The 1,153,433-nt window shown below is 45.6% G+C and overlaps 3 protein-coding genes across 3 annotated transcripts; 2 read left to right on the top strand and 1 right to left on the bottom strand.

Moving 5' to 3' along the window:
• The first annotated feature begins 308,151 nt into the window (after nucleotides 1–308,151).
• On the top strand, nucleotides 308,152–1,023,414 carry PRR29 (proline rich 29). Its single transcript, XM_086923774.1, has 6 exons — nucleotides 308,152–308,325; nucleotides 525,636–525,726; nucleotides 671,990–672,105; nucleotides 910,730–910,917; nucleotides 975,882–975,952; nucleotides 1,023,167–1,023,414. Exons 1-6 carry the CDS (start codon nucleotides 308,230–308,232, stop codon nucleotides 1,023,196–1,023,198), a joined length of 594 nt encoding a protein of 197 aa, XP_086779900.1. The 5' UTR covers nucleotides 308,152–308,229; the 3' UTR covers nucleotides 1,023,199–1,023,414.
• LOC147716869 (lamina-associated polypeptide 2, isoforms alpha/zeta-like) lies at nucleotides 449,037–450,182 on the bottom strand. Its single transcript, XM_086920448.1, has one exon. The coding sequence runs from the start codon at nucleotides 450,180–450,182 to the stop codon at nucleotides 449,037–449,039; it is 1,146 nt and encodes a 381-aa protein (XP_086776574.1).
• On the top strand, nucleotides 760,783–808,567 carry LOC147716868 (uncharacterized). Its single transcript, XM_086923773.1, has 2 exons — nucleotides 760,783–760,862; nucleotides 805,964–808,567. Exon 2 carries the CDS (start codon nucleotides 805,975–805,977, stop codon nucleotides 807,001–807,003), a length of 1,029 nt encoding a protein of 342 aa, XP_086779899.1. The 5' UTR covers nucleotides 760,783–760,862; nucleotides 805,964–805,974; the 3' UTR covers nucleotides 807,004–808,567.
• Nucleotides 1,023,415–1,153,433: the final 130,019 nt, after the last annotated feature.

Below are 1,153,433 nucleotides of genomic sequence, written 5' to 3'. Positions count from 1 at the left end.
ATAGGTGAGGTTGAACTAAAATGTACTGCAGATTCAGGTGCCCCCATAACAACCATATCAGATACCCTTTTTGAGGAAAAATGGGAAAATGTGCAGTTAACAGAATCTGATATGAACCCGAAAGCTTTTGGAGAAAAATATATAAATATGTTGGGTTATTTCATAGACACTGTGACTTTTAAGGGGAGAGTTATTGAGACAAAGATTTATGTAGCAGAGAAGGGAAGAATATTAGTAGGATGGAGAGATTTGGCCCAACTGGGGGTGGTATTGGTGCCGGGGGCAAAGGACCCAGTGTTATTAAGAGAGGAGTGGATGAACAGCATTTGTATAGAAAAAGAAGAAGGAGATTTGAGTACTGTGTTTGAAAAACATAAAGATGTATTTAAAAACGAAATTGGTTGTGTAAAGGGGTTCAGCCATGACATCAAACTAAAGGAGGGCGCAATTCCCTGTAAGCACAAAGTAAGATCAGTACCTTTGTCTATAAAAAATGAGTTAAGAGAAGTGCTTGAGAAGTTGAAGGATGAAGGTGTGATTGAAGAAGCGGAAGAATCTGAATGGATTTCTGCTATCGTAGTATCAAAAAAGAAAAAAACAGGGGACATCAGGTTTTGTGTAGAACTAAGGTCGCTTAGTAAAAACATTATTGTAAACTGTCATCCCCTGCCAAAAATTCAAGACATTCTTCAGTCAACGTCCGGATCAAGGTATTTTTCACTTATTGACTTGAGAGCCGCCTATCATCAGGTGTGTCTGTCAGAAAGGTCCAAACAACTAACAACCTTCATCACGCCGTTTGGAGCGTTCAGATATGTGAGACTTCCTTTTGGTTTCCAGAAACTCATGGATGTTCTATTTGGAAAAATGAGAGGGGTGGAAGCCTTTCAAGACGACATTCTTTTGCACACAAAAACTGAAAATGAGCACATAAAATTGATTGGAACAGTACTGGATATCTTGGAAAAAAAAGGCATGACTGTCTCAAAAGACAAATGCAAATTCATGACAAAAGAGATTGAGTACTTGGGGCATGTTCTCACTGCTGAAGGTATCTTGCCAAAAGATGACTTAGTTCGTGCAATAAGGGAGGCTCCTGAACCAAGGAACAAGGAAACCCTCAAGTCGTTCCTTGGTCTCAGTGAATATTATGCAAAGTTTATACAGAAGTATGCAGAAAAAGTGGAACCACTCAGGAGACTGCTAAAGAAAAATGTAGCGTATGAATGGAAGGGTGATCAAGTTGAGGCATTCAAGTCGGTAAAGGAGGAAATTGCCAGAGCACCGGCACTGAAACCATATGACCCGCAACTAAGCAATGTAGTAACTGTAGATGCAAGCAACGAAGGAATAGGAGCTGTGTTCTGTCAAAGGAAAGGAAGTGAAGAGAACACAATTGCTTTTATTTCAAGAAAGCTAAATGACACAGAGGTCCATTACAGCACAATAGAACAGGAGACCTTAGCTTGTGTATGGGCTGTGCACAAACTCAAAGATTATCTGTGGGGCAAGAGTTTCACACTTGTAACCGACCATAAACCGCTAGTGTATATGATGGATGGCAAGGGCCGAGGAAATGGCAATGCAAGTTCTAGGTTGATTAGACTGATGTCAAAGCTTCAGGAATTTAATTTCAAAATTGAGCACATAAAAGGAGGGAAGAACTGTAGGGCGGATTGCTTATCCAGATTGCCAGTAAAGGAGAAAATTGAAGAGGAACAAGACGACACCGAGTGTGTGGTTGCGCACATTGATGCCACTTTTATCTGCGAAGGATCCATAACGGACAAGGAATGGGAGGAGAGTATGGAGAAAGATACGGTCCTGACCAAAGTGAAGGAGTATGTACAAACTAAATGGCCACATGTAAGAAATCTACCAAAAGAATTGAAAGATTACCAGCAAGTGAGCGATGAACTTACACTAGAAAATGGCTTCTTGAAAAGAGGTGAGGTCTTTGTGCCGCCATTTGAACTTAGACAGAAGATCGTTCAGATGGCTCACAGAGGGCATCCTGGCACCACGGCCACGAGGAACGTTCTTAGAATGCACTTTTGGTGGCCAGGAGTAGACAGTGAAGTTAGGAATCTTGTAGACAAATGCGAACAATGCTTGAGGTCAGACAAACATTGGAGAATTGAAAAAAATGAGCTGCAGATGGTGGAAATCCCTGATGGCCCGTGGGCCAAAGTAGCAATAGATTTTGCAGGACCCTTCAATATACTGCCGGAAGAATGCAAGTATTTAATAGTTTTGACAGACTACTACACAAAATGGGTGTGTTACAAGTTTGCGAATGTGGTTACAACGGAAGTAGTCATAACATTTCTGGAAAAAATCTTTGAAAGAGAAGGACAGCCAAAAGTCATGGTGTCGGATAATGGGTCACAACTAGTGTCACGAGTAATGATGGAATTCTTGGAAAAGCGAGGAATAGTACAAGGGAAGACGCCTCTGTACAGTCCCAAGAGCAATGGTCAAGTAGAGAGAATAAACAGATTCTTCAAAGAAGGGATCCAAAATGAGGTAATTGGAATTTTTATGGTCAATTGTGTCCCCTAACGTAGACCCCAACGGCTCCATGTACGTGCTTCAAGTACATGTAATTTCCCTCCATGACCAGCTATGAAGACGCAAATACATTTGCGTCCAACGTTAACATGTCCTCTTTCAGATCCACCATGAATGGGTCGATAATTCCGTTCCTAAGTATGCCGTGCCACCGTCTTTACATGGTGCACTTTCACGTTTTCCTGGCTCTGTTGAGTTAGGCCCTGATTTCTGCCATCGAGCCCTTTCTGCCTTCTGCCTCTGAAAGCTGCAGCCTGGATCTGCATCCATGACCCTTGCCTTACTCCCTGTGCGGCGAGCGGTGCCCGGCTCGGCCTGCTTGCCTGCCAAAACTGTATTTTGCCTTCAAGTTATCTGCTCCGCTCCTCGAAAATACATTCCTGTCTAGTGATTTAGGTAAACACCTCCCCAGCTGCAGAGCAAAGGGCCCGGCCTTTTCTGTCTCCGTGCATGAAATTCATTGCTCCTGTTACCATGGTAGGCCCATGGCCCCTCGCATTACACGTAGACGCGTAGACACATATGCACGCACTAGCAGTCAGTATAGAATAGCCTCTGCCCGAAAGACCTTTTCTTCTAGATAAAACAGTTCTTCAACACAAGATATCAGATATGATTTGGGATTAGGTTGTTCTGACACGCCAGACTTCTGTCTCCCCTTTTGGTGCTAAATGTCAAGTCCCCTTCACCCTCCGGTTCCACGTCAATCACACGTCATGTTGCCTGCGTGCGCATCCAGCCATATATTTCTGCTGACACTGCAGGATTCCTCTATGAATCCACCCACTTGTGACACTTTCATGTGACGTTTCTAGCACACACCCCCGTGTACGCCCTCGTGCACGCCTTCTGTTACGCACATGTGTTCTTATCTCGTTTCTTTCAGCTGTTACGCCTTCTGTATCCATCACCATTTTATGCATTTACTATATATATTGTGCACTGGTAATAAAGCATTGTCTATCCCTTCCTGAACCCTTGTGGTGATGGAACACGATACCATGGTTCGAACCATTCCATTACATGGAATAAAACCCTTATAAACTCAGATGCCACGGACTCTGCCTCTCATTTGATCGAGCTATTTTATTGAACTTATACCACATAGAAATTAAGCATACGGCAAATATTTATTTACCACATAATTGGCGCCCGAACAGGGACCCCTCCCCCACCTTACACGCCGGCGATGCGTCGCAGGCCTTGCCCCCTGCCACAGCCGTGACGGACAACTACGCGTACCCGCAGGATTTCCTGTATCTCCCTCAGGCCTACGGAGGTGACGGAGACTGCGATCGACATCCAGACGAGGCGGTGAGGAGTGCGGAGGATCCCGACCAGAGCCCAGCCGAGAGAGCAAGGTCCGAGGTGTCTAGAGGCCCACCAGTTCCGAAGTACCTACGTCACGTGTCGAGTCGAGTCCAGTCCGGTCCAGTCCAGTCGAGTTTCTGAGGCCTTCCGTTCCGTGCTTCCCGGTGAGTACCGTTGCTGGGGACGCATCTATACGGGTGCATTAATTTGTGTCCAGTCAAGACGGGTTTGGGTACGCAGACCCGGTCTGCACTGTTTTAGCAGTGTATCTGTACTGTTTAGCAGTATATCCAGTATCCAGTTATTCAGTTATTGTCCGTTCCGAAATGTTTTAATGTATTCCAGTGTCGTGGTATGAGTGATTGTTTGATCGTCATTCCTGTGTTTATTGTATTAGTTGTGTCCGAGTCCGAGTAAGTATCAAGTATCAAGTATCGAGTTACAGGATGCCTCTATTCTCTAAACTGAGACAGATAGGAACTAGAAAAGGGATACTCGAGAAAGCTGTTCCCATCCCACCCAGGGACACTCCTGGTTATTTTATGTACCACAAGCACGGCTTAGACGCCGTATTATATCTCGACTTGTGGGTGGATTACACTAAGGATTTAGCAGAGAATCAGAGATGGCCCGCTACAGGGACATGGGATGCCGCGTGCATCATGAGAGTAGAAGAAGCGTTGTGGAAAAAGAAAGCCAGACAGTCACAGAAAGATGCCATCGAATTATGGCGTAAGGAAGCACACAGACGGACAGAGAAAGCACTTAGAAAAGCAGAGAAAAGTAGAGAGGATTATGAGAAAGCCAAAGAAAAAGAACTACTAGAAGAAGGAGAACGAGTTAGAATGGAACAACACGATAGACGGAGTAATACCATTATGACAGGATTGTATCCAGTCCTGGCCGAGGGCCTGCCCAAGGCGACCCCGGAAACACCGAAAAATCTGCCCCCTCCATTGGTTCCGACTAAATTACGTCACAAGACCGCAGCAGATATTTTCCTTTCTTCCTACTTAGACGACGTAGCTCCCGCATATACCAATGTACCCGTCCCACCTGCACCTGTACTACCCGCTGATCGTCTGCCCCCAGGTTCGCAACAGCAGACCCCTCCCGCATCATTTCCCGCACCTGCTAATACTTCCCCTATTGTTCATCCTGGTATTAACCCGCTTAATCCTTTTGGGGCTGGCGCTGCTCAGGCCCCAACCCCTTTTCAGCAGATACCGACCACACAGCCAGGTTATGCTCAAACTTCCGCAACAGGCGGTGCTACAGGAGGTTACCGTACCCCGCCACCTACACAGCGATTGACAATAAGAGACTTAGCTTCACAACATACCCCGAAAGGGGCCCCTTTAGAAAAGCTTAAAGAATATCTTACAGACTGTAGATATGATCCCGTTCCAGGCAAGCAAGGGCCCATGATGTTAGCCTCAATACGTTTAAGACGTGCTGCAAATTTTTTAGTTTTATTGCCAGGAATGCCAGATTATCTAGACAGGATATATCGCTTTGTTCAGACTGGGGAGGGTCCTGAATATATTCACGAGGCCATGGCATATCAGAAAGTAGACACTCAAAGTATGATATTAAGATTCCTCGTAAACTGTTTTATAAGAGAACGAGATCGGCCTGGTGTAAATAAAGAAGAGATGGAGGTACTAACTACATGGAGTCAGAATATAGCAGACGGAAAACATGATAAACAGAAATGTATAGAGGCCATGTACAGAAAGGTCCGTAAAGAAATAGTAGTAATGCATGAAAGAGAGAAGGATGCAAGGGAAGCAGAAACAGACAAGAATAAATCCTCAGAGGAGGATGAGCCAGAACATACAGAAACGGTGGCATATGTGGGTAAGGGTAGACCCTTTAATAAAACGTTACGCCCAGAAAGCAAGAGACTTTTTCACTCTGCTATGTCAAACCCGAGGACTCCTGAACATCTATTTCAGGCTACCGATAAAATACTTCAAGAACGAATGGGGTACCATGTACTCAATTCCATGGATGAACAAGAATTAGCCAGGTCAGCAGTACAATGGGCTGACAATTCCGATAGATATAATGATGACTCAGTAGCGCAAACCTTTTTGAATCTTTCCCCAGACGAACAGCGACTAGCTGGTATGTACATGATACAACACCTCCTTACGTTGTATAAGAGCCAACATTCTGATCCAGGTCCCGTACCTGATGTACTAGTAGAGTTACTAATGAACAAATGGAGAGGCCTAGGTACCGATTTAATTAAAGTAATTTTAGAACATCGACACAGATATAGTGCTTTCCTGAATCCTCAGTTTGTTTCAGCTCCACCCCCAGTAAGGAAAATGTTTTACATAGACAGACAGAATCCTTTACGAGAAGTACATCCAGTCAGGAATGCTGATGATACCCTTACACGTGTGTATGTATACACCTGTAGCGGTCGGCAGTAGGTGTTTCTATAGGGCGGTGACGTGGGCAGGAGGAGGGGCAGGGTGGGGGGAAATAATGTATGGATTACGGAGTTTGACAGGTAAGTAAACATTTAAATACATAAAACGAATTTCGTTGCGCACACTGCATCACCAAATGTGATGCAGTGTGCGCAACGAAATTCGTTTTATGTATTTAAATGTTTACTTACCTGTCAAACTCCGTAATCCATACATTATTTCCCCCCACCCTGCCCCTCCTCCTGCCCACGTCACCGCCCTATAGAAACACCTACTGCCGACCGCTACTGGTATACACGCCTATAACTAAAATGGAATTGTTAGAAATAAAGAAAATAGTGCCCACTCATGATAAAGACCCTGCAGGTTTTCACCGTGAAATAAAAGACATGTTACTCATGGGAGATTATACCTATCCCGACATTATGAAAATATTGAAAGTATTATTGCCTGCCGGTATTTAAGAAAAACTCAAAGAAAAAGAATGGGAGGTGGGAGACCAAAAGATCGATTGGGCTGCATTAGAAACTGAAGAGACAGGTCGTACCCCAGGTTTAGGTCTTGGGGATAAAACTAAAGCATTACCAGGATTGTTAGTACAGGTTTTACCACGTTTGTTAGCAACTAAAAAGGAGGACTGGGATGCAAGCTCAGCCTGCAAACAGAAAACCGATGAAGACACTAGTGATTTTTATTCCCGATTTGAGAAATGTTTTATTATTAATAGTGGCCTGAAAGGAAGTAGCGAGTCATACCCACACCTTTTTGTATCCAAATTAGTCGAGAATTCATTGCCCCAGGTTAAGAACCGTGTACTGAAAGTCGAGAGCACATGGCAAGCTAATTCGCCTTCACAAATGTTACAAATGTTACAGTATCACCAGAATAGGATCAGGGAAGAACATGACCATGAACAGAGACGTATGAAAGACACGAAAATGAAAATGCTAGTTGCTCAGTCAGTTCCAACTGACGGACATAAAAGGGGCACTACACAATCAAATAATTCAAATTCAGCAGCTCCTGTTAAAGGGATATGCAACTATTGTAAACAGCCAGGTCACTATGTAAACGATTGCGCAGTTTTGAAACACAACATAGCCACAGGTAAAACTAAAGACCGCGTCCTCCTACACAGGACCAGGCCCCACAACACGTTCCACAGAATGTTCAGCCTATGCAGACTTCAGCTACAGCTGTAGCGGTACCACAGCCACAACCCATTGCCGCAACACAACATGCAACGCAGCAGATGTACCAATATGCACAATCTGACTATCCCGATTATCAACGATACACATGAAACAGCCTAGAGAGGGAAGTTGGCTTGCCTCTTATTGAGGTTCCTGTAGATCAAGAGGGTCCTTATGTACATAGTCAGGTATTAGGGAAAGATAGAAAGTTTTTGATTGACACAGGGGCAAGCAGGACGACAATCAGTCACAACGAGGTTCCAGGGGCACCCCTCTCAGGCTCACAAAATGTTTCCCTTGGTTTTTCAGGAAAGCCTATTGTTAATGAAGTATCGAAACCATTCCCACTTGCAGTTGGTCCATTGTCCCGCACTACAGATTTATTACTCACGAAATCATGTCCAGAAAACTTACTTGGTATAAAGACCCTGAAAGCTCTAGGAGCTGTAATTTGTTGTTCTGCGGAAGGCGTAAGATTGTTTCTGCGTGACTTTAAGGGTCACTATGTGTTGAGAGATATTGATTCCAGGTTACAGAATGTTCCTGCACATTTATGGGCGAAAGGCCCCACTGATGTAGGTTGTATGCACATCACTCCATATCGTGTCACACTGAAGCCAGTAGTAGTACTACCACGCATTCGACAATACAAGTTACCACCAGATGCTGTAGTGGCTTTACTGAAAATCATTGACGAGCTCATTGCACAAGGAGTGGTTGTAGAAACCGACTCCAATCTATGTAATTCCCCTATCATTCCAATTCTTAAACGTACTGATCCAAATGCACCTCCAGTTTATCGATTAGTGATCGATTTACGAGAATTGAATAAATGCATTGTACCACAATATCCCGTGGTCCCAGATATTTCGTCCCTATTGACAGCTATTGATTCCGAAGCAACGTTCTTCACCGTAATCGATCTCAAGAACGCCTTCTTTAGTGTCCCTATAGACCCGGAAAGCCAATATCTTTTCGGATTCTGTTTAAATGGCCGAAGCTTCAAATTTGCACGTGCACCTCAAGGATTCACAGAAAGCCCCAGCATCTACAGCCAAGCATTGAAAAGACAACTTGACAGTATCCACATGCCTGACAACACTGCCCTACTTCAGTACGTCGATGATCTATTGATCACCGCCCGAAGTGAACCAGAGTGTGAACAAGCGTCACTGACAGTTTTACATTTCCTGGCTGACAAGGGACACAAAGTGTCTCCTTCGAAGCTACAATTCTGTGCTCAGCAAGTGGTATACCTTTGGCACTTGCTGACCAAGTGGGGTAGGCAGCTGACACCTGAACGAATTCAGTTAATTGCACATCTTCCGCAACCCAAGACACAGAAAGAAGTACGAGCCTTTATTGGCCTCACTTCCTATTGCAGACAATGGATTCCACAATATGCATTCCTAGCTAAGCCACTCATACAGTTGACAACACAGGAGGCAGCGTCTTCGACTGTCCTTCCTTGGACTCAGGAACATACACAAGCTTTTGACGAATTAAAGAAAGCCTTATGTCAAGCACCAGTTTTAGCAACACCATGTTACAGTAAACCCTTTACACTTTTTGTCACAGAACGCGAAGGTACTGCATTGTCAGTACTCACCCAGGATCAAGCAGGTTCACACAAACCGTGTGCTTATTTTTCTAGTACATTAGATCCAGTAGCCCAGGCGCTCCCTGCGTGCTTGAAATCAGTAGCAGCAACAGCTCTAGCAATTAGACAAAGCGATTCTATAATGTTAGGACATCAATTGACAGTACAAGTTCCACATTCCGTGGAAGTTCTTTTAAACAGAACACAGACTCAACATTTGACTATAGCACGACTGACAGGTTATGAATTGACACTGTTTCAGCCACACATAGAAATCAGACGTTGCAATACATTGAATCCTGCTACCCTTTTGCCATTAAGTGAGACAGACCCTTTGGCACATGATTGTGTTGAAGTCATTACCATTACGACGAAACCCAGACAAGATTTGACAGACATCGCATTACCAGATCCAGACCTGACACTTTATGTGGATGGTTCATGTTTGAGAACAAGTACAGGAGAGTTAGTGGCCGCATATGCAGTCACGACCGACACTGAAGTCATAGAAACATATCGTATTGACACCCTGTCAGCCCAAGCAGCAGAGCTCATCGCTCTGACTCAAGCCTGTATACGAGCAAAGAACAAGAGAGTTAACATTTACACGGATTCACGTTATGCATTCGGAGTCGTACACGACTTCGGTGTACTCTGGCGAGAGAGAGGTTTCTTGACCTCTCACGGAGCCAAGATCCAGCACGGTCCCCTCATCCAAGCTCTGTTAGAAGCAATACATATGCCTACAGCCATATCCATCATGAAGTGCAAAGCACATACGAAAGTTACAGATACCATTTCCCAGAGTAATGACCTGGCAGACCGAACAGCCAAGCATACAGCTCAGACCCATACTCACTCAATTGATATGACAAAGACAATAGTCCCGACACCGACACATTGCATGACAGTGAGGGATCCCGCCCTAGATGTAATTGACATACAGACACATGCTACACCGGATGAAATAAAGAAATGGATTGAACTAGGAGGGATCCAGACAGAACAGGGATGGATGACGAAGGGAAAAGCCACATGGTTTCTCCCCGACTCTATGGTTCAAGTTATCATTAACACAGCACATAGTCCTGCACATTTAGGAGAAAAAGCCATGTTAGACAGTATTCAAAACCTTTGGTTCAATAAACATTTACGAGCAGCAGCAAAACAGAAAGTGCGTACTTGCATGATTTGTTGTCAGTTCAACCCAGGTAAAGGCATTCCCGTAGAGCAAGGTGGATTTCATCCTCCCGATCACCCTTTTGAAGTCCTCCAGATGGATTATATCCAGATGGAACGTTTTCAAGGATTCAAGTATGTCCTCGTAGTCGTATGTGCACTCTCCCGATGGACAGAAGCATATCCAGTCCCAGATTACACTGCTCCGACCACTGCCAAGCAGCTGGTACGTGAATTCTTCCCCCGGTATGGTTTGCCCCGTATCGTATACTCAGATAACGGTCAGCCATTCTCGTCCGAGCTTATGAAGCAGGTATCACTCCTGCTAGGATATCAGTGGAAGTTCCACTGTGTCCGACATCCCGAGGCAGCAGGTTTCGTAGAGAGACACAATCAGACCTTGAAAACACGTCTCGCCAAAATATGTAAAGAGAAAGGCGTAGATTGGATAGTAGCTTTACCAGTTGCTCTTTTCTTTATGAGAATGGTAGCCCATTCAAGAACAGGGCTATCCCCGTACGAGGTGGTCTTTGGCAGGCCACCGAATATGTGGGGGACGCCTCTGCCTCGTAAGATCATAGATGTTGACTGTAATATGCTGACAGATTACCTTGCCTCCTTGGTGTCTGCACTACAATCATGTCGTTCACAGGTAGCAGCAGCCTTTCCCGACAACACCGAGGTGAAGCCACACGAGATCGTCCCTGGAGATCTGGTCTTTATCGGGAATTTCGATCGGAGGAATCCGCTGGAGCCCCGCTGGCAGGAGCTGAAGCTTGTTCTTCTCACAACAAGGACCGCGGTGAAGGTGGAGGGCCGCAAAGGCTGGCTCCACTCGAGTCATATTAAGAAATACCATGGACTGCCGCCAAAAACAGACTCCCAGCCCTGCCCCATTTCAGAGACTGATACTAAACTCCCCCTGGTAGAAAATACTCCTCAGCAGGAGTACAAACTGAAATTGAGGTCTAGCAAGTCAGACAGTTTAATTGTTTAAGTCCTCCCCTAGGTGAAGCGGTTAGACAGGTTCCTGACATGTACAAGTTAGACCCCAATAGAGAGAGAGATAGACAGAAACAGATCAAGAAACATGAATATTGTAAATCTCTCCGTAGTCACTGCATTGTGACATTATTGATTATGTTTTTTCTGAGTCTTATAATTATTGCTACAAGTTTATTGTTACACATGTACTTTCCTATTTCCGTACGTGCACATTCTTCCTCAAATGACACTGTCGAGCATACTTTCAGTGAATTGCCCCTGCACGAGTTATCTTACCGACTTGCGCTGCGCAACAATACATTCATCAGTATATACATCATTCCCATCAGACCAGCAATGCTACGAATTGTTGGATATGTGGCCGACTCCCTCCCTATCAGAAATACAAGGGAGTTCTGCCCCTCTTTCCGTACCCGTTTACACACAATGGTTCCTGTGGTGCATGGTTTAGTTTGATAAATTCCTTAAATTCTGATTCCATAGTTTACCAGGGCAATTGGGTATGGGGGAATCTGAACACAGTTATGCATAAAGCATGTTTCCCTGACAAGGAGGGTCTTCCACAAAGGACAGGGACCGATCTAGAAAACGAAGTGTATGGATTAGGTAACTTTAAACTTAACCTCATGATTCTGAATGTCCTATCCGATACAAAACCAGACTTACCCGCTATGTCAGTATTACCAGTTAAAGGTGAATTATGTGTCAGAAAGAATGGTTCAGTACACCTAGGTCATAGTGAATGTACTACTGTAATTGAATTCAGTGATAAAGGCAAGTCTACATTCAAAGCTTCCCGTCATTCCTATTTTATTTGTGGTCATACAGCTTATGTACGCTTACCTCTAGACTGGGATGGTACTTGCTACATTGCCTTCCTTCTGCCACCTGTTTTCCTAGCCCCACCTGATTATCATAGGGACTCCCATCTAGTACACAATAGACCCAAGAGAGATCTCCCGATTGTCGACTATACTGAAACGGCATGGGAGCAATACACAGACTTTAATAAAGGTTTCTTTCCCTATTTAGGCACTGTCTCGAATAGTAAACTGATACGTAAATTAACCAGAACCCTTGAAGCAGTAGTGAATGAAACTACTTCCGCCCTAGGCAACTTAACAGAGGAACAGTCTGCTATGAGACTTGTTGTTCTTCAGAATCGTCTTGTTCTTGACGTCATCCTGGCCAATAGGGGCGGAGCTTGTAGAGTCATCGGATCGAGCTGCAGTGTTTTCATTCCAGAAAATGCACCATCAGTATATAAAGCCATAACCCGTCTCCACAAGATTGTAAGTCAGATACACCAGAATCCAGGCACCTGGACTTGGTCCGGTTGGCTCTGGAGTGTATTATCAGCCTGGGGATGGAAAGTCCTTTCCTTCCTCGGAATAGCCCTTCTCATAGTATTCAGTTGTTGCCTATGTTTACAGTGTGGGCCAGCGATTTGCGGCTTGTGTGCCACATCATGCATTCCCCATCCAAGTCCACGTTCTAAATCCCGCCTGAAAAAGGAAGAGCAAATGGTGTTGTATGAACAAATAGATAGACTAATGAAGATTGATATATCATGAAGGGTCCGTAGGGGACAAGGAGGGAATGAGGTAATTGGAATTTTTATGGTCAATTGTGTCCCCTAACGTAGACCCCAACGGCTCCATGTACGTGCTTCAAGTACATGTAATTTCCCTCCATGACCAGCTATGAAGACGCAAATACATTTGCGTCCAACGTTAACATGTCCTCTTTCAGATCCACCATGAATGGGTCGAGAATTCCGTTCCTAAGTATGCCGTGCCACCGTCTTTACATGGTGCACTTTCACGTTTTCCTGGCTCTGTTGAGTTAGGCCCTGATTTCTGCCATCGAGCCCTTTCTGCCTTCTGCCTCTGAAAGCTGCAGCCTGGATCTGCATCCATGACCCATGCCTTACTCCCTGCGCGGCGAGCGGTGCCCGGCTCGGCCTGCTTGCCTGCCAAAACTGTATTTTGCCTTCAAGTTATCTGCTCAGCTCCTCGAAAATACATTCCTGTCTAGTGATTTAGGTAAACACCTCCCCAGCTGCAGAGCAAAGGGCCCGGCCTTTTCTGTCTCCGTGCATGAAATTCATTGCTCCTGTTACCATGGTAGGCCCATGGCCCCTCGCATTACACGTAGACGCGTAGACACATATGCACGCACTAGCAGTCAGTATAGAATAGCCTCTGCCCGAAAGACCTTTTCTTCTAGATAAAACAGTTCTTCAACACAAGATATCAGATATGATTTGGGATTAGGTTGTTCTGACACGCCAGACTTCTGTCTCCCCTTTTGGTGCTAAATGTCAAGTCCCCTTCACCCTCCAGTTCCACGTCAATCACACGTCATGTTGCCTGCGCGCGCATCCAGCCATATATTTCTGCTGACAGTGCAGGATTCCTCTATGAATCCACCCACTTGTGACACTTTCATGTGACGTTTCTATCACACACCCCCGTGTACACCCTCGTGCACGCCTTCTGTTACGCACATGTGTTCTTATCTCGTTTCTTTCAGCTGTTAAGCCTTCTGTATCCATCACCATTTTATGCATTTACTATATATATTGTGCACTGTTAATAAAGCATTGTCTATCCCTTCCTGAACCCTCGTGGTGATGGAACATGATACCATGGTTCGAACCATTCCATTACATGGAATAAAACCCTTATAAACTCAGATGCCACGGACTCTGCCTCCCATTTGATTGAGCTATTTTATTGAACTTATACCGCATAGAAATTAAGCATACGGCAAATATTTATTTACCACAAAATGGCGATTGCAAATGGTATGGATGTAAAAGAATTTATTAAGGTAAAAATCAACGCGTATAACAACACGCCAAAAGAAGCCACCGGGTATACACCATTTTACCTGATGAGAGGAAGAGCATGCAACAATGTCATAACACCCAAAATAGGTGGGTGGAAAGGAACAACTGTCGAAATGAGACAAGTGTGCGAGCATGAAATCAAAGTGAGGGAGAACATACAGTGTAAACAAATGAAAAATAAGTCATATTCTGATAAGGTTAACAGAGCCAAGGACAAAATCATTGCTCCTGGAGATTGGGTGTTAGTAAAAAAGCCTGGTTTGGTGAGCAAGGGTGAGTCTAAGCTCAGTAAACCTATGAAAGTTGGCAGAGCATCAGGTGGAGCTGTATTCATTGAGGGTGAAGGATGGCGCAATAAAGACGATGTAGTGAAACTCAAACTTGGACAAGAACAAATAATAATGAGGAACGTGGAAGAAGCCGAAGAAAGTCTGAGTGATAGTGTCCTAGAATGGGATGACGTGTCTAGTAGCCCAGAACTGTTGCATCCCAGTGTCAGCCAAGGGTCCCCTTTGGCTTTAGGAGATGAGTCTACAAATTATTCTTCTGGCTGCAAGAACACTGTCTCGACTCAGGAAGACTCTACAGTAGAAAACTTTGTAGAGAGAAATGAATCTGATGTAACAGGCATGAGCGATGCTAATGTCAATCTATCTGGGGGGCAGTCTTCGAGAACGGGCAGAGTTATCAATTTGCCTACCAGGTTTAAAGACTACGTTATGGAATGAGACTCAATTTGTTTTCTCATGGAGGAAGGGAGATGTCGTATATGTTATGATGGTTATGGGGACACTGGGTCATGTTTTAGTATGTTTTCTATTTCTGTCGTTAGCGTCACACCGTGTCACCATGGAATGTTCGTTCGTATATAAGTGACGTCACCGTTAGTTGGGTGACAGATGACAGCTGACTTCTTTCCTACAGGTTGTGTATCCCGCTACTGCGGGCCCTTGTTATCTCAATAAATTATCTTGGAACAACACTCATGTTGTGTCGTGTTGTACGCTACAACCATGAGTTCGTTTTTGAAAAACAAAGGACTTACAACCCTCACACACTTGGTGTGTGCTCCCAGGGTGTATGGGTCATTTTTTTCCCTGTCCTCCACTGCCAGGGAGGGCGATATAATTCCCTTTCTACAATAGCCACTAATCTGTTGGGCTGTCAGAGGAACTGTTCTATTGACAGGGCGAACAGGGTTAAAATATTTAAGGAAAGGCTTTCTCTACATGAGGTGCATGAGTACCCGGTCCGGAGAAGTCTAAATCAAGCCTTCGTTCCTTATAATAATATTCAATGATGCACTTTACAAAAAAAAACTTGAACAGCCTACTGCTGGAGTTTGCGCTTTAGATGCATCTTGTATGTTTCTAGGTTCGAGGGGGGAAATGTTTCCTTTAAACTTGCCTCCATATCTGAACTATGCTAAATCAATCTTTAGACACAAGTCCATTAGACTTATCAAAATGTGGATTATGGCAGTTTTGGTTAGCAAAATGGTGATCTTTTTCAGGATGGTATAATGCTTGTTACTGACGTTCCGTCAGCAAGCACTTGCTTCTCAAAAGACCAAATACCAGATGTGCAGATTAAAAAAACTTAATTGGGTGGAACATGGCAAGAAAGTATTTACTCGAACAGAATCTAAATGGCTATCTCCACTTTTCAAGGCTTGGATATCTGCCTTCCTGTTTATATATTCACTGTATTGTTATTCGCATCGTCCCCAAGGTAATGCCTTAAAAACAATGGAACGGATAGTTCCACTTTATTGAACGCTTTCTTTGCATCCAGAGAAGTGACAGCATATGAGGTCTCGCCCTTACCTATCGCTGCTAACAAGTAGCTTTGGGCAATATTTGAAGTTCAAATGTCGTATGGCTCCTACTATCCGAAAATCAGTGGGGCTAATAAACGGATATGTGAGCTGTTTGAAGAAGAGAATATCATTGTGTGCCTTCTTGTCAGTCTTAGAAGAGCCATTAAAAGAATTGGATGGCTTATGAGCAAGAGTATCTCTATGTTAACACTATGTTTCTGGTTTCAGCTATATATTTAGGGCCATATTTATCAAAGTTATGCGTCGCCCTTACACCAAGAGCTATTGTCTCATTTTACTGATTAATTCCCTCAGAGCCCATTTAAGCTTCTTGTTTCTTAAGCGATATATTATACGATTGAACACTGGTGCCCACAGAATAAATAAATGACATCATACTCTACACCCTCCATGAGTAACCAGAGGTTGGCCTCATGCATATGAAGATCAGTGCTCCATAGACTAGGATGACTACAATGGGGTGTGACTTACTAGTTGAGAAGGCTTTTTTCCTTCCCCCTTTGTTGGGTACCTTCAGCACACAAAAATATTCTTGGTGCAAGAGATGAGGATGAAAAACAATACAAACACAAGGAGATAATGGACTGAGCACTAAAACGTTTCAGACACCTGCCGCCAGTCACAGATCTGGGTTGAATCCATCATCTTTCTTTAGCTCACTTCGCCACCCTAGTTCATACTCAGCCATATGCAAATCAGTCTTGACCCTGTTCCTTGGCCAGAACTGCCAAGCCATGTCTTCCCTGGACCGGAAACAAGCAACCTGGACACGGTTTCAGGGTAACATCCCTCATCAGCCAGGTTAGCTTGAATCCAGTGGCAAAGTGAGCAACGGACCCACATCTGGGAATACCCTACTAACTTAGGGTGAAAAAAACAAACACAAGGAGATGAAGGAAGTAGGGCTAAAGCTTTTCAGATACTCACCCCATCATAAATCTGGGTTGAATCCATCATTGTTCTTTGGCTCACTTCTCCACCCCAGTTCAGACCCAGCCACTTGCAAATCAGTCTTGACCTTGTTCCTATGTGAACAGTCCAACCTGAACTGCCAAGCCAGGTCTTCCCTGGACCGGAAACAAGCATCCTGGGATCAGTTTTGGGGTAACACTCCTCATCAGCCAGGCTAGCTTGAATCAAGTGGCAACGTGAGCAAGAGACCCATGTCTGGGCATACCCTGCCAACTTAGGGTGGACAAAGCAAACACAAGGAGATGATTGAAACTTTGCAGGACCCTCACCCCCAGTTACAGATCTGGGTTGAATCCATCATTGTTCTTTAGCTCATTTTGCCACCCCAGTTCAGACCCAGCCATATGCAAAGCAGTCTTGACCCTGTCCCTTTGGGAACAGTCCAGCCCAAACTGTCAAACCAGGTCTTCCCCGGACCGGAAACAAGCATACTGGGCTCGTTTCAGGGTAACACCCCTCATCAGCCAGGCTAGCTTGAATCCAGTGGCAAAGTGAGCAAAGGACCCACCTCTGGGCATACCCTGCCAATTTAGGGTGATGCAAACACAAGGAGATGATGGCCGGAGCATTGAAACTTTTCAGAAACTCACCCTCAGTCACAGATCTGGGTTGAATCCATCATTGTTCTTATGCTCACTTCGTGACCCCATTTGAGCCCCAGCCATATGCAAATCAGTCTTGACCCTGTTCCTTAAGGGTACTGGGAGAAGTTGGCCTGGCATATGTTATCCACTATTCTAGTGGGCACCTTGCATCAGTCCAAATGACCCATATTGATGGTAGGTTAAAGACAACCTTTATAGAAAGCAATCCTAGTGGTAGCTGTGGAGAGCAGCCTTCAGGCTAAGTCTTGGAGGAATGTAAAGCAGCTTGTTTTACCAGTCTATAATCTCGTGAATGACCAAATGAAAGGAGAACCACACCAGGTATATACATATAATATATGTATTTATTCTAAACACATCCCTATAGTATCATTATTTTCAGAAACTCACCCTCAGTCACAGATCTGGATTGAATCCATCATTGTTCTTATGCTCACTTCGTGACCCCATTTCAGCCCCAGCCATATGCAAATCAGTCTTGACCCTGTTCCTTAAGGGTACTGGGAGAAGTTGGCCTGGCATATGTTATCCACTGTTCTAGTGGGCACCTTGCATCAGTCCAAATGACCCGTATTGATGGTAGGTTAAAGACAACCTTTATAGAAAGCAATCCTAGTGTTAGCTGTGGAGAGCAGCCTTCAGGCTAAGTCTTGGAGGAATGTAAAGCAGCTTGTTTTACCAGTCTATAATCTCGTGAATGACCAAATTAAAGGAGAACCACACCAGGTATATATATATAACATATGTATTTATTCTAAACACATCCCTCAAGTCTCATTATGAGGCTAGAGGCAAAATTACACACAGTAAACTTATTAACACACAGTACATTAGCACAGTATACGTTGAGCCCTGGGGGCGTACCAAACCATATATTAAGAAAATAGAATAAGAACCACAACTTAACTAGATACAAGGACTAGAGCCTGTAGAAGTGCTGGGGCCACAAGAAACCTCCCAAGGTAGTGACACAGGGGACCCACAGGGGATGCGTGCAGTCTAAACACAGCCGTGGATCGCCGTAAACTTTAATGGGCAAAGTCGCAGTTGGAAATTTAAAGAAAAGGGACACTTCAAGGAGGATTTGAAGCAAACCCCTTTAGACTTAAGGGGTTCTAGAGCCAACACTCACGGGCGCACTGGAGTACTCGAGTTACCTCACCCAGGGAAGCCGGGTGCATAGGTGTCTTTTGGTGTCAGGAATCGTCGTCGTTTCCAATGGCGATCTGCTTCAAAGTGCTGCTGCCGTCGAAGAGGAAAGTGTCCGGGTGGATCCAAGCCTGGATCGGAGATGAGAAGAACCTGAAAGCAGAGGGGACAGAGTCTGGGTCACTAGCCAGTGACCAGGAGCAAGATAGGTGGATGCCTACTGATGTCGGGTGATTTCAGGTGAAGAAGGTGAAATTTGACTCTTCAGCCACGAGGACCAGGAGGCGTTGATGACAACCTGGATGTAGATTCGAGCTGTCCCACAAAGAATGTTGAGTGCTGCAGTATCAGTCCCGGTTTGGACAACAAGCCTTGGTACTGGCTACCCACGTAGGAATGAAAGAAATGCTTTGGTGCAGACCAGCAAGGTCTGAGGGACTCTCCACATGGTGGGGAGTCAGGACACATCTGGAGGAACCAGGGAAGCCCAAAGAAAAGTAGACTTGCCTTCAAAGGGACCCACCAGTTGCAGGACCAGGGATCGCGAAGAAGCCTCGAGCAGAAATACAAGAAGCGGGCTCACGGAACACTCGTGGAGTGTAGGCCCAGACTCTTTGGTGTGGATAGTGCTCGGGGCTTGGTCTATAAGTAATCCAAAGCACAACTTCAAGAGATGTTGAGAAATCAGTGCACTTGCAAATGTGCACAGTGTCCCGGAGTTCTGGTTTCACATCACTCATGAGGGCCGCAGGTCTCAGCTTTGCTGGGGACTCTGGTCGGCCTTCAAGAAGTCTGGAAATCTTCTTCCTGGGCTGCAATTACTTCGGAGTTCGCGGGAGCTTCAGAGATGCAGACCGGCAAATGCTTTGTTGGTGCCTGCTTGAGCATGGGAGTCACTCCTTGACCCCAAGGGAGATTATTCCGTCCTCTAGTCTTTAGTAGAGCATCAAAGTTCCAGGATTCAGTTTCAGAGTTTCGTCCAGGTGTAATCTAAATTCATGTTGCCAGGGGTTCCTTACATACACTAAAGAAAGGGATTGGACATACTCTGGGGACCCACCTATGAGAGGGTTTGGAAAGAGGGATGGCTATACCCATTTCCTTAGTCCAGTTTCACACCAGACATGTTTCCATGCAGCCATTCCAAAGCTAGCATTTAACGCGAGGTTATAATACACTTAAGAGTATATGGTCTGGTTGCATCACAGGACACCTGAAAAAACACAATCCCCTTGATCTAACTTGACAATTCAACACATTTGAAAACAATTGATATGTAACCAAATATTAGTAAATTATACTTTTATTCCAAGAATAAGTTTATCCAAACAATATTAAAAACACAATGTAATATACATCATACAATTAAAAATGGTTTTGGAAAAATACAAAAGGTATACACTTAAAATAAAACTAGCACACTCTTAATTATGACCCGCATAATTAAAAACAGACAGAAACATGTAAGACATAAAATTTGTTCAATAGAGTTTTACATCCAGTTTCCTATATTATCACTTTGTTTTATACATAGATATAATCTGTATTTGAACAATAGTGTTGGATTCCTGAATTGTACTTGAAAAGTGCGTTGACACGTTTCGATGGATACAGCGTATTACACCATCTTTATCAAGAATTTAATATTTTTCTGTCATGTGAGAAGGGTCAATAGTTTTCACCCGTTGCCACTAGATATTCTGGGATTGGTATCTGACTGTTCCTCGATAGATCTACCCTCTGCAATTTGCAGGAAGGAATGTATTTAAGGCTTTTTTTGGGCAAGGCAGCTTCATGCGCTGAGTGAAGAAGGTTTGGGTGGGATCACGGTGATCACCTAGCACTGATACATTGCTTCCCTCTATTTAATTTCCTTGTTCTATAGGTCGATCTTTATGAGAATCTCTTTAAAAGGCATTTTCCTAGTACCACCACTGTCCCAGTTTGAAATGGATGAAGTCAGTTATTCTCGAAAGGTTTCGGAAAGGCTACTTAATGGTGCCTTGGTGTGGCGTCTCTCGTGGGGTTCCGCGTAATATTGCATCACAGGACAGCCTTAGAGAATAGATTCTGAAAGCTGCAGAGGGTTCCTGCTCATGCATGGGCACCCTCTCACACAAAACCTAGCACCCTGACTTCAGGATTGATAAGGGCTGCCATAGGGCTGACTGATAGGTTTCTGTGTGCAATGATTTAAAGTAGATATAGGTAACCTACATCTTAGTAAGGGGTGCATGCACCACCTTACCCAGGCAGCAGTAGCAGTCCTGTGGTGTCATTTTGGAAGGCTTCCCAGGGGTGACATAATACATGCTTCAGCCCCTGGTGGACCTACGGCGTACCTATGCCCTTAGTACCCAGTGTACCAAATACTAGGACCTCACAAGGGTACCCCAGTAACCAAACTGGAGTGTACCTAAAGTACATGCAATCATTTTAGAGCGGAGTCAGCTAGGCTGGGGGGCTGGATTACGGGGCCCCAGGCTCACTAAAGTCGAAAAACAGTGAAACACCAGCAAAAAGTGGGGTAACCTTAGTAAAGCAGATCCTATTCTCCTACACCCCCCCCCCCAATGCAGGGACATTAAAATAACCTTGACCAGTTGAGTCTTCATGTTCTAAGTGGAAATATCTGGAGACTCCATCTGCATTGGCATGGTTACTCCCAGGTCTATGTTCCACTGTATAGTCCATCCCCTTCAGAGAAATGGACGACCTCAAAAGTTTGGGGTTTTCACCCTTCATCTGTTTTAGCCATAAGAGGGGCTTATGGTCAGTCTGAATAGTGAAGTGAGTGCCGAACAAGCATGGCCTCACCTTCTTCAGAGCCCGAACCACAGCAAAGGCCTCCCTCTCAAAAGCTGACCAACGTTTCTCTAGGGGTCAGCCTTCTGCTAATAAAAGCTACTGGCTGGCCCTGAACTTCATCATTCAATTGTGAAAGCACAACCCCTATCCCCAATTCAGATGCATCTATTTGAACAATGAATTCTTTGGAGTAGTTAGGACGTTGCAGAATTGGTGCAGTGCACATGGCCTGCTTCAGGTCATCAAATGCCTTTTGACAGCTGACTGTCCACTGAACTTTCTTAGGCATTCTCTTGGAAGTTAAGTCATTCAGGCGTGTCACAATGGATCCATACCCCTTGGCAAATCTTCTGTAGTACCCAGCTAGGACCAAGATAACTCTGACCTGAGTCTGGGTAGGGATATATGTTGATACCACGCATACTTTTAGCACGCATACCATTACCACGCATTGCACTACAACGCAGGTACTATTACAACGCATACCATTACAACGTAAGTATAGGTAAGTATATAATATTTTAAAATAATGTAATTAATAATATTTTAATTATTTTAATTAATTAATAATTATTTTATTATTAAATATTTTAATTAATTATTTTAATTTTTATTTATTATTTTTTAAACATATATATAAAAAATACCCCTGTACCCCAAAACCCAAACCCAACCCTGAAACCTAAAAATACCCCTGTGCCCCAAAACCCAAACCCAACCCTGAAACCTAAAACTACCCCTGTACCCCAAAACCCAAACCCAACCCTGAAACCTAAAAATACCCCTGTACCCCAAAACCCAAACCCAGCCCTGAAACCTAAAAATACCCCTGTACCCCAAAACCCAAACCCAGCCCTGAAACCTAAAAATACCCCTGTACCCCAAAACCCAAACACAGCCCTGAAACCTAAAAATACCCCTGTACCCCAAAACCCAAACCCAACCCTGAAACCTAAAAATACCCCTGTACCCCAAAACCCAAACCCAACCCTGAAACTAAAAATACCCCTGTACCCCAAAACCCAAACCCAACCCTGAAACCTAAAAATACCCCTGTACCCCAAAACCCAAACCCAGCCCTGAAACCTAAAAATACCCCTGTACCCCAAAACCCAAACACAGCCCTCAAACCTAAAAATACCCCTGTACCCCAAAACCCAAACCCAGCCCTGAAACCTAAAAATACCCCTGTACCCCAAAACCCAAACACAGCCCTGAAACCTAAAAATACCCCTGTACCCCAAAACCCAAACCCAATACCCCTAATAAATGTTATTTAAAAAAGATAAACTTACCTATAAACTTACCTAAACTTACGTTGTAATGGTATGCGTTGTAATAGTACCTGCGTTGTAGAGTAATGCGTTGTAAAGGTATCAGTGGTAATGGGTCCTGCGTGGTAATAGATGCGTGGTAACAGTACTTCGTGCTAAAAGTTGCGTGCTAACAGTTACATACCTCTGGGTAGTTGGAGCAACCCAGTCCATGATGGTCTGGATTTTGGTCACAATGGCTGATCCGGGCCTCTACCTACAAGGTGACCCAGTTACACAACCTGACTCTGCCCTATTTGGCACTTAGTAGACTTGATAGTTAGGCCTACTTTCTGCAGGGCCTCCAAAACAGTTCTTAGGTGGACCAGGTGATCCTCCCAGGTGGAGCTAAAGACAGCAATATCATCTAGATATGATGCACTATAGTCGCCCAGGGCTGTTAGGACTTTGTTCACCAACCTTTGAAAAGTGGCAGGTGCATTTTTCAAACCAAAGGGCATCACCACAAATTGGTAGTGCCCACTAGAGGTAGAAAGTGCTGACTTGGGCTTTGCATCATCAGCTAATCTGATCTGCCAGTATCCAGCTGTAAGATTAAATGTGCTCAGAAACTTGGCTGGGGCCAAAGTATCTATAAGCTCATCTGCTCTTGGGATTGGATGGGCATCAGTCCTAGTGACTGCATTGAGACTAGGGGTGGGTGTAGTTCGCGAAGTAGCGCTACGCAAAGCTATGCGAAGTGCACTACGTGACCTACGAGTAGCACTACGTGAACTGCGTAGTAGCATGTTCGCACTGGGCAAGATGTTGTTTTCAATGACTGCACAGTGCGGACAAGCATCCGGCACTGTGCAATCCTTGAAAACGGCATCTTGCACAGTGAGAGATGTATAGTAGATTTTTACTCGAGCTGCAGCTTTCTCAACGCGGAATGGTAGTTTCTCATCGCGAGCGGTCGCGAGCATGCGCGACCACTTGCTATGAGAGACCTGACCTCCCCTCGTTGAGAATCTTGCTGGTAGGTTTATTTTCCATGCCCGCGATCACTAACTTAATGTTGCTGATCGTGAACAAGGAAAAAGTCTCGCAAGGATGTCATTTTGCTTGTCCCGGTCGCCAACTTGACGTTGAGGACCGTGAGCAAGCAAAAAATGACTGCTGCACTACGCTACGCATGTTCGCACTGTGCTAAATGCAGTTCGCGTAGTGTGAAGTTGCGCAAACTTCGCAAATTAAGTGAGCGTAGCGTAGTGCTTTGCCCAGGGTTAATTGAGACCCCTGTAGTCAACACAAAACCTCATCTCTCTCTTACCACCCTGGGTGCTGTCTCAGGGGTTCAAGAGAAGGGCAGCTCAGCTGTTCCTGGATCAGATCTGCCCTGGAAGGGCCCCCTGTCCCCAAGAACTCATCCTGATCAGGCTCAAGCTCATCTGGGACAGTTCCTTCTTCAGGACTAAGATCATCTCCCTCAAGAGACTGATCTTCCTTCTGAGTCAGGGGGGAAGGCACTGCCTGAACTCTACTGTTCCTTTTCTTGGAAGGCACCTGGTCCATTTCTTCCAGAATACAGGGCCTGTTCAGTGTTAGACATTTTGGCCTCTGACCTAGTCACATTTTTGCATGGGTCCTCAGCTCCACTTCAGCCCAGGCTGAAGTTTCCAAATCATTGCCAAGCAAGCATTCAACAGGGAGGTCTGTACTGACCACAACCTTCTTGAGGCCAGTTACCCCTCCCCAGGAGAAATTAACAATTGCCAGAGCATGGTTGGTTCTGGCATTACTAGCATTGGTCACTTGGCAAGTTTCACCAAGTATGAGCTGCTCAGGAGCCACAAGGTCTTGTGCCACCATTGTGACTCTTGCCCCTGTGTCCCAGTATGACAAAGCCACTTTTCCATTAATTAAAGGCTGCTGTCTTTGTTTGCCAAGATTACTGGGACTCACAAAGGAGGACATATCCATGCCCCCATCACAGATCAGTACAGCCTGAGTTGGAACTCTGACTAGGCCAGAGTCCATTTCAGAACCCAGGATTAACCCTACTACACCCTTATTATGTGTATCACCATTTTTAGCTGAACTAGGGGGAACAGTTGCCTTAGGGGCAATGGTGGCTGGAGTTGAGTCTTTGGACCTATTACAGTCACTAGTCCAATGGCTGTTCTGCTTACAGACTATACACCATGGTTTCTTTTGGCCTTTCTTTTTGGATGATTGGGAATCCCCACCATTAGAAGATTTTTGGGGACCTTGTGAAGACTTCTGGTCTTTCCCCTTTTCCCCACCCTTATAAGGATCTTGCTTCTTCTGGTCACCACCTTGGTTCTGTACTTTCTGCTTCACCCTGGTTCTGACCCATCTGTCTGCCTTCTTTCCCAATTCTTGTGGAGACGTCAGATCAGAGTCTACCAGGTGCTGATGCAACAGCTGATTCTGAGAATTATTAAGGATCTGATCCCTCATAATTAAGTTGTACAATCCTGTATAATCACACATCTTACTGCCAAGTAACCAGCCCCCCGGAGCCTTAGTAGCACAATCAACAAAGTCTACCCAGTCCTGCGTCTGAGCCTTTTGGGTATCTCTGAACTGTATCCTGTATTGTTCAGTGGTTAGGCCAAACCCTTCAATAAGAACACTTCTCAGGACTGTATAATCATCAGCATCTTCTTCTCTAACAGTGAGGAGCTTGTCTCTAACCTTGTCTGCAAAGGAGAGCCACAAGATAGCTGTCCACTGCTCCAGGGGGACCTTCTGAACTTTGCATGCCCTTTCCAGTGCAGTTATCCATTTGTGGATGTCATCCCCACACTGGTAGGGAGGGACATCTTGTTTAAATTCATATGATCATGAGATCTTTCTCTACCACCAGGGAAGTTGCTGCCACCATCGGACTCTTGTCCCATCATTTTACTAGCTCTTTCAAACTCTAGGGACTCCCTTTCTAAGGCTACCTGCTGTCTTCTGATTCTTAGCTGGGCTTCCTCAAACTTGAGTTGCCTTTCTCTCTTCTCCTGGGAGGATTCCCTCACATGAGAAGAGACAGAGGTCCCTATAGATACACCTGAATGGTCAGACTCTACTGAGGGAGATCTGGACCTTCTAGGTGTACCTCCAACTCTTCCTGGGGGAACAAAGATAGGGCCTTCCTGGCCTTCATCCTCATTTCCAGTTGGAGCTGCACTGTCCAGATCAAGGTCATTGTCACCTCCCTTGTCATCATCAGAGTCTGAGTCCTTATATCATGACACTCGAGTAGTATATCATTCAATCCTTAACCCCTTCACTGACGTTTCCGGAAAACGGTGGTGTCGGAAAAACCTACCTATTTTTGAAATAGGTCTTTTCAAGCTTGAATTTTTCTACAACGGTTTCCTTGTATTTCTACCCAGTTGTGCTACAGAGTTTACTTTGTTTTTCATATTTCCTGTGCTGTCATGGCTGCCGTGGACATTCCGCAGCATGGTCGCATTGCAGTGCGAGATCATTTGCGGAATTACAATGTCTCTTTGGAAGGCTTGGCTGTGATAATGGTGGTGAGTGTGGATGCTGCTTACCCTTACGAACTGTTTTATTCGTGGGTGACATTTCCGGAGGTGGACGCCAATACTCGTGCGTTCCACACATACACTCCCATTGCTGTACCTAATGAGTATACTCCGTACAGGGCACAGGAAGTTCGTATTGTCATTTGGCAGCATCGAGTTTGGTTTGGTGGCGCCCTACCACATACCTTGAACGCTCCGAGGTTAGGTCCTTTGTCCATTCCAGGCGCTAGTTGGCCTGTTTTGGCTGGATTTACTCATTGTCCTCAACACGGCAATTGTAATGTGACAGAACTTCGACGACTACATGTAGTCGCAATTGCCGTGATTAGAGCCTTAGTCCATTACATTGGCCGTAATCTTCCGGGTGGAGCCCCGGGGGGTGCGGCGCTTCCGGCCGGACTGGGTAGTTTGAAACTCAGTCCCGTCATGGTCAATGCCGTAATGGGCAAGAAGCCCCAGGATAAGGATGATTTTCCTTTCTGGCTTGCCGAGAAATTTAACCAGCTGGAAGCTGTATTTTCTAATACGACTCCTGGTGAAACACACCAGATTCTTACGCTTAGTTTGCCGAAAGATTTGACCCCTGAGCTCGTTGACTGTGAGACCTGGGGTAAGACTTTTTCAGCAGCATATGCAAGGTGCTACGGCGCCCCGTCTATGTCAGTGCTGTCTACGGTCCTTAAACGTGTTCAACATGATCACGGACCGGAGTCTGCGGTTGAGTTGGGCATGCACCTGTGTGGCACCTTTGATGTGGTTTGCTATCTCATCCTTGCTAATGTCAAGCTGGATGCAGTGAACTTTCAGGTTGCTAACGCGTTGGTGGTGCTTCCCGATGCCGAGAAACCCCGACAGTTAGCGAAAATTATTGTGGCAGCTTATAAAACTGTGGGTCGCAATAGTAAGGGTCTTAAGCCTTTTTCTGTTAAGGAGAAAAAGCTACCCCAGTGACAAGCTTCGGAAACAGAAGTTCAGCCCAAGTCCAAAAAACAAAATTGGCCTAAAAAGCAGAAACAGGATAAGCAACAGCAACAAAAACAACCGCAGGTTTCTCGTCCTGCGTCTCCGTTGCCTGCGCAATCGCGCGATGATTAAATCTCCTGATCGATTTCAGGCTTCTGACCAACGCTCTCCTCGTTCCTTTCAGGACTCATCGGCTCGACTACCGGTGGTGGAGGGGGCGGCAGGGGTCGGGGTGGCCAGCAAGGACGTGACCAGCCCCACCCAAAAAACGGTGCAGAAAGGCAGGAAGGCTCGACGCCTAAGAGATCGCAGTTTGCATATAAGAAAGTCACAGCCTTAACAGCGCATCGATTTGCCTCAGATAGTGAGAACGCGGCTTCGGAATCTGACGTGGGCTCTGACCTTGCTGAACGGCGCGGCGGAAATTGCCATAGTGGGAGAGGCCCTGCGTCCACTACTGAAGGTGACAGCGACTGATACTTATGTTGTGATTGAAACAGCTGATACAAGAGTTGCTCCCCCTGATAGACTTTTTGAAATTGTCCTGTTAATAGAGGGTGACATACAACGAACCATAAAAGGGGTATTTTGGGAAAATCTTTCGTCTACCTATGACATTTTGCTTTCAGAGGCTGACTGGCCCCCACCTTTTGTTCTCGCAGCTCCGCGAGGGGAGGAGGTAATCCTCCCCAGTTTCGCGAACACAGTCTCGAAAGAGGATGCGCTGCATTTTGCAGAAGTGTGGGCTCTGGCTCTAGCACCGGCTGTGTACCGCGATCAATGTGGTTGGAATAAATTTACCCCATGCCACGAGATTCCTTTACGGTCCCAGCCACAACCTCAACCTCAATATCCCATACGGCGTGAATCAAAGGCTTCCGTCGCGGCTATCCTTGAACAATTGGAATATCAAGGTGTAATTGAAACATGTGTGTCACCGATGAATAACCCTCTTTTTACTGTAAACAAGCCGGACGATTCGTATAGTTTGGTATTGGATTACCGGCATTTAAACTCGCATTGCCGTAACCGTGCAGTACAGAATACTCACAGCTCTGCACTAGTGAATAGTCTTGTGCGTAAGCGGTTTAAGACCACGCTTGACATTTCCAATGATTTTTATGCCCATCGATTGGATGGTCTAAGTTCCCAATGGACCTCCTTTACTTGCGGCTGTGTTAATGTACAGTTTCGGCGTTTGCCTATGGGCTATAAGAATAGTCCTGGGATTTTTACTGCTCGCATTGTCTCTCTTTTGGAGAGGATCGACCCGGATGCTTGTTCGTATGTGGATGACATATATCTCAGAGACGACGAACTTTGGGAGCATCTGTGTCGAGTCAACAGGATTATTTGTACCTTTGCAAACGTGGGTTACAAATGTAACTTTGCAAAATCGCAAATTGCAGAGTGCACAGTGTTGTTTCTAGGCTACAAGCTCAACAATGAAGGAAAAGGTTTGGCTCCTCACTTCCTGGAGAAATGCGCACAACTGCGCGCTCCAACGACAATGAAAAAATTACAATCTTTACTGGGCTTTTTAAATTTCGGGAGGACATACATTCCGGAATTTCCCAGCGTATCAAGCCTTTGTATGCTTCGATACAACCATATTTTTCCAAATCATGCTGGCTGCCAGGGCATTCAGCTGTTCTGCAGTCTTTGCAGGCTGATCTGCTCACTTCTAAATTCTTACAGACTCGTGATAACCAGACCAACCAGGTGATAAGAATTATCCATGGGACGGTGGGTTTCACGTACCTGACTTTTAATGAAGGAGACACAGTACCTATTGCTTACAAGTCACACTTGTACACTTCGGCTGAATTGCGCTTTTCCACTGTGGAGAAGGTTTTGACGGCTGTGCAGATGGCAATTCTTAAGGAACGTGCCCTGTCACAGGGAAAGCGCATGTTGGTTGTTACCCCGTGTCCTGCCTTGGAGGCAGTCACGAAAGCCAGTGTACCAAATTCTAAAGCTTTGCACCCTTGGTGGATTCAATGGGCTGCATCCTTGACATCCCAAGATGTCACGTTTATTTTTGATGCCTCATTACGGTCGCAGGAGTACTTACAGTATGAATTTGTTCATCCAGCTCCTTTAGCAATGCGACCCTTGGAGTAGATTGGAGTAGGAAACTACATTGATCAGGAATTCGCCATGAAGATCGGGATTGCCTGTGAGAAAAAAGAAAAACCGGAGTTGGTGAAAGCAGTGGATGGTACGGTCTTATCATCGGGTCCAGTGGCCTACCACACCTGTCCTATGTTAATGCAAACTGGAAACGATCATCAGGAATACAGCCAGTTTGATCTCATTGATGCACCCCAATTCCGGCTCATCTTGGGAATGCCCTGGTTAACTCTCCACGATCCAAAGGTCTGTTGGGCAGCGCGCACTATCACCTTGTCATCTGAATACTGTCAGGAGCATTGTACTCAGGTTTCTTCTGTTACCAGCATTCCAGAACTCTCGTCTTCTCTCTGTCTGGCGGCTGCATGTTCTCCAGAGCAATACTGTTGTACCACCATACTCCCCTTGGAGTATCAGTCGTTCTCCCCTGTGTTTGACAAACAACAGGCTACTCATTTGCCTCCACACAGGGTATACGACTGCAGAATCGACCTCATACCAGGAGCAGATATTCCCTGTAGCAGGGTCTATGCCATGACCGAGAAGGAGACAGAATATCTGAAGACATACATTGAAGAGAACTTAGCATCGGGATTCATCAGACACTCATCATCTCCCGCCTCATCCCCTATGTTTTTCATTCCCAAGAAGGATTGCGCCGAATTAAGACCCTGTATAGACTACCGAGCCATTAACCGTGTGACCATCAAAAACCGGTACCCTCTCCCCTTGATACCCGTGCTCATGGACCAACTCAAAGGAGCCAGATACTTTACCAAACTCGATCTGCGCGGAGCCTATCATCTGGTGCGTGTCAAAAAAGGGGATGAGTGGAAGACTGCGTTTCGAACGAAGCTGGGCCTGTTCGAATATAGGGTAATGCCCTTTGGGCTGTGCAATGCCCCCGCAGCATTTCAGTTTTTTATGGATGAGGTTCTGCGGGGATGTCTGGAGACCTATTGCATAGTCTACATTGATGACATCCTGGTGTATTCCTCCACTCTTTCGGAACATGTCGGGCATGTGAAGTCCGTGCTGAACCGTTTACAACAAAACTCTCTATAGGCCAAGTTGGAGAAATGCTTATTCCACGTCCAGGAAGTGTCTTTCCTTGGGTACATCATTAACGAGAAGGGTTTTCAAATGGACTCGAACAAAGTGGAAGCGATACTCACATGGACTACACCGAAGACCGTGAAAGCTGTACAAAGCTTTCTCGGTTTTGCAAACTACTATCGTAGGTTCATCAAGGATTTCTCCAAAATCATTCATCCGATTTCTTGTTTGTTAAGGAAAAATATGCCTTTTGTGTGGAGTAAGGATGCTGATACATCATTTCAATACCTGAAGAAGCAGTTTACTCAAGCTCCCATTCTTCGTCACCCTGACCCGCAATTACCGTTTATACTGGAAACCGATGCGTCACAATATGCTGTGGGAGGAGTGCTTTCCCAAAGACACCCTAGTACAGGCCAAGTACATCCTGTAGCCTTCTTCTCCAAGAAGCTCACGCCCTGTGAGGTGAACTATGCCATAACAGATAAAGAACTTTTAGCCATCAAAAGGGCATGTGAGGAATGGCGTCATTGTCTACTAGGGGCGGTCCATACCGTTGAGATCTACACGGATCACCGGAATTTGCTTTTCTTGAAGACAGCGAAGGCCCTCACTCCCAGACAATTACGGTGGTCTCTTTTCTTCTCTGACTATGACTTCATTATCAAATACAAACCCGGACCCCAAAATGGGAAGGCAGATGCTCTGTCACGTTTGGAGGATGGCGAACAAAGAAAGACCGAAGAGGTAGAAACACCTTTGATCCTTCAGGAAACAACTGCCAGCGTAGGGTCTGTAGCTCTCCTGTCGTCAAGCAACTTTCTTGAGGACGTGAAAATAGCCCTTGCAGCTATGAACATACCTGAATGGATACAAGAGGATCCGGAGCATCGCACAATAAAGGACGATCTCGCCTATCAGGATACTGCATTATTCATTCCCACCGAAGCCCTACGGCAACGAGTATTGGTTTGGTCTCATGATTCGGTTCTGGGAGGACATATGGGAATGTACAAAACCATTGCCATCGTGGAACGTTCCTTCTGGTGGCCCCAGCTAAGAGAGGGAGTCCGGTCTTATGTGAGGAATTGTGCCATCTGTACGCAAGGAAAAGCTGTGCATGCTCGCCCGGTGGGTCTGCTGAGACCTTTGCCCATACCTCCCCAACCTTGGCACACTCTCTCCATGGATTTTATCGTTGAGATGCCCCCGTGTAATGGAATGACAGTGATATTGGTTGTCGTCGATCACTTGACGAAGATGGGCCATTTCATACCTTTCATACATTTCATCAAAATCCGACCACATCTCCCCTGCACTCAAAGAACTTGAATGGCTCCCGGTGGATATGCGTAGCACCTTCAGAACGGCCTGTCTAACCCACAAGGCCCTCCACACCAGAAATACCTGGCAAACAAACTCACAAAAGCTGGCCAAAGTAGAATCTTGAGAAGCTCTAACTCCCTGCTGCTCATCCTACCAAAAACCAGAAAGAAGAAAACTGCGGACTGCTCCTTCTCAGGAAATGCCCCCAAAATATGGAACTCTATCCCTCCGCATATCAGAACCATACCGTCCTATGCGGAATTCAAGAGCCAACTCAAATCCTTGTTCCTCATCTGTTCCCTAGGTCCTCGGTAACTAGGATCAACATCCTTCCCCAGAACTATGTGAGAACTCTGTATCCTATTGCCAAGAAGTCCTACTGTACGAACTGTCATTTGATGATCACCTTTATTTGTTACTTGTCTTTTTGTCCACCTTCTCATGCCTTTACTGTAAAGCGCTCTGCTACCTTCGGGTCTTGTTAGCGCTATAGAAAACTTCTAAATAAATAAATAAATAAATACCTCTGAAGGATGTACCCACGTCTGTGGAATTGGCAGAAGTGTTTCTTCAACATATAGTCAGGGCCCACGGTCTTCCCTGTGTATTGATCACCGACAGGGGTTCTCAGTTCACTTCCCGGTTCTGGAAGGCGTTATGTACCACCTTGAACATTGATGCCCGTCTGTCCTCCAGCTACCACCCTCAGACGGATGGCAAGACGGAACGCCTGAACCAAACCCTGGAGCAATATCTTCGTTGTTTCTCGTTGAGGAATGATATGGACTGGACTGTGTTACTCTGGATGGCCGAATTCGCATATAATAATGCTGTGCACTCAACACTGGGTTGTTCACCATTTTTTTGCCTCCATGGGTATCATCCAAACATACTTCCCTTTGAGTGGCCTGTCCATTCCCCTGTTCCTAGCATCCATGAACACCATGCACATCTGAGAGCGGTGTTGTTGGACGCACGTAACAGCCTGGCCGATGCCCAGTCCGCGCAGAAACGCTTCGCAGACAGGAAAAGGAGGTTAGAACCGACGTATGGGGTGGGAGACAAGGTGTGGCTCTCCACCAAGAATCTCCACATTAAAGGGCATACTAAATTGACACCCAATTATGTGGGACCCTACAGTATAGTAGAAGTGATTAACCCTGTTGCTGTGAAACTCCTGCTCCCGGTGGGTTGGAAGATACATCCGGTGTTCCATGTCTCCCTCCTGGTTCCTTGCCCTCCCAGTATGAGAGTTCAGGTAGCTCCACTTCCGATTGATGTGGATGGTCAGGAGGAATTTGAGGTACAGTCCATTCTAGATTCCCGTATGGTTAGGGGCAGAATCCAGTATTTGGTGGAGTGGAAAGGTTACGGCCCTGAAGACCGATCCTGGGAAACTCTGGGGAATCTGCACTGTCCAGAGCTTGTTGACCGTTTCCATGCCCTACATCTGGGTAAGCCGGGTCGACCGCCGAGTCGGCAGTCCTCGAGAGGGGGTTCTGTAGCGATTGTGGTGCCCGGGGGACGAGGAATGGTTCTACTTTCAAGATCTCGGAGATGGTATGCGTGTGGGGATGTGTGTAGGAGAGGTAGAGTGAACTACAGTGACCAGCATTCCAAGGGGCAAGTAGGAAGAGCCACGAGACCAAAGGCATATTAGCACCTCCCATCCTCACGGACGGTGCTTGTCAATGTGATTCTAGAGTCGGTCGGAGTGGCGGAAGGTGTTTCCCCGCCGGATTCCAGCGAGAAGCAAGAAGATTCCAGGAGAAAAAAACGTGATTCCCCCAGCGCTTGGCTGAAGGCGGCGCTCTGCGGCTAAGTACTCAAGTAACGAAAGCGGGCTCGCTTTCGTTTTCTACCTTAGTGATTGTTCGTCCCTAGCTAGTTAGATTAGGGCAGTTCTGGGACATATCGTTTGTCTTTTACCTCATTATCAGGGAGCGTTCTGCTTGAAGACGCGCTGCGCTGATATTCCGTGTTTGATCTCCCAAGGAGAAGGTTTCTGGGAGATGTAGTTCTGAATTGCTTTTGTTTTGATTTCACGGACATTATTGCCACCAGAGACAGAGACATATTTCCTGTGACGTTCTTTGTTGGTTTCTTGTTTCCATTTCGTGGCGGACCTCTGAGAGCGGTTTGTGCTTCTTAACAACCGTGATCTGTTACTTTCTTTGTGACTACTGCCTGCTGCAGTCCTGAACTCTTGGCAGAACTATTATTGATCAAGCAGGATTGCTGTGGTGCTTTTCTTCACGGCCTGGGTTGTGTATGATTCCGGTGAGTGAGGTGCCTAAGAATTGATTAGTATACGGCCCGAGACACATGAAGTATAGTATTAATGGTGTTCATTACTCTTCCCTAATTAGGTGGGCCCTTCCTTGCTGTCTTACGCATCTTGGTGACCAGACTCCCGGGGGATCCCAACGAATCATCGCTACCCATTTATTATTTTATCCACTTCCCCTTTCCCGGCTAGGTACGTGGGCGCACAGTGAGTTTAGCTTCCACTGTGGGTTTCGTGGCTGGCTGTGGGAGGAGAGCTTAGCATCCGAAGTCATTTCTGCCGGACACCCTGAACAAAGGTTAGTGGCGTGTGTGAGCTTGCGCTGCTGCCAGTCCATGACATTGCCCCATCGATAGCAAATATATATATGTCCAGATTTGAAGAACGTTTTATATACAACGAAATGGCGCCCTTTTTCGAGTCTATTTCCCATTGGTCCAGATACATTGATGACATCTTTTTTATCTGGACCAATGGGAAAGAAACACTCCTAGAGTTCTTGGAGTGGATCAATTTGACAGATGCTAATCTGAAATTCACTGCACATTACAGTGAAAATCAAGTGGAATTTTTGGATCTCCTCATCAGAGTTAATGTTGATAAATTAGAGGTGGATCTTTTCGTGAAAAAGACAGCACGAAATACTTTACTTCATTTTAACAGTTTTCATCCAAAATGCCAAAGAGAGAGCATTCCGTTCTCGCAATTCCTTAGGGTCCGCAGGAACTGTACTAATTTACAAGATTACGACAAACAAGCTGCAATTATGCGCACGAAATTCTGTGAACGCGGTTACCCACATAGGTTGATAAGGAATTCATACAAACGTGCAAGATTTTTTGATCGGGACTCGTTGCTCATCTCCAAAGAGAAAACAGAAAATGATCGAATTGTGTGTGTCACCACCCATTCGACAATGAATGAACGGATTAGACAAGTAATTAATGCCAATTGGCATATCCTAAATTGTAACCCTTCCTCTACTGCTAATCTGTCCAAACCCCTGTTTGCGCATAGGAGAAATCGGAATCTTAAAGACAAAATAGTCCACTCCAAATTTCATTCTAAGCAACAGAATAGTGATCAAACCCAAAGATCACTAATAAATAATCTACCGGTACGAGGCACGGTTCCATGCTCCTCCTGCAAATCTTGTAAAAACATCTTAAGTGGTGAAACATTTAACCATAATGGTACAACATTCAAGGCACATGACTTATGGAACTGTAAAACCACTAATGTGGTTTATTTCATTAGTTGCCCGTGTGGTATGGGCTATGTCGGTGAGACATGTAGGGCAATCCAGACGCGCCTCACCGAACATAGATCAGCTATTAAGACTCGAAAACTGGCCGCACCCCTAGTGAAGCACTTCCTGGATTTAAACCATACACCAGAAGACATACACTGGCGCATCCTGGAAAAGATTATGACCCCAGATACCAAAGGAGGATGCGCTATAAGAAAAAAACGAGAAGTTTTTTGGATCTTTATCCTCGATACCCACAAGAAGGGATTAAACAACGAGATCCCTTGGGAAAATGCAATCTGTCTCTAAGATTGTAGATTCACCCTGTATGTACCTTTATATCTCCAAGATCCCTTATGGTTCTAATATCTCTTCCCCTTTAGAAGATCCCAATACGTAAATTTATCATCCTACCTACTAGAACACATGGGTTGTGATATCTAATAATACGCAGTAATTATTGCATTCATTGATAAATATCAAGATATAAATAACAAGAATGCGGATATTTAAGATTCTATTGGCATTCTTGTAAGTCCCATACGCGTGAATATGCTCTACCAACTCCACTCATTAGAGTGACTCCTAGTTGTTTACAAATGTAGTTCCCACTTGTAAAATGAAGAACGAGATATTCGTCACTAATTACCATGGTGTAACACTGTTGACACCACTAACCTTCGTGCAACAATGTAATTTATCAAAATGAAGTCTGTTTTCGACATTTGGTATCTCTACTACTACGGTGCAACATTGATATCAATTCGAATCCGCTTGCAACATTATAACTTGCGATAATGGAGTCCATTTTCGACATCTACTTTCACCTAGTTGTTTACTAACAATAGTGAAGTCCGTTGTTTGTATCATTTCGACACCAGCTTTCGTTTTGCGGGCTTTCTGTGCATCCAATCGCCTTAGACTTGTAATTAAGTCGTGTCCGTCTTAAAAGGAAGGAAGTCACGTTACCACGCTGATTTCCTTTCTCCAACGGCTGCGGGACGCCACTGGACCTATCGATCGTGACGCCCGCGGGTTGATGCACCAGCGGTATTCATTTTAATTACCGGTAAGCTTCGAACTCCGTCCCCCGCTGCAAACCCTTTGTATTGTTTTCTAATTCCTCAAAAGAAAAAGACTGTCGGGTCCCTAGCAGAATATCCGATTGTGTTGTATTTTTATTTTTCAGCATTACAACACTACGTTAAGATATCGAATTTGGCAATTGCGTTCCAAAAGTCTCTTTTGCACGTGTAAACCGTTTATCATTGTCGGTAAGCTATCAGCACTGCCGCTTTTCCTTAACCAGCCCTAACGCATTTCAGATGTATTTCGGCGCAGCCACATAGAGTAACACCTTGATTTTATCTTCTGTTTACCCCCTAGCACTGCAATATAACACGAAGGGAGCAGGCATATCATCTGCGGTCCCTGTGCATTCTAACAGGCAGTATTCATTGGTTTCTCGGTAAGATATCTACGCTGCCGTTTCTTTGCTGACTTGTTTTAATGAATTTCACTCTGTGCACCTTGGTTGCCTAAAGTAATACCCTTTTTTGCATTCTTGTTGCATTTTCCAGGATTAATCGATTCATACAGAGAGAGCAGATAAATCTACTGTTATCTACTGTTGTCCTGGGCTATCTGAGCACTACAAACTATATAATATAACCAATGTAAGTCGATCCGAATGTTAAAAACTCTCATAATTAGTTCCGAGATAAAAACAGTTCTAAAGGTAGAGGCTTTGATTAATAACATCCGTTTTCCTAACCGGCTACGGTAATAAATAGTAATATTATAAAAACAAATGTAAGTTATTCGTACCTTTGCCTTTATAGTACTAAACAGATCTTACACAGAAAATAAAGCTAGATCAACAGCTGCTGCCCCGTCCTCGGCAAACACAGACATCTGCCGACTTAGGTAAGAAATGTGGTACTTGTGTTTAATAATTTAAAAATCCTATTCACTAAGTATTTGAGTGAAATTATCAGGCCCTTCTACCAATATTGTGTAGTCAAAAATAAATAAATACTTACTGGCTGCCACCACTTCATTCCATAGATTGGATGTGCCGACCGACCAGCACATATCTGGGTAAAATCTATCATACCCTTTCCAACATATCAAATGCAAGGAACTAAGCACAGATAAATTCAGTGAGTTCTCGCTTAGTGTAGATAATGTATCCTTTGTTTATCGATAACATTATCATCCCCTTTCTATCACATTAAATGTAAGGAACTAAGTTCGGACAAACTTGTTTGGTTTTCGCTGAGTGTAGATAATGCACCCTTATATATGTACTTTTAGCCATCGTTTACTGATAACATTACTATCCTAGCAAACCTTGGCTACGGAATTCCTAGAGAAAATTGGCGAAATGCTCTAATTGTCATAAGACCTTGTCTCATTAATATATGCTACACTACTGCTCAAATATAATATCGTAGAGTTTGTACCTTATGTAGCCTTATATTTGGCTACATGAGTAGGGAGTTGGCGATATGTAAAGCTGTTCGCATGTTTGTGTGTATGGAGGTACCGATTAAAAGGTTAATATAACTTACCTAGAAAGAGAATCTAAATTGCTGTACATGTTTTTCAGATTGTATATGTGGCTCCTGAAGAAGGCGTTCCTGTGAAAACGCCGAAACGCGCGTCGAGAAGAGGATTGATATTGTCCACCATTGTCTTAGGAATTAAGAATTTATGATGTTATTTGTAATGCTGTATTGTGTTGATGCTTTATAATAGGTCAAAAGTATTATTATTTTTATATGTCAGAAATTTTATGTTTTTAATCTGAGTATATATACTTAATAATAAACAAGATTTTGTACTTTTTAATTATTTGTTTTGCTTGTTACTTATCGTTTTCTCCCTAATGTTATTGCATCTGTTATCTTGTTTGCATTATTTAATATCTGTTCCACATCCCATATGACCACCTGTTCATAGGCTAGGATCTTGCTATCCACCATATGGGAAGGCGGATTAAACTTAGAGGGAGGTCTCAATCCGCTAGCCGAGAAAGTAGGATTGTGGGGGACCTTCTGGAAGTAGTGTTTTAGACGGACCTTCCTGAAAAATTGCTGTAATTCAATCTTGAGATTGAAGTCGTTCGGCATGGCTGTTGGGACAAAGGAGAGCCCTTTAGAGAGCACACTCTGTTCATCTTGGGTCAAGATATGGTCAGACAGATTTATGACCGGGTTTTCTGGTCTATGAACTACCACCTGTAGTGTTGCCGTCTTGTCCGGATCTCGCCATGGGAGTCTGACTGAAATGTTTTCTTGCCCCTGCCTGTGCCTCGGTTCCATGTCACACCCCGTGTTCCCCTGGGTTGTCCCCAGGGGCGGCCTCTGCCGCGTGGTCCCCACCATTGTTCCTCGCCTAAAAAAGGTTGGTGGTCTTGAAAATTCTGGGCTGAAGAGTTGGACCCTGCACTAGTACCTGGGCGTTCTAGATCGTTGTCAGAGCCACTGCTGGCTGATGAGCCCGAGAAGGTGTTATAACGTCTATAACCACCGCGGCCTCGGCTAGAGAACCCTCCTCTCTGATCCTGCGTGTAGTATCCCTCCTGTAAATAGGGGTATGTCACCTTTTTGTCATATGCCTTAATGTCTTTTGCCACTTTTTCTAATTTTGTGCCTTGAGTGTAAATGTCAAATTCCTTGATGGTTTTTTCTAACCTCTCTAAGGCCTCTTTAGCGTTAACCAAGTCTTTGTCATCAATGATTTCCTTTCTCAGGATAGCTATCTCCCTGGTGAGTCTTTCTACTAAGTTTGTTCCCCTTAGCCATTGCACAAATAAGACTATATGAAACACTGTATAACTGTTTGTTTGTCTGTCCTATGTTGTAAATATTATGGAATATTGGCCAATTTGGAAAACAATGCTATATTAGTATTGTGTTAGATGTTCTTGTAAATATGTTTTTTTAAATAATGGACATAGTGATGGAATTATGTTTTTATATCTGTCTTCCCAAACTAAAATGGCCGCCGCGTTTACTATCAATGCTGGCTAAATCATGTATGTAATGTGGGTATAAGTGGGCCATATACATAGAATTGTTTATTTGATTAGCCAGAAGTGGTTTGTGCTTATTAGCCATCAATACTCGGGCTCAAATTGTGCACCATAATTCTCACCAGCAATGACGCCAAAACACTACGATAATAAACCCAAAGCTCCGAAAAATACATTGATGTGCACCGCGATGCAGGGGAATGAGTCCTCTGGCCCGTGAACTTTGTTTTAATTAAAGTACACGGAGCCTGTGCAAGAAACGGGGTAGTCCGTCCTTGCTTTCCGTAAACAGGAAGGCATCCAAAGTAAACAAAAGAAGGTTGCCTGGTAACGCTCCGGTTCACTCCTGAGCATTTCGCTTGTGATTCCCGACAGACGCGTGTCATTTCTAAGGATCTCCGACCTTAATTCTCGGTAAGCACGTCATGTGATCCCTACCCACAGGCTATTTTCGCATAATTCAGACCTTGATCGAATGCGGACAATTACTATGGGGTCTCTCTTTTTTCAGATGCCTGATTTTGCCTGCATCGATTAAGTGACCGACTTTAAGCAAGACAATTCACTTATTCAGGTAATTGACACCCTGTGTGCTTAACCCATGATTGTCTTCATAGCGCCATAAGTTGGGATACCCCCCTCACTCTTTGGTCTTTTCATTTCTCAGTCCAATTGATTAATTCGTGAAGAGTCGCCTGATTTAAACCATATTGAAACTGACCAGATTTCTAAGACATGTAGTGGCAGATGGTTATCCATCGTGGATAGGAAAACAAACCAGACTGCAGAGGTAATTATTTAATAAATGTCCTGCCTGATGTGAAAACTAGGTTTAACATATGGTTTACAAATGGGCTCCTTATTGATTTTCCTGAATACTTGGATAACCTTCCTGGAAACGTAAGGACTGAGTCAATTTGGAGTGGGAATCACGACCATTATATCCCTAGAAGGGTAAGCATTCTTGGAATTCTGCCCTGTTTTTAAGCAACTAGGCAACAGCCCAAACCCTAATTGGGTTTTTTATATTTCTCACAGGGTCATCAATGAGATCCCTATATTGTCCCGCCCCACCTGTCCTGAAGAAGACTCGCATGGCCCAGGAATAAACGACCGCAAGGCCGCAAGACGAGTCGAAACGTCGACATTTTATTAATAAACCTGGACCACTAACTGTATCACCCCCAATGATATAGTGCAGACATTTTTTACATTGTATGCCTAGGAATAATATTTAGGGAAATTGTGCTGACTAATTGAATCTGTGTGATTCCTTTCCTTTCACCTTATCACGTTCACGCTCTTTTGACACCTCTTTTGCTCTACTGGACGTTCTGAATACGGGACAATGTATATTAAGAAAAGTACATAATACTGTGAATTGTGCTTTTGTTTCTAAAACTTGACAATAGATTAAAATATTGTATATACATTTTGAGTTTGTTGCTGTTGCCTATTCTCTACTTTCTTCATCATTAATTGATCAGGGCTGTCAAATTAACATACGCCTTCTAATTGATTAAATTGTGATTTTTTACATATTGGAAATATATAGGTCTCGGACCACTGTCTGTTTATGCTAGGCTAATCCAATTGGAGCTGTTACGACACAAGATAAATGTGAGTCTGTAGTTTGCTGTAGATAACTGGTCAAAACTTTAGTTAAGAAACGTTTTTCTGTGACAGCTTGGCCACTTATATACAATAGAATAGGTTGAAATGATGAGCATTGACATTCTTTTTTTCATGCAGCAAACCATGTTGTACCTGCTGTTTGATTTGCAGATATATTTCTTTTTGTTCAATATTTAGTTGTTCTTCTAACTTTTCCAACTGAGTAATACCCTGTTGTGCTTGTTGCATTGCAGTTTCTACCTCATTCATGGCTACTGCTGCTTCATTTTGAATATTTGGTTCTAACAGTGGATTTTGACCCAGTGGACCAGCACTTGGACTGCTGTGTGAACTTTGTCTAGCTATTTCATCTGCAATAATAATTTCTTCTTCAATCTCATCATTTAACATTTGTAGATAAGTTGGGAAAATGTTGCACTGACTGCTGTTTTTAGTTGCATTAAAGTAATCTTCATAGCAGTCAAAATATCCAACTAATTGTGTTTCACTACGCCAATGTTTGAACAATTGCAGTAGTGCTAAATAGAAAAATTCTCTTATCTGTACTATGATCAATAAGTTTCCCTTTAACATGTTTCACTAGGCATCCATCACATCCAACTACTGCATATCTTTCTAATTTTATATTTTCTCTAACATTCCTTTTAAAAGTATATTGCTGAAGTATTTCATACAGACATAGGTTTTCAAGATGTGGACTCCTTTTGGGATAGTATTAATGAAATAGAAATTGTTTAGGCTTGCATGATATATTGTATGGGTTAGCATTCGCTGCACCATTTTCTGTTTAGACGCCATTTTAGGTTGTTTGAAACTAATCTTTTGTAATTCCAAGAAACATTCCCTATTAGGTTTTGTTTCTCCAGATAGGTTTTGTTTTAGCAATGAGCAAATTATTCATGTTAGCACATAGCTTTCTCACTAGATAGAGGCCCTCTCTCACTTGTCTGGTGGCAGGCTCCAAATGGAACGACCTTGAGTTGTGCAACTGTGTGCAGAGATATGAGTTCTGAATTGCTTTCCTGGTTTCACCAACTAACTGTAACTGCCTGGAGAATTCCATTGTGTGTGCCTTTGCTTGATTATGAAACCTACATAATGTTTATGCTTGTAGATTTCAGGCCTCTCTGTAGCACTCCTTGTGACTGGGCAGATGGGGCTCCACTCTGAGTGTATTTGAATAAACAATTATTGGTTTGTATTCTCTCCTGTCTGACCTACTCTTCGTTTAATATGGAAGGCAGAGAGGTGGTATTTGTGACCCGGGTGGCCCAAATCGGGTCACCTTCTTCAGTATGTATCTAACATATTAGTTTTAACAATATCAGTACTTTCTGGCTCATACTATGCTATGAAATTCTATTCCTTGTAAATATTTTACCACTCTATTTCAGGTGGAGGCAAGACCTTGACTTACCCAAATCAATCCTTTTGACTTTAAATATAAATTGGCTGAGCTCAAATGATCCACACATTCATAGGATTCAACCTCTGTATGGTAAAGCATTTTCAAGCCTGGTAGACACACTGACTGCGTAAGATCCTTGCCGGACACCATCCATGAACAGTTCTCGTGTAGACGCTGCCGCAGAACCTTCAACATCGGCATTACCCCCACTACTGCTGAAGGCCCGCCAGACGCACACACCACCAGTACCCTGACATGCATCCTCCTCAATGTGCGCTCCATGCACTGACACGCTGTAGAGATCTGGGACCTGATCGACACCATCTCACTGGACGTCGCCTTCTTCATGGAAACCTGGACCAACTCCACCTCCGGCCCGACATTGCCACTGCCATCCCGATGGCTACAAGATCCAGAGAAAAGACTGTCCCCACTGCCCAGTAGGAGGACTCACCATCACACACAAAACACGCCCCCGGCTCTCAACATCCAGTATGAGCAACCCCCACTCCAACACAGAGCACCTCAACTTCCAGATCCAGACTAGCCCCAGGACCACTCATCTACAGATCGCTGGGACCTCGCACCAAGTCCGCAACTACCATCGCACACAATCACCTCCACAGACTACATTCCACTCGGGGACCTGAACTTCCACCTCAAAAACCGAAATGACCCAAACTCCATCACTCTCCTCGACAACCTTGACAACCTCGGACTGAAGCAGCTGATCAACACCCCCACACACAGAGCGGGACACACCCTCGACCCTATCTTCACGGGAGGTACAAAGATCCATTTCAGCCACAGCACCCAGCCACTCTGGACACCACTGTGTCCACTTTGCCTTCAGCACCTCCACCTCACCCAACCATACCCCGCGACAGCCAGAAAGGAGCTGGACCAGGGCCACAGAGGAACTCCTCATCAACACCCTCTTCCAAGACCCCCCAACACCACGATCGATGCTAACTCTGCAGCCACAGAACGTCACCGCTGGATCTCCCGCTGCATCGGCATACTTGCATCCCTCCACCACCCCACAAAACAACGCCTGCTGAAGGCCCTCTGGTTCACAACAGAACTACAACAGAACTACATGAAGCCAGATGCTCTTGCAGAAGCCTAGAGAAAACCTGGTAAAACCAGAAAACCATGGAAGCACAGAACAACCACAGGAGTGCCCTGAAGGAATACCACCCGCTCATAAGAGACACCAAACAGACCTTCATAAGAGACAAAGTCCAGACCAACGCGACCAACACCAAAGAACTGTTCAATGTCATATGACCCAACTGACGTGAAAAGACTACCAGACCATCTCTCTCCTCCCTTTCAAGGCCAAAGTCACTGAGAGACTCGTGAACGCCCAGCTGACCACCTTCATTGAAGAGACCTCCATCCTAGACACCTCCTATGAGATGTTGGCCTGGCATATGCTGTCCAATATTCTAGTGGGCACCTTGCACCAATCCAAACGACCCTTGTTGATTGTAGGTTTAAAGACATCCTGTATAGAAAGCTATCCTAGTGGTACCTGTGGAGTGCAGCCTTCAGGCTAAGTCTTGAAGGAATGTAAAGCAGCTTATTTTACCAGTCTATAATTTCTTGAATGATCAAATGAAAGAGCACCACACCAGGTATATATCAAATATATATGTATTTATTCTAAACAAAACCCCTCTAGTCTTTTGAGGCTAGAGGCAAACATACAATACAAGAACTTAAATAGCACACAGCAACTAGCACAGTATACGTTTTGCCCTAGGGGCCTCACAAACCATATACTAAGAAAGTGGTATAAGTACTGCTGTGAACATAGAGACAAGGCCTAGGGCCTGTAGAACCACTGGGGCAACGAGCAACCACCCAAGGTCTGGACACAGGAGACCCACGGGGACGCGTGCAGTGTCTAAACACAGCCGCGAATCACCATTTACTTCTACGGAGAAAGGTTTAAGTTACAAAGCTAAAAATTAGGGACACTTAGGAGTGGACTACGAGGGAACCCCTTCAGTACTGGACACTTCGAGAGTCAAGACCCACAGGAGCACCGAAGTACTTGTGTTACCTCACCTAGTGAAGCCGGGTACATAGGTGTCTTTTTGTGTCGAGTTTCGTCGTCGTTTCCTATGGAGAGCGGCAAAGAAGTGCTGCAGTCAACAGGAGAAAAGTGTCCAAATGGATCCAAGGGTGGATCGGAGATCTGAAGAACCTGAAATCAGAGGGGACAGAGTCTGGGTCACTAGCCAGTGACCAGGATGGCGACAAGAAGATGCCAGCCGATGTTGGGTGCTTTCAGGTGGAGTAGGTAAAGCTTGACTCTTCAGCCACGAGGACCAGGAGGTGTCAACAACAACCAGGAGCTTGATTCCAGCTGTCCCATGAAGGATGTTGAGTGCTGCAGTGTCGGTATCTGGATTGGACCCAACAAGCCTTGGCAACAGCAACCCATGCAAGATGCAAAGATTAGATTCAGTGCAGACCAGCAAGGTCTGAGGGACTCAACTTTTGGAGGGGAGTCAGGGCACATCTGGAGCAACCAGAAAAGTCCAAGAAGTGGAAGAGTTAACTTCGTGGGGACCCACCAGTTGACAGACCAGGGATCGCAAAGGCGCCTCGAGCAGAAATGTTAGAAGCGGGTCCACGGAACACTCGTGGAATGTAGGCTCATGATCTTCGATGCAAAAGATGCTCAGGGCTTGGACTACAAGTAGCCGAATGCACAACTTCAGGAAAGCTCAGGAAATCGATGCACTAGCAAATGAGCTAGATGTCCAGGAGTTCCGGACCCACGTCTCTTGTGATGGCTACAGGTCTCAACTTTGCTGGGGACTCGTGTTGACCTCGGAGTTGTCTGGAAGTCCATGTCCTGTGTCACAGATTCTTCAGGATCCGGCGGGAGCCTCAAAAATGCAGTCTGGCAAGATACTTCTTGGTGCCTGACCCCAAGGGAGATTTCTTCCGTCTTCCAGTCGATATGGAATGTCGAAGGTCCAAGATTTCTTCTTCAGAGTTTCGTCCAGGGTAATCTAAAGTGCTAGGGATTGGGTTCCTATACTTATACCAGGTTTAGGGGTTGGAGTAACTCTAGGGTCCCACCTTTGGGAGGACCTGGGGAGGGGGTGGTAACACCACTTCCCCTTTGTTCAGTTTCGTGACAGAGCTGGGGCTGAGTGCCCCAGCAACGGGTTTGAACTAGGAAATGCATGGGACACCTTGTGTGACCCTGGAAGTATCTGAAAAGCATTCACTGAATGCAACTCACCCTGCCTCAATACACTAAAGCCTGTCTGGGGAGGTGTTTCATCCAGCAGCAGGAGGACAGACTCGTGTCTGTGGCAGCAGCATTTTTTGTGAAGCTCGGGCTCTTTTAAACTATTGCCGGGAAAGTAAGTGTGTACATGTCTTCTCCCTCTAGAAGGGTGGATTGCTACCCCGCTGCCAGAACTTGTGGGGGAGTAGTATTTCAAAGTGTTTGACACTAAACACAACATGTTTTGATAAAGCCAAACCAAAGTTAGCATTAACTGCGAGGATTATAATGCACTTAAGAGTATATGGTATGGTCATATCACAGAACAGCTATAAGGAAGGATTTCCGAAAGCTGCAGAGGGGCTCAACTCATGCTAGGGCACCCTCTCACACAAAACCAAGCACTCTGCCTTCAGGATTGTCAAGGCCTGCCATAGGAGTAACTTATAGGTTAATATGTGTCTGTTTTAAAAGGTAGATGTAGGAATACTAAATCTAAGCAAGGGGTGCTTACACCACCTTACCCAGGCTGCAAGTGCAGACCTGTGGTGCAATTTTGGAAGGCTTCCCAGGGGTGGAATAATACATGATTCAACCCCTGGTAGGCGTCTGTGGTACCTTCGCCTTGGTACCTAAGGTACCATCTACTAGGGACTCACAAGGGTAACTCAGTAACCAATCTGGTGTGTACCTAATATACAGGATATCAATTTAGAGAGAGACCAGCTAGGCTGTGGTCCTGATTAGCAGGGCCACAGTCAGACTAAAGTTGATAAACCAGTGAAACACAGCAAAAAGTGGGAGTAACCATAGTAAGTACATCCTACTCTCGTACACAACCCCTCCCAAGCGCAGGGACAATAAACTAACCTTGACCAGTTGAGTCTTCATGTTCTAAGTGGAAATATCTGGAGAGTCCATCAGCATTGGCATGGTTACTCCTAGGACTATGATCCACTGTATAGTCCATTCCCTGTAGGGAAATGGACCACCTGAGGAGTTTGGAGTTTTCACCCTTCATCTGTTTTAGCCATAAGAGAGGCTTATGATCTGTCTGAACAGTGAAGTGAGTACCAAACAAGTATGGCCTCACCTTCTTCAGAGCCCAAACCACAGCAAAGGCCTACATCTCAATAGCTGACCAACGTTTCTCACTAGGGGTCAGCCGTCTGCTAATAAAAGCCACTGGCTGGTCCTGACCTTCATCATTCAATAGTGATAGCACAGCCCCTACCCCCAACTCAGATGCATCTGTTTGGACATCGAATTATTTGGAGTACTTAGGGCTTTGCAGAATTGGTGCAGTGCACATGGCCTGCTTCAGGTCATCAAATGCCATTTGACAACTGACTGTCGACTGAACTTTCTTAGGCATTCTTTTAGAAGTTAAGTCATTCAGGGGTGTCACAATGGATCCATAACCCTTGACAAATCTCCTATAGTACCCAGTCAGGCCCAAGAAAGCTCTGACCTGAGTCTGGGTGTTTGGAGCAACCCAGTCCTTTATGGTCTGGATTTTTCTATGGTTGAACCTGGCCTCCACCTACAAGGTGGCCCAGGTACACAACCTGACTCTGCCCTATCTGGCACTTAGTAGCCTTGATAGTTAGGTCTGCTTTTTGCAGGGCCTCAAAAACATTTTTCAGGTGGATCAGGTGATCTTCCCAGGTGGACCTAAAGACAGCAATATCATCTAGATAAGCTGTACTATAGTCTTCCAGGCCTGTTAAGACTTTATTCACCAACCTTTGAAATGTGGCAGGTGCATTTTTCAGACCAAAGGGCCTTACCACAAATTGATAATGTCCACTAGGGGTTGAAAATGCTGTTTTCTTTTTTTTTTTTATTAATCCATGATAGATCGAATACATTACAGTTCATTAACCCAAATTATTCAACAAAATCGATACCACACATAGTACACAGAAAAAGAGCGAAAAGAAAAACATAGCAGCTTACAAAAATTAAATTGGTTATAAAACTATTCTTAGTTCATCAGGATACATAAGGTCATAAAGATAATTCCGCATCTAGTCCGCTCATTCGTCCATTAGCAGACATAAAGAATCTCCCTGCCAATTCAATAGAGGTTTCGACCCGAGTCCAAGGCACCCCAGCCGGTTGTCCCATTTGAGAAATTGAATCTTTAGGTGGCTACCCTTAGTACCTAACAGTAAGTTGTAGAGTGTGCCAATGCGTGCATTTTTCCTCACAGCTTCAATGACAGGATTTACTTCAATGTTCTATTGATGTTTACATAAATAATCGCAGACTTGCAACTATTTAAAGAATTTAGAGCCAAGGAGATGATATTTTTCAGTTAACATTTCAAAGGACATCAAATCCCCATTCATATAAAAATCTCCAATATATTGAACCGCTTTAGCCTGCCACCTATCTATAATCTTGTCCCAAAATGTTGGTGGGTGGGGAGTTGTAGCAGTTAGCGGAGTATATAGAGATACCTTCTCTAGTCTGTAATTTTTTTTCACTGCCTTCCATACTTTATAAGCAGTGTTTAGGACCTTAAACCTGGTTCTCTTATAATAGCTCAACTCGAGATTAACGAGATTTTCATCACTGCCCAGCAACATTTGATATATCGAAGGGGCTTTGGCCGCGCTAATCGGTTCTGCCCCGGTTAATAAAATATTCATATGCTGAAGTATACAAACACCTTGCTCACGAGGAAGAGACATATATCGCATGGCTCTCCGGGATTTACCCTGAGCTCAGAAAAATCTGGCACAGAAGGATTGTAACAATGCCAGATTGGCACCAGAGATTTCCAATACACAGATCTGAAAAAATATAGAATTTTGGGAAGAATCAACATCTTAAGAACATTGCATCGTCCTACCATGGAGAAATGCAAACATTCGCACCGGTCCAATTGTTTACGCACATCATTTAAGATATTCCGCCAGTTAAACTTAACCAATGATTTTAAACAGGTCCTCATCGTGATCCCCAAATATATCACCTCGCTCAGGACCCTTTGATCGTCAAATGCCATTATATTAGAACACAAAATTTGCGTCTTAGCAATATTGAGTTTGTAGCCTGAGGCAGCACCAAACTGTAGCTCCAGTTGCTCTATTTCTGGCATAGCTGTTAAAGGGTTCGGCGTTACCACTGCTACATCGTCTGCATATGCAAACACCCAGTAATGCTCTTGTCTCCAAATTACCGACTCAATCCTTGAGCTATGTTCTAACATTTTTTAAAACGGATCTATATACAAGGAGAACTGCAGAGTAGAGCAGGGACATCCCTGCCTTGTTCCCCATGTGATATGTACGGGAGTAGATTCTAAGCCCATAATGCAGATTCTAGCTGTAGGTTGGCGATATAAGACTTGCACTGCAGAAATAACGTTTTGTTTAAAACCCCGACAGCGTAATACCGCCCATAAAAATCCCCATGCGACCCGGTCGAAAGCCTTTTCGGCATCTAGTAATATCAGACTGAGTCTGCTCCCCGTGGTGCTAGCGATGTCAAACAAAGTTACCACTCTATTGATATGGTTGGTTGTCCCCCTCTTGGGGATGAAGCCATGTTGTTGAATTGCCACCAACGGGGTTATTACTTCGGCCAACCGGGTCGCAAGGATTTTAGCATAGATCTTGCCGTCTGAATTTAAAAAAGATATGGGACGGTATGAGGCGGGTTGCTTAGCGGGCTTATCTTTTTTTTAATACTATAATACTGGCCTCATCCCATGTTAAAGGGTGAGCTCCTGCCTGGGTCTGTATAAACGTAGCAAGCATATAGGTCTTCAATATTCCCAAAAAAGTTTGATATATTTCCAAAGGAAGTTTATCAGGTCCTGCGGCTTTCCCCAGTGCTAAGCTATTAATGGCTCTATCCAACTCCTCCACAGTGATAGGGGCCTCTAATACCTCTGCGTATCACAAAAATACTGTAACAAGGATTCCCCAACTTGTGAGTCATAACGTTCCCCCGTATATAATGTTTCATAGAAGTCATGAAATACATTTAAAATCCCAGCGTCAGTTTCTATGAGGTTGCCCCTAGAATCAACCACTGCGCTAATCCTCTGGGCCGCCTCTTTAGATCTAAGCTTCTGAGCCAGGCAACATCCACTTGCCTCCCCATATTCATATTTTAGCTATTTGTTGATCGAGTATTTCTTGGCTATCTCTTTACTGCAATGGAGATTTATTTTGGCCTTGGCCTGGGCCACTTCAGTTTGAAGAGCAGTAATCTCCCGGCCCCCATGTATGCCTTGCATGAGTTTTTCTTCTGCGACAGCTAGAGCAGCATATAGTTCCTGCAATGCTGCTCGCATTTGTTTTTGCTTATATAAACCGGGGCTGAGGGCTTCCCCCCTTAAAGCCGCTTTAAAAGTGTCCCATAAACACGCAGTACCTGAGCGGTTCCGATTTAGGAAAAAAAATTGCTCAATCCATGTCTTCATGTGAGCTTAGAAATTTTCATCTTACAGCAATTTCCTATCAAATGAAAAGGCTTGCGGCTTACTATCAGTTCTAGGCAGCCTTAGGCTTAACACAAGAGGGCCATGGTCTGAGGTAACCCATGGATATACCTGTATTTGTGCTCCAGCCAGCAAGAGACTTGATGCAAAAAAGTTGTCCAACCTTACCAATTTCTGGTGCGGACAAGAATAAAAGGTATACCCAGGCTCCTCCCCTCTTAAGGTAGCCCAGGCATCCACCAACCCGTGATCAACCAGAAGAGACTGTAGTGCCTTAAATACCCTCGGTTTCCTCCCTTTATAACTGTAATTAATATTGTGTAAAGCCTTAGGCCCAAGGTGTAAATTTAGATCACCACACATGATTAGTGGAGTGGGCCATAGGGCCAATTCTACATTGAGTTTGTCTATTATTAGACCCTCATCAAAACTTGAACCATATATGGAACATACCATGGACTTCTGACAGCCAATCATGCACTCAACAATAGCACACCTCCCTTGTTTGTCTGCCAGTGCTCTACCTGTCCCTTGTATATGATTGTTAGCCAAGATTGCAAATTCCAGTGTGGTGGTGGACTGCTCTGTACATATCAATACTGTAAGGCCTAAATCCGCAAATAATTTTCTTTTGGCTCATGCTATATGAGTTTCCTGTAAGCATATCAGGTAACTCTGCAGCACTCGCATCCCATTCGCAACCCGCTGCCTTTTATTGTGATTGTTTAAGCCACTGACATTCAGGGAGCAACACCGGATACCTCCACATATACCACTATCCCCCATCTGTTCTTGGAATAGCACATGTAACATACTGTTCGATGAAAGACAAAACAGTTTCATCACTATCAATCAATCAATCCATTTATAAAGTGCACTACATACCGGTGAGGGTTTCAAGGCGCTGGGGGGTGCGCTACTGATCGAGGAGCCAGGTCTTGAGGAGTTTTCTGAAGGCAGCAGGTCCTGGGTCTGTCGTAGGCTGGTGAGGAGAGCGTTCCATGTCTTGGCGGCGAGGTAGGAGAAGGATGTGCCGCCGGCGGTGGTTTTCCAGATACGAGGTACTGTGGCGAGGGCGAGGTTGGCTGAGCGGAGGTTACGGGTGGGGGTGTGGAAGCTGAGACGGTTGTTGAGGTATGTGGGTCCTGTGTTGTGTAGGGCGTTGTGTGCGTCGATGAGGAGTTTGAAGGTGATCCTCTTGTTGACGGGGAGCCAGTGCAGGCTTCTTAGGTGGGATGTGATGTGGCTGCGTTGGGGGACGTCGAGGATCAGTCGTGCCGAGGCGTTCTGGATTCGTTGAAGTCGTCTCAGGAGCTTGGTTGTTGTTCCTGAGGAGAGGGCGTTCCCGTAGTCGAGTCTGGGTGACGTTTTTTATCGTGTCGGGAAGGATCCATTTGAAGATCCTGCGGAGCATGCGGAGGGTGTTGAAGCAAGACGTGGAGACGGCGTTGACTTGCCTGGTAAGGGTGGAGTCGAGGATGACCCCCAGGTTGCGTGCGAGGTCTGTGGGATCCGGGGCTGTGCCTAGCGATGTGGGCCATATATTTTGGTGTATTCTTATCCATATTAGCATAAGTATATAAGGAGCACCTCTGGCTTGGTACTCTTTTCGCTGCAAGAAATCAGTTGCCTCTCGAAGAGGTGGAATGTTTTTATTGCAGATAAATGACATCATACTTTGAAACTTATGGTTAAAGTACCTGCACACATTTACAGGATCCAAGGAATAGAGTTCTCCAGCTGTCTTCAATTCAATGTTTTTAACACTTGAATTTGCTTCTCATAGAAATTTGAGTACATCTTCCCACACATATTCAGCAGAGCTAAGTGTTACTAACCATGTAGGTGTAACTAAGGGCCAGATGTAGGTGGGCAAATACCGGTCGGGAACAGTAAAATTTGGTAACTTTCACCGTTACCGACCGATATTTAGCCATGTGGGATGTAGGGAAGGAATCTGTAATAAGGAATTGGTAAATAACGATTCCTTAATACCGATTCCTTATTGGCTTTGCATTTAAGGAATTGGTAATACGGATTCCTTAAAGGCAATGTAGGTAGCACTTAAAAATAGTGCACCTCAGCCTTAAGGAATCGCTATTTACCACCAACTTCAAGTTCGTGGTAAGTAGCGATTTCCTTTCAAAAAGCACTTTTTTGCTTTTTGAAATGTGCCATGTGGCACACATCCATGCCCCTAGGGCATATATGTGCGCCACATGTGCACACATGCTCATTTCAAGGGTGCAACAGGGTGTCCTTTGGACACTCTGGCACCCTTTAAATACCTCCCGATATTACCGATTCGGTATTACCGAATCGTTAATACCGAATGTCTTCACATTATTTCTATGGGCCTCCAAGCCCATAGGAATAAATAGATAGGTATTCATTATTACCGAATCTTAATAAACGAACCGGTAAAAACCAATATTAAGAATTCAGTATTTTTTACGGAATTCTTACCTACATCTGAAATACCGATTTCTAAATACCGAATCTGTAAAATTCGGTATTTAGAATTCGGTATTTCCCTATTACCTACATCGGGCCCTAAGTTTCTTAACATGTATTTAAGTTCACCTTGACAATAATACCAATATTCATTGGTACCACGTTGACCCACCATCAAATTTCACTGCATATGAAAGTGCAGACATATCGCTTTCAAACAGAAGACAAAATATATATGGAATGCACTGCCGAAATCTGGATCTTCAGAGTACAATCTTGTTGCTCGGTATTCTGAAGTTGGAATCCATACAGCTCGCTCATCAAATCATGCACTTTCTCCAGTGGGGAATACCTGTGGAAAACAAAGAGCTTCTAAACTTTTTCCCCATACACTCATAGAAGTTCCCTTTGCTCCCTTCATTTGAATTCATTCAATAGTGTTTCCTATAATTTTTTTCAAATTCAGAGGATGTATAGTATAATGCTCATAAAACTCTTCAGTCCTGGACCAGTCTACTTCTTCTATTTGGCCACTTGACTTTGCTATTTCATCTTTAAGCATATTACTTCTTCATCAACTTTTACATTCTTAAAAAAAAATATTATTCTGTATCACGTTCAATGCATCCTTTTGAAGTTTATTAACATCTACACACTCTTGCCAGATTGTTGTGACTCTTTGTTGGTACACCATTTACTAGAATACCTACTGGCTGATTGTCTTCCCTGTGTACACCAACAGTTTCAATGTTTTTCTTAAAATCCAAAGGTAAGTGCACAACTCTTCCTTTCAGACCTCTTTGTAAATCTGTTGGTGGCAGCTTACCTGTTTTAGGCTCCAGACGAACTACATGCTGAAATGGGTGTACACATTGAATACAAATAGACTCATATGCATTTGAATCTGCTAGTTCCTCAGGAATATGTATCAACTCTAACTTGTTAAGTACTGCTCTAGCTGGCATTTTGTTTTCTTCTAATTCGTTGTAACAGTATTTACAAATAACTTGATCCGTAGCCAACTCAAACTGACCTTCTGCCAACAAATAAACACCAAATTGCTGCCACTTATCATTGTTTTCCTTTTCACTTTTTAAATATAAATCAACATTCCTCGTTTGACTCTATCGTGAGTACATCGACAACAAATGCAAACATAGTTTGTTTTTTAGACAAAACTGTCTTAAACTTTGTAATTTCTTCTGCAAACTCATCAATACTAATCTCTTTCACATTTTCTTCAATACCTACACTTCAGACTGATTTATGGCGCTCCTTCATCCGTTGGGTCTCGCGGCTCCTCCTTCAGGGACCGGCAGAGTCTAAGGACCAGCACTAAAGTGCATGTGCCGTGAATTTACTCGGTTCAAACTCTCACTTTGTCTACACTTCTCTTCTGAACCAAAAAAACAAAACTGTACATCATCACAAACTTTTTGTACATCTGATACTGGACTATGCAAAAAAACTATTCATTTCACTTAAACATAATGTTGGAGTTTTTACATATTTTACATAGTACATCTTAGTCTTCTGTTGAACATTTTTTTTGCATATTCTCGTTAAGAAATTCGTAATATGTCAATAGATTCCTGTTGGATACTGCAAATACCCAGTTATATACAGGATCTGGTGCATGCTTCCCTTCAACTTCTTTAGCTATTACTTCTTTAACCCTTTCGATGCTGATGACGAGCTGGGCTCGTCATGGTGCACAGTGGTCGTGTGCTGATGACGAGCCCAGCTCGTCATGAGCCCCACCCTCGGGGGAAGCGCTGGCGCTCCCCCCGAGGTTCTCTGATCTTCGTTGTTTTGCTGGGGGCGGCAGCGGAAGAGCTTCCGCTGCCGCCCCCGCCCCCCCCCCTACTGGGAATCCCTGATGACGTCAGCGCGCACAGCGCGCGCTGACATCATCAGGGATTCCCTGCGCTCAGGAAGCCATTTGCTTCCTGCGCGTCTGGAGAGAAGGTGAGTTTCTCGTGTCCGGCGGGGGTTTGGGGCCGCAAAGAGGCATCAGGGGAGAGGAAAGAGATTTTCCTTTCCCCTGAAGTCTCTTTGCAGGGCATTTCTGCCTCACGATCACGCACAGCGTCGCGATCGTGCAGCGGAAATGCCCCCACTAGCACCAGGGATTGTAAATTTAGCTTTTCGGAAGCGACCCCTTGGGCAAGGGTCGCTTCCAGGTGGGCAGACATTTTCTTGACGATTTTCTGGCCCCCCTGAGGGGAAATCGGCCCGTTATTTCGGCCGTTTTGCCCCCAGGGGGGGCAGAAATAAACCACTGGCACCAGGGATTATTTGTTTTGGCAATGTTTGTTTTTGGAAGCGACCCCTTGGGTAAGGGTCGCTTCCTGGGGGCCTTTATTTTGTCGTTTATTTTCTGTCCCCCCTGGGGGCAAATCGGCCCGTTTTTTTTGCCGTTTTGCCCCCGGGGGGGTCCGAAAATGGCCACTAGCACCAGGGATCGTGAAATTAGCTTTTAGGAAGCGACCCCTTGGGCAATGGTCGCTTCCAGGTGGGCAGCCATTTTATTTTCGATTTTCTGCTGACCCTGGGGGCAAATCTGGCCGTTATTTCTGCCGTTTTGCCCCCGGGGGGGCAGAAATAAACCACTGGCACCAGGGATTTTTTATTAGTGCATGTTTGTTTTGGGAAGCGACCCCTTGGGTAAGGGTCGCTTCCAGGGGGCCTTGATTTTGTTGTTTATTTTCTGTCCCCCCCCCCTTGGGGCAAATAGGGCCTTTTTTGCCGTTTAGCCCCCGGGGGGGGGGCAGAAAATGCCCACTAGCACCAGGGATCTTGAAATTAGCTTTTAGGAAGCGACCCCTTGGGCAAGGGTCGCTTCCAGGTGGGCTGTGATAATATTTTAGTTTTTCTGCCCCCCCGGGGGGCAAATCAGCCCGTTTTTTTAGTTGCTTTGCCCCCAGGTGGGGGCAGAAATTCCCCACTGGCACCAGGGATCTGTTTTGAGGCAATGTATATGTTTTGGAGGCGACCCCTTGGGCAAGGGTCTCTTCCTGGTGGCAAGTAATTGTTTTTGAATTTCTGCCCCCCCTTGGGGCAAATCGGAGTGGTGTTTGCCTGGCGGTGTGTGTAGTGGTGCTTGGCTGGATGGTGTGCGTGGAGTGGTACTTGGCTGTATGTGCACGGAGTGCTGCTTGGCTGGCGGTGTGTGTGGAGTGGCGCATGGCTGGATGGTGTGCGTGGAGCGGTACTTGGCTGTCTGTGCACGGAGTGGTGCTTTGCTTGCGGTGTGCGTGGAGTGGCGCTTTGCTTGCGGTGTGCGTGGAGTGGTGCTTGGCTGGCGGTGTGCGTGGAGTGGCGCTTGCGGTGTGCGTGGAGTGGTGCTTGGCTGGTGGTGTGCGTGGAGTGGTACTTGGCTGTCTGTGCGTGGAGTGGTGCTTGGCTGGCGGTGTGTGTGGACTGGTGCTTGGCTGGCGGTGTGCGTGGAGTGGTGCTTGGCTTGCGGTGTGGTGCTTGGCTGGCGGTGTGTGTGGAGTGGCGCTTGGCTGGATGGTGTGCGTGGAGTGGCGCTTGGCTGGATGGTGTGCGTGGAGTGGCGCTTGGCTGGATGGTGTGCGTGGAGTGGTGCTTGGCTTGCGGTGTGCGTGGAGTGGTGCTTGGCTTGCGGTGTGCGTGGAGTGGCGCTTGGCTTGCAGTGTGCGTGGAGTGGTGCTTGGCTTGCGGTGTGCGTGGAGTGGTGCTTGGCTTGCGGTGTGCATGGAGTGGCGCTTGGCTTGCGGTGTGCGTGGAGTGGTGCTTGGCTGGCGGTGTGGTGCTTGGCTGGCGGTGTGGTGCTTGGCTGGCGGTGTGTGTGGAGTGGCGCATGGCTGGATGGTGTGCGTGGAGTAGTACTTGGCTGTCTGTGCACGGAGTGGTGCTTGGCTGGTGGTGTGTGTGGAGTGGCGCTTGGCTGGATGGTGTGCGTGGAGTGGCGCTTGGCTGGATGGTGTGCGTGGAGTGGCGCTTGGCTGGATGGTGTGCGTGGAGTGGTGCTTGGCTTGCGGTGTGCGTGGAGTGGTGCTTGGCTTGCGGTGTGCGTGGAGTGGCGCTTGGCTTGCGGTGTGCGTGGAGTGGTGCTTGGCTTGCGGTGTGCGTGGAGTGGTGCTTGGCTTGCGGTGTGCATGGAGTGGCGCTTGGTTTGCGGTGTGCGTGGAGTGGCGCTTGGCTGGCGGTGTGGTGCTTGGCTGGCGGTGTGGTGCTTGGCTGGCGGTGTGTGTGGAGTGGCGCATGGCTGAATGGTGTGCGTGGAGTAGTACTTGGCTGTCTGTGCACGGAGTGGTGCTTGGCTGGTGGTGTGTGTGGAGTGGCGCTTGGCTGGATGGTGTGCGTGGAGTGGCGCTTGGCTGGATGGTGTGCGTGGAGTGGCGCTTGGCTGGATGGTGTGCATGGAGTGGTGCTTGGCTTGCAGTGTGCGTGGAGTGGCGCTTGGCTTGCGGTGTGCGTGGAGTGGCGCTGTGCTTGCGGTGTGCGTGGAGTGGTGCTTGGCTTGCGGTGTGCGTGGAGTGGTGCTTGGCTTGCGGTGTGCATGGAGTTGCGCTTGGCTTGCGGTGTGCGTGGAGTGGCGCTTGGCTAGCGGTGTGGTGCTTGGCTGGCGGTGTGTGTGGAGTGGCGCATGGCTGGATGGTGTGCGTGGAGTAGTACTTGGCTGTCTGTGCACGGAGTGGTGCTTGGCTGGCAGTGTGTGTGGAGTGGCGCTTGGCTGGATGGTGTGCGTGGAGTGGCGCTTGGCTGGATGGTGTGCGTGGAGTGGTGCTTGGCTTGCGGTGTGCGTGGAGTGGCGCTTGGCTTGCGGTGTGCGTGGAGTGGTGCTTGGCTTGCGGTGTGCGTGGAGTGGTGCTTGGCTTGCGGTGTGCGTGGAGTGGCGCTTGGCTTGCGGTGTGCGTGGAGTGGCGCTTGGCTTGCGGTGTTCGTGGAGTGGCACTTGGCTTGCGGTGTGTGTGGAGTGGCGCTTGGCTGGATGGTGTGCGTGGAGTGGTACTTGGTTGTCTGTGCATGGAGTGGTACTTGGCTGTCTGTGCATGGAGTGGTGTTTAGCTGGCGGTGTGTGTGGAGTGGCGCTTGGCTGGATGGTGTGCGTGGAGTGGTTCGTGGCTGTCTGTGCACGGAGTGCTGCTTGTCTGGCGGTGTGTGTGGAGTGGTGCTTGGCTGGCGGTGTGTGTGGAGTGGCGCTTGGCTTGCGGTGTGGTGCTTGGCTGGCGGTGTGTGTGGAGTGGCGCATGGCTGGATGGTGTGCGTGGAGTAGTACTTGGCTGTCTGTGCACGGAGTGGTGCTTGGCTGGTGGTGTGTGTGGAGTGGCGCTTGGCTGGATGGTGTGCGTGGAGTGGTGCTTGGCTTGCGGTGTGCGAGGAGTGGCGCTTGGCTTGCGGTGTGCGTGGAGTGGCGCTTGGCTTGCGGTGTGCGTGGAGTGGTGCTTGGCTTGCGGTGTGCATGGAGTGGCGCTTGGCTTGCGGTGTGGTGCTTGGCTGGCGGTGTGTGTGGAGTGGCGCATGGCTGGATGGTGTGCGTGGAGTAGTACTTGGCTGTCTGTGCACGGAGTGGTGCTTGGCTGGATGGTGTGCGTGGAGTGGCGCTTGGCTGGATGGTGTGCGTGGAGTAGTACTTGGCTGTCTGTGCACGGAGTGGTGCTTGGCTGGATGGTGTGCGTGGAGTGGCGCTTGGCTGGATGGTGTGCGTTGAGTGGCGCTTGGCTGGATGGTGTGCGTGGAGTGGCGCTTGGCTTGCGGTGTGCGTGGAGTGGCGCTTTGCTTGCGGTGTGCGTGGAGTGGTGCTTGGCTTGCGGTGTTCGTGGAGTGGCGTTTGGCTGGCAGTGTGCATGGTCTGTCGCTTGGATGGTGGTGTGGGTGGACTGGCGCTCGGCTGGCGGTGTGTGAGTACCTACTTTCTGTTGGTCACTACACACACTGCTAGTTGAGTGACACTCTACCCAGTCCATCATTTTGTGTAGTTGCTGTGGCAGATATTTGGGTGTGTGAAAGTGATGGGCCCTTGAATGGCACTGTCTGCTGGTGTGAGTGTTGTAATGTGATGGGTCTGCGGCTGGTGGTGTGAATGTTTTGTATGTGTCACACGTACGAAAGGTGTATGAATGTCCTTACTGCCCCCGTGTGATGGGGGTACTGGTAGGAGCAGAAGATCGACTGGCACCAAAGGGGTTAGGCAGTAAAATAAATTCAAAAAATTAACCAGTGTCTTGATGTTAAACCTCATCTAATCCCAATTGGTCTTTGCCCTATTTGATGGCCCCTCTGTGCAAATGTAAATTTGGGGGGCAAATTTGTGTGTGGTTTTTTCAATTGTTATATTGTTTGTGAAATGTGGTAGTAATTTTTTTATCTTCTCCATTTTTGCCTTGTTCCAGGCTTTTGCTGTTTGGATTGTTGTAGGTTGCGGGTCCGTTACTGTCGGTTTTGCAGCTTGTGTAGTTGCTTGTGCTTGGTAAGTGAATGTATTTTGTACTACTTTCCCTTGTTTTTTGTCTTTTTGAAAAAGGTTGTACTTATATCACTTTGTGTGGCTCTGTTTCTGTTTTTCTTCAGCATTAGTGTTTTATGTGCACTTTGATTTCTAATTTGTTTTTTTTTCTTTTCTTTCTAGTGGGATATCATTTCTTTTTGCTGTGTCTCAGCAGAGTAGGTGCTGGTGAGTGTAGCTGTATTTGGTAAGAGTGAAATTGTTTTGGATTGTATTGATCTTTGTGTGAAAGCCTTACCTTGTTTACTTCTTACTTTGCACAGTGTAGGTTGTTGTTCACTTGTGTGTGCTGTCTTTCTTTGTAAGGATAATGGCTAGTCACAGGATTACTGCTCAGCAGGTTCTTAGTTTGCTTTTTGAGTCTTCCTCTGACCATGGTTCAGAGACTGACTCTGATTCGGATTTGGAGGTTGGTGGAGAAGATTCAGGCAGTGAGTTTTCTCTTTGCCTGCATTCATCATCATCGGATGAAGAATCTTCTTCTAGTGCTGATGAAGTGTCTATGGTAGCGGAGGACATTGTTGCGCCGGTAGTGGACCAAGAGGCAGCTGTGCTACTTCCTAGGGCTGCAAGGTATCCTTTCTTTTTACGTCGGCATGAGGCAGGTGGGCTGCAGCCTGCGCCCAAAAGGCTTCACATTGCTGTGGTGCGCCAAGCGGCATCTGGTGCTGTTAGGCCTCCTATTGTTGTAGAGCGGCAAGGTGCATCAGGGTCTGATTTGTTTTCCGGTGGTGTAGTGCAGCAAGAAGCTTCTCAGGCTGCTGGGCTTCCCGTTGGTGAAGTGCTGCAAGAGGCATCTGGGGCTGGTAGGCTTCTAATTGTTGTAGAGCAGCAAGATGCATCTGGACCTGCTTTGTTTCCCGGTGGTGTAGTGCAGCAAGAGTCTTCTGGGGATGCTATGTTTTCTGTTGGTGATGTGCAGCCAGAAGTATCTGTGGATGTTAGGCTTCCCGTACGTGTACAGCAACAAGTGGCTTCTGGTCTGCAGGCTGAGGTGGCTGCTCCCCCCGTTCATGGGGATGGCCTCTGGGTTCCCCCTGGCATGGTGCAGCCGGCATTGCCAGAGTTCACTGGTGTTCCTGGGTGTAGAGTGAATACTGAGAATTTTCAGCCAATACATTTTTTTCAGTTGTTTATGGACGATGTGTTTTTGCAAAATATTGTTGACCAAACCAATTTGTATGCAGAACAGTTTTTGAGGGACAATAGTGCCAGGCTTAAGCCCCATTCTAGAGCTACTCTGTGGACTCCCACAAATGTTGAAGAGATGAAGAAGTTTTTGGGATTAACTTTTTTGATGGGCTTGCTAAGGAAGCCATCAATGTCTTCATATTGGTCCACTAGTCCCCTGATGACAACAGCTATATATCCAGCAGTCATAAGTCGTGATCGGTTTTTGCTTCTTCTTCGGATGATGCATTTTGTTGATAATGGTTTAGCCTTGGCACGCGATCACCCTGATTGTGACCGTCTGTTTAAAATTCGGCCTGTCCTTGATCACTTTGTTGATCGTTTTTCTGAGATCTTTGCTCCTGGAAAAGAAATTGCAGTGGATGAGTCTTTGCTATTGTTCAAGGGCCGCTTGGTTTTTAGGCAGTACATTCCTAGTAAGAGGGCACGCTATGGAATCAAACTGTATATGTTGTGTGACAGTGAGACTGGATATGTCTACAATTTCAGGGTGTACACTGGTAAGGAGTCCAGCATTAACCCTCCTGGTTGTCCTGCCACTTTTGGAGTGACTGAGAAGATTGTATGGGAACTAGGTAGAGGATTATTTCACAAAGGCCACCATTTGTATGTAGATAACTTCTACACTGGTGTGCGGTTGTTCAAGGAGTTGGCCAAAGTGGGCACTGTTGCTTGTGGCACAATGCGCAGTAACCGGAAAGGTTTCCCAAAGGAACTTGTTTGCAAAAGGCTTGTGAGGGGACAGTCTACTGCATTGCGATGTGGGGAGCTTCTGGCTGTGAAGTTTTCAGACAAGAGAGATGTGTACATGCTGACTACTATCCATGACGAAAGTACTGTACCTCTGCCTGTTTGGGGTCAGGTTGCTGAAGTGCGCAAACCTGTGTGCATTCTAGATTACAATAAGTACATGGGTGGGGTTGACCGAGTAGATCAGAGGTTGGAACCTTTTGATGCTATTCGAAAGGCTTACGTTTGGCACAAGAAATTGGCTATTCATCTTTTCCATTTGGCATTCTTCAATGCTTTTGTTGTGTTCCAGAAGTCTTGTCCTGAGTCGAAGATGCCTTTTGTTAAGTTTCAGGAGTCTGTAATAGCCAGCCTTGTACTAGTGGAGCAGGCAAGTGTTCCTAGATTTGGAGTGGTGGAGGAGGTGGCTAGATTGAAAGATCGCCACTTTGCTGAATTCATTCCTCCCACTACCGCAAAAGACTTTCCGACTAGAAGATGCAGAGTCTGTTGGCGTAGAGGCGTGCGGAAGGAGTCTCGTATGTACTGCCCTGACTGTCCTTCTAAGCCTGGATTGTGTCTGTCAGCTTGTTTTAAATCATACCACACGAAAAAGAAGTATTGGGAGTTTTAATGAGCTGTGAAGTGAATTGCCTGGTCTGTATTCTGTAAAAAAATTTGGTTTGTTTCAAGGTTTGGCTTTAGTGCAATGTGTTTGGTTTTAGAATTTGTGTAAGTTGATTTGTAGGTATTTCCATTTGTTTAGTGTTTTTTTGAAAAGAATAATTCTAAATGTGATTGTGGTGTGTGCAGGCTGGCGCTTGGATGGCGGTGTGCGTGGACTGGCGCTTGGCTGGAGGTGTGTGTGGATTGGTGCCTCCCTGGCAGAGTGCATGGTTTGGTGTTTTGCGGGTGGTGTGTGTGGATTTTTGTTTGGCAGGCGGAGTACATGGTTAGGTGCTTGGCTGGCAGTGTGAGTGTATGGTGCTTGGCTGGTGGAGTGCAAGGAATGGTGTTTGGTTGGCGGTGCGTGTGGAGTGGCGCTTGGCTGGATGGTGTGCGTGGAGTGGCGCTTGGCTGGATGGTGTGCATGGAGTGGTGCTTGGCTTGCGGTGTGCGCGGAGTGGTGCTTGGCTTGCGGTGTGGTGCTTGGCTGGCGGTGTGTGTGGAGTGGCGCATGGCTGGATGGTGTGCATGGAGTGGTACTTGGCTGTCTGTGCACGGAGTGGTGCTTGGCTGGTGGTGTGCGTGGAGTGGCGCTTTGCTTGCGGTGTGCTTGGAGTGGTTCTTGGCTGGCGGTGTGCGTGGAGTGGTACTTGGCTGGCGATGTGCGTGGTGTGGTACTTGGCTGTCTGTGTGCGCTGAGTGATGTTTGGCTGGCGGTGTGCATGGTTTGGTGCTTGGATGGTGGTGTGGGTGGTCTGGCGCTCGGCTGGCGGTGTGTGAGTACTAACTTTCTGTTGGTCACTACATACACTGCTAGTTGAGTGACACTCTACGCAGTCCATCATTTTGTGTAGTTGCTGTGGCAGATATATGGGCGTGTGAAAGTGATGGGCCCTTGAATGGCGCTGTCAGCTGGTGTGAGTGTTGTAATGTGATGGGTCCGCGGCTGGCGGCGTGAATGTTTTGTATGTGTCACACGTACGAAAGGTGTATGAATGGCCTGTAAAGAGGTTGGTGCCTTGACGTGGCTTTACAGCTCACGAGCTGTGAGTCAGTGGTTCAGTTTATCATACTTTCAATTATACGCAGTGTATTTCATTTTTGTGAAATTACTTGCAAATAAAATTGTATGTACTGAATCATCACTCATCCTCGTGCCAAATCCAACCAGTATGTGTGTGTGTTTGCGGTTTAGATGGCTGTCCAGTAATATTTGTTTTTGTTTTCCCTTTTAGAAGTAGGGTGTACCTTGTCCCTTTTTGTGAATGTTGTAATGTGTTGCTTTTCCTTCCGGATGGTGTCAATGGTCTGGTGTGTAACAGGTATGAAAGGTGCGTGAATGGCCTGTAAAACGGTTGGTGCCTTGTCGTGGCTTTACAGCTCACGAGTTGGGAGTCACTGGTTTGGTTTTTATGCATTTATTTATTGACAGAGCATTTCATTTTTTGAAATATCTTGTTAATAAAATTTTATGTACTGAACCATCACTCGCCCTCGTGCCAAATCCAACCTGTATGTGTGTGTCTTTGAGGAATAGTTAGCCGTGCTTGAATGTTTGACTTTTGAGTAACTCTGTTACGGTGTACATTATAGCTATAAATAACTTACTAAATTTAGATTTTATTGTTAAACCATGGAAGTATATGGTCATGTCTTTCTGGTGAATTTTATTGATTTTTTTCCACAATCTCCTGCAAACTTGAAATTGTCTGTCAAAATTTCCTTGAATCACACGCTCTCAAATTGAAAACTTAATTCGCCACCGTACAATTTGGACCGTTTCCTTTTGTAGCCACTATGCCTACCCACGCAAGTGAGGTACCATTTTTATCGGGAGACCTGGGGGAACGCTGGGTGGGAGGAAATTTGTGTGAGCCCAGTGACGCCACGCTTTCCCACGCAAAAAAAGTGTGTAAACACTGATTTTTCCATCAAAAATTGAGGTTTGCAAGGGATTCTGGGTAAAGGAACGTTGGAGGATCCACGCAAGCCATACCTCCTTGGAAGCCCCTGGGTGTCTACTTTTCAGAAATGTGTGGTTTTAGTAGGTTTCCCTACATGGCAGTCTCGCACGGGGCCAAAAACCCAGGTAACCCCTCTTTCAAAAGCTGGTGCTATTGACATTCAATACCCCCAGCTTTTGCAAGAGAGGTTACCTGGGTTTTTGGCCCCGTGCGAGACGGCCATGTAGGGAAACCTACCAAACCCACACATTTCTGACAAGTAGACACCCGGGGGCTTCCAAGGAGGTATGGCTTGCGTGGATCCTCCAACGTTCCTTTACCCAGAATCCCTTGCAAACCTCAATTTTTGATGGAAAAATCATTTTTTACACACTTTTTTTGAGTGGGAAAGCGTGGCGTCACTGGGCTCACACAAATTTCCTCCCACCCTGCGTTCCCCCAGGTATCCCGATAAAAATGGTACCTCACTTGCGTGGTTAGGCATAGTGGCTGCAACAGGAAAAGGTCCAAATCGTACGGTGGAGACATTACAATAACCAATAGCAAGATTACCTTCTTTTTTTAGGGGGTGGGGGACTGAGTTATTGGACCGGGGCTCGGCGGGCATCTTTGGTAACTACCAAACCCAAACATTTCTGAAAACTAGACACCCGGGGGAGTCTGGGGAGGTATGGCATGCGTGGGTCCCCCAATGTTTTCCTACCCAGAAATCCCTGCAAACCATAAATTTAGGTTAAAAAAACAGTTTTCCATACATTTTTGCGTGGGATCGCCGTGTCGGCACAAATGTCCTACCACCCTGCGTTCCCCTTGTTCTCCCGAGTAAAATGATACCTCACTTGAATGTGACAGAATTCCCAGGAGGATTCGTATATACACTATCCCATCCTATGAGAATCCTGACCCCAATCTCCTAAAGGATTGGGCAGAATATACAGCTGATTCTGCTAAAGGAATGGTACGGTAATAATGATGCACAAATTAAGACAGTTTAGTCACTAACCCATGAACTCAGTGAGACACATTTAATCATTCTCTCATACAGTCAGTCATGCACCTACTAAATCCTTCATCCAAACACTTATACATCCACTCATTCTTCAATATGTAAGACATATTTTAACTTTACAGAAACATACAGTCACTGGATGTTGTCATTTGAGATGTCATCAGTGATGTCATCAGTGATGTCACTGACCATGTCATGAATGATGTAATATGTGACATCATCAGCAGTGGGTTGCGGGTGCGCGATATATAGTTATTGCATCTAACTATATATGCAAATTTCTATGGCTTTGTGCGAGTAAATTAAGGTTTTGTAAATGCTAATCCCTAACTATATATGGGCTAAAACCTATGGTTTTTTCAGTGAATTTCAATGGTTTTTTAATAGCAAATATCAAAAGCTGTCAAATGTCAAGTACGTGATAGGTAAAAACTTTTTCGTGTTTATGCACGCTGATGTGCTTTGAACGCTGCCCCCCCCCTCTTTTCTCTTAGTAGTACTCTCTCTTTGCAGATAGTGAAGGGTAGTTAACGCAGGCCTTTGCCCCCATTGTAATCCGTCGTGCCTGCTTGTCTCTCCATTTGATTGATTGTTATCCAAGCATTTACTATTTTACAATTGATTCTCTTTGGTTCATTCTCTATTTACAAACAAGCACAAAGTCGCAATACTCTGTTTAGTCTTTGCAGATAGTGAAAAATCGTGTAAAAAAACAAAAGTAATCGCGCAAAATCAGTAGGCCACTAATGGGATCTCTTTTTGACCTCGCTAAAATAGAAACATTAGGAACAACCCTTCATGAGAAATACGAAAATAGTGAGATGAACTGAGCTCCACACCATGAGGGCTGCAAGACAGCTCGGCTCCGCCACCCACCCTGCCCAAAATAACGATAAACTCTATGCAAATATTATAAATATATACAACACACCAGCAAAGTAACAGGGTAAAACATTTTATTAAATAACTATTTACATAACTATTTTATACTTTTTGTTGCCTGATCCGGCTAGCTCAATCGATCGAGCATGAAACTCATAAACTCTGATAGCAAGCGTTGCTGCTGATGCTATGCAGACAAAAACTGGTTTTCAGTTTGTACATTCATCAAGATTTTTCCATCCAAGGCTGGTTGAGAGTTTGTAGAACGATGGCTTCAGATTTTCAACATACGGTGTGGTGGCACGGACTGGGAGGGGGCGCTTGGCTCCTGCCCCCTCCCCAAGTCGTGTTGCCCTGGTGTGGCCTAAGATCGCCCCCGACATAGGAGGCCGGCTCCCGGGGTCCGGCGGAACTTTTTGCCTTTTGATGACTCTTCCATTCTGGACCTTGTCCCACAATCCGTTTGACCTGAAGACACGCTGTAGTGGGGCGCCCCTTTACCGTTTCAGTTGCCATTCCGCCCGCTTTTGCTACACTGTGCCTCTTCCGCCATTCAGCTGCTTACCGCCCGCTCTTGCGACTACAGCGTCTCGCTCACCATGTAGTTGAGTTGCTCCCGCTCTTGCGATGCAGCGATAGGCGGCTGCCACAAGACTCTCCAAATGGCGGCCGGCTCTTCAGATTTGGGCGTGATCCACTAAAATGGCCCTGGGACACCTTGGAACTTGGACGCTTGTCTGCTAGGACTTGGGCCCCATTCTCCAAAGCGTCTCCTGAGCCTTGAAGATTCTTCAAAAGTCTTGGGGGCCCCCGACTCCCGCAGGCTTCTGGTGGGAGCGGCTGCCATGATTGCTCGTGGAATGGCCACGACTGAGCTACGAGATGGTGATGCTCTCATGCTGACGCCAGCTTCAGTCTGAAACATCCAGAAACACTGTAGACTACCAATTCGATCAGTTCCGGTAGCGCCCCAACGTGACCCGGTAGGGAAGAACTTGCCCTCCCCTCTTTGACTGATGGTTCTTGTTGCCTGTCCCTTCTGTTGTCATTTAACAGAACTTTTTAGACTACTGAAAGGGGTTGTGTTCCAACCGCTGGTTGGTGGAGACATTTTGACTATATTCTGGACCTACGTTGTCGCGTAATGCGTTATATGACACGCCGCGTTAGCGCACCCGGAAGTGCTCCGGTGCGCGAAGCGCAGCTTCCCGGAAGCGATCCGGGCGCGGCGCGTAACGTAAGCATAACAGGTCATGTGGCTTGTTTATAAAACTTTTCATTGGTTCATTATACTTTTGTTATTCTAATGATGAAAGGCTTGGTCATATGACCTAAAAATGACGCTTTTTATTGCTTTCAAACATTATTTTTTCTTAAACATATATGTTATAATGTTCCAGGCTAATGTACATTCCCGGAAAATTTACAACTGTCCTGCAAGTAAAATATATTCCTTTTTCTAGCAAAAGGGCGTTTCTTCGTCCCATGACGGAGCCGTTGAGCAAAAAATGCTCGGCCTGCTTTCTTAGTCGCCGATACGCCTGAATATCAGATTCTTATCGATCACTTTATGTTGCAGGAGTAAAAAACACAACAGCCCTTGACCATTTATCTTAACTGCGTTCCTGCGTATTATACCTTTTATCCGTCATGTAATTGGACTGCTTTATTTCACTTGCCTTTTACTGATTCGAAAACAGTGACTAAAATTAAAAACTTTACCAATGTAAATACTACTACCATGTTTTGTTTTAAAAACCTTTATTGTGAAAATGTCAGTATACAAATACGGGCCTATAACCACGTGGGCCGGCCACGGAGCAAACTGGAATCGTATATGATGAGGAAACATTTACACTGCAGAGGAACGTAACGAGCGGGCCATTAGGTTGCAAGAACTAAGGTGTCTAACAGTTGCGGAATCGGTGGACATACATTTTGTAATTAAAATACAACAGGACCACTTACAATAACATTTTCTAGATATACATTTGCGGGCAAGTACCATGGGTGACGTTAATTCGAACTTACAATAGTACAGTAATCAATAACACATCAGAACTTAATATCAATAAGGATGTCGAAATATTCAATCAATTCTCATCCCCGCCCGCCATGTGCTTCAAAACTGCATACATATCTCGTGATATCAAGGTTGTTCAACCAGTACACAACAAGGAGTTATGAGTCCCATTTATACCGGCGCCATTTTGGGCGAGGCCGGGCAGGTCCAGGATATAGTCAAAATGTCTCCACCAACCAGCGGTCGGACCAGAACCCCTTTCGGCAGTCAAAAAAGGTTCAGTTAAATGACAACAGAAGAGATAGGCAACAAGAACCAACAGTCAAAAGAGGGGAGGGCAAAATCTAAAGCCATTGTTCTACAAACTCTCAACCAGCCACGGATGGAAAAATCCTGAAGAATGTACAAACTGAAAACCATTTTTTGTCTGTATAGCATCACCAGCAACGCTTGAGTCAGCTTTGTGTGAAGCCGCCATTTTGATTCAATCAATAGCGTCCCCCTGCACACATTCAGGGACCTGGTCGTGTCTTCAGGTCAAACGGATTGTGGGACAAGATGCAGAAAGGAAAAGGAAAAAAGTTCCGCCGGACCTCGGGAGCCGGCCGCCTATGTCATGGGCAATCTTTGGCCACACCAGATCACACTAGCGGCGTGGTCCGTGACCGCCTGACCTGCCCCCATCGTCATTGTTATCCTGAACTGTTTTTAGTGTTGCCTGTACCTTGTTTTTGCCTTTTGCCTTCTGTATTGCTTGTTTGCTTGTCTGTTTGGCCCCTTCGTTCTCCCTCCCCGCTTCCCGCCACTGCCGCTAACCCCGCCCCTTTTTTCCTTCTGTACCCTCCCCGCTCCCGCCTCCCAGCTGCTCCGCCCCCCGCGCACTTCGTCATATATGGCGACCGCGCGAACGCGCAGCGGTCACGCGCAGCGGGCGCGCCGATTGTGCGCCGAAGGCGCGCCAAAGGCGCGCCAAAGGTAAGCCCGTCTACGCCCGTCCGCGCCTGGACCGCGCCCAGTGCCAGGACCCCTGGCCCTCGAGGACCCCGGCCAACCCACCTGACTTACTCCGCCGCCACACTCATCGCACTTAACTCCGGCCGATTCCCTGGATGCTACGGAGCCACCCCACGACGCACCCACAGACCCTTCAGCTGCCACGCCTGCAAGTTCACCTGCATCCGGACCTGCCCAGCACCAGCACCTGCCAAGCCGAACACCAGCAGCAACCACCTCAAGTGCATCCTGCTCAACACCCGCTCCGTCCACAGACACGCCATCGAACTCTGGAACCTCCTCGACACCACAGCCCCTGACGTTGCCTTCCTCACGGAGACCTGGATGAACGCCTCTTCAGCACCCGACATCGCCATCGCCATCCCAGAGGGATACAAGATCACCCGGAGGGACCGCACCGCCAACCAGATGGGAGGAGGCATCGCCATCATCCACAGGAACCCCATCCGTATCACGACCAGCACCGACAACACCCTTACCACCGCCGAACACCTGCATTTCCAGATCCACACCGACCCGAAGACCACCCTCAGAGGCACCCTGATCTACCGACCCCCGGGACCACGCACTCAATTCAGCGAGGACATCGCCGACTTCGTCAGCCCGCATGCCCTCCCCTCCGCTGACTACATCCTCCTGGGGGACCTCAACTTCCACCTGGAGAACAACAACGACCGCAACACCAGCACCCTGCTCGACAACCTCGCCAACCTTGGACTCAAGCAACTGGTGAGCACCCCCACCCACCTCACCGGACACACACTCGACGCCGTCTTCTCATCCAGCAAAGACATCGCCTTCAGCCACGCCACAGAACTCCACTGGACGGACCACAGCTGCGTCCACTTCACCTTCAGAAGAACAACGATCCACCACCACCAGCAACAGGTTGCTAGAAGAAGCTGGAACAAGATCACAGCCGACCAGCTCGCCGCTTCCCTGAGCCAGCACCATCCTGCCAGCTCAGCGAACCCCAGCCAGGCCGCCGACAACCTCACGAAGTGGATCAGCAACTGCGCGGACGAACTCGCCCCTCTGAGGACCCCGCCCAGCAGACCCGGCAGCAAGAAAGCCCCATGGTTCACCGATGAACTCAAGAGCTCCAAGAAGAACTGTCGAGCCCTCGAGAAAGTCTGGAGAAAGGAACCTACACCGGACAACATGACCGCCCTCAAACTCGCCACCCGGAAGCACCACCAACTGATCCGCGCCGCCAAGAAAACTGCATTCAAGGACCGGCTGGACAACAACGCACACAACTGCAAGGAACTCTTCAACATCGTGAAAGAGCTCTCCAACCCCAACGCCGGAAACAACAACATCACCCCTTCGCAAGACCTCTGCAACTCCCTCGCCTCCTACTTCCACAACAAGATCGTGGGCATACACAACAGCTTCAGCACCCATCCGACGCACGCCACAACCACAGCAACGCCGCCCACCACCACCCTCCGAGCCTGGACTCCGATCAGCACCGAAGACACCGTCCGCATGATGAACTCTGTCCACTCCGGATCTCCGACCGACCCCTGCCCTCACCACGTCTTCAACAAGGCCGACGCTGTCATCGCACCCCACCTGCGGGACATTATCAACACCTCCTTCGACACCGCCACCTTCCCCGAGAGCTGGAAGCACGCCGAACTCAGCGCTCTACTCAAGAAACCTACAGCAGACCCCACCGAACTCAAGAATTACCGCCCCATCTCGCTTCTCCCGTTTCCAGCCAAAGTCATCGAGAAGACCGTCAACAAACAGCTGGCCGCCTTCCTCGAGACAAACGGATCCCTCGACCCCTCGCAGTCCGGCTTCCGAGCCAACCACAGCACCGAGACCGCCCTCATCGCCGCCACCGACGACATCCGAGCCCTGATGGACAACGGAGAAACAGCGGCCCTCATCCTCCTAGACCTCTCCGCGGCCTTCGACACTGTCTGCCACCGCACCCTAGTGCAACGCCTCAGCTACGTCGGAATCCAGGAGAAGGCACTGGAATGGATCGTCTCCTTCCTCGACGGAAGAACACAGAGAGTCCGCCTGCCACCGTACAAGTCAGAGGCCACCGAAGTCATCTGCGGCGTCCCTCAAGGATCCTCGCTGAGCCCCCTCTTCAACGTCTGCATGAGCCCCCTCGCGGCCATCGCACGCCAACACAACCTCAACATAATCTCCTACGCCGACGACACCCAGCTGACCTCTCCCTGACCAACGACCCCGCCGCTGCCAGAGCCAACCTGCACGAAGGGATGAAGGAGGTAGCCGAGTGGATGACGACCAGCCGCCTGAAACTGAACTCAGACAAGACGGAGGTCCTCATACTGGGCTCCATACCCACCACCTGGGACGACTCCAGGTGGCCCCCCGCCCTGGGCACCGCACCCAAACCGACGAACCACGCACGCAACCTGGGCTTCATCCTGGACTCCTCCCTCTCCATGACCAGACAAGTCAACGCCGTCTCCTCGGGGTGCTTCAACATCCTTCGCATGCTACGGAAGATCTTCTGGTGGATCCCCACGGAGACCAGGAAGACCGTCTCCCAGGCCCTCGTCACCAGCCGACTGGACTACGGCAACGCCCTCTACGCCGGAACCACCGCCAAGCTCCAGAAAAGACTCCAGCGGATCCAGAACGCCTCAGCCAGACTCATCCTCGACATCCCACGAAACAGCCACATCTCCGGACACCTGAGGGACCTGCACTGGCTCCCCGTCAACAAAAGAATCACCTTCCGTCTCCTCACCCACGCACACAAAGCCCTACACGATCAAGGCCCGAGCTACCTCAACAACCGAATCAACTTCTACGCTCCCAAACGCCACCTCCGTTAAGCCAGCCGCGCCCTCGCCACCGTCCCACGCATCTGTAGAGCGACAACAGGAGGAAGGTCCTTCTCCTACCTGGCCGCCAAGACCTGGAACTCCCTCCCGGCCGACCTGCGCCTGACCCAAGACCACCTCTCCTTCAGGAAGAAGCTCAAGACCTGGCTGTTCGAGCAGTAACGGCACCCCCCCCCCTCCCTAAGCGCCTTGAGACCCAACGGGTAAGTAGTGCGCTCTATAAATGTCCTTGATTGATTGATTGACCAGGGCAATAGTGAAGCTGCAGCAGGTGCAAATAAGCTTCAGACAGTGTTACAAGCACTGCTCAGAACTCTCAACTATGGCACCCAACATCCAGGACTTGCCATCCGGATCTTGGCGCCTTGTGCTGGTTCCGACCTATTCACACATCGGTCCGCTACTGACACCACCTCATAAGCCAACAGGGCACCCCACACCGACTTTTGGCGCAGCATTGTAGGATGGCCACACCAGTGCGGCAACTTGCTGGACACCACCTCGGTGCCATCCGGATCTCGGCGCATTGTGCTGCCTTCGGCCTACTGTAGCCGCAAGTGCGGATGCAACTCAGCTGGATAGCGAGTGAAACACCAAGGGGCGCCCCACTGCATCCGAGGAGCCTCCATCTTGGGGGCGACGCACAGCATCACATTGCTTTCTCAAACAGCCCCCACTGACTGACGCGACCTCACAGGCCAACGGGACGCCCCACGCCGACTTTCGGCGCAGCATTGTAGGATGGCCAAACCAGTGCGGCAACTTGCTGAACACCACCTCGGTGCCATCCGGATCTTGGCGCGTTGTGCTGCCTTCGGCCTATTCGCACATCGGTCCGCTACTGACGCCGCCTCACGTGCCAACGGATTTTCTACGCTTTTTATACCAGCGCGTAACGTAAGCATAAAAGGTCATGTGACTTGTTTATAAAACTTTTCATTGGTTCATTTTACTTTTGGTTTCCTAATGATAGAAGGCTTGATCATATGACCTAAAAATAATACTTTTCATTGGATTAAAACATTTTTTTTTCCCAAACGATGAAAGCCCCACCTTGTTTCTGGATGTTTCAGACTGAAGCTGGCGTCAGCATGAGAGCACCACCATCTCGTGGCTCCGTCGTGGTCATTCCGCGAGCAATCATGGCAGCCGCTCCCCACCGGAAGCCTGCAGGAGTCGGGGGCCCTCAAGACTTTTGTAAAATCTTCAAGGCTCAGGGGACATCCAAGTTCCAAGGTGTCCCAGGGCCATTTTAGTGGACCAGGCCCAAATCCGAAGAGCCGTCCGCCATTTTAAGAGTCCTGTAGCAGCCGCCTATCGCTGCACCGCAAGAGTGGGCGCAACTCAACTACATGGTGAGCGAGACACTGTAGCCGCAAGAGCGGGCGATAACCAGCTGAATGGAGGATGAGGCACAGTGTAGCAAAAGCGGGCGGAAAGGCAACTGAAACGGTAAAGGGGCGCCCCAGTACAGCAGACGAGCCTCCACCTGGGGAGGCCCGTTCACGCCCGTAACATCACCTGGGTGCCGTCCAGAACTCAGCACGTTGTGCTGCCTTGCGACTATTCGCACAAAACACAGCTACTGACCATTGTTGCTTCTTTTTTTAAAATTTTTTAAATGCATTTACTGTTTTTGTTGCGTTGTATATATTTATAAGTTATTAAAATGTTATAATCCTACTACTTTGTTGGAGTGCTATATATTTTTAATGTGACACATAATTGTAAAAACTTTGATGTACAAAGAGGCATCCCTGGAATCTTCTGCTTCAGGCTCGGACCCACACACCCTCACAGTGAGAATCCCCTCCCCAAGCACAATACAGGATGGTTATCAGATAGTAGGAACGCGTGTGGTGTGACGGATCTCATCGGGTGGGGGCCTTGATCTACTGTAACTCCTTTGAAGAGGGGTGATTCTCTACAGCTGGGGCCATAAACTACACCAGCAGGACTAGGTGATAGCCTGGGACCGGCCTGGACAATCGGACACAGAGGAAGAGGAGTGTCAGAGGGTGCGGTAGTGAATAGGGTGAAAGGGAGGTGTCGGGCGGGCACAGGGTGGGATTCTCAGAGAAGAACAGCGCAGATGGGAGGAGGTTTCTGGCCCATGCATGAGAGAGAGAGCGGGGGTGACCAGTGCGTGGGGGAGATGCTTGCGAGGGTGGGAAGCCATGCTGAGGATCAGCGGCGTGCAGAGAGTGGGTCTGGTCAAGGCATCTAAAATGGCTGCTGTGCTCAACAAAAGTGTGGCATTGCAAAAAAGGCAAGATGGCGCAGACAATGTTTATCAATAAGGATTAATTTATAACAATTATTTTTAACAAAATATTTAATCGCAGTGACAAAATGGTGATCAACAGTTCCTGATTTCCATCGAATCGAACGTTAACAGACGTCACGCAGCAAAAAAAAAAAAACGCTCACGAACAGCGCAGATGGGAGGAGATTTCTGGCCCATGCATGAGAGAGCGAGCGGGGGTGCACGCAGCAAAAAAAAAAAACGCTCACGAACAGCGCAGATGGGAGGAGGTTTCTGGCCCATGCATGAGAGAGAGAGCGGGGGTGACCAGTGCGTGGGGGAGATGCTTGCGAGGGTGGGGAGCCATGCTGAGGATCGGCGGCGTGCAGAGAGTAGGTCTGGTCAAGGCATCTAAAATGGCTGCCGTGCTCAACAAAAGTGTGGCATTGCAAAAAAGGCAAGATGGCGCAGACAATGTTTATCAATAAGGAATAATTTATAACAATTATTTTTAACAAAATATTTACTCGCAGTGACAAAATGGCGGTCAACAGTTCCTGATTTCCATCGTATCGAACGTTAACAGACATCACGCAGCAAAAAAAAAAAAAAACGCTCACGCACAGCCGCTGGAAGACATGTATCAACATATATGAGCCTCCTCAGCCACCCTCAGAAAACATAAGGGGTCAGGATACGTCTCCCGTACCGCCTTATACCTTGTAATTTAATTAAATCGAAACACAAAATGGCGAATTCACGTTTCGCTACCAGTTTGCGACCCGGTTCGCGAACCGAGAAGCGCTTCTACCGCGAAAAATCACATTTTTATTATTTGCCCCAAGGGACCCTTTAATAACCCCAACATCATTCCTAGGGGGTCAAGAAGGATCTACCTTGCCCCCTTTCATTAAATTCCCCCTTCGTTTTTCTCCTCCTCTTATCTCTCGATCCTACCGAGAGACAAGATGGCGGCCGCACCGGATTGTTTAGAATGTTGACAGACACCGGAGAGCCAATCAGCTTCGCTACGCAAAGCTCCGTTACGCGAAAAGTATGCGATCTGGTGCGCTATCTGGGACGCTGTCACAGATATATCTGTTTTCTTAAACGTTAATTTCTCAAAATCCACTGGAGCACATATATTGAGACCCAGCAAAGGCACATCGGGCTAGCAGTCTCTATAATTTTGCCAAGTTTCGTGTAAATCCATTCAGCTGTTCGAGCTAAAAGTGAGGTCAAAGGCCCTATGGAAAAATTAATGGGAAAAATGCGTTTTGGGACCCCCCTTTTTTCTCGGCCCCCCCTGGACGGAACCCCCCCAAATTTTCAGGGGCTGCTCAGAAACAAAATGTGCCATTTTCCTGAAACTTTCAGCCGATTCCGTCCACAAACGCCAAAGTTATTAGACATAGAATTTTCAAAAGTTCCACAGAGAAAAAATCCTAACTATATATACCTACTGGCGACCGCCAGTAGGTTATATATATATATATATATATATATATATAAATATATATATATATATATATATATATATTTATATATATATATACGTATATATATATATATATACATATATATATTACCTACTGGCGGTCGCCAGTAGGGAGTTATAGTTAGGATTTTTTTCAATGGTAAATCTCAAAATTCTATTTGGAATAACTTTGGCACCGGTTGACGAATCTGCCTGAAAATTTCCTGAAAATGGCCTCTTCAAGTTCCGGTTCTTCCTTGAAAGTTTGGGGGGGATTCGTCAAGCGGGGGCCGAGATAAAAGGGGGGTCCCAAAACGCATTTTCCCCATGTTAATTTCCATAGGGCGGTCGATTTCACTTTTAGCCCGAACGGCTGAATGGATTTCCACGAAACTTGGCAAAATTGTAGGGACTGGTAGCCCGATGTGCCTTTGCTATGTCTCAAGATATGTGCTCCAGTGGATTTTGAGTAATTTAGGTTCAAAAAAATATATATATCTATAGGCGCTCTCCGGTGCGCGCACCGGAGTGCGCTCCAGGCGCGACACGCGACTTGCGCGCAGAAAGCTGATTGGCTCTCGGGTGTCTGTAAACATTCTAAACAGTCCGGTGCGGCCGCCATCTTGTGTCTCGGTAGGATCGAGACACAAGAGGTGGCCAAAACAAAGGGGGAAATGACCATAAGGGGGCAGAGTAGACACTCCCTGTACCCCTAGGTTTGATGTGGGGGCCATTAAAGGGCCCCGCGGGGTCTCACCCCCTTTTTTTTTTTTTTTCGATTTTCGGGGGGGAAGCGCCTGGTGCGCGCACAAGGGAGCGTATCGAGGAGGGTACTATTTAAAAATAATCACTTTAAAACATTGTATGTTTATTAATTGTTTTTTTTAAATTTTTTTATTTTATGTAAGTACCTACATGTAGGTACTAATGAAGAGACTTAAATTTAATGTTCACCATCTTCTTTGTAGACATCTTGCATGTTGTTATTGTATTTTTTGTGGTAAAAGGAATTCATAACATAGTCTGTCTGGAAAGGAGAAACAGATCTTTTAAGCACTCCCTGAGAATTTCTAGGGGATCATGAGTAGTCTATCCTGCTCACTTATGAAAATGAGGTGTAAAATATTCATATGAGATAATATAGTGGGAGAAAGGTAGTAACTATGAGTAAACTTACTATGTAACAGAAAAATAGTTGAACAGTATACTATAAGTCTCACTTTATATTTTAAACATTTTTGGTAATACTTTATGAATTACATATAAAAAAGAATATTGTCTGAAACAATTGAAATTATTAAAGATAAATTTATTCCTCTGATTCTTTTTCATAATTTAATAAAATTTCTAACATAATATTGTCCGGAATTTCCTCATAATTATATGTACATGATTCCATTTCTTCCAAACATTCTATAAACTGTTCATCCAAAGAGTCATCCATGAAATCAACTTCTTTTTTTTGATCTTCTGGTTTTTCCACCTTTACTTTGATAGAAGTATCATTTGCCTGATTTTCTCCTTCCATTTTCTTTCTGAAAATTGCATACAAATTAACTATATTAGTAGAGTTAGGGTACTGTATACCAGAGAAGCCTAACTCAATCCATAACTATTACAGAGAAGTCTATCTCTATCTCTAACTATTAAAGAGGGATAGCATATCACTAACAGAATATTTTTTCAGAAATAAACTTAAAGTGTACAATATACTTCCATAATTAGAAGTTACCTTAGAGAAATTAGTTGAAGTTGTCAGTGAAATTTGTTTTCAAGTGTACTTCTGGAAGCAGTAGTCAAAATGGCTGTGTTTCCCTCTCTTCTTTTATATATATTCTTGTACTTAACCAATCAAACGTCAGGAAATAATCGTAGAAAATGAAAGATACTTTTTAATTGGTTGTAAATTCTAACATTACAAGTGTGTTTTTGTCATGTAATTTACCTCAGGATATTTAGACAGGCCTGTAGCCTAAATGTCTCAATGGAATTTCACCAAATTTGGGCAAATGGTAAGGACTGCTATGTAGTAGGGCCTATTCTATATTTGATGAAAGTGTCTCCAGTGGTTTTTTTGTAAATTGCTTTCCCACCTTTTTTTATCGAGCGCTTAGCGGTGCGCGCTCCTTTACGCGCACTGGCAGCGTTACGGGAGTCCTCCATTTTGAGTTTCGGTACAATCGAGACACAAGATGGAGGGTAAACAATGTTCGGAATGGATAGAAGGGGGAACTGTAGAGACTTCTTGACCCTCTAGGTTTTCTGAGGGGGGCTTTGGAGGCTCATAAACGTAAAAAAAAAAAAAAAAATTCTTTAATTTTCCACGGGGGTAGCGCCTGGTGCGCGCACCTTTAAGCGTACCCGAAAGCGTACTTTGGTGAAAAATAGTGAAAAAAGTTAGAAAAAAATAAACGCTTTGAATGATCAGAGTTAGGGTAGCTCTGAAAAGAGCTTTTGGGTTCTGTGGTTGATTTAGGTACCTACAAGTAGGTTCCAATACACATTCTTAAATTCAGGAGGAATATTCTATTCCCCTCATCTGAGAAGTGCACTCCATCTCCTCTGTAGATGTCTTGCATGTTGTAACGCAAGTTATTATTGTATATTGAACCCATTCCATAGTCTCTCATGTAAGCAGAAACAGATTTATTCACATGTTTCCGTGCTTTCTCAAATTGTGGACAAAATTGGTTGGACCAGTTCCATTTCTGTCTTTGGCATATATTGGAATATACCAAGGCAGTGTGGGGAAAAAGTATCATCAATTGATGAAAGGTGTCCTTTAAAAGCATTTCCAGACCTACCCCAGTCAATGTGCCTAGATCGTTTCCACCACAGTGCACAATTATAAGGTCAGGTTCTGGCAGATGCAAAAAGGTTTTCACCAATGGTATCAATTGGTGACATTTTAATCCTCTGTGGCCAATCCACTTGATTTCCACATTTGATAAATCAAGGTTATGAAAATTTCTGCTAGCTGCATACCTTTGAGCCCAGTGGATGTAGCTATGTCCAATAATCCAAACAGAGTACATGATGTGAGAAGGTTCTGGTCCAGTCAGATGAAGTGTGGGAATGAAATGGCAGTTGGAATAGTAGGAGTTTACAAAAAAATAATTGTGGAGTTTCTCTGCTCTTGAATCACAAGCAATGATTGGTGGATTCAGATAGTTGATATCTGAAAGTTAGGGTGCATGGTTATGTTGTGTGAAAGAAGCAATTTGAATGGTTTAAAAAAAGTCACCAAAAGCAAAAATACCCTGTATAGGCTGCTGAATTGAGAGGTCAAACATCCTTGCTGAGTTAATTTGCAACATTGTAAAATAAACTTTTGAACCTTAGAGTTCAGTTAGGAGTATGGCTGAGATACCCGCCACCCCCTCTCAACACAAATCCCCAAGGATGGGAAACCGGAAACAATTCTGAAGTTTGTGGAAGACGGGAGGGAGTGACCCTCCCGGCCGTATTTATAAAAATATGAAACAAAATTAAAACAAAATTAACAGTTTCATATTATGTACAATTTCATAACCACATTGCAATGTTTGGCTAACCTTAACATATTCTCTAATACAAAGGTCCTCCTAGCCGAACTAACATCCTACAAAACATTTACTTGAAATTTTGAAATTGTACATCCTAACGTTTAAGGGCCAACGGCAAGGTCGTAACCGGTGTCAAGATCCCTAACCCAGAAATATCCCCCTCACTTGTGAGGGGCGGCACAGAGGCGTACCTCAAGTGCAACTTACCAATTTCCCTTGACTTGACGGGGGCCCCAATAAAACTCGACGCCACTTAAAGGTCGTACGAGGACTCGTGTGAGGTATCTAGAAGGTAGCGTAGACCCCCCCCCCCAAACCCCACACAACTTACCACATCTGCCGTCGCAGACGTCCTGGCCCCGGGAAATTCCCCAGGAGGGGGCTGTAACCCCTCCTACCCAGGAAGGGGTCTTGACCGCCTTTCCTTTCCTTTCGGCGACCCATCCTTAGAAGGGACCGCCTCCCCGTTGAGGGGCCAATGGCCACCTCCCCCGCGCGCTCCCATCCGTAATGGGTGACGCCCACTCATAGGGATCTTCCAATTAGTGCTCACCGATCATGACCTTACCGCCCGACCAAAATAAATACGACAATGCTAACTAAATTACAAATGACTAATTCTAAAGGACAGTAGCAACAACAACTTTATTAAATGCATGCTTTCTCAGGGACACTAAAGCAGAATTACTTTATTTGCGAAACATAACACCAATCGACCATTCTTTATTGCATACTCAAAGTCATCACGATAATACGACAACCTGCAAACGAAAAATTCGAATTAACATCAAACTTTATTCAAAAGCAATCGCTGTCTTCAGGGGCTGGTGGGTGGGTCAAAATTGGCTCTTCGTTCCGTCTCGAGCTCACGTGCAGCGAGGAGGTGCAGCTTCAGAGCACAGGAACAAGAGGATGCCTTCTGGTCTTACTTCTCCTTTTATCCGTCTTCAGGGCGGGCGTAAACCCGCCCCTGCCTGCCCAAGGGCGTGGCCAACCGCGTCCGTGTCTAGGCCAACCCACTCTAGGGCGGGAAAAGGCGCGCCCCGGTTACGCCGCTTCGGGCATACCAGCCGAGACTCGCCTCCCGCCCAAGATGGCTTCCCGGGGGGATCGTGGTACTCTGCCATACGTTCGGGGGGACCGAATGGTCGCCCCTTTCCATATGGCTGAGATACCCGCCACCCCCTCTCAACACAAATCCCCAAGGATGGGAAACCGGAAACAATTCTGAAGTTTGTGGAAGACGGGAGGGAGTGACCCTCCCGGCCGTATTTATTAAAATATGAAACAAAATTAAAACAAAATTAACAGTTTCATATTATGTACAATTTCATAACCACATTGCGATGTTTGGCTAACCTTAACATATTCTCTAATACAAAGGTCCTCCTAGCCGAACTAACATCCTACAAAACATTTACTTGAAATTTTGAAATTGTACATCCTAACGTTTAAGGGCCAACGGCAAGGTCGTAACCGGTGTCAAGATCCCTAACCCAGAAATATCCCCCTCACTTGTGAGGGGCGGCACAGAGGCGTACCTCAAGTGCAACTTACCAATTTCCCTTGACTTGACGGGGGCCCCAATAAAACTCGACGCCACTTAAAGGTCGTACGAGGACTCGTGTGAGGTATCTAGAAGGTAGCGTAGACCCCCCCCCCCAAACCCCACACAACTTACCACATCTGCCGTCGCAGACGTCCTGGCCCCGGGAAATTCCCCAGGAGGGGGCTGTAACCCCTCCTACCCAGGAAGGGGTCTTGACCGCCTTTCCTTTCCTTTCGGCGACCCATCCTTAGAAGGGACCGCCTCCCCGTTGAGGGGCCAATGGCCACCTCCCCCGCGCGCTCCCATCCGTAATGGGTGACGCCCACTCATAGGGATCTTCCAATTAGTGCTCACCGATCATGACCTTACCGCCACAGGACCGGATAGTTGACCGGCTATCCGGACCCCCCACAACACTCCTACCTAAAGGTCATGTCTTAACGTCTTTAGCCAGGCTATGAAGTCTCCTATGAGTAACTCATTCCCCACCCGAGACAGATGCACACCATCCCTCAAATACATACTGTCCCCATTAATACAACCATGCGAAATAGAATGCAGTGTACTGGAACGGAACAACCTACTCATTTTGTTGTTAATTTTCCTTACAGAATGATTCAAAGCTGAAACAGAAAAAGCCCCCCGCCACACTTTTCGTGGGATCATATGGGACCACGCAATCGTGCACCCTGGAACTCTCCTTGCTAACCAACTTACAGTGGAAAGCATTGCCTCCAGGAGAAGTCGTCTACCAGTGGTGACCAAATCATTGCCCCCAAGATGTACTATGACTACAGACGGCGGTGACCTCATCCGCCCTAGCAAATCCTCGAAAAACAACTGAAACTGGTCAATACAGAGACCGCCCCTTCCGTAGAAGGACACACTGTACCCGTATTCCCCAGCCACGTGAATCATGTCACCTGTCTTGAATACGTCCGCGGCACGCCTCACGTATGAGTGGCCCACGACCCACACCTCCCTTTTCACAGCCGGTGATGTCTGACCGCTGGCCCGGTGTTGGGTCGACTGCATAGTCCGCCCCGCCTCGTAGGCTTGCGTAACTGAAAACCAAACAAACAAGAAGCGTGAGTACATCATTACAGCTTCACAACATGTGCAAACGCACATACCTCTTATAACAATTGGAGGACCAACGCCCCACCCGTTTAACTTGCTCCACATTCAGACCCCTGGCTGTAGCCTCTGTAGCAGCCCCTATCCGAAAGGAATGGGTCCCAAACTCGCCCGGGTTCAAGCCCGCAGCTGTAATCGACATCGCAAGCACCCGCTGAAACTGAAACCTTGTCAGTGGGGTGGCGTCAGCGTGTCTCAACAAGGTCCCCCCCCATGATGCCACCCTTCGTGTTAAATAATCCTCTAAACACTTCACCGGGCACATGGAGGACCCGGGAATCCTGCGTATGATTATGCAGTCACCCATCCCACTCTGATCGGTCTTGGACCTCACAAACGAGACAGTCATTGTCTCCCCTCTGATCTGTACGTGCTCTGCGCACAGCCCTCCCGTCACATCCTGCTTGTTCCTTGCCACTAATTCGCTTACCCGCATAGCCCCATGAAATGCCAGCGTAAAAGCTGCTCGGAATAACACTGTCTCAAACTGAGATGAACAAGTTGCAGGGAGTCTGGATAATAACTGGGCCAACCTATCCAAACCTATCGGGCGCCTTTCATCTACTCTGCGACCCTCAAGGCGTTGCCACCCGCGTAGCGCTTTTTGTACAACGAAAGACGCTGTCGGGTCCTGGATCCCATGAGCCCTAGCAACAAAGGAAATGGCAGCCCGATGCCTCTGGGCCGTGGCCACCGATTTCCCAGCCAGATGTAAAGACATCAGAAAGTTCACTACCCATTCCTCCTGACCCCAAAGCTCCTCTCTAGCAGTCCCCAAGAAGGCAAAATAGGACCGGAACGCCCCTCCATATGCCTTCCTTGTCCTGGGTGCTAAACTCTCTCCCACGAGGTTACGAAGTTCGGGGCACCGAGAGACCAGAGAGCTTCGGGAAAGGGTGCCGGCTCCGGGTCCGCTGTGGGAAGAAAACCCCAGAAGGCCTGCATACGAAAACGAGAAAGGGCATCAGCCGCCTGGTTCATTACCCCAGGGACATGTCTTGCCTTGAATAGCACATTCAATTGCATACACAGTAATACGATTTCCTTGAGCAGCCTCAAAATCCATTTGCATCGTGCTGCCTGGCTATTGATACACTCAACCACGGTCATATTGTCAGACCAGAATACCACAGAGTGATCTCTGAACCCTTCGGGCCATGTTCTCAGGGCCACCAAGATGGGGAAAGTTCCAGGAAAGCAATGTTACTTGTCAGTCCACTGCTATGCCACCATGCCGGCCACTTTTGTGCAGACCAACGAGTGCCAAAAATGGCACCAAAACCTATACTCCCTGCCGAATCTGTCCACAGCCCCAGCTCCTCAGAGGACACGGCCGGTTTGCTCCAGACGACTCGACCATTGAAATCCGCCAGAAATGCCAACCAAATGCGCATGTCCTGGCGGACCTCTGCCGAGAGCCTTGTGCGATGATGGCCCTCCTTCAGGCCGACCATGGCTTGAGCGATCGAGCGGGAAAAGGGGCGGGCCATTGGTATAACTCTCAGGGCAAAATTCAACTGTCCCACTAACTGCTGTAATTGATGCAGCTTAACCTTAGACTCACTTATACACATTTGCAGGGATGACCTGAACCTTAACACTTTGTCCCCTGGTAAACGGAAACAACCTTCTCCGGAGTCCAACTCGATCCCCAGAAACTCGAGGCAAGTCGAAGGACCAACAGTCTTACCTGGTGCCAATGGCACGCCAAACTGATTCATTAAGACACAAAATGCAGCCAAAGCCTGCCCACATTCCGGATCCCCGGCTGCCCCCAGGAACAAAAAATCATCGAGATAATGCATCACATGTTGGAAACCCGTCTTCTTTGTGAAGACCCATTGTAGGAAACTACTGAATTTCTCGAAATAGGCACAAGATATAGAGCACCCCATTGGCATACACCTATCCATGTAATAATGACCCTGAAACCTGAAACCTAGGAGACGCTGATCGTCTGGGTGTACCGGGAGCAACCGGAACGCTGACTCGATATCAGATTTTGCCATCAGCGCACCGGGCCCCAGGCGATTCAAAATGGCTACGGCCTCATCGAAGGATGCGTACCGCACCGAACACACTTCCGGGTCTATCGCTTCGTTTACGGAAGCACCACGTGGGGCTGATAAATTATGTATCAGCCGAAACTCCCCCGGGTCTTTCTTGGGGACCACCCCTAAAGGAGAACAAACAAAGTTAGCCACCGGGGGTACACTAAACGGACCGGCGACTCGACCTCGAGTAACCTCCTTCCGGATCTTTTCCTGTACCACTGTCGTATGCTGCAAGACCGATATCTGATTTTTACATTTCTCTATTCCTTGAAAGTCCCCCACTGGGATGCGGAAACCATATGAAAACCCGTTTCGTAACACCCCAGCGGAAGTACGATCCGGGTATTCGCTGAGCCAGGGAATCATTGCCAAGGTATCAATCGGGGTAGGTAAAGACGCCCCTCGGACTATGTTAGACCTGTTTGGCGCTTCCTCTACCCCCGTTATCACCCGTTTTGGCTCTGCACGTGGACTCAGGATGGGATGATTGCCCACACCCACTACATTTGTGTCTAAATTTGCACGACCCCTGGGGCCTAGTACATTTACCCCTGTTAAAGTTCCAACAGACCCCCCTTTTACCTGTATTGCCGGTAGGCCTCGAGTGACTGTCGGTACCCGTACCTGAACGAAAGGGCGTCCCCGCATACTGGCGGGAGGGTTCGCCAACGCTACTCCCTACCAATGGCAATTTCAACATACCAGTATCCTCCATTTTGGACCAGGACACCGAATCATAACAATCCCAAGTTAAATTCTTATCGTGTTCTTTTGCCTTTCTGAACAGATTATCATAGCAGAACCAATGATTACCCTCGTGTGATACAGAGTACCCCATGATCCGTGACTGATAAATCGGCAATTCGGGTAGCAATTCAGGCCTTCGTTCCCCCAAGATCGATGTAAATATTCCCCACGCTTTGCCCCAATTGCCAATGTTTTCATTTACCTTAAAGGCGGCCATCTTTGCGCGCCAAACACTTGGATGCATGAGGTCTTTCTGGCCCTTAACATGCTCCATCTCATAATGATCAGTAAGCAACGAGAAGATGTTTACATACTCTCCAGCCCATATCTTTTCTTTAAGAGCTACAGGGACATGCTGCCCCAACTTTTCCCTGCGAGAGGGTGCTGACTCATCCCTCGCAATCGGCAATGGCCGCTTACCTGAACCGGACGCTGTCTCTGCGACTGAACCAGTCCCCTGTGACTTCTCTACTGCCGCAGCCGGCGTGGATACCTTCGCTGCTTCCCGAGTTTCACGCAGTTGCTTCATCAAGACCTGCGCGTCGACGCTGCTAATTGTGCTGCCAGTTCGGGCGGCATATCTTCCCCGGACACGGGAGTGACCACTACGGGAATCGGGTTCCCTCCTTCCGGCACGGGAGTGGGTGCTTCGAGCGGGGTACTGGGACCCGGGATGTCTCCCCCAGCTGTTCCCCTCCTGGGCCTCTTGCCTTTTCCTCCCGGGGCTGCTCCCGCCAAAGGACGTTTCGGCCCCCCTTCCTCGTCTTTATCCATTCGCCTCTTTAGGTCGGTCACCTCTTTCATGAGAACACGCAGCATCTGGTCGGTAGTCATTCGCTTTCCCGCCTTCTTCGGCATTCTTCGACAGAGTATCTGAAAAACAAACAAGAACGATTACAACGCTCAAAATTGGCTCTTCGTTCCGTCTCGAGCTCACGTGCAGCGAGGAAGTGCAGCTTCAGAGCACAGGAACAAGAGGATGCCTTCTGGTCTTACTTCTCCTTTTATCCGTCTTCAGGGCGGGCGTAAACCCGCCCCTGCCTGCCCAAGGACGTGGCCAGCCGCGTCCGTGTCTAGGCCAACCCACTCTAGGGCGGGAAAAGGCGCGCCCCGGCTACGCCGCTTCGGGCATACCAGCCGAGACTCGCCTCCCGCCCAAGATGGCTTCCCGGGGGGATCGTGGTACTCTGCCATACGTTCGGGGGGACCGAATGGTCGCCCCTTTCCAGGAGTTGCTATGGTAACAGATAGAAAGGTCTGAGAGGGGGATGGGTGTTGGTTTGAAAATAGTGAGGGAAGACTTTTGATTGGTTGAATTAAGGCATATGTGTACAAAGATAGAGATTTTCTATGCCAGTCTTGGTTTCAGTGTATTGAGAGCACACCTTTTGCTCTGCTAAAGAAAAATTGGTGTGTGTGTCTGACACTGTTCTCAATCTCCAAAAGCATTTGTAAAGGTAAGTAATGATTCATTTAATTTAGATAGAGACTTATTTGCTCTATGGAGAATATTTGGAAGCAGATAGTTATGTTTTAGAAGTGAAATTGTATGTTAGTATATAAGTCCTGCGCAGTGTTTCTTACATGTTATTCAAAAATCGATTTTGGGTGCAAATGAATGGTATTTTTATTTGGCCTTTTTTATGAATGCCATGTGCAGCTGATGCATGACTTTAAACATGGGTAATAAGTGATGCACTGGTGGCGCAAGGCCTTTATAAATTAGACCCTGACTTTGTTTGATGATATTGAGTGGTTGTACTTAGGTTCTGCGCAGTGTTTCTTACATGTTATTCAAAAATCGATTTTTGGGTGCAATTGATTGGTATATGTATTTGGCCCTTTTTTATGATTGCCATGTGCAGCTCATGCATGACTTTAAACATGGGTAATGAGTGACGCACTGGTGGCGCAAGGCTTTCATAAATAAGGCCCTGACTTTGTTTGATGATATTGAGTGGTTGTACTTAGGTTCTGCGCAGTGTTTCTTACATGTTATTCAAAAATCGATTTTTGGGTGCAAATGAATGGTATTTTTATTTGGCCTTTTTTATGAATGCCATGTGCAGCTGATGCATGACTTTAAACATGGGTAATAAGTGATGCACTGGTGGCGCAAGGCTTTCATAAATAAGGCCCTGACTTTGTTTGATGATATTGAGTGGTTGTACATAGGTTCTGCGCAGTGATTCTTACATGTTATTCAAAAATCGATTTTTGGGTGCAAATGAATGGTATTTTTATTTGGCCTTTTTTATGAATGCCATGTGCAGCAGATGCATGACTTTAAACATGGGTAATAAGTGACGCACTGGTGGCGCAAGGCTTTCATAAATAAGGCCCTGACTTTGTTTGATGATATTGAGTGGTTGTACATAGGTTCTGCGCAGTGATTCTTACATGTTATTCAAAAATCGATTTTTGGGTGCAAATGAATGGTATTTTTATTTGGCCTTTTTTATGAATGCCATGTGCAGCTGATGCATGACTTTAAACATGGGTAATAAGTGATACACTGGTGGCGCAAGGCCTTTATAAATTAGACCCTGACTTTGTTTGATGATATTGAGTGGTTGTACATAGGTTCTGCGCAGTGATTCTTACATGTTATTCAAAAATCGATTTTTGGGTGCAAATGAATGGTATTTTTATTTGGCCTTTTTTATGAATGCCATGTGCAGCTGATGCATGACTTTAAACATGGGTAATAAGTGATGCACTGGTGGCGCAAGGCTTTCATAAATAAGGCCCTGACTTTGTTTTATGATATTGAGTGGTTGTACATAGGTTCTGCGCAGTGATTCTTACATGTTATTCAAAAATCGATTTTTGGGTGCAAATGAATAGTATTTTTATTTGGCCTTTTTTATGAATGCCATGTGCAGCAGATGCATGACTTTAAACAAGTGTAATAAGTGACGCACTGGTGGCGCAAGGCTTTCATAAATAAGGCCCTGACTTTGTTTGATGATATTGAGTGGTTGTACATAGGTTCTGCGCAGTGATTCTTACATGTTATTCAAAAATCGATTTTTGGGTGCAAATGAATGGTATTTGTTTTGGCCTTTTTTATGAATGCCATGTGCAGCTGATGCATGACTTTAAACATGGGTAATAAGTGATGCACTGGTGGCGTAAGGCCTTTATAAATTAGACCCTGACTTTGTTTGATGATATTGAGTGGTTGTACTTAGGTTCTTCGCAGTGTTTCTTACATGTTATTCAAAAATCGATTTTTGGGTGCAATTGATTGGTATTTTCATTTGGCCCTTTTTTATGATTGCCTTGTGCAGCTGATGCATGACTTTAAACATGGGTAATAAGTGACGCACTGGTGGCGCAAGGCTTTCATAAATAAGGCCCTGACTTTGTTTGATGATATTGAGTGGTTGTACTTAGGTTCTGCGCAGTGTTTCTTACATGTTATTTAAAAATCGATTTTTGGGTGCAATTGATTGGTATTTGCATTTGGCCCTTATTTATGAATGCCATGTGCAGCTGATGCATGACTTTAAACATGGGTAATAAGTGACGCACTGGTGGCGCAAGGCTTTCATAAATAAGGCCCTGACTTTGTTTGATGATATTGAGTGGTTGTACATAGGTTCTGTGCAGTGTTTCTTACATGTTATTCAAAAATCGATTTTTGGGTGCAATTGATTGGTATTTTTATTTGGCCCTTATTTATGAATGCCATGTGCAGCTGATGCATCACTTTAAACATGGGTAATAAGTGATGCACTGGTGGCGCAAGGCCTTTATAAATGAGATCCTGACTTTGTTTGATGATATTGAGTGGTTGTACTTAGGTTCTGCGCAGTGTTTCTTACATGTTATTCAAAAATCGATTTTTGGGTGCAATTGATTGGTATATGTATTTGGCCCTTATTTATGATTGCCATGTGCAGCAGATGCATGACTTTAAACATGGGTAATAAGTGACGCACTGGTGGCGCAAGGCTTTCATAAATAAGGCCCTGACTTTGTTTGATGATATTGAGTGGTTGTACATAGGTTCTGCGCAGTGTTTCTTACATGTTATTCAAAAATCGATTTTAGGGTGTAATTGATTGGTATTTGCATTTGGCCCTTAGTTATGAATGCCATGTGCAGCTGATGCATCACTTTAAACATGGGTAATAAGTGATGCACTGGTGGCGCAAGGCCTTTATAAATCAGGCCCTGACTTTGTTTGATGATATTGAGTGGTTGTACATAGGTTCTGCGCAGTGTTTCTTACATGTTATTGAAAAATCGATTTTTGGGTGCAATTGATTGGTATATGTATTTGGCCCTTATTTATGATTGCCATGTGCAGCTGATGCATGACTTTAAACATGGGTAATAAGTGACGCACTGGTGGCGCAAGGCCTTTATAAATCAGACCCTGACTTTGTTTGATGATATTGAGTGGTTGTACTTAGGTTCTGCGCAGTGTTTCTTACATGTTATTCAAAAATCGATTTGTGGGTGCAAATGATTGGTATTTGCATTTGGCCCTTATTTATGATTGCCATGTGCAGCTGGTGCATTACTTTAAACATGGGTAAAAAGTGACGCACTGGTGTCGCAAGGCCTTTAAAAATAAAGCCATGAGTTGCTATTGTATAAACTTAAATATGTTGCAATTTATTGTATATATTGTTTGCTTTTAACATTACTTTGTTGTTTGCTAATAGTGGTCTTTCATGTGTTTTTTTAACAGTGCAACAGATTCAAATCAACTTCTGAAAAGGAAGCAAAAATGCCTTCAAAGCAAAGAAATATCAAAAATAACATACGGAAAAGGAGAACATCAACAACAGAGTTTATGGAATCCTCTTCAACAAGTACTTCAAAAAACACCAGAAAAGCTTCTGGTAAGCCAATTAAGTCTTTTCTTCGCAACATATGTCGTAGAAAAAAAAATGATATTGCTAATGTGAATATACAGAAAAAGTCAACAAATCTAAAAAGGAAAGAGAAGCCCACAAAAAATGTTTCCATTGGAGCAGGAGAGAAGAGAATGGATAGCAATAGAAGGGTAAATGTTTTTAGGGACATTCGTAGGCGAATGTTTCGCAATAGGGTAGTTTTAAATTTGCTAAAAAATGATAAGAAAAGTAAACTAAAAGCTGCTTTTTACAAGAAAAAGAAAAGTGTAGAAAAGATTGTTGATCAGGCTTTTGAAGTTAAGAAAAAATTATTTATTTTAATAATCAATAGAATTAGGATACTTAATAAGGCAATTGATGTTTTCAAATCGAACAGTAGATGGAAAAGAATTATTAATCGGAGTAATTTTTGTCAAGTATTTTCTGGTGAATGGATGCATAGTTCAAGTTCTGAGCCTTTTTTCAATGAGGAGAGTTACTTTCAGGAAAATGATTTGGTGCATGCAGTTGACACCAGTGGTCGTGCATATGAGGTGAAAGATAGTTGTGTGATGGAAAAAGAGAAACTTGTATCTAGAGATGCAGAAGAGGTGTTAGCTGATGAAGTTTTAGGGAGACGTACTAAGGGTCCAGTGTACACATGGAAATGCAGTAGTATTTGTAGTGTGCGACAGGAATCAATCGATTTGCTTCGAAATTTCTTACGTACATATAGTAAAAAAAGTCTCAAACAAAAAATGAAGATCCTGCAAGAGTTAGATCCTTGCAGAGTGAGAGAAAGCACAGGTTTGCAAGGGCATTCACTAGCTTGTCTTTCTAGAAAAGTTTGTCGGAGTGTTTTTCATCATTTTAGGATGTTAGCAGTGCATCATAATAATGTAAGGAAATTAGTGAGGAAGTTGTATTATGCAAAAAGTCCTGCACTTAAGCTTAAACAGTTAAATAGTGCTCTTTTGCATGGATCTGAAGTGGATGTGAAGACTATTTGTGAAGAAATTGAGTTTTGTTATTTTGGGAACAAAGAGGACAGTGTAGAAATAGATATAGTAATGGATGGTAATGCAGAAGATAATGGACAAATTTCAAGTATTGAAAAGTTTGATGAGGAAATTATCAAGTTTAAGGTGAAATCAAGTGAGAGGCCTAATTTAACTTGTGTGTGTTGTCGACGAACTCATTATAAAATTCAGACCAGGTTAGTTGATTTATATGCAAAAAGTGAATTGGAAAATAATAGTCAATGGGAGGATTTTGTAAGTTATTTGTTGGTGGAGAATTCTTTTGATTTGAGTTTGGATCAGCGTATTTGTAATTATTGTTTGAAAAAATTAAATGAAAATAGAATGCCTGCTAGAGCAGTTTATAATAATCTTCAGTTGATAGATATTCCTTCTGAATTGATGGATCTAAATACTTATGAATCTATTTTGATTCAATGTGTCCATCCTTTTCAGGCTATTGTACGCATGGAGCCTAAGACAGGGAAATTGCCTCCATCAGATTTACTGAGAGGATTAAAGGGAAGAGTTGTTTATTTGCCGCTAGATGTAAAGAAAAATATTGATACAATTGGTGTAGAAAGAGTAGAAGAAGATCCTTTAGTTATTCTAGTTAATGGGGTTCCAACAAAGAGTAAGAAAATTTGGCAAGATTTAGTGGATGTTAAAAAAGTCAAGAAGGCAACGTTGTATTTGGTCAAAAACAATGAGTACTACAAAGATGTAAGTGTTGGAGCAGAGGAAACAGCTATAGAAGAAGATAGTGATTCTTCAGTTGGTCAAATTGAAAAAGTTGATGTGTCTAGAACTGAAGAAATATATGAACATTATACTGTTCATCCTTTGCATTCCAAAGAAGTAATGGGAAATGCAATTGACTTGTTTCAAATGAAAGCAGCAAAAGGAAGTCCCATTAGTGTATGGGAAGAAAGTTTGGAAGCTCGTTGTTTTCCACAATTATTTCCAACAGGTTGTGGTGGACGATATGATGATCGACCAGTTCAAATTCCTGCAGCTGAATACCGGACTCTAAGATTATATGCAGAAGATCCAAGGTTTCGTCAATGCATTCCATATTTATTTCATCTACTATTTGAAAGTGATTTGTCTGGGCTTTCTTATGCAGTTAATCATATATTAAAAAGTGGACCTCATTTGCAGAATGTTTGTGCAAGGGACTTTATGGAGAAAGTTAATCTGCAAGACAGTATTTTGGAATCTCAGCTAATCAATCTCATGGCATGTCAACGTGGAACCAATGAGTATTGGTTTCGTCGTCATGGAGAATTGAAATGTATGCTAAGAAACTTAGGAACTCCTACATGGTTCCTCACTCTTAGCTGTGCTGAGTATGCATGGGACGATTTACTTCAATTTCTACGAGAGGCAAATGAAAACATACGAAATATAGAATTGAAAACACCAGGAGAACTGTGTTCTTTAGATCCAGTGAATGTTTGCAGATATTTTAATCATAGATTTGAAGCTATGATGTCTTTTATTACCAACAAAAAAAATCCTCCCCTTGGAGAGGTTTTGGATTTCTTTTGGAGCAAGGAATATCAAGCGAGAGGTGCTCCTCATATACATATGTTGTTGTGGATTAAAGATGCACCCAAATTTGGATCCGATTCAGATGAAACAGTGATGAGTTTCATTGAAGAGTATTCAACATGTGCTGTTCCAAAATCTACTGAAGAAAACAATTTAAGGCAACAAGTTTTACGTTTTCAATCTCATCGTTGTGGAAAGTACTGTAGTCGAAAATTTAATAACAAGGAAAAGTACTACACGAAATGTCGTTTTGCATTTCCTCGACCAGTGATTTCTAAGGGAAGAGTAAATAATTTGATGTCATCTCTACGACATACTGTGACGAGGAAATCTCCCAAAAATACATACAATTTGAAAAGAAATGAAGAATCTAAGTACATCAATGATTACAACCCAGTAATTTTTTCCATGTGGAATGCTAACATGGATATTCAGTTCGTTGCTGACAACTCTATTGCTGTGGCTCGATATGTGACATCTTACATCACCAAAAAAGAAAAGACAGAATTGAAGGAAATGTGGGAGGATATTTCACATGAAAAGAGTCTAAGCAAGAAATTATACAGTTTCAGTCTGAAGATGTTGTCGCATCGAGAAATTGGAGCATATGAATGTTCTGATCGGTTATCATCAGCAAGTCTCTATGCCAAATCAAGAACAATCATTTGGGTGAGTCTTGGTCTTGCTGCAACACGAAACCGAGTTTTGAAATCTGTACAAGAAATTGAATATTTGGCGGAAAAAGAACCAAACAGTACAGATATTTTGAAGACAAATATGTTGGATACATACTATCCAAATAGAAGTACTCACCTTGAGAACACATGTTTGTATGAAGTTCTTCAAAACTACAGTTATAAGAGGAACATCACAGAAGATATCAATAATGGAAAATATGCACTCATTGGCTATGAAGGATGTCTAGTGAAGCAGAAAAAAGGCCATTTGATTAATCATCGAAAATTGAGTTGTGAAGTTCCAGACAAAAGAGAATTTTACTATTTAGCTCTTTTGCAACTCTTTAAGCCATGGCGTACAGAAGAGGAACTACTTGGAGATTTTCTCTGTTATGAAGACTCTTTTAATGCAACTAAGGATACCATAGAATGTCCTATTTTTCTAAATTATCTGCAAATGTTGAATGAAGAAATGGAGCAAGAAACTACAATTGCTGAAGAGATAGCTAGAAACAGTTCTCAAGATAGTCAGAGTTCTACTTCATTGAGCCAGGATCCACTAGGAGGACCAATTATCCAAAATGAAGCTGCCACTGCCATGGATGAGGTGGAAAGAGCTATGGAACAAGCTCAAGAGGATGGAGTTAACTTAGAAGATTTGGTAAAGCAACTAAACATTGAGCAGAAAAAGATATATGATGAAGTCACAGAGCAGATTGAACATGGATTCAGACATGAGAAAAAAGAGTGCTCATGTATATTATTTGACCCTGTCCGATTGTACGTAAGTGGAGAAGCGGGGACAGGAAAAAGTTTTCTAATTAAAGCCGTTGCAAGTTATCTGCAGAAAAGGACTGATTCACCACTGTCTTGTGTTGTAACTGCTCCAACTGGTCTGGCAGCACATAACATTAAAGGGATTACTCTACATCGTTTATTGATGCTGCCAGTTGAACATGATAATAAATTGCATTACAACAAGCTATCTGGAGATGCGCGTTCTGAAGTTTCAAGAGTCTTGAAGAAAATGAAACTTCTTATCATAGATGAAGTAAGCATGGTCTCAAATCTAATGCTTGCTTTTGTGCATTTGAGAATGCAAGAAATTCTTAAAACAGACTATGATGTGTTATTTGGAGGAAAACACATTATTGTTTTTGGAGATCTATTGCAGTTGACTCCAGTAAAAGGACAACCAGTGTTTAAAATGCTCACGCATGAAGATACCAGGAAGTCCCTTGGAAGCATTGGAAATGTTAATATATGGCTAAATTTTAAATATGCTGAACTGGTTCAAAATATGCGACAGGTCAAGGATGAAGATTATAAAAATATTCTACATGTAAGAATTGGAAAAGTGACTGAGAAAGGGAAAAAAGCTTTGCATAGTCGATTAATTTCAAATTTGTATCCAAATGAAAACATTCTTCCAGAGAATATTTTTAAAAAAATGACTGAGAAGAAATCTGGGATATGTTTGATGCCAACTCTGCAAGAATGTTCCATCTTCAACCAAAAAATGTTAGACTTAGAAAATGAAGAGATTGTGAAACTGGAAGCAATAGATAAAATAGAGCATATGGGTGCAACAATTGTTTTGTCAGAAAATTTGAAAACTAAATTGGATTCATTGGAGAAAAGTATTTCAAAAACAGCTGGTTTTGAAAAGACTCTGAATGTGTGTTTAAATTGTCGTATCATTTTGAGAAGGAATTTAAATGTTGAAAGCGGTCTGGTAAATGGAGCAATGGGTTATGTTGTTGATTTTGTGAATTACAGAAATAGAGATGGAATTGAATTTTTAAAAATAAAATTTGATGGGATTGAACAAGTACAACAAATAAGTCGTTGTTCTGCTAGATTTTTACTTGTAAAAGACTTATATGTTCGCCGAAAACAGTTTCCTGTTTGTTTGGCGTATGCAGTGACAATTCATAAATCTCAAGGTTTAAGTGTAGATAGTGCTTTGGTGAACATTGGAAGATCTGTGTTTAAAGAGGGTATGGCATATGTGGCATTATCTCGAGTCAGAACTTTATCAGGATTGTACTTGATTGCGTGTGATGAGACAAAGATTTCTGCAGATCTAGATTGTGTTAAAGAATACAATAGGTTAAGAAGAGAGTATGCTCCACACTTGCCTCAATATCCTCTGTTTGAAAAACGTGTGGTAGGCCGAAAAAGAAGAAATGAGGATAATTGTAGTGAGGTAGTTGCAAAAAGACAAAAAGTAGAGAAAACTGTAATTGAAAACAGGAAGAAAAAGAATTGTGGAGAAAATGTTGTTGGATTTCAGTTTGAAAATAGTTCTGGTGTCAACTGCTATGCTAATGTAGTGGTTAATGTTGTTTTTTTTCTTAAAAGTTTACAAGAACAGATTGTTGAAAATCGGGATCAAAGATTGTGTGGTTTATTGAATTCTGTGTTTCAGAAATGTAGCAGTGGTACAGCACAAATAGAAACTGTAACAGAAATTCGAAATATTTTAGATTTGTGTTCTGGTCAAGATACATTTTCACAGAACATTCAGCAGGATTGTCAGGAATTTTTAATGTATATGTTTGGTGTTTTGGAAGATGAAGGTGTAGATGTAGATAATCTTTTCAGTCTTTCTTATCAATGGCAGCATGACTGCCGCAATTGTAGTTTATCAAGTACTACTAGAATAGACACTGAAAGATTTATATATTTGAGTTTACCAGACTGTAAATCAGTGTCTTTTAAAAATCTAGTTAAAGCAGCAGATCATAATATGGTGTGTACCCAATGTAACTGTACAATGCTGTCCACATTATTTATACAAAGGTATGGGCAGTATATCATTTTAGTTTTCCAACGATGTAGACCTGATGGAACTAAATTGACAACTTCTATCAAAAATTTTGTGGCTTCTCAGTTATCAATTTCTGGAAGGACCTTTACAACTGAAGCTATTATTTATCATGATGGATCTTCGACAACCTCAGGACATTATACATGCTACTTAAAATCTGAAAATGGATGGAGTTACTGCAATGATTCTCATTTAACTTATAAACAACGTTTGCCTTATGACTCTACAAATTCTTATCTAGTGTTTTTAAAACCAAAGTTTTAGTAAAGGGAATTGGCCTTTGAAGACGGGAATAGATAATAAAAGTTAGTTAGTTAGTTAGTTAATCTAATATTTTAAATTATTAATCTCATGTAGATACTTTAAGTAGATCTCAAAGTAAAAAATACTGATATATCTGACACAAATTGGCCGTGAGGAAAATGTAAGATATGATGTTGTTAGATCTTTTTTCATAGGAAGTTGATGAAATCGAAGTTATAGAGCACAGCAGACTTTTTTCCACCAAAAGGACCTTCACTATCTGCAATTTGGTCTCACGGAAAAGTAAGTGAATCAAAGATTAGTGTACTTATATGAGATGTATGTTTGAATGGGTTTTTTTAAACACAATCTTTTAGATAGTGTTTTTTTTTTCCCGCTGTTATATGATGAAGACTTTGATCTCACTAATTTAAGTGAAATTAAATATATTCTGAGAACAGCAAAAATAAATAATGTAACATATTGTAGAAGTTATTGTGTAGTTTGCATTGTGTAATTTATATTGTGTTCACATTGTCTTATACTCATTTTCTTTTTCACCCTTATTTACCTCTCTTTACTAATTTACACTCTTTTTTCATCGCTGTTTCTTTAGTGCACTTCATTCACAACTTCTTAATCTAATAGGAACTGTCTGCATTTCCTCTGTTCCTTCCACCACTTTTTATCTTTTTCATATTCTCACAGTACCACTGCTTTAGTTTCCTAACCCTCTCTTTCTTTTTCTCCATTTTTTTTCTTTCGCATCCATTGTACTGTAGTTCACTTAGTTCTTCCTTTTGTCTTTCTGTGTACTTACTCTCTCACTCCTGTTTTATCCATCGTTCTATACTAACTTCATTCCTTTCATCCCTTCACTCTGTTACTTTACTTCACTCACTCTCAATCATCTTCTATTCCTCTTTTTTATTTATAGTTTCTCAATCAGACTTCTCTCCTTTTCACTCATTTTTCTTTTATTTTCTTATCTTTACTGATTTTGATTTGATATCTTACATTCTTTTAGTATCTTATTTATCTTTAGGAATTTGTTTTCTTTCTATTTCTTTTTCCTTTTTTTTTCTCTTTCTACATTACTTTCTTTCTGTTTTTGTATCCTTCACTATTGCATCATTTCTTAGTAAACTTTTGTAGATTTTTAAACCTCATGAACTGTTGCTTCTATTTTATTATATATTTTTAAGAAATTATAACGTGTTCTTTCTTTTATCTTTCATAGATACAAGTTTGCATTGATTATATGGTAAGTGTGTTTACAAAATCTTTTTTGTTATCATCTTTGGTTTTATTTTCACTATTTTTCTCTCACCCTACCTCACCCCTGTTTCCTTACTTTGCTTTTCTCACTTATTCTTTTCTTCCATGTTTACTTCCTACCACATTCAACTTCTTTCAGTACCTCTGTCTATGCACACTCCTTCACTCACCTTTTTTACTGGTTCACTTAGTTCCTTTGTGACACTCCTTCTTTTACTCTCTTTCTTCTTTCGCTGTATTATTCCCCATGTCTTACCCTTATTCACTTACATGTACCCTGTTTCACCCCTCTTTGCTTATATTCACTGCTATTTACTATCCCTCCATCACTACTATTCCTTTTCTTTCATTCCGTCACTACCTGTCATTCACATGCTTAACTGTCCTTCCTTTTACTTTCATCATCCATTTACATTCTCCCGGAACCTCTGCTTTTGTCTTCTTCCTATTTCTTCTTTTCTTTTGCTCCCTTATTCATTTTTTTTTTCTCAGTTATTTCCTCTTACACTTTTTATCTGTCTTACTATCTATTACACAGTCCCTCTGTGTTCCTCCCTTTAGCTCTCTTTCTCTTAACACCACTCTCTCTGTCCCCATTTCTTATGGTCACTCCTTCATTATTTTTTTTTCTTTTTTTTTTGATGCGCTGACCGTGCGCGCACCCGGGCGTTTATCGGTATGCGCACCGGGAGCGCTCCAGAGTCAAATATAAAAAAAAAGGAAAAAACTATTTTAAAATAAAAATAGTATCTTAATATACATTATAGGGTTCATTTTTAGAAAAACATACCTTTCTCAGATAAAGACATTTGCGAAAAAATAAGCTTAGAAATTCAATAAAACGTACATAGGTATGAAGCCCTACAAAAAGTTAAAAATTAGTATTAAAATAACCTATGAAATTCACTGAAAAAACCATAGGTTTCACACCAGTTATAGTTAGGAATTAGCATTTAAAAAACCTATGAAATTCACTGAAAAAACCATAGGTTTCACACCAGTTATAGTTAGGAATTAGCATTTAAAAAACCTATTAAATTCACTGAAAAAACCATAGGTTTCACACCACTTATAGTTAGGTGGAAATTGTACTGATATAAAACCATTGAAATTCCCACGTTATAGTTAGTCGGACTCACTATAACTTGCGCGTGCAATGCACTGCTGATGACATCACATATTACATCACTCATGATATGGTCATGGTAATATATATATATATATATATATATATATATATATATATATATATATATATATATATATATATATATATATATATATATATATATATATATATATATATATATATATATATTACCTACTGGCGGTTGCCAGTAGGTAGTTAAAGTTAGGATTTTTTTCAATGCAAAATCTCAAAATTCTATTTGGAATAACTTTGGCGCCGGTTGACGACTCTGCTTGAAAATTTCCTCAAATTTGCCTCACGGAGCTCCGGTCCTTCCTTCAAAGTTTGGAAGGGATTCGTCAAGCGGGGGCCGAGATAAAAGGGGGGTCCCAAAACGTGTTTTCCCCATGTTAATTTCCATAGGGCGGTCAAACTCACTTTTAGCCCGAACGGCTGAATGGATTTCCACCAAACTTGGCAAAATTGTAGGGACTGGTAGCCCGATGTGCCTTTGCTATGTCTCAAGATATGTGCTCCAGTGGATTTTGAGTAATTTAGGTTCAAAAAAATATATATATCTATAGGCGTGCCCCGGTACGCACACCGGGGCGCGTACCGGGCGCGACACGCGACTTGCGCACGGAAAGCTGATTGGCTCTCGGGTGTCTGTAAACATTCCAAACAGTCCGGAGCGGCCCCATCTTGTGTCTCGGTAGGATCGAGACACAAAAGGTGGCAAAAAAAAGGGGGAAATGACCATAAGGGGGCAGGGTAGACCCCCCCTGACCCCCTAGGTTTGATGTGGGATCTATCGCAGGGTCCCGCGGGGCAAAAAACAAAATAAAACGATTTGCGCGGGGGGAGCGCCCGGTACGCGCTCCGGGGAGCGGACCGGGGAGCGTAGCATGGGGAAAACCCAGTTTATTCACTGTGTCACCTCTACGACCCTTTCTTGCATCAATACGTCCCTTTTGCATACATTACACCTGACGTAGGTATAATGTGGCGCAGGGGCTTACAAAGTGACGCATCTACCTAGATGCGTCACTTTGTAAATATGACTGAATAAGGTGCATTTTTTACAGCACTGGTGCGTCACAAAAAGTGACGCACCGGTGGCGTTAAAGTGACGCATGGCCTCATAAATGAGGCCTTCAGTCTTCTAGTCATGCATCATATTAAATATATGACGTATTATGTCAGAAGTACTTACAGATACGTCAGTATTTCAGACGTATCTGTAAGCGCAAAAGTGATGCATTGCTGGAGTGTGTCACAAAAATGATGCAACTCCAGCAATGCATCCTTTCACATGGGGCCAGGCCCCATGTGAAAGGGCTTGCATTAGTCTTACGCCTGTTGTGATACAGGCACAAGATTTGGACGCAACAGCGTCATAAAAGTGACGCAGTGATATCTCATAGATTTCACTGCGTCACCTCTACGACCCTTTCTTGCGTCAATACCTCCCTTTTGCATACATTACACCTGAGGTATAATGTGGAGCTAGGGCATGTAAAATGTGACACATCTACCTAGATGCGTCACTTTGTAAATATGACTGAATAAGGTGCATTTTTTACAGTACTGGTGCGTCACAAAAGAGTGACGCACCGGTGCCGTTAAAGTGACGCATGGCCTCATAAATGAAGCCTTCAGTCTTCTAGTCATGCGTCATATTAAATATATGACATATTATGTCGGAAGTACTTACAGATACGTCAGTATTTCAGACGTATCTGTAAGCGCAAAAGTGATGCATTGCTGGAGTGTGTCACAAAAATGATGCAACTCCAGCAATGCATCTTTTCTTACCCTTCCACACCCCGTTCCTTTTCAACATTTTCTTTGAATATCCACATTCCCCATGTTCACTCTTCTTCTCCTTACTTTCCTTCCCAACACTCACCTTCTTTCAGTCCCCCTACTTCACTTCCTTTCTTCTCTCATACCTTTCTGTTCTTTCTTACTCATTTTCCTTTCCATTATCAATGCACTCCACTTCACTTACTCTTTTTCATTTTTTTAAGAATATAGCTCTTTGATGAGAATTGGAGGTAGTTTTGAAATGAACTTTTTCTTTTCGTCTTTTTTTAGAACAGAAACAAAAACTGGGAATGGAAACTGCTCAACAGGAGCAAAAAAAACAAATAAAAATTAGGGCTGGGAACGGCAGCGATGGTTCTCCAATGCTCGAACCATGAGCAGGACACTTTGCTCCCTAAAGGTAAGTAGTTGATCGCAGTATCTGCATTTCAGGACACCTTTGTTGAATGCAGGCTGAATGTTTGGAACCAGCTCCTGCGATCGCCCCCTCACAAAAGTAGTTGCTCCTCCGGTGGATGTAGAGGCCCCATCACTGGGAACCTCTTGTGCCAGAGCCCTGACACTTTCCCGGGCAAAATTTTGGGGGTGCCTCCTCTCCACATGGCGAAGCATTGTGGAGTTCCCAAATGAATATTTCTTAGTGGGGTCACCCCGTGACAGGACTGTATGGGAGATCCTGCACTCCACTTTTGGAGCATTCACCTTTTTCTGGTCATCTGGTATATAAAAACATTTCCAGATGAAATACTCTTTCACCTTTGGCTGAGGAGGCTCTTTATCAATGAATTCAGGCTCATCTTCACTGCTGGATGGTCTGGCAGCCATGATTAACCAAGCAAGATCGAAGAGAAAAAAGGCAGGTCTTTCAGTCACAAAAGTGAAAGAAGAAGTGAAGGAAATGGGTGGAGATTTCATTCTTTGTAAAAAAAACTGTTCGCAACCAATGAAAAGTGTTATTTTAAGGTCACATGACTTGACGCGCTGACGCTGCGCGCACCGGAGCGCTTCCGGGGGTGCATACGCGGCGTGAACGTAGGCGCTTCCGGGGGCGCATACGCGGCGCGAACGTTGGCGCTTCCGGGGGCGCTTACGCGCCGAGCCGAAGTGACGTTTTGATAGTTTCACGGAAATGCAAAATTATTTTCATTTCCTTATTAGGTAGTGTTTTAGGGTTTAGAGTAGTGCAGTGGTGTTTGGGTAGTGTAGGGGGAGGTGCTGGGGGTAGAATTAGGGTTTAGGGTAGTGCAATGGTGTTTGTGTAGTGTCGGGGGTCATGCTGGGGGTAGTGTGTTAGGGTTTAGGGTAGTGCAGCGGTGTTTATGTAGTGTAGGGGGTTGTGCTGGGGGTAGAGTTTTAGGGTTAAGGGTAGTGCAGTGGTGTTTGTGTCGTGTAGGGGTAGTTTTTTAGGGTTTAGGGTAGTGCAGTGATGTTTGTGTAGTGTAGGGGGTCATGCTGGGGTTAGTTTTCTAGGGTTTAGGGTAGTGCAGGGGTGTTTGTGTAATGTAGGGGTCGTGTTTTAGGGTTTAGGGTAGTGCAGTGGTGTGTGGGTAGTGTAGGGGGTTGGGCTGTGGGTAGTGTTTTTGGGTTTAGGGTAGTGCAGTGGTGTTTGGGTAGTGTAGGGAGTCGTGCTGGGGTAACGTTTTAGGGGTTAGGGTAATGCAGTGGTGTTTGTATAGTGTAGGGGTAGTGCTGAGAGGAGTATGTTAGGGTTTAGGTGAACGGTAAGACGGAAGACGAACCAGACGGGTCTGCGCGAGTAATATCATGCAACACTGGGCACTTGACGCAAGCATGGGCGAATAGATAAAGACAAGAATTCCATCTGCAGGATCTAAAAATATAATAGTAACACGAGACTAATGCAGATTGGTCTTTTCCTTTTTGCCGAATTGGGAGAATTTAAAACGCACAGGCAAGACAGTGGAGAAGTGTGGCTCATTGGTTAGAGCAGGCAGACCCTGAAGCAGAGGTCAGACCCGGGACCAGGGTTCGATTCCCGACGCGGCAGGGTGTTGAGCTCAAATGTCCACGGACTCGACAATTCTCGCTTCGGTGCCTGACCTAATCATGGGTTCACACTCTGCAACTCTGGGCATTAAGCTTGCTTAATCTCCACAAAGGCCCCCCACGGCGGGATGCCTGGCTTTCACCTTGGGGATGCCCTGTAGGGGCTATCTCACAGGGAAAAACCAGGACGGGTTCCCAAGGCAAGCGCGGAGATACCCCTTCGGGGGTCGATTCTGGCGCTATATAAGAAATATAATAATAATAATAATAATAATAATAATTGATTTGAACCGTCACTTCATTTCCGCAACTAATCTATACTAAAGCTGGAGAATAATACAGTTACTAGTTATGTGAAAGAAACACAGAATTCCTGATGAAGGCGCAAGCCGAAAAGCATTTAATGAATGGAATTGTGGTTCTGTATAGTAATGTGAATCAATTTGATGTATTTTGTATAACTTGAATTTTATCGTGTCTGTATAACAATTTTTTGCCATATATTTATATATATAAAAAAATAAAAAAATAAAAGTGTTATTTGAAAGAAATCTGATGAAATAATGATGAGATAATGAAATAATATAAATAAGTAACACAGCACGTCTTTTTTTAAGATAAGGTTACAGGTCAGCGTAATTTAGACTATTTTATAAAATGCACAAAACCCGGTGCTGAACTCCACTTTTTTCTAAAAACGTATATTCCTTGCCAGGGTTCATCCTATTTAGGCAGGGTCCCCCCCCCCTTTTTCACAGACAGGGTTTAGGGTAATGCAATGGTGTTTGGGTAGTGTAGTGGGTCATGCTGGGAGTACTGTTTTAGCGTTTTGGGTAGTGAAGTGGTATTTGGGTAGCATAGGGGGTCATGCTGGGGGTAGTGCTTTAGGGTTTAGGGCAGTGTAGAGGGTCGTGTTGGGGATAGTGTAGGGTTTAGGGTACTGCAGTGGTGTTTGGGTAGTGTAGGGGGTTATGCTGGGGGTAGTGCTTCAGGGTTTAGGGTAGTGTAAAGGTGTTTGGGTAGTATAGGTAGTCGTGCTGGGGTAGTGTTTGCGGGTTTAAGGTAGTGCAGTGGTGTTTGTGTAGTGTAAGGGGTAGTGCATGGGGAGTGTTTTAGGGTTTAGTGTATTGCAGTGTTGTTTGGGTAGTGTAGGGGGTATTGCTGGGGGGGTTGTATGACAAAACAACACGGGCTATTACCACGCGTGCCATTACAACGCTGTTTTTTGGAGTACACTTCACAGATCATGGGAACAGAATTTTTCTCAACAACCTAAAGCTGTGTATCCACACTTACATGTAACTACAACAAACTCATAATGAAAACAAGGGCTTTTTTTAGACCACCCTATAACTCAATAGTGAATCTACATTTTTTTTGCACAGGTTTAAGTTCAGGTTTAAGTATTAAGTATTAATTCTAATTTTATATATTTTTAACTCAATGAATCAATTAATCTTTTCAGTAACTTCAATCACATTACATCTTTAAAACAACTTCACAAATACAACACTACTTTCTAAATTATATACTACTAAATCATTTAATTGAGTTGAATTTGCGAATCCAACCCGACATTACACGGGGGTGCCACACTGAGAGCCGTGTTGGTGTTGCTACTTCAAAATAGAAAGAAAAAAAAATCGCCCCACTTCCATTATTCGGTATTTGCACTGGGGACTTCATCCCCCGGGGCATGCCAGATTTATGATTTTTTTTTTATTATGGAGGGGGTGTAGCGGGAATTCCGTTGTCCTACAGAACTGTGCATAAAGACCTGGAACCTCGGTGAATTATGATGGCCCAAAACTCACCTCAGTACCCAAAATCCCCTTACTGAGCTAGCAACAGTGTCTCATTGGTCATGACAAACTCCCAATGCTTAGACAAACCAGAACATGAACTTAGATTACCTCAGGAATCGTGGAACACATGAACACTCTTTCGCTATATAATCATTTCAAACCAGAAAGTGGAGTAAATGAGGACACGTGCATATTTGAAATATTTATTTACTAATGCAGGGTTCTCAAACGCAGTATCCTATACAATACTAGCAAACATATTATAAGCAACAAAGTTATCAGCATAGTTACTAGTCCATAAAAGGCGAATGGTGACAGCATACTAAGATGCTGAAATGAATATGTATTAACAACACCTAATTCTCACCCTCCCTATTTAGCATAGTATTTTATGTCTATGAAGGTCTCATTTGGGTTTTAGCAGGGCGGGCCCATACCTCAAAATCTCAGTGGCAGAGGATCACATCATCTTCCACCAGCTCTCTGCATGCGAAGCACCATCAAGTGTGTTACGTGTGTGTGACCTAGTTCTAGGACACCCCCGTGTCGCACGGCCACCAGCTGCTGTTTGTGCCCCCTCTGCCTGACTGCCTCGCTGCCGCTGCGTGACCACGCCCCCTGCCCTCGAGCGGCGTGGTCCGTGCTCGCCTGTCCTGCCCCTGTCGTTTTTTGCTGTTTTGCTGTTTAAATTGTGTAATCTTAGCCCTTCTGTATTGCCTGTGTAATAGTTTTGTAATTAGGTTTGTATTTTCCTTCCTGTTTGGCCGTTTCGCTGCCCTTCGTCCTCCCTCCCCGCTTCCCGCCACCGCCGCTAACCCCGCCCCTTTTTTCCTTCTGTTCCCTCCCCGCTCCCGCCTCCCAGCTGCTCCGCCCCCGCGCACTTGGCCATATATGGCGACCGTGCGACGCAGGTGAGTGTGACCTAGTTCTAGGACACCCCCGCGCCGCACGGCCACCAGCTGCTGCGTGTGCCCCCACTGCCTGACTGCCTCGCTGCCGCCGCGTGACCACGCCCCCTGCCCTCGAGCGGCATGGTCCGTGCTCGCCTGTCCTGCCCCTGTCGTTTTTTGCTGTTTTGCTGTTTAAATTGTGTAATCTTAGCCCTTCTGTATTGCCTGTGTAATAGTTTTGTAATTAGGTTTGTATTTTCCTTCCTGTTTGGCTATTTCGCTGCCCTTCGTCCTCCCTCCCCGCTTCCCGCCACCGTCGCTAACCCCGCCCCTTTTTTCCTTCTGTTCCCTCCCCGCTCCCGCCTCCCAGCGGCTCCGCCCCCGCGCACTTCGCCATATATGGCGACCGTGCGAACGCGCAGCGGGCGCGCCGATTGTGCGCCGAAGGCGCGCCAAAGGTAAGCCCGTCTGCGCCCATCCGCGCCTGGACCGCGCCCAGTGCCAGGCCCCCTGGCCCTAAAAGAACCCGGCCCACCCGCCTGACGTACACTGCCGCCACCCTCAGCGCACTCAACACCGGTCGACTCCCAGGATGCTACCAAGCCACCCCACGACGCACCCACAGACCCTTCAGCTGCCACGCCTGCAAGTTCACCTGCATCCGGACCTGCCCCGCACCAGCACCCGCCAAGCCGAACACCAGCAGCACCCACCTCAAGTGCATCCTGCTCAACACCCGCTCCGTCCACAGACACGCCATCGAACTCTGGAACCTCCTCGACACCACAGCCCCTGACGTTGCCTTCCTCACGGAGACCTGGATGAACGCCTCTTCAGCACCCGACATCGCCATCGCCATCCCAGAGGGATACAAGATCACCCGGAGGGACCGCACCGCCAACCAGATGGGAGGAGGCATCGCCATCATCCACAGAAACACCATCCGTATCACGACCAGCACCGACAACACCCTTACCACCGCCGAACACCTGCATTTCCAGATCCACACCGACCCGAAGACAACCCTCAGAGGCACCCTGATCTACCGACCTCCGGGACCACGCACTCAATTCAGCGAGGACATCGCCGACTTCGTCAGCCCACATGCCCTCCCCTCCGCCGACTACATCCTCCTGGGGGACCTCAACTTCCACCTGGAGAACAACAACGACCGCAACACCAGCACCCTGCTCGACAACCTCGCAAATCTTGGACTCAAGCAGCTGGTGTCCACCCCCACCCACCTCGCCGGACACACACTCGACGCAGTCTTCTCATCCAGCACAGACATCTCCTTCAGCCACGCCACAGAGCTTCAATGGACGGACCACAGCTGTGTCCACTTCACCTTCAAAAGAACGACGACCCACCACCACCACCAACAGGTTGCCCGCAGAAGCTGGAACAAGGTCACAGCCGACCAGCTCGCCACCTCCCTGAGCCAGCACCCTCCTGCCAGCTCAGCAAACCCCAGCCAGGCCGCCGACAACCTCACGAAGTGGATCAGCAACTGCGCGGACGAACTCGCCCCGCTGAGGACCCCGCCCAGCAGACCCGGCAGCAAGAAAGCCCCATGGTTCACCGACGAACTCAAGAGCTCCAAGAAGAACTGCCGAGCCCTCGAGAAAATCTGGAGAAGGGAACCAACACCGGACAACATGACCACCTTCAAGCTTGCCACCCGGAAGCACCACCAGCTGATCCGCGCCGCCAAGAAAACCGCATTCAAGGACCGGCTGGACAACAACGCACACAACTGCAAGGAACTCTTCAACATCGTGAAAGAGCTATCCAACCCCAGCGCAGGAAACAACGACATCACCCCATCGCAAGACCTCTGCAACTCCCTCGCCTCATACTTCCACAACAAGATCGCGGACATACACAACAGCTTCAGCACCCAACCAACGCACACCGCAACCGAACCACCGCCCCCTACCACCACCCTCCGCGCATGGACTCCGATCAGCACCGAAGACACCGTCCGCATGATGAACTCCATCCACTCCGGATCTCCGACCGACCCCTGCCCTCACCACGTCTTCAACAAGGCCGACGCTGTCATCGCACCCCACCTGCAGGACATTATCAACACCTCCTTCGACACCGCCACCTTCCCTGAGAGCTGGAAGCACGCCGAACTCAGCGCTCTACTCAAGAAACCCACAGCGGACCCCACCGAACTCAAGAACTACCGCCCCATCTCGCTCCTCCCGTTTCCAGCCAAAGTCATCGAGAAGACCATCAACAAGCAGCTGGCCGCCTTCCTTGAGACGAATGGATCCCTCAACCCCTCGCAGTCGGGCTTCCGAGCCAACCACAGCACGGAGAACGCCCTCATCGCCGCCACCGACGACATCCGAGCCCTGATGGACAATGGAGACACAGCGGCCCTCATCCTCCTAGACCTCTCCGCGGCATTCGACACTGTCTGCCACCGCACCCTAGTACAGCGCCTCAGCTACGTCGGAATCCAGGAGAAGGCACTGGAATGGATCATCTCCTTCCTCGACGGAAGAACACAGAGAGTCCGCCTACCACCGTACAAGTCAGATGCCACCGAAGTCATCTGCGGCGTCCCTCAAGGATCCTCCCTGAGCCCCACCCTCTTCAACGTCTACATGAACCCCCTCGCGGCCATCGCACGCAAACACAACCTCAACATAATCTCCTACGCCGACGACACCCAGCTGATCCTCTCCCTGACCAACGACCCCGCCAGAGCCAATCTGCACGAAGGGATAAAAGATGTAGCCGAGTGGATGACGACCAGCCGCCTGAAACTGAACTCAGACAAGACGGAGGTCCTCATCCTGGGCTCTTCGCCCTCTGCCTGGGATGACTCCTAGTGGCCCCCCGCCCTGGGCACCGCACCCAAACCGACAGACCACGCACGTAACCTGGGCTTCATCCTGGACTCCTCCCTTTCCATGACCAGGCAAGTCAACGCCGTCTCCTTGGCGTGCTTCAACATCCTTCGCATGCTACGGAAGATCTTCTGGTGGATCCCCACCGAGACCAGGAAGACCGTCACCCAGGCCCTCGTCACAAGTCGACTGGACTACGGCAACGCCCTCTACGCCGGCACCACCACCAAGCTCCAGAAGAGACTCCAGCGGATCCAGAACGCATCAGCCAGACTCATCCTCGACATCCCATGAACCAGCCACATCTCCGGACATCTGAGAGACCTGCATTGGCTCCCCGTCAACAAAATAATCACCTTCCGCCTCCTCACCCACGCACACAAAGCCCTACACGACCAAGGCCTGAGCTACCTCAACAACCGAATCAACTTCTACGTTCCCAACGCCACCTCCGATCAGCCAACCACGCCCTCGCCACCATCCCCCGCATCCGAAGAGCAACAACAGGAGGAAGGTCCTTCTCCTACCTGGCCGCCAAGACCTGGAACTCCCTCCCGACCGACCTGCGCCTGACCCAAGACCACCTCTCCTTCAGGAAGAAGCTGAAGACCTGGCTGTTCGAGCAGTAGCGGCACCCCCCTACCCCCAGCACCTTGAGACCCTACGGGTAAGTAGTGCGCTCTATAAATGTCTTTGATTGATTGATTTAATTGTGCCCCTTCACTGCCATTTTGGCGGGTCTGGTCCTGGGGTGGGTGCCTGGTTCGTTTTTGGCGGACATCTTGGAGTGGGGTGAGTGGAGTGAGGCTTTTCCAGCTGACAGCGCTTGAATGTGCATGTGACGCCTGGGAACACCTATTTAAGGCTCCTCCCCTAGCGCAGCGGGATCGCGCAGCGGGCGTGTCCTCGCGTGGCCGGAGTCGTGCCAGAGTCCTGCCCGTCTGCGCCCGTCCCGCTACGGACGCGCTGGACGTCGCGGGATTCCGGGTAACGGCTATTTTACCATCTTAGTGTCGCCATGCTGACATACTTGCGGGAGTGCCTGTTTGCCATCGGTCAGGTAAGCCGCTGTTGTTCCCTTCCATCGGTACATCCACTGCGAGGCCCGTACCATTGCCCCTGTAATGGGTGGGCTCTTGACTCTCCGAGTCCTCTCCTAAGGACTACTTCTCCGGTGACCCGCCGTATTACAGACTTTCCTTCCTCCTTGCGGATCCTGAACCTGAATGTCAGGTCTGCGCTGAAACACTATCAGAACATCTTTGACCTCATTGAGGAGGAAGCTCCAGACATCTTTGCCATGACTGAAACATGGCTACAGGACGCGGATACCGCTATTACAAATCTATCCTGCCCACCCGGTTATTCTTTGTACACCTTGAACAGGTTGTCTAGAGGTGGGGGTATAGCTTTAGTGGTAAGGTCCTCCTATTCCTGTGTCTGGAGTGCCCTAAACATCTCTGGGTGTGAAAGTGCCTTGTTCAAGGTCTCTGTCAGCCCTGAGTTTACGCTGTCCGGGATGGTCGTTTATCGCCCGCCCGGCAGCGATGTGGCGTTTAGAAATGCTTTTCCCGACATTGTTGGCCCTTTGGTCGCAGACTGTGTCAACTTTTCCATCATGGGCGATTTGAACCTGCATTTCGACACCCTCTCAGGCCTGACAGTGCGCTCCATCTCCTCTGACCTAGAGGCCTTTCAACTTCCCCAGATGGTCTCCCAGCCTACCCATTCGGGGGGGCATATTCTGGATCCCCTGTTTACCAATCTGCCGGGGATTACAATCACCTCTATCTCGCCGGTGGAATGGACTGACCACTTTTTGGTGTCCATCCTATGCCCGGTCTTAGCCACCCCTTCCATCTCCTCGGCTAGACGGGTTCAGAAGAGGGCCTGGAAGAAGCTTAGGTTAGAAGACTTCCATCGTCTTCTATTAGAGGAGCCGCTGGGCCCGTTGACGGAGGTAGAAAAGGGGTATGACCTCTTCTGTTCCTGGATTACTAGGGCCTTGGACTCTCTGATACCTATTGTATCTACTAAAATCAACTCCAGAGAGTCGAGCCCCTGGTACGATAGTGCCCTTCGGGCCCTAAAGGGTGCCTGTAGACGGGCTGAGAGGGCCTGGAGGAAAACCTATGGAGCTGATCTAAAAGCTGCATACGCCAGGTCCGTCAAGCTCTACCATCGGGCTATCTGTCGAGCTCGAGCGGCTTTTTATGCCGCGGAATTCCGGAACAGTACTAATCCGTCGAAAGCCATCTTTAAGGCCGTAAAAGATCTTATGTCAAAGCGGACTACCTCTACGACCGTAAGCTCTCTTTCCCACTGTGAATCCCTTGCTTCCTATTTTCTGGGGAAAGTCCAAGCTATTTATCGGACATTCCCTAGCATAGGGTCCGGTCGGGAAAGTATCAATGGGACCCACCATCAGTCTACTCTGCTTGTCTTCCCTCCCCTTACCTTGGACGGGTTTGATAAACTTGCGTTGCAAGTCAAATCTGGATCTCCATCCGATCCAGTAAGGCCTGCTCTCTTTCGAGATCAGGCTTTTATGGGACGTGCAGCTGTATGTTCCCTCGTCAACCTTTCCTTGGAAACGGGAGTAGTTCCAGCTAAGTGGAAGCAAGCTGTGGTGTCCCCAATTATCAAAAAGCCCTCCCTGGACCCGGCCAAGCCTGAAAGCTATCGCCCCATTTCGTTGCTACCTTGGCCAGCCAAGATTACTGAGGCCCATGTCAACTCGGCCCTGTCTGAACATCTTGTACGGACCAATGCCCTCGACCCCACACAAAACGGATTCCGTGCCGGCCACAGCACGGAAACCGCGTTACTTGTGATGGTGGAACATCTCCGTGCAAGGTTGGATGCTGGTCAAACGGCGGCGCTTATATTGTTAGACCTTAGCGCCGCCTTTGACACGGTAGACCACAGCATCCTCCTGCATCGGCTTGAGGAGACTGGCATTGGCGGTCAGGTGTTGCAATGGTTCCACTCCTTTCTAGATAACCGCTCCTTCTGTGTTGCCATCCCTCCCTTCAAGTCCAATTTCCAACCGCTGGCCATGGGGGTTCCGCAAGGGTCCTCGCTGAGTCCCACGTTGTTCAATCTTTACGTGAGACCGCTGGCTGATGTCGCTAGGCAGTGGGGCCTAACTTTGGTCTCATATGCCGACGACACACAGCTGGCGGTTACTCTCAGCGGGGATGCGGAGACTGAGGCCCCCAGGTTTCAGTCTGGACTGAAGGCGGTGGCTAGCTGGTTGACAGGCAACTGCCTTCAGCTAAATGCCACAAAAACGGAGGTGATGGTTGTCGGTAAGGGAGTGGAGCTGTGGGGTGACCAATGGTGGCCCTCTGAGCTGGGACCCACTCCAACCCCGGTATCTGAGGTGAAAAACCTGGGGGTCTGGCTGGATGCGGGCCTCTCCTTTGTAGGGCATACTAAAAAAACTGCGGCCTGTTGTTTCGGTCTCCTAAGGGGCTTGAGACCTGTTCTCAAGTTCTTTGACGCCCCGACCAGGCAGCTGGTGATCCAGGCAACTATCATCTCCCGCCTGGATTATGCCAGCTCTCTTCTGGCTGGGGCTAACCAGGCCGAGCTAACCCGTCTGCAGCGGGTTCAGAATGCTGCGGCGAGGGCGATTGTCGGCCTGCCCAGATTCAGCTCGGTGGCAACTGTCCTTCGTACCCTACATTGGCTCCCTGTCAGGAAGCGCATCCTTTTTAAGGTCTTGTGTCTCGCTTTTAAGATTCTGAGAGGTATTGGCCCGGAAATCCTATCCAGCTGTCTTTCCTTTTATGTTCCCACCCGCACCCTCCGTTCCCAGGGTTTGGCCCTTGCGGTGGTCCCCAGATTTAGGCTTAGTCGCATGGGTGGCCGCTCGTTTAGTGTAAAGGCCGCGTCAGCATGGAACTCCCTTCCTGTTGAAATTCGTCTGATGGAGGACCTCTTGACTTTCCGGAGGGCTTTAAAAACTTACCTGTTTTAGCTGCTTTCATGTTTTTAGTTTCCTGTTGTGTTATGTTCTACCTTGTCTCTGCGCCGGGACGCCCCTTGGCTGGGGTATCTGTGCGCATAATAAATCAATATAACATAACATAACATAACATTGATTGATTGATTCAGCACAACAATATAAAACCCGCCTAGAGCCAGATTTTGGCAGCAGCATGTGTGTTATGTCTATGGAGGTTCGAAGATCAGACCTCACAAGAACACTGTCGAGTTATCCTTGGAGCCTTCAGCACTCACTGTGCAGACAGTGAACCGAGCAAAACTGATATCAGAGCAATAACATATTATTTCTCAAGTAAATCACGAAGCTCTTCTGGGTTGAAAGCTAAAACAACAATTACGTGTCGTGTGCAAAATGAAGCAAAAATGAAAAATGGCATTTAAACATTTAATAAGCTCATGCTAACTTAACACAGTACATAGAAAAGAATTAGCTATATGACACCCCCCCAATGATCCGAGCACGGTCAAAAATCAAGGTAAGGTAAGACCAGAACAGGGCATAACATGAAAGCAGAGTTCAATAATAATGAGCTGAGCTAATTTTCAAAAGCATATATGATGGCCTACAGTGGCCAAATGAAATGGTCTAAACATTTCAATCGAAGGCCCCTTTAGTTCAAATCAATATGCCTGGGGCGTATAAAAGAATTGTTTGTAAGAAAAAGGCACCTTCCAAAAATACAAACAGCTACGTGCCTAAATAATAAAAGTCTCCAAGGACTCTCAGGATAGGACTGAATATACAAAATATGCAGCAACAGCCTAAACAAGAAATCACTGTCATCATCCGGAAACAGTACAGCCATCCAATTAAGTAGTGGAAAAGAACATACGTGCTCCTCCAGCACTGGATCCTCTAGCATCATCAGAGGACAAATCGGTGGGTATTCAAGAAAGCTTTGTGCCAAGAACTCATGCGCCGCTGCGAGTAGGTCCCAATGACCCATTAGTCCATGCATCGCTGCCAAGGCCATAATCCTTTCGCCAGAACAAACCAACTCGTGAGCAACAACGGGGTTCATCAGATGATTAATATCGACGTCAGGAGACACCGTCAAGCAGAGACACAAATCAAGGGCCCATTTGAAATCGCAGCTCAGGCAATGAAACACAGGCTGGCTACATGTGAAATAGGAAAATCGAAACGATAATCCAAATGTCGTGCATAAATTCGCAAGCAGAAGGGTGCCATAGTAATCAAGCATCCGGTTGCGAAACAGCGGTAGGAGGGGCTCTGCGGCTTCTAACGCAGGACGGGCATCCATGTTTAATAAAACAAAATATCACCAAAACGTCAGCAGCCAATGCCAGCAAAACAGGGAAGCCACCAAACAGACTTGAAAATATAGAATGAAAGAAGGCAGGGATGACTCCAAATACTTTCTCGAATGAAGTCATGAGACCACTGCTAACTAATTTAAAAAAGTGAGCCAGGCCAGAAGGGGACGAGGCATTAAAGATTTGATGAACCAGCTCGCTAAAATGTAACGGCAAATCAGTATTTAAAAGCGCCTGCACCTCTGTGTGCATGTTAGCTATATGAAGGACGAATGTTTCTCGGGCCGAACTCAGGGCTACCTCTTTTTGAGACAAAAGGGCTCTTATTCTACTCACACCATTAAACTCTACTTTCAAGGTTGGGATGCGCGGCCAGATGGAAACATCTGAATTCCCATGCGTAGGGGGATACAGAACATTTTTGCAACAGACAACACGTTCTGATACAGTTACCACATAAGCGATACCTTTAATTAAACCACAACACTCTTCGTTATTCAACAGTAAATAACTACTGTTTGCCAGTAATGTGAATGTGGGAACGATTGCGGGAACCGGAGTTCCTTTCAAAACTCAGGCTAAATTAGGCCGTTCCTGATTACAAGAACCATGTAACTGGATGTGCCTGCATGTCAACGAATGTTCAGGGGACTCTGTGCATTCTTCCCCATTAAGATTCACTTCTTTCTCGTCTTTCAGGCACCTATATGTGAATGGAAGAGACCACGCCTCATGAAGGAATGAGCTACCTAATGGTTCATATCTCCCTATCGCAATATATTGCATACAATTAGTAAACTTGTACAAGGCAAAAGGTAATGTGATTCATCCGTGGATAAGCCACGTTGCAGCAGTGGCCTCAGCTACAGAGAACGGTAAAGATTCCAACCTCTCAATATGTAACATGGAAAAGGATGCGTCACGCATTGAAAGCATGCGCTGTTTGTCAGTCAAATTAAATGGGGCAAAGAGGGGGGACACGTTCATGTAATTCCAGGGCACTCTACCCGCCTTAAGTGTCTGCAAGGTCCACGCAAATTGCATTACAGAACGCAATGGATTTTGACCATGGTATAACACAGACACTTCATCATTTACAATATCACCCACAGAAGATACAATATTATTAAACGTGTAGATGCGGGAAGAAAGCATGTTCATACTGTTATCGACAACTGCAAGCAACTTTTCCAAATTAGCTTGATCAATAGCCCTTAGGCGCTTAGAAGCCTCAATTTGTGAAAGTGTCCAGATTTCATTGTAAACAGCATAAATCCACCGTTTAGATCTTCCACTAGCCGGGCCCTTTATGAAATCATTTAAATCGACATTATCAGTTAACTGGGATAGATGTAGTTTAACTGCAGTTAATGTAGAATGTTGTAGCCAATTCTGACATAACTTGCCTAGTGAGTAAGTGGTGACAGTATGATCAGTAACAAAACGGGGATCAGGCCTGACTTGCGTAAAACCTTCAGTTAAACCCATAAAGCGACGTTGGCAAGAATCAGAGCTTCTGTGCCACATCAGCCAACCCTTCGGATCCAAACTGGATACATTAAAGGATGAATTATGCAATAATGTTTGCAGTTCTCGAATGGAAAACTGTGTGAAATTATTCCAACCGGAATATTCTTCCAAATCAGGAATAGTAGGGGTATTCAACTTTTTTGAAGTAGCCAATCCAAAGCATGTTGTCTAGAAAATAGTAGAATTTAAAAACAAGATATGATTTGGGATGAGATATGCACGGTGCAAAGCCTCAGTGCCTTGTACCTGCCAACTTTTAGAACCCCAAACCGATTTAAGGTCAATGGTTTCCTTTCATAGCTCGTAGCCCTCTACAGCTAATTTGTCTAGAAAGGACTTTGAATAAAACAATTTAGTATCGGTAAGTCTAACCTTGGACATGGACTTCTGTGTCATCTTAAAATAAAAGGACTCAGGACTTGATTGATTAAAGTCGGTAAAATAAGTGTACTTCTTTAAAAATGTACTGGAGCTGCCTTGTAATGGTGCTGGGCAAAGTTCCCACTGTGTGTAATTTACAGTACCCCTTCTGGAACTCGTTTTATGCAGAAAATGGTATCCAAAATGTTGAAAGCAAAATAAATCACCATAATTAGCAGATTCTAAATATAAATCTTCAGCATCAAAGGCAGCATAATATTTCAAATCAGAGAATAATGATTCTATGGCCTGAACATCCCAATCATCAGAACGTATGTTTTGTTTTACCACATCCCCCATGTTCACTCTGAGTTTATTAGGGACATTAACCACTTCAGTAGGGCCATGGATTTGAAATTTAACTGCATCCCACACTATCCCATCAAGAAGCGGCCAAGCAGTGATGTTAACAAAATTCAAGTCTCTTTTCAGTCTGTGTGCTGAATGTGATGAGGAAAAGGGGGCCAAAGTTCCATTAAGATGTCGAATGCATGTTCTCTCCTCAACATAGTGTCCATCGATGAGACGGAAAAAAAAAAACACAAAACTAATTGACAATAAAAGGTGAATTGAAAAAAGTAAGTAAATCAAAAGGAGACTAGCTAGAGATGGGGTTAGTCTGACATTAATATTGTTATTGTCATAGCGACTCAGTATCGTTTTGCCAATTGGCAGTGGCACCTGTTGGGTGTCTTTAGAAAGCCCTCACCCACCAACCTAGTTGGTGGCATGCTTCATCATCGGGCCCACCCAGTGACACCTAGCGTGTCCCGGGTGTGCTTCGACGCCTGATTACAGCGGAGCAGGTATGTCACTGTGTGTGCGGTGTGAGGTGTTCAGATAGGTGAGGTTAAAACGGCTTGGCGGATGGTCCCTGGGGTGAGGATACTTTATTAAAAGGGCCTCCGTCAGCGGTTAAAAATAAGGCTGTGGGACGTTAGAGGCGGGTTACGACCTCCTACGTCCTAAGAGTGTCAACATGTTTCAGCCAGTGCCTTATTACTAATCTGGCTTTCTTCAGGACAATAAAATATGTGTAGGTTAAAATTAGGGGTTGTGTAGTGTAGTCTATGTGTCTACACGCCCTAAAGTGTATATAACTGTGAGAGGGGGGATTCCCTTCTCAAGATCACCTGTAGATTTAACATTGAGAGACAGGGACAAGACAGACATGGGGGAGAAAGAGTCACTAGAAAGTATAGATCATATGTTATGACAGCCGGCTTAATAGCGTTTAGTGCAGGCTATGAGCGGCTCAAGTGTAATGATACTGGTGGTACCATTATTGTGGAATCGCACTAGAACTTCGAGAGTGAAGTGATTTAAAACAGCGGTATAGAATACTGCAGTAGTGAATAGTGAAGCATTTTGGCGCAAGGAACATGTCTTACGCTTTCAAGGCTTGCTTTTGCTCCAAGGTTATTGAAGTGGCAAGGGGTGGCCCTAGTAGGGAGAAAAAGGACCACTGGGGTAAGGAGACCTGTGGGAGAAAGTTTGGGTAGCGCTTACCTATGGTAGAGATGTTCAGCATACTCACAGGATTTCTGGGCAGCACCAGCGTGGGACCTGTTGTGCCTCCTTCGCAGAACCGGTAGTGAATGGCTGCTGTTGCCGGTTTTTTATATACTGCCATTAATTGTATAAGTGAGGGCACCTGGAGGAAAGAGTAATGGTGGAAAGACTCGCTTTGCGGGTCGTTATCGCGCTCAGGAGTGTGCCCTTCGTATCGCGCTGGTGCGCGGTATAGTGCTAAGGCTTTAGCTCATGCGTGGATGTGAGGAGTGGTCGTGCGCATGCGCGGCCGTGATGTGGTTCGCGCATGCGCGGCCGGGAAGTGGTCCGCGCATGCGCCATAGCACGAGTCCCTTAGAATGCGCGCATGGGCAGAGGTTCCTGGTAGCGCCAGTGCACAAGTAACTACTGCCTTTGGTCCTGATTGGTTACAGGGGCGGTTTCAGTGGCAGGATTAATAGCGCTTGGGACACATGGTTGTTCCCAAGTGCTGGGATGGCCAGGAAGTCTAATGTATCCTGTTTGCACCCTGCTGGGGTGGAGCAAGTGACAGGGGGCATTATGAATGCATTAGGGACACATGGTTGTTCCCAGGTGCTGAGATGGCAAAAAGGCCCAATTTCTCTTGGTTGCGCCCTGCTGGGGTGGAGCAAGGAACCGAGGGCTTTATAAATGCGCATGATTGGTCAAGGGAGGCAATGGGAGATAATAGTGAGACTAGGTTCAGGTCGGTGGCTCACAGGGCAGTCTAGTGGCCATCATAGGGTCAGGGAGTTCCAGGGGATGGCATCATTTAATCCATCTGTAGCTGTGGACAGACGGTATATCCATCTTTGTTCTTTGTTTAACAATTTTTTATCATTGTCAATTGGGCTGACTGGTATTTGCTCAATGACTGTCCAGGTGAAGTCATTGGGGGTGTGGCACTGGGTGATGAAGTGGTTTGTCAGTTTGCTAATGTTTTTCTTGCAGCGCATTGTGCTGCGGTGCTCCGTTATCCTGGTCCTCACTTTACGTGTGGTCATGCCCACATATCTGAGCCCACATCTGCAGGTTAGTAAGTAGATCACATTCTGTGAGTTGCAGTTTGTGTGGCTCCTTTGGGACCATGTCTTATTTGGTTCCAGGTTCAAGGTTTTGGTGTGGGATGTCAGGTGACAGACACTGCAGTCGTTGCATGGGTAGTGTCCGGTAACTTTTGGCATACCCCATGCATTGAGAATGGTGTTATCGTGTTTTGGTGGTGGTTTAGGTCTGGTACTGACGAGTTGGTCTTGGAGGTTATGGCACCTTTTGTAGGCAAACCTATGGGGTTCCCAGTTCCTTTGCCCTGAATTGATGATTCTCCAGTGCTTCTTTATAATTTTAGCCACTTCGTTGGAGGCAGTGTTGAAAGTAGTCACACATGTTGTCGGTTGTGTGTCGCTTTCTTTGGTGACGTCTTCTAGTAGTGCGTCACGGTTCTGGTTTCTTGCCTGCTTCTGAGTTTTTTTGGTGATCGCCTTTGGGTAACCACGGTTTTCTAGTTTTTTGGCTAGGTCCGCTGATTGTGATTTATAGTCGTGTATATCCGAGCAGTTCCTTCTAATACGGAGGAACTGGCCAAACGGTAAGTTTTCTTTTAGAGGCCGGGGGTGGAAGCTGTTGAAGTGCAGCAATGAGTTTCTAGCCGTGGGTTTGTGGTAGGTTGTGGTTGTCAGGGTTCCGCCTGTTGCTGTTATTTCCAGGTCTAGAAATGGGAGTTGCTGGTTGCTGGCTGTGCAGGTGAACTTAAGGTATGGGTCTCTGTTGTTGAGCCATTGCAGGAAGTTGTCCAGTTCAGGTCGTGAGCCATCCCAAATGACCAATATATCATCGATATATCAATGCCATTTCAGTATGTGGTCCCTGAACGGGTTGGTTTCCACATTAATGTGGGTACTTTCAAAGTGGTGGACGTATAGTCCAGCTACACTCGGCGCGAAAACACTGCCCATTGAGGTTCCATTGGTTTGTAGATAGAAAGTGCCCTCATACTCGAAGTAGTTTTCTTTGAGGGCGAGGGCTGCACAGTTCATGACAAAACTCCTTGGAGTCTGGTATGGCCAGGGGGATTCTTCCAGGATATCCTGTAGTACCTGTAGGGTGGCGTCTTGTGGAAGGCTGGTGTATAGGCTTTCCACATCAAGTCCTACCAACAGTTGTGTCTCAGGGTCAAAGGTGATGTTGGCGATAACCTGTAATAGGTGTTTTGTATCCCTGATATAGGTGGGCGTTTTTTGTACCAGGGGGTTTAGGAAGAAGTCACAATATCTTGAGAGTGGCTCTAGTATGGAGTTGATGCCAGATAAAATTGGCCTGCCCGGGGGTGGGATTACCCCTTTGTGTACCTTCGGTACTGTGTAGAAGTATGGGGTTTTGGTGTTCTCCGGGCAGAGGTATTCGGCCTCCTGTTTGGAGATATGTTCGTCATCTGCTGCCCTTTTGACAAGGTTGTGCACAGTGGTGCGTAGTTGTTCTGTGGGATCCTGCTCCAGTCTGCGGTAATTCCGGCTGTCCCTGAGTAGTCTCCGACATTCCGCATCGTAGTCTGTTTTATCCAGTAGTACGATGCCGCCCCCTTTGTCAGCTGGTTTGATTACTAGAGTGGGGTTGTTTTTCAGGCGTTGTATCGTTTGTCTGTCTTCCCATGACATGTGGTTGTAGTGGTTGGTGGGGTTGAATTTCTCTATGTCATGGTAAACCGCCTGTTCAAAGGTTGTTATTTCTGCTGGCACGGTGGAGGGTGGAGGGACAAAGGTGGATTTCACTCTGAGTCCTGTGGTGTTGGTGTTCTCCTCAGTTTGGGGCTGATCTTGGTTGGATTTTTCAAAAAAGGACTTCAGTTTCAGTTTTCTGAAGAATTGGGCTAGTTCCGCTTGCAGTTTAAAGTTGTCCAGTCTTGTGGTCAGTACGAAGGACAGACCTCTCTCCAGGACCGACGTCTCTGTGCTGGATAGTGGGGTGCTAGACAGGTTGAACACTAGTGATGGTTGGCTAGTAGGGTTGTCTACTTGCTTGTTCCCGGGGTTGCCTCTCTCGTCTTCTGACGTGTGTTGGAGCTCACCGGGTTTTCGTCTTCCCAGTGTACCTGTGCGTTGTTGTGCTGGGTTGTTCTTCTGCGGCCCCGGGGTCTCTGGCCCCGTCCTAAAAAAGGAAAGCTGTTGCCCTGGTTGCCTGCAAAAAACGGCATTGGCCCTTGAGGGTACATGTTGGGGAAACCGAAGTAGGGGTTTTGCATGTGGCCTAAGTTAGGCGGGAAACCAAAGAATTGGTTTGGCTGTCCTCTTTGCCAGTGGTTGGGCCATCGGTGTCCTCTTCGTCCTCTGCCTCCTCGTTTTTGTGATCCGCTGCTGGAGTCACTAGAGACGGAGCTGTCATCCCCTGAGGAGTTGAGTGTGTTGGTTTCCTTGGCAGGCGGGGTGTAGTTCTCCTCTGAGTATGGATATACTTTAGCGTAGGAGAACTTTTTGAGGTCTTTCTCAAATTTTTTGAATTTCGCCTGGGTCAGGTAGTCCTTGTACTCATTTATTTCCCGGTTCTGGTCATCAAGTTTCTTCTTGAATGATGTTATCGTGGCTTTGAAGTGTCTTTCTGTTTCTTCTATCTCAATGGATAGGGTGTCTGACAAACGTTTGGCGGTTTTTAAGATGAGAATCATCCAGTCTCTGGTACAGTGCCATGCGATCTGAGCCCAGTCCTTCCTGAACGTGGGGTCGTCAAGGAAGATCCTGGGTGCATTAGATACTAATAGCCCCCTCGGTGCAGAGTTGGTTCTAAGGTATTGAAAAAAGTACCAGCCAAATATATGTCCAAGGGGGAATCAAAAAATGTTTTTTAAATAAAGAGGCATAAATCGCACAACGCGAGGGTTTATTCGAAGTCACTGAGTCAAAGGAGAACCTGGATTCTGTGGCCAAACGTGTTTGTAAATCAGGCATCGATAAATCAGCAGGATAGGCGTAATCTAGGTCATCAATGTTATTAACGGGGAAAGTATTTAGTAAAGGACTGGAAACAGCAGGCATCTCAAGGGCCACTTCTGGCTTTGCATTAGAAGTAGTGGCCAAAACAGAATTTCTCACTATCGAAGGACAGGAGACTGCCGGTGTCATGCTATGAAGAATCGGCCACCCTGTTGTCAATTGAGATAAACCTGTTTTCCTTACGACCTGGAAGTGGAGGTAAAATGACTGTTCTTGTGCCCTTCACTCCAAGAACGAGAACCGGTGCTCGATAGAAAGGACCAAATTCTTTCTTGTTATCGATCTTCTCTCGAACCAGTTCTCCAACTTTGGGTAGCCAGCCAACTACCGGGATCTGCAACGCATCATCCGATGTGGAGGGCGAATGTTCCTTTGCAAGACAGGCTCTGGTTTTTTGTAAATCCTGTAAAACATTGCAATGTTCATCTACGTCAAAGGCCGTGGCTTGGGCCAAGCAGTCTAGACCGTCGAGGTCAGGGACATACATCTTGATACCAAAGAGCATTTCGTACGGGGTCTGCCCACCCAGAGACCTTCTAGGGAGATTATTTAGAGCATGCTGCACGCCATTGGGATGGGCCAACCAGTTTCTGCCAGTGCCTATAACTCGTGCTGTCAAAGATTGCTTTAAGTCACGGTTCATTCGCTCCACTACACTATTACCCTCAGATCTGTATGGAGACGAAAACTTGACTTGGACCCCCAACGAAATCATAGCATCCTTATACGCCTTAGAGGCGAAAGCTGGACCCTGATCCGAATGGAAGGTACCACAGGAAAAAAATCCCTACAAAGACACGCAAATCTCTTATGACAGTCCGTGAATCAGCGCTGCGATGGGGCCATACCCACACAAAGCGCGTGCATGAATCAACTGCTACTAAGATGTACTTATACGTAGTATCAGAAGAAAAATGACCGCATTGATCTAAATAAACACAACCCAGTGGTTTATTAGATATGTACAACTGTGTCTGAATCGGTCGCGCAGCAGTCGAAGGCTTTATCTGTTGGCAAATGTCACATTGAAGGACAGAATTGCGCGTCTGTTTGTACAGTCCCCGCCACCAGAACCTTTGTTGTAGCTGAGTTACAGTGGCCGAGACACCCGCATGCGCAGACGCTACACCTTCATGCGCCACTGTAATCAACGTAGCCCTGCGATCCGAGTTGGGAATCAACCGTTCCCCCACATCAGGAATTTTCACATACGGAACCTTATCGGGACTTAAGTGGTATGTTTACTTCGAAGGGAACCCTGCAGGATATTTAACTCCCTTCTCAGTGGCAGCTACAGCCGGCAAGATGTCATCATCTACTTAACTTTTGGACCGTGTAACTGCTGCAACTAAATATTTTGATACTGCAGATTTAGCCGCTTCATCAGCAAGCGAATTACCGACAGCGTGAACTCCAGCACGCTGATGGCCGAGAGTATGAATCACAAACACAAGTGGCAACTGCTCTTTAAGCTCAGCCACTCAGACCTATCGATCCCAAAAAAGCTACAGATTTTTCACGGACCACGTTTTTTCTGGCCGCCTCAGACAACACCCGCCTTGCCTCTCTACCAGGTAACCTTAGTAATGTTTCGCGTGCAACATGTGGCTTATCCTCAATATAATCTTCAATTTATAACCTTTTTCCTTATTTATTTAATTTTGATGTAACGGGCTTTCCGTTATTATTATTTTTTCGAGACTCTTTTGAGACCATTTTGAGTAATTAGTCTCTATTCTATCATATTTAGGAATCAGCCCCACCACCCCCTACCCCCCTCTTCACGTCCTGACGAAGACCCATGCAGTAAGGATCTACTGTCCTACATCTTCAGGGTCGAAACGTAGACTTTTATCTACACCACGAACTTCTAACAAATGCATGATGTACACAGCAGATTAGGAGTTTTCTTGTTATGAAAATGCTTTGATGTATGCTTATCTCATTTGGCCTCTCGTATGGGGATCAATTAGCATTCATTACCTACACTCGTGAATTTATGCATAAGAGAAATTTGAAAAGTGATGTATAACTATCAAAAATGTTTTTCCCTGCACCCTTTCCCCTTCCCCTTGTGGGCGTATTGAAACTTGTATATACTAATGCTTGATACATATCTACTAATCATTGAATGGTTATAACTGGGCAGTGAAAATAAAAAAACACTGTGCACAACCACAATACAGCATTTTCATTCACTCCTTTGATCTTTCTGGGATTCTTGTTGTCTATTTTGTTTATGGTAGCATATGTTTATGATGTTCGTGGAGTTTCAATTCAAATTATTTAAAATGTTCTTTTTCTTTAAATTTACCCAGCATTTTCCTTTTTCCTTTGATCTTCATGGGATTTTTATTTTTGATCTTATTATAGAGTACATAGAGTTCCTCAATCTGATTGTATTTTTTTTTCTGCTGGAAATGTTCTGGTATTTTCTTCCACGTGTCTTGCAACTGCATTCCTATGATCTTTGTTTGATGTGGCTTTGATGCGCTCCTGAATTATTTTTTTCAATTTGCATGTCCTGTTCCCCAAGTATTTCTTCTCACAGGGACACTAAATTATGTGTTGCTTAATTTTCCAGATTGTTCCATTTTAATTTGATTCTTATTTACTGCAACTTTATAGGGTTTGCATTTATTGCAGGACCAAAACCCTAGAGTTTTCAACCATGCATTTTGATGGGTCATTCTAAAATGGCTGTGTGTAAGTGTGTCTCTCAGATTGGATACCCTTCTGTATGTGATGTTGGGATGATCTCCAACTATCCAGGCTACTGAGGAGTCCAGTTCTAATATTCTCAAGTGTTTTTTCAGGATCTTGGATTGCCGATTTGAATCAGTAAGTAGCGCGTGTGCTGGGTTGTTTAACAAAAAGCTGTTTTTAAAACTTTTAATACTGTTACTTGGATTGCTGCTCGAATTTCGTAGATTGCTTACTTTGCACATCTCTTGTCACTGTTTTCCCACGATCCCCGGTTCGTCACGACTTACTAGTGCTGCTTGTACGGAGGGACGCGACTCCTCCCCCCATTTACAGCACTTCCACTTCAAGGAGCTAAATTCAGACGGGGGCCCGGCCGCGCGCAGCGGCCGCATGCAGCAGGCGCGCCAAAGTCCGTCTGAGCCCATCCGCGCCACGAACACGGCCAGCGCCAGCCATGCTGCCGGTGAGGATGGGGATGAGGTGAGGATTAGTTGGTCCAGTGCGGAGCTAATAGCCTATAATGAGGCCAATTACTGTGCTTTACATCTAACTGATCTTGCTAAAATGGAGTTACCATCCATCTGCCAGGTATGCTGACAGGTCTTTGGCGTCATAGGTGACTCGCCACTTTCCTTGATGCATATCCATATGGGGGAGGCCGCCCAAAGACTCCCCCTATAGAATATGCTGAGGTGTTTCGGGTGGGCCTAGTGAATTGTAGATCCCTTCCGAGACATGCTGAGGACATTTGGCTGACTCTTAGGGTATCATCCTGGGATTCACTATTTCTTACCGAAACTTGGATGAATGAAGATACAGTGGCATCCATCACTTTAGCCATTCCCCCGGGTTTCAAAATAGGTTTTTTCAACAGAGAGGGAAAAAAAGAGGAGGCGGGTGGCTAATATTTTCAAAGATTCATTTGTATTGACCTCCTCTAGGCCCCTCAACATACAAGGTGTCGAGGGACTTTACTTTTGCCTTCAAATCAACCCGAGGGTATCTCTCGCAGGCCTGCTTGTCTATAGGCCACCGGATTGTGCAGCAGATATCACTCTTGATCTATGCAATTATAGTGCACAAAAATCGCTAGCCCACTCACATTTTTGGAGAAGTGTTGCTCACTGGTTAGAAGCGGCAGACCCCGAAGCAGAGATCAGACCCGGGACCAGGGTTCAATTCCCGACGCGGCAGGGTCTTGGGTTCAATGTCCACGGACTCGATAATTCTCGCCTCGGCGCCTATTCTAATCATGGGTCCCACGCTGCAACTCTGAGCAATAGCTTGCTTAATCTCCACAACAGCCCCAACAACACTGGGATGCCTGGCTTCACCTTGGGGGTGCCCAGGATGGGCATCTCACAGGGAGAGCCAGGAAGGGTTCCACAGCGTTATACAGTGCCGGGACGCCCCGTTGCTGGGGCAGCTGTGCGCTTTACAAGTATACTACATTTTTTGGCATTGGGGGATTTTAATTTTCATGTCAATGACCCCAAGTGTTTCCATGCCTCCCAACTAATTTCTTCACTAGGAGCGGCTAATTTAGTACAAATAATTTTGGGTCCCACTCATAGGGCAGGCCACACTTTAGATTCAATTTTCTCCAATATTAAGGCTATTATAGCAGAGGAGCCTCAACCAGTGGTATGGTCAGACCACTATCTGATTATTTTTTCAGTTAAATTGGCCACTCTAAGCCAGGCCAGAGGTAAGCGGTCTATTCTGAAGAGGAAATGGTCTAATCTATCAGCTGCTACCTTAGGCCCTATTTTTTATAGTGATCCACCTGCCGTCACTTCAGATCCAAATGGGGATGCCCTGGCAATGAACCAGTGGATTGCCTTGGCGATGGATGCTGTCGCTCCAGCAAAAATGATGCTGTCTCGCAGACAATTTCCCTCAGCACCATGGTTTTCAGAGTTGTTGAAAGAAGAAAATCGAAGCGGTAAGAGATTGGAACGACAATGGAGACAAAAATATTGCGATATAGCAAAGTCTTGCTACAAAAGGGCCATCAAAAATGTACATAAATCATTAAAAATGGCTAAAAGAATTTTTTTTGCTACCCGTATTCAGATAGCTGACCAGTCAAGCAAAGACATTTTTAAGGTAGTAGAATATTTTTTCAAACCAAGAGCAATTGAGACGGAAGTGATTTCGAAGCCGGCTCTGTGTACAGATATTTCTAATTTCTTCAACAAAAAAATCGTAAAGGTGTATGACACATTCTCTGTCCCTGCTGCGACAGAGAAGTCAGATTCCTCTCTGGCCACTGCACGGGTTCCGTCGCTTTCCTGCTTTCGTCCAATCACGCAGCAGGAGGCGCTGTCAGAGATCGAAAAATGTAAATCAGGGGCGCCGGATGAGCCTTGCCCACCCAAACTGTGGAAAAAGATCTCACCTTTTGTGATAGACATCCTCACTCACATCTGGAACACCTCTCTTGAGACCGGAATTTTCCTGATTGTTGGAAGCATGCTACACTGCTCCAGCTGAAAAAGAAACCAAATGGAGCCACAGATGATCTTAGCAATGTCAGGCCAATTTCGCTCTTACCCGCGCTGGGGAAAATGCTACAGAGGCTAGTACAACGTCGTTTGAATTGCTTTATTGAAAGCAAGGCTATCTTGCATGAAACACAGTCAGGCTTTGGGCCTAATTTCAGCACCGAGACCACACTTATAGAGGTGGCAGAATCAGTTAGATGGGCACTAGATTCAGGGGCATCAGTAATGCTGGTGCTCCTGGATCTATCTGCAGCTTTTGACACGGTTGATCAAGTCAGGCTGCTTCAGAGACTGGAATGTATTGGTCTGGGCGAGAAGATGCATGCCTGGGTGCAGTCCTATCTGAGCGCTCGATCGCAGAAAGTCGGCCTACGCCCGTTTTCGTCCAAACCAAAACCTCTTTGGTGTGGTGTTTCCCAGGGCTCTGCCTTAACTTTTTACTTTAATAGCCAACTGGGGTGTCAAAGCGATTTCATATGCTGATGACACACAGCTGGACTTTTCTTACCAAGAGCCGACAGAGGAGGCCTTCGGTTTTTTTAAGGGCTGTCTTCGTTACATCGCCATTTGGATGAACAGGAATAAATTAAAACTAAATGCAGGGAAAACAGAAGTGATTTTCTTTGGTAAGGGGCCTGTGCCCTCGCCCGATCTCTGGTGGCCTATTGAAATGGGGTCCCCGCCCTTCCCCAGCACCAGTGCCAAAAATCTGGGGTGAGATGGGATGATGCCCTCTCTTTTTCTGCTCATATTCATCAGGTAGAGGTGGGGTGCTTTACTAAACTTAGAAATCTTCGAAAGTTCCTGGACCTACTGCCTGAAGATAGTCGTAAAATTAGTAGTCCATGCCACTGTATTATCCAGGCTAGATTACGCTAATGGTCTCTATCTTGGGTTGCCTAAGCATGTGACCCAGCGACTACAGATTGTGCAGAATACAGCTGCGATGCTGATTAAACATATTCCTTTTAGACATCATGTCTCCCCGCATCTGCGCAGTCTGCACTGGTTACCTGTGGCAAGCAAGATTGAATTTAAGGCCCTGACTTTGCCCTATCAGGCACTGCAGGGTAAGTGCCCAAAATTATCTTAAATTAAGATTTCCCCATTATTGGCAGGTACGGTCACTGCGCTCGAATCCTCTGAAATAGCTCTTTGTCCCCCGATTCGCGAAGTCTCTCCTCGGGGTAGAGCTTTTTCGGCAAGAACTGCAAAACTGTGGAATGCCCTACCACTCTTTATTTGCAATGCAAATTCAGAGCTCGTCTTCAGGAAACAGCTAAAGACATGGCTTTTTATTGAGTAATCTGTTTTTTGTTGCTTTTACTACTCAGTCTATCTTGATGCTTACAATAGCGCCGGGACACCTCCTTGTGAGGTAGCTGTTTGCGCTATACAAACTTCGGTATTATTATTCAGAAGAGTATGTTGATGTCAATCTTTAATGTTCTTTGAATTCAGCTCCTTTGTTTTTGAATTATGCAGAATTACTGATCTTTTCCTTGAGTTTTCTTTCTTGAGACCTCTGTAACTACCTTTTTCGGATATGTTCTGTAGTTAAACCTTATTTGTGTCTCATAACTGTGTTTTGTCAATTCCTAATCCAATGAGCAATTTCAAAAAATTCTTAGAAACTCCCCATAGGCATTATTTCATTTTAGATATTTTGGGTGAAAACTTTCCACGTGTAAAATAGCATTTGATTCTGTCACTTTTCTGTGTAGAGTAGTTTGTAATGTATCGTTAGATACAAACATGTGAATGTCCATGACATTTACTCTATTGTGGCTAATTTTAAATGTTAATTTGAAATTTTCTGAGTTGTTCTTCAGTATATTAAAATATTCCTTGAATACAGGAAGACAGCAGATGGTGAATTTGGCGCCTTTCACCTCTAGTAAGTCTTTAGTGCAATATGGGGTACCGCAGGGCTCTGCGATTAGCCCTGTCCTGTTTAACATCTACCTTCTGCCTCTGTTCCCTATAACTAAATCTTTCGGCATTGACTTGGTCAATTATGCCGACGACACTCAACTGGTGTTCTCCCTTGAAGGGAGACAAGCAGTGTTGATGAACCTCTTCCAGGAGTGTATGCGGCAGACGGCTGGATGGCTCAGGAGCAACTCCCTACAATTCAATGGTGGGAAGACAGAGGTGGTTTACTGCCCGACAGCCTAGACTGTCCCATTATCTACCCCTGGAGTTCAGGCTTACACCTGGAGAGGAACCTCTTACTCCAGCTAAAATGGTGCGAATCTTGGGAGTTTGGGTGGACAGCAACCTTCAAATGGAATTACAGGCTAATAAGACTGTCGGGGTGTGTCTATCCCTGTTGCGTATGCTACGCCAGATCCTTTAATTACTCCCTAAAGATACGCGTGCCTTGGTAGTTAGGGATATAGTGCTGAGTAGTCTGGACTACTGCAACTCCCTGTATTTGGGAGCGCCACAATACATCTTTCAGGGGTTGCAGAGAGTCCAGTCTATGGCGGCAAAGATGGTGCTGAATAAACGTAGGTCCTCAACAACGTTGGCCTTGAGAGAACTTCACTGGTTACCCATCAGGGAAAGGGTGCATTTTAAATCACTCTGCATTGTATTTAGAGCTGCGCAAAATTCGGGTCCTATTCTGTTACATGAGAAATTTACATGGTATAATCCAAAAAGGCAGCTACGATCTTCTAGTACAGGCCTGTTGACGACTACTAGATTTAGGCGCTCCAGGATGGGGGGGAGGGCCTTTAGTGTGGTGGCCGCCAAACTATGGAATGGACTGCCACAGAACACTAGACAGGCCAACTCGTTGACGGAATTCAGAAAGAGCCTGAAAACTTGGCTCTTCCCTAGAACTGACCTTTAACACTGCCTCTACGTTGCGTGTAGGATGATTGTTCTAAGTCTGAGCATCAGGATACCCTTAGGGTGACAGTTGCGCTATGTAAAAGCTCAATTCAATTCAATTCAATTCAATTCTTCTGTTGGGCCATCCTAGATTAATTTGGTGAGAAAGAAAAGCCCATGGCAGTTCCTCGCAATTGCTTAAAAATCCCCATGTTAAACAGAAACAGAAAACATTATTCTGTGAACACATCAATGTCATCTCTAAAAGCATGTCATTGTACTCAAAAAATGTAATAGTCCTCTTTGCCTTAAAAGTGTTGGCAAGCTTTCAAACCGGTTTAATGGTAAATGCTCGTGTATAACGATATCTTGTGCAGAGTTAGCAATTTAAAAGAGATTTTCCATGGTATGCCAACCAAAATGAAACCCATTGCGGAGACTATAGGTCTCCCCAGTTGATTTATTCTGTCTTTATGAATTTTGGGTAGGAAGTAAATCGTATCAATCACAGGATGTTCTGTAGTTAGATATTTTCATTCCTCTTCATCTATAAAATTTTGATCTACTCATTTTCTTAATTTATATGTGTTGTTCAAGTGAAACTTGAGTCTAACTGTAACGTCTCTGTAACCTTTGTTTTTTTAGTGAATATATATAGGTGAACAAAAGATAGAGGGAGGTTATAGTTAGGCTGACATTTCACTTATACAAATACAGAGAAATTCAGCAGTTAAATTTAGCTGAGCTAATTATAACTCTCGCCCCCGCATTGCACTGCTTATGACCACATATATTACATCACTCATGACATGGTCAGTGAAATCACTGTTAGGAGGAATTCACAAAGTCTAACTGTTAGTTACACCAAGTGATGTGTCCCTAGAAAGGCTTTAGGCACAAAATTGCTAAGGACAGGAAAATGCCAACTTTCTGAAAGTGGCATTTTCAAAATCCTACTTTACCATTAAAGACAATATTTCATTATAATTTCTTAGACACTAAACATGAACTGGTTACTTGAACCCCTTAAAAGGTTAGCTATAGGAGTACTCTTACTAGACCTATATTATTTGTTTAGTGGGCTAAGAACGTTTCTAATAAGTTGACATTTCAAACCAATTGTACATATCTGCTCATGAAAAGCAATACAAAATATTGCCAAACTTTTTTTATTTGCACATGAAAAAACGTTTTCATAAAAAAAGTAATGAATTTTGCATCATTGTTCTAAGGATTCTATGTTGTGGAATTGCCCAGGTAAAGAGCCTTCTTAGGCCAATAGAAAAAACAATATAGGTCTGGCACGAGTACGCTTATAGTGATTATTGTTTTTCCTCCGTCACTCGTGGACCTAAAACCATTGTTAGGGGATACCGTTTCTGATATCCAACTCAAAGGTTAGCCCTTATTAAATGTAATAAGGGACCCTAATGATACCCTATCGGACAGGTAGGACTCACAGTGTTTAAAAAAAATATTTAGGAGTTTTTCATTACTAGGACATGTAAAACTAAAAGTTGCATGTCCAACCTTTTAATTAAAATACACCCTGCCCATGGGCTACCTAAGGCATACTGTGGTGATGTCATATAGCCAGATGACTGGCAGAACCTACATGTCATCTAGAGTGCTGGTAGACCCATGGTTCCCAATGTTCCAATACTGACAGTTACCAGCTGTGCCTTGGCCACTCCAGGGTCGGCTCTCCGTACTTCTCAATAAACCACTTTTCTACTACAACATCATTGCATCTTGCCTCATTTAAATGGCGACAGAAGGATGAGATACAAGCCTGATGAAATACAAGTCTACCCAACGTCTAGATTGATGTGAGTCTGCTTCTATTTCCAGGACCAACCATCTATTTACTCTCCACCTCTTACTACTCATTGTTCTCAACAGTCGAGAGGTATTTACGATTTCTACTTAACAAATCAACTGTGAGTACATTTTTTTACTTACTTACTCAAGTCACTCGAGAAGTATTGAGACAGAGAGCTGTGCCCTTTGCTTTTTAATTTTTTTTTGGGAGTGACTTTGCCTGTGTTGCTCTGAAAATTGTGGTGTGTGATTTGATTGTCAGAAGCTTAATTTAGAGGTACATTTGTGCACTGCCATCAAGCCAACAGGCCCAACTGCTAAGCGCTTTCACATTCTGCCTTGAATTCATTGGACTTGGATTCACCTGACTTGTTTGAGTGCGTGTTCGTCTGGTGAAACCATCTCCCTGTGGAGTTCCATTGTTTCGGCGTTGATCTGTCCTTCTCCGAATCAGATCCTCCTCTAATGACGTCTTAGAACCTCACAGAGTACTGATGAAGAGGCGGCGTGTGTTTCTCTCGTTGCTGGGTTACCAGTGTGTGACGAGAACTTTCGAGCGCATTGCAGTGACAAGCGGCATCCCTCTATTTATCTGCCTATGGTAATACAAGGATGCGTTTATTCATACTGTGGACTTTGTTAAATTATTCCGTTTTACTTTGCGCTGATGCGCAGAGCATTTGGCAAGTTCCTTTAATTCTGCGCTGATGCACACAGGATTTGCGTGTCAATTTAATTATATTATCGAGGACACAGCATTTCTCAAGTCTTTTTCACTTGGAGCTGTCACACACAGCAATTGATTGATCTTTCCCCTCTGTGCTGACGCGCACAGCATTTGACTATCAAATTTGATGATTCATACAGCTCTTGGCAATATTTACGTTGATGTGGGGTTTGGACCCTAGCGGAATCCACTCATCATATAAACTTTCGGGAGCTCACTGCTGGTTTATACGCACTTATGAGCTTCAAACACTCCCTTCAGGGGAGGTCCGTTGTTCTGAAGATGGACAACATTTCTGCTGTGGCTTATATCAATCGCCTTGGCAGCACGAGATTTACAGACCTTTCCAATCTAGCCAAAAACTTTGGATGTTCTGCCTAGAATACAAAATCTCCCTGAAGGCAGAATACCTCCCCGGAAAATCCAATTTGTCTGCAGATTGGAACTCAAGATTCCTCATAGACTTCACCGACTGGAAGCTCAATGTGAACATATTCAACGCCCTCTTCCACTTTTGGGGTCCTCTAGATGTGGACTTATTTGCCAGCAGACTGACCTTCCAATTACCAAATTACTTCAGCTGGATGCCAAACCCGGGCGCTCTTGCTGTGAACGCCTTTCTCCAACCCTGGTCTCACCTCCATGTTATGCCTTCCCTCCCTTTGCCATGATTCAGAGGGTCCTTCAGAAGGTCAGGACGGAGGAATGTTTTCTGATCTTAATAACTCCCTTTTGGCCATCCCAAGCCTGAGAACTTGAGGATGTGTGTTGACTTAAGGAGTCTTAAGACCACAGAATGTTTTAGGGCACTGCTTAAGAAAGGTGCAAATTACATATGGTCTGAAGAATGTCAAAAAGGGTTCCAAACTATCAAAGAGCATATAGTTCAAGCTCCTGCACCACAGGCATTCGTGGAAGGAAATCAAACCATTATCACTGTTGATGCTTCTGAATATGGTTTAGGAGCTGTTCTATCACAATATGCCAGTGACAAGGAATATACAGTTGGATTTGCATCTAGGACTCTTCATCATGTTCAACTGAAATATTCTGTTATTGAAAAAGAGCTCTTAGCCTGTGTTTGGAGCATTGAAAAGTTTAAACAATATGTATGGGCAGATCCTTTATTCTCAAGATTGACAATCGTCCACTTGTAGACATTCTTTCAGGTAAAAACATTAAACGTACTACAGCACGTATGGCACGTTTATCCACAAAACGTCTAGAATATACTTTCACTGTGGAATACATTCCAGGAGGAAAAAACTGTAGAGCAGACTGTCTGTCAAGACTTCCCGACATCCGATACAAATGATCAAGACTGGGTAACTGAGGTTGAAGAATGTTTTGTAGCACTTATTGGTCAGGACAATTTATCCTTTGCAGAGGAAGATTAGGTTATACAAATTGACAAGGATCCCATTCTCTTTTTTTGCAAGAAAAAAAACAGCATATACAAGTCCAAAGATTCATAGCACATATAATAAATTCATCAAAGCCAGAGACCGCAGAGTAAAACAAATATTCACAAACAAATCATAACATCATCATTACCTAAATCCATTCAGTGATTGGGGCTCATATCTTTGCTCCCATAACCCTCTTCCTTATCCCTTTAGTTTTATAAACAGCACGTTCAAAATTATACATCAATATTAACCTTTCGCAGCAACAAAAAAAAGAGGATGGGTCAGGATTAATCCAATCTCTTGTGATACAGGCCCGTATTACAGCCATACAGATAAAAAGAAAACAGATCGTAGCTTTCGGTCTTGGCTGCCCCACACTACCCGAACTGTGACCTGTAAAAACCATTTCACCAGTTATACAAATCGTACGACCCAGAACTATAGCCAAAAATTGTTCAATTCCAGAAAAAAAATCAGAAAGTTTAGGGCATAGAAAAAACATATGAACCGTATTGGCAGCAAATTGGCCACATCTATTGCATCCAGTTCCCTGTAGTTAAGCTCCATTTAGAAACCTTCCTAGGGGTGTAGTATAGACCATGTATAGCCATACAATACTGAGACCTCATCATCCCAGTAATCATGACTCAGTGAGCCAGTGTAACCGTTTCGAGGATATTAACTCCCGATATCCAAAGCTTGGTTTCCCATTTGGTTTGACAAATTTCCAGATCATCCGGAAATTCTTGTATCAGACACAAATAGAAGTGGTCAATTGATGTCTTTTTCATCATATTTTCAATATGTGGGATTTTACTAATTTGAGTTTTTGATGCTAGTCATAAAGTCTGTAAAAAGCAATGGATTTAAAGGTATTTAAAGAAATTATTTCTTGATACAACAAAATCAGTTTGTAGATCTGTAAAAGAGATTATATGCTCCTCTTTAAACAGGTCACCTATACAATGTTTTCATTTAGTGCCCCACCTAGTGGCGATTTGGTCATGAAAGATATAGGGCAATAAGTCAGAAGCGGTAAATGGTGTATATATATTACATTTTGGGATTCCCAAATGTCTCCTAACCATTTTCCAACCATATACGCAGCTTTAAGGATCTTAAATTTAGTTTTCTTGAAGTAGCTGGGTTCAACAACCCTCAGCAAACATCCTTTTATCTCCTCGCCCATTACCAACTCAAAAATCGATGGAGCGTTGCACAAAGGGATTGGCGCTCTATCCCCGATCACAAGTGGACTGATGAATTGTAAAGAAGCAGCTACAAAATAAAAAATAAAATATGGGATACTCCAGCCCTCACTATCTTTACGAGAATCATCTTTTTCTGAGCTCTGTGTTGTCGTTTATAGCCCCACAAAAATCTAGCGGTTACCCTCTCTAATTTTTTTAAACATGCAAGGGGAATTTCAATGGGTATTGTGCGAAACATATATCAAAATTTTGGAAGTATCAACATTTTTAACACATTGGCTCTGCCATCTAAAGATAGGTGAAGATGATTAAGACCACATGCAGATTAAAATCCCATCATTAAAATAAGAGAGATGGCCATGAAACAAGTTCTACACTTAGCTGATCCAACATATCAGCATCATCTGAATTGGGACCATAGATAGTAGAGATAGTCCATATTGTAGTCTCAAAGCATAGTTCGCTAATTACCCACCGAGCAGAAGAATCCTCTTTAACACGTCTACACTTTCCCAGCCAATGTCTTTTTAGGTTTCGGCTACCGTCCCACTGCGTAAGCAGTGGGTGGGCGGAGCCAAAATCTTTTGTTAGTAGTAGGGGGGCCTGAACACGCCCCTCTTCTCCATTGGCTGGCCTCGTAAATGCTGGCCAGCCATTGGAGGAGAGGAGCGTCACTGAGTTCAGGGCCCGCCTTGACGCGATTCGGGGGCGTTTCCGTGTCTTTTTTTAAGTCACACCTTCTCCTCTTCCCATTGGCTGGAATTTTACCTTCCAGCCAATGGGAAGGGGAGAGCACGCAAACACGCCCCCAAATCGCGAAACGACCTGCTGCGCTGTTGTTTATTAACTACAATCCCTGTTAACCGATTTCCTCGAGTTCCTCCCCTGGCTGCAGGAAGCGTCCATTCAGGAACCGTGTGCCGTCCTCTGCCTCCCTCCAACTCAGCCCAGGCTCGCGCCCTGCTCCCGCCCACGCCGGCTGCGCAGGGCTCATCCATCCGCCCATGCAGTCTGGGGACCGCAGGACAGCATCAGTCGTGCCTGCTGCAGTTGTACGTTCTCCCACGTAAATCCTAATAAAAACACGTCCCGCGCTTATCACCACTGGAGGTGCAGAGACGTGGAGGTTTTTGGCGGGGTGTGAGAGCAGCTCCTAATAAAAACGCGTCCCGCGCTTATCACCACTGGAGGTGCGGAGACGTGGAAGTTTTTGGCGGGGTGTGAGAGCAGCTCCCTGTGAGTCAGAGGGATGTAGCACTGGGCTTCCATGCCGGGGTGGATTGTTACTGCGATAGAGTCTCGCGCTGCTGGGGCTGGGGGACTTGTAGGAGAAGGCCAGGCAGGGGCGGATTAAGAAGCACTGAGTAGCCCGGGACAGGTGTCTCACCGGCGTAGCTAGGGGGGGGGGGGCGGTCCGCCCCAGGCGGCACCTTTTTTGAGGCGGCCGGCACTGACCAGTCCTGGCAAGCACCAGGCGTGAAGCTAACAAATTTCAGTGCTGGTGTCCGCACTAAATGCCTTAGTCATGCATAATTAGGGACCCCTGCGCCCTCCCCCCCCCGCCCCGGCATGCTTTAACAAGTAGCTTCAGCAGCGAGGTAATTGTGCTACGAAAAGCGTGCATGTGACTTTGTCTGAAAATTAAATAGATTGACGCATGGTGAATTCGAGAGCTGGCGCAGGCGCAGCACAGCCTGGCGAATCACTAATCAAGACGTCACATCCACGATGTCTTTTGCAGGTCATCGTCACTGTTTTCTAAAGGCGCGCTTCCCTGTGATCACATGGAGGTGAGTGGCCTCCTAGGCTGCAATGCACTGCCATTCAGGGGGCAGGCGGCAGCTTTTTTTTCCGGCGCGCACGTTGGCAGAGCAGTGCTTATACTTCACTTCCGAGCTGGAGTTGACTCGCACTCAGACTTTTGCTGGACAAGACAATTAGGTAGGACTCGGGTTTGTTTTAATTTGGAGTCGTGTATGGCCCACCCACACTCGCAACATTCACCTGACAACACATTATCATGTTGGTTAAGAGGGGAGCACTTGTCCGCCCCTGTTGGTTCATGAACATAATCTGTTCATTTGTTGGAGGCTCGCAGGCGGGGGCCAGGGGGCAGGGACACACTTATCCAGTGAAATTCTTGCCTTGGAGCATCTAAAAAAAGTTTTTGAAAATAATGGAATGCATTGGACCATCATTAATTCATTCTGATATCCTTATTTTGTCTGGCCTGGTTATGTTGCACCTTGAGAGTTTCAAATAGCTTTTACAGATTAAATTACATGGGAGGCCTCCTGGAAAAATTGAGTTCTAACTGTGCACCAGCAGGAGTTCTCTTTATACAACAGCAAATGGAGAATCATGGAGCATTGATTCATTTTTCTCTTTTATTTTGTTTTATGGAAACTTTTGTGTCTTGAACTGCATCATCGGGTTTAAGGTCTAGTTTATTGTTAACTTAGGCGGCAAACGCTGCATTTTGTGCTTTTTACAATTGTTGTGATTACCACTATTCATTTGCATTGACTGAGAAGTGCTTGGTATCATTTTCACGTAGTAGGTATGGTTAGTGAGCACAGTATGATTCACTGCAGAATGTCATGTATTTCTTATATTTCTTGGCACAACTTTCGTTCACGTGTTTGTAGATGAACTACGCCACGTGTTTAAAAGGATTGTTTCCACCTGTGTTACCACAAGTTTGCTATCAGTTTGCTGGGTGGATAACTTTGTTTTAGGGATGGCTAAGCTGCCAACATTGGCACATGGTGTGAATATATGCTTGTTTCCACATTGGATCTTATCTCTAAACATATGGTAAGTCGAGCGTTTGCTTATGTTTGGTTTACTTTTGGTTTTCATGGTTGCTTTTACTCAGGCCACCACTCAGCACAGGCCCATTGATTGGCAGAGCAGCTCGCCGGCGATGTTCGCAGGCCCCTGTTAGAGCACTTTAGTTAAATTACTTTTTAGAGTTTCTTGTTGTTCAAATAGGTGTAATTTCTAATATTTATATGTTTTATTGCTTGATTATTGCTCGTGAGAAATTGTCACTCATAGTGGCTGAAATGTCACTCATAATTATACTGAAATTATAAAAATGTCACACCTAGCAATCTGAAACCTTGCCAGCTATGACTGACTGACTGGAGGCCGAGGCCCGTTGCGGCCGTGGCGGGCTCTAGCACAGACGATTTCTTATTTCTAGGGATTGCATTTGCATTGCAATTTGCATGGCATACCAATAAAGTTATCAATAGTGTAACTGAAATCGGTTCGGTGTTCGTTCAAAAATCAGTGTCAACTCATCACCAATCTGTCTGTGTGACGACCGTTGTTGGGCCCCCCCCTCCCAGCCTCGCTCCCACTAGTCCTCCAGGGCCGTCAATCCAGTGGTAGCGCGCGAGCGCAACCAATGACGGCCCTGTAAGGACATTTTTGGCCAGCCCTCGCCGCCGGCGCAGCCCCGTAGCAGTGTGACGCGTTACGTGCTCACATCCCCCACGCTCGCCCCTCGTTGTGTCGAGCCGAACTGGAGTCGGAGTGCGTGGAGACCACCACCATTCTTCTTGCCCAGCCAGCCTGCTGCTTTCTTTTGTCTGTGTAGTGAGCGGCACGCACGCAACTATAAAATAATTCAAGTGAAGGTGAGCTGGTGACCGTGAATTGTGCATGGTGCAGCTTGTGCTCCACCATGCTAGAGCTACATCCCTAATGCTTGTGATAAGGTTATTGGTCAACTTAGGCCCAAGCAGGCAAATGGAGCGGCTGGCGATGATTCCAGTGAACAATTCCATTCATCTTGGGATCCAAGCCTGCTGGCCGCTGTCTGTCGTTGGCAAGTACTTATGGAATACATTTTGAAACTTACCTCCTGTCTGGGAGTTTCATTTAAAACACTTAGTTGTACAGATAATAGTATTTAGGGAATATTCTCCACTTCCAGCTAATCTAGTCTCACTTGGACTCTTCGTTCTGTAAACCCTGTTACCCATTGCCATACTGATTGGAAATGGATGGAAATAGTAGATGATAGAAAACATTCCCTTTAGTAAATTACACTGCTGCTGTTTTTCCGTGATGCAGTTGAATTGCTGAGCTGCATTCTCCTGGTATTTTCACTCCTGGAATTCTATAGAAACCCCACCACTTTTATATATTAGCAGCTTGCCAGTGGTTGCAATTAACATCCTATGATTCTGGGCAAATCATTTGATCTCACAGTGCCTATAAAAAACAAAACAACCATTGGCATAGCCAATAGGTCACGTATTTCGCCAGAGCTAATGACTTTGCCAATGACCGTGTCATGTATGTGCATGTAACTTGCATGATCGAGGTAACTGTTAGCAGCAATACTACGCGTCTCTCGGAGACTCGGACATCTTTCAAGTGCTCACCGTCCTTTTTCCCCAGCAAAGGAGGGGGCGGCAATCTGAGGGGTAGCCCCGGGCGCCACAAGCTCCAACTACGCCCCTGAGGTGTCTACGCCCGTCTATCAGCCATTCAGATTCGTTGTGAGCTGGGGGGGTATTAGCTCCTTAAGGAGAGGGCTGGGAGGGGTCGCTGCGTCACAGCAGTACTGGAATATGGTCAGTCCAACCCTCGCCCCCTCCCTGAGGAGGTGCGCTGTATTAATCTGCAGTACTTAACATCTCATTGACTGATCTTCGAGGACTTGACCTTCCTACCCATACAACCGCTAATATGGCCATTTCTCTTGAGTGATGCTAGTAAACGTGGCGTATTCGTGACTATGCGATTACAATCTAAAAGTAAATGAAGTAGATGCAGTTAATGCCTCTTTACTCTCCCATTTTGCAGTCCGATATCCATATGAAAACAAGCATTTACAATGCAACAGTTTCGCTTTTGGAAAAGTTAGAGCTATTGGCAATGTAAATGACAATGCCATTTATTTATCTGTTTTCAAAACCAACACATAAATACAAATTTTGTCATTTACAATGCCAATAGCTCAAACTTTTCCAAAGGCGAAACCGTTGCATTGTAAATGCTTGTTAATATAGCAACGCCTCTTGTAGTTGAACTCTGCCGCGTGCAGCCAACTAATTCAAGACCAATTTCTTTAAACCAATTCCTGTTATTCCAAGTTATATGAGTTTCTTGAATACACAAGACATCAATTTTCATATTTTTCAAATTTTGAGCAGTTATACCCCATTTCCGTTGATCATTTAGGCCACAGATGTTCCAGGAACATATTTTATTCTACCCATTTTCAAAACAAAATGCATCAAAAAGAATCAAACAAACAGTACTCACATCAATTAATATAGCGAAAAAATGGCATATATCAACCAGGTCTGGGATTAGATTTGCAAAAACTGTTTTTCCTTGCCCCATAACCCCATCCCCCGCTCCCACCCTTCCTCTCCAAGTAATATGACCCACCCACATGAGACAAAGGGACTGAGCAGTCCCCGTAGGTGATGGAGAGAGAAGCTACCTGCCCCCCCAATGACTACCCCCACCCCCTGAGAAGAGAAAAGAGAAAAAGGAGAAAAAAAGCAAGAACAGAGAAGAGGAAAAAAAAATAGAGATAGCATGATAGTAAAATAGCCGTAAGTATAAGTGTAAGTATAAGAAAAGTAACATAAGAGTAGCATAATTAAGATTCATTACACAATACTCAAGTAAGCCCTATTACAATCATTAGGCTATTTCACTTAGAAAATCTCTTGCAGCAATCTCTGACGTAAAGAAAGTCGCCTTCTCTTTATACACAACCTTTAGTTTGGAAGGATTTAAGAGGAATGCTAGAGCTCCCTCAGATTAGAACTGAGGTATTAGCTGGCAAAAATGCCATCTTTGTTGCACTGTAGCCTGGCAATAATCAGGACATACAAAAAACTCTATACCCTCCCCCCTCCTTTTGCGATCTGGTCTTGCTAAGTCATATAATGTTTCTCGTAGTAGAAAATTATTTGGACAGATCAGTTAGCTCTCAGTTTCGTATCAGAAGAACTGCTATTAGGGCGTTTATGGAAGGAAAATCGATGAGCTCTTTGCAGTTCATGCTCCCACCTCCATTGGGTTAAATCAGGAAAGGCTTCTGAGAATAGTTCTTGAACAAATTGCCGAATATTACTTCCCTCCAAACTTTCGGGGACTCCCAGCATGCGGAGATTGTTCCTCCTTGATCTATTTTCCAAGTCAATTAGCTTCCAATTGATATCATCTCCAAGGGCGGTGAGGGCAGTAACCTATGCCTTCTGTTGCACCAACTCGTCTTCAACTGTAGAAATTCTAACTTCAGTCTCGGCTACTCGTGTAGTAAGTTAGTTGAGTTAGTTGATTTAATAACTCGCCGTACTGTGTTCTGAAGTTTGCGGACTGCCCCTTGTGTACGCAAAGCTTCTGCTCTTGTCTCCTCACCGTGCAACGTAATGGCTTGGAGAATTGTAGCCAGCATAATTTCAGATTCCGTTTTTGGCACACATTCATTCCCTTGGCGAGAGCCATCATTTATAGTGTTTAAGATGTTGGGGGTTATGTTGTTGGGGAGCCTCCCAAAATCGCTGGACAATGCTATTATGTCATTCGAGCTTGGAAGCGTAGACTCAATATGAGAAGGAGCAAACAAGGGAGACCCATCATTTTCAAGATATTCAGAAGGAGATACTCGTGCCTCAAGCGAATATATATTACAGGACATGCCCTACGAACTGTGCTACCATCCATAAAGCTACCCTCGTCCTCCTCCAGTGGCACGAAACTTGTCATACTCCTATCATCAGCCCAGGCTATTTCATTACTCTCAGTACCTGATAAATTTGAAAGATCCGATAAAGAGTAGAATTTGCCAGCAGAGTCCCCAGAATCAACATCGGAGATAGCTTGTTCCAGAGTCACAGACCCAGTAATAGCCAGATCTGGGGAACAGCGTTTACAATGCAACTTTTACCACGCAGTACCTTTACCACGGAACTTTTACAATGCAATTCGTTACAACAACTTGCGCTGGGGGCGCTGTAGGATAGGGAATAGTTTAATTTACTATCTAAAACCTTCCCTACTATCCACGGAGACTAGAGTTGGAATAGTAAATTAAACTATTCCCTATCCAGTGCCCCCCAACGCAAGTCGTTGTAATGACTTGCGTTGTAAAACCTGCGTGGTAAAGGCATGCGTTGTAAAAGCATGCGTAATAACGACATACATCCGCCAGATCTGCCGGTGGCAACATTTTACCCCCTTACTAGCAGGGACCTCTGGTATTTTTGGTTGTAGAATCACAGCCTGCTGGGATTGTTGCTGGGGTTTTTGATCAAGAGTCATTGATTTAACCACCTCTGCTATACCCTTAAGCTGATTTCTCTTTATAAACATACCAGGGATTTTGGGGTTGGTATCCCCCCCCTTGCCAGGAGTTTTAGCCAGACTGCTCGAATTCAGGGAGGAAGATCTACCCCTTCGCATTGGTCTATTTGTCGCTACCTCGGCCGAGGCCGCAGAAACACTTACTTTGCCTTCTGTAGTGCCGGTAATGTCACCCCCAGCTACCGGACCGGTTTCATCCGGCAGCGCCGCAGTCGTTGACACCATAACCGCTGTAGCTGCTGTGGCTCGAGTGGATGGTCCCTTCCATCTTCCTGCCATACCGATACTGGTTGGATTTTTAGGGGCCATTGAACCGGTGTGTAAAAAACTAGAGATTGAAATCACACTCCCCTACAGGTTTTCCGAGAACCCTTTTGGTATTTGCCTGAGATGAAGCGGAGTTTTGCCGGTAATTGTGGTCGAAAATGAAGGGCGAGAACCAGCACAGCATCTGAAGGCCCACAGGCAGTGGTCAGTGGAGCGGAGCGGTGCGGAGCAGTGCGCAATGTGAAGGTAGAGTTGTCTTCCCCAACGGAGTCTGTGATTACTGAACAAGTCACTCAGCATTATTCAGCGTTTCTCCATAAAAAGCACATACTGCGGAAAATGCAGAAAAGTTTTGCAGCCGATTAAACCATTTTCCCCGATCCCTCCAAGTAGAAAAAAAAGAGACTACAGGAGGAGCACCAGAGAGCCTGTCTCACTCGGACATCGGAGCGTCCGCCATCTTGCCTCTGGCACAGTTTGTCACATAATCTATGACAAGGATCCCATTCTAAAGGAAGTTGCATCTTTAATAAGGAAAGGATGGCCAAAGGAAAAAATGTTGTCACCTGAACTTCAGATGTTCTGGAAAGTAAATGAAGAACTCTCAGTAGAAATGGCAAAATAGTTAGAGGTGATAAACTGATTCCTCCTTCTCACTATCGTGAAAATATTATTCTAGCTGCACATTCTGGTCATCTTGGGTCAACCACTACAAAGAGAAACATTAGAAACTAATTCTGGTGGTCTAGAATGGATATTCAAATACATGATATTGTCAAGGATTGTTCACGTTGCAACACCAGTGACAAAGTTCTAGTACTTGAAGGTACTGTTGAGTCTCCTGCTCATCCTCCTGGTAGGGCTTGGGAAAAACTTAGGATGGATTTTCTTGGTCCATTCCATGTTCTTCCCTTCAATTCAAAATATTTTTTAGTCCTAATTGACCATCATTCTAGATGGGTTGAGGTTGAACCTATTTCGATACCTAATTCAAAAAGTGTTATTAATTGTTTAAATACTATTTGTGTCAGAGAAGGGTATCCAGAAGAAATTCTTACTGATAATGGTGTTCAATTTGTGTCGCATGAAATGACCTCATTTCTACATTCCAGTGGCATAAAACACACCAGAACTCCACTTTATCATCCACACAGTAATGCTAAAACTGAGAGATTTAACAGAGTTGTAGTAGAATGTATACAAGCAGCTTTTAGATCTAAAACATGTATATTTCAAGCGGTTATGGTTAGAGCAGGCAGACCCTGAAGCAGAGGTCAGACCCGGGACCAGGGTTCGATTCCCGACGCGGCAGGGTGTTGAGCTCAAATGTCCATGGACTCGATAATTCTCGCTTCGGTGCCTGACCTAATCATGGGTTCACACTCTGCAACTCTGGGCATTAAGCTTGCTTAATATCCACAATGGCCCCCCGCGGCGGGATGCCTGGCTTTCACCTTGGGGATGCCCTGTAGGGGCTATCTCACAGGGAAAAACCAGGACGGGTTCCCAAGGCAAGCGCGGAGATACCCTTTTGGGGGTCGATTCTGGCGCTATATAAGAAACATAATAATAATAATCTTGTTTGGTCATATCATACTTCACCTCATGTTGCAACCAATTTTTCTCCTTTTGAACTGATGAGAGGCTGAAAAGTATCTTCTCAAGTGTATCCCTTTTGGATGGTAAAATCTTTTCATCAAGGTGGTGACATGAAGAACATATGGGATTCTGCAAGGAAAACTTCAAGCTAAAACTGTTCTAAATCTCATCAATGCTTTACTAGGAAAGAACCTCACAATCTTAGTATTAGAGACTGGGTTAGAGTCAAAAATCCAATTTCAGTAAGAAAAAGTTTTTCTAAATTTCTTGTGTCAAAACACATTGTAGACATACGAAAGAATGCTGTAAAGTTATCAAATGGAAACTGGTGGAGCACTTCTCGTGTTGCTAAGGATCCTTCTGTTTCAGCTAATATTGACAAGTTCAAAGAAAATGTTTCAAGGGGAGATGGTGTTAGGAAAAGCACTAGAATAAGTAGTAGACCACAAAATCTATGTCACTATGTTTAATCTACTTGACTATGTTTCATTCTTATTTTTTGCCTTTAAATAAGTATTAGACTGACTATGTTTAATTCTTATTATTTGCTTCAAATAAGTATTTGACCATGAGGTCTACGTGACTATATTTAATCTATATGACTAGGTTTAATTCTTATTATTTGTCTTATAGTCGTATTTCCCCTTTTCTTTCTTTTATGTTTTTATTCTTTTTTTAGGTTACGTCATAAGTTGTTTTGCCCAAAGGGGGGAAGTGTGGTGATGTCATGTAGCCAGATGAGTGTCAGAACCTACATATGTCATATAGAGTGTTGGTAGACCCATGGTTCCCAACGTTCCAATACTGACAGTTAACAGCTGTGATTGGCTACTCCAGGGACGGCTCTCTGTACTTCTCAATAAATCACCGTTCTACTACAATATTATTGCATCTTGCCTCATTTCACATACCTTAAGGGAGACTTATATGGAATACAATGGAGTTTTAGGCTTGGCACATGAGTTATATTGCCAAGTTGAATTAGCAGTTGGGGTGCCGCTCGCCTTTGAGGTTGTTCCAGCGTTTGCAAGTTCTGACCTGCCATTGCTACAGGAGTAGCCGTTCATCTGCCAAGCTCATCGTGACCCAGAGGGAGGAGACAACCACCGCGAGGCCGCAGAGGAGGTGAGAGGCGCGGCCCCGGGACTGCGAAGTACAGCGTCAATAACATCAGCTGGTTCCTCTTCCCGCGTGAGCCGCGCCCCCTCCCAGTGCCCCGCCCCCAACAAGGCGTATTTAACCTCTCGTGGCCCCCGTTTCGCGGGTGCCGCTCGCCTTTGAGGTTGTTCCAGCGTTTGCAAGTTCTGACCTGCCATTGCTACAGGAGTAGCCGTTCATCTGCCAAGCTCATCGTGACCCAGAGGGAGGAGACAACCACCGCGAGGCCGCAGAGGAGGTGAGAGGCGCGGCCCCGGGACTGCGAGGTACAGCGTCAATAACATCAGCTGTTTCCTCTTCCCGCGTGAGCCGCGCCCCCTCCCAGTGACCGGCCCCCCCCACCTCACAGACACTTAAGCAGGGCCTTTAACGCGCATCGCGGGACGCGCGCGGGTCGCAGCCCGGGGCGAAGCCCGGGCAAAGGGCGGGCCCGTTTAAGCCCGTTCAAGCCTGAACAAGTCTGGTCTGGGCCTATCCCTTTTCATCTGGCCCTCTGAACTTCGACCTGTATCCTGGTAACCCTTTGCCATCACCACTACGCCCCCCTATCAACGTGTATTACAGCGCTACCATGACCACAAGGGGCAGCAGGAGTAAGACGGCTCAAGGTCTGGGCCAGGTTACTGGTCCAATTGACCAATTTATCACGAAAGCAAATGATGCAATCAATCAAGGGATTGTCCTCTTGGAAAGACGTGTTTCCCAAGACCTTGCTGCAGCACGAAGATCCTCAATGGGCCTTCTGGCTTTAGCCAAAACACCTATCCAACAAGAAACTAATGCCCCACTATTGCAAGAAATTCGTGCAGAACTACACACTATCCCAATGAGTGTTGACCTATCTGTCACTCACCTATCTCTAGGGGAAGTCACCCTGGAAGATCTGGAGAAAACACCGACTCTGGAGATTAGTCCCACTCAAACGGCCCCGCTAACCCTGATAGAGTCGCAACCCCTGATAGAGTCGCCATCTTTAGTAGTAGTTTCTCCTACTAAAACTGATAAGGAGTCAAGGGAGGGTGCCATTCCCAAACAAGACAGCACAAGGCCAGTAGTTAAGACCAAGCAGAACTGTCCACCAAAGCACACAAGGTCCAAAAAATCCCCCCGTACCAATCATCAAAATAACGCTACTAATTCCTTACCTGTTAATGTGGATGACCCCTCTGTAACAGCTGCATCGCTGGATGATGCTCAGAGGGGTTATGCTGTTGGCAATATAAACCACTTTGAGCTTAATGCACAAGTGCTAGCCACAATTAAGGATCTCATAAAATCTCAACTGTTACCAATCGAACGATCCTTAAATAACATCGAGAAGCAAATCGCCAGACTAATTAATCATACTAGTCATTTAAAACCTCCTACCACCACTTTAGCCCCTCCAGCCCCCACGATTGCCAATCACACTAAGGCAGTCACTGTACAGAAACCTGCACCCCCATCCTTAACACATAAAACCCCCTTACCCACAGGTAAAAAACCCCAAAACTCCTACCATCACACAAGCGATCCAAACAGACACCAAGGGCACCACTAAGCAAGTACAGGGAAAGCCAGTAACAACCGCCGACCCTCCTAAAACTAAATCAAAGCCCCCTTCCCCCAAACCTTTGGTTGTCCATCAGGCTGATGATACCACTAACAAACCAGTTAGACCAAAGAGGCCAATCCATCTTCCTCCAGAGGCAAGCCCCTACACTGTGATCCTCACGGGGGTCCCAGAACTGGAGGAAAATACGAGTGAATCCACCTGGTCCCTAAAAATTAAAGTCATGCAATGGCTTAATATTAACAGACCCCGTCCTTCACATTTTAAGAGTAGACTCTCCATGGTACGTAGGGTCCCCTGGATTGGGGAAACAAGGAAAAGAATACAGGGGGACTGTATTATCATTAATTTTGATGACCCAGAGACAGTCAGATATATATGTTCCTGGTCGACCTTGGAGAGAAAGGGAGGTATAGACACTAATAGTCTGTCCTTTTTCTATCCTCCAAGGTTTCCTCATGAACAAGATTATCCTCTTAGTTGGAACCAATCTCCAGGTTGTAGCTGGTTGCAAGTAGATACGCGTAATAGGAGGAGGGACTGGGATCATTATCCTTGGAACCCAAGAAGAGAGCAACACTATGCAGAGGGGTGGAGGGGGGCACCAACTAGTAATTATTTTTCAACCCTAGAAATGGTTGACTGACCATCAAGCAACCAAATATCTCCTAAGAACAAGACTAAACCCCCCCCCGTCTCCTGATAGCTTAGGGTCATCTCCAAGTCAATCTGGGGAACCTGGTTTGGAACAACTCATTGTGGGTCTCACTAACATGTCCCTTCCTGGGCCTGCGATCGCACAAACTGATGGATCTCTGGCTCCCCTTTTACCCTCAATTCTTGATTTAAGCCATCCTCACTGCCCATCAAATCACTCTGACCCTAACCTATATATGTCCATTCTAACTTGGAACATAGCCGGTCTTTCAAACAAAGCAAAGGACCCAACCTTCTTGAACTATATAAACACCTTTGACATCATAGCGCTTCAGGAATGTTGGGACCTGACACCTACTAATTTGGATGGCTACAGTACACACTTTACCCCAGCCATCCAGTCAAACAGAGGTAGACCTTCGGGAGGTCTTTGCTTTTATGTTTCAAATAGACTCAATGTATCTTTAGAATGCGTTGAGCTCGCCCCATCTGATCCTAGTTCAAAGTCCTTTGGTCCCTCCCTACAGGCCTTCAAAATGTCTGGGAAGGAGGCTGTCAGTTCTCTCATCATAAATCTATATAATAGCGCACAGAGAGACGACCAACCAAAATGTATAGAGTTTCTTTCCAAACTTATAAAAAAGGGTATGGGAGGGTCCTGTTCAGATAGACGTTTAGTCATATTAGGAGATTTTAATTGTCATCTATGCCCACACAGTGGAAATAGGGTTTGTGACCTAAGAGCCCCAAATGGTGAACATACTACCCATTTTGAACATTCAACTATGGGATCCCAACTGAACAACTTACTACATGAATGGGATCTGGGCTTCTTCAATGACTTAACAGTGCCCCGACTGACTTCCAACCTACATTTCATGGAAGGGGATCGCTTACGACAATAGACTTCATCCTCTTGTCTAACAGTCATCATGGCGACGCCCGAGAAATCAGGAGAAAGGAGTTGGTTCTGAGCGATCACTATCCTATTAGTGCCAAAACATATTCCCCTTCTAGTGGAACCAAGCTTGGCAGCGATATAGAAAATCTTTACTCACACTCTATATCTCTTTCATCGAGAAACGGGTACATTATAAAATGGGCAAAAATTGACACATCGAAATTCCTTGAAAATCTGATCAAATCTGACCCTGATCTTTTTCGGTCTTGCTTAGAATACCCTCCCAATCCAGATGAAATCATCCTTGCATTTGACCAAATCGCCTTACAAATCAGTAAAAATTTGATCAGAAATTATAATAGAAACAACGTGTCCAAGAGCTATGGTTAGTTTGACCACGAGTGCTCAAACACTCATAACATTCTGAAGGCTACCCTTAATAAATCCCCAAAAAACCGGGTGGAAATAAGATCCGCCCGTGCTGCTTATAAACAGGCAATTAAAAACAGGAAAAAGGAACTGAAAACGGCTGCATGGGAAGCTTTGTTAAAAGCAAGCACTTTAAGAGACAATACAGCCTTTTGGAGGGAGGTCAATGCCCCCTTTTTCAGTGATAGGTCAACAGACCTCATAAAAATTGCCATCACGGAAGAAGTTTGGATAAATCACTTCACCGAACTGTATAAATTAGATGACCAGATTGAACCACTTAACCTTAAAACTCAACCAACGGAGAGTAATGAGCCGCAAAGCAACCACACAGAGTCGTTCCCGCTTTCCATCTACTTTAACCATTCAGAAGTGGAATTGGCCATTCTTGAAAGCTCTAATGCCAAAGCCCCCGGCCCGGATGGAATTCCAATAGACCTATTTAAAGATAATATTCAATTGTGGGCACCAATTGTTACAAATGTCCTCAACTCCTACACCCACAAAGGATTACCCGCAACCTGGCAAGAAGCGATCATAATACCCATTTTTAAAAAAGGCGAAAGAATGGACCCAAAATGTTATAGACCAATTTCCTTATTGGACTCCATGATGAAGGTGGCTGGGAGAGTCCTGCTGAACCAATTGCAATCATGGGCTCAGGAAAATAACATTTTGTCTAAATTCCAATATGGGTTCGTTTCTGGTCTCGGCACAGTGGAACAATGCCTAAACTTAGCTCTGATCATCGACAAATATGTGATGGCAAAAAGGTGCAATATATATATGACTTTCGTGGACTTAAGCTCTGCTTTTGATTGCCTGAACCACAGTATACTTTGGTCTACCCTCACTGATATGGGAGTTGATTCCAACATACTTGCCTTCACAAAAGAACTATACCGAGGAGCCGGGGCCAAGGTTCGCTATGGAAAGGATGGAACCTGTACGAGCAAGTTTCCTATCAAAAAGGGGGTCAGACAGGGCTGCATCCTTGCCCCCTTTCTTTTTAACCTGTATATTAACAGTGTTGCCGATTGCCTGGCCAATCTAGATGTTGATTATCCTAAAATAAATGGCCTCGCAGTTCCAATTCTTTTATAAGCGGACGACGCTGTCATCATGTCCAGGACCCAATTAGGGCTTCAAAAAGCATTGTCAGCCTTTTCAACATTCATGGGTGTGAGAGGTCTTAAGATTATTGTAAGCAAAACTTTTACTATGTGTTGTAGTAAAAAAAAGAACATTTCTTGCAATACGTTTATTGATGCATCCAAGATCAGCCTCACGAAAACTTTCACTTACCTGGGCATACTTTTTAGTAGTACAGGCTCATGGAAAAACGCTGTCCACACTCGAAACTTGGCTTTTATCAGGCAAATTGGTGCCTTAAAGAAATTCGCCACAAAACTAGGTGGGAAACCGGTTAGGATTTTGTTGGACATATTTGCAGCTAAATGCGTCTCCACTGCAACATATGGAGCTGGTATCTGGGGTCTGGCGGACTGTGGAGAGATACAAACCAGTGAGAACGCATTCCTAAGATATTTGCTGGCTGTTCCTCGATCTATTTCTACCACAGTCTGTCACAATGAGCTCGCCCGGGTACATATCTCGGACACAATCAAAGTCGCACCAATTCTGCTATGGCACAAAGTATGGTCCTCGGAAAAAACGGTGCTTAACCAAGACGTAATTAAGGACTGTATGGCCTTAACTGATTCAAGAAAAATACCTTGGCTTGCCTATGTACAGAAATTTTTAATATCGTTGGACTTGGCTGATTTATACGTCAACCCGACTATGTGCCAAACCATTTCTAAAAAGGACCTTAAGGCTCGCTGTTTAGGTCTACTTGTAGACAGGCGCTCCTATCTCGAAGCTAATAAATCATCGATTGCTTACCACAATCTCTTACTTTATGATGTTGGCATTCCCTTTTATCTTTCCCCGACTCTTTCAACCTACACGAGAATGTTGCTAACAAGGATGAGGACGGATTGTCTTTACCGTCTACTAACATTCCCCACCATAAATGACTGGTCTACTACTCTGGTGGTCTGTCCTTGTGACAATGTTTCCAAGCAATCCAACATTCACGTCCTTTTATTTTGCAAATTTTATGACTGGGGCAGAAAGAAACATCTCCTCCCAGTCTTGAAACTGTGGGGCTTAAGATAGTGTAGGCCAGCCTTACTCAAGCTATACATGCTCGAAGATGAACTTACAATTACTGCAGCTGCTAGCTTTTTGAAATTTGCAGTAAGGTGCAGAGCGTCTATGAATTGACTGACTTCTGATCCCCGACAGCCATAATTTGTATAACCTCAAACTCTTTTTTCTATTCCCAAATTTTATGTTTTATGCTTGAGTTTTGAACTCATTTTATTATGCTGTATTAAATGTGCTTTTATGATTTTCCTTTGCTAAAATCGAATAAAGCTATATTTGAATTGAATTGAATTGAATTAGCAGTTTAAAACTGCATTCAGGCCTCAATGGCAGGCCTGGTATATGCTTTAGTGTGCTACTTAAGTGGGAGGCATAATAGGTGCAGCATGCCAACAAGTAGCATTTAAGTTACAGGTCATGGGTATATGATATACCATACTATAGGGGGTATACGAGTAAATTAAATCTGCCAAGCAGGTGAAAGGGAATTAATTCACGCTTAATAGAGTGAGCACAAGTACTTTAGCACTGGTTAGCAGCCAACAAAAAGGAATTGCAGTATAAAAATAGAGGTAACTAGGCAAATAGTTTGACTGAAGCCCACACCGAGGCTTGACAGATGTAACAATGTACCTTGGCATTCTTTACATGGTGATTAAGCAGATAAAACACTGCAGAGAGGTTGAAGTTGTTTGCGCCCTGAGGGTGTGAGTTCTTTCATGGATTACGTCTAACTCCAGAACGTAGCATTGATTATAAATGCTAGAAATGATCACTAGCACATAAGTGCATAATTAGCTTCCAATCTAAAGAGACATTCAAACAAAAATATAAGATTATTAGGTCAATCGACCCACATAAACATTCATTTAACAATGCCGCAATCAAAATATAGGACAGATGCATGTTTCACAAAAAAAAATGAAATTACAGAGATAACTTTTTAGGGGCTTGAGCACTGCTCTCCTGAGTGCTCTTTATTTTAAAAAGAAATATAGCGTTTTCATCATTCAGAAGGTATCTATCGAGGGGTTATATTATCTTCAAATCATATTGGGCTTCCTATTTGAAGCAACATTGAGCTAACCCACTTCTTACTAGTTTGGTGTTAACGATGTATTTGTGGGCAAGGCAAGACTTAGGTAAAAAAATCAAAATCACACTTGAGGATGAAATTCTTCCTGTTTTGTCCAATGGGCTAAAGCAATTGAATCCGATATTGATCTGGTAAATCCTCATAATAGAGTAACTCAAAATTGTTTGTCCTATAGAGCAAATCTTTCCATTGAAACTTCATAGCTGAATCTGGATTTCAGAGGAGAAAAATAGGATTGGGCCATGCAGTCGTGGGCCTTGTGCCATTAATCTGTTTATCATTACTTTCCTTGTGCTCATTGGTTTATGCAATAGTTGACACTCTTTCTGGTGGAAGTAAAAATTGAATACAAAATCTAATTAGCATCTCAATAATTGGGTATTGTTGGCGTGAATTGATGGCCAGTTTCACTAGCATGTTTTTATGCAGTACAGATTAGGAACAAGTTTGCCACATGAAAATAAACTTTATGTACATTTTCATAATATAGATGTTACAATTAAGTGGAACGTTGTGGCTTGAAATAAGGTTCCTTATTTGCAATCTGTTCAAATCTGCTCATCAGTATTATTTGTTGTTCAAATGTCTAAAACTACTACAGAGGAAACACTCTAAACATATGTTTTAGACCAAGTATAATTGGAGCCTCAAATAGAGTTTGTCAGAGCATAATTCATGAAATAAACTGGCAGGGCTCCTACACAATAACTCAGAGTAGTCCCTCCCCACTTAGAAATGGGGAAAGCTAGAGGGTAGTCAGGTCATAGTGATAGTCTCCCTATGAAATATAGAGGGGGCCAGCCATCACTTGATTTCCATGCCTTGTATGGTGGTCCTGGTCAGGGAAATGTATCTTTGGCATGCTTGTTTGTGCTTCAAAGAAACAAGCTTTTCCTTTGTGAGTTTGTCAGGAACCTACATGGGAGACAAGGCTTTCTGGGCCTCAACGGTTGAGGTTGATGTTTGCCACTGATATTTCTGTGCTAGTCCTACTAGGGACAACCACTTCAGCACTTGACTATCAGGGCAATGAGAGGAAGCAGTTACAGACTTCTCATGAAGTAGGGCGCTCGAGCTGAGCACTCAACAATCAATCAACAGTAACAATAAAGTTGATATCCATCTCACAGTCTTTGTCAAGTACTGTAATCTTACAGTTGTACTAAATACTACCCATTTCAATGAAACCTGCTTGTGCTTGTTACCTCCACTAACTCTCTATCTCCTCCCAGGTGATTTCCCCATGTTCTGGGTTGCCCAATGTAAGGGCCCTCAGGAGTAGCATAAATTAGCATCAGGTGCAATTTTGTACACAGAGTTCAGGCACTCAGGGGCAAATTTACAAGCCCCTTGCAAAACTTTTGGGCCTCTGTTGCGTCACTTTTGAGATGCAGCGGTGGCATAAACAATGTGGCCAATTTACAACATGATGCATCTAGGGAGAGGCGTGACGTTGTAAAGCCCTGCAGCACATTATACCTGCATCAGGTATAATGTATGCAGGCTGGCGTTCCCACACAGGAATGCCACGTAGAAGTGAGGCAGAGAAATCTACAAGATTTCACCGCGCCACTTCTAGGATGCCACTGCGTCAAAACCTTATGCCGGCTTGAAGCAGGCGTAAGGAGTGACGCAGTATAATGAATATAGGCCTCGCCATGCATTGCAGGTGTTGCGTCATGCTTTCACCACGGCTCAAGCAATGCGTGTCTTTTGGGCCAACGGGTGCGTCAGAATTTCTGATGCATCTGTCAATCCTTGCGCCATGGTGCACTGTATTGTTAATACGGTGCATCCATGGTAGCGCAAGGTATCCCATGCTGGCGCAGGGAAACTGACGCATCTCTCCAGATGCATCAGTTTCTTGTAAATCTGCCCCTCAGTCTTTATCCTGCCCTTGCTCTCCATGGGTGAAAGCTCTTGAGTCTTCTTTGTTGATGCAACACATCAGAGCACTCTTAACAGGCACTAAAAGAGAGCGGCTGAAAATCAGCAACTACTGGCTAAAGTTCATTGCAGCTGAGTGAGGGCTGTATTCAGCAGAATGCACACCCAGCCTCAAATGTAGAGATGACAGTACCGGGCCTGTGGGATTAGTTTTAGATCTAGCCGCAATGGCTTTGGAACTCTACTACAGCAGATACAGCCCGCGTTTCGGGCAATCAGCAGTTTGAAAGGTTGCAGCCCCATTTGGACCAATAGTAGGTGCTGAAGGTGTACAAACAGGGGCAGATTCTGTCCGGCCTACAGTAGTCAAGGAAATGTAGCTCCCACTGGACATTCACCAGCCAGCAGTTGCAGTCCCCATCGGGGCCTAAGGTAATTGGTACATATAGCCCCAACTGGGCCTTCTGCAATCAGCAGCCCCGATCTACCACTATAGCACTAAGGCACACATAGCCCTAACTGTCAGCAATTTGCAGTTGCAACACCCTGGGACCATGGTCCTCAGACAGATCTAACCCTGACTGGGCCTTTGGCAACCAAGCAGTTACAGCCATGGTTACTGGTTGAAAACAAAGCAAAAGGCTGAGGACCCATAGGTACCAGAGCCCTCCAACTTATTCTAGTCTTCCTAAGTGCTGTACATCTCACAGGGGATGCACTGGACCTGGCTCTCCCTGCACAGTCTCTTTACCTGCAGGGTATGCTACCTGCCTCCATAAATAGGCAGGCTGGCTTCTTGAACTTTCAGAGCAGGTACATATCTCCTCCAGTGTGATATGCAGACTTCAGGTGATCCTTCACCTCTAAGAGACTTACTGCCAAGCAGCCATTAGCCATTGTTGCACAGCAGCAGCAGGTAGCACTGGAGCTGTCTCTATTCTGGAGTACCCACAACAAGACACAAAGAGGTATGAATCTGCAGTAGGATATCATCAGCCCAATTGAAGGAGTGATCAGGAAATGCAAGAGGGAATTCCTCACCTTCGAGAAGTTCTCACCTTTCACACCAGAATATATAGTCTCATTTGCGTCCTTATTATCCACTAAATAGCAGTGTTCAGGAAGACTACTCAGTAGCTACTTGTTAACCAAAATAAATTTCCAGAGAGAGTCATGACTCTATTCCCTCACTTCACTGTCTGGATTTCCTCCATCCAGCTGTAGGAATGCAGCCAATATTATCCCACTGTTTGGACGCACAGTCATCACCCTCCATCTTGTGCTAAACCTGGCAGGGTTAACCAAAAGTAATCCCACTGTCCTCCATGACTCTGGCTCACTCACACACTATGCATATCACTGCACATGCGCACATGATTGACGTGCACATGGGATATCAGCACAATGGTCTGTACATACACTCAAAATCAGCACTGTGTTTCTCCCAAAAACATTTTTATTTCATTTCAACAACAAGTTTGATCATATCACATCACTTGGTACAACGTTTAAGAAGGATAAAGTTGTGTTACCCTTGTGACCGATTACTACAACTCCTCTCCCAAGCCTCTGCCACACTGCTGTTCCTTCCAAACACCATACAGTCTAGCGTCACACTTTGTCCTTAATTGCTGAAGCATTCACATATCCTGATCTCTCATTTCACTGACAGTCATGAAGCTCTAATTGTTTTAGGGCACAGCAGCATGGTTTCTCACTTATTTAGGTAGCCCTGGAGGCACCCTCAGACTCTTTGAAACTTCTCCCCCTTATTATCCTGGTTTCCCATGATTCTTGCCGTTGATAACAACAACCATAGCTTACTTGTCCAACTTTAATTGGTTGTAATTGATGTATTACTCCATTTAATTTTATTGACATACAATGACCTGATACTAGGTTAAGATAACAGTCCAGTTTCCAGTCTGCTTGAATATATTTTGGAGAGTCGGCAATTTCGACCCTAGGATAATTGTTGCTGGGTCATGTCGGAGTGTAAACCTCAGAATCACCTTTATGTGGCTCAATATCTCTCTAAAAACATCTCTTTTGCCTTTATGGGGATGATGTGCCATAAAAATATATTCCTATAGAGCACTCTTTTGGACACTGACACACATCTTAGGGAAACTTCGCCACAGTGATTGCCAGTTGTTCAGTGGAAGTTTTGGTGTTGTTTAGACTGTGTATATAATTGACATTGCATCATATTCTGAAGTGTAGGGGGTGACTAGGAACTCAAATGGGGTCAGCTCCCTAGTTCCAAAATACCTTTCCTATTTTAGAAAAGAGCACTTAGTGTTCTGCACCTATTCGCCCCATGCCCCGCCCAGTCCCAGGCTTCAACTTGACCTGCATTCAGCCCTGGATTATTAAACAAAGGTTAATGGTGAGGGGGCCAAAGGCATGAATGCATCCAGCCTCCGGGAGCCCTAGCTGGGCTCAAGGAAGCAAACTGAGCCCTTATAAAGGACTTTCAGGGCAGCCTGACCATCCGGGAGCATTGCCTGTGACCAGTTGGCCATGGGGCCAGGTCGACCAGATGGCCAGGCTCAAAGGATAGTAATCTGGTCATGCTGTGCCTCAACAAAAGGGCTTCCAATTGTCCTTGGAGGGGACAGGGATGATGCAACCCAGGTGATAGAAGCCCCAGCAGGGCTTCAGGCGAGGGGGACCGTGACAGACCTCTGACATGGGGCCTGCAAGCATATTAACATGCAGGCAAAGCAGAGTAGGCCTCCTGGGGCCTGACAGACCCCGTCCCAGGCCCTTGGTGGTCCGGCAGGCTGGTGGACAGAGTCCAGAGTGGGAGGGACCACTTTGTGGCCCTAGCTGGGTCTAGGCCTGGTTGCAGGTCCTGGACCTTCCGGGGAGCCCCCTGGGATCCCCATACTGGGTGCCCGGTGCCCACCAGGGTCCTGGTCGAAGCTTCTGAACCCAGCCTCCACAGGCCCAATGGAACCCCCATCCCAGTCCCTTGGCGGTGCAGCAGGTCAGAAGATGGGGTCCAGAGCAGAAGGGCCCGCAATGAGGCCTGGCAGGGCCCAGGGTCCGGTCGGAGCTCCTGGACCCAGCTGCACAGGGGATGCATCCCCAGGCCCTCAGGCCCCACCCTGGGTGCTTGGACACCTGTTAGGCTGCAGAGACCAGGCAAGTCAACTCTCCATGACCAGGAAAGTCAACAACGTCTCCTCGGCGTGCTTCAACATCCTACGCATGCTACGGAAGATCTTCTGGTGGATCCCCACCGAGACCAGGAAGACCGTCACCCAGGCCCTCGTCACCAGCCGACTGGACTACGGCAACGCCCTCTACGCCGGTACCACCGCCAAGATCCAGAAGAGACTCCAGCGGATCCAGAATGCCTCAGCCAGACTCATCCTCGACATCCCACCAACCAGCCACATCACCGGACACCTGAGAGACCTTCACTGGCTCCCCGTCAACAAAAGAATCACCTTCCGCCTCCTCACCCACGCACACAAAGCCCTACACGACCAAGGCCCGAGCTACCTCAACAGCCGGATCAACTTCTATGCTCCCAAACGCCACCTCCGATCAGCCAACCACGCCCTCGACGCCGTCCCCCGCATCCGAAGAGCGACTACAGGAGGAAGGTCCTTCTCCTACCTGGCCGCCAAGACCTGGAACTCCCTCCCGACCGACCTGCGCCTGACCCAAGACCACCTCTACTTCAGGAAGAAGCTGAAGACCTGGCTGTTCGAGCAGTAGCGGCACCCCCCCCCAGCGCCTTGAGACCCTACGGGTATGTAGCGCGCTCTATAAGTGTCATTGATTGATTGATTGATTGAGCAGGGCCCAGAATGGGGGCCACCACCACATGGGCCGCCGCGGCTCAGTTCAAAGCTTCTGAATGTAGCCAAGCAGGGCAAGCCCCCCTGGGTGCCATGGATCCCAGTCCAGGGCCCTTGGTGGTGCAGCAGGCTGGAGGACAGAGCCCAAGGTCGGAGGCGGGCCCCTGGCCCAGGACCCCGATCGGAGCTTCTAAACCCAGCCAAGCAGGGAAAGCCTTGCCATGCCCGATGGACCCATGTCCTGGTTATGTGGCAGGCCAGAACCAGAAGACGAAGCGCAAGGTGGGAGGGCCTGCCCCGTGGACCAGCAGAGCCCCAGAGCCCGGACGGAGCTCCTGGTTTTGGCCGCACAGGGGAGGTCTCCCACATCCCCGGGCCCCTACCCCGGGTGCTTAGAAATGTGGCAGGATGCAGGACAGGGATCAGGATGGGAGGCCCTTATCCCAGTGCCAGCCGGAGCCCCAGTTAGAGCATCTGAACTCAGCCAAGCCAGAGAATCCTCTCCGGGCCCAATGGACCCTCATCACGGGACCTTGGCTAAAGGATGGAGCCCAGAATGGGAGGGTCTCCCTTGGGCTGGCCAGAGCCCCATGGCTTGGCTGAAGCTTCTTACCCAGCCTAGCAGAGGAAGCTTCTCCAGGACCGATGGCCCCCCATCCCGGGAACTTGGTGGTCTAGCCCAGGGGCCCTGCAAGGCCCCGGGTCCCTGTCAGAGCTGCTGGACCCATGTGCAGGGGGAGGCCTCCCTAGGCCTCCATCCCAGGCCCTTGGTGATGCGGCAGGGCCTGATCAGAGTGCCTTAACCCAGGGGAGGACGTCCCGTGGGTTCTGCCTCTTAGCGGACTAGAGGATGGAGCCCAGGAGGAGGCCCCCACAGGGCCCACCAGGGCCCCAGAGATAGGAAATCTGGTCACTAGCTGAGAAACGTCAGACCTCATAAGGGTCCAAAGTATCCTGTCCCTAGTAACTCAACAGAAGAAATTCCCCTTTCTTGTAATCCATGCACACCGAGTGACAGAGGAGACCAAAGGCACAGGCATGCCTAGCTTTCTGGATCTCTGGCTGGGCTCAAGGAAGCAAATGATTGCTCATCTGATCTTCCAGGGCAGCCTGGCCATCTAGTCACCCAATCAGAAAGCATGGCATGCGACCAGATGTCCAGGATCAGGGGACGCTGCTGCCCAGGTGCTTGGGTCCCCAGCTGGGCCTTAGTCACAGGCTGAGCAAGAGGCCTTGTTGGGACTCCAACCCGGGGCCTTCAGGGTCCTGAACGCACAGTCAAAGCTTGGGATCAGATGGCCCAGGACAAAGATCCAGGTCCCAGGTCCCAAGACCCAGGCCCCAAGACCCAGGCTCCAGGGCCAAGGACCCAGGCATCATGGGCCAGGCCCCATTACCCAGTCCCCAGGCTCCAGGACTCAAAACCAGTCTCCAGCACATTCTTTCTGGGACCTTGGCAGTGCAGCAATGTGGAGCTTCTGGACCCAACTACCCAGGGCAAACTTCCCTGGGCCTGGACAATTAGTAAATAGCACTTGGTCTACCATTTTTGTTCCCCTAGATTTTGGACCATAGTTAAACCTAGGGCTATCCAGGATGAGCTGACTTGCGAGGCTCTTACCACATTTTATTATCCAGAATCCCCTGCAAACCTCAAACTTTGACTATATTGACACATTTTTCTCACATTTCTGTAATGGAAACTTCTGGGAGCAACAAACGTCCTTCCACCCAACATTTCCCCAACTCTCCTGATACAAACGGTACTTCACTTGTGTGGGTAGACCTAGTAGTGCCTGCAGCTGAAAACGGCCTGATAGAGTGGGATGGTGCTCTAAAATTTCAGAGGTGCAGCGTAATCACAGATAATTCGCACCCACATGTATTCATATTTGCATTAACGTGTGATTATTAGAAGTGGTGTTATAATGATGTGATGTTAAACTATAGAAATGTATTTGTTCCATGCGAAGAATAATGAAATGTCATTCATGCTTGAAATTGTAATCTTTAATGTGCTGCAATTGCTTGACAAAAGTTTTCTGTGTAATGAAATGCATTTTTGTTTAAATGTGCACCAAGATGAAGATTGCACAAAGAAATAATGTGAAATTGAGAGCTGGTATTCTTTCTCGCTGAGGAGGCCTGAGAACCAAGGTCATCGGTATTCACACGGCGGAGACGGTGGAAAACTACCTAGAAGAGGTGTCTGTTAGTGAGGAGATCAGTGGGCGTGTTCTACATTTTTGTATTAGGGAAAGCGCCACGAGGGAGGAGAGTCAGAGGAAGGAGTGGAGGTTAGTCAGAAGGAGTGTTAGAGAGGCAGAAGGAGAAAGAGAGAGGTTCAGAAAGGTAGAGGGAAACTAAATGAGTTAGGAGTTAGTAGATCAAACCAACCTAAGGAGCATCTTAGAACGAGTTCTGTAGCTTTGGCTACTGATTTACTCTGTGAATGTACTTCTTAGGAAGTCTTCAAAAGCTGACACCTTTTACTGACTTTGCCTGGGAAATGCTAAGTAGCGATGTCACCTTAGTGATAGTGTAGGGATTGTCTAATAATTCTTTTACTTTTTAGTAACAGATGAAGCCTGACTTAAATGTTGGAGTAGTCCTTGCTCGTGTTTTATTTTTGGAGTTGTTTATTCTCTTCATGATTCACCGGATCAGCAGATTTGGTTTTGTATTAGTTCCTGTGTATTTTTACAACCTCATGTTGAGGTGCCTGTATATTTGGTTGTTTTTTGTTTTGTAATAAACCCCCTAAACTGAAGTTGGAGTCTGTGGTCCTTAAGTCCTGATTGGTTTGAAAAGTTAAATTTTGATGCAATTTTTCTCCCCTTTACACTTCTCAGCAGGTAAAAAGAGACATCGACCTGAGGTTCCATGTTACATTTCTGTAGTGGAACCCAGCTTAATCAGTTGGTAGCAAGAGGACGGTTACCTTTGTAGTGAGGGGAGTGTTAGGGAAAGGTTAGGAAAACCCCATAGAGACTGAAGCCCGAGAGATGGTTGACCAGAAGATCGAGAATGGAGAACAACGGTGTTTGGCAGAGACCGACAGAGAGTGGCGGTGTGGGGGAAGCAGCAGTTTGTGGAGGAGTGAGTTTGAATGGGAATGTTGTTAGATTGCGGTGATGGTCTGATTGTGTGCTGTCTTGCGGAGTTGCAATGAGAGTTGAGTGATTGTGGTTTCAGCCTGTGAGCGCGCACGGTCCATGAGATTTTGATGTCAGGCTTAAGGAGTAGCCTAAGATCCCGGGATAGATAGATTGTGGCAGTTGTCATGTCATTTTGCGGACAGACGATTGTCAGATTGAGGTAGACAATTACAAGTGACTGTCCAGTCGTATGGTGGACAGAGAGTCGATAAAGTGATTGTCCGGTTGTTTCGTGGACAGACAGTTACTTGCTGTATGAGTGAGACGTGCAACAGTGTTCAAAGACGAATTGTGAAGGAGGGGAACTGCTGCGTGTAGAGGAAGAGGGGTGTCAAAGTGTGCTGCAATGTGATAGGTCGGTAAGAGTAACACCGCACTGGTATTAGTGGATTGACATCAGGAAGTAAAACGAAAACACTGTGGGTAAAAGAGTTGATTTCGTCATGAAATGTTTTAGAGTATTACGAGATATTTGTAGGGGAGATAGAGGAATAGTAACTCGAGCGCCACCTGACGATACCCGAGCCCATTACAAGGCTACGAATATAGAGCTCCATACTATACTTTGGCTTCAGAATTGGCAAAAGATGACTGAAACGGTGGGAGATTTGGCTTTCTCATGCTATGGCTCATTTAGATTTGATGTGTTGTACCATTTGAAATCGGTGATGGCTGCATTGCGACCTTTGCCTAGACCAACTCAGTTTGAGGCGCTTGATGCATGGATAAGAGCAGCACACGCAAGAAAAAGAGATCGAAGTCAGGAAAGGGTGAAGAAGTCGATCAGGGCGTTTCAGGATGCGCGATGGGAGATGGAGGTAGATGCCATTAAGGGAGATAGACTATTTCTGTTACTAGTAAAAGTAGGAGACGCCCAAAAGAGAAGAGGAAGATGATAGCGAGACAGATGACAGTCTTTTGGAGATGTTCATCTCCATATAATCCAGATTCGGAAGGTGGAACGGGAGCTTCCACAACGGAAACAGGGGAGCCGCAGATGAACCCTACAGTTGCAGTGACAGGAAGAATTTCAGCAGGGATAGAGAGGATGGGGACACAACCACTGAGGGGAAGGGAGGCAAATGAGGTGAACACAGTTACTAGACTACCGGAGGTCCTGTAGTGTTGGGATATAAACCCAGATCAGACAGGTAATGGAAGTTTGGTACGATCAGTAATGGGAGAAAACACTGATTCTGGGGGGAATTGGGCAGTGAGAGGAAATGGTCACCATTTGAGGCCCATAGAATCAACTAAGCCATTGCCAGCCACAGCAAATTCCTCTGGGGGCCATATGGAACAAAGAGCACTGAGGGCAGGGTGCTTAGCTGACTCACGTTCAAACTTGAGGATGTGGGAACCCCCAGTGGGAGGCCCTAGTGGAAGGATGATGGTAAATAACAGTTAGGGAGTTTCGGGGATTTAGTCTGTCTCACGGAATTTGATGGAAGGAAAGCATCAGGAAGATCAGGGTAGTGAGAACGGAGAGTCGAGTAGCGTTTCGAGTCTCGGGACAATTAACTGCTTAACCGCGGCGCAAATTCCGCCGCGGTGCGGTGGTTTAAAACAGTGGGCAGGACCGCGTCGGCCAACGGAAGTGCGCAGAACTACCGAAGTAGCGCAGCAAAGGAGTTAAAGCAGATCTGAAGGACAAGGTGCTGGATGTGGTGAGATTAAAGGCAGAAGTGGAGAAAATAATCAGTGGCAATTTGCCTTTGGAAAGGATTGAACTATATGAGCCTGATGAATTGTTGTTTGCTGCAAAAGATGTAACTCGCAAGGCAAGGAAAGCACATGAGAAATTGACAGAGTTGGCACAGAGGTATGATGTGGATTTATCTACAACAAAGATGCTACAGGGGAATCATAGGTTAAATTACAGTGATCAAGAATTAGAAGAGAAAAGAGTCATAGGTTTGAAAATGCACGTTCGAAAATTGCTCATAAGGATACGTGCGTGGAGCATGCTTGCCAAATGGGAGGAAAGATGGTCAAATAAGAGAGTGCCAGGAAGAGTATAGGAGAAACACCACCCCAGGTGGAGGGACAATGAGAGTAGAGGGCTTTCCGTTGTGTGAGGTATCGAATGGAGGGTATGTGCATGTGCCTTGGAGTACTAATGATTTTCGTCAGCTGAGAGAAAAACCTGTTGAATGGTACTGCGGATCACTTTGAATACAGTGTTTGATATTGTGGTACCAAGTGATTTGTGGTCAGACTGTAAAATCGCTGTTGATTGGCTGTCCTCAGAGCCTGAGCGAGATTCAGTTACACATGGAATTTCTTCTGTGGTTATGAAAAAGTATGAACAGTTAATCACATGGTTGCAAACAAAGATTTTACCACAATATATTGATTGGGTTAAGATAGACAGAACTGTTCAGGAGCCAAAGGAGACTGTGCATGCCTACTATGAGAGACTCTTACAAGCCTTCAAGCAGTATAGTGGGTTGGACATGCTTGATCCAAAGGATATGGGACAGTTCATCTCCAAATTTGTGTTAAGATTGAGACCAGAAGCTAGCTTTATGATTCAGCAGCTTTTGGTTTGCTGCCAGAATAAATCTGTAGATGAACTCTTACGGTATGTCAAATAGTGTAGCGATGAAGTGGACTTAAAGCACAAAAAGCTTAAGGATAAGCTGATGCTGGTCCAGATGCAGAATGCAGAGAAGGAAGAGCAGGCCCAGACCAATTGAGGGACGTTAGGAAGAAGGCAGGGAAATAAACAAGGAGGGACTCAGAATGTATCAGGTCAGGGAAAAGGGAAACTAATAGATGCTAAGACAGGACTCGATGTTGCTACCTGAAAGAAGATTACTGCATGTCATAACTGTCATGAGATCGGGCATTGGAAGCGCAAGTGTAGACCGAATCCAGCTAATCAGATCCAGCAGAAGGGAAGTGGTGCAAAAGTCTGAGGTCATCAATACAGTGACAAGACCTAGATCGGTACAAGGGGGGACAGTAGGTATGCAGGTACAAGTTCCCCAGCCCCCGAGAATTCCGCAGGGAACTCAAACTTACCAGCAAATGCCTTTTATTGAGACCTTTAATTAAACCAATTCAGACCCATGGTGTCTGAGGGTGGAGGATGACTGTACTCGTGGAGCAGTCTCAGAGGTAGATCAAAGAGGACCGTATGTAGAGGTAGATGTTGATGGTCACCCAAACACCTTCCTGGTTGACACGGGTGCTACTCGTTCTACTGTGAGATCTGCAGTAGTTCCTAGCTTACCCCTCGCGGCACAATCAATTCAAGCTGTAGGAGGGGCGAACAGGAACATGACTAATCCTTTGACTGAACCAATACCCGTAAGAATAGGGACCTTTCATGATCAACACCACTTTGTGGTATGCAACTGAAGTCCGGTCTGTCTGTTAGGTCGTGGCCTTTTGTGTAAATTGAACTGCACCATCTATTGCACGCCCAAAGGAGTAGAGCTGCAAACTAGTAATAATGATGCTACCTTCAAGGTGGTGAACCATAATTTGTGTATAGAAGAATTTCCTATGTTAACAGTCAAGGAACTCCTGCTCGACCTGAGAGACTCTGGGGCATATTATCAACAAATAGCAATATTTATCGCTAAGTAGGCTTAGCGACAATTTTTTTATCGCCGCGCATCGCCGGATTTTATCGCAGAGATAACGTGCTATTAGCAACGTTTTTCTCTGAAGCGATAACATTTTCGGGGATAGGGGCGAAATCCGTGAATATCGCTGAGAATACAGCGATATTCACGCATTAACGCCAATAGGGTCTTATCCAGAATATTCACCTCCCATTGGATATAAGGGCTAAGAACTGGTCTGAGCAGGCGTTAGGTTTTGGAGATATTTGCACTTAGCGCAAATATTTCCATTGCTACGCCTGCGTTGATAATAGGCGATAGCAATGTTAGCTAATGGTTGGGTACGCCCACTTTGCATGTCATTAGCGATAAATATCGCTGACATGCAAAGGGGCCCCAAACCGCTCGCTATCACCTAATAGCTGTTGCTAACTGCTGTTAGTGACAGCTTGCTAATATGGCGATGATTTCATTTCGCCTGCCTTGATAATATGCCCCTCTGTCTCTTTGGACGTATGGGATTTCATGGGGGAAGAAATAGGACTGATCAAGGGAGTTGAGCCAGTTAAAAGATACAAGTCAAACCTAATGCTGAGTTTCCGAGAACACCTCAGTATAATCTGTCACCAGAGACAATTGCAGGAATTAAACCTGTGATTGAGTCCCTGATAGAACAGGGAATTCTGAAGGTGATAATGGGGAGTCCATGTAACTCACCGATCGTGGGATTCCAAAAACCGAGTGGGAAGTATAGGATTGTAGAAGACCTCCGAAAGATCAACACGATTGTGGTCCCATGTTGTCCAGTGGTACTGAATCCATCTGTGATATTGTTCCAGATCCAATGTGAAGCTGAAAGGTTCACTGTGATTGATCTGTGGCAGGCATTCTTTTCTATACCTCTGCATGAGGAAAGGCAGTTTTTGTTTGCTTTCCAGCTGGAAGATCATGTGTTAACATGGTGTAAGGGTATACAGAGAGTCCATCGATCTTTAATCAGCTCTTAAGAGTCTCATACTGCTGCAGACTTCAATTCTCATACAGTACATTGACGATCTTTTAATCGCGTCTGAGACTGAGGATGCTTGTAGGATTGATACTGTTGCCTTATTATATAGCAGAGAACCGACACAAGGTGTCCCCGAACAAGTTACAGTACTGCTTACCCAAAGTCCAGTATTTTGGGCCATAGAATAGAAAAAGGCAAAAGGAATATGTCACCAGATCGAATTGAGGCAATTATGAAAATTATGGTGCCCGCCACACAGAAGGAAGTCTGAATGTTCTTGGGAATGGTTGGGTACTGCCATCAGTCAATTCCAAACTTTTCCTTGAAGGCAAAGCCTTTACAGAGGCTGACACACAAGGATGTGAGTGATTCAGTAGCGTAGGATCAAGATTGCCTGGTAGCATTCTTGGAGTTGAGAGAAGATCTATGTCGTGCTCCAGCTCTGGGTATGCCAGACTATAACAAGTCTAATTCACTGTTCTGCTATAAGCGAGAAGGTTGTGCCTTGTCAGTCTTAACTCAGAGTTATGGAGGAGTCCGTAGACCATCTGCTTTTTTCTCAGCTACTTTTAATCCAGTAGCTTCAGCGTTGCCCGGATGTCTCAAATCTGTTGCTGCAACAGGTGTCAGCATTGAAAGATATGAAAGTAGTGTTATGAGTGGCTATGTCGATGTCTGGTGCGGAGGAGTCGTTCAACCAGGTCTCTGTCAGGAAGGTGACGTCTTGGGATGTTGTGTCAAGCAGGTCCCAGAGCTCGATGGCGTGTTTACGTGCAGAGCGGGTGTTCAGTAGTATGCATCGGAGGTGGTTGTGGTCTTTCGGGTGGTTCGTAGGCTCTGAGGCTGGGGTAGCTGCAGTTCCAGCAGGTGAAGGGACCGTGTGTGCGTTTTGGAGCAGCCTTGAAGCAGGTGTGGGTCTGTCCAGAGTTGAGAGCATGCAGAGGGCTGACGTCGTAGTGTCGGCGGTCGTCGTGGCTGGTGCGGGGGCCAGAGGTTCTGGTGCTGCGCGCGGCCCCGCAGCGGCCAGCATATATGGGGAGGTGGGATGGAGGAGCAGCTGGGAGGCGGGGGGCAGCGAGAGGGCAGTCAGGGGGGCGGTGCCGCAGGGGACGCATTGGTGGGGGCGGTGAGGGACGATGAAGGGAACAGAAGGCAAAAGGGCACAAAAGCGAAGGAAAACAAGTGCCACAGAAGGCAAGAGGGCACAAAAATACAGTGGCACAGGAGGCAAAAAGGGCACAGAAATACAGGAAAAACGAGTGTCACAGAAGGCAAGAGGGCACAGAAATACAGGGAAAAAATGAGTGGCACGGAAGGCAAAAAGGGCACAAGAATACAGGGACAGCTGAGAAACAGAAGGCAAAAACAGGCAGAGAGGCACAGGAGCAGCGAGGGGAACAGAGGGAGGAAAACATGCACGGACCACGAACAGGCAGCGGGGGAAGACAGAACAACAGCAGTCACAGACACAACAATGAAATACAGGCAGTACAATAAAACAATAAAGCAGAAGATGAACAAACCTATGGCCTACCACTGGCCACCAGGGAAGAGGCGCAGGTGGTAGCCTGCGGGTGGTGGAGGACCTCTAACTTCCTCAGCAGCGGCAGCTGGGTCAGGGACACACAGGCGGTGCTGTGCAGAGGGGGAGCAACCTACCTAGTGGGGTCAAGGGTTGCTCTCCTCACCTTGCAGCGGCCGGCCTATATGGGAGGTGGGAGGGAGGAGCAGCTGGGAGGCGGGGACAGCGAATGGGCAATGGGCAGTCAGGGGGGCAGGGCAGCAGGGGACGCAGCAGCAGGGGCGGTGAGGTACGATGAAGGGAACAGAAGGCAAGAGGGCACAAAAAAATGGGATAAAACGAGTGGCACAGAGGCAGAAAGGGCACAACATCAAGAGAAAACGAGAGTCAAAGAAGGCAAGAGGGCACAGAAATACAAGGAAAAACCGAGTGGCACAGAAGGCAAAAAGGGCACAGAAATACAGGAAAAACGAGTGTCACAGAAGGCAAGAGGGCACAGAAATACAGGGAAAAAGAAAGTGGCACAGAAGGCAAAAAGGGCACAGAAATACAGGGGCAGCTGAGAAACAGAAGGCAAATACGGGCAGAAATGCACGGGGCAGCCAGGGGAACAGGAGGGAAACCGGGCTGAGAGACACGGGGCGGCAAGGGGAACAGAGGGAGGAAAACGGGCACGGACTACGAACAGGCAGCGGGGGAAGACAGAACATCAGCAGTACATTTCTGTAGTGGAACCCAGCTTAATCAGGCCCAAAATGCAACATAGACGCAGCACATTTTCCCACCAAAAACGGATCTTTTTTGTTTTTTCCAATGAGCCATTTGGCTCACATTTCACTTTCAATGTAATTATGTCAGTGTGCCATGGGCACATATCGTCATTATACTCCAAGAAACAGTGCCTCAGTCGGCAGGGGAAGGTATTCCCCTGCTCTCGAGGCTGAAAAGGAAAAAAACAAAAGATCTGTCTTTTGTAAACAGGGTTTCTGGACGTGTCACACGGCCACCATAAACATTATGTCCGTGCAATAGAAAGGGTTAACATGCAAAAACCCAAATAACAAAGTAAACTAATTACAGTGCAAAATGAATTCAAATGAAACACTAGGAAATATTTTATTAAATCATTGGCCGATCAAATTGTTGCAAAAAAGACATAATTCTACTACAACCTAAAATAATTAATGGAAGGGAGTCTAGTGTATTTCACCAGGTAATGTAAGCTGATTGGACATCTGCTGGCCAAGGCGAACACTGGTAGCTGGAGCTACCAGCATTATGTCCCCCATTTCTCATAAGTAGTTCTTAGTGGTGTAAATCCAAAAAGCAAAATAATTTAGAGAACAAACAATTCAAATACAAAGAAATCCACGTTAAGCAATGTTGTGTTAAAACAGTAGCGCAACAATTGGCATGTTCTAAAGCACAGTCAGTGATAGAAGAACGTTTTAAAGTGCAAAGCAGATGCAGTTTATGCATACGGTGGTGACCACTGCCATCTACTGGGCATACATTTCAAAACAGCTATTTTGTGTTAATCTCAAGGACATGATATTATTTAAAAGGAAAGTCAAAGTGTGCCCCAAAAAACAAATTCACATGATTGAGGCTGCCTATTCAGATACCATCCCTTTAAAATGACTGTTTTATTTCTTCTTTAATGAACTGAAGAGAGGATAGGGCGTTTTGGCCACTGCTGCCGACTAAGGCCCTGCAGACCCCCCACTCAGCGCCATGAGACCCTCACGGGTGATTAATTGATTGCAGAATCAGGTCACGATATTGGCTCAATATCCTATGAATCTGGGCAAATTACTGTCGGATATTGGCAAAACTTTAAAGCAACGCTGTTACAGGGATCATATTTAGTCTCCATTTTAGTTTTCCATTTTAACTTAGCATCTTTTTAGGATGGTGGTTTGAACATGCTTTTCATCAACACACGGAAATGCCATGCGCACATTTATTTTTAGTAGACTTTGTTGTTCTGTAGTCCGCACTGTTAGTTAGGAAAACCCATAGAAAAACGTAATGCCCTTGCTTTATTATATGCTTGTAGTAGCCAATTATTTTTCTCCAGACTAAGTAAAGTTGTTAATCTGCATCTTTAGCAGAAAGCGATAAGGCCAGTCTTTTATTATATGAACAGCTTGTGTTTTGAATTTAATGAGAGGCACTTCACACCTGAGTTATCATGAATAATAAATACAGAGAGCTGTGAATGAGACACTGCTCCACAGGCACAACATCCATTCTACGAAGGAACATAAGTGTGCAAGCAGAGATGTGCACAGGCTTGAAAACTGAGGGGCATATCTATGTAGGCTTCGCGTCACCCTTGCGCCATGTAAGAGGCTGCACAGGCAATACGCTATGCTATGCTATGCTATAGTGATTTATATAGCGCACGGCTGCCTCAGCAAAGGGGCGTCCCGGCGCTGCGGAAGGACAGAGTACAGTGAGGTGGAGACGCTAAGGAGGGAACTATTGTTGAAAAAGGAGTGTTTTGATAGCCTTTCTGAAGACTAAGAGATCCTGAATCCCGCGGATAGCTTCAGGGAGACTATTCCATAGCTTGGCCGCTAGGAAACTGAAAGAGCGGCCGCCCACTCTAGCCAGTCTGGTGCGGGGGACGATCGCAAGATGCTGCCCCTCTGACCGGAGCAATCTTCTAGGGATGTACTCTGACAGAAGTGGGCGAAGCATTGGGGGGGAGGAGGTTTTAAGAATTTTGAAAGCGAAGCACAATGCTTTGAACTGGACCCTTTTGCCCACCGGGAGCCAGTGCAGTTTCTTCAAGGTTCCCGATATAGAGGAATGGCGCGGGAGACCAACCAAAGCCCTGGCGGCCGCATTCTGAACTCTTTGCAATCTAGTGATTTCAGCTAGATTAGCTCCCAATAAAAGGGAGCTCGCATAGTCCAGTCTGGAGAGAATGGTCGCCTGGACGATAAGTTGGCGAGTGCGGCAATCAAAGAACTTCAGAATGGGCCTGATGTTACGCAAGACGCCAAAGCATGTGGCGGCAACTTTTTTGGTGTGGTGCGTGAACTTTAAAGCAGAGTCCACCCAAACTCCCAGGTTTTTGACATATTCCTTAGGCGTAGGGGGAGGGCCTAGCACATCCGGCCACCAGTTGTCACCCCAGGACGAGGTGTTTTTGCCCAGGAGGAGAATCTCCGTTTTCCCGGCGTTTAGTTGAAGAAAATTCGCCGTCATCCAGTTGGTGATGTCAGTGAGTGTCTGTTTGAAGTGTTGAGCCTCCAGACCACTGTTGTCATTAAGTGACACCACCAACTGGGTATCGTCGGCGTAGGAAACCAGGGCAAGTCCATTTCTTCTAGCTACCTCTGCCAGGGGGCGGACATATACATTGAACAGGGTGGGGCTCAGGGAAGAGCCTTGCGGCACTCCCTGTCCAATGTTATGTTCCTCAGAGATGTAAGGAGGGGTAGAGACTCTAAAAGACCTGTTGAAAAGGAAGTCTCTAAACCATTCCAGCGCTGGCCCTGTGATCCCAATCTCCTCCAATCTCGACAAGAGGACCTCGTGTGACACCGTGTCAAAGGCAGCACTGAGGTCCAACAGGACCAGTGCTGCCGTGCCTCCGGTGTCTAGGATGGTACGGAGGTCCTCTGAAACACTGAGCAAGGCGGTCTCGGTGCTATGACCAGCTCTGAACCCGTGTTGAGAGTCATCCAAGATGTTATTGGTAAGGAGGAAATCTGTCAGAATATTGTTGACATGTGCCTCGATGATTTTGGCAGGCCAGGGAAGCAGGGAGATAGGTCTAAAGTTCTCAGGAAGCGAGGGGTCTAGAGTGGTTTTTTTCAGAATGGGAGAAACCCAGGCCTGCTTCCACTTGGAGGGAACTTTAGCGGTCAAAAGGGACCGATTGATGATTTCTCGGATGTGCTCAGTGATAGATTCATGGGCTTCGCAGAAGGTATCCGGTTTAAGGGGATCTGCCGGAGAGCCTGATTTAATCTTTTTGCAGATTTTTAGGAAACTCTCTCGCTCAAGCGTGGGAAAGGAGGAGAGAGAAGGCCTAGTAGGATCAAAGATAGCAACTGGCTGCGGGCCTTTGGGAAAGGAGTCGTAGATTTTCAGGATCTTGTTGGTGAAGAAATTGGCCATGTTGTTACAGAGGTCAGGGGAAGTGATAGTGGTGTTAACAGTTTTCTTTGCGGTGAGATCTTTCAAGATTTTAAATACAGCTTTCGAGGTGTTAAGGCTGTTATTAATTTCCTTGGCATAATATGCCGCCCTTATTCTGCAGATCTTACGATGGTAGGTTTTTTGGAGCATGACATAGTCTAGTTTTAGATTGACATCGTAGTTCTTCCTCCATGCCCTCTCTGCCTTTTTGCATTCCTTTTTCAGGCTAGCTAATTCGAAATTATACCAAGGGCTAGCAGTATGGGTGCGAGCTTTACAGCATCTGGCCGGGATCAGGGTATCAAGAGCCTGAGTGATCCATAGGCAGAACTGGTCATAGCTTACATCTAAATCTTCGGTAAGGGGTGGAGGATTTAATACCAGAAGATTGTGTAGGTCTTCAAGATGAAGCTTTCTCCATGGCCGTTTCAGGACTGAGGGAGTAGGTGCCGCGACAGATCTCAAATTGCACGGGATGGACAGAGTTACTAAACAATGATCGGACCAGGTCATGGGGATCGGCGTGCCTGCGGAGCAGCTCGTGATATTGGAGAAAATGGGATCAAGAAGATGGCCCGCTGTGTGAGTGGGGCCCTTCACAAATTGAGTGAGTTGGAAGGCCGCGAGATCAGCAAGAAAGGTGGACATTTTGGGTTCGGAGTCCTTATCAAGATGTAAATTAAGGTCACCCATGATTGTAAAGTTAGCAGATTTAAGGATGTTGACGTCTAGAAACTGTAGGAGTGAGCTAATGAAAGGAGTGTCTGCACCAGGGGGTCTATAGATTAGAAGCCCCGTTGCGCAGAACTGAGGGTTAGCTTTGATCGAAAAACGCGCACTTTCGCAGCCCTTAATATCAGTTTTGCTAAACAGGCAGTCAAGATGGGATTTGACTATTAGAGCCAAGCCCCCCCCTCTCGTGCCTCTATTCACAGTGTGAATGGTATAACCTGTGGGCGTCGCCAAGTTGCAAACCGAGTCCATTTCATCGAGAAGCCACGTCTCCGTCATGAAAAAGGCATCGAGCGAGTGGTCAGTCAGGAGGTCAGAAATTTCAGAGTGGTGTTTATGCACAGATCTCACATTAAGATGACCTATCCTGAGAGTGTGGATCTTGGCGGGATTGGGTGTGATATTCCTAGAGGAGCAAAGTTGAGAGGGGTGTAGTACAGGATGACGCATGTGGGCTGGGTTGCGTCTGGCACAAGTGCAGGTGGAGTGCTGTAGATCAAGCAGTTCCGCTTTAGAATAACACATCTTACAAAATAATAATAGACCGATAGCAAGAACAAACCAGGGGGACTGGCGCCTGGCGCTGCCTTAGCGCGGACGGGCGCAGACGGGCAGCTCTTTGGCGGGTCTTCGGCGGGGCTGCGCGCGATCGCTGCGCGCCCGATCTCTTGCGAGGGCTAAGTAGCCTTCAGGAAGTAGAGCACTAGAGCGCTAACCGCTCTTCCAGCAGGGCGACCGGAAGTGCCCCCACGAAGAAATGCAGGGAGGCGACTCCAGCCAGAATCAGTAAGGCGTGTGGTGCAGGGGGGGGAGTGAATTTTACAAAAAGCACAGCAATAAACCAGGCGCTAATTCTAAAGCACTATTTACAGTATTTCAATTTACATTAAGCACACAGTTTTAAAATAGACGAGCGCTGTCTCTATCTTACTGCCAGGTCCAAACGCTAAACGGGTTGGAGACACTGCCACTGTCAATACAAAACCTAAGTAGGATTTAACAAGGCGTGCAAGGCCTCCTAGCATGGCACTGAGTGGCTTGCGAAATCCAGAGTAACGCAAGGCAGCGCAAATCACTGCATTGCGTTACTATGCCTTGGGAAGGCATTTCATGGGTGGAGCATGGGTGCTGCTTCCACTCATGTATTATGAAGCATTCCAAGATTTACCAATACTGGTAGACCTGGAAATGCATTGCTTGGCCTTCCCAGGTGAGGAGTAACAAGCAGAAATACCCTTGTTACTACCCCTTTCTCTCTGTGCTGTATTCTGCAGCACACATTAAAAAAAAGGAAAATGCCTCAGGGGATTATTTTTGAGCAGGAAGGTGTCCCTCCCTGCACAAAAACAATCCTGATTACAACTCTGGCCCCCTTGCACCATAGTGCAAGGGTGTCTGCATTGCCTCTGGGCAGCACATTGTGTGCCAGTGCAGGGAAAAGAAAGGAATTTGTATATTGTTAACTGCAGCACATTCCTATTGGTGGGCCTCGGCATTTGGCAAACAGAAAACACAAGCTAGCGGATAAAGTCAAAGAGGTGGAGACTTCCATAAAAGAACTCCGTCCTGAATGCTCAACACTCACGGGCCAGGTATTCGGACTGCGGGACAGAGTACAGCTCCTTGAACATTGCGCTGAGGATGCAGAAGTCGCAATTGGTGCAACAACATTTAAGTGTTTAGCCTTCCTGAGGGAGTGGGAAATGGTGATATGGTTGCCTACCTGGAGAACTGGCGGAGGTTGAAGGAGGCCCAGGGCTTACTTCCCCATTTCTTTGCACTGGAACAAGCTCGCTGGGTCTCTGCATGTCCGCTGGCCCAGAGCAGGCCTCCTAGGCCAGTTGTGGTCAGGCTACTACACTACCAGGATAGAGGGATAATACTGCGCAGGGCATGTTCAGAGGGCACCTTCAAGAGGACAATTGCAGGGTGTCAGTATTGCCGGACTTTACAGTAGCTGTGCAGACCAAGAGGTCCTCCCTTCTGGAGTTTTATTAAGCTCTCTGTGATAATGGAGTAGAATACTCTCTGATGTTTCACTTCAAACTCCGGATTACCCTTGACGGAACCACACATTTCTGCAATGATCCTGAGTCAGTGTGCGCCTGGCTGGAGGCATATAAGCCGGGGACTACCCTCCGGATGACATGTTTGAGACCAGCAGCGCCCCGGCGGAGAGTGCAAAAGCGCCTGCGCAGGACTTTATGTGGCAACTCCAGGACTGGCTCATCTCCCTCACAGATCAAACTGGAATGAGCGGCAGCCCTCCAGGCAGTAGCAGACATTCTGTTGGCACACAAACCAGCATGGGGGCTGGGACTCCATCTGAACACAAATCCGTGATGTATGATTCAGTGTCCTCCAGCCGAAGAACTGATTTGATATCCTTGGCTGTTTGTGATCCTATTGATGCTGGGAGGGAGGGTTGTTTGAGGGGAGTGAGGGTGGGAGGGAGCTTCTGAACTAAGTTCCACATCCTTACGAGACATGATTGATATTTGTGTGGGTATGGTGATCGCTGGGGGGATCCTTGATCTGCCCACCATGCTCTGGGCTGACACTGCATGGATCTGGCAAGCTCGACTTGGTCTGCCCCCTACAGAAAAGCCCTTGCTGGCTGGCTGGGGAAGTTATCTATTCTGATTATTTTTAGAAACACTCAGTTTGGATAGCCAGCTGTTGCTGCCCTTGGGTTGGGGAGTTCATGGTTCTACGTGGTTCATGCTTTTCTGTTTTTTATAACCTTTTGTCTGCACAAGGACCACACTGCCCATCACTGGGAGGATGGGCCGATATGGGTGGTACCAGAGGTTCAGGTATTTTGTGACTTTAAATGACTGGTCGCCAGCAGTCATTGTCCTTTATGCCCTAGAACATTAGACGGAGGGGTTCGGCCTCCAAGAGACATAACCTTCACAGATACCTAAGACAGCGGAGGGTGCAGGTGGCTATGCTTTAGGAGACACACCAGGCTGGGAATGAGATTGAACGGTTGAGATGTAGATGGTGTGGCCAGCTGTATACCATCTCCTACTCGGCCTATGCCAGGGAACCCTGATATGGATCAAGGCGGGGACCCCCTTTGAGCTTACCCACTCTGTCATAGATAAGGAGGGTAGATATGACTTTCTTGAGGGCTGATTGTTCGGGAAGGAAAAAACATTGGGGAGTGTTTATTTCTCCAAACTAGGACCAGGTTGCCTTCCTTCAATCCCTCTCAGTTCACACGGCGGCCACTCCTTACAGATAGTGTAGTAATGGGCAGGAATTTAATTGTGTACTGGATGTGCTATTGGATCGCTCCACCCACTCCCCCTTTCAGCTGGGAGGACTGTCGTAGAGGCTTGTAGAGATACCCAGCATGGGGAAGATCAATGATTACTCATTTTTTTACCATATCCATAGGCTTCACACCCGGATCGACCAATTTGTGTGTTCCCAATCCCATAGGCTTACCCAAAGCATTACTCATTCTGAATACCTAGGGCATACAGTGTCAGATCACAGCCCTGTACTGCTGGGGTTCTGACTTGTGGGGGACTGACCGCATCGCCTTACATGGTGTCTTAACCTGTCCTCTGTGGAGCATGCATGCTACCGTGACTCTTTGGCATTGGTAATATCTGATCATTTAACTCATACCCAGGGCTCTACATCCTCGAGCATAGTGGAATGGGAGGCCTTTTAGTGTTGCAGGTCATTGCATTGGTCAGAAGGCGGTGATCCAGCGCTCCTACTAAAATACTTTATAAATGATGTCACTATCTACCACCATACTTACCAATCAATACCAGGCCCATAAGAAACAATGGAGTAGCTGAATCATGAGGCGAATAGATCAAATATGTTTGTTTAAGACATTCACAATAAACAAGACCAGCTTGTCATTTTAAAAGTTTATTAAAACATATTCAGGAAAACTTAGGTTTGGAACTTTATTAAGCAAGCATTAGAAAAAGTCATAAGAAAGTTTTATTCAGCATTTATAAAGAGAGCTTAATTCAAGATAATATTATTCATTTGCAGAAATAAGTGAAAAAGAGCATTTCCAAAACCTAACTAACTCTCTGTCTCTACCCTCATCGCCTGAAAACAAAGTCTTAAAAAGTTACATTTCCTTACGTGTAATGATCGGACAGCAGAACAAGTCCTTCTGGAATCAAAAGCGTAAGCCAAAAAATCTGCAGCTAAAGCCTATTCTTATACCTTAAATTAAGCTGAGCTAACTATTTTCCACATTCCAGTAGCTGAATTCTGGCTCTCCATTGGCTGAATCACCTCACGCCACAGTAAACTGTGACATCTTCCACAACGAGACCAGGGTTTTACACAGAGCCATTGTTCATGCACAGAATCCTGGCGACAGTTCCTTAGTCTGCTACATTTTGTAGCAAAGATGTTCAAGCAATACAAAATCTGTCACGTCTCTTCCTTTCAACCTTGAGCCTGTCCGTTCTGAGCTTTCCGTGGCACAGCCAAACCACTCCACAGAGTGCCTTTTGCAGTTCTTTTCAAACCATTTCACATTAAAAGTTCATAGGCTTTTCATCCACTTCAAAATAAGGTTTTCTCATGTGGCTTTCAACAACAGGAGGCCTCTTTTCAGAAAGCATCAATTCTCTGTGCCACTTTTTCTTGCGTCACTGGCCACTTTTAGCTCATGTCACTTTCCAGAAAACTATTATTTAAACAAACACAAAACAATAATTAATTCAGGTAATGAAAGTCATTCTGTTTCCAACCTACATAGCTAATGTTAACCCATTAATATAAGTCACCTAGCAGAAGCACACAGAAAAGCAGCACATTTAATATCTACCATTCTTCATGTAATACAGCTTTATGTTTCTGAAGGAGTAAAAAGATAATTAAATAATACACAGACAGACAAACACAACATAGGACAAACATGTAAGCACATATAAAAGCACATGCCATGAATGATCAGCCGCATATTAATAGTGACAAAGACAATAGGACAGACATAACAGACAAAACAATATTAGTTATGTGTTACAAAACAGACTTGCAAATGCAACATAAAGCACATTAGTCCTGTATAATGATGTGGAATCTTATTCTAAATTGGTTTAATTTTAAAAAATCATGCAAACACTCATTAATATATTATTTCAAGTTATGAGAGTATGACATCACGAGCTAGAATAAAATATTTTCTAAAGCTCGCTCCATCAACTCCCTCATCTGGTGATTTCAAAATCACCAAACAACACCCAAAAATTTTAATTAAAATTTTTATCTATTGAACATGTTTCAGGCTTACTCTGGATTAGTATTTTAAGCTCTAATTTCATCTATCTCATAATTAGTATTGAGTCTTACATCTTACTAATTCTATATCCTTTACCCTTTCTTTATTCAGCTAAGTTAGATCCTTTCCACCTTTGAATCCCCAACCCCCAATGAATTTAGGGAACTAAGTTTTACATTGCATAACTACATTTTGATCTGCACCAACAAAACAAATATCAATCTGAGTAGTATAAAACAAAACAACAACAAAAAAGTACATTTTTGAAATTTTTTGAAAAATTAGTACATAGTATATACCCCCTCTTTTTTTTTCAAAATTCTAAAACATGTTTTCTTCGACCTTGCGTCTTACATAAAAGTGTTTCCAGCTAACACAATTTCTTCAACCATGTGTCACCCTAACAAAATTTCTTCAGCCTTATGCCAAAAATAAACCTCAACTTAAAGAAAACTAAACCTAGTCATTGTCACCATTTTCTCTCAAGACAAACACAACATAGGACAAACATGTAAGCACATATAAAAGCACATGTCATGAATGATCAGCCGCATATTAATAGTGACAAAGACAATAGGACAGACATAACAGACAAAACAATATTAGTTATGTGTTACAAAACAGACTTGCAAATGCAACATAAAGCACATTAGTCCTGTATAATGATGTGGAATCTTATTCTAAATTGGTTTAATTTTAACAAATCATGCAAACACTCATTAATATATTATTTCAAGTTATGAGAGTATGACATCACGAGCTAGAATAAAATATTTTCTAAAGCTCGCTCCATCAGCGGGCATCCAGAAAGAGCTGAATTTGTAACTCCAGGCCTTGGAAGGCAAACTGCACGCCTTGGATAATGCTCTAGGTACCATAATAGAAGTCCTGGGTGAGATCTGAGAGACAAGAGAAAGATATACTGCTACTCTGGAGAAGCTTCTGCACAGTCATTATCCCAAAAAGTATGTTGCTAGTAAGCATGGGCGAATTTTGCGAATCTCGCGTTCGCGAATTTTGCGGATTTGCAAACTCGCAATCCGCAAAATCCGCGAATTCTCGCGAATTTGCAGATTTTTTTTTTGTGTGTTTGCGCGGGTTTCTGCCAGTTCGCGAGGGTTTTGTACAATGTCGCAAATTGCGAACTTACCTGTCGGGTCGCAAGTTTCGCGAACTTGTTGTTTCTACGTGTCCAGCCTGTTTGGGACACTCTTCTTCATCACTGCCACTCTCTGTCACCACTGCCACTCTCTGACTACTCATGCCACCCTCTGGCCCACCCATGCCACCCTCTGTTTCATCACAGCACCCTCTGGTTGTCCAGTCAGTGTACATTATTGTGGCAACGCAAGCACACCTTCCCTGCCTCAAGTGACCTGAATTAATTTGGGGCTGATTAATGTGTCACAGAATATTTTTTTAGCTGGCACCTGCTTCCTTAGTGCTTCCTGATTAGTGATCTTTTGAACTTGCTAAGTGCTTTCATTGTTGCAAAATTAGTTACAACACCTGCCCTGCCCCAACTGACAATAATGAATTAGGGGCTGATTAATGGATTTGAACCTCCAGCCTGGCTCCTGCTTGTCTCCCTTAGCTGTAATTCAGGACCTTTGTGGCATATGTGTAACTATTCTGAGGTTCAGAGCAGGGTCACATAATAGTTGCAACTGGCAACTGAACTCTGGAGGGGCCCCTCAGGAAGCACTACAGGAAATGGCTACTAATGATGAGCCTGAACTTTTGAACCTGGTAAGTAGTTTCAGTTTTGCTAAGATCGTATTTCTGCAATTTTGCACTTATTCGCGGGGCGCGAAGTTGTACTGGGAAGCCGCGAACTCACGCGAACAGTGCGAGCAGTGCGAGCAAAATCCGCTGCTCGCGGATTTGCGGATTTTGCGGGAGATTCGCGAATCTCGTGGATTGCGAATTTACCGAAAATCCGCAAAATCCGCGAGCGAAACGGATTTTCCGCCCATGCTTAGTTGCTAGGTCGTTTGAGGCAGAGGAGAAATCTGTAAAGTTAACTAGCGTGGCTTATTAGACCGGAATCCAGAGGGGCCTCATCACCCACATCCAGCAGAGGGATGGTCAGGCCATGGGATCTCCCACACCTCCATTAATGCTGGGTTCTGTGAATATTATGAAACTCTGTGTGCTGCCTCTGAGCCCCTTCTGATGGAGGCATGATCTGCCTTCTTGGTTAATATACCACTGAATGGGCTACCTGCGGAACAATCTGGGAGACTGGAGAGTCTTGTGTCTGTGCAGGAGATTTGGGTAGCTATCAAGGAGATGGCGTTTTATGCAGGTATGCTTAGAGGGAAACGACCTTTACCACGACTCCCTAACAACAAGGGGCCTGAACCACGATTTCTTAACAACGACCTGAACCTGAATTACAAGTCTTTTAACCACTAATGGCCTTAACAACGACCTATTTAAAGGTACGTATTAACGGTAACTATTACGTGTAATATATATCTATATCTAAATATATCTATATAGATATATAAATCTCTCTCTCTCTCTCTCTCTCTCTCTCTCTTTCTCTCTCTCTCTCTCTCTCTATATATATATAGGTCTCATCTTGTGTAAATAGTGTTTGTTGGGTGTATATATATATATTTATTGGCAAATTGCTTGTACATTCATGTTTTTATACCTATATTTATATATTTATAATTCATGATCTATATTTTTTACACCTGATTTTAAACATGATATTGTACATTAAGTATATTGCGTATATTTATAACAATGACGAACTGTTTGCATGACACTATTTTGCACTTTATTTAATATATTGCACTATTGCCTAGTTTTGCACTGCTAATCTACTGGATTTCCCAGTGACTCTTGTTGTGTATTGTTCACAATGGTTAGACAGCATTTGCACTTTAAATACTATTATCTGTATTTTGCAACATAGGCTGACTTCAGGGATTATCCCGCGATGCGCTGTGCTTTTAACTGTTGTCTATGTCTATGATATTGATCATGCTACATGTGACCTTGACCCACCAATGATATTGCACGTAATTGAGCACTAGCACTTTAAAAATTGCCTCCTCCCTAGCATGCCTCATGTGATCAAGGCCTCTGTGAAGGCCGAAACGTCATGCTGAGGTGTGCCGTCTCCTCGAGGAAATAAAAATTCACTGCTCACCTGCACCTGAGGTCTCCTCTCTTCTTCCTGCGCTGCGGTATCCAGGACTGGGCTCCGGGCGAGAGGTAGCGGGGATTGCTACATATATATATATATATATATATATATATATATATATATATATATATATATATATATATATTCACTGAAAATAACATAGGTTTCAGGGGCATTATAGTTAGTTGGACATTTCACTTGTACAAAACCATAGAAATTCCTCTGTTATAGTTAGTTCAGCTAACTATAACTCGCGCGCCCACAATGCACTGCTGATGACGTCACATATTACATCACTCATGACATGGTCAGTGACATCACTCATGACATATCAAATGACATCAATGATGAAATCATCCAGTGAATGTGTGTTTCTGAAAATGAAATATGTTTTATATATGTATATCGCAAGGTCGATTGTATAACTGACTGATTAAGTGTATCTTAGTAAATACATAGGTAAGTGAGTAATGTTTAAATATGTAAATATCTGTATTAGTCTCTCACTTTGTGTATAAGTGGCTGCATGGGTTGGTGAGTAGCTACATGAGTGCCTATACGGGTTATGACTTGTTTTTTTGAGTATCAGTATGAGTGTCTGAGTGTCTGTATGGTTCGGTGGGGGGTATTAATTAGTGCATAGATACATGAATGAATTACTCACTGTTTGTATGTGTTGAAGACAGCATGTGTGCAGGACTGGATGAGTGTGTGTATGGGTATGTTAGTGAGTGAATGACTGTCTCAATAGTGTTTTTATGAGTAACTACATATGTTTTAAACTAGTATATGTGAGCATGTATATAAGTGAGTATATGTGAGAGTGAGAGATTGGAAGAGTTCCTGCATAAATAAGTATGTGTTTCTATAAGTAATTGTTTAAGAGAGTAAGTTTCTGTAGAAGTAAGTGTGGTGGTGTGCGTATAACTGTATATGCAAGTAAATTATTGTTTGATACTTTGTTTGCATGTGTGGCTATGTGTGTGAGTAACTCTTTGGATGAGTGGTGGTGTGTAACAGGATGTATAGGTGTATGATTACATATGATGAGTGAGTACATGTTATAGGAATGTTGGTGAATGAGTGGATGTGTGTGTAGATCTTGGAATTACTGAATAGGTGTATTGTAAATGGTATTGGTATGTCCATTGTTTTGAAAATTTAATTTTGTATTTTTGAGTGTGTGTATCAAAGGTTATATTAGGGTGAGAGGAGGTCTGCCACTCTATCACAAGGATGATGTCATCAGTGATGTCATTTGAGATGTCATCAGTGATATCATCTAGGTTGTCACTGACCATGCCATGAATGATGTAATATGTGACGTCATCAGCAGTGCATTGCGGGCGCGCAAGTTATAGTTAGCTGAACTAACTATAATGGGGGAATGTATAGAATGCCCCTGAAACCTATGTTTTTTTCAGTGAATTTCTAAGGTTTTTTAAATGCTAATTTCTAACTATACCGAGCCTGAAACATATGTTTTTTCAGTGAATTTCAAGGGTTTTTTAAATGCTAATTTCAAACTATAACATGCCTGAAACCTATGGATTTTTAAGTGCATTTCAAAGGTTTTTTAAAATGCTAGTTTCTAACTATGCCTACTGAGGTAGGACATGTGAAGAAAGAAGAAAAAAGGCACAGAAAGAAGTAAAAGAAATGCAGAAAGAAGCAACAGAAGTTCACAAAGACTGTGCAGGAAGAAGCAAGATGTGCAGAAAGAACAAACAGAGGAGCAGAAAGAGGCCTTGTTGCAAAATCATCCTGTACCCTCAACTTTTTCAGATGGGTACTGGTGGTAACTGACTCTGACAAAACACCTACATACACTATGGACACTAGGTGTTGTGGTACCCCTGTGAAGAGCATGACCTCCTCTGTAAGGCCCTAGTACATAATAGGGCAGGGGGATTAAAAGTACCTCTAAGTCAGAAGGGCAGAAATATGCTACTTTAACTAGTAGTCGTACCAGGCCATACCCACTATGCCCACCAATCTACACATGGACTCCCTGGGACCCTCTTGGATGAGGATTGAAGTCCCCTTCATTGCTGGGGCTCCTTTAGGGGCCAACTAGCCTACCGTTTACCTCCAGGAAGCCCCACAAAGTGGGATTGGTGAGAGGTAGACAAAGGCCATGCCCCCTTTCTTCACCACTCTGCAAATGCGCCCCCTGCATTGCAGAGAGGTGTAAAAAGGGGTGTGGCCTGGAGCACCTCTCTGCAGCGCAGGCCTGTCCTGTGGCACTTACTGGAGGTACCTGGTGGGCTAGTTGCCCCCAGGGACCCTCAGGATTGAAGGGGAATTAATTCCCCAACTTAAAAAGGGGCACAGGGCATATTTCAACAAATGTCACTTCAGGATCCGCTCCCTCCCTTCACCACTGTGCAAACACGCCCGTGGTGCGTTTCTACTTTAAGTTGGGGGATTAAGTCTCCTTGAATCCTGATGGTCCCTGGTGTCCAACTAGCCCACCAGGTACCTTCAGTAAGCGACACAGAGCTGTGTTGCAGAGAGGTGTCAAAAGGGGCGTGGCATGGACCACCTCTCTGGAACGCAGGCCTCTGGCACTTACTGGAGGTACCTGGTGGGCTAGTTGGCCCCCAGGGGGCCCTCAGGATTGAAGAGGAATTAATTCCCAACTTAAAACGCGCACACATGTCACCTCAGGCCATGCCCCCTCCCTTCCCCACTGTGCAAACGTGCCCGTGGCATATTTTAAGTTGGGGGATTGAGTCTCCTTGAATCTTGAGGGTCCTTGGGGTCCAACTAGCCCACCAGGTACCTCCAGTGAGCGCCACAGAGCTGCATTCCAGAGAGGTGTAAAAAGGGGCATTACCTGGACCACCTCTCTGCAACGCAGGCCTCTGGTGCTTTTTGGAGGTACCTGATGGGCTAGTTGACCCCCAGGGGCCCTCAGGATTAAAGGGGAATTAATTCCCCAACTTAAAACGCGCCACAGGGCGTGTTTGCACACTTGTCACCTCAGACCCCCACCCCCTCCCCTCACCACTGTGCAAACCGGCACCAAGGAGCTTTTTAAGTTGGGGGATTAAGTCCCCTTGAATTCTGAGGGCCCCTGGGGCCCAACTAGCCCACCAGGTACCTCCAGTAAGCACCACAGAGCTGCATTGCAGAGAGGTGTAAAAAGTGGCTTGACCTGGACCACCTCACTGCAATGCGGCCCTGTGGCGCTTACTGGAAGTACCTGGTGGGCTAGTTGGCCCCCAGGGACCCCAGTATTGAAGGGGAATTAATTATCTATTGTAAAATGTGCCACAGGGCGCGTTTGCACAGTGTTTTTTTTTTTAGAAGGTGGGCTGTGTCGCCCCCCTTCTTTTTATTTTTTTGGGCCCTGTGGACCCATCCTCCAGGGCCTTACCCATATTAAAAAAAAAAGAACAGGAAGGGGGTTGTGTGGCCCCCCATGGCCAATTCCAGCCCCGGGGACCACATCACCCGGGGCATGTCCACATCAATATAAATTTTTTCTTATGGAGGGGGGATGCGTGGCCCCCCCAACTGAGGCCCTCTGTTGGCCCCGGGGACCCCATCCCCCGGGGCCGGCCTTTATTATTTTTTTTTTTGGAGGGGCCCCATTGTCCTGGGGGTGGCGGTCTCCAGCGCCATCACTGGCTCCAGTATGGGGGCTGCATGGCCCCCCTTCCAACATGTGTGAAGCTCCGGGGAGGTGGTGGTCCCCAGGGCGTGTGGCGGGGGCTGAAGCCACCCCACATAAGTTGTTTTTTAAAAAAGAAATACAAGTCCCGGGGGCTGGCGGTCCCCGGGGCTGCGGGGAGCCATTTGCCCCGCAAATATTTTTAAAAAGGTCCGGTGATGGCGGTCTCTGAGGCTTGGGGGGCTGCCTGCCCCTCCCCCGCAACTCAATTATCTTGCTCCGGGGTATCCAACTACATGGGTGGATGCACGGAAATGCCTATACTCTACTCATTTAATGCCTCCCCGACACAAGGTAAGGCAAGGCAGAGCAATGCATTGTGCTACTTTGAGAATGAAAAGTGATGCAAGGCCAATCAAATATCAATTTGTGTGGCTTTGTAAGTGTCACTTAGGCACTTGTGTTGCCATGCTCGACTTACGTGATGCAAGGATGACAAGTGCTTAGTAAATCTGGTCCTTATTCTCCCCGTACCTAAAAAACACAAATCTGACCTGGATTAATGAACTTGGTGCTCAAGTCAAGTGCTCCAATGCCCTAGGGTCAAGTCCAAGCTATGTAAGGCTGCAACAAAAAAAACATGCACCTTTGAAAAACCTGAAAATAAAATATGATCCAGAAAAATGGGTGGGCTCTGCAACTTTCACGAAACTGATAGGGAAAGGTCTAATTTATGCATTTACCTCTTATTGAAGTTCTCAAATGTGTTTTTATTTAAACATATTTATGCATATTGTTGGGCATATGCTTCATCCCTGGAGTGCTTGTGCCGAGGCTCTTTCATGTTGATGCACTCTTTCATCTCTTCCTAGGAGTCGATTAGGCCTGTGAAGTAAGGCTAAAATGGGTACATATTTTATATTTTATTAGGAACTGTGAGCAAGTTTCAATAATTCCTATTTCACAAATGTTATTTACAAAAGAGTTTACTTGCTGTTCCTGTTTACAACAAATGCAATTAATACTGCATTCATTGCAAAACAAATAGTAGAAGTGTGTGTTCATATTTAGGCAGAAACACTGCAGTTGAGGTTCTGTAACAACAAAACAAAAAAAACACATTGCAATAGCACACCACCTTAATAACAACATTACTACGCAATACACAATTATAACACAACTATAGAGTAAGAAACCTACAGCACAACAAAATTCACAGCAAAATATGAAACACAAAAATACAGCAAAAAAACACAGCACAATCCAGCACAATATGCTAACACACTATTAAAGATATGTTAACAGATTAAAACATAACAGCACAACTGAAAATCTGAGCAAGAGTATGCCCAAATGAGAAACAAACAACAGTAGCAGCAACGTATCAACAAAACAACACAACAAAATATTTCAACATAACCCAATACAACAAGAATGCAGTTTTGTATTTAGTTCTTTTGTAAGATTTCCTTATTTAGTTTTTCATGAATGACACATTACATGAATAATAAACATCAACTAGACTTCAAGTGCAATAACTTTGGGCAAGATCTCAATAACAAGGGATCCTCTGTGCATTGTGTATATTGTGTTGTGTTAGCAGTGTGCGCTTTTTCTTTGTGTGCTTGTGCAATATTTGCTTACATTTCTTGCATTGTTTCAGTGTAATTATATTATAGTGTTTTGATATTGGGATTTAGTTTAGTATTGCTATTTTACTGTATTATGTTTTTCCTTCTGTATTTAATAGTTTTTTGTGTACATGGTTTGCTGGTGTATTGTTATGTTATGTTATGTTATATGGTCTCTTTTATAGCGCACAGCTACTCCTAGGAGTGTCCCGGCGCGTTGGCAAAGAGAACTGGAAAAAAGTACACAACACAGCAACTCACAGAGGGCCAAAAGAATATTATTGGGAGAAAAGCCAACTCCTTTCTGAAAGAGAACAGGCTGTTGATTTTTCTTAGGGAAACGGGGAGCTCATTCCAGCTTCGAGGTGCCAAGTATTGAAAGGAGCGACCTCCAATACGAGCACGTCTGATGGAGGGAACAACAGCTTTGGCCAACAAAGCCGAGCATAGAGTTCTCCTAGGTGCGTAGAAGGCCATGTGCTTCCCAATGTATTTAGGGTCAATCGAATGAAGGGCCTTAAAAGCAAGGGTCAAAACCTTGAAAGTAATTCTCTTAGATACAGGAAGCCAGTGCAGTCTCTTGAGCAGCTCCGAGGCTTTTGCCCTACGATGAAGACCAAAAATGGCTCTTGCGGCAGAATTCTGCACGATCTGCAGACGTGCCAGGAGATATTTGGGCAGACCGAGGTAAAGGGCGTTCGCGTAGTCAAAACGCGAGCCTATCAAAGCCTGAACAATGATTTTTTTATGTTGCAGAGACAACAGCGGAAGAAACTTCCGCAGCATTTTCAAAATGCCGAAGCATTTCCCGGACAGCCCAATGATCTGGGGTCTGAACGAAAGGCCGTCATCGCACAAGACACCAAGATTTTTGGCTTTTAAAGAGGCAACATCAGGAGGAAACATATCCTGAGGCCACCATGTCTTCCAACTGGGATCAGGCGGACATCCGAAAAAAAGCAACTCCGATTTGTCGGAGTTGCATTTCAGACTGTTCCACTGAAACCAGTCAAAAACAGCGCCCAGGCATTCCTTGATCCGACCGCCATCGAAAGCCTCATCCTTATTACACGTAAAAAGGAGCTGGGTGTCATAAGCATAGGATATGATCCGGGCACCAAAAGTATTGTAATACTTTTAGTTTGTGTTGCCATTGGGTTTAGCTCATTCAGAACGCCTGGATTATTTACTTTTTTGATCTCCTGGTTTTGGACTTTTTACTGTGGGTGAGTCTTACTACATGAGCCTCACCTATGACAACCACATGACAAACAGACGGCGCATGTTTACTACCAGTGTCAGCATTTTAAGACAAGGCAACTGTGATCCATCAAGGGAAAGGGACACTTTTATGGTTACAGATGAACAAGGGTACAAAAGCATGTGCACACATGTGTGGGCTGAATGTGGGTGACTACTGTGGTGCACTGCCTGGTAACTGGGCACAGGTAGACTGGTGCAATGGGGACTCTGCAGGATTAGCTATTGACCTGAGGTAGGCCTTAAAATGTAAGTGTTCACTAATAGGGAAAGTCAGTGTGATTTAATTATTTGTCTGTATTGATACTTTAATATACACATAGAAAGAAAACTGCCTTACAGTGCAGATTTGCTTCCCTTTGGCCTGCAGAGACCATTGATATATCTAACTGGGCGCGACATGTGCGGGAAAATCAATTCTTGCATTTCCAAAATTATAGCTGCACACTTTATGAGTCATCCAGATTCGTCATAATTTCCTGGCTTAGCTCAGGATCAGACCCCAGGCCTTTTGTCACCTTGCTGTGCCCAGTTAATTACATTTTACTAAAGCAGTAGGAACAAAGGCATCCCCACAAAAAGGGAACAACTAGAAGTATTTCACTCAGTTCCTGATGAGGAATCAATTAACTGTCACACTGTACCAAGGATTGGCCTACCCAAGCCCACTGAAAAAAGGAGGAAGCCCAGTCAACCGGAGCCAACTCAGGAAGGGGATGTCTTTAAACTTTGGTGAGGAAAACCCTGGCAGTGATGTCAGCAGGGGTCTTAGCTGAGATACAGGAGAAGATGTGACCAGTTACACCTGGATGGTGCACGTTTTGAACTGTCCAGCATGCTGTGCAAGAGGGAAGGGGCAGGGGGGAGAGGTGATGTGGCATCCTACCTAGGATTGGCCAGAGATGCCTGAATTCTGGAACCTTCCACTCCCTTTTAAAACTCTTCCACAAGGGGAGACTCTCTTTTGCCTGGTGATTTCTCTGCAATTCACTGCTGGACACTTGGACTACCATGAAGAACTGGAAGGAGGAACCTCCTGATGCCCAGAATGGTTTAAGAACTCTGATCAGTTAACCTCAAGAAATCGGGCAAACAAGGCATGATTTATGACATTTAAATGATGGTGACCTTTGACCTCTTTGTTTTGCCGCCCTTTTCATCTATTATCCGTGAGATGGACCAGAGCCAGGGGGTCCGTGCAAGAAATGTTTTATAATTTATCTCGTGGGCGAGGTGCATAGGGCCCTCTCCTCTGATTCTCCTTTTGCCCTGGGACCCCACGGCATGAGTATGCTTAGTCTCTGGGTGCCTGGACCCCGAAACCGAGCCCCTGCCTGCTTAAATTGATGTGGCCACACTGCCTCACTTCCTATGCCCATGTCTGGGAGGTGTGGCAGGCCACCACGGGCATCAGCACTAGATGGCAGGAGGGCAGGCAGAGGAACATACCGTAGCAGCACAGAGGAGTGCTGTGGGGTAGGGAAACGGCAGGAGCAGTCAGGGGAGGGCTACCTGTGCTGCCCCCAAAAGAAGAGTGCAGGGTGCCTGGAGGGATCTAGCTCCCCTAAAAAGAGAAAAGGGCCACACAAGGCTGCATAGTATCAACCAAAGAAAAGGAAGGCAGTGGCGCTCCCCCAAGCAGTGCTAGAGCCACTCATAAAATATTTGCTGCTCCCGGAGGAGCGCTCCATAATGCCCTGCTAGGTTTTACTGTTTAAGGATTTTTCTGCTTGCGGTAGGCCCCAAATCAGGCAGGTAGCACCACCAATTTTACCACAAAGGCCATGGGGAGAGCTACAGGAGTGAAGCAGCTCCCCGAAAGAATTTTATATAAGTACAGGGACTATGGGGCATATTACCAACAACTAGCGATAATTATCGCTATGTTGGTTTAGCGGCGATATTTTTATTGCCGAGCTGCGGCGATTTGTATCGCTTAGGAACCTTGCTATTATCAAGGTTTATCTCCTAAGCGATAAAAATCGGCTGAAATGCATGAAAATTGCTTAAAAGTCAGCGATATTCATGCATTACCGAGCTAATGCTCTTAAACATGTTATCCACCTACCATTGGATAACATGGCTAAGAACTGCTATGGGGCAGGTGTTAGCTTTTGGAGATATTCGCGCTTAGCGCGAATATCTCCTAAAGTTGGTAATAGGAGATAGCGATGTTAGCGACTGTTTCCAGTCGCTAACATCTTGGCACCCCCACTTTGCATGTCATTAGTGATAAATATCACTGACATGCAAAGCGGGCCCAAGATGGTCGCTATCTCCTACTAGCTGTCGCCAACTGGTGTTAGCGACAGCTAGGTAATAGGGAGAAAAACTTATCTCCGCTTTCTTGGCTTTTAAAGCCAAAAAAGCGGAGATTAACCCGCTTGATAATATGCCTCTAGGTTTTCGGGGTCAGTGAATCCATGACTCTTCCAGGATTTCCTTACTGGCTTCAAACATTTTTAAGGCTGGAGCTTTTATTTTACAGCTGGGAGTTATTTGTCCTGTTGGGGTTATTTTTATGATTGCATTTGCTTCGGCCTAAAAGGCCTGAAAGTGGTTAAAGGGGATACATGTCCTGAAGCGCTCTCTATGGGTCAAGTTTATGGTTTCAATGTGGTGCTATTTATGGACTGCTTTTATATTTTTTACTGGCAGGAAAATGTATTAAACAATACACAAACATGTTTTGCTTAATTTAATTGTTTTATTGATTTAATAATGTTGTCAATCAATAGAGATCAATGTGAAAACACTTTGAGAACATTAATAAGTGCATTTACGCAGGATTAATATTTTTGATAATTGCATTTAAGGACAAAATTATTTTTCAGTTCAAGTTCTTAAATTGATTGATTTTACCATGTGGTTTGTTGCTCTTGAACGTTGACCAACCCTTTAGGCGGTCAAACGTGATTGTCAAATGTCATCTAAGGTATTTTCCATCTGCCAATATGCATAATTCTAAATTATTGCATTGGATTTAGTAGTGTGTGTATGATAAACAGACTTCTCCTTTTTCTGAAGAAAGTACTGACTGGACAATCATTTATTGATTGTTATTATTGTGTGTCCATGAATGGTGAACACAAGGCCTCCTCGGGAGAACCCCTTCAGCATGGGACAACACCTGGTGGCACACCGCCCTCGGAATGCCCCCTACCCCCTCCGACCACGACAAAAACCTAAGCATCATACACAACACATCACTCACCACGAACAGACAGGTCAACACCTCACCTCCAGCTGTTTCAACACCCTCCGCATCCTCCAATAGTCACCCACACACTCATCAACAGCAAACTCGAAAAAGGCAACGCACTCTACGCAGGCATCAACAAGTCCCTGCTCCGCAAACTACAAACAATACAGAACACCGCCGCCAGACTCGTCCTCGGCATCCCCCGGCACAAACACATCAGCCAAGACCTACAGCGACTCCACTGGCTCCCTGTAGAGAAAAGCGTCACCTTCAAGATCCTCACTCACGCCTACAAGTGTCTGCACAACAACGGACAGAACAAACTTCCACGTACCCAACAGAAACCTGCGATCCTCCAACCTCGCACTGGCTGCAACCTTGTGTATCCATAGAACCAGATCCGACGGAAGATAATTCTCTCTAAGCATGGGCTGAAAATTCGTTCCGCTCGCGGAATTTGCGGATTTTCCACGCTTTCGCAATCCGAGAATCTCGCGAAATTGCGGTAAAATCCACAAATAAGCGGGGACGAATTTTAGGCCAAGCACTTACAGGGTTACAGCAGCAGGTGCAAAAGTTGAAGCACGTTTTTTGTAACCTTTTACAAAAGGGTTACAAAGAAATTAACTTCAACTTGGGCACCTGCTGCTGTAAGCCTGTAAGGGCTTCCTGGCGCCTGTTGCCTACTTGCAACTATTCTCTGACCCTGCTCTGACCCTTGAAGCAGGGTCAGAGAATAGTTACAAGTAGGCAATGAGGCGCCTGTCACGAAAATTAAACCTCAACAGGAAGCACTGACAGATATAAAAACAAGCATTTGCAATGCAATAGGTCTCACATTAGGAAAGTTTGAGCTATTGGTCTTGTAAATGACAATTTTTTTTATTTACCGTATTTTACGGCGTATAAGACGACCTTTTAACCCCTTAAAATTTTCTGGGAAGTCGGGGGTCGTCTTATACGCCGGATACAAAAATTGGCGGTTTATTTCACATAGCGCGGACTTCACCCGAAGGTGTCAGACCGCTTCTCAGTTGAAAATGGTGGCGCTTAGGGAACTCCAGCACAACAACAAAGAACGTAGGCGATGGTGGCACTGTGCAACAACACAATATCAGCCCGTCGCCAGGCACTGAAAGCGGTCTTGAAAATAAATTACTTGTACAGTTACAGCCCGTCGCCAGCCAGAGGCAACTCAAACGCTGCGCAAGGTTTAAACTAAAACAAATGGCGCCGTGAGCCCTACCTAGACTGCAGCTGCACATCCCCCAGGCAGACGAGGCGCTCCTCCACGTGTGCTGATCTCTCTCTCCTTCCGTAATTCTTACGCTCATCGGAAGGAGAGGAGCGTTAGTACCACATGATCTCAGTCCATGGAGATAGAAAGGGGACTGTAGGACGTTAGGAAGTGGGGGTCGTCTTATACGGCGAATATAGCATGAAACCTACAGTTTGTCAATGAAAGTAGGGGGTCGTCTTATACGCCGGGTCGTCTTATACGCCGGAAAATACGGTATGTGTTGGTTTTGAAAATAGCTAAATTAATAGCTTTGTCATTTACAATGCCAATTGTTATAACTTTCGCAAATGTGACACTGTGACAGGCGCGAGAGAAATGGGCAATAAGCGGGTCTTGTTTAGAACAGGTTTTATTGTATCATAAAGATGATCTGTACACGTTTTCCTTAGAGGCACAGTCCGACGTGGAGATTGGCTTCTATTGGACCTCCTATGGCGAGGGTTGCTTGGGTCGAGTCGGCGATAGCCTTTAGGACTCAGTCGGGGCGATACTTCCTCCGTGACCGTCTTGACTCTCGGGACAAACAGACAAAGATAAAGTCTCGTGAGATTGGTGTTCGTAAGTGTACAGGTGATAGGGAAAAGGTGTGAGGAAGCAATAACCCGTGCAACACTCTTTTGTACAAGGTACTAAATGTGAGGGGTAGTGCTCGGGGAAGGGTAAGCCGGGACAGGGGTATACCAATTTTATACAGTGGAACCGCCCTTACGTCCCACCCAGCAGAGGATCGTATTGCGTACCTGGCTTAGCCACACACCTCCCCCGGGTGTGTGGAAGGGCGACTCGTGAGGACGTTGGCCTCCTGGCTTCTCCTCCGCCACAGGCGCCGCTACTCCTCCGCTCTCTGCTTCCTCCGCTCTTCTCGTCTCTTCTTCTACTCCGCTCCAGACCTCAACACTCTTCCGCCACGACTCCTCTTCGCTCTGGGTGAACAAGCGCACCTCGCTCCGGCGTTCTTCCGCATAAAACGTATCCGCGTCATCGCACAGACACGGCCATTCCTCAGCTGTCTCAAAATTAAAGGGCCATTGTATCGCCTCATTCTCCTGGGCGCTGGGTCCGGTATCGATGGGCTGTGAAGGGTAGAAGAGGGCGGTTGAAGGTGGTGAGACCCCCTGCAATGTTCTGTGGTCATGAACAGGAGTATACGGCGAGCCAACGCCGTTTCAGACACCTATAGCATTTGTAATTCAACATGTTTTGTATTTACGTGACTTAGCTGTATTGATATTACAAATTACAATGGGTTTTAATTTTTTTAAATAATTAATACTTAAATAAAAGTGATTTCAATTTATAATGGCAATAGCTTAAACTTTTGTAAATAACTTTTGTGAAGATTATATTCAGTGTATTTTATTGTGACGAAAATCCAAGAACAGAAGTGAATATATTAACATCTTTTTGTGACATTTGTAATCAAGTTTGAAACATTGAGAGAACATATTTGAACCAGTTGTTGTTGAATGGTTGCGCAGATTGATGCTGGGGTGGCGCTGAGTGGTGCTGTGGTGGTGCTGAGTGGTTGTGGTGATGCTGAGTGGTGCTGTGGTGGTGCTGAGTGATACTGGGATGGTGCTGAGTGATGCTGGGGTGGTGCTGAGTGATGCTAGAATGGTGCTGAATGATGCTGTGGTGGTGCTGAGTGATGCTTTGGTGGTGCTGAGTGGTGCTGTGGTGTTGCTGAGTGATAATGTGGTGGTGCTGAGTGATGCTGTTGTGGTGCTGAGTGATGCTGTGGTGGCGCTGAGTGGTGCTGTGGTGGTGTTGATTGGTGCTGTGGTGGTGCTGGGTGATGCTGTGGTGGTGCTGAGTGATGCTGTGGTGGTGCTGAGGGGTGCTGTGGGGGTGCTGAGTGATAATGAGGTGGCACTCAGACATGCTGTGGTGACACTGAGTGATGCTAAGGTGGCGCTGAGTGGTGCTGTGGTGGTGCTGAGTGATAATGTGGTGGTGCTGAGTGATAATGTGGTGGTGCTGAGTGATGCTGGGGCAGCGCTGAGTGATGATGTGGTGATGCAGAGGGCAGAAAGGCACAAAAAGCAGTCTAACAAAGGGCAGAAGGGCAGAAAAACAAGTGAAAAACGAGTCTAACAGAGGGCAGAAGGGCACAAAAACCAGTCTAACAGAGGACAGAAGGGCAAAAAAACAAGTGAAAAACGAGTCTAACAGAGGGCAGAAGGGCACAAAAAACTAGTCTAACGGGTCTAAAAGGCACAAAAATGAGTCTAACAGAGGGCAGAAGAGCACAAAAATGAGTCTAACAGAGGGCAGAAGGGCACAAAAACAAGGGAATAACAGAGGGCAGAAGGGTACAAAAAACGAGTCTAACAGAGGGCAGAAGGGCAGAAAAACAAGGGAAAAATGAGTCTAACAGAGGACAGAAGGACACAAAAATGAGTCTAACAGGGGGCAGAAGGGCAGAAAAAAAAGGGAAAAACAAGTCTAACAGAGGGCAGAAGGGCAGAAAAACAAGGGAAAATCGAGTCTACCAGAGGGCAGAAGGGCACAAAAAACGAGTCTAACAGGGGGCAGAATGAATCCCGCCCTGCGTGTTTGTCCACAAAGATGCCACCTTTTTGTGCAATACCTCTACTCAACTGGAGTACTTTCTACTGTCTAATCAGTAAGTGCTCCCTCATTGGCTGAATGTATAGGGGCAGATTTACAATAACTGGCCATCCCCAGGGATGCACCAGTTATTGTGCGCCGCAGCTCTGCCACCCATGGTGCGCCGCATTTACAATGCGGAGCACCATGTGGCAAAAATGGCACAGATGCGTCACGCATCTGTGCCGTAAAAGCAGCGCATTGCTGGAGCTGCGTCGAGCTTGCGACGCAGCTCCAGCAATGCTCTGGGGAGCCCTATCTCCGCAATGCTGCATCAAGCCTTGCGCCTGCTTCAAGCAGGCGCAGGGTTATGACGCAGCATTGGCCTAAAAGTGACTGAGTGAATTCTTGTAGATTTCACTCAGCCAATTTTAGGCGGCGTTCCTGCGCAGGAACGCCTCCTGATGGCCCAAGGCTTTACAACGTGACGCATCTCTAAGATGCATCACGTTGTTAATATCCAGCACCATGGCACATCTTTTGTGCTGCCGCTGCGTCACAAAAGGTCTCGGTAGAGGGTGGGAGTGGTGAACCAGAGGGTGGCAGTGATGAACCAGAGGGTGACAGTGATGAACGAGAGGGTGACAGTGATGAACCAGCGGGTGGCAGGGGTGAACCAGAGGGTGGCAGGGGTGAACCAGAGGGTGACAGTGCTAAACCAGAGGGTGGCAGTACTGAACCAGAGGGTGGCAGGGGTGAACCAGAGGGTGGCAGTGATGAACCATAAGGTGGCATGGGTGAACCAGAGGGGGGCAGCGGTGAAACAGAGGGTGGCATGGGTGAACCATAGGGTGGCAGTGGTGAACCAGAGAGTCGCAGTGGTGAACCAGAGGGTGGCAGTGCTGAACCAGAGGGTGACAGTGGTTAACCAGAGGGTGGCAGTGGTGAACCAGAGGTGCTGTGATGAACCAGAGGGTGGCAGTCGTGAACCAGAGGGTGGCAGTGATGAACCAGAGGGTGACAGTGCTGTACCAGAGGGTGGCAGGGGTGAACCAGAGGGTGACAGTGGTTAACCAGAGGGTGGCAGTCGTGAACCAGAGGGTGGCAGTGGTGAACCAGAGGGTGACAGTGCTGAACCAGAGGGTGGCAGTGCTGAACCAGAGGGTGGCAGGGGTGAACCAGAGGGTGGCAGTGATGAACCATATGGTGGCAGGGGTGAACCAGAGGGTGGCATGGGTGAACCAGAGGGTGGCAGTGGTGAACCAGAGAGTTGCTGTGGTGAGCCAGAGGGTGGCAGTGCTGAACCAGAGGGTGACAGTGGTTAACCAGAGGGTGGCAGTGGTGAACCAGAGGTGCTGTGATGAACCAGAGGGTGGCAGTGGTGAACCAGAGGGTGGCAGTGGTGAACCAGAGGGTGGCAGTGGTGAACCGGAGGGTGACAGTGCTGTACCAGAGGGTGGCAGGGGTGAACCAGAGGGTGCTGTGATGAACCAGTGGTTGGCAGTGGTGAACCAGATGGTGGCTGGGGTGAACCAGAGGGTGACAGTGGTGAACCAGAGGGTGGCAGTGGTGAACATGAGGGTGGCAGTGCTGAACTAGAGGGTGACAGTGGTTAACCAGAGGGTGGCAGTGGTGAACCAGAGGTGCTGTGATGAACCAGAGGGTGGCAGTCGTGAACCAGAGGGTGGCAGTGGTGAACCAGAGGGTGACAGTTCGGTACCAGAGGGTGGCAGGGGTGAACCAGAGAAGCTGTGATGAACCAGAGGGTGGCAGTTGTGAACCAGAGGGTGGCAGAGGTGAACCAGAGGGTGACAGTGCTGTACCAGAGGGTGGCAGGGGTGAACCAGAGGGTGCTGTGATGAACCAGAGGGTGGCAGTGGTGAACCAGAGGGTGGCAAGGGTGAACCAGAGGGTGGCAGTGGTGAATCAGAGGGTGGCAGTGCTGAACCAGAGGGTGACAGTGGTTAACCAGAGGGTGGCAGTGGTGAACCAGAGGTGCTGTGATGAACCAGAGGGTGGCAGTCGTGAACCATAGGGTGGCCGTGGTGAACCAGAGGGTGACAGTGCTGAACCAGAAGGTGGCAGGGGTGAACCAGAGAGTGGCAGTGTTGAACCAGAGGGTGGCAGTGGTGAACCAATGGGTGGCAGGGGTTAACCAGAGGGTGGCAGGGGTGAACCAGAGGGTGGCAGTGGTGAACCAGAGGGTGGCAGTGATGAACCAGAGGGTGGCAGTGGTGAACCAGAGGGTGCTGTGCCCATACACGACTGCATGGGTGACTTTGTCATGCAAGCGGCCCGCGAACATGCAAAAAGCCCCGCGAACACGCAAAAAAACCCGCAAACACGCAAAAAAACAAAAATTCGCACATATTCGCGGATTTTGCGGATGCGCGAATTCAATTTCACGGGAATTCGCGCAACGCGAATTCGCAAATTTCGCCCATACTTAATTCTCTCAACTCGCAGCCAAGACCTGGAATGAGCTACCGGTAGACATCAGATACTCATCAGATGCACCCCCTCCCAGGACACCTTCAGGAAGACCGTCAGGACCTGGCTCTTTGGCTGAACGGAGCGGCACACCCCCAGCGCCTTGAGACCCTCACAGGTTAGTAGCGTGCTTTACAATACCCTGATTGATTGATTGAAGGCCACACCACCTCCCTGGGAAAGCTGAGGACTGGTCTGCTTTATTACCCTGAGAGAGTCAAGTGGTATGAGGGGATCTTGGTTCCCAGTAGGGGAAATTATGGACCAATTGCTTGTGCAGGCCACACAACTAATAGCCCAACTTCCTACAGTGTTGGCAGTGGTGGGATAATAGTATCCAGGCCCAGATCATGCATAGATGACATTTGCTTGGTCCAGTTTTTTCACACATTGCCTGTGCATTAATGTGCAAATATCAGTGCACAAGACTCTGAGAGGGGTTCAAAGATTGGGTTGGGTGAACTCTGGATGATATGGGAGGGAAAGCTCATGCATACATATGTCATGTGAAAACATTGAATGTTGGTTAATGTATTATTTGTGTTTCTTAGGACCTATTTTGAAATAATGTGATAACTTGGTGGGCTTTCACAGATAGTGTTTCCATTAGAGTGTTCCACACTAGAGTGTTGTTTGAGCCCCAAGGCTACACACTTGATCTCTCTATAGGTTTAGGGTGTACTACAGGTAGCCACACCATAGATCTGGTTTTAGGGGGGCTGCTCTTGGGGGTGTAGGAGGAAATGGGGGCTCCAGAATATTCTCAAGCTTCGCCTGGGCAGAGCAGATTTCTTGCGCGATAGTCCACCATGAACCATTTTTTACAGCTTTATCCCACCATTGATGCATGCCAGAAAACACTAGATGGGTGGGGCAAGAAGGTACCCAGAAGCAGTTGACCCTCACTTCAAGGTGCTCCCACCAGGAGGGTGGGGGGTTCCCAAGGGATTCCTACGTTAGGGTTGTGAGAAATTTGTTGTTCCCCTGGTACCCATTGGTTATCTGCTGGGTAAGGCGAGCATTGCAGGTGTACAAAACTTGGGGTGGATGCCTTGGGCCCCCCAACATCCTTGGTAGCCAGGTATTTGTTTGGCTGGTAGATGCAGCCTTGATTGTGGTGTGAGGATGTGCAGGAGGCTCCACCCTAGTAAGGCCCGGCCTGGGGCATTGTTGGTGTGCAAGCCTTGGGGTGGATGGCTTGGGGCCTCTCAACATCCTTTGCTGCCAGACATTGATATAGCTGGCTGGTGTGACCCACAGAAAGGTGCAGCAGTGACCCAAACAGGAGGTTATCTTAAGTGAAGGGACCTTGTGCTTCAGACTGCATTGGTGCAGTCACTTGTGTCTAGGACTGTTACTCTGAGCTACCAGTGAGGCACGCTGTGGAGGACTTTGCCTGGCAGACATTTGGTGGATGCATTTAAGTGCACCTGTGGGGTGAATACCCCTTGTATGGGTGTGTGGAAGGAAAGTGCCCCTGCAGTGGTGTACCCGGTGGCAAGAATATTTATGCATTATGGTTTGGACAGCTGTCTCCGGCCAGCCAAACTGTCATGCGCACTGAAGCTCGCTCCAACTCCAGCTGCATTGCTGGTTTGGAGAGGGCAGGCATAGGCTCCTGGTCCACCTGGAAGCACAAATCCACGGCGCTCATGCCAATTCTGAAGCTGCTTTGATGCCACTTTGTCCATACACCAGCTGCTACTGGTTGGCATGCACGATACAATAGTGCACTGCTGCTTGTCTTTGTGACCTTCAACTCAAAAGGGCCAATCCTAGCAATGGAAACGTACATGTTCTTCAGCCCTACATCAGTAAACTAAGTACCACTACATTGTGCAGCTGTGTGATAGTATTATTAATGATATCTTATATCATGCACAACTAAGCAGGTGGGAAGAGTACATGAGTTCTATGGTTTCACCAGAACATAGATGACTCTTCTCACTGCCCACCTCCATTACGGGTAAGATTTCATGAAGTGAAAGCACTTCTTAGGTAAAGGCCAAAAAGTTTGTGTATCACATTTAATTACACAGAGAATATTGAGCCATGATGGGAGAGGGATGAAACAATAATTACTAGAAGGTATCTCCATTTTGTGTAGCAACCTAACTTTAGGGCCGATTAGGATTGCGGTGATTCCGCATCCTCCGGGCCGGCGGAAGCCACCGCCGGCCCGGAGGATGCCGAATCACCGCAGCAGTGCCTCCAAAGATCCCCTGCCTGATTAGGATGGCTGGGGGGTCATCGGAGGACGGGAAAACTGTCCACCTCTTTTCCGCCGCGGTCGCCTTCCGACCGTGGTGGAAAAGCTCTAATATGGTGGCGATGTCTATCAGACACCGCCAGCCATATTAGGATGGGGCAGGAAACATGCTTTTCCACTGTGGCTTTTCCGCTGTGGAAAAGCATGTGGTCTTTTCAGTTTGGGGGCCCGTTGTGGGCCCCCAGGGTGTCATGGGGTGGTGGGTGCACATGGGGGGTACCTAAGGTACCCCCCTGCATTTACATGAACAAAGTGGCAGGCACCGCGCGGTGCCTGCCGCTTTGCGCATGTAAATGCAATACATGCATTTTTAACCTTGCGGCGCGTGCTGCTTCAAGCAGCACCCGCCGCAAGGTTAAAGATACGGGATGTGACCGCCAGGGTGGTGGTCACATCCTAATTTGCATGGAGGGACCGCCGCTGCCCCTGCCCCTGCGGACGTTCCCTCTACCTCCGGGGTGGCGTCCGTCCGCCATCCTAATGACCCCCATAGTTTCTATTTAGTTCTTATTGTAGAATCTACATGGGGCTCAATGATACCACTTTGGCTCCAGACTAAACCAGTGTTTGTTAGATAACATAGTTTGTGTGCAATATTGCAAGCCCTGGACAGGAACTCATTGGCATAAAAGAGTAAAACTAGAATCAAAGAAGTATCGCCAAATACAGAGGGTGACAAGGTCAAGACTTATGTCAAGAAACTCTTTTGCCATGTGCAATATGACCTGGTTCAGAGAGATATAATCTGGAATGAACGCCTAGAATTGAAACCTGAGATGCAGAAATGACATCCTACTTGATATTTTAACCTACGTGAACTATTTTTATTAGAAGGACACCATTATTTCAGCAGTGACAGCATTTGGCCCTATCACTTTTGAAGGTCAATAGTAATAATAATAAACATTATTATTATAAAAGTGCATAGGGAAAATATATAATCCACAGTCTTTAAAACATATGATAAGGACACACTCCAAGTCTGAGCAATAAAAATACAGTAGAAAAAGGTAAATAGTAACAAAATGTAATCATATTTTAACACAAATTTCGGATTCTCTAAAACTAGGCACGGGCGGTTAACTCCGCTCCGCTTGCAGAGTTTGCGGTGTTTTCTCCACTCCAAGGAGCAAGCGGAGTTCTGAACAGCTCTATTCCCCTTAATTTTTTTCCTCGCTCATGCTCCCCATGATCCAGTTGGTAAGTGAGGAAAATCTACCCCCTGACAAGATTTTTGCTTGCTTGCAGTCCCCTACACCAAGTTGGCAATCGCAAGTGAGAAAAATCCACCTCCAGGCAAGATTTCACAACGCCGCGAACGTGTTTTTCAATGAAAGGAGTTTGCAGGTGGTCGCATTGAGTAACCTTCTGTGCGCGTTGAGAAAGTTACTGCTCGAGTAGAAATCTAGTTGAGTGGGGGGAAAGAAGCAGTGCCCTATTATGGTGCCATGATGTAATTCATGTTGTTTTTCCAAAGGACAAACACTAGGGGTGGGCAGAATTTGCGAAATTAACTTCAGCAAGCTATTGCAAAAATGTCAAAAATCTCCCCAAACACACAGAAACATTGCAACAACGCAAAGTTTTTTTTCCCCGCCTGTTCGCGATATTTTCTGCGTGATCACGTTGAAAATGTCTCACCAACTTGCACATGCAGTCACCATCTTGTTTTCACTTGTCCCACCCGCGCGCGATGCTTATTTCCTGTTCGGGGTCTTGAATGACGTGTTCGCGATTGCAAACTCACTCAGGATAGCGCGACCGGCTACCAACAATCCAACATGTCATGGTGCACGTGAATGGATAGGAAACCTCGTCGGCGAATGCAGGGACCCATAATTTGCTACCGTGCGCGTGAAAACGCATTTTTAAAGCGGGAGCAACAAAAAACTTCAGTTTCGCTGCCGATTGCGAAAGGTTTGACATTTTCGTGCTCTCGGAAGAACACGAAAATGTCAAATTATCATAATTTCCGCAAGCGGAACAAAATTTACCGCCCAGGCCTAACAAACACCCATCACTGAGAATCAATGCGTACAGTCATTACCAAGCGCACTCTATCACTTGCGGAACATAGCGATGCAGAGTTTTTAGGTCACTACGCAGAGTTGTGAGTAGCAGAGCTCCGCAAACTCCGCCCAGGCCTAATTAAAACCAAAGCTGTATCGGATACATCCTAAACATATGACAATAGCAAGTGGAAGATATGAGAGTTGAACAATATTCAAAATGTTGAGCCTTGAAGATCAGCAATTAACAAAGAAATGAGTGAGGAGATCACAATCTCTAATATCGAAAACAAAAGTAATTAGCCAAATAAAACAAGAGCTATATAAGCTAGAATTGTACAGAAAATGTAGGAGTTCTGGGAATACAAATCTTGCTAAAAACATTTTGTTGACTATTCGAAAGCATGTGCACCCCAGAAAGCCTTGCTCACTTAGTAGTCAGCTGCTACATAAAATCATGACCTACAAGTGCAGTGACGAAAGTCAATGTTCCAGAAGAAGGGGCTGAAGTGCACAATGTTCAGCAGTAACCAGTTTATAAGCAACAAAGGTATGTCTTGGAACCAGATCAAAAGCGGCCCTGAGGTCAACAAACGCCACATATAAATGGTCTTTCAGAAGAGTGACATATTTCCAAGTGATAAGGAAGAACCGTAAAACTTGATCAGTAGGTTGGGCCTGCAGCGAAAACCACCCTGAAGATTTTTGGAGCCGTCCATCCAGTCCTGAAGTTTGTCAAGAAGCTGGAAACAGAAGTTTTTTTGCAAGTTATCGAGGAGATTTATGGGTCTGTATTTTTTTAGATCACTTCTATCGCTGTTCTTATAAATGGTCACTAGGTGAGCCCCTGACCAAGTTGGTGAGCCCCTGAAGTGGAGGGTGAATCAGTGACCTGTAGTAGTTTGTTAGAAAGGCAATTAATTTAAGGAGCCCAGATTTCCACTCCCGATTTATAGAGATTACCAGGAATAGTGCCCAGGCCGGGGGCCTTCCAAAGATGTGAAGATTCAGAGGCCAGCCTAGTGTTCGCCACTGTAAACAACAAGTCGTTATCTACAGTAGTGTTGAAAAGTAAAGGACGTAGGATTATGGAGAGGCAAGATGGCGACCGGCTGACCAGCACCTTCATGATGCTCTGCTGAGCATCCTCTGTAAAATGGAATTTAGCAGTTAAAAAGAGAAACTCCATACCGATAAAATCAACCCAGCCATGCTCCAAAGACCACAAACCAAACTCCTGTTCCTGTTGCTGATCTCGGGACAGACGGGGGAAGAGAATCAATCGACCCGACTTTGCGGACCTCGAGCAGGCTCTGACATCCCGGATTAACGCTGCCCTGCGCATCACACGCTCCGACCTGCGAGACTGGAGCGGCCGGCAGTCTTCATCGAAGCTCGTCGGAGCGTGACGGAGACACTGCTACTTGCAGACTGTGTTTGGGGACTCCCGAGAAGACATCCCCAGGACAGGGTTACTCGCGGCACCACCCCAGTGTTCTATCATGGAGTAGGTGAGCAAGCAGCAGCGGCTCTGCAAACTCCAAGGCGTACGGAGGGAAGATCGGAAACTGACAGCGTTAAAACACCGGCAGTATCAACAGGCTTCTCTCCACTCCGATGCCTCAGAAGTAAAACATCTGCTGAACACTGAGGAAATACAAGTAAGGATGGCCAACAGGGGGGGCCTCAGCACAAAAGTGAAAAGCTCCCTAAGTAACACTCTGGGCAGTATGACCCTGGCAGCCCAGAATCAAAAGAAGCTAGAAATCACGGGAGTCAAAGACAGAAATGGGAGCATTAAAAACGGGGCAGAATCAGATGCGACAGAAGGCCCTGAGAAAAATTAACTGGCAACCAACTCTTTGGCAAAAAAGACACCCGCGCGCCTTATTAAGGAATAGGGCTGGAATAGGGCTGTAGTCAGCCACTAATTACTAGCAGTTTTAGATCAGCAGCAGGCTAAAGTAGAGAGGCATGCGACCACAAAATAAGCGAGAGGCGTGATGTTGAAGCAGTGGCAGTGACCAAGTTAAAAGAGGGGAAAATCACAGGGCACCCCACATCCGGCCTTACCAACACTCTTCTGCACCCCGAGCCTCCCTCCCCCCTGCCCTGGCCACTACCTGTGAGTTATCTTCTTGCGCTCAGCTAGCTAGCACGCCCTTGGACAATAACAGCGGCATCTCTAACAGAGCTCTACCGTGGGATAGCCCCAATGGTATGGGGAAGGACGGCCTTGCCGCTGCAGTCGCACGATTACCTAGGGGCTCAAATTCCATCCAGCAGGAGGTCAAACCAAAAACACCTGAGAATCAGATTCCATCCAGCAGGAGGTCAAACCAATAACACCTGAGAATCAGGATAAATTTTACTCACTCACAGCGGATTCTGAACTTTCTGATGAGAGTATCTCTCTGTCAAGCGGATATGAGGAAAAGCAATGAAGCAATAGCTCGTATGCCGAAGCCCTGTGCTGTAAACTGTGCTCCAAGAAAGCTCAAAGGAAGAAGAGGGGTCACCATAAGAGGGCAAATGGACTCTCTGACAAGGAGGATACCGAGCTGAAATGGGATTACAATGATACATCTTTAAAAAACTGCCCCAACGCTTCTGGGGTCATAAGGGGCAATCAAACCGCTATCGACACTGACGCTGCCAACGGGGGGGCACAAAAGAGTGAACCCGCTTTAGTAGATATTCTACAATCAATCATGGATTTTCAGGCTGAAGTAAAATCAGGCAGTCGCATTTCTCCACTGGCAGCTAAAAAAATGCAAGGAGCTGTCCGAAAGGTGGAGAAAACCTGTAGCGAAATTGCGGACAGTATGACTTTGGTGGGAAAAAAAAACGAACAATTGGAGAAGGATGGTACATCGCTCAAAGCAAAAACGAAGGAGCATGAGGGGGTGATAAAAGACTACTTATGGAAAATGGAGGAGCAGGAAAATCGACAAAGGCGTAATAACCTGCACTTTCTAGGGATCCCGGAAGGTGTCGAGAAGGATGACCCTAAAAAGTTCATGGTCTTTTTCCTCAGGGGAGGATTCCCCAAACTAAAATTCTAGGACTGGGACAAGGAAATTCAAAGAGCACATAGATTTCCTATAACTCCTGGGAAACAAAGCACCTCAACACAGCCACACCCCCGCACTATGCTGTTGCTTTTTGGAAACTTTCTGCTCCGGCAAGCCCTGTATGATCTGGCTAGGCCTACAAATAAGAGAGCGTTCAAAGGAATTACGTTCTTTACCAGGTCTGATTTTGCACACACCACCATGGAGCGCAGGTGGAGACTTAGACAGCTCTTCGACCCCTTTCAAAAACTTGGGGCTACAGTTTATCTTCAAAACCCAGCAAGATTGAAAATTGTTCATAAGGGATCACCCGCAGCTTTATTTCTGAAACACAAGTCAAAAAGTATTTAGATGAAATTTCAGGACATAAGTAAAAAGGGCCATATAATGGTGGCAGGGATGTTTTGGATAAATGACTATTCTGAGCTTGTGTAGTGAAAAATTAATAATTAGAGTGATAGGGCAGGGTCCTATACATATTTTTGGAAAAGGGCGCTGCCCTACAGTAATGATCTGATGTTACGGATCTAAGAGCGGGGTCTCCGATTGGGCTCCCCGTATATATACATTTTTTTGGGGGGGGGGGTCCCTGTGTCTTCTCTCGTGTTTGGACTCTCTTTTCTCTTTTTTTTTTTCCTAAGGCACTATTTGCAGGGGAGCCTCAGCGGACTCACTGGGATATTGCATGACGGACGCCACAACCCTGGCCCTTGGTGGCCAGGTAACCTCCAGTACAGGTGGGGGGGTGGGGAGGTTGGGGGGCCGGAGGTGTTGGGGCAGGGTGAGGGCCAGGCAAGTATTTAAGATAAGAACCAAGACCAATTCAAGAAGGGGTGTATGAGTTTCTTGAAAGGTCGGAGGTTGGTACGAGGTGGGGTCTGTGTTAAATTCAAAGTTAGCAAATGGGGTAAATGGAATTTCTAAAAATGGGGGCTCTAAGGGTGTTATCACTAAATATCTGTGGTTTAAATGATATAAAAAAGCGGCAAAATGTGGCTATTGGTTTGCAAACAATGAGTGCTATTGTGGTCTGTTTGCAAGAAACTCATATCGAGGGCTCTCAAACATACCTCTTAAAAACTCTTGGCTGTAAACTGGTGTGTGCAACGACACAAGAGGCTCGGGTGAGGGGGTTGCTATACTTGCCAAAGATATAGGAAACACCTTTCTCCGCTGTAATAATGATAAATTTGGGCGATGGGCAATTACTAAGTATGGGCGAAATTTGCGAATTCAAAATCGAATTCGCAATCCGCGAATTTGTGGATTTCTGGGTTTTTCCTTGTTTGTGGGGTTTTTGCGTGTTCGCTGGTTTTTTTGCGTGTTCACGGGCCGCTTGCATGGCGAAGTTACCCATGCAGTCGTGTATGGGCACAGCACCATCTGGTTCACCCCTACCACCCTCTGGTTCATCACTGCCACCCTCTGGTTCACCACTGCCACCCTCTGGTTCACCACTGCCAACCTCTGGTTCACCACTGCCACCCTCTGGTTCAGCACTGCCACTCTCTGGTTCACACCTGCCACCCTCTGGTTCAGCACTGTCACCCTCTGGTTCATCACTGTCACCCTCTGGTTCATCACTGCCACCCTCTAGTTCACCACTGCCACGCTCTACCGAGACCTTTTGTGACGCAGCGGCAGCACAAAAGATGCGCCCTGGTGCTGGGTATTAACAACGTGACGATTCTGGTTCAGCACTGTCACCCTCTGGTTCACCACTGCCACCCTCTGGTTCATGACTACCACCCTCTGGTTCATACCGGCACCTCTGGTTCACCACTGCCACCCTCTGGTTAACCACTGTCACCCTCTGGTTCAGCACTGCCACCCTCTGGGTCACCACTGCCACCCTTTGGTTCACCCCTGCCACCCTCTGGTTCACCACTGCCACCCTCTGGTTCATCACAGCACCCTCTGGTTCACCCCTGCCACCCTCTGGTTCAGCACTGTCACCCTCTGGTTCACAAGTGCCGCCCTCTGGTTCACGACTGCCACCCTCTGGTTCATCACAGCACCTCTGGTTCACCACTGCCACCCTCTGGTTAACCACTGTCACCCTCTGGTTCAGCACTGCCACCCTCTGGTTCACCACTGCCACTCTCTGGTTCACCACTGCCACCCTCTGGTTCACCACTGCCACCCTCTGGTTCACCACTGCCACCCTCTGGTTCACCCCTGCCACCATCTGGTTCACCCCTGCCACCCTCTGGTTCACCCCTGCCACCCTCTGGTTCACCCCTGCCACCCTCTGGTTCAGCACTGCCACCCTCTGTTTCAGCACTGTCACCCTCTGGTTCACCCCTGCCACCCTCTGGTTCATCACTGTCACCCTCTGGTTCATCACTGTCACCCTCTGGTTCATCACTGCCACCCTCTAGTTCACCACTGCCACGCTCTACCGAGACCTTTTGTGACGCAGCGGCAGCACAAAAGATGCGCCCTGGTGCTGGGTATTAACAACGTGACGATTCTGAGAGATGTGTCACGTTGTAAGGCCCTGCCCTGCGATGCGTTCTGGCACAGGGGAGGGCGTTCCTGCACAGGAACGCCTCCTAAAAGTGGCTGAGTGAAATCAACAAGATTTCACTTTTAAGCTGCGTCAAAACCCTGCGCCTGCTTGAAATTTTAAGGCTTGATGCAGCATTGGGGAGATAGGGCCCCCCCAGAGCATTGCTAGAGCTGCGTCGCAAACGCGACGCAGCTTCAGCAATGCGCTGCTTTTACGGCACAGATGCGTGATGCATTCGTGCCGTTTTTGCCACATGGTGTGCCGCATTTTAAATGCGGCGCACAATGGGTGGCGGAGCTGCAGCGCACAATAACTGGCGCATCCCTGGGGATGCATCAGTTATTGTAAATCTGCCACTATACATTTAGCTCACGAGGGAGCACTTACTGATTAGACAGTAGAAAGTACTCCAGTTGAGTAGAGGTATTGCACAAAAAGGTGGCATCTTCGTGGACAAACACGCAGGGCGGGATTCATATTGCCCCCTGTTAGAATCGCTTTTTGTGCCCTTCTGCCCTCTGTTAGACTCGTTTTTCCCTTGTTTTTCTGCCCATCTGCCCCCTGTTAGACTCGTTTTTCCCTTGCTTTTCTGCCCTTCTGCCCCCTGTTAGACTCGTTTTTTGTGCCCTTCTGCCCCTGTTAGGCTCGTTTTTGTGCCTTTCTGCCCCTTTAGACTCATTTTTTTTGCCCTTCTGCCCTCTGTTAGACTCGTTTTTCCCTTGTTTTTCTGCCCTTCTGTCCTCTGTTAGACTGTTTTTTTGTGCCCTTCTGCCCTCTGTTAGACTCGTTTTTCCCTTGTTTTTCTGCCCTGCCCTTTGTTAGACTTCTTTTTGTGCCTTTCTGCCCTCTGCATCACCACATCATAAGTCAGTGCTACCCCAGCATCACTCAGCACCACCACATTATCACTCAGCACCACCACATATCACTCAGCACCACCACACCATCACTCAACACCCAACAGCACCACCACAGCACCACTCAGTGCCACCACAGCATCACTAAGCACCACCACAGCACCACTCAGCGCCACCACATCATCACTCAGCGCCACCACAGCATCACTCAGCGCCACCACATTATCACTCAGCACCACCACAGCACCAATCAGCACAACCACAGCACCACTCAGCACCACCACAGCATCACTCAGCACCACCACATTATCACTCAGCACCACCACAGCACCACTCAGCACCACCACAGCATCACTCAGCACCACCACAGCATCACTCAGCAGCACAACAGCACCACTCAGCACCACCCCAGCATCCCTCAGCACCATCCCAGTATCACTCAGCACCACCACAGCACCACTCAGCACCACCACAGCATCAATCTGCACAACCATTCAACAACAACTGGTTCAAATATGTTCTCTCAATGTTTCAAACTATTACAAATGTCACAAAAAGATGTTAATATTTCACTTCTGTTCTTGGATTTTCGTCACAATAAAATACACTGAACATAATCTTCTGTTATGTCCCATGGAGGTGAGCAGTCTCGAACACTGCCGTGAGACGTGTTTTTCAGGTAGAAACTACAGTTCCCATGATCCTCTGCGATGCGCGCGACGCATGATGCAGATGACGTCACACGCGGAAGCATCAAGACGGAGCCGTGGACAGCAGCGCCTCGCCGTTGATTCTACCTTTATTCACGAAGACACGGTAGGGGTGTTCGCACCAAGTTCCAGAGTATCCTTTTTCATGAGCCACTTGGCTCGTCAGGTTTCCAGTTCCTTGAGTATCCCGGTTTGAGCTATTAGCTCGAGCAGGGGTTACTTTTGTGTGTTGTTTGGAAGCTCCATTCTTGAGAGTCGGAGGAGGAGCTTTGTTTCTGCTTCCTAGTGTCGGAACTTTCACTGGACTCTCCATTCACGAGAGTGATTATGACATTGATTGTCTGAGCGCCCGGATCGGGCCTCGGATTGAGTGACCTTATTTCTTGATTCTCTTCCTGAGAATACGTGACTCTGTTTTCCAAGCCCCCTGGGCCCTTTTTGAATTGACATGGGCTATTGCTCTCTGGATTAAGAGATACATTTATACTTCAATTACAGGAGGTTAGCTTTGGTACATTGGGACTTCACAATGCTGGACATCATGCCAGACTGATGTCTATCTTTCTGTTTTGCTGAATAAGTATTCAGCAATCTTTTGACTTGGTCCCTATGTGATATGCAGTAAGGTGTTACTATATTGAAGTGTCCGATTTCTATGATTCATGGTACCACCCTCCAGGTGAAGCTAACCAGGAGAGCATATCTATTGTGGGATCTGTGACTAATACATTGCGTTATCTTTTGGGTTTTCTTGCAACAGGGGTTTAATGAGCTTCGCCTGGCAGGCTGTTTTCCATTGCCCTCTGTTGAAGCCTTTTCTGTTATTACAGTTGGTACGTGTTTACATTACTAGAGTTTTGTTATGTCATGTACATGTGAACAGAAATATGATCTGTAGTTCTTTGCTTTCTAGATTTGTGACAAATGTTCTACATTCCGATTGCCGGGCAAAGCAAACCTTTTCCTTCCTACAGGTACTAAGCTTATGAGTCCATCTATCTCTTGTGGTACATTGTTTCATGCATATGTGTAAAGTGTCTCCAGTGTATGTGCTTGACTTATAGTGCCTTGTTCTCGTTACGGCTTCCTCTCCCAGCTGTCCCCAGACTACCCTACCTTTTTGTCCCTCACTTGACCACTCCTTTGTGTCTGTGTTAATTCAGACCTAGGGGCTGTCTAGAGGTGGAACCCATTGAGCATCGTACGATCCTGAGGACACCCGGATCTGACATCTTCACAAAAGTTATTTACAAAAGTCTAAGCTATTGCCATTATATAAATTAAAATCACTTTTATTTAAGTATTAATTATTTAAAAAAAATTAAAAGCCATTGTAATTTGTAATATCAATTCAGCTAAGTCACGTAAATACAAAACATGTTGCATTAAATGCTATAGGTGTCACATTTGTGAAAGTTATAACTATTGGCATTGTAAATGACAAAGCTAATAATTTAGCTGTTTTCAAAACCAACACATAAATTTCAAAAAATTTCATTTACAAGACCAATAGCTCAAACTTTCCTAATGCGAGACCTATTGCATTGCAAATGCTTGTTTTTATATTTGTCAGTGCTTCCTGTTGAGGTTTAATTTTTGTGACAGGCGCCTCATTGCCTACTTGTAACTATTCTCTGACCCTGCTTCAAGGGTCAGAGCAGGGTCAGTGAATAGTTGCAAGTAAGCAACGAGGCGCCAGGAAGCACTTACAGGCTTACAGCAGCAGGTGCCCAAGTTGAAGTTAATTTCTTTGTAACCCTTTTGTAAAAGGTTACAAAAAATTAGCTTCAACTTTTGCTCTAGCTATCCCATTGTTGGTCATGCTAGAGCACCAACTGAAGGCGGTGTCTTCAACGTTCAGAGATGCTGCTGAAAAGCAAGACTCATATCAGTTGGCGGAGAGGTTATTAAGCCGCCTAGTTGACAATGAAAGGCTTAAAAACATACATACAGAACAAAATTACATTTGTGCCACTATTCTGGATCCACAGTAAAAAAAGGCAATGGCCAGCAAAGCATTCATTCCTTTTGATGAAGCAGATGTTTCAAAGTACAAACATTGGCTAGCTGTGTCAGCCACTCGGTTCGAAAAAGATCGGCAGAAAATTCAAGGAGCCGGCAGAAGTCCAACTGAATCAGCAGGCCATCCGGCGTCAAGTTCCACTTCTGAATCTGTGGGCAATGGGAGTCACTTTCCCTCACAGCGTTAATGACACTAGCAGCAACCGTATCATCATCCTCACCTGCACCAGGCCCAGCCATAATATTGTCGGAAGCGGATTGGCTAACTCATCAAGGGTTTGCTCGTTCCAGTGCTACAAAGGCCACAGACGGTACGCAAAGTGGAGCAACCGTGGAGAACCTTGAGTCGATGGTGCAGTCCTATCTGGATGACCCAACAGAGGTCTTTGTTAATAAGAGCCAATTGCTGTATTGGTACAGGAAAATGGCTATATGGCCACTGATCACCAACCTGGCTCTAAATTATTTGTCTTGCCCACTCGCAAGCGTGTCTTCTGAATGGGTTTTCAATGCTGCTGGTGCCATTGTAACTTCAAAAAGGACCCATCTCTTGGCCAAAAATGTGGAGAGGTTAACACTGATCAAGATGAATCAGCACTTCATACCACCAGATTACAAAGTACGCAGGAAGAAGAGGACACCGACTTAGGTGACGGAAGTTCTTCTCTGTTAGCTGACCTACTCCCGTCTCAATTCATGGAGTTTGAGGACGAGCTCTACTTCCCTGATACAGAGGCCTGAAAATGACTTCCTTTTTTTTGTCCTTATTCACTTTTATTCCTGTGTGTCTTTCTTTGTTTTGCAACTTTTACCACAACAAAACTCTAATCACCTAATCACAACAAGTCCATCAGCAGCACTGTCTTTATCTTATATTTCTTATTGATTTGAAGGTCCCGCAGTCTGCATTCCTGAGGTTCACAAGTTCACAACTCAATCATGCTCCTCTATACTCCTCCTCCAGACTCCCCCTATCCATTTCCCTCAAGGCAGATGGATGGATTACGATGAGTCCCCTCAAGTGCGACTGAAATTACTGACTGACTACATGCTTGCTGACAGAGTTACTTCTGATATTGACAGGAGAGGCTGCCCTGTGGGCCCTCACTTTCCGAAGAAGATGCGGACAAAAAGTAGAACAGGTAATAAATAATTGATAAGATGGCATGCAGTGGACAGCAATGGCTGTCTGGCTCTGATGAAACCAATTGCTGTTTGTTTTTTGTGCATGAAATGATGAATCATATGTCTTGTCTTAGTTATTATTTAATCTTATACACAGTAATTGTAACTCATGTCAACTACTTTATATTTACCTTGTTTAATTCAAATTGTACTTCAAATTCAGGGGCCACTATGTTGCATTTCACAATATGCAAATTGTACTTGAAGCGGACTCACTTGCCAATATACCATGATGATTGATTAAATAATATATCTTTTTTCTTTACAGTCACTCACTGGAATGGATGGATCATCAGCGTCGGTTCACGGAAGAACTATGGCCAATATGTGAGTGGCAACAGGTAAACCAGTCTACAACAACTACTACAGCAGAACTACATGTCTGTCTATTTGTGGTATGTAGTGGTCGAGGGCGAGGCAGTGTACTATTGTTGTTATGCCAGGCAGAGTCCACTCCAGAAAGCAGTTCATGTAAAATTGGGGCTATGTGGCTTGCTGCATACAATTAGATATGCTTTGTCTGTCTGACAAAGAGCCTAGGTTTGCTACATCAGGCTGCTTTACTCAGTGGTGCCTGCCTTGACCGTCTGCATGGCACTGCCTCAAGCTTGGGCCAAACATCCGTTATTTTTGAAAAAGTTGCTGTTTTTCGGTATTTCACAAATCTCGCGAAATTACCGAAAAATCGCAAATTCTTGAGCGGAACGGATTTTGGCCCATGCTTGCGGCAGGGCCATGCAGACGATCAAGGAAGGCACCACTGAGTGAAGCATTCTCCTGATGTAGCATACCTAGGCTCTTTGACACAGACAGACAAAGCATATCTAGGGTTTATGGTTCAGTGCGATTTACTAGGGTTTTTGGGTTAAAGTTGGTATGGTTCACGTTGACTCTAGGGCTCGGGCCGGATGCAGGCTCGTTCATAATGATGTTGGCAAGGTTTTAGGTGGCTTTGGTGTTCTTTGGTCCAGAATTGGCAGAATTTTGGCCTTTTTGTGTGTTTTGCGGGCGTGTGTGTTTGGGTGAAAACTAAGTGAAAACTACTCGTAGACCTTCTTCTTCTTCTTCTTCTTCTTCTTCTTCTTCTTCTTCTTCTTCTTCTTCTTCTTCTTCTTCTTCTTCTTCAAAGAGCGCAGTGGTTCGATTTTGTTCTGCCTTGCTGAGATTCTTGGGAATCGCTGGAACAAGTGCCTGTCCAGGTAAGTTTCAAGAGGATCGAAGTAGTGGAAGTGCTGAAAACACCAATGTTTTGTGAACAGCGCAATTTGCCATGTTTTGAATATACTAGTATTGCATGTTTTGGGGGTGGTCTAGTTTTGTGGGGGTGGGTCGGGGGGACTGGGAGTACTGCTGGGATAGCATAATTTTGATTGCAAGTCATTTGAAGAAAATCCATGGTGGGAAAGAGGAGTTAGGGCCTAGCTGCAGAGCGCGTTTGGACCGATGTTGACTGTGTGGCTGAAAATTTTTTAAGTATGAGTTTTTTCATTTGTGCTTTTTGCCTGTTTGGGGGTGTTCTGCTTTTTTGCCGTTGGCTGCAGGGTCTGGGGGCATAGCTGGGAAGGTCAAATATCGGAATCAAGTGGTTTGGACAAAATCCATGGTGAAAATGTTTTTCAGTTTTTGCTCACTTCCTTGTTTTCGGGGGGCTCTTTGGGGGGGTTCTAGGTTTTTGAGAGTGGGTTTTGGGGTCTGGGAGCACTGCTGGCACAGTCTAATTTTGATTGCATTTGTTTTTAAGGAAATCCATGGTGGAAAAGGGGAGTTATGACCTAGCTGCAGAGCGCGTTTGGACTGAATCGAAGGTAGGCTCATTTTTGCTTTTGGCCTGTTTGGGGGTGTTCTGCTTTTTTGCGGGTGGTTGCAGGGGTCTGGGGGCATAGCAGGGAAGGTATAATATCGGAATCAAGTGATTTGGACAAAATCCATGGTGGAAAAGTTTTTCAGTTTTTGCTCACTTCCTTGTTTTCGGGGGGCTGTTTGGGAGGGTTCCTGGTGTTTGGGGGGGTTGGGGGGTCTTGGAGCAATGCTGAGCATGCCTAATTTTGGTTGCAAGTGGTTTGGAGAAAATCCATGGTGGAAAAGGGGAGTTAGGCCCTAGCTGCAGAGCGGGCACGGAGTGATCTGGGAACTAGGCCTAAATTTTTCTAAGTCCCCGTTTTTGCATTTTTGCTTTTTACATGTTTGGGGGTGTTCTGCTTTTTTGCCAGTTGCTGCAGGGGTCTGGGGGCATAGCTGGGAAGGTCTAATATCGGAATGAAGTGGTTTGGACAAAATCCATGGTGAAAAAGTTTTACTGTTTTTGATCACTTTCGTGTTTTCGGGGGCGGTTCCTGGTGTTTGGGGAGGGTTGGGGGGTCTTGAAGCAATGCTGGGCATGCCTAATTTTGGTTGCAAGTGGTTTGGAGAAAATCCATGGTAGAAAAGCGGAGTTAGGGCTTAGCTGCAGAGCGCGCATGGAGTGATCTGGGAACTAGGCCTAAATTTTTCGAAGTCCCCATTTTTGCATTTTCGCCTGTTTGGGGGTGTTCTGCTTTTTTGCCGGTGGCTGCAGGGGTCTGGGGGCATAGCTGGGAAGGTCTAATATCGGAATCAAGTGGTTTGGACAAAATCCATGGTGAAAACGTTTTTTCAGTTTTTGCTCACTTCCTTGTTTTCGGGGGGCTCTTTAGGGGGGTTCTAGGTTTTTGGGGTGGGTTTTTGGGTCTGGGAGCACTGCTGGCACAGTCTAATTTTGATTGCATTTGTTTTTAAGGAAATCCATGGTGGAAAAGGAGAGTTATGGCCTAGCTGCAGAGCGCGTTTGGACTGAATCGAAGGAAGGCCGAAAATAAGTGTGAGATTTTGCATTTTTGCCTGTTTCGGGGGTTCTACTTTTTTGCAGGTGGGTTGGCAGGTCTGGGGGCATTGCTGGGAAGGTCTAATATTGGGCGCAAGTGGTTTGGACAAAATCCATGGTGAAAAAGGGCGTTAGGGCCTAGGGTTAGAGTTAGGGTTAGGGTTAAGGTTCTAAAATCGCTGTTTACACTTTACACATAGCTCGAGGGGAAAGATCGGCAAATTTCGCCCACACTTATTTATCCTTGAAAAGGAGACTCAGAGTACGCACTTTCAAAATGATATTTGTATGTTTTGTAATACTGTTGACTCTGAAACTGCAAGTGTCATTTTTGCACTACACAGTGTACCATATATTTTTTTCTCCGAGGTGTTTTAATATCACTTCCTGTTTTTCCATCAACAATTACAGGCCGGCTTTTACCCTGTGCAATGGCAAAAAGGATGACCTCAGGCGTAGCGACCCCCAATTCAGTACCCGCCAGGCAGGCAGTGGACAAGGTGTCTTCTGGTCCCCAACATTGATCGGCGTAGCGTCAGATGGAATGGAGGAGTACCACGAAAAAGAGGTATGGCTGGATGCATGCAACTTCCCAACTTCAACAGGACAACTACAACAACATAAAGTTACAGTATCCATCTTCATTTCTACTTATCTTTTAAGTAATGTTATTGCTGTGAACTTCTATGAGTGTGACTCGGTGCATTTGTTTGCTCTCTGCTTCAATTCATCCCTCCAGCCATTGTATTTTCTTAGCTATTTTTAAACTAATTTAATATACTAAGTGGTTCTTCTCTCTGAGGGCAGATAGGCAAGTGAAAATGCATAATTACTGCAACCCTGTACTGTCACATTGTTTCTTCATAGTTAGTACATTGTAGGATTGTAGAAAGTACTACTTACTTTTCAGAAACCTATCTATTTAGCAAACAACTTCATGCATGCAGTAGTGCATCCACTTCCTTTTTTGTCCCTTAAAAGATTTATGGATAGCTTTGCATCCAAAGATTTGTTTATCTTCATTTGTTGTTTGTCCATGCTGTGTTATTTTTTTCCTCTCTCCACAAAACTTTCCCCACAAACCCCCTTCCCATCCAAGTTTCAAAACCTAACCCTCTTCCCCCGGGCTGTGTGGTTTTCATTGAGGTGTGAGTAAATTACAACAATAATTCCACACACTTGCTGGGGAGGATAAGGTGCAAGCAACCTCCTCAACTCAATTTTAAGGCAGCTAGATGAAACCTAGGATATAGTAATTCTGGTTAAAAAAACAACAATGAGTATTTTAAAATAAATTCTGAATTTCATGCCCACCATCGATTGGATCCATCGTCAACATCATCCTCCTACAAGTCAAGAAGACTTGTTGTGTTAGACTGCTGTGTCACTGTTCTTGTTGTAGCCATGATCATCTGTGCAATTCTTTTTTCCCCATACTTATCTTCAGCATTGCTTAGGCCACTGTTCCTTCTAATACTCCTCTCAGGCCACTCAATGTCTCATTTTTTTACTTTGTTTTTCATATGCTGCTACTGCTAGTGTGGTACCACTCCTACTAACACCACAACAACGGAATTTCGGTCCGGGATGGTGTAATCGCCGTTTGCCATGCAGCCAGCGCTGTGCCTAGCTCTATTCTCAAACACGAATCACAGGTAAGATAAGCATTTTGGGGAAGTAGAAAGATGGGCTAGGATGCGGAGGAGAGACTGATAGTAGTACAAGTAAAGTACTAGTAGGCCAATTGAATTCACTAACTCTGTTAGTGGCACTTTTGAACTTTTTTGGACATTTTAGATAATTCATGCTGGTAAGTTTGAGGAAAACCAAACGTGCCGTAACTCCCGCCCACCACCCCACAAAATAAGATCAAAGCGTACACTATGTTGAAGTATGTAAAATAAATAATGATGTATTTCCCCTAACAAAAATAAACTAGTCTCACCCCTCCTTAACACAAACAATTGTCCATTTCAAGTAGTCCAAAAATAAATAATCCCCAAATCCCGATTCCCACCCCCCCCCAACAGTCTTTAAAAAAGGGGCAAGAGACACAGTCACTTCCGGCGGTGTTTGGGCAGGCGGTCCTTGCGGAGGTCCCGGAGCTTTTTTCTAGGTCGTCCACCTTGCGCTCCAGGAAGTCCACTAATAACATTAGGCGGTGCAAGCGTGCCTTCCAGGCTCTGAGGGGGCCAGCTCCTGATGGTTTTTATGCAGCTGAGCGGCGGCGGGGGGCTGTCCCCGCACGGCGCTGCGATGGGGGCTACTGGCTGGTGGGCACGGGGCAGTGCTGGAGGAGGTTGTTGATGTTCCCTCCTCGTTTTCCCGAGCCCACAGCCGGCAATATTCAACACAAATGGCCTCCATATTCCGTGCCCTGTCCCGGACAGCCATCTCCCCTCTGGTGAGCTTTTTGGGAGCATCTATATGAAAAAAGAAAGAAAAATAATGTAACCAATACTCTTTAACAATAGCACAAAATAATTCAACAGAAAGTTGTCTCACAGTAACACTAGCAATTTGCAAGCACAGTATAACATTTTGGCATGTATCTTTCCGCCGTCTTCGTAGGCCTGTAACAGTGAGAGTTTCAGGAATTCTACTACCAGGCAGCACTATGGACTCAATACATAGTCATAGAGTACACCAGTATTCATCTTTTTTTCTCTACTTTTGTGAAAGAAATTACTTGTACGTGAACTTGTGGTAGCCGGCATAATGCCAGCTTAGTCAGCTTGCGCTCAAGAAAAAGAGACACAAGCCGATGACGCAGAATTGCATGCATTACTTTAAGCAGTATATGCAGGTGGGGATAGGGAAGCTCTTACTTTTGTATAGGGGTGGCACTGGCCATACTCGGTTACATCAAGGGCTACTGCTCAATGTAATTTATATTTCACACTGCCCCCCACCCCTGGGCCTTCAGTACTACAAAAGGAAAATGAAGATTATTCATTTCTGATCATGTCTCCAGTCGATCACATGATCTCTTTGCTTATGTGATGAATGACTTTAGGTGCTTTATTCTGATAGATTGAGTGAAGAACAGCGATAGTCCACCCATGATTAACACAGCAGAAAGAAAATTATGAACATAGGGAGTGAGTGTGGTAACCATAATTGCCAGAGGAAGGGAATTGACTTTATATAATTGTCAACTATACAATACATACACAATATATGCAGTGCTTGCAAAGTAAACTACTGTAATGTTACTTTAGGCAAGGGAGAGTTTCAGAACAATGACAACTTGTAGTATTTGGATTTCCTCTGCTTTGCTACTCTGGCACGGACATGCTGTTCGAACAAAGTAACACTCTTCATGCACTGAGCGTCTGCTCTACATACACCTCTGCTATGTATGAGGAAGAAGATATCATCCAGGCTATCAAAGTAAATGTCTATCATTCTTCTTAATGTCTCAACTGTAACAACTTTACTTTTTCTCAACAACCAAATAACACCCTTTTCATTTTATTTGGTAAACCACCGTCTTGACTTGCATTTGAGTTTCACCCAAATGATATATTGCAATGCACACCACACATGAATTTTCTGATTGACCCACACAGGCAGTCATTTTTTCTTTCTCCTCCAACCATCCTTGATTCAAGCAGCCATGCATCTGATTCCTTCCTATCAGCCACCTCTGCCTGCATTCAAAAACACGTATCATTCTTTAGTCATAAATGTTACGACTCGCTCGTCCTTCCATTAACCCTAAGTTCATCACATCCCTCAAGTACATCTGATATGACTTGGCTTCACGATAAAAGTTTCCCAGCTGATTTGAAGTCAAATAGAGGGGGCCATTGCTTACTCGAGAACTACCGCCGCTAATGCTATTGCTAAGCTAAGGGTGACTGTCTTCTCCGTGATTGGCTAAAAAAAATGTAGTTCTAAATCAGTAACTGTTCTTAACAGTACAGTGTACTTGTATTAGTGTACTTTCTACTGTACAGTACATCACACACTCCTTTGCAAGCCTACTCTAAAATGTAAATAAGTAAGGAGTATAATAATAACTTACCAACGTCCGCCGCTGCTGAGCCATCCCCCTCAGCTCCTCCTGGTGGCGCCGCCGCTTGAGTGGACCCCTCCGCGCTGCTGGCCCCGGCACTGGTGGTGGCAAGTGCTGCATCAGATGTTGTGACGCCTAGAAAAAACATGTCATATTTTCAGATGCCATACACCACCCCCTACTTCGTCTCGTAATGGAAGAGAAAATGTTAAACAATTTTTAATTATTGGGACTGAAAAGCAGTCGCTGTTTTGGGGAGGGTGTTAACTTATATGCTTAGCCATAACATGCAACTCTTTTTGGCACAACTGATGAATGCTTGCTCTTTAATGTGCAACATTTTTATAATTACTGACAGAACCAACTACTCCCCATCCCCACCAGGAGGACTTGAAGTTCCAACAAGGTGAGGCCTCCCGAGTCCCGCACAGTTGCTTCTGTATGGTATGTGGTATGTGGAAAGTCGAACTGCACCTATCATCAACAATGTCCTATTTCTCTTGTCAATACTTCTGTATGTGCAGAATAGTCCCTGAAACACTAGTGATATGGTATGTATGTGCTACTATCAAATCAAAAAGACAACTACTAGCTTTTTCTCGGTGGACATTGACATTTTGTTTTTGGAAATTGTCAAAGCACTAACATTAAGCAGACTGGAATAGACAGCAAGGGCAACCCAGAGGACTGCACTGAGTGTCTCTAGAGCTATTGCTGGATCAGAGTTTTGTTTAACACCGTTTGCCCACTAGGCAAGCTTAGATACCTACAGAGACCGACTCATAAATAATAGTAAATAGTAGTAGCACAGAGAGTGATGATAGAGAGGCAGGATGAGAATGTAGAAACAGACTACAGTAACATCAAAGACTATTTAAAAAAAAATAGAGTTAGGGAAGTATAATTATCTTAAAAACAGAACTACTTACTGGGGCCAGCAGAAGAGCTTGCAGTGGACCGTTCCTCCTGCCCACTCTGTTAACTGGTAACTTCGCCATGCAAGCGACCCACGAACACTCAAAAAGCCCTGCGAACACGTAAAAACCAAAAAATCCGCAAATTCGCGCGAATTCGCGGATTTTGCAAATTCGATTTCGCACAAATTCACGGAACACGAATTCGCAAATTTCGCCCTTACTTACAATAAATACATATACATTTGATATATACCTGGTGTAGTGTAGTTTGATTTGATCATTCAAGAGATTATTGACTGGTAAAACAAGCTGCTTTACATTCCTTCAAGACTTAGCCTGAAGGCTGCTCTCCACAGCTACCACTAGGATAGCTTTCTCTAAAAGGTTGTCTTAAATCTACCATCAGTAAGGGTCGTTTGGACTGGTGCAAGGTTTCCACTAGAATAGTGGACATCATATGTCACGCCAACTTCTCACTGTTTGAGATTAGTAAATTGAGGTAAGTGCTTGTTTTTATGTAGGTAGGTTGATTTGTATATTTAAAACTGCAAAAATAACATAACAACTGGTTTTCTATTATTCATATAGAATGCCTACAAAAGCTTTAAGAAAAAATGAACAGGAAAATGAACAAGAGCAACTACAGTATCTACGCAGAACTAAGACACAAAAGGGGCAATATGATGAAAAAGTAATGAAAGAAAAAAAGAGCTACTGGTAAGAGGACAAAGTAATTTCTTAAAAATGTATGTGGACTTTTCATTGCAAAATAGTAAAAATAAAATTCACACTGTGAGAAAGAATAACAGTGGACAAAATCTTTATAACAAGAACAGGAAAGAACATAACAAAGATGGACACACCATACCCAGGAGACAAAAGCAGTTTAAGGATTTCAGAGCCAGGATGATTCATAGTAGAGTAGTGATAAATCAACTGAGAAATTCGAAAAAGTACAGAAGAAGGAGAGAGGCACTGAAACACTAAGAATGAGTTGAGAAATGAGTTGATAACACCTTTACTTTGAAGAGGAAGAGTTTTATTTTGATTATGAATAGAGTGAAGACTCTTGACAAAATGGTGTTGTGCATGTGGAGATAAAACCAGAAAAAAAAGATTAGTGAATAGAAGTAGCTTTTGTACAGTTTTAGTGGAGAATGCATACATGGTTCTAGTACAGATTTATTTCTTTATTGAAGAAGCTCTTTCCAGGATAATAGATTAGTTTAAGCTACTGATTACAGAGGACAATGTTATGAAATGAAGAATGGAGCCTCAGCCAAAGAGGTGATGGTATCTACAAATGTACAACCAGTTATTTGAAAACAGGTACAAGGAAGGTGGAGCCAGGCGCCTGCATAGAAGTGGAATTATAAACATAGAGTAGAAATGGCACCCGAATCACTTGATGACCATAGGGGACAAGGGCCCACACAGGGGGTATCCCCAAAAGACCATAAGAATTTATTGATAAACCCAGGTACACTGGAGAGCAGCCAGCATGCCACCCAAACAAGAGAGTACCACACTCTAAAGCTGCTGTCATGGAATGTAGCCGGACTGGCTAATAAAATAGACTCCCAATTGTGGGCTGCCCTAATTGATTCCAAAAGTGTATGCCTGTTTCAAGAGACCTGGGCAAGGGAGGAGCACACTTTTCGGGGCTTTTAGATATTTGCGATACCGGCAAAATGGGGAGGGAGGGGTCGTCCATCGGGAGGACTCGCAATCTGGGTGGCATCCCATTTGGGTTGTCTAGCCACACGCCAAGATGTGGACTCAGAAGACATACTGGCCGTCCTTTTGGAATGGCCCAGATCGCTTAAACTACTTATAATAAATGTTTATTCCAGACCACTCCCTATATCTAGCGTTTCAAAAACCATAGAAGAACTGTTGTCTTTCCTGGATGCCATTCCTGGTGGTATGCCCTACGTAGTGGGGGGGGGGATTTTAATTTGCATTTCGAGCCACTACCGGGCCTACTTGATGGGCCCTCCCTAGAAGGGGATTCAAGTTGGCAGGTTCCTCCCTCAGAGGCCCCCCCACCGAGTGCATGGACACCATTAGCCGTGCAGATAAATACACTTACCCTCACCCATGGCCTCAGGGCTTGTAATGGCCGCGTCAAATCTGACATCCCGAGTAAATGTACATATAACAAAACAGGGAGAGAATCAATACTAGACTATCTCCTTGTACAGCTATCTGCTTGGAAACGGGTTATAGACTTTAGAGTGATACCCAGAGAAGACAGCGACCATAACGCCCTGGAACTGGAATATGTCATCCCTCGCATCGAGGACAGGGTACAGGACGACCAAAGGGTCACAGCAGGACATCTCCTAGAAAACAATAGAAAGAGAATAAGATGGGAGAAGCTGTCCGCCAGGGACGATAAGATAGCGATCCTCTATGCCACGATTACACCGATTCTAGAAGAGGCATTTGCCTCGTGGGGGCCACCGAGTACTCAGGCAGGGCCGTTTCTGCCATTAGGCAGGACTAGGCAGCCGCCTAGGGCGGCAAAAGGTGGGGGGCGGCAAAAACCATGCAGGCAGCAGCAGGACCACGAGCCAGCAGTGCACCACGAGCCTCGGAGCCTGCAAACTGTACATCCGATTCCAGGGTCTGTTCTGCTAGAGCGGACTTGCGTGTGGATGTGACCACAGGTGAGTAAGAAGTTAGAACATCATCATTCAGGCCTACTGCATGTGACTGCGAACATGCAAAATATTTGTAATGAGTCCTTACTTGTAATTTTAAAAGAGGCCTGTGAGTGAGTCTATGAACTCATCTCGGTCCTCACGGCCCCAGAGACGGGCGCACAACTGTGAGGGATATTAATGTTGGCGTGGGTTTCATTTGTTTGTTGCAGCAGCAGGCCCTAACCCTGATTATACTTTTTAAAACAAAAGCCAGGAATGGAAACATGGAGGCAATAAGGCGAAGCTGCTCCTAGCTAGCACTAAAGACGTGCGTGGAGGCATCCGAAAAAAATAAAAAGAAGATAGCGAGCCTCTGAGCAACAAGCTTTGGCAAAGCCAATATAACTGATGTTAATGTGCAAATTATTTAAACTGTATGCGTGCAAAATATTTAAACTGTATGTGTGAGTGCCTGTGCTTCATGCAATGCCAGACCTATTCGTTTAGCCAATGCTATTATATTTTAGATTCCTGGGCTGTTTGGATAGAAGTTTTTGAAAATATGTGTGTGTATGACTCAGGCACATTTCCTGACAAAAAGAGCAAAGAAGCCTGATGCACAGAAAAAAAAACGACTTTCTTTCTGTATGCAATGCACACATATAATGTGCAAGAATTCCCTGTGCTCTTGAGATGTACAATAATCCGCCCTGCATTGCAATGGAAGCAGGAGTGGTGCATTAAACATCCAGTAGCAAGAGGTAGGAGAGGGAAATTCTCCTCTGGGCTACTCTAGATATTTTGTAGACTTGGCTACAATAGGTCTTTCCGAAGCTGCTGCGTTTAGCCAGGCCTAATAAATAAATTAAGGTAGACATGGAGATATTGAACCAATAGGGCTTAGAGAGTAGTGATTGGTGCAAAGGGTGGGCAGAACGGTGTCCCTGGAGATCTCACATGATTCGACCTTCTACCAGAGCTGGGAAGGGTTCGCTCTGGCTGGTTCATCTACAATGATGCTGAGAGAGGAAATGTATGTAGTAGCGTCTGTTGCCTATACAGTGTTCTCCAGGTACATGGAATAATTCCTCTAGCCTGGATGATGGGGGCGATAGAGATCGTAGTAAAAGGGAGAGGGTGGCATTTTTCAATTCTCGCCTAGAAACGGCCCTGTACTCAGGAAAACAGAGATCAGCTCCGGAGTATACACAAACACTTAATTAAAACCCTAGAGGTGGATCTGTTTAGTAGTGGACCCTCCAGGACCAGGGGAACACACAAAGACACCTGGTTTAACATCACATGCCGAAACTCCAAACGTGACCTTGTGCTTACAATTAAAGCGGGAGGAACGCGGGAGGAGATTCGTGCCAGAAGGCGGGTGTATAAGACACTCGTGGCAAATGCCAAGGTGGAATGGGATCTCCAACACTGGGAGAAGCTCTCTGAGTCACTAGCAACCAGGGACTCCCGTAAATTTTGGCGTGTGGTTAACCACGGTTCTGAAAACCTCCCATTGGCAATCGAACCAAACATTGCCCCGAGCATGTGGCAAAACCACTATCAGTCCTTATACGCCCCGGAGGCTGAATCCTTGGAATCCCCACCCCAAATCCCGCAAAGTAATCAGGCTCCGGAGCCTTTCACTGAAAAAGAGGTAAGGGCGGCGATTGCAGGGTTATCCTCTGGTAAGGCACCGGGGCTGGATGGGGTGCCGGGAGATTTATTTAAACAGGAACCAGGTATCTGGGCCCCCTACCTTCTGTTGATATTCAATGCAGTCCTTGAGGGGATGGAATTACCTGATACTTGGCTGGGGGCAGAGGTGGTCCCGATATTTAAAAAGGGATCTCCCTTGCTTCCAGCCAACTATCGCCCAATAAGTCTCATTGATGTATCGCAGAAGTTATTTGGCAGGTTAATACTCAATAGGCTACAGACCTGGTTGGATGAGACAGACACCCTCAGTCCACTCCAAGCAGGATTTAGAAGAGGAGTCTCCACAGTCGATCAACTATTTCGACTAAACATCATCTACTGGAAGACAGCATTGATCGAGGGCGGCACTCTGTACGCGGTCTTTGTGAACCTACGTGCCGCATTCGATCTGGTTCCAAGGGCAAAATTGTGGGAGGTAATGGCCGAGCTGGGCATCCCGGGAGACATCCTTGAAATCCTAATCAGACTCCACAAAGATAATTATGCACGAGTTAGGTGCGGGAAAGGTGGCAAGCTGACTGACAGGTTCCCCGTTCGCAGAGGGGTGAGGCAGGGTTGTGTGCTAGCCCCGACCCTGTTTTGCCTCTTCGTGAATGGGGTGATACAATACCTGAGGAGGATTAGTAACATCGATGCACCAAAATTGAACGGCAGCAGGGTGCCCGAAATCATGTTTGCGGATGACACCCTGCTGCTGTCCAAATCACCTATGGGGCTACAGAGGGTGCTGGACGGATTTCTAGGCTTTTGCAACGAAAGAGGGCTTGAAATCAACCATGCAAAGATTAAATTCATGATTCTTAACCCAAAGGTCAATAATCACCCAAATCCCCGCCTGGGCACAGCATGTCTGGAAAGGGTACATACAATAGAATATCTTGGGATAACCCTAAACCAGAATATAACATGGTCGGCCCACATAACAAAAGCTAGTATGAAACTATCACAGAGGGCGGGAGGTATCACGAGAATCGCTAGGAAATCCCCACTGCGCCCGCTGGCACCTGCCATTCAGATTTATAAAGTCCAGGCTCGGGGGGAATCATCTATGGAGGTGAGCTGTGGGGCCACACCTCGGCACACACCATGCAAAGCATAGAAAACAAATTTATCAGACAGCTGGTTGCCCTCCCCCCAAGTACTCCACTTCTCCCATTGAGACTAGACCTTGCTCTGAGACCTATTATGGAAGAACTGGGCCTCAAAACCTCTGATCTACTGGCGTCGCCTCTGGAGCAGCCAGGATCTTGCCAACCACAGAGCGGAGCTGCAGGAATTTCTCATGTTACCTAATGCCACCAAAATTCCTTGGCTAAAGTATATAAGGAGAATGTGTGTGACCCTTGGAGTGCCTGACTTATGGTCGGATCCGGAAAGTGCGTGCACGAGGATGTCCAGAAAAGCATTGTCTACTTTGTTCTACAACCACATGCTTCAAAAAACACTGGATACCACTCAGGAGGGGTCCTTAACAGATCTCTTCATTAAAATCAAAGACTCTTACAGCCATGAATGTGTCTTGGATGGCATGACACTGGTGCTTACAAGGAAGATCTTTCTGCAATGGAGGTATGGGTCTCTCCCTCTAAGGTCCTTCACAAAGGCTTGGGCAGGTGCATCGGAGACAGGGGCGTGCCCGGCATGTGCTTACAAATCAGAGAATGACTTGCATGTGGTCCTGTTCTGTGGAGCCTATACTAGAATTAGGAGACATTGGTTGGTCCCTCATTTAAAAAACTTGGGCTTCAGAACATGTGCTCCGGCCTATAGAGTACTAAAGTCGGATCTATCTCCGCTAACAGTGTTTGCTATGGCAAAATTTCTGACTGCAAGGTGGCGGGCACGCGCTCGAATAATCAAGGGCACCACAACACTGTGAACGCCTCTTCTACTTCTCTTGTATTTGGGCTAACCCATTTTTTAGAATTGTATTGTATTAAGTATATCCGTATACTGTTCTTATTGGGTTTTTATATGCATTTTAATGATTATTCTATCTTGTGTATATCTTTTATAATCTTTTATGATCGAAATAAAGATTTGAAATTGAATTGGAATTATAGTAGTGCTTGTAGTGTTCCATAGCAATACATTAATATATTTAAGACATTTCTACATATCTTTTCAAGGTGAAGTTAAACACACAAAATAAGTACTTTACATGATTAGAAAGCATACACATTTGCAGGGAAAATGTTTATCAAACAAAGTGTGCCAAAGCACTTTTAATCATTTCAGGATGTTAGTTATACACCACTTAACAATGTAAACTTTAGTTAGGAGGCTGTAATATGTGAAAACGCCTGCTTTATGTTTAGGAGAAATGAATTGAGCAGTTTTGTATTGTACTGTGGCAGATGTAGAAGAAGTTATGTGATGATGTGCAGTTTCGCTTCTTTGGTCCTGAGCAGGATTCTAGGGAAAATGAAGACTTGTTGAGAGGAGGAGATGTAGAATAGGAATAATATATTACAGTTGATGGTTTTGAAGAAGAGATTACAAAATTTAGCACAGTGTGGTCTAAAAAAACACAGTATGTTTGAATATATTGTCCGACACACTCACTAGAAGATTGTAACACAGACTGTTGACTTGTGTTTAAAAAGTGAAAAAGTAAATAATGAAAACTAGAAAAAAGTTAGCTTTATATTTGTAGAGGAATGCTTTGACTTGTGCATATGGCAATTATATGTAAGTAGTGTTACAATAAATTTAAGATAATATAGTGATACCTATTCTGAAAGATAATAAGATACCTGCTAATGTAGAAAAAGAATGAAGGGCAACACATTTAAAAAAAATCAACATTTATGATTTTTTGCAGTATTTTATGGACTGCTCTCCAGCACTCACTACACAATCCAAACAGTATGATGCTATCTAGGAAAACTGTGGAACAAAATCTTGAAGCTGAGATTGGACATATGAAGGGACTCTCCGGCCCAGTGTTGTTGTGGCTGGTATTGAAGTTCAGGGTCCTTCAGCCTTGTGTTGACTTCTTGCTTCTTTTACACTATTGCTTTTGTACGTTTTCGGATGATAAAGCATGGACGTAGTCTCTAAAAAAATATTTTTCATTTGAACCCCTTGACAATGTCTTGTGACATATTGTGCATTGCACAAGTCTGCTCACTATGAATTCCTCCTTAAAAATGTTCATGATAGACAAATGGGTATGTTCTTCTTGTTTCTTTAATTAAGGAGTACTTATCCAATGATATTCCTTTATTTATCAGTGACATTATTTTCTGTTTTGTTTTTGATTTTTTTGGGGGGGTTTCATACATGGCTATTCTTGAAAACTCTGGAGCCACATCTGTTGCCATAGTCTGCACATCTGAAAGGATTTTCTGGGTGGGAATTGTTGCTGGTGCCACTGATGTCGATGGTCCTCAAGCTTCCTTCTGCTTGATTGCCAGTTAGAGATATTTTCTAAGTAAGATTTTAAGATCATAGACCATAGGCGTCATCTCGCATAAATATTTTGTTTATCCCTCTGGAGTGGGTCGTTTCACAGAGTGTGCATTGCACTAGTTTTCGAGAAGTTTTTGATTAATATTGATTTGGGTGAGAATGGGTAGTTTGATGGGTGTTTTGTAGTTATGTTCTATTCATGAGTTCCGATGTTGAAAGTTATTTTTTGAAATTGTTGTTTTTGTCAAATGTGTTGTTAAAATATAGTTAACAAATGATGTTACTAAACAGCTAGACTCAACATTTGTGTAAAATATGTTTATATATCTGCTTTATATATTGTCATTTGTATTTGTGACTACTAATGTCATTTTAACCTCCGGTATTGCTGTAGTTAGTTTGTCAAATGAAAACAAAGGGCACAAGTTAAATTAGTATCTTACTAAATAGCTCCAGTGAAACTTTCTTGTAAAATATGTCTCTAGATGTTTTTTACACTTTGTCAAACACACCTGGTATTCACAGTGTGTCCTTGGCAATTGCACTCTTAGAATCACACAGGCACTAACTGTGCAATCATAAAGGATGTGTTTTCTTCACCACTATCCCAACGTGCCTCCTACTAGTTGGGGAATGAAGTTCCCTTGGCTCTCGAGGGTCATTTGGGACCAACTACCCCTCATGTTACCTCCAGCAAGCCCCACACAGTGAACTTGCAAAGAGGTCTTTGGTGCCACTCAACCTTTCTCCACCACTCTGCTAACATGACTACTACTTTAAAAACCCTAGATATTTACTGAAAAACAATGGTTACAGGGCTGTTATAGTTAGGAAATAGAGTATAAAAACCTTAGAAATTCACTAAAAGTCCAAAGATTACAGTTAGGTTCAGATTTTACCCACACAAAACCATAGAGATTTAGCAGTTAGAGTTTTCTCAAGTAACTATAACTTGTGCTCTAGTGTTACTATGACTCGCACATTTGCCATGCACTGCTAATTACCCCACATATTATATCACTCATTACATCTTCTATGACAACATTGATCAAAATCAGCTGTTGTGCATTCACAGCTTCATTTGTTGCAGAAGATGTCTCCGCCTGCAGCTAGGTGCTCTTCTCTGACCCTCATTTTTTATTGGCATGCAACACTGTGAGTAATGCTTTTATCAAGGGAAGATAAACAGTGCACCAACTTAGTCAAGTTGGCAACAGTTTTGATTTGAACCTCAAAAAAGGAACAATTTTCTTCTGGAATCTCACCCTAACTATAACGTCCATGTAACATTCGTTTTTTCTGTGAATTGCTGGCCCTGTAGGGTTCCAGTCTCCAGGGCCATGTAGGGCTCCATGAAGGGACCTGCATGGCCTCCCTCCTTTGTGAATTATGATGAGGCGATAGCCCATTGCAGACTAAAAATGACCTCAATTATCTGCCTCTTACACCAGATTGTGCCAATGCTGGAGGCCACATTCCAGCACAGCACAAACATCCCACCGCAGACCAAGCTACGCACTGTTCTGCACATGCTGGCCTCAGAGACTTTCCAACTGACCACCGCAAAAGTGGCTGGAGGTTCACAGGCATCCTTCTCCCGGTTCCTCCCGACTGTCCTGGATGCCATCATCAGCTTTACACTGCAGTATTTCCTCTTCCCCAACACTTTGCAAGAACAGCTCACCAACAAGCAAGGCTTTTATGCAGTATACCACCTTTACTACGCAGTCATTACTTTGTATTACCATTACTACTCATATTTTAGTTCACAGATGCCATTACTTAGCATGCATTTACTTAGTATGCATTTACTACGCATGTCCCATTACTTAGCATACACTTACTGCGCATTATGGAGTTACTGGGCAAATTGAATTGCGTTTAGGGTTTGGGGTGCTGGGGTCATTTTAGGGGTCTGGGTGGGTTAGAGTTTTGGGGTGTAGGGGGTAATTTTAGGGTTCAGGGTGCTTTTAGGGGTACTAGGGTATTTTTAGGATTTAGGGTTTTGGGGTGCATGGGGTATTTTGAGGGTTCAGGCTGCGTTTAAAGTTTTGGGGTACTGCAGTTTTTTGGGGTTTAAGGTGCGTTAAGGTTTTGGGGTACGGGGTATTTTTAGGGTCAGGGTGGGTTAGGGTTTTGGGGTGTAGGGGGAATTTTTAGGGTTCAGGGTGTGTGTTTAAGGTTTTAGGGGGCTGGGGTATTTTTGGGGTTCAGGGTATGTTTAGGTTTTGGGGTGCGGGGGTAATTTTTGACAAACCTTTTAGTCTGTCATTTCCGCTTCATAAAAAAATGTGAGAAAGCTCATTTTCAGGCATTGGAAGGAGGTGGAGCAGTCCGCATTCCCGGTTTCTGTATAAAGCATTTCACATTCTTAACAGAGACAAGGGGCCATATTATCAAAAAAGGGAGATACATTATCGCTGCTTTTATCGGCAGGAAACTGCCGATAAAGCGGCGATAATGGGCTTGATAATATGCCCTGGTGAATTCCATTGGAAGCCCAGGTTAACACCATAACCTGGGCTTCTATGGGAATTCACAAAGGCATATTATAAAGTCCATTATCGCCGCCTTATCAGCAGTTTCCTGCCGATAAAAGCGGCGATAATGTATCTCCCTTTCTTGATAATATGGCCCAGGGTTCTTCCCCAGAATGGAAAGCTGAATTTGAGTTTGTCTCCATTAATAGGGAGAACAGCTGTTGGTACATGGACTCACATACAAACAAGAAAGAAATTCCAATTGTAACACAAACAAATTTGGAAGTGTGGTGTTGTAGTGTAGTTCCTAGTTTCCCACTAGGCCCTGCGCATTGGAATAACATAAACAGTAGTATCGACGTAGAAGTGCGGTTCTTCCAGGCCTCTACTGACTATGCTAAACTTAATTGGGTTTGTTACCAACTAGCTCAGAGGTCACTGGAAACTTTCTTGACTGAAATAGGAAGTGATCAGCTTCCCTGGCACAGACAAGAAGGGATTCATTTTTCCAACAACCGTGCAACATGACAACTTTGCTCCTCAGATCAAAAGTCGATCTCTAGGGTCGTGTGAAACAATAGACAGTTATTTTACTCAGTCAGATTAGTGCAGATTACTTTCACAATGTGTAGAGAATAGAGAGACGGGCGTTTGTCAATAAAGGGTTAACATTTATTGAACTGTCTTTCTTCTCGTACAAGAGAAATGTATTGCCACAATTGCAAGACTTGTTATTATGAAAAGTACGTACAGTAAGATAAGTATTGCGAGATAATACTGTAAAAGCATTGATATGGTTTCTTAGCCATACAATGGTTTAAAAGTAATAAAACATATATACATTCATATATACATTAGGCTAAAATACTCAACTGGTGCTTCTAACTACGCCTACCCCAGTGTGCCTGACCTAAGCCTAAAACGTGGAAGGGGAGTAAGTAAGTAGCTTTAAGTTAAGTTGGTTTTGCCAAGGTTTGCTTCAAGAATTCTCTTCTAAGGGTTTAGTCAATACCATACCTCTGAATAGAATGATGGAGGTCTGGTATCTCCTTCAGGGGGTCTCGGTATCCCAGTCACCCGCAAGGGTAGACCAGAAACGCTGGAGCTGGATTTCTCTGCAGGAGAAAGGCAGCGTCTCTCTTCAGTGCGTCGAGGAGGAGGAGGGGGGGACAGCGTCCGCGGGCAGCTGGCATCTGCTAGGCTCTTCGCAGAGGGACGGCTGTTCAGCTCCTAAGCTCACCACACCATCGTTCGCGCTTTAGCAGCGATAATGGTATCAGTAGCTTCACCAACAGCAACGGGACAGCAGCAGCATCAGCGTACTGCATACAGCATACAACAGCAATGGGACACCAGCAATTGCTTAAGGCAACGTTGGTAGGATTTATACCTGAAAGGTGCCTTGTTTGACATAAGTTTGCTGGACATAAGACGTCAATTAAAGATATCACTAGGAAGTGATAGCTATCAGTTGCTCATTAGAGTTCCATTACTAATCAAAACACAGCAAGCAGGGATTTCCAGGTTTGCTGAGTTTTTATCTTGTTGAAGAACTCGGAGTGTTAATCTAGGAATATCAGATAGTGACTTCTGCTCTGTCATTGCACTAATTGGTTGCAAAGGAAGTGGCAGAGAACTATTCTGGAATGTGGCTCTGTTTGTGTGAGGCCAGAGATGACTTTCTGAATATTGTACTTGAACGGTTATGCCAATATAGGGAATAAATGGATTTATAGCCGAATAGGGGCATAAGGTCACAGTATCGATCAGGATCCTAGATAAACACGCAACACCCACTCCACGGGTTCATGTCCATCAAATTACTAAAACTAGAGCAATAGGATGCATGTGTAACATTGCCCACCCCAAAATACATATATGCATTTGAAATAGGCGTATATTGTAATACGTGAAAATTATAGGTCTGTACGTTTTTGAAGCATAGAAATCATTCAAACATTATAGCATATGAAATCAATGAACGATTATGCAAAAAGAATTACACATGAAATATCTCTGAAACAGAAGAAGGGCGAGATAAATCATCACATATAAATGCATTGCAATAAATGTGCTAGAGGCTGATGTAAGTTATTATGTCTCTAGATGTGTGTAGAAATAGAAGTTTGAAGCTTCTGTTCTCTAAGAATAGTTTTTACCTTAAGCAAAGAATTGTTCGTGCCAAAAAAGGGTCAATATTAAAAAATGTTCAATTCAAAAGAATTATTGCTTGAACGGGGAAATAGAGTTCCAACGCTTTTAGCAGTTTTTGTTGTTCAAAACTGAAGGCCGAATTCAGAGTTCATGGGAACGCTGTGTGTCGGAAAGCTTCTCTAAAGTGATTGTTTCTGTTCGGGTGAGAACATCATATCAGACAGGCTCTCAAAGAATTGGTCTACAAAATCAGGTGACAGTTCAACCAAATCCGATAGTGCTGTAACTTGGCAGGTGTGAGAATGATTGCTGTCATCATAGTCTGGGTCAGCAATGCTCTAAGATCGTTGTACCTGGATGATGTTGCTTTTGTCACTCGCTCCACTGTTACCACTTGGTTGTAGCACAGGAGTCTCCACGAATGCCGTCATCAGGATTGGTAGCCGCTGGGGACAACACAATGCGTGAGCCGTTATTGGACTGAGCAAAGTATCGGCGTCCATTGGTACTGCTGATGGAAGTGAAAGACAGATGTCCAACACGCATTCATCACCGCAAAGCATACATCGTAGCACAGGTAAGATGCAATGTTGCCATACAGGTCTGAATGAAAGGAACCAGGTCATGTTTAAATCTCTCAGCCTGGCCAATCCAAGGACGTTAGTTATCCTGTCCCGGTAGCGCATTGCTAGGATTGTTTCTTCCATTCCCATGGGAGCTATGTCTGAGCTTTGGCTTGCCATAACGAAGCAGGACGGTCAAAAATAAAATCCCTGCTACAAGTCCCAAAAATAGGGGTATGCCGCCAAAAACAGAGTGAACAAAATTAGGAACGATTCCCAGAATTGCTTGAAAAGGTGTTAGCAGTCCCGTAAAAATCGTCTTAAATATGCCTGGGATGCCTGTGGCACTAGACATGTTAAGGAGTTGGCTAAGCATTTCTACGAAATGCACGGGGCAATTTGTTGATAAAAGTTCATGAACTTCAGTAGCTGTCCTTGCAACTAGAAGATCATACGTCTCTTTTGATGACGTTATAGGCACTGTTGTCTGCAAAAGCACAGACTTCATTTTGCTTAAAGTATCAATTCGTATAGAATAGAGATTCAGACGAGGCCAGAAGGGAGTCACTGTGTCTGCAGGCCCACTCGGAAACAATGCCTGCATACAACATTTGACCATGGATGTTACGCTTACTAGATAACTTTTCCCTGGCACAAGGCCACAACATCTGTGATCCGTTCTAAGAATGTAACTCCCGTTTGCAAGTTGCATAAAGAAGGGCTCTATCTGAGTTGCAGGTGTGACAAGCTGGTGGCATGAAAGGTTGTTAGAATTTCCATCACAAGCTCCGTGTATATTAATACCCTGGCACAAAAGTGTACCGCTTAGTGAATGTTTACAGTTTTCACCACTAAGAAATACATTTTTGTCGCTGTCACTATAGCAAGAATATGTGTATGGTAATTTCCATTCAGATTTTACATATCCTTTACCCAATCGTTCATACTGGCCAGTAGATATGTACTCAAGGCACTTTTTAAATCGGAAAGTTGTTATCGGAATGGTGATAATTCCGTGTATTATCCATTCAATGACAGGACTTTCTGACATTGTCAATGGTAATCTCTCAAGTTTTTCGATGCTCAGGATTGTATAGTCTGCTCCTTTCTGTGCCAAACTGATCTGTCTATCAGTAAGGTTAAAAATGGAAAACAATAACGTTGTGTTGATTAAACGCCAAGGCACATAGCCTGAACGAAGATTTTGCAGCGTCCAGCCCAATTGTACAATAGAACGTAATTGAGATTGGCCATGTTGTAACATTAGCAAGTCTCTGTCTATTATGTCAAAGGCAGAAGATACAATATTGTCCAACGAATATATTCTGGAGGACAGAGTCATTAACCCATTGTCCACTACAGAAAGTGATTTTTCCAAATTAATAAGATCAATTTCTCGTATTTTTTCTGCTGTTTCAATTTGTGTGACTTTCCAAGCCTCGTTGTACGCAGCATAGATACTGGTTGCTATGAAACGCTTTTGACGCTGTTTGCGTGGTCCAAGAATGAAATCGCGCAAATCAGCACCATCTTTTAGTAAAGACAAGTGTTGCTTAATTTCAGCCAGTGTGGATGATGTTAGCCATTCAAGGCAGAGTTTCCCTGCACTGTATGTTGTTATTATCCCTGGATGTTGTCTCTGGGAGTATCTAGGGTCTAGTCTGGTCATTGTTAACCCCTGTGTTTTGTTCAGGAATCTATCTTGACAGTTGTTTGTGTCAATAGGCCAGATTAACCACTTTTTCCAATCAGGATGTGTTCTGTTAAAATGTAAAATTTGTGATACGTCTAACTCAATATCTGCAGTTGCATTTTCAGGTATTGGCTTTGGTATAGACGGTTTGTTTAGGTCTTTGATCTTAGCTAGGCCAAGACAGGATGTTTGGTGTATTGTGTCATTTAAAAACATCATTTGTTTTGGTATCATGCAGGTTCTGAATAGTGCTTCAAGGCCTTGTACCTGCCAATCTTTTGAACCCCAAATGGTTTTTGTTTCAATGTTATTTTTCCAATAATCAAAACCAAATGTCATCATTTTATCATAAAATGCTTCTGAATATATCAATTTAGAACTTGTCAGTATTGTTTTCATTCCTGTTTTATCTAACAGTTTGTAATAAAATGTTTCTGCATCACTGGTGTTAAACCCTGAGAAGTACTTGAATTTCTCAAAGAATGTCTTAGAACTGCTTTTAGGTGGTGTAGCACAATGTTCCCATTGATAATACTTAAAAACATTTCTAGGCTGTGCAGATTTATGCAAATAATGATCACCATAATGTGTATAACAGAATAATTGCTCATAACTAGATGAACCTTGTAAATAATTATGTTCTGTGAATCTAGCAGACATTACTAAATCAGACATCATGTCATTAATACTGTTAAAGTCCCAATCATCAGAGAATGTACTAGGTTTTACAAAGTCACTTAAGGAAACCTTCAGTTGATGAGGATACTTCAGGATCTCGACCGGACCATAGATCTCATAGTCAGTTTTCGACCATACTACCCCACCAGGTATTAGAATGGCTGTGACATTTACTGTTGACAGTTCTCTTTTCTTCACGTGGGATGATCTGTGTGGTTTGAGGACTAGGTTGACGTTCTGACTTGCTGTGTCCATTGTACTATATTTTCCCTCAATGAATTTTCCCAAACAAAGTACCATGATGAGCCAAAGCAGGAGGAAAAATACACCTAGACCGAACCAGAACTCTAACCAATGGGAAATAAGGTAGATTTCCTTCAGTTGATGAAAGAGTTCCGTAGCTTTTTCTTTAAAAGAATTTTTTATTTCTGGCATCATTTCGGGGTCGCTTTGATCTTCAGAGAAGTTGTCGAAGTTGATGAAATAACCAGAGGCAGTTCTGTCAATTGTTGGAATTGGATTTTCAATTTGTCTTTCGGTAGCATTTTCTGATGCCACATTATTGTAGACTGGTGTTTCTTGACGAACTGTTTCAATCTGTGTTTCAAGAGGCACGAGTTCCATGGCATTATTGCATAGTCCTTCACTGTGCACTGCAGGCTGATCGAATGTGATTAGTCTTTCAGTTTGAACCTCTTGGATTGTTGCAAGATTGGGTATTCTGTTGTTTCTTGGGAGTCCACTGGGCTTACTGTTGATTATAGGCCACATGCTTGTGGTTTTACCAGGTCGGTGGACACGACTCTGTTCTCCTTTTTACCAGCAAGGGGTGGTAGTACAACTGATTTTGATCCGGTGACTGCCAAGACAGGTACTGCTTTTCTGTAAGAAGGCCCAAATTCCTTCTTCACCGCGATTTTTTCTCTGACTAGATCCCCAATCTTTGGAATCCAGACAGGCCTTGCTGGGGCTGTTGCTTGTGGTGCCTCGTCAGTGGTAGTTGGCTGTTGCTTTAACTTTATGTTGCTTAAGGATTTTCTTGTTTCATTCAGTTCCTGTAAAACAGCCAAACGATCTTTGATGTCAAAGTCTGTTGTTTTTTCTTGTACCACTGACATCTGACTATCGAGGTCCTGAAGCTCATTCTAATTCCGAACAATAGTTTGTATGGGCTGAAACCTTTTAGAGAATTTCTTGGCAAGTTATTAAGACTAGTCTGGACACTTATTAAATGTTTGACCCACCCAGCGCCTGAACCTAATACCTTCGCTGTTATAGATCGCTTTATGGCCCGGTTTTTTCTTTCAACCACACTATTCCCTTTGGGGTGCGACGGACAAGAATACCGCAACCCAATTCCCATGCTGGCCATGGCCTCCTTATAAGCTCGAGAGCTGAAGCAGGACCCTGGTCAGAATGGAACGTGGTAATTGCGTATGTGCCGATAAAGACTCGCAGATCTTTTATAACCGTTCTAGCGTCAGCCGAGCGCTGGGGCCACATCCATATGAACCTCGTACAGGAATCCACTGCTACCATGATATATCTCTAGTTGCCGTCCCTTTGTAGGGGACCACAGTGGTCCAGGTAAACACATGCAAATGGTTTATCCGAGATAAGAAGGGGTGTCTGCGCTGGTCGTTTTACTGTTGATACTTTTATCCTTTGGCATATGTCGCATTCTAATACATACTTTTTAGTTTGTATTCTCAAGCGAGGCCACCAATATCTCTGTTTTAATAGTGATATTGTTGTGGAAACGCCAGCGTGTGCAGAAGCAAGCCCTTCGTGTGCCGCTTTGATTAGTCCTAACCTGTGTTCCCTGTTTGAAATTACCCTATCCCCCACTCCAGGGATTCGAGCAAAAGGAACATTATTCGTATCTGTTAAGTACAAGTACTTTTCAGGAAAGCCTTTTGGGAGTGTTTTCTTATCATTCTTTACTGACGCACTGACAGCTTGTAGAATATAGCTGTCTATTTTTATTTGTGACCGAGTTATCGCAGCTACGGAAGCCGTTTGTACAGCTGCCTTCGCGGCTTCATCAGCCAATGAATTCCCTGCAACGTGAACGCCATCAAGTTGATGACTCAGAGTGTGTATCACGTGAGTCTTTTGTAGTTCTTTTTGCAAAAGAACTACCTGTTCCCAAAGCATTTTATGCTTTATTGTGCCAACTTTTGCATCTTTGAAACCGTTTTCCACCCAATTCTGCAAGTATTCATTACAAGATTGTACGCAATAAAAAGAATCGCACACTATTAGTGTGGGGAATTCGCGATCGGTATTTTCTAGCGCCATCTTAAATGCTACTAATTCAGCTCGTTGAGCCGAGCAATCTCCTAGAGATTGTGTTTTGGTGACCATTGGTCTAAATTTACCTTTGTGCCAGCGACCTTTAACAATCGCGCACGCAGCACTGTAAGCTTGCTTATCCCCAACTGCGGGTTGTGCTGAGCTGTCAGTATATATAATACTTCCGTATTCTTCGAGAGGCAGGATTTTAATTGGCAGAGGACATTCATATTCATATTGTAAAAATTCCTGTGTTTTTAAGTTAGGATCAAATTCGTAAACTACGTCTGTTGCAGCAAGAGAATTAACCCACTGAATCCATCTCGGATGCAAAGCTTTAGCATTAGGAATGCTTGCTTTAGTTACCGCTTCTAAAGCCAGTAAAGGTGTTACGATTATTATTCGTTTACCTTGTGCTAGAGGCCTTTCTTTTGCTACAGCAGTCTGAACCGCAGTTAGAATTTTCTCCGTTGAACTGAATTTTATTTCAGCCTTTGTGTACAAATGTGATTTGTAAGCTATTGGTACCTTTTCTCCCTCATTAGAGGTCAGGTATGTGAATCCGCATCTTCCTGGGATGACTCGGATTACAAGATCACGTGTGTTGTCACGTGTATCTAATTTAGTTTTTGCTAACATGTCTGTTTGCAGTGATCTCAAAATTTCTGTGTGTTTTTGAGTCCAATTGATTTGTTTAAAATCAGGTTTAATTAGTTCGTAGAGAGGTTTAACCCTCTCTGCGTAATTTAGAATGTAGGTTCTTCCGAAATTCAGAAAACCTAGTATGGATTGTAAATTCTTCAGCGTTTTTGGAGCTTGGAGTACAGCGCACTTCTCTAAGAAGTTGTCCGCTAGGCTTTTTCCTTCACTTGATAATTCGTACCCTAAGAATAGTACTGTCAGATGGGCAATTCGGGACTTTTTAAAGTTGAATTTGTAACCCTCTGCTGCGAACCCAAGTATAATGGTGTTCACTCTTTTCAAGTGAGTATCCAAGTCGTCATCAGTGAGATAGATATCATCTACGTAAGATAATGCCTCATCATCATATATTTGTAGTAACTCTGTTACTCTAGCTGAGAATAGTCCTAGGCTGTTCTTGAACCCCTGTGGGAGTCGACAGAATTTTTTCTGCGACCCAAATGCTGAGAAAGCGGTCAAATATCTGCTTTCCGGTGCAATGTTTTGACAAAAGAAACCATTAGATATGTCTAATGTTGTTTTATATTTTTTCCTAACTATGTTATTCATTAGAGCTGCACTATGCGAGTTTTGTACTGCAAATGTTTTGCAACACGAGTTAAGGTGTCTGTAGTCCAAAACTAGACGGTATGAATTGTCTGGCTTGGAGACAGGAAACAAAGGATTGTTCATTTGAGAGGTGCATGTTTCAATCACCCCCTGGTATTCAAGTTGATCTAAGATCTCCCTGACTTGTTTTTTAGCTTCTTGCTTAATGGGATACTGCCGTTGGGCAGTTGGTTCACTTTTTAATTGGATTTTGTGAGGAGGTGAATCCTCATCCCATCCTACATGATTTTTATATAATGCAGGTGCCTGGGCTACTGCCCATTTCCTTGCATATGTATATTTTTTGTGAATCGGAATGTGATTCGAGAAGGCAGGCATAATCATTTCTTCGCCACAAGGGCACTCCCTGACAAACTCTGGGGGCCAATTTTTTTCAGCTAACAGAATATCATAGCCTTTTGAGAGCTTATCCCAAAATAGACCCTTTATTTTCCTAGTCTTATCACCCTCTATACGCCATGTTATTTCGTATATCTTATGGGGCTCGCTAAGTCTGGTGTCGGCAGTTTCAACCTGAATGAATTCATTCGTGTCCACTGTCTCCAGATGACTCATCAAGATCTTGCGTGCTATACTGATTTCTGCTGCACTGTCTAACATTGTCAATGCCCACTCCCCGTTTTTCAACTGTGTCCTCAGTATTCTCGGCATGTTCGATTACTCTAATACTGGCTACCTTCTTTTTAGGAAATTGTGATTTCTTATTTTGAGCAGGTTCCTTGTCTTTGGACTTGGTGTGCTCTCCTGGGTCTGACCGTCCTCTTCTTTCCGATTTCTGCGAAAAAGATCGAGAGGGACGTGTATCAATACTTTGATATCTATCAGGTTTTTTCAGATTATCCCTATTTCTAAGGTTATATCTTTTCTCAGAGGGCTCCCTCTGGGGAGACTGGTGTTCTCGAGTCGGAGTTCTTGCCCTCCGTCGAGGAGACCTTCCTCTGGACTGGAAAACTTTTTCCTTGGGAGTGGATTGTTTATTTCCATCCCAGCTCTTTTTAGGAGTGTTTAAATTATTTTTAATAAATAATTTTTCAGGATTTTTGAGCAGTTGGGGCTTTACCGGTTTTCCACCCAAGCTGTCTCTACCTAATTCTTCATAGCATTTTTCTATGATTTTGGCAAGCTCAACTGGCTGATCTTTTATATCTGTTTCTTTCAACTTCTGGCGAATCGCCACAGATGCTGCTTCTCCTTTTATGTTGGCTAATAATATAGCTGAGACCTGCTTGAAGTCTTTCAGTAATTTCATACCAAGAGTTAAAGCGGGCTCTGGACCGTATTCATTTTGAATCTGTTTTAGCACTTCTGGTATTACCGCCATTGACGGAACACCGTGTGTTTTTGTGTAAATGGAAGCAAAGACTGTACCCCAAGTGTCACAGTCCTCCACGTGTGGTGCGATTCCCATAGGAAGGCAGATGGTCAAGATTCTGTGTTTCTCAATAGGGGTAGTATCAGGAAATACTGCCTCTATTTGAGTGATTTTCTGTGCTAACCAGAAAGGAATTTGTTCCCGTTTTACGGGTGTTTTACCAAGACATGACTGTATGTTCTGTGGTGTAATTTTATTAGTGTTCCCCTGATGAGGGGTCAGCTGTGGTATATTAACAGCTGGTTGGACTGTTGCAGTCCGCATTACATATTGGACTAATTGCCTATGTATTTTTATTAATGTTTTTAGCTGTACTAACAGCTCTTCTTTTGACATTTTTGCAATGTCCGGATGTGGTGTGTAGCCGGCTAGAACCGGCCACGTTGCTCCTGGTCTACCTAGTGGACCAAGCCTGGTAATGTGATCATTATGTTTCAGGGCGCCATTAAACCAGAGCAGGTGCTCTTGGAATTTTAGTGGGATTTCAGTCTCCTCGAAAGGAGCGTACTCTTCCGGAGGTTCCTCTATTTTGTAATAGTGAAACTCTTTTGTTGTAGCGTTTGCCGCTGGAAAGTTTATCCATGAATAGAATACCTCTGTCTGCCGATATTCGTGAGCCTCTATCACGAAAATTACTGTACCACCTTGTGGTGTCAGTCCGTTTTCTATAAGTTTTAACGTTATAGACTTTCTTAAGTGGACCGGGATGATAATTGCATCCGGGTCAGTGTGTTCGGGACCCTGCTGAGTTGCATCTGCTGCGGCCCCAGTGGTTCCGTTTTCTCCTGGCATTGTATAAATGCAAGGTTTGCAGAGTAGGTCTCCAAGGAGACAAAGATTAGGTGCACAATATTTTGGAACACTGTATCCTTCAACGTTGAATAAACCAGAGCTTTACATAGGAATCTCTTCCTACTAAGGTCGGGCGGATTTTAACCTTTCACCCACTCCAGACGTCTATTGGAGTATTTACGGGAGAAAGGGGTCTGTGTGAAATATGCACGACTGAGTTACTCTAACGTCTTGCGTTAGTTTATCGCCTTACCAAATGTTTGGGCGCCATGTAGTGTAGTTCCTAGTTTCCCACTAGGCCCTGAGCATTGGAATAACATAAACAGTAGTATCGACGTAGAAGTGCGGTTCTTCCAGGCCTCTACTGACTATGCTAAACTTAATTGGGTTTGTTACCAACTAGCTCAGAGGTCACTGGAAACTTTCTTGACTGAAATAGGAAGTGATCAGCTTCCCTGGCACAGACAAGAAGGGATTCAGTTTTCCAACAACCGTGCAACATGACAACTTTGCTCCTCAGATCAAGAGTCGATCTCTAGGGTCGTGTGAAACAATAGACAGTTATTTTACTCAGTCAGATTAGTGCAGATTGCTTTCACAATATGTAGAGAATAGAGAGACGGGCGTTTGTCAATAAAGGGTTAACATTTATTGAACAGTCTTTCTTCTCGTACAAGAGAAATGTATTGCCACAATTGCAAGACTTGTTATTATGAAAAGTACGTACAGTAAGATAAGTTTTGCGAGATAATACTGTAAAAGCATTGATATGGTTTCTTAGCCATACAATGGTTTAAAAGTAATAAAACAAATATACATTCATATATACATTAGGCTAAAATACTCAACTGGTGCTTCTAACTACGCCTACCCCAGTGTGCCTGACCTAAGCCTAACACGTGGAAGGGGAGTAAGTAAGTAGCTTTAAGCTAAGTTGGTTTTGCCAAGGTTTGCTTCAAGAATTCTCTCTAAGGGTTTAGTCAACACCATACCTTTGAATAGAATGATGGAGGTCTGGTATCTCCTTCAGGGGGTCTCGGTATCCCAGTCACCCACAAGGGTAGACCAGAAACGCTGGAGCTGGATTTCTCTGCAGGAGAAAGGCAGCGTCTCTCTGCAGCGTGTCAAGGAGGAGGAGGGGGGACAGCGTCCGCGGGCAGCTGGCATCTGCTGGGCTCTTCGCAGAGGGACGGCTGTTCAGCTCCTAAGCTCACCACACCATTGTTCGCGCTTTAGCAGCGATAATGGTATCAGTAGCTTCACCAACAGCAACGGGACAGCAGCAGCATCAGCGTACTGCATACAGCATACAACAGCAATGGGACACCAGCAATTGCTTAAGGCAACGTTGGTAGTATTTATACCTGAAAGGTGCCTTGTTTGACGTAAGTTTGCTGGACATAAGACATCAATTAAAGATGTCACTAGGAAGTGATAGCTATCAGTTGCTCATTAGAGTTCCATTACTAATCAAAACACAGCAAGCAGGGATTTCCAGGTTTGCTGAGTTTTTATCTTGTTGAAGAACTCAGAGTGTTAATCTAGGAATATCAGATAGTGACTTCTGTTCTGTCATTGCACTAATTGGTTGCAAAGGAAGTGGCAGAGAACTATTCTGGAATGTGGCTCGGTTCGTGTGAGGCCAGAGATGACTTTCTGAATTTTGTACTTGAACGGTTATGCCAATATAGGGAATAAATAGATTTATAGCCGAATAGGGGCATAAGGTCACATTATCGATCAGGATCCTAGATAAACACGCAACAGTGTATTGCATCCAGTGCCCCTACGACAAATGTTACATAGGACGAGCAAATCAGCCTACAAAATACTGAATCCTCCAACGTACCAAAACCTAAGGGGCTCCAGGTCAATCCTCTTTGTGGCCTCTCTGGCTCTGTTGACACTGTACTGCTCCAGACTGAAGCCAGATTAATTGCAAATTATAAGACCTTTCAGCTGGATCTCAATGAACAAGAGGAATTATGGGCCCTCCTTAGGACCTATAGGACCAAGAGATTCCCGCTCATGGCAAGTCATAAATATGCTTTTGTTGTTTCATGTCTGATTCTAATGTATTTATAAAAAGGGCTAGGTCTTTTGAATTTTATTCTGAGCTTTTTTGAATTATAAGCTGATTGCTTTCATTACAGGGAGGTTTCTGACAAATTACCTACTAGTTGGAACTTAAGAATGTTATCTTTTTTTGCACATTGTGTAATTAGGATTTATTTGTAGGATGTCTCTTATGACCTGTATTTAATTGCCAACCTTTGTTCTCATACTGTGCACTTACAACATGTGCATGTTATATTGGGAGAGAAAGTTATTAAAAAGTGACATTGGAAAAAGATTTCCGCAAGTGCGATGTTACCCTTTCTGTTGGAAAACGAGGCAATATCTGTGACGCCTGCACAAATAACATGTCGAAATTTGTCGTTCAATGGAAACCAAACACCCCAATGTAGCGCTTGACTCTCAGAGAGTAGCGTTGCAGAGCAGTCTAAGGCTTACTCAAGGGAGGTGGCGTGGCTAGTAATCGCCATTTACCAGTAAGCAGAAATATCACTCAATAATTGATTGTCCAGTCTACACTTTTCGTTATAAAAAGGACGAGTATTACACACAAACACACACACTATTCAATACCGTGTACCAATTTACAAAAATACAGAAGCTGTTGAAAATACTTTGTGACTTTGCATAACATTTCCACCCATCCCAAGTATGCACATCATCTTGCCCCCAAATGCATTGAGTAAGCCATAACCGGGAGCGAGGGCCCCTCCCACTGGCGGCCTTCCCCAGCACCACAACAATCAAGCATTTAAAATGGGAACACCTGCCATGGTGACAGATAACACTGAAGGAGCATGTCATACTGACCATACAGTATACACCACTAAATCTTAGTGGCTAACAATCTGGGATGTTCTTCACCTGATGCAGTAGCACAAATACATGTTTAGGCATCACTTAGGAGGTCAGCACTTAGCATATCTGGTAACATTTGTAATGCAATGCAATTACAGCCCCCAAAAGGCATCACAGTTATTATCATAGGATTAAGCATTTACAACCAGGCACCTCAGCAGGAATGTACATATACAGTGAAGAGATGCACACCTTTGTACTGTTGCTTTATCAAACTTTTTAACTCTGTTGAACTGCTTCAGACCTACTATGGTGTGCAATGCAGGATACGTGCTCCGTCCAATTGCGCAATAAAGCAATAAAGTTGTGGCATGTGGAAATACCTCCTGTTTGTAATTACTCTTGGAATTTATTTTGGAATGGATAAAATAAATCGATTAAACATGAATAAAGAAGAAAAGGAAAAGTGTTAAAGAGTACATGAATTGAAGCATATACATTAATAAACTTGATTTATTGGATTCATTGGAGCGACGGCCAAGGCTGTGCTGCTTGAAAAGCGACCTGACTGGGTCCCCGTGTTTTTGTTTAATTTACAAGCCCAATTGGACGGAGCGCATATCCTGCATTGCACGCCATAGTGAAGGACTGGGTTTTTCTAAGACCCAGCGGTGCCAGGGATAACACCTGAAACCTTCGTGGGTTACCTGTTCCGGCGTACAAATGACAGAGACACGGAACACTTCCTTCGGCGTCAAAGATTCGAGGTTTTATTTACTGCAGGGAACACAGAAGTCACGAGAAGTACATAGCATGTATGTTCAAGGAGACTGCTTCGAATTGTATCTGTGGATCGCTCTTTTTATACAGTTTTTCATCATAGGATAACATGGCGAACAAAAGATTACAACCCGGTTCCCACAGTACATTTCATCGGGGGTCGCTTTCATGTATTCAGGGCCCGGAACATAATTACAGTAGCATTTGCCGGTTCCCAACTGTAAAAGTACATCTTCCCACCATTAGTGCATTCCAATCGGCTGTAAACGAATCAAGGAAGAGTCAGAAACAGGTGCAGAGGAAGACGAGTATAGCGAACAGATCGAAAAGAGTGTAAAAGGGGTGGTATCAGGAAACACGGTTGCAGGGATCAAAGGAGACATGCCTAATGAATGCACAACTGAAACAATAGACCGGCACGACAAGATGAGCCTCGAGCGGGGCCATCTGCTTTACAGTGTCATCCCCCTCATCATAAAGACACCCTCAAAGGAACACGTTTCCTCCGCAAGAGTTTGGGAATCCCCAGGGTCACGAAGCGGACAGTGTCCGTTCGATGGCTACTTGAGGGCAAGAAACAAAATGGATGCCACATCTAAAATGGAACCCGTGGGTTCAGATGAAGAAACCCACGAAACAAACGAACGGTTTAGGCTAGCACAGCAAAAACGCGTACACCCACTAAACTCGTCATTTGCGGTTCATAGATATCAGACTCGACCATATTCGGGCGAGTCGAAAACACCACTTACAATTGTCACAGAACCTCAGACGCTCCTTTTGCCCTCATGTAGGCAAGCACTAGTCGGAATCAGAATCAATCTCGATATTCATCAGACCATCCAGATGTTGCTGCAACATCATTCTATCCATCAATGTTTCCTTGGTAACAGGCGGCCGTCTTATACACGTCGTAGCACAGAGGCCACATAAGGCAGGACCACACTGCACACAAAGACAACACGTGAACAGGAATGCTACAACAACTCCAATGATCATCAGAATTTTCCAACCCCACGTCGACATTAGGCCCCAAAACCACCCTAGTAGCATCCAATCCCCTACGTCCACGTGTATGGACTCAGAGATCTTATGCAACTTCGAGATGGCTTGATAAACAGTTGGAGCGTTGTCAGGAATGAAAATGCAGCAACTCGAATGGATCACCTTACATACTCCACCTCTATCTGCAAGGACAACGTCTAAAACCATACGATTTTGTAACGTCATAAGCCTGTCAGCCTGAAGCTCTGCTGTAATGTTGCCAAGGGCGTTTGCAGTGATATTAGCGGTCGATTCCACCACTCGAGTCAGCTGTCTCAGGTTCCTACTATTGATCATAGGTCCCCAAAACGGCAAGAAACCCTTAAAGAAGTCTCCTGCTTCTTGACCGGCAGTGTCCTCTTCGCTAATCACGCCTCTCACAACTCTGGTCTTGTGATAATCCGACCCAACAGTAAAGGTCGGCGGCAACAAATTTGCAATATAACATGTGCCTGAAAAGTCACGAGGCAACCATGTATATGCGCGGTCGTAGCAAACAAAGTAAGTACCCTTGGCAGTCAGGAGAACAGGGGAAGAGGACGTCGGCAAAACATACGTTTCGGTACAGGCACTCCTCCCGAGCTGAGCTCGCAGGCTTCGGCCTAGGCCTTTCAGACAGGAATTACCCAGATGGGGTACGATCCAGATCGGAGACGAGCTTTTAAGCTGCCGATCACCCACTGACATGCTATACTCAGCCTCACTCAGATCTGGGTATGCTCGCACCTCCTCCTCTGGGATAAGCGATGCGTCGAAGATATCCCTATCTAAATCGGCAATCGCTCTTGCCAAAGGCTTGTGGTACGGGCCAGGACCATGATCTGCAGTGCGTGGCTCTCGATGGGAGTAGGAATCTAGTGCACTGCGAAACATTGTTTGGAATGCTCGAACTGAACCCTGGGAACTGTAAGGAAGGACCAAGTACGGAATTCCCCTATCTGTGGTATGTGGCATTAACCCACACACCCAACAATTGGAAGTGTTCATCACCAACTGATGCTGATGAAGGAGCTGAACGAAGGAGTTGTTCATAAATTCCGCACGTCTAACCTGCTCGTGTTGGGATAAGATATGGAAGGAATGAGGAGAAACAGTGGAAGTAGGTTTAGGTTCAGAAGAAGGGGTAGGTGAAGCAGAAGGCAATAGTGATTGTATCGCATAGTATACTCCACCCACCAATAACAAGGAAACAGTTAGGAATAGAAGGAACGCCTGAAACATGAAGCATTTAGTACGTACAATCCTATGCAATTCGAATCTTTGAGATTGAGTCTTTTCCACTTCCGACAGCTTTGAGAAAGCCATCCTCTAAAACCATCCGCAACATTCTTGACGCACTTTGTTCTGTGTAGTAATGGTCAATCCCCAGGAGTTCCTAGGAATCAACGGTCTCCTACCTAGTGTCAGGACCTACTAAACAGAAGGAAGTACCCGCACGGCCCTACGGTCACCCGGATGTGAGGTTCTTTTTAATCAAACAATATATACAAAATTTCCTAGCTGTGGACAAAAACACATGTGTGGAAAAGAACTCAGAATTCAAACAAAAACCACAATTATTCAAAAATGCTCAGGATGATAATGGGGGTAACGTGCATTTCAAAAGGGAAGAAGGCAAAAATAGTTTTATTTGTCCTTGGTTTGGGAGCGAAGAAAATATCGAGTTTTCCTGAATTTGGTATCAGTGAACTGCAAATGATGAATGCGTTATTCATGAGTATTTTCATCATGTTACACCAATGGATTCACTGTGCATTTGAAGGTTTTGTATTGAACACTTGGGTTCCATCTTGTAAATAGCAGCCATGTTATTCGTTGCCCTTACAGTAGGCTCTCCCCATGGCAGAACAAGCATTTAAAGGACATAACCGTAGCATGGGTTTGTGCTGACTTCTGCATGACCTGGTGAAAGCTGACCCTGTTGCTTGAGGCTAAGCTTGCCAAACCAGTTCCTTGTTCAGCAGCTGGCCTAATAAAGATCAAAGAGCAGGACGTGTCCGATCTTTTATGGCACCGTTCCCACCGCTCCTATCTCCGTCCCATCTGTTGCTGCCTTTCCTTTAAGACATGTTCATTGATCTAGTTGAAGGTTTTATGGTGGGTTTGTCCGGCCTGATTGAACAGGAAACCAAGCATGTGTGCGATCCTTTTTTTAGCCTGGACTTATCTTGAAAGTGGTGCTTTGTGTGCACGTCCTGGGAGTGACTAATAATAATAAGGAATGTGTGTGCCTAGAGCACAATTTTCTGTATAAAAGGCCTGTGCGAGGCCATGCAGACAGACTCCCTCATTCAGTTGCTTTAAGAGTGGCTGGGCAACGGAGCCTCACAATTAATCATAATAAAGATGTCTTTTCATATTTCAGATTCTGTGTTGATTTCTTTGCCACTTTTGAATGGACTACTTATTGGTAAGACCTCTGAGAAGGAGTATTGTAAATATTTGGTTCTTCAGGTGGCGCAACCAACGCGGGCCTCATCATGAAGTGACTACCTGGAGGAGAAATTTTTCAGAGAACAGAATTCTGCTGGGGAAGGCAAGACAGAAATCTACTAAAAGAGGTACTCTGTGCACGGAGGTTCTGGGGGATTCTCTGTCTTTGCGGCCCGGCATATTTTTGATTTTTCTGAGCTTTTTTGAATTATAAGCTGATTGCTTTCATTACAGGGAGGTTTCTGACAAATTACCTACTAGTTGGAACTTAAGAATGTTATCTTTTTTTGCACATTGTGTAATTAGGATTTATTTGTAGGATGTCTCTTATGACCTGTATTTAATTGCCAACCTTTGTTCTCATACTGTGCACTTACAACATGTGCATGTTATATTGGGAGAGAAAGTTATTAAAAAGTGACATTGGAAAAAGATTTCCGCAAGTGCGATGTTACCCTTTCTGTTGGAAAACGAGGCAATATCTGTGACGCCTGCACAAATAACATGTCGAAATTTGTCGTTCAATGGAAACCAAACACCCCAATGTAGCGCTTGACTCTCAGAGAGTAGCGTTGCAGAGCAGTCTAAGGCTTACTCAAGGGAGGTGGCGTGGCTAGTAATCGCCATTTACCAGTAAGCAGAAATATCACTCAATAATTGATTGTCCAGTCTACACTTTTCGTTATAAAAAGGACGAGTATTACACACAAACACACACACTATTCAATACCATGTACCAATTTACAAAAATACAGAAGCTGTTGAAAATACTTTGTGACTTTGCATAACATTTCCACCCATCCCAAGTATGCACATCATCTTGCCCCCAAATGCATTGAGTAAGCCATAACCGGGAGCGAGGGCCCCTCCCACTGGCGGCCTTCCCCAGCACCACAACAATCAAGCATTTAAAATGGGAACACCTGCCATGGTGACAGATAACACTGAAGGAGCATGTCATACTGACCATACAGTATACACCACTAAATCTTAGTGGCTAACAGTCTGGGATGTTCTTCACCTGATGCAGTAGCACAAATACATGTTTAGGCATCACTTAGAAGGTCAGTACTTAGCATATCTGGTAACATTTGTAATGCAATGCAATTACAGCCCCCAAAAGGCATCACAGTTATTATCATAGGATTAAGTATTTACAACCAGGCACCTCAGCAGGAATGTACATATACAGTGAAGAGATGCACACCTTTGTACTGTTGCTTTATCAAACTTTTTAACTCTGTTGAACTGCTTCAGACCTACTATGGTGTGCAATGCAGGATACGTGCTCCGTCCAATTGCGCAATAAAGCAATAAAGTTGTGACATGTGGAAATACCTCCTGTTTGTAATTACTCTTGGAATTTATTTTGGAATGGATAAAATAAATCGATTAAACATGAATAAAGAAGAAAAGGAAAAGTGTTAAAGAGTACATGAATTGAAGCATATACATTAATAAACTTGATTTATTGGATTCATTGGAGCGACGGCCAAGGCTGTGCTGCTTGAAAAGCGACCTGACTGGGTCCCCGTGTTTTTGTTTAATTTACAAGCCCAATTGGACGGAGCGCATATCCTGCATTGCACGCCATAGTGAAGGACTGGGTTTTTCTAAGACCCAGCGGTGCCAGGGATAACACCTGAAACCTTCGTGGGTTACCTGTTCCGGCGTACAAATGACAGAGACACGGAACACTTCCTTCGGCGTCAAAGATTCGAGGTTTTATTTACTGCAGGGAACACAGAAGTCACGAGAAGTACATAGCATGTATGTTCAAGGAGACTGCTTCGAATTGTATCTGTGGATCGCTCTTTTTATACAGTTTTTCATCATAGGATAACATGGCGAACAAAAGATTACAACCCGGTTCCCACAGTACATTTCATAGGGGGTCGCTTTCATGTATTCAGGGCCCGGAACATAATTACAGTAGCATTTGCCGGTTCCCAACTGTAAAAGTACATCTTCCCACCATTAGTGCATTCCGTTCGGCTGTAAACGAATCAAGGAAGAGTCAGAAACAGGTGCAGAGGAAGATGAGTATAGCGAACAGATCGAAAAGAGTGTAAAAGGGGTGGTATCAGGAAACACGGTTGCAGGGATCAAAGGAGACATGCCTAATGAATGCACAACTGAAACAATAGACCAGCACAACAAGATGAGCCTCGAGCGGGGCCATCTGCTTTACAGTGTCATCCCCCTCATCATAAAGACACCCTCAAAGGAACACGTGTCCTCCGCAAGAGTTTGGGAATCCCCAGGGTCACGAAGCGGACAGTGTCCGTTCGCTGGCTACTTGAGGGCAAGAAACAAAATGGATGCCACATCTAAAATGGAACCCGTGGGTTCAGATGAAGAAACCCACGAAACAAACGAACGGTTTAGGCTAGCACAGCAAAAACGCGTACACCCACTAAACTCGTCATTTGCGGTTCATAGATATCAGACTCGACCATATTCGGGCGAGTCGAAAACACCACTTACAATTGTCACAGAACCTCAGACGCTCCTTTTGCCCTCATGTAGGCAAGCACTAGTCGGAATCAGAATCGATCTCGATATTCATCAGACCATCCAGATGTTGCTGCAACATCATTCTATCCATCAATGTTTCCTTGGTAACAGGCGGCCGTCTTATACACGTCGTAGCACAGAGGCCACATAAGGCAGGACCACACTGCACACAAAGACAACACGTGAACAGGAATGCTACAACAACTCCAATGATCATCAGAATTTTCCAACCCCACGTCGACATTAGGCCCCAAAACCACCCTAGTAGCATCCAATCCCCTACGTCCACGTGTATGGACTCAGAGATCTTATGCAACTTCGAGATGGCTTGATAAACAGTTGGAGCGTTGTCAGGAATGAAAATGCAGCAACTCGAATGGATCACCTTACATACTCCACCTCTATCTGCAAGGACAACGTCTAAAACCATACGATTTTGTAACGTCATAAGCCTGTCAGCCTGAAGCTCTGCTGTAATGTTGCCAAGGGCGTTTGCAGTGATATTAGCGGTCGATTCCACCACTCGAGTCAGCTGTCTCAGGTTCCTACTATTGATCATAGGTCCCCAAAACGGCAAGAAACCCTTAAAGAAGTCTCCTGCTTCTTGACCGGCAGTGTCCTCTTCGCTAATCACGCCTCTCACAACTCTGGTCTTGTGATAATCCGACCCAACAGTAAAGGTCGGCGGCAACAAATTCGCAATATAACATGTGCCTGAAAAGTCACGAGGCAACCATCTATATGCGCGGTCGTAGCAAACAAAGTAAGTACCCTTGGCAGTCAGGAGAACAGGGGAAGAGGACGTCGGCAAAACATATGTTTCGGTACAGGCACTCCTCCCGAGCTGAGCTCGCAGGCTTCGGCCTAGGCCTTTCAGACAGGAATTACCCAGATGGGGTACGATCCAGATCGGAGACGAGCTTTTAAGCTGCCGATCACCCACTGACATGCTATACTCAGCCTCACTCAGATCTCGGTATGCTCGCACCTCCTCCTCTGGGATAAGCGATGCGTTGAAGATATCCCTATCAAAATCGGCAATCGCTCTTGCCAAAGGCTTGTGGTACGGGCCAGGACCATGATCTGCAGTGCGTGGCTCTCGATGGGGGTAGGAATCTAGTGCACTGCGAAACATTGTTTGGAATGCTCAAGCTGAACCCTGGGAACTGTAAGGAAGGACCAAGTACGGAATTCCCCTATCTGTGGTATGTGGCATTAACCCACACACCCAACAATTGGAAGTGTTCATCACCAACTGATGCTGATGAAGGAGCTGAACGAAGGAGTTGTTCATAAATTCCGCACGTCTAACCTGCTCGTGTTGGGGTAAGATATGGAAGGAATGAGGAGAAACAGTGGAAGTAGGTTTAGGTTCAGAAGAAGGGGTAGGTGAAGCAGAAGGCAATAGTGATTGTATCGCATAGTATACTCCACCCACCAATAACAACGAAACAGTTAGGAATAGAAGGAACGCCTGAAACATGAAGCATTTAGTACGTACAATCCTATGCAATTCGAATCTTTGAGATTGAGTCTTTTCCACTTCCGACAGCTTTGAGAAAGCCATCCTCTAAAACCGTCCGCAACATTCTTGACGCACTTTGTTCTGTGTAGTAATGGTCAATCCCCAGGAGTTCCTAGGAATCAACGGTCTCCGACCTAGTGTCAGGACCTACTAAACAGAAGGAAGTACCCGCACGGCCCTACGGTCACCCGGATGTGAGGTTCTTTTTAATCAAACAATATATACAAAATTTCCTAGCTGTGGACAAAAACACATGTGTGGAAAAGAACTCAGAATTCAAACAAAAACCACAATTATTCAAAAATGCTCAGGATGATAATGGGGGTAACGTGCATTTCAAAAGGGAAGAAGGCAAAAATAGTTTTATTTGTCCTTGGTTTGGGAGCGAAGAAAATATCGAGTTTTCCTGAATTTGGTATCAGTGAACCGCAAATGATGAATGCGTTATTCATGAGTATTTTCATCATGTTACACCAATGGATTCACTGTGCATTTGAAGGTTTTGTATTGAACACTTGGGTTCCATCTTGTAAATAGCAGCCATGTTATTCGTTGCCCTTACAGTAGGCTCTCCCCATGGCAGAACAAGCATTTAAAGGACATAACCTTAGCATGGGTTTGTGCTGACGTCTGCATGACCTGGTGAAAGCTGACCCTGTTGCTTGAGGCTAAGCTTGCCAAACCAGTTCCTTGTTCAGCAGCTGGCCTAATAAAGATCAAAGAGCAGGACGTGTCCGATCTTTTATGGCACCGTCCCCACCGCTCCTATCTCCGTCCCATCTGTTGCTGCCTTTCCTTTAAGACATGTTCATCGATCTAGTTGAAGGTTTTATGGTGGGTTTGTCCGGCCTGAATGAACAGGAAACCAAGCATGTGTGCGATCCTTTTTTTAGCCTGGACTTATCTTGAAAGTGGTGCTTTGTGTGCACGTCCTGGGAGTGACTAATAATAATAAGGAATGTGTGTGCCTAGAGCACAATTTTCTGTATAAAAGGCCTGTGCGAGGCCATGCAGACAGACTCCCTCATTCAGTTGCTTTAAGAGTGGCTGGGCGACGGAGCCTCACAATTAATCATAATAAAGATGTCTTTTCATATTTCAGATTCTGTGTTGATTTCTTTGCCACTTTTGAATGGACTACTTACTGGTAAGACCTCTGAGAAGGAGTATTGTAAATATTTGGTTCTTCAGGTGGCGCAACCAACGCGGGCCTCATCATGAAGTGACTACCTGGAGGAGAAATTTTTCAGAGAACAGAATTCTGCTGGGGAAGGCAAGACAGAAATCTACTAAAAGAGGTACTCTGTGCACGGAGGTTCTGGGGGATTCTCTGTCTTTGCGGCCCGGCATATTTTTGATTTTTCTGACTTAAAACTCTCCAAAAGATGTCACTCTTGACTGAGCAACCCTCTTTGGCGTAAGTTTTTTTAAAGAGACTGTTAGTGCAGTTAGAACTTGGCAGTTAGAATTTGGACAACTATTTGTTTGGTACAGCTTTGATAAGTATTTGTGGGTCGCTCCCAGTTAGCTTTGTGGTTCCGTTTTAGGAACATTTGTTTCAAATTTGAAAACTTGACATTTGCTTTGTACTTTGAAACTTGGCCTTTGTTGTTGAAACTTGGTTGTTTGATTTAAGTGGGTCGCTCCCAGTCCTTAGTAGTTCTTTGTTTGGTTCTTTGTATTATTTGAAGATTGCAATTTTCAATAACCGAGGGTTTGCATATTTGCAAATATATCGATGGAGATAACCCCTTGAAGTTTGAAGCTGGATTAGTGAGCTATAAGATGCCTGATCTTAGCAAATTTGGAGCTTTGTCTTGGCCAACTTTGTATACGCTTGAATTAGCCGGTTTATCTAAATAGGTTAGATTTACAAACATATTTCTTCCTTGGTGATTTTGTATCCCCAGAGAATTAAAATATGACATAATACATAACAAGGATCCTTTGCTCTGTGTAATTTTATGAATGGATATGCAGAACGATTTTTGGTGTTCTGCCAGCTGCAGCTAGTGAATTGAGTGTATTTTTTGGTTTTTACACTGTTGAGCAGTGTTTCTTGTAAATATGACTTACAGCTAAGTATAGTCCGGACTGTCCTGTTTTCGTCCTGAGTGTTGATTTGTGGGTTTAAATGTGTGTTTGAATGCGTGGTTAAAATGTGTGTTTACATGTCTATTTTGTTTGTGAGTTTTGTTGTAAATTGCGACGGCGCGATTTACAAGAAATGGTTAGAGAGCGCTGCATTGTGTGTCCCAAATGTTTTCAACACTTTCTGTTTATGTCTGAAATGAGCTCAATGTGTGTGGTTCACATTTAATGGATATAAATAAGGCCCCAGCCAAAAACGAAATGACATGTTTTTGCAGAAATAAATACATTTACAGCGTTTTCACTTAAATGCACTAAGCATATGCGCTCAGGTTTGTGAGTTAATGCATCTAAATAATAGGCAAGGGATGTAGCGGGCTCTTATATGTAAAACAATCACAAACAGAAATAATTGGGTTTTATTAGAAGACAAAAATTATTAAATATGGAAAATTAATTAATAAAAATTAGTGCTACCAAAATCGTTTTTTAATATTTATAAAGCTTAGCACTCATACTATGACCTCTTAGCATTAAAATGTGATTTACGTTATGTTGCATCACTAAAATGACAAGAATTCATGTGTATAAATTTGCTTGCCATAGGCGCAAGCAAGCTCATTTTTATAACGTATAAATTATTATTTTCAAAAACCTGCCTCATGGATTATGTAATAGACTTTCTAGTAATCCATATTCTGCGAAAAGATTGTAGGATATTCATTTTTTAATGCCCAAAATCAGAAAGTCGATTTTGAGTAAATTCACTTTTTAAACTGCATTTTTGCTTTTCTTCAGAGTACTCTTTAAAGTGTCTCAGCCTTAAGCAAATGCATGCATTTAGGTTTTGATAGAAGGTTGTGCTTTCTTGTGATTGAGTGGGTTAATTTGCCAGTACACAGGCTTGTTTTAATATAAGGATTGGAGTTTCTACCTTCAAGCTAGGCCTACGGAAAGTTTGCTTATTTAACACTGATAAAGTGTGTGCCATAGGATTGCAACAAGCATTTACTCTAAAATACTGATATGTGTGTCTTCAGGTTTTCAGAAATATTGACAGTGAATGTAGTTTAATGATATGGGAATTGAGATAATTTTAGCGCCTAAAAAGAGAAATTATTTTTTAAATAGCTTGAATTATTGCAGATTAGATCCAGCCTACTGGCTTTGTCAGCTCCACTGTGGCAGAGGCCGGGGGCTGGGAGAATTTGCAAAGGCTGGCTCAGCGCGCTCGCTGAGATGTTCTCTTTTAAGTGTTTCCCCATAAATTATGAAGAAGGCCCCTGTGTGTTGGCATTTACAGCCTCTTAATTAGGCCTTTGTTTCCAAGGAATGCAGAATGACCTCTCTGAACGGGCTGCTAAGGGTGAGGTTTCTGGTTTCTCCGTGGTAACATGAAGGAACTTGATTTAAACGGGGAGATGAAAAGGGGTTTCTTTAAACATCGTGTTAAATGCTTGGCAGGACTGCTACATTGTGTTTCCACGTTAAGGAAAATAATGTTTGCTAGCTGTGTTTATTTTACAGAAAACGAAATGATGCATCCAGTCTTAGATAAAAATAACATGCAGCCTTTTTCACACAATTTTGAAGGTTATAGGCCCAGTTAAAGAAATTGCTCATTAAAAATAACATGCATATGGAGTATCAGTGTAACAATTTCTTTTAGAACGATAAGAATAAGGTGGTTTTATGTCGAGAAGTCACGGTTAAGTGATGTAAAATATTTCTGTGTCTCTTCCAATGTGTTTTTTGGTGTTGTGTATTTTTCTGCTTTTGCCAATAGATTGTTTATGGATTGTTCTTAAGAGGAGAAGACACGTGAGTTTGGCTAATTGACAAAAGATGTGTTTTTGCGTCATTTCTTTAACAGAACGAAATGTACATGTTTCTGTTTGAGGTATTTACAGCTGTCATGACATACTGTATTTGACAATAGACCTACAACTGCATTGTGCTCAATGTCAAACTGGTGGGTATAGAGTTTGTATGGAGTTTTGACCTGACAATTTAGACAGGCCCAAATATTGGGTTTTTGGCTGCAGGTTTAAAGTGCATAAAATACACATGCCATGGTGCTGCATTTTTTGTATGTTTTGTTTTATGTTGTTACCATTACAAGTTCTCCTGTGTTGTGGAGGGGTCCATATGACGATACGTACAATTGCACAAAACAGTTGGATGAATTTGGTATAATGATAAATTTCACAGATATGGTTTGCATACTGTGAGGAAGAATGGCAGCACTTTTACCAGTGCATGCCTACATTTGGCTATATTGATAAAAAACTAAACAAATATAACAGGTTCAAAGTGTATCACCTGATGTTACTTACTGCACATTCCCTTAAAGGAATAGGCAGCCCTAAATTGTTATGTATCCTTGATTGGACCTAAGGATAGAATTATAGATCTGTGACTCACGGTGACCTAATTTTTATATTGCGTTATTTAATCATGTTTTGTTTCCCAAATAGCATATGGCTTTGTCCCTTGAAAGGAAGCCAGGTTTCATTTTTTTCCTCTCCCCGAAGAGAGAACAGGAACATAGAATTAGAATTCGTGTAACTTTGGTCTTTTGTGTATTCCCCGTTCTCTTGGTGCTGTGTCACATGCCTGAGGCACCCAAGCAAACTCCTGTTCTTCCTATAGATTTTTCTTTTGTTGTTCCGCCCCTGACCAATGTCGCATTATGCTTAGTTATTAGGCATTTTAGTTGTGTCCTAATTCCATTTCCCCTTTTCCCATATTCCTTTCACCAGTCAGCCCATTTATTATTATGGGTGTATTGTTTATGTGCACACTTCTAGACTGTAGTTATGTATCAGGGACCCCCCATGTTATGTAAAATGTTTTTTTCAGACTGACTGTCAAGGTAGTGATAGGCTGGTTCCAATGTCTATTTTTAATTTTTCAGCTCTCTTGTGTTCCTGCTGCTTTAATTTTTGGTGGGATTAGATGTGTTCTAATCATGCAAATACCAGGACTTTCTAGTGTTTGTTCTTTGTCTTCACATTTGATCATTAGCCTTTGTGTTGCATAGTGCACTTAATGCACATTTTTTAAGGGACTTTTCTTCATGTCCTTGATAATCTGAATCATGTTATTTTTCTATTCGAGATGTTCTAGATAAGGAATTTAGGAACACCTAGGCTTAGTCATTGAGGGAACACATGTATTTACCCCATTAGACAATGCCACTGTGTGAGGAAATTCATTTTGATAGAATTCCTGTGTAGCTATAGATGACAGAGAATAATGAAAAGAACATATCTGAAGATTCTAAAGATACTGTTTTGCCCTTTTGCCTTTGCTCTTGTATTTTATGCTCATGGCACATTGTCACTCCCTTGCAGATTGCAGGCCACCTGCTTGCCAGTCCTTTTGTTAAAACACATGAACTAATTTTTGTGCTTGATTTGAAGGATACTAACAATTGTGTTATATTTCCTACATCACTAGGCTCTGCTAAGATCTTCCAGAGTTAAAGGAAGAGTGGAAAGGGGCGACCACTCGGTCCCCCCGAACGTATGGCAGAGTACCACGATCCCCCCGGGAAGCCATCTTGGGCGGGAGGCGAGTCTCGGCTGGTATGCCTGAAGCGGCGTAGCCGGGGCGCGCCTTTTCCCGCCCTAGAGTGGGTTGGCCTAGACACTGACGCGGCTGGCCACGCCCTAGGGGCAGGCAGGGGCGGGTTTACGCCCGCCCTGAAGACGGATAAAAGGAGAAGCAAGATCCGAAGGCATCCTCTTGTTCCTGTGCTCTGAAGCTGCACCTCCTCGCTGCACGTGAGCTCGAGACGGAACGAAGAGCCAATTTTGAGCGTTGTAATCGTTCTTGTTTGTTTTGCAGATACTCTGTTGGAGAATGCCGAAGAAGGCGGGAAAGCGCATGACTACCGAACAGATGCTGCGCGTTCTCATGAAGGAGATGACCGAACTAAAGAGGCGAATGGATAAGAACGAGGAAGGGGGACCGAAACGTCCTTTGGCGGGATCAGCCCCGGGAGGGAAAAACAAGAGGCCCAGGAGGGGAGCAGCGGGAGAAGACATCCCGGGTCCCAGTGCCCCGCTCGAGGCACCAACTCCCGTGCCGAAGGAAGGGAATCCGATTCCCGTTGTGGTCACCCCCGTGTCCGAGGGAGATATGCCGCCCGAGCTGGCAGCACAATTGGCAGCGTGGTTGGGAAAAGGTAGCGAGGGCGCCACGGCTGTCGACGCGCAGGAGCTAATGAAGCAACTGCGTGAGTCACGGGAAGCAGCGAAGGTGTCCACGCCGGCTGCAGCAGTAGAGAAGCCACAGGGGACGGGTTCAGTAGCAGAGACAACGTCCGGTGCAGGTAAGCGGCCATTGCCGATTGCGAGGGATGAGTCGGCACCCTCTCGTAGGGAAAAATTGGGTCAGCATGTTCCTTTGGCAATTAAGGAAAAAATATGGGCAGGGGAATACGTAAACATATTCTCGTTGCTGACTGATCACTATGAGATGGAGCATGTCAAGGGCCAGAAGGAGCTCATGCATCCGAGTGTTTGGCGCGCAAAAATGGCCGCCTTTAAAGGAAAATGAAAACATTGGCAATTGGGGCCAAGCGTGGGGGGTTTTTACATCGATCTTGGGGGAGCGAAGGCCCGAGCTGTTACCCGAATTGCCGATTTATCAGTCACGAATCATGGGGTACTCGGTATCACACGAGGGTAATCATTGGTTCTGCTATGATAACCTGTTTAGAAAAGCTAAAGAACATGATAAAAACTTAACATGGGATTGTTATGATTCTGTGTCATGGTCCAAAATGAAGGAGACTGGTATGTTAAAATTGCCATTAGTAGGGAGTATCGTTGGCGAATCTTCCCGCCAGTATGCGGGGACGCCCTTTCGGTCAGGTGCGGGTACAGACAATTACTCGAAGCCTGCCGGTAACACAGGAAAAAGGGGGGTTTGTTGGAACTTCAACAGGGGTAAATGTACTAGGCCCCAGGGATCGTGCAAATTTAGACACGAATGTAGTGGGTGTGGGCAATCATCCCATCCTGAGTCCACGTGCAGAGCCAAAACGGGTGATAACGGGGGTAGAGGAGGCGCCAAACAGGTCTAACATAGTCCGAGGGGCGCCTTTACCTACCCCGATTGATACCTTGGCAATGATTCCTTGGCTCAGTGAATACCCGGATCGTGCTTCTGCTGGGGTGTTGCGGAACGGGTTTTCTTATGGTTTCCGCATCCCAGTGGGGGACTTTCAAGGTGCAACGAGATGTAAAAATCAGCTATCGGTCTTTCAGCATACGACGGTGGTACAGGATAAGATCAGGAAGGAGGTTACTCGAGGTCGAGTCGCCGGTCCGTTTAGTGTACCACCGGTTCCTAATTTTGTTTGTTCCCCTTTAGGTGTGGTCCCAAAGAAGGACCCGGGTGAGTTTCGGCTGATACATAATTTATCAGCCCCACGTGGTCTTTCCGTAAACGGAGCTATAGACCTGGAAGTGTGTTCGGTGCGGTACGCATCCTTCGATGAGGCCGTAGCCATTTTGAATCGCCTGGGGCCCGGGGCGCTGATGGCAAAATCTGATATCGAGTCAGCGTTCCGGTTGCTCCCGGTACATCCAGACGATCAGCGTCTCTTAGGTTTCATGTTTCAGGGTCATTATTACATGGATAGGTGTATGCCGATGGGGTGCTCTATATCTTGTGCCTATTTCGAAAAATTCAGTAGTTTTCTGCAATGGGTCTTCACAAGGAAGACGGGTTTCCAAAATGTGATGCATTACCTTGATGATTTTTTGTTCCTGGGGGCAGCCGGGGACCCGGAATGTGGGCAGGCCTTGGCACAGTTTTGTGTCTTGATGAATCAGTTTGGCGTGCCATTGGCACCAGGTAAGACTGTGGGGCCTTCCACTTGCCTCGAGTTTCTGGGGATTGAGTTAGACTCCGCAGAAGGTTGTTTTCGTTTACCAGCTGACAAAGTGTCAAAGTTCAGGACATCCCTGCAGATGTGTATAAGGGGACCTAAGGTTAAGCTGCATCAATTACAGCAGTTAGTTGGCCAGTTGAATTTTGCCCTGAGGGTCATACCAATGGCCCGCCCCTTTTCCCGTTCGATCGCTCAAGCCATGGTCGGCCTGAAGGAGTGCCATCATCGCACAAGGCTCTCGGCAGAGGTCCGCCAGGACATGCGCATATGGTTGGCATTTCTGGCGGATTTCAATGGTCGAGTCGTCTGGAACAAACCAGCCGTGTCCTCTGAGGAGCTGGGGCTGTGGACAGATTCGGCAGGGAGCATAGGTTTCGGTGCCATATTCGGCATGAGATGGTCTGCACAAAAGTGGCCGACATGGTGGCATGATAGGAGACTGACAAGTAACATTGCTTTCCTGGAACTTTTCCCCATTTTAGTGGCCCTGAGAACTTGGCCCGAAGGGTTCAAAGATCACTCTGTGGTATTTTGGTCTGACAATATGACCGTGGTCGAGTGTATCAATAGTCAGGCAGCACGATGCAAATGGATTTTGAGACTGCTCAAGGAAATTGTTTTACTATGTATGCAATTGAATGTGCTATTCAGAGCAAGACATGTCCCAGGGGTAATGAACCAGGCGGCTGATGCACTGTCTCGTTTTCGTATGCAGGCTTTCTGGGGTTTCCTTCCCACAGCGGACCCGGAGCCGGCACCCTTTCCCGAAGCTCTCTGGTCTCTCGGTGCCCCGAACTTCGTAACCTCGTGGGAGAGAGTTTAGCACCCAGGACGAGGAAGGCATATGAAGGGGCGTTCCGGTCCTATTTGGCCTTTTTGGGGACTGATAGGGAGGAGCTTTGGGGCCAGGAAGAGTGGGTGGTGTATTTTCTGATGTCCTTACATCGGGTCGGGAAATCGGTGGCCACGGCTCAGAGGCATCGGGCTGCCATTTCCTTTGTTGCTAGGGCTCACGGGATCCATGACCCGACAGCGTCTTTTGTGGTACAGAAAGCGCTACGGGGGTGGCAACGCCTTGAGGGTCGCAGAGTAGATGAGAGGCGCCCGATAGGTTTGGATAGGCTGGCCCAGTTATTATCCAGACTCCCTGCTACGTGTTCATCTCAGTTTGAGACAGCGTTATTCCGAGCCGCTTTTACGCTGGCATTCCATGGGGCTATGCGGGTAAGCAAATTAGTGGCAAGGAACAAGCAGGATGTGACAGGAGGATTGTGCCATGAGCACGTCCAGATCAGAGGGGAGACGATAACGGTCTCATTTGTCAGGTCCAAGACCGATCAAAGTGGGATGGGTGACTGCGTAATCATACGCAGGATTCCCGGGTCCTCCATGTGCCCGGTAAGGTGTCTAGAAGATTATTTAGCACGAAGGGTGGCATCATGGGGGGGGACCTTGTTGAGACACGCTGACGCCACCCCACTGACAAAGTTTCAGTTTCAGCGGGTGCTTGCGATGTCGATTGCCGCTGCGGGCTTGAACCCGGGCGAGTTTGGGACCCATTCCTTTCGGATAGGGGCTGCTACAGAAGCTACAGCCAGGGGTCTGGATGTTGAACAAGTTAAACGGGTGGGGCGTTGGTCCTCCAATTGTTATAAAAGGTATGTGCGGTTGCACATGTTGTGAAGCTGTAGCAATGTACTCACGCTTCTTGTTTTTGTTTGGTTTTCAGTTGCGCAAGCCTACGAGGCGGGGCGGACTTGGCAGTCGACCCTACACCAGGCCAGCGGTCAGACATCACCGGCTGTGAAAAAGGAGGTGTGGGTTGTGGGCCACTCATACGTGAGACGTGCCGCAGACGTATTCAAGGCAGGTGATATGATTCACGTAGCTGGGGAATACGGGTACAGTGTGTCCTTCTACGGAAGAGGCGGTCTCTGTATTGACCAGTTTCAATCATTTTTTGAGGGTTTGCTAGGGCGGACGAGGTCACTGCCGTCTGTAGTGATAGTACATCTTGGGGGTAATGATTTGGTCACCACTGGTAGACGACTTCTTCTTGAGGCGATGCTTTCCACTGTAAGTTGGTTAGCGAGGAGAGTTCCAGGGTGCACAATTGCGTGGTCCCATATGATCCCACGAAAAGTGTGGCGGGGGGCTATTTCGGTTCCTGCTTTAAATCATTCTGTTAGGAAGCTTAATAACAAAGTGAGTAGGTTGTTCCGTTCCAAGACACTGCATGCTATTTCACATGGGTGTATTAATGATGACAGTATGTATTTGGGGGATGGAGTGCATTTGTCTCGAGTGGGGAATGAGTTACTCATAGGAGACTTCTTAGCATGGCCAAAAAACGTTACACCATGACCTTTAGGTAGGAGTGTGTGGGGGGTCCGGATAGCCGGTCAACTATCCGGCCTGTGGCGGTAAGGTCATGATCGGTGAGCACTAATTGGAAGATCCCTATGAGTGGGCGTCACCCAGCACGGATGGGAGCGCTCGGGGGAGGTGGCCATGGCCCCTCAACGGGGAGGCGGTCCCTTCTAAGGATGGGTCGCCGAAAGAAGAGGAAAGGCGGTCAAGGCCCCTTCCTGGGTAGGAGGGGTTACAGCCCCCTCCTGGGGAATTTCCCGGGGCCAGGACGTCTGCGACGGCAGATATGGTAAGTTGTGTGGGGTTTGGGGAGGGGTCTACGCGACCTTCTAGATACCTCACACGAGTCCTCGTACGACCTCTAAGTGGCGTCGAGTTTTATTGGGGCCCCCGTCAAGTCAAGGGAAATTGGTAATTGCACTTGAGGTACGCCTCTGGGCCGCCCCTCACAAGTGAGGGCGATATTTCTGGGTTAGGGATCTTGACACCGGTGACGACCTTGCCGTTGGCCCTTAAACGTTAGGATGTACAATTTCAAAATTGCAAGTAAATGTTTTGCAGGATGTTAGTTCGGCTAGGAGAACCTTTGTATTAGAGAATCTGTTAAGGTTAGCCAAACATCGCAATGTGGTAATGAAATTGTACATAATATGAAACTGTTTATTTAATGTTTAATTTTGTTTCATATTTTAATAAATACGGCCGGGGGGGTTACTCCCTCCCGTCTTCCAAAGACTTCAGAACTGTTTCCGGTTTCCCATCCTTGGGGATTGTGTTGAGAGGGGGTGGCGGGTATCTCAGCCATATGGAAAGGGGCGACCACTCGGTCCCCCCGAACGTATGGCAGAGTACCACGATCCCCCCGGGAAGCCATCTTGGGCGGGAGGCGAGTCTCGGCTGGTATGCCCGAAGCGGCGTAGCCGGGGCACGCCTTTTCCCGCCCTAGAGTGGGTTGGCCTAGACACTGACGCGGCTGGCCACGCCCTAGGGGCAGGCAGGGGCGGGTTTATGCCCGCCCTGAAGACGGATAAAAGGAGAAGCAAGATCCGAAGGCATCCTCTTGTTCCTGTGCTCTGAAGCTGCACCTCCTCGCTGCACGTGAGCTCGAGACGGAACGAAGAGCCAATTTTGACCCACCCACCAGCCCCTGATGACAGCAAGTGGTTTTGAATAAAGTTGATGGATAACTCTGATTTTCGTTTACAGGTTGTGGTATTATCGTGATGATTTTGAGTATGTAATAAAGAATGTCGATTTGTGTTACGTTTTGCAAATAAAGAAATTCTGCTTTAGTGTTCATTGGTAAGCATGCTTTTAATAAAAGTATAGTTGATACTGTATTTTTTAGTTTAGTCATTTAGTTAGCATTGTCGTATTTATTTTGGTCGGGCGGTAAGGTCATGATCGGTGAGCACTAATTGGAAGATCCCTATGAGTGGGCGTCACCCAGCACGGATGGGAGCGCTCGGGGGAGGTGGCCATGGCCCCTCAACGGGGAGGCGGTCCCTTCTAAGGATGGGTCGCCGAAAGAAGAGGAAAGGCGGTCAAGGCCCCTTCCTGGGTAGGAGGGGTTACAGCCCCCTCCTGGGGAATTTCCCGGGGCCAGGACGTCTGCGACGGCAGATATGGTAAGTTGTGTGGGGTTTGGGGAGGGGTCTACGCGACCTTCTAGATACCTCACACGAGTCCTCGTACGACCTCTAAGTGGCGTCGAGTTTTATTGGGGCCCCCGTCAAGTCAAGGGAAATTGGTAATTGCACTTGAGGTACGCCTCTGGGCCGCCCCTCACAAGTGAGGGCGATATTTCTGGGTTAGGGATCTTGACACCGGTGACGACCTTGCCGTTGGCCCTTAAACGTTAGGATGTACAATTTCAAAATTGCAAGTAAATGTTTTGCAGGATGTTAGTTCGGCTAGGAGAACCTTTGTATTAGAGAATCTGTTAAGGTTAGCCAAACATCGCAATGTGGTAATGAAATTGTACATAATATGAAACTGTTTATTTAATGTTTAATTTTGTTTCATATTTTAATAAATACGGCCGGGGGGGTTACTCCCTCCCGTCTTCCAAAGACTTCAGAACTGTTTCCGGTTTCCCATCCTTGGGGATTGTGTTGAGAGGGGGTGGCGGGTATCTCAGCCATATGATTCCCTGCAGACCTGTGATCAACACTAAGCTCACTCCCCATCAGTGACCGCTCTAAGATGAACAGATTTCCTGGCTCTACACTTCTTGCAAACAAGGAAGTCGCGAAGCTGGACAACGATCATCAGCGCGACATCAATGGCACCTCCAAAGCAAGGCAGTTGATTTGAGAAAGGCGTTGCAGAAAAAAGGAGGAGCCGGTTCCTTGTTTTCCACAGAATGAGAGTTTTCGTTTGGGCTCTGTACCTGTTATGTGCTGAAAAACCTCTGTCAGTGTACATTCCCTTGAGCCCTTGGCCCGAGTTTTGGCCACATTCACACCTCTTTTGCTTTGCACCAGCGGAACGGCAGTGCACCCAAGCATCCACGTTTGGAAAAAGGCACTACATTTTGGTGCCCATGAGAGAGCAGCTTGAGCGTCCTCTGACACTAAATGATGAGTGTTGGAGTCTGAAAATGCTGCTGATCTTGCTAAGTAGTGCTTGGAGCTGCACGAGATGCTTTGTGCCCTTGATCAATGAACAGCACATCATTTGTAGTGTCTGCCACAAAGAAGAGACACTGGTGCATTGTTTTGAGACATTGAGACTTTGGAGTGAGCTGTGAGTGTTTTGCCCGGAGAGCACTACAACTAAACAGTATTGTTTTCTCATGAAAAGCCTGACTTGAAGAGGCCCAGTGCGAAGAAAACACTGGAAGCGGATTTGATGGACTTTGGGTATTTTCTGTGAGCTTGTATAGACTTGAAGGTTGGAAACTAATTTTTGCTGCTTTACTGGCATTTTTTTAAAGTACTATTCTGTTTAGTAAAAGCAGAATAAAGTCCACTCTCTGTGGAAGAGTATTCCTTTTTCATCTGAGAGCATTGAGCAGGAACACCACTGTTTCACTTGAAAATATAATAAATTACTGAAGTGCGTAGGAAGCAATATAAAACGTTATTAGATAATTCTAGGATTTGCTTTCTGCTTAGGATTGTGCAAGTATTTTGCATTTGACTTTTGTTTTTCTTTTTCTCTTGCTTTTTCTGAAATTGTATTATGGTTTTTTGTTAAATTTTTGATTGGTTACCATTTGCCAGTTGCAGGGTCACGTAGGAGTACCAACGGTTCAGTTTGTGACCTGAGTAGTGGCAGTAGGCCTGCAGGACTTGCAGTGTCCCTATGACCTGCTAATAATCACAGCTGAAGTACTCTACCAAGATTGCGTGAGCGACATTAGAAAATGGAGATTGTATTGAGGAATGACGATAAAAAGCAAGAGATGAGAAACAGACATTATAGAATATTGTTCTCTAAGTGCGGTATAGCTCTATCTATTTTAATACTTTTATGTATTTTATTGGCTACTATATTTTGGTTTGTTTCCTCCTACACAATTGACGTCTGCACCAACTTCCCAATGTACTCTTTTTTTTCTACTGTTTCTTCACATGAGCTTCATATTTTACCTGAACATGAACTGGTTAGGTCAGAGTTTACTGATAATTCCTTTTGTACAGTTTCTACATCAACACCAGCTAGTGATGAATATAGACATGGACTCAGATTTAGCATGAGTATAGGTTATTGCCTATGTAAGGGCAAAAGGATGCTCTGTGGTTCTGAAAATTCTGAACCTATGTTTTAAATGTCATGATTCCGTTATGAATTTGGTATCAGTGAACCGCAAATGATGAATGCGTTATTCATGAGTATTTTCATCATGTTACACCAATGGATTCACTGTGCATTTGAAGGTTTTGTATTGAACACTTGGGTTCCATCTTGTAAATAGCAGCCATGTTATTCGTTGCCCTTACAGTAGGCTCTCCCCATGGCAGAACAAGCATTTAAAGGACATAACCTTAGCATGGGTTTGTGCTGACTTCTGCATGACCTGGTGAAAGCTGACCCTGTTGCTTGAGGCTAAGCTTGCCAAACCAGTTCCTTGTTCAGCAGCTGGCCTAATAAAGATCAAAGAGCAGGACATGTCCGATCTTTTATGGCACCGTTCCCACCGCTCCTATCTCCGTCCCATCTGTTGCTGCCTTTCCTTTAAGACATGTTCATCGATCTAGTTGAAGGTTTTATGGTGGGTTTGTCCGGCCTGATTGAACAGGAAACCAAGCATGTGTGCGATCATTTTTTTAGCCTGGACTTATCTTGAAAGTGGTGCTTTGTGTGCACGTCCTGGGAGTGACTAATAATAATAAGGAATGTGTGTGCCTAGAGCACAATTTTCTGTATAAAAGGCCTGTGCGAGGCCATGCAGACAGACTCCCTCATTCAGTTGCTTTAAGAGTGGCTGGGCGACGGAGCCTCACAATTAATCATAATAAAGATGTCTTTTCATATTTCAGATTCTGTGTTGATTTCTTTGCCACTTTTGAATGGACTACTTATTGGTAAGACCCCTGAGAAGGAGTATTGTAAATATTTGGTTCTTCAGGTCGAGTCTGTTCTTCAAACAATTGGTCGGATTGCGGAGCAGAGTCCTGTCGATCCGACGATAGTTCAAATCTTGAAGTCTCAAATGGCAAATGTTCAGTAAGGTTGTCTGGCTGCACTGAGGTATCTCCCACAGGCTGAGCGTCGCTGAATGGCACAAAGTTCGGCAAAGCTTCAGTTTCAGATGCGGCAATGCCAGTCCTCACCCACGAGTCCGCTGGTAAAGGTATTGGTACCTTTTTGGTGTGGGTGGCGTGCACCCAATGTTTGCGTCCCTCCAAACGAACAGCGGTTCTCGTGGCGAGTAGCACTTGGAAGGGTCCAATGAACCTTGATTCGAGGTTTCGCTTCCGTCCAAAATTCCTTGTCACCACCCAGTCTCCGGGTTGGAGCTGGTGGCCTGGACCCTCCATCTGCGCCGGCAGTGCTTCAAAGACCTGTTGATGAATTAACCTCAGTTTAGCAGTCAGATCATGAAGATAATCAATCAGCATTAGATATTCAAGGTTGGTAAATGAACTAGCTCTAGGAACCCCCCAAATATTTGCAGGACGGCCGAACACAATCTCATATGGGCTAAGCCCTACTCGAGAGTGCACAGTCGCCCTGGTTGACAAAAGAGCCCAAGGCAAAGCGTCGGGCCACGACAGACCAGTCGTAGCCTGAATCTTTGCAAGCTTCAATTTACCATTGTACCCTTCAACCAGACCTGCTGACTGGGGATGATTGGCGCTATGGAATTTTTGTGTAATTCCAAGGCCCTTACACACACTCTTCATCACACTCCCCACAAACTCACTTCCGTTATCAGACCATACAATCTGTGGCATTCCATACCGAGGAAAGTATTCCTTCAGTAGATTTTCGCTGTGGACAAGGCAGTATTGTCTTTAAGAGGATAGGCTTCAATCCATCGGGAGAATGCGCAAACCACAACTAAAACGTATTTTAGGTTATTGCATCGCTCCATATGGATGAAGTCCAACTGAATTACTTCAAAGGGACATGTAGGAGGAGCAAAGTGGCCAGGGGGTGTAGGAGTGCCCTTGCCAGGATTGTACATCATACATATCATACAATTCTTAACCAATCTCTCAGCACACTTAGCGATACTATCATTCTTCCATACAGGGGACAACAACTTGCAAATACCTTTCGCACTAATATGTGACAAACCATGTGCCATGGTCACAACAGCCAGCACATATGCATCCGGTAAACATCCACCTTTTACTCTCCGACAAATCAATCCAACAGCCATTCACATCCAATTTTCCTGTGCACTCCTTCCACTTGGTCTTTTCAGTTTCGGTGGCCTCATTCTGAATCGCTTTGACACTTTCGATAGTGTCCTCACACATACCAGTGTCTGCAGGCCACCTTACCGAACTCGCCACATACATTCTAGTTGCAAGGTTTCTCGCAGTCTCTTTAGCGATCTCATCAGCAAACGCATTGCCACGACCAACATCATCCGTCACCTTACGGTGCGCACTGCATTTAATAATCGCCACCTGCTTGGGCAATGTGAGTGCGTCCAAAAGTTCATTCACAAGTTGTACTTGCTGAATCTTCGTACCATGCAATGTCATAAAACCTCTCTCTCTCCACAATCGTCCAAAGCTATGGGCAACACCAAACGCATACTGACTGTCCGTAAACACATTCACCCGTTTCCCTTTTGACAAAACACATGCTCTGGTTAAGGCAATCAGCTCTGCCGCCTGAGCAGAATTCTGATTCAATCTCGCAGTTTCCACAACCGTACTCAACGTCACCACAGCATACGCAGTTGTCACATCACCATTCGGCAACTTAAAACACGAACCATCCACATACAAAGTACCATCGGATTCTTCCAATGGAGTGTTTTTTAGGTCAACACGACCCTTCGTTTCTTCCTCGGTTCGCAAATAACAATCGTGTGGTGGTACCTCATCTGATTCCATATTTGTTGGCAACAAAGTCGCCGGATTTAGGACATTGCAGCGCTTTATTTGAATGTGACTTGTCAGGAGCGTCAACTCATAACCAGACAACCTTGCGCTCGTCAAGTGTTGGGTTTTCGTACGATTTAAGAGAGTGTCAACTGCATGAGGAACCATCACCATAAGCATATTATCCATGGCCAATCCTGCAGATTGTCGGATGGACACCGCAGCTGCCGCTGTTGCTCTCAAGCAACTTGGCAATGCCCTAGCTACTGGGTCCAAGGTCGAGGAAAAATATGCACATGGACGCTGCTTACCACCAAATTGTTGCGTCAAAACACTCAACGCACAGCCTTCCCTCTCGTGAACGTATAGTGTAAACGGCTTACTGTAGTCAGGAGTACCTAACACAGGGGCCGAACACAACGCATCACGTAGTTCAGAAAAACTTTTCTGACACTCTTCCGTCCATGGCAAAGGAGTTGGAACATCCTTGCACGTAAGAGCTACCAATGGTTTCGCTAGCAATGAAAAATTTGGAATCCATTGCCTGCAGTATGACGTGATACCTAGAAAGGCACGCACATCTCTCTGAGTTGTTGGCACAGTCATTCGGGCGATCGCTGCAATTCTCTCTGGGGTCAACCTTCTTCCCTCCTTTGACAATAAGTGACCTAGATAGGTTACTTCTTGACAACAATATTGCAATTTAGAAGGTGACACCTTGTGATGTAAGTCACAGAGATGTTGCAACAAAGACACCGTAGCAGTTTTGCAAATGTCACGTGTGTCCGCAGCCACCAATAAGTCATCAACATATTGGATCAAGGCCGCACCATCCCTTAACACAAATGCATCAAGTTGGCTTTTCAGGGCTTGGCTGTATATCGATGGACTCTCACAGTAGCCCTGAGGAGCGCGTTTAAACCTAAAGCTGCGGCCACCTAAAGAGAAACCGAATAAGTCCCTGCTCTCCTCAGCAATCGGAATGCTAAAGAAAGCATTCTTCAGATCGATCACTGAGAACCAGGATGCAGATGCTGGAATCAGAGTCAGTAAAGCCGTAATGTCAGGCACCACAGGGAACTGAGGAACCACAATTTTATTCACCTCCCGTAAATCAATGACAAAACGATAAACAGGAGGCTTAGATGGATCAGTACGTTTCAAAATGGGTAACACAGGGCTATTACACACGTTTCCCTGAGTCTCCTCGATAACATCTTTCTCGATCAGATCATAGATGATCGCTAACAATGCTCGTTCACCATCAAGGGAGATACGATACTGGGGAATACGTGGTAATCGCACATTCGATTTCAGTTGAACAACATAGGGGGAGATGTCAAGCAGGCCCACGTCATTGGGGACCTGTTGCCCACAAAGATGCAGGAAGAGAACTCAATTCCGATGGGAGCTTATCAATGGACAAGTACATAGGAGAGATCACTCTCTCACCCAACGTAAGCTTTACTCCCGCAGGAGAACAATACAAAGTTGCATACAAACGTTTCAGCAAATCCAGGCCCAAAAGATTTTCACCACAACCGGTGGTCAAAATCAAAGGAGCTTTCAGCTCACGAGGCCCAATTGTAAGGGGCAAAGGGCGAGAAACCGGATTGCTTACAGGGGCGCCAGAGAATCCAACGGAAACATTTGTTAAGCCAGACAAAGGTGCGCCAGGGAGTTTCGAATGCATGATGGAACTTTTCGCTGCACCAGTGTCCAACAGAAAAGACTCAACGACGCCCGATGTGGCAACTGCGACGTAAGGCCCTCTCTGATCAACCGGAACTGATACTACTCCCTCTCTCTGTCTATGGCTGTCCTAGTAGTTACCGTCATCAATATCATGCTCGATGTAACAATCATCCACATGATACTGTGCAGATCTACCCGACGATGAACCACGCTGATCAAAACAATTATTAGAATCCGATGAATTGTTAGAACGTTCATTTTGATTCTGAGTAACACCACGTCCTCTACCACGTGGCGCTTGTTGAGGACCACTACGACCTCCTCTGGACGAGTTACCGTTATTCCGATCACGCAAAACCGGACAATCAAATTTCAAATGACCCTCACCTCTACAATAGGCACATTGATTGTACCCAAGCATAGATCTCTGCGAAGAAAAGTCATTTCGCGATTGTGACCTAGCGGGCTGTGACTGCGATCTATTCCGCTGCTGAGAATCATTCTGATTCGAGCGCGGAGGATATGCTTGTTGCAACAAAACTTTCGTTTTGAGCTCTTTCGTCTTTTTATCTGCACGATCTGTTTCTTCTTTTCCTCTAGTCTCATAATATTGAGCCGTAGCCAATATCTGGGCAGAAGTAGAAACAGCCCACGCACTCTCTGAACTTTTCAATTTATTGCTTAGATCAGGCAACAAATTCGACACAAACTTGTCCACAAACAATCTCTGACCTCCCTCAGTGCCCATATCTTGACCACTATGATCGATGAATGCCTCCTCAAATCTCGTAAAGAAATCGGAGACACTCTCGTCCTTCATTTGCTTGCAAGCAGACAATTTGTCCCAGTTGACTTTCATAGCTGGCATAAACGTTTTCATAAGGGTAATTATTCTTTGAGGAAGATCAGTAATAAGCTGTTCAGGCTTAGCACCACCTACTTGTCGTACATCAGCCGCTATAAGCGCAGTCCCAATCACCACCTAACTCGGCTGCATGATTTTCTTGACGAATTTTCGCCCAAACCGGTTGCGGTACGACATTGCCGAACAACATGTCGATGTTGGCGAGAATCATGATCGTAGCATCCACTAATTGGGACAATTCCTTATAGTACCCTGCAGGATTTTTGTGAGGGTCAGGCAAAGTTTGCTTAACCTGCAAAACTTCTGATCGTTTCCATGGGAGGTGTATCCACACTCTCTGGAAATGTGGCGGAATAATAGGAACGGCAGCAGCATCACCTGGCATCCATACTGGTGGAACTTCTCGCATAGGATACTGACCAGGCGTTGCCATCCATTCCTCAGTATCATCTTTAAACAATGCACGATGTATGACAGTAGGACGAAAAGATAGAAGATGCTCGACAGCACGTCGAACATTGCTACCTACAAGTATACCACTTGAAAACTGAAGCTGAAGTTCAGTTACGTCAATCGGTACTTCATTCACTTCATCATTAGATATCGCTTCACGCAGAAATTTGCACATTTCATCAAACACAAATCTCTGTGTTGGTTCGTTGAATTGACAGAAAGTCTCCATAATTATACGCGGGGGATTTTTAATGGGGTACCTAATCCAATTACGCGCCAAATTAATTAACGTGTCACGTTCCCTACCACCAGGAAGCTGACTACGTCGTTGGGGAACATCTAGAACATCGGACCCAAGAGTCGGTCCAAAAGGAGAATAGAGATTAGCAACAGTATTAGGAATGCGTCTCCGAAGAGACGGAGAAGAGGAAAAAAGTACAGGAGCAACAATATGAAGACTAAATATAGGAGCAGCAGGAGCAGTAGGAGTAGCTACAAGAGCAGAAGTAGCGGGAACAACAGCTTGAGAAAGTATAGACGGTGGAGCAGTAGGAACAGGAGCAGGTAGAGGAATAGGAACAAGAGGATTCCCAATAGCAGGACCAGCAACAGGCGGATTAACAACTGCCGGGACAGCAGGTTGAGAAACAGGAGGAACCACGGGAATTGTGGTATCCTGTGCATAAGGAGGTGGCGACTTCAATAGATAGGACTGCAAAGGATCCTCTACTGCGTCCTCTCCCTTCTTATCCGTAACCGTCGGTAAAGCGGGATAACATTTATCCACTGTCATACGTTGTAATCTATCAAAAATTTCCTTTTCCTTCTCCTCCTTGTCTCGCTGAAACTGCTCTGCATTTCTCATCGTTGTAACGATACCTTCTCTCTTATTACGTTTAAGCTGTTTGATTTCTTTCTGCTTGGCTTCTTTACGCCATAACCGAAAGGAATCAAACATGGCCGGCCTTGCTTTTCTTTGGAACAATTTAGCTTCAAGATTATCTAAAATCGGGGTCTCAAAACTACCATGAGGTGGCCAACTAAGGACACCGTCATCTTTGGTGTAGCGAACCCAGCAATCATTGAATGTGATAGGACCCACACCATGTCGACTATATAATTCATAAATTGGAGTTCCAACTGGAGGTATCGGACACGAGTCCTCCAATCGGGAATCGGCACCACAACCTCTAAAACAACTGAACAAAGTACTACGGCCAGGCATCGTGCACACTAACCGAGTTTCACAAACGTCAAGGGTTATTGGATTACAATATCCCTGCAAAAGTGCAAAAACCCTCGGTTTTTGGCGACTGCAGACGTCAAATAGAACAACTAAGAACAAAATACAAAGAACCACAAATGCAATGGAACCATGCAACAACTAAGCACCCACAACGACTAAGGATTTTGGGAACGACCCACAAATACTTAACTCAAAGAACAATGGCGTCACCAGGAAGGCCCGTCAATCGTCTCGCTATACCAAGGTCTACGCCAGGCGCCAAAACAGGTCTATAGTCAGGGCAGCAGTCCGTCGCAACCGTCAGGAGGCGGGGATCTTCGCGGGAAAAGTCTTCGGGCCACTTGTTTCGACAACAGGATCGATGAAGCGGGGTGCACCTTCCCTCGGAGGTTTCACCGAAGTTCCTCACGATCGTCGGGCTTTGGACCGGTACCACTGATGCAGGCCCACGTTGGGCGCCAACTGAAGGACTGGGTTTTTCTAAGACCCAGCGGTGCCAGGGATAACACCTGAAACCTTCGTGGGTTACCTGTTCCGGCGTACAAATGACAGAGACACGGGACACTTCCTTCGGCGTCAAAGATTCGAGGTTTTATTTACTGCAGGGAACACAGAAGTCACGAGAAGTACATAGCATGTATGTTCAAGGAGACTGCTTCGAATTGTATCTGTGGATCGCTCTTTTTATACAGTTTTTCGTCATAGGATAACATGGCGAACAAAAGATTACAACCCGGTTCCCACAGTACATTTCATAGGGGGTTGCTTTCATGTATTCAGGGCCCGGAACATAATTACAGTAGCATTTGCCGGTTCCCAACTGTAAAAGTACATCTTCCCACCATTAGTGCATTCCGTTCGGCTGTAAACGAATCAAGGAAGAGTCAGAAACAGGTGCAGAGGAAGACGAGGATAGCGAACAGATCGAAAAGAGTGTAAAAGGGGTGGTATCAGGAAACACGGTTGCAGGGATCAAAGGAGACATGCCTAATGAATGCACAACTGAAACAATAGACCGGCACGACAAGATGAGCCTCGAGCGGGGCCATCTGCTTTACAGTGTCATCCCCCTCATCATAAAGACACCCTCAAAGGAACACGTGTCCTCCGCCAGAGTTTGGGAATCCCCAGGGTCACGAAGCGGACAGTGTCCGTTCGCTGGCTACTTGAGGGCAAGAACCAAAATGGATGCCACATCTAAAATGGAACCCGTGGGTTCAGATGAAGAAACCCACGAAACAAACGAACAGTTTAGGCTAGCACAGCAAAAACGCGTACACTCACTAAACTCGTCATTTGCGGTTCATAGATGTCAGACTCGACCATATTCGGGCGAGTCGAAAACACCACTTACAATTGTCACAGAACCTCAAAATAGGTCTGAAGCAGTTCAACAGAGTTAAAAAGTTTGATAAAGCAACAGTACAAAGGTGTGCATCTCTTCACTGTATATGTACATTGCATGAATTTACCTCCAAAACGGCGAGATTGCACCCATGGCCAAGTATATTGATCAACATTGAAAAGCATGAAAACTAAACATCCACCACAGCAAGATCTCCCATCCATACAGGAGTGTTGTTTCCAGACTGAAGCGACTCGAATCATGATAATACCATCAATATGCAAGAAACCATTGTGTTTTTTATATGGATTGAGTACGTGATATGACATATACATCCTATTTTGTATTATGTGGTTGCTCCATTTGGGGGCGTCCAGTCAGTTCACTTGTTTTAATTAATTATTGATCAGTCCATATTTTATCTAATTGAAGAGGGGAGAGCAAAAAATACTAGGTACTTGTTTCAAGACATACACACTGCATTCTGGGAATTGGAGTTTTACTGTTGCTTTTTACCTAAGGGAGAGCACGAAGTTGCTGAGTTGATGCTGTTAGATAAGTGACTGCACACCTGAGGGGATGGGGAGGAGCTACATATGGTGGCAGGAGATTGCTGCTGCTTAAATAGCCATAGTGAACTAAGAGGTACAGAGGCACTCGCCATTACAAGCACGAAAGCTAGAAATGGAATTGACTCAGGTTTCTGACTGATGTTTTCAAAGTTAGGCATGTCACGGTAAGCGCGCTCTCGTATGAACTCCGAGTTATGAAAGCTTTGACCCTCTCCTACTCCTGAAACAGTTGAAGTTCGCAAACCCCCATGATTTTCTAATTACCTGCTATTTCCCTCTCCTACTCCTGAAACAGTTGAAGTTCGCAAACCCCCATGATTTCTTATTACCTGCTATTTCTTTATATATTTGATTGCTATAATTATTGTATTTCTATATACTGTGTTTTGCTTATTGTATTTCTATTTTTATTATATGTTCATAATTTGTTATGCTTGTAATGCTTACTTTTATGACATTTTTATTATACTGTTTATTTCTCTCATCCGCTTATTGTAACTCTTCTCCTTCACCCCCCTCCCCTCAATTCTTCAATAAATCAAACTTTAAAAAAAAATGAAAGCTTTGAGACTGAAACAGGGATAATGGAGTCAATGGCAGCAGATGAAGAGTGCAAATAGATATGGTGTGTTTTCCCTTTAAGAAGCAGCGAATATCGAACAGAGGATTTTGTTTTAATTAACATGTGAATTGTGATGAAAGTAAAAGTTGAGCATTAATGTGCATTACAAAAAGACAAACACAATTTATCTAGTGATAAAGAGACATCATCAGAGGCATTGTTTTTGTGCAAAGGTGTAAACGTTGCAAAAATTAAGGGTGCTGTATTTATGGGTTTTTTAACAGATACCCCTGACGAAGGGAAATAATTCTCCCGAAATGCATTGGGTGCATTCACAATAAAGTTGTGACATGTGGAAATACCTCCTGTTTGTAATTACTCTTGGAATTTATTTTGGAATGGATAAAATAAATCGATTTAACATGAATAAAGAAGAAAAGGAAAAGTGTTAAAGAGTACATGAATTGAAGCATATACATTGATAAACTTGATTTATTGGATTATTTGAGCGATGGGCAAGGCTGTGCTGTATGAAAAGGGACCTGACTGGGTCCCCGTGTTTTTGTTTGACCCTATCAGGAATGCCTAGCAACATAACCCCACTTTGCTTATGATTTCACAATGCACATGTGACTTCCAGTTCCCAAAAAGAACCAATATAATGTAAATGCATCACTGTGCAATTTCACCTTTCCCCCTCTAGGGGTGTCATTTTAATGCCCATCTAGGTGATTTGTGATTTGTGATTTGTGGGGGTATTTATAGAGTGCAGCGGTCGCTCCGGAAGGAGCATCATGGCGCTGAATTTCCAGGTAGAGGATCGAAACACTTCGTAGTGGCTGTGGGAATTAGATGGCTGCCTTGGTGTAGTCATCCGGAAGGTTAAAAATCCAAGATTTTAGCAGTTTTCTGAAAGGTTTAATCGTCCACCCTTCAGTGCAGGCCCATTACTTTAGCTCCCAGCTGCAGAACAAAAGTTCTGCAGGGCATCATGGGGCGCTTTCCTCATGCCCGTGAATTACAGAGCAGCGGCTCCTCCGCTGCTCGGGGAGAACTGCGCTGCCATTGTTAGTGGCCTTATGCCGCTTCATCTCCTTTATTGGGGGCCCGGACCCCTTTTGTACAGGTGTGTTCTGTGCGGCTTGGGGAGACCACCCCTGGCCGCTCCTGCTGCTTCTCGGGGGCCCAGTCCCACCCGTGCACCCCGCATTCCAGGATCGTTGGAAAGCCGCTCGGGGAGCCCACCCCAGGCCGCTTCCCGACTGGCCAGCTCCCTGGTGTGCTGACGCGGGAGCCTGCTCTTCTATTCCCTGCCTTCCTCCTGCCCGGGGTAGTGCTACTGCACTCCCCCTTCCTTGAGGTCTACACCAGGGTCTGGAGTTGGGGGTTCTGGGCCCTAAGAAGTTAGCGCAATGGCATTCCACGGCTTTGGCCTCCCTCGCTGCAGGGAGTGCAACAACACTCTCGTCTGTTGCCTCCTAACACCGGTGCCCAGAGTAGGGGTCCTGAGCCCTAGGGAAATCTTCACGGGGAGCGCGACGGCACTCCCTGGCTTCAGCCTCCCACGCTGCGGGGGTGAGACTGCACTCTCCTCTGTTGCCTCCTAACACTGGCGCCCAGAGTTGGCATCCTGGGCCCCAGGGAAATCTTCGCGGGGAGTGCAACAGCACTCCCCGGCTTGTCTTCTCAAGCCAGAGGGGCAGTGCGATGGGATTTACCCCTCCTCCCAACCGCTGTAACAGGGGCCCAGCATTAAGGTCCTGGACCCCAGGGAAATCTTCACAGGGAGCACAACAGGGCTCCCAGGCTTCTGGCATTGTCGGGGGCCAGGGCGGGCTCCTGGCACCCCCTTTGGGACAATTTCACGGGAAGCGCGACAACGCTCCCCGACTTTACTTCCTTCTGTGGCAGGCCCCGGAACTTGAACCACCCCGGGGGCACATCAATGACTGGTGGCGGAGCCCCACACGCTGAGCTATCAGTCAGGGTAAAGGTCAAAGGTTGCCTACCTCCTGGTGGACATATCTCAGCGCCCTCCCGGGGACCGATGTGCATCATTTTGTCCTCTTCTTTCTCCTGGTGGCCAGCTCTAGCCACCTTGGGCCCTTTTTACCACCCTACTGGCTTTAAGGAGGGAGGGCTTGGCAAGGAGCTGTCTCACTTGCTCCCTGCACCAGCCTTTCACATGGCTCTTCTTCTCGGTCTCTCTTCTCCTTGCGCAGAGGCCCAGGCTTTCCATCACTGGCCCTGGAGTCCCTCCAAGGCGCAGTCCAGGGTCCTGGGGTTGTCAGGGGGTTCCTCCTGCCAACTGCCCATCACACAAGGCTCCAGCACCAGTCTTCCTCCACCGTCCGAACCCCGGAGAGAGCTCCGCGTCCTGTGGAAGACCTCTTGAAAGAATTTTGAGAGGGCTGGAAGGAAGGCACTTCTGCCCTATCCTGCAGAGACACATCACTGCTCTGCCCCTGCTTCCTCCTTCCTGCACAGGCCTCTGGATAATTCTAGATGGCGTCGTCTTGGGGTCTCATGCCACATGGTCTCTGAAAAGCCCCATTCCCCCCTTCCTGCCTTCATGGCCCGGGCCCGAAGCAGGCCTGGTATCTGGCACCAGGTGACAGCTGCTGTTGGATAACCTGCAGTTTCACCCCCATCTCTCCCTGCTGGAGAGGAGACCTTCACCCTTGGAATGCTTGCAGTGAAGGGCTAGGCCTCTGATGCTACAGCTTGGGGAGGAAGGTAATAAACACAGCCTGTGCAGGGGCACACCCAATCAGGCTCTGGTTATGAGCTGAGTCAAAGGATAATGCCATTTCTGGATAACCCATAAGCAGTACCGATGTGGCTTTGAACTCAGCAGAATGATTCTTTCTACACAACTTACAGTGTACTTTGGTGGGTGTCTGGAGTTTGTAGGTAGGTAAAACTACTCCATGTGGTCTCTGTCTCCATAGTAGAGTAATGAAGTGTTGCTAAATTAAACCAGTAAAGCACACTGGCTTTCCCTTCCATGTGGCTCCCCACATTATAGTGCCTATAGGCTATTTCATATTTCATATCACCACCCAACTCTGCATACTTGCGGCCATACAATTCTATCTGTACCTGCTCACAACAGGAACCCCCCCCCACGCAGCCCTTACACTTGTTCTCAGCTATCTACATGTACCCAGTTCGGTGACCATTACTCCGGCTGCAGTGCAGCGGCCTTCTCTCACAAGGGGGACACTGATGCAATCCACCTGCAGTCTCTTTCATCATGAGTTCACTGTGTTGAGTCCCAGCTTATCAGGCTCTCCCACAGTAAGAGCTCAAAAATTACGTGTTCAAAAAGCGAAAAATCTAGGAGCCCAGATGGGCAGAACCACCTTCTAACACATGCCTCACCCAGCTGATTCCTGCAAGGAAGAAATAGCCACTATGCATGGGTATTCTTCCCCTAGTCAGCAATGACCAGTTATAAGGGGTTCTGACTAGACACCCCCTACTCACCAGTTATCCGCTCAGAACACCTAATCCTTCCATCCATTACAGGGATCCTAGACTCCCCTAAGAGCCCTCTTGGCTCTAGGTTAGATGCATCTAGGTCCCTCGCAGTCTACATGGACTGAGCCTAACTAGGCCTACCATTTCCCTCGGTCTCGCAACACTATGCCTACCACCTCTGTGGACACGAGTACAGTGCCCCAGCAGCGAAGAGGTCACGAGGGATAGGTCTACACCCCGTCCTCTGGGTCAGTAGCTGGCCCCCCTTACGGAGATTATTCCAACCAGTACCCTCACTCTCTTGATCTTTACACCCCAAAGATGCAACCTCATCGGACCCTCACCCTCTGCCTATCACTGGGGTCATTCAGCTGCCACAACCCTTTTGGGATGACTGTCTTCCCTAAAGAAAGTACAACCACTTGTGCTTCCCCTTCACAGAAAAGCACCTTTAGCCACTGGCCTGGCTCCCTGATAGGACCTCAGATAGGCCTCACCACCACATTGCCAGTTCCAGGGAGGAACACTGAGGGTGCCTCGTCAGACATCCTACAGCTTATTCCCCCTGTTGGTAGCTCTCCACAGAAACTACCCTGGGAACTTAAACTCCTTCCTTGTTCTCCACTGTGAGAACAGGGCCTATGCACCCTTTCCTCCAAGAGACGCCTTTTCTGCCGGAGTACCCTTAGAGAACCCCTTAGCTTTGAGTCTGCTTCACTTGGGCCCAACTCTCAACGGCCTCCTTGGTCTCCCTTCAGCACCTTTGGAGACCATACAGGGACCTTCATGATCCCTGGGTGGCCTGCACCACCCCGTTCTGAAAGGCAGGATCCCTTTACTTAAGATAGGCCCCACTTGCCTTCCGGGTGGTACAGCCACAATCACCCAGGGAACCTCAAGATCCTGGATGGCTTGCATCACCCTTCTCTTAAGCACAGGATTCCTTCACTTAAGATGTGCCCCACCTGTCTTTAGGATGATAAGGCCACAATCTGCCTGAGACCCTCAAGATCCTGGCTTGGCATGCACCATGCTCCTCTGAAGCACAGGGTCCCTTCACTTAAGAAGGGACCCACCTGTCTTTATGGTGGTAATACCAGGCAGAAGTCCACATCCTGCATCAAGGTAGGGGAACACCCCTATGCTGCTGGTCCTGTTGTCCAACCCCTCAGGACTTACCTGACTTGTCACCGGCCAGGCATTGCCCCAGCCATCACCTCACGTTCACAACACAAACTCCAGAATGACATCCTGTTGCTTCCTTGGGTAACCACCTACCCGACCCTGACACCTCAGGGTCCACCACTAACCCTTCTCCTGGAATCTGGGGAGCACATTACCCCCTCTCATATCCCCACTGCGTACATAACCTAGCCCACCCAGAGAACCTAAGGGCTACCACCACACACCCTAGCTTTTAAACTACCCTCCTTTGGGGCCAACCACTACCATTGGCCATCGCTCGGTTGCTGACTCTCCCCACCAGTTAACCTGGGGGGGATGCCCGACACACAACTCTACTGCACTTTCCTCCCACTGAGGGTAAAGTTTATTTTGGTCCACAACCATGGGAACCTCTGGGGTGTCACTACCCGGGTTTAAGGAACCTCCAGCCCCATACTTCCAGTGGTTTTGGCCTGTGCCAATGGCAAGAACAATTTCATCTGGGAAAGGCTAGCTGCGGCCCCTTCTGTGGAAACCTAATTTACCCTTAAACACAGCCAGAATTTCCCAGGACCCCCTTCTTCTCCTATCCCCCCAAATTCTGATCCACCCCTACACCTGAATCTGTGATGTGGGTATCAGTTGCTGTCCCTATACGTCTTGAGTAGACACCCTCCTCATGCAGGTGCAGTGTGTGTAGTGTTAGGGTTTAAAGGGGTACAATAAGACTCAGAACACTGTATACAATCAAACACCATCCCACCATCATATTATAATCAACATTACTAAGACATATCAATACGGATTCAAATTTAAACCATAATATCTTCACATGGCATATATGTGCTTGGGGCTTTCCTCTCCCATACTTTTAGTTCACCTAACCAAACCACTGACCACTCTCACAGCCTTGTGCTCTATCATTTGCTCATTACTGCATAGCTAATGTGTGGCAAAACTGGACTTATCAAATGCTATAAATGTGTCCAGAATGAGATATGTTTCCCACCGCTAGACAGCAATGTTGGAAAATGAGGCAGAAACTGTGAGGCCTTCACAAATAACATGTCTACATTTGTCCTTCAATGTAGCGCTCGGCTCTCAGATGGTATGTTTGCAGAGCAGTCTAAGGCTTACTCAAGGGAGGTGGTGTGGTCTAGTAATTACTAAGCATGGGCGAATTTTGCGGATCTCGCGTTCGCGGATTTGCAGGATTCGCAATCCGCAAAATCCGCGAATTCCCGCAAATTTGCGGATTTTTTTTTTTTGTGTTCGCGCGTGTTTCTGCCAGTTCGCGAGGGTTTTTACAATTTCGCAATTTGCGAACTTACCTGTCGGGTCGCAAGTTTTGCGAACTTGTTGTTTCTACGTGTCCAGCCTGTTTGGGACACTCTTCTTCATCACTGCCACTCTCTGTCACCACTGCCACTCTCTGACTACTCATGCCACCCTCTGGCCCACCCATGCCACCCTCTGTTTCATCACCACACCCTCTGGTTGTCCAGTGTACATTATTTTCGGCAAAGCAAAGCACACCTTCCCTGCCTCAAGTGACCTGAATTAATTTGGGGCTGATTAATGTGTCACAGAATATTTTTTTAGCTGGCACCTGCTTCCTTAGTGCGCCCTGATTAGTGATCTTTTGCACTTGCTAAGTGCTTTCATTGTTGTAAAATTAGTTACAACACCTGCCCTGCCCCAACTGACAATAATGAATTAGGGGCTGATTAATGGATTTTAACTTCCAGCCTGGCTCCTGCTTGTCTCCCTTAGCTGTAATTCAGGACCTTTGTGGCATATGTGTAACTATTCTGAGGTTCAGAGCAGGGTCACATAATAGTTTCAACTGGCAACTGAACTCTGGAGGGGCCCCTCAGGAAGCACTACAGGAAATGGCTACTAATGATGAGCCTGAACTTTTGAACCTGGTAAGTAGTTACTTTCAGTTTTGCTAAGATCGTATTTCTGCAATTTTGCACTTATTCGCGGGGCGCGAACTCACGCGAACAGTGCGAGCAGTGCGAGCAAAATCCGCTGCTCGCGGATTTGCGAATTTTGCGGGAGATTCGCGAATCTCGCGGATTGCGAATTTCCCGAAAATCCGCAAAATCCGCGAGCGGAACAGATTTTCCGCCCATGCTTAGTAATTACCATTTACCAGTAAGCAGAAATAACACTCAATAATTGATTGTTCAGTCTATATTTTCTTTATAAAAAGGAAGAGTATATTTGTTATACATACACACTATTCAATACGATGCACCAAATTTACAAATATATATAAGCTGTTGGAATTACTTTGTGACTTAGCATAACATTCCCATTAGCTGATGAAAACTTACAGTGTGTAGGTTAGTAGCCCATCACCTTTTGTTGGGGCAGCTGTGTTGCAAAGTCATCCTGTAACCTGGGCGTCCCCCAAATTTGTTCTGACTGGTACTGGTGGTAACTGACTCTGACTGACCCTAGGCTCTGCCTAACCAGGCCCGAGGCCAGTGTTGCATTGAAACCCCTTAGAAAATAGTAAAAACACCTACATACACTAGGGTACACTACGGGTTGAGGTACCCCTGTGATTGGCATGCCCTACCACATAGGGCCATAGAACATGATAGGGCAGGGGGGTAAAAACTACCTCTCAGTCCCTAATATATAATAGGGCATGGTAGTTTGGAGACCAACAGCCTTTTCTGCACTTGCATGTGTGCACTGCTGAGCCTGTGGTCAGTTTAAAAATAGCCTTCTGTGCAGGGCTGCTTTTAAAAAGTAAATTGTGCCCAAACTCAACTCTTGCGTTTGGAGCACTTAAAAATGGATAACCTATAATGTTTCATACCCCAAGGGTCTCCCCGAGTTATCCCAGGGGTTGGGGGCCAGGTATCTATAAGGTAGACCCTTATAAAATGAGTTTTATATGCCCTGGGTAAATTGAAATTGCACATTTCACTCCCCAAATTGTGATAAAGTGCTGCCCAAAATCGATTTGGTGGAAGGAGCACTGTGGAGGGAGGATCTGCAATATTTCTGCATATTCAGAGCTCTTAAGGGCTCCCCTAGTTATATCAGAGGTGGGGGTTCTGTAAAAAAGGCAGGATACTAATAAAATATGTTTTATAAGCCCTGGTGCTGGAAAAATTGCCCAAGTCATTTTTCCCATTGCAAACCTCCTGCCACATAGGTTAACATGGGAGAAAGTTATTAAATATTAACTCTTGATGGAAGAAGGCTAGAATACCTATTCAAAGACTACCCAGAATGGTATTAATAAATCCAACAATATAATATTGTTGAATGTCTCCTACATACAAGAAGTAATAAGACTTTTTTTTGTTGTCCTCATTTGCCTTGCCCTCCTCTCAAGTAACCACCAACCACATAGCGTGTCGCATGCCGAGATACTCAAGATTTTTGCTGTCGCCCGCTCGGTGACACGATTTATGAGAATTGGCAGTAGATGGACCTTGAGAGATGGAGGGGGTGAATGGGGGCCGGCTTGCACTTACTCCCTCTTGGTATTTTTAACCTGTAGGACCGACAATGGAACGGAGGTGGGCCCTGGTCCTTGGAGTAGAATAGGCATAATCATAGGACCGGGGGGAAAAAAAAAACCCGGACACTATCTCCACTGGACCAACAGGTCCCAAAAAGCCAAGTTACGTTTGCTGCAAGTTCTGGCCAGGTCCATCTTAGATGTTACATACATAGACGACAGCCACCTTGCATGTGATGGCGCTGTGTTTTCCGCCCAGACTTTACATATTTGCCTCCTGGCCAGCAAAACTGCATAAAACAGAAAATACCTTGCCTGACCAGTAATACTAGTGTCCAAGCCGAAAATAATTAAGTAATTAAATAATTAAGTAATAAGACTTTCATGTTTGTAAGTCCACATTCAGCCTTCCAGTGGTCTGTCCTGGTTGAACAGAGTTAAGTGGATTAGCCAGGCTTGTTGGAAGAGGTGATAAAGAGCCCATTGGGTTGACCAGCTCTGCTAGGAGTGCAGTATCCTGTTGAACAGGAATGCCAGATCAGGGGGAGGAGTAAGAACAATGGTCTTCAAGGGAAGGGGAGGACCCCAGTGTCATTTACAACCTTACCCTGTTGACCCCCAGCCAGATACTGGAATTAAGGAAGGAATGAGCCGATGCAAGGTGGAGAGACTGTGGAGATTAGGCATCCAAGGGGTGTGCTTAGCCATCTCTTCTCTCCCAGCAGGAAAATCAGCCATTATGAATTTGGAAGAATTGGTGCACTCTGGGACAAAATAGTGCCTAGTGCCACACTGTGCAGGAATTGGTCGGACCTTTGGGTGGAACCCTGCAACCCATTGGACAGGAGTGACCTCCTGCTTGACCCAGAGAAGTTGGAATAAGTATCTGAGGAGGGCAGAGAACCTCAGATCTGCTGCTTGAAAACTTAAGAAAGCAATACTGCCATGTTGGAAGTTTGATGTGCATTTTCAAAGGCCAGCACTCTGAAAACTGCACCTTCTGCACCATCTGAAACTACAGCTGTTGGTTTACTTTGCAGTAAATAGACTCCCTGCAAGTTACAGGTTAAGAGAGCTCACCTGGAACATCACCAATGTTAGAATTCCCAGGATCCCTGGTTGGCTCAGGCAGGTACTGTAGGCAAAACAGGGACACGCGAGCCCCAACGTTAGGGAAAAGACAGGTCGCCTCTAGAGATAGCCCCCGATCCCCCCCCTTGGTTGCTTGGCACGAGCAGCCGGGCATATCTTGAAGGCCAATGTGTAAAGTATTTGCAATTACTCTTACAGCAGTCCAATGATGACACCACAAATGGACTCCACACGAGTTTCATAGAAAAACAAGTATAAGTTTATAAAAAGATATACGATGCAACCACACAATACTAAACCAATTTATGCATCAGGATAATACTCAATCTGGCCTCCTATTATTGTGCTAAAGTAAACAATCCTACGTAATCCTAATGTTGTAATATGTAGTTCATTATGCAAGGATCAGGTACTTCACAACATAAGAATAATGCAGATCGTAATATGGCTATCTGGCGATTTGTACTATAACTGTAATGCAATGCATAAAGCAACAACGTGGTAAACTGCTATTCCCCCATAATGCAATGCGTACGATCCCCTTTCAGGTACTCAGTTAGGAAAAAGCAATGCAACGTGTAATACAGTTATCAGGCAGTTCCTTATGCAAAATGAATGCAATGCGGACCACATATATTCAACAGTTTGGTATGCAACACTATTGCAATGTGTAATATGACAATCCAGCAGATTGTGAAGCAGGACTAGACAAGACGTAACACATCTGTCAGGCAGTTCATTATGCAAACCTAGTGCAATGCCTAACACACCTATCAGGCAGTTCGTTAGGCAAACAAATGCAATGGGCAATACCACAAAACAGGCAGTCCGTTGTGCAGGAATAAAGCAATGTGTTATACAATCATCAGATACTCCGGTATGCAGAAGTAATTCAATACGTAAGTTACTCCAGTACCGTTCACGGTGCGGCCGCCGGTGTCTCCGCCACTCGTGCTGACTTGCATTTAGTCTCCGGCCACAATTGCCACCCCACAAGGGTAAGATAGAACATAGTACATGCAGCTTCGCATTCAGGCCCCGGTGCCGCCACTCCCTTGGCACACGGGCCTCAATCCGAGCCAAAGCAGAGGCCCACGCTGCAGGACAGAGAGAGAGGCCGAGAGAGTCTCCTTTCAAACCTGCGCCCCGCCCCAGGAGTGAACACACGTTACCTCTCTTCGTCAAGCGACTTGGGCATCCGATGCAATTTCTCTAAATTTCCGGGCAATGGAAAGATCCCAGGCTGCACACTACACCCGCACTCAGAGTCATTGAGACTCACTGGAACTCCAAGTGAACGATAACCAGACAACTCCTCACAAGGGTCTCAGGCTGTGCACGACACACGCACGCAGTGTTGCTGAGACACACTTGAGCTTCTGGTGCCCACGATCACTGAGCACAACTTGCGCAAGTCTCAGCTGGTAGAAGGTACACGCACACAGAATCGCTGAAACACACTTTATCAACTGCTGCCCCCGATCCCAGGGCACCTCCAGCGTGGGTCCCATGCTGCGAACAGCACACCAACACAGCGTCGCTGAGACACACTTGCTCTTCTGATGTTCTCGATCATGGCTCAATCCACACAAATGTCTTAGGCTGCCCCCAAACACACGCACACTGCGTTGCTGATACTTACTTGTCTCCCTGGTACACACATTCACAGGGCGATCCTCTCGAAGGACTCAGGCTAGACAGAGCACACGCACACCGCATCTCTGAGTATCGTTTGGAACTCCAGGTGACGAAGATCACAGGGCACAACTTGTGAAGGTCTCAGGCTAGACAGAGCACACGTATCTGAGAGTCTTCTCTGGACACTTTTGTGTTCTTGCATTTCCAAACAGGGAGCCAGCTCCCTTCGGGCCTTGGGGATACTTACTTCAGGACACAGCACACAGCAAAGTACTTCAAGCAGGGGGACACAGCGCACAATAAAGTCCCTACAGCATTTCCTTAGTTGAAACAGCAAACTACAGGCCAGCCCCAGGTCACACAGCAAGAGCAGTCCTATCCAATAGTCTTTTCAGTTGCTTCTTCCTTGGCAAAGGTTCCTCTTGATCCACAAAGCAGCTCCAGTCTTGTTCACACTTGATCAAGCCATTCTCCATTCATCCATTCAGCTCGCTTAGTTATACCCCTCAATGGCGTTGAATTATTTGTGTTACAAGGGGTACTGACCCCTGCTCAAACCAGTTCCGGGTGCCTCCCTGCCAGTGACACCTTGTATTTGTATTTGTATTTGTATCTGGGTTTTATATCGCGCCAAATCACCGACAGGTCTCAAAGCGCTTCTGAACAAGTACAGCAACAAGAGGAAGGGTAGAAGGGATGCGTATTGCCGACCTATCTTACGGTGATATAAACGCGTCCCTGAAGAGCAGAGTCTTCAGGGAATTCCTAAAGCAGAGAAGATTGGATTCTCTACAAAGCACCTCCGGTAACTTATTCCAAATGGTGGGGGCTTGGACTGAAAAGGATCTGCCACCTTTGGTTGCCATTTTAAAACGTGGTCAAGATAGCAGAAGGGAATTGGAGGATCGCAGAATTCGCTTGGGTTCATACACTTCAAGCCTCTCTTTTATATAGGCCGGCGCCTGCCCATAAATTGCTTTATGGCAAATGCACAGGCTCTTGAATTCAACCCTTTGCTTTATAGGGAGCCAGTGTAACCTATAAAGTAGAGGGGAGGCATGGGTCTGTCTGGGTAATCCGAAGATTAGCCGTGCTGCGTCGTTCAAGATGACTTGTAGACGATTTATTGAATTTTTTGGAAGACCTAGGTATAATGCGTTCCCGTAATCGATTCTGGAAACTATTGTGGCTGAAACAATGGTTCGAAGCATATTCGTTGAGAGCAAAGGGACAAGCTTTCGCAACTGCCTAATCAGGTTGGTACATGATCCAACCACAGTGGATACTTGGTTGGTCATCGAGAGCTCCTGATCGATTTTCATACCGAGACTTCTTACACTAGGACATGGCTTTGGGGTAGGTCCGAGTTCTTGGGGCCAGAACAGATCGTTCCAGGGGGAGGCAGAGGTTGAGACTACAAGAACCTCCGTTTTGTCTGGATTCATTTTTAATAGGTTGGACGTCATCCAATTTACTGTGAGCCGTAATATCTTTTGGGCCATGGACTGAGCCGATATTGTGTTTTCGATACTCAGCAGCAGCTGAGTATCATCGGCGTAGTTAAAAACTTTACAGCCCATGTTTGCCAAAGAGTCTATCAGTGGCTGCAGGTATAAATTAAATAAAAGTGGTGAGAGTGCGGACCCTTGCGGGACTCCACATACCATGGCGCCAACGTCAGATACCTGATCTGCCAGCTGGATCCTCTGCGTCCTCCCTAGCAGAAAGGCCATTAGCCATTGGAGAGCTTGTTCTTTTATCCAGGACATGGCTAGTCTGTCCAGGAGCAGTGCATGGCTGACAGTATCAAACGCCGCAGAAAGATCTAATAGTATCAGGGCGCTTGGTTTTTTACTGTCAGCCATGCATCTGAGCTCGTCCAGCACCGACAGCATTACTAGTTCCGTGCTATGGTGGGCGCGAAAACCAGCTTCCAAAGGTGGCACTGGCAGGGGTCTGGATTCTCAATCACTCAGCAGGAGATGGGACAATTGTTTTATAGCATCAGCCCAGGCCTCTTCACCTCTAGGCCTACTCCTCTCCCTACACACTCCAGATGCAGGTCAGCCTGTGCGGGCTCACCTCCTCCCCAGATCCTATTGCTTTCAAATCCAGCCAGTCAATCCACAACCAGGCAGATACACACAGAAATGTTTAAAGCACAAAAACCCAGCCACTTCTGAAAGATTGTCAAGAAACAAAGGTTCTTGTGGGAACAATAGTGTACTATATTGGTACTACAATGCGCAATGGCAATAACAATGGGCCACGTGGATTTCAGACAGAAAGGGGGCCGAGTAGAGTGTGATTGAGTATTTACAGTTTATATCAAATTTTCAAAAGATTTTGCATATATATACAACAAGTAGTGCTTAGTGTCCCCAGTGTATAATGGAACCAAAAAACTAACTAGAGACATTTGTGACATTTACAGCTTGGTTTCCATCATTCAGAAAACGACCATTTACAGTTCTCACAATATTTTCAGACATTGTACTCAGTAATCAGTGCTGATACAGTGATTAGGTTTTTATATATGTCGACTGTGTTTCGACCCTTTGAAGGATGCAGGGTCTCTTCAGGACCTAACAATTAATTACGGAATGCGTGTATAACATTGATACACCACACCTCCTTTTCAGACAATACTCCCCAAGTTCTGAACTACAGACATTGGCATCCGCCCTGCCCCATCCCTAACCGCCAGCCTCTTCCTCACCCCTCACACTGAGGTAAGCATCCTACTATACAGTTGCCAATTACTAGAACCATTGTCACTACTTTTCTTCCTTAACCACTATTTTTTCTTTTCTCTCACTCATGTAGTATCCTGCCGGGTCCACTGTGAGTATATTCCCACTTTCTTCTCACTTGACTGGTGTTCTTCCCTTCCCACATGTGGCTGCACGCATTGTTATCTTTTCAGGTACCCCTTGGCCCATATATATTTTTTCATCCTTATTCTATTAACACCTCCATAGATTGTAGCTTACTTAACTCTTTCTATAAATTCCAGATGTCCTTATATTATTAGGTCCTAAAGAGACCCTGCATCCTTGGAAGGGTCGAAATACTGTTGACATATATAAACAAGCATTGGAAATGCAATAGGTCTCGCATTAGGAAAGTTTGAGCTATTGGTATTGTAAATGGCACTTTTTTTTATTTATGTGTTGGTTTTGAAACTAGCAAAATTAATAGCTTTGTCAGTTACAATGTCAATAGTTTTAACTTTTGCAAATGTGACACCCATAGCATTTGTAATGCAATGTGTGTTGTATTTACGTGACTTAGATGTATTGATATTCCAAATAACAATGGCTTTTAATTTTGTAAATAATTAATACTTAAATAAAAGTTATTGTAATTTATAATGGCAATAGCTTAAACGTTTGTAAATAACTTTTGTGAAGATTATGTTCATTGTATTTTATTGTGACGAAAATCCAAGAACATTGCATTTGCACCTAAACACACACAGAGCCACACACATATAGATGTGGTGGTGGTGGATCTGGGGGATATGGTGGTGTTGGATGTGGTGGTGGTGGTGATGGTGATGGTGGATGTGGGGGTGGATGTGGTGGTGGATGTGGTGGTGGTGGATGTGGTGGTGATGTCGTGGATGTGGTGGTGGTGGATGTGGTGATGTGGTGGTGGTTGTGGTGGTGGTGGTTTGGGTGTGGTGAAAGTGGTGGTGGATGTGGTGGTGGAAGTAATGGTGGTGGGTATGGTGGATGTGGTGGTGGTGGATGCGGTGGTGGATGAGGTGATGGATGAGGTGGTGGATGTGGTGGTGGATGTGGTGGTGGATGTGGTGGTGGTGGTGGTGGATGTGGTGGTGGTGGTGGATGTAGTGGAAGTGGTGGATGCGGTGGAAGTGGTGGATGTGGATGCGGTGGTGGATGTGGTGGTGGATGCGGTGGATGTTGTGGTGGTGGATGCGGTGGTGGTGAAAGTGGTGGTGGTGGATGTCGCGGTGGATGTCATGGGGATGTGGAGGTGATGGTGGATGTGGAGGTGGATGTGGTGGTGATGGTGGATGTGGTGGTGGATGCGGTGGTGGTGGATGCGGTGGAAGTGGTGGATGCGGTGGAAGTGGTGGATGTGGATGCGGTGGTGGATGTGGTGGTGGATGCGGTGGATGTGGTGGTGGTGGATGCGGTGGTGGTGGAAGTGGTGGTGGTGTATGTGGCGGTGGATGTCATGGGGGATGTGGAGGTGATGGTGGATGTGGTGGTGGTGGTGGTGGATGTGGTGGTGATGGTGGATGTGGTGATGGATGCGGTGGTGGTGAATGTGGTGGATGTGGTGATGGTGGATGCGGTGGTGGTGGTGGTGGATGGGGTGGTGGTTGTGGTGGATGTGGTGGTAGATGTAGTGGTGGTGGATGTGGTGGTGGTGGAAGTGGTGGTGGTGGATGCGGTGGTGGTGGAAGTGGTGGTGGATGTGGTGGTGGTGGTGGATGTGACGGTGGTGGATGTGATGGTGGTGGATGTGGTGGTGGATGTGGCGGTGGATGTCATGGTGGATGTGGAGGTGATGGTGGATGTGGTGGTGGATGTGGTGATGGTGGTGGATGTGATGGTGGATGTGATGGTGGATGTGGTGGTGATGGTGGATGTGTGGTGTATGCGGTGGATGTGGTGGTGGATGCGGTGGATGCGGTGGTGGATGCGGTGGTGGTGGTAGTGGTGGATGGGGTGGTGGTGGTAGTGGATGTGGTGGTGGATGCAGTGGTGGTGGGTGTGGTGGTGGATGCGGTGGTGGTGGATGCGGTGGTGGATGTGGTGGTGGTGGATGTCATGGTGGATGTGGAGGTGATGGTGGATGTGGTGGTGGTGGATGTCATGGTGGATGTGGTGGTGGATGCGGTGGTGGTGGATGCGGTGGATGTGGTGATGGTGGATGCGGTGGTGGATGGGGTAGTTGTGTATATTGTCTAGAAGCCTTGTATCAGCAGAGCTGGGCATTATTGACATAACAGCAGTGGCACACAGGTGGGTAACATGCACATGACCTGGTGACCCTGGAGGCGTGAGTGGTAGGACATTGTTACACCCCTACAGTGTGCGTCTGTGTGGTGTGTCCTGGTGCGTGTCTGTCCGTTTTCACATGCATTTATTCTGGGAATGGTCTGTGTGTCTCTGTCAGTCTTTGTTAGAAAATGGTTGAAGGGACATCTGTTGTAGAAGTGTTTGTGTGTTTGCGACTGTTTCCGTGTGAATGCGTGCCTGCGGTGTTTATCATCATCTGTGGGAGTCTCTTTGCAAAACGACATGTATGTTCATGTGTATGTGTGCTTGCACGTGCCTGCGTTAATGTGAATGTGCGTGCTATTGTGTGTAGTGTGTGTGTCTATATGCGTGCGAGTGTGTTTCTCTGCCCTTCCACATGATGAAATTCACAAATTTTCCTTCCCTTCTCAGTCAGTCCCACTGAGAATACGTGGGCTGTCACATCCCAGATTGTAGAAGCTAATAATCTTAGACTTAGACACTTGTTAGTTCCCAATCTCCACTCCCCGAGTCTGTGTAGTAGATTTAAAAATGCTCACTTAGAACCTGAGAAAATTACACAAATGCATTCTGTAAAACTACAATTTGATGGAGAACTCTGACAATGAAGAAAACTGTGATTGTCTGCAATCATACTTGCAGTCATATTTGCATTGCAAATGAAAGTAAATCGGGCTTTAAGGCAGCCAATGCATGGCACAGTTCAACAGGAAAAGAGATAGCCAGGCAAACAAAATAGTTTGTAGTAGGTCAAGGAGTACTCACATTTACAATTTTCAGAAGGTACATCCTCTCCCTAGCTATGTCTCTATCCATGCTGTGGTGGCACAGCAGCTGATCCCTCCCACCTAAGGATCTAATCTGATGACACTGATATTCAGGATACGGTTTGACAAAACATCTTTCAATCCCTATAGTAATTGGTGCAGCTCGTCGTGGCGCACTGCTCAATGGTGATGAAGAGTTATCACAAGTAAAAAGAAACCTAAATCACGTCAGCAGGGCACCCGCCACGAGCTTCACCTTCCCTGCTTGAATAAGACTGTGTTGTTCCATTATGAACGCCAAACACACCAAATATCACAGTTTTGGGTTTGACAGATGCAGGTTTTTTGTCCCTCTTCGCCTAACCCTTAACGCATCCGCACACGTGCTTGGAATCCAAAATACTAACCCATTACACCTAAAAAGGAAGGGAGAAGAGAAAGCGAGACTGATTACAGTGATTTAACTCCGCATTTAAGGGAAAGCACTACATTTTGAGAGAACAGATGGTACTAAAGGAAGGAGGCATACTCGGGGCTGGGATAGCAAAATGTAAAGTGTGTGTGTGTGGGGGGGTGGGGGCGGGTTACTGGGAAGGCATAGTGAATCAAAGGATAATGGGTTGACTTAGAGAATCCACAGTGACGACATGTACCCACAGGAGCGAGCATGTGGTAGCGTCCTTGTCAGCATTTGTGGCACAGGAGGCAGCAGCCATTTCATGTCCGTTGCCAAAGTACCGTACAAATGGGAGACCTGGGAACCACGAAAGGTAGTCAGCTTGACATCCGCCAGATTCTCGACTGACAGCTTCAGCTGTTAATAAAGAAAACTTCTTCAGATCAGGTGGAGGCTGAAAGGGGGCGAGGAGAGAATGTTTTCCATGTGATACTTACTTCTTTTCTGCATGCTAATTCAAGATGAATATGGAACAGGGTGTAATTATTGTAAAGAATCGTTACTCGGCTACGCAGGGCTCCCGGAAACACTTGAGGGCATTGCTGTGGGGAGGAGAAATGCCACACTGCGGGTAGGGGAGGGGGCGGAGACCTAAAAAGCAAACAGCATAGAAAGCGATCGCTATGGTGTGATGTCGGAGTATTCTGTGTTAGAATACTGGGGACATCACTGGGTATCTGGAGTGTTGAGGGTGGAATGTACGGGGAGGCTAGAGAGACGGTTGAGGAGTCAGGGATTGAAGAGGTTGATGTTGATGTCCCCTGACTGCAGAGTTGCCAATAAATAACTTGAGCATTAAGTAGTCTACGACCATACTTTACAAGTTGGCGACGGAGGGTCGGCAACTCTGTGTGAGGACCCACGGACTTTGCGAGAAGACCACAGAGCTAAAAGTCTGATTCAAAGCACTGGGGTGAGGCGGAGAAGAAAGTGAGCATTACGAAGTATCGGCAGAGGAGTATGTCGAATGAAGTTGCCAAGAGAAGATGAACTTTGGCTAGAAGAGGTTCGAGCGGCAAGTTGAATTTGAATAATGACAAATTAAAGTTTCCCGCGAGCGCGAGCCAAGCGCGTGAGGAAGTACGAGCTGAGCGGAGGAGCGGCGGAGGAGACATATCCGACGTAGCCGAGAAAAGATCAACTTTGACTGGAAAATGTGAGAGCTGGAGGCAGAAGGAATTTATTATAATTTAAAAATACCTGCGAGCGTGAGCCAGGCGCGTGAGGAAGTGCAGGCAGTGCGGCAGAGCAGCTGTGGAGCGGAGCGGCTGTGGAGAAAGGCAATATGACGTATCTGAGTTAGAAGGAAGAACGCATGTGCAACTGCACGAGGCAAGCACAAAAGAAGCTTTATGTGCAAGCGACAGCTGGCAGGAAGAGCATGAAAGCAGGAAGAGGAGGAAAGACGGCGGCATTGTTAACTGTATATGAATAAAGTGCGTGAAGGGAGCGCAAACTGCAGCTCGAGACAGTTGTTTAAAAGAAAACATTCTGTGGTCAGTGAAGGCAAGAGGCAGCGTGAAGGGAAGCGCGAACTGCGAAAACAACACACGCGTGTTGAGGGTGGAATGTACGGGGAGGCTAGAGAGACGGTTGAGGAGTCAGGGATTGAAGAGGTTGATGTTGATGTCCCCTGACTGCAGAGTTGCCAATAAATAACTTGAGCATTAATAAGTGTACGCCCATACTTTACATATGGTAAAACAAGTATATGAAAAACGGGCCGCCGCGCTGCCCGCGGCGACCCGGAAGCTCTTGCCCGGCCGGCCAATCTGCTCGCGGCTGACCGGAAGTCCCGCCTCCTAAGGTCCGGGAGAAGAAAGCCTGCCGGCGCATGGAGCGCCCTGCCGGTCCTGGGTAGCCCGGGTCCCCAGGAGGGGGCCCGGGGAGAAGGAGCAGTGTGGCGCCTGTTGCGGGGCTCCTCTGACCTGAGGGAGCCCCAATCCAGAAGAGGAGACGCGCCGGAAGAGAGCAGCCGGTGAGTGGGGCCCAGGGCTGATGTGAAGTTAGAGTCCCCCGTAGGGGACTCCGTGCCTGCCTGTGTGTAGGCCTGGGGGGGAGTGTGTGCGCGTGTGTGCGCGAGGGAATGTGTGTGCGCATGCGTGACTGTGTGTGAATGAGAGAGAATGCGAGGCAGGGGATAGCACGGCGACGTGCGCGCCCTCGAGGAGGAATCTGAGACAGCGAGGCTCGTGCCTCATCGCGGTCTCACATTCCTCCAGACACGCCAGCAAAAGATGTCTTCGCAGACAGCAGGCTTTGCCTGCCTTTTACGTCTGCTTGACCTAAAAATGAATCATCGTATCAGCACTGATTACTGAGTACAGTGTCTGAAAATATTGTGCGAACTGTAAATGGTTGTTTTCTGAATGATGGAAACTAAGCTGTATATGTCACAAATGTCACTAGTCCGTTTTTTGGTTCCATTGTACACTCAGGACACTAAGCACTACTTGTATATATATGTGCAAAATCTTTTGAAAATTTGATGTAAACTGTAAATACTCATTCACACTGTACTCGGCCTTCTTTTTGTCTGAAATCCACATGAACCATTGTTATTGCCATTGCGCATTTTAGTAGCAATATAGTACACTATTGTTCCCACAAGAACTTATGTTTCTTGACATACAGTACTTACCATGGTTCCCTTTTGTTTTTCTGTTCCAATTAGGGCGGTGGCTGCACCAGAAGGGAGATATTTTCCTTAAGGATTTGTCCCTACACCCTATGTGATCATAGGGTTTATTTGTTTTCTTGGGTCAGGATGACAGACAGTGAAGCGCTCCTGAACACCAATAAATATATTGTAAAGATTGTGAGTGGCCCATCACTTTTTTCTACTCAGCCCACTAGTATTACCAGTCCAAGACAACAATTACTTAAAAAATTAGAAAAGGCCAAGACCGAGTACTTAAAACCAGGAATAATTCCCCAGGGACTTCAAATCAGGTACGTCCCTGGTATTTTTTGTGAGGACCCTAAATTCAAGAACAAATTTAGCAACATCTCCCCACCTGCTCACAGCATTGGATGGTGGTAGAGGTGGAAACCGCTAAAACTGAGTTACAAGAAATTGACGGAGTCGCAGAAGCCAAAACACTGTTAGGCAAACTCAACAAAACTAGAGACGACTTCAATTAATTTGAACTAAAAAAAAAGGCAGATAAGGTTACTAAGGATATACAAAATTTTACTAAAGAGAGAGCTTACCCCTACAACCGAGAGGATTACAACACCGCAGGAGGACCCCAAAACAGACAAAACACTTGGGGAAGATTCAAAAGAGACCAACTAGTGACATTCTCTGAATCATCAGGTGGCTCAGACGACTCACACCCTCAACCAGGCACAGTATTGTTTGTGGGGTTAGTCGGCTGTCTGGGTGTCCGCGGTGGATCGGGTCACCGCACGCTGCCGCAGCCTCGGTTTTCCGTTGGTTCTCCAGCGGAGGCGTGGCGCGAGCGGCGTTTGGTCCTCGGATCTCCCACGCCCCTTGGGCGGCAGACAATCGCTGTTGACCCTTACTGCACTACTGGGCACTTGTCCTCTCAAAGCAACCCCCACTCCAGGTCCGAGTCTGACTGGCAGCTTTCACGTGTTGTCCATATTGGGCTTCATCAATCCCCTTCTTTCCCTTTTTTTCCCTTGTATTAACCACCACTGAACCCTGCTGGTAATATACATCGCCCATGACATTTCCTCCTTACTAGGTACCATACCTTGACAGCCGGTCCCACGGGATTTCTCTGGGGTAAGCATAATAGCCCGGTTTTCTTCACCTTACAGTAATTTTTGCTTCCTCTAAACTCAAATGATCATGACTCTGCATAAGTGAGGTAGTTGTTGTATAAAATTACCTTTCCACTATGCCTGTAACCTTTTTCACTGTTTTTTACCCTTCACTTTTTTTTGTGTACTTGAATTAAACTTTTGCGGACCACCTACGATGGGATAATGCACTCACCCTGCTGTCCTGTGATATGTCTTTATTCTTACAGGTCGCAATACTTCAGCAGGACCAATCGGCCTGCATGCCGGTAAAACCTACTAAAGAAGGTTGTATACCACACTGTATTTTTTCTTTTTTTTGTGTAGTACTATTTACCGAGGTCCTGAGGAATTGCCACTTTGGCAAGAAACATGTCGACCTGACCAGAGGGTAGTAGTTAATATACTCGTATAATTTCAGGGTATTTATCTCCCCTCCCACCTTTTTAATCAAGGGAGTCAACCACGCGAATAAACTACATTGTGGACTGACCCACCTTTTTTAAATTTACCTTTTCACGCCACGACTACACTTCCCTGCCCTCTCACACGCATGCACCATATGGCCGGAACAAAAGATCTCCAATAAAGAGCCCCGGTTTCGGGAGCCCATCAGACATCGCCTCGCCAGTCTGACAAGGAGCAGAACCCATATGATGAAGCATGACACCTAGTTACCTGGGTGTGTGAGGGTTTTAGTTCCAACAAGGGGATTCCCCCCTTCTTCTAATACACACCCTCTACTTTTTTCCACTCTTCCCGGGGAACTCTGTACCCTTTCTTGTGTTACTAGTTGTTGGACCTGTACACTGGACCCCGTTAAATATTGTCCTTCTCTAGTCCCTCATTTGTTCAAATCCTCAGGCACAGCCTTTTTTAGAACGAGGAGGGAAAGCGAGAGGGAGACCATGGCATCAACATGCAGGAGAACGACAGACCTGGCGTAAACAATATCAATGGGGCCCTCAGCCATACTATGAACAGAGACGGATACCTCTACCGTAATCCCAATTTAATCTATCTCTGCATATCCTCTCATCCAATGAAATATCCCTCTAAGTAAAGGTCTGTCATTTGTCATTACAGAATTGACACATTTTTTTGACCTCAAAACAGAAATATACCAGTTTTTCAGAAAGATAAGGCTAAGAATATTCTTTAGAGAGAAGGTACCCATGACATCTGATTCTGTCACCGGTCTCAGACCCCTTTCGACGTTCTATCCCACGAATGGTATGATTCCCCCAGAGCTTCTCGTATTTGAGAAAATCATCCTATCAGGCCTTGACAGCCTCCAAAAATCCAAGTATTTTGTACCATAGAACATTACCAGAGAAGAAAGAGAGGCTCTCAAAAGCTTAAAGAATGACAGTTCCATCATCCTAAAACCCTCAGACAAGGGTGGTGGGGTAGTGATCCAAGACAGGGTGGATTATGATAATGATATTGGCAAACAAGTCAGTGAGGTCAAGCACATCAGAAAACATAATAGTGATCCACTGATAGACATTAGCACTCAAATCCTTACTATAACTAATGAAGCCAAAGAAGAGGGATTTATCAGTAAGAAGGAATATGAGTTCCTAAATGGTAAAAAACCCAGAACCCCAGTGCTGTACACACTCCCAAAACTCCATAAGATTACCACCAGCCCACCCGGACGTCCTATCCTATCCAGTTGTGGCTCAATATTGGAACCTATCAGGAAGTACAAAGATTTCTTCATCAAGGAGTTTGTACCTGTACAGGAAACCTAGGTCAGGGATTCGATGTACATGATTACCTGGTAGAGGGCATGCCATACAATATAGAAATTGATTGGTTGGCAACATTAGACATCACCTCACTTTACACTAATATCCCTCAAGAGGAGAGCATTAAGGTTATAGAGAACTTACTGGAAACCAGACTCAGACTATCACAGGTACCTGCCTCCTTTATTTTTAACCTAAAACAGCTGCAAAGCATCCAGAAAACCCCTGCACGCCTGATCCTTGACATCCCTTAATGCAGCCACATCACACCCCACCTGAGAGACCTGCACTGGCTCCCCATCAATAAGAGGATAACCTTCAAGCTCCTCACCCACGCACACAAGGTACTCCACAACACCGGACCAGCATACCTCAATAGACGACTCATTTTCTGCACCGCCACCGACATTGCCCTAAAACAAACTATTTTGTATCCAATTGTGTTTACTACTGATCAATCAATCATATCACTTGTAAAGTGCACTACTTACCCGTGAGGGTCTCAAGGTGCTGGGGGTAGGGGGGGTGCTGCTACTTCGAAGAGCCAGGTCTTAAGGAGTCTTCTGAAGGTCAGTAGGTCTTGGGTCTGCCGTAGGTGGGTGGGGAGGGTGTTCCAGGTCTTGGCAGGGAGGTGGAAGAAGGATCTGCCGCCGGCTGTAGTTCTTTGGTTGCCGGGGACAGCGGTGAGTGCGAGGCCTGTGGAGCGGAGCTTGCGGGTGGCAGTGCAGAAAATGAGCCGTCTATTGAGGTATGCTGGTCCGGTGTTGTGGAGTGCCTTGTGTGCGTGGGTGAGGAGCTTGAAGGTTATCCTCTTATCTCAGGTGGGGTGTGATGTGGCTGCATTGAGGGATGTCAAGGATCAGGCGTGCAGGGGTTTTCTGGATGCGTTGCAGCTGTTTTAGGAGTTTGGCCGTGGTTCCTGCATAAAGGGCGTTTCCGTAGTCCAACCTGCTGCTGACGAGGGCCTGGGTGACCGTTCTTCTCGTTTGGGTGGGGATCCATTTGTAGATCCTGCGGAGCATGGGGAGGGTGTTGAAGCAGGAGGCGGAGACGGCATTGACCTTTTTAGTCATGGAGAGGATGGAGTCGAAGATGACCCCTAAGTTGCGTGTGTGATCGGTGGGTGATGGAGCTGTTCCCAGGGTGGTCGACCACCAGGAGTCGTCCCAGGCCAAAGGGGTTGATCTGAGGATGAGTACCTCCGTCTTATCCGAGTTTAGCTTCAGTCGGCTGTTCCTCATCCATTCGGCAATGGCCTTCATTCCTTCATGGGGATTGTTTTTGGCGGTGAGAGGGTCTTTGGTGAGGGGAAGGATCAGTTGGGTGTCATCGGCATAGGACATGATATTGAGGTCGTGCTGCCGGGCGACATGGGCAAGAGGTGCAATGTAGATGTAGAACAGCGTTGGGCTGAGGGATGAGCCCTGGGGTACACCGCAGATGATATCGGTGGCATTGGAGCAAAGGGGGGGAGGCGGACACTCTGTGTTCTGCCGGAGAGGAAGTATGTGGTCCAGTCCAGGGCCTTCTCTTGGATCCCGGCGTTGTGTAGGCGTGTTCGTAGTGTGCGGTGGCAGACTGTGTCGAAGGCTGCTGACAGGTACAGGAGGATGAGGGCCCCTGTTTCTCCGTTGTCTAGCAGGGTCCTGATGTCATCGGTGGCGGCGATGAGGGTGGTTTCAGTGCTGTAGTTGCTGCGGAATCCGGACTAGGATGGGTCCAGGATGCTGTTCTCCTTGAGGTAGCAGGTCAGTTGCTTGTTGGCTGTTTTTTCGATGACCTTAGCCGGGAACGAGAGCAGGGAGATGGGCCTGAAGTTCTTGAGGTCCTTGGGGTCCGCCTGGGGTTTCTTGAGCAAGGCGTTTATCTCAGCGTGCTTCCAGCTTCCCGTGAAGGTTGCTGTCCCGAAAGGATGTTAATGACTTCCTGAATATGGGGTGCGATGGCTGTGCTGGCTTTGTTGAAGACGTGGTCTGGGCAAGGGTCTAGCGTTGATCCGGAGTGGATGGTGTTCATGATTTTGCTGGTGTTCTCGTTGTTGATGTTGGTCCAGGTGAGCAGGCGGTTGGCGCGGGTGGTGATCGTGGGGGCGGAGGTCTCGGTGGTTGTTGGGACAGTTACTGCATCAAAGCTGTCATGGATGTCGGCGATCTTGCGATGGAAGAAGGTAGCCAGCGAGTCGCACAGGTCTTGCGAGGGTGGGAAGTCGTTGGTATTGGAGCAGGGGTTGGAGAGTTCCTTCACGATGTTGAAGAGTTCTTTGCTGTTGTGTGCGTTGTTATCTTTGAATGAGGCCCTTTTGGCGGATCTGATGAGGTGGTGGTATCTGCGGGTGACGTCCTTGTGGGATGCTTAGCTGTCCGGTGTTCGTTCGCGGAGCCAGTTCTTCTCCAATTTTCGGCAAGTTCGTTTGGATGCCTGGAGGTCTTCGGTGAACCAGGTGGCTTTCTTGCTGGTGTGGCTTTTGGGAGGTTTCTTGAGTGAGGAGAGGGTGTTGGCGCAGTAGTCGATCCACTGTCTGAAGTTGCGGGCGGCGGTGTCGGGGTCGGTGGGGTCGATGGGTGGGCTCTGGGCGAGGGCGGTGGATAGCTGGTCTTCGGTGAATTCACTCCAGCAGTGAAGTGGCATCTGTTGGGTGCGGTGGTGCGTGGTGGACTTCCTGAAGGTGAAGTGGATGCAGTGATGGTCGGGACAGTGGGTTGCGGTGGTGTGGCTGAAGGAGACGTGGGGGCTTGTGTAGAAGATGGGGTCAAGCGTCTGGCCGGCGGCGTGGGTGGGTTTTGTCACGAGCTGTCTGAGTCCAAAATTGGCGAGGTTGTCGATCAGGGTGGTGGAGTTGGTGTCGTTGTTGTTCTCGAGGTGGAAGTTCAGGTCCCCCAGGATGTAGTCCGTGGAGCCGAGGGCATGTGTACTGATGAAGTCGGCGATGGAGTCGCTGAACTGTGGACGGGGTCTGGGGGTCCGTAGATGAGGGTTCCTCTGAGGGTGGTGTTGGCGTCGGTGTGGATCTGGAAGTGCAGGTGTTCCACGGTGCTGAGGGTGTCGTCGGTGTTGGTCAAGACTCTGAGGATGTTCTTGTGGACGATAGCGATACCTCCACCTACTCCATTGGTGCGACAATGTTCAGGGACCAGCATGGGTGCAATTTTTGTCCCAAAGATGGCTAACATCTATATGGACAACATAGAACACAAGCACGTTCTAAGTGACACCAACAGGTACCCTTCCAACATCAAGGGCCATATGTAGGTAAATACTATTTACCGATTCTAACATACTGAATTTTACCGATTCGGTATTTTAGAATCGGTAAATGGTATGTAGGTATTGATTCAGTAATTTTTACCGAATCGGTAAAATTCGGTAAAAACTGATTCGGCATTTACTGATTCGGTATTCCCCATTCATTCCTATGGGCCTGGATGCCCATAGCAATGAATGGGAATTACTGATTCGGTAAATACCGAATCGGTAATTGGGGGGCAGACTTACAAGTGTGGCAGGGTGTCACATTGACACCCTGTTGCACCCCTGAATATTACATGGGTGCACATGTGACATACATACATGCTCTAAGGGCATGTATGTCTGCCAAATGGCACTTTTGGAAAAGCACAAATTTGCTTTTTCACAGGTTTTCGATATTTACCACCAACTTGCAGTTGGTGGTAAATAACGTATCCTTAAATGACAAATGCACTCACTTGAGTGCTCCCTACATTACGGATTCGGTAATTTACCACATCGGTATTTAAGAATTCAGTAATTTACTGATTCCTTAAATTACCGATTCAGTAAATTACCTAATCCTTAAAATAGGCCCCTATATCTCAAATGCCTAATAACGGTCGGTAATTTCGGCCGTTACCGACCGGTATTGGGCTACCTACATCTGGCCCCAAATGTTGGAAAAGGTACATCGACGATATCTTTCTTATATGGTCTGGGACAGAAACAGATTTTAAGGATTTTGTCACATACCTCAATAAGAATCTCACCTCACTTTTACTTCTACCATCCAAAAATCATCAATCTCGTTTTTAGACCTCAACATACAAAATGAGAACGGCTCTCTTTACACATCACTTCACAGGACAGCAACAGAGAGGAAACACTTTTTGCCTATAAAAGTCAGCATCCAAGGGCACTAAGAGATGGACTCCCATTTGGCCAGTTTCTGCGTCTTTGCAGAAACTGCACATACAAATAAGACTATATGGCAGAAGCCGAGGTCATTAAAGCAAAACTACTAGCAAGAGGATATACTAACAAAATAGTTTGAAGATCATTTAAAAGGGCCTGGTTCTACCCTAGGGAGGAGCCAATGAAGCAAAAAGAGAAGATCAGACGTATAAATTGATTTGTGGGACTACTTTTGGGGTTCACTGTAATAAAAGCCGAAACATAATCCAAAGAACTGGCATTTGATAAGGAGCATACTCACCAACATAGGGATACCCATGTTTGCATTCAAGCGGGGTAAAAACATAAAAGATAATCTGATACGCTCCTCCACAGAAACTAATCTACGGAATAAGCCCGCCATACTTTCTGCTAGGAACTTACCAGAGGTGAAAGGGCATTTCAAATGTGAAAACTGTGTGACATGCCCCTTTACATTCAAAACAAAAATGTATTGAGCATTCGGATGTAAAACACACTCTACACTTTTTCTCAAATTGTAAGACACGAAATGTGGTATATTGCATTTGGTGCCCCTGTGGCCTGCCATATGTAGGCCAGACCCAACAGACCATAAAAGCGAGAATTGGGCAACACAGAAGCCGCATACGGCGGTCTGTACCAAATGCACCACTAGTAGCACACTTCGCCGAATTAAGCCATACAGCTGATGACATCAAATGGCAAGTTATTGACCGGACCAATGTGCCAGCCAGAGGAGGAGACATGACACAAATTCTACAACGGTTAGAGTGCCGTTGGATTGAAAAAACCAACTCCATAACACAAGGCCTGAATTCTGTGGAAGAGTGGAGGGGGTTTGTCACCGCACTATTGTCATAATCCCCCCATTTTGCTACATTATACTGGTCAGTAGACACTTGCCTACAGGACTCACTATTTGCATATACAGTGATCCCTTTATTGTTACGTCAGCACGGTACACAGACAAAATATCAATTTTTAAATATCGATATACAAAAATATCCAAGTTTAAATATTGATGGGACAAAATATCGAAGGTAAGTAATATCGACAGTCTTAATATCGATATTGGTATGATATCAGTAATATCGAAGTTGTAAATATCGATGTCAATAATATCGAAATTAATAACTTCGATGTTACTAATATCAATTTTTAAATAAATTTAGTGTATATTATATTGTATTTATTATGTTTTATTATTTATTTTTAATGTAATTTAATTAAATATTGTCTTTTACTACTGTAGCGGGTTGTGGGTTTATAGGGGAATAGGGTGGGAAGTAATTTAATTATGTTAAATTAATTATTAATTAGTAGGAATTATTAATTAATTAATTGAGAAATAATTTTTAATTATTTTTAATTAATTGAATAATTGATAAATATGTTCTGTAGCGGGTTATGGGTTTATAGGGGAATAGGGTGGGAAGTAATTTAATAATAATTAATTAATTGATATATATTTGTACATATTTTAATTAATAATTAATTGGTAATTAATTTCTATTAATTCGTTAATTAATTAATATAATTTTTTACATATTTATAATTATTAATTAGTTGGTAATTAATTAATATTAATTATTTAATTACATTAAATATAGTAATTTTTTATATATAATTTATTGTTATTCTTAATTAATTAATTGGGAAAAATAATATTAATTAATAAATTAAATTAATTACAGCAAATGTGCTAATATATTTATTTATTGTTATTGTTAATTAATAATTAATTGGTAATTAAATAATATTAATTAATTTTGGGTAAAGGAGTATTTTTAGGGTTCAGGGTCAGTTTTCAGTTTTTGGGTAAAGGGGTATTTTTAGGGTTCTGGGTCAGTTTTCAGTTTTTGGGTAAAGAGGTATTTTTAGGGTTCAGGGTCAGTTTTCAGTTTTTGGGTAAAGGGGTATTTTTAGGGTTTAGGGTCAGTTTTCAGTTTTTGGGTAAATGGGTATTTTTATGGTTCAGGGTCAGTTTTCAGTTTTTGGGTAAAGGGGTATTTTTAGGGATAAGGGTCAGTTTTCAGTTTTTGGGTAAAGGGGTATTTTTAGGTTTCAGGGTCAGTTTTGGGTTTTTGGGGTACAGGGATATTTTTAGGGTTCAGGGTCAGTTTTGGGTTTTTGGGGTACAGGCGTACAGGGTAAAAACCAAAAAATATTACATTAAATCAAATAAATTACATGAAAAAAATTAAAATTACATTAAATATTAAGTGTTTTATTTATTTTAAATGTATATGTATTAGTTTTAATTTTGTTTTAATATTTTTATTTAATAGTTGTAAAATTATATGTATTTTAAAATTATTTTTACATTATTATTAATACATTTAAAAAAACGATATTTTTGATTCCGATATTTTTGTACTACGATATTATTTTTTCGAAATTTTTGTACTTACCTTAATGAAGATAGGATTCCGATATTTTTGCTGTCGATATTTTTGCTCCGATATTTTTGCACTACGATATTATTTTTTCGATATTTTTGTACTTACCTTAATGAAGATAGGATTCCGATATTTTTGCTGTCGATATTTTTGCTCCGATATTTTTGCATTTCGATATTCTGTCTGTCGATATTATGTCAGACATTCGTCAGCACAAGAGTCTTTTACACAAAGGCTCTTACATCAATATAACCACCCCCATATTGTAAGGTAAATTTGTATCCAAGCTTCTTTGGTTACGACCAGCTAAGCGACCCTGCTGTTTTTACAAACAGATTTGCCCCCTGCACGTGCCCAGCTGTCCGATTGAATCCTATAGAGTTTATGCAAATAGAATAGAATCAGGTACCCCTTGGCCCATATATATTTTTTCCTCATTATTCTATTAACACCTCCACAGATTGTAGCTTACGTCACTCTTTCTTTAAATTCCAGATGTCCTTATATTATTAGGTCCTGAAAAAACCCTGCATCCTCGGAAGGGTCAAAACGCCATCGACATATATAAAAAATGAATCATTGTATCAGCACTGATTACTGAGTACAGTGTGAGAACTGTAAATGGTCATTTTCTGAATGATGGAAACCAAGCTGTAAATGTCACAAATGTCCCTAGTCCGTTTTTTGGTTCCATTGTACACTGGGGACACTATGCACTACTTGTTGTATATATCTGCAAAATCTTTAGAAAATTTTATATAAACTGTAAATACTCAATCACACTGTGATCGGCCTCCTTTCTGTCTGAAATCCACGTTAGCCATTGTTATTGCCATTGCGCATTGAAGTACCAATATAGTACACTATTGTTCCCACAAGAACCTTTGTTTCTTGACATACAGTACTTACCCTGGTTCTTTGTGAGTAGGATTTCCCTTGTTTTTTTCTGTTACTTCTGAAAGAGTGGCTTACAAACACATAATGCAAAAACCATCTTTATAAAAAAAGATGTGTAATTGCAGGGTGAGTTCAGGCATACTAAACTTCACCATTCCATCTTAAGCCTTTGGAAAGATATGCTGGCAAACACATTACACATCATTTCCATTCTATTTGAATGGGCAAGATGGCCTTTCAGCAGTGAAAACGAAATGGAGACTATTTCAGTGCCAGGACATGGTACACACCTTGGTACCTGTCCCACCTTTTACATTCACTGCACCCTGTCCAGGGGTACCCTAGACCTACCCTAGGGGGGCCTGATGTTTATGGAAAGGGAAGGACATGGTCTGGTAAGTGTGTGCACTTACCAGAGCAACATGGCAGTTTAGGAAACTGCGTGCAGGCCCTGCAATGGCAGGCCTGAGTTCCCGTCTCAAGGCTACTTGAGTGGGTGGCACAATAAGTGCTGCACGCCCACCTGTAGCATTTGCATTACCAACCCTGGCACAAGTAGTGCCCTTTACCAGGGACTTTAATAGTAAAGCAAACATACCAATAATGGACAGTCAATCTCCATTACACTCTATACAGGGAGCACTTGCACTTAAACAAAGTTTCCAAGCATCTAAGTTTGATTTGATTTGAAGGGGATTTATAGAGCGCATGGCTGCCCGAGAGCGTCCCAGCGCTAACTGAATCCAGAGGAAGGGTCAGGCGGGGTGGAGAAAAGGTCAAGGGAACAGCCATGTCTTCAAGGATTTGCGGAATTAAAGGAGATTAGGTTGGGCCCGAAGGTCCGGTGGGAGAGAGTTCCACATTTTGGACGCTTGAAATGAGAACTGTCGACCTCCGAAGCGTGTTCTCTTGATCCTGGGTATTTGAGTTAAGTGGGCGTTAGTAGAGCGTAAGGCTCTGTTTGTCGTGTATGGTGTCACGAGATCTTTCAGGACCGGAGGGTCTTTTCCATACAGGATTTTGTGAGTTAGGCACATGGCCTTGAATTGGGAGCTAGTGAAGTTCTTTAAGTGCAGGTTTAGCAGAGCAGCGTTTTTTAGTACCTGTAAGGATCCGGGCGGCCGCATTTTGCACCACCTGCCGCCTAGAGATGACTTTTTTAGGTGAACCGAGGTATAAGGCGTTGCCATAGTCAAGTCTAGACAGTATTAGGCCCTGTACTAGAAGTTTCCTTGACTGAAATGGGAGCAGTGGGAGGATCTTACGGATGGAACGTAGTAGGCCGAAACAAATGCCCGCGGTTTTCCTGGCCTGCGTGCTAAGGGTTAGTTTGTCGTCCAGCCAAATCCCCAGGCTTTTAATATCAGTCTTGGGGATTGGAGGTGGGCCCATGCTGGGAGGCCATAGAGACTCCGGACGGAAGTGGGACTGATTGCCCAGGACCATTAGCTCGGTTTTGTCCCCATTGAGCTTTAAGTGGGACTCGCTCATCCAGCTGACTATGTCCTCCAGGCAGGAGTACAGATTAATGGTGGGGGGTTCTGCCAGGCTGAGGGAAACGACCAGCTGGGTGTCGTCCGCATAGGTCAGCAGTTTGATGCCATAGGGGGCGACAATTTGATCAAGTGGTACCATATATACGTTGAAGAGTGTAGGGCTCAAAGAAGAGCCCTGGGGCACTCCGCAACATATCGGGGTTTCCCTGGAGATGCAGTCTCCCTCCGCCACCTGAAAGGAGCGATTGTGGAGGAAGGATTTTAGCCAGTCGAGGGCCGTCCCAGTGATGCCCAGGTTTTCCAGGCGCTGGGCCAGGATGCTATGGTTGGCAACACATGTCAGAAAAAAGGCCTAGTGGAAAAGCAAAAAGTTTAAGGAACGTTAGCCAATAAGAGCCAAGTCCCACAACCACCAAGAATCCTCAACCTGGAGAACTACCAGTGGATTTGTAAGGGTATTCACCTATTGGATTGTGGGAACTAAGTCCACAACTTCTAAGGACCATCTTAGAGTTTCCATCCCTTTTAGTGAGTTTGAGACACTTTAGGACCCTTTGGGAAACTTCAGGAAGAAGTTCCAGATGTTTAGAGAACTTTTATGCAACTATGGAAAAAAGCTCCAATAGGGCACCGACTGCACCTGACCAGCCAAGCTGTCTGCCTTCAACCGCGAGCCAGCCTGCCATCCAGGTTAGTCCCGCTAAAAATCTCAGTAGGTCCTACTTCCAGAGTTTGACCGGGAGCAGAAGAAATCCGATGCTGGTGAAACCTCACCGAATTCAGACTGGCTGAGAGCTTCGAGAGACCCCGGGAAGAAAAGCTCCAGAAAAGTTTCTAAGTCAGAAGTTGAAAACTTTGAACAAGAACTACCATGAGGGGGAGCCGCCCATGGCTCGACCGCAGTCGGCCTGAAACTTTGACTTTGACCCGTTCTATCGTGACCAGATGTCCCGATAAGGGGCTACAGGTTTCTGTGTGCAATAAAGTGCTACATCCCTAAAAATGCATATCTAAGGTCCCCTACTAGGGATTTTTGTCATTTTGGTGTAATTTTAAATATACAATTATTTCCTATGTTTATAAATTGGTGTTGGATTTTTATTATGAGTTAGGTCTTAAATATTTACTGAAATTGTGTTTTTAAATGCTTTACATACCTATCTGTGAAGTTAAGCCTGCCTGCTCGCAGCCAAGCGACTAAGGGTTGAGCATAGCAATAATTTTCTAGGACCTATTCTGAGCCCTGTACTGTGTTAATGGCCTTATTGTCAGTGGCAGATATACATGTTCCCCTACTAATAATCCGCTTTCCAACACTTTCTCTTTCTGAGATACAGTATAGTTCATTAATGATCAGGATGTGGTGAGGTTGGGAGGAGGTTTTGTTCTCCAGCTGGCTTGGTATTTTTCAGTCTAAGAGGCGCAGTCATCTCAATTAGTAATTAATCAAAGCAATAGTTAGGCTCAAAGTAATGTAATTACTGGTGAGTAATTGGGGCATTTATCAAAAATTGCAGCAAGAAGGCTCCCCACAGACAGACAGCCTCCCTAAGCTTATGTGAAGTAAGCCATGCATCCCTTCTGAAGGCTCATGAGTTGCAAGTGGTCATTTGTTCTTTTGAGAAAATTAACATTGGTGGAGGGTCAGCTGTGGATGAACTCACAATTGTACTGTGAAACAGGCCAGAAACTTGCGTATTCTTAACTGAACTGGATTGCATTTATCAAACATTTGCTCTGCATCTTTTTGCTCTGTGATCACTAAAGCTGTTCTAAATTGCCCCCTGAATACTGCCAGATACATTGACATTTTTTCAGGCTAGATTATTATGAACCTATTTTTCTAAAAACATATCGTATCACATTGCTCCATTTTCTAGTCACTGTGCATCCGACAGCTTTTTAGAGGCTTTCCACCAGACATTGATGATTTCCCTCTCACCACAGTATTAAAATGATACTGGTCGGAGGGTAACCTGTATGGGGATTCTGCTGCATTTCCGATGTACTCAAGGAGCACATTGGAGAGTCCGAAAGACTCATAATCCAATAATGATGGCAGAGCCAGCCACGTCTCTGCCATCAGGATTATGATGCCACTTTCCCACAGTCTTTCCATGTTGGCCTTTCTGCCTTGGAAAGACTGCCAGAAACCTAATTTGGAGGCCCCTATCAGAGCCCCCATCACCCTGGCCCGCCTCTACATGGCCAGTGGCCACCAATGGCCCACCCCTAAACATCCCTGTGCCGTGTGGCAGCAGGGGCGGCTCTAGGCTCATGGTGGCCCTGAGCAGGGAGCAAAGATAGGGGGCCCCGGAAGAGGGGGTCAGGGCAAGCGGAGCCCCCCGGAGCTCAGGAGGGGGGGGCGTCAGGGTGTTAGGAAGTGGAACAGAGCCAGAGGCCACCAAATCCCTGCCAGGGGCCGCCACGCAAATGTGTATCCATCCTCAGAGGATTATTATATTAAGGATATATATTGGCGTGGAGGCCCCTGGGGTTTGGTGGCCCTGTGCAGGTGCACAGCTTGCACATGCCTAAGGCCGGCCCTGGTGACAGGCATTGCATGGTAACTGCCACATGATGTAGGGATGTTCGCAAACATCCATTTTTCAATGGCATCCCATGCTGCAGGCCTTTTCCACCTGCTGCACAAGCTACCATTAAATAAAGGATGTTTCTTACCGGCCATAGGGAGGTTGCATCCAAATTCTGCAGTCTGAACCACCGACCTATGGTCGGGCGATTCCTGTCCTCAACGTTACGTCCGACCAACATCGTAATGAGGCGTAAGTTGTCACTGCAAAAAACACGAGTGTGCTGCGATGCATTCCCATGAGGTAAATCAAAGGTTAGCAATTCTACACCTCGCTTCCCCGGAGGTTCAGTTCAAGTTAGCATGTCGCTGCCTTGCAACGGTATTTATTAAAGGCGCCCATCATTTGCACCTCCGGACGCAGCCTGCCTTCTCTTCTCTGCAGAAGATGCCAAAGTTTAGTGCCTCGGCATGTCTCTTCTGTGAAGTCTTGTTTACTTTGGTTGCCTTGAGTTGCTTTTTCTGGATATCAGTTACCTGCAGTATTACTTGTTGAAGAAGTTTATGGCTAGCAGGCTTGCATTTTTTTTGATTTGTCTATTTCTAGGTTGTCAGGTATGATTTCTGCACTCCAGTTACCTGTGCTATCATTTGCTAAAGGCTTCAGTAGTTAGGAGTTCAGCACACCAGTTTCTAGCAGTTTCATTTATTTAAGTCTAATTTGTTGTAGGTATATTTTATTTGCAGTTCTGGGTGTCCTGGGGGGAGGGCACTTTGCCAGGGCCGGTTTTGGTTCCAAGTACGGCCCTGATCATAAACATTTACTAAATGTATTTGGAATGACATATACATTAGCAATTCATCAATTAAAAAACGTATAAACAGAGCAGCTATCGGTCGGACCCGGGGCTGCCTGACTCTCAGACGCGCACCTAGGCCTTTTGTTTTTGTGCAGCGTTGTGACCATAAGAGAATACGTTCCTCTGCAGTCCTGTGTACAAGCTGCAGCCATAGCAACAAGTACGGCTACGCTCTTGATGTTTGTGTCACAGTTCCTGCTTCCTGTTTCTTTGGGAGTCCTTGAATGTAATGCATATTTTTATCCGGTAACGATATACACTTTTGGAATTGAATCATGTCGTATGCGTGGCAGGGGGAGGAGAGCAGTTTCTATCATCACCAACTGGGGGCTCACAGCCCGTCGCCGCCCGTGCAGATAATCCAGCAGCCGGTGAGTGACAGCCTGTCAGGGTGTGATCTGTTACTGTCCCTGCGAGGCTCAGTGATGGTATGAGTCCTGCATCTGTCGTGATCTATGAGACATATTAAAGACAGCATAAAGTAGCTAAATATGGCGCACTCGTTCGGTGCAAGACGTTGGACTGATGTCGGCATGTGCAAGTTACTGAAAGTGGTAAAGTTAGGTTTTTTCTCACTAGACTGCATGAAAGACTCACAGCAAACGGCTTTAGGTAAATTTATTTCACGTGCTCGGACATCGGGTGAAAACTATCGATCGTGAAGCAGGTGCAGTTGCGCCCGGTACGGAGCTTTTATAACCGAACAAGGAGGTGAGAGTTTGAAGGAAGGGATTCAGGAGGCAAGGATCACTGTTCCGAAGGGAAGTCTGGCTCGGGTGAGCTTCGCTGCCAGTCTTTCAAGCAGTGAGTACGACTGGGGGGTAGGGTTAATGGAGACAGGTGATACGACATCGGGCCCTATCATAATTCCGCTCCCTGGGCTGTGAAGCACAGTATTCAAAAAGGAGTTTTAGCAATCCGGCGGACTATTGGAGCTAGGAGGGTTTCCATCATGAAGCCTAATCTAGCTGCAGAATTATTAGAAGTGGATTACCCCCCATGAAGCCAGGCTCTGCTGTGGCGCTCACAGAGATAGGTGATCCAGCCTTTACTCTAACTAGTGAGTGGACCAGCAGGGAGAGCAGTTCACATCCTATGGTTTACTACTATAGGGGACATTATTGGGACAGTCGGAGTATTGTGTTCTATTAGTACAGACAGCAGATTACCCAGTATGAAGTTTAGTAAATGACTGGGACGAGTTGGGTTAGCAGTTTACACCACATGCTGTGTAACTAGAGGGGACATTATCGAATATACAGATTATCCAATTTGTAGTCTGACTAGGCAGTCGGAAAGTGTATTGTATTAGTAGAGACAGCAGATTATTCAGCATGAAATGTAACGAGTGGGACTAGTTGGGATAGCAGTTAACACTACAGGAGTAGTACTACAAAGGACATTATTGGATATATAGATTGCCCAACACATAGTGACTATACCGTCGGATTAGAGTAGACAGCAGTTTGCGAAGCGTCGATTTTAAAAAGTGAGTGGGACTAAGTATAGCAGTTTACACTTCAGTGGTAATATTAAAGAGGACATCATGGATATACAGTGAGTGGGAGTAGTCAGCATATCAATTTACACCGCAGGGAGTATCGCTCTAGAGGAGAGAATATTGGATATAGTGGATTATCAACATGGAGTGTGACGCGTGAGCTGGACTAACAGGGATACAATCTATTCAGAGTGGCTTCGGAATATGCAGCAGATCAGTGATGGTCGTAGATGATGAGGATTACATGCTGACTACCTGAGCAAACATCGGTAGATATTTTTGTACCATATTCATTCCAGGACTGAAGGATATTGTAGTCAGATGTTGCCATTTTAAAGTAAATGAGCCAGTTACAGCATGATTTGCCATCCCAGCCACCAAGAAGGTCTGCAGTCAGTACTCAAATCGAGAATAAACAAAGCTCTAATTAAAGAGGAAAGAGACCACTTTTCCCATAGTGTACCAATTAAGTAACTAAATGCAGTGCATAGACATAGCCATAACATTCAATCAATGGTACATCTTAACCACAAATCACAGTCTAGGAAACAGTCATAAAACAACTGGCCTAAAATGACACCAAGTTTATGATGGTCTAATCGTAAACAAGCCCATGACCATTTAAAAAGCCAAACAAGCCTTATATCCTGCCGTAGCAGGCTATACTTTCGTTCAAAAGCATGTTCCAGCAGGCCTTTAATGCAGGACCGGTCTGGGAACCCAAAGCAGCCCTGGCAATTCTGTCAGCCCAACAAAGGGGAGGAAGGGGGTGCAAGACAATACTGAAATCCTCCTAATCACCAACAATGAGAACAACTCCCCAATCTTAGAATGGCTAAAAGCAATTGATGCGCTCAACTACAACCCCACCTTAGCCGACTCTGCAAAATCACTGGTAATCACCCTGGACCTCAAACTAGACATAAGCATTCACATCAAGAACACCGCAAAGGACGCCTTCCTCAACCTGAAACTACTCAGCAACATTAAACCCTTCATCCTGCAGAACAACCTCAAACAAGCTACTCAATCCCTGGTGCTACCCAGACTGGACTATGGGATTGCAACCATAACAGGATCAGCTAAATCCCACCTAGCTCCCCTCAGATCAACACTGAACGCAGCAGCCAGAATGGTCACTGAAGTTAGGAAATATGAACACATCTCCCCTGCACTCAGGGAGCTAAAATGGCTCCCAATTGAAACGCGTGCCAACTTCAGAACCGCCTGCCTCACGCACAAAGCGCTGCACACAGGGAAACCCGCATACCTGGCCGCCAAGCTCCAGAATGCCGGTCAAACAAGACACCTACGGAGTACCAACACCCTACTCCTTATCCCTTTGAGAACTCACAAACAAAAAAACGCAACCCGCTCCTTCACAGGAAATGCACACAAAATCTGGAACTCCATACCAGTCCATATCAGGACTAACCCCTCCTATTTACAATTCAAAAAGCAGCTCAAAGTCCTCCTCCTCAACCAATCTCTCCCAAATGGATAGCTACAACCTAACCATTGAAGCCTACCTACGGCAGCACACAGACACTTTTTTTTTTGTCCTCATGTCAGCATGGCATCTTACAAGTCAAGGACCATATCCTGGCACCCTTTTATCGTATGGGCCCTTGCCTCTTCTCATCCAAACCCTTGAAGAAGGTTCTTTTATCCCAGAGGAAAAGATGATAGATACCTTCCCTCTTTAGTGCTGTAACAATAGGACACCAGAGAAAAAAAAAAGGCAAGAAGAAAAGAGGCATCCCATCTAGCTCGACCAGTCGGCGAAGGCTTTCCACACTTCCCTTATACGCGGTAAGTTGCCATTTGTTATTGTTTTACATATCCACCTGGCCACTGCCAACCAACCATTGGGGTCAGGTGGTGCGATATCTTTCCAATATTTGCATATCTCTCGTCGAGCCAACAATATCAAATAGAAAAGCAACTCTCTTGAAGTCTTATCAAGCGTTGTATCCAGATCACAGTGTACCCCAAAGAGCACAGGAGTCACTGACAATGTTAGTGGTGTCCTCAGGATGTCACAGAGAGTAGATTCTATCACCTTCCAATACTGTTCTATTTCAGGACATGTAAAGAAAATATGAATATCATTGGCTTTTGGTGATTTACATCTAGTACAGCTGGGAATTGGTTGAAATACAAACATGGCTAATTTATACGGTGTCCAATACAATCTATTTATTGTAAAGAAATGAAGTCTTTTGAGATTTGCTGGTGTGACCAGAGAATATAGCCTTTTTAAAGAGCTCTGACAGGTTTTCAGGATATCCTCATCCTGAAGTATGTCTTGCCAGATAGTGTATGGGGGGTCTAGTTTCCTATCTTCCTCTTCCCCTAATTACATATACCACTTGGAGACTTCTTTACTTTTTGCCCTTGTATCTTGGATATCATTCTTGGAGTCCCATAATGATCCTATCTCTTTGGAATTTGTGGAAAGCCAAGAGCTCAGCTGAATAAATTCGGTTCGGATTTTCAATACTTCCCAGGAAACCAGTTTACTTTCGAATACTAGTTCGCCCCAATTCATCAACCTGGCTTGCTTCAGTGGTAATGCCAAACCATCTTTTAGGCATTTCGGAGTACCGGGTGAGTGCCAGATACGGGCAAACTCTGAGAAGTATCCTATATTTAGCATCTTTCTCATTGTGAACCAAAGATTTAGAGATGCCATCAAAACTTTTAATCTTACCTTTTTGAAAAACTTCTGGGCCCCAAATTTATACAAAAAAGCTACTCCGTACTCCTTCGTCATTTCCCGCAATATTAGTCCCCATGTAGTTGAATCGGGTTCCCCTAGAAGCATTCGAAAGTTTTTAATTTAGAATGCCATGCAATAAATCTTCATATCTGGTAACGCTAGGCCACCCCCATGTAGTCGTCTTCTTAGCTTCTTCCATGTAAGGCGTACTCCTCGAGAGGCCCAGATAAAACTAGTTATCTTACCCTGAATTTTACTTATCATTTCCTTGGGGAATTTTAGCGGGACACAGTTAAATATATACGTTAATTTGTGGCGGATAGACATGTTTATTGAATTCAGCCTCCTATGGATGGTAAGAGGGAGGTTTTTCCATCTAGGCAAAGTTCTGTCTATCAATTTTCCGACTCTAGTTAGGTTCCTGGACGGAATATCTTTGATTATATTCATTATATTGATCCACAAATATTTCATCTCCATAGAGCTTCTATCTTCCCATCCGTCCAAGTTCCACACCATCACCTCAGTTTTAGTGGTGTTTACTAAATACCCTGACATTTCCCCGAATTCTTTACTTAGCTGTTCCATCATTGGTATCGTTTTATCTGGGTCGGAGGTATATATTATTAGATCATCTGCAAATAGGGCTATTTTGCTGAAAAAACCTAATGAGGGAATAGGGACTATCTGATCATCCTTCTCAGAAGCTGAGCTAGCGGTTCAATGTAGAAGAGAGGATATTGGGCAGCCCTGCCTCGTACCTCTAGTCATCTTACAAGTTCAGTGAACATTCCATTTACCAGCATCTTGGCTGTAGGGCTTTGGTATACATTTTTTATGGCCTTAATAAATCACATAGACACTTTGACATTAAGAAAGCTACCCCACTCACCCCAGGACTACCTCCTATATACCCCCCTCGGCCCAACCTCGTCACAAGTCGTTATGCTCTCTTTGATGAAAAGGCCTTGTACGCACTGCCGTGAGAACTTACCCTGCGAGTGACACTGTGCGCTCTACGACAATATTATGTGATACGTCCTGAGCCATTGTTCATACTCAATCAATCAATCAATCAGTACATTTGTAGAGCGCTGAGGGGTGGGGGTGCGCTATTGCTAGAATAACCAGGTCTTGAGGTGTTTCCTGAAGGTGAGATGGTCCTGGGTCAGTCGTAGTTGTGTGGGGAGGGAGTTCCATGTCTTGGCTGCCGGTAGTGGTTCTGCGAATCCGTTCGACGGTGGAGAGGGGGAGGCTGGTGGAGAGGAGCTGGGGGGTGGGAGTGTAGAACGAGAGGAGGTTGCTGAGGTATTCCGGGCCCATGTTGTGGAGCGCTTCGTGTGCGTGGGTGAGCAGCCTGAACGTGATCCTCTTGCTGACAGGGAGCCAGTGCAGGTTTTTCAGGTGGGCAGATATGTGGCTGTGGCGAGGGATGTCGAGGATGCGTCGTGCGGAAGCGTTCTGTATGCGTTGAAGGCGTTTCTGAAGTTTGGCTGTGGTTCCTGCGTATAGGGCGTTCCCGTAGTCCAGTCGGCTGGTGACGAGGGCCTGGGTGACCGTCTTTCTGGTTTCGGTGGGGATCCACTGGAAGATCTTTCGGAGCATGCGCAGGGTGTTGAAACACGAGGACGAGACTGCGTTGACTTGCTTGGTCATGGTGAGGGAGGAGTCCAGGATGAATCCCAGGTTGTGTGCGTGGTCCGTGGGTGTCGGTGCAGTGCCCAGTGTTGTGGGCCACCAGGAGTCATCCTAGGCGAATGGGTATTGTCTGAGGATGAGGACCCCGGTCTTGTCCGAGTTGAGCGTCAGACGGCTGTGCTTCATCCATTCTGCAACATCTTTCATTCTGTACTGGAAGTTGGCTTTGGCGGTGAGAGGGTCTTTGGTGAGGGAGAGTATCAGTTGGGTGTCGTCGGCATAGGAGATGATGTTGATGTTGTGTTTGTGTGTGATGGTGGCGAGGTGGCTCATGTAGATATTGAAGAGGGTTGGGCTGAGCGAGGAGCCCTGGGGTACGCCGCAGATGATCTTGGTGGCTTCGGAGCGGAAGGGAGGGAGGCGGACTCTCTGGGTTCTGTTGGAGAGGAACGATGTGATCGAGTCCAGGGCCTTTCTTTGGATCCCAGTGTTGTAGAGGTGGGTTATTAGGGTGCGGCGGCAGACGGTATCAGAGGCTGCTGAGAGGTCCAGGAGGATGAGAGCGGCCGTCTCTCCGTTGTCCATCAGGGTCCTGATGTCATCGGTGGCTGCGATAAGGGCGGTCTCGGTGCTGTGGTTGGCTCGAAATCGGGACTAGGATGGGTCGAGCAAGTTGTTTTATTCGAGGAATGCAGTCAGCTGTTTATTGACGGTCTTCTCGATGACTTTAGCCGAGAAGGGGAGAAGAGAGATGGGGCAGAAGTTCTTGAGGTCTTTGGGGTCCGCTGTTGGTTTCTTCAGAAGGGCGTTGATTTCTGCGTGTTTCCAGCTTCCATGGAAGGTGGCTGACGTGAAGGAGCTGTTGATAATGTTCCGGAGGTGGGGTTCGATGATGGTGTCAGCTTTGTTGAAGATATGATGAGGGCAGGGGTCGGATGGGGAGCCGGAGTGGATGGTGTTCATGACGCGGGTGGTGTCTTCAGTGCTGATGGGGGTCCATGTGCTGAGGCTGGTGGTGGGGGTCATTGGTTTGGTGGTTGGAGGTGGAGTCTGGGGTCCGAAGCTGTCATATATATCTGCGATCTTGCGGTGGACGAATGTGGGCGAGGGAGTTGCAAAGGTCTTGCGACGGTGTGATGTCGTTGTTGCTGGCGCAGGAGTTGGAGAGCTCTTTGACGATGCTGAAGAGTTCCTTGCTGTTGTGGGCGTTGTTGTCCAGCCGCTCTTTGAACGATGTTTTTTTGGTGGTGCAGATCATCTGGTGGTATTTGCGGGTGGCGCTCTTGAGGGCTGTCATGTTTTCTGATGTCCGTTCGTGGCGCCAAGCTTTCTCGAGGGTTCAGCATGATTTCTTTGCGACTCCAATGTTTTCTGTATATTACAAGTGATCATGCTTTAGAGCGCTCCGATACCTATGGGCCTGGCTAGCGCTATATAAAACTCTTAAATAATAATAATAAGTGTGAAGCATTGCTGCCTTTTTTACTGGAAGTTGATGATTCTACATAGCTGCAAAACTGGGCCCATTATCAAAACCGGCCCCGGCTGCCCAATGCCTACTACAGCCAGTCTGACCTTGCTTTATTGGTCAGTATAGCCCAGCTATGGAGGCTTGTAAGGCTTTGAGAACATTCCTTCCCTAGAGGACAGAATGCCCAAAATATAGAAAGAAAGGCAACAGAGCTCAAGGGAGTTCAATTTAAATCCCCTCGAGCTCTCTGAGGCCTTAATTTTATTTGTTAGAACATTCTGTCCTCTGGTTTCAGAATGTTCTAATAGCATTTTAGCTCGCCGTAGCTGGGCTATACTCGGCATTAAAGGCCCCCTCCCTTGTTAAAGGCCCTCACCTTGTTATGTTATATGGTCTCTTTTATAGCGCACGGCTACTCCGAGGAGTGTCCCGGCGCTTTGGCAAAGAGAACTGGGAAAGAATACACGACGCAGCAACTCACAAAGGGCCGAAAGAATATTATTGAGAGAAAAGCCAGGTCTTCAACTCCTTTCTGAAAGAGAACAAACTGTTGTCTTTTCTTAGGGAAACAGGAAGCTCATTCCAGCACCGAGGTGCCAGGTATCGAAAAGAGCGACCTCCAGTACGTGCGCGTCTGATGGGGGGAACAACGGCTTTGGCCAACAAGGCCGACCGCAGAGTCCTCCTAGGTGCTTAGAAGGCCATGCGCTTTCCGATGTATTTAGGGCCAATCGAATGAAGGGCCTTAAAAGCAAGGGTCAAAACCTTAAAAGTAATTCTCTTAGAGACAGGAAGCCAGTGCAGTCTTTTGAGCAACTCAGAGGCTTTTGCCCTGCGCTGAAGACCAAAGATCGCTCCTGCAGCAGAATTCTGCACGATCTGCAGACGTGCTAGAAGATATTTGTCAATTCTACGCTCCAGGTATACTTTTTTTCCATCCATAATATGTTTATGATAAAGCCTAATAGCATCCCTATACTTTACTTTATCACCAGGGTCATACATGCGCCGCCAAGCTCTTTCAGCCTTCTTACAGTCTTGGCGCATCTTACCAAGAGAGGGAGTAAACCAAGGGGCCGAGGCATGCCTACCCGCAGACTTGGCTGTCTTGGCGATCTTGGGCAAGTCCTAGCAGAGGAAGGAATACGAAAATTAATTAAAAAGTGATCTGACCATAGGACTGGAAGCGGCGGGGACACATCAATCGGCCTAGTAGAAAGTATCTGGTCAATAGTATGGCCTTTAATATGGGTGGGACTGGTGATGTAGGGGACCAGCCCTAACGAAGAGGCAATGTCCTGCAACTTAATAGTATCAGGATCCGCTGTATTATCCATGTGAAGATTCAAATCTCCCAATAAAATGCAGTGCTCGGATCTAAGGCAGGGCACGGAGAGTGCCGCCTGCAGTTCATCAAAAAAAGAGCCGAGGGGACCAGGTGCTCTATAGATAAGGATTCCTGCACATGCTTGACAGGGGGATAGCCGAAGGGTAAAACCTAAGGCTTCACAGCCCGCAATGTTATCAACTGGAAAAGTCGTGCAAGGGAAACGCTTATCCACAATCAGTGCCACACCCCCGCCCCTGCCTACCATTCTATCCCTCCTAAAAATAGTGTAATCCGGAGGTATGGCAGTCCCCAGATCTGGACCAGAGCACTCTCCCAACCAGGTCTCAGTTAGGAACAGACAACATGTTTTAGAGCCCGACTACAAGTTCCAGATGTCAATGGAATGTCTACTGAGGGATCTGGTATTAAGGAGAGAACATTGATTGTACGTAAGTGGGCTCTCGAGTAAGATTCCCTCCTGATCAGGAATGCGCCAGCCGCAAACCGAGAAGCCCTTCAACTCAGGCTTTTAACGCTGGAGCGGGTCATTAATGGTTGGTATAGCCCGCTACTGCGGTATATAAGGCTATATCAGTATATTGAAATATTGAGAGCGTGGGCCTATTCCAGTTTATATAGACTGTTGCTGCTTCATTGTCTTCAATTGGACTCTCAACATTCCAATGCTCTTATATTCATTGGATTATCATTTCTTTAGCAAACAAGTCCATCTCAATTATTATAAAGCTAACATACAAACACCACAAGCACAACACGTTTTTATGTGCGCCCGAGATAAGTGGCATTTGAAACATGCTACCCTTGTTGTCTTCAGGAAAGCCACCTAAAATACAAATTTTCATTTTGGTTTACACCAGCTATACAAATGCATTTACCTTTTTAGTGCTAAATATTATAAAGCACTCTTACTGACACAGATTCCGAAATAACAAGTACTATCCCGTAGAGCTGTATTCTAACCACTTGCAAGCAGTCTTGGTCTCCAATTAATGTACTATATCTATGTCATATATGCCTTTTCAAATTTATAATTTTTCCTTTCCATTGTATATTTTGATGGCTTAAACAGCTAGGTTATCATTCTTAGCCATTGACCTGCCTACTACCAACAAACCACACGTCTTGCCACATGAGTAACTGAGTCTGAAGTATAAAAAACAAAACAATCTACTAGGTACTCCCTGCCATATAGGGCACAAGTGAGAGAAGCCTGGGCAAATCTTCCCCTCTGATGTCCACATGACTAGACTCGAACTTTATATTATCTGGATAAAAAAAATCTGTTCTATTAATATAAGTCATTTGTTGTACCTTTTCTTCTGCTCATGTTATCAACTGGAAAAGTCGTGCAAGGGAAACGCTTATCCACAATCAGTGCCACCCCCCCGCCCCTGCCTACCACTCTATCCCTCCTAAAAATAGTGTAATCCGGAGGTATGGCAGTCACCAGATCTGGACCAGAGCACTTTCCCAACCAGGTCTCAGTTAGGAACAGACAGAATGTTTTAGAGTCCGACAAGGCTAAGGTTATCATTCTTAGCCATTGACCTGCCTACTACCAACAAACCACACGTCTTGCCACATGAGTAACTGAGTCTGAAGTATAAAAAACAAAAAAATCTACTAGGTACTCCCTGCCATCTAGGGCACAAGTGAGAGAAGCCTGGGCAAATCTTCCCCTCTGATGTCCACATGACTAGACTCGAACTTTATATTATCTGGATAAAAAAAAATCTGTTCTATTAATATAAGTCATTTGTTGTACCTTTTCTTCTGCTCAATAAATTAAAACAAAATAAAAAAGATGTCGAAACATAAAATATCCCAGCATCAATCGATGTAGATCAACACGAGATAGGTGTATGCAGTTTGATAATAGAAATTATACCATAGTGACGCTTTTTTACAGTAGATAATTTTAATATGAAATAATGCATTAACCTCAGAGGGAGCATGTTTTGTTACATTTAAGATTGATTAATTTCACCTTAATTTATGAAGGTCCATTGTAAGAACTGCAGGTAGAGGAAATGGAGCAGTAATATTTCTCTCAATCAGGACTCAATTTGATATATGATTGACTTCTAAGTTTGTAAACCGAGAAACACTTTGTGCAGCTACAAAAGAAAAAATCAATTTTTGAAAATCAGGAAGATCAAAAGACCTTTTAATTTTGAGAGTTGTAATGTTTTAAATTGAATTCTTGCAGATTTGTTATTTCAAATGAATTTAATGAGAATTGTATTGAGGGTCTTATAAAAAGATGTAGGAAATCACAGAGACAGCATAGATAGTATGTATAATATTTGTGGCATAATTACCATCGTAACTGCTTCCAATATTCCCCACCTTGATAATTTAAATGATTTCATAATTTAAATGAAGACCATTAGTCTACTTTCTCTTTAATACGAAAAATGACTTTTTTACAATTTATGTTGACAGAGTCCTTAATATTTTTTTTTAAAATACATTCCTAAATACCCTAGAATAGATGAATTCCAAATAAAATATTGATAACACTAAGCAAATTGGTTGTACAATACACATTCAGCGGAAAAAGTCAGATCATTATTAATATTCAATGTGCCTCAAGAGCGTAAAGCACAATTTTGTACAATATGGGGTATACTGGGTAAAGTGGTAATGAGGTCACTAATATTGAGTAGGACATAATCAGTATATACAGAGGTTTATAGAGTAACGGTATTAACATTAGTTCCTGTATTTTAAAATAAATGAGCCAGTTACAGTGTGATTCGCCATCTCTGCCACCAAGAAGGTCTGCAGTGAGGACTCAAATCGAGAATAAACAAAGCTTTATTTAAAGAGTAGAGAGACCACTTTTCCCATAGTGCACCAATTATGTATCAATGGTATCAATGGTACATCTTAACCACAAATCATAGTCTAAGGAAACAGTAATACAACAACTGGCCTAAAATGACACCCGAGTTTATGAGGGTCTAATCGTAAACAAGCACATGACGATTTAAGGAGCCAAACAAGCCATACAGCCCGCCATAGCAGGTTATACAGGCATTCAAAAGCATGCTCCAGCAGACCTTTAATGCATGCGGTCTAGGAACCCAAAGCAGCCCTAGCAATTTTGTCAGCCCACCAAGAAATTACGTAGAAGATACAATAAAGGTTCAATGGCCAGTAATAATAATAGGTGCGAGAGAGGGCATCCTTGTCTCATACCTCTATATAAAGCAAATGACGGAGAAGTAGTACCATTAACATATATAGTAGTTTGATGTGGAAAAATAACAAGCTTGAGCCACTGAAAGAAATGTTGCTCCAAAACTAAAGTTTTAAACAAACATTTCTCATTATTTTACCAAGAGCTAAAGGTCCTATAGGATGCTTTGATTTAGATGTGGAAGCAATAGTATGAAACACACAGCTGGTAGTGTATGCTGATAAGTGCCCTTTCAGAAAACCAGTTTGGTGTGGGTGAATAAGATAATTTACAACAGTGATGATTTTTGCAAATATTTTGAGTTCATGATTAAAGTGAGATGAGGTGAAAGGTTGAGATTAGAGTTATGGCCTTGTCTGGTTTCCAGAGCACAATAATTGTAGTGTCTTTAAATACACCCTCAACAGAAACAATGAAAGCAAAATCCTGAAACAAGGATAGGAGGACTTGAGCTATTTATGTAGAGAAAGCTTTGTAGAATTCTGCTGGAATTTCATCAGGACCAGGCGCACTTTTGGACTTTAAGGATTTAATTGCAGAGTAAACATCTTCTATAGTTAAAAGAGAATCAAGAATATTTCTGTCTGTAAAGGGTAACATTGGTAAGTTACAATGATAAAGGCATTGGGCAATTGTACCATCAGGAGAATCATGGGGGTTACTGTATAGGTTTAAATGAAATCATTGGAATTCATGAGCTATTTCTGTGATGGATAAATGTAGGCAGCCATTTGAGGAATGAATGGCCGGAATCTGTATCTCACCTCTCTGAATACGTTGATAATGGCAGAAAAACGACCTGCTTTTATTGCATTAAACTGGATATTAACATTCTAGCTACAAATATGAAGATTCACTTTTTTACTAAGAAGTGTACTTTATTCATATCAATGCAGTTTTATCTTAATTGTATATCTGTAGAAGATATAAACAGTTGTTCTGCTGTAAAAATGTGTTTCTCTACTAATGATAATTTATAAATAAACAGCTTGTTCTCATATGCCATTATGGAGATAGAAATGTCTTGTATGTGTCCTTTAAAATTGTCCCAATGAGTAATCTTAGAGGTATCTTTAAGTTTGTTGTTTTGGAAATAATCTGTGCTAGCAGCTGCCAATTTGAGTTGATTTTAGTCAGAACCTAAAGTATCAGTATTAATTCTCCACCTATATGTATTATGAGGGACATCAGTTTAGGTTAATAAAAAAAGGAAATTAATGCATGATCTGATATAGTGATGGGTTCTATTTTAGAATTGAAAATCATTTGAGTTCAATGTCTTGAGGATGATATATAGTCAATACGTGAATACGTACAATGAGCACTAGAACAGAATGTAAAGTATTTTTCAGATGGGTGCATCAGTCGTCAATGACCTAAACATTTAGTAGTTGAAATAAAGGTTTTAAACAATGTATATATTTTTGTAGGATGAAAGTTAACTGTGGAAATTCTATCAAAGAGTGGGTCAGAAATTATATTAAAGTCACCTCCCATATTAAAAGATACAGGGCCTTTTGTAAGTATTTCAGATGTAATTGTTTGCCAAAACGGGAGTCAGCTTGAGTGGGTGCATAAATATTGACTAAATGGAGAGAATACTTATTAATCTTGATATGGACATAAATGAAAGGGCCATCTAAATCAGCTTTACGATTTAAAATGGTAAAATGTCATTTGCATGAGAAAAGGATATCAACGCCATTTTAGTGACCAAAAGCTGGTGAGGACACTCTCACTTCCACCCACGATTTAGACAAAGATGCCAGGATGTTATCATCAATATGGGATTCTTGTATAAAACAGATGACAGCTTTATAATTGTATAAACAATCGAGAACTTTATGCAATTTTGTCCGAAGTAGCGATGAAGGACATGGTGATGTCATTTTCCCAGCTTCACATCACTGCCGGGTCAAACAAACCATATTTATATTTAGCTTATCTCAATCTAGAGGGTATGTTGGAGAAGTGCTTGTGCATGACTACAGTCTCTTTTGCAAAGTCTTGGCGGATATAAACTTTGAATCATAAGAGGTGACATTTCTCTGATAACTTTTCGAAGAACTACGAGGTAATGATGTCGTGGTCTTTAAAAAATCATTTGTCTTGATTTGGATTGAGTTGGTATACGATACGAGGGAACTTGATGAGCCTTGCCAATTTCAAACTTTTCCGAGAATTTCATTTTCATTAGGGAAGGTATGAGATTCTCCAAGAAAGAGCTGCAATTTTTTCCCTCAGTATTCTCAGGCATATTAAAAATATGCAAATTACATTAGTGGTTTCTGTTTTCTAGGCCTTGAAACTGTTTCTTAATAGGTTCATAAGACTGATTGACTGACCTGATGAGACATTTGGTCAATTGCAGCCTTGTTATCTCTTATTTTAATGGTATTATCAGAGATCTGTATTGTGAGAGCTACCATATCTCTATCCAGATGTTTCATTTCAGAGCAGATGGCATCTGTGTTATAATGTACGACTTGTGTTTCTTCCAGACGTTTTAACATTGATTCCACTTGTGAATCCTCTCATTTATTTTTTGAGACAGGAGGTGGAGACAATGCTTTTTTTAGTTTATGATGAGGATTTTGTGCATTTGTATTTCAAAATGTTTTTATTAGTTCCAGTTTTGCAAAGCACATACAAAACAAACATTGGTGGGAGGTATCAGCATATCTTCCAGATCAAGAGAGCAACCAAGCTTAACTGTCATGTTCATCTTCTGTACTAGGTCTCGGCCTGAGATACCTACAAACATTATGTTCCGTATCTGGATCTAGGAGAAATTGACCCACAAGGATCTTGTTTTGGAATTCTCCGTGTGGAGCGTGTTGTCTACTTGATTCTTGTGCCTCCCACCCAGAGCCTTTCTGCTCTTACAACTTAAAAACAAGACAAATCAAACAATGGTATCACGGTATCACAAAGTCAAAGTTGGTCAGTGGTACGAATGGGGCAATGTGGGTGGGGCCTGTGACAGCTCCTCCCCGTTTCTCTGCTTAAGAGTCATGGTCGACCCTAGAGTTAGATATGAAAGAGACCAAGAGCCCTTACCCTGGGGCCACAAGGGAAGAGGGGCAGACCTACAGATGAATACTCCACTAAGGGGGCACAAGTATAGTCGAATTCTGTTCTCTTGTCCTCCACTATATCTGACATCCTTTCCATTGCCACAGCTCGCCATAGCCGAGCATGCTATTGCGTTAGGGAGGGGGCCTCCATTTTTTTCCATGCTGCAGCTATTGCCATTTTGGCAGCCCTTAAGCACAACTTCATCAAAGAGTGGTCCCTGATCCCAGAGAGAGTGTGCTCTATTGCAGCAGGAATTGGATAGCCCAGTATTGTCTTAATTTAGGATAGGATTTCCATCCAGAAAGGCTGGATGGAGGGGCAGTCTCACCATATGTGTTTAAAATCACCCAGGAGACCACAACCTCTCCAACAACTAGTAGCGGTGGTAGGGAATATGTTGCTCAACTTCTGGGGGTGCAAGTGCCATTCATACATAATTTTATAGTGATCCTCTTTTATATACATGGAGCATTTGTATTTGTGGATGTCTTTATACAAAGAGCCCCATTGTTTATCCCACACTGGAGTAGAGAGAAAGGAATCCCAGAACCCTTGATGTATAGGTTTGGAGTGAGGGCCCAGGGCCCGTATGAGAGAGTAAAGAAAAGAGACGACTTCCCAAGCGGAAGCTACCAACTGCGCACATTTTTCAATCAGGAGTAGATCTCTGGTTGCTGCCAGCTTTAACCGTGGTTGTTGTACCCAATGTTTATGTTGGATGTTGTGGAATTTTTCAGAGAACTTGAGCTTAAACGTTTTGGCGCATTCATCCAAGGTCAACAACTCCCCACCCCCTTAAAAATATCCAAGATCATCAGACAAACCCCTTCCTGCCAAGTCTCGAGCGGGCCCTCTCGGTGAGCCGGTGGGAAGTCCAGATAAAAGTGAATGGGGCCGTAGGGGGAAAGGTAAAGTGGTCAGGGGAATGGATCTGTTAAGGTCATCCCATACCCACAGGGTAGTGGCCGTGGGGGTGCTAATGTATACATTCAGTGGTCGATTGTAATTTGACTTCCAAACAAGGTCCCAAATTGTTCTGCCCACAATTTGCCGGTATATGTGAAGCCAGAGTTTTTCTGATTTGCGAAGTGACCAATCAGTAATCACCCGAAGCTGTGCCGCTCTATAGTAGCCAAGGAAGTATGGGAGTGCCACCCCCCATCCATTCTCACCTTGGTAAGCAACCAGAAGGATAAACAAGCCCTGTGCCCTTGCCAAATGATTTTTGTGACCATCTTCTTTAAGTCACCAAACAGGGTCCTCTCCACCTGTATCAGAAGGCCCTGGAAGAGGTAAAGCAACCTAGGGTGCACATTCATATTAACTGCATTAATGCATCCTATCCAGGCAGTATAGGAGGTTCTCCACCTGGTCAGGTCAGCCTTAAGTTGCCGAAGCAAAGGAGGATAGTTGGCTTTGTTGAGGTTCGATATCTTAGGGGTGAGTTTGACTACTAGGTACATAATTTCTTTATGCGTATTTTGGAAAGGGGATAGACCCTCCAAAGCTCTCACTTTATCTCTGGACAAAGTCAGATTAAGGAGATAGGGCTTCGATAGATAGAGACAAGCTCGCTCTGGATGGCCAGTCTGAAAGTCAGAGCACTGTGCCGGAAGAGTTTTGCCACACTGAAACTATTATGAAGACTGTTCTCTTGGATCCCCCTAAACTGCAGAACGTCCATCACAGAGGCCCAATTTTTCAGTAGACTTGACTACAGGAATGAGCTATACATGGGCATGCCTGAGTACCTCGTTTCCCGGCTTCATGTGGTCCAAAATGCTGCTGCTAGACTGGTTGGCAAAAAAAATACATACAGCTCAGCATCTGAAAGTCTGAGGGAACTGCATTGGTTGCCTGTACCCCATAGAGCTAAGTTTAAACTTCTTTGCTACGCACATAGAGTGCTACATAAAAGTGGTCCTCACATCTTGCAAAATAAAGTAGAGTTCTATACTCCCTTGCGGAACCTGAGATCATGTATCAGGCCTTGGCGAAAATCAAATGGACCAAGAGGGTCAGGGCAGGGCATTCCCTGGAATGGACTCCCCTTGGAACTTTGGTTAACGGACGAATATCTGTCATTCAGAAAGAAACTAAAAACATCATTAGAACCTAAACAAAACTGTGTATTAGTAGCTACCTTAAGCCACTCCCTTCACACTATTTGCAATTGCCATTTCAGATTTACTCAGTCCTCGCGCCATGATGTCCCTCGGGATGAATGTTGCGATTAATAAATATAAATACAAATACATTGCCGGGAGAGAGGAAATCTGTCTTGTGACTGGGAGCAACATGTCATCCGTAAAAAGGGAGAATTTGTGTTTGTTTGTCCCAAAAGCTCCTCCCCCCCATGTCGGGTTATCCCTGATTCGTTCCGTGAAGGGGGCTTGATACTATAAGCAAATAGGAGGGGGGAAGCGGGCACCCCTGTCTGGTGCCTCGTGAGAGATCAAGGGGCTCCAAAGCAACACTATTTACTAAACCCGCAATTAGGGAGCAGAGTAGATAGCCCGGACCATACCTATGCAGGCCTCGGCAAAGCCGAACTTCTTCATTGTTCGCAACAGAAAGGCCCAATCGACTCGATCAAAGGCCTTCTGTGCGTCGAGAGAGAGAAGGGCCGAAGGGATGTTCTTTTCTTGCACTTTTTCAATCAATTGTACCACTCTCCTTAGGTTGTTGTGCGTTTGCCTCCTCTTAATGAACCAGCTTGATCGGGCTTAAAGAGATATGGCATGACATTCTCTAAGTGCGTGGCCAGAATTTTAGAGTATAATTTGGCATCAAGGTTCAAAAGCGCAATTTGTGCAGTCCTTAACAGATTTGGGGATGACTGATATTAGCTCTTACCCCATAGATTGGTTGCAATATTGTTAAATAAAGACACAAGATGGGGCACCAGCACGGGGCCAACGGTAGGATTGAAGTGGTCATTTAGGCCATCAGGGCCAGGTGTGTTCTGAAATTTAGGTGAGTCTATTGCCCTCTGTACTTCCTCACCGGAGATAGGTCTGGTTAAGTCCTTGTTCGTGGAGACTGGGCGTCTGCGGAAGAGCAAGCGCTTCTAAGTATCTCTCTTGGTCCTCAACCGCCAAGGGGTCCACAGTATATAGGGACCTATAGAAATAGGCCCCCTAGCCCGAACCTGACCATGTAGATTGAGCAAAAAGATCTTTGATATTAATAACAAACGCAACAACAACAACAAGTAAAAACTAGAACATTGAGCTCCGGGGTGCTTAATCTCAGAAGAGCACCTCGGCATGTGCAGCACCATCGGGGGCGGACCCAATTCTGCCACCAAGGCCTTCCTCTTAGCTGAATATAACATATTTAGAACTAGCCATTGATCTTTGAAAGTTTGAAGACTGAGGGCCATGTCTCGGGACACTTTCACATGCACAACCCCTCAAGCGTCTATGGGTTCTGAGTGACACCATGTCACCTTCAAGTGGGATCAGATCCCCTTGTGTTCTGAGAGCTTTCAGACTTCACCAGCCTGCATCTGACATTTGGAATTGTTATCAGAATAGAAGCATTCTTAGTGTCTCAACTTATTGTTTTCTTGCCGCCTCTACATTGTTGCAACCAAGGGCCTCCATTGCGTCTTTCCCTTTTTGACTCTGTACCAGAGGCACCAGCTTCTCTAGATTTTCTATCAGTGGGGATTTCAATGCCCAGGATGGATGCTGCTTCATCGAGCTCTGTGCAATAAATGCTTCAGTTGTCCACCGAGAAGGCCAGGCCAAAAGGATATGTCCATCGATACTTGAGATTGCGCTCACACAGGGTGTCTGTGATTGGCCTGAACTGCCGGTGACGAGCAAGTGTTGCTTGGGCCAAGTCCTGGAAAAACCAGCAGGAAGCATTTTGAAATGTGATTTTATCCATAGTATAGGCCTTTTGAAGAATCCGTTCTTTAATTTTGAAGGAGCTGAATATCGCCAAAACATCCCTGGATTTCCTGGAGTCCCCTGGGAGCCATGGCCCCACCCTGTGGAACCTCATGAGCTGCACCTCCGGACCATCTTCTCCCAGCACTGTTGCAAACATCCCCACCATGAATGCTTCCAAATCAAGGCCCTTGCAACCTTCCTCCAGGCCCCTCACACAAATGTTGTTGCATCTAGAGCGATTTTCAAGGTCTTCACATTTAAGTATCGTGGCCTTAAGCAGTTTGTGTAGGTCAGCAGATCCTTCTGAAAGAGGCAATTTTGCTTCTAGATGCAGGGTGCGGGCCCCAATTGAGTCCACATCTGCCTGGAGGGCCAACAATTTTCCTCCAATCTCAGCCTTAAATGCTTCAAGGGAGGCCACCATATCCACTTTAATGTCCTACAGAAGTTCCTTCTTAAACTCCCACAGTTCCACCATGAGATGCTCTTTAATTAGCGAGATGTCGCCGCCAGTAGGGGGCCCCTCCCTCCCTGATTGCGTTCGCGGTGGCTGGGATGAAGTAACTAGAGACCTTGGATTTTTGCGCTTTCTTTGGCGGCATGTGGCCGAGTACACTGTATCAGCCAGAGGCCCTCTTGCAGTGAGGTGGTGCGAGAACATTGCGGGAGCGCTGTGGAAAGACGGGGAAGCCCCCTTCAGGTTTGTCCTGTGCCCAGGGACCCCTTTTCAGAGCATTCTGGAAATTCCTAGATCGCTTCACTCCCTCTAGTTCGGGTTGGATGCCTCTCATGGCCCCGGATGCTACACACAGGTGAGTACCGGCACTGAGCTGCAGGTGATCTGCTACGGGTCTCGTCCATGAGCTTGTAGGTGTGATACTGAGGCCCCTAGGCCTCCCACAAACCAAGCCCAGGCAGCGCCACTCTAGGGCCCTTCTAGTTATGCTGTTGGAGCAGGGGGCACCTCCACTGCACTGAGTAACTGCTGCTCTTTCTGGGACCCTCCACCCAAAATCATTGGGCTCACTTCCATGTCTCAGGGATCATGTTGTTGCCTAGAATTGTCACAGCAAGGCCCCAGGCAGCTTTGCACCACTGGGCCCAGAACTGGGGGACAGGGAGGCCCCCCAGGACAGAGCCAGCACAGTCAAGCAAGGAATCCAGCCCGTGGCCCCATCACGAGGCCGCCTCTCTGCCTTTGCCATCTTAGGGCCAGGCAACCCAGATCCAATGATCATCTGCAGGGGGTGGTAGGTCAGGGGTCCACAGTTTGATCCCCTATGAGCCGAGGTGGTCCGTGCTTCACTCAGGCAATTCTCCAGCACCCCACAGACCTCACTGCATCTGGCCTGGCCGCCGCTATGAGAGCTCCCAAACAACCTATGGATCGGGAACCCAGTCAGGCTCCGTCCACAATGATCTCGGGTCACGGGGACCCCTGCCGCCTTTCTCTGGTAGAGCCACCGACAAGCTGAAAACCCAGCCAGCGGGAGTCGTGGCCGCTCAGCCACGTCCACATCAAGTTTGCAATTTTAGCATCAACCTCGCCGCCCCAGTCAGGAGCGCTGCCACCCGCAGCCAGCCTCCATGGAGGTATCAGCACCTCTGGGGAGGTCCCCTTCGGCCCAGCTGTGTTGGGGACCCAATTATTGGCATATGTGGAAGGTAGGATGGTTCAGATCGGGCTAATTTATTCATGCCTGGTGAGTAGCCGAGCAGAGTTTCATCCGTTCCGTCATAATGGCTGGCCACGCCCCCCCTTAGTGCATTTTTAATATCTTTTTTATAAAATTATAAAAGACAGTTCTCAAAAAGGTTGGTAAAGTTCAGTAAATACGAAAAAGGAGAACAAAATTCTCCTCTTGGCAGAAGAAATACTGAAAAAATAGGCAATAAAACAGTAAAATGATAGTGCCCAGAAATCAAAGTTTAACTGTTGCCAAGTTTCATAAAAGCTGAACTTGTCTTTAAGATGTGAAGCAAAAGGCAAAAATGGTACCTTTTAGAAGCAGCAGCAGGCTGAATGAGACCACCCTCTTTCAGGAAGCCACCCTCAGGCAGTCTCTCGAAAAGCAGGTTTCTGACTGGAACACCAAAATAGCATAAGAGAGGGTATCAAGGCAAGAGAAACAGTAAAAAAAAGTATCAGGTATGCCCAAGAGCTATGAAATCCTAATATATATGCAGCCAGTGAGGTTTAATCCCGTAATTCATTGTTTTAATTCAGTGTAAATTGCAGGCTATGACGGAGCTTAAAATGAGTCTGCCATCATGGATCGCGCAAGCTCCCGCAGTCATGTTTTGACCACAAGCAAAAGCAAACATTTTAAATAGTAGCTGGCCCTGCAAGTAATATTGAAGCAGAGGTGGATGGTTTGATAATAATTCGTTCTAGAGAAAATGTTCCTTCAATGGTCATGGGCTTCAATTGACAATATACATAGAATTATTTGAAAAAGGTGACAGAATAATATGACAATATTTACTTTATCATTATTTTTATTTTCATTTAGTATAATTTCTCATTTTTCTTTTTTATATAAAAAAGAGACAGTTCATCATAAATACATTTTTAAAGTGAGTATTTTTTGTTTTTATGACCGAGTACAATTATTAACACACCATTGATTGAAAATATATACACAATTATAATACACAGTTAATTTTAAGAAACCCACCTGATATCAAGCACCCAACTCAAATCACTAACATACACACATACATACTACAATCAACCCGCACTAATAAAAAGGAAAAAGGGGAAACTGAGTATTAGTTGACAAGATCAAAATTGCCAATACTAGGGTCTCAGAAGGTAATTCGAGACCCCTGCACCAGGTCGGTCGACGCGCGTTTCGGTGGGTAAACCACCTTCCTCAGGACCTTTTTTCTTTTTTGACTCAAAGATATCAGGGGACAGTGAAAAGCAAGAAGGTTCCTATTCCTTTGATACTCTTTTCCTACCAGTTGAACGATTTTAAAACAGGATATATGTTGAGAGACACCAGATCATGGTGAAAGACAGAGAGCGATGGTAGCGATTACTCCGGTCTGCTTGAAAATAGTTGTCTGTTCTCCCGTGAACCAAATTGGCTCCTAAATAATTGGTAATGCCCTCAATGATGTGACCCGAGTAAAATTGAGATTGGTTCTTAATATGGCGTAACTTGGTCTTGACAATTGTAATGTTTATTTCTTCTGGGACGATATTTTCATGGAGAGTATATTTGTAACGCCGCTCACTATTTTGCGTGCATCCGAACGTCTTGTGTCGCGGAGTCTACTCTCATCTTCCTTTGAAGTCTGCCGCCGATTTCAAAGGAAGATGAGAGTAGACTCCGCGACACAAGACGTTCGGATGCACGCAAAATAGTGAGCGGCGTTACAAATATACTCTCCATGAAAATATCGTCCCAGAAGAAATAAACATTACAATTGTCAAGACCAAGTTACGCCATATTAAGAACCAATCTCAATTTTACTCGGGTCGCATCATTGAGGGCATTACCAATTATTTAGGAGCCAATTTGGTTTACGGGAGAACAGACAACTATTTTCAAGCAGACCGGAGTAATCGCTACCATCGCTCTCTGTCTTTCACCATGATCTGGTGTCTCTCGACATATATCCTGTTTTAAAATCGTTCAACTGGTAGGAAAAGAGTATCAAAGGAATAGGAACGTTCTTGCTTTTCACTGTCCCCTGATATCTTTGAGTCAAAAAAGAAAAAAGGTCCTGAGGAAGGTGGTTTACCCACCGAAACGCGCGTCGACCGACCTGGTGCAGGGGTCTCGAATTACCTTCTGAGACCCTAGTATTGGCAATTTTGATCTTGTCAACTAATACTCAGTTTCCCCTTTTTCCTTTTTATTAGTGCGGGTTGATTGTAGTATGTATGTGTGTATGTTAGTGATTTGAGTTGGGTGCTTGATATCAGGTGGTTTTCTTAAAATTAACTGTGTATTATAATTGTGTATATATTTTCAATCAATGGTGTGTTAATAATTGTACTCGGTCATAAAAACAAAAAATACTCACTTTAAAAATGTATTTATGATGAACTGTCTCTTTTTTATATAAAAAAGAAAAATGAGAAATTATACTAAATGAAAATAAAAATAATGATAAAGTAAATATTGTCATATTATTCTGTCACCTTTTTCAAATAATTCTATGTATATTGTCAATTGAAGCCCATGACCATTGAAGGAACATTTTCTCTAGAACGAACTTTTCTCTTTCCCCTCTGTTCCTTGGTCATCATTTATTCTTTGAGGGGGTCCCATCATTTATGCTGTGGTTTGATAATAATTAAATCTCTGGGAGGAACATAATATTGCAAAGTAAAATCACAGGCAATGAAAACAAAGGAGTTTCACTAGTCGAGCGCTCATTATAGCAATAATGCCAGATGGCCAGTTACATAACCTGCACACTTCTGGCCCTAACAACAGAAACCATAAGGAGGATGTCCTTTTAAATCATTATTTTACATTCATCTATGAATGATACGGTATGCATTCAATAACCTTGGAGCTTAGATACACTTGAACAGACAGTTTATGAAAGCTTTGGTATTGCATGGTTAGAACATTGCTCAAGAGAAAGAGGACGGGTAGCTTCAGCATCCTAATCAGCCCTGCTAAGTACAACACATCAGGGGTTAGACTAACACATTTTAGATCTAGTGTAACATCACCGCACTAAAACACATTAGTCATGCATATGGAGCTTCCTGATACTGTGGGGATGATCATTAGGTTCTCCAAAAGTAGCCTAATTGTGGCGCACAATATAGCACTGCCGCTTTGCCTTGGCCTGGCTTCTGGCATGAGAGCTCATTGCAATGGTGATCACTGATGTACACAGACAGTGTGATACATTGTTTCAAATCCTTCTGTGCAGAAGCAAAAAGAAATTGTGCTCTCAGGCACCCCACCTGTCCTCTTCGCTTGTGTCTGCGATCATCCATCAGGCGGGGCCAATGTGTAAACAAACATTATTGCCATCTATGATCATGGTGAATCATCAACACAAAGTCATACAATTTTTGTATAATTCCGTAATGTTAGATGTTCTTGGGGTCCTTCAATTATTCTTTGCTCAACCCTGAGTATTACCATTTAAAGTAGAATTCAGACCAGAAATGCAATTTAAAGATATAAAAAGAGGTGGCATAGTTTTACCAATTGCTGGACTAACCACAAGGGATCCAAATAATTATACAGAGCAAAATGGGATTGTAAAATAGAAATGCCCTTTTGAAGGTGCCCCACATTTTTCCTGTCGTCCTGTTGCCTCTTCAGAGGTCCAGGAAGGCAGTAGGTTATATGAACAGATTGCTGTCTGTGCTACGGCAGCCTCTACCCAGGAATTGTGGCCCAGCGCACACAACCCCTGAGTGTGTGTGCTAGTGACAGTAACCACACGCATGTGGTCAGCTGAGTGTTGTGGGCAATGGTGAACACAGCACAAGCAGCCTTGGACAGCACCAAGAGACTCTAAGGGCCAGATTAACAAAAGTTATCTAATACAAAATCGTACCTTTACAACTTTCGGAATTCACAAAAGGGAGTTAGTAGTAGTAAAGTAAAGATTCGTAACTTTACTACTACTAAACTGAGACAAAATCCTAACTTTACGACTTTCGGTATTCACAAAAGGCATTTAGTAGTAGTCAAAGTCAAATATAGCTTTATTCGGCATTTAACCAACACCATATAAGCAAGCATTACAAAAATACAATTTAAAACGGCATTAATTGAAATTTACACAGTAAAAGCAAGTGATTACATAAATTCACAATTATTACCCTAATCATTAGTTCATTTGATATTAAAAACCGTTTAAAAGAAGACTTATTTCTCTATCTAGAGATTGGTTGAATGTATGAGTTCTTACATTTGCATGCTGAATAGGTCGAGGTAAATATGACATATTTGTGTATTATATGATGTTATTAGGCACATGATAATACTCCACAAACCCTCAACCTACTAATCGTTTCTCATGGACCCTCTACATTTTATAATAAATGACAGAAATTTTATCATTACTCCAATTGTACATTCGTCTTGAAGCAAGTACAATCTGTGTAGGGCTGCTTTACAGCTTCTTAGGCCCCACAGTTTCAGCAGGGGCAGTAAGTGTATTTTCCTACCCCATTGATAGAACTTGCAGAAGAGTATGCAATGTATATTGGACTGAGTGGCTATTCCATCACATGGGCACTTAATCGTTTTCACCGCCCAATCATTAGGGGTAGGGAACGTTATTAACCTAAAAAAACAGTCTGTCCTCAGACGAGCTAGCAACATTCTATGGTAAGGGGAGATATTTGGCGCCAGGTAAGGATGTAAGCCTTGTTCGTACAAAATCTGGCGGTGGGCTATAATGGTGGACTTACTCCCGTCTACATAATGTCTCCTATCCTCCAATAGGCCTAGACACATCTCTTTTAATGCTTTTTTGGTGATTTGGGCACATGATATTGGGTCCGCGAAGAATTCTGGTTTGCCGATGGAATTCAGGAATTTTTTTACGTAAATTAGCCAGGGTTGTTTGGCGCCATTTCCTTGCTGCATGCAATCCTGAATCACCTCCCTATTAAAAGTCGTGTCCTCGCATGTCCATATCTTGTGCCACAGCATAACTGGCGCTATCTTTATGATGTCCCCAATGTGAGATCTACCCAGTTCGCTGTGGCAGATGGTGGTAGATGTGGAACGCGGGACTCCTAGGAGGTACCTCAGGAAAGCATTTTCCACCCTTTGGATTTCGGAGCTATCTGCTAGTCCCCAAATCCCTGCCCCATAGACAGCTGTGGAGACACATTTTGCTGCATAAATCTTTAGTAGTGTGTCTACAGGCTTCCCGCCCAGTTTTTTGGCAAATTGCTTAACCGCCCCTATTGCGCGTGTAAATGCCAGGTTTCGGGAGGTAATCGCTGCGGACCATGACCCCCTATTGCTAAAAATGATACCCAGATAGGAAAAAGTTTTTGACATCGCTATCTTTGATTTATTTACAAATGTTTTACAGTCTGGGGCTTTTTTCCTCGTTGTACATGACATCGTGAATGTTTTCCCCACATTTATTATAAGGCCTCTCATACTCATAAATGTAGCAAAACCTGTTAGTGCCTTTTGAAGTCCCAGCTGAGTGCGGGCCATTATCACCGCATCATCGGCATATAACAATAGCGGGACTGCAAGACTGTTTATCTTGGGGTAGTCCACCTCTAGGGCATTCATCGAGTCTGCTACCTCGTTTATATATAGATTAAATAAAAACGGTGCAAGAATGCAACCCTGGCGAACTCCCTTGCCAATAGGAAATTTTCTCGTTCGCTCGCCATTTTTGCCATATCTCACCGACGCTCCTGCATCTCGGTAAAGTTCCTGGATAAAGGTTAAGATGTTTTTATCTATCCCCATTTTGATCAAGGATTTCCACAGGGTTTCATGATCCAGACAATCGAAAGCCGAAGTTAAATCGACAAATGTCAGGAATAAGTTCCCTTTTTTAGATCCTATATATTTATTTATTATAAGGGACAGGTTTAAACCCTGTTCTATGGTTCCCACCCCCGACTTAAAACCATATTGAAATTTTGAGAGTAACCCATTTTCCTTGGACCAAGTTTGTAGTTTGGTTAGGAGGACCCTGCCAGCAACCTTCATTAAGTTGTCTAACAAAGAAATGGGGCGATAACATCTTGGGTCTTGTCTATCTCCTTTTTTGAAAATTGGGATGACTATCGCTTCCTTCCATGTACTGGGGAAACCTAATTTCGTATAAGCATTTAAAACGTTTGCTAGTAGGGGTGCCCAGAGACCTACGTTTCCTTTAAAGAGATCAATGGGTATACCATCAGGCCCAGGAGCCTTTAGGCTCGCACTCTGTGATATCGCTTGTTCCAGATCTGCGGGGGTGAACATTACGTTTAATGGGAAATTTCCCTGTGATTGTGAAAGGGTCTCACTCTCTTTAACCCTTTCTTCTTGTGCAGTCGGCACAGGTGAGTCCTTCTTGTAAAGTGCAGTAAAATGTTTGACCCAGACATCTTCTGCTATGCCGATTTCCATGGTGTCTACCTTCCTATCCATAAAGAAAGGGGCGTTTACCTCTTTCCAGAAGGACGTATTGTCCCTTAATGCACTTGCCTTTATCAAGGCTTCCCAGGCTGCATTTTTAAGTTCTTTCTTCCTTGTCAGGATAGTAAGCTTATAAACTTGTCTGGCTTCCTTGACTTGGTTGCTATCCCTGGGTATAGTCTTTAGTGCCTGTAGGAGAGTTTTATGAGCACTTGTGCAAGCTCGGTTGAACCAGCCATGTGTTCTCGTTTCTTCCTTTGCCTTTAATTTTTTGGTTAGCTTGGCATTTATTTCTACTTTAATCTGATCAAATGCTTGTATTATTTGTTCTGGATTAGTACTTGATTCCAGGCAGGTATTAAATTGTCTAGTTTCTTTCTGTAATAGTTCTTTCAGAAAGTTCGTGGGTTCAATTTTTGCCCATTTAGTGGCATAGCCGTTTTTCCTGGCCAATGCCACTGAACGGCCATGTAATATCTCGGTGGTACTAGTTTTTTGCGCGCCCATTTTCCCTAATTTAAGGGAGGTGCTAATGGGGTAATGGTCACTCATTGCTAGGTCCTCCGTTTCAAAACCACCCACCCAACCTTGGTTCCTATTTGAAACCAGGATAAAGTCTATCACAGTACCTGCCCCGTGGCCAAAAAAGGTTGTTTGAAACTGTACTGGTGGCTGGCAAAGTTCATTTGCAAATGCCAGATCCCATTCGTGCATGAAATGATTTAATAGATTGCCCCCTAAGGAGTGTTCAAAATGTGTAGTGGGGTCCCCTTGCGCATCCACAATGCCACAGTTTTTTGTCTGGCTATAGGGACATAGGTGGCAATTAAAGTCTCCTGCTATCAATAAGCAGTCTGCCGCCTGTCCGCCTTTTTTTAACAACGAATCCATTTCCGCTAATTAGACTATTTACCTCTACTTTTGGGATATTGTTATAGAGGTTTATCAGGAAGAAACAGCGGCCATTTAGTTTAAAAGACAAACCTTGTAGTGAACTCCCTACCCCTGTCTTTGGCCCATTTGCCTCATAGTTATTCTGTTCTATGTTGCAGAGGTTAGAGGTAAAAATACAAAGTCCCCCCGAACCCCTGCCTCGGTTACCCTGGGTCGAGGGAATATAAAAGGTGCTAAACCCCTCCACTTATGTCTCGTGTGGGTCCCAACACTCCTGCAAACAGACTATATCCTGCTTTTCCATAAAGGTTAGGAATAGCTGGTCTCGCGCTTTTTTCGCAAGACCCGCAATGTTCCAGGAAGATATCTTAAGCATACAAAACCCCTCTTTAATAGCACGTGGTTCTTCCTGTCTGATTTGTAAGACCCTGCTCATATCTTGGGCTAATATAGACACTGGAAGCGCATAGTTAGTATTTACTACTGGGGTGCGGCCATCGTGGTTTTTGTGTGGAGGATCAATAACTTCTAAGAACCCCGTGGTAACCTTTTTTGGTCAATCGACCATGTCTAGACAGTCAAATCTGTTCCTCATGGGGACCCCCTCCCAATAGTCGAAATTTGGGTTGCCTCTACTATGATGCCAGGTGCGGGGATTCCAGCCTCTGTTCCATCCATTATTATTATTGTTCCTATTTCTATTTCTGTTGGTATATCCCACCTGGGTCCAGGGCCAATCCTGCACATCATTCCATCCATTTCTGTTTTCATTTAACGGAGGATAGAAAAAAGAAAGGCGCTGTACATCCACCCCCCCCCTTTTTTCAAGTGCTGGCCAGGAGGCGATATAATCAGCCATGGCAGGGTCGTCGCAATTGATTATCACGCAATCACCCTGTAAGCTTTTATTAGTATCCCCTATCCAAAAAACTCTTCTGACTGAGTTGATTCTGTTCTGGTGCGATGGCTGTATTGGTCTATTTTGGCTAAGCCATTGCAGAACTTTATTTCTCAGAGACCACTGTGGCTCATCCGAGCCCTCTGGTAATTCTGAAACCCCTGTTAGGACAACAGTGAACGGGGTGGCCTCAGGTGGGAGATGGAACGGCCGTCTAGATCTAAAACCCGTCCTCTGTTTCTCCTGATCTTGAGGGGGCTGCGATTTTTGGGATTTTTGTGTGTTCTCCTTTAAATTTGCTAGCTGTGTGTTTAGTGCCACTATGGCTGGGCTAGGTTGTACGTTATCACTCGCAGTGATGAGTTGGCTCTTACCCTCTACAGTTTGTTGTTTGGGCGTGTTTTGTGGATTCTGTTTTGTGTTTTTCGTGGTCTGAGTATTACCTTCTTTAACTGGTCCACAGGACTTTGGGCCAGCAGCTGGTGTTATGGGTGGGTGAGTTGACTTAGCCGATTTGGCCGGCTTACTTGGTTGTTTGGTCTTTCCCTCCCCCATATCGAGGATGCTAAGTGACTTCTGCGTGAATGCAGGAGTATTTAATTTGGCGAGTTGTTTTTCTATTACCCTTATGCTTTTCTCCAAAGGTTTCAGGTGGTGTTTTAACAGTTCCCCCATACTATTTGTGAGGAAATCGTGTAGTGTCACACATGAGGTACAGGGTTTTTGTATGCCCCCTGCTGCGCCTAGTGTATCTGGGTTCCCCAATATCATGATGTTCCGTGGGGGCGTGTTTAGGATCACACTATTAGATGGCGTTGGTGTTTGTGACACTACAATGTTGTTACTGTTTGTTTTCAGATTATTAGAGGTCCCACCATTTGGAGGAACTAACAATTGCGCATGTGGGTTCGCCCCCTTGTTTGTTCTCTTAGGTATAGCACCCTCCCGGGCCCCCATGGTATTAGATTCTGTGGGCAGTTCCTGTGTATGTAAAAGTTGTAAATCTGGTGTTTTTTCCAGATCCACCCTAGAGTCAGACACAGAACCTAGTGATAACTGTGTTGCTGACAGATCCACAGTGTTTGGTACTGTGTGTATTTGTGCGCTAGTTGGATTCAGCAGGGGTATGATCGACCCCTTTTGTATGGGGGTTTGTGCTGACGCCAGTGGGCCCATGGACGATCTTTTTCTAGCCATCTCCAGTTCATGGGACACCCGCCTGTCTATCAGTTGAATAGTATTGTCAATGGCTGCATTGGCCTTGTGTAAGAATAGGTCAAGTGGGCCCGTGATGTCGGTGGTTTTATCGGTTTTTTTGCTTCTTGTGACTCTAGACATAATTTGGGGCTCTACTTCACGGGGGCTATAACTTAAAGGTCTCGTGCAAGCAAGGCTAGTATCGCTATTTCAACTAGACAATTAGACCCACTAAATTAAAACCTCGCCGAGTAACGACTGGGCAGAGGAAGATACAAGCAATAATAACAGAAATGAAAATACCGTGGCCCAGTCCAGTCTCTCACAGTCTGGAACGGGCTGAAACGGGCCCGCCCTTGGCCCGGGCTTCGCCTCGCGCTTCTCCTCGCGCGCGTCCCGCGTTGCGTGTAATGTGGTTCTATTTAAGGTAACATATACGCACGGGGGCGTTTACCGCCGGGGGAAGAGGCACCAGGTGTGAGAAGCAAAGGCTTCTGGTCCTCGCAGTCCCCCGGTGCAGGCAGCCAAAGATGGTGGGGTCAAGCGCACGCTGGGAGCTGGTAGGCACTCCGTCGACCACAGGAGAGCTCCCACCAGCAGCGCGACCTCGCTGATGTCAGGATTCCGACAAGAGTTCGCAGCAACAGCGTCCCTCGTTTCCAGAGCAGCAGAGTCAGGTTAGTGAGCGGCACCCGCGGAGCGGGTGGCGCGAAAAGTTAAATGCGGCAAGTAGTGGGCGTTACCGCCGGGGGAAGAGGCACCAGGTGTGAGAAGCAAAGGCTTCTGGTCCTCGCAGTCCCCCGGTGCAGGCAGCCAAAGATGGTGGGGTCAAGCGCACGCTGGGAGCTGGTAGGCACTCCGTCGACCACAGGAGAGCTCCCACCAGCAGCGCGACCTCGCTGATGTCAGGATTCCGACAAGAGTTCGCAGCAACAGCGTCCCTCGTTTCCAGAGCAGCAGAGTCAGGTTAGTGAGCGGCACCCGCGGAGCGGGTGGCGCGAAAAGTTAAATGCGGCAAGTAGTGGGCGTTACCGCCGGGGGAAGAGGCACCAGGTGTGAGAAGCAAAGGCTTCTGGTCCTCGCAGTCCCCCGGTGCAGGCAGCCAAAGATGGTGGGGTCAAGCGCACGCTGGGAGCTGGTAGGCACTCCGTCGACCACAGGAGAGCTCCCACCAGCAGCGCGACCTCGCTGATGTCAGGATTCCGACAAGAGTTCGCAGCAAAAGCGTCCCTCGTTTCCAGAGCAGCAGAGTCAGGTTAGTGAGCGGCACCCGCGGAGCGGGTGGCGCGAAAAGTTAAATGCGGCAAGTAGTGGGCGTTACCGCCGGGGGAAGAGGCACCAGGTGTGAGAAGCAAAGGCTTCTGGTCCTCGCAGTCCCCCGGTGCAGGCAGCCAAAGATGGTGGGATCAAGCGCACGCTGGGAGCTGGTAGGCACTCCGTCGACCACAGGAGAGCTCCCACCAGCAGCGCGACCTCGCTGATGTCAGGATTCCGACAAGAGTTCGCAGCAACAGCGTCCCTCGTTTCCAGAGCAGCAGAGTCAGGTTAGTGAGCGGCACCCGCGGAGCGGGTGGCGCGAAAAGTTAAATGCGGCAAGTAGTGGGCGTTACCGCCGGGGGAAGAGGCACCAGGTGTGAGAAGCAAAGGCTTCTGGTCCTCGCAGTCCCCCGGTGCAGGCAGCCAAAGATGGTGGGGTCAAGCGCACGCTGGGAGCTGGTAGGCACTCCGTCGACCACAGGAGAGCTCCCACCAGCAGCGCGACCTCGCTGATGTCAGGATTCCGACAAGAGTTCGCAGCAACAGCGTCCCTCGTTTCCAGAGCAGCAGAGTCAGGTTAGTGAGCGGCACCCGCGGAGCGGGTGGCGCGAAAAGTTAAATGCGGCAAGTAGTGGGCGTTACCGCCGGGGGAAGAGGCACCAGGTGTGAGAAGCAAAGGCTTCTGGTCCTCGCAGTCCCCCGGTGCAGGCAGCCAAAGATGGTGGGGTCAAGCGCACGCTGGGAGCTGGTAGGCACTCCGTCGACCACAGGAGAGCTCCCACCAGCAGCGCGACCTCGCTGATGTCAGGATTCCGACAAGAGTTCGCAGCAAAAGCGTCCCTCGTTTCCAGAGCAGCAGAGTCAGGTTAGTGAGCGGCACATTTAGTAGTAGTAAAGTTAGGAATCCTAACTCTACTACTACTAAATGCCTTTTAGGAATACCAAAAGTCATAAAGTTAGGATTTTGTCTCAGTTCATTAGTAGTACTTTTAAAGTTAGGAATCCTAACTTTAGTACTACGAAATGCCATTTGTGAATACCAAAAGTCCTAAAGTTAGAGTTTTGTCTAGGATTAGACTTCCCACCGGTGAAGCGTCATGGTTCTTCATGCGATATATAGTTCACCATGTCCCTGTTGCGGGCAGGCTATCGGGCAGGCTATCTCCCTACAGAGCTCACCAGCCGGCTAAATGCAAACAGGGATCCCAACTAACCATCAGAAGCCCCACTGTTACAAAGCTTAAGCCTCGAGGTGCTGTCATGCTAGAATGAACACTCACACTAAAAGACAGCAGTGTAGCTTTAGAGCAGGCACAATGCTGGCTCGGCATGTACAAAAATTGAGAGCACTATGTCAATACTTGAGTAGCTGTACAAATAAGTTCGAATACGCTGTTTTTGAGCAGTGGAGGATCCCCAGTAGTAAGGACTTGATTACTCATTTGGTTGATAGTGCTATCTAGCTCAAAGTGTCACCCATTTGGCATTAGAATGTCACTCATACTCACACAGAAACTAAAATCTTAACAAATAAGCTGAATGGAAACTTGCCAGCTATGCTTAACACCAACTCATTTGTCAGTGGAAAATCACAAGGATGGAAGAGGCATCCTTCAGGTTTTTTTTTGCCAAAAACACAATCTAAACGTAGCAAAAACGATCATTTGCCAGCAGTGCAATCTTCCTTTTCTGATCCAGTCATAACATTAATGGACAACTTCAATCTAAAGATGATGTTTCTCACATTGGAAGAAGCTCTCACAACAAAACAGGTATTAAAAACTAACTGCAAAGGAGGATGGGGGAGAGATTTCAGCGGCACAGAGAGTGGGTAAAATCACATGGACAAGATGAGGAATACATTGGAGGGCACCCTTTGGAACTGGTACATTAGGTTCAGGTCTTTGCACCATCTCAAGATGCTGTGATTCTGGGCAAATCACTCAATCTCCCTGTGCCTAAAAAATGAGTGTGATCTTGTGTACTGTAAGTGGTGCTCATCTAAAGCGCATTAGGAAGCAAGCATTGACAAAGCCAATAGGTCTCCCCTATATGAGAGTTATTGACTTTGCGAATGTATTTTAGCCATGTTTGACAGTAGTGTGGTTGCATTGCTAAAAGTTAGTGATTTGGCATCAAGTTTAGTGTCAGAGAGTAGATTGCATAGAGTACAGTTGCGTAGAGTGTAGAGGCATAGAGTGGTGTAGGGTAGAATGGCTTAGAGTGGTGTGGCATTGAGTGGAGTGGAGTACAGTAAAATAGGATAGAGTAAAGTGACATACAGGAAAAAAGAGTGTGTAAGGTGAAGTGGCATAGAGTCGAGTGGCATTGAGTGGCGTAGATTAGAGTGGCATAGAGTGGAGTAGAAAAGAATTGAGTGGCAATGAGGGCGTGGCATAGAGTAGGGTGGTATAGAACAGACTGGAGTAGATTAGGTTTGCAAAGAGCGGAGCGCTGTAGAGTTCAGGGGCATAAAGTGGCGTTGAGTGGAGTGACAAAGATTTGATTGGTATTGGGTGGAGTTGCATCGGGTGAAGTGGTGTCAAGTGCAGTAACATAGAGTAGAGTGGCGTAGAGCAGAGTGGCAGAGTAGAGTGACACTGTGCGGCGTGGAGTGGCATAGAGTAAAATGGGGTAGAGTAGAGTGATGTGGAGTGGAGTAGAGAAGATTGGCTTTGAGTGGTAAAGAGTAGAGTGGCATAGAGTAGAATGGCACAGAATAGAGTGACATAGAATAGAATGCTATAGTGTGGGGTGGCATAGTTTAGGGTTTCATAAAGTAGGGTGGAGTAGAATGCTGTGGAGTAGAATGCTGTGGAGTGGACTGGGGCATACTGGAGTGGCATTGAGTGAGTGGAGTGGTATAGAGTGAGGTAGAATAGAGTGGCATGGAGTGGAGTAGAGTGGATTGGGGTTGCAGAAAGTAGAGTGACGCAAAGTGGGTTGGAAATGAATGGCATTGAGTAGAGTGGCATAGAGTGGAGTGGCATAGACTACAGGAGCATAGACTAGAGTGGCATAGATTAGAGGGGAGAATAGTGCTGTAGAGTTGTATTGTGTGGAGTGGTGTAGAATAAAGTGGCAGAGAGTGGAGCAGGTTAGAGTCATAGAGTAGAGTAGACGGGCATAGAGTAGAGTTGAATGACGTATAGTGAAGTGCTGTACAGCAGAGTGGCACAAGTAAAGTGGCAGAGAGTGGAGTGGGGTGCATAGAGGAGAGTACAGTGGCATAGAGCACAGTGATGTAGAGTAGAGTGATGTAGAGTGGACTGGCATAGAGAAGAATGGTATAGAGTTCCATACAGTGGCATTGTGTGGAGTAGACGGGCATAGCGTAGCATGCCATAGAGTAGAGTGGCATAGAATACAGTAGAATCGAGTAGAGTAGCATGGGTGGAATGGAGTGGAATAGAGTGAGATAAAGCCAAGTAGCATGGAGAAGAGTGGAATAAAGTGAGGTGAGGTGGAGTAGAGTGGCATGGAGTATAGTGGCATGGATTGAAGTGTCAGAGGGATGTAGAGTGCTTCGAAGTGGTAGTGTGTGGAGTAGAGTGTCATAGAGTGGAGAAGAGTGGCATTGTGTAGAATGGTATAGAGTAGAGTGACAGAGCAGAGCAGCGTGCAATAGAGTGGATGGGTTGTAAGACCACAGAATTGTAAGCAATACATCTTGCAACTCAGCACATGCACCTTGTAGGCAAGACCTAAAAGCTAAACAAGTTGGAAGAACATTGGGAAAGCAATAGGAGCAGGACACAGAAACACACTGGTGAAACAGTATTGTGTAATGCGGGTATTAGTCTGAATGCAAGGGTTTCCGTTCAGTGCTTCAAACTTTCTGTCAAAAGTGTTGAGGTGCCACAGACCTTCAGCATTTTATCCCCTGGGGCCCCCTAGAATCAGTTTCATTCTCACCCCATTTGGGTGTGTGCAGTGTTCAGCAGTGCAGTGAGTGCCTTTTCTTCGGGCACTCCCAAATATGGATTCCTACAGCAAAGTTGGGCCTCTCGATGGACTCAGCAGCACCTGGCAGCACAGGCTCTTCCTGTCGAGAAGTGCTGCCATTTAGTTTCCAAGGATTCTCCTGATTAGAGCACCTACGAGGTGTGATGTCTTCAGCAGTGTCCAGTGATCCTCCGGTAAACTATAAGGTGCACTTGGCGAGCTAGATCCGTGAGTCACAGCTGTAGTTCTCTCGACTGGGCCAAGACCCAGGCATTTGGCCACAGCGATACCATAAACCCCTTCTGGCATACAGCACTGCTGCATTGCTCACTATTAGTTGCAGACTCTTCACTGTGATTGCCCCAAAACACAACAGCCAAAAGATTCCCACTCCAGCCCAATTCCTTTCACCTGTGAACTTCTCTGGCATACAGGGTCACTGCCACAAGAGCCATGTGGGCATGGTGCCCTCCACACATTGCTCGATACTTGGCACTGTCTACTATGGCCATCTCCTGGCATACGGGGAAATACTGAAAACAGTCTTGTACACAGACCTGTGACTAATCGGTGCATAGCTACATTCTCAAACCTCATGATAGGGCTCCCCAATGAACCTTGCTCCCTCCAACTCTTTCCTCTTCCTCAAATGGCAGCCTGGCCTTGTCAAGCATATAGGCAATAGAGCTGCAGGTCCATTGGCAGGTGGTCCTTGTTTCTTTAGGTGATGTCCCTTCTTCCGGTAGGGAGACTAGCCGGCCTTGGCCCGAGTCCTGGTTCCAGGCAGACGTCTTGCAGAGTTTCCCCTCCTAAAATAGCCAATAAGGCTTCTTGGCAGATGACAAATATTTTGGGGGACCAAAACTTCCCTTTCTATACTCCATTTCCAGAAGCAAATGTGATTTAGGGTCTGGGTCTCTGAAGTTGGGGTTATGCTTCTTTTGAAGTGGGTACTGCTCCTTTTTCATCTTCCTACATGATGGCATGACACGGAAGCTGAATGTTCATAACACAATTCATGGTGGTGACCAGAGTTCATACCTGAATGTTAGCCATGGAGATATGTGCATCAAAAGGTTTATTTATCCCAGAACTTCAGGCCTACTCTTTAGATTTTCTTATCAGCCCTATCTCCCTTCCTGTTTTAAAACACTCACAATGCCAGCACACGCACTCACTTCTTTACCCTTAACCCCTTCCGTGCTCGTGACAGAACCACTCCGTCATGAGCCACAGACGCACTGTGCTGTGCTGGTGATGGAGTGGTTCCGTCACGGCGCGGCCGCCACACCCATGCTGCAGTAATTCCGCGCCTGCGCGGCAGTTCGGATGAGCGGGCGGGCCGTGATGGAACCACTCTGTCACAAGCACAGCGAGCCCGTGGCTCGTGACGTAGTGGTTCCGTCACGAGCATGGAGGTGCCGCGTGCCCCCCTTCCCCCAGCGCCACGGCGGAATTACCGCCGTGGCCAAGGGGTTAATGTATTGGTGTTCATGCAAGTACAAATACACCCAGCACATGCGGTCCATGCACACGTCCTCACACCACTACATCTTTCATGGACTTTATTCCTCTCAGTCAAGAGTCACCACTCCTGTAATATGCAGCACTCCACATTTACCTGATGTAGGCAAAAAGTGAGTTAAGCACACAGCAGCAGAACTTTTAAAAAAGTGAGTGCGCCTGTAGGCCTCACTCCAATGACACAGGGCAAAAAGATCATGATCCCTACTACTGATCAATACATGGTATGCTGCCAACACTGTGCTTGTGCTGCTTAACTCCTGTTGAAGGTAGTAGCCTTTCACCGCTATGAGGGTAGAGCTTTTGTTGCCCTTCCTGGAACAACAAGACCGCAATCTGTGAGAGAGGCCTAAGTCATGGTGCATGCACATGATCCATTGTCGCATATGACAAAAAAAAAAACATTAGGGATAAGGACAATAGTACAGATGGGCACTCAGTGCAGGGGTGCCTGTCACTTTTCGTGCAGAGGAACACTTACATTCTAACATTGGGGTTGCACCCACGCAAACTGTGCTCCAGAGCAATATGGAGGTAGAGACAAGCACACAAAGGAGACAGCTGTATAAAACATCCACTGTATTAGAGTGCTTCAGGAAAAGAAGAAAAAAGAGTTCCTGAAAAGCAGGCAGGGATGCAAGGAACTAAGAAGCCAATCAGAGAGGTAGTAAACAGGCTATGCCCCGTGGGAAGGACAAAGTCATGCTAGATAGGCAAAAACAAGAGTCTGCACATATAGAGAAAGCAACTGTGAGTGGCAAAACAAATAGCCAAAGGTAAGCAATGGGCAAATGCATTCATATGTCCTTTTCCAGCTTATCTCCAAAGTCTTTGCCAAAACATAGATGTGCTGTCTGGTAGGTTGAGACGTAAAGGGCAATGTTTGACGTGCTGGAGTTTCCTCCATCCAGATGGCAGATAGGGCTAAACTTTAGACAGATACATAGCTTCCGCCCAACTCTGCATAATCCCTTTAGTCTGTTCCCATGTTAAGTGCTTGATGCACCACAGATCCTGGTTATTCATAAATGTTCAGTGGACTGAGAACCTTAAGAGTTTACCAAATTGAGTCAAGTTTAGGATTTCATTCATGCCACTATTCCAAGTAACACATGACCTAGAAACTATCACTCTTTCATTCAATATAAAGTAGGCACTTATTGAGCCCTAACTTATTAGAAGATTAATATTGATGGTAAATGCAGTGCATACAATGTCCCACATTTAGATGCACAGATAACCCACTTTGTAGTATTTGTCTGGAATCACTCTGATCTTGGATAAGTTTGTTAAATCTTGAGCAGCGAAATACACAACTTTGTGTTTTTTTTAAAGGCAGAGTTAGTGATTTAAGCTGCCTAGTTGGTTGAATCCAGTTAAAACAACCTCAGATTAAAACATCAAGGAGGTTTAACTTACTAATTTCATGGATCATGCTTCCTGTCCAATCACTAGCTTCTAAATCAGAAATTCAACACATTCTGTGCAGGCAATATTTAATGTAGTCTTACCGGTGACTGGAGTGAGTCTTTGACACTGGAGAGGTCCCTGTAGGAAGGTGGAATCTGACTACATGGTTGCCCCCACTTTTCTCATGGTGTTTTGATGGTTTTTGACTTAGTTTGGCTGGGATCCTGCTATTCAGGGCCCCAGCCTATCTGCTTCCTCTCTAAATTGATTCCATGTACAATAGGTACACTCCAGTTTGGTTACTGGGGTACCCTTATGAGTCCCTAGTATATGGTACCTTAGGTACCTAGGGCATAGGTACCCATTGGCCTACCAGGGGCTGAAGCATGTATTATGCCACCCCAGGGAAGCCTTCCAAAATGACACCACAGAACTGCTACTGCAGCCTAGGTAAGGTGGTGCATGCACTATTTCAAATATAAAAAATCCTAGGCAACTTGAGGGTCCTGAAGGTTATCAGGTACATCAACACACGTATAGCAAACACGACAGTGTACTGAGCAAATAAGAGCAATAGAATTTAAAAAGTAAATTGGTCATTTATTTAAAAAACACAAAAATACACATGAAGGATAAAAACCACAGATGGTGGCAGTAATACAGTGAATGACAATTATGTCAAAAGACATAAAATAATGTGAACACAATACATATGCAATAAACAGTTAATACAAAATTTAATTAAAACAGTGGGTTAAATGCATGCACCCCTTACTTAGATATAGGTTACCTATATCTACCTTTAATCACTGACACATATAAACCTACCAGTCACTCCTATGGTAGGCCTTATCAATCCTGAAGGCAGAGTGCTTGGTTTTGTGTGAGAGGATACCCATGCATGAGCTGGGCCCCTCTGCAGCTTACAGACCCTATTCTCTGAGGCTGTTCTGTGATGCAGCCAGACCATATACTCTTAAGTGCATTATAACCTCGCGGTAAATGCTAACTTTGGAATGGCTACATGGAAATATGTTGTGATAGGTGTCAAACACTTTGGAATCCTATCCCCCCCCCGACCAGTCCTGGCAGCTGGGGTAGAATTCCATCCTTCTAGAGGAAGAGACATGTACACACTGGTCTAACCGGTAATAGTTTGAAAGAGCCCTGGCATCACAAAATGGATGCTGCAGCCATAAGTCTGACCTCCTGCTGCTGACCGAAACTCCGGAAGGGGGGGCCTGGACAATAGGTTTTCTGTCACAGGGAGATGTAAACACCTCCCAGACAGGCTTTAGTGTATTGGGGCTGGGTGGGTGCACTCTGAGAGTGCTTTGTATTCTGCACTGGGAGAACATTTGGTGTCCCTGTGCATAGCCCAGTTCAAACCGATTGCAGGGGATACCCGCCCCCGCTCTGGTGCAAAACTGAACAAAGGAAATGGCTGTAACCACACCTCTTTCCAGACCCTCCCATAGGTGGGTCCCCAGAGTATGTCCAACCCCTTTTCTTAGTATTTTAAGGGACCCCGCGCAACAGGACTTTAGATTACAACCTGGACGAAACTCTGAAACTGAATCCTGGAACTTTGATGCTCTACTAAAGACTAGAGGACGGAAGAATCTCCCTTGGGGTCAAGGAGTGCCTCCCCTGCTCAAGCAGGCACTAAAGAAGCATCTTGCCAGTCTGCATTTCCGAAGCTCCGGCTGGACTCCGAAGTATTTGGAACCAAGAAAGAGAATTTCCAGACTACTCAAAGGCCAACCCGAGCCCCCAGAAAAGCTGAGACCTGCAGCCCTTGTGAGGGACGTGGAACTGGAACTCTTAGACACCATGCACATTTGCTACTGCATTGACTTATTGACATCTCCTAAAGTTGTGCTTTGGGGTACTTGTAGCTCAAGCTTCAAGCATCATCTGTACCAAAGATTGTGGGCCCACACTCCACGAGTGTTCTGTGAGCCTGGTTCTTGCTTTTCACCTCGAGGTTCCTTTGTGATCCCTAGTCTGTCAACTTTTGGGTCCCCATGAAGGCAACTTTGATTTTCCGTGGGTTTCCCTGGCTGCTCCAGATGTGTCCTGACTCCCTACCAAGTGGTGAGTCCCTGGGACCTTGCAGGTTCACACCAAAGCATTTCTTGGATTCCTGGGTGGGTTGCTGTTGCCAAGGCTTGTTGGGTCCAATCTGGGCACCGACACCGAGGCACTGGACATCCTTCTTGGGACAGCTCGATTCCATCCCCTGGTCATTTTCAACACCTCCTGGTCCTCGTGGCTGAAGATTCAAGCTTCAACTTTTTCACCTGAAATCACCCAAACTCGGTGGGCATTCAACTATCGTGCCCCTGGTCACTGGCTAGAGACCCAGACTCTGTCCCCTATCTTTCAGGTTCCTCTCATCTTTGATCCAGGCTTGGATCCCACCGGACACTTTCCACTTCTTCTGCAGCAGCACTTGGCAGCAGATCGCCATTGAAAACGTCAACGAAAACCGACACCAAAAGATACCTATGCACCAGAGTACTCCAGTTCTCCCATGGGTGTTGACCCTAGAACCCCTTAAGTCTAAAGGGGTTTGCTCAAAGTCCTCTCCTAAGTGTCCTTTATCTTTAAATTTCCAACCGCGACTTTCCCCATTGAAGTTAATGGTGATTCGCGACTGTGTTCGCACTCTGCAGGCGTCCCCCGTGGGTCCCCTGTGTAACTACCCTGAGTGGTGCCTGGTGTCCCCAGCGGTTCTTCAGGCTCTAAGGCTTGTTTCTATGCAAGTTGTGGTTCTTATATCACTCTCTTAATATATGGTTTGGTACGCCCCTAGCACTCAACGTATATTGTGCTGATTTACTGTGTGTTATTAAGTTTACTGAATGTACTTTTGCCTCTAGCCTTATAAAGGGACTCAAAGGATGTGTTTAGAATAAATACATATATTTTCTATATATACCTGGCGTGGTGCTCCTTTCATTTGGTCATTCATGAGATTATAGTCTGGTAAAACAAGCTGCTTTACATTCCTCCAAGACTTAGCCTGAAGGCTGCTCGCCACAGCTACCACTAGTATAGATTTCTATAAACGTTGTGTTTAACCTGCCATCAATAAGGGTTGTTTGGACTGGTACAAGGTAGTTAAGAAATACCACAATACATGTGGTCTTAACTTCTTTATTAGACCAACACGCATGCTCCAGGAAACGTAGAGCGAAGCTGCAGTCAGCTCGGCGATCAGCTGGTACCTGTCACATCTGATAGTTATCAGCTGGTGACCTCACTGCTGGAACTGTGTCCTCGCAGGGACACTTGCGAGCACACCAGGTATGGTGTCCTACTGGAGAAGCACGTATTATAAACACAACACATCCCCCTCCTTTGGGGAGTAATGAAACCAATAAGAACGGGTAGGGAGCGTAAGGCTCCGCTATCCACATATATAGTCTTTAAGCGTTAGCTGGCGGCCCTGCTAGTGTCCACCGGTCGCGCCAGGTCACAGACCGGAATGGCAGGAAGCCTTCGCCTTGCACCTGCAGGTCTGGATGAAGAGACCGGACGGTCCTTTGGTTGAGTGTCCTCGTGCATACCATCATCACCTCTACGCCCTGGGGTTGCAGGAAATCCAATGTCAGATTCAGTGTCAGAAAAATATAGTCTTGCCGCACATCCCCTTAGCGTACTGGATTGCTCCGCTGTGGCATCTAAAAGCGTGTTTTCCACTCTACTGTTCCCGGGATGTTTGTGGGCCGACAGTGCTGAGAAATGCCAGACCTTCCCATCACTCAGGCGTGTGGAATTGCAGTACACCTCATGCACAGTAAGAGGTTTGGTGTATCTCTCTTGACCCTTACCGACGTGTCCGCTCCTTCTTACCTTTACCACATCACCTGCCTTGATTTCCACCTTCTTGCACCCATGTTTTTTGTCGTAGTAATTCTTGCTTCTAGATTGCGCTTGAACCAGTTTTTCTTCCACCACCTCTGAAGACCAGTGTACTGTGCGGGCTGCCTCAACCCAACCCACATTGTCCTTTGCAAGTGGAGTCCGTCCGCGCATAAGTTCGAATGGGCTGTGGCCAGTAGACTCACATGGTGTTATTCTGTAGGCCCACACTGTTTTCATTATTTCTTTCTTCCAGTCCAGTTGATTTGAGGTGGATATCTGTATGATGCCTTTAAGTACTCTGTTAAATCTTTCTACGGCTCCGTTGCCTGCTGGGTGGTATATTGACGTAGTTTTGTGTTCAATGTGGTGCCTTCTCATGTAGTCTTTGAAGAAGTCTGAGGTGAATTGTACGCCGTTGTCACTTACTACTTTTTTCGGTAAACCCTCACGCGTAAAAGTGTCTTCCAAGAATTGGACCACGTGCTGAGAGTCTGCTTTCTTGGTGATTTTCACTTCAGGCCATTTCGTGTAGTGGTCAATTATAACAATTATGTATTGTGGTTCGTTCTCATCAGGCACCGGTCCCATTATGTCTACGCCAATTCTTTCCCAAGGCATGGATGGACTCTGTATTGGCTGCAGGGAAGGTCTGTAAGTCACTTGCGTTTTGTCAGCTTCCACATATAACTTACAGTTCCTCACATTCCTTTCCACGTCTCAGCTGATGCCCGGCCACCAATACAAGTTTTTCACCCTGTTTTTACTTTCTGCGATGCCCAGATGTCCTTCATGGCATATTTCCAGTATTTTTTCCCGGATATCCATCGGCGGTACGTATCTTCCGCTTCTCATGAGTAGTCCATCTTCCATGGAGGATTCGTTTTTCACCTCCCAGTAAGGCTTCATTTCATCTTTGAGTTTATGCTTGCTGGTCCATCCTTCTTTGACCCTCTGAATTACCATGCTTTTGTCCTTGTCCTTCATTTGTCCCTCCAACCATTCGTTCCTTGTTATCCTGCTGGAATCTTAACCATACATTGGCTATGCATGACTCATCTATTTCATTTGTTTCTGTGCTATCGTTGGTCTTGATAGGCATTCTACTTAGGAAATCTGCAACCACATTCCTTATGCCGGGGACATACTATATGTCATACATGAAATCAAACAGTTGCACTGGAATTCTCGCTAAGCGCGGTGAGGCTGTATGTAGGCCTTTTGTAGTTAGCACCTTCGTTAACGATTTGTGGTCTGTGCACAGGTGTATCTTACTTCCCCATATGTATTGTCTAAAATGTTCAAGGGCCCAAACACAGGCAAGCGCTTCTCGTTCAATTACAGAATATTTATCTTCGGCTGGAGTAAGGGAACGTGATGCAAAAGCAATCGTATATTCTGTTCCTTTGGCATCTTTCTGTGTTAGGACTGCACCAATGCCCTTGTTGCTTGCGTCTGTCGTCACATAGTTATCCAGGGTAGGATCAAATCCTTGCAAAGGTAATTCTTTGCACATATTGCATTTCAAATCTTGGAATGCTAGCTCACATTCATCAGTCCACTCAAATTTGTTTTTTATTTTAAGCTATTGCCTCAAGGCGTATGTTTTTGTCGAGAAGTTCTTGATAAACTTGGAGTAGTATTCAACTAATCTGAGGAATGACCTCACCTCATCCCTGTTGGTGGGTACAGGCGCTTCCTTAATTGCTTGGATTAGATCATTTTTTGGACTGATGCCATCGCCAGTTATCTGATGTCCCAGATAGTTGACAGGTTTGCATGCAAATTTGCATTTGGAATGCTCAGCCGTTAGTCCCTTTTTGTTCAATAAGTCCAGGACTTGCTCAACCCGACTGTCATGTTCTTCTTTTGTTTTACCCATCACCAGTATGCCATCCTGGAATAACAGTATCCCAGTGACGCCCTCAAAGATGTTAGTCATCAGTCTTTGAAACATTGCAGCGGCTGACGCTAACCCAAAAGGAACACGAGTGAACCGGAAACAACCGAATGGTGTCACAAAGGTAGTTAAGGATTTGCTCTCTCGGTGTAGCTGGACCTTTGCTGATTTTAAGTCGATGGCGGTAAACCACTTTACTCCCTTGGTGGTGGACAGCCTCTCGTTTATTTTAGGGAGTGGGTATTGCTCAACAATGATGTTTGAGTTAAGATCGCGGAGATCAATGCAAAGTCTCAGTTTCCCATTGGGGCGTTTCGCTACGACAAGTGGTGCAACCCACTCAGATGCCTCCACACTCTCTATTATTCCATCAGCTAGCAATTTCTCAAGTTGAGTTTTTAACTTCTTCCTTTATTGCAAAAGGTATGTTCCATGCTTTATGCACTGAAGGTGTGGTGATAGGCTTCAATTGTATTTTATGCTGATATCCCTTTAGTACTCCCACGTTCCCACTGAACAGTTTGGGAAATTTCGCCAGTATTTGTCCTGCGTAGTCGTCGGTGTCTGACATGCTAAGCTTGATTCCCAGACTACCTTGGTCCATCCACCCAAGTACAGATGGCCCTACTTTAGATATATATAGTTTACATTGTGCCTCTCTGCTCTTGTATATGAACCTGAGACTCCTGTATCCTAATATTTCAATGGGTTTCTCATTGAATGATTTAATGATTATGTCTGGTTTATTGAGTCTCCGACCGATTACCTCTTTAAATTTCGTTTCCCAGACCTTTTGGTTCACAATAGTGTAAGGTGAGCATGAATCTGCTGTCATTTTTATTTCCACACCACCAATAGTCATAGTACACATAGTTTTTTTTGTCTTTGCTCCTTTTCCAGTATCCTTTACTTCTTCTTCTTCGTCGTCTATGTTAAGGATGTACATGTTGATGTCCTCATCTGTGTCTTCATCCAACCTTTCCTCTTCTTCTACCAATGCCTTCACATGTTGTGGTTTTCTTCTATTACATGCCTTGTTAAAATGCCCAATTAGGCCACAGAATGTGCACTTTGCTTCGCGGGCCGGGCTTCTATAATCATACGCCATGTGTGCAGTGCTTAGGCATCGGTAACAATATCCTTTCCCCCGTTTCTCTTGCCTTCTTTCGGGTTGGATGGCGTCTTTCTTTCTCACAGTTTGTCTGCTGTCTTTCCAACCCTTTTGATCAGACACTTTGCTGACATGGTCACTTTCTTTTTTCATTTTGTCGTCTTTTAACACAGCTTTCGCACATCGTCCAGTGAGTTCTGCTTTTCTTGCTATGTCAATTATGTTCTGCAATGGGTACTCTCCCTTTGCCCAAAGGTTATCTTGAATGTTTTCGTTTGAGCCTTGAATTACTATCTGATCCCTTATTAGTTCATCGTGAAGACCTCCGAAACGACAGTTAATTGCTAGGTCTTTTAGAGCAGATACATAGTCGTCTATTGTCTCCTCCTTCCCTTGTTTCCTATGGAAAAATGTATTTCTGTCTACCCCAGCACAGACTGTGGGCCTATAGTATGCATTCAAGTCATCAATAGTGTTGGAAAATACGTCACCCTCATTTACACCCCTTGTTTTCTTGTGTATGGAATTATAAACTTTTATTCCTCCTGCACCCAAGTTGTTCATTAACATCTTGTACTTCTTTTCAGGTTTTAATTCTGCATCTTCTTCAATTGTGGAAATGTAATTTATGAAATAGTCCCTCCACTCTTCCCACTTTAAAACTGGCACACTGCCAGCACGTAGGAATTACTCAGGGGGTGACAGATTCCAAATGCAACCGGTTGCCAAGTCACTCATTCTTTTTTTTTTTTTATTAGTAATGCCTTAAGTAAATGTGGCTTTTCCACTTATTGCGCTGCAGCACCAATGTAACCTTCCTTATTCTGTTGCTAAATTGGTTGTACAGAAATCTAATAGGCGTTTTCTAATAGCTAATTTATAGTCACTGTATGTTGTTGAAATGTTCAAAGTAATTCGATTAGCTCGAATTTACCATTTTTCCCCTGTTCTTGTTGTTGCTTCGATGCACAGCTACTTCTTTGGTTATTGAAGAGATCTGCTTGATCGCGTCGTGTTTGCACTCTGCGTTTACTTCCTCGTTTTAGTTTTGGTGCACTAGACCGCTGAGTTCAATGTGTGTTTATTTGACACCTAAAATGGCCGCCACGTCAATTTCTTACGACGCGATGACGTTGCAATCGGCTCCGATTCTACTCAGCTGCTAGTGACAGTTCACATCTGCGGCCGTTGGTTTTGTCAGTTGGCTCAGCAGTTGTACTTTTCTCCTCAGGCGCTCAGTGTTATCATTCTCAAAGTGCCTGAAATTGCAACTTTTCATCCGTTTTCGCTTAAATCGCTGCATATAGATTGTTTCCTCAGCGCATTAGTTCCGTACACACTCACTGTATTAGTCGGCTCCTTATTCATCATTTTCTTTTTAGAATAATTCCTTCATTCAGCCGCTCTTCATAACTACTCTTGTTTTTTTAGAGTTGCCTAGCTTTTTCCTTCGTTTTTTTTTTTTTAACGGAGATGTCTTCCATATATTTTCTGCTTTTTCTTCTCTCCGTGGGTTTGTGCGTGTTGGCCCCTCGTCGCCAGTATTGTTAAGAAATACCACAATCCATGTGTTCTTAACTTCTTTATTAGAACAACAAGCATGCTCCGGCAACGTGGAGCGAAGCTGCAGTCAGCTTGGCGATCAGCTGGTAACTGTCACATCTGACAGTTATCAGCTGGTGACCTCACTGCTGGAACGGTGTCCTCGCAGGGACACTTGTGAGCACACCAGGTATGGTGTCCTACTGGGGACACACGTATTATAAACACAACAAAGGTGCCCACTACAATAGTGAACAGCATATGCCAGGCCAACTTCTCACAGTCCCCTGAGCAGGCTGGATTTGAGTTGATGACCATGGCTTCAGAATGTTGAACCTGAATCCAGGCCCGGTTGTGGTTTGACGTCGGTGGCTTGGCTCTTGTTGACGAGTCGATCACCAACCATATGAACTTTTTGACAAACAGTTTCCAAAGCTCACCAAACATCTAGAAGTCATTCTAGAAGGTCTCCTTGAGGGTTCAAAGTGTCCACAACACCAATTCAAATGTATGGAATCTCCTAGGTCTCTGGATTGTCTGGACTACAATTACCACTTGGCCAAATCCTTAAATGTCCACTGCACACACTGCAGGATTGAGACTCTTGGTGGATGTTAGACCTGGCACCATTGTTGTGGGTCTCCTTTCATTCTTTACCTTTACCTCCTGTGTTTTGCTGTGTGTTGGACTCCATTTTTGCTGCTCTAGATGCATTGGGCACTTTGCCACTTTATGGATTAGTGATTTCATGATTGGCATATTTGATTTACTAATCAGACCCTAGTACAGTGCACTATGTGTGCCCAAGGCCTGTAAAACAAATGTTGCTGGTGGGCTTGCAGCACTGATTGTGCCATCCACAGAAGCCGCTTGTAAAATGTGACTCAGGCCTGCCATTGCAGAGCTTTGTGCAGTCTGGGACTGCCATGTCGACTTGGAAAGTGCCCACACTTCCCAGTCCCTAAACCTTCCCTTTTCTACATATTAGTCACCCCTAAGATAGGCCCAAGGTACCCCTGTGGGCAGGGTGCATTGTATGTGAAAAGTAGGACATGCCCTGATGAGTGTTGAAGGACTGGGTTCTTTAAGACCCAGCGGTGCCAGGTCACAACACCTGAAACCTTCGTGGGTAACCTGCTCCGGCGTATGAATGACAGAGACACGGGACACTTCCTTCGGCGTCAAAGATTCAAGGTTTATTTGCTGCAGGGAACACAGATATCACGACAAGTACAACTCGTGCAACTTGGGGAGACTGCTTCAAATTGGTTCTGTGGATCGCTCCTTTTATACAGTTTTTACCCATAGGACAACATGGTACACAAAGGTTTACAACCCGGTTCCCACCATTATCCCCCAGAGGGGTCGCTTTGGTCACTTTGATACACATAAGGTCCGGAACATAAGTGCGGAAACATTTGGCGGTTCCCAACTGTAAAAACCCATCTTCCCAACATTAGTGCATTCCAATCGGCAGTAAAACAGATCGAAATAGGAACAAGGACAGGTGCAAAGGAAGACGGAGACAGTGGGGAGATCGGAAAGGGTGTAAAAGGGGAGGTATCGGGAAACACGAGATACAGGCATCAAAGGGACGTGCCTAATGAGATGCACGACTGAGACAATAAACCGGCACGGCGAGATGAGCCTCGAGCGGGGCCATCTGCCTTACAGTATCATCCCCCTCGTCATAAAGACACTTACAAAGGACATGTGTCTTCCGCAAATATCTTGGGAGTCCCAGGGTCGCGAAGCGGACAGCGTCCGTTCGCTGGCTACTTGAGGGCAAGAGACAAAATGGATGCCGTATCTAAGATGGAACCCGTGGGTATAGATGAAAACCCGCATAACAAACAAACGGTTTAAGTTAGCACAGCGAAACTGCGCACACTTACTAAACTCGTCATTTGCGGTTCATAGATACCAGACTCGACCATATTCGTGCGAGTCGAAAACACCACTTACAATTGTCACGGAACCTCAGACGCTCCTTTTGCCCTCATGTAGGCAAGCACTAGTCGGAATCATATTCGATATTCATCAGACCATCGAGATGTTGCTGTAGCATAGCTCTGTCCAACCGAGTCCCCTTGGTAACAGGTGGCTGTCTCATACACGTTGTAGCACAGAGGCCACATAAGGCAGGACCGCACTGCACACAAAGGCAACACGTGAACAGGAACACCACAACGACTCCGATGATCATCAGAATCTTCCAACCCCAAGTCGACATCAGGCCCCAAAACCATCCAAGTAGCGTCCAATCCCCTACATCCACGTGTATGGATTCGGAGATCTTATGCAACTTCGAGATGGCTTGATAGACAGTTGGAGCTTTATCTGGAATGAAAATGCAGCAGCTCGAATGGATCACCTTACATACCCCACCTCGATCTGCTAAGATGACATCTAAAACCATACGGTTTTGTAACGTCATAAGCCTATCCGCCTGAAGTTCAGTGGTGATATTACCAAGGGCACTGGCAGTAATATTAGCAGTCGATTCTACCACTCGAGTCAACTGTCTCAGGCTCCTACTATTAACCATAGGTCCCCAAAACGGGAGGAAACCCTTGAAAAAGTCTCCTGCCTCTTGACCGGCAGTATCCTCTTCGCTAATTACGCCTCTCACAACTCTAGTCTTATGATAATCGGCATCTACAGTGAACGTCGGAGGCAACAGATTTGCAATGAAACATGAGCCCATGAAGTCAGCGGGCAACCATGCGTATGCACGATCATGGCAGATAAAGTATGTACCCTTGGCAGCCAGAAACACAGGGGACGAGACCATCGGCAGAATGTAATTTTCAGTGCAAGCACTCGCTCCAAGTCGGGCTTGCGATATTCGGCCACGACCCATGAGACAAAAATTACCAATGTGGGGTACGACCCATATCGGAGGCGAGCTTTTAAGCTGCTTTTCACTGGTGAACACACTATATTCGCCTCTACTTAGGACCCTATAGGCTTGTACCTCTTCCTCGGGAATAAGCGAGGGATCATAGATATCGCTATCTAGGTCCTCTATTGCTATAGACAAAGGTTTTTGATACGAGGTAGGACCAGAGTAGGGGGAACGTGGTTCTCGAATGGGGTGGAAACCCAGTGCGCTTCGAAACATTGTCTGAAATGCTCGAGCAGACCCTTGGGAACTATACGGTAACACCAGATATGGAATTCCCTTATCCGTAGTATGTGGCATCAACCCACACACCCAACAATTAGTAGTGTTAACCACTAACTGATGCTGATGAAGGAGCTGAATAAAGGAATTATTGCGGAATTCTGCACGTCTAGCCTGTTCGTGTTCGGGTAAGATATGGAAAGAATGGGGAGATGCAGTGGAGGTAAGTTTAGGGTCAGGGGTAGGAGTAGGTGTAGCAGAAGGTAAGAAGTAAGACATCGTGTAATACACCCCACCCGCCAATAATGCAGAAGCAGTCAAAAACAATACAAATATTTGGAATATGAAACATTTGGTACGACTGAGTTGCTGCAGCTTGAATCTATGAGCCTGAGCTCCTTCCAAATCCTTCAGCTTCGAGAATGCCATTCCCTATGACCGTCTGCAACGTTTCTTGACGCACTTCGTTCTGTGTAGCAATAGTCAATCCCTAGGAGTTCCCAGGAACCGACGGCCTTTAACCTAGCGTCAAGACCTACTATCCAGAAGGAAGTACGCGCGCGGCCCTACGGCCTTTAATGCACAATATATATGTATACAAAAACAATGTCTCTCAGCTGTGGAAGCAAAAAGTGTAAGGAACGAAGCTCAATGAATATGTACAAAATAATCACAATGGTACGAATGTTCAAACTGATCACGGAAAACGGGATAATGCAATTATCAAAAGGCAGAACAGGATCTTTTATTAGTCTCTGGTGCTAGATCGCAAAAAGTATCGGGTTTTCCCAGGACGTGTCTGTTCGTCGAACAAAGGATCCGTTGAAGGGACAGCGTCCTGTTGATCAGCTGAATGTTTTGGTCTTGAGTCCTTTGCTGACAAATGTTCAACAGTGTCTTTCTGCTGTACTGAGGATTCTCCGACAGGTTGTGCGTCGCTGAAAGGTACAAACGCCGGCAATCCTTCGGTTTCAGTTGATGCAATGCCTTTCCTCACCCACGAGTCTGCTGGCAATGGAATGGGGACTTTCTTCGTGTGGGTGGCGTGCACCCAATTCTTCCGCCCCTCAAGACGAACTGCAGTTCTCGTGGCAAGGAGGACCTGGTAGGGTCCGGTGAACCTCGGGTCCAAGTTGTTCTTGCGCGAAAAGTTCCGCGTCACCACCCAATCTCCGGGCTGGAGCTGGTGGCCTGGACCCTCCGTCCGCGTCGGCAATGCTTCGTGAACCTGTTGGTGAATTAACCTCAGTTTAGCAGTTAAGTCATGAAGATAATCGATCAACATTGGATACTCAAGATCACAGAAAATACCTGGCCTAGGAACCCCCCAAACATTCGCAGGACGACCGAACACTATTTCATAGGGACTAAGCCCTACTCGGGAGTGTACAGTCGCCCTAGTTGACAGTAATGCTAAAGGTAAAGCGTCAGGCCACGAAAGACCAGTCGTAGCCTGAATCTTCGCTAGCTTTAGTTTAAGGGTGCCGTTATACCCTTCAACCAAACCAGCTGACTGGGGATGGTTGGCGCTGTGGAATTTCTGATTAATTCCAAGGCCCTTACGTTTGTTATGTTATGTTATGTTATTTTATGTCTTCTATAGCGCTCGGCTACTCAAAAGAGTGTCCCGGCGCTTTATTGACAAGATGAAAACGCTAAACACAACAAACAGCTAAAAACAGGTCAGTAGGGAAGAAATCCAAGAGGCAAAGAGCCAGGATTTCAGGCCCTTCCTAAAAGCTAGCAGATTAGAAGTGCTGCGAAGAGACAGGGGCAAAGAGTTCCAGAGTTGAGGGGCCCGGAGCTTAAAGGAGCGACCTCCCATGCGTGTCTTCCTCACACGAGGAACAGTGGCCAGGAACAGAGATTCAGACCTCAACGATCGGAGAGGGCGATAGGCAAAGAACCTCTTCTGCAGGTATTTAGCCCCTGTTGCTTACACACACTCTTCATCACACTACCCACAAACTCACTTCCGTTATCTGACCACACGACTCTAGGCATTCCATACCGAGGAAAATATTCCTTCAGTAGGATTTTCGCAGTAGACAAAGCAGTATTGTCTTTGAGAGGATAAGCCTCGATCCATCGGGAGAATGCGCAAACCACAACTAAAACGTATTTCAGGTTATTGCATCGCTCCATATGGATGAAGTCCAATTGAATCACCTCAAAGGGACATGAAGGGGGAGCAAAACTGCCAGGAGGAGTTGGGGTTCCTTTGCCAGGATTGTACATCATACACACCATACAATTCTTTACCAAACGTTCAGCACATTTCGTGATACCATCATTCTTCCATACAGGAGACAGCAATTTGCAAATACCTTTCGCGCTAATATGTGCTAACCCATGCGCCATAGTCACAACAGCCAGCACATACGCATCCGGTAACATCCATCTTTTCTGATCAGACAAATCAATCCAACAACCATTCGCATCCAACCTTCCCGTACTTTCTTTCCACTTCGTCTTTTCAGTGTCGGTGGCCTCATTCTGAATTGCTTTCACACTCTCGATAGTGTCCTCACACATACTTGATTCTGTAGGCCACCTAACCGAACTCGTCACATACATTCGAGTGCTAAGGTTCCGGGCAGTCTCCTTAGCAGTCTCATCCGCAAACGCATTACCACGACCAACATCATCCGTCACCTTACGATGCGCACTACATTTAACGATCGCTACTTGCTTAGGCAACGTCAATGCATCCAAAATATCATTCACAAGCTGTCCATGCTGGATCTTCGTACCATGCGACGTCAAGAAACCTCTCTCTCTCCACAATCGTCCAAAACTATGTGCGACGCCAAATGCATATTGGCTGTCGGTAAACACATTCACACGTTTCCCTTTCGCTAACACACACGCTCTAGTAAGAGCAATCAGCTCTGCAGCTTGGGCAGAATTCTGATTTAATCTTGCAGTCTCAACAACAGTATTCAACGTTACAACAGCATAAGCAGTAGTCACATCGCCATTCGGCAACTTAAAACATGACCCATCCACATACAATGTACCATCTGGATCTTCCAATGGGGTGTTTTTAAGGTCCACTCGACCCTTTGTTTCTTCTTCTGTCCTCAAGTAACAATCATGTTCTGCTACTTCATCTGACTCTGTGCTAATTGGTAACAAAGTTGCCGGGTTCAGAACATTACAACGTTTTATTTGAATGTGGCTTGCCAACAGCGTCAACTCGTAACCAGACAACCTCGCACTCGTCAAGTGCTGAGTTTTCGTACGATTCAAAAGAGTATCGACTGCATGCGGAACCATCACCGTAAGCATATTATCCATGACCAATCCTGCTGATTGTCGGATGGAGACCGCGGCTGCCGCTGTTGCTCTCAAACAACTCGGCAATGCTCTAGCTACCGGGTCCAAGGTCGAGGAAAAATATGCACATGGACGTTGCTTACCACCAAAAGGTTGCGTTAAGACACTCAACGCACAACCTTCTCTCTCGTGAACATATAATGTAAACGGCTTGCTATAGTCAGGAGTACCTAACACAGGAGCCGAACATAATGAATCACGCAGTTCAGAAAAACTTTTCTGACATTCTTCCGTCCATGGTAAAGGAGTCGAAACATCCTTGCACGTAAGAGCCACTAATGGTTTCGCTAGCAATGAAAAATTTGGAATCCATTGCCTGCAGTACGACGTAATACCTAAAAAGGCACGCACATCTCTTTGGGTTGTTGGCACAGCCATTCGCGCAATCGCTGCAATTCTCTCTGGGGTCAACCTCCTTCCCTCCTTTGACAATAAGTGACCTAGATAGGTTACTTCTTGACAACAATATTGGAGTTTAGAATGTGACACCTTGTGATTTAACTCACAGAGATGTTGCAGCAACGATACCGTAGCAATTTTGCAAATGTCCTGAGTATCAGCAGCCACCAATAAGTCGTCGACGTATTGGATTAAGGCCGCACCGACCGGCAACCTAAACGCATCCAGTTGACCCTTCAAGGCTTGACTGTAAATCGATGGACTTTCACAGTAGCCCTGAGGAGCGCGTTTGAACCGGAAGCTGCGTCCACCAAGAGAGAAACCGAAAAGGTCTCTGCTCTCCTCGGCAATCGGGATGCTGAAAAACGCATTTTTCAAGTCAATCACCGAAAACCACGATGCAGAAGCTGGAATCAGAGTCAGTAGCGCCGTGATGTCAGGCACAACGGGGAATTGAGGAACCACAATTTTATTCACCTCCCGTAAATCGATAACAAAGCGATAAACAGGCGGTTTTGAAGGATCAGTACGTTTAAGAATGGGCAATACAGGGCTGTTGCACACGTTTCCCCGAGTCTCTTCAATGACGTCTTTCTCGATCAGATCATAGATGATCGCTAACAGTGCTCGTTCACCATCAAGGGAGATACGATATTGGGGAATACGTGGCAATCGCACATTAGATTTCAACTGAACAACATATGGTGAAATATCAAGTAGGCCCACATCGTTGGGACCTGTCGCCCACAAAGACGCAGGAAGAGAACTCAATTCCGGTGGAAGCTTATCGAGAGACAAATACATGGGAGAGACAACCCTCTCTCCTAACGTAAGCTTTACACCCGCAGGAGAACAATACAAAGTTGCATACAAACGTTTAAGCAAATCCAGGCCCAAAAGATTTTCACCACAATCCGTGGTTAAAATCAACGGAGCTTCAAGCTCACGAGGCCCAATTTTAAGGGGCAATGGGCACGAAACTGGATTGCTAACAGGGGCGCCAGAGAATCCAACGGAAACATTTGTTAAGCCAGACAAAGGTGCGCCAGGGAGTTTCGAACGCTTAATGGAACTTTTCGCTGCACCAGTGTCCAACAGAAAAGGCTCAACGACGCCCGATGCAGCAACTGCGACGTAAGGCCCTCTCTGATCAACCGAAACTGATACCACTCCCTCTCCTTGTCTATGGCTGTCCTAGTAATTACTGTCGTCAGTTCCCTGATCGACGTAATAATCGTCTACATTGTACTGCGCAGATCGTCCTTGCGACGATCCACGTTGATCAAAACAATTATCGGACTTTGATGAGTTATCCGAGCGATCGTTCTGAGCTCCGCGACCTCTACCACGTGGTGCCTGCTGCGAACCACCACGACCTCCTCTAGATGAGTTACCACTATTACGTTCGTTTAGAACAGGACAATTGAATTTAATGTGACCCTCTTGTCTACAATAAGCACATTGATTGTACCCTAACGAGGATCTTTGGGAAGAGGAGTCATTACGAGTTTGGGATCGGTTCGATTGCGGCTGCGATCTATTTTGTTGCGAATTATTCTGATTCGAACGTGGAGGATACGCTTGCTGAAGCAGCACTTTAGTTTTTAGCTCTTTCGTCTTTTTATCAGCACGGTCATTCTCTTCTTTCTCTCTGTTCTCATAATATTGTGCTGTAGCCAATATCTGAGCTGAAGTAGAAACGGCCCATGCACTTTCAGAATTTTTCAATTTATTGCTCAAATCGGGCAATAAGTTCGAAACAAATTTATCCACGAACAACCTTTGACCACCCTCCGTGCTCATATCCTGACCACTATGGTCGATGAATGCCTCCTCGAACCTCGTAAAGAAGTCGGAAACACTCTCGTCCTTCTTTTGCTTACAAGCTGACAATTTGTCCCAGTTCACCCTCATAGCTGGCATAAGAGTTTTCATTAATGTTATAATTCTTTGGGGAAGGTCAACAATCAGCTGGTCGGGTTTAGCAGCAGCCGTTTGTCCGGCATCTGCCGCTACAATGGCAGCCCAAGCACCACCTAATTCATTCGGATGGTTTTCATGACGAATCTTAGCCCATACCGGTTGCGGTGCAACATTGCCGAACAACATATCGATATCGGCAAGATTCATTACCGTAGCATCTACGAGCTGCGATAATTCTTTGTAATACCCTGTAGGATTCTTGCATGGGTCAGGCAAAGATTGCTTCACCTGTAACACTTCCGAGCGTTTCCATGGGAGATGTATCCATACTTTCTGGAAATGCGCCAACACCGGGGGTTGAGCATTTGGATCAGCTGGTATCCAAACCGGTGGAACTTCTCACATAGGAAATTGACCAGACTCGTCTGGCTGTCTTTCAATATCCTCAACAAACAAGGCTTGAGGTATAGGAGTGGGACGAAAAGATAGCAACCGTTCAACGGCTCGTCGAACGTTGGTATCCACTATCAGTCCAGCCGAAAACTGAAGCTGTAAATCAGACAACGCGGTCAGCACCTCGTCAGGTGCGTCGGCCGATATCTGATCACGAAGGACCTTGCACATTTCCTCGAACACAAATCTCTGGGTTGGTATATTGAACTGACAAAACGTGTCGAGTACAATACGGGGTGGATTTCTAAGGGGGTGCGTCATCCAACCCATTGCCATATTATATAGCGAAGCACGTTCCCTATTACCTGGAAGCTGACTACGCCTCTGAGGACCATCTGAACCAGCGGATCCAAGAACAGGTCCGAGCGAATGAAAGAAACTAGCCGCAAGAGGAGAATTACGACTACGAGTAGAAGGAGAAGTATAGGACACAGGACTGACAAGTGAAGGAGTAGAAACAGAAACAGCAGCAGGGGTTAACAAAGCAGGAGCAGTAGCGGGAGCAGGAATATGTGGAAGCGGAGGAGCAGTAGGAATAGCAACAGACGAAGGAGCAGGAACAGTCGGAAGAACGGGTACAGGTTGAGGAACAGGCAAAGGAAGAATAGGTGCAGGAACAGGTACAGGGGGAAACACAGGGGCTGTGGTACCCTGTACGTACGGAGGTGGCGATTTCATAAGATAGGACATTAAAGGATCCTCAACTGACTCATCCTTCTTTTCCGGCTCCGTGGGCAAAGCAGGATAGCATTTATCTATAGTCATACGCTGTAACCTGTCAAACACTTCCTTTTCCCTAACCTCCTTATCATGCTGGAACTGCTCTGCTTTCTTTACAATGGTACCAGCACTATCTCTCTGATTTCGCTTAGTCTGTCTGATTTCTTTCTGCCGGGCTTCTTTGCGCCACAACCGAAAGGCATCAAACATGGCCGGCCTTGACTTTTTCGCAAACAATTTAACCTCTAGATTATCTAAGATCGGGGCCTCGAAGCTACCATGAGGTGGCCAGCGAAGGTCACCATCTTTCTTCGTATATTTGATCCAGTATTCATTAAAAGTAATCGGGCCTAGCCCATGTTTGCTGTACAGTTCATAAGTGGGAGTTCCAACCGGAGGTATCGGACACGAGTCCTCCAGTCGGGAATCCGTACCACAAGGTCTGAAACAACTAAACAAAGTACTGCGACCAGGCATCTTGCACACTAGCCGAGTTTCACAAACTTCAAGGGTTACGGGATTTACCAAGTCCCAGCAAAGAACAAAACCCTCGGTTTTTGGCGGCTGCAGTCGTCAAACAACACAACAAAGTACCAAGAACTACAAATGCAATGGAACCATGCAACCACTAAGCAACCACAACCAAGAACTCTGGGAGCGACCCACAAATACTTAACTCAAAGATCGATGGCGTCTCCAGGAAGGCCCGTCAATCGTCTCGCTCTACCAAGGTCTACGCCAGGCGCCAAAACAGGTCTACAGTCAGGGCAGCAGTCCGTCGCAGCCGTCAGGAGGCGGGAATTTTCGCGGGAAAAGTCTTCGGGCCACTTATTTCGACAACAAGATCGATGAAGCGGAGTGCACCTTCCCTCGGAGATTTCACACGAAGTTCCTCACGATCGTCGGGCTTGGACCGGTACCACTGATGCAGCCCTACGTTGGGCGCCAACTGAAGGACTGGGTTCTTTAAGACCCAGCGGTGCCAGGGCACAACACCTGAAACCTTCGTGGGTAACCTGCTCCGGCGTACGAATGACAGAGACACGGGACACTTCCTTCGGCGTCAAAGATTCAAGGTTTATTTGCTGCAGGGAACACAGATATCACGACAAGTACAACTCGTGCAACTTGGGGAGACTGCTTCAAATTGGTTCTGTGGATCGCTCCTTTTATACAGTTTTTACCCATAGGACAACATGGTACACAAAGGTTTACAACCCGGTTCCCACCATTATCCCCCAGAGGGGTCGCTTTGGTCACTTTGATACACATAAGGTCCGGAACATAAGTGCGGAAACATTTGGCGGTTCCCAACTGTAAAAACCCATCTTCCCAACATTAGTGCATTCCAATCGGCAGTAAAACAGATCGAAATAGGAACAAGGACAGGTGCAAAGGAAGACGGAGACAGTGGGGAGATCGGAAAGGGTGTAAAAGGGGAGGTATCGGGAAACACGAGATACAGGCATCAATGGGACGTGCCTAATGAGATGCACGACTGAGACAATAAACCGGCACGGCGAGATGAGCCTCGAGCGGGGCCATCTGCCTTACAGTATCATCCCCCTCGTCATAAAGACACTTACAAAGGACATGTGTCTTCCGCAAATATCTTGGGAGTCCCAGGGTCGCGAAGCGGACAGCGTCCGTTCGCTGGCTACTTGAGGGCAAGAGACAAAATGGATGCCGTATCTAAGATGGAACCCGTGGGTATAGATGAAAACCCGCATAACAAACAAACGGTTTAAGTTAGCACAGCGAAACTGCGCACACTTACTAAACTCGTCATTTGCGGTTCATAGATACCAGACTCGACCATATTCGTGCGAGTCGAAAACACCACTTACAATTGTCACGGAACCTCAGAGTGGCATGTCCTGATAGTGAAATACTGCCAATTTCGTGTTTCACTAATGCAAGGCTATCTGTTCCCATAAGACAGAATGGAGAGTTTATTTATAACATATTATAAACATAACTGCCCTTGGGAACAAGATGGAAAAGTAAAGTTTAGTATGGCTGAACTCAGAATGTTAAAGTGCATCTTTTAGTGAGGGTGATTTTTACATTCAGTGTTTGAAAATAACACTTTTAGAAAGTAGGCCTTTTATTCTCTTGCCTAACCATCCTGTGTGCCTCTGCTAGGTTTGTGTAATGCATGTCTGGCTTCTGGATGATAGGGGCTGGAGATGGGCAGCAGCTCCAGAAGTCTGATGAGTCAGGGCTTTGCGGAATAGGCCTGGTCTGCATTTCGAGAGTAGGAGGAGTAGCACCTTCACATGAATACAGCTGTACCTGCCTTCCTTATTGATGGCTCCTCCCCCTTGTGGTGTGTCTGGAGCCAGGGCTCAAACTGACAATGAAGCTTGTTGCCCACAGATCTGGTTTTGGCTGGGTACAGACACTCTCTGCCTTCAGAGAGCAATGGATTTTGGTGTATAAAAAGGGAGCCCTGACCCCAGACTTTCAGATCACTTCTGGGTAATCAAGAGGAACCTTTGCCAAGGAGAAGATATGGATAAGCTAAGGCAGAATACTTCGCCTGTGCTGTTTGCTCTCTGGGGTTGGCCTGCAGTGGCTGCTTGCTGCCAAGGGACGGATAAAAAGAACTTTGCTGTTTGCATTGCCACCTGCTTGAAGAAAAGATCTACAAGGGCTTGAAACTGAGCTTGCCTTCTGTTTTGAAGTCTCAGGGACACAAAGAATTCATCATCAGGTCTCCTGAATTTCCTTGCTGGGAATTCCAACCTGCATAGAGGTGACTGCTGCTGTTTAGGTGCCTGCTGCTGTTGCTCTAGAGACTGTTTGTCGATGGGAGCTGGAAAATTGATGCAACATTGAAGAAGCGTGTCGCATCCGCACCTGTTTCCGACGGATTGGCGAAGAAACTGTCCCAACGCCTGCCGTTGCTCGAGAAATCCCCATACGAGGCATCTGGTGCAACAATCTCCAAAGTCCGAGATCACCGCACTGATCCCGATGCAAGCCTGATCGTACCTGATCAACGCTTGTTGGTGCCAGGACTGTTGCATCATTGGGGGCCACAGTAAGGAACAGACACATCAACTCCCCACATACTAAGAAAACAACGCATAACCTCCTCTCCGGTAAGGAACCGACGCATTAAATCCCCTGCACTGCAGTAGGTAACTGACGCATCACCTCCCCGAAGCAAGGAATCGATGCATCACCTTCCCTAAGTGTAAGGAACAGATGCATCACCTTCCCAGCAGCCATTTTGTTTGTTTTGTGGGACACATCTAAGGTACTTTGAGAGAAAAGTGTTGCATTTATAACTTGCATTAAACTGAACTGAATTGACTCGGCTCACTAAAAACCCTCTGTCGCGTCTGTTGCCACTTACTGTTCAAACGCGGCTATAGCCGCTGGGGGGGTAATCGACGCGGCAGGAGCCGCTCACTGAAACCCTCTGTCGCGGCCGTTGCCGCTTACTGAAGCCGCTGGGGTGTAATAGACGCGGCAGGAGCCGCTAAGGACAAACGCTGGTGCGGCCGTAGGCGCGAGAAAGGCAATTGCGGCAGAAGCCACTTGTGAGTGATTTAATTGCGGCAGGCGCCGCTTACAGTAAACTCCCGTTTGGAGTTCAAACGTGGTTGAAGCCAATGGGGGAGAAGAGAGCGGCAGGAGCCGCCTACGAAAGCGCAGATGCGGTCATGCAGGAGAGGGCTGTAACCGCGAACGCGAACACTGATGGTGGATGGCTAAACAGTTGAATTCCATGGAAAACCATCGAGCTGCAGCCGCAGCAGCCATAGCAGCCGCTGAGGGAAGTAACAGAGTGGAGCCGGTCCACCTAATAGCGGGGAAGAAAGCCTGCACAGGAGGAGCCGCGAGTTCCCATTGCGACAGGAGGCATGTGAGACACCGCGTGACACCGCAGCGAACAGAGGATCTGCTGGCCACTTTTCAATACAAGATAATATGCACTTTATGCTGTTCTGTCATTCTTTTCAATACAAGATAATATGCACTTTATGCTGTTCTGTCATTTTTTTACTGTGCCCAGACAGAAATACCTGGTTCCATTACTGAAGGATAAAGCATTCCATCAGGCAAAACCTGCCCTCCTGTATCTCCAATTATTGGATTCTGCTTTGGCTATGTTTAGCGTGGCCAATTATCTTGTTGCTGCGGTTAGGATCAGGAGAAGAAGACTTAAAATGTAATACATGGGTTTTTGCATGGAAGGCTAAAATGGATAATGTTTTGTGTATTTGTAAATTTTTAGCAAAATACGTTCTCCTTTTTTTAGCTGTATTTTTAAATTGTGAATTATATTAATTATACTGATGCTTTTTAATTATTTTTAATACTGTGAGTATGTAAATACTATCGACTTATTGAATTTGTAATTTCTCATGAATTTGTATCGTCCCTTCTTTGTGAATGTAGAATGCTTTTATGATTTTTAACTAAATCGAATAAAGTGGTTTTGACTTGACTTGGCTTGCTGGCCACATTCACACCCAAATTTGCTACCCCAGCCGGGAGTCAGTTGACAATGAGATGTGGCCGTCAGCGTGGGGCTCTACCAAAACTAAAACAACGCCAGAAGTCTGATGCATCAATTAACGTGGGGTCCCAGTTAAAGCAAGATGAAAAAAATGAGAGGGATAGTGGAACAAGCCGTGAAAGTAGAGGTGGTGCTTCATCAAGGGAGAACTTGAATGAATCAGTTGAGCTGAGTTCCTCACCTTTATCCCCCATAACCCCCCGGGAAGATTCAAAAGATCTCCAAGACCGACGCTCAACCGTCGATTAAGAGCTTCTTCTTTAAGTACCATCATAGTGCTATTAAAAAACAAAAAAGAAACACAATAAAGAATATTGATTCTGGTGCTGGCTGTAGAATATCTGACTCATTATCTCCATTACCGCTAGTGTGCCTAAAAAGTGCTCAGCCTTGTGAAACAGCTGAGTCTAAAACTGACTCAGTAGTAGCAAAGCCATGCGAAGAGGCTGATTCTCCAGATAGGAGTTTAATTTCTGGTCATTTCAGTATAGTAAAAGAATCCAAAATTACCCCAGGATCATTCAAGTCGCATGAAGAGGCTGGCCTTAAGGAGAGGAGTCAAAAGCCAGACAAAGTGATACAGTGATCCTACCGCCTGAAAGTTTATTGGGGCATCCTGGCAGTCTGCAGAGGCAAGCTCAAATTCACTGTCAAAATATGGTGGATCACCTTATCGGCCCAATCCTGGTGGAGGACTCACAAAGTACAGGCGCGGAGGAACTCAGCAAAAAAAACACTGAGAGCGTAAATGCTGTTTGCTCAGTAATTGATATCTCCTCGGGTTCGACTCATAATGTGAGTGATGTGGCCGTAGTGTTGGATCATAATGCTGACAATTTGAATAATAAAGGTGGGGTGGACGATTTAGTATCAAGCCCTATTGAACAACCTTTTCCAACTGCTGATGCACATTCTTTTAATTTGGACGAGTCTAGTATAATTTTGGAGAACAGTTTTTGTATCAATAAGTCAATTTTGATTCCAGGTGTGGCTAGTAGGCGTAATTACCCTATGGCTAATACAAATGAGCAATGTAAATCTTTTAACTCAGCTGATTTATCTTTGTTAACAAAATTTGACAGAAACTTCAGGCAAGATCTGGTGCCTTGGAAAATAATGCAAGCAACCCTGAGCGAGGTGTTTGGGATTGTATGCTAAATACTATGGATTCTATAACGAACGCCCTTAATTTTCACTCAGACAAGTTAGACATACAGGTGGACATTTTAAATACTTTAGCTACACATGTTGTAGGAATTGACGCAAAGCTTCTTCAACTAACTAAACTGATCCCTCAGGCACAAGCAGATAAAGAGAGTCAGTTAATATCTTGAACATGTGCTCAATTGATTGATAAAATGTCTGACTTGCCGTCGATTGTTAGCTCTATGCTCGGGAAGTAAAATTGTTGTCTGGTAGAAATGTCGAGGGGTGTGATGAATCGATAGACCCGGGAATTGTAGTAAATAATCCCCTAGTTTTAAATCTTTCCCACCCACTGATTAATAGTGACAAAAATAAGCCCCCCCGATAGTAGCTGAAAGCATTTGTGTACCTCCCGAGCCTACTCAATACCCAAATTCAAAGAAAAAACTGGAGTTGAATAAGATCCGCACCAAAGCAACTAAGGCTATAGAAGTAATCACAGGTTTTATCAAAAAGGGCGAGAAAAAGGTTAAGAAAAGCACACAATAAATCAGTACAGGATAAGAAACTACATAGTGGGGTACTAGTAAACAATAGTCTCTCTTTAACTACTAATTTTAAATTTGTGGCTCTCTTCCCTATTTTTAGACCAACGAACGCCTCTGGAGTCGATAAAAAGGAAAAACATTCTAGTAAAGATGGGAGTAACGTGACAAAGGAGGAGTCTAAACTAAATGTGGTGACCAAAACCCATGCCCAAGCATTTAGAGAGACTGTCGGAGGGCAAGCCCAGCCAATTAATGATTTAGATTCCCTGTATGGTAATCAAAATTTTACTAAGCAGGACCCGATTACTCCTATTCAAGTGATAGTAGGGCCTAAGGATAATACCCCAAAAAATCCAGGGGAGACAGTGCCAGTTCGATCTAGAGATGATGGAATAGTCCCACAGGGAGTCCAAAGTATGGTTAAGGGGAATAGTGTAAATTCCATCTGCTTACAACATAACCAGATTAACCAGAGTGAACAGCCCTGTATCCAAGATCAAAATCCTCCTAATGGGAAATTTGTAAATCCCAATTACTTACAATGTAATAAGAATGGACAGGAGGATCGGCTTCGTATTCTGGTCCAATCAGCGTCAGAGCAGATTGAACAAACAAACCTGTCGGGTTCGGCTCTGCCGACGATTGCTGGGATGACAGCATTAGTTGATTCAAGGGCAAGGAGCGATATGGATCCCCCTGATGTGTTGGTTGAAAAGAGAAAAGTGGTTTTCTGTCCCCAATATTCTACTCGAGGTACTCATGATATTTTGAATAGGGTTAACATTTTGAAACTACTAAAAGCAATCCCAGATTGAAAGGATGTAGAAGCTGAAGATCTGGATTCTGTGGAGTTTAAGATAGATGGTGGTAATAGGGAGACAACCATCACGACTTGGCTAAATGACAACATTGTTAGAAAAATAATAGCTAATTAAGCATGGGCAAATTTTGCGAATTCGCGATCTACGAATTTGCGGATTTGCGAATTCGCGATCTGCAAAGTTCGCGAATTTGTGCGAATTTGCGGATTTTTGTTTTTTGCGCGTTCGCGGGGTTTTTTGCGTGTTCGCGGGGTTTTTTGCGTGTTCGCGGGGATTTTTGCGTCTTCGCGAGCCGCTTGCATAGCGAAGTTACCCATGCAGTAGTTTATGGGAGAGGGAGAGAGAGATAGATAGATAGATAGATAGATAGATAGATAGATAGATAGATAGATAGAAAGAGCGAGAAAGAGAGGGAAAGAGAGAGGGAGAGAGAGAACAGGAGAAAGAAAGAGAGGCCGGATCTCTGAAGGGCCAGATTCCTGAGTTGCCCCTACAGAACATACAGCTTTTTATTTTTAGCAAAATGCATATGAAAATTGTGCTGTAAAGGTCTCTTTTAGTTTAACCCCTCCTGACAACTCAAAATGGGTGTATTTGCCATCCTCTCCCTTCTTCCTGTTTTTATATCTGTAAGTGCTTCCTGATGAGGTTTAATTCCTTGGACAGGTGCCTCGTTGCCTACTTGTAACTATTCTGTGACCCTGCTTCAAGGGTCAGAGCAGGGTCAGAGAATAGTTGCAAGTAGGCAACGAGGCGCCAGGAAGCAATTAGCAACAAGGGGTGGTGAGGGACAGAGTCTCTGAATTAAACAGAATACTCTCACCCAGTCAAGAGATCAGGGCTAGATCCAACACCGTTTTTTAGCTCACTGCACCATCCCAGTTTCAGAACCTGGCTGTATGCAAATTAGTCTGTTCCTGTCCCAGTGCATGATGGGAACAGGGCAAACCAAACTACAAAAGCCAATTCTTACACTGGGAAGGAAACAAGCTACCGGGGACCGGTTTCTGGCATTTCAGCCTCTTCGGCCCGGCTTGCTTGAATCCTGATGGTGCAATGAGCAAGGGACTCACATCTGAGCATACCCTTCCACGCTTAGGGTGGACAAAAATATTTACAACAAGGGGTGGTGAGGGACAGAGTCTCTGAATTAAACAGAATACTCTCACCCAGTCAAGAGATCAGGGCTAGATCCAACACCGTTTTTTAGCTCACTGCACCATCCCAGTTTCAGAACCTGGCTGTATGCAAATTAGTCTGTTCCTGTCCCAGTGCATGATGGGAACAGGGCAAACCAAACTACAAAAGCCAATTCTTACACTGGGAAGGAAACAAGCTATAGTTTAGTCTGCCCTGTTCCCATGATGCACTGGGCCAGGGACAGACTGATTTGCATATAGCCAGGTTCTGAGCTGGGATGGGGCAGTGAGATAAATAACGGTGATGGATCAAGCCCTGATCTTTGGACTGGGTAAGAGTGGTCTGCTCAATTCAGACACTCTGTTCATTACCACCCCCTTTTGTAAATTGATTTTGGCCACTATAGGTGTGGCAGGGTATACTCAGACATGAGTCCCTTTCTCACTGCTCCATCAGGATTCAAGCAAGCCGGGCCGAAGAGGCTGAAATGCCAGAAACCGGTCCCCGGTAGCTTGTCTCCTTTCTGGTAAAGAATTGGCTTGGTAGTTTAGTCTGCCCTGTTCCCATGATGCACTGGGCCAGGGACAGACTGATTTGCATATAGCCAGGTTCTGAGCTGGGATGGGGCAGTGAGATAAATAACGGTGATGGATCAAGCCCTGATCTTTGGACTGGGTAAGAGTGGTCTGCTCAATTCAGACACTCTGTTCATTACCACCCCCTTTTGTAAATCGATTTTGGCCACTATAGGTGTGGCAGGGTATACTCAGACATGAGTCCCTTTCTCACTGCTCCATCAGGATTCAAGCAAGCCGGGCCGAAGAGGCTGAAATGCCAGAAACCGGTCCCCGGTAGCTTGTCTCCTTTCTGGTAAAGAATTGGCTTGGTAGTTTAGTCTGCCCTGTTCCCATGATGCACTGGGCCAGGGACAGACTGATTTGCATATAGCCAGGTTCTGAGCTGGGATGGGGCAGTGAGATAAATAACGGTGATGGATCAAGCCCTGATCTTTGGACTGGGTAAGAGTGGTCTGCTCAATTCAGACACTCTGTTCATTACCACCCCCTTTTGTAAATCGATTTTGGCCACTATAGGTGTGGCAGGGTATACTCAGACATGAGTCCCTTTCTCACTGCTCCATCAGGATTCAAGCAAGCCGGGCCGAAGAGGCTGAAATGCCAGAAACCGGTCCCCGGTAGCTTGTCTCCTTTCTGGTAAAGAATTGGCTTGGTAGTTTAGTCTGCCCTGTTCCCATGATGCACTGGGCCAGGGACAGACTGATTTGCATATAGCCAGGTTCTGAGCTGGGATGGGGCAGTGAGATAAATAATGGTGATGGATCAAGCCCTGATCTTTGGACTGGGTAAGAGTGGTCTGCTCAATTCAGACACTCTGTTCATTACCACCCCCTTTTGTAAATCGATTTTGGCCACTATAGGTGTGGCAGGGTATACTCAGACATGAGTCCCTTTCTCACTGCTCCATCAGGATTCAAGCAAGCCGGGCCGAAGAGGCTGAAATGCCAGAAACCGGTCCCCGGTAGCTTGTCTCCTTTCTGGTAAAGAATTGGCTTGGTAGTTTAGTCTGCCCTGTTCCCATGATGCACTGGGCCAGGGACAGACTGATTTGCATATAGCCAGGTTCTGAGCTGGGATGGGGCAGTGAGATAAATAACGGTGATGGATCAAGCCCTGATCTTTGGACTGGGTAAGAGTGGTCTGCTCAATTCAGACACTCTGTTCATTACCACCCCCTTTTGTAAATCGATTTTGGCCACTATAGGTGTGGCAGGGTATACTCAGACATGAGTCCCTTTCTCACTGCTCCATCAGGATTCAAGCAAGCCGGGCCGAAGAGGCTGAAATGCCAGAAACCGGTCCCCGGTAGCTTGTCTCCTTTCTGGTAAAGAATTGGCTTGGTAGTTTAGTCTGCCCTGTTCCCATGATGCACTGGGCCAGGGACAGACTGATTTGCATATAGCCAGGTTCTGAGCTGGGATGGGGCAGTGAGATAAATAACGGTGATGGATCAAGCCCTGATCTTTGGACTGGGTAAGAGTGGTCTGCTCAATTCAGACACTCTGTTCATTACCACCCCCTTTTGTAAATCGATTTTGGCCACTATAGGTGTGGCAGGGTATACTCAGACATGAGTCCCTTTCTCACTGCTCCATCAGGATTCAAGCAAGCCGGGCCGAAGAGGCTGAAATGCCAGAAACCGGTCCCCGGTAGCTTGTCTCCTTTCTGGTAAAGAATTGGCTTGGTAGTTTAGTCTGCCCTGTTCCCATGATGCACTGGGCCAGGGACAGACTGATTTGCATATAGCCAGGTTCTGAGCTGGGATGGGGCAGTGAGATAAATAACGGTGATGGATCAAGCCCTGATCTTTGGACTGGGTAAGAGTGGTCTGCTCAATTCAGACACTCTGTTCATTACCACCCCCTTTTGTAAATCGATTTTGGCCACTATAGGTGTGGCAGGGTATACTCAGACATGAGTCCCTTTCTCACTGCTCCATCAGGATTCAAGCAAGCCGGGCCGAAGAGGCTGAAATGCCAGAAACCGGTCCCCGGTAGCTTGTCTCCTTTCTGGTAAAGAATTGGCTTGGTAGTTTAGTCTGCCCTGTTCCCATGATGCACTGGGCCAGGGACAGACTGATTTGCATATAGCCAGGTTCTGAGCTGGGATGGGGCAGTGAGATAAATAACGGTGATGGATCAAGCCCTGATCTTTGGACTGGGTAAGAGTGGTCTGCTCAATTCAGACACTCTGTTCATTACCACCCCCTTTTGTAAATCGATTTTGGCCACTATAGGTGTGGCAGGGTATACTCAGACATGAGTCCCTTTCTCACTGCTCCATCAGGATTCAAGCAAGCCGGGCCGAAGAGGCTGAAATGCCAGAAACCGGTCCCCGGTAGCTTGTCTCCTTTCTGGTAAAGAATTGGCTTGGTAGTTTAGTCTGCCCTGTTCCCATGATGCACTGGGCCAGGGACAGACTGATTTGCATATAGCCAGGTTCTGAGCTGGGATGGGGCAGTGAGATAAATAACGGTGATGGATCAAGCCCTGATCTTTGGACTGGGTAAGAGTGGTCTGCTCAATTCAGACACTCTGTTCATTACCACCCCCTTTTGTAAATCGATTTTGGCCACTATAGGTGTGGCAGGGTATACTCAGACATGAGTCCCTTTCTCACTGCTCCATCAGGATTCAAGCAAGCCGGGCCGAAGAGGCTGAAATGCCAGAAACCGGTCCCCGGTAGCTTGTCTCCTTTCTGGTAAAGAATTGGCTTGGTAGTTTAGTCTGCCCTGTTCCCATGATGCACTGGGCCAGGGACAGACTGATTTGCATATAGCCAGGTTCGGAGCTGGGATGGGGCAGTGAGATAAATAACGGTGATGGATCAAGCCCTGATCTTTGGACTGGGTAAGAGTGGTCTGCTCAATTCAGACACTCTGTTCATTACCACCCCCTTTTGTAAATCGAGGAAGCAATTAGCAGCAGGTGTCCAAGTTGAAGTTAATTTGTTTGTAACCCTTTTGTAAAAGGTTACAAAGAAATTAGGTTCAACTTTTGCACCTACTGCTGTAATCCTTGCTTGGCTGAAAATTTGTCCCCGCTGATTCGCGGATTTTACCGCGATTTCGCGAGATTCGCGAATCGCGAAATCGCGGAAAATCCGCAAATTTGCCCGCGAAACGCATTTTACGTCCACCCTTATAGCTAATGCTAACAATTTTGAAAGTTGAGGGATTAAGGTATGGAGACTCCAAGGTCTGCTAATACCTGATCCCATTAATACCAATTAAATTGTTGTGCAGTCCATTAGTGAAGAAGGATGCTCCAAAATTTATTGAGGTTGATCAATTTAGAGTGTTGCAAGGCGCCTCAGGCCCATCATCAGACTTAAACAGGTTATGTGGCATCAAAATCAAAAGCTGTCAGCCAGGATCACGTGTATGTGAGGAATTAAAGAGGGTCCTGAGGCGGCTGATGATTGGAGCTGGCTCCCTTTTACACTATCAAGAAAAAATTCAGTAAAGATAGATTGATGCTGGGGTACTCTAGTTAATGCATCAACTTCCTTTAAACTTTGCTCTTGGAACACAAATGGTTTTAATTCACTTATAGAGGATGTAAATGTTGTAGGCTTTTTAAAATCTTTTGATATGTTAATTTTGCAAGAAACATGGAATATCTGTAGCACTCCACTGATCAGCTATTATGAATACTTGAATGCAGCATCTAGGGAGGCCGCTTTTGGTCGACCAAGTGGTGGTCTCTCTATATATGTTTCTTTAAGTCTTGATGTTGAACACTATGAGATTGACATTCAAGTGTAATGGATACAGTGCGTTAAATTAATTGCTAGACAATCGCTAAAATTTTTAAATGTTTATTTAAGTTCGAAAAAAAGGTTAGATCGTTACAACTTATCCAGTTTTGGGAAATGGTGAAAGTGCTATATTATGATTTTATGGACTCACAGATGATTATTACTGGGGATTTTAATATTCATCTTGTACTGTATAAAAAGCGTGAAATTCAATCAGATCTTTTGGTGCAATGGTCTAATTGTGAGTTTATTAAATATAACCTAACGATTTTGCATGATAGAGAGCATATTCCAACATATAATAAAACTGACAGTCTTTCTATAATTGATTACTCTATACTGTCAGATAAACTCGCCGATTTAGTTCAAAGTTATGAGGTTGTCCCAAGGATTGAGAGTGACCACAATCCCCAAGTTATTGCCTTCAGTTTCCCCTTTGAGTATTTACCATAAGCCAGAATATTAAGAGCTGCCCCTGTTGCTTTTAATCTTAAAAGGCTAATATGGAGTGACAAAACTGAGAAGAATATTATTGAATTTCTTTCTCATCTAATTCTTGAAGCCCACGCCTCTTACTCCGTGGGGAATTTGATGGTTGCTTTTTGGCCCTCCCTATGTGATTCCCTATTGGACACATTTTCTAACAAAGAACCCTCTGGAGGTGTTATTTTGAACCCAAAGAACCCTGGTTGGTTTTCTCATCGCTTATTGTACTTGAAACGAACACTTAATAAAACAATAAGATCATTGTATGGAAAAGCAAAAGGGACTTCCTATTTTTTAATATCACTTAAAATCAGAGACTTAAAGAGGGGTTATAAGAATGAAATTTGGAGGGCTAATAAATTGTATTATGAAGAAACTTGGGCCAAACTACATTTCGCATGCAAATCTAAGGACTTGCGACTATTTTGTGGCATTATTAATAATTTAGAAAATGGCAATTTTAGAAGTAATAGTGCCGATATAGATGAATTAAGTTGGATAGCATTTTTTAATAAGGTGAAAACAGCTCCCCAAAGCCAAACGTCCGTTGATGCTGAACGTCTTGAACATCACTGTATATTGGAGCCAGTAGAAGGGTGTGCCCCACTTAGTCTCAGTGACTCACTATGCTCCCATGAAATTGAGTCATGGCCGGTGGACAAAGTTAAAAAAGTTTTACTTAAGAAAAAATCTAATGGAGCACCTGGCCCTAATGGAATTCCCAATGCTACATTTTTAAAGTGAAAATTATGAAATGGCCAGAGTTATTAACGCTCCTTTTTAATGACGTTCTCAAATCTGGTTGTATCCCGGAATCATGGCAGGGAAGCATTATACAGCCGATTTACGAAAGTGGTCCCCAGGACAACCCCGCAAATTATCGTTTAATAACCCTCACAGACGTCGAGGCAAAAATATTTGCAAGTCGTCTGTTAGAGGAGTTGGAGTCTTGGGCGCAAAGAGAAGAACGGATTCCAATTTTTCAAACGAGTTTTAGGAAGGGTGAATCAACTCTCACTAATTTGATTTTATTGACATTACTAAGCGAACGAGCAAAATGTAGGAAACAAAAATTGTACATCTGTTTTATTGACTTAAAAGCGGCCTTTGATTCTGTCCCCAGAAGTATTCTTTGGATTAAGTTAATTAATTGGGGTATATCAGAAACACTTTTAAAAATGATTAAATTATTGTACTGCAATACTTGGGTTCAGATCAAAATTGGCGACGGTAGACACACCACCCGTCGCCTTGAAACAAATGTCGGCTTAAAACAAGGTTGTGTGCTCGCTCCTTGCCTTTTTAATTTACTTATGTCCGATCTCCCAGCCCATTTTAATGATGTAATCTCGCACTCCCCTGCTGTGATGGGTAAATAAATCAAATACTTACAGTATGCAGATGATACCATTTTACTTAGCCAAACTATTATAGGATTAAAAAGACTAATACATTCATTTAATGTATATGCTACTCAAAATGGTTTAACAATCAATACAAACAAAACAAAAATAATGTCAATAGGGAAAGGCAAATTAGGGGTAAAGGATTTGAATATCAATGGTTTGATTATAGACTGTGTAATATCTTGTAAATATTTGGGAATCACATTTGATGATGGATTGACATTTAGACAGCATTTTATTAATTTAGAGGCTAAAGGTACCTCACTGGCCTTTGCTTTCGAAAACTGAGAGATAAGTTATTATGTCCCAATTACGATCACTTGCTCAAAGCCATGAGAGCTAAGCTTATCCCCTCCCTGGACTATGGGTCAATAATTTTCAGGGGTAGGGATGCGAAATTGCTTGAGGGCATAGTGGTAAGGAAATATAAATCAGTTTTTAGGATTCCTAGAAAGATTCCTCGTGCCAATTTAAGACTAGAATATGGTTTAAGGAATCAGCTCTTGGTTCACAAAGCTACATTTTTAAAAACATTACTGGCACTATCTCGAGCCGATGAGGGCACGCTAGCAAATGTGTGCTGAGTACCGAGAGCCTATGCTGGTGAAAAACTTAATGCACTTTTCACTTTTCATTTTTCTGCTGATAGCATAAGTCACTTTAGTATTTATTTTGAAATACTATTGTATTTTTGCTGCTAATAGTTATAGGCAATCTGCAAAATTGATCTTTTACTCTGCTGCTAACTGTTATCGAATACTTGCTGCTAGCACATTGCACCTTAGTTTTTGCTATGTGAGCTCATTGCATTTTATCTAAATCTTGTAGATTGCTATCAAAAATTGAATAATATTTGCTGCTACCACCATGCACTTGAATCCCTAACTGGAAAATGGTTAATCAATTGTCGACAAAACTTTTTGGGGGAATTGTATTAATATATATTCAATCAGACTTTGTGCTTCATATGTACTTTTCTTTTTGTAATGATTTTAATTAATCAACAAATAAACAATTTCTCTCTCTCTCTCTATATCTCTCTATATCTACCATTTGAAAGCCTTATTTTTGATGCTGTATTTTGCATTTTAGTTTTGTGATCTTGTTTTGTTTGATAAAGATTACTTATTTTTCTGAACTGGTGTGGTGTTCAGTTGTAGTGTTTTCCCTGTATTACTGTATGTATTCACAAATGCTTTACACACTGCCTCTGAGATAAGCATGTCTGCTCGTGCCAAGCTACCAATGTGGTAACCAGGGGTTATTTTAGAAGTGTATCCCCCATACCCTGACTATATGCAAGGGTCCCTATTTGGACAAGGTACCTACCTCTGCCAACTAGAGACCCCCATTTCTAACATTGATGGTCAGCGATGAGGATCCTAGACTTGCATTTGTTATTTACATACAGTGATTGGTGTACACTACTAGTGAATGCAGACCATTACACGACCACATACATTTTGGTAGAATGTAGTTTTTTCTTCTCCTTGGAATCTTTTTGCATCTTGAGAACTGCCAACTGTCACCATGAGTAAAGAAGCATTACTTGCATCTGTGGATATCTAATTTGAAGAGGAAAGAGTTGATCCCTAAATTGTGCCACAACTTAAATCCATCTGCAAAAAAATGTAAATCTCCATGAAAGGCCTCCCCAGAAAGGAGGAATTCCACAAGGCACTGAGGGCCTGGTTGGAAGCAAGTAATGCTAGTGGGCAGACCAAGGAGTCTACGGTGGAGGGGAGAATTTAGAAGGGCAGCAGGATGGGCTAGTGGTCCTAACTGGGGCATGTCTCAAAGGGAAGGCAGCAGTGAGATTCAAGGGGGCTTTCTCCAGAAGAGTTGGAGGATAGGGAGAAAAGCAGAGTGAATGAGTTGGAGCTTGCTAGGCTCAAGCTGGGGAGCCAGTCTGACATAGAAAATCAGAAATTGGAGTTGGTGAATAAGAGGTTAGCCAGGAAGAGAAAAGGATGCTTTTATAGAATGAAAGAGTGTTGAGTGAGTTCGAGCAGAAAGGAAAGCATCTAGAGATCACTTCTTCTGGTGGCAACACACCATCTGGGCATGATGAAGGGGAAGTATACATCCCCAGGAGTGTTATTAAGGATTTCACAAAGCAGGAGGACATTGGTCAGTGGTTCAAGGCCTATGAGGTAGTAATGAGATCCCACAGAGTCCCTGAGAGAGATTGGGGAGCGGTGTTGTAGGGCTGCTTTGTCAGTGAAGGAAGGGAGACATTGCTAGCTTTGCCTTCTGAGGATCAGATGTCCTATGCCCCCATGAAGGAAGCCTTGATAGCTAGGTATGGGTTGACCCAGGAGCTTTATAGGCAGAAATTTAGAAAATGTAAGAAGCTGGAGTCCAGTACTTGGGTTGAATATGCATCTTATTTTTACAAAGCGCTGGATGGCTGTGTGAAGGTTAGCAAGGTAACTGATTTGCAGGGGCTCTATGATTTGGTTGCATGGGAACACTTGTCTAGTAGTTGTTTTCCAGAGCTATGCCAGCACCTGATTAATAGTAAGCTGACTGACCCCAGGAAGTTTGCTGTGGAGGCGGACCTCTGGGTCAGTACCAAGGTCCACAAAGGTCATGTGGGGGACTCTGCCACACAAGGGCAGGGCCCCCAGCAGAAGAGTGGGGGGATAAGGTAAACAAAAGGAGTTCTAAAAAGGGCCCCAAAGTAATCCCCAAGAGAACCAAGATAATGGTTCCCAGACTCCAACTGAAAAGAAACCATGCATCCAACAGGTACGCCTGTTCAGAGGGGTAACAAGACCTGTTTTAGTTGTGGTCAGGTGGGCCACTTCTGGGGGGTATCCTATGTTTACCACTGCACCCACTGGTGCACCGCCCTGGGAACTGGCTAGTGTAGCCTTAGGGGAGGAGTCCGGTGCTCAATGTGGGTGGGGTCCTGCAGAGATGTCCCTGGTCTCTTAAGGAGACAGTGAGATGGTCCCAAGGACTCAGCTGCCTGATAACACTAGTGGGTGACCATTGATGGCCATAATGTGAAGGCTCTGAAAGACACCGGAGCCAGTGTGACAGCTGTCAGTTGTCGATTGGTGTCTGAAGAGCAGGTGGCACTCAACATATTCTACCCAGTAGTTGCCGCTGACAATTCAGAGTGCTTCTGCAAAGTGGCACAGGCTCCCTTTGAGTGTGGGGGGGGGGGGTCTCAGGTACCTTGAAAGTAGCTGTACGGCCAGCATGCCTATTCACTGTCTGCTAGGCAATGATTTGGAGAGCTCCCCTTGGGTGAAGGTGAAACGGAAGTCTCATCTGGAGATGTTGGGTCTGGCTGAGTGGACGTGTGTGACCACTTGGTCAATGGCAGCCTGTAAGGGCATTGAAGAGGGCCTGGAGCCTGAAAGAGTGGCCCAGGTGCCTGCCGGGAACAGAAGAGGTAGGGGGCACAGGAAAACGGCTCCCACAGTTCCCACAGTTCAGGAGGAGGTAGACCCTGAGGGGGTACCCTGGAGCCTACAGGGTAGCAAGTAGCTGAACTGGGGGACCTGCCTGAGCTGAGCCATTGGCAGCAAGAAGGTGGGCCCACCAGAAAGCAGTTCTGTCAGAAGCAGAAGACTTGGCCTTCTCTCATTGGTTTGAGGCAGCAAGCTGCAAACCAGGCGGCAGGTGCTCAATCCAAGTCACATTGTATATACTGGGAGAATGGTCTCCTGTACATAGATCCTAAGGTTGCTGAGCCTGGGTTAGCCCCTGTGCTGGTGGTACCGAGCGCTTCAGAGCCTTTCTACTGGGTCTGGCTCATGATGTTCCTTTGGCAGGGCATTTGGGGTAAGACAAGACCTTTGAGGGCTTGTCACCCACTTTTACTGGCCCCAAATGCGCAAGCATTCTGATGCTCACTGTAGGTCTTGCCAGACTTGCCAGGCAAGTGGTAGAAGTGGGAGGACGTGTAAGGCTCCTCTCCAACCTTTCCCTGTGCTCAGCACCCCCTTTGAGAGGGTGGGAATTGATATTGAGGGGCCTCTGGATCCCAAGACACCCATGGGCAACAGGTTCATCCTGGTCTTGGTGGACCATGCCAACCGGTGACCGGAAGTCATCCCTCTCCGGACTGTGACAGCCCCTAGGGTGGGTCGTGCATTGTTGGAGATTTTCTCCCATGTGGGGTACCCCAGAAAGGTGTTGTCCGACTGAGATACCAATTTCATATCAAATTATATGAAGTCCCTGTGGCAGGAATGCAGTGTAACCTATAAGTTCACCACTCCTTACCAGCCCCATTGTAATGGACTTGTTGAAAGATTCAATCAGAGCCTAAAAGGCATGATTATGGGTCTTGGTGAACCCATGCAGTGTAAGTGGGACGTCCTCTTACCAGGCCAGCTGTTTGCTTACAGAGAGGTGCCCCAGAAGTCCTTTGGGTTCAGTCCCTTTGAGCTGCTGTACTGCCATCTTGTAAGAGGACCACTGAGTCTGGTGAAAGAAGCCTGGGAGAAAGCTCCCAGTAAATCTCCCTGGGATGTATATAGCTACATGCTGGCCTTCAGATACCAGACTAAGAGATTCAGACAACTCGCTCAGGTGAACTCGGAAGCCAGCCAGGAGGAAATAAAACGCTTGTGTGATCAGAATGCCACTCTGATCAACTTTCAGCCTGGACAGAAGGTGTGGGTCATGGCCCCAGTGGAGCCTTGTACATGCCAGGATAAGTGGACCGGACCATTTGATGTAGTGGAGAGCAAGAGTGACATCACCTACTTGGTGGACTAGCAGTCTCCCAAGAACCCTTTGCGGGTCCTGCATGTGAAATGCCTGAAGCCCCACTTGGAGAGGTCTGAAGTGGGCATGCTCCTAGCAACAGATGCTGGGATGGAAGAGGGGACTGAGCCTCTTCCTGACCTCCTGTCTGCAAAGGAGCAAGATGGGTCAGTGGACGGTGTAAAACTCTAGTGGTCTTGGTCCTGAAGGCTGCCGCACCCGGTACCACATGAGAACTCTGGTGCTGTGTGGACTACCGAGGGCTCAATTCAGTCACCAGGACTGACGCACACCCCATCCCCATAGCTGTCGAGCTCATTGATTGGATGGGGGCTACCCAGTACCTCAGTATGTTTGACCTAACGCCTGGGGACTGGTAGATCACCTTAAATGATAGGGCAAGTGAGAGGTCAGCATTCCCCATACCAGATGGGCATTACCAAGTCCAGATGATGCCCTTTGGGATAAAGAATGCCCCTGCCACCTTTCAGAGGGTGGTCAATCAGGTATTTCTTGGTCTGGTGCCACCTACCTGGACGACATTGCAGTGTTCAGTGTCACCTGGGAGGAACATCTGCACCACCTCTGGGAAGTGTTGAAGGTGCTGTGGAGGGCAGGCCTCATGATCAAGGAAAGCAAGTGCCAGATCGGGCAAGGTTCAGTGGTGTACTTGGGACACCAGTTAGGGATCGGCCAGGTGGCGCCTCTACGGCCCAAGATTGATACCATTCTGGCTTGGGAACGCTCTAAGACTCAGACAGAGGTGAGAGCCTTTTTAGGACTCAAAGGGTATTACAGGAGATGTGTCAAGGGGTATGGCACCATTGTTGCCCCTTGATAGAGCTGACTTCCAGGAAGCAGCCCAGGAAAGTGAACTGGAATGACACCTGCCAGAAGGCTTTTGGTGCCCTGAAATCTCCCATGTGCACAGCGCCCATGCTTAAGGAATGAAACTTCTCAGAAGAGTTCATTCTGCAGACAGATGCTTCAGAGCATGGTGTGGGGGCTGTGCTCTCACAGCAAAATGAGGAGAGCCTGGACCAACGTGCAGCCTTCATTGGTAGGAGGTTTCTTCTGCTGGAACAGAGGTAGAGTGCGATTGAGTGTGAGGCATTTGCTGTGGTCTGGGCACTGAAGAAGCTGAGACCATACTTGTTTGGGTCTAACATCCGGGTTCAGAGAGACCCATGGCTCCTCAGATGGTTAATGCAAATGAGGAGTGATAATCCCAAGCTGTTGAGTTGGTCCATTTCCCTACAGGGGATGGACTTGACGGTGGAACACCACCCTGGTACAGGACACGCCGATGGTGATGGTCTGTCCAGATTTTACCACTTAGTGAAGAGAACTCTCAAGAAGGGGGTAGGTCTCCCCACATTCCAGCTGGAGGGGACATGTGTTAGATCTGACACCATTGGCGTGGGTCTCCCTTCCATTTTTTGCCTTTACCTCCTTTGTTTTGCTGTGTCTTTGACTTAATTTTTGCTAGTCTAGATCCTTTGGGAACTTTGCCACTAAGGTTCAGTGCCAAAGGGAAAGTTTATAACATCTTATAAACATAATTGACCCTGGGAACAAAAAGTGCATCTTTTAGTGAGGGTGATTTTTACATTCTGTGTTTGAAAATACCACTTTTAGAAAATAGGTGTTTTTTTGCCTAACTATCCATTGTGCCTCTGCTTGGTTTGTGTTTTACGTGTTTGGTGTTTGGAAGACAAGGACCGGAGAGGGGCAAGGGCTCCAGAAGTCTTATGAGTCAGGGCTGGGCTGAATAGACCTTGTCTGCATTTGGAGTGGTGGGAGGAGTAGCACCTTCAACTGAATAGGGCTGTGCCTGCCTTCCACAATGACGGATCCGCCCCCCTGTGGTGTGTCTGCAGTCAGGGCTCACACTGAATATAGAGGTTGTTGTGCACTTGCAAAATGCTCAAAGAACTGGTTATGGCTGTGTACAGACACTCTCTGCCTTCAGAAATAAAAAATGTTGTCAAACAAAAAGAGGGGCCCAGACCCCAGACTTCCAGATGACTTCTGAAAAATCAAGAGCGACATTTGCCAAGGAGAAGAGACGGATAAGCTGACGAGGAATACTGCCCCTGTGCTGTTTGCTGTCTGGTGTTGGCGTGCAGTGGCTGCTTACTGCTAAGGGAAGGAGAAAAAGGACTTTGCTGTTTGTTTTGTCACCAGCTTGAAGAAAAGATCTCCAAGGGCCTGAAACTGAACTTGCCTCCTGTTCTGAAGTATCAGGGACACAAAGACTTCACCACCAGCTCCCCTGCATTCCCTTGCTGGGAATTCCAACCTGAATAGTGGTGCCTGCTGCTGTTTAGGACCTCTAGAGACCGTTTGTCACTGGCAGCTGGAAAATCGTTGTAGCATCGAAAAAGCGTGTCACATCTGCACCTGTTTCAGACTCATCATTGAAAAAACCGTTGCAGCACCTGCCGTGACTTGAGAAATCGATGCACGACGCATCGAGAGCAACAATCTCCGAAGTCCGAGATCACCGCACCAATCCCGACACAGGCCTTCTGTGCGGCTGCATGAAACCACATAATGTACTGCATCATCGCATCGAGGCGCAAAGACTGTCGCATCGTTGGGGGCCGCAGTAAGAAACAGACGCATCAACTCCCCACGCAGTAAGAAAACAACGCATCACCTCCTCTCAGGTGAGGAACTGGCGCATAAACTCCCCTGCGCTGCAGAAAGGAACCGACGCATCACCTTTCTCGGAGCAAGGAATCAATGCATCATCTTCCCTGAGCGTAAGGAGCTAATGCATCACCTTCCCTGCGGCCATTTTGTTTGGTTTGCGGGACGCATCTAAGGTACTTTGTGAGAAAGTGTTGCATTTACAACTTGCATTGAACTGAACTATTTCTACCATTTGAAAGCCTAATTTTTAATACTGCATTGTGGATTTTTGTTTGTTGGTCTTGTTTTAGTTTAGATAAGGATTACTTACTTTTCTAAACTGGTGTACTGTCCATTTGTAGTCTTTTCACTGTATAACTGTATGTGTTCACAAATGCTTTACACACTGCCTCTGAAATAAACCTGTCTACTTGTGCCAAGCTACCAAGGGGGTGAGCAGGGGTAATTTTAAAATGGTATCCCCCTTACCCTGACTAAAAGCAAGGCTTCCTATTTGGACAAAGGTGCTTACCTCTGCCAACTTTAACTTGTGTGCTTGTCCAATGCAGAATTGCCTAAAAACGTATTTAAAAATATATGTAGCACTTAGAATTCTCAGTGCTATACCCTTAATCCCTATGTTTTGGGCTCTTCCCAGTCACAGGCCTTTGCCCCACCCACACAAGTGAGGTATCATTTCACTCAGGAGACTGAGGAGAACGGTGTGGGGTAGGACATTTATGTTGGCAAGGTGATAAAATGTGGAAAATGTGTTTTTTTTCAGCTAAATTTGAGGTTTGCAGAGCATTCGGGGTAGGAAAACAATGTGGGATCCACGCAAGCCATACCTCGCTGGACTCCCCCAGCTGCCTAGTTTTCAGAAATGTGTGGGTATGGTAGTTTCCCAAGACGGCCGCCGTGCCTGGGGTCAAAAACCGAGGGGAGCCCCCTTGCAAAACCAGGTTGTTTAGTGATAGGTAATCTTGATGTCTCCTCAATACGGTTTGGGCCCTTTAGGTTCTTGATCCACCCACGCAAGTGAGGTATCATTTTTATCGGGAGACCTTGGGAAATGCTGGGTGGTAGGAAATTTGTGGATCCACATAGATTCTAGAACCTTCCCATACAGAAAGTTGAGAAAAAAGTGATTTTTTTCCAGCTAAATTTGAGGTTTTCTCGACATTCTGGGTAGGAAAACATTGGGGGGATCCACACAAGCCATACCTCTCTGGACTCCCTGGGGTGTCTAGTTTGTATGGGTTTGGTAGCTTTCCTAAATGGCCGCAGAGCCCAGGGACAAAAACCCAGGTGACCCCCCTTGCAAAACCAGGTTGTTTTGTGATAGGTCATTTTGATGTCTCCTCAATACAGTTTGGGCCCTTGCCTGTGGCTGGTACTTGACCCACCCACACAAGTGAGGCATTATTTTAATTGGGAGACCTGGGGGAACGGTGGGTAGTAGGAAATTTGTGGATCGACATAGATTCCACTACTTTTCCACACAGAAATGTGAGAAAAAAGTGAGCTTTGCAGGGGATTCTGGGTAGGAAAACTTTGGGGGACCCACTCAAGCCATACCTCACTGGACTCCCTCGGGTGTCTAGTTTTCAGAAATGTGTGGGTTTGGTAGGTTTCTCAAGATAGCCACCGAGGTCGGGGCCAAAAACCCAGATGACTCCCCTTGCAAATCCAGGTTGTTTTGAGATAGGTCATTTTGATGTCTCCTCAATATGTTTTGGGCCCTTGACTGTCGCGGGTTCTTGACCCACTCATGCAAGTGAGGTACCATTTTTATTGAGAGACCAGGGAGAATGCTGGGTGGTAGGAAATTTGTGGATCCACATAGATTCTAGAAGTTTCCCACACAGAAATTTGAGAAAAAAGTGACGCCATTGATACTATTTGCAGGGAAAATACTGACGCTTTAATCTGTAGCCCTTTTTTCCCGTTTGTCCCCCCAAAAAATGAGAATTTCTGTACTTTGGCTAATGTCTGGTTTCCCTCCAGGGTACCTTTAGAATTACCATGATGTTGGAAGAAAATGACGCAAATTTAGCTTGGATACCTTATGTGGTCAAAAAGTTACAGGGGCATAAGTGCAAACTACCCCAAATAGCCAAAAAAGGCTTAGCACAGTGGGGGAAGGCCTAGCAGCAAAGGGGTTAGCTTACCCCTGGCAGAGCAGACAGAGTTGCTCTACGTGGAACACCATGGAGTCGGGCAAATAAAAATGAAAATTTAGGTTAATGAAATACACTTACCTTTATTGTGGCGTCTCCTGGCTGCCCTCCTCCTCGCCATGTTCCTGCAAAATCCCCTATGTCACACATACGTCATGGTAGGACTGTGCTTGCACGCACAGTCCTACATGATGTACGTCTGATGGAGGGGATTCTGCAGGAACAGGTGAGGAGGAGGAGGAGGAGAAAGTGGAGGAGGAGGAGGAGGAGGAGGGCAGCCTGGAGACACTGGGATAAAGGTAAGTGTATTTCATTAACCTTAGTTTCCATTTTTATTTTATAAGATATTTATTGAGGGTGGTGGTTAGTCAGTCAGTCAGTCAGGAGTCAGTCAGTCTGACTGACTGAGGATGGTGGGGGCGCGTGGGTCTGGGACTGTACTCCACTCCGCTGCGGAGTCCGAAGTTTAGCTTAAACTTCCCGTTCTCTGCGGAATGTGGAGTAATCAAAGGTCTACGTAAACAAAAACAGAGAGGTCAGGTCAGTCTCAGGACTGCCACAAATACGGAGCAAGGTAGAGAAGAGTCACACGCTCACTCTGGGTGAGTTGGAAGGCCCTCACACACCGACCTAGTCAGTGTCATGCTTCATCACTGGGCCCCACCAAAGAGGCCGAGTGCCTCTTTGGTGTGCTGCGACGCCAGAAAGACTGCGGAGCTGGTTGTGTGAAAAGGGCGTGACGTGAGGGTAACTACAATTAAAAATGCCTAAGAGGGTATCGGTAAAAAATTATTTTAATGAGTGATCCCTAAGACACAAGTGAAGAGTATTTATGTGTCTGAATTTACATGCCAAGGTTTTAGGATTGGTTAAATTCAGAGAAATACAATAAGTCAGTCAACATGTTTCTGCCATACGGGTGGTTTCAGTTTACCAAGGCATTCGTCAGGACTATACCCCGGCGGTATGGACTCTCTAATCGTCCACCCTGACCTGGGGGCGTGAAAGTGAAAATAAAAATAGTGAAAAAAGTGCTTGAAAAATTAGAAGAGCGGGTCGCTCATTCTAAAAAAAGGACTCCAAATTCTGGAGTACCTCAGCACTTTAAAACAGGGCGCTACTTCGACCATGGGTCTCGGGAGGGGGGTTGGAGCGTACCTGGCACATCGCCCTCAACGCTCGCAGCCCACTCTGAACCTTTCAAAACCGGACCCCGACGATATCGTTTAAAGTGCTGAGATACTCCAGAATTTGAATCTCTTTTTTTGGGCCCAGATCTTTGGACTGGGGTGAGTGTGTGACATTGATCCACATTCGGTCCATCACCTGTTGTGTTTGCATATTCCGCCCTAAGTGCGCTGGGGATGCCCAGACGTGGGTCCCAGGCACTCCACACCACTGGAGTCAAGCTAGCCGGGCTGATGAGAGGTGTTACCTTGAAACCGGTCCGGTCCTCGGATGCTTGATTCCGTTCTGGGAAGGACATGGCTTTTGTAGTTCGGACTGGACTGTTCCCATGGGGCACAGGGTCAGAGCTGATTTGCATATCGCCATTGTCTAACCCAGGGTGGTGTGGAGTGCAAAAAAACGATGGATTTGGGCCCAGATCTTTGGACTGGGGTGAGTGTGTGACATTGATCCACATTCGGTCCATCACCTGTTGTGTTTGCATATTCCGCCTTTAAAATGACAGCAGGCACCACAGTAGTGCACGCTCCAGTGCAGGAAATCTACTGGGCCTCTAAACCTCTCCTCTCTATTATATACTAGGTACTTATAGGTAGTTTGAATCCCTTTGCCTTATTACCTACTAGGGACTCAAGGAGGTCTTTCATTCGCAATTGTAACTATACCAAATTACCATACACTTTTAACACGGAGCACAGGCCCTGGGTCTGGTTAGCGTAGACCAGGGCAGGGTCAGAGTCAGAAAAGCAGCATCTAGAGGTCAAAATGAGAGCAACAAGTGGGGGGAACACTGCACACTGGTACTGATTTCTCACACTGCATGTTTGTTAAAGTTCACCAACTTTCGAGGTGAACCCATTGCCTACTTTGTAAAATTGCGATGACTTAGAAAGCATAGATCGCCTTCAGTGAGTACAACAACCATAAATCCAGTCGCTTTAAACTCTAAAGATCTTTCCCACTAGAAACATCGCTTTAGGACTAGGCTTTCAATGTTTGCAGCTTGCAGTATAGTTTTGTCTGTATCCACTTGAAAAGTAAGAACTCTCAATCATACCTGTTTCTGCCTCGGCCTTCAAACGTACTTGCTGAGAAAAGGCAGAATTGTGTCTTTGCCTATTTGTGTTAGGTGGAAGAGGGCATTCTTGTTAGCACTTTCCGGTTTGCTTCTGTATTGGATTTCTCCTGTCGAAGATGGCAGGGATGCAATAATTCCCATGAAAGGGTGCACACACACACGATGGGCTTGGATGTTAGGTGGCTTTCGAGCACTTCACACTCTGAGTCCAAAACAGTATTTTTTCCGGCAGAGCCATGCTTGTAAATATGCTATTTATATGCATCTGACCTCCCAGACCTTCCCTCTGCAGACTGACAAACAAGGTGCATATGAGAATTTCAGGCACATGGCTAGTCAACGAATGATAGCTAAGAAGGAAATGTGGGTGATCCTTCGAAAATTGCTTCTGACCCTAAGAGATGACTGGAATAGAAAAGTCTCTGATTAGTCTGTGGAGAGTCTGCTTGCATGCCTGTCACGTGAATTTTATTTATTTCAGGCCATCACTCACCCTGCGGTCACGTTAAGTGCTTTATTATTAATAAGCATTATCTTTTGTCAGTGGGTTTATCTAGGTGATATGCTTGGGATGACGTGGGGGCGGGGCACTAGAATTATTTGATAACCAAGGTCGGCGTCTGGACGAATCAACATTGACACGGTGCTGGCTTGTGCAGAGGATTGGCGAAGGGGCGTCAAACGGACTTAAGAAATGTTCACAATTTTTATTATGAGCACATTAACAAACATTCCAACGGAATCCTCAGCCCAAACTGTGAAAGCGCGGCTATAAATTTAATGCCAGATATAACTTTGCATGTTTTCATGATATAAGTGCGTACAAGAGTGCAAATGTGGGGAAGGGATGTGAAGCTGAGTGACTGTTTGAACGTTTTCTCATGTCATTGAACAACGGTTGTTGTAATTAGAGATATGTACGAAAACATTTTTTTTTAAATTATGCTCAATGGCTGTATACAATTATTCTGTTCAAGGACGTACTGGGGAAGAAGTGTTTAAAGACTGTTCGTGTTGTTAGTGCATACAATTATTGCATTTTCTCACATAAAGATGCGTTATGTGCAAAATGTCCCACATGAAAAACGGAACAAAAAAAAACAATAAAGTACAATATATATATATATATATATATATATATATATATATATATATATATATATATATATATATATATATATATTACCTACTGGCGGTCGCCAGTAGGTAGTTACAGTTAGGATTTTTTTCAATGTTAAATCTCAAAATTCTATTTGGAATAACTTTCGCACCGGTTGACGAATCTGCTTGAAAATGTCCTCAAAATGGCCTCGTCGAGTTCCGGTCTTTCCCTGAAAGTTTGGGGGGGATTCGTTAAGCGGGGGCTGAGATAAAAGGGGGGTCCCAAAACGTGTTTTCCCCATGTTAATTTCCATTGGGCGGTCAATTTCACTTTTAGCTCCAACGACTGAATGGATTTACACCAAACTTGGCAAAATTGTAGGGACTAGTAGCCCGATGTGCCTTTGCTATGTCTCAAGATATGTGCTCCAGTAGATTTTGAGTAATTTATGTTCCAAAAAATATATATATCTATAGGCGCGCCCCGGTACGCGCACCAGGGAGCGCACCGGGCGCGCCACGCGACTTGCACGCAGAAAGCTGATTGGCTCTTGGGTGTCTGTAAACATTCTAAACAGTCTGGAGCGGCCGCCATCTTGTGTCTAGGTAAAATTGAGACACAAGAGGTGGCAAAAACAAAGAGGGGAATTGACCATAAGGGGGCAGGGTAGACCCCCTCCTGACCCCCTCGGTTTAATGTGGGGGCTAAAATAGGGTCCCGCGGGGCATTTAAAAAAAATATTTTTTTCGATTTGCGCGGGGGGAGCGCCCGGTACGCGCACCGGGAAGCGCACCGGGGAGCGAAGTAAGGGGAAAATCCAGGACCATATTTTTTTTTTTGTTAAATTTGTACTTTATTACACCTTTGAAGTTTGCACACAGCACTCATCGCCTACAACCCGGAGGCCGGCGGCATCAATAGGCAGCACCCAGATCCCTGAGCATAGATCATAGACACAGCCATAACGCCAGCATCCCGGAGGCCTGGCGGCAAACTCATGGGAAAAAAAAGAACAAATATAATCGTGTCTCGGAAACAGCTTACGACTGATATCAAAAGGCTAGTATATTGAACACTGGTGCCGACACTCATGACCATAGTTCGATGTGCAAAAGTAATACAGTCGGCTCGTAGGTGCTAAACCAAGTCTCGGTAGCATGAAGATAAACTCTCCTAGAAGGGGGGGGAAGAAATAGGTGCTACAAACCCACAGCGAGAAAAAGAAGAAAACAAACAAACACCCACCCTACAAACTAGCCAGCCTATCTATGCCCATGTCCACCCACCCACCCGTACTAACTACCGCATCCATAGACGAACGTAGGACCCACAGCTGTGGACCCGAGGACCCAATGGAATGATGAAGCGTGCAAGACAGATCACTAAATGCACCCTCCCAGCCCAGCCATCCCAGAGACTCACACACTCTGCCTCTCAGTTGAAATCAGAATGGGACCTATCAACCACCCCCAACAGAGGAATAGTCAACCACACATCATATCAAACTCCGCCATCGCCACCCCGCCCTCCTGCAGTTCATCTAACTCCTCCCCATCAGGGTCCGACTCACTATCCCCCCTAGCGCACTGGTATTCCCTGTATAACCCCCAGAAGTTTTTAGGCCGACTCTTTGGGGGAAGTAGATCATTATACACCTCAGACTGTGTGCAGCAATACAGCAGTTCCGACTCCCAGCGCTTCTTAGTAGGAACCGGCCCCCTCATCCAGCACAACGCAATCAGGCGCTTGGCCGTCAGCAAAGCCATGTCAGACAGTCGACCCGCTGTAGGTATTTAAAGTGAATCAGGCGGTGTCTACTATTGAGTGAAATCTTCCTAGTGTTCGTACAGCAGTATAGCCACATCTCATCCGAGATCGGCGACTGCAGATCACTCTGCCAGGCCAACCTGGCCTTGGAGGGCAGGCACTGCTGGTGCCTATCTCCGAGTTTCTTAAGAGTAGTCACCAACTTACGGGGAGAGGAATTCTTAATAACGTACGTAAGTTCAGGCACTTCCTGCGGCTCTGCCAATTCCGGGCCCAGTAATTCCTGCAGCGCTCTACGGACCCGATGGTATTGGAAGCCGTGCAGTAGCGTCGCCCCAGGGTGGGATTGGAGGGCCTGCTGCGACGTCTTCACTATGCCGTTCAAAAAGAGGTCCCCCATCTTGTCTACACCCAAGTCCCGTAACGCCTTCAGGACACCCTTCTCCGTTAGTGGGGCTAACCACACCGTCCATTCCACTCGCAGAAGGGGAGAGTACAACAGTTCACTTTCACGAGAGCGGACCAGCGCATGCCTCGCGTGGTTTGTGGCGGCAATGGAGTCCAAGTTGCCGACCCTGCGATCAACAGGACAACATATTGTGGCCGGGAGCGGAGTGGGGTCCGCGAAGAGGCGCTCCAGTTTCACGTGCGGGATGCCAGGGTCCCCATGTATCCAGGTGTGGAGATGATCCCCCTGCGCAATCCTGTAGTACCTTTCTAGGTCGGGAGCCCCCAGACCCCCGCGTTCATAGGGAAGTAGGAGAGTCTGCCATTGAACCCATGGCTGTTTACCCCCCCACGCAAGTCTAATAAGCGTCTGAGTGAGCTGACAAAAAAAGGCCTTGGACAGTACGACAGGTATGTTAGCAAAGAGAAAGAGGAATCTGGGGAGAACCACCAACTTCATAATCGCAATCCTACCCATGAGGGAAAGCGGGAGTCTGCACCACACCTCAACGTCATCCACCAGCTTGGAGTAGGCAACCCCATAGTTCTCGCGAATCAGGATCTCGGGGTCAGTGTGTATACGGATCCCCAAATAACGTATGGAGTCCGTGGTCCACTGCAGCGGGTATTCCGAGTCGAACAGGAGTGTCACCGGAGTTAAAGGCAACGCCACAGATTTATTCCAATTGACCCGAAGGCCCGAGAGGGCCCCGAATCGCACCACCTCCCGCAAGACCGCCGACAGATTCACCTCCGGGTCCCGGACATACAGCAAAGTGTCGTCTGCGTACGTCGAGATGCCAATCTGGTAAGAAGTAAAGTTGATCCCCTCGAACCCGTGGTATTCTCTTATTGCGCAGGCTAGGGGCTCCGCCACCAGTGCATACAGAAGTGGGGAGAGAGGACAGCCCTGCCGAGTGCCTCTGCTGATCTCAATCGGGGCAGTGACCGAGTTCCCTATCTTTAGCCGCGCAGTAGGCTTGTAGTATAGGGCTCCTAGCATCTGAAGGGAGGGTTCGCCAAGCCCATACTTACGAAGGACTCTGAGCATAAATGACCACTCCACCGAGTCAAAGGCCTTTTCCATATCCAGGAAAATAGCTACAGCCTTATTCTCCCGCCAGACATGCTGAACAGTGCCCAGCACCGTGCGAGTGTTATAAGTCACTTTCCGTGCGGGGACAAACCCAGCCTGCTCTGGGGCAACCAAGCCCGGGACCAGGAGAGCCAACCGAGTCGCCAAGACCTTCGCGTACAATTTAGCGTCCACATTAATCAGCGAAAGCGGCCTGTATGAGCCACATTCATTGGGGGGTTTGCCCGGTTTCAGGATGGTGATGAGAAGCGCCTCCCTCATAGACTTCGACATGCTACCCTGTTGACAAATGTCGTCAAAAAGAAGCATCAAGTAGGGCACCAACTTATCTTGAAAGGCCTTGTAGAAGGCCACTGTAAGGCCATCCGACCCAGGAGCGCTGCCCGACCTCATCCCCTCTAGCGCCTCTGTGATCTCCTCTTTCTGGAATGGGGCCATCAAAAATTCCCTCTGCCAGTCAGCTAAAAAGGGCATCTGAATGTAGCTCAAGTAGTCGTCTATCTCTTCCTCTAGGTGGCTCGACTTTGACGTGTACAGCTCTGTGTAATAAGTGTGAAATTCCGTCAGAATATCCTGCTCCCCCGTCACCACGCCACCATTAGCTGTTAACAACTCCTCAATCACTAGAGGCGGCCTGCTGTTACGCATCAGCTTAGCAAGCAGAGAGCCAGGGCGGTCCCGCGCCCCATACGAGCGCGCTGTTGCATATTTTCCCATATGCCTCACCTCCCTGTCCGCCTCCTCATGGAATTCTGCCAGGAGTGGCTTAAGCCTGTCATGTACGTCCGCAGCCCCATCACCACCCGCCTGACGTTCCAGAGCAGACAACTGTGTTTCCAGAAATTTCAACCGTTGCCTGATAGCTTTAAGAACCCCGGAGTGTTTGGCCATCGTCATCCCTCGGATATACACCTTAAATGCATCCCAGAGCACCTGGACACTATCCACCGACCCCACATTAGTTGAAAAGTACGTGTCAATGTCCTCAGCCAGTTCCCCTCGGAAGGCCTCATCTAGAAGGGAATACGGGGGGAACCTCCAAGTGAACGGGGGTATCCTCCTAGCCGGGGCATCCAACAGCAGGAGCAGTGGCGAGTGGTCAGATAGCGTGCGAGGCAACACAGCACACCCCTTCATTGAGTCGAGGAGGGATCGGGAAATAAACCAGTAGTCAATCCTCGTGTGGACGTTATGATAGGCTGAATAATGAGTGAAACCACCCTTCCCCGGGTGCCTGTGGCGCCACACATCCAGCAGATCGAGTTGCACTAGCTCCGCCTGCATAAGTAATGCCGAGGCCGCCGGGGCCCTAGGGGCACCCGCCGATCTATCCAACTCAGGGTTCAACACAAAATTGAAGTACCCCCCCCCCATATCAGCCTAGATCCCCCATACTGTCGACAGAGATCCGCCAGCGAGGCATAGAAATCTGGAGTATCATAGTTGGGGCCGTACACATTCACAACCATCAGATCGTGACCTTTACCCACACACCGGGCAACCGCATACCGACCCTCCGGGTCCACAGCGACCTGCTGCAACGACAACTGAGATTTGGGATTAGCCCACGTAAGCACACCTCTTGCATGTGTGGTGTACCCTGCAGTAACACAAGCACTCCCTAGACCCCTGGTCTGTAAAATAGGACTGGTCAGAGGCAGGTGGGTTTCTTGCAGCAAGGCGAGATCAACCCTATGCCGCTGCAAATAGGCCAACACTTTCCTAAGTTTACAAAAATCATTTAGCCCCCTCACATTCCAGGACAGCAGTCTGAGAGAGTTGGGGCCACCCTCCGGCCCTAGGGACTCAACACTCGCCATTGCAGGGTAGAGAACAAATCAGAGTAGCACAGTCGGTACAGTAGACACAGTCCAGCAGCTGGCTCAATCAAACCCTCCCCCCAACAGTCCCCGAACAACCCACATATCACGATCAACAGAAGAAGTTCAGAGCAAACGCCCATCCACCCACAGCCGACCAACCCCAACCCGGTCAGACAGGACTTACCACCACCCACCATCAACCCACCCCAAAGAAACACACTACAAACCCAAAGGCCCACCAAGGAGCCAAGAACCAAAAGCGCGGGAGCAGAGGTTCCCAGCCAGACAGCAAGTTAATCAAGACAAGGACCACAGAACTCAGTGGCTCCACCACCCCGCCCCCCAGCAACATTCGGCACCCTCACCAGCCCAAAAAAAAAAAAAAAAAAGGTATCATCAAATAACAGGTCCCCCAGTCGGAGGAGAGCCCCCCCAAAGCCATCACCAGGTTGCAAGTCAATGTCACAGCAATCCGCAAACAGCAACAGCACACCCCACTTTATCAGGCAAATAGGGTCATAGGACCTGCAGCTGAGTCAACGCACAGATGAAGTCCAACTGAGCCGGAGAAAAGACCACCAGACAGATCACCCCCGGCCGTCCATGGAAGCGGCCTCCTCCGCGTTTTCCTGCTGACCCCTCGGGCTGTTGCGTTGTTCCTTGGCCCACTCCTTCAACGATTTCTTCAGATCCGCTGGGTCCGTGAAAAAGTGCGAGTGTCCTTGTTTGTTGATTCTGAGCCTCGCCAGGTACAACATGGCGTAGTCCAGCCCCAGGTCTCTCATCTGTTTCTTATACGGGGCGAAGCGCTTCCTCTCCTCTTGGACTCTCGCCGTGAAGTCCGGGTAGAGGGAAATGTTCATGCCCTCGAACTGCAGATCTCCCTTCTCCCTTTCCAGCTGGAGCGCCAAGTCACGATCCTTATAGTTTAACAGCTTGGCAATGATCGGCCGTGGCGGAAGTCCAGGCTGTGGCTTCGGCCCCAGGGTGCGATGTGCCCTCTCAACGATGAACATAGGGGAGAAGACCTCCTCCCCCAACAGTGTCCGGAGCAACTTCTCCACGAACAACTCCATTTTGCCAGTGTTGGTAGATTCCGCCACCCCGGTAATGCGGACGTTGGAGCGCCGTGAGCGTGCTTCCAAGTCCTCCGTCTTGTCTTGTATGACTTGGAGTAGGCGACCAAATTGCTTGCGATCCTTATCCCACTCCGTTTGGGCCTCCTCAGCCTCCGTTAACCGCCGTTCCGCCATATCCAGCTGCTCAGCGTGTTTGTCCACCCTCTCGGACATGCGGTCCATCCGGAAGGACAGTGCATCTATTTTCGTGCCAATCGCCGCCATACTGTCCTGCAAGCCCTTCTCCATGGCACCCAGCATTTCACGGATGTCCGCACATAAGGAACTGTCAGCAGCCGTGGGCCGCGGTGAGGCATCCGTAGCCGGCCCCTCCGCACCTTTCGCCTTCCGCTGGTCAAACGACAGTTTTGGTTGGTTCTTATCACCTTTCCCCATATTGTTCCTGGTGGACATTCAGCAAAGCGTCCCACTGCTAGGAAAGAAATCGGCAGGTAGCATTGGTGGGGCGAGGAGGGGGCGCTGGAGAAGCAAGCTCCGCAGGGCGAGGTGTTGCACAGCAAGAAATGCAGTCAAAATGGCGGCCGCGGGCGCCGAAACATAAGTAGGCCCAGGAGCCAGGGATGCACCCCACTAGGCACACACACGAGGTCAGGCCCCCCCAAAGTCAAGCAAACTGGGCCCCCACGTTCCGGCGCACTCCCAAGCCACTGCACCACAGCGGTCTCCGAGGCGTCCCAGGGGCAGGCAGCCGTCGACAAAACTCTTCGCAAAGAGACAGCGATCCACTGAGAGCCTCCCGCACCCTGCCAGCGCACCTCAAAGCATCAGCAGTCCTTCTCCATGAAACACACAACCGTGGGCAGGTCCACCATTGCCGCCTTCGGGGATACCGCCCGAGAACACCTAGCAGGAACTGTAGCGCAGTAACCAAGTGGGTGGACCGACTTCACTCCGGTACCATTGGCCGCACGTAGCTTGACGCAGCCCGGGCAGCTCCTCAAGACAGACCGCGGATTACGGCCTGGTCCGCCACTGTGCCCTCTGCCGAACAGAGGAGCGAAACCACCACCGATTTCGATCGGGGAAAGGCCCCCCACGAGGCCGGGGGGTAGAAGGAGAGTCCGCCACCAATTACAGGGCTGGCTGGGCGCCACAAGGATAGATTTGTCGAATATTAAAGGGGCTCAGGCGAGGAGCTCAGCGCTCACACGTCTTTCATGGACGCCGGCAAGCTCCGCCCCCCCAGGACCATATTTATGAAGGCCTTGTGCTGCCAGTTTTGCGCCGCCTGTGCGTCACTTTTTGTGACGCACCAGTGGTGTAAAAAAATGCGCCTTGTTACGCTATATTTTAAAAGTGACGCATCTAGGTAGATGGGTCACTTTTTAAAACCCTGCGCCACATTATACCTGCGTCAGGTATAATGTATGCAGAGGGGGCGTTCCCCCGCAAAAAGCTTGTTAATAGCGACGCAGTGAAATCTATGAGATTTCACTGCGTCACTTTTAGGATGCTGTTGCGTCAAAATCTTGCGCCTGCCTCACAGCAGGTGTAAGACTGACGCAAGACCTTTCACATGGTGCTTTCCCCATGTGAAAGGACGCATTACTGGAGTTGCGTCACTTTTGTGACGCACTCCAGCAATGCGTCACTTTTGTGTTTACAGATACGTCAGAAATATAGACGTATCTGTAACTCCTTGCGACATGATTCGTCATACATTACATATGACACATCTGGAATGTCGTAAGGAGTGCGCACAGAAAAGTGACGTATCGCACCAGCGGTGTAAAAAAATGCGCCTTGTTGCGCTATATTTAAAAAGTGACCCATCTAGGTAGATGGGTCACTTTTTAAAACCCTGTGCCACATTATACCTGCATCAGGTATAATGTATGCAGAGGGGCGTTCCCCTGCAAAAAGCTTGGTAACAGCGAGGCAGTGAAATCTATGAGATTTCACGGCGTCACTTTTAGGATGCTGTTGTGTCAAAATCTTGCGCCTGCCTCACAGCAGGTGTAAGACTGACGCAAGACCTTTCACATGGTGCTTTCCCCATGTGAAAGGACGCATTACTGGAGTTGTGTCACTTTTGTGACGCACTCCAGCAATGCGTTACTTTTGTGTTTACAGATACGTCAGAAATACTGACGTATCTGTAACTCCTTGCGACATGATTTGTCATACATTAAATATGACACATCTGGAATGTCGTAAGGAGTGCGCACAGAAAAGTGACGCATTGCACCAGCAGTGTAAAAAAATGCGCCTCGTTGCGCTATATTTAAAAAGTGACGCATCTAGGTAGATGGGTCACTTTTTAAAACCCTGCACCACATTATATCTGCGTCAGGTATAATGTATGCAGAGGGGGCGTTCCTCCGCAAAAAGCTTGGTAATAGCGACGCAGTGAAATCTATGAGATTTCACTGCATCACTTTTAGGATGCTGTTGTGTCAAAATCTTGCGCCTGCCTCACAGCAGGTGTAAGACTGACGCAAGACCTTTCTAATGGTGCTTTCCCCATGTGAAAGGACGCATTACAGGAGTTGCGTCACTTTTGTGACGCACTCCAGCAATGCGTCACTTTTGTGTTTAAAGATACGTCAGAAATACTGACGTATCTGTAACTCCTTGCGACATGATTGGTCATATATTAAATATGACACATCTGGAATGTCGTAAGGAGTGCGCACCAAAAAGTGACGCATCGCACCAGCGGTGTAAAAAAATGCGCCTCGTTGCGCTATATTTAAAAAGTGACCCATCTAGGTAGATGGGTCACTTTTTTAAACCCTGTGCCACATTATACCTGCGTCAGGTATAATGTATGCAGAGGGGGCGTTCCCCTGCAAAAAGCTTGGTAATAGCGACGCAGTGAAATTTATGAGATTTCACTGCGTCACTTTTAGGATGCTGTTGCGTCAAAATCTTGCACCTGCCTCACAGCAGGTAAGACTGACGCAAGACCTTTCACATGGTGCTTTCCCCATGTGAAAGGACGCATTACTGGAGTTGCGTCACTTTTGTGACACACTCCAGCAATGCGTCACTTTTGTGTTTACAGATACGTCAGAAATACTAACGTATCTGTAACTCCTTGTGACATGATTCGTCATACATTAAATATGACACATCTGGAATGTCGTAAGGAGTGCGCACAGAAAAGTGACGCATCGCACCAGCGGTGTAAAAAAATGTGCCTCGTTGCGCTATATTTAAAAAGTGACGCATCTAGGTAGATGGGTCACTTTTTAAAACCCTTTGCCACATTATATCTGCGTCAGGTATAATGTATGCAGAGGGGGCGTTCCCCCGCAAAAAGCTTGGTAATAGCGACGCAGTGAAATCTATGAGATTTCACTGCGTCACTTTTAGGATGCTGCTGCGTCAAAATCTTGCGCCTGCCTCACAGCAGGTGTAAGACTGACGCAAGACCTTTCACATGGTGCTTTCCCCATGTGAAAGAACGCATTACAGGAGTTGCGTCACTTTTGTGACGCACTCCAGCAATGCGTCACTTTTGTGTTTACAGATACGTCAGAAATACTGACGTATCTGTAACTCCTTGCGACATGATTCATCATACATTAAATATGACACATCTGGAATGTCGTAAGGAGTGCACACAGAAAAGTGACGCATCACTGTTTTCACGTAGCGATGCGTCACTTTTCAGAAATGAGGCCTCCAGTTTATTCAGTGTGTCACCTCTACGACCCTTTCTTGCGTCAATACGTCCCTTTTGCATACATTACACCTGACGTAGGAATAATGTGGCACGGGGGTTTACAAAGTGATGTATTTACCTAGAAACGCAACTTTGTAAATATGAATAAATAAGGTGCATTTTTTATTGGACTGTTGTGTCACAAAAAGTGATGCTTTGGTGGCGTTAAAGTGACGCATGGCTTCATAAATGAGGCCTTCTACCTTCAACTCCAGCAATGCATCTTTTCTTATGCTTCAACACTCCTGTTCCTTTTCAACATTTTTATTGAATATCAACATTCCCCATATTCACTCTTCTTCTCATAACTTTCTTTCCTAACACTCACCTTCTTTCAGTCCTCCTACTTCACTTCCTTTTTCCTCTCATACCTTTCTGTTCTTTCTTACTCATTCTCCTTTCCATTATCAATGCACTTCATTTCACTTACTCTTTTTCATTTTTTTAAGAATATAGCTCTTTGATGAGAATTGGAGGTAGTTCTGAAAAGAACTTTTGGTTTTCTTCTTTTTTCTAAACAGGAACAAAAACAGGGAATGGAAACTGCTCAACAGGAGCAAAAAAAACAAAAAAAATTAGGGGTGGGAAGGGCAGCGATGGTTTTCCAATGCTCGAACCATGAGCTGGACACTTTGCTCCCCATAGGTGAGGAGTTGATTGCAGTATCTGCATCTGAGGACACCATGGTTAAATGCAGGTTGAATGTTTGGCACCTGCTCCTGTGATTGCCCCCTCCCAGAAGAAGTTGCTCCTCTGGTGGATGTAGAGGCCCCATCACTGGGAACCTCTTGTGCCAGAGCCCTGACACTTTCCCGGGCAAAATTCTGGGGGTGCTTCCTCTCCACATGCCGGATCATTGTGAAGTTCCCAAAAGAGTACTTTTTCAAAGGGTTACCTCGTGACAGCTCTTCTTTGCAGATCCTGCACTGCACTTTTGGAGCATTTACCTTTTTTTGTCCAGGTGGGATTTTAAAAAATTTCCAAATGAAATGTTCCTTAACTTTTCGTTGAGAAGGCTCTTCATTGATGAATTCTGGGTCATCCTCACTGCTGGATTGTCTGGCAGCCATTGTAAAACCTAGAAATATCCAGGAGCAAAAAGGCAGGTCTTGCAGTCACAAAAGTGAAAGAAGAAGTGAAGAAAATGGGTGGGGATTTCATTCTTTGTAAAAAAAACTGTTAGCAACCAATGAAAATTGTTATTTTAAGGTCACATGACCCGACGCGCTTACGCTACGCGCTCCGGAGCGCTTCTGGGTGTGCATACGCGGCGTGAACGTTGGCGCGTCCGGGGCGCTTACATGGTGCGAACGTAGGCGCTTCCGGGTGCGTTTACGCGGCCCGAACGTAGGCGCTTCCGAGGGCGCTTACGTTGCGCGCCGAAGTGACGTCATCAAATTTTTACGGAAATGCATAATCATTTTCCTTATAAAAAAAACGGATTTTATTTGTATGGTACGAAATGTTTTGCATTATTATTAAGTTTTCATTCATATTTTTTTTCACGAACGAAAGTAGCGCTCTGGGTGCGCTTTCCAGTGAGCTTACCGGTGAGCTTACCGGAAAGCTTACCGGAGAGCTTACCGGAGAGCTTACCGGAGCGCGCACCCAGAGCGCAAAAGAAAAAAATTATATAAAAAAAAATCAAAAATGAATACTTACACAAAACAACAAATTGTAAAAAAAAAAAAAGGTTAGAAACTCGATATAGAAAGGAATTAGCATTTAGAAAAGCTTTGAAATTCACTGAAAAAAACATAGGTTTTACACCAGTTATAGTTAGGAATTAGCATTTAAAAAACCTATTAAATTCATTGAAAAAACCATAGGTTTTACACCAGTTATAGTTACCTGGAAATTTTACTGACATAAAACCATTGAAATTCCCACGTTATATTTAGTTGGACTCACTATAAATTGCGCGCCTGCAATGCACTGCTGATGACGTCACATATTACATCACTCATGACATGGTCAGTGACATCACTCATGACATCACTGATGACACCATCCTTGTGACAGAGTGACAGACCTCCTTTCAGTGTAATATAAGCCTTGAAACACATATTCAAAAATAGTATTTAACATTTTCAAAAAAGTGGAGATACCCATACCAGTTACAACAAACAATTCAGTAATTCCACCATCTATATACACATCCACTCATTCACAAACAGTTCTATATAGTCACTCATACATATACTCACTCATCATATGTAGTGATACACCTATACATCCTGTTACACACCGACAGTCATCCAAAAGTTACTCACACACATACTCACACATGCAATAGATCTGCTGAGAGGGTTTGAGGTATTCCAGATTATAATAGGCGCACAGCCGAGTAACCGCAGGGTATTATGGTGTTGTAAGGTATTGGTTTTCCAGGCAATGGGGCGGGCGGTAATCCCTCGTAACCGCTCAAAGGTGGATCAGAAATCCACACAAAATGCACAAAAACAACAGAAGCCCCTGCTCTAGGAAGAAAGTAATTAGAACTCAATGGTTTCTGTTTGGTGTAACAGTAGTAACAAAAGCACATCAACAATGTTACAAAGTCAAAACGATGTGCCCAGAAAGAAATTTGCCATGGAGTAGAATCCTTGTTATGGAAAACACTTTATTGTTCCTCTTGTTGTGGCCAACACGTGTTTCATCGCAGGGAAACAAACTGCGAATCTTCAGGGCCTTTTGCGAGAAAAGCCGGGATTTAGTGATGTGGCCAAACGCCCAGGAGGGCGAGAGTATGGAGAAAGCGCTTTAAGCGCGTGGTTTAGTTCGTACCTTATTGGGCTCATAAGGGGGCCATAACCGGGAGGAGAAGTGGATTGCAGCTGTAACGCTCGAAAAGGAAAAACAGGCGGGTGCACCTGGTTAGATTCGTTCCCCCTCTTGTGGTTCCCGGCGCCGTTTGTCAAAGTCGACAAACGGCGCCGGGAACCACAAGAGGGGGAACGAATCTAACCAGGTGCACCCGCCTGTTTTTCCTTTTCGAGCGTTACAGCTGCAATCCACTTCTCCTCCCGGTTATGGCCCCCTTATGAGCCCAATAAGGTACGAACTAAACCACGTGCTTAAAGCGCTTTCTCCATACTCTCGCCCTCCTGGGCGTTTGGCCACATCACTAAATCCCGGCTTTTCTCGCAAAAGGCCCTGAAGATTCGCAGTTTGTTTCCCTGCGATGAAACACGTGTTGGCCACAACAAGAGGAACAATAAAGTGTTTTCCATAACAAGGATTCTACTCCATGGCAAATTTCTTTCTGGGCACATCGTTTTGACTTTGTAACATTGTTGATGTGCTTTTGTTACTACTGTTACACCAAACAGAAACCATTGAGTTCTAATTACTTTCTTCCTAGAGCAGGGGCTTCTGTTGTTTTTATACTCACACATGCAAATAAACTATTGAACATCCATTTATTTGCATATACAACTATACACACACTACCACTTTACTTCTAAGGGAACTTACACATACTTACTCTATTAAACAATCACTTATAGAAACACATACTTAATTAAACAGGAACTCTTACAATCTCTCACTCTCACATATACTCACTTATATACATCAATACTCACATATACTAGATTAAAACATATGTCGTTACTGATAAAGACACTAGTGACACAGTCATTCACTCACTAACACACACATATACATACTCATCCACCCATACAGTCCTGCACATATGCTGTCTTCAAAACACATACAAACAGTGAGTCAGTCATTGATGCATCTATGTGCTAAGTAATACCCCCACCAAACCATACAGACACTCATACTGATACTAAAAAAAACATCTAATAACCCCTATACACACACATGTAGCTACTCACCAACCCATGCAGCCACTTATACACAAAGTGAAACACTGATACATATATTTAAATATTTAAAAATTATTTGCTAATATATGTATTCACTAAGATACATTTAATAAGCAAGTTAACCAATCAACTTTTTTAAAAAAATATCCATTTATACACTTATTAAAACATTTATTCTTTCATCGACCTTTACATATACATATATAAAACATATTTATTTTTCAGAAAGACACACATTCACTGGATGGTGTCATCAGTGATGTCATGAGTGATGTCACTGACCATGTCATGAGTGATGTAATATCTGACGTCATCAGCAGTGCATTGCAGGCGAGCAAGTTATAGTGAGTCCAACTAACTATAACGTGGGAATTTCAATGGTTTTATGTCAGTAAAATTTCCAGGTAACTATAACTGGTGTAAAACCTATGGTTTTTTCAGTGAATTTAATAGGTTTTTTAAATGCTAATTCCTAACTATAACTGGTGTGAAACCTATGGTTTTTTCAGTGAATATATATATATATATATATATATATACATACAGTCAACAGAACAAGACACATTCGAGTGTCTCCAAAAAGGCAACAAACCACGACATAGATTATCAAACGAAGCCGCGCGCGTGTTTCAAACAAAGGACTCTAGTAATCCGTTTGTTTGCATGTGTCCACGACGTTACAACCCACTTTGGAGTATGGGGTCTCATCAGGGCCAGCAGAACAAAGGGACACCTGATAGTATCCTGCAGATATGTAACCACTATGCACACCACTAATAGTGCTAAAAAGAGGGAAGGAGTACTCACTTGAGGCTGCCAGGGCGGGAACCCTAAGGAGAGAGAACCAACACACAAGTTGACACAGACGGAGTGGTGAGGCAGACCAGGTGCAGCCCGCTTTCAATATCCGGTACGGAGATTCCTTTCCACTACAGTTGCGCAGTGAACACGTACATCCTGATGCTGATCCGACACTGGTAAGACCTCTACCATGGCTCTTGCTCCAGTTCGCTAAAACACAAGCATCTGCTTTCCGAGTTGCCACTCTTTTCTTGAGGTTCCTGCCCTAAGCCCCCCAAGTGAGTCTCCTTTCCTTTTTAGGTCGAGCCTATAGCGGCAGCGCACATGCACTGCTCATTTTGCGAGTCATGCAGTACTCAGTATGGAGTGGAAGCTCCGCCCATCTTTTTCATAGGCTTGTGCCTTTGTCCTCTGTAAATGCTGTCTTCTAATTTATTTTGAGGCGTGTTAGTCCCACCTTATGACGGCTATGTCGTCATGTGTCACCTCTCATGGCTACTAGCCCCTTTATTTCAAGTGTTACACCATATGTGGACTGTGAGCACTCATTTGTGCCCCTTCTCCCCCTGCCGGCACTCCTGTTGTCCATGCCCATGCCCCCCCCCCCTCTCATTGTCCAATGATGCAATGCAATCGGTCTTGGCTAAATGCGAGTCCTATTGCATTGCAAATGCTTGTTAGTTCTGATTCCCAATGTGACCGTATCTTGCTCTTGCTGAGTAAGAAGTGTGCCTATGATCTGAGCAGCTAGCACACTATTTGTCCCAGCAGAACTCCTCTGGTGCCCTCCAGCCGGGGCCGAGCTTCCTGTGCTTGTTTATGTGAGTGGCATTAACAACCACCTTCAGCGGCCTCACACCCATTTATGGAAACTAGGCAAACACATTACTCAAGCGTGATAACAGAATGACTTCTGTGTGCGACGCGCCATTTCACCCTATTGCCCAGTGGTGGGCAGGGGACGCACAGTGGTGGTGGCCTCAGGTTTTATTTAATCACTCATTGGCAGATATGGTCACCACTGACATCATTACGAAGCCATATAAGGTCTGATGTTATTAAACCAGAGGAGAGGTGATCGTCACAGGGATGCCTGCTCTTTGTGCAATAATGCCCAGGCCTGTCTTTGCATCTGAATGTAATAAACAGCCACGGCTGGTAGTGGGAGTACCTGCTGGGCGGTGACGTGAGGAGGGGGAGGGGCAGGGTGGGGGGTAGTATTGTATGGATTACGGACCTTAACAGGTAAGCAAACATAAATAAATAAAATGGATTTCGTTATACGCACTGCATCACATTTCGTGATGCAGTGCATGCAACAAAATTCGTTTTATTTATTTATATGTTTACTTACCTGTTAAGGTCCGTAATCCATACATTACAAGCCCCCACACTGCCCCTCTCCCTCCCCCTCCCCAGGTTACCGCCCGGCAGGTAGTCCCAATACCAGCCGCGGCACCCTGCCCCTGTCCCTCCCCCTCCCCAGGTCACCGCCCGGCAGGTAGTCCCAATACCAGCCGCGGCTGGTAATAAACAATGCTTTTGCTCAGTAGGACTCCGATAGAGGACCCCTTTGTTCAAGCCCACTCAAGAGTAGGGTGGTAGGCTTGAAAGTAAGTGCTGCAGGAAGACCTCCATGCCTAGCAGGGACCATGTTGAATACTGCCCATAAGTTATTGTTATTTGTGTATTTATCTTGTATAGCGCTAGCTTGTGACAGGAGGCTACATCACGCTGCTTGGAGCGTCAGACAGCGAAAGTTCTCTATTTGCTCCAATCCATGCTCGGGTCATATGAAGACATTTAAGGATAGGAATCTGCAGTGCTTTGAATGCATGCAGCGGGGCCATGGTACCTTGATATGAGTGCAAGACCTTTTTAAAGAGGTTTGTTTCCCATTTTTTCTTGGAGTTGAAAGCAGTCAGATTTATTTGTTTATTGATTTATTGGATTTATAACGGGCATGGCTGGCCTGCGAGGCTTTCCAGCGCTACTGCACATAACCTATTATAAATCTAGACCACATACCTAAACTAAATAGGATTAACATAGCAGCGTTTTCAAATTCTTATGAACGCACAGGAGACTTGAATTAGAGGGTAGATGCACAGAGAGGCTGTTCCAAGGAGCAGGAGCCGAAAAGAGCGCTCTCTGTCTTGAACGATTCATTTGGGGAATCGTTACCAGATTAAGATTGGAAGATCTTAAAGGTCTGTTTGGGGTGTACATTTAAAGGAGATTATTGGGAAACAGAGGACCAGTATTATTCAAGACACGATGGATCACACACAGTGCCTTGAACTGGGGTGGTTTTTCAGTTGGTAGCCAGTGCAGGCTACTCAACTGCTTGGAGGCCGCATCACAGTTTAGCAAATGCCCCAGAAGTCTGGTTGCCACATTTTGGATGAGTTGTAGCCTCCTCCTCGGGGCCTTTGCATTGCCTAGGTAGAGGATGCTGCACTAATCTAGGCGTGATATTGTGAGGGCTGGATCATGGTCCGCTGGATGAAGTAGGGAAACGCCATAGATTGTCTTTGAGTTTCCTGAACAGAACAGAGCAGCAACCCGTCACAGTCTTAATATGTTGGTCAAAAGATTCTCTCTATACTGTAGGCACTTCTGGATCTTCTAGAGTACCTGAGTCAATAGAAATCTGGAGTTTGGAAACCTCTGTTCTCATTAATTTGAAAGTTGCAAGACTGGGTATCGTGTTGTTACCCTGACAGAGTAGCACTGGAATCAAGGTCAGTTGTGACCTCATTCTCTGGGAAATTAGTGTAAACATTGGCCACTTTTTAGGTCGAGCATTCGAGGCCTCTTGTAAATACTTTGTATATACTTATATGTGTATGTACTTTGTGCGCTCTGGAGATCAGCCCTAGGACTTGTGTGCTTCCGCTTAGGGACTTTTTTTCTATTCTACTGCATTTATTTAACTGTCTTGATAGAAAGCGACTAGCAGAGGTCAGTAAAATACCAGAATCACTTAAGCATTGTCTAGATTCCAGTCTAATGAAATTGTCTTCCACAAGCACCTGTAGACAATAATATTTTTTCAAAGCTTTTATTTTCAGTGATATGACCACCGAAGGCCCTGATTTTATAATAAAAACAGAACTTTGGACTCTACCATTACCCGCTGAAAGGCAATATTTCTCTCCATGTGTTCCCATACCTGGTGTGTCTCACAGTTTGGTGCTTACTTTCCCTCCATGTGAAAGAACAGTAGAGGTGTCAACACCCAGGCTCATGTGCTGCATAGCTAAATACATATACGGTCCCAAAGGCGAGACCGATTGCATTGCAAATGCTTGTTTTTGAAGTAAAAACTAAGGAGATATGATTGAAAACAAGACGTTTTCAGCAATTTTGCATGTTGCAGGGATTCTGCTCATATACAGAACCATGCGCAGGAAACCAGGACTTTGGTGTATAGTGGTGTGCCAACTACTCACCTTAGTGCTCAAAATCCAAATCCGACTAGCCATAGTGTCTCATTCGTTCTCTGTACTACAGCGAAGCTACCATTGATTAGACAACCCAGAACATGTAACTCTGACTCTCTCAGGAATCACGGGAGCAAGATCACTCTTTCACTCACACACTCATACTTGTCCACAACATGAGTAATCAGAGACACAGTCTAGTTTAAAATGTTTATTTTAACTAACGTGCTCTAAAATGCATTACATGTGCCAGTACGGTCAGCATAATGCATAAACACAATATAGTCAGCATTGTTACAATTCCATAGAAAATAAACGGGGATATCATTTTATTGAGCTAGTGGAAAACAGCCTACTGTGCCTTGCCACCCTGCCCGTGCTAGGAACTATTTTATTATAAAGATAGAAGACCTCTGGGCTTTGTCAGGGGGACCCCATACCTCCAAGTCTAGATGCAAAGGTTTACAACTCGGACAAGCATAGCTCTTCTCTCTGCAAAGGTCTGTAACCTGCATGCCTGCAATATTAAAAGCACTCGATTTTCAGCAGTGCAGCTGTGCTTTCGTGTTATGTCTAAGTGCGGGGGACTGACCAAAGCAGAGTAACAAGGGACATTGTTTTTCGACCTTGAACATTATGTGCAGACGAAAACCACAGCTTACAGCAAGGAACATGAAAAGCAGACAGTTAGTGTGAACATGGACAAGCACACGTTTTGTGTAAACAAAGTCATGCAATAACGTGTGCAACAGCAGCAACATGGCAGCCAAGCTTGTGCTAACCTATGCTAATTTAGCAATGTCAGCAGTGAATTCAGCAGCCTCACTACATGCAACCATAGCAAACATTATACTTGAGCCTACGAATGTGCAGGAAGGCAGTACTAAAGTAGCATTTGAAAAAACACCCCAAAATAATAAAAAGGATGAAGCCACTGATGCAGAGAACCACCAACTGCCTTGCACCAATACATCTTTCCCCAAGCCCTACCTAATCCACAATGCACCCCTTTACTATGCGGATTAAAAAACAGATACATGGTTAATTCGCAACTAGAACACTCCATTTGGACAGTTGTATTTTTTTTATTGAAATGACCAAACGCCATGACATCACATTTGGTGGTTTTCCGAGTAAAGTTGTCATCAATTGTAAATAACTGATTACCGGGCATTTAAATGCATTTGCAGTCTATGTTAGGATAACAGTATCAGCATGCAGTAAGGGTGGGCAACGCCTGTTACCAGTTTTGGGAAATTTGAATACAAGGTGGATAACTCCCAGCTAATTAACATCGAGTGTGAAAACAAGATGTGGAGAACAAAAAGAAAGGAGCGAGTATAGACACTTGCTGAACTCATTTAACAGAGCTAAAAAGAACAGTGCATTCAGCATTCTTGCATGTCTCAATCTCAACTTCCCCAGCAGGGGGATGCGAAGGCTAAGCAATAACAACACAGGACCCTCATCCACTCACATAGACTGCAGAATCTACCACAGTAACAGGGAGACAGGGCCATTCCCTATACAAAACGAATGAAGAAGAAGTTAACAATACAACTCTCAGTTCTCAGTAGAGATTAAAAATATAAGCACAGCTGAGCAAATAATGTAGAGGCTTACAATAAGGAGAAGGGATGTAGCAGAACAATACTCATACTTTAACTGACTGTACATGTTCACAAATACCTTCTCGTAGGTCTTCACCCAGGGTATGGGAACATTCACAATTTCTGATTCTTGTGTTGCATGACTGGGTCCTGTGTGTTTCTTCCTTGTTTTTGACATTCGTATCATATCAGAGAATGCATAGTTTGTAGACTCCTTATTCACATTTTTATCGTAATTTCCACTAATTCAAAATCAGTCTCCAATATTCCTTTCCAAAGTCTGACTATATAATAGAGCATATTCAATTACAGTTAAATTGATTCCACTAACAGCCTCCTTAGGTAATAATTATGTTGCTTAATTCAAAGGAAATGTTAATTTGTATCTCTAACCAGTACTTAATTTGTAAAATAATGTGCTGGGGCTCAAAGTGTTTCTCAAGAGCCGCGTTAGCCCTGCCGAAGATTGTGAGGCTGAAAACAAAGGCTGGGTAGTCTTGTTCACCCTTTATGCATCTTAACCCATCACCAGAAACTCCCAGCCCCCTATCTCACAACTGCACTTTTTTGTTGCCTCTGCTTGCTCCCTTTGTCACTGTAGTTCCGTCTTTGTCTGCGTCCTCCTTTGCCCCTTTTGTGTTTTTCTCTCTTTTACTCAGGGTCAAAGTGTGATGAGGAAAAATAGGCGCTAGTGCCCAAAAATAAGTGCTGGTGGCCCCTCCTGCAACGACCGTCTCAAATTAAGCAGTGATTATACTTCCCTGTTAACATCCAGAAGCGGAGTCTGGATTCCAAGGGCCCTGGTCAACCAAGACGATGGGCCCCTGGTACACTGGTTGGATTGTTAAATATAGATAGAATTTGAGTGCTTTGAAACGCTAAACACTTTGCCTACGGTGCCACTGCACTCACTGTACTATTGGTAGCTGTACCCTGTCTACCCCACCTTCCAGATCCAGTAGAAATTGTGCTCTATGGCTTCTATTAGAAGTCGGGGGCTTTGTTATTCAATCGTTTGGTAGCCACTTGCGTTTTCAGCTGACGTGCGTTGGCTCACGTCTCCAGAGTTAGAGATGCCAGTGTTAGTTGGCACCATGAGAAACAGCTGAGCCTGCATGCTATCACTGTGAGGAACAAAAAATAAACACAAACATAGTATTCTTGATGTACAGAGTTGTTTAATCACATTGAACAACCAGTAATTCACTTCATTTGCTGACACATGTGTAAGGCAGTGCCCCAAGAAGGAAGGGTGAGGGTATGGTGAATGAAGTGAGAATAAGGAAGTGAGTGAAACAGTGTACAAATCACATACTCAGTTATTTTACAAAACAAAAAGAGACTCATACAGGAGCCAAGTTATTCACATAACGTACATAACGTGACGAATTACTGGCTGTTCAATGTGATTAAACAACACTCTACATCAAGAATAGTATGTTTTTGTTTATTTTTTGTTTAACTAAATATAACTTTGTGGTTATTTCATATACACTAATCCGTATACTGGGACCATTCTTGTAATGTACTGCTCTATACCCAGGTCCCAGTGAAGTTATTTGGGCTTACCCTTATAGGCAACTATCACTGTGAAGAAGGCAATTGTTGTTGCTTCCTGTCTACTACAAATCTTATCACCCCATCAGCAAGTCTGAACCAGAGTTCACGGCAAGCCTCTAGCAAGCCAAGTGATCTCCTGTGCGTCAACACTCAGGGTCAACAACATTCCACTGTAATTGTTGGTGAGAAAGATTAATGTGCAGGGGTGGGGTTCAGGCAGGGGTGGGGATGGGGTACGACCAAAAGCAGGTGAGACCAGTTTCACAATATTCTTCCTATTTAAAACCTCAGAAACCGCAGAAAAACTCATGATGCGCGCTGTGTAAATGAATTTTTCATCCAGGCTGTGCGGCCTTGCCAAGTGCCACATGTTAAGTACCTTACCTGCTCAGTGAGGAAGGGGTGATGTGCTGATGGCTGGTCACAGCAGACAGGCCACTGGCACACTCGTCAGATTCATGCTCTGCCTTTAATCTTATATGTTGTGGCCTGGCGGGAATCCAAAATTCAGCTGTGCCTGCTGTGCCTGCTGCCCAGTTGCTCCTTGTAATGCGGCCACTGCCAGGCTCACGCAGAACAGCAATGAGGGTGCTGCGTGCTGGCAGAATTTATACAGTGCTGTTGGTGCAGAGCAGCATGTGCACTGCATGCCGTTGTCAGACAGGGCCTGCAGGTGGTGGTGGGCCCAGGCCACGACGTGTAAAAGGCAGAATAATCTAGAGTCTGGCCTGCTTCATCTGGTTTCACTTTCAGGTCGGTGCGTGTGAGCTATTAAAGTATGCTACGCAGTGCTTTAAATGGGCCGGTACTCACCGGTACTGAGTACCGGCACTTCTTCATTTTCTCCCCTTGAGTACCGGCACTTTTTTCTAGAAGAAAGAGAGTACCGGTACTCATGGGGATCTGACTTTAACGAGGCAGCGCCCTCCCTTTACCCCTCAAGTTATACTACGGCAGCACCTTTCAAGCACTGCACGGAATCAATCAATGGAGCTCGTCACCGGGACCCAGCGTGAGCTGCTTTGTAAATCAGAGAAGGGGTGTGTCTGCTGAGTCATTTGCTTATCCAAAGATCTTTCATGTGGGCGCTAGGAGGGGGCTGTAAAATCTAATGGGTGGCTGTGGGAGGCACTATTCAGGACATAACAAAAGAACGTATGGGAAGGCTTTTACAGTTGCCACGCATCTGAATTGCTTTCTTGCACACTTCCACTTCCACCCTCGTTGATTCCTATTCCATCGACCTTGGACAGACCTTAAGACCAATCAAAAATGTGGAGATTGGCACCTGGTTCCCCAGTCCAGACGTTGTCCGCTCTGGCCCTAACTCCAGTTTACAAATGTTCCAGGAGAGACTTGTTTATTATTTAACGGTGTTGGATCTAGCCCTGATCTCTTGACTGGGTGAGAGCTTTCTGCTTAATTCAGAGACTCTGTCCCTCACCACCCCTTGTTGTAAATATTTTTGTCCACCCTAAGCGTGGAAGGGTATTCTCAGATGTGAGACCCTTGCTCATTGCACCATCAGGATTCAAGCAAACCGGGCCGAAGACGGCTGTAATGCCAGAAACCGGTCCCCGGGAGCTTGTTTCCTCCCCAGTATAAGAATTGGCTTTTGTAGTTTGGTTTGCCCTGTTCCCATCATGCAATGGGACAGGAACAGACTAATTTGCATACAGCCAGGTTCTGAAACTGGGATGGTGCAGTGAGCTAAAAAACGGTGTTGGATCTAGCCCTGATCTCTTGACTGGGTGAGAGCTTTCTGCTTAATTCAGAGACTCTGTCCCTCACCACCCCTTGTTGTAAATATTTTTGTCCACCCTAAGCGTGGAAGGGTATTCTCAGATGTGAGACCCTTGCTCATTGCACCATCAGGATTCAAGCAAACCGGGCCGAAGACGGCTGTAATGCCAGAAACCGGTCCCCGGGAGCTTGTTTCCTTCCCAGTATAAGAATTGGCTTGTGTAGTTTGGTTTGCCCTGTTCCCATCATGCACTGGGACAGGAACAGACTAATTTGCATACAGCCAGGTTCTGAAACTGGGATGGTGCAGTGAGCTAAAAAACGGTGTTGGATCTAGCCCTGATCTCTTGACTGGGTGAGAGCTTTCTGCTTAATTCAGAGACTCTGTCCCTCACCACCCCTTGTTGTAAATATTTTTGTCCACCCTAAGCGTGGAAGGGTATTCTCAGATGTGAGACCCTTGCTCATTGCACCATCAGGATTCAAGCAAACCGGGCCGAAGACGGCTGTAATGCCAGAAACCGGTCCCCGGGAGCTTGTTTCCTTCCCAGTATAAGAATTGGCTTTTGTAGTTTGGTTTGCCCTGTTCCCATCATGCACTGGGACAGGAACAGACTAATTTGCATACAGCCAGGTTCTGAAACTGGGATGGTGCAGTGAGCTAAAAAACGGTGTTGGATCTAGCCCTGATCTCTTGACTGGGTGAGAGCTTTCTGCTTAATTCAGAGACTCTGTCCCTCACCACCCCTTGTTGTAAATATTTTTGTCCACCCTAAGCGTGGAAGGGTATTCTCAGATGTGAGACCCTTGCTCATTGCACCATCAGGATTCAAGCAAACCGGGCCGAAGACGGCTGTAATGCCAGAAACCGGTCCCTGGGAGCTTGTTTCCTTCCCAGTATAAGAATTGGCTTTTGTAGTTTGGTTTGCCCTGTTCCCATCATGCACTGGGACAGGAACATTCTAATTTGCATACAGCCAGGTTCTGAAACTGGGATGGTGCAGTGAGCTAAAAAACGGTGTTGGATCTAGCCCTGATCTCTTGACTGGGTGAGAGCTTTCTGCTTAATTCAGAGACTCTGTCCCTCACCACCCCTTGTTGTAAATATTTTTGTCCACCCTAAGCGTGGAAGGGTATTCTCAGATGTGAGACCCTTGCTCATTGCACCATCAGGATTCAAGCAAACCGGGCCGAAGACGGCTGTAATGCCAGAAACCGGTCCCCGGGAGCTTGTTTCCTTCCCAGTATAAGAATTGGCTTTTGTAGTTTGGTTTGCCCTGTTCCCATCATGCACTGGGACAGGAACAGACTAATTTGCATACAGCCAGGTACTAAAACTGGGATGGTGCAGTGAGCTAAAAAATGGTGTTGGATCTAGCCCTGATCTCTTGACTGGGTGAGAGCTTTCTGCTTAATTCAGAGACTCTGTCCCTCACCACCCCTTGTTGTAAATATTTTTGTCCACCCTAAGCGTGGAAGGGTATTCTCAGATGTGAGACCCTTGCTCATTGCACCATCAGGATTCAAGCAAACCGGGCCGAAGACGGCTGTAATGCCAGGAACCGGTCCCCGGGAGCTTGTTTCCTTCCCAGTATAAGAATTGGCTTTTGTAGTTTGGTTTGCCCTGTTCCCATCATGCACTGGGACAGGAACAGACTAATTTGCATACAGCCAGGTTCTGAAACTGGGATGGTGCAGTGAGCTAAAAAACGGTGTTGGATCTAGCCCTGATCTCTTGACTGGGTGAGAGCTTTCTGCTTAATTCAGAGACTCTGTCCCTCACCACCCCTTGTTGTAAATATTTTTGTCCACCCTAAGCGTGGAAGGGTATTCTCAGATGTGAGACCCTTGCTCATTGCACCATCAGGATTCAAGCAAACCGGGCCGAAGACGGCTGTAATGCCAGAAACCGGTCCCCGGGAGCTTGTTACCTTCCCAGTATAAGAATTGGCTTTTGTAGTTTGGTTTGCCCTGTTCCCATCATGCACTGGGACAGGAACAGACTAATTTGCATACAGCCAGGTTCTGAAACTGGGATGGTGCAGTGAGCTAAAAAACGGTGTTGGATCTAGCCCTGATCTCTTGACTGGGTGAGAGCTTTCTGCTTAATTCAGAGACTCTGTCCCTCACCACCCCTTGTTGTAAATATTTTTGTCCACCCTAAGCGTGGAAGGGTATTCTCAGATGTGAGACCCTTGCTCATTGCACCATCAGGATTCAAGCAAACCGGGCCGAAGACGGCTGTAATGCCAGAAACCGGTCCCCGGGAGCTTGTTTCCTTCCCAGTATAAGAATTGGCTTTTGTAGTTTGGTTTGCCCTGTTCCCATCATGCACTGGGACAGGAACAGACTAATTTGCATACAGCCAGGTTCTGAAACTGGGATGGTGCAGTGAGCTAAAAAACGGTGTTGGATCTAGCCCTGATCTCTTGACTGGGTGAGAGCTTTCTGCTTAATTCAGAGACTCTGTGCCTCACCACCCCTTGTTGTAAATATTTTTGTCCACCCTAAGCGTGGAAGGGTATTCTCAGATGTGAGACCCTTGCTCATTGCACCATCAGGATTCAAGCAAACCGGGCCGAAGACGGCTGTAATGCCAGAAACCGGTCCCCGGGAGCTTGTTTCCTTCCCAGTATAAGAATTGGCTTTTGTAGTTTGGTTTGCCCTGTTCCCATCATGCACTGGGACAGGAACAGACTAATTTGCAAACAGCCAGGTTCTGAAACTGGGATGGTGCAGTGAGCTAAAAAAACGGTGTTGGATCTAGCCCTGATCTCTTGACTGGGTGAGAGCTTTCCGCTTAATTCAGAGACTCTGTCCCTCACCACCCCTTGTTGTAAATATTTTTGTCCACCCTAAGCGTGGAAGGGTATTCTCAGATGTGAGACCCTTGCTCATTGCACCATCAGGATTCAAGCAAACCGGGCCGAAGACGGCTGTAATGCCAGAAACTGGTCCCCGGGAGCTTGTTTCCTTCCCAGTATAAGAATTGGCTTTTGTAGTTTAGTTTGCCCTGTTGCCATCATGCACTGGGACAGGAACAGACTAATTTGCATACAGCCAGGTTCTGAAACTGGGATGGTGCAGTGAGCTAAAAAACGGTGTTGGATCTAGCCCTGATCTCTTGACTGGGTGAGAGCTTTCTGCTTAATTCAGAGACTCTGTCCCTCACCACCCCTTGTTGTAAATATTTTTGTCCACCCTAAGCGTGGAAGGGTATTCTCAGATGTGAGACCCTTGCTCATTGCACCATCAGGATTCAAGCAAACCGGGCCGAAGACGGCTGTAATGCCAGAAACCGGTCCCCGGGAGCTTGTTTCCTTCCCAGTATGAGAATTGGCTTTTGTAGTTTGGTTTACCCTGTTCCCATCATGCACTGGGACAGGAACAGACTAATTTGCTTACAGCCAGGTTCTGAAACTGGGATGGAGCAGTGAGCTAAAAAACGGTGTTGGATCTAGCCCTGATCTCTTGACTGGGTGAGAGCTTTCTGCTTAATTCAGAGACTCTGTCCCTCACCACCCCTTGTTGTAAATATTTTTGTCCACCCTAAGCGTGGAAGGGTATTCTCAGATGTGAGACCCTTGCTCATTGCACCATCAGGATTCAAGCAAACCGGGCCGAAGACGGCTGTAATGCCAGAAACCGGTCCCCGGGAGCTTGTTTCCTTCCCAGTATAAGAATTGGCTTTTGTAGTTTGGTTTGCCCTGTTCCCATCATGCACTGGGACAGGAACAGACTAATTTGCATACAGCCAGGTTCTGAAACTGGGATGGTGCAGTGAGCTAAAAAACGGTGTTGGATCTAGCCCTGATCTCTTGACTGGGTGAGAGCTTTCTGCTTAATTCAGAGACTCTGTCCCTCACCACCCCTTGTTGTAAATATTTATATAGCACAGACTTTACCCGAAGGTGTCAGAGCGCTTCACAATAGGAACAGTAATGATACATGAGGAGAAAATTACAAGTGAACAAATTACAAAAGCAAACGTTAAGTTACATGAGGCAAAAGTGACAATTGTGAGCAAACAAAATACAAGAGGTAGCAAACGATACATTACAGGAGGAAAAAGTGATATGTGTGGACACTCCAGCACAAGAACAAACGTTACATGAGGCAATGGTGGCACTTGCGCAAGTATCTAAAGCAAACAAAATGTAAGAGGTAGCAAACAGTATGTTACAAGAGAAAAGTGACGTGTGCATGTTACAAAAGAGTAACAGTACTGGACAGATGGCTCAGTGGGCTGTAGACCACCGGTTCGATTTAAGGCAGGCTGAAGCAGCATGTAATCCATAGGCGGTTGATAAAATGCAACGAGATTTCGTGCATACAACCTTGGCATGGTCAAAAAGCTAACCCCGCCCCTTGTTCCTCCTTTGCCCCGCCCTAAACTCCGCCCGCTGCTCCTTTTGGTGAGTACCTGCACTTATTTTTTTCCATTTAAAGCACTGATGCTAAGCACTTTATGGTTATGCGATGTGAACAGACTTTCCCAGCCTTCTTCGCCCCAGCTCACCCATCAGCCCGCCCTAAATCACAAATAATATCCAATTGGAATATTGAGACTCCTTAGTCAAGGGCAAGCGTGCACTGCTGACATCCCTAACGTGATGCAGTCATCATGCCTGGACCTGGGTGGGCTATTCTCTGGAGACATACCAAGGCAAACATTCAAGAACAGGAAAGGTGCTTTATTTGAATAATTACAGGGCCCACTGCCCAGGGGAGAACAATCGAATAGACCCGTCCCTGTAAAATAACAGACTGTGCTAAGCACCGGAAACCAGCAGCTTAAATTAATCGCAGTCTCTAAGTCTGGATTGCTAACACTTGCCTTTTGTGTTCAGAGACCTTTGTACCTACACCCTCTAACACTGATTCATTTTGTCAGTGTGCATGTGTTTGCAAGTTTGCCTACTTTTCATGCATGGATTAGTACCTCCACAAGTGACTGCTCTCTCTCACAACAGTTTGGAGCCCACATGCCCTCCTACTCCTCATGCCCAACGTATGGGCCACTGATGGTAACCCGCCCCCACTCTCCCTCTCCTACACTCCTGTCCTGAGAAAGACCCCGACGTAAGGGACACACTTACCTACCACTACTAAGGGGTCGAAACGTCGACATCTACCACACAAGCCAGTTTGACCAACAGCGATTCATCACTGTGACTTTGTTTGGAACTATGGCTATCTAACATTTGTACCTTATGTGAATAACTTTGCTCTTGTGTGAGACCCTTTTTGTTTTGTAAAATAACTGAGTATGTGAATTGTACACTGTTTAACTCACTTCCTTATTCTCACTTCATTCACCATACCCTCACCCTTCCTTCCTGGGGCACTGCCTTACACATGTGTCCGCGATGGAAGTGAATTACTGGTTGTTCAATGTGATTAAACAACTCTGTACATCAAGAATACTATGTTTTTTTTATTTATTTTTAACTAAATATAACTTTGTGGTTATTTCATACACACTAATCCGTATACTGGGACCATTCTTCTAATGTACTGCTCTATACCCAGCTCCCAGTGAAGTTAATTGGGCTTACCCTTATAGGTAACTATCACTATGAAGAAGGCAATTGTTGTTGCTTCCTGTCTACTACAAATCTTATCACCCCATCAGCAAGTCTGAACCAGAGTTCATGGCAAGCCTCGAGCAAGCCAAGTGATCTCCTGTGCATCAACACCCAGGGTCAACAACGTTCCACTGTCATAGTTGGTGAGAAAGATTAATGTGCAGGGGTGGGGGTCAGGCATGGGTGGGGATGGGGTACGATCAAAAGCAGGTGAGACCAGTTTCACAATCTTCTTCCTATTTAAAACCTCAGAAGAAAAAGTCATGATGCGCGCTGTGTAAATGAATTTTTCATCCAGGCTGTGCGGCCTTGCCAAGTGCCACATATTAAGTACCTTACCTGCCTCAATGAGGAAGGGGTGATGTGCTGATGGCTGGTCACAACAGACAGGCCACTGGCACGCTCGTCAGATTCATGCTCTGCCTTTAATCTTATATGTTGTGGCCTGGCGGGAATCCAAAATTCAGCTGTGCCTGCTGCCCAGTTGCTCCTTGTAATGCGGCCACTGCCAGGCTCACGCAGAACAGCAATGAGGGTGCTGTGTGCTGGCAGATTTTATACAGTGCTGCCGGTGCAGAGCAGCATGTGCACTGCATGCCGTTGTCAGACAGGGCCTGCAAGTGGTGGTGGGCCGAGGCCACGACGTGTAAAAGGCAGAATAATCTACAGTCTGGCCTGCTTCATCTGGTTTCACTTTCAGGTCGGTGGGTGTGAGCTATTAAAGTATGCTAGGCACTTTATTGTTCTCCAATGTGAGCAGACTTTCCCAGCCTCCTTCGCCCCAGCTCACCCATCAACCCGCCCTAAAACACATATATAATCCAATTGGAATATTGAGACTCCTTAGTCAAGGGCAGGCGTGCACTGCTGACATCACTAACGTGATGCAGTCATCATGCCTGGACCTGGGTGGGGTATTCTCTGGAGACATACCAAGGCAAACATTCAAGAACAGGAAAGGTGCTTTATTTGAATAATTACAGGGCCCACTGCCCAGGGGAGAACAATCGAATAGACCCGTCCCTGTAAAATAATAGACGGTCTTAAGCACCGGAAACCAGCAGCTTAAATTAATCACAGTCTCTAAGTCTGGATTGCTAAGACTTGCCTTTTGTGTTCAGAGGCCTTTGTACCTTCACCCTCTAACACTGATTCATTTTGTCAGTGTGCATGTTTTTGCAAGTTTGCCTACTTTTGGTACTTTCAAGTTTGCAGCAAAACGTCCATGATTTCTGTTGCATTGGGCAAGTCCATGGGCTGCATCACACAGTTAACTGGGAGCGCTGTGCACAGACTTGATAGACTGGGACAATGCAATCTTTTACAGTAAATGCGCTCTTCAGGGTGCAGGAGCAAACTCGAGCTTGTGAGGGGAACAACACGAGAGTGAAAAGCATTACCTACTGTGAACGCTGAGATGATTCACAGTAAAGACTAAGTAGTATGCCTGAGGCGGCACCCTCCCCGCCTAGGCTTCCCAATAGTTCTCACGCTGTTAAGAGCTTCGGCCCACGTTTTACTCATTGTAAAGGACCCCAGCATCCCGCACTGTAAAGAAAGCCCTATTGACAGGGCTAATCTCAATCTGAGTGTCAATAGGCCTGTAACTGGAGGGAGCCCTGGCTTGGACCACTTTCGCTTTGAAGAGAAGCAGCGCCTGGCTAGATAGAGGTTGTTCTTTGTCGTGTTTCTATAGTGGGCGCCGGACAACACACCAAACTCAGGACACAGGTTAGTTGCTCAATGCTTCTTTTATTTCTTTCCTTTGGCAGCTGGTTACATGCACGTCCGTCCCCGTACCCGTCCTGGTCAGTCTGCGGTCCTTCCTGTCCCTAACCGGATGTGGTGTCCGGTGACCTGGTCACCTCCCTCATGGCCCACAGGGTCCTAGTGTCCTCCAGTCCTGTCGTCCTGTCTGTCGGGTCAGAACATCTCCCCCTTTGTTGCAAACAAATGTTCATGGTACAGTTCTACTGATCATTTTCACCCGCCCCCTTGACAGCATTTACTGATTGTTATTGAGAGAGGGAGAGAGGGAGAGAGAGAGAGAGAGAGAGAGAGAGAGCGAGAGAGAGAGAGAGAGACTGACTGACTCCATAGGTCTGGTCGACCCGTCTCCCCAGTCTCTGACTCCTACGTTTCATCACTTAGTCTCTTTGTCCCCTTGCATTCCTCCCTTGGTCGCTGTTCTCTGCCATCAGCTTTTGCTTCTGTTTGTCGGTTGTCCTCCTTCTGCTCTCCGCTTGCCAGCCTCTCTTCATCTGCTTCTAGCTCCTTTCCGTGTGCCCAGTGGTGTGGGCCAGCTGGCACCATCTCCGTAGGCTCCTCTCTTTCTACGGCCGCCCTTCATTGTGTTTGTCCCCTCAGTGATTCTTTTTTGTTCTCTTCCTCTTTCTCTGGTCCCTGCATCTTCTCTTCGCTTGCTCTCAGTGTGTCTTTCATTTATTTTTTGTGTCATATGTCATGGTTATGAGACCCATGGTTTGGGCGGTGCTGTTGCTCAGCAAGCATGGTCCTGGGACATCGTCTTTCAGCACATGGATGTCCTCTTTGTCTTTATACCTCAGTTCCTCTGTGAACTTTCCCAGGTTTGTTACCTGTTTCTTTGACCCCCAGGTGAAAACCTCCACCCTGGACGCTCTCAGTGTCGGCTTGGCTTCCATCTTCTAGTACTCTGATGCACACATGACATTGCATGTTGCACCACTGTCCAGTACAAATTCCGCTTCATGTGCTCCTACTCCTATCGTTGCCGAGTCCGTCTTTTCTCGTGTGCTTTTGTCTGTTGTTTCTCTTTTTTCATCTCCCCCATTCAGTTCTGTGTGAACCTCCGGCATGTGGTATAGTCTTTCCACTTTCTCTTCTTCCTCTTCTTCGCCTGACCCTCGTGATGAACTTCTCCTTTATCTGTCGACATATCTGACGTGTCTTGTTGTCGACTCTTGTTGTCTTCCTGTTCTTCCTCTGTCATCTCTGAATTGTACGCCTTGGCACACACTGGCGTAGTGATTTCTTCCATTACATCTTTTGCACGTCTGGCCAAACGCTGGGCACGGGCCTCTGTGTGGAAATTCCATTCCGCACCTGTAGCATGCTCCTTCAGGTTGTCTCCCCTCTGTTTGTTCCCTCCAGTCATTCCTCCACCGGCCTGTGCGATATTTGTTTGTCATGTGGTGTGCGTTTTCGATTTCGACGTTCTTCCCTCTTTCCATTTCCTTGGCATGTGCCGTTGCTCTCGCCTCTGCTCTCGCCAGTGACCGGATGTTCTCCAATGAGGTGGGTTCTTTTAGGATCCTTGCCCTGAATCCTGGGTCACAACAGCCTTCAATGATCCGTAGCCTTATTGCTTGTTCGTTATCGAATTTGTCGAACTCACAATGTGTCACCAGTTTTCTCAGCCTCATCGCAAAGTCATCTAGCGTTTCGTCAACTTGTTGACACGCAATAGTAAATGTATATCGTTCGAAGTCAACATTCCATTGTGGGTCAAATTTGGCCGTTAGGCATTTCTTTAGTTTCTCATATGTCTTGGTTTCTTCGGTAGGCAGTGTCACCAGAAGTTCTTCGACGTCATCCCCTGCTAAGTTCAGCAGTAACCCTAATCTCTTTCCGTCTGTTACATCTGTCGCTTCCATGTATCTTTCAAACCGTCTGATCCACTTCTCCCACCTGATTCCTATTTGTGGCTCCGATAAGTTGAACGGCAGTGGCCTCCTGTATTGTGCGCTAGGCTTTGGGTCTGCTATTCTTGCCTTCTTGCCTTTATCTGCTCTTTTCTCTTTTTTTTTCTTTCGCTTCTTTGTGTGTTGTTCTATGTTTCCTTCGCTCTTTGTCTTTTTCTTCTTTTTCTTCTTTTACTTTCTCTTTTCTCTCTTTTCTTTCTGTTTGCCTTTTATCTTCTTTTCTCTTTTGTGATCTTTTGTCCCTTTTATTTCTTCTTTTTATTCCTTTATTTTACTTTATTTAGCCTCTTCTGGGCTTTCTTAGTCCTTTTTTTGTCTTTATTCTTGTCTTTTTCCTTGTGTTTTTGCTTCTTTTCTTTCTTGCCTGGCCTTAAAATGGCTCCCAGTTGGTTCCTATGGTCTTTCTTTGTATTGTCCTTTTCCCAAAATGGCCGCTGCTCTTCTCGCGAGATTTCACGATCGAAATCTCGCTCGCCTGACTTAAAAATGGCTGCTTCCCCGATCTCGCCTCTGATTGGCCCAGCCGCCTGATCTCAAAATGACCGCCGAGACTCTCGCGCCTCTATTTTGAGATCACGTGTTCCTTCGCGCTTACCACAGTTTGCTGGTGATTCTTCAGAAGCGGTCGAGTGGGCTCCGATGTCGCTCCTTTCCTCCCTTATTTCTTGCACATCCAGGGTGGGCACCTGGTTCTTCCTGATACGCTGATGTCGCCGTCAATCGATGCGCGTCGATCTACGCGTCGGCTCGTTTCCCTCGTCGCCAGTTGTCGTGTTTCTATAGTGGGCGCCGGACAACACACCAAACTCAGGACACAGGTTAGTTGCTCAATGCTTCTTTTATTTCTTTCCTTTGGCAGCTGGTTACATGCACGTCCGTCCCCGTACCTGGCCTTGGCAGTCTGCTGTCCTTCCTGTCCCTAACCGGATGTGGTGTCCGGTGACCTGGTCACCTCCCTCATGACCCACAGGGTCCTAGTGTCCTCCAGTCCTGTCGTCCTGTCTGTCGGGTCACAACATCCTTCATCAGGGTTTGGAGGGGGCAGGTTAGGTATCTCAAGTTTTGGTACCTCGCTATGAAGCTCCCTTCAAGAGGAGCCTATGGACTCTCTTTAGCTTCATGTGGCTCTAGTTCAGACATGCTGAAGCAGCCTCGGGGGCCAAGCACTCTGTGAAACCCCCGGGGAACTTCGGCTTTCTCACCGTTGGGCGGCTCCGGCCTCCATCGCCACAAGCAGCCTCGTGCTGAAGCATCCATTTGCCACGCCGACACTCTCCCAAGGCCCAGGGTGACTTGGCTGCCGCTTGGCCAGCCTGTCTGCCTGCCTCGCACTGGCTGAAAAGGTACCATTGTTTGTTCTGCAAACACTGGGTGCAGTTTGTTTCCAAGGTGACTGTGCCTCCATTGCTTGGGAGCAGCACAGGGAGAAAGAAGAGTTACCTTCAACACCTAGTAGCATCCTGCTCTGGCTGAGGGCCGGGGAGAGGCTGACGGCGATTTCTGCTCCTCCGTTTTCTCACAACAGCCTTCATCTTAATGAGTCCGTCATTGTGCAAACCTGCATACAAACCGCATCAAAATATGATGGGCGGCAGGCTGAAATTGGGTTTGTGTGTTGAAACCGTGCACATGCTTTTTTTTCTCCTATTTAGGTCTCGCATCAGGCAGCACATGCGCTACCTCTACAAGGCATTAAGTAATCTGTATCTGTTAGGTAAAACTCCGCCTATTGCCGGTAGTTTCTCCTGCAGCTTGCCATTCTTTAAGTCTGGCATTTATTTTGTTAGCAGGCTTATGGTTGGCTTGCGATCCGATGCGGCACTTTCTTTTTGTTTTTTTCCTCATTTGCCGACTTGCCACCCATAACTTCTAACTTGATCCACCACTGGGCTTTTATTTAACTCATAAGCTGGTTAGAGTAGTGAGGCGTAGACATCACCTATTTTTGAATCCGGCCTTTCTCTAAACGGTCCTTCTTGGCCGCCTGACTCAACAAGTGTGTCTTCCTCCCGCTCTGTTTTCCGTCCTGGGATACCATATAGAAGATACCAGCGAGATAGGCGCGGGCTTAATCATCGGAAATCATAGTAAAAATTATTCAACCAAAACATAGAAGGAAGGGTACCTAAAATCCTCGATTTCTCTTAGTATGATCTGAAATATCAAGCTTAGCCATATACCTCATGGCTAAAATCCAATCCATTAAATTAGGGCTGAGTGGTGAGACCCATAACTTGCATATCTCTCTACGCGCTAGCAACATAGCATAAAAAGTAAGTCTAACATTATTATTCATGCTTTTGTTTTCTAAATCATATCTTCCTGTTATAATTAATTTGGGGCTTACCTCAATGTGCAGGTTCAGAGATTTGGATAAGGAATTACTTACATCCAGCCAGAATTGCATTATATTTGGACAAGAGACGAACATATGTAGATCATCCACATTTGGGGCTTTACATTTCGGACACCCAACAACTCCGCCAACTTTAAATTTGGAAAGTCTATAAGGAGACCAATATGCCCTGTGGATAGTAAACAAAAGATTTCGCCTTAGGTTTGCAGGTTTGACAATAATATAAAGCATAGACATTGTTACTTGCCATTGGTTTTCTGTCGCGATCCTTGGCAAGCTGTCCATCCACAGGGTCTCTGGTAGAACAAATGGTCCATCTTCCATTTCCAATATCGTCCAGTACCAAATGGCCACTTCCTTCTTAAAGATCCCTATCTCCAGCTTCAACTCAAAGTCATTCTTAGTTCCAATCACAGTTTCCGAATCATTAGCCCAACTTTGGATCTGTAGATATTTGTATCTCGAAAAAACCAAACCCCACATTTGTTGGCATTGGCCCCATGACAAAAGTTTACCATCCTGAAACAAATCTTTCAATCTTTGCAAAGCAGGTTCCTTTTTCAAATGTAGTGCTAACGCATCTTTTGTCCAGAATGGAGCACCAGGAGAGTCCCATATTGGAGCCATATAACTAAAGTAAGGCAATTTTAATAACTTTCTTATTTTGTACCATATCTCAGTCAGATCCCGCAAAATCTTAAGTCTCACCTTTTTAAAAAATTTAGGATCTGCAAACTTATATAGAAAACCAAAATCATCATATCCAGAACTTTTCAACAGGACTCCAAATATTTCTCCAATCGTAGATTTAAGTGGGGTACCCAACAACATCCAACAGTTTTTTAAACAAAAGGCCCATGCATGAATTTGAATATCTGGGGCTGCCAATCCTCCTTTATTAATTCTCCTCCTTAACTTTTTCCATGATATCCGAGAGCCCTTTGATGCCCAAATAAATGATGTTATCTCGCTCTGTAGTTAAACCAACCATTTTTTTTTAAATCCAAGTGGGATAGTCTCAAACAAAAATGTAATTTTTGGTACTATCACCATTTTTACAAGGTTAGTCCGGCCATATATCGAAAGGGGTAAATTCATCCAACCTTTTAATGTGGCCGCGACTTCTTTTTTAATCCTATCAAAATTAGTTTTAGCTAATTCTTCGATATTTTGTGTAATCCTAACTCCCAGATATCTCATTTCTGATTTAGTATTTACCCCTTCCATATTAAGATTCCAGGCCAATATTTCAGTCTTATCTTGATTTATCTGGTATCCAGAGATCTTTCCAAATTCTTTCGTTATTTTGACTAGATTCTCCAAAGAAAACACCAAATTAGAAGAATAAACAATAATATCATCTGCATATAAACCAAGTTTTTTTGACCAATCATTAACCACAAAAGGGGGTATCTCTTCTGAGGCTCTAATTCTACAAGCCAGAGGCTCTATATACAAGTTGAAAAGCAAGGGTGATAAAGGACACCTTTGTCTAGTACCCCGCATTACTTTAATAGGATGGGTGAGAATTCCGTTAACTAAAACACGCGATATTGGTGAGCAATACAATGAAAAAAGAGATTGCGTGAAATTCTCTCCTAAATTAAGATGTTGCAATAATATTTTCAAGTATGTAAAATTAACTCGGTCAAAAGCCTTGGCAGCGTCTAAAGCGATCGCTGCCAAGGGGTACTCGAATCTAGAGGCCATATCTATCATTCCAATCAACGTATATGTCAATTCTTTTAGATATCTCCCCTTGATAAAACCTCTTTGGTCTTCATGAATCAGTTTATGGCCATCCGGGCCGGGTGCTTTCCCTCTTTTGCTCTCCTTGATCACTTTAAACACTTCATCTTGCGTGATTTCCTTATTTAACGCCCCCACCCAATCAGCTGAAAGTGGTTTCACCAGGAGTAGCCAGCTTTCTATCTCTGTTTTGCTAGGGCAGAGATCCTCTGTATAAACATTTACAAAATAATCGTAAAAAGTTTCTGCAATTTTTTTACTTTCTGTTATGACTTCTCCTGAATCTGCCTTTTTAATCTCTTTTATTTGATTACGTACAAGATCTTTTTTTGCTTTCCACGCCAGTAATTTGCCACATCCTTCCCCATATGAGAAGTGGGCCAACTGACTGGCTTCCCATCTTTCTTTAACTCTTTGTGTGAGTACTGCTGTGAGTTCTATCTTTAGATCTAGAAGTTTCTTTTTAGCTGCCTCTTCAGATATGTTTCCCCCCTGTAAGGTTTGACCGACTTCCCAAGCTCGAATTTCTTTCTCCAAGTTAGTAATTGTATTATGATATAGCCTCCGCTTCTTTGCCCCCTGAGCTCCCAGTCTCCCTCTCAGGAATGCCTTACATGTCTCCCAGACTATATCCTCCTTAGCTGATCCTTCATTCACATCCAGGAAGACTCGTAACTCATCCTTTAAGGATTCCAAATAGTCTTCATCCGCTAAAATAGTGCGGTCCAGCCTCCAGACAGAACTCAATTCATCTGTTACTAGCTCTAAATTTAGACTCACAGCTGAATGATCTGATAGATGCGCTCCTATATGTGCCACTTTCATAACTCGGTCTTTCAACCTAATATCTACTAAAAAGAAGTCTATTCGTGAACTGTGATTGTGTTTTTTATTATAGAAGGTGAATCCTGTTTGCTGTACTGCTTTCAATCTCCTCTACAAGGCATTAAGTAATCTGTATCTGTTAGGTAAAACTCCGCCTATTGCCGGTAGTTTCTCCTGCAGCTTGCCATTCTTTAAGTGAGGCATTTATTTTGTTAGCAGGCTTATGGTTGGCTTGCGATCCGATGCGGCACTTTCATAACTACTGTCTTCGTCCGCTTTTGTGTTGTGGGGAACTTCCTTTTACGCACTTTTGATAGCGCACTTTCACTATCATTGTAGCGCCGCATGTAATATGTTAAAAATACATGGCGGCTGCCACAGCGGGACACTGGATGGTGGTTGAGCAGCTCGCGGTGATCTCAAGCTCAGCCCATCTCACTGAAATGCCGCACATGTTCACTGGAAAGGTGTGCAATGAAACACTGCATCGGGCCTGTCACCTTTGTGCTTGTCTAAGTTAGCGCCCACTGTGAATACGCTCTCTCTTCATTACTTGAGGGCAAACAGGGGTGGGGATTCTCACGCCCTTTTTTAAACGATAATGTTATCCCCTCTCTGCTCTTCGCCCCCAATCCAGGCCTGCAGGCAGAGGCCACGCCCTTTGGACCTCCGTGCCAGCCCTGGTCCCTCACGACCCGGTGCCTGCACAGGAGGCAGGCGGCATGATCCAACAACAGCTGTCAGGCAAGGACTACCAATTCTTCCGTCGGGTGAAGGGAGTGCCCCCAGGGGCTATCTCCCTCCACGCCGCACCTCTGTACGGCTTCCCTTTCCTCGCCTCAGGCAACTGCATATACCCCGTCCGAGCTCTCTGTGTGTCTCCTCCATGCGCAGAGCAACTGTGTAATAAGCGTTGCCTTCCTATGTTCCACGTAATTTGATCGGACAGGCCCTGTCAGCTCTACCTGGTGCCAGACTCGCAGTGCCCAGAGGCCGGCGGTCCCCAGTTGCTACCTCATGGTGAGACTTGTTTCCCCTTTTTATTTACTTTGAATGGCCCCTCTGCCACTGCTTGTTACCATAGCTCCTTCCCGGCGTCCAAGCTGGTCCCAGTTACGGCCATCCTGCAGGGATTAGCGTAGGGTGCACTGGAGACCCTGCCTGCTCTCGGGTTACACTACTCCCCCTCTCCAGAGCCATTACTGTGTCCTGCTCTGATATCAAAGAAAAGCGTGATTCAGTGGATTGTCTGTGCGGACTCAGTCCCTGCATACAATGCAGCGCGTTATTACCACGTCAGACAGCCATTACTCGAGGACATAGATTTGAGAGGGAGTCTGGTTACGGCCAGAGCTGCCGTCTGTGGAATCACGGTGATGGATCAAGCCCTGATCTTTGGACTGGGTAAGAGTGGTCTGCTTAATTCAGACACTCTGTTCATCACCACACCCTTTTTCTGAATCGTTTTGGCCACTATAGGTGTGGCAGGGTATACTCAGACATCAGTCCCTTGCTCACTGCACCATCAGGATTCAAGCAAGCCGGGCCGACGACGGCTGAAATGCCAGAAACTGGTCCCCAGAAGCTTGTCTCCTTTCTGGTGAAGAATTGGCTTGGTAGTTTGGTCTGCCCTGTTTCCCATGATGCACTGGGCCAGGGACAGACTAATTTGCATATAGCCAGGTTCTGAGCCGGGATGGTGCAGTGAGCTAAATAACGGTGATGGATCAAGCCCTGATCTTTGGACTGGGTAAGAGTGGTCTGCTTAATTCAAACACTCTGTTCATCACCACCCCCTTTTTCTGAATCGTCTGTGGAATCAGGCGGGAAATGGGTTTGAGTCTCAGCGTAGACTCGACATCCTATGATTCTGGGCAAATCACTTAATCTCGTGCCTACCGAAAACGTATGCGTCCTCTTGTGAAATGTATCTGGCGCTCCTACAAGGCTCCACTACATTCAGGTAGAGTTTGCGCTAAATAAAAACAGCAGAAAAAGAAAAATAGTTGCTATAATTAAATTAGCCTATTCGGCTGAATGGAAGTATGCCATTACCCACAATGCTTTAGGTTGTTGCGTGAAAGTCTATATGGTGTAATAGTGTGCACATGACATGAAGTGAGATAAGCATCATCTCGACCGAGTATGGATCCAGCCCCTTTTGCAATGTTGCCTCTGGCCTCACCTGGCTACATTATGCCCACCAATGGGCTGTCCTACATCTATATGGGCCCGAGGTCCCAGCGCTTCGCCGGCCCGCGCCAGCCCAAGATCTGTGTTTGAGGAAGCTGGCACACTCGATTGGCACGTCTGCACCGCCTCCCGCCAGCCAACAACGACCTCCGTACCCATGGGCATCCGCATGGGGGGGGGGGGCAAGGAGGGGCGCGTGCCCCCCCTGGAGCGCTCCTCCTTGCCCCACCTGCCAGGGCCTGCTCTAGGGCGGTACGACCGGTGCCATCATACCCGGTGCTGGCTTCCTTGGGGCGCCGTGTTTACAACTTAATTATGATTTTGAAAGTACCTGCTGTCCGTTCCTTTCCTCCTCCAATTACGGGGCCTCACAGAAATGTCAAGATAAATCCTGTGATTAATGTTCTTCCTGACCAGAGATCAGAGTTTTGTGTAGTTGAGGTTTTTGACTTATGTGAAGGTAGTACAGAGGGTTAATATGCCTACTGCAAAGAATGTGTACCAAGTAGATTACAGAGTGCATTTAATGTAAACAGATCAGCAGGTTAAAGCTTTTAAAAGAGCCAGAGTAGAAATTATCATACAGCCCTTCCTAGTCTTACTCATTGAGGGTTAGAGCAACTCGTTCTAGGCACTTGCCCGCATTGCCGCAACATTACAGATTTCTCATGCAACTCAGGGATTTATTCTTTAAAAATAATTACATCCCACCCAATGATATAGATAGCCAAACAGCTGAAAGTTTACATCCATGTGACTGATAGGCAGGGCACTGAAATTATGCAATTGTGCGGCGATTTTCGCATAAATTGTATATTTGCTGCATTTGTTGCATAATCCAACATATGCCGCATAATCTACAGAGTTTAAGAAAAAAATTGTTTCTAGCTCAAACAGTTCAAAAGTTAGTAAAAACGCAGCGACACATGTTGCCGGGCAGTTGAAAGTCCTTTGCAATGGTTGACTGACCAACTTTCTGTAGTTTGATGCTATATTTGGGTGTTTAACTAGTACTAATGAGGTGCAACTAATGCCCAAACAGTGTTAATAAGTTTAAAAATGACAAAATGTAGTTATACTGTCACAGAATGTGCCACATAATTTGCTTTTTCTTGACGCATAATTGACTCAACCCTTCCGCTTTATTTGACCCTCCTTGCCTCATAATTACTGTGGCCCTGCTGTTAGGGTATCCCTGCTGAGTGCCTCATATTCTAGTCACAGCGTGTGTGATTGGTGGAGTAAGGCTGGGCCTGCCTTACCCGTGTGCTCTAGACTAAGATGCTGTGGCTGCGCTTGTGTGGTGAATGTAGACTCAGGGAGTTCAGACCTCTGGGAGGACCGTAGACAGACAAAGTGAGGAAAGCACCTGGCTGCCGATGGCAGAGCCACTTTACGCAGCTTCCTTTCACCACTGATGGGCCCTAAAACTAGAGCAGTACCTCATACACACTTAAGGGTCTCCCAACCTGTGCACTAGAGTCTGAGCCCTGCGCTGTCATCCAAATGAGACAGTCAGAGAGAGAAAACAGTAAAACTTGGGGAGTCATGCAATGACACAGAAATGAGTATGAAAACATAACACAAACTCAGCGTAGCAGGTGCTCCTGAGTACACAGGGGAAGATATTTCCGTAGCATCCTGCCAAAAAGATGTCTGCATTCCTCACCTGCACTGAGTGACTATCTGGTGACGTCATAAACAAGGGGTTAGTGGGGCAGTGATGACCAAGCAGTTCGAACTTCCACTCTGACCTAATTTTAGAATTGCAACACGTGCGCCAAGACTGCTTGAGCTTGATAAAGGTAACCAAGTTAAGTAACACCAGTACAAGAGGTAAATGAAATTTGTGAGGTATAGAGTAAAAAAGGTTGTAGAAACATCTGTTTCATTTTCACGTATCATCCCCTTACCAAAAATACAGTACAAAAGGTCGAGAATCCATAATTAGGTACTTTGTAACGTGACAAAAAAAGCCATCCTTCCATCCTTTTTCAACTTTGGGATGAATCTCTTTTTCTGTCCATCTGTTCGCAGTTGTCCTTAATCACAGTAAAGCGTTGTAAATTGCCATAACACGTGTTTTTATTTTTGCATATATTTGACACAGGTAGCCTACTAAATAGCCAGTAGGTGCTTAGAAGAATGTAGGGTCTAAATGTAGTGGTTTTGAGATTTGCATAATTGAGGACCCTTTTTCTGAGATCCTTCGCATACATAGACCTTCTAGCCAGGGGGCGCCACAAGTTGTAACTAACACCTCAAACCTCAGGCCAGGAAGATTTCCAGGATAGCACAGGTACTGGTCCAGTTCCCGAAGTAAAGATGGGAGATTTATATATTTATAGTGTTCTTGCGTGTGGTGCTTGCATCAGTAATTGTCTTTTGTTAAAGGTGTAAAGGTGTAAGTTGTACTTCCAGGTTTCGGCGGCAGCCGTCTGTCACTCTGTCCTTTGTTGTTTTCATAACACCGCTGTTTTCTCCCATGTCTGCTGTTTGTTTGCGATGGGTCACGTTCTTGGATCTAGTGAAAGGCGCCCTTTGGCTGCTTTGTAGTGCTAAGTAGTGTACGTTTCTTCAGTTTACACCAGGCTCCCCACGGAGCGTCTGCCTCTTGCTCTAGTGTTGTTTTTGTCCTCAGGCTTCTCCCCGGCCCTTATCACCTCTCTGAGAACCAGTGCCCCCTTTGACCCTCTACCTGCTGCCCACTCCTTCCCCACCTCTTCTCTAGGTTCACACCTTGATGCTTTCACACTTAACGTCACCTCCAGCTCGCATTTTCAGAGAGGGCCCCAGGCTCCCTATCACCGACATGAGGAGGCGGTAGAGAGAGGGGAGACAGAGGATGACTTGGTGGGGTCAGGGAGACGGATACGGTGGGGGTGAGAGTGAACGAAGAGGAGGGAGAGAAAGAGAGAGAGAAGCAGTGGGGAAAGAGAGACCGAGAAGTAGGGAGGAAGGAAGATGAGAGAGCAAGTGGAGTGGGAGTGGGGGGTCTGGGTGAAGGAGAGCAGCTTCAGAGAAGTGAGACCTGTGTCCTCCGCCAGTGAAGACAGCCGATCCAAAGGAGAAATAACCAGGCCAGACAGAGTAGGTCCAGGCAGTGTGCATGGAAGCAGACTAGGTGGGTCCGGAAGAGGGACAGGGTAGGCAGAATAGCTCCAGAGAAGGGCGAGCAGAACCAGACCAGGGCGAGCCGATCCAGACCAGCAGATCCTCCCTGAGCAGGGAGACGGCCCGATACTCAATCAGAATGTAGTGTTCAGCTTTTGGGGTGCCAGGGGGATAATTTTAGGGTTCAGGTTGGGTATGGGTTCTGGGCTACCAAGGGGGTAATTTTAGGGTTCAGGGCGTGTAAGGGTTTTGGGGTGCAAGGGGAGAAATTTTAGGGTTCAGGGAGCGGGCCGTGCCTGCACCGAGACTACACTGTCATGGCACACCCCTTCTGACTGCCTGCCATCCTGCCCCCATTCTGCCCTTGCATTGTTACCCCGCAGTGCAGCTGCAGGACAACGGCTACATGCCCATGAGTTCAAAGAACCAGCGTGTCTGACCCGCAACAGATTATATCTTTCATGGAGCTCACCCAGTGCCAGGTGCCGTTATGCAGTACAGAGACCCGAAGGCCTGTGGGATGGCAGAGTAATGCAAGCTTAAACAAGATGACACAGAAGCGCAAATGAAGAGCTGGGACCCTGCATTGGCAGTTAGCCAACCGGCTTGCTTGATGGGCAGGCACAAAGTACAGCAGAGCAGTTGTGTAAAATTGGGTGGCAGATGCAAATGGACGTGCTAGAGGTAGCCTTTTTTTTGCATTTTTATATAGCACAAACTTGACCCAAAGGTATCAGGGTGCTTTACATGAGAACTAGTTGCGTTACAGACAGACACAAGGCATGCATTAAGGAGAGCAGGCATGCGGTGCGCCGGCATTTACAAAGTATGTGTTAATACACAGTGTCTATGTGATGAATTGCCTAAAACTGAACAGCCTAAAGATGGGATGCCTGGGTGTGCCTAAACTGGCATGCCCTGGTTGTACAGTGCCCCACTTGAAGTGCCCGGGTGTAACGCAGTTAAATCCCACCGTGTAGGATTGACAGCGGCTCTAGGCATTCATTTATAAAAGACTGTGGTTATTTGTGCTACAACACATGCGGAGTAAAGGCAAGCACCCGCCTGCTTACAGGAGCGTGACGTGTGTTTACCACTTCTGCATGCTGGTGAGCATCTGTGTAAAAAACACTGTTCTGGAAGTGTGCAGGGGTGCCCAGTAACTTAACAAACGAGCAGTGCACACAGCCCCTGCAGCAGTCTTCTATGCTGAGGGGTCGTCAGGACATTAAATGACTGGCTTTAGAAAGGCAAGCAATTTGACTTAGCAATTTACACAGCATCTCCGTCAAGTTTTTTCTTTTAGCCAGTAATTTACTTTCCGTCCTCTACAACGAATTCAAGTTTGTTAAAAGTGGTCACTGTAAAAAGAAAATGACTGCATTACCAGATGGTCTTTGCTACAACAGCCTTCATACATGCACCTCCAATCAATCAATCCTTTTTTTTTTTTTTTGCAATTTCTTTACTCGAGAGGTTTCTGTTTTTTAGGTAGACCATGTCATAAATTAAATATACGGAGTATCCCCGCCCGCTCCCTTTTTTTTGTTTCAGACATCCACTTATCACGGATATAATCCATGGATTAGCAGTGGGATGAAAGGTTGTAGTTTTTGAGGGCACAACCATGTCTGTTATATGTGGCGAGGGGCACATACCTTTTAAAGCAGATACAACTAATTAGTAACAATGGACCTCAAAGATATGGGCACATATTCAGCTGGGTTGTGATCTGCCTGGGAGTGTTCGACTAGTGTCCCACCTAGACCACACCTTAATTTAAAGTGAAAACAATCGCACATCCTATTTTTGTATGCAATAAAGTATGTTTTTTTCTTGCAAAAAAAAAAAAGAAAGAAAGGCAAGCAGACAAGACACTGGAACTCTCCCGAGGAAGCCCCCTCCGTAAACACAGAGATAATACGGAGTTTAATTAAACGCTTCACTGGATGTTTTGGGTTAAAATAATTTTTGTGACTGATGTACGCATTGAACTGGGAGCAACCCAAACCCTTCGTTATCTCGCACCCGCACAGCTATGTTTGTGTCCTTTCAACATCTGTTCGCAGTCGTGGCCATTCATTGGCTCTGCTGCACCTTTCATTCTTCACCACAGGGTTTCTAACGTTTGATTGGGAGGCGGGAAACAGTCCGCCCTTTCGGTTCCTAGTCAGTGGCACACAGCAGTAGTATGTATGTATGTATGTGTGTTCTTATATAGCGCTCGACTTACCCTAGGGCATCTCGGCGCTTGCCTTGGGAACCCGTCCTGGCTTTTCCCTGTGAGATAACCCATACTGGGCATCCCCAAGGTGAAAGCCAGGCATCCCGCCAAGGGGGGGGGGGGCGTTGTGGAGATTAAGCAAGCTTAATGCCCAGAGTTGCAGAGTGTGAACCCGTGATTAGAGTGGGCACCAAAGAAAGAATTATTGAGTCCATGGACAATTGGGCTCAAGACCCTGCCACGTCGGGAATTGAACCCTGGTCCCGGGTCTGACCTCTGCTTCAGGGTATGCCTCCTCTAACCAGTAAGCCACACTTCTCCACTGTGGAGGGGTCCAACACCATCGTGTTTGATAGTCCTCGAGTATTTTGGCTTTCTCACGCCAACCTAACACTGAACAGAAAAAAGCCAAAGTGCTTGGCCCGCCGTGCCTTGGACTAATTTGTTTTGCTATGGTCATCACAATAAACTTGCTAACATAGTGAATATAAGGCAAGTACCCCTGGTGCGGTCACGAAGGCAGATGTCCTGTTCCTAAAAAAAAAAAAAATGTAAGCTGAGGCCATGCCTACCTGGCCACGTGAATCCCCTAAGACTAGTGGTGTCTTTAATGAAGAAACTGGAAGCATGTTGATCCCAGCTTCCTATGTATTTTGGTAACTTCTGACGTGTTTCCGAAGTGGGGCACGCATGGAAGCCTGGTCAAGCAGCTGTACCTTATCTGGGGTCATCAATCAATCAATCAAAGCATTTATATAGCGCACTACTCACCTGGAGGGTCTCAAGGCGCTAGGGGAGGGGGGTCCGCTACTGCTCGAACAGCCAGGTCTTGAGCTGCTTCCTGAAGGCAAGGTGGTCCTGGGTCAGGCAGAGGTGGGTCGGGAGGGAGTTCCAAGTCTTGGCGGCCAGGTAGGAGAAGGACCTTCCTCCTGTGGTGGCTCCTCGAATGCGGGGGACGGCGGCGAGGTTGGCGTGTGGGAGCGTAGAAGTTGAGGCGGCTTTTGAGGTATCCTGGGCCTTGGTTGTGTAGGGCTTTGTGTGCGTGGGTGAGGAGACGGAAGTTGATTCTCTTGTTGACCGGGAGCCAGTGCAGATCTCTCAGGTGTCTGGAGATGTGGCTGCGACGGGGGATGTCCAGAATGAGTCGTGCTGAGGCGTTCTGAATCCGCTGAAGTCTCTTCTGGAGTTTGGCGGTGGTTCCGGCGTAGAGGGAGTTGCTGTAGTCCAAACGGCTGGTGACGAGGGCCTGAGTGACCGTCTTCCTGGTCTCGGTGGGGATCCACCGGAAGATCTTACGTAGCATGCGTAGGATGTTGAAGCACGACGAGGAGACGGCGTTGACTTGTCTGGTCATGGAGAGGGAGGAGTCCAGGATGAAGCCCAGGTTGCGTGCGTGGTCTGTTGGTTTGGGTGCGCTGCCCAGGGCGGGGGGCCACCAGGAGTCGTCCCAGGCGGAGGGTGAAGATCCCAGGATGAGGACTTCCGTCTTGTCTGAGTTCAGTTTCAGGCGGCTGTTCATCATCCACTTGGCTACGTCTGTCATCCCTTCGTGTAGGTTGGCTCTGGCGGTGGCGGGGTCGTTGGTGAGGGAGAGGATCAGCTGGGTGTCGTCGGCGTAGGAGATGATGTTGAGGTTGTGTTGGCGTGCGATGGCTGCGAGGGGGCTCATGTAGACGTTGAAAAGGGTTGGGCTGAGCGAGGAGCCTTGAGGAACGCCGCAGATGACTTCGGTGGCTTCTGATCTGAACGGGGGGAGGCGGACTCTCTGTGTCCTTGCGGCGAGGAACAAGGTGATCCATTCCAGTGCCTTCTCCTGGATTCCGACGTTGCTGAGGCGCTGCACTAGGGTGCGGTGGCAGACAGTGTCAAAGGCCGCGGAGAGGTCTAGGAGGATGAGGGCCGCTGTTTCTCCGTTGTCGAGCAGGGCTCGGATGTCATCGGTGGCTGCGATCAGGGCGGTCTCGGTGCTGTGGTTGGCCCGGAAGCCAGACTGCGAGAGGTCAAGGGATCCGTTCGACTCAAGGAAGGCGGCCAGCTGCTTGTTGACGGTCTTCTTGATGACTTTTGCAGGAAACGGGAGCAGCGAGATGGGGCGGTAGTTCATGAGGTCGGTGGGGTCGGCTGATGGCTTCTTTAGTAGAGCACTGAGTTCGGCGTGCTTCCAGCTCTCCGGGAAGGTAGCGGTGTCGAAGGAGGTGTTGATGATGCCCCGCAGGTGGGGGGCGATGACAGCGTCGGCCTTGTTGAAGACGTGGTGAGGGCAGGGGTCGGTCGGAGATCCGGAGTGGATGGAGTTCATCGTGCGGATGGTGTCTTCGGTGCTGATCGGGGTCCAGGCGTGGAGGGTGGTGGTGGGGGGCGGTGGTTCAGTCGTGGCGTGCGTCGGTTGAGTGCTGGAGCTGTTGTGTATGTCTGCGATCTTGTTGTGGAAGTAGGAGGCGAGGGAGTTGCAGAGGTCTTGTGAAGGGGTGATGTCGTTGTTTCCGGCATTGGGGTTGGAGAGCTCTTTAACGATGTTGAAGAGTTCCTTGCTGTTGTGGGCGTTGTTGTCCAGTCGTTCCTTGAATGCAGTTTTCTTGGTGGCGTGGATTAGTTGGTGGTGTTTTCGGGTGGCGAGCTTGAGGGCAGTCATGTTGTTCGGTGTTGGGTCTCTGCGCCAGGCTTTCTCGAGGGCTCGGCAGTTCTTCTTGGAGCTCTTGAGTTTGTCGGTGAACCATGGGGCTTTCTTGCTGCCGGGTCTGCTAGGCGGGGTCTTCAGAGGGGCGAGGTCGTCTGCGCAGTTGCTGATCCACTTCGCGAGGTTGGTGGCCGCCTGGATTGGGTTCGTTGCGCTGGTGGGAGGGTTCATGCTCAGGGAAGTCGCGAGCTGGTCGGCTGTGATCCTGTTCCAACTTCTGCGTGCAACCTGTTGCTGGTGGTGGTGGATCGTGGTCCTTCTGAAGCTGAAGTGGACGCAGCTGTGGTCCATCCAGTGGAGTCCGGTGGCGTGGCTGAAGGCGATGAGAAGACGGGGTCGAGTGTGTGTCCGGCGTAGTGAGTGGGGGGGGGTCACTAGCTGCTTCAGTCCGATGTTGGCAAGGTTGTCCAGCAGGGTGGTGGTGTTGCGGTCGTTGTTGTTCTCCAGGTGGAAGTTGAGGTCCCAGAGGAGGATGTAGTCAGCGGAGGGGAGGGCGTGCGGGCTGATGAAGTCGGCGATGTCTTCGCTGAATTGTGTGCTTGGTCCCTGGGGTCTGTAGATGAGGGTGCCTCCGAGGGTGGTCTTGGGGTTGATGAGAATCTGGAAGTGCAGGTGTTGGGTGGGTGCGAGGGTGTCATTGGTGTTGGTCGTGATGCGGATGGAGTTCCGGTGGATGATGGCGATGCCTCCTCCTGTCTGGTTGACGCGGTCCCTCCGGATGATCTTGTAGCCGTCCGGGATGGCGATGGCGATGTCGGGCGCTGAGGTGGCGTTCATCCAGGTTTCCGTGAGGAAGGCGACGTCTGGGGCTGTGGTGTCGAGCAGGTTCCAGAGCTTGACGGCGTGTCTGTGGATGGAGCGGGTGTTGAGCAGGATGCACTTGAGGTGGTTGTTGCTGGTGCTCGGCTTGGTCAGTGCTGTTGTAGTGCAGGTCCGGTTGCAGGTGAACTTGCAGGAGTGGCAGCAGAAGGGTCCGTGGGTGCGTCTCGGGGTGGCTCGGTAGCATCCCGGGATTCTCCCGGCGTTGAGTGCGTAGAGGTCGGTGGAGTCGTAGGTCCGGCGGGTCGGCTGGTGTCGACGGGGGCCAGGGGTCCTGGCACTGGGCGCGGTCCAGGCGCGGACGGGCGCAGACGGGCTTACCTTTGGCGCACCTTCGGCGCTCAGTCGGCGCTCCCGCTGCGCGCGTCCGCTGCGCGGTCGCTCCAGGGGCGTTATAAGAAGGGAGCCTGGAGGGTAGGTCCGCTGGGAGGCGGGAGCGTGGGAGCCAATCGGCTGGCGGGGGCGGGGCGGCAGGCAGGCAGCGGCGGGAAAAATGAGTGCGGGCTTGGCGGGTGGCCCTGCGGCGGCTGGGATGCTGGATGAGGGAGCAGACGCAGTAGGCAAACGGCGTAGGCGAGCAGGCAGGCACAGGCAGCAGGAGGCAGGTAAGGCGCAGGATCAGTAGACACGAGGAGCGTGGGGGCGACCCGGCAGATGAAGGCGCAGTGGTCGCTCATCAGGCTTACACTGCAAGCACCCCCACCAATCCCCCAAACAAGCATGGCAGAGCAGTGTGGACAAGGATCCCTGCATTCTGTGTAAGGTGAGCATATGTGAGGCTGATTTGGATAATGTTATCCTGCAATATGACAGCATGAGAAGAGAAGCAAGTTTGTAATTAACCCCTTGGCCGCGGCTGTAATTCCACCACGGCGCTAGGGGGGACAGCGCGGCGCCACCATGCTCGTGACGGAACCACTTCGTCACGAGCCACGGACGCGCTGTGCTAATGACGGAGTGGTTCCGTCACGGCCCCGCCCGCTCAATTAAACCGCTGCCAGGCGCGAAATTGATGCTGTGTAGGCGGGGCGGCCGTGCCGTGATGGAACCACTCCGTCATTAGCATAGCGCATCCGTGGCTCGTGACGGAGTGGTTCCGTCACGAGCAAGGAAGGGGTTAATAGTCCAATTGTTAAGAAACAACTAAGTTATTTCTGCCTTAAATTATGTTTGGGAAACCGAGCGTTACTGATAAAGCGCCATGAGTTCCTAGGAAAGAGTGTTTATTATAGAAAGTTAACCAGCATTACATCATAAACAAGCATTTGCAATGCAATAGGTCTCGCATTTGCAACATTTTTAGCTATTGGCATTGTAAATGACAATGCCTTTTATTTATGTTTTGAAAACCTGCAAGCAGCAACTAGAAGTACACAATGCTCATAAATTAAAGGCATTGCCATATACAATGCCTTAAATTTATTAGAGTGTTTTGCTACGAAATACTCTGGTGCGAGTTCATTGGAAATAAAACTGATTAACTGAGAACCGCTCTCAGGGCTGAAAAATGCCCTTGCTGATAAATATTTTACCGCCCAATGAAATGTATTTTTGTAAGCTAAATTAAAAATAAAAAAATAAAAAATCATGGAAAACCATGACCTAAACTCCGTTTATGTTGGTCCTGTTATTTATTTGGCTGTTTTTATTGCTCTCTGAAGCGGAAGACAGCAAGTGGGTGAAACAACTGCTGCAAATATTCCTGTGCAATCTGCAGACACTTATTCAAATACCGGTAGAGACATATTCAAATTAGAGCGAGCTCCCCTTTCATTCTTCCGAGGTCAGTGGAATGAGTTAAACTGGGTGCGGCTTTAACTAATGCCTGTTCTGTGTAGCTCTTCGAAGCTGGGTATCATAGCACTTCGGCATTTCGAGGTGGGTTAAAAAGCACTACATAACTGCAGTTGCAAATAATTTGCATTACAGTGCAGCTACTGTGACAATCAGAATTAATGTGCTTTTAAATATGTTCAACATAATAATTACCTCACTGAAGTTTCGCATCACAGTGATTTGGTCAGGTAAATGGCCGTTGACAAATGTTTGTCAGTCAATTGTCTTTATGCATCTATATACTTTCAATGTACTTATGGATCTATATATTTATCACTTTCTTCTAATTTGGCATTTTTAATGCACTACCCTATTTCTCAGCCTATACTTCTCTCAATATATCTTCTAGCCCAACTTTCTGACTCATCTCAAACTTCTTTCTACTACTCTTTCCAATGCACTACCCCATCCCTCACCCTGTACATCTATCAATATATCCTCTACATCCACTCTCTCATTTATCCCAAACCCCATACCACCACTGTGATCCCTAAAATAACCCTTTCTAGACTCTCTCCTACTCTACCCCTCCTTGCATCATCTGACACCTCTTTTACTACACCGATCCCCTAAAATAAACATTTCTAAACTCTTCCCTCTGTCTCTTCCCCTCCAAAAACCCTTTTTACTCATCCAAAAGCCTCCTCCTACTGCTATGACCTAAAAAAAACAAATGATAATAAAAAAAATCATTCACTCTTCCATCTCTCCACTATCTTTTTCAATCAAAATAACAGAAGTGTGCTACTCACCAATAAAGCGTTTCAACCACCCATCAGGGTTACATGCGCTATATAAATGCAAACCTTTTTACCTTTTCTACCCCACCCCATCCTTTCTCAATCCAAATAACTGACTAACATACCCACCACTCAAATTAATTTCATGTTTCACCATACTAATTCAACACTAATCCTTATGGATTCCAGAGTAGGTGCTACTCGCAGTATGCTAAAAAACGGTGTTGGATCTAGCCCTGATCTCTTGACTGGGTGAGAGCTTTCTGCTTAATTCAGAGACTCTGTCCCTCACCACCCCTTGTTGTAAATATTTTTGTCCACCCTAAGCGTGGAAGGGTATTCTCAGATGTGAGACCCTTGCTCATTGCACCATCAGGATTCAAGCAAACCGGGCCGAAGACGGCTGTAATGCCAGAAACCGGTCCCCGGGAGCTTGTTTCCTTCCCAGTATAAGAATTGGCTTTTATAGTTTGGTTTGCCCTGTTCCCATCATGCACTGGGACAGGAACAGACTAATTTGCATACAGCCAGGTTCTGAAACTGGGATGGTGCAGTGATCTAAAAAACGGTGTTGGATCTAGCCCTGATCTCTTGACTGGGTGAGAGCTTTCTGCTTAATTCAGAGACTCTGTCCCTCACCACCCCTTGTTGTAAATATTTTTGTCCACCCTAAGCGTGGAAGGGTATTCTCAGATGTGAGACCCTTGCTCATTGCACCATCAGGATTCAAGCAAACCGGGCCGAAGACGGCTGTAATGCCAGGAACCGGTCCCCGGGAGCTTGTTTCCTTCCCAGTATAAGAATTGGCTTTTGTAGTTTGGTTTGCCCTGTTCCCATCATGCACTGGGACAGGAACAGACTAATTTGCATACAGCCAGGTTCTGAAACTGGGATGGTGCAGTGAGCTAAAAAACGGTGTTGGATCTAGCCCTGATCTCTTGACTGGGTGAGAGCTTTCTGCTTAATTCAGAGACTCTGTCCCTCACCACCCCTTGTTGTAAATATTTTTGTCCACCCTAAGCGTGGAAGGGTATTCTCAGATGTGAGACCCTTGCTCATTGCACCATCAGGATTCAAGCAAACCGGGCCGAAGACGGCTGTAATGCCAGAAACCGGTCCCCGGGAGCTTGTTTCCTTCCCAGTATAAGAATTGGCTTTTGTAGTTTGGTTTGCCCTGTTTCCATCATGCACTGGGACAGGAACAGACTAATTTGCATACAGCCAGGTTCTGAAACTGGAATGGTGCAGTGAGCTAAAAAACGGTGTTGGATCTAGCCCTGATCTCTTGACTGGGTGAGAGCTTTCTGCTTAATTCAGAGACTCTGTCCCTCACCACCCCTTGTTGTAAATATTTATATAGCACAGACTTTACCCGAAGGTGTCAGAGCGCTTAACAATAGGAACAGTAATGATACATGAGGAGAAAATTACAAGTGAACAAATTACAAAAGCAAACGTTAAGTTACATGAGGCAAAAGTGACAATTGTGAGCAAACAAAATACAAGAGGTAGCAAACGATACATTACAGGAGGAAAAAGTGATATGTGTGGACACTCCAGCACAAGAACAAACGTTACATGAGGCAATGGTGGCACTTGCGCAAGTATCTAAAGCAAACAAAATGTAAGAGGTAGCAAACAGTATGTTACAAGAGAAAAGTGACGTGTGCATGTTACAAAAGAGTACCAGTACTGGACAGATGGCTCAGTGGGCTGTAGACCACCGGTTCGATTTAAGGCAGGCTGAAGCAGCATGTAATCCATAGGCGGTTGATAAAATGCAACGAGATTTCGTGCATACAACCTTGGCATGGTCAAAAAGCTAACCCCGCCCCTTGTTCCTCCTTTGCCCCGCCCTAAACTCCGCCCGCTGCTCCTTTTGGTGAGTACCTGCACTTATTTTTTTCCATTTAAAGCACTGATGCTAAGCACTTTATGGTTATCCGATGTGAACAGACTTTCCCAGCCTTCTTCGCCCCAGCTCACCCTTCAGCCCGCCCTAAATCACAAATATTATCCAATTGGAATATTGAGACTCCTTAGTCAAGGGCAAGCGTGCACTGCTGAGATCCCTAACGTGATGCAGTCATCATGCCTGGACCTGGGTGGGCTATTCTCTGGAGACATACCAAGGTAAACATTCAAGAACAGGAAAGGTGCTTTATTTGATTAATTACAGGGCCCACTGCCCAGGGGAGAACAATCGAATAGACCCGTCCCTGTAAAATAACAGACGGTGCTAAGCACCGGAAACCAGCAGCTTAAATTAATCTCAGTCTCTAAGTCTGGATTGCTAACACTTGCCTTTTGTGTTCAGAGACCTTTGTACCTACACCCTCTAACACTGATTCATTTTGTCAGTGTGCATGTGTTTGCAAGTTTGCCTACTTTTCATGCATGGATTAGTACCTCCACAAGTGACTGCTCTCTCTCCCAACAGTTTGGAGCCCACATGCCCTCCTACTCCTCATGCCCAACGTATGGGCCACTGATGGTAACCCGCCCCCACTCTCCCTCTCCTACACTCCTGTCCTGAGAAAGACCCCGACGTAAGGGACACACTTACCTACCACTACCAAGGGGTCGAAACGTCGACATCTACCACACAAGCCAGTTTGACCAACAGCGATTCATCACTGTGACTTTGTTTGGAACTATGGCTATCTAACATTTGTAGCTTATGTGAATAACTTTGCTCTTGTGTGAGACCCTTTTTGTTTTGTAAAATAACTGAGTATGTGAATTGTACACTGTTTAACTCACTTCCTTATTCTCACTTCATTCACCATACCCTCACCCTTCCTTCCTGGGGCACTGCCTTACACATGTGTCCGCAATGGAAGTGAATTACTGGTTGTTCAATGTGATTAAACAACTCTGTACATCAAGAATACTATGTTTTTTTAAAGTTTTTTTTAACTAAATATAACTTTGTGGTTATTTCATACACACTAATCCGTATACTGGGACCATTCTTCTAATGTACTGCTCTATACCCAGCTCCCAGTGAAGTTAATTGGGCTTACCCTTATAGGTAACTATCACTATGAAGAAGGCAATTGTTGTTGCTTCCTGTCTACTACAAATCTTATCACCCCATCAGCAAGTCTGAACCAGAGTTCATGGCAAGCCTCGAGCAAGCCAAGTGATCTCCTGTGCATCAACACCCAGGGTCAACAACATTCCACTGTCATAGTTGGTGAGAAAGATTAATGACCGGTTACTCACCGGTAATATTCATTACTCCGAGTCGTAGCCCTCCCCGTCCCAGTCCTAACTACATGAGCATAGCTCCTCCCACCAGAAACTCCCAAGCAACTTGAAACCCATCCCTTCCCTCCAGGCCACACCCATACCCTGAGGCATATAACCCTGTGACCTGCCAATCAACAACCTGTACCCAACAAGCACAAGAAGCCGAAACAGGGAGGGAGGGATGGGAACCTGGACTGGGACGGGGAGGGCTACGACTCGGAGTAATGAATATTACCGGTGAGTAACCGGTCATTACCTCCTCGTCAGCCCTCCCCGTCCCAGTCCTAACTACATGAGCAGATACCAAAGCAATAATCGGCTTCACTCAGTAGCAAAAAACAGACTTTATTAAAGCACAGAAAGTCACACCACCGGAGTAGAACGCAACACAGCGTCCCCAAACGCAGCAGAATCAGTCCCCCCAACCACCAAACGATAATGGGACATAAAGGTGTGCGGAGAACTCCAGGTAGCAGCCCTGCAGATTTCAGCCATGGAAGCCCCCTGAAAACAAGCCCAGGAAGCCGCCACCCCCCGAGTCGACCTTCCCTGAACAGACCCTGGAGCCAACACACCACAGGCCTCATACGCAGCACCCACAGCCCATCGTAGCCAACGACAGAGGGTAGCCCCAGAAGGCTTAAGACCCTGACCAGCCAGGCCAAAGGTCACAAAAAGGGATTCCACCTTACGAAACGGCCCAGTACGCAACAAATAGATCTCAAGAGCCCTCCGAACATCCAAACAGTGCAGCCGCACCTCAACCTCTGAAAGAGGATCAGGACATAAAACAGGCAAAACCAGATCCGCAGAGCAGTGAAAAGAGGAAGGGACCTTGGGAACAAAGGAAGGATCAGGCCGCAGTACCACCCGATCAGGAAAGAAACGTAAAAAAGGGGCCGAACGAAGCAAGGAGCCCAACTCCCCAATCCGCCTAGCCGACGTAATAGCCACCAGGAACAGCACCTTGATCGTCAGAAACCTCAAAGACACCTCCAGTAGAGGCTCAAAGGGAGCCCCCTGCAAAGCCCCCAAAACCAGAGGCAGATCCCAACTAGGAGCAAAGGACCGAATGACAGGCTTCTGAAGGAAGCAACTCCGCAACAAACGGGACACCAGGGGAACCACCGGGTCACAGACCGAACCCCAAAGGCCCGAACAGCAGCCCACTGAGCCCTCAGGGATGACACAGCCAGACCCAAGTCAAAGCCGTCCTTCAAAAAGTCCAAGACCAGTACCGGATCCACCTCCAATGCAGACCACCCACGCGCCGTACACCAAGACTGAAAAGAAACCCAATGCCGGGCATAGGATTTGAGAGTCGAAGGGCGCCTGGATCTCTGACTAAATTCCGCCACAGAAGGAGAACACCCCAACGCCACAAGGTTCATCCTCTCAACAGCCAACCCGCCAGTCTCAGGCGGACCAGACACTCCAGAGACAGAGGGGGAAATGACAAGGGACAAGGGACCACCGGCAACCTCCAGCAAGGCCCTACTGCCAACTTCAACAACAGAGGGAACCAAGGCCGCCTGGACCAATCCGGAGCCACCAGGATCACCGAAGCCCGATCCAATTTGACCTTCAGCAGAACACGCGGCAGCAGGGCAATAGGGGGAAAGGCATACATCAGGCCCCCCTCCCACCGGAAGGACAGGGCATCCACCCTCCAAACCTCGGCAGAGCGAACCAGAGAACAAAACGTCTCCCTCAAGGCGTTCCCCGGGGCCGCAAACAGGTCCACCACCGGGACCCCGAACCGGGCCATCAGGCAATGAAAGACTTCCTGAGACAGGCACATGTCCGACAGGGAGGGAAACACCCTGCTCAGGCGATCCGCCTCCGAGTTCAAAATCCCAGGCAGATGTAAAGCCCTCAGAGACAACAAGTGAGACTCCGCCCACAGGCCTATCCTCTGAGCCAACAAATTGAGGGAAGCCACCCTCGCGCTCCCCTGGCGGTTGATATAACACACCACCACCGTGTTGTCCGACCGCACCATCACATCCCTCTGGAGGACCCAAGGCAGAAAATGAGACAACGCCAACTGAACCGCCTTCAATTCCCGCCAATTTGAGGACATCTCCGCCTCCGGCACAGACCAAAGACCCTGCACAGACTCCTGACCCAAGACCGCACCCCAACCCAGTTCGCTGGCGTCGGTCGTCAGGACCAACCTCACTTGGGACACAAAGGGCGAGCCCTGTAAGAGGTTCCGATCCACCAGCCACCAGGACAACTCCCGGGCGATGGACACACTCCCCGGAACCAACAGCTCGTAATTCAGAGAGGCCGGATCCCAATGCTCCAGAAGATGATTCACAAGGGGGTATAGGTGTAAGCGGGCCCAAGGAACAATCATCACAGTTGCTGACATCAGCCCCTGAACACGCAACCACTGGCGAGCCGTGGAAGACCGAGCCCCCAACACCTTCTTCAGTTCGTGCACAAGAGTCAGTCTGCGGGGTTCCGACAGGAAGACCTTCCCCAACCTGGTGTTGAACACCCCCCCAATGAACAACAGTTCCTGAGTGGGGTGAAGATGGGATTTTTCCAAGTTCAGAATCCACCCGAACCGTTGAAGGAGACTGCAAACCTCCCGGGAATGTGACTGAGCCTGAAGGAAAGAAGAGGAAGAAATCAGCCAATCGTCCAAGTAAGGGAAAACCTGTATACCCTTAGCAAGCAACAAACCCACCAAGGGCGCCAACACTTTAGTAAACACCCTCGGAGAGGCAGACAGGCCAAAGGGCAATACCTGGAACTGGTAGTGATCCACCCCTACACAGAAACGCAGGAACCTCTGGGAATCTGCGTGCACTGGCACATGAAAATAGGCGTCCCGTAGATCGAGAGAAGCCAGGAAATCTCCCACCGACAGGAAGGGAAGAATCAACTGCAGAGTCACCATTTTGAAGGACCGATGAGGGATACACAAGTTCACCGCCTTCAGATCCAGGACCGGACGGAAGTCCCCATTTGGCTTTTGGATCAAAAACAGGATTGAGTAAACCCCCCGACCCTGTTGTCTCACAGGCACCCTCACCACAGCACCCTTTGACACCAAGTCCCGAACTCCGTCCAATAGAGCACGACATCTTGCCAGAGACCTGGGAACAGGGGTAGCTTTGAACACATCCACCGGAGGAGTCCCAAATTCTATTCTGTAGCCCAGCCGTACCACCTGTAGAACCCACAGATCCCGAACGAACTCCTCCCAGACAGGTAAAAAAGAGGTGAGGCGACCCCCAACCGGCCCCTCCAAGGAATCCATCACATAGTCACGACTTGGAGGGACCTGCAGAAGAGGAAGCACCTTGTTGACCCCGGGACTTGTGGAAGGAAGGGACACCCCGGCCACGTCCCCTACCACGAAAGGGCTGAGCAGCCATCTTAGATTGAAACGCCTGCCCAAAAGCCCGCTTATAACCCGCAAACTTCCCTTTCTGAGAAGAGCGGACCGGAGCCAACAATTTTTTGTCCTCAGCTGTCTTTTTAATCAAAGCTTCCAACGGCTCCCCAAACAGCTTAGAGCCCGTGAAGGGAATCTTCATCAGGGCCGCCTTCTGAGCAGCTTCCGCCTTCCAAGACTTAAGCCACAACTGCCTTCTAGCAGCAACCGAGGCCCCAGCAGCCGCCGCCGCAGCACTAAGGGAGTCGAAGGACAAGTCAGCCATGAAACGCAACTGCTGTTCCAACATGGACAAAGACTCAGAGGGATCCTCTTCCTGCATGAGCTGCGCAGAAATACCCTGACAGTCCTTAAGAAGCGACTGAACAAGATAGCTGGTGTAAGCAGCAGACCGAACAGCCAGATTGGAGGCTGCAAAGGACCGCTTCAAGGCCCCCTCGACACGCTTGTCCCCAGGATCAGAAGGCACCGCATCTTCAGACACCACCAGGCTCTGAGACGCCATACCAGCCAGCAGAGAATCCACCTTCACCACAGCCGGAAACTCCTCCGCGAAGCCCTGCAAGGGATACCTCTTAGCCAGAAACCGGGGAAAGGCATGCCTGTCAACATCCTTCCACTCCCCCTCCAGCACTTTCCTCACAGACGTATGAATGGGGAGGCTTTCCGGATCTTTCTTCAGGTAATTGGCGAAGAAGTCTTCAGACTCTCCACCCTCCACAGGATCAGGGAATCCCAGATTGTCTCGAACATGCTGCATAACACAGCGAAGGTCAGCCCCTTGGACAAAACGACCCTTCACTTCCTCATCAGAGTCAACGTCCGGATCTACCTCAGCCGAGGCATCCAATTTCTGTCTCTTAGGCCCCTTGGGATCATGAGCCACAAAGGCCGCCGCCACAGCAGCCTCAATCATTTTTTGAATATTTGCCATGGAAGGAGCAGTGGAAGAACCAGCGACCACCTCCCCATCCTCACAGCCGAGTTCACGCACGTCTGCACCTCTACCCTCCATGTTGTAAACAGGAGAACAGAAATCCAGACCCCAAGATATACCCAGACCAATCCAAGCAAAAATCCCCAAGGGCCAACCAGGGAAAGCCACCTAGACCTGGAGCCAATCCCTACACAGGACCGAAGGCCGGCCTTCAAACCGCCCTATCAGAGAAGGCTACCAAACTACAAAAGGAAAAGACTGAACAGGGCCCAACTGTAAGGATACAAAGAAACCCAGAAGACCCCGTCCCAGGAACCAGTGAACCCAGAGGTAAGAACTCCCCAACTCCCCAGCAGAACTCCACAGCAGAGCAGCAAGAGGCCAAGACACGAAATCAAGCCCCATGCAAATCCCTCCAGTAAAAAACGGCAAAAAAGCAAAATTGGACCGCCAGTAGAGGGAGCTCCAACAACAGAAACGCGGGGAAGAGAACACTAACCCAGGAAACAATCATCAAAGTCGGACTGAACCTAAATAACGGGCCCCCACGGACCAAACAAAGGCAGTCCCCCCCCCCCCCCCCCTCCCCGCAACCCCAGACTCCACCAAGGATTGCAGGAAGCATAAAGAAAAAGGGGAAAAACACGGGCTCGAAGAAACGAGCCCCGAGAGTTACAGACAGAGAAGCCAATCCTGCACGCCCTCGGCGCGCTGAAAAAGCCAGCCACACACCCCCCCCTCCCTCCCCGGGTGTACCGGCTAGAGCAGGGAACGAACCCGGAAGAGGGGAGGCTGCAGCAGGGAGTCACCACCCCACAGCAGGCAGTCCGGACCCCCAACCCCACGGTCCCGCTACAGCAGGGACTCAAAGCAAATGCCTACAAGTTAAAAGAAAAACAGGCACAATAGGGGTTAAAAACGGGCGCTTAGCATCCCGTTCCACACTTACCAGATAGGAGGCCAATTCCAGTGCCCCCCTCGACGAAGACTGCTCGGAAGTGATTCCGCAGAAAAAACAAACAGGTTGTTGATTGGCAGGTCACAGGGTTATATGCCTCAGGGTATGGGTGTGGCCTGGAGGGAAGGGATGGGTTTCAAGTTGCTTGGGAGTTTCTGGTGGGAGGAGCTATGCTCATGTAGTTAGGACTGGGACGGGGAGGGCTGACGAGGAGGTAATGTGCAGGGGTGGGGGTCAGGCAGGGGTGGGGATGGGGTACGACCAAAAGCAGGTGAGACCAGTTTCACAATCTTCTTCCTATTTAAAACCTCAGAAGAAAAAGTCATGATGCGCGCTGTGTAAATGAATTTTTCATCCAGGCTGTGCGGCCTTGCCAAGTGCCACATATTAAGTACCTTACCTGCTCAATGAGGAAGGGGTGATGTGCTGATGGCTGGTCACAGCAGACAGGCCACTGGCACGCTCGTCAGATTCATGCTCTGCCTTTAATCTTATATGTTGTGGCCTGGCGGGAATCCAAAATTCAGCTGTGCCTGCTGCCCAGTTGCTCCTTGTAATGCGGCCACTGCCAGGCTCACGCAGAACAGCAATGAGGGTGCTGTGTGCTGGCAGATTTTATACAGTGCTGCCGGTGCAGAGCAGCATGTGCACTGCATGCCGTTGTCAGACAGGGCCTGCAAGTGGTGGTGGGCCGAGGCCACGACGTGTAAAAGGCAGAATAATCTACAGTCTGGCCTGCTTCATCTGGTTTCACTTTCAGGTCGGTGGGTGTGAGCTATTAAAGTATGCTAGGCACTTTATTGTTCTCCAATGTGAACAGACTTTCCCAGCCTCCTTCGCCCCAGCTCACCCATCAACCCGCCCTAAAACACATATATAATCCAATTGGAATATTGAGACTCCTTAGTCAAGGGCAGGCGTGCACTGCTGACATCACTAACGTGATGCAGTCATCATGCCTGGACCTGGGTGGGGTATTCTCTGGAGACATACCAAGGCAAACATTCAAGAACAGGAAAGGTGCTATATTTGAATAATTACAGGGCCCACTGCCCAGGGGAGAACAATCGAATAGACCCGTCCCTGTAAAATAATAGACGGTCTTAAGCACCGGAAACCAGCAGCTTAAATTAATCACAGTCTCTAAGTCTGGATTGCTAACACTTGCCTTTTGTGTTCAGAGACCTTTGTACCTTCACCCTCTAACACTGATTCATTTTGTCAGTGTGCATGTTTTTGCAAGTTTACCTACTTTTGGTACTTTCAAGTTTGCAGCAAAACGTCCATGATTTCTGTTGCATTGGGCAAGTCCATGGGCTGCATCACACAGTTAACTGGGAGCGCTGTGCACAGACTTGATAGACTGGGACAATGCAATCTTTTACAGTAAATGCGCTCTTCAGGGTGCAGGAGCAAACTCGAGCTTGTGAGGGGAACAACACGAGAGTGAAAAGCATTACCTACTGTGAACGCTGTCATGATTCACAGTAAAGACTAAGTAGTATGCCTGAGGCGGCACCCTCCCCGCCTAGGCTTCCCAATAGTTCTCACGCTGTTAAGAGCTTCGGCCCACGTTTTACTCATTGTAAAGGACCCCAGCATCTCGCACTGTAAAGAAAGCCCTTTTGACAGGGCTAATCTCAATCTGAGTGTCAATAGGCCTGTAACTGGAGGGAGCCCTGGCTTGGACCACTTTCGCTTTGAAGAGAAGCAGCGCCTGGCTAGATAGAGGTTGTTTTTTGTCGTGTTTCTATAGTGGGCGCCGGACAACACACCAAACTCAGGACACAGGTTAGTTGCTCAATGCTTCTTTTATTTCTTTCCTTTGGCAGCTGGTTACAGGCACGTCCGTCCCCGTACCCGTCCTGGTCAGTCTGCGGTCCTTCCTGTCCCTAACCGGATGTGGTGTCCGGTGACCTGGTCACCTCCCTCATGACCCACAGGGTCCTAGTGTCCTCCAGTCCTGTCGTCCTGTCTGTCGGGTCACAACATCCTTCATCAGGGTTTGGAGGGGGCAGGTTAGGTATCTCAAGTTTTGGTACCTCGCTATGAAGCTCCCTTCAAGAGGAGCCTATGGACTCTCTTTAGCTTCATGTGGCTCTAGTTCAGACATGCTGAAGCAGCCTCGGGGGCCAAGCACTCTGTGAAACTCCCGGGGAACTTCGGCTTTCTCACCGTTGGGCGGCTCCGGCCTCCATCGCCACAAGCAGCCTTGTGCTGAAGCATCCATTTGCCACGCCGACACTCTCCCAAGGCCCAGGGTGACTTGGCTGCCGCTTGGCCAGCCTGTCTGCCTGCCTCGCACTGGCTGAAAAGGTACCATTGTTTGTTCTGCAAACACTAGGTGCAGTTTGTTTCCAAGGTGACTGTGCCTCCATTGCTTGGGAGCAGCACAGGGAGAAAGAAGAGTTACCTTCAACACCTAGTAGCATCCTGCTCTGGCTGAGGGCCGGGGAGAGGCTGACGGCGATTTCTGCTCCTCCGTTTTCTCACAACAGCCTTCATCTTAATGAGTCCGTCATTGTGCAAACCTGCATACAAACCGCATCAAAATATGATGGGCGGCAGGCTGAAATTGGGTTTGTGTGTTGAAACCGTGCACCATGCTTTTTTTTCTCCTATTTAGGTCTCGCATCAGGCAGCACATGCGCTACCTCTACAAGGCATTAAGTAATCTGTATCTGTTAGGTAAAACTCCGCCTATTGCCGGTAGTTTCTCCTGCAGCTTGCCATTCTTTAAGTCTGGCATTTATTTTGTTAGCAGGCTTATGGTTGGCTTCCGATCCGATGCGGCACTTTCTTTTTTTTTTTTTCCTCATTTGCCGACTTGCCACCCATAACTTCTAACTTGATCCACCACTGGGCTTTTATTTAACTCATAAGCTGGTTAGAGTAGTGAGGCGTAGACATCACCTATTTTTGAATCCGGCCTTTCTCTAAACGGTCCTTCTTGGCCGCCTGACTCAACAAGTGTGTCTTCCTCCCGCTCTGTTTTCCGTCCTGGGATACCATATAGAAGATACCAGCGAGATAGGCGCGGGCTTAATCATCGGAAATCATAGTAAAAATTATTCAACCAAAACATAGAAGGAAGGGTACCCAAAATCCTCGATTTCTCTTAGTATGATCTGAAATATCAAGCTTAGCCATATACCTCATGGCTAAAATCCAATCCATTAAATTAGGGCTGAGTGGTGAGACCCATAACTTGCATATCTCTCTACGCGCTAGCAACATAGCATAAAAAGTAAGTCTAACATTATTATTCATGCTTTTGTTTTCTAAATCATATCTTCCTGTTATAATTAATTTGGGGCTTACCTCAATGTGCAGGTTCAAAGATTTGGATAAGGAATTACTTACATCCAGCCAGAATTGCATTATATTTGGACAAGAGACGAACATATGTAGATCATCCACATTTGGGGCTTTACATTTCGGACACCCAACAACTCCGCCAACTTTAAATTTGGAAAGTCTATAAGGAGACCAATATGCCCTGTGGATAGTAAACAAAAGATTTCGCCTTAGGTTTGCAGGTTTGACAATACTATAAAGCATAGACATTGTTACTTGCCATTGGTTTTCTGTCGCGATCCTTGGCAAGCTGTCCATCCACAGGGTCTCTGGTAGAACAAATGGTCCATCTTCCATTTCCAATATCGTCCAGTACCAAATGGCCACTTCCTTCTTAAAGATCCCTATCTCCAGCTTCAACTCAAAGTCATTCTTAGTTCCAATCACAGTTTCCGAATCATTAGCCCAACTTTGGATCTGTAGATATTTGTATCTCGAAAAAACCAAACCCCACATTTGTTGGCATTGGCCCCATGACAAAAGTTTACCATCCTGAAACAAATCTTTCCATCTTTGCAAAGCAGGTTCCTTTTTCAAATGTAGTGCTAACGCATCTTTTGTCCAGAATGGAGCACCAGGAGAGTCCCATATTGGAGCCATATAACTAAAGTAAGGCAATTTTAATAACTTTCTTATTTTGTACCATATCTCAGTCAGATCCCGCAAAATCTTAAGTCTCACCTTTTAAAAAAATTTAGGATCTGCAAAATTATATAGAAAACCAAAATCATCATATCCAGAACTTTTCAACAGGACTCCAAATATTTCTCCAATCGTAGATTTAAGTGGGGTACCCAACAACATCCTACAGTTTTTTAAACAAAAGGCCCATGCATAAATTTGAATATCTGGGGCTGCCAATCCTCCTTTATTAATTCTCCTCCTTAACTTTTTCCATGATATGCGAGAGCCCTTTGATGCCCAAATAAATGATGTTATCTCGCTCTGTAGTTAAACCAACCATTCTTTTTTAAATCCAAGTGGGATAGTCTCAAACAAAAATGTAATTTTTGGTACTATCACCATTATTACAAGGTTAGTCCGGCCATATATCGAAAGGGGTAAATTCATCCAACCTTTTAATGTGGCCGCGACTTCTTTTTTAATCCTATCAAAATTAGTTTTAGCTAATTCTTCGATATTTTGTGTAATCCTAACTCCCAGATATCTCATTTCTAATTTAGTATTTACCCCCTCCGTATTAAGATTCCAGGCCAATATTTCAGTCTTATCCTGATTTATCTGGTATCCAGAGATCTTTCCAAATTCTTTCTTTTGACTAGATTCTCCAAAGAAAACACCAAATTAGAAGAATAAACAATAATATCATCTGCATATAAACCAAGTTTTTTTGACCAATCATTAACCACAAAAGGGGGTATCTCTTCTGAGGCTCTAATTCTACAAGCCAGAGGCTCTATATACAAGTTGAAAAGCAAGGGCGATAAAGGACACCCTTGTCTAGTACCCCGCATTACTTTAATAGGATGGGTGAGAATTCCGTTAACTAAAACACGCGATATTGGTGAGCAATACAATGAAAAAAGAGATTGCGTGAAATTCTCTCCTAAATTAAGATGTTGCAATAATATTTTCAAGTATGTAAAATTAACTCGGTCAAAAGCCTTGGCAGCGTCTAAAGCGTTTGCTGCCAAGGGGTACTCGAATCTAGAGGCCATATCTATCATTCCAATCAACGTATATGTCAATTCTTTTAGATATCTCCCCTTGATAAAACCTCTTTGGTCTTCATGAATCAGTTTATGGATAACTTTACTAAGTCTATCAGCTAAAATTTTTGAAAAGAGTTTATAGTCACGGTTCAAAAGTGAAATGGGTCTGTAAGCATCTAAGCTACTTGGAGATTTTCCTGGCTTAAGTATTAGGGTGATTGTTGCCTCGTTCCATGAACTTGGTATTGTTACCTCCCCTCTAAAAACTTTATTAAACAGGTGACATATCGTGGGTGCAATTATATCCCCTAACACTTTATATACCTCAGGTGGGAGACCATCCGGGCCGGGTGCTTTCCCTCTTTTGCTCTCCTTGATCACTTTAAACACTTCATCTTGCGTGATTTCCTTATTTAACGCCCCCACCCAATCAGCTGAAAGTGGTTTCACCAGGGGTAGCCAGCTTTCTATCTCTGTTTTGCTAGGGCAGAGATCCTCTGTATAAACATTTACAAAATAATCGTAAAAAGTTTCTGCAATTTTTTTACTTTCTGTTATGACTTCTCTTGAATCTGCCTTTTTAATCTCTTTTATTTGATTACGTACAAGATCTTTTTTTGCTTTCCACGCCAGTAATTTGCCACATCCTTCCCCATATGAGAAGTGGGCCAACTGACTGGCTTCCCATCTTTCTTTAACTTTTTGTGTGAGTACTGCTGTGAGTTCTATCTTTAGATCTAGAAGTTTCTTTTTAGCTGCCTCTTCAGATATGTTCCCCCCCTGTAAGGTTTGACCGACTTCCCAAGCTCGAATTTCTTTCTCCAAGTTAGTAATTGTATTATGATATAGCCTCCGCTTCTTTGCCCCCTGAGCTCCCAGTCTCCCTCTCAGGAATGCCTTACATGTCTCCCAGACTATATCCTCCTTAGCTGATCCTTCATTCACATCCAGGAAGACTCGTAACTCATCCTTTAAGGATTCTAAATAGTCTTCATCCGCTAAAATAGTGCGGTCCAGCCTCCAGACAGAACTCAATTCATCTGTTACTAGTTCTAAATTTAGACTCACAGCTGAATGATCTGATAGATGCGCTCCTATATGTGCCACTTTCATAACTCGGTCTTTCAACCTAATATCTACTAAAAAGAAGTCTATTTGTGAACTGTGATTGTGTTTTTTATTATAGAAGGTGAATCCTGTTTGCTGTACTGCTTTCAATCTCCATATATCGCATAGACCTTGCTGTGCCATAATCATCCTTAACTTGGCTGCCATTTTACCATTTACTATTGCCCTGTTATTACCCGTTCTATCTAACTTGCAATCTAACACTGTGTTAAAGTCTCCGGCCATAATTATTTTTCCTGAAAATTCCATTAATTCTATCTCAATTTTATCTAGTATTGTTGGATCATCAACGTTCGGACCATAATACCCAACTATTACAAAGACTTCCCCTGCCATTCTTTACTTGACAATCACCCATCTTCCCCTTCTGTCTACTGATTTATCTTCAATAACAATGTCAGCCCCTTTCCTAATCAAAACCGCATCAAAATATGATGGGCGGCAGGCTGAAATTGGGTTTGTGTGTTGAAACCGTGCACCATGCTTTTTTTTCTCCTATTTAGGTCTCGCATCAGGCAGCGCATGCGCTACCTCTACAAGGCATTAAGTAATCTGTATCTGTTAGGTAAAACTCCGCCTATTGCCGGTAGTTTCTCCTGCAGCTTGCCATTCTTTAAGTGAGGCATTTATTTTGTTAGCAGGCTTTTGGTTGGCTTGCGATCCGATACGGCACTTTCATAACTACTGTCTTCGTCCGCTTTTGTGTTGTGGGGAACTTCCTTTTACGCACTTTTGATAGCGCACTTTCACTATCATTGTAGCGCCGCATGTAATATGTTAAAAATACATGGCGGCTGCCACAGCGGGACACTGGATGGTGGTTGAGCAGCTCGCGGTGATCTCAAGCTCAGCCCATCTCACTGAAATGCCGCACATGTTCACTGGAAAGGTGTGCAATGAAACACTGCAGCGGGCCTGTCACCTTTGTGCTTGTCTAAGTTAGCGCCCACTGTGAATACGCTCTCTCTTCACTACTTGAGGGCAAACAGGGGTGGGGATTCTCACGCCCTTTTTTAAACGATAATGTTATCCCCTCTCTGCTCTTCGCCCCCAATCCAGGCCTGCAGGCAGAGGCCACGCCCTTTGGACCTCCGTGCCAGCCCTGGTCCCTCACGACCCGGTGCCTGCACAGGAGGCAGGCGGCATGATCCAACAACAGCTGTCAGGCAAGGACTACCAATTCTTCCGTCGGGTGAAGGGAGTGCCCCCAGGGGCTATCTCCCTCCACGCCGCACCTCTGTACGGCTTCCCTTTCCTCGCCTCAGGCAACTGCATATACCCCGTCCGAGCTCTCTGTGTGTCTCCTCCATGCGCAGAGCAACTGTGTAATAAGCGTCGCCTTCCTATGTTCCACGTAATTTGATCGGACAGGCCCTGTCAGCTCTACCTGGTGCCAGACTCGCAGTGCCCAGAGGCCGGCGGTCCCCAGTTGCTACCTCATGGTGAGACTTGTTTCCCCTTTTTATTTACTTTGAATGGCCCCTCTGCCACTACTTGTTACCATAGCTCCTTCCCGGCGTCCAAGCTGGTCCCAGTTACGGCCATCCTGCAGGGATTAGCGTAGGGTGCACTGGAGACCCTGCCTGCTCTCGGGTTACACTACTCCCCCTCTCCAGAGCCATTACTGTGTCCTGCTCCGATATCAAAGAAAAGCGTGATTCAGTGGATTGTCTGTGCGGACTCAGTCCCTGCATACAAAGCAGCGCGTTATTACCACGTCAGACAGCCATTACTCGAGGACATAGATTTGAGAGGGAGTCTGGTTACAGCCAGAGCTGCTGTCTGTGGAATCACGGTGATGGATCAAGCCCTGATCTTTGGACTGGGTATGAGTGGTCTGCTTAATTCAGACACTCTGTTCATCACCACACCCTTTTTCTGAATCGTTTTGGCCACTATAGGTGTGGCAGGGTATACTCAGACATCAGTCCCTTGCTCACTGCACCATCAGGATTCAAGCAAGCCGGGCCGCCGACGGCTGAAATGCCAGAAACTGGTCCCCAGAAGCTTGTCTCCTTTCTGGTGAAGAATTGGCTTGGTAGTTTGGTCTGCCCTGTTCCCATGATGCACTGGGCCAGGGACAGACTAATTTGCATATAGCCAGGTTCTGAGCCGGGATGGTGCAGTGAGCTAAATAACGGTGATGGATCAAGCCCTGATCTTTGGACTGGGTAAGAGTGGTCTGCTTAATTCAAACACTCTGTTCATCACCACCCCCTTTTTCTGAATCGTCTGTGGAATCAGGCGGGAAATGGGTTTGAGTCTCAGCGTAGACTCGACATCCTATGATTCTGGGCAAATCACTTAATCTCGTGCCTACCGAAAACGTATGCGTCCTCTTGTGAAATGTATCTGGCGCTCCTACAAGGCTCCACTACATTCAGGTAGAGTTTGCGCTAAATAAAAACAGCAGAAAAAGAAAAATAGTTGCTATAATTAAATTAGCCTATTCGGCTGAATGGAAGTATGCCATTACCCACAATGCTTTAGGTTGTTGCGTGAAAGTCTATATGGTGTAATAGTGTGCACATGACATGAAGTGAGATAAGCATCATCTCGACCGAGTATGGATCCAGCCCCTTTTGCAATGTTGCCTCTGGCCTCACCTGGCTACATTATGCCCACCAATGGGCTGTCCTACATCTATATGGGCCCGAGGTCCCAGCGCTTCGCCGGCCCGCGCCAGCCCAAGATCTGTGTTTGAGGAAGCTGGCACACTCGATTGGCACGTCTGCACCGCCTCCCGCCAGCCAACAACGACCCCCGTAACCATGGGCGTCCGCATGGGGGGGGGCAAGGAGGGGCACGTGCCCCCCCTGGAGCGCCCCTCCTTGCCCCACCTGCCAGGGCCTGCTCTAGGGCGGTACGACCGGTGCCATCATACCCGGTGCTGGCTTCCTTGGGCGCCGTGTTTACAACTTAATTATGATTTTGAAAGTACCTGCTGTCCGTTCCTTTCCTCCTCCAATTACGGGGCCTCACAGAAATGTCAAGATAAATCCTGTGATTAATGTTCTTCCTGACCAGAGATCAGAGTTTTGTGTAGTTGAGGTTTTTGACTTATGTGAAGGTAGTACAGAGGGTTAATATGCCTACTGCAAAGAATGTGTACCAAGTAGATTACAGAGTGCATTTAATGTAAACAGATCAGCAGGTTAATGCTTTTAAAAGAGCCAGAGTAGAAATTATCATACAGCCCTTCCTAGTCTTACTCATTGAGGGTTAGAGCAACTCGTTCTAGGCACTTGCCCGCATTGCCGCAACATTACAGATTTCTCATGCAACTCAGGGATTTATTCTTTAAAAATAATTACATCCCACCCAATGATATAGATAGCCAAACAGCTGAAAGTTTACATCCATGTGACTGATAGGCAGGGCACTGAAATTATGCAATTGTGCGGCGATTTTCGCATAAATTGTATATTTGCTGCATTTGTTGCATAATCCAACATATGCCGCATAATCTACAGAGTTTAAGAAAAAAATTGTTTCTAGCTCAAACAGTTCAAAAGTTAGTAAAAACGCAGCAACACATGTTGCCGGGCAGTTGAAAGTCCTTTGCAATGGTTGACTGACCAACTTTCTGTAGTTTGATGCTATATTTGGGTGTTTAACTAGTACTAATGAGGTGCAACTAATGCCCAAACAGTGTTAATAAGTTTAAAAATGACAAAATGTAGTTATACTGTCACAGAATGTGCCACATAATTTGCTTTTTCTTGACGCATAGTTCACTCAACCCTTCCGCTTTATTTGACCCTCCTTGCCTCATAATTACAGTGGCCCTGCTGTTAGGGTATCCCTGCTGAGTGCCTCATATTCTAGTCACAGCGTGTGTGATTGGTGGAGTAAGGCTGGGCCTGCCTTACCCGTGTGCTCTAGACTAAGGTGCTGTGGCTGCGCTTGTGTGGTGAATGTAGACTCAGGGAGTTCAGACCTCTGGGAGGACCGTAGACAGACAAAGTGAGGAAAGCACCTGGCTGCCGATGGCAGAGCCACTTTACGCAGCTTCCTTTCACCACTGATGGGCCCTAAAACTAGAGCGGTACCTCATACACACTTAAGGGTCTCCCAACCTGTGCACTAGAGTCTGAGCCCTGCGCGGTCATCCAAATGAGACAGTCAGAGAGAGAAAACAGTAAAACTTGGGGAGTCATGCAATGACACAGAAATGAGTATGAAAACATAACACAAACTCAGCGTAGCAGGTGCTCCTGAGTACACAGGGGAAGATATTTCCGTAGCATCCTGCCAAAAAGATGTCTGCATTCCTCACCTGCACTGAGTGACTATCTGGTGACGTCATAAACAAGGGGTTAGTGGGGCAGTGATGACCAAGCAGTTCGAACTTCCACTCTGACCTAATTTTAGAATTGCAACACGTGCGCCAAGACTGCTTGAGCTTGATAAAGGTAACCAAGTTAAGTAACACCAGTACAAGAGGTAAATGAAATTTGTGAGGTATAGAGTAAAAAAGGTTGTAGAAACATCTGTTTCATTTTCACGTATCATCCCCTTACCAAAAATACAGTACAAAAGGTCGAGAATCCATAATTAGGTACTTTGTAACGCGACAAAAAAAGCCATCCTTCCATCCTTTTTCAACTTTGGGATGAATCTCTTTTTCTGTCCATCTGTTCGCAGTTGTCCTTAATCACAGTAAAGCGTTGTAAATTGCCATAACACGTGTTTTTATTTTTGCATATATTTGACACAGGTAGCCTACTAAATAGCCAGCAGGTGCTTAGAAGAATGTAGGGTCTAAATGTAGTGGTTTTGAGATTTGCATAATTGAGGACCTTTTTTCTGAGATCCTTCGCAAATATAGACCTTCTAGCCAGGGGGCGCCACAAGTTGTAACTAACACCTCAAACCTCAGGCCAGGAAGATTTGCAGGATAGCACAGGTACTGGTCCAGTTCCCGAAGTAAAGATGGGAGATTTATATATTTATAGTGTTCTTGCGTGTGGTGCTTGCATCAGTAATTGTCTTTTGTTAAAGGTGTAAAGGTGTAAGTTGTACTTCCAGGTTTCGGCGGCAGCCGTCTGTCACTCTGTCCTTTGTTGTTTTCATAACACCGCTGTTTTCTCCCATGTCTGCTGTTTGTTTGCGATGGGTCACGTTCTTGGATCTAGTGAAAGGCGCCCTTTGGCTGCTTTGTAGTGCTAAGTAGTGTACGTTTCTTCAGTTTACACCAGGCTCCCCACGGAGCGTCTGCCTCTTGCTCTAGTGTTGTTTTTGTCCTCAGGCTGCTCCCCGGACCTTATCACCTCTCTGAGAGCCAGTGCCCCGTTTGACCCTCTACCTGCTGCCCACTCCTTCCCCACCTCTTCTCTAGGTTCACACCTTGATGCTTTCACACTTAACGTCACCTCCAGCTCGCATTTTCAGAGAGGGCCCCAGGCTCCCTATCACCGACATGAGGAGGCGGTAGAGAGAGGGGAGACAGAGGAAGACTTGGTGGGGTCAGGGAGACGGATACGGTGGGGGTGAGAGTGAACGAAGAGGGGGGAGAGAAAGAGAGAGAAAAGCAGTGGGGAAAGAGAGACCGAGAAGTAGGGAGGAAGGAAGATGAGAGAGCAAGTGGAGTGGGAGTGGGGGGTCTGGGTGAAGGAGAGCAGCTTCAGAGAAGTGAGACCTGTGTCCTCCGCCAGTGAAGACAGCCGATCCAAAGGAGAAAGAACCAGGCCAGACAGAGTAGGTCCAGGCAGTGTGCATGGAAGCAGACTAGGTGGGACCGGAAGAGGGACAGGGTAGGCAGAATAGCTCCAGAGAAGGGCGCGCAGAACCAGACCAGGGCGAGCCGATCCAGACCAGCAGATCCTCCCTGAGCAGGGAGACGGCCCGATACTCAATCAGAATGTAGTGTTCAGCTTTTGGGGTGCCAGGGGGATAATTTTAGGGTTCAGGTTGGGTATGGGTTCTGGGCTACCAAGGGGGTAATTTTAGGGTTCAGGGCGTGTACGGGTTTTGGGGTGCAAGGGGAGAAATTTTAGGGTTCAGGGAGCGGGCCGTGGCTGCACCGAGACTACACTGTCATGGCACACTGTAGTAATCCAGTCCAGTTGAAGGTGAAAGTAGGTTTATTGTACAGAGGAACACAGTACAGCATCTGCTCAGCAGGACAGGTCCAGTAGTAATACAGGCTGGAATCTAGAACCTTTGCCCTTAGTAACAGATTGCAGTACAAGGTTTATAAGGCAACAACAGGCAGAGCCTACTTAAAGAGATATGTACATAATTGAATATGGAATACAACACATCTTATCCCTAAAAAGAACAGAACAGAAAAGAAAAGGAGGAAAAGAGGAGAGGAACCTAAAGAAGAAGAAATAGAAAAGAAAGATGAAACAGAAGAAAAGGAAGAAAAGAAACATGAGGAGAATAGGAAGCATGACGCAAAAAGCAAACGTTTCTGGAAAGGAAGAAAAATGTGGAAAGCACAAAAAACTGAATCAATCTCTAAACCTAAGTGGTACATTAACGCTTCTATTATTGGTCTTAACTCTAGAAGAAACAGAATCATATTTTACAGAATCATTTTTCACAGGTGGAATAACATTGTCAAAGCTGGGAGAGTGAAGATTAGGACATTTAACAACACGTCTCACATTCCAGACTTTGCCATCATTAGTTATGATGCTGTTGGTGTTGACTTTTACAACTTTTCGAATAGGCCCAAATTTAGAAGCACCCTTAATCAAAAATCCAGGTTTACGTATCCTGACAAAATCTCCCACTACAAAATCAGGAACTCTCACATTGTGCTTAGAGTCATAATATTCCTTCATCTTCTCCTGATGATGTTTGACTCTCAGAGAAGTGCTTCGTACGTCAACAGGAGAAGAAATGGCAGGAGAGCTAAACTTCTCTTTCATCCACCACGGACACAATTTGGACACAGGCTCCCTTCCCCTCAATAAACGAAAGGGACTAAGCTCAGTAACTGAGTGAGGGGTTATTCTATACAACCATAACCTTTCTCTGATAACTTTTTTCCACACACTGGGAGTCTTTCTCGCCCATTCAACAGAATCTTTCAAGACGCGGTTAAACCTTTCTACCTGTCCATTACCTTGTGGTTCGTAAAGAGGTGTAGTGATGTGTTTAATCCCACAAGACTTGAGATAGTCCTCTACTTCAGTAGAAATCAATTGTACCCCGTTATCGGTAATCAGAACCTCAGGGCTACCTTCTCTTGCAAATACCTCTCTGAGAAATTCAACAATGACCTGCGAGGAAGCTGAAGACACGAACCTAACTTCAGGCCACTTAGAGTGGTAGTCTATTAACACCAAAGCAAAACGGGCATCTTGAGGTAGAGAATTGAAAGGACCGGAAATATCAAGCGCTAGCTTCCTCCAAGGATTCTCTGGCCAGGAAATGGGTATGAGTGGGGCAGGGTAGGTCTTCAACATCTTATCACTGCTGACACATATAGAGCATTCACGAACTACTCTGTCAATCATTTTATCCATTCCTGGCCACCAAAAACTAGTTCTCACTAATCTCTTCATGGAAGACATGCCTAAATGACATTCATGAGCAAGCCTAATAATTTCCTCTTGCATATCCTCAGGAGGTACACATTTTCCACTTTTAAAAATCAAATCATTGTCAACTTCTAATTCACTAAGGACTTGATGAAAAGATTTCAATTCTGAAGGAACCATATTACTATTAGGCCAACCCTTTAAGATATACTCTTTAAGAGTAGTCCAATTCTTGTCATGTGTAACAGCATCATCCCACACAGATTTTGAAATGGACGAGAATTCATCTCCTAAGAAATCCCTTAAAGAAGCAACAAACTCAACATCTTCTTCACCTTTGTCATTTGTAGTACATTTAGAGTCACAGGGAAGTCTCGAAAGACAGTCGGCTGTAACATTGCTCCTTCCAGGAAAATACTCCACATCAAAATTGTACTCTTGTAAGCGAGACATGAGTCTAGCAATCCGTGCTGTGGCGTTCCGACCACCACCAGGGGAAAGTATAGAGACTAGTGGTTTATGGTCCGTTTTCAACAGAAAACGACTACCCCATAAAAAATTCCGGTAATGTTCTATTCCCCAGACACATCCTAAAAGCTCTTTCTCAATGACCGAATACTTCCTTTCTGTTTCAGTCAAAGTGCGGGAAGCAAACGCCACACACCACTCATCATTTCCACACTTTTGTGATAAAACCCCTCCTAGCCCATACTCACTGGCATCAACAGTAACCACACACAGTTTATTAACACAGAAGGGTTTCAATGTGGGGGCATTGGCAATATCATGCTTAATGATTTGAAAGGCAGACTCCTGCTTCTCACCCCAGTAAAATTCTACTTTTTGTCTTGTTAATTCTCTCAAGGGTTCCATTTTAGTTGCAAACCCCTTAATGAACTTGCTATAGTATTCACACAAGCCATTGAAAGAGAGCAACTTTTCCTTGTTGTCAGGACATGGAGCTTTAAGAATAGCATCAACCAAACATTTCTTGGGAACAACACCATTACCCGTAAGTGTGTGTCCAAGATATTCCACAGATTCACAAAACATTTTGCACTTGTTGTCCTTTAGAGTGAGACCATGCATACCCAATCTTTTACAAACCTCCATGACATGATCTTTGTGAGAGGCATTATCAGGGGAAAACACAAGAATGTCATCTTGAAAGCACCTCACAAATTTGTAGAGGTCTTTAAAAATATGATGCATAGTACGTTGGAAAACTGATGCCGCAGAGGCCAAACCAAAAGGCATTCTCTTATATTGGAATAAACCCTCAGGGGTGAGAAAAGCTGTCATTTGTTTGGATTCATCTGCTAATACAATTTGGTGATATGCTGATCGCAAATCAAATGTGGAAAAAACCTTCGCTCCCTCTAACATACATACAACCTCATTTATATTAGGAAGGGGATGGCAGTCCACTATGATGTTTGAATTGAGAGCTCTCAAATCTACACATAGCCTCAGGCTTTGATCAGATTTTCGGGCTAAAACGATGGGCGAAACCCATTCGGAAGACTCAACTTCTTCGATAATATCATCATCAATTAAGTTTTTCAAAAGTATTTTAAGATCATCCCTGACATTTATGGGAACATTTCTTAACTTTTGAGTAACAGGAATGGTTCCTTTCTTGAGTCTGATCAAGTGTTGAAAGTTATGTAATTTTCCCAATTCTTTTGAAAAAACCTTGGGAAACAAATTAATGATCTCATTTATCCATGCTTCAGTACCAGTTATAGCTTTAACAGAATGAGTTTCTTCTACACAATCATCAATCATGACAATGGGATCCAATTTCCTGGGATTGAGAGTAATACCAAAACTCCACTGATCTCTCCACCCAAGCACATTCACTCCCTTTGTGGCAATGTATATCTTAACAAACCTCATTCGACCTCTAAAAAACATGTCTGCTCCCAAATATCCTTCCATAGGGATAACAGTTTCAAGAAAAGTTCTGGCAATTATGTCAGGAACTTTGAGATCTGTAAGACTAACAATGCCCTCAAACACCTCAGTGAAATATTGTTTAGTGATGATTGTCCAAGGTGACCCTGAGTCGGCCATTAATTTAAGATCCACACCTAAAACATGTACTATGCACTCAGGTTGTTTAAGGTGAATCAACTCTTGTTCATTGGGATCGACAATGGAAACAACTATTCCTCTTTCACAATTATTTCCATTATCTTCCTCAGGAACATCAACTTCTTGCACAGAGTCAGTAACAAAAGAAACTCTATTCTTATTGATATTCCCAGGAGTGGTTCCGGTAGTGGTCTTGCATAAACTACTGAAATGTCCTTGTCTACCACACTTGTTACATTCCTTCCCAATAGCAGGACATTTAGGAAAAGAAGCAGCATGACTAGGACTACCACACCTGAAACAATGGAAAAATTTGTCATTCTTTTTGTAAGAACGTTGAAATGAATAACTGGCACGTTGAGTTTTGTTGGAAGATGACGCAGAAGAGGCGTCAGATTTAACAGCGCACACTTCAGAGGAACTGTCTTTGTCCTTCTTATCCAAACACTTTATCCATTTGTCTGATTGTTCAATAGCTTTAGCTGTAACAATAACATCCTTCAAATCCGGAATCCGGATCTCCCATAATCCATAATTTTTCTTGGATTTTCTTGCTCTTAGTATGGACTATAATTTGGTCTCTGATCATCTCATCAGAGATAGGACCAAAATTACAATTAGTAGACAAATAACGTAAAGCTGTCAAGAAATCATCAAAAGTTTCAGACTCTTCTTGAGCTCTAGTGTAAAACTTATAGCGATTCAGAGCCACACTAAAAGTAGGTTTAAATCTAGCTTCAAGACGAGTCATGGCATCATCAAATACATTTCTGTCTCCTCCCCCATCATGTAAAGGAAGTGTTCTGAATACCACTTGACCTTCAGAACCCAAAGAATGTAATAAAATGTTCTTTTTCCTTTCTTGTGAAAATCTCTCCCCATCTATAGCTTTTAGAAATGTCATAAACTCCTCTTTCCAGCGAATCCAAGGTATGGGAGGCTCTCCTTTATTTTGTAGAAACTTAGGGGGAGGATCAAACTGCATGTTTGATGATATGCTTAAGTTAATGAGTATTAGTAAGTTCAAGAAAAGAAATAGTAAAAAAAAATTATGTGAAAGTAATGTGGTATAAAACAACGAGCATATAATAATAATGAAAGTCAAACCTGTATAAAAAGCATTTTCTTGGTGAAAAACAATTCTTCTATGTGCAATACGAAGAGTTTTGGTCCTTGCACATAAGGAATGCGCTAAGCGCGATACAGGATACCATTAAATGAGAAGTCGATCCTTTTGTGAAGAGATTTGCTTCTTCCGCGTTGAAACGCGATGTTAATCGTCCGGCGACTCGTTGCTAAGCGACCAGTACACAAAATGGCGTCGACGTGGGCATCCCACCCTCGTCGCCAATTTTGTAGTAATCCAGTCCAGTTGAAGGTGAAAGTAGGTTTATTGTACAGAGGAACACAGTACAGCATCTGCTCAGCAGGACAGGTCCAGTAGTAATACAGGCTGGAATCTAGAACCTTTGCCCTTAGTAACAGATTGCAGTACAAGGTTTATAAGGCAACAACAGGCAGAGCCTACTTAAAGAGATATGTACATAATTGAATATGGAATACAACACACACCCCTTCTGACTGCCTGCCATCCAGCCCCCCTTCTGCCCTTGCATTGTTACCCCGCGGTGCAGCTGCAGGACAAAGGCTACATGCCCATGAGTTCAAAGAACCTGCGTGTCTGACCCGCAACAGATTATATCTTTCATGGAGCTCACCCAGTGCCAGGTGCCGTTATGCAATACAGAGACCCGAAGGCCTGTGGGATGGCAGAGTAATGCAAGCTTATACAAGATGACACAGAAGCGCAAATGAAGAGCTGGGACCCTGCATTGGCAGTTAGCCAACCGGCTTGCTTGATGGGCAGGCACAAAGTACAGCAGAGCAGTTGTGTAAATTTGGGTGGCAGATGCAAATGGACGTGCTAGAGGTAGCCTTATTTTGCATTTTTATATAGCACAAACTTGACCCAAAGGTATCAGGGTGCTTTACATGAGAACTAGTTGCGTTACAGACAGACACAAGGCATGCATTAAGGAGAGCAGGCATGCGGTGCGCCGGCATTTACAAAGTATGTGTTAATACACAGTGTCTATGTGATGAATTGCCTAAAACTGAACAGCCTAAAGATGGGATGCCTGGGTGTGCCTAAACTGGCATGCCCTGGTTGTACAGTGCCCCACTTGAAGTGCCCGGGTGTAACGCAGTTAAATCCCACCGTGTAGGATTGACAGCGGCTCTAGGCATTCATTTATAAAAGACTGTGGTTATTTGTGCTACAACACATGCGGAGTAAAGGCAAGCACCCGCCTGCTTACAGGAGCGTGACGTGTGTTTACCACTTCTGCATGCTGGTGAGCATCTGTGTAAAAAACACTGTTCTGGAAGTGTGCAGGGGTGCCCAGTAACTTAACAAACGAGCAGTGCACACAGCCCCTGCAGCAGTCTTCTATGCTGAGGGTTAGTCAGGACTTTAAATGACTGGCTTTAGAAAGACAAGCAATTTGACTTAGCAATTTACACAGCATCTCCGTCAAGTTTTTTCTTTTAGCCAGTAATTTACTTTCCGTCCTCTACAACGAATTCAAGTTTGTTAAAAGTGGTCACTGTAAAAAGAAAATGACTGCATTGCCAGATGGTCTTTGCTACAACAGCCTTCATACATGCACCTCCAATCAATCAATCCTTTTTTTTTTTTTGCAATTTCTTTACTTGAGAGGTTTCTGTTTTTTAGGTAGACCATGTCATAAATTAAATATACGGAGTATCCCCGCCCGCTCCCTTTTTTTTGTTTCAGACATCCACTTATCACGGATATAATCCATGGATTAGCAGTGGGATGAAAGGTTGTAGTTTTTGAGGGCACAACCATGTCTGTTATATGTGGCGAGGGGCACATACCTTTTAAAGCAGATACAACTAATTAGTAACAATGGACCTCAAAGATATGGGCACATATTCAGCTGGGTTGTGATCTGCCTGGGAGTGTTCGACTAGTGTCCCACCTAGACCACACCTTAATTTAAAGTGAAAACAATCGCACATCCTATTTTTGTATGCAATAAAGTATGTTTTTTTCTTGCAAAAAAAAAAAGAAAGAAAGGCAAGCAGACAAGACACTGGAACTCTCCCGAGGAAGCCCCCTCCGTAAACACAGAGATAATACGGAGTTTAATTAAACGCTTCACTGGATGTTTTGGGTTAAAATAATTTTTGTGACTGATGTACGCATTGAACTGGGAGCAACCCAAACCCTTCGTTATCTCGCACCCGCACAGCTATGTTTGTGTCCTTTCAACATCTGTTCGCAGTCGTGGCCATTCATTGGCTCTGCTGCACCTTTCATTCTTCACCACAGGGTTTCTAACGTTTGATTGGGAGGCGGGAAACAGTCCGCCCTTTCGGTTCCTAGTCAGTGGCACACAGCAGTAGTATGTATGTATGTATGTGTGTTCTTATATAGCGCTCGACTTACCCTAGGGCATCTCAGCGCTTGCCTTGGGAACCCGTCCTGGCTTTTCCCTGTGAGATAACCCATACTGGGCATCCCCAAGGTGAAAGCCAGGCATCCCGCCACGGGGGGGGGGGCCGTTGTGGAGATTAAGCAAGCTTAATGCCCAGCGTTGCAGAGTGTGAACCCGTGATTAGAGTGGGCACCAAAGCAAGAATTATCGAGTCCATGGACAATTGGGCTCAAGACCCTGCCACGTCAGGAATTGAACCCTGGTCCCGGGTCTGACCTCTGCTTCAGGGTATGCCTCCTCTAACCAGTGAGCCACACTTCTCCACTGTGGAGGAGTCCAACACCATCGTGTTTGATAGTCCTCGAGTATTTTGGCTTTCTCACGCCAACCTAACAGTGAACAGAAAAAAGCCAAAGTGCTTGGCCCGCCGTGCCTTGGACTAATTTGTTTTGCTATGGTCATCACAATAAACTTGCTAACATAGTGAATATAAGGCAAGTACCCCTGGTGCGGTCACGAGGGCAGATGTCCTGTTCCTAAAAAAAAAAAAAATGTAAGCTGAGGCCATGCCTACCTGGCCACGTGAATCCCCTAAGACTAGTGGTGTCTTTAATGAAGAAACTGGAAGCATGTTGATCCCAGCTTCCTATGTATTTTGGTAACTTCTGACGTGTTTCCGAAGTGGGGCACGCATGGAAGCCTGGTCAAGCAGCTGTACCTTATCTGGGGTCATCAATCAATCAATCAAAGCATTTATATAGCGCACTACTCACCTGGAGGGTCTCAAGGCGCATGGGGAGGGGGGGGTCCGCTACTGCTCGAACAGCCAGGTCTTGAGCTGCTTCCTGAAGGCAAGGTGGTCCTGGGTCAGGCGGAGGTGGGTCGGGAGGGAGTTCCAAGTCTTGGCGGCCAGGTAGGAGAAGGACCTTCCTCCTGTGGTGGCTCCTCGAATGCGGGGGACGGCGGCGAGGGCGTGGCCGGTCGATCGAAGTTGGCGTGTGGGAGCGTAGAAGTTAAGGCGGCTTTTGAGGTATCCTGGGCCTTGGTTGTGTAGGGCTTTGTGTGCGTGGGTGAGGAGACGGAAGTTGATTCTCTTGTTGACCGGGAGCCAGTGCAGATCTCTCAGGTGTCTGGAGATGTGGCTGCGACGGGGGATGTCCAGAATGAGTCGTGCTGAGGCGTTCTGAATCCGCTGAAGTCTCTTCTGGAGTTTGGCGTTGGTTCCGGCGTAGAGGTAGTTGCTGTAGTCCAAACGGCTGGTGACGAGGGCCTGGGTGACCGTCTTCCTGGTCTCGGTGGGGATCCACCGGAAGATCTTACGTAGCATGCGTAGGATGTTGAAGCACGACGAGGAGACGGCGTTGACTTGTCTGGTCATGGAGAGGGAGGAGTCCAGGATGAAGCCCAGGTTGCGTGCGTGGTTTGTTGGTTTGGGTGCGCTGCCCAGGGCGGGGGGCCACCAGGAGTCGTCCCAGGCGGAGGATGAAGATCCCAGGATGAGGACTTCCGTCTTGTCTGAGTTCAGTTTCAGGCGGCTGTTCATCATCCACTTGGCTACGTCTGTCATCCCTTCGTGTAGGTTGGCTCTGGCGGTGTAGGGGTCGTTGGTGAGGGAGAGGATCAGCTGGGTGTCGTCGGCGTAGGAGATGATGTTGAGGTTGTGTTGGCGTGCAATGGCTGCGAGGGGGCTCATGTAGACGTTGAAAAGGGTTGGGCTGAGCGAGGAGCCTTGAGGAACGCCGCAGATGACTTTGGTGGCTTCTGATCTGAACGGGGGGAGGCGGACTCTCTGTGTCCTTGCGGCGAGGAACAAGGTGATCCATTCCAGTGCCTTCTCCTGGATTCCGACGTTGCTGAGGCGCTGCACTAGGGTGCGGTGGCAGACAGTGTCAAAGGCCGCGGAGAGGTCTAGGAGGATGAGGGCCGCTGTTTCTCCGTTGTCGAGCAGGGCTCGGATGTCATCGGTGGCTGCGATCAGGGCGGTCTCGGTGCTGTGGTTGGCCCGGAAGCCAGACTGCGAGAGGTCAAGGGATCCGTTCGACTCAAGGAAGGCGGCCAGCTGCTTGGTGACGGTCTTCTTGATGACTTTTGCAGGAAACGGGAGCAGCGAGATGGGGCGGTAGTTCATGAGGTCGGTGGGGTCGGCTGATGGCTTCTTTAGTAGAGCACTGAGTTCGGCGTGCTTCCAGCTCTCCGGGAAGGTAGCGGTGTCGAAGGAGGTGTTGATGATGCCCCGCAGGTGGGGTGCGATGACAGCGTCGGCCTTGTTGAAGACGTGGTGAGGGCAGGGGTCGGTCGGAGATCCGGAGTCGATGGAGTTCATCGTGCGGATGGTGTCTTCGGTGCTGATCGGGGTCCAGGCGCGGAGGGTGGTGGTGGGGGGCGGTGGTTCAGTCGTGGCGTGCGTCGGTTGAGTGCTGGAGCTGTTGTGTATGTCCGCGATCTTGTTGTGGAAGTAGGAGGCGAGGGAGTTGCAGAGGTCTTGTGAAGGGGTGATGTCGTTGTTTTCGGCATTGGGGTTGGAGAGCTCTTTAACGGTGTTGAAGAGTTCCTTGCTGTTGTGGGCGTTGTTGTCCAGTTGTTCCTTGAATGCAGTTTTCTTGGTGGCGTGGATCAGTTGGTGGTGTTTTCGGGTGGCGAGCTTGAGGGCAGTCATGTTGTTCGGTGTTGGGTCTCTGCGCCAGGCTTTCTCGAGGGCTTGGCAGTTCTTCTTGGAGCTCTTGAGTTTGTCGGTGAACCATGGGGCTTTCTTGCTGCCGGGTCTGCTAGGCGGGGTCTTCAGAGGGGCGAGGTCTTCTGCGCAGTTGCTGATCCACTTCGCGAGGTTGGTGGCCGCCTGGATTGGGTTCGTTGCGCTGGTGGGAGGGTTCATGCTCAGGGAAGTCGCAAGCTGGTCGGCTGTGATCCTGTTCCAACTTCTGCATGCAACCTGTTGCTAGTGGTGGTGGATCGTGGTCCTTCTGAAGCTGAAGTGGACGCAGCTGTGGTCCATCCAGTGGAGTCCGGTGGCGTGGCTGAAGGCGATGTGCTTGCTGGATGAGAAGACGGGGTCGAGTGTGTGTCCGGCGTAGTGAGTGGGGGTGGTCACTAGCTGCTTCAGTCCGATGTTGGCAAGGTTGTCCAGCAGGGTGGTGGTGTTGCGGTCGTTGTTGTTCTCCAGGTGGAAGTTGAGGTCCCAGAGGAGGATGTAGTCAGCGGAGGGGAGGGCGTGCGGGCTGATGAAGTCGGCGATGTCTTCGCTGAATTGTGTGCGTGGTCCCGGGGGTCTGTAGTTGAGGGTGCCTCTGAGGGTGGTCTTGGGGTTGATGAGAATCTGGAAGTGCAGGTGTTGGGTGGGTGCGAGGGTGTCATCGGTGTTGGTCGTGATGCGGATGGAGTTCCTGTGGATGATGGCGATGCCTCCTCCTGTCTGGTTGACGCGGTCCCTCCGGATGATCTTGTAGCCGTCCGGGATGGCGATGGTGATGTCGGGCGCTGAGGAGGCGTTCATCCAGGTTTCCGTGAGGAAGGCGACGTCTGGGGCTGTGGTGTTGAGCAGGTTCCAGAGCTCGACGGCGTGTCTGTGGATGGAGCGGGTGTTGAGCAGGATGCACTTGAGGTGGTTGTTACTGGTGCTCGGCTTGGTCGATGCTGTTGTAGTGCAGGTCCGGTTGCAGGTGAACTTGCAGGAGTGGCAGCAGAAGGGTCCGTGGGGGCGTCTCGGGGTGGCTCTGTAGCATCCCGGGATTCTCCCGGCGTTGAGTGCGTAGAGGTCGGTGGAGTCGTAGGTCCGGCGGGTGGGCTGGTATCGACGGGGGCCAGGGGTCCTGGCACTGGGCGCGGTCCAGGCACGGACGGGCGCAGACGGGCTTACCTTTGGCGCACCTTCGGCGCTCAGTCGGCGCTCCCGCTGCGCGCGTCCGCTGCGCGGTCGCTCCGGGGGCGTTATAAGAAGGGAGCCTGGAGGGTAGGTCCACTGGGAGGCGGGAGCGTGGGAGCCAATCGGCTGGCGGGGGGCGGGGCCGCAGGCAGGCAGCGGCGGGAAAAATGAGTGCGGGCTTGGCGGGTGGCCCTGCGGCGGCTGGGATGCTGGATGAGGGAGCAGACGCGGTAGGCAAACGGCGTAGGCGAGCAGGCAGGCACAGGCAGCAGGAGGCAGGTAAGGCGCAGGATCAGTAGACACGAGGAGCGTGGGGGCGACCCGGCCGATGAAGGCGCAGTGGTCGCTCATCAGGCTTACACTGCAAGCACCCCCACCAATCCCCCAAACAAGCATGGCAGAGCAGTGTGGACAAGGATCCCTGCATTCTGTGTAAGGTGAGCATATGTGAGGCTGATTTGTATAATGTTATCCTGCAATATGACAGCATGAGAAGAGAAGCGAGTTTGTAATTAACCCCTTGGCCGCGGCTGTAATTCCACCACGGCGCTAGGGGGGACAGCTCGCCGCCACCATGCTCGTGACGGAACCACTTTGTCACGAGCCACGGACACGCTGTGCTAATGACGGAGTGGTTCCGTCACGGCCCCGCCCGCTCAATTAAACCGCTGCCAGGCGCAAAATTGATGCTGTGTAGGCGGGGCGGCCGTGCCGTGATGGAACCACTCCGTCATTAGCATAGCGCATCCGTGGCTCGTGACGGAGTGGTTCCGTCACGAGCAAGGAAGGGGTTAATAGTCCAATTGTTAAGAAACAACTAAGTTATTTCTGCCTTAAATTATGTTTGGGAAACCGAGCATTACTGATAAAGTGCCATGAGTTCCTAGTAAAGAGTGTTTATTATAGAAAGTTAACCAGCATTTTATCATAAACAAGCATTTGCAATGCAATAGGTCTCGCATTTGCAAAATTTTTAGCTATTGGCATTGTAAATGACAATGCCTTTTATTTATGTTTTGAAAACCTGCAAGCAGCAAGTAGAAGTACACAATGCTCATAAATTAAAGGCATTGCCATATACAATGCCTTTAATTTATTAGAGTGTTTTGCTACGAAATACTCTGGTGCGAGTTCATTTTAAATAAAACTGATTAACTGAGAACCGCTCTCAGGGCTGAAAAATGCCCTTGCTGATAAATATTTTACCGCCTAATGAAATGTATTTTTGTAAGCTAAATTAAAAATTAAAAAAAAAAAAATCATGGAAAACCATGACCTAAACTCCGTTTATGTTGGTCCTGTTATTTATTTGGCTGTTTTTATTGCTCTCTGAAGCGGAAGACAGCAAGTGGGTGAAACAACTGCTGCAAATATTCCTGTGCAATCTGCAGACACTTATTCAAATACCGGTAGAGACATATTCGAATTAGAGCGAGCTCCCCTTTCATTCTTCCGAGGTCAGTGGAATGAGTTAAACTGGGTGCGGCTTTAACTTTTGCCTGTTCTGTGTAGCTCTTCGAAGCTGGGTATCATAGCACTTCGGCATTTCGAGGTGGGTTAAAAAGCGCTACATAACTGCAGTTGCAAATAATTTGCATTACAGTGCAGCTACTGTGACAATCAGAATTAATGTGCTTTTAAATATGTTCAACATAATAATTACCTCACTGAAGTTTCGCATCACAGTTATTTGGTCAGGAAAATGGCCGTTGACAAATGTTTGTCAGTCAATTGTCTTTATGCATCTATATACTTTCAATGTACTTATGGATCTATATATTTATCACTTTCTTCTAATTTGGCATTTTCAATGCACTACCCTATTTCTCAGCCTATACTTCTCTCAATATATCTTCTAGCCCAACTTTCTGACTCATCTCAAACTTCTTTATACTACTCTTTCCAATGCACTACCCCATCCCTCACCCTGTACATCTATCAATATATCCTCTACATCCACTCTCTCATTTATCCCAAACCCCATACCACCACTATGATCCCTAAAATAACCCTTTCTAGACTCTCTCCTACTCTACCCCTCCTTGTATCATCTGACACCTCTTTTACTACACCGATCCCCTAAAATAAACATTTCTAAACTCTTCCCTCTGTCTCTTCCCCTCCCAAAACCCTTTTTACTCATCCAAAAGCCTCCTCCTACTGCTATGACCTAAAAAAAACAAATGATAATAAAAAAAATCCTTCACTCTTCCATCTCTCCACTATCTTTTTCAATCAAAATAACAGAAGTGTGCTACTCACCATTAAAGCGTTTCAACCACCCATCAGGGTTACATGCGCTATATAAATGCAAACCTTTTTACCTTTTCTACCCCACCCCATCCTTTCTCAATCCAAATAACTGACTAACATACCCACCACTCAAATTAATTTCATGTTTCACCATACTAATTCAACACTAATCCTTATGGATTCCAGAGTAGGTGCTACTCGCCAAAAATTTGCTTGAAAACCCCATCAGGGGCAGTAAGAGCTATATATATATATACAAACCTCTTTCCCTCGTCTATCCCCCCACCTACCCTTCTCTGTCCAAATAATTGAATTACATATCCACCACTCAAATTACTTCATATTTCACGATACTAATTTTCAACACTAATCCTTTATGGATTCCGGAGTAGAATGCTACTCACCAGAAAAGCACTTCAACACCCATCAGGAGGGGTAACAGGTGCTATATGAATGCAAACCTTCCTTCCCCTTCTACCCCTCAGCTATCCTTCTCACTCCAAATAACCGACTAACATCCACCACTCAAATGACTTTCATATTTCACCATACTAATTCACCACTAATCCTTTATGAGTTTCCGGAGTAGCGTGCTTCAACACCCCATCAGGGGTAACAAGTGCTATATAAGTTCAAACCTTTTTTCCTCTTCTATCCTTCTGCTATCCTTCCGAATCCAAATAACTGACCAACCTATTCACCACTTAAAATTTACTTGCATGTTTCATTATACAAAATCCAACACTAATCCTCTATGGGTCCCGGAGTAGCGTGCTACTCGCCGGAAGCACTTCAACGCCTTATCAGGAGTAGTTATCTCAATACAAATGCAATTACAATACAATACAATACAATAGGCAGTGCGCCATGTCATTGCAGAAAGCTGTCTCACAGGAAGTGAACTCACATGAAGTCCTTGACTTTAATGGAACGGGTGTTATCCCTGATTGTTCGGTCTCTTCATTCAGGAAGCCTATATCTAGTTATATAAATGGGGACTAGAGCAAGGCATAAGTTCCAAACAAGCATTTGCAATGCAATAGTTCTCGCATTTGTGCAAGTTTAAGCTATTGGCATTGTAAATGACAATCCCTGTTATTTATGGTTTAAAAACTAAAACAAAAATAAAAAAGATTATCATTTACAATGCCAATAGCTCAAACTCGCGTATTTGCGAGACCTATTGCATTGCAAATGCTTGGTTCATTTCCTATTCCGCCCCTCAAATGTGCAGTGCCCGGCTGGGTCCCATGCGAGTAACCTTTTTTACACTTTCACTTCCCTGAGGTGCACATCCATCACGCTGACAGATAATACTTTGTCTCAGGTACAGGCGGACCCATTGCCTTTCCTACACAGCCATGCTGTTACCTACATGTCACACACTGTATGCTTTTCCTTCTTTTATTATAGATGTCCCTATATCATTGGGTCCTGAAGAGACCCCACATTGCATTAGGGGTCGAAACGCCATCTACAAAAGCAAAGCGAACCATTAATCAGCGCCGATTATTATATAATGACGCTCTCTCCAATACTCATTTCTTCCGATGGTCGACTTTTATAAACGTTGTAAACCAATTGTACATGTCACAAATAGGTCAGTGCTACTTTTTTATGATCCATGTTCACTGGGAACACAGTGCACTGTTGTCTTGAAAAATGCTTTTTGATTTACATAAATACCTATTGGTATTACCAAATAAAATACTTACTCTGGTTACTTGTGAGTAGGTTCTCCCTTGTCTCCTGTTCTCGTCCCAAACATTTTTGAGCAAACCACCTTGAAATCACATGATATCGTGTTATTAGATTTGTAGCATGTACAATCACCTTAGAGGGTATACTGGCACTGGGCAGGTGGTAACCTTATCAAACATAAGGTTTAGTGGTACTTCTCCAAAAGCCAGGTCTTCAGATTTTTGTTGAATTCAAGAAGTGAGGAGGAGGCTCTTATGTGTAGTGGCAGGTTGTTCCATACTTGAGGAGTGATGTAGGAGAAGGCTTGACTGCTTTATATAGTTTTCTGTATGCATGGAATTTATGCTTGGAGGAGTCCAGACAATCACAGTAGTCTGGAAGGTTTTTGAAACATGATGCGATTGTTGAGGTATGTTGGGTGAGGATTAATTGTTGCCTTTAGAGTGCGGATGAGGAATTTGAATTGTGCTGGTTTGTGTATGGATATTAGAGCCAGTGGAGCTCTTTCAGATGAGGTGTGGTGTGAGTCCGATGTGGGAGGTGAGAGTGATTCTGGTGACCGAGTTCTGAATGGTCTGCAGCCTTCTGGTTAGCTATGTTTTGATCACGGCATATGGGTGTTCCTATAGTTGAGCTTGCTTGTTACGAGTGTGTGTTTGACAGTTTTCCAGGTGTTGATTGGGAGGCATTTAAAAATCTTCATCAGCATCTTCTGCATATGAATGTATTTGTTAGTGACAGCATTGAATTGGACAATCATCCAGTTTGGTCTTCCCGTGGATCCTAATTTTGGTCTTGCCGATGTTCAGCTTCTGACATTTCGTCTTCACCAAGTCTGTAATGCTAGCATTAAATTTGATCCAGGTACTGGGCGTCTTGTCCATGAGAGACAGAATGAGTTGAGTGAAATATGACGGACGGGAACGGACTTGTTCAACAAGTCACGATAGGCTAAAATGACATACTTTCATCACTGACGTATGATGAAATTGAGCTCACTAATACTGTTCATGGTTCCTGTGTGAAAATTGAAGAAATTGATGTACATAGACAGCATTCATTTCCCCTCTTCTCCCACTCCTCTCCCTGTGAGCACCGTGAATACCGTAAACTATTGACCGTATCACTCTGCCTGTGAAAGCCCCTACCCCTGTGCATATGTACAGCAGTTTAGGCACCATGGTTCTTTTTACCCATTAGGATCTCTGGTTTCCCTCCTGCGTGTATCTTAACCCCCCCTCCCGTGCATAGGCCATGAAGCTCTCTCTCCCTCTGTGCGACCCCGCTGTGAAAGGCAACTCTCCCCCTTGACTCGCACAAACCCCCCCCCCCCCTATTCCTTCTTGGAGAGGTATCCTTCGCTTTAGCTGACGTAGCCCTCCCCAGCTGCACCTGGCTGCCCCCGCTCTCATATATACGGGTCATAAGATCTCTCGCCCTCTGTGTGACTCTACCCTTGTGTCCACCCTGGCTACCCCTCCCTTCCCCTCACGTGGGCAAGTCATAAATCTTCTTCTTCTGCAAGACCCAGTCCTTGAGAGTCACGGCCGCGCCTGACCAACACCTCCTACCCTTCCATGAATGCCCCTCTGTTGACAAGCCTTCCCTCTGCGCTCGATTGTCCACACGGCATGAATACCACTCCTTTGATGACCCTTTCCCCCGAGTCCGGCTGACCACACATGTCCGAGGCCATCGCCTGGGTCAGGAGATACCATTTACTGCCCTTATTATACGAAGCCACTCCTCTTCAAAGGATCCTCTATTGATCTTAGCCACCCCATCCCCTGGGCTATGATCAGGCGTACACATCCTACGAGACACTCAGCTGCGTGATTGCCCTCCCCTCTTATCGGCAGGTCAAGGGTCCCCATTGTGAATGTATGTGAGTAGGATCACCACGAGGATTATAGGATCACCACGAGGGTTATAGGGTTGTCTTTCTTTTGCGTCATACAGTCCTGATTGTGTTATCTAGTGTTCTGTAGGGTATAAAAACAAGAGTCTCAGCTCACTTGTTAGAGCACCTCCCGAAAGACACTGTGTTTCGTGTCCGAAATGACTGGCTCTCCTCATGAGAAATAAACTCTGTTCTTGATTCCTGCTTCCAGCGCCCGTCTCTTTATTTTGGTAACTATTCAACATGGGAACTAAGAGGCGGTTTGCGCCAGCGGCCTGGGCATCGATAGGATTATGGGCTCATTTTCTACAATTGGCGTCCCAACGCGGGGTCCATCAGTGACATGGGGTGCGGTAAGAGAGATCCAGACGAAGAAGTGAACATCTAAATGATCGGAGCATGCCTGCCTTGAGAGGGCCCTCGCCCGGCTGCCGATCGACAGAACTTCACCAATTCTGAACGGACCTCTCTTGAAGTGACCTATTGTCCTGACTGGAATCCCACAGGAATGCTACATGGAGTAAGAGAACGAACGGGCGCTGGAGGAGGAAGTCGAAGAACTGTCTGTATGGTCCGGTCCGGGTAAGATTAAGTAGGGCGTTTTTACGCCTGATTGGTAGGGTGGTTCTATCCACCTGATTGATTGATTGTTTGTATTGAAAATCGGTATTTGTATACCGAAATTATTGGTATTGGTTCATTTAGCTTTGAGGGCTACTTGACATATTGGTTCTCTTCTGAGAACGAGACATTCTCTGTTTTCAAACAGCGGCGAATAGGAACGTCGTCCCTCTTTGCAGATAGAGAAGGGTAGGTAATACAGACTTTTGTCCCCGGTATTAATCCGTCGTGCCTACTTTTCTCCCCACTGAATTGTTTGAAGTCGATTGATAATCGATTGTTGTTCTTTAAGAATTGTTGAAGTCGATTAATAATCGATTGTTGTTCTTTTAGAATTGTTTGAAGTCGATTAGTAGTCGATTGTTGTTCTTTGAGATCTTCCCTGTCTACAAACTGAGACGAGTAGAAATATTCTGTCTTCCTTTTTGGATAGCGAAGGGCAGGTAATGCAGACATTTGTCCCCGTTATAATCCGTCATGCCTGTTTTTCTCCCCACTGATTGGTTGGTTGCCTGAACATTGTTGTTCCAGGAATTGTTTAGTTTGAGGTATTTTCTGCCTGCAAACAACGTGGAATAGAAATATTCTATCTAGTCTTTGCAAGTAGTAAAGGGTAGGTTATGCCCCTTTGTGAATTCGTCAGTCCTACCCACTCCCCACTGTTTGGGGGGTAGCTCGCATGGTCCGCCCAGGAGACTACCCTTATGGAGGACATATACTCCCCGCTCATGGGCCATTTAGTGGAGGTAGACCATCTGGTCCGTCCAGGAGGCTACCCTAGTAGATGGAAGCACATCGCTCGGTCTGTCCGGGATGATACCCTAATGAAGGAATATATGTTCCCCTTTTGATCGATAATCTCGTTCCACCCCGGACCATTTATTGGAGGGAACTGATCTGGTCCGTCCAGAAGTACCCCCTAGTGAAAAGGACACATAAAAATATGAAGTGATCACCGTTCCCTACTAACAGAAAGCTTTAGCTCGAAACACGCTAAGGAAGAGAAAGAAAAATAGAAAAAGAAATCAGGCTAAGTCAGTAACCCCCTGATGAGCTTTTGACTTCACTAAAAATAAGAAACATTAGAAATAGTTCGTAACAAGAAATATATGATGGTGAAAAATTTGAAGGAATAGCCACGAGGTACTTAGGCTTCACTGCCTGTTCCTGCTCCCAACATGCCTGCCTCATTGCCCGCCACGCCCAAATAACGGTCACATGAAATAGAAACAATCCAATAGGTACCTACCCCCATTCCGGAAGCTCCCAAAATGCAACAGGTCCGCGGTTACGCCCATCCGGAAGGTGAGGCCTCGAGGCACGAGGGGCTCGCCTGACCACGGTCGGGAGGAGATGATGTTGGGCAGGCGGCCCAAAGAATGGCAGAATCCTCTCCTTCTCTCCTCTTCCACTGCACTGCAGGCCACGGGGGGGGGGCTGTCTTGCCTCAGCCACCGACCACCCCCCCCTTCTGTCTCTCGCCTGGTCCGATCCACGAAGAAGGCCGAAGCCGGGGGCGAGAATGGCGGCAAATCAAGTAGTCCCGCCACATGTCAAATTCCTGGATAGTTACAGGTAGTGCTGCCACATGTCGACGCCTGGACCGTTCCAGATAGTCCCGCCACAAGTCAAGAGAAAAGGGGGGGGGGCTGTCTTGCCTCTGCCGCCGACCACCCCCCCCCCCCCGTCTTCAATAGCCAGCACGGCCAATATCGAAACGACGGAGCCGAGTAACGGCGCGGGGTCGCTGGAAGGGGGAGGTGACGCGAACGAGCCTCCCCCACCTCCCTCCAGGTGGAGGCTTCCAGCGACACCCCAATGCTCTTACTTAAAGAGGGTCAACATCATAAAGCGGTCCTCTGCCCAGGACGGGCACACGTTCCATGCCTTCTCCCCTCAACCTTGAAGATTCTATAAGAGCCGGGGGGCTCCGATCCCTCCGCATGGGTGCCCCCGCCCCCTTCACTGGGAACCACGACACCGGTGCAACTCCTGCCGACACCAGCCTCGGATTGGAAATGGCTAAAATGAAGCCACGGCACGGACTTGTTCAGTTCCGGAGGAACGCCAGGATGACCCGGTAGGAAAATTGTTGCCGCCCTTCCCACCCTTTGACTCATGGTCCATATTTGCTAAACTGTTAACAATACAGCACAAAACTTTTTGAACTACCAACGGAAAGTTCTGGGCCAACCACGCGAGACTAGAGACTTTCTGACTATGCTGGAACTTGCCTGACCCCACCTAAAATGGCGCCGCCGCAAAATGAAACGTACTTTGAATAAACTCTGTTGCACCCAGATTGCGCAGCTTGTTGTCCCGAGATCTATGTGCAGTTTTTTGGATAATGAAAGTAGATATGAAGGGCGTTGAGTATGTGCTTGGATAATGAATTGACTTAGGGTGGGTACTGATTATGATTTGGAAAATGAATTGGTGTAACTTAAGATAACGAATGAGTATTGGATAGATGAATTTTTGAATTAATTAAAAATGAATTCTTGACATGCATCATGCTTGCTCTGTAAGGAAATTTTAATACGATTTTATTTTCACTGCTGCACTTTTTGCAATAACTGCCACCAATTTCGTTTATTAAAAGTATTTTGAAGAAGAAAGCATGGTCGTAGCAGTTGTATTAATGAGTTTTGGATGCCTTACTACTGTGAGCGAAGAGTAAGTATGATGAAGGATGTAGATCACAAGGGATCAGATATTTAGCAGCTACATTATGTGCCACAAGCAGCCGGAAAAGTGTTTCAGACACCCTTAAAATGACACCACAGAAATGCCACCTGACTGACACCCTTGCACCCGATAAAGAGGGTTACGACCAAGTAGCTCATGTAGATACGCAGATCGTCAATGATTATCTATCTGACACCACTGGTCCCTCTGGGCTTAAACGCCGAGATGGCAAGGGTATGCAGTACGAGGAGATAGGGCGAGTATGTGGTAGGTAAAAACATTTTCGAACTACTGCATGATGATGTGCTTCGAATGCTGCCCTCCACCCCTTCTTTTCCTCCCTTCTGCAGGTCACGTCAGAACGTCGACTGAGGTGTGGAAGAGCGACGGTTGGACCACCGACGAAAAAGGGAAAGGGGGAATATGTGTTCAGTCGTTATAACAATAAGTTTTTTAAAAAGGACGTAGGCCTAACATGACTGTTCCTCCTTAGGACTTAGTGACTGAGAGGATGGACCGACATAGAAACTGGACAGGTACTGAATGACGAAAAAATTGACTAGAAATGACGTGTTAAATAATGTAACTGGACGTTTGACTAGGTAGGGAAAGGACAAAGAAAAATTATACGGGTGAGGGTTGCCATGGCACCACCCGTCTAGGAAGTTAGAGATGTTGCTGATGTTCAGAATGCACTACCCCCCTTTTCTCACACTCTTATAGATATAGCCAAGCTGTCCGACTGTTCTCCCGATCAATACTTGCCGTTGCCTCAGCCTGGAGAACTTCCCACCAAAGAAGGAAACAGAAAAAAAGGTTTAAGATCCAACCATGGGTAACTAGCACGACCAGGTTAATTACTGATCGACCAGCCGAGGTGTGAGTATTGGTAATTGGGAACGCTCGCAGGCGTGACAAGCGAGAAGGGGAAGGGGGGGAAGGGTAGAAGGAGCTAAGCACGTAGATAAAACAGGATAGTAAAGATACGTAGGATATACATATAAAAACAGATCTTGTAGGCTAACAATTGTTTCCTGTCTTGTCATAAATGTCTTGTATATGTGTAATACATGTGCCGTCTTCCCTGTCTGAGTTTGTGTGTGTGTAATGTACGAATTTATGTTTTCCCTCTGTCTGTATCTGTGTGTTACCTGACCTTTGCTGTTCCGTGTCGTGAGCGCACTAAATGACCTATTTTTGTACACGTCTCTCTCTCTCTCTCTCTCTCTCTCTCTCTCTCTCTCTCCCTACATGTCATACGTGTACCGAATGGCTCGTTTAGATTGCGGACGACTCTCACTCTCTATGCGAGTCTCCCTATTCTCTCTCCCTCATTGGTAAAACTGTGCCCCACCGGCACCAGTCTGATTTGATACATATTGAACATGAAGGTGTTCAGCGAAATTGACCGCAACTAAAATGATTGCATCTCGCCATATTACTGCCTCTCCTTTCTGCAAAATGAATGAACTTGAATTGGCTGAGAAGGAAAGGACAGGTAAGACGACTAAGGTCCCCCAAATCTGGCCATTTATAGGGGAACTGTAAGTCAATGGCACCTTATGTCTGTTCTTCAGAGACAAACGCCAACGTCCAGATTGAACCCCCAACGCCCGGATTGCCCCACCCCCTTTTGCACCCAAGCGCAAGCGCCCGAAGCATCCCCGCCCCATTTTTTGATAAACTCCAATTGCTGTCCCGAATATAAACTTGATGCACATGAGTAGCTGTTGACCCTCGAGAAGACCCTGTTTTGCCTGACTCTCGATAATGGCACCCCCGCCCTGTTCGAAAAGGTGAGCCAGTCCTGATGGGAAATGCTCTGTAATGCTGAATATGATGTAATGTACAGTTGATGGGAACGTCATTTACCTCACTTGATTTATAAATAAGACGATGAATAGACCTGCCATGAACCCAGTAGGAATACTGACACATGCACTGCTTGGTAATGGACCTCCGACTGTGACCAATGAGCGTATCTCCCAAATGCGTAGAATTGAGGGAGGAATTCACATGCGTAGATATTTTCTTTTTGCCATTTCACTGAAACCTTGTCTTGTACCTATTCAAAGATTCACGATCACCGAAGGAGATGGGTCAGAAGTGACGTACAGCCTGGCAGCGGATCTTGGGACTCGTGTGACCTCGACCAAAGGTGGAGCCGCAGAGCAACAGGATGCGGGACGAGACCTCAATTCCAACGTGGAAAATGAAAAACGGTGGGCTGTCTCGAAGCCCCCGCCTGCTAACGCACGTGTACCTGGAGTCTCCGTCCCCCTTCCTTGAGCCCGATGGATGGGCCCGCCTGCTTGTTATCCTTTGCTCCCTTGGTCCCTTTTGTGTGTCCCAGGAACTCTGACCCAACTCCGCCCTCTCCCCTATCGACTATTTGGACCACACTCACCCTCTTTTCCACGTGACTTTTTGCCGAGGGAAAGAACAGCATCCCACTGGGAATAGGGTGCTGCCGCAGAACTGTGGGTGCCGAGCAGAAGGCGCCACCAACCGAACTGTTTAGGGAACAGGACTGTGGTCTAACAGCAGAGGACTGACCGCACCCTGCAACGCGTAAGGATAAGAATAGAGCTGGACCTATAGCTCCACCGCCGGTGCTCAACAGCGCCAACGAAAGTACTCGGACTAGAGCCTACCAGTAATGGCTCACTGACAAAAGACACTGGAACGAAGAAATATTGTATATTGAACTGAATTCCGCTCTCAACTACCTGGTCAAAACTGTTCATTGGTCACATTTTTTTAAGTCGGAAATATTTTTGCTATGTAGTGCGTTTAATTGTTAGGAACCCAATGAACAACAATTTTCTATGTACTGCATTTTGCCCATTACCTTAACTGTCTATGATTGTACGCCAAATGTTAGTATCGACAAAATGCTAATTCATCAATGATGCCTGTCTACCTGTAAACCCATCAATTACAAATATGACTGCTGCTATGTAAAAAGGGGCGACTGTGAAAATTGAAGAAATTGATGTACATAGACAGCATTCATTTCCCCTCTTCTCCCACTCCTCTCCCTGTGAGCACCGTGAATACCGTAAACTATTGACCGTATCACTCTGCCTGTGAAAGCCCCTACCCCTGTGCATATGTACAGCAGTTTAGGCACCATGGTTCTTTTTACCCATTAGGATCTCTGGTTTCCCTCCTGCGTGTATCTTAACCCCCCCCTCCCGTGCATAGACCATGAAGCTCTCTCTCCCTCTGCGCGACCCCGCTGTGAAAGGCAACTCTCCCCCTTGACTCGCACAAACCCCCCCCCCCCCTATTCCTTCTTGGAGAGGTATCCTTCGCTTTAGCTGACGTAGCCCTCCCCAGCTGCACCTGGCTGCCCCCGCTCTCTCATATACGGGTCATAAGATCTCTCGCCCTCTGTGTGACTCTACCCTTGTGTCCACCCTGGCTACCCCTCCCTTCCCCTCACGTGGGCAAGTCATAAATCTTCTTCTTCTGCAAGACCCAGTCCTTGAGAGTCACGGCCGCGCCTGACCAACACCTCCTACCCTTCCATGAATGCCCCTCTGTTGACAAGCCTTCCCTCTGCGCTCGATTGTCCACACGGCATGAATACCACTCCTTTGATGACCCTTTCCCCCGAGTCCGGCTGACCACACATGTCCGAGGCCATCGCCTGGGTCAGGAGATACCATTTACTGCCCTTATTATACGAAGCCACTCCTCTTCAAAGGATCCTCTATTGATCTTAGCCACCCCATCCCCTGGGCTATGATCAGGCGTACACATCCTACGAGACACTCAGCTGCGTGATTGCCCTCCCCTCTTATCGGCAGGTCAAGGGTCCCCATTGTGAATGTATGTGAGTAGGATCACCACGAGGATTATAGGATCACCACGAGGGTTATAGGGTTGTCTTTCTTTTGCGTCATACAGTCCTGATTGTGTTATCTAGTGTTCTGTAGGGTATAAAAACAAGAGTCTCAGCTCACTTGTTAGAGCACCTCCCGAAAGACACTGTGTTTCGTGTCCGAAATGACTGGCTCTCCTCATGAGAAATAAACTCTGTTCTTGATTCCTGCTTCCAGCGCCCGTCTCTTTATTTTGGTAACTATTCAACATGGGAACTAAGAGGCGGTTTGCGCCAGCGGCCTGGGCATCGATAGGATTATGGGCTCATTTTCTACACCTGGGTCTCAAAACTTTGTTTATTCAAACTGAGTGCTTATTATTTAGGATGTTTCTAGAAGTGACTGTTATACTGCAATCTCTTCTTCCTTTTTTTTTGTTGAAAAAATTGAAACAGATACAACAAGAATATATTGGCCCTGAAGAAATCCTTAGGGGCGAAACGAGTTGGCTACTTTGTTTCCTTTTAAAGAAGATTTATGAATAAAGAGAAGTTATACAAAAACCTGCTGATTGATTTCTGAAATTTTGCCATCTTTAATATATGCTATCACTGAGTGGAGTTTCGGATCTTTGTTTGTTTATAATTATTTCTGTGGAGTCTTCCATAGAGGACATAGGGGTATTGCGGCTCAGGTCTTTGGCACAAGCAAACTACCTTAACCCAACTAGGGGATAGGTGCAGTCATTGTTGCCCCATACCTGTGAGTCTTGTGTTAATATAGAATGAGTTGAGTGTTGTCAACATAGAAACGGGTTCTGATGATGTGAGAGTGCATGAATTTAGATAGACAGATCAAGTATATGTTCAAGAGGGTCAGGCTTAGCAAGGATCCTTGTGAAACTCTGCAGATGAGGCCGCAGGTATCCGAGGTATACAGTGCCAGTCTAACTGACAATCTTTCCAGTCAGGAAGGAGAATATCCTTTGGTGTGCATGGCCTTGGATTCCACTGTTGTGGAAATGCTGGATTGAGGTGCAAACCATGTCAAATGCTGCACAGACGTTATGGAGGATGAGGGCGCCGAGTCTCAGCTGTCCAGTGTAATGAATATATTATCCATGGTGGCGATGAGGGCAGTTTTCATACTACGATTGAGTCTGAAACCAGACTGTTTGGTGTTTAGAAGTTGGTGGTCATTGAGGTAATTAGTGAGGGGTCTATTGATGATTTTCTCTAAAACCTTGTGGGTGTCCAGTGAAGTGAGTATGTCCCTTTACTTGCTGGATGAGGCCCACATTTTTAAAGTCTTCAATGAGTGCTTTTGAGTTTGGGTCAGCTTGGTCTTTCAGGTGAAAGCTAAGGTCTCTGAGCAGGATGTATTTGCTAGTGTAGAGGGCGAGTAGCATGACAAAGTCCATGTTTGCGTAGTCAAGTTGTCATGTGGTCCTGGTGGGCTGTAGATGAGAGTGCCACTTAGGGAGAATTTCGATATGATGTGGAGCTTAAACGGAAGGTGTTCCATGCTCAAGAGTAGGGTTGTAGGCTTGGAAGTAAGTGCTGCAGGAAGACCTACATTCCTAGCATATACCATGTTGAATACTTCCCATAAGTTATTGTTATTTGTGTATTTATCTTGAATATCGCTAGCTTGTGACAAGAGGCTACATCACGCTGCTTGCCTCGTTGGACAGCGAAAGTTCTCTATTTGCTCCAATCCATGCTCGGGTCATATGAGGACATTTAAGGAAAGGAATCTGCAGTGCTTGGAATGCATGGAGCGTGGCCATGTGGGGAGAGGGGGCATACCAATGGCACCTTGATATGAGTGCAAGACCTTTTTAAAGAGGTTTGTTTCCCTTTTTTTTCTTTGAGTTAAAAGCAGTAGGATATATTTGTTTATTGATTTATTTGATTTATAACTGGCATGGCTGGCCTGCGAGGCTTTCCAGCGCTACTGCACAGAACCTATTATAAATCTAGACCGCATACCTAAACTAAATAGGATTAACATTGCAGCAGTTTCAAATTATTATGAATGCAAAGGAGACTTGAATTAGAGGGTAGAGGCACAGAGAGGCTGTTCCAAGGAGCAGGAGCTGAAAAGAGCAGTCTCTGTCTTGAACGATTCATGTGGGAAATCGTTACCCGATTAAGATTGGAAGATCTTAAAGGTCTGTTTGGGGTGTACATTTAAAGGAGATTATTGAGAAACAGAGGACCAGTATTATTCATGACACGATGGATCACACACAGTGCCTTGAACTGGGGTGGTTTTTCAGTTGGTAGCCAGTGCAGGCTACTCAACTGCTTGGAGGCCGCATCACGGTTTAGTAAATGCCCCAGAAGTCTGGTTGCCACATTTTGAATGAGTTGTAGCTCCTGTTTGGGGCCTTTGCATTGCCTAGGTAGAGGATGCTGCCATAATCTAGGTGTGATATTGTGAGGGCTGGATCATGGTCCGCTGGATGAAGGAGGGAAACGCCACTAGATTGTCTTTGAGTTTCCTGAGCAGAACAGAGCAGCAACCCGTCACAGTCTTAATATGTTGGTCAAAAGATTCTCTCTATACTGTAGGCACTTCTGGATCTTCTAGAGTACCTGAGTCTATTTAAATCTGGAGTTTGGAAATCTCTGTGCTTATTAATTTGAAAGTTGTAAGACTGGGTATCGTATTATTACCCTGACAGAGTGGCACTGGAATCAAGGTCAGTTATGACCTCATTCTCTGGGAAATTAGTGTAAACATTGGCCACTTTTTAGGTCGAGCATTCGAGGCCTCTTGTAAATACTTTGTATATACTTATATGTGTATGTACTTTGTGCGCTCTGGAGATCAGCCCTAGGACTTGTGTGCTTCCGCTTAGGGACTTTTTTTCTATTCTACTGCATTTATTTAACTGTCTCGATAGAAAGCGACTAGCAGAGGTCAGTAAAATACCAGAATCACTTAAGCATTGTCTAGATTCCAGTCTAATGAAATTGTCTTCCACAAGCACCTGTAGACAATAATATTTTTTCAAAGCTTTTATTTTCAGTGATATGACCACCGAAGGCCCTGATTTTATAATAAAAACAGAACTTTGGACTCTACCATTACCCGCTGAAAGGCAATATTTCTCTCCATGTGTTCCCATACCTGGTGTGTCTCACAGTTTGGTGCTTACTTTCCCTCCATGTGAAAGAACAGTAGAGGTGTCAACACCCAGGCTCATGTGCTGCATAGCTAAATACATATACGGTCCCAAAGGCGAGACCGATTGCATTGCAAATGCTTGTTTTTGAAGTAAAAACTAAGGAGATATGATTGAAAACAAGACGTTTTCAGCAATTTTGCATGTTGCAGGGATTCTGCTCATATACAGAACTATGCACAGGAAACCAGGACTTTGGTGTATAGTGGTGTGCCAACTACCCACCTTAGTGCTCAAAATCCAAATCCAACTAGCCATAGTGTCTCATTCGTTCTCTGTACTACAGCGAAGCTACCATTGATTAGACAACCCAGAACATGTAACTCTGACTCTCTCAGGAATCACGGGAGCAAAATCACTCTTTCACTCACTCACTCATACTTGTCCACAACATGAGTAATCAGAGACACAGTCTAGTTTAAAATGTTTATTTTAACTAACGTACTCTAAAACGCATTACATGTGCCAGTACGGTCAGCATAATGCATAAACACAATATAGTCAGCATTGTTACAATTCCATAGAAAATAAACGGGGATATCATTTTATTGAGCTAGTGGAAAACAGCCTACTGTGCCTTGCCACCCTGCCCGTGCTAGGAACTATTTTATTATAAAGATAGAAGACCTCTGGGCTTTGTCAGGGGGACCCCATACCTCCAAGTCTAGATGCAAAGGTTTACAACTCGGACAAGCATAGCTCTTCTCTCTGCAAAGGTCTGTAACCTGCATGCCTGCAATATTAAAAGCACTCGATTTTCAGCAGTGCAGCTGTGCTTTCGTGTTATGTCTAAGTGCGGGGGACTGACCAAAGCAGAGTAACAAGGGACATTGTTTTTCGACCTTGAACATTATGTGCAGACGAAAACCACAGCTTACAGCAAGGAACATGAAAAGCAGACAGTTAGTGTGAACATGGACAAGCACACGTTTTGTGTAAACAAAGTCATGCAATAACGTGTGCAACAGCAGCAACATGGCAGCCAAGCTTGTGCTAACCTATGCTAATTTAGCAATGTCAGCAGTGAATTCAGCAGCCTCACTACATGCAACCATAGCAAACATTATACTTGAGCCTACGAATGTGCAGGAAGGCAGTACTAAAGTAGCATTTGAAAAAACACCCCAAAATAATAAAAAGGATGAAGCCACTGATGCAGAGAACCACCAACTGCCTTGCACCAATACATCTTTCCCCAAGCCCTACCTAATCCACAATGCACCCCTTTACTATGCGGATTAAAAAACAGATACATGGTTCATTCACAACTAGAACACTCCATTTGGACAGTTGTATTTTTTTTTTATTGAAATGACCAAACTCCATGACATCACATTTGGTGGTTTTCCGAGTAAAGTTGTCATAAATTGTAAATAACTGATTACCGGGCATTTAAATGCATTTGCAGTCTAAGTTAGGATAACAGTATCAGCATGCAGTAAGGGTGGGCAACGCCTGTTACGAGTTTTGGTAAATTTGAATACAAGGTGGATAACTCCCAGCTAATTAACATCGAGTGTGAAAACAAGATGTGGAGAACAAAAAGAAAGGAGCGAGTATAGTCACTTGCTGAACTCATTTAACAGAGCTAAAAAGAACAGTGCATTCAGCATTCTTGCATGTCTCAATCTCAACTTCCCCAGCAGGGGGATGCGAAGGCTAAGCAATAACAACACAGGACCTGCATCCACTCGCATTGACTGCAGAATCTACCACAGTAACAGGGAGACAGGGCCATTCCCTATACAAAACGAATGAAGAAGAAGAAGATAACAATACAACTCTCAGTCCTCAGTAGAGATTAAAAATATAAGCACAGCTGAGCAAATAATGTAGAGGCTTACAATAAGGAGAAGGGATGTAGCAGAACAATACTCATACTTTAACTGACTGTACATGTTCACAAATACCTTCTCGTAGGTCTTCACCCAGGGTATGGGAACATTCACAATTTCTGATTCTTGTGTTGCATGACTGGGTCCTGTGTGTTTCTTCCTTGTTTTTGACATTCGTATCATATCAGAGAATGCATAGTTTGTAGACTCCTTATTCACATTTTTATCGTAATTTCCACTAATCCAAAGTCAGCCTACAAAATTCCTTTCCAAAGTCTGACTATATAATAGAACATATTCAATTACAGTTAAATTAATACCACTAACAGCCTCCTTAGGTAATAATGATGTTGCTTAATTCAAAGGAAATGTTAATTTGTATCTCTAACCAGTACTTAATTTGTAAAATGATGTGCTGGGGCTCAAAGTGTTTCTCAAGAGCCGCGTTAGCCCTGCCGAAGATTGTTATGTTATGTTATGTTATGTTATGTTATGTGGTTTTTATTTGGCGCACAGATGCTCCAGCTAAGGAGCGTCCTGGCGCCCGACAAGGCAGCTACACAACACAACTAAATAAAACAGCACAAGCAAATAACTAAGGGAATAAAAATGTTTTCACAGCCCGACGAAAAGAGAGCAAGTCGCTCATAGCGCGAATTGCCGGGGGTAAGGAGTTCCACAAAGCAGCGGCCCGCACTCGAAATGATCGTCCACCGGCCCTGCTTCGCTTAAAGCGCGGTACCACGGCCAATTCGAGGTCTGCCGATCTTAAGGGTCGTGCTGGGATGTAATTGGCCATGAGGGTCGTAAGGATCGTTGCCGGGGACCCCTTCAAGATCTTATAGGCGACGCAGAGGACCTTAAACTGAATCCGTTGCGCCACCGGAAGCCAATGCAGCGCTCGTATGGTGCTGGAGGTAGGACAGAATCTTGGAAGGCCTACCACCGCTCTCGCTGCGGCGTTCTGGATCCGTTGCAGGCGCCCGATCTCAGCTACGTTCAACCCGGCCAGCAAAGAACTCGCATAATCCAGCCTGGAGATGACGGTAGCTTAGATCATGAGTTGCCGAGTAGGGGCATCGAAGAACTTTAGCACAGGACGGAGCCCACGCAAGATGCCGAAGCAACATGCAGCCGTGCGTTTAGTGTGGCAAGCAAACGTAAGGGAAGGGTCCAACCAGACCCCGAGGTTCTTAAGCTCGGCGACTGGGATGGGAGCAGAACCCAACTCCTCCGGCCACCATCTCTCTCCCCACAGTTCCGGTTGTCTACCGAATACCATCACCTCGGTCTTACTAGCGTTTAGCTGGAGACAATTGAGCGTCATCCAGCTAGCGACCGCCCTCAGTCCTTGTTGAAACCTGGGAGCGTCGACTTCAGCATCCCCGCTGATCGTGACCGCTAGCTGGGTGTCATCGGCATATGACACCATGGTCATACCCCATTGTTTGACAACCTCAGCTAGCGGCCTTACGTACAGATTGAACAGCGTAGGACTCAGCGAGGAGCCTTGGGGGACGCCCAGGTTCAACGGATGGAATTTTGACTGATAAGGTGGGACGGTCACGCTAAAGGCCCGGTTGGTTAAGAACGACCGGAACCAGTCGAGAGCAGTGCCGGTAACACCAGCCTCCTCTAAACGCTGCAGAAGGATAGGGTGCGAGACGGTGTCAAAGGCAGCGCTTAGATCTAATAGCACCAGCGCTGCCGTTTGTCCCGCGTCAAGCACGGAGCGAAGGTGCTCCACCATATAAAGCAGAGCCGTCTCCGTGCTATGACCTGCCCTAAACCCATTGTGAGGCTGAAAACAAAGGCTGGGTAGTTTGTTTCACCCTTTATGCATCTTAACCCATCACCAGACACTCCCAGCCCCTATCTCACAACTGCACTTTTTTGTTGCCTCTGCTTGCTCGCTTTGTCACTGTAGTTCCGTCTTTGTCTGCGTCCTCCTTTGCCCCTTTTGTGTTTTCCTCTCTTTTACTCAGGGTCAAAGTGTGATGAGGAAAAATAGGCGCTAGTGCCCAAAAATAAGTGCTGGTGGCCCCTCCTGCAACCACCGTCTCAAATTAAGCAGTGATTATACTTCCCTGTTAACAACCAGAAGCGGAGCCTGGATTCCAAGGGCCCTGGTAAACAAAGACAATGGGCCCCTGGTACACTGGTTGGATTGTTAAATATAGATAGAATTTGAGTGCTTTGAACCGCTAAACACTTTACCTATGGTGCCACTGCACTCACTGCACTATTGGTAGCTGTACCCTGTCTACCCCACCTTCCAGATCCAGTAGACATTGTGCTCTATGGCTTCTATTAGTAGTCGGGGGCTTTGTTATTCAATCGTTTGGCAGCCACTTGTGTTTTCAGCTGACGTGCGTTGGCTCACGTCTCCAGAGATAGAGATGCCAGTGTTAGTTGGCACCATGAGAAACAGCTGAGCCTGCATGCTATCACTGTGAGGAACAAAAAATAAACAAAAACATAGTATTCTTGATGTACAGAGTTGTTTAATCACATTGAACAACCAGTAATTCACTTCATTTGCTGACACATGTGTAAGGCAGTGCCCCAAGAAGGAAGGGTGAGGGTATGGTGAATGAAGTGAGAATAAGGAAGTGAGTGAAACAGTGTACAAATCACATACTCAGTTATTTTACAAAACAAAAAGAGACTCATACAGGAGCCAAGTTATTCACATAACGTACATAACGTGACGAATTACTGGCTGTTCAATGTGATTAAACAACACTCTACATCAAGAGTCCTATGTTTTTGTTTATTTTTTGTTTAACTAAATATAACTTTGTGGTTATTTCATACACACTAATCCGTATACTGGGACCATTCTTCTAATGTACTGCTCTATACCCAGGTCCCAGTGACGTTATTTGGGCTTACCCTTATAGGTAAGTATCACTGTGAAGAAGGCAATTGTTGTTGCTTTCTGTCTACTACAAATCTTATCACTGCATCAGCAAGTCTGAACCAGAGTTCACGGCAAGCCTCTATCAAGCCAAGTGATCTCCTGTGCGTCAACACTCAGGGTCAATAACATTCCACTGTAATTGTTGGTGAGAAAGATTTATGTTCAGGGGTGGGGATCAGGCAGGGGTGGGGATGGGGTACGACCAAAAGCAGGTGAGAACAGTTTCACAATCTTTTTCCTGTTTAAAACCTCAGAAGAAAAAGCCATGATGCGCGCTGTGTAAATGAATTTTTCATCCAGGCTGTGCGGCCTTGCCAAGTGCCACATGTTAAGTACCTTACCTGCTCAGTGAGGAAGGGGTGATGTGCTGATGGCTGGTCACAGCAGACAGGCCACTGGCACTCTCGTCAGATTCATGCTCTGCCTTTAATCTTATATGTTGTGGCCTGGCGGGCATCCAAAATTCAGCTGTGCCTGCTGCCCAGTTGCTCCTTGTAATGCGGCCACTGCCAGGCTCACGCAGAACAGCAATGAGGGTGCCGGTGCTGCGTGCTGGCAGATTTTATACAGTGCCGCCGGTGCAGAGCAGCATGTGCACTGCATGCCGTTGTCAGACAGGGCCTGCAGATGGTGGTGAGCCCAGGCCACGACGTGTAAAAGGCAGAATAATCTACAGTCTGGCCTGCTTCATCTGGTTTCACTTTCAGGTCGGTGCGTGTGAGCTATTAAAGTATGCTACGCAGTGCTTTAAATGGGCCGGTACTCACCGGTACTGAGTACCGGCACTTCTTCATTTTCTCCCCTCGAGTACCGGCACTTTTTTCTAGAAGAGAGTACCGGTACTCATGGGGATCTGACTTTAACCGAGGCAGCACGCTCCCTTTATCCCTCAAGTTATACTACGGCAGCACCTTTTAAGCACTGCACAGAATCAATCAATGGAGCTCGTCACCAGGACTCAGCGTGAGCTGCTTTGTAAATCATAGAAGGGGTGTGTCTGCTGAGTCATTTGCTTATCCAAAGATCTTTCATGTGGTCGCTAAGAGGGGGCTGTAAAATCTAATGGGTGGCTGTGGGAGGCACTATTCAGGACATAACAAAAGAACGTATGGGAAGGCTTTTACAGTTGCCACGCATCTGAATTGCTTTCTTGCACACTTCCACTTCCACACTCGTTGATTCCTATTTCATCGACCTTGGACAGACCTTAAGACCAATCAAAAATGTGGACATTGGCACCTGGTTCCCCAGTACAGACGTTGTCAGCTCTGGCCCTAACTCCAGTTTACAAATGTTCCAGGAGAGACTTGTTTATTTATTTTATGCGTTGTTATATAGCACACACTTTACCCGAAGGTTTCAGAGCGCTTCACAATAGGAACAGTAATGATACATGAGGAGAAAATTACAAGTGAACAAATTACAAAACGAAACGTTAAGTTACATGAGGCAAAAGTGACAATTGTGAGCAAACAAAATACAAGAGGTAGCAAACGATACATTACAGGAGGAAAAAGTGATATGTGTGCAGGTTACAAAAGCATACACAGTACAAGTAGAGGTATAGTACTGCAATAAATGGCAGACACTCCAGCACAAGAAAAACGTTACATGAGGCAATGGTGGCACTTGCGCAAGTATCTAAAGCAAACAAAATGTAAGAGGTAGCAAACAGTATGTTACAAGAGAAAAGTGACGTGTGCATGTTACAAAAGAGTACCAGTACTGGACAGATGGCTCAGTGGGCTGTAGACCACCGGTTCGATTTAAGGCAGGCTGAAGCAGCATGTAATCCATAGGCGGTTGATAAAATGCAACGAGATTTTGTGCATACAACCTTGGCGTGGTCAAAAAGCTAACCCCACCCCTTGTTCCTCCTTAGCCCCGCCCATTGCTCCTTTTGGTGAGTGCCTGCACTTATTTTTTTCCATTTAAAGCACTGATGCTACGCACTTTATGGTTCTCCAATGTGAACAGACTTTCCCAGCCTCCTTCGCCCCAGCTCACCCATCAGCCCGCCCTCCATCACATATATAATCCAATTGGAATATTGAGACTCCTTAGTCAAGTGCAAGCGTGCACTGCTGACATCACTAACATGATGCAGTCATCATGCCTGGACCTGGGTGGGGTATTCTCTGGAGACATACCAGGGCAAACATTCAAGAACAGAAAAGGTGCTTTATTTGAATAATTACAGGGCCCACTGCCCAGGGGAGAACAATCGAATAGACCTGTCCCTGTAAAATAACAGACAGTGCTAAGCACTGGAAACCAGCAGCTTACATTAATCACAGTCTCTACGTCTGAATTGCTAACACTTGCCTTTTGTGTTCAGAGACCTTTGTACCTACACCCTCTAACACTGATTCATTTTGTCAGTGTGCATGTTTTTGCAAGTTTGCCTACTTTTCATGCATGGATTAGTACCTCCACAAGTGACTGCTCTCTGTAAATGTACATGTATTTATATAGCGCAAATCACCGACCCGGTATCTAAGCGCTTGCTTAGGGAACCCGTCCTGGTATTCCCTTGTGAGATAATCCCAGCAGGGTATCCACAAGGTGAAAGCCAGGCATCCCACCGCAAGGGGCCGTTGTGGAGATTAAGCAAGCTATTGCCCAGAGTCGCAGAGTGTGAACCCATGAGTCGAGTAGGCACCGGAGCGAGAATTGTCGAGTCCGTGGAATTTTTGAGCCCGAGCCCCACGAGGCGGGGAATTGAACCCTGGTCCAGGGCCGATCTCAGCTTCCGGGTCTGCCGCCTCTAACTACTGAGCCACACTTCTCCACTCTCACAACAGTTTGGAGCCCACATGCCCTCCTACTCCTCATGCCCAACGTATGGGCCACTGATGGTAACCCGCCCCCACTCTCCCTCTCCTACACTCCTGTCCTGAGAAAGACCCCGACGTAAGGGACACACTTACCTACCACTACCAAGGGGTCGAAACGTCGACATCTACCACAGAAGCCAGTTTGACCAACAGCGATTCATCACTGTGACTTTGTTTGGAACTATGGCTATCTAACATTTGTACCTTATGTGAATAACTTTGCTCTTCTATGAGCCCCTTTTTGTTTTGTAAAATAACTGAGTATGTGAATTGTACACTGTTTAACTCACTTCCTTATTCTCAATTCAGTCACCATGCCCTCACCCTTTCTTCCTGGGGCACTGCCTTACAAATGTGTCAGCAAATGAATGGAATTACTGGCTGTTCAATGTGATTAAACAACACTGTACATCAAGAATACTATGCTTTTGTTTATTTTTTGTTTAACTAAATATAACTTTGTGGTTATTTCATACACACTAATCCGTATGCTGGGACCATTCTTCTAATGTACTGCTCTATACCCAGGTCCCAGTGAAGTTATTTGTGCTTACCCTTATAGGTAACTATCACTGTGAAGAAGGCAATTGTTGTTGCTTCCTGTTTACTACAAATCTTATCACCCCATCAGCAAGTCTGAACCAGAGTTCATGGCAAGCCTCTAGCAAGCCAAGTGATCTCCTGTGCGTCAACACCCAGGGTCAACAACATTCCACTGTAGTTGTTGGTGAGAAAGATTAATGTGCAGGGGTGGGTGTCAGGAAGGATTGGGGATGGGGTACGACCAAAATCAGGTGAGACCAGTTTCACAATCTTCTTCCTATTTAAAACCTCAGCAGAAAAAGTCATGATGCGCGCTGTGTAAATGAATTTTTCATCCAGGCTGTGCGGCCTTGCCAAGTGCCACATGTTAAGTACCTTACCTGCTCAGTGAGGAAGGGGTGATGTGCTGATGGCTGGTCACAGCAGACATGCCACTGTCACGCTCGTCAGATTCATGCTCTGCCTTTAATCTTATATGTTGTGGCCAGGCGGGAATCCAAAATTCAGCTGTGCCTGATGGCCAGTTGCTCCTTGTAATGCGGCCACTGCCAGGCTCACGCAGAACAGCTATGAGGGTGCTGCGTGCTGGCAGATTTTTTTTTGATTCATTTTTTTATTGTAGAAAAATATATATTTACATGGAGCATACAGTATACATGGATGAGAAAAGAGGAAGATTAGAATGGGAAAAAAAAGAAGCGCCCGGGGGGGAGGGGAGGGGGAACATAACTGTTCAAACTGTTCGCTGCCAGTCTTATTTGACGTTAGTCCGATTTGCGGTCTTCCAGTTCCGGTTTCCGATGTCGTTTTCCATCCCTTCGTTATGCTTGGGTTACCTCTTTGGACCCTCACCCCGGGAGAGAGGAGATAGTGAAAGATCAAGGAGCAGATGCTGGTTGTAACCTTGTTGTGCACACAGGACTGGCTGAACTATCCAGCTTCACCGCCTCTGGGGGTTTGTGCGATGCTAGGTAGTCATCTAGGGAGCCCCACATGTTCGACTGCCTGTGTGTCTTGGGTGTGTGTATCGCTGTTATGTTGTCGGCCGCTCGTAAAAAGGTAATCCAATTAAGCCATGCTTTCGGCGTGGCTTTTTCTGTGTCTTTCCAATTACTTAGAACCATTTTGACCGCCGCAGTCAGCAATAGATCAATTAAGTCACTGTTCTCTTTAGTCGTGATTGCTGAGGAGGTGAACCCGAGTGCTAGGCTCTGGAAGTCTATGTGAATGGTTACCCCTATAATCTCGTTAATTAGCACTTCAATTTTGTCCCAGAACTCTCTAATCTTAGGGCAGCTGTAGAGTAAGTGTTCTAGGTTCCCTCCCCCCTTGCCGCAATTCCAGCATGAGTCGCTCTCCCGGTTCCCCATGCCTGCTAGGCGGGCTGGTGTCCAGTAGGCTTTATGTATTAGCCAGAATTTGGTCTGGTTTAACGTTGCAGTTACTTTTCTCCTAGTTGTGGATCTCCATAGGTCAGCTTTCTCGCCCTCACTTAGTCCCCTGCCCGCTACCGTACCCCAAAAGTTCATGACTTTATCATTGAGTTTGGTTGATTTGGGACTGAGGGCTCTGTAAAGGTGTGCTACTTGATGGCCTAGTGTATTAAGTTTGGCGGCGTGATGTATGAGTGAAGGTGTTGGGCTCTTCAGGTTTGCCTTCCTTATAGCTACCTTGATCTTCAGGAAGTTGTATAGTTCTATGCTCTCTAGGTTGTGTTCTTCCCTTAGTGCGTCAAAAGTGAGGTGCGTGCCTTGTTTCTGAAGGTCATTGGACGTTGATATTCCATGTCTGTACCAGGAGGGCATGTTCAGAATCTTGTCCCTATACTTTATTGTAGGGTTGTGCCAGATTGACTCGAGTTGACTCTTCCTTATGCTTGTTTCCAACAGTTTGTCCACCCTTAGTAGCGCTATCTTTGTATTCTTAAGGACGGGGTTATCCTTGACCGCTGGGTGTTTGGTGGCTGTGGGAAGGCTAATTGGGTTCATGCCTTTTAGCAGCCCCTGCTCCAGTGTGAGCCATGCCGGGGTGTAGTCTGGTCTTGGGTCGTGCCAGTGGAGCCCCTGTCTGGCAATGCACGCTTCCTGGAATCTTTTGAAATTCGTTAAGTTAAGGCCTCCCAGGTCTTTTGGCAATCTAAGCTTGCGTAGACTTATTCTGGGCTTTTTCTCCCTCCACAGGAAGTTGTTCAGCATTTTATCGAGTCTTTTGTGGAAGTTTTCTGTGTTTATTAGTGGCAGCATGCACAGCATGTAGTTGACCATTGGTGTCAGCATCATTTTAATCGTTTCCACTCTCCCCCACCACGTCGTGAATTTGGAAGACCACCCTTCTACCTTGTCCTTAATTTTCTGGAGTGTGGCTTGCTCGTTGTGTTCTAGTGTGGCTTTTAGGTCCCTCTCAAAGAGGAGGCCTAAATATTTTATGGGCTTCTGCTGCCATGTTAGCCCGGACAAGCCTAGCGTCGTTTTTGTTGTGTATATGTTCAGTGGTTTGCATTCCGATTTATCCCTGTTCAGTTTGTAGCCCAAGACCTGGGCGTATTGCTCTATTGTGTCTATCAGTGCTTTGATGGATCTCTCTGGGTCTTCCGTGACTATTAGTACGTCATCTGCGTATGCCACTAGTTTAAAGTTTTCCTCCCCTCCCGGTATTCCTGCAATGTCTTTATTGGTTCTGATAATTGTCAATAGTGGTTCTATCGCTGGCAGGAAAAGGGCTGGTGAGAGAGGGCACCCTTGTCTGGTTCCCCTGCCCAAGTTAAGTATTTCTGATGTGCCTCCGTTTATAACCACCCATGCTTTGGGGTTATTGTAGAGTGCCATTACCATCTTTCTAAAGTTGGCTCCAAGCCCAAATTTCCCCAGGCACTGATCCAAATATGGCCATGACACCCTATCAAAGGCTTTCTCCGCGTCTAGGGCAATCATAACAGCTGCGTTGCTGCTTTTGGAGGAGTGGTTTATTATGTGGCATAATAATCTTGTGTTGTCGTGGGACATCCGGATTTTGAGGTAGCCTACTTGGGAGTTGTGTATGAGCTATGGTAGGTAAGCATTCAGTCTGGTAGCCAGTATTTTTGCGTATATTTTACAGTCTACGTTTATGAGGGAGATTGGTCTAAAATTCTTTGCCTCGCTAGTGTCCTTGCCCTCCTTTGGTATGACTATAATATTTGCTTCTGCCATTGACTGTGTGTTGTTTTCTTTCAGGCTGACGTGGCTCTTCCTATTTCATCCTCTGTTATGGCTAGGTCAAGTACATCTCGTTCCTTTTCTGATAGGGTTGGGGTAGATATGCCCCTTAGTAGTTCTTCCCCTCCATCAACTTTTAGTGTGTCGTCTCTTGTGTATAGCCTCTCGTAGAAGTCTCTAAAGACTTCCAGAATGTCCTTGTTTGCAGTCTGTGACTTGTTGTGTCTGTCTTTAATGGCCCCAATCATGTGCTGTTTCTGTCTCCCTTTCAGGTAGGATGCTAGGTTTTTCCCTGCTTTGTTTGCAGTACACAGGTTGACTGATTTGTATTTGTTGACCCAGGTCCCTGCTCTCTCGCTCAAGATTCTGTTGAGTACGTATTTCCGCTTGGTTAGGCTTGAGAGGGTGTTCCTATCCTCTATGTTGGCTATGTGGCCGTTTTCTAAGCTTTTGATTTCTTTTTCTAGGTCTGCAATTTTTTTATTCCTTTCTTTGTTCATCCTGCCCTTAATTGTCATGACGGTCCCTCTTATGGTGGCTTTCAGAGTGTCCCATAGGACTCCTCTGTCGGTCTCTGGAGTGTCGTTTATTGTTATGTATTCTTTTATAGCCGCCTCAATCTCCGCTTTCGCAGAGGTGTTATTGAGCAGACTGTTTTCGAAGCGCCATCTTCGGTTTGGTTTTTCATTGTGCTTCCCTGATAAGGTTCGGCTTATGTGCGAGTGGTCTGAAATAGTCCTAGGGCCAATTTCTGTGTGGTCTATGAGGTGGGTGTGTGTTTCTGACATAAGGATGTAATCAATTCTGCTGTAGGAGTTGTGGGGGTTGGAGTAAAAGGTGTATTCTCGGGCGTCTGGGTTGCATAGACGCCACGGGTCCTTCAGGCTGAGCTTGGAGCATAAGTTCCTTAGGATGCTGCCTCTGTGTGTGGCTGAGCTCGGTCTGTGAGGGTGTTTGTCGATTGCTGGGTCTAGTACCTGGTTCATGTCTCCAGCAACCAACACAAGGTCGTCTAGTGGAAGGGTGTGTAGTTGCGCTCCTATTCCTTCCCAGAAGGGTTTATCGTCAGTGTTTGGGCCATATATGTTTGCCACGTGTATCGTCTCTCCCGCCCTCCTTAGGCTGGTCACAATAGTTCTTCCCTGGGTGTCTGCCTGTGCGTCCACTACTGTAAGTTTTGACTTCTTACTGACTATTGTCACCACCCCATTTTTCTTGTTCTGTGCTGACGACCCTACAACATCTCCTACCCAGCTTGCTCTGAGGTGCTTTATGTCCTCGGCTTCTAGTCTTGTTTCTTGTAGAACAAAAATGTCGCCCTTAAGCTTCCTGAGGTTTTCAAGCACTTTCCTCCTTTTCACCGGACTATTAAGACCTTTGACGTTCAGTGATACTATCTTAACGTCCGCTAGGATGTTTGTTTGGGTGCTGTGCGTCATTTGTGTGGTTTCAAGCTTTGCGGTCTGTGTGGCCTCGCCCTGTAGGTTTTGCTGTGACCCCCTTTTCTTGGTGCTTGTGCCTCCTGTCTGTGCCTGTGCTTAACTTTCCCCTTGCGGCTCCTCGATGTGGATGTAGAAGTAGAAGTAGAAGAAAGGAAAGAGTAGTGTAGAAGATAGTGAAGAAAAGTAGCCCCATGCATGTGCTCCCCGCCTCCCCCGCCCCTCCGGCCCTCCCCGTCCCCCCTCCCGTCCCTCCCTCCTCCCCCCCTTACTTGCTGAGTGGGTGTGCGACGACATCGTCCCTGAAGTAGAGTTTGTGTACATTGTTTGGCCAGGCCTTTGAAATTTGGCAGCGGGCAAAGTCTGTTCTGGTAGAACCGACATGGCCCTTTGTTCCGGTGTAGCCCTTCCCCTGTTGTAGACCTTCTCAGTCCCACGATATAGTACTGCATGTCTGCAAGCTAGGTACCGCCATCTGATTCCTCGTACCTCGCTTCATCAGCTTGCCTTTCTACTCCGTTCGCGGTCCATTTTGTTTGGCCTGAGATGCTGGTCCTTCCAATTGGTTGTGTTGCTTCCATTCGAAATGTGCTTGGTCATTGAGGTAGATATGTTGTCCTGTTGCGTGTTGTGTGGGGGAACGTACTCCGATTGACACGACAGGTCCGGGGAGGCACTCCTTTTCGCTCCCCCGGGGTTTTTCGTTTCTTCCATGTCTTTGGCTGGAGGCCCCTGCAGGTATCGTCTTAGGTCTTCCGGGTTCTCAAACACCATTGTTTTCCACTTGTCTATGACTTTGAACCGGGCCGGACTCACAAAGCTGAGGCTAGCGCCTCTTTTCCGCAGGTTCTCCCTGAGAGCCAGAAACCCCTACCTGATCTCGACCGTTGGCCTTGAGTAGTCCTGGGTTAGCACGATCTTGGAGCCTGACCATGTTAGATTTTGATTCTTCCTCGCGAAGGCAAAAATGGCATCAGTCTGGCACGCTCTCAGTGGGTTACATATGATCGGTCTTGGCCCTTTGCCTGTCATTAGCTTCCCTGCCGGCACCCTGTATGCCTTCTGCACCTCGAACTGTCTTCCAAAGCTAATGCCTGTGAGTTTGGGGATCATCTCCTCGAGCATGGCTGCACACGAGCCTGCTTTGTCTTCTGTCCCCTCCGGAAAGCCCAGGATCCTTATTTTGCCTCTTCTGGCCCGGTCGTCTTGTTCGGCTAGCTGCCTTTGTATGGCCTTCGTGGCCTTCTGGCATTCCGTTATGGCTTTGGTGTTGTCTTTGGTAGCGTCCTCCACTGCACTGATTCTTCCTTCTGCTGCTTCCATTCTGAAGTTGGGTCTGTGGAGGTCTGCTCTTATCGCAGCCAGTTCAAGTTGCATGTTCTCCACTTTTAGCTTTGTCTCCTTCGCCACCTCGTTCCCCTCGTTGATTCTCTTTAGGATGGTCTCCAGGGTGACTGTTTCGCCTTTTGTTTTCATGGGGGATCCCATGGAGTCTATTTTGGGCTTCTTTTGGTCCCACGACTATTTTCCCCTCGTTGTTCGCCATCGTTCCGATGCCTCTCCGTGACAGAAAGTTCCCTAGTCGACCTCCTTTTTGAGTCACTGCTGGCGTGCCCGCGGGGTTGCTTTTGGTGTAGAGGTGTGGAGTCTTTGCACTCTATATCTGCTTGGTTCTCTAATGTGCCTCGTTCTGGTCTTGGCCTTGAGTCCTGCCAGCGTGTGCTTTGTCTCGTTTGTGGCCGCGGCTGGCTGCCGACCGCCTTGCGACTTTGGATCGTTGCGCTGTTGGTGTTGGTGTTCGCTGAGGGAGCTCTTTTGCCGCTGATGAGCCCCCTCTCACTTGCCCTTGTACTTGTTCACCAGGCTTGGGGTCACCGGGGTGAGCCATATTACTTAATGTTGGCTATGCACTTCCCCCTTGAAGCCACTTCCCCTCCTTTGGTTGGCGAGTTCTGAATACTGGCCGCTGGCCGCTTGCTTCTGTGCCCTTATGTGTTCAAGTGTGGTCGGGTGAGCCTCTCCGTCTTACAGCGCACTTGCTGACGAGTGGCTTGATACCATGGCGGCCCCTGTGCCCCCTTGCGCCTCTGTGTGCTGTCCGTTTACTGTCCTGCCTTTGCCTTTGCTCCGCCCTCGCTCTCCCCCTGCGGCCACCTCACCTTTAGGTGTGTCTTTCGCTCTGCAGCAGTAGCGGTAGGTTCGGCTCGGCTCTGACGGCCTCCTGGGTATTGCCTCTGTGTGCAGCTGCACTCCCCGCGCTTCCGGTACTGGGTCAGTCGTCCTCCGTTATCACGCAGGTGTCTGGTAGGTGTTGGAGGTTAATGTCGACACTTGCCCTTCGCCGCGGTACTTCCACCCTTCACACACCTCCTTTGCCGTGATCCTTATAGTGGTCGCAGCGCCCTGGGCCTCTCTGCTGTCTGAGCGCTCAGCTGGGCTTGCCTCACTTCCGGCTTAGTTGTTTTGCTGGCAGCCGCGCTTCCTGTAATGGCGGCCCCTGCAAGTGGTGGTGGTTTCGGTTTCGCCTCGCTTCGGTGCTGCTTCGGTTTTGATCTCTGATGTTAAAGGGGGCGCTTGGTGAGTGGTACCGCTATTCGCTATTCGGCATTCTCCTTTCTCTTGCTCCTTCCGCTAGTGCCCGCGTCTGCCTGCCGCCCTGCAGGTCGACCCGCAGCTCCGCTTCCTGAAGCCTCTGCCTTCGCTCACACCCTCGCTACCTACTCTCGTTCTTGCCGATCTCCGTACCTGTGCATCTCATTGGGGGTGTTCAGGTGGGCCTCCCTGGCTTCGGTTGTTCAGCTGCCCTGGCTTCTCCTCCGTTTACGCACTGGGCGCCATTTTGGGGTCCGTGTTGTTGCTGGGGTCTCGGGAGCTGCGGAGAGCGATATCTTCGTGAAGCTTTGGCCCCGACTTGTAGATCTTTGGTTCCCTTGTGGCCTCGCTCTTCCCCTGCTTAGATCTGTTTTCCTGGGTTCACACAAACTGGTATGGCGGGTAGTAATGGCCTTAGTTTGCCTCAGGGATGCGGGGCGAGTGGACTCAGACGACCGTCCACATTGCCGTCCAAGCCACGCCCCGCGTGCTGGCAGATTTTATACAGTGCTGCGGGTGCAGAGCAGCATGTGCACTGCATGCCGTTGTCAGACAGGGCCTGCAGGTGGTGGTGGGCCCAGGCCACAACGTGTAAAAGGCAGAATAATCTACAGTCTGGCCTGGTTTCACTTTCAGGTCGGTGCGTGTGGTGAGCTATTAAAGTATGCTACGCACTTTATTGTTCTCCAATGTGAACAGACTTTCCCAGCCTCCTTCGCCCCAGCTCACCCATCAGCCCGCCCTCAATCACATATGTAATCCAATTGGAATATTGAGACTCCTTAGTCAAGGGCAGGCGTGCACTGCTGACATCACTAACGTGATGCAGTCATCATGCCTTGACCTGGGTGGGGTATTCTCTGGAGACATACCAAGGCAAACATTCAAGAACAGAAAAGGTGCTTTATTTGAATAATTACAGGGCCCACTGCCCAGGGGAGAACAGTCGAATAGACCCGTCCCTGTAAAATAACAGACGGTGCTAAGCACGGAAAGCAGCAGCTTAAATTAATCAGTCTCTAAATCTGGATTGCTAACAGCCAAATACTTGCCTTTTGTGTTCAGAGACCTTTGTACCTACACCCTCTAACACTGATTCATTTTGTCAGTGTGCATGTTTTTGCAAGTTTGCCTACTTTTGGTACATTCAAGTTTGCAGCAAAACGTCCATGATTTCTGTTGCATTGGGCAAGTCCATGGGCTGCATTACACATTTAACTGGGAGCGCGGTGCACAGACTTGATAGACTGGGACAATGCAACCTTTTACGGCAAATGCGCTTTTCAGGGTGCAGGAGCAAACTCAAGCTTGTGAGGTGAACAACACGAGAGTGAAAAGCATTAACTACTGTGAACGCTGTGATGATTCACAGTAAAGACTACGTAGTATGCCTGAGGCGGCACCCTCACCGCCTAGGCTTCCCAAAAGTTCTCACGCTGTTAATAGCTTCGGCCCACGTTTTCCTCATTGTAAAGGACCCCAGCATCCCGCACTGTAAAGAAAGCCCTTCTGACAGGGCTAATCTCAATCTGAGTGTCTATAGGCCTCTCACTTGAGGGAGCCCTGGCTTGGACCACTTTCGCTTTGAAGAGAAGCAGCGCCTGGATAGATAGAGGTTGTTCTTCATCAGGGTTTCGGTGGGGGCAGGTTAGGTATCTCAAGTTTTGGTACCTTGCTATGAAGCTCCCTTCAAGAGGAGCCTATGGACTCTCTTTAGCTTCATGTGGCTCTAGTTCAGACACGCTGAAGCAGCCTCGGGGGCCAAGCACTCCGTGAAACCGCCAGGGAACTTCGGCTTTCTCACCTTTGGGCGACTCCGACCTCCATCGCCACAAGCAGCCTCGTGCTGAAGCATCCATCCATTTGCCACGCCGACACTCTCCTAAGGCCCAGGGTGACTTGGCTGCCGCTTGGCCAGCCTGTCTGCCTGCTTCGCACTGGTTGAAAAGGTACCATTGTTTGTTCTGCGAACACTGGGTGCAGTTTGTTTACAAGGTTACTGTGCCTCCATTGCTTGGGAGCAGCACAGGGAGAAAGAAGAGTTACCTTCAACACCTAGTAGCATCCTGCTCTGGCTGAGGGCCGGGGAGTGGCTGACGGCGCTTTGTGCTCCTCCGTTTTCTCACAACAGCCTTCATCTTAATGAGTCCGTCATTGTGCAAACCTGGATACAAACCACATCAAAATATGATGGGCGCCCGGATGAAATGGGGTATGTGTGTTGAAACCGTGCACCATGCTTTCTTTTCTCCTATTTAGGTCTCGCATCAGGCAGCGCATGCGCTACCTCTACAAGGCATTAAGTAATCTGTATCTGTTAGGTAAAACTCTGCCTATTGCCGGTAGTTTCTCCTGCAGCTTGCCATTCTTTAACCCCATTGATGCTCATGACGGAACGGTTCTGTCATGAGCATAGGTCATGCTGTGCTCATGACGGAACCGTTCCGTCATGACCACGCCCGTTTTCATTAGGGCCCAACACCGGCGGTAAATCTGCACCGCACGGAAGAGGTTAAGTCCGGCATTTATTTTGTTAGCAGGCTTATAGTTGGCTTGCGTTCCGATACAGCACTTCCCTAACTACTGTCTTTGTCCGCTTTTGTGTTTTGGGGAACTTCCTTTTACGCACTTTTGATAGCGCACTTTCACTTTCATTGTAGCGCCGCATGTAATATGTAAAAAATACATGGCGGCTGCCGCAGGGGGACACTGGATGGTGGTTGAGCAGCTCGCGGTGATCTCAAGCTCAGCCCATCTCACTGAAATGCCGCACATGTTGACAGGAGGATGTGCAATGAAACACTGCAGCGGGCCTGTCACCTTTGTGCAGGGCTTTAAGTGGGAAAAAAACTGGGGGTGCTCTAAAAGGGGCGAGGAAAATTTCTTAAAGGGGTGTGGCCTATTCGAGTAGGGGCGTGGTCTAAATCAAGATAACTGGCATTGTGTGCTTAGGAAAATCATGAAGTCGCATCCAGTCACAGAATCACCCAAAGTAGCATTTTCCCCACATATCACAACTGTAAAACACCTTCTTGTTACATTACAATGGATTAGTTGGGGCAACTAATATGTAACTAGAGATGGGGTCAGCAGAACGGACTTAGGTCTCATCAGAGAGGTATCGATTGGTTACTATGGCAATTGAGCATGGTACCCACAACTGGGCGTAGCCGCTGCATTTACGGAGTCAGCCGCAACAAGGTGATTGGAATAATTCTAACATGAATTGCTGTCAAGTTTCTGACTCATGAATCCACTGAAAGCCTGTGCCATCCCTCAATCTCTGCACTATTGCACAGGATGGAAAGTGCCAACAGGCCCAGAAATCAGGTGAAAAAGAGAATCCCTCTGTCTTTAGAACCCCAGGAAATGGGAGCAGAAGAGCAATGGCGAACTGGAGCACACCTCCTTTGCACAGCTCTGTTTCAAGAGACAGCATCCCGTGTCTTGGTGTTACAAGGGGAGGAAAGCTGACTGGCTGTAGGACTGAGGACATGTGCTGTACAGATAATACTGGGCATATAACAAGGAATAGATTCCTTATGAAACAAGCCATGCTGGTTTCAGCAGTGAGTGGTATAACAGTGACCCCGGGGCGTGCCACAAATCTGACTGAAGTACCCGGCGCACTGCTGTAAACACACTTGTAAGACCCACCAAACAAAGTAGGCAAGAAGCAGCACTACAAAGGGGCATGGCAGGAGAGGTGCTAACGGTGACCTAAGAAATAGAGAGGGCGACAATGAGCAACTGCGAGGGCTGCCAACCAGATGTGAACTGAATTATAAACTGGAAAGCAAAGGCAGCTATTGGGTTAAAGTCCAGAAGTCTTGAATATGAATCTCCCCCCAGTGGTGTAACAAAGGCCCCCCAAAGCCCCCACAATGCGGGGCTCCCCAAGCTCCTGAGTGTGGTCAGAGGGTGCCCCCTCCAGGTACTTTGCAGGGGGGCCCCCTCAAGTTTCTTTACACCACTGACACGTAAGTAGCAACAGGGCGACCTGTAAAGAGAAGGCAGGCCCGCCGGTAGCACGTGTGAACATAATCTCCCCCCCCTGTGCAAACTCGGGTTACTGGTTACCTTAGGATGTGAAGGGTGCTCTGCGGTCCGCGCTGATCTCTGGTGTAGCCGCTTTCGCCAATGGGACGTGCCTTGGCCTCAGGTTCAGGCAGCTCCTTTCCTCGATGACGAGCGAGAGGGAACGCCGGTTGCTGGGGGCGCCTCGCGCCTCTCCAGACGCAACATAACTCCGCCTGACGAACCTCCGCGTTGCTGGGGGAAATCCTCATTGCTGTGACCAGTCCGAGCATGGCTTGGAAATAACGATCCCGGGCCGGTGGTGGCGAATACTGGCAGAGTGTTTTCAAGGCTCCTTCTAAGAGCGGCAAACCCAGCCTCGGGCACACAACACAGCTCGACGGGCGGTGGTGGAGTCAATGCACACACAGCGCTCGGTGGCAAAGCAGGCGCTACAAAGTTCATCAGCGGTGCGTTAATCCGCACACACAGAGCGCAAGGGACTCGATCCTGGGGCAGATCGCGTTTGAGGCAGAGCAGGCCTTATGACCTTACCCCCCGGCTGTGTGCCAATGAGCACACCGAGACAGATTTCACAGGGGTTCAGCTTCACGAAGGCATAGTGCAGAGACCCACACAGCAGCTAGAAGGGTGGGTGCTGGAGAACTTTTGTATCCCTGAGTTCCCAGCTCTTCTTAGGTCCTTGGAGACAGGCAGGCTTCAGAGGGGCAAAGCACAGAGCACAGCTCCTCTTCAAGTTAGGGGTACACAGCACACAGCAGACAGTCCCTCCCTCCGCAATCACAGCAACTGTAGGTAAACATGTCAACATGTCTCACAACATTCCTCATGTTATCCTATGGGCAAGATAGCCTTTCAATAGTGAAAAATGAAATTGGCAGTATTTCACTATCAAGACATATTACCCACACTAGTAACACCAAACAAAAACCGAGATGTCTGCTCACCCTACCTTTGATGTTTGAGGCCTGAAAATAGAGCCCCCTAGAGCCCCCTTTTGAGGACCCTCAAAAAAAACTGGGGGGGGGGGCTCAGCCCCCCGCAGCCTCCCCCCACTGAAAGCCCTGCCTTTGTGCTTGTCTAAGTTAGCGCCCACTGTGAGTACGCTCTCTCTTCACTACTTGAGGGCAAACAGGGGTTTGGATTCTCACGTCCTTTTTTAAACGATAATGTTATCCCCTCTCTGCTCTTTGCCCCCAATCCAGGCCCGCAGGCAGAGGCCAGGGAAGTGGGCAGGGAGCAGGTAGGACGCTCGTTCCCTCAGCGTCTCGTTCCGCAGTGGCTGCGCAGACCTCCGATGGGCACAGGGCCGGTTTTAAGCACCTAGCCACAGGATAAATTACGGATTGTAGCGTGAAGCAGGGAAACACTCAGCTCAAGCGGCCATCTTGGCCGCGAGCTAACACCGCCCCCCCGCCTGGGTGATGGTTCTTCTGGTGCTAAGCTGGAGATCTTCAGGAGCATGTGAAGGTTGTAAAAGCAGGCGGAAGACACTGTGTTTATCCGACTGTTCATAGACATCCTACTGTTCAGGATAATTCTGAGGTGTGGTCTGTCAGGGTAGGGGGTGGGCTGAGTTCAGTAGGGCACCCTACGTTTTTCCATGGTGAGGTGTTGTTGCCAAAGATGATAACCTCTGTCTTGTCAATGTTGAGCTTGAGACAGTTGTCCTTAATCCATTCTGTGACTTTGATCATACACCTGTGGAAGTTGGCTCTGGTGGTGGAGGGGTCATCTGACAATGAGAGGATGAGCTGGGTGGTGTTGACGTAGGAGATGATGTTGAGTCTGTGCGATCTGAGAGTGTCAGCCAGGGTGTTCATGTACTTGTTGAAGAGGGTGGAGCTGAGGGAAAATCCTTGGGGGACACTGCAGATGCTTTTCTTGGGTTCTGAAGTGAACTTTTGGAGATGAACCCTCTGCGTCCTTCCAGTGAGGTATGTGGTGATACACTTGAGGGTGTCTCCCTGGATTTGGATGTGCTAGAGTCTGCTGATCAGGATGTGATTGACGATGGTGTGGAAGGCAGATGACTGTGCCAGTAGGATGAGGCCTGCTGTTTTGCCTGATGTTATCCTTGGCTACGGCTGTCTTGGTTCAGAAACCGAATTGAGAGTGGTCCAGGAGGATGTTTTGTTCCAGGTGTTAGGTGACTTGCTGGTTGATTGTCTTTTCGAGAACCTTTGCTGGAAAGAGGAGCAGGAGGATGGGTTGGTAGTTCTTCGGTTCTGTTGGGTCAGAGGGTGGTTTCTTCAGCAAAGGTCTTACTTTGTGTGTTTCCAGTCCTCCGGGAAGGGGGCTGAGGTGATGGAGGCATTCCGGACTTTCGTGACCTTGCGCCAATCGTCTTGCTCCTGAGGTAGAAGATGTGGTGGGGACAGGGGTGCAAGGGTGCGCCTGAGTGTATGGAGTTTATGATGGAGTTTGTAGTTTGGTTGTGAGCGGATCCCATCGGGTGAGCAGGTGTTTTGGGTCTGTGTTTGTGGTAGTGAGCAGCCTGATGTGATAGGCGCCAGGGGGGTGGAGTTCGCAGTTTTCATTGATGGCTGAAATCTTTAGAGTTGAAGAAGTTCTTCAGGGTGTCACATAGTTCTTGGGAGGGGGTGATGCCATTCTCGGTGGCTGCGAGGTTTGAAAATTCCTTCACAATGGCGAAAAGCTCCTTGCTGTGGTTTTTGCTAGCTTTAATGTGGTTTGGTTGGGCATTCCTTTATGTTTCTTACAGAAGGTCGTGTTACTGGTTGAGTGCTCTCTTGAAGATGGTGTTGCTGCCTGGCTCTTTCCTGGTGCACAACTACCTTTCTAGTTGCCAGCAGTTGTGTTTGGTCAACTTCAGCTCCTCTGTGAACCAGCTAGCTCTTCTGGCCGGTCCGTTGGGTTTGGCTGGCTTGGCAGGGGGTGATTGTGTTGGCACATTCTGTGATCCAGTAAGCAACAGCAGTTGTACAGAGTTCCCCAGAGTAAGCCAACTAAATGGCTAAAACTAACCTCTCTCTCATTGAGTTTGACAGGAAAAGTGAATGTTGTGAACCCTTTGCGGAATTAAGGATACCTCACACAAGTCACCGGTTGAACGACTTTTGTCATCCCACCCGATGATCGTCCAGCGTCATCATTGGTTTCCTGCTCCTGCGACAGGCTGGCGGTGCAATGCCCGTTGGGCAGCACAGGGTGCTGCACTTTGGCGGAGTTCTTTTGTTCCTTTGCCAATGGGTGTGTGAGTGTGAGGGGCCTAAAAAAGTGCAATAGTGAGCGTGAGTGTAGTTTAAAAAAAGTCAGTAGAGTCCATTAGGCGAAGTTTTAATAGCATGGCTCACTGCTTTATTAAAAGGAAAATTAAGGGGTATTGAGGCGTGACGGGTTAGGTAATCAAGCCTCATTCAACCCTTAGTGGAAGTGTGGTCGACATGTTTCTTGCCTCTAAGGCAATTCATCAGGACCAAAAGTGCTCATATAATTGCTGCTGATCCCTCAGTGATTGGAGGAATTGAGTATACGACCTGGATTGTGTTGTAGGATCAACCCTTCATTGAGGCCCTCCCTGGAACTAGGAAGGAAACAAAAGAAGGGTACAGTCAACGGTATGTCTGTTTCCCGAGGACATCATAATATGCGTAAATTACATGCTGGTGATGTATTACGGGATGTAGAGGGGGATCCACAGACCCCGTCAAGAGGTGGCACTCGTGTGAGAGAGTAGGTTAGAGAGTGAAGTAAGAACGAGGTAAGACCGCGTCCTGTATGTGACATGTGTGCTCTGAAGTTGGCATGCATAATAGTCTTTGCATATATCGCATGCCAAACCATGCTGTATGTTGTATCTGCATCACACAGGCATCAGTGAGTGTGCGCATTCACACACGGAAAAGTAAAGAGAACAATTGGGAAACAAAAAGAGAGAACCATTTTAACACTCTGACTACTGAAATTCGGCAAGTAGTGACTAGCACCTGTGTGGCAAACGTCCTTATTATGAGTAACCAGGCTCACAGGGAGGTAGTAAACAATGGAAATCTTACCCGCAGTCCCCGGTTGGAGATCCCACAGGCTGACCTGGTGGGGCCAGAACTATATGTAAAACACCTAAAACGAGTAAAATTCACCGCAGGGTCAGGGGGTTATTTAGCGGCGAGGCTTACCGTTTGGTGTAGTGCCGCTTGGAGTACAACCACGGCGATCGTAATGAAACGCTCGCGGAGGTCCTCGCGTTGGATCAATGCACCTTACCTTGTTAGTTACTGGCAGCAGGCATCTAGTCACCTACCCCACCCACGTCGGTATGATCACAGGACAGCCGGTGTAACCGTGAAGTGCAACCGCCTCATCAGAGAGCGAGTTGCGCGGGCGTCGTGGAGGCGTGTCCGGTGCGTGTTGCTAAGCAACGCAACGCGAGTGTGGAAAGCGAGGATTACCCCGCCTGGCTGAGAAGGTAAATGTGGGCGCCATCTTGGACAGGGAAAATAGTTTACTAGATGGCATTAATGATTACTGGGATAAGGACAATCAAGTCCGAGTATTGAACTATCTGGCTAACATTGTCCAAGGCACCGCATCATTGAGACCGAGTTCATCAGTGTGTAGACGATGAACCCATCTTTGCTCCAATCTGAAGAGGGCTTGTTGGCTTGTTGCGGGTTGACACTCAAGAACAGTCCATCGCATATTCTCCGCCGAGTGGTTGTGTTCTTTGCAGTGGTCATAAAGTCTTGTGTGTGTCTTTAGGCAACGAATGTTACTATGTTATGTTATGTTATGTTATGTTATGTTAGGAGGTTTTTGTAAAGCGCACTATCACCGTAGGTTTCCTGGCGCTGATTGGGATACTGAAAAAGGCAGATTAGAGTTTATCCAGATTGGGGGAAAATCCAGGTTTTAAGGGATTTACGGAAAAGGATGAGTGATGTGACAGATTACTATTGTGCTCCATGATGCGCTGTTTCACAGGGCGCATCGTCATCCCAATGTAGAGCATCTTACATGGGCAAATGAGAACATAGATACACCTTGAACTGTTACAATTGGTATGTCTATTGATGGTCCAGGTGAAGTCCCTTTGCAATTCGATGGTTTTCCCCTGGATGGTTTGGGGGCACACTGCACAGGAGCCACAACGGTAATGTCCAGTGACCGGTGGGAGGTCCCATAAGGTCTTGACCGGTTGAGTGCTCGATTTTTTGGGGCGGGTGTGGATCAGCGTGTCTTTCAGGTTCGCTGTTCTTTTGAATGCAAAGCGTGGGTGCGATAGTTCCATCCCTGCGGAATTTAGGATCCCCCAGTGTGAGTTCACAGTCTTTTTTATGAATGTTGAATGCTTGGTGTAGGATGTCACACATGTAATTGTGTCATCTTGCTCTTTGGGATGAACTTCAAGTAAGGACTCTCTGTTATTATTTAAGGCTCTTTTGAATGATGTCTTCAACAGTCGTGTAGGGTATCCCCTATCCTGGAGCTTGTGTTGCAGAATCTTGGCTTCTTGTTTATAGGTTTGGACAGAGCTGCAGTTTCTCCGCAAGCGGAGGAATTGCCCGAAGGGCAAGTTATCCCTCAGGGCTCTCGTGTGATGGCTGTTATAGAGGAGTAAACTGTTTCTGTCAGTCTCCTTTTTGAAGAGGGTGGTACTGATCGTTGTCGGATCTAAGCGGATGGTTAGATCTAAGAATGGTATCGATGTTTCAGAAATAGTGCCCGTGAATTTTAAGAATGGGTCTTGTTGGTTGATCCAAACGCAAAAGGCCTCGCAACTGGGTCGGTCCCCCTTCCAGAAAACCAAAATGTCATCGATATATCGACGCCAGAAGGTAAGATTCTCTCGAAATGGGTTGTGTTCTGGAGGGTAGATGTGGTTCTTTTCAAACGAGGCCATGTAAATACATGCCAGGCTCGGCGCAAATGTCGAACCCATCGAGGTTCCGCGGACCTGATGATACAGATGGGATTCGTATCTAAAAAAATTCTTAGTGAGGGCAATGTGGGCTAGCTCCATAATGAAAGCTATAGGGGTAGGGGACACCCATTCTTCTTGTCGCATCAGTGAGTCGACCGCTTCTAATGTGGCTTGTTGTGGAATATTAGTGTACAACGCCTCTACGTCTAGGGTCAGGAGTAGGTCGATGTCTTCTCTTCCATCAATGTCAGCGATCAGACGAAGGACGTCTCTGGTATCTTGTAAATAAGATGGGATTTGTTTCACCAAAGGTTGAAAAAAGGCGTCACAGAATTGGGACAGAGGCTCCAACACTGATCCGATGCCGGAGACAATAGGTCTCCCCGGGACTGGAGTGGTACCCTTGTGTATTTTGGGGAGGGTATAAAAATAAGGTGTGACAGGGTCCAATGTCACCAGGAATTCTGCTTCCTTCTTACTTATCCACTCATTTGTCTCAGCTTCAATGACAAGACCCATGATGGTCGTAGTGAGCCGTTTGGTGGGGTCCTCCATGAGTGGTCTGTAATGTGTCGTATTTGACAGTTGTCGTCTGCATTCACGGTCATAGTCCTCATAGTTTTGTATGACCGTGGCTCCCCCTTTATCTGCCTGCTTGATGACAATGGAGTCATCCCTGCCCAGGGAAATGGATGCTAGTCTTTCCGCAGCTGATAAATTATGGAAGGGTTTGATAGTTGGTTTGTTCCGCAGGCTCCTAAGCACCGCTCGCTCAAAAGTTAAGACTTCTGGTGGCACCATCCCATCAGTGGGGGTGAAGGTGGAAGGTTTTTTCAGACCTGTGTCTTGACTGGGAAGTTCAGGTCGATTCTCGAAGAAGGCTCGAAGGCGTATTTTCCTAAAGAATTGTTTGAGCTCAATCATTTCTTGGAAGGTATCAGGGGTTGGGGTGGGGACAAACCCAAGGCCCTTTTCCAAAACACTCTTCTCCGTTGGTGAAAGGAGTCTGTTTGATAAGTTAACGATCAGACTTGTCTCCCTCTGGATGTTATGCTCCTGGTCTCCATCGCAGTCGGTACTGGCGTTTGGTCCTGCCATTGTACTCCCTTCTGCCCGCCTCGCTTTCGCCCTCTTCCTCTGCCCCAACCTCTGCCTTGAAAAGGTGGCGGATTAAGGGGGTAGAATCGCGGGGGGCCTTGTGGATAGAAAGGGTATTGCCACGGTGGTGTCATATGGGGTGGTCCGTGAATACTGGGCCTTGATGGTAGCCTTGTTGCCATGTACGTGGTGGTCGTGGATTCCTAGAAGGATAGCCATCACTGGAATCGCTGCTTGTCGATCCACGTCTGTTATCACTGCCTGAGTTCTCATCAGACGAATAGTTATTCTTTTTCCCTTTGAAGTCATCTTTCAGATAGGGATATACTTTTTCTTTCGCAAATTTGGCAATATCCTTCTCAAGTTTTGTTGTCTTTTGTTTAAGTAAAAATTCATGGTGGTCAGCCATTTCTTGGTTGATCTCCGATAACTTGGTCGTGAAAGCTGTCTTATTATTCTTTGAGATTGCGCTTTTCATGGTGGCTTCTAGGGCTGAGATTTTCTCTTGCAATGCATCGGAGAGGCGTTTCGCTGTTTGGGTGATCAAAAATAGTAGGTCCTTGGTGCATTTCCAGGAAACCTGGCACCAGTCTACTTTGAAACGTTTATCATCCAGAAAGAGTCTTGGGATTATGTTGACAATTAAGCCTTGTGGTGCTATGTTACTTCTCAAGTATTCCGTCATCATGATCCCATGGATCGTGATTCTTATAAGTTCTTTCTTCATCTCCGTCAGTGTGGTCCATTCATCGGAAGATGCACCAGATGTGGAGACTGGAGGGTTGGTAAGTATTGATGGCGTTGTTCTTAATGCCTCGGCTATGGTGTCCTCATCAAAGCTTAGACCCGGGATATCCTCCATGTTGGTAAAAAGGGGAGGATGTGGTGCCAAGGACTATGCCGGCCAGAGCAGAGTGTAATAAATGGTATTCTTTCACAGTAAATACTGACTCGGGGTGGTCCAACAAGGTGAAAATTCTTCACCAATGGTAACCTCAGAGGAGGGGTTCCCGTGCAGAAAGCACGCTAGGAATTGTATCAAAGAGGGGGAACAGAAACGGACAATTTTTAACGGGGTCCAATGTACATGTCCTATGAAGTAGTAAGCAACAGCAGTTGTACAGAGTTCCCCAGAGTAAGCCAACTAAATGGCTAAAACTAACCTCTCTCTCATTGAGTTTGACAGGAAAAGTGAATGTTGTGAACCCTTTGCGGAATTAAGGATACCTCACACAAGTCACCGGTTGAACGACTTTTGTCATCCCACCCGATGATCGTCCAGCGTCATCATTGGTTTCCTGCTCCTGCGACAGGCTGGCGGTGCAATGCCCGTCGGGCAGCACAGGGTGCTGCACTTTGGCGGAGTTCTTTTATTCCTTTGCCAATGGGTGTGTGAGTGTGAGGGGCCTAAAAAAGTGCAATAGTGAGCGTGAGTGTAGTTTAAAAAAAGTCAGTAGAGTCCATTAGGCGAAGTTTTAATAGCATGGCTCACTGCTTTATTAAAAGGAAAATTAAGGGGTATTGAGGCGTGACGGGTTAGGTAATCAAGCCTCATTCAACCCTTAGTGGAAGTGTGGTCGACATGTTTCTTGCCTCTAAGGCAATTCATCAGGACCAAAAGTGCTCATATAATTGCTGCCGATCCCTCAGTGATTGGAGGAATCGAGTATACGACCTGGATTGTGTCGTAGGATCAACCCTTCATTGACAAAGGAATAAAAGAACTCCGCCAAAGTGCAGCACCCTGTGCTGCCCGACGGGCATTGCACCTGTCGTAGGAGCAGGAAACCAATGATGACGCTGGACGATCATCGGGTGGGATGACAAAAGTCGTTCAACCGGTGACTTGTGTGAGGTATCCTTAATTCCGCAAAGGGTTCACAACATTCACTTTTCCTGTCAAACTCAATGAGAGAGAGGTTAGTTTTAGCCATTTAGTTGGCTTACTCCGGGGAACTCTGTACAACTGCTGTTGCTTACTACTTCATAGGACATGTACATTGGACCCCGTTAAAAATTGTCCGTTTCTGTTCCCCCTCTTTGACACATTCTGTGATCCACCACAAGCAGATTTTTGCAGATAGTTCGGGGTTGGAAGTTGTGTTTGAGAGATGGGTATTGGGTGCATTGGTCTTCTGATGTTTCTGTAGCTGGAAGTGTAAATGGGGTTTAGTGTGTGCCCTGCGCTGTGGGTGGGGTCGGTTGGCCCATGTTGCTCATGCTTTTCAGGGGGTCGGCTGTGTTTGTGTCATTGGGGTTGTTGAGGTGGAAGTTAAGATCCCCTGGAAAGATGTATTGCTTGGAGTTGATGGCGACCGGGGTGATGCAGTCAAGAATGGCATTGCAGAAGCACGGTCCATGGTCCTGGTGCTTTGTATGCAAGGGTGCCTCTGAAGTTTGCTTTTTGCATTTGTGTGACGTTGGAAGTTGATATGCTCTATTATCGTGGTGTGTTTGCTGAGTGATCGTGTGTTGTGTAGAATGCACATGAGTTGAGTTGTGTCGAGGTGGTCTCAGTTGGCGTGGTAAAAGCAGTCATGCAAGCCAGTTTTTTTTAAAAACCTTTATTGTAGCATTCAGTAAAAATACAAGTATGGGCCTACAACCGCGGGTGCGGCCGCTAATAAAATTAAAATCTCCAATATCACCGTACAACACAATTCATCAGCCGACAATCCCGAGGTCCGGTAGCGATTTAGGACAATGCTTGTATTTAGAATGCACAGATGGGTTCCAGAATGAGACAGAGGTTTCCTTTTATAGTTTATATGAGAGGATCAGGTGCTATACAATCAAACAGAATGCGGGGGACAGGGTAAAAAACAGGATATGCATGAAGTAACCACTATAATGGAGAATTGGCGCCAGAGCATAGAGATCTGTACGAAAGAAAACACAATATACATTCCATATTGCTCCGGCACTCAGAGCCCGCTCACCCAGGAATCAGGATATCATAAGAGCATAAGCACGAAATACGAGCACACAATAAGAATCCAGTAGATTCATAGCTATACTGATCCTTAAAAAGGGAGAGGAAGAAAGAAAGAAAGGCCATAAAAAATAAAAAAAGGCAAAATAAAAAGATAAACCTCCAACCCACCACCCTGCATTCCTGCAAATGGCTATAGCCTGACCCCACCAGCAGCGTGCCTGTCGCCCCTAATAACAAAAACCCCAAAGGTATGAGAAAGAACGGAGGACGGCATATCCGTGTGGGCTCCCAGCCCCTTTAGACCCCCTGCCGGAAACAGCCACCCCCTATTGCTAAAAACAAGTTTAAGACAACAATATAGATTAAATTAGAGGGTACCTTGAGACACCGCCCAGCCTCTCAGAGCAAACGATTAGAAGTCCAACATTTATGAATGCCAGGCCAACCATTCCCAACCCAGTCGATCTCAACCTTGGCCCTTCCGAACAAGAACACGAACCCCTCCCAGCGAGACCCAAAGGCACACAAAGAAGCCATAAAGGGGCAGAGAGTCATCAGAAAGCAGTCCATGGCTACCGGCAGGCAGTGAGTCCACAGGAACTTTAGACGCAGACAAACTCTCCCTCCTAGTTGAACAGTCCCAATATGTCTTGCACAGGAGTCGCAGCGTCACCAAGAAAGGAGAAGATGACCACAAAAGAAATAGAAAGTCACAGACAAAAGTCTCCGGGAGGGGGGAACGCCTGACGTTATCTCCAAAGCCTGCGGTGGTGGAAGGTTCAGCAATCTCCCAGGGCACCACCCGATGGATTCAACGCTTGTTTCCTCATGGGGCTCTCGCACGGAATCAAAATGGCCGCGGTATGGATGACTGTAGATTCCGGTTCCAACGATAGGGCCGGGCCCGGTCCCACCCGGAGCATCGCAGATAAGCGCATGTCCAATTTGCTCACCAAAGTATCCACATGTGAGCGAAATGCCCAAAGTTCTGCCAGTACTGACCTCAGTGATGGCTCATGCACCGCTCGGTTCATAGTTTCATGCCCGACATCAGTCACAGCCACCTCCCCGGGTGAATCCGGCATCCTCGGGGGCGACAGACAGGACTATGAAAGTACAATTGCGAGGGGTGACCAGTCTTCGTCCGCAGCCACGGTCAACCCGGTGAAGGCTGCAGGCCAGAGACCCCGAACAACTAACCCCGGGGACCGTGAACTGGGGCCGCGGGACGGGGGCCCCCACCCGCAGCAGGCAGCAAGCTGACTCGCCCCTCGGTCGATGCTGAGCGATGGAAACGATCGCTGCCAATTTCGGGCTGAATTAAAGCCTCCACTCCGGTCGACCGGACCCAGCCCGATCCTCCTGGCCGATGTTGTTGCACTACAGCCCGGCTGTGAAAGTACCCCAGGCCCCGGCTTCACCGCTGGAGTAGGCCGCAAACTTCCACAAGCCGATAAAGATATCCGGATTTCACCATTGGAGTGCGGAACAGTTCATGCACACAGAGACTAGGGGTAAAGTTAGGATAGCGTACAGGATATCGTAGCGGGTTACGGAGGTCGGCGGAGCCGGGAGCCTAAGCAGCCATCTTGCTTGCTGATGTAGCTCCTCCTGCAAGCCAGTTTTTTGACGTTTTGGTAGCCTCCGTGTAGCAGGTAAAATGACAGTTCCGGCAGACGAATGGACCTCTGGTGGTGCGTGGGGATGTGCGGCAGCTTTTTTTTTGTCGGTGAGTACGGGGTACAGGGCTCTGAGGACTGTTGTGGTGCAGCTGCATGGGGTGAGAGAGACAGGTTCCTGGCATTGGGCCCAGTCCAGGCACTGATGAGTGCAGACGGCCTGGTGGTGCACCCGCTGTGAGCGTCCGCTGCACCGCCGTGCTGTGGCCTCCATTAATTGGATCTTGGAACGGGGCAGGGCACTGATTTGTGAGAGCGGCAAAATGGCAGAAAGGAGCAGGTGGTGTGAGGGCTTCAAAAAATGTCACGGAACAGGGAAAATAAGAGTTTACCAAGCACAAAATATGTACAATACAATGGACAATGGCCAATTTGGCTAACAACGCTGGCTGAGCTGGATGAACTCCAGTCTTGGCCTTCAAAAATAATTAACTTCTGTAGTTAGGGCAATGGCATGCTACTTGAGTATCTCTCCTTCATTTTGGGCTACCATGGCTTCAAGACAGACGTCGGGCACACAGTACGCAGCTGTTTGTGACTAAAGAAGGTTTCTGTCTATTCCTTAATCAAATTATCAACTCCATCAATTTCAGAGATCTTGAGTGCAATTAAAGAATATAAGTAAAGGCACAGAAATGAAACCACTAGAAATGGCTAAAGTGGACACATGTTTGAAACTTGAGCTTCTTCTTTAAAAAAAATGTTGAGAAATACCCAATTGCTGTCCGAAACTACATAGGGAGGAAAAAACACACACCTGCCACTTAGCTCTGATTTCAGCATTTTACATTGCTTCAGAAATCTGTGGGACTTTGACATCAGATATTTGCTAGTGCTAGCCGCATCCATCACAGAATGCACTTCCTTCCATGGAGAACCAAGTACATATTTTGCAATGAATGGGATTCATGCCATTACTATTTGGCATGCCAAATGGGAAAGAAGGCAATGAGATACACTGCATGCATATCAAGGCAACAACAATCATTCCCGCACACTGTGCCTAGGCATTCAGATCTCAGATAGACATTGTTGCTCTGATTAAAATAGATAGCATGCTGTCACGAGGGATGGATCCTTAATAAACTGCACTGGCCTACAGAAGGGTCAGTGTCTGTGGTGGCTAGTCATTTTTGAAACCGGTGGAGCATAAATCACTTGGCACATTTTTCACACAAATGCAGTAAGCAATGCAGTGCATAGAGTGCAGTGTCTGGCCCATATCGCTTCTGCAACTCTGTGACATTTTTTAGTGGGAAACACTTGGACATGCTGGGCAGTGTGTGGTACTTTTGTAAATGTATTGACCTAACAGATCTAGGTTGTATAAGCAATTTGAAATGACCTCCGTATATTAATCCAGTACAACCTATTTTATTCCTAGTAGTGCTTGTTGTATCTTCCCACACCCACCAAAACAAATGGATGGAATAAGATAAAAAGCTATACAAATTGCTCATTTTCGGACAGCAGTGTTGCAAGCTTTACTTAACACACAGGTACAGCACATGCAGCAACAAATCCAGTATCCTTCACATACACAGTGTTTCGGCAAAGGCAGAAACAGTTCAAGCTTCCCTTAAAAAACAGAACAACGTCCACACAAGCAGCATCATTGGAAGCTTCCCTTACATTATATTGCAAGCTCCACTCACTAATACAAAACGTTTCACAAAGGCAAAAGCACTCGTCTAGCAAAAAGAAAGGTCGTGTTCAAAGTACCCTAATAATCACATACGAAATGCAGTACTGCAAGCATAGGTCCATGCTTCCATCATAACAGGCTGCAATCCAAACAGCTTCTATGCAATCTTCTCAAACATACCCACAGTTGGGTTCACACAGAAGTGTGCAAGCTTTTGCCCCATATAAAGAGCTAATGCCTCTGGGGAAATAGTACACAATTTATCTTAACGCACAATGAGCAAATGCAACATAGGATGAGCGGTTCCTCCATAATAGCAGAAGAGCGCCGCCCCACTGGTCAGTCAGTCAGCGGTCAAGTGAATAATAAAATGACTGCTGACTGACTGAGCCAATGCCAGCAATGTAGGGAGGGGTAGGGCAAGGCATTGCAAGTAGCAGTGGTTGTAAGTGCGTATGTTTGTTAACAGACATGCACACTTAAGTTACTACAATGTAGCTATGTTACACAGCCGGGTTGAAGAATCGTCCTGGCTCCAAGGCACTGTTTGAGCACCAAACCGCACCGCTCAGACCAATCCTGGCGCTTCTATCTTGCTAGGTATAGCATGAGAGCAACGCCAGGACTGGGTGGAGAGCCTGTGTCCCAGTGCATGCTAGGATTAGAGCCAGAGAAGAGCACCGAGGCAGCCATCAGGCAAGTTTAAAATAAAACAATTACAATACACAATTTGGATGGCACATAAATAAAGCAGGAAAATTAGGGGAAGGCACATCCCCCCAGACCAAAACAGAGAAGCCGCCCCAGCGGCGTGTAGGGTTGCCATCAATGAAGTGCTGGCAGCACTTTTACAGCCCATCATGGATACCTATATTTCAATGGTGAAAGATAAAACTACTACTCTCAACACCAAATTTCTTTACTGCACATACACACAACTCACTGAAATATTGAACCCACTGACCACAAATTATGGTATGTGGCACTGAGGCTTTTGAAATTAAAATTAAGAAGCACCAAAAAGCCCTTTAGTGTTTGCGCTTAAAGTGTAGACATGTCCCTTCAAGTGAAAGAAACTCTAAGGGTCCAACACTGACAATCTCAGAAACAGAAATACAATGTTTTTGCCTCAGTACAGAGAGACTGTGATGTATGCAAACAGGAAGGCTTCTGTTGGTATTTTCAGGAAGGTGGCCAGATAGCCTGATCAGTTGGAGTAATTTCATTAAATCTGTTTGTAGTATTCTCTGGCATTTCAGGATACTGTATCACCAATAAGAATATTACACCGAGATCTATATCAAGATTTCATCGCCAAGTTGGCTTTTATTGTTCTCCAACATCCAGGATAATGCCCAAATATGAATGGCCAAGCATCAATTAAACATCAACATCAACAGTTCTTCTTGAACTGCCCCCAAAGCACAACTTCCCTTTTCAGTCATAGATTTAATCCTCTCACCCTTCGACTGTAAAGTGATTATTGTTTATGACGTCAAATTTGTTGGTTTCCTCCTTAAAAATAGGTTTAACTTAAAAGGTCAAACCTCTGCTATGGTCAACCTAGTATACTTGTAGTAGCGAACAGTTTATTTTGGAACAAGACTTAATGACCGTATTGTAGTCGTTTGTATATTCTAGACTGAATGATGACATTACACTCCTGGTTGACCCACCTAAAGTTTATCCGCAGTCCCCGTAGAGCAGCTTAACATGTATCTGAGTGTTTCTCTCTGGTTGTAAGACATTTGACCACATCACACCTGCCTTTAATTCACTTCAGTGGCGTCACTTTGAAGCTAGAGTACAAATCAGGACTACCCTTTCCTATTTGACTGACAACTTAAAAATATGGGGTGGATAACAGTGTTTCTGAAATGCTGAATCTCTCCTACTTTAGCCTCCCACCTTTAAACACGAGTGATATATAAATCAATTATTTTCTGGCATTTTGTTACTGTCGTTTTTGGTTACCTTCTGATCCATTCCTGGACCTACAACCTTTTTAGGATAATTTCATTCTTAGATACTTTGAGACTGAGCACTGCATTCACTCCTCTTTTATCTAAGATTGAAATTGTGTTTTTTTTCAGCATTTCTTATCTGGCGCCTGATTTAGAGTTGGCAGATGGGTAACTCCGTCACACATGTGACAGATATCCTGTCCATCTTATTACAATTGCATTATATGCTATGATGCTTGTAATAAGGTAGACAGGATATCCCTCCAGTTTGAGATGGAGTACCCATCAGTCAAACTCTAAATCAAGCCTTCATTATTTTTGATTATTTGAAAAACCTTGTTATGCTCTTTTGAGAAATTTGAGCTATAGGAAATTACATAAATAACTACAATGTGAGAATCTGCAGTACAATTTATTAAATGAGATTTAGCTTTTAGACGTAGAAATATTCCTCTTTCAACAAAAATATGACCTCCAGAAAGGTGAGAATCACTACATAATGCAGGATGTTCTCTGATGGGGCAAGAGGCCAGTTCAAGGGCCTCCATTGAACCAGCAGGAGGTTGGCTGCTATCCATATGTTTTTAATGAGCCTGTATGGCATTTGCAGATATAATCCTTATTTTCCCACTATCCCTGTCAAATTGTTGGTGACACGCTTATGTTTTGACAAATTACCTTTATACATATTTCTTTATTTTCTATAGATACCGCAACAGCCAACAACAATATTCCAACAGATACCAGGGTCATTTTCACCTATTCCTCAACCATTAGGAAGAGGCAGTGCAAAAGAAGGTGAGATATTTCGTATTATTTGACATAGAATGTGAGTGTGTTTTGGGACGGTAAATGGGCAGGTACCCCTACCCTAAGTACCTAGCTGAATGTGAAACTGGTATACCAACTTATTTTAGCCCTTTCATGCTCACCTAGCATGGGTGCAGAAGCCTACGTATGCCCCTGACATTTTAGGGCTAGAATCAGTTCCGTGACACAGCTGGATCGCTCAAAGCATGCCTCCCTACCAGGCAGTGGACTACTGCCTCTACCTTTGGTACATTACATATAGCCGTGATGGCAGCATACCATGCTTGGTTCATTTAAAGTGTGACCATACCTTTTTCTCTGTGTTAGTGAGAACAGTCAGGTAGCCCCTCTGGTGAAAAGTTCTGCTGTTAGGTGTGCTGACCTCGTGTGTGCATGCTTACTGCATGTTTGCAGTTCATGTACCACAACTGTATTGAAGTAGGAGCGTGTGTTGTTTGAGTATTGAGTTCTGTGGGATCCCATTTGAATTCCCCTCATTTAACATTGCACAATATAGAGGATGAGTATAGCTACCTCTGACAGTGGAAGTGTATTGGCTAAATTCTTGAGGTTGGAGGATGAAGACTCAGTCACAGAGGAAAGGAAGATGGTGATGGGGTACCTTTAGAAATTCCATTAAGTCTTTGTTTCTCCTGCTGACTGGCTCTTATTGAGCACTGCCATTTGGTGGATGGTAGGAGAAGACCTGGGTAAAATGTACATACATATAATGTAAAGTGTAAAATTATGGACTGACAGATATTAGGAACTAAAATATTCACATTATATTGGTAAGTATTTGTATTTGAATGTAGTTAGGGTTACTGTAATTTAAAATTAAATTGCTTTAAAACATGAAAAATGTAAATATTTTTAACATAAAAGGAACATATAAACATTTCTTAACTCTAAATAATAAATATATTCTTCATTATCTATATATTTTATATAATTAAACCAATTAATAAAATTGCATCTTGTTATACATACCCCATGGAAATAGAAATATTTCTCAAAGAAATAATATATTATTAATTCATATTAACTGTTAAAATAAAATGCGAACACTATAAAATGCTAAAGAAAGTAGATTATAATTTTAAAAAACAACATAGAACACAAATATTACAAATACATCCAATTTTAAAACATATACTTTTAATTTAATGTTCATAAAATAGCTTAACAATATTAAAGTTACATGTAACAACCTAACTCCAATACAAAATCATTAAAAAAATAAACAATTCACAAATCAAACTATTTCAACTACAGTCTTATAACATTGAGGAAAATGCATTAATTATTGGGCTAGCTAGGATTACTATTCTATCTCCATTCTTTTTTTTAAACTTTTGAATAAATACTTTTTATTGGCTTTTTGTAAGACATAGAACAACATGTCATTTACACATGTTATTATCCAGGCAGGGTCCGATGTTGCTACAAAGAAACATGAACAAAAAATGCCCAAAAGCGCACACGCCTTAGATGCAAAATGCTACAATTTGTAAAGGCGGGACTGTCAACTTTAACTCTCATAAATGGCAGAAGTTTCAAAAGATCCCTCACAATCAGAAGTGCAACATAAGCAAACCATGAACCATGAAACCCCTGCAGTATGTGATACAAAGCATTGAAACTGCAAGGCTTAGTGGGTAATCCTGGCTACAGAGTTTTCATCTTACAATGAACTTCACTGGGATAGGACATAATAAGCTTACACCCCACACACACTCCCTGGCTCCCTCTTCCCCTCCCAGTTTATTTATTTATTTTATTTTATAGCATTTATAAGGCGCGCAGCTACCCACCAAGGGTTTCCCGGCGCCAGAAACGCAAAACACTCAGAAATCACTGGGGAGAGAACAGACCAAGCAATTATTTATTAAAAAGCCACGTTTTTATGTTCTTTCTAAAGTTCACATAACTTTCCTCCTTGCGAATGTACGAGGGCAGTGTGTTCCACAGCGTTGGCCCCAGGTAGGAGAAAGATCTCCCGCCCATTCTGGCTCTTTTAAACCTAGGTACTGCAAAGTTTGCCGCTGTACCTGAACGCAGGTTACGGTTTGGAAGATAGGGCTTAGCAAGGGCCTGAAGATATTTGGGGGCAGTGCCAGCTTTGATTTTAAATAAGTAGCTCAAGGCTTTGAAACGAATACGGTTCTCGACCTTAAGCCAATGCAGATCCCTGAGATGTTGGGTGATCCTAGCAGATCTGGGGATTTTACAAAGTAATCTAGCCGCGGCGTTCTGCACAAGTTGCAGACGCTTTATCACTGCCTTATTAGAGCCCAGGTATAAGATGTTACCGTAATCAAGCCGAGATGTCACTAAGGCATTGACCACGGTCTTCTGGGTAGTCGGCGGCAGCATCCAGATGATTTTTCTTAACCATTTGATAATGGTGAAGCATATACCTGCCACTTTGTTTGCTTGCTGGGACATGGATAAACAGTCATCAATGGTGACCCCAAGGTTTCTAACCTGCGAGGCTGGAGATGGAAGTTTACCCAATGATGGTGGCCAATGGGAATCATTCCAAAGATCTTTGTTATTTCCTAACAGGAGTACCTCCGTTTTATCTCCATTAAGTTTAAGTTGGTTGTCTGACATCCAGCAAAAAATTTCTTGGAGGCCTACTTTTAATGCAGATGGAGAGGACATGTCAGATTTGGAGAGTGAGAATAGGACTTGTGAATCATCTGCATAGGTCATTAAACTTAAGCCGACATTTTCTACAAGATTGGCCAGTGGACGTAGGTATAAGTTAAAAAGCAGAGGGCTCAAAATAGATCCCTGTGGTACTCCGTGAGGAGAATGGAATACCTCAGAGCAGGCTTCCGAGGAGGAGATCTGGAAAGTACGGAGGGAGAGGTATGATCTAATCCATTCCAGAGCTTTGCCTTCGACACCATACTCCCCCAGCCTGTCCAGCAGTATAGAGTGAGAGATGGTGTCGAAAGCCGCACTGAGATCTAACAAGACCAGTGCTACTGTTTGGCCGTCGTCCATAAGCTCCCTGATCCTTTCTGTGACCCCGAGCAGGGCCGTCTCAGTAGAAAAACCACTCCTAAACCCCGATTGAGACGAGTGTAGGAGATTATTGTTTTCTACATAAGTTGAGAGTGCTTTGTGGATATGCCTCTCTAGGATCTTGGAAAAGGCGGGTAGCAATGAAATTGGGCGATAATTGGCCAATATCATTGGGTCTGCGCCTGGTTTTTTAAGTAGGGGGCTGACCATCGCATGTTTCCATAGGGCAGGAACTATAGCTTGCTCTATGGATACGTTCAGTATTTCTGCTATGGGAGTTAATGCAGCATCCTCTAATTTGTTTAAAATACTGACAGGAATAGGGTCACGTGGGGAGCCCGATTTGATTGATTTTAGTAATTCCTTCAGTATGTCTAATTTAATAGGAGGCCAGGCTTCAAGATGGCAGTTTACTCTAGGGACTAGGGTGGTATTTCCTTGCTTGTCTGTTGACTTGTTAGCATTTTTAATATTAGAGACGATGTTCTCGATCTTATTCGTAAAGAAAGAGGCCAAATCCTGGCATTGCTGGGTGTTGAGAGGGGTAGGTTCTGCTCTAGCGTTCTCCCCAGCTAACTCTTTTACCGTGTTGAAGAGAGTCTGGGATTTGTTTACGGCCATGTTAATTGTATCAGTGACATAGCAAGCTTTAGCTTTCATGCAAGCTGAATGGTAACAATTTCTGGCCTTTCGGTAAACTTCTTTTTGGTAAAGGTCGTAATTTTTTCGCCACTGTCTCTCTAGGTTTTTACAGCTAGATTTTTCTTTCTTCAAGGCTTCTGTGAACCAGGGAGCAGGAGGGCGATGGACTGTCCCTTTGCAACGGGCTAGGGGCAGGCAAGTATCAACGACGCCAGTTAGCCACTTTTGTGTTAGCTCTGCAATGCTATCCATATCTCCATCCAGATTAGGATGATTTTCCTTCAAAGCATTGTTCAGGTCCTCCACATTTAGGAATTTCCAGTTTCTTCTAAATGATTCTGTAGGAGTCGAAATTGGACCTTTTTTGGGCTCTAGCAAGATGGCAAAACTTAGAAGAAAATGGTCTGACCAGAGAACAGGCGTGGTGTCAAGCCATGAAAGTTCTTTCATGTTTGATATTATTGGGTCCAGCAAGTGTCCGGCTTTGTGAGTTGGACCGCTATTTCGTAGTGTCATGTCCAACACCATGAGGTCATCTATTAGATTTTTACAGGTCTTACTTTGGGCGTCATCTAGATGGAGATTCAAATCTCCCAGTACAGTGTAATTTTGGGCTTTTAGATGTTGGGGTAGGATAAAATTTGCCAAGTCATCTTCTTTCAGTCAGTAGGTGAAAAATATCTAATTTATGCTGGGGCAGTGAACGGCAGTTTATCAGAAAGAATAAATATTCTTTTGAACAGACTTTCTGTTGATAGGATTTGAAAACAATCCTCTGTGGGGTATCAGGATAGGGCTGATAGTTATTCAGGGTAAGGGTACACTCTGGGCATGTTTGTGCACCAGCTAGTAGAGGATTCAAAGTTATACAGGTGTCAAGGCTAGAGGGGCGTAACGCCCTAAGTTGGTTACCTGTTAGCATATCTTTACTGTGAGGTGGGTAGAGGATCGTGCCCTATGTCCCGGCCTGGCCCGGACGGGCACAGACGGGCTGACTCTGGCTAGACTCCGGCGATGACGAGGCGCGTCCGCTCAAAACGCGTCCGCTATCGCGGAGTAGGGCTGTTTCCTTTTATCCCTCACACTAGAGCGCTCTCGCTGCTCTGTCCCGCCCCAAGATGGCCGCCACAGATTCCCTGAAGCTCGGTGCCTTGCCCTGAATCGGCAGGCATCGAGCGTGTGAATGCTACAGTGAGTGCAGGTAGCAGGCAAGTGTGCAAAATAACAATATTTTCTATTTTTAATAAAATGCGCTAGGTCAACACAATTACACAAACTATTTTAAAAAACGTTCGCTTCAATAAAAATCGGCAATTCTATTCTACTCGAGTAGGTGTCTCAGCAGTCAAATGACACACTGCCCGAGTGCTCGCTAGGTCGAAAAACTCTGTTTGAGGGCTCCTTTTATCCCTCACACTAGAGCGCTCTCGCTGCTCTGTCCCGCCCCAAGATGGCCGCCACAGATTCCCTGAAGCTCGGTGCCTTGCCCTGAATCGGCAGGCATCGAGCGTGTGAATGCTACAGTGAGTGCAGGTAGCAGGCAAGTGTGCAAAATAACAATATTTTCTATTTTTAATAAAATGCGCTAGGTCAACACAATTACACAAACTATTTTAAAAAACGTTCGCTTCAATAAAAATCGGCAATTCTATTCTCCTCGAGTAGGTGTCTCAGCAGTCAAATGACACACTGCCCGAGTGCTCGCTAGGTCGAAAAACTCTGTTTGAGGGCTCCTTTTATCCCTCACACTAGAGCGCTCTCGCTGCTCTGTCCCGCCCCAAGATGGCCGCCACAGATTCCCTGAAGCTCGGTGCCTTGCCCTGAATCGGCAGGCATCGAGCGTGTGAATGCTACAGTGAGTGCAGGTAGCAGGCAAGTGTGCAAAATAACAATATTTTCTATTTTTAATAAAATGCGCTAGGTCAACACAATTACACAAACTATTTTAAAAAACGTTCGCTTCAATAAAAATCGGCAATTCTATTCTCCTCGAGTAGGTGTCTCAGCAGTCAAATGACACACTGCCCGAGTGCTCGCCAGTGTTCATGAAACTGACCTAGTTCCAGCATGATAAACAATGGAGAAGGCTGGGTCTTTACAAAAGTCAAAAGAGGAATGGTCATGATGAGTTCTCAAGAAGAGGATCCCAGGTGTTGGTGTCAACTTAAGGAAGTTCAACGGAAACATCTTGAGTGTCAAACCTAGCACAGTTGAGCAGAGATCCTATCCTTTGTATCTAATGCATGAAACCAGATCATCAATGTAAATATTGAAGGGCTTACTCAATTTATACAAAATTAATCATAACGTTTTAGCTGTACATCAAAGATAAAAACTAAAAAATAGGCAATTCATATCAGCAAATATGTACTTTTCTAGTTCTCAAAGTCTAGCATTTAAAGGAGGCAACACTATAATGGGTTGGAAGGTCAAGCAACATTCGTAAAAAGTGTAAGGCCAGACGATTTTGTCTAATATGATGCTTAGGTAAAAGTAGAATTAAAAACCTTTCCCGGTGATTACAATTCAATTTACAAAAGAAGAAGATGCGCAAATCAGTTTGACGTGAGAAATCATCACATGGGCAACTAGGGAGATCTTTGGTAGAGTAGACACCAGCAGGATGGCCCAACATACACGGAGTGTAATTAAGGCTAAATCTTAATAGAATAAATCAGTGCTGAGAAATCGTTACAAAGTCCAAGTAGGAAGATATTCCCTCAACCTGTAGTGGGCCCTCAATGTATTCCTTGATAGTTGGTTTATTACAGTGTGCAATTATTCTTCCATCATCGGCTGTGGTTAAATACGGGTTTTTAAAACTTTCTTCGATACAGATACACATTTTCCTGGTAATTCAAATAAACGTCCTAAATCTAGGGTATGTAGAGTATATTTCACATATTTTAACCACTGGGTATTCTCAGTATGTTCTAGGGATAACAAACTCATTATTATTTGTTGGGTAAGGGACACAGTATCTCTGCACCATATAGAAAGTGGATCACTGAAATAATATCGAGGGTCAAAATATCGACTAGCAAAAATATCGTGGACAAAATATCGACAGTCAAAATATCGAGTTTGTATCTACAAACAGGTAAGTACAAAAATATCGAGTACAAAATATAGTTTACAATAATATAGTTGTAAAAAAATCGACTTTATAAAAAACAGTGTTAAATTAAATTAATATTAAAATGTAATTACTAAAATATACTTAAAAATACTTACATTAACTTATAATAATTAAATAATAAATGAAAGTAATAAAAACATTTTTTACAATATTATTTGTTAAAACATATATATATATTAACATACTATAATTAAATAAGATACTGAAAACTGACCCTGAACCCTAAAAATACCCCTTTACCCAAAAACCCAAAACTGACCCTAAACCCTAAAAATACCCCTTTACCCAAAAACCCAAAACTGACCCTGAACCCTAAAAATACCCCTTTACCCAAAAACTAAAAACTGACCCTAAACCCTAAAAATACCCCATTACCCAAAAACTGAAAACTGACCCTGAACCCTAAAAATACCCCTTTACCCAAAAACTGAAAACTGACCCTGAACCCTAAAAATACCCCTTTACCCTAAAACTGAAAACTGACCCTGAACCCTAAAAATACCCCTTTACCCTAAAACTGAAAACTGACCCTGAACCCTAAAAATACCCCTTTACCCAAAAACTGAAAACTGACCCTGAACCCTAAAAATACCCCTTTACCCAAAAACTGAAAACTGACCCTGAACCCTAAAAATACTCCTTTACCCAAAATTAATCAATATTATTTAATTACCAATTAATTATTAATTAACAATAACAATAAAGTAAATATATTAGCACATTAGCTGTAATTAATTTAATAATTAATATTATTTTACCCCAATTAATTACTTTGCAATAACACAAAATTATATATATTTAAAATTTACTCTAATTAATGTAATTAACTAATTACAATTAATTAATTACCAAATAATTACTAATAAAAAATATGTACTAAATTATATTAATTAATTAACTAATTAATATTAATTAATTATCGATTAATTATTAATAAAAAAATATTTACAAACATATATTAATTAATTAATTATTATTAAATTACTTCCCACCCTATTCCCCTATAAACCCACAACCCGCTACAGAATTACATTATGCAATTATTATAAAAACAAAATTCATTTAATAAAATATTTTATAACATTAATACACACTTTTCACACATATTATTACATAAAAATACACTATAAAGTATTATATATTATTAAAATTCGATATTTTTGCTATCTATATTTTATACAGTCGATATTACTTCACTTACCTTAAAAACGATATTTTTGTAGTCGATATTCTGTCCAGTCGAAATTTTGTCCAGTCTATATTTAAAAGTCGATATTATGTCCAGTCGATATTTTGGAGTCGATATTTTGTCTGTTCACCATAGAAAGTCATAGGAGAATAGGGGCTACCTTTATCAAATCAGTTATATAGGAGATATTTAACTCTCGATGTAATATGAAGTTAGGATAACTAATAGGGAGGTTCATCATTGATTTCCAAAAGCAATCCTCTATTGTTTATATATCTTTTACGTTACCAAGGCCCCACATTCCAGAACCATACACAGCTACTGCACGAGATTTGGCCCCATAAACCTTTCTCAAAATATCTGGTGTTCTTGTTCCCAACTTTCTTGAAAATGAACATGGCATTTGTATTCTTTTCAAGCATGACCCCACGATTCGCCACTATATTCATCCAGGACGTTCCATGGTCAAAAGTCACCCCTAGATAAGAAAATAACTCTGACTGTGCCACTTTACTATTAGTTATGAAAAAAAGGACAGGGTTTTTTTCAGCTTTTGGCCTGCAATTATAACAAACGACTTAGATTAGTTTGTGTGAAGATCCAGACTTTTCATAAATTCTTTATAAATATTTAGCAATTTCTGGAGTGACCTTCTCATGTGGGCGATTAAAACTGCATTATCTGCATACAATAAAATTGGGATGCTCATCTTATTTATTCTAGGAACATCTGGTGCATCCACCCTGTTGGCCATACCTTACACATGCTTCAGCTTTCGAATACAGTTGTCTTATAGGTAATTATTTCCTGGTCTACCACCATTTCCCTAATGATCCTCCACAGATGGGAATGGAATATATTGTCAAAGGCTGCACTAAGATCCATGAAGGCCAGATATAAATGACCTTGCTTAGCGTGGGTGTACTTCGCTATACACTGGTCTTGAGTGCCTCTACATTTTCTAAAACCATATTGTGCTGTGGTCAGGATATTATTTGTCAGTGCCCATGCCTCCAATCTATTTAATGCAAAAACACAGTTGATGGACAGAATGCAGAACAATGTCATGCATTCACCCCAGTACAGAGATCTGGGCCTAAATCCATCTTTTTTTGCACTCCACACCACCCCGGTTCAGACATGGCCATATGCAAATCAGCCTTGACCCTGTGCCTCTTGGGAACAGTCCAGCCCAAACTGCCAAGCCATGTCTTTCCTGGACCGGAATCAAGCATCCTAGGACCGGTTTCTGGCTATCAGGTGGCAGAGTGGGCTAAAGAACGGTGATGGGTTAAACCCAGATCTTTTGACTGGGTGTGAGTGTTTGATTGATTCAGATTCTCCGTCCATCACCACCCCCTTTTGTTCCAATCTATTTAATAACACTCTGCCCGTGAGTTTTGCTGTGCTATCGAGGATATGACTAACTTTAGTCAAATTCAAGAATCAGAAAATGGACACATCTTATAACTACTTTCACTAAAAAAGCATACATTTGACGTCCCTCTCAGAAAAGAGAGTATGTTCTTCCAGGGACATTTTCATTGCAAAATCAGCAACATGTGGAAGTCAGACCGCAGAAGGGACTCTTATGGACACATGTGAGGAACCACTTTTGGACCATTGTAAAGTTGAACAACACTGACATGAAGTGCATTTAAACTGGAACAAACATTTTATAAAATAATATTTATTTGTTACATTTTACAAGACATATCCTGCAATGCCACAATAAGTGTTCAGTTATAAATTAAATACAAAAAAAACATACAAAAACAAACAGGACGAGACAAACCCATCTTCATTATCTGGACATGTTTCTACATTTACTGATCGTGAATGAGTTATGTCATGTATGTTAATTACAGTGCGCATTATATTGGTCTGAGGGCAAACACATCTGAAGGTAAACAAGCAGTGCCTCCAGAGACCGGAGCATTAGGACTTAGTAGAGAACCTTTGCTGCATAACAAACAAATGAAGGACTTGGCATTTCAGGGGTTTCCATTAATTGTCCAGTTCAAGTGTTCCATCCCTCCGGTTCGCCTGTCTCTTTCCCAATCAGATATTGCTGATGTAATACACAAAAGCCCTTGGGACAACACTGTTGTGGGAGTAGATCATTGTTTGTATCTGACTGGGTGTTACAATGAAGCATATCATCATTCCATTCCGTGATAAAAGGTATTGGTCCCTTAACCCAAAAAAATAGCTACTCTGCTTTTGGCAAGCGACAAGCCCATCGCCACCAATTTCCTACAGCTATCTCCCTATAATAACCCAACAGTGCAACCAGTGGACTGGGCTCCAAGTGCTGTCCCATGACTTAACTCAGTACAGAAAAGACTTTCTCCCAAAATGCCAAGATGTCAGGACACTGCCATGCCGCATAGAAAAACCCAGCATCTTGCTCCATGCACTGGTAACATCTCGCATTTTCTCATAGCCTGTAGCGAAACAATCTGTTGGGAGTGTAGTAAACCCTGTTGGTCTATCTCCATTCTAACAAACTTTGAGGAAAGTACATATATTGGAGTATTTACTATTTGAGGCCCAGTCTAACCAACATAAGGTTAAGTAGTTAGGGGGGGGGGGTACACATTCCATATTATAAATCAAATTAAATGCGGTTCTCCACCTCCTTAAGCCGGACCTTGCTGCGGTGGCGGTCCTGCTGGACGCTGCCAAAGCGTTTGATTCTGTAGCTTGGCGATATATGATTGCGGTGTTACATCGAACGGGGGTGCCTATTGCCTTCACATCCTGGATCAGTTTACTTTACACCAATCCGATTGTACGGGTGCAGGTCAATGGTCGCGTGTCAGCGCCCTTCTCTATACAGAGGGGCACGAGGCAGGGTTGCCCACTCTCGCCCTTGTTATTCGCCATTGTTTTAGAACCTCTGGCTTGTATTTTGAGGCAACGGCATGCGGCATCGGCGTTGCGGTTTCAGCTCAGGTCACTCTCCGTTTCCATGTATGCTGACAACATGGTTCTGTATGTGCGGGAGCCCGATAGGTATTTGGAAGGAGTGATTCGGGAATATATCCGCTTAGAAAGCTTTTCTGGTCTATCTATTAATTGGGATAAATCCATATTGTTGCCCTTGACGGACATTACACAGCCTGTACAGTTGGAGTTTCCATTGGAATGGGCTACGGAACCTGTTAGGTACCTGGGGATCTGGGTGGGTGCACAGTCAAAATATCGATTCCCTAATATCGACCTACAGTAATATCGAGTTGTAAATATCGAAGGTGAAGAATATCGAGGTCAAGAATATCGTTAGACAGAATATCGACCCTAAGGTAAGTAATATCGATTTTTTTATATCGATGTAAGTAATATCGAAGTTAGTAATATCGATATTTGTTTGTTGTTATGTATTTTATTATGTGTTTTATATGTATGTGTTATAAGTTTTTGTTAAGTATTTTATTTGTTTTAAATTATATGTGCACTATTTATTATATATTAAATGTGTTATTTGTAATTTAATTTTATGATTTAGTACTGGAGCGGGTTGTGGGTTCATAGGGGAATAGGGTGGGAAGTAATTTAATTATATTAAATTAATTTTAAATTTTTAGTAATTGTAAATTAATTTTAATAAATGTTTGCGTTTAAGTTCTGTAGCGGGCTGTGGGTTAGTAGGGGAATTGGGTGGGAAGTCATTTAATTGTAATTAAGTAATTTTTTATCAGTATTGATAATTATTTTATTTCTAAATAATTATTAATTGGTAATTAACTATTTTAATTGGTAATTAATTTTATTAATTGGTAATAAGGTGTGTAATTGGTAATTACATTGTTTAATTGGCAATTATTTTTTTAATTGGTAATTAATTATTTTAATTGGTAATTAAGGTTTGTATTTGGTAATTACAATTTTTAATTGGCAAATCATTTTTTTAATTGGTAATTAATTTTTTGAAATTGGTAAATAATTTTTATTGGTAATTCATTTTTATAAATTGGAAATTTAATTTATTAATTGGTAAATATTCGGAGATAAAAAATACTTTTTATTCAAAAATACATTCATTCTTTAACATTTTTTAATTGTTAATCAATTTGTAATTTTAATATGTTATTTGTTTTGAAAAAATATTTTAGTGTTCAATAATATTTGGTTATTTATATTGATTAATTAATATTTATTTGTATTTAATGTTAATTTATTGTTAATTAAATATTTAATTGCAATTATGTTTTTAGTAATTATCAATGGGATTTGCAAATAAGGTAGTTATTTAAAAATAAAAAATGTATATATTTTATTTAGAACAATTATTTATAAGTATGTTATATTTAACTTCTACGCTATCCAACGCTTTCCTTACTGTTGCACTCTTTGGAGTGGGAATAGTAATTTTTACCCCTACGCTATCCAACGCTTTCCCTACTGTTGCACTCTCTGGAGTGGGAATAGTAATTTTTATCCCTACGCTATCCAATGTTTTCCCTACTGTTGCACACTCTGGAGTGGGAATAGTAATTTGTACCCCTACGCTATCCAAAACTTTCCCTACTGTTGCAGTCTCTGGAGTGGGAATAGTAATTTTTACCCCTACGCTATCCAACGCTTTCCTTACTGTTGCACTCTCTGGAGTGGGAATAGTAATTTTTATCTCTACGCTATCCTACGTTTTCCCTACTGTTGCACTCTCTGGAGTTGGAATAGTAATTTTTACCCCTACGCTATCCAACGTTTTCCCTACTGTTGCACTCTATGGAGTGGGAATAGTAATTTTTACTCCTACGCTATCCAACGCTTTCCCTACAGTTGCACTCTCTGGAGTGGGAATAGTAATTTTTAGTCCTACGCTATCCAATGTTTTCTCTACTGTTGCACTCTCTGGAGTGGGAATAGTAATTTTACCCGTACGCTATCCAACGCTTTCCCTACTGTTGGACTCTCTGGAGTGGTAATAGTAATTTTTACCCCTACGCTATCCAATGCTTTCCTTACTGTTGCACTCCCTGGAGTGGGAATAGCAATTTTTACCCCTACGCTATCCAACGCTTTCCCTACTGTTGCACTCTCTGGAGTGGGAATAGTAATTTTTACCTCTATGCTATCCAACGCTTTCCCTACAGTTGTACTCTCTGGAGTGGGAATAGTAATTTTTACCTCTACGCTATCCAACGCTTTCCCTACTGTTGCACTTTTTGGAGTTCGAATAGTAATTTTTACCCCTACGGTTTTCCAACGTTTTATATAATTAATTTTAAAAATAATAAAAGTATGTTTAATTTTTTTAATTTATTAAACATAATTCTTTACTTTTATTTATGTTTTTGTTTTATGTTTGTAAATGTATTTGTAATTTATAATATTTTTTATTAATTTATAAATTATTAAAATAATTATTACAACTTATTGTTAAGTACATATATATTATATATTTTCTGTATATGTTTAATTAATGTATTATTATTATATATGTATTATTTAATAATTTTACACTTTCTTAGCTCTTTTTAACTATGTTGATTTTATTTATTAGTGTTATTTACTTTATTTTACATTTATATTTTTACAGAAAAAAACGATATTTTTAACATCGATATTTTTAACATCTATATTTTATTTTCAATATTTTTGTACTTACAATGTTGTAGATAGGATGTCGATATTCTTGTCTTCGATATTTTTGCATCGATATTCCTGCACATCGATATTTTGTAGGTCGATATTTTGTCAGTGATCCATCTGGGTGCACAGAGACCCCCAAGAAATTATACGAGCTGATTACGGAGTGGCAATTTCAAAGTTGGAGGATCAGGTGATTCGATGGACGCGTCTACCACTATCATTCGCTGACTGGGTCGCCCTGATCAAAATGGTAGTGCTCCCTAAATTTTTGTATTATTTTGTTAATATTCCCCTCACACTGACGTCTCATTTTTTTGCTACGATTCAGACTTTGTTAATCACTCTGGCCTGGGAGGGTAAGAGGCCATGTGTGAAGTGGGACACTTTGACCAAGCCGTATGAGCTGGGCGGGTTTGTTGTGCCGGGTATGCGTTTGTACTATATATGTGCCCAGGCACACTTCGCTTCCTACTAGATCTCGGCACCTCCATATACTCCTCATGTAGCAATTGAGGCGGGAGCAGTATATCCACTACTCTTAAAGGGGATGGTGGTGAACCCGCATTCGGTATATGAGAAGGGTGAAGTGGACACGGTGCAATGTACTGCTAAAGCTTGGAGGGAACTGGGGAAACGTGTGAAGCGATTGCCGCTGTATGCTCCAGCCATGCCTTTCCGGCATCATGCTGATATCTCAGTGTCAAGCAAGGTGGGGGCCCTTCAGATGTTAGGAGGAGCCGGGGTACAGACCATGGGGGATGCTTTTCCGGCATGCCAATTCCTTCCACTACAAAGTTTATTGGAACATGGATCCAATGGTACCATGGCTACTTTTATGTATGTCAGGCTGCGTGCTGCTTTGCGCGATCTGTACCCTTCTTTCCCCACGGAGCCACCCGTGTTGGGCGCATTACAGTTGATGTACACCACAACTACTCGTGTCAAGTTGGTTTCGCGATTATATAGAGCGTCACAGGTGGATGGTGGGGATACGAATGTGACCGCGAGAGCTCGATGGGACGCCTGTTTGAAGGAACCCCTGACGGATGATGAATGGTCTGACTGTTGTACTATGACAGGCAATTTTGCGGTTAATGGTAATTTTAGACGCATACACTATAAATTTTTACAGCAATGGTACTACTCACGGGCACAACTTACTAAATATGGTCTCCGCGACTCGGCTGTCTGCTTGCGTTGTGGGATGGATGAGGCGGACTTTATGCATTTGGCTTGGGTATGCGCCCGTGTATTTGCGTTCTGGACGGATGTGACTGCGGCGTTATCTGAAATGACGTCGGGGGGGGGGGTGTTTGTTTATACGTTTGTTCATAGGGTATGTAAAATGTAAGGCTGAGATGTATATTCTAAATCAGAACGGCAAAGACTGAATGCACCTATTTTGAACTACTGTGCCGCCGGACCTTTGGTTGTCGGCTGAAGGGCTGTGTTATTGAAACCGCATTATTATGCATCGGTGGTGCTCGCGGCCGGCCCTATTGGGTTGTAGGCCTGATGCTGTGTTATTGCAGAAGGTTACAATGAAGGTCTTTAAAAAAAATAAAAAAATAAATAAATAAATCAAATTAAATTATTTATGTTAGAGCTTCCACTTCTTGGCGTGATTACCCCTGACTTTTTCCATCTACTGCCACAATTTGTGACTGACTTAGATGCTTTGGACACCTTGCCAATGCTGATCAGTGTCAAAGTGAAAGTGCTCCCTTTATAAAGTGTAATGGTAATTGATTGTCCATGATTGGTATTATTATTATTATTAACCGGGTTTTGTAGAGCGCAAACAACCCGAAGGCCTCGTAGCGCTAAGTACCGTCATACTAAAAGAAAAGAAAGGATCAGATGAACAGGTGGGTTTTTAAATCCTTCCGGAATTTTAAGAGGCTAGGTTCACTGCGAAGGGAGGTGGGCAGAGAATTCCATTCTTTTGCAGCGTTCCAAGAGAAGGAGCGCCCGCCCCATCTGGTCCGTCTGATTTTATTGACAGTAGCCAGGAAGGCGGTGCTAGATCTTAAGGACCTGTGAGGAAGGTAGGGTTTTGCCAGGGAACAGATCATAGTAGGGGCATTTTTCCACATAGCTTTGTGCATAAAGCAGAGAGACTTAAACAGCACTCTGGCCCTGACCGGAAGCCAATGCAGTTTCCTAAGGGCAATGCTAGCTGAGTCTCGTTTATTGAGGTCTAACAGAAGACGGGCTGCAGCGTTTTGGGTTACCTGTAGCTTTTTGATTGTAAAAGCAGGAGCACCTAAGTATAGGGAATTCCCGTAGTCTAGGCGGGACAGAATGATGGCTTGAACCATTATTCTGCGGGCTTCAAAAGGGAGAAGGGGCAGCACCTTTCTCAGCATACGCATTAGCCCAAAGCATGTAGCAGAGAGAGTAGTAGCTTGCTGCATGAAGCTGAGGTTGGAATCGAGCCAAATGCCTAAGCTCTTTATATGGCATTTTGATTGAGGCATAGGGCCCATACATGGAGGCCAATCTAGCAAAGGAATGGGAATGGTTGTGTTGCCCAACACCATAAGCTCAGTTTTCTCGCCATTTAATTTTAAATGCGAGGTTGCCATCCACTGAGCCACTGCTACCAGGCAGTTACTTAAATTGGATGAGGACGAGACTGCCTGATTCATAGACACGACTAATTGCGTGTCATCGGCGTAGGTTATTATGTCCAGACCGAAAGAATGGACTATATCAGCCAACGGCTGCATATAAATATTAAAAAGAGTAGGGCTCAACGAAGAGCCCTGAGGTACACCCCGATCCAAGGGCCAGACTTTGGAGTAGGTAGTACCCTCAACTACCCTAAAAGAACGGTTCTCCAGAAATGACTGGAGCCAAAGCATGGCCTTCCCCGAGATTCCCATCTGGTTGAGGCGATGAAGAAGAATGCTGGTGTTAACGGTATCAAAGGCGGCACTGAGGTCAAGCAACATGATTGCTGTAGTGCCGCCTTGATCCATTTGCTTCCTGGCCAGCTCAGTTACCGCCAGGAGAGCCGCTTCAGTTCCAAGTTTTGGACGAAAGCCAGCTTGGGAATCGTGGAGGAGATGGTTGTTCTCTAAAAATTGAGTAATAACCGAGTTGACGTGTTTTTCAAGGAGTTTGCTGATCCACGGAAGGAGGGAAATAGGCCGATAGTTGGCCATATTTTCCGGATCCAGTGTGGGTTTTTTCAGCAACGCCTTAACCTGTGCACATTTCCATGCAGTAGGTACTGAACCTGTGGAAATGGAAGTGTTTAGTATGTTAAGGATTACAGGTTTGACTATGTTCTCAATTTTTACTATCTGAGAGGGGGGGGCAGGGTCTGTGGGGGATCCTGATTTTATTTTCGTCATGATAACCGCAAGTGAGTTTTCATCCAGCAAAGGGAACTCAACTAATTTTGGAGTCGTGAGGTTAGATGGACTGGTTCCCATGTCCTGGGGTAGATTGGGTGGCTGAAAGGCAGAGGCAATTTTTTGTATTTTCTTGTAAAAATACTCAGCTTGACTCTCACATCGAGCCTGGACTTTACTAGGGTCAGCGGGAACCAGGGGAATGTCAATCAGGAATTTTGCTATTTGAAAGATCTCTCTGGCGCAGTTGGAGGCAGTTGAAATTTTTTCCTCGAAGTATAATGTTTTGGTTCGACTGATTTCTAATTTGTACTTTTTAATGGCTTCGAGATGCGTGATTTTATCTACCTTACTACGAGAGATCCTCCAATTTCTTTCGAATTTTCTGCACGCCCTTTTTAGTTCTTTAAGATGAGGGGTGTACCAAGGTGAACTCTTGGATTTAGTTTTTTCTTTAAGGGCCTTAATAGGTGCAATAATATCCAAGGCTGAGCACAGCCATTTGGTATAGTTCTCATATTGCAGTGCTGGGTCAATCGCTCTTAGGGGGGGGGGGGCAGCCGAAAGCAGGTTAGCCCATTGGTCTGGGGAAACTTTAGACCAGTCTCTTCCAGTTAAAGTGGTGCGAGAAGGGGGCTGTAATGGTGTCGCTGGAGTCCACTGCATGGATATTAAATAATGGTCGGTCCAGGTAAGAGGTAGTGGAGTTGCTACTTTCAGTCTGGTATCGTTACTAAGAACACCATCAAGAAGGTGGCCCTTTTCGTGCGTGGGCTCGAAGCCCTTTAATATAATCTGAAGGGCTGCCATACTATCCAGAAATGCCTTGGCCGTGGGGTTGTTAGGGTCCTCTAGGTGGATATTTATATCTCCTAGTATAGAAAAGTAGGATTTGCTAACCACCAGGTTGGCTATTTTAGATTGGAGTGAATCAATGAAATCTCCGATTTGATTGGGGGGACGGTAGATAAGCACACCAGAAAATGAATCTATAGGTGAGAGATCAAGAGTAAATAGCATACTCTCACAGTTAGAGATATCAGCCGAAGAAGTTCTACAGCGGTAGAGGTTTTTGTGAAGGATGCCTAGGCCGCCTCCTCTACCTTCTGGTCTGTCTAGTCTCTGCAAGGTGTACCCCATTTGCAGAATGGAAGTAATATCTGAGTCAGAGGCGTCTTTTAACCACGTCTCCGTTAAGAAAACCACATCTGGCTCTTTTTCCTCCAACAGGAGAGTCATTTGTGTAGCATGTTTGGTCAGTGACCGGCAGTTTAGAAGAAACATTTTGTAGGAATTGCCAGGATGCTTATCTAGTTGGCTAGTGAGTGAAAAAGTGCAGTGAGGGCAGATCCCAGAGGGAGAGTCAGGGAGAATGGAGTGCCGACAGGCATGAGTAGTCAGAGGCATTAAGTTTTTCAGAGTGATAGAATCATACCTCATCGGTCTCCTACAGTCTGGTCCGCCTTGCACAGGGGGTATGGCCCCGGGTCCCGTCCGGTCGCGGACGGGCGCAGACGGGCTTGCCTTTGGCGCGCCTTCGGCGCGCCGCCGGCGCGCCCGCTGCGCCCGCCCGCTGCGCGGACGGGGGATTCTGATGTTTATATCCACTGTAGGGGGCGTGAGGAGGGTGGGATCGTCGATCATCTAGACCGCGATCCTACCCCTACCCAAGATGGCGCCCAAAATGAGTGAAGCGCCGAACGCCTGAACTAGCGACCCTTGTCAGCTAGAGAGGGGGTAGGAGGCCGCCCTGGGCAACGTCGATCTTGCACCAGAGGTAGGACCAACAGGAGGCTTAAAATCGGTTCCAGTAAAATATTTTACAAGTTTTAAAATTGCGCTAAAGTTCTAATATTCCTGTTCGTTTTCAATATTTTAAAAGGAGCAAGAGTGCTCAAGGACCCCCGGCTTCCGCCTCAGGGGTGAAGAGGAGTATAACAAATACCCAGTTAGGAAGAAAAGGGACTCCTTTTATATCTTGGGAGGGCGGGATCGTCGATCATCTAGACCGCGATCCTACCCCTACCCAAGATGGCGCCCAAAATGAGTGAAGCGCCGAACGCCTGAACTAGCGACCCTTGTCAGCTAGAGAGGGGGTAGGAGGCCGCCCTGGGCAACGTCGATCTTGCACCAGAGGTAGGACCAACAGGAGGCTTAAAATCGGTTCCAGTAAAATATTTTACAAGTTTTAAAATTGCGCTAAAGTTCTAATATTCCTGTTTGTTTTCAATATTTTAAAAGGAGCAAGAGTGCTCAAGGACCCCCGGCTTCCGCCTCAGGGGTGAAGAGGAGTATAACAAATACCCAGTTAGGAAGAAAAGGGACTCCTTTTATATCTTGGGAGGGCGGGATCGTCGATCATCTAGACCGCGATCCTACCCCTACCCAAGATGGCGCCCAAAATGAGTGAAGCGCCGAACGCCTGAACTAGCGACCCTTGTCAGCTAGAGAGGGGGTAGGAGGCCGCCCTGGGCAACGTCGATCTTGCACCAGAGGTAGGACCAACAGGAGGCTTAAAATCGGTTCCAGTAAAATATTTTACAAGTTTTAAAATTGCGCTAAAGTTCTAATATTCCTGTTCGTTTTCAATATTTTAAAAGGAGCAAGAGTGCTCAAGGACCCCCGGCTTCCGCCTCAGGGGTGAAGAGGAGTATAACAAATACCCAGTTAGGAAGAAAAGGGACTCCTTTTATATCTTGGGAGGGCGGGATCGTCGATCATGTAGACCGCGATCCTACCCCTACCCAAGATGGCGCCCAAAATGAGTGAAGCGCCGAACGCCTGAACTAGCGACCCTTGTCAGCTAGAGAGGGGGTAGGAGGCCGCCCTGGGCAACGTCGATCTTGCACCAGAGGTAGGACCAACAGGAGGCTTAAAATCGGTTCCAGTAAAATATTTTACAAGTTTTAAAATTGCGCTAAAGTTCTAATATTCCTGTTCGTTTTCAATATTTTAAAAGGAGCAAGAGGGCTCAAGGACCCCCGGCTTCCGCCTCAGGGGTGAAGAGGAGTATAACAAATACCCAGTTAGGAAGAAAAGGGACTCCTTTTATATCTTGGGAGGGCGGGATCGTCGATCATCTAGACCGCGATCCTACCCCTACCCAAGATGGCGCCCAAAATGAGTGAAGCGCCGAACGCCTGAACTAGCGACCCTTGTCAGCTAGAGAGGGGGTAGGAGGCCGCCCTGGGCAACGTCGATCTTGCACCAGAGGTAGGACCAACAGGAGGCTTAAAATCGGTTCCAGTAAAATATTTTACAAGTTTTAAAATTGCGCTAAAGTTCTAATATTCCTGTTCGTTTTCAATATTTTAAAAGGAGCAAGAGTGCTCAAGGACCCCCGGCTTCAGCCTCAGGGGTGAAGAGGAGTATAACAAATACCTTAATAGTAAAGGCCCTAGTAAAGTGCACTATGTGTGCCAGGGTTGGTAATGCAAATGCTACTAGTGGGCCTGCAGCATGAATTGGTCCACCCACACAAGTAGCTTTAAAAAGGAACTCAGGCCTGCCATTGTGAAAGGTAGGACATGCACTAAGGTGTGTGTCATGTTCTGAAAGTGAAATAATCTCTATTTTGTTTTTCACTGTTGAAAGGCCATCTTGTCTACAGGACAGAATGGGAAGGCTGTGTAAAATGTTTTCGGGCCTATCTCCCCAAAGGCTTAAGATGGAAGGGTGAAGTTTAGTATGCCTGACTCACAATGCAATAACACATCTTTTTATGTAGGTGGTTTTTGCATTGTGAGTTTTTGTGCTCTGACATTTCTGTGCGTCTCTGCCTGGCTGTGGATTGACTGTCTGGATTTGAAAGCGATATATGGGCCGGGATGCCCGCCACCCCTTCCACCACCAATCCCAATGGGAGGAGATAGACACAGTTTGAATTTTTGGAAGGCAGGGGGGCCTCACGACCCCCTCGGCCGTATTTATTAAAATATGAAAAAAAATTTAAAACTTTAAATTAAAAACGTTTCATGTATCATGTACAAATTCAACTTCCATTACATTTGATGAAGACAGGTATTCAGGCTAACCTTAACAAATCTCTAATGCAAAGATTTCCTAACCGAGTCTAACATCCTGACAAATGCATTGCATACGAATGTGTACATCCTAACATTAGGGGCCAACGGCAAGGTCTTAACCGGTGTCAGATCCCTATCACCAAATTCCCGCCCTCACATGTGAGTGGCGCATGCGCAGAGGACTTTACCCTCATAGCCAACTGTAACTTCCCTTGTCGTGGGGGCCCCCTTTCACTCGACGCCATCTTAAGGTCGTCCGAGTTCCTGTGCGGGGTATTCGTAAGAAGGACAGCGTGGACCCTCCCCCTTTCCCCGCACTCTCTTCCGCCGGAGCGGATATCCGGCCCCCAGGAAATTCTGGGGAGGGGCATATAGCTGTCTCCCCCTGGGAGGGGCCTATGGCCGTCTCCCCCTGGGCGACCCATCGGTAATGGGTGCCGCCCCCCCATGGGAGGGGCAAATGGCCACCTCCCCCCGGGCGCTCCCATCCATAATGGGTGGCGCCCCCCCTAGGGACCTTGAAATCACTGCTCACCGAACATGACCTTACCGCCCGACCGAAGACTAAATAAATACGACAGTTAGTTACCTACTAGGGAGAAAAACCTATGCTTACTCTTGTAGTACAGCTCGATATATCAACTGACTTCAACATTGCTACAAAGGAAAAAGGTCCCATAGCACAGAACGTTCTTTATTGCATACATTCCTTAACATTTCTACAAAGGAAAAAAGGCCTATAAGCAAGTATTCAGTTACATGCATACTCTGTTCATCGACTTAAGATGAAAGCAACGGTTCCCACAAGACATGTTTTATTACAATCAAATTGCAACATAGAACTTTGTTCACCCCCAAATTTTTGCAACAGGGGCTGGTGGGTGGGTCAAAAAACTGCAGCTTGTTCCCTTGAGGGCTCACGAGCGACGAGTGGTGCAGCCTTCAGAGCGCAGGAACAAGAGGACGCTTCCCTGGATTCCCGTGCCTTTTATCCAGCAGCAGGAAGGCGGGGCCGCGACCCCATCCCGCCCATAGGTGCTTGGACTTCCGGGCATGTGATTAGGACAACCTTTTTAGGCGGCGGGGGCGTGCTTCGACCACGCCGCTATGGGCATACCTGCCGGGGCACGCCCCCCGCCCGCAACGGCTTCCCGGGGGATCGGGGCACCCATCCATACGTTCGGGGTGACCGAGTGGTCTCCCCTTTCCAGTATCTGGGGAATGTCTTTACCCAGGAGAGAAGGTGAGACAGCCACAGGCTGATCTGCATCTGGAGTGTAGGGGGAGGATGAGCCTGGGTTGCTGCTATAAAACAATTGTCCCATCTCCTGCTGAGTGAGTGAGAATCCAGACCCCCACTAATCAAAGGAAGAGAGGTGTAATTGGCAGGGACGCACCCAAAACTAGTTTGAACAGGGGTCAGTGCCCTGTGAAACACACAAACTTCAAAGCCATTGAGGGGTATAACTAGGAGAGCTGAAGCCCCTGAACTTTGGAGAATGGCTTGATCAAGTGTGAACAAGACTGGAGCTAGTGTGGCTCACTGGTTAGAGGAGGCAGACCTGGAAGCAGAGGTCAGCCCGGGACCAGGGTTCAATTCCCGGCTCTGCGGGGTCTTGAGTCCTAAAAAAATGTCCATGGACTCGACAATTCTCGCTCTGGTGCCTACTCGATTCACTGGTTCACACTCTGCGACTCTGGGCAATAGCTTGCTTAATCTCCACAACGGCCCCTTGCGGCGGGATGCCTGGCTTTCACCTTGTGGATACCCTGCCGGGGTCATCTCACAGGGGAATACCCGGACGGGTTCCCTAAGCAAGCGCTTAGAAACCGGTCGGTGATTTGCGCTAAATAAATTCCTGTGCATTTACATTTACATTTACTTCATGGTCAAGAGAACCTTTGCCAAGGAAGAAACAACTGAATAGACTGAAGAATAGACTGGCCCTGCTGTGTGTTCTGAGGCTGGCCTGCAGTTTGCTGTTTCAACCAAGGAAAGGCTAAAGGGATTTTGCTGTGTGATGTGTTCCCATGCTTGAAGGACTTTGCTGTGTGCCGTGTCTAGAAGTAACTTATCCCCAAGGGCCCGAGGTGAGCTGGCTCCCTGTTCGGAAACACAGGTACACAAAAGTTTCCATGACAGTCTCAGCTGCACTGTGTGTGTGTGCTTGTTGTAGCCTGAAACCCTTGAGAGGATTGTCCAGTGATCGTGTGCACCAGAATCCAAGTGTGTCTCATTGATGCTGTGTGCGGGTGCATTGTATACTGTGAGACCTTCCTGAGGATTTGCCTTGTTATCGTGTGCACCGGAATCCAAGTGAGTCTCATCGACGATGTGTGTGTGTGCGTTGTGCACCGTGAGACCTTCGTGGGGGGTTTGCCTTGTGATCGTGTGCAACGGATTAAAGTGAGTCTCAGTGACGCTTTGCATGTGATCTTCGTGCCTGACACCTGCGTGTGAAGTGCTCAGTGATCATGCACCTGAAGCGTAAGGGAGACTCAGTGACGCTGTGCGGGTGTGATTTGTGGCAGCCTGAGATCTTCGTAACTGAAGCGGCCCGGACCGGCAGTCCCAGAGGAACTGAGTTGCCGGCGCGAGCCGCCGTTGCCATTTCACAAAGGTGCATTGGAGGCGCAGCCGCAGGACGAGGAGAGGAGAGTGAATTTGCACCCCCCAGGTAACGTGTGTCGACTCTTAGGTTGGGCTCGGAGGAAGACGCTCTCTGCCTCTCTTTCATGTTGGCAGCGCGAGCCTCTTCTTCGGCTCGTATCGCAGCCTGTATTGCCAAGAGAGTGGCTGTACAGGGGCCGGAGTGCGAAACTGCACTTTTTAGATTACATCATACTGTGTTGGGGGCAACTGTGAGAGTCAGAAGGAGAGGCGGTGATCGGGGACTGAGTGGTATTACGCATTATTCAATTTCTGAAGAACGGAGTACATGACTGTCGCTTTACACATTGCATCATTTCTGCATAATGGAGTACCTGATTAGAGTATTACGCATTGCATTGTTCCTGCATAATGAACTACCTGATTAGTGTATGATGCATGGCTTTTTATCTGAATAACGAACTACCTGGTTGTCATATGACGCATTGCATTATTCCTGCATAACGAATTACCTGATTAGTGTATTACGCGTTGCATTATTTTTGCATAAGGACATATCTGGTGTTTGTATTATGCATTGCATTATTTTAACTTGCAAAGTGCCTGATTGTTGCGTTATGCATTGCATTCTTTTAATTTCAGAGTGTCTGATAGCTGTGTTACTCATTACAGTATTTTTACTTTGCAAAAGTGTCTGATTCTAGCATTGAGACTGTATGACATGATATTAACCGTACCGACGGAGTTCATTCAAACATCGTTATCGCTACTGAAAAACTTTTTTCACATTTGATGAGGATTTCTACCTACAAATCAAAGGGTCAGCCAGGGGCTGTCCCCTTGCTCCTTAAATGGCCGTGCTGTATATGGCCTGGTACGTGCATCGATTTATCTACAACAATAATCGATATATCGACCATATAATACAATGGTACAAATATATTGATGATGTGTGCTGCGTATGGAAAGGCTTTGAGTCATCACTAAAGGAATTCCATGTTTGGCTTAATAACCGAGTCCTGATATCAAACTGAGTCTGGCACACAGCAAAAAGAATCTCCCCTTCCTGGATGTGGACGTTAAATCATCAACGAATGGGTTGATTATGACATTACATATGAAACCAACAGACAAAAATAATTCCCTGCACTTCAAAAGTTACCACCCTAGGAGTCTGAAGAATTATTTTCCCGCTTACACATAAGACGTAACTGTACCAGACATGAAGACTTTGAACAACACACTGAGACACTGAGGAATAGCCTTAAGGAAAGAGGTTACCCCCACAAGCTTCTTAAAGAATCAACGAAACAAGCGTGGTTCACCTCCGCGACATCTGTTGACCAAGAAAAAAAAAACAGCAACTGATTGCATTGTTTGTGTCTCAACATTTAGACCCCATACTCACCTTCTGAAGAAGATCATTAGGACAATTGGCACCTGATTGAGGGTCTAGTCCAAACATTGACCCCCACTATTTGCGCTTAAAAAGAATCACAAAATTTGACAGCAAGTCATACGCTCACCAGCAGCGCCCAAAGAAAGACCAGACACCCTCCTTACTATTCTAGACTTAAAACCCATCCAAGGGCACCACAAATGTGGCAATTGTTCGGTTTGCAATTCTACTATAGAAGGAACCACCTTCACTGATGGACACAGACATTGGTGGCACAATTAATTTACCAATTGTAAGACGAAAAACGTGGTGTACGCCATTGTTTGCCCTTGCAAAAAAAATGGACATCGGGAAAACTAGCCAAGAAGTGAGACACAGGATTGTTCAACACCACTCCAGACTAAAGAATAAAGTTTTTACTGCACCTTTAGTGACCACGTCGTTTCATTAAAGCATTCAGAAAATTAGTTCAATTAGACTGTCCTATGCGTCACCAAACCTAATCTGATGGGTGGCGACCCTGAAGTTCTCCTATCTAAAAAAAAAGCATTCCTTATCATGAAATTCAACACAGCTAAGCGGGGACTTAGTGAGATGCCTGAAATTGCTAAACTGTAAGTCCTGAACTCCAAATCACCCCCATAGTATGGTGTGCACTACGGTTGCCAGAATGCAACATTGCTCAAAATCGAAGCGAATCCACTTTGTGTCTTCCAAATATAGGCTTTGAATTCCAGAATAAAGGCAGAAAGGGACTTGTGACACCCGTGTATACTGACGTGTGGAATTGCTACCAGCAGAAGGCAAGTGGTTTTGAATTTTGTACTCAGCTTTCCATTTGACCAGTGAATCGGAAAGCGTTTCTGTATTGTGCAGTGAAATACGTGCCCCACAGACACAGCCAGCTCCCATATCGAGAGTGCAGCAATCATCTTTGGTCTTCCCCCTCAGATTAAAAAAGACTGGATAAAAAGAAAGTGATAAAAAGAGACTTGTATTCAACGCACTATCCCTGTCACTTCCATTCCAATCAAAGTATGATGGGGGCCTCATTTACTACCTGTTACTTGAGCAATGTTTCCTACAAGTTTCAAAACATTTTTCTAAAAAAAATCTTTTAACACTTGCAGCTACGTCTCCATTTAGAAGTATTCTTTCCTGGCTAAATAATTCCGGATACTTTGGCATACAAGCAGGTGCATTATTGAAATCACACAAATGAGAGAGTCTAACATGGAGAACAGGGTCATTGTAATTAAAACATGTATTTGTTATTACTTTTAGTTCTCAAGATCAAGTCCTAGTCCTGAGGAGAACCCCCCAGCAAGATGGGGTTCGAAACGCATTAACACCAGCGAGTGGGCTGATTAACACACGGTGTGAGGGCCGGTCCTAGGCATGGGCGGTATGGGCAGCTGCCCAGGGCCTCGCGCTCAGGGGGCCCCCTGCCGGCCTCGCAAAGTAGGGAAAAGCGCACTCGCGCAGGCAGTAAGGCACTTAGAGGGGCCTCACATCTTCCCTTTCGCCCGGGGCCTCAGAAGGCCTCAGAAGGCCTAGGACCGGCTCTGTACAGTGCATCCAAGGAATACTTTATTTCTTTCTTCCCCACCCAGACAACACCCTCTGAAATTTCTAACTGCATATCGCAGGACACAGGCAGGACAGTAGGCAGAAGCCTCTATTCAGGAACTTTTTAGTGTCCGCCTAATGAACTTTAGAAGCAAGGACTGATCACTTGTATCGTTTTGAATATCCTGCATGTTTATTGTGTTTTCTTATTGTTTTGCACGGTGTTGTATCACAATTTGTTAAAGTTAAAAAAAAAGAACATTTCTTCGCAAACAAAGTGTTTCTTGATATATGACATGAAAAAAAAAGGCATAACCTTGTTTACAATAAATGTTAAAGCAAAATGAAATAAATCACATGGACTTTGGAATTACAGTCTAAGGTCTAGTTTAACCATTTATATGTTGTGAATAGTCTATCTGGCATCTTGATTTTTGTATACTATTAGAGTGGTTCAGTCCAGGTAGCAATAGGACCCAAGCCTTTTCTTGCACAAATATTCTTGTATTTACAGCGCGCCCACACAGGACAATGGCGGCTGGTTTTTTTATGGAGTGCTAGGCCGCTCTGACTTGCATGCTGAGCATGGCGCCCGCTTCAGGGACACTGCGCTCAGTTTCAGTAAAAAAAAAACTTTAATAGTGAGCGCAGCACCCACTTTAGGGAGACTGCGCTCTGTTTCATTTAATAAACTTTAATATTAAGCGTGGTGCCCGCTTCAGGGACACTGCGCTCTGCAATAGGTTGCACCATGGAAACAAAGAGGCACTCGTTCCTGCGGCTGCCTACTAAAGCATATGTATCATGAGTAAGGCACTCCTTCTTCTGGTTCTCTTTTTCAGCCAAGGGCAAAGCGCTGGATGGCTTTTTTTAACCCATGCGTACAACTGTGAAATTGAAACCACGAGTCCCAGAATGCAACAGTGCATTTGCCAAAAATAAACCCAAGGCTTGCAGAGTATGTCGTACATGTTTAGAGTCCCCATGTTAACTATTTTCTGTGGGTGAAAATGCATCTGTTTCAGAATGTCGGGACAGCCTGAATTTGTGAAAATTAAGCAAAGTTCAAGGAATTTATTCAAGCAAAAAGCTCCCTTCTAGAATTTCTTCCTGCATAATTGCGATCAAGGTTTCTGGTGAATATGTGTTCCGATGAAAGCTGTAGTAAAGTCAATAATGAAAACAGGAATCAAATTGATCATCACAACCCTTTTTATTTTATGTTTATTGTTATCAGTTAGTAAAAACCATCACAATATTTTACAATTAATACAAGATAATAAAACATGTTTGCAATAAAATACTTTGCTTTTCTAAATAATAAGTTTCCTAAATGTGCATGTTGATATTTCAAGGATACATTTGGCATCTCAAACATGTTGTTATTTCATTTTCTTTTGATTATAGCCAATAGGTTTCAGCTAAGTTGTTATAAAGTTGCGGTGTGCATAAAAATAAGAAATTAATTTCTAATTTTACAATGTACGAGGTACTAGAGTTCCATAGTTTTATAGATGTCATATTGTTGTCTTTTACTCACAATCATCTGTTTATTTAGACATTATGTGGTCCCGATTTCTCCTACTGGAGCTATGCCATTGGAGCTCTGTTTGAGTGATTTGTCAAGTGATTGTAAATATTTCAAAAGTTGCAATTTAGCTGAAGGTCCGTAGAGCCAATGCTCCTCATGATTGCTGTTCTGCAGGTACGAATCCCCCTTTTGTTGAATAGCCGTTTTAGGAATATGAGGCATGTTTTCCCTAATATGGGACATATGCAAACCAAATGCAAAAACTCCTCTTTTGGGGGCGCCACATAACTTGCACTTATTTGGGCCTATGTAGCTCAATGAGAGTTTGTCTGTTCAGAATGGCCTAAGTGTATAGCCAAAAACATTTACTTAAAATGCACAGGACAAATTCAAAGAAGATATGCTGCTGGTTGAAAGGTAACGTATGTTTGAATTGTCATCCCGGCATGTGATCGTCGCAAAACTGTGTTTTTATCCTCCACCAATGAGTGAGTTTTTCCTGCTTTATTAATCGCATGGCCTAAAGTGGAATGCAACAGATTTAGGTCCCAAAAGCCGACTATATTGGTTATTTCTAATGAGGATAACAAATATTTGTTGTAGCTCGAAATTGTATCGTTACTCTGTGAATGCCATAAAGTGCTGACTAGAGGGCTGGACTGGTTATTTTGTATCTATGCCAGGATTTGATTGTGTGGTATCTTCTTGCTATCTCTTGTTGCATTAATCCAAATTCCAGGCGGATTTGTGCAGGTGAAGCATTACCAGGAAGACCAAAAACACATTTGTACATGTTTATTAGTAACCTGTCCAATATTTTGGAGTCTTTACCATGCATCACCATACTCCATTAAGTTAACGAGGGAAGCAGTTTTGCATGGATGACCGCGAACAATGGTTGAAAGGAGGGACCTTCCAGTTTTTCACTAGTGCGCTGAAGGCTTGTATTAAGGTGCTGTTTTTCCAACCATATCCTGCTGGTGTGTCTCAAAGTTAAATTTCTTGTCGAAGTAAAAGCCTAGATTTTTGTAGATGTGGACTACTTCTATGGTTGCGTTCCCTAGTTTGATTTTCAAGGGAACATTGGAGTTATTTCCTATTGACATGGTTTTTGTCTTTGTGATATTAATTTATAATTTGTTTACATTTGTGAACATCACAGTTTGCATTAATCTTTGAAGTCCCACCTCCATGTGACTCAGCAACACAATATCATCAGCATTTGACAGATGAGGTATGAATAGTGGACATAGTCTCGGAGCGTGTAAGTTTTCTTGATCAAGGCACCTGAGCCCGGCAGCTGGAAGATGAATCGCTTCACTTGCCCCTCCTACCCCCGACCGTGGACTAACGATGACCCCGACATTGCCCAGGTCCAGACCCTTCTGCAGGGTCAGAAAGGATTCAATCTCCATAGCAGTGCAGTCGCAAGCCTTCCTTTAATCAGCCTTCATGCTGCTAACTGGCTTCTTTATGTGCAGATTTACTATAGACAGTGGATAAACAAGAACTTGTCCCATATGTAGTTTATTCAACGTGATCACTAATTTATGCATTCACTTTGTGCTCAACAGAAAGCTCCACGAACAGGAAACTTACATCCTTTCTTCATCTGTTGATATTTACAAGGGACATTTTCCCACATCACAGTGCCTACACTGCACTGCAGAACGAGGAATCTGCTTAATAACCGAATTAATAACTGTTTAAACTACCGGGAAGGGCAGGAAGCAGAGAGTTATCAAGATTTTAGCATTTTATTAAAGTCTCCCAAAGGTGGTATGGCTTATTTCACCAATCTTGGTACAGCTACCCTAAACCAATGAAGGCGCATATAAAAAAAATACAAAAAATCTAAACATTCAACAAAATCAATAGCTTTCAAACTACATCCATAGGTGCTCACTTGCAAATGTGCACTGCCGCCGGGAACAAAATATTTAAAAAAGTCCAAAGCTAAAGATCAAATATTTAAAACTCTGTCATTGATAATTGTACTCCTTACCTTTTAGACTGTTCAGTGTTCAAGCCATATCTTCATAAAAAATAAAAACATTTAAGAACAAAAAATGTGAAATCGTTTTTCAGTTATGAATTCTTCACACTCACAACTTATTTCTAACTTCCACACTTTGCGTAATCAAGCCACATTTGGAGGAATGGTTATTACGTAAAAAAATCTTCAAATTGTCAATTGTTTATAACAAGTATTTGCAATGCAATAAGTCTTGCAATTCCAAGATTTTGAGCTACTGGCATTGTAAATGACAATGCCTGTTATTTATGCGTTTAAAAACCTGCAATAATAATAGTCATTGTCAGTTACAATACCAATAGGTGAAAGTTTGTAAAATGTGAAGCCTATTGCATTGCAAATGCTTGTTTGTTTTAACTGCAAAGGTAGAGTAAGTACATTAAAATATTTACTTCCTCCATTAAAGGCTTTTGAAAATAATTTAACTGTGCATTAACAGACCACTGTTTTAGTGACTCCTTATGCTCTTTTTTTTCACTTTAGTGTATTTGGTTAAAAGTGCACTCTGGTTAACTTCTAATTTTTCCATCACATCTACATCTTTGCGTAGTAATATGTTCCAGAACAATAAAAATACATGTTTTATATGTTCTCTCTGTTTCCAAACATTTGCTGTGGTGCTTCATTAAGAGCAATTTCCTGTTGATCCCTCCTCTCATTTTTCAACAGTCCAGGACTTTATCATTCTTGTGGTCGGTTAAAAAGGAATGCTCCTCATTCCAAGCTCAACCATTCCTTATTCCCTGATCAAAACTCCACCCATTACACCAATACTCATTGCATTATTAGCATTCAGCGATGCTGACTTCAGTTTGGCAGGTTCTGTCCTAATGCTCATCTTGCCATGCACCTGGTAGAATTCCTTTGGCAGCTTTCGATTTATACGAATACCAAATTGTGCCTCTATCTTACATGTGACTGCCCTTCTTAAGTAGGTTACTCGTCCACAAATCTTAAATACCCCTTTTGCATTCCAATTGGTTCTACCCTGTGACTGATTCATGCCCTTATACCTTCAAATAGTTATTTAATTGTTTTCACTCATCATCTGTGAATTAAAATATACCATCAAGTAATTCCTGAAATGTATTAGAATTCCACATTTGGCTTAGGTAATCAAAATCATTCAGCAGGAATTACACTTTATTATGAAAGCAAACTCAATCTGGTCCTTTATCCTCATGTTTTGTGAGCTGGGCAATTTTTTAGGTCTGGCAGGACAGTGTTCTCTGTCTATCCGTACTTTTGTAAAGAATTAATCATACTTTATACTCGTTTCATGTCATTCATATTGTGGATCAACACAAAGGTGAGCATACATAGATGAGTCAATGGGTCTGTCCTCATGAGGCATTTCTTTGCAAGTGTTAATTACATTTTTTGTCGGCCTACAGGAAATCCTTTTGATGTTTGGGTTGTCAGTTAATTTGAGTGATGTCATTTTGTTTTTCTGCATCTCATTTTGAAATGGGAAAGGTTAATCACCAACAGTTAAAGGATTATGAACAGTTAAAGGCTAGGCTTGATGCTGTGCAATGAACATAACTGCTACATCATGGAAGCTTGAGCAGAAAAAGCAGCTAGACTGGTGCTTACCTTCAGTGTGGGCATCTGAAATGTCAGGAGCTTGTTTGAAAGTCTGATCCTCATTGATTCTCACAGCTGCACTGACCCTCTAATGCTGAGGCTTTGAGGGAACATGTTGCTAAATATATTGTAACTAAGCCTGGGTGTAGTTTGCGGAGTTTCACTCCGCGGAACTCCGAGTAGTGGCAGAAAGACTCGAGTTCTGCCAGTCTAATAAGCTGCGTTGGTCGCACTGATTTCTAGCGGCAGGAGTTTGTCCCGCACTCTAAAATCAGCACGAGCGGCACTACACGTCTGTTGGACATGGGCCTTTTTGGAAGGTTCACCCCTACACTTTTTGCCTTTAGCCTCTGGCATGGTGGTAGTGATTTTAGGCCTCTGAGCACTTTAGCACTGTGGCCCAGTGTAAAGTGCGTGCGCACTCTGTGTGTGTGTGCTGAAAGTGGCCTGCCCTACCATAGGAATGCATGGGGGATATGTGTGCCCGTGGTAATTCCTGATGTTTGGGGAGTGCAAGGTCGAGTTTGGTATGTACAAACTCAGGAGGTTAAATGCTGCGTGATGATGTGCGCGGATTTATTGTGTCTAGTGTAGAAGTGCCACTTTTGAGGTTGGCATTTCTGTGTGCAGTGAATGTGAATTGGACTGTCTGGCTTGTGCTTGACAGGATCTGGCTGGTGTGCTTGGCTCCAAGAGTCAGGATGGGTCTGCCTGGTGGTGAATGGGGAGATCTGCATGTTGATGGCAGGGAGGAGTGCACCTGGGACCTGAATAGGGCAGTGCCTTCCCTCCACAATGCTGACTCCACCCCTGAGGCTGGACCTCAGGGGAAGGCTTGCCTCCCTGGGCCCTGTCCAGCCCCTGGATGATTGGAGGACTTCTTTCTGGGGCCCTTCTGCCTTGCCCTGGAACCCTTTTGACTTTACCTTTATTCCTAGCTCCCAGGACCTTTTGGCGGCATGGGAGTGCTTCGCTGTACCTTTAAAATGATGGCCTGGTGAGCGCTGGATTTTTCATGAGGGAGCGCTTTATTTTCAGCCCTGCAGCACTGGGCTGCATCGTGTGTGACTGGGGATCCCCCACCTCCTTGTGCTCCTCGCAGGTGCCCACCCTACATTATGGCCACATATCTTTATTTAAATTATGGGTGCCCACCCCGTTGTTATATGTTTATCTAGAGGGAGCCTACCCCTCGCTTTTGCCCCCGAGAAAAAGATCGCCGCCGCGGCCCGCTACGAAAACGGAAATCAGGCAGCAATTGCGCCTGGCGGCAGGCGGGACTTCCGGTTTGCCTGAGGAAGTCCGGCACACGCCGCCGCCACCTGAGGGAAGCCCGGGTGAGGAAGCAGTGCGGTCGAAGCAGAATTCCCAGGGGGACTCTGGTAACATGGACGGAGCCCCGCATGCTGCCTCGGTGAAATGCCAGTGAGTAGTACCGAGGAGGGGGGCAGCCTTGCTGTAAATCGGGAGTCCACTTGGGTAGGAAGCTCCCTGTGCACACCGCGGCGTATTCTCTATGTCTGAGCGGGCCGCTCCAACGTTGTCGCCACAGTTGATAAAAGGGCTCCAGTGGGGGTCCCGAGGGCCAGTGGTGCCCGTGCCTTACCTGTATTGTGTCCCAGCCTATCTCCTGAGCGGCCCCTGCCTGATAGGGGGGTCTCTCCAACAAAGGGGGTATATTGTTGTTTAAAGGGTCCAGAGGGGCCCGTATTCTTTCTAACAGTTTGGGGGCAAGTTCTGCCTAGTCCCCTCATGTTTCTGAGAGCCATTCCGCTCCAACGAGGCTCCAGTTGATTTCAGAGCCTAGATGACTCCCTTGGGCAAATTAGGTATTTACTGAGCCTAGATGACTCCAACAGTTTGAGTGATTTGTAGAGACCCTTGTGGCTCCAAAATTTGGTGCATTTTTGTCTAAAGGGCTACTGAGAGCCCATGCCCCATTTGAATGTCTCAAAGCTGCCCAGCAAGTTGTTGGCAGCTGCACCGTTTAGGACCTTTCTTTTAGGGGGACATGCACTTTGAACCCAGGAGTGAGCTGCACTCCTTTGCCCCCCCATCTCTGCCTGCACAGCTGCGCAGCACTTAGTGCCAGCTGCAACGTTTAGGCCTTCATTGAGACTCACAGCTGCCCAGCAAGTAGTGGGCAGCTGCCACGTTTAGGTTTGCGCCAAGTGCACCCCCGTGACTGTCGCTGCTTAGGCAGCGCACCCTGACTTTGGACAGAGGGCATTTAAGCCCCTTGGAGATGGCCAGTTGGCCCAGGGGACTATTAGGTTTATAGGGCGCAAGGCCCTTGTGTAATTGTATAGGTGCTTGGAAATGTGATGTTTGTAGTATGATTTATGCACCTTGATTTATGCTCATAGATGTGCTTTTATGATTATTAGGTTTCACCTACTGTCTTATGATTTATTTTGATTCTCTACTGTGGTTTAGGTTTTATTTATTCCCTACTGCAGGTTATGTTATTAAGTGTATTTCCTGATGTTTAGGAGATTATGGTTTATCCTATTTTAGCTTATGAGGTTGGTGCAGAATAGAGTTCTCGCCTTATGTGATATTGTACCTGTTATGATTTATATTACAGGTTGACGCTTAGTATAGTGTCTGTCAGTGATTAATGGCTGTGTTCTAAGTTCAGATATATTCTCACTTTTTACTATTTCTCTACCAAGTGCTAATTCTGACAGGGGCCCACGTGACCCTGTCATGTGTAAATAATCCCTTGTAAATATTTCCAGTGCCAGTTGGCACAATGTATGTTGTGTGATTACTATCTGATGTTTTTATTATAATACAAAAGCTATTTTTATATATCCTCGTGGAGTTCCTTTTGTGGTGTGCCTTGTGTGTTGTTACCTTGTGTGTTGTGCAAATGCTTTGCACATTGCCACCAAGATAAGCCTAACTGCTCGTGCCAAGCTACCAAGGGGGTGAGCAGGGGTAATCTTTGGCGTGTAACTCCCTTTCCCTTACTAGAGTGGGGGTCTCTGCTTGGCTTTGGCGCAAGTCTCAGCCAACCAGAGATCCCCATTTCTAACAGTGTCACACCAGAGAGGGCTGCTGTTTTCTGCCGCTCGAGTAGACATTCTACTCGAGCAGCAGCTTCCTCAACGCGAGCGGTAGACTTCTCAACGCGAGCGGTTACGACCTGCTGCCACTGCCCACAATGAGAAATCCCACTAGGAGGCCTAGCACGTTATTTTTTCTCTCAAGTGCTCGACAACTAACCATTGTCAATCCGCTTGAGAGAAAAAACTCCACTCCGCGTCACTTTGCAGAGTTTTTCGGAACTCTGCACTCCATGCAGAGCTCCCCGAAATCCTCCCGCGGAGCAGAATTCTTCAACCACCCCTAATTGGAACTACAAGCCTGAGCTCTCTGTACCTTCTTTTTAATCTGTATTCTATGCTCTTCAGAAGATGGACATGCTGCTTTGGGTTGATGACTCAACTTTATGAGGCTCTGATGGAATGGGAAAACTGTCCAGCAAAGTCACTAGTACCTTTCTGACACTTCACAGAGGGAGCCTCCCAAGCATGCTGCAACAATAGCCGTGGCAGCCAATCAGACGGACTTTCTGTACGTACTCATTGCACACTACAGCAACTGTCAATGTGGCAAGCCAGACCCAGCCTGTTATGAACCTGGAATGCTGTGATCTCCTTCTGCCATAAGTTAATTCTTATTAAATTACAAATCAATTCCTCTCTCCTTATGTCTCTCTCTCTCTCTCTCTCTAATGAGCACTCCCTGGGTAGGCCCAGAAACAAGCATGAGACTCGAAACATGAATGAAAGGAGACATGCATGGACACCCAAGGGCTAAATGGCAGTTTGCATTTTTATCAATAAAATGGTACCTAATCGAAGAGGAAGCATACAAGAATAGTAGTCAAATTGTATGCATTCACAAATTAAAGGGGTATTTGGATCTTTAACATATATTGTCAGGTCATCAACATATAAAGCGATAATCAATGGGTGAAGGTGGAAGCCTAATGCTGCTGCAACGTTTTTTTGTCTAATTTTACAAGATCCATTGTGAGTGTAAACACCAGTTGAGACAGAGGGCAGATCTGTCTTGCCCCTCTATAAACTTTAAAAGAGTTTTAAGTGTGACAATTGACACGTACCCTTGCCTCTGGGACCTGGTAAAGTAATCTTATCCATTTAAGAAACTTTTCAGGCAATCCCATGCATTTGAGCTCTGTGAACATGCATAGCCATGCAATCCAATCAAATGTTTTGGTAGCATTCAATAACACCACTGCTGCTTAAATAGTGGGTTCAAGCTGATGAAGCAATTTCTATTTATTTATTTGCGGGTTTGTATCACACTAGATTCGACTCCCGGAGGAGTATCTCTGTGCCTTTGGCAGCCACAACAACAAAGGGGGAGGAAAACCAGGTAGAATGTATGCTAAAATTGGAACAAAAACGTTTTAAGTTGTTTCCTAAATGATAAATGTTCTGAGCATTGTCTGAGAGCTCTGGGAAGACTGTTCCATAAAGAGGGCCCAGCCACAGACAAAGCCCTGCCACCGTGTCTAACCTTCTTTGCCCGGGGGACACATAGTAGGCCTTGGTCACTGAACCTGAGGTAGCGTGTGGGACTATAGGGAGTGAATTTGTTTACTAGATATGCAGGGCCGAATCCATTAAGGATTTTATGAATTATGCAGCATGCTTTGAATTTGGTTCTCTGTTTAACAGGCAGCCAATAGAGTATGCAAGTTATGTGTGGTGGAGCAAGCAGGTATAAATCCTGATTGATCCGGCAATACCACCTGCGGCAGCAGCGGCTGTAATCTCATTGCCATCTATATGTATTAGGGAGAGTAGTCTAAACTGCTCACACTTTTCTGGTGGCTTATCTGGTTTTAACAGTGTGATAATAAGTGCCTCCTTCAGTGACGACGACAGTATGCCACTATTATATGTCTCCTCATAAAAAGCATGTAGGTGTGTAGCCTTTAGGTCAGAGTATTCTTTGTAAAACTCCCCAGTAAAACCGCACATCCTGGACGCCTTAACATTTGGCAGAGCATGTATTGCAGACTTCACATCTTCTACTGTTATAGGTTGTACCAGATACTCTCTCTGTCACAGTGACAATCATGCCAGAGCCACATCATCCAGATAACAGCCCAATTCTGTTACTGTGGCAGTATTTCTGGGTCCATATAATTTGGCATAGAAGTCATTAAATAACTGAAGTATTTCCCAGTTTGAGTAGTTCCCTTTTCCTTCTTCATCTAGCAGCTAAGTTATTGAATCCGCAGTTGCCTGCAGTTTCAGTTTTTGAACAAGGCTATGCCCAGTCTTCCCCCTTCCCCATACGCTCGGGCCATGTGTTGTTTAGAGAGAAACTTCAGTTCTTGCTCCGCCAGCATCTCAAAGTTCAACATGTGTTTCCTAATTTCTGCCAATTTGGATCCTGTAGGCTGCTAGTAATATTCCCTCTCCAGGGATTTTACGGTAATCTCTGTGTTAGTTAGCTGGGTCCTTATATTTTTTAATACTCCAGTTTGGGAGCCTATACATTTGCCCCTAAGTGTTGCCGTAAAGGCCTTCCTCAGGGAACTACTACTATCCACTGAGGCATTATTAACTGAGAAGTATTCCTCTATCGTCCACTCAGTTCCTCCTTAACCGCATCGCTGCTACGGTGATTTTTGCGCTGTGCGGCATTTTTTAAAATACCGCGTTACATGACGAGCTCAGCTCGTCATCAGCACACGCCACCCGTGGCTGATGACGAGCTGAGCTCGTCATCAGCAGCGAAGGGGTTAAGGACTTCATCTACCAGAGTCACTGGTCGGAATCACCAGGTTAATGGCCTGGGGGCTACCTCTGGAACCTTCATCCTTTTCAGGACCGGAGCATGATCGGACAGTTTCTTGGGGAGATGAAGTACGTCAGCTAACCACAGGCACACTTCTCTAGAGACCAGCCAATAGTTCAGTCTGGACCAAGTACCGTGGACAGATGAAACAAAGGTGCCCTCTTGTTTCACAGGGTTCCTCAATCTCTAGGCATCCACCAGGCCAAAGTCGTCCACCCCAGCCTATATTACCTTAGCTGCTTGTTTGCCCTGCGAGGTAGTGTAAGTTGATCAGTCCACCTCAGGGTCTAAATAGGTATTTAGACTACCACCCCAAACAACATGCGTTTGCGCAATACTATGTATATGTCTCCACACCCCTTTAAAAACTTCCGGGTCATCAACATTTGGTGCATGTGTGTCTACCAATGTAATATTTTTGCCTGCCAGATTCTCACATACCAGCCCTGATCATCTTTATGGCTGGGTATGGGTGCAAAGGGAGTCCCTAGTTTAATTAATAGTAGCACATCACATGAATATGTAGAGTAGGAGGAGGGCATACGGTATGTCGTCTAATTGGCTCCCACTCTGATCTCCTGCTTGAACTCTTCTCTTCCTAGGAGTAGAGACTGGCATCCGTTGTACCATCACAATCTAGCTCTTTCAGTGTTTTGCTGTATTAGGCCCTTCCTCAGTAGCTAGTCAGCAGCTTCCCAGGCAGCAGTCTAAAGCTACTATCAGTGGGCAACAATGCAGAGAATGTGAAACCTCTTTTGGAAATGCAGTCCCTTGAGCAAAAAGCTGTGTGTTGGTGACAACAACGAGGGCTACAGTGACTATTCAGCCGCCCTAGCATTTTCTGGTTATGATGAAGGCTCCAGGTGGCTTTCATAACTGGATTGACTGCTATGCTCTACCTATGAAAGACCCTATATTTCATGGTCTCTGAGCCCAGGTTGTCCGATCCAGAGGGTGCCTAACCTTCCATTGTACAGCAATTTACTGCTTTGCTCAAAATAGCATGTGTATTGTCGTGTATGTTATTGCAGCCCTAGGATAATTATCACGGGTCTGTGGGGATCGGCAAGCCCACTGCCTTTTTAGGTGAAGCCTACACAGCGTTTGCGCTGTCAGGTTATCAGTTGTATGTACGTTGTGGGGTTTGACTCCTTCCATCACTTTGGTTTTGTCTATTTAATGGTCTAATATAAATCATTGCTTACTAGTGAGTAATTTGGCTTCCTGGTCCCTCCTTTTTCCAAGTTGTTCACTCCCCTGGAGTATTGCCCCAGGACTTGTAGGCTTCCGCTTGTTCCACTGTAACAACTGTTTAGGGATTACTTATCTCTTTCTCTAAGAACATTTGACCCTAGAGCTTGATGTTTTCAGTGCTCCCAAGGTCCATTTATGTAAACAGGGCTGTCAGAGCTGAAAATCATGTTCTTATCTTTCTACGTTTGCTGTGCATTCATTGACTGTGAACAAATGTTAGAAACTGTTGTCTGAGGGTGCCTGTTTCCTCCCCAATCCCCCCGCTGTTGCGGGTCTCAAGCACCTTGACGCCCTGTTAAGTACAATGCTCACTGCCTACCGGGACATGCAGTTCCTCACTACATGCAGGAGGCTATTCCACGCAAGCGCAGACTTGCAGTGTAGAGGTCAATGGAAAATGCGCGAGGTTATGTACGCCTGCACAGAGCAGATGGCTTGACGTTTTTGCATATGTTTGACAAGATTAGTGAACCGAAGCACATGCGCTTTGAGAATCACAGCACGTTCAATGCGCCTGTCTCTTCATGCATAGAGTCCGTCTACCAACCACATCCGCAGCTTGCCTCTCCTTTCTCATGGTCCCCCTAGACCAGAGTTCTTCATGGTGTCGTGCCCCAGGGGGACTCAACACCATCCTAGGGGGGGGCGCGCACTCCACTTTTAATTTTACTTTTGTTCCCTGCATCTTCGAGAACTCTGGTTTGGCTGGAGGGAGGAGGGAGGAGAAATCGACGGGGCACGAAGTGCCCATGCTTTGTTATGTTAACCGTCCCAGGAGAGGGTTAATTAATGGAGCTGAAATGCTTCAGCTGCAGTGAGGAGGCAGGAAGTCTCCTCTGCTAAAACCGAAGGTAAACGAACAACAAGGCCTGTTCCTCATTTGATATTATATTAGAGGAGACATCTTGCCTCTCAGTGCAGCTGAAGCATTTCAGCTGTATGAATTAACCCCCTCCTGCATAGCTGCCAAGGTTTCAGAGTGCTATGTGTGACATTTCCATAATTTCAGGGTAATTATTAGTGATATTTCAACACGTATGAGTGACACTTTCTCGCGAACAAAATCAAGCCATGAAGACTAGGAAAACATTAAATTAAATTAAATTTGTGCAGCAAGAAAATCTTAATACTGCTGCCAAGTACCAGAAATGCATTATGCCCCAGGCTGAGGCGCAGAGAAGTCTTAGGCATAACATGCAGCTAGGGCACTGTAGTGTTTATAATTTTATAAACACGTCTCTCTCGACACTTAATACAGTTGTTTCCAAGTGTTTCAAGGAATGGCATGTTCAACCTGAGCCTGCTCTGCATGAATTAGTTAATGTACAGAATAAACTCCTGCATTCTCCATTAAATTGTATAGTTTTGATGCACTTCAAACCAGTTTAGTTAGCATTCATGTACCACACGCATACGTCCAGCTACCAGCCGCCTCACAAACATGGGCATCACCTTCACGAGACACCCACCAGCCTCTTGTGAGCGCTGGATTTAATTGCCTATCATCACCAGAGTAAAAAGATATTTGGAGCTGGGGGCAGGCCCAAGGTGAAATAAAAAGTAATGGTGCCAGACTGCAGCACGCACCCCAGGCTTTTGGGCAAGGTGGCCTAAGGCCCTGTGAGGCACACACTTGGTCACAACCGGCACGGCCGGCAGCCTCGAGCCAGTGGGCAATTATGTGGAAGATGAAGATCATGTGTTGTGGCATTAGTAAAACAGTGTCAAGTGACCTTAAACCAGCCGGCCTGAGAAAGGTGTTGTGCCATGTATGTTTTGTGTGTGTGTGTGTCACTGCTGGCCGCTATGTACAAATCTGTTTGTGGCTGCAAGTGTGGGTATGACTCGTGTGTGTGTGTGAAACTTGGAAAAGGTCAGAAGGCAAACCTGGAGCACAGGTCAATTGAAACTTTATGACCAGCAAGTACTCTTATTTTACGCCCCTATCTAACTGCAGCGTTAGGCACCCGCTTACTTTAAATGAAATTGCAGCTCGAGAGCAGCAGCATTTCACTCGACACCTTCTACCTGGCTCCCCTCTCTTTGTTGTGACCGCCCACCTGCATCAGACTCTCTGGGGCCTTCTCAGCTGCTCAGTGAGGGGTCTCAGCAACCGCATTCTAAGAGACTGCGCCGCCGCCCAGGCGGTGGTGGGCCTGGCTGGGACGGTCGCTTGGTGGCCAGGGGTATTTATTATCATGCTGGCAGCGAACCTCATCAACAGCACTGCGGCGGTTAATGAATTCTTCAGCTGTTGCCGGCTTGTGCCACCGGAGGCAGCCTCGATCCTGAGCACTTTGTGTTGAAGGGTTGTTCCATGGGTATTGCTGTGGGTGTTCCCACACAATGCCCATGGAACAAGACACATCTCCAGATTTACGGGGAATCGTAAATCTGGAAATGCGTCTGAATGCTACTCCACCCTAAAGGTGGCTAAGCGAGGCACAACGGTTGTTTTTCCCTCTTTTAACGGGTGTTGCATTCTACAGCATGTATTGAAAGAGGTAAATGCCAGTAGTGATTGTTTATGTGCAGGAAGGTGCCCTTTCATGCACAAAAACAATCTCCCTATCTCCCCATGACGCAGATATCCTTGCACCATGGTGCAAGGATGCCTACGCGAGCGCTTGCCTCAGTTTGTGCGCCAGCGCAGGGGGAAGCACATATATGCGTCATATTCTTATAAATATGTTGCATCCCAGTGCTTAGCCAAAGGGCTTGCAGCGTCACGCTGCGGCACTTCCTTGTAGATCTGCCCGTGGATGTGGAGCACAACCTGAGGAAGGCAGTAGCAAAAATCCATCCACAGATTGACCGTCTGTGGCCAAAAACAGGCACACCCATAACATTTATGTTGGTGGTGTTATCAATCAATGTCATGTGTAAAAGAGAGCATCCTAGTAAAAATAATTTGTGCACATTTTATCTAGGAAAATGGTTGTTTGAGCCAGGGTCGGATTGGGATCACAATGTGGCCCGGGCACTGACGAAAAAAGTGGCCCACGTTCAAGGGACGTGGCATACATTTAAGGGGCGTGGCCTACAGTTAAGGGGCGTGGCCCACATTCAAGGGGCGTGCCCTTTCATGAAATACTATTTGGTTACTCTTTGAGGTCTAATTCGTAAAGAAATATTTAGTAAATTAAGCCATTGGTAAAGACTAGGAGCACTGCAGGTCTGATAACTGAATACTTACATGCAGTCTTAACGTCCTGCACAAGGTCGTTAGATAGTCTTTCCCAACCAGCTAATCATCACATAAATCAGAAATCTAGTACAAAGTCAAGGAGAAAGGGTAAGACTGGAATCTCTGGAAACAGAACATGTAATAACAAAAGTAAGAATTCACAAATGAGGAAAAGGCAGTCTGGGGTGTAAAGAATGCTGAAAAAATGTATCTGTACAATCTAGTCATAAATTTATTTCACAGCCAGCAAGTGATGTCTATATACAAAAAACACAGTTTTATTCACATCTGTTGCTGCCTTCAAGTCTGGGCCATGAGGAGACTGAGGATTACTCAATTAACCATGAAAATGATATAAAATCTGCAAAAAGGAGTTCTAACCTGAACATGCTAGAAAAGTTAATTCTTCTGCAGAGAAAGAAGTGCCAAGTTTGCAAATTTTGCTTAGGCCTCGAACAAGGCCTAGCATAGAATGAGGCTAAACAGCTCTCTTTTGAGAAATCACATTACACAAAGTCTTAGACATGTCCTGAAATCAACACACAAACATGTTGCCACATTCTGGCCTAGGACCTAAAATAGAGTGCAGTCAGAGGCGCAACTAGAGCCGAATTTCGGGGAGGGCTAAGGAAAAATTTCGGGGGGCTGAACCTTTAATCAGTAGGCAGAGTGGAGCTGCAGGGGCTCTTAGAAGGGGGTGAAACAACTGCAAGGCCTAATTAACATTCAAATGGTATTTTAAAGACCTGTGAAACGTTCGGGTGCGGCTCTGTGTGTGCCCAGGATCTGTCTCATCCCGGGCTGCCACACACGACGGGGGGGGCTGAAGCCTGGTGAGTCCAATGGATGTTGCGTGCCTGAGTGCAGTCAGACCTACACACTACAAACAAAAACTAACCAAAACTTACTAATTCATATTTTTGGCATATAGAGAAATATGCCCCTTGTCTGCATTTTGGATGAGGCCTTTAAAATAAAGTTACATTATTAACTGGCACACAAATGAATGAGTAAATTGTGCAAAGAAATGGTAAACAAAATGGTTCCTACCGGTTCCTTCTTGCTTCAGAGGAAGGGATCGGCTAGCAACACATTGCATTTCTGTGTGCTGGATGTGGCAAGTCAAGTACACCTTTGAGGAAGACTTACTGCACTGAGTCTAGTGCAGTATTTTCTGGATTCAGTGGGATGACAATTGAGGCACACTCGATGTAGCTTTGAGTACTGCTTTACTCAGCCTACTTTGGTCAGCCCTGTGGAGAGTGGTATGCCAAGGGGATTAGATGGCCCCTCTTGAGTTAGAGCTTGGCAGTGTGGTGCATCTGGTTACAAGAGTAACCAAATAGAAAAGGCAGGGTGAACACTCTGTAGTTCTGTATGGTAGTGTCAGGACTAGGGTGACCAACTGGCATGGGTGCAAATTCAGGATGGGGAGTGTAAACATTCAGGACAAAGGGTTAAAATTCAGAACAAACCTTCTGGACAAAAGGTACGTTTTACAGACCCATCAGAGGAGGTTGTGCATTATTATGTAAGTAAATAGACAACCATTTAAGCACTAGTCAAAATAAGTTTATATCAGGTTGAACCAATCAGTATGCATGCGGCTTTGATCAACTGTGCAGGTCTTTTTGTGATATTTCATATGATAATAATCTATATATATGGTTACAGCACTGGGTTGTCCAGTCTGATGTTTTGTTTACAATTCATGGTTCTGAGCAGGCATGTTTGATGAGAGAAATGGTCAGGAAGATCTGCTTGGATAGTCATTGTGAGATGTAAAGTGGCAAACATAAGATGCCGCTAATCCAGATCCAAACATATTCAACCATTTGCAAAGCTATCCATCATGTATTCTTCCACCCATCATTTCACTCATCCATCCATTTACCCTTTCACCCATCCAGCCACCCTTTCACTTACTCATCCATCCACCCAGTCACTCACCCTTAGACACATTCACCCTTTCAGTCATCCACACATCCATCCTCACTTTTTCTCCCCATCCACCCTTTCACCCAATCCATCTCTTCACTCATCCATCTAGCCATTTGCCCTCTCACCCATCCAGCCATCCTTTCACTTTCTTATCCATCCTCCCAGTCACTCATCCTTCCACCTATTCACTCTTTCAGCCATCCATTCTCCCTTTCTCTCTCCATCGACCCTTTCACTTAGCCATCCATCCTTCCTTCCATCCACCCAACTATCCATCTACTCATCCACTCATGCATCCATCCATTGACCCTATCACTCATCCATCCTTTCAATCATCCATCCATCTTTTCTCTCATCCATCCTTTCACTCCTTCACTCATCTATCCAATCTTTTGCCTATGTACCCTCCCTTTCACTCACTCATCCATCCTTACGGCCACCCTTTCACACATCTGTTCATCCATTCACACTTTCACTTATCAATTAATCAATCCATCCATCATTTCACTCATCCATCCACCCATTCTCTGTCATCATCCATCCATTCACCCTTTCATCCATCCATTCACCCTTTGATTCATCCATTCACTGATCCATCCAGCCATCCCTTCACTTACTCTCTCACCCACCTTTTCACAATAATTGTGAGCTGAGCCTTTGTACGCAGAGTTGCAGACAGAAGAGACTCATCAGGAACTCACCCCTCGCTGTAGTTTCTAAAGCAAAGGGAGGCGTTCAAGATGCCCCTGCACATAGTCAATCTGAAACCTTGGAAGTCATGAGTCATGCATGATGCACAGTGCCAGGCCCTGAGGTGTCCGTGACATGGTGTAGTTTCCAGGGCTTTAAGTGGGATGACAAAACTGAGGGGTCTCTCCAAAGGGGGTGTTCAATGTAATTATGGGCGTAGCTTAAAACACCTAAGCTACAAATCTGTGCTTAGCATAGTGTGCCGCCCGACTGGTATTTTGCTGCTTCTGTCATTGCGTTCAGATATATAATACAGCAAGTAATGTTACACCTACAACAAGCCAGAACTATAGGTTTGTCAATGGTTGTTAGTTGCATAAAATAGAAAAGCTGCAACCATGACTTCCTTGAATGTAATATTGAAAATGCATCAGTTCTAAAATGATGACACCGTGAAAGAACTATAACCCTTTTTTTAAACTTCTTGCACGGGGGGCGGTGGGGGGCTAAGGTGAAGATTGTGCGCTTTCAAAACATCACCTGGCCCCCACAGCCAGACCCATTCTTCCTCGCCCACTGTGCCCTGAATGTGAGGGGCTGTGGGCGAGGTGTTAAGACTATCACTGTTTCCCCGGCGGCGTGGGCCCCAGGGGGGCCATGGTCAAAATGGCTCAAAAGGCCTGAGAAACACCTGGCCCCCAGGGAGGCTGATTCTTGTAAACAATCACCCCCTCCCCAGCCACCCTCAGCGTGATTGCTTTGCAGGGGAGGTGGTGCAGTACAGGCCACAGCTGATAATCACTGTATGGCCTGCACAGTGAAGCGCTTTCATTTCTGTCTCTGTCTCCGTGCTGTGGGACGTTTATTTTCTCCCATTTCCCAGTCGACAGAAAGCAGACAGCAGAGAGCACTCTCTGTGGGCTGGGAAAGGGGAGAAAAAAAACGGCCCACAGAGGGCACTGAAACAGCGGCCCTTTGGCCGATTCCCGAATGCCCGCAGTGCCAATCCGCCCCTGGTTTGAGCTATGTAATAACCTGTAATTTCAGCACACCCACTCACAAACCTGCACTTTTCTAAATGCTCTTATTGTGTTAGACATTATTTGCAGGATATGGCCCAGGATATGCATGTGGTGGTCAATTATATAGTGTACCAGATTTCAGAAATTTCTGTCAGGTGGTGGGGGAGCCCAACAGCTAAAAAGATTGAGCTGGGGGGGCTCAACCTACAAAAGTTTAAAGACCTCTGTCCTAGACACAGCCTGCTATTCACTCACAAATCTGTCATACTATGCTCCCTAACAAACTGCGCTGGTTTTTCCACACGCTGGCCTCTCGCCCTCTCCTTCACACGCTGAACCTGTCTCTTCGTGCACTGACCTGTCTCCTGCTCCACCTACTCAAACATCGTGCATGTCCCTTCACACAGATACCTCTTGTGGTGGCTCCAAAATCCTGCGCCTGCTTTCAGCTCAACCACAGAGCGGGCCCTCTGCCCTCTCTGGCACCCAAAGAAGTGCCACCTAATCTCCCTGTGTTACACTGAACATCTACCTTATAATCGTACTTTCTGTCAAGTGGGAGGGGGGGAGCTTGGAAGAGGCAGCTCTTCCCCCAGGGAGACAGAGGAGAGGAGAGCTGGCAGTAGGTCCTGATCTGGTCCTGTCCAGAACCAACCGTCTTCTCCTTGGTCAAAACGTTGCTCCAGCACTCCTGCATGGGACGTGCACTGTGCCAAAAATCCGCCCAAGGACCTGCACTCTGCAAAGAAACTACCCACAGCCATGACTCCGCTCCTATTCTGCAACCTGTCCCTGCTGCACACTCTATCCTGAACCTACCCACACTCTGCCCCCTACTGGAGACGTGCATCTGCCTAGGACCTGGGGTCTGCTGCTGACACAGCCTGCACACTGCACACTGCCCCTGCACCCCAACCCCGCGGCTTGCAAATATTCCCTTCCCATCCGTGCGCTCTGTCTCACCCTTCACCAGCTCCAGCCTGTGATATGCCATATGCCCTTCATACAGCCCGAGTCCAGCACTTCTCTCTCCTAGTATCTAACTGTTTCAATCATTCACTGTCGCAGCCCAACCATCACAGCCTCCTTGCCAGGATCTGCACCCTACCCCACTCTTTGCTGCCCAGAATGCCATCGTAAACTCCCTCCGACTGGGTCCTACCCCACTTCCCCACACTGCCCTCCGTGTCTTGCCCTCACCCTAGCCCTCTCCTAAACTCCATCACTAGCCCTAGCCTCTGTGCTAGCCCTGCTCTGTGCTCCTACTTATGGACTCTGTCCCGTCATTCACCGCTCCCCAGTCTTTCAGTCTGCCCACAGTGCTGCCCTAGCCCGGCACTTTGACTTCAGCCCTTTACTCTGCCCCTAAGCCGCCTCTCCCTTTATCCTTTTACCGTGGGCTCAGTGGGAGGTGAAAATAATAAACCCACTTCACCGCCTGCAGGTTGCTGCTCTCGGGCTGCTCCTCCCTTTACCCCTGGTCAGCACTTCACTCTGCCCCAGTCCTAGACAGCCCTTCCTGCTGCCCGAACATAGCCCTCCCTGTAAACCCACCCCCACACACAGTACCACATGCCCCCATTTTCTGATAGAGGAAAGCTGCTTTCCATCCCCAGTGCTCTCTCTGGGTCCCTAGAGTGGGCGTCTGGTTTCTATCCCCAACCCAGAGTCCCAAAGCTTTGTATCCCTTCGAATTACCACGGACTGCCACGGGGATTTAACCATTTCCTCAACGTAGGAAGCGTCTCAGTTCCTTTGAGCAGCCAGGGCCGGCTCTAGGCATGTGCAAACTGTGCACCTGCACAAGGCCACCATACCCCAGGGGCCACCACGCCAATATATATCCTTAATATATTAATCCGCTGAGGATGGATACATATTTGCGTGGTGGCCCCTGGCAGGGATTTGGCGGCATCTGGCTCTGTTCCACTTCTAAACTCCCTGACCCCGTCCCCTCTTTACTGGCCTGCGCGCTCCGCCCCGCCCGGACCCCCTCATCCGGGCCCCCTACCTACGCTCCCTGCCCAGGGCCACCATGAGCCTAGAGCCGGCCCTGGAGCAGCTATCGAAGACAGCCCGGCCCTTTAGTTAGAGGTTTTATAAAGCGCATGGCTGACTGTCTGGAGGATTCCCAGCGCTGGGAGGTCAAGCTGCGGCGGGGAACTATGCCTTTGATCACCAAAGGTTGGGGTGGAAGTGAACCATGAGCATGGGAGTGCTCCAGCACCGAGTACACAACAGTACGTACTTACTGTCCCCTACCCAGTTTCTCCACCAGCTCTCTGGTTCCTCCTTGACACGCTCTACCTGTGTAGTATTTTCCATTCGACGTCAGAATCTGCTTTCGAGCCCAAGTTGCACGGGAAGAGGACGGGCTGACCCTTAGGCCTACAGGGGCTCCTCTCCACCCCACCCCCCGCCTTGCTTTGACATGCTGTCTTTGTTCCGGAATTTCCGCTTGGTTGGGCCTACACACCTGAAGCGACAGACAGCCTCGTCCGTCCGGTTCGAGATGACGTCCTGACAGACATACACGCCGACTTCAAACAAAGAATGGCTGGCTAATTGGCAAGTGACAGACACCAGCAATTAATCACAAGATGGATGGCGGACAAGCTGGCAGTTTCTAAAAGCGCTTTTGAGTCATAACGATTGATTGATTAGGAGAGCTTACAAGGGCGCGAACTGCTGTGTTGATCCGAATATTATTTCTCCAACTATATAGTACACCGTACAAATGGAAACAGTAACTGTTCCTGCAGCCATCTGCACGGGTGGGTCTGCGGGTCACGCCTCGCCCCTTGCCCCCGCACCCTCTCGGCCAGAGTAGGGGTCGGAATTACCACTAAGGCTGCGATTGCAGGACACAGGTCTTGCCACGCCCCAGGGCGCTGTTGTTGCGAACATGTGCTAGTGGCTGCGCTGGAATCAGTCCGCATTCAGCGTCATAGGAAATGTTGCAAAGGACAACCCAAAAAGGTTTTGCGAAGAATACATGTCCTGGCCTAATCCAAATGTTACCCCGCTCTTAAGTAACTCTTTATCCCAGAAACAAGCCTGTGACCATATAGTGCCGTGAAGCGAGGAGAGTACTAGATATATTTATTCAAAGATTCATGTGGCACTACACATCACTGTAGCCACCCCAGAGAGCTAGATAAGCCTCCCCTCCTATCCCAAGTGGGGAGGTCCTAGGCCTTCTGAGGCCCCGGGCGAAAGGGAAGATGAGAGGCCCCTCTAATTGCATATTGTGTCACAAGAAGTGACATCACAGAAAGTGACTTCGCAGGACTTTTGATCTTAGTTATTTGGCATCACTGAAGTAAACTAATGTGGATATCAGTAACATGGACAAAAAGTAGAGGGGATGGAAAACAGGTGAGCTGCAAATATCCATGATTGTAACACTTGCCGGCTCCTTGAATGATCAGTTGGACATGCCCCCAAAAGAAAGGAATTTTAGTAAAGAGCCTTTAACAGTAGTAGATATGCACAAGGCTGGTACTGAAATTAGCATATTTCCTTTTAAGTGCATTGATTTATCATTTGCAGGCAGTGTTTACAGCATTGAAACATGATAGGCATTCAATTATGACAGCATATTTATCGGTTAAATAAATGTGGAAATATAGTAATTTCAGCTTTATTTTTCCACAAAACCATAAATAAATATGGATAAATACAAATAAATTGGCAACAAATAAATGTGGATAAATACAGACAGAAATGCCAAAATAATAAATACCATAAAACCGGGAGCTCTATTCATAATGTACCACATCATACTGGAGAAAAACAGCTCCTAGGCTGACTAGGTTACTATGTTATTGGGTTTCTGCAGTGATTTGCCATGGAAATATATATGTTCACAACAAATTAATTGGTGAAAATGTATGGCAAATCACCAACATACTCAAGCACCATGTGGCACACACTCATCTTTTTCCTCGCGCACCAAAAGCTACAAGCAAAGAGGTGTATTTATGACATTAGTGGCCTTGGGACACCTGCTTAGCACTCATCATGTTCATCAGTCAACTTTTATTCTACTTCATCTGCAAAGGATACATCATTCGAAACATCCAGTGGGTATATCATGCTAATAATCTATACATCATGAGCCTGCACTCTTTATGTCTAGGGGCAATGTGGTGCGTGCGTTTCTGCACACTAGGTATGTCCCCGAATCCCTCTCCCCTCAAACTGGTTTCCTGCATTCCATCACCTCTTGCCTAGGCACGAGAAGCCAGAGACATTGACCCCTGTCCCTGCCCCCTCCACGCACGAAAAAGAGGAGCGTATGGCAGCCTAAAAATGGCTGAAGAGTTGCTGTCTGAATGCAGCTAGGATGGGCAGACATCTGCGTCTGCAGGAGATTCAAAGACAAGCAGAATAGTTCTTTCAAGAGGAACACGGAAGTCAAGTACTTCTACCTTTAATGAACTAACAAAACAATGTTTTACTGAGGTGCGGTATTGCTTATACTTCCAAAGAGCAAAATCCCCTTCTTCATACATTTACTGACAGTGAAGAAGTTTGCAAAACCCGCCACGTCCATGCAGGGCCACCATCCAGTATTTCTAAGTATACCTCCAACAGAATGTTTAATTATATATGTTTGCTGTGTTCCCCTAGTGAAATTTGTCAGCTAAGTGTTTTGCCTGTTCTTCTTCCTGTGCCTCGGGGTGTTGTCGTTTCCTGTGGCAGATGGCATTTGGAGAAAGGCTGTCTTTTTATGACACACACGCCACGTTCATGCGACTTTCTTATTCATTATTTTGAAATGAATCAGCAATTAGATAATGGGTACAGGATGATGAATAAATAATCGGCGATGAGTGAATTCCTGAATGGATGCGATGCACGAAGAAACGCAGCATTGCAGCAAGGATTTCAGGGCTTAATGTAGAAACTTATGAATGACAAGCGATGGACCAGGAGTCTCTCTATGGTATGCAATCATCATGTATATATAGCAGGAGGTCTCGTCTTTCTTACCTTAAGACGTCACGTTAACTTATGCCAACATCAACAACGAATGGGGCCCGTCCCGAACCTACTCCCGACTCCACCCTCCTCCTGGCCAGGGAGCGCGCATACGGGGTTCATGCTGCATCACAGTGCTGTTAACTGCAGAGCGGGGGCTGGCCAAAATGATGTCCAGTGCCGTCATTGGTAGTGCTTTTGCACACTACCAGATTGACGGCTCTGTGGCCCACATCAATAACGGCCTGGCCTGGCGCCCGCGCACTGCGCACGGCACCACCACCACCACTAAGGCACCACCACCACTAAGCTAGGTGGTCACTAAGCTAGGTGGTGGTGTGTGTGCACGGTGACTGACGGACTAGTAACTGCCTTAATACTGTAACTTACTGCCTCAGCTGCGCGAGTGTGCGCATCGCTTTTTTACCTAATTTCATGTCGGGCCGGCCGGCGGTGGGCCCCCTGCTCTGCGATCTACTGCGGGGCCGGCGGCGGGGCACCCTTGAGCACGAGGCCCTGGCCAGCTGCCCATACCGCCCATGCCTACGACTGGGTCACTGAGGTTTCAAACTTCCTCAGCATGGGCGTAGGTATTAATAAATATCAGCGCGCCGAGGACCAAGAATCTGTAGTCCTGAATCCACCCACCGCAAGCCTCTTTAACCCACTATCAGACACTTATTGCCCCTTTACCACTCTTGCAGGCTTTTCTCTCTTTGTAGCGGGTTTTCTGTCCTTCTCATCCTCCTTTTTCCCGTTTGATGGTTTTCGCTCTCTTGCATGTGGGAAATGCCCGATGAGGTAAAATAAGTGCCGGGGTGGCCCCCACCGGCTCAAATGAAGTACTGTATTTTACTTGCCTGCATCAAGGACCATGCGCCCTTGATATGCGACACTTTCTCAGCCCCTTCAAAGCTGTCTGTGAAAACTAAAGCATTTAGCTAATATACTAGGTAATGGGTGTGTTTACAAGCTAAAACCTATTAACCGTGCAATATTTGTTAACTTGAAATAGGTTAATGTGAGAAAGTAAAACATGACAATCAACGTATATCACTCAAGTACTCCTTTGATTCTGTTGGTTCCTGCTTAAAATATTTTTTCAATGTCGTATTCTGGGTTAATTGAAGGAAAAAAAACAGTTTATAGTTTTGGGATTTTGAAAAGCTTCCCTCCTTATTTGCTTGAAATATTAAGCAAACATTCATGGCCCGATTACGATGCAGCCTGTAAAGGCTCCGATGGGGCGCATCGTAATGGGCGGCTCAGTTTCCTTTCCGACCGCCTCATTATGATTGAGGCGGTCAGAAAGGAAACCAGCCATTCATTCCGCCTGGCTTCTGATGGGCTCAGAAAGCCCGTCCACCAGTCAGAAGCCATCTATTAATTTCAAGGGCAGGCCTTTCTGCTATTGAGATTACAATGCATGTTTTCGACATGGTTTCCATGCTGGCCTGTCCAACATAGAAACTGTGACGGAAACCATGTTTGAGGGGGTCCCACCAGGGCCCACTTTGGTGCATGGCCTCCAGTTGGAGGCTGAGGGAACACCCATGGTGCCGCCCTGTTGATCCCTGCACCTCGTGGCAGGCACCTTGTGGCAGGCACCTCAGGTACAGGGAGGAACTGCATCTCTTATTTCACAATGGGAGTATGCATTACGGCAGGTTTACAGCAATAATGCTTGCTCCCATAGTGAAATATAGGAATCTGACTGAACAGTGTTCGGTCACATCCTAATGAGGCTGTCGGGACCGCCGACTGGGTGTTGGTCGGTCCTAGGACCGAGTCTGTGTTGGAAGGAAGGAATTCCACCTGACATCGAAATCAGACCCTGAATGTTAAATTGTGGTGAACTGAAAAGTACCTTTATATTTCATTTTTTCTACATTTCTATGAAAAAATGCCCTATAGTCTGGTTAAGAATTTTGGTGGTTGGATCCCTATATACTTTACTGTCTGTCAGCCAAAACTCATAAACTCGATTAAAATATGTAACAACTGCATTCTGCTCCAGGTGAGCAGTACAGAGAGGCCAAAATTCAAAACACATTTCTGAATGACTTTGTAGTAAAAATGTATTTGTTTTTATGCTATTTATTTAAATGAGAATGCTTCCAAAAATACAGACATTGGCCAGCATGCTTCTAAGGGTGCAGGCTAAAACATTTCTAAGGCCACAAGTCATCTCGTTTCCATACCGCAGTCAGCACGCTGCAAAGGTCAGTGGTCAGAAGGCTTCCAAAGCGATAGACCAGCATGCTTTTAAGAGCTCTGCCACTGACAGACATGCACCTGAGATCAACGCTGCCAAGCAATAGCCACTTGTCACATGGCAATGCCCTTGGCGGAAACTGCCTAAAGCACAGGTACCGAAGCACACACAAAAAGTCTGTATAGTTAGGATAAATTAAAGCAATTAACGTTCTTCTTTTCTCATGGATGGTTTTTATTCCTTAAAATGTGCAATATCATGGTATGTAAAAACCACCTGTTGTTTTTAGTATTGATGACACCAGGCGGGTTTAGTTTCAGGATTTATTGGTCAATTCCAGCATGCATATCTCCAGGTGATCACTGTATATAACTGCTGTTCCTCCAGTCAAATACCCACAACATTCCACAACCCCGCCCTATAATCCCTCCCAGAGCCTTCACATGACATTCTACATGACCTCACCCGCTTACATCACCACTATCAACACCACATAAGCCCTCTAGTTGAGTGGCAATTAAGGAATAGTTTTTCGAACGGGGCGAGTCTCCATGTAGACGCCACCCTATTAACCAACTACATCGCTCAATGATTACGCTGGAATTAAATAAGTCAATCACCCTTAGTTAGGTTATTTTATTTATTTTTTAAACTTATATGGCGCAAACAGCTACCCAAGAAGGGTTTCCCGGCGCCTAAGAATACAGCATCATGGATGGAATAATACAGCAGAGGTTGTTCAAGGTTACTGATCGAACAACCAGGTCTTTATCTCTTTACGGAACCTGGAAAGACTTCCCTCCTTTCGTATATGAAGTGGTAGTGCGTTCCAGATAGAGGGACCCTGATGGGCAAAGGATCTTCCTCCCATCCTGGAGAGCTTGAATCTAGGTACACAGAACTTTTCAGCTGATTGAGACCGTAAGTTTCTTGTTGGAATGTAGGGATGGGCTAGTGTCTGAAGGTATTTGGGAGCGGTACCTGCTCTGATTTTAAACATGTAGTTTAAGGCCTTAAATCTAATACGATTTTCCACCCTCAACCAGTGCAGTTCACGCAAGTAGGGGGACACACTGGTGTTTTTAGGTATATAGCAACGGAGTCGGGCAGCCACATTTTGTACAAGCTGCAATCTCTTTATGACTGCCTTGTTTGCACCCAGGTACAGGATGTTCCCGTAGTCAAGCCGGGATGTAATAATCGGCTTAGCATTGTACACAGGTTTTAATTGTCTTTTTTCAAATAAATAAATCCCGAAGCGTGGTGCAATCTCCCACTTACGAAGCCGTAAAACATGATTTATCCAGGACAGATGTGAAATTAGGATGATTAAATAGTGGTATAAAGAGGGATTGGAACAAAGTCAGTTGTGTGGTTCAAATGACGAAATCCCACATGTCCATGAAGGGGTATATTATTTAGTATGAGACTTTAAACCTACTTCGCCTTGGGAGCCATATAGTGTCCCATAGAATTCCCCCTCCCCCAGAAGACTTCTCTCTATAGCAGGTCCATGCTTTTCACTTATATGCAGCAACCAATGAAACATTATCCGCATCTGGGAGCTGCTTAGGAAGTCTTCATGGCAGGCATTTTTCATACTTTGGAGAACCTTCCTATTTAATCTGGGTTTGCTGTTGTACCATGTGAATTTAGAACAGCTCAATATAAGCTAAGAAACCCCCCGAACATTAAGAGAATGGTCACATGCAGTGCTAGGTAGGTAAGGTGGCGTAGGAGTACGTTCATCTTCAATGTGGACATCTGGCCCAACCAAAATAGGAAAATTGGGCACCAACACAGCATATTGGCTTTCATTTCCCAAATGTGTGTAATTTGCACTGTAGAGGTTCCCCAAGGAAGAAGCCAGTTGGATTCCTAGATACTCGACCGAATTATTCGCCCATTTTAGGGGAGAGAGCACTGTTATTTTACCCTGAGTGGCTTATCCCAGTCTAATACCAAGGATCTCTGCTTTAGGAAGGTTACCTTTGAAGCCTGAGACTTGCTCATGGTGCTGTAGTTGAGGCAACAAACCTTGTATAGCGTTATATGGATCCATCAGAGTGGACGGCATGTCAGCAGGAAAGGGGCAAATTCTATTTTGGATTTATCGAAGGGCATGCCCTGTACCTAATCTATCTGTCTTATTGTTGTGTTTTATCTAGGACTCCGATCAATATTGTGACCTCATGCCCCTATATGGCTGTAATCAATACATATCCCTATAATGGCATAAACGATCAGAGCCATATTTCAGTAAACTCGTCTCTGCAGCTCATGACAGTCCATGACACAGCAGAAGCCACTTCCTTAGATTCCTAGATAACACACCGAGTTCTTTCGACAGCTCAAACCCCCCAGCAACCTGGGAAAGCCCCGCTTGCTTTGTTTTGATTAGTAATAGAACTCCTGCGAGCAATGTAAGAATGACCAGTTCTTAGTGACAACTTTATTGACGTCTTATGTCCAAAAACCTACGTCAAACTCGGCACCTTTCAGGTATAAATATACCAACGTTGCCTTAAGCAAGCACATAGTTGTGGTGAATACTGGAGCAGAACAGCTGTCCCTTGCAGAGCCCAGCAGATGCGAGAAGCCCACGGACGCTGCCCCTCCTCCTCCTTGACGCGCTGGGAAAGACGCTGTCTTTTCTCCTGCCGAGAAAATCCAGCTCCGGCGTTTCCAGCCTACCTTTGCGGGTGACTGGGATATCGGGTCCTGAGAGGAGATACCAGACCTCCTGCATTCTATTCCAGAGGTACGGTGCTGACTAAACCGTTAGAGAGAATTCTTGAAACAAACTCTTGGCAAAACCAACTTAACTTATACTGTTACTTACTCCCTCCCTTGTATTAGGCTTAGGTCAGGTACACCGGGGTAGGCGTAGTTAGAAATGCCAGTTGAGGTCGTTAGCCAATGTATATATGAATGTATATATTTTATTCATTTTAACTATCTTATGGCTAAGAAACCATATCAATGCTTTTACAGTATTATTTCGTAATACTCCTTTTACTGTACGCACTTTTTATAATAACAAGTTTTGCAATTGTGGCAATTCATTTCTCTTGCATGAGAAGGAAGACTGCTCAATAAATAATATCTTTTATTGAAAACGCCCATCTCTCTATTCTCTGCATCCTGGTGAAAGTAAAATCTGCACAACTGACTGAGTGAAATAGCTGTCTATTGTTTCACACAACTCTAGAGATTGACTCTTATTCTGAGGAGCAAAGTTGTCATGTTTATGCGGTTGTCGGAAGCTCAATCCCTTTTTGTCTGAGCCAGGGAAGCTGATCACTTCCTATTCAGTCAATAAAGTTTCCAGTGACCTCTGAGCTAGCTGGCGCAAAACTAAATTAAGTCTAACATAGTCAGTAGAGACCTAGAAGACCGCACTCCTACGTCTACACTGCTGTTTATGTTATTCCAATGCACAGGGCCTATAGGAAAAATAGGAACTACACTACATTATTTGCTGAAAAATGGCCAACAGGGCAAAAAGAAATGGGGTAATGGAAACTCTTGTTGTCATCACCCCATTTGTTTGGATATTTGCCTTCTGCATCGCAATCTCCTCTATAAACTCTAGTCTGTTAACTCTAGGGAGAAAATGGATAGGCAGGGGACAATCTATAATTACCATTGGTACAGGTTGCATCATTCGCCTTTTCAGTATAGCCATCATGAGCATATCAGTCTTGAAAAAAATTGTATATTTTTTTGTTTTCATTCCAATTTTGGTACAATGTTTTGTGAGCAATAAGTTCAGACTACCCTTTTATTTGGTCGACAGAGCAAAAAGAAATGGGGATTTGAGGACCTATTCTCATTTTTTTTTAAATTACATTGGACAATATTGGCAAGTGTGCCCCTTAGAATATTATCGTAGGTTTGACAGTGTTTAATAAAGGCAGAATGAGCTGGGTTATTGAGACCTGGTAGATACCCGTCTACTCTATTTTCCAGAAATTTTGTAGATATTTTATAGTCTGAGTTAAGAAGTGAAATTGGTCTAAAAAGTGTACATCACTCCATGGTTCTAATTGATTTATGAATAAGAGTAATGACTGCCTCTTTCATAGAGTTGGTCACCATTCCTGTTTCTTGTTAGTTAGGTGAGGCATTTATCAAATGCAAATGTTTTTTGAAAGGCATTTGTTGGACCATCCAAGCCTGGGGCCTTGTGGGACGGTAAATGTTTGATCACTCTCTTTACCTCCTTCATTGTAATTTTCTTTTTAAGCTCCAGCCTGTTATGTCTAGAGTGACAGGCAATTGGACAGGCAGGAGGAAATCTGAAATCATCATTGTTGATGGGTCTTCTAATGGTAAAGACGCCAGTAGAAGCCTAGGAAAGCATCCACATTTTCTTGCTCTGTCTCTATCAAAGACCAATTCTGGCACCTGACATTTGGGATGTTAATGTTAATGTTATTGGGATTTGTATAGCGCTCGGCTGCCCCAGCAAAGGGGCGTCCCGGCGCTGCGAGCAAAGCTAAAGACAGAGAAGAAGAAAGCACCAGAAGGGAAGAGGTGCGGTTACTGAAAGAGGTGGGTTTTGATGGCTTTCCTGAAAGCCAGAAGGTCCTGCATGCCACGGATAGTTTCCGGGAGGCTGTTCCAGAGCTTGGCAGCGAGCAGGCTAAAGGATCGACCGCCCATTCTGGCTAGATTGGTGCGGGGAATGACCACCAGATGTTGTCCTTCTGAACGAAGTGACCTCCCAGGAATATATTCCGTCAGGAGGGGGCGCAACATCGGGGGGGAGGCGGTTTTAAGGATTTTGAAGGCAAGGCAGAGTGCCTTAAACTGAATCCTTTTTCCCACCGGGAGCCAGTGTAGTTTTTTCAGAGCTCCAGCCACTGAGGAGTGGCGGGGGAGACCTACTAACGCTCTGGCGGCAGCATTCTGCACTCTCTGAAGTCTGGTAGTTTCCGCCAGGTTGGCGCCCAATAGGAGGGAGCTGGCATAATCCAGCCTAGAGAGGATGGTAGCTTGGACAATTACCTGGCGGGTGTGACAGTTGAAGAACTTCAGAATAGGTCTTAGATTGCGCAGGATGCCGAAGCAGGTGGCTGCGACTTTTTTGGTGTGGTGAGTGAATTTCAATGCTGAGTCGACCCAGACTCCCAAGTTTTTACACATTCCTTGGGCTCAGGAGGTTGGCCTAAAATATCAGGCCACCAATTTTCGCCCCAGGATGCGGTGTTTTTCCCCAAGAGCAGTATCTCCGTTTTCCCCGCATTGAGCTGGAGGAAATTGGCCGTCATCCAGTTGGAGATGTCAGTAAGGGTCTGCTTGAAGTGATGGGCCTCCAGACCGTTGTTACCATTGAGAGCTACCACCAACTGGGTATCATCTGCGTAGGATACTAACGTCAGACCACTCTGTTTAACCACTTCTGCTAGTGGTTGGACGTAAACATTGAACAGGGTGGGGCTCAGTGATGACCCTTGAGGCACCCCCTGTCCAATGTTGTGCTCTTTAGAGATGTAAGGGGGGTGGAGACTTTGAAGGATCTATTGGCAAGAAAGTCTTTAAACCATCCCAGGGCCGTACCTGTGATTCCAGCTTCCTCCAATCTCGTCAAGAGGGCCTCGTGTGACACCGTGTCGAAGGCAGCACTGAGATCCAACAGGATCAGTGCTGCCGTTCCGCCGGTGTCAAGAATGGTACGGAGGTCCTCTGTAACACTAAGCAAGGCTGCCTCGGTGCTGTGACCAGCTCTAAACCCGTGTTGGGAGTCATCCAGAATGTTATTGGTTATGAGGAAGTTGGTGAGGGCGGTGTTAACGTGTGCCTCTATAATTTTAGCTGGCCAGGGGAGAAGTGAGATGGGCCGAAAATTTTCAGGAAAGGTGGGATCAAGGGTGGGCTTTTTCAAGATGGGGGATACCCATGCCTCCTTCCATTTAGAGGGAATTTTGGCCGTAGAGAGAGATAGGTTAATGATGTTCCGTATCGGTTCCGTGACAAGCTCATTGGCTGCACAAAAGGTCTCGGGTTTTAGGGGGTCAGCCGGTGAGCCGGATTTTATTTTTTTACAGATTGCATGTTGCATCCCTTGCCTTTCACAGTGTGGCCACCAAGAGCATATCAGTCTTATACGTTCTTTCGTAAAACTTTTGTTTAATTTAAATAGGGCTTGTACTGGTTTTTCGTGAGCAATACAATCAACTACTCTTTTAGTTTAGTTATTTTCCTCAGGAGCTTAATAGTTTACCATTATTTGTACTGCCATTCATTTTCTCTTCGGTCGGATTCTAATTTGTCTTGCGTCAATGACCATGTCAGCCTTTATTGAGTCCATTTTGCTATGGACTCCCCCCTAATACCCACTTTGAAGTTATCCCAGACTACAAACCTAGTACCTCCACATCCAGATGGGCGGAAAAGTATTTAACGATTTGGTCTTCAAGCACTTTCGCATACTTTCAGAATATCAGGTTCAAAGCACCAAGTCTTACTTTGTGAGCTCCCAATTCAAAGTCCCATATTACAGTGACATGAACCGATTTGGTTATGAGTCTAGTGCTACCATCAGGGTTGTTCACCGAATATTGTATGTCACTTTTGGAGAAAAATGTGTATTCTCCTTACATGAGGTGTCTTTCTCTTTCCATAAATCATACAACCCCAAGATGCTGAGGTGGTCCAGAAGGGTCTGAGACATGAACCCCTTGAGTATTTTTCCAGAGCAAGAGAGTAGGCGGAAACTTAAGTATTCCACACTTTGAACCAAAACTGTAATGGAACCAAGCAAGCAAATATAGTCATCGTGAACCTCCCCATCCAAACGCCTATCCATCCAGCCTTGCATTGTTCCATTAACCTAATGATGCCCACCAATCTTTCATCCATGATTCATTCACCATTTTATTTATGTAGTTATGTTATTTATCAAGTTTTGTATAGTGCAATCCTGACCCGAAGGTATCAGAGAGCTTTACAGAGTAAGCAAAGCAGTAGTACACACGTTGCATTTGGTGTAAATGCAAATGCAAGAAGTAACTACAAATACATAGTAACTGTATATACAAGAAGTGTACGATAGACAGCAGGATATGTGGATGATATAGTTCAGTGGTAGTAAGGAAGTGTGTTGCGAAGTGCAGCTGTTATACGAGTAGCATACTGAGTAACTATACGAGTTACATATGGAGTAAATACACATACAAGGAAGAAATACAAATACATAGTAACAGTATACACAAGAAGAATATGATATCCCATAGGATATGTAGATGATATAGCTCCAAAGTAAACACAGTAGGGTGCTGTGGAGGTGGGGAGAGGAGAGGCCCTGTTTTTCTCCTAAGGAGTAGGTAGTTATGCACAGATTTATTCAGGGGGTTTGGGGGTAGGAGCACCAGGACAGCTGGGGGGTATTTATTGAGAAGGAGAAGTTTTAGGTTTCTTCCTGAAGTTATGGTATGATTGATTGCCAGGTAAATCCCGAGGCAACGAGTTCCAGATTCTGAGAGTGTTCCCGCAGAAGTAGTGGGTGTGAGATTTTCTTTTCTTGAATTTTGGCAGAATCAGGAGTAGACTGTTTGAGCTTCAAAGATGTCTCTTATGGACAGCTTTGATAGTTTGTTTGCAAAGTAGACTAGTTTTCCATGTAGAAAAGATTGTGGGTGATGCAGGCATTTTTGAGTATACCTCTTGCCTTGATTGGTAGCCAGTGGAGTTTCTTGAGAGTGAGAGTAATGTGGTCAAAGCGACTCTCACCCTGACAGTAGTCTGGCTGCTGCTGGAATGTATCTTTCAAAGGGGCTAAGTGTGTTTTTGGGGCACCTGTGATCATTGCGTTACCATAGTTCAGCTTGGAGAAGACAATGGCTTGTACCACAGTCTTTAGGTCTTGGATGTGGTGATGGGTTTGATTTTCTTAAGGTGTTTCAGCGTGTAGAAGGCACTTTTAGCTGAGGCATTCATATGCTCTATCATGTTCAGGTTTGTGTCAAGTGTAATCCCCAGCGATTTGACAGATTTGGAGATGGATAGTTTGTAGTTTAATGCAGTGAAGTTGTCCAGCCAGATATCCGTTTTGTTGGGGTTGAGCTTAAGATGCTTGCTGATTAGCCAGGATTGAACCATGGAGAGACCGCTATTTAGCTGCTGGATGTCTTTAACTGTCAAGATTTTAATGGAGAGTGGGGTGTCATCTGCAGAGAGTTGGTAGGCAATTCTGGCTTGTTTCAGGATCATGGCAAGGGGTCCCATATAGAGGTTGAACAGGGCAGGAGATGCTGTTGTTCCTTGAGGAACTCCATGTGAGACCGCTGTTGCGTTTGAGGTGGAGTTGTTTAGTTTGATTAGCTGTGATCTTTGGTTGAGGAAAGAAGAAAACTGCTGAAGGGCAGTTCTGCTGATGCCTGCACACTGTGAAAGGATGCTTCAGAGAAGGTCATGGTTTACAGTATCGAAGGCAGCCAAAAGGTTCAGGAAGACTAAGAGGTAGGCCTGGACATCATCCAGAGATCAGTGTGGAACACAGATGTTCAGTATTGTAGTCTCCGTACTGAAGCCTGTCCTGGATCCAGATTGCAAGGTGTCGTGCAGGTTGTATTTTTCATAGTGGTTGTTGAGTTGTGCAAGCACACATTTTTCAATGGCTTTGGCAGGCAGAGGGAGGTTAATTATAGGTCTCATAATTGTTAAGGTTGTTCTGGTCACCATCTAATTTTTTGATGAAGAGGGGTGATTTGTCCAAATTTGAGGGAGCCCACTCAAGAAGGAGGAGTTAATGATTTTGGTCCATATTAGAAAGATGAAGTGACTGTGATTTTTGACAAGTGAAGCAGGGAGGGGGTCGCAGTTGTGCAATGTTAGCTTCATGCAGACAAGTCATTTGAGGACTTCTTCTTCAGGAATATAGTCAAATTCAGTCCAAGTTGCATCATTTTTCAATCTCTAGGTGTTGAGATTGATGTTCTGGATCGCTCAGAGGGGGGGGGGAATAGTGGGGAGACAACCAGTAGTTAGAGGGAAGGCCTTGAGTGGACCCTTGTTGCTTGTGGGTCATCCTTGGTGTTGGGTGGGGAGGTTGGTGGCAGAAGATATTTTTTCAGCAAAGAAGGTTGCGCATTTTTCACAGTGTTTAGTAGAGTCATTAATTGGGTGTTAAAGGAGACAGGAGGTTTGCTGTTTGATGATGCTGAATAGGTCTTCAGACCTGGCCCTAGACCAGTCAATTTGGGTTTTGAAGAAGGAGGATATTTGTCTGAAAATGTGTCTTTTGTATTTTAAGCGTTCAGCTCAGAGGATCGAGAGATTGGTTAACAAGGGTTGTTGTCTCCAGTTTCTTTCAGCCTAGTGGAGTTGTCACCTCTCATTGTTAAGTTCTTTATTAAACCAGGGTCTAGAAGAGATATTTCTTGATTTGCTGAGGTTCATAGGGGTGACTGTGTCAAGGGGGTCTGCCGTTTTTTTTTGTACTGTACTGAGCGGTGAGGTCATCAGCATAGGTGAAGTTAGGTGGAGGTGGAAGTTTGGAACTGACTAATCGTTCTAACTCTTACTGGGGCATTCTATGTATGTTCCTCGCCCAGTGCTTGGGACGGATAGTTCGATGGGATTGAGCTGCAAAATAATTAGCTGGTGATCAGTCCAGTCAGTAGGCAGGTTAGAGTAGAGGGATAAGGTGTTGTGCTTAGAGAGGATTGTGTTAAGGGTAGAGCCTTTATGATGAGTTTTTTTATTGCAGTGTTGGGTGCGATCGTTGGTTTCCAGGAGGGTGGATAGGGCTTGTAGTGTAGGGTCTTCGGCCTTATTCAGGTGCAGATTTAGGTCTCCCAAAATAATGTCTGTACTGCCTTTTAGGGGGGTTTGCATTATTAGGACTGTTAAGTCTTCAAGAAAGTGTTGTTTTTCACATGAAGGGTGGTAGATGATATGAAATTTGTAGGGGTTGAGGCCTTTAGAGGAGAGCTGAACTCCTAATTATTTAAAGGTAGGGTATTTAGTGTTGTGGAAGGGAGTTAGGCACAGGTCTTATTTGTGTATAATGGCTAATCCACCCCCAATGCGATCCTTGCTGGTGCATCAAATGATTGAGAAGCCCCGTGCGATGAAAGGGGATGAGTGGTCATTCAGGTTAGAAAGCAGATGTCACTTGTGTTTCATAGGCAAGTTTCAGCTTTGTCAGTTATTGTTATTGTTATTGTTAGTTTAGATTTATAGCGCGCCCAATCACCTACAGGTCTCTAAGCGCAGTCATTGGCATGCTTAACTACTTTTCGACAGTTTAGTAGTATGCAGCAGAGCATAGGTGATGATCTCGTGATGATCTCGTGCCACATGTTAGTTAGTTGGGCAGGTGGCCTGGGAGGGCAAGTGGTTTTCAGGGTCCTACTTGTGCAATGGATTATTCGACTCTTGCAATGGCTGGATTGGATAGGATCTTTGTTATATGTGTTGCTTAGCATTTCAGCTTTCTTCTGTGACATTCCAGTTGTGGTGCGTCTAGGTTTGAGGTGAGGATGAGTGAAGGGGCTAGTTTGCATAGTGGTGAAGGATGGGGGGATCGACATAGAGTATACTTGAGGCAAGATTGGTGCTCGCCAAGGATGCTTGAGGGTGGGGCAGGATGTGGCTGATCTTTGCACCCTTGCCTTATGATGACATAAGGAAGAGGTGTGGCGCCGCAGCTAGGGCGACTGACTCCGGAATCTGAGGATCACGGTTCGATCCCTGGCACCGGCGGCAGATTAGCCCAGCACCATGTGACTCTGGGCAACAGCTTGCTTAATCTTCCCGACGGCCCCCAGCACCTAGAGACCCCTACGGGTGATTGTGCGCTTTACAAATGTGGATTATATGTTATATTATATATATTATATCCAGAATAGTGTTGATTTTGAAGTTTAGCTGGGCTATTATAGGGATATGTTGGGAGGCGTTTGGTTCTGTGGTAGGAAGTGAAATATGATTGAGCTTATTGGAGTATGAGAAGGCTGCTGAGGTAGTATCCAGTCTACTGTGGTTGGAGGGCTGAGTAGTTCCAGTTGCAGGAGATAAATCAAGCTGGGCAGTGGAGGTGTGCGACAGGGAGGGGGAAAGGAATTCTGCAGGATAGCAAAGTCAGCATGGACTAGTAAACATTGAAAATCAGGATTGCTACTGCACGTGCGAGATGGGATGGGCAGCATATGATAGCAGCATTGACTTAAAATAACAGCATATTCATAAAATATCATTACTGATGTAGAATGGGCAGAAAACAATCACAATATAGGCATAGAGTAACAGTGTAGGCTAACACTGTAGACAAAGAGACACAATATACACGCAAAATGACAATATGGGCGTACAGTACCAAGTTCTAATATAGACATGTTCATGCTTCCACATGGGGTTAGTAGGCAATCGTGTTATTTTAGGCAGTATTTATAAATTGCCTGAGGGGGTTGACACTGCAATGACATCCCAGATCAGACACATAAGTGACACAATGCAGGCAGTCCCCAGTTCAGAGGCAGTAGAGATCATCATGTGAAAAGTGTTCTCCAGTTCAGAAGCAACAGCAGAGGCACAGTGCAGGTTATCCCCCACTCAGAGGCAAGGGTGTTTATCAAGCTCAAAGAACTCCCAGATCAGAGGCACCTAGGACACAGTGGAGAGAATCCCAATTTCAGAGGCAGGATTGTTCCTCACATAAGGCTCAGATTTGCAAAGGAACAAGAGGGAGTTAAGGCCTCCGCAAGTATAGAAGTCGTAGGCAGAGCAGGGGGTCAGATTGGGAGATTTTAGACTGATGTGGATTGCTTACTTTAAAAAGTACCAGCGTGACCAGGATCTTTTCCTAATATAGAAAGAACAACCACATAATGCCCGTCCATCAGGGCTCCGTGTAATATGCCAAACTGTGTGTAATAGGCAGACAGCTTCATTGGGCTGAAGAGTGGCTGTAAGATCTACAGCAAATCACGGTGGAGACACGTCAGCAGCAAATGGAGAAAGACATTTGAAGAGGGATCTGTGGGCGGTGGAGTTGAAATATAGCCCAATCAGAAGCCTCTGCTCTTCTCAAAGCACCTCTTCACTTTCATGATGTTATTCAGATCATGACCTCATGTTTAAAAAGTTGCATGTATTCACTCTCAAAGTATAGGAACAGTTTTGTCACAGAGGCACTGAAAGAATCAGTATAGAGCGGTTAGTAGAAATCCTACTGGGTAAGCAGCCTAAACACATTTCTACTGAAGAAGTAGCCCAGTCAAAGTCCTACTGAGGAAGTAGCCCAAACAACTGCCCGCTGAGGAAGTAGCCCAACATTCCTACTGAGGAAGTAGCCCAAAAAACGAGAGGATGAAATCAGACAAAAACCTTAGATTAGGCAAAAAAACATATTTTTGGATAGTAATGCGGAGGGTGAAGGGCATCACTAACACAACCCCAACTGTTCCTCAATTTCCTGAGGGGCGCTCCTTAGGTTGCATCAGACATTTGTAGATTTGAAGGGCCAGCTGTTCAAGCACCATGTTGCCATGGAGAGCTGACTCCAGGGGATCTGCATTCAATGACCCAGAAGTAGGTTTCTCTCATTTCAGTATCTACTTCCCTGTAGAAACACAGTCTACCGCTGTCTACAGGCTATGCCACAGTTATTAAGGGTCAAAAGCATATTAGATGCTCTCATGAAGATTGTTGGTAGCTCAGGCCATTGTCTCCCTCTGAGTGTGCAGGCTGCGACAGACCTGCCTTATCGCATCAATACTGCCCATGGCAGCACCGCAACAATCATGTTCAACTGAAAAGGGGGCCCATCTCCATGATAGCCATTGCAGATTCCTCCTGTGCAGAAGCTTGCATTAAGTGAGGTCAGAGGGCCACCACAAGGCGGGGGCTGCAGAGAATTGCTCAAGGGGATAGAGGGCTTGCCGCATCAGAAGTTAGTTGCAGTAGCACTGCAATGCATGTGCTCCTCGGGGACAAGGAAGGGCTCACCTCAGTGCCCACCCATTGCAGTCTCCTCCGCCACAGCTGCTCGCCTACAATGCCTCCATGCGCAGCAGCAGGCAGAGAGTCTTCATGTCGAGTAATTGGCTCCGGGAGCCAGCAAAGATGCTGCTGCAGATGATGCAAGGATAGCAGCTTGGAGATGCTGCAATAGGATCTTAGCAGCTGTCCAGAGGAATGGCAGATTCCCTTGCCAACCGCAGCGAGGAACCGGCTGTACAGGCCTTTACATCTTCCTAAATCGATTTTAGCGTGGGGTCAATGGAGGTCCTGAGGAGCAGTGGCCAACGAATAGGCATGGGTGAAATTAAAAAAAATACTTACCTTGCCGCCGGACACCCTCAAATTGCCTTTTCCACTTCTGTTCCTGATTTAACCAGCAAGCACAAACAGGCCCCACCTATCTAATTACTATGCTGCAGTGCAGCATTGTGATTGGTCCGCACGCTGTAGTTCAGCGCTCAGACAGGCAGTGGGAGCTTGTATATGTTCCCCACCAGGCTGTGCATTTCAGCCTTGTGAGGAACAAGTGCGCACAACTGTTTGGCAGGCCCAAGACAGCCGGAAAAGCAATCATGCGCACTTAAGTGGCCACCAATCACCCCCTTACTGGCTGTGACACAGCCAAGTCCTGCCCCACCCTGCCCTGTAAACCAGAAAACGAAAATGATAAAAATATAGTGTTATTGTCATTTTATTTTTCCTTTATCCTCTGTTAAAAATACATTGAGGTGACACTCCGCCGCCTTAGTGAAGGAGCCGCCGCTGCCCCGGAGGAACGTATGCTGAAGGCAATTCTTTGTCCCGGGAGCATCCGGAGGAAGCTCCCTAACAGTTGGCCATCTTGGTTACATATTCCAAACCATTCCAAATGTCTGTCTGCCCATCCATATCCAAACCGTTCTACCCAGCTGCAAACATATTCATACATCTATTCTTTCACTTCTCCTTCTCCATTTCATCCATCTACTCATCCATTCAATCATTCATCCATGCCTACTTTCATTTATCCATTTATCCTTTCATCCCATCCATCCATTCACACTCACTCTCCATAATCCATCCTTACTCACTGCTCCCGCTGATTGCTAGCAAGGGTTCACAGTCCTGAGGCGGAAGCCGGGACTTTTTAATTTGTTCTCCTTCTTACTGCTGCTATTTTAGTTTTAACATTTGTGTGTCTTAATGTGCTTTTAGAAGTTGCTTATTTGCACATTGCAGGGCTTGAACTCCGTGACATCGCCCCTCCGGTCCCGCCATCTTGGGTGAGGGAGACGAGTTGGGCGAGCAGTCCAGTGCTCCGCCACGCCCCCCCCCGCCTGCATAAACTCCTCCGACACTCACTGCTCCCGCTGATTGCTAGCGAGGGTTCACAGTCCTGAGGCGGAAGCCGGGACTTTTTAATTTGTTCTCCTTCTTACTGCTGCTATTCTTACTGCCCGCCACTGCCTGCATAAAAACCTCCGATACTCACTTCCCCCGCTGATTGCTAGCGAAGGCTCACAGTCCTGAGGCGGAAGCCGGGACTTTTAATTTGTTTCCCTTCTTACTGCTGCTATTTTAGTTTTAACATTTGTGTGTCTTAATGTGCTTTTAGACGTTGCTTATTTGCACATTACAGGGCTTGAACTCCGTGACATCGCCCCTCCGATCCCGCCATCTTGGGTGAGGGAGACGAGTTGGGCGAGCAGTCCAGTGCTCCGCCACGCCCGCCCCCGCCTGCATAAAATGACACCTTGGCCCAGGAAGCGCAGCGGACGGGTGCAGCGGGCGCGCCGGTGGTGCGCCAAGGCAAGCCGGTCTGCGCCCGTCCGCGCCTGGCCCGCGCCCAGTGCCGGCCTCTATGCACAAACTGAGCTGACAAACTGTTGCAGTTGGTCGAGGGACGGCCTCCTAAATCTTAGGCCTTCATTGTTAGACAGTCATACTAGGTTCGACCCGGTCTCTTCGATGGAACGCTTTACCTGTTCTAAATGCCAGTATGTCCTCCACTCCTCTCCATCTAACTTGGGCAGGGACATAAGTGAGAGTCGTCTCCCCCCCCCCAATGTGAACTGCAGGCATGCCTTGTCAACTGCCGATCTCTACCGAAGCACGCAAGTGAGATCTGGCTCTCGCTCACATCAAACGACTGGGACTTAATGTTCCTCACAGAAACTTGGATAAAAGACGCCTCTAACCCTGATATTGCCCTGGCAATCCCTCCAGACTACCAATATGCTGGGCTAAACAGACCTGGACCCAAAACAGGGGGAGGAATAGCTATTATTCTTAGACCCGAATGGAAAATAGTCTCCAGAAAACTAGATAATCTTGGTCCCATTGAAGCCATGTATTTCAGCATTTCCGAGGCCGCTCTCCTCATCTGTGCTGGAGTGCTAATTTATAATCCTCCCAACACCCACCCTACTCATATTACGGACTTACTCACGATCTTAGCCGACCTCTCACTGAAACATCCTCATTTCACGGTCCTTGGAGACTTTAATCTACATGTAGACAACAGTAACTGTGCAAAGGCGTGCTCCTTAATAGAAACCATGGAGGGCATGAATCTCTCTCAGAAAGTCACTGGCCCCACCCACACAGCCGGTCACACTCTCGACCTTATTTTTACAAATTCTTCTGGCCTCTCTGTCCTTACCCCCCGCCCTGTGACATGGTCTGATCATTCTGTCATTCCTTTTAACATCATAATACCTTCCATCAGACGTTCTGTCTGTAGGACAAAGAGGCTGGGAAGAAAGTGGTTCAAGGTAACGTTGGAGGAGTTTGCACCTGCTTTAGCCAAACTCAACTGGCAACCTTCCACAAACTTAAATGAGGACGTAGCAAACTTAAACCAACACCTCACCACGGTTATTGAGGGCTTAGCTCCTCTCACCGTTCTCTCTTCGGCTAGAACCAAACCCTCTTCACCCTGGTTCTCCCTGCTGCTGCGAGAAGAAAAAAGCAAATGCAAAAGATTAGAACGCCTCTGGCGCCGGACTTATGACCCAGTAGCTAAAATAACATACAGAGCGGCATTAAAAAACTTCCACAAGATTAAACAAAGCACCATGAGGGAGTATTTTGCAAGTAAAATTAAAGCTGCGGATAATTCAACTAAGGCGCTCTTTCAAATTGTGAAAGACTTTACCGACCCCGCTGCCCTCGCGCACAAGCCAGAGCCCTGCCAAGTACTGTGTGATAACCTATCTAATTTCTTTTATGATAAGATCAACCTGATCTATGCTCCTTTTAAGGCAGTAGACAGTTCTGACGCAGAGGCTACATCTATGCCACATACTATCTCTGAGGACATAAGGCTAAATGCGTTTAAGCCTATTACCTTGGACACTGCTCTTAATAAACTTAAGCTTTGTAAATCAGACTCACCCCTAGACCCCATGCGCGCTCAAGTGTTCTCCGTAGTGGCTCCGGCGATTGTACCACCCCTTCTATCAATCTGGAAGTCTTCCCTTCTTTCAGGCCAGTTTCCGGAGACTTGGAAGCAGGCCATCCTGGTCCCCCTTCTGAAAAAATCTGAGGCTGACCCTGCCGTTCTCAGCAATTACCGCCCGATATCGCTGCTACCCAAGCCAGCTAAAATCCTGGAAAAAATAGTCCAAGAACAACTCACGGACTGCTTTGAAAGCAATGATCTCCTGCACGACTCGCAATCCGGCTTTAGGACCGGGTATAGCATGGAGACAGCACTTTTGGAGGTGTCGGAGACCGTGCGGGAGGCGGTGGACAGGGGTGAGACAGCCATGCTTGTGCTTCTCGACATGTCCGCGGCCTTTGACACGGGCTCCCACGACATCCTTCTGACTAGACTCCGAGAGTTGGGGATCAGTGATACCCCGTTAGCCTGGATCACCTCGTTCCTAACGGATCGGACATAACAAGTATGGTGTCGCCCATTCTGGTCCAAAGATAAGAAACCTCTGTTTTTTAACGTTTACGTTGCTCCTCTCGCGAAACTGATTGAGTCATCTGGGGTGAGAGTGATCTCCTACGCTGACGATACTCAGCTGATTTTCTCTTTTAAAGATCACTCGCCCCTTGGTTTCACAAATTTTAGAACTTGTCTTGCCAATATTGTAGCCTGGATGACCCGTAATACGTTAAAACTCAATACGAACAAAACCGAGGTGCTATTTTTTAATCAAACGAGTCCCATGCCACCGGCCACCTGGTGGCCGCCTGAAGTCAACCCAGCGCCCCCCCCAGTCACGGTGGCGCGCAATCTGGAAGTTCAATTCGACAATGAACTCTCTTTTAAATCCCAGATCCAGAAAGTTACCTCAGCATGTTTTGGTAAGCTCTAAATGTTAATAAAAATTGCTCCTTTTCTCCCTACGGAATCACTGAAGACAGTGATACACGCTTTAATTACCTCGCACCTGGACTACGCGAACAGCCTATATGTGGGACTTCCGGCCTACCTCCTGCATCGGCTGCAGATCGTGCAGAATGCCGCGGCCCGACTGATTTGCAAAGTCCCCTTTCAACATTCCATCTCACCCTTCTTGAGGAAACTACATTGGCTCCCGATTTCTGCTCGCGTTAAATTCAAGACCCTGGTACTTGTTTTTAGGGCTCTGAATGGAAAGGGCCCCAAATACCTCAGACATAGACTAAAACCAGTTCACTCTTCTCTCAACCTCAGATCCAACCACCTTCGTCTCCTACTCCCTCCTAGATTTCGACTGGCAAGGAAAGGTGGTAGAGCTTTTGCTGCAATTGCTTCAAAATTATGGAACGCCCTCCCTATTAGCCTCCGTCTCATCGACATTGAATCTCAATTCAGGGGCAATCTAAAGACCTTCCTATTCTGTGGCTGCTAACTCTCCCTTAAATCTGCAATCTCAGCACCGGGACACCCCCGTTGGGGGTAGCCGTGCGCTTAACAAATGTCAATAATTATAATAATAGAAGTCATCATCCATTCCCCTTTTGACTTATTCATCCACCCTTTCATTCAGTCATCTTCCCTTTCACTCATCCATCCTCCCTTAGACCCATCCATCCATCCATCCATCCATCCATCCATCCATCTACCATTCATCCATCCTTTCACTCACTCACCCATCCATGCTTTTAGTCATCCATTCATCATTCACCCTTTCACATATCCATCCCTTTCACTCATTCTTCTATCCACACTTTTTTATTCAGCAATCTATCCACCCTCCCTTTCAGCGATCCATCCATTATTTTACTCATCTATCTTTACATACATCCTTTCACTCATCCATCCATCCTTTCTCTCATGCATTTATCCCTGCTTTGACTCCGTCCATCCAGCCAGCTTTTCACTCCATCATTTTTCATTAATTTACTCTTTCAGTATTCGTCCATCCTTTCTCTCATCATCCATCCATCCCCCTTTCACTCCTCCAGTCATCTATCCACTCAACCTTTCACTCATCCATCCTTCCATTCACCTCATCCATCCTCCTTCCCTTTCACTTATTCATCCTTACTCTTCCTTCCTGCCTTTCTCCTTTTCATGTTAATTATGAGCCTTTGTCTCCCAAGCTACAGTTAGAAGAGGCCCATCAAGAATCCCACCCTGCTGTAGCTTCTAAATCAGGAATTGAGGAAGTCCCTGGTCAAGAGTGGGGTGTGGGTCACCAGCCCACAGTAATTGTCTCCTCGTGTCTCCATAATATTATCTAGTTTTTAGGTCGAGCCTATAGCGGCAGCACGCATGCGCTGTTCGCTCTGCGAAGCATGCAGTAATAGAGTATGGAGTGGAAGCTCCGCCCACTCCCCGCCTATCTTTTTCATTGGCTTGTGTATTTGTCCTTTCTAAATGCTGCCTTCTGATTGGTATATAGGCTTGTTAGTCCCTCCTTCTGACAAACATGTCGTCATTTGTATCCTTCCATGGCTACTGACCCCTTTACTTTGAGTGGTGCATGGTATGTGTTATTTAGATTGTGAGCACTATTTTCTTTCTGTGCATTCTCCCCCCCGAAGTCTGTGCCTTCTCGCCCCTAGCACTTCCTTTGTTTGTGCCTCCTCGCCCCCAAACCCCCGCCCGCCTGCACTCCTGTTTTCAATGCAATAGGTCTTGCGTAAATGCGAGTCCTATTGCATTGCAAATGCTTGTTGGAGGTCCTACCACACTGATTAATATTGGAGGTGTAGGAACCTCTCACTTTGATGTCCTGCCCGCTAAGCAGCTCCTTGATCATGATATAATGCCCTTCTGTGGAATCAGTATCACCTTCCTCTATCTTTAATGGTAGATGGCGTTGAATGACTCCATCACCCCTATTGAATTTTGCAGTTGTCTGCGATGCAAAGAACTGCATGGGGTAGAGTCGTCTCTCATCAGGCTAATGTCTTTGGTCAACAAATGAGAATCCTGGGGCAAACTATATTAGGTGACTCATTGCAGGTGGCCCTCCATATCTTGTTGCTTATGACTGGGGTATTTAGACCCCAAATATTCTATGTTAAGAGTCAAACCGTCTCCTTTTCTAGTGTAACTTGGGCACCCCAGGCCCTCAGGGTCTCTACCGGTCTCCTTAGATCACAATGTTTTAAATCAAATCAGAACATGATAGAAAGGACTTGTGAGTAGTGTTCCCTTTCCCTCCCACAAACTTGCAATTTTTCACTTAGATAAAAACTTGAATAGACAAATTTAGCATAATGCAAATAACTATCGACAAATAGGTATCATGTCTTTGGTGTGTCGGAAAGTCACACCGGTGGCATTCTGGGCCATCTCATCTGCAGTATCAACCTTCTTACATTGACTTTCCTCATGCTGGCTTAGAACTTAGATTTCTGACAGTATATTAACTGGCACCAGTGCCCACTCATGTTTCTGGTCTCCTGTTTCCTCTGTTTCCACTCTTGTTGGATTTTCTTGTTTCCTCCTACCATCCGGTGGACCATATACGCTGATCCTTTGATGTGGAGGATTTCCCCAATCACCGAGTAACCCCAGCAGCTTCAATATATCCCTCCCCTCTTCCAGAGACCTGATCACATTAGATTTCCCATCCATTTTTAATATATATGTAAAGGGTTAGGCCCATTTTTTTTTAAGTTGAATGGCAATTTTCAGAAAGGCCCTCTGTCTCTGTAATATGGCCTACGATATGTCCTGAAATAGCTGGATCAAACATTCGTCCAATTCTATAGACTCTTGTCATTGGGCAGCACTCGGATTAGGGCCTTAACTTTCAATATCACTTACTTGGTGATGATGTCACTGAAAGTTGGCCCAAAACCAGATGTATTGGCCTCACCCAATCTGCCCAGACAATCCCAGTGGTAGCAGGGGCCTGGGGCTCCAAACAAGGACAACAATCTGGTATTAAACTCCATGGTGTCTGATCCCTCCATGTGCTCCCATGCATTGCAAAACCTCAAATTAATTGCTGCTTTGTTTTTGTTAAAACAAGGCTTGAGAGATGAGACACGATCCTCATTTGTGCTCACTTTTGCGCCAATTGCCTGGATGTCCTTTGTCAGATCATATATTGTGAAGTCTGAAGATCTGACAGGGTTGTTGCTGAAGTACAGCTAAGCATGCTTGGAGGTTCTGTTTGGTGAAACTTTGCTGATCAATATTCTTCTGTGCAGCCACCGTATCAAAGACCTGCTGCTGATCTAGAAGTTGATTTCTTAATCCGGGCTGCTTGTGAAAGTCACTCAACCAGCACAACCTGAGGTCTCCTAGCTGTTGCTCACCCCAGACTTCTTCAAGTGCCTATGGAGGTAAAGTCCTATCATGTTTGGTTCCATCTACGGTTGTTGATGATATCTGGAGGTCGTAGTCCACAATTCCCAACCCATATTATCTCAGAAATGCCTTGAGCCTATGGGCTCGCTGTCTCAACCTCTGTTGGGGTCTCCTCGTGATTGCCCATACGAATATTGTATGCCTGCTCTGTGGTTTCGGTCCTGTTACGCTAATGAGGGGGTTAATCTAAAAAAAAAAAAAATCCCCTTCTCTACTTGCTTGTTGCCTGCAATCTTCCCTATCCAGGGATTCCCCTGTGAGAGGGGGCCTCCCATAGTCACCCTATCAGCTTGAAATGTTTACCTTGGGATCCTCTTCCTAGGCTCGGTGTCGTAGCATACCCCTCCTTAGTATTTTGTGTAATCTCAATACAATCAGATTTGTTCTTGAAGCTTTTGTTGATATTTTACTTATTGTGCTCTTTTTAATGAGAGTGGGGTTTTCACCCGCCACCCACCTGTCAGCACTCTGCTCACCTCGTTACTTGTGACAGCGGCATCTTCTTGTTGCAGTATTCAATTGTGCCATCTGAGGTGGTGAGCTTGCACCAGCAGGTGGTAGCAGTGGTTGAGGACCTCAATGACCAAAGGTTGAAGACCCTCAGTGACTGGTCATTCCAAGTGAGCTAATCGTTGGCAGTGTTTTGGAGAGTTTTCAATGTCAATACTTTGTTTCCATATATTTAACGAGATGCTACCATCTGTGCACCACCACCTACTCCCATTCTATTTCTGTGAGGAAGAGCAACCCCTTGGTTCTTCCGGTCACCGACTTGCCTTGTGCTTCTGCAGGTGTTGCCTGGATCAAAGATGGCTGACATCCGCCGAGGCAGAGCGACTCGGCTCCTCTTCAAGAAACGTGCCGTTCATCCTACCTGAGTGCAGTGTCTGCAGCCCCACAGTCATTGCATGACCTCCTAATCCCAGGAAAGCGGTCTGGGGGTGCTTAGAGGGAGCGTCTTTATGGTTTATTTGGGGCCCAGCCAGGAGCTGTCCTCTAGTTTATCCGCACATCCAGGCACTGGCCATGACCCCAACATTCTCAAATAGGTTTTACAACTCTTCCAGTCAGGATATTGCTTGCTGATTTCTCTAAAAAAAAGTCCTCCAAATGGTTTCACGCCAGTACTTTGATTTAAAATGACAAATGCTATTTTTAAAAAGTTCACCTTAAATTGCATTTTTAAAACATCATTCTTGGTTCCTTTAGTCACCGTCTTGCCTTGTACTTCTGCGGTTTCACATGGATCAAAGATGGCTACTATCTGATGAGGCAGAGGCAGAGCGACTCAGCCCAACTCTAAGAAATGTGCCATCCATCCAAGCTGAGTGCGGTGTCTCCAGCCCCTCATCCATCACACTTCCTCCTAATCCCAAGAAAGTGGTCAGGGGGGCTTCAGCAGAGCATAAGGCATAGGTGGGATGTCCTCCTTGCATGCCTTCTCTTTGTTACTGGAAAGTGCCACAGAAGGGAGTGGGGTTTAGCCCTGTTGATCTCTTCATGACCACCCTGTTAGGGGACCTCTTACCCTTGTGGGAGAGGGGTGGGAGCAGTGCTTAATTTGTAAAATATGAAGTGCAGGTGCTCAAATGTTTGTCGGAGGCCACACCTACATTTCTCTGGCTCCACCCACTTCCTCTACTGGCTCTACCCACTTACTATATTTGCTCCACCCACATCTTCAACTGGCACTGCTAAAAGTCAGATGTAATATATACCTAACCTGATCCGAATTTCAGCAAGGGAGCCTTCCTCATAGTAAGGTTTTGATAGGAGGTTCCCCTGCCCTGTGAACATTTTGAAAAAGATTAACTCAAAAGTGCATTTAAAGCCCAATTTTGGAATAAATGAGCTAATATCACTAATGCATTGAAAAGGGAGAATTTTAGTGCTCTGTGAGCTAATGTGGGGAAAGAATAATACTGGGGCAGGGTATGCCATTTTTAACAGAGTCTATGAGTTCTAAGGTACACCTTTTACATGGCTTATGTGACAAAATAAACCAAAAATGTTTTGGGGCATTTGCATGCAGCTCTTTGATGACAGACTAGTTAATAGCTTGCTGTTCTAGGATAGGATTTTAACTTACAAACTGCAAGTAACAAAAGGATCTCTCTGACAGAAGTAGTAACACACTGACCTATTTTACATTATATGCACTTTATGCACTTTTTGATCTGCATTGTAAATGTTCTTTGCAGCAGGTATACAACCCTGTACTACCTTTCAAGCAGTCATAGCTTTGTCCACTGTCTTTTGGCAACGCACGCACTACAGAAATACCACAAACATACAAAGGGGGTTCTTTATTTACCTTGGTCTTGTCTGGTACCCTACTCCTTTGGCTGTTGGGTCCCTCTCCTTTTTCTTTTGAGCCTTGTTCACCACTGCCAGCCTGAAGGGGCAGCATGCTTAGTCTTTGGTGATGGGGTTAGGTTCGTGCCAAAGGAAGAGCTCCAAGAGAAGATATACCTCAACCACGAGCTTGAGCGAGTGTAGAACAGCCTCTTCTTTCTGTATTCAAATAGCTCTACCTTCCCACCTTGAGTTGTGTGCCTGCACATGGACACAGAAGACCGAAACAAAGAACTGGGACAGAGTGAGCACATCTTCTCCTAGTGGCTCATGCAGGACTGCATGCCACTGAGAGTGCCACAGCCCATGCCCAGTCGGCAGAATCAGATTTTGACGAACACAACTTATTGAAGGTGTAATGCACGAGCAGGAAATTGCACAGTGGATTAGAAAATTATTGGGCTCTTTAATCTCTACGAGCACTCCACCAGCCTCCCCCCCCTCCCATGTACCCCAAGAAGCCAGTTGCCTTCTCCTGTATTGAGTGTACCTGTAGGCTAACTTACCTAAAGGGATCAGCCTAAGCTTACAATAGCAGATTCCACTAAAGGTTCCATATATGCCTACATTTCAAGGTCAAATGATTTTCCCCTTAATCGATCATACCTTCCTATTTGCTAAGAAGTAATGTGTAACTCTCAACAAATAAAATTAAAATATGAAATAAAAAGTGAATACCATCTTGCTGAATTGGAAAATGAAGACCACATCTAAACGAATGAACTAGGGTCACGTTAAGTGCCAAAAACAGTTTAATACTGTGATGCAAGTGACACTAACCAGCTTAGTCAACCCATGCATTAAATCAAAACACACTGTACAATCCAATAGGGATTCCAAAGACACTACCTCTTATTGCAACTCCACACAATATGTACACTTTAAATATTGATTTTAATGTATAGGTATACGTATACGGTTGGATTAGACCGAAAATGCAATTCTCCATTCCCACCCCTATTCAACTATTCTCAACCAAGGAAATATCCCATGTCTCTTTAGAGAGACAGCAATAAATAGAAATCAGTGATAAGATGCACTTCTGCAACCATGTTAATCACTGTGGGCTCAGAAAGCAGTGGAGAAACAAATCGGGTTAAGAAACAGAAGGAGAGTCGTGTCACATCGTTGTTCACAATCTGCCATTTTTTCTTGCATGGCTAATTTTCTATCAGAAAAAAAGGTTCAATAATATTGCGGTTATAATACTGATGCTAATTTGTAGAACTGACCCATCCTGATATCCAGAGGGGTGGCAACAATTAAGTTTTTCTCTAGTCGGAATTGGATTTCATTGTTATGTTCTAAGCATAAACTTTTAGGTCACATAGTGCTGCCTTCCTCTCCCTGGCTCTTATCTTAATTTCCTTCCTGAATGACTTAATACTGTGACATGCGCCATCAAAACAGCTGCACTATCAATGGGGGTTTGCTAAGGGGGCTTCTCTAATCTGTACGACACTGAATATGTAGCTGAAGATGTTTCTGCGACCCTGCCACCTCTATCTATCAATAGAAAAATCCAGTGGTTCTGTTTCCTCCACCCCTCCCTGTGCCTCAGGCAATGCAGGACCTTACCATACCTCTGCCTTCCTCCACCCCTCCCTGTGCCTCAGGCATTGGTGGACCTTACCATACCTCTGCCTTCCTCCACCCCTCCCTGTGCCTCAGGCATTGGAGGACCTTACCATACCTCTGCCTTCCTCCACCCCTCCATGTGTCTCAGGCATTGGTGGGCCTTACCAGACCTCTGCCTTCCTCCACCCCTCCCTGTGTCTCAGGCATTGGTGGACCTTACCATACCTCTGCCCTTCTCCACCCCTCCATGTGTCTCAGGCATTGGTGGACCTTTACCAGACCTCTGTCCTTCTCCACCTCTCCCTGTGAATCAGGCAGGACAGGGCCTTACCAGACCTCTTTCCTCCTCCACCCCTCCCTGTGCCTCAGGCAGGACAGGGCCTTACCAGACCTCTGCATTTCTCCACCCCTCCCTGTGCCTCAGGCAGGACAGGGTCTTACCAGACTCTGTCCTTCTCCGCCCCTCCCTGTGCCTCAGGCAGGACAGGGCCTTATCAGACCTCTGCCTTCCTCCACCCCTCCCTGAGTCTCAGGCATAGGTGGACCTTACCATACCTCTGCCTTCCTCCACCCCTCCCTGTGTCTCAGGCATTGGTGGACCTTACCAGACCTCTGCCCTTCTCCAACCCTCCCTGTGTCTCAGGCATTGATGAACCTTACCAGACCTCTGCCTTCCTCCACCCCCCCCTGTGCCTCAGGCAGGGCAGGACCTTACCATACCTCTGCCTTCCTCCGCCCCTCCCTGTGTCTCAGGCATTGGTGGACCTCACCAGACCTCTGCCTTCCTCCACCCCTCCCTGTGTCTCAGGCATTGGTGGACCTTACCAGACCTCTTCCCTTCTCCAACCATCCCTGTGTCTCAGGCATTGGTGAACCTTACCAGACCTCTGCCTTCCTCCACCCCTCACTGTCCCTCAGGCAGGGCAGGACCTTACCATACCTCTGCCTTCCTCCACCCCTCCCTGTGTCTCAGGCATTGGTGGACCTTACCAGACCTCTGCCTCCTTCCACCCCTTCCTGTGTCTCAGGCATTGGTGGAGTTTACCAGACCCCTGCCCTTCTCCACCCCTCCCTGTGTCTCAGGCATTGGTGGACCTTACCAGACCTCTCTTCTTCTCCACCCCTCCCTGTGCCTCAGGCAGGACAGGGCCTTACCAGACCTCTGTCCTTCTCCACCCCTCCCTGTGCCTCAGGCAGGACAGGGCCTTACCAGACCTCTGCCTTTTTCCACCCCTCCCTGTGTCACAGGCATTGGTGGACCTTACCAGACCTCTGTCTTCCTCCTTGGTGGAAATTACCAGGCCTCTGCCTTCCTCCACCCCTCCCTGTGCCTTAGGCAGGGCAGGACCTTACCATACCTCTGCCTTCCTCCACCCCTCCCTGTGTCTCAGGCATTGGTGGACCTTACCAGACCTCTGTCCTTCTCCACCCCTCCCTGTGCCTCAGACAGGACAGGGCCTTACCAGACCTCTGTCCTTCTCCACCCCTCCCTGTGCCTCAGGCAGAACAGGGCCTTACCAAACCTCTGCCTTTCTAAACCCCTCCCTGTGCCTCAGGAAGGACAGGGCCTTACCAGACCTCTGTCCTTCTCCACCCCTCCCTGTGCCTCAGACAGGACAGGACCTTACCATACCTCTGTCCTTCTCCACCCCTCCCTGTGTCTCAGGCATTGATGAACCTTACCAGACCTCTGTCCTCCACCCCTCCCTGTGCCTCAGGCAGGACAGGGCCTTACCAGACCTCTGCCTTTCTCCACCCCTCCCTGTGTCTCAGGCATTGGTGGACCTTACTAGACCTCTGTCCTTCTCCACCCCTCCCTGTGTCTCAGGCATTGGTGGACCTTACCAGACCTCTGTCCTTCCCCACCCCTCCCTATTCCTCAGGCAGGAGAGGGCCTTACCAGACCTCTGTACTTCTCCACCCCTCCCTGTGCCTCAGGCAGGACAGTGTCTTACCAGACCTCTGCCTTTCTCCACCCCTCCCTGTGTCTCAGGCATTGGTGGACCTTACCAGACCTCTGTCTTCCTCCTTGGCGGACCTTACCAGACCTCTGCCCTTCTCCAACCCTCCCTGTGTCTCAGGCATTGGTGAACCTTACCAGACCTCTGCCTTCCTCCACCCCTCCCTGTGCCTCAGGCATTGGGGGACCTTACCATACATCTGCCTTTCTTCACCCCTCCATGTGTCTCAGGCATTGGTGGACCTTACCAGACCTCTGTCCTTCTCCACTTCTCCCCGAGAATCAGGCAGGACAGGGCCTTACCAGACCTCTGTCCTTCTCCATCCCTGCCTGTGCCTTAGGCAGGACAGGGTCTTACCAGACTCTGTCATTCTCCACCCCTCCCTGTGCCTCAGGCAGGACAGGGCCTTACCAGACCTCTGCCTTCCTCCACCCCTCCCTGAGTCTCAGGCATAGGTGGACCTTACCATACCTCTGCCTTCCTCCACCCCTCCCTGTGTCTCAGGCATTGATGGACCTTACCAGACCTCTGCCCTTCTCCAACCCTCCCTGTGTCTCAGGCATTGATGAACCTTACCAGACCTCTGCCTTCCTCCACCCCCCCCTGTGCCTCAGGCAGGGAAGGACCTTACCATACCTCTGCCTTCCTCCACCCCTCCCTTTGTCTCAGGCATTGGTGGACCTTACCAGACCTCTGCCCTTCTCCACCCCTCCCTGTGTCTCAGGCATTGGTGGACCTTACCAGACCACTGTCCTTCTTCACCCCTCCCTGTGCCTCAGGCAGGACAGGGCCTTACCAGACCTCTGTCCTTCTCCACCCCTCCCTGTGCCTCAGGCAGGACAATGTCTTACCAGACCTCTGCCTTTCTCCACACCTCCCTGTGTCTCAGGCATTGGTGGACCTTACCAGACTTCTGTCTTCCTACTTGGTGGACCTTACCAGACCTCTGCCTTTCTCCAACCCTCCCTGTGTCTCAGGCATGGGTGACCCTTACCAGACCTCTGCCTTCCTCCCCCCTCCCTGTGCATCAGGCAGGGCAGGACCTAACCAGACCTCTGCCTTTCTCCACCCCTACCTGTGTCTCAGGCATTGGTGGACCTTACCAGACCTCTGTCCTTCTCCACCCCTCCCTGTGTCTCAGGCATTGGTGGACCTTACCAGACCTCTGTCCTTCGCCACCCCTCCCTGTGCCTCAGGCAGGACTGGACCTTACCAGACCTCTGCCTTTCTCCACCCCTCCCTGTGCCTCAGGCAGGACAGGGCCTTACCAGACCTCTACCTTTCCCCACCCCTCCCTATGTCTCAGGCATTGGTGGACCTTGCCAGACATCTGTCCTTCTCCACCCCTCCCTGTGCCTCAGGCAGGACAGGGCCTTACCAGACCTCTACCTTTCTCCACCCCTCCCTATGTCTCAGGCATTGGTAGACCTTACCAGACCTCTGCCTTTCTCCACCCCTCCCTGTGCCTCAGGCAGGACAGGACCTTACCAGACCTCTGCCTTTCTCCACCCCTCCCTGTGCCTCAGGCAGGACAGGGCCTTACCAGACCTCTACCTTTCTCCACCCCTCCCTATGTCTCAGGCATTGGTGGACCTTACCAGACATCTGTCCTTCTCCACCCCTCCCTGTGCCTCAGGCAGGACAGGGCCTTACCAGACCTCTACCTTTCTCCACCCCTCCCTATGTCTCAGGCATTGGTGGACCTTACCATACCTCTGTCCTTCTCCACCCCTCCCTGTGTCTCAGGCATTAATGGACCTTACCAGACCTCTGTCCTTCTCCACCTCTCCCTGTGCCTCAAGCAGGGCAGGACCAGACCTCTGTCCTCCTCCACCCCTCCCTGTGTCTCAGGCATTGGTGGACCTTACCAGACCTCTGTCCTTCTCCATCCCTCCCTGTGCCTCAGGCAGGACAGTGTCTTACCAGACCTCTGCCTTCCTCCACCCCTCCCTGTGTCTCAGGCATTGGTGGGCCTTACCAGACCTCTGCCTTTCTCCACCCCTCCCTGTGTCTCAGGCATTAGTGGACCTTACCAGACCTCTGCCCTTCTCCACCCCTCCCTGTGTCTCAGGCTGGGCAGGACCTTACCATAACTTTGCCTTCCTCCACCCCTCCCTGTGTCTCAGGCATTGGTAGAGACACCGCTCTTCTTCAGTACTTTGTTTGTGAATTATTTATTACATACCTCGCTGCTGAAATTCACTTTGTCGTTTCTATGCACAGATTGGGGTTGGATGGGATTGAATTCCTGACATAGCATAGCAATTATTCTATGTCTCAAAATTAGCACAATATGGGAAAAAGAAGAGTCGCTTCTCCTGAAACCAGCAGACAAACAGTCTGATTTACCTAATTTCTGTAGTGCTCACGTGGCTGGGCTTGGACAAGTGCACGGGTTCAGGCACCGCTGGCGCACTTCAATCATTACGATGTTAGTAGCACAAATGGTGAGTTGAGGTGGGTAGCAGGTAGCAAGTGAAATGATGGTTGTATAACCTACAAGGCAAATAATGCAGCCCAGACGAACTGCCTACACGAGTAACTCACCATTGAAGGTGGGTGTCCCTTGGCCTGCCTCATACCAGTCATACTGAACTCAACAAGCAAAAATTACAAATACGTATTTATTTTTGCCCCACACATTGCATTTCTTACCCAGAATCATGTGCACATAACTACCTTCCTTTATGTTCAGGAAAGTCACGATAATCTGTTTTCAGAGTCCCTCGGGGATGAATGCATTTACCACAACTCTTGTGAAGCCGCGCTCCGCCCCCCAGTGACTGCTCCCCCAGATTGTGCGCAGTTATGTGGCTGGAGTGCGTCATTACCGTAAAGGTAGGCCGCATTTTCCACAGGGCCCTGTTTGAGTGAGAATGGGGCAAGGGTGCAGCTGGCACTGGATTAGAAGGCAGGTGGCAGGAAGGGTGGCGTTGGAGTGTGTGAAGGGGAGAAGAAGGCATGGGGGACCCTTCCATTAACATACTGTGTGAATCGTGCACAACAAGTGACCAAATCAATCCAGGCATCGTGGCTACTTTGATCGGCGGCTGGCTGGCTACCATGACATGGACGGTGGTGGTGACAGGTGAGCCGCCCTCAGAGCATGCCATTATCAATACAAACGAGAAAAGTAATTGGGCTCAAACAGTGAATATTACAGTGCACAGAAGGGGCCAGTCTTCGAGTCTCGCCTCAGGATGCCTGCCTGTATTGTAGTTCGACTTCGAACCCTGTGCAATGCGGTCCTAAGTCCGTCTGTAGATGCCGTTTCTATCGGTCTAATTGTTAACACTTCAAAACTGTTCTTTGTGCCCTGCAGGAAGCACAGTGCACGTCTTTGTGGAAGGGCGAAGGTGTAATGCGCGACGGAAATGTACAGGCCCCAGCTTTGTGGAACCTCTGCCTGAAAGGGGCACTAACGTCTCATATATACGCATTGGGGGAATAAACGTGAACATTTTACCGCATCGAACATGAAGAGATGAGACCAGTGAATGACTGACATGTTTGGAGTGCGAGTCAAAGAGGAATGATAGTTATGAATGCCGCCTACCCCAGGCCATGCATTGCTGGCCCTCACCTGGTGAGCTATGTACAGTAGTAGTCTACATCTTCTCCACCAAGTCAGCTCAATTCAACGACGTCCAGGTCCCATTCCCGATACTTTCAAGGGTGGCGTTTAAGTTCAACCACCAGTTACTCGGGTGGTGAGCAGGACGACGCGGTGCTAGGGCATGCCGTGGCAAAATTAAAGCAGTGAATGCGTGCGCATTCAATTGCAAAATCTGCGCACGCATCACTGCCACTGGGCGGGCAACACTGATCTGCGGCCGCTGGGCCGGCCCGGAAGTTTTGTCAGTAAAAAAACTAGAGTGTGCGGAGATAGAAATTGAGAATCGGAGTGTTGTCTTAAGACAGTAAGTTTTACATTATCAGTCATCATGATCAAACACAACCAGTATGGCCCAGGTAACTGGCAGCAACACTTATGGTACAGCAGCCAGCAGCACACATGCACACACTAAAATCAATTACTGAAACTGACGTGAACTTCTTAATGCGTGACTCACTGTAGACCCGGCCCTGTTAATTAGGTGCCGGTGCTAAGCACCGGCAAGCACCGGCACAAATTAAGCCCTGGGTGGGAGAAAGATCTGGAAACCTCCTCAGGATGTGGTCAGCTACATACTGACCTTCTGCAACCAGATGTATAGCTTCTGGAAATAAGGCAAAAAGTAATCTTGAAACCAGCCAGAAGGTTATAAAATGCTGGTATGACCACGAAGCCAATCTGGTTGAGTTTCAACCTGGCCAGAAAGTATTAGTCATGGAGCCAGTGAAGCTCAGATCTCTCCAGGATTGCTGGATGGGCCCATGTGATGTAAAAGAGCACAACAGGGGATTCCACTTACTTTGGTGGATTTCAGGACCCATAGCAAACCCTTAGGGGTCATCCATTTGAACTGTCTCAAACCATGCTTTGAGAGGTCCAACATGAGCATTCCCTTGATGACAGACAAGGGAGGGGAAAAGAAGAGAATCGCCTCTCCCTCTCCTCCTTTCTGCCCAGGAGTTTAATGGGTCAGTGGAGGTCATCATCCTATCCCCCACACTGACTACAAAACAGTAGAGTGACTGTCGCCTTATACTAGGGCAGTTTGCTACCCTGTTCTACCCTACACCAGGACTCACTCACCTGTGCGTCCATGAGACGGACCCTGGAGACAGTCTGCCTCTAAATCCAAGAGTTCCAGGTCGTCATACAAGGTGTTATGTTATGTTATTAAGGTATTTAATAAGCGCGCTATCACCGATTGGTTTCTTGGCGCTGAAGTCAACAGTAACATAAGCGTGGATGAGGGGTGGAGAGTTATTAAAGTGCTTGTCTGAAGAGCCAGGTCTTCAAGGCTTTCCGGAAGGGTAGAAGGTCTTGGCAGTTCCGAATCTCCAGAGGGAAGGTGTTCCATAGGCAAGGGGCATGTATTGCAAACCTACGGCCTCCAGCGCGCTTAAGTTTGAAAGGACTTTGTACATGCAACATTGGTCCCATGCATACAAGAAAGTTGAAGAATTATAAAATATAGACAGAGTCAATCTATATTAAGAGTGACATGTCCAGCCGGACAGTGGTCTTTCAAAGTTTACTCAATTTACAAGAAGTTATATTACACAGAGTACCTTCCACAAGTCAGCCAGTGTGGAACACAAGCCTGTGCCCAGCACTTACAGAACGGGTACAGAAAGTGGATATAGAGAGCAAAGAAGGGCTATATAAGGCAAAGCACGTTTTTCTTTCATAAATACAATTGTACAGAATATTTCAACAAAGCACCATTAAAACACATAGTAATCACGTTTAAGTTTTTGGTACTTAAAGGTCGACGGCGTTTCGGACCCCTAGTAAATCACGGGGACCATCATCAGGACATTTTCAGTGAAAGCCTTAACAATAATTTAGCCTCTAAATGTCTAGAAGGGGGAAAAGGAAATATATACATTTAATTACATGGACTAAGATTTCCAGAACAAGTGACTTGAAGTGACCAGTGAACGGTGCGACTATATAGCCGGGTGGGGTTCAAGGAAAATTGTGAAGAGGTGCTCGAACGAGCATGCTGGTGAAAAATGCGATTCCGTGCGTTACCGGTAGAGAGTGGAGACGGTCTCGTGAGTAAGGTCAAGCTGCTATAAATCCACGGATGTCAGGGCTAGTGGTGATTTGTGAGCGGCTCGGCTATAGGAGCGGGTGGATTTCAGGAGAATTGTGGAAAATAAAGTGGCTCGGGCGAGCATGCTGGTGAAATTTGCGGGAGAACAGTTAAGATCGTACGTTGTCGCTAAGGGTGCTGAGGCGATTTCGTGAATTATGCGGAGGTGCATTCTGCTGTTTAAACCACGAGTATCTGGACTAGTGGAGCCGCATGCACGATATCAGACTCGGCATAGTCATCAAAACACAGTTGATGGATTGGTGCCAGTGCGCACAGCCGGGAAGTGAATAAGCGCGCTGTGAAAATTATCATTAATGTGCGCTAGAACACGGGGCAGTAAAAAGGTTGCATGTGAGCGACGCGGAGGCATGCAACAAAAGCCGAATTGAGCAGGCTTACCAGTTATCCTTAATAGGAAACGGTGGTGGAGAGATTACGATCGCCCTAAATAAAGGAAGGATAATTAGGAGATCAGGCTTGTGCGTGGGGAATTAGAGAGGAAGTGAGACCGGGAACTCCGGTTCTTACCGCAAACAGGCGAGAGGTGCCGCGGTACATGATGGTATCCGTCGGGGGCCAGGGGAACCTAAAAGGGAATCCTAGGTGTTAAAACTGGCCAAAAGTCTTAAGCAGAAAGGTGCACCTGTAACTAAGTATTCAAGCTTACCGGCTGAGTCGGTTGGCAATCGTGCTTCCTGGCGTGCTCGTAGGAGAGTAGTGAACTACTGAATATAAGTTGTGCCGATTGGTCGGAGACCATGGGATAAACTGGGGCATAACAATAGAAGACGGACTACGCTCACCGGCCATCCTAGAGGAGTGAAGTGCCCAGGAAGAGTGCAAGTGACATATATCAAGGGAATTGCATGAGTGCAAGTAAAACATATAAACATTACAATAAGTAAGAACGCTGACTCGGAGCCAAAGGCTAGATTAAAGCAGTCCATTCATCCTGCAGGTTAAGTCCTGAGTTGAGACTGTCAGTCTTCAAAATCCATTTGAGCTCCTCTCTGTTCAGTAAGCGGGTGAGGTCACCGCCCCTGGGTGGAACGGTGATCTGAGAAATTACAGTCCAGCGAATGTCATTCTCCGTATGGCCTTTGTCCAGAAAATGTTCAACCAAAGGGGCATTTGGTGTTTTACAGCGAATACGACTCCGGTGTTGGGATATCCTCAGCTTGATTTTCTGTTTTGTTTGGCCCACATAAATCATATTGCATGGGCAAAAAATGGCATAAACGATATTGCAACTATTACAATTGGTAAACATTTTCAATACATTTCTCACATCTTTATAGACAAATTCCTTACCATCTATTGAGTAATCACAAACAACACACGTACCACATCTAGAATGGCCACGGAGTGGTGGTAGTTGCCAGTGGTCATGGAGTCAAGGGTAATGCCGCCCTTACTAGCTGATCTTTAAGATTTTTGTTTTTCTTAAAGGCTAAGAGCGGAGTATCCCAATTCAAAGGGCCTGAGTTCAAAATGTGCCAGTTCTTTTTAATACATTGCTTGACACGATTTGAGATGGGTGAGTAGGTGGTTACACATACCAATTTGTCAGATGGTTGTTTTGGTTTGGGCTCGTGGAGAGTTTCGCGAGGGCAGTACCAGGCTCTTTTCATAGAGTTCTTAATCAAACGCCTTGGGTAGCCTCTTGCTCTAAGTTTCTCAAATAAAGTATTAGCCTCACAGAAGTAATCCTCGTTTTTGAAACAATTCCTCCTCAGTCTTAGAAACTGAGAATATGGCAGGCTATCCCTCAGGGCCCTGGGGTGACAGCTGTCATAGCTCAGTAGGGTATTTCTTTCCGTAGGTTTACGGAACAATGAAGTATATAGAGCGCCATCTTGATGTTGGATATTAAGGTCTAGAAATGAGATATTATGCTTGTTGTGGGATAGAGTGAATGTAAGGCCATTACAGTTATTATTGAGCCAGTGCAGAAGTCCCAGAAGCTCGTCCAAGGAACCACCCCAGATAAGGAAAATATCGTCTATGTATCTTTTCCATGTATGCAACTCTTGGTGGAATGGGTTGCTCGGAGACAAGATGGTATTAGTCTCCAGCGACTCCATGTAAAGAATCGCCAGGGTAGTGGCAAAAATAGCACCCATAGATGTACCCCGCACCTGCTAATAGTATTGCGAGTCATTCATGAAAAAGTTTTGGGTGAAGCAAATCTCCAGAAGCTGTACAATGAACAGAGTAGGGACTCTGTGGGGCTGGGCCGGGTATTGAGAATGCTTTCCATCACGAGCAAGGAGTCTCTCTGGGGTATGTTGGTATAAAGAGACTCAACGTCAAGTGTACAACGAGTCTCATTTTCTGGATCATATGCATGATCTTCTATGAGGTTGATCATATGAATGCTGTCTCTAATGTAGCATTGAGTTACTGGTACAAAGTCCTTTAAGAAATAGTTGACGTAGTGCCCCAGTGGTTTCAAAACCGACCCGCAACCTTACACTATCGGTCTCCCTGGGGGCTTTTCGAGTCTTTTGTGGATTTTAGGCAAAGTATAGATGACCAGGATTCTGGGATTGGTAGTATTCAGGAAGTTGTATTTGTGTTGGCTAATGATGCCACTGGAAAGGGCATACATGGAAAAGATACATAGACGATATTTTCCTTATCTGGGGTGGTTCCTTGGACGAGCTTCGGGGACTTCTGCACTGGCTCAATAATAACTGTAATGGCCTTACATTCACTCTATCCCACAACAAGCATAATATCTCATTTCTAGACCTTAATATCCAACATCAAGATGGCGCTCTATATACTTCATTGTTCCGTAAACCTACGGAAAGAAATACCCTACTGAGCTATGACAGCTGTCACCCCAGGGCCCTGAGGGATAGCCTGCCATATTCTCAGTTTCTAAGACTGAGGAGGAATTGTTTCAAAAAAGAGGATTACTTCTGTGAGGCTAATACTTTATTTGAGAAACTTGGAGCAAGAGGCTACCCAAGGCGTTTGATTAAGAACTCTATGAAAAGAGCCTAGTACTGCCCTCGCGAAACTCTCCTCGAGCCCAAACCAAAACAACCATCTGACAAATTGGTATGTGTAACCACCTACTCACCCATCTCAAATCGTGTCAAGCAATGTATTAAAAAGAACTGGCACATTTTGAACTCAGGCCCTTTGAATTGGGATACTCTGCTCTTTGCCTTTAAGAAAAACAAAAACCTTAAAGATCAGCTAGTAAGGGCGGCATTACCAACAGTAAGAAATGTTACTCTCCATGACCACTGGCAACAACCACCACTCCGTGGCCATTCTAGATGTGGTACGTGTGTTGTTTGTGATTACTCAATAGATGGTAAGGAATTTGTCTATAAAGATGTGAGAAACGTATTGAAAACGTTTACCAATTGTAATAGTTGCAATATCGTTTATGCCATTTTTTGCCCATCCAATATGATTTATGTGGGCCAAACAAAACAGAAAATCAAGCTGAGGATATCCCAACACCGGAGTCGTATTCGCTGTAAAACACCAAATGCCCCTTTGGTTGAACATTTTCTGGACAAAGGCCATACGGAGAATGACATTCGCTGGACTGTAATTTCTCAGATCACCGTTCCACCCAGGGGCGGTGACCTCACCCGCTTACTGAACAGAGAGGAGCTCAAATGGATTTTGAAGACTGACAGTCTCAACTCAGGACTTAACCTGCAGGATGAATGGACTGCTTTAATCTAGCCTTTGGCTCTGAGTCAGCGTTCTTACTTATTATAATGTTTATATGTTTTACTTGCACTCATGCAATTCCATTGATATATGTCACTTGCACTCTTCCTGGGCACTTCACTCCTCTAAGGTGGCCGGTGAGCGTAGTCCATCTTCTATTGTTATGCCCCAGTTTATCCCATGGTCTCCGACCAATCGGCAAAACTTATATTCAGTAGTTCACTACTCTCCTACGAGCACGCCAGGAAGCACGATTGCCAACCGACTCACCCGGTAAGCTTGAATACATAGTTACAGGTGCACCTTTCTGCTTAAGACTTTTGGCCAGTTTTAACACCTAGGATTCCCTTTTAGGTTCCCCTGGCCCCCAACGGATACCATTGTGTACCGCGGCACCTCTCGCCTGATTGCGGTAAGAACCGGAGTTCCCGGTCTCACTTCCTCTCTAATTCGGCACGCACAAGCCTGATCTCCTAATTATCCTTCCTTTATTTAGAGCGATCGTAATCTCTCCATCGCCGTTTCCTATTAAGGATTACTGGTAAGCCTGCTCAATTCGGCTTTTGTTGCCTGCCTCCGCGTCGCTCACATGCAACCTTTTTACTGCCCCGTGTTCTAGCGCACATTAATGGTAATTTTCATAGCGCGCTTATTCACTTCCCGGCTGTGCGCACTGGCACCAATCCATCAACTGTGTTTTGATGACTATGCCGAGTCTGATATCGTGCATGCGGCTCCACTAGTCCAGATACTCGTGGTTTAAACAGCAGAATGCACCTCCGCATAATTCACGAAATCGCCTCAGCACTCTTACCGACAACGCACGGTCTTAACTTTTCTCCCGCAAATTTCACCAGCATGCTCGCCCGAGCCACTTTATTTTTCACAATTCTCCTGAAATCCACCCGCTCCTATAGCCGAGCCGCTCACAAGTCACCACTAGCCCTGACATCCGTGGATTTATAGCAGCTTGACCTTACTCATGAGACCGTCTCCACTCTCTACCGGTAACACACGGAATCGCATTTTTCACCAGCATGCTCGTTCGAGCCACCTCTTCACAATTGTCCTTGAACCCAACCAGGCTATATAGTCGCACCGTTCACTGGTCACTTCAAGTCACTTGTTCTGGAAATCTTAGTCCATGTAATTAAATGTATATATTTCCTTCCCCCCTTCTAGGCATTTAGAGACTAAATTATTGTTAAGGCTTTCACTGAAAATGTCCTGATGATGGTCCCCGTGATTTACTAGGGGTCCGAAACGCCGTCGACCTTTAAGTACCAAAAACTTAAACGTGATTATTATGTGTTTTAATGGTGCTTTGTTGAAATATTCTGTACAATTGTATTTATGACAGAAAAACGTGCTTTGCCTTATAAAGCCCTTCTTTGCTCTCTATATCCACTTTCTGTACCCGTTCTGTAAGTGCTGGGCACAGGCTTGTGTTCCACACTGGCTGACTTGTGGAAGGTACTCTGTGTAATATAACTTGTAAATTGAGTAAACTTTGAAAGACCACTGTCCGGCTGGACATGTCACTCTTAATATAGATTGACTCTGTCTATATTTTATAATTCTTCAACTTTCTTGTATGCATGGGACCAATATTGCATGTACAAAGTATGTTCCCCGAGGTCCCTGTTGACTAATTTGGGGCCCCTTGTTGCTGTAAAATTAAGTTTGAAAGGAGGCGTCAGCAGGAGGCTCTGATGGAGTGAGCGTAGGTTTCGCGGTGGTATGTATCTGGTGATTAGTTGGTCAATGAATTTAGGGCTTTTGCAATGCAGAGATTTAAATATCAGGCAGCCAGTTTTGAAGGAACAGCGCTGAGTGACTGAGAGCCAGTGCAATTTCCTAAGTAGGGGAGTGGCTGCCTGCCGCCTCGGCTGATTTAGAATTAGCCTTGCGGCATAGTTCTGTACCATCTGGAGACGTTTAGATAAGTAGTTGGCAAGACCTAGATAAATGGCATTCGCTTAATCCAAATGGGACAGAACGGTAGAGATCACGACCTGGGTGATTGCCTCGGGCGTGAGTAGGCGACGGACCTTCCGAATTTTGTTTTGCTGAAAAAAACACTTGGAGACCACCTGGCCTACTTGTGCTTTCAGTGAAAGTTCGCAGTCCACGATGACTCCAAGTGTTTTGGCCGATGAAGAGGGTGTCGGAGCTGGACCTAAATCCGAAGGCCAATAATGTGGGCCCCAGTGCTTGACGCTGTCCCCAGTAAGAACCGGCTCGGTTTTTCCTGGGTTCAGTTTCAGCTGGTTTTGGTCCATCCAAGATTTGATGAATCGCATGGTTGACTGAAAATGCAGGATGGAGTTTTCAGTGTTGTCGATGGTGAAAAGTAGTTGTAAGTCATCGGCATAGTTGAAAACCTTCACCTGTTCGTCTCTAAGGGTCTGAATCTGGGGAAGTATGTATAAGTTGAATAGGTGAGGTGATAAGGAGGAGCCCTGTGGCACTCCACATGTGATGGCCCTGATGGGTTGTTTGGCGCCTGTTAGGTCTCCAAGACGTACTGCTTGACTGCGGTTTTCCAGGAAGGACCTCAACCAGCAGGCCGCCGTGTCCCATATGCCGGCCTGTCCGACACGATCGATCAAGATGTTGTGGTCGACCGTGTCGAATGCGGCCGACAAGTCCAGGAGCACCAAGGCCTGTGGGGAGCGTCTATCAGCACAATCTCGCAGCGTATCCAGAACTGTGGTGACTACTGCCTCTGTTGAGTGTGCCGGCCGAAAACCTGCCTGGTGAGAATCAAAACAGGAGGACTCCTCAAGGAAGTTAGAGAGGCATTTAGCCACATGAGCCTCCAGGACTTTAGCCAGGTAAAGCAGTAAGGAGATGGGTCTGTAGTAAGCTTTACAAGCTGGGTCAGCCTCGGGTTTTTTTAGGAGCGGGATGGCCGTGGCCTCTTTAAACGCTGAAGGGACTACGCCGGAGGTCAAGGAGTCATTCAGGAGTGGAAGGGCAGGGGTCGGGTGTGTGGAGAAACACTCTTTCCAGATGTGGGGAGGGCAGCTATCTGAGGGTGTGCCAGATTTTACTCTTGTCAGTAGTTCCTGAAGTTGGTCCTTGGTTATGGGTGAGAGTCTGCTAAGGGTTCCACTGTTAGGCTTGATTGTCATACCAGTGGTAAGAAGGGAAGATGGTTGGGGAATGCTAGCTTTGATATCTGTGATTTTATCAGTGAAGTAGACGTTGAGTGAGTCACAGAGAGACTGGGTGGGAGTTATCTTGGGGCAGACATTGTCCAGATTTGTCAGTTCATTAAGGATAGAAAAAATATCCTTAGATTTATTTGAGGATTCTAAGATTCGGGACTAAAAGTAAGCCGCCTTGGCAGCGGAGATGGCGATCATGTACTCCTTCCTGGCCCTTGTATAGTTCAGTTTTAACTCAGGATTATATTCGCTGCACCATTGGCGTTCTAACTATCGCAGAGCCGATTTCATGGTTTTCAGATCGGAGGAGAACCATCTGTTAGCATTAGCTCTCTGTGCCAGTCTGACTTTTTTATAAGGGGAATGAAGATCGCTGGCCGCTTGTAGCCAGCTTGTAAGAGTGGATACTGAAGAGTTAATCTCGCTCTGAAACGGGGGGATGGTATTAGCTAGTGACTGTAAAAAGGCAGTTTTTTCCATTGCGTTCCAATTCCTAGCTAACCCGCCAGCGACTGGTGCGGTAGTTGTAGCGGGGATAATACATAGTTTGAATTTAAGGAAGCGATGGTCTGACCAGAGGCATGGCACAATGGTAGGGGTGGTTACGCAGGTGGTGTTAGACCACACCTGGTCTAGGATATGACCCTTGCAGTGGGTAGGGAAAAGCACTAGTTGGGTGAAATTTAAGTTGGTCATAAGATCAGTCAGTTCGGCCGATTGAGGGCCCTCCAAGGTATCTTTATACCAGTAGTTTAGGTCTCCTACTAGGAAGACCCTGGCATGTTCGAGTGCTAAATTAGCAACTTGGTCATTCAGGGACATAGGGAACGATGGCATCGAGTTTGGGGGTCTATATAAGAGGACACAAGCTATCGTCATGCGGGGGGTGGTAATTTTCAGCACTAGGTTGTCTGTGTTTTCCAACGAGAGGCCGGTCAAGGTAGTAATGACCAGATTAGAGCGGATAATTGCCGCAACTCCACCCCCCCCCCCCTTTCCCCATGGCACGGTCTGCATGAATAATATAATAGTTAGGTGGAAGGGCCGCTATTATATCGGGGGCGGAATCGGGAGTTAGCCATATCTCAGTGAGTAGGAGGATGTCCGGATGGTGAGGACCAGTATTAAGGAGGAAGTCTCTAAGAAGCTGGCCTTGGGGTGATTGAGCCCTCCAGCAGTCCCTGTTACAGCCTCGTAGTGCTGGCACTCAATGCTTCCCCACCGGCTACCACTCCAGAGCTTAGGTTCTGTGTGGACTACCATGGTATCAACTCTGTCAAAAAGACTGACCACAGCCCATCCCTCAAGCTGATGAGCTCATAGACAGGCTTGGCTCTGCCAGATCTCTCAGTACATTTGATTTAACATCAGAGTATTAGCAGATTGCTCTGACTGAGGGGACAAAAGAGAGGTCTGCATTCTCAACCACAAAGGGCAACTGCTGGTTTAGGGTGATGCCCTTTGGTTTTAATAATGCCCCTGCCACCTTTCAGAGATTGGTCAACAGAGTCCTGGCTGGGAAGGAGGCATTCTGTGCTGCCTACCTGGACAACATAACTGTCTACAGCTCCAGCTAGCAGGAGGCTCTTCTTCAAAATAAATCCACCAAAAATTGTTAAACATCTTCTTCTGGCCCGCTCTCCTCAGGTGTTAAGTATTTAGCTTGGAAGCTGAGAGAAGGGGTCTGCAGGACTATGATTGCTCCAGAGAGGTGGTGGTTGCAATGCAGCAATCCAGAAACCTGTTTTTGAACCCTTGGAATCTGCCCCTACAGAGTGGTTGATGCTTAAGGTTGTCTTCTTGTTGGCAATTAAGTCAGCAAGATGATTAGGAGAGTTGGGGGGTCTTTTACCCTTTTATCTGTAAATCATTTTTTTTAGAAAGTAGTTTTAAAACATGATCTGAAGTTTTCTCAGAGGATACAGTCAAAACTCCATAGACACCAATAGGTCCTTCCAGTGTTTTCCTCTGAGAATAAAGTTCTGTTCGGATTAGACATTGGCAGGGTTTTAACTTGTGCCCCTTTACAGCACAAAGGATATAAGTAAATCTAGTTTTCTTTTGTTAGCCTCTGGGAGGAAAAAACATCTACGCCTACTACCAGACTAGGGCTTATGATAACATGCACTCACTACTCCAAGGTTGATTAAAGGAAGATTAACTGAGGGTTTTAGCTTCATGGGCAGAAAGGGAGTTTCCTTAATGGAAATTTGCAGTGCAGTGACAGTGCTGCCAAAAAGTACCTTTGTAAAACACTACAATATGATACTTGGTTAGCCCATGAATTTTGGTTTGAGCAGGGTGCTATGAAGGAATAGCAAAATATTTGTTGTTTTAGTTGGACAGTCAGTTTGAATTCTTTTTGTGAGCATTGAGAAAAGGTGTTACCCTCGTGTTTCTACTCATAGAGTAACACTGGGATGGAGACAAAATATTTTTATCACAATTAAACATATTATTTACCAGTAATTTTCATTTTGTAAAACCATAATCCTCTCGGACCCAGTCAAGATCCTTCCCACCTTTGCTCCTCATTCCTTAATGCAATGTGTTATGAAGCATTGTTTGAAAGACAGGAGGCAGATTATTGGGACAGCAGAGGGTTGAGTTCTACAAAAGAAATTGTGGAAACACTTACAACCTGTCAAGGAGGCATGCGTCCTTACAAATTAAGGACTGTGGCGGGGAGGAGTATGTTTTCTATTGGTGTGTAATATTGTCCATTACATTTGAATGCTGTAGCTATGTTGGGTCTATGTTAGGCTATGTCCCTGAGTAGCTAACAGGAGTGCAAGAAGCACACGTATTCTGCCCAATTTAAAGCTCCAGGGAGGATGATCAACACATGGGCATAGTCTAAGCCCCTCTCTCAGTAGTTGAGCACAGTTACTTGGTGAGGTCAAACCTTAAATGATTGTGACTCCTGTTTTCTCTTAATTTCCTGCCTTTTTGTGCGGTAAACCTTCTCCACATGTCCCTTCTAACAGCCCAAGCTGTTTTGGTTCAATCTCACGTATTTGCTGTGTTAATCTCTGGCAATATTATTTGCAATACTTTTCTTCTAGAAGATTTTCTGGTTGATGAAAAATTATTGCAAAGGTCCCATTCTTGTTGAAGAAGATAGTTTTATACCAGTGTTTATTGCTTGCTGTAATGCTGAAAGTGCTTTCAAAATGAATTAAACTGATTGTGTGAAGAAGAAGAATTGAATATGAATGTGTGTGCATGCTTTTATTTTACATTTCAGAACCACAGTTAATGGTTGAAAGAAGTCTTCCTAATTATTTTTCATTATATTGAGCAGCAGCTTTGATTCTGAAATGCAAAGCAACTATGTGCAAGCATTAGCTACAAAAGATCTTACATTATTGGTGCAGCCAGTCTTGCCATGTATTGTTTTTCCTCTTTTACCCATGGCAATAAAATCAACATATGGCTTTCTCTGATTAGATTGCATTCTATTACAGTTTTCTCACTTGTGACTTCCATTGTGCATTCATAATTTGTTATTATTCTAGAAAATTACAAGAACAATTAACAGAAATATAGCAGGGTCTTGGAGCATGGCGCCTCTGTTGATTATACAAGCATCATGATATAGCATGTTTATTTGATTAATTTATAGTTTTCATGTATTATGAATTTTGTAGTGCATTTATCCTTTCTTTTTTTCTGATGATGGTGTACTGTGCAAATAATATAATTGTGCACAATCACAATTTTTTTGCATGGAGTGCACTAGACTTATTGCAAAAAACTTTCTTCTCCAGCATTCTCAGCATAGTTTAATACAAATATGTTGCTTTGTCAGTCTTACCTGTTTGAAGTCTTGCATGTTCCGCTACAGTGGCAATGCCATATTCATGTCTTGCCTACCAAAGGTGAAGGCGCCATTGCTGCGAGCGGTATTGTTCCATAAAGGGCTTGGAGCACACTGATCGCCTACCATTCATTGGCATCTTTGTCCCTCTTCTTTGCTGGCTCCAAATTGGCCAGTGCATGCCAGCTGTAACTCTCTTTTTAGGTCTCGGCTAGGCAGCGCATGCGCTATCTCTAAGAGACATGTTGTGTTTAATCTGTGGCTTCTGCCCACCCACTGGCTTCCCCTTTCAATCAATCAATCAGGAGTTTGTTAAAGCGCGACTACTCACCCGTGAGGGTCTCAAGGTGCTAGGGGTGGGGGGTGAGAGGGGTGCAGGTTCCATTACATCAAGGAGGGGGTCTGTCGAAGAGCCAGGTTTTGAGGTTTCTTGTGAAGATGGGGAGCGATGTTGTCTGTCTGAGGTGGAGCGGAAGGGCGTTCCATGCTTTGGCCGCGAGGAAGGAGAAGGAGCGGCTTCCCGATCTGGTCTTTCTGGTGCGAGGGACCACAGCGTAGGAAAGCTTGGCTGATCGTAGGGTCCTTTGGGGTGCGTGGAATTTGAGTCGGCTGTTCAGGTATGCTGGTCCGGTGCCATGGAGGGCCTTGTGTGCGTGGGTGAGCATCTTAAAGGTGATTCTCGCCCCGACGGGGAGAAGTGGAGTGTGCGCAGGTGCTGGGAGATGTGGCAGTGTTTTGGCAGGTTGAGGACCAGTCTTGCGGCGGCGTTCTGGATGTTCTGTAGCTTGCGGATGAGGTTTTTGTTTATTCCGGCGTAGAGTGCGTTGCCGTATTCGAGTCTGCTGGTGACCAGGGCGTGAGTGACTGTCTTTCGGTGTTCAAGGGGGATCCATTTGAAGGTCTTACGAAGGAGGCGGAGGGTGTGGAAGCAGGAAGATGAGACAGAGTTGATCTGGCAGTCCATTTTGAGCTCGGAGTCCAGGATGATTCCTAGGTTGCGTGCGTGGTCTATGGGGGTTGTCGGGTTTCCGAGTGCGGTGGCCACCAGGTGTCGCTCCAGGCGTCGGGGTTTGGGCCCATGATGAGTACTTCTGTTTTGTTGGTGTTTAGTTGTAGGCAGCTGTTTTTCATCCATTTGGCGACGGCTTCCATGCCTTCTCGAAAATTGCATCTGGCGGTGTTGGGCTCGTTGGATAGGGAGAGGATGAGCTGGGTGTCGTCTGCGTATGACACGATGTTGAGTCCGTAGGTTCTGACGATGGGGGCAAGTGGAGCCATGTTGACGTTGAAGAGCGTCGGGCTGAGGGAGGAGCCCTGGGGGACTCCGCAGGTGGTAGATATGGGGTCCGAGAGGAAAGGGGGGGAGTCTGACCCGCTGCGTCCTGCCGGAGAAGAAGGAGCAGATCCAGTCGAGGGCCTTGTCCTGGATTCCTGCATCGTAGAGTCTGCGTATTAGGGTGCGGTGGGAGACTGTGTCGAACGCCGCTGATAGGTCGAGGAGGAAGAGGGCTACTGTTTCTCCTTTGTCCAGTAAGGTGCGGATGTCGTCTGTTGCGGCGAGGAGGGCGGTTTCCGTACTGTGGTTTTTTCTGAAGCCGTATTGGGAGGAGTCGAGGATGTTGTGTTCTTCAATGAATGTGGCGAGTTGGCTGTTGATGGCTTTCTCGATGACTTTCGCTCGGAACGGGAGCAGGGAGATGGGTCTGTAGTTTTTGAGGTCGGTGGGGTCCGCTGAGGGTTTCTTCACTCCATCATCTGTCCCATATTTTTTGTCACCATTTGTCCCTGGCATGCATGGTCATGCCTCTTCTTGTGTTTAGCCCGCCCCCCAGAGCATGGGCCAAGTACTTTTAAACATCCACTGCTCCAATTTTTGCGACCATTTTAAGAACTACTTTTTTCTTTCTTTTCAGCACTTTGCACAGTGCTTGTGCTTTTACCACCTACATCTCCTCCAACCCGCCCTCATGCCCCGTCCACAGATCACCCCTCCCCTGTCACTGCTTTACACTTTGTTGCTGCTTTTGATTTCCCCCACCTTCTTCCTTCCATCACTGCTTGATCCCTCACACCTCCCAGTGCTTTCCCATCCACAGATTGCCCTCTTCCTGTCGCTGCTTTTCCCTTTGTTGCTGCTTTCCATTTCTCTGCCTCCACCCTCCCATCTCTGCTGGCTCCCTTGCATCCCCCGGTGCTTGCACCATCCACAGATCACTCCCTCATCTGTCACTGCCTTTCCCTTCGTTGCTGCTTTCCGTTTCCCCCACCTCCCTCTGCCCATCTCTGCTTGCTCCCTCGCACCTACCCGTGCTTGCCTTGTCCACAAATAACCCCCTCCCTTGACCCCATCACTGCTTTAAACCCCCATTGTAGTCCGTTTCATTCTAGTGAGTGGTGGCGTTCTTCTTTTTAATGTCCTGTTAGTGTATAGCTGACATGCTGATAGGAGCATGTGTGCCTGGGTGCTATTTCATGGCACACGTGTAGTCCTTGTTTATTTTCTGTGTGTATGGGTACAAGTTGTGTGTGCATGTGTACACCATATGTGGTCATTCGGCAATGGTGTTTGTAGCTGAAAAGTCAGACCTTCAGTGAATCAGGTATGAGTTATCACAAGGCATGTCAGAGCTTCTAAAGTACCTGTGCCTTCTGCTGTAATTGCATAGCCATGCTTCTCCTGTGCAAAATGATTGAACTGTTTCTGTCTCACCTTGTTGCTTCTCATTCCATAGGGTGGGACTAGATTCCATCAAACTCCACCCAACAGGACACTTTCTTACTTTTTCCACATTCACAAGTGAAGTGTTTCCATGCACCATTGTTGTTTAACTTGAAATATTTTCAAAGGAGCCAGTCTGAGTCTGGCTGCCCCTCAGTGACCATGGCAAAGGTAGTCCCTTTAATATGGTTGCTGCTGCAATGTATTTCCTCATGTTCACTACTGTAAACCAGCCTTATACTGAGATTCTTTGTTTTTTTTGTTCAGTTTTTATATCGCCAACACTACCCGAATGTAATGGAGCACTTTACACTAGCCCCAGTTACTTTATTTGTGCATTTTTATATAGCGCCAACGCCACCCGGAAGTATTGTAGCGCTTTACATTAACACCAGCTACTTTTAGTTTGTGCAGTTTTACATAGTGCCAAAACCACCTGAAGGTAATGGAGCGCTTTACATTAAAAACAGCTACTTTTCATGAGGATAATGTGTGCTTAGGAAAATCAGTTAATCTCTCTGTGGCAGCCCGCATTTATTGTTGGTTGCCTGTCCCCCTCCTGCACTCCTGCCCATCGCTGCTTGCCCATGCTGAATTCCATTGCACAGGTCCCCTCTTCTGCCAGATCCCCTACTCCTCCGACTCTGCTTTTCACATTTTGATTTTTTGTGCAGTTTTATATAGCACCAATACCACTTAAAGGTACAGGAGCGCTTCACATAAGCACCAGTTACTTTTTTTGTGCAGTCTTACATAGCGCTAAGCACAACCCAATGGTATTGGAGGGCTTTCAGTAGCACTAGTTGGCAGCTGAAACTCAGTGGGCTGAGTAGTCTCTTCAGCTTGTTTCAGCTGTGCCTAAAAGAAGTCATAGATGAGTTAGTACACGTTCCTCAAACAACCTCTCTAAATAAAGCTATTGAAGCGGTGTTGCATATCAAATTCTGATTAAAGGGAAGGAAAAAAGAGATGCGGGTTCAGCAAGGGGGTTACTCGTTTTCCATGCCAAGACCAATATCTACCACCCATACAGAAGAACAAAGGTCCAGTGAGCCCCCTGAGGATCCAATGCGAATTCGTTTTGTATGAGATCCTCTGACAGAAGAGGAAAAACTAAGGCATTGTAACGGGGATCTTTGCTTATATGGTGTAGAGCAAAGTCATCTTGTTTTTTCCCTGTTTGTCAAAATAAGTCAGCGGGAAATGACTAGGTCCAACTGTGGAAACATTATGGCAAGCTTTTGGATTTTAACATAGAAGTAAAGGAATAATCCACCAGTGAACAGTCTTGGTGACCCTAAGGGTGAAAGTCATAGTTATTTAGAGAAGGGAGGTAGCTGCTAAGTGCTACCAGACCCAGAGCCAGAGACAGATGGTCTAATGTATCTGAATTGCTGTACCTGGATGCTTGAATTGAAATTCTGCTTATGGAATCAGTTCTGCAGAAAAAGCATTTTCTCTTTAAGTCATTGGCCGAGTTTAGATTAAAATCACCCTTGAGAATCCAAGGGATGTTACCATACTTCTTTTCTTCAGGTCAAACTGAGCTCTCCCGAAACTTGCAGGGGTTCTATTCTGATCCCTAGCATGTTTGTTGATCCAAGATTCAACGTTGTGACTACAAATGCATGTTTAATGGAGACATAGATTGATAGGCCCGCCTTTGGTGGCCATTCTTTTATGCCCTGCTTGCTGGGGTGTAGAATTCACTAAAAGCCCTCCTTTGTAGTTCTTCCACCTTCCCATGTTTCCTGTAGGCATATCACCACGTGAGAAGTGACATACGTATTTATCGCAGCATCCATGCTAAGCATAAAGCAGGAAGCTTTGGGTCTTTTTCTGGATATAAATTAAACGCACACAAAACCCAAGCCTTGCATAATATTGAGCTGACAACACCTATAATCGGGAGCTGCACTGTGGTAACACATTTGGGGGTGCGGATCTCTGCTGCTGTGGAACAAACATGACGATTAAATTATGAAACACTACTTCAATCGGTTGTAAAAAAACTAAAGACGTGGAATAACATCCCAGTTACTATTATAGGTAAAAGTAACATAATTAAAATGACAATTTTGTCAAACTTCCTATACTTATTTCAGGCTATTACTATACGTGTACAAAACTACTTCTTTAAAAAACTTGAAGGTGTGATTAGTAGTTTTAATTGGGGTTACAAACAGGCGCGTCGGGCGATACGCTTTCTTAAATTTCCTTATAAATTTAGAGGCCTGCAACTCCCGGACTTCAAACTTTGCTTTTGGGCAGCATTTACGGGTTGTTTACAAAGTCTAATAATGGATAAACAGATTTATTTCGGCCTCATTCTTGCACTTGGCACTGATAGTAATACATTTTGTCCAGGATTAACAACACCAACTATTACAAGAGAGTGTGGTTTAAGACCATCAGGGACATGGCTCGTATATGGCATGAAATTCTCGACTACTTTTCCCTTATTTATGAAAATTTTATAAAACACGACCAATTTAAATTATGGAACAATCCATCTCTTCCGATTATATTTCATGATTCGGCTGCTTGTAGCTGGGGAGGTTTCTGAATTGAGAGATTAGGCCAGCTGAATGCTCATACAGGTTTCTCTTCTTTTGCATCTTTACGATTTTTATTTTGGTCTTTCACATCAGGCCTTTTTTAAATATCTGCAAATTAGAGACTACTTTCTGAAACAGCATTGTTACCACATTCTCATGAATTTATAACGTACCTGCTAAATATTGCACATAAAGCTAGAATAAGCACTACTTATCTACATTTTTGCCACCTGAGAAGTGCAGATACTGGTTATATAGCGAGTAAATGGAGTTGGGTACTCAGCATAGCTATGGATGTCTCTGAGATTGTGCTGGCTTTTGAGACTTTAAATAATTCCATTCATTCTGTCAATATAAAGTTGCAGCAATTTCGCACTATCTGTATGCTATATTATACTCCTGAGAAGATCTGTAAATGGCAACAATCAGCGCAGGGATCTCTTCGAGTCGGGGTTGATAAGACATGCTGTCCTAAGTGTGGTCAAAGGGGTGCTGATATTCTCCATATGTTTTATACTTGTTCTATGTTACGGGACTTCTGGGAAAAGGTCATACAATATGTTGGTCAATGTGTAGGATTCAGCTTATCCTTTACTACGAAAGAGATAATGTTGGGGTTAAAGACGTGTGAGAATCTTGCTATCAGGAGTTTTTTATCTATTGTGTTAGTAGCTCCACGTTTGTGCAAAGCGAGAGAGTTGATTTAGTTGAATCCTACTACTTTCTTTGACTGGCTGGTATTTATGAAAGACATTTATGAAAGAGAACGAGCACTAGCAAGAACAAGAAATATACGTGCATTGCAAAAATGTGGTCAAATATGGCAATTCTTTGTGTAAAAAAGGCGGCTTTTATGATTTATGTGTAACTATATGTATTGTTTGAATTATTATCTGCTTTGCAGGACCTAACTTTACTGTAAATGTAGCTTATTATGCTATAGTGCTTGTTATGATTTTTGGGGGGATCTGTTTTTGTGTATATGACTCTTAAATATATTGTACCCTCTGTCAAAATGTGAAACAAACAAAATAAGAAACCTATATTCTGAGGGAAAAATGAGGTGCTGCTGAGTGATGCTGAAGAGGAAGTGAGCTGGTTTGGAGGTGATGCTGAGGAGGTGGTGCTGCACTGGTGCTCAGGTGATGCTGAGTTGGTGCTGTGGTGATGCTGTTCTAATGTTGGGGTGGTGCTGTGCTGATGCTGAAGTAGTGCTGCGCTAATGCTGAGGTGGTGCAGAATTGGTGCGGAATTGCTGCTGAGATGGGGATGGGCAAGTGGTGGTGTACTGATGCAGAAGTGGTGCTTTGATGATTCTGAGATTGTGCTGTGTTGATTCTGAGGTGGTACAGAACTGGTGGTGCTGCACTGATGCTAAGTTGGTGCTGCACTGGTGGTGATGCACTGATGAGGTGGTCCTGTGCTGAGGTGGTGCTGCTTAGGTGATGCTGAGGTGGAGTTGAGACATGCTGAGGAGTTGGTGCTGAGCTGGTTTTCAGGTGATGCTGAGTTGGTGCTGTGCTGAGGTGATTCTGTGCTGATGCGGAGATTGTGGTGTGTTGGTGCTAAATTGCTGCTGTGTTTGATGCTGAAGTGGTGGTGCACTGATGCAGAGGTGGTGCTTTTCTGATACAGAGATGGGGCTGAGCTCATAATGGGGTGGTGCTACGTTGATGCGGAGTTGGTGTTGCACTGGTGGTGCACTGATGAGGAGATGGTGCTGTGCTGATGCAGAGATGGTGCTGAGACATGCTGAGGTGGTGGTGCTGAGTTGGTGCTGTGCTGAGATGATGCTGCGCTGGTGCTGCACTGGTGGTGGTGCACTAATGAGGAGGTGGTGCTGTGCTGATGCTAAGATGCTGCTGTGCTGATGCTGAGGAGGTGCTGTACTGATGCTGAGCTGGTGCTGCTGTGGTGCTGAGTGATACTGAGGTGGTGATGTGCTTGACCGAAGGTAGGTACTCAGGTGGTGCTGGGTGATACTGAGGTGGTGCGAAGGTGGTTCTGTGCTGGTGCTGAGTGACAGAGTTGGTGCTGAGGTGATGCTGGGCTAATGCTGAAGTGGTGCTGCGTTGGTGCTTAGTTACTCCTGAGGTGGTGCTGCGCTGGTGCAGAGGTGATGCTGCACTGGTGGTGATGCACTGATGCAGATGTGGTGCTGTGGTAGTGTTGAATGATGCTGAGCTGGTGCGGGATGGTGCCAAGTAATACTGTGGTAGTGCTGAGTGGCGCTGTGCATAGAGGGGCTGTGGTGATGCTGAGGTGGTGGTGCTGCTCTTGTGCTGCTCTGGTTCTCAGTGATGGTAAGTTGGTGCTGTGCTGATGTCATACTGTGCTTATGCTGACGTGGTGCTGCCTTGTTGCTGAGTTGCAGCTGAGGTGGGGCTGTGCTGGTGCTGAGGTGGGGCTCTGCTGGCAGTGATGCAGTGGGGTAAAGTCTAGTATGAATAGTGTGGTAGTGCACTGCTATTACAGACACCACATCTTCATTTGAAATCACCATTACATCCGACATGCCAGACAGCATGGGCTAAGCATAGTATCCTAAGCTGACGACACGCAGCTCATCCTCTCACTCACGAAAAATCCTGAGAACACCAAGCTCTGCTTCCAGGAAGGGATGAAGGATGTGCAGCCTGGATGAAGGACAGCTGTTTGAAGCTCAACTCGGAGAAAACTGAGGTCCTCATCCTCAAACCCTCGACCTCCACCTGGGATAACACATGCTGGCCCCCCACCCTTGGGAGTCCACCCACCCCTACAGACCACGCACAAAACCTCTGCATCATCCTCAACTCCTCCCTCTCTATGACCTGCCAGATCAACGTTGTCGCTTCCACCGGTTTCACTTGCCTGCGCATCTTCTGCAAGACCTTCAAATGGATTCCCCCGAATGCAGAAAGACCGTCACCCACACTCTCATTACCAGCAGACTGGACCACGACAACGCCCTATATTCTGGAATCAACAGAACTCTCCTACACAAACTTCAAACCATCCAGAACTCCGCAGCCAGACTCATCCTTGGAAATCTGCGTCACAGGCACATGAACCAACACCTACGAGACCGCCACTGGCTCCCCGTTGAGAAGAGGATTGCTATCAAACTCCTCATCCACACCTACAAATCCCTCCACAACATCGGACCCGAATACCTCAATGAGAGAGTCTCCTTCCACGTACCCAGGAGGAACCTCCGCTCCGCCGACCTCGCCCTGGCAGGGATCCTCCGCATCTGCAGAAACAGAGCAGGCGTGAGAGCCTTCTCCTACATCGCAGCCAAGACTTGGAACAAGCTCCCAGTCAAAATCAGATGCTCCCTGACCCTGCACATTTTCAGGAAGAACCTAAAGACCTGGCTTTCGACTGATCCAGAGCTTGCTCCCCCACCCCCCCTAGCGCCTTGAAACCCTCACAGGTGAGTAGTGCGCTTTATAAACCCCCTGGTTGATTAATTGATTTACATAGGCATACACTTTTACTGCTAAGTATACAGTGCACAATCAATAACATGTGGAAATGTTCTAACCTATAGCTCAAGGTATCAGATCTGCGCACAGGTGAGAGAGCTCTAACAATGCTACTGGGTCTGGGCACAGCTGCAGACATACCATCTGTACTGATAGACCGCACAGGTCACCCGACTAGTTTACCATACTCACCTGGGCCCATAAACATATGAAAACGTATTAATCAGGTAACCTGTGCTCTTTACTCCAATCAGTGATTTATATTTCTTTTAGGACCTATACCATTGACTTACCAATCCTTGTCATCGGTACCTGAGTCCTAAGGGATCAAGGGAGTTAGCAAGAAAATAGGTAGTAAAAAATTAACATTTGCACTCCTATAATAACCACAAACTCGGGAAAGGTTTAAACTCTTTATATAAAATTCTTAACTGTCATAATCCAAAGTTTGAACATCAATGATCTTTCAATTAAGAAAGTAACGATTAAACATGAGAATATGCAAAGATTTTATAAGGCAGTCTTTAAACATTTAACATTAGGGAGGGTAGGGGGCGTGGCCAGCAGCATGGCCGGTTAGGACGTGCTACCCCGGAGCTCCCGAAGAGCTGCCTCATGATCCGACTAAATAATCAGTCATGCTACCCCAAAGTTATGGCGAGGGGTCCGGAGATGACCTACACCACATAGGGACAAGAAAATTGGGGAATCTCTGTGCTCCGGCGGAGAAAATCGATCCGGAATCATCCGCTCGTGAGCCTGACTACACCAAGATGGCGGCCTTCGGTGCCGGGCGAAGCCGGGCACAGTAACATCTTGATCCTTGCCCTGATGATTAAGGCAGCCATGCGTGGGGGACACAACGAAGACCCAACCCAAACCGCCCTGAACAGACCCTGGAGGCGGCACCCCCCCCTGAGGAGACCGGGCGCCGCGAGAACACCTTCACCAAGATGGTGCCAGGGGACGCGGTGGTGCTCCGACGGCGCTGAGGGGCCCGATCCCGGTCCCCGACCTGATAGAGTCGGGAGAGTGGTGGTGGTAGGGGGCCTAGCAGGGCGCTGCCGCACCCCTGAGCAGCGCTGCGTGACACCCTCTCGGCGGCTGCGGAGCACTCTGGAGGTGCGGGGTCGGCCGTGCCTGGAGACCTGCACACCGGACTGGGGGGAAACAATTTACATCTGCGGCGAGACTGCTGTACCCAGAGGTGAGACTGGCGGGACTCCGCGACCCTCGCAGGTTACACAGCACCATAACGGCCCCACTCCGGAGGGCTTTGTTCCGGATGGGCGACGGAGGCCTACGGGGGGAGACATAGAGGAATCGGACAACAGCTGCACACAGGTGGCTTCCTCACAACAGAGTGACCGGCCGCCCTCCCCCGCCAAGTTGGCTGACCCCAGGACCACGATGCAAAGCACCGAGAGTGACGGGGAGGGCATAAAAGTCACTACCTGCTCCCCACGAGGCTGCTGATCACCGGGGCACCCCTGAGAGACGCCAACAAACGACAGCAATAAGAGACACCATAGGGGTGCGGAGAGCCAGAGACACGAGATCAACAGGTGTAGGTGAGTGGCCTTGGGAGAGTGAGAGATCTAGAGCCTCTTCAGTCTGGCCATGGCCGCCCAGCCGGTGTAGAGCAGGAGAGAGACCCAACCGGAGAAGAGAGGACGCACAGGAGGGTGAGATGGGGAAAAGAGATCCGGTAGTCAAGCCTGCGAGGCAGGAGACTATGGATAATTATGCCACGGCACGTCTGCAGAAAGAGGTCCCCTCGGTGACAACTGGAACACGCTTGGACACCGCAATGCTGCTGGAGGCGATACAAGCGGTCAGAACGGACGTACAAGACTCGAGGGCAGCCTTGGAGGTCAAAATAGGTGAAGTGGGCTCGGAGGTTCTGCTCCTGCGCCAGGATTTCCGGAACCTAACGGAGAGGGTGACCACCGTGGAGACAAGGATCGGAGAGGCGAAAGACTCTCTCAGCACACTGCGGAAGGACATGGCGGAGCTTCAGGCATCACACCGACAATTGCTCTGGAAAGTGGATGACGCGGAAAACAGAGCGCGACGCAATACCCTCCGCTTTGTGGGATTTAGAGAAGGTATCGAGGGGACGGACATGCTGACTTTTCTGCACTCCTGGTTGAGGAAGAAGATCCCACAGGCGCAATTCTCGAACTGTTTCATCATTAAGCGAGCACACAGGGCGTTGTTAGCGAAACCGCCGGAGGGAGCGAGGCCGAGACCGGTCATCGCGCGTTTCATGATTTTCGCAGACAGAGACCTAATTCTCAGGGAGGCCAGACAGTTGGGAGAGATACGGCTATAAACACACAAACATAATGATCTTCCCAGATTACAGCCAGGAGATCCAGAAACAACGACGCTCCTTCGATACAGTTAAAGCAAAGCTGAGAGACCTACAGATGAAGTACATGCTGCTATTCCCGTCAAAATTGAAGGTAATCTTCGAGGGCAAGTCACATTTCTTCAACCGACCGGAAGAGGTCTGGCAGTGGCTTGAGGAACGTCCTATACTTCGGGGAGCAGCTGATGAAGGCCGCCAGATAAGGGACGAGATGGCAGCCGCAAATCATAGGAGGAGCCCCCCCAAGACCCAAAGAATTAAAAAGCCATGAACAAAGAGACGTACACAGACCACACCATAACCAGGAACCGACATTCCGGGACGAAGAAGACGGAACTCGGCATCCTCAGTGGGGAAAGTAGCAGCGGCGTCTAGATCTAGATTCAGCTGCCTGGCCAATCAGAGGACTTCGGAGGAGGACGACGAATCGGAGGGCCGGACGTCAGGAGCGGAGGATGCAGAAGGACACTCATTACATCCCCTAGAGACTGCTATCCGGGAGCTCGAAAAAGAAACGCCCCGGCGAGATGGAACATCTGGGCAATGGGACACAGGACTCACAATCCTGATGGGGGACAGGACTGGCACCAGAGCAAGCAGCTCATCACTGCAGGGACACGCAAGTTACATACCCCCCTTGTTTCTCATTGTAGTGTGTAATTTATTCCTATGCTATGTTCGTTCACAAGTTGGGCTGATTGGGCAAGAGTGGGAAGCTCAACTGTTATGCAAATTCCACCTTTAGCTTGAGTGGGAGGGACACAGGGGAGGCCTACTCCGCCAACAGTCTTGGTTCTGCGGAAGTTGAGACTGAAGGATGGATGTGGGGTGGGGTGTGGGGGGCAGTTATGGATGTTTCCAGTTAACTGGGGGGGGGTGGGACAGGAGCCAAGTTGGGGAATGGACAGGGAAGAGGGAGGGGGGGAGTTGGGAATTGGAGGGGAGGGACAATCATGTTACGGTGGCCGCACACTTCTGTACTCCAGAAGACACCTTCACACACAGATGACCGACTACAATATGGGGCACACACTCCAGAATGGCGGGTGAGCAAGTAGGACAGTGCCGTGACCGGCGTGGGATTCAGTGTCCTGACGTGGAACGTTAATGGGCTTGGCAGCAAGATTAAGAGGGGATTGGTGAATTCATACATTAAAAGGCTGCACCCCGACATAACACTGTTGCAAGAAACCCGTCTTAAAGAGAGTAACTGTGCTTTTTTGGCCAGGGGTCAGTACAAGGTCTTGGCACACGCAGGATACACCACGGACTCGAGAGGGGTAGCAATTATTATTAAAAAGACTACGTCGTTCAGTATAGCCCAAACCTGCACAGACCCGCAGGGGACATACGTTGGAGTTAAGGGGACTTGGAACAGACGAACGTACACGATACTGTCAGTGTATGCTCCTGCAAAACTACAGACCAACACGCTCAAGACAGTGGCAGAGATACTCCTGGACACAGCTGACGCCACACAGATTCTTGGGGGAGACTTTAATGATGTGATGGATATAGGGCTGGACCGGACGGGAATGGCGTCCAGAGACCGGACCCGGACCCCCCTGTCCCTAATGATGGACAATGTATGACTCACGGATGTTTGGAGATGGCTCCACCCCGATCAGAGGACCTACTCCTTTCTCACTATAGGAGAGTAGGGTCTGCTATCCTATTTTCACCCCAATTTTTGCTTTTTGCTTCACTGGTTTTCGACTTACTGAGGCTGTGGGCCTGCTAATCAGACCCCCAGCCTGCTGTTCTCTCTCTAAATTCATAATACATGTGCTATAGGTACATACCACAATTGGAAATGGACTCCTTGTCAGCCCCTGTACCATGCACTATAGGTGCTCAGGGCATAGGTGCCACCAAGGCCTACCAGGGGCAGAAGCATAGCTTTTGCCACCCCTGGTTGGTTCTTAAATTGACACAACTGGCTGATCACTCAGCTGGGGCAAGTGGGTGTAATCACCCCTTGCTTAGATATAGTATACCTATATCTAAACCTATATCTGGACACATATATAGCCTGTAAGCCACTCCTATGGAAGGCCTCATCAATCCTGGAGGCAGAGTGCGTGGTTTTATGTGAGATGGAGCTCTGGCATGAGCTGAGCCTGTCTGCAGCTGTCGGGAACAACTCCCTAAGCTGATCCGGGATAATGCCATACCATATACTCTTAAGCGCCTTATAATCCTCGCAGTTATATAGCAACTTTGGTTTGGCTTTATCAAAACATGTCGTGTAAGGTGTCATACGAATTGGAATACTACCCCCTCGCCAGTTCTGGCGACGGGGGTAGCATTCCACCCTTCTAGAGGGAGAAGACATGTTACTTTACTGAAACGCGGTTGATTTAAAATGAGCCTCAGATCCACAAAATGGATGCCCCTGCCACAGACACGGGTCTGGCCTCCTGCTGCTGACCGAAACTCAGCATATGGTGGCCTGGACAAAGAGTTTCCTGTCGCAGGGCGGTGTCAAACCACCCCAGACAGGAGATAGTGGATTGTAGTAGGGAGGTTTTAAAGAAACCAGACACTGCCTGGGGAGCACAAGGCTGCCCCTTGCATAATCCGGCCAAACCGGTTCTGGGGCCTCCCAGCCCCTGTCCCAGCGCGGCCTGGATCAAAGGAAAGGGGTGTAACCACCCCCTTCCTGGGTCCCACCCATAGGAGGGGACCTAGCAGGATGTCCAGCCCACCAGATTCGAATAAGAGTGGGAGCAGTGCCAATGCAACTCAGATCATCCTGAAGAAACATAAGAAACGTATTCTGGACCCTTCGACTTTCTACTCAACGCAGAAGACTGAAGAATCTCCCTTGTGGTCAAGGAGTGACCACCCTGTGCAAACAGGCACCACCCAGCCCTCGACCCTTGCTTTGTTGCAGTTCCCGCCGGAACTCGAGCGACAGAGACCGACGAGATCAAGCTTGCCTGCCTTCTCCCAGCTCGATCCACAGTCCCTGCAGAGCTGAGACCAGTGGAGGCGACCGGAAGCGTGGGGCCCGCCATCTTGAAAAGGCCACAAGATGCTGACCGTGCAGCCCACGAGTGACCCTCAAAGCTGTGCACCGGGGTTTGAGAAGCCCCCACCCCGAGCTACACTTGCACCAAAGCTACCCCCTCCACACTCGACGAGTGCTGCGTGGGGCCCTTCTGCTTGTGGCGGCTCGACGCGTTGGCCCGGTCACTTGCCAGCTGGCTTGTGGCCCCTGTGCCGACGAAAACCGAAATACGACTTGCTTTTCTGGTTGCTCCAGATCTGCACCAGCTCCTGTGAAAAGGAGCCCCCACTCTGACCCTCCTGGTTCGAGTGATAAGCAATCTCCCGGTTCCGCGTGGATTGCTTTTGCCAAGTACTGTTTGCTGCAATCTTGAAGCCGACGGTGCTGACGGCGAGAGCCTGTGTGGGACAGATCGTGACCCGCCCCTGGACGTCGCAGATGCCCCAGAGCCCACGTGACAGTGGAGAGAAGCCTATTGACAACCACCTGATTGCGCCCGACATTGCCTGGTTCCGTCCTGGTTCCACCCTGGTCACTGCTGAGTGACCCAGACTCTGTCCCCTCTGCTTTCAGGTACTTTTCTACTTCGATCCACCCTTGGATCGCACCGGACACTTCTGCTTCACATCGCCTGCAGCTGCAACAGCTTCAAGCACCAAGAGCCTGCGTGTCAAAACCCGACGCCACTTCGACCCTGTGCACCCACGGCCTGTGGGTGAGGTAACATTGCAACGCCGGTGTTCCCACACTGGTACACACCTCTAGTGTCTGTGTCTAAAGTTTTGTTCCTCTAGGTTCAGCGGAAGTATCTTTTAACTCACTTCATGTAACTTTTACGCACCATTGACATTGCATTGGTGCGAGCCGCACTTTCCGTGCTGCACCCGTCTCCTGTGGGCTACTCCCGACTTCAGCATTGCTAGTCCTGACTGCTCCCAGCGAATCTCTAGGCCCTAGGCCTAACCACTGTTCGATTGGTATCTCTTATATCACTTTTTTAGTATATGGTTTAAGTGGCCACCGGCCCTTATCCAAAATTGTGCAACTTTATATGTTTTACTGTGCTTTTGATTTAACGCTTGTGCCCCTTTCCTCATAAAGAGTACTGGGGAGTAATTTAGTAATAAATACATATATTTTTATAATATATGCTTGTGTGGTGTCCTTTCATTTGATTACAGGATTGTATGTGGTAAAACAGCTCGCTTAACACGACCTCTTAAGTTAAGCCTTTAAGGCTGCTTAGTCCATGCTACCACTAGGATAGCTTGTCTAACAAGGTTGACTTACAACCAGACATCTTTGGGGTTTGTTTGGACTGATACCAAGTGGTTCCAGAATTGGAAACACTATATATCAGGCCAACTTCTCACATTGGTGGCAGCGGTGGGATTTGAGCTTGCTGTTTGTTTTACCATTGCAATCTTTACATCAAATTGAAAGATCACATCAAGTACCTTAGGTACATATAAATCAAAAGCTTAGCATATTAAGTTCTACTGAACTTAGTAGTTGTAGATTAAAGGGATTAGCACACCCTGACTACAACTCACTAGCAAGGTACAGTAGGAAAACACTTAGTGTAGGTAAGTGCATCACTTACACCTCACTAGCAGTCATGTCTGATACAGGTGGAGCCTCAGGGTCTGCCCCTGTAGCAGTTGACCTTACCAAGGCAACTTCCAGATATGACAACCTTAGCCACAAAGACCTGAGTGCCTTGTGCACAGCCAGGGGGCTAAAAAAGGGCAGAGGCCCTACCATTCCTTCCCTAATAGCTATCCTGGAAAAGGATGACTTAGATAAGGTGAGTCAGGCTCCCTTAGAATCAGGTGAAGGGATACACTCCCCTGAGAATGAGAATCTTCCAGAAGATGAAGAAGAGGAGGAGGAAGAGGAAGAGGAAGGCTCAGATTTAGAAGAGCCTGAAGATCAGGATCAGAGGGGAAACCAGGTACAGGTTGCCAGGCTTAACCAGGCCAACCTGGACCTACATGGGAATGGAGAGGGCCAGCACCACTCCAGATCTCATAACCAAATTCTCCCAGGTAACAGGAGGGTGAGATCTCAATCAGGGGACTCTCATCTTTCTAGTGCCTCAAGAGAATCTCAAAGAGGGATGACTCCCTCCCAGAGAAAAGAGCATAGGGCCAGGATGAGGGCTGTCCAACTCCAAATAGAAAGGGAAGAGGTAGCCTTGGCTCAAGCTAAACTTGCTTTAGCAAGAGAACGAAAATTGTGTGGCTTAGATGCCACTGGTGGCAGCAAAGTTCCTAAAGAAAAAGACAGGGCCTATGACAATAGAAACCTGACAAAAATTGTGCCCCCCTACAAGGAAGGGGATGATATCCACAAATGGATGACTGCTCTTGAGAGGGCCTGCATGGTACAGCAGGTCCCTGAGGATCAGTGGGCAGCAGTTTTATGGTACTCCTTTTCTGAGAAAGGGAGGGACAGGCTCCTCACTGTTAGACCTGAGGATGCCAAAAACTACTCTGTTCTGAAGAGTGCTCTTATTGAAGGGTTTGGCCTAACCACTGAGCAATACAGGTTGTTGTTCAGAGACACCCAAAAAGCACAGACTCAGGACTGGACTGATTTTGTTGATTGTGCCACTAAGGCTCTGGAGGGTTGGCTGCAGGGAAGTAAAGTTTCAGACTATAAAGGATTGTACAATCTTATGATGAGAGAGCAGATCCTTAATAAATGTCAGAACCAGCTGTTGCATCAATACCTTGTTGACTCTGATTTGACCTCTCCCCAAGAATTGGGAAAGAAGGCAGACAAATGGGTCAGAACAAGGATTACGCAGAAAAACCAGAACCAAGGTGACCAGAAGAAAACAGACCAGAAGGGTGGGAATCAGAACGATAAAGAAAAGGACCAGAAGTCTTCAGGCCCCCAAATTAGCAATAAGGAGGGGGGTTCCCAAAATGGAAACAAGAAAAAGAAGAATGATGGCCCAAAGAAACCTTGGTGTAATACCTGCAAATTAGTTTCACACTGGGACAGTGAATGCACTAAGAAAAATCCAGTCCCCACCACTGCAGCTCCTAAAGCACCTGCACCCCCTAGTACAGTTAGCAGTGGTGGTACAGAGCCAAAGGGTTTAGTAGGGTTGACCCTGGGTACTGAGGTGGAATCTGGCCTAGTCAGAATCCCCACACAGGCAGTTCTCCTTTATGATGTGGACTTATCTTTGACCACTGCAGTAAGCCCCAGTAACCTGGGCAAATATAGGCAGACTCCCTTAATCAATGAGAAACTGGCTCAGGCCTACAGGGACACTTGTGCCAGTGTCACTATGGTGACACCTGACTTTGTGGACCCTGGTCAGATTGTACTAGGTGAAAGTTACCTAGTGACCAATGCAAGCAACTCCACTACTTCCCATAGTGTGGCTGTTGGTAACTTCTCCTGGGGAGGGGTAGATGGCCTAAAGAAAGTTGTTGTGAGTGCAGACCTCCCAGTAGACTGTCTGTTAGGCAATGATCTTGAAAGCTCAGTTTGGTCAGAAGTGGAGTACAGGACTCATGCAGAAATGCTAGGGATTTCAGCTCATGTCCTTGCAGTGACAAGGTCTCAGGCTAAGAAGTGCCTTCCTGAACCAGTGGTGGATCTTGAAACAATAGACCAACCACAACCCAAGAGAAGGAGCAAGAGGGTTAAGGCTGTGCCTTCCCACTTGCCCCAGGTTGAGGATCAAGTTTCACAGGAAACTGATTCTGCAGTCCAAGAGGAGACTGTCTCAGAGGAGCTTGAACCTGACCAGGTTGAGTTTCTGGGGACAGGGGGACCCTCAAGGGCAGACCTGGGGCAGGCCCAATTAGATTGCCCTTCACTTGAACCCCTCAGACAGCAAGCTGCTGCTGAGGCTGCAGGGAATGCTCAAGGTACCCATAGAGTGTATTGGGATGAAGGACTCCTTTATTCAGAGGCTAGAGACCCCAAGCCTGGCACAACCAGGAGGTTGGTTATACCTTTGAAGTTTAGGGGTTTCCTTCTTACCTTGGCCCATGGTATTCCCCTTGCAGGACACCTAGGCCAGAATAAGACGTGGGACAGGCTTGTTCCACACTTTCACTGGCCTCACATGTCAGAAAATGTCAAGGAGTTTTGTCGCTCCTGTGTCACTTGCCAAGCCAGTGGTAAGTCAGGTGGCACAACAAAGGCCCCCCTGATACCACTACCTGTGGTGGGGGTACCCTTTGAAAGAGTTGGAATAGACATTGTGGGTCCCATGGATCCTCCAACAGCATCTGGGCACAGATTTATACTGGTGTTAGTGGATCATGCCACCAGGTACCCAGAGGCAATTCCCCTGAGGACCACCACAGCTCCTGTGGTGGCAAAAGCCCTCATTGCAGTTTTCTCAAGAGTGGGCTTTCCAAAGGAGGTTCTTTCAGACAGAGGTACCAACTTTATGTCTGGATACTTAAAAGCAATGAAAATGTGGCGCCTTATCTGGATCCGACAGTAAAAGAGTATATTCCTACCAGATACCTCAAGCAATCAGATCAAAGCAATAACAACTTCATAGAAGAAAACAATAGCTACTATAAAAAGGGGGAAGAGCCTTCTTCCAAAACTCTTCAAATTGAGGAACTCTTTCCTATCGATTCGGTCCCACTCAATAGAGGAAGGATTATAAATTTATTACGACACATAAGGCCCCTACATACAATGACTAGTAATGAAATCAATCTTGTGACCTTCCCTAAAAAAGAGAATAATAAATTGTCAATGGTAACTTTTTGGTCAACAGTCCTTCCAGGCATAATACTAAACGAGAAAGAGATACTACACAAACACGGATATGATGTAATGGAAATTGTAGAATTAAAGGATTATAGTGCCTCCAATGGGCATAATGCCCAAATACAGGCTATCACCAACTCTCAAGTTAATAAATACCAGCGAAATAATGGTATGACCGAAGATCGAGACATCACAAATCCAGGAACCCTTTCTAGAGGGCATGAAAATTTAAAAATTCTGGTGAATAAAGGTCATAGGGCAGTTTGGTACAAAGCTGACAAAGAATTTGACGAGCATACTACTACTGAGTCTTGGGCTTGGGTCTCTGAGACTTTGAATAGCAACTAAGCATGGGCGAATTTTGCGGATCTCGCGTTCGCGAATTTTGCGGATTTGCGAACTCGCAATCCGCAAAATCCGCGAATTCCCGCGAATTTGCGGATTTTTTTTTTTGTGTTCACCCGTGTTTCTGCCAGTTCGCGAGGGTTTTTACAATTTCGCAAATTGCGAACTTACCTGTCGGGTCGCAAGTTTTGCGAACTTGTTGTTTCTACGTGTCCAGCCTGTTTGGGACACTCTTCTTCATCACTGCCACTCTCTGTCACCACTGCCACTCTCTGACTACTCATGCCACCCTCTGGCCCACCCATGCCACCCTCTGTTTCATCACCACACCCTCTGGTTGTCCAGTGTACATTATTTTCGGCAAAGCAAAGCACACCTTCCCTGCCTCAAGTGACCTGAATTAATTTGGGGCTGATTAATGTGTCACAGAATATTTTTTTAGCTGGCACCTGCTTCCTTAGTGCGCCCTGATTAGTGATCTTTTGCACTTGCTAAGTGCTTTCATTGTTGCAAAATTAGTTACAACACCTGCCCTGCCCCAACTGACAATAATGAATTAGGGGCTGATTAATGGATTTTAACTTCCAGCCTGGCTCCTGCTTGTCTCCCTTAGCTGTAATTCAGGACCTTTGTGGCATATGTGTAACTATTCTGAGGTTCAGAGCAGGGTCACATAATAGTTGCAACTGGCAACTGAACTCTGGAGGGGCCCCTCAGGAAGCACTACAGGAAATGGCTACTAATGATGAGCCTGAACTTTTGAACCTGGCAAGTAGTTTCAGTTTTGCTAAGATCGTATTTCTGCAATTTAGCACTTATTCGCGGGGCGCGAAGTTGTACTGGGAAGCCGCGAACTCACGCGAACAGTGCGAGCAGTGCGAGCAAAATCCGCTGCTCGCGGATTTGCGGATTTTGCGGGAGATTTGCGAATCTCGCGGATTGCGAATTTCCCGAAAATCCGCAAAATCCGCGAGCGAAACGGATTTTCCGCCCATACCTAACAGCAACAAAAACTCTAACATCAAACAACATTCTGTTTAGCACGGGACTAAGAATTACATCTTGGAACATCGCTGGCAGATCTGAAAACAAACTGTCCATGGTTATGAGAAATCTCCCAGACATATTGCTTCTACAAGAAACATGGGATACCGTATCTTTCACTCTTAAAGGGTATTATGTATATGAAAATTTAGCAATATCCACTAAACGAGGACATGCCAAAGGAGGGTTGGCCATTTTGCTGAGGGAGGATCACCTGTGGGAACAGGAAATAATAGATACAAAATCTAACAACTTGCAGTGCATTCAAATCTTCGTAAAAAAACGCAGCACTGCTTCACCACAGGCAATCTTACTTTTTAATGTCTATGCTCCCCCTGGGAAAAAAATGACATTACATTCTTGGATATAATGGAAAAGATTACGCACATAACGAAAAATTATGCATATTCATCCTTCTTAATTGCGGGCGATTTTAATAGTAAAATCTCCAACTCTGAAATTAATAGGTGGGCAAATCTATTTGCAGAAGAAGGTCAGGAAATTATAACCCCACAATTCCCTGAGGGTATATTAACTGACAAAAGAGGCAAATTGTTATTATCAGCAATAACTAATCTTAATGGACTAACACTGAATGGGGCTGTTGAGGGGGATATTCCAGCAAAATACACTAGACGAGGCAATGGGACTCTATCCATTATAGATTACGTCATAAGCAGCATGGATCTGCTTGACACTGCTTTGTTTTTATCTAATTATTTTTGTCAAGAGAGTGATCATGCGATTATGCAACTAACAGTAGATTGGATACCTAAACCTTCCCAACCTAGCCACATTATTTATATTGAAAGTACTGTGTTGATAAAAAGTGAACAGAGACGCATCTTCTGGAATTCCTCGACCCTTGATAAAATCATGACAAAGATTGATCACTCTAAGCTTCTAGAGCAGAGATTCTCCAAAAATCCTATAGAAAACTTTGAATTTATAATTAAGGATTTTAAAAAACTTATCCTAAGTATGATATCATTGGGTGCAAAAGGTAACAATAAAAAGAAGGGAGGAAAAAATGTATGTACCTCCAAGAATTCAGAAGTAAAGAAAAAATTAAATAAACTTATACGCGCCCAATACATGAATTTTTCACCTACTGTAAAGAAGGAAATAAACAGATTGAAAAACCAACTGAGGCGCGAGAATCAAAAGGAAAAAAGAGCTATAGAAGATCGAAACTGGGTCGATATTCAGATTGCTGCAAGTAAATACAATCAACGTAAATATTGGTCCTTAATTGCAGAAATAACTGGTACAAAGAAAAAACTACAACCCATCCCGGTCCCTCCGAATGACTGGGAACTATACCTCTCAGATCTTTACAAAGTAAATTTTATAAAACCAAAAGTAAGTAGCAAAGTCATGAATCATGAAAAAGATAAGAGTTCTCTATCACAAACTACAGCCATCTCGGTCGAACTCAACATACGCAAAGCAAGAACTACAGGAGCCTCTGGACCAGATCAGATTCCAATTAAGGCGTTACAAGTCGCACCGAAGGAATGGAGCAAGTTGTTATGCCCTCTCTTTAATCACATCTTTGAGAGTGGACATGTGCCAAAATCTTGGCAGGGGAGCATTATTATCCCTATCCATAAGAAGGGAAGCAGAACCCAAGCTGGAAATTACCGACAGATCGCACTCATGGATGCAGTAGGCAAAGTGTTTGCAGCAGAGGTACTAGATCGCCTGAAAGAATGGGCCTTTTCGTCAGGTCTGATACCCATGTGCCAAGCAGGCTTTAGGCCTAAGCACTCGGTAACAGATAACATAGCAGTTATTCAGGTTATCTTCGACAAATATATTACTCAAAAAGCCCAGGTAGTTTATGCCGCATTCATCGATTATTCAACGGCATTCGATCGGGTTGATCGACCAACCTTATGGAAAAAACTAAGGAGGCTCGGAATCCAAGAAAAACTGCTACAAGTAATAATAAGCCTCCATACCAATACCTGGTGTCAAGTCCAGATGGGGGGAGAAAAAGGACTCACAAAAAGAATCCAAACAGAGAATGGATTAAAACAAGGGTGCCTTCTAGCACCGCTCCTCTTTTCCCTCTACTTAAGTGACTTGCCTCACCAATTGCAAGTTGGTTCTAATTTACCGCCGAAGATAGCCCAGCAAAGCATAATTTCATTACTCTATGCTGACGACATAGTACTACTAGATCTAACCCCTTTTGGACTGCAGGCATCATTGGACATTCTGTATCAATATTCAAAGGAAAATTATCTAGTACCAAATATACAGAAAACTAAAGTGATAGCTTTTTCGGGAAGAAAACAAAGCGCCAAGTATACCTGGAAGATTGGTGAAGAAAAAATAGAAGAGGTAGACAATTATCCATATCTTGGAAGGATCCTCTCCAAAAACTTGACAAACTCAACACAGGTATCAAACTTACAAAGGAAAGCTGATATACACGCCTCTGCTCTCTTGAGACTTTACAGTGCAACAGGGAATAGACACTTCTCTGCACTGTTAGGCACATACAGAGTAAAAATACCACCTGTACTATCTTATGCGACGGAGTATATCCCCATAAAGCAATGGGTTTTCATGGATCAAAAAGAGGGGAAAATCTTAAGAAGGATCATGAAAGTTTCTGATGCTGTACCTGTTCAGGCACTGAGACTAGAACTATCAATTATTAGCTCTTATGCCATAGCTATTGCCAATGTAATAAGGTGGGCCTACAACCTGATACACGCGAAGGAGAACACTCTAAGGTCAGCGTTGCAAAAAGAGTCTTTTGAGGTAGAGTCTAAAAAGCAAATCTTTTTGGAAAATTTGGCTGTAGCATTTCAGATGGCACAAATTAATATAGAAATGTTGCGTACTTGGTCGCCAACACAACTAAAATTGTTCTTAAAAACTTTTACCCCTAAACTGAGCTATGAATTGGACTGTTCACACTGCAACAAATTAACTACCTACAAGCCGTTTGTGGATGTACTTGAATACAAGCAAAGTCGGCCTTATATTGGGTTTACCTTGACACACGGTGTAAGGAGAGCGATTACTATGTACCGGTTGGGCATCTTACCACTATTGGCATATACCTCTAGATGGCTTCCAGGAGGATCTCCTTTGTGCACTTTGTGTGCAGGGGGTGACCAAACTATAGAGCACTTATTACTTGTGTGTCCTAATCATAAAGTAACCTTAGCTCGTACAAGATACCTCAATCCTATATTCCGTTCCTGTAGAATCACTAAGGGGAGAGAACTTTTAGTTATGTGTAGTCAACCTTTGAATGAATTTGTTTGCTACAATTTGTACAAATTCTTAAAACTATTTTTATCCTTGTATTAATATTGTTGCATTTTTATACATGTAAAATGTAAATAATTTCTTTTGTGGTCCTCTGTTGAGTACCAACACAAATAAATTTTTGACTTGACTTTGACTTAAAAGCAATGTGGAAAGAGTGTGGAGTAAACTATAAGTTTACCACACCCTACCATCCACAGTGCAATGGGCTTGTTGAAAGGTTCAACAAGACCCTGAAGGGAATGATAAAAGGTTTACCAGAGAAGCTCAGGCGGAAATGGGACATCCTTTTACCCTGCTTGCTCTTTGCTTACAGAGAGGTCCCACAGAAGGGGGTTGGCTACAGCCCTTTTGAACTTTTGTTTGGCCACCCTGTGAGGGGTCCATTGAGTTTGGTGAAGGAAGGATGGGAGTTACCTCTCAAAAAGCCTAAACTAGACATTGTGGACTATGTAATTGGTCTCCGCTCCAGGATGGCTGAATACATGGAGAGAGCATCCAAAAACCTTGAGGCCAGTCAAGAATTACAGAAAGCTTGGCATGACCAAAAGGCTGTTCTGGTTGAGTTCCAGCCAGGACAGAAGGTGTGGGTGTTGGACCCAGTGGGCCCAGCAGCTCTCCAGGACCAATGGACTGGACCCTACCCTATCATTGAGAGAAAGGGAGAAGTCACCTACGTGGTTGACTTTGGTACCCCTAGGAGCCCCCACAGGGTGCTCCATGTAAACCGTTTGAAAGCATTTGTTGACAGGGAGGACATGAGTCTCCTCATGGCCACAGATGGGGAACAGGAGGAAGAGAGTGACCCTCTCCCAGACCTGCTTTCCCAGAACCCTGATGATGGTTCAGTTGATGGAGTAGCCTTGGCAGGCAGCCTCACTGAGCAGCAACAGGTGGACTGCAGACAGGTGTTGCAGCTCACAGACATATGTTTTCACTCACACCCAGCCAGACTAACTGGTGCACCCATGAGGTGGACACTGGTGACAGTCTGCCTGTGAAGAATAAGATCTACAGGCAACCTGACCATGTCAGGGATTGTATAAAGGCTGAGGTGCAAAAGATGTTGGAGCTTGGAGTGATTGAGCCATCAGAGAGCCCATGGGCTAGCCCAGTGGTCCTTGTGCCAAAACCTCCTACCAAAGATGGGAAGAGAGAAATGAGGTTTTGTGTGGACTACAGAGGTCTCAATGCTGTCACTAGGACAAATGCTCATCCCATTCCAAGAGCAGATGAGCTCATTGATAAATTGGCTTCTGCCAAGTTTCTGAGCACATTTGATTTGACAGCTGGCTACTGGCAAATCAGACTAGCTGAAGAGTCAAAAGCCAAAACAGCATTCTCTACCCCTAGTGGACATTATCAATTTGTGGTAATGCCCTTTGGTTTGAAGAATGCACCTGCCACCTTCCAAAGGTTGGTGAATCAAGTCCTTGCTGGGTTGGATGACTTTTGTGCAGCATATCTAGATGATATTGCTGTCTTTAGCTCTACCTGGGAGGATCACCTGATCCACCTGAAGAAGGTTCTGGAGGCCCTGCAAAAGGCAGGCCTGACCATCAAGGCTACTAAGTGCCAGATAGGGCAGAGCAAGGTTGTGTACTTGGGCCACCTAGTAGGTGGGGGTCAAGTTCAACCACTGGAGAGCAAGATCCAGACCATACAGGACTGGGCTCCTCCAACTACCCAGACACAAGTCAGAGCCTTCTTGGGCCTGACTGGGTATTACAGAAAATTTGTAAAGAACTATGGGTCCATTGTGACACCATTGAATGACTTGACATCCAAGAAGATGCCCAAAAAGGTTCAGTGGACAGTTAGCTGTCAAAAGGCATTTGAGGACCTGAAGAAGGCCATGTGCTCTGCACCTATCCTGAAGAGTCCTGACTACTCCAAACAGTTCATTGTACAGACAGATGCTTCTGAGTTGGGGGTGGTAGCTGTGCTTTCACAACTTAATCAAGATGGTCAAGACCAGCCCATTGCTTTTATTAGCAGAAGGCTGACCCCCAGGGAGAAACGTTGGTCAGCTATTGAGAGGGAGGCCTTTGCAGTGGTTTGGGCCCTGAAGAAGTTGAGGCCATACCTGTTTGGTACTCACTTCCTAATTCAGACAGACCATAAGCCCCTCTTGTGGCTAAATCAGATGAAGGGTGAAAATCCCAAACTGCTCAGGTGGTCCATTTCCCTACAGGGGATGGACTTTACAGTGGAGCACCGCCCAGGGACTGACCATGGTAATGCAGATGGTCTCTCCAGGTACTTCCACTTAGAACATGAAGACGTATCTGGTCAAGGTTAAGTTTAATGTCCCTGCGTTTGGGGGGGGGGGTTGTGTAGGAGAGTAGGGTCTGCTATCCTATGGTCACCCCAATTTTTGCTTTTTGCTTCACTGGTTTTCGACTTACTGAGGCTGTGGGCCTGCTAATCAGACCCCCAGCCTGCTGTTCTCTCTCTAAATTTATAATACATGTGCTATAGGTACATACCACAATTGGAAATGGACTCCTTGTCAGCCCCTGTACCATGCACTATAGGTGCTCAGGGCATAGGTGCCACCAAGGCCTACCAGGGGCTGAAGCATAGCTTTTGCCACCCCTGGCTGGTTCTTAAATTGACACAACTGGCTGATCACTCAGCTGGGGCAAGTGGGTGTAATCACCCCTTGCTTAGATATAGTATACCTATATCTAAACCTATATCTGGACACATATATAGCCTGTAAGCCACTCCTATGGAAGGCCTCATCAATCCTGGAGGCAGAGTGCGTGGTTTTATGTGAGATGGAGCTCTGGCATGAGCTGAGCCTGTCTGCAGCTGTCGGGAACAACTCCCTAAGCTGATCCGGGATAATTCCATACCATATACTCTTAAGCGCCTTATAATCCTCGCGGTTATATAGCAACTTTGGTTTGGCTTTATCAAAACATGTTGTGTAAGGTGTCATACGAATTGGAATACTACCCCCTCGCCAGTTCTGGCGACGGGGGTAGCATTCCACCCTTCTAGAGGGAGAAGACATGTTACTTTACTGAAACGCGGTTGATTTAAAATGAGCCTCAGATCCACAAAATGGATGCCCCTGCCACAGACACGGGTCTGGCCTCCTGCTGCTGACCGAAACTCAGCATATGGTGGCCTGGACAAAGAGTTTCCTGTCGCAGGGCGGTGTCAAACCACCCCAGACAGGAGATAGTGGATTGTAGTAGGGAGGTTTCAAAGAAACCAGACACTGCCTGGGGAGCACAAGGCTGCCCCTTGCATAATCCGGCCAAACCGGTTCTGGGGCCTCCCAGCCTCTGTCCCAGCGTGGCCTGGATCAAAGGAAAGGGGTGTAACCACCCCCTTCCTGGGTCCCACCCATAGGAGGGGACCTAGCAGAATGTCCAGCCCACCAGATTCGAATAAGAGTGGGAGCAGTGCCAATGCAACTCAGATCATCCTGAAGAAACATAAGAAACGAATTCTGGACCCTTCGACTTTCTACTCAACGCAGAAGACTGAAGAATCTCCCTTGTGGTCAAGGAGTGACCACCCTGTGCAAACAGGCACCATCCAGCCCTCGACCCTTGCTTTGTTGCAGTTCCCGCCGGAACTCGAGCGACAGAGATCGACGAGATCAAGCTTGACTTTCCTTCTCCCAGCCCGATCCACAGTCCCTGCAGAGCTGAGACCAGTGGAGGCGACCGGAAGCGTGGGGCACGCCATCTTGAAAAGGCCACGAGACGCTGACCGTGCAGCCCACGAGTGACCCTCGAAGCTGTGCACCGGGGTTTGAGAGGCCCCCACCCCGAGCTACACTTGCACCAAAGCTACCCCCTCCACACTCGACGAGTGCTGCGTGGGGCCCTTCTGCTTGTGGCGGCTTGACGCGTTGGCCCGGTCACTTGCCAGCTGGCTTGTGGCCCCTGTGCAGACGAAAACCGAAATACGACTTGCTTTTCTGGTTGATCCAGATCTGCACCAGCTCCTGTGAAAAGGAGCCCCTACTCTGACCCTCCTGGTTCGAGTGATAAGCAATCTCCCGGTTCCGCGTGGATTGCTTTTGCCAAGTGCTGTTTGCTGCAATCTTGAAGCCGACGTAGCTGACGGCGAGAGCCTACGTGGGACAGATCGTGACCCGCCCCTGGACGTCGCAGATGCCCCAGAGCCCACGTGACAGCGGAGAGAAGCCTATCGACAACCACCTGGTTGCGCCCGACATTGCCTGGTTCCGTCCTGGTTCCACCCTGGTCACTGCTGAGTGACCCAGACTCTGTCCCCTCTGCTTTCAGGTACTTTTCTACTTCGATCCACCCTTGGATCGCAAAGGACACTTCTGCTTCACATCGCCTGCAGCTGCAACAGCTTCAAGCACCAAGAGCCTGCGTGTCAAAACCCGACGCCACTTCGACCCTGTGCACCCACGGCCTGTGGGTGAGGTAACATTGCAACACCGGTGTTCCCACACTGGTACACACCTCTAGGGTCTGTGTCTAAAGTTTTGTTCCTCTAGGTTCAGCGGAAGTATCTTTTAACTCACTTCATGTAACTTTTACGCACCATTGACATTGCATTGGTGCGAGCCGCACTTTCCGTGCTGCACCCGTCTCCTGTGGGCTACTCCCGACTTCAGCATTGCTAGTCCTGACTGCTCCCAGCGAATCTCTAGGCCCTAGGCCTAACCACTGTTCGATTGGTATCTCTTATACCACTTTTTTAGTATATGGTTTAAGTGGCCACCGGCCCTTATCCAAAATTGTGCAACTTTATATGTTTTACTGTGCTTTTGATTTAACGCTTGTGCCCCTTTCCTCATAAAGAGTACTGGGGAGTAATTTAGTAATAAATACATATATTTTTATAATATATACTTGTGTGGTGTCCTTTCATTTGATTACAGGAATGTATGTGGTATAACAGCTCGCTTAACACGACCTCTTAAGTTAAGCCTTTAAGGCTGCTTAGTCAATGCTACCACTAGGATAGCTTGTCTAACAAGGTTGACTTACAACCAGACATCTTTGGGGTTTGTTTGGACTGATACCAAGTGGTTCCAGAATTGGAAACACTATATATCAGGCCAACTTCTCACACTCACTATGTGTTTATATCTCGGCAAAACCTGACAGTAGATGACACGGCGGAATATCAGGCGAAGGGGATTTCCGATCACTCCCCGTTGTTAGCAACGGTGGGATTGGGGCGAAATAAGAAGGGAAGATCCTGAAGACTGACGGCGTCGGAGCTACAGAATGCAAACATTCTCAAGGGTCTGAGAGCTGACATGAAGGTATACATTGCCGAAAAGGAAGGGAAGGTCCCCTCTGGGGTGACATTCTGGGAGGCATTAAAGATGGTGATGCGAGACAGGGTAGAAAGCAGGCTGGCGGAGAATAGGAGGAAGCTCCACGCTGAAAAGACTGTGTTGGAGGTGGCTATTCTAGACCTGGAAAGGGACTATCAGGCTTCAAAAGATGATGAGACACTCAGGAGACTGACATGCCAACAGAAGCAATATAGTGAACTAGTGACGGGAGAGGCCAGAACCCAGGCCCTAGCCACCCAGCACCGCCTCTATGATGAAGGGGATAAGTCAGGCAAACTGTTGGCGTGGCTCAGTAAAAAGGAGCGTGCAGCCAGATAGGTGGAGCAACTCAGGGATTCAGAAGGATTGCATGTTGGGTCTGATGGTCAGATAGCGGAGGTATTTGCTGATCACTATGAATGTTTCTACAGGGCCAGGGACCTGGGAACAAGCGAGGTGGCCTTACAATACTTAGAACAAATAGAACTACCTGCCTTGACCCCTGAGGCTCAGCAAACCCTAGAGTCTGACATCACTATAGAGGACATATCGGATATGGCCCGTTGGAGGCAGCTCCCACTCACACTCTTAGGTCGGGCAGCGATGTTCAAGATGATCACACTGCCCAAGTTTTTATACTCCCTACAGAACGAGTATTATCCACTTCCCTCAAAAGTGTTCGCGACAATACATGCTGAGTTGAGATCCTACCTTTGGCTCGGTAAACAACCCAGAGTATCGCTGAACACTCTCCAGAGACATCAGTACAGCGGAGGGATTTCACTCCCGAACCTGGAAGCCATAGGCCTGCACCCAGTCTGCCTTGCTTTTATCCATTATGCCCAGGGGTACTCAGTGGTGCATGAAACAACTCTCTCTGTGTGGTCTCTCTTCAGCACAGTCAGCCTTAAATTGCCCCGAGATCCTTGTTAACCACTGTCACGTTTGATTGCTGCTTTATTTTTTCTTGACCCTTTTTGTTTTGGAACTTTAAAAAAATCATATTGTGAGTTTACCTTAATGGAGTTTAGTTACTTTTATTTTATCTTTCTTATAAAATGTTACTCTACTTGCAGGAATTGGTTGTGAGATTTTTTGTGTGCTGTGTTTCAATTTATCAATAGTTTTGGTTCTGTTAAACGTCTGCACTATGCCATAAATACCAGGAGTTGTACCCAGGTTTATTTTTTAAACTTGTGTGTTGGACCTGACACTTTTTCGGACACAAACTTGCTAGAGGCTGCACATCTTCACCAACTATTAATCCATTTTCTTACAAGTGGTATGAATGTTAAGTGTGGCCAGAGAAAAGATTCTCCATGTCCCAGCCCTGTCTTACCACAGATTGACAACAATTGGACATGCATCCCAAGTGAAATGTCAAGCCACAGTTTGGTTGCCCACAAGAGTTTCATGACCTGGATAGGAATATAGTGCTGGTCCATATGTATGCTGCATAGCAAGGACATTTATGCAACATGTAACAGGCAAGTTCACCTTGCAAACTACAGCAGCACCCCATGTATGCTCAAGATATCTGCAGCATGACTTGAGAATGCCACTTTCCAACACCTTTGGCCTCTGTGTTTTCTTAAAATTGCTTCTCTTGTTGCACAGCAGTTGATAATTTTAAAGGTGTGAGGAGATTTGGAGAGCAGCCATACATACCATAACTTGAAAAGAAAACATGATCACAGTTGCCTTGTTTCACTGTATCTTTTGTGGTGCTGAGGCATGTCAGTTTGATAGCATGTCTTGAGTGCACATGCATTCCTATGGGTATCTGCTTTAAACCATATTCCCTGGCAAGAAAATGATGTGTAATCTATTAGCTAATTAATCAAATGTAAGAAATGTTTATTTATTTATACATTGCAAGTTCATTGTAACACAATTTAAAAACAGATCAAACACAGCGAGTCAATGACTCTAAATTTAAAAACAAAAGTGAGTGAAAATGTGAAAAATCAATGTACACATTCAAATTAAATTATAAATAAATAAACATTTTTTGCATTTGATTAATTGGCTAATAGCTCCTGTTGGGTGAGTGAATATTGATAAGTTGATATATGGGTTTTGTGAGTTGAATAATGAGCAAACAGTGGTGTGTGTAACGTAGAATTCCCAAAGGGATCTATTTTTTGAGAAATTTAGCATATTGCCAGGGACTGCCGGAGAACCGTTCCCTTCCATTAACAAACATTAACAAACATTATTAAAAGGACATGAGAGGAATTTCTTTGGAGGCGGGGGTCGTACAACCCCCGGCCGTATTTATTAAAACAAAAAAATAAATCAAAATTGAAATAAACAATATTTACACAATTATGCAGAAAACGTTTGATGACATTTGATTACAATTGACATATACAGATATCAGATGGCTAACCTTTACATAATTCTAGTACAAGGTATTTCCTATCCGAATCTAATGTATCAACAATAATCATACAGTAAATTGCTTTTCTGCGTATCCAATTTGGGCCTATGGCAAGGTCACAAACTGGTGTCAGATCCTTATCACTTAACCACGTCAGAGTGTGCATGCGCAGAGGGCCTGTTTACCGTGAGGGTACTTCCCCCCCCAATCCCCGTACGCTCTATTAACCATGCCCTAGCGTCGGAGAGCCCATGCGCAGAGGGCCCGTTTTACCTTGAGGGTACTTCCCTCCCGGTTACCCCCATACGCCCTATTAATTCCATTAAAGGGGGCCCTTGCATCTCTGCGCCATTCACTGGAGTCATTGTGCACGTGCGTGGTGGCCAACCAGCCTAGAGAAAGCGTGACTCCCCACTCCCCCACACCCATCTAGCCAACAGGCTGTAACTGCCCTTGGAGTTCTAGGAGAGACCACTTGCCCTCCCCTTTGGCAATCCCATTCAAGAATGGCGCCGCCCTTTAAGGACCTTAAATTTACTGCTCACCAATCATGACCTTACCGCCACAGCCCAGCGTAGTTGAGTGACTATCTGCCCCCCCACCCTCCTTCATTGAAAAGTCATGCCCTGTCCTTAAAATTTACTAGCCAAGCCATTATATTTTTGTAGTCCGCCTATCAGGCCGCCAAAAAAACTCACTGAAAGGTCATGCCCTGTTCCTATACACCACTAACTAGGCATGAAGATTCTCTGCGATTATTTCTTCACCTGATGTGGGCAAATGGACGCTGTCTTTTAGGATGCACGACTCCCCTGAGAAGCATCCCTGGGCTATAGTCTGTAAGTGTCAAGCCCTAGCTAGCCTCACCAGTTTGTTATAAGTTATTTTTTCCCAGTGGCTCAATGCCCTCACAGACACGCTTCCCCCCTATTGGAATCTCTGCGCTAGGGTGTACCCCGGGCCCAGATATGTCGACCCACCCTTCTACCTAGGCATACCCAGTCCTTCCCCACCCCCATCCTAAGTGCGGGATGGAGATGCTAGGGCTGTCTGACCCGGGGAAGTGGACATACCGCCATGGGGCCACTAAATGGGCTCAATTGATGGCATCGCGCTGTGTCCGGTAAGACACGTCACCCCGGACACTGACACTCCTTGTTGGAGCAATTGGAAGGCTACCCAGGGAACCACAGGCCCCAAGATCTCCCATAAGCTTATCATGAAGTCCGTGAACCACCTACACCTGACCACTATGCTCTGGGAAATGCTCTGTGTATGCCTACCTCCCTACTATTGAATATCCCAGCCCTGCAGTGTCCGCTACGATGGCACCTGCGAGCACAGACGCCGTAAGGTCAGGATACTGTTTTCCTGACAATGGGTATTGAGGTGTTGCATACGCCCGTTACCCCTAGGTTTCGGTCAAGCTGGCAATGCATACACGTGTGAAGCAGCGTACTGCCACCTTACTACTGCTGGCACAACCAATGGAAAACACACTTATACACAACCAATATAGTGCTGGCACCTCTTGAGCCCTTGATTGATCGCCCATCACACTTGATGCCGTCACTTGCCACTAATGTTCGGGACCTACTGGTCCCCTTGGCTGTCCACCTCTTGCAGTTGTTGTGGTGTGGAGCACTTCCCCAGGTATCAGCCACAGACTCATTCATACATAAATGAAAACAAACACAAATAATTCGCGTTTTTTGGCTTTCGGGTGAAAGATCCAGTTCACATGCCAGCCCTACTTCATGAGAGTGACCCCTCTTTTCACCCACACCTCCAGCCTAGGGTGCATAGGTACTGTTGTGACACAACCCCAGACATCTAATATGTCGGCCAACGGCTGCATCGATACTACTTGATACTACACCTGTACCCTTTGCCAAATTGTCCATGCCCAATGGTTCGCAGGTATCGTCTGACAATATAAGCAACCAATTTGCCCAAAGCCCCCCGGTGAATAGGTACCGTGCAACCCAACACAGGATTAGGATGCTTAGTCGTACCGGCCCCAGAACATCAGGAGTATGTGACCCCACGCGGACATCACACTATTTGGGTCTTCAAGCACAGGGTGCAGAAATACAGCGTGACAAACCACAGGCATCTAATGCAAAACGAGGGGCGGTGATACCGTGTGATGCCACACTGCCAATAACTGGACAGGTGCCCAAAGCATTGGTGCAGAGGTACTGTGTGGCACAATGCATTATTGTGCCTCCGTATATTCGCACAAGGGTGTATAGATTCCGTGTGACAAACCACCGGTATACTGCGCATGCAAGTATAAGCGGACCGGTGCTATAGCACTGCGTGACATACCGCACTTCTGAAACACCTGTGTACCTATAATTGGTGCTTCGGTGCTTTTGACATAGACCCCTCATCCATAAGTGCAACCGCACATTCGTGCGGAGGTACTCTTGGAGGTGTGACAACCAGGCCTGGGATGTACAGCTTTGACATCATAGGTGTTGGTAATGTGCCCCGCAGGACTGACCTCGAAGACCTTCGAATCTATTGCTGTAATATGCTAAGCGTAACTCCCCCAGTGGTATTAATCTGAATATATGATTTGTGTTTCTTGTGAACTGGTCCCAACTCAATTAAACCGTGAATGGTCCCTGCCCTAACATTGTAATATGGAAGGCTATCATAGCATTGGTTGTATTACATTGAGATCACTGAAATCAGACAGTCCATGAGCGCGTCTATCATAGCACTAGTTGCATTACCATCCGACTATCAACTGAGAGCACTTGGCACAGCATCAGTTGTATTACCTGGCGAACATTGAAAAAATTAGGCTTACAGTGAGGGTGCCTAGCATAGCCCCAGCTGTATACGTGGGGACCTCTTCCCAAATTACTTGCGAAAGATGAAATGCTTTCCCCAGCATCACCTGTGTGGATGTCATTGATAGGACCCGATAAATGACGCCTCTGACCGGGGAAAGGACAAGTACCACCTCCCAACTTGGACCCCCTTTTGAGAAATGTTGACATCAAAGTGAAATGCCCATGGCTGCGCCCCTGTTTCTGACTAGCGGTGAATGCAATCCAATACTTTTGTTAGGGAACAGGCTTCTATTTAACAGCATACCATGTACCATGTACCCAGCCCACCTGAAGGTGTACTCCATGTGTACGAGTGCCCGACTAATTAAAAAATTGGAATTAGACAGTGGATTATAATATTGCGTTCATGGTTACTTAGGGAAGGTACCGGGTACAGAGTGGAGTGCAATAGCGCACTCATGGTTATTCAAGGAAGGCACAGCACCAGTGACATTTAAGTGAGTAACTTTGACACAGATTCCCAAATACAGGTACCTAGACCAGCACCAGTAGCATTAAGTGAGTAACTTCGAACACAGATTTTTAAAATCAAGGCGCCTAACACAGCACCAGTGGCATCATGTGAGGGACGTTGAAATCAGACTTTCCCATCAAAGCGCATAGCATAGTACCGGCTGCCTTAATTGATGAACATTGAAAACATACTTTCAAATAAAAAAGGCGCAGAGCATAGTACTTGTTGCCTTACTTAATGAACACTGCATCCAGATTTTTTCAAATGAGAATGCTTAGCATAGCACCAGAGGCCTTAAGTGATGCACAATGAAACCAGACTTTCACATGAAAAAATGCTTAGCTAGAACCGGTTGCATTAAATGAGGAACATTGAAAAGAGACTTTCGATTAATAGCATGAGGCAGTGGCATTTTTTCCTTACCGCTGCAATGCAACAGTGCCTGAGATTACATTATGTAATGTAATCCACCATTCCGTTACAGAACAGGCTAATATTGTTCCTGCCTACCATGTCCCCGGCTCCCCTGCAGGTGTACAACAAATGTCTCCTTCCCAGGTGTGCTTGTCCGCATCAGCCATGTTGAGCGTAATAGCGCATTCAAGGTTACATAACGAATGCTGGAGCCAAAAACGTTTGTTCCAACTCAAAGCAGAATCTCAACAGAATTTTCTTGGGGTGTACAGTAGAGCAAAATAACATTTATTACTTCCATAATATGGTTGCTAAAAGCGTTTGGTGAAGCCCAAAGCAGCGTCTACAGCCTCCGATTGGCGTGTCCCAAAGGTCAGACCCTGGGACATTACCTTGTGCAGCACTATACATATTTTCTTTTTTTTTAAAAGGTGTGCTATTAGGATTGTTTCATACCTCCCCGGCTGCAGGAATGAATGGCTTGGAAAACTGGTGGTTTGAGGACTGATATCTATTGCTTTAGATTTGCCCAGATGCACCGGATGTGGACGCGACCCCTGTGCTCACCCCTTGGTGTCCAGCACCCAATTTAGCAGTCTAGCCGTCAGACCACATCCTCTCTCCCTTTGTACTAAACAAAAGGCTTGAAACCTAGAGAACTGAGGTCTGATGCATATTATATTACTTATAGACAGGTATTAGTCCTAGAGCGACCCTTCAAGTGAAATAGCTACCCTTCTCAAGAAGTCTTCAATGTAATGGAACTGTTTAACCGAGATCGGATTTCTAAATATGAAACCACATGCCCTAATGCAAAAATTTTCAATTGAATAGCTATACTTGTAAAGTAGTGCTTACTTACACATGACGACCTCAAGATCGAACCCTGACACCATGCTTTGATCTGGGGCGCCTCCCTGCCTCATGCTATTGTAAACGCATCTTCACAATGGGATTGCTTACCCGAGAGATATTCTTTGCATATCTTAGATCTTGCAAGTGCGCTGTGCCATACCTTGCGAATAATGTCCATAAATCAATCACCATACGCATATCTTGAGTGCAAACTAACAGCCTGATTCATCAATCATATTTGCACTCGCAAAGGGCCAGATTCTGAGAATCTGGCCCTTTGCGAGTGCGATTTTTGCATTTGAATTCATCATCCCAAATGCAAAAATCGGTAATAGCGAATTCGCAAATTTGCGATGAATTACATTTAAGGAATCTCTATTTGAGATTCCTTAAATGCAATTCATCATCCATTTTTAAATTGCGAAATCGCAATCTCGGGCCGCTATTTACCGCGAGGTCAAACCTCGGGGTAAATAGCGAAAACTCAGAAAAATGCTTTTAAAAGCATTTTTCTGAGTTGCATGTTGCACACACACATGTCCTTTGGATATGTGTGTGCGCAACCCCTGTTTATATTAGCATTTAAGGGGTGCTACAGGGTGTCCTCTGGACACCCCTGGCACCCTTTAAATCGCTATCTTATTTGCGATTAGCCAATTGCTAATCGCAAATAAGGAATACTCCCCATTCATTCCTATGGGCTTTTTGGCCCATAGGAATGAATGGGGAGTTATTCCTTATTTGCGATTAGCAATTTGCTAATCGCAAATAAGGAATCGCATTTTTTTTGCCTATTCCTACATGAATCCCGTTTTGCGAGCCTGTAATAGCGATTCCTTTTGAATCGCTATTAGAGACTCGCAAAACGGGTCTTTCATGAATCAGGCTGATAATCCCCCGGGACAAGACTGAAATGTCTCATGCAACCTTTCACTAATGTTTCTAATAGAACCATGTCACAATAATCGCCTGTGGCCAAGTTGGTATTCGCATCTAAGGCCACCCTGGTGCTTACTGTGCTGTAAACGAGCCACAAGCTCCTTTGCAATGCCCATAAATCATTCCACAAAAAAAAAAATTAGGCCTGAAATGAACACCGTTACTATTTTTATAATAACAGCAACTGCGCCGACAACAAATGTACTATCGTGCAGTTCTAGCCCACAGCGTTGGCTCAAACATTCACGCTTGCCCCCATTAAAGTAGCGAAGATGCCGGGGATCGAACTCGGGGCCTCATACATGCATAGCATGCACTCCTCCACTGAGCTACATCCAGCTACCTCCCCTGATCGCATTTTCAATAAGGTCCCTCTGCTCCGTAGAACAGCGCTATTCACGCACCCTCCAGAATCTCCTCGTTTCCTGCCCTATGAGTTTTCACGACCGATGACAACCTGCCCCCAGCCGTGCTAGATCCGCGCTTGCCAACAAAGCGCACTTGCTTTAATTATCGCCCAACATTCAGCAATCTTGCCGTGGGAACGCACTGTCGGCTGTTGCCCAGTGCTCAAAGAGGGGCTGAAGTTGGAGGCAGGGCGCGCCTAAACAGTCTTTTAAAATGCGGGGGGACGTCACGCTCAGGGTCCGCACAGTGCGCTGCTACACCTTTCAGCAGGGCACCCAAAAATTAGGGTAACACGCGAGACACGCTCCTCTAGCTGTACTGCTGCTCCATAGCGCTGTGGGCGTGACAACAAACCTCTACACCACAGCTTTCCAAGCTTTTCAAGTTGGTGACACACCTTTTTGTGAAAAAAAATTCTGGGACATGGTAACGCGAGCAAACGCAGCGAGCTGGCCCGAACCACCCACAACCCCACACACAACCCACACACAACCCCACACACACACATACAACCCCACACACACACACACACAACCCCACACACACAACCCCACACCCATCCATGCACACCCACCCACCCCCACAACCCCCAACTTCCACACACCCCCACACCACCCCACCCACACACAACCCCCACACAACTCCACACACAAACAACCCCCCACACACACAACCCCACACACACAACCCCACCCCCACATCTCCACACACACACACCCACACCTCCGACACACACACACACAACCCCAGACACAACCCCCACACACAACCACACACACACAACTCCACGCACACACACAACCCCACACACCCCCACACACCCCCCACACACAACACCCACACACACAGCCCCCACACAAACAACCCTACACACACACAACCCCACACACACAACCCCACATACACACAACCCCACCCCCACATCACCACACACACAAACCCCCACAACTCCCCCACACACCCACCCACACACACACACAACCCCCCACACACACACAACCACACAACCCCACACACACACAACCCCACAGACACCCCCACCCACCCCCACCCCCAAATAATGTACGTATGTTTTGTATGGATCTGAAGAAAACCCACATGGTTTGTAACAGAGCATGAACAGGAGATTTGCACATTTGTGATAATACATATTATATATTTACAATCTCGATACATTCCACACATATTTACAATTTTATGCACAGTGAGGTCGACACACTTGCCCAGAATCACACATTTTAAAGTCAAGTGCCAGAGCTGGAATTAAAACGAAAAGTTCCAGATCACCAGGTCACCAGTTTCGGCACTAGACTAAATCTCTGTGGTTTAGAATCCCAGATTGTTGCATGTTCTTGGAGGAATTCTGTCTCGTAAAACTCTGCTCTTCATGGGCACACTTTTGATCTAGTATCCTGGCTTCAGCTGGGTTTGCTTTTCCACACAACACGCAAGCCTATTCTTGCCACCCAGTGGCCTAATGAGCTGTTACATCTCGTGTTTCTGTAATTTGCCGAAAGTGGATACCTCCGGTTTTGCAACAGTTAATTTATAAGGGCTAGTGGACGGATAAAAACGTTTGTTGTGACCCCTGAACTCGAATGGCATGGTGAGCAAAAAAACGATGGACTTAGGCCCAGATCTCTATACTGGGGTGAACGCATAAGATTGTTCTACATTCTGTCCATCAACTGTTCTTTTTGCATTTGTCACCCCGAGTGGGCCGGGTATGCCCAGACGTGGGTCCCGTGCTATCCATGCTACTGGAGTCAAGCCATCCTGGCTGATGAGGGGTGATACACCGAAACTGGTCCTAGGTTGCTTAGTTCCGGTACAGGGAAGGCCTTGCCTGGCAGTTGGGGCGAGACTGTTCCCATTGGGTGCAGGGTCAAGACTGATTTACATATGGCTGGGTTCAAACTGGAATGGCATGGTGATCAAAAAGACCATGGATTTAGGCCAGATCTCTGTACTGGGGTGAATGCATGACATTTTTCTGCATTCTAACCATCAATTGTTCTTTTCGCACTTTTCCAAGGGCTAAGCACATCAATTTTCAAGTTAATATCTTTCAAAATTGTAATACTTCATGTTGATAAGATAAAAGATTATATTGGCTGCCTTCTACACTTGTGATTATAATGCTCCCCTATGAATAAAATGTGATTTCCATACATCAATCATATAAACTAATCATGAGGGAAATTCGAGCTTATCATTTGCAAACGTTTCAAGGGAATGTACTTATCCTATGTAAATGTTCACTGCAAATGGTTTCAACTGCACCGACTTATCACACGTGCGTTTTTGGTAGAGCAGGAAGAAACAAGCAGAAGTCTTATAGATTAAGAGCAAAAATGCAAACTGTAACAAATTGACAATGTTAGACACGAGTAATCTTTTCGAAGACACAACCAGAATTAACTGGCGCTCTTTTCATAAAAGTTTCTAATGTGTCAAAAATCCACGGTAGCAACTGGGCCCAGCAGAATCCATCTGTAAGTGGCCGGCTTCGATTTTACCTAAAGGGCACAAACTGAAACGACTGTGTTAAAAAGAAGAATGGCAAGTTGAGGATGACCTTCGAGTACATGTGAATTTATCTGCCAATGTAACTACAAATTGGTAAACAAGGCGCTATATAATTTCTCTTTCTCCCCTTCTGACTGAAATATTGGATTTTATCACTGCATAGCCCTAAGACGATATAAACTGTTGATGGAAGCATTGAACTGCATTTCGTTTTCCAGAGAAGTACAGTACACAAATAAAGACAGAACCAAACACAAGATGCTAGTGGAGTCTATTGTTTGACATTCCAAGAACCCCGCCCCCTTCAGCTTGCGATGAGGAGTAGAACATTTTCCCCCAAATGTTTTTTTTTTACGCTCCTCTTCTGTTTGTTCTGTCCAGGGCTCAAACAAGACAGATCGCCAGTATTGCCGCAGACAGTGCCACCCTCTCGGCTAAGTGAAATGCGTGTTCCCGAGATTGTTATGTTCCTGGAGGTCCGCCCCTGACGCCTCGGGCGTGGGGCGCGCTAGTCATGTGACTCCGGTTAATAAAAAGAGGTCTCGCACGCACGCAGGCATTCGGAGGCGTGCAGACCGAGCAACAAAGTTATTCCCAGTGTCCGACTGAGTTTATTCTAGGGCCACGTGTTAGGCCTAGTCAGGGTTAGATGCCCCGGAGTGTAGGTCCCAGATTGATACCCCTAGGGCGATCACTTCCCCCCTACAGGACACAACAATTGGCGACGAGGGTGGTTGCCGACCCCTCGCTTGGGGTGTGTGTGTGCCCGCTTTCGGGTGAGGCGGCTGCGAGCACTGCCACGTGCTCGTGGTGCTCGTGCCTTGCTGTCCCACACGCCCCCACACAGCGTGCCTGGAGAGACGAAGACTTCCACCCCTGGCATTTTGGAGGTGAGCGGCGCTGCCCAACGCTACCCTGCTGCGCATCGAAGCACGATCTCCCCATCCGGTGCCGCACCGTGCCCGGTGGCACGTGCGTGAAACGCACCTCGGCCCGTCTGGCGAGACGATCTGGGCGGCGTCCGGTCCTGCCTGGCTGCTCGAGGGGACGTGGTGTCTGCCTGCCCCAAGGTGCCGCATTGCCATCCGAATCTGGAGCGCCGGTCGCACGCGCTCCGCTGCGTTTGCTGAGGGTCACACCGCGGTCATTGTCTGCACTGCCGGTGGACATTGACACGTCTGTGCAAGTCCCCAGTCGTCAACGACCTCATCGGAGCGCCACTCCGGACCTCGCCTCGGCCGGCCACGGGCCTGATCAAGCGCGTCCTGGGCGATGGCTACCATTCCGCCCATTGAACCGTTTGTGGTGGAGGGTGCGCCCTCTACTCTCGCCCCGAAATGGAAGGAGTGGGTGGACAGGCTCCTAATATTCTTTGAGGCCACCAAGGTTCACAAGGAACGGAAGCGTGCCATGGTTCTCCACCTTGGCGGCAAAGACATTCATTCCATTGCTCGGACCCTCACAGAGGCGACCCCCAAGACTCATCATACCCTGATTAACGCTCTCAATGCGCACTTTGAGCCCATGGCGAACCAGGACTACGAACGTTTCATCTTCCGACAAGCACGGCAACTGCCGGAAGAGTCGCTGGATGCATACCACTCCAGACTTAAGAAACTGGCATTAACTTGTGGGTTCCAGGATGTGACGGAGGAGATCAGGGGACAGATAATACAGGGGTGCGCTTCTGCAAAGTTGCGAGAGAGAATCCTGGAAGAATCGGGGAAGCCTCTGCCCGACATCCTCACCCTTGGCCGCACGAAGGAGCTGTCCAAGGCCAGGGCGGCACACATGGAGGCTGCACTACAAGCCAATGTGAAGGTGGAACCGATCAATAAGATACAGGTCCAAACACCGTTCAAATGGCCCAAAAGAATGACGCCCCCCCAAGGCGGGGCATCAGGACAGTCATGCGGTTACTGTGGAGGCCCGAGGCACCCGGCACCAGAATGTCCAGCACGGGGCAAGAGATGCTCAGGATGTGGCAAGATGAACCACTTTGAAAAAGTATGCCGGTCCAAGAGGTTCCGCAAGCCACGTCAGACGGTGCACACAGTCGTGGAAGGGGAGCCCAGCAACAGCGACATGGATGACGATGGCGAAGAGGAGCGGTCCGTACACAAGGTGCACATGATCGGCACCGCCACCAGACGCACCAGGACACTGCCCCAATGCTCCATCCAGGTGGCGGATCAGGAAGTCATGGCGGTAGTGGACGGCGGCGCATCTGTAAACCTTATGAGTGCGTCTCTCTACCGAACCATGCCTACACCTCCGAGCCTCAGCCCCACCCCCATCACTGTGTTTGCCTATGGTCAAGACATTCCGCTCCGGATCCGTGGGAAGTTCAGGGCGGCAGTCCGCCATGGGGACAAAGTCACAAGAGCCAACATCTTTGTGTCGGAAGAGGGTCAAGGCATGCTCCTGAGCTGCAGAACAGCCGAGGACCTGGGGGTGGTCACATTCGCCTTTGGAGTACATGAGGAGTCGGTGCAACAACTGATCATGGACTTTCCAGATCTATTTGAGGGAATTGGGTGCCTCAAAGGTCGTGAAATACATATGCACGTGGACCCCACAGTGCAACCTGTGGCCCTGCGACACCGTCGCATTGCATTCCACCTTCGGCCACTAGTGGAAGAAGAATTGCAGAAGCTGGAAGCAGCCGGAATAATCGAGAAGGTATCAGGCCCCACCCCCTGGGTTTCGCCCATCGTGGTCACGCGGAAACCAAAGCAGCCGGGAGCAGTCCGGATCTGCGTAGATATGCGCCTCCCAAATGCTGCCATCAAAAGGGAGCGCCATATCACCCCCACGATAGATGACTTAATCGGGGAAATGGCTGGGGCCTGCTGGTCTTCCAAACTTGACCTTCGTGCGGGGTATCACCAACTGGTGCTGGATAAAGAGTCAAGAAATATCACAACCTTCTCCACCCATATTGGACTTCGCAGATACACTAGGCTTAGTTTTGGGATATCCAGTGCGGCTGAGGTCTTCCAAAATGTCATTCAGGAGCTGATTGCTGGCATACCTGGAGTGATTAATGTCAACGATGACATCATGGTGCATGCCCGAACAATTCCAGAACATAATCACCGGTTGACGCAAGTATTCCGCAGGCTCCGCAGTGCGGGGCTCACGCTACACCGAGACAAGTGTGAATTTTTGCGGACAAAAATAGGGTTTTTCGGATATGCTTTCTCAGCTGAAGGCGTAAACCCCGATCCTGACAAAGTCAAAGACATTAAGGATGCGCCACCACCCACGACGGTCACGGAAGTCAGGAGTTTTCTTGGCATGGTGAACTACTGTGGTCGCTTCATCAAGGACCTGGCCAACCTAACCCTCCCGCTGCGTGAGCTTACTAAGGACTCCACTCCGTGGAGCTGGGGACCGGAGCAGGAGAAGGCGTTCCAGGACATCAAGAGCTCCCTCTCCAGCAACACCACGCTGGCGTTCTTTGACCCGCGAAATTTCACACTAATCGCAGTAGATGCCGGACCGGCGGGGTTGGGGGCCGTACTGATGCAAAGGCCAATAGATGAACTAGAGTGGACCCCAGTTGCCTTCGCCAGTAGGTCCCTCACGGTCACTGAACAGAGGTACTCACAGATTGAAAAAGAAGCAATTGCAATTCATTGGGGATGTCGACACTTCCACCTGTACGTCTATGGTAAGCCATTTACGGTGGTGACCGACCACAAGCCGCTGGTGGCTCTGTTCTCAGGGACTTCATCGAAACCACCCCCAAGAATAGAAAAGTGGATATTGCAACTGCAGGAATACAACTGCAACATCGAGTATCAACCAGGAGCGAAGAACCCGGCAGATTACTTATCTCGACATCCCAGGCCTGCGACTCCGGAAGAGATGGATGAGGCAGAAGAAACAGAAGCGTATGTGAGGTGGGTAGTGGCCAGGTCATGCCCGCGCCCCATATCCCTGGAAGACGTCGTGAGCGCCACGGCCCAAGACGCCTGCATACAACGTGCCAAAGACCTCCTTCGGACTGCCAACTGGCATAAAGCCAAGGAGAGCTGGAAAGTGCTCACCCCGGAGGCTCAGAAAGTAATGGAGAGTTTGTACCATGTAAGGGCTGAACTTAACGAAGATACGGCCGGATGCCTGCTGCGAGGACATCGCCTAGTAATACCCACGGCTCTCACGGGACAAGTAATACAACTAGCGCATATAGGTCACCAGGGGATGGTCAAGACCAAGGCCCGGCTGCGAACCAAAGTATGGTTCCCCCTCATGGACGACATGGTGGAAAGCGTGGTGAGGTCGTGCACTGCCTGCCAAGTCACGGGGGAAGCCTCCCGGGAAGCCCCCATCATTGTGGAGCCTCGACCATGAGGACCCTGGGAGCGGGTCAGCATGGACTTTGGCAGTCTCCCGGACGGAAGACACACTCTGGTGATGATAGATGACCATTCAAAGTACCCCGAAGTGGAAATCGTGACAAGTACCAGTGCAGACTGTGTTATCCCCAAAATGGAAAAGATTGTTGCCACTCATGGTGCCATGAAGGAACTTCGAACGGACAATGGACCACCATTTCAAGGGCAGGATTTGGCTACCTATCTGTCATCTCTTGGGACACGCCACAGGCGCATAACGCCTCGGTGGCCTCAAGCCAATGGGGAAGCCGAGAGGTTTATGAGGACACTGAACAAAGTTATCCGCATTGCTAACGATAAGGGGCAGTCTGTGGAAATGGCCATTTTCACGTTTCTTCGAAGCTATCGCCAGACCCCTCACTCCACAACAGGGGTTGCCCCGGCACATCTTCTCCTAGGAAGAGTGGTGACGGACTCTATTCCACATCATCCACAGTGGTCACCTGAAGTGGTAAATGAAGAGGTGGTCGCGAGGAGAAGAAACACCACATTTGCCAAAATCAGCCAAAGACGACGGGCAGTGCCACCCCAGTTCAGACGAGGAGATGTGGTGCTTCTTCGCAATCGCATAACTAGTGGCAAGTTCAGACTCAATTATGAGAAAAGGCCGCGGCGAGTAATTGGGGTGAAAGGCACCCGTCTCACAGTGATCCGAGGACGAGAGAAGGTGACTCGCAATGTGTCTCACTTCAAACTGTTCCACTCTGCAGCCCCGGAGTCAGAGCATCGGCAGGGTGTTGAACAAACTGAAACTGCAACTAATTCACCAAATGTTGAATCAACGCCCAGTCACGAGGTCAGACAAAGTAACGATCCACAAGCCGCCAGTGAAGAAGTGGGAGGTGACGCGGAGGCCCTTGAGGAGGCCCCAGATCCGGAGGGGGCCGACAGAGAGGCGCCAAGTCACGAGTCCGAGGCTGGAGCGGAAATGCTGAGTCACAGGGGGTCGCAACGTCAATTAAGAGACAATCCCACCCCCTCCGGCTGGTTGCGAGACTACTTCACGTAAGACTGTTCCCATTTGAATATACATATAGCGGAGCAGACTAGCAAGTAAAGTTGTGCTGCAATTAAAGGACGCTGAAAGTGTTGGTCCTAATGTTCACTGAGACTGAATGAATATGTTTAAATTGTGGTTTTGTTGTGGTTTGGTTTTTCCTTATTTTAGGGGAAGCTGTGGGAGTGGCAAAAAAGAATTACAGCCTCCTAGAGGCTGGAGGGGCAGGCTGTGGAGCCAGGAGTCAAAGAGGCAGACTCCCGCGCTCCCTGGCCTTTTAACCCCTCACTTGCCAGGCCGGTTCTACCCGGCCTGGCCTTAGTGATTCAATCACTTCCGGGTCACTAGGAGACCCGGGGTCCAATCAATGTTGAGGCGCGCCTTTTGCGTCATTGCGACGCAACGAGATGCGCCCCACACCATGGAGCAGGTGGGGGCCGGTGTGCCCACCATACTTGCAGCAGGCCTTTCTGGTCGTGTCACACCAGGGTAGACATCCTAAATGTGCAAGTTGTGGCGACTGGCAAAAAATACAGTGTGCATATTTATTTAGTGTTAACAGTGCTGATTGTGGTAACAGTGTGCACCCTATTAGGTTAGGTGTGCAGTTTCTGCTTCAAAGTACATGGGGAAAATTATTTTTACATAGCATTCTTACAATATCATAGTGTGCGGCGATTGTGGATGGTGATGTTCTGCTGCTGGACAATTAAATGTCAACTTTCCTGGAGCATACACAAGGACTGGTCTTCTCTATGATGTCTGCTCCTCAGGAATAATCCAGTGCCCAGGAAGTCCATTGCAACGAGTACCTTGACAGCCAAAAATGGAAATGAAGCTGACAGTTAGTGAAGTTAGCTCTTGCTGCAATGCTGCAAATAGATTTACATTCAGGAAAAATTCCAGAGGGAAGTGGTATATCCCTACATTCTCTCATGGCTTATTTTCTGTAGATCAACTTTCTCCTCCTCAAATAGTTATGTCTCAGGATGTGAGGCACTGCAACATACACTGACACAGACAATGTGGAAAGGAAGTTTAATCTATGGCTGCCTTTTTACAGTAATAATCTGGTGATGGTTAGATAATGTTCAGCTAGTGATGGGTCCCTCCCTTGCATTGCCAGATCTGCATTAATCGTGAGATGTATTTTAGATGAAATTTAATTCAGTGTGTATAAACTTAGGAGGGCCATGATGTATGTGGGTGTGATCACTTTTTTAGGTCTCGCTCTCGATACCTATTGTTGTGGAGATGCCTCTCAAGGGAGACAGACTGGGGCACTCGCGGCGATTCGGGTCTGTGGACCCGCATGCACAGGCACGCGTGCACGCACATCTCCTGTCCCGCAGCCAAACCAGCATTCAGTTTCACTGCTTACAGTGAGACAAGAGATGGCCCGCGCAGCACGCCGGAATAGGAGCGTGCGTGAACACGCGTTCCGATTCCGGCATGCTGTTCACACAAACACACACACACAGGCAAACACACAAACACATACACACACAGGCACACACGCACACACATCCCCTCCCACTCAGCCCCCCCACTCACCGGGCTCTTTCCGCGTGTCCCTCTCCCTCCGCAGCGGGTCAGTCTCAGCAGCAGGCAGACTCGGAGGTCCGCGTGCCATCTCAGGCGATCTTCAGCTGATGTGCACGCTCAATGCGACTGCGTCTCCTGCGCTCCCACTGCGCTGTTTCGCTCCCGGCGATCCTCAGCTTGTTGTATTCTCTGAACGGTGCAGGACGCATGCACTCAAGTAGCAGTGCAGCACAAAATAATTCCATAGTTGCCGCTACTTACGTGGCTGAAACGCGCATGCACTGCAGTATTTGGCTGGTACGGCTTTATTTTAATTGAAACTCTGTTAAGACCTTACACTTGTTTTTCTTCAGCAGCTCTCACAGTGAGTAGCTTTGGGAGCCAAGCGCGCTCACGCTGTGTTTTGGAGGGGGTGTCTGCCCCTCCCCCTGTACCCTCACGCTGCGTGTTCTGCACGACCGCTAACTGGGCACTAATGAGTGTTCAGTGGGGGCTCCTGCTGTTAGAGCAGGAGCTTCCCAGCACCAGCATGTAACCAGAGGCAGCTGCAGGGCTGGGTCCGCCTTCATCCCAGCTCTCCTCCTCCTCCCACCCCTCAGCCCCCCACCCCGCCTCATCTGCCTCACGTTCCTCTCTTCCTGTGCTGCGGGCAGGGGATCCTGTTCTGTTTCTTGGCGGAAAGGTAAGTCTCAGGTGAACCTATCTCCTGTGTCGACTCGCGGTTTTGCTCTCGTCTCCTGTCTTTCTTCCCCTTCTTTCCTGCAGCCCCACTCCTGGTGCTTACTTTCTTGTTTTTCTTACTCTCCACCCCCATTCTTAGTTTTCTGCCTGGAGACTCATCTTTTACAGTTACCGCAAGAAACCTTAAAGCCCCTTAAAGGCAGCGGACCCCCAGCCCTCCTTTCATCCGGTTACTCTCCCCTTCTTTCATACTAATTTTCTTTCCCTGTGCAGTTGAGCCTTCCTTTTAACCCTCCTCTTCTTTCTGTTGTGCCCCATTCTCTTGTTCACCTCCCGTGCCATTTCTCGCGCTCCATCTTTTAATTCTGTCTTCTGTACGCTTTTGTAACCTGCACACATCACTTTTTCCTCCTTTAATGTATCGATTGCTACCTCTTGTATTTTGGTTGCTCACTATTGTCACTTTTGTCGCATGTAATATAACGTTTGCTTTTATAATTTGTTCACTTGTAAAAAAAATTTGTGCCAGTCTCCATTTCGGCGCCCTGCAGTTCTCCCTGCGTTCGATGTCTGGTGCAGGCAGCTCCCCAGGGGTACCTTCACAGCTGCTCCCTAAGTGGTTAATTGGCTGGGAATGGATAGCTGAGCCCTGCTCCCGCTGCAGGCCAGTATGCTTTTCCTGCGCACCTTACCTGCTCTGTTTACTTTGCAGGCAGAAGAAAGCGAATCCCTCTGGGTTATCTGGACAGCGTGTTTAAAGTCCCGTACAAGGAAATCTTTGCCATATTTTCATTGGTCATGCTGGAAGAAGTAATAATGTATTGTCTATAAAGGGTTGTAATGTTCATTAACATTAGTGGTCTCTGAGTGTACCCAGACCATGTTTACCGTCCTCATATGCTTCTCTCGCGAAGTGTCTTCTACAGACTTACTGATGATTCTGTTTCTTTAGTATTACAGCTTGATGTGGACTTTGAAGCACTATACTACACATTATATTAAATATGTGCTCCAGGACGCCATTTCTTCCGAGCTGCTCGCGTTTCTAGAATGTTTTTCAACTATGAAAAATGCATTTGATGGTGTAATTCCAAGAAAACATATGGCATGCAGGATCGATTGAAGCATCCCTAATATGGAGCATCTCATGTTATCGGGGGATGTTTGTAGAATTGCAGCTTGTTGTGCCTCTCCCGGCCCTTCTATCTTTCATGCTGTTTGATTTTCCCTCCTTTTATCTATTTTTCAATTTCTTTTTGCAAATTGTCTTTAATCCGTACTGTGTTACTTTTTTTTTGTTTGGCCCCGCATCAAGCAGCTTTCTCATTGCTGTCCTGCCCCCGGGCGCCGAGCTAAACTTTCAGCATTATTAACACGAGTGCCATATTTTAGCTGACACCCACTTAACTTGCTGATTTTGCCAGTGCTTGTTCTTTCAGTGCGCGCAATCCAGTGTCTATAGTGCGAGCGTGGTGTTTGTTTACCTAGAGAGCAGCCGAAGATTACATGCAGGCTGTCCGCAATGTAAATGCATGTTTTATTATCCTTCCCTGAGTTAGTGAACAGAAGTTTGGATTTCTAAAAGATTCTTGGCATTTTATGAGAAATAAAATCAGGGCGTCCTGCAAAATGCTAATAGGTTTTGCACCGAGGATACCGCACCGAGGCAGCTCTGTGACACGTGCAGGAGGCAGTGTTTGTGAAGCCAGTAAAAGGCCCTATCATCACTTTGTATGAACTTTTTATGAGTTAAAACGCCCAGGTTTAATGGTTATGCTGTGATATAACCACACACAACCAACAACCACACACAACCACACCCGACCACACACACAGCCACATACACAACCACACACACACATACAACCACACACACACACACACATACAACCACAGTCACACACACACATACAACCACACACACAACCACACACACAACCACACTTTCAGTGCACACTTTCAACAGACACCATCAGTCGCCAGTGCACACTTTCACCGGGCACAAACACCACCAGCCGTCAGTGCACGCTTCCACCAGGCACACACCACCAGACGTCAGTGCACGCTTCCACCAGGCACACACCACCAGATGTCAGTGCACGCTTTCACCAGGCACACACACCACCAGATGTCAGTGCACGCTTTCACCAGGCACACACACCACCAGCCTTCAGTGCACACTTTCACCAGGCACACACCACCAGCCGTCAGTGCATGCTTTCACCAGGCACACACACCACCAGCCGTCAGTGCATGCTTCCACCAGGCACACACACCACCAGCCCTCAGTGCACAATTTCTACAGGCACACACACCACCAGCCATCAGTGCACACATCAATTGTTAACGCATCCACAATTAACTATTGTAGCAATCGCAGTATGGCGCACTTTACTTTTAAACATATTCATCTAAAGCGCAGCATGCCACCATTGCTACAAAAATAAATATACATTTTTTTGGTCTATAATTTTTAGACTTTTGTGGCAATTGGTGTTGCAATTTTTAGCAATGCCAATAGCTCAAACTTAATTAATGCGAGACCTATTGCATTGCAAATGCTTGTTTATTTATTCATATGGCCAGCGTGGTGTACTGATTTGTAGTTGATGATGCATGTGATATGTTTTAGTGACAGTATTGTTACCCTTTTGTGTCTGTGGATATCATAATGGTGCTAGCTCTGGATGTAAAAGTAGTTCTTACATTCAGGTAGTGTTGCCCCCTGCAACTAATGACCTCTGTGTGAACCCATTGCTGATCCAATGATCCAATGAGTGAACTGGTGTTCACTTCAAGGTTGGTCAGGAGTGAAATTAATCCTGGTTTGCCTACTGTACTGTTTGAGTAGATGTGGGTGAGAATTATGTGTCTTAAGACTTAATAATCCAATGACCATGCATCATACGCTAGAACTACTGAGGTACTCTTTATTATTATCAGACATGGCTATGTGAATCGACCCGATTAATTTATTTCCAGATACTATTTTTAAAGATTTGTTTTTTTTTCCCTTTGTGGCAGATTTGATTGAACTGATGATGATTCAGAACGCTCAAATGCATCAAGTTATCATGAACAATATGACAATATCAGCACTGTCATCATTTGGGTACAATGCCACACCAGCAACTCCTAAGGTATTGTAGATGATCTGCACCACCAGAGGATAGATATTGGCAAAACTGTTGTCAAAATTTTAACATTGATTTGTCGATTATTGCTTATAATATCGTCTTTCAAATTGTTCCAGAAACATCTCCATCCAATGAGTGACCCCTTTCTGTTTGTCGATGGCATAAAATGTGTCCCTGCTTTCTGGCTTCATCATATGACCTCAGTGCACCATGACCCTGACAGAACTAAAAATTATAAACCATTTTGGGTCTGGCATTAGCAAAGGCCTTTTTTTTAAATGTAAAAAATAAATTCATATATACCTATATAGGCTTTCTGCAAACCCTCTTCACCCATTGGTCTGTTGTCGCATCACTCACATTTTGCTTCTGGCTAGCACAAGATACAGCATTGGGCAGTGGGCCCACACACTGGCTTCCTTTGTTTTGAGTGACAGCATTTCGTGGGTGGGGGGGAGGAGGGGGCAGTCGGGCGTTGAACGGGTATGAGCTTGAACCAGAAGACAAATTATGTTCTTTGGTTCCTGGAAAGCAAATAAACTGATCTGCATCAATAAAGGGAACAAGTAGTCTGGAGCTGGACTTTCCAGCCCTCGAGCTTCTATGAATAAAAGCGACTATGTTCCTTTCCGAGTGCATAGTAAAATATTATTTTTTGTATTTTGCAGTTCCAGTCTGTTCTGTTTCACATGTGTGAGAAATTGGGTTGTTGGTTGAGTGGGGTGTTAACTATGCTCAAGCAACAGTCACAATCCCTGTCAGGGAGAACCACAAAAATCACAAAATTAACCTATGCTCGACCCATTGATAGCTTGGCATAAGAGCAGCCAGGCTTAACTTAGAGGCAATGTGTATAGTATTTCTACAGTGCACAACCAGTAATAAAATGAAAAAACAACCCAAGAAAAATCCCATCTCTATTAAAAAAATTAGGGTCAATTTTAATAAATTGTTTGACACCAAAACAACAAAAATCCAATTTGTAGAACTGAGTTCTGAATTTTGTAAGTTTAAGGTGAAAAATAGCACCTAAAAGATCAAAGCACCACCTGAAGACAACTAGTCACCAAGACTAGGGTAAAATCGTAAGTCATGGCAGATTGTGATGGAGCATGGGTTGGATACAAATAGTGGATTGGGCCCAGACTGCGCTTTCCTTTGGACTTAGAAGCAAAAAATCTCTTAAAAGCTGGAGGTTCAGTGGGACAGGTGGTGTACAAGGAAGAGGTGTCATCGTCGGGGAGTTGCTGGATAAACTTGGAAAAAAGATTTCCATGTTCGGACTCAGTCTCTTTTTTGAAAGTCAAAACTTTCAGAGGAATGAGGCAGAAAGCTTTAGCTGATGAGGCCTGCACAGGTTCAGATATTCCTTCTATGAAGGACTGCTTAATAGGATTTGCTGCTGCTTAGGAAAACGTAGTGAGAGCTGCCGTTAAGTCAACCCGAGTGGTGATGCACCTTGGGTGGATAGACAAGTGGACTGGTCCCAGTTTCCTCTCAGTTGCCAGAGCACTTTTTAGCCACAAATGTTCCCAAAGTCCCACGTTTTGGATTTTGGCTATTTAGAGTAATATTACAGAAGTGCCCTGGGGGCGCAACAGGTGTTAGAGCCTGCATTGCGTGCCCCAGCACTTTTGTATTACAGAAGGGGGCGCAGACATTTGTGTGGCCCCTTCTGTAATACAGATAGAGCTGACGCACATATAGCGCCATCACTATCACCAGAGAGCGTTCCCCCATTTGCATGGGGGATGGACTCATCCAAATGAGGGAATTCCTTTGCCTCTCGGTTCTCTTAAGCCTCACCAGGTCAATTGTAAGTGCCACTGTGCACCGTTTAGGCCACTTCCCACCGAAGAGCACCTTGGGCCACTTCCTGGTCTGTAAGCTGGGGATCTACATATGACCCTACATGTCCCCCAGTGATTTTTAACTGTCAGCCTGTAGGCACACACTGTCACTGTTTGCTTCCAAGCTCTACTAAGCCCATGCCTAAAAAGTCAGTAATTCCAAGGACCCTTCGAGTTGCAACTAGAGGCTGGTACACCTAAAGTGTACCAGGCAGAAATCTGCTAATGTAGACCCCATGTAGCCTGTCCTGCCAACAGGTCAGATAAACAATCCCTAACAGAAGTGTCTTGCACCACCACAGCCTGAGGCTCAGGTCCACTTTCTCTGTAGTAGGCACCACCTGGCCACCTGTTTGTGCCACTTCGGGCTCACCTACCTTCTGTACCACGTCCTTCAAATGGGCCTGTGCCCCAAGGCTAGCATACCAACTGTATACTAGGTAGTAGTCTGCCAAGACAAAGTCATCTGCAGCTTGCCCTTCTGATAGCTCATAGAAACAATCCCAGACAAGAATCTAGCAACAACCCAGACTGATGCTTAGGCTCCCTTCCCTCTGACGTAGGCATAACCCAAATGCTTGGCTTTGCCATTCCATACACACCCGTCTCCTGCACCTCCTCTGTCTTATGGGCCTTGACCCCTTGTCCAAAGAGTCTGATCCCACAGGACCAACAAGAATGGGCTGCGCCACTGCTGCCATCTCAGGATCTGGCAAACAGTCCATAGGATTACATCCTTCACTGTACCCTTCCGGTTTCATACTCTATCTTGACAGTGTCTACCACTAACCCACCTCAGGAATTGAGGGCATGTATCACCAGCTTGAAATCTCCTCTAGGCCAATCACTAGCACAGCTTGGGAAACTAGAGCACTTACTACCTATCCTTCAGATCCTCAGGTGCTATCACTATATCCATCCCTTAAGTGGGTCATCCCCCACCATTGGTCACGGTTGGACAGCTTGCTTGCCCAGCAGATAACCTATTGGGACCTTTGGAACCACACATTTTTCTTGTTCCCCCACCATGGAAAAATGTGTTTGAAGACCAGCCACAATGCTGGTGGTAACCCTTAGTGGTACACTAACTTCCTGGTACTCTCCTGCCTTTCGGTGCTAGTGGTTTTAGGCCTGCAACATTGGCAGAATCAGGCTCCTCAATATAGACATTTGCATTGCCCATGAAATGTCCAGAAATGTCCTGCAGCCCCTCAATCATCTTCTACAACCTATGAAGCAGGACCTATGTCTTGTTCCCAGTCTATGGTTGGATCGTGTTGCTGGTTTTAGTCCTATAGAGAAACAACCTCCTCATAAAGGCCTATTGTGCATTGTTGGGTTTCAAAGGATACTATTGCTTTTGCTCGCCCTAGCAGAAACAGTTCTATGAAATTCCACCCAGCTTTTACATCCCTTCAAAATGACAACTGGTCAAAATAAACACAGTTAATACATTCATCAACAATTTGTGCAATGTGTATATGAGCATGTGCTTTCCTTTCCCGAATGTTGAGCTCATGCAGTCAAACCCATGAACCCTCTCTGAACCTTGCTTTGTGATATTTGCTCATGGATTCATGGGTATTGTGAGGACAACTGAACTTATCAAATGCTATTAGTGTCCTGGAACTGGATAATACTGATCCCAATGCGGGCAACCAAAGTTGGCTTGTACCCCTAGCTTCCGGACTAGGGCACTTGACTATTTTAAAACTGGAAAGTGCGGCACAAGGCTCTTTAGTTTAAAACACAGGGAAGCCTTTCTGCAGTGCATGTAAAGCTGCTCATTTCTTATTCTTGCAAAAACAACAATTGATGGACAGAATACAGAACAATGTCATACCTTTACCCCAGTACAGAGATCTGGGTCTAAATCCATCATTCCTTTGCTCTCCGTGTCATTCCAGTTCAACCCAGCCATATGCAAATCAGTCTTGACCCTCTGCCCAATGGGAACAGTCCAACTCGAACTGTCAAGCCAGGTCCTCCCTGTTCTTGAAACAAGCATCCTAGGACCGGTTTTGGGGTCAGCCAGGACAGCTTGACTCCAGTGGCAACGAGAGCACGGAAATCATGTCTTAGCATGCCCGTCCCACTCGGGTGACAAATGCAAAAAACAACAATTGATGGACAGAATGCATAACAATGTCATACATTCACCCCAGTATAGAGATCTAGACTTAAATCCATCATTTTTTGCTCACCATGCCATTCTAGTTTGAACCCAGCCATATGCAAATCAGTCTTGGCCTTGTGCCCAATGGGAACATTCCAACCCGAACCGCCAGGCCAGGTCCTCCCTGGACTGGAAACAAGCATCCTAGGACCGGTTTAGGGGTTTCACCCCTCATCAGCCAGGATAGCTTGACTCCAGTGGCATGGAGAGCACAGGATCTACGTCTGAGCATACCAGTCCCACTCGGGTTGCCAAATGTAAAAACATCAATTGATGGACAGAATGCAGAACAATGTCATACATTCACCCCAGTACACAGATCTGGGCCTAATTCCATCGTTTATTTGGTCACCATGCCATTCCAGTTTGAACCCAGCCACTTGCAAATCAGTCTTGACCCTGTGCCCAATGGGAACAGTCCAGCCCGAACTGCCAGGCCAGGTCCGCCCAGGACTGAAAACAAGCTTCCTAGGACCGGTTTCGGTGTTTCACCCCTCATCATACAGGATAGCTTGACTCCAATGGCATGGAGAGCAAAGGACCCACGTCTGAGCATACCCATCCCACTCGGGGTGACAAATGCAGAAACAACAATTGATGGATAGAATGCAGAACAATGTCATACATTCACCCCAGTACAGAGCTCTGGACCTAAATACATCATTTTTTTGCTCACCGTGCCATTCCAGTTTGTACACAGCCATATGGACATCAGTCTTGACCCTGCGCCTAATGGGAACAGTCCAGCCTGAATTGCCAGGCCAGGTCCTCCGTGGACTGGAAAAAAGCATCCTAGGACCGGTTTCGGGAATTCACCCCTCCTCAGCCAGGATAGCTTGACTCCAGTGGCATGGAGAGCACGGGACCCTCGTCTGATCATACCCGTCCCACTCAGGATGAGAAATGCAAAAACAATAACTGATGGACAGAATGCAGAACAATGTCATACATTCACCCCAGTACAGAGATCTGGGCTGTAATCCATAATATTTCTGCTTACCATGCCATTACAGTTTGAACCCAGCCATACGCAAATCAGTCTTGACTTTGTTCCCAATGGGAACAGTCCTGCTCGAACTGCCAGGCCAGGTACTCCCTGGACTGGAAACAAGCATCCTAGGACCGGTTTCGGGGTTTCACCCCTCATCAGCCAGGATAGCTTGGCTCCAGTGTCATGGAGAGCACAGGACTCACGTCTTAGCATACCTGTCCCACTCGGGGTCACAAATGCAAAAACAACAATTGATGGACAGAATGCAGAACAATGTCATGCATTCACCCGTCCATCATTTGTTTGCATAGCACATTTCTTATTCATGGCATCAAGCTAATGAGCACACCTCTAGCCTCCCAGGCAGTGCCTACAATTTGAATATTGGCTATACTGTTGCCACAGGAGGGACACAGTATCGCTAAAATAATAGGAGGGGGGGCGTGGCCAAGATGGCAGCAACATAGGATGTGCTTTGCTGCCTCTCTGCCGACTGCCGTTCTATAGCACCGACTTGCAGCCTTCAGGAGCCGTGCTGGTGGAGATGAAGATCTGCTCCACGTCACAGCATCCAGGCCCACTGTAAGGTGACATCTGGTTGTCCTGCATGCCATTGCTTGTGAGATCTGACACCCGGAATTGGCGCTTGCACAATGGCGATGCGACCGGCAACACAGTCGTGGCTGCGCTACCTCAGTACCAGACTTCATCGACCCTCATGGCCCTCTGGGGGCCGCCTAGTGCAATCTGCTGACCGGAGCTGTGAATCGCCTGCCACCCAGCCTTCCTCTTTAGAGTCGGGCCTGCGAGCCCAGATTCTGTGAAGTGCACATTTTTGTCGGCGATGCGGCCTACTCTCCAATGATGGCCCGCTGTATTGGATCATCGGCTCTCATTCCAGCCTAACCGCCCTGTCCTTGCTGGCGGTGGCTCGCTCCGGTGGTGATGGAGACCTGTTACTGGACATCGGCCTGGCGGAATATGTGTTGTGGCTACAGGGGCCCAGCGACTGACACAGAACTCACCGCAGCACCGTGAATATTTTTGGCAGAGGGGGCGACAAAGAGGAGGGCTTAGTACCCGGCCCAGGAAGTAGTCCGCAACACGGGGTGAGTCCACGTACCCGGTGTGGCCACCGGTTGAGCCCTTGAGGCTGGAGGCCCTCTGCGAGACCCTGACATCTGGCCCCTAGTGACACAGCGACACCGTGGCCGCCCGGGGGTAAACTAGCGTCACCCGCAGACCGGGGCTGGTAATTGCCTGCCGCATGGCACCTTGTCTCCATGGCCGGCGAGCCTAGCGGCTGGGAAGCGCACATTGTCGTGGCGGCGCGGCCTACTCTCCAACGGCGGCGGCACCGCATTGAACCAACGACCTTTCACCCGGTCCAGCCACCTGTACTGGTTGACGGGAGCCTGCTTTGGTGATAGCGGAACTCTGCTACCCACCACTGACCTGGAGGAGTTTGCTGTGTGACGGCTGGGGCCCGGCAACGGGCACTGAAATCGCTGCAGTGACGTGGACATTTCTGGCTGAGGAGGCCACGCGGATGAGAGCCCGATGCCTGACCCACGATAGGGCCTACCACACATGGTGAGCCCACGTACCTGGCGTGGGCCCCGGCTACGCCCTTGAGGCCTGAGACCCCTGTGAGACTATGCAGCGAGACCCCTGGCAGCACAGCGACCCTGGCTGGCTGAATCTGACCTGCCCTGTACCGAGGCCTGTGGTGCCCATCACCCTGGGCGTGGAGGGAGCGGCGTGGGCCTGCTCCGTGGCCTGTACTTGTGTGGGGCCTGCAGGCCAGAGGACCCCGCCCTGAGGAGCTGAGTGGGATGACCACCACCGCCTACCGTTGCTGTTGAGGCTCATCTACAGAGTAAAGGCATCTGGCGGTGTGACTTGCGGCAGCGCCGGAGTTACTTGCGGAGGTGAGGAGGACGCGCTGGGGGTCTGAAGCCTGGATCGCGCCTGCAGCGACAGGGAGTGGTGGGACTGCCTGGTGCCAGCAAGTCATTGGGGGGCTCTGCGGGGAGCCCTGGAGCCCTGGCCTCATGCACAGCCCTTCAGTCTAGCACCTGGAGGTGCGGCGGTCCAGACAGACCTACTGGAGCCAGCTGCGCCAGCCTGACTTGCTTTGCTCCAGCCGGGCGTAGGTACAGGCCTGCTCTGCTCACTCCGGGAGGCACAGGTCTGGGATATGACCTCCACCCGTGCCAAGAGGGACAAAGCCAGACCTCAACAGTTAAGGATCTCTTCTCTCGCGCACAGCTGGGCCCCCTCAAGATGGCTCATTCATCTCAAGAGGCTGAGTCCTCCCTCATACCGAGAGATCCCCATGAGGAACCGGTAACACAGGCCTTCCTCGAGTCCCTGTTCATGACGCTCCGGGAGGATCTGTAAACCGCGAAGCGCGATCTCACCTCCAAAATCAAGGACATCCGCAGGGATGTCGATAACTTTGGGGAAAGAGTTGCAGCACTCGAGGACAGAGGAGATGACAGGGACACAGAAATATCCGCGCTCCAGCAGAAGGTCATCCATGAACAGCAGGTAGACCTTCAGAGGCACCTCATGGACCTGGAAAACCGCTCCCGGAGGCACAACATAAGGATCCAAGGAGTCTCAAGGAATGTGGAGGCGGGAGACATCTTAACCTATGTGAGGGGACTGCTCAACAATGTGTTGGGAAACGCACCTGCCTTTGACATCAAGATTGACAGGGCCCACTGGGTGGGGCCGCCCAGAGCTGACAGGGCATCCCCCGGCTGACCTCCTGGCCTGCATCCAAGACTTCAGCACAAAAGAGGAGATTCTCCACAAGGCCAGGTCTACGCACCCAATCGCCTACCAGGACCAACATCCCACCCTCTACAAAGACCTCACGGCAGGTACATTACAGAAGTGCAGGCTCTTCCGCCCTATTACGTCCCACCTCCGCCAACAAGACATTCCTTACTCTTGGGGGCACCCGTTCCGACTGATTTTCGCATGGACGGGAAGCTATACCAGCTCTGCTCCCTGACGGAGGCAAGCAGGGTTCTCGGAGTCGCTATTCCGGACAAGGAAGGAGGGGACTGTGGCCCAAGCCCTGCTACAGATGCTTCACCATCGGGTTGGCAACGATAGCACCGCCAAAGACACCCCAAGCGACCGTACCCCACTGAAATAGCTATGAATCAGAAGACCACCTTGGACTCCCTCCCTGAGGAACTAGCAAATACTCACTCCTCATGACTTTAGATGGGTCTGTCTGTTCTTATTCTACTGTGGCGGGAGGCGGGGAGGGGCTACCCTTGGCCACTCTATGGACCCCTTATCGGACCCTTTCTGTTCATCTCGGGGTGATGTTGGTTGTTGGCGATCCTCCCTTCTCCCTCTGGGAGTGTTTATCCCTCTGCTCCCCCTTGGGACCGATTGAACATTGTCTCTACTCAGGACATTATGGTTCTTATTCTTGTTGGGGCTTCTTTTCTTTTTCTCTGTTTGGTCTTTCTCCTCTCTTTTCTATCGGCGTTCCCCTCGATCTCCCAGTACTGCTGAGAATAGTTCCCCGAGCTGCAGACATGCGCCCCTGACCTCCCTATGCTGTGGCAGCTGCGCACTCATTCCTGCCCCGGGCCACGCATACTTTCCAACGCACGATATCCCATGCTGTACATGCCACCCCTTAGTCTTAAAGTCCTCACACTCAACGTGAGGGGACTTAATAACCCCATCAAACGCAGAGTGATTCTGGCTTTCTTGGAAAGCTCCGGGGCTGACGTCTGCCTACTACAAGAAACGCATTTGCTGGCCTAAGATTGTCACAGACTTTGGTCACGGGCTTTTCTGACCTAGTTCTTCTCCTCAGGATCCTCTAAATCTGCGGAGGTGGCTATTCTGTTATCTAGGGCTTCTAAGGGGAGAGTGGTGTAGAAGGAGGTAGAAATCAAGGGTAGACTTCTCACCTACCAACTCTTGATTGGAGGTCACACGCTGATCTTAGGGTCCATCTACGCCCCTACCATGGGACAGGAGCGGTTTCTCCATGAAGCGTTGACCTAGGCTACTGCCAGTCCTGAGCGCAGGTTACTCTTGGGGGGAGACCTCAACCTAGTCCTTAACAATGAGCTAGATAGGTCGGTGCAATGCTTTTGCCAAGTGGGTGCCCTTTCCATGCTGGACTTGCCAAGCTGGGAGATCTGGGCTTGATAGACCTGTGGAGGGCCCTCCATCCAAACTCTAGAGAATACTCTTACTACTCTGGTGCTCACAAGACCTACGCTAGGTTGGACTACTTTATAGGCACCAAGACGATTGGGGACATCACAACCTCCTCCGACATCCTCGTGGCTACCTTATCGGACCACGCTCCGGTATTAATCACCTTGAATTTGCCCCCCATCCGGCTTCCCACCCGACGGTGGCCATTCTGTGACACCTTCTCACACAGCACGGACACTGTTGCCCAGATTCAGCGCGCACTCAATGACTATCTATTTTGCAATGACAACACCAACACACCTATCTCTACTAGATGGGAAGCCCTGAAAGCCGTGGTTAGGGGAGCAATTATCGCTCTTTCCTCTGCGGACAAGGCAGAACGTAAACACAAGAGGGAGGACCTCACCCAGAGAGCAGGTGAGTTAGAACAGATCCGTCAACTGACTGGAGTGCTGTGCATCTGGAGTCAGTTGAAGGCAGCTAGGTTGCAGTTAGTTGCACATATCGCTATAAAGCTGAATACGTGGCACTACATCTATGCCACTTCTTTTATGTCGGCATTGACAAGTGCAGCTGGCTACTAGCACACAAACTGCAGTAGTCCCGGCTATGTGATGGGGTACAGCAGATCATAGATCAGGCAGGCCACATGCGCACAGAAGACTCTGACATTGCCGAGACTTTCCATGACTTCTATGAACAGCTATATGTTGCACAGCATCTAGATGGACATAGATGCATATCTGAATCAGGTTAATCTCCCCAGCCTGTCCCAAGGGCAAGTGTACCACATAGAGAGGGAGATTTGTCCAGAAGAAGTAATCTCTGCCATCTTATGCCTAAAATTGGCTAAGTTGCCTGGCCAAGATGGCTACATGGCAGTTTTTTATAAGAGGTTCTGCCCCACGCTTACTCCTCTTCTCACGCGCCTCTTTAATTCCTTCGCATCTTCGGGGGCGGTCCCTCCTTCCATGTTTTAGGCGGATGTAGTGGTCATTCACAAGACCGGCAAGGATAAGACGCTCTGCGCGGCATACCGGCCTATCTCTCTTTTAAACATTGACCTGAAGCTCTGTACTAGTATCTTTGCGCTCCCCTAGCTCTCTATATTCCAGTAGACCAGCGACAATACAAAGTGAGTGCTCTACCTCATCGAAAAAGCTTCTCGGATCCCTGGAGTCTATATGTTCTTGGCCATCGATGATGAAAAGGCATTCGATCGCATGCATTGGCCCTACTTTGAGCAGGTGCTGATCTGTTTTGGCCTGGGGGAGAAGATGAGGACTCGTATCCTCAATTGTTATTGTGGCCCTGTGGCTGTTGTGCGAGTGAATGGACATGAGTCAACCCCCTTTCGTATCCATAGAGGCACTAGACAGGGGTGCTCTCTGTCGCCCCTGCTCTTTGCCTTATATATGGAGCCTCTGGTGCAAAGAGTCCGTGAGCACCCGAGGATTCCGGTAATTCCCTTTGGCAGCAATACCCACACCATTCGCTTGTACGCAGATGACATACTGGTGACTCTGATGGAACTGCAACAGCCTTGGGCACCTTCTTGGAGGAGCTGGACTCCTTCAGGGGGACGTCCGGGTTCAAAGTTAATATCACCAAGTTCACAGCTCTAAATCTTTCCTTGTCGCCTCGGACGCTTGCGGACTTACAGGCACGACATTCCATACAGTGGTCTACCAATATAGTCCCCTATCTGGAAATCCAGCTAACCACCACACTATAGGCAACTATAGCATCTTGCAATCTGACACCTGTGCTGACCTGCGGCGTGGAAATGTTACCCTATCTCTTGGCTGGGTCGAATCGCCGCAGTTAAGATAAAGATCCTTCCCAAACAACTTTATCTTTTTCAAACGCTCCCTTTACAACCTCCCACCAGCTGGCTCCAGCGGGTTCTGGCAGAACTTTCTGAATTCATCTGGCAGGGTTGCAAACCGAGGATGAAGCGGTTAGTCAGTTTCCTCCCACCAGAAGAGGGGGGTATAGGGATGCCCGATCTTCCGCTGTACTACAAAGCCGCACAACTCCGACACTTGCTGGAGTGGAGCCGGGCTGAGTCGGAAAAGCACTGGCTTTTCAGGGACCGAACGTTAGCGGGCACTTCCCTGATGAAGATCCCTTTCCTTTGGAAGGCCCAGCGTCCCTCAAATCTTTACGCTTCTCATGTAACCGGCGCTACACTGTTGGTCTGGGACCAGACTAACATGCAACATGGGCTGACAACCTTCCCTTCCCCACTCACTCCTCTTTTTGGCAATTCTGACTTTGGACAGGGTATGGGTGAGACCTCCTTCCCTCTTTGGAGAACCACCGGCTGCCGTGCACTAGGTCCCCTTCATGACGCCGAAGGAGTTGTGTCCTTCGCACAGCTATGCATTGACTATGATCTCCCTGAATCTGAGTGTTTGCATTATTTGCAGCTAGGGTATTGGGCCTCACACCCAGACAATAGATCACAGTCCCATAGACACCTCACCCAGTATGAGAGATGGCTGATCACACATACCTCAGACAAGAAGCTAATCTTGGACCTGTACAGAATACTCCTTTCCCACTACACTCACACCTTCCATGCAGGGCGGGCCCGCTGGGAAAGGGACTTGGGTCGGAATCTCACTAGCAAGGAATGGGAAGGGATCTGCAATAGGGCGAGACATACTGCGACTCACATAGGCTTCACCGAAACCTTAACTAAACTTGTGTACTACTGGTACTACACCTCCGAACGCATACACCACCTCAACAGCACACGTAGTCCGGCTTGTTGGCGAGGGTGTGTGAAGGTGGTTACACTCGTCCATCTACTATGGGAATGCGAACACCTGACACCCTACTGGACTCAAGTCCTTGACGACGTCGACAACTATTTAGACACAGAGATCCCTCGGCTTCCAGAGTATGTGCTTCTGTTGGTCCCCAACCCGCTCACCTATCCACTGAAATCGATGAGAGGGAAACAAATGGCACTTGCGTTGGGCTCTGCCACAGCTCTGCCACACAAAACATTCTCACACATTGGAAATCTACACATACTGCAACACTCACTGGGTGTCTCAACCGTCTATGGCATATATTAGGCATGGAGAAGATTTCGCTCACCACAGCTGGCAAAGGCTCGGGATTTAGTAACTTATGGCAGCCTTTCCTGGCTATCCTGGCACAGGACTTTAGAGAGTTGACATGCCCGAGTTACCTGCGCCTTCTGCGCTTGGCACCACCAGACACTCCCACGCGGGGGTGAGCCATTCTGGCTAGTGGCCACCTACTTATTGACGGGCTGGGTTGGGGCAGGTGGGGAGGATGGGGTAGAGCTCTTTCCTAGTCTCTTTCTCTTCTTTTTTCCTATCTCTGGGTTAGGGTGGTGGGGGTCGTTTCTTTAGTCTCATTCTTATAGTTTGTATCCTCTGATAAACTCATATGTCATTTGTTTGCACTGGAGCCCTGCGTGGCCCACTTGGTTGCACTGCTGTTTTGCAGGCTTGCAATGCATGGCATTTACTTCAATAAAAAAGATTTAAACAATACAATAATAGGAGGGTGGCAGCCAGGAGTTCAGCACCCACCAAAGATGTTTGTACAAAAATCACCCTGTCTCCCAGAGGATAGTTTGGATGATCTTGGTTCCCATACATTTTAAAGCTGTCCTAGAGTTGGTGTTTTTCACACAGAATCAGATGTGTGAAGATCCCTTTTGGTTGGTCCTAAAGCTGCATTGGCAGAAGAAGTAGTAAGACTCTGAATTGTTTTGAAAAAGCTTTATTGCTAGTAATGTTTACAGTGAACTGTAGCTGTTTTAATGAAGAGTAAAAAAATATTGTACATTCCCTATTAAATTCAATGGTGTTATATTGGCTTATTATTCTATATTGCTACTTTTTTCAATGTAGTGCTACCTTGACAACGCCAGTGGGCCTGCGTTCTTGCTAATGAACCTAATAAATACCACTTACATTGTGTCCAGTTTAGATGGGAGTATTTGGATTATAGGCTTCAGTTGTAAAATGCTGTGAGTGTATCACCATAGGTGCATCTATCCACAAATATTTGTAATTAGTGCTTTGTTATTACTATTGGGTGCATTGATAGGTATTGCTCAGCAGCGGATGCTGCCAATCCGACCTTGGGGGGGGGGGTCTGTGGGGGCAGGCCAGGAAAAAAAAGAAAACAATTTAAACAGTTACCTTTCGCTGCCGACACACCTTCTTCTGTTCCCTCACCGGCCCACACTCTTCTGCTCCCTCGTCCTGCAGCGCCTCGCTGCTCCTTGGCTCTACAATCCCTAGCAGCACAGGCTCCCAAACCCCACCCATTTCCAGCACTTCACCCAGCATGAGCGAAGCACTGGGATTTGGAGGTGTGGGCCAGTTTAATTTTCCGTGGGGACTGGGAGCCTGGGCCCTGAGAACTGATGGTATTTCCCAGGAAGAGCATGGAGATATAAAAGTGCGCATTTAGGTTAGCCAGCGGTGGACAGCAGCCAAACCTACATTCGCTTCTCAGTGCCTACTACTACCACTTCTCCCCTACTGATACAGAGACATGGTCCCACCCTGCCCCAGACTCACAGACTAAAAGTGAAAAATAAAATAGTTTTATTGTCATTTAATTTTTTTTATGTGCGTTGGCATTTCGCCAGTGGGGTGACATGTTTCTTTGTATGAGAAAAAACACTAACTGAACAATGATTTATTGAGTGTTGTTGCTGCATATCAGCGAGCTGTGGGCACTAGCCCAAACCTCTTCTCCAAAGCAGGCCTTGGACTGTTCCGCTTCTCTATCCTGGGAAAGACAAGTGCTACAATAGGATACTTGGGGCCCGATGTAGGTAGGCATTTACCGGTCGGTAACGGCCGAATTCGGCCACTACCGACCGGTAAATGCCTTTTCCTATGTAGGAGGCATTTATTTACAGATTCGGTATTTTTACCGATTCTGTATTTACCGAATCGGTAAAATTACCGATTCGGTAAATACAGACTCTGTAAAAATACCGAATCTGTAAATTCTAATGTAGGTAGCACTGTTGACAGTGCTAGAGGCCTCTAAGAATTCGTTATTTACCACCCAATACAATTGGGTGGTAAATAAGGAATTCCTGTGTACATGCACATCTGTGCATGTACACCTGTGCCATGTGGCACGCATACATGCCCTAAGGGCATGTATGTGTGTCACATTGCACATAAGCCAAAAACAGGGGTGCTACAGGGTGTCAAAGTGACACCCTGTTCCCCCTGGCAGGATTCGGTATTTACCAATTCGGTAATTACCGAATCGGTATTTGCCATTGATTCCTATGGGCTTCAAGGCCCATAGGAATCAATGCCAAATACCGATTCGGTAATTACCGAATCGGTAAATACCGAATCTTACCGATTCGGTAATCAATTAGGTAAAAATACCTACATCCCCATTGCCAGTTCTTAAATACCGAATCGGTATGATTCGGTGGTTAAGAAGTGGTAATCTGGGATTATCTACATCGGGCCCTTGGTTCCCAGTAAAGAGAACGTTTGGTATCTATTAATTATAAAGGACACACATTCTGCACAACTAATAGCTCAATTTCTTAGAGAGGGTAGCATTAATATTCTTAACCATATTGCAGTGTGTTTAGGTAATTAAATATAAAATGTTAAAAATGTAGGTACACAAAAAGGATTATTTGTATATTTACCCCATAGTCACCTTAAAATGCATGGCCAACTGTATTACCCTACTTTGTCCACCTAAGGGCTTGGCTTCCCATTATGCAATTTGGTTGGGCCTCTGGAATAGTTTCGCACACGTTGCAGAGGGCATTTCTGATGGATCTTCATCCTGCTGTATGACTTGGGTGACCACCTGCAAATATCTCAGAAAATGTTCAGGTGACATAACTCCGAGGATATCACTCTGCTCTAGTTCTTTGTATTTGGCTCTACCGTATCAAGCATGTACTCAAGTGATGGCCTGATCACTGATCTAGGGCAGATTTGATATAAGAATCCCTTGGAACTAGTAGTTGAAGCGCTATTCAGGGCTCCTGGTATCACCTGCAGTAGAACAGCAGAATTTTATAAAAAAATAAGCTTTGTTTGTGTTTTATTTTAAGAACAACATATTAAAATAAAAATACTTTTCGCTTTCAAAAGTCGACAGTTCAATTTCATGCTGGGATCAGTGACCCAGAATAATCATTTGGTGCCCATTGAAGACCGGGTTATCGGCACTAAATAAAGAAAGGCTTATCATTTTCAAGAAAAAAAAATTATGCTGTGTCAGTTAAGTGTCTAAGGCAGCTCATAAAGAAACTGTATGTTAGTATTTTTAAAGTGCATCAGGTCTAGTGTATTTGAAGGGATTAGAAATGTATGCCAGCATTAACTTCACATGTATCTTCCCATTGGGAATTTCTTTTTTGAGCTGTATGTTGCAATTGGTGCAAGTCAACTTTTGCCTTTCTTTTTACATCTGGCAAAGTCAGGCCTTTCCCATTCTACTCTTAAAGTATTCCTAGCGGCTATCTCAAGATTCCGACAGGATGGTTCACAATCTCTTTACTCCTCTGGGAATATTTAAACAATTCTTCAAAGAATTGTTTCGTATGTTTCCTCCCATCCGCCGCCCACCTCCACCATTGCATCGTAACATTGTTCTGTCTCAATTCATGCAACACCCCTTTGAACCTATTCATAGAGCCGATCTGAAGTTTGTTTCATGGAAGATGTCTCTGCTGTTGGCTCTCACATCAGCCAGGCGAGTCAGTGACATTCAAGCTTTCACTATTAAACCACCTTTCCTTCAATTCACCAGGGACTCGGTAGTGCTCCGCACTAACCCCATTTTTATGCCTAAAGTACCTTCGGATTTCCATCTCAATGAACCAGTTATTTTAAGGACTTTCTTTCCTAATCCTCAATCAAAGGGCTTTACATACCCTTGATGTCAAAAGATGTCTAAAATTTTACTTACAAAGGACATCCTCAATACGAAAATCTGATCCGCTTTTTATAGCATATGGAAACATGCGCAAAGGATACCTAATAACCAAACAGATCATAGCTCGTTGGATTTCTGCTGCAATCTCTTTCTGTCATCACCAAGCAGGTAGACCCCTGCAGGCAACTCCGAGAACACATTCTACTCGAGCAATCTCTTCTTCTACTGCTCTCTTTGCTGGTGTGCCTCTTCATCAAATCTGCAGAGCTGCAACATAATCCAGAAAGCATACCTTTACCAAGCACTAATGTCTGGAAGCTGCCAGCAATGCAGACACATTTGTGGAACAAGCAGTTCTCCGTAATATTTTTAAATAAGGTGAGCCTCTGTTCTTCCCTCCTCCTCTTTGATGCATTCTTCTATACATATGTTTTTACAATTATATATATATTTATATGTTGTTGCAGATATGCATATGCGTATTTTATCTGGTGTTGATTTATATTTATATGCTAATATATATATATATATCTATATATGTGGGCAGAATCCTCTCTGAAGCAAAGAAGGAGAGAGACCACACAGGGGAGTCTGCGGAGGAAGATCTTTATTCGCCAAATTAAACCAAATGTCAGGGCGGATGCATTTCGGCATGGGTTTGCCTTCTTCAGCGCCAAATGGTTTCACAGGAGTCAGACAGTGTGAACGGTTTAAATACCTTTTTCTTCTCCTGCTCGATGTAAAGGTAGCTCCGCCCCCCCAGCAGCATGTGTTCTTAATTGTTAATCGGGTCTCGCTGTAGGACGCCCAGTGCGTCAGAACTACAGAGTCCAGAATGCTGTAGGCTGATCTTTAGTTGCAATGGGGGTAAGTAAAGTCAGGCGGGCCCCCTTTCCAAACATAATGTTCATGGCTGTAACCTCCTCAGCTCCCCGTACTGTGCACATAACAAAGTCCCAGCAACACATTAGGCAGGGATAGGACTGGCATTGCAGTTCACCCAACGTGGGGCACAGTGGCTCGCAGCACTGCCAATTTTCTTTCCGTTTCTTTGTATGGGAACCAGACCATCCCAGTACCCTGGGCAACGAAATTTCTCCACCAACGCGGAAAAGCCAGCTTCGTCCGGTCCACTCGAGGCACAGGGATCTCTCAGAGCGCGTTACTGGAACTCGCGCTTGTGATATGGGCAGAATCCTCTCTGAAGCAAAGAAGGAAAGAGACCACACAGGGGAGTCTGCGGAGGAAGATCTTTATTCGCCAAATTAAACCAAATGTCAGGGCGGATGCATTTCGGCATGGGTTTGCCTTCTTCAGCGCCAAATGGTTTCACAGGAGTCAGACAGTGTGAACGGTTTAAATACCTTTTTCTTCTCCTGCTCGATGTAAAGGTAGCTCCGCCCCCCCCAGCAGCATGTGTTCTTAATTGTTAATCGGGTCTCGCTGTAGGACGCCCAGTGCGTCAGAACTACAGAGTCCAGAATGCTGTAGGCTGATCTTTAGTTGCAATGGGGGTAAGTAAAGTCAGGCGGGCCCCCTTTCCAAACATAATGTTCATGGCTGTAACCTCCTCAGCTCCCCGTACTGTGCACATAACAAAGTCCCAGCAACACATTAGGCAGGGGTAGGACTGGCATTGCAGTTCACCCAACGTGGGGCACAGTGGCTCGCAGCACTGCCAATTTTCTTGCCGTTTCTTTGTATGGGAACCAGACCATCCCAGTACCCTGGGCAACGAAATTTCTCCACCAACGCGGAAAAGCCAGCTTCGTCCGGTCCACTCGAGGCACAGGGATCTCTCAGAGCGCGTTACTGGAACTCGCGCTTGTGATATGGGCAGAATCCTCTCTGAAGCAAAGAAGGAGAGAGACCACACAGGGGAGTCTGCGGAGGAAGATCTTTATTCGCCAAATTAAACCAAATGTCAGGGCGGATGCATTTCGGCATGGGTTTGCCTTCTCCAGCGCCAAATGGTTTCACAGGAGTCAGACAGTGTGAATGGTTTAAATACCTTTTTCTTCTCCTGCTCGATGTAAAGGTAGCTCGGCCCCCCAGCAGCATGTGTTCTTAATTGTTAATCGGGTCTCGCTGTAGGACGCCCAGTGCCTCAGAACTACAGAGTCCAGAATGCTGTAGGCTGATCTTTAGTTGCAATGGGGGTAAGTAAAGTCAGACGGTCCCCCTTTCCAAACATAATGTTCATGGCTGTAACCTCCTCAGCTCCCCGTACTGTGCACATAACAAAGTCCCAGCAACACATTAGGCAGGGGTATGACTGGCATTGCAGTTCACCCAACGTGGGGCACAGTGGCTCGCAGCACTGCCAATTTTCTTGCCGTTTCTTTGTATGGGAACCAGACCATCCCAGTACCCTGGGCAACGAAATTTCTCCACCAACGCGGAAAAGCCAGCTTCGTCCGGTCCACTCGAGGCACAGGGATCTCTCAGAGCACGTTACTGGAACTCGCGCTTGTGATATGGGCAGAATCCTCTCTGAAGCAAAGTAGGAGAGAGACCACACAGGGGAGTCTGTGGAGGAAGATCTTTATTCGCCAAATTAAACCAAATGTCAGGGCGGATGCATTTCGGCATGGGTTTGCCTTCTTCAGCGCCAAATGGTTTCACAGGAGTCAGACAGTGTGAACGGTTTAAATACCTTTTTCTTCTCCTGCTCGATGTAAAGGTAGGTCCGCCCCCCCAGCAGCATGTGTTCTTAATTGTTAATCGGGTCTCGCTGTAGGACGCCCAGTGCGTCAGAACTACAGAGTCCAGAATGCTCTAGGCTGATCTTTAGTTGCAATGGGGGTAAGTAAAGTCAGGCGGGCCCCCTTTCCAAACATAATGTTCATGGCTGTAACCTCCTCAGCTCCCCGTACTGTGCACATAACAAAGTCCCAGCAACACATTAGGCAGGGGTAGGACTGGCATTGCAGTTCACCCAACGTGGGGCACAGTGGCTCGCAGCACTGCCAATTTTCTTGCCGTTTCTTTGTATGGGAACCAGACCATCCCAGTACCCTGGGCAACGAAATTTCTCCACCAACGCGGAAAAGCCAGCTTCGTCCGGTCCACTCGAGGCACAGGGATCTCTCAGAGCGCGTTACTGGAACTCGCGCTTGTGATATGGGCAGAATCCTCTCTGAAGCAAAGAAGGAGAGAGACCACACAGGGGAGTCTGCGGAGGAAGATCTTTATTCGCCAAATTAAACCAAATGTCAGGGCGGATGCATTTCGGCATTGGTTTGCCTTCTTCATGTATATATGTATATATATATATTTCTTTGTTGATCTCACAAGCATCATTATGGAATTACTGCTTTCTACTCTGATTCAAGCATGTGAATTTATGAAAGGTACTCCAATACTGGAGAAGAAAAAATGTGGTTCTCCAGTATTGGTATCTTTCATAGATTCACATGTGACCCACCCACCTCCCCTCAGAGGCTCTCCTAGGCTCTTTTACTCTTATATCACACTTGTGCTGGAAAATCTGAGAGCCTGAGACTCTGGGGAGAACATTCTGGAGAGTGCTATTGCCTGATTGGCTATAGTTTGGACTATATATAATGACTTGGACGAGTCATGAAAGTGGAAGATTTTTTCCTATTAACTTCTAGATATTTTACTTCCTGGTTCTAATTTACCTATGATATGGCTATTTTATGCATATTTATTGCTAATATTATGTACTGTGGGACTCCTACTCCGACGAGGGGGAATGATTCACGCATGTGAATCTATGAAAGATACCAATACTGGAGAACCACAGTTTACAGGTAAGTAACTTTTGTTCCTCTGTAGGTAGGCGCGGCTCCTCCACTAGGGTGGAGAAGCAAAGCCCGACTGCTTTCTTGCAGTGCCATAAAGTCAAAACATAAAATTGTAATAACTTTTGGTTATTACCATTTTATGTTACTTTGCGCATTGCGGATGGGCTTGTGGGTGGAGCTACCCAGCAGGAGTGGTTTGCTCACTCCTGATTGCACAAAGACTGTTTGGTCAGCCCTCTTGGGCCAGCAAAACCAGTCATGCGCACTCTGCCCTTTACCATGTAGTCTGCATTGCAGCCTACATGGAGAACATGCCATCCCCTACAGCCCCTGGCTGGGTGGCATCCAGCGGAGCATTGTGATTGGCTTAGGAGAGGGGAGGGAGGCTGCCTGCTTCCTGTTCCTTTTGGAGGCAGGAGACCAGGAGCAGAGAAGATGCGGGACCAGGGCCAGCGGAAAGGTAGGTTTAAATTCTTCTTTCTTTCAACCCCCTGACCCCCCCAATCCGAGGTCCCTGTGGCCGGCCCCCCACCTGCGAGCCATACCGGCTGCTACTGGTAAGTGATAGGCCTCCAAAGTTCTGAGCCATAAAAGGCAGACCCTACAACTTTGGCCTCATATATCTTTAGAGCTGGGGCTATTGGTTTATTGAAAGATGCACAGTTCTCTTTACAAATTGCACTGGTGCTCTGCCTATGTTTTAAGGTCCTGTTATCCACATGTTTTTTCCATGACATAGCTGCAGATAGGTTAATTCCCAAGTAGTTAAGTGTCCACCCGCTCTAATGTTGTGCGCCCTAATTCTAAGTTCCCTTTAAAAATGTTATGGTATTGAACAATAGAAATTTGGTGTTATCCACATTACTTTCCAACCACGAGCACAGCAATGTTGAAGCCCGCTAAGGGTTTTGGAAATTAATAAGGTTTTGTCCGCAAAAAGCAGTATGTTTTTATTTATTGAAGTGAGTGTGGGGGCATCAGTAGGAAATTGGGAGAGGGTGTGGAGAATATCATTAAAGTATAGAGAAAAAGGTGGGAGCCAGTGCCCAACCCTGACGGCCCCCTTTGTTTATGGGAATCGGATCACACACTGGCCCTGACAGCCTCATCAACTTCTTTTGTTATTGCCTTCATGCAAATAAACAACTAGGATGTGGATATCATGAGACCTACCCATGTCGCAGAGAACCTATCAAAGCTTGCACAGCGTGATTAGGTCAAGCGCTAATTTAAGATCAACAAAGGCACCATATAAGTTGTGCCGGCCGATAACTACTCTCTTTCAATAAATAAGCAAAAATCAGAAGACCTGATCATTAATGCCGGTTTTCTTATGAAAGGGTGACAGTATGTTATTGTCATTGATCCAGTCTTGAATTTTGTTCAGCAAAAGGCAGCTAAAGAATTTTTTAACACAATCATTCAATTTGATTGTTCAATAATTAGATGGTACAAATAATGGAGGTAGCTATGCTAAGATCTTCTCACATCATAAGCTACACACAAGTTAAGGGACGTCAATGTATACAATCAGCAAAGTTTGAAAATTGGTGGTTTGAAGGTATAGACACCCTGCCACCTAGGGTGTTATAGCCAAAACCAAGGAAGCTTTGGTAGGCATACAAATATCAGAGAAAAATGCAATCAAATAGATCACACATTTCTTTCTGCAAAGAACTTTATTTCCGGCCATTTATTTGGGAGACTTCGCAAGCGTGCAGGCTTATCAAGGTCCTACGTTGCGCTTGTAACTTCATATCTTAACATGCTTACATATACTGCATGTGAAGAACATAGAAACCTTCTCAGGAGTCTCACTGATACCTGGTCCTTTTAAACCAACAAAGAAGAAATTGGCACAGAAGCTGAAATATAAAATACATATTTATTAACCTCAGATGAGGGAGACTATGTCGCACAGAACCCTTAGCAACTGTATGAGGCAGTCTAAGGAGTACAGAAAACAGGGGCCTTATATATGCTTAGGGTTGCATAATCAGCATAAGACCAAGGGGAGGTCCTGGCATATGTATGCATGCAAAATGCCTAATATGGGCATGCACGATCTGGTTGCTCAACAAAGTTGGAGGAGAGATACTTCTCCATACATCAGTAAAAATAGCCTGACAGTTGTATAAGAGGAGCAGGTGCATTCTACTCGCTAGACCCTTGTGAGCATGTGCAAGACTCTGAAGAGGGAAACAGCACATGGCGAGCACATGGCTAACTAAAATGGCTGCCAAATACAAAGTGGCTTTCAGCTCATGCTAACAAATCCCTGCAATCTTTAACAGATAGTCCTTTTAGCATGAGCTAAAGACATTCCTATGAACCAGTAGGAACATAGAAAATATTTGCTCATTAATTTTCATAAATTTATCAACATCCTAATTCATTGCTAGGTGGGCATTTTCCATTCTAAACATTTTATTAAGCGGGTATATATAAGGTATAAGCAGGAATACAAAAGGGAACACAGTATTGGGTCATAAAAAACATACAGATAGCAGGAGAGAGTAATGACCATTATCACAAACAGAATTATCATGTTTCCTAGTCCTAAGCAAATCCTAGAACTATCTAGTACAAACATTTTCAGGGCTCCTATGCATTTGAGTGACCATCCCTTTCAATTTCAGAATAGCCAACAGCACATATCTAATAGGGGGGGCGTGGCTACTGGCCAAGCATGGTGGACGTGAACTGAGTTAGCTCCGTCCCATGCCCTGGAAACAAGCTAATTATCCTGTGATCCCTGTTCCCACTGGGCACCCACCTTCGCCCAATTACCTCTAGAAGGGTGTGAGAACTGCGGAAATAACTTTGGCGGCGATTAAGGCTCCTGAGACGCGTGGGAGATGGGCAGAAGCAGAGCGGCCTTGCTGCGGGTCGGAAGCGGCGGACTGAAGTAGGAGGAGGAGCCGGTCCGGGTGCAGCAAACGAGACGAGAAGTTATACCGGCGTCTGGCGGTGTGAGAGAAGAGCTCCGAAGTGAGTGACGACGATAGCGCCCACATCCCACAAACGGAAACCCAAGCTCGGGACGAAGTGCGGTGTGGGGAAGGCAGAAAATACGTTGCTGCCGAGAGACTCAGTGCCCGGGCGCAGACCCGACGGACGGAGCTCCGACACGCAGAGGAGCTGACGCGGCGCTGCCCAAGTAAGCTGTGCGGGGAACAGAGGCTGGGGGAATCTGCAGAACAGAGGGAAGACAGGGAGTCACGTTCGACTACCGAAAGATAGACTGGACGGGGTAATCGTGGAAGATTTTGGCACTAATGCTGACGGACGCCATTTTGTGAAGCACCGAAGGTGGAAAATGAAAGTATGAGCCCCAGAGGGAGCCCTCATTTGGCGGGGAGAAATAGACTGTCTGAACTGTTCTAGGACCCCACAGTGGGAACATACTGGTTATCTGAGGCGGAGTGAGCTGATTCTGCACACCACACATCAGCGTGAGCCTTAAAAGCAGGCGCCGAAACGAGCACACGTACTAATGCGCTGAACTGGGAGAGGAAACCACGGTTCAGATTGCTGCCCGTCACCAACCCGGGAGCCTTAGGGAGTAGAGTTTGGCGCACCCTGCGTATAATCTGGCCATTGCGCAAGTAGCGGTGCCTAGAACTCACACTGTTGTGCGAGCAGGTGCACCGAACGTAAATCACGGTGATGCTGAGGGCCACATAAGGGATGCCCTCCCCCTCTCCCCCCCTTGCTAGACGCAGTGGACGCGAGAACGATCCCACGGGGGTGACTGTGGTGCAAGAGTTACTAAGAGACGTGCGTGAGCACATGCATCCGCAGCAATTGCCCCCGCCAGATAGGGCTCCTGCAGCAAGATCAGAACAATAGCCCCCCCGGCACCTGGAGACAGTACACGAAGACTGCAGATACCAGCAAAGGGGAGAGCCGAGCGCACCCACAAGGAATTAGCGTGCAACGTAAAACCAACACGCAACCATGGTACGCAACAGACTCAGGCAGCAGGACCCAGTGGCGAGCGATGACCTACATTCTATAGGTCTGGGATCCACTGGTTTCTTCCAATATTTAAATAATACCACCGACGGGCAAAGACTCGCAGGAGGCTAAATTAGATCTCATCTTAACAGAAATAAGAGCCTCTAGAGAAGCGCTGGAAACGCGGATAGATGCAATGTCTACGGGCCTGTCCATCCTTAAAGCCGACCACAACAAACTGGCGGAGAAACTCACGGAACACAGAATTGCACTAGACGATCTGATTCCACAACAAACGGAACATTCCACGTGACTTGAGAACATGGAACGACAGCTTAAAACTCTGCAAGATAGAGTGGATGAAGCGGAAGGGCGCTCACGCCGAAACAATGTCCGCATACTGGGCGTGCCGGAACGCAGCGAGGGGAAAAACCCCACACAGTTTGTGGAAGACTGGCTGAAGACAGTGGTGGGACCAACGGACCTCACTCCACTGTATAGTGTGGAGCGGGCGCACAGAATGCCTACGAAGCCGCCCAGACCGGGAGCACCACCGCGACCCCTGATTGCGCGCCTACTACACTATAAGGACAGAGACTCGGTATTAAAGGCAGCCAGAGAGAAAGCTCCTTTGAAGTATGAAAATAAGACAATATCTATATACCCAGACTTCACCCCGGCAGTCCAGAAAACTAGATCGACTTTCCTTGGTGTGAAACGCAAACTACGAGACCGTAACCTGAAATACGCACTCCTCTTCCCAGCCCGCCGAAAAATCATGCACGAAAACAAAACTTACTTTTTCGACTCCCCAGAGGAGGCTTCGGAATGGATGGAAGTAGCGCTAACGCCACTACATACACAAGAGCCCATGGCAGATGAACAGGAGGACGGACCATCTCGCCAAGTGGAAATGCAGCCAATCTCAAGAGACGTCTTAACTGAGGTGACCAGCGAGAAAGGAAAGTGGACACCAGGCAGACCAAGATCGAATACAGAAGTGACTTTGCTGACGACGGATGCACTGGCAGCGCACGATGCCAGGGATAAGCCAGACGTGGGCAGCCACTCGGACTCCCGCACGGAACTGTCGGGCTCAGACACTAGTTTGTAATTGTTTCCAAAAATTACTGCACATGTGGCGAACAAATTCTGACTGTAAATGTTGAAGACACCTAATGGTAATGTATGATGAATGTTTGTAAAGGCGGAGGTGGGCAAGCAGGGAACAGGGTACATATTAGGAACAGGATAGAATGCTGAAATTATCAGCAGATAACTAGTGAGTGTGTGTGGCCGACCACACCCCCCAGGGCGCAGGCACACTTCAGTTTACTTGTTACCCACGTTGGGCACAGATGTTTGGTCCCCAGCTTCTTCCGGATGGAGACCTTCAGGTTGGAGAGTTTAGTAAAGTTCAGGCACTTGTATCACACATTTACATATACAGCGCACTAATTGTACCGGGTTTGACATGTGTAACAGTCACGCACTGCCATGGAGACTCCTGACACATATAAGATATGCACCTGGAATGTGAGGGGTATGGGATCAGTACACAAGAGGCACAGAATTTTGACGCAACTGAATAGACGACAGGTGACTATAGCATACCTACAGGAGACCCACCTTAATGGAGCAGAGAGCACTAAGCTACATAAGAAATGGAAGGGCCAATCGAGGGGGGCGCCTGTCTGGTTCAAAAACTCTGTTCCCTTCAAAATGATAGAGCAAAGAGTAGACAAAGAGGGAAGATATGTGTTTATACGTGGGACATTGGATGGTTCCCCCGCAGTGCTCGACAGAGTGTATGCGCCGAACACTGACGACATGACGTTCCTCGCCAAAATCAGCAGGGTACTTTCTGAATGGTCGGAGTATGAATGGATAATAGGAGGGGACTATAATGCAGTCCTATATCTCTCTCTTGACAGGTCTCACCCCCCACTACATGCAACGAAGAGTAGGAAACAAGCCGAAGCACTAACACAATGGGCTAACGTTTGGGATTTGACTGATGCATGGAGGAGCAAAAACATGTTGCACAGGGAATATACCTTCTATTCTCCACCCCACAAGGTACACACTATGATAGATCGCATCTTCTGCTCTAGAGCTTTACTGGGGTCTATTACATCTGCCACTCACATGGGGAAAACATTCTCCGACCACAACCCGGTAGAAATAACGATACACTGAGGTAGGATCCCAACTCCGATACCAACATGGCGACTACAGCCGGAACTACTGGAGGGTACTGTATTCAGGTCCACACTATCGAATGCTATCACACAATATTTTACTGAGAACGCAGGCACAGCTAGCTCAAGGCAGGTCTAATGGGACACCTTTAAGGTGACCATACGAGGAGTAGCGATGAGTCCGAAAGTGGGTATGCGGCACACAGTGGTGGAGCGACTTAAGGAGGAGGAGGGGAGACTGGCAATGCTGGACAGAGAGGCGGCGGGTACAAATGACCAACTCACACAATTACAGGAGACACACATCAAACACGCAGAATCACTCGAAGAATTGAGGGTACTTGACTACAGAGAATACACATGCAGACAACACGCGCAAGCTGATAGGTCGGGTTATTGTGTTTTTATCTAGGAACCTAAATCGATATTCCTATTTCCTATCGATATTCCTATTTTATGCCTTTGTACGGTTATAATCAATAATGTCCCTATAATGGCATAAGAATTATACATTTTGGAAAGTACGGGGACCCCTACTCATAATATATTCAGTACCAGTAGGGTCTGAAAGAAACTTATTTTTGAAAACCAAAACAGTAGTGAACAACAATTTACGAGCCAAAACCTAGGGGGAGCATACAATAGATTCACTTAGATATTGTGACATGTAGGCATTATTGATAGAAACCAAACATGATTTGAGTAAACAGATTAGTGTTTATAATTTATTTATCATATTTTCTTCATTTTTTTTGGTGATTTCTTTTATAAAAATACATGTGTTCAATAAAATGATCGGCAACATACATTTTATAATGCAAAGAATCTAAAGACAAGTCAAAAACAAGGGAAAGAAAAAAGAGGAAAGACACAAATGACTTAGTTGTTAAGATGGGCTAGTGGAGTTAGCAAAGCGGTGGATGGAAACTCTACGAGCGTTTCGGCTATTGCCTTCTTCAGGAGTCCGTCATTTGCAACAGGACAAAAAAAACAACACAGTTGTCTAGTTATCGATGTACAACGTTGAACGATGCCGATTTCTAAAATAAGCAGTTTACGTTGCCGGCGTTTTCTTCTATGGTGGCTAGGAGGGGATGGTTAAAGCCTTGATAAGTGACGGCTAAATAGAGACAATATGTATTTCTCCTTAGAATTCCTATGGGACACAACGGTATTCGGATGGATGGTAGACCTACTGTATCCAGAAGATGTAGGATCCCTCATTATCCCTTTGCCTTGTCGTTCTTATATGGTCCACAGTTAAAGGAGAGGTGATGACGATGTATGGCGATGGCCCTCTCTCGATTCTGGTTGTCGTGCTTCTAAGGGGGTTCTGATGTATACATCAGAACAAATTGTTGTTCACTACTGTTTTGGTTTTCAAAAATAAGAATTATATCCATATCTAGCTGTAGCCCATGCAGTCACATTAAGCAAGGCTACTTCCCCGGACTCCTAGAAAGCACAACGAGTTCTCTAAACACACCAAACCTCCAGCAACCTGGGAAATCCCCATTTGCTTTTGTTTTGATTTGTCATAGAACTCCTGCGAGCACTGTAAGAGCGGCCAGTTCTTAGTGACATATTTATTGACGTCTTATGTCCAACCTTACGTCAAACCCGGCACCTTTCAGGTATAAATATACCAACGTTGCCTTAAGCAAACACACTGTGGTGGTTTTGGAGCAGAGCAGCTATCTACTTGCCCAAGAGCCCAGCTGATGCGAGAGCCCACGGACGCTGCCCCTCCTCTTTGACGCGCTGAGAAAGATGCTATCTTTTTCTCCAGCCGAGAAAATCCATCTCCGGCGTTTCCAGCCTACCCTTGCGGGTTGCTGGAATATCGAGTCCTGAGGAAAGAGATACCAGACCTCCCACATTCTATTACCAAGGTACGGAGCTGACTAAACCCTTAAAGAGAATTCTTGAGTCAGATTTTTGGCAAAACCAACTTAACTTAAACTGCTACTTAGGATTGAAAAAGCTTTATTCGAGTTATACACTCATAAAAGCACTGGCATATAAATTTGTACATTTTAAAACATCAAACATTCTGTTACAATAAATTTATAATTAGAAATACATAATACATAAGCATTAAAAATTGTTACCAATTGGAATAAAATAAGCTTTTTCATACTATGCGAAAACTAAATGCATGTTGAGGTATAGGGACCTCCGCGTTACGGACCATTCCCAAAGTTTACACAAATAAAAACTCATACCATACATGTTAGCCGCATTTTGTGATTTAAAATTCATATATATCTCCCAGTAGATATTTGCAAGAATTAGTCAGACAAGGAAAATATAAAAATGTAAAGTTCAAAACACATTGGGGAGTAGAGCCCTCCTCCTTATGGACCATGCCCACCCCAGATATTTAGCTGTTCCAACTACGATGGACATTTCAGTGGAGGAACAGATAATTCTCAACCCCTCCACACCGCTTCGGACACCAAGATTCCTACATACTGGAGCCAACCATGATTTTCTTGGAATTGCATAGGACTCACATAAAAACAGGAAATGTGCAATGTTTTCATTGGGGGCCCCACATGACGGGCAGCACAAACCACTACTAGATCTCCAGCCGGACGTCAAGCACCTCAGGGGGAGAGAGCCTGCCCTTAACTGGAAAAATAGTTTCCTGTCTAATGGGACAGTTACACTGTCCCAATACTTTTCTAGGGATGGTCTTTGTTTAATTTCCAGAAATCTACCCCCCATGGATTCCGAGGTTACGCTCCTCCATAGTATCTGGTCAATGTGATCCCAATATATTTCTTTAATATTGGATTTACTAGGGAATACTTCCCCAAGGGGGTTTTCCCATAGTTTGGAGAGCCCAAGTTCAGCAAGGACGTCCCTAAGCGTTTTTAGCCATTTAATTTTACGAAAAACATCTGATTTGGCTAATGCTAGGAACCCCTCAGCGTAGTGCCTTATTTCCACGGTTGTCCAAAGCCGTCTCCAATAAAGGATTGGCCTCAGTCGGGCACGGTCCTTGAGCGATCTTCTACCTAAATCAAGGACAAGCGGTATTAATGGGGTACTTTGGGGAAGACTAGTTATCCCTCTCAAGAACTTGTTCTCAGCTTTTTGAATGGTGGTAAGACTCTCAAAGCCCCAGACTTCGGCCCCATAGAGGGTTGCGCCCAAGGCTTTCGCGTCATAAACCATAAGAACTGGTTTTATGGGCCTGGTCTTGGATTTTACTTGCTCAACCCTAAGGGCTCCTGAAATTTGCTGATGTTTCAGCACCGCCTTCTCTATGTGTCTTGACCAACCAAGTTTGCTTGATATCTCAACCCCGAGGTATGTAAAAACATTTACTAGCTCTAACTTAATATTATTCAAAAATACCCTAGGTTGAGATTGGCGCTTTTGCCCAAAGGCCATCAACTTGGTTTTATTTACATTGACCTCAAGACCCCGTTCTTTGCAAAATGCATCAAAAATATTCAGGGCTCGCTGGAGACCCGACGGGGTCTTGGACACAATCAAGGTACTTACTTACTCCTTCCCACGTATTAGGCTTAGGTCAGGTACATCGGGGTAGGCGTATTTTAGAAGCACCAGTTGAGTACGTTAGTCAATGTATATATGTATGTATATATTTTATCCATTTTAAAGTATCTTATGGCTAAGAAACCATATCAATGCTTTTACAGTATTATTTCATAATACTCCTTTTACTGTACGCACTTTACTTTACATTAAGTATTGCAATTGTGGCAATTCATTTCTCTTGCTTGAGAAGGAAGACTGCTCAATAAATTATACCTTTTTTTGAAAACGCCCGTCTCTCTCTTCTCTGCACTCTGGTGAAACTAAGTACGCACATTTGACTGAGTGAAATAGCTGTCTATTGTTTTCACACAACTCTAGAGATATACTCTTATTCTGAGGGAGCAAAGTTGTCATGTTATATGGTTGTCGGAAGCTAATCCCTTCTTGTCTATCCAGGAAGGTTAAACTCCTCCTCGTTTATTCGAGAAAGTTTCTAGTGACCTCTGAGCTAGCTGGCAAACCTTAAGTCTAATATAGTCAGTAGAGACCTAGTTGACCTCAGTCCTACGTCTACACTGCTGAATATATTATTCCAATGCGCAGAGCCTATTGGGAATATAGGAACAACACTACAGGGTCCTTTGCTAGCACGATTGGTACGAAATATGCCTATGTACACCCCCATACTAGAAGTGAATGACCAACGAGGCACACCGGTTAGGACACAACTTGACATAAATGCTACATTCCAGGACTACTACATGGCACTTTATGGGCCACACCCGCAGTTATCGGACGAGAAGTATGAGTCCTTTATGGCTGACCTCACTATGCCACAGCTCACGGCAGATCAGAGGGAGGATTTGGCACGCCCAATCACGAAAATGAAATAAGGCAAGCGATTCGAGCTCTACCGCGGAACAAAACCTCCGGGACTGACGGCTTACCTATGGCTTACCTATGGCTCACCTATGGCTCTTATATCGACCTGCTTGCACCACAATTGCATGCATTATATCGGGAGTCGCTAGAGTCCAAAGTACTGCCGCCTACGACTCTGCAGGCGCTGATAGTTTCTCTTCTAAAACCCGGTAGGGACGGACTACAGTTAGCAAACTACAGACCAGTATCGCTACTGAACACAATACCTATCACAATACAATATCCTTAGCAAGATCTTGGCGGCACGGTTAGCCCAATATATTCCAAAATTGATACACTCAGACCAATGCGGTTTCGAGTCCCGGTCGGAGTACAGCGATGAACCTAAGAAGGCTCAGTCAGATAATGCTACACGAGGAAGCAAAGAACAGTGCGGAGGGATGTATATCTTTAGACCTAAAGCAGGTGTTTGATTCCCTAAGGTGGGACTATATGTTTGCAACGTTCAGTAAATTCGGAATACCGCCTGAGTTTATAGCATGGATGGCTCTATTATACACGCATCCAACAGCCCGAGTACGCACTAATAAATGTATTTCCGGACCATTGAGTATAGCGAAAGGTACTAAGAGAAACACGGTGATGCACGTAGTGTCAGCTTATGCAGACAACATAATATTATACCTTAAGGACATGAGAGGCTGCCTCAACCCTATACCGGAGATATTTGAGGACTTTCGGGCAATATTTGGACTTACGATAAATGACGCTAAATCCTATGGATATTGTTTTGCTGCCACTACAGAGGACGCGCAGCTACTGTTTCCCCCATATTGATTCCAGATGGCAACAACAACCTTTAAATACCTAGGGATTCAAGTTTACAGAGAGACACAGGACATGCTAGACGGTAACTTGGGGAGAGCGATTAGCGCCCTCAAGACACAAGTACAGTTTTGGAACACACTACCACTGTCAGTGTCCGAGTGGCAATCTCTAAAATGATAGTGCTGCCCCGTTTCATATATTTCTTTACAAATTTGCCGCTTCTGGTCCCAACAAGCACCTTCAAAATGTTGCACACCATACTGACGGAACTGGTCTGGGGATCGGGAACGGCGCATTAGCCTCGCCAAACTGCAGTTGCCGACTGCTCAGGGTGGTATGGGGGTCCCGGATATGACGGCGTATGGGTACGCTTGCCAACTGCAATGGCTAGCCTACTGGCTGGCAGGACGCAACCTTCACGAGCTAAACATGACCGAAACTGACAGAGAAAATGGCGCCATACACATAAACAAAGTACTGTTACAGAAGATTACGGTTCCCAGTTCAGCACCACACTTGCTCAGGCTTGCCATTAGTTGCTGGAGAAAAGCGATAAGGTATACGGATGCGGTGACCTCTTATGCGCCCACAATACCCCTATTAGGGCTTCCCCTTGGAACAGGTATGCTATCAGAACGCGAACTCACTACATGGCATGACGCAGGCGTCCTGCAGATAGGAGACCTATTTGTAGATGTCAGTATTATGTCATATGCGGACTTTAACAGAACACACCAGACTCATGGGAGGTTATTTCTATTATACGCTAGGGTCAAGCACTACATTACTATGACATGAGCACCAACTGGTGCAGAGCCGCCCACGAACCCGCGACTTACTATGCAATATTTAATGGGGACGGGCAGCCACTTGACGAAATGGATAAAAAATGGCATCAGAACTGGAAAGGCAATTTCACTCCAACCCACTCGCGAACGATGGGCGAGAGATATAGGCAGGGAACTTAGGGACAAAGAATGGGAGAGAATCTTGAAATTACCCAAAAAGGTTTCGAGGAATCCTAAATTCAAATTTATTCAGTTAATGGTCGTGTATAGAGCATGCCTCACCCCACACCGAATACACGCCATGTTTCCCGATGCCGCAGACACATGCCCCCGCTGGAGAGCTGACGACGCAGGACTAATACACAAACCGGGGATGAGGACCACCGTTAGAGGAAAGGGTGGTAACCCCCCATTTCCCCCCCTTCCCCCACCCTCCGGTAACTCTTCCTAGTTTGTCCCTCCCTCCCCCTCTTTAACCCCCCTTCCTCACCCCCTCCCCCTCCCTCGTTGTTCCCCCAGGAGCAGCCGGGAACACATGAACAGGTGCAAGAGGAAATAACACAGAGATGATTAGTAAAAGGAGTAGGAACAGAAATGGCAGGAATCACACTGAATGATGTTATTCTAAATAATGCAAACACAGTGCACAGTGGATATGGATAAGACTGTAAAAGTGCCGGGGAAGTTAGCGGGAGGGGGGAGTTGTTGTAATCAAAGGGACCAAAAAAGGAAAAAAGAAAAGCACTGCAATGTCTGATATTTTGTATGGTTATATGGATATAAGGTGCATACTATATGGCTGATGTAATGATTTAAAACTGTAATTGTTAACAATTAGATGCAGAAATAAAAATATTCAAAAATAAAAAAAATAAAAAAACAGCACATATCTAATAAAAACATTTTCACTAGACTTTTACAGTGTTCCCTTTATGAGGGCTAGAACATCAATTATATTTGGGACCAGGAGGACCACACAGGGCCATAGGAATTAGGACGAATAGCTGCAAAGGGCTACTCCTCCTCAAAAATGGTACGATTAAAGGGGTACATTATTAAGAAGAAAAAGAAGAAGTCCTTGGGGAAATTGAAGCCGCTGTACAACCAACCAGAGGGGAGTCTTCTCCCTGTGTCAGTTTGAGCCTCATAGGCAGGCTCTTGTTGTTTCCACGGTGGAACTGCACAATTCGCAACTCAAGAATCACAGCCCAGTTTCAAGGAAACAGTCTCTTCTTTCAGGATAGGGCAGTCACCCACCAGGGCAAATGCTCTCAGCGATCTTGTCTAGTGTCTCAGGCAATGCACCAGTTTTCTTCACTTCCATCTAAAAGGCACCAGAGACACAGGACCTGTTCCCTGAACTCAAGTCTTTCCCTAACTCCGGTATTGCTCTGCTGGTGCACTGCTAATTCGTTGGGGCCACACATTGCATCCAGTGTGCTCAGACCAACAAACAAAGGAGCAAACTTGCATACACTTTAGGACCAGGATTCAGAGGCCTGATGCTAGGATCTCTGAAGCAACCCTTGTTTCAAAAAGGGTCACCTCAAGCAAAGCCTCCTTGCTGTTCTGGTCGGTCTGTGACTCTTAGCTGGGCATCAAAAACTTGATCCACAATTTCTCGTTTCTGGTTTGTGACCCCGTCTTTCGCCCAAGACAGTGGCAGGAGTGCACACTTTATCCCAGGGTTTCTGCCTTCACTGAGGTCCTAGTTGCCAGCCCTGCCTGTGCTGGTTACCTTCACCTTGGCTTCATGCTGGACTGGTGCTAATTCCCCAAGCTGAATCTGATGTCCGGGCCCCTCTGGCAATGGTTGTAAGGCAGCAAATATCTATTGGTGGACAGAACAAAAGGTCTTTAGACAAGGCACAGAAACAGTCTATCAACAAAGAGGAAAGTCTCAGGATACTTCCTAGTCTTGGGACGCCCCATATATTAGCAAGGCACCCAAGAACCACTTCATTTATCTATGTTAGAGTAAACAAAACAATATCCTGGACCTACTGGCAAGTATAAAAGGAACTCTTTGGTGAACTGACAAGAGTAATATATCACCCAATCTCAAGCAGCCAAGGAAGTCTATGTTCATTTACTAAACTCAGAGGAAAAGAGAATAACAACACAGACATACCCTAAATCCTTACATTGGTGTATTCATGTGTACTAATCTGAACACCCACAAGAAAGGAAATATTCTACACTTTTGCTCATAAACTTTACAATACTTGTATAGGACTGCAGGCACTTCTAAAATGATTCTTCCTAATAAAAGCACCTACATTGTACGCATAGGACCATGCTCTCATGTTATAGGAGCAATAGGAAAGTCTAAAACTGCTATTTTAGTTCTTATCTACAAAACAATATTTCCTTCAAAACATTTTTGCTAAGGATCACATGGGCATCTTCCCTGCGTTCTACTTTTCATGATCCAAACTATGCAACTTCAGCTCTATTAACCCTTTCGATGCTGATGACGAGCTCAGCTCGTCATCACCCACGGGTGTCGTGTGCTGATGACGAGCTGAGCTCGTCATGGTGGCAGCAAAAGTGCAAAATCCAGCACAGGGGGGGAAAATGGCCAGCAGTCATGTGGTTAAGCACTGTCAGTTTATTTACACAGACTAGCTAATAAAAAACTAGCAATGCCCTTACAAAACTATGTAGCATGAGAATAACATACAATAATGGTGTTATCACTTTAAGACTTGTAGAACAAAAACTACCCACATCCCCTTAATTTATAGAGGAGCCAGCCTCCTTCCCCCATTTTGACAGTAGGAAACCTGAAACAGGTTTCACTTCTGTCAACACTATCAACCCCTATTTGTAGCAACTGGGCATAAACAAAGTTATAGGAGGTACATAGTACATTTGAGGAGGTAAAGAATATGAATACCCAACCCCCAAACCCTTTAACTAATGCACAAGTGTAACATGAGGGCACACAAATTCAAACTAAATTTCATTGCCGCAACTTTTGTACAGTAATCCTCAGACTAAAAGACTAAAAGCATTAGTGCTGTATAATATGGCAAAGCTTTCTGTTAATCAACGTGCACATATACTATTATATTGCCTTTTTATTCATATCAATGCATCCCTGTTGTCTTTCAAAAAGTTTCACAGGTCAAAATGTCAAAGCAAACCTTCTCTGGGAGCCCTTCTGGGCTTCTAAATATAGAACTGACTTTTAACTCTTCCCAGCTGTCCTATTCTGTGTCCAAGGGTTTCCATGCGGCTTTCCCTAATTCAAAGTCACCCTTAAGACAGAAAGCTGGAAAACAGCCCCATTCCCCTGTTTGTCAGTTTAGAGTTAAGAGAATAACTTCTGCTGGTTTTTGATACATATTTTCATTTGTAAGCATTGTGCAGTACACTTGTCTAACAATATAGAAGTCAGCTGTTTGTGTTATACCTAAATGTATGCATTTACTAAAGCCTAAGGTAGTTTAAAAGCTGCTCTGAATGGCAGAATTTGTTTTCAAATAAGCAAATTTTACCCAATTTCGATTTTGATATTTGGGGCACTTAAAAATGAATATCCTTTAATATTTTTGCATAAGAATCATCTTCAGAATGTTTTCTACACATACCAGAGATGGGACATTAGAAATATATCATATATACCCTTATAAAAATGATTTTTGTACGCCTGCGCAGAGTGACATTTCATATGCAAGTTTCCTCATTATGGAGTACAACACAACTTAAATTTAATTTTGATGCTAGGAGGTCACAGTATGAGCATTAAGCTTTCTAAATATTAAAAAACGAATTTAAAAGCACTTATTTTTAATAATTTCTTTTCCATAATTATTTTTTTTACAAAACCAATCATTTTGATAATTCCACATAGGAAAAGCAAGCTTCATTCCTTGCCTATCATATTTAGACGCAATAATTCATAAGCCTAAGCACAGAAGCCTAACTTGAAACATGAAAAATGTTGTGCCACTTTTTAAAAAGACAATAATTATTTAGCATCAGAACCACGGATATGCTTATGTAAAAAGGCTTTAAGAAAGGAAATCCTTACATTAAAAGTTTTCCTGTTATCCAAAATAATGAACCTGATTTTTGTAACTTTTTAAAACAGCAGTCTAAAATGCAGGGTTTTACACCATGTTTCCAATGACAAAATCCAAGCTGAGTCAACATTCCTGTCTCTCCGTGGCCTACAAAAACGACAGCAGTTAAAACACAGCTGTTGGAAAGCTTTTTTTAGTGTTGAAATGTAAGCACGGTGACAGTCTATTTAAAACTGAGGCATTTCAATGTAGTTCTATAATGTGTGTTTAGGTCAGCAACATCCAATTTACTCAGATGATGTGTTTGCCTGTTAATATCTAACACAATGTATCTAAGGAAAATGCTGTTATAATTCAGTTTATTTATTGCAAAACACACAATTTTGTTTTTGAGGCCTATTTTATTCCTATTCAATATGAATTCTAATTTAATCTTTTTTGCATTGTAGCCGTTTGTACATGTGCATAATTGCTTACTCTATCAATTTAATAGTAACATGTAGTTATTTAGCATATCATATGGTTAATTTCTGGACTTTTATTTAATTTTTATTTAATATTAATTAAATGACATTTTGCATAACAGACTGATGACAGCAAAAAAAACACAAACACATACATTGAGCTCATTCCAGACATATACAGAAGGGGTCATACACTCAGAACACATAATACAGCGCGCTTAAGGCTAGCCATTCTTTCACAAAGAGCGCAATCGCTATTTACTCACAGAAGTATCACTAATGGGAAAACCACAAACCACATAGACATTTAAACACACAATTAACCCACAGATCAACACTTAGGACAGAAACAAAGGATAGCCGTTCAAATCAATTCAAAACAGAGAAAATTCTCCTCATTACCTGCCTATATAATATATATATATATATATATATATATATATATATATATATATATATATATATATATATATATATATATATATATATATATATACATTGCAATTCATATATCAATCACATTCAAATCCAAGTTGGCCAACTCAATTCCAAAGCCACTGCAAGCGTCGCAAAAAGACCTTACCAATCGCAGGCATCAAACCAACAGCAAGTGTTGCATCGACACAACGCCTACCAATCACTTGGTGTCCAGATTCTAACTGCCAAGTTCTGAATGACCCAACGGTTTTTAGAATACTCACGCCAAAAAGGTTCTCAGTCAGGAGTGGTAAACATCATGTGGAGGATCAAAATCAGGAAGACCAGAAATATACTGGGCTGCAGAGACAGAGAATCCCGAGAATCTCTGTGCACAGAGTACCTCCTTAGTAGAATCCTGTCCTGTCCTCCTCAGTAGATTCCTGTCTCCTGTCAAGATCACTCCCTTAGATAGCCATTTCTCTGATGAGGTCCACGTTGGAGCGCCATTTGAAGAACATAGAAACCTTCTCAGGGCTCTCACTGATACCTGGTCCTTTTAAACCAACAAAGAAGAAATTGGCACAGAAGTTGAAATATAAAATACATATTTATTAACCTCAGATGAGGGAGACTATGTCACACAGAACCCTTAGCAACTGTATGAGGCAGTCTAAGGAGTACAGAAAAGAGGGGCCTTATATATGCTTAGGGTTACATAGTCAGCAAAAGGCCAAGGGGAGGTCCTGGCACATGTAAGCATGCAAAATGCCTAATATGGGCATGCAAGATCTACTTGCTCAACAAAGTGGGAGGAGAGTTACTTCTCCATACATCAGTTAAAATAGCCTGACAGTTGTATAAGAGGAGCAGGTGCATTCTACTAGCTAGACCCTTCTGCGCATGTGCAAGGCTCTGACGAGGTAAACAGCACATGGCGAGCACATGGCTAACTAAAATGGCTGCCAAATACAAAATGGCTTTCAGCTCATGCTAACAAATCCCTGCAATCTTTAACACATGGACATTATTAAAAGGCTTATTTAGGCCGCTTGCTCTTATCACTTTTCATTGCTTGTAGTATGTGTTGGTCAGCATGCAAGTAATTTCAGTCAGGTGTTTTCTACTCACCTGCTTAGCACTATTATTGCTGATCCAAATATCTTTTTCAGCCTTGAAAAAGGCTATATGATAAAGCACATGTCAGCTGCCTGTTTGCACCTAATAACACATCCATATCAAGGAATATGAATAACTATGAAGAAAAGAAATCATAGGCAACATAGCTTCTACATCGTGGAAAGAAAATTGTGTTCTATTTGATTGCATTTTTACTTTTTGGACTACTGTGTGTGCTTAAGTATATGTATCTGATTATAATTAGCTGGTACACCTCGTTCTCCTCTTTAGGTCAAGCCCACGCTGCGGATGCGCTGCTCTGCAAGACATGCTGTATCTACACTGTGGGCTTAGAGCCCGCCTATAATTGGTTGCATTGATTATCCTTTGAAATATCTTGCTTACCATCAGTAAATCCTCCTTCGTTGTCCTGCCTTTTTTCCTTTTGTTTTCTCCTAGGAGCACAGCTCCATTACGGGTCTTGTTATGCTTTAATGTTAATGAGTTCATATTGGGAAACTCTTTTTTTATTATTTGTTTCTTGCTCATGTCTTTAGCTTTGGCGCATGTCGCTGCTTGTTTTTTTGTAGGAACGGGGAGAGCTGACTCCGATACTCAAACCCGGGTTCCAGGTTCTAAACCCAGCAGCTCTGGATGTTATACCACATCCTCTTGCCAAAATAATCAGTATTTTTTGTGGTTTCACCATTGTTATGTTTCCTTTTTGCTTGATGGGCTGAGTTGCAGACCAAAGCGCACCTCTGTTGCTACAAAAAAAAAAGGACTTCATCTTGAACACAAGCTGAATGATGGATGCCGTCACACAGGATGCTTCCCGTGGTCTTTGAGTACAGCTCCTTCACCTGGGGCCACCTAGTCTTTTGTCAAATGTGAAGACTTTCAGGCAGACCAATGCTTTTGAAAGGCTGGTAAAGTTGGAAAAGTGTCAGACAGATTTATTTTACACCTTGTACCTTTTACGTGTAATTGACAAAATATCAGATATTCAGTTTATGCAGAAAATGTTGAATGATTAACTGCCGACGACTCGCCCTGCTCTCCTTCTGAGACCAGTTATTTAAATACCATATATTAAGTAATAATAACATTGGTCATTACAGATCCTTGAGTTGGCGGAAGTTGGTATGAAGTGCTGTAGGAATTCAAATTATGACAATGAGGGTGCATCACTCCAAGTTCCCTCAAGAGGACGTTCACTCTTGACAGTTCCCTGACTGTTTTTTGCTAATAATTGAAGCTCTGGAAACACACTAGAACTGTTTACTAAGTTACCATTGTTAGTCTCCACTCACTTCTTGAATGAATCTCGGTTTTAAACACGCAAATACGTCCAAAAGAGAATGTTCAAAAGAATAGCTGCACCCCAAGCCTGCTCCTAGAACAAGACGTATGACCTATGATTCAAGACTAATGCGGGTCAGAAGTGACATGAAATAGGGTGGCATCAGAAGGGGAAATGCTGGGTGTAAAGAGCCATCCGGGCTTTTCAATACATTGTATTCAATGCATGGACTCCTCGGGTGGGCTTTTCCCTAGACATAAATAAACCTCATAAAGAATGCCTGGGGTCTTCCTGCCAACCAGCAAGTAACATGTGTGACTGCACATTATTTTAGTATGGGGCACCACTGCACCCAGAGCAGCACATTGGTGACGAGGGCAGTGGTAGACCAGTACCTGTCTTCGGAACGGAGACTCCTCGTGCCCTCCTACATGCACACATTGGCACGCAGACTGCCCCGGCATCCTGAGCTCCACTGCCCAAGTGTGCCCTCTCCGCAGCCCTGTGGGAGAAATTGCCTGCCCACCACCAAACAGCGCGACTCGCGCTAGAGGTAACTGGCAGTGCCATCGACGATGCCCCGCCCTGTCCTCGCACACTCCCAGGCATCAAGGCAAAATACACGCCCTCCAGCACCGCAGGTGAGCCCGCTAGAATGCCGTGGGGAGCTGGGAGTGTAGCAAAGTGAGGGACTGGGGCCTGCAATGCCCCTAGTGGCCATAGAGGAACATTGCATTGACTAAAGAGGCCACAACGCTCCAGCCACGAGGTGTGCAGCGTGTAAATCGGCACCAGACAAAAGAGAACTCTCAAAAGGACTTAGGCCCTTCAAAACGACTCCTACTTAAAGGGAAAGGAAACAAGGCAGACAGAATGTCACAGTGGCACAACAAGAGGCCCCAGGGCTGCACACGAAAAAAAAAAAGAACTGGAGGACATGGAGGGCTGGAAACACAAAAGAAAAGATAATAATGCAAAGCTTCAACCCTGCAGGGAGCAAAACAGCAATCCAACTCCCAGGAGCAGCCCTGCGCGCAACCCAGATGGAGCTGAAGTGCCACTGCCACCCCAAGTGCATATCCACACCGATGTATCCCGCTACCCCCATTCAGCGAAACTGCTGACACTGCCACTGCAGCCCCATGCCGGAAGGCATGGATCGAACGCCTTAACCATTACTTCAAATGCACAAGGGAGACAGATGGGACAGTGAAGAGATCACTATATTATGGAGGCAGAAAATATATGACCTGTTTGAGACGCTCCCAAACACAGGAGACAATGACGATTACGAGGCCTCAGTTGGGCACTTAATCGGCACTTCGGTCCCCAGCTCAATCGCGACTTGGAACAATTCAAGCTGTGGAAGGCAGAAACAGTCTGACACCGGATCTGTAGACATGTTTTACGCACAGCTGAGGCAGCTGGCAAGCACCTGCACATTCGCCGACCAGAGGGAAGAAATCTGGGCTCAGTTGATTCAAGGGTGTCACTCAGAGTTGCTCCGAAAGCTGATTCTTAGACAACCAGGTATATCACTGGACGAGATACTGGTTGTCGCCTGGTCCCATGAACTGTCAGATGTCTGAGAAGAAGAAATGGAAGTTGCCTTGAACAGAGGTGCCACAGCACCCCATGCTCCCAAGTACCCTCACATCAAAGAGGAAAGAGTCGAGGCAATTCAGCGGCACCGCATCCCGTTCATACTGCTTCCAAGAGGTAGGTCAGTGCGGCATGCCACAACTGAGGAACAAACTATCCCCCAGCCAGGCAATGCTTCACCAAAGGAAAGTCCTGTTCGCGGTGCAGGAAGCCAAACCATTTGCAAAAGTAAGCCAGAGCAGCAGGTCTCGGCCTGTTTTCACAAAGCAACGTGGGCCATCCCACAAATAGGTCACCTGTCAATTGACGACCCTCATGCCCAAGAGGAGAGTGCCTCTCAAGGGTGTCAATTCACCCTGTATGAAGAGGATGATGAGGTGTTCATCATATCCTTCGTGAGTCGTTGGGATAAACACAGAGACCTCCTCACATGTGCACCGTCAAAGTGGCAGGATCGACCGTCCAAGAGCCTCCGTAACTCTATGGCTGAAGTATTTGATTCATTTATTGACTCGGAACAGGTGCCTGTCTCCTAGGGGGAAAGGCATAATGCAGTATTTCTAAAGAAAGAGAAGGGTCCGACCAAATGTGGCTCTTACCTCCAATTTCTCTAATCAACACTGGTTCAAAGACCTATTGATGTATACTCTCTAACCAGTAATCATCTCTTCACTTGGCAATCCTATGCAGCATGATTTTAATTCTGAGTGAGACACCTCCTCGCACTCTAATACAGGTATAACTGCATTAGATGTGTGTGTACTACATGGATTGGATAATTTAGTTCCGCTCAACCTCGAGAAGGCATTAAACAGGGTCTGCTGGTGATTCTTGTGACTTGTTTTGCAGTATATGTAGTTCCTCCCCTTTTTTGTGACTGGATAAGGGCTCTCCATTCACTGCGCAGATTGTTTGTACCGGGGGACTGACTGACAGATAATAGCCACATTTCTGGGGAACTAGGCAGGGTTGCCCTCTTTCACCTGCCACACATTTAGACCTATTCATACAGGCATTGATTCTAACTGAACTGATCATAGCTTTTTTGAATTCAGAAATTTATCCATTTTCGGGTGTAAACTTAACATTGAATGAATCTTAAAGATGACTAAAGACCCAGATATGTGAATTGATTCCCACTGGCCACGTTTGTGATATATTCAGGGATACATATAACGCTTAGTATGATGGATGTATCGATCTAAACTAAAATTCATTATACACCAGGTAACTTGAAACTCCCCAGAAATTAGATAGGTTTCATATTAGCCTCACTGGGCACTGTAACATTATGAACGTTGTTATTCTTTCCTGCTAAATGTATTATATTAGAACTATACCCTTGTATCTCACCAAGGTTTTCTTTCATGAAGTGTAAGGTAGCTGGCAAAAATTTATATGCGAATGTCAAAAGCCAAATGTTCTATCCATACCTTACAGTTATCACGCTGTATGACTATATTTTTGGGAAGCCTTCACTTTTTGATTGTTTACCATCATGGGTGGTCTAGAGTGGCTTTTAGGAGCAATCTTTTTTTTACTATAAAGGATTGGGGAAAATCCAAAGAAATGGAATGACCTATGCAATATTGCATATTTTCAGGGCATTTAATTCAAAACCCCTTCCGTCTCTCAATGATTAGGGATACAAATTAGGAAAATATCAGGAAATTCAAGATATCAGCAGTTTACTCTAATTGGCTTCAAATACCATTCTCTCAGGATCACTACATTCTAGTTTATTATTTTAATGGCAGCTTATCAATCTTTACAAATTTTGGGGATGCAATGGTTTAGGGACATCTCTCCCACCCCTTCGCACCTTTGAACAACTGTGTTATGAAAACGTATTACCTTAGCAAGGAGTTTTTCAACATTTCAACTTCGTTTGCTTTTTTAGAAACTATTCGCTTAAAAGAAATAGAACTGCGGCATAATGAATTTTTGGGGTCCATTATGAAGAAAGCTAGTCCAGGATCAACATGGGTGGCATAAAGTATTTTTATATCAATTTTCTAGCTCTAAAATAGAGTTGGCGTTTAGGCCAACCAGTCACATTTAACAATACATACAAGTGTAATATGTTGACGCATACACATTTTAAAATGGTGCACCTTAATACTTCGCATATTAAGGTGCACCAGATATTTTTTAATGAGTTATATTATACACCTGTACAATTATATAAGTTGGGTTGAAGACAGGATCCTCATTGATTTCTGTGTGCCATGGAGAGAGACGATGTTACTCATATTTTTGCAACATGGCCTTTGATAAAAAAAAATATTGGAATGTTGTCTTTAACACATTGGCTGCTTTGACTTTTCCCCTCCTGTGCTGAGAGGCTTTGAAGCCCATTGTTCATGACGAGCTCAGCTCGTCATAAGTACAGCTCCACTGTGCCTCATGACGAGCTGAGCTCGTCATGAGCATGGAAGGGGTTAAGAAAATAAACAGATTATTGAGGGGACACAAAGCTTGGGATTCTAAATATTCTACGCTAATTATGGTATAAATTAGAAACAGGTGTGGTCTGGCATGTATTTGGCTTCAGAAATAGCCACTGAATTCTTTGGTATGGTGGTCAGAGTTTGTCATCCGTTGTGGTCTAGAAATTTGATTCTCCAATACGATATGCGTTGGGTAAACTTTCTTCGTATCTGGGGATCCCAGTCAAGCCTTGTAGTACAAACTGCTTTCTGGATACGATTCTTAATTGTAGGGTTATGATGCTTCATAGGGGTCATTGACTGTGTCTTTAGGTCATGGGTTACCAATGCTGCTTCTAGATCACTGTTATGTAGTTCTACTAATGGCTGCCAGCTTAGGAAATGTAAATCTTATAAGGTATTCCTTTGGGATTCTTTTTAACTAACTAATGTTTAATTCTGATGCACGATGAGCTTCATAATTTACATTTTGTATTCTCCAATAAAATAAAATTTTACTTCCATGGTCCAGTATGAAGGGGCACCTGAGGAGGCCAGACTAGAGCCTATCAGGGACAATATGTACACCCTGAGACACTTGCCTAAGCTTGCTGGATGGCAAGTTGAGAGTGGGCACAAAGTGAGGAATTATGAAAAGTGCAGAAGGGCTGCCTAAATGTAGGGTGCTTGAGGCGACAAGCTGAGGCCCAGGTAGCTGGTGACAGCTCTAGAGATCACCTCATATATTGCTAGAATGACCTCCTATACAGTGAGCCTAAGGTGTCTTCACCATAGGCAACCCACCTGTTGTGGTCCCCCAATTATACAGGACCGTCTCACTGATTGCGACTCCTAATATACCCCAGACAGGGCAACCGGGGCATGACAAGACCTTTCCAAAGGCTTTTCACCTACTTATGTTGACCTGAATGAAGACAGCCTTAGATACATTCTGTACATCATGTCCCACCTGCCAGGCCAGTGGGTTCGAAACCCTTCATTGCCACACCTTTTCAAAGGGTGGGCATCAACAGTGTTGGGCCCCTGGACCACAAAACTGCCTTAGGCAATAGGTTTATCCTGTATTTCATGGACTATGCTACTATATACCTAGAGGCCATATCTGTGAGATTTGTACCTGCACCTGCAGTGGCTAGGGCCTTGATGAAGATTTTTACCTGAGTGGTGTTGCCTAAGTAAGAGGTGTCTGACGGGGGCATCATCCTCATGTCTTCGTACATGATGTTCATGTGGGATAAGTATGGGTTAACCTTCTGGTTCTCCACACTCTATCAGACAAACAGACAAACAGGCTTGTGGAGACATTCAACAAGTCCCTGATAGGCATGATTGTGGGCCTACCTGAGCCCATAAGGCGGAAGTGAGGTGTCCTACTGCCATGCCTAATGTTTGCCTACATTGAGGTGCCACAGAAAGGAGTTTGGGTTAGCAGCTTTGAGATTCTCTATGGCCGCCCTGTTAGGGATTTCTCATTTTCTTAAAGAAGGCGTGGGCACAATCTCCCAAGAAGTCCCCACCATGATGTAGGCAGCTAAATGCAGATTCTCCGAAACCAGATGCAGCGCTTCTGGAAAAAGAACACAGAGAATCTGAAGGCCAGCCAGGAAGGAATGAAACTCGTGTATGACCAGAAGACGACTGTGGTAGAGTTTTCAGCCTAGACAAAATGTGTGGATAATGGAGCCAGGTGAGTCAGGGCCCTCCAAGTCTGTTGGTCAGAGCCTTATTAGGTGAAGGAAAGGAAGGGGAGCCAACATACTTTGTGGAATTCAACACCCTCAGGAACCCTTTAAGGGTACTCCATGTCAATCTCCTCAAGCAACACTATGAGAGTTCTGAATTCATGATGCATGTAATGGTAGATAATGGGGTCGAAGAGCAAATCACAGCTCTGCCTGACCTCCTATCTTCCAAGAAGTGTAATGGGTTAGTGGATAGTGTGACTCCAGAACAGCAGAGGGACTGCTTTCAATGGTGGGACAGTGTGCCTCCCTGTTCCCCCTTATCCCTGGGCTTACACATTTGGATACCCACGATATTGATACATGAGACAGCATGTCTGTAAAGAACTAAATTTACAGATTGGATGACAATGTGAGGGCATGCATTAGGGAGGAAGTTTCCAAAATGCTTAAATTGGGGATGATTGAGCTCTCCAATAGTCCCTGGTCCAGCCTAGTGGCGCTGGTATGCAAAGCCACCACACTGGGCATCACTCCAGAACTTAGGGTTTGTGTTGACAGCAGGGGGCTCAATTCAGTTACCAAATCCTAGTTCCCCTGTGCGGATGAGCTCATCGACAGGCCTGGAGCAGTCCTGAGTTCCTGAGTACTTTTGACGATCTTCAGAGTACTGACAGATTGCCCTGACTGAGGGGGCTAGAAAGAGATCTACATTTCCTATCCCACATAGCCACTTCTAATTCAGCGTGCTGCCCTTTGCATTGAAAAAGGACCCTGTAACCTTCCAGAGGTTGGTCAACAGGGTCCTGGAAGGAAGGAGTCATTCTTTGCTGCCTACATGGATGGCACAGCTCTCTTCAGCTCTATTGGGGGGAAGAACAGCTGTTTTACCTCCATAAGATGATTCAGCGCTCTGCAGCAGGCAGGCTGAATATCAAGATCAGCAAGGGCCACATTGAACAGGGTACAGTTGTGTAGCAGGGAAACCTTGTGGGCAAGGTGCAGCACCTCGAGTACCAGATAGAGACTTTCCTGACATAGGAGCCCCACAAATCCTCAGACCAAATGTAGGTCCTTTCTGTCTCTCAATGCTTGTTATAGATTTGTTCAGGGCAATTTACCATATCTACCCCCTTAACTGAATTAACTTTCAAGAAGCAGCCCAAGAAGGTGATCTGGACAGAGCCCTACCAGAAATCCTTTGACATCCTCAAGTATGCCATGTGCATGCCACCTGTGCTCAATGCCCCTAACTTCTCCCAGGTGTTCATATTGCAGTCAGATGCTTCAGAACATGGCATAGTACTGTACTAGTACAGTTAAATGAGGGCCTATACCAACCCATAGTCTTCATCAGCAGAATCTTATTCCCCAGGGAACAGAGGTGAAGTGGTGTAGAGTGAGAGGCATTTGCTGTGGTCTGGGCACTGATGAAGCTGAGCTCATACCTGTTTGGGACTCACCTATGGACTCAGATAGACCACAGGCCCTCCACATGGTTTATGCAGATGATGAGTGAGAATCATAAATTGTTGAGGTGGCCCCTCTTCCTACAGGGAATGGGATTTAAGGCAAAATGTCACCCTGGAACTGATCACAGTGATGATAACTTCCATTAGGGTGGGTGGTTCTCCCACTTTCAGCTGGGGCGGGGGCAAATATTAGACCTTATTTCCTTGAAGTGGCTTTCACCCAAACCTTTTGGCTTCACTCTTCCTGTTCTCTGAACTCGTTGTTGTTTGTCGATTTCGTCCGTTACCGACCGGTAATTGGTTTTTGAGATGTAGGGGGCCAGAATTTTACTGAATCTGTAAATTTGCCGATTCGGTAAATTTACAGATTCGGTAAAATACAGACTCTGTATATTTACCGAATCGGTAATTCCAGATGTAGGTGGCACAGTTCACAACAAGCTTCTCCAGATAGCTTGCGGTATTCCAATTTGTTTTCATGCTCTACTGGTAGCATTACTAAACGATGTAAAGTAATTCCTTTAATATTGTGTGCTGCCAATCCAGCTGTTACCTCGAAACCGGTCTGGTCCTCGGATGCTTGATTCCGTTCTGGGAAGGACATGGCTTTTGTAGTTCGGACTGGAATGTTCCCATGGGGCACAGGGTCAGAGCTGATTTGCATATTGCCATTGTCTAACCCAGGGTGGTGTGGAGTGCAAAAAAACGATGGATTTGGGCCCAGATCTTTGGACTGGGTTGAATGTGTGACATTGATCCACATTCGGTCCATCACCTGTTTTGTTTGCAAATTCGCCCTAAGTGCGCTGGGGATGCCCAGACGTGGGTCCCAGGCACTCCACACCACTGGAGTCAAGCTAGCCGGGCTGATGAGAGGTGTTACCTCGAAACCGGTCCGGTCCTCGGATGCTTGATTCCGTTCTGGGAAGGACATGGCTTTTGTAGTTCGGACTGGACTGTTCCCATGGGGCACAGGGTCAGAGCTGATTTGCATATTGCCATTGTCTAACCCAGGGTGGTGTGGAGTGCAAAAAAACGATGGATTTGGGCCCAGATCTTTGGACTGGGTTGAATGTATGACATTGATCCACATTCAGTCCATCACCTGTTTTGTTTGCCAATCCAGTTGGAGCAGTGACAACACAAGACAAATGCGACTCAGTTGTTTTCTGTAGAAAAGTTGTGATTACTTTTATTGAAAAACTTTTGCCTCTTCCAGCTTGTCCACTTACGTACATTCGGATAGGTTGAAATGATAAGCAAGAGCACTCTTTCTTCTCATGAAGTAATCCATGGACAATCTGTTCTCTCACTTGCTCATATATGTGTTTCTGCTCAACATGTAGTTGTTCTTCCAAGTTTCCTAAGTTTGTTACATCTTCTTGAGCTTGATACATTACTGTTTCCACCTCTTCCATAGCAGTTGCTGCTTCATTTTGAACAATAGGTTCTCCTAGTGGATCCTGACTCAACGGAGCAGAAGTTTGACTGTCTTGAGAACTCTCTCTAGCAATCTCAGCTGCAATTGTAGCTTCTTGCTCAATTTCTTCATTCAACATTTTCACATAATTAGCAAAAACAGGACATTCTATAGTATCTTTACTTGCATTGAATGAATCTTCATAGCTCTCAAAATCTCCAAGTAATTCCAATTCTGAATGCCATGGCTTGAAAAGTTGCAAAAGAGCTAAATAGTAAAATTCCCTTTTGTCAGGAGTTTCGCAACTCAGTTTACGGTGATTAATTAAATTTCCTTTTGTTTGTTTCACCAAACATTCTTCAGAACCTGTCACGGCATATATACCATTATTGATGTTTTCTGTAATATTGAGTTTAAAAATATAGTTTTGCAGCACTTCATAGAGACACATGTTCTCAAGATGATGACTTCTATTTGGATAATATGTATCCAACATATTTGTTTTCAAAATTTCTGTACTTTCTGGGGTTTTTTCAGCTAAATATTCAATTTCTTGTACAAATTTAAGTACTCGGTTTCGTGTTGCAACAAGACCTAGACTCACCCAAATGATTCTTCTAGATTTGGAGTATAGACTTGCAGATGATAAGCGATCCGAACATTCATACCCTCCAATTTCTCGATGAGATAACATCTTCAAACTGTAACTATATAATTTCTTACTTAGACTTTTCTCGTGGGAAATCTCTTCCCACATTTTCTTTCAATTCTGTCTTTTCTTATTTGGTTATGTAGGATGTTACATACCGAGCAACAGCAATGGAATTGTCCACAACATATTGAATATCCATGTTAGCATTCCACATGGACAAAATGACTGGGTTATAGGGCCAGATGTAGGTAGGCATTTACCGGTCGGTAACGGCCGAATTCGGCTGTTACCGACCGGTAAATGCAATTTGAGATGTAGGGCCCTGTATTTTACAGAATCGGTAAATTTACCGATCGGTAAATTTACTGATTCTGTAAAATACCGAATCGGTATTTTTTCCGATTCGGTAAAATTGATATGTAGGTGGGACTCTTCTGAGTCGCACAAGCATTACAGAATCGGTATTTTACCATCAAATACTATTTGATGGTAAAATACCGATTCTGGTGTGCATGCACATGTGTGCATGCACACCTGTGCCATATGACAGGCAGACCTGCCCTTAGGGCAGGTATGCCTGCCACATGGCCCCCGAACCTTTTTTGGGGGTGCTAGAGGGTGTCAAAGTGACACCCCCTGCACCCTTGTCAGAATCGGTATTTACCGATTCGGTAAATACCGACCGGTAATGCCCCATTCATTCCTATGGGCTTCAAAGCCCATAGGAATGAATGGGGCATTACCGGTCGGTATTTACCGAATCGGTAAATACAGATATTTACCGATTCGGTAAAAGGAACATCTGGATGTTCCTACATATCCAGCCCTCAGATTTACCGATTTTTAATTACCGAATCGGTAAAATTCGGTAATTAAAAATCGGTAAATCTCATTTACCTACATCTGGCCCATAGTCATTTATGTATTTTGACTCTTCATTTCTTCTTAAGTTGTAGGTATTTTTTGGAGACTTTCTTGTGATAGTATGTCGCAAGGATGACATAAAACTATTCACTTTTCCTTTCGATATTACAGGACGTGGAAATCCAAAATGATATTTGGTGTAGAATTTGTCCTTTGATTTGTACTTTCGATGACAGTATTTACCGCAACGATGGCTTTGGAATTGCAAGACTTGTCTTAAGTCCTTATCTTTTGTACTTTTCGGTATATCACATATTGCATATTCTTCAATAAAAGACAACACAGTATCATCTGAGTCTGTTCCAAATTTGGGAGCATCTTTGATCCATATTAGCATATGTATGTGAGGAGCACTTCTCGCTTGATACTCCTTTCTCCAAAATAAATCCAAAACTTCTCCAAGTGGAGGATTTTTTTTATTGGTGATAAAAAACATCATAGCTTCAAAACTATGATTGAAATACCTGCATACATTAACTGGATCCAAAGAGCACAATTCTCCAGGTGTCTTGTATTCAATGTTTAGCATATTTGGATTTGCTTCTTGAAGAAATTGAAGTAAACCATCCCAAGCATATTCAGCACAGCTTAGAGTAAGGAACCATGTAGGAGTTCCTAAGTTCCTTAGCATACACTTAAGTTCTCCATGACGACGGTACCAGTACTCATTAGTACCACGCTGACATGCCATGAGATTAATTAGCTGAGATTCCAAAACATTATCTTTCTGCTGTACTTTATCCATAAATTGCTTTGCCGAAACATTTTGCAGATGTACACCTGTTTTCAATATATGATTCACTGCATAAGAAAGTCCAGACAAGTCACTCTCAAACAAAAGATGAAACAAATACGGAACATTGTCGAAATCTTGGATGTTCTGCATACAACTTAGATGTCAGGTATTCAGATGCAGGAAACTGCACAGGTCAGTCATCATATCGTCCTCCTTTCCCTGTTGGAAACAACTGAGGGAAACAATGAGCTTCCAAGCTTTTTTCCCATACACTAATGGGACTTCCCTTTGCTTCTTTCATTTGGAATAACTCTATAGTATTCCCCATCACTTCTTTGGAATGAAGTGGATGAATACTATAATGTTCGTAGATCTCTTCAGTTCTGGACTCATCTACTTTTTCAATTTGTCCAGATGTGGAATCACTATCTTCTTCTACAGTTATTTCTTCTTCTCCCACATACATATTTTTATAGTATTGATTATTTTTTAGCAGATACAACGTTGCATTTTTCACTTTCCTAATATCCACTAATTCTTGCCAGATTTTCTTACTCTTAGTAGGAATGCCATTAACTAAAACAACTAGAGGCTCATCTTCAACATTTTGTACACCAATTGTTTCAATATTTTTCTTTAAATCTAAAGGCAAATACACAACTCTTCCCTTTAATCCTCTCTGTAAATCTGAAGGAGGCAATTTCCCTGTCTGAGGCTTCATACGAACAATAGCCTGAAATGGATGCACACATTCAATAAGAATAGACTCATAGGTATTTAAATCCATCAGTTCAACTCAAAATATTATGCACAGCTCTAGTAGGCATTTTGTTATCGTCTAATTTGTTATAACAATATTTACAAATACGCTGATCAGTACCCGGATCAAAACAATTCTCTACCAACAAATAAGTTGCAAAATCCTTTCACTCATTATTATTTTCCTTTTCACTTTTTAAATACAAAGCACCAGTCCTGGCCTGATTTTTATAAGGAGTTCATCGACAACAGATACAAGAATAATTTGGCCTTCACCTGAAATCACCTTAAACTTTGCAATTTCTTGCTCAAAATTTTCTACACTACAACATTGTACATTCTCTTCCATATTTCCTTCTATTAATGTCTCAGTGTCTGCACTGTCTTCCTGAGGACCAAAGTAACTAACCTGAATTTCATCACAAACATTGTTACATCTGATACAGATTCATGCAAAAGAGCACCATTCAACTTTTTTAACATTAGTGCTGGACTTTTTGCATAATACAACGTTCTGACTAATTTCCTCATTTGATTATGATGAACTGCTAACATCCTGAAATGGTGAAAAACATTTTGACATACTTTTTTAGAAAGACAAGCCAGAGAATGACCTTGCAAACCAGTATTTTCTCTCACTCTGCAAGGGTCTAGTCCTTGTAACATCTTAATCTTTTGCTTAACATTTTTCTAAGTATAGTTACGTAAGAAATTGCGTAAAAAAATCAATAGATTCTTGCCGTACACTACAAATACTACTACAATTCCAAGTGTACACTGGAGCTTTAGGACGTCTCCCTAAAACTTCATCACCTAACACCTCTTCTGCATTTCTAGGAACCATTTTCTCTTTCTCAAAAGGACAACCTTTTTTAACCTCATAAGCACGACCACTAGTGTCAACTGCATGCAACAAGTCATTACTCTGAAGATAACTCTCTTCATTAAAAAAGGCTCAGAACTTGAACTATGTTTCCATTCACCCAAGAAAAACTCAGAAAAATTACTTCTGTTAATTACTCTTCTCCACTTACTTTTGGCCTTCATTAAATGGATTGGATTTTCTAGTGATCAAATTTTATTGATTACTAAAACAAATAATTTCTTTTTCAATTCCAAAGCTTTCTCAACTACATTTTCTATACGTTTCTTCTTCTTATAAAATACTTTTTGTTTTACATTTCTTAACTTCCTTAATCAAATTTGACAGAACTCTATTATAAAACATTTTTTTCCTAATTTCCTTAAATAGGTTTTTCTTCCTTTTACTATACACTGTTCAGAAGTTGATTTTCCATGATTGTTCTCTTTATTCTTCTTTTTCTTTTACGTTGCAGATACACTAATAGTATTTTTCTCTTTGTGCACACTACTCATAGTGTTTAATATTTTCCTCAGAAAAGTCTTCATTCTCTTACCAGGACTTTTTTTCTTTTTGTTAACACATTGTTCTTCATGTAAATCTTGTGGATGGCTTCTCTTTAAATAAACACCTTTCTTTTGTTGTTTCCTCTTTTGAGATTTTGTAGGCATGATTAATTTTTTTCATTGTTGATAAACAGAATCTATTATAAAAATATATATAACACATTACAAAAATAAATATATGAAATATACTATTATATTACGTATAAGAAGAGAGGGAGGATTATGAGGACAAAGGTGGGACTATGAAAATAGAAGGGCTTACAACAACAGAAGAAGGAGTATGAAACAAGGGAAAATATGAGGATAAAGGGGAGTATAAGCAGACACTGCAATATAAAGGGATAAAGGGAGTATGAACAGACTGAAAAGTATGAAGAGGTAAAGGAGAGTATGAGGAGAAAGGTGGAAGTATGAGGAAAGAAGGAAGAGTATAAGAAGAAAGGAAGAGAGTGTGAGGAGAGAGGGGGGCACTATAAGAATAGAGAAAGACTATAAAGATAAAAAAAGGAATATGTGGAAAGAGGCGCAAGTATAAGAACAAAAAAGGAATACAAAGAAAGGAGTGTGTGTATAAGGAGAGAGAGGAGAGTACCAGAAGAGAGCACAGAGAATGTGAGGAAAAGTGGAGCATAAGGAAAAAAGGGGTGTACAAGAACAGAGGATACAGTATGAAGAGAAAAGAAGGAGTATAAACAGATGGAAGATTAGGAAGATTGAAAAGTGTATGAGGAAAGAGGCAGAAGTATGACAAGAGAAACAAATGTAAAGAGATAGGTCAGTATGAAAAGACGGGGAATATGAGGAAAGTGCTGCAGAGTGTATGCAGGCAGTTAAGGAGGAGTAAGAGAAGAGAGCAAGCACTATAAACAAAAAGAAGAAGTATAAACAGAGAGGACAGAAACTGAAAACAGAAAAGGAACATGAAGAGATACAGGAAAATATGAACACAGAGAGAAGGAGTATAGGACAAAAGGGAATATAAGAAAAAGGCAGTAGTATGAGGAGACATGGAAAAGTAAGAGAAGAGAGAGGAGAATATGAAAACAGGGGGAGTATAAGGACAGGGGGAGAATGAGGAGAGGAATGCGACAATAAGAAAAGAGGACAATATCAATAGAGAGTGTGGAGTATACGAAAAGAGAGGAGAAGTGTGAGCAGAGAGAGGGGAGTATGAGAAGAAAAAGAAAAGTATGAGAAAAGAATAAGGAGTATGTGCAAAGAATAGCGAGAATGAGAAGAAAGAGAGAATATAAGAAGAGAAGAGTATATATGAAGAAAGAGGAAGGAATATAACAAGAGACAGAGACAACAATGTGGAGAAAAGACAAATATAAGGGAAGACTGAGTGTATAAGGAGAGAAGAAGTACTATGAGGAGACAGTAAGAACTATGAGGACAGTGGTGAATATAAAGACAAGAGAGAATATAAAGAGTAGGAGAAATATGCAAACAGAGGACCAAGTATGAAGAAAAAAAGTATAAGAATAGAGGAGAATATAAGAAAATGAAGGTAGTATAATGAGAGAGGAAGGAGTAAGAGGAGAGAGGAGGGAGTATGACAAGAGAGTGTAGAAAATATGGAAAAAGGGGCGAATATAATTCCTTAATGTACACAGATGCACAGTGTGATATTAGACAAAAAAATATAAGACTATGCATTTTACCAAAACACATTTACTACTGTAAAACGTTTAAAAAGGGGCGAATATAATTCCTTAATGTACACACATGCACAAAGTGATATTAGACAAAAAAATATGAGACCATGCATTTTACTATTTACTACTGAAAAACGTTTAAGTGACTATACACATTCCATGTATATAATTACTACATTTCAGTGAACAACCCTGACTCATTTTCCAGATACATATGCAATTCACTACATTATTTCTGCCAACATCACATAAAAAAACTGACACAATAAAACGACAAAGACGCACAAGGGGCTTGTAAATCTGCCCAGAGTGTATACAGAGGGAGAGTACTGAGAAAGAGTACAGAACAGGGAGTATCAAGAAGAAAATTGAAATATGAAGAGAGAGGGAAGAAAATTAGGAGACAAGGAATAAGAGGAGAGACAGGGAAATATAAAGACAAAGAAGGGCAGTATGAGGACAGAGGACAATAGGGGAGGATGGCAAGAGAGGGTTGAAAATATGGAAAAAGGGACAAATATAATTCCTTAATAATGTGATATTAAACAAAAAAAATAACACCATGCATTATACCAAAACACATTTACTACTATAAAACGTTTAAAAAGGGGCAAATATAATTCCTTAATGTACACAGATGCACAGTGCGATATAAGACAAAAAAATATGAGAACATGCATTTTACCAAAACACATTTACTACTGTAAAACGGTTAAGTGACTGTACACATTAAATGTATATAATTACTACATTCCAGTGAACAACCCTGACTCATTTTGAAAATACGTATGCAATTTACAACATTATTTCTGCCAACATTACATTAAAAAAAGTGACACAATAAAACAACAAAAACACACAAGGGGCTTGTAAATCTCATAAGTTAACAAGGGAGAGAGCAAGGGATCGTGTTCACAGAAGGTGAACAGAGAGTACTCCTGTTCCCCTGAAGAAGGACTTAAATAAACAAAAGGAGGAGTACCATCATTGGGAAGTCACAAGAAATTCCTAATGTGGTGATCAGTGAAACCAAAAGGAAAAAATTCATCCTATTGTAAAAAAAACCCTCACTCACCAGCCTAGTGGTGACATGCTTCATCATCAGGGTCCACCCTGGCGGCCTAGCGTCGCCAGGGTGTGCTGCAACACCTGAATTACAGTGGAGCTGGTTGTGAGTGTATGTGCAGAAAAAAGTGTGTTAAAAATTGTCCTGGTTTAACTTAGTGGGAGGATACATTTTATTCATAAGTAACTGGACAATATTAAAAAAGTGAGGCGAGATACTATGAGAGTATATTAAGGCCAAAAGTATCTCTTATTTTTCTGAAGAAGTGGTGTAACTCCACTTTAAGATTAAAAGAATTGGGCATCGACGTTGGTACAAAAGAAAGGCCTTTTTCTAGCACACTTTGCTCATCTAGGTGCAACTCGTAATTAGAGAGGTTGATTATTGGATTTTCAGGTTTGTGGACTACCATCTGTAGTGTTGCCTCCTGGTTTGTATCTCTCCATGAGATGTCTGTTGGAACTGTGTCTGACCTCTGCTTTTGGGTTTCCCCCTGCCTCTGTTCCAATTCTGTGATCGTGGGCCCCTGGGCCTCCCCCAGGTACGTCCTCGTCCTCGTGGTTCCCACCATTGGTCCTGCTCTAAAAAATTGGTTTGATCTGGGTAATGGTTACCTGAATTGGTTGTGTCAGTGCTAGTGCCTGCTTGTTCAGAATCACTATCAGCGTTGCTGCCAAAAGAGGATCCTGAAAAAGTAGTAAACTGTCTGTATCCTTGTCTACCTCTACTGGAGTAGGTCCCTGATTGTTCTCTTGTGTAATACTCTTCCTGTAGGTATGGGTATACCACCTTTTTGTCGAAAAATTTAATGTCTTTAGCTACCTTATCTAGCTTTGTGGCTTGGGTATACAAATCAAATTCACGTATAGTCTTTTCCACACGCTCTAAGGCCTCTTTGGCATTGATCAAAGCTTTGTCTTCAATAATTTCTTTTTTGAGATCAGCTATTTCCTTTATTAACCTCTCAGCTTCTATCACAGCTGTCTCAATCCCCAACACCATCCAGTGGCGTGAGCATGTGTTGGAGACAAAGCTAAAGTTTTCTTTAAACTTAGGGTTGTCAACAAATATAGCCGGTTCGTTCCTGACTCTTAACCCTACTGGAATCACGTTTGCTTTCAGATATAGGCAACTATGAAAAATTAAAAGGTGACCCGACAAGTGATATATCAAAGAAAATCAAATCCATAACCACACAAGGTTTAGGGTTAGGTTTCATTAACAAACACGAGTACGACTACCTCAATAATAAACACCCTAGAACACCAACCATTTATACTTTGCCAAAAATTCATAAAAGAATGCAGAACCCACCAGGCAGACCGTTCATTTCCGGTTGTGGCTCCCTCCTGGAGCCGCTATGCAAGTTTATTGATACATTTCTGAAACCGATAGCGGAAGACACTGCAACGTACCTAAAAGATACGATGCAAACCATCTTGCTCCTAGATGGACGTCCACATGACCCTAGGAAGAGTCTTCTCGCTACAATGGACATCCAATCTTTATACACAAACATCCCCCAGAAGCAAGCACTGACAGTTATCGAGCTAGTCTTAAATTCACGCCCAGCACCCCATCGTGTACCGACAGAATTCATCATTGAACTCCTAACGCTGGCTATGACCAAGAACTTTTTCACATTTTTGGGCAAGTACTATATTCAAACAAAGGGAGTGGCGATGGGGGCTAGTTTTGCCCCCAATCTGGCTATAATCTTTATGGACGCATTTGAACAGGCAAATGTCCTCAATGAAATGAATCCTTACCTTAACCACATAGGGTTATGGCGTCGTTATATAGATGACGTTTTAATCATATGGAATGGTAACACAGAGGAATTAATTTCCTTTCATGGGTGGTTGAACACACGTTCCCCTGACATCCAATTCACTGTAGAATTTGATAAGTCCAAAATCAACTTTCTGGACATCACAATTAATGCTGATCAGGGTGTGTTATACACCGGACTATATCGCAAGAGTAGCGAACGAAATACGTTACTCCGGTACAGTAGTCACCATCCCCGCAACCTCAGGGATAAACTCCCATTTGGGCAATTCCTGAGGTTGCGGAGGAACTGCACCAGAAAGGAGGATTTCTTCAATGAATCAGCAGACCTCCTAGCCCGCTTGACAGACAGAGGTTATCCAATCAGGCTTCTAAAACAGGCACGTAAACGGGCCTGGTATAACCACAGAGAACATCTTCTGGAAGGACGAGATAACCAAAGACAAAAAGAGGATAGAATAGTGTGTGTTACCACCTATTCTACAAAAAGTAATACGATCAAAAAAATAATTAACCAACACTGGCATATGATTGCTGATGAACTTGGAGATGCCCCTTTACCGCTACATGCCTTTAAGAAGGCAAAAAAAATAAGAGATTATGTTGTGAAAGCTCTACTACCGAGTATCAATCCACCAAGTCAAACTGTTCTGTGGGGGATCCCACCAGTAAAAGGCCACGTGAAATGTGGAAATTGTAAAGCATGCCCACTAACTCAAGAAATAAAAAGCTTCAAACACAACAACCACACACACGTATTGAAAGAACACAGCAATTGTAACTCGAGTGGAGTTATTTATGCGATCACTTGCCCGTGCGGATTTGTCTATATCGGACAAACTACACAAAAGGTAAAGTGTCGCATATTACAACACGTGAGCCGTATTAAATGTAAAACCCAGGGGGCCCCCCTTGTGGAGCATTTCACAAAATTTGAACATACACCTGACAGTTTAAAATGGTGTGTCCTTGAAAAAGTGACACCTCATCCCAGAGGAGGAGACTTCAGCCATGTACTGAGCCTTCGTGAATGCCGCTTTATACATCTATTCGACACCATAAAGCGTGGGTTAAATGAATATGAAGAGATTAGCAAACAAGTGGCAGTACTAAACAATAGATGATTTTTCCGGCAGGGATCTGACAGTATAAGTTCACTTTTTTGATCGATTCCCTGTTTATTGACCTAACCCATACCAGTGTTATGGGTCAGCTGAGCTCTAGAGCGAGTCTTTTTTCTATGTCAATCCACCTTCGAACGCTCAAAACGTCCGAGTGACGTCATTGCGCTACGTGTGGTCCGGTCCTGACGAGTCGCCGGTAACAGACAAACAACTCGGTAAGAAACCGCTCCTTGCCAGCTCCCCCCCGCCCACCCCCCTTTTTTGAAATGGATCCTCTTAGGCTTTAACATGACCATACCGACTTCATTTATGTCTTAATACAGCGCCCCAAATTGCCGGCTTGGACAGCGCCCACTCATGCGAACATTTCCCAGTGAGGGTGGTTATACCGAGGATATGACAAGGTAAATAATAGACAACGGGCTTTCCGTTATGGCCAACATGGTGCATATAGTAAAACATACGACTTAGGTAACACCCATTTCTGTATGCCCTTGTAGTACCGTCAGGCGCCAGGACTAAGATCCATTCGTCCACATCCAACAGTGATGTCCGTACAAGAATACTAAAAGGTAGGAAAAACCCTCCCCCTTTTTCTTATCTTTAATCTCTTGCTAATTACCCAAAGTAAAGAATGACATTGTGGTAAATACACCCATCATGTGTTTCTTTACAGTAACGGACGATGCCCTGTATGAGAGCCGTATTAATTACATCACCCGATTAATTATGTTGAAGGTCCAGGACCACTAAATTGGTAAGCATTTACACCCCTCTGTTTGAGAAGGCAAACCTTAATGATATCCATGCAGCTAGGAACCGATAATCAATATATCGACTGCTCCTTATGAATTGTAGGAGTGGGACTGTGGCCAAGTTTCTTCACGCTCTTCCAGACGCAGGAGGACTGTGAACATCCCATAAAAAGCCAATTGGGTAAGAAAATACTTGAGGTCTATGTGCCTCTTTTTAACAATTATTCCTTGCACCCACCTAAAGATTACCTTAATTTATTGTAGGCCTACAGCTTATTAGCCACGGTACGAAGGCTGTGCCATACACGTCCTGAGGAAGACCCGCAGGTCGAGGTCTCCAGTCACCTCTGTACCCCAAGACGGGTCGAAACGTCGACGCCCCTTTTCCATAAACAGGACCACTATTTTTTCAAACGTTATACATGCCAGTCAAGACTGTATGAATGTTTAAAATGGAATAACATAATTAGTGGCCTTATTGCATAACACGCTGAATCTTTTGCAGCATTTTTTCAACCAAACCAAACCCTATGTCACTTTTCTGTTGAGGCTTACACCCTTTTTCTCCAAACCACTTTTTTCTCTCTTTTTTCCGGCACCCTTGTAGAAGCACGTTGCCTTTCTTCTACCGTTCGCTTTGAATATTGTATAAATGTATATATAAAATTTCTCGCTGTATTTGGAGTAATCTATTAAAACTCCTTTTTGTAATAAATCAGTGTTGCTAGGTGGTTGCTTTCTTAACAGAATGAATATTTTTTGATTAAATCTACTAGAGGAGATTAACTCTAATCCTCACTTAGTCTTGAAAATGATCAACTGTGAGTACATGATTCATTGAGCTGACAATCTATCACGGGTTGGGCCATTGTTTTTGTTGATAATATTGATCACCCAGGTCCAACAACCGTTTTGGGTTACCCCATTTTTTATAATGGAATATGAGGAGAGACAGGGAAATATAAACACAAAGAAGGGCAGTATGAGAACAGAGGAGAATGTAAGAAAAAGAGGGTAGTATCAGAGAGAGGAAGGAGTAAGAGTAGAGAGGGGGAAGTATGACAAGAGAGGTTAGAAAATATGGAAAAAGAAGCAAATATAATTCCTTAATGTACAAATGACGCACAGTGTGATATTAGACAAAAAAAATGACACCATGCATTATACCAAAACACATTTACGAATGTAAAATGTTTAAGTAACTATACACATTCCATGAATATAACTAATACATTTCAGTGAACAACCCTGACTCATTTTGCAAATACATATGCAATTTACAACATTATTTTTGCCAACATTACATAAAAAAAGTGACACAATAAAACAACCAAAATGCACAAGGGGCTTGTAAATCTGCCCAGAGTATATAGAGAGAGAGAGAGAAAGGAGAAAGAGGAGAGAACAGAGAGTATGAACAGAAAAATGAAGTATGAAGAGAGAGGTAAGAAAATGAGGAGACAACTAGAATATGACGAGAGGCAGGGAAATATAAACACAAAGAAGGGCAGTATGAGGACAGAGGAGAATATAAGAAAAAGAGGGTAGTACCAAGAGAGAGGAAGGAGTAAGAGGGGAAAGAGGGGAGTATGACAAGAGAGGGTAGAAAATATGGAAAAAGGTACAAATATGATTCCTTAATGTACACAGATGCACAGTGTGATATTAGACAAAAAAATACGAGAATGCATTATACCAAAACACATTTACTACTGTAACACGGTTAAGTGACTGTACACATTACATGTATATAATTGCTACATTCCAGTGAACAACCCTGACTCATTTTGAAAATACATATGCAATTTACAACATTATTTTTGCCAACATTACATCAAAAAAGTGACACAATAAAACAACAAAAACGCACAAGGGGCTTGTAAATTGCCCCAGAGTGTATACAGAGAGAGAGCAAGGAGAAAGAGGAAAGAACAGAAAAATGAAGTATAAACAGAGAGGGGAGAAAATGAGAAGACAGCTGGAATATGAGGAGAGACAGGGAAATATAAACACAATGAAGGGCAGTATGAGAACAGAGGAGAATATAAGAAAATGAGAGTAGTACCAGAGAGAGGAAGGAGTAAGAGTAGAGAGGAGAAAGCATGACAAGAGAGGTTAGAAAATATGGAAAAAGGGCCAAATATAATTCGTTAAAGTACACAGGCTATATTAGACAAAAAATATGAGAATGCATTATACCAAAACACATTTACGAATGTAAAACGTTTAAGTAACTATACACATTCCATGTATATAACTACTACATTTCAGTGAACAACCCTGACTCATTTTGCAAATACATATGCAATTTACAACATTAATTTTGCCAATATTACATCAAAAAAAGTGACACAATAAAACAACCAAAGTGCACAAGGGGCTTGTAAATCTGCCAAGAGTATATAGAGAAAGAGAGAAAGGAGAAAGAGGAGAGAACAGAGAGTATGAACAGAAAAATGAAGTATGAAGAAAGAGGTAAGAAAATGAGGAGACAGCTGGAATATGACGAGAGACAGGGAAATATAAACACTAAGAAGGGAAGTATGAGGACAGAGGAGAATATAAGAAAAAAAGGGTAGTACTAGGAGAAAGAAAGGAGTAAGAGAGAGGGGAAGTATGACAAGAGAGGGTAGAAAATATGAAAAAGGGGGCGAATATAATTCCTTAATGTACACAGAAGCACAGTGTGATATTAGACAAAAAAATACGATCCCAGCCAGCTTCTTGCGTCCTTCGAGAGCCGGCATTGCTTTTTGTCAGAGAGAGCAGCTTAAATGCTGCTCTCTCTGATGAAAAGCAATCTGCTTTCCTACTTGAAAGAGAGAGCTGGTTAACCTACTCTCTCTTTCAAATAGGAAAGTGGTTTGCTGTGGTAGGGTGAGAGCCGCGAGTGTCCCAGGGATAGGCACCCCGTGACACTACAGGAGGTGGTGGTCCCCAGGGCCATCAAAGGCTCAACAAAGGCATCAAAGATTTTGACCTTGGGGATCATTGTAAAACCCCCTAAGCAGCCCTAGGGGGTCAGGAAGTCCTATAGCAAATAGCAAACTTTTCCTGTTCATCTTCACACTCAATCTACACACATATACAAATAAATAAAAAATCACATTTATTCCCACATTAAATAAAAAAGAAACACACTTTTCTATTGCTTGAACTTTTGAACCCTTTCCAACTGACAAAATGTTCAACCCTTCCCCCATTCCACATTCTGCCAGTTACCATAGAAACACTTCAGGGAACACCTAACTGAGCACACAGGTGAAAAGTTCATCATACATTATTGCAAATTAAAACAGCAAGTGTGCTTGACTTGATAATATACCAGCTTATCTCATGTAAAGTTGTTTTCTATCAGTTTTTCTTAACCAATAAAAATCAGGCTTTTAAAAAACAGAAACATGCATCCTATTTTTGTGTAAAATCATTTCTTTCCGTTTTTCAAAACTGCATGTTGTCCACCATTTTAGAAAAATCTTACTTTTCAAACTGCCATTTCATTTACAGAGACCATCTGAGTGCAGAAATGAATAACAAACAAGAACCTGAGAGGTCTATGAGCCAAATATATTGGCCAAACTGGCATGTATTGCACTATGTCAGTGGGTGCTGTAGTCACCATGGAACAAAGGAGAGAGAATAAAGAGCAAGAGACACGTGTGTAGGAAACACGAACTCTAATATCTAGAGCTCACTCAAAAACTGGTCAACAAAATCCAGAACAGCTTATTTACGGATAACCATCAAACAAACCAAGTAATCAGTCGTATCATTTGGCCGTCCACACTGTGACCTGGCAGGTCCTTAGATCATCTAGCCCCCATGCCACACAGTAAGTTATTAGTACTGGATCAGGTCCACAGTACGCTATGAACCATCAATTGTTGGCCAGTTTATGATGGTTGAAGAAAAGTAGTGAAAACACAGTGCAACTTAACAAAAAAGTGGTGAATTTAAAATAGGGTGATATGTCTAAACAGACTCTTTAATGGGAACAAGGCACACCCCCTAGTTAAAAAACAGGAACAGTGCACACAACAGTATGGAACAAATGACTGTCGCAATTAGGGCCAACATGTTTCTGCCTACCGGGCAAAGCGTCCCTTGGCTTTCATCAGGGCCACTGCTCTTAAATGGTTGCTACTGTAACAAATGTGTGAAACAGATAATACACCAACCTAATCAGTGAAAAAAGTATATATAATAGTTGTAGGGACGATACAACCTGTACCTACAGTTATATACTCATCCTCCTTGTCAAATGGATAATCAACGTGATCTAAAGAAAATATATATATATATGTTACTCTTATTAGTGCAAAACCTTGCATGATTCACAACCACATGTGCTCACATCATCTCTTGTGTACATTGAAAAAATTCTAATTTTTGCTCACCAAGAATGACAGGGGACTGGACCTCACCTCACCTGGACCGTGCTCAGGTATACGAGGCCCCGCACTGTGGATCAAATATATGCAAACAGGGGATGGCATCAAAAATGCACTCTTTGTGTAGAATCTTACGGTGCCTATCTTTATTCCCTGCTGGATTCATCATATTTGTCCACAACTAGATTTAATGCCAGAGCAAACCCCACCATACACTGGCTGCTACCCCCTAGACTAACATTACAAAAATGCCTGTCTTTCATCTCAACGGCACATACTACGTCTTAGAACAACCGTGTTGTCTCACTTAAAGGTAGTGAACAATGCTGTTGTATTCACTCCTTTACTCTAAAGTTAGTTTATTCAATCCTGATCATCCCTTGCAATAATCAGAGTCAATTAACCACTATGTATAGCAACTAAAATGACTAGCCAAGTAGCCTACTCTCTCACCTGTCCATCTGAGTTCATCCAGACCTCTCTTCAAGATGCTTACAGTGTGGATTGTGGGACACAGCTATATTTTCTAGAGCCAAAGGTACACAGAACAGAAAGGAATTCACAAAGACCCAGGTTTACCAAATGTAGACAATAAATGGATTGGACAGAGAGTATTAAAGTGGCACCAATTGATGCCATTTGTGAAATCCTTTTTACATCTCCAACACCTTGACCTTATAATTGTGCACTGTGGTGGCAATGACCTACGCACTTTGACAGAGGTAGGTCTGGAAATGCTTATGAAGGACACCTTTGGACAATTGATGACACTTTTCTCAAAACTGCCTTTGTCTATTCTAATATATGCCAAAGGCAGAAATGGAATTGGTCCTACCACTATTGTCCACAGATTGAGAAAGCTAGGAAACATGTGAATAAATCTGTTTCTGCCTTTCTCCGAGACTATAGAATGGTGTCCATCTACCACAACAATCTGCGTTTCAATATGCATGACATCTATAGGAGAGACGATGTACATTTTACAGATGAGAACTTTAGACTCTGCATTGGTACTTAATTGTAGGTACTAAAATCTCCCAATAAACCCAAGGGCTCTTTTTAGAGCCACCCAACATCTAAACACATACACTTCATAAATATCTGAAAAATATTTTTTTTCTTCCTTAAGTACGCTTATCGGACGACTTCCAATCTTCGCACTGTACGTCGTCCATACGTGCATGGTACGCGTAAGGTAAATCTACCATAAAAAAAAATAGCCTCTATCACTAATTTTTTATAACCCCCGAGGACCCCATCCCCCGGGGAAAATATAACATTGGGGACCGTGGGAGGAGCCCCAAGGCCCCCACGTCCCAGCAGGCTCCCCGCGTCCTTCGGGAGCCGCCATTGCTTTTCGTCACAGAGAGCAGCTTAAATACTTACATTTTTCTTTCAAAGATGGTTTCAAGAGTAACACATTTTATAAAACAATATAGTATTGCATGCTAAAGGAGAAAAGTCAGCACAATTATGATAGAATAGAAAATAAGTCAAGTCAAGTCATAAAATTTATATAGCGCACTACATACCCAGAGGGTTTCAAGGCGCTTAGGGAGGGGAGGAGGATTATTTGTCAAATATCCACGTTTTAAGTTGCTTTCTGAACGCTAGGTGATTCTGGGTGAGGCGAAGGTAAGCGGGAAGTGAGTTCCATGTTTTGGCAGCCAGGTATGAGAAGGATCTGCCTCCCATGGAGGTTTTGTTGATGCGAGGGACAGTGGCGAGGGCTTGGCTGGAAGAGCGAAGATGGCGGGAGGGGGTGTAGAAGGACAATCGAGAGTTGAGGCAATCTGGTCCGATGTCGTAGAGTGATTTGTGTGCGTGGGTAAGCAGTCGGAAAGTAATCCTCTTATTGACGGGTAGCCAGTGGAGGTCTTTAAGGTGACCAGAGATGTGTTCGTTGCGTGGGATGTCTAATATGAGCCTGGCTGAGGCGTTTTGGATTCGTTGTAGTTTCTTCTGGAGTTTAGCGGTGGTACCTGCGTAGAGGGTGTTTCCGTAGTCCAGTCGGCTCGTGACTAGAGCGTGGGTGACTGTTTTCCTTGTTTCGGAGGGGATCCAGCGAAATGTTTTTCTGAGCATGCGAAGGATGTTAAAGCAGGAAGAGGATACGGCGCTGACTTGTCTGTTCATTGAGAGTGAAGAATCCAGGATGACGCCAAGGTTCCGTGCGTGGTCTGTCGGTATGGGTGCATTTCCGAGGGCATCCGGCCACCAGGAGTCGTCCCATGCAGAGGGGGATTTACCTAAGATGAGGACTTCTGTTTTGTCTGAGTTCAGTTTCAGACGGCTTTGTTTCATCCATTCGGCGACTTCTTTCATTCCTTCGTGTAGGTTAGTTTTGGCGGTGCTGGGGTCCTTGGTGAGAGATAGGATCAGTTGGGTGTCATCCGCGTAAGAGATGATGCTGAGGTTGTGTTGGCGGGCGATGGCCGCGAGGGGGCTCATGTATACGTTGAAGAGGGTGGGGCTGAGTGAGGATCCTTGTGGTACGCCGCAGATGATTTCAGAGGCCTCGGACTTGAATGGTGGGAGGCGGACTCTCTGGGTTCTTCCGGTGAGGAACGAGGTGATCCATTCCAGTGCCTTTCCTTGGATTCCGATGTTTCTGAGGCGTTGTAAAAGGGTGCTGTGGCATACTGTGTCGAAGGCAGCGGAGAGGTCGAGGAGGATGAGGGCGACTCTGTCTCCATTGTCCAGTAGAGTTCGAATGTCGTCTGTTGCTGCGATGAGGGCGGTCTCAGTGCTGTGTTTGGCTCGGAAGCCAGATTGTGAGGGGTCGAGTGATTTGTTGGCTTCGAGGAAGGCGGCGAGCTGGTTGTTGACAGCTTTCTCGATGACTTTGGCCGGGAATGGAAGAAGCGAGATGGGGCGGTAGTTTTTGAGTTCGGTGGGGTCTGCTGTTGGTTTTTTCAGAAGGGCGGTGAGTTCCGCGTGTTTCCAGTCTTCTGGGAAGGTAGCGGAGTTGAAGGAGCAGTTGATGACATCTCGGAGGTGCGGAGCTATGACGGAGTCTGCTTTGTTGAAGATGTGATGAGGACATGGGTCTGTGGGGGATCCAGAGTGGATGGAATTCATCAGGCGGATGGTGTCCTCAGTGGAGATTGGGTTCCAGGCGTTAAGGGTGTTAACGGGGGGAGGATAGTCAGCTGATGGAAGAGTGGGTTGGCTCCCGGGTTGGTTGTCAAAGCTGTTGTGGATGTCAGCAATCTTGTTGTGGAAAAAAGAGGCTAGGGAGTCGCAGAGGGTTTGAGAGGGGGTGATGTCGTTGGAGTTGGCCGAGGGGTTGGAAAATTCCTTGACGATGTTGAAGAGTTCCTTGCTGTTGTGGGCGTTGTTGTCGAGTCGATCCTTAAATGCTGTTTTCTTGGCTTTTCGGATCAGTTGGTGGTGAGTACGGATGGCGCTTTTGAAGGCGTCCTTGTTGCTGGTGGATGGGTCTTTTTTCCAGGCCTTTTCAAGGGAGCGGCATAGTTTCTTGGATTTCTTGAGGCCCTCGTTGAACCATGAGGCCTTCTTGATGCCAAGTTTGTGTTGGCGTTTTTTCAGTGGTGCTAAGGTGTCGGCGGTGTTGGATAACCAAAGGGTGAGGTTGGAGGCGGCTTCGTTGGCGTTAGAAGAGAGGGCTGGGGAGGTTTGAAGGAGCGATGTGGAGATCTGCTCCGTGGTGATTTTGTTCCAGTTTCTTTGTAGAGTTGGTTGGAGGTGGATGATTGGTTTCGGCTTGTTGTAGGTGAAGTGAACGCAGCTGTGGTCAGTCCAGAGGAGATCCGTAGTGTGGCTGAAAGAGACATGGTTGCTGGAGGTGAAGATGGGGTCGAGTGTGTGACCTGCGATGTGGGTGGGGGAAGTGACTAGTTGTTTAAGTCCGAGGTTGGCGAGGTTGTCCAGGAGGGTGGCGGTGTTGCGGTCGTTGATCTTCTCAAGGTGGAAGTTGAGGTCTCCCAGAAGGATGTAGTCTTTGGAGGGGAGCGCGTGTGGGGTGATGAAGTCCATGATGTCTTCACTGAATTTAGCGCGGGGTCCTGGTGGTCTGTAGAGGAGGGTGCCTCTGAGTGTGGTCTTGGGGTCGATGTGGATCTGGAAGTGAAGGTGTTCGGAGTTGGCGAGGTTGGCGTCAGAGCTGGTTGAGATGCGGATGGATTTCTTGTGGACGATAGCGATTCCTCCTCCTGTATGGTCGATGCGGTCCTTGCGCGTGATCTTATAGTCATCAGGGATAGCGATGGCGATGTCAGGGGCGGAGGAGGCGTTCATCCATGTTTCCGTTAGGAAGGCGACGTCTGGAGAGATGGTGTCTAGTAGGTTCCAAAGGTCAATGGCGTGTCTGTGGACCGAGCGGGTGTTGAGAAGGATGCATTCTAGGTGGTTGGGGTCGGGAATCTGTGGTGTGGTCGGAGCGGAGATGTCGTCGGTGCCGCTAAATTTGCAGGAGAAGCAGGAGAACGGACCATGGGTGCGTCCAGGAGCGGCTTGGACGCAGTTGGGGGCGCGACCGGGGTTAAGGGCTAGGAGGGCGGGGGCATCGTAGGAAATGCGGGGGGGTTGGGCAGCGCGAGGGGCAGGGGGTCTGGCGCTGGGCGCGGTCCAGGCGCGGACGGGCGTAGACGGGCTTACCTTTGGCGCACCTTCGGCGCGGGTTGGGCGCGGTCGCTGCGCGTGAATGCTGCGCGCGGGAACTCCTGTCATATATGGATAGTGGGGGGGAGGGGCGAGGGCGCTTCAGCTGGGAGGCGGGGCGGGCTAAGGAGGACGAAAACAACAACAAAATGGAGGTGGAGGGGTCAGGGCGGCAGGAGAGCTTGGGGGGGAAACGCAAGGACTGAAACAGGGTCGCGCTGGTAAACAGAAAGCAAATTAGCAAAAGCGGCGATAAGTAAATAAATTAAACTGCAGAGTCACGCTGGCAGAATCACACTGCGAAAGGGCAGATCGTCAATTTCAGCAACTAAAATGGGCAAAGCAGCGAACAAAATGGGCAGAGCGGCAGGAGCAAAACGCGATTATTTGCAGTCTGGAATAGATCAAAAGCGCTGCACAGACGGTACCTTATCAGCAGGGGAGCGACCACTCAGCTCGGAAGCGTAGAGCGAGTCACGGCGCTTCGAGGTGTGTGAGCGCTGTTTGTTGTCTGTGGGAGGGCGCTTCAGCTGGGAGGCGGGGCGGGCTAAGGAGGACGAAAACAACAACAAAATGGAGGTGGAGGGGTCAGGGCGGCAGGAGAGCTTGGGGGGGAAACGCAAGGACTGAAACAGGGTCGCGCTGGTAAACAGAAAGCAAATTAGCAAAAGCGGCGATAAGTAAATAAATTAAACTGCAGAGTCACGCTGGCAGAATCACACTGCAAAAGGGCAGATCGTCAATTTCAGCAACTAAAATGGGCAAAGCAGCGAACAAAATGGGCAGAGCGGCAGGAGCAAAACGCGATTATTTGCAGTCTGGAATAGATCAAAAGCGCTGCACAGACGGTACCTTATCAGCAGGGGAGCGACCACTCAGCTCGGAAGCGTAGAACGAGTCACGGCGCTTCGAGGTGTGTGAGCGCTGTTTGTTGTCTGTGGGAGGGCGCTTCAGCTGGGAGGCGGGGCGGGCTAAGGAGGACGAAAACAACAACAAAATGGAGGTGGAGGGGTCAGGGCGGCAGGAGAGCTTGGGGGGGAAACGCAAGGACTGAAACAGGGTTGCGCTGGTAAACAGAAAGCAAATTAGCAAAAGCGGCGATAAGTAAATAAATTAAACTGCAGAGTCACGCTGGCAGAATCACACTGCGAAAGGGCAGATCGTCAATTTCAGCAACTAAAATGGGCAAAGCAGCGAACAAAATGGGCAGAGCGGCAGGAGCAAAACGCGATTATTTGCAGTCTGGAATAGATCAAAAGCGCTGCACAGACGGTACCTTATCAGCAGGGGAGCGACCACTCAGCTCGGAAGCGTAGAGCGAGTCACGGCGCTTCGAGGTGTGTGAGCGCTGTTTGTTGTCTGTGGGAGGGCGCTTCAGCTGGGAGGCGGGGCGGGCTAAGGAGGACGAAAACAACAACAAAATGGAGGTGGAGGGGTCAGGGCGGCAGGAGAGCTTGGGGGGGAAACGCAAGGACTGAAACAGGGTCGTGCTGGTAAACAGAAAGCAAATTAGCAAAAGCGGCGATAAGTAAATAAATTAAACTGCAGAGTCACGCTGGCAGAATCACACTGCGAAAGGGCAGATCGTCAATTTCAGCAACTAAAATGGGCAAAGCAGCGAACAAAATGGGCAGAGCGGCAGGAGCAAAACGCGATTATTTGCAGTCTGGAATAGATCAAAAGCGCTGCACAGACGGTACCTTATCAGCAGGGGAGCGACCACTCAGCTCGGAAGCGTAGAAAAAATAATTAAATACTTTTACACTCAACAAACTCGTAAGCAGAGTACACAGTTTAAGTTAACAGCACCCTACCACAACTACTTTTTGAAACACATTGTACAGTAAAATACGTCACAAAATTGGCTACATACATGGTGACTGTATCGTAACGTCACATAGAAAAAAGAAAGCCAATCAAAATTAGCATGAAGAAGATAGACGTAAGTAGACAACAGCCAATCAAATTTTTTTCAAAATCTGCAGAAGGAAAGGGACTAATAAGTTTTCTTATAATCCTTCACAACCAATCAAAAATAGATGTTAAAAGTTTTTGTTTTAAACATACGAGTAAATCAGATATTTTCGCATGTACACGAAGCGAGAGGGAATTATTAAAGATGACTTGCTTTTGCAAGACCCCGAAAGGCTTGTTCCAGAATAAGTACGCACTTCACTGCCAGACCCCATTTAATGATTATCCAGACTCTCAACCTAAACACGTCACAAATCATCTATCATCACTTTATCTTCTTTTTTAGTGTATTGTATGAGGTAGAGTCCGTGACCCTATGCCCAGAGCCCTTGAAGGTTCTGGAGACTGCCACGCCCCACAGCCAGCTCCTGCAGTGTCCCGGAGCCACGCACCCCTCTCCCAAAATTTAAAATCCCCGGGGGGAGATGGTAAATTAATCGAGACTGAATACGTTAGTACACGCCACTCTTACGCTACCAGGAAAACACAACAACAGTATAAGGCCCAGATTTCAATTGTAGTGATTTCTTAGTTGCAGGTTTAGTTGTCAGATCGACACACACACTCCCTCATGGCTCGTATACACCCACACCACACCCATCCAGCGCATTCGTCACTACACAAATGACCCTATGTATAAAAAAGACGGTGCGCACGTGTTGTACGCCATTCTGGAGTTGTTCCCAAAGTACCGAACAAGGGGCCCACTACTACATGTGTGGCCTCTTTGGTCACTGACTTAGTGGTGCCCAAAGCACTGAGCGGGTGAAGAACCTGTGATGATGATGATGATGGGAGCACAAGTATTTTGTTAGCCATAGAGATATCAAGACTCGGCACCATATATGAGACTTCTTTGTTGGAGATCGGGACTACTTCATGCAGAAGGTGTCTTTTCCACGAAAAGGTGAGCAGTGAGGCTTGAGTACGCATCGGAGGGAGTCAGGGTTGTAGCAGACTAGATACAAAAACGCGACTTAGCGTTTTAGATGAACACACTCCTATATAGTGTATTAATTTACATGTATACATTTTTTTCCCAATAGCAGGAACGTTTTTATTATCGCTGAAATGTCCGGAATATTACCAATACAAACAGTTCATAGAAATGTGAGAAGGAACGTGTATAAAAGTGCGATGTTATCTAATTTCAAATGAATATAGTAACAATTACCAATCATAACATCTTTCTTTTATTATCTTTTAGATGTAGAGCTTCAGGATGGATTATGTCTGGCACGTGGTGAAAAACACCGGTGACAAAATGGTGAGCTGCAAGTATTGTTTTCAATCACTCTCTAAGTTCCCCTCTCGTTTCATAAAAAAATTACACACAATGTTAACTTCCTTTTTATCTTACAGGTTATGTTTTACAAATTGACGACACAACCCAAAAAGAAACTTACAAAGCTCTACGTTCGTGTATTCTGCAATGATGCGTGGCCATTGTAACAAGGACTGAGAAGCCTGCTTCAACACCAAGTGCTCCCTGTTTGAATGACGGCAATGGCACAAGGTGAGCAAAGAAGCTTGTTTTCGAAAGAACGACAAGTTATCTGTGAAAGGGGATAATGTGTAGTATGCAGCAACGGGGCTTCAGCTAGGATGAGATAGCTTCCTGGGCCCACACACAGTCATACCCGAGTACTTCACAGGTCTTTTAAAGACCTTTTGCTTGTTAATGAGGCTTTGATGTCCCCCCGCTTACAGCCCCTGCAGCTCCACTCTGCTTTTTGCTTGAAATTAAGCCCCCCGAAAAAAAAATCTAGCCCCCGATAATATTGACTGTGGTTGCGCCTTTGGCTTCAGCCACCCCCCCCCCCGTTGTGTGTGTCTCTCCCACATTTTAATGTCCTTTTTTCTCTCTTTCTCTTTCTTACTCTGTCACATCGTTTCTCTTTCTTTTCTAAAGTTTTGGACGCTGCTGTCTCCAGTCTGCTGTATAGACCCTTATCTGAGTTGAAGTGGTGAACTCTCTTGGTTACAGTAAAGGCTACTTCAACATGTAGAGCACCCTCTTTAATTCACGCCAATGGCACTAGATGAGCAAAGAATTTTGTTTCCGAAACAACAACAAATTATTTGTGAGAGGAGAGAGTGGGTAGTGTGCAGCAGCTTCTTTGTGTAGAAATGTATAATTACCTCCAAGCAGGGACAACAGATAGGTTACAACAGTCTTAGAAAGAGATCTACAAGCTTATTGCGCCACTTTTGTGTTACTTTTAACATGGGAAAAGTGGCGCCAGGAGCTTGTAAATCTGCGTCTGACTTGTCAAGAAAAACTGTCAACTACAGACTCTGCGAGTTAATGGGGTGCAATAGTCTAGGTACGCAATTTTAAGAACTCACATTAAAATTCACTTTTGTCAGAAGTTTCGCAACTCAGTTTACGGTGATTAATCAAATGTTCTTTTCTTTGCTTCACCAAACATTCTTTAGAAGCAATCATGACATATCGAGCAACAGCAATGGGATTGTTTGCAACATATTGAATATACTTTGACATGTAGAAGCAGAGTTGAATTCAAGTTGTGAATTCTGGTGGCCGCAGTGTTTATACAAGGTAAGCACAGCGGCCTAGATATACAATGCCTCCATTGCAATGCATTAGAAATAAATCCACGCATTTAAAATCCTGTTGTGCCAATTTTGTGTCAGTAACGCAGTACGCACTTCCACATAGACACCACTTGAACGCGGGACTATAACAGAAGTGAAATGTACAAGGCACACTGCACACGTAATTCATAGTGTTACCTTCACTTGTAATGCTTCACCTTATTTAGTCACATCTACATAATTTTAAACTCCAATTTTTCTTTTCTGTTTTGCAGATTACCTATCCTACGTCTTTTGGAGTCCACATCACAATTTGTTTATAATACTGTTTTATGAAATTTATTTTTTTAGTTGTTTATTATATTATCTTTAAGTTACGTTTACAGTAATAAAAGTTAATTAAAAAACTATATTCTTGGTTTTTTTTTGGGGGGGCGGTCCACAAAAAAAATAATATTTATAACTTGAAGTGCTATAGTAAGATGTTTGATAGTAGGGTTGAAAGTACTAGCTGTACAATAATTTATATTTTCTCTGGATGAACTACAACATAGAAAGGAAATCAAAGTAAAACAAAACAATGTGTACCACATTTACAAACGTGTTGCGACATTTTCACGTGCAAACCTACCCCCCTACAAAATTAAGTGTATGGGCCTCAATGATGCCCCTCAAACCACAAAAAAACCACCCCCCCGGAGATTTCTATATTGTGTGAGGAAGGCTGCGTGGCCCACCGCCTGATGCCCTAGAGTCCACCACGCCCAGACCAGGTTCCTGCAGTGTCCTGGGGGGAAACAGCCGTTACAATGCAGTCATAACCTGAGGTTCTGCGATTTCAGATTTCGTCCCGTATCTGGCCGCCATTTTGTGTCCTGTCGCCAGTCTGCCCTGTTCCCATGATGCACTGGGCCAGGGACAGACTGATTTGCATATAGCCAGGTTCTGAGCTGGGATGGGGCAGCGAGATAAATAATGGTGATGGATCAAGCCCTGATCTTTGGACTGGGTAAGAGTGGTCTGCTTAATTCAGACACTCTGTTCATCACCACCCCCTTTTTCTGAATCGTTTTTGGCCACTATAGGTGTGGCAGGGTATAATCAGACATGAGTCCCTTTCTCACTGCTCCATCAGGATTCAAGCAAGCCGGGCCGAAGACGGCTGAAATGCCAGAAACCGGTCCCCGGTAGCTTGTCTCCTTTCTGGTGAAGAATTGGCTTGGTAGTTTAGTCTGCCCTGTTCCCATGATGCACTGGGCCAGGGACAGACTGATTTGCATATAGCCAGGTTCTGAGCTGGGATGGGGCAGTGAGATAAATAACGGTGATGGATCAAGCCCTGATCTTTGGACTGGGTAAGAGTGGTCTGCTTAATTCAGACACTCTGTTCATCACCACCCCCTTTTTCTGAATCTGTTTATAGCAAGGCAGGTGAGCCCGGGGATTAAGGCGTGCCCTGCGCCGCCCGGCCCATAAGGCCCGGTTCTCCAACTGATGCCCAACCTAGGGCGGTTTCAGTGGTAGCGGTTCAGCCCGAGGGTCGAGAGAAGCCCCGCAAGAAAATTCCGGAGGATTCGCGAGCCACACCGAGTGACCCCTGCATGTCGAAGTGGACCGAAGGTCTTTTGCAGCACGGCTACTCCTTTCCGACGGCTGCTGATGACTGCTGCCCTGACTACCGCCCTGCCTTGGACCTTCTGGTGATGATTGGTATCGCGAGACGTTAGACGGACCTCCGTTGGCGTGAGAAGACCATCTAGTTAAGTATTCGTGTGTAGCGCCCACTTCTTTGTTTTGTTTTTGGTTTTTGTTATTCGCCTGTTGCAATAGTCGAAGCCGAGGGGTGAGCACTTCGCTTTCACTCCTCGATGTTAGTGAACGGATCAGTGTGCTTGAAATGCCTGGTCTGAGCGGACTTAGGAAACTCTGTTGTTTTTGCTGTTCTAGGGATTCCCAGCTTGAGGAATCATGTCCGATTCCTCCGGTTGGAACTCCCACTTATGAGCTCTATTCTAAGCATGGTGTTGGTCCTATTGCTTTTAACGATGCATGGATCCGATACACAAAGAAAGATGGTGTCTTACGGTGGCCACAAAATGGTAGCTTTGAGCCTGACATATTAGATCATTTGGAGTTGATTCTGATATGACGGTTATACAGGAAACAGAGGTGATGTGATAATTTTCACGTTACCTTGTTACATGTTGTAAAAATGGATAACATGTTGATTTGTGTGTCTATGTGTTAGTGTGTCCCTTTCCTTTCTCTACAGGTAACTTGGGCTGCTGTGAATCACAGTGTGCCGACACGGGCAATATCTGTGAGTAATTCCATCATACTCTTTCAATTTTTCACATCAAGTGCCTCACGGGAGGGTGTACCTTAGTGTGTACATACCACCGGAGTGCTAGTGGTCTATGGTCCTGACGAATGCTGTGCGATCCTGCATTTTTACAGCAGAAACATGTTGACCTTATATCTCACTCAAGGACACAGGTTTCTAAATTCAGAACCTTTTTTGTCCGTCTTTTTAATCTGGATACAGGTTGACCCACATTGAAGATTTTGTTCGGGTTTTAACCTAGTAATTTTTAAATTCTACACTCACTAATTTTGCAACACTTTTTCTTTTGAGTTAAACCACTGTCACACTCAACATCAACCCGCTCCGCTGTAAATCAGGCGTTGTAGCACGCTGGGGGGGCATTCGGCCACCCCAGCGGGGACCCTATGATGAAGCATGTCACCAACTAGTGGTGAGTGAGGGTCCTTTTAACAAAGAGGTTTACTTTTCCTGTTCCAGTCATGTGTAGTTACACTATTTTACTGGGTTGCGACCTCCTGATTGCTAAGATTGGATTTTTCCAACCTGACAGTTACGCCAACCGGATAGGGACCATTGTATAACCTAACACATCTTGTTTTGTCTTATTTTGTTTTCATTAATTCACTCCTTCGTTGTTTAAAATATTATTATTGGGGTACAGGAGTGTTTACTCGCGCCCTATCTCTCTTGTTGATTTTGTTGGTTATACAGGCTGCCCAGCATATTAAAGACGATGAGACTGATCGAGCGATTGAGGTCTCGGATAGACAGCATCGGATGGCAATAGATAGGTGCTATCCTGTGTTAACCCCACAACGTAAAGATCTTGAAGAAGATCCTTTAATGTCTCATTTACTGAAATTGCCTCCGCCTTATGCGCCAGGCGCTAATGTACCCGTGCTATTGCCACCTGCGCAGCAACCTGTTCTTCAGCCTGGAGCTCCGGCTCCTGCACCCTTGCCTCTTCCAGTAATACCACCAGCACCTCCTTTGCCACAACCTTCTGTACCTCAGTCTCCATTGCCTTTTGTATCTCTTGTAACAGGTAGCCCTTCTCTGCCTTTGCTTAATACTTAATCTCCAGTTTTACTCCCTACTTCTTGTCCGATTCATAATAGGTTAGTTGATACTGTTTCCGGTCTTTTCTCCCCCCTCTTTGGTTCCTTCAATAGGACTTCTGCTTTTTCTTGAAGACAATCCCATAGTCAACTTCCAGATTCTGAGGAATGGGTTGTATTTGACTCCCTTGCTCATAGGTGGATGATGAATGGTCCATTATATAGTGTGCCCGATATATTGAGTACCTTTCTCCAATGGAATGCGCCTACACAAAGATACGTTTTTAATGTTATGTGTGACGCGCTCATTAAAGGATGGGAGGATATGGAATTGGATTTAACTCCTCAGGGTTTGTTGGAGATACAGGATAAGTTCGATAAGGGACTTATAGTGGGTCCTGATGTTCAGGGTGCCATACAGACACTGGTTACTTTTAGGTCCTTGTATTCTTCCCAGACTATTCCCGAACCTGATCCTACAGTTAGACAGAAAACGAAGAATTATCCTATGAGAAAACTTCCCCCAGTATGGAGGGAAGTGGTTCCCCAAGCAGGTAATGTTCCACCTGTCCCTGCTCATTTTCAGCGAGTATGGGTACATGTTGCTTGGAAGCGAGCTGAAGTTTTAGCACTTAAGCAGTCTTTGCCGGATCCTCGTAAAAATCCTGCTGGTTATTATAAAGAGTTGTCCCAGACTGTTGATGCATGTCTTATGAATTTGGCCGATATTGATATGCTGATGGGTAATGTAGTTCCACAAGCATTGTGGGCTCGGATTCGAAGAGAGGACCACGACCAAGCTTTAGGTGGTACTTGGAATGATATAGTTGCTGCGGATACAGCACAAGTGGGTGGTGCTAAGCCAGATGATTTGATTACACAGTTGCATGGTAGAATTATAGCTTTAATGAAGACAATGATGCCTGCCTTACACGTAAACTGGGATAAGTTGGCTGCGTGCAAGCAGAAGAAAGATGAGAGTGTTTCTGATTTCTTTACTCGGTTTGAAGATACGTTTATTGACCATAGTGGTCAGGACTTGAGTACTGAAGGGGGACAGCGATTATTTGTGGATACATTTGTTTTCAATTTACTTCCTGAATTATCTCATAAACTAAAAGATTCGGAAAGTTCTTGGGCTGTTTCTTCATCTGCTCAAATATTGGCTACTGCTCAATATTATGAGAATAGGGACAAGGAGGAAAAAGATAAAGCTGAGAAGATGACTAAGGATTTAAAGACGAAAGATTTTTCGCTCTGTTTGCCGAACAAAATGGACACAAATCGATGCAAAATCTTTTTTTACCTATTTACTTTCCAGGGCTAAACCTGTTTAGCGCTGGAAAATCACTCTAAAGTAACACAAGGAAGAGCATAGCGCTGTTTTGTATTACTTTGAATCAAGAGGGCGTACCATGGGTGGTGCATAGGCATTCCTATGCAACCACCCAGCGTTTGAGTCAAAGCCCCATTTACTTGAAAAAGTAGACAGGGTTTAGCGTCAGAAAATAGCACCCCTTTCAAAAAGATGCAATGAAGAAGAAATGCTTTTTTATGCGTGCTGAACTCTACAGCACACATACAAAGTGGGAAAAGGTTTAATGTTAGTCTAAGCATAGTATGTTGTACTGTAAGGCTTACCTTCCAGTTCAAAACCTATGCTAGACTCACAGAGACACCCTTGCACAATGGTGGAAAGGTGTGTCTGTGGTGCAAAGTTGCACATTTTTTGGCCAGCGCTAGGGAGAGGGGAGGCACTTGCCAAATTTCTGTAAATATGGCTCTCTCCTGGTCTATCCTTCTCACGCAGCGCAGCACAGCATTTGCGACTGCTGCACTGCGCGATGATTCAGTAAATCTGAGCAGATGTTTCTTACTAATAACAGAAGTGTTGATTACCGACTAACACTCACTTTAGTAAGTGCTGGAAAACAAATGTGCACACATTTTAAGCTGTGCTTTTTAAATTACTTATGAGATAGCATAGTCTTTGATTCCAAGTGCTTTCCTGTAGAAATGTGCACAGAGCTGTTTCTTGAAAAGCCAATAGTTCTCGCCTATTGGCTGTGCTAATGGTTTGTGCTGATGATAAGTACATTGGATGCATACACACAAACTGCTACAAGAAAAAGCAATGGCCAGACGCACAAATATCAGGAAGAGCAATTTTATAATTGAGCTTATCTCCGAAACACTATTGAGAAATCGCTATTCCTAATGCATGAAAATTCTTGGGCTAGATACTCTTTGGCAGTTGCAAATGGCCCATTTTCTTTGCGAATGCAAAAAGACTTTTTCTAATGTATCAAATAATAACAATTCAGTATTTTGAAGTGGTGTGTTTCAGGTGCCCCTTTCAAATACCAAAGAGTAGTGGTAGGTATTGATTTTTTGAGACTGACTGAAATGCGGTTGCAAAGCATTAGTACTTTACCAATAATTCAAAGTTGGTGGCAACCAATTCTCTTTGGGACCTCTTCCCCTTTGAGAATATTTAAAATATTGTTTTAAGAGAAAGCAGTGATCCCATAGACTACTGCCTACTGCTAAAAAATAAAAATGAATAATTTAATTTTAGGTTTTTTAAACGCATCCCGTTTGGGCTGTATTAAAACAAATTATTGCTTTATTTAAAAGCAATCACATACATAGCCATCTGCTGACACCAGCAGTCATCATCCTGTGATGACAGTGAACCCAAATTGTAACCTACCTCATTAAAATTCATGAGGTAGGTCATATTGCAGCACACTACGAATCAGTAGTTTGCTAAATGACCTATTACTACCTGGGTCGCTTTGCAAATTACCACACTGATTGCCAATATACTGGACAAAAATTGCGACCAGTATTTTGCTATCAGTTGAATGTACATCTAGCCCCGTTTTTAAAAATAGCAATTCCTAATAGGTCACAAATGGACCAACCTCATGAATAATGAATAATAATGAGGTAGGTCGCAATTAGCTACCCACTAGGAATCACCATCATCACAGGTATGGTGGCCTCCTTGGGTCAGGAGACCACCATGTTTGTGATTGCTTTTAAATCCCACATTTTATTTTTTATGCAGCCCATTTTCATTAAAGGAAAACAAGGTTCTTGTTAAAAAAAAGGAAATTAAATATTTACTTTTTGTTATTTAAGAGTAGGCATTGGTCCATGAGGCTACTCCCTGCTCCTCTTTAAAAAAAGTTTTTTTCATTCGGGAAGGGGCTTCACGGGGAAATCTTTTCATTTGCAAATTGGTTTCAACTACTTTTGAATTGGTAGTAAAAGTAATGTTTTGTACATGGAGTTTGGTCAACAAATATTAATACATACTACCAGGAATCAGTATTTGTAAGGGACACTGTAAACATGCCCTTCCAAATACCAAATAGCCAATACATATTGCGACTCAGTAGAGAGTAACTTAATTTCAATTTGCCTTTTGTACAATAAAATAAGGTATTTCACGGTTGTAAATGGCCCAATTCTGAAAAGGGGCGTTTGCGACCTAATAAAACCTTTGTACATCTGGCCCCATGTCCCTTATGTAAACATGTGAAAGGATGCAAGTAATCCATTTAACAGGATGGTAAAAATGTTATACTCCAGCTCTAAGAAGAGTATGAAAAAAGATATCAAATAGGAAGCAAATAAATTAGATTGTCGAAAAGGTCAAGAAGAGGAAGAGGAAGACGGGGTTCAGTCCGCTGGAAGACCGGATCATCATCACGGAGGTCATAGAACACCATAAACAACTGTTTGGCACCTCCACTGCGGCACTGGCAACGCAAACGGAAATATGGCAGACCATCGTCACCAATGTCAATGCAGTCGGAGTGTCAAGGCGGTCACTGGAGGAGGTCAAGAGGCACTAGCATGAAGTGCACAGCCAAACCAAGGAGAAGCTCTCCACCAACAGGAAGTCAGCAAGGGCAACTGGAGGTGGAAGTCCTGCGACACTGGAGGAGCTGGATACGCCGGAGGAAATGGTGGCCACAGTCAGCAGTGTGGAGACGGTGGAAGGAATTGGGGCCCTGGACACAGCACGATATGACCTGTCCCAACAGCAACAGGGTGAGTAACAACTAGGGACGGGGGAGACTTGGGGAGATAGGCACAATGGCACACATGCGCAATTATGTATAGCACACTGCACACCCACAATGATCGTGGAACATGTCACTGATAGCCTTGGCACACTTAAGCACACATAGAAATGCCAAACAGGTCCCCATTCACAATGTGCACTAAAGGGCCCCCTCCAGATCACCAATATCACAACAGACCCACGCACATGTGCTGGATCCAGCAAAGCAGCGGCTCTATGACCCACACTGACTATGCAAGTAACACTGCAAGCCCAATAGCATGGCAGCAGCCCAAAAACATGAGATGGCCCACGGGGATCCAGAGCAAGGATAGGCATACCAGCGAGTTGCCGCCACCCACTCAAGTGCAGCAACTTTGTACTCCCTATCACCCCCGTCGGGCAGTAGCTCCTGGTACTACGGGTTCAACATTGCCCAGTACAGGACTACTAGGTCCCACTACCGGCTACCCCCAGAAAAGTCTTGGAGCCTGTCTATTAGTCGTACACTTTAATTTCACACATAGGTCCTGAAGAAGTGCCAACCGATTCCTTTCGAACAATTAGGCACGAAAACATGTCGACCCCACACTAGTGACAGCCTGGTAGGATCATTGTAGTCCGACAGGGCATCCAAATTCCTTTTAATTACGCAGGGTCTACCTTACCATTAAATCTATTGAGCCTAAGACTGACCCTGACCTATTTTAGACCACTTCACATCTGCACCACATACCACATTGCCCCTTACCCATACGTACCCAACGGCTTCTCCTAAAAAGATCTCCCACAAAGAGCACCGGGAAACGGTGAGCCCGTCGAGCATTGCTGCGCCGGCCTGACCAGGAGCAAGGCCCAATGATGAAGCATGACACCTCTCGGGGTGTGTGAGGGCAACATGACAAAAGTTTTGTCTTTTCCCTTTCTCCTTACACCCCTTAGGAACTGCACTCCCACTGTCTGATATGGCCCACGGATCGACATGGAGGTAGCCCAGTACGAATCACATCCATAAAGGAGCATGTCACACTCTAACATGTCCACGTGCACGCACAACCCATGCTGTATGATACAGGCAGCAGACGAACAATGCACCAAACCACAAAATCTGTCCAAGAGCACATATGACCCAAGTCAAAAACAAATCAGGGCCCGAAAAGCACACAATTCAAAGGCACACCACCTCAAAGGGAGAAGGCTACACAAAATCAGAGCTGCTGGGGCAACTCCCCCACAATGCAGCACACACACATAGCAATCACAGAACATCAGCAATGAAGGCAATGTGGTACAAAGTGGAACACCAACAGCATAGGCCACAGCTCACAACTGGTCCCTCATGTGCATAGTAACTGTCCACTCACAACTGGCATTGCCTGACACTGTGTGATGAAAATGCACAGGTACTACCACAGGTCTATCATGTAGTCGAAAAACACACTGACTGCCATCAAATAGCCAGCTCCACCAAAACTGTGGCAATGTACATTGGCATGCAGTCTGAATGTAAACATCTGCAAAAGTTCAAAATACATGTGTGACTCTGTATCTCACCTTTCACATTGCAGAGGGACAAACTACACCTCATGCAGGGCACACAACACCTCACATCATTGATGACAAAGAGGACAACCTGCACATATGTCAAGACACCCTCCAAAGGACAATGGACAGCCTCCGTAACCCATCCCCAGAAGCAGGGCAGGCCAGCTGCCCCGAGGTGAGCCCACCACCTGCACAGACCACACAGCAGGAGACACACACCACCACGGCTGTCTCCCAGCACCCCCCAACCAATACATGGAGTTCTAACGTGTGTGGAGTTGGCAGCTGGATTTGGCTGAACAGCTGCGGGTGGATTTAAAACTCATGGCAGCCAAACTCGATGCCATACGTGGATGTCTGAGTCCCATCAGGGACCACGTACAGTCTCTGGAGCAGATGCAGGCTAGAAGTATATCTGCCACCTCTGGACACCAGCAAGTAGTAAATGGGAACTTCAATGCCCTGCAGTGCTTCATATTGCCATTGCTGTCACTGAGCCGCTCCCAGATGACTGCAGCAGGAACATCGACACACACAGCTCCGACTCCTGATGTGTCCGTGGCACACAATGATGCTGCCCCATCACCCTCGCAGTCTGTTGTGTCAGTGACACACAGTGATGCAGCCATCACCCTGCCACACACACCAGACACAGAACCCTTATCAAGGGAGTAAGAAGGAGATGGGAATTACTGTTTGAGGAAGGAGGCAGTACCATTCATCACCACCATATGCCCTGACCCTGCCTGGTGATGACCTATGCATCATGCTCTGGGAGATACCTCCTACTGACCCCCCAAACAATCAGCGACATCCACATGGACCCTGACACAGTCTCCAATTTCATCACTGCTGGCCAATTACAGCAATCTTGCTGCGGACTACACCCTCTCACTTCCTAATCATTTCTCAATCCCCAAAGGACTGTGGTTTTTGCCCACTACTGAGCTTCCATGTGATGTGGGCTTGGATGACCATCTACAGCTCCAGCTCCATCAATCACCTGTATGTGAATTAAACATTCAGAATCACACAGATGTGTCATTACTATGTTCACTAAAGTATGGATGTATGGCTGGATGTAGGGACAATGATTGCATATGTAGGTACACCATGGTAACTGACATCTATGCACATGTGTATCCCTGAGACACATGGCAAATTAGATAACTGTGAAGGTGAGTACTAGCTGTGGCCCCATTGCACACCAACAACATCCTCACGAACCCCCAACGTAGGTGCAGGTCCATGTGTTGTATAGGGCTATGTGTAGAAGGGACCAAATTGGTAGCTAGCCAGGAGTGGTATCCTACCTCACATGTGACTATAGAACTTCACAACGCATACCTACTTACACAATTGTGTGGAAACATTTTGTTATGATGTATGACATTGCTCTATATGGTCAGAGGTTGAACACCATACTCATATTGCTGAAGTCACGTCAGTGCACATGTCGGCCAGCACCTATCCCAAAACAATGTCTGGCTCACAGAGGTTGCACTTGCAAAAGGGATCCACCCCCATTGCACATGCGTCAGTCAGTTCCTCCCTGTGTAGGGACGATGCTCATTGTGGCACACGAGTGGACAATCAAATCAACACACCTCACAGTTAGACACCAGTGGTGTGGCATAGACTTTATTGGGATGTGCGTGTCAGTGGGGACAAGGTAACGGCCACAACAGGCAGGGACATGCTTAAGACACATACACGCAGCATGGGCACATGTCAAGGTTCAGGAAATGGTGGTGCAAAAATGTACAAAAATCATCACGGATGGCAACTCTCCCAGCCCACCTTGCCTTGCTGGATGTGTCACCTGTTGTGTGGCATCTGCCCATTGCCCCGTGTGAGGGGGCACGACCCACTGCCCATGGGATCTGCATAGTGCTCTGCCTTCGGAGTGCTCCAATCATCTGCTCTGTCGACAGTGTTCAGGTGAAAGGGTCCGACAGGTTCACATGTCGTGCTACATTGCCATGTGTGTGCTCTCCCCCAGCAGTGTGTCCAAATTGGCAACGTTGCCAAACTACGCTGTTTTGCTCCGACCATAGACCTACATCACCTTGCAGAGGTGTGTGCCCCACACAAGCTTCCAGAGTATGGACGATAGCAGATGTGTCCTCTGTTGTGGTGGGATATGTGAGAAATCCCCACGATGCAACAAGTTGTTGGGACATGTGCTGTGGATAACATTCGGATGTGGCTGCAGGGACGTAGTTACTCGTCCATGAACGCCTGCGCTGCTTCATGTGTAATGTGTTCCAACAGTACATTGTTGTCCTGTTCAAGGAACACCAGGGTGAGCCAATCCATTAACTGGTCCAGCCAGGTGTGCTCATCCCACGACGTTTCACTAATCCGCAATACAGCCCAATAGGGGAGCGCCTCTATGTGGTCACTGCACACAAGGAATTGTGCAATCGCCCATGCACAACTGCCAATACATACGCAGTATGTCAAGGCATCCAATGCACAGCTGTCTCTGTTACACTCCTGTTTGTGTCATCCATGGGACACTCGAATGAGCATGTTCGGCAGCATACGTTCCAAGTGACGGGGGTTGTGCATGTGCCCGGTATGGCCTGCTATTGCCTTGGTGCGTCTCATGGAACCGGCACTCTTCTGAACTGGGGCAGTTGTGTGGAGGATATGCCACAACTCTGGGCAATGATTTGAATGTGTGTGCAACTTTGGGGTGAATGGGTTGCTGTTTCCGTGAGTGTCAAGGGCATCCCATGCGGGTGTACCTCCGGCAGGGGCTTCTGTGTGTGGGGTGTAGATGAGTCAGATAGTTTATTTGCGCTATGCGTGGTGTGGGAGTCGTTCACATCTGCCATGGCATCTCTCTCATGGTGTTCCAGGCGCTTTATGGACCAAGGTCAGAGGTGCAGGTGTCCTCCTGCCTTCTTCATTGGGACAATGAAGCTTTCATCCCTGATGTTTGTCTGTCTTCCACTTGCATTTTCGGAATATTATGTGGCTTTGGCGCTGTGATTGGGACATGGCCTTGGGCTCAAGGTGTATGGATTGTGATGCACACACACATGTTGGCATGAGGAGCCAGGTGCCCTGCAGGCCTTGCTCTGCTTGTGCAATTACACTCCGTCTCTCTCCCTCGCTCTCTCGCTCTCTTTCCTTTCCATTGTTGGGCGCATGGCACACCTTCTTCTCTTGGCTTTAGTGATCCAGGCTATGTCCTACGATTGTCCAGTGAGGACCCACTAGGTCTCAGCTTAATGGTTGTTTTGGCATTTGTTTAAATGGTGTTTTGTGTTGGCGATTGCACTGCTGTATGACTCAATCTCCATTTTCTAGCCATGCAAGTATGTTGATTTTCCTGCTTGTGCGATATCAGGCAGAATATTTGTTTTGGGATTTGTGGTGTTTGTGTGCAGTTTCTTGGTCCGGGGTTGGGGTGGGCCAGGGAGAGGGTTTGCAGGCCTGGATGTGGTGTCGGTGGGTGTTGTGGCCCTCTTGGGTGTCCGTGCTGCATGTTCAGTTGTCCTTGGCATCTGGTTGTCTTCAGTTGTGGCTGTGGGCTGTGCTCCCTTTTGTGGTGCAAGCTATGGTCCGACTTTACACCAGAACAGAGCAGGTGTAAAATTCTTGCTGCGAGTGCGCTTTATTGCGTGTTTTGTGTTCTTATCGCCGATTTGGCTGGTCGTTGGGAAAGTTGAGGTGTGGTGTTTTCGCTGGGGTCCTCTGTGGCGATGTTTTTTGCGATTGCTATCGCAGGTAAACTGGTGCTATGGGATGTTAGCAGGAGCTTGTGAATGGTGGGGTAATTTTATCATGACTTTGGCTGCGATATTGTGCCGTTAATTCGGCGATGGCTCCTTCTGTATATACCCCTCAGTGCGCCCTGCCAAGCAAGTGTCTTCATTAGGCTCCCTTTGGAGAACGTCCAGGCGGTTCATTTTCATTTTGATGATTCAAGCTGGGACCAGTTGGAGTTTGGAGTTGGGAGTTTGGAGGCTGGAATGCTGAAATAATCTGCTTTGAAACATTACCTGCTTGTTGTATGGATTAATGCCTGGAGTCCGCCATTTTGTACAAGAGTGAATTTAGAATTAAATTGACCTATGGAAAACTGCTGGGGAAGTTAACGATGAAGACAACAGTGACTTATTCCACAGAGTGCTAAGCGTGTAGCACAGTAACAGAAGAATAGACAGAGGCAGGTGGATAGCTTCCTTCTGTTATATGATCAGGTGTGTGCTAGGTAATCAGACAAGAGAGACCAAAAATAAGTGCAACCTCTACTCCTAGAATGTTGTTTAAGGTAATGATTACAAAATCTGATAAGCTTGACATAGGTTTGACACACATCTTAGGAAGCTGCTGAAGGGCAGAGTAGCAAAGTCATAGGCAAGGAGGTGACTGCTGCCTGATGCCATAGCGGGTAACAGTGAATGTGCGTACCAACGGATTGCACCTTATTTGCAAAGCAGTGACAGGCACAAGTTCTCTCAGCCTGTTCACTCAAGTGCAGGTACTAGTATCTTTTTAGTTGTCAATTATGTAAGAAAATTAACATTATGGAGTAAAGAAAAGATTGTTTTCTTAGAACAAATCACGGTGATGGGTGCATCCTTTAATTCTCTGTACTGACTGTGCCTAAAATTAAGCAGTTGATAACGTGCCGAGGAAATGAGACTTTAAATGCGTATGAGATGTGTCTACAAATGTTCGATCTGCATTATTTAGCATGCATAACCACAATTTTAGAGCAATATAATTTTGAGTTGAGGTCTCTGAGAAAAGAGGAGTCAGTGGACGAATGCATAACTAGTTTGAGAAAGTTGGCATTTACATGAGTAATGTATCTACAGATGAAAGGACATGAGGCCGGTTTACAATCAAATGTAAAAGTGAGTAGAATTGTGGGTAAAAGATGAGCCTTCATTCAAAGAAGTGATTGTGGTAGCAAAAAAGGGTCAGGGGCGGCCTTAGGCATTTGCAAGCTGTGCACCTGCACAGGGCCGCCAAACCCCAGCGGCCGCCACGCCAATATATATCCTTAATATAATAATCCTCTAAGGATGGATACATATTTGCGTGGTGGCCCCAGTGGCAGGGATTTGGCGGCCTCCGGCTCTGTTCCACTTCCAAACACCCTGGCCCCCCGCCTCTTCACTGGCCTCCCCGCTTGCCGTTCCTCCTGGTTCCTGATTGGCTTCTTTTTTCCCTACTCACTGCTGGCCCCCTGGTACAGGCGTATATAAGCCACGGCCACCGCCATCCTTTCATTCCCTGTTACTCTTGCGTGAAAGCAACTATAACCTTTTCCTCTCCCGGCGAACGAGTCATCTTACAAGTTTATCTATAGTTTTTATAAAGTACTGGTGTTAGCGCAATAGTCATAGTTAATATCTGGTGGGATAGGGGGCACACAACATTTGCGTATCCTTTGCAAGCAAAATTAAGAGAATTCGAGTACACGAATCTGGTTATTCGAAACGAAATAGAAAGGCGGCTCAGCAGGCTTTCGTAGCGTCACAGGAAGGAGCAATCCTGAACTTTATCACCCAAGGGAAACCTAAAGATGGAGAATCCTCCATTTAAAGTACTGCTGATGCACTAGGTAAGACACCATATTCGATATGGTATTGATATTAATGTTTCTAGGCAAAGAGTCACTGATTCTTTCTCTGTGGGGGGCAGTGGGTCCGGGGTCCCTGCCATGGCCCTGGCACTTGTGCCAGTTCCTCACGTTGTGTGTCACAATACCCTCCTCCTCCTAAATGTTATCGTTCTAAGATGAATTCGGAAGGGTAAGAGCAGCTGTAGGTACTGGTCATCTAATGCCTTTTCTGGATGTTTTATTAAAACACCTTCATGACTCAGGAAGGTGTTTTAATAAAACGTCCAGAAAAGGCATTAGATGACCAGGTAGGGGGCCCCGGAAGAGGGGGTCCGGGCGGGGCGGAGTCCACAGGAGCTCAGGATTCCGAGGGGCCCCCTACCTTCTCTCACTGCCCAGGGCCGCCATGAGCCTAGAGCCGCCCCTGAAAGGGTAGAGCACTTGCTAAATCTGCTAATGAGTTGAGCAGTGACAAAGGAGGTCTGAGTGTGCATGATGTTTTAACGTAAGAGTTAGTGCTTATGCTAAACCTTAAACCAGAGGTATGTGAAAGAGTTCAACGGAGCATGCTGGCTATAAAACTAAAGCCATAAACTCCCTAGACAACCTTGTTACATGTAATGAATGTGGGGAAAACAGGTTATTTCTACAAGTGTTTCAGAAACAAGTACAAGATAAACCTCACTGTTGGAATTTGCCCTTTCTGCAAAATCACCCGGGATTTTATTCCCTTTTGCTGAACCCTTTTTTTTAATACCACATAAATACACACCACATAAAACCAATCTATGCCACTTAGCAACAATCCATGTAAAAACACTCCACACCATTCCACATAATTCCCATCAGCATAATATCACTTAAACCCACACAGTTCCACGCCACACAATTCAGCTCCATATATTTTCATTCCACACTACATAATTCGACAACAAATTTCCAGTACCCTCAATACCACATAATTACTATCCCTATAATTCAATGTGCACCATGCAACATAATTCCACTTCACAAATATACTCCACACCACACTTTTTCACGCCTCACAATTCCACAACTGACAGGGTCAGTCCAACCCACATAATTCTACTCCACATCACATACATCCACTGCATTAACATAAGTAAAATATGTTGTCCTTTACAATGCCAATAGCTTTAACTTACACAAATGCAAGACCGATTGCATTGCAAAGGCTTGTTTCAGATATGTCAAGGAGACATTTTCTTATTGAACAAGAAAGTAGTCAGCAGTGGTACCGCATGTACCAAAAGGCAAGATGGGCATGCTCATTCAATCGTTAATTTATTAAAGAATGAGGAATGACGTTAAGGCTTTTATATAGCACTGCTTTACAAAAACTCAAAAAATGTATCTAAAAGCCCAGTTGCGAAGCAAGGGTAATTACTGAGGCAGGTTACGTGCCGCTGCTGAACACAGCGTGCTCCAGCGAGACACTGCCAGAGGCAGAAGCTGTCAAAACGTTCACAATGACTTCCGATGACCTGCCAATGGGTGAGCCCGTAACCTAATGAGTAGGCAAGGCCTGGAGAAATCTTCTCTATTTATACTCGGGTCCCAACAGCAGAATCTTACAGACTGTTCGCAGGTGTAATTTCCGAGTAGGAAGCGTCTGCCCAAAAGCATCGTGCTCAAACTTTCTTTGTAAGTATCAAGGCATTGCTCTAAAATCTGTATTATGAAAGGTTATAAGTGTTTTATTGGTATTATTAATGTTTCTTTTTGTATTGATCGGCGAAGAAGTAGGAAACAATGACTCCGGATTTCAGACCATTTCTGAGTCCTGGTAGGCATTGTTAGTAAGAAGCTCCTTTGGAACAGTTTTATTTAATACTTTGGGATAGATGTTTAAAATGCCATGTGATAGTGCAAATCTAGGGATGATTTCTGCATAACTCGGTGCTTTGCCGCACACAATTTATGGGATCGAACTGGTAAAAACTACTTTATGCACTGTACAATTGAAGGAATGTGCAGAATAGAATACCACCAGTAAGATCACAGTTGACCAGCACTTACCAGCACATTTTGCATGGCAGTACAGTAATCAAGCATAGATAACACACATTGGCAAAGTCAATAAGTCTCCACTATGAGAGTTGATTTTTTTTAAAGTGAATTAGTGCTGTGTAAACCACTGACCTTCTAAAGCCTGTCCTATGCCTGGCCAGCCTCATGTTTCCCGAACAATATCATGCAAATAAATATATACATATATGGGAGCACACAATCAACATTCTTTCGTCATTGGTCTGTTGACATGTTACTCATATTCTATTCCCTCCTACTGCAGCAATACATATAGATCAACATACCAGCCCTCTTCTGCCATTGGATGCCTTTACTTTGAGTGACCACATTTTGCCAGTGTACACTAACACCTAAAAATTGGTTTGCTAAAAAAAAGAAAAATTGTTAAACACTTGCACTACCCAATGACTAATGGTCCCTATGTATAGTATGGTTACAACAATTATTTTAACAACTTTCAAACATTTAATGTAAACTACAATGTTCATTCCTTACTATAAACCGGGATAATGAGAAAAGGTAATTAGCGTAGCTAAAGTATCTTTGGAGATTTCAGGTTGTAGCAACACTCTCTAAATTACAACCATTTCCAACTGACAAGAAAGAGTCCTGTAGTAACTACTTGTGAAATTGCATCTCCCCGTTTGGAGTGTTTTACAAGCACTGTCAATATAAAGTAATCACCCCTTTCCATTCAAAGACAAAACTTACACCTACCTAAATATAAAACGTCAAACTATATCATATCATTAGGCTTACCAGTGCATGAACGTTCCTATAAATAGTGGGATGTGATCGCAAACTCCAAAAAACAGAAATGTATTTAAAGGTGTAACTTCAACTCGTTATTATGAAACAGCTATGGCAAAAAACGAATCCTATAGAAAAGAAGCACAAATTATTATAATAGCAAAAGCATGTATAGTAATGACTTGTGGAGCCGCAGCTTTGTGATACAAGTCCAGTTCTTTTACATTTAACTTATGAGGGACACCTAGTAACCACTAGTGGAACTGAAGCTTCATGTAAGAATTTTAATTCTTTTGCTTCTGACTCAATAGGGAAACCTAGTAGTGACCAGTGGAGCTGCACCTATATGTGACATTTTCAAACCTTTTACATTTTACTTGTGAAGGACACATAGTAAGGACTTGTTAAGCTGCATCTTCACAAAATATTTTAAATGTGTTTGCATTTGACTTACAAGGGGCATATAGTAACAACTTGAGGAAAGGCTCCTCCATGAAAGAACATCAAAGCTTTTGCATTTGACTTGAGAGGGATACATAGGGCAATATTTATTAATGTTCTGTGTCGGGTTGCGTCCCATTTATGGTGCAATTCTGATGCAACATCCATTTTGGTATTTACTGAGCCACACAAAGCCACCTTGCATGGTTTTGCATGCTTTACTAAATAAAAAGTAATACAATGCAGTGAATATTGATGCCTTGTGTTGCCTTCGGTTAGGAAGGCATTACATGTGTGTAGCATGGTTATTTCAATGCACCCACCGATGTATTTTGGCACATTATCAGACTTACAGAGGCTTGTAAATGGGAATGCTTCGAAAACATGTGCCTCCCTCAAATAGGTGTAATAAGGAGAAATAGCGTTATTTTTTCTTGTTAATTTCTCTTTCTAGGTGTGCCGCATTAAAAAACATGCAGAGAAAAAGGGATATACCATTCAAGGATTTTTTTTGTTTTGCGCAGGAAGTTGTTCCTTTTGGCACCAAGAACTATCCTGCCTGTACCCATGGTGCAAGGGTGTCTGCGATGGTGCTAGGCTGCACCCAGTGCATTTCGTCTGTCTCCTTTTCATGAAACACAGTGCAGCAACTTAGCTTGCTGTCCTGTGTTCCTTGCAAAAATAGTAAATCTTCCCCACAGTAACTAGGGTAACTGCATCTACATGAAAGGAATTCAATGCGTTTGCATCTAACTCATTGAGAAACTGCAGCTCTCTGGAAGAATTTTGAAAATGTAGGACCTCATTTGCAATATTTTGATACATGACAGCGCAGCGCAGCGTAGAGAAGTGTGGCTAAATGGTTAGAGCGGCAGACCCTGATGCAGAGGTCTGGCCAGAGACCAGGGTTCAATTCCCGCCTCGGCCAGTCTTGGCGGGGTCTTGAGCTCTAAATTCCTCAGACCTGATTTCTCGCCTCGGTGCCTATTCTAATCATGGGTCCCACGCTGCAACTCTGGGCAATAGCTTGCTTAATCTCCTCAACGGCCCCAACAGCGCTGGGATGACTGGCTTCACCTTGGGGATGCCCAGGAGTGGACATTTCACAGGGAAAAGCCAGGAAGGGTTCCTTAGCGGTATGAGTACAAGAGTCGGTCCGGGTCGCTGTGCGCTATACAAGTACAAAACATTTACATTTATATTTACATTTACTGCTGTGTGTCAAAATAAAAGGGCAGGAATGTGCTGAAACTGCAAGATACGGTGCATTCCTGCGTTTCTACCCTGCACCGGCGCGCAAACAGCAGCCATGTGCCAGTGCAGACACCCTTGCATAATTTTTGCAAGGGTGCCTGTGCTGAGGGGATGATTGTTTTTATGTAGGGTGGGACAACTTCCTCCACAAAAACAATCATTAAAGGCATTTTTCTTCTTTCTATGCGTGCTGTAGAATGCAGCATACATAAAAAGAAGAAAGAATTAGGAGAAATAAAAGTATTTCACCTTGTTGCACCGCCTTACGCCTTCTCTCGGGAGAAGTAGGATTATGATGCATTCCCAGGTTACAAAATGTTGTAAATCTGGAAATGCGTCAAGTTCCATGGATGTTGCGTGGCAACACCCACAGCCACACCCAAGCAATGCCCCTTTCACTCAGAGGTATGTGTGAAAGGGACACATATTTGCAAGGCCATGAAAAGTCATGCTGGGTGACTTTACATGGCCTTGTAAATATGGGAAGCCCATTGTGCTGCCTGTGCGTCAATAAAAGTGATGCTGCAGCAGCGTAATGTGCTTGCAAATAAGGCCCTTAGCATTTGACTTGAGAGCGACTACTGTTAACTACTTGAGGATTTGCTAGTCTGACTATATATATGCTCCACCCGAAGAAGAGGAAGTGTAGCCAGTTTGCTGGCCAATTAGAAAGCAGCAGAATAGAATGATAATGAAGCCAAAAAATATTGAGCAATGTGTGGGGTGCAAGTCTCTTTTTGTTTAAAATATCTCTCACAAGCGAGAGAACATGTGCTGTCGCAGGGGAGACCTAAAAATGTTTTACAGCAGCAGTGGTGTTTAGGTAGAATGCTTTACCTGGTATGCATACAACTTGCACACTATAATTGAAATACAAACTGTACAATTCAGTACACAATAAAATAAAGTATAAAATGGCCTGCCCTGAACAAAACAAAACAAAAAGCAGTGGCATTCATCTGAGGCAAAAAATGTTGCCTGGTGCACACACAGTAGATGAGAGGAACACTGCTGGAAAGGAACGTTGTCGATAGACACACATCAATTACATGCAGTCTAGTAAGTTCACTAGCTGTAAGGGTCCACTTGGGTTGAAACACAACTGTGTGCAATACAATCCAACACCATCTAAGACATGCTTTGGGTATAGCATGTTTGAAGCATTTCTATAAATGACAACGATAGTAAATATTCACTGTAAATATTTGATTTTTGTGTATATTTGCATGTGATGTATTACCTGGTGTAATTGTGTGTGTGTGTGCATTGTTTCTGTAATATGTAAGGGGACCCGTATTGTGGATGCATGTTTAGTAAAGGCTGGGCATGTTGTCTACTAGTCTCATTTGCTGTGTACATATGTGTTTATGTGGTATGCGTGTGTGTGCAACATGTGCGTTTGTGTGTGTGGTACAAGTGTGTGTTTAAATATGCTCAAGAAGGTATTATAATACTCAGAGGAGCACAAATCATGCTTTTACAAGGGGAAAGTTGTGTTAATCAGTGCAAAAAGAGTGACAACGTCTGAGTGAGACGTACGCTGAGGGGCATTGTTTGTAACATTTTGGTTTAGGGAAGCACCGCAAGCCTTCTAGCTGTGCTTCCCTACGTCAAAAGAAAAGGGCAGTAATGCACCGTATCTACAAGCTATACAGCATTCCTGTCCTTTCTGCTAGCGCTGGTGCACAAACTGCAGCAGAGCGCCAATACTGGCACCCTTGCATCATGGTGCAAGTGTGCTGTGTTTATGTGATTATTTTTGTGCAGGAAATCAAGCTATCCTTGCAGATGGGGGAGGATACCCCTACACTGGTCCTAGGATGCTTGTTTCTAGTCCAGGGAGGACCTGGCCAGGCAGTTTTGGGAGTGGACTGCTCCAATTGGGCGCAGGGTCAAAACTGATTTGCATATGGCTAGGTTGAACTGGAATGATATGAGGAGCAACAAAAAGATGGCTATAGGCCCAGATCTCTGTACTGGGGTGAATGTATGACATTATTCTTCATTCTGCAAATGCGAGAACAACCTCTAATTTGACCCTATTTAATTTCACAATTGGCAAGCAGCTCAAACCTGGGCATTACCCCATAAACACAGTCTTATCACATGTAATTTGTTGTGAGTATGTTTGTTAGTATGATTGAAGAGGATGAAAGGTGAGAATGCTGGTATGATGGTTTTTTTTGTGGGGGTAGTCACAACTTTGAGATTTGGTTCTTTAATGTATATACTGACTAAAAATTATATGAATTTGTAAATATTGGTATTGTTCTTTGATCTTATGAACACAAAAGGAAGGGAATATATATATATATATATATATATAACACTCCAACCAGTTACTCATGCAACGCCTTTGCACGAGGTCCAGTACGCAGACACAGATGAATGAATCCACAGCCAGTCTTGTTGAGATATCTTTCTTTTATTCCATCAAAAAGTGCAGAGGTGCAACAAAACGCCAAACAGACGCGTTTCGGTCGTGAACGCCCTTGCTCACTGTCAGCGGGTTAGTGGCTGAGTACACATTTAAATACTGCAACAAACAATTACCACAGGGCGCGAAAACGCCAAATTCAATCAAAGACATAGAAAGCGGACTTCAGTCAATGGTGAGTGAGTTCAAACCTTATTTTCATGGCGGCCATGCTTGAAAGGTACATATATTGTATTTGGTGTTGTAATTACTGCAGAAGAGGTATTTCATAGTACAAATACAAATTAACTAAAGGCACATTCACAAAGATCGACTGCCTCAATTCATGGAAATTATGATTTAAAGTGCAAGTGCATTATTGCAATGATGTGCAAAATATCGCAAATAAAAACCGTTCACTGTTAATAAATTGTGCAAATACGCAAATGAAACATTTTCATCACTGTGCAAATACGCTGTAAACATTAATTATCATTGACATAAATTTCCAAAAGGCGTCCATCTTGCCCTTAGGTTAAAGTCATTATTAAAAATTGCTCAATAACAAGTTAGGCAACACCATGATTTTTTTAAAATTAACAAAAAGACTCCACGTGGTGAAACTAGAGCTATGGCGTGTGGTTATAAACACATATCAATTAATGAATGTAAAAAATTCTATAACATGTTGCATTTGGTAAAATGTACTTGTAATCGAATGCTGTTTCAATATCTCAGACCACTAGGTAAATAAATTATACTAAAGTGAAGGAGTGCTAAAATGTCCTGACCAACAGGTATAAGACATATTGGGGTTGAGGGAAAGAATATAAACCATATAATGTTAAAACATGCAAATGCATAACAATCTTATTTAATTGTATATCTTGAAATGCCTCTATGTGTTGCATGGTGGTATATTCAAACATACGATTATAGTAAACATTGGTCCCTGCCACAGACCAACATCATCCCAGTTATATCGTGGGCAAAAAGCGTGGAAACCCAGATTATTAAGGCAAGGGAACATGATATTTTATCCATATAATAGAAACATGCATCTAACTGTTCTGATAATGACATATTTACAGATGGCATATATTAATGTACGAGATGTTGGACTAAAGAAAAGTACTCAGATCTTCCCCCATGTTCAGACCCCCCGGGATCTTTGTGTTGAGGCGAACAATATAAAGGGACTCCAACTGTCTCAACTGTCTCTCGTAGTCTCCACAATTCTTGGAGGTTCTGACTGCATCTATCACAAATATATATATAGATGCACAAAGACACTCCCTAAGCCACCTCCAAATCCGTTAGTTCGGCAAAGCTAGTAACAGGAGAAGGACCACAGGATCTGGTCATAAGATGATTTATTGGCACAGGAAAACAGCCATGACGCGTTTGAGGCTACGTGAGCCCTTGATCACATATATATATTACCTACTGGCGGTCGCCTAGTTTCCATAGGAAATCCGCAACATTCTATTGGGAATAACTTTGGCGCCGGTTGATAAATCTTCGCGAATTTCTCAAAGAAGATGGCCCGCTCCACTCCGCTCCTTCCCTGAAACATTTGGGGGGATTCGTCAAGTGGGGGCTGAGAAAAAATGGGGGTTCCAAACGTGTTTTCCCCATGTTATTTTCCATAGGACGATTAGACACGGCTACAGCCCGAACGGCTGAACGGAATTAACCCAAATTTGGCAGAGAGGTAGATTCGGTTCGCAGATTACCCTTTTGCTTAAATGTTGTAAATCCCTCCAGTAGTTCCTGAGAAAATCAAAATAAAAAATATATATATATCTATAAGCGCGCACCGTACGCGCACGGGTCCGCGTACCGTGTGTGCACCGTACATGTACCATACACGTACGTACACGGACCTTTGCGTGCGCGAGCTGCATGCTGATTGGCTGCCAATGTCTGTCAACACTCCAAAACAGAAATTGTTGGCAACCATCTTGTGCCTCAGTAAACTGAGGCACAAGAAAGGAAAAAAACAAACCTGTAGAACTCAAAAAGGGGGCAGGGTAGAAGCACACTGACCCCCTAGGCCTGCCAAGGAGGTCCCACAAGGACCCCCAAGGTCCAAATATATTTTTTTTAAACCCGGTATGTTTTTTTAAAAATTACCCCCAAGGGGGACCAAATCGCGGGGGCATAGTGATAAAGAAGTGCGGGGGTGACCAATCCCCCCACACTGCCCCGGGAACCGCCGCCCTCCGGGGCAAAGCAACGCAGCCTCCTAGAGCATACTGGAGGCTCCTGGTGGGCTAGTTGACCCCTGGGGACCCCCAGTATGCAAGGGGAATTAGTTCCCCCTCTGCAAACGCCCCAGGGGGCTGCGTTGCAGAGAGATGTAAAAAGGGACATAGCCTCATTACACCTCTCTGCAATGCAGCCCACTGGCGCATACTGGAGGTTCCAGGTGGGCTAGTTGGCCCCCAGAGACCCCCAGTATGCAAGGGGAATTAGTTCCCCCTCTGCAAACACGCCCGGGGGCTGCATTGCAGAGAGGTGTAAAAACTTTTTTTTTCAATTTATATTAAAAATATGTAATGTAATTTAACACATAATCTATGTAAAAATAAATAATTTATAACAATGTAGTAAATCAGTATAAAAAATATAACAATAATACATTTAAAAATTATCATTTACAAAACCATTGAAATTCACTGAAAAAAATATAGGTTTCAGCCACGTTATAGCTAGGAATTACCATTTAAAAAACCTTTGAAATTCACTGAAAAAACCATAGGTTTCACACCAGTTATAGTTAGCTGGTCATTTTACTCATACAAAACCTTTGAAATTCCCCCGTTATAGTTAGTTCAGCTAACTATAACTCGCGCGCCCGTAATGCACTGCTGATGACGTCACATTTTACATCACTCACTCACTCATGACATGGTCAGTGACATCACTCATGAATCGTTCAGTCATTTGTTGACTATGCTTTGCAAATCCGGTATTTCCTCTCTTCTGAGTTGATTAGACCTTTTTCTGACCATTTGTTCAAATGTTGTATTATTGTCTCTCCAATATCCTGCGTGGAGTTTGTTGATAATTGGCTATAGAATTCTTGATTCTTTAGTTGTCTATTAGCTTCTGCTAAATTGTCACTTTTGTCCAGGATCACAATATTACCGCCTTTGTCCGCGGGTTTAATTTCTATGTTGGTATCCTGTTAAAGATTAGATAGTGCTGTTCTTTCCGCTTTTGAGAGATTATACTTTGGAGTATTGAATTTCACTTTATGAAGATCTTCTGTCACAGCCTCGTGGAACATGTCCACTTTGTTGCCCGTGGTAAACTTGGATAGAATCGTGATTTTGGTGTTAATCCACTTTCCTTTAGCACCCACAGGTACTCGTATCCGTTCTAGTTCCAGAATGGCCTAATTTTCCTGCGAGGGTGTTTCAGCTTCCATCATTATCAGAGTTTCTAGCCCTTGAAGATCTTCCGCCAGTAGGCCTTTGTCGGCTGGTATTTTGTTTGCTGATTGTTGTCTTTTTTCTTTATCTTTGTGTATTTTGGCCAATTTGATTTTTCTAGTATATTTGTACAAGTCAATTCTGGTCTCTGTGATATCCAGATGAGCTGTGGGGCAGAAATTCAAACCTTTTTTAAGAACATGTTTTTCTATGTCAGTTAGGGGTTTGGACGAGAGATTGATTACATTCAGTTCTTCTGATCCCAATATTATTGCTTTTTCGGCTGTCTCAGTCGATCCTTTGTCCAAGTGTCCGTTTTGGGTGCTTTCCCTGCCCCTCTTGCCTCTTCTTGTCTTCCTTGAGTTCCTCGCCCCCTGCCTCTGTGGATTCCACCTCTGTGACTGGCTTTTTGTTGTTGTTCTAAGGCCAATCGCATTTCTGTTAAAAAATCGGTCTTTTTTCTCAATTCAGATGCTGCTGCAGGGTATTTTCGCCATTTCTTGTTTCCCCACTTGCCAGAGACTCGAAGCTTGAATATTCTTTGCTTGACAGTTCCAATCTTAGTTTGTTTTTGTGGGTTTCATATTGTCTTTCAAAGGTGAAGATACACCCTTCTTCAAAATCTTGTTTGTCCCTTTGGAATTTCTGTTGTTTGCGTTCTTTAACTCTGTCTTCATGTTTCTCCAAATTTTTGAGGATATCAGATTTTAACTTTACCATTTCCTCTTGTAAAGTCATCTTGTCTATCTCCTCTTCCTTTTCTTTGAGTTTTTTTCTAATATCCTTTAGTGTTTTTTCAAGATGTTTTATTAGTATTAGAATCAGTCCCATGGAAGAGTCCAATAGGTGCTCTCCCCATTCCTGCAACAGCTCTCCGCTTGTATCCTGGTGGCTCGGCATTAGCATGAGGCGGAGGCCTCTCGGGATCCTTTTCACCTCTACATATTTCTTTAAGGTTAACAGTTCCCACCATTTATTGATTTACCTTTTTGAGAGTCTTTCCCAATATCTTAATGTCTCTTTCGTGTTGTTTTGAGGATTTATTTGACCTCTCTCTGGTTGTTGTGAAGTTGGAGCGTCAGTAATGAAAAATCCCGGCATTTCTGCATTTCTTTTTGCCTCTCTTTGTTCCATGCAAAAACCACAGTTGATGGACAGAATGTAGAACAATGTCTTACATTCACCCCAGTACAAAGATCTGGGCCTAAATCCGTCTTTTTTTGCGCTCCACACCACCCTAGGTCAGACAATGGCTATATGCAAATCAGCCTTAACCCTGTGCCTCATGGGAACAGTCCAGCCCGAACTACCAAGCCATGTCTTTCCTAGACCGGATTCAAGCATCCAAGGACCGGTTTCTGGCTATCAGCCTTCTTCAGCCTGTATAGCTTGACTCCAGTGATGTGGAGAGCCTGGGACTCACGTCTGAGCATACCCAGCCCACTCGGGGTGAAAATTACAAAAACCACAGTTGATGGGTAGAATGTAGAACAATGTCTTACATTCACCCCAGTACAAAGATCTGGGCCTAAATCCGTCGTTTTTTTGCACTCCACACCACCCTAGGTCAGACAAGGTCTATATGCAAATCAGCCTTGACCCTGTGCCTCATGGGAACAGTCCACCCGAACTACCAAGCCATGTCTTTCCTAGACCGGAATCAAGCATCCAGGGACCGGTTTCTGGCTATCAGCCTTCTTCAGCCTGGATAGCTTGACTCCAGAGATGTGGAGAGCCTGGAACTCACGTCTGAGCATACCCAGCCCACTCGGGGTGAAAATTGCAAACACCACAGTTCCATGGCAGTAATACTCTCTATATATCCTTTATTTTTATGCCTTCGAAGAAACGAGTTCCTTCCCACGTTTATTCCGATGTAAAAAAAGTGTTCGGTGGCTGCTTACGTTTTTTCAATTCTTCAATCCTTTTTACCAGCAGCTGCTACCGTTTTTATGTGGGAAATGGTTATACGTTAATACGTGTAATCCTGAAGCCCAATGTAGCCACTTTTGCCCGTACTAGTTTTTCGTTAAAATGAATTTGAAATTAATACTTTAAATGAAAAATAAGAGAAAGGAAAAAATATGCAAATGGACATATTTTGCCTCCATCACAGTAAAAGAAATGACTTACTGGTTTTAATGCACAACACAGAGTTAATCACTTACAATCACTATAAACTTGTTTATGGACAAAACTACACTAACCACAATGCACCTTCCACCAAAAACAGGAAGTAACTGTTTCTTGTAGAAATAAAAGAGAATTTTCTCTCTTTGTAATCATCCCGTGATCAAGGTCAAAGTTGTTGACCGAAACGCGTAGGGCATGGCAGAACAAAAAGGAAATACTATCGCCTAAATATTCCTTAAGAATGGAGAGAGTGCGTCCTTCTTTATGTCAAACTGACATGTTAATGAAAATAAACGAACCGGCTTGTCTCTGCCGGTCGAAGTGCGCCGGCGTCAATAGTGTGGGCTGACAAACATATATATAGATATATATATATATATATATATATATATATATAAATATATTTGCTTGATATAAAAAAAAAATAACTGAAATGGAAATTACATGTGATACGACTGTGTTTATGGAGTAATTTCTCAGGTTTGAGCTTCTTGACAATATTGAAATTAAATAGGTCAGATTAGAGGTTTTTCTTGTATTTGCTGTTATTTCCCCCTCCTCTTGGACCTAAAGTAAATAGGGGGTACCTCTCTTCCTATATAATTATTCTGCATTCTGTCCATCAATTGTTCTCTTTGCATTTGTGGAAGAGGTGTGGTGCAGTGACCAGGGTGCCTGACTCCGGACCACAGGGTTCACAGTTCGATCCCGTCTCCGGCAGCAGGTTAGCCCAGCACCATGTGACTCTGGGCAATAGCTTGCTTAATCTTCCTGACGGCCCACAGTGTCGGGACACCTCCGTCTGAGGTAGCTGTACGCTTTACAAATGCTGGCATTTACATTTTGTCACCCCGAGTGATACGGGCATGCCCAGACATGGGTCTTGTGCTCGCCATGCCACTGGATTCAGCTATCCTGATTGATGAAGGGTCAAACCCTGAAACCGGTCCTAGGATGCTTGTTTCCAGTCCAGGGAGGACCTGGCCTGTCAGTTCTGGCTGGACTGTTCCCATTGGTCGCAGGGTCAAGACTGATTTGAATATGGCTGGGTTCAAACTGGAATGGCATGGGGAGCAATACAACAATTGATTCAGGCCCAGATATCTGTACTGGGGTGAATGTATGACATTGTTCTGCATTCTGTCCATCAATTGTTCTTTTTGCATTTGTCATCCGAGTGGGAAGGGTATGCCCAGATTTGGGTCCCATGCTTTCCATATCACTGGAGTCAAGCTAACCTGGCTGATGAGGGGTGTTAGAGATGGGATTTCTGGTTGGCTAGGGCATGCGCCTAAGCCAGGAGGAAACTACCTCTCATGTCAGGGCGAGGGAGATACACGCTGAAGATAACCGCTGCTCACCCCCTTGGTAACTTGGCACAAGTTGTCAGGCTTATCCCAGAGGCAATGGGTAAAGCGTTTGTGCAACACACACACACACAGCAGTGACACACTAGGCACACCACAAAAGAAACTCCACACAAGGTTATATCAAAAATAACCTTTGTATTACTCATAAACACATTAGAATCATATTTCACAAATGTACACTGTGCCACCTCGTTCTAGGCAACACTTTACAGGGGATTATATACATGACGGGGCCTATTGGGTCACTGTAAAAAACATTAGAAATGGTAGTAAAAGATACCACAATCAGTAACTACTGGTACAGACACTTTGCATAAATCACATCAGCATTAAGCATAAATCACAGTATGCATGAATCACATTTGGTAAAAACAATCCTAGGCATGCATCCTACATTAGCAGTGCACCTCAGTAGCACTTAGCATAGACACATCATGTAAAATACCATTAGGCATAAACACATTATGGCCCTCATTAGGACCTTGCACCCTATCAGCACCTCAGGCACTCACAGCCCTGCTGGGCTTCCTCTGGGGCCCATCTGGGACTTCCCCGCAATGCCCTATGTCCTAAAGTCAGGGCTCAAGGCTGCCACTGCAGAAGGGTGCAGGCCTAAAAGGCCGGCACCAGAAATGGGGGGGCAGGGTTTCACTCACCCCTATCTCTCATGAAATGCCAAACAATGCCCCCTTCAACATTGCAGCTGCCCGCAATCGGGCGGTGCATCTGTGTGCAAAAATAAGCACCCACAGTGCCTCTTCAGCCCTCTTACTGGGGCTTCTATTGTGGCCCCAAAAGGAGAAAGGCCCCCATCATTGCAGCTGCCTGCACCCTGGTGGTGCAGCTGTGAAGAATCAGCACCGGCACCAAAAGTGCCTGGGGAGCCCCGTTCACCCGGCTCCTCCTGATGTAATCAATTGGCCCAACAGTGTACCCTGCAGATGCAAGTTGCCAGATAAAGGCGGTCACTGAGGGAGTCCGCTATGCTCCGGTCCTCCTCTCCTGCGACTCTGTGAGCCCGTGAGGCTCCTTCTTCCGTGGCCGGCACGCTTGGCTCTCCTCCTCAGTGTGGAGAGCCCCGCCCTTAGTCAGGCAAGCGCCGCCTGGCTTCTGGTTTGTCTTCGCCTGGCTTCCGGCAGGGATTCATGGAGCCAAAGTCTCTGTCGCGCCTTGGTCCCGACAAGGCATCTCCGAACACACTGCACAACCGCCCACTCCGGACACAGCTGGGACACTCCCCAATAGAGCAGCCCTCCACCCAGGCTGCTAGACAGATCAATGAATGAACACCGTGCTCAGCCAGTCTCTCCCGTGGTACTCCAAGCAGGGAGCTGGCAGCGCTCCTCTCGTGCTGGAAACAGGAGCCTTCCCTGGCTCTCCAGCTCAAAGGGAAAATAAAGAAATCCAGCGCTCACCACGCACTCGCATAGGCCAGCGCTGGCCACAAAGGAGTTCAAAACACAGGAGCGGTTCTCTCCTTCAACCCCAAAGTCACGCAGAGCTGGGCCCAGCCAGGCCCTTCAGCAGAGGGGCATTCCTTCATGGCGGTTCGTCCTGGGGCCCAGCAGCCCTCTTTGCCCTGGTCCAAGCAGGTACAAAGTAGCATACCTTGCATGGGGTCATAGCCCCAATATTTATATCAAACAAGTCTTTGTTCTGCCCTGGCACAGGGCTTGGGGAGCCAGTCCCAACTGGTTCTGGGGAGTACTGAAGCACTTTCTATACTGTGCTCACACCCTCCTTTCAACGTATACAAAGTACCTCTAAATATGACCTATATTGCTTTTTAACAAGGAATAAATCTGAACAATCTTTATACAGGAGAGAATGTCAAAGGGAGAAGCTAACACTTGAAAATATTATCAAAACATATATTTTTTTATTTTTTATATATAATTTATATCGATTTGAAAGTTTTTATGCAACTGCACATTTCATTTTACCAGTTGGCATAATAGACAAAGATTCACCATTTTTCAAAAAACAATTTGTATAATTGGAAAAAGTGCAAAATGAAACAATATGACTTAAGAAAAAGTGCCCCTAACAATCTATTTGATCCTAACAATCTCGCATACACACTTGCATACCATACATACCATAACAGTTATTAAAAAACATTCCTAACAAACATTGGGAAACAAACTAAACACAATGAGACAAGGAGACCCAAAAGGTGTACTTGATAGATTGCATAAAGAACCTAGATGAAGTGGTTCTGCCAGTTAGAAATTGGTCTGTGTAGATTTGACCAAACTATGTCCAGATTTATGGGTGCTGGGCCGACGTACGTTTCCGTGACGATGTCACCTTCCTCAGGGCCAAGGAAAACACATGACAAGGTAACATATAGGCATAATCTTTAAACAAGTTAAAACAACAGGGGCATTGCACAGTTTATTCCTTTTCTGAAAATAAAGAAAACATGTGTAAATATACAAATACTATTTATGTAAATATTTACATACAATCTTTTACATCCTATTAATGCATATTTGGCATTAAATTAGTATTTTCTAAGTTATTTGCACCATCTGCTCAGAATTAGCACAAAGAACCTTGTTAGACTAAGATCTAAGTAAGGTGAAATTTAGAAAAATGCAGCAGAGAGGAGTCTCAGTATAGGGGAGGTAAGGGAAGTTTGAAAGGTATAAAAGAACCGAGTGGTGACTTAAAATTAACACCCAGTGTACTCATGTTATTCTTCTGGTGAGCAGTGCTCAATGTCCCAGGTTGAGAGGAGGGATATAGTGTTGTTAGGTAATTAGAAAAGCTGTGTATGGTCAAATCCTTATGGCTGCTGGGTCTGACTGAGACCTGATCTATAAGAGACGTTAATAATGGTGAGTGGGGATAAAGAAAGAGATAAACCAGTGGATATTAGGTGTTTTTTCGGCGTATTACCTTTGTAGCACAGGGCGCGTCAAACAAGAAAAAAGATCCACAGGTTGATGGCAGAGATTTGATGCAATGGGCGATCAGAAATGAGTGCAGGCGCTATTGGTCCTACTGTATGAGAGAAGGTGGTATCTCTATTAGTATTGGGACATGTCACAAAGAACGTGCATGCACTAAGAGGGCACAGAGAGACATTTTATTTAAGTGTACCTGGGTATTTTCTTTCACGAGGTTGAAAACCTAGCTCCGATCAGCCTCTACATCTGTGATGAAGTAACAAGATTTTATCAGGAAACCTGTATTAAAATCGCTCACGTTTACAGAGGCATTTTGATATTGGAGTTTACAAAATTGAAATTAATTGTGGTCGTTACAAAGAGCATATACAGCTTGAGGGCGACTAGCGCTGTGATAAGAGCATGGTTGCCGCATGACGATAACATTTATAAAGGTGATTGCTCGAAGAAAGGGCAGACCCAAGGCAAGAGTGCGGAGGTCTTGAGGGCACCTGCTTTTGCAGTTACTAAAAGGAAAGGCTGGCGTCTGCTAGCTAGAGCCTGGTGGACCTCATATACCGCGATACATGCATGATGTGTTAAAGAGGGGACCAGGGTAAAAGTTTACAATACCGATAGGCAATATGAAGTGCTCGGGTTGATGGCGGTCGGGCAGTTACTGTTAGCGCGCCTGCTCTGTTTCGCTATGCGTTGCTGAATTAGTGCTTGAGTGCTGACGTAGACAAAGTTAAATTAAAGAGGCCTCAGCCGGTCAAGCCCCTATGTGGTTGCCGGTATTAATGTATATTGGATCACTCTTTCGTGCATAGATAGTGATTCCGAGAGGCTATTTAGGAAGTCACGGAGATTTACATGTAACGTGCTCATACTGCAGGTTTTAAACTGCCAGATTAAGAAGGGGGGAAGGACGCGTTCTAGTAAGCGCTAAAGGTACTTGCATTGCGCGGCTGAAGTCTTACCTGCTTTTACGAGGGCTGGTGCCGTATCTAGGGGTTCCTGGGTCTATCTTGAGAGAGAAAGTGGCAATGGTGGCGCTCGATTTAAATACTTCCCGAGTGTGGTGGTTATTATTTGCAGCTGAGTGCTAGTTAACAGAAACAGAGGACTAGTGAATATGCCTCGAACAGTAAACAAAGATGAGGGACTTAATAATGATGAGTTAAGGGGGCCATATAGGAATGGGTTCCCATAGTTGATTTATTACTGAAATTGGAACAAAAACCTGGACAGTGAGGGTTGATGATAATAGTGGGGATTTTTATAACAACAGAGATAAAGAGGATCATTGCGCTTTGTGGTAAACAATGGATGAGGGACTTAATGATGAGGAGTTAAGGGGGCCCTATTGAAATGGGTTCCCATAGTTAGTCTATTTCTAGAATAGAACAGGAGCCTGGGCAATGAGGGTTAATGCTTATAATAAGAATTTTTTAGCAGAAATATAAAAAATCCTTGGGCTTTGTGGAGATTCATAGTTTCCTAGGTTTATGGTGGTTCATAGGGTGCTCATCATTGGCTGAATATATATGTATACATAATAAGGTGGCTAAGTGTCCAAGATAATGAAGGATGAAGTGATCCATGATTCTATAGTGTGACTATCCAAGAGATTTCTTCGTTAAGTCCATGACGTACAGAGTCCAGATGATGTATCCAGAATGTTTCTCGTTTCTTGCGGACATGTGTTGGTTCTTTGCCTGGTGATACAAACACACGTTCCAGAATTTGCCATCTCATGTCTTTCTCTGTGTGGCCATATTGAAGAAAATGGGATACCATAGGTGCATTTGGTTTTTGAGTTCTGACAGCAGATTTGTGTTAGAGAATCTTGTGCGAAATTCTCTGGATGTCTCTCCTATGTACCCTATCTCACACGGGCATTTGATGAGATATATGACATTTGCGGTTCTGCAGTTTGTCATTTCTTTTAAATGTCCTTTTTTTTTGGCCATATGTCCATTTGTCACCTGTGATGATTTGATCGCATGCGTGGCAGTTTCCACATTTGTGGTTCCCTTTGGGGAGTGGTCTTCCATCCCTTGTGCTCAGTTTGTTTGTGTCTCTGTTTTTCCATCTACTGTGTACCAGTGTGTCACGTAGGTTTCGGTTCCGTCTGAAGGCTATGGTTGGTTTGCATAGTTTTTCTTCCTGGTCATTGGTGTTTAAGATCTTCCAGTTACTGTTTATTACCTTTCTTATCTTGTTGTTAACAGTTGAGTGATTTAGTACACACACAAGCTTTTCTTCTTGTGTTTTCGGTGTTGGGTTGAGCAAAACGTCTCTGTTATAATACTTCGCTCTTTTCATGGAGTTGCGTATCAAGCGTTTGGGATATCCTCTTGCTAATAGGCGTTCTGTTAATTTGGTTGCATGTAACATGAAGTCCTTAGTGGTTGTACAATTTCTTTTTATCCGTAAAAATTCCCCAAATGGGATGGAGTCTTTCTGACAGTTGGGGTGAAAACTTCCATGTTCTAAAATGTTGTTTTTTGCTGTCCGTTTTCGATATAGATCGACTGTCAGTTCTCCTTCTGTATGTCGTATCCATATATCCAAGAATTCCACTTTGTCAGACGAAAAATTGTGGGTAAATTTAAGGTTTGTGTCTGCCAGGTTGAGCCATTCCATGAATTCTTTTAACATATCTTCTGTTCCTGACCAGATGAAAAAGACATTTCATTGAAAATGTTCTTGAGCTCAAATTCTACCATGCATATGATGTGATTTAAGTATACGTTGTTTGCTTTTGTCTCCCCCCTCTGGACCTAAAATTATGTGGGAGAACTCTCTTTCTTTGCCTCACACCCTCCTTTTTCAGGATACGTTCTTGCCCCAGACTCACAACAGGGGGGCGGAGTCAGAATTATACCAGCCAGGCACAGACCTATTCAGGGTCAGGGACTACTCCTCCCTCTACTCTGAATGCTGATCAGCCCATTCAGCCTAGTGCTGACTCACTTAGCCCCTCTGGAGCCACGCACCTCACCAGCCCCTGTCAGTCCAGAGCCAGACATGCAATACACATCAGACAGGCACAAAGACACATAGCACACAAAAAATGCCAACTTCTAAAAGTGTTTCAGAAAAGGGGGTGGTGATGGACAGAGTTTCTGAATTAAGCAGAATACTGCTACCCAGTCAACAGATCAGGGCTTGATCCATCACCGTTTTTTAGCTCACTGCACCATCCCAGCTCAGAACCTGGCTACATGCAAATTAGTCTGTCCCTGTCCCAGTGCATCATGGGAACAGGGCAAACCAAACTACCAAGCCAATTCTTATACTGGGAAGGAAACAAGCTTCCAGGGACCGGTTTCTGGCATTACAGCCGTCTTCGGCCCGGCTTGCTTGAATCCTGATGGTGCAATGAGCAAGGGACTCACATCTGAGTATACCCTTCCACGCTTATGGTGGACAAAATGATTCAGAAAAGGGGGTGGTGATGGACAGAGTTTCTGAATTAAGCAGAATACTCCTACCCAGTCAACAGATCAGGGCTTGATCCATCACCGTTTTTTAGCTCACTGCCCCATCCCAGCTCAGAACCTGGCTACATGCAAATTAGTCTGTCCCTGTCCCAGTGCATCATGGGAACAGGGCAAACCAAACTACCAAGCCAATTCTTATACTGGGAAGGAAACAAGCTTCCGGGGACCGGTTTCTGGCATTACAGCCGTCTTCGGCCCGGCTTGCTTGAATCCTGAAGGTGCAATGAGCAAGGGACTCACATCTGAGTATACCCTTCCACGCTTATGGTGGACAAAATGATTCAGAAAAGGGGGTGGTGATGGACAGAGTTTCTGAATTAAGCAGAATACTCCTACCCAGTCAACAGATCAGGGCTTGATCCATCACCATTTTTTAGCTCACTGCACCATCCCAGCTCAGAACCTGGCTACATGCAAATTAGTCTGTCCCTGTCCCAGTGCATCATGGGAACAGGGCAAACCAAACTACCAAGCCAATTCTTATACTGGGAAGGAAACAAGCTTCCGGGGACCGGTTTCTGGCATTACAGCCGTCTTCGGCCCGGCTTGCTTGAATCCTGATGGTGCAATGAGCAAGGGACTCACATCTGAGTATACCCTTCCACGCCTATGGTGGACAAAATGATTCAGAAAAGGGGGTGGTGATGGACAGAGTTTCTGAATTAAGCAGAATACTCCTACCCAGTCAACAGATCAGGGCTTGATCCATCACCGTTTTTTAGCTCACTGCACCATCCCAGCTCAGAACCTGGCTACATGCAAATTAGTCTGTCCCTGTCCCAGTGCATCATGGGAACAGGGCAAACCAAACTACCAAGCCAATTCTTATACTGGGAAGGAAACAAGCTTCCAGGGACCGGTTTCTGGCATTACAGCCGTCTTCGGCCCGGCTTGCTTGAATCCTGATGGTGCAATGAGCAAGGGACTCACATCTGAGTATACCCTTCCACGCTTATGGTGGACAAAATGATTCAGAAAAGGGGGTGGTGATGGACAGAGTTTCTGAATTAAGCAGAATACTCCTACCCAGTCAAGAGATCAGGGCTTGATCCATCACCGTTTTTTAGCTTACTGCACCATCCCAGCTCAGAACCTGGCTACATGCAAATTAGTCTGTCCCTGTCCCAGTGCATCATGGGAACAGGGCAAACCAAACTACCAAGCCAATTCTTATACTGGGAAGGAAACAAGCTTCCGAGGACCGGTTTCTGGCATTACAGCCGTCTTCGGCCCGGCTTGCTTGAATCCTGATGGTGCAATGAGCAAGGGACTCACATCTGAGTATACCCTTCCACGCTTATGGTGGACAAAATGATTCAGAAAAGGGGGTGGTGATGGACAGAGTTTCTGAATTAAGCAGAATACTCCTACCCAGTCAACAGATCAGGGCTTGATCCATCACCGTTTTTTAGCTCACTGCACCATCCCAGCTCAGAACCTGGCTACATGCAAATTAGTCTGTCCCTGTCCCAGTGCATCATGGGAACAGGGCAAACCAAACTACCAAGCCAATTCTTATACTGGGAAGGAAACAAGCTTCCGGGGACCGGTTTCTGGCATTACAGCCGTCTTCGGCCCGGCTTGCTTGAATCCTGATGGTGCAATGAGCAAGGGACTCACATCTGAGTATACCCTTCCACGCTTATGGTGGACAAAATGATTCAGAAAAGGGGGTGGTGATGGACAGAGTTTCTGAATTAAGCAGAATACTCCTACCCAGTCAACAGATCACAGCTTGATCCATCACCGTTTTTTAGCTCACTGCACCATCCCAGCTCAGAACCTGGCTACATGCAAATTAGTCTGTCCCTGTCCCAGTGCATCATGGGAACAGGGCAAACCAAACTACCAAGCCAATTCTTATACTGGGAAGGAAACAAGCTTCCGGGGACCGGTTTCTGGCATTACAGCCGTCTTCGGCCCGGCTTGCTTGAATCCTGATGGTGCAATGAGCAAGGGACTCACATCTGAGTATACCCTTCCACGCTTATGGTGGACAAAATGATTCAGAAAAGGGGGTGGTGATGGACAGAGTTTCTGAATTAAGCAGAATACTCCTACCCAGTCAACAGATCAGGGCTTGATCCATCACCGTTTTTTAGCTCACTGCACCATCCCAGCTCAGAACCTGGCTACATGCAAATTAGTCTGTCCCTGTCCCAGTGCATCATGGGAACAGGGCAAACCAAACTACCAAGCCAATTCTTATACTGGGAAGAAAACAAGCTTCCGGGGACCGGTTTCTGGCATTACAGCCGTTTTCGGCCCGGCTTGCTTGAATCCTGATGGTGCAATGAGCAAGGGACTCACATCTGAGTATACCCTTCCACGCTTATGGTGGACAAAATGATTCAGAAAAGGGGGTGGTGATGGACAGAGTTTCTGAATTAAGCAGAATACTCCTACCCAGTCAACAGATCAGGGCTTGATCCATCACCGTTTTTTAGCTCACTGCCCCATCCCAGCTCAGAACCTGGCTGCATGCAAATTAGTCTGTCCCTGTCCCAGGGCATCATGGGAACAGGGCAAACCAAACTACCAAGCCAATTCTTATACTGGGAAGGAAACAAGCTTCCGGGGACCGGTTTCTGGCATTACAGCCGTCTTCGGCCCGGCTTGCTTGAATCCTGATGGTGCAATGAGCAAGGGACTCACATCTGAGTATAGCCTTCCACGCTTATGGTGGACAAAATGATTCAGAAAAGGGGGTGTGATGGACAGAGTTTCTGAATTAAGCAGAATACTCCTACCCAGTCAACAGATCAGGGCTTGATCCATCACCGTTTTTTAGCTCACTGCACCATCCCAGCTCAGAACCTGGCTACATGCAAATTAGTCTGTCCCTGTCCCAGTGCATCATGGGAACAGGGCAAACCAAACTACCAAGCCAATTCTTATACTGGGAAGGAAACAAGCTTCCGGGGATCGGTTTCTGGCATTACAGCCGTCTTCGGCCCGGCTTGCTTGAATCCTGATGGTGCAATGAGCAAGGGACTCACATCTGAGTATACCCTTCCACGCTTATGGTGGACAAAATGATTCAGAAAAGGGGGTGGTGATGGACAGAGTTTCTGAATTAAGCAGAATACTCCTACCGAGTCAACAGATCAGGGCTTGATCCATCACCGTTTTTTAGCTCACTGCACCATCCCAGCTCAGAACCTGGCTGCATGCAAATTAGTCTGTCCCTGTCCCAGTGCATCATGGGAACAGGGCAAACCAAACTACCAAGCCAATTCTTATACTGGGAAGGAAACAAGCTTCCGGGGACCGGTTTCTGGAATTACAGCCGTCTTCGGCCCGGCTTGCTTGAATCCTGATGGTGCAATGAGCAAGGGACTCACATCTGAGTATACCCTTCCACGCTTATGGTGGACAAAATGATTCAGAAAAGGGGGTGGTGATGGACAGAGTTTCTGAATTAAGCAGAATACGCCTACCCAGTCAACAGATCAGGGCTTGATCCATCACGGTTTTTTAGCTCACTGCACCATCCCAGCTCAGAACCTGGCTACATGCAAATTAGTCTGTCCCTGTCCCAGTGCATCATGGGAACAGAGCAAACCAAACTACCAAGCCAATTCTTATACTGGGAAGGAAACAAGCTTCCGGGGACCGGTTTCTGGAATTACAGCCGTCTTCGGCCCGGCTTGCTTGAATCCTGAAGGTGCAATGAGCAAGGGACTCACATCTGAGTATACCCTTCCACGCTTATGGTGGACAAAATGATTCAGAAAAGGGGGTGGTGATGGGCAGAGTTTCTGAATTAAGCAGAATACTCCTACCCAGTCAACAGATCAGGGCTTGATCCATCACCGTTTTTTAGCTCACTGCACCATCCCAGCTCAGAACCTGGCTACATGCAAATTAGTCTGTCCCTGTCCCAGTGGATCATGGGAACAGGGCAAACCAAACTACCAAGCCAATTCTTATACTGGGAAGGAAACAAGCTTCCGGGGACCGGTTTCTGGCATTACAGCCGTCTTCGGCCCGGCTTGCTTGAATCCTGATGGTGCAATGAGCAAGGGACTCACATCTGAGTATACCCTTCCACGCTTATGGTGGACAAAATGATTCAGAAAAGGGGGTGGTGATGGACAGAGTTTCTGAATTAAGCAGAATACTCCTACCCAGTCAACAGATCAGGGCTTGATCCATCACCGTTTTTTAGCTCACTGCACCATCCCAGCTCAGAACCTGGCTACATGCAAATTAGTCTGTCCCTGTCCCAGTGCATCATGGGAACAGGGCAAACCAAACTACCAAGCCAATTCTTATACTGGGAAGGAAACAAGCTTCCGGGGACCGGTTTCTGGCATTACAGCCGTCTTCGGCCCGGCTTGCTTGAATCCGGACTGGGTAAGAGTGGTCTGCTTAATTCAGACACTCTGTTCATCACCACCCCCTTTTCTGAATCGTTTTTGGCCACTATAGGTGTGGCAGGGTATGCTCAGACATGAGTCCCTTTCTCACTGCACCATCAGGATTCAAGCAAGCCGGGCCGAAGAAGGCTGAAATGCCAGAAACCGGTCCCCGGTAGCTTGTCTCCTTTCTGGTGAAGAATTGGCTTGGTAGTTTAGTCTGCCTTGTTCCCATGATGCACTGGGCCAGGGACAGACTGATTTGCATATAGCCAGGTTCAGAGCTGGGATGGTGCAGTGAGATAAATAACGGTGATGGATCAAGCCCTGATCTTTGGACTGGGTAAGAGTGGTCTGCTTAATTAAGACACTCTGTTCATCACCACCCCCTTTTCTGAATAACTTCTAAAAGTGGCATTTCTAAAATAGTGATAATAAATCTGCGCACACCATTACACAGCATTTATTATTACTATTCCAAACATACCAAAAACGCTGCTCCTCTCATATTAGGAATTACCACTGAAACACCTATCAGGGAATCCCCAATGTATTCCTACGGGAGGACAGCCTCACAGCAATGAGAAACCAAAATGGCTGTGTGTCATCAACAGGATGTGTCACCCAGTTAAGGTACATATCCTACCTTTTATCTACAATGCACCCTGCCCATAGGGCTAGCTAGGACCTACCTTAGGGGTGACTAACATGCGGTAAAAGGGGGGGTCGCAGACGTGGCACCCACTTTATGTGCCACCTCACAGCAGCAGTCAACTGCCCGCGCAGGCCCTGCAATGGCACAGGCCTGAGACATGTTTGAAAGGCTACATTGGTGGGTGGCGCAATCAGCGCCGCAAGTCCACCAGTAGCATTTAATTTACTGGCCCGGGTATCTGAGATACCACTTTACAAGGGACTGACAGGTAAATTAAATATGCCAAACAGGTGTAGCCCAACCTTACCATGTCTACCATGGAGAGTACACTGGACAGCAGTACTAAAGTGCCCAGAGTCCTAAAACCCCCAACACCATCCCAGAAAAAAGACTAGGAGAAGGTAAAAAATTCAGTGATGACCCTGCAAAAGGGCCGAGTCAAACAAGGGGTGAAATCCCGAACCAGTCCTAGGATGCTTGTTTCCAGTCCAAGAAGGACCTGACCTGCCAGTTCAGACTGGACTGTTCACATTGGGTGCAGGGTCAAGACTGATTTGCATATAGTTGTGTTAAAACTGGAATTGCATGGGGAGCAATACAACAATGGATTTAGGCCCAGAACTCTATACTAGGGTGAATGTGAGACATTGTTTTGCATTCTGTCCATCAATTGTTCGTTTTGCATTTGTCACCCAAGTGGGACAGGTATGCCCAGATGTGAGTACCAGGCCACTGAAGTCAAGCTATCCTGGCTGATGAGGGGAGAAGCCCCGAAACCAACCCTAGGATGCTTGTTTCCAGTCAAGGGAGGACCTGGCCTGGCAATGCGGGCTGGACTGTTCCCATTGGGCGCAGGGTCAAGTCTGATTTGCATATTGCTGTGTTCAAACTGGAATTTCATAGGGAGCAAAACAGCCATGGATTCTAGCCCAGATCTCTGTACTGGGGCAAGTGTACGACATTGTTCTGTCCATCAATTGTTCTTTTTGAAAGGGACATCTTCCAGCACAAAAAAAATCAATGGAGGCATTTTCCTTGTTCTATGGGTGCTGTCGAATGCAGCACACGTAGAAAGAGGAAAAAAAGGAGAAATGTAAAAAATATTCTTGTTAATGCCTGCTTTGGGAAGGCATTAGTTTTTCCACTGAACCAGATTAATGCCATGTTGGAAATCTTGGGCAGTGTAAAAAACCATGTCTGTTGCATAGGAACACCAACAGCAACACTCATGGAACACGCCTTCCACGCAGAGCAAGGCCTTGGTTTACTCCATATTTACAAAGCCATGAAAAGCCACGCAAGGTGGCTTTGCTTGCCCTTGTAAATATGGACAGGCACACTGTGACTCCAGAATGTCACAAAAGTAAAAGTGCTGCAGCAGCACTGTAAATATGCCCATGGGTGTGATCTAGAATTGGAATGAGAGTCCTGGCATTAGAGCATTTTGGTATATTATCATGCATGAATAAACCACACTCAAATAAGATCATAAAAACCCAACTTAGTTGTGAAAATGATTTCTCACTCAATACAGAAGCACAATGCAATTAGAAAATGGCTAAAATGGACAAGAGTTCCTGCTTGGGATCACACAGCTTTATTCCCATGGGAATATAATGCTCCTGGGCCTTCCACCTACTGTACATTAACAGCACCAAACGACTCTGCGAATAGTGGATGGTAAGCTATACAAAAATTTGACAGGAATCTCCCCCGCTCAGTGCAGCTGTGGTTGGGTAAAAGGGCTGCATGGAAAGTGAATGGAGTGCTGAAGCAAGGATTTGAAGGTGCAGGCACAGGCCAATTGGAAAGGTGGGCCAGACACTGCAGAGTTAAAGGGATGGTGAGCAGTGGGCATGTCTCTATTGCGAGGTGACGAACCAGCACTCAGATTTGACAGAGCATTTTCCACAGCATTACACCTCTCTTTAAAAAGGCAGCACACCTGCCCTCACATAGCAGGTGAGCATCCCATTGCAGCAACTCCAATCAGAGCACAACACATGGTATTTATATTGTTAGACCTGTTTTTTTCAGCAGGTTTACCCCCAGAATTTTCTTTTGGTCCTCCTGTTTTTGACCCTGCTTTTATTGGTTTTAAGCCTCTGGGCGTTTCAATGAATGGGTTATTTGATTTACTACCAAGGCCCTGGTACAGTGCGTTGTATGTGCTGAGGGCCTGTAAATAAAATGCTGCTAGTGGGCTTGCATCACTGATTGTGCCACCCACACAAGCAGCCTTTCAAAGGGGTCTCAGACCTGCCACTAAGTGTTTGAGTGTTTGCGCGCAGTCACTGTTGCAATGTCGACCCGGCAAGTGCACCCACTTGCCAGGCCCTAACCTTCCCTTTTTTAACATGTAAGCCACCCTTAAGGTAGGCCCAAGGTACTCCTGTGGGCAGGGTGCCGTATATGTGAAAGGTAGGACATATACTGATGTGTGTGACATATCCTGTTAGTGAAATACAGTAAATTTTGTTTTTCACTATTGAAAGGCTAACTCTCGCATAGATTAGAATGAAAGTTTATTGATTATAAGTGTTAGAAGCTGGCGTTCCCGCGTGCACCGTTGTTGTCAAGTGCGCGACCCAGACCCCCTGCTCCCACGTTAGGTCAAGAAAGTAGACCGTCAGAGACAGCCCTGCTCACCCCCCTTAGTAGCTTGACACGAGCAGCCAGGTTTCAACTGCACTAGTGTTCAGTATGTGCAACCACGCCCACAGCAATCCCTATGATGTCACCACAAGTGGACTCCACACGAGTTTGTACAAAACGAGCATACTTTATATAAAAAGATATACGAAATGACCACACAATACAACTCCCACATATATACACTGGGTAATATTGTTTCTGGTGGGTTGGGCAGTCCTAATCCCCAACCACTGCTTCTAACCAACATTTATGCTGACTTTTCACTGTTCTCAACAGGTTAGGTACGTTGTATCACTAGATTCACACACTTTGCAAAATACAGGGAATACTGCACTACTTAACGATGGGTTCCTATACAGTGCCACAGAGAAACAATGCAATGCGTAGCATCAAGATCATGTACTGAGTCAATACAAGATAATGCAAATCGGTCCGCTACCAGCATGCCCTGTTCAAGGAAGCAATACAGCAACGCGTCACACTGCAATTATGTACAGTGCAATAGAAAAACAATGCAATGCATATCACCACCAGCATGCCCTGTGCAAGGAAGGAATAAGGTAATGCGTCAAAGTGCAATTCAGTGCAGTGCAGTAAACAACCAATGCAGTGTGCTACACTATGATCCTGAGTTCATTAAGCACCTCTACTGTCAGACGTTGTCCAATAGTTTGATAGTTTGTTAGCAGCAAATATGCAAAGTGTTATACAACAGTTTTTAGAAGTTATGCAACCGGTTGCCCCCAACACAGATAAACGATGACATCCAATTTCCACTCTGGGACTTGGCCCCTGTACTGCCCCGTCCGGGACCAGCATGGACCGAGATCTTGGCCGAAGCAACAGGCCCACACAGCTTCCAACAGTGAGAGGCCAAGAGAGTGTGCCTCCAGGCCCGCACCCCGCCCCAGGCGATGATCCACTTTACCGGGGGGGGGGGGCACAACCCCACTCTCCTCTCCTGCCGCAGCAGCCTGTTATGTTATGTTATTACAATTTATAACGCGCACAGCTACTCATGAGTGTCCCGGCGCTGAGCTACAGGTGAGAGAAAAAAAGAGCTTGGCCTCACTCCAGAACCTTGTAACCAGGGGCAAGGCGCGCTCAGCCCCGTAATTCAGCTCCTGCTGGGCTGCCGGTCCTGGGCCTCCAACGTTCAGCACACACTCCTTCCACGAAGCCTTCCACACGACGCCCGTGCTACCTCACGTTGCCTTCAAGGACCCGATCACTTGGCCCTCCTCTCCCGCGCTGTTAGGACTTCTTCGCTCCCTGGTGATCACCGCTCCCCGGTACTCCTCACCAGCACCTCCGGTGGCACCTTTGACACGCACCCCAGGTGCGTCCAAGACTCACTCCGTCTCCTTGTGCACACGGTCTTCAGGCGCTCTCCACTACTGCCCGGCTCGCACCACAAAACGCATGCTGCGCGTCTGAGTCTCACCTCTCCTCCTGGTGCACACAAGGTACCAGGCGCTCTCCACAAGTGCCCTGGCTGCACCATCACATGCTGACCCACGTGTCAGAGACTCACTCCTTCCTAGTGCCCACGATGTCCCGGCACTCTTCACTAGTGCCTGGACTGCACTGTGACACGCACCACCTGCCCGTCCCGAATCTCGGCTCTCTTTCACGATGCCCACAATCCACAGGCACTCCAACACCTGCAGCCGCACCAAGACCCGCACCCTGCGCGTCAGAGTCTTGATTAGCTCCAGGTGCCCATGATCACATTAGGCACCCCTTCAGAAGTCTCAGGCTGCAATGACACGGTCCCACCACCGCGCCACTTGAGACTTCCTGTAAACGTTTATGTTCCTGTGTTTCCGAACAGGGAGCCAGCTCACCTCGGGCCCTTGGGGTATAGGACGCAGCACACAGCAAAGTCCTGCTCAGGAAGAAGGGGGGACATGACACACTGCAGCTCCCTTTCAGTCTCTCCTCGGTTTAGAGCTACAAACTGCCCAAAAGCCCCAGATCATGGAGAAAGGGTCAAGTGTCTCCCGCAGCCTATTCAGCAACTCTTCCTGAGGCAGAGGTTTTCTTCCCGATCTCAGACAGGTCAAAGCTGCCAGAGACTCGACCAGTCTGCGGCGTCTTCAAAGCGCTCCCAGCACTTCTCTGAACGATACCGAGACCGTTCTCGATGACATCATCAACATAACCAAAGTCTTGGGGTTACAGTTCTTCCTGTTATACCCCTCATTGTCTTTGAAGTTTCCTTGTGCTGAGGGGTCCATGACCCCTCCTTAAATCAGTCTTGCACTCCCCCCCCCCCAGTGTCACCATCCTCTCTTTGATACTGGGGGCCTGGATCTTTAATCACTCAGAGGGAGTTGGGTCTATTGTTTTATGGCTCTGAACCAGGCTTCTTCACCTCGCAAAGCCTCTCCTTCTCCCCACTCCAGGTGCAGGGCGACCTGGCTCCGTCTCCACCCTAGGCATTTCTCACTTCTCCCAGATCCAAGCAGGCAATTCACATTCTGCTGAGACACACAAAAAAGGTCTAAAGCACAAACTCAGCCATTTCTTCAAACAGCGGTTTCTGGACACACAGCGACAAAACCATCTATCGAAAAAGATGCGTTATGGGGCTGTGAGTTCAGACATACCAAACTACACCCAGCCTCCCCCATTCTGCCCTATGGGCAGGATGGCCTTTCACCAGGGAAAATGAAATGGAGTATGTTCCCCTGTCAGGGCCTAGCACATAATCAGGCACAGGTCCTGTATTTTGCCTACTCTGCCCCTTGCCTAGGGGTTGCCCAGGATGTCCTACAGGGGTGCCCCATATGTAAGCAAAAGTAAGGCCTGACAAGTGGTAGCACTGGTCAGGACAACATGCTAAAAACGGTCTAGGGGAAAAGCAAAAAGTTTAAGTGAACTTTAGCTAACAAGGCCAAGTCCAACAATAACATCTTATAAATATACCTTCCCATTTGGGACAAGATAGAAAGATGGGGTTTAGTATGCCTGAACTCAGAATATAAAAATGCTTCTTTTAGTAAGGATAGTTTCTACATTGTGTGTTTGAAAATCCCACTTTTAGAAAGTAGGTATTTTCTTGCTTAGCCAGCCTGTGTGCCTCTGCTAGTTTGTTGATTGACTGTATGGCTTTGGAGTGACAGGGGCTTGGGATGTGCATTCACTGTAGACAGCCACTGGGGGAGGGGGGGGGTTGAGGTGTGTCCTGCCTTTCCTGGATGAGCCAGAGTGGGGCTGAATAGACCTGGGCTGCATTTAGAGTAGAGGGAGGAGATTACCTTTCACCTGAATGGGCCTGGTCTGCCTTACACAATGCTGTATCCACCTCCTGACGCAAAGCTGGAACAAAGAGGACAAACCTGGTTTTGACCAAGCACAGAGCCTCTTAGCCACAAGATAACAAAGAGAAATGGTGTATAAATATTAGGGCCCAGACCACAGAACTTTTAGATTACTTCTGGTCTGAAGAGGAACCTCTGCCAAGGAAAAGAGCTGCTAAAGCTAAAGGGGGTTGGCCTGCATTGGCTGTTTCAGGCAAGGAGAGGACAAAGATTTTGCTTTGTGCTGTGTATCCTGCTTGAAGAATATCTCCAAGGGCTTGAAAGCGAGCTTGTCTTCTGTTCTGAAGTCTCCGGGACACAAAGACTTCACCACCAGCTCCCCTAAACTCTCTTGCTGGGAGTTCTAACCTGCCAAGAGGTGCCTGTGCCTTTGTTGGGCCTCAGGAAGTTGTTACTGCTGCTGGGAGCTGGGAAAAGAGAATCAACTTAAGAAGTGTGATGCATCGCACCCGTTTCCGACAGATCACCATTGTGCCGCTGAAAAAACGAACGCAGCGCCTGCCTGCAACTGCAGAAATCACTGCACAATAAATCTTGTGCACCAATCTCTGAATTCCGAGATCACCCTACCAATTTGGATGCAGGCCCTGCTGTGCAACTGCAAGAACCGACGGATGTGGGTTCGTGGCCGGAGAGATCAACGCAGCGCCGGTGCCACTGCATCAAGAATCAACACATCCCTGAATCCCTGCGTATCACACCGGGGCATCAAGTTTGTCGGGCCGCAGTGAGTAAACCAACGCATCACCACCTTTTCAGTAGGGAACCAATGCATCGCCTTCCCTGTGTGGCAGTAAGGAACTGACACATCACCTCCACTGGAGTAAGGAACTGAGACATCACCTTCCCTAATCCTAAAGAACTCATGCGTCACCTTCCCTGCATCTCTTTTTGTTTATGATTTTGATGGATCCAAGGTACTTTTAGTCCCCATTAGGATGTTGGGCGGATCGCCACCGCCTGCATGGCAGTGGCGATCTGCCCAACATCCGCCCCCGCCCACCACCCATTTCCCCCCCACCATATTACTATGGCGGGGGGACCACGGCGGACGGAAAGACTGTCCGCCGCTTTGGAGTTTGATATGGTGGCGGTGTCTGTTAGACACCGCCAACCATATTATGATGGGGCGGACACATGCCTTTCCGCAAAGGCATGCAGGAATCACTTGCGGGGGCCCGTTGCGGGCCCCCAGGGATTCTGGGGGGTGGGGTGTGCAAATGGGAGGGGTACCTATGGTACCCCACTGCATTTCAATATGCAAAGTGGCAGGCCCCTCACAGTGCATGTCACGTTGTACATTGAACTGCCTGACTGCATTTTTAGCATTGCGCCGAGCGGTGCTTTCAGCACCGCCCGCCCCAATGTTAAAAAGACGGGATGCGCCCGCCACTGTGGCAGGTGCATCCTAATGGCCCAAGCGGGACCGCCGCCCTTATGGCAGGCGGTCCCTTTCTGCATCGGGATGGCGGGCAGACAAAGTCCGCCCACCATCCTAATGACCCCCTTTGTGTTGAAAGTATTGCATCTATAGTTTGCTATGGACAGAACTGTTTTTACCTTTTAAAAGTCATATATTGATAACTGTATTGTGGATTTAGATAAAAATGACTTATTTTTCTAAACTAGTGTAGTGTCCATTTGTAGTGTTTTCCATGTATTACTGTGTGTGTGCACAAATGCTTTATACACTGCCTCTGAGATAAGCCTGTCTGTTCATTTCAAGCTACCAAGAGGGTGAGCAGGTGTTATTTTAGAAGTTTATCCCCCTTACCCTGACTAGAAGTGGCGGCTTGCCGAGGGAGTGCTCAATCAATCAATCAATCAAAGACATTTATATTGCGCACTACTCACCCGGAGGGTCTCAAGGCGCTTGGGGGGGGGGGTCCGCTACTGCTCGAACAGCCAGGTCTTGAGCAGCTTCCTGAAGGCAAGGTGGTCTTGGGTCAGGCGGAGGGGGGTCGGGAGGGAGTTCCAGGTCTTGCCGGCCAGGTAGGAGAAGGACCTTCCTCCTGTTGTGGCTCTTCGGATGCGGGGGACGGCGGCGAGGGCGTGGCTGGTCGATCGGAGCTGGCGTGTGGGAGTGTAGAAGTTGATGCGGTTGGTGAGGTATCTCGGGCCTTGGTTGTGTAGGGCTTTGTGTGCGTGGGTGAGGAGGCGGAAGGTGATTCTCTTGTTGACCGGGAGCCAGTGCAGATCTCTCAGATGTCCGGAGATGTGGCTGTGTCGGGGGATGTCGAGGATGAGTCTGGCTGAGGCGTTCTGGATTCGCTGGAGTCTCTTCTGGAGCTTGGCGGTGGTTCCGGAGTAGAGGGCGTTGCCGTAGTCCAGTCGGCTGGTGACGAGGGCCTGGGTGACCGTCTTCCTGGTCTCGGTGGGGATCCACCGGAAGATCTTACGTAGCATGCGCAGGATATTGAAGCAGGACGAGGAGACGGCGTTGACTTGTCATTGAGAGGGAGGAGTCCAGGATGAAGCCCAGGTTGCGTGCGTGGTCTGTCGGTTTGGGTGCGGTGCCCAGGGCGGGGGGCCACCAGGAGTCGTCCCAGGCGGAGGGCGAGGAGCCCAGGATGAGAATTTCCGTCTTGTCTGAGTTCAGTTTCAGGCGGCTGGTCATCATCCACTCGGCTACGTCTTGCATCCCTTCGTGAAGGTTGGTTCTGGCGGTGGTGCGGTCGTTGGTGAGGGAGAGGATCAGCTGTGTGTCGTCGGCGTAGGAGATGATGTTGAGGTTGTGTTGGCGTGCGATGGCCGCAAGGGGGCTCATGTAGACATTGAAGAGGGTGGTGCTGAGCGAGGAGCCCTGAGGAACGCCGCAGATGACTTCGGTGGCCTCTGACCTGAACGGGGGTAGGCGGACTCTCTGTGTCCTTCCAGCGAGGAAGGAGATGATCCATTCTAGTGCCTTCTCCTGGATTCCGATGTTGCTGAGGCACTGCACTAGGGTGCGGTGGCAGACAGTGTCGAATGCTGCGGAGAGGTCTAGGAGGGTGAGGGCCGCTGTTTCTCCGTTGTCGAGCAGGGCTCGGATGTCATCGGTGGCAGCGATGAGGGCGGTCTCGGTGCTGTGGTTGGCCCTGAAGCCTGACTGTGAGGGGTCGAGGGATCCATTCGTCTCGAGGAAGGCGGCCAGTTGCTTGTTGACGGTCTTCTCGATGACTTTGGCTGGAAATGGGAGGAGCGAGATGGGGCGATAGTTTTTGAGTTCGGTGGGGTCCGCTGTTGGTTTCTTTAGTAGAGCACTGAGTTTGGCGTGCTTCCAGCTCTCAGGGAAGGTGGCGGTGTCGAAGGAGGTGTTGATGATGTCCCGCAGGTGGGGTGCGATGACAGCGACGGCCTTTTTGAAGACGTGGTGAGGGCAGGGGTCGGTAGGGGATCCGGAGTGGATGGAGTTCATCGTGCGGATGGTGTCTTTGGTGCTGATCGGGGTCCAGGAGCTGAGGGTGGTGGTGGGGGGCATTGGTGCGGTCATGGGGAGCGTTGTTTGTGTGCTGAAGCTGTTGTGTATGTCAGCGATCTTGTTGTGGAAGTAGGAGGCGAGGGAGTTGCAGAGGTCTTGCGATGGTGTGATGTTGTTGTTTCCGGCGTTGGGGTTGGAGAGCTCTTTCACGATGTTGAAGAGTTCCTTGCTGTTGTGTGCGTTGTTGTCCAGCCGCTCCTTGAATGCTGTTTTCTTGGTGGCATGGATCAGTTGATGGTGCTTTCGGGTGGCGAGCTTGAGGGTGGTCATGTTGTCCGGTGTTGGGTCTCTTCTCCAGGCTCTCTCGAGGGCTCGGCAGTTCTTCTTGGAGTTCTTGAGTTCGTTGGTGAACCATGGGGCCTTCTTGCTGCCGGGTCTGCTGGGCGGAGTCCTCAGTGGGGCGAGGTCGTCTGCGCAGATGCTGATCCACTTCGTGAGGTTGTCGGCGGCCTGGCTGGGGTTCGCTGAGCTGGCGGGAGGGTGCTGGCTCAGGGATGCGGCGAGCTGGTCGGCTGTGATCTTGTTCCAGCTTCTTCGTGCAACCTGTTGCTAGTGGTGGTGGATCGTGGTCCTTCTGAAGCTGAAGTGGATGCAGCTGTGATCCGTCCAGTGGAGTCCGGTGGCGTGGCTGAAGGCGATGTCCTTGCTGGATGAGAAGACGGCGTCGAGTGTGTGTCCGGCGTAGTGGGTGGGGGTGGTCACCAGCTGCTTGAGTCCGAGGTTGTCGAGGTTGTCGAGCAGGGTGGTGGTGTTGCAGTCGTTGTTGTTCTCCAGGTGGAAGTTGAGGTCCCCCGAGAAGGATGTAGTCAGCGGAGAGGAGGGCTTGCGGGCTGATGAAGTCGGCAATGTCTTCGATGAATTGTGTGCGTGGTCCCAGGGGTCTGTAGATGAGGGTGCCTCTGAGGGTGGTCTTGGGGTCAGTGTGGATCTGGAAGTGCAGGTGTTCGGCGTTTGTCAGGGTGTCGTCGGTGTTGGTCGTGATGCGGATGGAGTTCCTGTGGATGATGGCGATGCCTCCTCCCGTCTGGTTGGCACGGTCTCTCCGGGTGATCTTGTAGCCCTCCGGGATGGCGATGGCGATGTCGGGCGCTGAGGAGGCGTTCATCCAGGTTTCCGTGAGAAAGGCAACGTCTGGCGATGTGGTGTCGAGGAGGTTCCAGAGTTCGATGGCGTGTCTGTGGACAGAGCGGGTGTTAAGCAGGATGCACTTCAGGTGGTTGCTGCTGGTGTTCGGTTTGGTGGGTGCTGGTGTAGTGCAGGTCCGGATGCAGGTGAAGTTGCAGGAGTGACAGCTGAAGGGTCCATGGGTGCGTCTCGGGGTGGCTCGGTAGCATCCCGGGATTCGGCCGGTGTTGAGTGCGTTGAGGGTGGCGGCGTCGTACATCCGGCGGGTGGGCTGGGGTCTGCGGGGGCCAGGGGTCCTGGCGCTGGGCGCGGTCCGGGCGCGGACGGGCGTAGACGGGCTTACCTTTGGCGCACCTTCGGCGCTCATTCGGTGCTCCCGCTGCGCGCGTCCGCTGCGCGGTCGTTCTGGGGGCGTCATAAGAAGGGGGACGGGAGGGCGGGTCAGCCAATGGGCCGGTGGTGGGCGGGGCCGCAGGGGGGCAGCGGCGGGAAAACTGGCGAGCGGGCGGCTCAGCTGTGGCTGGGCTGCTCGGGTGGCAGGGGGGGCGTCGGCGGCAGTGGCAAGTAGCTGGGCAGGCAGGCACTGGCGTAGGCAGGAGCAGGAGGCAGCAGGAGCAGGGGAAGGCCCGGCCTGGTGAGAGGCGCAGTGGTCACTCCCGAGCACACCTGGCTGTCCCCTTAAGAAGGGGGACGGGAGGATGGGTCAGCTGGGCGGCCAATGGGCCGGTGGTGGGCGGGGTCGCAGGGGGGCAGCGGCGGGAAAACTGGCGGGCGGGCTGCTCAGCTGTGGCTGGGCCGCTCGGGTGGCAGGGGGGGCGTCGGCGGCGGTGGCAAGTAGCTGGGCAGGCAGGCACTGGCGTCGGCAGGAGCAGGAGGTAGCAGGAGCAGGGGGGTGACCCAGCCTGGTGAGAGGCGCAGTGGTCACTGTGCTGCTGCGGGGTGGGGCAGGGAAGGGGCAGTGTGGTGGGTAGTAAACTCTGGCATACTCCATTACGGAGTTAAGTACATACATAAATAAAACTATTTACATTGCGCGCACTGCAACGCCAACTCGCTGGTGCCTTATTGAAATGCAAGAAGTTTGCGCTGACTCCGCCGCAGCCCTGGGGACCACCACCTCTCAGGCCAAATACTAGAAAGAAGGGGGCTGCGCAGACCCCGAATCCCCAGGACTGCCACCTTGAAATTAAATGCGGGGGCATGCAGACCCCCACCAGCCCTGGGGACAACCACCTCCCCAGGGCTTTACCTAAATTAAATATGGGGGATTGCTATCTCCCCGGGGCGGTGTAGTGCAATGGAGAGGGGTGTACCTCCCTCCTGGAGACATAGATGAACCTGGGGACTGCCACTTCCCAGGGCTTTATTTAAATTGAATGCAGGGTAGCCTCTATTTAGCCATCTCCAGGGGCCAAATTGAGGAAGGGGGGGGGGGGTGCACAGGCCCAAAGCTCTGGGACAACCACATCCCTGGGGCAATATTGAAATTAAATGTGGGGGTGATCTGACACCCAGCAGCCCAAGGGAACGCCACCTTCCAGGGGATTTAGGTAAATTAAATGCGGGGAACCGGCACCTTCTAGGGGCTGTGTAGTACAATTGAGGGGGCGCGTGGCCCCCATCCTTGAACCACAGATGACCCTGTTGACTGCTGTTTCCCAAGGGCTGGCTCCTACTATGCCCCGGGGTGCTGCTCCCGCCAAGCCACAGAATACTTTCCACTTCCAGCAAGCAAAAGCAATAAAAATTATCTTGCTTGCTGGAAGTTGAGCAAAATTGCTTTTAGACATAGAGAAATGCCTTCCAAGTAGCTCCCTATGTCTGAAAGAAATGTTGGCTCCTGCAGGAGGTGGAGAGCTGGCAGGGACTCCAGCAGCCTTTATGAGCCCCCCGCGGCCCTCAACAAAAGTCACTGGGTGCCCTAAGTGGGACCAGGGCACACAGACTAGAGGCTGGGGATGGGGTCCTCAGATCCAACATCGACCCGTGGATGGGGGCCTCATGATCCCCCTCCTCTATCTGTACATTGCCAGGCCCTGTGGGATTGGGTCACCTGGGCCACGTGGCCCATCCCTCCCACTATTAAAAAAAAAATGTTAAAGGCTGGGCCAGGCGTACCGCGCAGCCAAAATCAGTCCAGGAAGAGGAGCCGCGCAGCTTCCTTCCCCTATTATAAATGGCTCGGGCCCCAGGGGGTGAGGTCCCAGGACAAAATGGGCCAGGGGAAGGGGTCCCAAAAGATATATTTTTTAAAAAGGCAGTGGTTCAATTGACCACTGCCTACTATTAAGAAATTAGACTTTAAGGTTTCATTTTTTATTCAACGCATCCCGTTTTCTTTAACGAAATAGACTGCATTTTTAACAAGATTGCTTTAGTTAAAAACAATCACAGAAATGGTGGTCGGCTGGCTTCAGCAGGCAATCATCCCTATGATGGCTGTAATTCCTAATGGGTCACAAACCGTGACCTACCTCATTAATATTCATGAGATAATTCGATTTGCAACCCACAAGGAATCCCTAAGTGTAATTCATTGAGTTTTATACATTAGAAATACTGATTTCCCTTCTATAGAGCCCTTCATAGTCGTGCACAGTGCTACCTTTTAACCAGTCACCTATTATCTTGACTGAGTAGTCAACAAAATCAACCCTGGTTTCACTCGAGGTTTTGTGAGACTCCCTGAATGTAATCCTGTACTATTCAGTGGTTAGTCTACAACCCTCAATCAGGGTCTCCCTCATGAGGTCATAGAACTCAGCATCTGTCTCACTGAGTGCCAGGAGTCTGGAGATATCAACCTGTCATGCAAAATGGTGTGACTGACACAAGGAGCCCTCGGGGCAGTGATTGGGATTCCATTCACCTCGATGTGATGGAAGTGTCTGCTTCAATCTAGAATCCCCAATTCACTTTCTGGTTCTACTTTGCAGAGCTATCCTTATCCGAGGAGCAATTCTCAAAGGCTACACTGAAAACCCCAGTGCCTACTTTTTTTCTTGGGACAAGCTAAGTCCCCTCTGTAGTACCCAACCTGCTGACAATCAAAGCAGGGCTTACTGTTTATAAACTCTTAAAGCCTAGGTTACCACTACTCTGTTTGCCACTAGAGTTGGGGTAGTATGCACTATCCTCTTTTATGAGGGCCTGGGTCCCTGAAGGAATTTTTGGGAGAACTTACCACCTCCATCTTTATCCTTCTATTGGACTAACCCCACTTTCTTAGACTCTCACTTATGATATTTTTTGTGAACCCATCCTAGTCCTAACCTATTCATCAGCCTTCTCAGCCAGCTCGCTGTGACTAGAATGTGATGTATCTACTAGATGCTGATGTAACATTTCTGATGTACAGTTTGCTAAAATGTGCTCCTCCAAAATCAAATTGGAGAGACCTACATAATCCTGCACCGTGTTACCTTTTGACCAGTCACCTAGTTTCTTGACTGAGAAATCAACAAAATCAACACAGGTCTGACTCGAAGTATTGTGGATCTCCCTGAAGTTAATCCTGTACTCTTCAGTGGTGAGTCCAAAGCCTTCAATCAGGGTCTCCTTCATGAGTTCAGAGGACTCAGAATCTGTCTCACTAAGTATCAGGAGTCTATCCGTGCACTTGCCTGAGAACAGCTCTCAGAGAGAAAAGCCCATTGTTTCTGGTGTAACCTTGTCATTCTTCAAGCTCTCTCCAAAGTAGAGAACCAATAGGTTATGTTGTCACCTTCCACATATTTAGGGACAATCCCTTTGAGGATTGTGGGGTCAAAAGCTTAATCTTTCTCCCTATTTAAGATTTTGCTGCCACCAGAGATGGATCCCAAGCCCATTTAAGCTCTTTATTTTTCTATGGCTAAGATTGTAGCCTCAAGGGCTATTCTTCTAGCTGGTCTTTGAAGATCAGGAATGTCCTCTTCTGTTTCTTCAGGGCTACTGCGAGAAGTACTTCCAGTAGGGGTGCTGTCAGTAGGTAGATCTGAGGACTCATCATGATCCTCACTGACATCTCCATCACCTGTCCCATTAGGGCTTTATTCCATTTCCATGGCTTTATCAATTTCAGCAAGCAACTTTTGGAGATGTGCCTTAGTGGGGTTAGACCCCATGGGAAGGTTCCATGCTTTACAGAGGCCCTTAGGTTGGACCAACAAGTTTCTTGTAGGTACACTGATTCAACACATGGTTATGTACCCTCTGTCTCAGACATAACATTAAATCAGTTGGGGCCTTTTTAGGAATTCAATAAAAAATGATATCAGTCCATTTAAGGAATAACTCTCTAGGATACTTTTTAAATTTCAAAACAGCAATGGCTGGTGGATTACCCAAGGCCCTAACTGTTCAAATTAGAAATTTGAAAAATAAAAAGTTTGGAAAATCGAAAAGTATTTTTGGGCAACTAAAGTCAATTGTGGATTCTTTTGTGGAATCACAATACTGATAGAGCGGTACAACAAATGCAAAGCTTTTTATCCCAGCACTGAACCACCAATGTAGAAAGCTTGGGGCATATTATCAAGCCTGTGCGCTAAAATTATCGCCGCTTTATCGGCCGAAAACGGCCGATAAAGCGGCGATAATGGGCTTGATAATATGCTCTATGGAATTCCAATCGAAGCACATGTTAGATGTGAAGACATCTAACATGGGCTTCGATTGGAATTCCACAGAGCATATTATCAAGCCCAATATCGCCGCTTTATCAGCCGTTTTCGGCCGATAAAGCGGCGATAATTTTAGCGCACAGGCTTGATAATATGCCCCCTTGCTCTTTATATAGTGTACTAAAATAAGGTACGCTATGCAGAGAATCCAGCTGACCTTTACCTATTTAGAGGGGTTATAATGATAATCCCTAATGCTCTCTTTTGTGGTAGTGTGGGCGAGAAAGTTTAGGCTTCTCAGAGGATAGTGTTAAGCACTTATTGCACTCACAGAGAAAGTAAGAGAGACACTCAATAAAGACATCCAACACCAATTTAAAAAAAACACACAGATTTTTATATGAATTTAGATACAAGATCATCATAATCAAGTAAGTACTTTTCGAGATAGTGATTTTTCAAGACACATAAAATGCTCTGTATCTGTAGCTTTAAAGTGGTAATATTATCCTATGGAGTAAAACATATACTGCACATGGTCACTTGTCAATGACTTACAGGACTGTTCTTCTGGTCTTAAGGTAAAAATGGGGCAAGGACCAAGGCAGCACCAACAGGTCACCTTGGTCAGCTAGGGGGCATCTAGGTGTGGATGGTTTCTTTTGTTATTGTGCTGTTGGAATCTAAACAGGACCCCCAACAAGCCTTGGATGCTGCAACTGTTCTGGTACCCAGGGTATTGGCGCTGGGTGGCTCCTGGGTATCCTGGCATCTCCAGGTTTGGCAAGAGGATGGATCTGACCTCCTGAGCAGCAAGTCCTTGCTCCTGTCACGCTGCTCCCATGGTGAGCCCAGTGACTTACAACACGGTGGACTTGCAGAAGCTTTGCTGTGCCTGCAGACACTTTCAAACAGCTCCTCTACTCCAGGGGAGCTCTTTCCTGGTTGCTGATTGCTGGAAATTCCTCCAATGGTTTAGGGAGAGTATCCAACTCTTGACGAAGTCAGTCCCAACAATAGTTGGAGTTCAAGCAGCCTGGCAGGATTTTGCACCAGAGATCCTAAGTTTCATGTTCACTACAGGTATCCCACCCTAGGAGTGTTACTAGCCTGGAGGTGCAACGCGCCTCCCAGCATGGTTAGTTCCCCACTTGTCCTGGTGCCAAATGGGCCTCAGGACAAGGGTGGCATCCTCCACGTCTGGGGGATGCCAGGCTCGCATATCAGAGGTGGTGTGGTCTTTGAAGCTCCCCGCCTTGACACGCTAATGTACTAGCGATCCTGCTCGAGGAGGTGTAAACACCCCTTTCCAGAGCAGGAATGGTTTCTGACTTTTGAGAGCCTTCTAGGGGGTCAGAAACATGTATGTGGGGGCAGATTGGACAGGAGCAGTCAGCCACAAAACTAGAGGACTAGTAGGGCTCAGGGAGTACCTATAAGGCATCCTCTGGGTACATGTATTAATAAAGCCACCACAGGAATCAGTATGTGTTTATTAATACAAGGTGTTTGATACCATGTAAAACTTAAGCGTATATGTCCAGCATTTGAAATACATTGCACGTGCTCTAAGACTATTTAGGACCTATCTTGGCGGGTGACTTAAATGCATTAGAAAGGAAGTTATAAGCCTGGCAAATGGTTTATTTTGGCAGGTCAAAGAAGCAGTTTAAGACTGAAATATGACACTCAAATGTGATACCTGTCATACATTTTTGTCGTTATTCTCAACATGTGTAAATGCACTTGATTTTATTTTTATATTCTGGACTTTAAAAGGTTAGATTTCCTTGGACGTAATTGAATCAGTGTGTTTTATTTCCTTTACTTTATCAGCCTCAATAGATGCCTTTTTTAATATAAGTTATTGTGTTGTGTGATATTTATTTGGCTATTTTGGGATTTTATTTTTTAAATTGAATAAAGATCTTTGAAATTAAATTGAATCTGCACACACATGCCTCATTGGCAGACCTGGGACAAGTTTAAAAAGGTTACTTAAGTGAGTAGCCTATAGGGATCTCTACTATCATTTAATTAAAAGCCCCTGGTTACATGCAGTACCACTTACTAGGGACTTACAAATAAATGTAAGGTGCTAATTGGGTGTAAGCCCATTTTACCGTGATCAAAAGAGAGAGCACAAGAACTTTCGCACTGGCTAGTAGTGGTAAAGTGCACAGAGTCCTAAAGGCGAACAAAATGAGTTAATAGAACAGGAGGGGTTGAAGGCAAAAGGTTTGTGAGTTACCCTGCAGAGAGGGCCAGGTCCAGAAAAAATAAATTACTAAAACACTTAAAGTGTCAAACTCTATTTAAAAGAATAACAATTATACTAAGAACCCTAATAACTAAAATTATGTTTTAACTAAAACGAATTCAAAGAATTAAAAATGTTTTTTACAACTCTATTAAAGAAAACTATATTGAAAAACCACTGTTTAAAAAAATATAAAAGATATATACCAACAAAAAAAAGATATATTTGACAACAATATTCTGTCCTGCAATATTTTGGTAGAAACAATATATTTATAAATTCATTATTTCATACATGTGACCATTAAAGTGCATAGCAATAAAATACATGCATACTATATATGGAAATATAGAAACCATAGTAAAAAAAACATTCAAATGCATACCAATAAATGCGTACAGTACATAAGTATATAGCGGCCCAAATAAATACACAATACCAGATTCAGTGGGATTACTAAATTCTCATTTACATTGACCCCTATACAGTCAGGAAACTGCCCTCCCCTCCGTAACAGACGACATCCGCACCCTACTGGACAATGGGGAAACAGCAGCCTTCATCCTCCTCGGCCTCTCAGCGGCTCTCAACACAGTCTCTCACTGCACCCTAATACGCACACTCCACGACGCATGGATCCAAGACAAGGCCCTTGACTGGATCACCCCTTCCTCTCTGGCAGAACGCAGCAGGTCAGACTCCTCCCTTTCCTCTCGTACCCTACACCAACCACCTGTGGAGTCCCCCAGGGGTCCACCCTCAGCCCTACGCTCTTCAATGTCTACATGGCTCTGCTCACCCTCATTGTCAGAACCTACCGACTCAACATTGTGTCATACGCAGATGACACCCAACTCATCCTCTCTCTATCCAACGAACCCAACACCGCCAGACACAACTTTCGAGAAGGCATGGAAGCCTATGCCAAATGGATGAAAAACAGCTGCATACAACTTAACACCAACAAAACGGAAGTACTCATCATGGGCCCAAACCCCGACGCCTGGAACGACACCTAGTGGCCCCCCGCCCTCAGAAGCCCGCCAACCCCCAAGGACCACGCATGCAACCCGGGAATCATTTGTGAGCTAAGAGCTTAAAATGGACCGCCAGATCAACTCTGTCTTATCCTCCTGATTCCACACCCTCCGCCTCCTACATAAGACCTTCAAATGGATCCCCCTCAAACATAGAAAGACCATTACTCACGCCCTGGTCACCAGCAGACTCAACTTCGGCAACGCACTCAATACCAGAATAAACAAAAACCTCTCCCGCAAGCTACAGAACATCCAAAACGCCACCGCAAGACTGGTCCTCAACCTGCCAAGACACTGCGACATCTCCCAGCACCTGCGCACACTCCACTGGCTCCCCATCGAAGCTAGAGTTACCTTCAAGATGCTCACCCACCTCCACGACACCGGACCAGAATACCTGAACAGCCGACTCAAATTCTACGCACCCCAAAGGACCCTATGATCAGCCCAGCTCTCCTATGCCATGGTCCCCCGCACCAGAAAGACCAGATCAAGAGGCCGCTTCTTCTCCTTCCTCGAGGCCAGAGCTTGGAACGACCTTCCGCTCCACCTCAGACAGACAACATCGCTCCCCATCTTCGCAAGAAACCTCAAAATCTGGCTCTTCGACAGACCCCCTCCTTGATGGACTGGAACCTAGGAACCCCCCAGCCCCAGCGCCTTAAGACCCTTACGGGTGAGTAGTCACGCTTAACAAACACCTGATTGATTGATTGATTGAGTGAACTCAAGACAGCTTGTAACTTCAATTGTCAGATCCAAACAATCAGTCTTTGTCAAATGTTTTAAAAGAATCATGACTGCTTCAGCAATATTAAAATTCCAGCACTTGGTTCGGGTCATGCACAGTAAAAAAAATGGCAATAAGCATTATTAAAATAACTGAATTGTACATCCAGGACAACAGGATAAAAACTCCTATACATAAAACGAGTCAATAACATACTGTCATATCAATAAAGTGCTGGGTGCCTCAAAAGAGTCAAGCAATCCTAAATAGGAATTCTTGCAATAACCATCATTTTATGCAGACTGTAATTACAAGTCATATCCATAAAGTGATGTGTGCTTCAAACGGTCAGCAATCCTAGATAGAAATTCCTGCAATAACCCTTGTTTCATCCTGACTATAACTGCATCCCAGATTGAACTAGAACTTCTCGGCTAATCTGGGACAAAAACTTCTGTTGCCTGATCCAGACGCTCATCGAAAACCTACTAACAGCAAAAACAATAGATGTCATACCAGATTTTAATACACTCAGTGCCACCTAATAACGTCTGATTCCCAAGTTACAACAAACCGGGCCAATCCTTTTTTTACAGAAAATAAAATATGTTCTACTGTCTTCAGTCCATAACCACAGGCTGGGCATGTGGCTGTATCTGCATTCGTAACCCATGTGTTGGATGACCTTAGGGGTAAACAACGTAATCTAAATCTCACATTGAGACTTTTCGCCACAGGTGGTGAAAACAGATCATAAAGAAGCTCAAATTTAGGAAAAGGTTTAAAACTTAAAAACGCGTTGGTAAGGTACCCCGCAGTTCTGCTTGTGACGTACCATTCTTCCACAAAGGCCCAAGACTCAGCTTTCACAGTGGCTTTATCTTTTTTACTAATGCATTCCGGGCAGTCCCACAAATGGCTCAACCCCAATGATATGCACCAACATTTGACATGGATTAGCCAGGAAATCCGTTTAGCACCAATTAAAAAAATAAACTTCTTTCAAAGATTCACAATATTCTCCTAACCTCGGAATGGACACTAGACGTATCCAGTAAATCAATTGTTTTATTGCGGCAACACCTCCAATTCTCTTTGGCCCTAAATCAAAAAACAGCAGTCAGCTGAGTGCTAACTGGGAAAGGGACCAGGGATCTGGAGAATATGTTTCCAATTACCACCAATGTATGCTAATCAACGTGACCCCATAGCTCTGCACCACAAAGTGCAGCATTTGGGCTTTCATCCGATAAATGTTCAGGGCAGGGGTAATCCACCGGGACCAAGCCTGTTTATTATATCAGAGTATGGGTTTGAATTTATGGCTTAATGTTAGATAGCTTTTCACGGCTTGGAGTTCCCAGCCCAGGGTTTCGGTTAGCCTTACTCCTAGGTAATCAAACTTAATCACCTTCTCGAGAGGTTTTTCCACTATCTTCACTGGTCTATTTTTGCCCTTGCTCTTACCAAATACCATGTTTAATTCCAGGCCCCTATTCTCGCAAAATGCCAAGAATGTGCCAATTAGCCTCTGGAGTCCCATTGGGGTTCTGGAAAAGAGTAGAGAGTATTCAGCGAATATAATTATTAATTATATGTATGTGCCATGATATTTAAAAATCAACATTTCTGCCAAATACCATCTCTAGACACTGGCAATAAAGGAAAAGATGGAGCTGCTTACCTGTAATGAGTTACTGCAGTTGAGTACTGACGTCGCAATGCCTGCTTCCAGTGTCAGCACCCTGGGTGAAAGACACATAGCTTAGCAAAATTACTGCATATCAAGTATCCCTATTACACATTGTAGCAATAATCAGGGCTATATTTTTTCAAAGCTGTAGTCATGGAAAGCCCAAAGCAATGAGCTTTTGAGTGCAAACCTGTGACATATTATAATCTTTCATTGGTGTTGAAAGAAGACACAGAGTGGTATTGTAATGGTACAAAATCAAACGCAGGCAAAGAAAGAGTTATCTGCAGTCTAATAAAAGACAACCCTATTGGGGAGCAGTGGGCCCCTAAAACACCTGGGCGCTGATGCTGCTGCACTTGTTACAACTCAGCACTCTCAAATGTTAGACACAAAAGAGACAACAGCTCTGTCCATCATATTTGACATATTATAAGCTCAGTCAAAAAAGAGCCATAGTTCATGATCGTATAGAAGCCTTGTGTAAGTGAAATCTTTTTGGCTTTTCTTAACAGTATATGTGCTACAGATGTAAAAAGGATTTGCATATTCAGTTTGAAAATTATGAATGATGCTCACTGGGTGTTTTATTTTCCAGCGCCGAACAACATGGTTGCAATAGTTCCCAAGAAAGATGCCCCAGGGGTGGATTTCTGTGGCGTGAACGATTACTACTACATTGTTCGTTCGGACATGAACTGCTACATGAAGTCGACCAACTTCAACAAGGGAGAAGACCTCAAGGTGTTCAGCCTCCATCAGTCATGCAAGGGCGGCGACCACTATCTGGCCCACGAAGATGACCTCTTTTACATCATCAAGGGAAACAACTATAGGCGAGTGTCCAACATGAACACAGATAGTGGAGCCGTGGTGTACAGTCTGCACCCAAACTGCCAAGGGGGCGACCATTACCTGTCGGCCTTCGGAAAATTCTACATCATCTTCCAGAGTAAAGGCACTTACCGTCGAGTGAAAAACATGAACACGGATGAAGACGCCGTGGAGTATAGTCTACATCCAGACTGCAAAAACGGACTGTACTACTGGGGGGTCAAGGGCTATTTTTACTTTGTGAAGCCTGTTGACGAATGGGGAGTGCAGTATTACTGGTGCACCAATCTCCACGAAAACACAGACGGAAAGCCATTATCCTTTCATAGTGACGTCGTCAGCTTCCTGCCCGGCGGCCTGGCTATCACTAAGGGGGCGGCGTACGGCACCTGGGAGTGCATTAAAACCATATCCAATGATTCGGACTCAACAATACAGTGGAATAAGAAAATTACCCGTAAAGTGGGGTATACCCGTGAGAAGATGACGAGTGTGGAGAAAAACTGGAACATATCAATGTCTTACACCTACAGTGCAGGAGATCTCACGGCAGCATTTGCCAAACAGCAGTTTTCAATGAGTGCCAGTTTCGGGGGGACAAATGTCGATACGGAATCGGAAAACTGGAATGAGGCGACGGAGATAGAAGAATCTATAAGTGTATCGTTAGAGGCTCACAAAAAAATGTTCGTCTGGCAGTACAAGCTTGGGTTTGGCGATAAGGATGTGCTGTTCTGCCGTTCTATGAAATTTGATGACGACCCCTCGCCACCCACTGAAATACCACTCCCACCTTCCAAGTAACTCAAAGGCAGGGAAACAGTCTTTACAATGCAGTCTTTACCAGGCAATACCCTTTACCACGCTGCCTTAGTCATGCAGATAAGTGCCAGGCAGATCAATACCACACAAGCAATTATTTGCCCCTTTAATGCATGCCATTGCCATGCAGACATAGATTTATAAAAATAAATAATACATTGGGCCTAATTTAGATTCGTGATAGGAGGGTAGTGGGGGTATAGGCTGAGCAAAGTTATGTGAAAGGGTAATTAGAGGCCATAGGTTATCAGACAGTGCTCAAAGGAAACTGACAACGACCACCCGACGTTGTCAATTAGTGTAAACAAATGTCCACACACTTATAACTGAATACAAAGTCAATTTCCTCAGCCACAGTCATGTAATTTTCAGCAATAATTAATTCACGTAGTAGTTTTCTCAGATGTTCTTTATTCTGAGTCTTGTCTACATACAATTGCGCTTCAGTTCTTCATCAACACAGCATATAGCCACAGATTGAGCCAACACGTGTTTCGTCTATTGGTAATAGCTAAAGACTTCATCAGGGCGTGAACTGCAATATCTATACAAATAATGTCATTGATGGCCTCTGCCGAAATCAACCTTCATAGGGTTCAACGATCAAAGTATATCCAGTTCTAGCAGTGTCAAGGAAATATTACTAGGCTTTCTCCGATCAACTACCAGCCTTCATAAAATCAGATAGCATCCATAAAATTCTTGCTAACAGTACAGTGAGTACTCTGCATCGATTCTTGGCATGAAGGCTGGTAGTCAGGATAGCTGTCACGTTTGTGATGGAGGAACCTGTTCATCAAACTCAAAATGATACCTTTAAAAAAGGGGTTCAGGTCCGAGTAGAAATACATGGATTGTAAAAGTAATTTCAAGGTTTAGGGGTTGTAGTGGTAAAGAGAGGTAGGGTAATTATAGGGTTTAGGTTTTGACGGTGGTAAAGGGAGGCAAGGGTGATTTTAGGGTTTAGGGGTGGGTAGTGCAAAGGGGAGGTAACAGACATTTTAGGGTTGGGTAGGTAGTAGTAAATAAAAAAGGGCGTTCCCCTAAAAAAAGAGAAAATACAAATTATATATACTTACCTTAAACATACTTAACGCGTGCTAAATACATCTGTGTGATAAATACTGCACGGGAAGGCATATGTGGTAATCGCATGTGCTGTAAAATCATGCCTTCTTCAAACGACGATCAAGCTACACTCCTCTCATGTAAATAATGGCATGGTGGCTTTTGATTATTGAGTTGGGGCTTAAAATAGATTAAGTAATACAAGAATCTGTCACGTGAACGTTTTAAAACCTCACACAGACCAAAAAATAGTGTGTGCTACAATATTAATTAAACTGCAGAAAGCGAAACAGTTTACAATAACAGCTGATGTATTCCATATACCTGCATTCAATGCTCAACCCCTTGTCCGATTTTGAATACACTTTTAATAGGTCTTTACGCTGGTGCAATATTTACTGGGTCAACTGCTCCCAAAACTGAGACTGCAGAATGTGCACCATACCACTGCTAAAATAAAGACAGATGCTCGCAGTCACCAATTGTATTTGTGTGTTTACTGTATGCCTCACTTTATGTTGTAGTTTAAGGTGTCAAGGATGGTTTACTTCAAAGATCCAATCTGCAAAGGTTTTTGGGTTTTTACACCTGCTGGTAATGAACTTGCTGACAGCATTTTGATTATCTCGAGATTAAAAAATCCATGCCTGGATTTGTTTTTTTTTTATTTCAAAGATTTTTATTAAGAAGAAATTTTTATACAGTACAAATCCAAATGTAAATGACAGTGATTGCCAATGGAATGGCTCTGCGACCCAGCATGCAGCTGATGATGCCAAGCAGGTGGTCAGTGGGGCTTCACGCACTTCTAAAAGTTTTGATTTGTTGCGCTTTTCTTGAAAGATACCGGATTCTGAGAGTAAATCAGGAGATATGAGTGATAATGGAGCATAAATAAAAGTCCAGTGAAGAGGATGAAAGATGACATATGCACCTTAATACAAATGTGTTTATGTGATAACTGGCACAGGCAGTGTAGCGCACAAAATATTATGGCTCGAGAAACTTTTAAACTCTTCACCCATCGGATGTGTACTTGTGTACTGTACAGTGCAACTTGTGAAAAGTTGGGAGCAATTAGAACATTTATACTTGTTAATGCCTGTCTCAAGGAGGAGTTATTATCTCTATATATATATATATAAATGTGCCGCCTAACAATTTTAATAGGTATGGCTTTTGCATGAAGAACCATGGTTGTTTGCGTGGGAATGCCAACGTAGCACTCATAGGATACCCCTTCAGTACAAAGTAATACAAAGCAGCTCAAACAGCTGTTTGTGTTACTTTTAAGGCAAATTTGCAGCGTAAAAATATTTTGCACTGGAATTTAAAAAGCTATTATGACTTTGCACTGGTTTGTGTCACCTTGCATGGGCACACAGTCTTGATAAATATGCCCTATGAGTATCTGTGGTTATAAAAAAGATAACAAACCCTTGCTTGCAATACATTTGAAGAATTTTCAGGATAGATAGATTGAGCCAGTGGAGGTAAACATTTTTACCATCGATTTCAACACATTTCTCACCAACCAGTGGGATTTTTCTTTGATTAGTCATTGTAAATGTTATTCTTAGACTGATTAACACGTTCAAACAAAAGTGCAGAAATGCACTGTACTGGCGCACACTTGTCACAAAGCATTACAATTTAATGTAACATGATTACTAGTGTTCATTGGTCAAGATATAAGTGATATTTCCTTTTACCAGCCTCCCCAGAGGATGAGTAAACATGGCTACTTAAACTAAAAGAAGATGATAGGAGAAATGATTGCAAATAATCTAGCTAGCATCTCTACCCATCGCTTTTCACCCTCTGTGCCACGCTAGACAGAAGACCTCTTTGGAACAGTCCATTAAAATCTCTTAAGCTGACATGCTTGGAGAAGAGTTAAGGACGGAAGTTAACACATCAAAAAAACATAGAGAGTTGGAAAAGTCATGGGGTGAGATTGGATAGTGAATGAAGCAAATAACATGAATTTCCAGGAAACATGTGGTGACCGAAGAGAGCCTCCTGTGCCAAGACACAGCTGCACATGGACAGGTTCTGCTATTGCTAGGATCTTACACCAGTTTCAGACACATGCAAGAGCTTAAACCATCACAGTGATAGTTATTCGCTAATATGGCCAGATCCATACGCAGAGCACACACCTACATGCCCAAGTGTTGTTAGTGGATGCCAAATTACATGACCAAGCAGAGTTACAAACCACCCGAGACAGTCTATTACACCTACCAAGTGCTGATTATGGCAAGGCACAATATTCAATAGATTCTCTTGGAGTGTTTCTCTGATGCATAATTTATTTTGTAAGAAACAATATAGTCTTTTTTCTATCATCTCTGAAATCACATTGAAAAGGTTCAATATACGAAAAGTTATTAAGTATGTTTCAACATTTTGCGGAAGAAGGTATTTAACCGGCTGGTTTGAGACGTTCCACAGAGCGGTAACTTTGGTACCGAAAAAAAGGGAAAAACTCTAAAACTGTCAACGTACCAGACTCCTTTCTACCTTTGAGGGTGCTATTTTATTCGTTTCTTCGAAACAATTGAGACTGCTTCATCACGATAAAACACTTGTTAGCCACTTAACGCTCCTGTTACCATTCAAAGGAGGATACAGTGTCAGTAGAATCCTAAAGGCACGGATGTGTGGGCGAGAATCCTTACCCTATATTTTCCAAAATTAACCTTCTTAACTCTATGAAACCACAACCAGCTACCATCTCATTCAAACAACACTTTCATTCAATTCAATTCAATAATAACTTTATTCGGTAGTTTAAAAAGAAACACCATAAAAGTTCACAATAAGCGAATTGCAAAGTTTACAAAGGTTAAAAGCCGGTATAAAAAAGCATTTGTTAAAAAAGCAATTAAAAAAGACGTCTCAGTTTATATATTTTCGACCTTATCATAACATACAGTTTTCCTATTCCTAGCATACTTTCATTTATGCAGAGCTAATATATAACTCGTACTCAAAGGTTCGTACGATGACGAATACAAAATTTGAGAAAACATACAATCGCTTTAGCATAGCTTTCGTTTTCAAGATACTGGATTGCCAAATATGCAGGGCGGCACTGTCGGAGTCCCCAGATTTTCAGAATGGGCAGTATCCAGCGTTTGCGAGGTTCAGTGAAAAATTTACAGAATAACGTTGTATGTATTGTTGTTTGTGGGGACACTAAGTCACACGGACACATGGGGGGTGTGGATGACCAGACATTTTGCTTTGGAAAAGCAACCAGTAAATGGAACAAATCAAATCTAAAACGGGTAAGCAACATTTTTTCATATTGTGTTAAACTAGAGTTCAAATAGGGTTCAATGGTAAAAACAGTCTGCGCTAATAAAGAATGTTGAACAGATGGTTTATGTATCCCAGATAGTAATCGTAACTGGCGTAGGTGTACAAGGCACTCTCTTTTTAGATCCTTTTTTGAGATTTAATTTATCAATAACGGTTGATCAAAAAACTTCCTGTAACCTAAATCTGTTAATAGCGCTTTAACATAGGATAACCATTTAATTTTCTTGTAGTGATCAAGTGTCAAGATATCTTGGATGATTGTCCTAGTTAGTTGGCATTGCTCAGTGACCCATATTCGACGCCACAACATCCCTGGTTGCAATTTTATAATGTCTGTGATATAATCAATGCCCAGTTCTGTGTGGCAGGCATAGGTGGAGCAGCTTTTAGGTACCGCCAACAAGAACCTCAAAAAGGCGTTCTCGACTTTTTGTATTATATCCACATTTGCAAGGCCCCATATGCCTGCCCCATATGTTGCCGTGCTTACACATTTTGCGTTATATATTTGTAGCAGTTCTTTAGGTGGTCGCTGCCCCAGTCTTTGCGAAAACATTTTTAACGAAGTTGTCTCTCGCAAGAATGAAAGCTTCCTTGCGTTGATAGCTGGGTTCCATTTGAATTTCTCGTCAATAACGATCCCTAAGTAGGGATAGGTTGTAGACCTGTCCAGTTGTTCACCCTGTACAAACAGTCTCCGATTTTTGGCATTTCTTTTCCCCCCTGCATGCATAGTGTAAGTTTTCTTTACGTTTAGTTTCAAATTTAGACTCGCCATGAAGGCACAGTATCTATTTAAGGCCAGTTGTAATTCGATTTAACCGGCTGGTTTGAGACGTTCCACAGAGCGGTAACTTTGGTACAGAAAAAAAGGGAAAAACTCTAAAACTGTCAACGTACCAGACTCCTTTCTACCTTTGAGGGTGCTATTTTATTAGTTTCTTCGAAACAATTGAGACTGCTTCATCACGATAAAACACTTGTTAGCCACTTAACCCTCCTGTTACCATTCAAAGGAGGATACAGTGTCAGTAGAATCCTAAAGGCACGGATGTGTAGGCGAGAATCCTTACCCTATATTTTCCAAAATTAACCTTCTTAACTCTATGAAACCACAACCAGCTACCATCTCATTCAAACAACACTTTCATTCATGAAGCTACTTCAGTATGGTAGTTGTGTCTGCTCTATGCATCCATGTGAACTTTTGCACTGGAAACCCTTTTCTGTGCAGATTGTTGGTCCCACTGAACAATATTAGGTCTGTGAGGATGAATACTATCAAAGAGCTGCACTCCTCTATAGAGTGAAGAACCTCCTGGTTTGAGTCTCTTGTAGGAAGCTAGTAGAAAAAAATTGGATGATACTGCACGGTGGTTCCCAGCAAAAGATGAAAAACTGCCCTGCATTGTAGAGTCTTGAGGTGGGCATCTGCTTACATTTTTGCCCACTGTTATCTTATTTCTTCTGTCGAAACAACTAGGAAACACACCATAGCTGGCAACATCAGCAACGTCAATCACGACACTAGATGCTCAAATGGATTGTACATAGGAAAGGACCCAGAAGAAGTAGTATGAAGCAGAGATATGTGAGTTCTAAATGCGCAGAGTAATGGCCACCTCTGGTATGTAATGAGGGTGCCAGGGGACTGCCCACTTGCTCAGAAAAGTGAAAATGGACAAGCCATTGAGCTAATCCTTCGAAACAAATCAAGACTGTGAAGGACTACATTAATCCAAGTCAGTTTAAAAAAACGTTGTCCAATCGTATGCAGAAAGATGAAATACTTGTCAGGGGAAACTTACAAGTTCAACAAGTATGCGTGGGCTCAGACCTTGGTAGCTATGTTACAGAGCAGACAGACTTAACCTAAGGATAATGTTAGCAACGCCAAACAGTCAAAATACCACCCGTTTAATAAAATTAGAGAAAAGTTTAATAAGAAAAATTCGACAGAATAAACAACACCCAATTAAAGAACTGGAGATATGTTTTCTTAAATATTTTTCCGCAAAAAGCACCAGAAAAAGTAAATTTTATCAGAAGTCACTGTTCACTGTTGACCACACTTAGGAGCAGTGTCAGCCATTGTAGGCTGACCATAATAAAGAGATGGTCAGATACCCGAAGCAGGTCATCCCAGTAAAAGCTTTTGCCTTCTAGTTTAGTCTTTATTATGAAAGTCGAAAATCTCCAGCAGAGCAAGGGTGGAGACTGTATCTAGAGAATTTCTCTTGAAGTCGATAGCCATTGGATGAGATCCAGCAGGAGCCATTGGTTTTGGTGGGAAAAAATGAACTGCAGGAAAATTCCAGTTTAGCAGACCATCAAAGTCCTCTTGCCTTGTAGATTCCTTTTCAAGCCTTCATCAGGTCAAGAGTTCTGCATCTGGACTAAGGACCTGATTTAGAGTTTGGCCTCCATGTACTCCGTCATAGATGTAACAGATAGTCCATCCACCTTAGTACAATTGCATAAGGATACAATGCACAACTAATACAGTGGACAGCATTTCTGTCATATTTGTGACCGAGTATCCATCTGTCAAAGTCTAAATTTCCCCCTGAGTCTCTTTTTTTGAAGCTCAAAATACTTTAGTAGCTCACGCCGGGAGGGTAAGGGTTTTTCCTTGAACCAAGAGAATAGAATTGTGTGGTTCAATGAGATCTTGGCCAATCTGCTGGATCGTATATGTGTCAACATAAATAAATATGGGGCACAGACATCTTGTCATTCTAAGGGGAAAGGTTGGTTTGATCTTGCTTGTTAGCAAATGAAAAGTCGGGTGAAAAAAAGAATCCAAACAAGTTAGGCAGTCTCCAGAAGGTGATTTAAATCAAGAGATGTATGGGTTAAAAAGTCTGTATAAGCAGCTGGTTAAAGAGAAAAAGGGCTCTTTTTATCATAATAACTGGGACGATTTGATTAAGGTTATACAAATGAGGGACCAACAAGAGTTCTAGTCAAAAGTACACACATTTTCAAAACCCCCATGGGGGAACCCTTACATGTAGGATCACTGAAGATACCTGGGCTGCATACTTAGATAGTCTATATGGTACCCCTCCAATTTTATCTAGTATTAATTCCACCACCTCTACGAAGTTGCCACTCTCCTCTTTTTCAATGAAAGAAGTAAAGGTGGTAATTGAGTGGATTAAACGATCAAGAGCCATAGGTCCCAATAATACCCCGGCAGTGCTATTTAAGTCCAATAGCACCTAGTAGGCAAGGGTGTTTTTTCCCTTCTGCTCTGCTGGGTAGCCTTAATGGGTAATTATCCCCTGTTTTGAAAAGGCTCAATAGCGAAACTCATCCTGAAAAAGGGCAACTGTTCGGACCCTTCACATTATAGATTAATTAGCCTTTTGGACATCTCTGTGAAGGTATTCTCAAAGATCTTACTCTCGCGGGTGGATGCATGGACTCACGAGCAAAAATTATATAGACTGAGCAAGGATTGTTTTGCTCTCTGCGCCATTATGCGGAAGGCCCTGAAGTAAAGCAAAGGCTGTGCTTTTCCTGTATCAATTTTCAAACAACCTTCGACATAGTAGATAGGGGACTTCTATGGGGGAAACTTGTGACATGGAAGCTCCCAAATTACCTTCTCAGTGCACGACAAGCACTACATACTGACAAGGGGCACAGATTGAGCTGAATAAATCTGGCAGAGCATCACAAATATTCCAATTCATAATCGTCTTCATCAAGGATGGGTATTAGCTCCCTTTCTATTTGGTTTGTTTTTGTTGGACTTTCCAGCAGCCATAGAATTATGACGTTCATTCTCCCCACAAGGTTGGGAAACAGCGCATTCCATGTTCACTATATGCAGATGACTTGGTTCTGCCAAACTACACCCCTATTGTTCTGCAAAGAAAATGAGATAGCTTAGCAAGATAAAGTATGCAACAGTTACTTAAAATTAATCTAGAGAAAACTAAGGTGGTGATATTTGGAATAAAAGTGAATACATTCAAATGGTATACAATGGAAGTTGTGAATTTTTATAATTATTTAGGGCTGTCCTTCTATACGTTCTAAGACGAGATATTCATATGGAGTATGTTAAGTAGAGGTCCATGATGCAAGCTGGGTGCCTGGCTACACTTAATTGGAATCATGGGCCTGGTGTCGGCCTGATCCGAAATGTGGTGAGCCCTGGGGAGGCAGAGTGGTTGCTGGAGAACCTTCCTAATACTGAGATCCCAGGTTTTTGTCTTTATGCCAGCGGGGTCTTACGGAGAGAGCGTGAGCACCCCTTTCTCCCCTCACCCTCCCCTCTATGTCATGCTAGTGTGGGGTTTGGGCCCCCCGATCGAGGGTATCACCAGAAGGAGAAGGGAGTGCGGCCTACTTGTACTCGTGGTTGCGACAGCCTTTCTCTGCAGGCGTGTGCCCAGATGACACAGAGCAATGGAGAGGCTGCTCCCTGGTAAAACCCACCCAGGGGATTAGCTTTTGACTTGACACCTTTGGGGACTGTAGTATCGTAGAGATACGTTCTAGTGTATTTGTATTTGTATTTAAGGTTTTTGTAGAGCGCGTAGTAACCCTAGAGCATCCCAGCGCTAGAACCTGAATTCAGGAGGGAACAGCAGCGGAAGGGACAAGGAATCAGGGGAAGAGAAGATTTTTCAGAGCCTTCCTGAACTGAAGGAGGTTAGGTTCGGTTCTTAGTCTCCGGGGGAGACTGTTCCAATGTTTGGCAGTGTGTACCGAGAAGCGGCGTCCTCCAGACCGAGCTTTTTTGACTCTGGGGACGGTGATGAGGTTCTCTTCGCTTGATCGGAGAGCTCTTGTCGCTTTGTAGGGAATGATGAAATCCTTGAGGATGGGTGGCCCTTTGTTATTGAGAAGTTTGTGGGCCAGACAGAGGGCTCTGAAAGCAACCCTTTCTCTGACTGGGAGCCAGTGAAGAAGCGTCAGCGCTGGCTTTGCCGAAGATCTGGCTGGGGTGTTAGTAAGTAGTCGGGCCGCGGCGTTTTGGATTCTCTGCAGGGTATTGATTATAGCTTCCGGGGAACCCAGGTAGATTGCATTGCTGTAATCTTGCCTTGTCACGATGAGGCCCTGGATCAATAGTTTCCGGGAGGTGGCAGGGAGCAGGGGGAAGACCTTCCTGCATGCCCTGAGGAGTCCAAAACATATTCCTGCCGTCTTTTTGGCCTGAGTTCTGAAGCTCAGATCCTTTTCGAGCCATACGCCCAGGCTCTTAACCTCTTCCTTGGAGGCAGGGGGGTCACCTAGACAGCCTGGCCAGATGTTAGGCGGCAAGGAGGGCCCTTTATGTCCGAGCAGCAGGATTTCGGTCTTAGACCCATTCAGTTTCAGCGCTGAGGTGTTCATCCAGCTGTGGATTTCGGTGAGACAGCTGTGAAGATCGGAGGGATCTTGGTGAGGGTGTGAAAGGATCACCACCAGCTGGGTATCGTCTGGGTAATTGATGATAGTCACGCCAAACGGGGTGACCAATTCCTCCAACGGAGACATGTAAACGTTGAATAACGTAGGGCTAAGAGATGAGCCCTGCGGCACTCCACAGCGGAGGGGGATCGCGGGGGAGTGGCTGTCGTTCTCCCAGACTTGGAAGGAGCGACCCTCTAGGAAAAACATGAGCCACTTCAGGGCCGTGCCGCTTACTCCAATGTATCGCAGTCGCTGGGTTAAGATCTGGTGATTTACAGTGTCGAAGGCCGCACTGAGGTCCAGGAGGATCACTGCCACTGATCCTCCTGTGTCCAGAATGCTTCTGGCCTTCTCCACTGCTGCCAGGAGGGCGGGGTCGGTGCCCTGTCCTGGACGGAAACCCGTCTGGGAGTTCCTGAGTATGTTGTTACTCTCTAGGAATAGTAATAGTTTTTTATTCACTAACTTCTCTGTGACTTTACTGTTTCCAGGGAGGAGGGAGATTGGCCTGTAGTTGGCTAGGTCCTGGTGGTCCAATGAAGGTTTTTTCAAAAGACCTTTGACCACCGCCGCTTTCCAGCTGGGAGGGTCTACTCCCTGTGTAAGGGAGGTATTGATGAGAGACGTGAGAGGAGGGATAATAGTGCTGGACACTTTTTTTCAGGAAGCGAAGAGGGGCAGGGTCGCTGGGGGAGCCACTTTTAATTGTGGCTAGCGTCGCGGCTACCTCTTCCGTGGATACTGGGCCGAAGGTGTCAAGAAGGGGTGAGGGGGCATCAGTGGGATGAGTGAGGTAGTGGGGAGAGTTGGAAGGGTCCCCATCCGTGTGGACGGCGTCGAAGGGGGGTAGGGACGCGAGAATTTTTTGGATTTTCTCGTCAAAGAAAGTGGCCAGTTTAATGCATTTACTTTCGGCGGCTTTGGGGTCCAGGGGTTTCGCCGGGGGGTCTGGAGCATGAAGGAGTTCTTTAAGAATGGCGAAAGTTTCTTGGGCCGAGCAGGAGGAGTTTTTAATTCTATCTTCGTAGAATGCACTCTTGGTTTTGTGGAGCTCCCGTTTATAAGTTTTTATGGAGCCACAAAAATATGCCTTTTTTTGTCTGCAGTCTTGTCTTTTCTCCAAGAGCGTTCATTTCTCTTGCATTCCTTCCGTAGGAGATTCAGTTCGGGGTGTACCAGGGGGAGGGGTTTACTCTCTTAGTACGTTTCAAGGTGCTGGATCTCAGGAGGAGGCAATCCAGGGATCGGGTGAGCCAGGTATTGAATTCTGTGTCAGCAGTAATGGTGTCTTGAGAGGGGGGGGATATCTTCCCTAAGTTTGGCTGCCCATTTATCTGGGACCAGTTTGTGCCAGCGTCTGATAAGGGTTCTGATTTTGGGAGGTTGGAGGGGGGGAATATTGATGTGCCATTCAAAGGGAACCAGGAAATGGTTGGTCCAGGGGAGAGGGAGGTGAGCGTGAGTGATGAGGTCTTGAATGTTTGTGAAGATGGGGTCAAGTAATTGTCCTTTGTCATGAGTGGCCTGAGGGTTCTTTAAGCAGAGACCAGCGGAGGAGATGTCAAGTAAGAGTTCGGCGGCCTGATTGTCGACTGGGTCCAAAAAGTGGAGATTGAGGTCCCCTAGTAAGAGGTAGTTAGAGGAAGTTGTACACTCAAGCGAGATATGGTCGATGAGCTTGCTAGGGAATTCGGCGAGTTGGCCGGGGGGGGGGGGGGGGCGATAAACGAGCAGTCCAGACAGGGATGTAACTGGAGAGATTTGGATGGAGAAATGGCAGCTTTCGCAGTCTTTGATGTTGCCATCTGCGATTCTGCAGGTGAAGGCATCCTTGGATATTATGGCTAGGCCGCCTCCCCTGCCACGCGGTCTGTTCAGAGAGCAGATTTGATAGCCTGGAGGGAGTGCGTTGACAATGTCAGGGCCGTTGTTGGGAGTAAGCCATGTTTCAGTGAGAAACAGAATATCTATGGCGTGGTTTGAGATCAGGAGGTTTATTTCATGGGCATGTTTAACAAGCGACCTGCAGTTAAGTAGGCCTAGCTGGAGGCCACTGCGTTCAGTGTCTGAGACGGGAGGATTACAGAGACTGCAGCCGGTAAATGTGTTATCGCCCATGTGGGTGTAATTACAGGAGGGATGTTTCTGTATGTTCAAGGCCAGAAGCCTATCTCGGGTGTAGGCAGGGCATTTCTTAGGAGAAATGGGCATAGTGTCTGGGCCTGGGTCCGTCCGGGCCCGGACGGGCCCAGACGGGCTTGCCAGACGGGCTAGTGTTCCAGTATGCTTGTCACACACTGAACACCCACCCACCACAGGCGTTATCAATTAGATGACCCTGCCAAATAAAAGGGGCTGAGCACACGTGCTCAGGGCCAGTTAACCAACCATCTAAACTGTGTCTGCGTCCTTCATTCTAGTAGTATGAGGGCCTAGGCCCCCAAGACACTACAAAGGCGACGAGGCGGAAGCTGTGCCCAGCGTGCCACAGCTGAAAATTGTGGGGGAACAGAAGGGGGAGAGAGCTTCCCGCGTAGAAGGCACCCCCGTACTGAGGCGTGACGCACCAAGAAGCCTGTGGGCAGGACAGAGCCCGCAGCGTGACCTGAGGTGACCGGGAGCCTACCCCTCACCTTAGGAACCAGCAGTGAAGTGCCCTGGGAGTAAGTGCAGACCAAGCGGTGCCCACCCACGGTGGCTGCAACCAAGTGACCCCCATCATGGAGAGGCGGTGAGGAGCCCACCTGCATCGGCAGAGAAAATGGCGAGCTAATGCCCGTTGGGGCGAGGAAAGAATAAGCGGGGCCGGACTGTCGATCTGCCGGCCACTGCCACTGCCTGCAGAGAGGCGGCATGCCGTCATGACACAGGTGAGCCCGCAGGCTGCCCGAGAAGCCAGGGTGCGAGCGGAGGTCTGCGGGAGCCCACCCTGCCTCCGTGACCAATGCAATAAATAAGGAGAGTGAGTGGAGGGAGTGGAGTAGCTTACCACCTCCCGACCTCCCTTTGACAAAGAGCGGAGCCCACCCGCAATAGCAGCGACGCTCTGCCAGGCATGATGCAAGCCCGCAGACCGCCCGAGGAGCTGTGACCACCCCCAAGAAGGCCTAGGAGCAAGCGGAGCCCACCCATGGAGAAAAGGAACTCTGCCCCGTCAAGGAGCAAGCCTGCGGAGCAAGCACGGCTACAGCCCCCCCCTCCCTCTGGTGCGCAGCTAAATGAACAGTGTGAGGCTGCCGCGGGAGTTGAGGGGGTGAAAAGGAGAGTGAGTGAGGGCCCGCAGGGATGTGGATCCCGGGCGGCACCGGCAACCCCCCCCGCCACGCAGCTTGTAAAAGGGAAGGCCCGCTGCTAAGAGCGGGAGGGTTTTACAAACAATAAAAGTGACTCACCGTAGTGAAAGAGAGTCTTACGTTCGAGCCGGACTGCCTGTGTGTGCCCCAGGAAGCGGCTGTGCAGGTGGCTGCAACCGGCTGACCAGAGTGCAGCAGGCAATGAGGATAGTCGACCGGAAACACGCCGACAGCAGGGGGACCGAACCGGTATTTTCAGCCCTCGACACATGTCCTCTGCCCAGTGAAAAGAGACAGTGAGAGGTATAGAAGCCCTGGCAGCGTGACAAAAGGTGCCTGCAGGGAAAAGGAAAAGCCCACATACAGGACCCCAGAGGAGAAGCAGTTTCAGGATAGCAACCACAGCACCACCTGGTGGTCCCTGCTACAATGCATCCCACGAACAGCTACAGAAACTGTAGAAGGGCGAAATTACTTTGGCTACAGCCAAGGGAGGAGGAAAGGAGCTTCTCCATGTAGGGCACCTGCATCTGAAAGCCCATATGAGGGAAAGCACAAAGGCAGAACCGTCAGGGGCACCATCACTCTACTGAATGAGGTCAATCTCAGGAGCCCTATCGCTACAATGAGCACAACCGGAGTAAACTGCACACAAGGCATAAAGGAAGGCAACCCCAGGCAAAAGGGGGACTGTCAAGTACACACGAGAAGGTGCAAGAGTCTTGCCATGCAGGAGTGGCATCAAGCCACTACCTAGCTCCGAAAGAAAAAGTGACAAAGCACGAGAAAGCACCAGAAGCGCAAGACTGGCGCAGGGACGCCACACTGCAGCAAGAAAGCAAAAGAGCGACCTAAAGTGTGACACTGCCAGGACCTGCGGGAAAGTAGAGGAGGTGACGCCTGATGGCCACAGGTGGTCACCACAGCGACAACCAAGACACCAGAGCCTATGTCACCAAATGGAAATGCAGTGAGTTCTTGAGGAAGTGCAGCACGCACGTTTGAGTAACGCGATGACGCCAGCAAAAGTAAAGAAGCACACAGCGCAAGGAGGAACGCTACACTGAAGGTGTTCCACAGACGGTACGAAGTGAAGCACAAACTTGCGACCAACAAGCAAAAGGACTTAGGTAGTCACACTACGTGACTCACCCCCCCAAAGCAGCCTGAAAAAGGCCGCGAAGAAGGAACCACGCCACCATGATGGAGAGACGCTGGGAGCGCGTCCTCGGAGACCTGTCAGAAGGTCACAGGGAGATGATGTGCAAGAAAGTCACCGCCAAAAGCCGACCAGCCAGATGGTCGCCCAAGCAAAGAATCCGACCAGTCAGATAGTCGCCCGAGAAGGGAAGAAGAAGCCGACCACCCAGTTGGTCGCAAGGAGGATGAAGTCGACCACTCAGTTGGTCACAATACGGAAGAAACCGATCACCCAGTTGGTTGCATGGAGGAGGGAGCCGACCACCCAGTTGGTCGCAAGGAGAAAGAAGCCGACCACTCCGTTGGTCGCAAGGAGGATGCTGACTGGCAAGAAGTCAGCGAGCAAAGACATCTGACGAGACATCTGACAAGAAGAACAGAGAAGACATCGGTGAAGAGAACAACGGAGGACATGTCCACAAAGAGGACCAGAAAGAGACTGAAGCGAAGTATAACAACGTCACCTAAAAGTCATAAGGAATCAAGCGAGAGAAGGTCGCGACGAGAGGTCCAGTCACAGATGGATATGAAGATTGTGTCCTAGGGGAGGACAAGACCAGGGAGACCCGGGTAGTGTGCACGCTACACGGTGACGCCTGGTGAGGGAAGACCAACCAGATAGTAGACCAGACCCCGTCGAGAAGAAAAGGATAAGAAGACCAATCCTGAGTGGCACGACGCCATGACGAAGGAAGAAGAGAGGAAAGGAGAAGAGCTAAGAGGTGTGCATGGCAGTCCGACACAACACACACCAGAAGGAGAACACCCGAAGAGGAAAGGAGAAGAGCACAGAAGGGTGCGTGACGAAACACCACAACACACACCATAAGGGGAATACCCGATGGGGAAAGTGAAAGGATGCACGGACATCCAAACACAGCACCTAGAAAACATCAGCACCACTGGGAGCACACATCTACGTGCAACCCGAAGATCACCCAGGAACGACAGGGGCAAGCAGGCTGGTCCATTGGTAACAACTACCTCTGGGATGGAGCGGACACAGAACCGTGGATATCCAGGGGCAGAGGCCTCAGGGACACCAGTGGCAGCGGATCCCAAAAAGAGAGATGAACCGTTGAAGCTTGCTCTGAAGGTCCAGGGAGAACAACGGTAGCATGCGACAGAACAAGTGCCAACAACACCCTTTTCAGGTGGAGCTTTGGACACAGAGAAGGGACCCGTAGTGACTCCTCCAACACGCTTAGAGCGACAAGGTGGTAGCCCACCGGTCCAGTGGAAGCCTGGCAGCAAAGGGCCTCCGGGTCGTCCAGTGAGAGGGGACACCCACGAGAGAGGGTTATCGGTGGGAGTGATACCCTGCAACTGCAGACCATGTCAGAGACAGCCACCAGTTGGGGAAAACACCTCAACCAGGAGTATATAGTGGACAGCAGAACACCAATGTTCCACCATGATTCCATCTGCACCTTTTCACCAACTGCGGTGTCGGAAGAAAGGAACTGGAGAGCATACTTCCATGGCGCAAGTACACAAAGGAGCACTTCCACAGTGCACCAGAACATTGTGCCAAGGAGAACTAATGGTCCTTGCTGCAAGGACACCCTCGCCGGCAGATGACCAGCCGTGAAGAGACTATGTGGAAGTCGTCCACATCGAGTTATGTTTGTTCTGCAATTTTGTATTTTTCTCCCGCAGGTTCGGACTTCTATTTGTTTGGACCTTCATTATAGTTTGGGAGGGATGTAGTATCGCAGAGATATGTTCTAGTGTTCCAGTATGCTTATCACACACTGAACACCCATCCACCACAGGCGTCATCAGTCAGATGACCCTGACAAATAAAAGGGCCAGTAACCAACCATCTAAACTGTGCCTGCGTCCTTCATTGTAGTAGCATGAGGGACTAGGGCCCCAAGACACTACAGGGGCCACTGGAGGTATAGCCTTGCTAGTTCTTTTTTCTTGGTGGAACCTGGACAGGAGCAGGATACTTTGCTGATACGAGGCGGCTTCGACCACTAGGAGTATCATGACTGCTTGCCAGTGAGGGAGACGCACCACCCACCTCTTGCATATTTCACAAGAGCTATTAGGGGCGAGCAAAATGACGTCCACCAGAACAAAGAAGGACCCCACTGTTAAGGACTTATTCACTAAGAACTCCTCCAAGTGGGCGGAGTCAACCAGGGAGCCGGACTCACCTACTCACTCCCCGCTGAAGCCAGGCAAGGGCCCAGATGCAGATGAAGAGGCATCGGTCACATGCAGCTTCATGGAATCCCTGTTCAGCAACTTGAGAGATGACGTAGTGACTCTGAAGATGGGAATGACTAAGGAAATAAAGGACTTTGGGCGCAACATGGGGGATCTGGAGCAGCAAGTGGATTCCATAGAAAAGAGCAGTGATACGAGGGAGGACGAGTTGGACGCATGCGCAGTGAGATCATTGAGCTTGAGAAGACTGCAACGCTGATCTCAATTATTATCTGGGGGACTTAGAATACAGATCTCCCAGATTTAACATTAGAATTAAGGGTGTTCTGCCCCAGGCAGATGCAGGCAGTCTGGAAGATTATGTTCTCTACCTCTCCCGCCATATTGTTCTGAAGTTGGCAGAAAAGGAAATTCTCCTGGATTGCACACACAGAGAGGAACACCCCTTTGGGGTGCCAGGATTCCCGCAGGACATCCTTACGTGTCTCAACAATTTTCACCAGAATGAACTCATTATGGATAAGGTATGCAATCAAACCCATGTCCTATTTGGGGGGATCAAGGTGCTCCATTACCAAGCTCTCTCCTTTATCATGTTACAGTGCTGTTGAAACATGAAGCCGGTGACTGCATTCTTTAGAGATAAATGGGCCCACTACAGGTGGGGTCACCCCTTCCATCTCATCTTTGTTTGGGAGGGAGAGACAGATATGGTTTGCACCCCGTTGGAGGCGGTGGTGATTCTGGGACTGAACCTGGAGCAAGATGACCCTGAGCGACTCCCAGTGGCGGGACTCTGGGAAGCAATCTACATCCCATCCTGAAAAAGGTTGAGCGAGCCGACCACAATGGAGAGTCTTAGAGAGAGATTGGCCCATTTTCAGCACCTCGTTTAGAGGGATCAGTCTCCGGAGCAAAAAGAGAAGTGATCGGGTCGCGGTTGAGTGACTCCCAGCGACCTCCTCAGATGCAGATAATGTTGGATCCTTAGTGTCTGCATACAATGGCCCTCCGGACGTCCCTGCCAACAATGGTACTTCTGCTTGAACTTCAGATTTGCCCTGTTTTGCAGTACGTCTGATAGGGTGCTGCAGAGAGAACCCGCAACCTCTACACCCCTATGCTGCCTGACTCGGATAATCAACGTCATGGACCCATAATACATGATTAACTAATTTACACCAGTTGGTGACTTGGTTGTTTATGTCCACTTGTTTTATTTCTTCTACATATGTTTCTGTGCTCTATTAACATGTGACACTGTTTCCTCTCAACACATTTATCTGCAACACAGGTGCATCTCCTCTCCCAGAGAGCTTCTATGGCTGTCCCGTAATCCCTTTGCCCACAGTGAAGATAGTTAGCCTTAATGTCATGGGATTGAATGCTCCAGCGAAGAGAATAGCACCTTTGTCCCAACTGAAGACTGCCCAGTGCGATATATGTCTTCTACAAGAGATGGACCAGTTAAAAAAGGTCTGCAGCCATATGCCTTCCAATTGGTTCGACCGCCAATACTGGTCTTTGGGCCTTGAAAGAAGGCAGGGGTGAAGCACTTAGATAGATCCCTCCACAAGCCGGACACACATGAGCATTCTATCCGCAGGGACTTCAATGGCTGTCAGATCCAGGGCTGTCCGATGCATGGAGGTCATTGAAACCCACCACAAGGGCCTATTTCTTCTTTTAGGCAGCACATAAGCCTTATGCAAGAATCAACAATTTTTAAGCATCCACTCACTTCCTGCCGGAGCTGTCCCATGCAGACGTAGAGGTGGCCTCCATGTCGGACAACTCCCCTACTCCGATTGCACTACACCTCCCCAATAACTGACCGAGATCTAGGGTGTAGAGCATCAATCCTAAAGAACTATCATACGTCCTTTCAATTAAAGAGGTGGTGAGGACGATCATGGAATACTTGGAGATCAGTGAAACGCCCCACACTGAGATAGCAACTCTCTGGAATGCCCCTAAGGTGGTGGTGAGAGTGACATATATATCTGTTTTGGCACAGCTTAATAGGAAGAGGAGAGCCAAACGTTTAGAATTAAAGACACCAGTGAGGGAGTTGGAAGACTCACACAGGCAGTTGGGCTCTCATGGGATACAGCACCAACTTACAATATCTAGAAAAAAGCCTGAGGCCAGTAATATGGATCCAGCGGAACACGCCGTGCTCTGCACAAAACAAAACTACTTTGCAGGGGGCAACAACACAGGAAGACTCCTAGCGCATATGTTCTGAGCTCAGATTCACACTCAGTGTATCGCTCATATATTAGGTCATGCCCAGAACTCCATAACACAAGACACAGACATTGTAGCAACATTTGGTCTGTTTTATGCCCAGCTTGACAGCACAGAACCCCTCCTTCATACAAACTGTTCTGTGTACCTGGAACAGGCTCCAATAGCAAAACTCCCTGAACCTACAGCAGCACTCTTAGAATCAGATATCACAGTGCAGGAGGTCCTGAAAGCAATAGGGAAGCTTAAACCGGACAAGGCTCCCAGCCGGGATGGGTTTACAGCTGCATTTTACAAGAAATTCCCTGTGCATCTGTCTCCCATGCTGGCCCCACTGTACAACTCATTGAGCACACAGAGTGCCCTTACAGAGACCATGAAGTAATTATCACGGTTTAACCTAAACCGGGAAGGACCTCCAACTCTGTGCCTCCTATCAGCCCATATGTTTACCAAATGTGGATGTGGAGATATTTACCAGAATTCATGCTAAAAGACTGGGGTGGCTTTAACCCCAGACTCGCTTGCTGTGATAACACTAAATGCATATTTCACCTAATAGATAAAACAACACAAACCTAGGTTCCTACAATTCTTCTCTCAATCAACGCTGAGAAAGCTTTTGATTGAGTGCATTGGACTTTCTTGTGACTGGTCCTGAAGGCTGTTGGCTTGGGATCCCGGTTCTATAAGTGTATATTGGCCAGCTATTTGGACTGGGTGGCTCTCGTATGCCTTAATGGCTTTTTGTCTCATCCTCTCCCTGTCTCTAGGGGAACACGCCAAGGCTGTCCCCTCTCGGCACTCCTGTTTGTGCTTTATATGTAGCCGCTAGCGGAGTGCATCTGGGGACACCCCTCATTGGGGTGTTTCAGATGGGGGCTGTCTCACAAGATAGAGTTGTACGCAGATGACATGATGTTGGCTATTACTAAACCCCGCCAATCGTTGCACCCTCTGCTAGAGGAACTCAAATCGTTTGGGAGGGCATCAGGTTTTAAGGTGATCGCAACCAAATATCAGCCTTTTAACCTCACCATACCACAGGCAGATCGGGCAACCCTGACCACGACCTTCCCATTCTTATGGTCTGCGCGGGCAATCTCCTGTCTGGGCATTCAATTGTTCGTAACCATAGAGAGGTCTGTGACACACAACTACTCTGTCTTGTTGGATACAGCATACTCCCTAATACAATCCTGGCATGGGGGCCCGCTTTCTTGGTTGGAGAGAATAGCAGCTATCAGAATGTCCCTCTTACCTAAGATGTTATACAGCATGAAGTCAATGCCACTACCACTGCCTCCCTCCATGTTGAGCAAACTCCAGCACTCCCTGGAGTCCTTCATTTGGGGAGGCTAGCGCCCTAGAATGGCTAAAAACCACGCATATCTCCCAGTGGCCAAAGGTGGACTCAGAAATACCTCATCTCTTGCGCTACCATCAAGCAACGCAACTGCAGTTTTTAGAGGAATGGCAATGTCCATATACAGAGAAATATTGGTGATTCTTTGATTAGGCGGGGGTGGGGATTCATATATGAAATAATAAATTTTGTCCTGCAGGCCATCGTTGGGACTTGGGATAAACTTTGTGTCCCTGAGCAACATCATAGGGAATTCAGATTTCCCTCCGGCACTGCATGGCACGTCATATTCCCAGTCACAGGAGGTGAACTGCAAGTGCATAGGGGTTCTGTTTGATGTACGTGGTATGCTAGAGTTTCCGCAGGTGCAGCAGGACTTTGGACTGCCGACTACGTGCACAGTGGCATTACGCTGCCATTCGCCATTGGGTAACCCATCCGCACACAACCACATGCTAGCAGGTTGCTCACCCGAGTTGAACGCTGGATCCTATCGAAGTGGGATTATCGGCATCTGCTGTCGGATATTTATGCCCTCTTGAATAACCCTGCACAATCTCTGATTTCCCCGGCTAGGACACAGTAGGAGCTAGAGTGCGAGTGCCAATTCTCGGACTAGGAATGGTCTGACATCCTGCATCATGGCTCGCACCAAAGCTTTTTGCGCCTCAGACAGGGAGACCCTTATTAAAATTACCAATTACTAGTACTATACACCCTGCTGTCTGGTTAAGTGGAAGAAGGGAAGTGACGACAGGTGTTGGCTTCACTGCAATCATACCGGCACACTATCCCATCTATTGTGTCACTGATCTAAATTAAGCCACTACTGATCCAAGGTACTCACAGATATTGATAACATGTTTAACACTGAACTACCCCGCTTCCGGTCTATATTTTGTTTCCAATATACGGAGCGTAGGAATAGTGTTAGATTTGTGCAGCTTTGACTCAGTCATTCAAAGGGCATATTGCACATTGTGTTCAGAAGCCAAAGAAGGAGCAGATTGAAATGGATAATGACGTATGTTCTACTCATCTGTGCTCCTACATTTGTCTAGATCAAAACAATGCCCAATTTATGACTGGTCCTAGGGCAATACTTTGCGCCCCAAATGCAATGTACAGACATTACATTTTCACCAGCAAATATGACCCATTTTGGCAATTTGTGTATCCATGGTATTTTGGCCTTGGAGTGGCTGCCTCCCTGGAGGATCTTATAAACCTGGACATTTTCTGAAACCTAAACATCCTAGGGGTCCAGAATGCCCTACAAAACCTCAAACGTTGGCTATAATCATGCATTTCCTCACATTTCTGTGTGGGATCGTTACAGCATCTGTGGGAATTCACAAGTTTTCAACCTCCCTGCATTGCCACACTTCTGGTAAAAACGGTACCAAGTTTGTATGGCTCGGCCTAGTGCCTGCAAGACATTAAGTCTCAAACCACAAATGGACACATATTATAAAAAACATACATACATATAATCAATAATTCTGTCAGAAGACTTGTATGTTCTAAATCTTTCCCTATATACATGGAAACCACAGGTTGTTGAAAGGTATAATATGCCTATGAAATATGAATGCCTTCAGTTATTAAACAAACACAGTCACAGTAGATCTCATACAGTATATTCTAGTGATATACTGTTGGACACCAAGCCTATATCAATTTTCACTAAACGAAAAAGGATTGATCATAGATGTTAATTTTTAGTTGTCATGTATACACTGATTTTGAGAAGACACTGGTTACAGTTGTTTATTATCACCAACGCGTTTAGGCAGAAGCCTTCCTCAGGGTTTTCACACCAGTGGTTTGCAGAGCTATTGGATTCACTTTCTGCTTTTCAACATATCAGTTTTCGATAACAGGACTTTTTGTTTATATACGCCGGTATTTAGAATCAAACTTTCTCTAAACTATCTTAATCATATTCTTCGCTAGTTTATGTTCCAACTGTGTTTTTTGCAATTTTCACCCCGAGTGTGCTGGGTATACTCAGACCTGAGTCCCAGGCTCTCCACACCACTGGAGTCAAGCTATCCAGGCTGAAGAAGGCTGATAGCCAGAAACTGGTCCTTGGATGCTTGATTCCGGTCTGGGAAAGACATGGCTTGGTAGTTCGGACTGGACTGTTCCCATGAGGCACAGGGTCAGAGCTCATTTGCATATAGCCAGTGTCTAACGCTGTTTTTCGCCCATACCTGCATCTTGCCACCGTGAATTGTTTTGAGCTGACAGGGGAAGGCTCCCCTCTACAAAACTCTCTGCAGGCTGTTGAGACCCCCCACCGTCTCCCTCCTGCCGTCCTGCTGATTCCAACACCCACAGCGGGGCCGCCGAGTGGAGCGAGGCGAAGGGCTGCCTACAATTCCCGGCAGCCCTCGTGGTCTCCAGCCACAACCCCAGCACGCCGCGCCAGGAGGCGCATAAAGGGCATCACTACTCCCTCTCGCGGGACGCGAGCGGGACGCTGGGCGAAGCCTGGGCCCAGGGTGGGCCCGTCCTAGCCCGTCACAGACCGGAGGAGACCGGGCCGGGCGCAGCCCCCTAACACCCAAGCCAAGGTAAAATTCTGAGTAAAAGATTGCCACGAAGTTAAAGAGTGTTGCACTCCTACTGGGATGCTTCCGAGTAGCCATGCGCTATATAAGAACCTTTCCAATTCCAATTCCAATACTAACGATACATTTCTAACTCAAGATCTATACACCTTACCTTAACTGGCTAATTAATATACAATGACTACAAGAGGTTCCAGAAGCAAAACTATAAAAAAAAACATGACTACCACTGTTGGCCCCATCGAACAATTTCTTCACAAAGTAAATGAAACCATAGATCAAACAGTATTGATGATCGATCGCCGCGTCTCATATGAGCTAGACCAAGCACGGCGTTCATCTATGGGCATGCTGGCACAGGCCCAAACCGCAAATGCCGTACCTCTAAATAAGTCGACTGTGGAAACAAATGTTGAAATACATGCACTACCAAACACTGTCGACCTATCAGTAAACTCGCAATTGTGTAACTCACAATCCTCTCAGGATCTCGAACAGACCCCCGACATCTTTGTAACCTTACAACCAACAAACAATGACTTAACACAGTCAGAATCCAGAGGCATAAGGGAAGGAGCAATCCCTAAAAAACAGATGCATACAGAATCACGATCTAATATTCCAACACACATAATTGTCACAAACTCAGACTCCGATTTGCTCCCTAGTCATCAAATTCAACAGAACATTGTTACTGCAGGATCTTCCAAGGACATTATTTCCGACGTGCTTATAGTTGAAGACCATGCGAACAGACCTAGCACTAAACAGAATCGACAAGAAAAGTTGGTTCCTCGCATGGCAAAAAGCACAAGTCACCCCAAGGTAGATACATTTCTGTTAAATGAAATCTCGGAAATAGTAAAACATCAACTACAACCCCTACAAAAAAGTCTTGAAATAATAGAAAAACAAATGGCTATATTAATTGCCTCTGCCAAAACAACCACCAACCCAAGGAAAAACGACCTTTCTGTTTCTCTAGGCATTGCCACCAACTCCGGAAAAATTAATGCTACCAATTCATCGAAACAATCAGTGAATAAACTGACTACCACTAACACTACAAACACCATAACGAAAAATACAAGAGAATTGGAAAACAAATCAACAAATCAGACTAATTCCGCGAAAACGAAGCCTGACCGAAACAATGTTAAAACCACTTCTGGTTCTCAAAACCAACCAACTATAAACCCCATTTCTACAAAAGCCAATCAGGTAATAACTTCTTCCATTCCACCTGCATCAAATACCCCCAGACTTGAACAAACACAGAGCCATACCAGTAAACCAGCACGACCTAATAAAAGATGGGCAAAAGAAGTAAATTTTCCCCCGGAAGCAGCTCCTTTTGTAGCCATATTAATGGGTGTCCCTGAATTAAGCAGAGACACAGATGAACCCACCTGGTCTCTACTAAATAAAGCACGATACTGGCTAAATATCAACAGGCCCAACCACCCCAATAACATCACCAGAATCACCACGGTAAGAAGGGTCTCTTGGATAGGCCACCAGCCAAAAACAATCCTTGGAGACTGCATAATAGTCAATTTTGAAAACCCACGAGCAGTCGACTACATCTGTTCTTGGGACACTCCAGAAAATAATGAAGGAATAAATGTTAAACGTTTATCCTTTTTTTACCCTCGACAAAATCACCGCTTCGAGGACCCTAACTGGCCATCAAACTGGTCCTGGATCCAACCCGAGCAAGGACCAAGAAACTGGCACCAGGGTAACAGGGGACAGGGAATTAATCAAAGGTACCACCCTCAGGGGGATTGGGGATACGAACACAGAGAATGAGGTGACAGGAATAATTTTGGCAGGAGACCATACCAACAATCGTACAACGAACCGCTGGACTGGAATTCCGACTTTTAATCATTATAGCTGCCTAGACATGGTCGACTGACCACCATCACAGTCTCACACTCCAAGTCATCTGCTTAAAACTAGCGTACATTTACTTTCACCAGCTAGTACCTCTAAATCGAAGACGCTTGGAAAGGTTCAAAGCCCATCACAACTAAGAATACAAGACGCCACCCCAAAACCCGCAATTCAAAACTGAGTCAGTCAGATTAAAGCCGGGCTTTATCATTCCAAATTCGCCTCAGGTCTACAGAAAATGCCACTATCTCCCTTAAACAACCGACTGTCTGAAGGAGCCTTGATTATAGATCAAGCAAACTCAACGGTATATGAAGTACACCTCCCCCTGCTGACCCAACCTATTAACAACACAACTAATGTCGAGAGGAACCTGTTATTCTGGAATGTGGCGGGTCTCGCAACCAAGCATCTGGAGAAAGCTTTTCTGGACTTGGTCCACACAAATGTTTTAATCTGTCTTCAGGAGACATGGTTGAATGATCCGGTACACTTGGTGGGATACAGAACATACTTCTCTCACGCAACAAAATCATATTCAGGGAGAAGCAAAGGGGGTCTAATAACATACATCTCGAACCTTTGGCCCTGTCAGGAAACAACGCCCATAGTACTCCATCAGAACTATAAAGTGATCAACATCAAAGTAACTAATCTAGTCATCTATACAATAATAAACTTTTGCAGCAATATGAGCCCGACGGACTTACTTAAAGCACTAAGCGAAATCAGTGAAGTAACAAATGTGCAAAAAATCAAATATGCCAAAGTCACACACTCAATAATCTGGGGCGGAGATTTCAACCTACACATATGCAGCAAAAGTAACGCACCTACATGCGGGATTACAGATGAACAGGATAATCTTCTAACTCACTTTGCTCACACGGAGGAAGGAACTAACATGCAAGCTGTCATGTTTGAGCTAGATTTAGGGTTTGCGATTATGATAATGACACCGACAACCCAATTTACATCAACCTTCCATGGAAGAGGCGCACAAACATTAATCGATTACATCTTAGTTTCTACCATTAACGCAAAACGCATAAAGCACTTTGAAGTGAATAACAACGCACTCAGTGACCATTATCCACTTAAACTAACCTACCTTAAGCCTGATCACCATAAGAACCAAGTAAAGGATCATTTTACTCTACTGCATCAAGAAACACTCACACTAAACAGATTGAACAGCTTCACCCTAAAGTGGGGTATCCTAGATCAAGAAATGACCAGCAAAAGAATAATTGAAAAATGCAGGACCCATATTGATAATTGCTTAAACCCTATTGCTACTGCAGCAGAAATTCTGAACGGTTACGATGCAATAGTGAAAATTATAGGAAACGAATTAACCAAACCCAGAAAACAAAATAACACACTAAGAAAAGGATGGTTTAACACCCAGTGTACAAAAGCTTATTCGAACCTAAAGAAAGCCCTAGCAAAGAAAGTCCGAAACAGAGAAGAGATAGTGCAACTAAGGAAATCATACGCGCATGCACTTAAACAAAGGAAAAAAGAGATACAATGCAACCTCTGGACTCAGCTTCTAGATAGCAGTACTCAAAAAGATAGTCTAGCCTTCTGGAGAATAGTCAAGACCCCATTTTTAGCCGGGAAAAATGAGGGTCCTTCCTTAGATATTGCAATAAATGCGGAGGACTGGGTGCAGCATTTTTCAGGTGTTTTTGGAGAGGTAAAATCTGGAGACTCAGCCCCTCTACCTGTCCTTCCACTGGTGAAATACCCGTTAGAAATACACTTCACCATCAACGAGACACAGAAAGCCATTAAGTCAGCAAAAAATGGCAAAGCGCCAGGTCCCGACTCCGTTCCCATGGACCTTTACAAATTTCTTCCTGATCTCTGGTCCCCTCTTTTAACCAAGGTACTGAATGCAGCCAAGGAAATTAACCTTCCTAACTCCTGGTCAACATCAACCTTGGTTCCTATTTTCAAGAAAGGCAACAGAGACAGCCCTTCCTGTTATCGACCCATCTCGCTTTTGGACTCAGTGGGAAAGATGGCAGGGAGGATACTTCTTGATCGTCTCCAGGAGTCGTCTAAAGAACACGGGGTACTTTCAGATCTTCAATATGGGTTCAGGGCGGGCCTGAGTACCGTGGACCAAGTTCTGAATTTAACCTTATTGGCCGCAAAATACACAACAGTTAAAAAAGCTAGTCTACACATGGTCTACGTTGACCTTACGGCAGCGTTTGACTGTGTAGAACATTCCAAACTTTGGCTAATAATGTTGGAAATGGGGATTGAGCCTGCAATAGTGGATTTTCTACGTGAATTATACTCTGGCGCCACGGGAAAGGTAAGATACGGTCTGGAAGGCCAACTCACAGATAGCTTCCCAATACAGAAGGGGGTCAGGCAGGGGTGCGTTCTGGCCCCCTTCTTATTCACGCTTTACACTAATGGACTAGAGGCGGCAATGCTACAGGGAGCAAAAGATTTTCCAGCAGCAGGCCGGCGACCAATCCCAGCATTGCTATAAGCCGACGATGCGGTGATCCTCGCCCGAACTCCGATTCAGCTACAGCGAGCCTTAAACAACTACTGTACTTTTATGACTAATCTTAACTTAAAAGTCAACATAAAAAAAACCTTTGTGATGCACGCTGGCATCAAGGGGAAAAAGGTGAAGACAATCTTTGTGGACAATCTGCCCCTTGAAAGAACAAAAACGTATCCATATCTCGGCATCACCATTGATGAGGAGTTCAAATGGAAAGAAGTAATCACCTCCCGTAAGCTATCGCTCATTAGAACAGTGGGCGCCCTAAAAGCTTTCTCTCTTCGCCTAGGAAAAAAAACCCTGGTAGAGATGATAAAGATCTATAATGCAAAATGCATTAGCACGGCCATCTTCGGAGCAGGAGTTTGGGGAATAGCAAACGTAGAACAAATTCAGAAAACCGAAAATTCTTTCCTCAAATTCTTATTAGCGGTCCCAAAGAGCACGACTACCTATGGATGCCACTTAGAACTTGGAGTGGATCATATCTCAGATCTCATTAAGATCCAGCCCATAATGTTATGGCGCAGAATATGGGCTACGGACGAATGCCAACTCACAAGAGCAATTATTGAGGACTGCATGAACCTAGAGCATATGGAAAAGATAAAATGGCTAAGTTACGTAAAATCCTTCCTTGCAGACATTGGTTTCTCGAGGTTCTTTGATGATCCGTAGTCAGTAACAGACATAGCGAAAAAAGAACTAAAAATGATATGCCTGTCTCATTTAACCCAATTACGTATGATGACAGAAATAGGCAAACCATCTGTACAACACTGCCTTATGATACAAACTGCTCCATCTATACAACCATATCTGCAGCAAGACCTGACCCAATTTGAAAAACTACTTCTCACCCGTTTCAGGCTCAATCTTTTCCATATCATGGTTTCATTCCCTACTCAGAACAACTGGACACATAATACTACAGCGTGCCCTTGTGACTTTACTTCCCCTCAGTCCACAATTCATGTCCTTTTCTTTTGTACTTTCTATACGCCATTCCGTAAGAGGTGGATTCTACCAATTTTAAAAGTAATGAAGGTCAGAAGATGCCGCCCAGCATACTTGGCATTGCAGTTTTTGGAAAACACCTTAGTGTCAAAATCTGTGGCACATTACCTTAGAATGTGCCTTAAACATCGTACGAACTTATGAGAAACATAGAAACTGCCTTTAATATGGACCTTAGTAAACGCATCGTCTAATATAAGAGAGATTCATTTTAACACATCATGAACTTTTAACCTTTTTAATGGTTTTTTACTGTGTATATTTGTACTTTTGTGGCTTTCATACTGAAAACCGAATAAAGTTGTTTTGAATTTGAATTTGAATTAAACAAAAACAGTCACAGTAGATCTCATACAGTATATTCTAGTGATATACTGTTGGACACCAGGCCTACATCAATTTTCACTAAACGAAAAAGGATTGATCATAGATGTTAATTTTTAGTTGTCATGTATACACTGATTTTGAGAAGACACTGGTTACAGTTGTTTATTATCACCAACGCGTTTAGGCAGAAGCCTTCCTCAGGGTTTTCACACCAGTGGTTTGCAGAGCTATTGGATTCACTTTCTGCCTTTCAACATATCAGTTTTCGATAACAGGACTTTTTGTTTATATACGCCGGTATTTAGAATCGAACTTTCTCTAAACTATCTTAATCATATTCTTCGATAGTTTATGTTCCAACTGTGTTTTTTGCAATTTTCACCCCGAGTGTGCTGGGTATACTCAGACGTGAGTCCCAGGCTCTCCACACCACTGGAGTCAAGCTATCCAGGCTGAAGAAGGCTGATAGCCAGAAACCGTTCCTTGGATGCTTGATTCCGGTCTGGGAAAGACATGGCTTGGTAGTTCGGACTGGACTGTTCCCACGAGGCACAGGGTCAGAGCTGATTTGCATATAGCCAGTGTCTAACCCAGGGTGGTGTGGAGTGCAAAAAAACGATGGATTTAGGCCCAGATCTTTGTACTCCGGTGAATGTAAGACATTGTTCTGCATTCTGTCCATCAACTGTGTTTTTTGCAATTTTCACCCCGAGTGTGCTGGGTATACTCAGACGTGAGTCCCAGGCTCTCCACACCACTGGAGTCAAGCTATCCAGGCTGAAGAAGGCTGATAGCCAGAAACCGGTCCTTGGATGCTTGATTCCGGTCTGGGAAAGACATGGCTTGGTAGTTCGGACTGGACTGTTCCCATGAGGCACAGGGTCAGAGCTGATTTGCATATAGCCAGTGTCTAACCCAGGGTGGTGTGGAGTGCAAAAAAACGATTGATTTAGGCCCAGATCTTTGTACTGGGGTGAATGTAAGACATTGTTCTGCATTCTGTCCATCAACTGTGTTTTTTGCAATTTTCACCCCGAGTGTGCTGGGTATACTCAGACGTAAGTCCCAGGCTCTCCAGACCACTGGAGTCAAGCTATCCAGGGTGAAGAAGGCTGATAGCCAGAAACCGGTCCTTGGATGCTTGATTCCGGTCTGGGAAAGACATGGCTTGGGAGTACGGACTGGACTGTTCCCATGAGGCACAGGGTCAGAGCTGATTTGCATATAGCCAGTGTCTAACCCAGGGTGGTGTGGAGTGCAAAAAAACGATGGATTTAGGCCCAGATCTTTGTACTCCGGTGAATGTAAGACATTGTTCTGCATTCTGTCCATCAACTGTGTTTTTTGCAATTTTCACCCCGAGTGTGCTGGGTATACTCAGACGTGAGTCCCAGGCTCTCCACACCACTGGAGTCAAGCTATCCAGGCTGAAGAAGGCTGATAGCCAGAAACCGGTCCTTGGATGCTTGATTCCGGTCTGGGAAAGACATGGCTTGGTAGTTCGGACTGGACTGTTCCCATGAGGCACAGGGTCAGAGCTGATTTGCATATAGCCAGTGTCTAACCCAGGGTGGTGTGGAGTGCAAAAAAACGATTGATTTAGGCCCAGATCTTTGTACTGGGGTGAATGTAAGACATTGTTCTGCATTCTGTCCATCAACTGTGTTTTTTGCAATTTTCACCCCGAGTGTGCTGGGTATACTCAGACGTAAGTCCCAGGCTCTCCAGACCACTGGAGTCAAGCTATCCAGGCTGAAGAAGGCTGATAGCCAGAAACCGGTCCTTGGATGCTTGATTCCGGTCTGGGAAAGACATGGCTTGGGAGTTCGGACTGGACTGTTCCCATGAGGCACAGGGTCAGAGCTGATTTGCATATAGCCAGTGTCTAACCCAGGGTGGTGTGGAGTGCAAAAAAACGATGGATTTAGGCCCAGATCTTTGTACTGGGGTGAATGTAAGACATTGTTCTGCATTCTGTCCATCAACTGTGTTTTTTGCAATTTTCACCCCTAGTGTGCTGGGTATACTCAGACGTGAGTCCCAGGCTCTCCACACCACTGGAGTCAAGCTATCCAGGCTGAAGAAGGCTGATAGCCAGAAACCGGTCATTGGATGCTTGATTCAGGTCTGGAAAAGACATGGCTTGGTAGTTCAGACTGGACTGTTCCCATGAGGCACAGGGTCAGAGCTGATGTGCATATTGCCAGTGTCTAACCCAGGGTGGTGTGGAGTGCAAAAAAAGGATGGATTTAGGCCCAGATCTTTGTACTGGGGTGAATGTAAGACATTGTTCTGCATTCTGTCCATCAACTGTGTTTTTTGCAATTTTCACCCCGAGTGTGCTGGGTATACTCAGACGTGAGTCCCAGGCTCTCCACACCACTGGAGTCAAGCTATCCAGGCTGAAGAAGGCTGATAGCCAGAAACCGGTCCTTGGATGCTTGATTCCGGTCTGGGAAAGACATGGCTTGGTAGTTCGGACTGGACTGTTCCCATGAGGCACAGGGTCAGAGCTGATTTGCATATAGCCAGTGTCTAACCCAGGGTGGTGTGGAGTGCAAAAAAACGATTGATTTAGGCCCAGATCTTTGTACTGGGGTGAATGTAAGACATTGTTCTGCATTCTGTCCATCAACTGTGTTTTTTGCAATTTTCACCCCGAGTGTGCTGGGTATACTCAGACGTAAGTCCCAGGCTCTCCAGACCACTGGAGTCAAGCTATCCAGGCTGAAGAAGGCTGATAGCCAGAAACCGGTCCTTGGATGCTTGATTCCGGTCTGGGAAAGACATGGCTTGGGAGTTTGGACTGGACTGTTCCCATGAGGCACAGGGTCAGAGCTGATTTGCATATAGCCAGTGTCTAACCCAGGGTGGTGTGGAGTGCAAAAAAACGATGGATTTAGGCCCAGATCTTTGTACTGGGGTGAATGTAAGACATTGTTCTGCATTCTGTCCATCAACTGTGTTTTTTGCAATTTTCACCCCGAGTGTGCTGGGTATACTCAGACGTGAGTCCCAGGCTCTCCACACCACTGGAGTCAAGCTATCCAGGCTGAAGAAGGCTGATAGCCAGAAACCGGTCATTGGATGCTTGATTCAGGTCTGGAAAAGACATGGCTTGGTAGTTCAGACTGGACTGTTCCCATGAGGCACAGGGTCAGAGCTGATGTGCATATTGCCAGTGTCTAACCCAGGGTGGTGTGGAGTGCAAAAAAAGGATGGATTTAGGCCCAGATCTTTGTACTGGGGTGAATGTAAGACATTGTTCTGCATTCTGTCCATCAACTGTGTTTTTTGCAATTTTCACCCCGAGTGTGCTGGGTATACTCAGACGTGAGTCCCAGGCTCTCCACACCACTGGAGTCAAGCTATCCAGGCTGAAGAAGGCTGATAGCCAGAAACCGGTCCTTGGATGCTTGATTCCGGTCTGGGAAAGACATGGCTTGGTAGTTCGGACTGGACTGTTCCCATGAGGCACAGGGTCAGAGCTGATTTGCATATAGCCAGTGTCTAACCCAGGGTGGTGTGGAGTGCAAAAAAACGATTGATTTAGGCCCAGATCTTTGTACTGGGGTGAATGTAAGACATTGTTCTGCATTCTGTCCATCAACTGTGTTTTTTGCAATTTTCACCCCGAGTGTGCTGGGTATACTCAGACGTGAGTCCCAGGCTCTCCACACCACTGGAGTCAAGCTATCCAGGCTGAAGAAGGCTGATAGCCAGAAACCGGTCCTTGGATGCTTGATTCCGGTCTGGGAAAGACATGGCTTGGTAGTTCGGACTGGACTGTTCCCATGAGGCACAGGGTCAGAGCTGATTTGCATATAGCCAGTGTCTAACCCAGGGTGGTGTGGAGTGCAAAAAAACGATTGATTTAGGCCCAGATCTTTGTACTGGGGTGAATGTAAGACATTGTTCTGCATTCTGTCCATCAACTGTGTTTTTTGCAATTTTCACCCCGAGTGTGCTGGGTATACTCAGACGTAAGTCCCAGGCTCTCCACACCACTGGAGTCAAGCTATCCAGGCTGAAGAAGGCTGATAGCCAGAAACCGGTCCTTGGATGCTTGATTCCGGTCTGGGAAAGACATGGCTTGGGAGTTCGGACTGGACTGTTCCCATGAGGCACAGGGTCAGAGCTGATTTGCATATAGCCAGTGTCTAACCCAGGGTGGTGTGGAGTGCAAAAAAACGATGGATTTAGGCCCAGATATTTGTACTGGGGTGAATGTAAGACATTGTTATGCATTCTGTCCATCAACTGTGTTTTTTCCAACATGAGTGTCAGCATAAAATTAGTTGAGTTAATGATTGAAGTTTGGAAAATGTATGAGGCTTTTAATGTATCGCCTTAGTTTTGTTGAACCAAGTAATATTCTTTCAACCATTTCTGGATATATATCTCTCTGAATGTAGAAGTAATCTATGCGCTCCGAGAGATAGTCTGGATCTCTACATGTCCACGCTAGCGAAATATGTATGGGGAAATAATGATTTATCCTCCATTTCTTTAGCGATCTGAACCATACTTCCGGAAAACAGGAAACAAATCCAAGCAAATCACACCACCCTGAAGTCCCATGCGGGTTCAGTTTTCAAAAATGTCAGGGATTTTCAGCGTTCCCTCAGAGCTGACTTACTTAATACCATATTCACAAACAGAGTGCAATTTTATACAACATTTTGCAGGCGTGCTAGCAATTGCAGAGCTTTCAGTACCCTGGAGTCACCTCCAGCCCAGCTATTGAGAAAATTCCTGCAGAAAAGTGTACAAAGGTCTGACTGGCATCAACGTGGGAACCGAATTTTGGATGGCACCTAAAATGTTTTTCTTGATGTCGTTTTTCCTGTCCCAGAAGATGAGAAGTACAATGGCATTTACAATTCAAACATCTTTATGGTCCGGGATGCCCGCCACCCCTTCAACCACCAATCCCAATGGTAGGAGACAGACACAGTTTGAACTTTTGGAAGGCAGGGGAGCCTCACGACCACCCCCGGCCGTATTAAATATGAAACAAACTTTAAAACTTTAAATTAAAAACGTTTCATGTATCATGTACAAAATTCAACTTTCATTACACTTGATGAAGACAGGTATCCAGGCTAACCTTAATAAATCTCTAATACAAAGATTTTCCTAACCGAGTCTAACATCATGACATAATGCATTGCATACGAATTTTGTACATCCTATTGTTAGGGACCAACAGCAAGGTTTTAACCGGTGTCAGATCCCTATCACCAAATTTCCGCCCTCACATGTGAGTGGCGCATGCGCAGAGGGCTTTACCCTCGTAGCCAACTGTAACTTCCCTTGTCATGGGGGCCCCCTTTCACTCGGCGCCATCTTAAGGTTGTCCGAGTTCCCGTGCGGGGTATCCGTAAGAAGGACAGCGTGGACTCCCCCCCTTTCCACGCACTCTCTTCCGCCGGAGCGGAAATCCGGCCCCCGGTAAATTCGTGGGAGGGGCATATAGCCGTCTCCCCCTGGGAGGGGCCTATGGCCGTCTCCCCCTGGGCGATCCCATCCTTAATGGGTGCCGCCCCCCCCTGGGAGGGGCCAATGGCCGCCTCCCCCCGGGCGCTCCCATCCATAATGGGTGGCGCCCCCACTAGGGACCTTGAAATCACTGCTCACCGATCATGACCTTACCGCCTGACCGAAGACTAAATAAATACGACAGTTAATTACCTAATAGGGGAAAAAAAACCTATGCTTAATCTTAAATTACAGCTAGATATATCCAATGAACTATAAACATTGCAACAAAGGAGAAAAAGGTCCTATAACAGAGAACGTTTTTATTGCATACAGTTCATTATATTTCTACAAAGGAAAAAAGGCCTATAGGTAAGTATTCAATTGCATGCACACTCTTGGCATCAATCTAAGATGAGAGAAACGGTTCCAACAAGACGTTTATCCATTACAATCAAATTGCGAATTAGAACTTTGTTTATTCCCAAACTTCTGCAACAGGGACTGGTGGGTGGGTCAAAAACTGCAGCTTGTTCCCTTGAGGGCTCACGAGCGACGAGTGGTGCAGCCTTCAGAGCGCAGGAACAAGAGGACTCCTGCCTGGATTCCTGCACCTTTTATCTTGCAGCGGGAAGGCAGGGCAGCATCCCCATCCCGCCCAGAAGTGCACAGACTTCCGGGCGGGTGTTAGGACAACCCTTCTAGGCGGCGGGGGGTGCTCCAAACACGCCACTATGGGCATACCGGCCAGGACATGCCCCCCGCCCGCAAAGGTTTCCCGGGGGATCGGGGCACCCATCCATACGTTCAGGGTGACCGAGAGGTCTCCCCTTTCCATATGGTCCAGGATGCCCGCCACCCCTTCAACCACCAATCCCAATGGTAGGAGACAGACACAGTTTGAACTTTTGGAAGGCAGGGGGGCCTCACTACCCCCCCGGACGTATTTATTAAAATATGAAACAAAATTTAAAACTTTAAATTAAAAACGTTTCATGTATCATGTACAAAATTCAACTTTCATTACACTTGATGAAGACAGGTATCCAGGCTAACCTTAACAAATCTCTAATACAAAGATTTTCCTAACCGAGTCTAACATCATGACATAATGCATTGCATACGAATTTTGTACATCCTATCGTTAGGGGCCAACGGCAAGGTCTTAACCGGTGTCAGATCCCTATCACCAAATTTCCGCCCTCACATGTGAGTGGCGCATGCGCAGAGGGCTTTACCCTCGTAGCCAACTGTAACTTCCCTTGTCATGGGGGCTCCCTTTCACTCGGCGCCATCTTAAGGTCGTCCGAGTTCCCGTGCGGGGTATCCGTAAGAAGGACAGCGTGGACTCCCCCTCTTTCCCCGCACTCTCTTCCGCCGGAGCGGACATCCGGTTCGGGAAATTCATGGGAGGGGCATATAGCCGTCTCCCCCTGGGAGGGGCCTATGGCCGTCTCCACCTGGGCGATCCCATCCGTAATGGGTGCTGCCCCCCGTGGGAGGGGCCAATGGCCGCCTCCCCCCGGGCGCTCCCATCCATAATTGGTGGCGCCCCCACTAGTGACCTTGAAATCACTGTTTACCGATCATGACCTTACCGCCACAGGCCAGATAGTTGACCGACTATCTGCCCCCCCCCACACCTCCTATAGGTCATGTCTCCTCAATCCCACTAGCCAAGCTATCATGTCTCCTATCAATAAGTGATTCCCCACCCTGGAATGGTGTACCCCATCATCTGAATAACAGTGGTCCCCCCTGATGCACCCATGAGGTATGCTTTGAAGATGAGCAGAGCGAAACAATTTCTCCATTTTATTGTTGACCCTCTTTACCGAATGGTTCAACGCTGTCGTGGACAATCCACCCCTCCATACCCTCCTCGGAATCATGTGTGACCAAGCTATTGTGCACCCCGGGAGCGTCTTTGCTAACCAACTAACTGCTGAAAGTATGTGCTCGATTAAAGCCCGTCTGCCCAACCTTACCAAGTCATTGCCCCCTATGTGCACTATGACTACTGATGGCGGTGACCTGTGCCACCCTAACAATTCTTCCACAAAACTTTGCAGTCGGTCAATACATAGGCCGCCCTTCCCATGGAAGGACACCCTGAAACCATATTCCTCAGATGTGTGGATCGCATCACCTGTCTTGAATATGTCCGCAGCACACCTCACGTATGAGTGGCCCACGACCCAGACCACTCGTCTTCCATTCCTTGTTCCTGAAGTGGTGGTTGGCTGAAACTGGGCTGGTCCCAATTTACGCCCTGCGTCAAAGGCTCGTGAAACTGTAATCCAAACAAAAGACAACAAGCGTGAGTGCACTTCTTCAGTAACTTACAACATGTGCCGCCGCACGTACCGTTTGAAACAATTCGAAGACCAGCGGCCTAATTGTTTACTATTGTCTGCCCGCAGACCCCCAGCCGTTGCTTCTGTAGCGGCCCCTATCCTGAATGAATGAGTCCCAAAATCACTTGGGTTCAAGCCTGCAGCTGCAATCGTGATTGCCAGCACCCTCTGGAACTGAAACTTTGTTAACGGGGTGCCGTCAGCATGTCGCAGCAAGGGCCCCCCCACGTCGTCAACCTTTGTTTTAGGTAGGCCTCAACATGCCTCACTGGACAACATGGACTACCCGGAGCGCGCTGCAACACAATGCTATTCCCCTGGGCCTCCTGGTCTGTCTTTGACCTGGCTATCGTGATCAGCAGGGAATCCCCCCTCAGTTGCGTGTGGTCCCTGCGCAGACCCCCCTCAGTATCCCTTTTGTTGGCAGCCACTAGTTCGCTTACCCGCAGGGCCCTATAGAACGCCAACGCAAATGCTGGCCGGAATAGGACGACCTCACTAGGTGAGGAGCATGTCTCCTCTAGTTTAGCCAACAAGGAGGTCAATCTGTCAAATCCTATCGGGTGCCTGGTATCCTTTTTGCGGCCCTCTAGGCGCAGCCAGCCGGGCAGCGCCTTTCTGACTATAAAGGAATCCGTCGGGTCCCTAATCCCCTGGAGCTGAGCCATAAACGATATGGCGGCCTTATACCGACTGGCGGTTGCCACCGACCGGCCTTCCTCATGAAGTGCCACTAAAAATTGGGTAAAGGACCCCTCCTGACCCCATCTATGCTCCCATGTAGGGCCCAAAAAGGCGCAGTACGAGCGGAACGCCCCTTCATAAGCTTTTCTTGTCCTGGGCACTAAACTGGCTGCCATGAGTTTTTGTGGTCTGGGGCGCCGATTTGCCATAATGCTTCGGAAAATGGCGCTGCCACTAGCTCCGCTGATGGTAAAAAATCCCTGAAAGCCTGCATTTTGAAACGAGAGAGCGCATCAGCTGCATTATTCAGTACTCCCGGCACATGTTTTGCCCTGAATTGTACATTTAGTCTCAAGCATTTCAACACAATCTCTTTCAACAATCGCAATATCCACTTGCAGCGTGCTGCCTGCTGGTTAATGCACTCGACTATGGTCATGTTCCCAGACCAAAATATCACCGAGCGGTTTCGGAACTCTTCTGGCCAGGCCGACAACGCTACCCAGACGGGGAATAGCTCTAGAAAACCAATGTTGCTCATCAAACCACTTGTTTCCCACCATGCCGGCCATTTCTGGGCCGACCATCGGTTACCAAGGATAGCGCCAAACCCCACACTGCCCGCAGAGTCGGTCCATAAACCTAATTCTACTGACGAGGCCGGGGCTTTGCTCCAGACTACTCGGCCATTGAAATCCGCCAGGAATGCCAGCCAAATGAGCATGTCCTGGCGAACCTCTGCCGACAGCCTCGTACGATGGTGCCCTTCCTTTAGGCCAACCATGGCCTGGGCAATCGATCAGGAGAAAGGGCGAGCCATCGATATAACCCTCAATGCAAAGTTAAGCTGACCCACTGTTCGCTGTAGTTGGTGCAGTGTCACTTTGTCGTTCCGGAGACATTGCAACAAGGAGGCCCTAAATTTGGCGATCTTCTCCGCCGGCAAACGGAAGCAACCCTCCACGGAGTCTAGTTCGATACCCAGAAACTCCATGGAGGTAGATGGACCCACCGTCTTACCTGGCGCCAACAGTACCCTGAAACCTCGCATGAGCACGCAGAAATCCTTCAATGCCCGTGCACAGTCCCGAGAGCCCACTGGGCAGAGAAACAGGAAATCATCGAGATAATGCATCACTGACTAACGGATGGTAGTCTCCAACCCCTAGATATTACGCCCCAAGTTAAGCATGATACATTGTGTCGATTGGTGAGCTGGAATATTGCGGGCACTAGGGCTAAATGGAATGACCCTATATGGTTGGATTTTATAAATGATTTTGACATTATTGCTCTGCAGGAAACATGGGATCCTGCAGAGTATTGTTGTCTGAATGGGTATACTAGTTTTGTTGTGCCTGCTACCCCAGGGATAGCGGGTAGAGCAAAAGGAGGGTTAATCCTCCTTACTTCATTTAGATTGAGAGGTTCTTTAACCAAGGTGGAGACAGGCTCAAAGAATTTCTTAATGGTGGAGTGGGTGATGCCCAATCAGACAAAAATACTTCTGATAAACTTTTACAACGCTAAGGAGGGTGTGCTATTGAATCAGCACATTATTACTCTAGATAGATTTCTATCAGATTACAAAGCAAAACACAATTCTTGAAATTATTTTAATGGGAGATTTTAACATACATTTATGTGATTTACATTGCCAAACAGAGGATGATTTTGGGCCTCCGGGGGTGGCCCATTCCCATTTTGAGCACAATATTCATGGCAATGCCCTAGAGGAATTCTTAGCCTCTATGAATTTAAGCGAGCCTGAGGTAAATGAGAAGGGAGATAGGACTGTTACTTTTAAGGGCACAGAGACAGGCACCGTGATTGATTACATATTTTTGTCACATTTGGTGTTATTAAGTACTCTATCATATAAAGTAGTGCCATCTGCTTTTAGTGACCACAATCCTGTTATCCTAGAGGTGCAATTAGAGGCAGGAGCGGGAGCACAGGATGTATTGATGAAGAAGCTCGGGCACCTGATAGTTAAGGACCAGGGCAGGAGGCTTAAATGGTCGAAGGTGGTTCCCGAAGTATTTTATGAGGATTTTTTTAGTAAGGCAGATGCTCATTTGGCAACCTGCCTTGATTCTACTGCTCAAAGTACGACAGTAATTGACGCTTATGCTGCTATTTGCCAGCAGGTCGCTAAAGATTTGAGAGTCAAAAATGGGAAATCATCTGTTAGAGTGAAAAGATGGTTTGACAAAAATTGTTCCCAAGCTCATAGCGCTCTCCTTGACGAGCTGAAACGTAAACCAAGAAATAAAGGAGCAATTAGTGCACTAAGGAAGGAGTATAAAAGGGCAATCATGAAGCGCAAAAAAGAAATTAAGGAAGAGGCCTGGGATAAACTCCTCTCTGTGGAGGTGCTACGTGATAGTAGCAAATTCTGGACAACCGTAAATCACCCCTTTTTCTCCGAGGATAACAACTCAGCACTAGATTGCGTTATCCCCGACGAAAAATGGTTGACGCACTTTAAGGGGATCTATGAGCAGGATTCTTACTCACTGGGGCAAGAACCAATCATTAATCCACCTGGAATCCCAATTACTTTCAATAATGTAGAGATAGAGAAGGCCATATGGGATATGTCCAAAAATAAAGCCCCAGGCCCTGATGGGGTTCCGGCTGACTTCTATGGCCATTTCCCTCATTTTAGGGCAAGGATTTTAATGAATGTGTTTAATGCCATTTGTGAAAGTAGGGTTCCTGATTCCTGGCTAACGTCAGTCATTGTTCTGGTGTTCAAGAAGGGTGCCAGAGGGGACCCCGCATGCTATAGACCCATTTCCCTGATAGATTCATCTGTTAAGATCTTAGGGAGAGTCGTATTGGGGAGACTCAGGGAGTGGTTAGATGGCAGGGGGGTCCTCTCTGATTTCCAATATGGATTTAGAGAAAAAATAAGCACTCTGGACCAATGCCTGAACCTTCAGCTCTTGATAGGTAAATATACAGTGGCCAAGGAGGGGTCCCTATATTTAGGGTTTATGGACCTCTCCTCAGCATTTGATCTAGTCAATCGAGCGAAATTGTGGTCTATATTATTAGAAATTGGTGTTGACCCTGCCCTAGTTAATTTTTTTGCGGTTTTACATACTGATTTATCAGCAACAGTGAGGGTAAACCAGGAGGGAAGATGCACAAACTACTTTAGCTCTAGGAGGGGCGTGAGACAAGGCTGTATTTTGGCCCCCCTATTGTTTACCTTGTACATCAATGCCCTGGGGGGGTGCCTAGAGCGAGCCACACGGGATGTGCCGCATATAGGAGAATCCTTGATACCGGTCCTCCTATATGCGGACGATGCGGTTCTTCTGGCAAGGACTGGAAATGGGCTCCAGAAGCTACTAGATTCCGTTGGAGAGTTCATGGAGTCCCTAGACCTAAAAGTGAACACCAAAAAATCACACATTATGGTGGTGGGTAAAAATAGTAGGTCCCAAAAAATTAAAACCTTTCACTGTAAGAACATAGTCATCTCTAGGGTACCACTGTTTACTTATCTAGGGGTACTGTTCGATCAAAGGGGGACATGGGGACCTCAGCATAATCACAAGAGTAATGCTCTGATTAGATCTACCTCGGCAGTTCTGGGGTGTGCTAAAAGGCTGGGGACAAAACCCATTGAAGCTCTCCTCCACATATATAAATCTAAATGCCTCGCTATAGCGTCCTATGGTTCTTGTATTTGGGGCTATACATCTCTGGAAAAAATCCAAATAGGTGAAAATAGGTTTTTAAGATCGTTGCTGGGTCTGCCACAATCCTCACCCACCTACTCGGTTCACACTGAGTTAGGATTAGGATATGTGACGGACCGGCTTAGACTGGCACCTCTGACTTGCTGGGTTAAGACCTGGCTAAACCAGGAAGTAACCCTAAATCATCAAATCCCGACGGATTGTTTATCTCTGGATAGGGTGAATACGATCCCCTGGCTTTCGTATTTGAAAACAATGTTTACAAATCTAGGACGCCCGAGATTTATACTACCCCTAATTGTATTAGAAGGGAGGACGTTGGCTGGATAAAGACACATTTTCTTAACATGCTTAGTGTCGAACGAGAGGAGCGGGAACTTAAGAAAGTGACTGTGAGAGCTAATTTTTTATTATCAACATCTCCCTCAATTGAGCCTTATTTGAATATAGTTAATCGCCCTTTTCACAGACAGCTCCTGTCAAAGTTCCGTTTTAACTTAATACACTTTACTCTGGGGGATTTCCCAACCTGGGGAAACCAGAAAACAGTCAACCTTGCAAATGTGAGAACTTTTCTGTTCAGGATACGATGCATTTTATTATGTTTTGTGAATTTTATCAGGAAATGCGAGGCAAATTTCTGTTACCCATCCTGAAGGAGGCTGGCTTTACGGAAGTAAGACCAGCCCTCTTATATTTACAGAGGTTAAGCTGCCCCCGTGACATGTTTTGCGTCGCTAGTTTTCTGGTGGCCGCAGCCCGGAGGAAGAATAAGTTAGATAAAGCAGGTTAAATCTCTCCGATGTTTTTAACTACACTTTGCACTTTTTGCTGAGTATGGGCTGCTAGGTGTGTTATACTATGAAATATGTACTTCGTTTAAAATGTGTCTTTTTCCCTTTTTAAATTATATTTATTTTTATCTTGAAATTTTATGAAATAGTTTTTATTCTCACGATATCTTGACACTTGAATGTATTGTAATTACATCTATTTTTATCTTTTGTACATATATCCAATGATTGAATTCTGTGAAAAATTATGTGTATATATATGTACATATGATTATGCTTGTCTTTTTATGATTTTAATTAATCAAAATAAAGTGTTTTGACTGACTGACTGGCATCACATGTTGGTGCCCTGAGGCCTTCGAGAATACCCACTCCAGAAATGAGCTAAACATTTCAAAATAGGCACAAGAAATTGAATAACCCATCGGAATGCACATATCCATGTAGTACTTCCCCTGAAATGCAAAACCCAACAAGTGCTGATCCTGGGGAAGCACCGGAAGCAACCGAAATGCGGATTCAATGTCCGATTTCACTAACAATGCACCGGGGCCTAGGCGATTCAACATTACCACTGCGTCATCGAATGATGCATACCTCACACTACAAATGTCTGCATCGATCGCCTCATTAACGGAAGCTCCCCTTGGTGCAGATAAATTATGAATGAGCCTGAATTCTCCCAGCTCCTTCTTGGGAACTACCCCTAATGGGGAACACACAAAATTGCCCGTTGGTGGTTCACCGAACGGGCCTGCAACCCGCCCCAAGCGAACCTCTTTTGCGATTTTTGTGGCGGCCAGCGCCCGATTGTGCTTAACAGACTGTTGGTTTCTGCATGAGGGGGCCCCCCGAAATCACGTGCCGGGATCCTGAAGCCATACGAGAAGCCATCTCGCAGGACCCCAGAGGACACATGATCAGGGAATTTGTTCAGCCAGGGAGTCAAAGCCAGAATATCCACGGGCGATTGTTTGGACCTCAGAGGCACCATGTCAATCCTGATTGGTACCCCCTTTTCCTCCAGTACTATTGCCTCTGGATCAGCAGCTAGTTTCGGGATGGGAGGTGTTACCACAACCTGCGCAGGCATGCCTGAACCTGCATGTTCCCTGCGGCCTGCTACACGTTCCCTTGTTAAAACCCCAACATACTCCTCGCTTATTCCCATTCCCGCCCGATCTAGACTGAGTATCTCCCCCGTAGGTTGGTTGAAAGGGCTGTGGATGCTTCTGCTGAAAGGCCCTGGAGCCGTTTGCACTCGACCCTGATCCACCCGCTGAGCCCGGCAAGAACTGCGCATGCCAAGATACAGTATCCAAACAATCCCAAGTCAGTGTTTCAATAAACTCTTTAGCTTTTCTAAATGCCACGTCATACCCTTTCCATTCTTCTCCTCCATACTTCTCATGGAAGCCCGTGATCCTGCTCTGGTAGCAAGCAACGTCTCCCAACAGTTCTGGTGTTTGCTCACCCATAATTGCGACAAAAACAAAAAAAGCCCTGATCCAGTTCATCATAGACTCTTCCACCCTGAATTCTGCCATTTTTGCCCTACATACACTGGGGTGCCATAAATCCTTCTGAGTCTTGGCATATTCTAACTCACGATTGTCTGTCAACAATGAAAAAATATTGATATACTTGTTTGCCCACACCATTTCTTTTGTTGCCATAGGAACATGTTGCGCCAAGCATTCCCGCCTTGAGGGTACAGCGCCCTCCCCCATTATTGGGAGCGATCTCTTACCGGCTTCTGTTGTACCTCCGGTCGTGTCCATCGACTTATTCCAATTTTCGACCACGGCCAGGTTCGCCACCTGTGGAGAAATAGAAGGCACGTTCGCTGCCCCAGCGCCCCTTGTCTGCCTGAGCTGTTCGATAATCTGCCTAGCTTCTTCGACTGGGTCTACCACAGCCACGGATCCCCCCGCTCCCTTCTTCAACCATGGTAACACAGCCGCCAACTGAAGCGCAAGTTCGGGAGGCATTTGGTCGTTATCCAGCGGCGTGATAACCACAGGGATTGGCAATCCCCCATCCGGTGTGGGTACCGGGCTGGATGCTGGTGCTACTGGGACCAGCGGGACCTCCATCGGGACTGGGGCCTCGCTAGGACCCACTTTCCCCTTCTTCTTTTTCCCCTTATCCCCCCCTGGGGTAATGTTTGGCAAAGCAGGCCCCACGATCCTCTTAGGTCGCCCTGAGGGCCCTGCTTGGGCCTCCACCTGTTTCCGGAGGGCCGCTAAGCCGCGACCCATCTGGTCTACTTTACCGAATTTCCTGTCCATCACCGACACTTGGTTCACCAGTGTGCGCAGCATTCGTTCCATCTCGGAGCTCTTTCCACTCTTCTTACCCGGCATATCTGCGTTCTGTTTTATCTCTGTCTGTTTTCCAGTAGCGACTCGAACTCCAGCTACGCCTTGTCGACTGAAACAGAAAAAACAATGATTACACGTTCAAAAACTGCAGCTTGTTCCCTTGAGGGCTCACGAGCGACGAGTGGTGCAGCCTTCAGAGCGCAGGAACAAGAGGACGCCTGCCTGGATTCCCGCGCCTTTTATCTTGCAGCGGGAAGGCGATGCAGCATCCCCATCCCACCCAGAAGTGCACGGACTTCCGGGCGGGTGTTAGGACAACTCTTCTAGGCGGTGGGGGCGTGCTCCAACCACGCCACTATGGGCATACTGGCCGGGACACGCCCCCCGCCCACAAAGGTTTCCCGGGGGATCGGGGCACCCATCCATACGTTCGGGGTGACCGAGAGGTCTCCCCTTTCCATATTCCGTGCTAACAACACATGTACTGGCCAACAAGCCTCATGTGTTGTTAGTACGGAATAAAGAGTTAGAAACTTTGATTTGCCTTGAGTGGGCACCATTTGTAAAAATAAAATAGAAATGCTTATTAAATTGTCTGGTGTACTCCTCCATTTGGATGCTTCGCCCATGAAGGGTCAATGGTGCGAAATGAGCATGATGGGTTTGATATATGTATATCAAACCCGAAGGCTCGCTTCTCCGGCAATGCGACGATTTCAGCTGCGGCGGTAATACGGTTCTTCTTGATGCGTCGCGCTTCCAGCTCCCAGCAGCACGCAAGTGTCTGGAGTTAGAATTCCCAGCAAGGAATTTCAGAGGGAGCTGGAGGTGAAGTCTTTTATCCTGAGACTTCAGCAGGAGGCAAGCACAGTACAAGCCCTTGGAGAATATTCTGCAGATGGAAGTCCTTTAAAAAGTTCCTTCTCCTTTCCCTTGGCAATGAAGCAACCACTGCAGGCCAACCCAGCAAACATCATACTGGCAGAGGGGCAGTTCAAACTCCTGCAGCTTCCTTGGTTCTTCTCCTTGGCAAAAAGGTTTCCTGTTCCAGAAGTGATAGTTATACCCCAAAATCCTTTGTTCTCTGAAGGCAGAGAGGCCTCTGCCTAGTCCAAACCGTTCCTGAGCACTTTGTTTACATGACTCTCTTCTTCCTTTCACTGTGCAGGGCAGAGACATCAGCCGCCCCAGAGGAGTTGGAGCCAGCACAGGGGAGGGAAGATATAGCTCTGGAGCACTTTGTTGACAAGATTCCTTCTACCCTTTCACAGTACAGGGCAGAAACATCAGACAAGCCACAGGGGGTGGAGCCAGCATTGTAGATGGAAGGCCCAGCCCTATTCAGGTCCCAGGTGCAACTCCTCCCTCCTATCTAGATGCAGATCTCTATTCACCACCGGGCTGCCCCAGCCTGTCTCCTGGAATCCCCCAGCCCTGTCACACACACACCCAGACAAGGAATACACAACCTAGCAGAGGCAGGCCTGGACAGTTAGGCAAGAAAAAACCTACTTTCTAAAAGTAGTATTTTCAAACACAAAATATTAAAACCAACTTTACTAAAAGATGTATTTTATTATCAAATTTAAGTCCCTATGTATAACGCACAAAATCTTCCAGGGCAAAGGCCCCCCATTCTAAGAACCTTGATCACTCCTTACAAAGCCAACAGAGAGCTAAGATCTGATCACCTCTTCCTCGCAAACATCCCTTGACCTCTGGTAGGTCGCTCCCCCTCTGCTGCAGCGCCACCAACGCTAGTGCCAGCCTTGTGCTCCTCTGCTGCCTCCTCCCACTCCTGGTGCCTCGCAATCGATCTCCGTCCCTGCCGTCTCCTGCTACTGTGTGCCTGTGCCCCTTCCAATGCCTTCTGTACCCTGTGTGCCTGTGCCCCCACCCATTCTGCCTTCTGTACTCTGGCCTGGTTAAGGAGTTTTTTCACCAATCGCACTCAGAGAGTCATACTGGGTCCTTACCAGTCAGAGGAGGTTGAGATCTCAAAGGGGGTGCCACAGGGCTCCTGCTTGAGCCCAACGCTTTTCAACATCTATGTGGCACCCCTAGCTAACATCATGAGATTATCCCTGTATCGTATGCAGACGATACTCAACTCCTCTTCCCGTTTAAAATCATGACTCCTGAGGTGCGTAACTCCTTTGCACGGGGAATGAAAGAGGTGGCACATTGGATGGCAGCAAATTTCCTTCAGTGTAACGTCTCTAAGACTGAGGTTATGCTCTTTGGGGAAGCCAAACGATTATGGACTCCTGACTGGTGGCCTCAAGATCTTGGCCCAGTCCCTGTACCCAGAATGGTAGTGAAAGACCTAGGAGTTAAGCTGGATCAGGAGCTTGCCCTTAAACATCATGCTAATCAAGTAGTAAGCTCCTGTTTCCATGTTATTGGCCTTCTCCGACGGGTATTTCCCCTGTTACCTGATACCACCAGGAAAACACTAATTCAGTCGCTCGTGCTGAGCAGACTGGATCATTGTAACGGTTTGTTGCTAGCCGCCAATGAGGGGGTCATTGTCAGACTACAAGTCGTGCAAAATACAGCTGCACGGCTTGTTTTCTATGCCCCGGCCCGCACTCCCTCAATTCCACTATTAAATAAACTCCACTGGCTCACTGTGAAACAGAGGGTGCTGTTTAAAACGTGCTGCACCATCCATAAATGCCTCACTGGTAAAGGTCCTGACTACCTAATTAAAAAGTTCATTCCCTACACCCCCTTAAGGTCTCTGAGATCTGGAGATCAAGAATTGCTTTGTGTCCCTAGGTTTTGGAAGTCCAGACAAGGGGGAAGGGCTTTGTCAGTAGCTGGTCCAAAGCTCTGGAATGATCTCCCCTATGATATCAGAGCTTGTAAGGAACATTTTCCTTTTAGGAAAAAACTAAAAACTTTCCTGTTTAATTACTAATTCTGATCGGGCAATTGTTATTCATCAGACAGGGCTCTTGTTCACAGATGTTGCCAAAGGCGCGGAGATACTCCTCAGGGAGTCGAGTTCCTAGCGCAGTACAAGTCTGTAAATAAATAAATAAATAAATAAATATGCCTGGGCCCCCGCCCGCTTCCCTTCTGTAATCCGTGTGCCTGGGTTCCTCCCTTAATTCTGCTGCCGTTCTGCCCGCCGATTTTTCCGCCGCTGCCCCTCCTGCAGAATTTGCTGCCCAGTCTTCCCGATCCCGGCTGACCCTCCCTCCCCACCTCCCCCTCGTATGGCGCGCCTAAGGCATGCCTGTCTGTGCCCGTCCGTGCCTGGACCGCGCCCAGCGCCAGATCCCCTGGCCACCACCCCATCGACAAAGCCCGACTCCACTACGACGCCAACACCCTCATCGCTCTCAACCACGGACGGACCACCAACTGCTACACAGCCACCCAAAAGCGCACCCAAGGCCCATTCACCTGCCGGAACTGTAACTTCGCATGCACCAACGACACAGAGACACCCACTACAATGAAATCCAACCGACTGCGATGCATTCTGCTCAACACCTGCTCCGCACGCAAGCACGCCGTCGAGCTCTGGGACCTACTCACCACCACATCACCGGACGTCGCCTTTCTGACCAAGACCTGAATGAACGAAGCCTCCGCCCCAGACATAGCAGTGGCCATCCCCGACGGATACAAAATCTCCCACAGAGATCGCACCAACAGAGTCAGAGGAGGAATCACTATCATCCACAAGAACACCATCAAGGTCTCCACTAACACCGACGACACCCTCACCACCGCCGACACATGCACTTCAAGATCCACATGGACCCCAAGACCACCCTCAGAGGCACCCTTGTCTACAGACCACCCGGCCCACGTCCCCAATTCTGCAACTCCATCGCCGACTTCATCAGATCGCACGCACTGACCTACACCAACTACATCCTGCTCGGCGACCTAAACTACAACGTGGAGAACAACAATGACAGCAACTCCTCCACCCTGATCGACAACCTCGCCACCCTCAGAATGAAACAGATTGTCACCACCTGACCCACATCGCCGGCCACACGCTCGATGCCATCTTCTCCTCCAGCCCCCACGTTGCCTTCAGCTACGCTTCCGAGCTCACATGGACCGACCACCACTGCGTCCACTTCACCTTCCAGAAACCATCACCCACCATCGCACCCCACAAATCCCCCACCGAAGCTGGGGCAAAGTCATCCAAAGAACTACTAGAAACACACCTCGCGCGCAACCCACCGAGCTGCCTCACCGACCCCGATGAAGGAGCCGGCACCATCAGACTCTGGATGGAAGACTGCACCATCACCGTAGCACCACTGAGACAACCCACCGACATAGACACCAGCCAGAGAGCCAGCTGGTTCACACCGGACCTCCTGGCATCCAAACGCACATGCCGAAAACTCGAAAACACCTGGCTCAGTGAGAGAACGCCCGCCAACCGTGTAGCCCACAAAGACGCCATCCGCAACCATCACAACCTCATCAGGACCACCAAAAGAGCCTCATTCAAAGACAGCTTCGACAACAATGCCCACAACAGCAAAGAGCTCTTCAACATCGTGAAAGAACTCTCCAACCCCAGCTCCTGCACCAACGACATCCAGCCGTCGCAAGCCCTGTGCGACACCCTCACCGCCTTCTTCCACCGCAAGATCACCGACATCTACAACAGCTTCAACCCCCAGCGGCACCACACGGACCTCGCCGCGTCAAACACCCCGAAACCCACCCAACACAATCCACTGACCACATGGACCAACGTGAGCACCGAAGACATAATCAAGACCATGACCACCATCTACTCAGGCTCCCCGTCCAACCCCCTACCTCACCACATCACCAACAAAGCTGACAGCCTCATCGCACCCCACCTACGTAACATCATCAACCTCTCCTTTAGAACCGCCACCTTCCCTGAGAGCTGGAAACATGCTGAGATCAACTCCCTACTAAAGAAACCCAAGGCGGACCTGCGCGACCTCAAGAACTTCCGGCCAATCTCCCTGCTTCTATTCCCAGCGAAAGTCATCGAAAGATCGTCAACACCCAGCTCACCCTCTACGTAGAAGACAACAGCATCCTGGAACCCTCCCAGTCAGGCTTGCGCAGCAACCACAGCACCGAGACCGCCCTCATTGCCGCCACAGACGACATCATAATCCTACTCGACAATGGCGAGAGGGCAGCCCTCATCCTCCTGGACCTTTCCGCCGCCTTCGACACCGTCTGCCACCACACACTACGCACACACCTCTACGAAGCAGGGATCCGAGACAGGGCCCTGGACTGGACCACCTCCTTCCTCAATGACAGAACCCAAAGAGTCCGCCTCCCCCCGTTCCATTCCGTAACCACCAAAACTATCTGCGGCGTCCCACAGGGATCCTCACTCAGCCCGACGCTGTTCAACGTCTACATGGCTCCCCTCACCCGCATTGCTATCTACACAACCTCAACATAATCTCCTACGCCGACGACACCCAGCTGATTCTCTCCCTCACCAAGGACCCCCTCATCGCCAAATCCAACTTGCACCAGGGTATGAAAGCCGCCGCCGATTGGATGGAGGAAAGCAGGCTGAAACTGAACGCGGACAAGACAGAGATCCTCATCCTTGGGACCAACCCCTCAGCATGGGACGATTCCTGGTGGCCAACATCACTGGGAACCCCCCCGGCACCTACAAACCACGCACGCAACTTAGGGGTCATCCTCGAGTCCAAGCTCAGCATGTCCAACCAAGTCAACACAGTCTCCTCCTCCTGCTTCCACACCCTTCGCATGCTCCACAAGATCTACAGGAGGATCCCGATGGACACACGGGAAACCGTCACCCATGCCTTCGTCAGCAGCCGACTCGACTACGGAAACGCCCTCTATGCCGGAGCCCCGTCCAAACTCATCAACAGACTCCAAAGAATCCAGAACGCCTCTGCACGCCTGATCTTAGATGTCCCACGCCCAGACCACATCACCCCCCACCTGAGAGACCTGCACTGGCTCCCCGTCGACAAAAGAATCCCATTCAAACTCATGATCGCACACACAAGGCACTCCGTAACACCGGCCCAGCCTACCTCAAAGACAGACTCTCCTTCTACACACCCAACAAGAAACTCCACTCTGCCGACCTGTCCCTGGCCGCCATCCCACGGATCCACAGAACCACCTCCGGGGGCAAGTCCTTCTCCCACCGTACCGCCAAGACATGGAACTCCCTCCCGCTCTTCCTGCGACAGACCACAGACCTCCCGGCCTTCAGAAGACTGCTCAAGACCTGGCTCTTCGACCACTAACTGCAGCTCCTCCTCCCCCAGTGCCTTGAGACCCTAGCGGGTAAGTAGATCGCTTTACAAATCCCTGATTGATTGATTTAATTAAGAAGGCACGAACAGGTGAACGCCTCTTCTCCTATAATGCCGCAAAGCTCTGGAACTTCTCCCCCTCAAAATTCGCAAAGAAGCCAACCTACTGAAATTCCATAAACTCCTAAAAACCAGCCCTTTCGCCTAGGTCACCCCTGCTCCTTAGCCTGCTCCACACACCTAGCGCTGGGACGCCCACGGGTAGCCACGCGCTTTACAAATCCGATTCCATTCCATTTTATTATTCTGAGTTCAGGCATACCAAATTTGAATTTCTACCGTGTTCCCTGAGTCAGTTAGGATTATAAGAATGTAATAATCTAGCTGCTCATTCTGGTCTATGGAGAACAGGTAGCCTTCAACAGTGAAAAACAAAAATGGCTTTAATTCACTATTAGGACATGCTACACACATCAGAGAATGTCCTACCTTACACTTACAATGCACCCTGCCCTTGGGCCTACCATAGCGGTGTCTAATATGAAGTAGAGGGAAGTTTTAGGGACTGGCAAGTGGGTGCACTTGGCCAAGTCGACATGGCAGTGCTAGACTTCACACAGGCCCAGGCACAGGTGCCCCGCCCCAAAACCAGGCAGTTTTACTATAGGTAATTTTGAGGTCTCCACAGTACGATTTGGGCCATTTCCTTTTGCAGCCCCTGTGCCTACCCAAGGTTTTGGGCCCTTGCCTGTTGCGGGTCCTTGACCCACCCACGCAAGTGAGGTACCATTTTTATCGGGAGACCCGAGGGAACGCTGCGTGGGAGGAAATTTGTGGATCCACGCAGATGCCAGAACTTTCTCGCACAGAAATGTGAGAAAAAGTGAATTTTTCGGCAAAATTAGAGGTTTGCAAGGGATTCTTGGTACGAGAATGATGGGGGAACCACGCAAGACATACCTCGCTGGACTTCCCCACGTGTCTAGTTTCCATAAATGTGTGGGTTAGGTAGGTTTCCCTAGATGGCTTCCGAGCCCTTGTGCCCAAAACTCATGGGACCCCCATGCAAAACCAGGTTTGTTTGTGATAGGTAATTTGGATGTTGCCTCAATAGGTTTTGGGCTCTTTCATGTCGCAGGTCCTCGACCCACCCACGCAATTGAGGAAACATTTTTATCAGGAGACCTTGGGGCATGCTGGGGGGGAGGAAACTTTGGATCCACGCCGATTCCAGAACTTTCCACCACAGAATGTAAGAAAAAGGGTAATTCTTTGGTGAAATTTGTGGTTTGCAGGGGATTCTGGGTAGGAGAATGATGGAGGACCTACACAAGCCATAGCTCGCTGGACTCCTCCGGGTGTCTAGTTTCCATAAATGTGTAGGTTAGGTATGTTTCCCTAGATGGCCGCCGATCCCCAGGCCAAAAACTCATGGGACCCCCTTGAAAAACCAGGTTGGTTTGTGATAGGTAATTTTGATGTTGCATCAAGAGGTTTTGGGCCCTTCCCTGCTGCAGGTACTTGGCCCACCCATACAAGTGAGGTAACATTTATCTTGGGATACCTGGAGAAATGCTGGGGGGTTGGACATTTGTTGTTACCTTCTGCAGTTTGAAAATGTGGGTACAATTATGCAAGGGAAATGTCACAATCACATTTTGAGGTTTGCAGGACATTGTGGTTAAAATAACTTGTTGGGATCCACAAGAGAGACATCACCATGCACTCCCACAGGTGTTTAGTTTACGACAAAAACTACAGTTGTTAGGTTATTCTTAGATGAAATGTACAGCTTGACAGAGAGATAAAATAGACAAAGATTACTGCACAGCCATCTATTCCTCAAGCGCACCCACATATTGGTTGGATTTGGCACGAGGGCAAGTGATGGTTCAGTATATAAAATTGTATGAACAAGAGATTTCACAATTATGGAATGCACTGTCAATAATTGAATGGACAAAAAACTGAATCAGTGACTCGCAGCTCGTGAGCTGTAAAGCCACTTTAGGGCACCAACCACTTTACAGGCGATTCACACTCCTTTCATATATGATACACACAAGACTATTCACACAACCAGGCACAAAACCAACACATTGCAACATTCACAAAAAAGGACAAGGTACACCCTGCTTGACAAAAGCAGAAAAGACACATTTTTATGCAAAATCACCCATACATACTGGTCGGATTTGGCATGAGGGTGAGCGATGGTTCAGTATATACAGTTGTATTAACCGGAGATTTCACAAAAATTAAATGCACTGTTAATTGAGCTGTAAAGCCACGACAAGGCACCAACCTTTTTACAGGCCATTCATACACCTTTCATACATGTGACACATACAAAACCATTCACAATGCCAGCCGCGGACCAAGCACATTACAACACTCACACCAGCAGGCAGCGCCATTCAAGGGCCCATCAATTTCGCACGCCCACATTACTGACACACCAACCACACCAGCTCACGGATTGCGTTGAGTGGCGTTTGGCTAGCATTGTTTGTAGTGACCAGCAGCTAGTCACTACTCACACACCGCTAGCCAAGCGCCAGTTCGCGTACACCGCCAACAGAGCACCAGTCCACGCACACCGCCCGCCAAGCGCCAGTCCACACACACCGCCAGCCAAGCACCAGTGCACGCACACCACCAGCCAAGCGCCAGTCCATGTACTCCGCCAGCCAAGCACACCGCCAGCCAAGCGCCAGTTCAAACACACTGCCAGCCAAGCACCAGTACAAACACACCACCAATCAAAACACACCACCAGCCAAGCAACAGTCCATGCACACCACCAGCCAAGCGCCAGTCCACGCACACCGCCAGCCAAGCGCCAGTCCAAATACTCACCAGTCAAGGGCCAGTACAAACACACCACCAATCAAAACACACCGCCAGCCAATCAAAACACACCACCAGTCAAGCGACAGTCCATGCACACCGCCAGACAAGCACCACTCCACGCACACTGTCATCACATTTGGGATTTTTTTATATAAATAAGAAAAAATAAACAAATGCAAATAGATACAAATCTACTAACACAAAATCTGAACCTAAATAGACTACACAAATGCCAACCTTGAGACTGAACAAAAAATATTAAATAATAGATACCAGGCAAATCACTTTGCCACTCATGGATGCTCCCAAAAATTATTTTGTGTGTGGTACATTCTAAAACAAGCATGCACACACAGCCCAGGGTTAGAAGGACACTCAGGGGAGTACATACAAGTCTCCATCCACATACCTCTTCGCCAACAGACTCTACTTCTCCTACTGGGCAAGTCTTTGAGGGTGTGGGAGGAATGTGATCAGGAAAGTCGCGATCTTTCAATCTAGCAACATTCTCTGGCACTCCAACTGTAGGAACACTTGCCTGTTCCACTAAAACAAGGCTGCCTATTACAGACTCCTGAAACTTAGCAAAAGTCATCTTTGACTCAGGACAAGAATCCTGGAACACAACAAAAGCATTAAAGGTTGCCAAGTGGAAAAGATGGATAGCCAACTTCTTGTACCAAATATAAGCCTTATGAAGAGCAGCGTAAGGTTACAACCTCTTATCTACTCTGTCAACACCACCCATGTGTCTATTATAGTCTAAAATGCACACAGCTTCAGCAACCGGACCCCAAACAGTCACAGGTGCAGTGCTTTCATCATGGATGGTAGTCAGCATGTAGACATCTCTCCTGTCTGAAAACTTCACAGCTAGAAGCTCCTCGCAACATAGCGTACTGCACTGTTCCCACACAAGCTTTTGACAAACAAGTTAATTTGGGAAACCTTTACGGTTAGAGAGGATTGTGCCACAAGCAACAGGGTCCACTTTGGCCAATTCCCTGAACAACTGCACACCACTGTAGAATTTATCTACATATAATTAATATACAGAAGGCAAGAGGGGATTTTGCACAAAAATAGTGTATATAATATCAGAAAATTGGTAGGGTCCTCTAGTCCATGCTCAAAGGGTGAGATACAACCCTTTCCAACAGTTGTAGCTATAGACAAACAAGGTTTGTCTATTTGAACAATTACAAAAAAATCTCCACCTGAGCAATACTAGGAAAAAGTATAAGGGTCAATCCACAAACAATACTCTTCAATTCAATGACAGTAGATAACAGTGCAAGTATTTTCCAATAAGTCTTCTTTATTTGTTCATTTTGTTTCAGTCACTCAGTACTATTCTTCATATTTTCATAATATATTGTTCATTGCCTTTGCCATGCCCTTCTTTATTTCTTCATTTTCTTTCAGTCACTCAGTACTATTCTTCATATTTTCATAATTTATTGTTCTTTGCCTTTGCCATGCCAACACGTGTTTCGTCCAGCTTTACAGCCTAAGGACTTCGTCAGGGCTAGAAGCAAATTAAACATACCTTTGATTACTATAAAGTATATTATGAAACAATTATTAAATATCCTAAATGATGTTAATGGATATGTTTTAGCTGGTGATAGAGGATAATCACTAAACTCATTGAAATCCCAGTTATCCAAATAGTACTAACAAATCCATATAACATTTCAATTGACTCTAAATTACCAAAAATTGAAGCTTGTACATTTCTTTTGGTTCAGATTTACTAGAATTGAAGCGTGTACATACATAGATACATAGATACATAGATACTCAGCTGTTTACTAAAATTAGGAACACCAGTTTGTTGTGCCAGAGAAAAAGATGAGAAAATGAAAGACATATACTAAATGTCTCTGCCTCATTACTAGGCATCTCTTTGTCCCATACTCGTATTGATGCTAGACTTACCAATTTATATCTACGGTCTGTAGATTGGAGAAACCAAAGGGTGATAAAAGACTTTGTATCCTAAGGAGATATATAAGTTTTATATTTAGTTAGGCAGAGACATTTAGTATATGTCTTTCATTTTCTCATCTTTTTCTCTGACACAACAAACTGGTGTTCCTAATTTTAGTAAACAGCCGAGTATCTTTTGTTCGAAGTTGTTGTAGATCTTCCTGTATAGATAAGAAGAAATGATGTACAAGCTTCAATTCTAGTAAATCTGAACCAAAAGAAATGTACAAGCTTAAATTTTTGGTAATTTAGAGTCAATTGAAATGTTATATGGATTTGTTAGTACTATTTGGATAACTGGGATTTCAATGAGTTTAGTGATTATCCTCTATCACCAGCTAAAACATATCCGTTAACATCATTTAGTATATTTAATAATTGTAAACAAAGGTATGTTTAATTTGCTTCTAGCCCTGACAAAGTCCTTAGGCTGTAAAGCTGGACGAAAAACGTGTTGACATGGCAAAGTCAATGAACAATATATTATGAAAATATGAAGAATAGTACTGAGTGACTGAAAGAAAATGAAGAAATAAAGAAGGGCATGGCAAAGGCAATGAACAATATATTATGAAAATATGAATATTGAAGAGTATTGTTTGTGGATTGACCCTTATACTTTTTCCTAGTATTGCTCAGGTGGAGAATTTTTTGTAATTTATCTACATATAAATGGTGGCCTTTGTTCAAAAATCCTCTACCAAGTTCCCACACAATTTTCTCAGTCACTCCAAAAGTGGACAACCGGGGAGGTTAATCCTGGATTCCTTACTAGTGTACACCCTGAAATTAGAGACATATCCAGTCCTACTGTCACACAGCATATACAGCTTAATTCCATAGCGGGCCCTCTTACTAGGAATGTATTGCCTAAAAACCAAGCGGCCCTTGAACAACACCAAAGACTCATCCACTACAATTTCTTTCACTGGAACATATATCTCAGAAAATCGATCAACAAAGTGATCAATGACAGGCCGAATCTAAAAAAGGCGGTCACAATCAGGGTGATCTCATGGCAACGCTAAGCCATTATCGACAAAATGCATCATCTGAAGCAGAAGCAAATACCTATCATGACTCATGACTGCCTGAAATATAGTGGTTGCCATCAAGGGACTAGTAGACCAATATGAAGACATTGTTGGCATCCTTAGCAAGCCCATCAAAAAAGGTAACCCCAAGAACTTCATCTCTTCCAGATTTGTGGGAGTCCACCGGGTAGCTCTAGAGTGGGGCTTAAGGCTGGCACTGTTGTCCCTCAAAAACTGTTTGGCATACAAATTAGTCTGCTCAACAATCTCTGCCAAAAACACATTGTCCATAAACAACTGAAAAACATTTATCGGCAAAAAGTTTTCAGTATTCACTCTGTAAAGTCTGGCACTGCCAGCTTCACCATGCCTGGGGCAACCCAGAGGTCAGCACTTTCAACAGGAAGCCTTGCAGCCCCAGGCTGCAGCTCAGATGCCTCTTACTGCACTATAACATCGGGAAGCCTTGCAGCCCCAGGCTGCAGCCCAGATGCTTCTTGCTGCACTATCGGCACATCAATGTCCTCCTCTAACACAGACACTTCATCCGCACTAAGAGTAGCTTCATTCACACTGAGAGTAGCTTCATCATCCGATGATGCCATGTGGAGAGAAAACTCACTGCCTGAATCTTCCCCTGCCTCCTCTGCCTCAGATGCATAGTCAGACTCTGAACCATGGTCAGAGGAAGACTCAAAAAGCATACAAACAACCTGCTGAGCAGTAATCCTGCGGCTAGCCATTATCCTTACTAAGAAAGGAGACTGCACAAACAAGTAAACAACAACCAACACTGTGCAAAATAAGTAAGTAAAAAAATGTGTGCCTTTATCACAAAGATCAAAAACTATACGATTCACTTGCAAGAGACTGCTACACTCACCAGCACCTACTCTGCAGGGAGACAGCAAAAATGATATGTCACTAGAAAGAAAAAAACCAAAACCAATTACTCACAAAACAACAATATACACATCGAGCACACAAGCAACACGTTTTTGACACTTAAAAAACAGAAGCCAAACATTCTGCAATTTTTACACCATTTGCAAAAAACACATTCATGCAGAGAAATATAAAACATTTACATTGTACAAAAAAAGTCTCTTACCAAACACAAGCAACTAAACAAACAGCAGAACCAAAAATAACGAAACCACAACCTTGAACAGTTTAAAGAGCAAAAGCTGTCAACTAGAACAAAAAGGGGGAAAAAAGCATAACAATTGCAATTCACAAAAAATAAAAGAATTAACATTATAACACACTATGTCACTAGCAAATTGGTCAATCTGCCAGATGGGCCTTCTAATAGGGCTGTGCAAAAATTGGGGTGAACTTGCCCAAGGGATCGGGTGAGCTTGTCTGAGGGTGGGGTAGAAAACAGCAGACAGAAATATGCCCCCATTGCAAAAGAAATAAATCCCTGGTGCCTAGTTGGATTTTCATCCTCCCCCCTCCCGCCTAGGGCAAAAAGGCCACAAAAGAAAGGCAAATCTGTCCCCAGGAGGGGCAGAAAAAACATTAAACACATTTATAAAAAAAGTCTGCCCCATGGGAGTGACTCTTCCCCAAGGGGTCGCTCCCATTTTAATTTCAAATAAGTCCCTGGTGTCTAGTGAGGTATGCCAAATACACAGGCCGATCTGCCCAAGGGGGGCCGAATACACATTAAAATAAATTAGGCCCCTGGAAGTGCACCTTCCGCAAGGGGTCACTTCCATTTCTTTTTAAAATGATCCCTGGCTCTAGTGGGCTTTTCTGCCCCCCCTTGGGGCCAGAAATGCCAAAAAACCAAGTCAAACAGTCCCCGGGGGCGGGGCAGAAAAGACTTCTAAAAAATGTGCCCCCTAAGGAATCATAACTTGCCCAAGGGGTCGCTTCAATTAGATAATAAAAGGACTCCCTGGTGTCTAGTGGGTTATTCTGCACCCCCGGGAGGCAGAAAGGCCAAATAAATGGTCCGATATGCTACCAGGGGGGGCGGAGTACTCATTTAAAAAAAAATAGCGGCCTGGAAGCAACCGTTCCCCAAGGGGTCGCTTCTGTGTTTTAAAATAAAAAATCCCTGGCTCTGGTGGGCTTTTCTGCCCCCCCACCCCCTGGGGCCAGAAACACCAAAAAACCAAGGCGATCTGGCCCTGGACGGGGGAGAAAAGTCTTTAAATTATTTTCCCCCTTTAGGAAGTGGCCCTTGCCCAAGGGGTCACTTCCTTTTCAACAAAAAAGCATCCATGGTGCCTAGTGGGGGCATTCCTGCAGCACTGTTGCGATGCTTTGCACGATCGTGCTGCAGGAATGCCCTGTATTGAGATATCAGGGGAGAGGAAATACTCTTTCCTCTCCCCGATGCCTCAATACTTTAAAAAATCCTCCCCTTCAGCCCCACTGGAGACCAAAACCTACCTCCTCCTGCTTGGTACGCCTGGAAGCAAATGGCTTCCAGGCATCCCAGCGCTTCCTGATGACGTCGGCGCGCGCTGACGTCATGGGAAAGCGTGGGGGGTTCTGGGATGGCAGCAGAAACTCTTCCGCTGCCATCCCCTCTGTGGGGACAAGATCAATGCCCCAGGGTGGAGCGCCAGTGCTTCCCCCACGGGTTTTGCTCATGACTGAGCGGTTCTGTCATGAGTACAGCCCAACCGATGCTCATGACGGAACCGCTCCGTCATGAGCATTGAAGGGGTTAAGTTTATGTTACAAATATTATTTGATCCAGCCAGGTGATTGGTGCTAATAATCGTACCAATTGGTACTCGCTTGCGCTGGTTATTTAAGAAGTCATGAAGGCTCCTTTGTCCTGTCATTAAGGTAGTGGTAGTAGTAGTAATATAAGTAAATTAGCATTCTCTATCCCTTTCTTTCTGTAGCTCGTACAGTTCCAAGCAATCTCCCAGTGATGGAGTCAGTGTAAAATTGAAAGGTATTTTGAAAAAGAGCAGGACCATTGGAATTAAAGCAAGACAATTATCCCTTATGCTACCACATCCGCAGACTTCAGAGAGTAGCAAAGTACTGACTACCAACATGCTAGCTAGCATGCCTCCAGTAATTTAGAATCTTTTTTTTAACTAATGTGCTGTTTATTCTTTCCGAATTTCTTTGAGCCAGTTAGTGCATTTACCTTTTTTGTGAGGCATGTATGAGTAAAAAATGGCTGTGTCTTTTATCACATCAAATTAAAACCGCTCTAGGGGACCAGCAATGTACTGCTACTGTGCCACTACATAATTTCAAACAAGTGCTTTGCACAGAGCATGGTTTACCATGTGTTTTTTTTCTTTCTTGATATAGCTACTCCTGCTGGTCGACCACCCACTAGGCAGGAGATAGCTGCCCGGCTGCTGCAGCAGAGGCTGGAGGCCATACAGGCTGAATTTCAGTGGCTGGTGGTCCTGCAGGAGGAGAAGGTGGAGGAGAAAGATGCAGCTGCCGCTGCCTAGGGCTCCAGCCAGCCCTCAGCTGCCAGTGCCTTCAGCCTCCTGGCAAGAGCAACACTAGCACCGCTGGCAGCCCTTTATCAACACCACCATTGTTGCCCCACCTTTATGTTCAAGCTGCCTTTTTTAGAGCCATGTCCTGCAGAGGCTGGTACGTTCAGGAAGTCAAACTTGTTGTTGGTGGAGAGAGTGGGAATCAGCATGCGAGTTGAGACTGTTTCTTTTGACATTCTGTTGGACTTTTGGACATTGGTTGGAGATGAGAAGTTTTGTTTGGAGAGAGGGCTGGGCCTGTTGTGGGTGGAAGGGGTGGGGTTTACTGTTTAAAAATATTAAAGTGTAATAAATAAGTATTTACTTTATTTATGCCTCAAATCATTTTTTGAGGAAATAGTACCTTGCACTGCCTCTTTTGAGTGCAGCCTGTTTTTTTTTAATCTGCTTAAAAAGGTAGTATACATTACCCTTGTCCTACTACCCTCTGTAACTATATTGACCTCCAGGACTGGATTGCCTTTGCCTATATTGCCTACATCAGCACTCCCTAAGTCCTTTCTGCAGGGTTTCCCAAAGTAGTATATTATGGTGGTGGTAGTAGTAGCAGGCTAGCACGTTAATAGGGAACTAATTACAAGCAAGGTCCCATTTCCATTTAGGTGAACTCCAAGTAGTACTGAATAAATAAATAAACTGAGACCAGAATACCACCGTAACACAACAAAGAAGACCACCTAATATGATAACAAAAACCAGCAATAGTAACTTCTTCTGAGCAATGGGGAGATAGTATTTAATTAAAAATTAACATAAAAAATCCTTGGGCCAGAAGGAGTGGAGTCAGAGTGAGGCGTAGACAAGGTTAACATTTACACAACACGAAGCCTGAATGATGATGTTGGTGAATGTTGTGCTTCTATTTCTAAAATATTGATCCGTGGGTGGGTAAATGGGGCAATATGGGCTATTGTTCATGTAATAGAAGGTCCTGCAGTGAGCTGGTGTCGCTTTCACCACATCTACCCCAACAAGTGTGTCATTTATTTATGTTGTAAATTAAGTTACATATAAAAAAATCACACAGCCCGGGGGGTGAGGTTTAAGGCTTTGATGATTGGATGGGAAAGGGGGATTTGGAAAAAGGTGTGACAAAGACAAACCCTACACAACGACAATACTCTTCTGGGCGATGAGCAGCACATCATTATATATCTGCTGTGGAAGGAAATAAAAGAATTACTATGACTCAGCTCAGTTAAATGCATTGCTAATGGTCCTACAGCCCCAAAGACCCAAGTAATTAATATATATCAAAGTATTCTATCATCTAGGTTTGAAAAATACAAATTATGGAGTATTGAACCCACACAGTTCTAAAAAAATGATTATTAAAAGAAAAATGATACTGTATTGGCAAATTGGGTGCTGCATCTGTATTCTTCTCTGATTGCCTGTTAATCTTGGGTGCCTAACTGAAGCAGTCGAGTGAGGTAAGCAGACGTGTTATGGAGATTTTGCCTTTTTGTGTTATGGATTGTAAAACAGTATCAACATTATAGAGTCAAGGAGAAGGACAAAAGTTAAGCTTCATGAGGAGTGTACCAGAAAGACTCACAGGCAGAGCAAGAGCATTGTCTGCTGCAATCATTCATTTGATGACTCACGTGTGATCGATTAACTGAGAAGTGAGAGCATATTTTAACCAGTGGCTGTATGTACTACTAGGCTGATTAGGCTAACAACTGTAATCATAACCTTTTGCCCAGAGCATGCATAATGCAATGATGTGATATCACATGACTGTCTACAGTTACTTGCATCTACAGGCTCCCCACCCAACCACGCAACCACATAATAGAGGAGATTCAAATTTGAGCCAGCACACCCACTAAGCAGCATTGCATTCCCCTAGCCACCTCTCACTATACCACTGCACTGAGTAGGCCTCTTGGAGTAATCATCATGTTGGTTTCCCTGAAGTTGATAACTTTCTGCTTCTGGCTGATGTTGAGGTAGTCCTGCCCTGCGTCCTTCCATCATCCTCCTGACTCAGAGTAATGAATCTGTCCAACTTTGTCCGGACTCCTGACCCAGATGAGAGATATTGACCTGTAGTGCACTTCTGTTGATGATGAACAAGAAGAGAGACATTGAGTAATTGTTGTGCGTGAATTTGTGTCTAATAACTAAACAGACTGGTGTGGTCTTTGTGGATTGTGAACCAGAAAAAAAGGAGTGGACCGACAAGCACATTTTGCTAAGTGTCAAAGGGGAAAGTCCAATCACCTTCAGGAAACATTATCACCAATCATGCCACAAACATTGCCAGTCATCACAATCAAGCCGGAAAATTATAGTTGAACACCCTCTCTCACTGTCTGCAACCGCATGAATCATACAATTACTCAATAATATATCACTTATTGGTGCAATATATATACCTGTTTCAGTCCAAGCATGGTGGTACACAATTGTTGATCCTCTTTGATGCGTGCAATACACAGTGGGCAGTCTTGCATATCAAATGTTCTGGTGCAGTCCTCCTAGAGGATGAAAAAAGGGATAGGCACGGGACGGAGGCAGGCATTGTTTCTCCAATATGCCTGAAGGGAATTGGGGGGAGGCTTTTTCATTGTACACTGGTCCAACTCTAATCCGGCCATGCATGTGTCTAAAACAGTGGGGCTGAATAAGTCAGACAGACACAAAGAAACACAATATATAATTTTCCACTAGCTATGTCTATTTTCTTTTTAGCAAAGAAGTTTGGCAATAAAGTTCTATATTGGCCTACTCAGTCAGGGAAGCAGAGTTTGTCTTCAAACTCAGGTTTTTCACCCTGGTGTTGGTCAGTCATCACAATATGACTTCAGTCTGACCAATCATCCTCATCCTCCTCCTGTTGAGTTTTAGGTACAGTGTATTTTGGTGGTTTAAAATGTTGGTTCATTTTGATTATGGTCAATCTCTCCATGTTTTGAGGCAAGAGACTGGTCCATCTCACTGTGACCACTGCACCAACTACACTGATCATATGCTCAGCAGACACACTGGCTACCAGACATGCCAGACATGCCAGATACTTTATTGCAAGCCTGCTGAGCTGTGGCAATTGGCGCTTCTTAGCATACCAATACACCAATGGGTTCTGATCCACTTAGACATTTCTTGGGTTATCCAGATACTCATTGAACATCCTCTCAATGGTTATTGGTGCTGCTACTTGCTCAATCTCTTTTGCCTTCGCCTCTGCACTGGACTTAAGCCCTGCTTTTTGATTCAAAGTCAATACAGGGGTTGTGGATGATTCTTGTGTTCCTGGTGTTGCTTCCTCCAGTGTTTTTGTTGCCGGTGTGGACTGTTGTGGGACAGCAGGACTGCCCTCTCTGGAAGGTGAGAGCAGCATTTCAGAACTTCCTTCCGTGAGTGGGGCTTTATGATCCAGCCATTTTTCTTCAAGAACTTGGGCTTGCTCAACAATTCATGTCTTGTATTCTGAAGCATCCCCTTCTGGAAAAAGAATGAAAATGGCAAGTTTATTTTTTTAACGTGGATCCAGTATTGTGGAACAGACGTACTCTTTGGATGACATGATGTCTCTGTGCAGCCTTGTATTCTCAGTCAAGCAAAGGATTAATCTCTGAACCAAGGTGTACACATCTTTTCTTTCATCGTCCACAGCGGAAAACCTGCCAGACACACTTTTTAATTGGTCCTTTAGCAGATACAACAACAGGATAGTTTGGCCCATTGTACTCTCCTTCTTGCTGGCTTCTAGAGTGAAAACCTCAAAAGGAAGTAGAATCTCTGTCAGGCATTTGACTAGTTTCCCTTTGTCCATCTCAATGGTCATGCTTTTAGTTACATCCCCTCCACTTTTCAAAACATACTCATTGATCGGTTTGTACTGCTCAAACAGATGTTGTTACCTGAAATAGGCTGAGTTTCAAAGTGTTATTACCCCCTGTATGAGTGCTTTAACTGGTACTTTATTAGCATGCTGAGTGACTGTCATGGTTCGTTGTTGGCCCTCCTTCCCCTGCCACCTGGGTGCCTGTGTGCGCATGAACATTTCCTCATGCGGAAAGCGATCCCTCTGCCAGTTAGCTGTCCAGCCTTACTTGCCAGAACCGCTTTGACGTCACAGGCGCTTCCGGGGGAATCCCCATATCAGCAGCGGTGATCCCCCGGTTCCGCGCTTCATATTGACGCCAGTCCTTGCCGGATGCCTCCCCAAGTTCCAGGACGCCACTTCAGGTAACTGCCTGTGTTGGAGCACGTAGATTGTATACCGCATTGCTGCCCTGGAGTGCCCTGGAGTGCTTGTGCGTGTATCTGCCGAGACTTAGCCTGCCCTCATTATTGCACCCGCATTTCTGCGCTGGAGCGCTTGTTGCGTGTGCCTGCCCATGACTCTGCCTACCAAGCTGGAGCGCTTGTGTGGTCACCCGTATTTTCATGCTGGAGCGCCTGTTCTAGTTTCCTTGCTCTGATGTGCTGGGGTGCTTGTTTTGCCTCTCCTTTTAAACCTTGCCACTTTGAGCAGGAGCACTTGTTGTTGTGTTTTTCCTTGACCTTGCCACCGCGCTGGAGCTCTTATTGTTATTGGGTTCTTGTTATATAGCACAGGAGTGGTAGTGGATTTGCTGTACATTGCGCAGGAGCACTAATTACGCAGCTATTCTTTTCATTTGTACATTGCACAGGAGTGCTAATTACTGTGGCAGCTATTCTTTGCAGTGGTACATTGCGCAGGAGCGCTAATTACTGTGGCAGCTATTCTTTTCATTTGTACATTGCGCAGGAGCGCTAATTACTGTGGCAGCTATTCTTTTCCTTTCACAATATTGGCGGCAGATCCTATGCTGTCCCCAGATGAGGTAAACGCTGACTTCCGCATGAGTGTGTGTTAGCGATTGGTAGCTGGTTTGTTTGCGCTGATTGTAACAGATTTCCCTTGTTTCCCTGTCCAGCTGGTGCCCATGGTTCATCCAAACAGAGGGACAACCCCTACTACCTTCCTGACGTCATCCTGCCATTTTCTAACTACCTCCCATGCTCCCATATTCATCCTAGTTTGTTGTCTAAGCTAGAGTGGGATAAGGTGGGGGTGATAGCTCATGTCGTCTCTGCAAGATCTCTCCGCAAGACAAAGGTAAATTGTGGGGTATCTGACAGTGACCCTTACTTGCTTCCTGGCTTTAAGAGAATGGATGAAAAGAGTGCAGATTATTCCATTGATGTTCAGTAAGTTGCTGACTGCATCTTCTTTTTTGAGAAAGTCCTACATAATGATGTTGATACAATGCACCAAATACAGGACCATGAAATGGGCGCTGTCTACCATGGCCTCGCCTATATTTCTGCCATTGTCAGGGTCAAAAAACCCAATTATGAGACATCTGGGTCACTGTCATTCAAACACCTTGCTATTAAAGTCTTCCAAGATATTTGCAGCTGAGTGGGAATTCTCCACGGTGAACATGTCTACTGTTGCATGCTGCTTAACCCCCACAAAAGAGATCCAGTGCACAGTGATACACATGTAATCAGTGGCTTGACAACTGGTCCACAGGTCTGGTGTAAGCTGGACAGTCTGAACAGCTCTCTGCTGCATAGCTTTTCCAACCAATTCCAGCACATCGTGATGGAGCGCTTGAACAGCCCCCTGGCAAAGTAGGTCCAGCTGGGAACCTTCCATTTCAGGCAGATGCCCACCACAAAATAAAAAAAAACACTTCTTCCACACAAAAAAGGGAAGAGGTCCAGCACTAACATTTTAGCCAGCTTGCCGTTGTATCAAAGTGCTATTGGGTGATTGCATTAGTAGGGCTCCTCATGTCTTTAAATGCTTGTAATAGTAGCCTGGATTTTTGTCCTTTTGTGGTGCCACTGACCAGGCAACTTCTTGAGAAAACCAAGAGGTGGAATCTCAATGTGAGTCTCGGGCAATTATGTATATTGTTGTTGTTGTGTCTTCATCTGATTCTTGTGTCATTGGGAGGTTGTGAGGCGGGTCATACTGGCACACTACTGGGGACAGGGCTGTTTTGCATAAAGATGCCACCTTGTTATTCCTCATCACCTATACCAACCACTGTGATGGGAGGCTCCAGAATCGATTACCCTCCCACATTACCTTGACCACCAAAACTTGCAGGAAAGTTAATTAAGCTGCACCTCCCAGCGGAGTGTGTGATGTTTTTTCAAATGGTTTGCTTGGCCTCAAGTACCTTAGTGTTTACCATGCTTACTTCAATGAACACTACCATTGCAAATGGAGCATATCGCAATGTTGCCATCCTGCTTGCTAACCATAAAGTAGTCAAAAAGTAGGAAGCTGTACTTTTAATGCAGGCCACTGGTGGCTTTGCAAATGCCCAAAGAACCGGAGGTAGGCAGGGGTGTCGACAATTGGCTCTCTGCAATGTGCACTTCAACTGAGCTAGTGGAGGATGCAGGTCTCAGCATGGGCCTTACAAATATGGAAACCGACACTGGAGGTGGTGGTGGTATCACATACCTGAAAACGGCACCAGTGTCACATACCTCAAATCAGTTTCATTAGGAGGGTTAATGTCGGTCTCCTATGTTCCAGCTTCCACAATGGGTGGCTAGTCATTGCCACCCCCTTCCACAATTGTAAGGTTTTCAGGAACCTTCTTTTTCCTGAGCCTCTCCTGTTGTGCCTCAGACTCAGATGCCAATCCGCATCCAGATTATCAGAAGGGGGCTTTGAGAAGCTAGTGAAGTACCCTTCCTTTTTCTTGCTGGAGACCTGGAAGCAAGTGTTTGGAAAAGAGGAAGTTTTTGCTCAGCAGGCAGCTCAACCTCCTGTCCTGCTCCTATGTCAGGGAGATATATTTCTGGATGCAGCTGTTGTCTACTTTCCTGTAGTGATTGGGCACTACTTTGCAAAAGAGACAAACCCAATTCAATGTCACTGCTTGTTGGTGAAGACATTATTGCAGTGGCTGCCTCGCTAAGAGATATGGCCCTTGGCTTAGGTTCGGGTGCCACCACTGATGTAGGCGTACTGCTCTCAGCTTGCTCATTGGAGGCCAGTGCGGCGGAAGGCACACAAACCATGAAAAATGTTCTGACTGATATGCTAGTGGTGAAAATCTGCTTTTTCTTTTCCTCCTCAATGGCCACTTTCTTGGCAGCACCTTTTTTTGGGCCCATCCTGAAGTTGGCAGTGGCACTGAGCTGCACAAGCGGAAAAGATTGAAGGACTCACCTGACTGTCTGGCAGTGCTGTGGGTGATATCTCTTGCACACCTAAAAGCAGACAAGCAAGAAAAACATTTAGTGAAACATGGCATTGTTGCAGTTTGAATTAGTGCAGTCAATATTATTTAGTGTGGTTACTTAAGTTATCATTATTATCCTAAATAATTAACAACATCAGTGTATTTTAAAGTCAGACCACAGCACCAGAAAATTATATTTAATTTCCAACCAAGTAGCAACATACCGATGTGATTGCAGATGTGTGCATATGGCAGGCAATGGGGTCCAGAGGGAATTGGAAACACCTTAAAAAACTGAATGCAGGTGTGTGTTGTGCACCCATGACAAGACGGGGGTCCAGGGGAAATTGGAATAATAATACTTAACAATGGAATGCTGTTGGGTGGCTGTGCACCCATGCCAGGCAGGTTGTGGATGGATGGTGGAAAAGTGTAAACAAAAGATTTTTTTTAAATGATCAAAAACAAATAATTGCTGGTGTACTAGGGACTATGAAAAACCCATTGAGATGCATGGGGGGCAGGTGAAAAATGCAAAAAAATGCATATAGTATGAAACACTGTTAATATACACATACTACAATGATCCTCAAGGACAACATTAAACTGATATCAGGGATAACAATGGAACAAATACAGAAAGGCATAGCCCTCTTCTATCAAAACTCCTTTGAAAACTTGAAAAAAAAGGTGGCTGAACAAAATGGTGGCCAACCACATCGTAAAACAACAACAGCAAACAAAGAGGTATGGCAACAACAAAGAACACATGTAAGCCTATGCAAGAGCACACTGGCTGGCTACACAAAATGGCCACTAACCACATGGGCAAACAATAATAGTAAGCAAGGAGGCAGTACCACAACAAAGAACACATGCAAGCAAATAGCTAAAAGCACACTGGATGGACTATTAAAATGGGCACTGACCACATGGTCAAACAAAAAAAGAAAGAAAGGAGGCATGGCCAGAACAAAGAGCTCTTGCATGCCTATGGCAAAAACACTCTGCTGGCTACAGAAAATGGCCACCAAACACATGGTTCAACAACAGCAAGCAAGGAGGCAGGCCCACAACAAAGAACAAATGCATGCCTATGGCAAGAGCATATTGCCAGCCAATACAAAATGGCCACAGACCACACGGTCATACAAGAGCAAGCAAGGAGACATGGCCACAACACAGAACACATGCAGGCCTACTGCAAAAGTAAACTGGCAGGCTACACAAAACGGTTGCTAGCCACATGTTCAAATAACAACAAGGAAGTAGTCATGGAAAACAAAGAACCCATGCAGGCCTCTGGACACTGACTGTATGAAATGGCCCCTGGCCACATGGCATGGAGAACAAAGACAAATGGCGGCCTATGGCAAACACACCCACTTGTCAGACAAAAAAGCATTAATAATTTTGAAGAAAACACTACCATTAATTCAGCAATGTCAAAAATGAAAATGAACTGTGCTTTAAAAATCTTACAACAAAACACCACACTTATGTCCGAAACATCAATATTATCCCACGTATACAATTTTTGCACACACAAAAAAAGTCAAATACAAGACAGAAAAAAATATTTTTTATTTAATCCAGTGCCAACTCAGTCCTAAATGATGTTTTAAAACAACATATACCACATAAACAGTTGTTCCATGCATCCATGACTAGTACTAGCCTGGGCCTACTGACTAGGCCACATAGTAAATAAATAAGTATTGCAAATTTAACAAACACGGAGAAAACGTACTGAACTTTGCAACATAATTTCTTTGCAAAAATAGAAAAATTAAATGCAAAAAATAACTAGGCCCCTCCTGAAATTGTACGCCACCCACCACAGTACATTTTAAGAATCGAATAAAAGTACAAATACAAATAAATATTGGTGCATACCCTCTATAAAACACTTAACACCCTTGTGAAATCTAAAAAGAAAATACCTTAAATCCAATGGTATATATGCAGCAGACAAAGAGAGTGATCCTTCCATCTCTAAATAAAAATGAAAAGTGACCAGGAGGTGAAAAAAGCACTGTGGGGAGTCTGCTGAGCAGGAACAGTCGGTTGGAGTCTCTGGGGGCACTTCCTTCTTGTTGGAAAAAAAAGCAAAATAAAAAAAGGCTTCTCACACTAAAAAACAAACTGCAGGTCCTATGAAGTAGAATAATAACTCGATAATTCTTTTTCAATAGATGTAGCTGCTTCTCAAGCAGAAAATCGGCTCAATGTGCAGCCACAGTCACACAATCCCACCAACGTCATGAAAAAAGCACCAAAAGATGTGCTTGCAGTCGTCAATAATCATGTGCGCACTTCCTAGCAAGTCTCTTCGCGCTAACCGGTGTGCGCCAAAAAATGTCTTGCATGCGCCCAAAGAAAAAAACTCTGCTACGTAGCAGAAGACGCAATTTATCGGGAACTCCACCTTGCACGTGGAACAGGAATTCCTGAATTCCACCAACTCCACGAGTGGAGTGAATTTCTCCACCTAGGTCTAGTCAGAAAGTGAAGCTTACTGTTGGAAAGTCATCCTGTGCCCTAGGCACCCCCCAAATGTTTGATGACTGGTACTGGTGATAACTGATTGACTGACCCTGGTCTCTGCCTAACCAGGGCCAGTGCTATGTTGAAAGAGACACATTTAGAATACAGTGAAAACACTTACATACATTAGGGTACACTATGGGTTGGGGGCCCCCTGTGATTGGCATGAACTATCATATAAGGCCCTAGTACATAAAGGGTAGGGGTATTAAAACTACCTATCAGTCCACAGAACATTATAGGGCATGGCAGTTTAGAGGCCAGCAGCCCTCGCTGCACTTGCATGTGTGCACTGAAGCCTGAGGTCAGTTTAAAAGTGGCTCTGTGCTGCAGGACTGCTTTAAAAAAAATATATGGTGCCCAAACTCGACTTTGGTGTTCAAGGCACTTGCACATGGATAACCTACAATATATGGGCATATTAGGTACCCCAAGGGCCTCCCCAAGGTGTTTCCAGGGGTGGGGTATCAGGTATCTACAAGGAGAACCCTAATAAAATGAGTTTTATATGCCCTGGGGTAAAGGAAATTGCACATTTCACTCCACATATTGTGATAAAGTGCTGCCCAAAATCGACTTTGATGCTACGAGGTGCAATATTTTTACATATTCAGAACCCCTAAAGTCTCCCCTAGGTGTTCCTGGGGTGGGAAGATCCTGTATATATATATATATATGTAGTGTACTTATAAAATATGTTTTAATAAGCCCTGATGCTGGAAAAATGGCCAAAGTCATTTTTTATTGCAATCCCATGCCATATAGGTTAATATAGCAAGAAGTTATTAGCTGCTAACTCTTGACAGGGGAAGGCTAAAAATCCCATTCAAAGACTTCCTAGAATGATATTAATAAATCCAACAATATGATATTGTTGAATTTCACCTATAATGTACAGACAAGAAGCCCACTTGTTTGTGAGCCCAGATTTATGCTTCCAGTGGTCTGTCCTGAATGGTCAGAGTTAAGTGTGTTAGCCAGGCTTCTTTGAAGAGGTGATGAAGAGCCCCTGTGGTTAACCAGCTCTGCTGGTAGGGCAGTGTTCTGTTACACAGAAATACCAGATCAGGGGGGAAGAGTCGTAAACAATGGACTTCAGTGGAAGGGAAAGCCATCAGTGTCTTTGAACCCAGCAGATTCTAGGCTTAAGGAAAGAATGAGCAGATGTAAAAGGCAGAGACTATGGAGATTAGCAATCCTAGGGGTGCGTTTAGCCAGCTCTTCTCTCCCTGCTGACAAATCAGCCTTTACGAATTTATTTGGAAGAACTGGTGCACTCTGGGAGAAAATAGTGCTACACTCTGCAGGAAATGGTTAGACCTTTGGGTGGTACCCTGCATCCCATTGGACAGGAGTGACCTCCTGCTTGACCTAGAGAAATTGGAAAAAGTATCTGAGAAGGGCAGAACCCCTCAGATCTGCTGTTTGAAACTTAAGAAAGCAAGACAGGCCATGCTGAGAATTTCGGTGTGCATTTCCAAAGGCCTGCACTCTGAAGATTGCACCTTCAGCACCATCTGGAGCTACAGCCCTGTTGACTATCTTGTTTAAAAAAGGACCCATGAGTGGACTCCCTGCAAGCTACAGGATAACAGAGCTCACCTGGAACATCACCAACAACAATCCTCAACCTGCAGCATGACCAGTGGATTTGTAAGGGTTTTGTCCAAGTGGATTGTGGGGACTGAAGTCCTCAACTTTCAAGGACCATCTTGGAGCTTCCAGACCGTTTGAGTGAGTTTGAGACACTTTGTGACCATTTGGGAAACTTCAGGAAGAATTTCCAGGAGTTTGGAGAACTTTGGAGCTTATTTGGAAAAAAGCTCCACAAGGGGACCTACTCAACTTGGCCAGCCAAGCCATCTGCCTTCAACCGTGAGCTGGACTGGCGTCCAGGTTCATCCTGCTGATAAGCTCCGAAGGTCCCACTTCCAGAGTTTTTCCGGGAGTAGGTGAAATCTTAGGCCAGCAAACCCTCGCCAAATCCGGCCTGGTGAAGAGCATCAAGGGACCCCGCGAGAAAAAGCTCCAGAAAAGTTTCTAAGTTAGAAGGTAAAAACCTTGACCGAGACCTACCGCGAGGGGTTTCTGCTCAGGGCTCCATCGCGGTTGGCCTGAAACTTTGACCCGATCGATCAAGATCAGCTATTCCAATAAGGCGCTTTAAGTTTCTAAGTGCTTTATAATGCAAAATCTTTGATCATTCAAATCTCCGGTTCCCTACATTGGATGTTTATTGTTTTGGTGTCATTTTAAAGATTAACATATGTCCTATCTTTATGAATTGGTGTTGGCTTTTACTATGCATTGTGTATTAGTTATTTACTGGATTGGTGTTTTAAATGCTTTATATACCTGTCTTTGAAGTGAAGCATGCCTGCTCCCAGCCAAGCTACCAAGGGTTCAGCATAGGAATAATTTTCTAATACCTTTCCTGAGCCCTATACTGTCTTAGTGGACCTATTGCCAGTGCCGATATAAATTTACCCCAACTAATTATCTACTTTCCAACACTTGCGATCAGGATGGACTTGATTTCTGAATCCGGCTTATGCCCCATTGCAGTAGGTCTTAAATCATGCCAGTTTCACAGACAAGGTCAACCAGATGGCCGCAGTTGTCGCTCAAGGCTCATTGGCGCTGTTTCAATTAATGTCTCATGTTCTCCTCTTGTTTTTTTCTTCTTTTGGTGTCATTTTGTTAATGAAATTACAATGTTTACAACTTGGAGTGTGATCTCTTATTGTTTTGTGCTTTAGAATTGTAACTGCTTTATTTCTAAATAACTTACACATCTTCTTAAGTGAAGGCTGTCTCTTCCAAGCCACAGCTTCCAGGAGTTCAGGTCAGGTTTCAATTACTGAACGCTTTACTGGTCCTAACAAGAATAATGGCATTATTACTAGGCCTGGCATTTTAATTACCCTTGAATAATCTGAGTGATTTCAGTAATTCTGTGCTAATCTTTGATGCAGAAATTTTAAGGAAAACATTCATACTGCAAGAGCCCATTTAGTGACGGTTAGCAGCCATTTGTGCTTGCTGTTCATGTTCTGCTGCATTTAGACCTATTTCATAGTGCAAAATGCATCAACACGTCCATTTTGGATGAAAGGTGCATTTTGCTCTAAGAAAATACCGCTAAATGATGAGACTAAATCAGTGGGAATCCTATCCAAGACTAAATTTTATGAGTGCAAAGGCCTGCTCACACTCACTATTCACATTCTGTTGCATTTAGCATTATTTCTTAGCACAAAATTCTAATTTTGCACCCATTTTGTATGTGAGGGGATATATATTTAGGAAATAGCGCTTAACACAGAATTACTCTTCTCACATAATTATGCGTAATCTCCAGATTTTGTAGGTAATTCCGTGTGAATCAGCGACATTGAATTACACGAGTTAGGGCCACCTCTAATTATTATTTATGGTGGACTACCATTCACCCCAACTAGTAATTCACTTGCTCACACCAGATGTCACTTTCAAGTCCTAGAAGGCAATTAGTTACCAACAGATTATTTAAAGGATTAGATTTGCTGAATGTGGTAAAAATCTTTGTCAATAATCTGATCTTACTGTAAGATTTTACAATGCGTTTTTTAGGATGTTCCTGACTTTATGTGATATCAAGTTAATTTTGTAATGAACCTTAATATTTATCTTGACATTTTCCCCATTTGGGGGCAAAGAACAATTTTTCACTTTTTAATTTTTGATCTTTGACAGCTGCTTCCTTTATCACTTTCTCCGGATAACCTCTCCGTCTGAACCTGCCAATCATGGCCTTATCTTGCTTATATACATTTTCAACACTGCAATTGCATATTGCTTGGCACATTTCTCCCTATGGGAAACTTCAATTCAACCTATTGGGAGGTTAGCTTGGGCATGTAATATAGAGTTTTCTTCTGTGATATTCCTATATAGTTCCGTGGCTAATAATTTCTTCTGTATCTGGAGGTGTATATCTTGAAAATCTATCCACATTCGGTCCATCACTTGTTGTTTTTGCAATTGCCGCCCTAAGTGCGCTGGGGATGCCCAGACGTGGGTCCCAGGCACTCCACACCACTTGGAGTCAAGCTAGCCGGGCTGATGAGAGGTGTTACCTCGAAACCGGTCCGGTCCTCGGATGCTTGATTCCGTTCTGGGAAGGACATGGCTTTTGTAGTTCGGACTGGACTGTTCCCATGGGGCAACAGGGTCAGATCTGATTTGCATATCGCCATTGTCTAACCCAGGGTGGTGTGGAGTGCAAAAAAACGATGGATTCGGGCCCAGATCTTTTGACTGGGGGAATGTGTGACATTGATCCACATTCGGTCCATCACTTGTTGTTTTTGCAATTGCCGCCCTAAGTGCGCTGGGGATGCCCAGACGTGGGTCCCAGGCACTCCACACCACTTGGAGTCAAGCTAGCCGGGCTGATGAGAGGTGTTACCTCGAAACCGGTCCGGTCCTCGGATGCTTGATTCCGTTCTGGGAAGGACATGGCTTTTGTAGTTCGGACTGGACTGTTCCCATGGGGCAACAGGGTCAGATCTGATTTGCATATCGCCATTGTCTAACCCAGGGTGGTGTGGAGTGCAAAAAAACGATGGATTCGGGCCCAGATCTTTTGACTGGGGGAATGTGTGACATTGATCCACATTCGGTCCATCACTTGTTGTTTTTGCAATTGCCGCCCTAAGTGCGCTGGGGATGCCCAGACGTGGGTCCCAGGCACTCCACACCACTTGGAGTCAAGCTAGCCGGGCTGATGAGAGGTGTTACCTCGAAACCGGTCCGGTCCTCGGATGCTTGATTCCGTTCTGGGAAGGACATGGCTTTTGTAGTTCGGACTGGACTGTTCCCATGGGGCAACAGGGTCAGATCTGATTTGCATATCGCCATTGTCTAACCCAGGGTGGTGTGGAGTGCAAAAAAACGATGGATTCGGGCCCAGATCTTTTGACTGGGGGAATGTGTGACATTGATCCACATTCGGTCCATCACTTGTTGTTTTTGCAATTGCCGCCCTAAGTGCGCTGGGGATGCCCAGACGTGGGTCCCAGGCACTCCACACCACTTGGAGTCAAGCTAGCCGGGCTGATGAGAGGTGTTACCTCGAAACCGGTCCGGTCCTCGGATGCTTGATTCCGTTCTGGGAAGGACATGGCTTTTGTAGTTCGGACTGGACTGTTCCCATGGGGCAACAGGGTCAGATCTGATTTGCATATCGCCATTGTCTAACCCAGGGTGGTGTGGAGTGCAAAAAAACGATGGATTCGGGCCCAGATCTTTTGACTGGGGGAATGTGTGACATTGATCCACATTCGGTCCATCACTTGTTGTTTTTGCAATTGCCGCCCTAAGTGCGCTGGGGATGCCCAGACGTGGGTCCCAGGCACTCCACACCACTTGGAGTCAAGCTAGCCGGGCTGATGAGAGGTGTTACCTCGAAACCGGTCCGGTCCTCGGATGCTTGATTCCGTTCTGGGAAGGACATGGCTTTTGTAGTTCGGACTGGACTGTTCCCATGGGGCAACAGGGTCAGATCTGATTTGCATATCGCCATTGTCTAACCCAGGGTGGTGTGGAGTGCAAAAAAACGATGGATTCGGGCCCAGATCTTTTGACTGGGGGAATGTGTGACATTGATCCACATTCGGTCCATCACTTGTTGTTTTTGCAATTGCCGCCCTAAGTGCGCTGGGGATGCCCAGACGTGGGTCCCAGGCACTCCACACCACTTGGAGTCAAGCTAGCCGGGCTGATGAGAGGTGTTACCTCGAAACCGGTCCGGTCCTCGGATGCTTGATTCCGTTCTGGGAAGGACATGGCTTTTGTAGTTCGGACTGGACTGTTCCCATGGGGCAACAGGGTCAGATCTGATTTGCATATCGCCATTGTCTAACCCAGGGTGGTGTGGAGTGCAAAAAAACGATGGATTCGGGCCCAGATCTTTTGACTGGGGGAATGTGTGACATTGATCCACATTCGGTCCATCACTTGTTGTTTTTGCAATTGCCGCCCTAAGTGCGCTGGGGATGCCCAGACGTGGGTCCCAGGCACTCCACACCACTTGGAGTCAAGCTAGCCGGGCTGATGAGAGGTGTTACCTCGAAACCGGTCCGGTCCTCGGATGCTTGATTCCGTTCTGGGAAGGACATGGCTTTTGTAGTTCGGACTGGACTGTTCCCATGGGGCAACAGGGTCAGATCTGATTTGCATATCGCCATTGTCTAACCCAGGGTGGTGTGGAGTGCAAAAAAACGATGGATTCGGGCCCAGATCTTTTGACTGGGGGAATGTGTGACATTGATCCACATTCGGTCCATCACTTGTTGTTTTTGCAATTGCCGCCCTAAGTGCGCTGGGGATGCCCAGACGTGGGTCCCAGGCACTCCACACCACTTGGAGTCAAGCTAGCCGGGCTGATGAGAGGTGTTACCTCGAAACCGGTCCGGTCCTCGGATGCTTGATTCCGTTCTGGGAAGGACATGGCTTTTGTAGTTCGGACTGGACTGTTCCCATGGGGCAACAGGGTCAGATCTGATTTGCATATCGCCATTGTCTAACCCAGGGTGGTGTGGAGTGCAAAAAAACGATGGATTCGGGCCCAGATCTTTTGACTGGGGGAATGTGTGACATTGATCCACATTCGGTCCATCACTTGTTGTTCTTGAAAATCTATAGCCTTTTTTTACTGATCTCATATGTGAAATGCAAATTATAGTTGCTGGCCTGTAAGTGAGAGATGAACTGTTCCACCTCACTTCTATCACCATTCCGAATAGGAAATAACCTGCTTAATTTAATTTGTTGCTATTTGAGAACTAAGAAAAGGTGTCCTCATTTTAGCTTTATATTACACTAACAATGATTTCTATTAGAAACAGAATCCCCTGATTGATCACTTTCAGTTGTGCTGGATTAACAAGATAGGCCAGGATTTTTTTGTCCTGGAAAGGTTTTTTTGAGCTGCCTCAGCCTCCAGCTCCTTTCTACCATTTCATGGCAGAAGTCGGGCCGTACAAAGAATGAGACTCCTCCACTTGATCTTTTAGCATCAGACCTTGCTTTGTCAGAAATAGTTTGCTGCAGGAGAAAGTTCCAGAAAAAAACTAATATAGCCCATGGTCTGTGTAATGCTTGACACGAATGTTGCCCCAGAAGTACCAGGAAGGTGATGCTCTTTCCCTGTCTCCCCTAACCGGTTCACCACCTGCCAGAATTATATCACTGCACAGGAATAGTGATGCCCGCCAGAGGAACACAGGGAGACAAAACAAAGAAAGTGGGGAAAAAATAAATACACAGATGTCTTCTTTGCACCTGGAGAAGTAATAGTTGTTCCTGGAACCACAAACGTCTGAGTACCAGCTTCCTAGGTGTGATGTAAAGAACATAGGGACAGTTTAGTAAGACTAAGTGTAACAGATACGTGCACTAATAGAAAGAACAGGTACCTACAGGATGGTTGGATGGGAATAGTTGTGTGGTTGTAGAAAATGGAAGGAATGGTATCCAGGAACTGTAACCTCTGTCTCCTGCGTAATATAATACAAGGTGAATAACCTGTCTCTCGCTCTATGCAGGAAAATGTGTCCTTAATCACTTCTGCCTACCTGTGTATTATAAATAGGAGAGCCTCAGAGCCTGGAACTAGAATCAACACTCCTCTAGTTCCAGGTAACAATGATTCAGTGCCTGGACTAGTTTCAATGCTCCACTAGTCCCGGATAAGCAACCAGTATTAAGGCACACTGACTACTAATAACATATCCTCCACACACCGCGTGGACACATCAAAATAACAACCAAATGAGCAGCTAAACAATCCCTTACTCTCAGGGAAAGTATTCAGACTCCACTGACTATAGCAACATAAACGCGTGTCTAAAAGCCCAAACACGCTTCTGAAGTAGCGGATAAATGAGCCCGACTAAGACTCCCATGTGAGACAACGGTACCTTACAAGAGAAGCACCGACGCCCAGCGAAGACCCGACGGATCCCGCAGCTCGCCACCACCGTGACCCGGAACCGCAACACAGGAACAACAAGGAAACCGGAACGGAACACAAAGCGTTCACTGCAGGGATGGGGGGTGGTTAAATGCCGGGTCTGGTCTCTCTGTGCATGCGTGTCTCTTCACGCATGCGCCGTACGCTTGCCAACCATTAGAGGCTGACGCTTGCCAACCATGCATACGTATGCAGGCACGGCAGTCTGTCACCCTCCTTTGCTGGTGCTCGAAGTTTAAGCGGAATGCGATGCGCTCTTTAGATTTCTGCCCCCTAATTCCACTCTGATAGTTCGGGAAAAGCCACCTTAAAAAGGTCAACTATATAACTCCTTGTATCCAACCCTTCTAAACCCTACTGGTCCTCCAGCACTCTGGGATTGTTTCTCCTTTGTCTATTTTCAAACTCTTCTAGTTTCCATTGTATGTCTTTATTTGAGCACCTTGGGCCTCCACCAGGGTTATAGCACTTGTCGCATCAGTTTACGTAACCATAATTCTCTCTTCCAGGTTCGCCACTCTCTCTCCCATATTTGATAAGGCTTTAGAGAGCTTCCTAACAACCCCTTGCATTTTCCTCATCCCCGCCTGAGCTTTCCGGCTATCTTGTCGCATTTCCTCTCTGTGTGCCAGGATATCCAGGATGGGGAGGGTACCGTCCGCTATCACCGGTACTTTACTTGCAGAAGAGCCTGAAAGCAAAGTGGCCGATGAGTAGTCCCATGTCAAATCTTTCCTCCCTCTATTCTGCGTGCCCTTTTGCCCCAAAGATTTTTTGGCTTTTAAGGGGCAGTCCTCATCACTATCCTCCGGGTCTGACTCTAAGCTACCAGCTCCCTGCGACATGCTCATAATGTCATCCGACCATTCTGCTCCCTCTGAGACAGAAAAAAAACAATTGATGGGCTCTTTCTCCACTTCACCCTTATTTTTGTCAGATAGCAGCTCAACTGCTACAATAAGTTTCTTACTTTCTGGCATGGCTACCAAGGGTTGCCTCCTATTCTGATTCTCCTCTTCCTCTTCCTGAGCCCAGGCTGGTCCGACCATTTGCTTATCAATAGTCCCGTTCCCCTTGCTGTCATTCACCTACCGCCAGAACTACCCTTATCACCAGTACCAGAATCCTCTGTTATCACTACAAGATCCAATTGCTCAGTGGGGGTAATGAAGCAATGCCTATTAGAGCGGGAGTACTTTCATCCGATAATACTACACTGTCCTTTTCATTACCCTTATCTCCAGCGCTGTGTATCAGATTACTGTCCTCTGAGCTCACTCCATCTGGAACATCCTGAATCTCCGCCGGGTAATTGTTGGACTCACCTCCTTGTCGCGGGTCCTGGCCCCAACTTTCCCGGAGCTATTCTCGACGCTTACAGCTACTGCATCTGCCTCCACACCAGCAGGCGGTTCCTTCATTCACTGTAGCAGCTACGCTACTGAGGGACCAGCCGGGCGGTTGTTGGCAGATACTTCGCCTCTTCCTCTCCTGAGCGCCGGCCGGTCCGGCGAGAACAGCTGGTTCGGGCGTCTTGGGGAACTTTTCCAAAGCTGCCGGGTCCAACGAGGTATCACCGCGACTCTTACGAGCGGCTGCTGCTGCTGCCTTAGATGCCGCTGCCCTCGTCGCCACTGCACTCGTCGCCACTTTCGGGGCCATCCCCAGACCTCCTCTCACAAGCCGCTGAAGCAGCCGCAGCTGGGAATCTTAGATGCACTGTAGTGTAGTTCCTATATTCGCAATAGGCTCTGCGCATTGGCATAATATACCCTATAGAATTGACGCAGGACTTATGCCGACTAGGTCTCTATCGAATATACTAAACTTAATGGTGAGTGCCAGCTAGCTCAGAGGTCACTAGAAACTTTCTCGAATAAACAAGAAAAGATTAGTTTCTGACATCTGCATAAACATGACAACTTTGTTTCCCCAAGATAAAACTGATCTTCAGAGTCGTGGAAACAATAGATAGATATTTCACTCAGTCAATCGTGCATGCTTCGTTTCACCAGGTGCAGAGAAAAAGAGAGACGGGCGTTTTCAATTAAAAGTATTTATTGAACAGTCTTCTTTCTTATGCAGAAGAAATGAACTGCTACAATCGTAATACTGGTTGCAAAGTATAATGCGCACAGCAAGAACAATATTATAAAATAATACTGTAAAATCATGGTATGGTTTCTAAGCCATAAAATACATACATAAATAAATAAAGACTAAACGTACTCAACTGGTGCTTCTAAAATACACCTACCTGGATGTACCTAACCTAAGTCTAGTATGAGGGAAGAAGTGAGGTGTAGCATAGGTTTAGTATTCTTTGCCAGGAATCCATCCAAGATTTCTCTTAGGGTCTAATCAGCTCCGTACCTTGGTTTAGAATGAAGGAGGTCTGGTATCTCTCTGTCTCAGGACTCGATTTTCCAACAACCCACAAGGGTAGCTTGGAAACACTGGAGCTGGATTTCTCGGCAAGAGAAAAGACAGCGTCTCTCTCATTGCATCTACTGGAGGGTCGGGTTTCTTCGGCACTAGCTGCAGCGATATGCGTCGGGCAAGTAGATAGTCGAACTGCTCCAAACCACTGTGTGTTTGCTAGGGCAAGTTTGGGCATATTGATACCTTGGAGGTGCCAAGTTTGACACAATAACATCATCAAAGAGTCTCAGTTCTTTGAAAACTCCATGAGTTCTTCGACAAATCAATATTCAAGCAAGGGGAAGTCCCTGACTGCTGAAGGCAAGTTTTCCAAGAAATCGTTGTGGATTTTCACAACTAGGGGAAGTAGCCATGCCGTATTTGGACTGCATGAGCTATGTCTAAATATGGTTATGATTTCTATGCCTATATAAGGATAGGGTAAGTTATACCTATATATGGGCATGAATCAGGAACATTACACTAGAGTCCTGAAATGCTATACAACAGTACAGCCTAAATATTTGCGGCGCCGCTTCGGCTCGATGTGTCCGAAATAATTTACAGGAATACAGCATCAGAGGCAGGGGGGATGGGGTCCAGTTTTTTCACCCTAAAATGGGTCTCATACACATTAAAAACACCACTGCCAGCTAGCACCACTGGCGACCTCCTAAGCGGCCGCCATCTTGCCCCAAAGTGATCAATCAGGGCACTACGCGATACTTTTCATCAGAGATAAAAGCAAAAGAGTACCTGGACTCCCTGGACAAATAAAACTGCTTATGCTGCTTCTCACTGTGTGGGACGGGGAGGGAGAAGGGATGGATCCTGCTCACTGGTGTATATAAAGAAATGCGGGGGAGGTTAAGGGATAGGAGGTGGAGATAAGAGTTGGTATTGCAGAATTGGAGTGGTTTGACAATTCTTTAGTTTTGCGGTAGTTTTAAGGATCTATTATAACCTAGTCAATGTTATGTTAGAAAGAAGCCACTGTCCACTCGTACAGCGCACATCACATGCACAGACTATGGTCTGAGCGTCCCTATGGGGTGAAGGGGGAATTGAGCTAGGGAAGGGTGGGGGGCGTTCACATGGGGGGGGCAGAGGGGAAGGGGGGGTGGTGGGTTGTGCTTCACTTGGAAGGGAGGGATAAAAAGGGGGGGAAATGAAATCCTCTGGTGCTATGTTGTTTTTGTTTGGTTTATTGTACTGTTAGGAAATCATTGGTTTCGACTGAGACAATGGTCAGGTGTTATTTTACTAGAGAACAATGGAGAAGCTTAAGATCTGCTCAATTAATATAGGGGGCTTGAATGATTGGAGTAAGAGACAAAGACTGTGGCATTTTGCTAGGTCAAATCAGTTAGACATGATTTGCTTACGGGAGACTCATTTACCCTGGGCTAAAAAGCATTTGTTAAGTATTTGTTGGTATGCTCCACACAGATGTCTACTGTTAGAGGGGTGGCAATACTGGCACTTCTGAAGCTACCTCATGTCCTCGAACCTCCTGGTGTATGTTGACCCCCTCCAAGTCAGGTGCGTGTACTACTCCCTCAGTACTAGATAATTCCTTTTTGGTGCCACCATCTGAGCTGGACTCCACCTCCAACTCAGCAAAGCTCAATCTCTTAGCTACACACATTTCTCGTTGTTGGGCTGAAACACTCATGGCCTCAAGCCTCTCAAGTGCCAAATCAAGTTTCCTCATTATCAAGTCATGCTCAAAGTGCATTTTCTTTTCTTCCAGGGCTAATTTCCTAATTTCTAGCTCCATTTGTCCACTCAACTCGAGCTTGGCCAGCTCCATTTCGTGCATCCTGTTTTCTTTCCCTTCTGCCAACTATTCTGGAGACAGACCATCAGCAGTCACTGTATATGCATCACAAATGCAAGTCCAGAATCCCAACGCTGCTACCAATGTTAGAATTTGGGGTCTCTGGTTGGCACAGGTAGGTACTTGTGACAAATAGGGACCCTCTCCTCTAGTCAGAGTAAGGGGTCTACACTACTAGAATAACCCCTGCTCAACCCACTTGGTAGCTTGGCACGAGCAGGCAGGCTTATCTCAGTGTGTAAAGCATTTGTGAACACATACAGTAATCAAGTGACAACACTACAAATGGACACCACACAGGTTGTATAGTTATAAAATAAGTATATTTTATATAGAGTTACCACAAGGCCATAAACAACAAAAATAATCCACAATACTATTAGAGGTAACCAGGTTGATGCGGAACCAGCGGATATCCGTAAGGTTTTTAAGAATTTTTATCAAAAACTTTATAAGGAAGAGGACAGGGCAGAATTTGCTAGTTTGGAATTTGAAGATTTCGGCCACAATTTGGCCGAGCAGGATAAAGTGGCATTGGATAATGATCTGGCACATCCGCTCCGTCACAAGCCACGGGTGAGCTGTGCTTGTGACGGAACGGTTCCGTCACGGCCCGCTCGCCGCGCCTGCGCGGCGCTGATTTTGCGCCTGCGCTGACGCTTTGATGGGCGGGCGGGTTCGTGACGGAACCGTTCCGTCACAAGCACAGCTTGCCCGCGAGCCGTGACGGAGCGGTTATGTCACTAGTATGGAGCCGCCACGCGGGTGCCCCACCACTTTAGCGCTGCGGCGGAATAGCCGCCGCAGCGAAGGGGTTAATGGCATATTCTGTTCCGTGAAAATTCCAGACTCCTGGAAGAAACTAATATTATTATCTTCCTCAAAAAGGGCTCGTATCGTCCAAAATCCCTCATAAATACGGACGCTAACATTTATGCTAAGGTCTTGGCTAAAAGGCTGGAAGGGATCATTGGCGGTCTGGTCTCCCCGTGGCAGCATGGGTTTATCCCGGATCGAGGGACAGTGAACCATATCAGGTGGGCTATCACGTTGTTTGATGTGCAGGCTGTCACGGGGGTAATCGCCATGTTCCTTCTGGACGCGGAAAAGGCCTTTGATCGCGTCACGTGGAAATATTTGTGGGGGATATTGGAACGGAGGGGCTTTGGTCCTAATATAATGAGTGCTATAAAAGCTATGTATGTTGATCCTATAGCTGGAATTCAATTAATGGGAGGCAGCTCAGATGAAATTTATATTTCTCGGGGGACTCGAGAAGGGTGCCCCTGCTCGCCAATCCTATTTGCCCTGTATATCGATCCACTGGTACGAAGGATATTAGGGTGTGAGGGTATTAGGCCAGTGGTTTGGAATGGGTTTGAAACCAAGCTGGTGGCTTATGCTGATGATTTGGCTATAACAACTATAGAACCAGATGCTGCTATGACAGCCCTTATTGGGATAGCTGCGGAGTTTGGTCGGTGTTCAGGGTATCTTCTTAATGAAAGTAAGACCCAGATAATTTGTTTGAATAATGTTATGAAGCAGGATGAAAGATACACAGATTCAGCAGTTTATCTTGGGGTTAGGATTAGTCCCACTTGTTAACTCAATGGCGGAAGAGTTAATAAGAATAGACTCTATACACCTGTCTATAATAGGGAGAGCCAATGTGCTCAAGATGACCATGCTCCCCAAATTACTGTATCTTTTTCGCTCTATCTTATGGTGGGGGAGGGCGTGTAAAATTCTATTGAGGCAGTTTTTATGAATTGTATCTGGATGTATGGGAAAACTATACGTTCTCTGAAATATCTGTCTCTGCCGCAGGATAAGGGAGGGCTGGCTGTCCCCAATATTAGATTTTATCTTGTGGCTTGTCTTTTTAGTCAGATGGCAATACTATTAGATTGTGCCACAAATTTGTCTGACTGTCTGTTTGGGAATGTAGATCCCCCATCCATCTTTGAATTGGTTTTAGGTAGGGAAGCCGTGGGGTTCTTACTGCGCAAGACTGGCAGACGCTATTATAATAAAAAGCGGTATAAAGTACTGGACAGCGTCTGGAGGGTCTGGAAAGTCATTCAGAAATTGTTGGCAATCCCGAAACTTAATTATGATACTCCCTTCTGGAATTCCAGTATCTTTCCACACCTTTGCAACGATTTGTTGTGGAGATCGCGGGAGTATCAACGAATTAGAAGATTAGGGGAACTATTTGAAGGGAATAACTTGATGAGTTTTGATGATGTTCATCGGAAATTTGAAATCCCAGACAATCAAGTCTTTAAGTTCTTACAAATCTATCAAACATTATTGAGTATTAGGCCACGGATTACCCCAGGAGGTAAAATCAATATGCTAGAGTATGTGTTGGGAGGGGGTATTAAAATCAATATGATATATAAAGCACTAATTTCAACAATGCAAGATGATTTAGATATGGTTGAGGCCTCTTGGATGTTGAAATTAGGGGATTTGGATGTGGACGTAGATAAGGCACTGCAATTGGCTGGGAAACTGTTCCGCTCTACGAATTTGAGAGCTCAACACTACAAAACGGTGTTTATCTTATACTTTACACCAGCCAAGCTATTTGATTGGGGTAAGAGGGAGAAAGATAAATGCCCAAGGTGTCACGAGGGGCCTGCTAATTTTGTGCATATGTTTTACAACTGTAATAGGTTATGTGAGATTCGTGCTCATATCGAAAAAATTTGGGAGGGGCTGCTAGGTGTTAAGATCAACCTATCCCCTACCCCAATGATAATAGGAACCTATTGTAACCTGAGTCTAAATAAGGAGCAGGAAGCTTTTGTTTTTATTTGTGTGGCGGTTCTCCCGATACTGTTGGCTGGAGGCTGGAAGGATATTACCGTCCCCTCCTTTCAGATATGGCTTTCTAAACTCTTGGGGATTCATAACATCGAATCCTCCCTCTAAACCCTGAGAGGCAGCAGAATGAGGGAGATGGGGCAGAACATCTGGGCCCCCCTCAAGGGTTGGAGGGATTCTCGTCTTAAATCGGCCCTATGCTAACATATTATGTTTTTTTTTAACTATTTGCTCCCTGACTCTGAAACCTGTGTAGTAACGCTGCGTATATATATTTTAAGCCTCCTAGTAGCAAAAGCCTGATTATTGTTTACATATTGACATATTGACTGATTCTTATTGTGATAATCAATTTGTGTATAATGTGTTTCTAAATGAGGTATTTATATATTTGTGGTAGAGTGGGTGTAGCGGGCCGGAAAAGCAGGCGAGGAGGCCGTATGTAGTGGGCAATAGCTGGCTTTTTATTACGGTTGTACAGTAGAAATAATTCCAACAGGCGGAAGGTGTGGCTCCAGGCGATGGACTCTGGGTTGATGCTTCTCTCGTACTCGGCGTCCACCGATGGTCCGGGGAAGATTCCGATGACGGGGAGGCTCCCAGGAGGACCGGAAGAGAGAGGAAAAACAAGGGACCGTTAGTTCTGTCCAGCATGTAACGAGAGTCAACTGTATACCGTCACCCGGGTAGTGAGGGAGGGGGCGGAAAGCGACAGTGTGGGAAGGAGGGTACCGGGGAGGTCGGAAGGTAGGACGGGAAGATAGAGAGGGTGCAGGGGTCGGGCGTGAGAGTAGCGGAAGGGTTCTTGAAGTGAAGTGCTATATACGTATTATACAGTGCAGGGGGCGGTGAGACTATGTAGAGAGGGAGTATGTACAGGGACTTTAACACGGACTCCTAATGAGTAGGGCTAAAGGAGGCAAAAAGGCACTCACGCGGTCCGCCGTAACTCTCCAGTGAGTTACGGCCGCTCTCCAGCCACCTCCAAGGGACTCCACCCCTCCTCTGTCCACACTTCGTCCTCGCACGTCTGTTCTCCTTCTCCGTCTCCAGCCAGAGGGTCCTGCCACGAAACTCCGACGACAGGTTGTGTTGAATCCCTGGTTTTATCCTGTGCTGGCTCTGCCTTTGGGGCGGGACTTCCGGGGTCATCGTGATGAGGTTCCTCCGGCCCTGTCGTTCTGGTTGGCTCCTGTGGAAGAGAGAAGGGCGGGGTTTCGTTGGTGATGGCCGGTGTTCGGCTTCCTGCCGTGGTGGCGGCTTTTCCATGACAGGTAGTCAGTCCCGGGGGTGCCGGACAAGGTATGCGAGGGAGAGGGCGGCCTCCTGGTAGGGGTTCGCGGGTCGTCGCCTCACAATATTGTATTGATTGTTGACTGCACCAGGTATTTAATTAAAAAAAAAACAGAAGTATTTCGTCATCGCTGCGGCTACCATCTTCAACAGCAATATTCCAATGAGAGTTACCACCTGGGAAACTGATTTGCTTTGGCCATTGAGGAGGAAATTCATCAAGTCAATGTATTTTCTTTTGCGGAAATACTGAACTATTTGTTTTTTGTTTCTTGTATTTGTATTTGGTAGATGTCTGGTGTGTTTGTTTGATTCTCATGGGCATTTTATGAAAAAAAAGAAGAAAAAAAAGAAAAGAAACATAGGGGCTAGATGTAGGTAGGAAAGATTTACCGATTTTAAATTACCGAATTTTACCGATTCGGTAATTTAAAATCAGTAAATCTATGGGTCCGACATGTAGGTATTCCAGTTGTGCTGGAATACCGAATCGGATGAATTTGGTATGTGCTTTGAAGCCCATAGGAATGAATGGGCATTACTGAATCTGTGTTTACTGAATCGGTAAATACCGATTCACACAAGGGTGCAGGGGGTGTCAATTTGACACCCTCTGGCACCCCCAAAACAGGCACGGGTGCTATGTGACAGGCAGACCTGCCCTAAGGGCAGGTCTGCCTGTCACATGGCATAGGTGTGCATGCACACATGTGCATGCACACCTGAATCTTCTTCTGGCAATTCCTGAGGGCTACTCCTTACATAGGCATGATAGACCCAAACGTAGAGGAGGAGGCATTGCCATTCTTTTTAAATCCTCCCTGCTATGTACGGTTAATTTACTTTCTTCGCCCCAAGATCGCTTCGAAGCTCTATACTTTTGTATTACTTGCGCCCCTTCAGTCTCTTTTACGGGCATATTGATTTACAGGCCGCCTGGTCATAGAGCTAATTTTGTCTCTGATATGTTGAGAATCCTGAACCCTACTTTGGAAAGCCCTCCTTCACCATCTTAGGTGACCTCAATTTTCATCTCGATGAGGTCCATTCTAAGGACTCTCTATCACTGGTTGAATCTCTCGGAGCTTGTGATCTCATTCAGCTTGTTACTAATGCTACCCACATAGCAGGTCACATTCTTGACGGGGTTTTCTCTAATGATCTTAGACTCTCCAGCGGCACACCTCTACCTTTGGTGTGGACAGATCATTTTGCGGTTCCCTTGCATTTAGCCTTCTCCATCTCTCACTCTATTAAGAAAGGGACTACCTCTTTCGTCTCTAGAAGAAATCTCAGAAACCTTACTGATGAGGCCTTTGCCCCTTTTGTTCCTACTCCAGAGGCTCTCTCCTTAAAAGACGCAGATGAGGCAGCACAATCCCTGCAGGATTCTATTACTACTGCAGTAGGAACGCTTGCCCCTGCATCCCTGCGATATGTAGCCCGGCGGAAACCATCAGCGCCATGGTTCTCGGACCATCTTAGACTACTAAGACAGGGCTGCAGAAGCAGTGAAAGGAGATGGAGGAAATCCTGGGATTCTACGGATAGGGAGGCTCACAAGTCTGCTCTACGGGAGTATAAGCAGAAAGTGATAATGGAGAAGCAGGAATACTTCTCCAACCTCACTAGTTCACTCACTTCCTCTAGGGAGCTTTTTAAAATTGCTGACTCTCTTTGCTCCCTCCAACTTCCAGACCCCGTAGTCTGCTCTCAACGTCTCTGTGACGACATTGCAGACTTTTTTCATAAAAAAATTTCTGATATTCATACTTCCTTAGAAGTACAACGCCTCTCCCTGGTTGAAAATCTTCCTCCAGGCATAAGTTCTTCTGAGGCACTGGATATTGCCCCTTCTAGCCTCCTTTCTGTTTTCCCTTCTATGTCTTTGGAGGGATTGAATCTTCTTCTAGACAAGACAAAATCCTCCTCTCCACTAGATCCTCTGCCTCTTAAAAAGCTTAAAGATTGTAGGAACAGCCTTCTTCCTCCCCTACTTGAGGTAATGAACAAGGTAATTGATCAAAGCACCTTTCCATCAATATGGAAGAAGGCCATTGTGAAGCCGCTCCTCTAGAAGCCTTCACTCGATCCCGGCCTCTTGAAAAATTTCAGACCCATTTCTTTGCTCCCTGCACCTGCTAAAATCCTAGAAGCACACCTGAACCGCCATTTATCTTCTTTCCTTGAAGCCTCGGAGTATCTTGATACAACCCAGCATGGCTTTCGAAAACACCACAGCACAGAATCTGCTCTCACCTCTGTAGTCGATAACATCCGACGCAAGGTTGATGCTGGACAAACAACTGTTCTTGTGCTATTGGACCTCACAGCCGCATTCGACACTCTGTCTCCTGCCATTTTAACATCTCGGCTTAGGGAGGCAGGTGTCACTGGCTCGGATAGAGGTGGTATCATATGCCGACGACACCCAGATCATGGTTTCACTTACTCAGTCCTCTGTCATAACATCTGCCTCTAGCTTCAGGTCCTGTATGCAACATGTTGCAGATTGGATGGTTACCAACTTCCTGAAGCTAAATGGCGACAAGACTGAGGTCCTGGTCTTTGGAAAGGACCAAGACATCTGGTCGAGTGAGTGGTGGCCCCCCTCTCTTGGCATCTGCCCCACTCCCTCTCAGTCTGCCAGAAATCTGGGTGTAGTGTTCGATACTTCGCTCTCGATGTCCTTACAGGTGAATCGGACTGTTTCGACCTGCTGGGGCGTGATCAGGACGCTCAACAGAATTCGCAGCTATTTGTCTCCTCAAGCACACAAGCAGATTGCAGTCGCCCTTGTTGGCTCCAGGTTGGATTATTGCAACTCTCTTTACATGGAATCCAACAAGGGCCTCATACATCGACTGCAAATCGTGCAGAATGCCGCTGCACGTTTTGTCCTGGATCTTCCCAGGGCCTCCTCTGCCACTGCTGCGAGGAGAGACCTTCATTGGCTGCCTATTCAACACAGAATTTATTTCAAAATTCTGTGTATGACCTATAGAGCACTCGAGGATGGATCTAAAGGCGCTATCAGCTCCCTCCTTACCCGTTACCATCCCACAAGGTGTTTGCGCTCTTCGGGACTATTCCAACTTGCAGTCCCTCGCTTTAAGCTCACCAGATGGGGAGCCAGGGCCTTCTCCGCCGTTGCTCCTCAGCTTTGGAACATCTTGCCGATGGAGATGAAGACCTTACCTTCTCTAGCGCTGTTTAAAAAAGCCCTTAAAACGTGGTGCTTCTCGAGAGCTTACACAGGTTGAGCTGTAGGGTCCATGTTATGAGCTGGATTTTGAATTAGGCGCCTTGACGCCCATTGGGCTAAGTATGCGCATGATAAGACCCCTTTTATTATTATTATTATTATTAATCGGTATTTTACCATCAAATTGGATTTGATGGTAAAATACCGATTCGTTAAGGCTCCTGGGACTCTGAAGAGTCCCAGCTACATATGGATGGCTCCGAATCGGTAAATTTACTGATTACTTATTTTACCGAATCAGTAAAATTACTGATTCGGTAATTTTACCGATTCGGTAAAATAATGCCCCCTACATACCATTCGCCTATTTATCGATCGGTAACGGCCGAAAATACCGATTTTCGGCCGTTACCGACCGACCTACATCGGGCCCTAGACCCCCTAACTTTGTTCATTTCTAAAGAAAATGCTTTTGGTTTTACAGTTTTGAGTCCATTAAGATTTGTTACAAATGGAGAATCTTTACACTTTAGTTGTTTATTAGAACACTGTCAGAAAGGAAGGGGCAGAGGCACAGACTCAGACAATGGAAGGTAGAGAGATGGAGCAGGGGTGAATGCAGCAAACTGACTATTCTGGGCATGTGGAAGGGGCAGTGATAGCACAAAAGACCATGGATGCTTGACAAGCATGGAGGGCAGAGGGAGGGGGCAAAGGGCAGATAACTAACCATGTAGTATAGGCAAGAGAGACTGTGACAGCACAAAAAAAAATGGAGAGAAGGAGGTATGGGCAGTAGCAGCACTACCGACCATAGAGAGATGGGGTAGAGGCACGGCCATTGGAGGGCAGGAGGTAGGTGGCAGAGGCAACAACAGGCCAGGCAGCAAATGTAGTGGTAGCACAATAGGCCACATTGGGCAGCCGCCAGAATTGCAGTAGCAGCACAATGAACCATGAAGGTCAAGAGGGAGGGGGCATGGGCACGCACGTGCATAACAAAGGGCAGGAGGGTGAAAGCAAAGGCAGGAAATTGACAATGCTGGGCAGGCAAGAGAGTAGGAGTATGTCAACGGAAAATGAAGGGCAGAACGGAGGAGATGGGGGCACCAACTTGTACAGCGGAGGGCAAAAGGGATGGGGCAGGTACAGTGGCACAGGCTGGGACAATAAGCTGACCACAAACACATACCACAGAGTGTGAGGATAAACAGATCATTCAGGGCAAGCGGAGGGGGTGGCAACACAGCAGACCATGGAGGACAGAAGGGAGGGTGCAGTGACAACACAACTGACCTTGGAGGCAGCCGCGGTCGGAAGTAGGAGTTCCTGCAGGGCGGTGACGTGGGGAGGAGAGTAGTAATGTATGGATTCTGAAGTTTCACAGGTAAGTAGACATATAAATTAATAAAATGAATTTAGTTGCACGCACTGCATTGCATTTGGTGATGCGGTGCACGCAACGAAATTTGTTTTATTTATTTATATGTTTACTTACCTGTTAAACTCCGTAATCCATACATTACTACCCCCCACCCTGCCCCTCCCCCTTCCCAGGTCACCGCCCTGCAGGAACTCCTATCACCTACCGCGGCTGCTTGGAGGGCAGGAGGGAGGCTTTAGGGGCACAGACCTGGACAATGGATTTCAGGTAGAAGTGGACAAGGGCAGCAAGCTGACCACACAAGGCAGGCAGAAAGGAAAATGTCAACACAACAGACCATGCAGGGCAGGCAGGAATGGCAGTGACAGAGCAAAGGACCATGGAGAACAGGAAAAGGGGAACATAGGCCTGCACATGGACAACAGAGTGCAGGTGGGAGAAGGAAGGGGCAGGAACAACAAGCTGATCTTGCAGAGCAAGCAGGTAGAGAAGTTGAAGTACAGTGCACCCTTGAGGGCAAGAGGGATGGGATAGGGGCAGGCACACGGACAAAAGGGAATATGGGAGGGGGTCTGATGCAGTGGCAGCAAGCTGGCCAGTAGGTCACGTGGGAGGGCTAGTGGCAGTACAACAGACCACAATAACAGGCAGGATGAATATTGGTAGCCCTATGTTGAAACCAGGTCCCTGAGCACACACTCTAATCCAAAACCCATGCAATTGTGGGTAATTATAAAACACAATCAGTATTTCTTGTTTTTCTTTATTTCTGCCTTCTTTTAGCCAGCCAACATGTGTTTTGTCATGTTGACATATATAATCATACAGTCATTGTTGTTGAAACCATCCTATTTTGATAAGATTAGACATTTCTGTGGTATACATGCCCAATTGTGTGACTCCATGCTGACATATTGAACAATTATACCAACATTACTGATTAACTATTTCGGTAATCTCACTGTACTGATGTGGATCGGATAGGATGTGGCACCAAATTTCATTTGTCATATGTGATTTTACACACCAGTGTATCACCGCAATTTCGTAACTCTGCTTATGTTAAGACATACCTTTATAGGTTCTCACTACCTGTTCTATCAATCCTGCAATTACCAAATTTGATAAAAGTCACCTCATGTATTATGTATTATGTATTAGGAGCCAAATATTGATTCACCCAAAACCATCGGTTTTTCTTCCGTGCTGGTCCCTTGGTATGTTAATGAACTGTCCAATATTTTTATATATAGACAATGACAATGGATTATGAAATCTGTATTATCTATGAGTCCAACATTTGAACACAAATGCTATGGCCAAATCTTACCCGTCTCTGGCTAATTAGAGACGCACTGGAATTGTATCCTTTAAGTTACCAAGTCTATGTCAAGACCCCCGTGTGTATCCAACAAGTCTCCTTCCTAATATGTTTCTTCCGCAAAGTGCGTTCTGGTGAATTAAGGGTAGCTCATTAATGCACATCCCTCCTAACATTATCTTGTCTATTCTGTTAGATCAAATTCACATTTAAATGTACCAGCATGCGAGAGCCTTATCCCTAGATCTAAGGAGTCTGGAAGGATGATAGTAAATTAGCTTTAAGGCTAAATAACTTGGACCCTTTCCTGTCCGAACATTATGGGTAAGGCAACACATTTTAAAAACAATTCTCCTCTGGACTGGTAAATAGTGAAGTGAACGGAAAAGGGGGCAGAGACAGCTCTTTATGGAAGATTACAGATGAGAGGAGCTGTAGTATTCTTTATGGCTTGTAGTTTTGAAAGCAGTGTCTCCTTAGCTGAGGTCAATAGGGAGTTGCTTAAGTCTAATAGGCTACCAACAAGGGCCTTAACTACTGTTTGCCAGGCTGTAAATGGAAGAAGTAGGAAGGTTCTTCTCAAAAAGCACATCTTTTGAAAACAAGAGCCTGTGATGGATAAAACCTGATGTTTCAAAGAAAGGGGTTTGCCAAACCAGACTCCCAGATTCTTGACCTTACGTTTCGGCGTAGGCCCTGTGTTCATAACTGTTGAACCTTGCCAAACAGCATAATCTTGTTGTTCAGCTGGCGACCTTTCTCCATCAACCAGGTACCAATTGCTGTCATTCCAGATAAAAGTTTTTTTTTGCTTTGGTTTGATCTTTAACAAAGAAGATTAAAAGCCGTCTATCGTCCGTGGACAATATTATTTCAAAGCAATGCTTTTGCGGTCTAGGCTAAAGGTACACAGGAGTGCGCCTGTGCCAGCTCTTGATTGTGAATGGCTGTAGGATGTACACTGTGGAGGTATTTGCCGAATATGTTAAAAAACCCTAGAAATTCAAGAAAAATCCAAAGGAAAAATGAAAAAAGTATTTTACCAGTCCAGGCAGAGTACTACAGGTTTGGATTGGTAAAGTACTGTTCAAGCCAACCTGGAACCTGTAAGTATTGTCTTGACTTATGCTGTCTGCTCACTTGGGTCTGGACAAAGCTGTACCTCTCTGATGAGCTCTAATTAGGGCAAAACATGTGTCAGTTGTTGCTTTTATTAATTACAGGTTGGCTTGGATGTTATCTTACCAATTTAGTGATGCCAGTGGCTGGGATTATTTCAAGCATTACATCTATCACCTTGCTGTTGTTGCAGTTGACGTCCTAATTGCAATAAGTATGCTCAGACGCGGGTCCCAGGCTCACTATGCCTCTGAAATCAAGCTATATCTGGCTGATAAGCCTAGAATAAGGGCGAAACCGGTCCTGGATTGCATGTTTTCCGGTTCAGGGTACACCTGGCCTGGCAGTTCGGGCTTGACTGTTCCACTTGAAGCACGATTTAGGTTGATTTGCATATGGCTAGGTCCAAACTGAGGTTGCATGGCGGGAAGAAAATGATGGATTGAGATGCAGCCTGAGTGATTGCTAGTGCCTGAGATACATTCAAATAATTCAAATATTCCATTCATCACCTACTTGTTGTTGCATTTGCCTCCTTAAGGGTGACTGGTATGCCCAGGCATGGGTCCTGTACACACTGTGCCACTAAAATCAAGCTGTTCCTGGCTGATGAGCTCATAACGAGGGTGAAATGGATACTGGGTTGCTTGTTTTCCAGTTCAGGAAGGGTCTTGCCTGTCAGTTTGCATGGATCGATCAAATTGGAGCAGGATCAAGGATGATTTTCATATGGCTAGGTCCAAACTGAGGTTGCAGGGTGGGAGGAGAATTATAGATTGGGATGCAGCCCGAGTGTGATGGGTATGCCCAGATGTGGGTCCCTTACTGTGCCTGTGGAATCAAGCTATTCCTGGCTGATGAGCTCAAAATGAGGGTAAATCCGATTCTGGGTTACTAGTTTTCAGTTAAGGAAGGACCTGGACTGGAAGCTTGGGGTGGACTGATCAAATCAGAGCAGAGTCAAGGCTGATTTGCATGCTACTGAGACTAATTCAAACATTCCATCCGTCAACCTTGTTGTTGTTGCAGTTTCCACCCTATGTGAGATTGGTATGCCCACATGTTGACTAAAACACAACGATTAATGTAATGTGCTGATGATCTTATGTTTTACATCACTTATGACATGACATAATTAAAGACATCACTGGTGACTTCCTAAAAGAGAATGTTGTCATAATGGCAGCGTTATAAGCTTAGTATTAGCATAGGGCCATCCAGAACAAGTTAAAAAGGAACAAAGCTTTTTGCAATTTTTACAGCTAAGTCTTTAAACATAGGGTTTGCACAGTGACAACCATGGCAAAGCTGAAAAAGACAAACACCTTTTACAGTCCAGGCACAGTATTATGCTTTGGATTGGTAAACTACCAGCCAAACCAACCTGAAATGAACGCCTGAAAGGGTATTGTCTTGACTTATACTTGGTGCTCCCTTGTGTCTGGACAAAGCTGTACCTCTTTGATGATTTATAACTACAGCTAAACTAGTGTTAGGTGTTTTATAAATTCGAGGTTGGATTGGATGGTATTTTACCAATTTAGCGATTGCCAACGGCTGAGATAAATTGAAGCATTCCAGTTATCATCTTGTTGTCGCAGTTGCCACCCTAATTTCGATGGGTATGAATTCCGAGATATACTGATCCCCCACTTGGCAGAAATGCTTGAAGAGGCATATGAAGAAGGCGCTCTGCCGGCTACACTAAACGAGGCACTCCTTAGTGCGACTCGTATAGGCCCTTATCTATGATAAATATAGATGCTAAGATCTTAGCTAAAATAATTGTGAATAGAATACAGCCGCTCCTTTGCAATCTAGTACTGCCAGATCAGGCAGGCTTTATGCCAACACAATCTACCACTCATAATATACGCACCATCTTCTCCCTCTACCACCAGCTAGACCCGGAAGTGCCAGCAGCCGTGGCTCTTTTAGATGCCACTAATGGGTTTGATTCGGTAGAGTGGGACTTTATGTTTGTCACCCTCCGCAAGATGGGCTTTCCCGAACACTTCTTAAAGTGTGTTGCCCTACTATATGCAGAGCCCAAGGCGCAGGTCAGAATAAACGGCTACCCAACCAATCCCATAGAGATCATGCGAGGTACTAGACAGAGCTGCCCACTGTCACTGATGCTTTTTGCTATAATTTTAGAGCTGCTGGTGTGTAAATATGTCAGAAACACTCTGACACGGCCCTACAATTTAGCCTCTGACCAATTGGAATAGCACTGTATGCAGATAATATGGTTCTATACACCAATACCCGGCTAGGAATCTAAACCCACTCATTAGAGAATATGTAAGATAATAGCAATATGCTGGCCTCCGTATAAACTGGGATAAGTCAGTTGTGATACCACTTATCATAGCCACATCAGGACCTGATCTGGACTTCCCTCTGAAGTGGCGAACGGACCCAGTTAAATACCTAGGGGTCTGGATTCACCGGGACCCAGACATAGTCATTAGGGAGAACTAGGTAAAGGCAATGCTGAGATTTGAAGAGCAGGTAGACAGATAATTAAAAATGCCATTTTCAATGGCAGATAGAATAGCCATACAGAAAAGGATAATATTGCCTCGGTTCCTCTATCTGTTCTGGAATATACCAATATGGCTAAACAAGGTTTTCTACGATAAACTACGTTCAATCCTCCAGTGGTTGACATGGGCTGGTAAACAGGCAAGGATTGGTTGGAGAGTGCTTACACAACCATAACACCTCGGTGGCTTCGGGCCCCCAGATTTCCACTTATACTTCCTTTGCGCTCAAGCACAACACGCCCACTATTGGGGGAAGCCACATGCGTACATACCTCATATTGGAGTGGAAAAAGATAGTATCTCTCCTACGCCGCTGACAGCATTGTTAGCTGACCCAGTCTATATACGCCAAGGGACAGGATACACACAGGCAAGTGCACCTCAAGAGCATTGCATGTGCTGGCACATAGAGACGTAAACTAGCGGTATACGCATGGGCACTGCCCACGGCGAGACATCCAAAGCTCACAGTGACTCAAGAAAAGAACACACAAGCGTTGCTATGGAGATGGGACTGATCTCTTTGGGAAAAATGTTCCCCCAAAATACATTCATTAATTGGACGGACCCCTCACCATGTGCAATATTTGCAGAGTGTTTAGTTGCTTGGTGTCGGCTGGAAAGGTAGTGTATAGTGACCTGATTGCTGTGCGCAAACGTAAATATGCACATTTTTTCAAAGGGAGTTAAAGGCATACTGAAAGACAACAATGATTATATTTTTGTCCTGATGATGATGCCCCTCATTTAACTAAGGCATCGAAACGTCGTCGACCAAAAAAACCCCTTATGCAATATGACATTTGAAATATTGTAAAATGCAACAGTGTGGTTAGAATAATTTGTGTCTGTAAGACTGACTACAAGTACACAGACATATTTGTGCTTTGCCCTTTTGGCCATTCTTTTCGTTGTTTTGCCTTGGATGTTGTGGGTCACGGCTGTGCCCACTTGTTATTAACTTGTTCATACTGTTTTATCAATCAGATTGCTAAAATAAATTGCTTGTCCGGCTGGACAAAAGACATAACACTTATCAGGTGTATGATTATTGGTTCTGTACACCACTGTGTCCATGATTAGGGACCACTGTTTTATATAATATGATACTGCCCAAGGTCCCGATGGCATACCTTTTGGGTTCCCTTGTTCTTTGTAAACATACCCTGTTGCAGCACTTCATTACGCAGTACTGGCACAGCAAGTGTGGAGAAAAGGTCTAACTATGAACCTTCTATTTTGGGTAAACGTCCTTCCTTCACAAATTGTAGAAAGCAGTCTCATTTCACAAAAGGAAAAGGTAGGAGGTGAAATGCAAAAATTGTAGTCAGCTTTACATTTTATAAACCAACATTACTGTTCGTTTTCAATGCACGGTGATTAGTTGGTAAACATAGCTTTAATAGTGGGCTATTTTTGATGTGCAACTACAGGCACAGGTGAGCTATGAGTGCCAACAGCATGTAAGCTGCCTGCATGTTTTCGGGTGACAGTAACTGTATCCCCTGTCCTCTGCGCCATGCAGCGTACTGATGCTGGCATCTCCTTCTTCCTTGTTGCTGCCTGTTTCTATCACTTTAGCTCATTTTGTCTCACAACCAGCAGCTGTGTTTTTAAGGTTCTCTTTGCCACATGATTATGAGTTATTTGTTCAGATGGGACAGGTAGCCTATGTACCGTAATTCCCACCTGGCTTGCCACACATTACTTTTTTGTAGAAAATGGTAAATGGATCATTCTGTGATGTGCTCCTCACATGCGCTAAGTGTACATAAGTCCCACACTGGAGATGAGAGCTTCTTTATTGTGGCAAAGCCTGAAGGTGAAGCTATTTGGTAATAATATTTCCCTCTCTGCAGGGCTTGCTGCAACTGTCGTTTGGGTGGTGGGGGTTGCTGCAGGTTTTTGTTGATCTTGCAAATATGGTACAAACAGCTAGTGTTGGTGAAATCACAGTTCTCTTAGCAGGTTGAATAGAAGTGAGTCGCACTTCAGCTGTCCCACTCTTCACACTGACAATCACTTGCTCTTCGTCATCACCACCTTCCTCACTTATAAGGCTTTCAGGAACCTTTGTTTTTCCTTTTTCCTCGTCTCACATGGTGGGTCTTGGATTATATTGGGGTCCAATCCATGTCCAGATCATGAGTAAAGGGCAGGGCCGGACTGGGAACGAAAACCGGCTCTGGCAAAGTGCTCGGCCAGCCCCCTCCCCCCCCACCCCTGGTGAGGTGGGGGGGGGGGTGTTGTGGGGTGACCGAGCTCTGTTCCAGGGCCGCTTCTCGGCCGATTTTGTTACAGGGTCGATTTTGCAGCTATGCTGCAAAAAACGCCCATGTAATAAAATTGGCCCCCAGGTGCACCAAACCTGCCCCCACCCTTGCGGCGCACCGAGGGATTGCCCGGTGCCTGCAACGGCCAGTCCGGGCCTGGTAAAGGGTGTGGAGAAGATTGGTGTGTGCCGTTTTTTTCCTTGCTGGAGATTGTGAAGCAAATAAGGAGACAGTATTCTCCTCAGCAGGAAGCTCAACCTCCTTCTTTGCTCCTACTTCTGGAAGATCTGTTGCTGGCTGTGACTGTTATTGACTTTCCTGAGACAATTCCATTTGTCACTACAGCACTGAGAGACAATAACGTAGGTTTTGGTGATGGTTCAGTTGATGTTGGAATGATCCTCCTACTGGCCTCTCCTTGTCCAGAGAAGGGTGTAGCAGATAATCACGTTTTATGAAAAAGTATGAGGACTTGAAACCACATGCTTCTTTTTCTCCTCACTGGCCATTTCTTGTGCTGGGGCCTCCTTCTTTGTGGTGATCTTCATAGCACTAATAGTTGGCATTAGCATAAGCACTTAGCAGAAGACAATTCAGAAGTCACTTTCAGCTAGGTGTGGGCGGAAAATCCGTTCCGCTCGCGGATTTTGCGGATTTTCGGGAAATCCGCAATCCGCGAGATTTGCGAATTTCCCGCAAAATCCGCAAATCCGCGAGCAGCGGATTTTGCTCGCACTGCTCGCACTGTTCGCGTGAGTTCGCGCCCCGCGAATAAGTGCAAAATTGCAGAAATACGATTTTAGCAAAACTGAAAGTAACTACTTACCAGGTTCAAAAGTTCAGGCACATCATTAGTAGCCATTTCCTGTAGTGCTTCCTGAGGGGCCCCTCCAGAGTTCAGTTGCCAGTTGAAACTATTATGTGACCCTGCTCTGAACCTCAGAATAGTTACACATATGCCACAAAGGTCCTGAATTACAGCTAAGGGAGACAAGCAGGAGCCAGGCTGGAAGTTAAAATCCATTAATCAGCCCCTAATTCATTATTGTCAGTTGGGGCAGGGCAGGTGTTGTAACTAATTTTGCAACAATGAAAGCACTTAGCAAGTGCAAAAGATCACTAATCAGGGCGCACTAAGGAAGCAGGTGCCAGCTAAAAAAATATTCTGTGACACATTAATCAGCCCCAAATTAATTCAGGTCACTTGAGGCAGGGAAGGTGTGCTTTGCTTTGCCGAAAATAATGTACACTGGACAACCAGAGGGTGTGGTGATGAAACAGAGGGTGGCATGGGTGGGCCAGAGGGTGGCATGAGTAGTCAGAGAGTGGCAGTGGTGACAGAGAGTGGCAGTGATGAAGAAGAGTGTCCCAAACAGGCTGGACACGTAGAAACAACAAGTTCGCAAAACTTGCGACCCGACAGGTAAGTTCGCAAATTGCGAAATTGTAAAAACCCTCGCGAACTGGCAGAAACACGGGCGAACACAAAAAAAAAAAAATCCGCAAATTCGCGGGAATTCGCGGATTTTGCGGATTGCGAATCCGCAAATCCGCAAAATTCGCGAACGCGAGATCCGCAAAATTCGCTCATGCTTACTTTCAGCCAATTTTCAGATTTAACTCAGGTCCATGTGTGATGTGCAGTGCACCTGCATGTGACCAAAATTAAAAAAGCAGGAAGTCAGTGAAAGGTGGGTGTTCTCGCCAAATGAAAACAAGCAAAGTCATCATCATTATCTCATCATGTTCATTGTCATTATCATCACAAATGCTTAACAATAGTGTACCTAAGCCTATTCATAAACTACATATTTTTTTCATGAAATTAAACAGAAAACGCACCCTTGGGGGAGGGTGGGAAGCGCAGTGAAAAATCGAAAGAATTAATAAAAAATTGCTGGGGTCCATTCAGGGCTCTTGGGCCCCCATGGAAGTCAGTAAGGTGCAGGGAAAAATATATAAATGAATAAAATAATTGCTGGTGTTTATTCAGGTTCCATCGGACTGCAATGGTATATCTAATAAATTAATTAAATATTTGCCGGTTTCCTTCAAGACCCTTGGGAGTCAAGGGGAGCAGGGACACAATCAGTAATTTAATTAAATATTTGCTGGTGCCCCTCCAAAGCCCTTGGAACACTAATGGGAGGTGGGAGAGTGCAACGTAAAATTGAATGAAGGAATGAAATAATGTCTAGTGTGCCTGCGAGGCCCTTGGGAGGTGGGGGTGCTGGAAAAAATTGAATACATTAATTAAATATGACTATGCATAGCGGTGGTAGCTAGCTTGTTCACCACATGGTTACTGAATAAGGAGGCATGGAAAACAAAGATAAAATAACAATGAAACAGACATACACTCACTGTCTCTACAGAATTGTAGTTGCCACAAGGCCCGCATGGAAGGAGGAGAAGAGGACAACAACAAAATGGTCATCTCTCACACACACAGACACACACGCAAACTTGTACTACAAAAAATACCAGCAATGAAGGAGGAATGGAGTACAAAGGGCACATGGTTGCCGATGGAAACACACACAATTGCTTCACAATTAATGACAACCACAACAGGGCCAGAAAAACTCACAAATAGGAGAAGACAAGCACATGGGGAAGAAGGTTCCTGAGAACAAAGAAAGATGTCTCTCTACATGGCCTGGACTCCAGGAATCCATGCAGATAAAGCAAGCATTTGCAATGCAATCGGTCTCGCCTTTGGGACCTTATATGTATTTAGCTATGCAGCACAGTAGCCTGGGTGCTGAAACATCTACTGTTCTTTAACATGGAGGGAGAGTAAGCACCAAACTGAGTGACGTGCCAGGTATGGGACCACATGGAGAGATATATTGCATTTCAGCGGGACATGGTATAGGCCAAAGCACTGTTTTCAATATAAAATCAGGGCCTTCGGTGGTCATATCACTGAAAATCCAAGATTTGACAAAAATATTATTGTCTACAGGTGTTTGTGCACGACAATTTCTATGGACTGGAATCTAGAAAATGCTAAAGTGATTTTGGTATTTTACAGACCTCTGCTGGTCGTTTTCTATCAAGAAAGGTAAAACGAGGCAGTAGCCAGAAAAATAGAAAAAAGAAAGTCCCTCAGCAGAAAGTAATTCTGGTATTTTACTGACCTCTGCTGGTCGTTTTCTATCAAAACAGTTAAATAAAGGCAGTTTAACAGAAAGAAATGTCCCTAAGTGGAAGCAGACAAGTCCTAGGGCTGATCTCCAGAGCCCACAAAGTACATACACATATAAGTATATACTTAAGTATATAAGTATATACACAAGTAGATACAAGAGGTCTACAATGCTCGACCTAAAAACCCTACATTTTACATTTGATACAAGGCCATCCACAAGCCCCTAAATGTTTTTTGTTTTTTTTTTAAATGGCACTGCAGCCGTAAGAATACAAAAATATATCAAAAATATACCCAAGGATTAGTACAGGACAGACTTGACCCCCAACAGTAAAACAACAACATCACAATAAAATGATAAACAAATTGTACATAGCTCTCAAAAGCACAAGGAATGCAGAAAGAGTTTATTTAACCACAGTCCTTCAGCATCCCAAAAATTAAAAAACATTTCCCCATAAAAAAAAGTTAAACCCACAATGGCCCCTACCCACTGACAATGATACAAAACAAACAAAAACTGAGAAAATAGTGGTGCACGTGTCTCACAAAACAATAAACGTTTTCCAATGTGCTGCATTGAACTTCCTTGTTTTTTTCCAAAAGTGAACATTTCCAGAGTGTGGATGAGTGTGGATTCAGCCGTGTTTTTACAAACAAAATGGGAGGGATGCTTTACCTTCAAGTTTCAAAGTCATAATGACCAAGAACTGAACAAATCAAACCAGTGGGAGGAGTCTTCAGGATACGAAAAGGAAGTTCCTACTGTATGTAGAGCAGCCCCTTAGTCTTTGGGGCTACTCTACATACCCTGGCTTCCTGCTTTTTTTTCTATAAAGAAAATAAAAATTTTCGGCCAAATATTATTTCTAATTCAAATGTCATGTCCACATGATTTATCGGTTGTTTGCAATTAAAACACTGCTGCTCGCATCCAGATTTGTAGTTTGTCAATTAAAATTTAACCGAACTGTCCACTCAGGTAAAAAAATCTACCTCAAATGGTTTTTTCGGCTGCCCGCGTTAAAGGAACTGCTGCTTATTTTGGGACTGATGTTGCTCCTGAAGGGATTCAAAATTTTTTGCTCACAAATTTCCCGAATGGTCCGCTCAGTTGTAAATGGTTGTGTTGGCCATCCATATTGAAGGAAATGCCTCTCACATTGGGAAGACTCCTCTTGCATTCATATCGAGTTGTTTCCCTACATTTCGTGGCATGACTTCTCCCTGAACTGAGGTCTCATAATTCAAAATGCCTTTATGGCGTAATCTCTGTAATGACCTATACGTATTGTATGTGAAAATTAAGCCAATGATCAGCATAATAAAACATTTGACCAGGCCAAGACATCAGTTCAGGGATGGGCCACAATGGTGCAAGGTATAATATCATTCTCGGCTCCGGGATTATTAATGATATCATTGCTGGGGCAGGACTTCTGGGCCAGATTTCTCAAAGGAAATAATTTTCTGGTCATATGGGTCGAAGTGGCATCACTTCTAGGGAGGAACTTGTGTGGCTTTGCCACCTGTCACATTATAAAAACCATGTCAACTTCTGAGTTTGAAGAAAGGTATCCCACTTTACTAGTTAGTGACTTTATTACTTTTGGTGGACTCCCAGCCACATAAACACACAAAAACCCGGTCTCTAAGGCAATTTATTTACAAAAGAAGTGTGTTAATCCCTCCGGTTTTCTACTATGCAAAGTGTATATATCACTTCAGTTTTATACTCTGCAAAAAACCCTCTTCTTTATTTCATATGAGGTAGTTTGCAAAACTTTTTGCCTTTCATTTAAAAACCTTTTTCATTAGACAGTCCTCAAGAAGGCATAGAGTGATTGAAGTATAGCTTACACAATTTTCAATGCATTCAGTACACCAAACAATCTTTTGAATGAGCAGAAAGCACCAAATACTTGTGAAAAAATGTGCAAGTGAAAAAAATTACCCCTCACGGGCGCACCACCAATGGGGTAACTGGTAGGTACTCACCAGAAAAGCCCACTATTCTCATCATCGGTGGTCATTTTGTCCCAAACGAAAAGTGTCCAAACAAAGAAAAGAATAAAGCAATAAACTGTGTAGGTGCAGTAGAGTGACAGATAGTCGCACTCCACGATTGTGACAGAAAGTGATTAAAATTGGCAGACACACTTTTATCACAATTACTTTATTATTCACTAAGTGTGATCTGTCAAATTAAAAATCGGCTGGTTGCTATCCATGCATACCAATACCACATGCCAACGTGTTTCTTTGCCACGAAATGTTAGCAAATTCTTCAGGGCCAGACACCGCGTCACAGCACCAGTGTTGAACACACCATTCTAATAGACCTCCATCAGCTTATGTCTCTCATACCAGCTTGTGAGGTAACACTGTAGTTGAACGAACTCCTCCAGTGACTCCTCCTTTTTGATTGACCCTTCAGTCATTGTGTCAATTGGCTGGGCCTTACGGAGCGCGGCGTCTCCTGTTTGTGGCTATTCATTAAGGTTTTGTCTGGGAACTGTGATCCCATAAACACTTGTAAAAGTAATCCCAAACTAAAATGAAAAAGCTGAGTTTCCAAAGTCGCAATAGGAAAGGGACATTTAAAATGGTCAATAATATAACACACAGAAAGAGATATTTTTCCCTGTGTTACAAACAAATTGAATATGCAAGTGCACATTATCATAATAATTCAGCAGGTAGATCATCTGCTTTATGTGCAATGTGTCTTAATCCACAAGGGTAGCAGACATCCGGGAAGTGACCGACTGGCATAGATTTCCAGAAACGCAGAGAATTTTCGAAATCCCCATAAACTCCTATTGTAGTGCATTTGAAGAAAATTACTGCACCACTGCCTTGTTTTAACATTATGATTTACCACCTGTAAGTAAATCAGGCCCTACTGTAGCAAAAGCTTTTTCTCAGCCAGTGTCCTGGTCCTATACAATATTGCCAATGAAGACCTTTTAATGTATTTTGTTTTTTTTAGGAGCTATAAATTATTTAAAATTAATATAAATGTGTGCTTAACAACCATACACAAGGTTATTCACAATCACCACCTTCCGTTCCTCTTGTAGATAAATGTTGTGCCTTTGGAAATTGAAGAAGAGGAGACGGATGTAGTGTACCATCATCACTACGAGCCTTATCCTGTCCACTATCAGTTTCTGCCACAGTGGCAACCACACCAGCCACACCAAGTGCCAGCAGTGCGCCATCTAAACATGGACCCTCATCCTCCATCACCCGCAAGAAATGCAGTACAGTGAGTAGACTCTTTTGGTCGAACTTATTCTACTACCTTGACTTTCAAAGTTTTAACATAGATGTCATATTGGTAAACATTCTCTCCCATAGGAATATTTACTTTTTACGTCATTAGGTGCAATTTTCTAGCAGAATCACCATAACAAGCAATTGTGTTCACTAATGGAGTAGCTGCTAAACAGCACTTCATTTGTGCTTGTTCATTCATTCAGATAAATCTTTCCTGGTGACATAATTTAAACATACTAACTTGATTCGATTTAAGATCTTTATTCGGATTAAAATCAAATCATAGAAGTGCAAAAAACAGTTCACAAGACACAGAAGAAGGTCCCTTGTCATGTGAGTGTTACGTCTGACATAGGGAGTGTAAAATATAACACAGTGCATTGAGAATATTTTAAAACTCTTAGGCAAAAGATGACAATCTATAATACAAGTTGCAAGAGGCAGACTGTAAGCTAGGGTAGCAAACTGCAAACAGTAAAAATAAATAAAAACAGAATATTATACAGATCCTAATATATTCCAATGCTCTTCAGCCATAACAAAACGACTGCACAGACTAGCATATGTAAAACATGGAGCCAGCCAATTCATTGTAGAGTGCAAATGCAGTTCAGTGTGTTTGGATCAGGGCTGTAGAGGATCACAAAGTACCTGCACAGCTTAGTGCATTGATGTAGGGCTGATTATAACCTGACAGGAGGTAGAAGGTGTCACATTGAGGTGAACCCTAGTTTGCCACTAGGTCTATAAAAACAAAAGCCTCTCTCTAGGGCCCATTATGGTAATATAGAAGACATTTGCAAACCCCCTGAACATCTCTCTCAGGCCATCACTGCGGCACTATGAGCCTAGAGTCCCACTATATCATGCTGGTGCCTTCTTGGGAATGGAACAATATGGCTAGTATACCAAGCTGTTGCCCCACAATGGGGCATTAAACCACCTGTGGAAGAAGATAAAGATTTGGCTATCAGGAAGTCGCATAAATAAATCAGAAGATGGGTTGATGCTGGTAATGAAGATGTTTTCTAAGGGATATGGCTTGCTATGTAAAGGAAGGCGCATTAAAACTAATAAAAAGGTCCCCTAGAGAACATAGGTATAAAAACATATTTATGATTCCTGATATCCTTATCTAAAAACAAAGTTTTTAAAGGGAGTTTCCTGAATCTAGTATAAAAATAACAGAAAAGGATAAAATGCATTGTTGTTTGGGTGGATCTTCCATCACACGAAAAGCATGAACTATACCCATTCTTAGTCCTGTCATGACAAATCAAGGTTGGGTGTTAGATGTATATGTTAAGTACCTCTGGAGGCCATCAGTTTGTTCCACAGCAAGGTATCTGACAACTGATGGTTTGATATTAGCATTGGCAAGCTTGGCATCAGACTTTTTTGTGTAATTAATGTTTTAATTTCCTATTACTATAGGATGTTATGGTATCAGGTTCACTCAATGATAGAGGTTGGGCTACCTGTCTGGAGAGCTATGGAATTCTCTGTGCGCTTAGACAATCCTTTATAATAGCTTCGGTGAACTTAGCCTCTACGTTACTCCAAAGTGAATGCCCCTGAGGCTATAAAGAGATACCAACAATTCAGGGTGGGAACCTTACCAATTAATACCTTCGTTTCCAAATGGAGGGAAGGTTTTCCTCCCACCTGTCCTTTCTGCCCCATCCAAAAGGAGTCCTCTGGGCACATCTTGTTTATGTGCCCTGAGTATAAAGTCCCTAGACGGATCTGGTTGATACCGATCTGCATCCAGCTTAATTTCCATACTGGCTGGGAGGCATTGAGGATCCTTACAACTGATACTACCCAGTCTGTGGTTATTTCAGTGGCAACATTTTTACATTGGTTATGGAGAATCCGCTCTAGAAAAATACGCCCAAGTTGATTATTTTAGTCATCTGATGTATACACAATCTATCGATAAACTTTTTAAAGGGAAATATTTGTTTTTTTAAAAACCTTTTAAACTTTATATGTACTATAACAGCGAATGTATGATGAATTGTAGGTAATTGTATTTAAATTATATTTTTAACTATGTAGGACGGATAGCAGTTCGCCCCAAAACCCTGCTGATCTCTCTTCCTAAGTCGGAGTTGTAACTAAATTACTGTACAAGCCTGATTCTGTGCCCTATATTTTAATCATGTTTGTATTGTTTTTATTGCTGTCTTTTATGATCAATAATCGAAATAAAGACTTTTTGATTGATTGAATGCCACAGCTGAAGGGCCTAATCGCTAAGATATCTTTCAGATGGTGCTTGCCCAGTTCCATCCGTGCTATACAGCTGGTGTAGATTGTGGTGTGGCAAGCAGACGCCAAAGAAATATTTTCTCTTGAGTTGTAAAATGGTAATTTCTGTGAAGCCCCACAACCCACTGCCTAACAAAGCTGCATATACACATTTGGATCTATAAATTGAGACTATCTCTCGAATTGGTTTAAAGCATGACATAGTGGCAAACCTAAAAATGCCCTCGCAGGCACGTGTCATGTGTAGCTTGGTATTTTAGTTATGGTTGGTCCAGAAGCCATTAGAGCTGGAGAGAATACCCAGGTAAGAGAAGGAAGTGACCGTTTTGAATGGTGTGCCATTGATTTGGTGAGTATGTGATTTAGAAGCTCCCTTTCCGCAGCTCATCATGTTGGTTTTCCTCAAAATAATTTGGAGGTCCCTGCCCTCCATGAAGGCTACAATGCAGTCCATCAGCCTTTGCAGGTCATTGGTGGTGCCTGACAGGAGGACAGAATCATCAGCATAGAGGAGAACAGGGACTGCCCTTCCTTCAACTCCTGGAGAATCAGCAATAATTTCCTGGAAAAAGTCATCCATATCGGTCATGAATAGAAATATTAAGAAGGGTGCCAGTACGCACCCTTGCCTGACTCCCCTCCGAATACTAAATTGAGGCAAGCACTCCCCATAAAGTCCTTTACGCACACTAGCGGATGATAGTAATGCCAATTTCTGATGGATGATTTACTAAATCAGTCAGTCAGTCAGTCAGTCACAAAAGCTTTATTTGATGTGGGAAAATTATAAAAGCACAAAATAAAATTTTACATTTTGTGTGTTATACATGAAAAAAGTACATCAATGGATCAGCAATTACTGCATCATCTCATAAACTGCAGTTTAGAAATTATCTTGTTGTACCTGTCAATATGTAGTAATCACGCCACGCTGGTATGATGTAAACCAAGTAGGTTTATTCACAGGTTGGTTAACAGGTAGTAAAAGTCTTCATCAAGTAATCATAACAGGTATATAAGTCCTGTAGGTGGAAAATCACAACCCCACCAGGAGCAGCCTGCTAGCTGCTCAGCCCCTCTCAACAACTGTCACTTCTCATCCAGTCACCCAGGCATTTTACATATAGCCCACACACCAACATTCTACCCAGAACACACACACACACAGGCTGAGCAGCTAGGGAAAGAGTAACATAGAAGAAATACCATGACATGAGAATACTACATACTTCTTCCCTAATAAACAGAAGAATGAACAAATGCATAAAACTATAAACATGCAATAAACTATAAACATAAAAGTACATCATACGTAAATAGTCCATAAACCAAAAATGAAGGGAACATCATGAAGAGGAAATGAACTATTAAAAACAGAGTCAAAAGCCCAGACCCAGGGATGACGGGAACACTGCACCACATGATGGAAAGGAAACCAAGACAAGAAGGAAAGATGGATACTGAATACAATATAACCATCCCCCTCCTCAAATAGAGAAAATAAATGTAGATCAAAATGTAATGTGGAATAAAGGTACTGAAACCCAAAATCCTGCCCCCAACATAACCAAGGGACAACAATGTGAAGTCATGTGAACAAAGGGGCTAATACCCTGAGTCCTGCCCCCACCATTAACAAAGGACAGCCGTATGTTCTGTCTGTGAGGAGTATACAAGTTTTGTGGACAAGATAGACTAAAAACTGCCCCAAAATAAAACAAGAGACACCAATGTAAAATCATGTGTCCTCCCATGTAGGAAGACAAGTAATGTGGACAGAAGGGACTTAAACCCAACGTCCTACACCAAACTAAAACAAGAGGCACCAATGTAAAATCATGTGCCCTCCCATATAGGAAGACAAGTAATGTGGACAGAAGGGACTTAAACCCAACGTCCTGCCCCAAACTAAAACAAGGGTCAACAATGTGAAATAAAATGTATTGTGGTACTGGAACTCTTGTCCTTCACAAATTTGGTCGTGAACTTTGCCGGTCCTGGGACGTCCTTTGTCCTCTCCCGGTTCCAAATCTGGGACCTTTGTCCCCTTTATGGACTTTCTGTCCAGACGCTGTCCTGGGACTCTTGTCCCCGTTGTAGACTTTCTGTCCAAACACTGTCCTGGTACCTTTGTCCAGGTTGCAGACTTACTGTCCATCTTGGTACTGAGATGTTCCACTCCTTATTCCAGGATGACCTTTGTCTCCACTTGGATGACCCCTTGCCATTTGGAACGACCCTTGTCCCCACTTGGTTCTGGGACCACTGTCCAACCAGTTTCTGGAACCTTTGTTCTCTTCTTGAACTCTTGGCTCTGTCCCCTCCCGGTGCTAGTTGTGATACCTAGGTCCCCTTTCTGATTCTCAGACCTGGTTCAGGGCTCTTTGACCAGCTTCAAGTTGTAGGACCTTTGTCCCTGTTCTAGGTCCTAGCTTTACGTGCTTTGTAAATTCTGCATGGGAGACGCACCTTCTCGTGAGCTGGTGCCATACTCAAAGCGTGGACGAAATGTGGCATCCATACGCACAATTTCACTGGCTACAGACTTTATTATTTTCAAGTATTTGGCTCACATTTACTCATACTGCCTCAGTTTTGTTTTGATATCCTAATATGGATCCGTATTGTGACCATCCATTTGTACATTCCATGAAAATAAACCACACATGAAATACTTCAAAGTCCACAAGATGGCACTCTCGTCAAAAGTTTCACAGAGTAACTAATTTAAATACACTTACGAGTGCACAGTACTGCTGTGTTGAAAATAAAATGCTCGCTTATCAACACTTTCGGCATGAACCCTGGAGCGCAGCACATTCTTGCCTAAGCAAGCTGATCCTTAATATCTAGGAACGTGCGCTGTCCCAAATGACACACCCATGAGGAAATGCTTTGAAGCAAAAACACAATATTCGTAATACGCAGGCCTAATTCAGTCTATTTCATTACGTTGTGTCCCCGTAGCTTCGTTGTCATGGGAACAAAAATACATGGTGAAGACAAAATGGGCGCTCTACGTTGCGCAATGGCGTTTTACATTGCGCGAAATTCCGGGATGATGCACAAAGCTTGACAAGAAGGAAAGATTACCTCACAACTATGCATGCTGCTCCTCCGCTGGGACCAATGGAGATTCCAGTACATCACCATTTTGAAATATGCCACGGAGAAGAGCGGGTCAGCACGAAGGCAGTCAAACGGTATTCAAAGCCAAATGGAAATTTCACAGTGCAACAGACTCACGGTAGAAGAACTTGAATATTGTTTCTTCTCTTCCGTTCTCCGTTTGCCTGTAATTCACTAGTTTTTGGCAACATTTCTGTCAGTTTTCCATGTGATTCACTCATTTATGGCAGCAGCTGTGGCTTGAACGTTAAAAGTACTTCGCTTTAATCTGTGCCGTTTGTCAGGTCTAATGCTCCATTTGTAACATTACTGGCAGAAAAGGAAAATTCATTGCACCGATTTCTTAAGGTTACTGTTTTCTTTTCATTCTTAAGTGCCAAGTGAACACAACACAGCACGCTTGGGCAGGGGCTGTCTGGTCTGATGGACACTGGTGGGGCTTCTTGGCGTGCTGTTTATGTTCCTTTTGTGGCTCCTTAGTTTGTGGCTCCTTCAGTTTCTGTTCTGAATTTTGTGGCTAAAACTTGTTGTGTCTTGTTGCTGTTATCTGCGCCAGTCATTTTCTCTCTGTTGTACCTTTTTCACAACCTGTTGTGGGAGACATCTTCAGGTTTCTTCATGCTTCTTTTACCACTTTTAGTCCGTGGGAAGGTCTCCAACTCGTCGCCAAAATAATGTAGTAATCACGCCACGCTGGTATGATGTAAACCAAGTAGGTTTATTCAAAGGTTGGTTAACAGGTAGTAAAAGTCTTCATCAAGTAATCATAACAGGTATATAAGTCCCGTAGGTGGTAAATCACTAAGTATGGGCTAATTTTGTGAATCTCGCGTTCACGAATTTTGCAGATTTGCGAACTCGCAATCCGCAAAATCCGCGAATTCCTGCGAATTTGCGGATTTCTTTTTTTTATGTTCGCACGGGTTTCTGCAAGTTCGCGAGGGTTTTGGACAATTTGGCAAATTGCGAAATTGTACAAAACGCGTGCGAACTTTCAGAAACCCGTGCGAACACAATGTGCCCAGTAGGGTATGTGCCTCTTGTGTGAATAAAAGGTCAGAGAAAGATCAGTTCAGCAGATGAAGAGAAAGAAGCTCCTGGTCACAGGAACAGCACGGGTATTGCGCTCGTGAAAGTCAAGGATGCAAAGCCTATCCAGCATCACAGCTGATTTTCCACGGTAGATTTGGGAAGAAGGCACACCTGTCCAGCCTCGACGACTCTCACGATTGTTTTTGGGCTAATGAATGAGTCACTGAATTTGAGCATCAACTAGTTCGAGCGACCATGTGTGTGTTACTATGCAATCGCCCTGAAGGGCGCAGGGGTCCCTTGAGTGAGCTGCAGACCTGTGCCCAGCCATGCAACTATTTTACAATGGCGCCAGCAAGCTGCCAGCGCCGTTGTAAAATAGTTACAAAGTTAGCTTGCACAGGAAGCACTTAGATAAAATAAAGCCGCACCTGCTTCGTTTTATCTAGTGGTTCCTGTGCAAGCTAACTTTGTAACTATTTTACAACGGCGCTGGCAGCTTGCTGGCGCCATTGTAAAATAGTTGCATGAGTGGGGGTTCAACTTTTGAACCCGTTACGTTCGCGGATTTTTTTTTGCGGATTTTGCGGGAAATCCGCAAAATTCGCGGATTGCGGATTTCCCAAAAATCCGCAAAATCCGCAAGCGTAACGGATTTCCCGCTCACACCTATAAATCACAACCCCACCAGGAGCAGCCTGCTAGCTGCTCAGCCCCTCTCACCAACTGTCACTCTTTATCCAGTTACCCAGGCATTCTACACATAGCCCACACACCAACATTCTACCCAGAACACACACACAGGCTGAGCAGCTAGGGAAAGAGTAACATAAAAGAAATACCATGACATGAGAATACTACACAATGCCTCTTACCTTAGTGCTCATAAGAACGTAACAAATTTAAAGGGATTCAGATGCATATAAAAACCAGATGCTGTTAAAGAATGAACAACTAATTGATCAAGGTCTACAGGGGTGCAATAAAATTAAGGTTTAAGATTTTTATATTAAGGAAGAGGGAAATTGTATAAAAGTGCATTAGTACAAGATGTGATCATGAAAATTTGATATGTGATATAAAAAGTAAAATCGATGAAACAAAAGTTTCCTTGATACTCAATGAAGAGCACTTAACCATAACACCTAAGTATAGAAAGTCCCCGTCTTATAAAATTATCAACAGCATAACAGAGTTAGGGGGAGTTAAGGTAATGTAGAAATCTAAAACCTTCTCGATGTGAGCAAGGGCAATGTAATCTGAAGAGAGGGAGGAAAAACTTTATTCTTAGGGTTCTATAAAGTGCACAGAAAAGTAAAAAGTGCAACGTGGATTGATTCAAAGTAGTATCACAAAGGCATAATGGAAGGATTTCCATCTATCCACCTTGAGTTGAAAAAGCCACCAGAAAATGTATGATGCCCAAGCAAAACTTGGTCAAATATAATCTGTACTGTGAGTTTTGGATAAAGGATAAGTAAAATTGTGTCTTTTGGCTAGAAGAAAGTATCATTAAAAGTACCCAGGGAATATTGCTGAGTGGGTGGGCTCTGGTGTTTAGACAACACACTTTCTGTGTATGCTACCTTATTTTGATCTTTAGCTAATGGCGGGATAGGGCTGGTTGTCAAAAAACTCAATGAGGTTCAGCTCACCAAAAGTGCATTTAACATATTTGAGCCAGGGGATTTTTTGAGCATTACACAGAGTCAGGCAGTCCAAAAGGATGGATTTCGAAAATTCTAATTTGGATGTCGTCCATATTTTAACCCACAATAGCAGGTGGGGAATAATATTCTATACATTTTAAACCCACTTCAGCATGACAGAAAGAGGTTGGGGTGCATTTGGGAGCCATAAGGAGCCATCCAAAAAAAACTGTTCGCGACGAACGGTGGTTTGGAATAATTGTAGCCCCAGCCTCCAGCCCCATAAGTAGCAATTTAGAGACATTTGTTTTGTACAGGGTTATCATGTCCCTGAAAGGCTTCTGGCCCAATTTGGCTGTAAAACCGAAGAGTGCTTAGACTGCACTATTTGTTTTCTCTACCCTTAATGTCAGAAGAGGGTCCCACGTTAATTGAGTGTTAAAAAGGATCACCAAGTAACAATAGCTTTGTACTTTCTCAGCAAGATTTCCTTGCATATAAAAGGTTTTCGATCTAGTTGTTTAGAGGCCGCAGACCAATATATAGGATTTCTGGTAGTTTACTCTCATGTCCAAAGATGACATAAACTCAAAAAAGGCATCGAGAGCTTTTGGCACACTGTTGGCAGTCCTTGCTAGAAGGACAGCATTGTCTGCATAAAGAAGTTTGGGAATAAAATTGTTGCCCATTCTCAGGTAATCTAGTTGTTTTGCAGCTAGTATGCCTCCAGTCCACTTGTAAAGCCAAGAAACAGGAAAGGGGCCAAGATGTATCCCTGGCAGACTCTCTCAGTTGAAGCTATTGAGTGTGTGCTGTCACCATCGGGGCCATAACGTATTCTGACAATGGTATTGTAGTGTAGTCTCCAGAGGAGAATAACCAGGAGTTCCTCCAAAACCATATCCCCCATCATGTTCCATAATTTGTCACAATTAACAATGTCAAAAGCACTCGACAATTCAATGAAGGGCAGATGTAATGAGCAATTCATGGACTTGGTGTACCTACTAAACTTTAACGTGAGATTGAGGCACTGCTCAACCGTCCCCATTTCATGCTTGCTAAGCCAAGATGGCCGCCTGGTAGGAGCTCCTCGAAGGAGCTCCCCGTGCTTGGGATCCCTTAAGCGGGTATATCCCTGTTAGCAGCAGCCATCGACCTCCCCAGGAACAGGAGTCTTGTGCTGGACACCGCAGTGACCCGCCAGCATCACAACGGAGAAGTCCGTGAAGGAACGTGCTAGCGGAACAACAACAAGGCGGAGTGAGGCTCGGGTCGGTTGTAAAAGACACCCGATTTCCTCCACAGCCGGGGACAGAACAGAACGCACACCGGAGTGTCCCCTCCCTCCTCCGAACGAAAGGCAGTCGCGGAGATCGGGAGCCAGGGAGACACCTCAGCGGACACCCCAGGACCGAAGGGGGCTGAGGCAACAACAACAACATCGGAACATCCGCCGTTCTGCTGCTGAGGACGCCGTTCGCTGCACCTGCACCGGCATCGACAGGAGATTACCGAGAGCAGCGAGGAGCTAGACGACAACGGAGCCCCCCCACCCCTTTGCACCACCGCCGCAGCAGAGGATTCAGAGCGGGGCAGAGGGCACCAGGAACAAAGCGGAGCATCGGACCCCTCGGCACAGCCGGGAACAGAACAGAACGCACACCGGAGTGTCCCCTCCCACCCCCGAACAGAAGCGGAGATCGGGAGCCAGGGAGACACCTCAGCGAACTCCCCAGGACCGAAGGGGGCTGAGGCAATAACATCAACTTCGGAACAGGACGACAACGGAGCCCCCCCACCCCCTTGCACCACCGCCACAGCAGAGGAATGAGAGCGGGGCAGCGGACACCAGGGCGAAAGCGGGAGAAGCACCGGACACGGTCGGTGGTCGGTCCCGACGGCAGCAAAGGCAGCACCGGGTCACGGCGAACCACCCCCCCCCCCCTCCCCCGCACACCGCAGCAGAGGAGCACGAGCGGTCTGGAGAGCCGGAAGGGACGTTGGTCACAGGTGCTGGCTCACACGGCAGGGGTCACAAGATCTCGAAGCGGAGCCGTGAGAGCTAACACAGCTCACAATCAAAAAGAGCAAGTTAGGATCGGTTGGGGCGGCGGAACACCGAAGTCTGCCCCCGTGACATCGGTATACTGCTGGAATGCATTTTTATAACCAGTCACATACACCCACGAAGGGGAAGGAAGCCAACCATGGATTTTTGTAATGCTTCTGTACAACGCTGCTGGCAAGATTGACTGAATTACAAAACTCAGGTATTTACTTTTCCCACCCACCGGCTCTCTTTTTTGAAAAGCCTAACTCACTGAAAAACTCTATTCCTTTGTACAAAATGGCTGGGGCCATAAAACGGTAGCAATAAATCCCCCCATACCTTCTGTCTTCCACGTGCCCCTTCAACTCAACTCCCCCACACAGAGATAAGATTCCCAGCCAGACTTGAGCTCTGGTTGCTTGAACAGGAAGTGGAATCTCTTCCCCGGTGCTCAGAGCAATAGCAGCAAAAAGAGGACTATTCTCTCTTTCTCCCAGCCTGCTTAGCAACAAACAAAGGACTACTTGCCTGATCTGAACTACTTGGCGGCCATCTTAGTCTAGTCTCTAGTTTCTATGGGATTATAGTATTTTAGACTAGTAGAATAGAATGCCGGCCTATGCCTATATTATTATGCTCTCACTATAGTTTTATTATTTGTTTAGACCTGATTACTACCTCAAATATGAAAGAATGCCTACCTATTACTATATTTGTGCAATATTGCTCTCTTAGCCTTTTCTGAATGTATGTACTACACAGACTGCTACCTCATATAGGAAAGAGTGTTTGCCATCACTGCATTAGTACGCTCTAGCTCTACTCTAAACATTTGTATTGCTCAGATTACTACCTTATATAGGCCAGAGTGTTTACACGTCTTTGTAGTACTACACCTATATCGGTATTTTGAACACCTGTATGCACAGACTACTACCTCGTATATTAGGAGTCCTCACTAGTGCCACTTTCACTTGTATTCTGAACATTTGTAAATGCACAGATTTCTACCTCACAATATTTGAACTGACAATCAGTGTCACCCTCAATTTTTGAATTTTGAGTCTTGTAAATTGTGTATCTGGATCCTTCCTCCATATTCTATCAATATTATCAACTATAGTATAGTGCACTCACCCATTGCACCCTACCCTTATATTTTATCAGTATTATGCTTATTCTTACACCTTGTACCTTACTAGTTACCGTATGTATTTGCCCCACTGCTCACTCTCATTCCCTGGAAAGGCTGGCTGATTACTAGTGTCACTTTGTTTTATAACATCTTGCTTGCTGTAACTTATCATTGTGTTTCCTACTGTAAGCACCCGTTTTTCTGCAAACTTGTCTTTATGCACATTGGTACCACTATAGTCCACTACTGCAACTTCCTATACCCACCTAATCCTGCAACGCAACATGGACCCCATCGGCAAACATACATACAAAATCATATACCCACCATCACTCACCCAAAAAGCCGCCAAACGCTTTAAACACAACTTCCTTAGGTCACACTCGGAAAAGCCCTTCGCTGACACCTACTTCTCACGGTTAATGGATCCCTGAACACCGATATCATTTTCCACACCACACGCAGAGCTCAATGGAGAAAAGCGTTCTTCTCCCTACTCACCGTCTCCTCGACTAGAAAATCCGCACACAGCCAAACTCTCTCCATCTCCCCATCCCGGGTCTTTCCAGGCAGAGCCACCATCACTATTTACAACACCGGGATTGTCCTATTACAGTCCACAGACAAGAACCTGGAACTGCTAGACAACATGTTCCCCACCTTCAAAGAACACCTCTCCAAGTCACGGACAAACACGCATATCTCCCCCAATCCCACCAACCATGACCTCTCAGCCGCATACTTTTCAATCAGGGACACACCTACCACCCCTGACCTCCCATCCCCTACCCACAACCTCACTATCCCAACTCAGCACCCCATCACAGACATAGATCGCTCCCCCTCATACGCCGCCCGCTCCCCCGCCCCCTCCACCAACGTGCGGACCTCCACACATACCCTCAACACACCTATCACACCTACAGCGGGCATTAACACCCCGCTCGGCGCTGACAGCACAATCCCCACACTTAACACTCCCAACTTAGTCCAGCACCAGGACAACACGCATTCTGACAATTCCCACCTGTTATCCCCCCCATTCTCAGTCCTCACTACCCACCAATCAACTGCGCAGAACGTACTCCCTCTCCTAATTTAACGCCCCCTCCCCTTAACAGGATCATCTCCACTCCCACTCCCCCTCCTACTCTCAGCCCCTACTATCCTCCTTCCAACACAGCTACCAGTCTCCCAGCCTACACGTTGTCCCCCACGCCTACCGCCAATGCCCCCACCCATAACATCAATTTCCTCCCTACCCCATCCACTCCCCATCAGTCCAGAACCTCTCACCTCCCTAATCCCATCCCACGCTCCAACACAACGCAGACCTGCCCGAACACCAGCCCTCCCCCCCGCCTGCACACGAATTCCCTGGCCAGCCAATCACCCCTGACTGCCACCCCCACCCCCACCACCTACCCTACGATGGAACACATCATGGCCACCCTCACTCAGATCAAAGAAGACATTCAGGTCATCAAAGAACGACTCTCCACACGCCCTATACACCACCCAGCCACCTCCACCCCCCTTCCCAACCTGCCTCCTACCCCGCCGGCGGTCCCCCACCCTCACCACGCCCCACACCAGGCTTCAAACCTTGCTCATAGGCGCAGCAATTCCCGTAGTCCCCAGCATCGCCCCTGCAACGCCTCACACAGCCACACCAACGCCTCCCCGCCAAATGTGTCCCCCACCTCTCAGACTAACTCTCGCACTCAGCTATGCCCCAAGCTGACATCAATCCCAGCTCTTAATCGCAACAACCGCCCTCGCCGCACCCACAACTCTTCTTCTGACCTCGACACACTCACCCTTCTCCGCTCCTATGATCCAGCCCCCCAAACTCACACATGCACCCCACACCGCAACATTCCCACGATACACCCAAATCCCCTTAGACCACCCACATTAAACAGCAGAGCCTCCATCCCCAATAACCTTAGAAAAGTCCCTCTCTCGCTAGAACAATCTAACACCCTCTACACACCCCGTCTCAAATGCGCGCTTCTCAATTGCAGATCGGCGACGAAACACTCAGCAGCCATTGCTGAACTCCTCTTATCGCAGGACCTTGACCTAATCATCTTGACTGAAACGTGGCTAACTGAATCCTCGACACCCATAATGGACATTCTGGTTCCTCCCAACTTCCACATTATCAGGCTCGACAGAACAGGCCAAATAGGTGGCGGAATCGCATGCATATACAAGAACAACCTCTCTGTTCAGAAGGTCAATTCCACATCCCTGCCATCCCCAACATCCTGTGAATACATCTGCCTCAACATTATTAGTGAGGGCAAACCGATATGCACTCTGCACAGCATATACCACCCGCCCAGGGACAACCTCACCTTCTCCCAACAAATCATGGATATGATCTCAACCAATTCCGGTCGCCAGCTCACCCAAATATACCTTGGTGACTTCAACCTCCGCTGGAATGATAGCAGCGACGCAGTGGTAAACAGTCTTAAAAACTTCCTCGATGCCCTGAACCTCACCCAAATATGCAACAGTCCGACCCATGAGAAAGGCTCTACCATCGACCTGATCATCTCCAAGGAGCATTCTATCCAACTCGAATCCATCCAACCTTGTGACTGGTCAGATCATCACATTATCACATTCTTTATCAACGAAAAAGTCAAAGTCAACCCTGTGCAACTCTCCAAGCCCAAGGTCTGGAAAAGAAACTCGAAAAAGCTCAACCCTGGCTCTCTGCCCCCTAACAGCTGCAATCTCCTACTCCCTCCTGCAGGCGCCTCGGACGTCCAAACGCTGACTGACCACTATCTCAACACTATGACTTCGATAATCAATGAGGCTGCACCTATGCAACTAAAAAGAGTCGCCACTAAAATCTCCAAACCATGGTACGATGGGAGTCTCAACGAAGACAGAAGAGACATGCGAATGGCAGAACGGACCTGGAGATCAGCCCCCTCTGCAATGCACCTAAAAGAGTTGAGGAAGAAGAGAAACGCCTACTTCAGGAAAATAAAACGCTCAAAATCGGACTTCTTCCGCCTCCAACTCAACCAAGCAAAGAACCGCCCGAGAAAACTGTTTGAGCTAATCAAATCTCAATCCAAAGAGCTACCACAACCACTCAACACTGGGCGTGTGGTACCCTCATGTGAAGACTTCGCTGCTTTCTTTATCCAAAAAACCGACAAAATAAACAGCGATCTCCTCACTGACGCAAGCCTCTATTCCAAACCAAAATGCCCAGCACCCGTTGAACCAAAAAACAATGCGACATGGTCAACCTTTGACACATATTCGGAAGAAGAAATTGGCAAATTACTCAGCACCCTGAAACCATCCAATCACCTCACGGACCCCCTCCCTGCCTTCGCAGTAAAAGACTTTACCCCACTGATTCTCCCTCTCTGGACTAAAATCATCAACAGCTCTCTCCAACAAGGAAGCATACCTGACTCCCTCAAAGTTGGTCAGGTCACACCTCTACTAAAGAAACCAACAGCCGACCCCGCGGATCTCAACAACTACCGTCCCATCACCAATATCCCCACTCTCGCCAAACTGCTGGAAAAATGCGCACAACTACAATTGACTAAACACATTGAGCAATTCGATCTCCTCAACCCTCACCAGTCAGGTTTCCGAGCAGGACACAGCACAGAAACGGCTATGACTCACATAATTGACGACGCACTACAAATGCTAGACCAAAATGACACCTGCCTCCTCATCCTTCTTGATCTCTCCTCCGCATTCGACACCGTTAAACATGAGAATCTACTAGAACTACTAAACAAAAGAATGGGCTTATCTGAAACTGTCCTCAAATGGTTCACTTCCTTTCTCCGCAACAGGACGCAGAAATTCAAGAGCAACAACCTGATGTCCACGCCAGTACCTGTAACGCTAGGCGTCCCACAAGGATCTTCTCTATCCCCAACTTTGTTCAACCTAGTCATGGAACCTCTCACCACTTTGCTACAAGAATCCAATGTACACTTTCACATGTATGCCGATGACACCCAACTTTACCTCAAACTGCAATCACCCAATGACATCCTGCTCCTGAACTCAACGATCAGATGCACCCAATCCTGGCTTGTCGACAATCACCTCAAACTCAATGCCCTGAAAACAGAGTTCCTTCTGATCGCACCTCCAGCGAAGATATCCACCACTCAACATTGGCTTAAACTCCTAACCGCACTCAATGTCCAACCCACCATCGTGGAATCAGCAAAATCTTTAGGCATAACACTCGACACCAATCTCAACATGCAGCAACATGTCAGCAAAGCAACAAAGGGAGCGAACTTCCAGATCAATACTCTGAGGAAACTTAAACCCTACCTCCCAGCCAAAGACTTCCAAACAGCGGGGCAAGCACTAATCATCCCACGAATTGAATATGGCATCACCGCCCTCTGCGGACTCCCACTAACTACAACCGCACCACTAAAAGCATCTCTAAATGCTGCAGCGAGACTCATCACGGGGTCAAAAAAACACTCCCACATCACCCCTGACTTGAAATCCCTGAATTGGTTGCCGTTTGAAGCCAGAATACATCTGAAAATAGCCTGCATGACACACAAGGCGGTACACCTAAACTCACCCGGCTACCTTGCTCAGAAATTGACAATCTCTGGGGGAATCAGAAACACGAGAGGCGCAAACAATCTTCTGCTGAAACCTCGAAGATTCCGGAAGGAGAAAACATACAAGCGCTCTTTCTCAGGAATGGCGCCTAGGATTTGGAACTCACTCCCTCCCGAAACCAGGCTTATCTCTTCCACTGCAATCTTCAAAAAAGAAGTAAAAGCTATCCTCATGGCTAAATTCACCTGTACTACTATCTCGAACCCTATCAACACCCTGCGATGATCTGTATTACTTGCTTGACCCCTTACCTATTTGTACGAGCTGTCTTAACACCCACTTGATTGCTTTGCAGCCACCCAATTTTATGATCTGTATTGTATGATCTACTGATTTACTTATTTGACTTTGTTCCCTCATGTTCCCTTCTGTACTGTGTGAACTATCGACCTACCTATTTGACTTTGTTCCCTCATGTACCCGTCTATGTAAAGCGCTCTGATATCTGCAAAGATCTTGTTCGCGCTATATAAAACTCTGAAAATAAATAAATAAATAAAATAAATGACTAAAGCTGTATTGGGTATTCACGAGTGCATTGTTTTCACAAACTCACCCTTCCAACCGTGCTAAGAGCACCCATCTCAGGACCTTGGCTGTTGCAGTGAATAAAGACATCGCCCTGTAGTATACCAGGTAATTTCTGTCAGCTTTTTTTGAAGATTGAGTTCATGGTATCCTCTTCCCAGGATGTGGGAAATCGGCCGAAAACAATGACCCTAAAAATTTTAGTGAGATTTGGTACCCAAACAGCATGATCAATTTTAAAAAGATCAAGAGGGACTCCGTCCGGCCCAGGTGCTTTGCTACGTATACCCTGGTAGCTACGTCCACCTCCTTTACTGAGATGGAATGAATGTACTGGGGGGCCGTGTTCCATGTATTTAATCTAGTCGATGTCCCTTTTCTCTAAGTAAATCATCTTGTTGAAGATGTGTGAAAAATGTGAGGCCCATACTGTCCCTCCCCTGGGATCAAGAAGCCGATTTCAGATGATGAACTATTTGGAAACAATGGGCTATTGACAGCATCCCGACATCTCTCTGTGTCTCTCAAACAACAGGCAGCAAGTAAATCAGACCAAGCTTAATTTCTGAATGGCTTCTGTCATCTGTTATTCAGCGCCAGGACACCTTCGGGTAATCGTGCGCTTTACAAATACACCTGTTATGTTATGCGTCATGCAAATAAACAAAACGGGCTGCAGGGAAGGTGATGCGCCGGTTCCTTACAATCAGGGAAGGTGATGCATCGGTTCCTTGCTCCGAGGGAGGTGATGCGTTGGTTTCTTACTGCTGCGCAGGAGAGGTGATGCATTGGTTCCTTACCAAAGAGGAGGTGATGCGTCAGTTTCTCACAGCGTGTGGAGGTGATGCGTCGGTTTCTTACTACGTCCCGCAATGATGCAACAAATTTGGTGCCTCGATGCAATGTGACAATCCGGAATGATGCATGGATTCTTGCATCCACACAGCAGGCCTTGCATTGAAATCGGTGCGGTGATATCATACATCGGAAATCGGTGCACTCAATATGGTGTGTGGTGGTGTGCAGCGATTTCTCACGCTCCCAGCAGCAAACAGCCTCCAGAGGTCCAAAACAACAGCAGGCGCCTCTTAGCAGGTCAGAACTCCCAGCAAGGAAGTTCAGGGGAGCAGGTGGTGAAGTGTTTGTGTCCCTGAGACTTCAGGACAGGAGGCAAGCTCAATTCAAGCCCTTGGAGATCTTCTTCATTCAGGGGACAGAGCAAACAGCAAAGTCCTTTTCTCCTTTCCTTGGCAGCAAGTAGCCACTGCAGGCCAACCCCAGACAGCAAACACAACAGGGGCAATATTCCTCCTCAGCTTCTCCGGTTCTTCTGCTTGGCAAAGGTTCCTCTTCATTCCCAGATATGATCTAAAGTTCTCGGGTCTGGGATCCAGTATTCATACAAAAAATCCTTTGTTCTCTGGTGGCATAGAAGCCCTGTGCTCAGTCAAAACCAGTTTTGTCCTCTGTGGTGCAGCTTCCTGGTAGGACGAGGAGACAGCATTGTGGAAGGCAGACTAGGCCCATTCACGTGAAATTAAATCTCCTACCCCTACTCAAAATGCAGCCCAGGTCTATTCAGCCCAGCCCTGACTCATAGGACTCTCTGGAGCCACTGCTACTCCCCTGCCCTTGACACTGCAAACCCTGACAGTCAATCCACATCCCAGCGGATGCACACTGGATGGCTAAGCAAGAAAACACCTACTTTCTAAAAGTGGTATTTTCAAACACAGAATGTAAAAATCACCCTCACTAAAAGATGCATTTTAAGATTCTGAGTTCAGTCATACTAAACTTTATTTTCCTATCTGGTTCCCTGGTTTCCTCTCTGCCCACAGGGGTAACTTGGGCCTACCTTAGGGGTGACTAACATGTAAGAAAAGTGAAGGTTAGGGCCTGGCACATGGGTACACTTGCCAAGACGACATGGCAGTACTAGACTGCACATTTACAGGTTGCATATGTGGGTGGTATAATCAAGTGATGCGGGCCGACTATCACCATTTTATGTAAAGGCCCTGGACATCCATGGTGAACTGTACTAGGGACTGACTAGTAAATCCAATATGTCAATCATGGAATCACCTAAGCATAACAACAATTTAAAGGGAGAGCATATGCACTATAGAACTGAATAGCAGTGGCAAAGTGCCCAGAGGCCTAATACTAACAAAAACCACGTCAGAAACAGAGGGTCAAAAAGCAAAAAGTCTAGGAGTAAGCCTGCTGAAAAAGCCAGGTATTACAGCTCCTTTCTGGAATCAATGGCAGCTTTATAGTTTGTCTTTGCTGCAATAACTGTATCCTACTTTCGCAGGATGGCATGGGGAGGTATCTTTAGCTCTTTGTGGCTTCTTGTCCATGCATTATCAAACCATCGGAAGGAAACAGCAGTTGGGTTAGGGCATTTGGCTGTTAACTCAGATGATATAGCTAGGCACAGTATCTAAAGTCCTTTACTAAGGCAACAGGGGTACCCTCAACTGACAAACTTCTATTGATAAGATCAATATTTTCCCTCATAATTTTCTCTTTGAAGGCCTGTGGGTTGACCCACACCCCTTTTAACGTGAGACCTTTGTTCGAATTATGTTTGATAGGAAAAACAGGAAATTGCGAGCCCCCGGACCCACATTTTATGTTTAAGTGGGATACTAGAGGATTGTGATCACTAGCACAGTTCAGGGATACCCTGAAATCAATAATCAGACTGCTATAAATACTTCAAGTCAAGTCAAGTCAAAATATATGTTTATTATGACCATAGTCTTTAAACAATGCAATGAGAATAGCACAGAATGGAGTATGACTTATTATTTTTAAAACTTTGTCCATTTAAGAGGTTCGTACACACCATTATCAAAAGTACAAAAAATCAGTAAAATTTACAATTATCTTAAAACTTATTTTGTCTAATAAAACCTATTCACATTCTTATTACTCCGGACAATTACAATCTGCTAAAAACCCATACAGTACTACATGTTATTCTTTAGCTCTCAGCGCACTCAGAGACACCTTTAAAAATTTCCCGAGGGCAATTGCAATATCGATGTAGGGGATTTCTGTTAAGAGACTGGCTGCCTGTGATCTTGTTTTTACATCATATTTTATAAAGACTGGACGCAGCAGAAGTTTCCTAAAGTCTAGGAGTGTAAAACAGTCTAACAAGATATGCAACAGGTCTCCCTTTGTCCTCAAGTTACACCTGCAGTGACCTTCCTGATCTAACATTTTTGAATTAAGGTCTCTGCTTATTAGCCATGGGTTGATCCCAATTCTAATTCTCAGGATCTCTTGCCTGTATCCGCTATTGGGTAATCTGTCAAGGTAGGGGAACCAATTATCAAGGGACCACGCATTTAGCATATGTACCACTGATGTTTTCTTTCTTAAATAGCCTCTATCAAGCATTTTCGAGACTTCTTTACCTCTTTGCTTCAAATCACCTTTAGTACTAGTGATTTGCAATGAGCTCAGGTCCAAGTCGAACTCAAGTGTGTTACATATTCCCTTCAATTTATCCCTACTGGACTTCGCCCATTTTAGCTCGCTTTTCTGAATTTCTTTGCGACACCAGTATGCCACTTTTTTTGTTTCAGGGTCTTCTAATCTCTTCCAGAATCTGATCACAGCCATCTGGGTTAATATCGCCCAGGACTTTGTGCCTATTTCTGTTCTGATGGCTTGTATCATAGCAGATTGAGGAAGTGATAAGAGCCTTTTTATGCAATTTCCCTCTATGACGTCCCAGGATCCCTTACCGCTCAAATAAAGGATCTCTGCGCCATATAGAACTTGGGGGGGGGATCATTGCCTCAAAGGCTCTGAGCATTGGCCGGTGTGACATCTCCCCATATTCCCCATTGAACCTTTTAAGTCCGCATATGGAGGAGAGTGCCTTTGCTTTTTGCGTTTCCAGATGGGTGTTCCAATTTAGTGTCCTATCAAACCAAATACCCAAATATCGGTACTCATTTACTGTCTCTAATTTAAGGTCACCTATGTACCAACTAAATTTGCTTAACTTTTTCCCGAAACATAGGGTTTTTGTTTTATCCAAGTTGATAGTCATGAATTTTTCAGCACAGTAAGTATTAAAGGCATAAAGCTTCCTTTGGAGGCCTCTCTCGGTCTGATCTACTATCACCAGATCATCCGCATATAATAGGCACGGGATCTTGTTTCCATCCATTTTTGGACTGGCACTGCCCTCCACCTCCAGACAGGCCGGGAGATCTGACAAGTAGATAGAAAAAAGCTGGGGGGCCAGCACACAGCCCTGTCTTAACCCATTAGCTATGGGTATTTTGGGAGTTAGGGAGCCCCCCGTATCTTTAATTACTTGCCCCCAGTTTTCCCTGTGTAGTTCTTTTATTATGGTCAGGAGATCTTTCGGGATATTTAGCCTCTTTAGTGTCTCCCATAGGCAGGCCCGATCTACAGAATCAAAGGCTGCTTTGAAGTCGACGAAACAGCAGCATTGCTTGCCATTCTGTTCTGTCGACTTCCTCGCCAACGCCCATAGAGCAAACCCGTGGTCTATTGTCGAGTGGCCTGCTCTAAATCCACCCTGTTCTGTGGGGATTATTTGGCACTCATCTACCCATGTATTCAGCTATAAATACTTGTTATTAACATAAACTCAATTGTGCTATACTTAGCCCCTCCCGAAAAGGTATGGTAGTGAGTGGAAGATTCTTTTACACAATCGGACAAGAAAGTCTTTTGAAGTTACAATGTTATTTAAAACACCCTCATAATGGGATTGTATGAAATGAGTTAGTGGCTGTCCTGCCTTGCTTTCCACAACACATTACTAAAATCACAAACCGAACAATAAAAATCCCCTACCTATGGTTTACCCAGTGGGTATTTTGAGGCATTTGCCTTTGTGATCGCCTGATTTAACACCATCGCTGCTACAGCAATTCTCCTCCTATGCTGAGTATTATGTTTTCCCATTGTTCATGACGAGCTCAGCTCGTCATCAGCACTGCTCAACCGTGCCTCATGACGAGCTGAGCTCGTCATGAGCAGCGAAGGGGTTAACTTGTCAGTGACTTCTGTGTTTGTCTGAGCAAATATGTTGTGGTAAAAATTCCCGATCAAAATATCCACAGTGGCCAGTCCATGGAGCAATCGCAATTGGTACCCAGGGAAGGAGCTTAGTTGCTTGACTTTCCCCTTTCTCAATTTAAGGGAAATAAGGACAGGCAGACCACCCACGGCCCTCCCTGAAGATGCAGAGTTTGTAGAGTTGTAATAAAAGGGGCACTCATTTATGTGAAAGTATTTTAAGCGCCATGCATCCTGGAGACAAATCAGCTTGAAACCTGAAACAAAGACCAACCAATCCTTATTCCCAAGTTTCATTCTTATTCCTGCCATGTTGTAGGACATCATGGTGAAGGCAAAATCTAGATTACATGTCAATGGGGCAATGCTACCACATGATCCTAAAGCCTTTGGGTTCTCAGGGATCTCCTTGGGGGTCAGGGCTTCAATATTATGTCATTTAAAGGGAAACCTATTTGCAAATGAACCAATAGCAGTCAACCATTCTTTTCCATGTTGTCTAAAACGGAAAAGTAATTATTAAGTGGAAGCCAAGGGGGGTAGCGGGTGGAGGGGGGGTTGGGGGGTAAGGGCCAGCCGGTTGGCAGAGGTCTATGGTTGGCAAGTGCTGCTTCATGCATAACCATTGAGGGAGAGTGTAGAAATAACCCGGGGGTAATGCTATTACTCAATAAGGTAAGTCAGCAAGATGACTTAATGCAGATAGAAGATTCCTTACCATCCCTGCAGATCTAAAGATGACAACCACGTAATCACCTCTAGACTAAATTGGGTAATAATCAACACCCGACACTGCTCTCACCGTTAAAATCTGATATGAAAGACCATTTTTTTCCCAACATTGGAACTGAAGCAGTGTAAGACTTTATTGCCTCAAGTCCTCTTCTGATTCTTTCACCCCCCTTTGAAAAAGAAGTAAACGGTCCAGAATATTAACGCATGGTGATGAATCAGGGGGAGATGTAAGTGTGACTGTGGCGGGTAACTCTCTGAACTTCTAGGTGGAGCTAATTTCAGCTGTTGGCCTTTATAGTTATTAATAGGGGCTTCAGTTACAGAGTGATTATTGACCATATCAGTGGGCAGCTCTGTGGCATAAGTGGGTCGGGGAGCACTAAGTACCTTTAATGAGGAGAGTGCCAGGCCTGAAGAATTGTTCACCATATGTGGTTCTCCCAGGAAGTTGCACTATGTTTGCCCATAGAAGGCTGCAATCTTTTGCAGCCCCTGATCAAACTTTGCCATCAGATATTCTTTTAAAGTGCATTTTAGTGCCTTTTGTTTTAGGGATCAATCATCATGATAATATTTAACAAGAGTGCCTAGTTGATACACTATTTCACTTTGGGGCCCATGATTTGATTGACATTAACTGGACCTACTGGGTCTCTTAGGCTGATGGCGAAGCTTACTCTTTACGAGCTGCTTTGGTAGGAGATGCTTGTTGTGCCTTCTCTTTTTTAGTGGGGTTGAGCAGGACCAGTGATGGGGGTGTGAGAAGCTGGATCAGTATATGATGTACACTTATGTACCTGGACACCTTGCACTAATCCTGACAACCCTTATGATGATTTTAGTGGTCTTAAATATCCTTAGAAAGCTCTCTAAGTGTAAACTGTGCAGAGCAGCCTTCAGGATTAGTCTAGAAGGAGTGTAAAGCAGCATGTTTTACCAGAACGTAATCTTATTGGTACATTTTAAGTGAAAACGAATCACACATTGTATTCATAAAAATATGTATTTATTATAAGACACTAACACCTACAAACAAACTCTAGCTGGAGATATACGAAATGCACACAATGCTTTATAAAGAAAGCAGCACGGAACACACTGTGGTCACCAAGGGGGGACCAAACCATATACTAAAACAGTGGTATTTGAACCACGACCCAAGTCAACACTATATCTAGAAGACAAAGAAGTGCTGTGGACCCAAAGAACCACCTGAAGTAAGTAATCATGAACCCTACAGAAGCTGTATGCAGTGTGAGAACACAAAAGAAGATGGCCCCTTCCCAGTGGACCCTGAAGGAACCTCGTGAAAGACAGAAGGTTGAAGAGCCACCCCATCCGTGGATATCCTAGGAAGCAAGATACCTACACCAGGGAAGCTGACAGACATCAAACTCAATGGAGGAGTATAGGTCGCTCAGGAGTGACCAGGGCCACGGTAGTTATGTGCCCACCAATGTTGGCTGTTGCAGGGAAGTTGACGGTGCCCCTGTTTTTGCAGCTGCGTGGACCAGGCAACACAGAGGACGACCAGGAATGATGAACGAGCTGTCCAATGTCGGATACCAATATCCAACATGGTCGGTGTCTGGCAGGAGCACCAACAAGCCTTTGCGATGGCAACGTGTTCCAGAAGATAACAAGGTACGTGTCGGAACCATCAAGGTCCTGGAGTCTCACTTCATGTATGTGAATCATAGAAGGACCAAGCAACCAGGGGAGCCCACTGAAGTTGAATAAGACCCTTTGACAGGGCCTGAAGATCTCAGGAGACAAGACTTGCCCATCTTTCGCAATGGCCAGCCAACACGGTGCACAAGGATGTAGTTCCGGTTGTGTTGACGAGGGATACTGGCTGCAGACTCGGTCTGAAGACAGTGCAGGCCTCGAGGAAGCTGTAGTACTGTCACCTGTGTTATCTACCCGGTTGAAGACCAGGATCAGCAATCAGTCAGCTGTGTTGCGGTGCCTGTGGATGCAGGGGAGTGACTCCTTCACTCCAAGGGAGATTACATCGGGTGTCTTTGGATGTCCACAGGACCTGGAAAGGTCCTGTATGGGCACAGGCACTGACGGGGTAGTAGCTTGCAGAACAGTGAGATCAGGAGAAGACAAAGTCTTCCCTGTTGCAGTCTCGCTTTCAAGGCGAAGTCCAACTCAGTCAGGATATCCAGATGGTTGAAGAAGACATGGAGTTTGATCTGAATCAAATCCCACGACGTATCTGGGGACCTAACCTCAGGTAACCCCCTTAAGTACCCTTAGGAAAGGGGGGGTCGGACAGTGAGGAGGATACTCCCATGTCCTTTTACCAGTTTTGGAGCAGGAGGGCGGAATCCTTTCTCTGGTCGGCAGCAGCCATGTGTGCTGTCCTGGTCTAAAAGACTGGTCCTGGTAGCCCTGAGAGCCTAACGAAGGGCCTTTACAGTGCTTGGAATCATACTTCTTACACTGTTTATGGTGTAGGTGTATGTGTCCAATATGTTTGATACCAAACATGATAGGGTTCGTACCAGCCAGTTTCGAGATGGTCATCGCGTAATTATGCAATGCCCCTTTATATGTTATCTAGTGGTTGCATTTACAACCAGGGAGAATGGACTCCATAGGCTGTAGGGGTGTCAGCTCATGTAGAGGCACCCTCACAATTTGAACCGAGCACCCTGCCTTCAGGATTGAAAAGGCCTGCTCTAGATGTGACTTATAGGTTTTAAGTGCAGTGGCCCTAGATATAGGGAACTTATATCTTTCGTAAGTGGTGCTAGCCCCCGCTTACACAGACTGCAATGGCAGGCCTGTAGTGACAGTTTGAATGGTCTCTCATGGGTGACATAATACATCCTTCAGATTATCTGGATCGGAGTCAGACTGGTCAGAAACAGCAGAGCACTAGGCAAAAAGTGGGGATAACCATAAAAGTACATCCTACTTTCCGACAGGGGGGGTCAGTGGTAACTGGAGATTAATTTACATCCGAGACCATGTCCCCTCCAGGGACACCCGATGCGCCACTGACCTGTCTCCCCTCTGAATACTAAATGGAGGACAGCACTCCCCATTAGGCCCATAACGTACCCTAGCAGCCATTCCTATGTAACTATGATAGCAACGGCAGAATTTCTGATAGACCGCTCATCAAGGACAAGGGTTTCCATAGGATTGAGTAGTTTACTAATTCAAAAGCACCGGCTAGGTCAACAAAACATGAGAGCAAGTGGCTGGTCCTAGCACTTTTGTATTTCCCTATGAGAAGATCTAAATACTCTGTTCTACTATACTCAGCCCCACCCTGAACACATATTGTGACTGTCTAAGAATTCTGTTATCCTCGGCCCATTGCTCCAAACTTTCTTGGATCACTCTACACAGGAAGTCGGAGCCCTTTTATAAAGATGGAAATTACCAGTGATTCCACCCAGGTTGTCTTGATATAGTAGTTGGCAGCAGTGTTCAAAACTTGGGTCATAATTGGAGCCCATTGGTCCAGTAGGTATTTGTACAGACTCCATCTGGTCCTGCTGCTTTCCAACTGGCACTTTTCTCTATAGCCCGGTTGGATTCTTCTAGGTAGATCATTAGCAACCGGTTCCCAGTGTGGGATTCACATATTTGGTTTAGGGATTCTTCTCTCTGGCATCCTGATACTAGCGGATCACAGGACTTTCAGCCTTCACTGACCTGCTCTGCCCCGCTTCCTGAGCACCGGACACTGTTCGCCGGAACCGCTTCACGGGTTCCGCATCACAAGGGCAGCCAGCGGGGGTCTGAGGCGGCGAAACAGGGCTGCGAGCGTGACGGCGGGGACTCCATTGACCAGGAGTCCCTGCATGGCCAATTGCTGACACCTGGCCCGCTCTCCCTGTAAGCCACGCCCACAGTGCACCGGCTTGTGAAAACCAGCATTTCTCTTCTGACCTGGTGGGATTCTTCTCTCTGGCATCCTGATACTAGCGGATCACAGGCCTTTCTGCCTTCACTGACCTGCTCTGCCCCGCTTCCTGAGCACCGGACACTGTTGGCTGGACCCGCTTCGCGGGTCCCGCATCATAAGGGCAGCCAGCGGGGGTCTGAGGCGGCGAAACAGGGCTACGAGCGTGACAGCGGGGACTCCATTGACCAGGAGTCCCTGCGTGGCCAATTGCTGACACCTGGCCCACTCTCCCGGTAAGCCACGCCCACAGCGCACCAGCTTGTGAAAACCAGCCCTTCTCTTCTGACCTGGTGGGATTCTTCTCTCTAGCATCCTGATACTAGCGGATCACAGGACTTTCTGCCTTCACTGACCTGCTCTGCCCTGCTTCCTGAGCACCGGACACTGTTCGCCGGACCCGCTTCGCGGGTCCCGCATCACAAGGGCAGCCAGAGGGGGTCTGAGGCGGCGAAACAGGGCTGCGAGCGTGATGGCGGGGACTCCATTGACCAGGAGTCCCTGCGTGGCCAATTGCTGACACCTGGCCCGCTCTCCCTGTAAGCCACGCCCACAGCGTACACGTACATAAACAGTACAATACCCGCGCATGCGGGACGCGCACGGAACGAAGCGCGGAGCGAAGCCCGGGCAAAGGGCTGGCCTTTTGAGGGCGTTCGAGGACGGCAGAGACCGGGCCGGGCCACCCCCTTTGGTCGGATCATTCCATCATCCCATTCGCCACAAGGTCCTGACTACATAGACGTCGAGATGTGTACCAGGGAAACAAGGAGCAAATCCTCGCAGGCTGTGGCAAGAGCCGTTAAAGGTACCATCGACAATTACTTTGTCAAAGCAGGATAACTTTTGATAGACGAAATTGCTGTGCTTGAAAGACGCATTTCCCAGGAAATTGATTGGGTGAGGAGATCATCAATGGGCCCAATGGCTCTGGCTAAGACTCCTGAAGGAAGGCCAGAGGCTAACAACTCTAACCATGAGGGCCTGGGGGCTAACCAGTCACCTACTAACCCAGACCTCACTATGGAGGCCTTAAACGATCTCGAGGATATGAGCCTAATGACCCTACCAACGGGCCAAATACCACCTACCCTACTTCTAACCCCCAGCCAGGACTCGGCCATTGTTACCATTAGCGAGAACGTTTCGGATCTTTTAAGGGGAGTAAGGGAAGGAGCAATTCAAAAAAGGTAGAAAGGGGGGCTAACTAAGGGAGGATGCAAGCCAAAAACATCTAAGTCCAACCCTGCAAAGTACATTGCTAGTCCGGCGGCAATACCTCCGGCCAACCATCTAAGATCAGCGCAGAGGCCCCACCAATAGTTATTGTACCCATGGGCACACCTCCTCATTCCATCAATATCTCAATGGAATCCTCCAGTGAGGATATTACACTCGCTGATATAGGCACACTTTTCAGGTCTCTCTTAAGTCCCCTTGAAGCCCGGCTGATAAAGATCGAAGCCAGGCTGGTCAATATCGAAAAATCTACAGTCCAGCTGGCAGATAGCCTGAAAATAGAAACTAAGGGAGCTAAAGGGGGGTTAGATCCAAAGCTTAAAAAGGGTATTGCTCCTACAACCCTAACGAAGAAAAATGGCCCAGCTACTTCTCAACATACACAACAAAAACCCAACCAAAACAAGACCCCGCAACCCTTGGCTACTACAAACAAAATCATTCTACCTACACAAACCCAGGCACCACCACTCCCACCCCCAAACATAACTGCACACCCTAAAGATAATGCCATTTCCTCTGACAAATTGCGGAGTGATTTAAAACCCCTAGATAACATGCCAAATAATCCTCAGAAAATGAAACCTGTGAGTCTACCACCTGAGGCGTCCCCTTACACAGTAATCTTGGCGGGTGTACCTGAGTTAAAATCTACTGCTATAGAGACGACTGCCTCCCTTAAGAACAAGGTCATCAACTGGTTGTCTATATATAGACCTCTCCCGCAAGGCACAACTAGTGACGTTCTTATGGTGAGACGGACCACCTGGGTGGGAAACATTAGAAAAACAATCAGAGTCGATTGTGTTGTGGTTAGTTTTAGAGAACCCAGGACAGCCTCCTACATCTGTAGCTGGGCCCCCGAAGACCAAGGGAGTCACATCCAGTCGCTCCCTCTCTCATTCTTCTACCCATCGAATATGTATACATCAGAGGACCAAAGATGGGGGTATCATCAAGAATTATTGGAAGAGTGGGAGAGCAACCGTCCAGGGAGGAGGGACACTCATTACCATAGGAGTATGGTGCCCGAATATTTACCCCCATATGGCGATGAAGAAGGATGGGAGATTAGCACTAGGAGGAGGGGCGGATGGGGGGAAGAGTGAGAGGAGTCCCGGGGCCATATAGAATTCATCAGCCAGCTTACCTCCCTATCTCTAACAGGTACAGCAGCCTCGAAATGGTTGACTGATTGCCTGAGCCCAAAGGTAGGGACCAGCACCAATCCCACCTAATAGATGGTAGTGAGGATAGAATTACCTTCTGTGAACAAGCCCAGGTTTCACGAGAATTGATAACTGCTCCCAATGATCCTACACATTGTCAGGACCCCAGCCACACTATAGCAGATACATTGGGTAATGGTAGTAATTTAGGGGCTGGTCAGGGGGAAATGTTACAACATCCAATGGTAAATCTTGTCACAAAAGAGAACAACCACTCTGGCACCGTGTCACCATCTCCAAGACCTCCAACACTCAACCTGATTTCATGGAATGTAGCTGGGCTGGGTAAAAAAATAATTTGCCCAGAGTGGGCTTCTTTTATTAACTCAAAAAGTATCTGCCTCTTCCAGGAAACTTGGGCAAGAGAGGAGTACACATGCCCGGCTAAATGGGGCGGAAGGGGACGACCGTCAGGAGGGTTGGCAACTTGGGTAGCCTCTCAATTAGGCTGTCAGGCCAGACGGCTAACTGTTGATTCCGAAGACATACTACCTGTACTGTTAGAATGGCCAAACTCTTCCAAACTGATGATAGTAAACGTCTACTCGAGACCTGTAGTTATACTACGCGAATCGAATACCATTGAGGAACTCTCGGCTTTCTTGAGCAAAATCCCTAGGGACCTCCCTTACGTGGTTGGAGGAGACCTGAATTCACATTACGAGCCACTGCCTGGCCTTCTTGATGGACCCTCCCTAGAGGAGGATTTAAGATGGCTGATACCTGCCATGGTGGCACCCCCACCAGGAGCTTGGACTTCCCTTGCATTGCAGATCACTGCCCTTACCCTCAACCACGGTCTTAGGGCTTGTAATGGGCGTATTAGATCAGATATCCCAAGTAAATGCACCTTCAATAAAGTAGGAAGTGAATCCAGACTAGATTATGTCCTAGTCCAACTGTCTTGCTGGTCACGAATCATCGACTTCAGGGTATTGGATAGAGGGGACAGTGTTCATAACGCCCTCGAACTTGAATATGCCATGCCAGGTATCGAGGGCATGGGACAGGACAAAGAAAGTGCAAAGACAGGGCTACTCCTGGAGAATAACAGGAGGAGAGTTAGGTGGGGAAAATTGGCCACAAGTGGCGTTAAGTTACCCAGGCTTTATGCCAGAATTACCCCTGTGCTTGAAAAGGCATTCGCTCTTGGTAAGGATCTCGGCAATGGGGAAAATAGAGAGCAGCTATGGCGAACCCACGAAGATATAATAAACACCTTGGAGTTGGATCTTTTTGCAAATGGCACAGGTAGAACCAGCGGGACACATAAAAAGTCCTGGTATAATGCCACATGCCGGGACTCGAAACGTGAACTCCTACTCGCAATTAAGGAGCGTAGATGCCGGGAGGGGATACAAGCCAGAAGACGGGCATATAGGACACTGTTGGCAAATGCCAAGGCCGAGTGGGATCAACAACACTGGGAGGAACTCTCTGGTGCATTAGTCACCAAAGACTCTCGTAAATTCTGGCGGCTAGTCAACAATGGGTCAGAAGATCTCCCGTCGGCAATTGAACCCAACATTGCCCGAGCGTTTGGCAAAACCACTTTCAGTCCTTATACGCAATAGAGGACGCGGCCCTTGGAACCCCCCACTGCATTATAGCGTGTGACCAGTAGGGTGAACCCTTTACGGAAAAAGAAGTCCGGGCAGCAATTGCGGGCTTGGCAGCAGGCAAAGCCCCGGGGCTCGACGGGGTGCCAGATCTTTTTAAGCAGGAGCCAGGGATATGGGCCCCCTATCTCTTGCTGATATTTAATGCGGTCCTCAAGGGAATGGAGGTCCCGGATACTTGGCTGGGTGCAGAGGTGGTACAAATATTTAAAAAGGGATCCCCTCTGCTCCCAGCCAACTATCGTCCAATAAGCCTTATCGACGTATCGCAGAAGCTTTTCGGTAGGCTAATATTGGACCGGTTGCAGAACTGGCTCGAGGAAACAGATACCCTGAGCCCATACCAGGCAGGATTCAGGAGGGGGGTCTCTACAATCGATCAAATATTCAGATTAAACCTCATGTATTGGAGGACTACATTGATCGAGGGCGGCACCTTGTACACGGTTTTCGTGGACCTACGTGCCGCCTTCGATCTCGTGCCAAGATCAAAACTGTGGAGGGTAATGGAAGAGTTAGGCGTCCCAAAAGACATCCTCGCAATCCTGATGAAACTACATCAAAACAACTTCGTACGCGTCAGGTGCGGGAGAAGTGGTAATTTAACTGAAAGATTCCCCGTTCGCAGAGGGGTGAGACAGGGTTGTGTGCTTGCACCGACCCTGTTCTGCCTCTTTGTGTACGGGGTAATCGCGCACCTGGCGGGGATTGCTAACACTGATGCCCCAAAATTGACCGGCAGCAGGGTGCCCGCAATCATGTTTGCAGACGACACCCTGCTGCTGTCCAAATCCCCGATGGGCATACAGCTGGTGTTAGATGGCTTCCTGGAATTCTGTACAGAAAGGGGACTTGAAATTAACCCGACAGAAAACGAAATTCATGATCCTAAACCCCATGTCCTTCAAGCGTCCAAACCCTTTGCTTGGCACAGTGCGCTTGGAAAGGGTCAACACAATAGAGTACTTGGGGATAACCCTAAATCGAAATCTTTCGTGGGGGGCACACCAGATAAAAGCGAACATGAAATTGGGCCAGAAGGCGGGTGGTATCATGAGAATTGCGACCAAGTCATCATATCGCCCTCTCAGCCCCGCTATTCAAATTTATAAAGCACATGTGCGGGGGAGTTACTTATGGGGGAGAGATGTGGGGCCATATTCCATCGTCCAATGTGTTAACCACAGAAAACAAATTTCTGAGGCAGCTGACAGCTCTTCCTCCAAGCACTCCACTCCTGCCCCTGAGACTGGACCTGGGTCTGAGGCCTATGACGGAGGAACTAGGGCTTAAACCATTAACATTTTGGCATCGTCTTTGGAGCAGCCAAGATCTTATCTCCTATAGATCTGAGTTACAGGAATTTTTATCCTTACCCAATGCCACCAAGACCCCTTGGTTAAAATACATCAAGAGAACTTGCGAGACCCTTGGACTACCAGAACTATGGTCAGACCCGGAAAGCACAAGTATCAGGATTCCAAGGAAAGCGCTGTCCAGAGCATACTATGATAAAATGCTTCTTCGAGCCATGGATAGCGCACATGAGGGATCTCTGACACACTGCTTCATCACAACTAAAGACTTATATAACCTTGAAAGCGTTTTGGATGGCATGACTCCTGCACTAACAAGAAAACTATTCCTCCAATGGAGATATGGGACCCTTCCTTTAATGTCTTTTACTAAAGCATGGTCCTGCCGATCTCCCACAGAGACGTGCCCGGCATGTGACCACACTAAGGAGAACGATGTGCACGTGATTTTCTTCTGTCGAGCCTATCAGAAAAGCAGGAAGTTCTGGCTCGTCCCCCTCCTTAAAAACCTGGGTTTTAGAACATTTTTACCTGCATATAGAGTTTTAAAGACAGATCTATCGTCGCCAATTATGTTTGCCTTGGCAAAATTTCTAACTGCAATGTGGTATATCCGAACCCGATTGATAATGATGGTTGGAGACTCCTGAAAATTCTTACCCCTTGATTCACTGCCACCCCTTTTATTATCATTTTCTTTTTAAACCTCCAATGCATTTAACACTAATGACTTACTGATACCTTGGAATTTTAACTGATGTGGTAATTTTGTATATCTTTTATGATGATGCGATCGAAATAAAAATTTGAAATTGGAATTGGTTTAGGGCCATGTCTGGGTGGGCAGGTATTACTGATGGACTGAGTTTACCATAAAAGTGAAAGTGATCTACCCATGTTTGCATCAATCCATAGTAGGTTAAATCAGGTGATGCATTCTCTTTTAGGGAGGTGGGATTCATTGTCTTCCAGAATAAGACACAACTATTTGTGGTATCACCTTCAAGGTTTGACCAGACCTGATCTTGTAACTCCTTCTTCCTTGTGGACAGTGTTTCCTTGTATTGCCTCCTACATAATGAAACCTTGGAAGTATCTCTTGGAGAAGAATTTAGGGCATGTTGTAGCATTTTTTAGGTGAGTGAGCAAGAATGGTCAAACCAATCCTTCTGGCCTGTCTTACGATTCCGAGTATTCAATGTAAGACAGTCATTAAAAGAATAAGTTATTCTCTCAAATGCCAAATGTATGCTGTTATTGACCCTTGAGGCTTGAGCCGGGTGGTTATTTTTTAATCTGTTCTCAAAATTACACTGTGTGCACTTTCCTTTGTGTCCTTTCCTCCCCCTGCACTAGCGCTTGGCGCTTGGAGACCATTGCGGCGCTGCTGTCTCACTTACTGATTTTAGGGTGAAGGAACCCAGCTAAGTTTTGAAATATCTCTTAATGCACTTAATTTAGTGCAGGCAGATCTACTTGCCTTTCCCTGCAGCGACCGGCCGATTGCAGGGCGGTCATCCCTTGGGGCCCGGGCTGAGTATTCAGCGGTGGCCATTTTGGATAGGGATCTCCTCTCCTGGCACTCGAGTCGTGGCTATAAAAACAGAGGACGCACTACAATTGCGAGACTGCTGTTATTGACCCCTGAGGCTTGAGCTGGGTGTTTATTTTTTAATCTGTTCTCAAAATTACACTGTTATGTTATGTTATGTTATGCTATAGATTACTTATTTAGCGCCTAACAACGCCGGTCTCTAAGCGCTTAACAGAAGAACATAACACACTGGTACCCAAAAAAAACCCACATCTGTTCCACCGCCTAAACTGGCATAAATGCCTTTCTGAATAGATGGGTTTTCAGTTTTTTCCTAAAAGGTAGTAGCTGTGATTCTTCCTTCAGAATGGCCGGAAGCTCATTCCATAGTTGCGGGAGAAGCACAGACAGGGCCCTGCCTCCTCTGGTTTTTAGTTTGAACCAGATTGGAAGTTTTTCCTGAGCGCAAAGGTCTCCCCGGAACATACCTCTTCAAACGTTGCTTAATGTACTCTGGGGCTTTCTCAAAGAGTGCCTTATGGGCCACACAGAGACATTTAAACTGAACTCGGAATTTCACTGGAAGCCAGTGCAACTTCTGAAGCAGGGGAGTTGCGTCGTGCGAATTTCTGGGCAGTGAGTGGATCAGCCTTGCTGCGTTGTTCTGTACTACCTGCAGATTCCTCAGCAGCTTCTGTGGCAGGCCGAGATATAAGGCATTGCCATAATCAAGTCTCGAAATGACTGTGGCAGATACGATTGACTGCAGGGTGGAGGCAGATAAGATGGGGACTAGCTTACGTAATTGCCTTAACACATCTATGCAAGATCCGACCACAGCAGAAACTTGAGGGGCCATCGAGAGGTCCGCATCGATCCTCAGCCCCAGGCTTTTTACCACTGATCCGGGAGAAGGGGTGGTTCCTAACTCTGGGGGTCAATACAGGTCACTCCAGGGGTTCTCTCGGTTGCTGATCACCAACACCTCCGTTTTATCAGCGTTCACTTTCAGCAGATTGTTAGTCATCCAGTTGACCGTGAAGCTGAGCAGGTTCCTCACTGATTCCTGGGCCTCTTTAGTGTCTTCCAGCTGGACCAATAGCTGGGTGTCATCTGCGTAATTGAAGATTTCACAGTTCATACGCATATGCTCCTCCACCAGCAGTTGTAAATAGATGTTGAAAAGCAGGGGGGATAAAGCCGACCCCTGGGGCATCCCCCAGGTCACATCAGTGATCCCAGACAACTGGTCTCCCAGCTGCACTCTCTGAGTTTATCCTGACAGAAAGGATTCCGGCCACTTAAACACCTGGCCTGTGATCCCCAGCTTCGCGATACGGTCCAGCAAGATGGTGTGGCTGACCGTATCAAAAGCCGCCGATAAGTCTAAGAGAATCATGGCGCATGGCTGTTTATTGTCAGTCCAGACTCTCAGCTCATCGGCGACCGAGGCCATGACTAATTCTGTGCTATGTTGGGGCCGAAACCCAGCCTGCCTGGCATGAAGGAGATGGTGTTCCTCCAGATGATCATCTAATGTGCTCAGGACGTGTTTTTCTAGGATCTTGCTCAGGAATGGTAACTGCGAGATAGGCCTACCGTTTTTTAAGGCTTTCGTGTCCGTTCCTGCTTTCTTTAGAAGTGTGGAGACCCTAGCTTCTTTAATCTGAGTTGGAAGATAGCCTGCTTTCAGTGAGTTGTTCAGTAGACTCAGCACCTGGGGCTGGATGCCTGGCAAGGCCATTTTAAAATTTTTTGGGGGACATGGATCTATATTAGAGCCTGACTTGATTTGTCCAACAAGTTCCGCTAGGGACTTATCGTCGATGGGGGGAAAACTGTTCAAGGTCCTAGACGGCACCTGGGCAATCTGACTGGGAAGCATAGTTGCAACTGGCCGTGCAATGATATCAGTAATGATATCCTGTACCTTCCGAAGAAAGAAAGTTTGGAAGAAATCACAGTCTGGTTGATCGCACATAGAAATTTTCCCTTCTCGTTGCGTGAGTTCCCTTAATATCATAAATGTCTCTCGCTGTATGTTTATCGCCTCCCTAATTCTTCCCTCATAGAAAGCTGCGCTGCACTGTGTGCACTTTCCTTTGTGTCCTTTCCTCCCCCTGCACTAGCACTTGGTGCTTGGAGACCATTGCGGCGCTGCTGCCTCACTCACCGATTTTAGGGTGAAGGAATCCAGGTAATTTTTAAAATATCTCCTAATGCACTTAGTTTAGTGCTGGCAGATCTACTTGCCTTTCCCTGCAGCGACCGGCCGATTGCAGGGCCGTCATCCCTTGGGGCCCGGGCTGACTGTTCAGCGGCGGCAATTTTGGATAGGGATCTCCTCTCCTGGCGCTCGAGTCACCGCTATAAAAACATGCAGCCATGACTCCGCGCAGCGGACGCGTACAGCGGGCGCGCCGTATTTGTGCCGGAGTCAAGCCAGAGTCCTGCCCGTCTGCGCCCCTCCGCGATCGACCGGGGCGCGGGGCAGGACCCCCTGGTCCCTCCGAGCCTCTTGGCACGATGGGTATGTACAGGTACCGGTTACATAACACCAAACAGGATCTACTATCCTTATGTCCTAGTCCCGTAAACAGCTGTCTCCATACTTTACAGGCTGACTCATTACCTCCTTCTTGTGAGATTTGTGACCAGACTTTTCAATTTCTGAAGAGGGAGGAGCGGGAAAAAGCTAAGCTAAACATGCTACTATTGAATTGTAGATCCATGAAAAAACATAAAATTGAGATATATGATTTATTGACAAAGAGCGGCCCGGATGCGCTGTTTGTCACCGAGACGTGGACGGACGAAGCATCGTCTCCGGAAGCTCTCAAAGCCATTCCTCCTAGTTACGGCCTACTTAGATTAGACAGACAAAAGCAGCGAGGGGGGGGGGGGTTAGCCCTCATCTATAAATCAGACTTAGAATGTACTCTAATGAAAGCCACACTACCTAATAGTGAGAGTGGCCTCTTCACTATAAAATTTGGACCCAAAAACGTTGTTAACGCATTGTTGATATACCGCCCGCCGGGTGGTGCAGCACAGTTTGGGGACCAGCTTCTGGAACTGATAACTCAACCGGCGCTCAGATATAAAAGATTTCCCATCTTGGGTGATCTAAACCTCCACTTCGATGACTTAGAGTGCGGAGAGGCACAAGCTGTGGCTGCAGCATTAAAATCTTTGGGGCTTAACCGGCAATCCACAGCCCCCACGCACCAACTGGGCCATCTCTTGGACCCTATTTTTGCTAATTGGGAGCGTATTAAGGTCTCCTCTCCGGTCCGAACGATCTGGTAGGATCATAGTATTATTCCGTGCGAAATAGAAAGTGTGTCTTCAGTAACTAGATTCAGGAAACCCCTACCCCAGAAGCGAATCGATTGGAAAAAACTCAAGCAAGAAACGTTTGAAAATGCCCTATTAGAACATCCCCCGCCCCTAAGCAATACTTTACAGGAGGCATGGAGCAGCGATGAGAACTGGGTGTCCAATGCTTTGGACGCGGTAGCGCCCTGGACACTTAAACCTCCCGCAAGACAATCTAAAACTGCTCCCTGGTTCTCGGAAAAACTTAAATTAGCCAAAGCCAAATGTAAAACCATGGAACGAAGCTGGAGGAAAAACTATGTTCCAGAATACAAAGCACGTTACAGAACGGAATTAAAAAAATATCAGAAACTAGTAAGATTAGAGAAAAGTATCTATCTTAAAAGCAGAATTGAGCTAGCGGACAATCCCACCAGAGAACTCTTTATCATCTATAAAGAGCTTACGGTTCCATCTAGACTTGAAGCTCAAGATATCTACTCTAATGAGATATGTGATTCTATAGCTGATTTCTTTGTAGACAAGGTCGACAAAATCCATGCCACCTTTACTAATGGCGTTGACCTCTCAAGTAACCATGTGGATGTAAGAGATAGCTCCAAAGGGAAATCTCATCTCACATGCTTGAAAACACCTGAAAGACAGGAACTATTACGCGTCGTCAACAGCATACAATCTGGCTCTCCCTGCGACGTGTGCCCACCTGCACACTGTAAAGGAGTCATGGAGAGCACGATGAACGATTATATTAGTCACATTGTGACACTGTCTTTCCAAGAATGCAGCGTTCTTGATGCGTAGAAAACAGCCCAGGTTATTCCTTTAAAAAAGAAACCCAATATCCATATCTCTCAACTTAAAAATCTTCGCCCCATTTCCTTCTTCCCTTCTGCTCAAAAATCATAGAAAAGGTGGTTAATGGGCAGCTCATGGAATATCTTGAGGAGGAATCCCTCCTCCATCCCTCACAATCGGGATTTAGACCCGGCTACTCTAGTCAGCCGTTCTCTATTCCACTGAGTGCCTTAGACAGATAGTGGATGAAGGAGAGACAGCAGCGTTGGTTTTATTAGATCTCAGTGCAGCTTTTGACACCATGCTACACACAACGCTGCTGTCTTGTCTTTCTGATATGGGGGTGATAGGATTGGCACATGCCTGGATACGATCCTTCCTGGGCAATAGGAGCTTTCAGATGCACTGCTCGCCTTTCAAATCTTCCCTCAGAAAGGTGGCCCATGGGGTTCCTCAGGGCTCGAGTTTGAGCCCTACTTTGTTTAATATCTATATGGAACCCCTGGCTCACGTAGTGGAGGCATTTGGGGTGGGCATTGTTAGCTATGCTGATGATACCCAACTGATGTTCAAGCTTACGCCCGACCACAGAGAAGATGCCATGAACTTTTCCAACTGTTTGTCATCAGTGGCATCATGGATGAACAACAATTGCCTGCGCCTAAATGGCGAAAAAACTGAACTGCTGGTGGTTGGGAAAGCAGCATCAGCATGGTCTCACATGTGGTGACCCACTGAATTGGGCAGCCCTCCCCTTCCTGTGGAGTCAGTAAGAAATCTATCTTGGCGTAATGCTTGACTCAGACCTTTCTTATAAGTCCCATGTTAGCAAGGTGACTGGTAGGTGCTTCAGCATAATGAAGGTTCTTCGAAAGGTTTTATATCTCCTCCCTATTGGAGCCACAAAGACTATTGTCCATCCCTTGGTGACCCCCCACCTTGACTATGGGAATGCTCTGCTTGTAGGTCTGAGTAAGAGAAGCCTTCATCAACTTCAGTGCGTTCAGAACGCCGCCGCACGCCTTGTGCTCAGGCTTCCTCGCAGAGCATCTAGGAAGACCGCTCTGGCTAAGCTTCACTGGCTTCCAGTCAGGGAACGGATTAAGTTTAAAGCCCTTTGTTTTGCGCACCGTATCGCCCAGGGCAAAGGCCCAGGCTACTTGAAGAATCTTCTCACTGCACATCGCCCTATCTGGAATTTGAGATCGTCCGTCGCGATGCTGTTTAAACTTCCCCGTATCACCAGAGCCAGGATGGGTGGCTGTTCTTTTAGGTACCTGGTTTCTAAACATTGGAATGAACTTCCGCTCTACCTCCGAATGGAACCCTCTTAAACTAGATTCCGTGGGAAACTTAAAACGTTTCTGTTCCCTATTTCTGTCTTCTTCCTTCTCTGGCTTTTTTTAACATCTGCCTCTTGAAATCTAGCAGTAGTTAGCGCGGGGACGCACTGTTCTCTGTGTAGCCAGGCGCTTTACAAATGGTTTATTATTGTTATTATTATTATTATTATTATTATGTTCCTGTAGTTGACTACTTCTCATAAACAGGGCTCCACGTCCTGATTATTGGAATAAATAATGCCTTTGATAAGCGGACTTGGTTCAATACTGGTCCACTTAAGACGAGGCCCATTTGGTCTTACTACCATAGTACTATTTATAGTATTGTGTTTGACTTGCTCACCAATTCAAAATGTATTTTGAGTACCAGCAGGCTATGATCACTTACAGAATTAGGCTTGATTGCAAGATTAACCTGATTTGGGATTCCATTTGTTGACAGTATAATATGATCTATAATAGTATTTGCTCCCCTACCGATAAACGCATGATAAAGAACAGACTTAGCGTTTCGTTTGCCTTCCAAAAGAGATAGATCATATTTTAATAAAAAGCTATTCAAGAAGCGCCAATATGCATTGTGAGGAGAATGTAGCTGACCTTGTAGAAATATTAAAATTTCCAACCCAAAGGAGTGTGTATTGTGATACCTTAGATAAGATAAATAAAATCATGCCTTCTTCCAGTTTAGTGATTACAATACAATATGTAGATTTGGGGATGTTGTCATAAAAATTAACAATAAGCAGAGGGCAATCATTTTTAACAGAAATGAGCAGCTATAAGAGATAGGTGTCCCTATGGTGGGCTCTGAAACAGACCCTCAATGTGAACTTCTTCCATAGCCCAAGTATTTGAGCAGATGTCACTAAGGTTTGCAAGTCAAGGGACAATATCTTGCTCCTGAGACCAGCCACAATCCATGAAATAATTTGTATATGATCACAGACCATGGCGCTGATATTGCCTGCTTTGAGGCCATTATGACAAGATGAAGCGGTGGACTTGTGATGTTGACTGGAGGTAAGAGACAAGGGAGGATCAGGACAACCTGTAGATTCACTTGGACCTGTGAGGATACCAGCACCAGAGGCAAATCTTGAGTCTGTAACAATAAAACTGCATCCTCCAAAGCATTTGTGGATTGTGGAGCAAGGCTTATGTCAACCTTGCCACCAAAGGGGCTTCGCTGTTCATTCTTGGCAGGATTGATTGAGCAGGCAGAATTCTTTGAGCCTCGTCATCTGGTGGAGTGTTGTTATTGTTATATGCATTTATAGCGCGCTCGGCTACTCCAGAGAGTGTCCCGGCGTGAAACCTGAGAGGATCGTGTGCCAGAGTTTAAAAGGAGAAGGTCTTCAGCTTTCTCTTAAAGGTCTGGAAATCTTGGATGCTGAGGAGAGCCTGTGGCAATGCGTTCCACGCCAGAGCGGCTTTCCGGACCAGGGAGCATCCATAAAGCCTTTGATGCAAGAACCAGCGGATCTGAACCAGTAATTGGGAGGGGGGCACAGCTGTCTCGCAGGGACATAAAAGGAGAACGTCTTTTGCAGATAGCTGGTCCCCCAGCCATACAGGCTACTATGTGCAATCAACATGATGTTAAATTTAATCCGCACCTCCACAGGAAGCCAATGCAAGTGGTGCAGATGGAGGCGCACACTATTCCTTCTGGAGAGGCCCAACAGGAGGCGGGCCGCTGAATTCTGCACTACCTGGAGCTTGTTCAACAAATAGCCAGGGGTCCCGACATACAGCGCATTAGCGTAGTCCAGGCGGGACAGATGAAAGCCCCAACCACGGTTTCCTTTGCAGCCTTTGGAAGAAGAGGGAGAGACTTCCTCAACGTTTTTAAAATGCCAAAGCAGGAGACCATAAACTTCTTAATCTGGGTTGTTGCTGGTAAAAGAGCAGGTGGGGGATAAAAAGGGTTGGGCCGAGGATTTTTTGTTATAATCAGACAGCAAAATAAAACCGCTTAGCAATTTGTGGTTAGAATTGGGGAAGGAATTGGTTTTAAAAAGTGATTTAATCATGGAAATCAACTAATAGACCTAATGTTGCTCTGTAGGTGACTATAAAAAAACCCTAATTGGAAGTAACTTGATGGAGCTCAGAGAAGCGCGGATCAGGTTACATTTGGATGGCAGATAGAACATTGATCAGGCTTTCCTATCTGCAGGTAATAACCACACAATCACCTTCAAAGTTCTTTTTGGATGACCAACCCAATTAACCCTGCAAACCATTAGAATGTTGTCGGTTTTGGAGAGGGGAAAATGTATTTTTGATTTTAACCAGTGAATTACCTTGCTCTTTAGTTAGCCATAGGATTCGCCAAAGGATTCATTGGAATTTGTAGAAAGGGATGGAACATTTATAATGACCACCACATAAGGGCTAGAAGGGAGGAGGAGGTTAAGTCTAACAGTGTGTGACAGAAATCCAGATGATATCTTCCCCTAGAGCAGAGGTCTTCAATCTGTGGGGCTCGACCCACAGGGAAGCTGAGGTGGCCTCCAACCCAAAACGTTTTCTTTCATTTTGGATAAAGACAGCTTTCCTGGGATGGCTAATTTAGATCATTATCAGCTGGAGTTTTACTGTTATCAGCTGAATTTTTATCAATTGAGTCTCTTGTGCTCTGAAACGTTTTTTGTGCCAGGGAGCCGGCTTGCCTGAGTAAGAGGCAAATGTGCCTATCAGGTAATCTGCAAGTGTAAAGCGTGCTTGGGAGCTGGTTATGGCATTGATGGATATAATAACCCCAAGCTTTTGGATGACAAAGATTTGGTTTTCTGAGTGGTAGTGCAAAGAGTTAACAACTGAGCTGTAAAGTGTGTGCTTTTAAATGTAACTGTATTTACACATCCCTTAGTACCCCTAAGGGTGTGTTGAAGGGACAGTTAAGTAACAAAAAATTGCATTGCATACACTCTGGTATTACTAAAATCTACATTTGGAAGCACCATTTTATTGTAAAAATATTTGCACAGTTTGCAGCACTCTACGTACACTGTGTGTAATGCAAGTATAAAGTAATGACTTACATATTTACAGTGCTTTATGTCATAGACTGTGACCTTGTAGCTCTAAAAATACACATCACTATTCTCCACTGCACCAACCAAGATTTAATTATGTGGCTCTATGGTAATACACGCAGACCTCTGCAGTGCATTAACTAATTGAGGTTTCATAATCTACTACAGTGCATTTCCCACTGAGTAACAACTTTTAAAATGTATTTTTCATTTATGCTGCCCATTGTTTTATTTGTAGATACCTGATAACGAAAGACCTAAAAAACAAAACAGAATAATTTGGGGATTATTTATGAGAGCCTTGTATCGCAGAGCATCACTTTTTTTTGATGCTCCGGCGACGCAAGCGTCTCAACCATACCTATGAGGCTGTGCAAAGTCACCCTACATGTCTGTACATGGCCTCATTGATATGGAGTAAGACATAGCAACAAAAGTCACTATGTTTCTTAAGTCTGCGTCAAGGATGTGTTCCAGTGTTTCAGTTGTTTTATACAACTGAAACAATGTATAAACTAACGCACTCCAAAGTATGTAATGTAGCTCTTTTCAAAAGGTCGGTGGTGTTAGTAGGTGAATTCTCCTTAGTGTGAGGCTAGTCATACAAGATGTCAGGGGCGTCTCCAACTAGCACTCAAATAAAGATCAATCAATTTATCCTTTCTTGATTAGTTCTTCAACAGTTATTCAATTCATAAATGTATCATTTGGAAGGTGGTAGGTTATTCAATTATAACTGAAATTCCATTTGCGGTGAATAACGATGTATAGATGTACCTGTTACATGTGCCCAATGCATTTTGGGCAATAGCCCTTCATCAAGGGCTCAATATCTGTAATGTAGAAGAAACTGGACATCACTTAAAAGAACAATGGTGTCTGCCAATTATTAGTACGGCGATGTTGTTCCATGCAGGAAAGTCAAGTGCGAGAGTCACCAAATATAGATGAGGTGGAAAAATCACCCACACCTTTCACAACTATTTTTTCCACCTCATCTATATTCGTTGACTCTCACACTTTACTTTCCTGCATGGAACAACACCCTCATACTAATAATTGGCAGACACCATATCTTAGAGGCCAGGAGGCTTGAAGAAACTATACCTGAAGAAGAATCGGCCATGAAGGGCCTGGGAAACTATTAATGTTATTATATTTCAGAATTTTAAAATTATATAAAAATTCACAATATATATATATGTAAATGTTTTATATAATTCCAACGTTATAAAATAAATTAAAATTAATAGTTTATTCATTGTTTTAAAGGTAATTATTTTTAATAAATACATTACAAGTAATAGTTCATCAATTGTTTTAAAGTAAATATTAATCAATTATTATGTATGTGTGTAACTTTTTTAATTAGGTTTATTTATTATATATTTGTAAATCTATGATAAATCTTATTTATATAAATTTGTATTATTAAACAGATTTAATATTTATTTTATTGTGTATATATATATATATATATCTATATCTATATATATATATATATATATATTTTTCAGCAAAACCGTTTCAGTAAAGAAACACGCCGCACACTACTCCATAGGTTAAATGCTTGGGTTTATTTTCTGTAGGATCCCCACCTACGCGTTTCGGACAACAATCTGCCCCTGGTCACGGTACAAACATTAGTCCATCATTGCTTTCCACATTATATACCTGTAGTCACCACTTGGCAATTATGGTGCATTGTGGGCACAGTAGTTTTATGGATTAGTGTAATTCCAAATCATGCAAAGTAAAATACCGGATCCCAGCATTTTCACGACACCATTAGTACTCACTTTAATTGTATTTAATGGTGAATGCCAAGGCGCAAAACGAGGTCCTAGGACTGTTAGTGATGTGGCTGAATTTGGTCACATCTATCGCGCCAATTCTCACCTTGATTTAGAGATACAGTAGTGGACTGAGTGTCCCTGTGTTTAGTAATGGCTGAGTGCCTGTGAGTCTTAATTCTGTCGCTACATGCTGTGGATCAAAAGTAATTATATTGCATGAACAATTAAAATCAAAATCAATTCATTTACTACTTATCACATACATTGAATTCATGTTGTTCGACTTAGTAGAAACAGAAACTGCTTTGTTGCTGCAATATGTCATTCTTTCTATATTGCAACAAAAGTTGAGGACTGTGTCAATTCTTTGTCAAAACCAAATACAACAGCATGAGTGCAGGCATCTATCTTATAAATGTACATAAAGTTCCTCATCGGCGTTGAGCCCCCAAGGGCTTCTTGTTTTGAATCTGATTATTAATTTAGACTCAAGCCTTCTCAAATTAGTTACTCGGTCACCACCTCTCTCATTGTCGCCAACCAACGCTATTCCTGAATATTTCATATCCTTCCAGGTTCTCCCTGGATGTGAGTTCAGATGTTTTGCTGTTGCGTAGGTTGGGTCATTGTTCTGGATTGCTCTCGTGTGTTCGAGAATTCTCTTCTTTAATGGACAAATTGTCGAGCCAATATATTTTTTCCCACAAAAACATTGAATTTGATACACAACAAATTGTGAGTCACAAGTGATTTTGTTCCTGATATCAAAGGTTCTGCCCCTGGGATCAATGAGTGATTTCATATTTTGACCAATTTTACACGCTTTGCATGTCATGCATTTGCTGAAACCCAATTGTCTTTTTTCCAGCCAGCTTTGAGTTCTTATTTGTTTGAAGTGGCTGTTGACCAGAGTATCACGGATTGATGGAGCTTTGCGATATGTTACTAATGGATTATCGCCAATTAGACCGCCTATTTCATTGTCTTTCTTTAACACATTCCAATATTTTGACAATATTCGCCTGATGTTGTAGCTTTCCTTGGAGTATGTTAATATTAGTCGTGGTTGCTCATCTTCCTCATTGCATCCAGTCGGATTTTGTCTTGTTATCAGTGTTTCTGCTCTAGTCTTGGCTCTTGCTTCTTGCTCATCACTAACAGTCCTAGGACCTCGTTTTGCGCCTTGGCATTCACCATTAAATACAATTAAAGTGAGTACTAATGGTAAAAAAATTACATTTTCTTTACAGCTCTATCACATTTTATACAATTTGTGCAAATTCGCATGTGCAAGATAGTACTTCTACAGATTTTTATATTACATATGTATAGTATCTCTAAAATTAATTTGTTGGAGCCATTTATATGTTCTGGACAGATTCTAATGTGATTAAAAAAGTCCTATTCAGAAGCCTCTGATAAGGATGGTGTTACAAAAGAAAGAAAAAGTGTTGTCGTGTAAACCCTGATGACAGTGAAAAGAAAACTCCCTAAAAAGTGTTGCAACATACAATTCACGATTTTTATATTTATGAATTGTTTTATTAAAAAACAGTTACTACTAAAAACTTTTTTTGCTTTATTTTTTGTTTTCTATTGAGGCTATGTTTGTCGTGATACACTCAATTTCATTTGTATTTACCAAGGGAGTTGTTTATGGGTATATGTTTTTATTCTATTTATTCAGCTATACTCCATTTTAACAGTATCATTACTACCTACTTCTTGACTGTTATTATAGGCTTGTATACAGATCTTCAGTTATATTAAGCCCATACGGTTGTTTAGAATCTAGCTTTAATATATAGCTAGTTTCCAATCTTCTTAATTTTTCATCCCGATCTCCTCCTCTCTTACTTGGGGGTATTGTGTCAATGAGGTAGTATTTAAGTAATTTAACATCTCCCTGGTGTTTTTCATTAAAATGACGGGCAACTGGGTAACACGGGTCTTTGTTTTTAATTGCACGTATATGTTGCAATATTCTTTTATGTCCCTGCAGTTTTGTGCTTCCCACATATTTTAAATTGCAGGGACACTCGAGGATATAGACCACATATTCCGTTTTACACGTTAGCATGTGTTTGATTTGTTGGTCACCTTTTCCAAATGCTAGTGTAAAACTCTTTTTGTTCACCCCATTCAAGCAAGCTTTACACGTTTGACATTTATAGAAACCTTGTCTCTGGTTAAACCAGTTCTTTTTGGGGATTTCTATTGGATTGTTCACTACTAATCTGTCTCTCATATTTGGTGCTCTTCTATGAGTGACTGTTGGTTTGCTTGGTAAGTATGGACCTAGTATTGGGTCATTCTTAACCAATGGCCAATTTTTTCGAATAATTCGACCAATATCTTTATTTTGTTTGTTGTAGCTTACAATCATTCTGAAGTCGTCATCTTGTGGTATCTCTGTTTTTGATACTTTCGTGTTTGTCTTGGCTAAAGCTGTTTCTAAAAGGGAACTTCTGTCTACCTCGTTACTTTTTGTTATTGCCTTTTCAATGCATGTTATTGAATACCCTCGTTCTAAAAATCTGTTCTTACTTGATTCTTGTGCTTTAGAGAGTTCTTCTGGTGTACTGCATATGCGTTTAATTCGTAACATTTCACCGTATGGAATGCTTTCTATAAGATGTTTCGGATGATGGCTGGTTGCATGTAATATGGAGTTTACAGCTGTTGGCTTTCTGTGTATTTTTGTCTCCAAATTCCCATTCTCTATATAGACCTCAACATCTAGAAATGTTACATTTGTAGGGCTGATATCTGCAGTAAAGTTCAAGTTGATGTCATTCTGGTTAAGCTTATCAATGAATGTTTCAGCCTCTAATTTGGTGCCTCGCCATATAATAAACAAATCATCGATATATCTCCACCAACATTTTACATGATCACTCAGTATGTTAATGAAGTTACGATGGAGAATCAATTCCTCCCACCACCCCATATGGAGACAGGCGTAGCTAGGGGAGAAACTAGCTCCCATAGCTACGCCTCTTATCTGTTGGTACAGGCTGTGCTGGAAGAGAAATATGTTATTATATAAGCAGAATTCCATCATATCTAATAACATTTTGCTGTGTTCTGCATACACAGTATCCCTTTGGTTTAGATAGAATTCTGTAGCCCGCAAGCCATCTCTGTGACTGATGCTCGTATATAACGAGGTAATGTCCATTGTTATCAGCAGGAAATCTGATTGCCACTTTATATCTTTTATTTTGGCCAAAAAGTCTCCTGTGTCTCTCAAATATGAGGATAAATGTTGGACATGTTCTTGTAGAAAGTGGTCGATATATTGCGACATATGTTCTGTTAGGCTGTTTACTGCAGAAATGATCGGCCTGCCAGGTGGATTCAGATTATTTTTGTGAAGCTTTGGTATGAAATATAGCACCGGTGTTGTTGGGGTGTTATTTTTCAAAAATAGAAATTCCTCTTTATTTATCAAACCTTTGCTTTTCCACGCAAGTAGCTTGGCATACAATTTTTCATTTGTCAATTTCAAAATGTTTTGGTCACATCTGCGGTAACAGTCCTGATCCATAAGTTGCTTTTGGGCTTCTAGTAGATAGTCTGTTTTTTTCCAGATAACTAGATTGCCTCCTTTATCAGCATTTCTTATCACCACTTGTCTATTTTTAGATAGTTTGCTCATTAGTTGTTTATATCTTTTTTCCATATTTCTTTTCTTCCTGTTTTTTGGTTTGTTTATAGCCATGTTAAGGTCCTTCAGTTCTTTCGTGATTTGTTCATGGTAGATGTCTATCCCATCTCTTGGCATTATTGGGACAAACTTAGATCGAGGTTTGAAATTAGTAGTACAAGTTCTGGTTATTTCTGTTAGATTTTCTAACTCAGTATGTGATTCACCGTCTTGTGTTTGTGTCGTTTCCATTTCCGCCAATTCCTCAATGAAATGTCTTTCTTGAGTGTTAAACATTTGATCTCTTTCGGTTTGTTCATTTGTCAAAGGTGTTTCGGGTGTATATATATCTATATCTATATCTATATCTATAGCTATCTATATATATATATATATATATATATATATATATATATATATATATATATATATATATATATATATATATATATATATACTATATGTTTTACTTCAATATTTTTTTAGATATTTTAGTACTACCTGTTCAAGTATAGGGAGTCGATATTTTTGCATTCTATATTTTTTACATCGATATTTGGTCAGTGAACCGAAACCGCAAGCTGTTCACACTTTAAAAATAATGAAATAATGGATATTGTGAACGCACAGAAAGAAAACGTATTTGCCATTTAGTCTGAGTGCCTGCACCCCAACACACAACCGATCTCACAGAGCAAGTATAGCCTGAAGAACTCAGGTCACTAGCTCACATAAGAAGTGTCTTTTGTGGGAAATCGATAGAAATAAAATCACTTCCTTATGAATGTCGGTTACTAGCGGTAAAGTATGTTAGTTATTTACAAGTAATTACAAACAAACAAAATGTTAACAACACAAATTAAAAAAAAACAAAATAATATATAAATATTTTAACATTTTAAGTACAAATATATTTAATATTAATAAAAAACATATAATATGAAATACATATGACAAACGCTTACAAATATTATATTAAATTAAAAAAACTTTCAAAACAAAGAGATAGTTTTAATTAGAAAAATATTTAGAAACAAAAACAATAATTATTACATACATTTCACTAATCTTTTTAACAGTTTTACGGTTCATTAGGTACTCATATCCCACAATCATGAAAATTGGCAAACATTTTCAAGAAAAGTGATCTGATGTCCCCAAGGTGCTACATGCTTATTTACATATAACATATCACTGTTAAAATCATTTGTAGGGTTATTTACAACCTCTTTGCTGCATGGGCTCAGGGACAGCAAATGCTGTCCCTATTACAAATTGGGTTTCATGCAGGATTGGGGACAACTAAACAATGTTTAAATTTTAGCCTAATAACTTATAAGTACATCTCAGTCAAATGCTACCCTCTATATGGCCTTTATGGACCTTTCAACAGCATTTTACTCTGTTACCAGGTCCAAGTTGTGTCTAAGGCTTCTGGATATGGGTGTTGCAGCATCTCTTGTGAGACTTTTGCATATTTTGCATATTGATCTGGTGGAAAAAGTGTGTTTAAGCCCAGAAGTTGAAATGTCCCCAGTATTCAGCCTCAACCACTGTATGCGCCAAGGATGGATTTTGTCCCCAATACTTTTTATTTTATACATTATTAACCTTTGTCCTCACTTGACCTCTGTTCAGGTTGACACCCTTAGAGTCACTGACACCCAGGTTGCTGCACTCCTGTATGCAGATGATGCGGTCCTACTGGATTGGACCAGAAATGCACCGCATGTACTAGTGGACCGCTTCGTCCATTTGATGGAGTGTCTACACCTGGCCACTAACTATGGCAAACCCCACATCATGTCCTGTGGACCATGTAGAATTCAACCTCGTAGAAATATTATAAAGCTGCAGCACTTGCATAGTGTAAAAGATTTTTGTTATCAAGGCGGCATATTTAATTCCTAAAATTTGTTGCAGTCCCAATTCACTAGTTCATGCCTCAAACTTAGTAAGACAGCTGGAGCATCCTCAATTTAGCTAAATTGAGAGGAATGGGAACTATCACCCCACTTCTTAAAATTTACAATGCCCAATGCTCTTACGTATGGGCGAGGATATGGGGATTTCATAAATGTTCCCTCCTTCAGCTTGAGGAAAATCACATATGCAGAAGTTTTTTACAACTTTCCCTGCCACGTCTAGCTTTATCTTACACGCGGAGTTAAATCAGTGCTACTTTGAGAATAGTGTCCAATTGGCCCCTTTGTTTCTCTGGGTCAATATATGGACAAACTTTCTAGCGCAGTTCTGTCAGGACATCATCACAGATTGTCTTAGTCTGGATAATTGGGGCTCAATCTCCTGGTTGAAATACATCTCCTCAATATTACAGGAGTTGGGGGTGTCTTCTTTGTTCTTGTACCTAAACATTTTTTACAAAGCAGATAAATCATGGGTAAAGAGCTTGTTTTGGGAATTCTGTGCTGATAAAGGTTGCAAAATGAATTGGTGAAAAGTACTGTGATGAGTTATTTTCCGACCCTCTTTAGCCCAGAGCCTATTTTATACTTTTTTAGTATTAGTGCAATGTGAAGGGTTTCTTCTTTTCCGGTTGAGATCTGGCTCAGTGTGGCGCCTTATGAGATTCAGAAAGCTTACCAATGCCTTGGGCGCAATATCCTGTGCTTGTCCTTATGACCGGGTCTCTATCTATCAATCAATCAATCAATCAATCATTCAATCAATCAATCAATCTTATCATTTGTAGAGTGCACTTCTTACCCGTGAGGATCTCAAAGTGCTGGGGGAGGTGGGGGTGTGCTACTGCTCGAAGAGCCAGGTCTTGAGTAGTCTTCTGAAGGTCAGTAGGTCTTGGGTCTGCCGTAGGTGGTTGGGGAGGGTGTTCCAGGTCTTGGTGGCGAGGTGGGAGAAAGATCTGTCACCGGAAGTCGCTCTTTGGATGCAGGGGACTGCAGTGAGGTTGGCGGAGGGGAGCTGGCGGGTGGGGGTGTAGAAGCTGAGTCGCCTGTTGAGGTGCGCTGGCCCGGTATTGTGGAGTGCTTTGTGTGTGTGGGAGAGGAGCTTGAAGGTTATCCGCGTGTTGAAGGGGAGTCAGTGCAGGTCTCTCAGGTGGGGTGTGATGTGGCTGCGGCGGGGGATGTCGAGGATCAGACGTGCAGAGGTGTTCTGGATGCGTTTCAGCCATCTCAGGAGTTTGGGCGAAGCTCCTGCGTAGAGTGCGTTTCTGTAGTCCAACCTGCTGCTGACAAGGGTCTGGGTGACTGTTCATCTCGTATTGGTGGGGATCCACTTGTAGATCCTGCAGAGCATACGGAGGGTGTTGAAGCAAGAGGAGGAGATAGCGTTGACCTGCTTAGTCATGGAGAGGGTCGAGTCGAGGAAGACCCCTAGGTTGCGTGCGTGGTCGGTGGGTGTTGGGGTTGTTCCCATTGTGGTCGGCCACCAGGAATCGTCCCAGGCTGAAGGGGTGAGTCCGTTGTCCGAGTTCATCTTCAGTCGGCTGTTCCTCATCTTTTTGGCGACTGCCTTCATTCCTTCGTGGAGGTTGGTTTTCGCAGTGTGGGGGTGTTTGGTGAAGGAGAGGATCAGCTGGGTGTCATCAGGGTAGGAGATGATGTTGAGGTCGTGCTGTCGGGCGACGTGGTCGAGGGGTGCCACGTAGCTGTTGAACAGCGTTGGATTGAGGGATGAGCCCTGGGGTATGCCGCAGATGATCTCGGTGGCATCGGAGCAGAAGGGGGGAGGTGGACGCTCTGTGTTCTGCCAGAGAGGAAGGATGCGGTCCAGTCCAGGGCCTTCTCTTGGATCCCGGAGTCATGGAGGCGTGATCGTAGTGTGCCGTGGCTGACCATGTCAAAGGTGGCTGATAGGTCCAGGAGGGTGAGGGCCGCTGTATCTCCGTTGTCTAGCAGGGTCCTGATGTTATCGGTGGCAGCGATGAGGTCGGTTTCGGTGCTGTGGTTTATGCGGAATCTGGACTGGGACGGGTCCAGGATGCTGTTCTCCTCGAGGTAGCGGGTCAGTTGTTTGTTGACGGTTTTCTCGATGACCTTTGCTGGGAACAGGAGCAGGGAGATTGGCCGGAAGTTCTTGAGGTCCTTGGGGTCCGCTTTGGGTTTCATGAGTAGGGCGTTGATCTCGGCATGTTTCCAGCTTTCTGGGAAGGTTGCTGTCTCAAAGGAGATATTGATTACTTTCCAGAGAAGGGGCGCAATGGCTGTCCTGGCTTTGTTGAAGATGTGGTGTGGGCATGGGTCTGAGGGTGATCCAGAGTGGATGGTGTTCATGACCTTGCTGGTGTCATCATTGTTGAGGTAGGTCCAGGAGAGCAGGCTGTTGGTGCAGGTGGTGGTCGTGGTGGCAGAGGTCTAAGTAGTTGTCGGGGCGGTCGTGACCTTGAAGCTGTCGTGGATGTCGGTTATCTTGCGGTGGAAGAAGGTGGCCAGCGAGTCGCACAAGTCTTGTGAAGGAGGGATGTCATTGGTGTTAGAGCTGGGGTTGGAGAGCTCTTTCCTGATGATGAGAGCTCTTTGCTGTTGTGTGCGTTTTTGTCTAGGTGGGCTTTGAAGGAGGTCCTTTTAGCGGATCTGATGAGGTGATGATGTCTGCGGGTGGCGTTCTTGTGGGTTGAATAGCTGTCTGGTGTTCGTTCGCGGTGCCAGTTCTTTTCCAGTATTCGGCAGGTTCGTTTGGAGGCCTGGAGGTCTTCGCTGAACCAGCTGGCTTTCTTGCTGGTGGGACTGCTGGAGGTTTTCTTGAGCTGGGCTAGGGAGTTGGTGCAGTCGTAGATCCACTGTCTGAGGTTGCGGGCCCCGGTGCTGGCGTCGGTGGGGTCGGAGGGTGGGCTCTGAGTGAGGGTGGTTGTTAGCTGGTCTTCGGTGACTTTGCTCCAGCAGCGGCGGGGCTTCTGTTGGGTGCGGTAGTGCGTGGTGGGCTTCCTGAAGACGAAGTGGATGCAATGATGGTTGGTCCAGTGGAGTGCGGTGGTGTGGTTGAGGGAGACGTGGATGCTTGCGGAGAAGATGGGGACGAGGGTGTGGCCGGCGGCATGGGCGGATGTTGTGACGAGTTGTCTGAATCTGAGGTTGGCCAGGTTGTTGATCAGGGTGGTGGAGTTAGTGTCGTTGTTGTTCTCGAGGTGGAAGTTCAGGTCCCCGAGGAGGATGTAGTCCATCGATTCCAGGGCGTGTGTTCTGATGAAGTCGGTGATGGAGTTGCTGAACTGTGGTCAGGGTCCGAGAGGGTCTGTAGATGAGGGTTCCTCAGAGGGTGGTGTTGGGGTCGGTGTGGATCTGGATGTGCAGGTGTTCGGCAGTGTTGAGGGTGTCGTCGGAGTTGGTAGAGACCTTGAGGGTGGACTTGTGGACGATGGCGATTCCTCCTGAAACTCGATTGGTGCAGTCTCTGCTCATGATCTTGTAACCATCCGGGATAGCTATGGCGATGTCGGGTGCTGAGGCGGGGTTCAGCCAGGTGTCCATCAGGAAGGCGACATCTGGGGACGTTGAGTCGAGTAGGTCCCAGAGTTCTACGGCGTGTTTGTGGGCGGAGCAGGTGTTAATGAGGGTGCATCTGAGGTGTTGGGTCCTTTCCTGTGCAGTGGTTTGGCGGGGCGGATACTAGTGAAGCTGCAGTTCCGGCAGGTGAAAGGTCCTTGGGTCCGCTTCGGGTGGCCCGGTAGCAGGTGTGTTCTCATCCGGGGTTGAGTGAGTGGAGGGTGCTGGCATTGTAGCGGAATCAGGCGTTGTGGCGTTCGTGGGGACCAGGGGTTCTGGTGCTGGGCGCGGTCCAGGTGCGAACGGGCCCAGAAGGGCTTGCTTTCAGCACGCCAGCGGTGCTGCTGCACAGCGGCCACCATAGGAAGGGGAGGGAGGAGGAACTGGGAGGGGAGATCGGCTAATGGGAGTTCGAGGGGGGCGGGCCACAGGGGACGCTGCAGCGGGATGCGGGACCGGCGAGGAACAGAATGCAAAACGGGCACAACAGCACAAAATGGAGGTACAGAAGTTAAAGTAAAGCACAAAATACAGTTTACAGAAGGCAAAGAGAAGCACAAAATACAGTTTACAGACGGCAAAGAAAAAACACAGTAGCCAGGCAAAAACAACCCAAAGTCCTACCACTGGCCACCAGGGATGTGGCGCAGGTGGTAGCCTGCGGGGGGAGGTGGGCCTCGAACTACAGCAGCAGCTGGGACTCAGACACGGGCACAGTCAGCTGGAGTTGTGCGGCGTGGGGAATCACCTGCCTGGCAACAGGGTCAAGGGTCACTCCCCACGCCGCGCTTCTATGCCCTCACTACTGCATAATGTTCTTTTGCAACTATTTTAATTATTCATGAAGTCATTTTCTTAAACCCCGTTAAAAACTTTAGGGTAACATAGATGTGGGCAGGCTCTGCACAAGTTGCAATTCTTGAATATGCCAATTATCTGTTTTAGGCTGAGTGTTTTTCTTAAAGCTGCAATTCGAGCCAGAAATTCAATGGAAGGGTAACAATTTCTGTTTTACTGGTGTAATAGCACCTCCGTTTTATATATTTATAGTTTTTAATCATGCTGTATTTACACTTCATATGCATATTGCAATTTTTATGTATGCTGCAAGTGTGATTCATAAGCTGCTGTTATACTCTGTTGAGCGCTTTGCTTATATATAATAAGGATTAGCACATTATGTTAATGCTTTGTTGCATTGCAAGAGATGATGTTCTTTTTAACCTGTTTTATAAAAAAATGTGTGTATTGTATTGATATGTGTCTTTTATGGCCTTGATTGGTAGATTATAGAGTCTTTGAATTGTATTGAGTTCCTAAGATCCTATATTGTTCATTTGTGTATATGTAGGATATATGCTAAATAGTTAGTTGGATGATTGAGAAATGTTTTGATAATTTTAGTTTCACCATGACAACTTATTCCTAACCTAGGAGGAGACACTAAAGACCATGCAACTTTTGTAGAAGCTTTAGTTGTCTGGGTACGGAGCTCCAAACTCTTTGTAGCCTTCATCGCCCTGGATCATTAAAAAGGCACATTTGATTGAGTTGAGTGTCAATTTCTCTTGGCATTGATGAGGTGCCTGGGTTTTGTATCCTTGTTTATAAGATCCAGGCACTTTATCAATCTACCTGGTCTAAGGTAACAACCAATGTGAACAACCTTGCCCATTTCAACATTTGAGGCAACACAATATGTTTTGTTTACCAGTTTGACTAAAGAAGGGAGACTGAAGAAGGGAGACCTACATAAAGGAGAGTATAACGATTTAATTTTTGCAAATCCATCAGCTGAAGGTTTTTTAATAATCCATCAAGAAACATTGGAGATATTGTTCTATGGAATGGTATAGCCACTGATTCACTGATTTTGTCCATCCATTTGTGGATGGTAGTTGGTACACTTTCATTGTCTGATACCCATTCTGTTAATCAGTTTTTTTACAGAAGAGAGGTGTACATTGAGGTCCCTGACAATAGTTTTCAGGAGCCCATGTCAACTGTAACAGAACTGCAACGGAAGATGTGAAGGATGAAGATTTCTACTATTTCTACTGTAGGGGTAGTATCTTGAAAGGAATGTTATGTTCCATTTTAGTGATGTTATCCATGAATACAAACAATGTTTTGGAAGCATTCCATGGGGTAATTCGACAATAAAGTCGATAGAAAGCATGTTTCAGGATTGTATTGGAGTGGGAACAGGCTGCAGAAATACAGTTGCAGGCATATGCAATGACTTGAGCTTGTGTGACACACTTCTGAAAATACTTCCATTATCAATGTTTTTAGACATGATTACTAGAATTATGATGCTATTTCATAACTGTGAATCAAGGCATCTTGCAGGGAATAAATAGTGCTTCGCATGGATATAGCAAACCTATCTATAAAGACCTCCTGCCAGGTTTGTTGATTATCCGTTTTTTGAGTTTCAATAGTCTGTTATTTTGTCTTGAATAGCAAACTAGAGGAATCTGAGGTAAGTACAGCAGGGGTATACAAAGCAGAGCTGAGTATTTCAGAGCCATCACTTTGCCAAGAAGGCTCACCAGGCTTGCCATGTTCTTCATCCAAACTAATAATGTCTATTCTTTGTCAGCTGAATGATAGACTTGGTGATGGCAGAGAAGTCCTATATGAACTTCAGATAAAAATAAGCAAACCTCTTGCTTGATCATCTGTATGTGAAGAGACTGATTATTAACAACCAGTGATCGCATTCAAGGCCATGGTGTTATTTTCTCCTATTAGACCTGGCATCCTTGGCGTGGTTTCCCTCGTCTTTTTGCCTCTACCTCCTATGGTTTTGGCTGTGTGCTGGATTTTGTTTCTCCTGGATTAGGCACTCTGGACCCTTTGTCACTGTTCGTCAGTGCCAAAGTGCAAGAGCTCCAGGTCTAAATTGTAATTCTGATTGGTTATCCATGCTTGGTATATTTTATTTACTGGTAAGTCCCTAGTACAGTGATTATTAACAACCAGTGATCGCATTCAAGGCCATGGTGTTATTTTCTCCTGTTAGACCTGGCATCCTTGGCGTGGTTTCCCTCGTCTTTTTGCCTCTACCTCCTATGGTTTTGGCTGTGTGCTGGATTTTGTTTCTCCTGGATTAGGCACTCTGGACCCTTTGTCACTGTTCGTCAGTGCCAAAGTGCAAGAGCTCCAGGTCTAAATTGTAATTCTGATTGGTTATCCATGCTTGGTATATTTTATTTACTGGTAAGTCCCTAGTACAGTGCACTGTGTTGGCCCAGGGCATGTAAATCAAATGTTTCTAATGGGCCTGCAGTACTGATTGTGCCACCCACACCAGTAGCCTTTCCAATGTGTCTGAGGCTAGCCACTACAGTGTCTCCACGTGCAGTTATTAACTGCCATGATGCATGGCAAATGCACAACTTGCCGGGCCCTAACCTTCCCTTTTCATACATGTAGGTCACCCCTAAGGTAGACCCAAGGGACCCCCATGGGCAGGGTGCAATGCATGTTAACGTTAGGACATGTACTGGTGTGTTTCACATGTCCTGATAGTGAAATACTGTGTATTTCGTTTTTCACTATGGCAAGGACTAGCTCTCCCATAGGATATCATTGGAGCTTCTTGTTACATTTTACAAGTGTAACTTTCAATCTGGAACAGCTAGAGATTTGGGGTTTGGGCTTTCTGAACTACTGTTAGAAATGGGGGTCTCTAGTTGACAGAGGTAGGTACCTGTGTCCTAATAGGGACCCTTGGTTCTAGTCAGGGTAAGGGGTATACACACTTTAGATGACTGCTGCTCACCCCCTTGGTAGCTTGGCATGAGCAGACAGGCTTATCTCAAAGGCAATGTGTAAAGTATTTGTTCCTACACACACAGTAACACGGTGAAAACCCCACAAAAGGACATCACACCAGTTTAGAAAAATAAAATACCTCTGTCTAAATAGGACCAAAACAACAAAAATCGAACATACACAGTTAAAAATATGACTTTCAAAAGGTTTCAAGAACTTGTTCCATAGAAACTATAGACACATGATTTTTCGCCAAAGTACCTGTAGATGCGTAAAAGTTCCAAAAGCCAAACAGCTGCAAATTAAAAAACAAAGCGATGCAACACTCCTGAGACCTTAGGGAGGTGATGCAACAGTCCCACTGCACCTTGAGAAAGGGTTGCATTGAATCCGATCTGTATGGGGAGTGATGCGTTGATTCTTTATGACAGTTCCAGTCTGCAGGTGAGGCGTCGGACAAACTTGCCACACAGGTTCAATGCGTGGAAATTTGGGATGCGTCTGGCATCGATGCAGCAGCAGTGTATGGCACAGCATCAGTTTTCTTTAGCTGCCACCACTCGATGCGTCGATTTTTGCAGCGCTGATAGGTGCTGAGTCGGTTTTCACAGAGGAACAGCGATGCGTGGAAATTCTTCTCGCGCAGTGGCAATGCGTCGGAAAAACAGCTGCTGGAAGAGCAATAGGTCGATTTTTGCAGCTCTGTAAGTTTCTTCTTTCTTCTAGCTCTCAATCAGCAACAACAACGAACTTGAGTGGTCCAAAACTGGAACAGGCACCTCCTGGCAGGTCAGAACTCACAGCAGCAAAGTTCAGGGAAGCTGGGGATGAAGTCTTTGTGTCCATGAAACTTCAGAACAGGAGGCCAGCTCACACAGGCCCATGGAGATCTCCTTCAAGCAGGGGGCACAGCACACAGAAAAGTCATTCTCCTTTCTTTGACATGAACAGCAACTTCAGGCCACAGAGCACACAGCAAAGGGGCAGTACTTCTCCTTCAGTCTCTCCAGCTCTTCTCCTGGCAAAGGTTCCTCTTGAATTCCAGGAATGATCTGAAGTTCAGGGGTTTTAGGTCTAAAATGTATACCCCAAAATGTCTTTGTTCTCTTTGTGCAAGGCAAACTGAGCCCAGTTCAAACCAGTTCTGGAGGCACTTTGCAATTGCACCACAACCTCCATTGTCAGTGTGAGCAAAGGCTCCAGACACAACACAGAGGAGTGGAGCCAGCATTGTGGAAGGCAGGCATAGCCCTATTCAGGTGCATGTGCTACTCCTCCCACCACTCCAAAATGCAGATCAAGCCTATTCAGCCTAGTGCTGACTCATCCAAATTCTCTAGAGCCACTGCACATCCCCAGCATCTGTCACTTCAAAGCCAGACAGTCAATCCACAAACTTGCAGAAGCACTTTGAATGGCTGAACAAGAAATTAGCCAATTTTCAAAAAAGTGGTATTTTTAATCGCACAATTCAAAAACAATCTTTCTAAAAGATGCGCACTAAATTCTGAGTTCAGAGATACCAAACTCAATTTTTCCATCTTACCCCTATGGGATGATTTGCGTGTAAAATGTTACAAATCATTTCCCATTCTGTCCTATGGGCAAAAAAGCCTTTCAATAGTGAAAAATGAAATTTGGCAGAATTTCACTATCAGGACATGTTACATTCACCAGTACATGTCATACCTTTCACATACACTGCACTCTGCCCAAGGGGGTACCTTGGGTCTACCATTGGGGTGTCCTACATGTAAGAAAAGGGAAGGTTAGGGCCTGGCAAGTGGATGCACTTGCCAAGTTGACATGGCAGTTAGCACACTGCCCACAGACACTGCAGTGGCAGGCCTGAGACATCTTTTCAGGGCTACTCATATGGGTGGCACAATCAGTGCTGCAGGCCCACTAATAGCATTTGATTTACCAGCCATGGCACACTTAGTGCACTTTATTGGGGACCTGCTAGTCAATAAAATATGCCAATCATGGACAACCAATCACAATAACAATTTACACAAAGAGCATATGCACTTTAGCACTGATTAGCAGTGGTAAAGTGCCCAGAGTCCTATAGCCAACAAAAGCAGGTCAGGAAAAAATAGGAGGAGGAAGCAAAAGGTTTAGGGATAGCCCTCAAGAGAGGCCATTACCAACACAACCCCCTTCCAGGCTAAAGCCAGGGTAGACCAATCGATACCGTAATGGGCTTCCCTGCTTGGGGCGATAGAACATGGAACCTGGCCGGCAAAAGCAGAGGTTTATTCCCATTCTACGCCTTCCTGAACCCAGTTGGATCCCTCTATCCAAAATCTTAGGCCCACTAAGCTAACCCGTGGGGAACCCTTCTCACCTTTGGACCCCATATGTGCAGCACCTAAACTTACTTTGCTCATTGATGTGTCCCAACAGGCAGTCAGTACCCACATGGCTAACACAGTGCTGTGGCCTAGTTCACCACCAGGTTGTGACTCCTGTCCACCTCTCAGGGGCAACTCATTACACCAGAACAACATGCCACAGTGGCCACTGACAGCGGTCAGTCATGAGAGCCAGGCCTCATGCCTTTCAGGCCTCTCTAACCTCTGTAGCATCATAGAGTGGGGGACAGAAGCTCCAGGTTCCGGGAACCCTTTGTCCACTCTCCCTCCTGCCAAGTCAGGTATGGCACCCTGACACTGGGCCACCAGCCCAGAGTCTGTACCCTGCAGCTGGACAAGAGACTGGAGTGGCTCTCCCACACCCTGTCTTCCTCCCTGGGGCTCTGCACCCTACCACTTGGAGTGGTACCCCAGAAGACCAACAAGTAGGGGCACTGTTAGCAGTCATCCCATGCTCCTGGTCCGGGGGAACACCCTGAACCTGGTCCTCCACCCCAGGGTCTGTCTCCTTAGGCTGGACCTGTGCCTGGCAACGCAGGGCTTCCATTGGAATCCACCACACACTCCTCATGAGTTGTGGGACAGTCTTCCTGGCACAGCTCTTCAGCCCTCTGTCGACCTGACAGAGAATGAAGACCCCCCAAGGCCAACCATGGCCTCATCAGGGCCAGCCTTAGTGACCTCAGAGCTGGCAACCCCTGACCAACTGTTCCTACCACTGGGGACTGCGTCCCCCTTTACCCTTTTTTCTGGACTCATGCACCTTCCTCCTTGGAGCTGTGATGCCAGACACAAGAACTAGTGGGATGCTTTTACAGTAGTTTCCCCCAGTTCACCTGACACTTTGGTATGCCCCCCAGGGGATGACCGCCTGTGACAGACTAGGTTGCCCTCCTGGTGTTCACTCATGCAATCAACCAGGCCCTGGGTTTCAGGCACCTTAGGACACAGTCCATCCCTACTCCTTCTCCTCTGAGACAGGCTGTGGGACCCTACACCCCTCCCACTACACCGGAACCTTTCTGGGCTACCACTAACCTCCTCTACCTCACTTGGTTGGTGAAAACCTGAGCCACCCCCTTCAGGATCACTCCGAAAATGTTCCTCAGATCCTCTGGGATCCACCAAAAGGTCTATCTCCAGTGTAAGCTCGCTGGGGCTAGAAACCTCATACTGTACAGGGTGTTGGCATAGCTCTGGAAAACAGCGACATAACATATGATCTCCAACAATTGAAACACACAGCCCCACATCGTTATTAACTAAGCTACTCTTTGCCTCACTATCCAGTGCCTCACACAAGTGCCTCACATCACGCTCCTGAGACTGGCAAGAAATAATCTGACTGTCTTTGACACTCAACCCACACTCTTCTGGGCAGTCTCCACACTCACATGCCAAGGTTCTACCATGGGGGATCCTCTCTCCCTGCACCTTTTATCTAGAGTCAGTTGAGCATCCCTCCCACTATTAGGACTATGAACCCCTGTGCTAGTTTCCTAATCTACCTCAGAGACACTGCGCACAACTGAAGCTACCTCATAATCCCTAACCCCTTGGTGCAAGTCAATCCCCTCTTTAAAGTCAGGCATCACATCTCTGGGTGTGTGTACTTCTCCAAGCCCCGGATTTCCATGTATTGTGCCTTCGCACCATGCACTGCTGACACAGCACCCGCAGACCAGAACAGCCTTGGAATCTATGCATTACTTCCCCCTATAGTCCCGATTTGATGTATCACTTTGCCTGCGTGCAGCAGAACTGTTGAATCACCTCGGAAAGGACCCAGGAACTGACACATCACTGGGTTTTCTGACTCTTCCCTCCTCTGTGGCTGTTTTGACATATTTGAGATACTTTGTGTAAAATTAGTGCATCCATAGTTTTCTATGGACAGAATCGCATTAAAAAGTCATATTTTGAGTTTTCTATGTTGGATTTTTGCAATTTTGATCTTTTTTGGTTTAGATCAACATATATTATGTGTTCTAAACTGGTGTGGTGTCTATCTGTAGTGTTTTCACTGTGTTACTGTGTGTGTTATTTACAAATACTTTACACATTGCCTCTGAGATAAGCCTGACTGCTTGTGCCAAGCTACCCAGGTGCTGAGCACAGGTTTTCTTAGGTATGTAATCCCCTCATCCTGAGATCCTGAGTAGAGGGAAGGGTCCCTGCTTGAACAGAGTGTATGCCACTTCCAAATAGAGACCCCCATTTCTAGAACTGGTGGTTAGTGGTGAGGATTATGACTTGTGTTTTTACTTTGACATACAGTGATCAGTGTGCTCTACTACTTAGTGCAAACCATTAGGTGAGCACTTACTGTTTTTGACTTTTTGTCCTACTTTTGTGATAACCCTTGAAGTATCCACGTGCCATTCCTCTCCGTGGTGAATCAGCAAGTGAGGTTGCAGGATTGGCGTTTGAGATTGGAATGTTATACTGTTACAAAGTAGATCAGCTCAAGCTATTTTGCAATTTTGCAAAGAGTTATGATGTTCCATGAGGAGCTCCGCCAGGAAGGAGGAGCTTCAGAAGGACTTGAGTGCCTGATAGGCAGACTGAAAATGGGATGTGGGGGTTGTAATGCTCAGGATTTGCATGTTTGAGCATCTTCTAGGAATTGGCAGCAGTGTGTCATCCAGGGATCTATCTTCAGAGGAGCTGGAGATCAGGTGACAGAAGAGGAAGCATGTGAGAGAGCCTGAAAGTCTCAAGTTTGAGAGCAAAAGGTTTGAAATGGAGCTCCAACAGCATGAGAAAGAGAATGAGAAGCCCCTTGCTCTGGAACAGAATGGTCTGTTGTTGGCTCATGAGTTAAGTTTGAAGGAACTGGACATCAAGATCACTTCAAATGGTGGCAGCATGAAGGCAGTGCAGTGCAGTCTGTGAGAAGGGTGAACATCCCAAATCATTTGGTATACGATGTTATTAAGGGTGATGACATACACGCTTGGTTTACCGGATATGAGGTAGTCTGTCATATGAATGAGGTCCCTGAGAAGCAGTGGGGAGGGGTCCAGTAGAACAACTTTGAGAAGGAAGGGAGGGGCACTTTGGCAGCCCTAGGGGACACAAACACCCTCACCTAACCTATCATGAAGGAGGCCTTATTTACCAGGTATGGGCTCACCCCAGAGCAGTATAAGGAAAAGTTTGGATGTTTCAGGAGCACTGATTCTCTTACTTGGTTGGAATGTGTTAATCATTTTTTTCATATTACTGGATGTTTGGATAAAGGGCAGCAAGGTAACTGACTATCAAGGGTTGTATGATTTGATTGATTGGGAGACTTGTGTAGTCTTCGTTTGCCAGAGTTGTGCCAGCATCAGGTAGATAACAATTTGAGTGACCCCAGGAAGCGTGCTCAGGAGGTGGACTGCTGGACGGCGAGTACCAGAATCCACAAGGGGTATGTAGGAGCCCCAGCAAAGGGTGGGTAGGGTCTCTAGCAGAATAGTAGGGGGATAAGGGTAAACAGAAGGTGTTTTCTGAAGGGCCCCAATCTGGTTCCTGGGATAAAGGTTCTCAGTCCCCCAGTGGTAAGAAACCTTGGATCTCTAAGGGGAAGCCTGCAGAAAGGGATCCAGGTAAGTGTTTTGCATTTGGTCAGGAAGATCACTTGAGGGGGACCCCAAGTGTCAAAAGTACACACTGGCACCCACTGGTGCACAGTCACGAGGTTTGGTTAGTGTATTGCTTGGGGAAGAGTTGGTCCAAGGTGATGGGTATGAGCCAGCTGAGATGACCCTTGTCTCGCTAGGGGACAGCGAGATTGTCCAGAGGACCCTTGTTCTCCAAAAGACCAAGAAATACAGGCAGTGGGTGACCATCAACAGAAAGAGACTGGAGGCTCTGAGAGACACTTGACAGTGTGACATCCCTCAGGTGTCAATTGGTGTCTGAGGAGTAGGTGATCCCCAATGTACTTCACCCTGTAGTTGCAGTAGACAACTCTGAGCACCTGTGTAAGGTGGCTCAGGTTCTCTTTGAATGGGGTGGAGGGGTCTCAGGTACCTTCAGAGTAGTTGTGAGTCCAACCATGCCTGTTGATTGTTTGCTTGGCCATGATCTGGAGAGTTCCCCTTTGGAAAAGGTTGAACACCGGTCTCATTTGGAGATGTTGGGTCTGACTATGTTGGCGTGTGTGACCACTTTGTCAATGGCAGCCAGTAGGGGTGATGAAGAGGACCTTAAGCCTGAAACAGGGGCCTAGGTGCCTGCCAGAAAGAGGAAGGGCAGGGGGCATGAGAGAAAGGGAACCTTCCTCTGAAGTTCCCCCAGTCCAGGAGTAGGGTGACCTCGAGAGGGATGCCCCAGAACCTACAGGGGAGCAGGTAGCTGAACTGGAAGAATTACCTGAGCTAACCCAATGGCAGCAGAAAGGGGGTCCCACCAGGAAGTAGTTCTGCAAGGAGCAGAGGGCATATTACCTACTCTTGTTGGTTTGTGGCAGCAGGCTGCAAACTAGGCAGCTGGCGATCAGTCTGGATCACATTGGATCTACTGGGTGAACAGTCTCCTCTACAGAGAGCTTAAGGTTGCTGAGCCAGAGTCAGCCCATGTGCTGGTGGTACCCCTGCGTTCAGAACCTTCCTACTGAGTCTGGCTCATGACGTGCCTTTGGCAGTACATTTGGGGCAGGACAAAACCTTTGACAGGATTGTCACCCACTTCTTATGGCCCCCAGATGTGAAGGTACTCTGATGCACTTTGTAGGTCTACACATGCTCGCCAATCAAGTCTTTTTTGAGCAGAATTGACATTGTAGGGCCGCTGGACTGCAAGACAGCCCTAGGCAGAAAGCACATCCTGGTATTGGTGGACTATGCCACCTGGTGCCCGAAGGCTACATCTCTCAGAACAATGACAGCCGTTGTGGTGAGTCGGGCATTGATGGGGATCTTTTCCCACTTGGGTTTCCCCAGAGAGGTTGTATCTGACCGGTTTACCAACTTCATATCCAAGTATATGACATTACTGTGGGAGGATTGTGGTGTAACCTATAATTTCACCACTCCTTCCCACCCGCAAGGAAACAATTTGTTTGAGAGATTCAACTGAACATTGCAAGGCATGATTAAGTGTTTAACAGGTATAAGGGGCTACAATATTTATGAAATTTGAACATTAATTCAGACAGTGGCGTAGGAGAGAAATAAACCAAAAGATTAGATAGGCTAGACTTCGTAAAATTTTTAATCAATAGGGTTAACGCTTTAGCATTATCAATCAGAAATAATCCTGTGTATGAAATTTCTAATTGATTATTAAAAATAATCAAAACACACGAGATGATGGATAGAATGTTGCTCATTGGCAAAACATGCACCCCAAGTCACATATCTGGGTTTAATCCATCATTATTTTGCTCACCAGGCCACCCGAGTTCAGACATGGTTATATGTAAATCAGTCTTGACCCTGTGCTTCATGCGAACAGTCCAGCCCGAACTGCCAAGCCATGTCTTCCCTGGACCGAATCAAGCATCCTTGGACCGGTTTCAGGGTTTCACCCCTCTTCAGCCAGAATAGCTTGACTCCAGTGGCTTAGTGAGCACGGGACCCAAGTCTGGGCATACCCCTTCTACATAGGGCGAACAGCAAAACACAAAAGATGATGGATGGAATGTTGCACATTGGCAAAACATTCACCGCCAGTCCCAGATCTGGGTTTAATCCATTGTTATTTTGCTCACCAATCCACCCCAGTTCAGACTTGGCCATATGCAAATCAGTCTTGACCCTGTGGCTCATGGGAAAAGTCCAGCCCGAACTGCCAAGCTATATCTTCCCCGGACCAAAATCAAGCATCCTAGGACAGATTTCAGGGTTTGTGCCCCAAACATCATAGTTGTTATTATGTACTTTACCCATACTTTCAGACAATAAAAATCAATTCTTCATGAAGAAGAGGTAGATGCAGAATGACTAACTCTCACAAAGTCGGTTACTATCCAAAAGGTGGGGTTGGAAACTGTTGTTTAAAACTAAAGTTGTGGCCACAGTCATGGATAAATACCACTTCTATGGAGAAAATATTACCTCTTTTTTTACTCTTCCTATCTGTGATTCATAATGGATCACAAATCTATTTTCAAGTGAGAAAAAAGGTCTGGTTCATAAAAGGGCTTTGATGCATTTAAAAAAAAATATGCCCCCACAAAGTACCTCTGTACAGAAGGTCCTGAGATTCACTCACAGACTTCTATTTGCTTCCACAGAAGAGCAGTGCCTCCACCTCCCCCTCCGAGTGCCACAGGGACAGTAGGAGCTGACGTCCCACCTGCTTCAGGTAGGATTTATATTTCAAGTAGCAATGTACTGTTTTCTTTTTTAATGCAATTCTGAATAATTCTTCATCACCCTTGCAATTATAATATGCATATTAAGTTGGGTTATTATTATTTCTTTTTTAATGTTCATTCTTTTTAATACAAACTTCACTTACCAAATGTCAAATAGATAAAGTAAACAGCAGAGCTAAAATGGTCAACAGTGAAAAATACATAACCAGTTATGATAAAATACTAATGCTTTCCTTTAATATCAAAAGTTATATTGTGCTACTACATTTTCTATGTATGGTGATGTTGTCTCGAAATGTAGTACTACAGTCCTGATGACTTTACACCAGTGGCATTTTTCCACCTAAATGTATCTATACTCTTGTTGATGTTGCAACAAGGCTGGTTTTACATTTAATTGTGTCTTATACCTTATTTCCACATCACTGCTGATATTGCGCAAGGTTTCATGGCCTGATTGCTGACTTTAATGGATGCTTTGCACAGTGTTGCATGCCTGCCTCAATAAAATAATCATAGAAATCTGGCTAAAAGCTGAGTCTACATACTGCTTCCAGCAGGAGGTACAGAACTGAAACAGAGCGTGGCACAGAGTACGGGATCAGGTGATGACGGTCTTTATAAACAGCCAGTGCAAGTCCTACCTACCTAGTATTAGCGGGGAGAGCCAGGAATCTTGGAGATGTGCTACTGAGACAGACAAAGATGAGGTAGAAAGAAGCAGGTCCATGAGTCGTCCACCCTCAGTGTGAGTGAATGTTTGGAGCTGGTGGCCCTGCAGCGAACAAAAACAAAAGGCCATGTGTCAGTGGATACTAAAGGTCCTGGGAGATGATGCATCTCTTTACAGCCAACATTGATACTAACGGCAAAATATGAGAGAAAAGTCAACCAGAGAATAACAACAGAGTACCCGGCTTATTAAGATGCAGGACAGCCCACCTGGCACATAGAAGTAAGTGATCTCTGCACAAATTAGTTTATTGGCTATAGAAGGCACAAGAATTTAAAATAAAAACCTTGAGGGGTGATCTGGATAAACCATGATACATACAAAGCACCTAAGGCAATCCTGGCTGATGCAGGCATCCCCACGGACACGGTGACATAGTCAGTAGATAATGTGAAGCAATGGGGACATGTTAATATGTAATAAACCTGGAATTGAGGGGCAACATGGACTTGTTAATATGTAAGCAACCCTGAGTTAGTCATTGCTATAAATGTGAGAGATGTTCAGATCACCTACATGGCAAAATATTGCAGCTATTGCTAATGAAGGAGTCTGGGAAGTCATTACAGATTTACGGAATCCTCGAGGAGATAGCAGGGACAATTCTGAGCGCTATATTTGACTAGAATTGCAGTGAGGAAATTTTCGGCAGCAGTGGTTGACACATCTCACAGGTACTATACGGTGGAACATTCTTTGCTGGCTCCCAGGTTATCACTAGAAGACTTTTAGAGCAATGTAATGCTGTCCTAATTTAATTGAAGACGAAATAAACAACAACACATGCACAGATGGACCAGATGAAAGCAACACATCTGATTGTGTGCTGTATATGAGATGGTGAAGATGAGCCGATATCCGCATCCGAAGAGTGACCTCCGGCGGCAGATCGTTCACCCACCTCGCTGCCAAGACCTGGAACACCCTCCCCATCCACCTATGGCAGAACCAAGACCTGCTGACCTTCAGAAGACTCCTCAAGACCTGGCTTTTTGAGCAGTAGCAGAATTCCGCCTCCCTCCTCCCCCCCCCCAGCGCCTTGAGACCTTCACGGGTAAGTAGTGCGCTTTACAAATGCTACGATTGATTGATTGATATTGCTGGCTAACAATTATCTCAAACAGAAATGGGTCTATATCAAGCCCTTCAATGAAGATTTGGACACATGCCTCCAGTGAAATATCAGAAGAACAGTGGATGTGACAGCATCCATAGCTATGGGGGGAGTGCAAACTATTCGTTGAGACATGACTGCCTACGTTTTTAGGGGATGGGCCTGTTTCTTGGCGTTGTCCATAGTGCATGAATTATTGATGGCAGGATGCTCCATGTGGCCCCTCCACGTAGATCTTCCTTAGGCTGATAAATTACCATGCCCTCAGGATGAAAAGGGAAAAAACCTCAACAGTATTGGTGCTTTACTCCATTAAAAGGGGAGATAAGATGATTCAGGATTATGTGTAAGTCACTAAGGATGAGAGCCCTAGCGAAAAAACTACAAGGCAACCCAGAGAACCCACATAGGGCAATTCACAGATGAAATCTACACTGGAAAATGCACACGGCACATATTTCGAGTGCAAACCATAAAGGTTTATTTACAATTTAGCAATCATTACAGAAGGCAAAAGGCCATGGTTAGTCTTTTCAATTAAAAATACTCAAAATGCAAATAAAGTTGGAATCAGCAAAGGCAATCTTAGCTCAGATATTACATAGTCAAAAGCCAGAACCAAATATGGTCTAGCACAAACAATTAATAAATAAAAAAGCAGATATCAATAGGGACTCTGCAGTTTTAGGCAGGAGAGAATCATGAAAAATATTCCAAGATCAAAGTCAAACAGTCTGTCATGGAGTCCGTCTCCAAGGGTGGTGATAACAACTTGGTACTTTCTATGTACCTAGGCTCTTCCGCTTTCAAAAATTCATCAGCCACCATAAAATTATAACTACATTCACTTTCTCTAGTCATTTCAAGTATTTCAGGATTTTCAGATTTCTTCACCTCATACACATAACGTCTAACTACTGTTCAATTCTAAGTCTAGAATGCATCTTTGAATTTCATTCACATATCTGCTAATTTAGTCTCTTCTCTCAATAAATTCTCTAATAAAGTTCTGTTCAAAATAACTCAATCTGCACACACTTTCTCAATTTTAATGTTAGTTATGTCACAATGCTTAATTCATCTTACACAGTTCGAAAGAGAACCTAACTGCCAAGACTTTGAAAGTTTCTCTAATGGAATATTTGAAAGAGGATTATTTATTTTCAAGACGTCTTGACCACAAATAATAGATACAAAGACACTACATGTTAAGAAAATGGAAATTCTCCCCTCTGAGACATAAGTTGCCAAATATGTTCCGACACAGTTTGTAGTATTCATAAAGCCAAGATAGCAATTTGAGAAACTTGTTTATACAATTTCTCATCCCAAGAATCAGCTAAATGAATAATATGCAATTCAATTTTAGATTTAGGAGAAACGTATCCTACCGCTGAATATGAGAACTACTTTCTGCATACAAAGCAAACATGAGATGAGGGAATCCACTAGCATACTCTTTTGAGGTGTCTTGAACTCCTCTGTACTGTCTATATATTTACATCAGTCTCTCATAACATGCCTGTACTCACTCCTTAGGCTCTTGTGTTCCTAGTTGGTGACCAACTCATTTCTCTCTGTCGAATGTTAGGGCCCAATTACAGTGGCGGTCAGAAGAGCATCCGACGCCCATCACATCGGGTTGGAAACCTTCTGACATGTTGTCGGCAGTTCCACTCTCCGAATTAACATGCAATCACTTTGTAGGCAGTCGGAAACATCCCCTTTTCCATTTCGTCTTGTGCTGTGGTCTGGTGAAAGGGCCGCAGCACAAGCTGCAGTGAAAAAAGGGATATTTTGAGACATCCATGCCCCATGTGCTAGGCACCATGTGGTGCATGGTACACGGGACATGGATGTTTGGGGGAACACCACAGGTACCCCCGGGGCCATATAGCTGAGGCCCACAGGAGATGAGGTCCCTAATAGGGGCCCCCGAAGTACCTTTCTAACTGCCTTTCCATGGCATTGGACTGGTTAAGTCTCCAAGTATTCAATCACTAAATTATATTTCTGAATATTCTAGTGTGTTACTCAAGGAGGCTCTGTAGCTGGCCATCCTACAATGCTTCTGTAATCGACCCACACATCTTTAGAAGTGATAATGTCAAACTTTGTAATCAAATCTATCCAAAGTACTATGGAACACGGGATATGGATGTTTGGAGGAACACCACTGGTGCCCCTAGGGCCATATAGTGGAGGCCCAGAGGAGATGAGGGCCCTGCTAGGGGCCTCCAAAGTCCCTTTCTGACAGCCTTTCCATGGCCTCGGACTGCCATGGAAAGGATGTCGGAAAGGGACATTGTAATCCTTATGGCAGTGCATGCCCAGACACCGCCTGAATTGTAGAGATTATGATCTGACCGAAAGCCTTACGAGCTCCTTGAGCCTGTCGGACTCATTGGTGAGTCCCTCCGTCTGCATCGGTTGGACTGATAGCATCCTAATGTGGCGGTCGGACCACTATACCGGATGGCGGTTCGACCGCACCGATATATAATTCTCCAAATGTTCAATAACTAAATTATATTCAGGAATATTGTAGTGTGTTAGTCAAGGAGGATCTGTAGCTGGTCATGCTACATTAATTCTGTAATCAACCCACACATCTTTAGAAGTGATGATGTCCAATATTGTATGCAAATCTATCCAAAGTTCCTTTGAAATTGTTACAAACATTTCCCCCTCTGTATACCATTTTTCTGACCATTCTCTAAGCTCTACAAATGTTGTATTAATGTTAAAAGGTTGAATCTCTTATATGGTACATACACATATTTTCCTCTATGAACTTCTCTCATTAGATATACAGCAACCACTGCATACTCACAATCCCTCATGCTAGTTTATTTTTCAGATTTTCAGATGTTTTTGTGTTTCCCCTTCCTTCGACCAATTAGCTCTAAATCCTTTCAAATCTTCCCACTTATTTATACTCCTATTTTAAATCTCTAATGCGTGTTCTCAATATAATGTCTCATTGCTGGTATTTCGTCTTCCCTCATGTCATTCTTCAATATCTTCATCATAACAGTTTATGAAAATTCTATTCACCCACCAATTCCCCAAGCTTCTGGTATGCGTCACACACACACCTAGCTGCTTCCTTACTCAGGAATCTCAATTCTTCTTCATTATATGATGATATCTGCATTAATACTACAAATGAACATTTCTCCAAATTCAATTTTAAGTCTGTAAATGTCAACGTATTTTTGCTACCAGCTTTCTCAGTGTTAGTACTGATAAACTAGATCTTTGAGAAGCAGGACTTGGCTTTCCAGATCAACTTTCCTGCTCCTTTTATCTTGTTTCACCATTATATAAAGCAACAAACATCTAAAAACACATCCTCGTCATCAGAATTGCTAGAAATAAATGTATTTTTTCACTTTGGATTTCATTATTAAAACTCATTTTTATTTTCTCTGCTTCTTATTTAATTGCATGAAAATCATGCACACCATCTACCATGTCTTTTCTACACTCCTTTTTTTGACTACACCATTTCCAATCCAAACAATTGCTGCTACATTTCTGGCATGGTCATTTATCACTTTCATTCGCCACATGATCCCACTCATTCAATCACTCAACCTATGCATGTCTAGGCTGTGACTTTGTTTCACAGTAGCACTCCTCAAGTACTCCATCTATCTCACATTAAAATCACTAGTCAAAGGAAATTGCATGTTTTGTCATCAGCAGAAATCTTATACGAGCCATAAGTAAGTGTGATGTCCTGAGCTTATTATTACAAAATGCGTAAGTGAGCCTTCACATTGAAGATTATCACGTTATTATCAAATTAGATTGAGCGTACATGTATCATCAACACAAGCAGTAAAACAATCTTAATAACATTTTAAAACTAGTCTTGAAATGCAACACACAAACAAAATATTTTTCTCTCAATCAGAATGTAGGAAACTAAATCAAATTAGGGAAAACACTCAATTCACCTTGGGATTGAAGGTGTTCAATAACACTAATACATATATAAATTTCCTACCACACGTAATCTGACTTTGAGACTGTGTGTTTATTTCTAGTGCAGAAATGAATGGCACAGCCCTGATTTACTCAAACGCAACTAGACCTTTAAGGACTTATTGCACTATAATCATACGCCTTCAGCAGACAACTTAAATATTTATTTGAGATCATGGATTTCTTTGAATCCCCTGAACCAAAAAACAGTTTAAATCCTAATATTCTTATTAAATACGAATGAAAACAATGTCAACAATTACAATACAATGCCGGTTCCAGCTTCAACACATTAAACGTGTTGACGTAGAAATCTGTATTATATTTTAATTGTTAACATTTCGGGTTGCATTTTGGAAACTGATCATCATTTAGACATTAAATTACATAACAAAAGCTCACTCTAAAAACCCTCCCAAACTTAGCGCAATCAAAACGTTTAGCCTACAGCAAGTGGGAAACAATATTTCATTGCTAAGAAATAGCTACTTGAAAATTTGACTAAGCCACAGTTCTACTAGGGAAGATATCAAACTTGAAAGTTTAAACATTGCATGCAAGTTCCTCAGGCAGTGAGCTGATAAATTCTTACAGGTAAAAAAATAATCATTACCAAGACTATTAAGCTGCTAAATTATCTACGATATTATAAAACACTGAAGGACATTTTTTAACTTAGCTGCGCACACAGAAAAGAAAAACACATTAGCCCTGTGCAAGATACAACATAGCAAAATGGATTTAAAGCCTTTCAATGTCAACTTAAAAAAAACCTCATTATGAATATTAGAATGCATTTGCTCTGTTTGAGACCTATTTATTTGTTACTTAAGAGCATTAAAGTTAATTCTAAATTAGCTTCACCAACAGTATCACAGTAACTAATAGTTCTGTATTATGACTACACAGTGGTGTTGCAAGATGCTAAAAAAGCCTTCAAGTAGTTAAAACTGGCAAGTGACCATGAGGTATTGTACTTCATGCAATGCACTGCTTCATTGAGCTATGCAATGTCAAAACTAAAAAGAATGATGCTGTCTAATGATGCTGTCTTAAACTGTTACAATGCTTCCAAAACACCAGCCACAGCTGGACACATGAGTAACAATTACTAACAGGGACTCCATGATGGTTCCTATTGCTTCATTAAAAGTGCCACTGAGTACATGGGTGATGTACCCATGGTCTTCTTGCTATGCCATTCTTTAGAAAAGGTAAACACTCACAACTGATATTGCAGACATGAGTCTGTAGGAAAATGCCTATTTTTGCATGATAACCCCCACTGTTTTAGACTAATGCTGCTGGTTTTTCATGGAGGCCTGCTAACCGGAACTCAGTGCCAGTGCCCCGACCCATATCAAATATATGTGTGATTGGCTTATACCCAAGTGGTGTACCTTTACTAACTGATATGTCCCTAGTATATAGTACCAGGGCATGTAAGTTAAAGTGTCTCCCTATGGCTGCAGCAGTTATTGTGCCACCTTGAATGTGACAGAGTAAATCATGTCTCCCACCTTGCCACTGCACACTTGTAGAGCAGTTGTGTACTGCTAACTCAACTCTGCCATTTATACTAATGGCAAGTGCAAACCCTGTCTTTTGAATATATATATACGTCAACGTTCTAGCAGGCATATTGAGTTGGGTGTTGTATATTAAATAGTAGGACATGCATGTTTATTTGTCCTAACAATAAAACCTCTCAAATTGCAATTTTTACTGTGGTCAGGCTAGTAGCTGTAGCGTCCTCCCCAGCCCGGTAGTATAGAAATGACCAAGCTCCACACTGAGCTTTGTGGTACATATTTGTATTCTTCAGAGTGCAACCGTTAAGTGCACACGTTTCATCATAAACTTTATTAACCACACCCAGACACACCCAACGACTTACGTCATTCTCTTATGGAGTCCATCAGCATCCAGAAGGGTTCTGCTATTCATATTTTCAAGACACTACATTTCCCCCTTTGTTAAACAAAACAAGTACAAATATTACATATATACGTTATATTTCCTTAATGGGTTATCAAGGTGCTTGCAACAATCTTTCAGATCTTGTTGTGTGAAGTTGATGATATGTAGAAGAGGGGCCATCTCAGGTACAGGTGATGCAGAGGCAGGTGTATGAGTGGGGTTCTCTGAACTCTCAGGTGGATATGTCTCACTTCTAACATTTTTAACTGACGGACATCGAGGCAGGAAATCCGAAAAGTCTCTCATGATTGACTTTCCGGGATGCTGAGCAGTCCCCATATGTTCTTCGCTCATCACAGCCATCAGTGGGTCAGCATCAAACTTGCATTTCCCTTTGTCCAGGAGCCGGTCTCCTTCTTGAAAACCGTGCCCGAGCCATTGGTGTGTGTCAGCATGGGTTTTTATTCTGGACTTGTGAAAATAATCTGTTGTATGTGATCTCATCTGCATTGATCAACTTATTAGTAGTCCATTGTGGCAATTATATTTCCATGGCTCTCCCAAACATCAAGGTGGTGGGGCTTTCACCTGCCGTGGGATGAGAAGCTGGCCTGTAAGCACAAAGGACTGAACAGACTTAAGGTCACTTCCTTTCAGTGCAGCATGCTGAACTAATCTCTTGAAGGTACCCATGAATCATTCAACAACACCATTTACCTGTGGTCATAGAGGTGTAATTTTCTGATGTTTAACATTCATGTTAGTAAGAAAGGTAGGCCATTGTCAGATTTAAGAATGGAGCAAACCACCCATTTTGCAAAGATGTCATTTAATGTCTCACTGACCTTGTCATGTGTGTTTAATGATCGGCCTTACACAGGGGGAAATCGTGAGTTCTCGTCAATCACTACAATGAGATGATGTCCATTGTTGAGGGGTTCAAAGAAATCAACTGTAATCTCTCTCATACTTGCTTCATAAGGTCATACAAAACTTGTGGATGCTGTGCTGATTTGGGAGATAAGCAGTTACAAAAATGACAGGCTGGTGACCACACACAGTCTGGGAGATCTGTTTTAGTGGCAACAATGCTACGTTGACCCTTGTGGGATAGTTCAATGACTTTTTTTCTCAAACTCTCTGGAATGACAATTCTCATACCCCCTACTATTTTGCCTTCTTGAGTAACAGAAAGTGCCTCACCCACATTTTCTAACTTTTGATATTCTAAGTCATCCCTTAGAGGTCACGTATGTTTCCTCCAGGATGGCTGTGCAATAGTATCAGTCAAAGAGGTCTTTATTTCGATTTTCATCATAAAAGACATACAATACAGATACAGCACAAACCCTAATAAATTTCCAATAAGATCCATAAATACAGAGCATATTAAAAACAGGAATAAAAAAATATTAAATATGCATACAAACACTCACGACTGAAGAACTCAATAAAATATACAAAGATAAAAAATTAATTCATATGGAGTAGACAATCGTGCTAACCTGCCTTCTGCTTAGTGTACACAATGTGTTAAGAGCTCAAATACGGGATCCGAATTATCCAGGACCAACTGACAAATTTAGATACACATATTACAATAAATTTTGAAGTGTCAGATTTCAAAATTCTACTTGCAGCCTGTGCGGATCTGGTGCCCAGCGAGCAACATACGGACCTCAGCCAAACTCGTCTGGGTTGTGTGTACATTGGACAGCAAAAGAGGAAATGGTCCACTGATTCTTCCTCCTCCACACAATGGGGACATTTATCAGTGCCAGGAGGATTCCAAGAGCATGCTAACCCTCTGAGCGGGAGGGATCCTACTCTTAACTGATGGAAAAGTTTACGATCTGTTGGTTTTGTTATAATGTCCCAATATTCCTCATAGTGGGGAGTGTCCTTGATAACAAGGAATGAGGTAGTCATAGAACTTCCCTTAGCAGACGCCAATCTCTTTTCCTTAATCCTACTCCAGTAGATTTCCTTAATAAGCTTCTTAGAGGGGAAGAAGGCAGTTACTGGATCAACCCACAGGGACCCCAACCCTATATCCATCAGGGAGGCCTTTATTCCTGATACCCAGGGAATCCTGGATGAGCCCCATAGCCCTTTTACCTCCAAAAGGGCCTCAGCGTACATGGACAGTTCCGGTGTCGTCCACAGGCGCCGCCAAAATGCTAGTGGTCTATACCGAATTACGTCCTCAACAGGGTTACATCCTAAGTCCTATAATAGGGGAATGTGAGGTGTTGAATGAGGTAGCCCTATTGCCGATCTGAGAAAAGTATTCTGGGCAACCTTAAGTTGGGACGTATCACTGAAGCCCCACAGTTCTGCTCCATACAAAATGGCCGGTAATATTTTAGAGCCATAGATTTTTAACATGGGGGCCAGTGGTTTGTTTAGGGAGTTCCTGTGCTCCTTCAACAGAGCACCAGATTGTTGGGCATGCTTAAGGGTGAGGAGGTCTATCTCCGGTTTCCAGCTTAAGTTTTCACTAAAGGTAACTCCCAGGTACATGAAAACAGCTGTCTGGTCGAGGATGACCCCACCCATTTTGACCCAGCTTTGACTGGTCTTGGACCATGAAGGACCATAAATTTGGTTTTCCCTACGTTGACTTACAGCTCATGTTCGCGGCGGAAGAGCTCAAAACGAGACAGTGCAAGCTGTAACCCCTGTCTCGTCTTAGAAATTAAGAGTGTATCGTCCGCGAACATGAGCAGTGGGACTTTCTTGCCAGCTAGGGAGGTTGCGTCCGTCGGGTGGTTAAAAAAATAGTTCGTAACCCCGTTAATTAACAAGGAAAACAAGGTGGGGGCTAACACACACTGTTGTCTAACACCTTTAGAAACCTCAATCCTATCGGTCATCTCCCCGGGTTTGCTCCAACGAACTTTAGCATGCGTGTGATCGTGCATGTTGATAAGGAAGACTACCAGCTCTTTGGGCATGCCCATCCCCAATAAAACTTCCCACAACTTGATCCTGGGTACAAGATCAAATGCGGACCTAAGGTCCACGAAGGCCGCAAAAAGCATGCCACCTCCCAACAAAACATCTTTCTAGTATAGGAGCATAACCCTAAATGCTTGGTCTAGGGTACCAATGTGCGACCGAAATCCCGCTTGAAGCGATGATAGTACATCAAAATCGGCTATCCAACCCTGTATACGACCCAAGAGAAGACGGGCCACAATCTTTTGTACCGCGTCTATAAGGCTAATTGGGCGATAATTGGCCGGGCCAGAGTGATCGCCCCTCTTGTAGATTGGCAATATCTCTGCCCCAAGCCAAGAATCGGGGACCAATGCTCCACTAGCAAGGGCGTTAGCTAGCATTTTCAAATATGGGATCCATAGATCTTGCTCATGTTTAAATAGATCTGCAGGGATACGATCGGGCCCCGGTGCTTTGCCACTTGGTATGCCCTTCAGGATAGCCTTCACCTCACTGGGGACAAAAACCAGGGATACCCCGAACATGGGGGTCTGTGTCACTACTATGAGACTACTCTGTAATTTAAACTGATTTTCAAAGTACGAGACCAAAGCATGTGGCTTCACATTATTTGTGGGAACCATATCTTGTGGGCAGTTGCCCCAATTTGAGGAGGTGCCAAAATTGTGTCATGTTCCACCCCACATAAGCCTGAAGCAACCCCCTCCAATGGTCCTCGTCCCAGTTCTTTTTGGCAGTTTTTTAGGCTGGATTATAAGTAGCCCTACAACTTCGAATGTCATCTGGTAGTCTAGATTTAATGGCTATAAGCAGAGCTCTTTGTGCCCGTCTACAGCCATTGTCATACCAGGAGCAAGGTCTCAACTCTTTTTTTTATTGTTAGGAGGTAAACTCCTAACAAAAAAAGATTTGAGTTCAGAAAATAACCCATTGTGAATTCCAGGGAATTTTTCATTATTCTCAGCCTGCGACTTAAAGCTATTTAGTTTGACCGCTGTAATAGTGAGCAGATTCCTTATTGTGGCCAAAGATCCCTCATTCATAGCTATTTTCTGCCAACGTACCCTTTCTCATCATTACTAAGAGTTACCTTTCCCTGTACAATGGGGACAACAACCATGTCAGTATCGAGAAAACTGTTATCTGTCAGAGAAAGGACTAGTGGATTATGGTCACTTACAGGTCTACACGTGACCACCATGTCTGCAATGACCGACCACGTCTCCAGGTTAGCTAGTATATTATCGATGCGGGACCCAGATCTTCGGTTATCAAAAGTCATTGACCCTGCCCTATCTGACTTTGTTCTGCCATTACCAGCCCGCATGCCCTTATCAAGACACAAACCCTTCAAAAACATAGCCGCTTGCGTCCATTTTTTAATGGGCGTCAGCTCCAGCTGGGGAATACCCCACATAAAATCTTGTCCCTCTGTAAGCTTCACATCGACCATACCAAGTGGCTCAAAACCCGTGTTGAAGTCCCCAACCACAACCCTGTTAACATTTTTAGGAGCTGTACCAAAGAAATTAATCTAATAAAAGGGCTGTTGGAGAACATCTCCCACCAGGTAGCCCCCTCAGATATCGTTGATGATAATAATATTGAGACCCTTTGTGGAGCTAATCCTTATGGCCATAATGTCCGAACAGTCTATCGGGATCTCAACCACAGAGACGCCCACACGTTGACATACCCATATCGACAAACCACCCACCAGTCTTCCCCTACTACCCTTGGCTGCTGGTTTTGAAAAGTTCAATAGCCAGAGCGGAAAAGGGGGGCAATTGCCCAAGTTTCCTGAAAGGACCAGATATCAGACTCATCGATTAAACTAGCCCAGTCCGGAACGTGTAATTTAGATACCAGACCCGCAATGTTCCATGAAGAAACCTTCTCCATGGGAACATCCGGACCAGAGATCGCCTCCGTACAACCCCCCGACGGGCGAGGAACATAACCCCCGTGACAACGCTCTTATTAGTTGGAGTGGGGGACTGGAGAGGGGAACAGTCTTGAGGCGGTAATATATTACTACTAATATTTACCCCAAAACTTCGAAACAGACTCCCATTAGGCTTTGACCTATCCAGTACCTTACCATCCCCAAGTCAATCGTTTTCCTCTAGGGTGGATAGGGGAGCAAATCGGTTATAAGTAAAAATGGGGTGGTTGAAAGGGGAATTCAGTTGATTAGCCTGGGGGGGATAACACTCCACCCTAAATGCAGACGTAGGGTGTCTAGAGGGCATTCCATTCCAGTTACGTGAAAACAGAGGGATAACTGTGGTTGATCGAGGATAAAAATAGCTCAGATCAAGAGTTTGAAACCCACCTTCCCCTCTAGGTTCCATCCCTTTGCAGATTAACCTAACTGCTCTGGGGTCTCTAAAATTTACGATTATACAGTCCCCTACCAGGTCCTTACGTCATTAACAAGTGGGTAGTGCTTTGCATATAGAAACACATGGAAGTGTTCACAAGCCCACACTACAGCTATGCTTTCTTTCTCTGTTTGGAAATGAGCACATTCAGTCTGTGACAGACTCCAGCTCACATAAGCCACAATGTGCTTCTGAGCATTGTCATGTCCATGGTGCTGGGAAAGGATCGCACCTAACTTGCATATACCAGAATCTCAGTATGTTGTTTTGGATCAAAATATGCCATTTCAGTCACATTGCCGATTGCAGGTTTGATTTTCTTAAAGCTCTGATCACATTCATGTGACCACTTGAACTGAGCATTCCATTTTGTTAAATCTCTGAATGGGCACTGACAATAGCAAAGTCATAAATATACCTGGAGCAGAAACTGGCCAATCCTGTAGCATGGTCAAGTCTTCTGAAGGTCAGCAGGTCTTGGGTCTGTCGTAGGTGGATCGGGAGGGTGTTCCAGGTCTTGGTGGCAAGGTGGGAGAACGATCTGCCGCCGGAGGTTTTTCTTCGGATGCGGGGGACTGTGGCGAGGGCGAGGTCGGTGGAGCGGAGCTGGCGGGTAGGGGTGTAGAAGCTGAGACGTCTGTTGAGGTATGCTGCTCCGGTGTTGTGGAGTGCCTTGTGTGCGTGGGTGAGGATCTTGAAGGTTATCCTCTTGTTGACGGGGAGCCAGTTCAGGTCTCTCAGGTGGGGTGTGATGTGGCTGTGGCGGGGGATGTCGAGGATCAGGTGCGCTGAGGCATCCTGGATGTGTTGAAGCCATTTCAGGAGTGTGGCCGAGGCTCCTGAGTAGGGAGCATTTCAGTAGTCCAATCTGCTGCTGACGAGGGCCTTGGTGACCGTTTTTCTTGTTTTGGTGTGGATCCCCTTGTAGATTGTGCGGAGCATGCGGAGGGTGTAGAAGCAAGAGGAAGAGACGGCGTTGACCTGCTTAGTCATGGAGAGGGAAGAGTCGAGGATGACCTCTAGGTTGCGTGCATGGTCGGTGGGTGTTGGAGCTGTTGCCTAGTGCGGCAGGCCTTCAGGAGTCGTCCAAAGCCAAGGCAGTGTGAATCCGAGGATGAGGACCTCTCTCTTGTCCGAGTTCAGCTTCAGTTGGCTGTTACTCATCCATTCGGCGACGCCCTTCATTACTTCAGGGAGGTTGATTTTGGCGGTGTCAGGGTTCTTGGTAAGGGAGAGGATCGGTGTAGGAGATGATGTTGAGGTCGTGCAGTCGGGCGACGTGAGCGAGAGGTGTAAGGTAGATGTTAAACAGCGTTGGCCTGAGGGATGAGCCCTGGGTACGTCGCGGATGATCTCAGTGGTTTTGGAGCTAAAGGGGGGGGAGGTGGACGCTCTGTGTTCTGCCGGATAGGAAGGAGGTTGTCCAGCCCAGGGTCTTCTCTTGGATCCCGGCGTCATGGAGGCGTGATCGTAGTGTACAGTGGCAGACCGTGTCGAAGGCGGCTTACAGGTCCAGGAGGATGAGGGCCGAGGTTTCTCTGTTGTCTAGCAGGGCCCTGATGTCATTGGTGGTGGCGGTTTTGGTGCTGTGGTTGCTGCAAAACCCACACTGGGAGGGGTCCAGGATGCTGTTCTTCTTGAGGTAGCGGGTCAGTTGTTTGTTGACGGTCTTCTCGATGACCTTCGCCAGGAACGGGATCAGGGAGATGGGCAGGAAGTTCTTGAGGTCCTTGGGGTCCGCCTTGGGCTTCTTGAGTAAGGCGTTAATCTCAGCTTGTTTTCAGCTCTCTGGGAAGGTAGCTGTCTCGAAGAAAACGTTGATGGCTTTCCGGAGATGGGGTGCAAAGGTGGTGCTGGCTTTGTTGAAGATGTGGTGTGAGCATGGGTCAGACGGAGACCTGGAGTGGATGGTGTTCATGATCTTGATGGTGTCGTTGTCATTGATGTTAGTCCAGTAGAGCCGGTGGTTGGTGCAGATGGTGGTCGTGGGGGCAGAGGTCTCCAAGCTTGTTGGGGCGGTCGTGGCGCTGAAGCTGTCGCGATCTTGCGGTGGAAGAAGGTGGCCAGCAAGTCGCACAGGTCTTGCGAAGGTGAGATGTTGTTGGTGTTGTAGCACGTCCACTGTCCTTTTTTGGCACTACCACTATGGGCGTAACCCATTGGGTCGGACCAGTAGAGCGTTAAATGATATCAGGCTTCAACAACGTTTTGAGTATTTTTCCCAACAGCTTACTTTAGATGTAATGTCATTAGAAAATGTTGATGAGCATCAGGACACATTTCCTCACTAATGTGAAGTTGCACTTACTCATTTCTAGTCCATAAAGCAACAACAGGACCTGACTCACTATCTAGGCATGTGCATCCAGATTATAAATGATAGAGATCAGTCCCATGTCAGCAGCAGTACGGAAACATGCACTCAAATTTAGTACCTTGAAGAACATGAATTGGTGCTTGTACTGTCTTCTTCTGTTGCATGCTTGCTACAAATGTTCCTTGACATTGCAATGGTGTGGAGTCAGCCCACATGTACACCTTTGTCTTCAACCATATGAGACTGGGCACTGAAGACAGTTTGCTGTTTTTTCTACCGGCATGTTTATCGATGCAGCATTAATGATGATGATGAAAGGTATGGAGTAGCCATTAATCGTTACAGCCCAATTACAAGTTTAGGCGGTGCGGGCGGGTGGGACACCACTACTGCACCCTACACTCGACGCCCGCCAGATTATGACTATAAAGCGGTCTGGCATGTGGGGTCATGGTGGTCCCAAGTCGGTGCATCATTTAAAGGTGGCAGTGCCTTTTAAAAAGACATTGCAATAGGAATGCCTCACATGGTTCCTGCACTGCATGAACCCAAAAGTCCATACCGTGCAGGAAGTGTTGTGCAAGTACACAGGTGGCCACATGTAACGCCCGTCAGTGTGCATTCACAAGCATAGGAGGCACGGAGGGCCCATTAGGGCCCCTTTTGTTTTCTCTCCTTCAGGGTTTACATGGAGTAAGAACCTTCATGTAAACCCTGGCAGAGAGGAAACTCGTAATATGCCTGGCACTGTCCCGCCAAGCATATTGCGGGCTCCTGTCTGCCATGGCACCTTCAGGGAACAGCGGTTTACTGGCCGCGGTGGCGGTCCAACCACCCAACTTGTAATGGGGTGGTTGGACCAGCGATATCACCACCGCCGCGCCCCTGCAAGTCTAGCAGTCCCTTGCCCACCAGACTCATAATTAGGCTTTAGTTTGATCTTTCAGCACTGCGCAAATTAATGTTGTTATTTCACATGGTAATCTCTCTTATACTGGGGTTTTTCTCTGCTTGTAGCCAAACCTACATGTGCATGTTGTTTAGTGGTTGACATCATCATTGCACAGCCATCTTCTTCACTATCACTTGAAAATTACGTGGAAAAGCCTTTAGAAGAAGACTTTGTGATGACAATCAACTGCATTTTGTTTCACTTGCCTCAATTGGTGTCACCATTTGGACTTGTGGATGTGGCTGGGAGTACTTTTGAAAGTTTCTGTCATCCATTTTCTCTTCTCCAGTTGACGCAGTTGGTTGCTCTTTCACTATGCAAACCGTTATGAAATGGTTTACTTTTCTGCAACCTTTGCTTGCTTGTCCAATGGTGGGACGTTTACCTTCGTATGGGAAAGTGAATCCCCATTGGAATCACACAATTTATTTTCCCTCTGAGACATCACTTTATCACTTTTGACTTTGTCTTTCTGCTTACTTTACATATTCAATGCGGATTAGCTCTGGCGTATTCTAGATTCTGTTTCAGCAGCTTGTTGATCTGCACATTCCTCTGCCCTTGCAACCATGAGTACCTTTTCTAGACTTAGCATATCTCTCAACATACATAGTCTAAATGAGTTAGACAGGCAACTATCAATGACTCTGAGAAGCATGGCTTCTTTTTTTATTAATTTGTTGAATTTGCAGTGCTTGATGAGGGTATCAAGTCTTCTAGCAAACTTATCCATTGTTTCTCCAGCTTGCCGTCTTGATTTTTTCTTGGATCCTTCTGTGAGGGAGCTTGCGCATGTTTTTTTTTGTTTTATCTGCAAATTCGCATATCAGATTCAAACATGCGGCAAATATTTTGACTTTTTTGTCATGAAAGGGTCCCGGGGGAGCCCAGCACCAAGGCAAGGGGGTCTGAGATTTGTTCTCAGCCCCTTTTCTTTTTTTCGCAAGACGGGGCTTGGCACGGTGTTTGGTGCATATACGGGGTTAGTCGTAGGCTGGGCCCAACTACCAATCACTGCCATGCATGGCTGCAGGCCATGCGCAGCGGTGGTTAGGTTAACATAGAGTAATAAAAGTTACTTTATATTTTTAAAAAATTGAAATTCACTCAAAAAGCTGAAGTTTACAGGGACGTTATAGTTAGGAAAACATTTTCTAAACAGCATAGAAATTCACTTAAAAAAACAAAGGTTACAGGGACACTATAGTTAGGTTCTGAATTTAATCGCAGAAAATAAAAGAAATTTAGCAGTTATAGTTATTGTTAGCTTCAGTAACTATAACTTGTGCCCTAAGGTCACTATACCTCACACACTCACCATGCACGGCTAATTACCGAACATATTACAAAACTGAAAACAATTTTAATAACATCAATAATAATATGAAAGTAACATTGTAGTAATATTATTGAGGATAAAACTGTGCATGGCAGGGGCTACCTGTATTGGTAAATGTTTCCATATGTCATGTTCTGCTGCTGTTTTATTGTTTTTAATTTCAATAGCCTGCCACCGAAGTTTGATTCAGTAGTTTTGGCAAGCATGCATATGTTGCATATACTCCAAATAGACTGGACTTCGGCAGAAGACTCGGGATTATCTAAGCCAAAATAGTTTTTACATTAGATGACTCTCGCCTAATACTGTCTTTGTTTCAATGTATGCCAATAGGAAAAATGAAGTGCCCTGATTTATTTTTTCAAAATCTCCATCTCCTACCACAAAATGTTTGGCATGCATGCTGTTGTGACCAAGGGCTAGATGTACGACCGTTCCATTCTAAGACTCGTAGATTGCGACGTTTTGTGACTTGCAATTTGTGACTTGCAAATTGGAATGTACAGCAGTGTCTCAGACACTGTTTGCGATTCCTAATGGGATCGCTAATGACCTACCGCATTAATATTAATGAGGTAGGACACATTGTGCGACCCCTTCGGAATCTTACATATCACAGGGATGGTGGACTGCTGGGGAGAGCAGACTACAATGTCTGTGTTTGCTTTTAAATAAAGCAACATTTTTTTTTTCAAATGGGTTTAAAAGTAAAACTGAAAAGTGTTCTTTTCCTTTTTTAAGGGCAGGCAGTGGTCCGTGAAACCACTGATTTCTCTTAAAAAATATTTTCCTAGACATTCACAAATAGGGAAGGGGTCCCCTGGGGACCCCTTCCCATTTCTAACTGGCTTATCACCTACTTGAAGTAGGTGGCAGCTGCAATTGTTTTGCAACCGCATTTGTGGTCACAAAACAATGATACATACCAGTGTGACTCACTATTAGGAAGGGCGCACCACTTCCTAATAGCGACTTGCAAACCCTATTTTGCGAGTTGGTGATTGGTTACTGACTCGGAAAATAGGGTTTGTACATAGCACAACCCTGTTTAGTGGTCTCAAACAGGTAGATTTCCCATTTGCGACCGCTGAAAAGAGTTGTACATCTGGCCCTTAATGAAGAATGACTTGACAGAAAGTGTTTTTCGCATCACTAGTTGGTTTCTGGCAAATGGGTTCTTAGAAAAGTTATAAAGGAAAGTATTTACAGAAAAAGAGAATGACACATTTGTAGCAGGGGCAATTTGTATCACAAAGGCCAAATGTAGACTTTCAGGGTGCAGTGTTTGTGAAAGGTAGGACATACCCTGATGTGTATGTTAGGTCCTAATAGTGAAATACTGTCAATTTCGTTTTTCATTATTGAGAGGCTATCTGTCCCATAGGATAGAATGGGAGTTTATTTAAACATCTGATAAATATAACTTTCCACTGAACAAGATACAAAGTTGGAGCTTAGGATGCCTGAACTCAGAATATAAAAATGCATCTTTTAGTAAAGATGATTTTTATATTGTGTGTTTGAAAATACCACTATTAGAAAGTGGGTATTTCTTGCTTAGCAATCCTGTGTGCCTCTGCTGGTTTGTGAATTGACTGTCTGGGTTTTGAATTACAGGGGCAGGGGATGGGCATTTTCTCAGACAGCCACCAGGGGGTTGATGTGGGTCCTTCCTTTCCTGAATGAGTCAGGGCTGGGCTGAGTAGACCTGGGCTGCATTTAGAGTAGTGGGAGGAGATTTCTTTCAAACCTGAATGGGCCTGGTCTGCCTGGGACAATGCTGTCTCCACCTCCTGCCGGGCAGCTGCTCCAGAGAGGACAGAACTGGTTTTGGGTGGGCAAAGAGCCTCTCTGCCACCAGAGAACAAAGGAATATGTGCCATAAAAAGTGGGTCCCAGACCCCAAACTTACTGCTGAACTATGGAACCTGCCAGGAAGAAGATCCGGGAAAGCTGAAGGAGTAGTACTGCCCCTTTGCTGTGTGCTGTGGGGCTGGCCTGCAGTGGATGCTACTGTCTTTGTCAGGGAAAGGACCGGACTGTGCTTTCAACATCCTGCTTTTAGAGTTTTCTCCAAGGACTTGAAGTAGAGCTTGCCTCCGGTTTGAAGTCTCAGGGAAAGAAAATACTTCAAAGACTACTTCAGGAATCAAGAGGATCCTTTGCCAAGGAGAAGAGCTGGGGAAACTGGAGAAGGAGTACTGCCCCTTTGCTGTGTGCTCGCCAGGGTTGGCCTGCAGTAGCTGTTTCTGCCAAGGAAAAGACAAGGACTTGGAGGTGTGCTTGTCCCTCTCCTTGAGAAAGATCTCCAAGGGCTTGAGTAGTGCTTGCCTCCTGTTCTGAAGTCTCAGAGACACAAAGACTTCACCCTCAACTCCCCTGAAATTCCTTGCTGGGTGTTCTGACCTGCCAAGAAGTGCCTGTGACTGTGTTGGGCGTCTGGGGGTTGTTCCTGCTGGTGGGAGCTGGAAAAGCAACAAAACTACAATGACATCGACTTATCGCTCTTCTTGCGTCTGTTTTCATGATGCAGCACCGCTGTGCAAGAAGAATCTCCAACCAGTGCTTGTCGCCACTGCAAGAACCGACGTATCAAGGGATAACCGCTGAAGAAACCGACGCAGTACCGCTCAAAGATGTTGCATCGATCGCGGCGCATCCCGGATTTCCACACATCGTATGTGTGCAGCAAGTTTTCCTGAGACATCACTCAAGGACCAGAACCATCCTGAAATCAATGCATCACTTCCCCCTACAGACCAGATTTGACACATCACTTCTCCTGCTTGCAGCAAAACTGTTGCATCGCCTCTCCATGGTCTCAGAACTGACCCATCTCTTTGCTTTTCGAAGCTCCCCATCTCTGCGGCTGTTTGGCCTTGTGAATTGTGTCGCAACCACAGGTACTTTTAGAGAAATCGCGCATCCATATTTTTCTATGTTATATTCTTAGTTCATGTATGTTGGATTTTTGTTGTTTTTGTCTCGTTGAGTTTAGATAAAGACACACTTTTTTTCTAACATGGTGTGGTGTCCATTTGTGGTGTTATCACTGTATTACTGTGTGTTTTGAGTACAAATACTTTACACATTGCCTTTGGAATAAGTCTGACTGCTCATGCCAAGCTACCAAGGGCGTGAGCAGGAGTTTTCTAAAGTGTGTATCCCTTTAAACTGACTAGAAGCAAGGGTCCTTATTTGGACATAGGTACCTACATCTCCCAACTATAGACCCTAATTTCTAACAACCCCATTCTATGTTTAAAGTAAATGCAGAGTTGAATCATGTTTCAGCAATTTAATATATAATATCCTTCAAAAAATATGAGAGCAAGTTTGCCTTCATTAACAACCCAATAATTTCCAAGTATATGGCTGGTCATGGTTCCCCACTCCCTGGGGGCTGTTTTTGTTACTAGGGACCGGTTTTGCAGCTGTGATGCAATATCTGCCCCAGTAACAAAAGCAGCAGTGCTGGGGGCTGGTTTAGAGAAGCAGCAGTGCCTCACACTAGCACTCTTGCCTAACCCCTCCTGACCCTCCCACACCGGGGGCCAGACCCGATAGAATTGCCAAGGGTGCTTTGTGTTCTCAGTCAGCCCATGCGTCCTCCACGACGGCAAAGACTGGAGAGAAGTCAAGGTGTAACTAAAAAGACCGCTCTGTTGAACTCAATGTTCAATGTAATCTGTTGGTGGTGTAAAAGCAGCAGTCTTCTTAACAAACATTGGTAAATGAATTAGGTTTTGCCTATGTTATTGATAATATATATGCACATTTTTTGTAAGCTTTAACTTGGTGAGCAGTTTTGCAATGTAGGTTAGGGAACTCCAGAAAAGTGTTATGACTTGTTTCTTGAGAAAGGCAGTACATTGTGCAGTATCTGGTGATTATATAAAGCGGTCCTGTACCTTAAAAAAAACAGAAAACTCATTCCTGGCCCGTACTTGGTGAGGTAGCCCAGTCACTTGCATGTATTACTGTGCAAACAAAAACCTAGGGGATTCTTAGTAGCGCCAGTCATGCCTGTCTATTTTGCCCAGTACTGTTGAAGTGTAAAGACTTCGGTCAAATTGACCATTTTCTTTAAAGGGCAGTTTATTCCCCCAAGCCAACAGCAAAGCCGGAGCTCCAGACTCCAAATCAAAGTACCTAAAAAGTGGCCCACATTTACACATCACAGCAGTTTTAGCCGTGTAAAAGACACGCTGAATATATGTTTTGCAATGTATGTGAGACTGCATGCATTTGTGCCTGCTGCAGACACTGTTTGGAGTAATATTTAGAAACCAACAGTAAACAAGGGGAAACATCCTTTACAACTCAACTTTTACCACGCAGTGCTTTTACATCGCAACTTTTACAACGCAAACCATTACAATGCATTGCGCTGGGGGGGCGCTCTAGGATAGGGAATAGATTTAATTTACTATCCAACACCTTCCCTACTATCCACGGGGACTGGAGTTGGAATAGTAAATTAAACTGTTTCCTATCCAGCACCCCTCAACACTAGGCGTTGTAAAGGCATGCGCTGTAAAAGTTGCAATGTAAAAGCATGCAATGTAAAAGCATGCGTTCTAATATCATACATCCGTAAACAAGCATTTGCAATGCAATAGGACTCGCATTTACACGCACAGGGGGCAAGAAGGCACTGACAGCTGGAGTGCGGGCGAGAGGGGGTGGGGGGCGCGAAGATACGGGGAGGGGGAAGAAGGGACGGGAAAAAATAGTGTTCTAAATAACACGTCCGTACAGTGTAACACTCAAAGTAAAGGGGCCAATAGCCATGGGAGGGTAAAAATGATGACATGGCATAATAAGGCGGGACTAAGAAGCCTTATAATAAATCAGAAGGCAGAATTTACGAAGGACAGACACATAAGCCAATGAAAAATATGGGCGGACAGTGAGGTCAGCCTGTCTCCCATACACTACTACTGCATGCCTCGCAGACTGAGCATCGCATGCGCGCTGCCGCTAAAGCTCTACCTAAAAGGTGCTAAAACCATGTTTATCTCTTTTCAATTTTTAGTTTAAGCCATGTAGCACAGCAGCTCAACTGTTGCGTGACATGTAAATAACACTGACAAAGCCAAAATATTTTGCATAGGCGAAACCTATTGGCTTTGCCAATGCTTTTTTTATCACAAGAGCAAACACTGTGCAGGCAATAACTAAAAATGCCACTGATTTTGTTTCTTGTGAGTTTTAGCTTGGTGAGCAGTTGTGCACTATATGTTACTGAAACGCTGTCAAATTGTTATGAATTATTTATAGTTAAATTTTAAAAAATTGAATATGACACCACGGAGTAGTATAAAGAGATGCCATATAAAGAGTTCACATGTGGAAGTACCCTGATGCAAAATGGAGTATTTCCCATATATCCAACTACTGAGTCTGCAGGGGACTAAGAGGGACCCTGGGGCCGCTTGGGCACAACAGGACCACAGGGGCTGCCGAAGGGTGAGAGGAGGAGTGAGGCTGGAATGGGGCTTCAAAGGCAAGCTCAGTTTGTGGATGCTGAGAGGGCATGGGAGTGACAAGGCTCTGGGGGGCCGGTTAGAGGAGTACTGACTACTGAGGCTATTGGGAGGTTAGAAAGGTTGTGCCCTGGTGCTGCTGGAAGACAAGGCTGTCAGAGCGTCATTTGGAACCTTTGACTGATGTCTTCCAGTCCCTAGTTTCCCATTGAAACACTATCAGCCAGGGTCGAAAAGAGGTTACGACGCCACATGCTGGAAAGTAACAAGCAATGGAAGAGTCGTGAATAGTTGTTGGGCTATTCGTTTTGTCTAGGACTTGCTACCACAGTGTAATATCTCAGTAAATAATGTGTTTTTTATGGTCTTAGAAAGGGCTCGTTGTATTTACCTCTGGAGAATTGCTATCTCAGCAGGCCCTACAATACAGCAAATAAAAGCTAAAACAAGCCTTATCATTAAACAATCAAAACAAATATTTTAATTAATCTCTTCTCTGGGAAAGCATTTTCCATTAGGGGAGAGGTATTACAACTTCATGCAACCACCATTATGTAAAAACATAATAAAGTGTCCCTAAACTTATTTTTTACAGTTTTATATAGCGAGAACTTAACCTGAATCGGGTATCAAAGCGCTTTACAAAACACCAGTTGCATTACTTGAGAACACATACATTTTTGTTAGGCACATGGAGAGTAAGTGATTTGCCCAGAATCACAGGGTGTTCAGCGTCATTGCCAAGATTCGAAACCAGGTCTCTAGATTTGAGGTCGACTGCCATCAGGCCCGGACTGGCCATAGCGGGCACCCGGCAATCCCCCGGTGCGCCGCAAGGGTGGTGGCCCCGTTTTGAGCCCCTAGGGGCCGATTTTGTTACAGGGCCTTTTTTGCCCTGCAACAAAATCGGCCGAAAACCGGTCCTAGCAAAGCGCTCGGTGGCACCTCCAACCCCCTCTCTCCCGAGTGGGCGGGGGGGGTCGGCCGAGCACTTTGCCAGGGCCAGTTTTGGTTCCGAGTCCGGCCCTGACCTCCATAGCAATTAGGCCAACTCCTCTCCCCTAATTAGATGCCTACTTTTATTAAAAGGCCCAGTTTTTAATCATGCATCCTGAACTTGCATATTTGAAGGCGCTTTCGCCTGAGGTACTGCACACAGATCTAAAAATATTGAATATGACTCATTACATCGTATAGCAATACCACGCATGCCATTACAACACGGGTATTACTACGCAATGTCTATTACAATGACTCCCATTACAATACAAGATATTACCATGACTACGCCTTTACCAGACATGTCATTTCAACGCAAAGGCATGAGTGGTAAAGGTATACTCATGGTAAACGTTTGCAAGGTAAGTGACTCCACCCTACCCTACCTTGAACCGTAATGTAGTACCATTGCACAACCCTCCCCGACCCCCATTCCTCTCCCTACAATTACACTACACTACCCTGCATGACCCCCAACACTACCCTAAACCCTAAAACACTACCCCCAGCATGACCCTCCCTAACACCAGTCCGGTTCACTGCACTCAAACACTACCCTGCACGACCCCCAACACTACCCTAAACCATAAAACACTACCCTACACTACACAAACACTACAACACTACCCTAAACCCCAAAACACTACTCCCAGTACGACCCTCTTCACCCTCCAGTCCGGTCTCTATACTGAAACTCTACCCTGCACGACACCCGGCCCTACCCAAAACCCTAAGACACTACCATAGACTACACAAACATCACAACACAACCCTAAAACACTACCCCCTGTATGACCCTCCCTCTTCCCCAGTCCGGTCCCTACACTCTAACAATACCCTGCATGACCACCGGACACTACCCTAATCCACTACCCCACACTACACAAACACCACAACACTACCCTAAACCCTAAAACACTACCCCCCCGCACAACCCCCAGTCCGGTCCCTACACTCTAACACTACCCTGCATGACTCCCCAACACTCCCCTAAATCCTAAAACACAACCCTTCATTACACAAACATTACAACTCTACTTCGACACCACCCTAAACCCTAAAAAAGTAGCCCCCACCCCAAGCGCAATCCCCCTTAGCTCTCTTTCCTCATGGTTGCACTCTCCTGGTTCCAGCGTTGTCTGGGGACCGGTGCACGTCATTGTGAGGAAACAGAACAGCCTCAGTTTCCTCACAGCGATGTGGATAGCCATTATATCGCATGCGTTGTAAAAGCGCATGCGATGTAATGGTATGCATAGTAATGCCTATGTGTTGTTACATCGCATGCGTTGTAATGCATGCAATGTAATGACTTACGGGGTAACAGCCTCTTTGTAATGGCTGTTTACCCAAAATACCTAAGCAGTTGAGGCAGGGAAGATCGGAGAGCTGGCAAAGCATGGTGCCTGGTCATGACAGCTGTAGGAAGTATGATCCAATGTAGTCATCAAATTATTAGTCCACAAATTGTAGAGGTTGGAAACTGGATTTATTCCACAAGTAGGACCCACGACATGAGACATGAACAGCAAGGCAGTAACTGAATCATAAAGGCAGTGACTGAAAGATGCACTTAAAGAATTCCAGAATAGAGAATTAACAGACACAAACCTTCCATAAAGAAATACACTCTCTACACACCCCCCTCCTTATAATAAACTAAAACAAAAAAAAACAACAAAAAAACACATTCAATAATACACAAAATCATCAGAACGGAAAGGATTTCTAACACGAGAACTGCATCTAGTTGGTGCATGATCCCCAGAATTACCAACAATATTTTCAACATTTTCAGCATTTTGACGAATAACAGCATTAGAATCACCACCACCAAAATCCAAAGAATGAGAAGAAGTATTCCCAATATCATTTTTCTGACACATCTTTTCAAAATCAAGCCAACTAGAATCAGCTTTTTTAACAGATCTATCACAAATGATTTTCGCTTGTTCTTTCGTAATCTTCACTACAGCATTTGTGTTCCACCATCCACGACCCTGCAACATAACAGCCATCTTAGAAACTTTTAAAACTTTTACAGGCGCTGAAAATTTTGATTCACCTTTCGTAACTCTTATGGGTTTTTTAATGATAACCCAGTCTCCAGGAGATAAGGAAGTAATTTTAACATGTTTTCTTACATCAAAATTTCTCTTATATGTTTCTTGTTTGAGTTCAACCTGTTTCCTGACTTTGTGAATATCCAAACCAGGACATTTCTCACCAACTTTCCCCTTCAACCAAGCAGGGTTAAGAGAAGAAACAGGTTTTCTAACCCTGAGCAAAAAATAAGGAGTGACATCTGTGGTAGAATGTGGAGTGGTGTTGTAACTCCAAACCTTTTCACAAAGATACTTGCAAACATCCAAATTATTAGAAACAGCAGTTTGAACACCTTCCTTCAATAGACGGTTAGCCCTTTCCACCAAACCATTTGACGAAGGTCTATACAAGGGTACCAACACATGTTTAACCGAGGTACCACTTAGGAAATTCTCAAATTCACTGGAAACAAAATGAGAACCATTGTCAGTTATAATTTCAATAGGAAAACCCTCCACCATGAATAAACGTTGCAAAAACGTAATTACAGAAGAAGAATCTGGCCTCTTGACAAAAGAAAAATAAAGCCACTTGGAAAAGTAATCAATAATTACAACCAAATATTTATTGTCAGAACTAAGCAAGTTAAAAGGACCTGAAAAATCTAAGCCCAATTTTTGCCAAGGACCAGCAGGCCAATCAACAGGGCACAAAGGTGAAGCAGACAAACGCCAATGCTTATCAGAACAAAGACATTCTGGACACTTGTTAACAAAGTCCTTCACCTGTCCATGAATGCCAGGCCACCAGTACAAATCTTTAATCTTCCTGACAGTGCTCGACATCCCTAAATGCCCCTCATGAGCAAGTGAAATGATCTTAGAACGAATACCTTCAGGAGGGACCACTTTGTCTTCCCTCACTAAAACATTGTCAACTATAGACAAATCAGCAGCCACCTGAGCAAAACATCTATCTTGCATTGGCAAACTTCTATCACAGGGCCAACCGTGCACCAAGAATTTTTTAACCCTGCGGAGACACGGATCATTGTCATCTGCAACTGACCAGTCAACTTCCGAAAGCTTACCACACTCAGCCAAATCAGATATGGTAAAAACAACATCAAAATCATTACTCTTCACCTCAGGTTCAGCATCCGTCACTTCTAAAGGGGTACAAAACAAACAGTCCGCCCTGACATTTTTCCCACCAGAAATATATTTGATGTCGAAATTGTACTCCTGTAATCTAGCCAATAATCGAACCAGCCTAGAAGAAGCTCTATTAGAAAAGCTATCACCTAACATATAAATCAAAGGCTTATGATCAGTGAAAAGCTGAAAACGAGAGCCCCAAACATACATGCGGTATTTCTCAACAGCCCAGCAGCATGCTAAAGCCTCGCGTTCTATCGTGCTATAGTTAGACTCCGCACTATTTAAAACTCTAGAAGCAAAGGCTATAGTGTATTCTTGACCCCCAATCATTTGACTCAACACAGCACCGAAACCTCTTGAACTAACATCTATTGTGACAATAGTGTGCTCTCCATGAGAAAAAGCTCGAATAGCAGGTGCATCCAAGATCAACTTTTTAACATTAACAAAAGCTTCTTGTGTACTCGTTGACCAAATATATTTAGCATGTTTTTCAAGCAAATCCCGGAGAGGTTGTACAATAAGGGCATATCCCTGCACAAAACGAGCATAATACTCACTGAGTCCTAAGAACGCACGCAAAGCATCTTTATCCTGAGGCCTTGGTGCATCCTTGATTGCATTAATTAAAGACATCTTTGGTTTTATACCCTCAGCAGATATATTGTGACCCAAATAATCAACGCAATGAGTAACAAATTTACATTTCTTCTTGTTAACAGTCGTCCCAACATCCTGAAGCTTTTGTAACACACATTCAAGAAGACTGTAATGGGAACTGCCCATTTAAAACTCACCGGCATACTTTGTGGTTGCGTTCACCAGCCCGTCCTGCATCCCCGGACCTGTGTGTGCTTCCCGCTCTCCCCCCGGCGCTGCAGACCAACAGCAGCTGACGAGTGAGGGAGAGTGAGAGGGAGCCTGACTACAACCCCCAGCTGCCCTTGCACCGGGACCGGAAGGGAGGAGGTCATCCAGTGCGCCAGGCGGCGTTTAAATTCAAGGCTCCACATCCGCGTCGCGGGAGCGCGCGGGAGCGCCGGGCTAAGCCCGGGCAAAGGGCGGGCCCTCTGAGGTCCTCAGAGACCGCAGGAGACCGGACCGGGCCACCCCCCTGACATTTACCATTCCCGGCTTTCCTAAGGTATACAACCCATCTTTTGTGATTATATACAGTAAATATTGGGTAACAGGCCCGATGGAGGGCAAAAGTAAAAGTAGGGTGGCGGTCAAAAAAACACCTATGCACACTCGCTCAACTACAAGAAAACAAACCTTGGCGCCAACCCCTTTACCCACCCTAACTGCAATTGATAGGATGTTGCAACAAACAATTGGCGTTGTTGTTAACGCTATTGAAAGTACTGAAAGAAGATTATCATTACCAGCGAGTATGTGTTTAATAAATCAAACGTCACAAACTATTAACACACATGTTAGCGTTCCAAATGAAACAACAATATCACATGACTCACTTCTATTGGAATCATTTGCAGGTTTGCCAAGGTATGATATAATTCAACCTGATGTACCACAGCTTTTAGGACCCACTGTTCCTTGTACTAGAGAGTGTAGATTGTCTATAACACCTGACCTGTCAGCCAGCATATCACCACAGCCCCTAATGCCTAGTGTTGTGACTGTAACTAATGGGGATTTGGATGGCTGTGTTACTAATCTTGTCATTCCAACTGTACAAATCAGTGAAATTAGTTTGTTAAGTAGCGAAACTGACTGTGAGCCTGTACCCTTTAAAAGGAAACTAACCCAAAGTCGAAAAAGGTTAATAATAAATAAACAGACTAAAATACATAGAAGAAAAAGGAAGAGGGCCATACAAATTCTTGAAACCAACGAAAGTGAAGGTGAGATACAGCAGAACAGTGGAGGGAGACATGTAAAAGATATAAAATTACTGGAAATGCAAACTTTAAACAAAGCCGAGGCAGTCAAAGAATGTCTCGAGAAAATGGTAAAAACCTACATCGCACCAGTGATGGAATCTTTAGAAATTCTAAGTAAAAAAATAGAAAACCTAGAGAAACTGGGAATAGCTAACTTGGATGTCCTAGAACAACTGGGTTCACAAATTAGACCTCATTCAAATAAAGTAAATTCTGGGACCCAGAGTAATAGTAAATCAAGTGCAGAAAATCGCACTCCTAGTGTGCCCATTGTGATGGGAAACCCGGTACCCTCTACAAGTGGAAGGCAGAGGCCAATAACCATCACTCCCAAGGTAGCACATGGGCAAAAAGTAGATGAGGGCCAAAGAAACATCAATGAACCTGCCACCACCTATAAGAGCCTACCTGTACCGAGGTCCCATATTAATAATGTCATCCCAGCCACTATTAATCTGCCACCTGATTGCAGACCATTTGTAGCGATACTCGCGAATGTCCCCAAGCTGCTGCCTAACCAATTTGAAAATCAAGAAACCTTGAAAAATAAGACCCTATATTGGTTGGTGAAAAATTGTGGGTTCCCAATGCGAGGCGCGGATGAGATCATAACTACACAGAGGGTAGGTTGGGTAGGGCCTAATAAAAAGGAGATAGACGGGGACTGCATAATTATAAATTTCAGGACTACAGAATGGGCGAGAGATTCGATTTTACATGCACCTATGCCATCGAATCATGAATATAACATCACACTGTTCCCACTGGATTATTTTTATAGGAACCAGGCAGTAAGACAAATTACTACACATAACTTCCAGCATCCAAGAGCGGCTTTTATCAAATACCCTAATGTTGTATCTATTTGTCCCCCTCTACTGCCTAACCTGTATGACAACTTCTTGGTCCCAACCTCTAATAGATTCCAGTTGCTCAGCTCACTTGAGGAGAATGACTGACTGTGCGATCCATGCTTGACCCCGAGTTCTGGTAGTTCTGTAACAGGTGATATATTAACCTTAGAGAAAGAGCGGGGTGATGAAAGCTGTGCAAATAATATAACTGAGTCGCAATTAATTTCATCAAATACTGTACTATGTATAGGCAATGTTATAGACAATGAACCAACTGTAACAAATGATAATGCTATTGTTACCCCGATCGTAAGCTTTGAAGCTTCACTCTTGACTAATCACTCTGAAAGTATAGGATCTAGTAATGCTGATTCTCTTGTATTTAACAGCTGGAATATTGCCGGAATTGCCTCTAAATTATGTACCCCATTTTGGGATGACTTTATCATATGTGGTTATGACATTATTTGTTTACAAGAGACATGGCATACAGGACCAATAGAAGTTGAAGGTTACACCTCCTACAAAGTGGCAGCAGTAGCTTCCAAAGCTGGTAGAGCCAAGGGAGGCCTACTGACTTTGGTTTCAACTAAATTAACAGAATTTATTCTTGGGGAACACTCTATAGTTTGTCAGCATGCGTCTATATTGCGCCTAAAACATAGCCATGGTAGGGATCTAATTATTGTAAATTTTTATAATAATATTGTGGGCCCTAAACGTGATATGATTGTTCCCGATGTTGAACGTGCTATTGAAGCTGCAATCACTCTCTCCAAGAACAATTTTGTAATCCTGTGGGCAGGTGACTTTAACATCCAAGCTTGCAGATATGCCCGGAAGGGGATATGTGGTCACCGCGAGGATTATGTAGGGGGTGACAGTGTTTATGTTAATCATTTCCCACACAGTAATTATGGCAGCGCACTGAACAATTTAATAGCCAAGTTCAACTTAGAATTGCTTGATTGTACAAAAAACAAAAATAATGAAATTTGTCCAACTTTTAGGGGGAGAGATGCCCATTCCAATATCGATCATATTTTGGTGTCCAGCGGCTCAATTTTTACTAATGTTTGGGTAATAGAGCAGCCTGTGAGCGATCACAACAGCATCTCTGTGGAGTTAATGGGTTGGGGTCAAAAAACGGTTGTGAATGGCAAAGCTGTCCATGGGATCTCCGTTGAGAGACCTAATGGCACGAGAATTAAATGGATTAAAATTGACCCTAACAAACTAACAAAGGATATTATTTGTAAATGTACCAGAGAGGTTGAATACTGCCTTGCACCTAATGTGATAGCGCCCGATGTCCTCTCCAATTTTATGAAAATTACATGCACAGTTGAAAATTCCCTGTTAAAAAGAAACAGAAGGGTTAAAAGAAACAAAACTGTGTGGTTTGACAAACATTGTGCAGAGACTCTGAAAAGATTAAAAAGTGTACTTAATGCTAAACCTAGAAATAAAGAAAGAGTCAGAGAAGAACGTATTAATTATAAACTGGCCCTGTCAACCAGGAAAATGGAGCTACAGGACGAGGCCTGGAATAAACTTGATATGGCCGCTGTAACTAAAAACCATAAACTCTTTTGGGAAACGATAAATGGCCCATTCTTAAAGAATGAAAACATTCCTGAGGTCAGTTCGCATGTCAGCAGTCTTGCATGGATTGCACATTTCTCTGAGATTTTTAATTCTGATCTTAAATCTGATGGGTCTATTTTATGTTTTAATTGGAAGAAAATGCAGTTGTTTTTAACTTTAAATGAAGTGACAGACGCAATCACAAATAGTAAGGGTGGTAAAGCACCCGGGCCCGATGGAGTACCCATGGACTTTTATAAACATGAAATAACATTATGGGCCCCAATCCTAACTCGTTACTTTAATGCTGCGGTGGAAGATAACTTACCACTGACATGGGGCCAATCAATTATTATACCCCTTTATAAAAAAGGATCCAGGTCAGAGGCAAGGAATTATCGTCCAATCTCTCTTTTGGACTCGACAGTTAAAATCCTTAGTCGAGTCCTATTAGTGAGATTGGAAGCCTGGGCCGAGGAGAATACCATTCTGTCCCCAGTGCAGTATGGGTTTCGTAGGGGATTAGGAACAATGGAGCAGTGCGTGAACCTGGAACTCATAGTTGGCAAGTATACCAAAGCTAAATCTGGTAATCTTTATTTATGCTTTGCCGACTTGAGTTCCGCGTTCGACCTGGTGGAACACGCACTGCTCTGGCCCATACTACTAGCAATGGGCGCCCCCACTGAAATTATCCATCTGCTAGCTCGCTTGTATAGTAACTTATCAAGCAAAGTAAGGTTTGGAATAGATGGAGAGTGTACCCCTTTCTTTGAAGTTAAGCGAGGCATCCGTCAAGGATGCGTACTTGCCCCTTTACTATTTTCACTTTTTATCAACCATGTGGATACATTTCTGAAATTGATTAATGCAGATGCCCCAACTATAAATGGTAACCCCGTCCCAGTCCTCTTATATGCGGACGACGCGGTCCTCCTCTCTAGGACACATAATGGACTGCAACAATTAATTGATCAATTCCATATTTTTATTAAGAGTAGGAATTTGAAAATTAATAAAGGGAAAACGGTTACCATGGTTTGTGGTAAGAAACCTAGAAAACACAAACCCTTTTTTTTAGAAGGAGAGAAACTAGAATCTGTTAATAGCTTCTGCTATTTAGGCATCACCTTTTCGGGAAATGGGAAATGGATTAATGAACAAAACAGTGTCCTTTTCAAAATGTCCCGGAATACAAACTGTATATTTAGATTTGCCACTAAATTAGGGGATCGCAGAATTCGTGAAATGCTATCCCTTTTTAATGCTAGATGCGTCTCCTCAGCTATATATGGAGCTGGAGTATGGGGGTATGATGTACAGTGTGCTAAATCTATCCAGGTGAGGGAGAATGTGTTTTTAAAAAGATTAATTAGTGTTCCAGTCATGGCTTCAACGGAGCTAATACATAAGGAACTTGATATGTACTATATCAATGATCTAATTGCCCTTCGTCCTCTATCCTTATGGCGCTCAATATGGGCAAAGGAGGAAACCAAGTTTACGCAGGACGTAATAACAGATTGTATCAAACTTGATCGCCGATCAAACATCCCCTGGCTGAAGCATATACATCATTGGTACAAAACATTATATGGACTGGACATTTATAATGAACTAATAATGGACCCTATTTTATCAAAGCGGGAACTGAAAGTTTTGTTTATGAAATTTACAGAAGAGACTAGGATGGAAAAATATACCAAACAGAGTACATTCAATCTTTACCAACAACATAATATTAATGTAGGCTTCCAATCTTATTTTGTAATAGTTAGTATTCCCTCCCATCGATTTGTTTTAACCCGCCTCCGCCTAGGAATTGTACATCACCTTGTGGCTTTCCCTGTGCCTAAAAAACCTGGAACTTGTGTATGCCCATGTGATGGCAAATCAAAACAGAGCACGTGTCACTTTATGTTGACTTGTACTTTTTATACTTTTTTAAGGAAATATTATTTGAAACCCATCTTTTTAAAATATAATACGCATCATCTACAAACAGCAATGACACTAGTGTTTAACCTAGAGTCCCCAGATGTTTGCTTTTATGTGGCTACTTATATTTTAAAATGTATCTCTGCAAGAAAATCAATTATTATATGAATTTCTACTGCTAATGTACTATGCACTTTAAATTGATGCTGCTGAATTATGTATTTGTATTTTTGCACACATATGTTTGTTGGACTAATTGCTGCTACTGTACTAGATTTATCATAGGATTGGCTTACTACTTGCACTTTGTTTCATATTATTGTTTTTAATTAATAGATAGTCTAGGTGCTGCTAATTGCATATGCACTTTAGAATTGCCAATTTGCACATATACTAATATAGAGACAATATTTAGCACTTTAAATTGCATCTTTGCACATAATTATAGGTCGCAGGATTGTTAAAATCTTAGCCAAACTTGAATGACCTAATGACTATGCACTATTGATACTGTAAATGTTTCTACAACGAGCGCTACTGTGTAAGACTGTTTTTTTTTTTTTTTTTTTTTGACAGCTTAATTTAGTATTGTGTTAAATTTTATGTGTATGTTGCTATATGGTTGTATTTTTTTACAAACCGAATAAAGCACCTTTTGACTTGTAATGGGATTCAAGAGAGGTAGAATGAACTAGAATATCATCTTGAAACACCTGTATGCCTTCAATATCAGCAAATAATTTATCCATAAGACGTTGAAACACGCTGGCCGCGGAAGCCAGTCCAAAGTAACTAAATCATAAAGGCAGTGACTGAAAGATGCACTTAAAGAATTCCAGAATAGAGAATTAACAGACACAAACCTTCCATAAAGAAATACACTCTCTACAACAACACAATTAAATATATTTATCAAGGTGCCTCGGGAGAAGGAGAAAGGGAGAAACTCAAAGAGGGAGAGAGAGAGAGGGAGAGTCCTTTCAATCTTTATAGCAATTGTAGCAGCTGTTCAGACGTTTTCCTGGTGTTTCAACATGTGACAACCTGCACTCTACTCCACACATTGCGTATAAAATGCTGCAATCCTCGTGAAACTTTTAAAGTTGAAGTATGAATCAAGTTTGGTGGAAGTAAAATTTTATGTGAGCACAACATCCGCAAAAGCAGATATCTTTCCCTGAGCATACCTGGGGGCAGATTTACAATAAGTGGCGCATCCCTGCATATCAGCAGGGATGCACCACTTATTGTGCGCCATGCCTTTGCCACCATGGATGCACCGCATTTACAATGCGGCGCACCATGCGGCAAAAACGGCAAAGATGCATCATGCATCTGTGCCGTTAAAGTGGCGCATTGCTGGAGTTGCGTCTTAAGCGTGACGCAGCTCCAGCAATGCTCTGGGGGGCCCTATTCTTACAATAATGCGTCAATCCTTACGCCTGCTTCAAGCAGGTGCAGGGATTTGATGAAGCATGGGCCCCAAAGTGACTGAGTGAAATCTTGTAGATTTCACTCAGCCACTTTTAGGAGGCGTTCCTGTGCCCAAACGCTCCCCCACTCCAGGCAGGAACGCATCCTTCTGGCGCAGGGCTTTACAACGTGACACATCGCCCACATGCATCACATTGTCAATACCCCGCACCATGGCACATCTTTTGCACTGTCGCTGCGTCACAAAAGTGACGCAATTGCGGCATAAAAGAGGCGCACAGGGCTTGTACATCTGTCCCCTGGTTGTTAAGTAGAATGATTAATGGAGAAAGCATGCACTTACAATTCAGAGAAATCCCACTGTAGCATGGAGGAGAAATATAGCGGAAGATTGCATTCACCCCATAATTATTCACAGCTGTTCAAATATAAGGCTGTGGACACTGTGATGATTGTGAGAGGCACTGCAGTCTGCACACCTGGTCACATTCTCATCTCATCACCTCAGCAGCACCACAAAGAGGCCACCCTCGAACTAGAGACATGACAAGAAACGCTGGAATGAAAACACCAAATGGACTTTTGGAAGTCACGCTATGCGCGTCATTGGTCCGTCAATTAAAGCTCCCTGTCTTTTTGATTCTCTATTTGCTCAGGTGCGCATGCATAGAATATGTCTGTGCTTTAAATAAATTCTCGAGAAACCAGTATTTTTCAGCTCCCATTCACACGTCATGCTGCAGCAAGAGGCTTATTTTCTCTTCGCTCCGTCCCATCTAGGATGAACTCACTCGTTCAGACACACGTCGCCGACAGGACACAGATGCACACGCGCTTCCCTTGACTCCTTATGACGTGAATACACAACATCTTCTAAACTGTACTTATTGCATTGGGTGCTTAGTCAAGCCATCAAACATAGACAGAGAGCAGATGCTGTTCTGGTGCCTGTCGTGTCCGCCGTGTTTATCGGGCGGCAGGCACACCAACCAAAAGATCAGCATGCAAATTCAGGGAATGGGCAATCAGGCCAGATAACTAAATACACAGAGGCGGTGGTGAGGTACGATAGAGCTCACGCATATGTGCATCACTGGTATCATATCCGCACTGGCTCATTTGTATTAGTTATGTCATGTGACCCCCAGACTGGGCCATTAAAACAGGGAGCCTCGGGCACACATTCACTCAACCCCGTACGGCTCCTCACAGTGGGCCTAGCCCAGGTCACCCCTATTGCGTCATAGGGGACAACACTACATTACTTCCCCAACAGTATCAAAACTTTACCCATTATAGCAACAAAACACACAACATCAATAGAAATACGTTACTGGAACAGGTTCATACGACATGATCCTTTAGCCGGCAGGATGGGACTGGGTTTTTCCGCAGACAGTACTGAGAACCTCCCCGGCCTCCTACTGGGCTGGGCAGACTGAGCTCCTTGGTGCCCCTTGTAGTGCACCCACTGGTCGGAGACATCTCAGGATTAGCACCGTCCACTGTCGGGCAGTCCACTTCAGTTTCATCCCACTCATCAGTATCAGGCGACACTGGAGACAAAGCCCTACCAGACTCAAGTTAGCTAACCTCAGGGGGAACATCTCGTTGTGGATGAAAAGTCTTGAAAAAGGACACATTCCTTGTGACGGTTTCCACACCCTTCTGGGCTGTGACCTTCATGCCATTTATGTGGGTGACAGTCCATGGCACCTTTTCATACCGCAGTCTAAACTTGCTGTGGTCAACTTGTTTTTTAGAAAACCAGAATCACCCACTTTGAGAATAAGGGGTCATGATCGCCGCCGTTGGCTAGCATTATCGTTTTGATGTGGACGACGTGTTTGGATCTGCAGGTAATTTGGTGACTCTGGATACAACTTCAGATGATGGGGAATGGAGTCTGCAACCACCCATCCCATAGAGAGATGCCCTGGGGCCACTCCGGTCGTAGAGTGTGGCGTTTGTCGTACATTCTGTGGAATGAGAAGATGGCCAGTTCCAAGGACTGTTAAGGGTCATGGGCAATGCGGATGACTTTGTTTAATGTGCGCATAAACCTTTCCACTTCCCCATTTGCTTGAGGCCATCAGGGGGTTATCTTCTTGTGGGTAATACCTAGAGACGGCAGGTAGTTGGCTATTTTGTGTCCCTGGAACAGGGAACATTGTCAGTCCATATCTCTTGGATGAGCCCATGAGTGACCATCACTTTCTTCAACTTTGGGATGACCTTGCCCTCCATCAGTGATAGCAATATTTCCATCTCAGGATTTTTTGAGTGGTCGTCAATCAGCACAGAGGTGTGTCGTCCATCTGGAAGGCTCCCAAAGTCTAAACTGACGGATGCCCAAGGTTGGTCAAGTCGATGTTCTGTTGTTATTGGAGCTGGTGAGCTATTGTCCCCGTGGGCATGGCACCATTGGCATGACCTCACTGCCTCCTCTACTTTCCCATCCATCAGTGGAAACAATATATTGTCCCCGGTGGCCTGGCACCATTGGCATGCCTCACTGCCTCCTCTACTTTCTCATCCATCAGTGGAAACAATACTTTTGTCCTCAGGCGGGTCTTAGTTTTCACCATTCCTTGGTGACCCACATGCGCCCGTTGGATCACCTGATTGGTCAGGGCCGAGGGTATCACCAGGCGGTGACCTCAAAATAGGCATCCTGTGGAATCCTCATTGAGTTCCTGCCAGATATTGTACAGGTTTCCATGATCCTTCTCGCTTCCATCATGAGGACTTTCCAGTCACTCCTTGCACTTTGCCACCGGCCATGCTTCATGATCTCCAGTGCCCACTGAATGCACTCAACCCGTCTGGTTTCTTCCCCTACCACTTTCATGGACAATGAGATGGGGCACAATCTGGCCGCAATGTATCGGACGTATTCTTCCGTGTCCTCTACATAATACTCCTCTTCCGGGGTAGCAGCCCTGAGGTGATGGGAGAGACAGTGAGCTGGGTTCTGCACTGGGTGATATTCCATGCGGCAATTGTAGCCCTGCAGCTGCATCATCCACTTTTCTATGCATGGGGGTGGTTTGGCGGCAGTTCCAGCAAATAGTGACAGAAGCGGCTTATGGTCAGTAGCCACAATGAAAGGGTGTCCATACACATATAAACGGAAGTGGCGATACCCCCAGTTTTCTATTAGGGAATATCGCTCCTTGGTGTCTGGCAATGACTGATTGGCGAAAGCTACTGGTGCCCAGTCTTTCTCTGCCTTACTCCGCTGCAGTAAGACCGCTCCCAGACCCTTTGGTCAGGCATCGACCACAACCATGGTCAGCTTCCCTGGGTAAAAAAAAGCCAGTGTTCTATTGGCAGGCAGGGCATCCTTCACCGCTTGGAACTTTGTTTCCTGCTAGTGGTCCCAGACCCAGGGTACAGAGCCTTTGGTAAGTTCTGGGAGCAGCTGGGTGAGGGTGGTCAGGTTCTGGGTAAATCGGCCATAATATTTCACCATACCCATGAAGCTTTGTACTTCGGTGACACTGGTGGAGGCAAGGGACAACTTGATGTTCACACCTGAGGCTTAGAACACGTAGCCAAAGAATTGGATTTTTTGTTTAAGAATTCGCATTTGCCTCAGTGGAGTGTGAGTCTAGATTTCTGTGTGCTCTGAAGTACTTGCGTCAGCCTGGCATTGTGTTCCGCGATGGTCCTAACATAGATGGGAATGTTATCACTGACGTTCACCACCTCTGGAAGATCCGTTAGCAGCTAATGGATTACATTCTGAAAGACCTCCGCTGTGCTTGACACTCCAAAACTCAGGCAAGTGTACCTCCTCAGGCAAACGTGGGTGGAAAAGGTTGTGATGTAGCATGACTCTTTGTTCTAGCACCAGCTGATGATATCCCAACTGAAGGTCAAGCTTTGAGAACCAGCACGCTCTGCTCAGTTCTCCAATCAGGTGTTCAATCGTGGGAGTGAGGTGTCTTTCTCTTTTTACTGCTGCATTTGGTAGCCTCATGTCCATGCAGATTCACACCTCACCCGGTTGCTTGTGCTTCCAAATGACCACGATAGGTGACACCCAGGGGGAGGACCTGTTAACTTCTTAATGATGCCAGCTGCTTCCAACTTGGACAGTTCCTTCTCTAATAGTGGCCTCAGGTGAAAGGCAACGCGACTGTGCCGTAGGGTGACTGGCTGAACCGTGGGGTCAATGTGTAGATGTACTTCTTTTCCTCACAACATTCGAATCCCGTGGAATACATCTGTGAATTCGGCCAGAATGTATCTTACTATCTCTTGGTGAATCCCAAAAGTGAATGTCACAACCCTTAGATCTTCGGTGGACCGGCAGCCTAACAGCATGACCTGTCCATCTTGTGCTACGTAGACCTGTGACCTTAGGACTATAGAGCCTTGCAAGATCGTCATCTTGAATTTTCCGTGCATCACCAGGTGTTTTTCTTGTCCATACGCGAAGACTTTGATCGCTGTGGTGTTTTGCACTGGAGCCGGCTTCATTGACTTATAGAATTCCGAGGACATGATGTTGATTGTGGCCCCTGTGTTTGACTGCAATGATGTCTTGTTCTTCCACCCATATTTGATATTGCGGCAGCCGACAAGACATCTGAGTCACCGTTCCAATCATATACATGGTATGGACCACTTGCTCATCTCTGTCATCATGGTCCTTGTCACAGTTCCTACTTGGTGCTTCTGGGATGAGGTTGACAGCTGGCCGGGTTTGTCTGTTCCTTCGCGACCTGCACACTTGTTCAAAATGATTGAATTTGCCACACCCAGTGCACTTCTTCCCTCTTGCCGGACATTCCTGAGCCCGGTGTAGGCTTCCGCCACAGTATCCGCAGCTTGTGGGCTTTCCCGACTCCTTCCAGCTTGCTGTTGCAGCTGGGCATGTTGTTACCGCATTGACAGGTTATACTTTCACCAGTGCATGTAGTGCTGCCTCCATGTGGGCCGCTCAGGCCCACAATAGTTCCTTGGTTCTCCCTAGGGTTAGGATATCAGCCAGGGACTTCCCCGATTCCTCTACTACTCTCTCCCTGAATTTTGCGGATGCGCAGCCTTGTACGACTAAGCTTCTGATTTCTTCTACTTCATCCGCGAACACACAGGTGCTTGCTAGTTCCTTGAGTCAGGCGTGAAATGTGTCAATAGACTCATATGCCTGTTGGCGCGCGTGCCACAAAACAAAACGTTTATAATCTTGATTCGCCATGGGTTCAAAGTGCGCCGCCAGGGCACCAAGTAGTGTGAGTTGAGTTTTTGGGGCTGGCTCATGCAGTGATTTTGCGATCCAACAGATGTCCTTCCCCCTATGTGCAGGAGCATGACCCTCTTCTGGTCATCTTGCACCCCAGTGGCTTTAAAGAACAGAAGCAGCCTCTCTACCCATTCCTTTGATTTGGGTCCTTGGGTGGAGGGAGGGCCCTCCACAATGAAGGGTCAAATGGGTTGAATTGCAGACATATTGCAGGCATGGTGCAAAGATAGCCAGATGGTCTCTCCCTCTTTCACTGCTCCAGCCCTACAGGAGGAACCACACTTTTTTTCTGGTGGAGGGACTCTTTCGGGGCCTGTCCCTCCTGCAACTGGCAGCCTGGCTTTGGCGCTTGTGGGAGAAGCAACTAGCTGGACAAAGCTCTCAGGCCTCAATGTCCCCAAAGAAGCTCACCTCAGTGAAGTCTGCTGGCACGCTGGCAATGGGGTTGCACCCCTCCCCCCACGTTCCATGGCCATCTGCCATGTGGTGACACCAGGGATCCAGAAGCCAGCTACAGGCTCTGCCTGCACATGTAGCAAGTCGCGTGGCACCAAGGATCAGGAAGCCGGTTGCAGGCTCTGCCGGCACATGGAGCAGGTCGCGCCACCAGCTGGGACCCACCGCTTTGTGTTCCGTGCTGCAGTAATGTTAAACTCCGATCCGGGGATGATGCGAACTCGCGCGCTCCCGCTCCGAAGGCACGAGCACTGCATGTGTCGAGGCAGCACTGCGGGCGCCAATGAGCGAATGTGGGATGTGGTCGCCCACCACTCATCGCCATTGTTGTGTCCGCTGTGCTTATCGGTCAGCGGGAACAACAACCTGAAGATCAGCATGCAAATTTAGGCACAGGGCAATCAGGCCATATAACTAAATACACAGAGGCAGTGGTGAGTTATATTAGAGCTTACGCGTATGTGCGCCACTGGTGCCACATCCCTGCTGGCTCATTTTCATTAGTTATGTTATGTGAACCCCAGACTGGACTGTTAACACAGGGAGCCTTGGGGCAGACATTTGCTCCACCCGGTACGGCTTTTCACAGTGGGCCTAGCCCAGGTCACCCCTATTACGTCATAGGGGACGACACTACAGTGCCCAGCACCTCGATGACCATTGGCTATCAGTACACGCTAAAAAAAATAAACACTGAAACTCAGCTACTTGATTTAAATAACAACTTCAGTAGCTTTAGTGATGTAGACTCCCATCTTGACCATGGTTCTTTGTGTAAGTTGATAATGAGACCAGCGTACATGAAATTGAATGCCTATTCTACAAATATGCTGCATGGGGGAGACAGGGCCTAATTTCGCTTTGTTTCTCTGATCTTCACATGTTCTACCATACACAAAACACAGCAAAGAGTTAACTTTCAGTTGCATAAACAAGTAATGGATAATTTAAGAGACTGCACTTGAACCAGATATGTCAGTTACCCTCAAACCATGGTGTCCATCTTTTCACACCAGATGAGCACCATAGACTGTATAGACAAAACGTTGCAGCAAAAGGCCCAACAGCGGAATTTGACAAATCCAGTCTTTTTCAACTCCTGTTGCCCATCAGTCAGCAGGGAGAGGCCTGTAAATAACTTAACCAAATTAACTCCAGCCCTCATCAGCCAGGATAGCTTGACTCCAGTGGTGTAGCGAGCACGGGACCCACGTCTAGGCATACCCTTCCCATTTAGGGTGAAAATACAACACAAAATGATGATGGACGGAATGTTGAACATTGTCAAACATTTACCCCCAGTCACAGATCTGGGTTTAATCCATCATTATTTTGCTCACCGCGCCACCCAAGTTCAGACATAGCCATATGCAAATCAGTCTTGACCCTGTGCCTCATGGGAACACTCCAGACGGAACCGCCAGACCATGTCTTCCCTGGACCGGAATCAAGCATCCTAGGACCGTTTTCGGGCTTTCAGCCCTCATCAGCCAGGATAGCTTGACTCCAGTGGCGTAGTGAGCACGGGACCCACGTCTAGGCATATCTTCCCACTGAGCAAAAAAACGATGGATTTAGGCCCAGATCTCTGTACTAGGGTGAATGTATGACATTGTTCTGCATTCTGTCCATCAACTGTTATTTTTGCATTTGTCACCCCGAGTGGGACGGGTATGCTCAGACGTGAGTCCCGGGCTCTCCATGCCACTGGAATCAAGCTACCCTGGCTGATGAGGGCTGAAAGCCCGAAACTGGTCCTAGGATGCTTGTTTCCAGTCCAAGGAGGACCTGGCTTGGCAGTTCAGGCTGGACTGTTCCCATGGGGCACAGGGTCAAGACTGATTTGCATATGGCTATGTAAAAATTGGAATGGCATGGTGAGCAAAAAAACGATGGATTTAGGCCCAGCTCTCTGTACTGGGGTGAATGTATGGCATTGTTCTGCATTCTGTCCATCAACTGTTGTTTTTGCATTTGTCACCCCAATGCTCAGACATGAGTACCGTGCTCTCCATGCCACTGGAATCAAGCTATCCAGGCTGATGAGGGCTGAAAGCCCGAAACCGGTCCTAGCATGCTTGTTTCAGGTCCAGGGAGGACCTGCTTGGCAGTTCAGGCTGGACTGTTCCCATGGGTCACATGGTCAAGACTGATTTGCATATGGCTAGGTTCGAGCTAGAATAGCATGATGAGCATAAAACAGATGGATTTAGGCCCAGATCTCTGTACTGGTGTGAATGTATGACATTGTTTTGCATTCTGTCCATCAACTGTTGTTTTTGCGACGTATTTACATACCTGGGGATAACACTAGGTAGGAAACTAAATTGGAAGCCTCAGATTGATATGTTGGTCCTCAAACATGTGCAATTAGCTGGTGTATTGATAAAAGAGCAGAGGCTCTCGCAGACCAAGCCTATTGCCCCAGCCCTAAAGATCTACAATTCTAAAATCAGTACCTCAATACTATATGGTGCTGAACTTTGGCGCTTTCAGGACCTATCATCCTTGGCACTAGCGCAAAATACATTTGTGAGAAAATTAATAGGCCTCCCGCAATCTACACCACTCACCCCCTTATACCTAGATTTGGGTTGCTACAGCATAGAAGACTTAGCTTCTTTTAGACCCATAGCATTCTGGATAAGGCTCTGGGCCACTCCTGAGCTTTCACTGTATGCCAGGACTCTCTTTGAAGTTAGGGCGTTGGGTTGCTTACGTAAGATCTCCTGGTTAAACAACATCAAAACCACCTTGATTATTATGAGGATTTGCATTTTGTTAGAGGACCCAGCTGAAGACTTATTTCCATCAAAAAAACTTTAAGGCAGCATACTGAAATATGGTTAAAACCAAGCGCTTTACATCCCGCACGAGGCCCACTCTGGTAAGGGAATTTTTGGAGGTTAAACATGATATCAAGTTTCAAATCTATTGGGACCTTATCACCAGACCGAATGATAGGAAGTGTACTACCAGTTTAGGGTGGGTTCACTTCCTATAAAAGCACTTACTAGTAGATGGCACCCCCCCAACGGATGACAAATGTTTTTCATGTGCAGCCCAAACTGAGACACACATTTTGTTTGTTTGCCCAGCCTATAAGTCACCTAGGAACAAAAGGCTCAAACATATATGTATGAACCTGGGCACAAGAATAGCTATGGAGGCACTAAGGATTTTAAAGACAAACACTCAGGAATCCATTGTGATTGCTGTGGCAAACTGTTTGAGCTGAATGTTGGTCATCAGAGCTAATAAGATGAGGGTACATGAATTTTGCCAGTCTTTCTGTATGAGGCATTAGACATCATGGCCTGGTGTTGTTACCCTATAATTTGTTTAGGTTTTGGTAATCGTTATCCAGGAATGACTTACTGTCTGTCCCTTGCCGAAATATGGGCCTAGTAACATTGACAAAAGACAGGAAGTATTTGTCTGTCACTTATTTATTGTTTTTAAGTATTTTATACATTCTTATCAAATCATTTTAATTATATTATAACACTATGGGGGTCATTAGGATGTCGGGCGGATTGCCCCCGCCAGGCTGGCGGTAGCCACCGCCAGTCTGGCGGGGGCAATCCGCCCGACATCCTCACTCTTTTTCCCCCCGCCATATTAGTATGGCGGGGGGACCTCGGCGGACGGAAAGACCGTCCACCGCTTTTCCGCCCCGGTCGCCTTGCGGCCGGGGCGGAAAAGGAATAATATGGTGGCGGTGCCTATTAGGCAAAGCCAGCCAGATTACAATGGGCATTTTACAATGCCTTTGCCGCTACGGAAAGGCATGCGGTCTTCACTCTGGGGGCCCCCTGCGGGCCCCCTGAGTGAAGGAGGGGTAGGCGCTGCACACGGGTGGTGCCTGCTTTGTTTATGCAAATGCTGGAATGCATTTCTAGCATTGTGGCGACGGTGCTGAGAGCACCGCCCGCCACAATGCTAGAAATGCAGGATGTGCCCGCCACTGTGGCGGGCACATCCTAATGCCCCCCACAGGACCCCTGCCCTTATGGCGGGCAGTCCCAATCCCCGTCAGGATGGCGGGCGGGCAAAGTCCGCACGCCATCCTAATGACCCCCTATAGGTTTTACATCATTGTGGATTTATTGTAATCATGTTTTTTTAATACTTGTTCATATAACTGCATTTTTTTAATAAAATCTAGATGGACGTGGATATATAGGAAAGCTTTTGTATTACAAATTTTCCAAGTCTCACTTTTAATTGTAGATGTATTTTGTCTTTTATGATTGCGACAATCGAAATAAAGACTATATTGATTGATTGATTGACTGGTGTGATAAAGAATTACTTGTGTGCATCTTTCAAGTAATGGGAGGTCATCTCATCAGGGTCGGATCTACTTTCCATCCTTCTGAAGTCAGAAGAGTCAATACCATTGAGTTGAGTCATAGTAATAACGCCTAGCTAAAGCACACTAGAAATATATATATATATAGAAGTATTATTTACATTTTGATTCACTTTAAAATAAATAATGATTAGCATTTATTTTTAAAAGGAAATTCTGGTCAGGTGCCCGACCCCAGCACTCCGGTGGGATAAGGCACCTGAGGAGGGCTTCAATGGGTGTAGAAAATGTTTTTCCACAGCACAAAACTTACAAGTTGGCAATGTCAAGATGGGCAAAAAAGATTTTTTAGATTCCGTCTCCAGACAATCACATTTGTCAAAAAACTGAAAATGTGATTTAGAAGAGTTAAATGGCAGAGATACACAATAGTGTTACTTGTTTAAATTTCCCTTTGAAACTATTTTAATCAATGGGAGCTCCAGAACTACTAAACAGATATACACTAAGCCAATAAAAGCACACTCTTGGGATAACGTTATACTTTCATGCAAGATTTGGTGTAAATTCATTTAGCCGTCGTTAGCAGGTTGTATGAGTGGGCAAAGTGTTCTTGGGGAGCTAAAATGTTAAACAAGCATTTGCAATGCAATAGGTCTCGCATTTACACAAGTTTAAGGTATTAGCATTGTAAATGGCAATGCTTTTTATTTATGTTTCCAAAACATAAATAAAAAGCATTGTCATTTACAATACCAATAGCTCAAACGTGTGTAAATGCGAGACCTAGTGTTATTGCAAATGCTTATTTTATAGGGCCACAGGTTTTCACCAAACCCCCTGATCTGGAGAAATTTCATCGTTTCAAGCCCTTGGTGTGAATGAAATAGGGTCCTAGCTTTTCCCAGTGACAGGAGGCTGTGCAGAGGTTGGAAAGATTGCAGTATTTGATTGCAAATGTTCCGTCAGAGCACTGGACTCCGCGCCATCCCCCTCCCTCCTCCTCAAATTGGAAACCGTGCCTGTCTCAGCACTGTGAATGGGAAAAAGAGCAGCCGACACATCTGTGTGTTGGTACCCTGGGTCCTATTAAAAGGAGCCCACCGTTGCAGTGCCTAGAAAATAGTAGTGATGTCATGGATAAGAAAGGTGGTCGTGTAGTCATGACCATGTTGAATCTACAGAGATTCTACTGTAGTCAGCTTCTTGTGTCTTACTCCTCCCCTTCTGTATTGGCCTTGTACAGTATCCTTTCTTTGATGGCTTTATGCTTTATGTTTGCACACTCTTTGCAGTCTGTATGTTGGCTTTTCAAATACGGAGGCTGACGGCCTTTCTTTTCTATTTACTACTTTTGTAGCATTCGCAGCATGCTGTGCTTTAGCTTCTCATGTTTAAAGCTAAAGCTTGGCTTGCCGCAAATGCTACAAAAGTAAAGAAATAGAAAAGCTGCCTTTACATTATTGCTGACTTGGAGGTTTGTACCTTCAACTTTAGCTTTAAAAATGCTAGCCGCCAATATTTTCTATTTATTTATTTATTGTTGTACCATGTACATGTACATGTACATATGAAGTTCAAGCGCAGCAAGGTGCTGCGAGCTGCAAATGCTACAAAAGAAGATAAATATAAAAGAAAGGCGTGGAGGCAACATGATTAACCCCTTCGCTGCTCATGACGAGCTCAGCTCGTCATGAGGCACGGTTGAGCAGTGCTGATGACAAGCTGAGCTCATCATGAACAATGGGAAAACATAATACTCAGCATAGGAGGAGAATTGCTGTAGCAGCGATGGTGTTAAAGCAAACGCCAACGTATAAGCTGCAAACATTGCCGGCTTTGGAGCTTCTACATCAACTTTAGCTTTAAATATGGCGGCTGCCTGCCTTTCTTTTCTATTTATTGACTTTTGTACCCTTTGCATCACGCGTTGACGAGGATTATTGGGTGTACTTAAATCACGTCAAGAGAGAACCTGGGAATGTGTAAAGTGCTTGTGATGGATTCACTCACGTGTTTTCATCCATTGTTTCTTTCTCTTTTTCTCAGAATACTATGATCTCGCTGCTGGGAGATTGTGAGCGCTTCCGGCCTGGAGCCCCTTGTTTTACAACTTGACCTACTTTATCACTAAGGACACACCAGCGGTGGAAGCTCTGAAGAACTGCCAGCAGCTTCCCTCGGATCTCACATTAGTACAACTGGAATGTTTCACGTTGTAATGCATGCTTACGTGCTATTTGATTTGTTTCCTGATGCGGCGGTATTTTAGATAATAAACTATACCTTAAAATGAATGTCCGTGTCCTTCATTCACCAACCAATAGATACAATTTTATCTTACTTTGCACGCTATACTCGGCTATTCTCTCTTGAAAACTCCCGACAGTTAATGTATTTTTCTTTAAAACACACTCATTTTATTGAAAGTTTGTTTGGCAACATTGTGTGGAAGATCCTCGCCGCACCAGACACCCGGACATTGTGCTCCTTGCCCTCCTCTCCCCTGCCGCCGCTATGAGGGGGGAGCCATCACGGACTACACCTCCCAGCGTCCTCTGCTCAGGACACGGGGACACCGCCTGCAGCGTCACTTTCCCGTGCACGGAGGCTCATAAGGCCGACCCGCTCCTCCCGCGTGGCGGGAGTCGCCGGGCTGAGCCCAGGCAGAGGGCGGGCCGTCTGTGGCCGTCCGGGGCCGGACAAGGCCGGGCTGGGCCACCCCCCTTGCTCTTGACTTACCCAAAAGGTACATTATCTTTGACTCTGCTTATTAACTGGGAGGATAACAATACGACGACCATACTATTGAAATATCTGATAAAGTCGTCATAAATGATATAATATTGTGGACTGTGGGAAGGGAAAGAAGTGACTGTCTTAGCATTACTGTAATACATTTCTCTAGGAAGCCCAGGTTCGGGAGATAGTGTATTAAAAAATTGTAATCATGTCCAAACCTCCAAAAACGCACTCGGCTACGAGTAAAGCACAATTAGCCGGTACGCCAAACCAGGTCAATTTAGAGACAAATGATGTACTACCCAATAAAATAAAAAAACCTACCGCGATTGATCTGATGTTGAGGAAAGTCTCTGGGGATATTGAGCGTATGGAGAGGAGTCTGTCCTCTTCTCCAATTCCCATACTAGTCACCCCCACACAATCCAGGGATTTAAGTATTTCTGAAAGTCCCAACACGGACATAGTGAGCATCTCCATCGAGGGCATTCCATGCGCACAACTGGTAGCTAAGATATGGGAAGACGATACCAGGGACTGTATTTCTACCACATACAGCAGACCTAAACAACGGGGGCGCAGCAAGGGCCATCTCAGAAAAAACAAATCAAACACAGTAGCTTACCGATCCAAAAGTAGACAAGAGGTAACCCCTGATGAAGTAGCGTCAGTCCTTACAGGACCACCAGGATGGATGGACGAGGTAATCGGAGACCTAAAGAAACATCTGGAAGCCTTCATCATTAGCCAAATAAAACCGATTGTCAGTAGGATAGACAAAATAGCTAATGAATTGATTAAATATGGCAAGACTAAGGGCCCGATAAGCAGACATCCTACCTCAGGCCCTAACCAACCCACAAACACGGCCATTGGCCAAATAGCGGCCAAAAACAATTGTGTTAGTAATACGCAACACACGATCGCTCAGGTACATGACTCATCTAAATCTCCAGCACACCTAGAGAGGGGAAATGCTCAGAAGAAGGGAAGTAAATACATAGACAAAGTCCAACAGCAGACACTCACACAAATGAGGAAAGAAGGGCATCACACAACTCAGGGCCTAACTAGCTTACTTCAAAATGACTATGCTGTATATGAAAGACCAGAAAGTCCACCAGCACATATAAATCTGCACCCGGAAGCATGCCCCTACGTTATCGTATTTGCAGGGGTTCCTGAACTCAGGGCTACAGAAAAAGAATCACATCTAGAACTTAAATCCAAAATAATAAAATGGCTGAATATTCATAGGCCCTTGAATACCGGGGAAAGTGGGGAGATCCTACACGTAAGACGAGTGAATTGGCTAGGAGGAAGAAAGAAAGACATCATAGGGGACTGTATTGTGGCAAACTTTAGAGACACCAATTTGGTGGAATATATATAGGGAAACACAAACAGAAACCACACCAGTATTATTTGCACCCTTCCACTGGGATACTTTTATCCGAGGAGGCGGAGCTCTTATAATTTGACCTATCCCAAGTGGAGTACAGGAAGGGCACCTCCTAGACAAAGGAACAGAATGCCCAACCACCCAGGCCAATTTTTACCACCTCGAGATTACCCACAGTGGAGAAATAGATTCACCCCCTACAGTCGCTTGACGAAAATGACTGACTACCCCCAGCAGAGAATGGGCAAGAAAAGATAACTACAGGGGACGTACCTGAATGTACCATGAAGGGGGCTGGGGAAAGCCTGGAAGAATTGAGGACTGATGAACCCCCAATACATAGGGGTGTTGATCTTAGTGAGGTCAATCTGTACAAGATAACTGATTGCAGACTCAATGATCATGTTCCAAAGGGAGGAAAAGCTTCTAGGGCAGGGCTAGCTCTACTGTCCTGGAAGATAGCGGGCCTGGGGGGGGGGGGGATTTGATAGCAAGGACTGGAGGGAGTACATTAGTGGCTTCCATATAATAGCGCTTCAGGAGACTTGGTCAAGAGACCCTTCTCCTTACCAGCTGGATGGCTATAAATGCTTCTCTGCGCCTGCACAGGAAGGTAGATCAGGCAGAGCGAAGGGAGGGATAGCCTTATATGTTGGCCTGGACCTAAAAGGCATATAGACGCAACCCCCCTGAGCATCACACACTCTACAGGCAGCGGCATTCCAAGGACAAGGTCAGAGGTTCCTAATATTAAATTTTTACAACTCAGGGCCGATTGATGGGAATTACCCAGTAATAAAGGAACTAGAGAGCAGATTAAATGAAGAAATTGACCAAAGGAAGGGGGCCCCAGAACCAATTATTTTGATCATGGGTGACTTTAACTGTCATCTGTGCCCAAAACTTCTCCCCGTTAGCCCTGACTGATCCTCATGCCCAGTAGAAAGTGGACCACATTTTGAACATAATAAAGAGGGAACACTATTAATGAAGCTACTTGACAGGTTTGCTCTGACACATACTATTGATCTGTTGGCTTTGAGACCAGAAGACACTCTCATACCAACATTTAAGGGCAGAGGCTGTTCATCCATTATAGATTTCATTATAATATCCACTTTCACAAAAGAACAGGTTAAAGAGGTGAGAACGGACTGGAGTCCCTTTAGCGACCATAATCCCCTAACTCTTGACATTTTATACAATTGGCTGTCATCAAGGAATGTCCTTATAGAGACTGAGATGCGCCCAACGGACCAGGGTAGGTGCTTAAGATGGTCAAAGATCAATGCTCAATAATGTTATAGTACCCTTATGGAAAGAGCAACAAATAGGGGCCTGCCTAGAACTTACAATAGAGGGCAGAGATGTGGTCTCAGCATTTGAGTCGATAACTAAGGTGGTCAATGGACTATTAAAAACTAAACACCCTGTAAAGGATTCAGTACTTCCACGATGGTTTGATTCCAATTGCTCAGGGGCACTGAGGGAGCTAAAACTCTGCCTTAAGACGCTCCAGAGAGACAAGCATAATGTTGCCCTGTGCAGGAGTAATTATAAAATGCAGGTCAAACAGAGAAAGATTACGCTCCAAAAGGAAGTTTGGGCAGACCTGAGGGAAGCAGGGGAAAATAGTGACTATACCCAATTTTGGAAAATCATCAATAGGCCCTGTTTTCAAGATTCCAGTTCCCCGGTTATCAGAACCAATATACTCCACGAACAATGGGTCAGCCATTTTGAGAGTCTATATAATCACTAGGGTGACACAGCCAGGGTAGAACCTTGGGAGGGAGTGCGATGCACGGAATTAGAATTCTCTCTACACGAAATTACGAAAGCAATTAAAGGTCTGACCCGTAACAAGGCACCAGGCCCGGACGGCACTCCCCCAGATCTCTATCTAAGTAATATTGAACTATGGGTGCCCATTATGACCAGAGTATTAAATGCAGCGATAAAATCTGGGCTCCCGCGATCTTGGGCTACAGCATTGATTGTCCCTATCTATAAAAAAGGCAGTAGGGACAATCCGCAATGCTATAGACCAATATCGCTGATAGATGTGTCTGCTAAATTAATAGGAAGGGCAGTCTTAAATCGCCTTACCGAGTGGACTGAAGAGCACCACACCCTGGCAGATACCCAATACGGATTCAGAACGGGCAAATCAACTTGTAATTAATGTCTTAACCTCTACCTCCTAGTAGCTAAATACACAAAAGCCAGCCACGGAACGGTGTATATGGGGTTTATCGACCTGGCTGCGGCCTTTGACATTGTAAATAGAAATAAACTTTGGGCTTTGATGTTCAAATTGGGAATTGACCCGGAACTCATAAATATTTTAAAAGAACTGCATTGGAACACCACTGTTAAGGTTCGCTATAGCGCGGGGGGTGAGTACTGATTCCTTCCCGTGCACTAGCGGAGTGAGACGGGTGTATCCTGGCTCCATTCTTATTCTCACTCTACATAAATGACCTAGAAAGCACATTGATGGCTTTGGGGAATGACTGCCCTAGAGCAGGATCGCGCCATATACTAGTACTGTTGTACGCGGATGACGCGGTCCTGCTTGCACGAACAGCACTGAGTCTGCAACATCTTGTCAATGGATTTGTAAAGTTCATGGAGAATCTTTCCGTGAACCTGACCAAATCCTTTGTAATGGGGGCAGGGAAAAAAACCCTAAGAAATATGTATTCAAAATAGGAACCCATGTGCTAGAAACTGTTAACACATTTTCATATTTAGGTCTCTTGTTTGATGGAGAGATTAGGTTTGCCTCCTTGCTCGAGGAAAGGTGTAGGAAATTGGTCTCAGCAAAGGTGCTATTTTAAACTTTGCCCGTAGGCTGGGCCACTGGTCACCAGAGCAAATAATGACGTTGTATAGAGCTGTTAGCACCGCCAAGGCCACATATGGGGCAGAGGTGTGGGGCTTCAGGGATGTAAATCACTTACAAGTAGAGGAAGATAAGTTCCTACGTAAGATCCTGAAGACACCAGAGAGCATCCCAGCAGCAATTGTACATACAGAACTGGGGATTCCTTATATCACCGACCAGATAAAAGTGAGACCCATCCTGACCTGGCTGCGAATCTGGGTAAACACAGAAGCGGAGCTAAGCAGGCAAATAGTCAAAGACTGCCTACAGAAAGACAAGTGCCTTCAGATCCCCTGGATAAAATACGTTAAAGATACATTAGGGAGCATAGATCATCAGATACTGTTCAGCGATCCTTCTTCGATTGACACTTCTTGTAAATATCGGACCAAAAAGCTGTTATTAGGAAAATATGAACTGGGCAGGAAACAGCTTGACTCCACAAAAACATCTGTAGTTGCACATCGCTCAGTAAGCAACGGAGAGGGCATGGAATCATATTTATTTTTAATGTATAATCAGCAAGATAGAATTTTAATGTGTCGTTTTAGGCTCAACTTGTTACCTAATATTTTAGCCTACCCATCTGGTTTTACCTTAACAATTGAGCAGAAGGGTGCCTGCGGCTGCGACAATAGGTCTCCGCAGGACACCCTCCATTTGTACTTTTATGTTCTTTTTATCAAACCCCTCGACGCAGATTTCTTGTAGATATTTTAAAAGAGTTAAAATTTTGTCATGCTAAAACTGCCTTACTTTTCCTGCAAAGAGCTTCTGACATGCGTACTTTATGCTCTATCATGAGTTTTTTTAAAGTTGCTGTTAACCTAAGAAATACGAGAGGTTGACTTAGGACGCACATAATTCTACATGTTTTTTAAAATTGTTTTAATTCTGTTTTTAATTGCATGGTTCAGAAATGTAATTGATGATTTTTGTATTTTTATGATGGTTTTTAATCGAAATAAATTTACTGAACTGAACTGAAGTACCAGATGCAATCTGATAATTTCGGATTTTGTTACAATGCTATGATCGCAATAATATTTTTGTTGTAGCCATATTTCTTTGCTGTCACCGTTTATCTTTGTATGTATATAAAGCATTCGACAAACAAATAACTAAAATAAAAAAGAGTTTAGATTAGTGAATGTTGGTCTTTGTATATATAAGATTGTTACAACTTGCCATGCAATGGGATTTTGTAGTGTTAGGCAGGCTTGGCATAATACAGTTGATATAAAATACTGTCAGAAAATGTAAATTGAATATGAATTTCGCTTTTGCTAACTTAGTGAGAGACTTGTCAAATCAGGTGTTCTGTAACAGCTAGACCCTGCCTTCAACACGCTGCGAGTGCATATCTCCCACTGGACACAACGTTCAGGCTGGGTGCAGCGCCTAGCCTACTGCTATGCCCTTAAACCCTTAACCCTCCTCAGTGCCCGACTCCAGCAGCAAATGGCTTTTGATCATGTGCAGCAAAGTTTTGAGGCAGGGCCTGGCCTGCCTACAACCAAGCAATTTACCCCTACCTGCATACTTTCTGCACACATCCATAAAATGGATTGTGGGATCGCGATCTCATTTTGAATAGTGAGCCAGGCATTTTGTTGTTTGTTTTGTTTTTCGTTGTAGTATTCCAGTTTCCCATGCCTCTGAGTTACACCCCCTCCACCCACACCCTCAGCACTTCGGTGGGTGTAGAAAAATGTTCCACACCTCAAACCTTCACCGTTGTCAATGCCAAGATGACCAAAACAATTTTTGGGGATTCCGTCTCCAGTCAATCACATTCGTTCAAAACTTTAAAATATGATTGAAAGCAGTTAAAATGCAGAGATAAGCAAGTGTTACTTGTCGAAAGCCCCTTTGAATCTTTGTTAAACAATGATAGCCCAACAACTACTAAACCGATACACACCAAGCCAATAAAACATACTTTTGTTGTAAAGTTCTACTTTCATGCAAAATTTGGTGTAAATTCATTCAGCCATTCGGACTATATGAGGGAGAAAAGTTTTCTAGGCAATCTAAAATGTGAAAAGGTGTAACCCCGTACCATTTTTAGTATTTGCCTGCCTTATGAAATGTAATATTTTTGGTATATCTTAAGAGGGCCTTCGCTTTGTATTGGTCCTTATACTTGCCAGTTTACTTTTCTCCGTTCAGTTGTAGCCTGTTCTCCCTTCGGTGACCGAACTTTACTTATTACGTTGATAGTTCAAACTTTTTTCCTTTTGCTTAGCGCTGCATACCGTTTACTTTTTATATTTTGTTATGTTATGTTTCCTGCTAAACACCTAATATTGCTAGATTTTACTACTAAACAGTCAGTCACAATTGCAGTTGCCTTGCAGTTAAAAGGGGCTTGATTTAAATGGTGCAGCAGTGGCAGGAAGGGGGGGGGTCAAAAGGTCTACAGACCCCACTAAAAACAGATTACTGGTAAATTTGACTACTAAACAGACATTTACAAGTGCAGTTATCTAGCAGGCACTAATGTAGATGATGAAGGATACAAAAGCACAGGTGAACAACAAAACAAGCTCCAGCAATATTTTAAGAACTTATTATAATGATCACAAGAATAGAATCCAATGATTTTGATTTCTTTTTATTCCAAAGCGTGGTAGCAGAGAATGTACAGCTGACGCGTTTCGTCCCTCTTGGGACTTCTTCAGGGCAAGAAGAGGTTGTCTTCCAGGTGTAACCAGTAGATCGAATGGAAGCGACGAGTCAAAAATATATGTCGAAACTGCGCCTAGCGGTCAGAATTTGAGAGGGGTATGTATATCCCAGAATGCAAAAGTAGGAGCAATAACTCAGACGTCTGTGTTGTTTGTTAAGTATATAAAATGGTAAGTAAATGACTGGAAATGAGGACAGGACCACAGGCAAAGGTTTGATGATTCACAGTATCTATCAGTATGAGAAGTTCTATAAGTTAGACGCGCATTCTCATATCCTTTATCTCCATAGGGCCCTATAATGCTAGCGTGTGCTCAATGCCCCATTATTTATACGAAGATATCCCACATCTCCTGTCAACAGCCGGCTCGCAATATATTCATCCACGGCCCGACATGTCTTCCTTCATATAGAGTAACAGCAGCCTCCGATTACGTATAGCACCAGTAGATGATTAGAATGGTGCAGCACGTGCAGTGACACCGGGACCAACAGCTCACCGCACACCACTAAACACCTAATAACGCAATATTTTATCACTAGAAAGGCAGTCACAAGTGCAGTTATCTTGCACACAATAGGGTCATGATTGAAAAGATGCAGCAGGTGCAGTGGAACCGGAGCCAAAAGTTGTCATAATTCCTCTAAATACCTAATATTGCTAAAATTCACTACTAAACAGGCAGTCACAAATGCAGTTATCTTGCAGATTCTAGGATCATGATTACAATGGTGCAGCAGGTGGAGTGACACCAGGGCCAAAAGCTCTACGCACACCACTAAACACCTGATATTGCTATATTTTGTAACTAAAAAGGCAGTCACAAGTGTAGTTACCTTGCACACAATAGGGTCATGACTGAAATGGTGCAGCAGGTGCAGTGGATGGGAAACAACCATCACAACGCAACTTTCACAACGCACTACCATTACAACGCAACTTTTACAATGCAGGATTAATTACAACGCATGCCATTACAACGCACGCCATTACAACAAAGGTGCTATTACAACACATGCCATTACAAAGTGAGTATAGGTAAGTATATAATTATATTAATATTAATTTAATTTTAATTACATTTTTTATTAATTTTCTTTAAATAATTATTATTTAATTTAATTTATTATAATAAATTTTAATATTTTAATTTCATTTTATTTAAATGAAGTACTTAAAATTAATATTTAATTAAATAAAATGTATTTTTAATTAAACCCCCTGGAGTTAGAATAGTAATTTTTACCCCTACACTATCCAGCACTTACCCTACTATTACACCCCCCTGGAGTTAGAATAGTAATTTTTACCCCTACACTATCCAGCACTTACCCTACTATTACACCCCCCTGGAGTTAGAATAGTAATTTTTACTCCTACACTATACAGCACTTATCCTACTATTACACCCCCCTGGAGTTAGAATATTAGTTTTTACCGCTACACTACCCAGCACTTACCCTACTATTACACCCCCCTGGAGTTAGAATAGAAATTTTAACCCCTACACTATCCAACACTTACCCTACTATTACACCCCCGTGGATTTAAAATAGTAAATTACATTTTATTCAATAAAAATTAAAATTAATTTAAATACATAATTTAAAAAAATTGTAATTAAATCAAAATTAAATTTATATTAATGAAAATATATACTTTCCTATACTTACGTTGTAATGGCATGCGTTGTAATGACATCTGCATTGTAATGGCATGCGTTGTAATAGCATGCGTTGTAATGGATCCTGAGTTGTAAAAGTTGTGTTGTGATGGTATGCGTTGTGAATTTATGCGTTGTAACGTCATACATTCGTGGAACTGGGTCCAAAAGTTGTCATAACTCCTCTAAATACCTAATATTGCAAAATTTTACTACTAAACAGGCAGTCACAATTGCAATTACCTTGCAGTTAGACGGGGCTTTATTTAAATGTGCAGCAGGTGCAGTGATACCATGGCCAAAGCTCTAACTACCCCACTAAACTCTGATTATGCACAATGTTACTACTAAACAGGCTGTCATAAGTGCAGTTATCTAGCAGGCACTAGGGTAATGATTTCATTGGTGCAGCAGGTGCAATGGCACTAGGACCCACAGTTCTAAGCACCCCGGTAAGCACAGATAGTTGCTATATTTTACAACTAAACAGTCAGTCACAAGTGCAGTTATCTTACAGGCTTTAGGGTCATGATTTGAATGGTGAAGCAGGTGCGGTGGCACTGGGGCCAAAAGTTGTCAGATTTTCTCTAAACACCAAATAGTCTCAAGTACTTTTGATCTACTGGGAGGGTTTAAGGTATTCCAGAATTGGACAGGCGCGCAACCAAGTAACCGCAGAGTATTGTAATGTTATGAGGTATCAGATTCCAGGCAAAAGGGCGGGCGGTAATCCCTCGTAACCGCTCAAAGGTGGATCACAAAATCCACACAAATTGTACCAAAACAACAAAACCCCTGCCCTGGGAAATTAACAATAATGTCTGAGTGATTTCTAGTTATAGTGACATAAGTAAAATGTGCACATCGACAGTGTTTCAAAGTCAATAGATTGCAAGGTGCCGAGAAAGGAATTTCAATGAAGTAGAATTCTTGGTATAAAACACCGGTTTATTGTTCCTCTTGTACTGGCCAACACGTGTTTCATCGCAGGGAAACAGACTGCGAATCTTCAGGGCCTTTTGAAAGAAAGAACCGGAAGTGGTGATGTGGCCAACGCCCGAGAGGGCGAAATATGGGTGATGAACTTTATTCGCGTAGTTTGATGGTTCCTTAGTGTAGTCGTAATGAGGCCATAACCGGGAGGAGAAAAGATTGAAGCTGTAGAGCTCAAAAAAGGTAGACAGGCGGATACACCTGACTGGATCTGTTCCCCCTCCTGTGGTTCCCGGCGCCGTTTTTCAAGGATGGTCCTTGAAAAACGGCGCCGGGAACCACAGGAGGGGGAACAGATCCAGTCAGCTAAACAGGCAGTCACACATGCAGCTACTTTGCAGCCAATCTGGTCATTATTGTAATGGTGCAGCGGGTGCAGTGGCACTGGGCCCAAATATTGTCATAACTCCTCTAAACACATCATTTTGCTATATTTTACTACTAAACAGGCAGTTACAATTGCAGTTACCTTGCAGCTTAAAGGGGCATGGTTTGAATGGTGCAGCAGGTGCAGCTGCACCATGGTCCGCAGCACTACGGAGCACACTAAACACAGATTATTGCAAATCTTTACTACTAAACAGACAGTCACAAGTGCAGTTATCTAGCAGGCACTAGGGTCATGATTACAATGGTGCAGCAGGTACTTGTATAGTGCACTACTCACCCGCAAGGGTCTCAAGGCGCTTGTACGAATACCGCTGTGGAACCCATCCTGGCTTTCCCTGTGAGGCCTCCACTCCTGGGCACCCCCAAGGTGGAGGCCAGGCATCCTTAGCGTTGTGGGGGCCGTTGTGGAGATTAAGCAAGCTATTGCCCAGAGTTGCCGAGTGGGACTCCATGATTGGAATAGGCACCGAGGCGAGAATTATCAGGTCCATGGAATTTTTGAGCCAAGACCCGCCGAGGCGGGGAATTGAACCCTGGTCCCGGGCCAGACCTCTGCATCAGGGTCTGCCGCTCTAACCATTGAAACAAGTCTGATGGGGCACATCACTCCTGTGCCCGTTTGTCGCACTGCCATTGGGGATTGATGGGTTGATTTAAAGTTATCAGTTTGAGTTACACAGAATTCTCGAGCAGCCAGCTTATCTGTTTCTTTTACTTCATTTTCAGTTAATCCCCCAACGAAGAATTTTTAATTCGAAATGCATTGGGAGAATGTTGACGTCATTTAAGCAGTATTGAAATATGTTTGTCCTCACATGCCCTCGTAGAAGCCTATGGCAACGTTCTGTATTTGAAAATGATGAATAAACAATTCAATGCAACAACATCATGTCTCCGCTGTGATGTAGATAAGTAAGATATGTGGAAAAAATGTTGGACTAAGTAAGATAACCAGAAAAAATTGACTATTCAAGTAAAGTCACATACAGGAATGATTTCCCCAATGGCAATTCGACAAACGGGCACAGGAGTGATGTGCCCCATCAGACTTGTTTCACATTCAAACCGTGAAGAGGCTTGACACGGTTTCTGCTCGCACGCATCTCACCATTTAAGTTGGTACATAAGCGTAAATAACCAAGGGAAGGAGTGCAACTGCTCAAACTTTGAAAGAATTGCTCTAACCATTGAGCCACACTTTTGTCACTGGTGCCACTGCAACAAAAGTTGCCATAACTACTCTAAACACCCAATATGTCTTTATTTTACTACAAAACGGGCAGTCACTATTGTAGTTACCTTGCAGTTAAAAGGGGCTTGATTTAAATGCTGCAGCAGTTGCAGTGGCACAAAGGCCAAAAGCTCTAGAGACCCCACTAATTACAGATTGTTTTTAAATTTCACTAAGAACAGACAATTACAAGTTCAGTTATCTAGCAGGCACTAGGATCATGTTTACGATGGTGCAGCAAGTGCTCAGGCACCAAGGCCAAAAGTTGTAATAACTCTTCTAGATACCAAATATTGCTATATTTTGCAACTAAACAGGCAGTCATGAGTGCAGGTATCTAGCAGGCTTTAGGACCATGATTTCAATAGTGCAGCAAGATCAGTGTCACCGGACCTAAAGCTCTAGGCACCTCACTAAACACAGGTTATTGTTATATTTTACAACTTAACAGGCAGTCACAAGTGAAGTTATCTTGCAGGCACTAGGGCCTTGATATTGATGGTGCAGTAGCAACTGGCCCAAAAGTTGTGGAGCTGTTTTCTTAGAATAAGGATGCACAGCTTTTACTGCTTACCAGTACCTATCATCCCCTGACTGCACTCATTTAAAACATGCTTTTTAAACTCTGTTCTAGTTGGTGGAACTTGAAACAAATGTTCCCATTCTATATGATATTGTTCCTGTAATAAAATTGGTTGCTTTTCTGTCAAGTGTTTGTCGCTAATAATTTTTTTTTCTGTGTCATATATTTGTTGTGGATGCATTATGTAGCGGAAACCTGAATGAAGTGATTACAGTGCTTTACATGAGCACACTCTGTGGTGCTCTTAAGGGATGTTTTAACCCCCTTTATCCATTGGGACAGTTTTTGGTATAACATTACAGTGGCAGACAACTGCTGCAGAGACTTGGATTGTAAACACTGTCATGTGCCTGTTCTAAAAGTATTCCTCGACTTTTGTGATTGCAGCCGGTTCTTTCTAGTGGCCTGGAAGGGAGCTACGCAAACAAATGATGGACGGAATGCTGAAACCATACATTCACCCCAAGTCAAGAGATCTGGGTTAAAAACATTGTTTCTTTGCTCACCATGTCACCCCAGTTTAGACCCAGCCATATGCAAATCAGTCTTGACCCTGCGCCTCATGGGAACAGTCCAGACCGAACTGCCATGCAAGGTTCTCGGTGGACCAGAAACAAGCATCCTGGGAAAGTTTCTGGGTATTACCATTCATCAGCCAGGCTAGTTTGGTCCAGTGACACAGTGAGCAAGGTCGCATGTCGGGGCATACCCATCCCACATAGGGTGAAAATGGCTTCGCAAAGAAATGATGGACAGAATGCTGAATAAATCATACATTCACCCCCAGTCAAGAGATTTGGGTTAAATCCATTGTTCTTTTGATCACCATGCCATCCTAGTTTAGACACAACCATAAGCAAATCAGTCTTGACCCTGTGCCTCATGGGAACAGTCCAGAACGAACTGCCAAGCCAGGTCCTCCCTGCTCTGCTTCATCAATGTTCATGGGACTTAATCCCAACTTGCTTGTTAAAGGCCCCTTCAATCGGCCAGTTTTAAGGTGGAATCAAAAGTCAAGGAGAATGCACAGCAGCCATTCGATTTGCGCTGCGTGTCGAGTGCCAGTTAATCAATCAGTCACCCGTTAGGTCCAAGTAACTCGGCGTTCAGTTCCGAGTGATTCTATCATCCGTCATAGAAAGTGAAGACGGACGGACTAGGTCAGAACGACGGACTGAATCCGACCAAGTTCTAATACCTGCAATACTGGAGTTAACCTACAACCCAGGCTCACCTTGTGAATAAGGTATTAATTCCTTATCCCTGGGTGCGAAATTGAAAACATCACCCTTCCCACTACCTTCATTGGTTAGGGCTTGTGCTACTCTTCAGGCTGCCCATTTCAATAGTCCTGATGAAGACTCGCAAGGCTAAGGTTTAATTTTCCATAAAGCCCTAAAGACGAGTCGAAACGTCGACGCCATATAATTGTTTCTGCCCTGGATGTTGATATACACTTTCATGTGCAATATAATTGTGGAAGCAATGTCTCCATAAAAAAGTGGCTTGAATCTGTTCCACACCAGGTCATCTGTAAATTGTACATTGTGCGAATCTACTGCATGTATATAAAAATTTGAAGTACTTTTTACTCTATGCTCCTTTTACACTTTCTCCTTTTCTAGCACTCTATATTCATTTTCCTGCACATATTTCATTTGGGCGACATAAATTCTCTTTTTTATATTGAGATAGCAATGATTGTAATGAATTAAATATTGCCCTGGATTCATATTACTGCTGTTGTATACTAATAATCATTGAATGTAACTGGGCTGATCCTTTGACTGAAGAGAAGGTTATCATTTATTGAGTAGTATTAAGTATAAATAAGTGTCTGAGACCACTGTCTTTGTGAGCAAGCCTGTTCTTTTTTCTGGAAAGTATTTATTATTTTGGAATATTTTTAAATAAAAAAAACTTTTTTTTCTTCTTTGGTGTGAGTGCTCCACTTTTTTAACACCGCATATTTCGCTTAGTAAGCAGGTAGGTGGTAATTCTGGCTTTTTTGGGACTGGCCCTTACTATGCAGATTGTATTGTTCTAGCACCTAAAACATGTTATAGAGTATGCTGTATTTTCCGTGGGCCATATGAATAAGCAACTCGGAAATTGAGTGATACTCTGTAAACTGAAGCAGGATTTATTTCCTAATAGTGGGAATTTTGCTGTTCATCTTTCCATGGTTGTAAAATCCATTCATAGTTATTTGCATACTTTTAATGGATGGTATTTTAGCTTAATACTTTCTAAAAAAGGGTTTGAGTTCTCTAAAGTATTTTAAACAGCCTCCTGGTCCTTGGATGCTTGTTTCCAGTCCAGGGAGGACCTGGCCTGACAGTTCGGGCTGGACTGTTCCCATCAGGCGCAGGGTCAAGACTGATTTGCATATGACTGTGTCCAAACTGGAATGGCATGGTGAGCAAAAAAAAGATGTATTTAAGCCCAAATCTCTGTACTGGTGTGAATGTATGAAATTATTCTGCAGTCTGTCTATCAAGTGTTCTTTTTGCATTTGTCACCCCGAGTGGGACGGGTAAGCCCAGATGTTTGTCCTGTGCTCTCCATGCCACTGAAGTCAAGCCATCTTGGCTGATGAGGGCTGAAAGCCCGAAACCGGTCCTAGGATTCCTGTTTCCAGTCCAGGGAGGACCTGGCCTGGCAGTTCAGGCTGGATTGTTCTCATTGGTCGCATGGTCAAGACTGAATTGCATACGACTGTGTCCAAACTGGAATGGCATGGTGAGCAGCAAAACAATGGATTTAGGCCCAGATTTCTGTACTGGGTGAATGTATAACATTGTTCTGCATTCTATCCATCAATTGTTCTTTTTGCATTTGTCACACCGAGTGGGACAGGTATGTCCAGACGTAGGTCCCGTGCTCTCATGCCACTACAGTCAAGCTATCCTGGCTGATGAGGGCTGAAAGCTAGAAACTGGTCTTCGGATGCTTATTTTCATTCCAGGGATGACCTGGCCTTGCAGTTTGGGCTGGACTGTTCTAATTGGACGCAGGGTCAAGACTGATTTCCATATGGCTGTGTCCAAACTGTAATGGCATGGTGAGCAAAAACACAATAGATTTAGGCCCAGATCTCTATACTGGGGTGAATGTATGACATTGTTCTGCATTCTGTCCATCACTTGTTTTTTTTGGCCTGGAAGGGAGGCTGTATATTGTCAAGAGCAGTGCATTCGAAAATTGGTGCTGCTGGGCATTTGTGTCATATTGCTTCAAAGCTTGTCTTTGTGAGCAAGCGTGTTCAGTTTGTATGGGGTTTGAGCTGCTGTTCTTTAATATTTTGGAATATTTTTAAATGAAATTTTTTTTTTCGTTGTTATATAATATAAAAAAACACAAACTGCACATTTTTTAAATAGACAAAGTGCAGTTATCTAGGATGCACTAGGGTCATGATTTAATAGTGCAGCAAGTGCAGTGGCACTGGGACTTATTGTAACAAAGGACTGGAAAAATATAGTACTTGTTACAACTTGTAAACCTCAAAGTATATAGCACATTAATTGAACATGACAGTTTACTGTTTAAATAAAGAAAAATTGTAAACCATAAGTAGCACAATTCCAATGACCATGCATAGGCAAATATTTTCTATATGCTCCTTATTGTTTCAGAAAAATTAAAAAATAATACTTTGCAAGAGAAATATGTACTAAAACACTAATATTAACACTTTCCCATTTCAATAAAACAATAATTTCACTTTCAGTGTCCTTCTTTCACTTCTATTGCGCAATTGCTCAAATGCTTATTTGAAAAATGTAAACTTCTTTTTCATTTGTTAGGTTAACAATGGACAGCAACAAAACAACACCTTTTCATCGAGTTTTCACAATCTTGTGATTTTTGCATTTACAAAAATATTGCTAATGCGGCTTTGCATGGTTTTTCATTGACCTTTTACCTATTGTCACCTTTGTACATCACTTTCAGGCCTACTTATCAGGTACATATCAGGCACATGTTTTGTATCTTTGCCCTCCACCATTTACCTAATTCCCCCACTTTGTGATACCACTAGTAACAGTACTATATATTGCCTTTTTGTACATAAACAAATCATAACACTTTAACAGATTGTCTGTAACTTATATTGTACAAACACTCAGCAAGCTACAACTTACAACAGATAGAGTTTATTATTATTCACATGGCGAAACCTAAAGCATTTACTAGGGCTTGTTTTTTCCTGCATAGATCTTCAAGAAAATGTCATGCCCATGGTAGGCTGAATAATCTATTGGATTGGCAAATTTAATGGAAAACCAGAAATAATGTCAAATGTTAGAGACAAATAAAATAGAACCTTTGCAACTGAATGTGCATCTTAACATCAACTCCGCAGTGATGACCAACACTGTGTAATATGTGTACATATATATTACATGTTTAGCTGCTTTTTTCTACAAAATGTTGTTGTATGAAAATCTACATTACACAGTGTATTATGAAATATGGGAAATATTTCAAAGGTGCCTAACAGTTATGTATTTCATCTTCATAAAGACGGTGAGAAAGTCATCCTTTTGGCCCTTATCACCCCCAATTTTTTCACTGATACTGGTTGTAACTGACTCTGACTGTTCCACAGTTAAGAGCTATGGAAGCCGTGAACACCAGAGGGCTTACAGGCGAGTGACAGACTCCAGAGGGGGTGAGTAGGCTGCTGAGAGCTTCCTGGGCCTCACCAACCTTGATCCCTCACCTTCTGAGAGAGAGGGGACCAAGAAAACTGGCGCAGGGAAGGAGGAACAGTCCTCATTTCGGCCCTCCCGACCCAAAAATGGTGGTTGGAACTCCCCACACAGAAGATTTCACAGGAGACACCCACAAAAGGCCTGGGGGTAAAGGAGAGCTTTACCGAGGTACCCTGAATGGTCTTGGAAGGAATTGAAGAAGGCCCAGGTACAGGGAGACACAGTAACACACATCCCTTGCCTGACCCTAAGATGGCCACCATGAGCCACTGCTAAGTTCTACCTCGAGGAGACCCACCATTTCAGACTCCAAGAAAGACCTAGGCACCCACCAGAGTCACCTCTCTACAAGCCCGACTGATCCCCACAACACGGAGAGGGATACCCCAGAGATCTGATCGGCACAGGATTCCCTGGCGGTGGGCAGTGATCGCATCTTTGCCTCCTAAAATAGCCGTAATCAAGGTGTCAAACTACTTCACACTGGCATTGAAAAAACAGGTGGGCGACCAGGTAAGTGTTGAATCTAGAATGGCGCTGACCAAGGAAGACCTGTTAGCGTACCTGACGGACTTCAAGACTGAACTTAACACCAAGGCCACAACCCCCCTGCCTGTCCTCAAGATGGCCGCTTCAGCTGGTCTCTCAACGATGCTCTACCACTCCAGGACAATAGAACTGGCCATCGACCAGATTTTAACCACATCCCTCACCTGACCTGGATCCTGCTCTCATTCCAGGACATGTTCGCTTTGAACTTTTCCTCGACCGTGGAGAACATGGTATTTGACCAATGCCCGGCGGAGCTACCTGTTAACTGAAGAGGAGACGGGCTGTGGATCCCCCCTCGGCCGTCATCTACCCAGCCGGACATTGGGCAGATGTTCCTTCATCTCTATCGTACCCCCCTCTTACCCCTTCACCCTACCCTCTTCCCCCTCTACGCTCCCTTCTTCTTCCCTTCTATCCCTTTAACGTGTTTCTGTTGAGACCTAGCTATTTGACCGATGCCCGGTGGAGCTACCTGATAGCTGTAGAGGAGATGGGCTGCAGATTCCCCCTCGGCCGTCACCTACCCAGCCGGACCTTGGGCTGACTTTCCCTTCGTCTCTCTGTCGTATCTATTCCCTACCCCTTTTTTCCTTACCCCCTCTCCATTCCCCACCCGATTTACCTTTTCTTCTATGCTTCTTAAATGTTTTTACTGGTATCTTTGGTAACTTGTAACTGATGGTATTTTGCAACTATGTGGAACCTTATGTAAAGCGCTCTGATACCTTCGGGTCTAGCCAGCGCTATATAAAACTCTTTCAATAAATAAATACATTCCCAGGGTCAGTGTTCTTAATAAAAAGGCATATGGTAATTAGGTGTAATTACAATTGGGACTGACAGCCTCCCTGTGAGCAATGCTGTGTTGCCTACTGTCATTTTAAACGCCAGCCTTGCTTTGAAAGCTGCTATTGAATTGAAATTATACTCAAATTTGGCTTTGAATTTAAAGGAACTTCCAAAGTAGTAAAGTACCTTATTTCTACAAATAAGTCACCCCTAAGTTCTACTCTAGATGTCCTCATGGTAGGGTGCCATGTAAACATAAGCAGGAACATTTTCAAATATTTTTTATATGCCCTGGTGAGGGAAAAACTGCCACTTACGTTTTCCCCATTGTAGCATTTTAGCTCCAGAAGCTAACATGAGAATAATTTAATAAAGTATAACTATTTACAGGAGTGAGCTAAAATAATGTTTAAAAGGCTTAACAGATTGGTAATGGTGAATCTAACAACTTGCCACTGTTGAATTTATCATAACTTGTACAGAAAAGAAGGTATTGAACTTTCTTTTTGGACAGCCAAAATCCTGTCTTCTAGCAGCCTCTCCTGATCTGGCTGATCAAAACTACTTTAATGCGGGGGCCTGGCCAGCAACATGGCTGACTGAGACGTGTCACTGGAGAACTCCGGACGGAGTGATGAATCCGTGATGAATCCTGCTGCCTGATGTACTCCAAAAGGTTGGGAGACTACATAATGATGGTCTGAAACAAGCTGGAGTAATAAACACCTGTCCAACTGGCCCACGGAGAGGTGGCAACAGAGAACCGGTGTGGCCAGAGCGACGGCAGTGCTCTGTGGCCTGAGGAGGGAGTGCTGCAGCCGGATAGGACCACCACCTCCATCCCCACCCAAAGCAAGGAGACAATAAGAAATCTGCCGACGACACCCGAGAACTCCCCAGAAAGGGTGAGCGGACCAGGAGCAATGACTGACTCCCCACAAAAGGCAGAAAGTGAGTGAAAGGCTGCATGAGGACACACAGCGGTGGCTGCGACTGCAGAGACAGCATTGGGCCTAGGTGGCGAGGATTGGGCCCAAGCACCCCTGCCATCTCACAAAGCAAAGCGAGGGGAACCACCACTGGAGACGATGGATGGTCCTGGAGGCTGGGAACCCCACCCTCCCCAACTGCACTCCCACTCCACCCACACCCCCTAGGAAATACACCTAGGACAAGGAAAGGAATGACCCAGGCCCTGTAAGTGGGGGGACTGGGAGGCAGCAACGAGCAGCACAAAGCAGGCTGTGGGGTCAGAGGGTGAGCAGGCGCCTACATTGCGAGAGGCTGTGATCTCAAAGGTCGGATCAGTGCACAGCTCCTACCGAGCCTGAGGATCGCCCAGTGTAGTGTGGGCGGCCGAAGTAATAGCAGACTTTAAGGTACACATTGCCTACCAGTAGGAGGAGGGGACACAAGGACAATAGTGATGCACCCGAAGGAACGAGAATCCGCCAGGCGAACAGGAAGGTGGGTCATGTACAGTCAGACAAGAAGGTGTACAAGGAGCAAGTCGGAAAGTGGGCAGAGGGAGGCCAGAGAAGCATGACGCCAAGAGCCAGGAACCCAGTGGACACCATGAGTAAACAGAACACCATTTGGGCTGCATTGCAGGGAACAAGGACAGTGACAAAACAGAAACAAGGTGTGGGTTTGGGCGTAACCCCCACGAGACACAGGAGCTCACACGTACCCCCTTCACATCTAAACATGGATTGGAGGCAACAGAGGGGACCGTGCATCAGAAACTAATTACCTGGGGAAGAGAGATAGAAGGTCCACCGCAGGAACCGCCCTAGAGAACACAACCAGGTACTGACAGAACCAGACTAGACCCACCGGACAGGGTGAAATATGGGAGGGCCAGCAAGAAGGGAGGCCAAGAGGGTCAAGAGACCTATGACGCAAAGAAACTCCCCAGAAGACACCATGCCAGCCTGAAGATAAATGGACTCTCGGGGAGAGGGAGACTGATACCACACACCGTCTTCCGGGAGCAGGGCATACAGCCTAACCCCTTGAGTCAGGAGGACGCTGGGGAAGAAGAGAACTGAAGAACACCACCGCAACGCACAGTCCAGACACAGAGGGCTGGAGTTGGATCACAACAGGCTTTTAACGGTTCCCACAAGATACACCACTGCAGCGGAGGGGTAGGGAGAGCTGCCCCACACTCAGGACTACACGAAATCACGTAAAGGGAAAATTCCCCCATCCCATGCATCCAACGATGGGGAGAGACAAAGAGCCTAAATCCCCATGACAGGGAAAAATGGACCGCTATACAAAGCCGGTCACCCATCCTGAACTTGCGCAACTACCATTATCAGACACAGCTATGCTCCTCCAGGCCATACAAGCCTCCAGAGAGATACTGGAAACGAAAATAGGGGAAGTAGGATTGGAAGTAACGCTGCTGCGCCAAGACCTGAGAAATGTGTCAGAAAAGGTGGCAGCGGCTGAAAAACGTAGAGCGAAAACTGAAGAAGCACTAAAGGGGATACAAACGGGAATGGCAGAGCTACGGGAGACCAGCACGAGCATGCTCTAGCGCATTGAAGACGCAGAAAATAGGACACGAAAGAACAACCTCAGATTTGTGGGCTTTCCCGAAGGGGCTGAACAGAAAAATGTGTCAAACTTCCTGTCCACCTGGCTGAAAAACATTATCACTGCAGAAAAATTCTCCACCTGTTTCATGATCGAGAGGGTGCTAAGTGAACGACCCCCACCAGGCGCTCCCGAGATCAATCATAGCAAGGTTTCCCAACTTCCTAGATAGGAATATGATCCTGAGGGAAGCCAAGAGACTGGGAGAAGTGTGATATGACAATTAAAAAATAATGACCTTCCTGGACTATAGTCGTGAGGTGCAAGGTCAAAGGCGGACCTTCGACGCACTGAAGGCCAAACTTAGAGCCTACAACATACACTACATGTTAATGTTTCCGGTAAAACTCAAAGTCATCTTTATGGGCAAGATGTACTTTTTCTAGTCCCCAGAAGAGAACTGGATGTGGGTGGAGGAACAGCTAGCCCTTCACCCCTTGAGTGGGAGAAGAACTGGATTGCGTCTTCCAAACCCAACGTCTGACGGAACTTCCAGAAAGATACCCCGCAAACGCAAATTTGAACACTGGAGAAGCCAGGAAAAAAAGGGCACCCCATATCCACTAAGAGCAGCAATGAGATCTGGTGGCAATCCCGGGAAAAAAGGGACACCCAGTCTAACGCAGACACCTGTTAACCTTTACTCACCTGAAATTCCAGGTTGTTCCACTTGAGAGATTTGTGGAATTTTCCCCTAGCCCCCAAAACCTAATTCAACCTGAACCAAATTTGAATTAACAGTTTGGTTAAATTAGATTTCCAGTGGATGGGGATAAGGGGACAAAATAACGATAACAAAATAAAAATGAGAAATAACACTCCAGCACTGCCAATTTTTCTAAGCACGATTTTCCTCTTCGTCACTGTGGAGGATGTTGTCGTTCTTTCTTCTTTACAACAAATAACAACAGTGTGAAATAATTGTTACTTATAATGATTGTAATTTATACCATATAACTCTTTATATAGAACATTCATTCATAATAAGTACCTTCTTGGCCTCACTATCATTCATGGTGAGATCACTTTTCTTTTACTATAATTGAAAGAATTTCACAAGCGTTTTGAGTCTAATCTTAATGATGCTGAAAAAATATGAAAACCATTATTAAATAAAATATCACAAACTACAATGTCTCTAACCCGGACATCTTTCTTATGATCTAGACACTTACTAATAACCTGTGCACCAAATTCTGTAATTGGGTTCTTATCTTCTATAAAAAACGGTCTTTAGGCAGTGACTTTTTTTTATGTCTTTGTCTCTTTCAGAATAGTCTCTGAAGCAAAACAAAAATTGTGCCTGGAGTTCAGCAGACCAAGATAAGTATAAGTTTTACTTTTAGCATGTTCTTATGCATAAGATTCTGTTGAGCACTTTTTGTAAAGGAACATCTTACTTGAATGTGTTTTTCTTTTTCTTTCAGCTGATCGGGGAGTTTTCAACTGTGTCACCAGAGCGGGAGCGGAAGCAGAAGACATCCTAGATCAAGAAGTTGCTAGGCGACGAGGGATTACAACAGGAAGCTCTCCTGCGGGCGTAGGGAAGACTGGGAAAAGCAGGAAACACTCCGAGAACAGAAGCGGGGATGGGAGAAGTTGGGAAGCACTCTGGAGACGGAAGCGGGAACTGAAGAAGCCGTCATCCGATGCCGGGAAATACTCGCGCTGGAATTACAGGTAAGGAAGGGGAATACAAGAACGAACGCAAGCGCATATCGAAGGAGCAGCCAGCCTTTTATGGGCAGTCAGTGGGGTGGGGTTCACATTCATGTGCGCTCATTAGTCAGCACTTATCTTTACATACCAACGTGCAGAGAACGTGTTTGGATTGCAAATTAGCTCCTCACATGCAAACTGTCTCTGTGACATCACAACTCGATTCACTGCCTGCATTAATACAAAATTTTGACAATGCAAGTTTCAATAAAAGAAATTACATAAACAATACAGGGAACAACATAAAATAATATGTGGCCACACTTTAATATCTCCCAAGATCAATGCCAAGCATGGGTTTGAGTCAAAGCTTGTGTACAAACCTCAACAGTCGCTCCCCTCAAAGGCCGCCCTACAGGGATAGGTTTTCGAGGATATTGTAAATGGAATTGTTTCACAATTTTGGGGGCATGAACAAAAGAAGCTAGCTCCCATGATTTTTCTTCTAGGAATAACCTTTCCAGCCTATTAAATAATGTAACTTGCCTTGTATTTTTTGGAATCTAGAATGCGCCTTACCTCATATTCCAAGTGACCATTAATAGGAATAGGTGGAGGTGGGGGTTCTTGTCTTGTATTTGGATGAAACATTTCTAACAAGGAAACATGGAAATAATCAGGGGGCAAATCTAACTGTACAGTAACAGGAGTTATAATTTTATTGATAGAAAATGGGCCTATATATCTTGGTTGTAGTTTCCATGAACCCATAATACTGAAATTCTTAGTAGACTACCAGACTTTCTCTCTTACATTAGAATTTGGGGCTGGATTTCTATGCTTGTCTGCTTGTTTCTTAATTCCTTCTTTTACAGATTCAAATGCTTTTTGGCTTTTTCTTGAATTTCTAGCAAAGCATGCAAACTCTCTGTAACAGCAGGTAAAAGGGAGGTTTCTACTGAAGTTGGTAAGGCCTTGCAGTGATAGCCACTCAAAAAGTAAAATGGGGTGCATTGAGTAGCTGAATGGACACTATTATTATAGATGAATTTCAACAGTGGCAAAGCTTTATCCCATTCACTAGTAAATTTCGCCATCAAGCATCGTAATGTCTGTAATAAAGTCTATTTAGCCCTTTCTGTTTGCCCATCTGTCTCTGGGTGAAAAGCAGTGGACAGTGCTACAGCAATGTTTAACCTTTTACAAAACTGTTTCCAAAACGTTGAAACGAATTGACTGCCTCGGTTGGAAACAATCTTAGCCGGTAATCCGTGCAAACGTACTATGTGTGTCATAAACACTTGACTGAACTCATCTGCAGTTGGGAGTTTCTTTAGTGGAACTAAATGTGCCATTTTTGATAAATAATCCACTATTACCAGAATTGTTGTATAACCATTAGCAACAGGGAGATTGGTAATAAAATCAACACAAATGGTATGCCAGGGACATGGGGGATTGTATAATGGTTGCAACAATCATGTTTGTGCTTTGTGTAATTATTTATTTAGTGCACAAATAGTAAAGGATGCTACGTAATCTTGAACATCTTTTGCTAATTCTGGCCACCAAAAATGTTTCTTACAATGATCTAAAGTCTTTTGATTTCCTGGATGACCTGCTAAAGCAGAATCACGATTCAATTTAAATATTGTTTTCTGTAACTCAATTCAATTATAAATAAAAGATTATTATGGTAAAACAATCCATTTTGAATAGTATTTTTTGAATGTTTTAACCACTCCTGTACACTTATCTTCAAATGGCTCTGTTTAATTTGTGCCATGAAATCGGGTTGACTCAATGGCGTTAGTATTTTTTATGGTGGAATAATGGGAGGATGTTCAACCTCTCTTTTGAATTCAGTAGGATGTCCATACCTTGATAAAAATCAGATTGAATTTGCTTAGAGCCTGGTCTGTATGTTGTAACAAAATCAAAAGTGCTAAAAAAGTTCAATCATCGCATTTGATGCGGTGTTAAGGCCTTAACAGAACTAAAGAACTGTAAATGTTTGTGATCTCTAAATATAGTGACTGAAATTTTTTCTCCCATTAGATGGTATCGCCATTCGGTAAAGACTAACTTGATTGCTAAAAGTTCTCTCTCACCCACAGTATAGTTTTGTTCTGCAGGAAGTCGTGTTTTTTAGAATAAAAGGCAACAGGGTGTAACTGACCATCCTGTTCGCCTCTTTGGAAGAGAATGCATCCTACTGCAACCTGTGAAGTGTCCGCTGCTACAGAGAAAGGCAATTCTGGATCTGGGTGTTTTAATAAAGGTTCAGAAGTTGTCACGGCTGCTAATCCTCAGGGTCGGAATGATGCTCAAATGGGGTCCACCTCCAGACGTCCCTGCACTCCAACTATCTAAACCTTCAGAGTGCAAGGCAGTCAGGCGAGGGAAAAAAGGTAGGAACAGGAACATCCGGGATAGGGACCTGAAATGACAAAAAGGGACACGTTAACCTACCACTCTCTAGACTTCCTAGTTCAGTCTCATGAGGACTTATAAGGACCCTCACCTGATAATGCTCAGGAGACGACCCTTCCCTTGTTTGTATCCCTTCTTAGGCTAAGGGAAAGAAAATGAAATAACAATCAGGGCCCTCCTACAATCCCTATGTCTCATGTGTGTAATTCACCCTTTCTTACAACCCACATTCACTCACCAGGTGCCATGAGAAGGGGAGCTGTAAGGTATTCTCAGTTGGACTAATGGAAGATCAGTCTCTCCCCAAGTTCCTAGCCAACTGATGAAACAGCATCCGATGTTCCTTAACAAATGATCAAAAAAACAAACTTAAATGTAGCCAGCCGGCTCTTCCTGCTTGACTGAAATGATCAGAGCAAGAACAAGTACTAACAACAGGAGGGTGCAATCCCAGCGTCTCCTTTAAATAGTTATTAGACTCTGAGTACAGTACTTAGTCTCGGTATACAGTGGAGGGGGAAATCCGAGCGTCTCCACCAACACCCGAAGGAAAGTTAAAGGAAAAACAACACAAAGGCGCGGAGGGTGAAATCCTGCGTCTCACGCGCATACAATGAACCACAGCACCAGCCGGTGTCTGTAACGCGGTTCTTTTACCGCGTTCCGTGAGTGAAACGAAGGGGGCAATCCGGCGTCTCCAAAATCACTCACCTCTCCCTTATCAATGTCACCGCAAGGGCGCCGAGGGGGCAATCCAAGCGTCTCACGCGCCTCGCGGGTAACAAACTGAAAACGATGACAAGCGGCTCTGTCTTCACTCGTCTCAGCACAAACTTGCTCCACAGCCGCAGAGCAAAACAAACCACACCTTCCCAGCAGATCCGCGGGGACAGGGCATCCGCTAACAACAGCATTCAATAGGACAAATCACGAGCACCAATTGCTGGCTTCCCTAGGACTTTATGCTCTCTGAAGCCAACCCACTACATGCAAGGCATTCTGGTAGATGTAGTCTATCCTCTAGGCAGGCACCTCAGTCAGACCCTGACAGAAGTAAATTTGTGTTTTAGGTAAAGAAAAGCTTGAGCTGCTATTTCTGTCCAAACAAAGGTTTGTCCTTTTCGTAAAAATGTAGTAATTGGAACAACAGCATTTAAGCAAAATGAGGAATAAAACGTCTATAGAAATTGGCAAACCCTAATACCTTTTGCACCTCTGTCACAGAAATAGGTTCTGGCCAATCCATTATTGCACTTACCTTTTTTTTATCCATCATAATTCCAGCAGGTGAAAGACAATACCCTAGAAACTCTACTGTCTTAGAATTAAAGATACATTTTTCCAGTTTTCCAAAAAAGATGGTTTTCTGGCAATTTTGCCAATACACCTCTTACTTGATGAAAGTGATCTTTTCCGTCTTTAGAATAAATGAGTAGATCGTCAATATATACTATTACACAGACATCAAGAAATTCGTTCAAAACTTCATTTATGAAGAATTGTAAAGCAGCAGGGGCACTGCACAGGCCAAATGGCATGACGGTGTACTTGAATAACCCAAACTTAGTTCTGAAAGCAGTTTTCCACTCATCATCCTCTTTGACTCGAACAAGGTGGTATGGCCCTGTTAAATCCAATTTAATGTATATTGTTGAGTGTCGTAACTGATCAAGCAAAACAGGGAACAGTGGTAGTGGGTACTTATTTTTTAACATATCCTTGTTTAATCCACGATAATCTATACAAGCCCTCAACCCTCCATCATGTTTAGGAATTGAAAAAAACGACGAGGAGACGGGATGTTGAATGACTTATGAAACCGGATGCCAATAACTCATCTAAGTATGTCCGTAAATATTTCGTTTCTTCTTCTGAAAGAGCATATACCCTACTACTAGGAAGTTGGGCTCCTGGAATTAAATCTATACGACAATTGTATGATCTATGAAGAGGTAGGGAAGTTGCTTTTACCGGATCAAATACATCTTTATAATCTTGGTATTCTGGAGGAATCATGATAGAAGTTGACGTAAGATTTGCACAATGTAACACAGTCTCTAAGTCATAATGAGCTTCCTGATAACAGTTAACTTTACAAAAAGAAGAATGCAAGGAAACTGTCCGTAAATCCCAATTGATTTTAGGATTATGCAAAGTTAACCATGGTACTCCAAAAAATAAACCAGAAGTAGGAGTATTAGTCAAATCAAAACTTATAATTTCAGTGTGTCCATTTTGACATACCATGGTAATAGGGGATGTTTGTTTTGTTATCATTCCTGAAGCTAAAGCAGTTCCATCAACTGCACAGACTGGATCTGGTTGTGCTTTTAAAACAGTTGAGATTTGTATTTTTGAGCTAAACCTATATCCATGAAATTGCCAGTAGCTCCTGAATCTATCAGGACTGAAACCGTGGGTCTAAGTTGCGTGATGATTATTAAAATGACCTGAATGAGAAAATGTTGAGGTATTCGCATTACTGTGTTGGCTAGATAGTGGGAGATCTTAGGAAGACTTCTTCTCGTACAAGTGATCTCCACCCTTGACAAGCTTTTTAGTATTCCTGTTCTGAGGGGTTAGAAACTACAGCATTTGTTTTCTTAGGAATCTTTGGCTTGTTGGGACAGTCCTTTGCAAAATGACGTGAACGGCCACAATACAAACATAAGTTTAATTTACGTCTTCTCTCATTTTCTTCAGTAGTTAAAGGTCCTTTAATACTTCCAATTTGCATTGGTTCTGGATCAGGAATTTTACTCTCTAAATCTTTCTTTTCGTGTTTAAACACAGAAAACCTGTTTTCTGATCTAGTCTAATCTCCTTTACGTTCTCCTATACGATGATTCGGTTTTACCACTAGGTCCACAAACTCTGAATAATCTTCTGGTAAATCCACAATATGGGCTAAGGCATCCTTTAAATCATCATGCAATCCCCTATAAAATAGGGAAGTGTCCTTTTCTTCTGGTCAATGAGTTTCTATTAGTAATCTAATTAACGCTGTTACATATGTCAGCAGATCTTTGCTACCTTGCTTTAGATTTAACAATTTATTATCACTGGCTTGTACATAGGTATGTTTTGCAAATAATTTGGCCATGGTTATTTTGAATAAAGGCCAATTGTGCAGAATTGGATCATCTCTATCAATGTAGGGAATAGACCAATTAGCAGCTGTACCTCCTAAACATGAAAGTATGAAAGCAACCTTTGTAAAGTCTGTAGGAAAAGATTGTGGTTTACAAATAAAATGTAATTGACATTGACTGATAAAAATATTAAATTTTGCACTATCCCCCCAAAAATGTTCTGGTACTCATCGGGGTACAGAGGTAGGAACGGCTACCGTTACTTGAACAGGTGAAGATGTTGTATCAGATGTCAAGAAAGTACTTGACGTCTGTGATCTTGAACCTGATTCTAAAGAAGTCTTAAAAGTTTTTGGAAAGGAACTATCCCACAAGTTTTCTCTTGGTTTGTAACAAATGATTTCCTGACGTAATTCAGTATTCTCTTGTTTTAATCCTTCTAATTCTATTTGCATTCTTTGCAAAATTTAACTATCGTACTATCTCTTTCAGTATCTTCAAAAAGGGCTTGAGCCGTGGCTTCACCATCAATACGGTCACTATCTTGATCCATATCTCTCAAGGACAACTTAAATTGTTGTGAAGGCTTACGTTTCTGTTCACCTTCACTCACCTGAAATTCCAGGTTGTTCCACTTGAGAGATTTGAGGAATTTTCCCCTAGCCCCCAAAAACCTAAGTCAACCTGAACCGAATTTAAATAACCAGTTTGGTTAAATTAAATTTCCAGGGGATGGGGATAAGGGGACAAAGTACCCATAGCAAAATAAAAATGAGAAATAACACTGCCAATTTCCTAAGCACGATTTTCCTCTTTGTCACTGTGGAGGATGTTGCTGTTCTTTCTTCTTTACAGCAAATAACAACAGTGAGAAATAATTGTTACTTATAATGATTGTACTTCATACCATATTACTCTTTATATAGAACATTCATTCATAATAAGTACCTTCTTGGCCTCACAATCACTCATGGTGAGATCGCTTTTATTTTACTGTAATTGGCAGAATTTCACTAGCATTTTGAATCTAATCTTAATGATGCTGACAGTTCTGTAATTGGGTTCTTTATCTTCTATAAAAAACTGTCTTTAGGCAGTGACCTTTGAGGTGAGCAAATTAGAGTCAGCGTGAGTTCTTGCTGCTCGGCCATCCCACGCCGGATGCGTGATGATCGGCTAGCTGCCCTGTGCTGTTCGAGGTGATGCCGGTCTGTCGAACGCGCCGAACACAGAGGCTGCCTAGAACGCTGCTACAGTGGCCGCTTTCCCGTGTATTAGGTTCTCTCCAATTGCACTCTGGACGGCTAAGCACTGGTGAAGCGACCCGCAAGGCTTTCCTGGATTTGTCTGCAATTTTGTTGGATCCACGCGCACTGGTTATCCTTCATTTTATCGCAGCAGCGATCCTTTCTCAGCCTCCTTTCACGTCTGCTGCCTCTGCTGCCTCCTACGGTCCTCCTTGCAGCTGGGCTTGGCTTTTTTCCTCTATACAATGAAGCAGACCCGACATGAGTGCCCGGGGGACATGGAGAGGTGGCAAGCTGAAAACGCTGGTGGATCCCAGAGACGCTGCAGCTGCGGCTACCGAAGTCTCTTCCAAAACCAGGCTAGAGGTCAGTACTGATAAAAAACTGTTGAGAAAAACAGGGGAGGGGGAACTTTGCCTAGACTTAAAAAATCCTGACACCGTACGCCCCCCCTGGCGAAAATATTCCTGGGTGCCAAAAATCAGCCCTCTAATGCCAAAACTAAGACCCACGCGCCCTCTACTGAGCATACACCCTCAGGAAAATCTAAGCCAGGATTACAGCAAGAGGGCGGCGCAGTGGAAGGCAGGCCCATTGGAACTCTGCCTGCCAACACTGACACAATCATAGATGGATCTTCTGCCGAAACAACTGAGCCCACCCTGAACCAAGACTCCCCCCCCTGCGGCACTTGCCTGTGATCAATCAGCTGGGACCACAGTACATCTACCGGTCCCATCTCAGTCTCTCTCGTGGCACAAACACAGGTGCAGGACAAAAAACCCAGCGATGGCAGCCTTGACACCCCGCCTACCACTCTAGACGCACAGCTGGCAGGTACAAACAATGTCATTCAATGTCTAGTGGTTCCTCCCGGCTCGCAAAATGCCAGGACTCCTGAGGCAGGGCCTGAGCATTTCTACTCAGTCTCAGACAGCATACCTACCTCATCTGAAGGGGGGGGTCTGTGAAAGCCAGCGAAGGAAACAGCGAGGTCTCCCACAAGGACACAGGCACAGTCTTGCACCCCAAAAAACCCAGAAGCAAGAGCAAGCGCCATAGCCGGCTGCAATGGGATTATTCTGAATACCAAATGTCATATCCTCTTCATGAAGACGATTCTAACACGACACAGTGGGGGAGCTCAAAGAGCCGTCAGGCAGACACAATAGAACCCTCCTTATCCTCTATACTGGCCTCCATCAAAGAATTTCATGAAGAGGTTCGGACTGACAACCGCGCTGCCAAAAACGCTGCCAAGAAGCTGCATTGCGGACTAAGACGCCTGAACAAAACCTGCACCGATATCAACGACCGGGTCACCATGGTGGAAGCTCCAACTGAGCATTTGGAAGTTGAATCCTTGGCTACTAAACAACAGGGGAAATCCAACACCGACTGCTTGGTTGATCTGATGTCCAAGATGGAGGATCAAGAAAACTGTCAGCGCAGGAACAACCTATGCCTGCTTGGTATTCCGGAGGGGAAAGAGGGGGACGATCCAAGACTCTTCATAGTCAAACTATTAAAAGACTCTTTTCCTGATCACCAGGGCTGGGACTGGGATAGGGAAGTGCAGAGGGCACACCGCTTTCTTTTCAACCAGAAATGGCAGTACAACAGCGGTAACGCAATGGGAGCGCAGCCAAGGGTATTCCTCGTTTATTTCGGAAACTTTCTCCTCAGATAGCTGATATATGACCATGCTCACTCTAACTCCAAGAAAGGGGCCAATGGGATAAAAAATATTGCCAATCCAGACTTAGAACGGAGATGGCGTCTGAGACAATTGATCTACCCTTTTCAACAGTAGGGGGCTGAAGTCTACCTAATGATTCCTGCTAGGCTCAAAATAATCACAAACGGGACTTTCAAGGTCTTTCTATCAGAAATAAAAGCTGGGGAGTATCTGGAAGAGCTGAAGTCTAAGAAAAGCAACAGATGAAAAGTCCATTCCCCGCTCTCTCGCAATTAATCCCACTTCATCACAGGTGGGTTTCTCTCTCAGACACTGCTCCTGCCACAACGAACTCTAATCCTTTGTCTTTCTCTTTTTTTTCTCTTTCTCCTTTTTCTTTCTTCTTTTCCACCGCCCGGTTACAGCATCACTGATCAATCTAGCACTAATCCCTCTGCTGTCACGACGCAAAAATAGATGCTCCTCTGTTTGACAGTGTTTGACATTGCTTTTTCTCTTTACTACTCAAAGGGCCTCTAGCCATCTGAAAGTATAACTAGTTTTTCCTTTTTGTTCCGGCATGGTAGGCAGCCGGGGCTCATGTTGACTATCATCACTCAGACTTTACCTGATTGCTCGAAGAAGGGGTGGAGGGTCGCGTCGGGCACGTTAATAGAATGAATTGGCGCAGCAGTATTATTGATTTCTTTTGGCACACATACATACACACTCTTAATTCTACCTACTATGGTTTAGGGCAGGATCGAAAAATCTTGACTACTCTCTTCCTCTTATAATTGGATAAGTTAGATTTATTAAGAATTATTTCTGCTAACATTTGTGGGCTTAATGATCCCTCTAAAAGGCAAAGTGTGGCTCTAGGGCTACGATCCTTGGGGGGGGGGACATCAACTGTCTACAAGAAACCCACATTAAAGGCTCTCAGAAGCATCTACTAGACACCCTGGGATTTAAAGTCTTGGGGGCCACTACACAGGGTACCAAAACAAAAGGGGGTGAAATTCTGGCAGACAGAAGATTATCTCTCAACACTCCTTGGGCTAAATCCGACCCACTAGGCAGATGGGTTATAACTGAGTGTCATCACAGCCCCCCCTTTACCCTCTGCTCAATGTATGGGAGTAATGCTGACGATACAGGTGTTATTAACCTGGTCTCAGGAGAACTAGCTCACTGGCCCACTCCCATTATTCTGTGTGGCGACCTTAATATACATCTGCCTTGCAACTGGGAGACGGATAGCAACTGGAGATACATGGGCAGGAAACCCGAGGCCTTTCAGGCACTAGCCTACCTTGCCCAGGCCCACGAATTAAGAGACACATGGGCTAGATTAAACCCCACTCAGCCTGGCTACACTTTCTTCTCCGCCCGCATCACTCCCTAGTCAGACTGGATTACTTCTTTCTTTCATCCTCACTTGTTAATAACTTCACCATTGTAATAGCTCCCCTCTTTATGGCTGACAACAATCCTCTTATCCTTGACATCAGGGGATTAGGGAAGTGGAAAGAGGCGCCCACATGGAGTTTTGAGAAAGCTCTTCTGCAAGATATTAATTACCAAACACATATTCAAGGATGGATCCAGGAATTCTTAGAATTAAACATTGGCTCTGCTTTGTTAATGACTGTATGGGATTCTTTAAAGGCAGGGGTCAGGGGCGAGGCTTTTAGGTTTTCAGTCTGTAAAAATAAAAAAGAGAAGCTTCTAATCAGTAACCTACAGGGGAAACTAAAGACAGCCGAAACCAAACTCGTCCAACTTATCCAAACAGGACAAGATATTGAAAACGTTCAGAAGGAAGTAGTTGTGGACAAGGCTGAGATTGGGGCAGTCTTCGCGGAAAGAACCGCAGCCAAGTGGGCAAGCTCTCTCGAAAAAACTACTAGTGTAGTGATAGCATTGGGCACCACTTGGCCTTCAGGACTAGGCAACAGGCTTCCAGTAGTGAGATACATACAATAAGACTCCCATCAGGGAGTGAGACCAATGATTCCAATCTAAGTTGTACACCGAGGAAAATCACTGTGCCAACGATACACTCGAAATGGAGATCGCTCGCTATCTTAGCGAGATTAATCTCAGACGACTTAGCCCAGACAATAGTAGCCTACTAGATCTAACTCTAACCTGGGATGAAACTATGGAATCCCTATCCAGCCTTCCTGACGGGAAAGCCGCAGGCTTGGTTTGCATTCCTGTAGAGTTTTATAAAATATTTGCCCCCCAAATTAAAACAATCTTTACAGAGGTAGTAATCTCTATTTTCAGCTGGGCTCCGCCTCCTGCTTCTTGGTCTAAGGCCAGAATAGCTATGTTCCCAAAAAAGGACAAATCTCCATTAGAGATGAGCTCCTATAGGCGTATCACCCTCATCAACTGTGATTAAAACATTTTCTCCAAAGTACTAGTAACTAAAATCTCCTCCGTGACTGAGTCCCTAGTCTCAGAAAGGCAAAATGTGTTTATCCCAAAAAAAGGTACAAAGGAACACGTCAGGCGGGCCATTACCCTATTCGACGCCGCACAAGCAGCCGGAGACCCGATGTCTTTAATACTACTCGACGCTGAAAAAGCCTTCGACCGGGTCTCCTGGCGATTCCTGTGGGCTGTCATGAGTAGGATGGGCTTTGGGCCAAAACTCACGCAGGCGGTGCAAGCTCTTAAACCTATGGCCTGTGTATCCATCAATTGGCAACCTACTGACCAATTAAACATCTCTTGGGGAACCAGGTAGGGCTGCCCTTGCTCCCCTCTGTTGTTTGCCTTCTATCTAGACCCTTTCATCAAACAAATTGAAAGAAACCAAGACATCCCTGCAGTTAGCTTCCAGGGGAGTAATATCAAAATCATGGCCTACGCCGACGACCTGGCCATCATCTCGCCTGACCCCTGTAATACCATACTGGCTTTAGAAACTGAGGTTCTAAAATTTGGGAAATTATCAGGATATGCAAAACTCAAATATTAATAAATAGTCAAATTGCCTGGACTGATGACAGGGTGGTCCCCAAGGCGAAATATCTGGGGGTTTCCATCTCTTCCAATATGGACGAAATTGTAACAGACAACTTATCCCCTCTTGCTGCTCACACTAGTAAGGTCCTAAAACAAATTGATAACCTACACCTAACCCTTGTTGGAAGATGCAATGTCATAAAAATGACATACTTCCCTAAACTCCTTTTCTTTTTCCTCACAATACCTCTGGAATTTAGCAAAGCTAATCTGCTGAAATTTCAACAAATCTTCACACAGTTTATATGGGCATACTCCCAACCCAGGAGGACATTAAGACAGTTATCTCTCCCAAAAGAAGAGGAGGTTGGTCCTTTCCTAACATTACACTATATTACTGGGCCTCTGTCCCACAGTATAGCTCCGAACTGGTAAGGGACCCACCTCTCCCCCACATCCCCGGGCCTGCCTCGCTTTTTCCACTTCTGCTGGGAGAACAGCACTGGGGCTGTCTACTCCAAGAGACCTCATACGGATACTACAAACGTGTGAGATTTAAGACTTTAATGAGCTCTTACAAAGTCTTTCGTAACATCCGTAGAATTTTTGGGCTGGGCAGATTTAACCACTATTCTCCCACTCTTAATAGCAACAATAACCCTGCTATCTTTGGAAAGTCCTATTTCTCAGACTGGCAAAAGGCTGGCGTCATGAAACTGGGAGATCGTATAACTAGTGAAGGAGTTATGCCGTTTTCTATATTACTATCTAAGTTCAGCCTGAAGAACCATGATGCCTTTAAGTATCTCTACATATATGCTTTCTCTCCAGGAAGGTTGGGGGTGCTGCAGGGTTTATGGAAGTAGATCTTCTAAACACACTGCGCAACTTGACTGCCCCCGAATTGGGGGTCGATTAGGATCGCAGATTTTCCGCATCCTCCGGGCCGGCGGAAGCCACCGCCGGCCCGGAGGATGCGGAAAATCCACTGGGGACCCACCAAAGACCCACCGCCACATTAGGATGGCTGGTGGGTCTTCGTTTCAGTCCGCCGCTTTTCCGCCGCGGTCGGCTTACAACTGCGGCGGAAAAGCTCTAATATGGTGGCGGTGTCTCTCAGATACCGCCAGACATATTAGGATGGCTTCCCAGACATGCTTTTCCGTGGCGGGTTCTCCGCCGTGGAAAAGCGTACGGATCTTCACTTTGGGGGCCCGTTGCGGGCCCCCTGGGTGAAGGGGGGTGGGGGGTGCACATCGGGGGTACCTATGGTACCCCCCTGCATTTACATGCAGAAAGCGGCAGGCACCGCACGGTGCCTGCCACTTTGTGCATGTAAATGCAATGCATGCGTTTTTAACATTGCGGCGGGTGCAGCTTGAAGCCGCACCCGCCACAATGTTAAATATAGAGAATGTGACCGCCATGGTGGCGGTCACATCCTAATTGCAGAGGAGGGAACGACGCAGCACAGGCGGACGTTCCCTCCTACTCAGGGCTCGCGGACGGACGCAAGTCCGTCCGCGATAGTAATATGCCCCTTGGTCTGCTATATAACATCATAAACAGACAAACCCCAGACGACCTACAAACCACAGCAGACAAATGGCGTACAAAACTTGACTACCCATGCAGTATTTTCTTTAATTCACAAGCCCTCTCTCAAAACATTTTATTGTCAGCCAAGCTGCAGGCACAACATTTTAAAACTATCTTTTTCTTGTACATTACCCCCAGTAAGATAGCAAAGTGGGGGGGTAGGCAAAGGGACTTTATGCCCTTGATGCTCGGAATTTGGAGCCGATTCAATCCACATATTTGCAACCTGTCCAAAGCTTGGCGCAACATTAATCCGCGTACAGGAATTCCTAAGGGAAGTTACTACTCAGCATATGTCACTAAATTCCACTGTTATTTTACAGGGCACACAGTCTGAAATCCCTAATGTTAAAAGCAAGGGACTAACTTTCATTGCAATGGCAGTATGGAGGATTTGTGTGGCCTCCGCCTAGCTTAACTCTGAGTCCCCTTCATTCTCTAAGTGGCTGGCTAGGTTTGTTGCCACTTACCACCTAGAAAAAGCTGTCTGTGCCAAAAAGGGGCGTAAGGTCGGAAAAAGGGCCTGGAGGTGTGAAAAAAATAACAACCTGGCTGGAACAGCCGGGATAATTCCCTGATTCTCTGTCTTCTTTTATGGCTTGTACTGTTTCTTTACAACGCTGTCTGTCTGCTCAAACCTTGTTTTTGCTTTTTTCCTACTTTTACTTTTTTTCTAAAATTCTATGGATTTGTGCCACCTATGTATTCGGTAATTTTGTTGGATTACTTTTTTTACTTCATCTCTCCTCTCTCTTTTCTTTCTGTCTGCGCCTTTCATTCAATTCACATGTTGTTCTTTCTACTGGGTGGGCGAGGGTGCGGGGGGTCGCTCCGACTTGAATTGTTATGCTCCTGTACTTATCTTCACTATTGCTAATAAAAAAAACTTTTTAAAAAAAAGGCAGTGACCTTTTGTTTTATGTCCTAGTCTCTTTCAGATTTGTCTCTGACGCAAAACAAAAATTGTTTCTGGAGTTCAGCAGACGAAGATTAGTATAAGTTTTACTTTTAGCAGGTTCTTATGCATAAGATTCTGTTGAGCGCTTTTTGTAAAGGAAAGATCTTACTTGAATGTGTTTTTCTTTTTCAGCTGATCAGAGAGTTTTCAACTGTGTCACCATAGCGGAAGCGGAAGACGTCCTAGATCAAGAAGTTGCTAGGTGACGAGGGATTACAACAGGAAGCTCCCCTGCTGGCATAGCGAAGACTGGGGAAAGCAGGAAACACTCCGAGAACTGAAGCGGGGACCCGGAGAAGCTAAGAAGCACTCTGGAGGGGGAAGGGGGAACTGAAGAAGCCTTGGTCCAATGGCGGGAATCACTCCCGCTGGAATTACAGGTAAGGAATGGGAATACGAGAACAAGCGCAGTCTTTTATAGGCAGTCAGTGGGGTGGGGTTCACATAGACGTGCGCTCATTAGTCAGCACTTTTTTTTACAAAACAACGTGGAGAGAATGTGTTTGAATTCCAAATGAGCTCCTCACATGCAAACTCTCTCTGTGACATCACAACTCGATTCAATGCCTACATTAATACAATATTTTGGCAATGCAAGTTTCAATAAAATAAATGACATAAACAATAAAGGGAACAACATAAACTAATATGTGGCTGCAATTCAATAGCTCCCAAGATCAATGCCAAGCATGGGTTTGAGCCAAAGCATGTGTACAAACCCCAACAACACGCAAAGGAACAGATGACTCCAGCGTCCGAGAATCCTTCTCTGAATCGGACAATCAAGATGCATCCTCAGACAACGAAACCACACATCCATTGGTTGCTGAAATAAGACATTTGGAGCGCAACTCAGACCCTTAACATCCAGCACCATGGGAGGAAACTACCGAGCCACCAAAGTCAGGAGAATGAACGACAAGGTCGCTCCGGCAGACAAGGCTGGAGCACTGTACCTCGAGATTACATATTTATGGCCCTCATATGGTACTGCTGCCTTGAATCCTCCAGAGGTAATGAAGATACGCTCTCAAAGTAGACTGTTCCAATTGTAGGCTGTAAGAATTTGCACTCGTAGCACAAAGTTGTTTGACGGGGGGGGCAACAGACCTCTCCTTCTCCTCTTACATATGAGCTTGATGGTTGGGGGTCAAGTGATATGAGATGGCTACGGGGGTAAGGGTTGAGAACCTGATGTCGCACAATATAGAAAAAGGTTTTATTGTACAGTCCTAGTGAGTCAATGGTATAGACCTTGAAGGTCACACTCTCAGTACATGTTACACGCATCGATGGGGAAAACAGATGTTAAATACCACAAATGGCGGCCCCCATAGATGGACATGTCCCTAGCCCGCACCGGAGACAGGCCACAGAAGACCCCACCTACAGCACTGGCACAATTTACAAGCACAATGTGATTGGTGTTTGTATGGCGGGTACAGAAATCACAGGCCAAACAATACTCATACTTCTCCAGGTTACATAATGTTTTCTCAAGACAAGATTATACCCTTATTCCAAAGGGGAACATGTGGGAGGTCTGAGAAATAGAAAACCAAGCCAGAGAGCTGTCTGACCACTCACCACTGTGTACTAAAATAGGGAACAGACAGCAGAATGTCAAGGTAGTGCTTTTTCTCAGGACTTGCATGATGCTATAATGGTCCACCTCCAGGCCGCTCCAACTCTGGATGTCGTAATGACACAGAGGATTAGAGTGGCCAGGTGGGGGAAAGGGAGATAGGATGGGAACAGCAGGGACGGAGACCTGTAAGAAAACAACTAGAATATTAGCGCTTTGTGTAACCTTCAAGCTGAAAATATTTGAGTATTTAGGAAATATGAAACCCAATAATATCCACCTTAACAACCCTACTGTTACTCGCTTTGCCTCCTGAGACTATTGGCTAGAGTCTACTTTTCAAGAACGTCAAATCATAACCAAAGGATCTCTTCTGTTGGCACAAGAATAAACGGGACCAGCCTCGCAACTTTGTACAATAATGGAAAATGTTCATCAAGTCTCCAAGAAAACCTTAATCCAGTTTTTTTTCAATAATGCTGAACACAATTGTCTGTAATTCCACTCAGAAAACCAATTTCCTTTTACAGTTTCCTTTTTCTTGTCAAAAAGATCTTTCCAAAGTTTTGAAAGTAGAAATCACAGCAGAGTAAATGTTGAGTATTGAAGTTTATTTGCAGGAAAACGACCCCTAAGATGTTCACAGAAGAACAGCTATCATCCAAGTGCTACAACAACATTCTGGCCTAGATCATGAATGTATTAACATTCCAATGGTTTAAAGAAACACCAAAAGAGATAATGTAACACATCTTCCCTTCTAAAAATTAATAAAAAAAACAACAACAACAAAAATAAAATAATAATTAAGAACATAACATACAATCATGAATATAACATATAATCATTGAGCTTGACAGGCTTTACAACAATCCTTCCAGATAATGTCCTTGAACTAGGAACATCTCTCTTAATAAAATTGGAAGACATTTGTTGAACTTTAACAGGAGATGTTTCTGTTGACACAGGAGGAATAGTGCAGGAATTAGGTGACATAACATTTGGATTGGTTTTGGCTGCAGAAGTATTGTTATTTCTGTTTAACCATAACTTTCGTTCCAACTCATTGCATAAAACAATGTTACACAAATTTCATTTGCGACCATCATCTAACAGCACACAATTTCCCATAACCTCCAACACCTTCTTTGGATGAGACCACTTGGAAGAACCATCCTTTGACAAACCAAAACGAGACGATCTCACAAGATCACCTACATGAAAAGATCTTTCCAATTTCTTGATTTTATTGTTGTGTCTATCCACATATTTCTGTTGATAAACATGCATCCTATCACTGAGACTCTCTTTTTGAATAGGACTTTTAGAAGTTCTGAGCATCCATGCAGGAGTTACTCTATTGCCCGCAGAACGTCCTTTAAGAAGATGGAAAGGTGATACCAAAGTTGCAGAATGTGGAGTATTGCGATAACTTCAAATCATATCCTTAACCGCAACTTTACAATCTGCACCTTCAGCTATAGCCAATTGTATGCATTCCTTCAATACACGGTTGAATCTCTCAAACATACCGTTCTCTCTAGGACAATAAACTGCAGTAGTAATGTGTTTCACACCACACAGGCGTAAATATCCTTGAAACTCACTAGCTACAAATTGTGGACCATTGTCTGTAGTGATAGTTTCAGGAAAACCCTCTCTATGGAACAACTCATCACAAAAATTGACAATATTGGAAGCTTTGATCTCCCTCACAAATGCTACTTCAGGCCATTTACTGTAATAATCCATTAAAACAATGGCGAATTTCCCGGCAATGTTACCAATGCTAAACGGACCACAAATGTCCATAGCTAATCTTTGCCATGGTTTGTCTGGAAACACAACTGAACTAATGTTAGATTCTTGGGAAACATGAGATTTATCACTGCAAGTGCATGCTGAACAATTCCTAACACGCCTTTCCACATCTTTATCCATACCTGGCCACCAGAAATCACACCTACATCTTCTCTTCATACCAGACATTCCTGAATGCCCCACATGAACAAGGTCTAACAATCTTTCCCGTAAACTAGACGGTACCACAAGTTTATATGCTCTTCTAACAATACCCGTTCCCACGTTATAAGATAGTTCTGGTCACACAGTTTTATATTCAGACAATTCACAATCACTCCATGAGAAATTATTGCACGGTGAGGTTAACCGTTCAATTACCTCCTTCAAAACAAGATCATCTTGAACTGCTTTTTTCCACTCTACCTCATCGATTGCACCATTACAAACTTCTTGTACAGTGGTTATTGACCATTCCTCATCTTGATCCAATACAGAATCCTCATCACGGATAGGAAGACGAGATAAGCAATCAGCATTAACATTTTTAATGCCTGGTACATACTTCATTAAAAAATCATACTCCTGTAGTTTATAAATCCACTTTGCAATTCTAGGAGTAGCCTTTCCAGCACCTTTGGTTGAAAATATATCTACCAGGGGTTTGTGGTCAGTTCTTAATTCAAAATGTGTGCCCCACACATAATTCCTAAAGTAATTTACCCTCCCAAAAACAAGCCAAGGCTTCCTTCTCAATGACTGAATACGAAGGTTCAGCACCCTTTAATGTACGGGAAGCAAAAGCTACAACCCATTCCGATTTGTCCTTACCCTGCATCAAAACCGCTCCTAAGCCATATGCACTTGCATCAACAACAATGATTGACTTTTTGTTGGGATCAAAAGGTTTAAGTGCAACAGCATCTATTATCTCTTTTTTTACATCATGAAAAAGTGACTGGCATTCAGAACTCCACACAAACTTAGTGCCTTTTTTTACATTAATGATCTTAAACAAAAAACTTTGGAAGCAAAATTCGGCACAAATTTAGAGTAATACTCCGCAAGTCCTAAAAAAGAACGAAGTTGATCTTTATCAGACGGAGATGGAGCATTTTTTATAGCATCTAATAAATTTTTCTTAGGCTTAACTCCTTGGGCTGATAAAGTGTGCCCCAAGTATTCAATTTCACTAGTAGCAAATTTGCATTTCTCAGCAGCAACAGTTAAACCAGCACTCTGAAGTTTGTGTAAAACATCATTTAAGATTTTGTCTTGCATATTTTTGTCCTCCCCCCACACTAATACATCATCTTGAAAAACTAACATGTTAGGTATTCCCTCAAGAACCCTACTCATAACTCTCTGAAAGACAGCTGATGCAGAGGACACCCCAAAAGGCATTCTTAGAAACTGAAAGGCTCCCTCAGGAGTAATAAAATACGTTAAATGGCGAGACTCAGGATGTAATTTTATCTGATGATAAGCATTTGACAAATCAATTGACGAAAAATATTTAGCATCTCTAACAGAAGCCCCCATCTCATTGATTTTGGGTAAGGGATAGCGATCTACCCAAATGTTCTTGTTTAAATCTCTTAAATCAACACACATGCGCAATTTGCCGTTGGGTTTTCGTGCCAAAACGACTGGACTAAGCCAATCAGATGCTTCGATGGGTTCAATAATGTTTTGTTGACATAAACGATCAAGTTCTACCTTAAGTTGAGATCTTAACACTAAAGGAACATTACGTACTTTGTGGACAATAGGTGTACAGTCTGGTTTAAGAATAATACGATGCTCAAATTTTTTAAGACATCCTAATTTTGCACTAAATAAATTAGGAATTTTTTAGTGCCATTCTGAACTTGCATCATCTTGAGTTACTAAAACTACATCCGAATGTTTTTTGTGCCAATTAGGAGATAATAAAACTTTATCAGGATGATTAGGATCAAGAGTCATCCCTAAATTCCACAATGGTTTAAAGAAACACCACCATCCTCGTCGCTACTTTTGAAAGTAGAAATCACAGCAGAGTAAATGTTGAGTATTGAAGTTTATTTGCAGGAAAACGACCCTTAAGATGTTCACATAAGAACAGCTATCATCCAAGTGCTACAACAACATTCTGGCCTAGATCATGAATGTATTAACATTCCAATGGTTTAAAGAAACACCACCAGAGATAATGTAACACAAAGCGGTGTAGAAATCTAAAAGCAAGTCCTAAAGCAAGCACTCTTCTATGAAACACTTGCCTTGTGAATTATCAGCAAATAATTTCTTATCACAGTCTTTTAGCAGGAATAACCTTTGAACTCAAAATGTATGTGTGTCTGAAGCATATTGCAATATCCAAGAAACTAAACTGGAGCGAACTTAACCCAGATGCTTCTAACTCAATGTCTAAGTGTTCTATTTTTCATCAGGAGATTCCGGTGATAGCTGAGCCCAAAATCACTTCAGCTGGAGCAAAGTTAAACAGAGAGCTGCCTTCACGGACGCTAAAGGAATACTGAGCATGCATCCTTGGGCGTGGTCCTCTTTTATAGATGGAACCACGTCAGGCGTCAGAACCACGAAGCAAGAAGGATTTAAACATGCACAGAATGTTTTTCTTTAAGCATTTAGGGAAAGGCAATATTTTAGTTACAAAAAGCACACAAAAGAACAAGTGCTTGTACTGTGGCAGCTGCTACAAATATGAACCTTAACCAAGCACATTGTCATAGAGCACCAGCAAATCTAAGCATGCACATTACTTTGTGTTTACAGGGGCACTTACAAGGATTGTTCTAACGAAAAAAGAAATAGCAACATAGAAATACAAATGTATCAGTTTAAAGAACAGAAAGCACTTATTTATCATGATGTCCTCTTTGCACTAATAATAAGCCCCGGTGTGACAATGCCACAATAGTGTGGCGATGAAAAAGAAAAATTAGCTTTGCCACAAGGCCCACGTCTATTTTTGAAGCGATAGGTGGTGGCGCCCCTAGAGCCTCAGCCCATAATCATGACAGTACTCCCCCTGTCCAAGCGGACTCTAGGGGCGGGTTTGCAAGGGTAGGAGTCATGAAATTGACGCACCAAGCCTGGTGCACGAACATCTGTAGCTCGTTCCCATGAGTCATGCTCCGGACCATAGCCTTTCCAAGAGATCAAATACCACAACTGTCTGTTGCGTCTACGAGAGTCCAGAATGCGACGCACTTCAAATTCTTCTTGCCCATCCACCAACAAAGGACCAGATGGGGAGGTACAATGTTGAGGCGCTGGTTTCAACAAAGATGTATGAAATACTGGATGAAATCGTAATTGAGAAGGCAGTTGCAATTTGTACGTCACTGGATTTATTTTCCTGACAACAGTATATGGGCCAATAAACTTAGGGTGAAAGGTTTTCTTGTGTTTGAAGTGAATGTTTTTCATGGACAGCCAAACTTTATCTCCAATGGTGTATTGAGGATCAGACTGTCGATGTTTATCTGCTGTCCTTTTGTATTTAGCTTTAGCTGAATCCAGATTGTGCTTGATCTGTGAATGAATTTTATGACTCTATCATACTCCAAAGTCGATTGAAGGAACTAAATTGCGACTTTCAGGAAGAATTATTAGGAGGTAAGAAGGATGGAACCCATATGTAGAATAGAATGGGGAGGTCTGAATGGATGTGTGATGAGCTGCATTATATGCAATTTTCCCAAGCCATAATAACTTAACCCAAGACTCTTTGGTTGAAGTATTATAACATCATCAGTATTGTTTCAGTGTCTGCTTGAGTCGTTCAGTCTGGCCATCTGTTTGGGGATGATAGCTGGTTGATAGGACTGGAGAGATTTGTAAAGCACGACACAATTGGGACCAGAACGTAGCAGTAAATTGAGTCCTCCGGTCAGACACAATCTTTTTCGGAATACCATGTAAACGCACCACATGCTGAAGCAGTAAATTCGCCAATTCACTGGAAGTTGGTAATTTTTTGCAAGCGACAAAATGTCCCAGTTTGGTGAAACTGTCTATGATAATCAAAATACAAGTATGGCCTTGATCATTTGGTAAATCTGTGATGAAATCAATAGAACAGTGTTCCCAAGGTCTGAGTGGGGTCTGTAAAGGTAAAAAATATCCTTTTGGTTTTTCATGTTCACTTTTGTTGCGAGCACACACTTCACAATTGGCAACCTATTTGATAATGTCTTGATTCAGAGTGGGCCACCAGAAATTTAGTGGTATGGCGGTTATGGTTCTCAATTGACCTGGATGACCTGAACTTGGACGATTATGATACCAATCAAAAACAGTTTTCTGCAACTGTTCAGTAGGTACATTTAAAGCTGACTCGTGAAAAGGTAAATCTTCTATAATTTGCCGATTTGCACCTAATTTCAACCAGGTCCTCCATTCCTGGATGGGAAAATGATCACGCACTGTGTCTAAAAATTCCTCTGTGGAAATAAGACAGATGACTTTGCCTAGATCTATTATTGCTTGAGGTTTCTCGGTTATTGGACTTAGGGTGGAAACTTGACAGGTTAAAGCATCAGCCTTCCTATTTTCATTACCAGGGCAAAAAGTCACCACAAAATCATATTCAGAAAAGAAAAGCACCCACTGCAACAAGGGAGGGGTTAGTACACGAGCAGTTTTCATGAACTGCAAATTGCGGTGGTCTGTATACACAGTGATAGTATGACGTGCCCCAAGTAAGTGCTGTCGCCATTCTCTGAAAGCTTCTTTCATGGCCAACAGTTCTTTTTCTGCAATTGTATAGTTCTTTTCTGCTGCAGATAGTTTTTTAGACATAAAAGCTACAGGGTGTAGTTGTCCAGTGTTTTCTTTTCGTGGAGATAGAATTGCACCTAAAGTAATATCTGAAGCATCTGCTTCTACAATGTAGGGTAACTCTGGATTTGGGTGCACGAGAATGGGAGCTGAAGTAAAGGCCTTTTTAAGTTGGTCAAAAGCTTGCTGAGCTTCTGGACTCCAATGAAAAGACACATTCTTTCTTAGAAGCTGAGTGATGGGTGGAATTGTTAGGGTAAAAAGATTAATAAACCGACTATAAAAATTTGCAAAGCCCAAAAAGCTCTGGACACTTTTTACATTTTTGGGACTAGGCCAATTCAAAACTGCTGTGACATCTGAAAACCTCCAGGAGACAGTATGATTCCGAGGAATTCGACTTGAGTGACGTGAAATTCGCCTTTACTCAACTTACAGTAGAGTCCATTTTTCTGTAGTAGTCCCAAGATTGTGAAGACATGCTGCTTATGAAGGTCGTCGGATTTAGAATGAATCAGAATATCATCTATATAGACGATAACAAATTTATCCAAACATTCTTGTAAGATGTCATTTAGGAAAACTTGAAACGCTTCTGGGACGTTACAAAGGCCAAACGGCAAAACAGTGTATTCAAATAGGCCATATCTGGTCTTAAATGCTGTTTTCCATTCATCCCCTGACTTAACTCGAACCAGATGGTATGCTCCTTTCAAGTCCAATTTAGTATATACTTTTGCGGACTGACTTGATCAAGAAGTACAGGGAACAGTGGCAAGGTATTTTGTTTTTTATTGTTATTTTATTTAGTGCACGAAAGTCAATACAAGTGCAAAGTTTGCTGTTCGCTTTAGGCACAAAGAAAAGTAGTGATGCTGCTGGGGACTTGGATGGTCGAATAAAGCCATTAGATAAATACTTATCTAAATACTCCCGTAAATGTTCATTTTCTTTTTCAGTCAAGGCGTCGATGCGGCAGTTGGGAATCACAGCACCAGGCACTAAATCGATTTGGCAATCATATGGCTGATGTGGTGGAAGAACTTCAGCTTTTTGTTCGCTAAAGATGTTTTTAAAACGTGAATATTGAGAGGTCAACGCTGTTTCTTTTTCTTCCGCTGTTGCTACAACATGGTTTGGACTAGGTGGGTTTTGATCTTTCTGAGCTGTAACACAGTTGTTCAGACAAAAGGAAGACAAACCAATAATTTTTCTTTGAACCCAGTCTATATGCGGAATATGTCTTTTAAGCCAGGGCATGCCTAAAAAGAAACCATATTGAGGAGCATAAATCAAGTTAAATGAAAGCTTCCCAGTATGTTTCATAGAATTCACTATGAATTATAGTTGTAAGTCTTGTATTTGCTTAGTAACAGGTCTGGATGTTAAAACTCTACCATCAACAGTGTGAACTAATTCAGTTTTTTCTTTTGAAACACATGGTAAAGACAACTTCTGGGTTAAACTTGAGTCCATGAAATTGCCTGTTGCCACAGAATCTAAAAGTATCTTAGGGCCATATGTAGATGGCCAAATACCGATCGGTAACACCGAAAAAGGGTCATTTTCGGTGTTACCGACAAATATGTAGCCATGTGAGATGTAGTTACCGACTCGGAATTACCGAAACAATGAATTCCGAATCGGTAGAAACGATTCGGTAAAACCCCCAAATATGCTATGTAGCAAACCCCGTTAATACCGAATTTGGCCAAAATCGGTAATAACGATTCGCTATTTACCACGTTTCAGGAGCATGTGGTATTCAGGAGGAGTCTATATAAACAGACCCAAAATGCATCTGTATGAACACAATGGCAGGCCTCTATCTCATAGCAAGGCGCCTACGCCTGAGAGCAGCAGGAATGAGGATCTGGAGATGTGAGGAGCAGGTGTACAGAGTACGCATCACTCTGTTCCAGTTGACAGACGCTGAAATAAACGAGAGATACAGATTGCACCCAGACACCATCCTGGAGCTAATACAGGACCTAGCACCCTATCCGGAGCATCAGACGCCAAGGGCCCACGCAATCCCCACCCATGTCCAAGTACTCTGCTGCCTGCACCTCCTTGCATCAGGAAGTTTCCAGGGTGTGATAGCAGCAGTGGGTGGAGTATCACAGAGCTGCCTATCCCGGTTCTTCAACACCTTCCTAGACGCCATGATGGACAGAATGGAACATTACATATCCTTCCCCAGTACGCAGGCGGAGCTGCAGAGAACCAAGCTGGAGTTCTATCAACTTGCCCACTTCCCCCACGTCATCGGCTGCATCGATGGGACCCACATTCCCATCTGCCCACCTGCAGCAAGTGAATACATTTACAGGAACCGCAAATCCACCCACTCAATCAATGTGCAGGTGATCTGCAATGCCAAACACATCATCACAGACATCGTGGCAAAATACCCCGGGAGTACCCACGATGCTTACATCTTCAGGAACAGTGACATACATACACGTCTGCTTGCTGGTGAATTTGCCGACGGATACATACTAGGTAAGTAAATGTCACACACCCTGATGTACACCCTGCCACAAGCTGTTGGTCACACCAATCAATGCCACTTACTTCTCTTCATAGGTGACAGCGCATATGCCCTCAGGCCGTATCTCCTCACACCATACCTGAACCCAACCACCCGAAGGGAGAGGAGATACAATGTGGCACATAGGAGCACACGCAACGTGGTGGAGCGCACTTTTGGTTTGCTCAAAAGCAGATTCCGTTGCCTCCACAAAACAGGAGGTGCGCGTCTGTACAGCCCCATCAAATGTTGCAAGATTATTGCTACGTGTGCAATGCTACACAATATGGCCACGAAAAAAGGTACTGCAGTGGAACTAACTGAGTCAGATGACGAGGACGAGGACAACCCTCAGCCAGAGCCCAGCGCGGCTGGTGCTGCTATTGAACATGATGGGAGACATAGACGGGCAGAGATAACATCACACTATTTCTGAGTGAGTAACGACACTGAGGCATTTCAAATTGCATGTACAGGTGTTTATTTGGCACACCTCCAGCATTGTGAGCAATGTCCAATTGGACATGGGCTACATCACCCATCACATGCATGTGGACAGCCAGTGTCCTTCACTTCTTGCGTCCCCGTGCTGCACGTGCATGTTCCCCATCCACACTGACTTGTGAGTTAGACCGTTCCTGTGCTGGGACAGTACGTCCACTACGCCTCCTGCACTCGGTGGGTGAGGGTGTAATGCTACCACGGCTGGTAGCCTCCTCACTGTCCCCCCCCCCTTCCATATTTTAGGCCTTAGCATTCTGCATGAGCTCTAGCACTGAGGTCATGGACACCATCCCCCTGGCCACATCCCTGCTGCAATGCGCCATCTCCTCCTGCATGGCGATGGACCGGCGACACATCAGTGATGTTGTAGTGGCCAGCCGGTTCACCGACTTGGTATAGTCTTGGAGTCTCAGTCTCTGTCGGCGCATGCCAACACGGTCCTGCTCCAGCTGGCTGCAGAGGTTACCCACCGAGGTTGCTACCCTCTCCATCCCTGCAGACATATTCTCCCCCATGGCACTGATACCCTTCTCCATCTTGTGCATATGTCTGTTAATGTTTGCCACCTCCCTGTGTAACGACTTCATCTCCCTCCATTGCAGGCGCTGGACCTTCAGCATGTTGCCTTCCAGTCCAGCAAACACACTGTCACCCTGCTCAAATGCCACTGGACTGTCCGGCCTTGCCCTGCGGCGTCGTGATGAGATGTTCGCACCCTCGGATGCTGAACCAGCCCGCTCCCTGTTGGATCTCTCTACGATAGGACTTTGTTCGCGCTGGCTGCCCTCCTCCTCCGACGCCTCCATCTGCTGGAGGGTGATCACGGCATGCCTCCTGCCTGACTGTGGTTGTGGTGGTGGTGGTGGTGGTGGTGTTGGTGAACGTCGCAGTGGTGACTGAGTGAGAGGGGATTGCGGCCCTCTCTGGCGCTGTGGTGATGTCTGTGGTGGATGATCGGCTGGCTGCGATGGCGCAGAGCTGGTGTTCCCTGCAGCCATGCTGTCTTCATCCTGTTCACTGCCCTCTGGCCTGGCTAACCTGCCTCTGCTGCCCTCAGCTGCACTGCGAGATGACTCGCCTGAAATGACACAAATGTAAATATTCTCAATGCTCTGTCTGCAATGCCATTGCATTAAAGTACATGCCAACAGTGCACAGTGGTTATCCTGACCTATCCAATTCTATTACCATGCTATTGTGTTAGCTGCCCTGACAGTCCTGATCATGATTTCACACTGACTACATCACCCAGAATGCATTGCAGGTAAGCAGTAAGACATGTTGTGGAGTGGGAACACTGTTACCACTATGGGGGTTCGGGTTGGGGAGGGGTTAGGGCAGCATGCTGGGCATGCTTCTTACCTTGTTTTCTAGCTGCTCTGGCGGAGCTGTCTGCGTCTCCTATGCCACTCACACTCTCCCGCTGGATGGTGGACTCCACCATCTGTTCCAGTGGTGTTGGTACTGGGGCTCGATTTTTTCCTCCTCCAGTTTTCCCTGCCAGCCTATGTCTCTCTGCCATCCTCTGTTTTGCAGTTTTTCTGAGGTCGTACCACCTCTTTCTGATGTCCTCTATGGTGCGCAGGGTCACACCTATGGCATTTATCTTGTCCCGAATGCCACTCCATATTTGCCTCTTCTGTGCGTCTGGCACTTGGTGGGACTGGGCTCCAAACAGCTTGTGGTACTCATGGGTGACATCCTCGATCAGGATCTCAAGCTCCTTATCGCTGAACTTTAGTTTTCTTTTTCTTTCACCTCCCTCATTCTCCTTGTCCTGGCTTGCCATTTCAATGCTTGTTCAGTGGTTTATCTATATTTTTTTCTTGGCTGTGTTGCTGCTGCCTCCTCAGCTCTCCTGCCTACCTGCCTGCCTCACAGTGAGCTCCAGGCCCTGTGCACCTGGCTGGGTGTGGCAACTTCCTGTTTGGGAAGTAAATGGGTGTATCAGGATTGGCTGATTCACCAAAACGCTGTTTTTTAAATTACCGAATCGGTATTTCCGATTTTGGGTGTGGATTCGGTAACACCGATTCGGTAATAGCCTTTCAGTATGTATTTTTATTACCGATCTGTTCACAATCGTTATTTAATACCGATTTGCAACGAATCGGTAATGTTTAACGAATTTTTACCTACATCACGTTTACCTCATTCTTAATACCGATTCGGTATGAATCGGTATTAAGGAGTCGGTATTTGCAATATACCTACATATGGCCCTTAGTGTTATATTGAGTGTCAGCAGAGATTACTAAAAGCATGTTCAGAGTCAGATGAGCTACATGTTCGTTGACAGAGGGGATTTGCCATGCACTCAAAAGATCCCCCTTCTCATCTTTTGAGGCACCTAGTTTTCCGTCAGAGATTCTAGTGAATTAACAGATTTTACTGATGGTGGATCTTTATTTTGTGGTTTAGTAGGACAGTCTTTTACAAAATGGCCTTTTTTACCGCAATAAAGGCACAATCCAATTTTACGATGAGACTCCTTTCCTATCCTTGACTAAAGCAGGCTGAACTGACCTAATTTCCATCGGTTCACTGTGATTCTGGTGACTAGGAGTATTGATAAAGGTTTTAGTACGTTCGAAATTATAGCCACCACAATCAGAACGCTTACCCTTTCGTTCTGCCAACCTATGGCCTAATATTAAAGTAAGGTTAATTATTTCTGAGCAGTCTTCTGGTTGCGGATCAATTTGGGCCAGAATTTCTTTTAGGTCATCACGCAGACCTTGATAATAGAGTGCAGCTCTTTTTTCTTCAGGCCACTTGGTGTCAGACACTGGGCGATTATTTATTTATTTATTTATTTATTTAAAATATTTATAGAGCGCGGCTGTCACCTGGCAGGTATCCTGGCGCTGGTTGCTAATTCCTGGGTTTTTAGACGGGGGGGTAGAACTATGGCAGGCGGGCTTAGAGGGGTGGAGGAAAGAGCCATGTTTTGATTCGTTTCCTAAAGGGTAGGAGATGAGGGATTTGGCGAATGTCGGCAGGAAGACTGTTCCATAGCTTGGCTGCAGCTACTCTGAACGATCTTCCTCCAGTCCTGGCCTTCTTATATCTAGGCACTTTCACAAGGCAGGCGGTTGTAGACCTGAGTGTTCTGGAGGGGGAGTACCACGAGAACAGACGTTGAAGAGGTCTGGGTCCTGTGCCGTGTAGTGCCTTAAAGACCAGGCAAAGGGCTTTGAAGGCGATGCGTTGCTTCAAAGGCAGCCAGTGCAACTCGGCCAGGGCAGCGGTGGCCGAGGATCTCCTGGTCCAACCAAGGGCCAGTTTGGCTGCTGCCGACTGTACTCGTTGGAGTCTGTCCACCAGTGTCGCAGGGGATTCAAACAGAAGTGCATTACAGTAGTCAAGGCGACTAAGAATAGTGCACCTGACTATCAATGCTCGGGCAGAAGGTGGTAGTAAAGGCAGGACTTTGCGCAGTGAGCGCATGAGGCCTGAGCAGGTGGCGACTGTTCTTGAGACCTGCGTTTCCATGCTCAGTTGGTGGTTTAGCATGACGCCCAAGTTGCGAACACTGGTAACAGGTGGCGGGTTGTTAGAGTTTTCCGGGGGCCAGAAATTGGCAGGCAGAGGGCCGGGTATGCGGCTCGCGGGACAGAACAGAACCTCGGTTTTCGAGGAATTGAACTGGAGGGAGTTCCGATGCAACCAGCCTGCGGTATCTCTTGAACAGTTATGGAAGGCTTCTAAAGAGATGGAGTCTTCGCCTTCCCAAGAGAAAAGGAGCTGGGTGTCGTCCGCATAGTTTACTGTGGTCATATTGTGCGATTTAATTAAAGTGACCAATGGTTTCAAGTAAACATTAAAAAGAATCGGGCTGATGGAGGAGCCCTGAGGAACACCGTGAGGGACAGGGGAGAAGACCGATTGGACGGGGGGTAGGGATACAGCCTGTTTCCTGTCACTGAGATATGAATGAAACCAAAGCAGGGCCGTGCCGTCGATCCCTGCCTCTCTCAGCCTCTCAAGCAAGGTCCTATGGTCGACAGTGTCGAATGCGGCAGACAGGTCCAATAAAATCAAGGCCACAGCTTGGCCACTGTCTGCACGCATTCGAAGCTCCTCCATAGCAGTGAGCACAGCAGTTTCAGTGCCATGGGCTGATCGAAAATCAAATTGGAATTCGTCCAACACGTGGTGCTGCTCAAGGTGGGCTGAGAGGCAGTTGCTGACCCAACGTTCAAGCACCTTCACCGGAAAAGGCAGAAATGATATGGGGCGGAAGTTGGATAAGCATTCTGGGTTTAGTGTAGGTTTCTTTAATAGCGGGGTGATGAGCGCCTGCTTCCAGGGGGTGGGAACGAAACCACAACTGAGGGATTGATTACAAATCATCCGAAGAGTGTGGAATAATTCGTGCCCATAAGCTTTCCAGATTTTCGGAGGCAGAGGGTCAAGGGGAGATCCCGAGGTAATGCCCAGTGCCACTTTCTCAAATTCTGCTTGAGAAATCAAGGGGAAAGCCCGGAGGGTATCCGTAGGAGGGCAGTCTGGCCTTGGAGAGTCAAGATTGGTGGATTAAAATGCGTCAAATATGTTATCAAATCACGATTACCCTGCCTTAGGTCTAACAATTCTTTGTCAGCTGATAACGTTGCTGCCCTTCTATCAAACACTTTTTCAAATTCCCTTACAAAGTTCTTTCAGTTTTGGAGAATGATATGGTCTGTGCGTACAAAGGGAACAGCCCAAGCTGTGGCATCTCCAATCAAATAAGAAATTAAAAAAGCCACCTTTGATTGAGCGTCTGGGAACGCTATAGGTCTACAGGTAAAGTGTAACTCAATCCGAGTTAAAAATATCAGAATTTTGTTTGGATCTCCAGAAAAACTTTCTGGTGAAGCTAATGGAATTGGGGGAGGAAGAGTTACAGAAATCGGAGTTACACCTCCACCAGAAGTGCCTTGTCCCATGGTATGCACGACACTGGGAAACTTTCCAAAAGGAACGTCAAACGGATTTCTTTCTGCCTTTTCCCTGACATCAATCTTATGTTGTAATACAGCAACATTTTCAGCTAGAGCAGTCGTTTGAACCTTTGAGTCTGCAAGCTCCTGCTGTACCTGACCTAAAGCCTTTAGAATATCATCTAGGGTAGCCATTGTAACACCGAGCAAGCCAGGAGGAGAAAAAATTTGTGAGCTCAGTATTCTGTGAAGGTAGTGGTTTTCCTCGGGACTTGCACAACGCTATAATGGTCCACCTCCAGGCAGCTCCAACTCTGGATGTTGTAATGACACAGAGGATTAGAGTGGCCATGTGGGGGAAAGGGAGATAGGATGGGAACAGCAGGGAGGAGACCTGTAAGAAAACAACTAGAATATTAGCGCTTGTGGTAACCTTGAAGCTGAAAATATTTGAGTACTTAGGAAATATGAAACCCAATAATATTCACCTTAACAACCCTACTGTTACTCGCTTTGCCTCCTGAGACTATTGGCTAACGTATACTTTTCAAGATCGTCAAATCATAACCAAAGTCTCTCAAGAATAAGCGGGACCAGTCTCACAACTTTGTACAATAATGTAAATTTTCATCAAGTCTCTGAAAACCTTAATCCAGTTTTTTTTCTCAATAATGCCGAATACAATTGTCTGTAATTCCACTCAGAAAACCAATTTCCTTTTACAGTTTCCTTTTTCTTGTCAAAAAGACCTTTCCAAAGCTGTGCAGAAATCTAAAAGCAAGTCTTAAAGCAAGCACTTATTCAAAGTATCAATAATGTCTTTTCTATGAAACACTTGCCTTGTGAATTATCAGAAAATAATTTCTTATTTCAGTCTTTTAGCAGGAATAACCTTTGAACTCAAAAATTATGTGTGTCTGAAGCATATTGCAATATCCAAGAAACTAAACTGGAGTGATCTTACCCCAGAGGCTTCTAACTCAATGTCTCAGTGTTCTGTTTTTCATCAGGAGATTCCGGTAACAGCTGAGCCCAAAATCACTTCAGCCGGAGCAAAGTTAAACAGAGAGCTGCCTTCACGGATGCAAAATGAATACTGAGCATGTATCCTTAGGCGTGGTCCTCTTTTATAGAGGGAACCATGTCAGGCTTCAGAACCACGTCAGGCGTTAGGAACTTTCCAGAAGCAAGAAGGATTTAAACATGCACAGAATGTTTTTCTTTAAGCATTTAGGGAAAGGCAATATTTTAGTTACATAAAGCACACAAAAGAACAAATGCTTGTACTGTGGCAGCTGCTACAAATATGAAACTTAACCATGCGCATTGTCATAGAGCACCAACAAATCTAAGCATGCACATTACTTTGTGTTTACAGGGGCACTTACAAGGATTGTTCTAAGGAAAAAAGAAATAGCAACAAAGAAATACAAACATATCAGTTTAAAGAACAGAAAGCACATATTTATCAACATTTCTTCTTAGCACTAATAATGGGCACCGGTGTGACAATGCCACCAATAGCGTGGCGATGAAACAGAAAAATTAGCGTTGCCAAAAGGCCCACGTCTATTTTTGAAGTGATCGGTGGTGGCGCCCCTAGAGCTCATAATCATGACATAGAAACAAAAACACAATGGAGGCTCAGGACATGGGACCTCAAAAATGAATACATTATCCGTGGCCTAAGGGACGACTCTGAGCTTTTCTTTAAAGAAAACAAGAGAACGGTGGATTCAAGGGTCAAACTCACTTCAGCCGGAGCAAAGTTAAACAGAGAGCTGCCTTCACGGATGCCAAAGGAATACTGAGCATGCATCCTTGGGCGTGGTCCTCTTTTATAGAGGGAACCACGTCAGGCGTCCGAACCACGTCAGGCGTCAGAACCACGAAGCAAGAAGGATTTAAACATGCACAGAATGTTAAGCACTTAGGGAAAGGCAATATTTTAGTTACACAAAGCACACAAAAGAACAAGTGCTTGTACTGTGGCAGCTGCTACAAATATGAACCTTAACCAAGCACATTGTCATAGAGCACCAGCAAATCTAAGCATGCACATTACGTTGTGTTTACAGGGGCACTTACAAGGATTGTTCTAAGAAAAAAAGAAATAGCAACATAGAAATACAAACATATCAGTTTAAAGAACAGAAAGCACTTATTTATCATGATGTCCTCTTCGCACTAATAATAGGCCCCGGTATGACAATGCCACCAATAGCGTGGCGATGAAAAAGAAAAATGAGCTTTGCCACAAGCCCCACGTCTATTTTTGAAGCGATAGGTGGTGGCGCCCCTTGAGCCGCAGCCCATAATCAGGACAGTACTCCCCCCTCCAAAGCGGACTCTAGGGGCGGGTTTGCAAGGGTAGGAGTCATGAAATTGACGCACCAAGCGTGGTGCACGAACATCTGAAGCTCGTTCCCATGAGTCATGCTCCAAACCATAGCCTTTCCAAGAGATCAAATACCACAACTGTCTGTTGCGTCTACGAGAAGAAATACAAGCATATCAGTTTAGAGAACAGAAATCACATATTTATCATGATATCCTCTTAGCACTAATAATGGGCACTGGTGTGACAATGCCACCAATAGCGTGGCGATGAAACAGAAAAATTAGCTTTGCCAAAAGGCCCACATCTATTTTTGAAGCGATAGGTGGTGGCGCCCCTAGAGCCGCAGCCCATAATCATGACACAGAAACAAAAAACACAATGGAGGCTCAGGACATGGGACCTCAAAAATGAATACATTATCCGTGGCCTAAGGGACGACTCTGAGCTTTTCTTTAAAGAAAACAAGGGAACGGTGGATTCAAGGGTCAAACTCTTGGAGGCAAACGAAATGGGGCTGAGAGACAAGGTGCAAAATTGTATAGCCTTTACGCCTTGCAGAACAACTATCATCCCCTCACATGGACAGTATTCTGAGGTATAGAGGCTGAGCTGCATTCACTGTTCTAGCTCAGGAAACACCCACAAATAGCGTTACGGACACTACAGCGAAACCTGTATGATGGGGGCCTCACAATACCCGACATAGAAGTAGAAGCATGCTACTGGGTCGAACACCTCATGCCCATAAATGGCTGGGTACACATAGCTGGGGCCCACCGCACATATAGGTTAGAAAGAGAAACACCATTGCAGCACATTTTCACCCATTACCTTTACAGGGCATGAGGGAAGCACAGCCTCCTCCCAGCCACACAACCTACACTGGAAACGTGGGAAAGAGCCACTAAGATCCTAGGCTGGGATCATAAAATGACTAAAGCAACAGCACTCTGGAAAGGGAACTGGTAGAGGGAAATAGGGAAACTTAAAGGCTTTAGACAATGGGACATAGTAGGAATCTTGACTTGGGGGACATCATAGATAAAGGAGTCCTCAAAACCTTTACTGCATTACGCTTGGTATATCAACTCCAAACCACCCAACTCTTTAAATATGTACAACTAAGGCATACATGGGTAACAGAATCCCTGAATGTAGAGACCCTCCAGGAATATGCTCCATTAGAAGGCTGATTACTGCAAGAGTCTCTCACCCTGAAAGCAATAGCCCTCACAAATAAAACGCTGAACAACAGTATGCCAGAGATCTAGGTAAACTCCGGGCTGAATGGGAGGAGGAAGTAGGAGAAATGTAGAACATAGACTGGGAAGCTGCCCTCATGGACCCCAGAGAGGTGGTGATCAGGGCGCAATTACGACTTATCCAATATAAGATACTACACAAGGTCTATTACGATAGGGTCAAGCTCCATAAAATAGGACGAGCCAGAAACCCACAATGCCTAAGATGCCAGGGGGAGACAAGAAATTATTATAACACAATCTGGACATGCCCCAGGATAACGATATACTGGGAGAAGATTATTCAAGAACTAAAAGAGGTGCTCCAAGTTTTCCCTCCCTTTAGAACCGAAAATTCTCCTACTGGGAATAAATAGTGAAGTAGACGTACCTAGACCACAACTATTGTTCAGTGCGCTGGGGTTAATATTGGCGAAGGGAGACTGAGCACCACATTAGGGAACACAGGACACACCAACACTACAGCAATGGAAAACAGGGATGGATCAATGTATGGCAGCTGAAAGGGTGACGTATAAAAGTAGGGGATGCCCAGACAAGTTCCGGAAGATATGGGGAAACTGAATGCAACATTATGGATTGGACTTCATTGACGAACCCACTCAAACCGTATGTGGGGCTGAGACATAGGCATAAGGGATAGGAAGGGATAGTATGAGGGGAACACCGTTGCAGAAAGGTGGGAAAAAATGCAAATGAATGTAAAAAATACTGGAGAATGAACATATACAGGGAACAAACTGAGAACTTTAATAGACAAATGTCCCTGACTTGTGCAATTGCTGTGTTGTTACCGAAAGGAAATCAATAAAAAAATATATATTTTTAAAATGCTTTAATGTGGTGATAAGTGGCCTGCATGGAGACAGAGGCTATCTGGTAGGGGGAGATCTGTAGCTTCGTGAAACAGGCCAGGAAGGGGGCTGCATATTCAAACTGATCTTCAAAGAGAGCAGAGCAGCAAGAGTGCACGCCTGGTCTACCCCCATGTGCTGTACCCCCAGTCAGATGGGACCCCCAGGAATGGAATTTGCAGACGGTCAGGAAGTGGGAGTAGTAAGGGAAAGGAGCCACACGATTAGGTTGGCTTAGCCAGGTCTTCACTCCATGGAGAGAGAGCCTTCATTTTGAATTTTAAAGTACAGTGCTTTGTGGGACGATAATATGCAAAACTTTGGAGGAAGCTGTCATGTTTTTGGATGGAACCTTGTACCCCATTGTTCAGTGGTGCATACCCCCATATTGTCACAGCACTACACTGGATAAATATGAGAAGCTGCATAGCAACTTGGATCTGCTGCCTGAAACTACAAGAAGAAGAGGGACTTCACTGCTCAAACCATGGCCTGCACCAAGAGGACTACACTCTGAATGACTCACCTGCTGCACACTATGGAACTATAGCCCTAAGGACTTTGCTTTGCTTCAACAAAGAGAAGGAGTGGACTCCCTGGAGAGCAACAGGTTAAAAGAGCTCCAGTTGCATCATCTCCACTAAGGTCAATCCAGCTGACCGCCTTCAGCTGGACGTTAAAGGATTTGGCCAGTTGCATTGTGGGCAACTGTTGTCGTAATGTCTTAGGAGCAACTCAGAGACTCCGGAACCTTGGATGTGTGTTTCGGACACTGTGAACACACAAGAGGAAGATCAGGAAGAACAGGAAAAAGTTCGAGAAGTTTGGAGCAACTTTTGGATAAAGCTTCATAAGATGACCAACCTGACCTCTAGAGTCAAACAGACTACTGACCTCAAGAGTCAAACAGACTACATTGAATGGCGACCCAGCCTGGATTGCAGGTTTGTTCCACTTAATGCTCCGGAGCTAAAGACTTCCAGGAGTGGGCCGGGGGCTCCTGCTGAACCAAGCCGATAAAGCGCTGTGAATCTGGACTGCTGAAGAGGACTGCAAGATGCCGAGAGAAGATCATCTAGAAAATTTTCTAAGCGTGAAGGTAACATTTTTACCCAGGCCTCCCACTGAGTGTGTCCAACCAAGGCTCCATAGCAGTCGGCATCAAACTTTGACTTTGTCCCAGTCAAGAGCAACCAGACGTTCAAATGTGGCACTATTGGTTATTAAGCACTAGAAAGTGTTTATTCTTTAAAAATTCATAGCTTCAGTACTCTACATTGGAATTTTTGTAATGTTGTTGTCATTTAAAAGATACAAATATTTCCATTTTTTTTAAATTGGTGTGGGATGTATATTGTGTCTTGCTTATTTAATATATTGGTGTTTTAAATGCTTTACACACCTGTCTCCTCACTTGCTCATTGCCAGCTACCAGGATTGAGCAAGATAATCATTTATTAAGACCATGTCTGGATCTTATATTGCATTGGAGCCTTATGGCTCATGGTAGGTGCATACTTACCCCTGCTAATAATTCAACTTCCAACAATGCCATTCCCCAAATCACTCTGCAGAGCTTTGCTGTTACCTACTAGGATTATGTGGCATGGAAGAATACATTTTGTGATAATGTCTTCTAAATATGCAGCAAAGATAAAATCTGTGCACCATATTCTATAGCAGTATTATTTGCATCCATTCAACAAACAATCAATCAGAGTACTTGTAAAGTGTGCTACTTACCCGTGAGGGTCTCAAGGTGCTAAGGGGAGGGGGATGCTGCTACTGCTCAAAGAGCCAGGTCTTGAGGAGTCTTCTGAAGTCGAGTAGGTCTTGGGTCTGCTGTATGTGAATAGGGAGGGTGTTCCAGGTCTTGGCGGCGAGGTAGGAGAAGGATCTGCCTCCGGAGGTCGTTCGTTGGATGCGGCGGACAGCGGCGAGGGCGAGGCTGGTGGAGCAGAGCTGGCGGGTGGGGGTGTAGAAGCTGAATCTGCGGTCCAGGTAGGCTGGTCCTGGTTGTGGAGTGCTTTGTGTGCGTGGGTGAGGAGCTTGAAGGTGATCCTCCTGTCCACGGGGAGCCAGTGTAGGTCTCACAGGTGGGGGGTGATGTGGCTGCGGTGGGGGACGTTGACGATCAGTCGAGCGGAGGCGTTTTGGATGCGTTGTAGTCGTTGTAGGTGTTTGGCTGGGATTCCTGCGTAGAGTGCGTTGCGGTAGTCCAGTCTTGTGCTGACGAGGGCCTGTATCACTGATCTCCTTGTTTCCTTCTGGATCCACTTGTAGATCCTGCGGAGCATGCGGAGAGTGTTGTAGCAGGAGGAGGACACGGCGCTGACCTGCTTTTTTATTTTTTTTATTTTACTTTGCATTTATTTCAACAGTCAGCTGTACAATGAGCAGAAATGAATATCAAAACCAAAGCAAATGAGTAAAGATATTGGATGAAAAAATGATACTTCTAAAATGCAAGCAATTATTATAAGGTACTTAAATCACATTAAACCCAATTAATTATAGGTTCCCATATTTTTAAACCCAATAACCTTCTTTTTATCCCTTTAAGTTTATACATTGCAATTTATAAACGATAAATAGAGAGCAATTTAGAACGCCAATGATGAAAGATTGGAGGTTCAACATCAATCCATCTAGAAGTAATACAGTAACGAAAAATTGACATACAGATAAACAAAAAAGCTTCTTCAGATGTCGATCTAGTACCGATGTGATCTGTTTGTATACCTAAAATTACTAATTCAGGGGTTAGCTCTACATCAAGTTTTAACCAATTATTAATAAAAATTTCTATATCAGCAATAAATCGTGAAAGTTTCCTGCATTTAAAAAACATGTGGATAGAATCAGCCCCGGTCTCGTCACATCGGTTACAACTATCATCAGCATCTGTTTTCCATCTTGCTATTTTGATAGGAGAATAATATAAATCAAAGATTGACATGTAATGTTGACTTTGTAATGAGCCGTTAAAAAGAATCTTAATTGATAATTCAATAGATCTTCCAATATCAACGCTCTCAAGTTCAAATTTCCTTTTCCATTTGCTCTCTATTGATAAAAGATAGTCTTCAAATTGATTAATTGCAGTAGCGTAAACTGAACCTATTTTTTTTAATTTTCTTACTTTTTTCTAAAATAGAATTTCTATTCATACAGCTATGATCAAGAAGGCCTTTAGATTCTAAAAAACTCCGGATCTGGAGGTATTTAAAAAAATCATTTTTAGACAAACTATATTTAACTCAGAGATCTGCAAAAGAAATAAGTTTAGAATCTTGATATAAATCTCCTAATACGTAAATGCCGGATTGATACCATCTTGTGATAATTTGATCATGAAAAATTGCTGGCAAGCTATGATTGTTTAAGATAGGAGAATAGTAATGAAATTCTTTTAAGCCTACCATTTTCTTCCTTATTTGTCGCCAAACAGTAAGTGCCGCTAAAATAATTTTAAATTTGTTTTTTTTGTAATAGCTGGGTTCTAAGATTTTTACCAAGCTTTCTGATACTTTATCACCTAACAGTAATTCATAGACTGACTGATATATTGACTCTTCAATGGTAAAATCCTTAAAAAGTAATATGCCCATATGTCTCAAAAAAATAAGCCAATAATACAGCCGGAAATTAGGAACTCTCCAGCCGCCTCTTGATCTTGGCAGAATACACCATTTTAAGGCACGCCTTGAGCGATGATAGCCCCAGAGGAACCTAGATACCATTCTATCTATTTTAGTAAAGTAAAGTGATGAAATTAGTAAAGGAATTGTGCGAAATAAGTATAAAAACTTTGGAAAAATTACCATTTTAATGACATCACACCACCGAACAAAGAAAGGTGTAGGTTATTTCACCTTTCTAACACCTTGTTAGAAGATGTTAGAACAGGCTCGATGTTAAGGCGTATGTCATCAATCTTGGGGGAAATAGTTATCCCCAGGTATTGGGCTTCTGGAGCAAAAGCTATTTCGTGTGGTCGCCCCCAATCCGAGTGAATCAATTGAGTTTTGGTTATATTTAATTTATAACCAGAAAGTGCTCCAAATTCTTTGGCTAGACTGATTATTTTTGGGAGTGCCCGTCTAATATCTGTGGTGTTAATAGCGACATCATCTGCATAAGCAAATACTTTAAAGCGGTTCTCACCAATTGTTACAGGAGTGATGTCTATTGCGGTGCATAGTTTACGGAGGTAGGGTTCTAAGTATAAGGCAAACAACAAGGGGGAACAGGGGCAGCCTTGCCTTGTCCCCCTTGATATAGAAAGACCTTCAGAATTGGTATCTGTAACCCTAATAACTGCTTTGGTATTGAAATAAAGCGCTTTTACTGCAGTGATGTAGAGATGTGGAAATCCCATCCAAGTTAGTACGGACCACAGAAACCCCCAGGTGACCCTGTCGAACGCTTTTTCAGCGTCCAACAAGGCAACCGCAACGGGGGACTCTGAGGCCAGAGCCCAATCCAGCAAGGCTTTTTTTAACATGATCAGTATTGTCTCTTTTGAAAATAAATCTGTGTTGTCTAATATAAACCAAAGATGGCATTAATGTATTTAATCTATTAGCCAAAATCTTAGAAATGATTTTCCTGTTGTCCGTAATAAGAGAAATGGGTCTATATGAGCCTAACTCTTCACTATTTTTACCTTTGTTTTTAAAAATGATTATTGTGGCGGACGACCATGATGCTGGTGGATAGCCGGCAAAAGGCGACTGAAAAATCTTGGTCAATTCTGGCTTTAAGACAGTCATGAAGACCCGATAAAATTCCGATGGAATCTGATCTGGTCCCATTGCCTTGCCGGCAGCTAAGCTAAGAATGGCTGATTCTATTTCTTCCCAGATAATTGGAGCGCAAAGTATCTCTTTTTGTTCAGTCAATAATTCGGTTCTAGGAATTGCGTCAAGGTATTGTTTAATATCTAAATCAGATGGCTGGTTAGCTTGGTGATAAAGTATTTTATAAAATTCATTAAATGCAACCACAATGTCACCTTTCGAGGTTTTCGCATTTCCATTTATATCGAAGATCTTGAGATCTTAAAGATCTCATTAGACATTGCACGCTGATGAAGTCTTTGGGCCAGAACTTTCCCTGTTTGTTCGCTCAGTTCATAACTTTCTGTACGATATTGAAAATAGCGTAATGCTAACTGGTCAGCAATGTGAGAGTAAACTTGATTAAGTTTAATGGATAAATCAATTTGAGATTCTTCTACATTCTTATTATTTTTAATATTTTTTGCCAATCGTAATTCTGCTTCTAGAACCAACTCTCAATCTTTTTTAAATTTATCACGATTGCATTTATGTTGAAAATTCGAATACTTTAAAGTTTCACCTCTAATAATAGTTTAACTGTATCCCAGACTATCGGAATTGATGCGGATCCATTATTTATCTGGAAGAACTCTTGAATAATATTTGACATGAAAAGTATATAATCTTGCTGTAGTAACAGATTCCTCTGGAAAGACCAAGTTGATTGCGAGGACGGCCCAATAGATGGCAAGTTAAAACTGAGAAGAATAGGGTTATGATCAGACAATAATTTTGGAAGAACTTGTATCTTATATTTATCAGAAAAGAACTGGGAAAGAAAAAAATAATTCTAATTCTAAAAAACTCAGGATCTGGAGGTATTTAAAAAAATCATTTTTAGACAAACTATATTTAACTCAGAGATCTGCAAAAGAAATACGTTTAGAATCTTGATAGAAATCTCCTAATACGTAAATGCCGGATTGATACCATCTTGTGATAATTTGATCATGAAAAATTGCTGGCAAGCTATGATTGTTTAAGATAGGAGAATAGTAATGAAATTCTTTTAAGCCTACCATTTTCTTCCTTATTTGTCGCCAAACAGTAAGTACCGCTAAAATAATTTTAAATGTGTTTTTTTTGTAATAGCTGGGTTCTAAGATTTTTACCAAGCTTTCTGATACTTTATCACCTAACAGTAATTCATAGACTGACTGATATATTGACACTTCAAATATGCCCTATTCGTAAAAATACCACCTCCCCATGGACAGAACTCTCCAACCTCCGTCCCATCTCCTTGTTGCCCCTCCTGAGTAAATTGGCCGAAAAACATGTTAACATCCACTTGTCCAGGTTCATTGAGGCGACAGGGGGCCTGGACCATTCCCAATCTGGGTTCAGGCCCAACTACAGCACCGAATCTGCTCTCCTCACTGTGACCGATAACATCAAGATGTCACAGGATAGAGGAGGCTCAATGATTCTGGTGCTGTTAGACCTGTTGGCCGCATTTGATACGGTGTCCCATAAGATCCTCACGAGCCGTCTACAGGGTGTGGGCATAGGAGGTCAAGCCCTCTCTTGGCTGGAGAGTTTTCTGTCCGGGCGCTCACAAGCCGTCAGCCTGGGACCTTACCGCTCTGCTTCCAGGGTGCTCACGAAGGGGGTGCCACAGGGCTCATGCCTAAGCCCCACATTGTTCAATGTGTACGTGGCCCCCCTCGCTGAGATTGTGAGAAAATATGGATTCACCCCGGTGTCTTACGCTGACGACACCCAGCTCCTCTATCCTTTCCATTCCTTCAACTCCAACGCCAGGGACAACTTTGCAGAAGGAATGAGGGCCATCTCTAATTGGATGGCTGTCAACCGCCTCCAATGCAACGTTGGAAAAACGGAGCTAATGCTTTTTGGGAAAACATCCTTACTGTGGTCCCCCGACTGGTGGCCCCTTGACTTGGGACCAGTACCCACCCCTAAACTTACAGTAAAAAATCTAGGGGTGAAACTGGATCGGGACCTTACCATGAAGGAACACGTGAATGCAGTTGCTGGGTCTTGCTTTCACACCATCGGCCTATTAAGAAGAGTCTTCCCCTACCTTTCTGACAGCTACAGAAAGACCCTAGTGCAGACTATGGTGATCAGTAAAATTGATTACTGTAATGGACTCCTTATTCAAGCAAATGAAAGTGCCATAAATCGCCTCCAAGTAGTCCAAAACACTGCAGCAAGACTGGTTCTGAATGCCCCCCCCAGAACTCCCTCTAAACCCTTGCTGCGTGAACTGCACTGGCTGCCAATAAGACAACGCACCAAATTCAAGATCTGCTGCCTTGTCCACAAGTGCTTGTTCGGGAAAGGTCCTGACTACCTGGTCCAAAAGCTACCTGTCTATAAACCTGACAGAGCCTTGCGGTCAAGCAATCAACTGCTACTCAAAACCCCTCTTGTTAAAAAAACCAGACAAGGGGGCAGAGCATTCTCTTTGGTAGGGCCCAAGCTCTGGAACAACCTCCCAGCTGACCTCAGACAAACCGACAATCACTTCTCTTTCAGGAAGAAACTAAAAACTGTATTATTCCAGGAAGACTAAATACTCCTAAACATCAGTGTTCATCCACATTCTCTGTTCTATAGCAACTATTCCATCCTGCGAGCAAAGCGCGGAGATACCTCGTAAGGGGTCGATTCTTGCGCTATATAAGAACATAAAATAAATAAATAAATAAATAACATCCCTAAAAAGTAATATGCCCATATGTCTCAAAAAAATAAGCCAATAATACAGCCGGAAATTAGGAACTCTCCAGCCGCCTCTTGATCTTGGCAGAATACACCATTTTAAGGCACGCCTTGAGCGATGATAGCCCCAGAGGAACCTAGATACCATTCTATCAATTTTAGTAAAGTAAAGTGATGAAATTAGTAAAGGAATTGTGCGAAAAAAGTATAAAAACTTTTTTTAACATGTGGGGCAGAAAAAAAACTATACGCAGGAACTGCAGAATGTAAAGTGTGCCAAGCATCAAAGAGACCATTATCTATATTTAGAGCCAACATAATTTTCATTTTTCCTAATATTAAAACAAGCTTCCAAATGAATGTTTAGGTCTCCATTAAAAATAATAGGAATATTACATAATGCTAGCTCCTGGTTTAAAGAATTAAACAATTCTGAGTCATCGAGATTAGGGCAGTATACAGAATAAATCATAACCTTAGTCAGAGATAGTAGAATTTCAGCCGAGGCCCACCTACCCCACTTATAGTTCAAGTTCAAGTTCAAGCATTTATATAGCGCACTACTCACCCAGAGGGTCTCAAGGCGCTTGGGGAGGGGGTTCATTATTTATCGAATAGCCAGGTTTTAAGTTCTTTTCTGAAGGAGATGTGGTTCTGTGTAAGGCGGAGGTGAGTGGGGAGTGAGTTCCAGGTCTTGGCCGCCAAGTAGGAGAAGGATCTACCTCCCATGATGGATCTTTGGATACGCGGAACTGTGGCGAGGCCTTGATTGGAGGATCTTAGTTGGCGGGTGGGTGTGTAGAAGGATAGTCCAGTGTTGAGGCATTCGGGCCCTAGTTTGTAGAGGGCCTTGTGTGCGTGGGTGAGGAGACAGAATGTTATTCTCTTGTTGACGGGAATCCAGTGGAGGTCTTTCAGGTGGCCGGTAATGTGATCTTGGCGAGGGATGTCCAAAATGAGTCTCGCTGATGCGTTTTGGATGCGCTGGAGTTTTTTCTGTAATTTGGCTGTAAATCCGGCGTAGAGGGTGTTTCCGTAGTCTAGTCGACCCGTAACCAGTGCGTGGGTGACAGTCTTTCTTGTCTCGGTGGGGATCCAATGGAAGATTTTTTTGAGCATACGAAGTACGTTGAAGCAGGAGGATGAGACGGCGTTGACTTGTCTGGTCCTCGAGAGGGAGGAGTCTAGGATAAAGCCTAGGTTACGTCCGTGGTCTGTGGGTATGGGTGCTGAGCCCAGATCCGAAGGCCACCATGAGTCGTCCCAGGCAGAGGGGGATGATCCTAGGATGAGCACTTCCGTTTTGTCTGAGTTAAGTTTTAGGCGGCTGTTTTTCATCCATATGGCTACTTCTTTCATGCCTTCGTGAAGATTGGTTTTGGCGGTGTTGGGGTCTTTGGTGAGGGAAAGGATCAGCTGGGTGTCGTCAGCGTAGGAGATGATGTTAAGGTTGTGTTGACGCGCGATGGAAGCGAGTGGTCTCATGTAAACGTTGAAGAACAGTACCTAAATTCCGCCTCATAAGTAAAGCTACTCCCCGTTTAATTCCTGTTTGTTTGGAACAAATCAGCAGGCTAAGTCCCAGATTCTTTAATAGATCTCTATTCCCCCAAGAAACATGAGTTTCTTGGAGGCAAGGAATATCAATTTATAACAAATATATCATTTTGGCAAGGATTCTTACCATCATTGAGTCCGTTAACATTAAAGGTACAAATTCTAATTTCTCTACCCATCAGCGAAAATAATAATTGAATATTGGCAAGTCCTCGCCAAGGACCAAACATTTATTAATTTTGCCATTAGAAAATGTATTTATTAGAGATCTCCTTGTGATACTATTATCAAGACTTTTAGTAAGACAAATTAAACTATCTGAAAATAGAAAACCGTACAAAATAAGTACCATATTATACAAATTTTGCTCAGTTCCAGCTGTTGTTGATTTACACCCCCATCACCACCCCCCCAATCCACCCAAACCCACCCAACCACCCCACCCACACCCCCAACCCACCTTATGAGGCACAGGGACAGCCAGTCCCTGGGATCACCGAGTGCTTTCCCCCCCGCCTCCCATCTGACTCAAAGGAAAAAAGAAAGAAATTTAAAGCTAAACAAGAAAAAAAAGGCAAGCAGATTGACAGCCTACCCCGACCTAACCCAGCTAGGACCAGCCTAAAAATTCTAAATCAGCATAGAGTGATCGTAGTTAAATACACCCAAAATGAAACTATGTATAACTACACATGATAATGCTTATCTATACGCATTTAGCAACATATTTAACAAACAGTCATAAAGAAGCTAGGTATTCTTTAGCAACAATCTCAGACACAAAAAATCTTGTTTGTCCTTTTACAGTAACTTTCAGTTTGGCCGGATTCTGAAGGTAGACCGTGTCGCCCTTTTCTTGAAAACCAGAGATTAGCTGTCTAAGATGCCAGCATTTAGACACTGTTGCCTGGCAAAAGTCGGGTCTCACAAAGAACCTACACCCTTTTGCAGAACGTTTTTTATCAGGTCTGGGTAGGTCAAAGACGGCTTCTCTGGCCAGAAAGTTATTAAACCTAACCAAAATCGCTCATGGATAGTCCCCTTCTTTTGGCTTTGATTTTAAAGAAAAAGGAAAACGATGAGCACGTTTGATTACCACTTGCCAATCCCAAGAAGTAAGTTCAGGTAATTCTGAGGAAAATAGATCACACACAAATTTACGAACATTAGATCCACCTAAATTTTCTGGAACCCCCAGAACTCGTAGATTATTCCTCCGAGACTGATTTTCAAGCTCGGTGACTTTAAAACTAATATCGTCTCGTTGTGCTTTAACTTGTTTAAGTTCATTTTTTTGAGTGGCAACTTCATCTTCTAAGGTGGATATTCTATTCTCAGCCTCTGATACCCTAGCTGACATATCGGTACATAATTTGGTGATACGTCGAACAGCGTTTTTGACTTTTTGGCAAGTGGCTTGGGCACGTGCAATCTCGGTTTTTATGTCGGATCGATGGGCAAGCATAGTTTGGTAGATCACTGACAAAGTCACCTCTGGGTCAGAACTAGAGTCAATTGTTTCTGAAAGTACTTGACCATTTATAGAGCATGATTGTGTCGATTGCTGGTCTTCCTGGTTGCTTGATTTGTTTCTCGAGGATGGTAGTTTCCTCAACCGATGTTTCTTGACTGTAATAGTCGAGCCGAGCGAGATCTCGCTAACTCCATCATCTTCTTCCTCTTCCATGCTGCTATCTTCTACTGGATAATCAGACCAATCTTTATCCAGGCTCTCATCTGATGTTAAATCGGACATGGAAAAAAAAATGTCATTAGCCTCCTGTAAAGTGGTTAGATTTGAAGCTTCATCACCTTCTCGGAGTACATCAGATTCCGCCACTAATTTAGTTATGTCCCCCTCAGATGTAATAGAGTTTTTGTTAAGGACTGCAGTTCCAACAGTTCCAACAGTTCCAACAGTTCCAACAGCACCAACCGCATTAGATTCAGAAGGGACTACAGGTCCCAAAATGCCGTTTGATGGTGAGTCAAAATCTAGCCGGGGATCTGTGGCAGAAATTATATCCGGGGCTATATCCTGTTCATTTATAACTTCAATTATAAATTCAACTCCAGGTTGAGATTCAGGTTCAGGTTCAGCTCCAGGTTCATTACCCCCGGTCTCCCCAAAGATTAGAAGATGCCCAGCCAAGCTTTCTGTGCTCTCTGAGGGAGACGACAAAACACCATCCGGGTGAATAATTTGAGAAGATTGCACCAAAGCATTTTTTGCTGCTTGTTTCTCAAAAAGAGCAGGTAATGTTTGTGATACATTCTTACTACTATGCTCTCCTCCCCGTTTAATTAGTAAAGCAGCAGCAGACTCAGTAGTTTTTTGAGCTCCCCGGGCTGAGCCAGTAGTCACAGTCTCTTCAACCCCGTTCAGGTCCAGTACCGCTACTGACTTCAGTTTACCGCTCCTGGTGTTAGGGAGTTTCAACTGAGCATTAGCATTCTTTGGAGGCATTGTAGAAAAATGCAGGAGATTAAACGGTAGCCGAGCAAGGCGCCAGGAAGGAAATCGCTGATATGAGAGTGTATGCGGGGAAATCCGCCGGGAAATCCGACAGGAGTAAAGCCAAAGGAGCAGCTGCATCAAATTCCACACGACAGGTCCTGGCGTTGCACCAAAATCCTGGCGTCGTATTCAAGAAGAGCGCCGGAACGGGAGCCCAGCGTCAGGAGCCAGAGAAGCCAGAGAAGCCAGAAAGCCGGAGAAGCCGGGGAGACACAGCCGGAGACGCCGGAGGAGCCGGGAGCCGGGAGCTGCAGCCAGAAAAGCCGGAGGAGCTGGGAACCGGGAGCTGAGAAGGAGGTAATGCCGTAATGCCAAGAAAGCCAAAACCGCGAGCAGGTATTCAGCGGCCCGTCTTCAAGGACTAGCAGGGTGGTGGCAGCTCTCTGTGTGGTCTCTTACCTAGCGCTTGTGCAGATTGCGAGGGGCTCCTCCTCTGCACGCTACTGATGCCCTCGAGATTCGTTTTCTAGAAAGAACTACTTCCCAAGATCGTACCTTTCACTGTTGCAATAGAAATAATTGTAGACTTTTAAAAATGTTTGTTTTAAACTCACCACTTTGGTTGTAAAATATCACCCTTAGCCCCGTTCCATCGCGGCTCTGTGCCGTTTGCGTGGAGGGCAGGGTCAGCTCCACTGTGCTGCAGCGTGAGGTCACCTATTGGACGGAGGGAGTGTCTCAGCTGGGGGCGGGGCTCAGGACATAAGTAGGAGCGTGATTGGCGGCACGATCGACTAGCAGGGTGGTGGCAGCTCTCTGTGTGGTCTCTTACCTAGCGCTTGTGCAGATTGCGAGGGGCTCCTCCTCTGCACGCTACTGATGCCCTCGAGATTCGTTTTCTGGAAAGAACTACTTCCCAAGATCGTACCTTTCACTGTTGCAATAGAAATAATTGTAGACTTTTAAAAATGTTTGTTTTAAACTCACCACTTTGGTTGTAAAATATCACCCTTAGCCCCGTTCCATCGCGGCTCTGTGCCGTTTGCGTGGAGGGCAGGGTCAGCTCCACTGTGCTGCAGCGTGAGGTCACCTATTGGACGGAGGGAGTGTCTCAGCTGGGGGCGGGGCTCAGGACATAAGTAGGAGCGTGATTGGCGGCACGATCGACTAGCAGGGTGGTGGCAGCTCTCTGTGTGGTCTCTTACCTAGCGCTTGTGCAGATTGCGAGGGGCTCCTCCTCTGCACGCTACTGATGCCCTCGAGATTCGTTTTCTAGAAAGAACTACTTCCCAAGATCGTACCTTTCACTGTTGCAATAGAAATAATTGTAGACTTTTAAAAATGTTTGTTTTAAACTCACCACTTTGGTTGTAAAATATCACCCTTAGCCCCGTTCCATCGCGGCTCTGTGCCGTTTGCGTGGAGGGCAGGGTCAGCTCCACTGTGCTGCAGCGTGAGGTCACCTATTGGACGGAGGGAGTGTCTCAGCTGGGGGCGGGGCTCAGGACATAAAATGGCGACCCGGAAGCGCAGCGGTAGAGCGCAGCGGGAGCGCCATCTCCGCGCCGAAGCCACGCCTAAGGGGTGCCAGTCTGCGCCAGTCCGCGCTGGGACCGTGCTGCGTGCCAGTCTCTCTGGCCTCCACCGTCCCTAACACATAGCAAAGGTACTGTCCTACTCACGTACACAGCTCCTGAGTATAGGAAATACTTTACGTGACAAGAACTGCTCTCACTTCGACTTTGGATCATTGTATAATTATGCTCACATTGCTTGCCCAAATTTTGCGCTCACAACCGCATCACCCCTTTTTAAACACTTTCGTACCCCTTCCTCCAGAGACAAAAGCGTTAAACATTTAAGCTGCGTACTTATAAATACACGCTCTCTCATAAAACACAGATACGATGTCCCAGAATTAATAACCAGTCAAAATATTGATGTCATGTTTGTTACCGAGACTTGGGCAGATCTTGCATCTGGCCCAGACTTTAACATCGCCACCCCAGATGGCTACCAGGTAACAAGACTAGATAGATCATCAGGGAAAAGAGGGGGGGGACTAGCTATTATATGCCGAGACAAGTTTGCCATAAAAACTGAACCCCTTGATTACAACTTCGCGGAAGCCCTTGCTTTTACGATCTTTGTCTCCCCTATACAAACTTTTAAAGGAACCCTCCTCTATCGACCACCCACCTCACGCACTCTCTTTCTGAATTCTCTCATTCAGTTATTAGAGCCAGTACCTGCTAACCAGGACTACACTATACTGGGCGACTTTAATTTTCATTTGGAGAATGACAATGATAAGGACTCGCACACTCTTATTTCTGACTTCCTGGCAGCAGGCTTAGAACAACAGGTTAATATGGCTACTCATCAAGCAGGACACACGCTAGATGGCGTATTTACTAATAATGCCCATATAACATTCTCTACAGTGCTCCCACTCACGTGGACGGATCACTTAGCTGTTAAATTCACCATCTCAGCCAACTACTCCAAGAACTCGTCCACCTGGCCTTGCCCTCCGATCCTAAGTCGAGATTGGAAAAATATTGATGTCACTGCTCTACAAAATATCTTGGAATCCACGTCACCGGCAGAATTATCCACTCCTCAGGAGGCTGCCTTGAATTACCAACGATGGCTACATATGGCACTGGACCAGGTAGCCCCTTATAAAAAATTGCAGCCAAACCGTACCAAACCTTCCGCGGCCTGGTTCTCGGAGTCACTTAGGCTCGAGAGACAACGCTGCAGAAATTTGGAGCGGCGGTGGCGCAAATACTACGACAACAATGACAGAGACACTTATAAGAGTGCCTTGCTTAGCTATAGAAAGCTGCTCACTGCTGAAAAACGCACCTTCTACAGCACACAAATAGAACGTGCTCTTAATTCGAATAAACAATTATACCAGGTGGTAAAAGATTTAGCCAATCCTCCAGCCCCCCCCCCAATTGAACCATCCCAAATATTCTGTAACAAGGTGGCAGACTTTTTTCAGGCCAAGGTTCTGGATATTTTTGACAATTTTACTACAATAACGATCACTGACCCTATCATCACGGAATCCCCTCTCATGCTGTCAAATCCTAAACTTGAGGTCTTCTCTCCACCCCTGTCCATGGTGGATCTCATAAGCAATGTTAAATCAGGCTCGCCACTGGACCCATGTCCCCCACGTATCCTCAAATTAGTACCCAACCTAATAGCCCCAGTACTCAGCAACATCTGCTCTTCCGTATTCCAGACAGGTGTTTTTCCCCTTGTCTGGAAAAAAGCTATTGTGACACCTCTTTTAAAAAAACCTGCTCTAAACCCTTTAGAGCCAAAAAACTACCGCCCTATCGCCTCTCTCCCCTACCCTTCCAAAATAATCGAAAAGGTCATGAACCAACAGCTGTCGACCTTTATTGACCAGAATGGTCTACTCGACAACACGCAGTTTGGTTTTAGGAAGGGCCATGGGACGGAGACTGCCTTGATAAAAGCTGCCGAGGAGGTCAGGATTATCATGGATAAGGGTGGTGCAGCCATCCTGATACTCCTAGACTTATCCGCGGCCTTCGACACGGTCGATCACACCATCTTGATCGACCGTGTCGCCGCCCTAGGCATTCAGGGCAGGGCAAGAACAACATTAGCATCTTTCCTGGCCAACCGAGTACAGTCTGTTAAGATGGGATGCTTCTGCTCTCCTGATTTCACTCTCCCGTGTGGTGTTCCCCAGGGCTCCTCGCTAAGTTAGACACTCTTTAACATCTATGTGTCGGACCTGGCGAGGGTAATCAAGTCGTTCGGCATTGGCTTAACATCTTATGCCGACGACACACAGCTGGTCCTGGAGATACACAAAAACGGTGAAGCAGTGGCAGCGAACTTTCAGGAGGGCATGAAGGCCATTAGCTCATGGATGAACCGGAATTGTTTAAAGCTAAATTCCGACAAGACGGAGGTGATAGTTTTTGGCAAACTGACCCCGTCTTGGTCTCCGGTCTGGTGGCCCTCTGAATTGGGAGCTCCCCCATCACCTGTAACCAAGGTGAAAAACTTGGGTGTGCTTTTTGACAATAAGCTCACGTTCTTAAGCCATGCCAACGCGGTGGTGTCAGCCTCCTTCTTTATCCTGAGAATGGTGAAGAAACTGCTCTCTTTTCTTCCCCCAACCGCAGGCAAAACCTTAATGTCCTCCCTGGTGTTATCTAGGGTGGATTTTTGCAATGGTCTATTGCTTAATGCACAAGAGCAAGTTCTGAGCAAATTACAGCTTGTCCAGAACGCTGCTGCAAGAATTCTCATGGGTATACCTAAGCACGTTTCTATTTCTCCCACAATTCGCGAGCTCCACTGGTTGCCAATAAGAAGCCGGATAAAGTTTAAGGCCATGTGTATCATTCACAAGGCCTTAAACAATAATGGACCTGATTTTTTCAAAAGTGCATTCAAACTGTACAAACCCAGCCGAACGCTACGCTCTTCTTCGGCCCAACAGCTCCAAATCCCACGCACAAAAAAAGTATCTTGGTGAGATAGACGCTTTGTAGTGGCATCATCAAAATTATGGAATCAGATCCCCTCCTCTGTTAAAAATCAATCGTCATTACTCTCATTTCGCAAACACCTCAAGACCTGGCTCTTTAACCAGTAAGATGTCAGTAGAACCCCTGCAATCTGCAAACTCCAGCGCCGAGACACCGAAAGGTATTTGCGCGCTTTTAGAAATTTAAAAAATAAATAAATAAATAAATAAATAAACAAGGGCAAACAGGGTTCAATTCCTATCTGCTTCAAGTCGGGAGCAAGGGAAAGAGCAGCTCACACCGCTAGCGTAGCGGCCGCCATCTTGCCTCCCGGGTCGGCGTTGACCTGCTTAGACATGGAGAGGGAGGAGTCGAGGATGAATATTAGGTTGCGTGCATGGTCAGTGGGTGTTGGTACTGTTCCCAGTGTGGTCGGCTACCAGGATTCGTCCCAGGCTGAGGGGGTGGGTCCAAGGATGAGGACCTCCGTCTTGTCCAAGTTCAGCTTCAGACAGCTGCTCCTCATCCAGTCGGCGACGGCCTTCGTTACCTCGTGGAGGTTGGTTTTGGCGGTGTGTGGGTCCTTGGTGAGGGAGAGGATGAGCTAGGTGTTTTTCGACGTAGGAGATGATATTGAGGTTGTGATGGTGGGCCACTTGTGCGAGGGGTGCCATGTAGACATTGAACAGTATCGAGATGAGTCCTGGGGGACGCTGCAGATGATGTGGGTAGCTTCGAACCAGAAGGGTGGGAGGCAGACACTCTGGGTTCTGCCGGAGAGGAAGGACGTGGTCCAGTCAAGGGCCTTCTCCTGGATTCCAGCTTCTTGGAGGCGTGTCTTTAGAATGCGATGGCAGACCCTGTTGAAGGTGGCTGACAGGTCCAGGAGGATGAGGGCTGATGTTTCGCTGTTGTCTAGTTGGCGAGAGGGAAGAAAGCGTGGCACTCACTGCAGGGCAGGGAACAGTCAAATGAGGGAGGAGGAGGAGGAGGGCACATTGTGCACTTCAACGACCTCTTTTCATTCAGACACAGAGATTTGTTCCCACAGACAGAAAACGTGAATGCCAGTAATAAAAAATAAAACATTCTAGCTATCACACAAGTTTACTAAGTCACACACTGGTTCTTCTCACCAACAGAAAATGTCATTGACACACACACACGTTCTTCTCATAGACGGGTGAGATCATCTTTGCGAACAAGTAAGTACATCTTTACTGACACAACACAGATGCTGTAGATTCTTCATCACAGGCAAATTAGTTAATCCTCACAGACACACAAGCACATCCTCACACACAATCAAGTGCATCCGCACAGATACAGAAGTGCATCCTCCCAGGCACGAATGTGCATTAATAGATACTCACGTGCATCCTCACAGACACAATAATTGATTAATACAAGTGCACAAATTCATCCTTGTTGTTGTAGTATATAATTATCACATGCACACATGTTTCCTACCAGACACCTACAGTTTTCTCTCGTATATTCACCTTCGTAGACATACGAGTTCATCATCAGAGATGCACAAAGTTCACTTCTATCCAGGCATGTTGCCAGCTGAGATCCGTAGACTGCAGATGCAACTGACCCCTGGCAGGCTGCTTGTGGCTTTTGTCGAGAGAGACATTTGTGTCTGACCTTGTTCTTCTATGTAGCTCTGTATGTTATATCTGTTGACTTGTGACCGTGTAAATGAGGCATTTTAAAATGTGGTTGGCATAAGATTGCTGACCACATGGTATGAGTCTGTGTCAGAGCAATTGAAGCTATGTTTAGATGATTATGGCTGTAGCTGTTCGCTGCCTGCATCCCTTGAGCGTTTCTCTCTGATAATACGCCCTGCTCATCAATTAGGATGTGTATCGCTGGTCTGATTAGCCTCTACTTGTTATATGTGTTTTGATCTTCTTGTTAAACAAGACTGTGGCACTTTCAAACTTGCTTTTGATATTTCTTTTGGGATGTGCTATTGCTGCATCGTGACCTCGGCTGAGATATAACAACGAAGAGCTGGCGGCAGGGACATCCACCCTCTGCTGTAATTAACGTTACTTGTATCATCTGACAAAACCCTGAGCCTTGTTTGAGCAAATATTTAATTTGTTTACTGGGGCATACTTTCCTAACCTTGCCATTTCCGCTGTAATATTTTCACCCTTTCCTACTTGCATCGCCTGCCTTTCTATGCCTCCTCCTCCCAAAGGCAACGTTTACACAAACAAAGCCCTTCACAGAATCAGTCATATGTACCTGCATTGCCCTGTCAAAGAGAAACACTTAACTATCTAATTTGCCAAAAAGCACAACATTTGCACTGGTATGAGAGTGCACCAGTTACTTCATGGGTGAGCTGCATATGTCTCTTACTGTATACAGACAGCCAGTAGCAGACCATTTTCTCTGCATTCCTGTATTGAGCTTTATGGCAAGGGCATCATAGCCTACCAACACAGCCCTCTATCTCCGACCACCTGGCTTCGCTGGGAGTTAGGCGTAACCTGGAGCCTCGTGACTGAGTGGGATGGAGGGGAGACAAGACAATGAAAGCTAGAGCGCTGTGCTGATACAAAGACCTCCTAGTTAGAGCCCATGCTTGCAGTTCTTCCAAAGGCCAGAACCAGTCCACGATCAAGGCACAGACTGCCTCCACCTCCAATGTGCACATGCACCAGCCAAAGACACCCTTCAGCTTGCAAACTTTAGTAGACACAGACACTGCAAAGAAACATCAAGGTGCCCGAAAATAAAAAAAGCTGATGCAACTGTACAACCCCTTTCACCGACTTAATAACTCTGGAAGCACAGCCAATAAATGAAAAAAACAACTTTTCTCGTTGTAGGATTTAACTGTATGGAACAGTCAGTCGATCTCAAACAATACAAAAAAAACAACAGCATATGTTATGTTATAGATGATTTGTAGCACCCACTGATACTTGGGAGTGTCCTGGCGCGTAGGTAGGCTGAGGCTGTAGAAAAAAATAACAAATGAGGGTGATTCTGAAGGCTGGTTAAAAAGATGAGTTTTGAGCAGTTTCTTTAAGATGCGGAGGCCCTGAGTATGGCGTAGGCTGTCTGGAAGGTTGTTCCAGAGAATGGGGGCTTTGGCCAAAAGAGACTGGCCCCCCAGCCTAATATGACGGAAGCGTGGCACGACCATCCGACGATGAGAGGCCGAGCGAAGTGTGCGGCTAGGTGTATAAAAAGCAAAACGCTTCCGAATGTAGGAGGGTCCCTGGTCGTGCAGTGCTTTATGACCTAGGGTGAGGACCTAGAACTGAACCCTCTGTGCTACGGGGAGCCAGTGCAGATCACGCAAATGCGCTCTCACACTAGATCTCTGAGAGATGTTGAATAAGAGCCTGGCCTCCGCATTCTGAATCAGCTGAAGTTTATTCAGCATATAGCCGGGGATGCAGATGAAGAGGGAGTTGGCATAATCCAGCCTCGAAAGAATGAGGGCACGCGCAACAATTTCCTTGGCCGGCATAGGAAGCAAAGGGAAGAATTTTCTCTGGGATTTCAGGGTAGCAAAGCAAACACCTGTAAGTTAATTAATGTGTTCAGAAAACCGGAAATCTTGTCCGAACAGCACACCTAGGCTCTTTGCTGGGCCACCCTCATGGGAAGGTTGTGGATAGTCAGGGGGCCGTGGGGCTTCTCTAAAAAGTGGGAGAAACTGACCGTACAGCAGTACCTCGGATTTTTCCTCATTGCACTTGAGTTGGGCCCGAGCCAGCCAGGTGAATACAGCTGACAGGCACCTATGCGCAATGCCTACATCTAAACTAGCCAGGTTCTGAGCTGGGATGGTGCAGTGAGCTAAAAAACGGTGTTGGATTAAGCCCTGATCTCTTGACTGGGTGAGAGTATTCTGCTTAATTCAGAAACTCTGTCCATCACCACCCCCTGGTGTTTAATTATTTTGTCCACCATAAGCGTGGAAGGGTACACTCAGACGCGAGTCCCTTGCTCATTGCACCATCAGGATTCAAGCAAGCCGGACCGAAGACGGCTGAAATGCCAGAAACCGGTCCCCGGTAGCTTGTTTCCTTCCCAGTGAAAGAATTGGCTTGGTAGTTTGGTTTGCCCTGTTCCCATGATTCACAGGGCCAGGGACAGACTAATTTGCATATAGCCAGGTTCTGAGCTGGGATGGTGCAGTGAGCTAAAAAACAGTGTTGGATTAACCCCTGATCTCTTGAGTGGGTGAGAGTATTCTGCTTAATTCAGAAACTGTGTCCATCACCACCCCCTGTTGTTTAAACATTTTGTCCACCATAAGCGTGGAAGGGTATACTCAGACGTGAGTCCCTTGCTCATTGCACCATCAGGATTCAAGCAAGCCGGGCCGAAGACGGCTGAAATACCAGAAACCGGTCCCCGGTAGCTTGTTTTCTTCCCAGTGAAAGAATTGGCTTGGTAGTTTGGTTTGCCCTGTTCCCATGATGCACTGGGCCAGGGACAGACTAATTTGCATATAGCCAGGTTCTGAGCTGGGATGGTGCAGTGAGCTAAAAAACGGTGTTGGATTAAGCCCTGACTCTCTGGCTGGGTGAGAGTATTCTGCTTAATTCAGAAACTCTGTCCATCACCACCCCCTGTTGTTTAATTATTTTGTCCACCATAAGCGTGGAAGGGTATACTCAGACGTGAGTCCCTTGCTCATTGCACCAGCAGGATTCAAGCAAGCCGGGCCGAAGACGGCTGAAATGCCAGAAACCGGTCCCCGGTAGCTTGTTTCCTTCCCAGTGAAAGAATTGGCTTGGTAGTTTGGTTTGCCCTGTTCCCATGATGCACTGGGCCAGGGACAGACTAATTTGCATATAGCCAGGTTCTGAGCTGGGATGGTGCAGTGAGCTAAAAAACGGTGTTGGATTAAGCCCTGATCTCTTGACTGGGTGAGAGTATTCTGCTTAATTCAGAAACTTTGTCCATCACCACCCCCCGTTGTTTAATTATTTTGTCCACCATAAGCGTGGAAGGGTATACTCAGACGTGAGTCCCTTGCTCATTGCACCATCAGGATTTAAGCAAGCCGGGCCGAAGACGGCTGAAATGCCAGAAACCGGTCCCCGGTAGCTTGTTTCTTTCCCAGTGAAAGAATTGGCTTGGTAGTTTGGTTTGCCCTGTTCCCATGATGCACTGGGCCAGGGACAGACTCATTTGCATATAGCCAGGTTCTGAGCTGGGATGGTGCAGTGAGCTAAAAAACGGTGTTGGATTAGGCCCTGATCTCTTGACTGGGTGAGAGTATTCTGCTTAATTCAGAAACTCTGTCCATCACCACCCCCTGTTGTTTAATTACATCTAAATCAGGGCCATTCCAGGTGAATAGTAGTTGGGTATCATCCATGTATGCCATGGTATTTGCACCCAACTCCTCAGCCAGAAAGATCAGGGGCGTCAAATAGACATTGAAGAGCAGAGGGCTCAGGGTCGAGCCCTGTGGGACTGCGGTTGCTAGTTTCCTATCGGTGCATGAAAAGGGGGGCATCCACACCTGTCGGGAACGATCGTCTAGATAGGATTTAAGCCAGGCCCACACTGACCCCTTAATGCCAATAGAAGATAGACGGGTGAAATAAAGTAGTAATCCAGGTTGTAGTAAAATTCAATGAGCTTTATTCAAGATCTTAGTAACAGCATCAACCAGAGAAAGCAGCCTCACAGATCCACAGTTCTCTCTGTAATTCCCTACTCTAGCTGTAACATTCTATGATGTCATCACTTCTAGTATTAACATTCCTAACATTACTAAATAGGTCAAAGAAGCATTGTTCAGTTCTTTATTTATTTCGGGGGTTAAAAACCATCATAAAAATGCATATCATGACATAACCACATAAAATCATACTGAACATAACAATTAAAAGCGAATTTAAAAAAGAGTTTTGTTATTATTATATACAGACTTTAAGCATAGAAGGGAGCAGTAAATTTCATTTTATCCTCCATCAACCCCTTGTATTTCTTAATTTACAAGCATTGATAAATTACAACACACATACTCCTCCCTAAAATAAAAAAAATAAAAAAAAATAAACATAAACAAACTTAAAGCAGATCATCGTCTTCAAACTACAAAAGTGTACTCATATATTCCTGAGATCCACTACAAAACATTTGAAACTAACTCAGATCATAATCCTTAAACTTTAAAGGTACAGTCTGAGACCTTTGAGAAGATCTTAAAGGAAACTTCTCAGATGTCTTCAAAGGATTCATATCTTCTAGATTTTGCTTCTGCTAAACTTTACAATTTACTAATCTAGACATATTCCATGTATTTCCATTGTATACCTTCACAACATTTTTCTTGATAGAAACAATCTTGTATGGACCAATAAAGGTGCTCATTCCCTTCAATGTGTGTCTAGAATTCTTTACCAAAACACTATCCCCAACATTCCATTTCCTATACCCAACATGCATTTTGGTATCATATCCAACTTTATACTTTTGTTGATAATCAGCAATCCTGGAACGTCGCTCTTCTAATGTCAAACCTTGATCTTCACAATGTGGTAACCAGTTGGGATTCAATTTAGAAATTGCTTTCCTTCCTCTCAATGCCTCAAAAGGAGACCTGAGAGTGATCGCATTGGGAGTGGTACGATGTGCCCACCACTTCTCTCTTAAAATGTTGGTAAAAGATGACCTTGTGCTAAGAGCACGCTGAGCACAATCTTTGACTAATCTATTCATCCGCTCCATCAAACCATTGGCTTGCGGAGAATATAATGCAGTTTTCTGGTGAATTATATTGCTCTCCCTGAGACAATCACTCATCTCTTGAGAAACAAATTGCAGACCGTTATCAGTTACTAGGAATTTGGGTAAACCTTCAGTGGCAAAAACATCCTTAAGAAACTCCACTACAGATCTGGTGTTGACAGAAGGCATTTTGTGACGACCCATTTCGATGTATAATCATCTAACAAAACGTTCATAGGAAGGTAATAACTCAAATGGTCCCATAATATCAAGACCTAATTTGGACCAAACAATGTCAGGTACCTCCACAGGAGACAAAGGTGCATGTTTGACTACATGAGATTTGTCACTTTCCGCACAAGTAACACAATCCTTTACCACCTCTTCAATCATGCGGTCCATGCAAGGCCCCCAATGTCTTTCCCTTACCCGACTCTTGGTAAGACTCCTCCCCAGGTGTCCATCAGAGCGGAGTTAATAATCTTATTCCAAAACTTACTCGGAGGAACAACCCTGTCAACCCTCATTAAGTTCCCTCCAACAAAAGACAACTCATCTCTCACAGTCCAGTAGGACCTTAAATTCTGGTCTAAAACTTTGTATTCATGGCCAACCTTGACTAATCATCCTCACCAACACCACATTCCCACTCTTCCTTGGTCAGAGAAGATTCAGCTGTCCACAAAACATTAACCTCACCCACACAACAGACACTCTCCTACTCATTCATATCTTCATCCATAGTTATAGACAACCGTGAAAGTGAAAGTACTGCACCTTGAAATTATATTCTTGCAATCCCTCACTCCACCTTTTTATCCTGGGAGTAATGTTGTCACTGTGTCTACAAGAGAAAATTTGAACTAAAGGACGAGGGTCTGATTGCACAAGAAAAGGAATTTCCCATAAGTAGAACTTGAAATGTTGTAAAGCCCAGAAAACCGCTAAGGCTTCTCTTTCTACACAGGAGTAATTCCTCTCAGCCACTTTTAATGCACGCGAAGCGAAAGCAACAGTCTTCTCTTCACCATTAACACACTGAGAGAGTACTGCTCCCAGATCTCTCAAGCTCGCATCAGTAGACAAAACAGTTTTTAACTTAGTATCAAAATGTCCTAAAGTAGGCATATTACCAATTTCCCCCTTGATAATATCAAACGCCTCTTGACAACCACCAGACCAAAGAAAATGTGATCCCTTCTTTAATAATGACCTGATTGGCTCGGTCAAACTTGAAAATCCACGCACAAACTTTGAATAAAACTCAGCAAGTCTGAGGAAATATCTCACCTGATCCTTGTCACTCGGTACAGGAACATTTAAAATGCTCTGTGCCAATTCTAACTTCGGTTGTATTCCCTTACCTGAGATCACATGACCAAGATACCTCACACTCTCCAGACCAATGCGACACTTTTCACGCTTGACTGTCAAACCATTATTCTTGAACCTCTCTAGTAGTTTTAACCAAAATATTACCATGCTGTTCATTGTCACGGGCATAAATCAAGATGTCATCTTGGAAAAACATTATGCCCTCAATGCCGTCCAGAACCTTCTTCATCACTCTCTGGAAACATGCTGCTGCAGATGCCAACCCGAAGGGCATTCTCTTGAAACAGTATGCTCCCAGAGGAGTGACAAAGCATGTAAGGTGTCTAGAATCCTTATGTAAAGGTACCTGATGATAAGCGGATGACAAATCCAAGACACTGAAAATCTGTGCTCCTTTGAGAATACTAAGAGACTCCGAGATGTTTGGCAGGGGTTGCCTGTCCACCCAAATCCACTAATTTATGCTTCTCAAATACACACACATTCTGACGTTGGCTCCACCATCCTTTGGGGACAAAACAATTGGGGCCAACCATTCAGACGCTTCAATTTCCTTAATGACGTCTAATTTCAACAACCTCTCTAACTCCAACTTAAGGGGACCCATCATCATATTGGACACCTTCCTTACTTTATGTACTGACGGTATGGCATTTCTTTTTAAAATAATACGATGCTCAAAACCCCTGAGACAGCCCAGGTCATCAGAAAACACCTCAGGAAATCTACTGAAGTATTCCTCTCCTAAACCTTTTGAAAAATTCTGAACACTTTCACAACTGATCAACATGACTTGATCTTTTGGGTTTTTGGCTCTAGGATTCAACATAATCCCCAAATCTTTTTGATGTCTCCATCCTAGTAGATTATCTCCTCTTTCTGCAACGTAAATTTTCCCAACAGTCTCTCTGTCCTTCAACGTGATACACCCTTCAATATATCCAAAAACATTAATCTTGGTTTTGTTATAACCAACAGGATTAATGTCTGGTTTAAGTAACGTCATATTCTCCATACCCACAACCTCATCCCATTGTTTATTACCCATCATGGTAAAAGGAGACCCAGAATCTGCCAAAACAACAAACTTAAAATTGTTAATCATAATATCACATTCTGGTAATGAAATTTCATCTGCGTCCACTAGACCATCCTCAACACGTACACTATTAACCACACTGCCATCCATAGCCATACCCTCAGAAAGGGAAACTTCTTTATTATCATTTTGACTACAATCAACACTGACGCAGCTGATAACAGTACGTACAATGTCAGTATTCTTGCTCATACTCTGAGTTGACCCATTTTGAAATGACCTGCATACATGCGCGTAATGTCCTTTTATCCCACACTTCATGCAAATAGAATCTTTTGCAAAACACTGAGGATAACTAGAGAGATGCGAAAAACCTCCACACCTGAAACACTTCAGCTTAGGAGCTTTCCTAACACTCTTCTCTCTGCCATGGTTCCACCTAAAACGTGTTGTTCCTAATGATTCACGTTCAGATTTAACAGTTGGAGATTTCAGGTTAGGTGTGCGTGAATCTTTCTCAACCTTCTTAAACTTTTGAAAAGATGAGACTTTAGATACTACTTCCTCTGAGTTCTCATCTGTAGTAAGAGCATGTATACTACTCAAAGGTTCTTTCTTATCAGAAACATCATGACTTTTTTCATCTCCTTAACCCAGGAAGATGTGTTCTCCATCCCCTCAACTATAGCAACTGCCTCGCTCAGAGTAGGGTTTTTTTGACAGCAACTTTTTTTGCACTCTAGTGGTATTAGTGCATCGCACTAATTGATGCCTGACTATTGAGTCTGATAATTCACCAAAATCACAAGTTCCGGCCAATGTCTTAATCGAACCAACATCACTTTTGACAGGTTCATTAGTGCCCTGGACTCTTGTAAAAAAAGTATGTCTATCTAGGACAACATTAATTCTAGGGCCAAAGTAAGGCTCTAACATTAATAAAGATATTGCATAGACTTAGGTTCTCCCTCGCCATTGCCCAAAGTAATGGGATCCATGCTGTCATAAACTTTTCTCCCCTCCACACAAAGATTATGTAAAAAAACAGCTTGTTTTCTAAACGCTGAAACTTTTTCACCTCCAATTGCTACAATGTAAGAGTCAAACACATTTTTCCAGCATTTCCAAGGCAAAATCGGTTCGCCTTTCTCTGAAAGAAAAGCAGGTGGTTATGACATACTAGTAGCAGAAGCCATAATAATTATGTTAAAGTCAACTACAACTAGCTAAAAATTAAATAATGTCACAATAGTCCAAGAAAAATAACTAATTAAAACAAATAAAGTTGTCACCGCTGTCAAGGTTAGCTTAAAAATAAAAGAATGAAAATAAATAAAGTAGTCACCGCTGTCTCTCCATCTCTTTAGCCAATTTACAGGGTTAATTGTGAATGGAACAGATGCAGTGAGTTCATTATTTATTCTCACCTGAAAGTTGCACTTCTGTGAAAATCCTTGAGTCCAAACATTTCAAAACAATAAAAAAAAAGAAAATGCGATATCAAAGTATTTAAGCGCTGTAAATATTGTGAACCAAGAATAACATTCGCTAAAAAGGAAGACTTCCGACCTCCGTGGTCGTTGCTAAGCAATTCTTGACACAAAGAAAATAAAATGGCCACTGCATCGGTGTGCGTTATGCAATAACGTCACACGCTACCCAGAATGCAGTAGACATTACCCAGAATGCAAAGCAACACTCCCATGATGGCGTACAATCATGAACAAGACTCTAATCCAGAGGTCTTCAAACTTTTTGATGCCGAGACCCCCTTGTAAAACCTTTTTAGGAGTAAGGACCCCCTTCCGACAAAAGATTCTAGAAACTAGTACTCCTCATCATAAACAACTATCGACAACCATAAATGCGCCTGTTAGACCTCATCACATCCATCCATCCATCATTCATCCACCCACACTTCCACACATCCATCTATCCTTCATCCATCCACCCTTTTATCCATACATCCATCCTTTACCTATCCACCCGTCCATCCACACACCCACCTTTTCACACATCCATCCATCCATCCATCATTCATCCATGCAACCTTTTATCCGTCCATACATCCATCATCCATCCACCCTTTCATCCTTCCATCCATACATCCATCCTTTACCTATCCACCCGTCCATCCATCCATCATTCTTCCACCCACCTTTTCACACATCCATCCATCATTCATCCATGCAACCTTTTATCCATCCACCCATACATCCATCCTTCATCCATCCACCCTTTCATCTTTCCATCCATACATCCATCCTTCATCCATCCTCCCTTTCATTATTCCATCCATATATCCATCCACCCTTTCATCCATACATCCATCCTTCATCCACCCACCCTTTAATCTATCCATCATTCATCCCCCACCTTTTCACACATCCATCCATCCATCATTCATCCATGCAACCTTTTATCCATCCATACATCCAACATCCATCCACCCTTTCATCCTTCCATCCATACATCCATCCTTTACCTATCCACCCGTCCATCCATCCATCCACCCATCATTCTTCCACCCACCTTTTCACACATCCATCCATCATTCATCCATGCAACCTTTTATCCATCCATCCATCCTTCCATATATCCATCCTTCATCCATCCACCCTTTCATCCATACATACATCCTTCATCCATCCACCCTTTCATTATTCCATCCATATATCCATCCACCCTTTCATCCATACATCCATCCTTCATCCACCCACCCTTTCATCCATCCATCCACCTATCCATCATTCATCCCCCACCTTTTCACACATCCATCCATCCATCATTCATCCATGCAACCTTTTATCCATCCATACATCCTTCATCCATCCATCCACCTTTTCATCCTTCCATCCATACATCCATCCTTTACCTATCCACCCGTCCATCCATCCACCCATCATTCTTCCACCCACCTTTTCACACATCCATCCATCATTCATACATGCAACCTTTTATCCATCCATCCATCTATCTATACATCCATCCTTCATCCATCAACCCTTTCATCCTTCCATCCATACATCCATCCTTCATCCATCCAACCTTTCATTAATCCATCCACCCTTTCATTATTCCATCCATATATCCATCCACCCTTTCATCTATACATCCATCCTTCATCCACCCACCCTTTCATCCATCCATCCACCCACCCATCCTTCATCCCCCATCTTTTCACACATCCATCCATGCATCCATCATTCATCCATGCAACCTTTTATCCATCCATACATCCATCCTTCATCCATCCACACTTTCATCCTTCCATCCTTCCATCCATCCTTCATCCATCCATCCACCCTTACATCCATCCATCACTCATCCACCCACCTTTTCACAAATCCATCCATCATTCATCCATGCAACCTTTTATCCATCCATACATCCATCCCTCATCCATCTACCATTTCATCCACCCTTTCATCCATCCATCCTCCATCCACCCACCTTTTCACACATCCATCCATCCTTCATCCATCCAACCACCCTTTCATCTTTACATCCATCCACTCATCATTCATCCACCCACCTTTTCACACATCCGTCCACCCTTTCATCCTTCCATCCGTCCATCCATACAGCCATCCACCCTTTCATCCATCCATCCATACATCCTTCATCCGCCCACCCTTTCATCCATCCATCCACCCATCATTCATTCACCCACCTTGTCTGTGCCTCTGTCATGGGGGGTCAGTCTCTCTCTGCTTCGTCTTCCTCTCTCATGGGAGGGCATCTCTGTGCCTCCCTGCTTGGGGGGGGGGGGGGGGAGGGGGGTTTACAGCCGGCTGTGAAAACATCTCACCATGAAGAACAGACTCTCAGCCACATTTCTCCTGCACAGGCACCAGGTATGAGGGCTCATGGGACTTGAACCAATGATGTGATTGTAATGTCCTTCTGCTGTCCTTCTGCTGTTTACAGTGTATTTGTAAAGCGCTCTGATACCTACGGGTTAAACTAGCGCTATATAAAACATTAAAAGTAAAAATAAACCCACAGCTAAGTCCATTGACCTCAAAGGGCTACAGCCTCCTCCCCCACCCCCCTCCCCCCCCCAGCTCCTGTATGTCAGCCTGGCTGAAACAGCTTGGACACACACAAAGGCACACCAGAGTACTATCACAGGTCTTTAAAACACCTTTACTTGTTAACGAGGCTTTTATGTTTTTCACACCTCGGTGTGAATTAGGCGGCCTCCGCCTTGAGCACCCTCGATCAGCGCGACGCCAGGAACTGCACTCTGGCAGAATCTGCGACCCCCTTCCCAGGACTCCCCGACCCCCCTGTGTGTTCACCGGCTCGCACCGGTGATTCTGTCTGCGCTCACGCTCAGTAAGTTTGAAAAATGCCCAGGATTTGCGTTCACGACAACTTGAAAGACGCAACCTTGAAACGTTTATGTTGAAATCCCCGATACAATGAGAAGCCAAAGATAAAAAAAAGACGCTTCTTAAAACGTAGTCAGTCCAAATTTGTACCCATGTGTCATCGGGTAAAATACAGTATGATAAAAAACAAAAAACATTCAAATCTTTCATTAAAAGAAAATAATCAATGTTCAAACAGCGAAAGTACTCACAATACTTCTAAAAAGAAGCTAGAATCGAAAATCCAGTAGAAATAATCCAGAAAAATAAGATTGAGTCCATTTGAAAATACGTTTTCCTCAGTTGAAAGTTCATTTGAAGATCCGTTTTTCAATCCATTTAATGTGATAGGGGGAATTGATGCTGAAAACCTGTCCCCAATCAAGTAAGGCCCTCGTCACCAGTGAAATAAAGTAGTAATCCAGGTTGTAGTAAAACTCAATGAGCTTTATTCAAGATCTTAGTAACAGCATCAACCAGAGAAAGCAGCCTCACTGATCCACAGTTCTCTCTGTAATGCCCTACTCTATCTGTAACATTCTATGATGTCATCACTTCTAGTATTAACATTCCTAACATTACTAAATAGGTCAAACAAGCATTGATAAATTACAACGGGCAAGAAGAAGCTCGTGATGCACCGTATCGAAGGAGGCGTAGAGGTCAAGCAAAATCAAGGCTGCTCTGCCCCCGCCATCCAGGCACTCTTTAATGGCCTCCGCCATTTCAACTAGCGCGGTTTCAGGGCTAAATGCTTACCTGAACCCTGATTGAGCGGGCTGAAGAGCCCCTGTCATTTCTACAAAAGTCTCCAGCTGGTGGAAGACCACTTTTTCACATACTTTGGCTAAAGCTGGCAGTAACGAAATCGGACGGTAGTTGGAGAGTACGGAAGGGTCCGCAGTGGGTTTTTTGAGAAGAGGAAGAAGTTTGGCCTGTTTCCATTTTGCCGGAACCCTGGCCGACAAAAGGGAGAGATTGATAATGGCAGCGACTTCCAAGTACACCTTCTCCGCCACTTCCGCTAAAATTCGTGCAGAGCAAGGGTCCAATAAGGAGCCAGATTTGAGAGATTTCAAGATGGCAAGAATATCCGAACCCTCAGCAGGTGAAAACTGAGTGAGCTCTGACCTGAGAAGCATGGAAGGCAAGAGGTTAGTGGCAGAGGGGAGCGGCTCGGCTGCCAAGGAAGAGCCTAGGCTGTCTTGAATGGACAGTATTTTATTAATAAAAAAAAGCTCTTCACACCACTGAGTGGAAACTGAGAGAGTCTTTTTTTCCGCACCAGGGCCCATGAAACTGTTGACTATAGTGAAGATCTCCTTACTATTGTTGTTTGCTTTATCGATCCGTTCAGCATACCAGGCGCTCTTGGCGCTCTTGACTGCTGCATAGTAGTCTCTTTGAGCTGCGCAGAGTGCAGATTTGGCATTAGGGCAATACTCCAACCGCCATAGCCGTTTGAGTTTTTTACACTCTAGTTTCATCTCTTTTAGATTGGGAGAGAACCAGGGGCAGGAGGGGGAGGACCGGAGAGATCTGCAGGCCAGTGGGTGAGAGAAGGGGTCAATTCCCGACTAACCCAGGCATTAAAACTATCCACCGCCCCTCCAAGGTCTGACGCCGGACCTGGATGTGAAAGTGACAGTGCTTCAGAAAGCGCAGAAACATTGATCTTACGAGAAGGAGGACTCAAGGCCAGTGGTCAGTCCAAGGAACTGGAAGTGGATCGGTGACCGTAATAACAAAATTGGAGCACACCAGATCAATCAGATGCCCCCCTGTATGTGATGGTCCAGTAACCCACTGAGTCAGCTGGGTCAGCTCAAGTAAGCCCAGCAGGCAAGCAGTATCAGGGCCTGTAAGAATATCCAGATTAATATTAAAATCACCGAAAAGGAGAAATTTAGGAAAGTGAAGAGCACGTGAGGTGATGGCCTCACTTAGAGCCCTCTGGAAAGCCCCAGGAGGTCTGGGAGACGATACACCAGCGTCCCCCCATCGTAAAGTGAGGCGAGAGGAAAAAGGTGAAATCCAAAGCCTCTCCCTCCCCCAGCTCTCTCACAGTTTCGCACGTAAAAGTCCAAGTCTCCCTAAAGACCACCGCAGTGCCCCCTCCTCTCCCTGAGGTGCGGTCAGCCCGGGCAATACGATACCCTCTAGGGACAGCAACTCCACCACTGGTGCGCATGATTCACCAAGCCAGGTTTCCGTGATGAAAAGAGCATCTAGCGCATTATCTATGATGAGCTCATGGATATTAAGCGCATGTTTCACCATTGAGCAGACATTGATAAGAGCCGCAAAAACCCGAAGCCCTCTGACAGCTTGAGGCCCTGGGACTGGGCAATTAGATTTAAAACAGAATTTACAAATAGACAGGTTGGATAAGACAGCCCACTGTTTGTTGCCAGCACAGGGGGGGGAGTCAAGGGCCAATAGTTCATCGCGGCTTAGGAGACACCAATCCCCCAGCATATCTGGACTGAAGGTGGCATCATGGCTGGCACTGGGCGCTCCCGGGGTGTGGGGCTCAGATGGGCTTGCCTTTGGCACGCCCCCTGCGCACGTTCGCTGCACGTCTGAGAGATCATGTGCGATTTATGCCTTTCCCTCCCCCAGCTGGAGCACTGACTTGCCTCCCTCCGGGATCTTGGGACACCCAAGATGGCTCCCTGCCCTCCACACAATCGGCACTAGGAGCCGCGGTGAACCTGGGCAGGGACAGCACACCAGAACGAGTCCACATACCGTATCGGACGTGTGTCTGCAACACATTTTTAAAACAAACTCTGCTAACAGAGCGGTGAAATTGGAAGGAAAACGAGTACGCAACAAAAGAAATGCACTGCAATTAAAGCACAGCAGGACAATCTCAATTAAAACTAGCCGCTCAGTCAGCATGACGTGAGGTTTCACTGCGGCGCCATGTCCCACACTTACACTGAAAGCACGATGCAGATTGAAAACAAGTTTTGTAATGTTTGTTCCTTTTAACATGCATCAGCCTGCTCTTCCCCCTTAACGGTGCCTTGGCCTCTTCAGGGAACTGCCGTGTAACTCAAGCCTGCCTTCCTCCCCGGCCCCTCCCACTCTGCCTCCAGCGGTGCTGAGCTGTGTGTATACTCATGCCTGTAAAGGCTGCCAGTATTAAGGTTCTGGTAAAACAATTTTTTAACACAATAACTGTCTCCTGCCTGCAGCGAGTGCAAAAGCCAGCCAGAGTATGGGTGGATACTGGCCCCAACGGGAGAGCAAGCAGGCTGCATGCTACACAAACAAGGCTTCAGACGCCCTCCCTGCTGCTACTGATGTCTGGGACACCAATGTGCATGAATTTTTTGTAAAGGTGCTCCACGATCAGTTAAAGGAGACCGTTAAAACAAGCGCAGATAAGGGCGCGGAAAACACCTTCCTCTGTACATGCAGTGGGCACTGCAGTTAGCTCGAAAAACAGCAAATCCTCTTTCAATAACAAAAACAAAAAAGTGTTACCGACTTAAAAAAAGCTGTTGCCACACCACGCCATTGTGTGAATGAAAATAGAAAGAGCTCACCCAGTAATTAGAAGACACTGTGTCACGCAGCGGAGTAAAAGATCCAGTCAGGGTGGGCGGGGCAAAAAGTGGACAGGGCGGTAACCAGGAGAGACTAAAAAGCCTCAGTCATAATTAAAATGCACCGTTTACCATAAACAATGATGCAAAATGACGCACACCAATGGAAATAACGAGCGGAGCCGAAACATAGCTTCTCAAAGAAAATTGATTCCAAGATGCCCTTGCAGAGCGAGCGGCGCATCCGCGCTGCATCGCCAGGCAGGACCTAATAAAAATTACATTCTAATTTGAATCAGTTCCCATTGTTAACTGCACTTTGAAGACAAAAAAACGTTTCAAGCTAACTTGCAAAATAAACATTTGCAATGGCTGAAAAAACAAACAAACATGATGGTCTTGATGCCCCTTCGCTTCATCAACAATACTGATGAATAACATATTATACTCTTCACTACTACGTACATAGGTCCTTTCTTGACATTTGTTCATGCGTATTGATTTTAACATGAACTATTTAAAACCAGGATAAGAAGGGTTATGTATGTGCTATAAGGTAAATTCACACTGAAGAGACCTCACAACTTTTGCACTGTTTGAAGAATCTGCACAGATGTTTCCAAAAATAATGCATATCTATTATTGGCCATCTCGTGGCAAGTGTTATGCAAATCCATCAAGACTAGACCCAAAAAGGGATTGTCCCAAAAGCGACATTTCCTATTTTAACTCTTAGTTGATTGTTTGCTACTCAATACAGAAAAAACAACAGAACATATGTAACCAGATCTGCTGTATCTGTAGAAAGTTAAAAATAAATTACTTTACTTTCTTTGGTTTTAATTCATTCAGTAATTGTTGATAAATTATGCTTTAAAAAATTGTTCTGTCTAGGCATGAAGAGGTTATATTTTAGAAAGCGTTCATCATTTATAAAGATGTATTTGCCTACAACATTAGCGCTATTTGACAAATTTGCCCCACATTTGAAATATAGTCAGAATGTTTAAGCTACTTCTGGTACTTTTAAACTTTTCAGCTTTATCAAGGGATACATATTTGATGAGGATGGGTTCAGGGGTAATAAAAAATGAGTTCATTTGCTAATAACGGTGGTATGATATGACAAATCCACTCTAAATTTGGTGGATATTTAGAAGTTTAGTATTCTATGGGTACTGCAGTCATTCATTCATTTTAGTTTATTTGTTACGGACTCCAACGGAGGTCCACAAAAATGCACTAATGCAATAAAAAAGACATACTTTATAACAAATACAAAATTCTATCTTAAACTGTTAGCATAAAAAAGGAATTCTAATAAATAACCAGGAATGTTTTAAAAAATTTAAATATTCTATAACAAATCATTTCATTTAGAGGGGACAACACAAAAGATTGTGCCTCTTGAGCAGAACGGATATTATATTTGATAAATAAGGGTCTCAGAACCATTCACCTTGCCCTTAGAAGTTCTGGACACACAAATAGCACATAATTGAGATCCTGTATTTGGGAACAGCACAGTTCACAAAATCTCTCCTCTCTAGGAGTATTTTCTCAAATGCCCGTTACTTTTCTCAGGGGCAACAAGTTAGTTCCTAAAAGTAGTATTAGCCTTCTGATTCCATGTGGAATATTCCATGAAAGATAGGGCTGGAGTCTGCTCCCCGTCGCACTCACAGATCATCCCATTATGGGCTTTAAGATGACTTAAGGCTGTATCTCTTGCTGTACTAATCATGCTTATTGACTTCTTTAGTAATGACTTCAGTACAGGCTTTGACATGGGTAAATCACAGTTTAAATTAAGCCCAAATAAAGGGTTTGCAAGGGCGAATGATCTAAAAAAAGCTGATTTATCTTTTAATTTTGCAAAAATTTCCAACTTCAAGGCGGCCCTTAGAGTGCCCTCATCCTCCAAAAAAGGGAGTTCCCTCACCACAGAACTGCTGCCAAAGAAGAAGTATAGGAAGAAACTAAATGGAATTCCAAACGAAGAACATGTGGGGCAGCCAAGGAATTTAAATTACAAATTTGACGGAAAAACCGCCTTCAGCCTTATCAAAAGAGAGCCAGTAAATCCTATCCAAAACTTCTGCGGCATAAGTTAATGTCGGGAGGATTTTAACCTTAAAGACTGCCAGAACATGATTAAAATGACGTCTCCCACAGGTCTTATAAAATCTATTTAGAGCTCCAGACTGGGAGGCGGCCTTACCAACACACCATTTGATGTGCTCTAAGTCACGACCGTTTTTTGAGAAAACCTTCCCCAGATACGTATTGACCAATTCAAATTCTACCTGCCCAAGCAGCCGCTTATACCCTTTCTTTATTGAAAAACCTTTCTTGCGAAAGACTACAATTTAGCTTTTAGCAATATTGATTTTCAAACAATGGTCCTCCGCATATTTAGTCAAAACATCCAGACGACGCTGCAAGCCAATGGGGGTTAAGTCAAAAATTGCAACGTCATCTGCATATATTAAAGAGCCGATGGACATTGTACCAATTTTAGAGGCATCCCTCTTTACTGAGTTTAATTTCTCGGGGAGTTCATAAATATAAAGAGAAAACAAAAGAGGGGCCAACAGGCAACCCTGCTTGAGACCATTATGTGTATTAATCCTACAGGAAAGCCCCTGCGAGCCACCCATCATCACTTGACACCAAGTGTCTGTGTGTAATTCTATTATGAGGCCCAGGAGATGGTATGGCATACCAAGAAGAGAGAGCTTTCTCCACAGCGTCTGACGATCCACTTTGTCAAACGCCGTGGAGAAATCAATAAAAGCTGTGTAGACTAACATGCTTTTTAAGAAAACATATTTCTCCACAATGGTCTGGACGACCGCGATGCTATCCAGTGTTCCGTGGTTCTTTCTGAAAGCTGCCTGTTCTGGCGGTAAGATGTTCTGGTCTTGGGCCCATTGCTGCAAATGCTGAAGTATACTTTTTGCAAATAATTTGCCCGCAGCGTCCAGCAGCGTGATCTGTCTAAAGCTAGTAGGTGACCTTTTTTAACCCTTTTTATACAACGGAAATACAATGCTCCCCTTCCAAGATGAAGGAATAGTAATCGATTGAAAGCAGTAGTTAAATAATGGCACCAGGAAGGCTCCCCATCCAGCTGGGTCCTTTTTAATTAGCATAATTGGTATACCATCCGGTCCTTGTGCACCGGAGGTTCTAGCGTTCTTTATATAGCCTATCACTTCAGCACGTGACAGGGGACCATAATCAACACCCTCTATTACAGGCATCTGAAAAGGCACTGAGCTGTTAGATTTATATAGTAGTGAAATGTAGTCCACCCACTCACTTTCTGGAATCGGAATGGGGAGTGCCCTCTGTCTAGAATCACAATACTCTGTGATCAGGTGATAATACTTTTTTGTATCTTTGGCTCTCGCTGCTTCTCTCAACCCTATCCATTTTGCATCCATCTCGCCTCTCTTTACTCTTAACGCCCTCTAACTCGCTTTAGACGATTAATTTCCTGTTGCACACCTTTAGAAAATTGTTTATATTGCTTCCGAACTAAATTGTTAATTTCGCAATTTAAAGCTTTCAGTGTAGAGGGAACCTAATTTATTCTACATCGGCCAGAGGGTACTGTGCTTAAATTTTTTATCTTGCTCATTTGTGCCTCAAAAAATTGCATAGTATTAACGGAAAGGCTACCATGCTGTTCTGGAAGAGTTTTTTTCACTATCGTGCCTACCTCAACCATATTTTTTTGTGTCCAAAATGAGCGTTCATTAGATTTATTAAACACAATTGTGCCCTTGCACAACTGCACTTGATTCAGTGCGGATAGGTCAAAGGCCAAAGTCAAGCATATTACACTGTGATCACTCCAAACTGATGGGATAACCTCTAGATTTTCACAGGCCCCACACATTTGACACGAAATGGCTACATAGTCCAATAGGCTTTGTGTACGAGAAGACTGAAAGGTAAATTGAGCTGTTTTATCGACTGGCATCCTCCCATTTAGGATGACCAAATCTGCACTTCTAATGCTATCGAGCAAAAGAAATCCCCGTTTGTCTGTTTTTATTTTATCCGGTAAAAGGGACTCGGGAATGTGCCAAATTTCCTCCTTGTCTGGGTTAGCATATATTAGCTGCGACGAATTAGAGATTTTAGCATTTAAATCTCCCACTAAGACCACTAGAGGACATTCTTCCATGATGGCTATCTCCCCAATATATGAAAAAAGTGAACTCAACAGATGGTCGTAATTTCTCCCTGGGGGGATATAGACATTTGCCACCAGGAAGAAGGTGGGCCTGCCAAACTCTCCCAGGCATGCCAGCTTCAGGCAAATACAGAGATTTGATGGATGGTAAAAAACTTTCTGGTTCCAATTAATACTGTTTTTAAGCAAAATGGAGACATCCCCTTTCAGAGTGCTTAGCGTAACATGAGAAAGTAAAAATCCCATTACAATCAAGATCTTTACACGTCCAAGTCTCTTGTAAGCATATAATCAGAGGGTATAAAGATTTTAAATAATTCAATTTTTCCTCATCGTGCCCCGGACCGGCCATGTTCCAGGACAGAAGTAGCCCCCCCTGGCTACCTTAGAGGAGCACTTCTTTCTACCTCTGGACAGTTGGTGTTCAGGGTTTCTGCTACCCAACTCCACTGTGCTAAGTCATCTTCTTAATTAGGGGAATGACGGGCGACTACAGAATCAGACACCAAATTTATTAAGCGGTCCTTTTTATTTAATGAGACCATGATATTTTTAGCATTGCCCAGAGGAAACTCGAAGTCGGGCCCATGGCGTCCAAAACCACGGAATTACCCAGCCTCAGATCCTGTGAGCGTAGGATTGTACTACACCTGGTAGAATGATCCTCAGAGTTTGATGCAGAAGTTATATCTAACCCTCGTTTTAAAAAGTGCTCACAGTTCTGTATAGCTAAGCGGCCACTAACAAAGAACAGAAGGTGACTCTGGAGAAGGAAATATTCTCGTGCTGGATAATATTCACATTTAGAATATCCCTGCTTTCTAACAACTTCAGTGCCTCTATTTCAGAAAAGAGTTTGAGAAGGAGACCTCTATTTATCGGATCAGATTCCGTCTCAAATAGCCAGATGAAATCCACTATGGGCGATGAAGCGGTCTACACCATATTGACTTACTTTACTGCATCTCTTTGGGGAATCCATAGAGGCACCTTATCACCATTATTAACCACCTGTACCTTCACATTGGACTCAATATGCGTGTGGGACCCCACCTCTAGTTTACCATCTAGTTCGACCCCCGAGCTGTGGACCATGTTTGCAATAGAGGATCTCCACCTCCCAATATTTTTCTCCTCCCCAAGGGATTATCTTCCTCACTAAGCAGAAGAGGGTGAGATACTAGAGGGGACTGCAGCGGAAGACTTGATGATGCTGTTGCTACTCCAGTAGCCCCAACTCTCCCTTTAGGAGACGGAAGTACTGCAACTGGGTTCCGGGGTGCACCTTCCCCAATAACCACCCTCCTCCGTTGCAGTCTGAGCAACACTCTGGCTATCTGGGATCTGAGGAAAGTGTAACTTTAACATTTTTTGTTTAGGTAATTGTCTTCTCCTTTTTTGTTTCTTCTTCCTATTTTCCCCTTTGCAATTTGTTACAAGCCCTCCCCTCTTCCCTTCTTTCGTTCCCAAGTTCGTCAAAGGATTCGGATGTTGGGCCTGAGGGTCAGATGGAATTGGGGCCTCCCCCTCTGTCCCTCCCCCGCCTTTTAGCCCAACATAAGCCTCAATTTTCTCTACTTCCTTAATGGCTTCACCGGCCCCCCCTTTCCCCTTAATAAATAAAGGGTAAAGTTGTAGTGGGACTTGTCCCGGAGGAAGGCCCACTGCAACTTCCTCAAAGAGTAAGCTTAAACCTAGCTCTTCATTTTCGAGATTGCAGGAAGATTCTATTGGGGACAATGGGAGGAGGGGTGTTCCTGCTTGAACAGACACATCTCTCTACTCTACACAGGGCGCAAGTAAAGGGGGACTAACATCAGTTTGTTCATCCAATCGCACTGGTATAATAGGGGGGGGGAATAATGGTGCCTAATTTATTTACTTTTTGTATTTCAAACAACATTACGGAGATCATTTCCAGCATATGATCTGAACTAATAACAGATTTCTCCAATAAAGACAAAATATAACTTAAGAGTCTTTCAATGCATACAAAGAAATCCGAAGGCACACCATCCCTCTCGTTATCCAGCTTTGGTTGTGAACAAGGCAAAAATACATCATGAACATCGTGAGCATCGTAGACGGACTCCACTGAATTACCATTCAGGGAACTTGTACTACTATATAATAAAGGCAAAGAGAGGCGCCTGAGGGGGGAGTTTGTGGTACAAGTGTTCTTTTCCTTCGGACTGCTCATTGGATACCCGCTCTTCTCAGAGTTCTTCACAGGGTGTATGTCGATGGATCCTCACCCCCTTGTTTGTACATCAATGTCAATGTCTGGAAGTGTAAAGTCTTCCCTTAAATTGGGTTCTCCACAAAATGAAGCCTTTTCCACCATTACAGCACTATCCTTCCATGCATCCTCCCTAGTTCCTCCAACACCCCCAAGCACACCCTCTACACTGAGTCCCTTGATGATGTTCCCCTTCATAGGGGCGACATATGCACCCACGATCTTACTAGATGATTTTTTTCTGCTCAATGAAGTGGATTCCTGATTCAGCTGGTTAAAAGGATGATCCGAACCCATCACTACGTGCAGATCAGTGTACAAAGCAACAGGTATACCAACAGCAGGAAACTCCATTTTGAATTAATTCAAAGGGGTGTATAGGCTAAGGTGTGACTGTCGGGAGCATTGGATTGAATCATTACCACATGGAAGATATATCTGGTAAAGAGCTAATTAGGTCATCTTCCGCGCCTGTTCTTTTCAGGCCCCTTGCCCCTTCTTGGGACATTTTCAGACTCCCCGTGGAACCATAAGGGTTTCCCTGAGTTTCCCCTGTAGACTGGAGGGGCGATGTTACTGAGGCAAACTTGGAATGCATACTATCTTGCCCCAATGTTGACTGCGCAGGAACAGTTGAGGGAGCTTTCTGAAAAAAACCTGTGATAGTTGATTGAGATTGAAATTTATAACAGAGGTGTTGTAAATTTTTAGTTCCACTATACGATCTCCTCAGTTTCCTTATACAGCTAGGAGATGAGGTAAGTACGCGACCAGAGCGTAATTTTCTTGAAGTAATCAAGCGCATAGGATAGAGACTTACGCCTCTCACCCGCTACCACCACCTCAACCGCTGAAAATGCTCTTGAAGTATAAAATGTACCCCCTGTAAACGTCGACCAGGTAGCGGCTTGGCGTGGCATGGCGTGCAGTGATGGGCTGAGATAGTCCGTAAATACAAGAACTTAGCTCAGCTGCTCATCAGTTTCCACATACATCCACATACATCCACCATCTGCCATCCGCCAGTTGCGAGTAGCGGCTACCGGTGTTGTGGTTTCACCGAACAATTACCGATGTGCTGCCGCTCTCACTCTGCTCTGTTCCCGCTCGCAAGCTCTTGCTCCTGCAAAAATCAGGACTGGACTCCGTCTGACAATCTGTTACTCTGACAATGGGCGCCCTGCAAGTTTTGTGCAGATTGATCGGGGTCAGTGTTCAAAGGAGGGTCAAAATTATTTCCTGCGGCAATACCCATGGTGTTCTTTCATGAATATGCATGAAATTTGACAGACTGTTTGCATGAGAAATCCAGTGTAGAATTATTATGATTCATGCAAGGGGGGTTGGGGTAGAAGTTTAAAGATGGGTTTCGAAAATCATTTATTTGCAGTTTTATGGATCTGCACAACACTTGCCAGACACCTTGCATGTTCAGATTACTTTTAATATTTTGAGATTTTTGCAAGTCCATCAAGTGTGGACCCTCCTGACTCGCTCAGAAACGGTCGCTCCCCACGCTCCCCACGCTCCCAAGGCTCCTGGTATCATAGCGCTTTCTAGCTCATCACCGCTGCTGATAGTTGGTCTACGCTTCGCTCGCTTTGCTGGCATTATCATTTGCGCTTTTTGTTTGTTGTTGTTTGCGATTTCGTAGCACTATAGTGCCTTTACATTGCTCTCATTGCCTGCATTGCCATTTGAAGCTGCCTGGTAGCTTGAACCTAGATTTTATTGCACTGCTCGCATTGATTTTAAAGTGAATTGTGCCCGATTGTGCCTCTGCCCATATCCTGAGACACCACAGATTGTGCCCCAGTCTCGCCCTCTTTCGCTTTCTTTTTTGCTGCCATTTTGTTGTTGTTGTGCCTCATAGCCCGTCTCTCCACCCCGCTCCCGCCTCCCAGCTGCTCCTCCCTCGCCCCGCCCCTCTCCACTATCCACTTATGTCGAAGGCATTTGCGCGCAACGTTCACCCGTCTACGCCCGTCCGCGCCTGGACCGCGCCCAGCGCCAAATCCCCTGGCCCCCGCAAAATCCACTCCACCCGCGTAACGTACGACGCCGCTACCCTCTCGGCACTTAACCCCGGCCAATTCCCAAACTGCTTCCAAGCCGCCCCAGGACACTCCCATGGATCCTTCACCTGCCACTCCTGCAAGTTCGACTGCATCAGGACCCACACCAAATCCACTAACTCCAAACAGAGCTCCGACACTAACCACCTGAAGTGCATCCTGCTCAACACCCGCTCGGTCCACAGACACGCCATTGAACTTTGGAACCTACTCGACACCACATCGCCGGACGTCGCCTTTCTTACAGAAACCTGGATGAACGCCTCATCAACGCCCCACATCACCATAGCCATCCCGGACAGCTACAAGATCATCCGAAAGGACAGCATCAACCAAACAGGAGGAGGAATCGCCATCGTCCATAAGAACACCATCCGCATTACGACTAGCTCCAATGACAACCTCAAAACCGCCGAACACCTTCACTTCCAGATTCACACCGACCCTAAGACCACACTCAGAGGCACCCTCATCTATAGACCACCCGGACCCCGCACACAATTCAGTGAAGACATCGCTGACTTCATCAGCCCTCATGCCCTCCCCTCCGAGGACTACATTCTACTGGGAGACCTCAACTTCCACCTGGAAAAGAACAACGACAGCAACACCACCACCCTTTTGGACAACCTCACCAATCTCGGACTCATACAACTTTTTGACATCCCCACCCACTATGCCGGGCACACACTCTACCCAATCTTCACCTCCAGCAAGCACATCTTTAATCACACCACAGCTCTCCATTGAATGGACCACAGCTGCGTTCACTTCAACTACAAAAAGACTACGACCCACACCCACCCACAACCAATTCCCCGGAGAAACTGGAACAAAATTACCACCGACCAGCTCTTCACATCGCTTCACCAAAACCCTCCTGCTAAATCATCGGACCCAAACCAAGCAGCCACCAACCTCACACAATGGATCACCCACAGCGCTGACGAATTAGCACCCTTGAAAAACCATCAAATCAAGCAAGGAAGCAAAAAAGCCCCCTGGTTTAATAATGACCTTAAAAAATCCAAGAAGCTCTGTCGCACCCTCGAGAAAGCCTGGCGAAAAAACCCAACCATTGACAACCTGGCCACCTTCAAGAACGCCACCCGCAAACACCACCAACTGATCCGATCCACCAAGAAATCAGCATTCAAGGATCGACTCGACAACAACGCCCACAACAGCAAAGAACTATTCAACATCGTCAAAGAGTTCACCAACCCCACCGCCATGCACCAATGACATCACTCCCTCCCAAGACCTCTGCGACTCTCTAGCCTCGTTCTTTCACAACAAAATCGCTGACATACATAACAGCTTTGGTGACCAGTCCACCCCACCCACCTCCGAACTAAAAACCCCCTCCAACAACCTTTGCGCCTGGAACCCAATCACCACTGAAGACACCTTCCGCCTGATGAACACCATTCACTCAGGATCGCCAACCGACCCATGTCCCCACCACATCTTCAACAAAGCAGACTCCATTATCGCACCCCATCTCCGAGACGTCATCAACTGCTCCCTCAACTCCGCTACCTTCCCGGAAAGCTGGAAACATGCCGAACTCAGCGCCCTCTTGAAACAACCTACAGCAGACGCCACTGAACTTAAGAACTACCGCCCCATTTCGCTCCTCCCATTCCCTGCCAAAGTCATTGAGAAAGCTGTCAACAGTCAACTTGCCGCCTTCCTCGAATCCAACAAATCCCTCGACCCTTCACAGTCCGACTTCCGCGCCAAACACAGCACCGAGACCGCCCTCATCGCAGCAACAGATGACATTCGAACTCTACTGGACGACGGAGAAACAGCTGCCCTCATCCTACTTGACCTCTCCGCAGCCTTCGACACAGCCTGTCATAGCACCCTTATACAACGCCTCAGCAACGTCGGAATACAAGGAAAAGCATTGGAGTGGATAATCTCGTTCCTAGCCGGAAGAACCCAGAGAGTCCGCCTCCCCCTTTTAGATCAGAGGCCACCAAAGTCATCTGCAACGTAGCTCAAGGATCTTCACTCAGTCCCACCCTCTTCAATGTATACATGAGTCCCCTCGCATACATTGCGCGCCAACACAACCTCAACATTATCTCCTACGCAGACGACACCCAGCTGATCCTATCCATCACCAACGACCCAAACACCGCCAAAACCAACATACACGAAGGGATGAAAGAAGTAGCTGAGTGGATGAAGAACAGCCGTTTAAAACTGAACTCGGACAAAACAGAAGTCCTCATCTTAGGATCATCGCCCTCCGCCTGGGACGACTCACTGTGGCCACCGGCCCTGGGAACCGCACCCATACCAACGGATCACGCACGTAACCTGGGCTTCATCCTGGACTCCTCCCTTTCGATGACCAGACAAGTCAATGCCGTCTCATCATCATGCTTCAACATCCTACGTATGCTCAAAAAAATCTTCCGCTGGATCTCCACCGAAACAAGAAAGACGGTCACCCATGCACTGGTCACAAGCCGACTGGACTACGGAAACACCCTTTACGCCGGAACCACAGCCAAACTACAGAAAAAGCTCCAACGCATCCAAAATGCCTCAGCAAGACTCATCCTAGACATCCCCCGCCAAGCTCACATTTCCGGTCACCTGAATGACCTCCACTGGCTCCCCGTCAACAAAAGAATAACGTTCCGCCTCCTCACCCACGCACACAAAGCCCTCTACGACCTAGGACCCGAATACCTCAACACGCGCCTGTCCTTTTACACCACCACCCGCCAACTTAGATCCACCCTGGGGGGAAGATCCTTCTCCTACTTAGCGGCCAAGACCTGGAATTCTCTCCCCACCCACCTCCGCCTTACACAGAACCACCTCTCCTTCAGAAAACAACTCAAAACTTGGATATTTGATAAGTAAAGCTCCCCCCCCCTCAAGCGCCTTGAGACCCTCTGGGTGAGTAGCGCTATATACAAATTTAAAACTTGAACTTGAACTTAATGGGATGGTTAAAATGCAGCATTTTTCATTTTAAGTCCCATAGGATACAGAAAGAAATGGACTGGATCTGCTTGAACCCTTAGATTCCTGCACTGGGCTTAACTTGGTAACAGCTGGTCAAATATCATGCCAGTTCATTGATTGGATATAAAACTATTAGCTTATGTCTGGCCCTATAACCAAGTGTAATGTACAGCTGATTGCCCAGTGCAGTTTGGGTTGGCAGCCTTTTGTAGATTGGCATCAAAGCCCACAGCTTTCCAGAATTTGTCCCTCAGTATCCTGGTTAGATTTGAGCTCTGACTCTTACTGAGGTTTCCCCAGTAATACGTTTTCATAATTAGTAGCCCTTAATTTTGACGTCCAAAATGTATCCCATTTGTTTTGTGGCAGCCATTTCTTTTCAAAATCATAGTTTTGAGGCAGGATTTCTGTTTTCAGTAGAGAATCTGTGAGAAATCTCCTGAGCACAAGGAACAATGAGATACTGTACAATTCACTAAATATATGTAACCATTTTTGAGTGTGTCAGGCTAATTAAGTCGCAACCATTGGTCAATATGTGCTTTGTCTCAAGTTTCTGTTTAAGAATCCTATGTACAGTCCCTTTTCCAATACTTTTCTGCTGGTGAGTCCCTTAATCTTCTTAGGAGTCTGCTTGAGTTCTTGATGCCTTCAGTACATTTCTTAAAGCACATGCCTGCGAGTTGGAAATAAAATCAAAGGTTGGTGAAACCAAACCTCAGTAAAAATGCTTATTACAATTATGAAGCCTTGAGTATAATAAAACCAGTTTTAAAGAACGAATATTTATTTATAGGAGACATAGGGGCATATTCTCAAGGACTTATCGCCGAGTTATCAGCACTTTATTTCAGCTAAAGTGACAACAAATGGTGCTAACAGCCGACCCCAGCAACTAACGCTAATGATATGCAGAGTAGGTATTCCCATGCAAAAAGCAACAAAAACACCAGTCTGCAATTTTCTCTACGACCGGCCAGATCAGTGATAAGATCCCAAAACAGGCGATAAGGCACGTTAGCAGCAGAGATTTAACACCTGCTCCTACCTGGTGTAAAGTCAGATGACAACCTGCACCATAAAAGGGAACCCAGCCCAGAGCCACACCAGAAGGACAACAGATTCCATGGAGCTACTGATCATGCAGCACGGAGCCCCAAGAGGGCCACAACATCTACCGCCCGACCCCCAGGGCCGCTACCCCCTCGAGACCCCTGCACTTCCCCCCCCCCGCCCACAGTCTACCTCAGAGGCAGCGCAGACAAAGACAATGGACCTTCAGAAAATGCACCATCCACACAGACCTAACACCAGAGGATGTCATTGCCCACTACAGGCTCAAAAGTACAACCTTCCTCCGCATCCTGACCATCATTGCCCACAGGCTGACAGGAACAACATAGTGGACAACCAACATTCCTCTGCAGACTCCTGCATCTGTTGGCCTCTGGTACCTTCCTACCAACAACTGCCAGAGTCGGAGGAGTGCCATAGCCAGCCCTATCAAAGTTCCTCACCACTGTCTTGGATGCCATCATCAGCTTGGTAATACAGCACCACTTCCCCTACACTGTACAGGAACAGGTGGAGACCAAGCAAAGCTTCTACGCCATAGCCATAGCTGGCTTCCCGCACATGTTGAGGGCAATTGACTGTACACATGTCCTACTTGTGCCCCCTGCCGACACTGCACACAATTACTGCAACAGAAAGCACACGCATTCCATCAATGTGCAGGCAAGATTGGACCACCATGGACTCTTCACCAATGTCATCACCAACTACCCAGGCAGTGTGCATGATTCCTACATCTTCCGACAATCCAACATCAACCAGCGCTTCCAGGATGGCACTTACGGAAATGCTCTGCTCGTTGGTAAGTACTAAATGAAAACACCACACACCCCAACTCCAGAATCATGCAATTCACAACTCTGGGAATGCCCACATTACAAACTCACATACAACATGCCAAAAACTTGCCCATCTACCAGACACGACAGCACAACTTACTGTGGTAACCCTGGCTAGCCATGTACATGTGCCATAAATGGCATGGCACCTCAGCCACACAATAGCAGATTGTGGGGACAGTGGGAACCAGGCATGTGCGAAAGAGGCAAGTGACCCATAATTGAGAATGTACACAATGCCATGTGTGGTGTGGATGTGCTGACCATAGACATATCCATGTCAACAAACACTGCTGGTGTTTGGAGTGTAGTGGACAGTGGATGCAACCATGTTGCCTCAGCCAGTTGGGAGGATCGCGGAAATGTAGCTTGTTACGTCCATAAGGTTGAGCTGAGTGGGCTGGCCCAGCGTGGGCCAGACCAGCGTAGGATTGTGAATAAAAAGCTGGTAGCTCTGGGCGTGGATCTCTTCATGAATGGCCAACGTGTCTGCCAGGGTGGTGCCAGCGACGCTGTGAGCAGTGTTGCCTGTGATCCTGTGCACCTGCTGCACCCCAGGCCGCTGGTTCCTGCACACCCATATGGCCCGCCCCTGTGCAGCCAGGCCTCACTGTTCACCTACCGACACCGGCCTGTGTCAAAGAGGGCCCACCACTAGCCGGTGCAAGCTCCAAGTCCAAGGCCCATGACCTTGGCAGCCTCCTTAGACCATCGCTAGCCTCCGCAACACAGGCCCCTAGCACTCCTTACTAGTTGATGTACTCCACCTCTGTCTCCGGCCTACACCAAGGTCAAGTAGGTCACACATTTAGAACTGAGTCTTGATATCCTGATGGCTGAGTTCATATGTTAATGGGACGTTTGATATCACTGTACTCCCTTCGATGTGGTGCCACCAACTTTGTGCATAACATTCCAACAACATGTGTCAGTTGTCCCTTGCTGACTACTGCCTTCGGCCCACACTGTGGTCCAATATGTCGCACATTTGGAACTGAGTCTTGATTTCTCAATGGCAGAGTTCATATCATTGTATGCAAGGACAGGAGTAAGAAGAAGACGCGGTTCAGTCCGGAGGAAAAAAGGATCATCGTTACAGAGGTGATCAAACACTACCAACAACTGCTCTGGTGTCACTAATTCTGTGCATCGCAAGCCAACGACACATGGTTGTGTGCCCCTGCTGTCTGCTGCCTCTAGCCTACACTGCTGTCGAGTAGGTCACACATTTGGAACTGAGTATTGATTTATTTATCGTAAATGCCTCATCCCAGAATGCATGCTCTTCCAGCTCCGGTGCCACTAACTCTGTGCCCGACATTCATGGACACTCACTGGTTGAACTTTGGTGGCGTCTGAGTATATGACCTGGGGGTTGTCTTCATCATCATGTAGCTGATACAGACTTGGTGGGCAAAATGAGTCTGTAGCATTCATCTCCTCCACATTGCCTGTTTCTACTTGGTTCTGTCCTCTGTGTCATGCCCTGGAAGAACACCTTACACTGTTGTAGTGAGGCTCGAGCCTAGTATTTATACACTGTTATGTTAGCATGAGCTTATTTGAAGTTTAAACGCCATTTTACCTTTTTGCTGCTTTTTGCACACGACACTGCCTTTGGCTGTTATTGTAACTTAGGCTGCACACATTATTTCGCATGAGAAGGGATTATTTTGCAGCATCCCTAGAATTACATTGTGTCCCTAGTCTGCACAGTGAGTGCTCCAGACTTCAAGGTTATCATAAAAGAGTGGCTGTTTTACGAAGTGATGAGATCACGTTTTTAGCCATAACACAGATGCAGGTGTGCGTCAACGGAGATTCTGGCGCCTTTAATATCACACTCTAACCATGATTTCACACACTTGGAAGAATTCCGTTTCCAGAGAGAAAGAGATTTTGCAGATTCCGATGTGATTCATGCCCGTTGATCTTAGAGGTATGAGGTTCCCTCACACAAGCCTAAGAGGCCTTCTTTACTTTATAAAACATAGTTCCTATCTACATAGGGTGATTTACTAGGCGCTATAGTACCTATGTTCACTATCATTATAATATGTTTTCTCCTTTTGTGTTTTATTGAATTGGAACAATGCTGATCAAATTATTTCTAATCATATGTATGCTTATGCTATCAAAGATACTGCGTCTGAGAGCATGTCGTTAAAATAAATATTTGAACCCTTTCCGTGTCTCTTTCTGACTCATGTTGTGGACTGGTATGAGAGTATAGCAAAAGAGTGTTCTTGCCTCCCACCCTCAGTGAGTGTAATTTAAGTCACATGTTATAGGTTGTCTAATCATTAGTTCCTTTGCTATAGGACAAAGAGCTAATGAGACAATGATGCTAGCTGGTTAGGGTTTCTAGGCACTAAGGTGAGTTTTTTGGTACACCACAATTCACTGAGGTCCTGGGTCTCTGTGCACAGTTCTGTGTAGGAGCAGAATCCTTGCAGCACTGTCCCCCACAACCCTATGCGACATTCACCTTGAACATCGACGAGGACCCACTCAGCTCAAGTGGCCCTACCTCAGAGCACCTCAAGTCACCGTCCTGTGGCGCTGTACCTGTGTCGGCCGCAGTGCATCCAGTGCCACTAACTCCATACAGCTAATGGACCCTTGCTGTTTGGACTTTGAACTTCTGATTGCCTGATCACTGTTGTAGTTGTTGCCAGCATCAACCAGGCCCTGAAGGGTAGCTTACACTCACCTCACACCGATCCAGCAAAGGCGTCACTGGAATGTGACCCTGGCAATAAAAGGGGACAGGCGCACATGCCCATAGCTATTCCCACAAACCATCTAAGTGTGTTTGTGTGGTCAGTATGTATGCATGAGGGCCCGGGTTCTACCACATTACATTGTGCTGTGTACAGTGGAAACAACCATGTCACCTCAGGCAGTGGGGTAGACCTGGGCCATGTAGCGGTGTCAACCCCCATGTGAGTGTAAGCGGAGTGTACTGGTGTAGTTAATCAACCCGGGGCTCTGTGCGTGGTTAAGTTTTGGCCTTGCCAAGGAAGTAACAAATGCGTTTTTGCCTCTGTTGAAGTGTCTGCGTCACCCATCCCGTGATGGACAATGTTGCAATGTAGCATGCCCCCGGTGTGCAGGCTCGGCCAAAGGGGTAAGTGAGGAAGCGCAAGCCCGCTCGCGGTCAGGGATCATACATGCCATCTATTGTGTGTGTCGCTATTACCGCAGCATAAGCCAAAGGTCTACCCTCAACCACATGTGGAGTTCAGCCAGCCATGAGCTCTACATCTGTGTCTGCCCTATCCTTACTATTGACCTACACACGTGGCTGCCCTCCTTCAGCGCACAACATCACAGTGTTGTTGTTAGGCTTGTGGACATGTGCAGAGAGGCATGACAATGGTGTGCCATAAGAGTGCAAGTGATGGACCGTGCTATGCACACTAGGAATAGGCCTGGGGGATGGTGGTGCAGCAATGAGGCTGTGCAATACACATTGATACCGCTCATTTAGTACAAGCAGTACAAGTCTAACAGGAATCACTAAGTCACACATATCACACACCAATATACAAGTGAGCCTGCCAACACATCATGCAGAACAAATGATTGTCTCATGGCTCTCTTTTACTGTCACAAGTGATCAAGGATATGCACTCTGAGCTTGGATGATGAACTCCCTCCGAACGCCGAACACACAGAGGCAGTACAATGTGGCCCACAAACGCACCAGGGGCATCGTGGAATGCATATTTGGCATGTTGAAGTCACGTTTCAGGTGCCTGGACATCACAGGTGGCTCCTGTACAAGATGTTCGTTGCATGTTGTGTGTTGCACAACCTATCTGTACGCACAAATGCCCCATGGATGCAAGATGCACCGGACGATGATGAGTAAGCATGGGCGGAAAATCCGTTACGCTCGCGGATTTTGCGGATTTTCGGGAAATCCGCAATCCGCGAGATTTGCGGATTTCCTGCAAAATCCGCAAATTCGCACGCAGCGGATTTTTTTGGCGGCGCGCGGCGTTGGTGATACAATTTTTGCGGCGCGCGGCGTTTATCATCGTTTGCCGAGTTGTTTTTTTCGATAGTTTGCGAGTGCTGCGCCATTTTGGATCTTGCTGTGTGATCCCGCGGGAATTGGCGAGCGCGATTACGTCATCGCGGCTTGCCAGCGATAGTTTGTCAACGCGAGTACGGCGAGATCACGTCTCGCGGTACTTCGCAATTGCGAGATTTGAGATGCGGCGAGCGAAAATATAAATTTGCAATTCTGCACAAGAAATCCACCAGCAAGCAGCATAAACCTTCTAGAAATGATGATTTTTATGTGAATAACTCCTTAGTTTGACATTTGCCTGCACTTTTTTGGCGAGGAGTCCATTTTGGGGAGGGGGGCAGGGGGGTGGGAGGAAGGAAGTGCCCCATAGTCTTCAACTTCCTGTTCCTGTTCAGCAGGCTCCTCCCAGTGCTTTGTCCATCTCCTGGTCACTTTTCATTTGGATGTGGACCTGGAAGGATTACTTTTTGTGGATGCTGCTGGATCTTTGGATTTGAGGCCTTTTTGACTTTCTTTGGATCACTGTTGGATTAGAAATTTTACAAGTAAGTTTGTTTGGGGCATTACAGTTGCTGCAACTAAAATTTTGGAATTTTCGATTTTTGGGCTGTTTTGGGGCCTTTTGCCCAGGGGTACTCAGTGGTGGGTGGACTGATTCTTTCTGTGGGTTGTCTTGAACTTAAACATCATGGAGGCCATAGATGAATTGGGATTGTGCTGATTTTTCTGTGTTTTTCGATTTTTTTTTTTTGTAAAATTTTGTGTTTTTCGATTTTTGACCTGTTGTTGGGGCCTTGACCAGGGGTAGTGAGTGGTGCATGGGCCTAGTCTTTCTGTGGGCTGTCTTGAATTTAAACATCATGGAGGGCATGGATGGAATGGGATTGTGCAGATTTTTCAGTGATTTTCGTTTTTTGGGCCTGTACTTGTGGCCTTTTCACCAGGGGTATTTGAGTCTAGCATGGGCCTAGTCTTTCTGTGGGCTGTCTTGAATTTAAACATCATGGAGGGCATGGATGGAATGGGATTGTGCTGATTTTGCAGTGTTTTTCGATTTTTGGGGGTGTTCATGGGGAGGGACATGCCATGTGGCTGGTGGCCATTTTGAGTGCAGCTACAGGCACTGGCCATGTGCTGGCAGGCAAGTGGCCATTTTGAATGCAGGCTTTGTTGTTAGGCCTCCAACCATTTTGCCTACTTTTCAACCTTTATTTATGCCCAGGGGTAGTGAGTCTTGCATGGGCCTAGTCTTTCTGTGGGTTGTCTTGAATTTAAACATCATGGAGGCCATGGATGGAATGGGATTGTGCAGATTTTTCAGTGATTTTCGTTTTTTGGGCCTGTACTTGTGGCCTTTTCACCAGGAGTATTTGAGTCTAGCATGGGCCTAGTCTTTCTTTGGGCTGTCTTGAATTTAAACATCATGGAGGCCATGGATGGAATGGGATTGTGCTGATTTTGCAGTGTTTTTCGATTTTTGGGGGTGTTCATGGGGAAGGACATGCCATGTGGCTGGTGGCCATTTTGAGTGCAGCTACAGGCACTGGCCATGTGCTGGCAGGCAAGTGGCCATTTTGAATGCAGGCTTTTTTGTTAGGCCTCCAACCATTTTGCCTACTTTTCAACCTTTATTTATGCCCAGGGGTAGTGAGTCTTGCATGGGCCTAGTCTTTCTGTGGGTTGTCTTGAATTTAAACATCATGGAGGCCATGGATTGAATGGGATTGTGCTGATTTTGCAGTGTTTTTCGATTTTTGGGGGTGTTCATGGGGAGGGACATGCCATGTGGCTGGTGGCCATTTTGAGTGCAGCTACAGGCACTGGCCATGTGCTGGCAGGCAAGTGGCCATTTTGAATGCAGGCTTTGTTGTTAGGCCTCCAACCATTTTGCCTACTTTTCAACCTTTATTTATGCCCAGGGGTAGTGAGTCTTGCATGGGCCTAGTCTTTCTGTGGGTTGTCTTGAATTTAAACATCATGGAGGCCATGGATTGAATGGGATTGTGCTGATTTTGCAGTGTTTTTCGATTTTTGGGTCTGTACTTGTGGCCTTTTCACCAGGGGTATTTGAGTCTAGCATGGGCCTAGTCTTTCTGTGGGCTGTCTTGAATTTAAACATCATGGAGGCCATGGATGGAATGGGATTGTGCTGATTTTGCAGTGTTTTTCGATTTTTGGGGGTGTTCATGGGGAGGGACATGCCATGTGGCTGGTGGCCATTTTGAGTGCAGCTACAGGCACTGGCCATGTGCTGGCAGGCAAGTGGCCATTTTGAATGCAGGCTTTGTTGTTAGGCCTCCAACCATTTTGCCTACTTTTCAACCTTTATTTATGCCCAGGGGTAGTGAGTCTTGCATGGGCCTAGTATTTCTGTGGGTTGTCTTGAATTTAAACATCATGGAGGCCATGGATTGAATGGGATTGTGCTGATTTTGCAGTGTTTTTCGATTTTTGGGGGTGTTCATGGGGAGGGACATGCCATGTGGCTGGTGGCCATTTTGAGTGCAGCTACAGGCACTGGCCATGTGCTGGCAGGCAAGTGGCCATTTTAAATGCAGGCTTTGTTGTTAGGCCTCCAACCATTTTGCCTACTTTTCAACCTTTATTTATGCCCAGGGGTAGTGAGTCTTGCATGGGCCTAGTCTTTCTGTGGGTTGTCTTGAATTTAAACATTATGGAGGGCATGGATGGATTGGGATTGTGCTGATTTTGCAGTGTTTTTCGATTTTTTGGTGCTCTATAACTGAACTGATGTTCCTCTGTCTTCCATTTTTTTTAGGTGCACAAGACTCAAGAGAACCACCAGTGCCTGGAAGAAGTCCTGCAGCGGTGTGTGTGTGCAGCATAACGTCACGCGACGTCACGTCTGGCCTCAGACAACTCTACAATTCGTGCAACTGCGGCCTGCTGTCTGACCTGCTCTGAAGAAGATGGCCCCGCCCCCAAAGAAAGTTCTCCGTAGCTCCTCTAGCAAGAAAGTTGCTAGTAAGGAGCAGAAGAAGCAAGTTACCAAGGAGGCTGGTGTGCCACCCGCCACTTTTTTTGGGAGCAAAAAAAAAAGTACGCCTGCAGCAGCAGGATCTGCTGGGGACCAAGCTGGGAGCAGCACCCCTGCTCCATTGGGTTCAGTGCCTCCACCACCACGCCAACTTAAGTCAAAGCCCTTGAGTGCTTCAGAGGCAGTCAGTGTACTTCTCCAATCACCATCGACCAGTGATGTTGGCTCATCGCAAGAAAGTAGCAGCAATGTCCCTGAATCAACACAGGTTGTTGTAACTCATCTGACAAGTGTTGAACAACCACAGCCGCAACAACAACACCATGTGCAAGTACACGCCCAAGTACATGTGGAAGGAGAGGCAGCAAAAGGAGATGCGCAAGCAAAGGTGCATGGAGGTTCACAAGTGCCCACAATAGTTGTTCCTCCCGAAGTAGGGGCACATCAGGAAATCGACAATGAAGCCGAGGTATCATTGGAAGCCACTCCTCCTGATGATCATTCATTGTCTTCCACATCCCTAGCAAGGAAAAGATCAAGGGGGGTGTCTACATCTTCTTCAAGCCCACCTCGTTCTGATGCAAGTGATCTGTCTTGGGAACCACAACTGCGGTCTGACAGTGAGGCACACCATGATCTGACACCGGTACCTAAGCGTAAAAGGAAGGTCGTCCAAAAACTCAAACCTATGGAGTGTGATGAGGCTCAACAAGAAGTGACAGATACTGCTGGTGATGAAGCCTCTCACGATGACGACGAGCCAGTCATCACAAAGGTCACTGCAGCCCCACCGGGCATGCAGCAAAGAGACATTTTGACCCTATCCCGAGAAGCTGCTGAGCGTGATGATGATGTCGGCGAGGAGGCAATGATAATGGAATCATTAGATTTGGAGTTAAGTAGTACACCAAAACCTACCGCTTCCATATTTCTTCGCAAGAAGGTACCCACCTCGTCCTCGACCTCAATTCGTGGTGGTGAAAGTGCAAAACGTACTGAAGTTCGGCAATCCACATCCTCCACTTCATCTGGCATTAGCAGCAGGACCACCACCACCAGTATCGCCGCCTCCTCCGGCCCCCAAAGACATTTCAAGTCTCCAGTTTGGGACTTCTTTAGTGTTTGCCCAAAAAAGGAAAACGTAGCCATTTGTAGCCTTTGTAAGCTTCGATTTAGTCGTGGTAAGCTTGGTTCTAACTATGGTACCGGAGGCCAGAGAGGTCATCTTGAGAGAGCGCACCCTGTCCAATGGTTTCCGCACCTAGAGGCGGTCAAGAAAGCCGGAATTGCACGTAATGAAAACGTTGATTTTTCATCTGCTGATGACGAGGAGGTAGAAGACGATTCAAACACTTCACTTACACCCAGTTCCCATGTCAGCAGCACACCCCATGGGAGCCACGCTAAGAGTGTGGGAGAGAGTGAGACATCAATGCGGAAAAGTTCATCAGCGAGCGTAACTGGGTCGAAGAGATCATCATCATCCCGTAAATCCTTGGTCCAGGGCAACATTAAAAAGATGTTGTTTACAGAAGCGCAATATGAACGCAACCACCCAATGACCCGTCTGTATAACACTAAGCTGGCTAAAATGCTAGCTCTGGACCTTCTCCCTTTTTCTTTTGTAGAAGGGGTTGGTTTTCTAGAATTAGTGACAGCGCTCTGCCCTAAATGGAAGGTTCCTAGACGGTTCTATTTTGCCCGAGTTGCGGTTCCAGCACTACATGAAGATGTTCTGAAGGTGATTGGGGCAGCTTTGCAGAAGAGTGCTGTTCACACTATACATCTGACAACAGACATGTGGACCAGTGGCGCAGGCGCTGATTACATGTGCATCACTGCACACTGGGTCTCTTTTTCAGGGGCTAAAGCAAAGCTAAACTCAGGTGTTGACACTAACATTGTTTTTAAAGGTGCTCGGAAACATGCAACACTAGCCATGTTTGGTTTGGAGAAACGTCACACAGCAGAAAACATTTTGGATGTCTTTAACACAAAGGTCCTTAACTGTCTGTCCCCACTAAAACGCAAGGTTGGTTATGTTTCCACGGACAATGGCGCCAATATAGTTAAGGCCATGAGGGACGGTTACTATTTCAGAGTGCCGTGTTTGGCGCACTGTATAAACCTGGTTGTCCAAAAATTCTTGGGTAATAAACGCAGTGCAGCGTACAGTGTATTGGAGACCTGCCGAAAAATTTGCAAGCATTTCAGTCATTCTTTTAAGGCCCGGAAGCAGCTGAGGAGCCTGCTATATCAATGTCAAATGCCAGTGAAAGCACTCATCCAGGAGGTGATAACACGTTGGAACTCAACCTTCTACATGCTTGAGCGTCTGTATGAGCAGTATACGGAACTCGATCAATATTTCTTGAAAGAGGGTATAGAGGAGCTGAGGATGGGTGGGCCGCAATGGAACATAGTTGAAAGCCTGACACGCATGCTTCGTCCTTTTGAGGTCTTCACACGTGCAGTCAGCAAGGAGGACTCTAATTTGGGAAAAGCTATCCCATTGTTGTACATGCTGGAGGACCAACTGAAGGAGGTGTGTTCTGTGCTTGGAAAAGATGACAAAAAGCAAGACTCTTTGCTTTTGGCTGAGCAATTATTAGAGCTCCTACAAGGTGATGAACGTCTTAAAAAGATCCACTCAGAACAGCATTACATTTGTGCTACTATTCTGGATCCACGCTACAAAAAGGCGCTGGCAGGCCAAGCATTCTTTCCTTTTGATGATGAACATGTTCCAAAGTACAAACGTTGGCTAGCCTTGTCAGCCAAGAAGTTTGAAATAGAACGGCTGGAAATTGAAGGAAATGGCAGTACATCAGCAGGCCATCCCCAGTCAAAACAATCCACTTCTGCACCTGTGGCTGTGGCACAAGTGACCTCTCAGCCGTTAAAGACACCGGCAACCGGATCATCTGCACGAAAGACAACAGAAACATTGGAGGCTGAAGAGGATTGGCTAGCTCTGCGTGGGTTTGGTTCTCAAAAGGTCAGAGGCACAGCAAGAGCTAAGCAAAGTGGAGGTACCTTGGATGAGGACCTTGAGTCGATGGTGAAGGACTATCTGAATGACTCAACAGAGGTCTATGTTAATTCTGACCCATTGGCGTATTGGCATGGGAAAAAAGAATTGTGGCCACAGCTCACCAACCTAGCTTTAAACTACTTGTCTTGCCCACTCGCAAGTGTGTCTTCTGAACGGGTTTTCAGTGCAGCTGGTGGGATTGTAACTCCCAAACGGAGCCGCCTCTCGCCCAAAAATGTGGAGAGGTTAACAATGATCAAGATGAATCAGCACCTCATACCACCAGATTTCAGAGTACGAGAGAGCGTGCCGGATGAAGAGGAGGTGGCCAGCAACATAGATGAGGGAATTTCTACTCTGTCAGGTGACACTGACCTCACCCTGCCTGAATTCGCAGAGTATGATGACGAAGCCTTATTCTTATTCCTGGACCGTGATAGCGACTTCGAGCCCTGAAAATGAGACAACGAATCAATAACTTTCTTTTTCATCCTTATTCACTTTTATTCCTGTGTGTCTGTCTTTCTTTGTTGTGCACAGTTAATATAATTCAAACTTTAATCAGACAATCACAAAAACAAGCCCATCAGCAGAACTGTCTTCACTTGTTTGCTAATTTATTTGAAGGTGCCGCAGTCTGCATTCCTCAGGTTCACAAGTTCAGAAGAACATGCTCCTCTATCCTCCTCCTCCAGACTCCTATTTCCATCAAAGCAGAGGGCTGGTTTACGCCCAATGAAGTAAGACTCAGCACTTGTGGGGGTGTTGTTCTACCTCTTTGCAGGTGAGTTGACGGGTCTGGGGCCATTGCTGGGAAGCACTAAAAGTGGTTTGGACCAAATCCGAGGCGGAATTTTTTTTGTGTTTTTGATGACTTGCTTGCCTTTGAGGTGCTCTTAGGGGGGGTTCCGTCTGTTTGTGGGTGAGTTTCGTGGTCTGGGAGCATTGCTGGGACACTCTAATCTTGATTGCATTTGCTTTTCAGGAAATCCGTCGTGCCAACCCCGACTTATGGCCTAGCTACGCAGCGCGTTTGGACCGAAGGCCCAGAAATATTGCAAGTATGAGATTTTGCTTTTGGCCTGTTTGGGGGTGTTATGCTTCTTGGCGGGTGGGTTGCCGGGTCTTGGGGCATTCCTGGGAAGGTCTAATACCGGGTAGAAGTGGTTGGGACAAAATCCAGGCCGATTTTTTTTTTGGCTATTTCTGACATTTTGCTCTATGTAGCGTTTTCGGGGGCCTGTTTGGGGGGCTTCCTGGTGTTTGTGGGTGAGTTTCGTGGTCTGGGAGCACTGCTGGGACACTCTAATCTTGATTGCATTTGCTTTTCAGGAAATCCGTCGTGCCAACCCCGACTTATGGCCTAGCTACGCAGCGCGTTTGGACCGAAGGCCCAGAAATATTGCAAGTATGAGATTTTGCTTTTGGCCTGTTTGGGGGTGTTATGCTTCTTGGCGGGTGGGTTGCCGGGTCTTGGGGCATTCCTGGGAAGGTCTAATACCGGGTAGAAGTGGTTGGGACAAAATCCAGGCCGATTTTTTTTTGGCTATTTCTGACATTTTGCTCTATGTAGCGTTTTCGGGGGCCTGTTTGGGGGGCTTCCTGGTGTTTGTGGGTGAGTTTCGTGGTCTGGGAGCACTGCTGGGACACTCTAATCTTGATTGCATTTGCTTTTCAGGAAATCCGTCGTGCCAACCCTGACTTATGGCCTAGCTACGCAGCGCGTTTGGACCGAAGGCCCAGAAATATTGCAAGTATGAGATTTTGCTTTTGGCCTGTTTGGGGGTGTTATGCTTCTTGGCGGGTGGGTTGCCGGGTCTTGGGGCATTCCTGGGAAGGTCTAATACCGGGTAGAAGTGGTTGGGACAAAATCCAGGCCGATTTTTTTTTTGGCTATTTCTGACATTTTGCTCTATGTAGCGTTTTCGGGGGCCTGTTTGGGGGGCTTCCTGGTGTTTGTGGGTGAGTTTCGTGGTCTGGGAGCACTGCTGGCTATATATACTTTACTTTGCAAGAGGTTTGAAGCAAATCCATGGTGGCAGAGGGGACTTAGGGCCTAGCTGCAGAGCGCGCGCGGAGTGATTTGGGAAATTTGTGAAAAATTGACTAAGCCCCCATTTTTGGACTTTTGCTCTTTGGCTGTTGGGGGGTCTTCTACTCGTTTTCTCCTGGGTTGACGGCTCTGGGGCCATTGCTGGGAAGCTCTAATACCGGATAAAAGTGTTTTGGACCAAATCCCAGGCGGAATTTTTTTTGTCTTTTTGATGACTTGCTTGCCTTTGAGGTGCTCTTAGGGGGGGTTCCGTCTGTTTGTGGGTGAGTTTCGTGGTCTGGGAGCATTGCTGGGACACTCTAATCTTGATTGCATTTGCTTTTCAGGAAATCCATCGTGCCAACCCCGACTTATGGCCTAGCTACGCAGCGCGTTTGGACCGAAGGCCCAGAAATATTGCAAGTATGAGATTTTGCTTTTGGCCTGTTTGGGGGTGTTATGCTTCTTGGCGGGTGGGTTGCCGGGTCTTGGGGCATTCCTGGGAAGGTCTAATACCGGGTAGAAGTGGTTGGGACAAAATCCAGGGCGATTTTTTTTTTGGCTATTTCTGACATTTTGCTCTATGTAGTGTTTTCGGGGGCCTGTTTGGGGGGCTTCCTGGTGTTTGTGGGTGAGTTTCGTGGTCTGGGAGCATTGCTGGGACACTCTAATCTTGATTGCATTTGCTTTTCAGGAAATCCGTCGTGCCAACCCCGACTTATGGCCTAGCTACGCAGCGCGTTTGGACCGAAGGCCCAGAAATATTGCAAGTATGAGATTTTGCTTTTGGCCTGTTTGGGGGTGTTATGCTTCTTGGCGGGTGGGTTGCCGGGTCTTGGGGCATTCCTGGGAAGGTCTAATACCGGGTAGAAGTGGTTGGGACAAAATCCGCGCGGAAAAGCCTTTAGTTTTGGCACTTTTTGTAACTTAGGGTTCGTTAGGGTTAGCCCTAGCAGCAGGATTGCATGTGTTTCGGGGTGTTCTAGATTTTTCCAACTGAGTTCTGGGGTCTTAGAGCACTCGTGAGAATGTGTAATTTTGGTTGCAAGTCATTTGAAGAAAATCCATGGTGGGAAAGGGGGGATTTGGCATAGTTAAAGAAAGCCTTTGCCACTATTCTTAACTTAGGGTTCATTAGGGTTAGCAGTATTTCTATTGCATGTGTTTGAGTGGGGGGGATTTCGAGTCTTGGAGCGATGCTGGCTATGGCTACTTTTGCTTGGTTGCTTGCAAGTGGTTTGAATGCAATCCACGGTGGGTAATGGGTAATTAGGAAGGGGGTACTTCGGCCTACTTTTACTTTCAAAGTAAGTTTTGTCACCAGTTTTCTGCTAGGCCTCGTTTTTTGAGATTTGATTGGGGGTCTTCTACATTTTTGCGACTGGCTTTAGTAAGGGTCTGGGTGGGAGCACTGCTAGGAAGATCTAATTTTGTTCTAAAACACAGTTTACAGTACACCTAGCTTGAGGGGCAAGATCCGCTACATTAATTTGCCCATACTTATTTATCCTTCAAAAGGTGACTCAGAGTACGCACTTTCAAAAATATTGTACTGTCTACTAGGAAAATCAAATTGTGACTTTTTGCACTCCACAGCCTACATACCTTATATTTATTTATCAGTGGTGTTGTAATATTATATCACTTCCTGTTTTTCGTTGAATAATTACAGGCCGGGTTTCAGTCTCTGCAATGGGGAAAAAAGGATGGAGTCAGGCTTCACAGTAGCGAGCCACAATTCAGCATCAGGCAGGCAGTGGACAGGGTGTCTTCTGGTGACCAACATCGATGGACGAGGCGTCGGCTGCAATGGAGGAGTGCCGCTAATAGGAGGATTTTTTTTTCTGCAGGCAACTTACTTACCACTTCCAACAGGACCACTACAACCACATAGATACAGTATCCCTTGCCTTTTTCTCTGACTGTGACTGCATTTCTTGGCTCTCTCTCGGCTTCTACATTGATCCCTTAACACATCACTTAGTCCACTCCACTATCACATCTGCACCACACATAGTCATTTGTAAGTGCTCCTACGTAATTCGCAAGTCGCAGCACGCCCCAGGCCGTAGAGGACTGGGATGGCCCCAATGATGAAGCATGTCACCAAGGGGCAACCCTGGTGAGTGAGGGGACACCTAGAAAAAAAGCAATTTCTCCTTTTCTATCTACTATACCTTCCAGACCAACCCCACTGAGTGTTGTTGTGAATGGATTTATAGTGACCAGCAAGGCTCTCGGGTATCTGGCTACAGAGACCTTATGTTGAATATCGTTATCAATAATTTACACATAGGCCCTTTACTGCTGCATTCTTTCTTCCACAGTTGTCGAATGTACTACTTACTTTTCACTGACATGCATGCAGTAGTGCATGCACTTTCAAAGATTGATGGATAGGTTTGTACCCAAAGAATTGTTTATGTTCAATTGTTTGTCTATGCTGTGCTTTTTTTTACAGGGTGTCTTCTGGTGACCAACATCGATGGACGAAGCGTCGGCTGCAATGGAGGAGTGCCGCTAATAGGAGGATTTTTTTTCTGCAGGCAACTTACTTACCACTTCCAACAGGACCACTACAACCACATAGATACAGTATCCCTTGCCTTTTTCTCTGACTGTGACTGCATTTCTTGGCTCTCTCTAGGCTTCTAAATTGATCCCTTAACACATCACTTAGTCCACTCCACTATCACATCTGCACCACACATAGTCATTTGTAAGTGCTCCTACGTAATTCGCAAGTCGCAGCACGCCCCAGGCCGTAGAGGACTGGGATGGCCCCAATGATGAAGCATGTCACCAAGGGGCAACCCTGGTGAGTGAGGGGACACCTAGAAAAAGAGCAATTTCTCCTTTTCTATCTACTATACCTTCTGTCAGGTTACGCAGCCCCTAAGCGCCTACCGTACTATGAAACTACATTTCCCATGAGTAGGCGGGAGACTTGCAGGAAGTTTATCTGGGGAACAGACGCGCTTCCTGTTGCGCGTTATTCTGGTTTCTGTTCTGCACCGGCATGAGAGCGGACGCTCTGCATGCTTTTCTATCGTGTCTCCTGTGGACTATCACCTTCCCCCCCCCCCTGAGGCTCAGTGGGGAGCGCTTCCGTGTTCTGTCCTTGGCGGTAGACGGACTTCACGCGTCTTCAGGTAAAGCCGCTCTGAACTCTTCGGCCGCCCGTGCGGTCAGCTGATTACTGCCTGAACGGATTGTTAAGGGAGGTTCTGTGACTGTTTTCTAACAGAATTCTAGCTTTGATGAATTCCTGTTTGGTTGAATTGTGTGTGGCGGAGCACAGTGGCGGTCTATACCACGTGTTAGCGTTCACATCGGGGATCGTTTTTGTACTATTAAAACGGAGCGCGGTAGTAAGGACAACTACGCGTCTCCGTTGTATAACTGTGTATTTCAAAGGACCTCCATAACTGGGCATGTAGTGAGGTAACTACAGGCTACCCCAGTTCTCTTTGTGTAGTGCACCGTGGGGTGTGTTGTTGGCAGAATTCAGTGGTGGTCGCAACAGCAACTACGTTTTTCTGTTTGACCTTCACCAAAGATTCTCTACTGGGTCATTACTTAGAGAGCGCAGTGTTGTAGTTCTTGCTTCCTACACACTACCGTTTCCCTCTTCCTTTTTGTTGGACCATACATCTTTGCTTTGACTATTTGGAACCCCCTTTGTACATTGAGTCCTCTACCATGTTTGTGGTATGTTGTGAGTAGTGGGTTTGATGTCTTAGTATAACGCGAGTGTGTTTGGTGCGACAGGAGGGTGTTGGTTAACTATATGTTTATGTGTTTCTTAGGCCTTCCTCACAGATTGTGGCAGAAGGGCTATAGTATTTCCTATCCAAGGTCATGTTTTCTTGGTGCTCAGGTACTTGTCTACTTCCTTGGTTATTTAGTGAGACTATATGAGAGTACCCTTGTATGTTAGGACAGCACTTCACTGATGCCTGTCTTGTCTTCTGTTACAGGTATCCTTTCCCTGCTGACCCTACCTTTACCCATCCCACATTTTTTATTTTAGTTTGTTATTTTTCTCCCCCGCCTAATGGCTCGAACACCCTGTGTTTACACTTCTGGGTGTTGGTGACATTTGGAGGTGGAACCATATTTGCATCGACTGGATCACGGGGAGTAAACCTGACACCTTCCAGACCAACCCCATTGAGTGTTGTTGTGAATGGATTTATAGTGACCAGCAAGGCTCTCGGGTATCTGGCTACAGAGACCTTATGTTGAATATCGTTATCAATAATTCCACACAGGCCCTGTACTGTCGCATTCTTTCTTTCCACAGTTGTCGAATGTACTACTTACTTTTCACTGACATGCATGCAGTAGTGCATGCACTTTCAAAGATTGATGGATAGGTTTGTACCCAAAGATTTGTTTATGTTCACAATAGTTTGTCTATGCTGTGCTATTTTTTCTTGTCTCCCAAAACCTTTCCCAAAAACCCCCGTACCCATCCATTTTTCAAACCCTAACCCTCTTCCCCCGGGCTGTGTGGTTTTGATTGATGTGTGACTAAATTATTATTACAGCAATAAATCCACACACTTGCTGGGTGGGGAGGATAAGGTGATAGCAACAGGCTGGTGAAGAAATCCGAGGATATATTCTTACTCTGCTTGACAAAGAACCATTGCTAATGTGAAAGAACTTCAACCGAATTAGTAGTTATACTTTACCATTTGTTAGGCTACAATGTGGCACTGCTCTACTGTACTTCTGTCACCTGCTATATTCTCAGTTGTACCGTTGAATTGCTCAGGAGGACAAACCAGATTTCATTATCTTTTTTTTCATAGGCATGCAACTGCCACTGTGTCACAGCACTAGTACCACCGCTATGAGGAAATTTTATCCGACCAAGATTGCCAACGTTATTCGGTGTTTCCCGTGGAGCCAGCCCTGGGTCTAGCCCTACTTTCAAACACAAATTACAGGTAAGATAAGCGTTTGGTGGTTTGGGGGTATAATGGAGTATTAGTACGAGAGACGAGAGACTGAAGGTAGTACTACTAAAGTCCTAGGACTCTTGGATTCACTTCACTTAGTCTGTGAGAGGCACTTAGTGTTGAAAACATTTGGGCATTTACACTTAAAGGAAGAAAATGGAACTAAACTTTCAGGAAAACAGTCAACGTTAAACCCCCACCCACCAGGCAAGCAGTAAAAAACAGGTATGCTCAGATAAAGTTTGAAAAAGTATATTTATATCCCTAACAAAATAATCTCCCGCAAGACCCTCCCTAACCCCAACGATTGTCCTTCAAAAGTCCCCAAAAACCCAACTCCCAATTCCCACCCCCCAAAAGTCTCTAAAAAAGGGGCAAGGGACACTATGGGTGGATGCTGTTAACTTTTTGGGCCAGGGCATCATGCTCCTCGCGGAGCAAGGCGAGCTCCTGCTGAAGGCGGGACACCATCAGGGTAGTGCGGCGCAGGCGTGCAATGCCTGTGAGAGGCAGCTGTTGGCCTTGCTGCTCGGCGGTGGCGTTTGCCTTTGGCAGCCCGGCTCAGTCTGGGTGGACCACTGTGCTGGGTGGCAGCCCGTGGGGCCACGGAGGCCGATGCAGACGACGTTGTTGTAGTTGTCGACTGCACACTTTCCACGTCCTCCAGGGCCACCAGCCGCCGATATTCCGCAACAGTGGCCTCGATCCTCCGTTGCCGGGCCGCTCTAGCCAGCTCCTTCCTCCTTGTTCGTTTGGAAGGAGAACCTATATGAAGAAAGAAAGACATAGTCTGTAACCAATGCTCTTTAAGATTAACTCAATCATTCAGCAGAAATTTGTGTTGCAGTACAACTAGCAACTTGCAAGCGCATTACATAACTATTGAGGCCAGTATCTATCTAACCTCACACTTCTTCATCCTTGCTCTAACATTAGTGGGAGTTTAAGGAACAAATTCTACGAGCACTGTGGACTTCCATTGGAGTCGACTATGAAAGTACACCAGTCTTATTCTTCTTCTTATCTCTTGTTGTGGAAAATTGGTACGTTATTTTCTGCAAGCCGGCATAATGCCAGCGCAGTAAACTTGCACCCGAGAAAAAGAGACGCACGCCATGAGGAGTGACCTAGACTTGCGTTGCCGTTGCGTTACTGTACCCGTCCAGTACATGCAGGTGGTAAAGCTCTTACTTTTCTATTACGGGTGGCACTGAGAATACTCTGTTACAACTCAAGGGCTACTGCTTAATTAATTTAACTTTCACCCTACAGTGGAAATGAGTACTAGAAATGGAAAATTGAAGAAGATAAATAATCTGATTATCTATCACTTCACATGGGATGTTTTTGCTTATATATGGGATGACTTTAGGTGCTTTGCTTTTTATTGAGTGACCAGTGATACATCCACACATGAATGACTGAGTACTACTAAACTTATTAAGAGAGGTAGGGAGTGGCCACCATAATAACCGGATCTATGCAGTGCTTGCAATACAAACTACTGCTACTATTTATGGTAGTATTTGGACAAAATTAAAAGTTCTTTTCCTTGCCTTTCCTACACTGGAACGGACGTGCGGGTGCAGTGTTACATGCTCTTCAAAGTTACACTTAGTTCATCCACTGACCGTCTACTCTCTCTAGATCATGGGTACTCACAAACTTTCTCTCAGGGGCTACATTTACAGTGTAGTTTGGGGCCGAGGGCCGCACTGGTGGGGGCGGAGTCAGAGGGGGCGGGGCTAAAGCAAAACGATAACTTGTGACCATGAGGTTGCACACAGGTCCCTGCAGCAGATGCCCTCATCCACTGAGCCACCAGACCCAGCATTTACATACATCTCTCTCCCTCCTGCTCTCCCTCCTGCCCTCCCTCTATCTCTCTCTCCCTCCTGCCCTCCCTCTCCCTCCCCCTCTGTCATCTCACTGTGTGTGTGTCTATCTGTGTCAGCCTTCAGCCCGGGTTGAGACCGCTTCCTCAACGCGCACACACAGACAACAACACCAAAGTACTTAACAGGTTTTTAAAAGACCATTAACATATTATTAAGGCTTTGTTTGTTTTAGCGCCCCTGCTTCTCCACCCTGACAATGACTGCTTGCCCGGCCCCACAGAGCAGAGGCTTTGTTCTATTTCACCTCTTTGTGGCCTTGCATCTCCACTCTGCTCTGTGGGGGCCGGGGGAGCAGTGATTGTCAGAGTGGAGATGCAGGGGCGCTAACAGGTGAAATACAAAAAAGCCTCTGCTCTGTGGGGGCCGGGGGAGCAGTGATTGTCTGCAAGGTCTGCGCACTGCCAAGGAAGGCTTGCCGGGCCACCACCGGCCCGCGGGCCGTACTAGGAGTACCCCTGCTCTAGATACACATATGCTATCTAAGAGTCAGATAGTAGCATGATCCAGGTATATGGACACATACAGTTTCTGTGTCACCCACCCAGGCTGTTGTCCTTCCACCCATCATTGCTTCATCATTCACCCAGCCATGCATCTCATATTCTTGCCTTCCCAGCTAGTCTTCAATATCAATAAGTAAGGAATATATAAGAGCTTACCTCTGGCCGCCACCACCACCGTCTCAACTCTCACAGCCGCCGCCGCCGCCTCCTCCCCTGAAGAATCGCCCTCCGCCTCCGTGTCGAGCACCACCACCTCCACACTGGCCCCGCCACCAGATGTTCCACCTACAAAGTACATTTAAGAATGTTAGAATAAAGCACTCACTAGTCACTAGTATTTGGTCTAGGAATGAAGACATGTGAAAACAATGAAATTTGTGACTGTCTACGTTAAAGTTAAAAAAAATGTCCCTTTTTCCAGGGAAGGTTGTCTTGCTGCACTTTTTGGCACAACTGATGAAGGCTGTTTTTTTAACACGCACCATTTTTCTCCACACAGACAGAAGATGGACTTATAACAACAAGATCAAGTTGAAACCAGGTGAGAGCTCGGCTCGACCACAAGAAATGTCTTCAATTAATCGTCAGCACTAACCACTTTTCCATTATCAGTTAAACGTTTAGTTTTATTATGACTTGATTTTAATAAATGTGTTTACTTTAATAAAGCTTTTAAACTTAAATACAATCTGTGTTTTTTGGTCCAGACTAGAGTGACTGAGCGAAAGGTTTTGCAATTTTTGCAAGCATGAGTCCAGATAGAACACTTCAAAAGACATTATGGACAATCCCAGAGGACTGCACTAAGTTGATAGAGCTATTGCTGACTAGAATCATGGGAGTTTCGCCAACCGTGCAATCTTAGTTAGCTACACAGACAGACTAATAAGAATAATCTAGTAATACCACAGGGAGTCATAGTAGAGGCAGGATAAGAATTTAGATACAGTCTACAAGAAGCGCAAAGACAATTTTGAAAAAAGTCAAATAAGGAACGCTAGGAAAAATAGGTACTAGTCTAAAATGAAAACTTACTGGGGCCAGCAGAGGAGCCCTCGCCTGCCCGATCCTGGCCCTGTTGAACAGCATCCGCCGCCTGCTGCTCCTGTGTCCTCCTCTCGCCCCTGGGGGGAGCTGACGTACAACATGAAAGAAAGAACAGAAAACATGGATGATTGTTGCTTGTCAATGTCAAAAAAATCAAACATTTCAAAAGAACAATAACAAAATATTTCCGCGAAATTATATTGATTATGGTTACTTTTCATTTATTTGCGGACCGGTGACTTCGAAAGTCACGTAACTCACTAAACAAAGTACTGAAACGTTCACCTAGGACTGGCAGGCAGCAGTCCGCAGGCAAGACGCAAAGTGACAGACAAACTCCATTGTGATTTCAGTCAGATCAGTGACAACACTAACAGTTGCCTGCTACATTACCAGTCATTTAAATAGTCAAACTATCAATCCACCGCCACTATTTTTCTTATTGTCAGGGTTACAAAGGAAGGGGCAGATTTAAGCCCTTGCGGCTCTTTTGCGCCGTTCTTGCGTGACTTTTGTGACGCAGCAGCTAAACAAAAAAGGGCGCCATGGTGCGGCGTATAATATTATAACAACGTGACGCATTTGGGAGATGCATCCCGTTATAAAGCCCTGCGCCATCAGGGGGCGTTCCGGCGCAAGGGAGGGCATTCCTGCGCTGGAACACATCCTAATATTGGCTGAGGGAAATCTACAAAATATCCATCAGTCACCTTTAGGACAATGATGCGTCACACAAACCCTGCACCTGCTTGAAGCAGACGTACGGCTTGACCCAGCATTGGGGAGATAGGGTACCCCAGAGCATTGATGGAGCTGCGCCATCGTTGCGACGCAACTCCAGCAGTAAAGCTTCGGTGACGTTTTGGGCCCATGGTGCGCCGCATTGCAAATACGGCGCACCATGTTTGGTGGTGGTAGCGGGCCGCACAATTAATGGCGCATCCCTGCTACTTTGCAGGGATGCGACGGTAATTGCAATTCTGCCCCTTAGGGGCATACTTACTTACGCGTTCTGGCGCATCTCCAGAGATGCGCCAGATCAAATGCGTCAAGCAAAACTACCCTTGCGACACGGCAGATGTGCCTCATTTACAATGCGGCGCGCCCTGGCGCAAGGGTAGGCACTTGCGTGACACATCTCGTCACGTAAGAGCGGCGCATCGCTGGAGTCACGTCGCCAACGCAATGCAACTCCAGTAATGCTCAGGGCCACCCAATACTTAACATGCTGTGTCAGTCCTTTCGCCTGCTTCGAGCAGACATAAGGAATTGAATTGACGTAGCAGCGTCGCAGAAGTGCCTGCGTTAAATCTTGTACATTTCACGCAGGCAATTTTGCGAGGCGCACAGCCGCTGGACCGCCCACCCTGCGTACTAGGAACGCACCCATTGTGGTGCAGGCCCATGGCTTTATAACGTGACGCATCTCCCTAGATGCGTCATGCTGTAAATGACTCGCAGGGATGCGGCACGTTTACGCCACTGTTGCGTCACGCAAGGCAACGTAAACGTGGCGCAAGGGGCTTGTAAATGTAATCTGCCCCCTAGTGTCTAGCATTACGCAGTTCTGTAAAGTACACTCATACATAATAGTTACTCAGGCCAATGAGACCACGAAATAGAAAACAAATAAGCATAGTAGCAACGCCACTGAGAAGGAGAGCAGTGCACCTGAAATGCACAGAAGATTTTGAAATATAATTTAACTACAATGTAATCGTCATCAGCGGCATTATTGGCTTGCTCCATGTAAAAAACAAATATTTGCAATACAACAACACAGAGCAGGAGAAAACATCATAGTAGTGAGTGATTAAATGGCTACTACTACTCACCAAGCCCGGGGATCTCCAAGCCGAGCTGGTCCAGCAGGTCGCGCTCGCGGTCCAGGAGGTCCGTCCAGCGATGGGTGACCTGGCTGTAGGTGCGCTGGACCCCGTAGAGGTGGGATATGGCCCAGCACACCTTCTCCCACCGCTTCCGGCGTTCCCGCATGTTGTAGCCGCCGGCCGCGATCCTGCCGCCTCCCGCGATGGTCCTGGGCAGGCGGCGCTGGACGAAGTAGACCAGCGCGCCCACTTCCTCCGGGCTGAATATCTCCCGTCGCATCACCTGCTCCCCCCTCAATCTCCCGCATGCTGTCCTGCCACTGGGTCCAGCACTACTCCCCGCCGCCGCTGCGGCCCTCAAGTGCCTGGGCAGCTTCACGGCGCCTGGCTTGACCATGGTCTGGGCAGGTAAGGTAGGAAGAAGTAGAAAATTAAGAAAGAATAGGATAGGGAAGAAGAAAAGAAAAGAGTTTAAAAAAGTAGTTTAAAAGTAAACAAAAATAGCAGAAAAGACAAAAATATACAGCTAGGAAAAGAGAGGGATAGATAAGAAGCAAAATCGTAAAAAAAAAACTGAAAACAAGCAAAGGATGGCAAAGATACCAAGAGGATTAAACACCATGCCCAGACACAGGAAATGAATGAAAAACAAGATGGCCGGCGCCCGTTCACGAGCGCGAAAGAAAGTTTGCGCGAGATTTTCCTCGCGATCTCGTGCGAACCTGTAGATTTCCCGCGCGATCTCGTGCGAACCTCTACTCGCAATGCGCTTACTGCGCGAGATTATACATAGCGGGCGGAAACGGAAATACGTCACGGAAACAAAATGGCCGCGCCCGTACTCGACCTTGGGGTAAATTCGCCTGTTGCGCTGCAAGCGGCTCGGGAATACTGCAAAAAAACTCGCGAAACAACAAGCCGCAAAAAAATAAAATGCTCATTCGCACGAATTGGCGGCTTCCGCGGTCGGTTTCGCACGACGCCGCGCCCCGCGAATAGCGCGAAAAAAACCGAAAAACGATTTCAGCAAAAGCAAAAGCAATGAGCAGGTGCAAAAGGTCAACCTCATGATTTGTAACGATTCTTTGTAGTGCTTCCTGAGGGGGCCCTCCAGAATTCGGTTGCCTGCTTGCAACTATTTTGTGTGACCCTGCTCTGACCATAACTGTATGCCACAAAGGTCCTGATTTACAGCTAAAGGAGCAGACAAGCAGGTGCCAGGCTGGAACTTTAAATTCTTTCAGTGACACATTAATTAGCCCCTAATTCATTATTGTCAGTTGGGGCAGGGCAGGTGTTGTAACTAATTTTGCAACAATGAAAGCACTTAGCAAGTGCAAAAGATCACTAATCAGGGCGCACTAAGGAAGCAGGTGCCAGCTAAAAAAATATTCTGTGACACATTAATCAGACCCAAATTAATTCAGGTCACTTGAGGCAGGGAAGGTGTGCTTTGCTTTGCCGAAAATAATGTACACTGGACAAACAGAGGGTGTGGTGATGAAACAGAGGGTGGCATGGGTGGGCCAGAGGGTGGCATGAGTAGTCAGAGAGTGGCAGTGGTGACAGAGAGTGGCAGTGATGAAGAAGAGTGTCCCAAACAGGCTGGACACGTAGAAACAACAAGTTCGCGAAACTTGCGACCCGACAGGTAAGTTCGTAATTTGCGAAAGTGTACAAAACCCTCGCGAACTGGCAGAAACACGGGCGAACACAAAAAAAAAAAAATCCGCAAATTCGCGGGAATTCGCGGATTTTGCGGATTGCGAATCCGCAAATCCGCAAAATTCGCGAACGCGAGATCCGCAAAATTCGCAAGATGAGAGAAGTGGACCACACCCCACTGCAGCCACAGCAGAAATAGCCCGTAGGAACACCATCATTGGCAATTTCTTCACATGAGCACTTCACATTGTGACAGTCTTTAGTAATCATGGGACAGTAAAAAATGACCACAGGCACAGCAAGTGCAAATAATTGCATTCCAAGACACATTACCTGAGTGCATGTCACTCATCTGTACAAGCACATCTAGTGCTAACAATTTCATAATTTGATAATAGATTGTGGATGTGTCATTTCTGTACAGAGAGGCTGATTAGGCTGGTTAGGCTGTCACTTATTTGAAATTCCATTTCTGTGTGTCACAGATAGTACGGAATCCCACTCTTCAGCGTTTCACATGTGTCCCAAATCATTACATATAGGCTGTCATTTGTGACCTACAAGTGACAACAGGGCTTCTTTTGGGTCAAATATGTACCACCATAATGCAGGCATGCACCCTGTGACTCAAGTCCCACAACATGAGCAACATGTACGTAAGGGGGAGTCACTGCCCCTATTTTCGTCCATTCTTTCATACTTGATTGATCATAGACATGACATGTCTGTTTGTATTGTTTACCTTCAGTGGAGTGTTGAAGCCGTCTTAGTACTGGGCCATGCAGAAAACCCTTTACAATGTTGGCCCGTGGGGGGCCAGCCAGAGTCCTTTAGGGATTGACAAGTTACTCGGAAGGGGAAGAGTCGAGTCCGCAGGCTGATTACTGTGTCATTGTTAAGCAAACAAAATATGGCATTCCATGTCGAGGTCCAAGGTTAGCGTCTCAGAGTGTATCGGGGGACGGTGTTCTTCCAGGGCATGATGCAGAGGGCAGAACCAAGCAGAAACAAGCCATATGGCGGAGATGAGTGCTACTGCTTCCTTCTTACCACTAAGGCAGATTCATCCTCATCTTCGTCCTCTGACGTTTCATGTGCCTCACATGTGGGTGTTGGTGTTTGGTCTTCAGCACTGTGTGACACTGACGCCTCAGGGGTCGGAGATGTGGATGTAGAAGTAGCAGCAGCATTCATCTGCACAATGTCTTGTGGCATCACTCTCATGATGAGGATCTGCAGGGCACGGAAGATACCATCTACAGCTTTCTCGCGTGCAGCCTTGATAGCCATTTTTTGCGCCTGCATCCACTCCATGTTCTCCATGAGCCTCCTTAGGTTGCCCAAATCACGGATGACATTGCTGTAGCCACTCAGACTAGACACTTGCTGTAGTCTCTGAGTCATGCCTCCAGCGACGCCAGCCATAGATTGTTGGAAGGCATGGGGCGGACTGAGGGTGTCCGTTAGGAAGTGTAAGTGGTCCCTGATGGGACTTAAACACCCACGTATGGCATCTAGTTTGGCTATTTTGAGGTCGAACCTCACCCGCACCTGTTCAGCCAGCTACTTCTGGCTGTCTAACACATGGGTTTGGAACGCCATGTGTTCTTAGGTGAGGTGCTGGGAGACAGTCGTGGTGGTGGGTGCCTCCTGCTGTGTGGTCTGTGCAGGGATGGGCTCACCTCGATGGTGCTGGGCTGCTCTGCTACTGGAGGTGGGGTGCTGAGGTTGTCCATGAACTGTTGGAGTTCGTCGTAGTCGTTGTCCTGGGGGTCGTCTCCATGAACACTGACGTGATGTAGGGTGTTTACGCATTGGCGTAGTTTATGTACGGACTGCATGACATGTACATTGTGACTGTTTGTGAGGAGATGCCTATTTGGTGCGGGACAGTGGACATTTGTTCTACATCATGGATGTGAGGTTGTACTCGTACATTGTCATCTCACCATTTTTTTTCTCTGTTTTTATGGTGCATTTTCTTGCATGACGCATGGAAATTGCAGGCCTGTCGCTGGTTATCACTGATTATGTATCGCGGTTTGGAACTTTTCCTCTTTTTTCGCATTCATTTTTCACATTTTTGCGGTGTCTTGTTGATTTTAACTGAGTCATTTGGCTTATTATCGTGAGACTATGGCATGGTACCACCGTGTTGAGAATACAACGTTAGCACAGAGTTATTATCCCGTGATAAACTGCGATGTGAAGAGTTGCGTTAAGCTAATTTTGCGATTATTATCACACGTTCTTG

Source organism: Lissotriton vulgaris, chromosome 5 (genome assembly GCF_964263255.1).
Source record: "Lissotriton vulgaris chromosome 5, aLisVul1.2, whole genome shotgun sequence".
In the NCBI taxonomy this organism is placed as follows: Eukaryota; Metazoa; Chordata; class Amphibia; order Caudata; family Salamandridae; genus Lissotriton; species Lissotriton vulgaris.
Note: the sequence above shows the minus strand (reverse complement) of the source record. Positions and strands in the feature narration are given on the sequence as shown.

What these genes read in the sequence shown, in the direction of transcription:
- LOC147716868 (XM_086923773.1), top strand. Translation starts at nt 805,975, where the DNA reads ATGGTTGCAATAGTTCCCAAGAAAGATGCCCCAGGGGTGGATTTCTGT.
- PRR29 (XM_086923774.1), top strand. Translation starts at nt 308,230, where the DNA reads ATGTCGTATGCGTGGCAGGGGGAGGAGAGCAGTTTCTATCATCACCAA. An exon ending in CCACACCAGCAACTCCTAAG is followed by an intron (nt 672,106 to 910,729) that starts GTATTGTAGATG and finishes TTCCTCTTGTAG; the next exon opens with ATAAATGTTGTGCCTTTGGA. An exon ending in CCCGCAAGAAATGCAGTACA is followed by an intron (nt 910,918 to 975,881) that starts GTGAGTAGACTC and finishes TTGCTTCCACAG; the next exon opens with AAGAGCAGTGCCTCCACCTC.
- LOC147716869 (XM_086920448.1), bottom strand. Translation starts at nt 450,182, where the DNA reads ATGGAGGGTAGAGGTGCAGACGTGCGTGAACTCGGCTGTGAGGATGGG.